This window comes from Macaca nemestrina, chromosome 1 (assembly GCF_043159975.1).
Source record: "Macaca nemestrina isolate mMacNem1 chromosome 1, mMacNem.hap1, whole genome shotgun sequence".
NCBI lineage: Eukaryota > Metazoa > Chordata > Mammalia > Primates > Cercopithecidae > Macaca > Macaca nemestrina.
Window position 1 is genome coordinate 138,898,112 of NC_092125.1, and position 1,110,898 is coordinate 140,009,009.

Below are 1,110,898 nucleotides of genomic sequence, written 5' to 3' on the forward strand. Positions count from 1 at the left end.
AGGAACCATCAAGCAGAGGGACCAGTTTGGACACATGAAATAGTCTAGGTAAAAGGTAATGATCACCTGAGTCAGGGCAGCACAGATCACATAGGAAGAAAAGGACTTTGTGAATTCACATAAAATGGGAATAGGTGAAATAATTAATTCATGGGAAGAAAACGTTTACATTGATTCTGATATTGCCTGACTGAGTGTCTAAGAGGATGATACTATTTACCCAAGATCAGAGACACGAAAATGGTACATGCTTATCAGGAAAGGTAATGAGATGCAAACAAATTCCTTACTAGTTTCTCATCACCAAGATAAACTGCAATAGCCTTAGCATCTCACACAAACCCAGTGATGATACAAGCTCTGCCTACCTCTCTAACTCCTATCTTGGCACTCCTCCCCTCCTACAGATATATTCTACCCCTACCCCAGGAGATAGATGCCTGCTATTCACTTCTGTAGTCTTCTCTTGAATATCCTATTCAAGAGAATATTCACTTCTGTAGTCTTCTCTTGAATATCCTATTCCTTCTACCTGAATCCCTTCCTACCCTAACATCCTCACGTTCAACTCAGTTTATCCTTTAAAACGAAGCGTTCATGGTCTCCTACTCCGAACAGTCATCTCTGAACAGTCCCCCCTAACCCCTTCACCCCATTGCCAAGTTAATTATTATCTTCTTTGTACTACTACTGTTTCATATATAATTCTATTAATATGTAGTAGGGTGTCTTGGGAGGCAGATCTTAAATTTTTTTAGAGAACTGCCAATCATTTCTCTGGGAAGGTAAATACTTCAAGTAACTGAGAACAAATCATCTTTGCTTAGAAAACAGTCACTTGAAAAGCCCCTTTTACTGATTAGAAATGGAAGGAGAATAGGTACCCAACTGTACCAAGGAAAGGACATCCTGACAAGGCTGTTTCTTCAAATAGCCCTAGTTAGCCCAAGCTGGCATTGGGGAAGTTTGCACAAGAGAGCCTCCTGGGAGGAAAGAGATTGAGATCTCAACCTCTTCCTTTTTGAGGTTCACCATTGCTAGACTTTCTGATAGACTCAGATAGTCCTGTCTTAGTAGCTCAGGGTCCCAAAGAGGAACTCTTCAGAAGGAATGGAAAATCTAGGCCTGATGGCCACAGGGAGAGCTGGTTCTTGAACAGTACATGGCTAAGCCTTGAAGGCCATCCCAATTCAGTTACCTAGGAACTACCCATGTTTTTTGAGAACGATGTCCAAGCATAGGGAAAGCTTGGGAGTCGAAGCTTTCAGCTGCTCTGCAACTTATGCAGCCAGGATATCAAGGTGTGGGGCCAAAAGTGACTTTACTTTAAAAGTTAATCCACCATGTAACTTCTGACTAATCCCGAGTCCAGGAATGCCTTCAAAATGTCTAGTTGACATACCACTCTTTATGTAAGAACAACTATTCATTATAAGTTTCCCCCAAAACAAATACTGATACTGTTGCAAAAATCACAGACCACGACACCCATGGCCATTTACATATTCCTTCCAGAGCACATATACTTTCCCCAAGATATTAAGCCCTGGATCTGGAAAGTTGCAATGCAGAGATCTACCTGTACTATCGACCTGTGGCCGCCAGACCACACTTCTCTTTGTAAACTCCCCCAAATAAATCACCTTATGCTGATAAACTGGATTTGTCTGCCTCCTTCTTCAGTTTGTTGGCTCCTTTGACATGTGGGGGTCACTTTGCCTATACCGCCCTTTCCCAGAACAGCAGGGGAGCAAAAAGACTTGGGACTGAGGAGAGCCAACTTGCAATGCCAACACCGGCTAATGGCTAAAGGTTTTTGGTAGCCTCAAACCTCCTCGACAGACTACTTGGAAGCTTCAGTTCACTCTTTTGTCTGGAAACAAGTCTAACTTCTTTGGGCTGGATAGCTCCAACAGTTTTTAGTAAATTAAGTGAGAGAGGCAACCTCAAAATTTCCTAATAAAGATCTCCTAATAAGGACCCAAACTGGACAACTAATTGGAAAAATAAATACCATGTGATTTTTACCCCAAACTGTTGAATTAGGTCATAACAATTAAAAATACATATGCCACACAATTGTACTTTTTGTTTCTTTGGGGTAGGTATATCCCTGGGCCCTGATACAGTGTGGGTACATAGCAAGTGTTCGGAAAATATGTGTTGGCCTGAAGAAATTGATGTTGAGGTGCTAAGAGGAATGCCCCGTGGATGCCTCAAAGGTAACCAGAAAATTAAATTCTAGTGCTGAGGAGAAAGATCACTGCTAAATATTTATTCAACGGAAAATATTAATTAACAGCTTACCACGTGCCAGGAACTAGGGCCAGTGATAAGGAAAACAGAATAGTCCTTGCCTGGAACAACCTAAAAGGGAAACAGACATTAATCAAATAAATAAATTCCAAATATGATGAGTTTCAAATAAAGATTTAAAATATATATATGTAGATATAGAGGTCTTCCATATACAAAATAGATGGAGTCTTAGAAATGAATAAAAATTTTAAAAAGAATAATGGGCAGGTGAGAAGTGGGATATAATCCTCCAAAACGTCTACATTGGAGGAATGCAGGAAGGAAAAGAAGCTAGAAGAAGAGTGAGAACAATAAAAGAGATAACATGGCATCTGGGCGCAGTGGCTCAGGCCTGTAATCCCAGCACTTTGGGAGGCCGAGGCAGGTGGATCACTTGAGGCCAGGAGTTCAAGACCAGCTTGGTCAACATAGCAAAACCCTGTCTCCGGTAAAACTACAAAAATTATCTGGGCGTGGTGACCTGCACCTGTAATCCCAGCTACTTGGGAGGCAAGGCAGGAGAAGCTTGATGAACCAAGATTGCGCCACCGCGCTCCAGCCTGGGTGACAGAGCAAGACTCCATCTCAAATAATAATAATAATAATAATAATAATAATAATAATAATACTGGAACCCAGAGGCATGTGGATCACAGACTCAGGATAAAAGGAGTTTTCAGGAGGGTATGGGAATGTTAATTGAGACTGCCAGTATTAGAGATGAATTCCTTAGTGAAGCCTCTTCTGTGCTCCCTTTTCCTCCCAGCTGTGTCCGCATCGCATCCTGCTGAGGCTTCTGCCAGAGCTCCCATAGTGTTCATTTAAACTGCAGTAACCATCATAAGGGAAAGAGGCAAATCTTATTTTTCTTTAATCCTACATAATCTGAAAAAAAAAAATTGAACACACACCTTGTACTCCAAATAAAATAAAAAGGATAAATTCAAAATTGCTCAAAGAATGAATCTTTTAAAAGGAAAAAAAGATACCATAAAAATACTAGAAGAGAAGATAGAAGAATTTTTTATGATATATTTATCTTATAATCTTGGCATGGGGAAGACCTTTCTAGGTATTAAAATCCAGAAGCCATAGAAAAAATAAATAAATAAATTTCACGACTTAAATACATTTTTTTCATGGTTACAAACAACCTATAAACAGGGTAGAAAGAAAACTGTAAGGGAAAACTGCACTTATTTTTATAGATAAGTGGTTAACTTTTCTAAAAGTACCTTAAAATTAGTAGGAAAAAGGCCAAAAGCTAAATTTTAAAAATGAGCAGAGAATATGATACAGCTTACACAATAAAAAAATTAAAATGGCTCTTAAGCATATGAAAAGATTATTCTCATCATAGAGATATAAAATAAAACTACACTAAAAATCAATTTTTATCTGCCAGATTGGCAAAGACCCCAAAGTTTGGTACCACTGTAATTTTTGATTACTAGTTCTGAGAGGCAGGTAAATAAATATGAACTCCAGAAGAACAACTGGGCAATAGCTTTAAAATAGTTACAAATGCATGTACCTTCTGGCCTAGAATTCCACTTCAGGGAATTGACTCTGCAGATGTATTCTCACATAAGTGAAATGTCATAGTATAATGCATCTTTGTAAGAGCAAAGAATTGGGAACTTTTCTAAATGTCCATCAGTGGAGGTCTGGATAAACAAATATAATGGAATATTATACACTCATTAAAAGAATGAAGCAATTTTATATGAACTGATATGATTTTCAAATATAATATTAAGCAGAAAAAAGCCAGTTGCAGAAGAATATGCAAAGTTTATCACCATTTGTAAAAGGAGCTAGTGGGGGAAAGTAATATATACTTATTTGCTTATAGATGCATCAAATATCTTTGGAAAAATACTCATGACATGGATAATGTTACTTGACTGCAAGAAGGATAACTAAGTGAGTAGCAGTAAGGGGTGGGAAGACTTCACTGAATAAATTTGTACCTTTTAAGTGTTTAACCATGTTAATATATTACCTGTTACATCAAAAAACTTTTTTTAATGAGGTGACATTCACATAACTAAATGAGCTATTTTAAAGTGAACAGTTTGGCAGTATTCAGTACATTTACAATGTGGGGCAACTCCCACTCCTACCTAGTTTTAAAACACTTTCATCATGAACAAGAAAACCCTGTACCCATTAAGCAGTCACTCCCCTTCTTACTCTCCCCGTAGTCCCTGGCAGCCATCAGTCAGCTTTCATCTCTATGGATTTACCTATTCTGGATATTTCACATAAGTAGAATTATACAATATATGTCCTTTTGTGTCTGACTTCTTTCATTTAGCGTAAAGTTTTCGAGGTTAATCTATGTTATAGCGTTTATTAGTACTATACTTCATTCCTTTGTATGGATGAATAATTTCATTGTATGGAAACATCACATTTTATATCTGTTCATCAGTTGATGCACATTTACGTTGTTTCTGCCTTTTGGTTATTTGAATAATTCTACAATGAACATGAAGGTACATGTATTGGGGGGTATATAACTAGGAGCAGAATTGCTAGGTCATATGGTAATTCTGTGTTTAACTTTTTAGTTTAAACTTTAAAAATTTTATGTTTAACTTTTTGAGGAACTGCCAAACTCTTCCACAGCAGCTCAACCATTTTACCTTCTACCAGCAATGAATAAAGGTTCTAATATCTCCACATCCTTGCCAACACTTGTTATTTTTCATTTATTACTATTATTATAGGCATCCTAATTGGTGTAAAGTGAAGTGGTGTCTCATTGTGGTTTTCATTTTCACTTCCCTAATGACTAATTATTTTGAGCATTTTTTTCATGTGCTTATTGACCATTTGTATATCTTTGGAGAAATGTCTATTCAATTCTTTTGCCCTTTTATAGAGTTGATTTTTTGTTGTTGAGTTGTAAAAATTCTGTATATATTCTAGATACTAAACCCTTATCAGATATATAATTTGCAAGTATTTTCTCCCATTCCGTAGTTTGTCTTTTTGCTGTCTTAATAGTGTCCTTTAATATTAAAAAGTTTTACGTTTTGATAGAGTCCAGTTTATCTATTTGTTTCTTATGCTTTTGGTGTCATACCTGGAAATCTATTGCCAAATTCAGGATCATGAAGATGTATCCCCTAGGTTTTCTTCTTAGAGTTTTGTAGTTTTACCTCTTTCATTTAAGTCTTTGATCCCTTTTGTATCAATTTTTGCATATGGTGTGAGGTAAGTGCCCAATGTCACTCTTTGGCATGTGGATATCCAGCTGTCCCAACAACGTTTGTTGAACCAATTACATTTGAAAATGAAATTTAAATATGAAACAAAAAACCCAGTCTTCTCAGGCTTTTCCACTTTAAGAATTATGTCAAAGTTCTGGGGTCTCATACGTCGCTAGGGCAGTATGGAGACCGTTCCATTTATTAATCATCTGTCTCCACTAGCTGTGACCAAAGTGTCATTGCCCCAGCCTTCATGGTTCCTTCTACGTCATGAAAGGGGTATGAAGTTTTGGGGTGAGGCTGAGATCTTCAGACTTATGCATTCAGCTGACCTGTGCACCATTCAGCTAAAGAACCCCTCTCTCCTCCAGCCTCTGTCAGGCTCTTTTTAGTTTTCGTGAACCTCAGTTTCAGTTTAAGCTTTGATAATCAAAAGTCAGGAAGCCATCTACCAACCCCAATGAAGGCGAAAAGAAGCACAGGCCTTTCTCTGAATGGGAAAAGACAAGGGGAGAATTTTAGAGAGAAAATATAAAACCGATATTTCAAGAAATTATCCAGCTACTTGCGGATTGAGAGCCAACCTAAAAGGAATTCAAAGGTAAATAAAACAGTCCTACTCTCTTGAAATGAATAATCTACATACCAAAATAATAATAACCAAACGGGTCACTGTAATAAAAATTGTGCTGGATATATAATCAAAGTACTAAGGAAATCTGTAAGAGAGTGAAACTTCCGAGCTAGGGAGTTGCAAGGAGGCAAGTTTCTGGTGACACGCATTTACTTTTATATTTATATTAATTTTGGTTCTCTTGTCCACTGTGTGCCACACTTGCATGCTCAGTTCCATTCATTTGTAAAATTTTGCAGTTATAAAGCAAATTGTAGCCACTATACAGTGTTGTCCTATTCAGCAACTCAGTGCTCAGCCATCCATCTGTATATGGAGTCCATCTGTATATCCAATCAACCAGACACAGCTCCTAGAGCTTGATAAAGCTTAGTTTGACTGGTTATTAATTGCAGTAGCACCGTTCCCATTTTAGGACCAAAGTATTGCCTTGAACCCAGCTGTGACTGGATACTTTGCTGAGCCTTATCAAGTGTCCTTCTCAGAAATAGAACTTTGCATAATACCATGCCCAGGCTGAGATGCTGCTCCCCACTGTCCTCGTGTCTTAACTGGCCACTATCTGATTCTGGATTCTGTACCACTATGTGCTACCCACCAGAGTGGAAAATTGCCAAAATCTGATGTGTCAGAAACACCACAATGATGCCAGAAAGTTCTAAAATAAAAAGCTATGAAAAACCAATGGAGTCTTTATTATTTCTGTTTGTATAATTTTTAAAAGTTGTAGTAAGTAAAGTTTCACCAATATAACTATATGGTAATGATACATTTCAGGATCAGAAAAATGTAAATTGGGTTATAATACAATGTGGGTCTAAATTAATTCATACTATATTGTCTCAATTGCCTATGTTATAAAATGTATCAATGATCTATCAGTGATCAATCTTATTAGGGAGAAAAGACTGAAAAAAAAAACAGTTAAAAAAAAAGATGACTTTTTATTTTAATTTTTAACTTTTTGGGTATATAGTAGGTGTATATATTTATGGGTTACGTGAGATGTTTTGATATAAGCATGTAATTCATAATAATCACTTCAGGGTAAATGTGGTATTCATCATCGCAAGCATTTATCCTTTGTGTTACGAACAATCCAGTTGTACCCTTTTAGTTATTTTCAAATGCACAATTAAATTATTTTTGACTATAATCACCCTGTTGTGCTAGCAAATACTAGATCTTGTTCATTCTTTCTATTTTTTTATACTCATTAACCTTTTCCACTTCCTCCCCTCCTACCACCCCCCAGATGATATACGATTCAGTGTAAAAAGGACCATAGGCAAAAATGCCTTAGAAGTTATAAAAAGGAACAGATTGATAAGGGTAGAATTAGTATAAGGAAAAGAAATAGCATTGGAGTGTATAACAACATGAATGTGGCAGCCTACTTTATCAGGGTCTTGTTGCAGTTTAACATAGGAGAAAACCTTGTGTTCTCTGCCTGATTCCAGGCTTAAGTTCCTCCATCCTTGTCTTTCATTGCAATCAAAACTCCTTTTATAATACACAAATATGATCATGTCAGTCTCTCATCTAAAATTCTTCAGCTACTCTCCATCACATTAAGAATAAAATCCAAACTTCTTAGCATGAGAGTATGCTTTTCTTGGTGTGGTCCTAGCCTAGCTCTTCTGCTTATCCAGCCATATGGATAATTTATCATCTCCATATGTCAGGCTCTGCCCATTCTTTGCATTCTGATTTTTTTGTTTGTTTGTTTTTTGAGATGGAGTCTTGCTCTGTCACCCAGGCTGGAGTGCAGTGGCGCAATCTTGGCTTACTGCAACCTCTGCCTCCCAAGTTCAAGCAATTCTCCTGCCTCAGCCTCCCTGGTAGCTGGGATTACAGGCACCTGCCACGATGCCCAGCTAATTTTTTTTTTTTTTGTATTTTTTTTAGTAGAGATGGGGTTTCACCATGTTGGCCAAGCTGGTCTCAAACTCCTGACCTCAAGTGATCCCCCCACCTTGGCCTCCCAAAGTGCTGGAATGACAGGCATGAGCCACCGCAGCAGCCTTGCATTCTGATTCTAATAACCTAATCTCTGACTCTGATCATGGTGTATATTGTCTTTCAAGACTTGGCTCAGTGAATGCTTTCTGTTATGTTTTCTCTAACTTTCTCTACCCTCAAGTCAAAATAAAATCTTCTTTGCTCATCTATAATAGAAATGACAGCTCTGTATTGTACTGGTTTATTTACTTAACTTCTGCATCTCTTAGAGAGTGAGTTCCTTCAGGAAAAGGTCTGTAAGTTTTTTCTGCAAAGGGCCAAGTAATAAATATTTCAGGCTTCATGGGCCAGAGAACCTCAGCCACCACTATTTGGTTCTGCCATTGTATCATGAAAACAACCAAAGATGACAGTGTAAATGAATTGGCATTGCTGTTTTCCAATAACACTTTATTTATGGACTCTGAAATTCAAATTCCCAATAGTTTTCATATGTCATGAAATATTATTTTTTTGTTTGTTGTTTTATTGACCATTTAAAAATGTAAAAGCCATTCTTAGCTTACAGGCCACACAAAAACAGAAGGTAGGCCAGATTTGGTCCACAGGCTATAGTTAGCTGACCATCATCACTTTAGGAGCAGGAATGAAATGATTGTAAATTGACTACCAAAAACAAACTCAGGATCCAGAGTTCCTCAGTTTTCAGTCTAGCCTGGTGTTCCTGATGAGCTGGATAATATTCACATACACAAATCACAACCAGTTATAAGATATAATGGTTGAGAAAGCCCCATTTATAATAGAAACAAAAATATAAAATGTTTATAAAAATATAAAATAAACTTACAAAAAATGTTCAAAATCTATATGAAGAAAATTATAAAACATTCCTGAAACACAGAAAAGTAGACTTGAGCAAATAGAAAGACACCCCGTGTACTTGGTAATCCCAGTACTTTGGGAGGCCGAGGCGGGCGGATCACCTGAGGTCAGGAGTTCGAGACCAGCCTGACCAACATGGAGTAACCCCGTCTCTACTAAAAATACAAAATTAGCCGGGAGTGGTGGTGTGATTCCAGCTACTCGGGAGGCTGAGGCAGGAGAAACCCTTGAACCTGAGAGGCGGAGGTTTCAGTGAGCTGAGATCAGGCCATTGCACTCCAACCTGGGCAACGAGAACAAAACTCCATCTCAAAAACAAAAACAAAAACAAAAGGATGTTAAAATATCATCAGTATGTCAGTTCTCCCTAAGCTAATTTATAAGCTTAATGCAATTTTAGGGGAAAAAAATCCTATGACGGTTTTGTTTTGTTTTGTTTTTTTGTTTTATGAAGGCAGACAAGTTCATCCTAAAGTTTATAGGTGAAAATAAACATCAAAGAGCAACCGAAAAGGAAGGGTATAGCCCCACTGGATAGTGAAACATACTATAACCTTTTGCCTGGAATCACCATCTTCCAGTCATTCACCAAGATGATGAACACAAAGGGAAAGAGGAGAGGCACCCAATACATGTTCTTCAGGCTTTTTAGAAAACACAGCATTGCTCCTTTGGCTACACACATGCAAATGCAAATCTATCAGAAAAGTGATAGCATAAACATCAATGAAATGGGCACTTGTTCAAAAAGGAATGTGGCACAAATGTTACCATGCCATAACCGGAAATCTACGATGTTCTCAGGAAGTTGTTGACATTGTTGTAAACCAACAAGTTAAGGGCAAGATTCTTATCAAGAGAATCAGTGTGCGTACTGAGCACATTATGTACTCTAAGAGCTGAGATAGCTTGCTGAAACGCAAGAAGGAAAATGATCAGAAAAAGAAGGAAGCCAAAGAGAAAGGTATCTGGATTCAACTGAAGCACCAGTCTGTTCCACCCGGAGAAACTTTGTGAGAAAAACTGGAAAAGAACCTGAGCTGCTGGAACCTATTCCCTATGAATTCATGGCACAGTAAGTGTAAAACAACAACCACCACCACAACAAAAACCCACCGGACTGTAAAAAACAAAACAAAACAAAATACTATAAAGACTTTATCATTAAAACAGTGTGGAACTAGTACATGAATAGACAGATCAACAGAATGGAAAATCTAGAAATGAAGTCAAGTGCATATAAAAATTTACTATATAATAAAGGTAATATCCCTTCTCACTCAGGCAAATATAATTGCTTATTTGTTTTTTTTTTTTAAAGAAATGGTGTTGAGATCGCTGCATAACCATTAGAAAAAAAGTTAAATTCCTTCCTCAGACCATACACAGGAATAAACTCCACCTGGATCAGAGATATAAATGTGGAAAATAAAATTACACAAGTACAACAAGAAAGCATGGGTAAATACCTCTGTAACCTAGATATCAGAAAAGCTTTTCTATTACTAAAAATTCAAATGCACTAAAAGAAAAAATGGATAAACATAATTATTAAAGATGTCTAAACTTTGGCGTGCCAAAAAGCATAAGCAAAGTCAAAAGGCAAATGACAAACTAGAAGAAAACATTTGCAGCCTACACTGCAAATTTAAAAATCAGCATCTCTAACTTATAAAGAACTTATAAAACTTAAGGAAAAAGATCAAAACTCCTACAGAAAAATAGGCAAGTGACAAGAACAGAAAATTTACAAAAAGAGATACAAAAGCTGGTCTTTAAACACGTTGGAAGATGTTCAACTTCGCTCCTAATAAAGAAATGCAAAATAAACTATACTAAAGTCAGTTTCCTACCCACAACATTAGCAAAAAAATTCAAAAGCTTAATAATGGCTGGGCGCAGTGGCTCACACCTATAATCCAAGCACTTTGGGAGGCCAAGGCAGGCGGATCACCTGAGGTGGGGCGTTCAAAACCAGCCTGACCAACATGGAGAAACCCCATCTCTACTAAAAATACAAAATTAGCCAGGCATGCATGCCTGTAATCCCGGCTCTGGAGGATGAGGCAGGAGAATTGCTTCAACCCAGGAGGCAGAGGTTGTAATGAGCCAAGACTGGGTCATTGCACTCCAGCCTGGGCGACAAGAGCAAAACTCTGTCTCAAAAAAAAAAAAAAAAAAAAAAAAAAAAAAAGCTTGATAATGTTACTATGTGGCAAGGTATGGAGAAAACAAATACCCTCATGCATTGCTGGTAGGAATGAAAAGCAATTGAGGGGAATTTGGCAACACAGATTCAAATATAAAACTATACAGGCAATTACCCTAGAGTGCTACCTTTTGGAATTTACATATACTAGGAAGTAGATACACACCCAAAACTACAAAAATGCAATATGCACAAGACTATTTCAAAATAGCATAACATTGAGCACAAACCAACTCTTCAAGTATAGTACACTGATTAATCTTTGGTATATACACACAATGAGTTCTATGCAGCTACACAAAATATAATAGGGAAGGTTTCTTTTCTTTTCTTTTTGTTTGTTTTTTTCTTTCTTTCTGTCTTTTTTTTTTTTTTTTTTTTTTTTTTGAGACAGGTCTCGCTCTGTCACCCAGGCTGCAGTGCAGTGGTGAAATATCGGCTCATTGCAACCTCCACCTCATAATAGGGAAGATTTCTAGGAACTGAAATGAAATAATTTCCAGGAGGTACAATTAAGTTTTTTTAAAAAAGGAAAAGAGCTTATGAAGGATGCTAACTTTAACATATGAAAGAAGGGAAAATAAAGATATATACATATATTTATTTAACTTTGTGAAAAGAAACACTAGATGAAAAATCAGGTAACGGTGAAATTTGTGACCTACAAGGGGTTGAGGAAATAGAGTGGAAGGGACATAAAAGAGTAACATTTCTCTGAGACTATCATTTTACATAAGCTTGACTCTTGGAAGCATGTTTACATTCTACATATTCAGAAATTAAATTCAATGGATAAGAATAAGAAGAAAAAAATGAAAAACTGAAAGCAAACCACAACAAATGAAACTGATTTTATTTCAAATTAATACCATAGCCACACTGGAGAGAAAAAAGAAAAGAAGAGAGCCAAAGATGGAAGAGAGGAAATAAGGAAGGAATCCATGTAGCTTATGGACATAATATTTGACTGTACATCCTCAGTTTTGTGCAAGGTTGTGGATAAGGAAGAATTACACATGAATCCTGAACTCATTATAGTAGACTTGTTTATCCAAGTATTATGGGCAAAGTAATTCTTAAACTGTTTTAGAATTTTATTTTGGATTGATCAAATGAGCAAATGTATTGATGTTGTTGGGATCTAGAGTTATCACTGAAGAAGAAGGGACAAAAAAAATATGGAGTAGGAGAAGACCTAAAAGAACCCTGAGGGGGGTCGATTGCACCTGGAAACCTCAGATGTGATTGTATAATTTGTAAAATATGTATGTGGTATGTGTATGTGTGTATATGTGATAAGTATGCATGTATATGTACTTACAGGTATACATTTGTATACATGTGTATATACATTTACTTATTTCTCTGTTCTGTCCATTGAAAAGACCAAGAAACAAAGAAAGTCTGGTAGCAATGATCATACCTCATACCTAGATCTTGGTCTTTTAACACCACTTACCACTAAAAGGAACCAGGGTTCCTCAAAGAAATGGCTAATTCCAGGGATGCAGCAGGGTAGGTATAAGACGAATATTCAGTTACATCAGAAAATAAAAAAGTTGATTAAAAAATCATGAGGGCATGTCACAGGAACACAGGAGTCACCTCGAAAGGGCTCCCTCCTGACCAAACCTGAGATAATTTGTACACCAAAATAAGTCCAGCAACAAATTATAAGCCATTGAAGAAAGAGAAATTAATGAGTTCATATCTACAATAAACAGACAAATAAGTAATAGTGAAGAAAAGAGGTCCCTTGATTACAGGTGAATGCAAGGTCCAACTGGTAAGGAAGGAGTGCAAGTTGGAAAATTATTATTTTGTGACAATCATAGTGGAAATTGAATCAGGCACGACTCATCAATGGGTGATAAAGCTAGGAGGAAATTTTGATGAGGAACAGGTTATTTTCATAATCTTAAATGATCTGCTGACAGACAACTGCTTATTAGTTACAATAAAGAAAACATGGTCATTTTACAATGAATAAATTGGACGAAATCTTGACTGGTCAGTGCAAATTAACATCACCAATGTAGGAAAGATGGATATCTCATGACTCTCGACATCTATGCAAGATTCCAGCCTAGAATGCATAATATGAATCTCATCACGAGGAAACATCACAACAACCTAAGATGAGGATCATTTTGTTTAGAAAGGGAGGAAGTACTATATTCTTAAAAAAAATCAATGTCATAAAAGGCAAAGAAAGGATATGGAAATGTTCCAGATTAAAGGAGGCTAAAGAAGTGACAATTAAAAGTAATAGCAGACCCTAAACGGGGTTTTATTTTTCCCTCAACGAGCATGAAGGGAGTAGAGGACATTGTTGAGGACATTATTGGGTCAATAACCAACAAAATTGGAATACTATTGGTAGGTTAGAGTTTTATACCAATGTTACATTTGCTGAAATTGCTAACTATACTGTGATTATATTAGAGAACATTCATATTCTAAGGATATATACACTCAACTTCTTAGGATTAAAGAGGCTTCAAATGGCCCTGAGGAAAAACACACACATATATAAAAAGAGCACACACATAAATGATAAAGCAAAGGTTAAATATTTATAATTGGCAAATCTGAATAAAGGGCACATGAGTGTTTGTACCATTGTAAGCTTTGTAACTTTTGATAAATTAGAAATTATTTCAAAACAAAAATATTTCTTTAAAAAATAGAAAATTTAAAGACGTATTAAAGAATACCCATAACAGCCTTATTCATAACATCCTAAAACTGGAAACACAGTCAGTATCCATCAACAAAAGCATGGGTAAACAGGTTGTGGTATATCCAGACAATGAAACCTTACTCAGCAAGTAAGTGAGTTGCTGAAAAGTACAGCAACATGAATGAATCTTACAAAAACTGGGTGAAAGAAGACAGATAACCAGACACACACTACTTGATTCAATGAATACAAAGTGCAAGAATAGGCAAAATCAATGTATGATAAAAGAAAGTGGTTGCATGTGGGAGTGGGGTAAAATCCCCTAGAAGGTGGCAGGAAGGAAATTCCTTGGGTGACAAAAATGTTCTATATTTTCTTTGGGGTGGTGGTTTTATGGGTGTTTACAAATGTCAAAACTCATCAAACTGAATACTTAAGACCTGTGCCTTTTATAGCATGTAAATCATAACCCCAATGAAATGAATGAATGAATGAATGAGCAAACAAGCTAATCATTTTTAAAAAGGAAAGATCTTAAAGATAAATTCAGATGGATAGAGTTGCATCTACTTAAATATCGTTGGAATTTGTTCCAGTGTTAAGATCATTTACTTGTAAACTTACGTCCTGAGAAGGACCGGAAGTATCTAAAAATATGAAAGAAAAAATATCTTAAGAAGACCTAAGGTATCTGAAAAATGGAAGGAAAATAATTTATCTCAAATGTCTCTCAAGCAACCTTTAGAATAGTTAAGAATGCCCTGTGGGATTTGCAGTTAATTTCAAAACACAACTAACCAGTATGTAACTCAGAAAGATGCCTATGTTGTTATACTTGAAAGATTTCTAGATTTTGCTGATTGGAGATTTTGCTTCATATATATAAGAAGTGGCACATTCCTGTAGGATTGGGGCATGTTTGGGCACCGTTCCGTATTGGGAATGTTGTCCTGGTCTGCCCACACTGGGCACCAGGGCTACGACTATACATGCTAGCAGGTTCAACCAGGCTTGGGTATCTCTCTTAAACAGTATATGAAATAATTCATTTTACTCAAGCAATAAAATGATTAGTTCATGTCCTTAATCCGTTTTCTGCTGCTTATAACAGTATACCTGAAACTGGGTAATTTATAAGAAACATAATTTATTTCTTACATTCTGGAGGCTGGGAATTCTAAAGTCAAAGGAAGACATCTAGTGAGAGCTTTCTCGCTGGTGGGGACTCCGAAGAGTCCCGAGGTAGCACAGGGTATCACATAGCAAGAGGACTGAGCGTACTCACGTGCTAGCTCAGGTCTCTCTTCCTCTTCTTATAAAGCCACCAGTTCCCTTCCCCTGATAACCCATTAACACATTAATCCCTGAATCCATGAACAGATTAATCATTCAAGAGAGCAGTGCCCTCATGATCGATCCAATCACCTTTAAAGGCTCTACTTCTCAATACTACCACACTAGGAATTAAGTTTCAACCTGAGTTTTGGAAGGGACATTCAAATCATAGCAGCTCAGAAACATGAAACTGCACAGTGGTAATAATGTAAGTTTAAATATCTGTGCCGTATTTCAAGGATTCTCAGCTATCATCACACTATAGTTTGACAGTGAGCTGCAGCTCCTCTTTCTCTAGGTGCTGGTGAATCCTTCAGCGGGGAGGCACGAGGGTGGTGTCATCCCCCAATCCTGTGGCAGCTCCACCTCTTATGTCAGGCTGATACTGTTGTTCTCCTGTTCTCTTTTGCCTCAGAGTGCCACACTGGTCTAGAGAGGAGGGTGCTTCCTGTCACCACAGCTAATATACAAATTCCAGAGGTTCTCATTCTCTTCAGTTCCTCAAAGTTCAATTTCAAAGACACATATTTTACTGATGACTTTTCTTTTTTTTTTTTATTTTTTTTTTTGAGACAGAGTCTCACTCTTGCTTAGGTTGGAGTGCAGTGGCGTGATCTCGGCTCACTACAACCTCTGCTTCCTGGATTCAAGCAATTCTCCTGCCTCAGCCTCCCGAGTAGCTGAGGTTGCAGGCACCTGCCACCACACTGGACTCATTTTTGCGTTTTTAGTAGAGACGGGGTTTCTACTATGTTGGCCAGGCTGGTCTTGAACTCCTGACCTCAGGTGATCTGCCCGCCTTGTCCTCTCAAAGTTCTGTGGTTACAGGCATCAGCCACCACGCCCAGCCTCAGTGACTTTTTTATTGTTCTGGATGTTGTGCGTCTATTTACAACTGATGAAATCTTTGCAAAACAAGAACTTCCATAAGAAAATCTTTGAGACAGGGTCTTGCTCTGTAGCCAAAGCTGGAGTGTAGTGGCACCCAGGAAACTCCCACTCCTGGGCTCAAGTGATCCAACCACCTCAGCCTCCAGATGCTATGACCTTCTGTCTGCAAGTTTCTCTACAAATCCTTACTAAATCACTGCTGCAGCCAGAGTGGGAAGGTTTTATTTCACAGCTCTCCATGTCATAACGTGGAAAGTAAGTATTATCTGGGTGGAGTCCTCCCCCAGATATACAAATGCCTTTCCCCTCTAACTCAGCACTGCAGCATCTGCGGTCAAAAGTGATATGTGTTTGTTTTTTGTTTTGTTTTGTTTTTACACATTATCCATGCCACACCCAGCCATAATTGGGTTGCAGATTGATCTGAGCACGCGCTCTTGAACAAAAACACCAGGAAGTAGAAAGAACAATGGGCTTGGAGTCATGAGTCTGAGTTCCACCTCAAGCTTTCTCATAAATGACTGTGTAATTTTAATCTTTGGCTCTCAACTTCCTCATGTGTGAAATAAAAGGGTCAATACTGGTTACCTCTGGGAATGGGGATTGGAATCATTGGCTACTGAGAGATTTCCAATTTAGAGGTTCAAGACTGGGCTGGACAAGGACTTACAATGGAGATAGTAGACAAAGCCCTTACATACTCACACATGCAAACACCACTGAGGGAGAGTCGTTTTTCAGATTACACAGTTCTCTACCGTTAACCAAAAATGTGGGTGCATTACTTTTATACATTTAAAAAATTCTAAAGAGTTATAAAATATAACACTTTTGAACAAGTTGACTGCTAATCTCCTTTCTGGTTTGAAAATGTTATTGTAAGGTGTTGGGCAGGGTGAAGGAATTCACTCCAAGGGGCTGTAGAAGGGAGTTTTAGGGTGATGGTACTGTTCTGCATGATACCATGGTGGTGAGCACATGACTTTGTGCATTTTGTAAAACCTACCGAACTGCGTGCTACTACATATAAGTACAACTACATACTACCAACGAGTGAAATTTACTATATCCAGGATTTTTTTTTTTTTTTTTTTTTTTGAGACACAGTCTCACTCTGTCACTCTGTCGCCAGGCTGGAGTGCAGTGGCGCGATCTCGGCTCACTGCAACCTTGGCCTCCCGGGTTCAAACAATTCTCCTGCCTCAGCCTCCTGAGGAGCTGGAATAACAGGTGCCCGCCACTACGCCCAGCTAATTTTTTTGCATTTTTAGTAGAGACAGGGTTTTACCATATTGGCCAGGCTGGTCTCCAACTCCTGACCTCATGATTTGACCTCCTCGGCCTCCCAAAGGGATGGGATTACATGTGTGAGCCACTGCACCCGGCCTATATCTAAGTTTTAAAAAATATATCAGGCTACCAGGAATCCCAAGATAGAATGCGGACTATGACAAATAAATGTAACTGTATACCACAACCGCATGGGGTGGGGGTGGAGCTGACCTAAGTAATTTTGGAGAACAGTGTTTTTACTGAAAACTGTTAGACTACAGTCGAAAAGAACTGAATAAAATCAGTGTATTCTCCTTACGTTTCAGACAAGAATACAGGTTAGCAATTCTGATTCTGGTTCAGAATCACAGGTTCATGATTCTGATATTATTTTATAGGTATAGTAGGGTTGAACACAGAAGTAAATAAATTGTAGATAATGGAAGTCATGTTTCCCACTGTCAGAAAAAAGAAGTTACAAATCAGCAGAAGAATGGCTAGAATGAACCCTGTGGTGCTAGAATAGGGTCAAAGATAGCAGTAGGAACTCATGTTGATTGATTGATAGATGATGTAGAAATAAAAAGAACTTTCATTTACCATACCTGGAACAATTTTGAAACAAACTTAGTAATGATAGTATTGGATTATAACCCAAAGAATAAAATAAAAATTCACTAGTCTACACTGATAAAAAATTATGATTGAATAAATAAATGGGGCAAAGAAAAAAACTCTTTCTCACAGAAAAATTCCAGCATTCCAAAGAATAAATGTAGATGGAATGAGTGCAATAATAAAAAAAAAATTTGAACATTTCAGTAATAATTATTGTGGTTAAGACTCAGGGATGAATGCTAAAATTACTGGGCGAAATTTTAAAGAGAAACAGAATAGTAGCATAGCCTCAAAGTATCTTCCCCAAAATATATATCAAATGCTGTGGTAATTTTAATGTCCAAAAATTCTTTGATATTCCTCCCTCCAGGCAGTGTAATTATTTACCGAGCCCTTGAATGTTAATTGAAGTTAGTAACTTGTTTCTAATGAATAGAATATGGAAGGAAAAAATAGTAATTTTATAGTAGAGAAACCTGGCATGCACCACCTTAGCCAAGTGATCAAGGTTAAAAACACCAGGAATAAATTGATGAGCACATGTTGATATCATGTGTCCTTGATATGATGCAATGAGACCAGTACTTCATCTCCATGGCATTCCCCACAAAAGTCCATAACTCCAGTCTAATCATCAAGAAACATCAGATACACTCAAATCAAGGGATATTCTACAAAATACCTGACCAGTACTCTTCAAAAGTGTCAAGTTCATGAACAACAAGGAAAGACTGAGAAACCATCACAGATTGGAGGAGGCTGAGGAGTCACAGTGGCTGAGTGCAATGTGGGATCCTACTGGATCCTGGAGCAGAAAAAGAGCATACGTGGAAAAGCTGGGGAAATTGAAATGAAGTCTGTGGCTAGTTAGTAGTGCTGTACCAATGTTGATTTCTTGGGTTTGATAAACGTGCCATACTTAGATACAATGGTAACATTAGGGGAAGCTGGATGAAAGGTATACAAGGATTCTCTGTACTATCTGCAACTTGTTTATATATTAATAGCTAAAATTGTTTCAAAATAGCAAGTTTATAAAAAGGTTATGATAAAATGTCTTCAGTGCCACAATAAAAAAAAAAAGTGTCTAATCAAAAGCTTTATTTTTGCATCCTGAAATAGGTAAGAAACTAGCATAAGTAGACAAATCCTAAAAAAAAAAATTAAATATAAAGAAATATAGATGAATACACACTTTTTTCTTGAAATACAACATCACAGGCCTATCAGCAAAACCTGGGAAAATAGCCTGCAAATCACATGAGACTAGAACTAATTACTTTGCCATTTAGCTTGCTTTTCATATCTTTAAATGAACCTCCAGAGATCATGTGGTTCCAGGCCAGGGAACCATTTCATTCCCATCCAGGCCCATGGGCTCAAAGGAAAACATTAACATTAGTACAAAGTAACTCAATATGATTTCAGGTATTCTTCAGAGGTAGAAATGTTTAATGTTATATTTATGTGACTATAAAATTAAGAAGAATTTATGTAAAATTGTTCTATAAACACACACACACACACGCGCGCGCACACACACACACACTTCCATTCACATTAGGAACAGTTTGTGGAACGAGAGGCAGACGAGAGGAAAGGAGATGAAGAGGAGCTTCCTATATCACTGCGTGGGCACTGACTTGATGGTGACCCCTGCAGGGGGTCCTAGAAAATAAGGTTGGATGAAGTGTTTGCTGGAAGCTCCTGAGAGTAACGGTAGTCTGAGTCCTAGTGAATGATGAATGCTAAAGTTCAGTAAGTGAGGTTTTGTTGTCAGGTCCAAGAGGCAAAAGGGGAAAAATGAATGATAATCCCAGCTTCTGTTTATAGTGGTGTATCTCACTTTGTTCTCACAATAGCCCTATGAGATAGACACTATTCTTATCCCCTTTAATAACTGGGGAAACTGAAGCTAAGAGACATTAAGGAACTTGCCCAAGCTCACACAGCTAGTAATTGAGGAAACAGGATTGGAATCTAGGGTTCTATTGGAATCTATTGCTTGAGTTCTTAACCACAGTACAGAGTCTAAAGTTGAGCAGACACAACAACCAAGAAGGAAAGGATAGACAGAAATAATGTGAGAGAGTTTAGCATTTGCTTCAAAAACCCGAGATCCATTTTCAATGCTGCTAGGACTGGTTTCCAGGTTTAAAGATTGGAGGAAACAAAGAAAGAGCCATGGAGACAAAAACATGAAAGTGTTTCTCTCTGTCTGTCTCTCTGTCTCTCTGTCTGTGTGTGTGTCTCTCTCTCTCTTTCTGTCTCTCTGTGTGTCTCTTTGTCTCTCTCTCACACACACACGCGCACACACACACACACACTGTAGTCTCATAGAGGAAATGGAAATGGAATCACTACAGGTAACCACTTACACCTGCAGAATTAATTTTAATGGCAAAAACAGCAATTACTTTTGCACCAACTATTTTTATTTGCTCTTTCAGATCCATTTGCCATCTCTTTGGCCCTCTGCACTGTGTCCCAAGATCCTGACCTTTATCAATAGCATTAACCAAGTCTGCAGTTGGGTTCGGCCAATGGGAAGCACTGGTAAGAGACTGGAAAATTGGAGGACAGAAACAAGCTGATGGACTTATTCCCCTGATTGTCTCCTCGACTGGTGATAATTTATGCATTCCTATGCCAAAGGCCACGGTTCCTGCTGGGAAGTCCTCTTCCACTACTACAGCTCTCACTGGTCTCAGTAATCTCTCCCTCTCCTGGCTTTTCCAGTTTAGAAATGGTAATGGCCTCCTGCTGTTGCTAGCCCCGTGGAATTCCACCATCTCTTCTAGTTTTGCTATATCTTGTCACATGTCTGTGAACAGCACTTTCATTAATTGCCTCCTTTCATGGTTCTCTTTCCTGCCAGGCTCTTGACTGATAAAGCAATTAAAAAGGGAGTAGGATGGCTCTAGGAAACAGAACATATGGATAACCCTCTTGCTAGGGGGAATATTGAGACAAACATTAACCAGACTATGGAATGGAATGCCGAAGAAAAGCAAGGTTCAGGGGGATACCCAAGGCATTTAGTGGCTAAGGTAATAGTAAGCACAAAGATTGCATGGCCTGGGATGTCTCATCGCACTGGAGAGCATACATAGAGAAAATGACAAATGTGAGGCACTGAATGCCAGACACAGGGCATTGATGGGAAATCAGAAAGTGTCTATTGCATTTTTAAAAGAGTCTCTTAGGTCCTATAGATACAAGACAGACATGCTTGAAAATTAAACACAGAGCCTGATTGGAAACACTGCAGAGTTGAAGGGTCCTTTTGATCTTCAGTCTAACACTCTCCGAATGGAACTATTTTGGCTGGAATGCAGTGTCGATAAAACGCACAACAGTTTAGGTCTCTTGTAGTAAGTTACAACATCGATAGGAAAGGAGTAGGAACCTAAGACACGTGGTGGAGACATTTGAGCAAAAGAGGTGGGGCTGAGAACTTTGAATCCTCATGTCCCCTGAACATTCCTTGTCAGCACAAGCATTTTCTTCTCTGCTCTCTGAGGGAACCAGACTCCCCCTTAATAAAAATCTGCCAATGGCTACATTTTCCCATTTAACTTGTCCATTGGGCTGGTGGCAAAAGCCAAACTGGCCTTGGAATATGAATGTGGATTTTTTCAAGCTTAAGTAGGTGATGATGTCATTTGCAGTCTGGCACCTGGTGTGCAGATACTGACATGGAAAATGCTTTTTCTCCATTTCTATTAGCAAAGGTAATCAGAAACAGTTTACTTTTACAAGGCACACCATCATTGTTTTATTTCAAGGCTATGTCAACTATCTATTCTGTCATAATAGAATCCAGAGGATGATAATATTACTGTCTCACAGATTATCATACCGGTCCATTACGTTGGTGACATTACGCTAATGGTGCCTGGTGAGCAGTAAGAAACAAGCACTCTAAGTTGCCTTTGTCAATTACATGTATGCTAAAGAATAGATGAAAAATTCTGACAGAGTTTAAAGGTCTGAAACACCAGTGAAGTTTCTGTGGGTCCAGTGGTAGAGGCATATTAAAATAACTGCTCCAAAAGTTAAAAACAAGTTGTTATACCTGGCATCTTCCACCACAAAGAAAACTCTTTGCATTTCAGAGGCCACCTACACCATATTTGAGCATCCTTCTCTGACCCGGTAAGCAAGTGACACACAAGTCATTCAGTTTTGAGTGGTGTCCAGAGCAAGAAAAGGCTCTGCATCAGGTTCAGGCTGCAGGGCTAATTTCCCTGCCACATTGGCCTTATAACTTTATAGGATCAATTGTATTGGAAAGATCTCTGTCAGATATAAATGCTATAATAGGTCTCCTGGTTGATTAAAATAATGCCAACCTGGATATACCCTTCTTTCTGAAACTTAAACTATTTTTACTGAGTATATATATTCAACTGAATTTGACTTTGTGTGTGTGTGTCTTCAATTGCAATCTTCTTTCTTTCTTCTCTGCTCTTTCTTTTTTTGAGATGGAGTCTCACTCTGTTGCCCGGGCTGGAGTGCAGTGGCGTGATCTCAGCTCACTGCAACCTCCACCTCTCAGCAGGTTCAAGTGATTCTCAGGTTCAAGTGAGTCTTCTGCCTCAGCCTCCCAGGTAGCTGAGATTACAGGCATGCACCACCACACCTAGCTAATTTTTGTATTTTTAGTAGAGACAGGGTTTCACCATGTTGACCAGGCTGGTCTTGAACTTCTGACTTCAGGTGATTCACTTGCCTCAGCCTCCCAAAGTGCTGGGATTACAGGGGTGAGCTACCATGCCCAGCCCACAGTCTTCTTTCAATCTCTTTTGGATCTTCCTCCTTCTCCCTCTCTCTGTCTTTCCCCCTTTCTCCTCCTCTTTCTCTTCCACTTTACTCTTTCTCTTTCTGAATAAGTATGTACTGAATATATATTATGTGTCAGAGATTGTGCTAAGCATGCTATTCTTTGAGTTCTTTAGTCGAGGACTTACAACCATCTACAATAAGACTTTTCTTTCTTTCTTTTGTTTTTTGTTTTTGTTTTTGTTTTTGTTTTGTTTTGTTTTGTTTTGTTTTGTTTTGTTTTAGATGGAGTCTTGCTTTGTCACCAGGCTGGAGTACAGTGGTGTGATCTTGAGTCACTGCAATCTCTGCCTCCCGGGTTCAAATGATTCTCCTGCCTCAGCCTCCCAAGTAGCTGGGATTACAGATGCGCACCACCACAACCAGCTAAGTTTTATATTTTGAGTAGAGATGGGGTTTTACCATGTTAACCAGGATAGTCTCCATCTCTTGACCTCATGATCTGCCCACCTCAGCCTCCCAAAGTGTTGGGATTACAGGCATGAGCCACCATGCCCAGCCTACAATAAGACTTTTCTAGACAGACTCTTTTCTTTAAAAAAAAAGGTCACAAATCTCTCTATAAAGACCCATATTTTCTCTGTTTTCAGATTTTAGGAGAAGGCACAGTTGTTTTCATCACTTTGATTTAAAAAATGGTCCTCTTCTGAGAGAACTACCCTCTTCCATTGAACTCTCATCACTGGGAAAGATGTATTTATGGAACAGGAACAGAGGGAAAGTACAATCACATGCCCTTCAGTGACCAATGGGATGGCAGATGTCAACATCAGATTCCCCTTATCACAAGCACTCATTTTAAGGTAAGATGGATAGAATGCTTCAAAAAGTAAAGCAAAATGTCTAACAGGATAGACTAGGGCTGTGCTGCAGTAATAAACAACTTCAAAATCTCACCGATCTAACACAACACACATAATTTCTTGCTCTTGTCATATGTTTTTTGTTGACCTACTGTGGGCACCATTCTGCATGATCCTCACACAAGGACTCAGGCTGATGGAGCTTCATCTACAGCTTTTCAGGTCACTGTGGCAGAAGGGAAATCCATGGCAGATAGTGCCTTGGCTTTTAAAGGCTTCCATGGGAACGAAAACATGTCATTTCCACATGCATCCTATTGGTTAAAGCCATGTTGAGTTTAAGAGGGAGAACAAGAATTCTATTATATGCTTCAGAGGAGAAACAGAAATGTTGTTAAATAGCACTAATTACCACTGAGGCAGGAGAATAGGGTCTGAAGGCAAAGAACCTAAGGCCAAGTCACACTGACTTCCTAGAACTAAATCTAAAGAAAAAACCCCAACTTCCCATGCTCAAGTAACAAAAGGACCAAAGGCCACTTTGCAACCCCTCCTTCCCCCACCGTTTTCTGTGTGGCAGATGAAAAATTGAAAGTACTTCTGATTGGTCCCCTCCCACAACCAATCAGGCTGGTTGTGAGCCAAGTCTTCATTTGCATAGCACTATAACTTTGTAACTTCACTTCAACCTCTGATTGGTCTCTTTCTGCAACCAATCAGATGTTTGCACAGGACGTAAATTTGTAACTTTTTTTGAGGAAAGGGTCCAAAGATTCAAGGAGGTAAAAATATTAGAGTGAATGTATTAGTGTGATCAGAGAAACTGGCACTTGACAATGTTTCCTAGGGGGACCCAGAGGACACCTCTTTCATGAAAGCAATGAGGAGTGCAGTGCTAAGGAACACTTATTATTTGAGAAGCTTTATGATAACTGTCTTACATAGGCTGGGGTTGACAGGAGAAGATATTGCTGTGGAATTGAGATTCCTAGTATCAAAGGGATGACAGGACCTGGAATGGAAGAGGCCAAACGACAGCCCTGTTAGAGTGATGTGGACTTAGCTGTTATGACAGCTACTACAAGGCTAGGGTAGGATTCAGTATGCCTTGACCCTGAAGAATCTGCAGCAATGCTTGACAAGTCAGAGCATTCTGACGAGGGCGACAGAGAGTCAACCAAAGTGTTACTTACTTTTACTAAGTTGGTGCAAAAGTGATTGCATTAAAAATAATGGCCAAAAACAGCAATCACTTTTGCACCAACCTACTATAATAGAAGGAATACATCAAGAGCTGGTGAACAGAAACGTTTACCAGTTTTCACTTCAGAAAAGCAGAGTTCCTCACCCAGTTTCCAGATAAGTTATTTCACAGACCTGGAGCCCACTCATTGAACAAGAGATGGGTCCCCTTAGGAAGGATTTTGCAATACTACTGCAAGGATATATGATAAACATTCCCCGAAAGGATCTAAGACTATTTATCAGCATCACTGTGAACCTGCAAAAAGAAAATCCTCAGACTTTTCAAGAACTGTTGTATATGAGGAACATGGCTCTGTGCTGATTCTGAATCAAAGGACCTGAAATATCTTTATTATCCTCCAGTTAGAATGGGGGCATAGAGAAGCCAAGTGATAAATGCAGCTTTAGCTAAAGTATTTCTCATAATGGGTTTAGTGGATCTGTTAGATCTAACCCTTGGCTATTTCTCTGGTTTCTGAATATGCTGTTGGGGTATGGATAGTTACTAACTGGCAGAACCTTCATATTTTTCTCCAACCTACAGAGTAAGAGCCATCATGGTAAGACACTTGCAACTGTCTTTCTCCTGAGCCAAGTTAATATGTCTGAGTTTTCATACATATGGGAGGACTTGCAGAGATTAGCAACACCATTCAACACTTTAAAAGTGCAGGAGTGGACTGGGTACCATGGCTCATGCCTGTAATCCCAGCACTTTGCGATGCCGGGCCGAGTGGATCACCTGAGGCCAGGAGTTCAAGACCAGCCTGTCCAACATGGTGAAACCCTGTCTCTACTAAAAGTACAAAAATTAGCTGGACGTGGCAGGGTACGCCTATAATCCCAGATACTCAAGAGGCCAAGGCAGGAGAATTGCTTGAACCCAGGGGTGGAGGTTGCAGTGAGCCCAGCTCATGCCACTGTACTCCAGCCTGAGTGACAGAGCGAGAGTCTGTCTCACAAAATAAATAAATAAATAAATAAATAAATAAATAAATAAATAAATAAATATAAAAAAGTGCAGGAGCATTGATATACATTATATTCTCAACCAATTACCCATGTGACCCCTACAGGAACTCTATGGACCATGGTAATGAGGGTGAATTTAACCAAGTGGTGACTTAAATCAGGTCTGCCACATCAGATATGGTGTCTTCTAGAAGAGAACAAGACTGCTTTTGGCACTTGGTATGCGGCTATTGATCTGGTGAGTTTGTTCTTTCTTAATTTCCATCAGTAAGGACCAAAGGAGTTCATTTATACATAGAAAGAATGGCAGTACATATTCGCCATTTTACCCCAGGTTTTCATTAACACTCTTGTTCTCTGTCACAATATAGTCTGCAGAGATCTTGGCTATCTTGACATTCTACAGACTATAACTGTGATCTATCATATTAATAATATCATGCTAATTGGACCTGATGCACAGGAAGTAGCAAATATTCTAGAGGCTTTAGAAAGACATATGCATGAAATCTAAAATGGCTGGTCTAGGAGGAAGATGATATCAGTGATGGCCTCCAGACTAGCTGCAGCCATAAGGACTATAGCAGTGAAGGGAGTGGAATTTATTAGAACACTTTTTATGCATTGCTGAGACCAGCTCGGTCACAGAGACCATAACCCAGCGGTGCTACAAGAATTAAAGACACTCACAGAAATATAGTGTGTGGAGTGGCAAATCAGGGGACTCACAGCCTTCAGAGCTGAGAGACCCGAACAGAGATTTACCCACATATTTACTGACAGCAAGCCAGTGATAAACATTGTTTCTATAGATTACAGAGTAACTAAAAGTATTCTTTATGGGAAACAAAGGGATGGGCTGAAACAAAGGGATGCGTCTGGCTAGTTATCTGCAGCAGGAACATATCCTTAAGGCACCGATCACTCATGCTATTGTTTGTGGTTCAGGAACACCTTTAAGTGGTTTTCTGCCCGGGGGGGCCAGGTGTTCCTCACTCCGGTACACCCACAACCTTCAGCGTGGGCATCATGGCCATCATGAACATGTCACAGAGCTGCAGAGATTTTGTTTATGGCTAGTTTGGGTGCCAGTTTATGGCCAGATGTGGGGGCCAGTTCCCAACAATGCATGACTTTATATCCTCTCCAGCCTCTTAGGCATCACTGCAGTAACCAGTTTTGGACAGGCTTCAAATAGTTTTGCACAGAAATAATCTGATAGTATTTTACCTCAGCCTACCACATTCTATAACTGTTGCTTCCTGCCCTGGAGATTCTTTAATAATGAAGTGTGTGATACCGGTAGGAAGTCACTTGCCACCACGAGCCAAATGGAAATGCAAGGTAGTTACACTAATGGTGCAAAGCCTGCCCAATATGATTGGAAGCCAGTGGAGAAATGCTTTTCTCTCTCTTCACTCAGATGGGCAATTTTAAGATGTATCTCATAAGCTAGATCCTCAGAAGGTCTTGGCAAGATTGAGCAACAGTTGTCCATAAAGGCTGCCAAATCAATAATGCATCATGAAATTGTTTTTTGTTTTCCCTTCCATATTTTACTCCTCCAGACTTTCACTCCTCCTTCTTAGAATACTTCTTAAATAAACTACCTGAATGCAAGACTGGCTTTTGGAAGACTCAGGCTAAGATGATTCTTCATTGTCATTGTCTGTGTCACTCCACTTGTTCGGGGGAATTCTATCTTCTATGGCCATGTGATCTGAATGGGAACTGCTATATTCTTAGACACCTTTATCTCCTTGGCCACAGTAGTTGGTCAAGGGATGAATATGGGACACAAGATGGGGCAAGTAGGGGGCTTCTCCAGATTTTCTCTATTTGGAGCTACTGGGAAAAATAGCCTTCCTTTCTAGTTACAGAATTGTAAGCGTGTAGGTTTTTAGCCACTTGTAGCATATTGTCCACAACTTGAAGAAATTAGTCTGAGAGAATAGAGCTGACATCAGAAAAAATTGGAGGGAAGGTACAAAGTGATAATCCAGAATGGCCTGCATCAATCATTCATTATCTAGCTACATATACCCTTTACGGTCATACAGCAATATATCTGTGTGTAGGTGGCAATAAGTTTCTCTTCTTGTAGACGTTAGTTTAACTGAATTTCTTTCACTTGTAATTCAAAGATGTTCATAGGTAAGAATTCCTTCATGGGAATTATGTTTTATTTGTAAATAAATTTCGTGCCTGTCCCTTGCTTCCATGAAATAGTTTTACTTGTACTTGGTAACTATAAGTAAATTTTACTTGAAAAGTATAGCCATGTCTGAAAAACATAAATAAGAAACATACAGAGTTGAAAAGCAGTGTGGGCTTTGATATCAAACAGACCTACCCCTTCTAAATTATGTGACCCTTGAGCAACTGACTTAACCTACCTGAGCCTTCACTCCCTCATTTTTATCGTAAGTGCTCAGGGCAGGACAATAGAAAGCATCTTGGGTATTTCAAGCAGGAAGAGATTTAGTACAAAGAATCAGATTCTTTAAAAATTATTTGCCCAGGAGGAATAAAAGTCTGGGAGGCCATCATTCACCATCACATTATAATGCTGCTGCTGTTATTCAAATATCAGAAAACTTCAGAGACCCTTGTCAAACTCAGAGCGGAAGATTGCATAACATTGACAATGTTTACTTAACATCTTTCACCCATGCAGAATAAAAGTTGCTATTTTCCTCACACAACTATGTTTTATGAATGCCTGATCCTATATTTGAATTTTTTTCTTCTGTTAAGTACCACAATGGGTTTGGTTTTACTAAGGTAAACCCAAAATTGAGTTTGTGAAACAGTTCAAGAAATGGAATTGTTCTTCATAATAGAAGAGTTTGGAGTTCTTCAGACCATCAAGAAGGGAAGGGGTAAGGATGAGGAGGAAAATGGGAGAAATATGGAGAGAGGAGAGAGCAAGGTTGTCAGTAGCCTGGTGCCATGTGGGATGCAGCAGGGAGCTCCAAGAGCTTATAGAAATAGAAATGGTTACCTGTTAGTGTCTTTTAAAAAAATGCCACATGGTACATCTAGTTCTAGATCCTTGAGGAATCGCCATACTGTTTTCCATAATGGTTGAACTAGTTTACAATCCCACCAACAGTGTAAAAGTGTTCCTATTTCTCCACATCCTCTCTAGCACCTGTTGTTTCCTGACTTTTTAATGATTGCCATTCTAACTGGTGTGAGATGGTATCTCATTGTGGTTTTGATTTGCATTTCTCTGATGGCCAGCGATGATGAGCATTTTTTCATGTGTCTATTGGCTGTATGAATGTCTTCTTTTGAGAAATGTCTGTTCATATCCTTTGCCCACTTTTTGATGGGGTTGTTTGTTTTTTTCTTGTAAATTTGTTTGAGTTCTTTGTAGGTTCTGGATATTAGCCCTTTGTCTGATGAATAGATTGCAAAAATTTTCTCCCATTCTGTAGGTTGCCTGTTCACTCTTATGGTAGTTTCTTTTGCTGTGCAGAAGCTCTTTAGTTTAATGAGATCCCATTTGTCAATTTTGGCTTTTGTTGCCGTTGCTTTTGGTGTTTTAGACATGAAGTCTTTGCCCATGCCTATGTCCTGAATGGTACTACCTAGGTTTTCTTCTAGGGTTTTTATGGTATTAGGTCTAAACCCATTACTAGGTATATACCCAAAGGATTATAAATCATGCTGCTATAAAGACACATGCACACGTATGTTTATTGCGGCACTATTCACAATAGCAAAGACTTGGAATCAACCCAAATGTCCATCAGTGACAGACTGGATTAAGAAAATGTGGCACATATACACCATGGAATACTATGCAGCCATAAAAAAGGATGAGTTTGTGCCCTTTGTAGGGACATGGATGCAGCTGGAAACCATCATTCTTAGCAAACTATCACAAGAACAGAAAACCAAACACCGCATGTTCTCACTCATAGGTGGGAACTGAACAATGAGATCACTTGGACTCGGGAAGGGGAACATCACACACCGGGGCCTATCATGGGGAGGGGGGAGGGGGGAGGGATTGCATTGGGAGTTATACCTGATGTAAATGACGAGTTGATGGGTGCTGACGAGTTGATGGGTGCAGCACACCAACATGGCACAAGTATACATATGTAACAAACCTGCATGTTATGCACATGTACCCTAGAACTTAAAGTATAATAATAATAATAAATAAATTTTTTTAAAAAAAGAATAAAGTGTTGGGAAAATAAAAAACAAATAAACAACAAACAACAACAACAAAAAAATTGCCACAGGTAAGGCACCATCACAGCTTCTAGTTTCCACCAAACCAACAGTAAGTAATGATGGTATGGACTATTTCAAACTACTCAAGTCCTGTTGTTAAATACAGGCTCAGAAAAGTGAAGTGGCCCACTCGAGGTGTCAGAGTGGCAAATGGCAGAGTCAGAACACACACCCAGGCACTTGGCAATAACACTAGGGAAGGTGTCCGACTTTCCATAAATTGTGAAATAAAGGTTCAAGCATATTTAGCAGGAAAAGCTTCACATAGAAAAGATGTTCCAAAATACAGAACCAAAGCTAAATAATTTCTGTGAGCACATCTACTGAAAAGAAAATGTTAACAAATCAAGGAGCAGTTAAACTTCTTATAGCAGCTCAAAATAATCATCATAGTCTCTCATAGATACAATTCTAAAAATTAAATAGAATAAAAGAAATGCTACTCATTGAAAATCTTAATAGAACCAGTAAATTTTTATTTTATTTTATCATTATTTTCTTTTGAGATGGAGTCTTACTCTGTCACCCAGGCTGGAGTGCAGTAGCTCAATCTAAGCTCACTGCAACCTCCGCCTCTTCAGTTCAAGCAATCTTCCTGCCTCAGCCTTCTGACCAGGGAGCTTTTTAGTCATCAAATACTCAATTGACTGCTTAGAAAGTTCAAATTGTTATATTTATAATTCTCATATTGACTGCAAAGGATTCAGAAAGTATAAAAAGTTATTACACTAATCCTATAGCATTTTGACTGCCTTTTGCCAAATTTATTGTATATATTGACTTGTGATATTGTTATGTATATACCTGTATTTTTTTTTTTTTTTTTTTTTGAGACGAAGTCTCGCTCTGTCGCCCAGGCCGGAGTGTGGTGGCGCGATCTCAGCTCACTGCAAGGTCCGCCTCCCGGGTTTACACCCTTCTCCTGCCTCAGCTTCCCGAGTAGCTGGGACTACAGGTGCCCGCCACCTCGCCCGGCTAGTTTTTTGTATTTTTTTAGTAGAGATGGGGTTTCACTGTGTTAGTCAGGATGGTCTCGATCTCCTGACCTCGTGATCCACCCATCTCGGCCTCCCAAAGTGCTGGGATTACAGGCTTGAGCCACCACGCCCGGCCTATGTACTTGTATTTTCCCTTCCACTGGATTAAAGTTCAGCTTTGCATTTCTGCAAACTGCCTTGTAAATAATAAGAAGTAAATATATGCCAAATTAAATTGATAGTCTAGCGGTACTAATAATGTGTAATGGAAGAGATTAAAACCCAAGTTATCTTAGTAATTTGACACTTGCTTTGAAAAGTGTAGGAATGTGTATTATTTCTATTATGAAATTAAAATATAATTTAGGAAGCCCTGAATTGATATCACACCTTTCTTCCAAGGAGTCTGTTGCTCATCATGGCCTTGGAGGGCCATGATAGTTTAAGAAATAGATGGTCATTGCCAAGCCCACCACCCTTCTACCCACCCATGGCCCAGAGAGAGGAGTTCTCAGTTCTTCATCTTGCTTTGAAGGGAAATGTGGCTTTTGCAGCTCTGTGGAATTTCTTTTTTTCTTTAAAACTTACATATAAAACATATTTAGAGAGAGAGAAGAAAGAAAGAAAGAAAAAAAGAAAGAAAGAAAGAAAGAAAGAAAGAAAGAAAGAAAGAAAGAAGGAAGGAAGGAAGGAAGGAAGGAAGGAAGGAAGGAAGGAAGGAAGGAAGGAAGGAAGGAAAGAAAGAAAGAAAGAAAGAAAGAAAGAAAGAAAGAAAGAAAGAAAGAAAGAAAAAGAAAGAAAGAAAGAAAAGAGGGAGAGAAAGAAAGAAAGAAAGAGAGAAATAGATTCTAAAAGTAATCTGTTCACTTCCAAAAATTTGGAAACTATAGTATGTATCAGGTATGAAGAAGGAAGTGAATATAACCTCTATAAACTAACTTTCTAGTCTTTTTTTCTTGAGCATTTTTTTCATGGTTAAGATTACACACTGCACATTCTACTTGGTAACCTGCTATATATAGACATATATCTATATGCATTTCCCCACCATTTATAAGAATTGAAGGCAGTCCTTAGTGACACAGATAAACATCTAAAGTTGGGTTAGGGTGACAGTTCCCAAACTATGGGTAATGATTAAGCTCAGATTCATAAGTTAGACATAGGAGCTTTTAAACGTAAAGTTCTTTGGAAGATTAGCTACACATATTTTCCGTGGACAGGAAAATGGAACTCATCTGTGTTTGAGGCCATGGCTGACACATGCAGAGTACTTCTGTACCACCAGGTGCATGACAGCCAGAGAAATGGCAACAGGTGGCAGGGAGTGGGTGTCAGTGGCTCCTGGTCAGGTGGTAAGTGCTTTGTGCAACAGCATGGGTACAGTCCTCTGGCCTCTTTCTTCTTAACTGCTCCACAGCAATTATGTTCTCTTGACACGTTTGCTCTTCCTCTTTTTTTTCTCACCTTGCTCTCTCTCTCTCTTTGCTTTGTATTCTGGAGTCGCCTCACATGCTGTGAAATCAAAGGTCTCCTTCCAGGCCACAAGTGTGTTTTATTTGCTGAGGACACTTTCTAGACTTCCTGGAATGCCAGTTCCAAGAGAATCTCATTTGTTCCCCAACACTCACCTCTCGGGATGGCCACTTGCCCCTTCCGTCGGCTAAGTGAATGCGCCATTCTTCACTCTGGAACAAGTCTGCCTGAGATGTTTCAGAGAGAGCAAGATTTAATCTGCCCAGATCTGGTTCCTGCTACAGGAAAAACTCAGTTCTCAGGGATTCATCTGTGCAGCTGCCACTCTACTTCCTGTTCCTGGCTGCTATCAAAGTCATTCACAACAGACATTGTTTTTTTAAAAAAACTGGTTTAGCCTTTGAGCAATGTATCTGCTCCTCATGTGTGTGCTTTAGGGCTGGGTAGGCCAGTAATTCCTCTTCTCTCCATCTCTTAGGGACTTTGGAGAAAGGCCCGGCCTTTTTGCTCTAACTATACTTAGCATTGCCCCCGCTGCAGGCTCTGAGCCGCCATTCACACCTAAGAGTAGTTGTCCGCATTGAGTGGAAACTCCCTCTGAGTTAAGAAAGCTTCTTCTCTCCCTCTGCGACGGCTTTTAGAATGTTCCTGGTACATCTGACACGGCTGGGTCTAGGAAGCACATTAAGTCCCACATCCACCCGAGTAGTTAGGGTCTCAAGACATTATCCTTTGTTGCAGAAACATCCACAGTAGTGCAGAGATTAGCATCCACTACAAGCGAAAGGCTGGTTTCAGAAACTGTCTCTCTGAGTGATGAAGTTAAGGTGGTAGTGTTGCTTAGGATAAAAAATGGTTATATTAACTACCCTTTATTGAGCCTCTAGGATGAGTCTAATTATTTCATTTTAATCATTACAGTAACTATGTGAAAATAGGTATTATTGATCCTAGTCAGAACTGAATAGAAGCTAAGATAGACTGAGTGACTTCTCCAAAGGTACACAGCTAGTAAACGGCAAAACTGGAATTTAAACTCAGGTCTGCTTGACTTCAGATCCTAGCTCAGAGGCACCATGCTAACAGCCTCCCACAGAGAAAACACCGAGATAAACTCCACTGGAGTAACAGCATGGGTCACATCGTTATGAAACAGGCCATTTGGAATTTGCTCTAAGCAGTCAATGATTTACAGAGTCCAACTACATGCAAAGTACACTGTCAGGTCAGTGAAGGACAAGGCAAATTATGATGAGATCCTTGCCCGGACATTAAAGAGATGACATCAGACTGAATGCCGAGTGAAAATGCAAGTGTTAAAGAGCAACATCAGTAAGCAAGAGATACCAAGGTAACTCATACAGAGAACTTACTATGTATCAGACTCTGTTTGAAGCACTTTTTTTAAACTCTATTTTTCGATGTAGTAAAAAATACTAGATAACTTATCATCATTTAAGTGTACATTTCAGCAGAATTAAATGCATTCACATCGTTTTGTAATCATGACCACTATTCATCTCCTGAACTTTTTTGATCACCCCACACTGAAACTCTGTACCCATTAAACCATGACTCCCAATGTCCCCTTTCCCTGAACCTCTCCTGACCACTATTCTGCTTTCTGTTGCTATGTATTTGACTATTCCAGACTCATCACGTAAGTAGAATCACACAATATTTGTCCTTTTGTGTCTGGCTTATTTCACATAGCATAGTGTCTTCAAGTTTCATACACGTTGTAGCACGAATCCAAATTTCATTCTTTTTTAGGAAGGAATTTCCTTTTAAAGAAGGAATTCATCAATGGATAAGGAGATAAATAAAATGTCAAAAATTATATAAACATATGTAAACAAAATGTCATATATGCATTCAACTTTTTAATCATTTATCCATTGATGGACCTTTGTGTTGTTCTAAACATCTTTATAAGAATTAACTTAGGCCAGGCACAGTGCCTCACACCTCTGATGCCAGCACTTTGGGAGGCCAAGGGGGGCAGATCACGAGGTCAAGAGATCAAGACCATCCTGGCCAACACGGTGAAACTCCGTCTCTCCTAAAAATACAAAAATTAGCTGGGCGTGGGTGGCACGTGCCTGTAGTCCCAGCTACTCAGGAGGCTGAGGCAGGAGAATCGCTCGAACCCAGGAGGCGGAAGTCGAAGTGAGCCGAGATCGCACCACTGCACTCCAGCCTGGGCAACAGAGCGAGACTCTGTCTCAAAAAAAAAGAAAAAAAAAAAGGAATTAACTTAACCTATGAGATGACTGTCATCATTTTCAGATGAAGGAACTGAGGCTGAGCTATACCAAAGAACTGGTCTAGTAAGTGGTGAGTTTGAATCCAGAGGCCTCCATAAAGAGCCTGAAGTCTTAACCATTATGCTCTGCTCTCCATATATATACATATATATATATATATATATATATATATGTATATATATATATATGGAGAGAGAGAGAGAGATGGAGTCTCACTCTGTCGCTAAGGCTGGAGTGCAATGGCGCAATCTCAGCTCACTGGAATCTCCGACTCCCAGGTTCCAGCGATTCTCCTGCCTCAGCCTCCCAAGTAGTTGGGATTACAGGCACCTACCACCACGCCTGGTTAATTTTTGTATTTTTACTAGAGACAGGGTTTCTTCATGTTGGCCAGGCTGGTCTTGAACTCCTGACCTCATGATCCAACTGCCTCGGCCTCCAAAAATGCTGGGATTACAGGCGTGAGCCACCATGCCTGGCCCATCCCTATATTTTTTAAGTGACAGGTATAGATTACTAAACCTGTATGTTGTAAGGATGAGGAAATCCCAGCAGGTCGAATTGAGATAGGAGCTCTTCATGGAGGCTGTGGCCCTGCATCTTAAGAGACATCAAAGATTTAAACAGACAATGGACTGCAAGAGCCATGGCGTGAAGGGTGGGGCAGGACTTGTCTGAGAGGAAGGTTATGTAAGGGCCTGCAGGACCAGCCATTTCCCAAAGAGAGACCACATGCCAAGCAAAACACCTACTTAAAAAGTAAAGCAAGCAGCTGCCCAACCACCTCCCTACAGACTGCTTGGCAGGAAACAACCTTGTCAAGACTGCTTCCTCAAAATTAGCCACCAGGTACAGTGGATTAAAAGGGTTTTGAAAACTCAATACATATTTTCCCTGAGACCTGTCTATATATTGAACTTTATAATCAAATGACATTTTAAGTGCACTAGAAGGACTGGGAAACATGTCATTTATTTTTAAGTAGCACAGCCTACAGACAGTCCCTGTTTCCTTACTTTATATTTCACTGAATTATGCATCAACATCATATAATCACAATCCATCTTTTCACTCTTTTATCTCCTCAGTAATTCTTTCTGCTGAGGTCGGAGTGGGTGAAGACAACAAGAGCAGTTAAGAATTTGCCTAGAACCACTAGTATTCAAATGGTAGCACTTTGAGGCTTTAGGACTGTCAACTGCTTAAAAGCAAAACCTCTGCCTCCTTTATCTCTGTCTCCCTCTGAGCCTAGCAGAAAGTAGCTGCCCAGTGCTTTGAAAAATATGGTCTCCTGAATGGCATGTGCAAACCAAAAAATATCTGAGACAGGTCTCAATCAATTTTTTTTTTTTTTTTTGAGATGAAGTCTGACTCTGTTGCCCAAGCTGGAGTGCAATGGCACGATCTCGGCTCACTGAAACCTCTGCCTCCCATGTTCAAGCAATTCTCCCTGCCTCAGCCTCCTGAGTAGCTGGGATTATAGGTGCACACCACCATGCCTGGCTAATTTTTGTATTTTTAGTAGAGACAGGGTTTCGCCATGTTGGCCAGGCTGGTCTCAAACTCCTGACCTCAGGTGATCTGCCCGCCTTGGCCTCGCAAACTGCTTGGATTACAGGCGTGAGCCACTGCACCCAGCCAGGTCTCAATCAGTTTAGAAGTTTATTTTGCCAAGGTTAAGGACACACACCTGGTAGACAGGTCTGTGTCTTTCTCCAAAGATGATTTTGAGGGCTTCAATATTTAAAGGAGAAAGAGCAGATATTGCAGAAAGAGGAATACATTTTTAAAAGGTGTGGGTAGATAAGAGACAAACGGTTACATTCTTGTGAGTCTTTGATCAGGTCTTCGCATGTGAGGGAGTAGAGGAATAGTCACTTATGCATTCATTGAGCTCAGTGAATCTGCATTTTTACATAAGATAAAATAAGCATAGGGCAAGAGGGAGCAATCAGACATGCATTTGTCCCAGGTGAGCAGAGGGATGATCTTGAGTTCTGTCCTTTGACCTTACCTGTGAAGATAAACTATCAATCTACATCATCAGGGTGAAATTTGACAGAACTGTTTTAGAGTAAAGATCTTGGGGTCCACAAGGAATTTCCTGGTAGGGGCAAACTGTGAGGGAGGTATGTAGCTTTTATCGTTGAATGAGAAGCAGATTTGTGTGAAGCAGTTCCCATCTTGACTTTTCCCTTTGGCTTAGTGATTTTGGGGTCCCCAGATTTATTTTCCATTCACACATGAAATCAAAAGACAAGGACTTCTTGGAATGAAGAAGCAGCAAGTCCCTAGTTTGGACTTGGCCACCTGATCGTGTGGTAACAAGCAAAGGCCCTTAATTCCACTATCCAGAACTTTCTTCTTCAATACAAATATTGTCTAGTTTAAACTCATTTCCTAAAGAATATTATATAAATAAGAAAGCGAAAAAGTCATGAGGAGGCCAGGCACGGTGGCTCACACGTGTAATCCTAGCACTTTGGGGTGGTGAGGCAGGTGGATCACTTGAGGCCAGGAGCTAGAGACCAGCCTGGCCAACATGGTGAAACCTCATATCTACTAAAATTACAAAATTAGCTGGGCTTGGTGGCACATGCCTATCATCCCAGCTACCTGGGAGGCTGAGGCACAAGAATCATTTGAACCTGGAAGACAGAGGTTTCTATAAGTCAATATTGTGCCACTGCACTCCAGGCTGGGTGACAGAGCAAGACTGTCTCAAAAAACAACCAAAAAAGTCATGAGGATAGCACATGGTATTAATACATACATGTTTGTATTAAAACCATTTATTGTGTTATCATAAAAAGGAAGTAAAGCTAACCCTTCAAAAAATGGTCACATCTTTAGGATTACACCTTTTTCAATGTGGGTGAAAATATTCTTACGAGGAAGTAGGGAAGTTAATATGGAAAAGGCTATCTATAACATTTAATAATGACAATACATGACAGATTTTTAAATTAGTTTTTGTTTTTTAAATTATGAGTTAAGTAAATCAATTCACATTTAATAACTCAATTTTTAATAGCCCTATAAAGAACATTGGAGTTGACTTCATTTCAAGGTAGTCGTGATGGTAAGTGACACTGGAGAACTTGGAGACTTCTACCAGAAGAGATGCATTTCAGGGACTTCGGCCAGACTGAGAGGTGTCCGGTGAGTGACGATTTGCCCAGAGATGCAAGCGCTTGCCCTTTATACTTGCAGTGCCTTTCCTTCCCAGTACCTGACATAGTGTTGGCTGGTCAACCCACAGAACAAAGTTCATGCCTTTATTTTAGCTAAACCTCTCTTTACATTCGGTACACTAAAACAGACACATGCACAAACATAAAAACTACAAAATAAAGGAAGCAAAAACTGATAGAATCGAAAGGAGAAATAGAAAAATCTATTGGAGTGGAGACATGAACACCATTCTCTCAACAAATTGACAGAACAAATAGAAAGTCATCAAGGATATAGAATTCAACACCATCCACCAGCCAGAACTAATAGACATTTTAACACTCCATTTAACAGAAGAATACATATTTTTTTTCCAAGTATCCATGGCACATTTACTGAGATAGTCTATATTCTGACCCATAAAACAAACCTAAACAAATTAAAAACAATTGAAAACACATAAAGTATGTTCTCCAAAAACAATGGAGTAAAGCTAGAAATGAAAAACATAAAATTAAGAAGAAAATCTCCAACACTTAGAAATTAAACAACATACGTCTGTGTAATTCATGAGTCAAAGAAGAAATCACATGCACAAACATAAAAACTACAAAATATAGAAAACAAAAACTGACAGAACTGAATGGAGAAACAGACAAATGTATTACAGTGGAAACATTAACACCATAAATAAATAAACACGTTCATTGAACTGAATAAAAATGAGAGTACAACATATCAAAATTTGTAGTACAGAGGTAAGTAAGTACTCAGAAGAAAAAGTTTGTTTTTCCTAATACATGTATCAAATGCATATATTAGAAAAAGGGAAAAGTCTCAAATCAATAATCTAAACTTCTACCTCGAGAACCTAGAAAGAAAATAGAAAAATAAATCCGAAGCAAACAGAAGAAAAGAAATAATATAGGGCAGAAATCAATAAAATTGAAAACAGAAAAGCAATAGAGAAAAATCAATGAAACAAAAATACTGTTTCTTTAAGAAGATCAATAAAATAGGCAATTCTCTAGCAAGACTGATGAGAAAAGGCACAAATTACAACCCATATTAAGAATGAAACAGGAGATCCATTACATATTCTACAGACATCAAAGGTAGTGAGAGGTGAAGCCAGCTGGACTTCCCGGGTGGAGTGGGGACTTGGAGAATTTTTCTGTCTAGTTGGTGGATTGTAAACACACCAATCAGCGCTGTGTGTCTAGCTAAAGGATTGTAAATGCACCAATCAGCACTCTATAAAATGGGTCAATCAGCACTCTGTAAAATGGACCAATCAGTGCTCTGTAAAATGGACCAATCCACAGGACGTGGGTGGAGACAAAGGAATAAAAACTGGCCACCCCAGCCAGCAGCGGCAACCCGCTTGGGTCCCCTTCCATGCTGTGGAAGCTTTGTTCTTTCACTCTTCACAATAAATCTTGCTGCTGCTCGCTCTTTGGGTCCATGCCACCTTTAAGAGCTGTAACACTCACTGCAAAGGTCCACAGTTTCATTCCTGAAGTCAGCGAGATCAAGAACACAGAAGGAACCAACTCTGGACACATCTTGGTGACCCAAATGGTACTATTGCCAAGTGGTGAGTAGCATCAGACCTCTTTCGCTTGCTATTCTGTCCTGTTTTTCCCTAGAATTTGGGGGCTAAACACCGGCACTTGTCAGCCAGTTAAAAGTGACTAGTGCGGCCACTGGACTAAAGATACGGGTGACAGGCTTTCTGGGAAAGGGCTTTCTTGACTCTTGGGAGTGTTGGTTTGCCTGGAACCAGCTTCTGCTTTTCCTGTACTTCTAGGCTGAACTGAGGGTCGACAGAGGAAAGCCATTCAACTCCGGGGTCCCGACAAAAAGTTGGTTGACCCTGTAGCCATGAGCGGAACTCTCAAAGTCAGGTCACCCCAGTGAGACTTGCCCATCTATCCTATCTATCCTGACCCTTGCCTCCTGGGTCCTAATGCCTGTCAGACAAACTTCCTCTCGCCTCTCTTCTCCAAGGCTAGTCCCACTTCTGAAAACCACTCCCTGTCTCTGGTGCTTTTCTAGTTTCTCCTATAAGAATGATTTCTAGTATAAATTTCAGGAACCTGCTCCCTTCGTTAGGCACCCAGGCTCACCAGTCAGAAAGACATAATATTTGCCCAAAACCCTGTCTGGGGGGTTTCTATCTGGAATTTTAGGATCCCTCCTTAGACTAGCAGGCCTAACAAAAGCTATTCCTGAAGGTAGGATATGGGGAGGCCCAGAAATTATATCCTTCCTATTCATGTGAGGAGAAGTGAGGACAAAAGGCGTCACTCTTCCAACCCTGGAGATTCCTTCCCTCCCTCAGGGTGTGGCCCTCCACTTCATTTTTGGGGCATAACATCTTTATAGGACAGGAGTAAGGTCTCAGTACTAACAGGAGAACACTTAGGACTCTAACAGGTTTTCGAGAATGTGTTGGTAAGGGTCACTAAATCCGACCTTCCTCAGTCCTCTTTGGGGTCTAAGAGGAAAAGTAATGTTTCTGCTGCTGCGTCGGTGAGCGCAACTATTCCGATCGGCAGGGTCCAGGGACGGTTGTGGGTTCTTGGGCAAGAGGGGGATCTGCTGCTGCGTCGCTGAGCACAACTATCCCCTCAGCAGGGTCTAAGGACCATTCGGGTTCTTGGGCAGGAGGAGTTTCTGCTGCTGCGTGGGTGACCGCAACTATTCCGATCAGCAGGGTCCAGGGACCATTGCAGTTTCTTGGGTGGGGTGAGGGAAAACAAACAAACCAAAACTGTGCGTGGTTTTTTCTTTCAAATGGGAAACACTCAAGCATCAACAGGCTCACCCTTGAAATGCATCCTAAGCCATTGGGACAAATTTGATCCCCAAACCCTGAAAAAGAAGCAACTTTTTTTTTTTCTGCACTACAGCCTGCCCCGATATTCTCTCTATTCTAGGGGAAAATGGCCACCTGAGGGAAGTATAAATTACAATACTGTCCTGAAGCTTGACCTTTTCTGTAAGAGGGAAGGCAAATGGAGTGAAACACCTTATGTCCAAGCTTTCTTTTCAATGAAGGAGAATCCATAACTATGCAAAGCTTTCGATTTACATCCCATAGGAGGACCTCTCAGCTTACCCCCATATCCTAGCCACCCGATAGCTCCCCTTGCTACTATTGATAAGCCTCCTCTAATCTCCCCTACCCAGAAAGAAACAAGCAAAGAAATCTCTAAAGGACCACAAAAACCCCCAGGCTATCAGTTATGTCCCCTTCAAGCTGTAGGGGGAGGGGAATTTGGCCCAACCTGGTTACATGTCCCCTTCTCCCTCTCTGTTTTAAAGGCAGATCAAGGCAGACCTGGGGAGGTTTTCGGATGATCCTGATAGGTATACAGATGTCCTACAGAGTCTAGGGCAAACCTTCGATCTCACTTGGAGAGATGTCATACTATTGTTAGATCAAACCCTGGCCTTTAATGAAAAGAATGTGGATTTAGCTGTAGCCAGAGAGTTTGGAGATACCTGGTGTCTTAGTCAAGTAAATGATAGAATGACAGTCGAAGAAAGGGGCGAATTCCCTACCGGTCAGCAAGCTGTCCCCAGTATGGATCCCCACTGGGACCTCGACTCTGATCATGGGGACTAGAGTCACAAACATCTATTGACCATGTTCTAGAAGGACTAAGGAGAATTAGGAAAAAGCCCATGAATTATTCAATGATGTCCACCATAAGTCAGGGAAAGGAAGAAAATTCTTCTGCCTTCCTTGAGCGGCTACAGGAGGCCTTAAGAAAATATACTCCCCTGTTACCTGACTCACTCGAGGGTCAGTTGATCCTAAAAGATAAGTTTATTACCCAATCAGCCACAGATATCAGGAGAAACCTCCAAAAGTGAGCCCTGGGCCCTGAACAAAATCTGGAGGCATTATTAAACCTGGCAACCTCGGTGTTCTATAACAGGGACCAAGAGGAACAGGCCGAAAAGGAAAAACGAGATCAGAGAAAGGCTGCAGCCTTAGTCATGGCCCTCAGACAAACAAACCTTGGTGGTTCAAAGAGGACAGAAAATGGAGCAGGCCAATCACCTGGTAGGGCTTGTTATCACTGTGGTTTGCAAGGACACTTTAAAAAAGATTGTCCAACAAGAAACAAGCTGCCCACTTGCCCATGTCCACTATGCCGAGGTAATCACTGTAAGGCACACTGCCCCAGAGGGCAAAGGTTCTCTGGGCCAGAAGCCCTCAACCAGATGATCCAGCAATAGGACTGAGGGTGCCCAGGGCAAGTGCCAGCTCATGTCATCACCCTCACTGAGCTCTGGGTACATTTAACCATTGAGGGTCAGGAAATTGACTTCCTCCTGGACACTGGCACGGCCTTCTCAGTGTTAATCCCCTGTTCCGGATGACTGTCCTCAAGGTCTGTTACCATCAGAGGAATTCTGGGACAGCCTCCTCAGTTGTAATTGGGAGACTTTGCTCTTTTCACATGCATGCCTTTCTTGTTATGCCTGAAAGTCCCACACCCTTATTAGGAAGGGATATATTAACCAAAGCTGGAGCTGTTATCTACATGAATATGGGGGAACAAGTTACCCATTTGTTGTCCCTTGCTTAAGGAGGGAATCAACCCTGAAGTCTGGGCATTGGAAGGACAATTCAGAAGGGCAAAAAATGTCCACCCGGTCCAAATCAGGCTAAAAGACCCCACCACTTTTCATTACCAAAGGCAATATCCCTTAAAGCCTGAAGCTCATAAAGGATTGCAGGATATTGTTAGACATTTAAAAGCTCAAGGCTTAGTAAGAAAATGCAGTAGTCCCTGCAACACCCCAATTCTAGGAGTACAAAAACTGAACGGTCAGTGGAGACTAGTGCAAGATCTTAGACTCATCAATGAGGCAGTACTTCCTCTGTACTCAGCTCTACCCAACCCCTATACCCTGCTCTCTTAAGTACCAGAGGAAGCAGAATGGTTCACTGTTCTGGACCTTAAGGATGCCTTCTTCTGTATTCCCCTGCACTCTGACTCCCAGTTTCTCTTTGCCTTTGAGGATCCCACAGACCACACATCCCAACTTACATGGATGGTCTTGCCCCAAGGGTTTAGGGATAACCCTCATCTGTTTGGTCAGGCACTGGCCCAAGATGTAGACTACTTCTCAAGTCCAGGCACTCTAGTCCTTCAGTATGTGTATGATTTACTTTTGGCTACCAGTTTGGGCGCCTCATGCCAGCAGGCTACTCTAGATGTCTTGAACTTTCTAGCTAATCAAGGGTACAAGGCATCTAAATTGAAGGCCCAACTCTGCCTACAACAAGTCAAATATCTAGGCCTAATCTTAGCCAGAGGAACCAGGGCCCTCGGCAAGGAAGGAATACAGCCTATACTGGTTTATCCTCACCCTAAGACATTAAAACAGTTGCAGGGATCCCTTGGAATCATCGGCTTTTGCCGAGTATGAATCCCTGGATACAGCGAGATAGCCAGGCCCCGCTATACTCTAATCAAGGAGACCCAGAGGGCAAGTACTCATCTAGTAGAATGGGAACCAGAGGCAGAAACAGCCTTCAAAACCTTAAAGCAGGCCCTAGTACAAGCTCTAGCCTTAAGCCTTCCCACAGGACAAAACTTCTCTTTATACATCACAGAGAGAGCAGGAATAGCTCTTGGAGTCCTTACTCAGACTTGTGGGATACCCCCACAACCAGTGGCATACCTAAGTAAGGAAATTGATATAATAGCAAAAGGCTGGCCTCACTGTTTATGAGTAGTTGTGGTGGTGGCTGTATTAGTATCAGAGGCTGTCAAAATAATACAAGGAAAAGATTTCACTGTCTGGACTACTCATGATGTAAATGGCATACTAAGTGCCAAAGGAAGTTTATGGCTATCAGACAACTGCCTGCTCAGATACCAGGCACTACTTCTTGATGGACCAGTGCTTCAAATATGCACGTGTGTGGCCCTCAACCCTGCCACTTTTCTCCCAGAGGATGGAGAACTAGTCGAGCATGACTGCCAACAAATTTTAGTCCAGACTTATGCCACCTGAGAGGCTCTCTTAGAAGTCCCCTTAGCTAATCCTGACCTTAACCTATATACTGATGGAAGTTCATTTGTGGAGAATGAGATATGAAAGGCAGGTTATGCCATAGTTAGTGATGTAACAGTACTTGAAAGTAAGCCTCTTCCCCGAGGGACCAGCACCCAGTTAGCAGAACTAGTGGCACTTACCCAAGCCTTAGAACTGGGAAAGGGAAAAAGAATAAATGTGCATACAGAGAGCAGATATGCTTATCTACTCCTACATGCCCATGTTGCAATATGGAAAGAAAGGCAATTCCTAACCTCTGGGGGAACTCCCATTAAATATCACAAAGACACCATGGAGTTACTGTGTGCAGTGCAAAAACCCAAGGAGGTGGTAGTCTTACACTGCTGAAGCCATCAAAAGGGGAAGGAGAGGGGAGAACAACAGCATAAGTGGCTGGCAGAGGCAGAGAAAGACAAATAGAAAGAAAGAGAGAGAAAGAGGAAGAGACAATGATGGAGCCAGAGGGAAAGTCAGAGAGAGAGAAAGAGAGAGACAGAGAAGGAAAGACAGAAAAAGAGAGAGATAGAAGTAGTAAAGAAAAAACAGTGTACCCTATTCCTTTAAAAGCCAGGGTAAATTTCTGTCTACCCAGCCAAAGCATAGTCTTCTTATGTGGAACTTCAACCTATATCTGCCTCCCCACCAACTGGACAGGCACCTGCACCTTAGTCTTCCTAAGTCCCAACATTAATATTGCCCCAGGAAATCAGACCCTATCAGTGCCCCTCAAAGCTCTAGTGCATCAGTGCAGGGCCATACAACTAATACCCCTACTTATAGGTTAGGAATGGCCACTGCTACAGGAACCAGAATAGCAGGTTTGTCCACTTCAGTATCCTACTACCACACACTCTCAAAGGATTTCTCAGACAGTTTGCAAGAAATAACGAAATCTATCCTCACCCTACAATCCCAAATAGACTCTTTGGCAGCAGAGACTCTCCAAAACTGCCAAGGCCTAGGCCTCCTCATTGCTGAAAAATGAGGACTCTGTACCTTCTTAGGGGAAGAATGTTGCTTTTACACTAACCAGGCAGAGATAGTACGAGATGCCCCCCGGCATTTACAGGAAAAGGCTTCTGAAATCAGACAACGCCTTTGAAACTCTTATACCAGCCTCTGAAGTTGGGTGACGTGGCTTCTCCCCTTTCTAGGTCCCGTGACAGACATCTTGCTATTACTCGCCTTTGGGCCCTGTATTTTTAACCTCCTTGTCAAACTTGTTTCCTCTAGGATCGAGACCATCAAACTACAGATGGTCTTACAAATGGAACCCCAAATGAGCTCAACTAACAACTTATACTGAGGACCCCTGTACTGACCTGCTGTCCTTTTGACTGGCCTAAAAAGTTCCCCTCTGGAGGACACTACAACTGCAGAGCCCTTTCTTTGCCCCTATCCAGCAGGAAGTAGCTAGAGCAGTCATCGCTCAATTCCCAACAGCAGTTGGGGTGTCCTGTTTAGAGGGGGGATTGAGAGGTGAAGCCAGCTGAACTTCCTGGGTTGAGTGAGGACTTGGACAACTTTTCTGTCTAGCTAGAGGACTGTAAATGCACCAATCAGCACTCTGAGTCTAGCTAAAGGATTGTAAATGTACCAATCAGCACTCTGTAAAAACACATCAATCAGTGCTCTGTGTCTAGCTAAAAGATTGTAAATGCACCAGTCGGCACTCTGTAAAATGGACCAATCAGCACTCTGTAAAATGGACCAATCAGCAGGACGTGGGTAGGGACAAATAAGGGAATAAAAGGTGGCCACCTTAGCCAGCAGCAGCAACCTGCTCAGGTCCCCTTCCATGCTGGGAAGCTTTGTTCTTTTGCTCTTCACAATAAATCTTGCTGCTGCTCACTCTTCGTGTCCATGCCACCTTTAAGAGCTATAACACTCACCATGAAGGTCTGCAGCTTTATTCTTGAAGTCAGCGAGACCAAGAACCCACCAGAAGGAACCAACTCTGGATGCAGTAGTATTCCCTGATTATTTAAAAGTCTATACGCATATTAACAAGTCTACATATGTAAATTTGACAAATTAGATGAAATGGACCAATTCCTCAGAAAATACAAACTACCACAAATTACTTATATGAAATCGATAATTCAGATTTGTAACTATGAAGGAAATTGAATTTGTAATCTTAAAACTCCTAAAAATGAAATCTCCACATCCAGATGGTTTCACTGGAGAACTTTACCAAACATTTAAAAAAAGAATTAACACCAATTCTATACAATCTGTTCCAGAAAATAGAAGAGGCATGAATATTTCCCAATTCATTTTAGGAGGTTAGTATTGTCTTACTACCAAAACCAGGTGAAGACGGTGCAAAAAGAAAACTAAAGATCAATATCCCTCATGATATAAACACAAAAATCCTTAACAAAGTATTAGCAAATTGAATTCAGCATATAATTATATTCTCTGACCAAGAGAGATTTACACCAGGGTTGCAAGGCTGATGCAGTTTTTGAAAATCAATCAGTGTAATTCATCCCATTAACAGGCTAAAAATGAAGAGCCACATGCATATCAATCGATGCATAAAAAACATTTGACAAAATCAGCAGCCATTCATCATAAAAACTCAGAAAAATAAGACTAGAAGATAATTTCCCTAGCATGATAAAGAGCATCTACAAAAAAAAAACCCTACAGCTAACGTTATACTTGGTAAAACATGAGGCTTTTCTCCTAAGATCAGAAATAAGGCAAATATGCCCACCTTCACCAATCTTACTCAAAATAGTGGCAAAAGTTAATATGAAATAAGGCAAGGAAAGAAAATTTAAAAGCATTCAAATAAGGAAGACATAAATAAAACTATTTCTGTTTTTAAATTACATGATTGTCTACATAGAAAGTGAAAAGTAATCAACAAAAATACTCCAAGAAATAAACGAGTTCAGCAAGTTTGCAGGATACAAAATAAATACACAAAAATCAACTGTATTTTTATATACTAGCAATAAACACAGGGACACAGAAATGAAAAATACTTGTACTATTTATAAATTGCTCAATAAAAATGAACTACTTAAGGTATAAATTTAACAAAACATAAACAAGATCCTTTATGTTCCCAAAACTAAACAATGTTAATAAAAAATATCAAAGAAGATCTAAAGAAATGGCAAAACAGATCTGTTTCAGCCCCTCTGTGCCAGAGGGCTCTTGCACAGTTCCTGGACTTCACCAGGCCTGAGTGCATGCCCTTGGCTTTGTTTATAAACATTTGGAGGTATTTTTGAGGCAATTTGATGTAGTTCCATGGTTTTCAACTCACAAGTCCCTGAAGTCCCTGTTAAAAATGCACATTCTTCCAAGATTGCTGAATAGGAACAGCTCCAGTCTTCAGGTCCCAGGGTGATCAACATAGAAGACAGGTGATTTCTGCATTGCCAACTGAGGTACCAGGTTCATCTCACTGCGACTGGTTGGACAGTGGGCAAGCCAAAGCAGAGCAGCGCATCGCCTCACCCGGGATGTGCAAGGGGTCAGGGGATTTCCTTTTCCTATCCAAGGGAAGCCGTGATGACAGATGGTACCTGGAAAATTGGACACTTCCGCCCAAATACTGAGCTTTTCCAAGGGTCTTAGCAAACGGCACACCAGGAGATTATATTCTGTGCCTGGCTTCGTGGGTCGCATGCCCACCGAGCCTTGCTCACTGCTACTGCAGCAGTCTGAGATCAACCTGCGAGGCAGCAGCCTGGCAGGGGGAGGGGCGTCCATCATTGCTGAGACTTGAGTAGGTAAACAAAGCAGCCCAGGAAGCTCAAACTGGGTGGAATCCACTGCAGCTCAACCAGGCCTGCTGCCTCTGGGGCAGGGCATAGCTGAATAAAAGGCAGTAGAAACTTCTGCAGACTTAAACATCCCTGTCTGACAGCTCTGAAGAGAGCAGTGGTTCTCCCACCGCAGTGTTTGAGCTTGGAGAATGGACAGACAGCCTCCTCAAGTGGGTCCCTGACCCCATGTAGCCTAACTGGGAGCCAACTCCCAGTAGGGGCCGACTGACACCTCATACAGGTGGGTGCCCCTCTGGGATGAAGCTTCCAGAGGAAAGATCTGGCAGCAATATTTGCTGTTCTGCAATATTTGCTGTTCTGCAGCCTCTCCTGGTGATACCCAGGAAAACAGGGTCTGCGGTGGACCTCCAGCAAACTCCAACAGACCTGCAGCTGAGGGACCTGACTGTTAGAAGAAAAACTAACAAGCAGAAAGGAATAGCATCAACATCAACCAAAAGGACATCCACATCAAAACCCGATCTGTAGGTCACCAACATCAAACACCAAAAGTAGATAAAACCACAAAGATGGGGAGAAACCAGAGCAGGAAAGCTGAAAATTCTAAAAACCAGAGCGCCTCTTCTCCTCCAAAGGATTGCAGCTCCTCTCCAGCAACAGAACAAAGCTGCATGGAGAAAGACTTTGGTGAGCTGACAGAAGAAGGCTTCAGAAGGTCAGTAATAACAAACTCCTCCGAGCTAAAGGAGGATGTTCAAACCCATTGAAAGGAAGCTAAAAATCTTGAAAAAAGATTAGATGAATGGCTAACTAGAATTAGCAATGTAGAGAAGACCTTAAATGACCTGATGGAGCTGAAAACTATGGCACAAGAACTGCACGACAGATGCACAAGTTTCAATAGCCAATTCGATCAAGTGGAAGAAAGGGTATCAATGATTGAAGATCAAATCAATGAAATAAAGCAAGAAGAGAAGTTTAGAGAAAAACGAGTAAAAAGAAATGAACAAAACCTCCAAGAAATATGGGACTATGTGAAAAGACCAAATCCACGTTTGACTGGTGTACCTGAAAGTGACGGGGAGAATGGAACCAAGCTGGAAAACACTCTTCAGGATATTATCCAGGAGAACTTCCCCAACCTAGCAAGGCAAGCCAATATTCAAATTCAGGAAGTACAGAGAACACCACAAAGATACTCCTCAAGAAGAGCAACCCCAAAACACGTAATTGTCAGATTCAACAAGGTTGAAATGAAGGAAAAAATGTTAAGGGCAGCCAGAGAGAAAGGTCAGGTTACCCACAAAGGGAAGCCCATCAGACTAACAGTGGATCTCTCTGCAGAAACTCTACAAGCCAGAAGAAGTGGGGGCCAATATTCAACATTCTTAAAGAGAAGAATTTTAAACCCAGAATTTCATATCCAGCCAAACTAAGTTTCATAAGTGAAGGAGAAAAAAAATCCTTTACAGACAAGCAAATGCTGCGAGATTTTATGACCACCAGGCCTGCCTTACAAGAGCTCCTGAAAGAAGCACTAAACATGGAAAGGAACAACCAGTACCAGCTATTGAAAAAACATGCCAACTTGTAAAGACCATCGATGCTAGGAAGAAACTGCACCAACTAACAGGCAAAATAACCAGCTAACATCATAATGACAGGATCAAATTCACACATAACAATATTAACCTTAAATGTAAATGGGCTACATGCCCCAATTAAAACACACAGACTGGTAAATTGGATGAAGAGTCAAGACCTATCAGTGTGTTGTATTCAGGAAAACCATCTCACGTGCAGAGATACACATAGGCTCAAAATAAAGGGATGGAGGAAGATCTACCAAGCAAGTGGAAAGCCCAAAAAAAGCAGGGGTTACAATCCTATTCTCTGATAAAACAGACCTTAAACCAACAAAGTTCAAAAGAGACAAAGAAGGCCATTACATAACGGTAAAGGGATCAATTCAGCAAGAAGAGCTAACTATCCTAAATATACATGCACCCAATACAGGAGCACCGAGATTCATAAAGCAAGTCCTTAGAGACCTAAAAAGAGACTTAGACTCCCACACAATAATTATGGGAGACTTTAACACCCCACTGTAAACATTAGACAGATCAATGAGACAGAAGGTTAACAAGGATATCCAGGACTTGAACTCAGCTCTGCACCAAGCAGACCTAATAGACATCTACAGAACTCTCTGCCCCAAATCAACAGAATATACATTCTGTTGTACAGAATATACATACTCAGGATTAAGAAAGTCACTCAAAACCGCACAACTCCATGGAAACTGAACAACCTGCTCCTGAATGACTACTGGGCAAATAACAGAATGAAGGCAAAAATAAAGATGTTCTTTGAAACCAATGAGAACAAAGACACAACGTACCAGAATCTCCGGGACACATTTAAAGCAACGTGTAGAGGGAAATTTATAGCACTAAATGCCCCAAGAGAAAGCAGGAAAGATCTAAAATTGACACCTAACATCACAATTAAAACAACTAGAGAAGCAAGAGCAAACAAATTCAAAAGCTAGGAGAAGGCAAGAAATAACCAAGATCAGAGCAGAACTGAAGAAGACAGAGACACAAAAAAACCCTTAAAAAAATCAATGAATCTGGGAGCTGGTTTTTTGAAAAGCTCAACAAAATTGATAGACCACTAGCAAGACTAATAAAGAAGAAAAGAGGGAAGAATCAAATAGACACAATAAAAAATGATAAAGGGGATATCATCACCGATCCCACGTAAATACAAATTACCATCAGATAATACTACAAACATCTCTATGCAAATAAACTAGAAAATCTAGAAGAAATGGATAAATTCCTGGACACATACACCCTCCCAAGACTAAACCAGGAAAAAGGTGAATCCTTGAATAGATCAATAACAGGCTCTGAAATTGAGGCAATAATTAATAGCCTACCAACCAAAAAATGTTCAGGACCAGATGGATTCATAGCCAAATTCTACCAGACGTACAAAGAGGAGCTGATGCCATTCCTTCTAAAACTATTGCAATCAATAGAAAAAGAGGGAATCCTCTCTGACTCATTTTATGAGGCCAACATCATCCTGATACCAAAGTCTGGCAGAGACACAACAAAAAAAGAGAACTTTGGACCAATATCCTAGATGAACATTGATGCGAAAATCCTCAGTAAAATAGTGGCAAACCAAATCCAGCAACACATCAAAAAGCTTATCCAGCACTATTAAGTTGGCTTTATCCGTGAGATGCAAGGCTGGTTCAACATACCACAAATAAGTAAACATAATCCATCACATAAACAGAACCAATGACAAAAACCATATGATTATCTCAATAGGTGCAGAAAAGGCCTTCAACAAAATTCAACAGCCCTTCATGCTAAAAACTCTCAATTAATTCGGTATTGATGGAACGTATCTCAAAATAATAAGAGCTACTTATGTCAAACCCACAGCCAATATCATACTGAATGGGCAAAAACTGGAAGCATTCCCTTTGAAAACTGGCACAAGACAGGGATGCCCTCTCTCACCAATCCTATTCAACATAGTGTTGGAAGTTCTGGCCAGGGCAATCAGGCAGGAAAAAGAAATAAAGGGCATTCAATTAGGAAAAGAAGAAGTCAAAATGTCCCTGTTTGCAGATGACATGATTGTATATTTAGAAAACCCCGTCGTCTCAGCCCAAAATCTCCTTAAGCTGATAAGCAACTTCAGCAAAGTCTCAGGATAGAAAATCAATGTGCAAAAATCACAAGCATTCTTACACACCAATAACAAACAGAGAGCTGAATCATGAGTGAACTCCCATTCACAGTGGCTACAAAGAAAATAAAATACCTAGGAATCCAACTTACGAGGGATGTGAAGGACCTCTTCAAGGAGGACTACAAACCACTGCTCAACGAAATAAAAGAGGACATAAACAAGTGGAAGAACATTCCATGCTCATGGATAGGAAGAATCAATATAGTGAAAATGGCCACACGGCCCAAGGTAATTTATAGATTCAATGCCATCCCCATCAAGCAATCGATGACTTTCTTCACAAAGTTGGAAATAACTACTTTAAAGTTCATATGGAACCAGAAAAGAACCTGCATTGCCAAGACAATCCTAAGCAAAAAGAACAAAGCTGGAGGCATCACGCTACCTGATTTCAAACTATACTACAAGTCTACAGTAACCAAAACAGCATGGTACTGGTACAAAAACAGAGATATAGACCAATGGAACAGAACAGAGGACTCAGAAATAACACCACACATCTACAACCATCTGATCTTTGACAAACATGACAAAAACAAGAAATGGGGAAAGCATTCCCTATTTAATAAATGGTGCTGGGAAAACTGGCTAGCCATACGTAGAAAGCTGAAACTCGATCCCTTCCTTACACTTTATACAAAAATTAATTCAAGATGGGTTAAAGACTTAAATGTTAGACCTAAAACCATAAAAACCCTAGAAGAAAACCTAGGCAATACCATTCAGGACATAGGCATAGACAAGGACTTCATGACTAAAACACCAAAAGCAATGGCAATAAAAGTCAAAATAGACAAATGGGATCTAATTAAACTAAAGAGCTTCTGCATAGCAAAAGAAATGACCATCAGAGTTAACAGGCAACCTACAGAATGGGAGAAAATTTTTGCAATCTACCCATCCGACAAAAGGCTAATATCTGGAATCTACAAAGAACTTAAACAAATTTACAAGAAGCAAATAAACAAGCCCATCAAAAAGTGGGCAAAGGATATGAACAGACACTTCTCAAAAGAAGACATTTATGCAGCCAACAAATACATGAAAAAATGCTCATCATCACTGGTCATCAAAGAAATGCAAATCAAAACCACAATGAGATACCATCTCACACCAGTTAGAATGGTGATCATTAAAAAGTCAGGAAACAACAGGTGCTGGAGAGGATATGGAGAAATAGGAACGCTTTTACACTGTTGGTGGGACTGTAAACTAGTTCAACCATTGTGGAAGACAGTGTGGTGATTCCTCAAGGATCTGGAACTAGAAATACCATTTGACCCAGCCATCCCATTACTGGGTATATACCCAAAGGATTATAAATCATGCTACTCTAAAGACACGTGCACACATATGTTTACTGCAGCACTATTCACAATAGCAAAGCCTTGGAACCAGCCCAAATGTCTATCAATGATAGACTGGATAAAGAAAATGTGGCACATACATACCATGGAATACTATGCAGCCATAAAAAAGGATGAATTCAAGTTCTTTGCAGGGACATGGATGCAGTTGGAAACCATCATTCTGAGCAAACTATCACAAGGACAGAAAACCAAACACCACATGTTCTCATTAATATGTGGGAATTGAACAATGAGAACACTTGGACACAGGGCAGGGAACATTACACCCCGGGGCCTGTCATGGGGTGAGGGGCTGGGGGAGGGATAGCATTAGGAGTAATACCTAATGTAAATGACAAGTTAATGGGTGCAGCAAAACAACATGGTACATGTATACCTATGTAACAAACTTGCGCGTTGTTCACATGTACCCTGGAACTTAAAGTATTTTAAAAAGAAGAGCAATGGCAAAACATAGTGTGTTCATGGATTGGTAGACAACTTAATAAAGATATTGATTTTCCCTAAATTAATATACAAGTGTAATGTAATTCCTATCGTGGTAAGATGTTTTTGTTGATAGATGTTTTGTTGATAGAGGCAAGGTTATCCTAAAATGTGTATAGAAAGGTAAAGAAAGTTGCATAGCTAAAATTATTTTGAAAAAGAAAAATAAAGTGAAAGGGCTGGGCGCAGTGGCTCATGCCTATAAACCCAACACTTTGGGAGGCCAAGGTGGGTGGATCACAAGGTCAGGCGTTCAAGACCAGCCTGGCCAACATAGTGAAACCCCGTCTCTACTAAAAATACAAAAAATTAGTCACACATGGTGGTGGGTGCCTGTAATCCCAGCTACTCGGGAGGCTGAGGCAGCTTGAACCAGGAAGGCGAAGGTTGCAGTGAGCCGAGATCGGGCCACTGCACTCCAGCCTAGGCAACAGTGAGAGACTCTGTCTCAAAACCTAACTAAATAAATAAATAAATAAAGTGAAAAGATTCAGTTTACCTGATTTCAAGACTTAGTATAGAGCTAGAGTAATCAAAACTGTATTATATTGGTAGAGAGACAGACACATAGATTAAGGAAACAGGATAGAGAACTCAGAAATACCCCCACAAAATAAGCCCAACTGGTTTTTGACAGATGTACAAAAGCAATTCAATGGAGGAAAGATAGCCTTTCAATAAATGGGGCTGGAGCAACTGGATAGACATACATAGGCAGGAAAAACAAAACCACACCTTGTCCTACATACCACATTGTATACAAAAATTAACTCAAAATGGATCATTAACTTACCATGTATAAAATTATACAACTTATAGAAAAAAAGCAAGAGGAAAATTTTGGAGTTTAGAGCCGGGCAAAGAGTTCTCAGACTTGACACTAAAAAGACAATCATAAAAGAGAAAACTGATACATTGGACTTTATCAAAATTATAAACTTTTGATCTGCAAAAATATCACATTAAGAGGAAAGACAAGCTACATAGTGAGAGAAAGTATATGCAAATCAGATATCTGAAAAAGCACTAATATATAGAATATGTAAAAAAAAAACTCAACAGTGAAAAAAAAACCAATTCAATTAGAAGATGGGAAAAATACATGAAAAGACATTTCACCAAAGAAGATACACAGATGGAAATAAACACATGAAAATATTTTCAACATTATTAGCCATTAGGAAAATGTAAATTTAGACAACAATGAGGTACTACTACATACCTATCAAAATGGCTAACATAAAAAATAGTGACAAGACCAAGTGCTAGCAAGGATGCAGAGAAACTTAATTACTCATACATTGCTGGTGGTGATGTAAAATGGTACAGTCACTTCGGAAAACAGTTTGGCAATGTTTTAAAATATGAATCATGCAATTATCATACAACCCACCAGTTGCACTACTGGGCATTTATCCAAGAAAAATAAAAACTTACATTCACATAAAAGCCTATTCAAAAATATTAGTAGCAGCTATATTTGCAGTAACCTCAAACTAAAAGCAATCCAGATATCTTTCAAAGGGTGAATGTTGAACAAATTGTGGTACATCAATACCATGAAACACTACTCAGCCATGAAAAAGATTGAACTATTTATACACTCAACAACCTGGATGAATCTCTAGAGAATTATGCTGAGTGAAAAAATATAATCCTAAAAGGTTACATTCTTTATAATTCCATTTGTATAAATTATTGAAATAGCAAAATTATAAAAATGGAGATTGGTGTTTGCTAGAGACTGGAAAGAAGAGGGTGTGGTGATAATAGAATATGAAGGATCCTTATGATGATGGAACTATCCTGTATTTTGACTCTAGTGATGGATACAGGAAACTACATGTCGGATAAAATTGAACAGAACAAAACTTGTATACATGCACACACACAAATGAATACAAGTCAAATTGGGGACCTCAATAATATTGGTGCACTGTATCACTGTAAATATCCAGGTTGATACTGTATTACAATTTTGAAAGATGTCAACATTGGGGGAACTGCATAAAGGATACATGGGATCTCTTTGTATTATTTCTTACAACTCTGTCGATCTAAAATTATCTCAAAGTAAACAATTTAATCAAGAAAGTAATAACTTATGATGGGGATGTCAACCAAAGCACTATGCTGCATGCTTACTGAAACTGCTTATTGTTCAAACACGTGCCTTTAGGAAGGGAAACAGACTTAGGCAGTCCACCTACTATTATCATAATTTGTTGTATTTTTTAATTAAATTTTTATTTTAGGATAAATAACAATCTTATGGGACCACTGTTGCATATGTGGTTCATCACTGACCAAAACGTCATCATACAGCTGAGATGGTCTGGCTGTGTTCCCACCCAAGTCTCACTTGCATTGTAGTTCCCATAATCCCCATATTTGTTGCGAGGGACCCAGTGGGAGGTAACTGAATCATGGGGGTGGTTACCTGCTGTTCTCCTGATAGTGAGTTCTCGTGAGATCTAATGGTTTTATAAGGGGCTTTTCCTCCTCTTCGCTCTGCACTTCTTCTTGCTGCCACCATGTGAGAAGGACGTGTTTGCTTCCCCTTCCGCCATGATTGTAAGTTTCCTGAGGCCTCCCCAGCCCTGCAGAACTGTGAGTTTATTAAACCTTTTTCATTTAGAAACTACCCAGTTTTGGCTGGGTGCGGTGGCTCACACCTGTAATCCCAGCACTTTGGGAGGCCAAGGCGGGTGGATTACCTGAGGTCAGGAGTTTGAGACCAGCCTGGCCAACATGGTGAAACCCTGTCTCTACTAAAAATACAAAAAATAGTCAGGCGTGGTGGCACACTCCTGCAATCCCAGCAAGTCGGGAGGCTGAGGCAGGAGAATTGCTTGAGCTCGGGAGATGGAGGTTGCAGTGAGCCAAGATCACGCCACTGCACTCCAGCCTGGCCAACAGAGCAAGACTCTGTCTCAAAAAAACAAAAACAAAAGCAACAAAAAAACTACCCAGTTTTGGGTATGTCCTTATAGCAGAGTGAGAACGAACTCATACAGAAGTGAATGACTGTACTAAAAGTAGTACAGCACAAAACCCGCATACTTTCTAATGAAAAGTATATTTATAAATTGGGCTTTTTCATAATATATTATTTTCACCTTAAATATATGTATCATGGTGCTCAATAACAATTTCTCCTACTTTTGCATTTCAGAATATAAGTGTTTCTAAGCTTTTAAACTATTGGAGATCATGAGAAGAACCTTATAAAATCCTACTTAACATTTACCAAAACTGTTCTAGGTGGATCCATAGGAAGGCAAGAGCATCAGGGTTCAGGCCTGACTCTGCTCTTCTTGGGCTGGTGATGTCCTAGAATGTGGATTTGCCTGTAATTCGAAAATGTTGCACTCTTAACGCCACAACACTCAGAGCACTGGAGAGGTGAATACTGATTGCCCTTGGCTCTGAGGGCATGGGTTCATGCTCTCCGAAAGAACTAAGAAAACTGCGTGGTAACCTGTGTCAGCAAGGCCTCAGGTCAACAGTGGATAAACATCTGCTGTGGGATCATGCAGGTCTCACTCCGTGTTGAGGGTATAGTGGGACAACTGTGTGAAGCCTCAGGTGGAAATCAGCCTGATCCACCCTTTACAACCTTGAAAGCGCCTGGATTCTCAGACTTTTCAACAAGAGAGATAATCCTTGGAGGAAAATACTGAGCTTCCTGCTTATTCAGCGGATGAGTGCTTAGGCAATTTCTTGGAAAAAATAAAATGATGTGAGCATATTTTCACTTTGAGTTTATGAGGCTAGTTATACTCAGGAAATGTTCAAGATACAGTTCTATCTATCTATACCTATCTGTCTATTTACATCTATCTATCTATCTATCTATCTATCTATCCCTCCATCCATCCATCCATCCATCCCTCTATCCATCCATCCCTCTATCTATCTGTCTGTCTATCTATCTATCTATCTATCTATCTATCTATCTATCTATCTATCTATCTATCTGTCTGTCTGTCTGTCTATCTATCTATCTATCTTCCTACCTACTGTATCTATCTATTTTCCTACCTACTGTTTGCCTATTTACTAAGAAAAATTTAACAATGAACTCTAAGTACTGGCATTACAGGCAATTTTCACATGGTTATAAGAACAGATGCTCAATAAATACCTGTTGAATGAATAAGTGAATGACATTTCTTCTGTGTGCTTTATGTTTGATTCTAAACTCCATGAAAACAGAGACTATGTCTATTTTTGTTTGATACTGCATTCCTAGAGGCTACTTATAACAGGATCTCAAAAATATGTATTGTTTGAATGAAGAATATTTTTTAAATTTTTTAACAGTAAATGTATTAGTTTTAAAATCAGAAAAAATACTATTATACAGCCATCCCTTGGTATCTGTGGCGGCTTGGTTCCAGGGCCCCCTGCAGAAACCAAAAATCTAAGAATGTTCTTTATATAAAATGATGTTGTATTTGCATATGACCTACACACATCCTCCCATATACTTTAAATGATTTCCGGATTATTTGTAGGACCTAATACAATGCCTACATATCACTTTACTCTCATGGTTTCAACCCAATGCTCAGCATGCTGCAGATTCAAGTTTAGCCTTTTGGAACTTTCTGGACATTTTTTTCAGAATATTTTTAATCCTCGGTTGGTTGAAGCTATGGATGTGGAAATCACCACTATAAAGGCTGTACTGCACTATAGTATATCAGATACTACACCATACAAAAAATAATTGTAAGAATAACTAAAAATGTTTATCTATAAATTGAGGATTGGTATTTCCAAAAGATAAATACATCACCCTGACCATCTCCTTAGTATTGAACTATTCCATCAAGAAACCAAGAGGACTGTCAGGGAGCAGAGTATTCTACCAGAACACATAAGCCATTCATAATTGGAGCTCCTCCAGCAATCTTCCCATCCCTATTATCACTTTTCTCTATCTTTTATTTTTGTCTGGAGAAAATAATATTTAAATTTTAAAAATATAAAATAAAACATTTATTCTAGAGTGCACACGAAGAAAAATCCCAATCCTCTGAGCATTCTCTTCTTTACCTATTCACATAAAAACAAGACGTCTCAAGCCTCTGACCTTTATCTTCAAAGCCCAGTGTGAGTTGAAAAAGAGACATTATACTTTTTTGCACTCTAGATTCAAATGTTTGAACTGTCTGCTTCATTTTAGTTGTTTAAAAGGAAGCTTCAGGTGTTTATAATACAAAAGATTTGAGGAGAAAAAACCCAAGTCCTCCATGTTTAGACGTAAGGAGATCCTATCACACTTTAGATCCTTTACCACGTTAGAGTTTCTCAAATGTGAAGTCTTCCTCTCTCCCCGTCATTCAAGACAACACACCTTCTTGTTCAGATAAATCTAGAAATGCGTTATTTAACATTATTTCTCTTCTTGAGCCTTATGAAGTGACTTCAAACAGATTACTGTCAAAAGAATGCTGCCTCAGGATTAAGCAACAGTACCTGCCTGACTTAATCAAATAGAGCTACCCACTGATAACCTCTGCCTCAGATTTAGAATCCCTTTCACCTGTCCCCTAGATTATTTGATTATTTGTTAAATCATTCTGAAAAGTTGCCTAATAGTTCATTGGGAATAGTGGTAGGTGTGGAAGATGGGAGGGCTGGCAGGGAAGGTGAGTTGCTAAAGTGTTCCTATACAAAGTCCAGATCCTCTTTGAATCACAGACTAGGAAGAATGTGATCAACAGCCTAAAACTCTCAATGAGGAGGGGAGAACGGACTTCTCAGGACAAAGGGCAGGAGGAGCAGAGGTGAACTGATTGATCTTGTCTGGTAATTATGTTCCTTCCAACTCCCAAGTTATACAACAAAGGGGGAAACCGTGCTGATTATCAAGGGAAGAATATATACAGCTGTGCTAGGTTCAGGAGTTTCCTATGACAACATAAGCTTTGATAAATGTATGTGTGGGGGGGTGTGTCTATCTATTTGTCTATTATTGATCTTCCTATCTACCGTCTGCCTACTTATCAAAATGTAGCAATGAACTCTAAGTTTTACATATATATATAATATATACATATATATCACATAGTTCCCGAGACAGGCTTGAGGAGCACTTGTCTATTTCCTCAATGGCAACAGGACTAATATAAAAGCTCCTAGTTGCTGCCAGTCAGTTCTTAGGGTCTCTCCTGAAAGGCAGGATTTGGCTCACACAATAGATGTCATTTGAATAGGGTGACCATGTCAAGGTGCTTAAAGTACACAGAATATGAAATAAGAACTCACGTTTAACTTTTGGCTGCCTTTCTAGGTATTCAAATGGGAAATGAAATTAGATATTAATGTCTGGACTCCTGGTCTCTGCAGGTGGGCATGGGAGAGTGAAGCTTGCCTGAAGCAATAGATTTGGAGGCTAAGGAGGTCCAAAGCCTAAGTCTTGGTTGAGGCAGCCTTGAGAAGCAACGTGTAGTTAGTACCAGCTGCAATGCTCTAGGTTGCAAGTGTCAGCCCGGTGCAAAGTGATAGAGGAGTGGTTAAGTCTGTGGGTTTTGAGCCAGCTCTAGATTCAATCCTAGCTTTATCATTTAAACTAGCTGTGTGACCTGGCAAAATATTTAAGCTCTTTGTATCTTAGTTTTCTTATGTGCAAAGTGAGGAAAATAGTGAACTTGATAGGTTTGTTATAAGCTGTAGATACATGGATTTATTTAAGGTCCTAGAAGAGTGCCCAAAACTTAGCTCAGTGTATGTAAACAAGTAATAGAATTCTCTACCCAGGCCGGGCGCGGTGGCCCAAGCCTGTAATCCCAGCACTTTGGGAGGCCGAGACGGGCGGATCACGAGGTCAGGAGATCGAGACTATCCTGGCTAACACGGTGAAACCCCGTAAAATACAAAAAACTAGCCGGGCGAGGTGGTGGGCGCCTGTAGTCCCAGCTACTCGGGAGGCTGAGGCAGGAGAATGGCGGGAACCCGGGAGGCGGAGCTTGCAGTGAGCTGAGATCCGGCCACTACACTCCAGCCTGGGTGACAGAGCAAGACTCCGTCTCAAAAAAAAAAAAAAAAAAAAAAGAATTCTCTACCCAAACTGACCCGAACATTTAGAAAATGTATTACATATTTCTCTTAACAGGAAGCCCAGAGGCAGAGTGGGCACCACGGTTGATTGACTGAGCAGGATGACATTGTCGCCACCTCTCCATTCTGCCATCCTAATGGGGGCTTCGTTTTCAAGCTGATAGCAAGATGGCTACAGAAGCTCCTAACATCACATCATGAGATAGGATGTGTTTCCTTCTGTGGCTTTCTTTTAAAAGAAAAAGGTAAGTCTGGGCACAGTGTCTCATGCCTGTAATCCCAGCACTTTGGGAGGCTGAGGCAAGAGGATCACTTGAGCCCAGTAGTTCGAGACCAACCTGGGCAACAGAGGGAGACCTCATCTCTACAAAAAGATTAAAAAATTAGCCAGGCATGGTAATGCATACCTGTGGCCCCAGCTACTTGGGAGGCTGATGCTGGAGGGTCACTTGAGCCTGGGAGGTAGAGGCTGCAGTGAGTCATGATGGCACCACTGTACTCCAGCCTGGGTTTCCTCCTTAGACTTTTAAATCTTTATTGGCCAGAATTAGTCTTTTGGCAAAGGGAGTGAGTTTCCCTTAGACCGATCAATTTCACCTCTGAAGCTGGGGGTGGGATCAGCTTCCTCTCACTGCTTGGAAATAAGCGAATGTCTGAATGATGTTGCAGTTCCATCAACAACCATCCTGAAAGGGGTGGGAAAATGGTAGAGAATGAATACTGAGTAGCCAACCAATAATGACCACTACAACTATTGTAGACAAAGACTAAGAACTGAGAGAGGATGACACAAGACAGTACAAGAGGCAGAGCCTGGAAAGACCCATTGAGGTAATTTCCTGTTTAAAGAGCCTGTCCATGGCCATCATGCTTGCAATTCCAGCACTTTGGAAAGCCAAGATGGGAGAATCCCTTGAGTCCACAAGTTTGAGGCTGCACTGAGCTATGATTGCACCACTGCATTCCAGCCTGGGCAACAGAGGGGGAGACCGTGTCTCAAAAACAAAAATCATAATGAGCCTGGCCAAGCCCACTGATGGGGAGAGAGTTGTGGAGGACAGCAAATACCACCCTAGTCCCTCATTAATCTTTCTTTTGTGGTTGGAAAGGAATACGATTATGCTAAATTCACTTGGTGGAAAACTTTAACCCACTAGGAGCATTATGAATAAGATGGAATGATGTCAAGAGCTGTGAAGTGTCTGAGATTTTACCCTACTTGCAATCTAACGAGTTAGCTTGTCATAGCTTCACAGATACTGGCAGAAGACTCGAGACTCCTGGGTCAGAGTCAAAGGCCTTATTACTCACAGTAATAACAGTAGCCAAAGTATGAGGATTTGTGCTGGTTTGCCAAGCCCCAATTCCCACAGGGTAATGCAAAAAGAGCCAGGTGTTATATGATGGATTACATCACAGAGGAGAAACCCTAAGCTCCAAGAATCCAGATATTTTTACAATGGGGGCCGGGCTCAGTGGCTCATGCCTATAATGCCAGCATTTTGGGAGGTCAAGGCAGGTGGATCCCTTGAGGCCAGGAGTTCTAGACCAGTCTGGGCAACATGGCAAAACCCTGTCTCTGCTAAAATACCAAAATTAGCCAGGTGTAGTGGCAGGTGTCTGTAATCCCAGCTGCTCAGAAGGTTGAGGTATGAGAATCGCTTGAACCCAGGAGTCAGAGGTTACAGTGAGCCAAGATCGTGCCACCGCACTCCAGCCTGGGCAACAGAGCAAGACCCTGTCTCAAAAACAAACAGACAAACAAAAAAAAACCCAAATATTTTACAATGAAATATAAGCCTGTCTACTCTTTTTCCCAGAAGCAAACATTATCTTTATTACACTGAACTGATTATTAAACTTGTCTATCTATACTCCCTGGGTTCTGTCAAAATTTCCCATGAATATGCCACTCCATTGGCCACTCTGATTAATCTGAACAATAGAGGCTAAGAGCAAATCTGTTCCATTTGTCTCATATAGCATTTAATTAAGCTATTATCAAGAGGACTCAAATCAGCAGAATGAGGCCAACCTACAAGATTGACCTTCACCATGCTGCCCAGGGTGCCAGACCGAGGCAGCTGGACAAATCCAATGAATCATCAGGGTCTGCTTTAGAGAGTCACGTGGCTTTCTCCGTAAGTTTTTGTACTAGTCTTTCCACTTGGCCTGAGACATTAATCTAGGAACATCAATATGTATCAGTGACTGCATAGGCTCTGTCTTGGACCTCAAAATGGAAATCTAGGGCAATTATATTCATAACAACCCTGGCTACTTGAGGTCAACCCAAATGCCTTCCAGGAAGGAGGCAGTAGTGTTGATCACTTAAACTAAAGTCAGGCACTAATTTATACCATGTTTTTAAACTGACTCCTGACATATGGATAATTATATACTGGGAACACATACATAACAAGGGATACAGTTATCCCTCTGGGAATCTCTCCCACATAGCCAAAAGTAGCCCTTTTTTGGGAGAGATATCTGTAGTTCAGAGGGCTATGTGATCTACTGGTGGTGCTTCTTTAAACATTTGAAGATTTCTTATGACCATTGCTAAGTCGTAAGTCAATGTGTTTTCAGAAGGCAGAGAGGTTAATGCCTGAGTTCTATTCAAAAAAGTGCAGTCCCAAGGGTATACATCATGTCCATGAAAAAAAAAGTGTTGTTTATAATTGTTGGGGGGTCTCTAGTGGAACCTACATCATCTAGGTGAGAGGCTGACATGCCTCCAACATGACTTTTTGGCCAGTTGGTAAACTTTAAAATTTCCAGTTTAGTTTAAATGAATGAGTTTAGTCTTTGTTTTTAGAAAGACTGCCTGAGGGCAACCGGTCCAACCTGTCCTGTTTTTCCGTACCACCACCTGGGTGGCCTTTTTCCACCAGAGAAAATGACGGAGTGACAATTACGAGAAGGGGCTAGGAAAACATCTGGAGGTGTTAGCAGATGTTTTTGTGGGAGGTACGGGAGCTGGGGCCATCCGCTGTTGTTTCTGATAGACTTCTCAGTAAGTTTAGAGGAAGTGGCAGTCAAATCATGATCGGAACCATCTGGCAGAGGATTGCAGACCCAGCAGGCAGTTCCATTCAAGGACCTTCCGACAGTTTGGAAAAGCCTCGTCAGAGTTTTCCTTCATGAGGAAGGCTCCAGAGGTGGTTCTGGAAAACAAACATCATCCGAATCCCCCTCTCTTTTGTGTCTCTCAGGGTCTGAGGCACTCCTGTCTCAGGTGCTGTTGATCGTTTTGCCCTGCTTCCAAACTGGTGCATCCAATTCTAGTAGGTGCAATTCACCGTTTCTCAATTGTCCCCTAATCACACCCAGACCTTTGTTCAGAAGGTTGGACATTTTTATAGAAGTTATAGAGGCCCATTATAGCCCCCACATTGGCCTGTGTGAGCCACTCACTGTAGGGGGATTTGGTGAGCATGTGCTCATCCAAGTGGCAATTATCATTGTAATCCAAGTCAATCCAAATAGAGAATACAGACAGCTGAACCAGAACTAAGCTGAACTCTCCCGGCCACCAGACTGGCGTGGGGTTGCTGTTCGGGAAAAGAATGATGCATCATGGCCAGGAATGGTCAGGGAAAAATCTCACATTTTCAAAATACGTCTACACAGCCGTCCACTCCTTTTGTCCTGGTTATTATCCAAAAAGCCACCAAGAGGAGATGATCTCTCTCTGGGGACAGCTGCCTTCATTAACCAAACTGCCTAACTAAAGTGGACCAAGAGAAGGTGAGGGAAGTAGAGTCAGATATCTTTCTGATTCCTCAATTTTTGAAGAGGCCATTCCACTGCTAAACAATACCGAATACCTGTGGATGGTAAGGGGTTTGGAAGGTCCATTGAATATCTATACCGTCAGTAGCAGAGGCCAGGGTAGAGAGGGAGGGAGGGACCAGAGGGCAAAAGGGGAAAGAGACTCTCCAGCAGTGAGGCTTTTCATTTACTTTCAGTTTAGATAACATGGTGGCTGCTCATGGCTCAACCAAATGAAGTCACAATGCTTTTGGCCAGGCCAGTGCCTTCTATTGGGCAGCAAGGTCCTCATGTCTAACACCTTCTATTTCAGCCTGGGGACCTTTTGACTTAGAGTCACAGCCACACTGTTATCTGCCTAGTGTCACCACCAAGTTTATGTCACTTTGCACTCTTGGGCTTGACTCACACAGGGAGCCTGCAACTCTTCAATTCCAACTCATAACTGGCAAAAAAAAATAGAGAACCATTTCATGACTACCTGATCATAACATTTGGTCAACATGTTCACTACTGATTACCAGAGACTCCCCACAAAAAGGTTTTATTGACCTATGAGGCCCTCATCATTCCTCTTTCACTTATCAGTCTACATCCTATAGTAGTCACTAACACTGTCAAGAACTGTGAACATTTTGCTGTACTTATAATCTAAGTTATCCTGCCACAGTTTCACAGATGCTGGCAGAAGACACAAGACTCCTAGGTCATAGACAAACAACGTTATTGCTCACAGCAATAGCAGTAGTTAGATACTGGCATTTGTACCAGTGCCCTAAGCCCTAATTGGCACAGATCAATGCAAGCAGAGCCAGATGATACCTGCACATGTAGTGGATTGTGTTGTAAGAGAGAAACCCTGAGCTTAGGAAACCATAAACCTTTTATAATGGACAGCAGGTAAACACGCACCTTTGTTCCAGGGGAAGACACTCTCTATCTTCCAAAGTAGTTTGCTATACAAATATCCTTAAAAAGATAGTTCATAACAAAAGTGTCAGTCATCGTGCTTGTAAGATGTGCAGAAATATAAGAGACCCAAGGAGATTAGTCTTTTAATAATGAATTTTAGCAACTACTTCTCTGAGTCACACCATTCCTCATAAGTCTCTTGTGAATCACAGTCTACTTTCCATTCTTGTTCTTCATAGATGGAAGATGCAATATTGGTAGAGGAAACAAAGCCAGCAATAGGGGTAATTGATAGGGGACTTTAACAGAGAGAGGCAGCAGGTATTAGAAGATTTATTAGTTAAAAGGTTTTTTTGGTTGCAAATGGCAGAGATCTACTGTGGTTAAAGTAAATAACAATAAAATTTATCACAGAACTATAGAATAGCACAGAGAAATAAAGAAAAAGTTGGGCAATTTGGTCTTTAGGAGAACAGGAACCAGAGCAGATCCAGAAATCTAGATTGAGGAACTAATAAACAGTCTCTGGGTAACCCTGTTAAGATGATCCTAATGTCATTTACTCTTGTGTCACACTGCTCAAGATTCAAATTCTCACAGGACAGCATCTGATTGGCCACACTTGGGCCACATGCCCAGTGACAGATGAGAAAGAATCAAAGAGAATGCCTCTGAAAGACCAGGCTAGGTCACATGCTCTGTGTGTAGGGGTTAGGGGTTGGAGCAAGATACTGGAGTTTTTTCCTATTTCAGAACCATAAGGTAAAATAAGGAAGGAGCATATAATAGCCATTAATAATAATAATGGCTATTATTTTTTAGTTACAGCCATTAATGGCTCTAAAGAATGCCATTAATGGCTATTACTAAAAAGTCAAGCCAGGCACGGTGGCTCACGCCTGTAATCCCAGCACTTTGGGAGACTGAGGCGGGTGGATCACCTGAGGTCGGGAGTTCAAGACCATCCTGACCAACATGGAGAAACCCTGTCTCTACTAAAAATACACAATTAGCTGGGTGTGGTGGTGCCTGCCTGTAATCCCAGCTACTCGGGAGGCTGAGGCAGGAGAATCACTTGAACCCGGAGGCAGAGGTTGCAGTGAGCCGAGATTGTACCATTGCACTGTAGCCTGGGCAACGGGAGCACAACCCTATCTCAAAAACAAACAAACAAAAAAAAGTCAAGAAGTAACAGATGCTGGCAAGGTTGCAGAGAAAAAGGAATGCTCACATACACTGCTGGTAGGAATATAAATTACTATAACCATTGTTGAAAGCAGTTTGGTGATTTCTCAAAGAACTTAAAACAGAACTACCATTTGACCTAGAAATCCCATTATTAAATATATACCCAAATATGTTAGGCCATTCTTGCATTGCTAGAAAGAAATAGCTGAGACTGGGTAATTTATAAAGAAAAGAGCTTAATTGGCTTACTGTTCTGAAGGTTTTACAGGAAGCATGATGCTGGCATCTGCCCAGCCTCTGGTGAGGCCTTGGGAACTTTCAGTCATGGTGGAAGGTGAAGTGGGAGCAGGCACTTCACATAGCAGAAGCAGGAGCAAGAGAGAAACAGCGGGGGGGGGAAGGTACCACACACTTTTAAATGACCACATTTTGTGAGAACTCAACTATCACAGAGATAGCACCCAGCCATGAGGGACCTGCCGCTGTGATCCGAACATCTCTCACCAGGCCCTGCCTCCAGCACTGGGGATTACAATTCAACATGAGATTTGGGTGGGGACAAATATACAAACTATACCATCAAAGAAATGTAGATCTTTCTGCCATAAAGACACATGTACATGTATGTTCATCACAGCACTATCTATAGTAGCAAAGACATGAAATTAACCTAAATGCTCATCAACAGTAGACTAGATTTTAAAAACCTGTGGTCCATATACATACTCCATGGAGTACTATGCAGGCATAAAAAGAATGAGATGATATCCTTTAAAGAAACATGGATGGAGCTAGAGGCTATTATCCTAAGCAAACTAATGCAGGAACAGAAAACTAAATATCACATTTTCTTATAAGAGGAAGCTAAACATTGACTACATATGAACTGAAAGCAGTGAACAATAGACTCCAGGGCCTACTTGAAGGTGGAACATGGGAGGAGGGTGAGGATCAAAAACCTCCTATCGGGTATTCTGCTTATTACTTGGATGATGAAATAATCTGTACACTAAACCCCACAACACGCAACTTACCTATACAACAAACCTGCACATGTGCCTCCTGAACCTAAAATAAAAGTTAAAAAGAAAAGAATGCCATTAACAGTAGAAGGGGGTGAGAGTGGTATTGGGCAGAGAAAAACAACAGATGTCCTCTGTGGTCACCACTCCTACACTATCCTTCCTCCCAGTCTGGGATTTCGTATCTTGATTTGAGCACATCTGTAGGAGAAAGGAAACTAAAGGCATTGTTAGTGAACATTTATGGGAACAACAGCCCAGACCAGAGTGAGTAGTGTCCTCTGGCCACCAGAGGACAGGGAATGCAGGGAGACAGAAAATGGCTGGCCAGAGTCCTTGGACATTAATCACTGGGTGCTCAAGGCCACCTGGGGCCACTGGAAGGTACAACTGAAGCCTGAGGCTGAGAAGTCTCATTAAATACCACCAGCCTCTCACCAGAGACCATGGAGAAAATCTGCAAGGTGACCAGGTTTGCCATTTGGGGCCTGTGGCCCATGCGTCAGGAATAGGCAAGAAGCTAACTGTCCTTCCTCTCACCCAGGGCCACTCAGGGGAAACAAGCACGGTCTAGAATATCAAGCTCACAGCACAGGTTGGGAGACGGGATTAAGAGTGAGGTGTGTCAACAAAATTCTGAAACCAGATACCAGCCAAGGACTCCTAAAGGCAAGCTGCCTGTAGTAGAGTCTGAAGATCTATTCTGAGGCACCAAAGCCAGAGAAGGGAGTCCTTTGTAGAGGAAGGAAAAGAAAAAAGTTGATTTTGAATACATGATAACTCCAAACATATAATGATTTTTTTTTTTCTTACTTTGTCACCAGGCTAGAGTGCAGTGGTGTGATCTTGGCTCACTGCAACCTCCATCTCCCGGGTTCAAGTGATTCTCCTGCCTTAGCCTCCCAAGTAGCTGGGATTACAGGCGCCTGCCACCACCCCAGGCTGATTTTTTTGTATTTTTAGTAGAGACGGGGTTTCACCATATTGGCCAGGCTGGCCTCGAACTCCTGACCTCATGATCCACCCGCCTCAGCCTCCCAAAGTGCTGGGATTAGAAGCGTGAGCCACCATACCTGGCCATGATCTTTTTTTCCTGTGCAAGAATAAGAGCATCAGGTATGCAGGCAAGTGATATGACTATATATTTTATATTGAATTATATGACACTATATATAATAAATTATATTATGTTAAATATAATACGGTATGTTATATGAAACTCCTGTTGGCCCACCTTGGATCTCCATGCAACTGCCATGGAAGTTATGTAGAAAGTAAGGCACAAAAGGAGAACATCTTTGCTGTTCCACGGTGTTCACGGAGCCTGTCAACATAGGTTCTCAGTCACAGTGCTCCCTACATGGGGCGTGGCTCACAGAATAAAATCTGAGAACTGTGAACAGGAAAATCTGAGATCTGGAAATCATCTGCAGACCATGGTTCAAGATATTAAGCTGTCATAAGAAAACACGTAGGGCTGGTCTGTAGGCCCTTATTCATAACTGTATGTAGCCAGCGTTTGTACCTCATCCTTGTGTAAGAGTGAGATCTACCTTCTTGACAACCTGGCATTTAATCCAGGCTGGTTTAAAAAAAAAAAAACAAACTTAGTAACCAAATCAAATGTCCATTTTCTGGGAAATGGGTAAACAAACTATGGTCCATCCGTACAATGAAATACCACTTAGCGATTAAAAAAAACAAACTACGGATTCACACAACAGCATGGATGAATTATGTTCAGTGAAATAGGCCAGACAGAAAGAACTACACACTTTATGATTACATTTATATGAAATTCTAGAAAAAGCAGAATTACAGTGACAAAAGGTAGATTGGTGTTTGCCAGGGATGGAGAAAGTGTTAACTGCTAAGTGGCACAGGGCAACTTTTGAGCGTAATGAATATTTTCTATGTTTTGATTATTTGGTGACTTTTTATTGTGGTAAAATATATATGTAGCATAAAATTTGCCATTTTAACCATGAAGTGTACAGTTCAGTTACATTAATGACATTTATAATGTTGTGCAACCGCTATTTCCATAACTCTTTCATCACCCCAAACAGCAGCTCTGTGCCCATTAAGTAATAACTCCCCATTCCCTCTTCCCCTACATGATTTTTATTGGATGTAAATTAAACCTTAATAAAGCTGATTCTACAAAGTGTACTGTCTCTCTCCAGTCCCTGTGATAAATGTCCTCCTCCTAGGTGAGGTCATTTTTTTTTTTTTTTTTTTTTTTGAGACGGAGTCTTGCTCTTTCACCCAGGCTGGAGTGCAGTGGCCGGATCTCAGCTCACTGCAAGCTCCTCCCCTCGGGTTCACGCCATTCTCCTGCCTCAGCCTCCCGAGTAGCTGGGACTACAGGCACCCGCCACTTTGCCCGGCTAGTTTTTTTTTTGTATTTTTTAGTAGAGACGGGGTTTCACAGTGTTAGCCATGATGGTCTCGATCTCCTGACCTCGTGATCCGCCCGTCTCGGCCTCCCAAAGTGCTGGGATTACAGGCTTGAGCCACCACGCCCGGCCAGGTGAGGTCATTTTTATAGCCTTTTATGCAGCAACACCCTCTGGACTTTCCTCTATTCTCTGGACCTGAGTGCCCACGTCGCTGGCAGTCCCGCCCTTCCCAGAGCGTCCACAGATTCTACACACTCACGGTGTCCCCAGCTTGTTTGAGGACTTATTCTTTGGCCCTTGCTCTGACAGCAAGCATCCTTTCCTGCTCTCCAGCTAATCATCTCTCAGTCTTTTCACCCAGCCCCACGTACCAACGTCTGTCTTTGGCAACATATACCCAACACACATACACACACACACACACACACACACACACACACACCACACCCCATATCTCTTCAGTTAGTCTTTTTACCCAGGTAGACTTTTTACCCAGCCCCACCTACCAACGTCTGTCTTTGGCAACATATACACAACACACACACACACACACATACCATAATGACAGCTTCTCCCTTCAACAGTGTGACATGGCCTGTTTCGTGTCTTTTCCACTTCCAGGCCCCTAATCCTCTTACCTTTAGCATTTTTCCCTCCCTCACAAGTCAGCTAAGTCCAACCTGGATTTCTTACTTGTATTCTTAAACAGTACAGACTGACTTCAAGGCCAGGTAAAGAGAAAGACATTGAGTTTTCTTTTAAAAGACAGGAATCCTCCTTATGTCAACCTTTCTATGACACTCTACTAATCATGCACTTCCAAGGACATGGAGCTGGCATCTTCCCAGTGTCCTGTCCGACTGATGTCCAGCAGTGGCCTCAGAGCTGACTTGTTGGTCCTGTTGTCCTTTCGGGTGAGAAAGTAAAATGCACCTCTTCCTTTTGGCTCCCCTTCTCCTCCTTCTCCAAAAGATACGTAACCAATCCTTTCTCTCTCATTTCTCCCCACACTAAGGGCAAGGGTGGTCCTAAGTTAAAAACGGCATCCCGGCCTGGCGTGGTGGCTCACACCTGTAATCCCAGCACTTTGGGAGGCCAAGGTGGGCGGATCACCTGAGGTCAGGTATTTGAGACCAGCCTGGTCAACATGGCAAAACCTCATCTCTACTAAAAATACAAAAATTAGCCAGGCGAGGTGGCGTGCACTTGTAATCCCAGCTATCGGGAGTCTGAGGCAGGAGAATCGCTTGAACCTGGGAGATAGAGGCTGCAGTGAGCCAAGATAGAGCCATTGTGCTCCAGCCTGGGCAACAGAACGAGACCCCAACTCAAAACAAAACAAAACAAAACAAAAAAATGGCATCCCATCTTTTCACAGGAGGTGCTAGAAAGCTGCTGCAGGGTAGCTCAGACAGTGGTCATGTGGGTTGGGTCCATTTCTCATTTTGTGAGGCCTGAGGGGACACAGTCTGAAAGCATGAGGTTAGGGAAAGATATTAACACACTCAGTAATAGAAACACGAAGCTGGAGGTCTGCAGCTTATGTGGGTCAGGATACTTCAAAGGGGGCTGGACCAAGGCTGCCCACTCTGGCCTCCTCCATAGTGTTTGAAGTATTGAACCCTCTCCCCACACAGCTCCGGGGAACTTGCAAAGGCAACTGTTAACTCCATCAGCGTGTGCAGGAAGAGCTCCTCTTCCCCTTCAATATCCCAAGGAAGAGGTACTGCTGCAGTTAGGGAAGTAATCTTGGAATAAGACTGACCCTTGTGGACAAGTAGCAGAGTTTCCTTGAGAGTTGGGTTAGAGGAAGGTTGGAAGAAAGATCTAAGGACAGAGAGTCATGTTAGTGACCATGGCACACCCATGAAGAACTTCTTATGAAGTAATTTAACTTCCTGAGTGCCTTCTGGAAAAATCACATTTAACCCTCAGTTTTAGTCCTCTTCCCCCACCATCCTATGTTATAATTCCCTTCAATTCAATGGCAATTCACCCTCTCCCTACTCCCTCAAAATGAGTGATGGTATTACGGAAAATGAAGGGAGCATATAATAAACAAAGTGTGGTTTCCTCCAGACTCAGCTCAACTGCCTGGTTGAAGGACCCTCTGCAGGGAGGGGATTACACCTAGGAACTGCAGGTAGGTAGCAGCCATGAGGTAACCAGAGCTCCACAGCAGAGGGGATAGAGGGAAGACGCACATGAAATTGAAGAGCAGCTCCCAGTAGGCATCTCTGGAACACAAGATGAATCTTTCCAAATGCTTAGAGAGAAATGTCAACTTTTATGGAGGGGAAGCTGATATTTGGGCCATGAGTGGATCAGATCTCGAATTTCACTCCTCTCCAAAGAGAAGGGAGCAAGGAGTTGCCATGTATTTTTCAAACTCTAGGTCACATTTGAGTGACCTTGAGTCTTGAGGTCTGTTCACTCAAGACTCCATTCTTGAGTCTTGAGTGAACAGACCTCACTCAAGTAAGCCTATACAAAAGCCACATTAAAACAAAACTAGAAAGCAACAAGCTGAGGGAGATGTTCCCATGATGAACAAAGGGTGGTGCCCTAATGTGGAGAGGAGAGTATCTACAATTCAGTTAGAAAAGCCAACATAACAAAAAAGTAAAAATGATAGTATATGCCCAAGGATAAACCAAAGAGAGTTTATTTACAAAAAAACTATTTATCTAATTGTGATTTTGTGAAACTACGTAAGATAGTGCAGTTACCTGACAGCTCCAGCTAGCAGCCCCAGTTATCACTTCTTGATCTGAAAAGATAAGAGGAGGGAAAGGTTACGGGAGCTCAGAGGGAGAGCAGGTCTGGTCAGAAGATCATTGAGCTTTGTTCTAAAGATACAGCCTGTCAGAGGCAACCTCACAGGGAGGCACCTAATGAAATAAATACTTTGAACTGAATCCCTTCCTACCTCCAATCTCCTGCCAGGCTTTCCACTGGCTAAGCCCAGCTGGGAGCCCAAGGGCACAGGTGCCATGCTGATGAATCCCAGACAGGTCCCACTTGTAGGGCAAGAGCAAGATGGAAAATGGAGAGAGTGAATGTGAAGTGGCAAACAGGATATTCAGCACAGGAGGAAAGAATTTGAGTATGCAATTCACAGAGGAAAAGATACCCTTGGGCTTACTGGTCACTTGAGACTAGCTCAATCTCACCAGTCAGGAAAGCTCAGATTCTGAAGTCAGACTGCCTGAGTCTGTCTGTTCTACTCTTAGTTATCATGTAATCTTATCAAGTCTTGTTTTCATCCGTTGTAAAATGGGAGTAATGATAGTATCTACATCATAGGGTTATTGCAATGATCAAGTGGAGAAAGGCATGTAAAGCCCTGGGGCAGTGCTTGGCATGGAGCAAGCAATCAATACATGATATCTATTTTTTTTTTTATTTCAAATTGGTAAATGATAAAGATCTGTAGTACTTGTTATGGGCAAGGTTATAGGGCATGAGGCAGTCTCAGAAACTTTTAATGGGAGTGTAACAGGTATGTAGTCTTTCGGTGGGGGGGAATAATTTGACTGTACTTGGTTATAATTCAAAATAGGAGTAAACAATTCCATGTCTAATAATTTATCTTACACAATTACCTTCAGGAATACACAAAAAATACATGCACAAAGATGTTTAATGCTAGATTACAATTTGGAAATAACCTACATTGACATAATGAGACTCTGTATACCAATTTGTGTTGGCTATCTGTTGCTGTGTACAAATTATCCCTGAAACTTGATGGCTTAAAAACGGCAAAAATTTATTATCTCACAGTTTATGTGGGTCAGGAATCCCTGCACGGCTTCGCTAGGTACCTCTGGCTCAAGGTCTCTCATGAGGTTGCGGTTCTACTGTTGATCAGGGCTTTGATCTCCTCTGAAAACTTGATGGGGGAGTGGAAGGGGAAGATACAGACACACATATGTGTATTTTATTCCTGCATTGTTCTCCCCATATGGTTTGGGTGGGCATGGGCATCCTCTCTTCCTATTGGAGTGGTAAGGTCTATGTTAAGTGTTTGGACTTTGGAACAGAAGGGACCAGAAGAGGCCCTCTGTCTTGCCTTGATCCTAGCCCATTCAGGCTAGTCTAACTTAGGTAAGGAGCTCTTCTTTTTTTTGAAAGGAAATGTAGTATTTGAAGCTGATGCTTGAGCCAATTGCATGATTTGCCTTGCCTTGCCTTGCTTCGTTCTCTGTGAATATATTTCCCCCTGGTACCTTAGGAGAAGGGGTTGGCAGCCAAAATAGAGTTAAGACAATCAAGTATTCCAGCAGTTCCCAGCTAAATCTGTATCTCTACCTGTCACACCCTGCAAACACATGAAACTACATTCCTCATGAAGACGTTATCATGGCCCTTTTGAGTCTTCTCTCCTTGAGGTCAAACACTCCCCATTTCTTATCATTTTCCCTCAAATAAGGTAGGTTTGCTATCCCTAATAATTTTGCTCACTCTCTAAAGTATGTGTATGATGAGTGAATTCATTCATTCAATAATGAATGAATATTCTAATTTGTGAATGTCCTTCTTCAAACATTACCAGGGCCTGGTGGCACTTTAAGAGCAGTGTACCAGTTAGCATGCTTGAAACGACACAAAAAAGAAAAACTAACCTCAAGCTGATTTAAACAATATAGGAATCATTCATTCACAAAACATGGAGCCCAGAAGCTGTAGAGATCCAGCAGAATTCGGAGAGTTTGACACTGTGGTAAAGGTTCTGGATCTCTATTTCTATGATACTGTTGGCTCAGTTTTGACCTAATTTTCAAGCTGGGGTTTTTCCTCTTAGCAAAGTACCTGCAGCTATACTATTCTTACCAGGCTCACTTATGCCCACCCAGAGACCAGAAAGCTTCCCATTCCCACAACCACCAAGCCAAAGGAGCTTTAGCTGGACTGGACTGACATAGGCCACCTTCCCAGTCCTGAACCAACCACCCCCTGTGCTGTTCAACTTGGGCTTGGGGAGGTGCATATCCTGGAGCCAGGACTGCTGCTAAGAGGATAGGACTTCCAGGCCTTCACATTCCCCCTGTCCCACTCTTTCCCAGCACCCAGAAGTGGGAAAACCTCACCCAAACCTCCTAGCTGGGAATATCAATTCTGTTAGGGGGAGCAGAAAGGGGACTTGATTCTTCCGCCATTTATTCAGCCAGTGTTCAGTGAGGACTGAGTGCATGCCAGACACTCTCCGGTGCCCTGGAAAGACAGCAGAGAACAAAATGGACAAAGGCCCTGCTCTCATGGAGGAGAGACAGAAAGAAAACAGAAATGAATCAGGTAGGGTAAGAACTACCGGGAACCATGAGGGTGCTATTCTGTGAGGGTTGACGAGGAGACTTCTCAGGAAAGGTGACATTTGAGAAATGCTTTGGAGAAAATAGAGAGGGAACCATGCAGGTGAGAGGATGAAGAATGAGGGCTGGGGGACTAGGTAAGCACAAAGAGCCTGAGATGGGAGTGTCCTTGCAGTATCTAAGGAACAACAAGGTGTGGGGTGAAGGGAGGGTGAGAAAGGGGTGAGGGCTGGGCGTTTGGGGCCGGGCAGGCCATGGCAAGAATGGTGAGAATGAGAGCAAGGGAGGAAATCAACCTGGTCTTCCGTGGGCAGGGGCCTGGCTTTTCAGCTGTGGTTACACTTGGCGGCTATGCCACTGCCACCCCCACCCCACTGCTTCCTTGCCACAGAGCTTACATCCCATGCAAGGCTGAAAATACCACTTAGTTGCCCTGCAGTTGGGCATGAGGAAGTGACTTGCAATCCATGTCACATAGCTTCTCTTCAGGCAGTTTGCAAAGAGGACAGACGGTGGCCAAGAGCAGTCAGGAGGCCCTTGCCAGATTCTAGGACAGATGCCGGTTGTGTCTGATTAGTGATAATAGCCATAGGACAAGAGATGAGGGTGGGCTGAGACAGAGAGGACAGAGATGAAGCAGAAATGAGAGAGGGATGAGGAAGGGCAGAGCCTGGAGCAAAAGCCATGGCGTGGTTACAAAAATGAGTTTCCTGATGTGGTGGCCCTGCCTGTCATAGCGAGAGGGAGAGAGCTCCTGTTTTGGGGGAACACCAGAAGGCAAGAATGGAAAGGAACCAGACCCAATCACAGCTCTGGTCGTGGCATACACTATTTGTTCTGCCGAGGGTACCCTTTGCCTGGTAAACACCTGTTTTTCCCTGTACTCCTCTTCTGTACTGGACTGCAGGTAGACTCCTTAGGGACCAGCTTAATGCTTTTTGTATCCCTGGCTCTTAACATAAATATGTATATAAATATTAGTTTATATTAATATAAATAGGTGACTATCAAATGAGTGCTGAATGAAATACTGATAATGAAAAAAAGGAACAGGTAAAAAATGGTAACGAAAAGGGGTGAAATTGTGAAATATTTAAATTAGGATATTGAGACATTCGTAAGTATTGGTGGAAGAGATGAGGCTGTACTTGGAAACTCTTAGAAGATTCTGTATGTGGAAGGAGGATATTTAAATCTTTGAGCTAATACCAAATATGAGGAGGAATTGTAACTATTAACCAAGAAGAGCCCATGAAGAAGGGTTCAGAGAAAACTAAGTGAGATTATATATTAAGTTCAAAGTCTGAGCCCACAGATAACCTGAAGGTCAAGAAATCATGAGAGTAAGTCTGTCAAATGTTCTGAAAACATAGCACATTCTGTGATGTGATCATACAATGCAATCGTGAAAATCTTAAACACTCAAGATCTGTTTTTCCAGAGGAATCAACATAAGGGCTGCATGCTTAGCCTGCATGACGTATAACATGGTAGTTTCATGGTACTTTTCTGGGAAATGATCTTTCAGCTAGGCCAACGGCAATGTTTCATGGTTCCAATTCTTCTTTCTCTGCCTTAGGACAACTTGGGGAAATTAACATTACACCATATAATGCTACTTTAATTTTTACCTTTTCTCAACTATCTCATAGTGTGTTCCATCTCAACCTAGGAGAATCTGGGGCCTCTCCTTTGCCCCGTCCCCAGCCATCTGGCAATGTCTGGAGACATTTTTGTTTGTGATGACTGGAGGGGTGCTACCGGCATTGACTGGATAGACACCAGGGGTGCTGCTGAACACCCTGCAATGCACAGGACAACCGCCCACAACACAGAACTCTCAAGGCCAAAATGTCAATAGTGCCAATGTTGAGAAAGCCTGCAGTTTCTCCTAAATGCACAGCACAGATATTGTGGCAACTGCCTGGCTGGCCAGCTTTAAGATTTTGTGGTTTTAACAAATGTAAAAAAATGGAAAAGATTTTCTTTTTTTTCTTTTCTTTTCTTTTTTTTTTTTTTTTTTTCTGAGATGGAGTCTCGCTCTGTTACAAGACTGGAGTGCAGTGGTATGATCTTGGCTCACTGCAACCTCTGCCTCCTGGGTTCAAGCAATTCTCCTGCCTCAGCCTCCCAAGTAGCTAGGACTACAGGTGCATGCCACCACGCCTGGCTGATTTTTGTATTTTTAGTAGAGATGAGGTTTCACCATGTTGGCCAGGGTGGTCTTGATCTCTTGACCTTGTGATCCGCCCACCTTGGCCTTCCAAAGTGCTAGGATTACAAGTGTGAGCCAATGCGCCCAGCCAAAAAATGGGAAGGATTTTCTCTGTTTCCATTTTAGAGGTTAAAATGAGATGTTATCAATATCTCTTACATTGTACTTCAAATTGTATCACACCTAAAGTCCACTTCCAATGAGAGGTTTTTCAGGTGCTTTCTTCAGGACTCACACCACTGTTTACCAAGTGCTTAGATGACATTGCTAAAGGGCTATGAGAATAGTGAAAGTTAAAAGCAGGTGGCAATAGACACTAAAATCCTGCCCAAAGTCACAGTCGTGGGTAGCATGAAGCAGGGGTGTGTTGGGGCTCAGAAATCAATACCTCAAAATGAAGGCCTCGGAAGCACCGTAGGAGCAAAACCTTTTCCTGCCCTTCCGCCCTGTCAGTGCTAGCCCCTGCGCGAGCCATAGAAACTAGGATCCCTCTGCCCCCAAGGCAGGCCATAGAAACCAGAACCTTTTCTCCCCAAAGCTAGTCATAAAACTGAAAAATACTACTTTAATTTTCCCTCCACTTTTCTGTATAAAAACAGGCTATGAATAAACTATCTGACCCACCTTGTTTGACTATGGGTCATGTGACCCCCCATTCCAGACAGGGTCCTGCCCCATACCCGGAAGGAAGGAATGCTGCTCAAGAGGCCAAGAAGAATCCAGACAGACAGGCTTTGCTGGGCATCCCCGTTCAGTCTATTAGCATTGGATCACAATCTTTTCGTCTCCATGGCTGTCCATACTGTGCTGTGCCTAAGCACAAAAGCGGACAGTTTCCCTGCATCTCTGAGTCTTCATTCCGAAGGCGCCCGTGTAGACATGTTACATAGATGTGTACGCCTTTTCTCCAGTTAACCTGCTTTTTGCCAGTTGACTTTTTCGGAGAACCTTCAGGGAAACGAGGGGAAAGCTCTCCCTCTGCTCCTGCAGTGGCTGGCCATCAGTCCCAGCTTCACCTGCCCGCTCTGCCACTGACCAAGTCACTGGCCCTTGGCAGTTCCCTCTCCGTGCTTCAGTTTTCTCTTCGGGAAATGAGGATTGTGGTAGAGGGCTTACCTCTTTGTGGTGCGAATGCACACGTGACAAAATTAGAGCAGCACCTAGTGTGTAGAGAGCTTGGTTACCAAGAGCGTGGGCATTTTCATGTACGAACCAAGGTGCTGCTGCTGTGAGGAAATAGCATAAACATAATTTATGTTTTCTTTGGCTGGCCAGCTTTAACTTTTTGTGGGTTTTTGTTTCGTTTTGTTTTGTTTTTGAGACAGAGTCTTGCCCTGTTGCCCAGGCTGGAGTGCAGTGGCACCGCAGTCTCGGCTCACAGCAACCTCTGCCTCCCAGGTTCAAGCGATTCTCCTGCCTCAGCCTCCTAAGTAACAGGTGCGTGCCAACGCACCTGGCTAATATTTTGTATCTTTAGTAGAGACGGGGTTTCACCATGTTGGCCAGGCTGGTCTCGAACCCCTGACCTCGTGATCCACCCGCCTCAGCCTCCCACCTTGATTTCCATTTTTGATGCTACAATGAGACTTTATTGTTATTTCTCATATTACACTTTATATTTGTAAACTAATAAAGCAAATTACATATATTTGCTTTGTAATTTGCTTTATTAACTTACAAGCAAAATTACTGAAAGTTATTTTTATTAATAGCCGTGATTTTTCAAGGAATCACTAATAGCTATGACAGCAGGAAGAGCAATTCCTGGGACCAGAGGCATTATTACGTATTTGTTGTTTCTCCCAGTTCTGTAACATACCACAAGAGGGCACCAAAAGATTCCTTTTGAACACAAGCGCCAGGCTGAAAGTTTTGTTCTGTAAGCGGTACCAAAATAGTCACAAGATGGTGCTAATAGATTCCTTTTGAAAACCTAAGTGGGCAGTCTCGGTTTGGTTATTTAAATTATATAAAAACTAATACTGCAGTTATCACTTTAATTAGAACAATACAATTCATGAGGTCAAGGGCAAACTTTTCGATTCAAACGTAGACCAAATAGTCTGCTCTAGATCTAATCATAGGAAAGGTCTTGAAGTGAAAGTTTCTGTCTCTATTAATCAAAGTTTTAACAAAAAATGTATTTTTAACAATCATACTTAACAGGTGGCGAGTTAGCAGCCCTATTTCACAGGAAGGATGGGGCTCTTGGAATCTGCTCTAAAGAACCTCTACCTTGAGGACTGTCTCAGCGGGGAGCTGCCTTGGGGAGTTCTGGGTTCTTTTCATTACAAGTTTACTCCTCAGCAAATTAGAGACTTGCTGGAAGAAAAGTAACAGGGCATCTCTAGAGTCCTGGATTTTGTTCAAAGAAGAGCACGAAACATGATTTTAGACAACAAAAATAAAAGAGCAGGACTCTGTCGTGACTTTCCCTCTGAGCCTGAACTTACCTTCCCATGGGGCGGGATGGCCCCCAGCAAGTGGAGAAGAATGAGGCTGAGGGACACATTCAAAGCAGAATGTGTACATAACTTTTAAGAATATGATACAACGGCCTCAAGAACAGGAACTTGGGGTCATACAGATGTCCTAACAGGAGGAATCAAATAGTGGCAGCTCCTTCAAATCTGTTGGTTCCTCTACTATTTCACTTTCTCCTTTTTGTATTTATGTAAAGAATGAGAATGAAAGACTTGAGAATGATCATGCAATAATGAAGTAAGGAAAAGCCCTGAAGTCAGGAATGAAGGAATCCCACTTTTGTTATGTCAAAATTGCCAGAAGCCTAGACTAGAAGCATGAGGGGGAGGAGAAAAGAAGCTAAGAGGGAGAAGGAGGTGATCAGGATTGAAAAACCACTCTAATCAGCAAGGTCTTAGCGCCCTCCCACTCGAAACTCATAGATTCTCAAAATAACTCTACCAATTTGGTGCTTTCACCTTCACTTGACAGAAAGGGAAACTGAGAAGGTAAGTCACGCAACTAGTAAGGAATGGAACCAGGAGTCAACCCAGATAGCTAAGAAACGCCAAGTATGTGGAATTTTAATAAAAGCTGACAACGAATCATCCAGAACCTTTCATATTTACTCTGTGTCAGTTGTTGTCGGAGGAACATACAGAAAACAGGTAATTTGCTCTTCATTGCTGTGACTGAGGGGCAATGACAGCAGAGGATACAGATAGGACTGTAGTCTCTTCCCAGGGGAGGGAGTCTGGCTCCTCTCTGGAGGGCCCAGGATGCTGGGTGGTTTCCAGTGGAGGATGGAAGAAGCGACTTCCATGCTCCCGGCTGCGGCCTGCCCAGCAGACACTGCCTGGCTCCCTCCAAGGTGGTAGTTTGCCTCTGTTGCTTATCGATGTGCTATAAAAAGAAAAGTGCTTGTAAACAACTCGAGTGCATGAACAACTTAATTAAAATCATTAAAGTAATAGCTTGTGAAAAAAAGTAGTAAAACTAATTATTATAAAGTAGCTGTGTGGGAGGATGAAAATTGCTGACATTCTTTAGTTCTAAACTGCTCTATCTGGCACAGAAAACACAAGACAGTTTAACCATATCCTCAGAAGGGATCTGAGGTTCCCCTCTCCCAGCTTAGATTTTAATTCTCCTGTTTCTCAGTTTTTAATTTCCTCCTTGGCAACAACCACATGCGAATGACCCTCCACTGGTTCTCATTATGACTTGTCCCTTCTAGTCAAACATCTGACTTTTTTTTTTTTTTTTTTTTTTTTTTAGAGGGAGTCTTGCTCTGTCACCCAGGCTGGAGTGCAGTGGGATGATCTCAACTCACTGCAACCTCCGCCTCCCGGGTTCAAGCAATTCTCCTGTCTCAGCCTCCCAAGTAGCTGGGATTATAGGTGCACCCCACCATGTCCAGCTAATTTTTCTATTTTTAGTAGAGACAAGGTTTCACCATATTGATTAAGCTGGTCTCGAACTCCTGACCTCAGGTGATCCGCCCACCTTGGCCTCCCAAAGTCCTGGAATTGCAGGCATGAGGCACTGCGCTCAGCTGCATCTGACTTTTTTTTTTAACTCAAATAATTACAAAAGTTTGGAATCTGAGAAGCTCAGGGCTGAAGGAACCTGAAAACCTGCTGGTAAAATTACCTGTAGGATGCATGGCTCCCTTTGCAAACGTTCCCAGAGTGTTCCCACTTGATGGTTATCCAGCCTTTGCTGGAGGGAGCCCTTTCAGTGAGGAGGAAGTGACCGCTGTGGTAGCTCCGGCTGCTGTCGAGTGCCTTTTTGTTTTAAGTTACACTCAGTCCTTTTAGTGCCCCAGTATTCCTCGTTCTCTGCTTCAAGGCCATAGAGAATAGGAAAACTGCCCCTTCCAAATATTTGAAGGAAGAGCGACGTCAGCTTATGCCTTCCCAGTGTCTAATTCAAGCGCCAAACCAGCCAGGTGTTCCACGCACAGGAGCGCAGCTCCAGCTGAAAGGCCCCACAGTTTGCCTAGGCCCAGCCATGTTTACCTGAGATGGGCAGATGCAGCCCGGCTGAGAGCAGGATCAGAGTCTGCTGAGAAGAGCCACAGTCGGAGCTAAGGGAAAATCAGTGAACATCAAGCCCAGACCTAGAATAGGGAACAGAAGGACATCAGACTTGCTAGCTCAGAGCGTCAAAAGTAGAGAGAAACAGAAAGAAGCGTCCAGAAAGGCAGTTCAGAACTAAGACCGTGAACGGTCAATTTGTACAGGAGCTCGCCTCTCCGGAGTGAGTCACGCACATCTCATGGCCATGCAGGGTGATAGCCGCAGTCAGACAGACACCTGGTAGTTCTTCAAGCATTCATTGTGTGACAGGCTTTTGCTACTCCCCTTATTAGCCATTCTATCATCTTTCAGATCATCTCATAGAATAACTGGTCATTAGGCCGGGCGCGGTGGCTCACGCCTGTAATCCCAGCACTTTGGGAGGCCGAGGCGGGCGGATCACAAGGTCAGGAGATCGAGACCATCCTGGCTAACACTGTGAAACCCCGTCTCTACTAAAAATGCAAAAAATTAGCCGGGCGAGGCGGCGGGCGCCTGTAGTCCCAGCTACTCGGGAGGCTGAGGCAGGAGAATGGCGTGAACCCGGGAGGCAGAGCTTGCAGTGAGCCGAGATCTCGCCACTGCACTCCAGCCTGGGCGACTAAGCGAGACTCTGTCTCAAAAAAAAAAAAAAGAATAACTGGTCATTAGTAGGTGGAACCCATCTGACACTTTTGGGTGATGGACTGAGAGGTGCTTAAAAATGTATGTCAGAACACACAGCAGACTTTCTTTGCTCAGGAAAAATCACTTTAGTGAACCGTCTTAATTATGTAAACATAATTTGATATAGGATGGGAGTTAGATCAAATTACAACACTGCACAGCCAATAACTTAAAACCAAATACGGGACATCCCTGTGTTTAAAAGTCAACTGGTCACTCTTAACCACTTGTCAGCTCTCTTTGCAGAGTTCCCTGACAACATTTCCACTTCATTTCACCGCCCTGAGCTCCTCTTTCTCACTTCCCTTCTGGCTTTCAGCCTTCAATTCTTTTTTTTTTTTTTTTTTTTTAGGTTCAGAGGTACGAGTGCAGGCTTGTTATACAGGTAAACTCATGTCATGGGGGTTTGGTGTACGGATTATTTTGTCACCCAGGTACTAAGCCTAGTACCCAATAATAATTTTTTTTTTTTTTTGAAACGGAGTCTCGCTCTGTCGCCAGGCTGGAGTGCAGTGACATGATCTTGGCTCACTGCAACTTCTGCCTCCCAGGTTTAAGTGATTCTCCTGCCTCAGCCTCCTGAATAGCTGAGACTACAGGCACGTGCCGCCATGCTCAGCTAATTTTTGTATTTTTAGTAGAGACAGGGTTTCACCATGTTGGCCAGGATGGTCTCAATCTCTTGACCTCGTGATCCGCCCACCTTGGCCTCCCAAAGGTGCTGGGATTACAGGCGTGAGCCACAGCACCCAGCCAGCTTTCAATTCTTGATACTTTTCATGTACAAATTAAGTTAGCTTTGGAGATTTCATCTTTCATATCCAAGTTCTTTTGCTAAACAAAAGGATAGTCCTCTCTATGAACAATTCTATTTCCATCTTTAAAATTAATGTTTTTAGGCCTATTACATAAATTTTCTGTACTACTTGTGTAGAATTTTAGAATCTTAGTGCTAAAAGTAAAATTAGTGCGAGAGATATTAATTGATAACTGAGTCTATTTGTGTTTTTGCCAAAGAGTGAAAAGATGCGTGTCCTCTAAGATCCTTCTCATAACTATCACTTCATGTATGATTTCAGCTCAATATAATTCGACAGTATTTATGGAGTCCCATTTAGTCCTAGACACGATACTAAGTCACTTTGGGAGATTGCAAAGAGCAATAAAATTAGCTTCTGCTGCTAAGAAAAGGATATCATTTACCCAGAGAAAAGACAGGACAAAATGCAGATGAGAGTGGAGATGGAGAGAGATGATTAGATAGTTTTAAACATGTTTCAGTAGCACTCAATACATATTTTTGAATGGAAGAATAAATGAATGAAAAGGCAATGGTGTGAGAATTTCAAAAGGCAATTGGAAATTCCAACCTCAGAAGGATAGTCAAGGAATGACCTGCAGAGATATGATAAATAATGGCCAGGTGTGCTGGCTTTTGCCTGTAATTCTAACACTTTGAAAGTCAAAGGCAGGAGGGTCAGTTGAGGCTAGGAGTTCAGGACCAGCCTGGGCAACATAGTGAAACCCTGTCTCTACAGAAAAATAAATAAACTAGCCAGTCATGGTGGTGTGTGTTTGTAGTTCCAGCTACTTGGGATGCTGAGGATAGAGAATCATTTGAACCCAGGAGGTCAAGTCTGCAGTGAACCTTGATCAGGCCACTGCACTGTAGCCTGGGCAAAAATGATAAATCATGGGCTTGAAGGTTTACATGAGGTTGTTCAGTACAGTGTGAGAAACTGAACCAGCCAAGTCTAGAATCCCTGGAGATACTTACAGGAACAGCCTGAGCAAAGAAAAAGACTACACAGGAACCATCAGGAAAGAGAAAACAATCCATCAATAGAGGTAAACACAGAATCACAAGAAACTAGAATAGAATAAGATGGAGAAAAACTTTCTTCTTTGGTGGCCATCAAACCAGCTGCTTCAGCAGAGGAAGGGGGAGTAGAAATCAGAGACAGGGTAGTTTTATTTATGCAGGGAAGGAAAGAAGTGGGTGGTGTTGGCTCTGCACATTGGAGGAAGAAATGCACAGAGCCAGAGAAGACTTGAGCAGGGCTGGAGGCTGACAGGAAGGAGTGACTGCAGCTGGGAGAGAGGAATGGGCTTACTGATGGAGCACCAACCTGCTGGAGATCAACCGTCAACTGCTGAATCCGTAACAGTTAGGTTCTCTGTTGCCGGAGAGGTTTTAGCCTTGGAAAGGAATGGGGCATTTTGTTCTCAGAAACAGTAGAGGGGGCTAAGAAGAGTGTGTTTTGAGGGGAGAACAGGGAAATTGAGAGTGAAACTGTCCTTCCCACCATCTGTTAGAGTGAGAGAGAGCCAGGTAGGGCTGTTGTCCTTGGAGAGTGTAAAAGTTTTGAAAAGGCAGCAGAAAGTCAAAAGAGATGACCCCAAGGAAGTGAGGAAGGCAGGTGTTCTCACCTAGACTGACTACCATTCATTCACAGCAATAGCTAATATTGGAGTTCTTATTTTTTCTAGGTGCTTGAACACAGAACATCTCACCTAACTCTTAGCACAATCCTTAAGTTAAGTTTATTAAAATTCCAGTTTTGAGATGAAGAGACCAAAGTACAGAGAGGTTGAGGTGGGGGTGGGGTTGGAGATTATACCACTATGGAGCTGGGCTTCAAAGCAGGTTGTCTCACTCCAAAGCCCATGCTCAAATCCGTCTCCTACTCTAGGCTACCTAATCTTCCCCATCACTTCTTATTATATTATGCTCTTATTATACTTACTGTATTATGCTCGCTCAGCCCTGTTCATGATTCCTCAACCCTATTTCCCACTCCTGGCTATGGGCCTTCTCAGGGGCTCTTCTTGTGTCAGAAACATCCTACCTGCCCAGCAAACCATTCACTCCAAAACCTCTTCTAGGATTTCTCCATAGGTACTATTTCTGTGATGACTTATTTGTTTAAATAAATCTGAGATCGAGATTCTCTTGCTCATGCATACAATGCATTGCAATCATACAATGCTTGTGTGACAGATGCCACTAGCTTTCTGGTCATTGGATGCCTATGCTTATGGATACTTTTGCATCTACACTGATGTCAGCACCTCCGGGGGAAAAGGATTGTTTAATCCAACTCTTCCTTATCGGTCTGTATTCTATGACGTTAGTTAATAAATGCCGTTGGCAGACTATGATGCTGTTGCTAACAGATGTCCATTTATTCATCTTCTCTATAAACTCTAGTATAGTGGCCAAATTCAAAAGCCTAAAAACTTCTATAAGAATTTTATTCAAGAGGTCACTTTTCCTAAAATTTGACTGTTTTGTCTGCTGAACTCATATATTTCTAGGTATTTGGTAATTCCACCTTGGTTGCTTTATCTATACTTTATATACTTCAATTGCTCCTGAGTTGCAAAGCTAGCATTTCTCTGCTTCCTCCCTAGTCCATTTTTTTTTAAAGGTACTAGATTTACTTGGCTCTGATTTCCCCAGGTATCTTTATGATTCCTAGGAGCCATCCAAATGCTGCATGAAGGCAGTATTAATCACTGCAGCTTTTTCTTCCCACGCAGGAGTTGTCTTTTCTTGAGTTATCTTAATTTATTGGAAGGGAATTCCTCATTGCTCTTAATTTATCACTCTCTGACACTGTTTCCATTTCTGGTACATTTTACTGGCGTCATGAAGGCAAGACCAAAAAATTAAACTAAATTAAAATAAACCCGAGTTTAATGTTTCAAGTTCCTAGATGTTCCTCCTTACCCACAATCACTTTAAGATATTTAAAGAATCTTGTATCATTGAGGTGTTTTCTAAGGCTGTCCTTCCATCACTGTTTACTTTTTTTTTTTTTTCAGTTCACTGGTAAAGCCTCTTAGTATTGTTTCAAATGCCCCCACCCTTCTCTTCTTTTTAAGTGTGCTGGTTTTATAAACCAGGAATCTTCTGTTTTCCCATGGTGACATTCAATCATCGTCTTCTGTGTGATGCTTCTTCATTTATTAGTCTGAGCAGTTAATTCATTTCCTGGACACAGGATTTATAACACTCTTTAATTTGCCTCATTATCCATTTCGTTCGCTCAATCAACCCTTTGTAATAGTATCATGTTTTTCTAATCCTACTTAGCATCTTCATTCCACTTCATTCTACGTAATCAACTCTCCCTCTTCTTTTGAATGACTTAGCTGCTGTGGTCTTGTTTGCCTTTCTCTCCATGATTTTAGCATCTTGGTTGATTAAAGAAGAACCTCCTCTTAGCTTTCCGCCTATTGATTTTTAGGACTGAAGTAAAAGACAATTTAATTCTGGGCTCACAGCACATCATCTCTTGTGCCCATAATCATGCATGACAAACTCATCGACTTAAAATAAGCAGATTCTTGTTTTCATAAAACAATCATACGTTTTTTCTATCCTTTCCTACTAGTTATAGGGCATTTCATCCCCTTAGGTCATCTCGATAGTCATCAAAATTATTTTTAAACACCTTTTCATGTTTTCCTTTAAAACATTTCATTTTCATGAACACTTTCTTCTTGGTCTTAAAACATCTGCATTTGCTGATTATTTGTGTTTTATGTGTTTCTTCTTATGTTTCTGATGGAAATATTTTGCTAATCTATAGAAGCTTAAACTTCTTCTTTTTTTCTTTTGGATGGGGGTATCTTTTTCTAAACTAATGATGCAGTCATTCTTATCTGGAATTCATCATATTCGTGGCATAATCTCAAAGACCTTCATGAATAAAGAGAGCTGCCTTGGAGTTAGACACTCCGAGGCATGAAGGGGTTAAATTATGAGCACAGCGACGGCGACCTAACAATAAGGCGGTGATGGAACCCGGAGAAGCCAGCATTCTTAAGTCACTTCTCCCTTCCCTCTCGCCCCGCCCCCGCCAGTTCATCTCTTTTGTTGCCGGCTAGCTTCCTCTGATTGTAATTCATTCTGTATTCCTTCCTGCCCCTCTGTCTTGGCTAATTGTTCTTTCCCACACTACGGGGTTTTAATTTCCTCAAGTTATCGCCTTATCACCGGAGTTTACACTTCCTCAGCTCTTTGGGGCCTGTCTGCCGCTCACTACTGACTGGCCCCACCGCTCAGTTTCCACTGTACCTTAGTTTGCCGATCGCTGAAGTGGGACTGTTATTTCTCCCACTTCTCCCAAGGCGGCTGGATCAGAGTCCAGTCATTTTAGGACGGTTTTGCCAGTTAAGAACTATGTCTGAGCTCTGTGGTGATTTTCATGGACTTTCCAATGAGTTCCACTAGCAAAGCTGGAAGCTCCAACGATATGCCATCATTCTCTTCCCCAGATCACTACATTCCCCCAAACAGCCTTTTGGTTCTGTTTACCCTTATTTTTAACTTTGAAAGGAAATCTAGCAATAAAAATTCTATTTTGCTCTGAGTGGTACATTCACTGACAAGCAATTTTCTCCATGCTTTAAAAATTGGAGTGACATTTTGAGCAAACTCACTGTCTCAGAAAATGTCTTCACGACATGGTGCTGACTTAGGAATCCCATCAAATGCACAGACTCATCAATTTTCTTTACATTAGTTTCAGAGGAGAATCTTAATTTTCTAAAACTACAATCCATGCCTTCTAAAAATCTCTTGTCATTATCACATTGTGAGGTGAGGGAATTCGATATTAAATATATACCACTTTGCATTAATTCCAGGGTGTAAAGAGTTAAAGGGAACACACAAACCCAGGGTTACTGTTTTGTTTCATTTTGCTCTTACAGGATGGATCCTTCCTTTTCCTCTTAGTGCCTGGGGCCGGGGAATGAAGTGTCCTCTGCCTGAGGAGGTGGAGTGGAGGCCTTGGTTTTAAGACCAGGGTTCTGATTACACCTGACAGGGCCGAAACTTGATGCCCGCAGAGCTTACGGGTATCTTATCTTCTTCCACCAGCCAGGATCACAGCAGGAATGTAACAGAAGTTGTCACCGATTCAGTTTGTATACGCTTAGTATGTAAACAAAAAAGCAAAAACAAAATTCTTTTTTGTTCTCCTCGAAATTAGCTCCAGGGTGAGTTCTTTCCATCTGTTAAAAAATATTGGTCAACCCCGAGAGTTTTGTTCTCAAGGCTAAATCTTAATGCTCCTGCAGAGAGTCTCATAGTTGAAGAATAATCACATTTAATAAAAAGTCTGCCTCAGAGAAAGATTCACAGGACCTGAGCCATGGCAGTGATTTTGTGGTATTTGGATTCGTGTCTATAAAAATATTTGTACACCAGATGGTGGATTGTTCAACGCATTCATCCCAAACCAAAAGATTTTTTTTTTTAAAACTCACACACACCAAACACTGTGGAGGTTGTGGGGGGTCATTAATTTTTGTCCCAGTCATGCTGCATGAGTAATGGTAAAGGCAACAGCTAAAACAATAAGATTACTGTGTTGAATTCTTAATGCATTGTCAGGTATAAAGATTTCAAGTAGTGCTAAAAATATTTTCTCCCTCTGAACAACACATACCTTACGTACAACTCACTTTGACAGTTTACCAAGTGTACATATTTCCTAAAGCAAAATCATCCTGCTGATGGAGGAGGCTATATGGGGTGACCTACACAAGACTGGATTGGGAAGCATCCAAATCAAACATGAAGCCAACAGCCTAGGGCCCCAGTGATTCATCCAACATGACTTTTTCTCTGCAGGTTGATTTCATTTTTAACAGTCAATTCTCAACTAACTACTCTAATGGGTGGGGAGGTATACATGACAAAATCAAAACAGGATAACAGAAAACTAACTATGCAGTGTCTAATGTTGGTGGGAGGGTTGTCATCTATGCCCCACACCATGGCCACTCCATGGATCTTGGGTGTTCATTTGTTGTTATGTTACAGCAAACGTGGACTATTTCCTGAAGGAAATCTAGTCCCTCCCCGTGGGTACACTGTAGTCTGCCTCCTTGAGGACGTAGGTCTATACAAGTACCTGGCTGGTTAGGAACCTTCACTTTCACAAGTGGATGCCAAGTTCTTAGGTGGAGATCCGCATCTAATCAGAAGTATAGAGTTTCAGCTGTTGGGTACCTGCCAGACAATTTATCCTTGACTTCTCTGCTGCTTAATTCATATGGAAGTTTGATTGGAGAAAACAACATTTAGGGAGAGATGCAGGCCATCTTTTCTTTTCTTTTCTTTTTTCTTTTCTTTTCTTTTCCTTCCTTCCTTCCTTCTTTCTTTTCTTTCTTCTTTCTCCCTTCCCTTCCTTTTCCTTTCCTTTTTCTTTTCTTTCTTTCTTTTTTTTTTTTTTGAGATGGAATCTCGCTCTGTCTCCCAGGCTAGAGTGCAGTGGCAGTGATCACAGCTCACTGCAGCCTTGACCTCTTGGGTTCAAGCAATCCTCCCGCCTCAGCCTCCTGAGTAGTTGAGACTGCAGGCATAAGCCACCACGCCCAGCTAATTTTTACATTTTTTATAGAGAGAGGGTCTCCCTATGTTGCCCAGGCTGGTTTTAAATTCCCAAGTTCAAGCAAGCCTCCCACCTTGGCCTCCCAAAGTGCTAGCATTACAAATGTAAGCCACCACACTTGGTCTTCTTTTAGGTAGTTTAGATATTTTAAACTTTATCTGTGGATCAAGTCAGATAATAAAAGAACTTCATTTCTGAACTGCATTATGTCATTACCTCGGATAACTGAATTTTAAAGGACTTCACTTTGTCGTTAGGCCCTAAGTTGAAGGCTCCTTCAGTGATACCATAAGAAACGGCTATTGGAAACTCATCTGCTTTAAGTGTCATTCATGACATCAGTGTCCCTTTTGAGGCCATATGTAAGAAACATCTTTCAGGTCTTAAGGCTCCTGAGCCCCTGATATGTATGCTATAAAACATCATGAATTCTGTAACTGGTCTGTTTTCTTCATTGCTCAGAGCCAAATTTATGATCCCCCTCCAGAAACTACCTGAGTCTTTATGGTTGGAATTTCCCTGTCTTCAGTGGTTTTATTTCTTGTTTCACTTTACTGCGCTGCTTGCATTTTTCTCTTTGCTCTAATTAATTTCTTTTGTTTCAATCATATTGCATGATTTTTATGTTACCTAAAATGCATGTCAAATGAGGTGGCAATTTGAAATCGTTAAATCATCCTTATGGCATTTCCTGAGCAAATAGCAATAAAAATATACCTTTGGAGTGTCAGGGAGGAAAAATTTCTCACCCATCTCTGGGTTCATGGCTGAGGCATTTGTAACAAAAGACAGATTAACAAAAGAAAAGCATATAAATTTATTTCGTATGTAAGTTTTATATGGCATAGCTTCAGAAATGAAGATCCAAAGAGACAGAGAAACCTGTGGGTTTTATGCTAAGTTTGATGAATAAGTGGAGGATTGTGGAGATGATTAGACAAAAGCTGTATGATCTAATGCTAATAAACTGGGGGGAACTTAGCAAGGCTTGTTTGTTCAGATTCTTCTCTATGTCTCTGTGTCTTCAAAGATGGGGTGTTTCTTCTCCCTGGCTACAGGGTGGGCACCTCTGGAAAGAACGTTTTATGACCAGCTTCTAAGAGAAGGGCAAGGGGAAGGTGAGAGCTACCTTCCTGCCTCTAGGGTTTTCTGAAGTGCCAGCATGCCATATTTTGGGGTAGTGTGTCCTAAGCCTTCCCTACAAGGGGATACTCCCAAAAGTATAAATAATTTGGGGAAAACTTTAGGATGTTTTAATTATCCCAGGTAATTGGGAATTTGATATACAATAACACCTTAATGAACAAACCCTCAGGACAAATCTAGTTTTAATTAATTTGACTGAGTTGCAGAATAAATTGAAGGACATGCTGATCTCAGACAGGAAGGCACCGTCACTGCTGGAAAATGTTCCTTGAAAAGGGCCCGTCTGGGCCAAGGACTGAAACCAAGGCCTGCTTCATCTGAAAAAGTGAAGGAGGGAGGGAATTCATTCCCCCTAACACAATTTAATGCTTCACCCCACCTTTAAAAAATCTTGTTTATAGTATTATAATGCTTAAATTTAAGTAAGCCGTGACATAATCCTTCTATCCATCCTTGATGATGGAGCTTATTTATGAAGATAAAGTCTACCAAATACATTCAACAATGTGCCCAGCACTGGGGATAAATCAATGAGTCAGAATCCCTGTCCTCAACACCTGCTTTGAGCCCTTTTCTTTGTTCATTCATTCAAACAGAACAGTATTTGTTAAGTATCTGAAGGGAGGGCTATAACTGTGGGAGGGCATCTAAGTTACAATGGATGAGGGGCAGCAAAAAAAAAAAAAGCCCACCTGAGGAGGTGGCATTTAGATTGAAGTCATAAGGATGAGGAGTTGGCCAAGAGACAGGGAAGGAAAATACAGTCCTGAGGAAGAAACAATGTGTGTGAAGCCCGGAGGTGGGGAGGAGACCCTGGGGGCGGCTGGAGATCCTTGTGGGAGGGTCATGGGGTGAGAGGGTGCTGGGTGAGGTCATGATACCAAAGGCATTTCCTCTTCTCCCACATGGTCTCATGGCCACACCTTTCACCTCCTCTAAGCCTTTGCTCCACCCACCTTCTCAAAGAGGCCCTGTCCCTCCCATCTCAATTGCAACACCCCTTGCTCCAATTAGTTTCCATTGCATCTATCACCTTCTAACACAGAAATAGTATGTTATTGATTCATTATGTTTCTTGTTCGTCTCCCCCACCTCACTCCTACCTCCCTCTAGGCTTCGTGGAGGCAGAAAGTTTTGTCTGCTTTGTTTACTGACCTATCCCCAACATCTAGAACCGGGCCTGGCATTCCGTAGGTCTTCAATCAATAGCTGTTGAATGGAATTGAATTGAAAGTTGATGAATGTTTTAAGCAAGGATGTGGCCTTATCTTATTTAAATTTTTTGAAGGTAACTCGAGATCCTGAGCGAAGACAAGGTTTTAAATCCAAAAGACACTTTTCTGAATTGCTCTGTATCAACTCTGGAATCTAAAACCAAGGTTTGGCTAGCCAGATGTTAAGCTTCTGCCCAACCTTTCCTTCCAAGTTACCGAGTAGAGAGAGGGAAAGGCACAATATGGTTATTGTGGAGGCTTTAGGCACAGGGGTGAGAGCCCCAGAGAGAATGCCCCCCACCCTATGCAGTCAGGTCAAGCCAGAAGCGCGGACTGTGTGCATGCCTACCAGCAAAGCCCAAAACAACTAGGATCAATTAAATGGCAGGTGCAGAAGTGTGTTTGTGTCTGGATTCTCCTCCTTGTTGGGGCTTGCTACTGCCTTGAGGAAAAAACTGTTGACTCTTCATATCAGGTTTAAACAATTTTTATTTTTAGGCTTCACTCAAACGTAAAGCAATTTGTACTGGATAACTCATTTTAAAGAAGTCTGTTGAGAGAAATTGCCTCAGGATGGGGCGCTCAGATCCCATTAAGAGGAGATTTACTGGTTAGCACAGGCTTAGAAAAGGTTGATTCATTCATTCAACAAATATTTATTGAACATTTTCTATGTGCTTGCTGGAGAGTTAAGCATGCAGTCCTTTTATAGATTCCTTATAAAGCTTACCTTCCAGTTGAAGAAATAACATATGTGCACAGGAAGTTAAACAGAGAGGCAACAATGCAAAATGTACCCCAGGGCAGCAAGTGATTAAATGCGAAACAGGTGGTGGAGACCAGAAGCACTGTATGTAGACTCTCTCCCAAATGCCAGTCTGAATAGTTTTCAGTACCTCCGACAGTCATAAAATTTTTTAAAATGATTTTTTTCCTAAATCTAAGTGAATTACATTTAAAGAACTAACTGTTATTCTGATATTATGCCTTTCATGCTTTTTGATTAGTAAATGTCTTTTCTAAAATAAGATATTGTGATGGTGGTAGTTGTTTTTTAAGTTCTTATTTGGCAGAGTAAAAAATTGACAATCAGATGTTGTATTTTATTATTATTTTTATTTTTTATTTATTTATTTTTTTGAGACAGAGTTTTGCTCTTGTTGCCCAGGCTGGAGTGCAATGGCACAATCTCAGCTCACTGCAACCTCCGTCTCCCGGGATCAAGTGATTCTCCTGCCTCAGCCTCCTGAGTAGCTGGGATTACAGGTGCCCGCCACCACACCCAGCTAATTTTGTATTTTTTGTAGAGACAAGGTTTCTCCATGGCGGTCAGGCTGGTCTCGAACTCCCAACCTCAGGTGATTGGCCCGCCTCGGCCTCCCTGTACTTTATTATTTGTTTTACTCGTCCATTTCAACCCCCCTCAAGCTACAAACTGCTGCTCTTGAGGCAAACAGGATTGCAGCCAGGAGGGACTCGTGGACTGGCAATGGTAAACCGGGTGGGTTTTTCATGCTCAGAATGGAGGCAGATAGACATCCTAGATTAAGTAAGTCACAGCACATTTTTGTGGAGTTGAATTTAATCAGATTTTATGTGTAGCAAAGCCACGGATGTGACAATGGGGACAGTGGGTGGGAGTTGGTGAAGAGCACCCCCTGCAAAGGGCATGCACAGATGATTCCTGAGAAATCAGGTTGAAATTTGGGGAAGATCATGGAAAGCCTTGAATATCCAAGTAAGGACATAGACTTTGGAGATATGGACAGAATTTTATTTTATTTTTTCAGTTTTTTCCTTGAATTCTGAAATATTCCCTGATGGTCAGCATTTTAATGAACAGTTTTAAAGCAGACCAGTGATATGAAAAAATAGTATTTTTTTTTTTTTTTGAAACAGAATCTCGCTCTGTTGCCCAGGCTGGAGTGCAATGGCACAATCTTGGCTCACTGCAACCTCTGCCTCCCAGGCTCAAGCGATACTCCTGCCTCAGCCTCCCGAGTAGCAGGGATTACAGGCACCCACCACCACACCCTGCTAACTTTTGTATTTTTAGTAGAGATGGGGTTTCACCATGTTGATCAGGCTGGTCTCGAACTCCTGACCTCAGATAATCCACCCACCTTGGCCTCCCAAAGTACTGGGATTAGAGGCGTGAGCCACCATGCCCAGTCGAAAGAATAGTATTTTTAAAAGATTAAATTCAATGTAAACTACGGACTCTGGAGATAATGATGTGTCAATGTAGGTTCATTGACTGAAACAAATGTACTGATGTGGGATGCTGATAATCGGAGAGGCTGTGTGTGTGTCTAGGGACAGGAGACACACGGGAACTCTTTGTACTTTCTGCTCAATATTGCTGTGAACCTAAAACTCTCAAAAAATAAAACCTATTGTAAAAAGGATTAATCTGGCAGCTGAGTGCAAAATGGATGGGGGGTGGGGCAGATCGAGAATATAAAGTCGCAAGATACAAAATTAGGTACAAGCATCTGTCCTGGAGCTTGAGATTTATTAGCTACATGACAAATCCACCTTTAGCAGGGAGCGACTCTAAAGGCAGGGCACCCAGCCAGGAAGCAATTGTAATGTCCCAGACCCAAAATAAGCAGGGCCTCAACAAAGTATCCGCAAAGAAAATGGAAAACAGAGAATGAGTTTGGACATGAATAGGAAGGAAAACCCATGGTACTTGGTGATTAATGAGGTCTGAGGAAAGCGAAGGGTAGGCAGAGTGACCCCGGGGTTTGACCAGCTGGGTGATAACTGTGCTGCAGTAGAAATAGGGAAATCAAGACAGAAAACTCTGGGCAGTGGGGGAGAGGGACACGAAACTGGGGAGGAGTTGTCTTTGGGTTAATGGCAGCGCGTCTCTGAGGAGGTGGGAGTCAGTGAGCAGCATTTCCTAAGTGCCAGGCACAGTGCGTATCCCCAGCATCTGTATGGAAGTCTGGGGTGGGAATGACTTTTTAAAAGGGAGAACCTGAATCTAAAGAAAGCAGCATCCTCAATAGGAAGATATTTTCAGTGCTATGACGTTTTCAGTTCTGTTCTCCTATTGGCCCCAAGAAATCTTAGAGGAATAGAAAACTGTATTATTTGCTCCAAGAGTCAGAATAAAGACAGGAAGCGGTGGTTGCTGGTCACCTTTTCCGGGAGTGGCCCAGAGGATGTTTACAGGAAAGATTCCTTTCTGCCCTTTGACTTGTAGGACTGTCAGACTAGAAATAGGGACTCTAGAGTAGAAGTTGAGCAGATTCAGAGAATAGGTGAAACCAGGGTGGAACTCCCCAAGACACAAAGCACCCTTGCACATCCTTCAAAAAGAAAGAGAAAGAAACTGTGGCAGGGGCGAGGAGAATCTTCCTTAACATAGGAAGACACCTCTGTTCCTTTCTCCTCTTTGGCCTCGCGCTTTTCATCTTCCCCTTTCCCAGACTTCCTTCTATCTCACCAAACAAAAATATGAAGTGAGCATAGGGACAGAATAAAACCTGTAAAATAAATGTTTTCCCCAAATCACAGGTTATTTTTAAAAACCGGCCAATCATGTAATTGTTGCTATTACAGTTACATCAGGTGAAATTATAGTATTTACCAAGATCACACCTAATTTTTTTTTTCTAAGACAGAATCTTGCTCCATTGCCCAGGCTGGAATACAGTGGTGCAATTATAGCTTACTGCAGCCTCAAATTCCTGCACTCAAGAGATCCTCCCACCTCAGCCTCACAACTAGCTGGGTCTCCAGAGATGCACCACCACATCTGGCTAATATTTAACTCTTTCCTAGGAATGAGGTCTTGCCGTATTGCCCAGGCTGGTCTCAAACTACTGGGGTCAAGAGATCCTCCCATCTCGGCCTTTCAAAGTGTTGGGATTACAGGCACGCACCACCACTCCTGGCTACATGCCTAATTTAACATGAGCTAGAGTTAGGTTTGGCCATCCCTAGTGTTCAGGGGAGTTGTAGAGTTAGCCTCAAATGCCAGAGTGCAAGTCCTTGTCCATCACTCCCTCATGGGGTAACCATGGTGGAGCTGCCCAATTTCCTCATCTCAGAAGTGAAGATAATAGCACCTACCTCATAGGGTTGTTGTGAGGATTGCATGAGGAAACCATGGAAAGGAATTTGTAGAGTACTTAGGCAGTAAGTACAGGGACAGTTTTGGGTTTCATGGGACTTGAAGACTATACAACTTTGGAAGCCCTCTTTAATAAAAAGAAGATAAATCTTACTTTTACAAGTTTTATATGAATATGTGACTATGTGAGCACATTGCTCAGGTCCTCCCCTCGCCCGCACAGAAGGTCTAGAAAAGGCTTATTAAAGTGAGATGTCCTGAAGCTTAAGCGTCACCAGCTTCAAGTTCAACCCACCTCTGAATAAACACTTCCAATAAATATTAGCCCTTGCTGTTATTTATTTATTTAAAAAATGTTTATGGAGCACTTACTATGTGTCAGGCTGTGAGCTTGCAGCTAGAAGCTGGGAGTGTTGTACATCTGGAAATTCTATGCCCTAGCTAAGGGAAGGTCACTAAATATCAAAGCAAACCAAACTCCTTATCTAAAGAATGTGGTTTGATTTGACAAAACATCTCAAAGCTAATAAATGGCTGCAAAGCACTTCGCAGACCTGTTTAACAGAAACATTGCACCAATGGAATAGATGAGCTATTTGTGGTTATTATTTTATTTTTTCATTTAAAAAACTGTGACAAAATAGATCTAACGTAAAATGTACTATCAACCATTTTTAAGTGTACAGTTCAATGTTATTAAGTACATTCATATTGTTCTGCAACCATCATTACATTCGTCTCCAGAACTCTTTCTTTTTTTTTTTTTTTTTGAGACAGGATCTTGCTCTGTCACCTGGGCTGGGAGTGCAGTGGCATGATCTTAGCTCACTGCAGCCTCAAACTCCAGGGCTCAAGCAATCCTCCCACTTTAGCCTCCCTAATAACAGGGACTACAAGCACGTATCAGCACGCCTGGCTAATTTTTGCTTTTTTTTTTGGTGCAGATGAGGTCTTGCCATGTTGCCCAGACTGGTCTTAAACTCCTGGGCTAAAACAGTCCGCCCACCTCGGTCTCCCAAAGTGCTGGGATTACAGGCCTGAGTCACCGTGCCTGGCCAGAACTCTCTTTATCTGACAAAGCTGAAATTCTGTTCCTGTTAAACAATAACTTCCATTCCTCCCTCCTCCAAGCTCACAGCAAACCACCATTCTGCTTTCTGGCTCTGTGATTTTGACTACTTAGAGTAGACAAATACTCTAAGAATAGTATTTATATCTTAGATCTATAAGTATCCACTCATAGAGTACCTCGTATAAGTGGACTCATACAGAATTTGCCTTTTTGTGATTGGCTTATTTCACTTAGTATAATGTCCCAGAATTCATTTTTGTTGAAGCAAATGTCAGAATTTCCTTCCTTTTTAAGACTGAATCATAGTTCATTGTATGTATATATCACACTTGGCTTATCCATTCATCCACCTGTGAACATTTGGGTTGCTTCCACATTCTAGCTATTGTGAGTAATGCTGTTATGAACATGGGTGTTCAGTAGATGTTATTTTTATGTTGCTTTAGAACACCTATGTCTTTATGATCACTGATTAGAATGTACTTGGATTATCGCTTTCCTCTGCTCACATATAAATTAAATAAAGCAGTCAAATACCCACAAACCAATCATCAAACTTAAGTTTGGAGAAGTCCAATGGGTTCAGGGACCTTTGAACTAAGATTTAGAAGATGTGGCTCCTGGTTATGGTGGCAAGTTATTTCATCTGCTGGGCCTCAGTTTCTTCACCTGTCCTGTGAGTGATTTGGACTAGGGTTTCCTTTCTAGGATGATCAGCTCAACTTGGCTTCCCAAATCAAAGAAAATCCTGTGTCCTTGGAAACCCCTCAATCCCAAGAAAACTAGGATGATTGGTCACCCTACCTTTCAGCAAATACGCAAATCTGACGCCAGATTTCAAAGACATGTACTACATTTAAATGAAATCAGGCTGTTTATCTCTTCCCCACGCCCCAGGAAACATCAAAAGGAAATTCAGCAGCCTAGTCAGACTAGGACAAAATTCCAAATGTGTAATTTTTAACAGCCTTTTTGGGAAAGTGCTGATTTTAGATCCTGTTAAGAAGTCATCCCCCACAAATATTCTGGTTAGGGAGGTTTGTATGTTAACGATTAGACAAGAGCTGTTAACATTTCAGCTGAGCAACTTAAAAAATTTCTTACTTTTAATCACTAGTTTGACTTCTCATGGAACTAACTGTAAAACAGGTAGAATTTTTTTTTCCCCTCAAAGTGCACACTTCTGTGTCACAGAGGGAAACCAACAACAATAAACCAACTAAATAAAACTAAGTTTGGCTCTGTCTAATCTACAATTGAAAGGAAAGGTCAGCCTGGAATATGCTGAAACTCCCCTAGTCTTATACAAGAATGTGCTGTTATGCCTGCCTGAAACCCCAAATAAGCCCCCCTTTTCTGGAAAGATGATCCAGCCAGATTCCAGCAACCTTCAGCAAACAGGCAGGGCTGGTGTGAATGAAGTCAATGAAGATTCAGGCGGCTGGGTGCGGTGGCTCATGCCTGTAATCCCACAGAGTCAGTGTGGGAGGGTTGATTGAGTCCAGGATTTCAAGATCAACCTGGGCAACATAGTGAGACCTTGTCTCTACAAAAAAAATAAAAAATTAACTGGGTGTGGTGATGTGCGCCTGTAGTCCCAGCTACTTGGGAGGCTGAGGTGAGAAGACAGCTTGAGCCCAGGAGGTCAATGCTGCAGAGAGCTGTGATTGTACCACTAGATCCCAGTCTGGGCAACAGAGCAAGAACCTGTCTCAAAAAAAAAAAAAAAAAGACTCAGGAACTGTTAATTTCTAGAAAGAAAAAGTGGCCTGATTTATTTGGACAAAAGCAGCACTTCAGCTTAATTCTTTTGGTTGCATATTTGTAGATTATTTGAGGCTATAAGCCTAGGTCTGTGGGCAGTTACAGTGCATTGCTGATTTGACCGGATCTTGACAGAGGGCCTAAAAACAATCACAGGCCTACGAGTACGACTTTCTCCTTATAAACACAGACATGAAAAGACAATTCCCTATACCAAGTATTATTATTATTATTACTATTTGAGACAGGGCCTTACTCTGTTGTCTAGGTTGAAGTGGAGTGGTGCGATCTCAGTTCACTGAAACCTCCGCCTCCTGGGTTCAAGAGATTCTTGTGCCTCAGCCTCCCAAGTAGCTGGGATTACAGGCACGTGCCACCACACCTGGCTAATTTTTGTATTTTCAGTAGAGACAGAGTTTTGCCATGTTGGCCGGGCTGGTCTTGAACTCCTAACCTCAAGGGATCCACCCACCTTGGCCTCCCAAATCACTGGGATTACAGTTGTAAGCCACCATGCCCAGCCCTGTATCAATTATTATCTTCTATAGGCAATGGTTTAGTGACCCCTTTTTATGGTCTATCATAATACAATCTCTATTTATAGATCAGAGTATATTTTATAAAACCTATTTACACGTATATCACCCAAACCTCATACATTAAGATGATGCATGTAAGCTGAGATATTATTCTCCTTGTTTTATAAATGCAGAAATAGAACCCTAGAGAATTTAAGAGTCTTGTCCCCAGACACACAATGGGTAAGTGGCTCAAACCTAGGTCTTCAGAATCAAAATCAGGAGTCTTCACCAAAATGCAAAGCAAAATGCATTGTGCTTTTTAAATATTACTCCTAGCATTTTTGCAATCTTTCTTATGCTATCATCTAAGATAATGATTAAGAGGCATTTAGAGAGAATGTTAAAGTAAAAAACTATTTGGCAACACACAGGTTTAAAGGACTAGCAAGAGAAAGAGGAGCCAGCAAAGGGGTCTGAGTGGTGGTCAGGGAATGGGTGGAGGACTGGCCAGCTCAGTGCTGCCTCTTAAGCGGAGGGAAAGGAGAGAGAAAACTTCATCTGTAAGTGTCATAAATGAGAAAGACCTGTGGGTTCTGTGTTCGGGGAGCTACTGATGACTTCAGGGAGCACGATCCCCCAGAATCATGGAGTCTTGGGTTCCGTTAACCCCAGTACTTATTCATGGCCTCCCAGATGGTCACTGCTTGCCTAATGCAATGACTCTGAGAGACGGCTTTCTGAAGCAGCCTTGTGCTTTTGAACATCTTTGACTCCCTGGAAGTTCATTCTTAAACCAAGTGGCTGCTGTGTTTTAAGTGATGCTGTTGTAAGTGTTAGGCATCAGAGTAGTAAACAAAGTGTTCAAACTTACTGCCCTCAGACACTTACCTTCCAGTGGGGAGATACATTTTATTTTATTTATTTTATTTTATTATACTTTAAGTTCTAGGGTACATGTGCACAATGTGCAGGTTTGTTACATATGTACACATGTGGCATGTTGGTGTGCTACACCCATTAACTCATCATTTACATTAGGTATTTCTCCTAATGCCCCCCACCCCACGACAGGCCCCAGTGTGTGATGTTCCCCGCCCTGTATCCAAGTGTTCCCATTGTTCAATCCTCACCTATGAGTGAGAACATGCAGTGTTTGGTTTTCTGTCTTTGTGATAGTTTGCTGAGAATGATGGTTTCCAGCTTTGTCCATGTCCCTGTAAAGGACATGAACTCATCTTTTTTATGGCTGCATAGTATTCCATGGTGTATATGTGCCACATTTTCTTAATCCAGTCTGTCTTGATGGACATTTGGGTTGGTTCCAAGTCTTTGCTATTGTGAATAGTGCTGCAATAAACACCCGTGTACATGTGTCTTTATAGTAGCATGATTTATAATCCTTTGGGTATATACCCAGTAATGGGATGGCTGGGTCAAATGATATTTCTAGTTCTAGATCCTTGAGGAATCGCCACACTGTCTTCCACAATGGTTGAACTAATTTACACTCCCACCAACAGTGTAAAAGCATTCCTATTTCTCCACATCCTTTCCAGCATCTGTTGTTTCCTGACTTTTTAATGATCGCCATTCTAATTGGTGTGAGATGAGGGGAGATACACTTTAAACAATAAGAAGGGTAATATCAAATAGGAACAAGTATTTTGAAGAAAAACAAAGCAGGGGTGATTGTAGGGAGACAGAGGGTCTTGTTTCTTAGTCAGGGAAGTTTTCTCTGAGATGATGCCATTATGGAAGATACCCTAATGAGAGGAAGAAGCAAGCCATGTGGATGGATAACTAGGGGGAAGAGCATCTTGGGTAGAGAGTACAAAGACCTTAGGGCAAGGAGAAGCAGGAGGAGGAGAAAAGGAAGTGAGATTTTCCAGAGCAACTAGAAAAGTGAAGTTGTCATTTACTGAGATGGGAAAGTCTATAGGTTTAGGGGCAAAGCTCAGGAGCTCAAGTTTTGACACATGGGTTTCACACACTCATTAGACATCCAGGAGGATGTGTTGAGAAGGTGATTGAGGTCTGTCTGAGGTTCATGGAGGGGGCCCATACTGGAATTTTAATGTTTATGACTTAGCACGTAGCTGGTACATAAAGCCGCAGACCAAATGAGATATGGCTGAAGAAAGAATGAGGTCTGAGGCTGGAGCCCTAGGCACTCTCCCATTCAGAATTCAGGAAGCTGCAGCACCCAGCAAAGGAGATTGAGAAGGGGTAGTCACTGAGGTTGAAGTACCTACAGGGAAGGATGACTCAGAAACTAATGAAGCAAACTTTAAAGAAGAAGGCAGGGCCAGGCAGGACCACGGTGTGGTGGCTCACACCTGTAATCCCAGCACTTTGGGAGGCCGAGGTGGATGGATCCCTCAAGGCCAGGAGTTCGAGAGCAGCCTGGCCAACATGGTGAACCCTGTCTGTACTAAAAATACAAACATTAGCTGAGTGTGGTGGCGCACACGTGTAATCCCAGCTACTTGAGAGGCTGAGGCAGGAGAATCACTTGAACCTGGGAGGCAGAGGTTGCAGTGAGCTGAGATCACATCACTGCACTCCAGCCTGGGCAACAGAGTGAGACTCTGTCTTAAAAAAAAAAAAAAGAAGGAGGGGGGACATCTCTGCTCTTTTGTCTTAAGTTTGTTGTGAACCTAAAACCACTCAAAAAAATAAATAAATAAATAAATACGAAGAAGAAGGAGGAAGGCAGGACCAGATTTGTATGATGCTACTAGGTCAAGTAAAATGAGAACCAAGAGCTGGTCACTGGATTTGGCAATGTGGAGTTCACTGGTTATTCTGATGATGGAGTTGGGGGATGTGGAAGGAGGGGGAGGAAACCCTGACTGGAATATAGTCCAGAGAAAATGAAGGAAGAGGTGGTGAAGACAGCAAATATAACAACTTTTTCAAGGAATTTTGTCACAATGAGAATCAGAAAAACGAAGCGGCAACTGGAAGAGGATATGTGAGAGAAAGGTGTTGTTTGTTTGTTAAGGGTGGGAGATATCACAGTACATTTGCATGTTTATCTGAATATTCCAGTAGAAAGAGAGAAATTGATGCAGAAGAGGGGATGATTGCAAGAGCAAGGTCATTGCATGGGGGAAGAAGAGACACAGGGCCCAGGTGAGGGCTGGTCTTGGAGAAGAGCATAATTACAGAAGGAGCCCTGCATTGTAATAGGAGGGCAGACAGCATATAAGGATACAGATGTGGACATTTAATGGACTTAGTGGTGCATATGTGAAGCTCTCTTATTATGCTTTTATTTTTTTCAGGAAAATGAGAAGCAAGCCCAAGAGTTAAAAGCAAGAGGGCTTGAAAAGAAAGAAGAATCAGTGAAATAATCTCTTGAATGGAAAGAGTGAGTTGACTGAGGAAATCAGCTGGAATTGCCAGGCAGCATGAAGGGTTTGAGATCACTTAAAATTTGATGTTATTGTTGGGTCTTCAAGATTAAACACCAAACTCCAGACACCACTCTGCTCTTACCCCTCAAATGTAGTCTTCTTTAAGACATAATAGCATCATTATTTTATTTGATCTGACAAGCATTTGTGTTGCACCTATCCAAGCCTCTGGTGCAGAGGTGCAGTCAAGGGCACGTTCTCTCCAGGGACAGACTGGTCGGTGGGTAGAGACAAGAAAGAAAGAGAGAGATAGGGAGAGAAGAAAAGGTTGATTGCATTGGGAGTTTTGCCTTCATCCTCCATGAACAGAGGGAAATCAATACTCACTGAAGGCAGCAAGCTCCCTTGAGAAGGAAAGACATTAATAACTGGGAAATGTGACTTAGATTTGACCTTTCACTTATTGAACAGCAGAATTAGACAGACTTACCCATTCAGACCCAAGCCTTAGTGAACCCTCCCAGACCTCTCCAAAGGAGGCTTCTCTGAAACTAACAGCATGGAGGACATAGGTCAGGAAATGAGTGGCTCCTTGTAGGCGCTTGCTGCCAAGAGGAGAGAGGCAAGGAAGGTGTCCCCATCTGGTGCAGGCTCAGTTCTCCTTCCAAAGCCACCAATCAGGTATGTTATTCCGTCTGGTGAGAGTGCAGTAGAAAAGGGCAAGTGGGAGAGTAGAAGGAAACCAGGAATGTGACACTAGTTCATGTCCCCACATGGAAGAAAACAGCAGGCATGAGGAAGAAAAGTTCCCTCTCATGAATTGAAAGTGAGGTCTTGGACCCTGGAAAGCTGCCCTGTCCCATGCCTGGGCCTTTGAGTCCCCCTCCCCTGCCCCCCTTTATCACTGAAGCAAGCACCAAATAGGTGAGAGAGTGAGAAATTTGAGGGTATAAACATAACATTGATTACTATGTTGGCCTTTGAAATCTGAGCTAACCAACGAGGAAAGTGAGAGAGCAAAAAGGAAGTAGGATTAATCAATTGGAGGCTCAACTGGGGTCAAAGAATGGTTGACTCAGAGGTATTAAAGGGATGGTACTGGAAAGATCACAGCCTTTCACATATTTGAAAATTACTATGGTGGTCCTCTTGAGTCCTTTTTCTCGGATTAAACATACTCAGTTGCTTTAGTGGTCCTCATAGGGAAATGTTTCCAGTATATTTGTAAAGAGCATGTTTGCTTTCTATTGCACATGCTCCAGCATGTGCCTTTGAAAGGGTGCACCTGGACACTACTACATGGCTTCATCCAGCTGGGGGTAGGCATGGAGTGCCCATCTTCCCGGGCCATAGACGCCCTCCTTCACCTGGGACAGGAAGCTGAGGATCTCCTTCCTCTTCACTGTTTCCCCGCCCCACGAACTCAGCTTGAGCTCTTTGTCTACTGCAAACCCTGTGTCTGTTTTGCCTGGGTATTGCTGCCAGGTGAGGACTCCACCACCCCATAATTAGGCAGTTGTGGCAGTTTTCTGGGGACCTCATAAACACCGATATTAAATAGCAAGGATTGGAGGAGTGATTTATCTGTGGGTCATTTGAACTCTTACTAAAATTCTTAATGACATTTTTATTCATTTCTTGATCATTTAGTGTTAGTCTCAGAAGTTTTTGGTGGTAAAGGGAATGTATCTTTACTCATATCTATTTATTCCGCAACCACAAATGTTTACTGAGAGCCTTCTAAAATGTCAGTACTGGGCTACAGACATGGCCCCTGTGTTCATGAAGTGTGCAGCATAGGATCCAAAAACATCCCTTTGTTTTGTATTTTTGAATAAGGGAGATCTCCATTTACATAGAGATCTAAACTTATCTATAGGAGTTTCTTCTTCTGCCCTCTGGTTGTAACAGAGGAATTGACTCTCATGTCTTCGAAAGCCAGGCTCTTTATTTCTACTTTGGGACCTATTGCCTCTCATTCACTCTTTCTCTCCTGCATCATCCATCCCTCCTTCTCATCTAGATGATTCTCTTTAACGTGTACCTCTGCTCATATTTCTCACCTTTAAAATCCCCTTTCCTTGTCCCACATTCTCCCCTCTAGCTACTGATCTATTCCTTTGTACTTGTTCACAAAAAAAAAAAAAAAAAAAAAAAAAATCATCTATGCATAATGTGTCTGCAGCTAGAAAAAGCGGGGACATGTTTGGAACAGCTGTGAGTGTTACAGCCGAGGGCTGATAAGCGAAGAAGAGCACTTTCCAGAGTGCAAGGCACTGACATCAAAGCACTCTGCAAATATTTTGACAGGAGGCAGCTGTGTTATAGCAAAGAGGGCCCTGACCTCCCCTCTCAGAGGGCCTCTGCTGAGTCCCTCTCGCTGTTGTGATCCTGATCAAGTTACTTAACTTCTTTGAGCCTCAGTTTCCTCATCTGTCAAATGGAAATAGTTGTGGCTCTCTCATAAGTTTGTTGTGACTATGAAATAGGGATGCTTGAAAGTATGAAACAAATGTTAGGAAGTATTGTACAGCAATAGCCTCCTTTAAAAGAAAATGGTTAACCCCAGTCTGTCTGGGTGCCCCTGCAACAAGAGCCTGAGTCAATGGCTCTCCTGTTGTACACTTGGGAATGTGATCCCAGGGAGCAGGACAGAGGAGGAGGAGGAGGGGAAGGAGGCAGTCCAGTGCAAATTCGGGTCACTAAGTTGCTCAGGGCTGCAGGCAACCTTGACCCACACAACCTCCTGAAGAAACTTATGAAATGTGTCTCAGAACTGTCCACCCTGGGAACAGAAAGGGGCAGCATTTACCGGAAGGTTCCCATTACCATCTATCACGGGTGGTCCACGAGCACTGACTCCCCTCTCTTCAGGGTTACACACACATAAATGCCAAGTGGACACCAGAGAGCCTCAGGGGAGGAAGTGAAAGGTAGAAGGTGCAGAAGGAGATAAGGCCATGTCAGGTTGTACCTTTGAAACGGGCTCAAAATGGGATCCTGCGCAGTGGCTGGACTAAGAAGTGAGACCAGGAGGATTTGAAATGGTGCACAAGATACAACCCCATCCCACAGAAACAAAAACCAAAAAAATGATGACATGACTTGGCTTGGGTATTTTTAGCAGGGATTATGTGCCATCTCTGTAGAAAAAGAGGGTAGGCCTTGCATATTAGTTTTTAACCTGTTTTTCTAGATACTATGTGTTTCTGCAGAATTAAGGAATGGAATCTCAAATGCCTCACCTGTCTTTTTGCATCAAATTGTAATCAGAGCCTGCATGACCTAACTGAAAGAGACCCAGACCAAGATTTTGGGGAAACTGCTCAAAGTCTCTGAAGCACGGGGTGGGGAAGGGGGGTAAATTGAGAACCTCACTACTACCATCTTTCCTGCCTACTTTCTAGTGTTTTGGGGGCTTTTGTGGGGAAGGGGAGAGGAGGTTCATAAAATAACATATGAAAAAAATTTTTATAAATGAGGAAGGATTATTATCATTTGGGTATTATTAAGTATTGATGATTAAAGTCTATTTCTCCCCAGGATTGTACCACAATCAAAGTAATTTGAGTTCAGTTGAGTGAAATCAATAAGCCTAGAGCACATACTTTGTGCCAGGCCCTGTGCAATCCATTAAAGATAAAAAGATGCATAAAGAGGAGGGACAGAGAGTAATGTTAATTCTTGGGTACTAGGCATGACTGCTATTACAGGAAGAAAAAGAAGGAGCATCAGTGCTTTGCTAGGCAGAACTGTACAGAAACAAAATTTTGCTTTTTCTTGCATTAAGTCTTGCTTTATAAGGCCTTTCCCATTATGAAGATTATAAATACCCCCTTATATGTCCATTTAGTACTTTTGAAATTTTGTTTTATATTTAATGTATAGCTTTTAAAATCTAACTTTTAAAATTAATGAGTTGTGAACATATAACTTTATTTTTTCAAATGGATAGCCAACTTTTCAACACCATTTGTTAAATATCTTATCCTTTCTCATCCTTTTGAAATGCTACCTTTATCTTATTTTACCCTTACACGTGGTCTTTGGTCTGTGCCATTGATGTATTGTCTCTTCCAGAAGGAATTTAACATTATTTAATTACGGTAGCTCTATAATTTGTTTGATAACTGGTAGGTAAACGTTACTCCCATTTTTCTTTTCTCATTTTATTGATTATTCTCATGTATTTACTTCTCTGGGCAGTGTTTATAATTGCTTTATATTCCATTGTAAAATCCCATTGGAGTTTTGGTCATGATTTGCCCATATTTTCTAGAGGAAATATTATTCAAAGTCACATATTTAGAATAAGATAAAAAGGAAGTGATCAGATGTTTGAAGAGAATGACAATATGAAACCATTGTGGAGAGTGGAAGAGCTAGTCCATCAGATTCTCTTGTAGATGAGGAGGCAACCAAGTATTTACAGTGGCATCAATCTGCAGTTTAGGTGATTTTCATCAATGTTCAGCTACTCAGGAGCAGGCCTAAAGAATGATTTCGTTGGTCTTACACTGGGATTGGGTTTGGCAAGACAAGCATAGCAGAAGGAGAAAGGGGCACACACAAAAAATGAAGGTACTTTTATTTCTTTGTCTTCCTTTCAGTAAAGACAGAATAAAAATAAGTGTGTTTTTCTTTCACCAAATAATAATATATATGAATAAATAAAGAGAGGTGTAACATTTTTGTTTTGTTGGGTTTTTTTTTGTTTTTTTTTTTGTTTGTTGTCATTTTGTTTTGAGACGGAGTCTCGCTCTGTCACCTTGGCTGGAGTGTAGTGGCTTGATCTCGGCTCACTGCAAGCTCCGCCTCCCGGGTTCACACTATTCTCCTGCCTCAGCCTCCCGAGAAGCTGGGACTACAGGTGCCCACCACCACGCCTGGTTAATTTTTTTGTATTTTTAGTAGAGACGGGGTTTGTTGTTGTTTTAAACATCTTTATATAATGAAAGTGTTAACTAGTGGACAAGAAAGCTAAATTACAACTGAACTTCATATTGTATAAATAATTTATCTTGTGTATATATATATATATATTTTTTTTACCATGTGACACTTGAGATATTTTCTTTTGACAGGAGAGCACTTTTGGTGTAAACCCCTATTTTTTGAGTGTGGATATTTTCCCCTAACATTTTCTTTCTTTGGAACTAAGCATTCTCAAATGTGTTCCCAGGGGAATCTGGAAATGTTGGTGCATATCCATTTGGCAGTTTGGAGGTTTGTTAGAGTGTGGGAAAATTCAGAGGTTATTTTCAGGTTATGACATCTGAATATTTCTTTGTAGGTCCAAAATACAGTTTATTTTTAATACTGTAAAGATACCATAGTCTTGATCCTCATTTTGAGAAGAAAATGCTGCCATCTTTAAAGAAATATAGCTTGAAATAAAATCCTGAGTTGCAAAATGAAGACCTAAAATTCAGGTGAAACGTAACAGTCTATTAATGTTTAAAATTGCCTATTGGTTTATTATGTTTTCCCTTACTTAGGCAAGTAAAGTTAAGAACTATTGAAGTTCACGGCCATGAGGGCACATCCATGGATATCATAAAGCAGCCCTTGTACATTTTCTCTCTCTGCGAATCCAGCCTTCGGCAGGGTGATTAACAGCTTCGACCTGGGGAAAGAATGCAGTCTTTCTTCTGGGGCTTCCCAGACCGAAGACCCTCCCCATCCCCATCACAGCTCTCTAAGCCCGACTGCCTTTGAGGTGGGAAAAGACTCAAAGAAATGTACCAATCCCAATGATACTCAGGGCCCGACTACTGTAGGGAAGCAGAAATGATGCCTTGTAAATTGGTTATAAAATGGCCTTGTCCAAAGGCATGTGACCGCTGTTTGCATAGTTCCCTCAGAAGGTTCTCCATATTTCTTTCAGCCATGGGAAGCCAGTCTCACGCAATTCTAAATGAGTCGTTGTTCCAGTCTAGACTCTCACTGAACCAAAATGTGGTCAGGCAGGGTGATTGCCTTTTTCAACAGTTGCCAGCAACCTCACATTCAACTGCTCTGCTCATGTATCATATGTATGGTTAACCACAACTTATTCTTTGAACTTTGAGGTAAGACAGTGAAAATAAACTTGAACCATCAATGTATTCTTAGCACATACCACCAATTAGAATATTCACATTTCAGATTCTGATTCCTTTTGTCACTTCTACTCCCACTCTCTCCATTCAATCATAAATCCAGTCAATTTTACCTAAAAATATATCTATTATGTTCATCCCCCCCACCATCTATTGGCACTGCCAAGTTCTTGATTCAAGTCTTCCTCACCTCTCATCAGGTCCACTATAAAAGCCTAATAAATAGTCTTGTTAATCCTTCAAAAATATACAGTTGCTTATAATACCTCTCTGCCTAACATTTATCTATGGCTCATCTGCCCAAATGGTCTGAATTCCTTCAAGTTCTGGTCCTTACCTGTGTTTCCTGACCCGTCTTCTGTCATTCTCTCATTGGTGCTTTGCGCTCCTACCACATAGAACTGCCTTCACTTCCAGTGCTGTTCTCTCGGCCCAGAGGTGATATTCAACATATTTAAAGAATAGAAACTGACCAATCAGAACAAACCCCATGACCACTCAGGACTGACACACTAGAGCATCCTGGTGAATATCGGTTGAGGCTGCCATTTCCAGCACTGTGGCTTTAATTCTTTCCCCGGCATGTCTGCAGATCCTTTACATGGTCCACAGAGGACCTTTGAACAGGGGCTGGGGGTGAGGGAGCAGCGTTATTTAGAAAGGTTTAGGGACTTATACATGATTAACATTTTCAGTACCTGTGTAGAGACTGAAGTATTTGCATAGTAGGCACTATTTGCAGAACCTGAAATGACCTCTTCTGTTTTTTGAGATATTCTCAAAATAATCACCGCTTCATCTCTGGTTGCTCTGTAAACACTTTTGCCTGCTTCTGTTTCTCAGAATGTAATCAGCAAGAGACATCTACCTCTCACACAGGCTCACTAGCAGATTGGCTTTTTTAACCAGGCTCCATCTTTTTATTTCCATGCTGACTAGGAATCATTATGTCCTGAACTGCCCTAAAAGTACAAGGAGAAATTCCAGTATCTTTTCTAACAAAAAGAAAATGATACGTGCTTTTCTTCAATCCAAATCATGACGGTTTGAACTAGTCATCATTAATCAGATTTCCTGCATCAGCAATCTTAAGAAATTGTTGTCAAGTTGCTACTCAATGCAAAACACTAACCTGGCATTGAGGGAAATTTAAAGCAGTAATAGGTACAATACCTGCTCTCCACTGCTGTGGAGCTAAGACACGAACAGCTGCAGTAATAACTTTGATTTAAGCAGTACCTTATGTGTTGCTATCAAATAATAAACACTGTAGTAGTGAAGAGGAGAAAATGACCTGTCTCTCTCCCAGTTAGGCGAGGCTTTCTGGAGGAGCTGGGTCTTGAGCTGAGCATCAAAAGATAGGTAAAGGCCAGGTGTGGCGGCTCACGCCTGTTATCCCAGCATTTTGGGAGGCCAAGGCAGGAGGATTTCTTGAGCCCAGGAGTTCAAGACCAGCCTTGGCCACATAGCGCCATCCCATTTATACAAACCAATAAAAAATTAGCCAGATGTGGTAATGCACACCTGTAGTTCCAGACACTCAGGAGGCTGAGGCCAGAGGATAGCTTTAACCCACGAAGTGGAGGCTGCAGTGAGCTGTGCTGGCGCCACTGCACTCCATCCAGCCTAGGAGACAGAGTGAGACTTTGTCCTCCCATCCCCCAAAAAAGGTGGGTAGAGTTTCAACAGTGTTGCAGCAGAGTAACTAACATATGCTACAAGCTTAGAAAACACAAAGCAAGGTAAAGCAGAGCCTTGACATCAAAATGAGGTTAGAAAAGTAACTGGGGTCAGACTGCAAAAAGAATTGTATCAGGAAGAGGCATTTGTGTTTTAGACCACAGGTAGATCCCTTAAGTTTTGTTAGGCAGAAGCTTAACATAATCAAAGCAATATTTAAAAATATTAGGCAGTGGCAGCTGGCAAGCAGAGTGCTGGGAAGTAACACAGCATAATAGAAAATAGCAGAGCCTTAGTGGTCAAGCAGTGGGTTTGAGTCTGGCTTCACCACTTTCTAGCCGGGTGGGCTTGGACCACTTACTTAACCCCCAAATCTCCACTCACTCAACTATAAACATGAAGATAATAATATCTGTAGGGCTGTTATGAGAATAATATTTCACATTTATGAGCACTTACTATGTATTCACTCACACTGCACTAAATACTTTACATCTGTGGTCTCATTTAACCCTTATGTCACTTCTTTAAAAATTGTGGTAAAATATACATAACATAAAATTTACCGTTTTCACCATTTTTAAGTGTATAGTTCAGGGGTTTTAAGTATATTCGCACTGTTGTACAACCATCACCACCATCCATCTCCAGAACTCTTTCATCTTGCAAATCTGGAACTCGGTACCCATTAAACACCAACTCCCCGTTCACCCCACTCCCCAGCCCCTGGCACCACCATTTCACTTTCTGTCTCTATGAAGTTCACTTCTCTGGGCATTTCATATGAGTTGCATTATATAGTATTTGTCCTTTTGTGACTAGCTTATTTCACTTAGCATAATGTCCTCAAGGCTCATCCATGTTACAGCATATGTCAGAATTTCCTTCCCTTTTTTTGGCTGGGTACACGGGAATTTATTAATGTTGTCTGACAAGGTCGGGCTCCCTAGGTTCTTCCCTTTTCAGGGTGTCTGGTGTAGAAACGATGAGGAGGGGAGATTCTCAGTGTGGTGGAGTGCTGCGTGGCAGGGACTTCCCAGCAGCTAAAGGCTTCTCTCTTCCTCTGATGCTCCTGCTGGGGCTGGTGGTCTGAGGGCTCTTACTTCTTGGAAGCCATGTGGATCATGAAGGTTATCACTTTGTTGCTGTAGCCAAATTCATTGTCATACCAGGAAATAAGCCTGACAAAGAGGACGTTAAGGGCAATGCCAGCCCCAGTGTTGAAGGTGGAAGAGTGGCTGTCACTGTTAAAGCTGAAGGAGACAGCCTGGTGCTCAGCGTGGCCCACGATGCCCCTGAGGGCCCCCTCCGATGTCGCTTCACCACTTCCTTGATGTCATCATATTTGGCTGGTTTCTCCAGAGAGCAGGTCAGGTCCATGACTGACACATTGGCGGTGGGGACATGGAAGGCCATGCCAGTGAACTTCCTGTTCTGCTTGGGGATGACCTTGCCCACAGCCTTGGCAGCACCGGTAGACACATGCAGGGATGACATAATGGAGATCCTCATGGCCATCACACCACAGTTTCCCAGAGGGGCCATGACAGTCTTCTGGGTGGCAGTGATGGCATGGACTGTGATCCTGAGTTGCTTCATGATGCCAGAGTTGTCATGGATGACCGTGGCCTGGGGGTTAGGCAGCTGGTGGTGAAGGAGGCATTGCTGATGATCTTGAGGTTTTTATACTTCTTATGGCTCATGTCCATCACAAACATGGGGGCATCAGCAGAGGGGGCAGAGGTGATAACCCTTTTGGCTCCACCCTCTAAGTGAGCCCCAGCCTTCTCCATGATAGTGAAGATGCCAATGGACTCCATAACATAATCAGCACCAGCATCATCCTGTTTGATTTTGGTGGGATCTCACTCCTGGAAGATGGTGATGGGGTTTCTGTTTTCAGCCTTGAAGGTGCTGTGGAATTTGCTGTGGGTGGAATCATACTGGAACCATATGATTCCATAGTAGACCATGTAGTTGAGGTCATTGATGGTGATGATACCTATTTTGCCAGAATTAAAACCAGCTGTGGTGACCAGGCGCCCAGTATGGCCAAATCCATTTACTTGTTTCAGGGACTGGCTGGTGCCTCACTGAAGACTGGGGCATCAGTTGACGGGAGGAGCTAAGAGGCTGAATTTCCTTCCTCTTTAAGGCTGAATAATATTCTACTGAATACTTTACATCACTGTTTTATCATGAGAAAACTGGATTTAAAGAGGTTAACTCATCCAAAATAACAGAATTAGTAAGAGGAAGAGCTAGGATTTGGGCCAAAGCAATCTGATTCCACAGTGCACCCTCATTTCCCTTGCATATCCCGATGCATGTAGGTTAAGGGCCTAGCACTGCACCTGGATCAGGATGGCTGTTGCAGAAAGGCATTCTATTGTTTTTGATTATCCAGCACCTCTTCCACAGCTTATCCTGGTAACACAATTCCTCTTTTCCTTGAGAAACTCTGTCTATGATTGTACCCTCATCCCCCCCATACAAGGGGCAGAAAGCTGAATATGTTGCCCAGGCCAAGAAATCAGAGCCTTCCTTCCCTCCCCATTGCAGTGACAGATTCAGGAATAGTCACATGGGTGCAATCAGAGTCCTCCCTGGTGCTATGAGGAGATTGCAAGTCAGGGGTTGTAGGTGTTCATTTCAAAAACTTAGCCGGGAGATGGCAAGAAAGGTGGAGTCCTGAGCAACATCTGATCTAGACACGTCTGAAGCCAGTTGTCCCCATTAACTTCCCTACAACATGATTCCCGGTTTTTGCTTTTAAGCTAATTGGAATTGTGTGCCTGGAACTTGCAAAAGAAAGAAATCTGACTAATTCACTAGATCAAAAGGCCCTCATGGGAATGGAAAGGAAAAAACTAACAAGAGGTATTGTGAAGCTGTGTGACGTGAAAAAGAGGAAAACATCGAGAGTCTTTCTGAGATTCAGATACCTGGTAACCAAGAATACCGCTATTACTGAGAAGGTGGAAGAAGTTGCTACTTTGGGTAGAGCTAAAAGAGAAAGTTTCTGATACTCCCAGGAGTCCAGACTACTAGTTAGTTTCCAAAGGTAAAATGCCCAATCTCACTTATGTCTGCTAAGCACTTCATCCTCTTCCAGAATCTCAAACTCATTAGTGTGTCCAAGGTCTGATTGGGATAGGGCTTTTGGACTCTGGTCTTTATCCCTAACCCTGCTCAGTAACCTGGTATGAATTCTCCTTCCAAATATAATGTATTTATTTATCTGCTCATTCATTAATTGAACACATGCTTGCTTATGTGTACAGAGGACCTATATGCCAGGTATTAAGCCTATATGCCATGGTAGCTATATGCCAGGTATTATGACAGGTACTAAGAACAGAGTGATGAGAAAATACATATGGTCCCCTATCTTCAAGAAGTTTGTAATCTAGTGGAGAAATCAGACATAGGATGGATTATCACCCACACGAATATAATTAAAACTTGTATTACATTCTATGAAAGTAATAGCGTTTAATAAGAGGTGTACGGGGGGGATCTAATTCAGGTGGAGGAGAGTAGGATGATTAAGGGATAGCTTCTCTGGGAAAATAACATTCAAGCTAAGGTCAGGTCAGATGAGGTCAGCACTAAAATGAAAAAGAAAGGTGGAAACCAGAGGTGTTGTTCTCACCCACCCATAAGAAACAAGTGATTCACCCACCAGGAATGTGAGACGGAGAGGCTTGAAACTGGTTTCTCTAAAGTGGAGCTGCTTAAGGCTCTTAGAGCAGGGACTGGCAAATAAATTAAGTATTGTAGGAACCTCACTGCCTGTTGCCCAGTCACCTCTCTGTGACTCTGCTCATGTATTCATCCATTCACTCATGTGTTCAAGAAATAGTTATGGAATACCCACAAGTGAAGGGCATTGTACTAAATGATGAGGCTTCAGGAGAAGCAAGACAGCCTCCAGCCCAGCTCTCAGCAAGAAGGAAGAAGTACAGGTGGGCCCACCTTCAGATAGCTCCAAGAGATGCTAAGTCTTTCCCTTAGGGAATCTGTTGCACACTGGCATATGTGCATGCTTTATAAGACTTCTATCTCTAGGCCCCAATGCCTAAAAGACTTGTACACTTTTTTCTTTTATAATTCAGAGAGTTAAATCTAGTTCTCCTAGTAGAGGCAAAGGTCCTCTCGACACATAAAGCTAAGAAAGAGATCACATGGGACAACATGGCAGGCTGACACCAAACACAGCGTGGCTGCCCAGTCCCTCCAGATAAACATAATGAAAGGTCATCCAAACACAGGAAGACAGCCGCCCCCTTCCCTTTTCCTTTACCCCCTCCCCTTCCTCCCTCTGGCTCCCTTATCCCCAGAGGGTGGACCCAGCCTTTCCCAAAGTTTATTCTGAGAGCTCCAGGCTCCCACAGTGGAACGTGCTGTGGACATGGGAATACAACAGCCTAGCCAAAAGGGAGAACCAAAAATATAAACTGAGATATTTAATAGATTTCTGTTCCCCACCCCCAACTACCGAAAAAATTGTGGCAGAAATGTCTGGTACTACTGTTTTTACTGTCCTTGATATGTCAGCCCTTCCTAGGAGGTGGTCTTCTAAAGTTTATCACATTTGTCAGCAAACACTTCACAGAGAAAAGTTAAGCTCTTTCTTAGGATTTCTGTGCCACTCACATAATCCACTAAACAAATGCAATAAATGTTAGGGAACAAAGTCCAGAAAGCCTTGCATTTCAAATGCCAGCGACGAGTTTAACAAGAGTACAAGTAACACTACAACTGAAGGAAAAAAATTAGAAGGCTGAATTTCCTCTAAATTCACGATTGGAATTTTGTAAATAATCAGGAATCCCAGAGTCCATAAATAGAAAGTCATTTTATCTTTTACTGACAAAATGATATGCTGATCAAAACAGTGGTGAGAACATAAGCTTTGGATTTTACTTGCCACTTATGAGAAAAAAACATTAATACTGCAGGATTATTTACCTTGATGATTATAAACCAGCATTTGTGATGAAATGTGCAGTACTAATTTCAAAACAGACCCAGTGTTTGGAAGCAAAGCATAATGGTGACCTTTCTCATTAGCTGTTGCTCAAACAAAGATATGTTCCAGCAATATCCGATGCTTCCTTTCTGCCAGGGCCTCCACCCAATGCAATTTAAAACACTTGTGTTCCATCCAAACTAGAGCTGAGAATGTGGTGTTATAGCTGAGCTTCAGTAGCATTGTGTTTATAGTTTATTATTACTTTCTAAGTTTTTTAATGTTTTGTTTCCATAAATTTATTGCCATGAGTTGGGTTTGCAAGATTAAACGTGTGAAACCATATAAATGTACTCGTTATATACATATTTACTCTTCTACTTTTCCATCTTTCTATTTTTGTGTCCTTAAGCATTATAGGTCCTTAAGCGTAAGAACAGAAATGTATCTCATTTCTCTTTGGTAAGTGTTTTAATGAATATATTGCAGGCAAAAACAAAACCAAAAACAACTTTTAAGGATCATGCCTATCTTGTTTTGTGTAAAATGCTATAAACACAAACGTAAGGAAAGAATGTGAGAAACAAAAAGAGAGAAATTGAGAGACCACTTTAATACAGGTAATCCTCATGTCTGTCACGTCCAATGCTCCTGCAATCGTTAAAAGTTGAAAATGGTCAAAGCCGAGGCAATTTCCCATGGAACAATAAGTAATGAAGAATTTAGACGCTGAGCAAAGACCCAGTGCTCTATCTCTATAGAAAGGCCATAAACACTTAGTACAGCTATAAATTATGTAGACCATTTATATTTTCTATAATGAGTATAATATGGTAATAGAAAAAATTAAAGGCACATTATTTAAAATAATTTTGCCTCTTTATACTTGTGCAGTATAAAACTTTCTAAAGTATATGTACATAAGTTAGAAAGAGATACACACTAATCAATCCCATGAAAGTGTATTCAGGATGGTACACTGTCACAATCTATGAGAATGACAAGTATTTAGAGTATCAATATTTGCCGCTGAATATTATTTCATTTAACTCTAAAAATAAGCCAGCAAAATTCTTTTTATCATTACCATTTTGAAAATGGCATCTCAGAGAAAATCAAAATCGATAGCTTTCTCAGAAGGAGCTTTATTGGCTCATGGAACTGCAGTTTAGAGGTAGTGCTGCCCCAGCTGGCTGGATTTAGAGGTTCACTATGTTATTTGGGCTCCAAGTTCAGCACCTCTAATGTTCTCTCAGCTCTGCCCTTTTCTGTGTGGTCATCACATCCTCAGGCCAGCTCCCCTCATTGCTGCAGCCGTTCCAGGCTTCCCGTGCTCATACCACATGCAACTCAGAGGAAGAGGGAGTCCCAACATTCCCAACAAGAACCCCGAAGTTCTTGATGAGACACTCTATGTCACGTGCCCAGCTCTAACCAATCAGTTATTGAGACCAGGGAGATGGGTGACTGACTAGCGTAACCCCCACTGGAACTATCTGCCCTTCTTTAGCAATGTTGCTAAGAATGGAAGATCCCCTTGTCCCCAGAGAAAATCTGGGCACTACTAAGAAAAAAGAAAGGGGAATGGGTAGTAGAACAGCAATAAGTGACTGCCCAGTTCAGGACTTCATAGGAGTCATGAGGATCAGATAACATTACGATAGAAAGCAGTTTGCATAGTGCCCAGCTCACATAAGTGCTCAAGAAGTGTTAGCTGTTGCCCTTGGAGGCATCACTAGAATGCTGCTTTTTAACGCTCATTAGCCATTACATAAAATCTTAAGAATTGAATAATATGTGTGACAAAAAAGTACTGAGACTTTTAAAGAACTCATTGGAACACGTACATACCATGAGTATTGTCATATAAAGCAGTCTTTCTGAGAGAACAAATGAGCTGTCACATGCTGCTGCCAGGCTCAGCGTGTTGCTTCACCTCTGCGATGGGTGTCTGCAGCTGCTGTCTTCTCAACATCCCTATTTTGCTTGGGAAAACTTCCTCTCACCCACCCCTTTGACACTGGAAAGCCTGTCAATTACAAGACTTCCCTCTCCTCCGTGTCCTCTTCCTCCAGGGATGGTCACACAAATCAGACCTGGCCAAAACTTTCGCCACTCTCATTCTCCCCCCACTATGTCTCAATAGATGTCTTCACAGACAAAATGAGATCCATAAAAAGCTGTCTGCAAATATAAACCATTTTCTACTACTTCTCTCTTCTCAGAATAACAAAGTTATGATTCCTGTTTAAGTTCCATTCAAGTATCTGAGACTTGAATCTCAGTCTCTCCCAACTTGTTAGAAATATGCATTATCAGTTTGCCCTGCTCTAGCTTGTGTCTCTAATCTCACTAGGCTGGATGTCTCTCTGTTTGCCTCTCTAGAGCAACTTTGCATCCTTGTCTACCCAGCTCTGTGTTGGGGGAGGCCAAAGTCTATATAAACTGTATCAACAGACTTCTTTGTCCTCTACTTTCTGGTGGGGTTTGTCTATGGGGAAGCCCCAGCAAGGTACTTGAGAGAAAGAAGAGCGTGAAATAAAAGTACAGTAGTTCCCCCTGATCCAGGGGATATGTTCCAAGACCCCTAGTGGATGCCTGAAAGCAAAGATAGCATTAAACCCTGTATATGCTATGTTTTTCCTATATGTACTTGCCTATAACTTTTATCTTATAAATTAGGCACAGTAAGACTTTAACAACAATAACTAATAATAAAGTAGAACAATTATAAAAATATGCCAGCATCACCACTCTTGTGCTTTGGTGCCATTATTAAGTAAAATAAGAGTGACTTGAATACAAGCACTGCCATACCACCTCAACAGTCGATCTGCTAACTGAGAGAGCTACTAAGTGACTAGCGGGCAGGGAGCATATACAGTTTGGATATGTCAGACAATGGGATGATTCACGTCCCAGGCCGGATGGAACGAGATTTCATTGTGCTACTTGGCATAGTGCACAATTTAAAACTTATGAATTGTTTATTTTTGGAATTTTTCATTTAATATTCTTAGACTGTGGTTGACCATGGGTAACTGAAACCTTGGAAAGAAAAACCATGGATAAGGGGAACTACTATATTTATTCCTCTGCCTTCTTCCCAGAAAAGTCTTCTTGGATTGGCTGTTTCTTTTGACCAAAGTCATTGTCCTCTCAAGACAGCCTTCTTCCAGGTTCTGGTAATTGCTCCTTCCCCTCATCTTTTCAAATCTATGGTAATTGTTCCACTGTTTCTTGCCTCAGAGTTCTCTACGATCCTGTTGGTTCTCTATATTGTAACTGCACTGTTGTAAGTAGTTCCTTCCTCAAATATCCCAATGTGGAATTAGAAGATTCCACAATGTGTGGAGTTAGAATTTCACATTAGAATCAGAGTAGGTATTTCATCTGTTTCCTGCTGGCTGATACATTCTCCCTCTCCAATGGATTCATTGCGTCAACATATAAGCACACGCAAGAATCCAAGATTCACAGATCATTAATCTTTTCCCGATATCTAGTTTTTTCTAGTCCATACTCTAAATTACTTCCTAGATCTTGTCATCAATTAGAATTGTTCCATTTCTGAAATCTTAAACTACAATTTAAATTGTACAATGTCTGAGTACAATCTTCTTATCAATGTGTGTTTTTAATTGCATCAAAGTCACTAAGCCCCTTGATGATTCTTCTACTTCACCCCAATTTCTCAGCTTCCTCTAGTTTTTATTTCCTTCTCTAGGTAGCCTAAAAACAAAGCCCCATCCTTTCAATCTTTCTCTTGCTTAACACTCTCAATTTCATTCTTCCTCATTCTTCTATATACCCACTTGGCAAAATCCCAATCCTGGTGAACCCAACTACCCACCTTCTCTAACCTATACCTGATACTGATGAAGGTAGACCAGACATTTGTACAAATGGGTATCACTATTCTTTTAAGAGCTCCAACCTTACCTCCGATCCTTCTAGTTGGCCCTAGTCAACATATTCTCCCTTTCCCCTAGCAATACAGTTTCAAACCTTCTTCTTGAACTGAAAGGAGGGGTCTACATTTGTCATTTTACCTTTCTCACCTCTTTTCTCACCTTAATTCACTTCAGTATCTTTTGGTTTCACTCTGTTCACTGAAGTTGCTTTTGCCACAGTTAGCAATAAATTCTTAATTTCTCAAAATAATTGAATTTTCAGCCTTTGCCTTATGTGGCCTCTCAAGGGCATTTGACACTGTTGTCTGCTTTCTTCTCAAAACTCTTCATTTCTTGCCTTCCAGGATAATATTATTTTCTCAACTGCACTTATCTCTTGAATATTAGTATTTTCCAGGATTCCATCATTTTCCCTCCTCTTATCTTGTCATTTAATGATCTTGACATTTAGCCCTCTGCTCATCTTATCTAGGTGTTCTTATTCACTGCCAGTGGTCACTAGCATGAACAACCTATACTCCTATCATCGCTAAGTCTAGCGGCCCAATTTTGCTCCAAAGTTCTAAAGTAATATATCCAATTGCTGGCCAGGTGTGGTGGCTCACACCTGTAATTCCAGCACTTTGGGAGGCCTAGGTCAAACAATCACTTGAGCCCCTGAGTGCGAGATCAGCCTGCTCAACACAGCAAGACAGTGTCTCTACAAAAAATAAATTTAAAAAAATTAGCCAGGTGCTATGGCACATGCCTGTAGTCTGAGCTACTTCACTTGAGCCTGGGAGATGGAGGCTACAGTGGGCCACAATGGCACTCCAGCCTGGGTAACAGAGCAAGATTCTGTCTCAAAAAATATATACATATATATATTTATATTACATATACACACATCTGTGTGTGTGTGTGCACATGTATGTATATATAATTGCTGATTCTTTTGGCTGTATGTCTGACCAATACCCACAACTCAATATGTTCCAAATTAAACGATTAATATTATCCATTCCACCCTCTGCCCAAATCCTTCTCCTTTATTGAACAGCACCTGTGATATGTGAAATACATATTTGGTCTTCAGCCTATTTCTTGGCATACAACTCCTAAAATCCTTAGAAACTCTACATTGACATCTTTTTACACAGTAATGATTGACCAATGGCTGGCAGTCCCTAGATAGCTTCTGGTTGGGGGCTGGTCACCAGAAAGACCAACCTACTATTAGAGGATTGGGACTTTCAGCCTAACGCTCTAACTGGGAGAGGGGAGAGGGGCTGAAAGCAAAGTTGATCACAAGTGGCCAGTGGTTTAATAAATCATGCCTATGTAATGAAGCCTTCATAAAATCCTTGGAGGACAAAGTTTGGGAACTTCCAGATAGTTGAACACATGGAAGTTCCTGGAGGGTGGCACACCCATGAAGGGCATGGAAGTTGTACACCCTTTCCCTCACACCTCCCGCTATGCATAGCTTCATCTGTATCTGTATTCATCTGCTCTCACATTGCTATAAAGAACTGCTTGAGACTGGGTAATTTATAAAGAAAAGAGGTGGGTCGCTTCCAAGATGGCCAAATAGGAACAGCTCCAGTCTACAGCTCCCAGTGAGATTGACACAGAAGACAGGTGATTTCTGCATTTACAACTGAGGTACCTGGTTCATCTCACTGGGACCGGTTGGACAGTGGGTGCAGCCCATGGAGGGTGAGCCAAAGCAGGGCAGGGTGTTGCCTCACCCGGGAAGCACAAGGAGTTGGAGGATTTCCCTTTCCTAGCCAAGGGAAGCAATGAGTGGACTGTACCTGAAGGAACAGTACGCTTCTGCCCAAATACTGTGCTTTTCCCATGGTCTTTGAAACTGGCAGACCAGGAGATCCCCTCCCATGCCTGGCTCGGTGGGTCCCACGCCCACGGAGCCTTGCTCGCTGCCAGCACAGCAGTCTGAGATCAACCTGGGACACTAGAGCTTGGCAGGGGAAGGCACATCTGCCATTGCTAAGGCTTGAGTAGGTGGTTCTATGCTCACAGTGTAAATAAAGCAGCAGGGAAGCTCAAACTGGGCAGAGCCCACCACAGCTCAGCAAGGCCTACTGCCTCTCTAGATTCCACCTCTGGGGGCAGGGCATATCTGAACAAAAGGCAGCAGACAGCTTTTGCAGACTTAAATGTCCCTGCCTGACAGCTCTGAAGAGAGCAGTGGTTCTCCCAGCATGTCATTCAAGCTCCAATAACAGACAGACTGCCTCCTCAAGTAGGTCCCTGGAGACACCTCCCAGTAGGGACCAACAGACACCTCATACAGACAGCTGCCCCTCTGGGATGAAGCTTCCAGAGGAAGGATCAGGCAGCAATATTTGCTGCTCTGCAGCCTCCGCTGGTGATACCCAGGCAAACAGAGTCTGCAGTGGACCTCCAGCAAACTCCAACAGACCTGCAGCTGAGGGGCCTGTCTGTTAGAAGGAAAACTAAGAAACAGAAAGGAACAGCATCAACATCAGCAAAAAGGACATCCATACCAAAACCGCATCTGTAGGTCACCAACATCAAAGACCAAAGGTAGATAAAACCACAAAGATGGGGAGAAACCAGAGCAGAAAGGCTGAAAATTCCAAAAACCAGAACGCCTCTTCTCCTCCAAAGGAACACAACTCCTTGCCAGCAAGCGAACAAAACTGGATAGAGAATGAGTTTGATGAGTTGACAGAAGTAGGCTTCAGAAGGTCAGTAATAACAAACTTCTCCAAGCTAAAGGACCATGTTCTAACCCATTGCAAGAAAGCCAAAAACCTTGAGAAAAGGTTAGATGAATGGCTAACTAGAATAACTAGTGTAGAGAAGAGCTTAAATGACCTGATGGAGCTGAAAACCACAGTATGAGAACTTCGTGAAGCATACACAATCTTCAATAGCCGATTGATCAAGCAGAAGAAAGGATATCAGTGATTGAAGATCAAATTAATGAAATAGAGTGAGAAGACAAGATTAGAGAAAAAAGAATGAAAAGAAATGTACAAAGCCTCCAAGAAATATGGGACTATGTGAAAAGACCAAATCTACGTTTGATTGATGTACCTGAAAGTGACAGGGAAAATGGAACCAAGCTGGAAAACACTCTTCAGGATATTATCCAGGAGAACTTCCCCAACCTAGCAAGGCAGGCCAACATTCAAATTCAGGAAATACAGAGAACACCACAAAGATACTCCTCAAGAAGAGTGACCCCAAGAAACATAATTGTCAGATTCACCAAGGTTGAAATGAGGGAAAAAAATGTTAAGGGCAGCCAAAGAGAAAGGTCGGGTTACCCACAAAGGGGAGCCCATCAGACTAACAGTGGATCTCTCTGCAGAAACCCTACATGCCAGAAGAGAGTGGGGACCAATATTCAACATTCTTAAAGAAAAGAAGTTTAGGCCGGGCGCGGTGGCTCAAGCCTGTAATCCCAGCACTTTGGGAGGCCGAGACGGGCGGATCACGAGGTCAGGAGATCGAGACCATCCTGGTTAACACGGTGAAACCCCGTCTCTACTAAAAAATACAAAAAACTAGCCGGGCGAGGTGGCGGGCGTCTGTAGTCCCAGCTACTCGGGAGGCTGAGGCAGGAGAATGGCGTGAACCCGGGAGGCGGAGCTTGCAGTGAGCTCAGATCCGGCCACTGCACTCCAGCCTGGGTGACAGAGCGAGACTCCGTCTCAAAAAAAAAAAAAGAAAAGAAGTTTAAACCCAGAATTTCATATCCAGCCAAATTAAGCTTCATAAGTGAAGGAGAAAAAAAATCATTTACAGACAAGCAAATGCTGAGAGATTTTATGACCACCAGGCCTGCCTTACAAGAGCTCCTGAAGGAAGCACTAAACATGGAAAGGAACAACTGGTACCAGCCACTGCAAAAACACGCCAAATTGTAAAGACACTGAAGCTATGAAGAAACTGCGTCAACTAACAGGCAAAATAACCAGCTAGCATCATAATGACAGGATCAAATTCACACATAACAATATTAACCTTAAATGTAAATGGGCTAAATACCCCAATTAAAAGACACAGACTAGCAAGTTGGATAAAGAGTCAAGACCCATCAGTGTGCTGTATTCAGGAGACCCATCTCATGTGCAAAGACACACATAGGCTAAAAATAAAGGGATGGAGCAGCTATTGATTGGAATAGTTTCAGAAGGAATGATACCAGCTTCCCTTTGTAAAGGGTATTCAATTAGGAAAAGAGGAAGCAAATGAAAAGCAAAAAAAAAGCAAGGGTTGCAATCCTGGGTCTCTGATAAAACAGACTTTAAACCAACAAAGATCAAAAGAGATAAAGAAGGCCACTACATAATGGCAAAGGGATCAATTCAACAGGAAGAGCTAACTATCCTAAATATATATGCACCCAATACAGGAGCATCCAGATTCATAAAGCAAGTTCTTAGAGACCTACAAAGAGACTTAGACTCCCACACAATAATGGGAAACTTTAACACCTCACTGTCAATATTAGACAGATCAACAAGACAGAAAATTAACAAGGATATCCAGGACTTGAACTCAGCTCTGGACCAAGTGGACCTAACAGACATCTACAGGACTCTTCATCCCAAATCAGCAGAATATACATTCTTCTCAGCGCCACATCACACTTATTCTAAAACTGACCACATAATTGGAAGTAAAACACTCCTCAGCAAATGTAAAAGAATGGAAATCACAACAAACTGTCTCTCAGACCACAGTGCAATCAAATTAGAATTCAGGATTAAGAAACTCACTCAAAACCACACAACTACATGGAAACTCAACAACCTGCTCCTGAATGACTACTGGGTAAGTGACAAAATGAAGGCAGAAATAAAGATGTTCTTTGAAACCAATGAGAACAAAGACACAATGTACCAGAATCTCTGGGACACATTTAAAGCAGTGTGTAGAGAGAAATTTATAGCACTAAATGCCCACAAGAGAAAGGAGGAAGGATCTAAAATTGACACCTTGACATCACAATTAAAAGAACTAGAAAAATAAGAGCAAACAAATTCAAAAGCTAGCAGAAGACAAGAAATAACAAGGATCAGAGCAGGACTGAAGGAGATAGAGACACAAAACACCCTTCAAAAAATCAATGAATCTAGGAGCTCGTTTTTTGAAATGATCAACACAATAGATAGTCCACTAGCAAGACTAATGAAGAAGAAAAGAAGGAAGAATAAAATAGATACAATAAAAAATAATAAAGGGGACATCACCACTGATCCCACAGAAATACAAACTACCATCAGAGAATACTATAAACACCTGAATAGACCAATAGGTTCTGAAATTGAGGCAATAATTAATAGCCTACCAACCAAAAATGTCCAGGACCAGATGGATTCACAGCCGAATTCTACCAGAGGTGCAAAGAGGAACTGGTAGCATTCCTTCTGAAACTATTCCAATCAATAGAAAAAGAGGGAATCTTCCCTAAATCGTTTTATGAGGCCAGCATCATCCTGATACCAAAGCCTGGCAGAGACACAACAACAACAAAAAAGATAATTTTAGGCCAATATTCCTGATGAACATTGACGTGAAAATCCTCAATAAAATACTGGCAAACCGAATCCAGCAGCACATCAAAAAGTTTATCCACCACAATTAAGTTGGCTTCATCTCTGGGATGCAAGTCTGGTTCAACATATGCAAATCAATAAACATAATCCATTACATAAACGGAACCAACAACAAAAACCACATGATTATCTCAACAGATGCAGAAAAGGCCTTCGACAAAATTCAACAGCCTTTCATGCTGAAAACTCTCAATAAACTAGGTATTGATGGAACGTGTCTCAAAATAATAAGAGCTATTTATTACAGACTCACAGCCAATATCATACTGAATGGGCAAAAACTGGAAACATTCCCTTTGAAAACTGACAGCAGACAAGGACGCCCCCTCTCACCATTCCTATTCAACATAATATTGGAAGTTCTGGCCAGGGCACTCAGGCAGGAGAAAGAAATAAAGGGTATTCAGTTAGGAAAAGAGGAAGTCAAATTGTCTCTGTTTGTAGATGACATGATTGCATACTTAGAAAACCCCATCGTCTCAGCCCAAAATCTCCTTAAGCTGATAAGCAACTTCAGCAGTCTCAGGATACAAAATCAATGTGCAAAAATTATAAGCATTCCTATACACCAAGAAGAGACAAACAGAGAGCCAAATCATGAGTGAACTCCCATTCACAATTACTACAAAGAGAATAAAATACCTAGGAATCCAACTTACAAGGGATGTGAAGGACCTCTTCAAGAAGAACTACAAACCACAGCTCAGTGGAATGAAAGAGGACACAAACAAATGGAAGAACATTCCATACTCATGGATAGGATGAATCAGTATCGTGAAAATGGCCATACTGCCCAAGGTAATTCATAGATTTAATACTATCCCCATCAAGCTGCCAGTGTCTTTCCTCACATAATTGGAAAAACTACTTTAAATTTCATATGGAAACAAAAAAGAGCCTGCTTAGCCAAGACAATCCTAAGCCAAAGAACAAAGCTGGAGGCATCACACTACCTGACTTCAAACTATACTACAAGGCTACAGTAACCAAAACAGCATGGTACTGGTACCAAAGCAGAGATATAGACCAATGGAACAGAACAGAGGCCTCAGAAATAACACCACACATCTACAACCATCTGATCTTTGACAAACCTGACAAAAACAAGAAATGGGGAAAGGATTCCCTATTTAATAAATGGTGCTGGGAAAACTGGCTAGCCATATGTAGAAAGCTGAAATTGGATCCCTTACTTACACCTTATACAAAAATTAACTCAAGATGGATTAAAGACTTAAATGTAAGACCTAAAACCATAAAAACCCTAGAAGAAAACCTAGGCTATATCATTCAGGACATAGGCATGGACAAGGACTTCATGACTAAAACACCAAAAGCAACCGCGACAAAAGCCGAAATAGACAAATAGGATCTAATTAAACTAAAGAGCATCTGCACAGCAAAAGAAACTACCATCAGAGTGAACAGGCAGCCTACAGAATGGGAGAAAATTTTTGCAATGTACCCATCTGACAGAGGGCTAATATCCAGAATCTACAAGAAACAAACAAACAACCCCATCAAAAAGTGGGCAAAGGATATGAAGAGACACTTCTCAAAAAAAGACATTTATGCAGCGAACATACATATGAAAAAATGCTCATCATCTCTGGTAATCAGAAATGCAAATCAAAACCACAATGAGATACCATCTCACGCCAGTTAGAAAGGGGATCATTAAAAAGTCAGGAAACAACAGATGTGGGAGAGGATGTGGAGAAATAGGAACGCTTTTACACTCTTGGTGGGAGTATAAATTAGTTCAACCATTGTGGAAGACAGTGTGGATCAATGATCTAGAACTAGAAGTACCATTTGACCCAGTGATCCCATTACTGGGTATATACCCAAAGGATTATAAATCATGCTACTCTAAAGACACATGTACACGTATGTTTATTGCAGGACTATTCACAATAGCAAAGACTTGGAACCAACCCAAATGTCCATCAATAATAGACTGGATAAAGAAAATGTGGCACATATACACCATGGAACACTATGCAGCCATAAAAAAAGGATGAGTTTATGTCCTTTGCAGGGACATGGATGAAGCTGGAAACCATCATTCTGAGCAAACTATCACAAGGACAGAAAACCAAACACCGCATGTTCTCATGCATAAGTGTGAGTCGAACAATGAGAACACATGGACACAGGCAGCAGAACATCACACACCAGGTCCTGTTGTGGGGTGGGGTGCTAGGGGAGGGATAGCATTATGAGAAATACGTAATGTAAATGATGAGTTGATGGGTGCTGCAAACCAACATGGCACATGTATACCTGTGTAACAAACCTGCAACTTGTGCACATGTACCTTAGAACTTAAAGTATAATAATAATAATAGTAAAAAAGGTTTAATTGACTCACATTTCCAGATGGCTGAGGAGGCCTCAGGAAACTTACAATCAGGGTAGAAGCAAAAGGGGAAGCAAATAACTTCTTCATACGGTGGCAGGAATGACCCAGCTAGAAAGAGCAGGGAAAACTGCCTTATAAAACCATCAGATCTCATGAGAATTTACTCACTATCATGAGAACACAATGTGGGAAACCACCCCCATGATCCAATCATCACCTTCCCTCAACATGTGGGGATTATGATTCCAGATGAGATTTGGGTGGGGCCACAGAGCCAAACCATAACAGTATTCTTTGTAATCTCCTTTATAATAAACCAGTAAATGAAAGTGTTTACCTGAGTTCTAGGAGCCACTCCAGCAAATTAATCAAACTCAAAGAGGGTAGAGGAAACCTCAACTTGAGCCAGTCAATCAGAAGTTCCAGAGGCCTGGACTTGTGACTGTTGTCTGATAGGTGTGGCAGGATGTCCTGGGGACTGAGCCCTTAACCTGTGGGATCTAATGCTATCTCCAGGTTAATAGTGTTGGAATTGAATTGGAGGACACCCAAGGATTGTGATTGTTGTGTGAGAGCAGAGGAAAATTCAGTTTGTTTTTCCACATTTACCACATCATATTCCACTTTCTCAGTCACTGGAACCCAACTTTTGAGATCATCTTTGACTCCTAACGTACCAATTCATTTGATCACCAAAGACCTTGTTTATTCTATTTCCTTCTTAATTTTTCTGAAATCTATTCATCCTCTCTGTTTTTTCTGACCTCACTTTTTAAATTTATTTATTTTTGAGACAGGGTCTCACTCTGTCGCCCAGGCTGGAGTGCAGTGCATGATCTCAATTCACTGCAGCTTCAACCTTCCAGTGTCAGGTGATCCTCCCACTTCAGCCTCTCGAGTAGCTGGGACTACAGGTGTGCATCACCACGCCTGGCTAATTTTTGTATTTTTTGTAGAGATAGGGTTTCACCATGTTGCCAGGCTGGTCTTGAACTCCTGGTCTCAAGTGATCCTCCTGCCTTCGCCTCCCAAAGTGCTGGGATTATAGGCATGAGCCACCATGCTCAGACTAAATTTTTTCTTATTTTCAATCCTTAGTATATGTTATGGGTTGAATATTTGTGCCTTTCCCAAATTTATATGTTGAAGCCCTAAACCCCTAATGTGATTGTTTTTTTAGGCCTTAATTACAGTTAAATGAGGTCATAAGAGTGGGGCTGGTAGGATTGGTGGCCTTATAAAAAGAAGAAGAAATCTTTCTCTGCCATGTGAGGGCACAGCAAGAAGGCAGCCATCTGCAAGCCAGGAAGAGGACCCTCAACAGACCCTGACCAGGCTGGCACCCTAATGTAAGACTTCCAGCCCTCATAACTGTGAAGAACTAAATTTCTATTCTAAACTACTCAGTCCATAATATTTTATTAGGGTAGCCCATGCTGACTAAGACAGTGTATTACTTGCTGTCTCCTAGAACAAGTCATGTTCTTTCAAACTATTTTGTCTCTGTGTCCTCGCCTTTCCACCAACTGCTCACTGGGGCTTGACTGTAGGTTTTTTTTTTTTTTTTTTTTTTTTCCAGAATATTTTTCTGTCGTCAGGCTGGAGTGTAGTGGTGCAATCTTAGCTCACTGCAACCTCCGTCTCCCGGGTTCAAATGATTCTCCTGCCTCAGCCTCTGAAGTAGCTGGGATTACAGGCACACGCCACCACGCCCAGCTAATTTTTGTATTTTTAGCAGAGACTGGGTTTCTCCGTGTTGGCCAGGATGGTCTCCATCTCCTGACCTTGTGATCCACCCCCCTTGGCCTCCCAAAATGCTGGGATTACAGGCAAATGTACTTCTTCTTCTCTGCACCAGTACATTCCCTCTCCTTCTTCATCTGCAAACACTCACTCATCTTTTAGGAATCAACTTATGACTCACTTCCTCCAGAATGCCTTCTTTGACTCTTCCAGGCTGATATTCTTCCTCCATATATCCATAGCTTCCTGAGCTTAACTTTATTACAGCTCTTATCATGCTCTAGTATAATTCCCTATTAACTAATTTGTCTCTCGCACTAGCTTGCGAGACCTTTGAGACTGGGACTGTATTTTTTTTTAACCTGTATCTGCAGGAGTGAACACAGCACTCAACTCATTGTTGATGCTCAACATGTATTTGTGCAATGAATGACTGAAATTCATGACTGCCTCGTTCCATACTCAATCTACAGTTAACAAAACACACTGTCCAACTCTATTCATTGCCTTTTGACACAGCTGGTTGTGAATGTGCGACTCTCACTCATGAAATTATGAACAGCTGGAAGACAATCATTTTTATGTTTTGTTTTTGTATCAGCCATGACACCTCACTCTGTGCCTTGTACATGTTATGTAGACAATAATTTTTTTGTTAAAGAAATAAGTACAGTTGACAAAAAAGCTAATGTACTCTAAACCTTCATTAACAGATGTTCAGTGTAAAAAGAGTGTTTGTACTCCTAATGACTCTTACGTGGATCAGATCACATCTGAAGTATTGTGTTCAATGCTGGGCAACAACCAAAAATTCCTTCCTTCAACAAATGTTTATGGAGTGCCTAATCTATGTCACTACCTTTCTTCTGTGCCCAAGGCTTAGAAATCAAAGAAACTTGGGTTTTGCCACTTAAACTGTGTGTACCAGACAGGATTGGCTAGATTTTGTTACAGAAATGAGCAATCTCGAACTATCAGTGGCTTACCACCTCCTAGTTTTGTTTCTCATTCATGCTTTATGCCCATCATGGGCTGAATGCGACTTTACTCCACACAGTCTTCACTCCAGGACCCAAGCTTCTTCCATCTGGAGCACTGCTGATTTCACAGCAGACAGAAGGCATAGCCAACCATGCATTGGCTCTTAAAACTTCTGTCCAGAAGTAACACACATCATTTCTGCTCACATTTCATTGGCCGAAGTCAGTGCTATGACCATGCCTGGATTCACACAAAGAGGGGCAAATAGGGTGAACAGTAATATAATCAACTATACTATGTGACCTAACCTGTTCAAGTCCCCATTTTATCATTTGTAAAATGATAATAATAATCTCTGCAATGAAGACTGAGGTAAGGATGCAAACTAATGTATATAAAGTGTTTGGCACGTTGTAATCTGTCAGGAAATTGTAGCTATTTCAATTTAAATTCTATTTAAAAGTTTAAAAATTCTGATATTCAGCATAAGAAATTACTGTAAGTAAAGCTCTCTAAGCACTTAACAGTCAAGTAAATTAGTTCTCCCTTCCTTTGAATTTTTTCTCTGAAAGCCCACTTAAACTGTCTGATTTATGTTTCTAGCCCTGGTTTGATGTTTTTTTCCCGTTTCTGCCTTTCAACTTTTTGCCAGAATCAACATAACCTATGAAGAAATTGATTGGGTGAAAATTCTGTGATTTATTATTCATTTTTTTCATGTTCAAGATCTGTTTTTCAAACAACTAAGCAACTGAGTACAAGACCATTTTTCACACTTTATTGCATCACTAGAAACTAGCTCTATTCACCATCCAGAAAAGTTCTGGGTACCAATAAGGATGTTTGGAAATGGGACTGGGACTTTATGCTATAATTTTATAGTATCCACTGATTTTCTAAATTTATGGTTACATTTTAGCAGTATTTATTTTTAAATGCACCTTATTTGTTTGTTAAACTTCATACCATTTTCTACCAAATTATGCAAGAGCAAAGAGCATGATGGTATGACTTAACATACAGAGTTACACAGATCCTGGTAATATTGCTTCCAGATTCATCCACTGAAAACTCAGTGCAATAATAATTTACTGATTTTTCATTACTCTCCCTGGAATGACTAAAAGAAATTCTAGATGCAGAGTTGAACATTCTTTCCGTGAGATAATCGATTCTAGTTTTTTTTAACTATTTGGTAACCATTCGAGTTATCAAATATCAAATGCATAATTATCTAAAAAATAATTATGCAATTGGGGGCATTTTAAAATAAGTCTTTGAAATCTATTGTATACCTCATTTGAAGTGAGGGACAGGAGTGGTGCTTGGGAACGTGGGTAGCACCTTCCAAGACTTCTCTAAACCACTCAGCAGCCCTGTAGCCACGTGTGTATGGCAACCAGGTTTTCCCTCAGCAATGTCATTTCATGCAGAATATCCTTAATGACTGTGCAGTGTTTAGAAGATAGAAAGCAATGGTACCCAGGTGGCCATTCAAACTAATGGCTGGCTACTTGCTACAAAAACAGAGAGCCACCCTGTTTATAAGTTCATTAAAATATACTCAATAACAATAAAAAATCTTACAGAGTTGGCGTTGGCAGTTTAGAATAATGCGTTTATGTATTTTTTTTCCTTAAGGTTAAGAAAAGGTTGCTGACTGTTGGTCTATGTCTTTACTAAACTTTATAACTTGGTATTTATCTATAAAGCTCTAAATACTAGGGCCAAGACTGTCGAGAGAGTAGGAGGGAAAGACATCCTTCCTTACTAACAGAGGGAGAAACACTAATTTGAACTAGACTTGAGTTATTTAGATTCACTCAGATCTAAAGTCCTCATTTTTGCCTGCAGACAAACCACATAGAGAGGGGAATCATCTTAAGCAGCTTAGGCATAGCCCATTCTTAGTCCTTCTTCTGCAGTATGAAGCAGTCCATAGCTCCCTAAGCTGCCAGGCTTACCCTCTCATCATCCAGAAGAAAACCTCAGGGCCGTGGACCTCTAGGCAGAAGAGAAGAAGGTTAGAGGCCCTGACAGATACTATGGGACTCTCAAATCTCATTCCCTCCTTTTCTACTTATCTTCCATTTTTGCTACTTACTGGCAAAAATACACTTCGACCATGTGCTATGGCTCATGTCTGTAATCCCAGCCCTTTCAGAGGCCTAGATAAGAGGATTGCTTGAGGCTAGGAGTTTGAGACCAGTTTGGGCAACATGGCAAAATCCTCTCTCTACAAAAACTACAAACATTAGCTGGGCTTGGTGACATGCACCTTTAGTCCTAGCTGCCTGGGAGGCTGAGGTGGAAGGATCACTTGAGCCCAGGAGGTCAAAGTTGCAGTAAGCCAAATTGCACCACTGCACTCTGGCCTGGGTGACAGAGGGAGACTTCGTCTCAAAAATAAATAAATAAATAAATGAATAATAAAGCACTATCACGTAAACCAGTGGTCCCCAAACTATTGGATTACAGAACCACCATGGAACTTTTTTGAAAAAAGACAAGGTTGTGGGCTGCAGCCCAGACTTACAAGGTCAGATTCTGGGTGATAGGGCCCAGGAATCTATGTTTTTAAAAAAGTTCCTTCGTGATTCTGATTGTCTGCCAACTTCAAGGACTATGGAGAGAATTTCCAGCTGTGGGCTGCCTTGATCTCTGCCCTTGATAAAAGGGCTCAACCTATATAGTTTGAGTCATTTTGGCAATTAGAGAGATCTGGTCAGAACTGTAGCTCTCCCCACCACCCCTCTGCACTGCCCCATCACACCTACAGCATGCTATGGTAGATGCTGAGGAGTGCAAACAAAGAATGTCCCGTGCAGGAGTCTCAGTGATTGCATGTCCATCATAATGACAGTCCTAAACTATCACATCCCCAAGGGAAACAAATATTCCCCAGCAATGCTGTCAAAACTGCACTTTTTACTCAGAATTGAATTTCACCCACCCTGGCTGCACTCTGTCCTACTGTTTACACTTTATAGCATTTGCCCAACTTCGTGTAACTGCTCTCTAATTGATTTTATCCAGAACCCCATTTTCCTTAAGTGCTTGTAAGCAGTACCTACTGGGGGAGAAGTCTGTGTGCACATAATTCAAATTCTAGTCACCAGTGATAACGCTATTATGTGTGATTGCAATTCTCTAAATTCTTTCAGCTTATTTCCTGCCACCAGAGTAACGAATGCTTTGATATGTTCCTGAGTTTCTGTGATGCTCTGCCATGAAGTCCTATAACTCATCTCACTGACGGTGTTGATCTCAGGGTTAACTTTACGTGCTGGGCTGTTCCCAGCAAAAGAAGCCTCTAGCGCACATCCCTGCCTTGTGCTTGCCCAGCAAGTTATGATAGCACAAGGGCCTTAATTCCTTCCCTATCATGCTGTCATGTTTGGCAAACACAGAGACTTAGTGAAATCTTAGAAAATTATGAATCTTTGTTTTAGAAAGGGAGTTTACATGTCTATATACCTGTACCAATGTGAGTATTTTACAAACACATATGTGTGAATACAGGTATATGTCTATAGGAGTGTGTGTGATACTAAGGTGCATGTATACACCAACATACCTTAAGATGCAAATATTCCACTGCTTTTTGTGTCTCAAAGAGCAACATTATGACCATTTCTTTTTTTTTTTTTTTTTGAGACGGAGTCTCACTCTGTCGCCCAGGCGGGAGTGCAGTGGCCGGATCTCAGCTCACTGCAAGCTCCGCCTCCCGGGTTCACGGCATTCTCCTGCCTCAGCCTCCGGAGTAGCTGGGACTACAGGTGCCCATCACCTCGCCCGGCTAGTTTTTTGTATTTTTTAGTAGAGACGGGGTTTCACCGTGTTAGCCAGGATGTCTCGATCTCCTGACCTCGTGATCCACCCGTCTCGGCCTCCCAAAGTGCATTATGACCATTTCTATATCTAATAATCACAGTTGTCACTTGTGGACATATAATTAGCTCTTGAAAGGGTTGAAACGGCTCTGTGTCACTGGAAGTGATTATTCACCATTGGGAAGTGACTCCTAGAAATTCAAGATTGATGGCAGAGGTGGCACAAGAGAATAGAAGGGAGGATGTCAGTCTTTTCTGCTTACACCACCATTATTCCATTTGTGAGGTCATTTGACAACTCCATCCTATCCTCTTAGTTGTGTGGACCATGTAATAGTTTGAGAATTGAGTTGTAATTTGCAGAAAAGAACCAGGGTAAGCTCCGGGCATTCCACCATAAATCCTGACCACAGCCAGCTATTACACATCAGACATCAAATTTCCCTTGTGCACTCACCATTCCTGGCCTTTGCTACAATTTGGCTTTCATCCTTGTATTCATTTATACAGCCATGCATTTCATTTCATTCAATAAATTATTATTTCATTCAATAAATTATTGCGCACTTTCTACATGTGGTACTGTTCTTTACTGTGTTCTGCCAGGATCACCCTTCTCCTCCTTTAGAAATTCTATTCATCTGTCCGTCTCTTCTAGTTAGACCTAATTTTTCCTCCTCCTTCCATCTCTTAGCATTTGTGCATTCTGGTAGATTTTTAAATTTTTAATTTATTTTTCCTGCATTTTGTTTGATAATTAGTTTTTTGGTCTGGCTTTCTTCTCCCACTGAAGAGGAGTTCTTGGAGGACAGGAAGATGGTCTGAAGCACTGTGTCTCCCACCCAACCTGGCACTGCCTTTTGCAGGTAACCTTCCACTGGAAAAGTCTCTTGAATTGAAAAGTGAGTGAACTGTTAAGGAACCTGGAGAGGAATATGGAAAGTTTGGAGGCTTCCAGGGATCTCACTTGTGTCCTCTTGTTAATCTCTCCCATGGGCATATAAGCTAGCCATCATGAGTGTGGCAGACTCATGGAATTCACCATTAAGAAGTAAAGAATTTAATTCCCCTGAATTGTACACTTATAAGTGGTTAAATGTAAATATTATGTTATGTATATTTTATCACAGGAAAAAACAAGTACAGAAATATTTTGCTCTGGAGTTGGGGAAATAAAAAACTAAAAGAACAAATAACTTGCAGGCACTAGCAGGAAGGGAGGCTGTTTCAGGAAGATGCTGTAAAAAAAAAAAAAAGTTGGAACCAGATTAGGGAAACCCTTGGCCAAAAGAGCAATGCTCATCAAAGTCCCAACAGAATGAATAGAAAGACTTTGAGGAAAAAACTCAAGGCATAGTGAAAACCCAAGTCATACCCCTAAAGGCGTTACTCAGGGCACTGGAGCGGAAATGGGGGTAGAGGTGGGGCCCAAGGATAAACAGAGAAATTTGGGCTAGAGAAGAGAGTCTATGAATATACTTATTTAGTGAATCACAGAACAATGAAGCATCAGTATGCATTCAACCAACATGGGCCAAAGGCCTACTCAGGCCACTTTTAGCCATAGAAGAAGAGATGCAGTCACTTCTTCATGGAGCTCCATTCTACTTGAAACGGTAAAAAGATAAATTAGTGATTTTGATATGATCTGAAAAGTATTGTAACAGAAATTGTGTGTTAAATGCGATGGAACATACTGGAAGGAGAAATTAGTTCCACCTTTTGGGAGTCAGGAAGAAACCTCATAGAGGAGATGACATTTAAATCTGCTCTTGGAAGTAGAAACTTGTCAGAGAAGTCAGAGAAGAGAGGCAGGGCATTCCAGGCAGAGGGTCTAGCACAGACAAAGGGGCATGGAATCGCACAGCAAGTAAAGCATTGCTTCATACTATAAGCAGCTGTCCACTAATCTGCACAGAAATACTAATGCTGTTGGAGATTAACCATCTGGAGGACCTTCACAGCTGCTTGTTGGGAACCACTGTGTTAATGGACAAGTATTTTAGTGAATCTAGCCAAAAGGATCAAAGAAGCTAGAAAGTAGGACACTGTCGTCTGACACCTAGATGAATGTTAGCCAGATTAATAACAAGTTGTTAGTCACTACTTTGATTCCTTGCAAGTGTAAATTGATCAATACCAGGTTATTCTCCTATGCATCAGATGTTAGTACTTTTCCTAATGATCACTGAAATCACATTTGTGCATTTCTCTAAACCAAAGGAGGAACAGGAGTTATACCAGGGGAGAAGCCCTAATGCTTGGAGCTGTTAAGCATTTGCTTGTATTTATTGACAGTCGGGTTGAAACCCCATCTTTCCAGGCTGGCATGCATACTTAGTAATTAAAGCGGGATTTTATATGGCTTGAAATATTTTAATGTGAATGTATCCTGAGGGACCTCAGCAGAGAGTCTGGTTTAATAAATTTAATAACTAATTAAGACATCCTCAACTTCAACCTCCATTAGGTTAATTTTTTAATGAGTCTCAGAATGTCTCTCAAGACATTTCTTCCCTAGATGTGGTGAGAAACACACATGCATGCATGTGCACTAGCTATAGATTTTAATCTTTGGCTTGCCAGGTACTAACTGTGTAACCTTGGTAAAATCACTGAGTATCTCTGGGTTATTCTTTCCTTCTCCATAAAAAACATGTTTAAATGAATCTCATTTCATGAATCTCAAACAGTCTGATGGCTTTGTGCAAGTAGTAGAATTAGAATTGGGTATGTTATCAGTATGCAGAAACATTTCTTGAAAGAGTTTTTTAAAGTTAAAATTAAAATTTAATAATATTTTTTTTTTTCTAGAGAAAGGGTCTTGTTCTGTTGCCTAGGTTGGAATGCAGCGCCATTATCATAGCCCACTATAATCTCCATCTCCTAGGCTGAAATTATCTCTATGCCTCAGCCTCCTGGGTGGCTAGGACTACAACTGTGTGCCACCACACTTAGCTTTTTAAAATTTTTATTTTTGTAGAGATAGGGTTTTGCTATGTTGTCCAGGCTGGTCTCAAACTCATGGCCTCAAGCACTTCTCCAACCTTGGCCTCCCAAAGCTCTGGAATTACAGCCATGAGCCACTGCACCCAACCTACTTGAAAGGTTTTATTAACTGGCCAATATACCAACAAAATGTGTAGATAATCCAAAGCTACTGAGATGTGTCTATTTTTCAAAAACTACTTAGCCCCTTTGCTTCTGAGGGCTTGAATTGTTTTCCCTTCAGTAGCTATACCTTGGAGGACCCATCAGAAAGTGATGAAGACTATCTCTCACCAATCTGCCTCCCTCCAATAAAGATCTTAGACTTAGGGAAAAGCAAATCACTAGCCTATTCTTCTTCCTTTCTTTCCTCCCATCATTGTGTCAGACCAATCCCATCATGGAAAATTTACCTTGATGGAGAAGGAGGAGGGAATTGCAGAGAAAGGGAAAGAGGAAAATTAAAATATTAACTTCTTCGTATGCTAAAACAGAACGGTCTTCCTCATTCCCAGGCAGACTTGGGTAGTATAATCCTCTATTTTTTTTTCTCTTCCACACTAATGGTGAGTCTGATCCACCTACAAAATAATTGGTACTTTCAAAAAATAACTTTTGGAATATATTTAAAACACTCTTTACGTATACTTTTCATAATATATTTAAAATGGTAAAAATAATATATTTAAAATGGAGCATGATCTGAGGGAAAATAAGGTCTGAACTGTCTCATTCAGTACAGCCAAATGTTGATCATCCAAATCCATGACAAACCTGCCTTTCAGTTTCTTTGTGACATTACTCCCTCCCTCTGCGTATTTAACTCATCTTTAGGAATGAGAAGTTGGCCTGCTTTCCAATTTCCTAGGAACAAGATCTTCCGAGAATGGCAACACTATTTTATTTAAAGTCCATTTGAATTCCCAGCATTTTAGAGAATCCATATTCAAATGTTAGAATAAAAATACATTCCGAAGTAAGATGAAAAAGTGCACTCTGCTCCAGAGCCAATGTACTATTTGGGAAAGTTCCTGCTGTGTCGAAACTGGTTAGAAGCAGGCCTGTTTTCCTTTGCAGTGTTCATAAAGGCCTCAGTAACAATCTGGGGGTCATAGCTATGGGGAGTTACACCCATAGGCTGGAGAGTGCGAAGACACTTAAGTCATATTTGTTAGGTAAAGTAAGCCGGCCCTTTGCAATGCCCAGGAGCCGGGTGACACATTTTATAAAAAAGAAATTAAGGAACATGCAGGATGAGAACTTTTTCCAATATGCTAGTAATAGGAACTACAGTGAATGGAGAATTGGGACACAGGACGTTTTTTTGTTTTGTTTTGTTTTTGAGACAGGATCTGGCTCTGTCACCCAGGCTGGAGTGCAGTGGCAACATCATAGCTCACTGTAGCCTCAAACTCCTGGGCTCAGGCAATCTTCCCACCTCAGCCTCCTGAGTAGCTGGGACTACAGACACACGCCACCATGCCCAGCTAATTTTTGTATTTTTTAGTAGAGACGGGTTTTGCCATGTTGGCTGGGCTGGTCTCGAACTCCTGGCCTCAAGTAATCTGCCCGCCTCACCCTCTCAAACTGTTGGATTACAGGCATGAGCCACCCATCCCGGCCCCAAAACTTTTTTTTAAAGTTGAAAACCCTCCTGCTAATCTTGTAGCTCTGTTTCTACCCAAATGCCCTGATTTGTGATAGAAGTTGAGAATTCTAGGTCTTTGGAGTAACAAAAAACCCCAAACCCAAAAATTGACCTAATTTTTAAAGCATAATCAGGAAATAGGAAACTTTCTACCACTCCAACATACCTTTTCTTCCTCGTTGCTTTCTAACACATTCTCTCGTATGTTTTTTTTTTTCTTTCTTTCTTTCTTTTTTAACCCTTTTCCTTCCTTTGCTTATGACATTTGCCAACTGGAACTCAGTAACCCTACTGAGTTTAAACCAACTAGTTTAAACCAACTCTGGGTCTAAGAAGACTTCCAAGCAGCACCCATCCTGAACCTAAAGGCATGAAGAATTCTCCTGTGTTTTGCTAGGCTCGATTTATACACAGCTACTGCTCTTTTACTGTGTAAAGCATGCCTGAATTAAGCATACAGGCATCATCCATCCAAGATTCACATTTTTGTTCTGTTACCTAACAAAGAGGAACTCCTGACCATTCTTCAACATATTAGGGCAACAAAGTTTACTCCCACACATCAGCCTATCAAACCATTGTCCTTACATGGTAGTGATGGGAAGGTAGAAATCATGGTAAACATCCCTAAAACCATTTCAATTTTCCCTTCCTTCTTAGTAAGATGTTTGTAAATGTAGCCATGGCAATAAACAGTTGGCTGGAAAGGTTAAATGCATCTTGAGAAATCCTTCCGGCCAGCAGTTTCCAAACATGGTTCATGCACACCAGACATACTTGTGGAGCTTGTTTAAAAGTTGGCTTGTCATCCACTTAACAAGTACTTTCTAAATCGCTAGGCTCAGAGTTCTAGAATGCTATTCAAGTAAGTAGTTCATAGACAGCCAGGTTTCAGAAGCCCTGGTAGGTTAATCCAGGCTTACCCACTTGCTCTAAATGCCACTCTTTGGGTGAGTAGATGACAACTGAGTTTGAGCACTATGGCCTCTTAGAGAGGGTCAGGATTCAAGGTGAAGCTAGAGAAACCAAGACCCTTCAAAACAAACTGGTGATTTCTTTGAACAGATCTCCAGGTGACATTGGCAGACCCTGGTTCATGAGACTACAAAGGGCCTGAGCTTGAAGCCCATGGAGACTGGACAGCTAGCTGAAGCCATGCTCCAGCTGTTGTTGTTTAAATAACCTTTGCTCCTGGAGAGTGGAGCTGGGTGGTGGGAGCAGAGAGTTGGCAAAGGACCATTGGCCTGTTCTGCCAGAGGCTTCCTAATTGCCCAGGCTAGGTTTGTTGCCCTTTTGCTGTGTTTTCTTGGTATCCCAATCCCTGCCCCATCAAATAGCATTTATCACAGTGTATGGAAATAATAACTCTCTATTTACTTGTCTTTTTTCCACATTAGACTCCATTAAGGTCTCTGTGACCACCATATTGCCAACATCCCAGCAATAAGCACTCAGCTGGTATTTGCCGAATGAATAAGTTTTGTAGCTTAGTTAGATTCAACTTGGTTAGAATTTTCTCTGTAGGATTTAAAATACATTTACTTTGAAAGCAACTCATGTGCTTTGCAATTTAAAACAGAGTCCCACCTAAGAACAAGAAACATTCACAGTGATTAGGCCCACTAACCAAATCTAGCTGGCCTGTTTTTGTAAATTAAGCCCTACTGGAACACAGTCATGCTCATTCATTTATGTTATCATTGATAGCTTCTATCACAATACGACAACAAAGTTGGTAGTTGCAATGAAGACCCAGAGACTGTAAGACCTGCACAGCTGAAAATATTACATCTGGTTTTTTACAGAAGGGTTTACCAACTCCTGCCCTAGAATCATGTGGACCTGACTGTGTGACACGTTGGGCATGTTGCTTAGCCTCTCTAAATCTTGGTTTTCTTATTTGGATAGTGGGGATAATAATGGCATCCTGTCTTACAGGGTTCTTTTTTGGAATAAATAGGATAATCTCTATAAACCTGCCCATAGTGTTCAGTAACTATTAACTGTTATTTTTATAGCTTTAAAAATTTTGCCTACATTCCTTCTTGTCTCTCTCTTTTTTTAATGCTACTGCTCATCTGCTCTTCAAATTTTTAATCAAAATAAAGCCAGAGCATTCCCTAGCCTTAATGGAGGCACTGACATTTGAAAGAACTTAGGGTTCAATCAGGTTTTGGTGACTATTCAATTTCTTAGAAAAAAAAGACTAAAAACTTCTCTAGCTCTATAAAAAAAATCCAAGACAAGATCTTTTAGATGTTTAATAAACATGCTGTGATATGAGATGTTTGTTTTGCACAAGTTTCAGTCATAATAGACAGAAGTAGGACTTGACTTCTTACACATTTATCCCCTAATTGTGTATCTATCTTACATATTATTTCAATTGCCTCTGAAACCAAAAAGCCACAGCAGTTCTATTAAATTTCTTTGAAAAATGCAGAGGGTGGAGTAGTGTGGGAGGAAACACTGAAAATATCAAATGGTTTTTTGTATCAAGAAAGTTCTGAGTGATAAATAAGAGACCAAGCCAAGAATTTCCAAGGGATCTTTTACTTAACTTGCAACTTTGATTGCTGGAAAGCTTACTGATCACTTTTGTTAAAATAAATTGCTTAAGCCCTTTAATCAGAAAAACGTCCTGCAGAGTAGCTCATGCAAAGGAGGAGAGCATTCTGACTCATTTAATATTTTATTTACTTATTTCTCATTCTGATCATGGAGCTTAAATGGAATTACAGTTTACCCTTTAGTATTCAGGATTTCCAAAGTCTTGGCATTAATCAAGACTCTGTCTTACAGGAAACGACAGCAGTAGGCAACTCCTACTTTCACTCCTTCAAGCACTCATACATCCATCTGAGGAGCTACCTGCTTGGTCACAGTGTCCAACTGACCATAGCAACAGGTATTTACAGTGTTTGTTAATGTATAAATCTATTCTCCAAAAGTTACACTGCAGTCTGGATTTGTATAATTGGAACATTTACATGTTGAGTTAGAATCTATCTACATTGAAGATACTTTTTTCTGGAATTTTACCTTCAACTCCAAGAAATAAGGTCACTCTGCTCTGGGTCATTTTGTGTCCTCCAAGAAGCAGTCCCCAAAAAGGAATTAGACACGCATGAGATTTACTGGGGAACAAAGCCCATGAAGGATATAGGGGCAAGGGAGCAGGTAGGAAAAGCCTTCAGACTGTGACGCAGGTCTGACCTCCATGGAAGGAGAGAAGGGGAAGGAGAATTGTGAAGAAGGAACCTCAGACTGCAATGCAACTCGCCGCAAGTCTCAGCCAGGCCAGTGGAGAGTTCCAGAGCTGAGATTATTCATCAGAGGAATGTCATGTTAGCCATAAATGACCCAGCTGTAGTACTTCCCATTTCAATCATTGGCTTGGACCAGCCTAGGTAGACTGTGACCTTGAAGTGAATGCTTGGATGTATTCAAAGATGCAGCAGCTGGAGACTGTTGGCTGCCTACCTCCTTGCACCTGGTTCTCTAGAAGGGAGATCTGAGCAATACACTTTCATGGTCACCACAGTCTAGCCTTTACCTCACAGATCCCCTTCTCCACACAAGTTCAAGGAGCAGCTCCACCATGGTTCCCATAGTCCTCTCTTCCTGAAAAGAATCTTAGAAAAAGGAGGTTAGTGGGACAAACTATAATCCCATCTCTGCAGTTAGTCTTTTTTTTAATTATTATACTTTAAGTTCTAGGGTACATGTGCACAATGTGCAGGTTTGTTACATATGTATACATGTGCCATGGTGGTGTGCTGCACCCATCAACTCGTCAGCACCCATCAACTCGTCATTTACATCAGGTATAACTCCCAATGCAATCCCTCCCCCCTCCTCCCTCCCCACAATAGGCCCCGGTGTGTGATGTTCCCCTTCCCGTGTCCAAGTGATCTCATTGTTCAATTCCCACCTATGAGTGAGAACATGCGGTGTTTGGTTTTCTGTTCTTGTGATAGTTTGCTGAGAATGATGGTTTCCAGCTGCATCCATGTCCCTACAAAGGACACAAACTCATCCTTTTTTATGGCTGCATAGTATTCCATGGTATATATGTGCCACATTTTCTTAATCCAATCTGTCACTGATGGACATTTGGGTTGATTCCAAGTCTTTGCTATTGTGAATAGTGCCGCAATAAACATACGTGTCTGCAGTTAGTCTTAGAGCCAAAGTGACACTCACCCTCTCCTTCCTCTACTATCCAGGCTAAGTCTCCCTTACCCTCAACCTTTACTTCAGCAGGTGTTGGTGGCTCTCCTGGTGGTTTAACCTTAACTCTCTTCTCCGAGAGATCTGAGCCTTTGGCATTCATAGCCTTCCTACACCAGGACTGCTGTCTGTGCTCTTTCACAGTTATAGTTGAGTGAGGGATTATCAAGAGATCCCCGAGTAGATAACCCGGGCTCATCCCTGACCCCATTGTCTAAAAGCAGCTCCATTTCTCTTGCTGATCAGGATTTATTACTCCTGCCAAAATGGTGGCACTTCTTGCCTACTTGCCTCTGGACACAAAGGTTCCAAAGTGTCCAGGTAGAAGCTGTACCTTGTACTTTAATGGAATTCTTTGCTCTGTCCCCTTACTTCGAAGGAAGTAAGAGAGTACTTCCTTTGGGGACCAGAACTTCGAATCCTGCAGAGTCCAAAATTACCAGAGTGAGTCATCGGGAGTAATGGTGAGTGACACTACTGCTGCTTCCACCTTTTATATTCTTAATAGAGGAGATTCAGTCTCATAAAGAGGTCCTCTGTCCTGAATGATGACACTCCATCTGTAGGATATTGCCACCCAATTGGCACTTGAGCTGCATGTTCAGTAGGCCATTCCAATGTTCTAACGGGCCGCTGTTACTGGTCATTGCCCATGAGTCTGTTTTGTGGTACACAGTTTCTAAGCTGGCTCCTAATAATCTTCTCTTACTAGTATTGGTGTCCTTATGTAATCCCCTACCCTTGAGTGTGGACTGGACTTAGTGACATACTTCTAACAAATAGAACAAAGCAAAGGTAATGGGACATCACTTCTGAGATTAGTTACAAAATAGCTCTGGTTCCATCTTGCTTGCCCTCTCTTATTCTCTTGCTCACTGTCATAGAAACCAGCTGCCACATAGCAAACTGTCCTATAGAGACCCATGTGGTAAGCAATTGAGGGAGGCCTCTGGCCAACAGACAGCAAGGAACCAAGTCTCTCAGTCTAACATCATGTGCGACACTGAATCCTGTTAACAATCACATGAGAGAGCTTGGTTGCAGATCCTCTCCCTCAGTTGAGCCTGGAGGTGGCTCCAGCTCAACCAGCATCTTGGTTGCAGCCTTGTGAAAGCCCCTGAGTTGGGGGGTCCAGCCAAGCAACACCTGGATTTCTAACCCACAGGAACTGTGAGTTTTGTGTTATTTCAACTCCCTACATTTTAAAGTAATTTGTAATGCAGCAACAGATGACTAATAGATATTCCTATTTGGGGCCATTATCTTTTCTTCGCAAAGTGGGTATTCAAGTACACTGAGTGGCAGCTCTGCCCACTGGGGAAATTTGCTTTCTTTGCTGTCTTTCTAGTTCATCTCTGAGGGTAGCAGTAAGGAAGCTACTGTCCATTTTTTACTTGCTCCCACATGCCAAGCTCATCTGTCCATAACCTAAGCTTAGGCTTTTTCCTTCTGTTTAAGTTGATTATATAGGGATCCCTGCATGGCATGGGTGCCAACTGAGGGAGAGGTGCTGATGTAGCTGTGGCCATGAGGTCCTGGGCCACCTGCTCATGAAGTTTATTTGGCCCTCTGGTGCTGCTTGGGCTGGATACTGGATGTACCAGTTTCATGTTTTAATGGACTATCGCTGGGAATGTCTGACTTTATGATATGGCAGCACCAAAATAATCCAACTCATAATGGGTAGTTTTGGGTACCTGGTATCCCATGGTCACACATTCTATGTCTTCCAGGGCACAGTTACACACATCAAGAGTTATTTCTCAAAAAGTGCATAATGTTTCACTGTAGATGGCATAGCAATGCTCTGCAACTTCAGGGGCCTTCATTGTGAGTCTGTTCCTGGGACTTACCATCAACTCCACTTTCCTAGCATCAACATGTCCACCACTACAGCTCTGCCAGAAGTTATGGGCCAAGCAGTAGGGCTGCTTGTACTGGACCTGTTGCAGAGCATTTTTTTCTGCTCTGGACCCCAGTAAAAGCTGGCAGCCTTCTATGACACTGGAATATGGGTGGTGCAATATTCCTAGGTGTGAAATGTGTGACTTCTAGAGCCCAAAAGGCTCATCAGGCTCATCCTAATGAGTAGAGAAGGTAAGATGCAGTGCTCTATCTCTTGCTTTGGAGGCAATCCCAGGACACCTATGATCACTGGACTCCAAGAACTTTATTGAAGTGTCAGATCCCTGAATCTTGATAGAGTTTATTTACCACATTCCAGAGTGCATGTATCTGACCAAGGTCTCCAGCATGCTGACTGCCTCTTGTTTTTTCGCCTGATCAGCATGAAGTTATCAATGTCATAGTGTTTTGAGGGAAGTCTGGATTGTGCAGCTCTTTTTCAGAATATTTTATGACAAACGATTAGGATAGTTAACATAGCCTGGAGCAAAACTGTAATATTGTTGTCCATCCCATTGATTTTCTCCAAGTTTCATGTATGTTGATCTCAATTTTATAATTGGGGACTATGAAAATGACCTCTATCTGGATTCATGGGCCCAGTGGACCCCCCAGTAAACGGAGCTTCAATCAGGACTCTAATTATAAGCTCATGCACTTACCTATTATTTATTCATTTATTTATTTTATGTCTCCCCAACTAGAATACCAGCTCTTTGAGAACCATGATTTTGTCAGCTTTAGTCCCTACTATACCCCCAGCACCTTTAACAATGCCTGGCACCCAGTAGGTGCTCAATAATTGAATGATTCTATTTCATTATTATTTTATTTTGCATTACTTCAATTATGAGTAAGATTGAATTTCTTATTCTATAAACTGCATTTTCCTTACCATCATTGTTATTACAAATATATTAATAGTAATAATAATAATATATTTTGCTCCTTCTGTTTCTGACCACAAGCAATTACCATCTCAGAGCAGACAAAATGGCTGGTCCTATCTCAGAGCAGACAAAATGGCTGGTCCTATCCTGAAAACCTGACTGTCTCAGGGTGAACTTGGCAGTGGTCTTGATTACTTACAGACTATCAGTATCTCCTAACTGCTTGTGTTCCTTTAGCATCCTGTCGTCAGCTATAATGAGGCACTTACACTACATTATAATCGCGGTTTAAACTTGTCTATTACTTCCCCTTGATTGTATTCTTTAAAGGAAGGAATTTTGTCCTTTCATCATACATAAACAGAACCTAGCATAATGCCTGACAAATAATGGAATGTGAATAAGTTAATTACATGAATGCTCACAAATCAATCAATCAAATGAATCCAGTCAGGGCTAAGCAGCAACTAACAAGTTTAATTTAGGTAAAAATGGAGAAATCCTAGGTCACTCATTACTCTGTAGGATATGTGATGAAATAGCTATTTCTTTAGAAATAAACTTTCCCTCAAAATAGAAAAGAAGAAAAAATACTATGCAGTTTGAGAGATTTAAAAGTTATTGCACCATTAAAAAATATAACCTTCTTACATATGTATATGGATGTACCTTTATATGCATATTATATATGTATATGTATGTGTATATATATATACATGCATACATAAATAGTCATTACTAAAGTTTAGTTAGGCTTAGCAGGAAGACAAATAGAAGTTAATGGCTCAGGGATTTGTCTCTCTCTATATATATCACATATCATATGTGTGTGTGTGTGTGTGTGTGTATATATATATCTCTCTCTCTGTTCTTGAGCCCAGAAGTTCAAGGTTACAGTGAGCTATGATCAGCCTGGATGACAGAGCAAAACCCTGTTTCTAAAAAGAAGAAGAAGATAGTTATTTGATAATTTAAGAAGATCTAGTTTAATAAATATGCCAGTATATTCATTCAAAAAACATTCAACCAATACTTATTGTACTTACTGAACTCTTACTATGTCCCTGGCACTACTCTAGGCACTTGAAAGTATTAATGAGAGAGAAACAGAGAGAGGCAAAAACCCTTACCCATGTGGAAAAATACAATAAACAGTAAAAATTATGCAGTATATTAGACAGTGATAAGTGCTGTGGGAAAAAAAATTGAGCAGAATAAAGTGGGTTCAGGGATGCCAATGTGTGTGTGTGCTGAGGGGATGTGGCAGGAGTAGGGGAGGGTGAAAGTTCCTGGAATGGTAGGTGTAGAAGAAGGTAGAAGCTTGCGGAATAGGATGATCAATTAAGCTTCATTAAGAAGGTAAGATTTGAACAAAAACTTAAAGAAGAGAAGGGACTTAGTAAAGTGGATATTTTGAAAACCATGTATTGAATATTGTCTATGGGTCTTGCCATGTAATACAAATATTTAAATTAAACTAAGAGTTTCAACAGCTATATTCAAAATGATATCTGAATTCAGACAGACACACTTAATTTTAAAAATACATGTATTACACAGAACTATAATGAAATTTACTAGTTCTTTTTTTTGTTTATCAGAAGAAGTTTATGTTTACCGTGTGAAAGTAATGAAGAGAGCTACAGAAAGGGGAAAAAAGTAATAGAATAAATATTAGCACCACCAATATGCCAAAAAATGTAGTTATTTCATCTAGCAGCTTGACCATCCACGGTCTCTTACTATGTAGTGAAGACTGAGGTAGTTCAAAGGAATGCAATAATACAACTATTATTTGGGAAGCATTGGCTATTAGATATGCTCAGTGTTAAGCCTTTTTCCTGGATTATTTCATGTAGTGATCTCAAGTAATACTCATTTTATGAATGAGAAAACTGAGTCTTGGAAAGGTTATGTAATTTACCCATGATCACACAGTTAGCAAGTGACCAGGTCAGGATATGATTCCAGATTTGTTTGGCACTGGAGTCCACTATTTCATTATTTATGTTATGCTACCTCTCCACAATGTTTTATTGCTACATTCATGTATACAATGGAAGATTAAACATAGGTGAGTTAAATTTTCACTCACAACTATTATTTGGAAGGCATTGGCTATTAGATATGCTCAGTGTTAAGCCTTTTTCCTGGATTATTTCATACAGTGATCTCAAATAATACTCATTTGATGAATGAGAAAACTGAGTGAGAGAAAGAAAAATGAAAATAGGATTTGACAATCACATTGCACTTTTACCTGATCCCAGTACTTAACATAGGTCACTCAAGTATATTCATGGCCACAATCCATATGCAAGACTTGTGACACTGTAGCCTTTGGAAACCAAAACTGTAGGCCACATCTTAACTGAGAACACACCAGCAATGACTTTCCAGAATTTGGGATTACTAACACACCTGTTGAGGATCTAAGATGGCTCCAAGAGGCCCCAGTTTTCTACTTTAACAGTCCATAGTGTTTTGAGACTCCTATGTAGAAAGGCAGAAAGAAAATGCTAATGAGGCAATTGTCCTATTTCTAAGCTATGGGAGTAATTTCAACTTAAGATACAGAGTTGCATAAGCCAAAGATGAGCAAAATCCTGAGGAAGGCATGATAGCATAACAGAAAGATCCCTGGATTGAGGGCAGATCTGACTTCTTGTCCTGGCTCTAACTCATGTGACCTTGGGCAAGTAAGTCACTTCGCCTCATTGAGTCTTGGTTTCCTCACATGTAAGATGTCCGAAGTTGTAAAGCTTTAAGAATGCCAATGGGTGTGCTTCCTCTAGGAGATAATGATTGGTTTTCGCAAATAGTTGATTTGTGTATGTGTCTCTGGAACGTGAGGGCAATCAGAAAGTTTGATTCAAGGCACTTAGGATGGAAAACTTCAGTGCTAGAGAGGCTATGAATACTAAGAGGTAAGTTACCATGAATTTAATAAGGATGGATTAACAGGTACTCCACCTGAACAGTTTTCTTTAGAACCAGAGTTATGGCAATGAGTTAGTTCTCCCAGCCTCTCTCTGTGTTCTGCACCCTGAACCCCAAAATAATGCAGGTGAAAAGAAGCAAAGGCCATAGTTTGAAGGGGCTCAGTTCATGAAGGGGGAAGGAGAGAAGGGATGGAAGAGGTAAGGAGTTAGCTCTTCAGTTAGCACAGTGAGCACACTATTCAGGAAAAGTTAGCCCCTGTCTATCATGAAGAGAGACTCAGAACTTCATTCAAAGCTCTGATAACTCCCCAACATGATTTGGAGGTGAGAGAATATTCATTTGTTGAGAGAAGTTTCTGGACTAGCATGGGCCCCAGGAGTTCCTAGTCTTTTTGTAATCAGGAGGAAACCAAGGAATAAGCATGCCATAGAAGGAACAGAATGACAGTGACCAGTGTTCATTCAATACCTGGCTTTTGAGCCTGGCTGACTCACTGCTCTGGACATGACAGTCCATTTGCCTGTCATTTTCTATTTTCCTGCCAGCATTGCTAGAGAAGGGCCAGTTCTTCCTCTTATTGCAGTTGCCTGAACCCTAAGTAGGTTTTGGTTTCCTTTAATCAAATGCAGCTTGACCAGAAAGAACACCACCATGTGCCTTGCCCTGCTGGCTCATACAATAGGCCAGAAACAAAAGCAATGTTTCTTCCTAGTCTCCCTGCATTCACATGCTTGTTCTATGCCAAGTCTATAGCAGCTGCTAGAGCGGAGGGGCACCAGATGCTCATGGATTTTTGGACTTTGGCTCCCATGAACCAAGAAACATTTCCTCACCCTCCTGATTTTGTGCTCCCCCATTCCCTCTGGTGAAATAGCCCCCACAGCCCCTCACCTTGTAGAACCCACTAAGGTGACCAGCACCCCCACCCTTGAAGCAGGGTGATTCAGACATTCAGCAATAGGTCTAAGGAAAAAGTCACTGGAGTCTGGGGAGCAGAAGCAGTAGCAAGGCGGGAGACCCCCCACAACTGATAGATAAAAGCACCTTGGTAGCTTTTCAAAATTGGTAACGTAGAACTGGGTAAGAACACACTATAGAGGGATGATCAGGGCATTCCAGGCAATAACTGCTGGTTTATTTCTTAGAGTTTCTTCAGTTCTGAGTGGCTGCCCCTATTATCCACTTTCCTTCCCAAGGCATGTCCCTGGAAAGGATTTGCTGGAAGAAGGATGGTCTGAGACTGGACTGCCCATACTCACGTGTTAGGCCCCATGTTCTCAAGAGAAAATTGAAATTGGAGGGGTTAAAATATCCTATCCACATGGCTTCTGGAGCAGGGCCAGAGCCAAGGAGGAAGCAAGCCCATCAGGAATGCGAGGTCATGCCTGCCAGGGCAGCTTACAGATTCAGCTCACAGGGAAGCCAGACCCGGTCAGCAATGCCAAGGCAGAAGGGGAGCCAAACTGGGCACTGAGATACCATATGGTGGGCCAGAGGTCAGAAGGCAAGTTAAGATTCTGAAGCCAGAGATGGAGCTTCAACGAAGCGAGTCAGGAAGGACCTAACAGAAGTAGGGCAGGGCTGGGATGTCTGGGGAGTGGCATAGAGTTCGTTAAGATGTAACTGGCAAACTGCCACGGCCCTTCTATGCATAATTAATACACTCCTTTTGTATTCTGAAGCAAAGTCTTGAAGTATCAGTTTCTCACCAGGCTTGTAACATACAGGCCAGGGCATGCTGGGAATAGTAAAGACTTGCACCAAAGTGAAGGGGAGTCACCAGAGTCAGGGGCAAAGCTAGGGCAGAAGTGGCAACCTAAAGGAGGGGGTGGCAATAAGGGACCAAGAGTAAGCAAATGCATAGAAAATATAGCTCCATTTCACAGATGTCAAAGTCAAAGCAACAACTAATACAGGAGAGTAGCATAAGGGAATGGCCTCAGTGGCCTTGGCAAAGACCGGAGATGGGGTGAGATGGAGGATTGTGACATGCAAAGCTAAATCATCCAGGGAAGTCTATCTAGTAGGAGGTGGAGAAGAGCAAGAGATGAGCAGGTGACCCAGCCCCAGGTAATAAGGCAGGCCGAGATGATGCAGAGAAAGCAGATATCAGCTTGATGGCAGAATATAGGATGGAAGTCCCCTGAGTGAACTCAAGAGCCCAAAAGAGGCAAGTGGAAGGCTGCCATAAATGGGCATCCAGGGGCATTAGGGAGAACCACTGCCTGAACACACTGAAGCATCTCTGTCTTAAGTTTTGGCCTGTGAGCCAAAGACCATTTCCAGACCCCAACTGACTAGTAGGGGAGGGCTGTTGATGTTCTTCCCAAATGGAGTCTTCTCAGTCTTGGGACGGAAGGTGCAGGCTTTGGATGGTTGAGCACCAACCATGAATAATGAAGATGAGATGAGAATTAACACAGAATCTAATGCAGAAAGACTCAGTGAGGAACCAAAGAACTCCTGAGCCTCAACGAGAATTGTGCTAAATCATGGAAGAAATCAAGGGCTGCCGTAGTCACATGGCCATTCTACCGCCATCTCACTACAGCTACTGCCAATATGCTACTGCCAAGATTGTGAATAAGTTTGTTCTTTCTGGAGATCAATTTGGCATTACGTACGAAGAGTTATAAAAATATACCCAGCCTTTGACCCAAAACTTATACTTCTAGGGATCTCAACTAGGGAAATAGGATTGATGCAAGCTCAGCTTTATTATAAGGATGCTCACCACTGTGTTATTTCTACCCAAAGAACATTGGGAACTATACAAGTACTCAATGATAGAGAACTTTTAACTGGCTAAAGTAAGGAACTTCTACAAAATGAACTATTATGTGGCCACGTTAAATCATGCTCTTGAATGGCATGGGAAAATGTTTATATTATAAAATGCTAAGTGAAAAATGACAGAACAAACCAAAGTACACAGTGGTATATATGGAATAATTTCAATTTTGTGAAAAATTTACATATATCCACACAGGAGGAAACATTGACTGAAAGGAAAAATATCAAGGTATTAATAGTCACTATCACAGATAGTGATATTATATATTATTTTAGAATTCTAACCAATTTTCTAAAATGAATCTTGTATTATTATAAGCAGAAAACATAAACATATTATGTAAAACCCAAGGGGAAATAGGGAAGGGAATGTAATTTATTACACTGAAGGGCTCTGCTGCCTCATTTGGTATTTCATAATTATGCATGAGTACATGGTCTGCATGATGTCTAACATTGTTAGAGCACTGCATTTTCTGATTGTAGATAAAAACCAGATGCACAAGACCCCAAACCTTTTTTTTTTTTAACTTTTAAGTTCAGGAGTACATGTGCAGGTTTGTTATATAGGTAAATTTGTGTCACAGCGGTTTGTTTTACAGATTATTTCGTCACCCAGGTATTAAGCCTACTACCTATTTATTTTTCCTGATCTTGTCAACCTCCACCCTCCAATAGGCCCCTGTGTCTGTTGTTTTCCTCTATGTGTCCATGTGTTCTCATCATTTAGTTCCCACTTATAACTGAGAACATGCAGGATTTGATTTTCTGTTCCTATGTTACTTTGCTAAGGATAATGGCCTTCAGCTTCATCCATGTTCCCACAAAGGACATGATCTTGTTCTTTTTTATGGCTGCATAGTATTCTTGGTGTATATGTACCACATTTTCTTTATCCAGATTACCATTGATGGCCATTTAGGTTGATTCCATGTCTTTGCTACTGTGATTAGTGCTGCATATGAATATATGTGTGCATGTGTCTTTACGGTAAAACGATTTATATTCCTTTGGGTGTATATCCAGTAATGGAATTGCTGGGTTGAATGGTAGTTCTGTTTTTAGATCTTATAGAATTGTTTTCCAAAATGGCTGAACAATGTGTAAGTGTCTCTTTTTCTCCACAACCTTGCCAGCAACTGTCATTTTTTTGACTTTTTTGTAATAGCCATTCTGGCTGGTGTGAGACGGTATCTCATTGTGGTTTTGATTTGCATTTCTCTAGTGATCAGTGATGTTAAGTTTTTTTCATATACTTATTGGCTGCATATATGTCTTCTTCTGAAATGTCTGTTCATGTTCTTTGCTCACTTTTTAAGTGGGTTGTTGGTTTTTTTGTTGTAAATTTGCTTAAGTTCTGTATAGATGCTGGATATCAGACCTTTGTCAGATGCATAGTTTGCAAACATTTTCCTCCATTCTGTAGGTTATCTGTTTACTCTATTGATAGTTTGTTTTGCTGTATAGAAGCTCTTTAGTTTAATTTCCATTTGTCAAGTTTTGCTTTTGTTGCAATAGCTTTTGTCATCTTCGTCATGAAATATTTTCCCTTTCCTATATCTAGAATGGTATTGCCTACATTGTCTTCCAGGGTTTTCATAGTTTTGGGTTTTACATTTAAGTCTTTAATCCATCCTTAGTTGATTTTTATATATGGTATAAAGAAGGGGTCCAGTTTCAATCTTCTGCATATGGCTAGCCAGTTATCCCAGAATCATTTATTCACTAGGGAGTCCTTTCCTCATTGCTTGTTTTCGTCAGCTTGCTTTGTCAAAGATCAGATGGTTATAGGTGTGTGGCCTTTTTTCTCAGCAATCTGTTTTATTCCATTGGTCTATGTGTCAGTTTTTGTACGCGTTCCATGCTGTTTTGGTTACTGTAACCCTGTAGTATAGTTTGAAGTTGGCTAGTGTGATGCCTCCAGCATTCTTCTTTTTGCTTAGGATTGCCTTGCTTATTAAGGCTTTTTTTATGGTTCCATATGAAGTTTAAAATAGTTTTTTTCTAGTTCTGTGAAGAACATCATTGGTAGTTTGGTAAGAATAGAATTGAATCTATAAATTGCTTTAGGCAATATCGCCTATTAAATTATTTTGATTCTTCTTATCCATGAGCATGGGACGTTTTTCCATTTGTTTGTGTCATCTCTGATTGCTTTGAGCAATGTTGTGTAGTTCTCCTTATAGAGATCTTTCACCGCCCTTGTTAGCTGTATTCTTAGGTATTTTATTATTTTTGTGGCAATTGTGAATGGAATTGCATTCCTGATTTGGTTCTCAGCTTGACTGTTGTTGGCGAATAGGAATGCTAGTAATTTTTGTATGTTGATTTTGTATCCTGAGACTGCTGAAATTGTTTATCAGCTTAAGGAGCTTTCAGGTCAAGACTATGGGGTTTTCTAGGCATAGGATCATGTCAAGATCCCAAATCTTAACCTTACTTCTAAACTACAAAATCTTCTTAATTTTGTTGAGATGTAGCTATACTTGACCTGTACGCATAACACAGTAAAGCCAAATGAGACCCAAACTTGTTATAGTAAACACAAATAAGTGTTTATTACTTCATTATGTTCAATTATGGAGACAAAATTACATTAAATGAGATCAGAGTTATAATAACCTATGTGCCTTGATTTATAAAGCATGTCCGAGCTTCTGCAGCAGGCAAACTGGAAAAGGGGAAGCAACAGAGCTGAGGTAAGAAGGTCTGGCCAAGCAATAGTAAGGGACTTTCCAAGTGTTAATGTCTAAGAGGAGAGTGTACATTCAGAATCTCTGGATTGTTTCCAGGAAGTCCAGTTGGATGGAATTCGGTAGCGGCAGATGGTGGTTTCATGGCCTTGTTTTTCAATGTTTCAAGAACAGAGATGCATTTACCTTAGTTAATGGGGGTGCAGAACTAGGAAGCTGGTATTGCAGGGATACACAGGAGGATGTAAGGAAGTCAGGAAGCACTCAACAGCTGCACAGCTATGCCTCACAGAGACCAGAACATCATTTACAAGATAGAAGCTGCTTTAGAACACAATGCAGTTTGAGTTATCCTGTGGCCCTCAGACACCAGCATCAGCTGCCCTAATGCTCTGCCACTTTTATGATGATGCAGCTGTTCTTGTCTCTGTTTTACTATTCCTGCCACTACCAGCCAACTTCCTTCATTTTTGTCTCATGGCCTCAGCTCACTAATGGCACGTGCTACCACATGATTTCTTTCTCTGTGTGTCTTTCCAATCTCTCTAACTATTACCAACAGCTGGGCACCCATACCCCAACAAAGCATTCTATTTAAACTTTCCAAGACAGAAGGTCCTATTGATGCTATTGATTATTCTTTCCTTCATTAAGTAAAGCTTCCTTGCCAGATTACTCCATAGAACACTGACAGGCTTACGGATGAGCTGCTTTTGGACAAGACACCCAAATTTGGTTGAATCAGCTGAGGTTGGGATATAGGAGCTTGTGACCAGCTGTCTTCAGAGTTGCTCTGGGCATTCCAAAATTGAAAGTGTAAGAAATCCCTCTCCAATGCAGAGAGTCCATCAGATTTGAGGCAGGGCCCCTCCAGGGGTAAGAGTAAGGAAGGGATCTGTTTTTAGAGAAATGAAAGCTGGTTTGGTTGTCAGAATCATAGTCTCAAAAGGGAAACTGAGTCAGAAACCACTCAGATAGACAGGGCAAACACGGCAGAGAATGGGAAAAGCCTACCATATAATACACACTTGAATGTCCACGGCTCGCCCCAGGCATAACAGATTTTAGGCTTGTGATGACATGGCAAGTGGTGGTAGATATTGGTAGATGGACTTACTAAACACAAGCAAGTCTTACTCAGGACTAGATCAGAACTAAGCCATTTTGAATCAACACATGGAATGCCTCTAGTCCTCTACAGAAACGCCATAGAGACTTTTGCATTATGCAGGGAGAACACTTTTCCTCTCTGGAAAGTTTATTCTTCAGTCAACAAACAGTGAGTCAGAAAATGCTTTCTGAACTTTTGACTTGAGAGCTTTCAAATTTAGACTTCCAACACAGATTTCTATTCTATCTTGAAAGGGCATTTTAGTATTTAATTTTTTTTCTTTATCATGTGTATTAGTTTCCTGTGGCTGCTTTAACAAACTACCACAAACTTGCATCACTTAAAACAACAGAAATGGATTCTCTCACAGTTCTGGAGGCAAGGCATCCCTCTGTAGTCCCTAGAGATGAATCCTTCCTTGCCTCTGCCTAGCTTCTGGTGGTTTCCGGCAATCCTTGGTGTTCCTCGGCTTACAGGTACATTGCTCCCATTTCTACCTCTTTCTTTATACAGCTAACTTCCCCTTGTGTCTCTGTTTTCTCTTCTTGTACGGACAACAGTCATTGGATTAAGTCCCACCCTAATCCACTATGACCTCATTAGAACTAATTACATCTGCAAAGACCCTATTTCCAAACGAGATCACATCCTAAAGTTCTGGGTAGACACGCATTTTAGGGGGACATTACTTGATCCACTATAACATGTCCAATCTTTGGTCAAATTAATACTAGAACAAAAATTCTATGCTTTTCCTAGTCTCTGTTGGATGAGTTATATTCATTAATTGTATTTCTAAAATGGATACAGGTCACAGAGATGACTGAAACTGTGAAACCTCAAATCTTTGACCAGCTGCCCATTACTGGCAGAGTTCCAAAGAATCTAGGCCAAAGGAACAGACACCTAATAAAAGAACACTGCTTATGACTACTTGGGAGTTTGGCCCTAAACCCCACTGACTGCCCCCACCCCGCCTTGTTCTAGAGATTTGTGCTGAACCACTTGGCCTGTGTTCTACATACCTGAATGAAAACAAGAAAATATCTTCTTGCAGACTCAGAGTCAAGACTTTATGATTTTCCATGGTGACAAGAGCTCAAAAATGACTCACCCAAATGAAAAACACCCCAATGGAAAGAAAAACTTGATCTGTCTACAGTGGGAAGCAGCAGACACAGAGGATAAAGATGTGGGTTTTTTGAGTCAAATCTGACATGAGTTCAGATCCTTGGTTTTGCCACTTACTAGCTGGGTGACCTCATTCAAACTAATTAGTCTCTTTAAGTCTCAGTTTCCTCATCAGAGCAATGGAGATTGTAATATCTTCCTTATAGGCAATTGTGAAGAGTAAATAAGATAATCTATGTAAGACCTTACCACATGGGAAGTGCTAGCTATAATCATTACTAAGGCCTCGAACAACTGGCCTAAACTGCCCCTATCAGGCCTGTTGTCTCCTGGGCCTTGCCGTGATTACCAGTGGAACTGCCTAAAGCAGAAGGCTTTCCCCTGTGGGATTCCCCCTAAGACCCTCTCTCACTAGCCCATGAGAGAGAAGGTCTCCAAAGAGGGAAGGCAAAGAACACTGTAGTATCAGCTAGAGTTTCTAACTTACAGGTGACAGACTAGCAGCTCTCAAGCCAGATTCCACCTCTCATTTTTTTTTTTTTTTTTTTGGCCTGGACAACTTTAAAAATTTGGAATTTATTGACCACATTAAAAAATTCAGAAATGTTCTATAAAAATCCAAATTTCTGGCTTAAAAAATGGAGAGACCAGGCAATATTGAGCATAAGTTCTCCTATGACTAGAGTACACATTTACTGTATTGTGCAAATTGGCACACTTTTGAGACTGAGAGGAGGGTCTATTAATAATTTTACCTGGGCCAGGCGCGGTGGCTCAAGCCTGTAATCCCAGCACTTTGGGAGGCCGAGACGGGCGGATCACGAGGTCGGGAGATCGAGACCATCCTGGTTAACACGGTGAAACCCCGTCTCTACTAAAAAATACAAAAAACTAGCCGGGCGAGGTGGCGGGCGCCTGTAGTCCCAGCTACTCGGGAGGCTGAGGCAGGAGAATGGCGTGAACCCGGGAGGCAGAGCTTGCAGTGAGCTGAGATCCGGCCACTGCACTCCAGCCTGGGTGACAGAGCGAGACTCCGTCTCAAAAAAAAAAAAAAAAAAAAAAAAAAAAAGTAATTTTACCTGAACGATTAGTGTTAACTGAAATTGTCCAGGGCAAATTAGGAACAGTCACTTTAACCATGACCACAGTGGTATGGAGCTAAGTAGGAATGGATGCTTCCTGCAGGAGGTCTTGTCTCTCTGTTTGTCTAAGGTTTTGAGTTTTCAGCTGCTATTTTAATACTTTGTCATATCATACCTAACACTTGGTTGTCCATCACCAGAATCCAACATCCCTGATCGGAGCTTATATCATCATCTTCCTTCTCTAAAAAAGAAAAGGTATGGCATGAGTTATCAAATCAGTGCATATACTGAACTTCATTCCGGTGCTCTCAGGGGTTCTGATAAGATTTCCAATAGGGCAAGACTACCTATGCAATGTTGGCAACACTCTGTCATCATCCAGTGCCTATTAACTAGTCCTTGCTGCTCTTATAGGGCATATATCATTGGGATAATGTCGCATGTGTCATAGATACATTGCAAGCTTTTCATCTCCTTCTCCTTCTTCTCCTTCTTCTTGAGACGGAATCTCCCTCTGTCACCCAGGTTTGAGTGCAGTGAAATGAGTGCAGTGAAACAATCACAGCTCACTGCAAGCTTGAACTCCCAAGCCCAAGCAATCCTCCTACTTCAGCTTCCCAACTAGGTGGGACCACAGGCATGTGCCACTATGCTCAGCTAATTTTTTTTTACTTTTGTGGAGACAGGGTTGCCCTGTGTTGCCCAGGCTGGTCTCAAAATCCTGGGTTCAAGCACTCCTCCCATCTTAGCTTCCCAAAGTGCTGAGATTACAGGCATAAGCTACTGCGCCCAGCCAGGATTCTTTTTTTTTTTTTTTTTTTTTGAGACGGAGTCTCGCTCTGTTGCCAGGCTGGAGTGCAGTGGTGCGATCTCGGCTCACTGCAACTTCCGCCTCCAGGGTTCAAGTGATTTTCCTGCCTCAGCCTCCTGAGTAGTTGGTGGTGCATACCACCATGCCCAGCTAATTTTTGCATTTTTAGTAGAGATGGGGTTTCACCATGTTGGCAAGGATAATCTCCATCTCCTGACCTCGTGATCTGCCTGCCTCAGCCTCCAAAGTGCTGAGATTACAGGTGTGAGCCACTGTGCCCGGCCCAGCCAAGATTCTTGAAGTGCCTTCTGAATCATAAAAGGATTGGTTTGAGAGGATCATAAATCAATTCTTTGAAAATTCTTAATTTTCAGTCTCCATCCAATGAATGAATTATGTTTCAAAAAGTTTGCTTTTAAGTCTAGCATAAAAAACCTGAAAAGTATATTCCTATAGAAGCAATGTTGCTTCCCTATTCCACACAAAAACATACACAAAGTAAAATAAAAAGTAAACCATAGAATATATGAAGATTAATATTGTTAAATCTGTTTCTGGGTATTGGTTAAATTGGAACTCTGTATTTATGTAAGAGAAAGTATCTCCTAAGCAATTATTCTTAAGAAATTCTGACCCAAGTTCAGTAGAAGGGAAGTAACTTATGAAGGGGTTCTGGGGGATTCTCCTTCTCTGCCTATTTATATGTGCAAAGTGTTTATCATGTAATATTTGTAGGGTAGGTACAATCTGTGTAATAAATATCGAAGCTCTTCATTATCAAGAATATTTTATGAATACAGAAAATGTCATTCCTTGATTAAAATGGATTATTTAAAACTTATTGGGAGGAATAGAACTAACGACCTACAGTTGGTGGTTATGTTGGAGAGAGTCCTGCGTGAGGAGACAGGTGACCCTGCTTTGAGTTCAATCTCTTCTATTAACTTGTTGTGTAATTTTGAGTAAATAGTTCACCTTCCTTGAAATACAGGTTTCTTAGTAGCTGAATAAGGATGATAACAATAATTCATATTTCACAGACTTGTTTTGAAGACTGAGATAATGTGTGTAGCAGAGCTTTGTATACTGTGAAATGCTATAGAACCAAAAAAAATAATGCTTATTGAGCTCATATTATAAACTAAGCAGGGTGATGGAATTAGTATTATTAACTAGCCACCAATACTAATTGCAATGGCAGCAACAGTATCCCTAAAACTGCCATACTAACTCTTCCTCTCCCTTCAACGCTGAGCAGAAATGAATCAATCTCCTCCCACTGAAAATTCTTTACTTACAGAGCACTAGGCTTGTAAACATCCTGCCTTCTCATTTTAATGACAATATTACAGTGGATGTGATGCCTTATCCTGGGCCACACCCCAGAGTAGGAGTGATATTGACTCATTGTGACTTGTGAATATTAGGAAGAAATGCCCCACTTAACAAGGTAGATAATGGCAATTTTCAGCCACAGTTGGACTAACACTTCTACAGGGAAGGGAAGAGGATGGTCTTGGTTCCAACTAGAACCCATCAGTGCTGTTATTATTTAATTCTTATAATTTGAATGGTGTTGCCTTATGTGTTACTTTGCTAGGACTGCCATAACACAGTACTGCAGACTGGGTGGCTTAAACAACAGAAATTCATATTCTTACAGTTCCAGAGGCTAAAAGTCTGACATCAAGGTGTCACCGTGGTTGGTTTCTTCTGAGGACTCTCTCAACTTGTAGTTAGATGGCCATCTCTCCCTGTGTCTTCACATGGTCTTCCCTCTGTGTGTGTTGGCGTCCTAATCACCTCTTCTTTTAAAGACACCGGTCATTGGCGAGGGGCTGCATGCGCTAATGACCTCATTTTAATTGAAGTACCCCATTTGAAGCCCCTATTTCCAATATAGTCACATTCTGAGGTACTGGGTGTTAGGACTTTAACATACGAGTTTGGTAGAATGGAGGTGGCAAACACAGTTCAACCTATAACGCATTGTTAGATAAATCAGTAGTCTACTTTGTTCTCAAGAAATTTTCCGTAAGCTGTGATCTTTGTGTCCTTTATCTTTTCCTCTTCCCCAAAGCCCTGTCTCCACTACCAAAAACTACCTTCAGTTTTCATAGCACTTCAGATACTGATTCATGAATACAACATTGTTATTGGCATCTGGCAGCTCCGTTTCACTGACTTGTTGGTGTTCAAGAAAAGCTGTGTAAATTAAAATGCCAGCTCTCTGTGAAACATCTTCACAGGGTACTTCTGGAATCCACTGTCCCTTGATCCACATCCTATGCTTATATTTTTTGACTCACTAAGCAACTCCAAGGTCTGGATAAGACCACTTGCCTACTGGTCTACTCATTTCCTTGGATTCTGTTTTTTTAGTAGGCTTGTTTTACCTTTTAGTCATTTTTCCTGAATGGAGATCTTTTTCCCCTCTTCTTGGTTCTTAGTCATTACCCAGGAGGAAGTTACTAGAAGTCAGATTGCTAAGCAGTATTGTCTTCATCAACTCACATAAGAGATCTAAAGCACTTCTCACCTTGCAGCCAATTCGCGCTAACTCCTAAGCAAGGCAACTTACTGTCTTCATGCCTTGTTTGCCTTTCTATCTGTTCTCCACCCTGAGTCTACTAAGCTGATGGTTTCAATGACATTATGTAACAGGTATTTCATCAGTTTTTTGGCTAGTAGGATATATGGTTATGTCTGTGACCTCATATATTCTAGTACCATGTAGCTCCCAGACAAAATTTAATTGCATTCATGAGTATCCTAAACTGAATATGTCATCAAGAAGAATAAGGTAAAGGGTGTCAATACATCAGTGACAATCAATATTTTTGAAGCTCTTTGAAGTAAAAGCATCTATAGACATTTCTAGACACCAATATTATAGAATTATTAACTCATAGTACTACTTTCTCTTGTGTTTTCCTTCTTCTAGTTTAAACCACACGTTGTCAGCTATTGAGATAATTTCACAATAAAATCATTTAAATTCGAGTATCTAAATGGTTGGATGATAATAGTTCTTATAATGCTATAAAATGTAATGTTATCTTGAGTGAATTTAAAAACAGGTTTCTAAACCAAATATTTTCCAACTTTTACAAGCAATCACTTCTCAATTCTCTGGCAAGCATGCCACAGGCAGCCACCCCTACATAAATATGTAGTTGGAAAGATAAACACTCATTGAAGTCACTAAGTCACTAGTGGTAACATTGTTTCTCAGAGAGTTCAGCAGTACTTGCTCAGTGGGTAGATAAAGAAAGATTAGTAGTGTTTCCAATGGGCTCTACTCCTTCCTAAAGCCAGCCAGCCTTCTCCCTTAGAGAAAAGCCTTAATGTGTGCACGTGCGTGTGCGTGTGTGTGTGTGTGTGTGTTCCAGATGCCTGCAGACAACTTTCTACTTCGAGAGCAACCCAAGCTCCTCATTGGTTCTGTGTTAAACCATCCATCGTTTAGGGCCATTAATTTTTAGTAACAATAAATTGGACCTCCAAAATTATACAAGTAAATTTGTAGAACAAATTTCATATTTCAACATGTTAGTATAGCTCAAATATTTACTCATTAAACTAAGAATGATTGAGGCAGGTGCTCCCGTTTAATTTCATAGGTTTACAGAGATTTTGAAACATTGAGATTTTAAAACATTAGTGTAGAAGGGGCCCTGGTCTTGGTTCCAGTCTAGTCAGGCCAATGACTAACTGTAATCCCTGGGAAAGCTGGGCTGGGATTTCCTTATAAAATAAAAGAGAATGGGTCGGGCGCGGTGGCTCACACCTGTAATCCCAGCACTTTCGGAGGCCAAGGTGGGTGGATCACAAGCTCAGGAGATCTATACCATCCTGGCTAACATGATGAAACCCCGTCTCTACTAAAAATACAAAAAATTAGCTGGGCGTGGTGGCATGCACCTATAGTCCCAGCTACTCAGGAGGCTGAGGTGGGAGAATCACTTGAACCCAGGAGGCAGAGATTGATTTTATCAGAAAAACAGATCTCATTTTGTTATAGGTATTTTGTGAGGTTCATAGAATACACAGGTTAAGGGGAGCAGTATTTGTTTTCTTATCTAGTCAGCATTTGGTGAATCGATGAAAGAAAAAAACAATCACAGAAAATGTTCACCCCTCTACTTTAAAGAAGGAAGGAAATAATTTAAGATTTTTTTTTTTTTCATTAGAGACGTCTTATTAGAATACTTACAAGGCCATGGGGATTTGTTCCCTTTCCCTTACTCTAAAACTTTGGCTGATTGGGTTGTTCTGATTGTTTGGCGTGATTCCAACATTTATTACTGATGTAAGTACACCCTTGGTAGCATGGGCAGGGTCAGGCTGTGATTGTCTACTAACCTGCCCCTGAATGTCAGGAGGTTTGCCTTAGGACTCCCTGGACTACTTCTCCTGCCTCTACAGCACAGGGTGATCTTTGACAAACACCCCAGCCAACGCTGCAACTATCCTTTATTTACCCGTTGAAAGTAACAGAGGCAAATGACCAGAGGCTTCACTTTTACTTCTATGATAAAATTGTGTTCCTTGGAAGAAGCATTCTTCCTTAAGTTACGAAGGCCTCTAAACTAGCAGAGCCCAGAAATCCAAGAAAGGGAACCACGCTATGAGTAGGACTTTATAATGTAAGATCCTTGAGTTACTTATGGCTCTTTCAGATAAATATTTGCTGAAGTCATGAAACTTGTCATATGTTAGTATATTGGTTACAAGCAGCTAAAGTAAAATCATTCTCAAACAAAGTAATGTGGTTCTCTTATCTGATTAAAACTCTCAAAAAGTTAACAAATTAATCTTTTCAAAAGATAACTCTAATGTTTGGGTATATGTATTGTTATTTTCTTTAAATCTTTCATTTGTTGATGAATTCCAAGTACTTTTCCAAGGGCTGGAAACACAGCAGTGAACAAAGCAGGCAGAGTCCCTTCTTTCATAGAACTTAATATACCCATACTAGTAAGGGGACATTTAAAAAATCTGTAAATAAACTAATAAATCTATATCAAGTCAGTAGAGGGATAAGTGCAGAAGTTAAGCAGAGTAAGGAAGACAGGGAGTATCAAAAAGGTGGGTGCTATTTTTATGGAGGAGTCAAGGAAGATGTCAATAATCTGGACTATTTGAGGAGAGACCAGAAGGGAGCAAAGAAAAGGGAGCAAGGAACAAGTCACACAGATGTATGGGAAAAGCCAATTCCAGGCAGAGGAAACAGCAAAGTCAAAAGTCCTGAGGCAAGAGGGACTTTGGGGTACCTGGGGAAAAGAAAGAAGGACAGAGAGTCAGAAGTAGAAGAAGAGGAGTCATTTCCTAATATCTTTTTCTAAGAGAGGTATAGTCAAACTTAACTTCATGTTAATGTCAATTTTTATAAAGTCCAGCAGAAATTATTTATTGAACTTCTTCTGTGTCTCAGCTTTTCATTTATAAAATGGGCATGATAGGCCAGGCACGGTGGCTCATGCCTGTAATCCGAGCACTTTGGGGGGCTGAGGTGGGCGGCTCACGAGCTCAGGAGATCGAGACCATCCTGGATAACACGGTGAAACCCCGTCTCTACTAAAAATACATTAAATTAACTGGGCGTGGTGGCGGGCACCTGTAGTCCCAGCTACTCAGGAGGCTGAGGCAGGAGAATGGTGTGAACCCGGGAGGCGGAGCTTGCAGTAAGCCAAGATCGCGCCACTGCACTCCAGCCTGGGCGACAGAGCCAGACTTCATCTCAATGATAATAATAACAATAATAATAATGGCACTTCATAGGTTATTGTGAGGACTGAATAATTTATGAAATGTAAAGTATAATTAAAAGTGTATCATTAGCACAGTAACTAGCCATTTATAGTTTACTAGCATGGAGTACACTACAAATGGCTAGTTATTATTACTACCACTGTAATCTTTTTATTCACAGTAGTATCAATAATTGCATTTTTAAGGCTAATATTATTTTTGGCACTGACCATAAATTATTAAGGGAGTTACCTTATACATGTTACTAAGACATCAGATAGGGTTATGGTATGTGATGGCTCAAGCACACAGGTTTATATCATCAAAGTCTTATAAGAAAGTTTAAAATACATTAAAAGTTGGAATTTGAAATGTAGTAACTTAATCTGGACATAACATGAGTATGATATCCTTATCTATATACTCAAATATTTATTTATTTTTGTCAGTCTTAGTTTCCTGTTCTCATGACAGCACAGAATTCTTGGATGTTGGTAATGTCTTTCACATTCATTTCCAGCATGAGGTCTGAATTGATGCCTTGTTTCTCAATTACACCCATCATGGAATCAAGATTAATAACCTGCTTGGTGAGTTTTGTCCACCTTGGAATCTGGAGGCTTTGTACTCACTGTGGCCTGTCAGGCTCTGAGTCGTTCTTTTTACGTGCCCCAGCAGTGAGGTCAAGGACAGCCGCAGTCCAGGGAGTCCAAGGACTGCCTGCCGTGGGGCCACCATTGTAGGTTTCCATTATTTCTTCCCCTCTTCCAGGCATTATTCATCATGGTTGAGAAGAATCTGAGAGTGGATTTAAAATTCCCTGATATATCCCCTGTGCTCAGAACAATGTCTGGCCACATTAGAGGTACTCAGTAAATATTTGTGGAATCAATAAAAATACAATAGACATGATGGACAATGTGGGTCCCTCTTATACAGACTGCTGTTCAAGCGTGGCAGAGGGAAGATCACCTGTCCACTCTGCTCCCCTGTGGGGCTGGGCTCCTACCTCCACCAGCCACATGCAACATGCACGTTTGTGATCAGCCCCTTCACCTCAGGGAACAGGATATCTGGGATAGACTTTGCTTTAGACATGAGGTTTTTGTGACCATCATATTTGGTTCTACTAGATACAACCAATTTAGCACAGTTTGTGATTTAAAAAAAAATCACACTGGAAGAATTTTTACTTCTGGACCTACTGATCATTCCCTCAGCATCCCTCCAGAAAATTCTTAGTGGGGACCCATTCTGGATTAGATACAGACCTAACTAATGTGGTAGTGTGGAACTTTCAATCTAATTAGCATAAACACTGCCAAAAACCATGGCACCAAAACCACAAGTGCCACAAGAATAGTATCCTATGTACAATATGATGTCAAATAGGGTGACTAATTTTCTTTCCTTCCTGTTTTTTTTTTTTTTTTTTTTTGAGACGGAGTTTCACTCTTGTTGCCCAGGCTGGAGTGCAATGGCGTAATCTCAGCTCACCACAGCCCACACCTCCGGGGTTCAAGCGATTCTCTTGCCTCCGCCTCCCAAGAGCTGGGGCTACAGGCAAGCGCCACTACACCTGGCTAATTTTTTGTATTTTTACTAGAGATGGGGTTTCTCCAAGTTGGCCAGGCTGGTCTCAAACTCCTGACCTCAGGTGATCCGCCCACCTTGGCCTCCCAAAGTGCTGGGATTACAGGCATGAGCCACTGCGCCCGGCGGATGACTAATTTTCACTGGAGAGAACAGAACGGCTTCAGAGCAGGGGCAGGATTCTCTATCATGGAAGGAATGAAGAATATTTCAATAAGCAGAGTGGATATGTGTTAATATATACTGTAATTATAAAATAATACCACATCATCTGTCATATACGCTTCATTAATGCAGTATCCAGTTATGCCTTTGATTTCTTGTTTGTGTGTCTGTTAGTCCTTATCCTCCAAAACCATGATCACAAGCCACTTTAATGAAGAAACATTTAAAGGTAAAAAACCTAGTTGGCTTATAAGGATGATTCAGGGCACATGCTGAGTCAGTGTTAGAGGATGTGGTGGAGATATTGCCCTTTATTTTTTAGTTTCTTTGCCAAACACAGCCACTTGTCCCACATAGCAGATGTTTGACATTCACTCTTTCTCAGTTAATAATCATATTTACTTATAAAAATGACCCAGGTGTGGTGGCTCGCACCTCTAATCCCAGCACTTTGGGAGGATGAGGCAGGAGGATCCCTTGAGGCCAGGAGTTTGAGACGCCTGGGCAACACAGCAGACTCTATCTCTATGAAACATAAAAATAAAAGTAGCTGGGTGTGGTGATACGAGCCTGTAGTCCCAGCTACTCAGGAGGCTGAGGTGGGAGTATTCCTTCAGTCCAGGAGTTCCAGGCTTCAGTGAGCTATGACTGTGCCACTGCACTCCAGCCTGAGCACAGAGAAAGGCCCTGTCTCTCTCTAAAAACAAAGCAAAAACAAAAACTACCATCTTCCTTTGAGAATGTTTTCAAATATATTTCTCCTAACGAAGAAGGGTGAAGAATATGACAGATATGTAATCTTTTTGAAAAATATTTAAAGGGAAGATGACATTAAGTGATTTTTCCAAACTCCCTTTCCATAATTTTACCCATTAATCAGCTAATATTCAGGGAGTGCTTATGTGTCAGCACAGTTTGAAAGGTATTCTTAGTAGAGTTGGTAAGTGTTACTAACATATATTATATATAAATTCAGTGTTTTGTTTTCCTCCAAACATGATATGATGTGTGATCCAACATCTAGATAAATGCTTTATTTTGGTTGTGCCTTCCCCCACCGTGTTGAACAGTCCCATGACTCAAGGAGCACCTAATGGTAAGAAGCAGGTGGCGTGGTTAGGGACGTGCAATCAACTAGCATCTACTGAGCACCTGCCATGTGCTGCGGACTGTATAACAGCTGATGTTTTGAGTAATTTATTTAGTTTGCTGAAAGTGACAATCAGTTGAAGACAGAAAAGAGTGGGGGAAGTTTTAAAGTTAAGCACAAAATGTACTTTTGTTTTGAATGGGAGAAGAAGGGTGGAGGAAGACGGCCGACAAAACAAGTTGAAGACCTGAGTCCTGACTGGAAGGAGTTCAAAATGTCCACCTGAGAAATGTCTAATTTAACAAGGACAGAGAACCTGCTCCTGCAGGAGGGTACAAAAGGTGACTTTTCCTCTAAGTCGCTCCGCCTGCCCCGCTGCAAGTCAAAAGGGCGGCCGAATGAGTAAGTGGTACAAGAATGAAAATTCTTTAGGGTAACTTTAGGCGGCCCGGGATGCTGGGACAATTACAGGCCGGGCACAGCTGACCGCTGCCTTCAGCGCGCGAGCTACAGCCGCCCCCACCTGCCGCGGTCGCAGACCCCGCCCCCGGGAGCGCAGACCAGGCCAATGGGCTGGGCTCCAGGGGGCGGGGCGGGCGGGCGGCCGGCGCGGCTGTGGGGGTTGCTGCAGGGGCGGCGGCAGCTGTGGTGGTGGTGGTGGTGGTGGTGTCTGCGGCTGCGGCTGCGGCTGCGGCTTGGCCGGGCGTCCGCGGGCCGTGGGGGATGGGGGCGGCGAGCTCCAGCCCTCGGCGGTGGAGGCGGCCGTAGGTGTGGGGCGGGCGTCCGCGTCCGGGACGCGGGATGGAGCGCCGTGGTGAGTGTGAGGAGGTGGCGCTCACTTCGGCCGCGGCGGTCGTGGCTCCTGGCTGTAGTCCGCGCGGGCGCCGGCGAGTTGCCGTCCAGGGTCCGGCCGGGGCTAGGGGCGCGCCCGGCGAGGCAGGCGCGGATGAGCGGGAGGACGCGGGCGGGCGCTGCTGGTACGCCGCGGACCCCGGGTGCGCGCGTACCGAGTTGGGCAGCCGGCGGGCAGCTGGGGAGAAGCTGGCCGGGTGGACTTTCCTCCCCTTCCAGGACCCCCCGAGCGTGTCTCAGCCCCGCTAGCCACCCGCCTTCATCGCCTCACTGCGGAATTCACGGGCTCCTTTACCCTTCCCCCATTGGTTTCCTTCACGGGGTCTTCAAGTCCGTCTTTCTCACTTGGGATCCTTTTTGGAAGTTTGGTGACGTTTTCTGAAATTTCAGTCTGACATATGTAAAGGCCGAGTAAAACAACAGACATTTCATGTTCCATATTTACTTTTTCTTATTGCACTTCACCTCACCTAGGCCCTGGCTATTAGGGGAGGGAGATCTAAGGTTGTAAAACACCGTTTTGCGCATTCTCACTGTGTGCCCCTTCTGGAGCGTCTTTGTCGTTCCCTCCCACCCTACTCCTCCCGTTCTCGCTCCCCGCTCATTACTGCCCTTCCATCTTTTCCCAGCCATGGCTCTAGGGCAAGTCGTGTGCTCTGCAAAATCGGAAGGGACAAGCTGGGAGATTGCAGCTACCACCTGGAGAGCGGACCCCGGTGCGTTTGTTTCCCTAGGTGTCCCAGGACCGGGTCTGTGATAGAAACTTGGTGTTCCCGGGGAAGGTCTTCCCTTGGTTTAAACAGAGCAGTCAAGGACGTTCCTCCCTTGTCTTTCAGCCCCTCTGATAGGTCCAGAGTTTATTTCACCTTTTCACCACCACCACCCCTCTTTAAAGACCGAGGGTGGCGTTCCACATTGTGTTTTTTGGATCTTTGACATTCTCTATTTTCTAAAGATGGATCTTTTTTGGGCAAGGGGTGGAGGGGTTAGGGGGGAGGGGAATGTTAGGAGGTGTTTTATGAAAGTTCCAAGTAGCTTTTTGTTCTACATTTACCTTTTTCTTTATTATTCTTTGGGAATTAGCTTCACTTCCTCCTCATTCAGTTTGGGAGAGGAGATTCCTTTTTCAAGAAAAATACTTCAAAATTAGATATGAAAGTGAATATTCAGAATGAGGGAATCACGACAAAATTATGGGAGTCTTGGAGATTAGGTCCCTTTCTGTAGTGATTTCTTTACACAGTTTGCCAGACATGCCATTTCAAAATGCCTCCTTGTTACAGGAACTGTGTAAGTGAGCAACCCTGATGCTTAAGCTTCGTGAGCTTTACGGTATATACAGTTCTTGTCTCATGATTCTGAGAAGAGTTTAAGAGTGAACTTGAAGAAAATAGAATAGGCCTGAGTAGAAAATGTTTCAGTCCCCCCAAAAATAGAACTTTGGCTGAGATGTAGAAAAGCGCTGCTCAAGAATGCATAGTGGTTGGTCATTACTGCTCCCCTCACCTCCTTAAAATAGAATATGCACCTCAGTTGTTAGCACCTTCACTTCCTCGCCTTTTAAGGCTCTTGACCTAGGAACATGAGCTTTTATATTTTATAGCCACTGCTCTTGGTCCCGGGGGTTAGCACCACATTGAACAAACTTCATGCCCAGAAGTTACCCTGAAGAATTTTCATTCTTGTGCCACTTACTCATTCAGCATTCACTAAGAAAATTTAGTCTGATCCCATTTTGTGGTAGACAGTCCTGTAGAACCTTTGCATCTTGGGTAGCAACAGACAATACTGATGGGGCCCAAGGTATAATATCATGAGTTTCCCAAGTATGTTGAATGTCCTATGGGAAAGTAGAGGGATGCTTTATATTTAGTGGAGGAAATGAAAGGCTTCTTGAAATTTCCCCCACACCTACACCACCAAGGCATTCCTAAGCAACCGCTGAAATTCTTTTGTCATTTAAGATTAGGTTCATATTCTCTAGAATTTTATGTAAATGTAATCATGCCAAAGATATACAGTGTGTGCGTGTGCCTGGCTTCTTTCATTTAGCTTAATGCTTGTGAGATTCATCTATGATTTTTTGCTATGTCATGGATATTTATGTTAAATAGTATTCCATCATAAGGCTGTACCACAGTTTATCTGTGGATGGAGATGGGGTTGTTTTGGTTTTGACTATCATGAAAAATTGCTATGCATTTATGTGCAAGTTTAGGGGTGAATGTATGTTTTCATTTCTTTTGGATGCATGTAAAATGAGAATTACTGGGTTGTATGTTAAATGTATGTTTACCTGTGTAAGAAAATGCTAGGCTGTTTCACAAAGTGATTGTATACCTTGTGTAGAAGCATGTATTACAGTTACAGTTGCCCTACATCCTCACCAACAGTTAGTATTTCAGTCTAGCTGAAATTAAAATTTCTTGCGACTAGTCAGTGGTATCTCATAGAAGTTGAAATTTGCATTTCCCTGATACTAATGGTATTGAGCAGTATTTCATGTGCTTGTTGCCCAGTTGTGCATCTTCTTTTGTGCAGCGTATGTTCACTTCATTACTCATTATTTTATTGGATTGTTATTTTATTTTTATGGAATTGTAAGACTTCCTGATATATTTGGTTACAAATCCTTCGTCAGATGTTTTCTCCCAGTTTGTGACTTGCATTTTATTTCAACACTGTCTCTCAAAGAGCAGAAGTTTTGAATTTTTTTTGTTCAATTTTTTTTTGTTAGTGTATAGAAATAAAATTGATTATAGTGTGTTAACTTTGTATTCTGTGACCTTGATAATATTCATTAATTAGACGTAGTAGCTAATTTATAGGCTTCTTGAGGTTTTTTTTAGGTACACAAACATATTGTCTCTGAGTATTTTACTTCTTTCTTTTTAAATATGAATGCATTTTATTTCTTTCTCTTGTCTTACTGTACTGGCTAAGACCCACAGTAACAATATTAATCCTGATCTTAAGGAGAAAACCTGTAGGTTTTTTTGTAGATGCCTTGTATCAGATTTTATCAGATTGAAGAAATTATCTTCTATTCCTACTTTGTTGACTGTTTAATCATGAGTGGCCATGGAATTTTGTCAGATGCTTTTTCTGCATCTTTTGAGATGATCACATGGTTTTTTTCTAGTGAATGTTAAACTAAGCTTGCATTCCTTGGACAGACCCTTCTTGGGCATTATGTATTATCCTTTTTATATATTGTTGGATTTGACTTGTTAATACTGTGTTAAGAAATTTGGTGTGTGTATGTGTGTGTGTGTGTGTGTGTGTGTGTGTAATATCTTTGTCTGATTTTGGTATCAGGGTAATGTTGGCCTCATAGAATGAGTTGGGAAGTGTTCTTATCTCCTCTATTTTCCAAGAGTTTGTATAGGATTATTTTATCTGGTTCAGTGAATTTTTTAAGTGAAGCCCATGTAGGTGTAGTTTTCTTTGTGGGAAATTTTCAATAATGAAATCAGTTATTTAATACATGTAGGGCTATTCACATTTTCTATTTCTTGTGTCAGGGTTAGTAATTTGTGTCTTTCAAAGATTTTTCCATTTCATCTCAGTTTTTAAGTTTATTGGCAAAATTGTTTGTAACATTCCCTTGTATTCTTTTATCCTTGCGTCTGTAGGGTCTGTGCTGATGTTCTTTCTTCCGTTCATATTAGTGATTTGTGTTTTCTCTATTTCTTGATCAGTCTAGCTAGATATTTAAGAATTTAATTGATTTTTTTCAAAGAACCAATTTTTGGTTACATTGATTTTTTTCTATTTTCTGTTTTCTAAATCATTGATTTATGTTCTTATCATTATTTACTTCAGCTTACTTTAGGTATAATTTGCTCTTTGTTTTCTGGCTTCTTAAAATGGAAGCTTAGATCATTGACTTTAGACATTTCTCTTTTACAATAAGGCATCTAAAACTGTGTATTTATCTAACCATGACTTTTACTGTGTAATCTCCACATTTTGAAATGGGTTTTCATTTTCATTCAGTTCAAAATATATTAAAATTTCCCTTGTGGAAATTTGACCCATTGGTTATTTTAAAGTTATATTTTATAATTTACACATATTTGGGGATTTCCTGGTTATCTTTCTGTTACTAGTTTCAAATTTAATTTTTTTTTTTTTTATCAGAGGACATACACTGTGTGATTTCAGTCCTCTTAAGTTCATTGGGACTTCTTTTTATCATCCCATATATGGCCTATCTTAGTGAATATTCCGTATACATTTGAAATGAATGTGTATTCTGCTGTTTTTTGGTGGAATCTTCTGTAAATGTCTATCAGGTCAAGTTGATTGACAGTGCTATTCAAGTCTTCTATGTCCTTACTGATCCTTAATGATTTTCTGTTATTCTATTACTGAGAGAAGAATGTTGAAATCTTAACTGTCGTTGGGGATTTGTATATTTTTCCATACATTTCTCTCAGTTTTTTTCTCATATTCTGCATCTCTATTTTTAGGTACAGATACCTTCAGGATTCTTGTCATTGTGATGAGATGACTCATTTATCGTTATGAAATGTTGCTTTTTATCCTTGGTAAAATTCTTTGATACCTATATTATAGAGCTACTTTGGCTTTCTTATGATTAGTGTTTGCATGGTGTGTCTTTTTCTGTTGTTTTACTTTCCATATATCTGTGTCTTTATATTTCAAGTCTGCGTTTTAATAGGCAAAATATAGTTGGGTCTTACTTTTTTACTCTGAGAATCGCTGCGTTTTTACTGGGCTGTTTAGATTATTATATTTAATGTAATTATTGGTATGATTGGATTTTTTTTTTTTTTTTTTTTTGAGACGGAGTCTCGCTCTGTCGCCCAGGCTGGAGTGCAGTGGCGCGATCTCGGCTCACTGCAAGCTCCGCCTCCCGGGTTCACGCCATTCTCCTGCCTCAGCCTCCCGAGTAGCTGGGACTACAGGCGCCCACAACCGCACCCGGCTAATTTTTTGTATTTTTAGTAGAGACGGGGTTTCACCGTGGTCTCGATCTCCTGACCTTGTGATCCGCCCGCCTCGGCCTCCCAAAGTGCTGGGATTACAGGCGTGAGCCACCGCGCCCGGCTGGTATGATTGGATTTAAGTCTGTTACTTTGCTGTTTGTTTTATTTGTTCCATTTTTTGTTTCCTTTTTCTTCTTGTCCTGCCTTTTTTGTTGTTGTTGATTTTTTGAAATTCTGTTTATGCCCACTATTGGCTTAATTAACTTTATCTCTGGAGATTTTATTATACATTTTTAACTTACAGTATACCTTCAAACAATATTACACTACTTTACCTATCATGTAAGAACCTTACTGTATACTTTCATTTCCTCCTCCTTTATGCTATTGTCATACATTTTGCTTCTGTATATGTTATAAATTCCACAACATATTATTACTTTTGTAACAAAATTATAAAATGTGCCTGTTCTGAAGCTTTGTTGGAGTGTGGCTAGAGTACAGTTTTCACTAGAGCTAGGTTAGATGTACTGTGAGGCCTGCCCTGGGATCTCCCCTGGGGTGTTCAGTAGGTCTCTCTACTCTGGCTGATGAAAATTTGGAGTTCTTCCAGCCCTGTGGGAAACCTGGGAATTGTCCATCTATAGCTTTCTGGAAATCCTTTGCCAATCTTTGTGGTGTTTTGCTGTATACATGTGCATCTTAGTCTTCAGCAAGATAATTAAGAAATTCCCTATGCAAATTTCTGGAGCTCTTTTTCTACATCCATAGTCTCTAGTACTCTGTCCTACAGATTCTGGTGACTCCAGTCTCCTGGAACTAAGATCTCTGTCTCTTCAACTTGTTAAGAGTGCCATGGTCAAGAATGTGACTTGAGGCAGAAAGTTGGGGTAATTGTGGGGCTCACCTCATTTGTTTGTGATCCCATCTCTCAGAGATGGCGGCCCCGATCCCAGTGCTGTGTGTAGTTCAGTGTCTGAAAACAATACGTATTTTCTCTATTTTTCTAGTTGTTTACTACAGTGGAAGAGTATGTCTGTTTGTATTTATTCCTCCATTTGAAATATCTTTTTATTATTATTATTATTATTTTGAGACGGAGTTTTGTTCCTGTTGCCCAGGCTGAAGTACAGTGGTATGATCTTGGCTCACTGCAACCTCCACCTCCCGGGTTCAAGACATTCTACTGCCTTAGCCTCTTGAATAGCTGGGATTACAGGTGCACACCACCAGGCCTGGCTAATTTTTTGTATTTTTAGTAGAAATGGGGTTTCACCATATTAGCCAGGCTGGTCTCAAACTCCTAACCTCTGGTGATCAGCCCGCCTCGGCCTCCCAAGTGCTGGGATTACAGGCGTGAGCCACCGTGCCTGGCCGCATTTGATATATCTTTTAAGGATATTTTAATCTAGAGATTTTTCTTTCCATCATTTTTCCTGCAGTTTATCTGTTGAAGAAATCATGTTTATCCTATAAAATGGCCCACAGTCCAGATTTTTCTGGGTATACACTATGGCATAAGTTAACATGTTCCTAGATCTTATAGCTTTTTAAAAAGTGGTAGTTGGATATAGAACAGGGTGTTTCACTTTGGCACCATTGACCTTTTGGGCTGGATAATTATTTGTTGGGGGTGAGGGCAGTCCTATGCATATGGGAAGTTTAGCAGCATCCCTGGCCTCTACCCACTAGATGTCAGTAGAATCCCCCTCCCCAGTTATGACAACCAAAAATGTCTCCAGATACTGTCAAATGTTTTTAGACCCATGTTCTGCTATGAAAAGTAGGCTACCTAAACTACAGAATTGTCTTCAGGAAGATGAAGCAAAATTAACAATGCTGATAATGTCACCACTGTGGATAGAAAGAATACTAATCCATTCAGTCTGGTACCACAGACATTTTGAAGAGAACACATGAGGAAGATGTGGGGAATATAAAAGTTAAGGCTGCACTGAATGGCTGACTTGAACAGCATCATAGAGGATGTGAATTTCTGTTTGAGAAGGAAAAATTACTAGAGGCAATAATAATACAAATGGTAAAAACACAAGTATTAAAAAAAATTATATGTTGCTTCCAGAAATGTTTTTCTGCAACTTGTTGAAAAACTTAAGATATTGGATTGCTATGGTAGATACACTGATGGTTTTACTCTTTTTTTCTGAACACTACAATTTTATCATAAGCTAAGAATTTTGGACTTGCAGAAAGGTATTATTGCATCCATTAATGTGCTTTTCATATTTAAAGTGTATTCGTGTGATAAATTACTTCAAACAAATTCAAGTCATGGGAGATTAATACAATAACCCTTTTAAATTAAAAGTGAACTACCATTTTTGCAAATATTCCCCAATGTCATCATCCTCTGGATGAAGGATGGCAGATAATGTATTTTTTTAAAGGTTTAAGAGGAGGATTGAGATTGAGAGACTTCTCAAAATTTCCCTTAGGCAACCTTACTTATAGTTTATTTAACCATCTAAGTAACATTCCTTGATTCCCGAACAGCCAGCTATTGTGACTGTGTCAGGTCCTATGCACAGTAGTTGGCTGTTTTGGGATGGTTTAGAGGTAGTTCTGGTTTGGGGGGTGTTAAGAATAACCCAGAGCAGATATGAGGGGCAGACTTTACTTCCTTGAGCTTCCTGAGAGTTGGCCAACCCCACTCTCCTTGGCCTTCAGAATTCTTTCTTCATCCCCCATTGATGTCCTTCAATTTTGAGTCATCAGTGGATGAGTGTCCATGGTGCATCATCCTCTGGTGGGGTTTGAAGGAGTGTTTGTTTTTTAGGTGTCTTCAGTACTGCTTGTCATATTAGTACTGTTAGGTTTGAGGCCTAATGGAAAAAAATTTTTAAATTAAGTCTGAAAAATAATTGTGGAAGCAGGTAATCAAGGAGCCTTGGATTCTTATATTTATATTTTTAAGGTAACAACCTCAGAGCCTAATTGGCTTCATTTCCACCAGAACTGTTTGCATGTGAGAAGTGACCCTCTTTCCTTTCTCTATCAGTGGGTAGTCTCTGTCACCTCTGTCTCTTTTATCTTCCTTATCTCTCTCCATCTTATTTTCTTTTTCTGCTTCCCCTTGTCTCTGCATATTTCTTCTTTCCCTCTTGTCTTTCTTTCTCCTTTATAGTTGTCTCTCTTTCCTTCTTACACCTCCCTTTGTCTCTCCCTGATTTTCTCTCCCTCCTTGTGAGCGCCTTTCTCTTTGCCACACCCCCACCTCCATCCATACACCCTTTCTCTCCATCAGGAACTTGTTCATGATTTTGTCAGTGATGCTTCCAGTTCCATTTTAATCAGCAACACAATCCTCTTTATTAATCCAGTTCCAATTAATCCCTTATTAAGGGAAATGGTGTATAAGTGCAAAATAATATGTTTTAAAGTAGACTTAAGAGGGTGTTTGAGGTTGAGGGACTTCCTCAAAAATTTCCTTCCAAAAACCTTACTTATGATTGAATCGTAGTTGCACTGTTCAGCCTCCTCTTGGCCTGGGGACTCCTTTGTCTCCTCTTATTAGTTTGCTTCAGTTCAGGGATCATTGGTTTCCATGGTGAGAGTCTTTGGTGCATTTTTCTTTTTCAGCACGATTAGAAGGAATTTTGGTTTTTGAAGTTTGCTGAGTATTTGTGGCAGGACCTTGGACTATTATTTTGGGGGTTTGAGGGGAAAATCTGTGTAAGTTGAGTCCAAAAAATCCAGTATGGTGCCAAAGTAACCAAGGAGCTGAGTTTTCTTATTTATCTTTTTTAAGTAGCACCCGAGGAGCCAAATTTGTTGTATTTTCTTGGCATTGTTTTTCCTGTAAGGGTTCAGAGATACGTATACGTAAGGGGTCCCTCTTCTCTTTCTTTGTCAATGAGTTTTTCTCTTGCCCCACTACCCTACTTTTGGTTCTGTCATGCTCACTTCCTTTTCTGTTTGTTAAGTGGGTAGTCTTTCCTTTTATTTTTCTTCCTTATTTTCTCTTTTTGCCTTCACTTGTTTCTGCCTTCCTCGGTTTTCCTCCCTTTTCCTGTGTCTGCACCTCATTTTCTTTCCAATTCTCCTCAGCACATTCTCCTGTGTCTTTTTCTGTTTCTCCTCTGTGTGGTCATTTTTCTGTCAGACCCCAGCACTACCCACATTCTCCCTCTCTGTGTTTTTTCCTCTGTTTCTCTATTTCTTTCTTTCTGAATGTTCCAGCACTGAGATAAGTGCCATCGCTTGTTCCAGCGAGTGGTGTGATATGGGGGCCGTGTGCTTTCTAGCCCTGCTTGCTATAATTATTCCATCTTTCTCAGACTTTTTTCTTTTTTTCTCATTATGAAGTGAGTTTGAGAGTGCAGCTAAGAAAGAAAGCTCACGCCTGTAATCCCAGCACTTTGGGAGTCTGAGGCGGGTGGATCACCTGAGGTCAGGAGTTCGAGACCAGCCTGGCCAACATAGCAAAACCCCGCCTCTACTAAAAATACAAAAATTAGCTGGGCGTGGTACTGGGCACCTGTAATCCCAGCTACTCAGGTGGCTGAGGTGAGACAATCAGTTGAGCCCGGGAGGCGGAGGTTGCAGTGAGCCTAAATCACGCCATTGGACTACAGTCTGGGAGATAGAGCGAGACTCTGTCTCCAAAAAAAAAAAAAGATAGGCCTACCCTCCATAGAGGGCAAAGGGGCATAGTAGATGGCTGGTTTTGAGGTAGTTCATTCTTAATTCAGACGTGTGGCGCCCTTCCCCAGGCCCTAACCCCTGGAAGAGGGAGGAAAACAGCGATCCACAGAAGTGCCTCATAAGAAATGTAGCTGCTCATCTGGCCATTAGCCGCATCTAGTCCTCAGGTGACTTTTCTCTGAGTCGCTCTCCCTGCCCCCTGCAAGGGCGGCCGACGCAGCCCGTCACACTGGGACCGCGAGCGACCGGGCGCAGCTGACGGCCGCGTTCCGCGCGCAAGCTAGTTGCAGCCCCGACCTGCCGCGGTCGCCGGCCCCGCCCCCGGGAGCGCGGGCCAATGGACTGGGCTCCAGGGGGAGGGGCGGGCGGGCGGTCGGCGGGCCTGTGGCGGTAGCTGCAGGGGCGGCGACCGCTGTAGTGGTGGTGGTGTGTGTGGCTGCGGCTGCGGCTTGGCCGGGCGTCCGCAGGCCGTGGGGGATGGGGGCGGCGAGCTCCAGCCCTCGGCGGTGGCGGCGGCCGTAGGTGTGGGGCGGGCGTCCGCGTCCGGGACGCGGGATGGAGCGCGGTGGTGAGTGTGAGGAGGTGGCGTTCGCTCCGGCCGCGGCGGTCGTGGCTCCGGGCTGGGGTCGCCCGCGCGAGCGCCCGCGAATTGCCGTCCAGGGTCCGGGAGGCCCGCTGGAGGGCCCCGAGCGGAAGCGGTGGCGGGCTGCTCTGGGACGGGTGCCCTCGGGCCAGGACTGGAGTCCTCGGGGAGGGTCCGGTCAGGGCTAGGGGCGCGTCCGGCGAGGCAGACGCGGACCAGCCGGGGAGGACGCCAGCGGTGGCCGGGGCAGACGGTGACGATCGTAATGAAAGTTAGCACACGGCGCGTACTACGGGTCCGCCTGCTGTTCTGAAGACTGCACATTTTAACTCTTTTAATGTTCAGAACAGTCCATGATTGTTCGACTCGGTTTTCACACGGGAAACCGAGGTTAAAAACCTGCCAATGCACACAGACTAGTGGTTGGCAGCGTCAGGACTAAACTCAGGCGCTTTTGCTCCGGAATCCGTGCTCCTGACCACTATGGGTCTGTGTTCTTGCCTGGATTCCAGCCCCACTCCCACCTGCCCTGACCGCAGCCCTCACTCCAGTTGGGCTCTCATTCCTGAGATATTTTAGGATTTCCGTGGTGCATTTTCTCCTGGTCTCTGTCTTTTGGGTTTCGTTGAGAGTTTCCCTCAGTCTCAGAGGTTTGTCCCGGTTCAATTGTGGACGCGTTTTGGGGTTTGACAGTTTTAATTAAAGAAAGTATTTTTTTTGGACGGGTTAGCTGGAGTTGGGCGTTTCAAGGTGGAGCCCTCGTGACTGACGAGCCTCTTGTCTCTCTCTGTGTTGATCTTTTTAAAAGTATGTTTCTCAGAGGGTATTGGCCCGAAATCTTTTCGGAGGGCAGGATGTTACCTGCTAATGACAGGAGCTGAGCTCTCCTTCCCTTCTCTCCATCTGTCTCTGTGATTGTATCTCTTGTCTATCGTTTATCTTTTGTCCGTCGTTACCAACGTCGGCTGTCCATTTTGGTTGCTCCATTCTTCCCTCTTTATTTAAATTCTTGGATGAGGAACTTGCTCTTTGGCAAAGGGTAGTTTTGGCTGGTCAAAGGAGAGCCCTGCCTGCCAGGAATGCTAGACATTCTGGAGGCGTGGGGTGCTGGGCAGCTTCCTCTTTTTAAAGCGTGCTAGGTTCAAACTGTACAGAAATGAAGTGCATGTGTATTGCATGCTTTCCTTTAAAAATTGTTTACATAGTATTGATAAAACTGTTTCTCACATGTCCCTATTCTGTTTTTGTGGAGAGTGCTTTTTGAAACCATAGTTAAAGATTTAATCATCATTTCAGAATGAGCTCATCTCATCTTTTTAGCATCTTTAAGTAGATTCTTGCCAAATCTGAAATTGTACTGAAATAGCAGATTTCTGAAATATCTGGCAATTTTTTCTCAAGAAGAAATGGTAAAATGGGAAATAGTAAGTATAGATATTTGGGGCAGTTTTACACTTCAGTTAGAGAGCCTAAAATGAAACTACTGCCATAATGTGCATTTGGCAGGGGGTATGTGGGGCAGCAGACATTTGACTGACACAGGCTCCTGAAGTCGTGGGGGATAGGAAGTTTGTGTCTACATTTCTAATGCACACATTACTTAGATTTACAACATACGATGAAAGTGGTTTTGCACGGTGATTTTCTACTTGCTACAGAATTCTTTGAGAAGTGGATAATACATGTTTTTAATATTGTTGGTTTGAAGTTGAAAGAGATGCACCAGAATTAGTGTGTCACAAATATTTTGTACAACAGTCTATTTGCACAGTTCAAATTTCACTTGGAAGCTTTTTAGTAGGTTTCCACAGAGTCAGTTAAGTTTCTCCAATTGTTTCCAGTCCTGTATTTCTTGCTCACAATCCACTAATGTATTGTAGTGAAGCTACATCTTGTTCAAAAACAATTTCCCACAATGAAGCACTGCTAGTAATAATGGCTTTTCTTTTTTTTTTTTTTTTTTTTTTTTGAGACGGAGTCTCGCTCTGTCGCCCAGACTGGAGTGCAGTGGCCGGATCTCAGCTCACTGCAAGCTCCGCCTCCCGGGTTCACGCCATTCTCCTGCCTCAGCCTCCCGAGTAGCTGGGACTACAGGCGCCCGCCACCTCGCCCGGCTAGTTTTTTTTTTGTATTTTTTTAGTAGAGACGGGGTTTCACCGTGTTAGCCAGGATGGTCTCGATCTCCTGACCTCGTGATCCGCCTGTCTCGGCCTCCCAAAGTGCTGGGATTACAGGCTTGAGCCACCGCGCCCGGCCAATAATGGCTTTTCTTTATGGTTCATCTTTATGATGAACCAGGCACTCTGCTAAGTACTTTGCATGCATCATTACCTAATTAAGTTGCCAGTTGCAGTCTGTTAGTAACTACATTTTATGTTACTGCCAACAAGAGAATATTCATTTTAGCACATGAGAAAATAGTGTGTATGATCTTGGAAAGTGTATATTGTCCCAGCTTCTCATTATCATAGTTCATTTATGAAAGCTTGGGTTAAGTTTGTTATTTTAAGCATTTTTTCAATTGTAATGTTTCTTTTTTTACTCTGGAATATGAAAAGTAGTAATATATAACAAAATCAGCACATTAATCATTATAATGCTGGCTAGAGGTAAGGTATCATTCTTTTTTATAAGAGGTGAAGAGTTCTTCCCCTTGCCATGTGTTTGATGATGTTGTTGTTGTTGTTTGTTTTTTGCAGATTTTTAAAGTCTTATTTAAAAATGTTCCAGCAGTTTTGAAACACTTTAAAAGTTTAGGCTACTATTTTATATGTAGTTACTTAAGTAAATTATTTCTACTAAAATAGGTAAATTGTTTTAATGTCTTTAATTTTTGTAGCCATCTTTACCAGTGACAGTGACCAATTCTCTAATTTACTAAGCTTAAAAGCTGTCATAACTAAACAGAATGACTTTATTAGGTAAACTGCAAGAGTGATGTTTTGTTAGGCTAATAGGCATTTTGGTTAGTGATTTGTAAAAGAGCTGCCCAAACAAGGCACTTTGAATTTTTGTTTTGTTTTTGTTGATGGGAAAGAAGACTTAGATATAATAAGAATGCTCAAAAATTGCCCTAGATTCATTTTAGAAATGATGCACACATTTAAGGATTAATGTTAGATAGTTTTGAAACTGGTTTAAATGTAGAAGTTAGATTTTCAGAAATAATTTGAGATTATCAAAATGACAATGAATAAACTTTAAAAATTATAAAGTGTGGGGTCCCCAGTTTAATAATCAGGAGGAGCAATAATAGAAATCCAACTTTGATTTCAGTTTTATGTGATCTTCCCTCAGCTTCATATGCTTTTATTTTTCAAACATACCATTTTAGAGAGTTTTTAAAAATATATATATTTTCACTTTGAAACATTGCAACAACCCAGAGTTATTTTTGTTTCTATAAAAATTAATTGAAACTTTATTAAGTTTATAAGCCTATCTGCAGATAGTTCTAAGTAGTTAATTCCTCATATGCCAAGCATTCTGCTATGAGCAGAGAACACATGGTTAGCAAACGGACGTGGTCTTGATTTCCATGAGATTATAGTCTAGCTAGGAAGAGGTGATCTATTTGAACTGTGGTATAAGCAGTGATGAAAAGTAGAGGATACTATAGAACATCTCACAGGAGATTCTACTCTGGTTTGGTGGTAGTGGTTTTGTGGGGGATGGGGATGGTCCGGGAACATTTCTTTGAAGAGGTAAGCTTTGAGCTGAGATCAGAACGAGTTAACAAAGGAGAAGGAATATTCCCGGCAAATAGAATTACTTATAGACAGGACCCTGAGCTGAACAGTTGGTGTTTTTCAAACTGTAGGATCATGAGCTGTTACGTGTGTGAAACCAAATTGGTGAGTTGCACCCAGCATTTAAAAAAATGAAATGGGATGGAATTTTAAAAACCTCACATACATCACATGAGCCTTACCCAGAAGCTGTGCCACACACAAATATGATACCCTTAACATGTATATTGGCTCATTATGTGAAATTATTTCCTGGTGAGTGTCATCGTAAACAAATACTGTTGAAAGAATGAGAAGGAGGTGTGTGTGGCAGGAGTGTTGAGAGCCAGCAGGTTTGTCTCCATATAACATTGCACAGGTAGGTAGGAGCTAGATCTCATGTTGAGCCTTATAAAGCATGATAGCTTCTCACTTGTCCTTTGGAAGGGTTTTCAGCAGAGAAACGACGTTATGAGATCTGTGTTTGAAATGTTCAGTCCATTTGTGATGAGACAAGAATGGTTGCAGATAGATCGTTGGGAAAGTAGTATAGTAGCTCAGAAAAGAAATGATGGTAATTCGCTAGTGTGGTAGCAGTAGAGAGAAGTGGACTGATTAGAGAACCTTGTAGATCAGAAAGAAAAATAAACTATGGAGTTGGGTGAGATATAGGAAGGAGTAAATGATACAATAAAATATCTTACATATGACTAGAAACGGATATTGCATAAAACTTTCTAGTGGGCCAGGCATAGTGGCTCATGCTTGTAATCCCAGCATTTAGGTAGGCTGATGTAGGAGGATCACTTGAGCCCAGAAGTTTGAGACCAGCCTGGGAAACATAGTGAAACTGTGTCTCTACAAAAGAAAAATTTTTTCTTTTTAGCTAGCTAGATGTGGTGGTGTGTCCCTGGAGTCCCAGCTACATGGGTGGCTGGGGGTGGCAGATGGCTTGAGCCCAGGAGTTTGAGGCTGCAGTGAGCTATAATCATACCACTGCACTCCAACCTAGGTGACAGAGTGAGACCCAGACTCAACCCTTCCCCCCACCGCAAAAAAAAACCCAAAAAACTTTCTACTGTAAATTTTATAGAAGTCCTTAGTCATCTACCATTTTTAAAGTAGCCAAATATTCAAGACAAAATACTTGAAAAAAGTGTCAATAATAAAGTGTGAGTTAATTTAATTTCTCCAATTATTTCCTTTTTGATTTCCAGAGATACAAACAAGATTAGAACTTTTAACTCTGGAAAGGTAAAATGAGAGTGAAGAAGACAATAACTATGATTTTCTTGAGTTCCAGCTATGTGCCAATATTAGGCGTTTTAACATATGAAGTCTTATTTTGTGATCCCTTTTAATCCTCACACAAGCCTATAAATAAAATTGTCCTGGTCACCTATCTAGAAAATATTAGAGCCAGGATTCAAATCTAAATTTTTCTCATACCAAAAGATTACCTTTTTACTACCATCCTGAGATTATCAAAAATATTGCTCTGATAATCACACATTTATTTATTTAACCAGTCAGGATATGTCAGATTAGTGGACACCCTTGTAACTTGTTTTCAACAAAGAAATATCCTTGATGAGACTTGGTAACCCAGGATGTGTCGTGTGTATGTGTCTGTGTATATGTATGTATATGCATTATTAGGAAAAACCAACTGTAATTGAACTTTTATGTTCTTGACACTTCTGTATCATTGTGTCACGTAATCCCTACAATAATCTCCTGAGATAGGTGTTGTCAGGATGTTATTCCCATTTTATAAATGAGCATACTGAAGTAAAGAGATGAATAGATCATATGATAAGTGACAGAGGAGGATTTTAACAACAGGTCTTTTTTCAAACCCCATATCTCATCTTTATTTTTGAAGGTGATGTCATGGAAGGAGAATATGACCTTCTACTAAGTGATGTTTCAGAACAACTTTTACAATTAAATAAAATTCTGTACCCTAGGAATCAACAGGGAGTTATTAAGAGCGTGGATTTTGACTTCAAGGCAGATACGGGTTTAAGTCCTAGTTCATTATCAGTTGAGAGCTTAGACAAAGTTTTAACCTCTAAACCTCAGGTTCCTCATTTGTGAAATGTAAAGAACAGTGGTTTGCATGTCAGAGTTGTCAGAATTACTGGCACTTAATAAATGCAAACTGCTATTATCAATAATACAGTGAATGATGATTGGTTTTTAAAAATTTAAAAATAGGATACCAAGGTGGGCTGTTGTTGAAAATCTAGTGTAATATTTCCCTGGCTGATTTAGTATTTGTGTTTTTTTCTCTCTCCCCGCTTGTTTTTGTTTTGTTTCTTGCCCCCTTAAGGATTTCTGTTTTTCTGACTGTTACATGAAAGGATGATTGCTCACAAACAGAAAAAGACAAAGAAAAAACGTGCTTGGGCATCAGGCCAACTCTCTACTGATGTTACAGCTTCTGAAATGGGGCTCAAGTCCTTAAGTTCCAACTCTATTTTTGATCCGGATTACATCAAGGAGTTGGTGAATGATATCAGGAAGTTCTCCCACATGTTACTATATTTGAAAGAAGCCATATTTTCAGGTTTGTCACTTTTCTATTAGCATTCTTACTGGATAGTTCGTAAAATTTTAAATGCTGGCCTGCAGATAAGTTTGTACACGGTGGTAGGAATAGGGTATTCTGCTTTAGAGATTTTAGGGCTTTTTTCCTCAAATCTTTGATGGTTACAATGTAAACCATTTTATAATTAAATAATAGTATAATACATAATAGAAACTTTAGTGTGAGGGAATAAGAATACAAAAAAGAAAAATATCTTTGATTCCTGTGGTTGGGTCCATTTGACGTAGGAAAACTTGAGATCATTGGGATTTCAACCTTTTTGTTAATGGTAACATAGTGCATTGATTGGTCTTAAATAAGCAGACTAATGTTTATAATTTACGTTGTTGACACTGTTACCTAGTTCAGCTTTCCACATTTTAGATGAAGTTTTGGTATCTAAAATGACTGCGCTTAAGTGATTTTTTTTTTTTTTTTTTTTTTTTTTACAAAAATCAGACTTAATTCTGTTTTGCTGATCTGTAACATCTTGAATTAAGGGCTAATCACAGAATTATCTGTCTAGTTAGAAATGGATAATGGAGCATTAGACTCTGTTCTCCTAAAGTAAAAGATTGTTTATCTCTGACTCGTTCTTAGTACCTGTCTTTCAATGTTTAGCACCTCTTAGGTCTAAATTTGATGACAGTGATAATTAATAGTTACAAAAACAGCTCCTATTCTTTTGTGATAAATGGCAGTTTCATTTCCATATTCATGGTGGTATGTCTAGATATAAAAATGAAGATTCTCAGTGTTACTTATATGAGACCTCCTGGGGCTTTATAGAAATTTGTAAGATTTCAATAAATAGTTCTATGTATGTATGTAAGTTAAATACTTATTTTCTGATGGACATTTTGAAAAACTAAAATTGTATCTTGTGCTTGTACTAAATTTAAGAGTTTATTTCTAATCTGTTATTTTCAGGTTGAAATGCCCAAAATGACTGGAATTGAAGCCTCAAAGTTTTAGTATTTGAGTTTTCCTTAAAACAGCAATCACATAAGTGATTCTTTTGAGACTGTATAAATATTATTAGAAAAGTTGTTCATATTCCCATTCATTTTAATAGCTTCATTTTGAAGTCTGATTGTGGATGATTAAATGGCAGTGAAGTTACCTAAAGTTATTGTGGAAAGATACCCTGAGTACATTAAGTATTATAATGGTAGCAAATTTGCCAAAATGATTAATTTCCCATTTATTTAAAGACGCATAGCTTTGTAATAACAATTTGTTCTCAACTAGTTTGATTTTTTAAATTTACAAACAAAATTTATACTTCTTGATACACAGTTCATTAACTGGGTTAATTTTTAAGTTGAAATTTAAAATGATGTATTAGTTGACAAGTCATTTACTTTGATTTAAGGTATAAAACCGTATTTTATTTAATACACCAATTTAAATGCATTTTTATTCACATAAATAAGATTTCTAGTTAGGATTTCTATTTGTTTTTAGTTATTTTTCTTAAGAGATTTATATCTCTTAAAAAATCTTCATTTTATGTAATTATCCTTGTGTCACAGATTTAAAATGATAGTAATTTAAAACAAGTTGGACTACTTCTTATCTCCAAAAAACATTTTTATAGGAGTTTTAAATTGTGAGCAGACACTTCAGAGAATACTGAAGGATGGGGACTGAAAGTTGATCCTAAGTGAGAAAAGAAAAAAATAAGATACAGAAAGAGACTACCCCTTGAGGTAAAAGGATATGTATGGAAATATATTCACTGAAATTTAATTTTAAGAATTCATAAGGACATTATCAAAAAGTTTGCAATTTATGGTCAACAAATTAATTACAAAATGGATAAACTGTTTTTTTGATAACCAACGCAGTAATATGCAATGGCCAGAGGATGTTCATTATTTACCTTTGGGTTGATTTTAATGCTTAGTCTTCAATCAGAATTAAAAGGATATATGTATGCCACGTCAGGATGAATTTTGAATATAACAAGAATTTGGTTTTTTGGTCTTTGAAATACTGTTATCAAAATCTATAAATAAACAAGTTAATTTGAGTTGATGGAACCTTTTTGTTTTACATTAAACATAAATGTACCTCATTATAAAAGATATTACATTAAACATAAATGTACCTCATTATAAAAGATAAGTAAAATGCTACATAATATTGTGTGTGTTTTTAATTTTGATGATTTTCAGCTTCTTTAGAATATCAGACTATTCCTTATTTACTTAACAAAAGTATTACAAAGATCTTGTGAGATGTAATCTTCAGGAAAGGTAAAATGTTTAAAATGCTCTAACTATTTAAGATGGTATTATTACATGTATCCCTATAGTCATGAGCCCTGCTTTTCATCTCTGGGTGTTGAGAAATATCCCTGGACTTCTTTTCTGTGGTTATCACTGCAATGTTGAACTGTGGCCAGACAGCAAAGAGCCGTTTCATTCACTGTTTTTCTCTTAAAGTGGAAGAGCCTTGTCAGTAATTTCTCAGTAACCCTCCCAATATTTTGTGTATTGCCTCCTTAAGAGGAAGATGCCATATTTTTGGCATTGTTTATTACCTTTTAATTCACATTTGTTAATTGTTAAGCCAAAAAGGCAGCTCTTAAGAATAAAGAATGTAGATATACAATTAAATCATCTTTTGGTTTAATCAGAATACCATTTTCTCTGTAATAACTTTTATCTGTTAATACCTTTATTACTAACTGCAGCAGTAATGTGCAGTCACTTGACTGCACATTACCAGAGATGTGCAGTCAGAGATGTTTAATCATAGGTTGAGGCTAGTCTTAGATAAACAGCTTCATGATTGGTTTATGGCTACATTTTACCTTCTCCAAGTAGTTAGAAATGATATATAACTGTATATGGTGCTTTTCATTTTACAGAGTACTTTGTCATACAGACAAGTTTAATCACCCAGTCCCCTCAAAGGCAGGTACCTTTAGCTCTGTTTCACAGATGAGATGTATGTATAACTTATGTGATTTCATCAATGTCTTATTGCTGATAAATAATGGCCAGGTTATATGATTTGGTTAAATTGGTAGTAAAGGATGGCAGCAAAAGCTCTGAAAAGAGAATCAGAATCTAGGTTCTAGGCTTAGTTCTACTGACTAGCTTTGGAATATGGCTTAATTCATTTAATTTTTTGTTAAGAATGAGGCACTTGTGCCAGATGTTATCAGTTTTACGAATCTGCAATTCAAAATTTGATTAGAGTTGGAGATTATTATGCATTGTTCTGAATGTTGGCAGTTTAGACCTAAGAAGACAGCTCAGTATTTGTTTTCAAATTATATGAAAACAAATTAATGAAAATTTCCTGAGAATATGAAGCTCATATTGTAATCGTCATTGAGGAACTGATTAGAAAAAATGTAAATGTCTGCCAAAGAGCTCTGTACTCCCAACAGGGTTAAGATATGTATATGGTTTATCTCTAATTTTCAAATTTACAAATATAAATAGCTTAATGTGGAAGATTAGAGGACTGAAAATATTCTATTCTTGCTGGGGTAAGTTAAGTGACAGAGTTTGGTAATTCTCTTTCTACTACTTAACCGCCAGGAGGAGGTTACCTTGTAGCCTTATACAACTGGCAGATGTGGAATTTGAAGTTTTGGATCTCTGTCCAGTGTCATTAAGATACATTAGGAATAATTGCGGAGTAAATGTTCTATCTTATATGAAAATGCTGAAGGCACTCAGTTATGCATATGCATGTTGTGTTTAATTATAACACTGTAGATTAATATATGTGCAGTATAAGTACCAATTCAGGTTTATGGTTTCCTCCCCGTGGAATAATGTGTTCTAAATTCTAAATAACAGACTCATATAAGTGCTTTTCAAGTTTATATAATAATTTTAAAGTCTGTCATTGTGACATACCTCCCCATTTTCGTGTGGAATAGCATTCAAGGAAGCTCAAAATCTGAGAATATGGAAAATGTAAAGGCTTTTTAATTGGGCTAGAAAGAATAGTATAAAATATCTAATTGTTCTGCTACTCAGTGCTTGGAAATATTAACTGCCATTTTAAAATATATTTGAGGGAAAATAAATAGTCTAATAATTTCTTACAGCTTTTTTATTATATAGTACTATTTTAAAATGGATTTTTTGGTTTGTGACTATCGTGCCTTGTTTTTGTTTCTTTTTTCTTTTTTTTTGGCTTGGTTTTTAAATAGGCTGGAAAGGAAGATAAAAATGTAAGACCAATTTCAGATGAACTAGTCAAGTTCTCTTATTTATTTATTTATTTTATTTATTTTTTTGAGACAGAGTCTCGCTCTGTCGCCCAGGCTGGAGTGCAGTGGCATGATCTCTGCTCACTGCAAGCTCCGCCTCCTGGGTTCACACTGTTCTCCTGCCTCAGCCTCCCGAGTAGCTGGGACTACAGGCCCGCCACCACGCCCAGCTAAGTTTTTGTATTTTTAGTAGAGACGGGGTTTCACCTTGTTAGCCAGGATGGTCTTAATCTCCTGATCTCGTGATCTGCCCCCCTCGGCCTCCCAAAGTGCTAGGATTTCTCGTGAGCCACCATGCCCGGCCAAGTTCTCTTATTTTTAAAAGATGCTTTCTAATTTAAGAGTGGATCACCTTTATATTATTAAAAAAATAATAACACTGACCTCATAAGTGATAGCTTCTGATGAATTGTTTTTACAGGACTATAGTCAGAAGTAGTATGTTAACTTTCTAAAATAAATTTTATTGAACAGTTAGGTTGAATAAAAAGTTTTTATTGAATTTTTTATTAAATGAGAAGTTTAATACCATTAAATAATATATTCTATTATGAGAGGTTCTGCATAAATTTACAAAGTCTTCATTGAAATCCTGTCTCGTGGGTTAACTCAGTTCTTTTCCCAGGGAGAATATACAGGAGGATGTGTAAATTTTTTTTTCAGACAAATTGCATTGTTACTTTTACCACTGATGCCTCTTATGTAACTTTACAGTGTGCCAGAAATTTTGTGAAATATTAGACACATTAAGCTGCTAGCCTCAGATGTGTACTGCTCTATATTACCCTAGAAATAAATCTTTTTAGAAGTGATTTCTAATGGATATCACTTAGAAGTTAATGTGAATGTTAATAGATCATTGTTTAGTGACTAGAAGGTATGAAATGAATCTTTGAGAAACGAAGTATGAAATACAAATAGCTCATTTACACCTGTGCCAGTTCTCAGTGCATTAGATTCCTCTTCTGCATTTGCCTAGAATGGTTTATATCATTTAACAATGTTTATAGTAGTAACTAGCATATTCACTGGAAGTTAAAGCCTGGTAAATTGCAGATCGCAGAGTACTTGTCATTAAGCTTAGCTTCTTCAACCATGTGCCAATATATCATAGTGATTAGGAGCTCAAATTCTAGACCCAGGATACCTGAGGTGGAATCCTCATTCTGCCATTTGCTAGTCGTTTGTAGCCCTGGGCAAGTTATTTATCTTCTTCCTTTATGCTTGTTTTCGTGTCTATTAAAAGGAGATAATGGGGGTTTTGTGACGATTAAATGAGTTTATGTGTGTAAAACTCTTAGAACAAGCATTTTCAAATGTCAGTTGTTACTATTTTCATAATCCCCGGTAGCTGAATAAAGTAAGTTGCTGTTTCTCGGGCTTCACTTTCATCCTGTAACTTCAAAAGTCATCACAGCAAAAGGAGTTTCCTAGTGATAAGTTCTGAAACATTTTTTCTCCTTATTTTCATTGCTTTCCCTAAAGAGGTTAAGCTGAATTAACAAGATTGATTTTCAAATTATTGTCAGGTTTTTTTTTTAATGAAAGAAAACATCATGTTTTTTTCATTTATTTACTTAAGCATTTCCATGAAGTATTGGCAATACAAACACTGGTATTTTGTTAATGCATGAGAACAAAAAGTGGAGCTGGCTAATCTGTCTTCACTTGATAAGTGGAATGAAGCAGAAAATAAATGACTCAGATGGGTGAAATAGTAAATTAAAATTCAGATTACTGTATTACAGAGTGAGTAGATAAGCAAACATTGGGATACAGAAGTTTTACTATTCTAGACAACTAGTATTAAGACTTTAGTTGAATTTTATTATATTCACGTCTATAATAACTTTGTAGTATAAATTAAATTTCATTACATTTACAATGTGAACACTATGGCATTTGAAAATTATCTTGTATTTAGTTACATGACTCAATTAAGTACTATAACTTGAGAGGTGTAGAAATTTTTAATAAAACATATCCTGAATGACTTTCTTTTTCAGATAATTCACCAATTTAGATTTTACGCAGAAAATGAAATTGAAACTTAAATGTAATGTCTTTTCTTCCTTAGTCAAAATACTGTGGGATCTAGCTATAAATGTATTTGTTATTGAACACGATTGTATGTGAGGCAAACCTGTTTTCAAAGGTAGTTTGAATGGCTTACAGAATTACTAGTAGTAATTGCCATTTATGTATATTAAGACTATAAAGTAGCTTTATTTCTATTTATTTGATATTCACAACAACCTTGTAGGTAAAACAGGTATTATCAATTGTGTTTTTACTGAGGATGATCTGAGATCAGAGAGGCTAAGAGTTTTGTATGTGTTCTTTTCAAGGAAGAAGCTGATCAAGGGTTGGAACCCAGGTTTCTCTATCTAAATCTATTGTTTTTTACTGCATCAAGCAGCCACTTTCTTCAGTTTTGGTAAAAATGGAATTTTCTTTAAACCATTTATGGCACAACTAGTTGAGGGCTTGCTGATTTATGAAGTTCCAACTGAAATATTATTAGGACATGCTCATGACCTCGTAGTTTACCCTTCTGCCCAAATATATAGGAAAGTTTATGAACCTTTGTGATTAGCCTTTTCTTTATTTAGTCATCATGTTCATTTCTGTTTATTTGTGGGCTTCAGAAGGGTATTTAATTTCAGGAATTGGAATTCTTTATAGTGCAACTGAAGGAGCTTCTGAAACTTCTTACTAAAATAATTCTGACGCCATTTTTTAGTATGTTAGTTGGGGACAACTTCAAGATCTGTTTATTAGGGCTACCCTGTAGGAAAAAAAGGAATTGCAAGTTTGTAGATCATTTGTGCTGCCACCAATTATTAGAGTGTTTTGCAGTTGCAGTGATTTTTTTTTCTTTTATTTTTCTTGAAATCCAGGGACAGATTGGATACAGTGATTTTTAAGAAAAACTATAGCAGGGATTCCCAGGACCTTTTTACGCTGTTAAAAAAAAATTACTGAAGATCCCAGAGAGTTTTTATGTGGGTTGTATCTATTAGAAATTAAAACTGAGAAAGTTGAAAAGCATTTAATAATTTTAGAAATATATGGATTTCTACATGTTTAATTTCCTTGATTCTGAGAAGACCACAGTATTACTTTGGTTTATGTAGGCATTTAGGCCATTAGTATTTTGTAGTTTTTGCCCAACACTAATTTTGAGTATTGATGGTTGTTGTTGGCACTCTGAAAATCAAGCTCTTTTGGCCTGAGATTTAATGTTTCCTAAGTGTATTAATACCTGAAAATTTTATTGTAAAACATTAGAACACGGAATAGAAATAACTTTTTCTAAGACTAACATTTATTAGGTTTCAAAAAGAGGGCAGTGTAACTCTCTGTGATGAGAATCTCTCCACCTTGGTTTTGGTTAAGTCAGCAGAAGTACTAGCATACACCAGCTTTAGTTAGTTATATATGTGCCAAATAAGAGATTTGGCTGTACAAAACTGGGGAAAAAATAGCGTATCAGGAAGGTTCCATAGGCTGGGCGCAGTGGCTCATGCCTGTAATCGCAGCACTTTGGGAGGCCAAGGCCGGTGGATCACCTGAGGTCAGGAGTTCGAGACCAGCCCGACCAACATAGTGAAACCTTGTCTCTACTAAATACAAAAAAAATCAGGCGGGTGTGGTGGCAGGCACCAGTAATCCCAGCTACTTGGGAGGCTGAGGCAGAATAATTGCTTGAACCTGGGAGGCGGAGGTTGCATTGAGCCAAGATTGCGTCGTGGCACTCTAGCCCAGGCAACAGAGTGAGACTTCAACTAAAAAAAAAAAATAAAAGACAAAAAAAAAAAAAAAAAAGGAAGGTTTTATGATTTTTTTACACCTATTCAAATTATATTATTTTCCCAGAAGTTTCCTTTATTTCATATCTACTAGATTTCATTTCAGAGCTAACCTATATCATTAACCTATTTCTACTGCTGCATAAAATATTACGTTGGTGCAAAAGTAATTGAGGTTTTGGCTATGTATACATATATATAATTTTTTTTAGTGACCAAATCCGCGATATCTTACTTTTCCACCAACTAAAAATAGTTGCAAACATTTATGAAGGGCCTACTGTGTTCCAGCCACTGTTCTAAGTGCTTTGTGTGTTTTAATTCATTTAACCCAATAACCCTGTGAACTAGCTACCTTACCTTCTTTTTATAGGTGAGGAAACTGAGGCACAGAGGGGCTAAGTAACTCACCCAAGGTTTCTCAGCCATGGAGTTAGAATTCAGTCAGGCAGTCTGGTTTCAGAGACTATGCTTTTCAACCACTATACTGTATTGCCTCAACTAAGTAAACCTACCAAACTAACATTACCAGTTATAAAAAAGAGATAATAGTGATACTTATTAAATTAAGACAGTTATTTAAACTGCATATTCACATTTTCCCTAAGAATTACAAAAATTGTATATCAAGCTTTAAAATTATGTTTATGGGGAAAATTTCAACAACACATAAAATTCCTAAAATATTTTACCTACTTGTATTTCATTTTAAAAATAGATTTTATTTTTTAGAACAGTTTTAGATTACAGAAAAATTGAGATAATAATACAAAGTTCCCATATAGTCCATACACTGTATTAACATCTTACATCTCTTAGAGTTATAGAGCCAGTGTTTGATAACCAGTAATAATGATGCATTATTATTAACTAGTGTCTATATTCAGATTTCCATAGATTTCCTCTAATACTCTTTATTATCTTCCAGGATCCTATCATATTACATTTAATTGTTTCTCCTTAGGTCTTCCTTGGCTGTAAGCTTCTCAAACTTTCCTCATTTTTATTTTAAGGAATACTGATTAGGTGTTCTGTAGGATGGCCCTTGATTAGAATTTGCCTGACATTTTTCTCCTCATTAGACCGGGGTTATGGGATATTGGGAGGAAGATTACAGATGTAAAGTGTTGTTTTCATCACTTTATATCAAGGATATTTACCTTGAACATGATTTGTCTCTGTTGATGTTGACCTTGGTCACCTGTCTTCAGTAGTGTTTGTCAAGTTTCTCCACTGTCAAGTTACTCTTTTTGTCCTCTTTTCCATACTACACTCTTTGGAAGAAGTTAGTCCACATAGGTCATATGTAAGAGAGTTATGTTTCACCTTCTTGAGAGCAAAGTATTTGCACACATTTTTTACAGTTCTTTTACACTAGAGATTTGTTTCTTTTCCCCTGTTTACTAATGTATTCAATCATTTATGTCAGTATGGACTCATGGACATTTGTTATGTACTTTAGGTTATAATCCAATATTACTTTATTTGTTGCTCACATAGTTCCAGCTTTGGCTATTGGAAACTTTCAATTGGTTCCTGTGCACCTTTGACATGCCCTCCTCACTGTAGGGTGTTTTTTGTTGTTTGTTTTAGTTTTTTTTTTTTTTAAGTTCTTCCTTCCTTTCTGGCATTACAAGATGCTTGTTACTTATCTTGAACATTTCTACCCCGGTCCTAGAATCAGCTATTTCTCTAAGGAGACCTGGTTGCTTTCATTGGAGAATAGTATTAGAAACCAAGATCTGGGTGCTAGGTGTGCTTGTTGCTACTGTCATTTCTTTTAGGCCCTCTCAACTAACAAAGATATATATATATATATATTTTTTTACATATAGATATTTATATAGACATACATATTTTATGTGTACATTTTCATGAATATATTTATACATGCATACATATGTGCACATACATTTGTATGTATATATGTACATATGTGTATATATGTTTAAATATATACACATAAATATTTCTATATGTAGTCATACAGAAATGTGTATAAAAGATATAAATATGTATAAAAATATATACTTATATAAATAATATAGATGACTTGATACAGAAATATGTGTATATACATACATGGGTCATAATGAGTATGACCCATCACAGTATTCAGTATTACATTGAATGAAATAATATCCTTTTGTTTTTAATAGTGCCTAGCACATAGTAAGTGCTTAATAGATATTAACTCTTATTAAAAACCAATGCTGTGTAAGTTTACAGAAAGGAAAATTATATAAGAGTACTGTACTTAAAGTAGTTGTCTTGTCAGACTTTTGAGGATTACTTCAGGGGTTAAAGGTAGGGTGATTATACTTTCTGATTTACTTGGGATGAAGATCGTAGAATGTGATTGTTGTGCTAGCATGACTGTGAGTAGCATCCCCCTTTCCACTAGCAAAAGTATTTTGGTTTGAATGATAAATTATATAGTCATCTTATTTGAGGGGTAATAAAACTGCATCTCTCTGACCTAGAATGATGTAAATGAGTGGAGTAGGCTGGGAGAAAATGAATGGGCACTGAGAAGAAACTCATCTATCTAAGTGAGCAGCACTGCTCTGTTCCAGCTACTGTGGCCGAGGAGGAATGTGGCCCTGAGTGTAAAAGATTTTGATTTTTCAGGAGTAGGCAAAATCTAGAATTTGTGTAATGATCCCTCAATTTTTCATCATTGGCAACTAATTCAGTTTTTCTAAAAAGCACAAAAACTCATTAAAGGTCTGTACATTTTATCATAGGTAAATTATATCATAATTTTAAAAATGTGTAGGTTAGATGATGATCTTTATATGCCTGAGTTACTGGATATGTTAAATAAATATATGATAGTAAAAGTATAAGACAAGGAAAACTTAGTTATAAAGTTGTCTCAAGGGAAGTCTGGAGCACATATTAAAACTGAGAAAACTGAAAAATGTAGTACTTAAATTGACCATAACTGTGAGAGCCTTTGAAATCCTTAATGAATTAAAATGACTTAAGGATTTTCTGAAGGCTTTTTAAATTGTATGTAATTGCAACAGTGAAGATAGAAATGAACATATAGTAGGCAAAAATTGTGTAACCAAGGCTTCTACTTGAAATGTGCTTCAGGTGATGTTTTGTAGTTTAGATTTGTGGAACTTTGCTCTGGAAATAAATTATTTCTTTTTCTTTTTAAAGACTGTTTTAAAGAAGTTATTCATATACGTCTAGAGGAACTGCTCCGTGTTTTAAAGTCTATAATGAATAAACATCAGAACCTCAATTCTGTTGATCTTCAAAATGCTGCAGAAATGCTCACTGCAAAAGTGAAAGGTAAGGAAGATATAGTCAAAATGGGTTGCTGTGGGCAAAAAGGAGCCAAGTGATATATTTTAGTTTATAATGAATATATAGCCAATTCCTCTCATTGCATTTGTATGATGTATGTCAATAAGGAGTTAATATATACTTTGATACTGAAATATTCCCACTAAGTCACACCTAAAGCTTTCTTCTTTTTAAAAACTAACTTTATTTAGCAGCAAATACTTTAAAAAGACTAACTGAAACCGAACAATTGATGTTTAAAATTTGAGTTTTTTATGAATGAGTGCATGCTCTTTCGAGGTGATTAGTGTACAAGAAGTCTTTGTTATGTGAGGACAATTGGTGTTGGAGAGTGGTAATCTCTAGTGACTACTTAAAAGAGGGAATCAAATGCAGAAAAAGAAGGCTTAATTGGGACCTTATTTTAAAATGTGAAAATGAAATTAAAATTATAAAAAAGTTTATCATATATATGTATGGGTGTGTGTGTATCTATAGCATATAGATGCTAAAACTTAGCATGAAGAGTTGGACCATTATCCTCTGATGAAATGACTTGCCACTCAAAATTGTGAAAATTATTCTGGGTTGCGGTATATAAAAGAAAGATTGAGAACGAAGTGAGTATTTGAGAAGAAATGAGACAGGAGGCAGGGAAATTAATTAGGAGATTGTTAGGAATAATGGGCTAGATGAGGGTTGAAGCTGAGGGCTTAAGCTGGGTGTGGTAGTGGTCAAATGTGATTTGTTATATAAGAGGGAATGAATGTCAGTTTGACAGAACGACACAGGTTGAATGTTAGTGGTTATGGAGAAGTTCGGTGTTGAAGATGTGGACTTGGGAATTGTTGATGTATAGGTAGTGGAAAAGGATGACATCAAATGAGTATGCAGAGTAAGTAGAGGACTGATGTGAGATCCCAGGGAGAGAGAGAAGATATAGAGGAATTGGAGAAACACCTAACAGGTAGGGAGTTGGACCTACAAGGAGGTGACATGGAATTTTAAAAGTGCAGGGTTTTAAGAAGTTATTATCAGTGTTAAATGCCACCGATAAGGTAAATGGATTCAAAGTAATAAAACTACAAAAAGTGACCTTTAGGTAGCAGTGATGTAGCAGTCAGAGACAGACAAGGTAACAGCAATCCTGTGACCAATTCTGTGATAGAGGTATGCCTAGGCACCATGGGAGCACAGAGTGAGGAACTCACTCTAGGCTGAATGAGGAAAGGAAACTCTCCTTTTGGGGAAAGGGATTGCCTGTCCTGAGTCAAAGGTCAAGTAGGCATTAACTGGACTGGGCTGAGTGGGAATGGGGCTGCGATACAAGAACTCTGGGTGAGAAGAACACGATGAGATTGGGGAACAGGATCATATTCGGAGAGGCTAAAGGGCATGCGTCAACGGATGAAGCAGGAAAAAAAAAAAAAACCTTGTCTACAAAATATAGTTCACATACTTAAGGAAACCACCCCACCCAGCACTTTTTGACATAGATTTATCATGTTTGTGTGGTTTCCTTTTTTCTGTATTTCAAACACTGAAAAAAATGTAGATGATTTTAAATGGGAAATATGAATAGCTTCTTCTGTCCTGACTTTCAAAAATGTGCTTAGTAACCAAATTTGTTTCTAAATAGATTGTTTACAAGTACCATTTAACTTTACTTAGATAGGGAAATTTGCGTCTATAGATAGTAAAATTTCCATGCTTGGAAATAGCAACCTAGTTCAATTGTTGTCAGTAGCTATTGTGTGCGGTCAGGATGTCCTGGGGAAGGAGTGCGCCTGTGTATAGTTGGTGTCCACATTCCAGAAACAAACTTGAAGAGAGTGCTGTCTCAGATACCTTGAAGATCTTTTTGTCTTTGAGGAAAAGTAATTTTCTGAATATTATTTTCCACTATTACTATCTTTAAACTTGGGATTATTGTTAACTCTTTTACTTCTGTGCTGGATGACATTTAAAAGGGGAAGATTATTTTGTTGTTGGGAAACTTCCTCTGTTTCAGTAGGACTCCGTGAGACTAGAACACTTTAAATAATTGTGTTTTCTTTGTGTTAAATTTGTATGGTTTATAATAAAACTTCTTTCCCTGCCCCAACTCTTATTTTGAGGCCATTTAAAAATATCATTGATACTCCAATTGAAAAATATTCAGCGACTTGAATAATTGAGGTCAAATCAACTTAATTATTTCATTTAATGGCAATTTAGTTTTCAAAACCTGGAAAGGCAGAGAGTAGGTAGAAACCATTTTGAATATCTGTTCAGTGCCAGCCAGTCTAAGTGCTTTAAAAACCTATAAATGTACAGTAGTAGCTATTTCAGAAAGGAAAAGTTTTTGGGACAGAAAGCTGTCTGGAATATGGGGATCCTTTATATTAGTTAAGGTTTCAGTCTTTTTGTTTGTTTAAGAGATGGCATCTCACTCTGTTGCCCAGGCTGTAGTGCAGTAGCATGTTCATAGCTCACTGTAACCTTAAACTCCTGAACGCAAGCAATCCTCTCACCTCAGCATCTCAGTTAGCTGGGACTACAGATGTGAGCTGTCACTCTCCTAGCTGATTTTTAAATTTCTAAAATTTTTCACAGGGACAGGGTCTTGCTTTGTTGCCCAGGCTGATCCTGAACTCCTGGCCTCAAGCAATCCTCCCACCTTGGCCTCTAAAATTCTGGGATTACAGGCATGAGCCCCCCACACGGGGTTCATCATTGAGTGTTTTTTTTGAGACAGTGTCTCACTCTGTTACACAGGCTGGAGTGCAGTGTCATGATCTCAGCTCACTGCAGCCTCCGCCTCCTGGGTTCAAGCAATTCTCCTGCCTCCGCCTCCCGAGTAGCAGGGATTACAGATATGTGCCATCACACCCGGCTCATTTTTGTATTTTTAGTAGAGATGAGGTTTTACCATGTTGGCCAGGCAAGTCTCAAACTCTTGACCTCAGGTGATCCGCCTGCCCTGGCCATCGAAAGTGCTGGGATTATAGGCATGAGCCACCTCGCCTGGCCCCATTGTTTAATTTTAACTCTGTGTATGTTTAAAAAACAGCAGTGACTTAGGTATATGATTAACTTTAAGACCTTAAGTATGAAATGCATTTTTTCAAATCTACCAAACAATAGAAAAAAATACAGAATAACTTTAGAATCAGGGATGTGGAATCGTATTTGTATTACCACAGGTTTGAATGCATGAAGTGTGTCTGCTTCCTCTGTATAAGTGAGAAAAAGGAATCTTTACCCATATTTTTTATTTTAAATGTGGAGTTTACCTTCTAATAACTTTTAAAAGAAAAATCTTTAGTTTTTTTCCCATTCATTCTAGTAGTGATTTGCGTTTCCTGTGTGTCCTCCTGTTTCCAAGCAGGAAATTAAGTCTGACAAAATATTTGCAATATGGTAAGAGAGATACAGCCTGTTTTTAAAGGAGATAAAGGTATCTTCAGAACTCAGTAATTTATTATGTACTATTTGTTTTCATTATTTTCAGTTATTTTGGTCAATCTTATTTCTAATATAAATGAAAGTAACCCTTAATTTAGGTTTTTTATGTTCTGCATTTTACCCTATATTTAAAAATTGGTAAACAAAAAAGAAAAATAAGTCTTAATTATGCCTTCAAGATTGTAGAAGCCTTATACTTCTGTTTTGAAAACTTGATTTTATTAATAGGCAGTTCACACGGAATGCAAATGGTATAAAAGGGTATTGAATGATGAAGTTTTTTTGTTGCCTTTGACCGTTAGTCACTCATTCCTTTACCTAGATAAGCGACAGCCTTTATTGGTCTCTTGTGTGTTTTTTCAGAGATATACATATACAAGCACATACACGGATGTGTTCTCTTTTTTAACCTCCTTTTTACACAGATGGTAGCGTTCTGCTCCTTGTTCATTGTCCTGGTTACCTGCACGGAAAGGGTTTCCTCATTCTTTTGTTACTATTTGTTTTTTCAAAGCTGTATGGTAATCCCTTATATTGATGTACTATAATTTATTTAACCAGTTAACTACTGATGGATGTTTGGATCATTTCCAGTTTTTTTCTATTACAAACAATGCTTCAATAGTCATGCAAATTCCTAGATGAATAATTGCTGAATCAGCAAGCATGTGTGTTTATATTTTTTGATATTACCAGATACCCTCAGTATAGGTTCTGCCCTTCTGATAGCAGTGCTGAAGAGGCTGATTTCCTGTACCTTTGCCAACAGACCTGGTTACAAAGCTCTGTTATCCAGTGTGATAGTGAAAAGTGGTATCAGTCTAGGTTTGATTTGCATTTCCCTCATTTTGAGTGCAATTGAATATCTTTTCATTTGTTTCAATACCATGTTTACATCCTTTTATGTTAATTGACCTTTTGTCTGTTTTTCTTTTGCGGGTAGGTCTTCTTTTATTATTGATTTATAGAAACTCTGTGTAAGTAAAATTAGCCTTTAGTCTTTGATTAATGTTGAAAATTTTTTTTACTTGATTTTTCTCTTTTATTTTTGCATTAACATTTTTCAGTGTTTTTTATGGTTTCTGGGTTTTAAGTATCAGGAAAGACTTCTCTGCTCTGAGATTATAATAGAATTCTTGAATGTTTTTTCTTCTGATGTTTCATGGTTTCATTTGTTGAAGTTAAGTCTTCAGAAACATTGTAAAGTATCTAAGCGTCTGGTAAGTTTTAGCAGGTAATTCATCTTTTCGCCACTAATTTGAGGTGTCATCTTTATCATAAATACACTACATTCTCACATATATCTGTTTCTGGACCTTATTCTGTTTCATTGATTTGTTCAGTTGTATGCCCAGACCATTGTGTTTTTATTGTAGTTTTTGTGACATTTTAATATATGGTAGGGATAACTTGTTTAGAATTTTATTTTTTCCATGAAGATTTTTGAATTGGCTGTTTGGTTCCAAAAAATACCTACTTTTTAAAAATTTATAGATTAAATTAAGGAAAATATACATACTTAGTATTTCTATCCAAGAATATAATATGTACTTTATTTCTTCAAGTTGTCTTTTGTGTTCCTTGGAAGCAACTTAAAGTTTTCATTAGGTAGGTCTTGTAGCTTTTTTGTTTTTTTCCCTGTGTATTTTATTCTTCCGCCCCCCCCCCCCCCCCCTTTTCATGCTTTTCTTCCATTGTATCTTTTAATTGATGGTTTTTGAACTGTGGGCTCTGACTCATGACATCAAGTTAGTGGATTGTGACCAGCATTTTTTAAAAATGAAAGAGAATAGAAAAGAAAAATCAGAAGCAACACTTATTATATAAAACTTATGTGTCAGAAATGTTATAGGTGTTATATAACTGATTATTATTATTATATGTGTATAGAATACTCAGTCATGATGCAATATGTATTTTTTCCCAAGGTTGTGGTAAAAAAAACATTTGAAAGTTGCTGCTCTGATAGGTTGTATGAATGAAAGCTATTCATGTGATTTCTTGAAGAGATACTAAATGTGTCTTAGGGCTTTTTATTGTGATTTAATAGGGAACTCAAGGGAGGCAATTATTTAAACCTTAAGCAACATTTTAATGAGCTTTTGAAGAACTATTAATAGAGGGGATGGAGTGGAGACAGAGACACCAGTCAGGTTGCTAAATAGTTCAGACTAGAGGTAAAACATGGGCTTTTAAATTAAATCAGTGGCAAATGGGGATGGAAAGGAGGAAAAAATATTTTAGAGGCATTTTTGAAAGTGAAGCTAATAAGCTAAGGATTGTATGGAAAACAGCAGGTGGAAAGTAGGAGAAGAAATATATCAGCCTATTAGAAATGCAAATTGAGCTCGGAGGTTAAAACTAGACAGGTAGTTTAGGAATTTGTTCCCTCAAAGGTATGGAAGTGGATGAGATTCTGTAGGGATAGTGTATATAAAGAAAGAACTATAGAGGCTAAGTAGAGAAAGCTCTATGAAGTACAGATTGTCTACAGATGGATATTGAACAGAGGAAGAGAGCTTGTGTTTACTGAATCCAAGCACTGTACTCTGGGTGCTTCACACTTGTTTTCTCAGTCATTCCTCTCAATAATATGCTGTTTTGCTTATGAGGAAATTGAAGTTAGGTAATGTATCCAGACTAACACATAAAGTAGTAGAAACCAGATTTAAACTCAGGGCTGAAACTCCAAAGCCTTATATTACTTTTATATCACCTCTCATTTTGCAGATATGGAAACTGAGGCATAGAGAGAAGTTTGTCCAAGTTTTGCATATATATTAAGTGGTAGTGTTGTTGAAACTTGCAAAAAGGTTTAGTAGCTTGAAGACTTATAAGAAAAAAGACCTCTAATTTTGACTGATAGGAGGTTATTGTTGACAGTGTTTTATGTTATTATATGATAATAATAGCTAACATTTTTGAACATCTTCTATGTAACAGGCTCTGTTCTAAGTTCATTTAATCTTCACAACAGTTCTTGAAGTATGTAATTATCCCCATTTTATAAATTAGGAAACTGAGTTACAGAGGGGTGAAGTTATGTAACATTGTAAGAGAGAGAGTTAGGATTTAACTTAGGCAGACTGACTTCAGAGCCCATCCTCTTTACCAGGGGCTGGCAAACAGGCTGGTGGGCCAAATCTGGCCAGCTGCCTGTTTTTGTAAATAAAGCTTTATTGGAACACAGTTAGTCTTATTCATTTATGTATCATCTATGGCCCCTTTCAACAGAATTGAGTAGTTGCAACAGACTGTATGGCCTGAAAAATGTAAAATATTTACTACCTGGTCCTTTATAGAAAAAGTTTTCCAGTCTCTGATAACCATTAAAGTGGGTGTAAAGCCAAATCTTGAATGTAATGTTAACTTGGGAAGAAAGGCAATATAGGCCATGACATGGCCTATTTATAGCAGTTCAGTAGTGAAGAAACGGTAAATGGATTGAATGGTAACTTTAAGGAGAAATATGGTAAAATGAACATTTTTTTCACATAGGAAAGATTTGAGTATGTTAGTAGCATAAGAAAAAACGTCAGTTGAATAGGAGATAATGAAGCTGTGAGGGAGGAGTAAGGTTGGTATAGGGTTTTGGGGAATGTAGGAAAGAGTAGGAATATTTATTATTGGAAAGGAGCCAAAGACTTTTCTTTGAAACACTGAGCAGGAGCAAAAAAGATAATTATGTTAGATATTAGAAATATAGGGTTGTTTTGAAGTCAGACAAAGGCATTAGGAATAGGAATTTTCATTAGGTGGCTATAACTTCACTCAAGTAGGGATGAAGATAAGATGGTTCAAATGTTGAATTGATTCAATAATTATTCTTTTCACTACTCAACGGTTGTTACAATTATTATTTTTTAATCTCCCCGTCATGTTTAGTGTGATAAAAAAAATATAAGAAAGTAAGAATAATTATACAATTTTGGATAGTGTTATAAACTATTTTTTTAGCAGGTTAAAGTTAGGGAATACAAGTAGGATTTACATTGTTGATGGTATTATGTTATAAATTACTATTTAAAGTCTACTTTACAATGTATTTTTATAAACAGCTTTATTGAGGTATGATTGTATAATAAACAATGGTACCACTTGAAAATTCTGACATATGCATCATACTCCTGTGAAATTGTTATCATTCTACCTGTATCTCCTGGTCCCCCCTTTCACAAATTTTGATATGTTGTTTTTTCATTTTTATTCTGCAAAATCCCTTTTTTTAATTTTTTGAGATGGAATCTTGCCCTGTCACCCAGGCTGGTGTGCAGTGGTGTGATTTCGGCCCACTGCAGTCTCCTGCCTCAGCCTCCTGAGTAGCTGGGATTGATTACAGGAGTGCGTCACCACCCCCAGCTAATTTTGTACTTTTAATAGAGATGGGATTTCGCCATATTGGCCAGGCTGGTCTCGAACTCCTGACCTCAGGTGATCCTCCTGCCTTGGCCTCCCAAAGTGCTGGATCAGAATACTTTTTAATTTCCTTTTTTCTTCTTTGACACCTGGGTTATTTAAAAGCGTGTTATTTAGTTTCTAAATATTTGGAGATTTTCCGGAGATCCTTCTGTGGCTTCTAATTTAATTTCATGTTATCACAAAAAATATTTTGCCTCATTTGAATCCTTTTAAACTCATCAAGACTTGTTTTATGGCCTGTAATATAGTCTATCTTGGTATTTCAGTGTGCATTTGAAAAGAACATGTTAGGTAGGGTGTCATATAAATGTCTTGTCAAGGTGGTAGATAGTGTTGTTCTAATCATCCCTATGCTTACTTATTTCCATCTACGTGTTCTGTCAGTTATTGCGAAGGGTTATTGAAATCACCAGTTATAACTGTGAATTTATGTGTTTTTCGTTGTGTTTTTTAAAGTATTTTCAAACTCTGTTTATTAGGTACATAAATATATGGAGTTATGTCCTTTTTTTGTTTTTTGGAGATAGAGCCTTGCTCTGTTGCCCAGGCTGGAGCACAGTGATGTGATTTCAGCTCACTGCAACCTCTGCCTCCTGGGTTCAAGCGATTCTAATGCCTCAGCCTCCCCAGTAGCTGGGATTACAGGCATGCACCACCATTGCCTGGCTAATTTTTTGTATTTTTAGTAGAGATGGGGTTTCGCCATGTTGCCCAGGCTGGTCTTGAACTTTTGAGCTCAGACAGTCTGCCCACTTCTGCCTCCCAAAGTGCTGGGATTACAGGCATGAGCCACTGCGCCTGGCTGTTATGTCCTTTTGATGAATCGACTCTTTCATAATTGTAAGTGACTCTTTTTATCCCTGGTAATGCCCTTTGTATAGAAATCTTTTTTTTTTTTAAATAAGAAACAGTTTTGGTCTGTCAGCTAGGCTGGAGTGCAGTGGTGCAATTATAACTAATGTCAGTCTTGAACTCTTGGCTGCAAGTGATCCTCCTGCCGTGGCCTCCCAAAGCCCTGGGATTATAGGCATGAGCCACTGTACCTAGCCTATTTCTTATGTTTTATCTGAGTGTGTTTTAGTTGTTTCAGGTAGAAGTATAATCTGTTTCTCTATCTTGGTCAGAGTGAAGTCAGAATATTTTTTAAATGCCCATTATTTAAGAACCATATTTGCAATGGTAACTTTTTCTTTTTGTTTGTATCAGTGATATTTCGAAGAATCTGATGAAGGTTATGGATCTTAGCCTCCCGCCTGCCAATTTACAGAGGCTTATTATGCTTATAAAATTTTAGTTGCAATTTCGTGGAATTTATAGGCTTGAAGTTTAATTCACTCCTACCTAGGAATTCTTGCTTTCCAACTCTCGTTGCGTATTAGAATTACATGAGAGAGCTTGCGACAAAATATATTCTTCACCACATACCTATGAAATCTGAATCTTTCATTAGTGGGACCCAGACTTTGTTTTTATTAACAAAACTCCCCAGGGAATTCTAATGTGCAGCCAAGATTAAAAACGACTCTGTTTTAAAGCAGAGGATGACTACTACTTCAAAAGATTTCTCTTCCTTCCTTTTATTGGCAAGAATACTAGGGAGGAGCTATATAGGGAACCAGTTACTCTTTATACCCAGTCAAAGTAGCACCGGTTACTTTAAAAAAATTGCCAATTCCACCTTCAGACTTTGTCTTGGTAAACTGTGTTTGCGCTTTTAACAAGAGTGCATACAGAAGTTAAAATAAGAAATCTTTTTCGGTTGTGTTTCATAATTTGCTTTAACAAAATGCAAAATATTAGGATATCGCTATTGTAAACAAAAGGCAGCTGTATGTCAACATGGACCTCAGAGCCCAAGAGCTTGTTATAAGAAATAAGGCTGTAAGTAAATAGGAATTTTAATTTTCCAAATCACTGGGTTTGTTTTTTTTTTTTTTAAATGTGATATGCTTTGTTACAGGTTTTATGTTGTATCAAGTATATGTATGTGTGTGTATATATATATGACTTTATTGGTAATTCATTCTAAAAAATGTACCTCATATTGCCTTCAGTGAGCTACAATGTGTTTGGCTGATTTTAAAATGCCAGAAAGCAGTAAGGAAGAGAAAATAGCACAGAACACTCTTAATAATTGAGAGGTGTGGTATAACATGGACTCTGTGACTCCAGCACTGATTGATTTCACATGGCGTCAGTTTTTAGCTGTGTCAAATTATGTAATCTATGGAGTAGTTAGTTTGGAATGCTGCTTTTATGCAAGCTGATTCTTTTATATGAATTTCATAATGAAGAATTTGAACATCATGTCCATTTTGTATGTTAGGCTTTTCAATTTCTGAATCTTCTAATGCTCTTGAACTAATGATGAAGTTTTAAAGGATTAAATGATTCTGTATAAATCTAGTTTAAAGCATGTTTTTCCTTATTGTAACCAACTTTTCCTTACAGCTGTGAACTTCACAGAAGTTAATGAAGAAAACAAAAACGATGTCTTCCAGGAAGTGTTTTCTTCTATTGAAACTTTGGCATTTACCTTTGGAAATATGTAAGTAGAGGACTGTCATTTAAAGCAGCTGGGCCTAGGTGTCTTAGTGAGAGTGTGTTGCATTATCCAGTAAGATACATGGGAAATGAAGTATTAAATGGTATTAAATATCACAACTTTGGAAAAACGACCTTCTGTATGGCCTTATTACTATATTTGAAGGTATTTTTTTTTTTTTTTTTTTTTTTTTTTGAGACGGAGTCTCACTCTGTCGCCCAGGCTGGAGTGCAGTGGCGCGATCTCGGCTCACTGCAAGCTCCGCCTCCCGGGTTCACGCCATTCTCCTGCCTCAGCCTCCTGAGGAGCTGGGACTACAGGCGCCCACCACCGCGCCCGGCTAATTTTTTGTATTTTTAGTAGAGACGGGGTTTCACCGTGGTCTCGATCTCCTGACCTTGTGATCCGCCCGCCTCGGCCTCCCCAAAGTGCTGGGATTACAGGCGTGAGCCACCGCGCCCGGCATTTGAAGGTATTTTTATAGCTATTTAGAAGCAACATCCATTTGCAAGTGACTGTGGTTTATGTGAACAGATTCCTAAGGATTTATTTCTAAGGTTCTTATTTTTAAAAAATTATTTTAGATAACATGTTGAATGTAAACCGTGTCACAAAGAAGTGTAATGACTTGTCTTTCTTTTTTTAACCTCCCTGGATAGCCTTACAAACTTCCTTATGGGAGATGTAGGCAATGATTCATTATTGCGACTGCCTGTTTCTCGAGAAACTAAGGTAAGCTAAGTTTGTGTGAAAGCAAAGTCTTTAATGTTTTTAACCTCATATTTCAACTATTGCCTAATCTTAGGCCAGGGGTAGTGGCTCATACCTGTAATCCCAGCACTTTGGGAGGCCGAGGTGGGCGGATCACCTGAGGTCAGCAGTTTGAGACCAGCCTGGCCAACGTAGTGAAGCCCCATCTTTACTAATAATACAAAAAATAGCCAGGCGTGGTAGAGGGCACCTGTAATCCCAGTTACTCGGGAGGCTGAGGCAGGAGAATTGCTTGAACCCAGGAGGCAGAGGTTGCAGTGAGCTGAGATCACACCACTGCAGTCCAGCCTAGGTGACAGAGTGAGACTCTGTCTCCAAAAAAAAAAACAGCAAAATTGCTATGATATAACAGAATATGAGGAATGTATGGATAATATTTCTTTAAAGGTTTATGGTAGTAATATTTTTAATTGACTAAACTTTTCTGCTGAATGCAAGCAAAATACGTAAAAAAAACTGCATCAGGGACCTGTGTTGATCATTTTCTGTTAAGGAAGAGCAAATCCAAAAAGAATTTCAACAGATATTTGGGACCAGGTATAGTGACTCATGCCTATAGTCCCAGCACATTAAGAGGCCAAGGTGGGAGGATCATTTGAAGCTAGGAGTTCAAGACCATCCTGGTTAACATGATTGAGACCCTGTTCCTACAAAAAATTAGCCAGGTGTGGTGGCACACACTTACAGTCTCAGCACTTTAAGAGGTCATGGTGGGAGGATCACTTGAGGCCAGGAGTTCAGGACCGGCCTGGTTAACATGATTGAGGCCCTGTCCCTACAAAAAATTAGCCAGATGTGGTGGCACAAGTCTGTAGTCCCAGCTACTTGAAAGGGAAGCTGTGGGGGGGTTCACTTGAACCCAGGAGTTCAAGGCTGCAGTGAGCTGTGATTGTGTCATTGCTCTTTAGCCAGTGAGACTCTGTCTCTAAAAAAACACAAAGAAACAAAAACAAAAACAAAAATCCCAAATATATGGAAATTTGCCAAGGACTTATATTATTATAAAAACTTCACGTCCTTCCTAAAATTATATAAAATAAAAATGACTATCTAAGGCATTCGTTATATGTATTACAATATTGCCAAAAATTATGACTGATTCTGAAGCCATCCATTGACAAATGAAGGCGAATGATGAAAAGTTTTAAGATGTTTAAATATTTTGCTATTATTCATGATTATTCCTAAAGTTTATCTTTTCAAACTATTGCTACTACCTCAGAAGATAACACAGTTTATCTGTGTGGCAAGACACTGAACAATTTAAATTTTAGGTGTGAATCGTATTTCCTGTTTCTGTACCTTTATTGTGCATACATATGATACTAATTCTTAACAGGAAAAAATACTTTTTTCTTTTTTTTTCTTTTATACTTTTTTTTGAAGGTTTTAATTTGTTTTAGAGATTGGAATAAAAAAGCTATGATGATATATAATCCTAATAATAAAATTACTTTGACCAACAGTTTTGAAAAATATCCTTTAAAAATAATACCTGCAGCCTGGGCGTGGTGGCTCATACCTGTAATCTCAGTACTTTGGGAGGGTGAAGTGGCTGGATCACCTGAGGCCAGGAGTTTGAGACCAGCCTGGCCAACGTGGCGAAACCCAGTCTCTACTAAAAATCCAAATATTAGCCAGGAAGGGTGACATGGCACTTGTAGTCCCAGCTACTTGGGAGGCTGAGGCACAAGAATCTCTTGAACCCGGAAGGCAGAGGTTGCAGTGAGCCAAGATCGTGGGCGCTGCACTCCAGCCTGGGTGACAGAGTGAGACTCTGTCTCAAAAATAAATAAATAAATAAATAATAGTTGCAGGCTCGCTCTCTCTATATATTTGCCTCATTTGAAAAAATATATATATATATATTGCAACTATGTATTACATATATATAATATTATATACATATATATATTTTGAGAATGAGTGAGAACTCTTTCACCTGGGCTGGAGTGCAGTGGTGCGATCTCGGCTCACTGAAACCTCCACCTTCTGGATTCAAGCAATTCTTGTGCCACAGCCTCCCAAGTAGCTAGGACCACAGACATGCGCTACCACACCTGGCTGATTTTTGTATTTTAGTAGAGGTGGATTTCTCCATGTTGGCCAGGCTGGCCTTGAGCTCCTGACTTCAGGTGATCCATCCACCTCAGTCTCCCAAAGTGCTGGGATTACAGGTATGAGCCACCACACCTGGCCTGTTGCAATATATTTAATAGTGGTCACTATGTACCATGCTCTGCACTAGGCCTACATCATCTTAATTCTTAAAACAGTCTTTTGAAAGTAGTGTTCTTATCCCTCTTTTACAGAAGACCAAACAAAGTTAGGTGAATTTAAAATACGTAGCCCAGTGTCATACAGGTAATAATGGAGCTCGACTTCAGACCCAGGTCTCCTTGATCATTTTTGCATTGAATCCCTATATACCCTGTACTACCCAACTTAAATCGATTAAATTTGTTTAAGATCTCAAAGTTTTGGTAAATGATGTTTTCCAGCACAGTGCAATAAAGTAGCACCAGCCACATGTAGTTCTTTAAATTTAATTATAATAGTTAAATAAAATTAAAAATTCACTTCCTAGTCGTGCTAGCCACTTATTAAATGTTCAAGTAGCTACCTGGAGCTATTAGCTACTTTATTGGACAGTACAGATATAAAACATTTCCATCATCATAGAAAGTTTTGTACTAAACTAATAGACTTTCGGAGACATGCTTATCATATAGTAAAATGATAAAAGATGACTGGAAGAGACAGATCTGTGTCTTCTGTTTAGATAGCAATCTGTTTGCATTGTTTCTCTAACTTCTTGACTAATATTTTTATTATCTGCAAAATTTAAAGTTTTGAATGGATTCATTAATGTTAACTAATGCTGTTAGTAACAACAGTGAGGTTGTTCATTCTTGGATCTTGGGAACTGCTGTTGTAAAAAGCTGTGAAATTCTTATGAAGTGTTCTGGCGCTTGAACAGACTTCTCAGGCCCTTTAAGTTTTAAATACTTGAAATTCTTTAGCAGGAATTATGTCAGAGTAACAAATTGTGGCAAAAAATTTCTGAAGCAAAGATTTGTGTTCCTCTCTAATTTTAAATTTATCTTTTTCCATGTTATAAGTCGTTTGAAAATGTTTCTGTGGAATCAGTGGACTCATCCAGTGAAAAAGGTATTTATAACTTTTCACAAACTTCTTGTAGTTACTTTCTATAAATGTCCTGGATTAATCTCCTCTTGCCTAGTAACCTAGTGTATTCATTTTTAATGCAAAATGATATATGAAGTTTTACATATAAAGCTTAAGGGAAATAGCCTGCTAGAGTAGATAGATAATATGAGATATAGACTGATCAAGAATTATGTAAAGCTTTTAACTTGATGAATAATAGAAATATATTTTAAGACAAAAATACATTACAGTTTGAAACCATTTTAAGTTTAAACTCTGGCCTTCTAAATTGTAAATTTGTCACTTGTATTTTTTTTAAAAAAACAGTTTTTATTGACTAACATCTTAGGATCTGAGTGCTTCTTTGTTTAGAGTTATGATGTGATCACATTTAACATATACTTACCTTGATATTTTTGTTTTCAGGAAATTTTTCCCCTTTAGAACTAGACAATGTGCTGTTAAAGAACACTGACTCTATAGAGTTGGCTTTGTCATATGCTAAAACTTGGTCAAAATATACTAAGAACATAGTATCATGGGTTGAAAAAAAGCTTAACTTGGGTGAGTTGCCTTTTAAAGCATCTGATTTAGAGTGTAATAATTAAATTGTTTCTAACTCATTTTTTACAGATTATGAGTAATAGAATTCCAAATTAGTACCTGTTTCATTGTAGTGAATAAAACCATTATCCAGAAAAGACTCTTCTTACACTAGATGTAATTATTGAATATTTACTGTGGACCAACTACTAGACCTAGGGACACAAAGACAAATAGAATACTGTCTCCGCCTTCAAATAAGTCATACTCTAGTTGGTAAAAAGAAATGCAGTCAGATAATATGGTCAGGAGATAATAGCAACAATAGATGGGCCGGGCGCGGTGGCTCAAGCCTGTAATCCCAGCACTTTGGGAGGCCGAGACGGGCGGATCACGAGGTCAGGAGATCGAGACCATCCTGGCGAACACGGTGAAACCCCGTCTCTACTAAAAAAATACAAAAAACTAGCCGGGCGAGGTGGCGGGCGCCTGTAGTCCCAGCTACACAGGAGGCTGAGGCAGGAGAATGGCGTAAACCCGGGAGGCGGAGCTTGCAGTGAGCTGAGATCCGGCCACTGCGCTCCAGCCCCGGCGACAGGCGACAGAGCGAGACTCCGTCTCAAAAAAAAAAAAAAAAAAAAAAAAACAATAGATGTATGAGTAGAAGGCAATGGAAGCAGAGAAGAAACATTTTAACAGCAAATATTTCCCCAGTGTTTTACAGTTGTCAAAATGTTTTCATAGTCATTATCTTATTTACTTCATACAAAAACCCTGAGAAGTAAGCAAGACACGAATTGTTTTTCCTATTTTACAGCTGAGAGAGACAAGACAGGAGATTCCCTAAGGTCATATAGCAGATTTGCTTAAAGTCATATAGCATAACTGGAAGAATATAGAATCTATCCAAAGCCTATGCTCTTTCTACTATATTATTTGCTTATAATAGAGAATGCTAATCAGAATCACCTGAATAGTCTTGTAGATGGTCAGTACACAAGCCTAGGTCCTATCCTTCAAAGAGGTGAAATGAAGGCAAATATATTCTGAAAAAGTTTGCCAGTTGATTCTGATGAGCACTCACAATTATGAAATGCTGCGTTAAGAACTGTACATGGTGGCTTATGCCTGTAATCCCGGATATTCCTGAGGCTGAGGCTGGAATATCACTAGAGCCTGGGAGTTCGAGACCAGCCTGGGCAACATAGTGAAATCATGTCTCTTAAAAAAAAAAAGAAGAAGAAGAAGAAAGTATTGCTGTGTTATATCTTGATACTAGTATTTGTGATAACTTCTTAATTGTGGAATTACAAGTAATTTTAGAATATGGGGGAGGAAAATAAATTGATTTTACCTTCTGATACCTTCTTTGAACTTTTCAGAATTGGAGTCCACTAGAAATATGGTCAAGTTGGCAGAGGCAACTAGAACTAACATTGGAATTCAGGTGAGTGTTCTGTGAACTTCTAGGGTTCTATAATAAGAAACTACTCATGAACTCCCAATAATTTGCAAAATCAGAATATTTCAGTTAATATAGGAAAGCACTTAAATGCTGATCATTTTATTGACAAAATTATTTTAAGTTTAGATGGATGTCCATTATGAAAAAATCTAGGAAATATACTTTTTTTTTCATCTTAATACAGGGTCTCACTCTGTAACCCAGGCTGGCGTGCAGTGGCATGATCTCAGCTCACTGCAACCTCTGTCCCCCTAGGCTCAAGCGATCCTCCCACCTAAGCCTCCTGATTATGTGGAACTATAGGTGCCCACCATACCTGGCTAATTTTTGCATGTTTTTATAGAGATGGGGTTTCACCATGTTGCCTAGGCTGATCTCAAACTCCTGAGCTCAAGTAGTCCGTCCCCTTGGCCTCCCAGAGTGTTGGGATTACGGCGTGAGTCACTATTCCTGGCCAGAAATTTACAATTTTATACAAATACTGATTGTCTTGATAGCTACTACTTTTGCTAACCAGTTTTATAATTAATTAATTTTCTTCTATATTTTTCTCATAGTCATGTTTATGACTAGTTATTTTTCTGGGGGCAAAAGTCTAAACTTAGTTTCCCTTTTTGGAGAGTAGTGATGTGTTTGGAATTCTAGTGCCATTTCTATTGTAAAATTTACTTTTCAATTTTAAATTTTAGGAGTTCATGCCACTGCAGTCTCTGTTTACTAATGCTCTTCTTAATGATATAGAGAGCAGTCATCTTTTACAACAAACAATTGCAGCTCTCCAGGCTAACAAATTTGTACAGGTAAAGATTAATTTATATGTGTAATACACTTTTTCGTTAAACAATGGCATGCCTTTAGAAAATTGCTTTTTTCTTTTTCCATTTTAAATACCCTTCACAGCCTCTACTTGGGAGGAAAAATGAAATGGAAAAACAAAGGAAAGAAATAAAAGAACTTTGGAAACAGGAGCAAAATAAAATGGTTAGTATTAAAATGGAGTTTCATATACCTATTTGTGAACATTTAAAATAATCTGCAGTATATACTGACCTTCCTTGCTCTCATTTTTCTAAAATACTGTCTTAACTATCTTGCTGAATATGCTAAAGACATTTAGCATAAAGACATTTAGCTGAATATGCTAAAGACATTTAGTTCTGTAGGATTTCTTTCATATTCTGTGTTTAATACTCTTTGCGATGTAGCTTGAAGCAGAGAATGCTCTCAAAAAGGCAAAATTATTATGCATGCAACGTCAAGATGAATATGAGAAAGCAAAGTCTTCCATGTTTCGTGCAGAAGAGGAGCATCTGTCTTCAAGTGGTGCATTAGCAAAAAACCTCAACAAGCAACTAGAAAAAAAGCGAAGATTGGAAGAGGAGGCTCTCCAAAAAGTAATGATCTTTTTCTTTTTTATTTGCAAGTTGAATTAGCAGTAATCTGCCAGGAGTTTTGTGTCAAAGTTCTGTGTCTGCCAGGACTGCCTGGAAAGGCGTGTTAAAAGATGGCTAAGCCCATCCCCCAGAGTTTCTCATTCAGTAAGTCAACAGAGGGGGCAAGGCAGGTTACATTTTTTAACAGACTCTCAGGTGGTGCTGATGCTGTTGGTGAGGATCCACATTTTGAGAACCACTATGCTGAGAGCTGAATTTTGGAGTTTTGAAAGAATATCTTACTGAAGGCAGTAGTTTAATAGATATTTTACTTGACAAGAAAGTTCACCTTTTAAGCAAGTGTGTGTGTATATGTGTACAAATTCAAGCACCTGATAGCAGGGATAGGCAGAAGCTTTGTATTATTGATGAAGTGTAATTTTACGAACAAAATTCTATAAGATTATATGGAATATAGTAAATGTAAATATAAAATGCTATTTCAAATAGGAGCAAGTATTTTATAGACAAACAATATACTAATTATAAATTGTACATGGCTGTCCATTAAAATCAAGTGCCTTTGAATCACGGACCAGAACAGATTAAGTTTAGAAGTATTATTTTGAAAACAGAATATTTCAGAATTTTCAGTTATTTCAACTTAGCTTTACTATAGTAAATATTTGTTTAAAATATAAATTCTAGTGGTTTTCTTTCTGTCATATTTGTGAAGGTAGAAGAAGCAAGTGAACTTTACAAAGTTTGTGTGACAAATGTTGAAGAAAGAAGAAATGATCTAGAAAATACCAAAAGAGAAATTTTAACACAACTCCGGACACTTGTTTTCCAGTGTGATCTTACCCTTAAAGCTGTAAGTAATTTCTTCAGTATTTTGAAGGCAAGAAGAAAAGACCGTCAGGCCAGGCATGGTGGCTCACACCTGTAATCCCAGCACTTTGGGAGGCTGAGGTGGGAGGATCATTTGAGCCCAAAAGTTTGAGGTTACAGTGAGCTATGATTATGATTACCCACTGTAGAATGGGTGATCAAGAAAGAGAGAGAGAGAGAAGGAAGGAAAGAAGGGAGGGAGGAAGGTAGGGAGGGAGGGAAAAGAAAGAGAAGTCTCTGTATCTGCAGAAGGGGAAGGTATGCCTTATAAGTTACAATTCTATGGGATTTAGATTCTGAGATTAATAAAATGTGTTGAGTTTTTCATAGTGATGCACAGTTTGAATTTCTTTTGATCTACCTTTCCCCGTGTTCTCTGGATTAATGATTTGTTTGGTTAAAATTGAAGTCTGAGTGTTTAAAATTGCCTCTAAGCCACCAGTTTTCTTGGCTTTGCTGACATAATTGTTTTGACCCTTGAAACTTCTGTCAGTGCTCTGAGTTATATTCTTCAGAATTGGAGTAAATTAAATATTAAAATTGAACCAAATTATTTGTTTGGAGACAAAGCATTCTGCCCTGAAGTATTTTTATTTACTCTTTAAAATGCTTTTTGTAAAATTAATTACATATAAAACCTTTTTTTCCATGTATAGTCCGCAAGTTTTAACAGTTATAAATTTGTGTAAGTACCACCACAATCAGGATTCAGAACAATACTGTCACTTAAAAAAGATTCCTTCATGCTACTTACTTTGTAGTCCAACTCTCTGCCCACTCATAACCCCTGGCAAGTACCGATCTGTTCTCTGCCTTATTAGTTTGGTCTTTTCCAGATTGTCATATAAATGAAGTCATATAGTATATAACCTTTTGACTGGTTTATTTTACTCAGCATAATGCCTTTAAGATTCATCAATGTTATGCATGTATCAATAGTTTGTTTCTTTTTATTGCAGAATTCCATTGTGTGACTGTACTACAGTGTTTATCCATTCACTAGTTGGACATTTGTGGTGTTTCCAGTTTGGGGTGATTATGAGTAGAGCTACAGAATATTTTCTTATACATTCTTGTTGAACATAAGTTTTCTTGTCTCTCAAGTCAATACCAGGAGTGGGATTACTGGTTGGTGTGCTAAATGTATAGTTACCTTTTTAAGAAACTGCCAAACCGTTTTCCAGAGTGGCTATAATATTTTTCATTCTAACTGGCAGTGTCTGAGAGTTCTAGTTGTTCTGTGTCCTTGACATGTATCAGTCATTGTTTTTAAATGTTGGCTGTTCCAATAGGTGTGTTATCTAATTGTGGTTTTAATTTGTGTTTCTAAAAATGATTAACAATATTGAGCATCTTTTCAAAGGCTTATTGACAATCTATATTTTAGCTATTTTAAAAATTGAGTTGTTTATTTTCTTGTTGAGCTTGCATATATTTTCTCTCATTCTGGAGCTTCTCTTTTTATTATTTTAGCAGTGTATTTTGGGGAGCAAAAGGTTTTAATTTTGTTGGAATCCAACTTATCAGTTTTTTCTTTTATGGGTCATGCTTTTGGTTATATCTAAGAGTGCTTCACCTAACCCAAGAACATAAAGGTTTATCCTATGATTTCTACTAAAACTTCTGTAGCTTTACATAAAGATATATGATCTGTTTTGGGTTAATTTTTGTGTAAGATTTAAGGTACAGGTTGTTCATTTTTAGCATATGGATGTTATATTAAAATTATACCCATAGGATTTTACTTTATCAGAGTGACACAGAGAGGTCAGTGCTGTTGAAAGAAAAACTTAGGACTTAAATTTCCCAAGAGAAGGGGACACATCAGTCCACGCAGGGCCACAAGGGAAATACTGGGTTTGGCAAGCATAAGCAGGGATGAAAGGAAGCTGAGTAGAGTTTTTGTTGGGGTTTCCTCAGGAAAGGCAAGGTAAACTGTTCCTCAACAGTTTGGCTAGTGTGGATTTCCGTGGACTTTGGATCATAGGGATGGTTTCTAGTTGTGTAGTACCTGACCCCGGGGTGATTTAGGACAGATAAAATAATTGGCGTTGTGTGTGAGAGTTAGAAAAGGAGGTGGCTGGATTTATAGACTGGAGACTTGTTGCTTTGCACATGAAAGCTGTGATCCTACCTGAGCCCTTGGCTATCTCTAGGAATTAGCTAGCCCAGGGAGAGTCAGTCTCTCACTGGCCAGCATGCTTTTTAAGATGTCAAAACTGCATAAAATAGAGAAAATAAAAAACATGGTAAATGCAGATGTCCACTTGTTTTGATACCATTTGTTGAAAACACTATGCCATTTTCATTAAATTGCCTCTGCATCTTGGTAAAAATCAGCTGGCCATATTTGTAGGTGTCTACTTCTATATTTTCTGTTTTGTTGCACTGAAGTACTTGCTGTCTTTTTTTTTTAATACTTTAAGTTCTGGGGTACATGTGCACAATGCGCAGGTTTGATACATAGGTATACATATGCCATGTTGGTTTGCTGCACCCATCAACTCATCATTTACATTAGGTATTTCTCCTAATGCTATCCCTGCTCCAGCGCCCAATCACCTGACAGGCCCTGGTGTGTGATGTTCCCCGCCCTGTGTCCAAGTGATCTCATTGTTCAATTCCCACCTATAATTGAGAACATGCGGTGTTTAGTTCTTGCTGTCCTTTTTGTAAAGCCCCAGTGTCTTGATTATTTTCGCTTTACAGCAAGTCTTTTTTTTTTTTTTTTTTTTTTTTTTTTTTGAGACGGAGTCTAGCTCTGTCGCCCAGGCTGGAGTGCAGTGGCCAGATCTCAGCTCACTGCAAGCTCCGCCTCCCGGGTTTACGCCATTCTCCTGGCTCAGCCTCCCGAGTAGCTGGGACTACAGGCGCCTGCCACCTCGCCCGGCTAGTTTTTTGTATTTTTTAGTAGAGACAGGGTTTCACCGTGTTAACCAGGATGGTCTCGATCTGCTGACCTCGTGATCCGCCCGTCTCGGCCTCCCAAAGTGCTAGGATTACAGGCTTGAGCCACCGCGCCCGGCCTACAGCAAGTCTTAAAATCAGGTGCATAGTGTGGGTCTTCCAGCTTTATTCTTTTATAGAATTGTTTGAGTATTTTAGGTCCTTTGACCTGCCTTAAAAATGTTAGAATCAGCTTGTCCATATCTCCAAAAACTCTTGCCAACATTTTGGTTGGATTTGGTATTAAGTTTTAGATCAGACTGGGGAGCATTGACTGTATATGTAGCATCTTAGCAATATAAAGTTGCCAACACATGAACATACTATGCCTCTCCAACTACTTAGGTCTTTGATTTAAAAAAAAAAAAAATCAGCATTTTGTAGTTTTCAACATACCTTTAATAAGTTGTGTTAGATTTAATCCTGTGTATGTATGTGTTTATTTGGGGGGGCTATTGTGAATGGTCTGTATGTACACATAAGTGCATATGTATAGATTTCCTTTATTTAAAATTTCCATTGTTAATTGGTTTGGGGGCTTTTTTGTTTGTTTTTGTGTTTTGAGACAAGGTTTTACTCTGTCACTCAGGCTGGAGTACAGTGGCGTGATCATAGCTTACTGCAGCCTCACCCTCCTGGGCTCAAGTAATCCTCAGCCTCCCAGGTAGCTAAGACTACACGTGCATGCCACCATGCCCAGCTAATCTTTGTATTTTTGTAGAGACTGGGTTTTGCCATGTTTGCCCAACCTGGTGTCGAATTCCTGGGCTCAAGGAATCCACCCACCTTGGCCCCCCAGAGTGCTGGGATGACAGGTGTGAGCCACCATGCCTGGCTGTTTTAATTGTTAATATTTAGAAATATACTTGATATTTTGTGTGTTGGTCTTGTATTTTGCAGCCTTGCTAAACTCACTTACTTGTTTTAGGAGCTTTTTGTAGATTCTTCGGGATTTTCTACATAGAAAATTATGTTACCTGCAAATAGGGACAGTTTTATATCTTCCTTTCCAATCTGTATTCCTTTTATTTCTTTTTCTTATTGCCCTAACTAAGGCTTCTAGTACACTGTTAAATAGGGGTAGTGAGAGAAGACATCCTGGCCTAATTGTCCATCTTAGGGGAAAAGCACTGTCTTTCACCATAAAATATGGTGATAGCTGTAGGTTCTTTGAAGATGCCTTTAATCTGGTTAAGAAATTTCTTTTTTCTAGTTTGCTGAGAGTTTTATCATGAATAAAGGTTAGATTTTATCAAATGTTTTTCTGCATTATTTGATACATGTAGTTTTGTCTTTAGCCTGTAAATATGGTGGATTATGTTAATATTTGAGTGTGGACCTAGCTTTGCATCCCTGGAATAAGCCCCTCTTGGTCATGAGGAATTGTTTTCTTTCATATATTGCTGGATTCAATTTGCTACTTTGTTGACTATTTTTTTCTTTTTCTCTCTGTTAGAGAAAGATTGATATGTCTAAAAAAACTGTTTTTGTCTGATTTTGAAAGTGTAAGGGTGATTTTGGCTTCATAAAATGAATTGGGAAGTGCTCCCTCCTATTTTGTTTTCTGGAAAAGATTGTGTCAAATTTGTGTTATTTCTTCTTTAAAAGTTTGATAACATTCCTCTGGTGAAAGTGTCTGGGCTTGGGATTTTCTCTTTTGGAAGTTTTTTTTTTTTTACTACGTATTCAGTGTATTTTGATATAGACCTATTCAAGTTAATTATTTCTTCTTAGGTGATTTTTGGTAGTTTGTGGCTTTCATGGAATTGGTCCGTTTTATCTAGGTTGTTGAATTTATGTGCATAATGTGTCTTGTAGTATTCTCTTACCTTTTAATGTCTCAGTGGGCTGTAGTAATAACCTCTCTTTCATTCCCGATACTGGTAATTTGCATCTTTTTTCTCTTTCTCTCTCTTTGGTCAATCTGGCAAGAGGTTTATAAGTCTTATTATCCTTTAAAAAAAGAAATAGTATTTAGTTTCATCAATTTTTCTTTTTCTCAATTTTACTGATTCTGCATTTTATTCTTTATTTCTACTTTCTTTGGATTTATTTTGCCTTTTAAAAAAAAGTTTCTGAAAGCAGAAGCTTATGTTGTTTATTGAGACCTTCCTGTGCTTTTCTGATACATTTAGTTCTTTAAATTTTCCTCTCCAAGCATTGCTTATGTATATCTCACAAATTTTGAAATTTGTATTTTCATTTATATTCAGTTCAAAATATTTTCTAATTTCCCTTGAGACTTCGTCTTTGATCTGTGGATAATGTAGAAGTCTGTTGTTTAATTTCCAAGTATTTGAGGATTTTCTGGATATCTTCCTGATACTGATTTTTAGTTTAATTCTATTATGGTAGGAGAAATACTTGTTATTATTACATTTCTCTTAAATCAATAAAATAAAAAAGAAAAGTAGGGAAAAATCGAAACTAAAAGCTGTTTCTTTGAAAAGATCAGTGATGAATTTTCCATGTGCACATTTGAAAAGCATGTGTGTTCTGTTGTTGACTGGAGTGCTTTGTAAGTATCAATTGGTTCCTGTTGTTTTAAGATGTAATTTATTTCTTCTATATTCTTGATGATTTACCTTTTGCTACTTTTATCAATTACTGAGAAAGGAGTTTTGAAGTCTCCAACATATGGTGTATTTTTAGTTCTATCAGTTTTTGTTTTATGTATTTTGAAGCTCCATTGCTTACACAGTAACAATTATTATATGATCTTGGTATATTGATCCTTTTATCCTTAGAAATATGTCTTTTTATAGTGATAAATTCCCTTACTTTTTATTCTACTTTATTTAATATTGATATTTTATTCCAGTTTTCTTTTGATTATTTTGAATGTAGCGTATCTTTTATCATTCTTTTAATTTTATCATATTTAAAGTGAGTTTCTCATATAGCATATAGAGAGCATATACTTCTGTCTTGATTTTTTTTTTTAAATCTATTTTGGCACTATCTTATAAGTGGAGTGTTTAAACCATTTATATTTAAGGTAAATATATGTTCAGATTTAATTTTATCATTTTATTTCTTTTTCATTTATGCCTTATGATATTTTCCTTAATCTATTTTCCTTTTGCTGCCTTCTTTTGGATGAATTGATATTTTTCTAGACATATATTTTAATTTGTCTACTGGGTTTTTTATTATGTATCTTCATATACCTTTTTTAAAAAAATTGGTTGCACACATCTGTGTTATTAAGAAGTTATAGTAGCTCAGGTTATATTCCTAACTTCTAAGTGTTTTCTGAAGAAAACATTGTAAAGGAAAAATAGTGTGGATGCTCATAACACCTCCCCGGCACCAGTGTCATAAATTGAATATTGCTTGCAATGGTCTTGGATTCACTGTCAATTGAATATTGGGTTGCCTGGCCCATGGGTCCAATTACCAGAATGATTTTTTTCGCCTTTGTCCTTATAAAATGAGAAAAAAGTTTAACAAATGAACCAAAACTGAGATTTTGTTTGGTAGAACTCTCTCCCTTCACTTCTCTTGTTCTAATGACTACAGTGTCTTTTTCAAGAGAATATGGCTGTTACAAACCATTCCTGGCCAGCTTCCAGTTAGGAAATTCAATTTTTATCTATTTATATAACCTGAAAAAATCTCCCTCTAATTATCATTTAGAAACTTGCATTGCCTTAATAACCACAATGGTTGCACGTAGACTTCCATTATTACTTTTTACTTTTGTCTACAGTTACTCTCAGTGGAGCTAAATGTAAAACTACGTCAGTTGACCAATGAAAAACTGTGTTTGATTGTTTATGTCATATGGAGTCAACCAGTTAAGCAGCATGTATCAAAACATAATAGTTTTTGAGATCATTTAACATTGTAAATTCTCATTAGAATCCCACAATCAGTGCAACTTACTTGAACTGAGTTGCTATGGACTGTTTATCACCCCCTGCAAAATTAGCATGTTGAGATCCTAATCCCCAGTGTGATAATGTGATGATATTTGGAGGGTGGGGCCTTTGGGAGGTGACTAGGTGGAGCCCTCGTGACCCTTTCCCTTCTATCATGTGAGGACACAGAGAGAAAAGAGCAGTCTATGCACCAGGAATTGAGGCCCACACCAGACGCTGAATCTGATAGTGCCTTGGTCTTGATCTCTCAATCTCCACAACTGTGAGAAATAAATCTTTGTTGTTTAAGTCACTCGGTCTATGGTACTTTTGTTGTAGCAGCCTGACGTGACTAAGAATGTACAGATGTAGTAGTACATATATGAACTCTGTCATATATGAAAATGGATATTGTGTCATTAAGATACAAAATAAGCATTCTGGTAAAAAACAAAAATTATCTCTTTCATGGAACAGAAATAGAAGTTCTAAGATTACTAGTTACCTGAAAAAGTAGTAATGAACTGTGAAACACTGTTGAAGAAGCTGAATATTTAATGTGGTTTCCAGAGTTATATGAAAATGCTAGATCCATTTAAAACATGTGCTAGGACAGTTCAGCCTAAAATAGATTATTCTATAAATAGCCAATTTAAAAAAAATGGTTGCACACTTATCTATGTTTATACATACACTTTTTTTAAGTCTACTTAGAATTAGTTCTAAGTAGAATGCAGAAGCATCACCACCATAGAAGTTCCTTTACCTAATCTGGGTTGTATTTGATATATGTAAATTACATCCATATACATTGAAAACCTCACCAGACTCTCACAATTTTTGCTTTTAAAAGTCATACATATTATAAAGAGGTTAAGAAGGAAAAAGTAGTCTATTATTTACTATTTCTATTCATTCTTCTTGCATTCTAGTGGTTCCATCTTTCCTCTGGTAACATTTTGTCTAAAGAACTTCCTTTACCACTTATTTTGTAGCAGGTCTGCTGGTAATGGATTCACTTGGTTGTGTTTCATATGAGAATGTCTTTATTTCATCTTCATTTCTGAAGGACATTTTCACTGGTTATAGAATTCTAAATACAGAAACCAGTTCTTTCACTGCTTTAAAAATATTGTTCCACTGCCTTATGGCATCCATAGTTTCTCATGAGATACCAGTAATCATTTTAATTATCATTTCCCCAATTGTGGCATGTGTTTTTCTTTGGCTGTTTTTGTGGGATTATTATTTTTTTTTGTCTTTGGTTTTTATCTGTTTAAGACGTATCTAGACCTGGTTTTTGCTGTTTTTTCCTTTTTTGGATTGATTGAACTTCTTGAATCTACAAGTTTGACTCTTGCAAAATTTGAGAAGTTTTCAACTATTGTTTCTTCAATCTGGTTTTTGTTTTTTTTTTTTTTTGGTAGTATTCTTTTTCCTCGTTCTCTGACACCCAGTGACTCAAACATTAGAGCTTTTGTTAATCTTCCGCAGTTCTGGAAGTCCTTTATTTTTTCCCCAAAGCTTTTTCCTCTTGGTTGTTTATACTGTTCTGTTGATCTGTCTTCAAGTTCACAGGCTCTTTTCCTTTGTTATCCCCATTCTCCCATACAGTTCGTCCAGTAAATTTTTTGTTCTGGATACTTTATTTTTCAGCAATAAATTTTCCTTTTGTTTCTTTACATCTTACATTTCTTTGCTGAGGCTTCTGTTTTTCCATGTTTCAAGATTGTTTGCTCTACTTTTTTAAAACCTTTGTAATAGTTGTTCTGGAGTTTTCATTTGATCATTCCAAATCTGAGCCATGTCAGTCTTGGTATCTTTTTATTGTCTTTCGTCTTGAGAGTTGTTTAGATTTTCCTGGTTCTTTGTATGACAAGCAATTTTGAATCATATCCTAGATATTTTCACTACTACTTTATTGACTCTGGGTCCTGTTTATAACCTATATTGAACATTAATTTTTTTTCAATTTTAGCAACTATTTGATACAGTTAGGTTCATTTTCCAGCTTCTGTATGACTCCCTTCCCAATCTTCTGGCTGGGAAACTTAAGTCTGCCTATTCTGCTGTTCTCCCTGGCCAAGTGTGGGGAGGATAAAGAGAGAAAAGTAACAGAAATTTCAGACCCCTCTCTAGACACAGTACACCTGGTCATAAAGGAGGATTTCCATCAGAGTTTTGGCATCTCTTCAGCTGCTACTGTCATCATTGCTGCTCCCACAGGATTGTGTCTTAGGGATTTGGACTTGCTTAGGGTCTAAGGCAGAAGAGAAAACAAATATACAAAAGAAACCAGGGAGTTTTCTTCTACTGTTTAGTTACATCTCCCGTCACCCCTCCCCGCTTTTATTCCTTGGACCAGAAAGAACCTCTCTTGGTGCTCCTTTTGTCTACACTCAGTTTGTACTTTGGGACTTGGAGAATTGGGTAGGAGCTGAGCATGGGCTGGAAAACAGGGCAGGAGTAGACCTATTGCTGGACTGGTCATACATCGAATTGTAGTTTTTTTCCATTTACTTTTCAGAGTCTTGATTTGTGCATTCTGTTCAGATTTTTAGGTGAATTCAGTGGGAGACTGGGGGGAGTTAGCTTACTGCATCTGAACCAGAAAACTTCCTTAAAATGTTTTTGAGTTTTTAAAATTGTATCTCATTATTTTCCAAATTTTGATTAATTAATATTTAGTTAAAGAATCATGAAAGGATTTAACAGAATTATAAAATCCAGGATTTGAAATTACCTTAGAAGTCATTTAGGCCAATCTTTTACCTTTTTAAATTCCCTCTACCTCAAACAATAGCTAATGATAGCTAAGATTGACTACGTACCTGCCAGTGTATTAAGCTCTTGGTCTACATTAATTCATTTAATTCTCACAAAAATCCTATCAAGTTTTTATACCCATTTTACTGATGAGAAAACTAAAGTTTAGAAAGCCTTCTCAAGATGCGGTCCTTGGTCATATTGCCATTACTTTGAGAGCCTATGAGGAATGCAGAATCTTGGGTTTCAACACAGATCCTTAGAATCATAATCTACATTTGGACAAGATCCCCAAGGTGATTCATTTGCACATTAACTTTTTCAATGCAGTTAATGAAGGTCACCTAGTATGCAGGTTACCTTTAGGATCAAGAGAGTAAGCAGTTTACCTTTAGCTGGAGAATGCTTTAATATAGCCAGTTGCTAGAATTAAACTGCACCTTATGCAGTTTGAATTTTCTTTGTTTCTTGAAGGAGTTAGGGCACAAATAAGCTACTTATTCTGTTATCTATACTTTTCAAATACTATTTATGCAGAGTCAAGTATCCTTAGGGAAATGCCTGTCTACATTGAAAAGGACTTAAAGACTAATTATCCTATCATCTGGTATGTCAAGAGAGATGAAGAAGAAACGTGGCAGTCTTTGAAATAACATTAAGCTAATTGAAATTTAGCATTTATTCAGATTGTTTCCCTTAAATACCTTCCCCACAAAGAAGCCAGAGTGTCATTTTAAAGAATAAATCAGATCATGTTATAGCTTTGTGTAAAATGCTCCACCAGCTTCCTGTTGCACTTAAATTCAGACACCTTGCCATTGTTTAGATGACTACTTTTTTTAGCTTTATCTTCAACCAGAGCTCTTTCTATATACTTCAACCATATTGACCTTTCATCTGTTTCTTGAGCATGACAAGCTCTTTCCCATTCACATTTGCACTACCTCCTCCTTTTGTTTGGATAGATCTCCATGAAGCTTTTCTTACATCGGCCTGCAATTCAAATGTTACCTCCTCAGAGAGGCCTTCCTTAATTTACCATGTTGGAAATACCCTTCCACAAACACATACCTGGTCATACTGCATAATTTGACATTCTTATATAGTATTCATAGCATTTTTCAGTACCAGAAAGTATTTTATTTACATAATTTGTTACTTCTCTCGCATACCACCCTCAGGAGAATGTAAAGGTCCATGAGAGTCAGTATCTCATCGGTTTGCTGTAATATACCCAAAGCCTGGGTTTTTGTGAACATCAAATTAGTTTATTCATGTAAGACTCTGAGAATGGGTCAGGCATATTGTACATACTTGTCAGCTGCTGCTATTGTTATTGTTGTTAGTAGAAGTGATGATAGTGATAATATATTTAGGCATTTGTGAAACTCAATGGAATAATGTATTTTGAATAGATTCAAGGTAATATCTAATTATAAGAACGGAGTACTGTAGTTCAGCACTTCTGTTTTTATAGGATTGAAAAAGTGAAAACAGTCTAAATAATAGTTCTTTGATTGGAAGTGTTTTCCCCATGTTTTCCTCTGAAGAGTTTAGGCAGTTGTGATCAGACCATCAGGATACAGAGATGAGGATCCTCAGAAACACATCCATCTCCTAAAATTGTGAACCAGTTGGGGCATGGGGTTTTTGAAGTCACTTTTGAACTTTTCAGCTAAAAGCCAGTTTTGCTGGAAATGATTACTCATAGATATTAGATTCAAACTACTTTTCTCCCTAATCTAGACATTATGCAAAATCAGGCATCATAGTATGCTCAGAGTGATATTCAGTGTTGTATGCTTCACTGTATGGCATCTTTATTGATGCAGTCATTGAAATAAATGTATGTTTTATAACATTCTGTGTCTCATGAGTTACTCTGCCTTTTGTCTCTGTGTCCATAGGTAACAGTTAACCTCTTCAACATGCAGCATCTGCAGGCTGCTTCCCTTGCAGACAGTTTACAGTCTCTCTGTGATAGTGCCAAACTCTATGACCCAGGCCAAGAGTACAGTGAATTTGTCAAGGCCACAAATTCAACTGAAGAAGACAAAGTTGATGGGTGAGAATTAATGTACAGACAAAATTATTTCAAAATATAAAACACTTAATTGTTAAAGTTTCTGTCTAGTACAAGGAGGTGTCTTTTCTAACTGACAAAATTAACTTAAAAATTTTCTGAGTTCTTTAAATATTATTTTATGTTATCGAAGTAGATATATTTAAGGAACAGATATAATTCACTAACAGTAAGCCTTTGCATTTTGACACAGACTTCTTTTATTTAAGAATTAAAAATCATTTGGGGACATCATATGATGGCTGTACATGTTTTGAATGTCCACAGAATTTAACCTATGTTTTCCACAGAGGTCATGCTAGAAAAGTTAAACCATGCCATGAATTATTAACTATACTTCTGCTGTTCCTTCCCATGTTTCCACTGTAATAAGCACAAATAATTAAAAAGTATTTGCATCTCCTATAAGAAGCTGAACCATGTAGTATTATTTGTTTTTAATATTTAGTTTAATTCATCTGTGATTGTTAAATTAATAGATTTTTCTAAACACAGAATGAAATAGACTGATTATCAGTTATTCTCTGGAGTGTTGAGTTTTGTTTTTTGTCATTGTTGTTGTTTCAGAAATGTAAATAAGCATTTAAATAGTTCCCAAACTTCTGGATTTGGACCTGCCAACTCTTTAGAGGATGTTGTACGCCTTCCTGACAGTTCTAATAAAATTGAAGAGGACAGATGCTCTAACAGTGCAGATATAACAGGTAGTTTTCCACACTAAAAAGAGTGCTAATTTATAAAAGGTCAGATTGTTCGAATGTGATTGTTAAATTAATTTTTGCTCTGGAATTTAAAAATCAGGCCTTAGATTGTAAATTTGTGAGATCTTATTCACAGTTGTTACCATGGTTCCTTTCTTGAAGTTGATAATTGGTTATTGTTAAAGAAATTTTAATTGTCTCACTTGATAGAATGTCAGTATTTTACCTTATGAAATCCACCTGTAGCCAAGTTTTGACTTTGTTCTTTTTATTAAAGGTCCTTCCTTTATAAGATCGTGGACATTTGGGATGTTTAGTGACTCTGAGAGTACTGGAGGGAGCAGCGAATCTAGATCTCTGGATTCAGAATCTATAAGTCCAGGTACATCAATATTTAAGTCTAGCAATGAAACTCATTGAAAGATCAGTCCTTTTTTGGGTATTTTTTGACTACCTTGCTTTTATAGTGAACTTTCATACATAATAGAGAGGAAAGTGTACAATTTAAAAAATAGTTTTTAAAAACCCCTCATATATTCGCCACCCAGCCTAAGAAATAGATGGTTATCAGTATATTAGAAGCCCCTGTACACACCTCTGTGGTAACATTGCCGTATCTCCCACCAGAATAAACCATTATCCTGAAATGTTTTAAAAATATTCCCTAGCTATTTTAAATGTTTCTAGTACTTCTATCTGGTGAAGTTTTGCTCTCTTCTGAATGTTATACAAATTGAATTACACTATAGTGACTTCATGTATTTTTTTTAAGATCTACGTGAATGTAGGTAGTCATCTTTATTTTCACTGCTGTATATTCTGTGACTATAAATGTCATCTTTTGGATTGTTTGGTACTTAATTGCTATAATAAACAATGTCATTTTGCTATTTCTATGCCTGCAACTACTTATTCTTGTTAATTTTTTACAAATGTGCTTTAAGATACTTTGATACAGATTATCTCATGGTCCCCAGAGAGAAACAGAGTAAGCATTTTGAATTCTCCATTAGTGGCTTCTAAGAGGGCGATTTGCCTAGGTTATACAGCTAGCAGTAGAAGAAGGTAGCAGTTGAACTCCTGAGATTCTTACATCCAACATTCTTCCTTTACACCTCTACCAAAGACTGCTCCAGGCCCATTCTTTCTGGCAACGTTTCTTTCTTCTAGGATCTTAATAGATAGATTATAGGATTTAAGCCATCTCAGATTCCAAGGCCTTTTTCTTCTCTTACATATTGCAGAAGTTTTACTGATTTAGATAAATCTCTTATATTTAAAGTTAGAAAAATATTTTCACGCAGCACTGTGTTTGTAGGATGATTATCACCTGCCACTTTGCTGCCTTCTTTAAAAGTAGCACTGTTCAAGGAACATTCTGGAAATGTGAGCCTAATATTGAACTGAATATTTGTAATTAGCTTTGTAACAACAAACTGGTTCTAGGTAGCTCCAGAAATTATGACCCAATCTAGAGCAAGCCCCATATTATTTAGGATCCCATAAAACTTCATGTGGTAAAGACAAAATTTTAGAAACCACATCACCTGATAAATGGGTGAAAACCTGGGAATGCCTTGCCTGGGAAAAAGGAAAATTGGAGACCTGTCAGCTATCCTCAAATACTGGAAGTGAAAAGGGATTAAAGTTAGAGTACTTGTTTTCTCCGTTTGGGAAAAATATGACCAAGCCTGGGATTTATAGGGAGGCAGTTTTCTGTTCAGTAATGTAAGAAATGCATTTTACATTTAGAATAGTTATAAAATGGAGCAATACAACTTTGTGATTTGTCAGTCATTGGGGGCACATTCAAAGTGAAAACTAGATAGCTACCTTTAAGCATATTGTGGGGAAGAATCCTTTGGTGAAGAGGATGTTCTTTAAAATCATTTGTAAAGGCTTTTCTAACTCTGAATTTGAAACTGTTAAGGCCTTGCATTAAGGTGAATTCTTCCACTTAGATGTAGGCCTGTGGAGAGGGAGTAAATAAACCTCATTACCAGTTGAGCTGCTTCCAGACATGCTTTGATACATATGCAGTGTCCTTTGCTGACATAGCGTGTATACTGTGGTCTCAGCTCCCTGCCAATATCACTGGGCTATTGTTCCTGGTTCCCAGTCTGCCGTCTTGCCAGTAACATAAATGTGATGTTACTGTTGGGTTGTTGTATTCAAAGATTTTTGTATCTTTTAGAAAGCTTTTGGTTTAATCGTATACATTTATAACTTAATTCAGCAAACATTTAACGACAGTTTTACTGTTGTGCCAGCTACTCTGTCATATATTAGGTATTAGACATGAATGGAAAATATCAGCTATACTTGTGAAGTTTACCATATCTAATACTTACCATTGGAAGTTGGCAGTAAAGTGTTATTGGACTACATGAGCCTCAGTTTTAAATTTGTTCAGGAAAGTCAGATTTGGTTAAATATCTTTTCATTTCCAGGAATGAGTATCAGAATTCCCTGTTACCCAGAGAATGAGAATGGAAGCAAATTTTTACATTGAAGCTAATAAAATAGTATGACTTTTGTTAATTCAAAAGTGTTTTCATTTCCTATTTCAAAGATCCTACAATGAATGGTCAGGTAATTGTATCCACAATTTTCTTTTAGGAGACTTTCATCGAAAACTTCCACGAACACCATCCAGTGGAACTATGTCCTCTGCGGATGATCTAGATGAAAGAGAGCCATCTTCCCCTTCAGAAACTGGTATTGTATTTACCTGAATTAAGTCCCACTAAACCAGCTGAATCAGTAGCACTGCATGATATTAGAAAAATAGTATAATTTTAAAGAATCAATACTTTCTTGTGTATTAAACAAAAAAAATTCACCATGACTTAAATATATCCCAACAATTATGTAGAAGTACGAGTTGATAATGTATTAATTAAATGTTACAAACACAAATATTAGAATAGGCAGCAAAACTACTGATGTAAAATGTATTGGCATGGTGCTAAAATAACAGGCTAGATATCATGTGTTTTCATAAACCTAATACTATGACTTAGTGTTAAAAGGGTTGGGGTGCATAAAAAATTCTAAAAAGCTCCTTCAAAAGAAACAATGCAAGAAACCAAGCAAGAAAACTAAGTAAGTGTACTTCTTGAGGATAAGGAAGTTGTGGATTTTGAAGGATAAAGTTAAATCAATTACCTTAACAACTTGAATTAGAGGCGTATAAATTCGTTTTGTACGTTTAATGCCTACAGATACCTGGTTTGGCATCATTTCCTAAATTAATGGAATATGTGACCTCCAGTATAGTATTAATATGTAACTAGCTGATATTAACTATAATTTTATAGTAAATTAAGAAAGCTTTATCTGTAATGCAGATAATGCTCACACTCTAACCTCACACAGCTATTTTTCTTTGTTTATGGGGACTTTTTCTAATGCCTCCTATGACACCCTTCCCAGCTCTATGAAAGAACATGTTAATAATAGTGTAAATACGCTGATTCTGAAAACATTATGCCGTGTTATTATTCATAGCAATGACTTGGTGACGACTTACTCATAGCTAAAATGCTTGATAAAAGTGCCTTTTAAGAGATCTATAAATTGGACCTATAAATTGGATGCTAAGCAGCTATTTTGATATTACAGATTCAAAGCTTTTTATAATATATGAACGATTACAGGGTTTAAAGATTATTCAAAATATGGTATCACATGGTATAATTTTTCTATCATTTTACAATTTTTATAAACTATTTCTCTCGCAAGGACCCAATTCCCTTGGAACATTTAAGAAAACATTGATGTCAAAGGCAGCTCTCACACACAAGTTTCGCAAATTGAGATCCCCCACGAAATGTAGGGATTGTGAAGGCATTGTAGTGTTCCAAGGTGTTGAATGTGAAGAGGTAAGATCTTTGTGGAATTGTGTTGGCCCTTTTATGCTTTTTGTTTTCTACTCTTTTGTTATTAATTTTACTTTTTAGGATCTTTTGCAAATATATGTTTAATTGTTCTGCAGTATGCCTTCTATAATTTTATGTTTTGTTTTGTTGTTAAATCTTTCAAATACCACAAGTAATACCGCTTAAACTCACTTTTGTTGTGTTACCCTCTACCTGCAGTTTACCCAGTTGTGAGTTTTAAGGTTAACCAGTTTCAAACTATCATTTTCTTGTAGTGTCTCCTTGTTTGTCATCGAAAGTGTTTGGAAAATTTAGTCATTATTTGCGGTCATCAGAAACTTCCAGGAAAAATACAATTATTTGGAGCAGAATTCACACAAGTTGCAAAAAAGGAACCAGATGGTATCCCTTTTATACTCAAAATATGTGCCTCAGAGATTGAAAATAGAGCTTTGTGTCTACAGGTACATTATAACTCTTAAAATTTTAAAAAGCATAAATGCCTGTGTAACCTATTCTAATGAAGAGGAGACTTTAAAGGAAAATAATGTTCAGGGGTTTTGTTTTGTTTTGTTTTGTTTCTGAGACAGGGTCTCACTCTGTTGCCCAGGCTGGAGTACAATGGCATAATCACTGCTCACTGCAGTCTTGACCTCCCAGACTCAAGCAACCCTCCCACTTCAGCCTCCTGAGTAACTGGGACCACAGGCACGTGCCACCACGCCTGGCTAATTTTTAAAAAAAATGTCTGTAGAGATGGGGTCTCCTTATGTTGCCCAGGCTGGTGGTCTTGAACTCTAGGCTCAAGTGATATTCCCGCCTCCGCCTCCCAGGCACCTGGCCAATGCACAATCTTTAATAACTAAATTTTTCAGATTTCTACAGAAAATGTTACCTCATTTGGCCTTGAATAGTTTTTTCTAAAATACTAATAAAATTTGAAATAGAATGAAAAGATTGAAAATCAAATATATGTAGATTTAGCTATTTACACTAAAGAATTTTGCAAAATTTTTTTCTTTTCTATTGAAGGGAATTTATCGTGTGTGTGGAAACAAAATAAAGACTGAAAAACTGTGTCAAGCTTTGGAAAATGGAATGCACTTGGTAGACATTTCAGAATTTAGTTCACATGATATCTGTGACGTCTTGAAATTATACCTTCGGCAGGTAAAATTTTTACCCTTGAAACCCACCATTAAATTAAAAACAGCAAAAATCTGATTTGTATTTTGCTGATAACATTTGCTACACATGTTTTTTCATTGGCATAGACGGTATGGGTGTCTTGCTGATTATTAGGGTCAAAGAGTATATTAAATATATGTACAGTTTAAAGAAAAATAAAAACAAACTCATCTCCCATCACCCACCTTAAGAAAATAGAATATTACTGTACCTTATAAAAAACCCCCACGTTCCTCTTCCAAGTTACATCCGCCTAACTCCACCAAAGAGGTCTTTAATAATCATAACTCTCTCTCTTTTCTTAATAGTTTTAATACGTGTTATTTATTCCTAAACAATGTATTGTTAACCTTTGGAAAATTGACTTGAAAGCATAAATCTAACTGTGTAAGGCAATCCCAGTATCCACACAGTTATATGAAGTAAATAAAACAGTGTCTGGATCATAGGCTGGCTTTGCCTTCGTTGATATTTTAAAATAGCCATTGTGATAGGGTAGTGGTCAAGATCATGAATGTGTCCTGGGAACACGTAATTTACTACATTTGGACCATCTGAAAGGACTGTCCTGTAAGCTGGGTACTGCACATTCTAGTGGGAATATGGTCAGGGAGTAGGCTGCTCTCTCTTTTTTTTTTCTCACTGTTAAACCTGTAGTTTGCAGGAGTAGGTCCAAAGACCTACTCGGTGGGACGAAATAAATGGCTTTAGTAGCATCAAGCAGCAGCTCATGGAGGGATTGCAAAAACTTAATCAGCACATTGTCATGAGACAAGTACAAAAAAAGATCTGAGCCAAGCTTAGCTGATACTCTGTCCTCGGGTGAAAATGAAGAGATAATGTCAGAGAAAATAGCGATGATAGTCCTCAACATATCAATCTCTGCAGTTCTGTTGCTCCCAGCTGGATCCTTTAAAAAAATTTTTTTTAAATTGACATGTAATAATTGTACACATTTATAGAGTACACAGTGATGTTTTGGTATATGTGATGCATAGTGATCAGCTCAGGGTAATTAGCCCAGCCGTCATCTCAAACATTTATCATTTCTCCATTTGAGGAACATTCAACACCCTCCTTTTAGTTATTTGAAAGTATGTAATATATTATTGTTAACTACAGTCATCTTACAGTGGTATAAAACACCAGAACTTACTCCTCCTTATCTAGCTATAATTTTGTACTGGATTTTTAAAAATATGGTAACTAGCTGCCATCCTGGGATATCTCTTCCACCTTCTCCTCATTTTTTGAGGTAATGCCTGTCATGTCTTCCCTTTTTTTGTTGTTTTTGTTTTTGTTTTATTCTCCTGTTTTGGTCATGCCCATACTTGAGCAAGGTAGAATAGCAGTAAATATTTAAAACCTTATTTATCCATGAATGTCTTTATATTCTACTCTCTTGAATGGAAATATCATGGTGTTGATAGTGTGGAAGGTTGTAATATTCTAGGCTGAAAATTATTTTTCTTCAGAAATTCAAAGGTGTTTTTTTGTTGTCTTCACCTAAAATCCTTCTCATTTCTAACTCCTTGTGTGTGGCCTATGATTTTGTCTCTGAAAGCTTGTAGAATCTTCTTTTTTTCCCTTTATCCTAAAATTGTATAAGTATGTGTTTCGATGTGGGTATATTTTATCCACTATTCAGGGCACTCCATGAGCACTGCCAATCCTGGTTAGTCCTTTAGTTTTTGGAACTTATCATTTTGCTGCTCATTTCTTCCCCTCTATTTTCTCTTTGCTTTCCATCTGGAACTCTTACTTGGATACTTGACAACCTGGACAGGTTCTCAAGTTCCCTTATCTTTTCTCTATCATTCATTTCTTTTTTTGTTTTCTTACAACACTTTCTAAGAGATTTCCTCAGCTTTATCTTTCTTCCTTGCTGTGAACTATTTCATTCCTGGTATCATGTTTCAATTTTCCAAAACTGTGGTTTTTGTTCTTTTTGCAACTTTCTTCCTTTTTTAATGACTGCAGTATCTGAGGATATTTATAGTTTTTTTTTTTTTTATAGTTTAATCCTTTTTTTTTTTTTAAAGGATTCTTTTCTTGGCTTATTCTCTAGCCTTGCCCAATAGAAATATAATGTGAGCCACATATTACAATATTAAATTTTCTAGTAGCCACATAAACAGGTGAAATTAGTTTAATATTTTACTTAAACTGAAAATACCATTTGAACATTTAATCAGTATTTTTAAATTATTAATGAAATCATTTTACCTTTTTTTGTTACTGAGTCTTTAAAATCTGCTATGTTTTGTTCATTTAAAGTACATTTCAGTTTAGACCAGCCACATTTCCAGTGCTCAGTAGCCGTATGTGCCTTGTGGCCACCATGTTAACAGCACAGTGCTAGACCTTTACTTTTTTTTTTTTTTTTTCCTACTCATTTTGATTTCTGTCTCCGTGGTTGTCTGCTTAAAATGAAAGAGTTGAAAATTGAATCTCTTTCGAAGCTCCTGAACACATGAAGTCTTTGAAGACTTTGAGCTTTATTGTAGGGTGATGTAGGTGGACTGTTTGGGAAACACTTGATGCCTCTATCGCTATAGGTTTCTGTTCATGGGGGAGTCTGATACCCCAGAGAAGAGTCTTTTCTTGCCTAGAGTGTGGTGCCAGTCCTGTAAGAGCCAAGCAGGCTAAGAAGGTCTCAGGATCTCTATGTTTAGAACGGCATGTGTAGCCACTAAATCCCCATTTTCAGATAGTTGCCCATCTGTCCTTTGTGTTTGATATTGCCCATCCAGAGACTCTTTGTTTTATACTGCCTGGAGAAGAAATCTTGAGACTTCTCGGGAAGAGGCTGCTCAGAAGAGTCAAGTGGCAACAGGGATCTACAGATCTTAGCCATCTCAGATAGCCCACGCTCCAGCAGTTTCAGAAGACCTAATGCTGACAGTCCCTGAGTCTCCTTAGGATTCTGTCAGTCATGTTGGTTCACAGTTTGAGATTTCAGCTTTCTCAGAGCTGCTAAGTCAGTACTTGTTCATTTGCTCTTCAACTCTTCAGCTTATGAAGTCATGCTTTCGTCTCCTCTCCTATTCTCGCACTCCTGTGGGCTTACTGTATTTTAGTGGGATTGCAGGGAAAGAAATTGGGTATAATTGTTGAATCTACCATGTTAGCCCAGGAAACTACTGGCGTATCTTTAATCACATTTTACAGGACTCTTAGCTGAAAAATGGAGGCCAAGTAGCGTTGAATGACTATAAATCTCGTAATGAATCGTCCTTTATCTCTTCTAGCCAGGCAAGGAGAGGAAATGAATAGGGTCCAATACTATCAGCTCTCATTCTGTCTCAGGAATACTATGTGATGGAGACTTTCTTGTGAGAAAGCATGTTCCATTCTTAAAACAATGTTAGAGAGTAGCCTTAATGCTACTCATTTACTGTGTAGGAAATCTGCAGCTCCAAGAGGTGTTAAGTGACTTCCTTCAGATCCCAGAGTAGTGTGGGTAGAAATTGATTTCAAGGCTGCCCCTCTCTAGGACCAGCAGAGGAAACCAGAGAAAGGGGCACCTACCTCACCACTGATAAAATAGAACATCAGGTAGTAGTTAGAGGTACCCTGTGTTTCATCACAGAGCAAGTGGAAACATTGAAATTCGGTATGACACCGGGCAGATCAAAATGGCATGCCCTTTGTTAGTTTGAGAAGGTACTTTTTCTTTTGACCTATTTATGACAATTCAAGGTGTGTTAAAAAATTAGATAAATAAAATGTTGACAATGTTTTCTTGCTGTTTCTCTCATATCAAGAAAATTCAGTTTATTTGCCTTTTTAATTAATTTGACTTATTTTATGCATTATCCTGGGTTTTATTTCAATAAAACAGTTGAAGATCATACTAACTTTGGGGGAGTCATGAATGTAATTGGTATAGGATATATATCAGACTTGTAAAATTCCATCATGCAGCTTTAGGTTTAGTTTTACTGATTATCAGTTAAGTCATTTTTAATACAGATACAATTTATGATGATGATTCTAGGTTTACTTTATAGACCACATCTGTAGCAAACATTTACATTACTAAATGTGGATTGACTTTAAATCTTCTTAATGTAAAGGGACATCCTAAATCGTTCTGAAACTGTTAGTAATAGTTGATTATTAACAGAAAAAAAGAGTACTCACCCCAATGTAATTTTATTTCTTTAGCTCCCAGAACCATTTATTTTATTTCGACTGTACAAGGAATTTATAGACCTTGCAAAAGAGATCCAACATGTAAATGAAGAGCAAGAGACAAAAAAGGATAGTCTTGAAGACAAAAAATGGCCAAATATGTGTATAGAAATAAACCGAATTCTTCTAAAAATCAAAGACCTTCTAAGACAATTGCCAGCATCAAATTTTAACAGTCTTCATTTCCTTATAGTACATCTAAAGCGGTAAGAATTTTATATAACTAGAACATTCATTAATGGGCAATTGATTTTGTTTTGTTTTGATTTTAATTGTGATAAAATCCAAATCTACATAACAAAATTTACTTTCTTAGCCATTCTTTTTTTTTGGGGGGGCGGGGGAGACAGAGTCTTGCTCTGTCGCCCAGGCTGGAGTGCAGTGGCAAGATCTTGGCTCACTGCAACCTCCGCCTCCTGGGTTCAAGCGATTCTTCTGCCTCAGCCTCCCGAGTAGCTGGGAATACAGGTGCACGCCACCATGCCCAGCTAATTTTTGTATTTTTAGTACAGGCAGGGTTTCAACATACTGGCCAGGCTAGTCTCAAACTCCTGACCTCATGATCTGCCCACCTCAGTCTCCCAAAGTGCTGGGATTACAGGTGTGAGCCATCACACCTGGCACTTCTTAGCCATTCTTAAGTGTTAAGTGTGTTCATATTGTTGCAGTGTTACTTTTAAAATGAACATTTCATCTCCAATCTGTGCAAGGGAAGGGGAGACATTGAAGATATATGTACTTGCAGCCAACATGGTTCCCTCAGATGCCTCCTGTGTGCCAGGCTCTGGCTGGCTAAACAAGGATGAAAACACAGGGCTTCAGCCATCTGTTGGTCTCATCAGCTGCAGGGACAAATCTGCAGACAAGCAGAGTACGGCATCATTGTTCTAACAGCTATGTACAGCATGCAGAGGAAGATTGTGTGGTCAGGGCATAAATCAGAGGAGATAGCCCTTGAATCAGACTTACAGAACCAAGTAGTATCTTGGTGGGCAAAATTACACAGAAGAGCATTCCAGGCACAAAGTCACAGACATAGAGACACAAGAGCACACTATGCATCTGAGAAATACAAGTGAATTGGTTAGGCTGCAATACAGCAAGCAGTAGCAGAAACTGAGCCAGCTAGAGGCCTGATAAAGTTTTGCGTGCCTGGTAGGTGGACTGACCATCTTGCTTCGGTACGCACTAAAGAATTTTGAGCTAGGGATTTGACAGGCTCAGATTTGCCTTTTAGATATTTTGGCAGCAATATGGAAACTAGGTTGAAGAGGAGGCCTTTATTACAATTCAGATCTCCTTGAATAATCATAGAAATAAAAGGTGGTAAGAGCTTCAAGTGAGGCCAGAGGAGTGGGGATGGTGTTGGAACTGAGATCTTCAGAAGGGAGAATCATCTAGACTTGAAGATTGGAGATGGGTAGTGAGAGAACTGACAATGATGTTTAGGTTCCCAGTATAAGGACTTGGGAGGATATACCATATACTGAGATGGGAGCAGTTTTTAGGGGTATTTTTTCTTTCTGCTGGTAAAACTGTAGTACTTCCTTCTACTTGAAATTTATTTCAATACTGTGAAACTGTGAAACTCTATTTGGCATGTGGTCAATATTTTAATCAAATAAATATAACCTTTTCCTAGACTTTTTCCCCCTAGTATTCTTATGCAGCTCATTTTTCCTCCACCCTCTCTATTCCATAGTAAACTACAGTCAAGGAACTCTAATAGGCAAATCTTATGCAACTTTATGTGTTCTACTTTGCAGGGTAGTAGATCATGCAGAAGAAAACAAGATGAACTCCAAAAACTTGGGGGTGATATTTGGACCAAGTCTCATCAGGCCAAGGCCCACAACTGCTCCTATCACCATCTCCTCCCTTGCCGAGTATTCAAACCAAGCACGCTTGGTGGAGTTCCTCATTACTCACTCACAGAAGATCTTCGATGGGGCCCTACAGCCGCAAGATGTCATGTGTAGCACAGGTGTTTTTTCACCTCAGGTTGATCAAGGCTGTTTTCCAAAGCCTCTGTTATCACCAGAAGAAAGAGACCCTGAACGTTCCATGAAGTCACTATTTTTTCCTTCAAAGGAAGTGAGTTTGACCTTTATGGAATTATATTAGAACTTTGTAATGTTTATGTTAATAAGTTAAAAATCTTTGAACTCTTTATTTTGAGGTTGTATTTTACTTCTTCCATTTTAAAAATTATCTTCCATCAACAGGATATCCATACTTCAGAGAGTGAAAGCAAAATTTTTGAACGAGCTACATCATTTGAGGAGTCAGAACGCAAGCAAAATGCGTTAGAAAAATGGGATGCATGTCTCAGTGGTGAGTAGCCATGTTAAAAAAAAAAAGTTTGCTGACTTAAAACTGCCAGTAGAACCATGATTAAAGTCAAGGTGAGGGGTGATGAGGGAAGCCAGAGAATGAAGTTTTATTAGTTAACAAATCTTGACTAGCCATTGAGAAAGTTGCCTTTTAGTGTACCTTGCATTTAAATGAATGTCATTCTTCATAAAAGTCTTTCTTGTAATAAGGACATCTTGGAGGTCATAATGTTTTTTGTGTTCCTTCCAAATTTTGTTTTCGTTTCTGCATTTTGCCATCAGCTAAAATCAAGGTAGAAATGTGTTGAGCAATGTGATATTCATTAGTATCTTCTGGTTCCATAATTCAGTGCATTGAACTAACTGTTCATATGGAGTCAAACTAGACTCTTAAAAAAATTTAGAGTCCTCCTTTTTTTTTGACATGCTTTTTACCTGTGGCCTACATTTAACCCATTAAACACAGAGATGTGTATGTATTTTTTATTTCCTTGACTACAGTCATTTTATTCACTTATTTTCTCTTTATAATATTAGTTGCTGTCATTGCTAGTTGTTAAGCTGGTGGAAAAGCTTCCATTTGTATTGTCATTTCTACATTGTTATAGCTAAATTCCAAGTTTTTACATTGCAGCCATATATGTTAAATTTAATGTGTAATCAAGTATCAGTGAGCATAGGGTCTAAAAAGGAAAGGAGTGATGGACATGGTGGTTCACACCTGTAATCCCAGCACTTTGGGAGGCCAAGGCGGCGGATCACCTGAGGTCAGGAGTTTGAGACCAGCTTGGCCAACATGGTGAAACCCCATCCCTACTAAAAATACAAAAAATAGCCAGGCATGGTGACGGGCACCTGTAATCCCAGCTACTCAGGAGGCTGAAGCAGGAGAATCACTTGAACCCTAGAGGCAGAGGTTGCAGTGAGCTGAGAATGTGACAAGTGAAATTCTGTCTCAAAAAAAAAAAAAGGAAAGGAACTAACATTTACCAGGTACCTGCCTGTTCTGTGCTAAGCACTGTGCTTATTTGTTTTGATTCTATTTGATCATCATCATAGTTCTGTGCTATAAAGAGCATTATCCTCATTCAGCCCATAACCAACCATCTGAAAGAGACTAAGTAATGCCAAAGATTGTGCTCCTAATACATTTGAACCCAGTTCTGATTGCTAAACCTAACCTTTTTCACTATCCCATGAAGCTCTTAGGAACAGTAATAATAATAAATATCACTTTCCAGTGTTTATTACATACAACATAATTTTAAGCACTTTTCCTAGTAGATCATTTAGATCACACAGCAACATAGATACACATAGGAGTCTTTTTTCACAGATGAAGACACATAGCCACTGGCAGTGGCTAGACAGTGATTGCCTAGCCCAGTGCAGAAGTGGCAGGCAGGGCTGAGCCAGGACCCAGGCAACTGTGCTTCAGAGTCTGTACTCTTCTCCATTATGCTCTAAGTTTTTCCCTCAGAAATTTAAGAATATACATTGGTGCTTACAGTCCAATTGCAAGGAACTAGGTCCTTTAGAATGCTCTATAAATGTGTGGAGGACCCGGGAAAGCAAATCAAAAGAGCTTTGGCCCGGGTGTGGTGGCTCACACCTATAATTCCAACACTTTGGGAGGCCGGAGTGTGCGGATCTTGAAGTCAGGAGTTCAGGACCAGCCTGGCCAACATGGTGAAACCCTGTCTCTATTAAAAATACAAAAATTATCTGGACATGGTGGCAGGCACCTGTAATCTCAGCTATTCAGGAGGGTGAGGCAAGAGAGTTACCTGAACCCAGGAGGCGGAGGTTGCAGTGAACCAAGATAACGCCACTGTACTCCAGCCTGGGTGACAGAGTGAGACTCTGTCTCAAAAAACAAAAGTGAAACAAAACAAAAAAAAGAGCCTTGGAACCCAGGGAAGAGAGGCCAGCAGTCCCAGGTGTAGAAGAAGGTCAGATGATATGACGACCAAAAAGTTACTCTGGTGGGTACCTGTCTGCAAACCACTGCCTAAAAGATGTGGGTGAAGGACTGGGTGGCAGGGACAGGATTGCATGCTGTGCTTGGGGCCAGCTGCAGCTCAAAGTCAGGATGGCGTTGAGGCACGGAGTTGGTGGATGTGTTTCAGCAGTGAACAGAAAAGCAGGAGAATGGAGGACTGGAACATTCCTGGAATTGGAATTTTTTAGGATAGATGCAGGAACTGAGGCTTTTAAGTGAGAAAACATGGACTGTGAGTTCAGACTGTAGAAGAAAGAAAATCTGGGAGCAGATGGGGAAAATGGCATTTTTTAACTTAAAAGCATTCAGCCTTCATTTGACAGAATGGATGTTATGCTTTATTAGTTAATCAGATAAGGAGAGCATCTAAGTAATCTAATATGATATGTTCTCCCTGGGTTGAGTGTAACTGAAAAGCAGATTGAGTGAGTTGGCAAAATCCTTGGGATTCAGGGCACAGTTACATCTGGTTGGTGTGTAAATTAGTGTCACTTTTCTGAGGTTAATTTTCCCATGTCTACCTATTGACATTGTGATAATCTTTTGACCCAGAAAGTACTTGTTCATGCACAGCACTTAAAAGGAAGTTACTCAGCAAGTGTTTTTTGGTATTTTGTAGCTGTTCATATTGATTTAAATGAGTAAAAAATTTGAACTTTTAAATTCAATATGCACCTTTAATACTGTGCAAATGTTTAACTCCTCTGCATAGATAACTGAGAATATTACTTTAGAAAAAATATGTAAGACTTGTATTGTCTTGATACAGTGTTCATCTCTAACTCATTCAGACTTACTTATTAACCATGTGCCGTGAACTTAAATAGATTGCTTTCATTTTCAGACAAAGCACAGTTGCTTCTAGACCAGGAGGTTGAATCAGCATCCCAAAAGACAGAAGATGGTAAAACCCTTAAGCCACTTTCTCTGAAATCTGATAGGTCATCAACAAACTGTGTGGAGAGGCATACTCCAAGGACCAAGATTAGACCTGTAAGTTTGCCTATAGATAGACTACTTCTTGCAAGCCCTCCTAAGGAGAGAAGTGGTAGAAATATGGGAAATGTAAATTTAGACAAGTTTTGCAAGAATCCTGCCTTTGAAGGAGTTAATAGAAAAGACACTGCTACTACTGTTTGTTCCAAATTTAATGGCTTTGACCAGCAAACTCTACAAAAAATTCAGGACAAACAGTATGAACAAAACAGTCTAACTGCCAAGACTACAATGATCGTGCCCAGTGCACTCCAGGAAAAAGGAGTGACAACAAGCCTCCAGATTAGTGGGGACCATTCTGTCAATGCCACTCAGCCCAGTAAGCCATACACAGAGCCAGTCAGGTCAGTGAGAGAGGCGTCTGAGAGACGGTCTTCGGATTCCTACCCTCTCGCTCCTGTCAGAGCACCCAGAACACTGCAGCCTCAACATTGGACAACATTTTATAAACCACATGCTCCCGCCATCAGTATCAGGGGGAATGAGGAGAAGCCAGCTTCACCCTCAGCAGCAGTGCCTCCTGGCACAGCTCACGATCCCCAGGGTCTCATGGTGAAGTCAAGGCCGGACCCAGACAAAGCATCAGCTTGTCCTGGGCAGGCAACTGGTCAACCTAAAGAAGACTCTGAGGAGCTTGGCTTGCCTGATGTGAATCCAACATGTCAGAGACCAAAGCTAAAACGAATGCAACAGTTTGAAGACCTCGAAGATGAAATTCCACAATTTGTGTAGGGTTGTCAAATTTCAGGGGTTTTTTGTTGTTATTGTTGTTGTGTTATTTTGTGGTATTGTGCTTATTTTGTGAAAGAGTGTTTTGACAGGGCCCCTTTTGTATAGGACTGCCAAATCATGGGTTTTGCCTTTTGTTGTTGTATCGTATTATCCTTTGTTGGTAATACTGAATGGTAGAATGTTTTGATAGGGTCACATTTGTGCCTCACTGGAATTATCTTTAAATTCTGTATTTTTGAAGTTGTGAATAAGATAGGTGGATTCATATTTTTTAAAGTTCAGTTGACTTTTCCCACCAAATGGTCCATTTGAATGCATCCCTAATATATGATAATAGTTCTCAACTAATAGGTGCAATTTGGGAAAATCAGGTTTATTTTTTGGAGTGAAACTATTATAAGTGCTTATTTATAAAAGGAATGTTTCTGAATGCAAGTGCCTAAAAAGATTTTGTTGGTATGAATATGTTTTTTCACATAACTTTATACTGCATCTTTTACATTTGTGCTTTTTTAAGATACATATGTAAGCTCTTATTTTTCATTTGGCAATTCACTTAATTTTTAAATGTTTACATAATGGCCAGAAGGCTTGCAAATCTGTATTTAATTGCATTTTAATTAATTGCCAGTTTTTACATGTGATAGTCAATTACATTGTATAAAGAAAATGCACTTAAACATGTTTCTAAATTATATAGTTCAGTTATGTTGTATTTGGCATTAGATGGTTTTAATACATTTGGTAGTTTTTTCACCCCTTGGCTTTATTTTATATAAACTTTTGTTATTCAGCAGTTCTGAACTTTTTGGTATTTTATAAATGGTCCAAAAAATGCATGTGTCAGAAGTTTTTAAATTCAGTGCATTTCCTCTTGATTTGTCTGGGTTAAAACCATTCCTTTTGTATGAAATGTTTTGACTTATGAATCATTTTATGTACTTGTTCTACCTGGATTGTCAACCATTGAAAGTGTATATTCCATCCAAATCAAGCTAAAATTTATTTAAGTTGATTCTGAGAGTACAGGTCAGTAAGCCTCATTATTTGGAATTTGAGAGAAGGTATAGGTGATTGGATCTGTTTCATTTATAAAATGTCCAGTTTTTAGGACTAGTACATTCCTGTTATTTTCTGGGTTTTATCATTTTGTCTAAAATAGGATATAAAAGGGACAAAAAATAAGTAGACTGTTTTTGTATGTGTGAATTATATTTCTACTAAATGTTTTTGTATGACTGTTATACTTGATAATATATATATATATATATATATCAACTTGTTAAATTATTTCAAGTTCTCGTGGCTTCTTTTCAATTGTTGCCTATTACAGTATGAGAGTTTAAGGTTATTAACCATTGGCTTAGAAGTCAACACCTGGGATCATACATCCCTTGACTACAATGTGGAATGAGTTTTATGGAAACTTGTTTTATAGTTCTATGTGATGTGAAGGTCTAGGGAGCAATAACCAGCCCTTTTTTTTCCTGAAGCCTTGTTTTTAGTCCTCATTGTACAAAATATAAAAGAATCATATTGCTGTGAATACCTAAAAAGAAAATTAGAGCCAATGTGTATTGAGCCTTCTCTGTGTGCCAGGAACTTTGCCAAGTTGCTACATGGATTATTTCATTTCAAGTCCAGAGCAACCTGTAATGGGTGGGTAATCATGTTATTTTTTCTGTGTTATAGGTAAGGAAACTAAGGCTTAGTTAAATGACTTGCTTCTGTGTTCCACAGGTGGAGTCAAATCTCAAACATAGGGCGGTCAGATTTTGATGGTTAGTGCTCTTAATGACTATGATTACTAAATGATATCTGGTAGTTTTTAACAACAGAAAATGCAACTTTAAAAATTTTTTATTGTGGTGAAATACACGTAACATGTACCATTTTTAAGTATATTGTTTGAACCATTTTTCAGCATATAGTTCAGTGGCATTAAGTATATTCTCATTGTTTTGCAACCATGAGCACCTATTCATCTCCAGAGCATTATCATCATCCTATACTAAAACTTAGAAAATGTACTTTTAAACTTCTTCAGTTTTCTTTTAATATATGGAGACAACCCAAAGGTTATATCCTGTAATAAACTCACTTCTCTGTTTTCCCTCACAGCTCAAAAATGAGAATTTCACTTTTGGGTCCTTTCTGCCTTTAGGGTTCCCTGGCATTTTGTCCATCTTAGAGCCTTAAGCCTCTAGATGCTTTCTAGTTTCCTGGGGCTCTGAGGCAAGTATCTCTTGAGACGAGGTTGCTATTTCTAGAGTGTCCACAGTGTGCAGTGTGTTGTGCTAGCTAATAATGTGGTGGAAATCATTTATCCAGAAGTTGTTTTATGCCACATGGAAAGATATGTGAGCAAAGGGAAGGGGCAACAGCGGGAGCCCTGTTAGTGCTGCCAGAACACCAGGAAGCCTTGTGGGAGGTGTATTGTCCAAGGTTCTGAGAAGTCATTTCTGAAGGGTTGATCATAACTTCCCTAGCCAAGTTTTACCTACAGAGAACTTAATTAGAATTTATGAGTACAGTATGTTAAATTACTTTTAGTGTACCTTAGGCAGTGTATTTGTTTTGATACAGAGACAAAGACTATATGATCCCTGAGACTTGTTGCCTAGTGAACTCATAAGCAGATAGAATTGTACGTCTGTTATTTGGGTGATTTAAAGATGGTACTATGGCTACACTATTCCTAGCTATCGTTATGTTACTTACAGTATTTATACAACTGGAAACACCTCTTTAAATGCCAACCATTGTATATTGTTAAATAACTTACAGTCTATGGAATTCTGTAGGTTTTTCTTTCCTACAGGTAGGAAATTATGGTGATGTGTTGATATGATTATATATGTAGACTATTCAGTTAACATCTAGGAGTTAGCAAAGTTGCTACATTCACAATCAGTATGTAAGTCATTTGTATTCCTGGATATCAACAACTAACAGAAATGAAAGTTTTTAGAAAGATCTCTTCAATATCATTTAAAAATACAAAATACCTAAGAATAAGTCTCACAAAAGATGTACAAGATCTTCATGGAGAAAATGTTAGACCATGTCAGGAAGCATTTAAGGAGATCTTAAATAAATGTAGCACTCCATAATGTACACAAATTAGAAGCTTCAGTCATGTAGAGATGTTAATTTACATTTGTAGATTCAATGTAATCCCAGCCAAAATATTTTTTTGCATTATTACCTCTATCTAATATGTATTTCCTTAAGACAAGGGCATTCCTACATAACCATAGTACCACCATCAAACTTAGGATATTGACATTGACATCATAATGATATCTAATCCACAGGCCACATTCAATCTGCTGATTCTGATTGCCTCAGTAATGTTACTGTGTTCCAGCATCCCAATCCAGGACCACATAGTGCTTTTAGTTGTCCTATCTCTTGTTTCATTCAGTCCGGAACAGCTTTTCAGACTTGTCTTTGACCTTGACACTTGAGGAGTATTGACCAGTTTGTAGAAAGTTCCTCAGTTTTGGTTTATCATTAGTTAAGACTCATAAGATTTAGGATAGACATTTTTGTCCAGTACTACAGAAATGATGCTGTATACTCAAATGTGTCATGCCAGGATGCACACAATGTCAATTTGTCTTATACCTGATGCTATTAATTTTAGTCACCTGGTTCAGATAGTATATACCAGGCTTCTCCATTGTAAAATTAGAATTAGGAAGTACTTTGTGAGGAGATTCTTAAAGATTGTAAATGTCCTGTTTCTCATCGAATTGTCACAGACTAGTTGAGTCTATTGACAATTCTTGACTGAACCAGTTACTATGTTGACTGTCAAATGGTGAGTCCATGGCTTCTGCCTTGGTTGGCATCCTACTACTGTATTAAGTGTCCTCACACTCAGCCAATCTACTCTGCATACATAAAATAAGCATGCAGTTCAGAAAACAGATTAAACAACTAATAGATTAAACTTCTGAGTTACAAGCTTTATTTGAGTTAATCTTCAGCCTTAATTAACAAAAAACTGTACATGACATGAAAACATGTCTCAGGTTTCTGGATACGGTTCATGCCCATTCGTTACAGGATGTTGTAAGTTGTCCTTTTATAGTGTTGACAGGATTGGAAACGAGATGAACAGTGACCATTACCAGTGAGGCATTGCTCATTGATAAGTGAATACAGCACTGAAATTTAAAAATCAGGCCGGGCGTAGTGGTTCACGCCTGTAATCCTAGCACTTTGGGAGGCCAATGTGGGTGGATCACAAGGTCAGGAGTTCGAGACCAGCCTGACCAACATGGTGAAAGCCCGTCTCTACTAAAAGTACAAAAATTAGCCGGGCGTAGTGGTGTGTGCCTGTAATCCCAGCTACTCAGGAGGCTGAGGCAGAAGAATTGCTTGAACTTGGGAGGCGGAGGTTGCAGTGAGCCGAGATCACGCCACTGCACTCCAGCCTGGGTGACAGGCTGAGTGAGACTCCATCTCAAAAAAAAAAAAAAAAAAAAAATTAAAAATCAGGATGACTATAACACAGCCTGACTATAAGAATGGCAAAATCTTATTTACAGTTGTAGACACAGACCTGACATACAATAGTTGCCATCTGCCAAATTCTCTGTAGATCATTTTATACCAAAAATTTGCTTTTAGAGATCTGCTAGCAAAATCAGAAATTTTCTGTATCAATTATTTTAATCAAAGTTGTAAGAGTTCATCTAGTAATTGCCAAAAAAAATCACTAGAATGTGTTGTGATTCAACACAGGAGACTAGGACGGGGAACCAAGGTCTACGTATTCTCCATCTCCAAGTATAGATACATAAGTCTCATGATTGAGATTCAATGAGAGTTTTAAATGATTTTTTTTGTTTTAAAACTGGATCATAAATGCAGCAGTGTGTATATATACATGTATCATTGAAAGAATGATTATAAAATGAATTCCCATTTGCCCCTAACACCCTTATCAGGATGTTAAGGAACCACCAGAATGCCCTTTCCTGATCACATGCCTGTCTCTTCTCACAGCAGGTGTACCCACTATCTTGAGTTTTATGTTAATCCTTCCTTGGCTTTAAAACAAACAAAGCTACCTGTACAATTGTAACTATAGTTTATTTTTCCTTTTTTAAAACACTAAAGTATTTTACTGGGTATTTATCCTGCAATGTATTATTATTCCCACTGTTGATGGGCATTTAGGTTGCTTTCAGGTTTTCTTCCTGCTATGAACAATGTTACATTGAAAACTTAATCTACTTTTCCCTTCATTCACTTTTTTTGTTTGTTTTTTGTTTTTTGTTCTAGACACATAGTCTTGCTGTGTCACCCAGGCTGGAGTGCAGTAGCGCGATCTCGGCTCACTGCAACCTCTGCCTTCCTGGTCCAAGCGATTCTCTTGCCTCAGCCTCCCGAGTACCTGGGATTACAGGTGCACGCCACCACACCCATTAATTTTTGCATTTTTAGTAGAGACAAGGTTTCACCATGTTGGCCAGGTTGGTCTCGAACTACTCACTTTGAGTGGTCCACCTGCCTCGGCCTCCCAAAGTGTTGGGATTACAGGTGTGAGTCACCGCACCTGGCCCTCCATTCACTTTTTTTAAAAACAACAACAACAACAACAAATATGCGGTGTGGTGATCATCTCATTTAATCTTTACTTAGGCAAGTGTGATGGTTAATACTGTCAGCTTGATTAGATTGAAGGTTACAAAGTATTGTTCCTGGGAGTGTCTGTGAGGGTGTTGCCAAAAGAGATTAACATTTGAGTCAGTGGGCTGGGGAAAGCAGATCCACCCTTAATCTGGTGGGCACAATCTAATCAGCTGCCTGCCAATATAAAGCAGGCAGAAAAATGAACAAGAGACTGGCCCAGCCTCCCAGCCTACATCTTTGTCCCATGCTGGATGCTTCCTGCCCTTGAACATTGGACTTCAGGTTCTTCAGTTTTGGGACTTGGACTGGCTCTCCTTCCTCCTCAGCTTGCGGACATCCTGTTGTGGGACCTTGTGATTGTGTAAGTTAATACTTAAGCTCTCCGTGTGTGTGTGTGTGTGTGTGTGTGTGTGTCCTATTCTGTCCCTCTAGAGAACCCTAATACAGATTTTGGTATTGGGAGTGGTTCTAGAGGAACAGAATATTAAGGATGGAGTTCTTTCATTGGTTTGGGATTTCTGGAGTTGGCTGCTTAATATTTAGACCCCAAAATGCTAAGGACTCTCCTTCTAATAGTATGGAGAACACTGATAGTCCTTGGTGTGAACTGTTTAGAGAGTTATGCAAAATAAATGCATTTGACACTCCTGATTCATTACTCATGAGAGTCAAGGAGTTTAGTGACTCTATGCATAATACCTTTCACCATATGTGGAGAACCAAGAAACATAATGAAGCTGGTTGGTTGCTCCTCTGTTCAGTGGACAAAGTGATGAAAGAAAATTATGAACTCAGAGATTCTGTCTCCCAGCTTTAGAAACAGATACTGAGCCTCAAATCTGCTAAGATTGCCCTGAGTGAGAATCTTATCTCCTGTAGAGAAACAGAAACAGATACTGAGCCTCAAATCTGCTAAGATTGCCCTGAGTGAGAATCTTACCTCGTGAAGAGCAAGAGCTGAAATTGTGGAAAAACAGACACAAGCTCTTATCATGTGAGTGGCTGACTTGTAACAAAATGATGCATGCACCAGGTGTCTACTGTTAAAGTGAGGGCATTTACTGGAAAAGAATAGGACCCTGAAACTTGGAATGGGGTTGTGTGGGAGGACCCTGATGATACTAGGGACACTGAGTTGTGGAATAGATTTGCAAGATCAGAACCTGCATCTTTGAAGAGCCCTGTAATTGCTGTAATTGCTCTTCTCTATGTCGGATCTAATAATGGAGACTTCAGTCACTCAACTACAAAATTTAAATACAGTGGAAATAATTGGATTCTGGGGTGGCGGAGGCCAAGTGATGACACTCAACCATCAAAGGCAGGGTGGGCATAGTTACCACAATGGATAGCAGAGGCAAAGCGGCAATCAGAATAGTCTGAGTCGTCTAGAGCGCTGGCCTTAGCTAATTAATCATGGTGTTCCTAGAAATGAAATGGATAGGAAGGCTACTGCGTTCCTACTTAATTTATACAAGCAGAAAATTTCTAGGTTGAATGGACAAAAGATTAATTTGAATTATAAAAACAGAGAATCACAGCCCCTCAATCAATTTCCAGACTTCAGTCAGCTTACAGACCCAAACCCCTTGAATGAAGGGGAGACCATGTCCCCTTGAGGAAGGACACCACTACATTACTGACAATTGATGCAGTGAATCTTTCTCCCATCCTTCCCCAAAGAGATCTCCGGCCTTTTACCAGGGTAACTGCACTGGGGAAAAGGAAATGATCAGACATTTCGAGGACTACTGGACTGTCAACTCTGAGCTGACACTGATTCCAGGAGACCCAAAATGTCATTATGGTCCGCCAGTTAAAGTAGGGGCTTATGGAGATCAGGTGGAGTTTTAGCTCAGGTCTGACTTACACTGGGTCCAGTGGGTCCCCAGACTCATCCTGTGGTCATTTACCTAGTGCTAGAATGCACAATTGGCATAGATATTCTTAGCAACTGGCAGAACCCCCACGTTGGCTCCCTCAATGGTAGGGTGAGGGATATTATAATGGGAAAGGCCAAATGGAAGCCATTACAGCTGCCTCTACCTAGAAAAATCAAAAACAATATTGCATCCCTGGAGGGATTGCAGAGATTAGTGCCACCATCAAGAACTTGAAAGATGTAGGGGTGGTGATTCCCACCAAATCCCCGTTCAACTTTCTCATTTGGCCTGTGCAGAAGACAGGTGGATCTTGGAGAATGAGAGTGGATTATTGTAAGCTTAACCAAGTGATGACTCCAATTGCAGTTGCTGTACCAGATGTGGTTTGATTGCTTGAGGAAATTAACACATCTCCTGATACCTGGTATGCAGCCATTGACATGACAAATGCCTTTTTCTCCATTCCTGTCCATAAGGCCCATCAGAAGCAATTTGCCTTCAGCTGGCAAGGCTAGCAATATACCTTTACTGTCCTACCTCAGGGGTATATCAACTCTCTGGTTTTGTGTCAGAATCTTATTCAGAGAGAGCTTGATTGCTTTTGCTTCCGCAAGATATCACACTGGCCCATTACATTGATGACATTATGCTGACTGGATCCAGTGAGCAAGAAGTAGCAAACACACTGGATTTATTGGTAGGACATTTGTGTGCCAGAGAATGGGAAATAAATCTGACTAAAATTAAGGGAACTTCTATGTCAGTAAAATTTCTAGGGGTCCAATGGTGTGGGGCCTGTTGAGATACTACTTCTAAGATGAAGGATAAGTTGCTGCATTTGGCCCCTCCTACAACCAAGAAAAAGGCGCAATGCCTAGTGGGCCTATGTGGATTTTAGAGGCAACACATTCCTCATTTGAGTGTATTACTCTGGCCCATTTATCGAGTGACCGGAAATGCTGCCAGTTTTTAGTGGGATCCAGAACAGAAGAAGGCTCTGCAACAGGTCCAGGCTGCTGTGGAAGCTGCTCTCCCACTTGGGCCATATGACCCAGCAGATCCAGTGGTGCTTGAGGTGTCAGTGGCAGATAGGGATGCGTCTTGGAGCCTTTGGCAGGCCCCCATAGGTGAATCACAGCAGAGGCCTCTAGGATTTTGGAGCAAGGCCCTGCCATCTTCTGAAGATAACTACACTCCATTTGAGAGACAACTCTTGGCCTGTTATTGGGCTTTGGTGGAAACTGAATGTTTGACTATGGGTCATCAAGTCACCATGCGACCTGAACTGCCTATCATGAACTGGGAGCTTTCTGACCCCTCAACCCCTAAAGTGGGTCGTGCACAGCAGCATTCCATCATCTAATGGAGGTGGTATATCTGTGATCAGGCTCGAGCAGGTCCTGAAGGCACAAGTAAGTTATATGAGTAAGTGGCTCAAATGCCCATGGTCTCTACTGCTGCCACCCTGCCTGCTCTACCCCAGCCTGCACTGATGGCCTCATGGGGAGTTCCCTATGGTGAGTTGACAGAGGAAGAGAAGACTAGGGTCTGGTTCACAGATGGTTCTGCACAATATGCAGGCACCTCCCAAAAGTGGACAGCTGCAGCACTACAGCCCCTTTCTAGGACATCCCTGAAAGGACAGCAGTGAAGGGAAATCTTCCCAGTGGGCAGAACTTCCAGCAGTACACCTGGTTGTGCACTTTGCATGGAAGGAAAAATGGCCAAATGTGCGATTATATACTGATTAGTAGGCTGTAACCAATGGTTTGGCTGGATGATCAGGGACTTGGAAGAAGTTAATCTCAAAAGAGATTAACATTTGAGTCAGTGGAAGAAGCATGATTGGAAAGAAGTGGAAGAAGCATGATTGGAAAATTGGCGACAAATTTGAGGAAGAGGAGTGTGGATGGACCTCTCTGAGTGGCCAAAAACCGTGAAGATATTTGTATCCCATGTGAGTGCTCACCAACGGGTGACCTCAGCAAAGGTGGATTTTAATAATCAAGTGGATAGAATGACCCATTCTGTGGATACCACTCAGTGTCTTTCCCCGGCCAACCCTCTCATCGCCCAATGGAGCCATGAACAAAGTGGCCATGGTGGCAGGGATGGAGGTTACGCCTGGGCTCAGCAACATGGACTTCCACTCACCAAGGCTGACCTGGCTGTGGCCACTACTGAGTGCCCAATTTGCCAGCAGCAGAGACCAACACTGAGCCCTCGATGATCAGCCCCATTCCTTGGGGTGATCAGCAAGCTACCCGGTGACAGGTTGATTTATTGGATCTCTTCCATCATGGAAAGGGAAGAGGTTTGTCCTCACAGGAATAGACACCTACTCCAGATATGGGTTTGCCTATTCTACATGCAGTACTCTGCCAAGACAACTATCTATGAACTCATGGAATGCCTTACCCACCATCATGGTATTCCACACAGCATTGCCTCTGACCAAGACACTCACTTCACAGCTAAAGAAGTATGGCAGTGGGCTCAGCCCCATGGAATTCACTGGTCTTACCATGTTCCCCATTATCCTGAAGCAGCTGGGTTGATAGAGGGATGGAATGGCCGTTTGAAGTCACAATTACAATGCCAACTAGGTGACAATACTTTGCAGGGCTCGGGCAAAGGTCTCCAGAAGGCCGTGTATGCTCTGAATCAGCATCCAATATATGGTACTGTTTCTCCCATAGCCAGGATTCACGGGTCCAGGAATCAAGGGGCAGAAGTGGAAGTAGCACCTCTCACCATCACCCTTAGTGATCCACTAGCAAAATTCTTGCTTCCTTTTCCCACGACATTACATTCTGCTGGCCTAGAGGCCTTAGTTCCAAAGGAAGGAATGCTGCCACCAGGAGACACAACAACAATTCCATTAAACTGGAAGTTAAGATTGCCACCTGGACACTTTGGGTTCCTCCTACCTTTAAGTCAACAGGCTAAGAAAGGAGTTACAGTGTTGGCTGGGGTGATTACCCAGACTATCAAGATGAAATCAGTCTACTACTCCACAACAGAGGTAAGAGTATGCGTGAAACACAGATCATTAGGGCATCTATTAGTATTACCATGCTCTGTGATTAAGATCAATAGGAAACTACAACAGCCCAATCCAGGCAGGACTACAAATGGCTCAGACCCCTCAGGAATGAAGGTTTGGGTCACTCCACCAGGAAAAAAACCACGACCTGCTGAGGTGCTTGCTGAAGGCAAAGGGAATACAGAACGGGTAGTAGAAAAAGATAGTCATTGGCTATGACCACGTGACCAGCTAAAGAACGGGGGCTGTAATTGTCATGAGTATTTCCTCCTTTTGCTAAAAACATGTTGGTGAATGTATACACTTGCACTAAGAAAGGATCTTTATTTTGGCCAGGCGCGGTGGCTCACGCCTGTGATCCCAGCACTTTGGGAGGCTGAGGCGGGCGGATCACTAGGTCAGGAGATGGAGACCATCCTGGCTAACACGGCAAAACCCTTTCTCTCCTAAAAATACAAAAAAATTAGCCAGGCCTGGTGGCCGGCTCCTGTAGTCCCAGCCACTTGGGAGGCTGAGGCAGGGGAATGGCGTGAACCCGGGAAGCAGTGCTTGCAGTGAGCCGAGATGGCGCCACTGCACTCCAGCTGGGCGACAGAGTGAGATTCTGTCTCAAAAAAACAAAAAAAAAAAGAATAAAAGAAGAAAAACACCTTTTCCTTTATCATGTGACATAAGATTTATTGACTTCATGTCAGCATTTAAGCATTGTTAACTTTATGTAATAGTATTTGGGTTGGGGACTGGTGCATTTCCGGTTGAACGAAGGATAGTTGCATTATGTTAGGTGTAATTATGAACTTGTTATTGTCTTTATTTGAAGATTATGTATGATCTCAGGAGTTGTGTATGGGTTCAAGTTGACAAGCAGCAGACTTGTGATGGTTAATACAGAGTGTCAACTTGATGGGATTGAAGGACACCAAGTATTGATCCTGGGTGTGTCTGTGAGGGTGTTGCCAAAGGAGATTAACATTTGAGTCAGTGGGCTGGGGAAGGCAGACCCACCCTTAGTCTGAGTGGGTACCATCTAATCAGCTGCCAGCGAATATAAAGCTGGCAGAAAAATGTGAAAAGGAGAGACTGGCCTAGCCTGCCAACCTACATCTTTCTCCCGTGCTGGATGCTTCCTGCCCTCGAACATCAGACTCCAAGTTCTTCAGTTTTGGGACTCGGACTGGCTCTCCTTGCTCCTCAGCTTGCAGACATCCTATTGTGGGACCTTGTGATTGTGCAAGTTAATATTTAATGAACTCCCCTAATATCCTATTAGTTCTGTCCCTCTAGAGAACGCTGACTAATACAGCAGGTATTCTTAACTGCCTTTTTCAGACAAGCAAATAGACTTCAAAGAGGTTAAATAACTTACTACAGGTTATATACCTAACAAGAAAGGGTGATAAGACTTCAACTCAGGTGTCTTTATTCTAAATTCTGTATCATTTCTAAATTCCTTCATCTTCATTTTTAGGCCAGAGCTGCTATAAATCATATACTTTCAGATTGTATTTTTTCATTCTAGTTGCAAGGAAATTGAAGTTTAGGGTTATCACATCCCAACTCCAATGTCATTTTTAGTGTGTATGTATAAAAGTTTATTCATTTAATTAAAACCTTTGTGTCTAAAATTGCTGAAGTTGTTCTGGGTTGCAGTGAGTTTTGTAGGTTCAGTTTTGTTAATGAGAGAACAACACAGCAGATGACAGAATTAACAAGTCCACCCCTCCACCCTCTGTCCCAGAAGAACAGTTTAGAAAACAGTGCTGTGATGGAGAGCTGTTGAAGACATAAGCATATGGAATAGAGCTTGAAGGAGATCACTTAGCTTCTACTCATAATCAGGAAAAGAGTCAGCAATCCAGGTGAGAAATAGGCCCTCCATTAAGCCACCCTCTGTGGGGATGATGACCTAAATTCCAGTTTATTTTTAGAAACACAATTGACAGGGATTAGTAACTCACTGTGAATGTGGAGTTGGGAAGGATAGAGAAAGGGATGCTTCCTGTGGAAACCTGAGGACAAATAGCTTAAGTGAAAACAAGGATTCCTGGCTTCCTTGCTCCTTTGGACAGAAGGAGGTTAAGGTTGGCAGTTTTCATCTTAGTGTTCTAGAAGGAAGCCATTTATGATTAGGACTGTTTTTAAATACACTGTCTTCTGATGTGGTGAATTCCCTCAAAACTGGGAAGCGTTAAGTCAAAATCTAAGTAACCACCTACCATGATTATTATTAGGTAGGAAACTGAGATAGATGGTCTGTACAGTCCGTTCAAGTTCTGAGCCTGAGTCTATGCCTTTGAATTTGAAATGAAAGAGATGTTTCTAGGTGCTGAAAATCTAAAATCACTGCATTAAGCAATTGCAGTATTTTTGTTATGTCACTGTTATGAATGTCAGCAAGGAAGCATTTAAACCCCATTACCTAGGAGACCTCTCTAGAGTGCTGGGGGAAAAATAATTCTATCTAAAGTAAAAATATCCTTCAGAAATTAAGGTGAAATATAGATGTTTTCAGACAGAAAGGAGAATTAGTTATCAGCAGCCTTACACTAATTGAAATGCTGATGGGAGGTCATTAGATAGAAGGAAAATAATCCCAGATGGAAATACAGAAATGAAGAAAAGGATGAAGCAAAATTAACCAGGCATTGTGGTGCATGCCTGTAATCCCAGCTACTTGGGAGGCTGAGGCAGGAGAATCGCTTGAACCTGGGAGGCGGAGGTTGCGGTGAACTAAGATCATGCCAGTGCACTTCAGCCTGGGCAAAAAACAGAAAGAAAGAAAAGGATGAAGAGCTCTAGAAAAGGTAAATATAATGAACATCAACTGTTACAAAACAATACTAATACTGGGAAGTGTAAAATTTATGCAAAACTAAAATACATGACAGCCATAATGGAAAAGGCAAAAAGCTGGAGTTAAAGTGTTATGAAGTTCTAGCACTGTCAAGAAAGTGGTAAAAGCAATAATTTGTATTAAAAATACCAAGATGTGTTTTGTAACATCAAAAAGAAGTTAAAAGAGGGGAAAATAGAATACTGGGGTAATTCAAAGAAAGGCAAGATTGAAGAAAAAAGGTAAATGAAACAGTGGGTTACATAGAAAGTAAATAGTAGGATGGTAGATATAAACCTGCTTAAATTAGTAATCACATTAAATGAAAATTGACCAAACATTCTGAGTATTAACCTACTGTTGTTGCACTAGGAAAAAAACAAAATCTATCTACATCCTGTCTTGAAGAGACACGCCTTAAATAAAGGTGCACAGGAAGTGCAAGGACGGAAAAGAATACAACTTGCAACCAGTGGAAAAACTGGTATAGCCATACTAATGTCAGATAACACAGATTTTAAGTCAAGGAGGATTACTGGAGATAAAGAGAGATATTCCATAATGATAAGTCAATCAACAAAGAAGATTTCAAAATTCAAAATAAGATCATTTCAAAATATATAAGGCAAAAATAGACAGCTAAAAGGAAAAATGGACAAATCCACAATCATAAGGGTTACTTTAACACACTTCTGAACAGAAAAAAATAAAAATTAAACAAAAAAACAAAAAATAAAAATCAAGACCACAGTTAACAAACTTAACTAACACACAGAGAACACTGTCAACCGTGACAAAATTCGTATTTCATTTAAGCTCATATTTAAATTTTACCAAAATTGACAATAAGCAGGCCATATAGAAGGCCTCAAAACATTTCAGAGGGTGGAAATTATTCAAAATGTGCTCTCTGACCTTAGGGAAATTATACTAGAAATCAATAACAAAAGATAACTAGAAAATCCTCAACTGCCTGGAGATTAAACAGAACACACTTCTAAATGATCTGTGGATCAAAGAAGAAATAAGAAACACTAGAAAATATTTCAAACTGACCAGTAGCGAAGATGTGCCATATTAAAAATTGGCTACAGCTAAAGCAATGCCTGGAGAGAGATTCTTAGCCTTCACTACATGTCTTGGAAGGTTGAAGGGTTAAAATCAATTAAACTTTATCTTAAGAAGCAACAAGAGAGGCTGGGCACGGTGGCTCATGCCTGTAATCCCAACACTTTGGGAGGCCGAGATGGGTGGATCACCTGAGGCATAAAGATTGGAAAAGAAGAAATAAGAGACCAGCCTGGCCAACATGGTGAAACCCAGAAACCAGTAAAACCAAACAAAATTAAAGAAAAATAATAAAGCTAAGGACTGATTCTTTGAAAAGATTAAGAAAATTGATAAACCCCCAGTAAAACTAATCAATAAAAGAAGAGGAAAAATAACATCAGGAATGAAAAAAGTATTACTAGAGACTACAAACATTGAAAGATATGATGATATAATGAACAACTTAACACAATTTGAAAATTTGAATAAGAACAAAATTAAGGACAAAATAAACTGACAAAAAATCTGGAGAGTCCCCATTTACTAGTGGAAATCGAATCTGTTATTTAAGACATTTCCACAAGCAAAATGTAAAGCCTCACCAGTGAATCCTTTCAAACGTTTAAGGAAGACATTACCCCAATCTTATGCAAGTTCTTCTAGAAACTAAAAAGAAGAGAATACTTCCAAACTCTGTAAGTTCATCCTCACCTTGATGCCAAAACCTGACAAAGACATCACAATATACAGAAAAGCAACTCTCAGTATATTAAAAGAATTAATTGTATGTATATTACTACCAAGTGAGGTTACTTCTTTGTGTGTGCAAAAGTAGTTTAACATTTGAAAAATCAATCAACATAATTTACACATTAATTTTCTTAAAGGGATAAAAACATAGCTCTCTCAATAAATAAATGCAAATTTTAAAAAAGATTTTATAAAATTCAACAATATGATTTTTAAAAATACTCTTAGCAAACTGTAAGCTATGACTTCCCTAAACTGATAGAGATACACTCTTCTGCAGACTATTTAGTGATAAAATATTTAAAGGTTTGGCCCCGAGATTGGGAATCACACAAGAATATCTACAGTTACAACCTCTATTCAACATTGTACTAGAGATTCTAGCCATAAAATAAGGCGAGAAAAAGAAATGAAAGGCATAAAGATTGGAAAAGAAGATATAAAATAGTCATTGTTTGCAAATGATGTAATTATTACAGGGAAAATTAAAAAGCATTTATAACCTGTTAGAATTCGAATTGGAGATGAATTTAGAAAAAAAAAACTGCTTAAAATTCAGTATTCACAAGTCACTTATATATTAACACCAAACAGGAAATGGAATTTATGAAATGATATTATTTAAAATAACATCAAAACATCAAATATTTAGGAAATCTAAGGACAGATGTATACAGATGTACATCTGAAATACACAAAATATTTTTGGCAAAAATTAAATAACCAAACAGAAGAATATATCATTTTTGTGAATTGAAAGGTTCAGTATTATAAAGATGGCAGTTCTCTCCCAAGTTGATATATACATTCAACCAAGTCTTATTTATTCTTGTTAAGTACTTTACAAATGTGCTTTGAGGCACTTTGATGTAGTCTGTCTCATGATCCTCAAAAAGGCAGAGTAGGTGTTTTGAACTCTCTTTTAGTGGGTTCAAAGACTTGCCATACAGCTAGTAAGAGAAGGTAGCACCCGAACTATATCTCTTTGTTGTAAATTACTTTTTACTTTGACATTCTTTATTTTTCACTTTATTATTATTATTATTATTTTGAGACAGAGTCTCACTCTGTCGCTCAGGCTGGAGTGCAGTGGTGTGATCTCAGCTCAATGCAACCTCCGCCTCCCGGATTCAAGCGATTCTCATGCCTCAGCCTCCCAAGTAGGGTTACAGGCATGCACCACCATGTTCAGCTAATTTTTGTATTTTCAGTAGAGACAGGGTTTCACCATGTTGGCCAGGCTGGTCTGAAACTCCTGACCTCAGGTGATCCACCCGCCTTGGCCTCCCAAAGTGTTGGGATTACAGGCGTGAACCACCGCGCCCAGCCTCTTTTTCACTTTATGCCACAGACTATTCCAGTCCTATTCTACCTGGCTACATCCCTTCCTCATAGGATCCTTCCTCAAAGGATCCCAGAGATCCCTTGGGGAACACACTGTTGGATTTAACTCACCTCAAAATCCAAGTCTTTAAAAAAAAAAACTATGCATGCTGCATATTATGGAAATTTATTCATTTAAATAAATGCCTTGAATTTAAAGTTAGAAAAAATTTTCCACCCAGCACTGGAGTTTGCAGACTGATTGTCAGACTTTGTTGCCTCCTTCAAAACTAGCACCATTCAAGGGACACTCTGGAGATGTGAGACTAAATATTTAACTGAATATTGTAATTAGTTTTGTAACAACAAAGTGGTTCTAGCTGGCTCCAGAAATTAATGCCTAATCTGGAGAAAGCCCTACATTATTTTGGGATCTTGTAAGACTTCATGTGATAAAGACAAAAATTTTCTAGCATGAGGGAGTTGAGTCGGTTGTGTAAGTTACACATTGTTTTGGTTACTCATTGAATAGGTCTTTTCTTTCCTCACCGCTTTCCTCTCTTTTAAGTTATGTATGATGCTGAAGAGGGATTTTTTTTTGTTTTTTTTAAAGCTCATAAGCTTATTTGGGCTAAGCTTTTATCAGATAAGGCTCCTCATAAAATAATGTGTCCAGCACTGTTCAGAGCTTCCCCAGTGTTACCAGCCTCCCTTGGAATTACACTGAAGTTGTCATTGGTCAGATTACATTTGAAGTATAATCTGTAATAATTAAATGTGTAATTTAAGAAGAATGTAGACATATACCAGTTGGCATTGATGATGGAGCACTGAGAACTTATTCAAGAAATGTTGAGGAACTATAATTAACAAAATTTTAGTGACCTATTGTGAATGTAGAATTGGGAAGGTGAGGCTGGAGTTGGACAAGGTAGGGAAGGGCCAGAACCTGTAAACCAAGTCACATGATGAATAGGTGAAGACTGGAGGTTCCTCTCCTGGAAAAGAGGAAACTAGGGACATGACGGCTGTCTTCAAATACTGCAAGCAAATAGGAATTAAAATTACACTATTTATTTGCTCCTTTGGGAAAAAGATATGATCAAAAGCTAAGATTAATGGAGAGGCACATTTCTGCTTTATATAAAGAACTCATTTTACAATTAGAATAGTTCAAAATGGAACACATGACCTTGTGATCTATCAGTCATTAGGGACACACTCAAAGCAAAAACTACATGACCACTATCTTAGTCTGTTCTTGCTGCTATAACAAAATACCACGGCCTGGATAACTTATAGACAACAGAAATTTATGTATGACAGTTCTGGAGGCTGAGAAATCCAAGATCAAGGCACCAGCAGATTGGGCGTTTGGGAAGGGTTTGTTCTCTGCTTCCAAGATGGTGCCTTGCTGTTGTGTCCTCACGTGGCAGAAGGGTGAATGCTATGTCCTCACATGTTCAAAGGCAGAAGGACAAAAGGGGCCGATTGCTGTGTGAAGCCTCTTCTATAAGGGCATTAATCTCATTCGTGGGGATGATGATGATGCCCTCATGACCTAATCACCTTCTAAAGGCTCCACCTCTTAATACTATCACTTTGGTGATTAACTTTCAACATATGAATTTTGGAGAGACACATTCAGACCATAGAAACCACCTTTAAGCATATTGTGGAAAAAAAAATCTTTTTGGGGAAAGGAAGTAAAAAAAAAACCTCATTCCCAGCTGGGCTGCATTCAAACATGCTTTGATACACAAGTGTTCCTTTGGTGAAATAGCTTACATCCTGTGACCTCAACTCCCTGCCAGGATCACTGGGCTGTTGTTCTTGGCTTCCAGTCTTCTGTCTTATTAGAAACATAAATGTGATATTACTATTGGGTTGTTATATTCAAAGATTTTTGTGTCTTACATAAAGTTATGGGTTGCACTGAATACATTTATTTATAACTTAATTCAACAAACATTTAATGACAACTTACTATGTCCCATCACTATACCAGATACTAGACACGAAATGGCAATTAAAAAACACTCCCTGTCCTTGTAGAGCATAGAACATAACACTATCAGAAGCTGGCAGTGAGTGAGTGCTCTCAGAGAGTTCTATTATCAGATTTATTTGGAAAAGTCAGATTTGGTTAAATACCATTTTTTCCCAAGAATGAATAGCAGAATTTCCCTGTATAAAAAGCCCAAGATTAGAAGCCAATTTTAAATTAAAGCTAAAATAGTATGACTTATATTATTCTGAAAATGTTGTCATTCCCCATTTCCAAAATAATACAATGAATAATCAGAAAAGCTGTATCCATGATTTTCTTTTAGGAGACTTTAATACAAAACTACTGTGAACTTCACCTAAAATATGTCTTCTGCTGCTTGTCTAGATCTGAATGTCCAGTACAGCTATCAGAAGCCACAGGTGACTATTTACATTAAACGAGTTAACATTATATACAATTTAAAGTTTAGTTCCTCTGTTGCACTAGCGATATTCCAAGTGCTCCATAGCCACATGTGGCTGGTGGCTTCCATATTTGACAGTGCAGCTATAGAACATTTCCATCACGGCAGGAAGTTCTGTTGGCAGTACTGATTGAAAGAGGGCTCATCACATCCAGAAGCTGGTCCTATAGCTGGGGAGCAACAACAAAAAGTATTTGATAAAGTTTAATGCCCTTTCATGATTTAAAAACAACAACAACAAAATGAACAAACAAACAAACAAAAACTCTTAGCAGTTTGTGAACAGAAGGGGATGTCCTTAAACCAGAAGATGACTTTCTCACTGAACCACTTGAGTCAGAGCATCTCATGATATCTTAGGAAGATAGTGTAAATTAGAAAACGGCCACTTTGCTGTGTATATACCAAAGGCATCATAATGACTTAAAAATATCCCAACAGTTGTGTACAAATATGGGTTGACAATGTGTTAATCAAATGTTACGAATACAAGTATAAGAATAACCGGCAAGGCGGTGGCTCATGCCTGTAATCCCAGCACTTTGGGAGGCTGAGGTGGGTGGATCACCTGAGGTCGGGAGTTCGAGACCAGCCTGACCAACATGGTGAAACCCCATTTCTACTAAAATACAGAAAATTAGCCGGACATAGTGGTGTGTGCCTGTAGTCCCAGCTACTTGGGAGACTGAGGCAGGAGAATCACTTGAACCTGGGAGGTGGAGTTTGCAGTGAGCCGACATCACGCCACTGCACTCCAGCCTGGTGACAGAGCAAGACTCCGTCTCTAAAAAAAACCAGCAAAATAAATTTATCTGATGTATGTTGGCATAGTCCTAAAAGAACAGACTATACATTCTGCCATGAAGCAAAGTCAAGTAAAGGATATGTTGTATAAAGTTAAAATTCTTTTGAACTTCTGGCTCAACAGTTAAGTATATTGGTCTGAGTGCTCACAAGGGGCTGAACTAGACTTCTGAAATTCAGGAGCCTTATTTGACAGTGGCCTGCCTTCAGCTTATCATGTGCACATATGTGTATGTGTGGTTTTTGCTTTATTAACTGTAGCCATTTTATTCACTGTTTTTTTCTGTATGGTAATTTTTCTAGTTGTAGGAATTCTTAGGTGCTGGTGAAAAAGGCTACAGTGCCACTGCAGTTCTACATACTAGTAGAGCTAAATTCCAATTTACATTTTAAAACAGAGCCTTGTATGTTATCTTTGATCTACAATCTAGTATCAGTAATCACAAGGTCTAAAAATAATGGCAACTAAAAATCAGTCACTTCCTACTTGCTCTATGCTGGACATTGTGCAATGTGTTTCATTCCATTTTTCTTATTTCCTTTGTATAATAACTCTGTTATCTAAAATAGTATTAGCCCCATTCAACACATAGTCCAACAAGCTGAGCTAAGTTGCCCAAATAATATGCCAAAATCATGCCCAATTGTTCAATCAGGTTTGAACCCCGTCTGATTTCTATATCTGTACTTCTTTCGCTGTCCCATGATCTAGGGCTCCTGATTAGGAATCATAATAATAAATGCCATTTTCTAGTGTTTATTACATACAAGATAATTCTAAGCATTTTTCTCAGTAGGTCATTTAAACCACACAGGTACACATAGGATTCTTTTTTCACAGATGAAGACACATGGGGCAGTGGGATTGCCTAGCCCAGTGCGGAAGTGGCAGGCAGGGCTGAGCCAGGACCTAGGCAACTAGGCTTCAGAGTCTGTGCTCTTCTCCATTACGCTCTAAGTTTTTCCCTCAGAAATTTAAGAATATACGTTGGTGTTTATAGTCCAACTGCAAGGAACTGGGTCACTTAGAATGCTCTACAAATATATGGAGGACTTGGGAAAGCAAATCAAAATAGCCTTGGAACCCAGGGAAGAGAGGCCAGCAGTCCCAGGCATGGAAGAAGGTTAGGTGAGACAATGACCAAAAATGATTCTGGTGGGCCCTGGTGCTCAGGGCCAGCTGCAGCTCAAAGTCAGGACGGTGGCAAGGCACGGAATTGTTGGATGTTTTTCAGCAGTGAACAGGAAGGCAGGAGAGTGGAGGGCTGGAACATTCCTGGAACTGGAATTTTTTAGGGTAGACACAGCAAAAAATCATAGAGTTTGAGGAACTAAGGGTTCTGGGTGACAAAACGTGGACCATGGGTTCAGACTAGAGAAGAAAGAAAATCTGGGAGCAGGCCGGGTGCAGGTGGCTCACGCCTGGAATCCCAATACTTTGGGAGGCCAAGGCAGGTGGATCATCTGAGGTCGGGAGTTTGAGACCAGCCTGACCAACATGGGGAAACCCTGTCTCTACTAAAAATACAAAATTAGCCAGGCATGGTGGCACATGCCTGTAATGCCAGCTACTGAGGAGGCTGAGGCAGGAGAATCATTTGAACCTGGGAGGTGGAGGTTGTGGTGAGCTGAGATTGAGCCATTGAACTCCAGCCTAGGCAACAAGAGTGAAACTCTGTCTCAAAAAAAAAAAAAAGAAAAGAAAAGAAAAGAAAATCTGGGAGCAGATGGGAAAAAATGGCACTTTTAAACTTACTCAGCCTTCATTTGACAGAATGGATATTATGCTTTATTAGTTGATCAGTTAAGGAGAGCATCTAAGTCGTCTAATATGATATGCTCTCACTGGGTTGAGTATAACTGAAAAGCAGATTGAGTGAGTTGGCAAAATCCTTGGGATTCAGGGCACAGTTACATCTGGTTGGTGTGTAAATTGGTGTCACTTTTCTGAGGTTAATTTTCCAATGTCTGCCTACTGAAATCCTGATAGTCCTTTGACTCAGCTACTTCACCTCTTTGAATTGATCTTATGGAAATGCTCAAGTTTTCATGAACATATCTTCAAAGAAGCAAGTTTTAAAAGACTAACCATGTTTGAAGTGGTTATGCTAATCTAAATGCACGCAACCATATATGTATACAAAGTGTACTCTTTTTTCCTCATGTCACATGGGCAATGTGCTGATGTTGTAACAAGGTTTGAGGGAGGCACATTTTACACATGAGCCTGACACCCCAATCATCATGCTTATGAACTACAAGAGGTCTTCAAAGAGTACCTTAATATAACTTTAGAGATCTGTACCTCTGTCAAAAAGTCAACAGGTTTTTTTTTCTGCTAAGCAGAAGGAAGTATTCACTAATGCGTACGTATCTTTTAGACTGAGAATAATTTGTTTAAAAAAGTATATAACCCGGCTGGGCGCGGTGGCTCACGCCTGTAATCCCAGCACTTTGGGAGGCTGAGGTGGGTGGATCACGAGGTCAGGAGATCAAGACCATCCTGGCTAACATGGTGAAACCCCGTCTCTACTAAAAATGCAAAAAAAATTAGCCGGGCGTGGTGGCGGGCGCCTGTAGTCCCAGCTACTCGGGAGGCTGAGGCAGAATAGCGTGAATCTGGGAGGCGGAGCTTGCAGTGAGACGAGATTGCACCACTGCACTCCAGTCTGGCCGACAAAGTGAGACTCCGTCTCAAAAAATAAAAATAAAAAAATTATGTAACGTATCATTTGAAAGTGATTTCATCCGTCCAACCAGTCAGGCTTTCTTATTAAGCGTCACACAAATTTGGTTATGGTACGTAAAGTGACAACCCTTTCTTTCTTTCTTTTGTTTTTTCAGATGACATTATATACTTATTCAAAGACAAAGAGCTCAAAACATCATTCCTCCCCCAAATGAAAAATGTCTGGGAAATTTCCTAATCCATCTTCTCTGAAACCCAATTGGGAAGCTAGCCACCTTGAGTTCTATACTTGAAAGGCAAAGACTAGATCTGTAAGTCTGCCTGTATGTAGACAACTTCTTACAAGACCTCCTAATGAGAGTAATGGCAGAAATAGGGGAAATGAAAATTAAGACAAGTTTTGCAAGTGTTATTCCAAAGAATCCAGAATATTTCCATTTTGCCCATGGTAAAACTATCCAAGGAAGATTAAGTAATTTGGATTGGTCAGGATGTGAACCTAGGCTGGCCTGGCTTCTAAGTCTGTGATTTTTCTGTTATCCCATGACATGGTGTACACTACAAGAAATGCTGATCTTAATAACATAGCTACCTGTATTGAGAATTCATTAGGTCAGGTACTCTTCTAAGCACTTTGTTTCTATTCTCACTCAGCAAATTTTAGTGAGCTCTTTATTGATTTACAAGATTATGCATCTATGAACTCAGTTACACTGGCTGTTAATTAAATTCCCCTCAAGTTTGGTTTGTAAAAAATTAATTGATGTTCATTCTTTTTTCAGAAGACACCAGGTTTTTAGCCTTGGATCAAGATATCTAAAAAAATAAAATAAAAATTCAGTAAAAATCTAGATCTTGCTCAGCTCCAAATTCTTGAACTGCTTTCAGAGTACTGAGAACATTATAGCCCAAACATGCAATGGCATTTTATAAGCCTCATGAGCTCTGAGGACTAAGTTCTGATTTTTTTTTTTTTTTTAAATCTTGTCCAGATCCCTATCTAAGGGGTCTAGGGAGTCATGCCCTACAAACCATAAATTCTCATCAGATGGATTTTATTTAACCCTATATATTGTGACTTACTTTCCAACCTGACTGTGGCATAACATTATGAGACAAGGAAGAAAATAAAAATATTTTACTCCAAAACATGTTTATTTGCCATATCTTGAAATGGCCCTGCAAAGCTGTCTTTCATGGGGGAAAATTTGCATCTGTAAAGAATCTCTATAAACATAGCTAGATCTTTTACTTCCAGGCCCTCCCAATCCTAAAGAGATTAACTGAAAGTCTAGCACTTCTTAAAGATCTGAGTAGGAAACATTTCATCTGTTATCTCTAAGGGCAGCCACTGTAAGACTTCAAAAGACCCTTGGTCTTCACAATCTTTTATCTTAACCTGAACATTTTCCTTCTATTAACCCCAGTCTTCAGACAAACTCAACCAATTGTCAATCAGAAAATGTTTAAATTCACCCGTAGCCTGGAAGCCCCCTGATTTGAGTTGTCCCAACTTTCTAGATGAAAGCAATGTATTTCTTTTTTTTTTTTTTTTTTTTTTTTTTTTTTGAGACGGAGTCTCGTTCTGTAGCCCAGGCTGGAGTGCAGTGGCCGGATCTCAGCTCACTGCAAGCTCCGCCTCCCGGGTTCACGCCATTCTCCGGCCTCAGCCTCCCTAGTAGCTGGGACTACAGGCGCTGCCACCTCGCCCAGAACAGCGGCTATTTTTTGTATTTCTTAGTAGAGACGGGGTTTCACCGTGTTAGCCAGAATGGTCTCGATCTCCTGACCTCGTGATCCGCCCATCTCGGCCTCCCAAAGTGCTGGGATTACAGGCTTGAGCCACCGCGCCCGGCCACCAATGTATTTCTTAAATGTATTTGATTGATGTCTCATACTTCCCTAAAATGAATAAAACCAAGCTGCGTCCCCAACTACCTTGGGCACATGTTCTACAGACCTCCTAAGGACTGTGTCGTAGGCCGTGGTCACTCATATTTGGCTCAGAATAAATCTTTTCAAATATTTTGCAGAGTTTGACTCTTTTTGTTGACAGCTCCTTCTTAGCCATATGCACATCACTACATATTGTGTTTTGGAATTTACAAATGCTAAATGCTAATTTATAATTTTAAAGGTTCTATTGATTTTTTGCTGCCATAAAATGATCTATTTGAATCTATCTTCGATAAAGTACAGTTGTCAAGCTGCTTGATGGAATCAGCAAGAAACAGCTTCACTTCCTACAGTGGAACCAAGTGCTTAAGCAGAGAAACAGTGTTTCTGACTATCATGGTTAAAAAAAATCTCTCCAATATAAATTATAGGGTGGTAAAAAGAGCTGAAAGATTTTGTTTTGTTTTGTTTTTTAACAGTTTTTATTTTCCGAATGACAACAGCTTCATTTTCCAATATTTTCTGTAGTACACAAAACCTACCATCTGTATTTATATATTTTTACACCAGAATTTTCATTTTTACCACTTTTTACTAGTGATCATCAACTGGATTGCACAAAGAAGATATATTTAAGGCTCTTTCTGAATCGTGTGGTTTAGTTAAAAATCTCACAATATGTTGATAGTTTGTCTTTCAGGACTTGGGCTTTGACATACGTAAATTAAAAATTTCCAGTCAAATTCAGTGCTGACAATTTGAGTGTTTTATGTAACAGTGAAAGAAATTCAGAACTGAATTGAAGATTAAAAAATTAAAGTGTGCATACAACAAAACAAAAACATTGGAAGAGAGATGAACTATTGTTTTAAAACTATTGAACCATATTCCAAATAATATGACTTCTTAGGACCTCACAATTTAAGACCAGCTTAACTGTATTTATTTTTTTATAAAAAGAGCACCATATAAAACTGTCAACAACTGAAAATATGGACATAAAAATAAATACAGTAGTTTTAAGATTTTTCACAGTTATATAAAACATTTAAAAATTATCAAATATTTATAACATATCAATTACATATAACACACATATGTAATATAACACACATATACATATGTAAGTAACTTCATTTGTGGACAGTGCACAAATTGTTAAATAGTACAGAAACCAGATTTACTTCAGCTTGTTTCTGAATAGTTCAGTAAGTCATGTTATTTGGAGTATGATAGGGGTCAGCAAACTATAGCCCATAGGCCAAATCAGGCCTGCCACCTGTTTTTGTAAAGTTGTAAATAAAACTAAAAACTCAAAAAGAATCACCAATAGGATGATTTTTACCTAGGATGATTTTTGACTAAGAACACAGCCATGCCCATTTATCTACACATTGCCTATGATTGATTGCTTTCCTGCTACAACATTAGAGTTGAGGAGCTGGGACATCTTTACTCTCTGTCTCTTTAAAGAAAAAAGTTTGCTGATCCTTGGATTTGATGAATGAGTCATACTGTGAGATAAATATTTCACTAGCTATTTCAGTAAGTGTCTATTTTACATACAGGAATTCCCACTGCTGGGTTTTCACTAATACGTCTAAAATAGAATATAAGATGGACCAAAATAGCCTAACTGTCCACATTAGTATATGCATATGCATTTTATATTCATTTGTACTAAATTTGCTTTGTATGACCATGTCATAGCTATTATTCTATACATATAGATAAGGTTTGCAACCTACTTCAGGGACTCATGGCTCCTCTGAAATCGTGGCCTCTTAGACTTTATTCGAGTCTGTGAGCCATATGCTTGGTTCTAAACACTCTGAACCATATTTCCCTTGGCTGTGAGATGAAATACATGTTATGGGAAGTTGCATAAGAGTTCTAAATGGCATTAAGAACTAGAGGGATATGAATAGCCGCTCTCTTTGCCCTGAAGTCTTGTTTTTAGGTCTCACAATGTGAAATATAAAAAGAATCCTATTAGCTTATAGAACCTTAAAGAGAAAATCATGGTGACTAAGATTTACTGAGCTTCTGTGGTGCTGTGCACTCTACCTACATTCTCTCATTTTGTCTGCACAACAAACTTAAGAAACAGGTTGATGCATTATCCTTGCTTTACAAAAGAGAAAACTAAGGCTTAATTAAGACCCTTGTCCAAGGTCACACAACCGGTAATTGACAGAGCCAGAACTTACACATAGAATTGTCCAATTACTGGCCGGGCGCGGTGGTTCAAGCCTGTAATCCCAGCACTTTGGGAGGCCGAGACGGGCGGATCACGAGGTCAGGAGATCGAGACCATCCTGGCTAACACGGTGAAACCCCGTCTCTACTAAAAAATAGAAAAAAAAAACCTAGCCGGGCGAGGTGGCGGGCGCCTGTAGTCCCAGCTACTCGGGAGGCTGAGACAGGAGAATGGCGTAAGCCCAGGAGGCGGAGCTTGCAGTGAGCTGAGATCCGGCCACTGCACTCCATCCTGGGCTACAGAGCGAGACTCTGACTCAAAAAAAAAAAAAAAAAAAAAAACAATTGTCCAATTACAAAGTCAGGGCTCTTAATCACTATCTTACTATTAAATAATAGGTGCTAGTATTTATGTACTTTAAAATACCTTCAAATGAGGTGATGGATATGTTAATTTGTTTTCTTTAATTATTTCACATTGTATTCATAAATTACAGCATCACTTTGCACTCATAAACATATACAATTATACATTATAATTTATAGATATGGTTGATTTACAATTTAAAAAAAAAAACCTTCACATGTCTTTTAACATAAGACCATCGAGCTAGAGAATATTATGGAATTACCTGGTAGACTGATGTCTCTGCTTCCCCTTACTGGCAGAGCTCAGTGGGAGCCTCACTCCTTGCTGCCATTCCTTCCTTCTTGCAGAGTCACCCTTTCCTATTCCCCAGTATCCCCAACCTGCATACCCAGATGAGTCACAAATCCTGCCTTTGAGGTTTCTCTGGCATCTCGTCCTCTGTACAAACCTCAGCCTGTAGACACTTCCAGTTTCTGAAGCCCAATAAACAAGGATAGATGCTACTGTCCTACTGTGGAAATCACTCATCGGGAAGGTGACTTACTGCAAACAGGCAGAGAGAGATGGGACTGATGGAAAAGGGCAATCACAGAGAGCTCTAGGGTCTGCCGACTGCCAGAAGTCTTCCTGATGGGGTGCTTAGGACTCTGTGAGAGACAGTGTCTGAGGGCTTGGAGATCTCTTCCAGGTAATCTGGCTTTATGACTTGAAGACCCAATTAAAAAGACCTAAGAGCACTGGAAAATGTTTCAAACCGGGCACATTTGGGCAATGAATATTTATGGATACAGGGATGCAGATGGTATGTTTGCTGTGGTGAATTTTCAGTGTAGAAATCCCAAAAGCAAATGAAATAAGATCCTCTTTTTTAGTTTATTTACTTGAGAAATTGGCACTTCGGCTTTCTCAGGCCCAGCTGGCCTCATGCCACTTACATTTGTAACCTCTGCAGTGTTTTTCAGAAATGCATGGAAGGTCCCGTAACATAAAATCTAAAATGTAATTTTATCTGAGGGTGGAATGCATCACAGCCTAAAAGGTTTGCAGCATCCTTAATGGGCAAACAACACTGGCAGCATCCTGATAGAAAGAAAAGTGACAAGAATGCCCGCTGCTCCTACAATTCACTATTTAACACTGTATTCGAAATATCAGCCAGTACAATTAAACACGTGAAAGAATGTAGAGGCAAAAAACTTGGAAAGGAGTAAACATAAAAACCCAAAGAGAATCACTGACAAACTACAAACAATTCGAGAACTCAGGAAAATGCTAGTATACACCTAGGTCCCAAGTTGACTAGTAGCACCCAGCGGCCATCTTGAAACTGTCTCCCTGGCCCTCCTCCTCACCAGAGACAGATAACTGTCTTCAGTTATATTCTCTTCAAGACCATGTCCTCAGATTATCCAACAGAATCTTCCTGAACCAATATAAAGAATATAGTAAGCTGCTTAAGCATTCTTCCTAAGCAGCCTATTAAAAAAAAAAAAAAAAAAAAACTCAATGGAATTTTTGGCATGTTTATCATCTGAAAGCCACCAGCTGTACTCAGTTTGTCCCCTCTTCTGTGACAGTGCTGGTCCTACCTGAGACTCTTCAACTTGTGTGAATTAGGTCTTCCAAGCATTATCAAAGGAAAAGCAACTTTCCCGGGAAGGGTGGTTGCAGTAATCATTGTGCATATGTCTCTTGCAATAATACTTAAAATCAGATGGTGCTGACCCACTTAGAAACAAGGATTAAAGAAATCTGCTTAGAATTGAATTGAGTCCACCCCAGCAACTTGCGAAGAGAAATGCATTCCACAGAATGCCCTTCAGAGAACCTCTCATTAGCCAGACTGCAGACCTTTGATTTCTTTTCATTTAATATATGACTGCCTGGAATTCATTTAAACGTGGATGTGATACATGTTCATATGTATGCTCATAGCATATTACTTTAGTCTTTTATTTTTCCTGGACAACATATGCAGTCTTATGTAGGACTTAGTCATCTGTAGCTCTAACCTAAATTTTAAAAGTTGTGTATTTTTAATAAAAAGTATATATATTCTAGATAATTTCTTTGTAAATTTGTATATGGTTTCAAATACATCAGAATTTTTAAAAAGTAAAGCATTGACTTTTAAACTGGAAACTTTTGCTGAGCCTTTAATTTAGTATTACAAAAAAAATGAATAGCAGAATCTGTTACTTCTCCTACCAATCAGATACAATAGAATCTGCCCAGAAATGTCTACTTGCTTGCCCTAACCTCTGTCAAGTTTGTGTTTATTCTTCTGTCTATACATTTGTTTCTATGTCATTTTTGATGTTATCTATCACTAATGTGCTTTCTTTAAAATGTGTTCTTACTACGTGTCCTATTGCAGATGGATTTACATCAGTATATCTCCCATAGACTGAAAATTCTCAGAAGGGGAAGGCTCTTTGTAGGATTTAACACAGCGCTTTTAATCTTGGTTCTGCATTCAGGTCATCTGGAGAGATTTTTATAAATTCAGTTGCCTGGATGCTGCTCCTGAAGGTTCCAGTTCAGTTCAGTGGGTGTGTGGTAAGGCCCATACTTTAGTATTCTCAAAAAGCTTCACAGGTAGTTCTGACATAGGGCTAAAAGTTGAGAGGCATTCTTTTAATACCATGCTCCATTCTATCCATAAGTAGCCAGCATAATTGTCTGGCACATAGACAACCCTCAAAAATTGTTTACGTAATTGGTAAACTGGTTTGAGATGAAGCTTTATGAGATGTCTTCCTTCACTGGAGCAGCCTTGGCAGAGTCATTGCATCAGATAAGTCCAAAGAGACTGAGTAAATAAAATGCTGGCAAAGCCACAGCTACACTTGTTTGAGTTATGTCATTTGAGCCCACCAAATTATTGACTTAACGCGGACAGGCCCAACCTATTTTGTAAGTTAAGAATATATATGTATATATTTTGTAAGGAGATTCTGGTTACTAACAATGTAAGATTGCAGAAAGAATATGCCTTTGTTGTCATAAAACATCCTTTATATTTATGAAGTCTTTTCCCTTGAGTTAAAAATGGATAAATAGCTGTGCAGTCAAATGAGAGCGTCACATAAAAGATTTCAGAGTTGTTACGTGATCCAATAAGTGAAAATTCCCCCACATTTGCATGTTTGGTTTTGGTGTGTTGTGCTTGGTGATGTAATAGAAGCCAGTGTTATATTTTCTTCGTGTAAACCAATTCCACTTTCCCTCTAGCAGTGATTGGTTTGTAGTGATCCTAAAGCTGTGAGAATTAACTGGACTTGGACAAGAGAGCCTGAAGGCAAACTCTGGTACTTACTCCAGTGGAAAACTGGCCTGTCTTTCTGATCGCCTCTGGAGTGCTTCTCAAATGCTAGGTGCATGCATCAGAGCCACCTGAAAACCTTGTTAAACATTCAGATTCCTGGGCCTCACTCCCAGAGGTTCCCATTGAGTAGTTCAGCCATTGGAGCCTGGGAATCTGTATGTTTAATGGCCACTCCAGGTTGATGCAGGAGATGTGACACCAGCAGAAAGATTGCTCTGGGGTGCATTTTGTTTTTTCTTACTTCCAGTAGCTGAAGGAAACTGATGCAAGGGCTTAAAAACCTAGGCGGGAGTTTGCTTGCACTAGGCATGTCTTAGACTATTTAAAAGAGGTTTTTTTAAACAAATGTACTTGAAACCTAAAGAACCTTATATGCCCCTTGGAGACATTTATTGCTGGCTGAGATTCAGTCTTGGAGCCAATGTTTTCAAATCCAATTAATTAAACTGTTTTACCAAAGCTGTTGGGAATGTTTTCACAAATCTTACCCTTTAATCTGAATGAAAATAGGATACAGACTTCACTAAAACAGCTTCACATATAATTTGCAATCTAATCAAGAGAGATTAATATTAAGTAACCTGACAACATCCTCTACAGTGGGGAGCAGCTGGTAAGCAATGTTGTGAAAGTGCTCAACTGAAGGCAATCCAGGCTGTGGGCCTCTGTGGGACAAGAGGAGGGAGGCGGAAGGCAGATGGCCACTTCCAGCGTCCGAGCACCTGTGAGTTTCCCTGCTCCAAGGAAAAGAACCAGTGAGGAGGACCCGAGGCTAGCGGCTTCCCCTTCTGTCTGCCTTTAACTTTTCTAGTCTTTCCCCTCTTCACTCCTTCCTCTCCATTTTTTCCTTTCGTTACTTTTTCTCAGAAGTGTGAGTAAAGTCTGAGCCCCAGGTCCCCGTGAAGGTGGTTCCTTTTACAAAGATGGCTGGCTGGTGATGCATTTCACCTGCAGGCTCCAGTCCAAAAGGCCCATCTTCAGGGTTGAAAGCACCAAGCAGTCTGCAAAACCAACCTGATCTTATCCTTTCTTTGGATGCTTGCAGTGGTAATTAAAGTCTACTGTGATAATTTCTGAAACAAGGAGAAAATAGGAAATCAGTGCTCCTGGAACTGAATTGGAACCCCAGACTAGCTGCCAATATGTGGATGAATCACCAAAAGGTCTGGGAGCCATTTGCCTTCTATCAGCACAGAGGGAGGTTAGAATGGAAATTAGTGAAAAACAAATGACTCAGTTTTCCTTTTTAACAAATGCTGAATTACAGCTGCCTGTTTTCCCTGTTTTAAATAAAAGGGATAAAACCACAACTGCCCAATGGCAGTCTAGAATGAAGGGCTAACAACTGCTTCCTGCGTTGGTATCCGTGGAAAATGGGATGCTTCCCTACTTATACATGCACTTGGCAACTTTTTGCAGAAGCTGATGACATTACGTACCAGGAAGGGGAGATAAAAGTCAAAGGAAGATTCAACCATGTATTTCCTGCTTTGTTAAAGACTCGTGTAATGGGACAGAATGAGAAAGCCTGTGTTTCCGCCCCAACTTTTCTATTGGCATGCTACGTGACTTTGGCAGGTCATCCAGCTTTTTGAGGGTGTTTCCTAATCTGTGAAATGAGAATAATACCTGCATCACAGGGCAGTTGTGAAGGACAAGCCAGCTAGTGTACCTGAGTTAATGCCTTCACATTTTAAGCCTATAAAAATGTAAAGTTATCTTTGCTTCTGTGAAGGTATTTGGAGGGGTGACAACAGTTACTTAATCACAGAAATGAGGCAAGTGAGAGGAGAGGAAACTTTTCTTGCATTTAGAGAAGAGATAATAAGTGTTTGAGTGGACATACCAGTTATCACAGATTTTTTTTTTTTTTTTTTTTTTTTTGAGATGGAGTCTTGCTCTGTCGCCCAAGCTGGAATGCAGTGGTGCAATCTCGGTTCACTGCAACCTCCGCCTCCCGGGTTCAAGTGATTCTCCTGCCTCAGCCTCCCGACTAGCTGGGATGACAGGTGCCTGCCCCCACACCTGGCTAATTTTTGTATTTTTAAGTAGAGATGGGGTTTCACCATGTTAGCCAGGATGGTCTCGATCTCCTGACCTCGTGATCCGCCTGCCTTGGCCTCCCAAAGTGCTGGGATTACAGGCTTGAGCCACCGTGCCCAGCATCACAGATATATTTTTATATGTAAGAAGATGGACCTCTGTTTTAAAAGTTCAATCATGTCTCACTTGAAGACAATCATGTCCTCAAGTGAGTCAGTGATTTCAAGACATTAAGTAGTAAATGCATCAAAAGTCAGCATTTCTTATCTAAGTAATAATGCCATCGTTTAACACTTCCTTTAGACTGAGCACCATGATAAGTGCTTCCTTTCATATCATCTCACTTAATCTCAGCCATCTGAGGTAGGAGTTCTCAACAACCACTATTAACAACTCTATGCAACAGATATTATTATTTTCACTTTACATATAATAAAACTGATAAAAATGGAAATTTTAAAAGCTTTCCCCATTTGGTATACCTCATAAGCAGTAGAATAGGGTTTAAAGCATAGGTGTAGTGCCCAGTGGTGTGGTTCACATCTGTAATCCAAGCACTTTGGGAGGCCAATGCAGGAGGATCGCTTAAGTTCAGAGACCAGCCTGGGCAACATAGTGAGACTTAGGCACAATGGCATGTGCCTGTAGTCTTGGCTGAGAGGAGAGGATCTCATGAGCCCAGGAGGTCAGGGGTACTGTGAGCCATGATTGTAACACTGCACGCCAGCCTGGGTGACAGAGTAAGATCTTATCTCAAAAATAAATAAATAAATACCAGGTGTGTCTGACTCTAAAGCGTATGTTCTTAACCACTGTATTAGTTTGTTCTCATGCTGCTAATAAAGACATACCCAAGATTGGGTAATTTATAAAGGAAAAAGGTTTGATGGACTCACGGTTCCATGTGGCTGGGGAGGCCTCACAATCATGGTGGAAGGCAAAGGAGAAGAAAAGACACGTCTTACATGGTGGCAGGCAAGAGAAATACCAAGCAAAAGGGGGAAAAGCCCCTTATAAAACCATCAGATCTCATTAAAACTCACTATCATGAGAACAGCATGAGGGTGACTGCCCTATGATTAAATTACCTCCCACTGGGTCCCTCCCACATCACCTGGGGATTGTGGGAACTACAGTTCAAGATGAGATTTGGGTGGGAACACAAACCATATTGACCACCAAAAAAGAGAATGGAAGCCATACTATCTATAATTGGAACAGAAGTCTAGTCTCTGTGACAAGTTGACCTACCCTATTACTGACTAGCTACATGTCTTTGGGTAAGTAAATTCTGAGCCTTAATCTCTCCTGAGTTGGGGGGACATAATGTTTTCTGGCCCACCTTATAGGTAATTGTGAGAATCAAGTGAGATGGTACATATGAAAGTATTTTTGGATACCATAGAAAGGAAGGGCTTGATTAAGGGTTTCTTCAACCAGAAAGGGATTGGGGGAAATTTTGGTAAGTAGTATAGAAAAAGAAAAATAACCATTAATGCCCTATCTGTAATAGTCTTTTCATTATATAGTCAATCATCTAAAGAAGTGTCTTCTAAAATATGGCCTATTAGTGCTGCACAAGAAGATTTTAAAAGGTACATGAAAAATGTATTTTAATAGCTCTGTGCTCTTTCTAGAAGTATTATAAACCTGTGATTTCCCAGATTATTGTTTAGGGTTCAGCTAAGTATAAAAAGTGAGTCAATGCCAGGCACAGTGGCTCACGCCTGTAATCCCAGCACTTTGGGAGACCAAGGTGGGCAGATCACCCGAGGTCAGGAGTTTGAGACCAGCCTGACCAACATGGAGAAACCCCGTCTCTACTAAAAATGCAAAATTAGCTGGGCATGGTGGTGCATGCCTGTAATCCCAGCTATTTGGGAGGCTGAGGCAGGATCATCGTTTGAACCCAGGAGGCAGAGGTTGCAGTGAGCCGAGATTGTGCCATTGCACTCCAGCCTGGGCAATAAGAGCGAAATTCCGTCTCAAAAAAAAAAAAAAAAAAAAAAGTGAGTTAAACCAGGTGCAGTGGCTACATCTATAATCCCAGCACTTTGGAAGACCAAGGTGGAAGGATTGCCTGAGTCCAGGAGTTCAAGACCAGCCTGGGCAACATGGTAAGACTCTATTTTTTTAAGTGAGTCAATTGAAAATCAATTAAATATAATAAAGTACTGGTGTTCCATGGATATGGGAAACAGTAAAAGTGGAAGACAAATGATTCTAGGAAGCACTGACAAAAACCTGCTGTGTTTGAAAACAAAGGCTTATCTCAGAGGTGTTTGTCAAGGCTATCTCCGACTGATCTCTACTGATCTCATTTTGTCTTCAACAACAGTAATAATGATCATAAATAAAGAGGCCTGTTGACATTCTCCCCAAAGCTCACCTTGTGCCCCCACCCTCCAGTCTGGTTGAATGCACCAACCCCATAAAGAAGGCAATGGGAGCCAAAGAGTTGTTTTATTTTTATTTATTTATTTATTTATTTGAGACAGAGTCTCACTCTGTCGGCCAGGCTGGAGTGCAGTGGTATGATCTTGGCTCACTGCAATCTCCATCTCCCGGGCTCAAGCAACTCTGCTGCCGCAGCCTCCCAAGTGGCTGGGATTACAGGCATATGCCACCATGCCTGGCTAATTTTTGTATTTTTAGTAGAGATGGGGATTCACCACTTTGGCCAGGCTGGTCTCAAACTCATGACCTCAGGTGATCCGCCTCAGCCTCCTAAAGCGCTGGGATTACAGGCGTGAGCCACCGCGCCTGGCACTGGAAGGTTGTTTTATTCCTACCCTAAGAAATACAGTTTTTTATCCCATATGACTTACAGGATACAAACCATGGCTGCACCTTCTATACGGGGCATGAGTATCTACTCTGAAAAGTGAGAATTTCGGAAAAGTCTTGATCCAGCATCTCTCAGAGGGAAAGCCTAAATGCTCTGGAAAAGATTTGTAACAGCCTTGCTGGGATTAGCTCCTCAGCTCAGGCCCAAGGGTCTGCCGTTCCCTAGCTGCAACTTGGCTGCCGAAGGTTGAAAGCCAGTGATAACCATTTTACAGAAAGGTTTGTTTTGCCTTTGATGACAGGGCTTTCACTTAAGACAGCCTCTCCAGGCATCATTGAGAAACCAGTGTTGACCTGATGTGACTTCTAGAAAAGCAACGTAGTCTTCTATGTTATGGGACTTCCATGGCCATGTCTAAACTTTCCCTGAATCTAATCTAGCAGCTTAAGCGGCAGCCGAGAGAAAGATGAAGACGTATCACTGATTAAGAGAAAAGGCCCTTCGTGTATTTACTTGAGGTGCTCCTGATTTAATGCAGACATTTTCTGTCATCATTTTAATAGCAGCATCCAGACTTTTAAACCTCTGTAAGGTCACATAGCTAAGAGGCAAATATGAGATCGCAACCCAGTTTTGTCTGGTTCCAAAGACCACGGTATTCCACAATACCACAATACTCACACTCGCATCTTTATCAATGAAGTGGTATCGAGGATCAGCACTTTAAAAATAATCTACTTTCATAACAGAATAAAGAGGGTCAACGTTTTTGCTTCACCTTCAGGGACAGAAGCCACTTGGAGACCGTTCATGGGGGCTCCTGGGATGATTGCTGGGGGTCCACTCGGGCCCTGTTACTTCCATGGCTATCCTTGTGATTGCTAAAATGACCCTGCGGCATCCCACTGGGGTGGAGCTGGAAACGAGTCCATGGCAGGGATGAAGGCTGACACATGAGGCAGAGCTAAGGATATGGACCTCTTCTCCATTCTCCTTCCCAGCTCCAACATGTGTGAAGAGAGGAGGAGACAGAGGGCTGGGGATGGTGTGAGCCGGGGAGGCGGGAGGCGATGTACAGCTGTTTGAAGAGAGAGGTCTCTCACTCAAGAGAGGTTTCTCTCCCTTTGACACATTTAGTTGAAGGAATCTGACAACAAACCACAGCTTTTTTTGTCAGGCTGAGTAGGCAAGAGCCATGTGAAATATTTTCCCACGCTGCTTCCACCTCCTCACAAAATGCTGCCTAAGTAGTTTCCATTTTCCTTTTGTTTTCCCCGCGCTCCAGGTCAAATGGTAACTGAAAAACCAACGTCATTTTAGGTCATTGTTTGGTTTTGCCGTTTAGTGGACAAATTGGAAAAGTGCTTCTCCTGATCATTTGTTGGTTGCAAGATTGTACCAGGAGGCAAGCTCTGTACCTGTTGTTGAAAGTTATTCAGGCACATGCAAGTTCCAGGTCTGTGGAGATTTCACTTCTCAACCTCCTGATCACAAATTCTTGTAGTCAGGGGCCAAGGCTTCCTTCAAAGGAAGGCAGTGTAAGGAAGCACACACTTCCATGCAGACACTCAAGTTACTATCATTCAACTTATTCATAGTAAATGCATCACTACAAAGGCGTGTGCTGAGTTAATCTGGGTCCCTAATTCCAAAAAATTATTATTGGCACTAGAACGTCTCTTTCCCTCTGTTTTTTAAGTTTGTCACTGGGTTGGGTTGCTTGCTTCTGACCATAGCCTTTTGAAATGTCCAACTCTCAATACACAACCACAGCCGAGCTCGGGATGCCTTGAGATTCAGAGTGACAGATCTGGCCCTGAGAATGAAGCTTCTCAGGTGTTATCACACTCTGTACTCGGCCGGCAATTCACTGCGGCTCATGTGATAACAGCCTAGACTCATGGTCTGCTATGCAACACTCCTTGGCATTCCCCTAAAACTCTGTTATCTGGCAAGTACTTTGCACTTAATGCCCAGAAAATGTAAAATCTCTGGACTCCTGTGGGTTTTCTGGGTGTCAAATCAGTAAAACTCTAAACAGCTTTGGAAGTGAGTGTATAAGATGTGCCTGGAATAACAACCTGCCTCTCACTTTTGATAACAACTGGATTTAGCTTTATTCTGCGAAAGCAGAGCCCATCGTGCTGGGGCATACTCCACCCCACCCCTGTGCCTCCCTGGACTCCATGAAGACTTCCCAAAGGTGCCTGGCCAGGTGGTTTATATGAATACATTCCCCGATCTTTAGTTTCCATATGTGCAGTCACCCCAAATTGATCTGCCTTTGACAGAGCTGGGGGTGCCAGAAGAAGCCCCAAAGCAGCTGAAGATTGAGAAGAAAGCTGGTTCCACTGCAGGACCCAAACTCGACCTTGCTTTTCCTGGGGCCAGGAGACCTCTGAATGGATTCAGCTGTCCTGGGCCAGAAGAAACGGTACCTGGGAAAACAATTTCCAGAAAGCATTGTTCTTGGTTCTAATTATTGGGTTAAACCGTCAAGCTGAACTGAATAACATTACTCTTTACCTGTCATCTGCCAATGAATTCAATGAATATAATGGTGAGTGTATGTGTCTGAGTGAGAAGGAAGGGGGAGTTGTCTATGAATAATTTGTCCCCCTAAGATCTCTACACACTGTCTATAAGTTATTCTTCCATTGTAGATGACGGACTAAACTGCATTTTGCTTTAAAAATGATAAAAGGAGAGCAAAGGTAAGATGAGGTAATGAATCTGCACATAAGATTTCTCATTATCTCACTTAATCCCCTTATTGACCTCCTATGCACATTTAAGTTAGAAGTCACGAGGATGAGCACCATCAACTCTCAGCCTCCACTCCCTCATTGAATCGTACTTACTTCCTGGCCTCCTTTCCTGCAGTGTCTGTGGAATGTAAGGTGCCCCTTCCCCTGCCCAGGGCTAAGTCCACCTCCTCCACTTCCTTGGAGACCCCATCAATCATCCCCCAGTAACTTTAGCATCTCTCTTTCAACCAGCTGTCTCCCACACATTAACGTGGTTCAATCTTTCCTGTCTTCAGGGAGAAGACCTCCTGGACCCAGTGTTCTTGTTCCCTCCAGCTGCTGTGGCCATCACTCTTCCCTTCACAGTCTGGCCATTGGAAAGAGTAGCTCCCATCTCCAGGGTCTTGTTCTTCAACCTTCTACTGTCTGGTTTCTGCCTCCCATTAAAACTGTTCTCTCAGAGGTCAGTTGTCAAATCCAATGGGCAGCTTTCAGTTTTTATCCTTCTAGGCCTTTCCTGAGCCATTTAGTACTGTAGACTGATCCTTCCTCCCGAAACATCCTCTTTCTGTGGCTCCCAGGGCACCCTCTTTCCAGACTTTTCTCCATCATCTCAAGCTCATCCTGCTCAGCCTCCCTCACTGGATTCTCTTCCTTCACCTGCTTAAAAATAAATAAATAAATAAATAAATAAATAAATAAATAAAAGACTGTGATTGAAGTATACATACAGAGAAGTGCACACATCGTAAGTTCACAGGTTGATCATTTTCACAAACAGAACACTCCACGTAACTAGCACTCAGATCAAAAGATGATGTGTTTCCAGCAGGTTTAGCAATGCCCTTGTGCCTGTTCCAGCCACCAGGCCCCCCGAAGAGTAACTACCATCTTGACTTCAAGCATTAGAGCTGAGTTTTACCTGTGCTTGAACTTTGTAAATGTAGGCTATGAATGCTCTGTCAGGCTTCTTTTGCTCAGCATTGTGTATGGGAGAATTATACTTTTGTAGATGTAGTTTATTCATGCTCACTGCAGTGAGAGATTTGGCTGAGAGAATATACCATAATTCATTTATCCATTCTTCTGTGACAGATATTTCCAAGTTTTGCTATTAGAAGGGATGTTGTGATGAACACTTGTGAACCTGCCTTTTAAACAGTCAGTTCCCTAGATTTCCATCTTAGACCTTTCTGCCTACATAGTCCCCTGGAATATTTGGAATATTTGGAGGAACTCTGGAATATTTGGAGGAGCTGATGGACAAAGATTGTTTAGACGTAAAAGCAGTAAGTCTCTTCTCATTCCCAAGAAAAACTCATGAAAATGTTTAAGTGAGTATTGTTTTTGTAAATAGTACTATTTTCATAAGCTAAACTTCAATATCTACATGTTAATGCAATAGTAACAACAACCTGAAGTCCAAAATTATTACAGGCAAAGTGAAATTAGTACCAGCTGGAGTGCAAGATTTTTATAGGGAAATTCAATTAGTAAAACAAAATTGATTTATCAGCTGATGAGCCCAGTGATTCCACAATATCGCTAAGTCCTTTAGTTCTATTAGTTTGGTCATTAATTTCTGCTCCACAATAATTAGTGATGAGGGGACCTCTTTTATTGTGTAAATTTTCCTAGCAATGAAAGGTAGAAAATTGGGCATGCCATTCTTGCTACAATGACCAGCCAAATCAAAGCAATATGCAGTAGAGCCACACAGCTTACTAATAAGACCATGTCAAGTAAGAGAACAGTCAAGATTGATTAATAAGTAAAATTGAGCTGTAGGCATTTTAGGTAAAAGAGGTAAAAGTAAAGTTCTGGAATTACATTTGCATCAAGTTTGTAAAGTTTTTTTAAGTGTTTTGTTATTCAATAATTCAGAAATTATTTTCATTTTGGTATAATTATCAGAAAAAAGTATGAATTTAAATTTACTGATGTAGTTAGTAAGCTACAGTAATAGATATTAATTTTATTCTGTCTTGAGGAGGCAGGGGGATATGCCTTACCCCAAATCTTATGATTTTAAGTTTTTTCTCCTCTAAAGATTTTTAAAATATGCGACTTTTGGAGACTTTTTTTCTGGAAAAATTCCTCTTCTCTGTGCCAAATGGTTTTGAAATAGCCATCACTTCTCTCTGATGGTAAACTATGTAATATTGCTTCTATTTTTGAAAACAAAGGAAAAATATTTTTACAGTTTCACTTTGAGGCACTTTAGAAAGAATTCTGGTAATGCTGAGTGAACAATAAATAAATTTTAAACAAAAGGCCGATTCAAAATTGGAAACAAATATTTCACTTGATTAATTGGCCATAAAAGGATTTGGAGAATCAGTTGATACCATTTTAATGTTTTTATAACCTATGAAAGCACTTCCGTTCCAGCTAGTAATGTGCAATGGTTGATGTATTTTGAACTTACCACACATCTTCCTACTTGGCTTGACACTGCTTAGCAAGTTTTTAAAACTTGTGAGCCTTGTTTTGGCCGGGCGCGGTGGCTCACGCCTGTAAGCCCAGCACTTTGGAAGGCCGAGGCAGGCGGATCACAAGGTCAGGAGATCGAGACCATCCTGGCTAACACGATGACACCCCATCTCTACTAAAAATACAAAAAATAACCCAGGCGTGGTGGCAGGCACCTGTAGTCCCAGCTACTCGGGAGGCTGAGGCAGGAGAATGGCGTGAACCCAGGAGGCAGAGGTTGCAGTGAGCCAAGATCATGCCACTGCACTCCAGCCTGGGCGACAGAGCAAGACTCCGTCTCAAAAAAAAAAAAGAAAAAGAAAACTTGTGAGCCTTTTTAAAATAGATGCAGGAATTGCTAATATTGGGTATTTTGTATTTCTTTTACTTTCTTAGAAGATACTCACGACAGTAATCTCTTCTCCTTTAAATTTTGCAGCAAATCCATTAGATTATGTTAGTATTTATAATACTTATATTATTATTGCAATCATGGACCTACCCAGGAATTTTATTCAGATACTATGGAAGCCAAATTTGAACTAATTTAGGCAAAAGGAGGTTTTATTGAAAGGACTGGAGTGTCTTACTGCTAACCTGCCTGAAGAGGAGGGGAGCAGCTGTGTCCCAAGGACAGCTGGAACCAGGGACTCAGCTACAACTGGAACCCATGCTCTCTACCTCGGCCTCTCTGTGCATTCCCTTCGTTCTCTGTTACTGCAGATCAGATTTCTCCTAGTGGTGGGGAACACAGCCTCAGGTCCTCTGCTATCCTATGTGGCACTTTTATGCAAAATAGAAAAGGTGTTTCTCTGGGTGGATGCAGCCTTGTGGTTGTATAGTTTGGTGAGCAGAAGATGCCTTTGTGAAAGGAAAAAGGTATCTCCTTTGCTAGGATGCAGTCCTGTACCTGGATCCCAGGCTTGTTTAGCAAAACAAGTGAGATCCAGTCCCCAGTCTTTGCTTAGGCCCCTACGTACACAAACTGAACCTAGCCACCCAGCATGGCCTCTAATTTCTCATCACTTCTGTACTTCTGTAATGATTAACCCATGCTTCTCACAGATCCACGCCCCAAATTTCTGTGAATAGGCCCTGATTGGCCCAGTGAAGATCATGTGACTACACATGACCAATCCCTTTGGTATTAACAAGCCTACTGCAGACTCTTCCCTTGGCACTGGAGTCACTCCTAGAAAAGAGCAAATCTTGTGAGCCAGGCAGCCAACCTGCTGGCAGCTTCCACTCAGCCTTGGAGTTTTTTCTATGTGTAACTTTCATAAACTGAGGCTGATTTATTTATTGCACTATCATCTCATGAAATATTATTGCATAAGCTGAGGAAACATATTATTCATGATGATTGGAGTTTCAAGTTTTAATTGCACAATGATTTAGTTTTGAGGTTGGTAGGAATAAATTCAAATTTAAAAATCAGATATTTTTCATCTTACATTATGAAGTCCCAAAACTGCCTTTATACTTGTGACATAGATTCATAATGTCTTCTCATTCCACCTAAAATCACTGTTTCAAATAAATATGTGTCTAATGATATATTTTGGGACATTCTATTTTCTTCAGCTTGTTGCAAGTGAATTAATGGAGATCTTTTGGTACTGGTTTCACTATCAAATTTATTTCCACTCCAAAGTTACAGTAATTTCAAAGTAATTTTGTCTATATAATTTTTCCATAGCTTTTTTTCCAAACAGAAACTTTAAAAAGTTATAAATTACTTCTCTCCACTACTGAATTTGTGTTTGCAGAATAACTGATATAAGTAGCAGAATGCCTCTTCCTAGTTCAACCCTCAGGAATAGAAGTGAGAAGATCTTTAAAACTTCACCATTTCCCTTGACTTCTTTGTACTTCTGAATGTAAATGTGAATTGATATGGTCTATCACTTAACATCACAACTCTCAATCCATGTGCAGGGTCCTAGCTCAAAACTACTGCCAAGACCACATCAATTTCATATCTACCCTGATCAATTTGTGTTAATGGTGATAACTATGAGAATGAAATGTGCAGTTATCAGTGTCATTCTTGACTCACTAGGTATATTCTCAGAAATATATGAGAAACTGAACACAGCTTTTAGTTTGACATAATTTTTAAACAACTGGAGTTACCTTGAGAGAAAAATCCTACCAAATATCTATAATATTGAAAGAGTAAAAAAGAGTTAAATGTCCTTAACCTCATTAAACATTAGGGACATGCAAATCAAAACCACAGTGAAATACTGTCTCACACCCATTAGGATGGCGATGATAAGAAGAAAAGCAGAGCACAGCAAGTGTTGGCCAGGATGTGGAGAAGTTGGAACCAGTGTGCACTGCTGATTGGAATGTACAATGGTGCAGCTGTTAAGGGAAATAGTACGGTAGTTCTCCAAAAAATAAAGTTAATACTATTTGATTCAGCAATTTCGCTCCTAGGTTTATACCCCAAAGAATTGAAAGCAGATTCTCAGATATCTATACCCCTAGGTTCACAGCAGCATTACTCACAATAGCTGAAAGGTGGAAACAACCCAGAAGACCCTGGATGGAGGAATGGATAAACAACACGTGGTCTATACTGACAATGGGATATTAATTGGCCTTAAAAAGGAAAGAAATTGTGGCCGGGCATGGTGGCTCACACCAGTAATTCCAGCACTTTGGGAGGCCAAGGCAGGCAGATCACCTGAGGTCGGGAGTTTGAGACCAGCCTGGCCAACATGGAGAAACCTCATATCCACTAAAAATACAAAAAAAATTATCTGGGCTTGGTGGCACGTGCCTGCAATCCCAGCTACTTGGGAGGCTGAGGCAGGAGAATCCCTTGAACCCAGGAAGCGGAGGTTGTGGTGAGCTGAGATTGCGCCATCGCACTCCAGCCTGGGCAATAAGAGTGAAACTGCATCTCAAAAAAAAAAAAAAAAAAAGAAAGAAAGAAAGAAAGAAAAGAAATTCTGGAACTCTGACACATCTGCTATGGTCTAAATTATGTGTTCCTCTAAAATTCATAAATTGAAATCCTAACTCCAAAGGTGATGCTATTAGGAGGTGAGGCTTTGGGGAGGTGATTAGGTCATGAGGGTACAACCCTTGTGAATGGGATTAGTGCCCTTATAAAAAGAAGCCCAAGAGGGACCCCTTTTCCCTTCAACTGGATGAAGTCACCCCAAGAAGGTACCATCTACATGTCAGGAAACAAGCGCTCACCAGACACCAAATCTCTTGGCACCTTGATGTTGGACTTCCCAGCCTCCAAAGCCATGAGGAATAAGTTTCTGTTGTTTATAAACCACCCAGTTTATGGTATTTTGTTATAGCAGCTCAAACAGATTAAGATGGCTTGCTACAACATAGATGAACTTTAAAGATTATGCTTTTCTATGATTCAACTTAGATGAGGTACTTAGAGTAGTCAAATTCATTGAGACAGAAAATAGAATGGTTGGCGGGGGCTAGGGGGAGGGAACACTGGGGAGTTAGTGTTTAATGGGTACAGAGTTTCAGTTTTGCAAAATGAAAAAGTTCTGAAGATGGATGGTGCTAATGGCTGCATAACAATATGAACGTATTAACACTACTCAATTGTAAAATAAGGTTCAAATGATACATTTTATTTCATGTATGTGTCAATCTCAATAAACAGATTTGTTCAGGCAAGAACATTGATTAGATGGGAATAATACCATTAGAGCATCATCAATTGAATATTAACAAAGTGCTCATAGTTTAACTTTCTCCTTTCTAGCTCAATGAAGAATGGACCATTTTAAAACTATGACAGAACGTTATTTATATAGCTGATGTGTTTGGGAATTGGAAGGAGGCATATTCCTTCACCAGCTGTAGCTCCCCTTCAGCAATCTCATATACTCTCCAAGTTTCTCTTTCCTGGGTCACCTGTTTAATCACTCCCAGGACTTAATCTTCCACCTATGTATTGACCACTCACAAATCTAAGTCTCCATCTCACAAGCTTATTCTTGACTCCAGACCCAAGTATTCAACTGCCTGCTGAATATGTGTGGTCAGATGTCATAGGAACTTCAGCTTCAGTATATCAAATGCAAACCCCTGTTCTCCCCGACTGCCTCCTACTCCCCACTGGCTTTTCTCTGGCATTCCCTTCTCAGTTATGAGCACCTGGTGGTCAAGGTGCTCAAGCCCCAAACTCCATCTAACTAACTTCTGCCTCTTCCTCACCACCTTCTTCCAGTAACTCATCCAGCACTGCTGTGTCTCCTTCCTTCCTATCCCTCCAGTCCCTCCCCTTCTCTCCATCATGGCTGTCACTGCATGGTTCAGGCTCTCTGCCTCCCCCGAAACCACTCCCACATTGCTGCGAGGTGAACTGACTACCCTTGGCAGCCACTGGATTAAAATCTTTCGTCACCTTCTGCATGATAAAACCCACACCCTTTAGCATGTAACAAGGTCTTAATGATTCTGCCAGACTTTGCTTGGGGGTGGCCTGCACTTGTGGGCCACTCCAGTCACTTCACAGGCGCTCAGTAAATCTCAGTTGAATCAGTCATCATCATCATCATCATCATCATCAATTTTTCAGTCCTGTTCCTGTCTCCTTTTCCGCATCCTCCATTCATAGCCTTCGCTCCAGCCATGCTTCACTTGTGGTTTTCCTGGGCAAGATAAGCTATTCCTCCCTGTCTTTGCAGAGTTTAAATGACTCACTTGTTCAAGGACCCACCGTTGTCATGTGGACCCTGAGCAAAGTACTTAATCTCACTAAGCTTCACGTTCCTCATCTGTAAAACAGCAAACATGGGCCTCACAAAATTGTAGTGAGGCTAAAATGAAATAGCATATGCAAAAGCAGTTTATAAATCATAAACTTACTCTAAAATATTATTTTGTAATTCTGCAAGCTTGTCTTAAATGCCATCACCTCCAAGGAGCCTTTTTGCCTTCGTACGCAGAAACCATCTCTCTCCTCTTGGAAGCCCCACCATGCACAGCCTGTGGGCCCTCATCACACTCCTTGAGTTATTTGAGTTCAAGTCCCGTGTTTACAACCAGACCACAAACTCCATGAAGTCAGCATCCATTCCTGTCTGTGGTTCTCTCTCCACCCCTATCCAGGTCTCAAGGGTCTAGAGTCTTTCAAAGAGAACACATTCTGAGATTTGAGGAGGCAGAGACAAAAAGGTCCATAGCAAGGTGCCAGGGAGGCTTCTATTTGGGGTGTCCCTTCGGATCACAGATCCCTCACCTGGTGATGAGTCAACCCAGCACCACCCCACTGCAGGGTTGGAATGACAGTAACGGGCCCACCTGCTGCCTCTCCTCGTGCTGGCACCCCAGTCAGACATTGGAAGTCGATCACGGCTCTGTCCTGCTGAGCCTGGAGTGTTCCAGTGCCTTTCCTGTCAGAGCTCCAGGCAACCACTACTAGTTGATCAATTTTAGCACAAGAGATAAACATCATTACCCTCCAGTAAGCTCAGAGACAACCCAACTAGCTGTCCTGAAGTCATTACAGAGCAAGATAAAAGACTAAAAGAGGGAGAAATCATTTCAGATCTGCCACGTGAGTTGATTGGACTTAAAGGGCCAGTCAAACCCCGGCTGCCGGCTCATGGCAGGTTCTTGCTGAGGACAAATGCCCAGCCTATATTTATGGAAAGAGATTTTGTTCCAAACTTAAGGTCAAAGATATCTAAAGACATCCCCCTCAGGAACCCCTCTCATGGAGGAGAGTGCCTGAGGGTCTTGGTTTCCCACTGCATCCCCCACCTCAATTTCCCTGGTGCCCAGCCACTTGTGTCTTCAGGATTCTCTTTCTCTCACTAAAAATGAGCCAACGCAGTGTCCGGGCTCCTCTCCCCAACAAAGGGCTTATGCGTAATTAAAAAGGATTATGCTTTGAAGGGGAAAAGTAGCCTTTAATCACCAGAAGGGCACAGTGGCCGGAGCGGGAGGCGCTCTTAGCGGCGTTTATGTCCTTTGCTGTCTGCGGGACCTCAACTCTGACCAATCTGGTCTTCGTGTGGTCATTAGCATGGGCTTCGTGAGACAGATACAGCTTTTGCTCTGGAAGAACTGGACCCTGCGGAAAAGGCAAAAGGTAACAGTTACTGTCTGTGGTTTAAAAACGAGGTGTGGAGCAAATAAACAGGTTGGAAGTGTGGAGTGGGGTGGTGGGGCAGGGCGGGGGGTTGTGAGCAGTCAGTGGGCTTGTCGCCGATTAGCACTGAAGCCGTGTTTAGCTGGATGGCCGCTCTGTGGGCCCCTCTGACGGTGCCCTTCCCGGGAAGATGTGTTCTCTGTCCTCAGCCACATGAGAATCTTTTGCCCACTCTGCCTGTCAATCTATTGCCTGCCCACCCCTCCCCCACCCCCGGTTTTACACCTGCCCGTCCACTCTACCTCCCTCTAGGGCATCCACACTGAGCAGTGGGAAGAACCTTAAGCCCTGAAGAGCAGGCCAAAGGCAAACAAGAACTCCCTCAAATAGCTTCCCAGCTTAGTGAGGGCTTATTTCATTGATTCTCTAAGGCACATTGTTTTTTCACATGTTAACATTTTGAAATTGGGATGCAGCTCACGATCAAGTCACAGTTTAACTGGACACATTTTTTTTCTTTCTTAGTGGTGCAGAAAAATAACAGTGCATCTTACAATTGACTGTGTCCTAGATTCTGTGAGACGCAATACACTATTAACCATCACGCACATTTCCTGAACTCTTTCAATGAGCAGACACCAGGCTGGGCTAGACTGGAGCCCTAAAAGCATAACACAGATTCCACCCTGCACTGGCTTCTGTGCTGGCTGGGAAAACCCAAAGTATGTTTTGAGACCAAGAGCAACGTAAAGTAGCACAGGTGGAATATTCCATAAGAAGTGCAGGCAAAAGGTGCCGGAGATCAGAGAAGACCAAGACTGTACATGTAAATGACAACTGGCTTTGTGCATTTTTTTCTGGGAAGGGATAAGGCGTGACTATAGAACTATAAAGAAAGAATGCACTTTGCTACAGCCTTGCAGAGTCGTGCAAATGCCAATGACTAAAGGAGCTGAAAGAGGAAGGAGGTTGATAAGGGGTGGGGGCTGCATAGGGGTGAGATTAGGACCATGGGAGCTGCAAGCCACTGGAGAGCTCAGGAGGAAAGGGAGGGAGACCTGCTTTAGATGAGAAGAGAACAGTATTTGTTCCAAATCTCGGTTCAGAATAAGTTCATGTAGGTGATGGGGCCAACTGGAACAGGTGAAGGCCTACGAATGAGTGTTTCAGTGAGGGCCTCCTTAGAGTTGAATATGAAAAGGTGTTAGCTAAGTATAGAGCTGGTACCTGAGAGAGTAAAAGAAAACTCTAAGGTATCGTGGAGGTAGCAATTGCAGGACACAGCTCCCACCCCTAGGGCTGAGAGAACCAAGGGAAGACAGAGGAATTATTAAGACTTGGAAACATCGATGAGAGGTCTGTGGAGCTGACATTAGGACTTGGGAGCAAGGCGTGCATCGAGGCTGCTGCTGGGTCTCTGAGCCTGACCTCGGGTCTGGACACCTGAGGAGAAAGCCCTGGAAGATTGGTGCATGTAGAGCCAAGGGACAATAGCTTAACAAGCAGCATAAAAGAAAGCAGCACGGGACACACTTCAACCATGCACGTGGATGGCTCCAAAGCCTGTGGGTGGCCAGCCCAGGATGCAGGGAGGCTGCAGGGGGAAGAGGCAAGTTAGACCTGGCTTGTCTGGGAAGGGCCATTGTCCTCAGGCCACTTTCCTCTGTCAAGACTGTTGCTGAAGTTATCTGTTGTCCCCAGGGGCCAAGTGTTAAGAGTAATCAGAAACTCAGTCCTTTCTCCTAGGAGCTTCCCTTCTTGCATGAAAATCCTGACAAAACTGGAAAAAACTCATGATTAAATTTATTCATGTATTCATTCTTTCATTCTATCAACAAATAATCTCCAGGCACTGTGCTAGGTTCATGGGTATACAATGGCAACAAGGCCTCCCAGCCCCTGCCTATGTGAGGCGTCTGTGGATTGTGGAGGAAAATCCAATATGCCATTGTTCTCTCTTTCCTATAAGAAATTAAAGCTCTCAGTTCATGTTATTCTCACTGTGCTCTCTGTGACCCTCAAAGGGGGTCACATGATAACTGAGGACTGTAGCTGCTGGCCTAAAATGAGCCCATTCCTGTGGCGTTCATGTCGCTGTGACAGAGAATAATCCTGTTTTCAGAATGGTCTGGTGCCCTCCCTCTCAATCTGGCCTTTCCCTGGTGTGGGCAGCTCCTGCTCAGGGACTCTGCCTTCTCCACAGTGTGCTCCCAAGGAGATGGAGCCACTCAGGCTGAGGGCCTTGGCCGGGCCACCTCCCAGGGCTGGGCCTGGTCTGGGCTGGCGTTCACTGGATGCCGTCCCGATGGCCTGGAAATTGAGATTTCTGTCTGGCATGCCTCCCAGTGGCTCCCCATCTGCTACCACATTCCAGGAGCTTCCAGGATGTCTGGGTAAGACAGAGGCACCCCCCACGGTTTCAGTAGCTCTGAGAGGGATCTGTGGCTCCTTCCTAAGCTTTCGGTTTTTCTGGAAACTTCTGCCTCTAGAAGATGGTCCCTCTAAGAAAAGTACAACCACCCAGCCCATAATTCAGCTCCCAGGTTTTCCCTCAAACCTCCATGCCTCCTGTAGGCAGAGCAAGAGTAAAAACAGATACCAAATTTCCTCATTCGTCAGCTCCCAATCCCTAAGGGCATAAGATGAAAATCTTCAGATCTCTGCTTTCCTCCCTCCTTTTTTTTCTTCCTCTGTTAAAGTTTGTCAAGTGTTACTAAGTGTCTGGCACTGTACTAAGTGCATCACCTCCCTGAACCCTCCCAACAGCTCCACGAGAGAGGCCTCTCTGTGATCCCCACGGTACTGATGAGGTCACTGAGGCTCCAGAGAAGGATTAGTAATTGGTGGTGTTGGACCTGGGATTCACACCCATGCTGTGTGACCCAGGACAGGCAGGCAAGGCCATTACACCACACCAACCCCCATGGATCAAGATCTGTCCAATAGTCTGGTCACTGATCTCACTAAGACACAGTGACCACATAATTTATCATCCAATCAGGGCAGTTTTGAAAGTGAAAGGGAGTACTATTAATAATTGCACTGGGACAATAAATGTAAACTAACACTGGACCTGGCAAACTGGGATGCGTGTTTGCCCTATACCAATGTGAGCTAGACAGAGCCACCGCCTTCATGGAGTTCAGAGCCAGGCAGGAGCGGCTCCCGTGTATAATTACTATACAGCACAATATGGGAGCCGTGGAGCAGAAGGAAACACAGGTGGGAGTGAGGAGTAGGTCTGGGAGCTCAGAGGAGGCATGATGAGGAGAGGATGAGAGAAGACTTCCCAAGGAGTTCATCCTGATAACGTGCATTCCCAGCGACGAGAGCTCTCTCCACTGCACGAGACAAACACACATCCGCCTGTGTCGGCTGTGGACCGGGAGCTGCGTCAGGGAGGGTTTATGAAGATCACTAGGTGGGTCTCTTGGTGTCATCCCTTCATCCCAGCTTCCGGGTGAGGACAGACATCTGGGGGAGGCCTGAGGACTCATGAATGTGGGGCGCTAGTCATTTTTTGGACACCACACCCCTGAGCACCTGGGGACAGCTGTGGCCTTTGTCCGGGGCCCAACATCAGGCCCAGAATGTGGCAAGTATGGAGAGGCTGGGCACCAACTCCAGTGTACCCAGGCTCTTGGTCATGTTTGTCCAGGCTAAGAATCCTGTCCTGGTTCTTGGTGCAGAAAGAAAAATCAGGGGGCTCATGTTAGGCCTCGGCTGCCTTCTGTTAAATTGAAAACAGAGCAGGAAGGAGGAAAATGTAACAGGCTCAGTTTTAAAACAACAAGCACAACTGTGCCCTTGCCAGAAACCCTCCTCCCGATGTCGACTGAATGGTAAAGAGAGGAGGGAGGTGAGAGGGAGAGAGAGAGAGAGAAAGGAAAGAGAAAGAGAGAGAGAAGGAAAGAAGAAAAAGAAGAAAGAAGAAAGAGAGAGAGAGAGAAAGAGAGAAAGAGAGAAAGAAAAGAAAGAAAGAAAGAAAGAAAGAAAGAAAGAAAGAAAGAAAGAAAGAAAGAAAGAAAGAAAGGAAGGAAGGAAGGAAGGAAGGAAGGAAGGAAGGAAGGAAGGAAGGAAGGAAGGAAGGAAGGAAGGAAGGAAGGAAGGAAGGAAGGAAGGAAGGAAGGAGGGAAGGAAAGAAAGAAAAAGAAAAGAAATAAAAGAAAAAGAAAGACAGAAGGAAATACCAGTTTGGAAAAAAAGAATTTTCCACCAGCTCTTCTGAGCCTTGGCTGGGCTTAATTAAAGTTACAGACATGTGTAAAGGGCAGGGTGGGGGGAGTCTGAGCTGCTGAGAAAACATGTTTTTAATTATACTGTGGAATTTCTCCCTGGGGTATGCCTGTGCGCAGTTGAGCGTCAAGGACAAGGATGCCGCTCTGGGGCGGGGGTGCTGAGCATGATTTTGGAAGCGGGCGGAAGAGGCTGTTGCGAAGACCAGACCTGTCAGGCTAGGAAAAGAATGGTTGGTGGTCTTTGACCAGGGAGTGACATGTGAAATGCAGCACCTGCCCCCAGCCCCTGCCAAAAAAATCCAAACACACTCTCACAGAGTTAGAACAACAGTGACCTCTCAACAAATATTTTTTAAAGATTACCAACCAACCATTACCTAGATCAGTGGTTCTCAGCCTTGGCTGCACATTGGAACTACCTAAGAAGTGTTAAAAAGAAGAACCCTGATGTCCCATGCCCCAAGATTCTGATGTAGTTGATCTGGGGCATGACCTGAGATCCCGGCATGTTTTCAGCGCGCAGCCACATGAGAAGTGATGACTTAATCAACAGGGGTGATTATTTGAGGGAGGGGGACTATAGGCAGAAAACAACAGCCTAATTCAAGGATGAGAAGAAGGCACAGGTGAGGTAGGATCAGTCCCAGGGCCAGACAAAGAAGGAAGGAAGAAAGGAGGTGCTGATCCTGCCCCTACTCCTGAGAGGAGGCCTTGAAGTCACGGTGCCTTGTGGAGACCACATTCTTCAAAAATACAAGAATGAGTGAGTGAGGGAGTGGGTGGATGCCAGGAGTGTGCGTGACAAGCCTTGCAAAGGAGGATGACAATGCACTAGCTTGGTTTGGAAATTTTACCCATGGGACAGGCAGGCCAAGCTGGCTGGTCCCCTCCGTGGTGCATAGCCCTCCCTCTTTACATATGGAGCAGAGGACGGTGTGTGGCTGGTTTCTTAGGAAGCTCCGTGGTTCCAAGCCAGCAATTGGGCAGTTCTGAATCCAAAAAGGAGGGAGACGAACTAAGTGGAGGGCAGGCCTACAAGGTTGCAGATAATCTTAATTCTGTCTCCTTCCTCTTCTGCCGTTGCAACATCCCTGTGATCTTGTGACAACCCTGTGAGGCAATAACAAATGGCTCACGTTTATTGAGTGTTACCTCATGCCATATTGTGCTTTCGTGTTTAACACAGGTGTCCCATTTCATCCTCACGACTGCTCTGGGAGATAGGTCCTGGTATCACATCCGTTTCACAGATGAGACCGTGTGGCACGGAGAGTTGAGTGGGTTGCCCAAGGTCACATAGCTAAGATGGAACAGGTTGGATAGTAATCCCAGTTACTTGACCTCAGAGTAACCTTCTCTTAACCCTGAGTGTACACTGTAGGAAACATGAGTAGTCCCATTTCAGAGAGGAGAAAACTGAGACTCAGAGGTTAAGCAAGCCCCAAAGTGGTTGTTAACCCAGATCTTCCCACTAACTCCCAAATCAGCATCAGTGTTTAACAAACCAGACCACTCCCAGATAGATGTTGCCACATGGAGGACAGCCAGTCTACTTGATAGAAAGCCAATATTGCAAGCAGTTGTCTAAAGGAGTCAAATGTGTTGGATTTGAACTGGATGTCTCATTTCTTTGGTGAAGACACTGGGAACAACTTCCAGGTTTCATCATTTGCTCCTATCACTCAATGTTGCTATCTTGCTGAACTTGTTTCCCAGCCCTACCCACTGACGGAATGATCCAGAATGGAAGGCAAGACACCAAGGTATATGCCCCTGGGGGAGGCTGTTTCTTAAATCTACAGACTGTTGGTGATCAGAGCCCTGTGTCACCAAAGGCTTTGGTGGAGAAGCTTCCTAAACCAGTCTTGACAAAGGCTCACTCATTCCATGGATATTTATTGGGCACCTATTATGAGTCCTGCCCCATGTGGGGTCCTGTGACAATGACAGATGAGGTTCCTGCCCTCAGGAAGCTTACTGCCCTCGAGGGCTTCACTTACTTGGAGGAGTGATGACCTTCAAGTGCAGTGTGTGTTAAGAAAGGGAAGTCCAGGGCCAGGCACAGAGGCTCACGCCTGTAATCCCAGCACTTTGGGAGGCCGAGGCGGGTGGATCTCAAGGTCAGGAGATCGAGACTATCCTGGCTAACAAGGTGAAACCCCATCTTTACTAAAAATACCAAAAACAAAAAAAATCAGCCAGGCATGGTGGCAGGCACCTGTAGTCCCAGCTACTCAGGAGGCTGAGGCTGGAGAATGGCATGAACCCGGGAGGCAGAACTTGCAGTGAGCCAAGATCGCACCACTGTACTCCAGCCTAGGTGACAGAGTGAGACTCCGTCTCAAAAAAAAAAGAGTGCCTTACGAAAAGTCTATACTTTTCTTCCCATATTGTGTGCGTGTGTGCGCGCTTCCTCCAACACATCCTCCCTATACATATTTTGAGCAAAACATCTTGTAAAAAGTTACAGCTACATCATCACCACCTGCCCGCAAATAGTTTTGCTTTTTCTTTCTTCAATGCATGATCATTTTACCCCATCAATTTATTTTTTAGTTTCTTATAATCTGGTTGCCAGCAGGCTGTTTTTTAAAAAGCAGAACATGGTTTGTTCTTACTAGCAGGAAAGGAGCATGTATTGAGCCTCTGCTATGGTGTCTTTTATTTTGCTGAGAGCCTATTTACATTTCTTTGAGAGGAAAACAACGAAGGGTTACATGAAAGACCATGTGAATAGCCCCTAGCTGATCTATTAAACTTGCTATTCCCGGCCAGCTGCTTCAGATCTCCTTCAGATCTTACGTGTTTCCTTCCTAAGGTCCCTGGAGTAAGGGTTGCATAGAACTATTCTACTCTCCAATTCACCTGTCCCTCTCCCTCTTCCTCTCCTAATTACACATCTCCAACCCCCACCCCCATGCGCAATGCCACAGGGTGTGGACTGCCACAGCCACTGGATCTGCTTTTGGAGTCAAGAGTCCTTAAGCTCCAAATGGAACCAAAGTTTAAATACCAACTTTCAACTATACGTTGACATCAGCAGCCTCTTCCAATGTAAAAACCCATGGCCGTGTGCCCTGCTTTGTTTCTTTAAGCAATAGAAACTGTTGAAGGAAACATGTTGGTAGGCCTGATTTTTGTTGGCTTTGCTATGGATCACAGTCATTTATTCACTCATTCATTCATTCATTCATTCATTAAATGACCACATTTGCAAGGGCAAGGTGATGGGGAGGGTGGGAAAGGACATTGGCCCCAGAAACAGGAGGCTGGATTTTGGTTCTGATGCTGCCACTGCTGATGTGACACTGCACAGGTCGCCTGCCTCCTCTGAGCCTCTTCCTTTATCTGCAGAGTGAGTGGTGACAGAGAAATCTTTACTACCTGTTAAATCAGCATTACCTGGGAGCATATTAGAAATGCAAGCTCTGGTGGGGCCATACTGAACCCAAATCTGCATTCATGTGCATAGTGACAGCTAAAATGCACTGAAGCAGAGGATCTTGATGATCCTTTATGAAAGTCTCATGCTAATGCAGCTTTCTAAAATAGAGGCAGAGTAGAACCCAGATGGACACAAAATCTGATTGATATAATAAAACAAGGCAGAGGTTGTATGGTGGGGAGGGGGTAAAAGAAGGAAACTGTTTAGGTAAATATACCACAACCAAAGTCCTACTTCTCACATGGGCTCTGAGGATGGGTGTGTCTGCTCTGGTTATGTTTTCTATAATCTCTTAGCACCGCTGAACTTTCTCTCTTTTTGTTTTGCTTTTCCAGATTCGCTTTGTGGTGGAACTCGTGTGGCCTTTATCTTTATTTCTGGTCTTGATCTGGTTAAGGAACGCCAACCCGCTCTATAGCCAACATGAATGTAAGCATAGCAGGGTAGCTTGGGCAAGCCCTGGAGAGATATTGGTCTGGGCCTTTTGTCTAGGAAGGTCTTGGGGTGGGGGGGGTGGGGATCTGATCCGCTTATCATCATTTCATGTCTATGATGCATATGACCGATGTATCAATGTTACACAAATTATAATTTTAAAGAAAATGTTTAGAGACAGGGTCTCATTCTGTTGCCTAGGCTGGAGTACAGTGTTGGGACCATGGCACACTGAAACTTCTATCTCTTGGGCTCAAGTGATCCTCCTGCCTCGGCTTCCAAAGTGCTGGGATTATAGGCATGAGCCACTGCTCCCAGCTAATCTTTTGTTTTTTGTAGAGACAGAGTCACTACATTGCCCGGGCTGGTCTTGAACCCCTGGCCTCAAGTGATCCTCCCACCTCAGCGTCCTAAAGCGCTGGGATTACAGGCATGAGCCACCTTGTCCAGCCCAAATTTTCATGTTTTAATCCTAAACATTCTAAGCAAATACTTGTGTGTAGTTACTAAGAGACTGTGCACTTATTTCTGTTTGTTTTGGTTTTTATTTTTTATACCTAAACTCTCTCGTTTTAAAGAGAAGAGATTTATAGATGAGTTCTGTAAAATATTTCAGAAATCAGCATAGAGGATATGTTATACATGATGCCAGAGAAAAATGAGGAAAAGGGATGCTATACAATTGTACTAAAGAAAAATTTTATTTCTTGGACCCCTGAGGTGTCTGCAGACCTGAAAGGAACCTAGTGAGAGCCTCTGTTACACTCTGCCCCTGTGGGAAATGCTTCACCTGGTTTCTGGCCGTCTATGCGGCTAATGTGGAAGCCTAAAGCATTATGCAAAGCTGCCCAGTCCTCTATTCTTGATCTTCACCCTCCCGTTCATGAGTTTCAGGCCCCAGTTCTGAATCAGCCTCCTATCCATCAGACTCTTCCTTCTTTACCTCTCCCCAAGGAGCCCATATCCTGCAGCCCTACTGCATGCTTGGGGGTAGGTGCTCAGTTCACCGTGGCTGAAGGAATAGATGAACCTATGCTCAAGCAGCAGCAGCAGCTGCGTGGAGGCTTCTTGAACTAACACTCCTATGCCCCTCTCAGCACAAAATGATGTGTCCCCCCTTGCTTCCCCTTCACATTTCCACCCATGCCTATTACAACAACTGTCTGTCTCCCCACTACACCGGGAGCTTGAGAGAACAGGCCATGTCTCTAGCACCCAGCACAGGGCCTGGCACACATGAGATGCTCCTGCTTCTTAAATGCTGAGAATGAAGGAGGACATCAGAGGGGCCCGGGCTCCTTCCCAAAAAAGCCAACTCCTAGGTCTGCATCCTGCTTGGGCTCCATGACTAATCCCGTCTTGTCCTCATTTTCTGTTTTAAAGGCCATTTTCCTAACAAGGCAATGCCCTCAGCAGGAATGCTGCCGTGGCTCCAGGGGATCTTCTGCAATGTGAACAATCCCTGCTTTCAAAGCCCCACCCCAGGAGAATCTCCTGGAATTGTGTCAAACTACAACAACTCCATGTAAGTCTTGAGATCTCTACCATGCGGGGGAGGAAGCTGCACACTCCTTCACGTGCTGAAATGCACACGTGCGTGCACAGAGCATGGAGCACTGGAAGAGTGTTCTTGTGGCTTGCCGAGCCCCTAACTTCTTAGGAGCAGAGCAGGTTTCCTCTCTGGAACATTCTGTTAACTGTCAGGGCACTTGGGGAGAAATCTCCAAGCTAAGGCCACATGCACACAATTTCTTGGTCCTTATATCCCCAAAATGTGACCTGGAGTCCGATGGCAGCCCACTGCAGAGATATGTCCACTGCCTTCTGGTCACTGACCTGCTTGAGTGGAGTGAATCATTGTAGGAGAAAACCTCAGTTCCCTCATGCTGATCAACCTGGACAGATCTCTCTTTAAAAGCTTTCTTGGACATCTAAGGGCTAGGAAAAATGTCAGGGAGCATTGAGAAGATAAATGAAGTCAGGTTTACAAAGTGAAGTTTACTTCCTGGGAGAAAAAGACAATTTCCAAATCTTCTGTCGTAACTGCCGTCGGCCCCCTGGAGTGGTGAGATCTTGGAATATGGCTCAGGTGCAGTGGCTCTTCACTGTGGGCCTGCAGCCCATTCTGAAAAACTGGTGAAAACCAATGACCCCTCTCCCAAGAAAAATGGCCACATACCAAACATTACACTGTACATCTGATTTCAGGGAATTGTGGATGCCAGGTTAATAGCCTCTGGTCTAGGGTCAAAACTCAAGTCGAATCCCACAGGAAGAAGGTCTGTCTTCGGAATTCCCTTTCAGAGCATTGGCAGAACATCATGGGAACATATCCTAGAGACAGAGGCCTAGGGTGGGGACAGGGCCATTCCTCACCCGCTGTGCTGACCTTAAGCAGCATCTTGGACAGCCCACACCTGAAAGCCACCAGCACGGGCCTGTTGGGGAGCAGGCTTTACCCTACCTGTATAAACACCAGGCTAGGTGAAAACTGAGATACCTGGTTACTTTAGTTTTTTCCTTGGAGGAGCTCAGTGTGATTCTTCCAGGAGAAGCCCACTTTTAGACTAAAAAGGAAAAAGAGTTTGATAGATCAACCTAATGATTGGAGGTAGCCTTCCCCACTGTGAACAAACTATGGCTGCATGTGCCCTACAATGGCAGAGTTGAGTAGTTGTGACAGAGACTGTATGATCTGTAAGTCTGTAATTTTTATGTTTGCTGACCCCCAGATTACAGGATGATAGAAGAGGAAACATCTGTCTTCCTAGCAAAGTCAAGGAAATGGCATTTAGTAGGGCTCATATTCCTGCAAGCACTGCCTTGCAGTTTTAGTTTACAATTGCACTTTCAGCTTAAGAAACACCTGCCTATCCAGAGAGATCGTATGGGGTCACATGTGGGATCAGGGAGGCCTGGAGACAGCTCAGTGGAGGCTGCATGGAGCTTTGGTGGGAATGGCCCTAGCAGTGTCTGTAGAAGTTATTGGCGAAAACTGAGGGATGGGAGTTGGAGAAGGGGGCTCCAGACACTAGTTGTATTTGGCATTTGAACCCAGAAAGTTGGGTTTCATGTTTCACACACATATTATGGTTGAAATATTGGCTTATTCAAGGCTCTTTTGCTTGCAAGGTATGGAAACCCATTCAAGCAATCTTAAACCCCTGAAGGAAATGTATGATTTGGATACTAGACCTTCTCACAGAGCCAAGGGCAGCAAGGCAGGGCTCAGGAGGGGCAGGCCAAGACCTGGGGAGCTGTCAGGAGCTGCTTCCTCAACTCTCTTCCATCTGGGCCTGCATGGCCTGGCCTCTGTATCTACTCCATTCACCTCTCTCCATGGACCAGTCTCCCCAGCTCCTCAATGCACTGGGCTGCCACCGTTCATGCAGTTCACAGCACCTCGGCTTGGGCAATCAGAAGCCCATCTCTGAACACCATCCGAATCCCTGGGAACAAATCGGGTTGATCCAGCTTTATTCTCTCATCAGCCTTGGCAGAGGCGTGCATGTATGTGTGTGCCTGTGTGTGTGTGCAGGGAGGTCCTTGTGGATGAAGCATGGCTGTCAGAGCCTACCCGTGTGAATGGGTGGAAGGACAGGTCTCAGAAATCTGGGTAAAAACTGGAAAAAATATCTACCAATGTCACCCTGTTTAAGGCTTCTCTGGGCAAGAGACACACAGAGCATGGGACTGAGAGGTGACCAGGCCCTGCCAAAACTGGGAGACTGAACAGATAGTGAGATATCGCTGTCAGTTAGCCTATATGTGCAAGGAAGTAAAATTACCTCTTTCTCCTACCTTGGCAGTATTATAAGGATACTCAATGTAGTAGCTAGTTCAGGCACATAAATCTTTAAAAATAGCATGAGATATTATCACTATTAGAAGAATAACAGCTATTTCCTTATTAATGAGGCTTTGTCCTTACAGCTTGGCAAGGGTATATCGAGATTTTCAAGAACTCCTCATGAATGCACCAGAGAGCCAGCACCTCGGCCATATTTGGACAGAGCTCCGCATCTTGTCCCAATTCATGGACACCCTCCGGACTCACCCGGAGAGAATTGCAGGTAAGCGGGACTCCAGTGCTCTCAAGCATCACTTGCCTCACCCATGGAGAGACTGAAGATATGGGAGAGAACAGGGAGATTTGGTGAAAAAGATACTAGCGGAGGCAGGAAGGGATGGGGTCTGGAGGCGGCTTGAGCATCACCTTGATGAAGATGCCTCTTCCTCCACAGAAGCCTGGAAGGTAGGAAGTTGGGAAGGAAGGCAGGAAAGGTCTCATCCAGTTAAGTCTAGAGATAGAAAGAATGCTAAGACAGATGGTGCTATGGGAAGTATGAGGTCAAGGACTAGAAGCAGGGGGAGAGGAGTTTGCAGAGTTTGGTAAAGATATGGTGCAACTCTCACAGAGTTCTAGAGAGAGAGCTAACCAGGAACATGAAGAAGCAAGGCCAACTATCAGTAAGGAGCCAGGGAGGTTGGAGATCATGTGTCATCATGATATAAATACGCATAATTGTACTATTTCTCCCAGTAATATTTACCATCCAGGCACTGAGGCAGTGCAAGTAGAGAGTGGGTGATGCAGGGCTGGGGGTGTGTAGGGAGGCACCATGGAAGGTCAACAGGCAGGGGGCAGAAGGCAGGCACTGGACTACATGCATCAGGTCCAGGCTGCACGAGGAAGGATGAGAAGGCAGAGGTACTGAAATGGACTGGGAGAAATGAAGAGGCAAGGGAATAGAAGTTTCAATAGGTGTGATGACCCTGTTTAAGTGATTGAGAAAATGAACAAGATAAAAGAGTTGATGGCTGTGGTCAGAAAGTGAAATATGTGAATTCAGGATTTCGAAGGCAAGGTAGGTGGGTGATGACTGGCCCCCAGATGTGGCCAGGGTGAAGTGGAGCGGAGGTGCAGGTGCATGGTGAGGGCAAGGAGGAAATGGGAGGTGAGGGTGTTGGCCCCACATGGGCACCATGGTTGTGCAGGAAGATGGCAGGAGCTGGGCACCAGGGTGGGAGCCACCAGGAGTCAGGAAGAGCGAAGAGGAAGGATGAATGGGCTCCCTCTCCTGTGTCTCCCCTCCCCAGGGAAAGAACAAGAAACAGCCCGAGAGTAACAACTCCAGTGTGCCTTTACAAAGTGTGAGTGGGTGTTGTGTGCTGTTACATGTGTAGTAGGCTCCTCTGCAGATGGCTAGAGGGACTGGAAATGGCCACTGGAGCCCACTTGTGAGAGTGGAGAAAATGAGAGGTCGTGAGGAAGTAAAGCCCCCCGGAAATCCAGAGGTTACTGCAGCCTTGTGGGTGGAGCGTGCCCTCTGAGAAAAGGCTGCTAGTCGGAGGGAGATTGCTGAGGGAACGGGGCTCAGAGGCTGCGAAGGCGGCCGTTAGGGGCTTCTGGGAGATGTATGCTCCTGGGATGAGGGAGTTGACTCTAAGGATGACCTTAGAGGTTGACAGGGATGAGAAAGGGGTCACCAAGTGGTCTACCAGGGGAGTGGGAGAGGCTGTATTGATAGAACAGCTTCTGCTGCAGGTTCCAAACAAGAAATGTGGGAGAATGGTTGAACTCAGCCCCGGAGGCACCTTCCTCAGTGTGCGTGCAGCTCCTTCAACACTTAGCCAACTTTCGGTGCTTCCTGTGAGCCAGGCACTGGGCTGGTCTCTGGGGATGGAGAGATGAGTCAGGCGAATGCCAGCCCTCAGAGGGCTCACAGGGCAGAAGGTGAGAGATGAGTGAGCAGAAAATGACCACAGCGCGTGCGCGGTTGGGTGGAGGGAAGTAAGTAGGAGATTCAGGAGCACAGGAGAGTCAACGGGGGAAACTTCTCCGAGGAGAATCTGATCCTCCTCCCATCCAGCCACCTTCTGAAGCCTTCTCTCCCTATCCGAGTGAGAAAGGACAGGCGTATGACCAGATTGGTGCATCAAAATGCTCAATTACGTTCTCATTGTTTCAAACTAGTAAAGCATAGACTTTATGTAGTCACTTCTACAAACTGCATTATAAACACTCCATTCTTTGCTGCCCTGGATAGAAAAGTTTGTTTTAGTGAGCCCAAGTTTGAAGAACGTTATATGGTATGAGTACAATTACCATTTTAATAGTAAGAAACCCCCCTTCCCCTAGGCACCAACCAGAAGGTGTTTTGTTTTTTTTTTTCCTAATTTAAACAAACAGATGCAAACGTGGGCTGTCCAGCTCCTGGCGGGACGACATACCTCATGCATCCAGTGGGTTCGATGATGAGGCAGACATTTCACTTAAGTGTCTGATCATCAGATTGAGTCCTGCTGGGAGGAAGTGTGAAGGAAGTAATTTCAAACCACAGTTTCTCTGTGACTTTTACAATGTGGATATGAGAACCCAAATCACTATTTCTTAACCCCAGAGCAGGACTGGTTTTGAGTCGGTATGCAGGCGGTTCCTTCTGCCGGCTTCAGGCTTTGAGAAGTCCATAACGGAGCAAATCTGGGGACAAGGGCTCAGGAAAGGCTGGCCACGGCCCCGTGGGAATGGAGGCTCTGCAAGATCCCTGGCCTTAGAGGCTGTGAGAGGGGACAGGGGTCCATCCCCAAGTAAGGGACACGGTCTCTGAGGAAATCCCAGGCCAGGGCCTGAAGGGCACTGTCAGGAACAAAGACTGTTCCAGTCTGTCGAGATTCACCGGGGCGCTGCTCACTGTGAGCATGGACCCATCAGGCCAGTGCTGTGGAAGAGCCCACCTTGGAAAGCAAGCGGGTGGGGGTGGCGGGGCTGTGCTGGGCGTGCTGCTGCACAGCCACCTGGGAAGGCATGCCACTGGTTGACCCAGGCAGAGGTTTTCTTTCATGGCAAACCTGTAGTACTGTATTCTCAGCAGGGGGGATTAATGGTAAAAGACCAGGCATGGAGCCCCCTTCCCTGTGGTCTCTCAATCATCTTTAAAACACCTTCTTCCCTGGAGCCTCCTACATTCTCCTGGCTTCCCTCCCACCCCCACCCTCAGCTCCTGGGGCCTCAGCAGTCCCCACCCCCCAGCCTCTAATCTTCCCAGGGAAGGGAACAAGAAGAACCACATTTTAAACGAAATTTATTTTTCTTTCCTCAGGCTCCCAGTTCACATTTCTCCCTCAGGAGCGTAGGGAAGCTTCTGTCTGGTATCGACCTCCTCTTCACCCGGGCCCCCACCCTCCTCAGGTGTACCGGGAGCCAGCACGCTCCCCCTTCCCCCCAGGGCCACAGCAGCCCTGTCACCTGGGTGGTCTGGCATGCCAAGCCTGGGCAACATCGCTCCCAGCTTTTCTTGTTTTGCCCCTTCTCCCCAGCAAGATATTTGTATGTAAGGTCAGGTGAGTGAGTTAAAGAATAACGAAGAGATAAACAGTCAAATGGAGTCCTGACTCTCAGGTCAAGACAACAGTTATTTACTGAATGCCTCATGTCATTCAACAGACATTTATTGAGACTCTGATTTGATGTCAGTCTTTAATGCTGGTGTCAGAGAGAGGTGACTTCAAGGGCTTGCATCTGTGCACTCAGCATTGCTAGGTACAATGAGGAGTATAATAAAAGCAGGAGCCATAGCCCCCAACTCTCAAGAGATCTCCCATGTGTGTGTGTCTGCATGTGCATGCATGTGTGTGCATGCATGTGTGTGCATGCATGTGTGTGTGCATGCATGTGCGTGCATGCATGTGTGTGCATGTGTGTGTGTGCATGTGTGTGCATGCGTGTGTGTGTGCATGCATGTGTGTGTGTGCATGTTGTGCGTTCATGTGTGTGCATGTGTGTGTTGGGGATGGTGTTGGTGGAGTGAGAGTGTACAAGGCTGTATATGAAGGGGTAATTGGGAAAAGAAGAGTGGAGCTGGCACCCAGCGACAGGAGGAAAAGCAGGAGGCTGGGTTTGGAAGACAGCCGGATTTATGTTTTTGAAAAGGAGGGAAGACTAGAATAAAAGGGAGCAGCTCCCCTCAGAGCCCTCTTCTTCCCTTGGGGCCTTGTGTCCAGCTTTCCCCAAAGTCCTCAAATCTTTCCTATGCAAAGGGGAGTGACAGTAGGCACAACTCTCAGGGCGCCCATTACTGTGAGAGAGGCCACTGTGCCACTGTGTGGTCAAACTTCAGGACTGGCTTCCCCTGCCCTAGCTGCATGGACAGGCCTGTGGGGTTGGCCCAAGACCCTTCCAGAGGAAAGTAGCTGCAACATGAATCTGGATATGGTGCTGTTCAGGAAAAGGCACAACCTGGGGATGAGAAGGGTGGCTGTCCAGCACACAGGGGCAGGCCTCTGGCCACTTGGGGAGGGGAGAATTTGAAGAGGGAGAGGATGGGACACTGTGGAATTGGGACCAGGAAAGAATGGGGACACATGATGGTTAAAGTTAGTTAGAGAAGAAGTGGGAGATAAACAGTCACCCATGCCCCTGAAGAACTCGGGGTAAAGAGATTGGCATTTTCACGCACTCCAGTGCTTTCCCTTCATGTTGAAGTCCCTTCATAGACACCCAGGTCCATAAGGCTCTTCTCTGGTCAGAGCCTCATGAGCTACAGCACCAGCGGGGTTGAGGCAGGATATTTAGCAGCACCCCTGGCCTCTACCCACCAGCACCTCCCCAATTGTGACACCCAGAAATGTCTTTAGATCTTCCCAAATATTCCTAGGAGGATGAAATTCCCCTGTTCCAGCTCCCCAGACCCACCTCAATGAGAAGCACTGTCCTAGACCAACCCCACAAAGCATCTGACACCCCCACCCAGCTCTGGCTAACTTTTTCCACCTTCTTACTAAATTGGCCCTGGAAGCCAGCTGAGGAGGAGGGTGCTTGTGTGAATCTCCCAGGAAGGGTAAGAATATTAATTTGATCATAACAAGCATTTATTGAGTGCTCTCTGTTTTGAGGCCTGGGAGCTAAGCACTTCACATTCCTTACCCCGAGTCAACAATCTTATGAGGGAGATGTGGAAAGTGCAGACACAGGGACAGGCTCAGTCACTTGCCCCAAGGTCACCTTAACTGTTAGGTGTTCTTTATGCCTCCTTATAAAGAAACCCTGCTTCCCACAGGTGTTGAGAGGAGCTGGAGGGAGCCCAGGCATGTGCCTGGCTCTCCTCTTTCTACATGGAGCTTTTCCTGCCCTCAATGGCCCCAGCTTATTTCTCTTAGTCCATGACAGTGCCCTGGGCATCTCAGCCCAAGCTGAGATGATAGAAACACCCAGAAGGGTCCTCTACCCTGTGACAGCTGCAGTGTGGGAAAAGCACGTGTCTCCTCCAATCCTAGACCAGGGCTTCTCAACCTCAGCATTACTGACACTTGGGGCCAGACAACCCTTTGTGTGGGGGAGGGAGGAGTGTCCTGGGCCTTGCAGGATGTTTAGCAGCACCCCTGGCCTCTACCCACTAGCACCTCCCCAGTTGTGACACCCAGAAATGTCTTTAGATCTTGCCAAATAGTCCCAGGAGGATGAAATTCCCCTGTTCCAGCTCCCCAGACCCACCTCAATGAGAAGCACTGTCCTAGACCAACCCCACAAAGCATCTGACACCCCCACCCAGCCCTGGCTAACTTTTCCCACCTTCTTACTAAATTGGGCCCAGCTGCTTCAGCAGTCAGTGTTGTGACTGTGTTGGGGGCAGCCCACTGGCAAGAGCCTCACCTCTAGGGGCTCCCAGAGACCCCAAGAACAGAGTCTTCCTCTGAGAGTCGAGTTAGAAGTGTTCCCAATCAACTCTAGCTGTTTTCCCTTTTTTGACCCATTTCCCCTTCAATACCCTGTCCTTTCTCTTATTCATGTGTAGGAAGAGGAATACGGATAAGGGATATCTTGAAAGACGAAGAAACACTGACATTATTTCTCATTAAAAACATTGGCCTGTCTGACTCAGTGGTCCACCTTCTGATCAACTCTCAAGTCCGGCCGGAGCAGGTAGGTGGATGTCACTGGCTGGTGGTCCCTGGAGGGGAGGGGGGAAGCACCCAGCCTGAGAAAGGCAAGAAACATGTTGACTTTATTCTTTTTTCTTCCTTGTGTTCACATTCAGAATCCATCACTTAATGCCTTGTATTTAGGAAAAAACCGGGGGATCACTTGAGATCGTGATCATTTTCATCATAGGACTCAAAGCTGCACACATCCTAGCAACTTTAAAACATCTCAGGTTTTTATAACTGGAAGGAAACGTAGAGATCATGGGGTACAACCTCCTCTTTATAGATGAGGAAACAGAAGTCTATTCATTTATTACTCAACTATTTAGGGACAGTTATAGGTATTAGAGCACAGTGTGAACCAGACAGGCAAAACCCCAGGCCGAGGAACTTCCATTCCAGTGGGGCCACAGGCAGCGCTCAGGTAAGCAGAGACTCTGCTGTGTGACTCCTGGCTGTGATGGCTGCTGCAAGGAAAATCCAATAGGGTCGGGGGTTAGAGAGGGACACAAGGGCAGGTTTAAGGGGGATGCTCAGGAAGGCCTTCCTGATGAGGTGGTATTTGAGCAGAGTTGTCTGTTAGCCACATAGTGAGAGGAGCGTTCCGGGCTGGGAAGCTGCCAGCACAGTGCTGGCAAGTGCTGCGGTGGCGTCCCGGGGCTACAGAACCTGAGACGCTGCAGAAGAGCCCACCTCTGCTTTCCTGGACCACTTCCTTCTCAGCACCAGGAAACTCCTTCTTCTATCCCCTGGCACATTTCTGACCTGTGTATACAACCCCAATTTATTTTACCCCTTTAAATAATCTCCTCTATTTATGTAGAGCATTCTTACCACTAAATCATGACTTGCACATCCCTTAGCTCCTTTACTCCTCACAACAATCCTGAGATGGGTCAACAGAGAAGGAGGCTTGGGCGTCTGGTGCTGGGGTGATTTGTGCACAGTTACAGGGCTAGAAATTGTCAGAGCCAGATGGAATCCAGGTCCTGTCAATCCTAATCCAGTGTTTCTTACTCCAGTCCAGGGGCTCGCAAAGCCCAGAGACCAGCAGCATCAGCAATGCCTGGGAGCTTGTTAAGAATGCAAATTCTCAGGCCCCACTCCAGGCGAATTGGGTCCAAAGCCCTGGGATAAGGCCCAGCAATCTGTGCTTCACAAGCCCTCCAGGTGATTCTGCAGGCTCAGGTGTGAGAGCTGCAGCTGTCCTCTGGGCCTTCAGGGCTCCCCGCCCAGCTTCTTCAGTGTGATGAACACAGCAAGAATGCAAGATCTGCAGCAGCTGATATACCAGACACCCTCCCGACTCCCTCCTGGCTGGGTCTGGTCTTCCTCCAGACTCCAGGAGAGAACGAGACATAAACACAACTTCAGAGCCTGTGTCAACCCTGAGATCAAGGTCTGCACAGGGTGCTGTCTGAGTCCAGAGGAGTGAGGGACCCCACCCCACGTGGTCAGCACCGGCTCCTGGAAGCAGGTTCTCACACTGGTTCCCTGCACAGTGAAGGAGCCCATACCTGCTTTTCTGGCTTCTCAGACCCTGAGGTTTTCACCGAAACTAGACAAGGGGAACCCAGGGTCAGCCTGGAGGCAGGGTGAGCTTGGCGCCTGCAGTGCCCAGGCCCTGGGGTGGTGCGGCTCCTGCCAGGCCCTGTTTAGCTTCCTCTCCCACCCCCACAGAGGGGGTGCTGTCAGCACCGATTGCTCATTTTCCCCTTTGCTTTCTCTTCAGCTCGCAAAACTCAAGTCCTGACAATGCCTGTGATGACTTCCAGTTGGTAATAAAAGGGAGATGAAGATAAGGACAGGAATTTCGGGGAAATTTCTTTCCAGTTCCTTACTAACGTGACATTTGGATCTCTAGCGCTGTGCTTCTGGCATCAGTGTCGAGGCCTTTCACGTGGGAGAACAGAGGCTGGGGTCACCAGGTTGTGCCTTTATTTCGTATTGCTGGCTCTGATGAGCTGATGCTCTGCTGATTAGCAAACCCTGAGCCATCTGCACTTCGCAGAGGCACGTTCCAGCCGACCGGGCCCTCTCTGCCCACTTCCCAGGATGCTTTGCCTCGTGGGCTCACCTGTCTTCTAGCTCCTGATCTGTATCTCCACCTCCATCCCGCTCCGGGGCTCCTGATCAGCACTGTTCCCAGAACTGTCCATCACCATGGCAACGTTCTCTCTGGGCACTGTCCAACATGGGAGCTCACCTCTGTGTTGTTGCCCATGCTCATTGAATGTGGATTTGTGTCCTTTACCATCAGGACTGGATACCCCTCCTGGTCCTTTCTGCCTGGGGTCTGAGCACAGCTCAGAAGGAACCTCACCATCCCCACTCTCCATCTAGGGAATTAGAAGATGACAGGGGCTCAGTTCTCTGGCTCACCCCAACCCAGTAAACTGGACATGCTTCAAGGCCCAACTCAGATGTTGCCTCCTCAGTGAAATAATTTATAAACCTACCCTTCTTTGTCCTGCCTTCTCCCTCTTCCCTACTCACTGGTGAGCTAACAGGTGATGGTTAAGCTCTGGGTTCAAATCTCACAAGGCCACACACTTAGCTATGTGACTTCAGGCAAGTTAATTAACCACTCTGTGCCTCTCATTTCCTTATTTGTAAAATGGAAATAGCAAAAGTGCCTACTGCCTATGGCGGTTGAAGTTAAAAGAAATAATATATGTGAACACTTGGAAGGGTGCCTGATACATAGTAAACACTCAGTAAATACTAGCTGCTTTTAGTAGCTATTCTTCACATGCTCTCTTCAGTGCTCTGGTTTCACTGTTTTATGGGTCCCTGAGATTGAAAGGGTCCACACTGACTCCTGGTGAGCTGTGACCTGTGCCTCGTATGGGAACCAGGCTGCCATGTGTAGTCTGGGCAGTGTAGGAGTTAGCAGAGCTCAGGCCTGTTCTGCCCTCCAGCCCAGAGAGCCGTGTCGTTAGAAGTCATGGGAGACTGTGGTGCCCCGGGAATCTCATGAATTTGCCCATGGTACTCAGGGTCTTCCACTGCTATGGGAGTCCAGGACTCCAGGAGCCAGTTAAGGTGCTGGGTGGCCACGGGTCGCTGGCCAAGGTCCGGGCCTCTCCCCTGCCACCTGATCCTTGAGAGGCCATCATGAGGGTTGTACTTCAAGAACCACTATCCTTGAGCTCCCCAGGAGCTGCAGAATGTGCGCTATGCAGGGTTTAGGGGCTCCAGACAAAATAGGTGCAGAGTGTCTAGTTAAATTCGAATTTCAGATAAACAACAAGTAATTTTTTTGAATAATTATGTTCTATTTGGACCCAATTTGGGACATATTTGTACTAAAGATTATTCATTTATCTGAAATTCAGATTCGACTGGGCATCTGGTACTTTTGTTTGCTAAATCCAAGAGCAAATTTGTTCTAGCTACTCCTCAACCCCACCTTCAGGGAGGAAGCCTTGATGGTACTGTCACATCATGCTGTAAGAAGGGAATCCCTTGAATTGTAAATGGCACCCTGATAAGGGGAGGTATTGGGATCGTATTGGTTTCCTGTTGCTACTGTAACAAATGACCACAAACTTAGTGACTTCAAACAACACAGATGCATTATCTTATGGTTCTGGAGGTCACAAGACTGAAAGTTAGGGAGTCAGCAGGACTGCATTCCTTACTAGGGAGTTCTAGAGAAAAATCAATTTTCCTGCCTCCTTCAGCCTCCAGAGACACTCTGCAATCTTTGGCTAGTGGTCTCTTCCATCCCAAGGCCAGTGGGGGCTCATCAAGTCTTTCTCACATCACATGACTCTGTTTCTTCTGCCTCCGTCTTCCACATTTAAGGGACCCTTGTCATTACACAGGGGCCACCTAGAAAAGCCAAAATATTCTCCTTATTTTAAAATCAGTTAATTAGTGGCTTTAATCTCATCTGCGATCTTAATTCCCATTGCCATGTAACATAAGGTATTCCCATGTTCTGTGGGTTAGGACGTGGCTGTCTTTCCTACCACAGGGCAGTTTCTAGCATTGCCTCTTCTCCCTGCAGTTTGCTCATGGAGTACCGGACCTGGCGCTGAAGGACATCGCCTGCAGCGAGGCCCTCCTGGAGCGCTTCATCATCTTTAGCCAGCGACGTGGGGCACAGACTGTGCGCTATGCCCTGTGCTCCCTTTCCCAGGGCACCCTACAGTGGATAGAAGACACTCTGTATGCCAACGTGGACTTCTTCAAGCTCTTCCGTGTGGTAAGGGAGGGGTCTGGCTGCTCACCAATTGCAAGGTGATTCTTGGGGCAGCAGAGCCTGACGAATTGACCTTGGGGAGGGCGTGAGCCTGGTGTTCCGGACAATCCTTGCAAAAGCTCCAGGCTCCCAGGACTCAAAAAATCACAACTGATAGTATTTCTAAAACAGTGGTCCAGGGACCCAGAAGTCACTATGAGGTTCACCATTAGGTATGTGGCTGTGGCATGTTTCTGTCCACTCTAAATGTGGGGAGAGTCCCCTTCACCTCCTCTGGCAGAGTGGTAAAGGAAGGAGGAGGCCTGGTTTGACTCCCTGACCTGCTATTTCCTAGCCAGGTGATCGTGGTAAGATATTGAACCTTTTCTGGTCCCAGTACTTATCTATAAAACAAATATAATACTTTACAGAGTAGTAGGAATTATATAAGAAAAAGTATATGCAAAACATTTCATAAATTTTAATAAATGAAGGCACCATGCTTCTTCCTCTGGAACTGGTCTCAACCTCAATGGTTGGTGTTTCTAGAGAGAAAAAATGACAGAGAAAATTTGATAGTCTCAAAAATTTGGAAAGCCCTGATCTAGCTCAACCCTTTGTTCTAGAACTGCATCCCAGACAGACTGCCTGGGACCTGAAAATACCTCCTCCTTTGCTAGAAGGATAAGATGAGAAGGAATGAGATAAAGGAGGTGTAGAGCAGAGGTTTTCATACTGCAAAGTGCATAAAAACCATCAGAGAAGTTGGTAAAAGATGCAAGTTCTAAATCCCCACCCCCAATCACTCTGATTCAGAAGAACCAGGCTGGGCCCAGAATCTATCCTGTTACCTTTGGCGATCCTGATGAAGATCATTGTAGGCCACACTTTCAGAAACACTCAAAATTAGAATCCTTCAGAGAAGGTGGCATGTATAATATTTCTAGCATGAAATTATGTTTTTGTGGGGGTTTTTTTTTGCCTACCTTTTAATGTCTAGAACTGTGTTTTAAGGAATGTCAGTCACTAAGAACTTGATTGAGGAACTGTGTTTTGTCTGTTTTATGACTGTTCTCTCAAGTCCCAGGAAACCCACTCTCAGTTTGTCTTAAAAAGCAAGCTGAGGCCGGGCGCGGTGGCTCAAGCCTGTAATCCCAGCACTTTGGGAGGCCGAGACGGGCGGATCACGAGGTCAGGAGATCGAGACCATCCTGGCGAACACGGTGAAACCCCGTCTCTACTAAAAAATACAAAAAACTAGCCGGGCGAGGCGGCGGGCGCCTGTAGTCCCAGCTACTCGGGAGGCTGAGGCAGGAGAATGGCGTAAACCCGGGGGGCGGAGCTTGCAGTGAGCTGAGATCCGGCCACTGCACTCTAGCCCGGGCGACAGAGCCAGACTCCGTCTCAAAAAAAAAAAAAAAAAAAAGCAAGCTGAAGGTTTTTAAAAATGAAGCAACATAAAATAAGACCCCTCAGTTTCTGGCAGAGTCCACTCTTAATCCCTTTCAATGTGTGACTTTCCATGGAAAGTTACTCTACAATTTTCCCAGCTCGTCAGGGTGGGGCCCCAGAGTGAGTATGAAGGGTCAGAACCTACGGATGCCACCATCAGTGAGAGCCCAGGACCCCAGAAAAGGTTTCTTGGCTCACCACACTATAGGAAGAATAAAAAGCCATGTAGTCCAAATGTCTCTACTGAAAGTTTCAAAAAGAACCTGATTTTAGACACGCTCCTTGACTTGTTTTCAGAATCAGACAGAAGAGTGAGGCAACAAAGGTCCCTTATTCCAGGCAGCTGAATACCAGCACAGCCAGGAGTCCAGTGCTGGTGTTTGCAGAGCCGCCAGAGGCTCCCTCTCCGGTGTCCAGGGCCCTCATGCTCTGCAGAACGGGCAGAATGAGCAATGTCTGTGCACCTGGGCTTTGCAGGCAGGGCCCGGGCACCCAGGTTCATGCAATCCTCTTGTCACCGTGAAGGGAACAGGGTCATTCTTCTCTTCTTGAAGTACCTTGGCCATCAGTATAGGTAAATTTACCTCCCTGGACATGACCACTAACTCTGGGATGTCAATGCCAGAGATAGCAGGGTAAATGGGCACCTGGGTAAAACTTTCCATCGGAGACTAGAACCAAAACTCAGGACACTGGCTTCTAAATGTTTCTTTATCAGACAAGAAAGACCAGAAAGTCTTTCCTTACGCCTTCACACACTGCCTTGGCAAATGCCAGCATTGAGAAACCCTGGGCTACCTTGACCTGTCGCCCTTGCAGACCGCAGATGGGTCCTGGGGGCTTGCTTTCTCCGTTTCTGTGTGCAGGCACTCAAACCTGCGCCGGGCACCTGTGAGGGGCCGGGCATTGTGCTGAGGCCAAGGCCCCAGATGTGAACCTTCCACCCTCACTGAACTCACAGCCAGACCAGAGACAAGCAAACAGGACATTTCACAGCAGTGCAGCCCAGAAAGGGCCAACACCAGCAGCATTTGCCCCATCCCCCCACACACCCCACCACCAGCAGCAGTTTTTAAAAGCTTCCCCAGTGATTCAATGTGTCCTACAAATGCCTGGCCCCCACCCCCAGAGATTCTGAGTCAGCTGGCCTAGGGTGCAGCCTTGGCTTCACTGTGTTAAAAACCTTCCCAGGTAAGTCCAATGTCCAGGCAAGACTGAGAATCACTGACCTAGAACTTAAGAGTTTGATTTACAACCTCGATCTCTATAGACCACGCATAATAATAGTACCCCACACACCTCTGAGGGTCCAAAGAACTTTCATTTGATCACCCATGAGACCACTGTGGTGTGGAGATGCTTTCTCTCTCCTGTTCTGTTAACAAAGCTGGTGAGCAACAGAGCCTGTAGTGGACCGGGAGACTGCCCAGAGGAGAAAGCCCTGTGGGGAGCCGGCCTCAGTTGACCTCGGAGCACCACCTCTACCTGCTCTCCTCTCACTCCTGCTTCAGTCTCCTCGGTGGGGAAAGATCCAACCGACGCAGGACATATGTAGTCTTCTGGTGCCTTTAAAATGTGCTCTTCCGTTTGACAAATGGATTACACTAAAAACAAAAATTTACCAAAAAAAAAGAAACCTGAAAGAAATATCAGGCATTAAAATGGGACTTTGCCTTTATTGCTCCTGGACCCATTCTATTTGGGTTTTCAGAAACACAAGCCTGAGGCAGGCCCAGAAAGGCTCAGGGCAGACCCTCCGACCCTCTGGGAGGAGCATCAGGCAGGCAGGGGCTGCTCCGGGGCCGGGGAAGGGGCTCCGCCGGGACGCGGCTGTTATTGCAGCTGTTTGGCGCACAGCCATGCTTAGCTGCAGTGCAGGAATGCTGGGCCTTCTGTTCTGGGCTGTTTCTCATATGCACGTAGGCCAGTGTATAAATAAGGTTTTATTAAATGCCAAATGAGTTCTCATTAACAAAGCAAGAGGGAAAATCTCACTAAACCACTGTAACGGCACCAGCCCACTTTGAGTAAGGAGCTGGGGCTGTGGGTGCAACCTCCGAGACGTGGGAACTTGTGGAGCCCGAAGAATCGGAGGGGGGACGCTGGGGTTAGCACCGACTGAGACCAGCTGTGTTTTCTCTGGGTTCCTTGGAGATCAGAAGTGAGTGTTGTCATCTTCAAACAATCCAAAGGTAGTACCCATGGCCTTACTACATCCCTCCCACACCATCCCACCCATCCCCACTCGTACACTCACGCACTCATTTGCACACTATCGCACACGTTCACTTGCAAGTGCGCACACGCAGATTAACCTAGGTGGTCTGGGAGAGCAACGAGAGCCAAATGACTGAATTTTCTCCAAGGAAATTTATTAATAGCCACTCTTGGTTTCACCTGAAGGAGTTTGTCTTCACCTGCGGCCTTTGCAGGCTTAACGCCCCCAGCTTGAAACCCAGAAGCTCAGACCTGGGCCCAAGGTATTATTAGTGCCAACACTACCTGAAATGTTTCGCACCTCATAAAAAATGGTGTGTCAGTTTCGGGTGAGAGGTTGGGACGCTTCCCATCTGATTTGGCCCAAGGCATGCATGCCCCTCCTCCTCCTCCCCCACTCCTCCTCCCCCTTCCCTCCTCTCCCCTCCTCCTCCCCCCTCCCTCCTCCCCCCTCTTTCTCCCCCCCCCCCTCTTCCCCCTACCATCCTTCCTGTTTTCTCTCCAACTCTGGTGCACAGCTTTGAAATCTTGCTGAGAAGCAAATCTCTCCCTTCTGCTTTGAATGTTTATTTGTGGAAGTTCGGCAGGGGAACCGAGGCGGGTGCCAAGACCTGCCACGCTGCTGGGAAGTCTGAGTCTCCCTCCCTTCCCCCTCCTAAATGCCTGTTGATAGAGAAAAGTCAGCCTCCTCGGCATTTGGGTTCACGGTTTTCCTTTGAAAATGCTTCCAGTGTGGCATGATTCAGCTTTCTTTTCTGTCCCCCAAGCACTGCTCTGTTGCCATTTTTACTATCTGATTGCATTTTATCCATGTCTTTTTGACTACGGAGTGGCTGGACATTGAGTTCCAGGAAGAAAAGGGCCCAATATTGGGGTTCCGACTACATGCGCCTATCAATGTCCTGTTTAGTTCTCGGCTCTGCTCCCTGAATTCCTGAGTCACTGGGGAGAGGCATGGGTGGACCGCCCCCTGCCCAGTGAGAGCTGCCAGTTGCTGCTCTCCTGGGTCATTCGTTGCAGTTTGTTAAATTTTCAACTATGCATTTCAATTTTCGGATGGATATTGCTGCGTCAAGTATCTGGGAAACCCCCACATCTACAGGATTTCACAGTGAGGTCCCACTAATGCATTAGTATTTTTTCTGCCTGCATCTACAAAAATCTGTACCTATTACAATCAAAATATCCTCTGGGTGAACGGATTTCAACAAAGAAGAAATAAAAATGAAATAAAAGAGAGGCCCCTTCGTGCACATCGAACCTATTGGCTCGATTGTCACTTGCTTGCCTTGATGTCTTTTCAGCTCTAGGCAGGCAGTAGGCCAGGGCTTATTTTCATGACAGATCAGATGTTGCTTTTATGGATTTACAAAGAAAGAAATACTGAGAGGTCAAAACTGAAGTCACTTAAGACAACAGCAGGCCCCTGGGAAGACTGCCATTGAGGATAATGAGTCCTGGGGTCCTGGCCTTTGTTCAGTAAATACGCACTGGGCGCCTCCAATGTGTGCCCCAATGTGTGAGGCGTCAGGTTCTCTCCAGGGTCAGTTGGTTTTAAGAAGGGTTTTGGCTTCTGATATGTTTTATCTCTACAGAACAGTAGCTCTTAACCTTTCTTATGGATTAGGATTACCTTCGAGAATCTGACTACAGCTCTAGACCTGTTCCCTAAAGAAAACCCAGTTCACGTGGACACACAGGATGGGGCTCATGGAGCAGCTGAAGCCAGACCCCAGGTTAATAGCCTTTACATAAAATGTTTTTCTACCTACCTCTAATATACATCCTTTACGAAGAGGTCTCAATATACACAAATTCTTCCTTAACTTTGTTTATGAAGTAATCAGCATCCTCCCTGCCCCCTTCAGCATCCTCCCTGCCCCTGAGCACAGGATCCAATGGCGTGAGGACCACAGGCCTGGGCAGCTGCTGGGGCATACAGGCATCTCTTAGTGTCTGAGAGACTGGGCCCTGGCTCTATGTTGGCTCCTAACTTGCTGCCATTTAAAGGAAATCTTAGCCTCACATGTGTAAAATCGAGAAAATAAGACTTGTCCTACATAGCTCATGGAATAATAATGAAATTCACATTAGAGAAGAGATGGAAAAACACTTTGAACAAAAAGCATTTTGCTCTTATGAAAGCAAGAACACAGCCTCTTTTGAGAGGCCCTTTGTTCCCCATTTCTCCTTCTTCAGACCCCCCAGACCAGGAGAAGGTCTGTCTCATGGAGTGACCTTTTGGCTGCCCCTAGATTCCAAGCTCAGTTTTGCTTTCATTAACCACAGATACTGGGACGGACAGAAAAAGACCTAGTTTCTGTTGAGCCACAGAGAGTCCCATAACTTGTCTGTTCACATACCCGAGAGCCCACCCTCTAGTTGAGACTCTCAGTTCCTTCTCATTCTGGGAGACTGTGTGTCTCTGTGACCTCCTGGTAGAGACAGTTTGGCATGTCCCCCAACCCCCCAGTGATTGAGTCTGAATTCTCCACTGATGACGCATTTCCTAGTGCTCGGGGTGTCCCCTCCTGGTTGCCCCCTCTCCACTGAAGCCGGCTTCCTCCCTTTTCATTTGATGCTTAACAACTGTCAGGTTGCAAGAAACATGCTTCAAATCCACATTCTCCCAGTTGCCTAGCAACAACTTCCCTCCCGGATAAATGTGGGTTTCCTGTAGCTCAGCCCAGGACTGAACACAGCAGCACACACTTCTGTCCACTGCTTCAACTGCTTTTCACCTCTGGTCTGCATGCCTTCAAGACTGCAGCTCATCCCTCCCTTCAGAACCTTCCATGGCACCAGAGGCCATGTCTGCCCCAGAAAGACACGTTTCACCTGAGGCTACTTATTTACCCTTGTGTTAGGTATATCCTCAACTTAGAAATTAATACTGTTTCCAGATTGTCTTCTTTGAATCACAGAAAGTAAAACAACAAAACATTCAATGCCTAAGACATTTCATATGCTGGTAGAGTGACGTCTGTTTGATGAACACATTTGATCCAAAGCATCAGAAATACTATGCAAACAAGACTTTTTAGGAGATGATAAACGTGTCTGTTCTACCTTAAGAAAAAATATTACACAGTCCCAAAGGAGAGACATGGTTTTGATCCCAGACAACCCAAGCGGAGGCCTCTTAGGGCCAGAATCTTCTTGGCTGCTGCCTAGGACCTTGTATCAATTTCTTAAGCACAGGATCAAGGCCTAAGGGCCCCTTAGACTGACCTCAGTTAATAGAGGCAGATCCCTTCACAGCCTTATCTTCCTTAAGAGGTCTAGTCTGACCTTGAACTTGGGTTGGCAGTGCTTGGTCAGTTGTGATGTGTGACATGGAAGAGTTATTTTTTACTTGGAAAATTAAGAGAACTTGTTTGGCATAGGAAGTGTGTGTGTGTGTGTGTGTGTGTGTGTGTGTGTGTGTGTGTGATGTTTGTCATTTTGATCTGTGACCTTTTTTTCCAGAAATAGTTTCACAGTTCCATTCCAACTAAACTTACAGTCTCTTCCTGTTCTTTGACAGAAACAATTCATGTGAATTTGAATAGATAATCGGGGAGGGGGAACCCAAAGAAGAGGAGAGCCCTGGGAAAGTTATTTTATGATTTATGGCAACCTCAGTCAGGTAACTGTGAACAGGTACATATGGAGGGCTCCCTCGGGACCAGGCAATATTCAGAGATGTAAGGTGTGAGGACTGGACCCTCATCATTTACCATTCCCACTAAAAAGAGCTGGGAAGGAAATTGTAGCTGTAGCACTAGGCACATAGCTGGAGCTTAGTAACTATTCGGTGAATGAATGTTATTAAATTATTAACAAGATGGAAAAAAGAGTATTAGCCACACAAAAATGCACTCAAGCTATTGTTTCTCTGTTCCCTTTCCCCCAAATTCCTGGTCTTGCTCTTATCTGGCTGTCTCTCTAAGCACTCTCTTGCTGACTCTCCTCGCATTCCTTTCTCCACCTGGAATTCCTGGGCCCTCCCCTTTTACTCACAGACACTGTCTTCACTCTCACAGCCATCAGTTTGTCTCTTTACAAACCTCAACTCAAGTGTCACTTTCCCATCCCCAGGTGAAACTGACTGCTCCCTCCCTGTAAGTCACCATGATGCCTGCTAGATACATCCCTCATGGAACCTGAAACCTCAATAGACACGGTCTCTTTCCTACTCTGTTATAGTTTATTTACTCATTAATTACCACAACACATATTATTGAGCACCTACTGTGTACCATGCCTGAAGATAAAAGACACACAAAATAAAACCTATTCCTATGCTTGATAGTCTAGTGGAGAGACAGATACATTAAAAAATAACAGCAAATCAAAATAAAAGTGATAAATAAATGCACTGAGAAAGACAGGAATAGCTAGGAGGGGCACCTAACCCATGGGGAAGGAAAGCTGGAAGAGCATGGTGATGGGGGAAGAAGGCTTTCTGGAGAAGGTGAGGTAGTTTGAAATGAGTTGACTCTGGCCAGTAGGGGTAGAGTGAGAATGGGGTGAGATGGGGTGGGCTGGTCATTTTGATCCATTAGTCCCCAGAGTGATAGGACTAGTGGCTAAGGACCGCAGGCTTTACAGAAGCCTACAAAACTATTTGAGATTTGAAGTTTTTTTTTTTTTTTTAATTGGCTCCAAAAGAAAATGAAGGCACTTTAGAATTATAATGAATGAATATTAAGTGAATGTTTAAGGAAGGTAATGTTATTCAACTTCATTGTTAAATTCAGTGATAAAAGGCCCTTGAGTTTCATTCAGTACTGTTTTATTATACCATTGATGAGAGAAAACAAAACTGATTCCTGGCCAGGGCCACTGTCAGCGTGGGGTTTGCATATCTTTCCCCTGTCTGCTTGGGTTAGCTCCAGGTACTCCTGTTCCCCCCACATCCCCAAGATGTGCCCATTAGCGGCAATGGTGTTTCTGCATGATCTCAACGTGAGTGAGTGTGGGTGTGGGAGTGAGTGCCCCTGCCATGGGAGGGCATCCTGTCCAGGTTAGATTCCTACCTTGTGCCCTGAGCTGCTGGGATGGAATCCAGCCACCCATGACTCTGAACTGAAATAACTGGGTAAATAATTATCTTACTTTTTAATTAATCTTTAAAAATGTATGTATAGTTCACATTTATTTAAATATTTAATATTAGAAGTATTTTAGTCTTTATTTTGAAGTTTGGTGATTTATTGTAACCAGAAACAAGCTATAGAAACTTAATTTTGGGCCAAGTGCAGTGGCTCACGGCTGTAATCCCAGCATTTTGGGAGGCCGAGGCAGGCGCATCACTTGAGGTCAGGAGTTCAAGATCAGCCTGGCCAACGTGGTAAAACCCTGTCTGTACTAAAAAATACAAAAATTAGCCAGGTGTGGTGGGCACCTGTAGTCCTAGCTACTTGGGTGGCTGAAGCAGGAGAATCATTTGAACCCGGGAGGCGGAGCGGTGAGCAGAGATCGCGCCGCTGCACTCCAGCCTAGGCAACAGAGTGAGACTCCATCTCAAAAAAAAAAAAAAAAAAAAAAAAGGAAAGGAAGAAAAGAAAGAAACTTAATTCTGGTTTATATCGATTAACCTATGGTAAAATTGGTTTCATTATAGCCATTTCACTTAGTTGCAGTTTCCAATGATCTATGGATGAATTAAGTGAGGATTTACTATGTTCACAAAATGTTAAATTTCAAAGCCAGTTTACGGTTTACAGACATTTTAAAGTATTTTTAAGTATTAAAACTCACTTTACAAACATTTTTAAGTATTCACAATGATTGCTTAAAACTTATACCAGATAAATCATTAAGTAAGTTATTCAAAGTCAAATAATTTCAAAAGTAAAAATTAAGAGCTTTTAGAAAAATACACCTACATAGACATAGACCTATAGAAAGAGAGAGATATGAGTAGCTATGGACACAGATGCTTTCCAAAGTGTTCATGTGATATGGGGTGGAGTTTCAAGATCACAGTGTGCCTGGGGCCTGTGGAAGTAAAGGAGAGGGGATGGAGAGAAGATTGTCCACATGGCCATGGGCAATCTCCTGCCCACACTCAAGTGAGAAAAACAGACAACAAATTCAGAAAGAAGAGGAAATAATCAAAACTGATGGGTGCTTGTGACTGATTACTTATGCCCAGCCTCCCTGGAAACATGAATGTGGCTGTTCCTTAGTTTGTGCCTCTGGGCTCCTAGCCCCTCTTAGATGCCTTCCTATTATCTAGGACCTGGTTGCTTTTTCTCTGCACAACCTCTTTGGATTCCAGTCTTTGATACCAGCTTCCTCCTAAAGTAGCCTTTCAGATGTCCCTTGGTTACCCTCTGCAATCTAAGGGCTCATCCTACCCCACATTCATTCCCAGCAGCAATTTCTGGATTTCCAGGCTGGAGGTTTAGACAATGAGATGGGAAGAACCAATGATGACTCCCAGACAGAAAGTGGTGCCAGCAACAGAAAGGGCACACAGGTGCAGAAGTTGGTTTGGGGGAAGACGATATGGTCAGTTCAGGACATGTTGGATCTAGGTAGATGCCCAGCAGACAGTTGGATATGTAAGTCTGAAGCTCTTGGGAGAGGTCTGGGTTGGAGGTACAGATTAGAAGTCATCAACAAAAAGAAAGGAGATTAGATGATAAAGGAAATGAGACTATCCGGAGAGTGTGCAGAGTGAGAGGAGGAAGGGAGGCCCTTGGGAACCTCAGCACTTTAGGGGAAGGTAGAGGCACAGTTGCTGGTGGGAAAGGCAGAGAAGTAACAAAGCAAACCAGGCAAAAGCAGTGTCACAGACAACCAGGGAGGAAAAGGACATGATCAGAAATGTTGAGAAAAGCAGAGAGGTCTGAAAAGACAAGAACCAAAAATGTCCATTAGACTTAAAAACCAGGAGAAAACTGGGGGGTTCTTAGTAGCATCTTAGTAGAATGGTGAGGGTAGAAGCCAGGGAAGTGTTGGTGAGGAAGTGAAGTCACTGAATGTGGACTATGCTTAAAAGAATGCGGGAATGAAGGGTGGAGGAGAGAGGATAGACTGTAGTTAGGGAGACATAAGGGGTCAGAGGTAGATTCTTTCTCTCCTGTGGGAGAATCTTGGGCATATACACAGCATGACAACAGTGATGGGAGGGCTGGTGAAGCCTCAGGGAGACTCTTGAAGGCAAACCGCATGAAGCGAGAACTTTGTTTTATTCATTGCCGTGCCCCCAGCACCTGGCACAATAGTAGACACTCAATACGTATTTCTCAAATGTGGGATTTTATCATTCAGAAACTGCACCTGGCTGTGAGTAACAAAAGTCAGAGAAGCAATGGCTTTCATTTTTCTCCCCTTGCACAGTCTGGTGCTGGGTCCTCCAAGAGAGGTTTGGAACACCACAGGTTTCCTCAAGACCCCAGGCTGCTCTGTGTTTCCCTCCTTCATCCCCAGCATATGCTCGTCATCTGGTGACTTCAAAACACCTGAGCTGCCTCCTCCAGTCCATCCATGTTGCAGGCAGGGGCCAGGCAAAGGGCAGAGGGGCCTACTTCAAAAGACTGTCTCCAGAAACCCCAGCCTGGGACTTCTCCTGGTGTCTTTTTGGTTACCATTGTGCCATAGGCTCATCCTGTATACATGGGAGACCGGGCCAGGCATGATCACCTTTAGCCAAATTGCATAGATAAGCATCAATCTTTGTCACTGTGACACAGCCTAGTCACTCAGTGCCAGGCAAGGTTAATGGAATGGGTTCGTGTGTGCATTATTCTTGTGGTCTTTCTTATGCTTCATGTTATTCATTTATTAGGACTCTTAGGCAACAGGGTGTTAAAAATGCAGAGGAGATGCATGCTATGATCTGAATGTTTACATCCTCCCCAAAATTCATATGTTGAAATCCTCATCCCCAAGATGATGGCATTATGAGGTGGGGCCTTTGGGAGGTGATTAGGTCATGACTGGTATTAGTGCCCTTGTAAAACCCCAGAAAGCCAGCTTGCTTCTTCCACCATATGAAGACCCAGAGGGACTAGAGGCAAGGGGACTGGCAAGAAGGCCAGTCCTTTTTCTATGCCTATTTTGATGAAATATTCTAGAAGGGAAGTGAACAAAGGCAGTCCTAGAGGGGAAGAACAAAAAAGATAGGATACTTCCTTAGTATTTGCTCATTCAACAATTTATTTTTGCATACACACTAAAATCTTTTTTTATTATTAAAACTTTGTATTATAGGAAAAAAGTATCAAAGTAGAGTGGATAATATAATGAGCTCCCATGGACCTATCACCCAGCTTCAACTATTATCAATATTTGGGTGTTCTTGTTTTAACTGTTCTCCATTTTTTTTTCCTAAAGTTTTTTTGAAGCAAATCACAGACAATATATCAATTCACCATGTATACTTCCCTATGTATCTCTAACACATAAGAACTTATTTGTTTTAATAAAATCACAATGCTATGATCATACCCAACAAAATTTACCATAATGTCTTAATAATACCTAATACCCAGTCCATGTCCACTTTCCCTCAATTGTTACAGCTGGTTTGCTCAGATTGGAATCAAAATCCACATGTGGCCATTTTACTGATATGTCTCTCAGGTCTCTTTTCATCTCTAATAACCTCAGGGGAGACAGGAGGGAGGATGGCCAGGACTTAGTGATAACTTGCTTATTGACACACAGTTTTGCCGGCTTGCTTCCTCCCTTCCCACCCACTCTTCTCAGCCCCACCCTTGTATGGAAAAAACAGAAATTAAAGTGCTTTGCCCAGCACCCACTGAAGCTATTTCCAAGGAGTTTGAAGAGTACTCCCGGCAAGACCAATGCCTCGGTCCAGTGCTCCGGTCAAGGAAGGGAGACGCTTCTCAGTGGTGTAGTGTCAATAGCAGCTTAGCTGTTCTTTCCTCTGGAAAATTCTACCCATCTGCTTTGTAGCTCTCATACCTAACAAAGCCTTTCATTTCACAATTAGAAAATAAGCCTGAAATATGAATGCTTCCTGAGTGTACCTACATTTATTCTAGAGTTTCAAGGTCAAAAAGAATACAAGGACTTCTGCATCTACAGCAGAGAGGAGAGGGGCAAAGACACACAGCTAGATATGAGAACCTGGCTGGTCAAAGCCTAACTCCACCTGTTTGTCAGCTTTGCTGCAAGTTAGATCAGCTCAGTGATCATTTAGGAGAACCATGCTGGCAAATAAAAAGCTGAGGCTTTTGGTCCCCAGAAACTTGGAGGAGAATTACAAGTCTAGCTCGTTAAAAGGCGCATGCCCAGTGCTCACTTCACGCCTACTCAGGAAGCATGCTTGAGTTTGAAAGCCACTGACTTTACACTTCGAACTCAGTCCTACACGACTCCTCTAGGATCAGTGATTCCATCAGTTTTGAAACATGAAGAATGAAGTCAAACAGGACGTGATCTTGGTTTCCAGAAAACCAGATGTTCACATCAGGCTCTGGGGCTTGGAGGTAGCACACTTGGGGGTTTCCATATCCCCTGCCGAGGTGGCAAATGCAGGAGCAGTGCTGAGTCCGTATGGGCTGGGGTTTCCTGAACACTGCTGGCAGTTGGAGAATCTGCAAGGGAACTTCTCTGATGCCTGCCAGCAGCTGCTTTAAAATAAAGGTGATGTAGCTGGTCAAATCCTCCATGAGAGAGCAGTGTTGAATGAAGGAAGAGACACAACCTGTCTGAAAATGGCACAAAGGAAGACAGATGTAAACAGTGACGAGAAGACTGCAGTGTCTACAAAGCTCCGAGGTGAACAGATGGGCACCCCAGGCCCTCAGCACTTCCTTCACACTCTGTCAGCTGCTCTCTGTTTTCCTTCCTCTAGGAATCTTGTTTGGTGTCGCTAAAACAGCAACCAGAATCACTTTGAAATAGTGATAGTATTTAATATAACTATGAAACTATCTGTGATTGACAAGCACAGCAGGGAGACTTGGAATGAGAGCCTTTAATTTGTCAATTAAATAAAAGAGTTTTGTTTCTAAAAGTAATCTTGCAGAAAAGGTCCTGCGATCAGAAAGGAGGAGAAGGGGAGTTTTCAAGCATATAGGAGATCAGATAGTGCTTATGTGTGTATATACCTACAAACATATATATATTTTAAAAATTGTTTTACTGTCAATTACAGCTTCCCACACTCCTAGACAGCCGTTCTCAAGGTATCAATCTGAGATCTTGGGGAGGAATATTATCTGATATGTCACCAAGAATTCAAGAGGTGAGTAGCCTGATGGTAGTAATTATAATTTCATTATGTCTTTCTACCATTTACCCCTCTTATGCCAAATAATTTAATTGTATTTCAAACCTGTTCAAGGAAAAGCACATTTGATCTTTCCATCTAGCGATTTCAAAGCACCTGTTCACATCCCAAATTATCTGTGCTCTTAGGTAAGAGGCAGAAAGAAAGGAACCACCCTTCTGATTTCACATCAAAAAAGAAATGCCACTGGCAATAAGCAACTTGCCTGGTGTGGCACAAATCACCAGAGGACTTACAGTTGAATCTACGTCGTTTCAGTACTGAAGTGGTTCATTATTCTGTTATAGTCTTTAAATTCAAATAACATATACTGCCAATAATAATAGCATACACCTTTATAGCTTACAGGCACTCTTCTTCTAAGCGTTTTACCTATGTTGGCTTATTTCATCATAAAGAAAACAATTGACTTTTGTGTCATTTTGTAAAAAGATGTGCACATTTTAATTAACATCAGGTTACACAAGTACCCTCCCATACAGAAATGGATTCTTCCATGCAACAAATGAGAGGTGCTGGGGATATGATGACGAACAAGCAGATTTGGTTATGGCCCTATGGGAAAGAAAGATGGGAAAAAAGCAATTCTCTTCAAGGGTGATGAGTGTTACGAAAGGGAGGGAAAAGTTGAAACAGGTTTTTTTCCAAACTTTTCTCCCTTCATTATTCGCAGCTGACTTGGGCTCCACCAACCTGGAAAATTGCATGGTTGCAATCTGTCTTTATAAAACTCACCTCAACCTGGGCCGAGTATGCACACTGATGTGTGGGAAAGTTAGAGAAGAGCCCGTTGTACTAATGCTCACCTGCTACAGTGAGAGTCTCTGTTAAACAGTCTTTTCTTCACAGCATTAAAAAAATTCATATCAGTACAATAAGGTTGAAATTGATAGAGAATGTAAAAAAATCCCCAAGGTATATCAACACTCTTAGTTCTGAGTAGGGGTTCCAGAAGGCTTCTTGACTGTCTAGATAGCAAGTCTAATCATTTGTGAACTGGGTTAAAGCAGAAGGCCCAGTTTATATTAATTGGTATTACACCATTTGACCTGAGAACAGCCCCTTCGTCTCTGAGTGCTTTGACTAAATGAGCAACATAATAATAGTAATAACCCCTTACAAGATTGTCATAAGACTTACTGTTGTTGAAGCAATTTGAGATTTTGCCTTTATTGAAGCATAGATGGTGATTATAGGCATGACTCACTATGTGGATTCTCCCCGGGCTCATCAGTTTCAGAGGGCAAGTGTTGGCATGTGGACAAAGAAAGGGATGACAGGTAAACATGGCTTATTGCAATGGGGAACTATTTTCAGTCTCAACTGATTGAATCCTAATGGTTTTATAAATTCCCCAGTACCACTGAAAGCAAAGCAACTAATAAGGTATGTTTTAGGAATAAAAGCAGCATTAATTTAATTTTGTATTTTCCCCTAAAGCAAAGCCAAATGGCATTATGGAAGCCAAGCTACTGGCAACTCCACCAGCCTTCTCCTGAGTTCTTGACAATACAGATCTACCCTCAAAGGATGAGGTCAGCAAGCCCCACGGGTGCCCACACGGAGAAGAGAAGGCCATCAGCCTCCTCTTAGCTGGCACAGAATTGAAAAAGTGTTTTTCTAGGAATGAAGACTTCATCTGTTCTATATTTGCAGAATTTTAAAACATGCACACATGCACACACACAGAGGCACACACACACACGCAAGAAAACCACAAACCACACATTTCAAGGAAATGGAAGAATTCGTTGGTAAAATTAAGCTAATAAGATTATTTTCCAAATATAAGAAACTAAATTTTAGACTATTTAGCCAAAGAAATTTGCTCTGATCTTGCCTTTCTACAACAGAACCATTCCCCAGTCATTTTATTTCCCCCCTTTTCTCCCCAGTATCCCCATCTTGGTGGGACAACAGAACCCAAGAACTGGCTTAACAGTAAAATATTTTCTGCATTTGCCCAAGGACACATTCCCAAGGAATTCAAATAAAGGACACTGGAAGAGGAGAGGCTGTACTACAGTGCTCTAGGGGTCACTCTATGATTGTTGTTGTTGTTGCTGTTGTTGTTTTGAGACAGAGTCTTGCTTTGTCGCCCAGGCTGGAGTGCAGTAGCTCGATGTCTGCTCACTACAAGCTCCACCCTCTGGGTTCACGCCATTCTCCTGCCTCAGCCTCCTGAGTAGCTGGGACTACAGAAGTCTGCCACCACGCCCGGCTAATTTCTTTGTGTTTTTAGTAGAGACGGGGTTTCACCACGTTCGCCAGGATGGTCTCGATCTCCTGACCTCGTGATCCACCCGCCTCGGCCTCCCAAAGTGCTGGGATTACAGGCATGAACCACCGCGCCCGGCCACTCTGTGATTTTCTTTTCTTTTTTTTTTTTTTTTTTGAGACGGAGTCTCGCTGTGTCACCCAGGCTGGAGTGCAGTGGCACGATCTCGGCTCACTGCAAGCTCCGCCTCCCAGGTTTACGCCATTCTCCTGCCTCAGCCTCTGAGTAGCTGGGACTACAGGCGCCCGCCACCACGCCCGGCTAGTTTTTTGTATTTTTAGTAGAGACAGGGTTTCACCATGTTAGCCAGGATGGTCTCGATCTCGTGACCTCGTGATCCACCCGCCTCGGCCTCCCAAAGTGCTGGGATTACAGGCATGAACCACCGCGCCCGGCCACTCTGTGATTTTCTTTAAGGCTCATCCTAGTATTCTCCTAGTCCCTAAGTAGATGGCTGTAGGTTTTGTTTTTTGTTTTTCGCAGCTGGATTAAGGATTGCTGAGAATATGGATGTTTTCTTTTAAATGTGGAAGTCAAACCCAAACTTTGGAGCGTTGGCCTCACAGTAGATTATGACTCTGGCTGCCTTAAAATAACCCGAAGCCTTTGCCTTGCCCCAGTTTATCCGTCGGCCGAGTATGCAGGACTTGCTGTGGGTGACCAGGCCCCTCATGCAGAATGGTGGTCCAGAGACCTTTACAAAGCTGATGGGCATCCTGTCTGACCTCCTGTGTGGCTACCCCGAGGGAGGCGGCTCTCGGGTGCTCTCCTTCAACTGGTATGAAGACAATAACTATAAGGCCTTTCTAGGGATTGACTCCACAAGGAAGGATCCTATCTATTCTTACGACAGAAGAACAAGTAAGTTTTCTGAGTTCTGCTTATAAATTGGACCCTGTTGTTGGTAAAGTTGATGGTGTAACACTTCCAGGTGAAACCAAACCTGGGGTTGCATCTATCTTGTCTTGTTGAGTGGCCTTAGGCAAAGAGACTTCTCCCAGAAAGTCCACTTCCCCTTGCAGAAAGGGGGCGTTGCTTATAAGCAATTCTGGACATGAACCACAGAAAGAACTGAGGCCCACTTGGAAAGGGAACAGAGGGGCCATTTCCCACTGATGTAATTGAACTAGGGCTAAGTTCAAGAGGAAGAGAATGATCCGCAAGGAAGCAACCCAGAGTTGCAGGCAAAGCTCAGGTCAGAAGGGCCCTGGCAAGTAAACACGGCTGTGGGATGCTTTTACAAACGCATTGCAGTGAAAATCTACATGTGTAGTACTAAATTACATTCCGAATGGCAAATTCCTGGCAAATCATCTTCCCCACCTTTCACTTTTTTTTTTGTCTTCTATGGGGTAAAGGAGGGTGGGGTGGGGAAGAAATGTAACTGGGTGCCCCTGTAGTTAAAAATTGAAAAGAGGCAGCAAGGGACATGCCAAAAGTAGTAGGATTCTAAGATAGCTACACACAACAAAGCAGCTAAGCAGCTAATTGAAGGGAAATGACGGAGGCTCAAGCTGAGATTCCAAGTAGGGGGCTTTGTTTGGCTTCTCAGTCCCTTTCATCTGAGAAAGACCTCAGTTTCTAGCAGTAATCAGAGGCAGGCTTCTCAGCCTCCTTCTTCTAAAGCAGAATAAACCACAGGGCAAGCCCCGTCCTTTGTTTCTCTGATGAGGCCATTACTGAGAGGCACTGTGGCATTTTGCTACTAATGATGAGCTTGTTTATGGTGGGGTACAGCCTATTAATTTAGGTTATTCGTCAAATCCTCCAGCATGGGGTTGAATGAGACATGTGATGTGGATACACTAATGACTATGTTGAGTTACAAGCAATGGGGAGTTTCTGTAAAATCTGTCCCTTCTCTCCTGGCAGCATCCTTTTGTAATGCATTGATCCAGAGCCTGGAGTCAAATCCTTTAACCAAAATCGCTTGGAGGGCGGCAAAGCCTTTGCTGATGGGAAAAATCCTGTACACTCCTGATTCACCTGCAGCACGAAGGATACTGAAGAATGTAAGATCCCAGCTGGGCTTGCCCTGTGTACCCTGGACCTCCCAGAAGTGTGTGTGTGTGTGTGTGTGTGTGTGTGTGTGTGTGTGTGTGTGTGTGTGTGATGTGCCTTCCTGGTAGCACGTCTCATGTTTGTTTTTTGCTAAGTGGACTCTTGCATTTCCTCCCCCATCCACAGTCATCGCTGGAATGCTTTGCTTCAGTGCCCCTGCCTGGGCCCTCCCCTCTGTACTGCAGCCTACAATGAGGGTTTCTTTCCCACTGCTTGAATTATATCCCTAATGGAAGGGTTCACAGTTCTCTGAATCCTGGCTACTCAGAACAGATAAAGACAGGGAGGAAGGGAGGAAGAGTATTTTCTCTCAGGGGGTCCAAATCTAGCTTTAACGAGGGAGGTTCCGAGAAAATAATACCATCAATATTACAGGGACTTCTGAGATACTAAGAAATTAGATTCTGTCAGCCCAGGAGGTTGGGAGATGGTGAATTGTTCTGGGAAATGGCAATAGACTGAGAAAATAAAAACACTTCCTTAAAAAGCCTTTCCCTAACACTAAGTGACAGGGGCAGAAAAGACACAACCAAAAGTTCTCTCTCACTTTTCTCTCTGTTCGTGTCTCTGTCTCCATCTCTGTCTGGTTTTAGGCCAACTCAACTTTTGAAGAACTGGAGCGCGTTAGGAAGTTGGTCAAAGCGTGGGAAGAAGTAGGGCCCCAGATCTGGTACTTCTTTGACAATAGCACACAGATGAACATGATCAGAGTAAGAGGGGGTTGGAGGATGGGGAGGGGAGGGGAGGAGGAAAGGGTGGGGGCAGGAAAGTTCCACTTGTTTCCTTTTCCCAGCAAAGAGTTAATCGCTATTGGAGTTAGATCAAAATACAACAAGCAGGCCCCAAAGGCCCTCATTCCAAGCAGTCACCAAGTGGGGTCACTGACTTTGGATGAGAAATATGTTTCTTGAATTCTGGGAGAAGTCTAAAAGCTGCCACAAGACCAGTGGTTTCCTGGAGTTTCCTGCTTTTATGAATTCACTCAAGGGCCTCAAATTCAAAGAGGCATCTCCCCAAGAGGCCAGCTCTGTAACTCCAAAGATCGTTGAGTGTGTTTGTCTGGTCTCATTTTCAACTTTGCAAAACCAAGACAAGAGTTCTATATAGCAGGGACACTCAAAAGAAAACAAAAATATCCATAAGCAAAAGAAAGCTTTTTATATACCATTTTCAGTGCCCCCCATCTCCTTTGCCCCTACACATCTTCCCTCTATTCTAGAGACCCATGGACTGGGGGAATGCGATAAAGCTAGGTATGCCTCATAGTGGAACAAGCTCACTCGCTCTTTAGGGAGCCTTAGACTCTCTACCTTCAATCACTAAAAATTAGAAATGGCTGAAGAACAAGACCAAAGATCCTGTGGAATTTCTAAGCAGTGACTGTATTTCTTCTTCCCAAGGATATCCTGGGGAATCCAACAGTAAAAGACTTTTTGAATAGGCAGCTTGGTGAAGAAGGTATTACTGCTCAAGCCATCCTAAACTTCCTCTACAAGGGCCCTCAGGAGAGCCAGGCTGACGACATGGCCAACTTGAACTGGAGAGACATATTTAACATCACTGATCGCACCCTCCGCCTGGTCAATAAATACCTGGAGGTAAGGGGCTGCAAGCCCCACAGTGGGCCCCTTGAAGATAGCCCCGTGCAGAGCTCCCTTAGCAAGTCAAGTGATCTTGAACTTAAGCTTTCATTTTCCCCACTGAAGAAACAAGAATCCCTGCATCCCCTGTGCAGTTCTCATTCTCTAATAGCTTATCCATACTTAAAACTTATCTATGCTGAAAACTGTTTCTTCTTCACATCTCCTACCTTCTCATGCTGGGCTCCTCCTCCTGTAGCCCCCTTTGAGCATCTGCGTCTGTCCTCAACCCTCTCCTGTCTGCCATTGCTTGAGTGGCCATCTATGGCCAGTGTCCCCTTAACCCCACGGTCCCACTGTTTGCGGGACGCTCCTGCCCCCAAGTTCTACAGGCACATCAGCCTAAACACGTCCCCTCCAAAAACTGTATGTTCTCTTTGCCCATAAAACATATCCTCCTCCTGTATTTCCTATCCTAATTAACATCATCAGTGTTTGCCCAAATTCTCAAGCGAGGGATTTCAGGGTCATCCCTCATTTTCCTTCTTTACCCTCCACACAGTAGCTGTCACTTACTGAGTGTAACTTTATGCCAAGCACTGTGCCAAGTGCTTTTACACACATTTGCTTCATTTAATTCTCACAGCTCCACGAGGCTTGCACCATTATCATTGCCAGTTTGCAGATGAGAAGCCAGTGCTTAAAGAGGTTAAATAAGGTCCCATGCATGACCATTAGGAGAAGCAAACAGGATCCAGCTCTGGGGACGCCTGAGTTCAGAGCCTGCCCTTCTGATTTCTCTTACCAAGTTTTGTCTCCTCTCCCTCCTAAATGTCTCTCAGCTCTGCCTCTTGCATTCCAGGCTCTCTGAGGACTAGAGGCTTTGTCATCTCTGCACCAGCCCATTCCAAGGGCTTCCTCCCTGGACTCCAGGGTCTAGCCTCTGTTGGCCCAGGCGTTTCCCTACACTGGCACCAGAGTTATGTTCCGCAATCCTGCTTACATTGCTCTCCGATTTAAAATCTTAATGATTTGACCCCCAAATAACATAGGTCCCTTCCAAATCTGTCCTTCCCCACCTTCCAAGCCCTTGCTCACTGCACACCCTCAAGTCTGCTACCTGGCCCTTTCACACCCACAGGCATTCCCATTCCATGATCTCTTGGGATTCTACCCTTTGCAAATGCTGTTTTCATTGCTCATTTATTAGAGCGCTTTTGGTCACAAGCTTTTTGCTTAAACAAAAATAAAGCATTTATTGGTGAACATAAATAATGAAGTTCAGGGGGATCCAAGAGTTGGAAGCCACCATGAGCCCCTGTGTCCTTCCACCTCACAGTTTACTCATCTCTGCTCAGCGTCAGCCCTAGCCAGGCCCTCTCCTCTGCTGGTGCCCTACCTGCTTACAGCCCTTAGCAGTCATCTATACACCAAAAATCCCCTTCCATAGCAGAAGCATGCTCCTAGAGAGTTTCCCTGTCAGTCTGGCTCCTGTACCCACCCCTGTGTACTCTGACTGGGAGGCCTGGGTCAGCTACCCACCACGGGGTCATTACTATGAGCAGGATTACTGTGAAGTGGAGGAAGATATTTCCCCAAAAGAGGAAACGCAAGGTAGAAAAGTGTATGTCTACCAACGCCTGAAATGACTGTCCGTTTCCTCATCTGCTGAGCTTCTACTCATTCATTCTTTGAGACTCAACACTCAGCTCTCAAATGTCACTTCTGCTTTGACGGAGGTTTAGTCATTCACTCCTCCGTGCTTCCTGGCCCTCTCTTCACACCTCTCTCGGACCCCTCTCCCAGCTAGATTAGAGTTGGCTGTTGACATATCCATCTCTGGCTGGGCAGCTATTTAGAATCTGGGAGTTATTTAGAATCAGGGAGCACATCTCAGTCATTTTCAAATTCTTGCCCTCATACTTCCAGTAAATGACTCCATCTAAGGGCAGATCACTCTTGCCCATGGGCCAGGTCTGGGTCTGTGTCATCTAGAACTGTTGGAAGGTAGGGGCTTCTGTGAGCAATAGGAGAGGGAATAAACTCGAGGGCCCTCGGGAGCATGCCCTCTTGTCTCAGACTTGTGAGTCCTGAGGATAACAAACTAGTGAGGAAAAGCCTTGCTCTATCTGTCACCTGGTGTTCTTGAGGACTTGCTGTTGCCCTGGTGCCACCACAATTTTCCAGAGTGTATGACCCTCTCTTTCCAAACTCTGGAAGTGGCAGCACAGGCTCCCCAGTGGCCTTTCAGAAGGTGCCAGTCATGGCAGCAGCACCAAACTGCAAGCAACTACTAAGTGATCACCAACTTGTCTGAAGACAAGAATGACCTTGAATGCTTTTTATAAAACAGGATTTTTTTTTTAATTTTTAAATTTTCTTTCTTTATTTTACCTTAAGTTCTGGGATACAAGTGCAGAATGTGTAGGTTTGTTAAATAGGTATATGTGTGCCATAGTGGTTTGCTGCACCTGTCAACCCATCATCTAGGTTTTAAGACCCACATGCATTAGCTATTTGTCCTAATGCTCTCCCTCCCCTAGCCCCCCACCCCACCCCAACAGGCCCTGGTGTGTGATATTCCCCTCCCTGTGTCCATGTGTTCTCATTGTTCAGTTCCCACTTACAAACAAGAACATGCGGTGTTTGGTTTTCTGCTCCTGTGTTAGTTTGCTGAGAATGATGGCTTCCACCTTCATCCATGTCGCTGCAAAGGACACAATCTCATTCCTTTTTATGGCTGCATAGTATTCTATGGTGTATATGTACCACATTTTCCTTATGCAGCCTATCATTGATGGGCATTTGGGTTGGTTCCATGTCTTTGCTATTGTAAACATACATGTGCATGTATTTTTATAGTAGAATGATTTATATTCCTTTGGTTATATATCCAGTTATGGGATTGCCGGGTCAAATGGTATTTCTGGTTCTAGATCCTTGAGGAATCACCACACTATCTTCCACAATAGTTGAACTAATTTACATTCCCACCAACAGTGTAAAAGCATTCTTATTTCTCCACAGCTTCACCAGCATCTATTGTTTCTTGACTTTTTAATAATCACTATTCTGACTGGCATGAGATGATATCTCAATGTGGTTTTGATTTGCATTTCTCTAATGATCAGTGATGATGAGCTTTTTTCATATGTTTGTTGGCCACATAAATGTCTTCTTTTGAGAAGTCTCTGTTCATATCCTTCACCCACTTTTTGATAGGGTTGTTTGTTTTTTTCTTGTAAATTTGTTTAAATTCCTTATAGATTCTGAATATTAGACCTTTGTCAGATGGGTAGATTACAAAAATTTTCTCTCTCATTCTGCAGGTTGCCTCTTCACGTTAATGATAGTTTCTTTTGCTGTGCAGAAGCTCTTTAGTTTAATTAGATCCCACTTGTCAATTTTGGCTTTTGTTGCAATTGCTTTTGGTGTTTTAGTCATGAAGTCTTTGCCCATGCCTATGTCCTGAGTGGTATTGCCTAGGTTTTCTTCTAGTTTCATGATTTTGGATTTTACATTTAAATCTTTAATCCATCTTGAGTTAATTTTTGTATAAGGTGTAAGGAAGGGATCCAGTTTCAGTTTTCTGCATATGGCTAGCCAGTTTTCCCGACACCATTTATTAAATAGTGAATCCTTTCCCCATTGCTTGTATGTGTCATGTTTGTCAAAGATCAGGTGGTTGTAGATGTGTGGAGTTATTTCTGAGGCCTCTGTTCTGTTCCACTGGTCTATTGGTCTGTTTACAAAACAGACTCTTAAGCATCAACCCAAATCGACTGGCTTGGAATTTCCAGGGAAGAGGCCTGGTTATCTGCATGTTTACAGACCTATTAGATTTGTGGGACCTTGGAGTTCCCTTGTACAGTTACTCAATTAACATCTCCCTCCTCTCATGGTGCCTCTACCTGCTAAGCCCTTATTCCCAGGCCCACCACCATCCACCCACTGCTATTATAACATAAGCAGGACCTGTGCCGGGAGTGTGGATGGAGGAGAGAGACTCTATTGCTTTATTTGTGCAGCATGGAGTTCAGTGGTTCTCACAATGTTTTTGTGAAGTACTATGAAGAATACACCTTGTCTACTTGACATTTGTATCATGACGTAAATGGCTTGTTTTCCAGAAGGATTATTTTTTCCATGCAGCTTGTACCTAATGCAGCCCCAGGCACCCAATAGATACTTAAAATACATTAGTTGCTTAAATGGTTAAGAATTCAGTCTCTGGACCCACACTGCCCGGGTTCAAATTCCTATTATCTGTGCCCAGTTTCCAAATCTATAAAATAGGGATATTAACAGTACTTACCTAATAGGCTTGTTAATGAGAATTAAATGAGCTAATTCATGCAAAGCACTGACATATAGTAAGCACTTAATAAATATTAGCTTTTTAACAAAATACAAGCCAAAAAACATTGCTCAGGAGAGAAAATGATGTTAGTGCCTCCTGTAAATAGGCCTCCAAGCTGGTGCTCCTCTAGGAATCACAGAGCTGCAAATCACATCCTCCCTGGCCACCAGGGCTTCACGAGGGCCTCTGAGCAGAGGGGTATGATGGGGGCAGAAGCCCAGCAGCTGTGATAAGGCTGTTTCTGGTCTTCCTACCATTGGGTGGGGGAGGAGGAAAACAAGGGAGCAATGAACAGAAAGGAAAAGACAGCAGGGAGGAAATGTGTGAGGAAGAAACACGTCACTGTGACTTGTCCTGGAATTTTCTGCTTCTGTTCTTGTGTTTTGGGAAGTCTGGAGGAGACTTGGAAATCATTCACCTCCCCACCCTGAGGATGGCTTAGTAGCAGACAGGCCATGAAAACTCTCTGCTGATGGCTCTGAAGGTCTCTCCAGGGCAGGAAAGCAAGGATGTTGCTTCACTGGGCTGCCTGGGGGCTCTGAGTAGAGAGTATAGGCCCCTCCCAGGAGGGCGGCCCAAGCACCATGCTGGCATTTCTGTGGACCATGGTCTGATGTCTCAGACCCTCTCCACAATGACGACTGCAATCTCATTCACCCTATACATACATTCTGTCTTTCCTCTGATCCCCTCCCCTTAGCAGGAGGAAATAAATGGAAGTCAGACGGCCCGGTTAGAAGGGAGGCGATGGAGTAGGAAAATAGATGATGGTGGTTTGGGGAGCCTCACGTCACGCATGGGGAGACATTCATTCCCATGGGCCTTCCAATCACCCTCTTCTCCAAATCTGAGGACACAGGACAAATGGGTCCTCATACGGGCAAATATCTTAAACTGGTATGTGTATTCATTTATAGTTCTAATGTATTCAGATATATTTTGCTTCTGGAGAAAAGCACAATTAGAAAAATTAATACATTATTCTTCTTATTACCCTTCAGTTAAAACAAACATACACATCCCTCCCCTTTGTATTTTTTGTTTAGCAAAAGATTAGGCCTGGCACAGATGAAATACTATTCAGAGTTCACAGTGTATTTTCATTTCATAATATATTTGATTTTCAGGTCTTGAATTTCACATCAGGAAGCTGAATTCAGCCAGATTTTAATACAAAAATACCTCTGATCAAGGCATAAAATTATACTTTAATCAGTAACCACTGTATTTCTCTAAGCTGTGAAAAAACGTGTTCATTAACTGCTTTTTCCTCTGCTGTCAGCACAGTCAATACACGTGCATAACTCCTTATTATCTATGTGGTGATTATCTTGCTGATGAATTCTCAAAGGCCAGAGTTTTGGACTATTTTTTCTCTGCACCTTGCATGTTCCTGGCCACATGCCACCACCACCCAAACAGAATGGACTCAGGGAATGTATTTTTCAGGATAACCTAAGAAAAAATAGGATTAAGAAGATAAAACTGCTGATCATGTAATGTGCTTTAGAGTCAGATGTATAAATATTTGCGAATTATCTGTCCTATGCTTTCTTCTATTAATTTATTGATTCTAGATGTGCATTGGAAGGCTAGGGAGAAATCAGGGGATTGTGAGAAAGAGCACAGAAGTCTACATCACACAAACAATCATATTTCAAGGGCCATGAACTAGATCCTAAGTAACTCATAGGCAATGACCTCATTTCATGCCTCTAAGAAACATTTAACTGGCCTGAAGAAGGAAAACGTGGGCAAGGGGTAGGCTGGGGTCATAGGTGGAGGTCCAAATAGTAATCAATGGAGCTCATAGGGTGGACTGATATTGAACCTGCTATGAGCCAGCCACCTGCTGGCCACTTTTACATTTCATCTCATGCCATACTCCCAATTACCTGCCTAGTAAGCATGGTTGTCATTTTATAGAATTAAAAACAGAGACTCAAAGAGGTTGACAGTCTAACATAATACAACAGCTGAATGGGGGATCTGGAATTCTAACCCAGAGCTGCCTGACTCTGATGAGAAAGCGCTTTCTGCTATCATATGCAGCCCATGTTAATAGGGGCTCAGTAAGTATTGTCTGGATAAATTATATAGTGAATCCAATGAAGGCAGACATTATTTTGTAATATGCAGCATAATAGGCACTATTATGATTAGATTTTTCTGCTTGAAAGTAGCTAGATTAGAGTAGGAAACCAAAAAGATGTGAATTCATTCAGTCATTCATGCATTTGCATGGATTGAACTACCCACACTTGAATAAATGCTGTTAATCCTTGATTCCTTGGAAGCTCACATGGGAGAGATAAGTGTGTCGTTAAATAATGCCATAATAGCGGTATCTCAGAGGACTGGCAGAACATAATTCAATCTGATAGAGTAGAAACAGATTGTACAAATCCAATTCAAAACATTATAAATCCTCTAAGCACTGTCAATTCTTCCTCCAAATTATCTCTGAAATTCCTCCTCCTTCCCCATTTATGGCCTCTGTTTACAGAAGCCTGTACTGTCTCTTTTAGCTGGTTGCCAGGCCTTCAGTCTCTTGCTGTTCAGCTCCCAACTGCTTCCAGCAAGATCTTTCTAAAACCCCAGGCTTGCTATGACTTAGCACCCGCAGCTCCACAGTTACTCCTCATTGCTGTTAAAGTAAAGGCTTTGGCCGGGCGCAGTGGCTCAAGCCTGTAATCCCAGCACTTTGGGAGGCCGAGACGGGCGGATCACGAGGATCACGAGGTCAGGAGATCGAGACTATCCTGGCTAACACGGTGAAACCCCGTCTCTACTAAAAAATACAAAAAACTAGCCGGGTGATGTGGCGGGCGCCTGTAGTCCCAGCTACTCGGGAGGCTGAGGCAGGAGAATGGCGTAAACCCGGGAGGCGGAGTTTGCAGTGAGCTGAGATCCGGCCACTGCACTCCAGCCTGGGCGGCAGAGCGAGACTCCGTCTCCAAAAAATAAATAAATAAATAAATAAATAAAGTAAAGGCCTTCCCCATCTAGCCCTTCATGCTTCTTCCATGTTCTATGGGACTGCCCCAGGCTTCCCACCTGGTACCACTGAACCTTTCCATCCTTCCCCCATTTGACTGACTGGTCAACACCCACACCCATGCTTCGGGACTCCGGTCCTATGTTTCGGGCCTTCTTCTATGCACCATTCCTTTCCCTGTAGCCCTTGATCATGATTTGTTTATACGCTTCTGCACCTTCATGGCCCTGAACCCCTCAAGGGCCGAAACTGCCTTACTTTTCTTTTTGACTTCCCAACTTACCTTAGTGGAGCTGTAGTCACATAGAGTAGACACTCATAACTGATGCTCTGGGCTGTAAAGGTTAAATTTTCCAGCTAAGCAAGGAAGAAAGACAGTTTCAGGCAGGAGGAAGAGCATAAGCAAAGCGCAGAGGTGTGAAGCTCAAGAGAAGTGGACAGGCTGGGCAGAGGTGTGGCTGCAGCATCAGGGGAGAAGCAGTAGTGCCTGGAGTCAGCCGGTATGGCTTGCAAAAGCTTCATCCTATGGGTGAAAGGACACCATCTCTTGTACCAGTGGGCTCTGTGATTGGAGGCAACATTGCTGTTTCACTGCCTGAAAACTGAGGATGATAACCCGAACTGCAGTTCAAGTGACATTCACTGGTGCGGCTAAAATGGGTGTTTGTGGCCAGAATGTGGTCTGATTGGTCAGTGCCCAGCTCTGTTGATTATCAAATGTTTTGAATATAGTAGCGCCCATGTGCCTAAGTTGTTGGGATGATTCAACAAGAAACTTTGAGAGCTCAAGTGCCCTGCAGTTGTCAGCCAGGTGATTCTCTTCCTTTGGACCCAGTTAGACACAGGCGTTGCCTAGTGGCTTTGCCCCAGTGTGAATCTTTGTGCTCCAACTCGATCTTTTTATTTGTTTCATTATTGTATTTAATTTGTTTGTTTTAGAGACAGACATTTTTTAACAGCTGTGCATTTCCTGTCCCTTTGTTTTCCAGTCGTCATGTGTTTCCTTACTCTCTGTGGGTGAATGTTTCAGATGTCTGTTTGCGGTGCCCAGCGTGCAAGATAAAATTTATTGCAGTCCCTTCAGCGTCTAACTCGCCATTCCAACCAACACAGCCCAAGGCTATTTTATCCAGTGGCTTTTTCCATGTCCTGGGAAATAAATCTTGAATGTTACTGTTTAAATTTGCCAGGAAACTCATTCTGGGATGTTTGCCCACATCCACTGGCATTTCTCAAAAGGAACCCCAGGTGTCTACCTTGACACCAGCAGGGCCACTCGAGCCCTCCATGGGCATTCATCGTCCACTTTGTTCTCAGCCTGAGTTTAGGAGTTACAGATGTGAGAGGTGGGATTATACAGCCAACATCTCTAAGGGGGACGTGGCTCCCTTACCCTCGAAGACCTCACTCCTAGCACGTCCTGGGTGTATTAGTCAAAACATGTCCTCTTATGCCACGCCAGCGCAGGGTTGCTCCCCACTTTGATCATCAAGCTTAAACAAAAAGAAAGATTTTCTTTCTTTCTGGGCCTCCACTGGACATCGTTTCCCACCTGACAGATAATTTAATGTGTCTATGACCAAATGTGTTTGAATTAGAGACAGAGAGGTCACAGTGAAAGAAGGAAGCCTGCTGCTACTGCAGCTTGTCCTCCCAAGGAGGTGTTTGATTTAGCTGTGTAAACAAATGACTGCATTCTCCAGAGGTCCTGAGCACAGCTGCCTGCGCTGGAGAGCGCTCAAACCTCTTCCACCAGGGTGAACTCTGCTTCCTGGTGAGTGCCAGCAAAACAACCAACAAAGAGCTGTAGGACTTGAGTGGACTTCAAATGGTAGTGGTCCTGCCACTTGGGCTCAGCCACAGCAGTTAGGAAACTAAGGGGCGGGAGGAAAGCCCTTTTCTTGCTTTATTGCCATTGGCTGTCATAGGGCATTATCAAAGAGGTTCTCTTTGAGATTCTGAGCTCTGGCTATAACATTTGTCCAGAAACTGCCTCTGAGGCCTCAAGACACTGTGTTTTTATTCAACAAAGATGCTCTTTGATTTCTTTTCCCACTAGTGGTGCTAGGTTTGAGCACCTTACACTGGCCAGTTCTTGTCTACCTACATTCTTCCCTAACATTCATGATTGCATAGTTACTCTTAGTGTAGAAGCAGACAGCTTTTACACATAGACTCCACGGCCTTAGCCGCCTAGAACCTACTATGTTCTAACTTACGAGCTAATCAGATCAAATATATCAAAATCAAAAACCTCTGCTGAGAGTTTATTCATTCGTCTCTGTCTCCCAAACATACTTATGTACACATGTGCACTCATATACATGTCCATTAGCCAAGATTTTGACTTCAGGGATCAAAGCAACTACCGATAGGGAATGAGGTCACTTGCTGCAAGGCAGGTGGCTTCCCCATGAGAATACCAGGCTACCTCATGACTCATACTTCAGAGGGTGACCCAGGAACATCTGATTCATGTCCAAAGCAGCTTCTACAATTGCTCTACCTTGACCTTGGGAAGACGTGGGGAGGATGACATTCAGGATTAGCTTTATAAGGCCTTCCTGTGGGCAGAGTTGTCTGACTTTCACCTAATGACCGACAAGCAGCTAGCGAGCATCAGTGGGTGAGGACCCACCCCCTCTCACCTCCCCTACTGCCCAGCTGGGACATGGGCTTTGGCATCTGTCCATAGCATTGTTCTAACCAGATGAGGTGTTATGGATCAGCTCAGGATGGGATATGTTCCCAGACACATTATTTAAAGAAAATAGCTCCCTTCCTCCCCTGATAAACAGCTGTCATGGCTAAAAGGTAACCTGGCTGGGGCTTAAAAGTCTGTTGACTTTCAAGATACTTTGCAAAAACAGTCATAAAAATGGTATTTATCAGGTCCTCACTATTGGTGAGACGGTTTGGTATACTACAGTGGTTAAAAACACAGAATCTCTCCAGAGGTTTACTTTGCTTAGTCGTGCCTCCTAAGTGAACTTGGACCTCATAAGGTGGTTGTGAGAATGAAATGGGTGAATATGAGTAAAGTCCTTGGGCCAGTTTTGGCCAGGTAGTAAGCCTTCAGTAAGCATCTGCTTTTATTCCTACAGGGAGGCACGTGTAAGCCTTCACAAACACCATCTCATGTGATCCTTAGAACAAACCTATGAGATGGGGCATAGCTCAATTTTGTAGGTAGGGAAACAGAAGTCACACAATTAGGAAATGGCAACAGGTCTGTTAGACTCTTAAACAGTATGCTACACCAATTTGCAAGACAAGGAAGACAAAGCACCTTTGAAAATGGGTCAGATGTTTTAGGGTAAATGAACATTTGAGAATCTTTTAAGTTTTTTTCCCTCTAGAGATTATCAAGGTATCAATCTAGGGGGATGCATCAGGAAACATGACTATGAATCAGCTGCCTGATAAACCAGCCAGGATGGAGCCCACGTCATCACAGGAGTCAGCAATGCCACTGAAAACATCAGCTGCTTATTCCTGTATAGATTTCCCCCTTAAGACATGAAAGGGGAGTTCAAAGAGAATGGGGCAGATAGCTCTGAGAGTCATCTTACTAAAATGTATTTATTTTTACTAGCTTTTTTGTTTTAAGAGTTATACTGTCATTAGCACTGTAGCAAAAATTCACGTTGTATTAATTTCTCCTGGTTTATCATGTGATTCTAAGGTAGGATGCAGAGTTATATTCAAAACACACAAACCAACTCAACTCAGTAAACATATATCGAGGTCCTGTCATGACAAAATGCCATTCCAAAGACCATGGTGAACAAGCCATGGCCCCAGCCTCAAGGAATTTACTGTCTCTGGAACTGTGCTGGCCAATACAGTAACCAGCAGCCATGCAGGGCTATTTCAATTTAAATTAATTAAAAGTAAAAACACAATGCCTCAGATGCATTAACCACATTTTAAGTGTTCAGTAGATATTTGTGGCTCCGGCCCGCCATATTGGACAGGGCAGATATAGAACAATTCCATCACTGCAGAAAGTTCTACTGAACGGTGCTGCTCTGGGCAGAAGATCTTCTTGTTCAGGGATGTTACACCCCAGCTTGTGGCTAGAGTGTGGCTTTTCCTCAGAGTAACAATAGGGAACAGTGGCACTCTGCAGGCTCAGCACTGAAGACATGGATGCAGGCTCTGCTTCTGACCTAGATTGACCTTGGGCAAGGCCTTTTGCTCCTCTGATCCCAATTCTTCACCAGCCAAGTAAGAACATCAGACCACAAGCCCTATAGGGCTCTGTCCAAATGCCCCATGACTGAGTGAACGGGTAGAACATTCTATGTGTGTGTCACAACATGAAGAGCAAAGACTTTCATCTCCCCAAATAATTTTGTTTTTCATTTTAGGAATTAAATTGCAGATTCACTCTAATTGCCAATACTAAACTTCTCTATATGCAGTTCTAAACTTGACAAACCAATAAAATGAGATTATTTTACTACTTATCTTTGTAGAACATTGAGGTCTCCCTAAAGCTAATTTAAATGCATATTTTTAAAATGTATTCTAGCAGTTCAGTTCAGAAGCCCCTGGCCCAAGCATCACACTGTCAATCCTTTGTCGTCGAGCAGTGTGATCGGGTGGGTTAGGTACTGACAAACACTGTATGCCAGGCCCATAGTCGGGGACTGTGCTAACGGTCTACATATTAGATCCCACCTACCCTCGCCCTCAACAGACCCAAGCTATTAATCAAATAGCAAATCTTACATTATTTCTGTCCAGAAGAAACAAACACTTCTTGAGAACTTTTGGGGTGTGACCTGTTTAAGTCCTACATCTCATTTAAGGACTGGTCAGTGTTAGGCTGGGCAATGCCTGTTGGTGAGAGAATCACTGCCTAAAGAAAATTAGCCATTTCCCTTAGCTCTATGGTGGGTGACTACACATACTGGTATTTCTTAAACACCAATTCCATTTCCTTTTAACATAATTATTAATATCTCATTAGCATGGTGTCACTTAAGCCTGGGCCCAAAGAAATACCAGTTCCATTTCCTTTTAAGGTAATTATTAATATCTCATCAGCATGGTGTCACTTAAGCCTGGGCCCCTTAGAATTTTTCATGTACCTGTGTTCCTCTGCCCATATCAGCTGGAACACTAATAGTTTTCTTTGTTTTCTTCCTTTTTATCTAGAAGACTAAGAACATTACATGGGACCCATCCCCAGGGCATGGAGGCTGAGGTGGGACAGTTTAGTTCAGGAGGCCCAAGAAGTGTGGGTGCGCAGCCCCTTGTTCAAACACAGCCTCTGAATTGCCGGAGGCTTCCGGTGCACGCTCTGAGGCGCAGGTGGGACTCGGGAGTCAGGGGTTTTGGTGAATGAGTTGGATTTGCCTGCTTCTTCCCAATGCAGGGGAGCTTGGTTCTGTGGTCAGGTCCTTATGTCCTATCCGCCTTTTTCATTTCTTTCTTTCTTGGGTAATAGCTGTGGAATCAAATGAACTGGGGTTTGATACCTACTCTACCACCCTGGGGGACTCACTCAGCCTCCTTGAACCTAAGTTCCTGGGCTGCCAAGTGAGGATAAGTAGTAATTGCTGATCCGCCTACTTGACAAGACAGTAGTGAGGGTGCCGAGTGCCAGGCTGTGGATCCAGCCTTTCCCACGGTTCCTGGTGTGGCAGTAAGAACTCTGGGCCTGCAGGTGAAATTGGGGAGGGAGTCCCAGCTCTGCCACTGTCTCTCTGTGTGACCTCAGGGAGGTCTTCTCAAATAAATAAGATATTTTATAAAGCTCAATTTCCTCTTCAGTAAAATGAGGATTCCAGGTAACTGACAGATAGTTTGTGGCGATGAATCTGTTGCTTAAAGCCTGCAGTACGTCAATAGCCCAGTCTTCCTGCTTGCTTTCCCCCTTCTCCACTACCGGTGATCACAGTCCGATCCCATAGGTGATATCCCTGCTTAAAACCCTGCATTAGCTCCTATGGCTCTTTAAGGCTTGCCCAGAACTCCCCTGGTCTTAGCACTGAAAGCAGGTGTCTGGGGAAGCCCTGCGTTCACACTACTGAGTCCCGCAGGGCAAACCGTCTGGTCCCACCCTCCTTTCTAGTGCTGCTGTCACACTCACCTCCCTTGACCCTACACTCCCTTCTGTGCCTTGCAATTACCTGGGGAGCTTTTTACAAGATATGGATGCCCTGGCCCTGCCACTAGAGATTCTGATTTAATTGTTTGGGGTAGGGCCTGGCATAGGTATCTTTTAAAGCTCCCCAGTGGTTCTAAAGCACAGCCACAGATGGGAACCACTGCTCTATTCCTGTAGGTCCCCAGATACCTCATGTGCTGTTCCCTGAGCCTCAGCTGACCTTTCCCCCACTTTCCTCTCTTCAGCTAATTCCTGCTTATCCTCCTACTCAGGAGGCTCTTCCTCCAGGCAGCCTTCCCTGATACCTCCAGGAAGACTTAGCTGCGTCCCTCCGCTGGGCTTCCCCAGTACACTGGGCTTGCTTTCATTAGAACCTGATCCTTCACATTATGGTTGTTGGTTTACTCCAATCCTCTCCATCATTAGCTCTCAACTTTCTTTTAGGAAGAGATGTTTATCTTTCCTTCTTGTATTTCTAGAGTTGACCAGGCTCTGGCACGTTGCAGACTCTCAGTATGCATTCAGGGAACAACTTAATCCAGACAACACCATCTGACCTCTTGTGAGTTACACGCTAAGAAAGAAATGTCAACACCAATAGCCCTCGCAATGATAGGAACAAGAGGTTAAAGAAAAGGAAATAGATGCAAGTAACAATATAAGTGCTTTAACAAATCTATACAAGAGGACAACCTTCATATTCAAATTTTTAAACATTCTTAGTTCTGCTCTTTTGTGGGTAACGGTTTTTTTTTTTCCTCTTGCAGGAGAAGAAAAGAGGCATATTATAGAAATTCCTCCTCCCCCGGCATTACTTGTCACACAATTGTAATTGGAAGTGATTTCCCTGACTAAGTCATTTTGGCTGTCTGTTATTTTCTCTCTTCCTCCTTGCTCTTCCCTCAGCTGGCTATCCTGTGTGTTTGGAGAGAGCCAGAAAGGTTCAATGCTAGGAATGTTTCTCTCTCTCTTTAAAGCTCTTTAATAGTCAGTCTTTCTGATCTTCAAAGCAGGCTGTAGCCAGTGTGACCCCACTCCCTCGCCTCCCCATGCTGGGGAGTAAAAGCCTGGAGTATTTTTGTCATTTTGAGGACTTGCATATTTGGACAGCCTTGGACATCTGGAAAGTGTGGTCCTCACTAGCTCTGCAGGCATAAGAGCACGTCAGCATTTCCAAGCTCTCTTGCACCCCTACATCTGGACACATTGAAAACTTAACACCAGACTCTGGAGTTAAGCAAACATTAAGTTTATAGGCCTCCTTGCATTTGACCATTTCCTGGGGCAGCAGCTCTTATCCTCTGCCTTTCTGTGTGTGCAGTTGAGTCTTTGCAGTTGGTCCTCCTCAAACTCTCTCAACTTTGTGACTCTCTGCAGTGCTTGGTCCTGGATAAGTTTGAAAGCTACAATGATGAAACTCAGCTCACCCAACGTGCCCTGTCTCTACTGGAGGAAAACAGGTTCTGGGCCGGAGTGGTGTTCCCTGACATGTATCCCTGGACCAGCTCTCTACCACCCCACGTGAAGTATAAGATCCGAATGGACATAGACGTGGTGGAGAAAACCAATAAGATTAAAGACAGGTGATGTTTCAGGAAGGGCTCGCTGTGTTTCTCCAAAGTCAGTGGGAAATTACATTTGGTAGAGAGAAAGGGATTGAGACTGGACTTGGCCTATAAATCAATAAAATTAAGTTAAATTTTAAAAAAAGATATTTTATAAAGCTCCACAAAGAGTCCTTGAATGAAAGCAATTACAGAGTTACGTTGTGGCTAATATTCAAAACTGAGATTTAAACTGAGGACTAGGAAGTAGAATTAGATCCTTTGGAAACATTTAAGATAAAGGTTTTTTTTTGTTTTTTGTTTTTTTTTTGAGACGGAGTCTCGCTCTGTCGCCCAGGCTGGAGTGCAGTGGCCGGATCTCGGCTCACTGCAAGCTCTGCCTCCCGGGTTTACGCCATTCTCCTGCCTCAGCCTCCCGAGTAGCTGGGACTACAGGCACCCGCCACCTCGCCCGGCTAGTTTTTTTTTTTGTATTTTTTAGTAGAGACGGGGTTTCACCGTGTTAGCCAGGATGGTCTCGATCTCCTGACCTCGTGATCCGCCCGTCTCGGCCTCCCAAAGTGCTGGGATTACAGGCTTGAGCCACCGCACCCGGCCAGATAAAGGTTTTAAGAGAATGCGTTCCAAGTCACCCTGTGGTCAGGAGGTGTGAGTGAGCTGTCCGAGCCCATTCCCATCCTTTGTCCCTCTGTGTCTTCTCAGGTACTGGGATTCTGGTCCCAGAGCTGATCCTGTGGAAGATTTCCGGTACATCTGGGGTGGGTTTGCCTATCTGCAGGACATGGTTGAACAGGGGATCACAAGGAGCCAGGTGCAGGCGGAGGCTCCAGTTGGAATCTACCTCCAGCAGATGCCCTACCCCTGCTTCGTGGACGATTCGTGAGTCCGAAGTTTGCGACCCTCCTCCATGACATGCTAATGGGGGTGCTGGGGTGGGCTGGGGTGGGCTGGGGTGCTCTCAAGCATTCAGTGGCTTTGGAGAGAGCCCCAGGGAGCAGAGCCAAACTGGAGAGCATGGAGCTCTGACTGAGGAACCTGCTTCTCCCAAGCTCCAGGCAGGCACAGATGAGTCAGTGCAGTGGTGGGAAAGGGAAAAGAGATGGTGTTGTAGCTGGAAAAGGGAAGGGGAAAATTAAAGCAAGGGAAGTGAGGCTCGGGGAGGGGACAAATTCCCCACTGTATAGTATGTTTGGCATGTGGAAGGGTTCTGGTCAGAATGTTTGCCCAATGATTGCCACATCAGCATTCATTTTGGACTCTGCATGGCCAGTAGGTCTGGTTCCTGGGAGCCCTGGAATAATGCAGCCCCTTCCCTAACTAACATTTCCATGATGTATGCTCAATGACGAGGCAGAGGAATGTGTTGGATGAGCTCAAGCCCTGCCTCCCTGGACACCCCCATCCCAGGCCTGTATATCTGTTGACCAGCAGCAAGCCAAGCAAGCAGCCTACTGTTTCGCTGAACATGGATTTGGGGGGTGGTAGAGAAAGGGCCGGGGTGCAGGGTTGGGAGGGCTCATTTGTCATTACAGATGGGGTCAGACACACTACCAAAACAGCCGTAGAGACCTACAATTGAGTTCACCTAAAACTCAGTGTGGACACAGGAAACCGTCTTTTAATAACTGTCCAATGGGTTTTCTAGCCTCAGCTCTACAGAAAACTTGAGATAACAGTGGCCAATCTGCAGTTAGTTTGGGTTTGGACAATAGGCAGAGCTAGGAAATGGATCCAGGGGCAAAAGCCCAGGTCCACTGTAGGATCAGAATGGGAGTGGCTCGTGGGGAAGTGAGGTGGATGTGGGGAGGCAATAGGGAGCTAGGTCATTTGGTGTGGGAGAGTCCTCTGGTGGCCAGTCCCAGAAATGCAGGCTTTACGAATGTGTGCTTCCCTTCCTGAAACCCTCCCATGCTGGAATTGGGCCCTTCCAGTGACAACACACAACAGTTTTCAATAGATAATAATCCCAAGGGCTTTACTAGCACATGAAACACAGGGAAAACATGTGTAAAGTTCACAACAAAGTCATTCCAGTATATCAAATCTACCCTGTTTGCCGAGTGGATATACCAGGGTCTAGTCCACCTGTGCATGGCTGGTGGTGGAGCCAGTGTCTGTTGGATAACTGATTTATTGATGGATCATTTTCCTTCTGAAAGTGCCAAACTGATTAGTTATTTTGTGTATCTTTTTGTGTAACTAGAGTTTGACCTACCAGGGCAGACTGTGCTGGGGTGGCTGACCCCTTGGGGAGCCAAGTTATTGATCTTACCACCACCACTTGCCCTTGTCAGTGCTCCACACTATTGGGTTTCGGTGTCAGCATGTAGCTATCTACTCAGATCCCATCCACATCATCAACTCTGCAGTCTTGTCCTTGCAAGGCCTTAAACAGGGGAGATCTTTCACATAGAGGATATAATTTTATTGACACATTTTACTTGCAGAGCATTCACCTGGGCTAACCAGAAAGCCAGCACTCTGCTATAAACAAAAAATAATGCTTCAGGGCTAACGTGGAATGTATTAAAAGATTCCAGCCCATTGAATGTCCAGGGGAGGTTTTCCTGTTTTCATTTCCCTCCATCTGGGCTTTGTTCTCAACACATTAATTCAACAAACATTTGTTCTGCATCTACCAGGTACAGAACACTCTACTATTCTGCTTCTCTCCTCTTGCTTTAGTTTCATGATCATCCTGAACCGCTGTTTCCCTATCTTCATGGTGCTGGCATGGATCTATTCTGTCTCTATGAATGTGAAGAGCATCGTCTTGGAGAAGGAATTGAGACTGAAGGAGACCTTGAAAAATCAGGGTGTCTCCAATGCAGTGATTTGGTGTACCTGGTTCCTGGACAGCTTCTCCATCATGTCAATGAGCATCTTCCTCCTGACGATATTCATCATGGTAAGCCAAATGGAGAAGGCCCAGAAAATCTTGAATACTTTGGTTCCTCTCCCCTTTCATCCTGTTCATGTGCCTGTATTAGACATCTGGCCACCAAAGAGAGCGTGACATCTAGCTTCCCAGTCCTTCCTTTTAGCCAAGGTGGGAGACACTCAGAGAGACGAAATCTCCCAAAGGAGCCACTGTATCACAGCATCCTCCCATCTCCCACTTCCTGCCCAGGGGTCCATGGTCCACACAGACTTTCCAGTCCCATTCCACGACCATCTGGAGAAGCTGCTATTAGCAGAGCCCTGCACAGGGTAATAGTGTAATTAAAGTAGTCTTCTCTTTCCAAACACAGAAGAAATCAGTTCAGGGAGTGTTTTCCTAGGCTTACAATTGTAACTACTGGCTAGAGTTGAAATGGGGAAAGGCTTTTGCCTTTCCAGTAGCAGTAGGGGAGGAGATTTGGATTATTTACTAATCACCATCATGGTCACCTCCTACATGGCTTCACCAAAAAACATTCTGCTGCCTGAAAAATCTCCAAGACCTCTCTCTCTTTAAAGGATGGAATTTGGAGTCCATCCTTTCTCAGTGATAAGGAGTTTTTATAGCCACAGGCAGCTTCCATTGGTCTGTCCTCTGCAAACTCGCAACTCCTCTGAGAGCTAGACTTGGAAATGAAACATTATTTTGCAATATGTTGCTATCCTTCGTTTTTAGCTCCTCCACCGTAGATGATTGTTTGTACTTGTTAAATGATAAGGATATAAATTTAGGTCATTTTTTATATTTTATTGGATGGAATTTGGTATAATTTTTAGACTTCAGGCTTTGCAGGCTCTGGAGATGGATGGATTGAGCTTGTTCTGCTTCTTCCCCATCATGATAGGAAGTGCTGCACCACACTAGGCAGTGTGTGTAGTGACCACAGACTGGCTGAGTGTCTCCCATCCCATGCCGGCCCATATCAGGTACCTACCTGATCCACAAATATTCCATCAGATCCTGTTCAAACAAAACATCTCCAGTGAAGCCAAATCTTGCCCTTTCTCCTTACAGTAAAATGTACTAAATCTGAAGGTTTTGTCTTTTTAGTGTGGATCTGTGATCCAGTGATCTGTGGCCTTGGTTATGCCCTGTGCTAGAGTCCTAGCACAACAAATGCTAAGGTAGAGGTCATTCTGCTCAAACAACCTGACCCCACCTGGATGTGGCTTTACATTTGCAAAGGGTACCAAAGTTCTAAGAGATGAGGGGAGGAGCTGAGCCCCTTGTCCTCATCTAGGGTTCCCTTGTTCTTTCCCATCCCTCAGTCTGCTCCCTTTCCCAGTACCAACATGTTTGTGTCCTCAGAATTAAAGGAGTAAAAATGTGTAAACATCTGACTAGCAACAGCCATGAGACTTTGCCTGCCTTGTTGATAAGCAGCATTGAGATCTGCCCTCGTAAGAATGGGCCATTAGGTCTTCAAAGCTTTCATGATGTGAGGTAAAAAACGTTCACCAGGAGTTTCATGCACAAAAGGGTTTCTCTTTGTGGGAACTAGAACATTGTTCCAGTGATGACGGAAACAGAGCTTTCCACACCAAAACAGGGTTTTCCTTTGAATGACTCTCCCACCTTTCCCTTGTCTCTTCCTCCCCACCTCAGCAACACAGGAAAGAAGCTGGAAGCAGGGACAATGGGAAGGTCCCTTTGTTATTCAAGCTATTAGAAACAAAAAGAAAAGTGGCCATCAGAGGAAGCCACAGCTGGTGAAACTGTAGGGTCACAGAGTGAGTTACACCTCTGGCTTAAGTCAGTGAAAAGTCCTAGAAGTTTGTGGTCCTAGAAGTCCTAGAAGTTTATGGGACTTTGTTTTGAGCAAGGATAAGAAATTGATTTCAAGGCCGGGCACAGTGGCTCATGCCTGTAATCTCAGCACTTTGGGAGGCCAAGGCGGGTGGATCACCTGAGGTCGGGAGTTCGAGACCAGCCTGACCAACATGGAGAAACACCGTCTCTACTAAAAATACAAAATTAGCTGGGCCTGGTGGCACGTGCCTATAATCCCAGCTACTAGGGAGGCTGAGGCAGGAGAATTGCTTGAACCTGGGAGGTGAAGGTTGCCGTGAGCCGAGATCGTGGCATTGCACTCCAGCCTGGGCAACAGGAGTGAAACTCCGCCTCAAAAAAAAAAAGAAAGAAAGAAATTGATTTCAGGCCGGGCGCAGTGGCTCACGCCTGTAATCCCAACACTTTGGGAGATGGAGGCGGGCAGATCACTTCAGGTCAGGAGTTCCAGACCAGTCTGGCCAACATGGTGAAACCACGCCTCTCCTAAAAATACAAAAATTAGCCAGGTGTGGTGGCACATGCCTGTAGTCCCAGCTGCTCAGCAGGCTGAGGCAGGAGAATCTCTTGAACCCAGGAGGTGGAGGTCGCAGTGAACCAATATTGTATCACTGTACTCTAGCCTGGGCAACAGAGCAAAGCTCTGTCTAAAAAAAAAACATAAAAAAGAAATTGATTTCATTCTTCTGAGAACTGCAACAACTACCTTAAAGTGATTCCATCCAAAAGCCACATGTTCGCCATGGACTTATTTTTATGGAGCTGCATGTGAGTGACGCACAAAATCAGGAGCTCTGAGTCCTAATCTAGACTTTTATTTAGATTTCCTCTGATTTGGGTTCTGGTTAAGCATGGGTCTCTTCTGTGCCCCGCCCCCCCCTTGCCATTTGTTTTGTCTGTTTTCAGTCTGTTCTGTCAGTACCCACAGGCAGGAGAGCAGAAAGGAGAAATGGCAGCCGCAGCAGACAAAAGGCACGTTCTTTCCACTCAGCTCTCGCATGCCCGTCACAGATACTGCCATCGGTCTCTCCTTTCTATGAGAGGAACCCAAAACTCCAGCGAACTATTGCCAGTTGATCAGAACTCATTTAGGACGTGGACCTATTTGTTCCTTTATGTTCCTGGGAAGAGCACAGGATGAGTTCTATGTACTCACTTGTGTGTTCAGAGAGTAAACTGCCTCATAGGATGCCTCCAGCAAAGGATAACCAAGAAGGTCTAATACATTTGACAATCTCAGTTTATCCTATAGTGCAATTGGATAGCAGTTCCCCTAGTGAAAGTTGCTAGTTTGGTCCTATTTTCTACATAGCCAAAGTGGTTGATTAATTGGTTAATGTGAAAGTTACTGAATACTGCCAGCAGATGCTAGGAAATGTATTTGTGTGATATTCATGGATGGGAAGGATCAATCCACTTCCAAGTGATTTGGATTAATTACTGATGTTTTCACCTGTGTGGGTAGCAAATCTCAGAAAATCAAGTACAGATGATGGTATTGGGCAGGCCAGGCCCCAGGCAAAACGTCGAAGCTCCTCTGGAGTCCCCTCCCATCTCCCTCTTTTGTTTCCCATATACCTGGTTTATCCAGGGCCCTGGAGATGCTCCAAGACGCCCTACCCAGGTCTTCCTCCCTTGTCCCAGCCATATTTCTCCACATTACCACTCTTCTCACCGAGGATTTGTTTACTTAACACTTAATAAATACTATTAAAAGAGAAACTGAGGCACATTAAAATGTTAAAGAGTTGATTCCAGCAAACAGTGATTCACAGGAGGCTCCAGATCACAAGTGGTTCAGGGCACCTCTGAGGGGTAGGGAAGCAAGACAGGAAAAACAAAGCAAGTATTTGATTGGTTCACATGGAAAGTGCCTGATTAGAAGTAGTGGGCAGTTTGTGACTAGTTAACTTTCTCTGAGTTGGGTTTTGGTTTGCTGATGTAGGAACACAGAATGCTGGGGCCGTTTCAGCCTAATGGTCTCCCAATTAATTTTTTTTAACATTACTGATGACTGATAGGAGTCTAATGTGTTACTCTTCCCAGGGAAAATGGCATTCCTAGGATTAAAGGAACTCAGCGCATGGAGTGTGCATTGTAGAAATTTAGACAGTAACAACAGGCTCGTGGGAGAGAGCCCTTTAGGGCAGAGTGAGAAGGCATCCGGACAAGGGCAGGCATTACTGACGCGTGGCCTCTTGGTTTCAGCATGGAAGAATCCTACATTACAGCGACCCATTCATCCTCTTCCTGTTCTTGTTGGCTTTCTCCACTGCCACCATCATGCTATGCTTTCTGCTCAGCACCTTCTTCTCCAAGGCCAGTGTGGCAGCAGCCTGTAGTGGCGTCATCTATTTCACCCTCTACCTGCCACACATCCTGTGCTTCGCCTGGCAGGACCGCATGACCGCTGAGCTGAAGAAGGCTGTGGTGAGGCCCTTGGGCTGGCCCCTGTCCTATGACACGTTTCCTTGGAAGGGTCTGTAGCAGTCCTGAAGACCCAGCCTGCCCTTTAAGGGCATCCACTTTGCCTTTGACCTAAGGTTAAAAGGTTCATGTGAGGCTAAAAGGTACAGGGGCAAAAGTGGGAGCAGTCCTCACCCTGAGCGATGCAACAGTGAGCTCACCACACCTGCTTGATTCATCTGTCCCTGAAAGTCATTAAAAAACCAGTTCAACTCATGGGTCCCTTGGTTTACTCACAAGAGAGAGCTAGCAGCGCATTTCACTGGTTTTCCTTTCCCACTCTTTGAGAAGAATCAGAAGGGAAGGAGCTCGCCACTTTACTCTCTGTCTAAAGAGATGTTTCCATTAATTAAAAGTTTTTGTTTTGCTTCAGAACAAACTTGGAGTATTTCCACAAGTATCTTTAACATGCTCTACGAGTGCTTGCAGAAAGAAGTGCAGAAATGAGACTGTCCACAGAGTCAGGCTTGCCGGCCAGGAGAGGACTCCAGAAACTGACTTCTGATGGCCTGAGAAACTTCCTAGTTCACAATTCCCAGACCCAGACAAAGAGCACTGTCTTTTCTCTAATTGTTTTCAAATGGGCCATTTCCACCCTCTAATCAGCCTCTGGCCCTGGAGGGTGCAGTTCCCCTCGTCCTCCGGAGTCTCCCTGTCTCTGTGCTGTAGAGTCAAGAAGGGATGACCACCTGCCCTCGCTGGGAAAAGACAGAAAGTCTGACTTGTTCTCACGACTCACACTTATTAGGCTCCAGAGGTGTCAGGGCATCTGCCTTTCATTTCTTAGGTTAAATAAGAAATTAATCGCTACCATTTATAGCACCCAATTTTCTAAAATGATCACAATGGATTAGTGGCAAGAAATCTTTATGACTCATCTGTGGGCAGAGCTGGGCTATTTTGGTAATCCTTGAGTAGGCAGATGGAACTTTGAGGCCACCTTCTTGGGTACATAGATCACTAGGAAGCTATAGGTCTCGCAACTGTGGGTTAGGGCTGGGCTGAGAATTGTTTCATGTTTTTTGTGACTGTATAGCTAGAGACTCTCTTGTTTGCAGACAGACACTCTGAACTCCCCCTAGCTGTCTAGAGAAAGACTGCCTTCACCCCTCCTGAGGTGACCTTACACTGGGAGGCAATGGGGACCCTCTTTTGGCCCTCCCCTCTACCTTGAGGGCATCTGGGTGCTGTTGCATTGGATAAAAGGCACTGCTCATTTTCTGTGCCCTCTCTGCCTCACTGCAGAGCCTGCTGTCTCCGGTGGCATTTGGATTTGGCACTGAGTACCTGGTTCGCTTTGAAGAGCAAGGCCTGGGGCTGCAGTGGAGCAACATCGGGAACAGTCCCACGGAAGGGGACGAATTCAGCTTCCTGATGTCCATGCAGATGATGCTCCTTGATGCTGCTGTCTACGGCTTACTCGCTTGGTACCTTGACCAGGTGTTTCCAGGTAAGCATCCCCCTCTATAGGGTAAAGGTAATTGAGTTCTTCAGATCCCCAGCTCTCTCCATTCATCTAGTTTAAATTTCATTGCTTCCAAGCTCTTTGTCAGAACCAGCATTTGAAGTTTAAATCTAGAAGTAAAAAATCCACCAGCAAATCCTACTGGCTTTACTTGAGAAACAAATCCAGAATCTGATCTCCTGTCACCACCCAACCTTCCCAATCCCAGCCTCTTCCTTCCACTACCACCTCACATCAGTCCATTTTCCACACTGTATTCAGGGAGATCCTTTCAGAATCAAGGTCATATGGTGTCAGCCCTCTCTGTCAAATGCCTCCACTGGCTTTTTCTCTTGTTCAGAGTAAAACCTGGTGTCTCAACCCTGGCCTCCAAGATGCTTCATTATCTAGCCTCCAACTTTCTTCCTCATCTCATGATTTTCCCTTCTCCTCCATGTTCCTCTGCTCCAGCCACGTCGGCCTCCTTACTGACTGTTTAATACACCAAGTGCATTTCCTCTTCAGGGCCTTTCCACCTGCTGTTCTCATGCCAGAAGCACGTTTCTCTCCCCCGAGCCCCCAACCCGTCCCTCGGATCTGCAGGCTTGCTTCCTTACTTTGTTAAGGTCTTTGTTCAAATGTCACATTATCACAGGGATCTTTCCAGACTGAAGAGATCTACATATCTATGGCTCTATAAACAACATTCCTTCAGGGTTCCCATCCCCTTACCCTACTTTATTTTGAGGAACATTCTTCACCATCTGTTACGATGATGTATCTTATTATGCATGTATTTACTGACTCTCTGCCCTTAGTAGAAATGAGCCCAGAGGGCAGGCACGTGGTCTATTTTGTTAACTGTGACAGTCCCAGTGCCCAGAATAGTGCCTGACTTTTGGTGGCACTGAATAAATATCTAATTAATCTGTAGCATGGAAAATCATCTTTTGTAAATTGGCTGTTTGCACAGTCGTGTATTTACTTGGTAGAAAATCAAATTTTCCTTCAAATTAGCATTTTCTGCTCACTAGAGCTGCCTCACCTTCATCTGAGTGGTCTCCAAGTCAGCCGACAGCCTTCTTGTGCTATAGCAGCCATGCCTGGCTCTTGATGCTGTAGCCAAGAGCAGGCAAGGGACGGTGAGGCTGGTCCAGTCCATGAGGAGGGACAAACCCACAGCTCTCAGATCATCTCAGGGTAGCCTTTGTTGGCAGAAATAGGTAGGCAGCCACCCTCAATAGGAGGAAGGCCTCTAGACTGGGTCAGGAGGCCTGGGTTTGCATCCTAGTGGCATGGGTGCATTCGTTTACTAGAGCTGCCATAACAAAATACCACTAACTGGACGGCTTAGACAACAGCCATTTATATCTCACAGCTCTGAAGGCTAGAAGTCCAAAATCAAGGTGTTAGCAGGGCCATGCTCCCTCCGAAACCTATAGGTGCTTGGCCACTCCTTGACTTGTAGATGCACCCTTCTGATCCTTCATTTGCACATGGCATTCTCCCTGTCTTACATGGCCATCTTATAAGGACATCAGCTGGACTGGATTAGGGGCCTATCTTGCTCCCATGTGACCTCATCTCAACTAATCACGTCTGCAATGACCCTGTTCCTAAACAAGGCCACATTATGAGGTACCTGGGGTTAGCACTCTGGTGTCTTTTTTCTTGACACCACTTCTGACACCAAATGTGTGTTTTGGTTTTTGTTGTTGTTGTTGTTGTTGTTTTGGCACCAACCAATTCTCCTATATTAATGGGTTGTCCAAGAATTCAATTGAATTCTGACACTATCCAGAATTCACACAGACCCCACGGGTTCAGTCCCATAAGACTGCCCCTCTTCAGATGCCAGCTGGAAATGTGGTGCCCAGGCTACCCACACTTTTGCCAAAGTCCTGTACTTACAATCACAGCTTTAAAATGAAGGATATAGCTCAGGAACTGCCACATGGAAGAGAAGCATGGTATGGGATTGGGGGCAGAGCTTCTATGCTTTCTCTAGACACACCACCCTCCCAGCACCTCAAAGTGTTCAGCAACCCAGAAGCCCTCCAAATCTTGTTGTTCAAGAGTTTTCATAACCCTGTCTCCAGCTCCCTACTCCCCTACTGGAGGTTGGGGGTTGGGACTGAAAGTTCCATTCTTCACATGTCTGGAGGTCGAGGGTTGGGACTGAAAGTTCCATTCTTCACATGGGTGGTCTTTCTGGCGACCAGTCCCAAGAAACTGCAGCTATCTTGGGGCTCTACCCTGAGTCACATCATTAGCATAAACTCAGATGTGGTGGAGGAAGGGGCTCATTATGAATAAAAAAAGACACTCCTTTCTGCCAGGAAATTCCAAGGGTTTTAGGACATCTGTGCCCTGCACAGGAGCTGGGAACAAAGACCAAGTATATTTTGTATTATGTCACAGACCCCAACATATCTTTTTGGAGGGAGACCAAATTCAACCCATGACGGTGACTTTGAACAAGACACTTGAACTTAGTCTGTTTTTTCTATCCTACTAGACTGTTGGAAAGAAATATAATAGATGAAAATTAGTTGATTAAAATTGAAATTTGTGCATAATTCAAAAGTTTTATTTTAGCCAAGCTAAAGCTTTCATTTATTCACCAGCTATTTACTGAGCAGCACATGTGTGTGAGGCTCAGCAGGGCCAAGTTCCGGGAATAGAGCAGTGGAGATAAAGATCCAGACCTGCCCCGAGGAATAGACAGTTCAATGGCAGCAAAGGCCATGAAACATATGGCAACTCAAAAAAAGCTGAGACCATGATTCTACAAAATCAACATTTTGTAGGGAGCAGAACTTTCAAAGAGAACTGGACTAGAAATTTGGGGGTCTTTTTCTTGGAACCCTGGTGGATCCAGCAGAATGAGGGGTGGGGGTGTAGAGTTAAAAACAGTGACATTAGAACTAGATTACCTGTGTTGGAATTCCTACATTTCTGTTTAACTCTCTGTGACCAGGGGCAACTATCTGTGACCAGGGGTAGATGGCTCAAGCTCCGTGTGCCTCAGTTTCCTTTCTCACAAGAATAATATTACTACCTACCTCCTGGGATTGTTTTGAGGTTTAAATTATTTAACACATGGAAAGCACTCACAGCAATGCCTGCCACAGAAAGAATATCCAGTACATGTTAGTGATGATCACCATTATTATTATCTGACTCCTGGAAAAGGACTTGATTTAATAATCTCATGAAACATTTTTTTGGAAAACTAATGTCAACCAAGATTATTGGTCTTGCTGTTGTTTATAACACCCCAAAAACATGACCGTGTGGATAAAAATATGTTGGAAGGAGAAGTCTTTCTAGGAGCCTGAGAATAGCCGTGTAATGATAACTACAAATATCTGTAGTTACAATTTGAGGTAGATAAACTCTGGATCTTATAGAACTGCGGTAAGGTAGGATAGGGAGACTCCTTCGACCTTCTCTGTTTATTTGTTTTTATTTTTAGGAGACTATGGAACCCCGCTTCCTTGGTACTTTCTTCTGCAAGAGTCGTATTGGCTTGGCGGTGAAGGTGAGTCCTTTAAAACACAAATCTGAATGTTTGAAATCAGCTCCTTGGGCTCTGTGCAGGATGCACATGGGTCACAGAGGTGGCCCTCTATGTAAACGGTGTGATTCCTGATGAGTCAGCTGCCTTCTGGGACTCTGCCCCTTGATAGGCATTGCAGCGTCTGGGAGCCCACCTTTCACGAGTCGCTGGGCCCTGTGTGATCATGAATGGCTGATCATGGATAAAGCCCTGTGTCCTGGACACTTTGTCCAGTAGACTAAATTGCCCTATTTAAAAAAGGCCAAGCCACTTCAGGGTTCAAAGAACTTTTGCAGCTTTTCAGTATAAAGCAGAAATCCAGGGAATCATGAAGGAACCTTTGCATTCGTGTCCCACTGCCTTCCTCGTGCCTTTTCATTCTTCTCTGCCTTTTCCAAATATAAGTAAGTTTATTCTCCCAAGATGCAGACGCCTCCTGGGGCTGAGGCAGAGCTGTTGATCTTCACCGTAATGCCTCAGATTCTCCTGGTGTTGATCTTTCTTAGGGGTGGGGAAGAAGGCTGAAAGGGCATTTGCCCACAACACATCTTAGGTAAAAGGCACCTTTACTACTGAACCAAACAGGAGGCCTAACTAGAGAAAGTTCTAGAAGCAGGGAAAAACAGACTCTTTTGTGAGGTTTGAGAAAGCAAAGAAATTCCAGAGTGTGAGCGGGGGGCTCCCCTAGAGCTGGGAGGCTCTGCAAGCGAAGGAAGTACTCTCCCATCTGTTTGTTGCTCACCTACCTGTTCTTTACTTTGTATTATTGGGCCTGGGCCAGGACTTATCCTGTAAGCACTGAGATTGATGTTTGTTTTCTCTAGGGGATTAGTCTAGGGCCTTTAAAAGGCTTGGCCAGGTTTTTTTGTTTTTTGTTTTTTTTCTTTTGTTTTTTTGCTTTTGTTTTCACAGGGTCAAACCAACAGCACTTTAACAGCTCAGGATTTTTTCATTGTATTGGCTTATTCATCTTGTCTACCTGTAAACTTGTTAATTGTTTACTATAATAAAATTATCATATAATAAATGAAAAATTTCAACACAGGGGTGTATTCCTAGAATGTTTTTAATGTCAATGAATATCAGGGCTTGTGGGCATTTTTTTTTTTTCTCTACAATCCCAACAGATACTCGGCCTCTTAAGAAAAAAAGAAGTCATAAGAAAAATATGCTCCTTCAAAAGTGAATCACAAATATGTTTGCCAACGGGAGGCAAATATTTTTCACCTGTCTCATAGGCTGGACTGAAATGGATTTCGAAAACTCTCCAAAACCAGAAAAGAGCTGAGGGTCTCTACCCAACCTCCCTCCTTTCACAGATTAAAAAATAAAAAATGGAGACCAGGAGACAGCCAGTATCCTCCCCCATTGGTCACTTGGGACAAAATCTGGAACTTGCACATATATTGCCTGGCAGGAAACTCATTCCAGTGATTAAACTCTTTAAGAGGATGTTTCCTCTTGCTATTTCATTACCTATTTGTGCAGTTTGATAGCTAGTAAAGTGATCAAGGGAACCGTGGGGCATAGATTCAAAAGTCCTTCAGGCAAGAGAGCCAGACTCTGCCTCAAAAAAAAAAAAAAAAAAAAAAAAAAAAAAAGTCCTTCAGGAAGCAGAAGTAGAAGAACAGTACTAGAGGCGGCAGGTCCCTGACCACCAGGCCCACTACCTGCCGCTCCAGCACACTTCCTGCACGTTTTCAGAGGGCAGGGGACAGAGGGGCCCTGGGTGGCTGTTGCATTGAGAAATCTCGCCCTGCTCTTGTGTGTGCACTTGAGGCCGAGAGCCCTTGGATGCTTGGTGACAGTGGTTTCCTCCTGTCCCTGCCTTCCTGTCTGGCAGACCGACTGGTCCTTCTGCTTCTCTTCCCCTTCCAGGATGTCCTGATGTCTTTTTAAACCAAATGCCAAGTTTGCCAAAAAGTGTCTGTGTGTGTGTGTGTCTGTGTGTGTGTGTGCAATGTGTGTGTTTATACCACACTTCACAATTTGTCCAGGCTTGTATTAATACCATCACCAGGCTCAACCCTGGTGTTAATTCCAAGATACTTAAATGCCCATCTAGGTGAATTTCTCAGGTAAACCATTTCTCAAGCTGTAGTTTAAGCTGGCTGGCTGTCATAGCACTTTGAATAGACTTTGTTTATGTTTTTGTTTTTTGAGACAGAGTCTCACTCTGTTGCCCAGGCTGGAGTGCAGTGGCGCTATCTTGGCTCACTGCAACCTCCGCCTCCCGGGTTCAAGTGATTCTCCTGCCTCAGCCTCCTGAGTAGCTGGGATCACAGGTGAGCACCACCACACCCGGCTAATTTTTTTATTTTTAGTAGATACGGGATTTCACCATGTTGGTCAGACTGGTCTCAAACTCCTGACCTTGTGATCTGCCGGCCTTGGCCTCCCAAAGTGCTGGGATTACAGGGGTGAGCCACCACATCTGGCTCCTGAATAGACTTTTACTCAAGGTTCGCCATGACTTTCACATGTTTTGGATTGGAGTAAAATGGACCAGTGATGGGCTAAAGAAAATTAACTCATTTCAAATTCAAAACTGGTTTTCTTAATTTTTTAAAAATCACAATTTCTGAAACTGTGGGCTCCTCCTGGCACCTTGAGAGGAGGAGGTGAAACTCTCCAAGTCTGAAACTCCTGTTACAAATCTTCCTCTGGGACTGGCAAAGATTGTGCGATCATGCTTGAGTACCTCACAGCCCTAAAGCAGGTCAGAGGCTGGCTAGGAAACTCATTTGCTCCCCGTACCTCTCCCCTCCTTTCCTGCCTTTGCTGGTTCTCAGCTCCCGGAGGTAGAGTAACAGTGGCTTCTGATTGGTGCAGGGTGTTCAACCAGAGAAGAAAGAGCCCTGGAAAAGACCGAGCCCCTAACAGAGGAAACGGAGGATCCGGAACACCCAGAAGGAATACACGGTAAAACCCCAATAAAGAATGCACAGCAGAGGCGAGGAAAAGGCTCTAAGCACTGCAGAGGGCCAGAGCAAAACATCTCATGGCAAGGGTGGAAAGAAGCCCAGGAAACTGACTCTCTCTGTTAACAAGTGTTAAACCAGATCGCTTCTCAGAGGTCCATCTGCATGTGTGTGGAATGAATGGTTCAGCCCAGACATTAGCGCATATTTCCTGGAGAAAGCAAATACCAACTATGTAGTGTGCCTGTGCCCTTGTTAGGCAAATCCCAAGTGGGTTGCACAAATGTGCTGACTTCCGAGGATTTAGCAAGAACAATAACTTTGGTCACTGGGACTTAAAGCGGATATGAGCTATAAGGAAAGACAAAAATAAATGCTTCTGTGTCCAGGGGGAAAGAGACTCCAGGGGAGCTGACTACACTTCACTTACGGCTTACAAATCTAGAAGGCCATTCATTGAAACCATCAGAAGCCTTTCCTGACAGTGGAAGTTACCTAATAATCCCTAAACTGATGACCCAGGTTTACAAGTTGTGTTTTTCCTGGCTTTTGCTGCCCTCATCTTCTCTCTTAAACTAGTTCTGTATTTTTCCCAAGGCTTTTCATTCCCTAAGCATATGCATTTCTCTGTGGCCAAAATGCTCTGGGTTTAGACAGGCAGCACAGCCCCCGGGCTCTGCCTGACAGGGCAGGAGAGGGTCTGGCTTTTATCCCTCCAGCCCACCACTGCCCACTGTAGTACACCATGCCTCTGGGCAGATCCTCCTCCCACAGTGGAAAGTCGAGGCTGAAATCAGGAGGCTGGGGACTGATTCCACCTCAGTTGCAGGCAAGGCCAGGTGGCACAGACAGAAGAAACAGTGGAATTTCTCCCCCTAGGGAAACAGATGCTTAGAGCTACAGTATTAAGATGACAAATTAAGCTGTGCCATATAGGGTGAAATGAAGCAGTGAGAGACGGGAGGTCAGGGAGAAGTGAGAGCACTAGGTGAGGGTCTGCAGTGGAGGGCGCATGGGAGGAGGAAGGAGGGGAGTGGGATTTGAGGGATGGTGATGGGGAAGCGTGGACTGCCCTACCCACCTAATTGGAAAACTCTGGGAGTTCTGAGGAGCAAGAAGCCTTAGTCAAAGTCAACTCAAAGATTCAAGCCAAGGTGACTAGGAGAATGGCGGTCCAGAAAAGGTCATGGGAGAGTCTGAAAGCAGATGTTGTTTTGGGAAGATGAAGAGCCTAAGCCACTTCCAGAAATTCATGAGGAAATGCCCCATGGACTGTTGGCAATGAGGGCCTAGGACCAAGGTTGAGCTTGGGGCCAACTCTCCCTATAGACAGTGAGTGCACTCTGATGAGCGTGGGCTCTGGGTTCAAATGCCGACTCTGCCACTCATGCCTATGTGTCCTTAATAGGAGAGTTGATGTCTCTGTGTCTGCGGTTTCCTCGGCTATGGAAATGTGCCTAATAAATGTTTACACCTTAGGACTGTTATGAAAGTACATGAGGTAATTTGTGTAAAGCAGTTGAAGCAGTGCCTAGCATATAGGAGGTGCTATATAAATGTTTGACGCTATTATTACTGTTATTATTCTGCAGTCTACAGGGGCAGGTGATGTTACAGGCAGAAGACAAGGTCTGGAGAAAAAGCCCTGGGGCCGTGTAATTAGGCATTATGTTTACATCATGTTCATTATTTTCCTCCAAGACTCCTTCTTTGAACGTGAGCATCCAGGGTGGGTTCCTGGGGTATGTGTGAAGAATCTGGTGAAGATTTTTGAGCCCTATGGCCGGCCAGCTGTGGACCGTCTGAACATCACCTTCTACGAGAACCAGATCACCGCATTCCTCGGCCACAATGGAGCAGGGAAAACCACCACCTTGTGAGTCTTCCAGCAGAGAAGCTGGCTGCCGTGCTAGCCTGTCATTTCCTGGCTTAGTCCTTCCCTGTCAGCGGCTGTCTCCTCTTTCCCACAAAGTTTAGTGACAAATATTTGTGGCCCCAAGAATGTGTAAAAGCTTGCTGCAGTATTCAAAGCTCACTCATATGTATTCTCTTGAGGGGGAGGTAGAATAAGTTTATTGCCCCTTTTGTGTGCCGGGGAAGTGGACATTCATTCAGAGAGTTGAAGTGACTTTCCTGAGGCCACCGAGTTGTCATGGCTCAGTGGGGGCAAAAGCCAGGCACCGCGGTTGCCTCTTGTTTCTCACGCCTTGAGTCTTTCCCCCATCCCAACAGTCCATGGTGGTGATCAAGTCATGGCCACTGTCACCACGTGCACGGAAGCTATAGAATCCTGCTATTTCCCTATTTCCTTTCTCTTTTCTTTGCTTTCTTTTTTTTTTTTTTTTTTTTTTTTTGAGACAGTGTCTCACTCCATTATCCATGCTGGAGTGCAGTGGTGAGTGCAGTGGTGCGATCTTGGCTCACTGCAACCTCCACCTCCCAGGATCAAGCGATTCTCCCACCTCAGCCTCCCAAGTTGGTGGGACTACAGGTGCATACCACCACACCCAGCTAATTTTTGTATCTTTTTTTTTTTTTTTTTTTTTTTTTTAGTAGAGACAGGGTTTCACCATGTTGGCCAGGCTGGTCTCAAACTCCTGACCTCAGGTGATCTGCCCACTTCAGCTTCCCAAAGTGCTGGGATTACAGGCATGAGCCACCACACCAGGCAGAGTCCTGCTATTTTCAAGGAAAATTCCTTTTCCTGCCAATCATTAGGCAGGCTTCAACATCAGCTGATGAGGGTTAGTGGTAGTTCTGGAGAAAGTAAAAAAAAAAAAAAAAAAAAAAAAAATCAGTCTCTAGAGGGGCCTGTGGAGTAACCGCCTGGCAACAGAAGGTCAGGGCACGGAAGGCGAAGGGCTCTGCGTGGACCTGTCAGCTCCGCAGGCGTCCCACTGTCCTCCAAGGGACCCGAGCGCCATCTGCTGAGAGGAGAACAGGGCCAGCCATGGTTTCCCAAGGAGCAGCAGACATGGACCTCGCAGGGGGCAGTGAACCCACGTGACACAGTCTTCACGTCCTTTGGAGAACCCCAGGAAGGAACAGCAGTGTGTACACCCTGTGATGGAATGTTCTCTAGGGCGGTTCAGTGTGAATGGAATGTGCGGCCGGTGCCATTCTATTTGGTTCTGTTTCCCTCTAGTGGTTGATCCGCGGAGATTTCAGCTTCTCCATCAGGACAAGTTCAGATAGCCTGAGATGGTATCAGAACTCAGGGACAGAGCTGGGTGTGGTAGTCCTGCATCCATCTGATGTCTCTCCGTGCTAACTGATACGGTCAGAGAGCTGGAAGCAAAGTCCAGCACCCCAGGGCTCCGCAAAGGCAAACACATTACTTCATCAGCTGCTGACATGCAACTTCCCCTGGGGGTTAAAACAGTGTTTAATACTAACAGTAATCATATTTTTGAGTTTTACTTTATGCTGGCTCTGTTCTAATGTTGCAAGTGTATTAACTCATTTAAGCCTTACAACAACCTAGGGACATGGGAGTCATAGTTCCCATTTAAAAAAAAAAAAAAAAAATGCCCACCGTTGCTCTTGGGCTTTTTATGTTTTGGATCCAAAGCTAATACTGATGGTGGTAATTCCCATGCCTGGCTTCCATCAGTTAATCAACAAATGCCTAGGACTGCTTAGTTATCGCCTTCATCAAGACCTTACCCAGCTTTATGATGATGACACCTGGCTTTTCAATAGCCATGACTGCTCACCCAAGAGGCAAAGCCTTGAGTCATGCACCAAACACCTTTTATTGATCCTCTCCAACACCAGGCTCCTTGATGGCTAAGCTGGGGATACCTGTGACTGCACATGAACATTCTGAGGCTGGGAATCCCAGAGGCCCTCAGCGTTGGCCTGGGAGCCCCAGGAAATAAGTAGCAGAGAAGGATGGCCGAGATGGCCCTCTGCATTAGGGCCTGGATGCACACGCTGGTGCTAAGGGGGCCCCACAGCTAATAGCAGTTTGGGTTTGATTGACAGCTCAGGCAGGAATCCAGTGAGAGTTCTCACTGAACACGGTGTGGGGCGGCCCTCCTAAGGCATGTTGCTAAAGGCCATCTCTTCTGCCACTGACTCCTGTGTTCCGCAGGTCCATCCTGACGGGTCTGTTGCCACCAACCTCTGGGACTGTGCTCGTTGGGGGAAGGGACATTGAAACCAGCCTGGATGCAATCCGGCAGAGCCTTGGCATGTGTCCACAGCACAACATCCTGTTCCACCAGTAAGCAACGCAGGAACTGAGACCTCCCCATCCCGTCTCCTCACCTCTGCCCCCAGCACACTTTTCTAGAGCCCAGCTCAGGGGTGCTGGGCCTGGGCACAGGCAGAGATACAGACTCTTATTTGGTTTCCCCTGTGTTTAAGGTCCTTTGTCCTACTTGTAGTGAGAATTGTCCCTCAGAATATGGGACTCTGGCTCTGCTGCTCAGAGCTGAGGGCTCCCCCCTCAGAAGGGTGAGGCTGCCTTCACTCTGACAGAGCAGCTGATTGATCGATCCCCTAGCCCCTTCTGCAGCCCTGAAGTACTTCCTTTCAGGGACCAAAGACAGGAGGATCACTGTTCCTTTTTCCTGTGTAAGCCACGGCATGAAAGGCAAACTTTTCAGGGGGCTTTTCAGTTACTTTTTTCCCCCAATAAGGTATCTTTTATTTCTTATCTAAGAAGCTATGCGTAGTCATTGTGAAAGAAAAAAAAGGAAGGGAGGAAGGAAGGGAGGGAGGGAGGAAGAAAAGGAAGGAAGTAAGAAAGGAAGGAAGGAGGAAGAAGGAAGGAAGGAAGGAGTGAAGGAAAAAAGAAAGGGAGAGAGGGAGGGGATGAAGGGAGGGGAGGGAAGGGAAGAAAAGGGAAGGGGAAGGAGGAAGGAAAGGGAAGGAGGGAGGAAGGAAATATAGGTAAACAAAAAATCGAAAATAAAAGTCACCTGTAATTTCACTACTCAGAGATAACCACTGTTAACATATTGGTATATAATTTTTTAGAACTTTCTCCTATACATGTATAGATAGATAAACACATATACTTTAAAATCATAAAGAATAGTAAAACTATGCATACAATTTTATAACCTGACATTTTTTTCAAAAAAGGATTGCTTTTTTAAACATAAGATATCATGAACATCTTTCATGTCATTACATATTCTTCTATAAAATAATATTTAATATTTACAGACTATTCCATTGTATGAATGAACCATGTAAGCCATCCTCTTATTAGCTATTTAAGCAGGGTCTGCTATTTTTGTTTTGTATCATAAACACCACTGCAGTGAGCATCTTGATTGCTAAATCAAGAATACTTGTCCTCAATTATTTCTGTAAGATCGGCTGCTAGAAGTGGAAGTGCTGAGCCATTGCTTTTCTTGTTGTCCCGTCCTCCTAGCCTCACGGTGGCTGAGCACATACTGTTCTATGCCCAGCTGAAAGGAAAGTCCTGGGAGGAGGCCCAGCTGGAGATGGAGGCCATGTTGGAGGACACAGGTCTCCACCACAAGCGGAATGAAGAGGCTCAGGATCTATCAGGTGCTGGGAGTTGGATGGAGACAGGGCCACAGATGGCAAATCCATGACTTCCCAGTGCACCCAGGAGGCAGGGGAGGCTTGGAGCAGGAGAGCTTCTAAGGGTGGGAACACCTCTGTGAAGTTACCCCAAAAAATCTAAAAGCAGCCCCCAGAGCATTATCCCTGCAGAGCAGTGTCTCACAGCAGCCTGGGTTTTATTTGTCCTGAAGTTGATGTGTTTGAACAGTCTTCAAAGGGTCTGATCCAAGGAGGCGATGGTTGCCCTTTCTGCATTTACAAAGCCTCAACAGTATTAGGGCTTTGAACGCTATGAACATCTAAGAGGCAGCATCAAACCGCTGCTGGATTAGGGTGCCCCCACAATGCCACTGGCCCTGGGCCTTTCTCGTCCCCACCCTCCACAGTCCCTTAACTCTCCCATCCTTCTTGTGCCTCCAGGTGGCATGCAGAGAAAGCTGTCAGTCGCCATTGCCTTTGTGGGAGATGCCAAGGTGGTGATTCTGGACGAACCCACCTCTGGGGTGGACCCTTACTCAAGACGCTCGATCTGGGACCTGCTCCTGAAGTATCGCTCAGGTAACAGCCACTGCTCAGTCTCCTGGGCTCTCACTGTGGCTCTACCTGTGGTCCCCACTCTCTCACCTGGCATAGCTGAGTACAGGAACCACCATGGCTACACTTAGAAGGGGGTTTGTCAGTGACTTGGTGAATCTAAGTTCCAACTAAAGCCCCCTGAGGTTTTTAAAAACATAAACAGGGAATCATTGATGAGGCAACCTACTTCCGAAAATATTTCAGAAAATTCTCTCGACCTGCAGCCCTTCTGTCTGGAATGATGGATGCTACTCTAGGTGAAAGTCCTCTCTGACCATGGGGACCCAGGTCACCTGCAAACATACCTAGAAGCTCCATAGCTGTCAGATGACCACTTAGGACCAGTGTGAAGGTGACCTGGTGGGCATTCGGTGCTCCAGAGGATGGCCGCAGATGGAAGCGGCTCCTCTGTCATGGCACCTCTCAGACAAGGGGCTCAGATTGGAAGACACAGCAGGCAGAGCTGAGTGCCCATAGAGGTTAATAGCATGGTTCAACCCCATGATCGAGCCAGAGCTTTCCCCTCACTCTACTCACACAGCATTGCCCTGTGCCTTTCTCTGAGGGTTTGTCATCCTGGAATCTTCATTGCTGTTTTCTTCTTCAAATTTTTTTTTTTTTTTTTTTTTTTTTTTTTGTGAGACAGAGTCTCGCTCTGTCGCCCAGGCTGGAGTGCAGTGGTATGATCTCCACTCACTGCAAGCTCCGCCTCCCAGGTTCACATCATTCTCCTGCCTCAGCCTCCCGAGTAGCTGGGACTACAGGCGCCTGCCACCACGCCCGGCTAATGGTTTTTGTATTTTTGGTAGAGATGGGGTTTCACCGTGTTAGCCAGGATGGTCTTGATCTCCTGACCTCAGATGATCTGCCCACCTCGGCTTCCCAAAGTGCTGGGATTACAGGCGTGAGCCACCGCATCTGGCCTGCTGTTTCCTTTTAATGACATCTCCAGTTAGGGAGAGTATGCACGTCTGTGTTCTTTATGAAGATTATAAATCCAAAGCTTAATGATCCAGAAAATGTACGTATGAAACTCACTAGATGCTGACCATAATACATAAGCCCCTAATATGGAGATTTATTTGAATCAGGTCCTATGCTGGATGCAGAGACACTGTGTGTGGCAATGCCTTACAGTGTGTAGGATGCTATGAAATGTTAGTTATTATTGTCCTAATATCCTGGAATTTGCTGCTGAATTAGTTCCCTTGGATTTTTTTTAGTTAACTCCTGATTTTTGCAACTATGTAGCCAGGAAATTGCTGTACACCCTTTACCAACCACACCTAACCCAGGGCAGGGCTGGTGATTGCCCTGGCCCCTACCTTGCAGGCAGAACCATCATCATGTCAACTCACCATATGGACGAGGCCGACCTCCTTGGGGATCGCATTGCCATCATTGCCCAGGGAAGGCTCTACTGCTCAGGCACCCCGCTTTTCCTGAAGAACTGCTTTGGCACGGGCTTGTACTTAACCTTGGTGCGCAAGATGAAAAACATCCAGAGCCAAAGGAAAGGCAGTGAGGTAGGTGTCTGCCCAGGGAAGGACCCTGGCCTGGGTGAGAAGGAGCACACAGCACGGGGCTACCACTCCAGACAGGGCTACTCACACAGGCTCTCGTCATCAGAATTGGTGTCTTTGTTCTGGGACCATTTGCAGAAGATTTCGATGAACATATTCTGAAGCCTCCTCCTACAGAGATGCTTTAGCCAAAATGAAACAACTAGCTTTAAATGGTCTGCAATTATTACATGCCAGATTACACACCAGGATCCCAAGCTTCAGATGTGGTTTAGTGCAACGTAGAAGTGAGTGTCTTATTTTGTAAGATTAGGCTGTTTTAAGAGCAATTGGTTAAACTTCGTTCTTTTTTCATTTCAACATTCATATTCCCTAATTAAACCTGAATTTCAGTGGTAAGTGAAGGCTAAGAGGAGGCCTCCTTGGGTGCTATAACATAAAAATGATGAAGCCAAAATATACCAACCAACCGAGACCACTTCAGCATATCAGGAAACCCAGTTTTATGTCTGTGCTGCCAAGTGGACAAACTGTGTCATCCTAGGCAAATTATTTAATTCCTCCTTATTTTTTTTCCAGTCCAGAGGTCTTTTTTTTTTTTTTTTTTAACACCTAGTATGCCATGAATTCACAGGGAATAGGTTCCAGCAGCTCAGGCTCCTTCCCATTGGTTCTCACAAAGTGTGCTTCTCTGGGTGGAGCAGGCTGGCGCTTCAGTGGAACCCAGGTACCTTTCTCTTTGGCTTCTTTCTTTTTCTGATCATTTTCCTTCACGCGTTTCAGGAAGCCATCTCGGCTCTTAGAGTGCTTAATGTGCTCAATACGCACATTAATTCTCTTGGCAAGAATCTTGCCCTTAACATGTTTGTTTACAACAATGCCAACAGCATGCTGGGTAACATTGTAGACTCTTCCAGTTTTGCCATGGTAACACTTGTGGGGCATTCCTTTTTGAACAGTACCCATTCCCTTGATGTCTACACCTTTCTTATAAATTCACATATACGTGGCCAAAGGAACAACTCCATGTTTTCTAAAAGGCCTAGAGAACACATATCGGCTGCCTCTCCTCTTTCCCTTTGTGTTCATCATTTTGGCGAATTACTGGAAGATGGTGGTTCTGGCTGAAAGGCCCTCCTTATTATTATTATTTTTTTTTCTTCTTCACATGTTAAATGAAGCTGATGACTTCTGCTTCTGCTTCTTAGGGATGTGAAGATAAATGAGATAAAGTATTATAAATGTGCTCTGGGCTTCTTAAGAACAGGCATCGCTCACATTCAAATGGTCACGAATATGACATGGCAACATTATTTATGCCTCTGGTTTAAGTGTCTGGCTGCTGCTGGGGTTTCCTGTTTCCATCCACAGCGAGGGAAGCGCAGAATGTCTCCCACAGGCAGAACCTACAGCTGCCACATAATTGAAGACAAGCCAAAGGGACCCTTGGAGGTTCTGCTGCTCTCTGTGCGTGACTCACACACTCTAGGATAAAATCAAGCGACTACACCCTCAGAATACTCAGATGAATTAACAGATTAAACAGTGAAGAAAAAAATGTGTTGACTACGCTTGGCAGTGAGAAATAAATAAAGCAGGCAGTGACAGCAGCCAGCATCAGGGAGAGGCTGTCACTGATGGGATGTGTATCTTGTCAGTCATCGCGTCCATCTGTCTGTTGCAGGGGACCTGCAGCTGCGCGTCTAAGAGTTTCTCCACCACTTGTCCAGCCCACGTCGATGACCTAACTCCAGAACAAGTCCTGGATGGTAAGGACTGGACGGGCCATACTTGGGTTCCTGTCTGGCAGCCATCTCCCACTATTGCTGGGTGTGTCCTGTTGTGATGCATTTTAATGGGAGCAAAGAGAACACTGTGTACTTCTCAAGGTCACGCAGTTGTTCTTTCGCTTTGAGCTTCTTTCTCCTCGTCCACCTTCCTTCATTCCCAAAGGGATTTTAAAAGTCATGCACCTAAGGGCCCTCTCCCTTTAATTAGGAATACACTCTGCTCTTACCCTTAGTAAGCCTTCATTCCTGGGGTCTCCCTGCCCTGGCTCCAGGCCACATTCCTTAGTCTGGGGAGAGCTTCTTTTACATGTGTGACATGGCGCCCTCTAGTGGAAGCATGGTGATGCACGGCTCTTCCAGTGAACTTGTGGAGTCAGATTGCATGTGTGGATGGCAAGTCTGGAAATAGCATACACTCCTATTACACTCCTGATTCTCCCCTCAGCTTCCCAACTTCCCAGTGAGTCTCCCTTTAATTAGGATGCACTGAAGCTCTCAGGGGTGCCCCCATCTCCAGGGAGCTGCAGTAGAGAGGCTATCCCCTCTCTATGTGAGAGAACATGTGAGAAGCAGATTCCCACACAGGAGCAAAACTAAGCTTATGTACTGATACAAGTTAATGAATGGGGAAAGTATCTGCTTATCAAAGAAAAAGCAAATTTTTCTATTTAGCACAAACTTTTTCTAAATGTTAAGAATTTACTGACTGAAGTCTGGTGAAGCAAGAGAACCGGACAATATTTGTGTCGTCCGATCATTACAACTGGAGGGAACATGCCGGGAGAGCCGTCGTCACGGTTCATGCACCTGCCTTCTCTTTACACTGAGAGACCCTGTGAGGAACAGGAAACATCTTTTTAGGATGACACTTCCGGGTCTTCCTCCTAACCACAGGCCTGCCTTCCTGTGGTTATCTATCGCCCCACTCTCTGAATCTTGGTCAAGAAGTTTATATTTGTTTTAAATTAATACTAGTATGTTAAGTTACTGTGATTTGCCAAAACTGGCTTGGAAACAAGGCCTAAGTGGCTGAATGATTCTTTTTTTTTTTTTCAATTACTTTATTTCTAAATGAAGATTTTCTTTGTATAGAATCGGGATGCCGTGAATGGTGGGAAATGCAGTCCATAGTTAGGCCTCAAATAAGACAGGGAAAATCATTTAATCCTCAGTTAGCTCCTTGAAAGTCTTTTCACTCAAACACACCCACACACCACACACACACTCACGGACCTCCCTCCCAGATGCCCAAAGCCCTGCTGACCTACAGAGCTACTTCTGGAAAGGCTGACACATGCCTAAGACACAATTCCTGGGAATCCAGCAGCTTTGGGTTCAATTTCCTTCCTAAGAGAACAATGAACATGACCCCTGGAGAGCGATTAGGGCAGAGCTGCTTCCGTAAACGTAAAGGACTCTCCAGCCTCCGTATGAAGTCACCCCAGAGCTAAAGACAATCAAGTCCAACTTGCAGATTTGACATAAAGCAAGACTTCCAATCCAGCTAGGCAGAAGGATTTTGGTTGAAAGCCATGAAATCCCTTCATATGGATCATTTTTTAAACAACAATAAAAGAAAAGAACCTACTGGGTGTCCTCAAGTCTGAGAGCTGCTTTCTGAGAGTTGTGTTTTGAGTCCTGGAATCCCTCTCCCTTTGACCTGCCTCTCAAGACAATGTGTGAGATAACTCTCTCTTCAAGTGTATGCAAGTGAGGTTTTTACAGTTAGATTTTTAATTTTAAGGTAATACACACTTGTACACAAAATTCAATTCTGAATGCATACAGGTGTCAGATAAACAGTTGATACCTGACACTTGTTCACAGTCCATGATATGCACCCCATATCCTACCCCCTCCCCCAGCTTCTCCCCATGGCTTCTCAACCCCCCTCTGCATTTCCTGTGAGCTGAGGATTCAGTTTTGTTTGTGGAGGCAGGTGCAATCCCAAGAGAAACTGTGCAGTCTTCTGAGAAGTTAGAGCAGGCACGGGTGTGTGATTTAGGGAAGGCACTTCTCACTCAGCTTGGTCACCGGTTCCAGGTTTGTGTCTTGGGCAAGTCCCCCATAGCTGAGGACAAACCAGAAAAATGAAAACGACTTTGACTTAGCCCTCAAGTTTTCAGTGAATGAGAATGAAAGACAACCATAACTAAGAGATTTCTTACCGAGATGATGTAAATGACAACAATAGCAGCCAGCACTCACCTAGGTGCCTGGTGTTTCTCTAACTGCTTTGTGCAGTTTAACTCATCCGGTCCTCAAAAACAACAATGAAGTGGATACCATTATTTTCCCCTTTTCACAGATGAGGAAACTCGAGTGTGACCCACCCAATGTAACATAGCTTGAGGGGACAGAACGTTTGGTTGAACAGAGGAGGAACTGGCACAGGAAAGTTGCATGACTGCACCCCCCGCCTCGCCCCCAGGTTGCACAGCTGGCTAGTGGGGAGGACTCTGCTTCCATTTCCCTCTGCCTCTCAATGGTGATCTCAGGGCCAACTAAGCTAAAAACAGACTTGATGGAGCATCAGTCCTCTGAAAGAGTCACTGCCAAGATACAAAATGCCTCTTCCTCAAAGGGGAGGTGGAGAGGAGTAGGAAACCTGGGTAACCTCACCATCTTCCAGGTTCTGGAAAACAGAGCTGGCATCAGTCTTTTTTCTTGTCCTAGGGGATGTAAATGAGCTGATGGATGTAGTTCTCCACCATGTTCCAGAGGCAAAGCTGGTGGAGTGCATTGGTCAAGAACTTATCTTCCTTCTTCCAAATAAGAATTTCAAGCATAGAGCATATGCTAGCCTTTTCAGAGAGCTGGAGGAAACGCTGGCTGACCTTGGTCTCAGCAGTTTTGGAATTTCTGACACTCCCCTGGAAGAGGTAAAGTAGAGATTCCAGCTGGTTTCTGTCAAGTGCCAGAAGTGGTGGTTCCTTGAAAAAGTCTAACATTAGAGCAAAGTTGTGTAAAAGCAAAAAGCCATCATTCCTCACCCAAGCATAGCAACTATCTTTATTTTTGGCATACTTCCCGCTTCTCTGTATGCATACATATTTTATGTAGTTGTGGTTACTGTGTGCTTACGTTTTTGCATTTATAGAAGACGATGTTCTTAGATAAAGAGTCATAATGGGTTTTCTTCCCATTATGAAGCAATACCAAACAAAACGGAGCTTGGGTTAGATTTTTCTGAGAGTAGGAATGACTAAATAAAATTCTCTCTTTTTTTCTTCTTGACAGATTTTTCTGAAGGTCACGGAGGATTCTGATTCAGGACCTCTGTTTACGGGTATGGTGCTGGAGACTGTGGCTTGTCCCCTTCCTCTCCCCCCTCCCAAGTTCTATCTTGAAAGTCTAAGGGGCTGGGTGCGGTGGCTCATGCCTGTAATCCCAGCAATTTGAGAGGCTGATGCAGATGGATCACCTGAGTTCGAGACCAGCCTGGCCACATGGTGAAACCCCGTTTCTACTAAAAATACAAAAGTTAGCTGGGCATGGTGGCGCGCACCTGTAATCCCAGCTACTCAGTAGGCTGAGACAGGAGAATCGCTTGAACCTGGGAGGCAGAGGTTGCAGTGAGCAGAGATTGTGCCACTACATTGCAGCCTGAGTGACAAGAGCAAAATCCATCTCAAAAAAAAAAAAAAAAAAAAAGTCTAAGGAAAAAGTTATGAAACAACAAAGAAGACAAATATTCCTCCATAGTATCTGACTCCCCAGTAGTAGGCACTTTGCATCCTAGATGGCTTTGAGTGACAAAGGAATAACAGACTGAGTTAGGTCTGGGTGGGGACACTTTGGATGAATGAGGATTCTTATGGAGGTCAGCTTGGTAGCTCCGTCCCTCAGCTTCTCATGCTGGGTCCCCAGTCCCTTGTTCCTGCCACATCATCGTCCTCATCTCCTCCTGTCATCTCCAGCAGGCCTCTGATCCATCCCTGTCTGCATGAGTGACAGCTGGCAGAGTCCTTAGCGTTTATTAAACACAACTCAGATGCCAGTCTCCTGGCCCCTTTGAGATCAACATAAAATCATTTTGAACCCTTATTTAGTGGTCTATGGGCTTTGAAAACATGGGGACCAAAATTCCTGTGGATTCTAGAAGTCTCCCTTCTACATGTGTCAGCCTGGGCACCAACTAGCTCCTTCCATAAACTTTTAACAAACCCACAGCCACACAAAGCATCTATGAGTGTAGCAGAGTTTATGGTAGAGGGTGGAGGGTGGGGAGATAGACATGTGACAGGGTTACCTGCCACACAAACAGAAACTACTCCTGATAGAACACGAGGCATCCATCCACACTGTAAAATCCTCCCCTGGTGCAGGCAAAGCTTTGCAGCGATTTTCGTTTGCTGCCCCTGGGTTCCTAACACCTCCTAAACCGCGAGTTACCTCCTTCTTCTCAGTGTGGCATATTTCAATGTTTTCCTGTTGGAGTGTTTCCTCTTTATGGGGATTCTGGAATCAGCTCTTAAGATAACTTGGTTTTCATCTTTCTTCATAAGTGATCCCAAATATCTATCTACTATGCCTAGAACTACCAATGGACACATATACCAGCCCAGATAGGCTTCAGCCCATCCCAGTACGTCACGTGGTGGCCAAAAGATGTAGTCATCCTGGCAGAGTGGGGGTGGAGCAGGAAGCAGTTCTCTCCAGTAGGCAGGAGCAGTTCACCACATAGCCCAAGTTTCTTTCAAGCTCTGCTGACACAGAAGTTGAATAATCTCAGCTCACCCAAAGTCAAAGACTTATATTAACCAAGACCAGAATGAAAATATGCTAATTTATATCAGAAGCTTTGCTGGATTCAAGAGTTAGGGCCTTGTACCTGTGCCGAATATTCCATCTTGATAAATAGGCCCTCTCAGAATAAATTACACATCAGAGGACTGTTTAGTCAGCATAAGCGTAGAACAGGATATTCCAAAGATACAGTCAAGGGGAGTGGGTAAGAGTGTAGCTTCTGGAGTGAGGCCGACCAAACATCAAACCTGAACTTCATAATTTGCAAACTTACTGGCTTTGGGTAAGTACTTAGCCTCTTTGTACCGGTTTCCCCATCTGCAAAATGGAGATAATAATAGCATCTACTTGTAGCATCGTTGAGAGGATTAAATGAGTTGATGCTTGCCAAGTTATAAAACAGTATACGATCGCTGATTAAAAATTAGCAACTCTAGACTCAAGGTTTACAAACCATCTTTTACCTCAAAGCACTTAACATCCACTGTCTTATCTGATTATCACTGTAATCTCATGAAGCGGGTAGGGCAGGGGTCTGCTGCCTCTGGGGGAACTGAGCTCACAGGTTGGAGGGTTTGCCTAAAGTCACCCAGGCCGCTGGGTCTCACTCTCTGGTCTTGGCTCTCAAATCTGGGATGCTCAATGCCACACTCTCAGCCACTCTTCAGAGGGCTAAGTACATTTATTTTGAATTAACTCAGTCTTAGAGGATGTCACTTTCTGACCTTGTCTCCAGAGTTTAAAGGAACCTGTAGCTGTGCATTGGGGTCACACATTGCGTGGCATGGACAGGGTCTGTGGCTGACTGCCACGGTTACTACTTGAGACCGTCATTACAGCAGTTACTACTGTTACTGCCTGAGAACATCATACAAGACTGAACGAAGGAATGAACATAGAAATGATAACAAAAAACCAAAGTAACTCTTTTAAGGAAAGGCTAGCATCGGGAAGAAGAGAAGAAGAAAAGGTCTTCCTGCTTCTAGTGAGTAAAGGCAACCCCCTAAGCTTCTGCAGCCCGTCGTTATTTACTGGGTAACAAGAGCAAGGCGCAGGAGGTAACGATTGGTCAGCTGCTTAATTGATCACAGGTTCATATTGTTACTGACAGGTTTCAATTATGCCTAATCATCAGAAACATTTGTGCAGCCTCCAACAAGGGTCAATGCCTCCTCTGAAGCGGTGGCTCACAGTCAGTAACTAGAAAGCAGCAGATAACCAGGGACAAACTGGCGATTCTGAATAGGCCTGGAACCCTTAGCTCTGGCCATGTCAGTGGGCTCCAGTCAGGATGGAGCCTTCAGGGAGAGATCAAAGCTCAGAGGTTTGAGATGATATCAGCCAGCAAAAAGGAGGGGCAGCAGGGATCCTCCCAGAGGGAGGGCCAGCCAGAGCAGACATCAAATCTGAGCCCAGATCAGGAGAAGGAGCCGGCAGAACTGGGGCTCTGGCACTGAGAACCGGCAGAACTTCGCCCCTCTGATTGCAGGTACCAGGGCTGGGGCTGCCACCCGGCCTTCGCATTCCCAGGCCTGGCACATCATAGGTAAATGTAGTTGAAAGGATGACTGAGCTCACCCAGTTCCCTTTACAACTGTCCTTGTCCTGGGGGGCTTGAGGAGGGTTAAGAAAGCAGCTAGGGACCAACGAACAGTCCTCTAGGCTCTCTGTGTCCAGCAATAGTTGTTTGGCAAATGAGCATTAATCAGTGACTATAAACTATAGCTTCAACATAACCGACAATTTGCAGTGGTTTCTAGAGCATGCTCCCATGTGTTATCTCATTTAATTTTCAAAACAATCCTGTGAAATGTTCCTTTTTTTTTTTTTTTTGAGATATTGTTTCGCTCTGTCACCCAGGCTGGAGTACAGTGGCCCGATCATAGCTCACTGCAGCCTTGACCTCCTGGGCCAAGGGGTCCTCCCACCTCCACCTCCCAAGTAGCTGGGACTACAGGCCCACACCACCGTGCCTGGCTAATTCCTATTTTAATTGTTTGTGGAGACGGGGTCTCCCTATGTTGTACAGGCTGATCTGAAACTCCTGGGCTCAAGCAATCCTCCCAGCTTGGCCTCCCAAAGTGCTGGGATTACAGGCATGAGCCACCATGCCTAACCTCACTTTCATTTTACAGATGAGGAGTCTGAGAAAACTAAGATTTAGGCAGATTGAGTCACTTCCCCAAATTTATGTATCTTGTAAGAATTCATATTCAAACCTCAGTCCCCGAACTCTTAGTTCATTAATTTTTCTACCACTTCTCAGTATTCTCTAAGAATTCAGAAAGAACCACATTGACTCTGATTTTTCATTTGTTTAAGTGCGCAGGTAATAGTTGAATGTATTTTGTTGTTTAAAACTTCATATAATACACAAAAGGCTAAAGTCTCACTTCTCACTTCCTCCCCCCTTTCTATCCAATTCTCCTCCCCAGCTTCTGCTGACAGTCGGCGGGCATTCTTTTAGAGTTTTACAGTTATGTGTGTGTGTGTACATAAGATGTCAGTTTTTGTTTGTGTACGATACATGAATTTTAAACATAAATGTGAATGTATTACACATATTGACCTGCACCTTAGTTTTTTTGTGTGTTTGTTTTGTTTTGTGCTGTGCTGTTTGAGAGGGAGTCTTGCTCTGTTACCCAGGCTGGAGTGCAGTGGTGCAGTCTCGGCTTGTGTAACCTCTGCCTCCTGGGTTCAAGTGATTCTCCTGCCTCAGCCTCCTGAGTAGCTGGGATTACAGGTGCCTGCCACCATGCCTGGCTAATTTTTGTATTTTTGTAGAGAGGGGGTTTCACTATGTAGGTCAAGCTGGTCTCAAACTCCTGACCTCAAATGATGCACCCGCCTCAGGTCCCGAAGTGCTGGGATTACAGGTATGAGCCACCGTGCCCAGCCAGTTTTTTTTTAATTAACTAAGTTACATATTTTAAACCTCTCCATGTCAATGCTTTTAGAGCTATTTCATTCTCTTTAATGTTCATAGAGAATTTTAAGGCAATTTCAGGTGAATCTATATAATTTCTCTGTATAAGTAATTTACACTGGAAAGTAGACTTTTATAAAGATGATTAAGCTACCAGCCTGGTATTTCATTGCTGACTTAAATGAAGAGAAAAACCAATGCTGTAAGGAAAAAAAAAAATGGCATTAGAGATCCAGACCTCACAGGCATCTTCCAAATTATTAATTCAATCTCCCAAAACAGGCGGCGCTCAGCAGAAAAGAGAAAACGTCAACCCCCAACACCCCTGCTTGGGTCCCAGAGAGAAGGCCGGACAGACACCCCAGGACTCCAATGTCTGCTCCCCTGGGGCTCCAGCTGCTCACCCAGAGGGCCAGCCTCCCCCAGAGCCAGAGTGCCCAGGCCCACAGCTCAACACAGGGGCACAGCTGGTCCTCCAGCACGTGCAGGCGCTGCTGGTCAAGCGATTCCAACACACCATCCGCAGTCACAAGGACTTCCTGGCACAGGTACTGTTGTCGGTCGGTGTTTAGCTGAGCTCAGTGGCTCCCCTCCCAGCCTTCCCCTCCTCTCCTGAGTGTTCCTGCACACATGGGTTCTAATTCAGCAAGGAGCACCCTCTTTAGATTCTGCCGGCTTTGTTTCCCGCTTTCCAAACCCTTATTTTGATTCTTGGTAACATGAATCTTCTTTGTAAGTTGGACCTTCCTTAGCAAAGAAAATAGAGTAATAGTGAAAATGTTAATATTGTTTTTATTTTTACAGTGAGGGGTAAAGTCATGTTTTCATTCATTGTTGCAGTGACCCTACATATCAAAGTCATTGTCTTCTTTTTTCTTTTAATGTTTTTTTAATTTAGAAAAAGAAGCTCTGGTTCAAAGAACAGCGAGTCATATGACTCACTCTTTGAACTGCCCTTTGACGTCTGGCTGAACACTGGGCTCATTCAGATTCTTCAGTGGCCACCAGAACATTCTATTTTCTTCTGCACATCTTAGCTTTGCGCACCCTGCCTATTATGTTCTCCCAGAAGCCCAACCCTCTCCACCAGGGGCTGATTAGGAGGCTGCAAGATAAATGTTTAAAAGAATGAAGATGTGTGTGCACAAGCGCCTGACGTCTCCATGCCACAGTCATGTTTATTCCACGTCTATTCTCCCACAGATCGTGCTCCCAGCCACTTTTGTGTTTTTGGCTCTGATGCTTTCTATCATTATCCCTCCTTTTGGCGAATACCCTGCCTTGACCCTTCACCCCTGGATGTACGGGCAGCAGTACACCTTCTTCAGGTGCGCAGACTCGGAGTCACCATTCTCCTCCGTGGGTTTGGGGCGCCTGGGTCACACACTGCTTGAAAGGGCCCTGACCTTCCCACTTCACTGGGACCTTCACCAATGAGGGAGGGGTCTTGGGGCTCCCTGCAGAAAGGAACTTAATGTATCTGCCACTGCTTGGAAAGGTGATCCCAGTGGACAGGCAGGCACGACTGCTTGGGAAGGACAAGCGGGGAAAGGAATGCAAAGCTTGGGTGAGTGGGTTGAAGCGCCATCTTTTTGAGGCATAGGTGACGTGCCATCAGACCACTGCGAGTGTTTGGGCAGCGTACGGCACTCCCAGGAGAGCTAGCGCCATCCCAAGGCAGCATTCAGTGCCTCCAATACATACCTGGCACACAACAACTATCCAGTAAAGGCTCTGAGTTGCATGTTGTTGGCACGTGTCTGCTCTGTCCCAGTCACATGTCTCACTCTATCTAGCATGGATGAGCCGGGCAGTGAGCAGCTCACGGTACTTGCAGACATCCTCCTGAATAAGCCAGGCTTTGGCAACCGCTGCCTGAAGGAAGGGTGGCTTCCGTAAGTCCCTACGCGCCCCTGTCCTAACAAGACTAGCTCCCCTGGGAGGACCCGACGGTGGGGTTCAGGATGGCAGGCACTGGGGAGACCCCACTCAATCCTGCTCCTCTGGTCACTTCCATATCTCTGACCAGCAACCCCCCCACCTCTCCTTCCATACTTGTGTGCGGGGCATTCACTGCCTCCTAGGAAGCCCCCGCATCACTGGACAGCTCTATATTTCTCAGCGTAGAAGTTCTATGTTGAGTTGACAGATGATTCCCCATAACTTATTTGAAAGGCTTCTGAGAGGGGAGGGAGGGAAATGGGGTTATGCTATTGTGTAATTGGGCCTTGAATGGCATGAGTGACATAGTGGCCAGTACCCCGTGATTGTTATGAGTCTGGAGAAGGGAGTTAGCGAGGGCCGTTGACATCCACCAGGAATCCTAAAAGTTCAATATAGTTTTAACTTTTCTCACTCAGTCTTTTTCAAAACTGTCAATAAGGACGAAAATAGACTATTTTCAAATTCCTCTTTTGGTTACTGTGTCTCTCAACAGCTAGAGCTGTTAGGAGAAAAAAGGGAGATGAATGGTCCACAAGCTAGAGATGTTTATTCCCCAGCCCCACACCTAGTCAGTCAACAAAACCCTAGTTTTGATATTGCTTGAGCAGAAACCAGCCTCCAAGAGAATAAGAAAGGACCTGGGTCTAAAGAGTAGGAGGAAAGGGTTAGGCACTATTTCTTATGCCTAGGGATTCGTCATCAACTTTGGGGCTGATTGTGGAATATTTTCTTGTCTTCCATGAGGGAGTATCCTTGTGGCAATTCAACACCCTGGAAGACTCCTTCTGTGTCCCCAAACATCACCCAGCTGTTCCAGAAGCAGAAATGGACAGAGGCCAACCCTTCGCCGTCCTGCAGGTGCAGCACCAGGGAGAAGCTCACCATGCTGCCAGAGTGCCCCGAGGGCGCCGGGGGCCTCCCGCCCCCCCAGGTACCTGACCCTCAAACAACAGGGCCCCAGGTCTGCCTGCCACATGGGGACTAGGAGGAGTCCCTGGTATCTCCTGAGTCTCTCGCAAACTAACATTTCAAACTGGCAGTTGAGTAGGGGACTAAACCAAACTCCCTGCGCCCTCTGGGAGGGGTTCCCCGCAGGGCACTGTGGCTGCCAACTGGAGGAAGCCACTCACCAAAAGCTTCATTTTCCACCAGATACTTCCTATTCCATTTAGGAGAAAAATGTGTTTAAGCACTACAAAAATTATACAAGTCATATCTGCTCATTATATAAAAATTAGAAAACACAGATAAGTCGGAAGGAAAAAAATCATCACTTGGATATAATCACCAATAATGTTTGGTTTGCAGCCACCCAAACAAATTGTATTCAAAATATTGTCTTGAAATCTGATTTACTGCATAACTTACTATGAACATGCATCCATGTCAATAAATAGAATCTGCATCATTTTTAATATCTGTATATTATCCCGTTGTTTGAATTTCCTTTTTTTTTTGGAAACAGAGTCTCACTCTGTCACCCAGGTTGGAGTGCAGTGGTGCAATCTCGGCTCACTGCAACCTCTGCCTCCCAGGTTCAATTCTCATGCCTCAGCCCCCCGAGTAGCTGGGATTACAAGCATGCACCATCATGCCTGGCTAATTTTTTTGGTAGTTTTAGTAGAGACAGGGTTTTACCATGTTGGCCAGGCTGGTCTTGAACTCCTGGCTTCAAGTGATCTGCCCGCCTCTGCCTCCCAGAGTGCTAGGATTACAAGCGTGAGCCACCGCACCTGGCCTAAACTGATCTCCCATTATTGGCCACTTAGGTTTTTTAGTTTTCACCATTATAAGCAATGCTATGACGTACATTCAAATGCAAATGTATTTACACACTTATTAACAGTCTTAATTAAGAAGCTCTCCATATGCTGTGTCTCTAACATCTGCAGGTATGTACACAAATACATGTGCAACCAGCGTCCGTCTTTTGCAGGGACATTAGTGATCTTGGCTCTGAGCAGCACCCTGTCGTGGGAGTTCTAAAGTCCAGAACAGATTACAGTGAGCATCTCCTGGGGGATTTAGAGACACTGAAGAAGGCTGTGTCCCTGGTTGATAATGGGCTTCCCAGTTGACTTGCCAGGGCTGGGCCTTAGACAGCCCTGTCCAGTGATTTGTCAATGAATAAACAGTTCCCAAAGAGGCTGTGAGTGTGGTGGGACAGCACAGGTATGGGACACAGAGAGCCCTGGGTGGGCTACTTGACCTCTCTGAACCTTAATTTTATCACCTGTGAATTGGGAATAACTGCTTATTTCATAATATTATTATGAGGATTTAATGAAATCATATGGGCAAGGAATTATTTAGAATTAGATTCAACTTAAGTGATGACAACCCTAAACTAACAGTGGATAAAACAAGACACAACTTGTTCCTCACTCATCTAAAAGTCTACATGGGTGGTGCATGATGTTCTATTCTGTTTCTCCTCCACACTAAACGGCCTCAGCCCCATCAGCCAATGTGGCAGGAGCTGTCTTCTAGGCAGCGGAATGGAAGAAGGATGAAGCAAAACAGAGGGCAGAGTGTGCACATGTGCTATGTTTAGGGAAGGTTTTCTGAAGCTCCCACATAGCACTTCCACTTACAGACCCAAGAAAAAAGCCTGTGGCTAAGGCAGCAGGGAGGAGCAAATAATGGGAGCAACTAGATTTTGCCACCGCACCTATCACAATCTGGCTTATAAATGGTGTTATACCAAGAACACCCAATCCCTGCTCTTTTTATATTCTAAAGCATGTATCTTTATATTTCTTAAGCAATATATTCTCTCTTTGAATCACAGCTCATTTGCTGCATCATAGGGATTCCAAACGAAGGACCCGAGGAGCTTGTCTCAGTCCTCTGTGCCCCAAGAGGAAGCTTTGCTTGTTTGCTTTGTTGTCAGTGCTCAGGGCCCCTGTGGCTGCCTCCACTCAAAACCCTCCAGCCTCAGGACATCAAGGCTGTCATATTGTACCCTGAGCTCTTGGCCAGGGCGAGGGAGGGGAGGCCAAGCCTACCTACACGGTGTTTCATTTCCTAAACGAATCCTTACTTCCACGCTGTCCGTGCAGCTTAGAAACTTATTTTCAGTAGTGTTGGTCCTTGGTCCCTGGACAAAATGTTACAGCCAAAGTTCTGGAAAAAGGCAAGCCAAAGTTCCTGCTGCAATTTTCTTTCACTTCTGCATTCCCTCACTATTATACATGCCTTCCTTGGAACAAAACTGAATGCCACGAATATGCACAGGAGCAGCACGCGCGCTCTCTCTCTCTCTTTCTCTCTCTGTCACTCTTTCTCTCTTTCCTTCTCTGTCTCTCTCTCTCTCTCTTACTCTTTCTCTCTCAATCTCTCTCTCACTCTATCTCTCATTCTCTCTCAATCTTTCTCTCTCTCTCTTTCTCACACACACACTCACAAACCCACACTCTTATTCACATCTGTCACCCTAGCCACTCAAACACAGTCCTTATTCAGCCTGGAATAAGTCCAGAGGGTGTGGGCCTGATTCAGAGGCAATCAGTTGTTCTCATCTGGGAAGTGGGGCAATATGGTCTCCAGGGACCCTCCCTGCTCTAACATTCTTTGAATGTGGTGGGTCCTGAGGTGAAGCACTCTGTCCCTGACTTCTAGAATATGTGGAAATAGGGTTACACAAATATTTTATTAGGCAGAATTTTTATAAAACAATTTATCGTAAGCTATCCCAGCCAGTAGCAATTGTTCCAACCTGGATTCCACCAGGGGAGCTTGGCAGGTCTTCTAAGTGCCATTTTCAGCTTGAGAAGCAGGTGACTGAGTGAAAAGAGCAGGGAGGAGACAGAGGCAGACTTAGCTCCTAGGCCCTGGGCCACCCACCTGCAAGTTTGCAGCCCAGTCAGTGTAAGTCGGCTAACTGTTCTGAACCTCTGTTTCTCTGTCTGTAAATTAAGTTAAAAATTCTTCTCTCAAAGGGTGTCAGGATGAAGTGAGATCATGTATACAGGGCATTTAACATAGTGCCCGACACACAGGGAGCGTTCGGTATGCCAACTCTCCTCCTGGCAGGAGAGAAAGAAACAAGGTGAAAAGAGTGAATTAAAGAAGAGGCAAGTCAAATGGGAAAACAGGGGAGGAGACAGAAAGTGTATAAAAAGGAAAGAATGGTGCGTAATAATGGCCGTGTAATGCCACCAAAATCCCCTCAACTACTTCTGGGCAGCACCCTTGACAGAGTGAATGCTTTTACCCAGGGTCATGACTGACCTGTGAAGTTGGCTAATAAGAGAAACTAAGTGCAATGTGTTCCCAGATTTGCAGTAATATTGCCACCTGGCGGACAAACCCATGCACCTTTGAATTTTCCAAAATCTTTCGATGTACTAGCTTCCAGTCCTAGATGTATTTTGAAAGTGATTTGTAATTTGTAAGGCACTATTCAAATTCTTTCATTAATGTCACAAATCGACTGTGTCAACTGTATGCCACGCACTATTCTGGGTGCTGGGGACACAACAGCTCACAAATCAGGCAAAGTCCCTGCTCTCACCAAAATGATATCGTGCGGGGGATGACAGATACCATACATAAACAGATCCACCAGGAGGAAATTCTCAGATGGAGATGAGAGCTATAAAGATAACACAACAGTCTGTGACAATATAGAGTGACTGGAAACAGGAACATTTCTCCGAGGAATAGAATTTGGACTGAGTAAGCCATGAGAGGGTCAGGTAGAGTTCCCAGGCAGAGTGAACAGCCAAGCACAAAGCTGTGCCGGGAGAGAGAGGTGCTCACTGAGAGACAGGGAGGGGAGTGCGGCAGGTGAGCTCAGAGAGGGGCAGGGCCACACACGTCGGCCACATGGGACTTGGTAGTGAGTCGAGATTTGATCCTAGGGTTTATGGGAGTGGATAAGTAAGCAAGGTGACTGAGGTGCTCGGGTTTATATTTTTATAGCTCAAGCTGGCTGCTGGGTGGAAAACGGAAGTTGGCAGACAAAGGACAGAATCAGGCAGACCAGTGTGGAAGTTTCTCTAGTGGTCTAGGTGGTGGCTTGGGTAGGGTGGCAGTATTGGAGCTGGAGAAACGCAGATAGATTGGAGATTTATTTTGGAGTGATGCCATCCTGTCTTGGATTGGAGAAAAAAAGAGGCATCAAAGATGAGTTACACATCGTTGAAGTGAGAACTAGGGAGATGCCAGTACTTATTTAGTATTTTCACAGCAGCTGAATCCATAAACAATTTTTGGAGGAGAACAAGCAGTTTCACAAACTGCTTGTAAGTCCTCAGGTTCCAAGGTAATTAATGTGGGTGTCTCATTACCTCAGAGAACACAGCGCAGCACGGAAATTCTACAAGACCTGACGGACAGGAACATCTCCGACTTCTTGGTAAAAACGTATCCTGCTCTTATAAGAAGCAGGTAAGAAGAAATCCTTTTATGCTTTTTATCCTGGCTCCCTGTAGAAGATATTGACTAGGGACAGAAGAAAATTTTCTCTCACAATTTATCTATGATCAGGGCAGTGGATTTTTTTCTTTTTTATCTAATTCAAGCACCTCATTCAACATAAAAAAGCAATTGAGGCACATACAAGTAAAATGTAACTTAAGATTAATTCTTTTTGTTTGTTTGTTTGTTTTTACATTTAGGGCAAGCAGTCTTAAATTTTAACCCACGTATTATTAAAAGTTGTATCAGAAGACCATAGAAGTTATTCAAAAATGTAGCCACATATTTTAACTAGTTAAAAGAGAGAGTAAAAATTTGGAGGGAAGTGGAGGAGTATAGGGGAAAAGGTAGAGGAAAAAAAGAAAAAAAGTTAGAGGCAAAAAAGAGAAAGGAAAAAGATAGGGTGGAAAATAGGCAGCAGGATAGTATCTGAATCCAGCACAGGCCAGGGCGAGCCAGGTCAGCTGCAGCTGTCATATTCTAACTGTGAATTATCTGTTATCACTGCCCTTTGAGACGCCAATGAACTTGTCAACAAGTATCTAGCTCTCTCGGCTCTCCAGCTGTTCTTATCCGCCCCACCCAGAATGGAACAGCTTTGAGAGCCCGTATCAGAACAAGCAGCTTGACAGGGGCACGCCATGCCAGGAGAGAGGATCCTAAGGAAGTGTGGTCCAGTCCGCACAGACTCTGGAACTTTTAAGATAAAACCTCCTGTCTAACTTTAGTAGAACTTTCTGTGGCTTCACCTGCCAGAGCCCTGAACAAGGGATAAATTGACTTAATTAACTAGAACACACTGCAGATGGTGAAAGCACTTAGCAAAATAAAGAACGCCATCCAAGCCCCAAAATAAAAGCAGAGTAAAGAGAATGCAACAAACAGTAACCATCCCAAACTTAGTTCTCAGCAGCAAATCTGCAGTATGAAATTTTGGGTTTTGTGCATGTGTACTGAAAGGTTGATGACAATGACAGTTCATGGGATTGAGCTCTGGGGTCCAGAGTTGGCATCTGTTCATTTCCCATTTTGTCATTTTACCCTTGATTGACTGAATGTCAGTGCCTTAACTTTGGGCTGTGGAGTGAGTCAGAACTCCCCCCAGGTGTGCAGGTGGTTGTTAGAGTCTCATTTGTGCAGAGTGGAAGACAGGAGGCTGCAGCCTTCATTCCACACTGACATGGTCGTTGCCATGTGTTCTGGATCCAGATCGGGCATACTGACCTGACGTATGACCTGACAACAGGACCACTCAGAAAGTCCAGCATGCGTGATATAATTTGGAGAGCCAGTGGTGGAAATCATAGGTCCTTTCTCTGCATGTGTATTCAGGCAATGTCCCAGGGCTGGACGGCTTCCACATTGCTTGGGTATCAGAAAATGCAAAAATGCCCCTGAAGACTGAGACTTCAGTCTTCAAAATGAATGTTTGGGAAGGAAAAGTTAACAGCACTGCTGTACTTGTGGTATTCATTGCATTATTTTGTTTTGGCTTTCAGCTTAAAGAGCAAATTCTGGGTCAATGAACAGAGGTAAGAAACTATTTTTATCAGAATTAAAATCTCAGCTTGATTCATTGTTGAAATAATCGCATACTTTTAAAAGGCACACCTCACAGCCATGTTGAAGGGCTGTTCAGTATGTGCTCAGGAAGTCACAAGACACATCCTGAAGAATATGTGTCTAGGGACATCCCAGACTCAGAAGACACTAAGTGGTGTCTCTTCTTGGAGGATATAAGTGGGGGTGGCATTCCCTGATGAGGCGTTTCAGAGCATTCTCACCCCAAAAAAGCTTCTAAAACCTCTGAGTATATAACAGTTTATAATACTCCAACAAGAGAGCCTTGTAGCCTAAACCCAGGACACTCCTTGGCCCATTCCTTTTAAGCTTCAGGGAGTGTGGGCCAGCCCCAGACCCACCCCATTCCTGAGGCATCCTGGAGGTTGAAATGATTCCAGAGGTTTGGAGCCTCATCAAGGGGGACTCTAGGAGCCTGCTGCCTCCCAGCCTCCCTCAGGAACTGCACCTCCAGAACAGGTGTGGGGCTGGCGTGGATGTGCTTTCCTGGGCAGATTCTAGACCATACACATGAAATCTGGCTTTCAGGATTGCTCTCCAGAGGGACCTGTGGGGCCTCAGCTGAGACAGAAAGTAGGAGTGAGGCAGTGATTCAAGGCCCTGAGAAAGAGCTCCTCCTCTGCTTTGTGTGACCAGCTAATTCATTCTGTTCTGTTGAGTTTAGCTTTTGCTCTGCCTTTGAAGGGTTTCAGGCCAGGGAGTGATGCACTCAGATTGGTGTTTCTGCACAGTCACTTCAGACTTGCAGGCCAGTACGGGAGATGGAGCCCAGGGCCAGTGAAGAAGCAGAGTACAAGTCCAGGCAGGAGAGGCTAAGGGCTTCCCTGAACAGGGGTGCGGCACAGAAGCCCCAAGAGACAGGGATGACAGGATGAAGATGGGTCCTGTGCTGCTAGAAGTAGCTTCAAAGCACAGGGGTGGCACAGAAAAGTAGTCCTTGGCTGGGGTGGGAGGAGATGACATGTGAAAGAGGACCTGGAGTTGTCTGAATGCTCCCAAAGAGAAAGGTGCCAAGGCGAGCTAGCAGCCCTGCAAAGGCAGAGACACACAGGCAGTACGGGCCACGAGGAACTCTGGAGTGACTCGATACGTCCAGAATAGACCACTCCAGGGAAGGGCTGAGGAAGGATGAAGTTGGAAAGGGGCACAGACAAGATGCAGAATGGCCTCAGAGGCCAGGATGAGGGTCTGGACTCCTTCCTAGAGGCAGCAGCAGTGGGAAAAGAGTTAAAAGTTGGTTTGTAAAATGGAGCCATGTTGCTTGCTGGTTCAGGCAATTCCCCTGAAAGTCCACATTTCCCTACAAAACCCGAGAAAGCTACTACTAGTAGGCATGAAGTTCGTGGCGCTGGTCTGAGGATTTCTCATTCCCTCGCCAGGTATGGAGGAATTTCCATCGGAGGAAAGCTCCCAGTCATCCCCGTCACGGGGGAAGCGCTCATTGGGTTTTTAAGCGACCTTGGCCGGATCATGAATGTGAGCGGGGTATGTAAACAGACTGGAGATTTGAGTAGGATTTTTGACTTGCTTAATTACCATGAACTACAAACTCTCATGAGCGATAACAGGAAAAAAAACAAAAACCCTCTTGTTTGTTTGTTTACATGGTTTTTAGGGCCCTATCACTAGAGAGGCCTCTAAAGAAATACCTGATTTCCTTCAACATTTAGAAACTGAAGACAACATTAAGGTACTTGACCTGTGTGTAATCTGCTCTGGAGCTGAAAATTCACCTGAGCTGGTTATTTTATTTGTACTTTCCCACCTTCATTGAATTCCCTCCCTCCTCCTGCTGAAATCTAGCAAGGAATGTCTTCCAGCTACCAAACCCTTCCAGCTTCTCAAATTTCCTTTCCTTCACTGATTCTTCTTTAACTAGCTGTTAGTGCAACGTCTCAGATGTCCTCTCCACCCTCTAGGTGTGGTTTAATAACAAAGGCTGGCATGCCCTGGTCAGCTTTCTCAACGTGGCCCACAACGCCATCTTACGGGCCAGCCTGCCCAAGGACAGGAGCCCCGAGGAGTACGGAATCACCGTCATTAGCCAACCCCTGAACCTGACCAAGGAGCAGCTCTCAGAGATTACAGTGTAAGCCACCACGGCCCCAGCCTCACCACTTTCTTGTTACCTTCTCCACTCTTTCAACATCCCAAGAGAATTCTCACCACTGTGAAGTGCTGGTTTGGATGGTAATGCTGTTTAGTCAGGCACATATGAACATATGACTTTCAAATAAGTGCCTCACGCCTCACGTACCAGACCTCTTGGTCATTCTTTCTCCCCCACATTTATGTGGAAAGTAAGTTTACATTTGGTTCCATTCCCTTTTGGCTCTTGATAGCAAGTTTCTGCTGGAGCTTATACAATTATTATCTTTGTTATGTGCAAAGCAGCTGCCAGGAACTGGCAAAGTTCAGTAAACCTTTCAGCTCCTTCAGAGTAATTATCTTAGATTCCAGGAATTTCCTCAGAAGAGCATACTTTGGAGATGTCGACAGAGCTTTGCTACCCTCACGCTGAGGCTCTTCTTGCACAGTTTCAGCCAGTGGAGACAGTGGTCTTGTGCGTTTTGTACTATGTTCACTCTATTTGAGGCCTACATGGAGGAGGGGTTGATAGGAGTGCCTTTGTTAGTGCAAACTTCTGCAAGGTTGTGGGGTTCTGATTTTACTATCCTAGCACATGCTGAGTGCCAGTGAACATGCGAGGGTCATCCACTAAAACTTGGGCCTTGGCTCCTTGGTGTCTTCCTCTGAACACCCTAGGGCCCTAGACTGTCCTCTGTTAATTCTCACTCAGCCACACTTTCGTGTGTCTCCTTCCAGTCATTTGTTCTAAGCTTACTACGTGTATGGATGATACGATCTATAGTTTTATCAGGGCAGTGGCTACCACATAGGATACCTTTGTGGAAATTAGTAAAAGTGCTCTTTTCTGTAGGTGGACACTGTCCCATGCCAGGGGTTATGGCTTGTACATAAAGTTCAGGCTGACTTTAGCCCCAACTTATCCTTTAGCCAGATGCCTTATATTTGGTTGAGGAAAGGATAAATAGAACCAAGCCCCTGTACAACTTACCTGCCCTCTTTTCACTTAAATTTACATTATGAACATTTCCTTGTGTTATGACGTACTTCTTGAAAATGTGATTTAACAAGATGATGATTAACAAAAGATAAATCTCACAGACCATATGTCTGTCAGCATGGAAAATTCAAGAGACTCTATAGACAGATTATTAGAGCTAATAAGAGCATTGCAGTACATAAGATTAATATATACATATATTTCTATACACCATAAAAATAATTAGAGAATATAATAAAAAGAAATGTTGTCTAGAAATATTCACATGAAACAGAAAGGCAACCCACAAATACCCATTTAACCTTGGTCCATATGGATTAAGACAGTTTAGAGAAGTGACAGCTTCAGGGTAGAGAAGGGGAACCTGAAGGCCACCCCTGGGTAGGCATAAGGCCTTCCCAAAGCCTGACTTTGTATCTTCTCCTCCTTCTGCTCCTTCCTCTTCATCGCCTTCTCCCTGTGTCTCTGGACTTGCTGCAGGCTGACCACTTCAGTGGATGCTGTGGTTGCCATCTGCGTGATTTTCTCCATGTCCTTCGTCCCAGCCAGCTTTGTCCTTTATTTGATCCAGGAGCGGGTGAACAAATCCAAGCACCTCCAGTTTATCAGTGGAGTGAGCCCCACCACCTACTGGGTGACCAACTTCCTCTGGGACATTGTAAGTGTCAGTTTATAGCGCCTCCCTCCCCTCCGTGGGCCCGAGGAGCTTGTGTGTGCTCTGAAGGACCAGACCGAGTGGGGAGGGGTTCTCACCGTGCCAGGGCTGCTGAAAGGCACTGGGCCAAAGGCCTTGTGTATCTGTTGTCCCTTGACATCTTCTTAGAAAGGCACAGAACTAGGAGCCCAAAGCTAGGAAAGGCTGTGGGGTGCAGCTTAACAACTGGTGGATGGGGGCTCTCTGTGTCCTGCACCAAGGGGCCTCTGACCTGTCAAATAATCGCCGCACTGCAGGCATGAGCCTGGCCTTCCTGGAATCAGTCTGGCTCTGAGAAGGTAATACAAAGGGGTCTTTCACCCCAAATCCCCTTCTCAAATCCTGCCCCACCTTCAAAAGGGTAAGGGTAAAACTTCCCCTGTGGTAGGGTCACCAGATAAATACAGGACACCCAGTAAAATTTATTTTCAGACGATGAATAATTTGTAGTATAAGCATACCCATACCCTACTTCAAATATTGCACAGGACATATTTACACTAAAAACAAAACAAAACGAAACAAAAAAAAATGGTTGTTTATCTGAAACTCAAATTTCACTAGGCATCCTAGATTTTAATTTGCCAAATCTGGCAACCCCAGCCAGTGGCCAAAGTAATCAGACCTTCACTATATCATATTAACCACCACTACAGTGAAAAATGAAGAAAAAATATTTATCAAATCAATAGCACACTATCGCCTTCCATACAACCAAGGTTGGTGGGGGTAGGGAGGGGTCAGGATAGGGTACCTTATTACAGGCTGCAGGGTCAAAGGAATTGGTAGTAAAGACCTAGTTATAATGTAGCAGGGATGATTATGACATCAACCCCAGTCTATTCTAGATGTCTTGAGTAGTGAAATCTTAACATTTTAAGACCAACATGAGCCTCCACTTCATGTGATGATAAGATATACCTACTGATGGAGACCAACACCAATGACCTTCTCTTCCATGGCTTTTAAAAATGATGGTGAATATTAGAATTCCTGAAGATGGCCAGGCGCAGTGGCTCAAGCCTGTAATCCCAGCACTTTGGGAGGCCGAGGCGGGTGGATCACAAGGTCAGGAGATCGAGACCACAGTGAAACCCCGTCTCTACTAAAAATACAAAAAATTAGCCGGGCGCGGTGGCGGGCGCCTGTAGTCCTAGCTACTCAGGAGGCTGAGGCAGGAGAATGGCGTGAACCCAGGAGGCGGAGCTTGCAGTGAGCCGAGATCGCGCCACTGCACTCCAGCCTGGGCAACAGCGTGAGACTCTGTCTCAAAAAAAAAAAAAAAAAAAAAAAGAATTCCTGAAGATATGATTTCTGTCTTACTCAGCTTAGTAAGCAGCTATCACTTAACAATACAAAACCAGAAATTATCAGTAGCAACTAAATTATTTCCTCTCTCTTCTGTCTACACGAGGAAACACTCATAAATCCATGGGGAGGAGGTCAGAGCCTGAAAGCCTCTCTTTGGATAAGAGCATCAGTTGCAGGTGCCACATTGGCCCTGTGATTCTAATATAAAAGGAGCTAGGCCAACCAGCACTGAAAAGGTACTTAGAAAAGTGCTGGGGCTTTTAATTTTACTTTTTTTTTAAAGATGAGAAATAGAATTTACACTTGGGGCTGGCCCATGTGTGTGTGTGTGTGCGTGGACGTGCGGTTACAGGGATCTCTGAGCCTTCGGAGAGAGATGTAGCTAGGATAGAGTGGACATCTGAGGTGGGAGGTGATACTAGCTGGCAGGGCAATGAAGGGGTAGAAGATGGCAGGCACCATGTTAGCAGATTTTCGGATGCTCCAGAATTTTAAAGCTGGCCTGGAATCTGACCTCTGTGATCTATCATTTTGGAACTTAGTACTGCCTTTAGCCAGTGGCAAAAAAAGTTGAATGAAGAAAAAAAATTATTGCTTATGTCATTCACTTAGCACATATATGATGTTTTAAATTCTTGTATGTGTCATCTATTTTTCTTTACTTTAAAATTTTGAAACAGTTACAGACTTATGGAAAAGTCGCAAGTACAGTTCAAACCTTTTTTTCCTGAGTCATTTGAAAGTAACTTCTCAAGAAGATGCCCCTTCTCATTTGTTTCTCTCTTCCTGTCTCTCTCTCACCCCTCAGCACCTCCGATATGCACTTCCTAGAAATGAGGACACACCCCATACAACCGCAACACAAACTGTCAACATGAGGAAACCAGCTCTGATGTGTCACCACCACCTAATCCTCACACCCCACTCCTTTTTCGCCCATTGCCCCAGTGATGTCTTTCAGAGAAAAGGATCTAGCTCAGAATCATGCGTAGCATTTGATTGTGCTGTTTCTTTAGTCTTGTTCAGCCTGGAAGAGTTCCACAGTCTTTCATTAACACTCATGGTCTTGACACTGTTGAGGATTGCGGGCTGGTTATTTTGCAGAATGTCCCTTGGTCTGAGCTTGTCTGAGGTTTCCTCTTGCCCGGGTTGAGGGTGTGCTTCTTGGCAGCAGTATCACCGAGCAGATGCTATGTTCTCACTGCATCCTATCAGGTAGCTTCTGATTTCCATCTGTTCTGTTACTGATGATGTGCAATTTGCTCACTTAAAAAGGTGTCTGCTGAGCTTCTTTACTGTAAAACTACTCTTTTCCCCTCTATAATAAATACAAATTTCTGGTAGAGGCACTTCAAAGATATATAAATATCCTATTAATTATACAACTTTCCATTTATTCATCCATTTATTTATCTCTGTATGCAGTCATGGTTCCTGTGTTAATCAATGGACTATGATCCGAGACTATCATTATTTATTTTGATATTCACATTATCCTCAGTGTGGTCAGTGGGGGCCCCTTGAAGCTGGCTTCTGTATCGTCTTGACTCAGGTCCTCATTCCCCTAGAGCTCCTCCGTGCTCAATGGCACAGCAAGATATTCCAGGCTCAACCTTCCATTATCCCCAGTCCTACCCTCTCCCCAAGAAGCCCTGGTTCCTGCCAGTGGGAAGTGGCCCTCAGAAACCAAGATCTGTGTGCTAGATATGTTCATTGCCTCTGGAGCACTATTGGTCCCAGGCTTTCTCAGTGATAGAACTAGGGAAGATATGGATGTACACACACAGGTATGCACACACCTCTATCTGTAGTTCTCTATCTACCTACACATTGAACGCTATGAGCTCACCAAAACCAACTCTACAGGGCTCGTTCTAGTTTTTTATCTTTCCACATCTGTAACTCCCTTCAATAGTGAGACGCTGGTTTCTCTTACTCCCAACTCATTTATCTACCGGAGCTATACACCTGAACATCAACAGTGCTCAACTCTGCCACCATCCCTTCCCCATGTGGATGCCGTCCTCTCCCTGCTCCAGCTGCCTCTGCTGCGTGTAGGTCCTCCTCGTTCTGCTCTGGCTCTGATACCCTGCACCAGATCAGCCTCCTATAAGGGTATCTTTCTCATCCCATTGAGGCCCCCACACCCCACACCAGGTTGCCTTCTGAGGAAGCCCTTCTCTGGTTCTTGTCCTGCTCCTGACAACTGTGGCTCCTCCCCTAACCCCACTGTTGCTGTCCCCTTTCTGTGCCCAGTGTAATGGCTGTAGGACTAAATTGTTTTAAAAGGGTATCATTATTTATTTGAGTTTTGTGAAGCCAGGAACTAGGCTTTAAGTTTTTCTGAATTCTGAAGACATGCTTAGAAGAATCAACAAAACTTTATGACCAGTTAGAGAGTGAGAGACCAGGCAGAATTTTGTAACTGATCCTTTCAAAAGATACAAACTGAAGGTTCCCTTGGCAGGGAGGTAGGGCGCGGGCTGCGGTAGGAGGACTAGTGACAGCTTAACATATGTTTGCCAACCAAGAACTGTTTAACAAGCAAGTCGAATCAGAATCCCAGACCCTACGAACTGGAGAAGCCTGGCCCCACCCCTCATTTTGCAGAGCTGGAAGCAGGTCTGAGAGGTTAAGTGATTTTCTCTCCTCTTCTCTTTCTGAGATGAATTATTCCGTGAGTGCTGGGCTGGTGGTGGGCATCTTCATCGGGTTTCAGAAGAAAGCCTACACTTCTCCAGAAAACCTTCCTGCCCTTGTGGCACTGCTCCTGTTGTATGGGTAAGCCGTTTGGGCCATTAGCTAATGCCTCTGAAGAGAAACCCGGTGGTGGGGGTGGGGGATCATCTCCTGACAGAAAACCTGGGCTGTCCTGTGGTGGTAGCACCCGCAAGTTTAGCTTCCAGCCCCAGGTAGGGTCTGAGGCTGATAACCAGGGATCTGTCTAGCTTCTGTTTCTGACTCCACCGACAGAGGTATCTCTGAGGCCTGGTCCGGTCAGCAACAATGAGAGAAGTCCCACATGGTCTGAATCTTCTACTCAAACTGAGGCCTTGACCAAAACCTGGGGGTCAGCCATTCCCCAGCTCCTCACCCAGCTCTGACTCTCACTCATCTGTGGCCAATCTGTCCACCTCAGCGTCCCCATGTGAACTGGCCAAGAGTTACCGCACACAGTAGAAGACTCTGACCAAAAAGCTCCTCCTGGGTCAGGGACAGAGGATGACACAGGGGTTACATCAGCAGAGTTACAGGGCCCAGCATGCAACTTTCTTTCCCACATGTGTAACTTTGAATGAGTAATACATCCATCTGGGCCTCAGTTTCCTCATCTGTAAAATGAAAATAGTGATCCTGGTCCTTCCTCTGTGGGCCAGTAGAGCCTTGCCAGAGCACTGGTCTCCACATATCTCTCTTGGAAATAGAGAATTTGGGAACCAACCTGACTGTAAGCTGTGAAGATGAGCTCGCTGGGACCCTTGGCTGGGCTTTGCTGACCCAGGCTAGAGTGGGAGGTGTTGCAGGGTGGAGAACCCACCTGTGAGTTGTACAGGGCTTTGTAGTTTACAGAGTACATACACAGCTAGCAGCCCATTTGCTCCTCACAAAACCCCATGAAGTGGTCAGGGCAGGCATCATTATCTCCATTTAAAGTTGAGGCACAGAGACCAACAAATAGAGTATCTCTCTGGTCCCCTGGGACTCTGGCCAGTTCACACATATCACCTCAGGTGTAAGGGTAGTGCATTATATTTAGATGTATTGCAGATGGAATGGAAAGTAGAACTCCATTGCTCTGAGTTGTCTCATTTCACACAGATGGGCGGTCATTCCCATGATGTACCCAGCATCCTTCCTGTTTGATGTCCCCAGCACAGCCTATGTGGCTTTATCTTGTGCTAATCTGTTCATCGGCATCAACAGCAGTGCTATTACCTTCATCTTGGAATTATTTGAGAATAACCGGGTGAGCATCACTTTCTTGGCTTTTGTGTTTGATCAGTAGGATAGCAGAATATGTGTTGGTCAAGCAGAGCCAGGGGCAAGTGTCATACATGTAGCAGCTGAATGCAGATGAGTGCCACTTTCTTCCTCCCCACCCTTGACCCCCCTGCCTGCCTGCCTGCCTGCCTTCCTTCCTTCCTTCCTTCCTTCCTTCCTTCCTTCCTTCCTTCCTTCCTTCCCTCCCTCCTTCCTTCCTTCCTTCCTTCCTTCCCTCCTTCCTTCCTCCCTCCCTCCCATCCTTCCTTCCTCTTTCCTTCTTCTCCTCCCTCCTCCCTCCTTCCCCACTCCTTCCTTCACTCTTCAGTTCTTCCTTCCTTCCTTCTTCCCTCCTTCCCTTCCTCTTTCCTTCTGCCCTCTCTCCTATTTTCCTTTCTTCCTCCCTCCATCCCTCCCTCCCTCCTTCCTTCCTTCTGCCTTCTTTCCTCCTATAAACTCCTTTTTCGTTTCTGTGCTCTGAGTGAAATTGTTTTCTGTGTTTATTCTGCAAGCAAAACTTTATTCTTGCAATAAACTTTAAGCTTTGCTTACTCTTTCAGAAAGGTTTCCTTAGGGACTTTGGGTGTTGGGTTTTACACACACACACAATACATTTGGGTGATTTCAAAATCTAAAAAGAATAAAGAGGCATACAATAAAAAAGTCTCCTTCCTACCCCTGTTTCCCACTCACCCAGTTCCCTTCTCCAGAGGCAAACTCTTATTTGAGCTTCCTGTGTGCTCTGGAGACACATCAGCAAATCCCCATACGTCCTTTCTCCCACTTTCTTATGGAAATTGTAACACTCTGACATATACTATTCCTTGGGCAAGTTATCTTGAGGAAGAGATTGGGGATTCTCCATGCTGAATGCCTCACTTTTATGAGCTGCCAAGCCCAGTTGTCCCTTCCATCTGACCTCCCCCTGTCCAGAGACAGATGGCCAAACGGAATCATAAAAAGAGGCAGGAAAAAAGAAGGCAGTCGCTGCAGGGCTGTCTTTACACTCCACACTCCCAGTCCCCACCACTGTGTCTGAGTCCTGGCTGTGGCTGTCCTTGGAACATTTGCCTCCCCACGTGTCTGTGTCCCCAGGCCCCTCAACCTTTCTTCTCCTCATTAGCTCTTCCCAGTTCAGAGGGTGGGACCAGCCAGCACATCTGCACTGCTGCCCTGCGGCGCCCACCTCCACCCGCCTCTGGGCCCCGCTGGGGAACACAGGACAAATCTGTGCAGAGTCTCCACCGTAAACCGCCCAGACCTGTGGCCCCTGAGACTGACTCTTTCCAGATCTTGTTAGGGTTTCTGTGGCCGCTAGGCAAGTAATGAAGCCTCATCTGTCCTATGAAATTCAGCATGTCGGAGTCAGACTCCGGAAAGCCGGGGGATAAGAACACAACCCCAGCAGATGGCCAGAGCCCCCAGGTGATTGAAAACGCTGCTTTGCGGAGCTGTGTTTGTCACAGCCCACTAAGTCTTAAGAGAGTGTTCCTTCAGAATAATTAAATAGCAGCTTAAAGCAACTTAGAACATTTTCCCCTCTGCGGCTGCACCCATTTAGCCAACATTTGCTAAGCACCCGCCTCCAAAAAGCTGGTATTTTCATGTAAATTATCAGATACACAGCTGCTGCGGAAACCCCCAGTATCCCACAGGAGGCTCCCCAGCTCCCAGCAGCTGCTGCCCCTGCACAGTCAGGAGGTCTTTACCAGCTGAACACCATGTGCTGGGTGTGCTGATATAAACAAGCATGGACCACTCGTCCTGCCCTCCAGAGGCCCCCGTTCCAGTCCGGAAAGGACCTGCCCACCAAGTTTGCAACTGATATAAGCCACAGTGTATGATCCTCCATAATACAGTGTGTGACAGAGCATCAGAGGAGCGAGGCGGATAACACGCTGCAGGCCAGAGGCAGTGGGAAGAGCCAGGCTGCAGGGGCTGGGGGAGCCGTGGTGGAGGAAGTCCAATTTCAGCCTGTAGATTTCTTTATTTTATTTTATTTTATTTTTTGAGACGGAGTCTCGCTCTGTCGCCCAGGCTGGAGTGCAGTGGCCAGATCTCATCTCACTGCAAGCTCCGCCTCCCGGGTTCACGCCATTCTCCTGCCTCAGCCTCCTAAGTAGCTGGGACTACAGGCGCCCGCCACCTCACCCGGCTAGTTTTTTTGTATTTTTTTTTAGTAGAGACGGTGTTTCACCGTGTTAACCAGGATGGTCTCGATCTCCTGACCTCGTGATCCACCCGTCTCGGCCTCGCAAAGTGCTGGGATTACAGGCTTGAGCCACCGCGCCCGGCCAGCCTGTAGATTTCTGTTAGCCCATTTAATAAATAATGAAGTGCCTACTCAGAGCTAATCATTCTGCAGGTATTTAGGAAGAACACAAAAATAATTAGGACTCAATGCCCACCCTCCAGGGGCCCCCTGACTAGCAGAGAAAGTAGGCAGATTTTTAAAAAATTAATCATGGGAATGTGATAAGTGCTGGGAGAGAGGAATGGATACTTTCTCATGGGAATCTGGGAAGGCTTATAGGAGAAGGCACTCTCTGAGCCAGCTATCTAAAGAAGAACAGGAATCTTTCAGAAAGCAGAAGAAAAAAGAGCATTCTTTCCTGCTTGGAGCAATAGGTAACAGCCTGCACATGCCCTGGCCTAGAGGCCAAAGAGCAGTGATTCCAGAAAGAGTGGGCAGACAGGGGGTAGGCGGGGAAGGATGAGGTAATGTGGGCACAGGTGTGGAAGCTGGAGAGAGAGAGGAGGTTGTGGGACAGGGATGAGCCAGATGGAATGGACAGCAGTGGCCCAGCCAGGAGCTATGCTGTCCTTGTACCCCTCAGTGTCCCTTCTATTTTCTCAGGGGAGGCTCTGCCCAACATGCCAAGTCTGACCACTTGAAAACAAGTCCCTGGCTTAACACAGACCCCAGAGAGAGTCTCCAGCCCTCCTCTCCCTAGACAATGGTAATTGCCCCATGAGGGGCTGAAAAGCTGAACTGGAGATTGCTCAGGGCCTGCTGTCCCCCTGCAGCTGTTGTTAACAAACGCCTTGGAGGGCTCCTGTTGTTTCAAAGTGAGTCTGCAGGGAGAGCTCCCTAAGTGGACAGCAGGAGAGCTGCAGCTTCTCTGCACATTCCTGCTGTCACCCCCCGAGTCACCTAGGGGAGGGGTAAGGACAGTAATGCAGGTTCCTCACAGTTAGCTTCGGTGCCCACATGGTACTGAGCATAGTAAATGTTTAGAAGATGCTGCCTGGCTAGATGAAGGGGCAGCTCCTGCCCACTAGACACTTGCAGGGAGCCTCAGTCCTTGATTGGCCATTTAATTGATTAGTTCCTTGGCCTGGCCTGAGGCACTGCTTATATGTACTTCATGACGTCCACAGCAAACCCATTATGCTCTGCTGGACAAATCCCTCCAGTGGCCAGTCTGGCTGCAAGGACTGTCCGTCTGCAGGCCTTCCCCTGTGCTGTCCTGTGAGAGTATCTGGGCCCCACCCTGCTGAAGAGAGGGGTGGGTGGGCTTTGCCCCATTTCCAACAGTCCTAATTCTCTGTTTCAGACGCTGCTCAGGTTCAACGCCGTGCTGAGGAAGCTGCTCATTATCTTCCCCCACTTCTGCCTGGGCCGGGGCCTCATTGACCTTGCACTGAGCCAGGCTGTGACAGATGTCTATGCCCGGTTTGGTGGGTGGTAGCCAAGGCCTGTGGAGCATGGGCCCTGGGTCCAAAGCTGGGTGGGCTACCCGGGGGGGCTTCTGCATCAGACTGCGGCAGGGGCTGGTGCTGGGAGGGGACCTTGTTGGGCTGGAAGAGTCCTGCCAGCTAGAGGGGATTAGGGTGCCTCTGTTTCCATGGCTAGGGAGCCACAGGAGGGATGGAGGGCAGCCCAGATGAGGCAGGTGTTTGGCTCTTGCTCAGTTCCCACACAAGGCCTGGTCTAGTGGGCTGTGTGCAGTGGCCAGGTCTGTGGGGTGAGCCGGGGCGGCTGAAGTGGACTCAATTCTTGTTGATGCCCAGGTGAGGAGCACTCTGCAAATCCGTTCCACTGGGACCTGATTGGGAAGAACCTGTTTGCCATGGTGGTGGAAGGGGTGGTGTACTTCCTCCTGACTCTCCTGGTCCAGCGCCACTTCTTCCTCTCCCAGTGGTACGTCCATGCCACACCCTGGGGTCAGTGGGCAGCTCAGGCCACCCGGGACTGGACCTTACACCCACACAGTTATCTCTTTCCTCAGGAGCCCCACTCCACGATGTTTTTTTTTACATTCTCAAAGCCTGGCTTTTCTCCAATAATACAAGTAGGGAATCGGGTTAAAATGGCACATTCAAATACGTGAAGAGCATCCTCTTTAAAATATTTAAAATGCAGTGCTATTAATTTCAATTGCTGATATTTAATCCTTCTCATTTAATTACCAAATGTGTATTTTGATTAGATGATAGCATTGCAAATAACAATGGTTACGGGATATCCAAAGTACTAGGAAATAGACTAATGTATTTATGAGAGAACGGACATAGCAGGCCCCTTTGCTAATTAGAGATTTGGGAGCATGGGAGTAACATGGGAGCCATGTGGAGGGGTGCAGGCAGTGATCATGCCCTCCCACCCCTGGAGGAAGGTGGGTAGCCGCCAACCCTGACTCTTGACCAGGGCTTCTCAAATGCCAGGTTAGCTGGCAATTGCCATTCTTCCGCAGGCTCTTCCTGAAGCTGGGTGGGCCCCTGCCTCACTCCCCTCTGCAATCCCGGCCTACCTTTATTGTCCTTACCCAGGGGCCTGAATTGCCAAGCAGCAGCCCTTCCTAGCAAGCTTTCCCCGATAGTGTTTTGTTTCTTAACTTTTCCTCCTCTCGGGCTGAGTGTGGTCACCTGTAAATAGATTCCAAGGACTTGGTTTTATGTTTTGATCCACAGGGAATTGATTTATTGGAAATGAATCTGCCTCCCTACTCACAGGACTGTGAGAGGTGAATGAGATCACAGGTGTCAACACATTCTGATGAAACAGGATACACAAGCAGTTCTAGTTATGGGAGACAGTGTCAGGAATTGTTGTCCTTGGCACCCTCAGCCCTTGCAGACCCTCTCTGCAGCCTTGGCCACACCTTTTAGAGGCCTTTGTGTGGGAGAGAGCGGGTCAGGAGGTTGACTACCCAAATTGACTCATTAGCTTCAAACTCTGATGTCAACACATTTGAATGAGTCCTGCCTGCTTTAGGACCTAAAGAGGACCAGAGAAGTACACCATAGTCCCTGGCTTCCAGAAGGTCAGGGAGAGTTTCAAAGAAGAGGCTGTGTCTTTAAGGATGGGGAAGATTCCATTTGGTGGGGCAGGAGGAGGGACTGGAAACACATGCAGAGGCTGGGAGACGGGAATGACCAATAGGACTGGGAACAAGGGGGAGATGCCAATTGCAGACAGACGAGTTAGTGCAAGAGGTAAGTGAGAAGGGTAGGTGGGGCTGGATTGCAGGGCTGTAACTACAGTTGCAGAGGGAGGGCTTCAACCTCCAGCTGATGGAGAACCACAGGTTTTGAGGCATGAGGTAGCCTGATGACAACTCTGTTTTGGAGAGGTGGAGTTGGCAGGGCAGACTGGAGGAAGTGGAAGGCTCAGAGGTTAGTAACTACCCCTTACTGAGTGCTTGCTGTAGAGGAAGGGTTTTAGTCCTGACGGTGCTCCCAGACCCTGAGTCTTTACTCTGTGCCAGGCACTGTGCTGAGTTTATCTTCAGCACAATCCTGTGAGACAGGTATTGTCACCCCCCTCCTCATCACATGGTTGAAGGAGGCAAGGTTCAGAGATCCAATGCCCAAGATCACACATGAGGGGGCCAGGACTGGAACCCACGGCTGACTCTGGACATGAGCACTTGACCTCTCTACCTAATGCCTAATGTCTCTCCTGCTGGGAGCCCCTTTTAGAATTTAAGTCTTAAAGGATGGAAGCCCAGAAAGAAGCAAAAGCAAGGAAATGAAAGAGAGGTCCAATGGAAAGGACAGTGCCAAGGATACTGTACAGCCAGCCCAATCCTGACCCCTTTTCCTCATCTAGGATTGCTGAGCCCACTAAGGGGCCCATTGTTGATGAAGATGATGATGTGGCTGAAGAAAGACAAAGAATTATTACTGGTGGAAATAAAACTGACATCTTAAGGCTACATGAACTAACCAAGGTAAGGGAATGGGTATGAGTTTGGAGGTGCTGGTTAGATCCACAGTTGGCATGATGTTGCTGTTTTCCTTCTATAGATCAATTGATATGCTTATGCAAGCAATTTGGTTTCCTAATTTTATGTGGGGTCATCATCTCTGTGTTATAGCTTGTCTTCCAAGAACATCTAATTCCAATGTGTGTTCCCTGCTATTCATCTCAGGCACTGACACAGGGCCTCAGTGAGAATCACTCCAGCTGAGCATTGTTCGCTTTTCTGTGTTCCGTTTCTACATAGCGTGGGTCAGCTTTGAGATGTCTCAGTACTCACCGCACCTCTGTGCCTGCCCATGTCAATATGTAACCTCTTAGTGCTGCCAGTTTTCTCCTAAACCATCTTTGCTCTTTGTTCCCTCTTCCCCTCCTTGCTCTAACCCTGTCTCAGTTCTAAGTCTGGTTTCTTCATATCTTGCAGATTTATCCAGGCACCTCCAGCCCGGCAGTGGATAGGCTGTGTGTCGGAGTTCGCCCTGGAGAGGTGGGTACTCTGCAGACCACGGGTGAAAGGCTTCTGAACATCAGCTCTTGTGCCTGCCTCTCCTCCCCGTAAGGCAGAGATATTCAGTAGGAACATAATGCCATAATGCAAGTCACATATATAATTTTAAATCTTCCACTAGCCACATGAGAAAAGTAAAAAGAAAATAGGTAAAATTAATTTTACCAGTATTTTTTATTTTACTCAATATATCCAAAATATTATCATTTCGACATGTAATAGAAAACCTTATTAATGAGATATTTGACAAGTTTTTGTTGTTTTTAAGTCTTTGAATCTTCACACTCAGGGCCCATGTCAATTGGGACTTAGATGTGTTTCAAGTGCTCAGTAGCCACACGTGGCTCGTGGCCTCTGATGCAGCCCAGGTCTAAAATGCCTCCCCCAGCTCACACACTTACCCTAGGGTCTGACATTTTAGACCTTCTTGGTCTCTAGGGCCAGGCTAGCTCTGTGTTTTTTCCTAGTGCTTTGGCCTCCTGGGAGTGAATGGTGCTGGTAAAACAACCACATTCAAGATGCTTACTGGGGACACCACAGTGACCTCAGGGGATGCCACTGTAGCAGGTAAAAGGTAAGTGTCCTGCTCCTCCTGTCTCAGGGAGTCTCTCACAGGTCCTGGGCATTGTCCCTCTCCCAGAATAGGAAGGGTGATCATCAGAACCTATACTAGGGTGGCTCTGAGGCCCTGAAAGATGTGTACAGAGAAGGAGGTCTCCCAGAGAGCGTGGCCCAAAAAGCGCAACAAATAGACCCACTGAAAAATTGAACTGAATTGTGATGGTTAAGAGATTCCTCTGTTGGGATGGATTCTTGGAAAGACCAAGGAAGCACTAAGTGTGTGGTTCTTAATCGCTTAGAGGTCATGGAACCTTTTAAGCATCCAATGAACATTTGTAGGCTATTCCTATAAAAACACACCATTGCTTCCCATTACCTCCCTCCACACATTTTTGAAAAAGTTTCAGGGAATTTACTCAGCCCTGGGTCACATTTATGATCCTGCAGGAGCTCTTGGATCCCAGGTTAAGAACCCCGGTGATGAAGCATCCTTCCTCTGGGTTGAGTTTCTAGATAGGGGCTCATTCATGCGCCCTTGCGGTAGCTTAACCTGCATTGGCTATTTGTAGGCTGATACTTGGCTTTGCCAGACCAAGGAGCACACAGGGAAAACTGGCATGTGTCCTTGGATTCTGGAGGGTGACTGCTGCTCTCTGTAATAAAATGTGTTTAAAGAGACTGGTCCTCTATGGGCAGGACAGAGAGGATGAGCTCTCTCTTGTTTGCCTCTTTCCTGGTTGCAGGAAAAGCTTGAACAGTAAAACTTCAGCACACACGGTAGAGGTGCCCAGAGGAAGCCTCTGCCCTGGTTTATAAGTGGAGTTAGGTGCTGCTGACATTTGTCCAGCATCTGCTTGACTGGGGCCTCTTTCTCTTCCCTGAAAGCCATCCTCAGCATGGCCCAATGCCCAGTGGGCAGGAGGAGTCCTGAGCATGTGTCACTGGCTCAGATAGGATGAATCTGGTTCTTTGGCCTCTACAGCCAGCCCTACTGGGTTTATAGAAAAGGGACAGGCAGGGGTGAAGCCAGGTCATGGCTGAGTCTATCTCAACAGATCCAGCTTCACCTGCAAGTGACCATGCAGGTGACTTCCTGATGGTGACAAAAGGAGTCATGGCAGGGTGGAGGAGGGGAAAGATATCATAGAATTTTCCATGAGCACATTTATGAGACATAAAGTTACAACTGTGTCCAAGTAAGGCACAATCTGACTTCCAGAAGGTAAAACTGAGCTGGACGCTAGAAAGAAACGATAGGTTTAAGACACAGAATTGGGATTATCTGGTAGGGTAGTGCCTGCTAATTTGGAGACGTACCCTACTTGTTTCCCTAAGTAGTTTTAATTGGCCCAGCCCATGCCTTTGGAGGCTTTTGTCATTGTGGGGAACTGCAGTAGTCTCTCTCTGTACCATCCTGTATCATCCATCGTTTATTCATAGACCCTAAGCTTTAAGAAGAAAAGGATGAGATTAGACTAAATGTCTATGTATAGGTTATTTTCCATCATGGCAATATATTTTTTAGTGAGGGTGAATATTTTAGCCAAAGGGAGTTGGTGGAACCCAACTCACTCTACCCCTTCTCCCTGCAGGCCCCTGGCTGAGGGTAGTTATCTGACTGGCTCCTCTTTCATTGCTATCTTTGCCAATAAATACAGATAGAGAAGTTTACTTCCAACGGGACAGATCCATCTTTTCTAATTACTTCCCAAATGTCTGAAAAGTATTGAAAAATCATGAATCATTTTCTTAAACCTGATCTTCCTTCTGTTTTTAAACTCACATGTGAGGTGATCTGATCCAAAATGAAAGCTGACTTATGGCATAATAACCGGGATTCAATTAATCCTAGACATGGAAACACGGAAGAATCTGACAGGATTCAGTTTCTAACCGAAGGGCCCCTGTTTTGATTCCCAAATATTGCATGCATTTCTGAAACCAAATAGAAGAGAAGCAGCAGCTTCCTTTTCCCATTGGCAGAAGCTTCTCCAGCCATAGCTCTATGATCATCCCTCCACCTCCTTGAAGGATACTCACTAATTGCTTTTTTTCTTGCAGTATTTTAACCAATATTTCTGAAGTCCATCAAAATATGGGCTACTGTCCTCAGTTTGATGCAATTGATGAGCTGCTCACAGGACGAGAACATCTTTACCTTTATGCCCGGCTTCGAGGTGTACCAGCAGAGGAAATCGAAAAGGTAAAAAATGGTTTGTTGTGGCCACATAGGAGTCTGGTTAATTACAAGCCTGTTTCATGAGAGTGCATTCTCTTGGAGATAAGAAACTGAAGCATGCTATTCATTCATTCATTTCAACAAATGTTTACTATGTGTCTACTGTGTGCCAAGTACTATTCTAGAAACCAGGGGTATAGCAGTGAACAAGACAGACAAAAAAAATCCCCACTCTCATATCTAACAAAATGATGTATGCATTTATCCTTTGACTCAGCAATCACAATTCTAAGAGTTTATCCTGAAGTTACATCTCCCACAGTACAAAATGAATATATACAAGGTGATCCGTTGCATTTGTAATTGCAAAATGCTGGAAGTTACCTAAATGTTTAGTCATTGTAGATTGGCTGAATAATTTATGGTACGGGCACACAATAAAGTCTTATGCAACTATAAAAAAGAAAAAGAAAAATCTCAGTGAACTGATATGGAGATATTTCCAGTAAATACTGTTAAATGAAAAAAAGCAAAGTGGAAAACAGAACATATAGAATGCTACTTTTTATGTAAGAAAGAAGGAAAAACAAGAAAGTAGACGTATGTCTGCTTACCTTTGCAAATAGAACATAGAAAGGATAAACCAGAAAACAATGAATTTGGTGATCAACAAGAAGAAAATGGGAAGAAAGAAAAATGGGAAAGAATAGTACTTCTGGGGATATATTTTTGTATAGTTTTAACTTTTGGAAGCATGTCAATGTTCCACATATTTTTTAAAAAATTAGTAAGGATGCGAAGGAGGCAAAAATGAAAACAAAAAGAAAACCTAACACTGACAGCAAACTAAATAAAGTAACCCAATTTTATTTCAAATAAATATCATAATCCTGCAAAAGGGAGATAGAGCTAATACAAACAACTGATGAACACAGTGTTTGACTCTATATCCTCATTCTTGGGCAGGGTGGAGTCGGGGAGAAGAACTACAAATAATTTCTGAGTTCTTTTTAGTTTGTATTTTATAGTGGTATAGGCAAAGTGATTCTGAAAATGTTAGATGTGTTACAGGATTAAGTAAATTAATAAATGTTTTGATGTTATTGGAACCCAGAATTCTCACTGTGGAAGAAGGGACTTACAAATATGGAAAAGGGAAAAGCAAGAAAGAACTGTGAGGTCATGGATTGGAACTGGAAATAGCACTGGGAATTCCGGAATATTTATATGCTTGTGTTTGTGGGTGCCTGCAGGTGTGTTCATGTTTCATGCACACAGGTGTGTATATATACACGTATATTTGCCTGTGTATATCTGTCTTCTGAAAGGGTCAAGAAGCAAAAACACCCAGCAGCCATGAGCACACTGAGTGCTCAGACTTTTGTCTTAATAACATTCCCCACTAAAAGTAAACCTGATTCCTTCAATAAATGACACATTCCAGGGCTGGAATGGCATAGGTATAAAATGAACCTGGAATATCTTATGCCAGAAAGTAAGGAAGTGCTTTAACAAAATAAATAACAGGTTGGGCATGGTAGCTCACACCTGCAATCACAGCACTTTGGGAGGCCAAGGTGGGAAGATCGCTTGAGCCCAGGAGTTCCAGATTAGCCTGTGCAATATAGGGAGACCCTGTCTCTGCAAAAAACTAACAAACAAATTAGCTGGGCCTGTTGGTGTACACCTATAGTCCCAGCTACTCAGGTGGCTGAGGTGGGAGGAATGCTTGAGTCCAGGAGGTTGAGGTTGCAGTGAGCTGTGATCAAGCTGCTGCTCTCCAGCCTGGCAAACAGAGCAAGACTCTGTCTCTTAAAAAAATAATGATAATGTAATTTTAAAGAAATAAACGTATCTCTGTACAGATTGCTTATTGGTTACAAGGGAGAAACATAGTAATTTTACAATGGAGAAATTAGATAGCACTTTAACTGGGTGATCAAAATTAACCTCTACAATGGAGAAATTAGACAGCACCTTAACTGGGTGATGAAAAATTAACTTCTACAATGGAGAAATTAGACAGCACCTTAACTGGGTGATCAAAATTAACCATAAGGGGCGGATGGACATCTCATGCCCAGAGATGTGATATCCTGTGAAGGACACAGTTTCACTTATGTAGAATCCAGATTGGAGACATGTAACCTGAATCTTATCATAAGGAAACATCTGACAAGCTCCAAAGAAGGAATATTCCTTTTCTTTAAAAATAAAAAAGGAGACTGTATTCTTCAAAAATATGAGAGTCCTAAAAGACAAGGAAAGAGCTATGGAAATATCTCTGATTACAGGAGGCTAACTAGACACAATGACTGAATAACAGACAATAGACTACATCTTGTGCAGAAGAGAAAAAAAAAAATGATAGAAGGATGTTATTGGACCAACTGACAAAACTGAACTCTGAACAGTAGATTAGGTAAATGTATCATAACATTAAGTTTACTGACATTGATAATGTACTGTGGTTATGTAAAGGAAGATCCCTATTCTTAGGAAATATGCCCTGAAGTATTTAGGAATGAAGGGCTGTGATGAGTAACTTTCCCTCAAATGGGTCACAAAAGATTGTGTGTGTGTGAGAGAGAAGGGTTTATTAGTTAATAATTCTATGAACTATTTTTATTCTTACATGTTCGTGTGAGTTTGAAACTATTTCCAAATAAAAAGTTAAAAATGGAGCTTACATTCTAGTGGGAGGGATAGACAATCTATAGATAAATAGGTAAAATATCCAGTGCATTAGAGAGTGAAAAGTCCTCAGAGAACAGTAATGCAGGGAGTGTTGGGGCAGGGTTTGCACTTTGAGGTAGGGTGGCCCCGAGAGAGCCTGCAGAGGAGAGGACCTGAGTGAGGAACTAGAGGTGAGAGAGGGAGCCACGTGCACACCTAGGGAGGAACGTTCCAGGCACAGGGGACTAATACAGAAGGCAGAAGCATGGTGAGCTTGTCTCCAGTGGCTTCCCTAGATCCCTTCCTGCGCATGTGCACACACACCTGGTGTCTCTGTCATCGTTCCCTCGCAGTCACGATCTGCCAGTATTCTGTTTATTTTGACTGTCACCTCCCCACAGTCTGAGGACAGCGGCAATGGCTGTGTTCACATTGTTCTCCAGTGCCTGGTTCAGTACCCGGTGTATGGTCAGTGCTCCATAGGTATGTGTCGGATGCACAAGGCTTTGGGTGTGACCCTCTTGAGGGGTGGGATCAACAGGTCTGGGACTCACCATCTTCTCAAACAGACCCTTCCTCCTCCACTCCTAGCCGTGGTCCAGGACACTGGGCGAGACCCACTGTCTTGCTGTTTGTAAGGCTGAAGGCCATTTCTCAGGGGGCTACACCCAACAGGTGCTGAGCTGACCGGGCCACCCTGGGATCCAAGACACAGAGTGAAGGAGACCCTGTCTGGTGCCTGAAGCACATGCCAGAGGACAGGAGCCAGCAGGAGCCTGTTTCAGCCTAGCTAGGGCTTTCATTCTGGAGGCATGAGATCTGGGAGCCCAAGGCTTTGAACTGGGGGAGGTTTGGGGTGTTTGCTTGTATTCTCCAAATGGCATTTCTTTCTCTTCCCTAGGTTGCAAACTGGAGTATTAAGAGCCTGGGTCTGACTGTCTACGCCGACTGCCTGGCTGGCACATACAGTGGGGGCAACAAGCGGAAACTCTCCACAGCCATCGCGCTCATTGGCTGCCCGCCCCTGGTGCTGCTGGTAACTGCGGGCTTGGGCCGCCCCAAGGGCTTAAACCAAGTGCTGCGTCTCTCGGGTTGGGGAAATAGGTTCTGGGTCGGCAGATTTAGAAACTGCAGCAATTGGGCTTTAGTCTGGACTGTTTCCTGTGTTGCTCATTTTGAGCACTTAGCCCAGTGTTTGGTTCACACAGCTCTGGAGAAAAACAAGTCATGGCACAGCCTTGACTTGGGACTGTGCACATCCTGCGTTCCCGGGATGTCTCCTGTGGGCCATGGGCTCACAGCCGGGAAGTTTAGCCGGTTCGGTGGCGTGTCGGTGTCTGGTCCTCAAACAGAGACACTGAGCTGGGTCAAAGGCTCTTGAGCCGGGCCAGGCCTGAGGCCATGCCCACGCAGTCCAAGGATCATGAGGGCACAGGGCACAGGACATAGCAGGAACCAGGAAAGTGACCTGAGTGATCTCCCTGCCTCCCGACAAATGTATTTGCAGGATTTTCTTTTTTTGAGGAGAATTCTGTCATTGCCTTAATCCACTTTAATCCCCTCGTGGGCTGAAATGGGCCCAGGGTGGACACCATGCTTCTTTATTCTTTGATCCACCTCCTGCCTTCTGTACCCTACACGAGGGTACCCCTGTCTTGCTCAAGTGAGGGGAGTGACTGTGTGTGCCGTCTGTCAGCTCATCCTCCTCAGGGGAGCCAGGCCAGGGGGAAGCAGTAATCAGAAGGGCCAGCTCCCAGCCTGTGCTCCCTAACTTTCTCTCCACCCCCCAGGACGAGCCCACCACAGGGATGGACCCCCAGGCACGCCGCATGCTGTGGAATGTCATCGTGAGCATCATCAGAGAAGGGAGGGCTGTGGTCCTCACATCCCACAGGCAAGAGATTCCCAGGGCTGGGGAAGGTGGGTGGGAGTCCTCTCCTGCTCACCTCCTCTCTCCTGCTCCACAGCATGGAAGAATGTGAGGCGCTGTGTACCCGGCTGGCCATCATGGTAAAGGGCGCCTTTCGATGTATGGGCACCATTCAGCATCTCAAGTCCAAGTAAGCAAATGGTGGGGCGTGCGCCTTGTTGCCTCTGTGGATCCAACCGGATCCTGTGTTCTCCATTGACACTTGGAAGAGTCCTGCTGCCCTGTCATCCCCTGGGGCAGAGGCAGGTGGTGGCTGGGCCTCATTCTCCAGCAGCAGATGGAGAAGTCCATTATGCTGATAAGAAACTCCTCTATATTGGCCTAATTTCCTGTGGTCGAAGACTCACCCAATTCTCTGGATGGGGTGTCTGATCAGGACACATGCAGAGCCTGGCTGGGACGAGGGAGGGCTACTACCACTGCCTCAGTATTCCACCACTTATCCCAACAGATCCAGGACCTGTGGCTTATTTACTAAGAGTCCACTCCAATGTAGGAATGGTTAGGAGACCAACTGGCTTGAGGACCTGTTTTTGTTTTTGTTTTTAGAATATCGTATGCTTTTGAGTTTGAAAAAAGACCATATGTTATACGACAAACCAACAACGCCAGTAATCTTGAGTAGGATTATCCTTACTCCGTACCCACACATTGTAAACTATTGTAGATAATTCCTTATTATTAAGAGTTTGCATGCCAAAGCTAACAGTTTAAGATTATCAGCATATTGCCATGCTCATTCACATTCTGATAAGCTTTATAACCTAGAAAAGAGCAGAGTTACAATTATTTAACAAACACTTATTAAGAGCTCAGCATATAAGTCACTAAGCTGGTTGGTGGAGGAACAGCACATAACCCACCTTATCTATGCTGAGGTGCGTAATCCTGATGCACCCACGGGAGGGTGTTGCACAGAAAATGTCATCCTTTCATATGTGTCAGAGCAGATAAATGACTGAGAGAAAGGTCTAATAGATTAGCTGCTTGTGGCAAGTGGACATTTGACCCATGATTTATTGAGCAACTACAGCTTGGACACTGCATAGATATCTATAGAAATAGCAGCATGTCAGGTCACCAGACCTGTGTCAGCAACTTCCTGTGTCCAGCTGCTGGAGAAAGGGAAGTTCTCCTATTCCTTTCCCTCTAACTCCTCAATATCTGCATGATAGAGGAGGTGAGAGAGGAGTGTTGCCTGTGTGGAGGGATGGCGAGTTTTCTGGAGCTGAAAGGTGAACAGCATCTTACTGCAGAGGAGAACAGCCCTAGACCGTGGAGGGAGCTTTGGAGTCAGTTATGACTGACACAGGATACCAAGGCATAGGGTACTGACACCCGCTAGCTGTGCACACACTCTCTGGTGGACCATCCCTCATCCAAGTGAGGGTAACCAGCCATCCTGCTGAGGGAGGAAGAAAGTACCAATGGCCCGGGCCCTAGCAGCTCCATTTGCTTCGGGAAGCTTCCTCAGGGAAGTGCTGCCTTCCCGAGCCTTTGCTCCCACCTGGCCCATCAGCCCTTACCACCACTCAGTATGCACTGGTTCATGTGTCTTTATGGGCGGTCTTGGGATTCCCATACTGGGCTAAAACTACCTTTGATGGCTGGGTGCAGTGGCTCACACCTGTAATCCCATCACTTTGGGAAGCTGAGGCCGGCGGATCACTTGAGGTCAGGAGTTCGAGACCAACCTGGCCAACATGCTGAAACCCTGTCTACTAAAAAGACAAAAATTAGCTGGGCATGGTGGTGTGCACCTGTAATCCCACCTACTCGAGAAACCGAGGCACAAGAATTGCTTGAACCCAGGAGTTGGAGGTTGCAGTGAATCGAGATCACACCACTGCACTCCAGCCTGGGCGACAGGGCAAGACTCTGTCTCAAAAAATAAAATAGGCTGGGTGCGGTGGCTCATGCCTGTAATCCCAGCACTTTGGGAAGCCAAGGCAGGCGGATCACTTGAGGTTAGGAGTTTAAGACCAGCCTGGCCAACATGGTGAAACTCTGTCTGTACTAAAAATACAAAACAAACAAACAAACAAACAAACAAAAACTGAGTGTCGTGGCGGGCGCCTGTAATCCCAGCTACTCAGGAAGCTGAGGCAGGAGAATCGCTTGAACCCAGGAGGCGGAGGTTGTAGTGAGCCAAGATCACGCCACTGTACTCCAACCTGGGCAACAGTGAGACTCTGTCTCAAATAAATAAATAAATTAATTAATTAAAAAAATAAAATAAAACTACCTTTGACTTCAGCAAGTACGATTGTCCCACATTACCATGCAGACATTTGACCTCTAAAAACTGGTATCAAATGATTTCTCCAGGGACTACCATGGTTTTTCTCTCCTAGTTTTCCTATGTACCCAGGTTTATGGTATGGGCCTTTAATCTCCAGTATTTCTTTTTTTGTTGTTCTTGTTTGCGGTTTGTTTCTCGTTTTTCAGGTTTTTTTGAGACAGCGTCTCACTCTGTCACCCAGGCTGGAGTGCAGTGTCATGATTGTGGCTCACTGTAGCCTTGACCTCCTGTGCTCAGGTGATCCTCACACCTCAGCCTCCCAAGTAGCTGGGACCACAGGCATGTGCCACCACGGCCTGCTAATTTTTGTAGAGACATGGTCTTGTTGCCCAGGCTTATCTTACACTCCTGAGCTCAAGTGATCCTCCCGCCTCTACCTCCCAAATTGCTGGGATTACAGGTGTGAGCCACCAAGCCGGGCTTAATCCCCAAAATTTGTGATGAGTCTACTCCTTATTTTGTGATTACCTTAGGCCCAACCACTAACAGAGGCCTGTCCTGCACTGTGTGCATCCCCTAGATTTGGAGATGGCTATATCGTCACAATGAAGATCAAATCCCCGAAGGACGACCTGCTTCCTGACCTGAACCCTGTGGAGCAGTTCTTCCAGGGGAACTTCCCAGGCAGCGTGCAGAGGGAGAGGCACTACAACATGCTCCAGTTCCAGGTCTCCTCCTCCTCCCTGGCGAGGATCTTCCAGCTCCTCCTCTCCCACAAGGACAGCCTGCTCATCGAGGAGTACTCAGTCACACAGACCACCCTGGACCAGGCAAGTTGGCCCCGGAGTACCAAGAGCTGAGCAAAGACTGGCCCAGAACATCCAATGTGGGTTGGAATTGCCATAAGAGGGAGGCATAATATTCCCGATTTTTAACAAACTCTTGCCTTCTGTTTATTGGGGTAAAAGGTGGTATATCAGAAATTGTTTTCTAACAATATTTTTTAGTCATCAGGAAACTTCATTGATTTTTTTTTTTTTTTTCACATTATCCTTCCCTGTGATCCTATGGTGTGTTATTTCATTCTTGCTGGTTTGTGGTGGTGGTTTTTCTTTTAACTCAGCTTTATTGATATGTAATTAACATACGATGAAACACAGGCTCTTGGGAGGCCAAGGCAGGAGGATCACTTGAGCCCAGGAGTTTAAGACGGGCCCATGCAACAAAGTGAGACCTCGTCTCTACAAAAAAAATCAGAAAATTAGCCAGGCATGGTGTTGCATGCCTGTGGTCCCAGCTACATGGGAGGTTGAGGCAGAAATATTGCTGGAGCCCAGGAGGTCAAGGCTGACATGAACTGTGTTCATACCACTGCACTCTAGTCTGAGTGACAGAGCAAGCCCCTGTCTCAAAAAAGCAAAACAAAACAGAAACACCAATTTTAAATGTACAGTTTAGTGAGTTTTGATAAATGTGCATTCCGTGTGTGGTTTTTTAAGACGTAATCACATTTTTTATTGCGGTAAAATATAACATAAAATTGAACATGTCAACCATGTTTAAGTGCACAGTGCAGTGGTATTAAGTACATTTACATTGTTGTGCAACCATTACCACCATCCCTGATAGAACTCTTTCATCTTGCTTCAGTGAAAATCTCTGCCCGTTAAACACTAACTCGCCACTTCCTGCCCCCTCGCCCTTGGCAACTACTGTGCTACTTTCTGTCTCTAAGGCTCTGACTACTATAGATACCTCATATAAGTGGAATCATCCAGTATTTGTCCTTTTGTGTCTGGCTTATTATGTGAGGACTTAGCATAATATCCTCAAGGTTCATCCGTGTTATATCATATGCCAGAATTTCCTTCCTTTTCCAGGCTGAATAATATTCCTTTGTATGTATATGTGCTACATTTTGTTCATCCATCTGTTCATTCATTGATGGACATTTGGGTTGTTTCTGGGTTTTGTGTTTTTATATATGTTTGTTTTAAAATAAACATCTTTAAAGAAAGTTAAGTAAAGCAAGGAAAATGGAAACAGGGAAGTCTCCATTTAACCCCTGAGGAGCTGGCTCACCCACACCTTCTCATCAGCATTAAGCAGGGGAAGGCACGAGCAGGAGTCTGGGCCACATGCACACTCAACGAGGAGCCAAACAGGGATCAATGACTTTTTTTTCTTTTTTTTTTTTTTCTTTTTTTAGTTAGAGGATTAGGATGCTGCTAGCTGAGAATCTGCCTTGCCTTGATTACCCCAATGTCTGGTGCCCAAGTCCCTTGAGTCCTCCAGCAGGAACTCCTGTGGCATCACTCGGGAGTCTAGTCTAAGAAGATAGCTCTGACCAGGGCACTGGTGGCCAGGCTTCCGTGGGTGGGCCAGCCTCCCCCGGGAAGGACACAAGCCATACCAGCTGGGCTGTATGTGAACTGTGGAAAATAGAGAGCAAACTGGGTAGATGGGTGTAGGGTGCTGTTTTCCTGGAAATATCTACCTAATCTTGCTCTTCTCTTACCTCCAGGTATTTGTAAATTTTGCTAAACAGCAGAATGAAATTCATGACCTCCCTTTGCACCCTCGAGCTGCTGGAGCCAGCCGACAAGCCCAGGTACCCCTGCTGCTTACGCAGTCCACAGCTTGAGGCAGCTCCTCGGCTCAGAGCCCAGCTGGTTCATTGGGCTTGAGTTGCTTCAAGGCCTCAGATATGCCTCCTACAGAGAGTCCCGCCCATACCATGGTCCCTACCAAGTCCACACCACATCCTCATCACATCCTTCCTAAGTCCCTGCCACTGTCCCCCTGTTCTGTGCTGAAGAACTTTTCATTCAGTAGCTGTAGGGGTTCCTGTTGTAATCAGGAAACCATTTGGATAGTATGGGAGAGCATTTTTGAAAAGAACTTTCCCATGTTTTTGCTTACAGCAGAAAAGCTTGGATTTGGGGAATAAGGAGCAGAGAAGGTAATAGAGAATATTAGAATGTTTTGGCTGCTTGACATCTATGTCTGGACATGTGTTTGAGTTTCAAAGGAAGAGGCTTAATTGGCATATCATTTCAGTGGCAGACACATTTGGTTAGATCAAGGAATAGCACCTGTTGTAGGAAAGAGCCTCTTAGCTCTTTACAAAAAATCAAGAAGATGGAGAAAGAAGCAATAAGAGGTATGTCTCCTGGCTTGTGACAACTCTTGGAATAGGTGCTTGCAGGTTCCTGCCCTGACACAGTGCCCATGTAAAGAGCACACCACCAAAGAAGGAGAGAGCTAGAGTAAGTACTAGAGGAGGTACCAGCATCCCAATGCCTTGGCTTAAGCCTGGGACTCTAGAGGGATGAATTAGCCACTCTCTTCTGACTTACCTGGAGAGTAAATCAAATCAAATCAATAAGCAAGGATATGCAAAAGCCTTATTTCCCCATAAAGTTTTTATTCTGCCCAGTTTCTTGATTGCAAGAAAAACCAAATACAGCTAATTATTGAAACACTGCTGTCCAAAGCAGTGCTTGTGATGAATTTTTTCGCTTCCTCTTGACCAGCAGAGACCTAATGGCTACTTGGCAAAATTGACTTTGTCTTCCCACCCCTTATCCTCCAGAGGGCCCAGAAATGCCTAAGTAAAGGCTCCTTTAGATAGGGAAAGGTTGCTTTTACTGAGATCTTCCAGCCACTGATTCCCATTTATAGATCTGGTGATTGATGTTGACATCAGTTGAAAATTATTTTTGAAAACCACTTGCAGTCATGAATCCTTTTTATAACTCTATAACTCAGAATATAAAATTGGGTAGCAAAATTGTTTCCCAGAATTACCCAGTGGTCTCCCCATCCCTTCCTGCATGTTCCCTCTTAAAGGACTAATCCCACATCACCTCTGGGCCAGGCAGAACATCAGGGGTGCTAATGTTCTATGATCTACAACAGTTAATTCCAAACTTTTACCCCTTATTGGGTGAGATCATTTTTCTATTGTGTTTTTTACATTTTTGTTCACAAAGATTAGAAAACCTGCAACACACTTATTCGCATATTTTTATGATAATTTTCATCCAAAACCTAATTCTGACTTTACAACATACTATCTTTACAAAGGTTTGCGAAAATTCTTTCATATAGCATTGTATATGTCTGTCATGAAATAAATAGTAATTATATTATTGTTTACATTATACCACCTCAAAATAATTTCCTTTAAAGTACCCTTCAAACAAGAAAAAGGTAATTTCTCTCAAGAAGTTCTAGAGAGAATTTACTACTTGCTCCTAAGCAAATGCGAGAACTTCAGGAAGTTAATCCGGCTGTTGGCTTGACAACTCCAAATTGTGAGCAATGACCACACGGATATTTATCTAGAAATCAGCATGTTAGATTATCAAGAACATTTTTACTCTACAAAGGACTCCGTCTTGGAAAACATGTTTTGGGATAAGGTCTTACGCAATCTTACACTCTGTTGTTAAAACTGGTGAGGGTCAAGGTTTTAATAAATTAAATAGGTGACAGATGATCAGACAACTTAGAAACATCCTAAATAGGTTAAATTGTGTGACCATCGCATGTGCATTCCCAAATTAGGAACAACTCAGATCAATTTCTAATCCTTATTGTTACACTGTTCCAGTTCCCCCATATAATTTGTATCTTTCTATTAGTTTCAGAAGTTTCTGAAGTACCCTCAGCCTTGATGGGGATCCTCGCACCACCTCAAATCCTGTTCTCAGCCCTAAGTACTGTATTAGTCATCCTCTTAAGGGGATAGGTGATTTTAAATCAGATAACGGGATAAACCACATTTCATCTAGACTGATCAGGCCTTTGTCCAATCCCCTCCTCACCCACACTACCCCAACCCCACAGCAGGCATTGGTTCAGGAATTCAACCCATACTTTGTAGCTGGAGACAGTGTGTCTCCAGTTAAAAAGGTCACCTTGGTGTCCACTTCTCAAGGAACATGGACACCTTTGTTAATCAAAGCTCAAGCTTTGATCTGGAGCCTAATATCCTGCCTTCCAGCTCTCATCTCTCCCCTCCCCCAGTCACATTTTCCTGCTTCCCAGAGCCACCCCTACAGGAAGTGGTCAAGGGAATTCTATACCTCAGGGCTGACCTAAATCAGGATTTCTTGGCTTTTAAGATAATGGTAACTTTCTTAAGCTAAAAAAAGCCCCCAAAGACCCCATAAGAGCCCTTGGAAACAGCACCATGGATGTAGCTTCCCTCCAGGATGTAAGCATGTATGCACACATCTCATATGTGTGAGTCTTTGTAATAAATGCCTGGATCTTAGAACCAGGGTGACCTGATTCATAGATTTCATAGAGAAAGAGAGAAAGATGGCCCATAACCCAGGTGATCTGACGGAATCACAGTGCCCTCAGCTGAGTGCCCTTCAGAGACTGATTGACAACTGTTTAGCTTTTGAAATCTAAAAGTAGTCACACCATCTCAGAAAACCAAGATGACGCGAGTCCATGTGATCTCATTCCACAGGACTGATCTTTCACACTGCTCGTTCCTGCAGCCAGAGAGGAACTCTGGGCAGCTGGAGGTGCAGGAGCCTGTGCCCATATGGTCATCCAAATGGACTGGCCAGCATAAATGACCCCACTGCAGCAGAAAACAAACACACGAGGAGCGTGCAGCGAATTCAGAAAGAGGCTCTTTCAGAAGGAAACTGAAACTGACTTGCTCACCCGGAACACTTGATGGTGAAACCAAACAAATACAAAATCCTTCTTCTCCAGACCACAGAGTTAGAAACCCCGGGCCATCCCACTAGCAGCTTTGGCCTCCATATTGCTCTCATTTCAAGCGGATCTGCTTTTCTCTGTGTTTGTCTGTGTGTCTGCATGTGTGTGATTTTCATGGAAAAATAAAATGCAAATGCACTCATCACAAATTGTCCTAATCCACAGTCTCCCTGGTGTGCACCACCTAGTATAGTTTTAGACATTTTTTAGGTGGGTGCATAGCTCTTTGTCAGTCCCATGCACTTCTGTGAGTGTTATTGCCTCAGGACTGCTCATTCTGGCAAGATTCTGCAACACTAGGTTGGAAGTGAATGGACTAGTCTTAATGTTCCATGTCAAGTCTTTGTAGAGTTTGAAGAAAACACCCAACTAGTAATGCCTATAAACATTATCCATTGTCAGCTGAGTATTACCGACTTTAAGTTTCATGCCTGTTTGCCCAACTTATTTGAGTGTTTACCTCACAGATGTAATTAGGACAGGAGACAAAGAGGCATGGACAGGCGAGAGTTGATCCTTGGTTGGACCTGAGATCCGACAGGACTTTGTAACCATTTGAAGCGTTCAGGACCTCATTCACGTGCTGCTGTGCCATTTCCGCAATGCTACCATGTGCATCTTCTGCAGTGGTGTTAGAAGGGAATGAAGGCCGGGCGTGGTGGCTCACACCTGTAATCCCGGCACACAGGGAGGCTGAGGCGGGCAGATCACGAGGTCAGAAGATCGAGACCATCCTGACTAACACAGTGAGACCCCTTGTCTCTAAAAATACAAAAATTAGCCGAGCGTGGTGGCACATGCCTGTAGTCCCAGCTACTCAGGAGGCTGAGGCAGGAGAATCGCTTGAACCAGGAGGCGGAGGTTGCAGTGAGCCGAGATCGCGCCACTGCACTCTAGCTTGGTGACAGAGCCAGACTCCTTCTGGAAAAAAACAAAAGAAAGGAATGAGGATGGACATCTAGTTCACATAAATGCTCACCAAGATTCAGAAAATAATTATTTTTAACCAAACGTTTCCAAAGACTTGTGGATGAGGAGAACAAGTGGGTTTCCTTGCCAGGGCAGTCTCCCTCCATGACCTAGAGATGGGCTTCTTCGTAAATATGCTTTCATTATACTGAGGATAGACTCCAGAGTCGGGGTGAAGGAAGAGGGAAAGGGGAGAGATGCTGAGGCCCAGGAACTGTGGCTGAGAAGAGGATGAGGAAGAAAGTGAGCACAAGGTGCTAAAATTTTTATTTCAGCAAGAAGGGTCCTGTGCTCGTTTAGAGGCAGACAGAGAGCAAGGGCTACACAACTTTAAGTCCTGCACACCTCCTGACTTGCCACTTTGCACCTACTAGATGCTAGGCAAATAACTGCCCATAGAGACTATACAACTAATTTGGTAGCCCCACAGCTTCATCTGGTTTTGACTTTTTCTTTTAACTTACCAATGACCAAAACTGTAAGGCCATTTTAGCTAGGGCTAAGATAGAGGTTGGGAAAGCCCAGCACACTGCTTGCGTCACACTGCTTGCATCACACTGCTGCACCCTGGCTGGTCTCAGAATTTAAATTAGCAACTACAATATCACAGGAAAGAAGACTACACTCTTTGGGGCTGCTTAGGAAAAGAAAAGAAAAGAAAAAAGACTACGTAGGGTAGGGGAGGTGGTTTAGCAGCCATTCTGTTTGGCTGTGAGAGTTTCGGAAAGGCATCATGAAGTGGATATAGTTGGATGCAGGTAAAATCTGCACACCCCCTTAAGGAAAAATCTCAGTGTACCTTTTATCTCCACTACACCTGAGGTCTGTGTCTTTTCATCCTGTTTTTTCCAGCTCCTGGCACACAGAATATGTTCAACTAATACCCACCAAACTGAAAACCTAGCAAACTATGAAAACCCAGCAAGGAAAATAGACAGAAAATAAGTGGGTCCAAGAAAATGATGCCTCCAAAAAGCAGCAAAGGGCAAGTGGAGCAGGAGGATGCCGTGCTTTAAAAATACCCACAGGCTGGACACAGTGGCTCACGTCTAATCCTAGCACTTTGGGAGGCTGAGGCAGGTGAATTGCCTGAGCTCAGGAGTTTGAGACCAGCTGGTCAACATGGTGAAACCCTGTCTCTACTAAAATACAAAAAAAAAAAAAAAAAAAAAAAAAAAATTAACCACGTGTGGTGGTGGGTGCCTATAATCCCAGCTACTCAGGAGGCTGAAGCAGGAAAATTGCTTGAACCCAGGAGGCAGAGGTTGTAATGAGCTGAGATCGTGCCACTGCACTCCAGCCTGGCAACAGAGTGAGACTCCGTTCAGAAACAAAAACAAAAACAAAAACAACAACGATAACAACAAAAAGCCACAAAGCAAGGAGGAGGCAGCAAAGCCACAGCTTGCTTGGGTTTGAAAAGGGTTAAAGCTGGAAGCTAGGCCCAGATCTCCTGAGAATGTGTGACTCTACTGAAAGATGCCCCAGTCTGTTAATAAGGGAAATTTATGAGGAAAAGGAGGAGGAAATGGAAGAGTCAGTTCAGAAAACATGGCCAGTCAAGAGATGCTCCAGGCGTATGATGTGCTGCCAGAATTTCTAAGTTTCCAGTTCTTCTTTGGGAAGCTCAAGATTTTGGAATAGCTGGGATAAAAAGAGAAATCTCTTTCAACCTGAGTGAAAAGCCCACTCTAGCTCTCCTGAAGAGATGGGAAGAGAAAAATGGGGCAGAGAACCCATCAGCAAAGCTCTGGGCTTGGAGCACAGGGTCTCTGTGGCAGCCTGGGCACCTTCACTGTGGCCAGTGAGGAGGAAGTTCTGCACCAGCAGGCCTGCGGGGATTATGGGGCAAGGGAGGAGCTTTTCCTCTAGAAATAAAGCAGCCTCACCCTTGTGGGGTAGCTGTTTCAGGCACCAGAAGGACTCAGCCCGTGGGCCCCAGAGACCTGGGGCTTGGTTTCCTCAATGCAGCATTTCAATGCCTGAGCAGGTGCCCTGAGCTTAACAGTTCATGACTCCTGATGATAACAGGGGAGGATTGCTCCACATTTTGTCAAGGTGATTGTCAAGTTGGGGAAAGCATAAGTACTGGAATTTTCAGATTCATAAAGCCATAGGCTTGTAGAGTTGGAAAATACCTCAATATTCACAAATTAAGCCTTTGTGGGATTGTTTTGTTTCCACTGTTTTAATAGAAAAGGAAAAGCACATTCCAGAAAAATTCAATGGCTTGGTAGGCCATCCAGCCTTCCCTGCAGCCCCACTCCACTGCCGTCCTCCTTAAGTGGCTTCATTCTCCCAGGGCTAAGCATCCACAGGTCCCAGGGGACATGCCCACTGGACCCAGAACTCTGCAATTCCCTGTCCAAATGAGCTAAAGCCCACTTCTAGGGCCTGTGTGAGCTGAGTCAAGGCTGGTCCCGGATTGTGCTGGCTAGTGTCCACCCATGGCACAAGAGGCCACTTGGGAAAACAGGGGAAGGAAGAAAAGGGGAATGAGCCATGGGAGAGTGGGCTGTGTACCACCACAGGCCAGTGTGGAACTCCAAGGAGGCCAAGAAGATGACATTTGAACCCAGGGCATTCTGAAGGTGGTTATTTAGCAGTTTGTTAGCTTCATTTGTAACTTTAAGCACGAGACACAAATGGCATGAGGACCCCCAAGGCACTCTACTCAGGGCCCTTCCTGCAGCTTACCATGACACACACTCAGCTTCCTGAGCAGCTGCCTGATGTCCAGGCTCAGATGTGCACATCTCATGAGACATGCTTTGCCCAGACCCAAGCCTTCTTCTTGGTTTTATACTTTAGTACATTTCATAAGAGACCACAGATTATTGTAGCCAGATCCCACAGTTTTGAGTCATGGTGAGTTTCAGGGGGCACATTTCATTCATAAGACACTGCATAGCACCTGGTCAGACAGCATTCCAGGCACACAGCCTAGCCCTGGTGCAATTCTTGTTTTCCACCAGAGCTAGGCAGCCTCTTTGGTCTTGAACAATACTGATTGCCATGTTCATCCTCTTACAGCTGCCAAAGAAGCAAAGGAGTAAGGGGGAAAGGAGGGGAGAGAGGAAACAGTGCAGAAGAAGGTGAAAAAGCATCCACTACTCCATATTCTGGGGACAAAGCAGAGAACAAGACCCAGGCTCTGCTTTCACGGTGTTAACATTCTAATGCAGCATCAGCACATTTTTTTTTTTTCTGTAAAGGGCTGGATGGTGACTATTTCAGACTTTGCAAGTCATACAGCCTCTGGTTGCAACTACTCAGCTTGGCTGTGGTTCACGGAAGCAGCTACAGACAACATGTAAGGAATGGGCAAGGCTGGGTTTGGCTCATAAGCCATACTGTGCCCACCCCTGTTCTAGGAAGTAAACAGATTAATGTAAAGGGACATCAGAGACAGCTTCAGGTGCCTTTTAGGGAGCCCCCCCCCCAATTACCACTTGTTACATTTTCTGTTTTATAGTAGGAACTGCAAGTAACTCTAGTTTAGCTGGGACAGCAGATGTTGAAAGATAAGTTGAAGGTCAGAGAATGGGGACAATTTTAAGCTCAGAAATTATAATTTTAGATCTTCATTGAACTAAATCAACAGCTGACAGCAGCCAGCCTGCAGGAAGGTGTAACGAGCCTGGATTTTTACCTGCTTCTCCCATCAGCCGCACTTCATGTAACAAGATGTCTTATAGGTACAGCATCAAGTCCCACCTAAACCAACAGGAGCCTGAGGGCTCAGCTCCAAACATTCATGGTCGTTCCCTCAGCTAAATGTCTACGGAGCTCTATAGAAACAAAACAGCAAGGTCAGTAGGTTGATCACTTTTAAAATGCGGGCTCTTGGGCAAAAATGTCAGGGAAGAGCCAGGAAGTCCCAATTTATTTGTAGTCCCCGCTTTGGAGAGGATTCCCTATTTTGGAGTGTTCAATGGTATTTATCGCTATAAAGGTGTAGATGATGAACTTTGAAAACTACAGGATGGTAAGCAATTATAAGGTAATGTTATACTTTTTGTTATTTTAAGTGTCCTCACTTTCTGAGATCCTGAACTGATTAATTTTCCTGTTTCAGTTGTAGGCATGACTCGTCTCCTGTCCTGAGAGGCTTAAAAAAAACCTCAGACTCCTTCTCTACCACATTCTTCACCCCCTGTATTCTACCACTTGCCAAAATACAGCTTCCAACACCACAAGGTCATTCCCAAATACCCCTTTTGCCTTACTTTTACCACTGTCCTTTCTCTGATAGAGGCCTTTATTACTACTTCCTGTCTGGGTGATGTTCCAGCTCCAAGCCTGGCCTGGCCTCTCCCACATCCACTGATACCAGTCTGCTTCTTAAAATTCATCTCCTGAGGTCTGTTTGGTAACCACGATTGAATACTTACTATTAGCCAGGCACTGTGCTAACTGCCACATACAATAAGAGTCCCTAACACCACTCTGGTTGGGAAGCTGTCTCAGAAATAGATGAGGTCAATGCAGTAGGGAAAGGGAGGGAGAGGGGATGGGAGAAGGAGAAGGAAAGAGGAGGAGACAGAGATTGAGAAAATACAAAATAATGCATTATAGGAGCCCAAAAGAAGCACACTCAACTAGCAGGAAGTGGGAGGGAGTAGGGAAGACCTCCCAAAAGGATCGTTCACTGAAGTTCTCAATGGTTCCCATAAACTGCAGAGTTAAGTGCAAAATCCTCACTTTGACATTAAAGGCCTTTTATGATTTGGCCCCAACTTACCCTTCCAGCTTGACCCCTTACCAGTCCACATATGAGTTATAGTCTAGCCAAACAAAACCCCTAAATTCAACCCTCATTTTCCTGTCCCTGTCTTTAACTATTCTCTCTCCTCTCTCTAGAATATCACTTTTCAAATTTGTATTCAGTGTTAACAACTAGTTATTTACATGAAAGTATTTAAAAAATTAAGTTAGTTCTATCTCACAACATACACAAAGATAAGCTCCAAGTGGATTAAAGTATTCTTTTTAAAAAATAAGAAGTCATTTTATGTAATAATTTTTAAATTGTGGAACAATCACAAATTTACAAGAAAGTTGCAAGTATAATATAATTTTTCAATTGTTTGACAAAAAACTGCCAACCTGAAGCCTCATAGTTTGTATAGTTTGTATATTTCCTACAAACAAGTACATTCTCCTACATGATCACAATACAGCCACCAACAGCAGTAAATTAACATCCCTACCATCTAATCCTCAGACCCCATTCAAGTCTCAACAATCATCCCAATAATGTCCTCCTTTATAGCAAAAGGATCCAGTTCAGAATCACACATTGCATTGAGTTGGCATGTCTTTTTGATCTCCTTTAGTTTGGAACAGCTTCTCAGTCTTTTAACGATGACAGGTCAGTTATTTTGTAGTGTTCCTCAATGTGGGCCTGTCTGATGTTTCCTCATAATGAGATTTATGTTGTGTATCTTTGGCAGGAATATCTCAGAAGCAATACTGTGTTCTTTCCATTGCATCCTATTAGATGGTGTGCAATTTCAACTTGACCCATTACTAATGATGTTCACTTTAATCACTTGATTATGGAGGTGTCTGCAGGCTTCTCGTCCACAAGATGATTCTCTTTCCCTTTGTAATTTACAAGTATTTTATTTACATGTATCTATTTATGAATTCATGGCTTCCTATTATATTCAGTGGGTTTAATTCTTTACTATTTAGCTTAATGTCCAATTTGTCCCTTATTTAGCTAGTAGAAATCCATCAGACGGCTCTTGTGTCCTTTTGATGTGTTTCACATCATTCTTTGAGCACTTACCTGCTTTCTGGCACAACAAGATATTCCAGGTTTATCTCACCCATTTCCCCAAGGGCCCTGGTTCTTTTTAGGGAACATACTATTCAGAAACCAACATCTAGGCTCTCTTAGTGGACAATTAGAGAATATGTATGTATGTATGTACATATGCATAGATATAGATATACATGCAGTCATATCTATATTTATTTCTCTATATATTAATGTATACATCAACAATCATGAGGTTATGATGATACCTCCGATTCCAATACAACATCACAGCATTTACTTTCATTTTTTCCTTCCACATTTGCAGCTCCCTTCCCTGAAAAATTGGGTCCCAATATCTTTAATATATTTATACACACATTACTTATATGATCGATCCCTCTGGATATAACACATCTCCCATCTCCACCACTGTGATCCTGCCTACCTTCCCCAACAAGAATCTCACCTGACACTACCAGGGTTCTGACACCCACACTTTCCTCCCCCTGCTCAGGCTCTGACTCCCCACCCTGGGCCACTCCAGCACACAGATACCCTCCTCACCCTGCCTGGGGTCTGGTTTCCACCTTCCTACATGGATGCCCTCCTTGCCTCGCCTGGGCTCTTACACCTGCTCATAGCCCCTGAGGCTCCCCTGAGCCCTACCTGGGTACCTACCCAGCTCCCTAACACCTAAAAGCCTTAAGAATGATTTACTCAGAAAGAAAGGAAACAGAAGAGGGAAAGGAAGAGTACCCAAGACCACTTTTGAAAACCAAAGTGGAAAATCATTAGAAGAAAATATAAGATACTGTTTTCATCATGTTGAGATAAGAAAAGTTTTCTTAATAATGTTGGTTGCTAACACCTAATGAGTGCCAGGGACTCATGGCACTCGTGAGTCAACTATGTGCCAGGGACTGTTTTAAGCACTTTATATATTTAATTACATAATCCTTATAGCTACCTAATAGGCAGGAACTATGATTATCTCCATTTAACAGATGAATGAATGGAACCCCAAAGAGGTAAACTTGACCGAAACTGCACAGTAAGCCATGGGGCTGGGATTTAAACCCACATGGTCTGGCTCCAGAGCTTATATTCTTACTCACTACTCCATACAGCCTCTCCAAAGACACATAACAAAACATGCGCGTGTGCGCACACACATACACACACACACACACACACCCTGTAGGGGAAAAGTTCATTAATTTGAGTACATTAAAATGAAAAACCTCCACAGAACAAACCACACTCTAAAAAATAAAGACAGACTGCAGACAGGAAGAAATTATTTTCAGTGTACATAATGAACAAATAATTAGTATTCTGATAGATGTAAAAAAGACAAATAACCCAAAAGACAAATTAGCAAAGAATACAAATAGACGCTTCACAGAAGGGGAAACTCAAATAGTCACTAAGCATGTGAAAAGATGCACAGCCTCACTAGTAATCAAGGAAATAAAAATCCAAATAACAATGGGATACTATTTCACACCTATTAGGTTGGCAAAAATCAGAAAGATGAATGCTACCAAATCTGTCATCATCATGGAGAATTGGGAACTCTCACTACTAGTGGGCATGTGTGAAGAGGGTCCCCATGACCACCCTTATGTTCAGAGATGCATATAGTAGAGGGACTCACAAGACATGTTCAGAGATATGCTAGAGGGACTTAGAAGATTCAGCATATAAGTGTACTCATGGCTAAGATGTATTACAGCAATGGAGTAAGAATACACAGCCAGATCATAAGGGAAGAAAACATGGAAAAGATCTGGTGGGATCCATGCACAGGCTCCTGTATGCTTTCCCCTCCCATGAGGGATCACATAGAGTACATTCATTTCCCAGTGGTGAAAACGCGGCAACGGGTGTGTGATGCTTCTGCCCAGGGAAGCCCATTAGAGACTTGGCACCCAAGGTTTTTATTGTGTCACATAAGCACACTTTAACTAGCATGTTTCAAAATTCCAGACTCCCAGAAGGAAAGGAAGGGCTCAGCATGAACCACATTGTTTCCACAGTCTAGGCACAGTAAGCCATGCTTATCCATTAAAGAACAATAAGAACACTCCAGAAACCCAAGTTCCCAGATGCCAGCTAAGGGTTAGCCTTGCAAGCAGGCCCTTCTGAAAACAGCAGCTTTGGGTCTGCTATGATAACTATTTACTGCAGAGTGTCCATGGATAGGACCAGTTTGGACAGGATTTGACAACATCTAGTAAAGTTAAAGATGTACATGTCCACCAACCTAAACCTTTCTCCTAGGTCTACTCTGTCTTAGAGAAACTGGACATGTGCACAGAAGGATATGCTCAGGTGTGTTTCTTGCAGCCTTGTTTATAAAAGCAAAATATTAAAAACAATCTGAATGCTAATCAAGAGAAAATTAGTAAATAAAGTATGACCTGTTCATGCAATGGATGCTATGTAGTAACGAAAATGAACTACAGATAGGTAAGTCTCAAAATATAATGTTACTAAAAATATATAATGGCAGCAAGATCTTCCATGGTCACTCTGAGGAAAATTTTGATTTCCTCTACTGCCATCCTCCTGTTACATTCCCTTCTCTGCTTTTTCTTACATTGTTAGTAGTTGTCATTTTGTCACATACCACATGTTTTTACTTATTTATCTTGCTTATTGTCTCTCTGCCCCTCTGGAATACAGAGGAGAAATTTTCATTTATTTTTTTATGGCTGTATCTCCAATGTCTAAAACAGTATTTGGCCATAGCAATTACTCAATAAAGTACTTCCTACCTGGGAAACACCATTCTGGACTTTGGCCTTGGGAAATAACTTATAACTAAGTCCTCAAAAGCAATTGCAACAAAAACAAAAATTGGCAAGTGAGGTCTAATTAAATTAAAGAACATCTATACAGCAAAAGAAACTGTCAACAGAGTAAACAGACAACCTACAGAATGGGAGAAAAAATTCACAAACTATGCATCTGACAAAAGTCTAATACACAGAACTTATAAGGAACTTAATTCAGCAAGCAAAAACAATTCCATTAAAAAGTGAGCAAAAGACATGAACAGATTTCTCAAGACATACAAGCAGCCAACAAACACGTGAAGAATGTTCAATATCCCTAATCATCAGAGAAATGCAAATCAAAATCACAAGTAGATGCCATCTTGCACCAGTCAGAAAGGCTATCATTACAAAGTCAAAAAACAATAAATGCTGTCGAGACAGGAAAAAAGGGAATGCTTGTACACCATTGGTGGGAGTGTAAGTTAGTTCAGCAACTGTGGATTTCTCAAAGAACTTGGAACTACCATTTGACCCAGCAATCCCAATAAATCATCCAGAATGATTTATTTCTCAAAAGAAAATGAGTCATTGTACCAAAAAGACACATGCACACATATGTTCACTGCAGCACTATTTATAATAGCAAAGACATGGAATCAACCTAGATGCCCATCAACAGTAGACTGGATAAAGAAAATGTGAGATACACACACACACACACACACACACACACCATGGAATACTACGAAGCCGTAAAAAAGAACAAAATCATGTCCTCTGCAGCAACATGAATGCAGCTGAAGACCAATATCCTAAGAAAATTAAAAAGGAACAGAAAACCAAATACCACATGTTCTCACTTAAAAGTGGGAGCTAAACATTGGGTACTCACGGACATAAAGATGGCAATAATAATAATAGACACTGAGGACTACTACAGGGGGCAGGGAGGGAAGGGAGAAAGGGTTGAAAAACTAACTATTGGATACTATGCTCACCACGTGGGTGATGTGATCAATCATACCCTAAGCCTCAGCATCACACAATACACCCATGTAATAAACCTGCATATAAACTTTTTAAATATAAAATAGAGGTTGAAATTATTTTAAAAATAAGCTATTTTCTGAATTAGTAAGTGAAGTATGGTGCAATTTTTATAAAATTTAAAACATGTAAAATACTAAATATTATAGATACATGTGTATATAGTAAACAAAAAAATATTGTGACATGCATGAGGATTATAAACACCAAATTCAGGAAGTGATGGTCTATTCCTAGGTGGGGAAAGAAGGGGATGAGATCAGAGAGAGTTACAAAGGAGGCTCAACTGTATCTGTAATATTTAAATTTCTTAAAAATACATGACACAAACATAGCAATACCTTAAGAATTGACAAAAAAAGTAGTGGGCACACAGGTATTTTTAAGATTATTCTCTATATTTTTATATGCCTGAAATGGTTCCTTTAAAAATATTATATCCCTGCTGGGCATTGTGGCTCATGCCTGTAATCCCAGCACTTTGAGAGAATCACCTGAGCCCAGAAGTTTGAGACCAGCCTGGGCAACATGGCAAGATACCATCTCTACAAATATTTTACAATATATTAAATAAATATAAATACAAATTAAAATATTCTACCCAGAGCAAATATCTTACACCACCAGCCACCACCCCTGCCAACATCACCATCAAGCAGAAGCTGCCTTCGTTTCCGTGAATATTCACAACCATATGTGCACAACTCTTCTAAATGACAACTTACTTCACTTCTCCCATCTCCCTAATGGACTGCAAAATCTCTGATACTGAATTTTACTCATCTTTGCATCCCTCACATGATCTTTCATGGTATCTTGCTACAAAATGTATTTTCATTAAATGCTGAATTGGGTAGAATAAAAATGTTAATTTGGGAAAAAGCAGACAGAACAGGCTACATAATTCGTGGGGCCCAGTGCAAAATGAAAATGTGGTCACCTTGTTAAAAAAATTAGACTTTCAAGAAGGCAGTAACAGAGCATTAAATCAAATGCAGAGCCCTATGAGTGTAGAATCCTGTGCAACTAAACAGGCCACACACCCACGAAGCTGGCTGACAACAGGCTTTGAATTCACAATTCACAGAGTATCTGAATGATTTAAAAGGATGGAATGTAGGGAGGCTGCTAGCTATGCATCCAAATTCATTATTTTCTTCTTCCACAGTAACAGAGTAATAACTCTGTGGGTGGTGTCGCCCAGGTAAGAGCTACATTTCTCAAGCTCATAGTAAGGTGTGGCCTTGTCACTAAGTTTTCTCCGGCAGAACAAAGTAGAAAGGATGTGTGCAAAGTCCAAGAAGGAGTGCCCCTCCACGCTCTCTTCCCCAACTCTGCCATCTGAAATGTGGATTTATGGTAACCCAGTTTCAACCACGAAAACAGCCTCAAGGACTCAGGATGGCAGAGCCACAAGATGGAAGGACTCTGGGTCCCTGAGCGTTTGTGTGGAGCAGGACTGCAGCACACTCCCCTCAGACCACTAGGTGGCCCAAGTTAGTGAGGGTCTCTGGCTACAGCAGCTGAGCTTGGGTAACTTAAGCGATAGGATGAAAATATTATTTTTTATTCATCCAACAGCCAGATATATGACCTTCCAGACTAAGTCAATGCTGTAACAGGCCTGCAGGCCCCTGTCGCTGGTGGCAGCAATGGGCCCTGGGCCAGCTCTGAGGAAGGAGCTTAGCTTAGACAGGGAAGTGAACTCAGCTCAGGTGGGACACACAGCTCTCTCCAGAGAAACTCAAGCAGCTGCAGAGGATGTTAAATTTCCTTGACAGAGCAAGCTTGGAAGTCCCACACGGAAAATATCTTACGGTACAGGACATGAAAGATGTCCCCAGAGTGCCCAGAATCCTTCCTGCCAGCCTGGGATGGGCTCCTCACCGACCATTCAGATCTCTGTCTCTGGGAGACTCAGTAAGCAGGATCACTGGAGCCGAAAAGCAGCTGGGCTGTGGCAGATGAATCAGGAGAAGAGACTATTTACACAGCAGGATTGAGACAACACAGAGTCATCTAGTTCCCACCAAGGCTCCAAACAGCTCCCAAGCCATGTTAAGCCCCAAATCCAACCAGCTACTCACTGGATAACATCCAGGGATCAAGGATCAGAAGTTATATAACAAGCACATATCCCACAATGCACGCACGCGCATACGTGCACACACACACACGCACACATACACACACATACATCTTTCTTTGGCAACAGGCCTTGGCTTTCATAACCACATTCTACTTGGATTTGCTTGGGAATTTTAACAGCTACAGTTAATGAATGTCTATGCCTCATATTCCTATTTCCATGAAAACTGAGCCAGCTAACTGAAGAGGCTTAGGCAGAGGGAAACTAGGATATCTGACCTTGGACCTTGCAAAACCAAAGAGGGATAGAAAGGAATCTGGAATTTGCCAAAGGATGCAGCTGAGAAAGTATTTTCAATATTTAGCATTTTCAACATATTTAACATGTTTTCCAAGAAACAGCCGGGCTACTCATTAAAGCCAGTAAAAAAGCCAAGGTTTAGGGAACTTGCCTGAGGTCAGCGGGAAACTCAATGCCAGAGCCAGGACCAGGCTCAAGTCTTAACGGCCCCAGTCCTGCTCCAGCTCGTATACATACCTCTCTCCCTTTTAATTAAAAAGAACAGCAGAGAAGCAGACATGTATCAAGCAAAGGCCAAATGGCATGTACTGCATATACATGTCAGACTCTCTCTCAAAAACACAGTGTGGTTGCAGGGCCTAAAACACTAGTGAGAAACAAATCTTGGAACTGTAACAGCAAGGTAGGATGGAGAAGGGGGTTGAAACAATGCTGAAGCCATATGCGGAGAGCCGGAGAGTGGCCATTCCCACCTGGAGACAGGCACCTGTGGGGTTGTGCATACACAGCGAAGCAGAGAGCAGCAGGGCCAGGATGGAGGTGGGGAGCCAGGACAACTCGCCTTCATGATACTCCCTATTGGCATGGTTCCATGGAAATCTGATGAATAGACATTCTTTCATTCAACCTTTTGATTAAGTGGAAAAATATGGCAAATACGGGCCAAGCTGGAAATAATAAAACAAAAGGATGTAAGAAAGCTAAAGAAACATGCACAGTGAGCCATTTGGAATACACACACTGCTGCTGACACACCCTGGGATTCTGGAAAAAGACTCAGTTAATGCAGGGAGGCGGACACAAGCTTCTTGTCAGGCTAAGGTTGAAAGGTCTGCCAAAGTAACAGGAGCTGGCTGTTTAGGGAAATTGCATCTTCTGTCAGAGGCCTCTGCAAAAAGAAAGAACTTCAGGGGTGTTAATAAAGTTTCAAACGTGCGAACTCATGGGTGCACCATTTCATGATCTGAGTTCATTTTGGGAGAGCAAGAGATGAAAAGGGGGCTACATATGGTTGACCGAGCAGAGGGAGGGGTGCTGGCCTGTTGTTAAGCCACAAAAGCCTTGGTTAATAGCAGAGAGAGGAGGCTGGGAAGAATCTTATCAAGGACTTCCTGCCTACCATGCCCACGTGCCACCCTTCCACAGGTACCTATTGCCATGAACACTCACCAGCATCCACAACTTCCCTCTGGTTGACAGCCCAAAACAAGGCCTTCATTATAAAGCCTCATGGCAGAGCCTGCCAAGCCTCCCAAGAGCTGATGGGAGCATACCAGCTATACCTTTCCCAAACTCTTCCCCATGCTTGGCCCAGTTTTTGTCTGACCCCTGACCCTCACTGATGGTGTTGTTTGTGGCCTCTACTCTAATTCCTACCTTTAAGACTTGGTATGGTTGTTACTTGATCTTAGGAGCACTGACCCTTAGTACACCGACAAATGCCCACTCAGACCTCTCTCCTTTCTCCTTGAAAGTCCTGGGGTGAGGTACATGTTTTAGTTTCAGGTCTTGGGTTCCCCCACTCCCAGTGGTAGCCCACCCATCTGCCACTCTCACCAGTCCAACCCCAGCCTCAGGTGGGTGGCTCTGCAGAGTTAGAACAGGGCCACACTGTGGTGGTACCTCTATTTGTAATTTGTTCCGTATGTTATACCTAACTTAATCTTTAGTTAAATGTACACAGTTAATCTCATATCTTGGGTTTATTTCTTCTTTATTAATCTTATTGTCCTTTAGAGACCAGAATTTAAAAACCATCAATATTCAGGTTTTGTTAAGAAGACGTGCTCAACCCAAATAGACTCAAAGCTCTGGTATCTCTAACTGAAGACCTTTGTTAGCTCTCAACTGTTTCTGAGCCCCTACTATGGGTCAAGAAGCATAGTAAGCACGGAGAAACCAAGGACAAGACACAGTTCCCAGTCTTGCAGGGCTCAATGTCCAATAGGGAGAAAGGCAGATACCCAGTGTTATGATTCAGGGTGAGTTTCACTAAGAGGGAGGAAGTAGAGGCATGCCTGATCCAAAGGAGATGATCACTAAACTCATTGATAAGAAGACTAAAAGAATAACAAGGGGGAAGAGTAAGGGTGGGGGGAAATGGTAGAGAGAGTACACTAAGAATGGGGGTAGCATGGGAGTGATAGAGAGACCCTGGCAAGTTCTCCAAGATGTATCAGTATGGCTAGAAGTGGGGAGATGTGGGTTTGGTAGGTGCTTCCAGGGAAGATAGAAACAGGTTAAGCTATGTGCTGGTGCACCTTGTACACCATGTTAAGCCATTTGGACTTTATCCTGTGGTGTACCTTGGCTCTTACACTTTCATGAACATAAAATCACAAGGAGAGCTTGTTTTAACTGTAGGCTCCTGAACCCTACGTGCAGAAATTCAGATTCAATGGCCAGAGAGTGGACCCAGGAGCCTGCATGTTAATAATCCTTCCCTTCCCAGGGTGAGTTTGATGCAGGGGATGGTTGGGTGACACTTTTCAAACACAGCTGTAGGAGACATGGAGTTATAGAGGGGTGGCATGATCAGGACTGTTTCAGAAAAATCACTCTGGCAGAAACACCCTATACATGCTCACTCAGCAGAGCCCCCTAATCCTTTGATAATCCTCCTGTAACCTTCTGTTGCCCAGGGGCTGCAAAGCTCAGAGTGGGCTCTGAGAGTGACAGTTTCCTGAGAAGAGAGGCCACTGGGAAGGCCATGTCTGAGTGGTCCTGGACTGTTTAGTTTTGGCTGTTTTGTAGCCCAAAACCCAAGGCAAAGAGGGGTGCTGGTTGTGAAAGCATGAAAGCGCTGGGGCCCCAGGTCCACTGACAGGCTATGGATTCTGGAGGACACAGCTAGGGGCTAGAGCCTGGAATGGATCCCTGTCTGGTCTAGCCAAGGCTGCAGAAGCTCCTGACAGGACAGAACCTGTGCTCATTTGGTTAACAAAGGCCCCAGGGGAATTTGGGTTCCGGCCATGTCAGCTATTTATCCCTGAAATGTCAATGAAAGCATCTCCTAGAGCTGAATTCACCCTGATTAATGTAGTCTAGTTTCCTGCAGCCAATACTGATAAATACATTGATAAATATTTTTACATGGGTTTTTGTAGCGACTGCCTTCTTATAACCTGGGGATACTGGGAATGGTCAGAAACCCAGGCTGGCTGACAGCACAGAAGGCTAGGTGATGTTATCCCTTCTTGTTACTCAAAACCTGCCCACACCAAATTCCAGGCCCTATCAGCATCCACCATCTTTCTCATCTTCCCATGCTTCCTCCATAGCAAGAGTCTCATCTCTCCCAAAGTTAGACAATGCTACAGAAAGTATCATTTTGCTTCATAATTTTAGAGCATGATGTCAGAGATCAAGAGGGCAAGAAACAAGTCTTGGGCTTCTTTTTTCTGGCTCTTGGTAGCAAGCAGCTACTCCAATGAGCAGGTCTGAAATGAGCAAGAGATCTCTGTATGGGTGGGGTGAACTGGGACTCACTTTCAGTCCCCCAGCCAATGTGCTAAAAACTCAGTTCCAAGGCCACCCAGTCACCAGTTATTATACTGGGACCACTTGTTGATTAAACACTTCCCAGATCACTTTGTGGCCTACGCTTAACATAATTGCCCTTTCACCAGCTGAATCCTGACTGGAACTTGCTGGTATTGTGCCCCCATTGACTATCTGGTGGAACAGCACTAAATATCTGTAGAAGAAAACAGAAAAAATCATCATATTCAGGTGCTTTAAACAGCCATAAGGAGATGGCTCAATTTTAGGTAGAGACAGGGACCTAAATTAAACATTTTGGCTTTTCCATGTCAAACTGCCTGTCAATTTATAGGCCATAGACATTTAAACGTCATATTTGTGCGTGTGTGGTCTAATGATATTTGTGTGTAGTTGATACCTAAAATATTTAAGAAACATCAACCTTATGTCACTAATTGAAGGATAAGTTTCACCCAGCTATCAAACGTATTTATAATTAATAAGGAGCTTCTAGAGAGTTGATCGTTTGGAATCTACTTTCAACACCATGATCAGGCCAGGTGCAGTGGCTCATACATGTAATCCTATCACTTTGGGAGGCCAAGCCAGATGGATCATTTGAGGTCAGGAGTTGGAGACCAGCCTGGCCAACATGGCAAAAACCCATCTCTACTAAAAATACAAAAATTAGCCGGGTGTGGTGGCACGTGCTTGTAATCCCACTACTCAGGAGGCTGAAGCAGGAGAGTCACTTGAATCTGGGAGGTGGAGGTTGCAGTGAGCCGAGGTGGAGATTGAGCCACTGCACTCCAGCCTGGTGATAGAGCTGAGACTTTGTCTCAAAACAAAAACAAACCAAGATCAAAGCTTGAGATGGCTATCAAGGATACTATTCTACTCTAAAGAACTAAAGCAATAAAACCATTACAACTTGTTAACATGAGGAATTGAGTGGCTGGGTTTAGTAAGACCCAACCAAAGCACCTGAGCATCTTGGTGCAGAGACCAAGAGGCAGGTGGGTCAGGACAATTCAGTGATGATCATCCTAAATGAGTGTTGCTCATGACACCCATGACACCTAGAGACAGGGATTTAAAAGTGGCCCAACTACGGGGTGCAGTCACCATCCATTCGGATCTGGAATAAAGATACCTGAAGTCCCAAGATAACTTTAAGATCTAGGAATTAGTTTAAATAAGAATAAGCCTTCAAGTAGTCTCCAAAATGATATATTTATACATTTTATAGCTATTTTGTCAAAAGTGGGACATGTAAGTCAGACATGTCTACATACAGGAAACTCATTCATGTCAATTAATTCTAGACATTATTACCTCAGCATTAACTATGAGGATTAAACTGAGGCTCAGAGAGATTCAAGATCATGTAACTGGTAAGTGGTAGAGTTGGAATTCACCCAGAATGGTCTGTCCTCACCCCCATCTTGTTTCTACTACACTTTCTTTCCAGCACACCATATCTATGACACCTGGGTTTACTGTCTTGTTCAAGAGACATGGCTGTTTCTCAGTCTTACAGTCAAGAATTTCCATCTGGGGTAAACAAAGATTACAACAAAAAACTCAAATTATTGGTCATGTCTGGCCTGCCAGTGTAGGAGTGCCCCCAATACCATCAAGGCCAAAATCAAAGATCAGGGGGCCCCCACTGCCATGCCTTCACCCTTCCCAAGTATTCTCAGCTTGGGGACCCAACTCAGAAACACAGAATAAATTTGCAGACACCAAATGGCAAAGTGAGTGATATGGTTTGGATCTGCATTCCCGTGCAAATCCCATGTTGAATCGTAATCCCCAGTGTTGGAAGTGAGGTCTGGTGGGAGATGATTGGTTCATGGGGGCAGTTTCTCCTGAATGCTTTAGCACCATCCCTCTTGGTATTTTCCTCATGGTAGTGATTTCGTTTTTGCAAGATACGTTTTTTTTGTTTGGTTGTTTTTGTTTTGTTTTTGTTTTTTGAGATGGAGTCTCGCTCTGTCACCCAGGCTGGAGTGCAGTGGCATGATATCAGCTCACTGCAACCTCCATCTCCCGGGTTCAAGCGATTCTCCTGCCTTAGCCTCCCAAGTAGCTGGGACTACAGGCATGCGCCACCATCCCTGGCTAATTTTTATATTTTTAATAGAGATGGGGTTTCACCATGTTGGCCAGGCTGGTGTCAAACTCCTGACCTCAAGTGATCCACCCACTTCAGCATCCCAAAGTGCTAGGATTACAGGCATAAGCCACCGCGCCTAGCCAAGATCTGGTCATGTAAAGGTGTGTGGCACCTCCCCTCCCCCCGGCTTTCTCCTGCTCTGGCCATGTGACGTGTGTGCTCCCCCTCTGCCTTTTCCCGTGATTGGAAGCTTCCTAAGGCCTCCCCAGAAGCTGATGCCACCATGCTTCCTGCTCAGGCTGCAAAACTGTGAGTCAATTAAACCTCTTTTCTTTATAAATTACCCAGTCCGAAGTATTTCTTTATAGCAATTCAAGAATGGACTGCTACAGTGAGTTTCAGGAGATCAATATTTTCACACACACAAAGGCACACAGACAGCTGGGTTGCTCTTCATCTTAGGCACACCCAGTATTTTCTATGTATTTGGTTGGTTCCTTTCAGATATTATATTTCAGGTGGGTCAGTTGAGTCCTTCCTATTCTCAATTTGTCATCTCAATTTATAAATTATGACTGCCCCAAGCTGTAACAATTAGGTTGCAAAGCTGTGGCTGTGTAACCTACTCATGGCAAAACAGAGAAGGCTTAAAAGACATAACAGCAATGGGAGGAACACTAATATTTGTCAGGTTTCTATTATGAACCAGAAGCTTTCAAAATAATCCCATGAAGTAGTTATTCTTACCCTCACTTTTTAGCTGAGGCCACTCAAGCTTTGGGAGGTTGAGTGATCTGCCAAACTCATCCAGGTAATGAGAGGTAGAGCTGGGATTTGAATCCAGGTTTGTCTCTTTCTCTCTCTCTCTCTTTTTAAGAGACAGTGTCTCACTATGTTGCCCAGGCTGGAGTGCAGTGGTATGAGCATAGCTCACTGCAGCCTTGAACTCCTCATCTCAAGCAATCCTCCTGTCTCAGACTCCTGAGTAGCTAAGACTGCAAGTGTGCACCACCATGCCCAGCTAGATTTGTCTCTCTTAACATCAATATATTATCTCATTTAATTTAATTTAATTTACTATTCTTAATATTATGATGACAGTATTATTACCCCTCCTTTACAGGCAAAGAAACCGAGGCTGCTTATGAAAAGGGTTTGCCCTCTGGGACACTCAACTTAAGCACTTTTCACAGTCTTACAAAACCATTATTAAAACACAAATCAAGACTCCTAACAGAATACAACACAGTATAAACTCTTGAGAACAAACCTCTCACAATAAGCACTCAATCGTTTCACAGTTCCAGGGAACTATGTATAGCCCTCATGTTTTAATGGTACAACCTTTACCTATGTAGTGATGTAATGAGCCACCCCAAACGAACCAAGACCTCCAAATCAAGATCTGAAATAAAACTCAGGTCTGAAGAGAGGATTCTCGGAAGATAGCAGAGTAGGAAGCACCAGGAATCTATCTCCCCACCTACACAACAATTACAGTGGCAGGATCTGTCTGATGTGACTATTTTGGAACTCGAGTCTATTAAAAGGCTTCCAATTTCCAGGGGAAGGCTTGCATGGTAAAATGTGGTTAATTTTAGTCAACTTCAGCTCATAGCAGCTATCCATCACCCATTCCCAGGGCAGGCAGCTGTGCATGTGTTCCTGGAGCAGCTTGCTGGCAACTAGTGGGAGGCAGGATAGACAATAAGGACTCTGTGCTCCAAAAATTGGGGATCTGTGTTCTGATTATTGATTGTTGCTTCTGATCTTGAAGATGCAGGCACAGGCAGGCAGCCATTATTGCTCCCTTTACCCTATTATCGCAAGTCCTTCCTCCTCAAGTGGAAGCAACTTCTAGGGGATTTAAAGTGCTGTGTCCTTTTTCTCCCTGCTCTACCCCTTCATTTTTCTCTTTTTCCCCTTTTGGGAGCCAAACATGTAAAGTCTGGTGTGTTCAAGAGCAACCACACACGCAGGGGGTTTAGAAAATGATTGTGGGCCGGGCGCGGTGGCTCACGCCTGTAATCCCAGCACTTTGGGAGGCCGAGGCAGGTGGATCATGAAGTCAGGAGATCGAGACCATCCTGGCTAACACAGTGAAACCTCGTCTCTACTAAAAATACAAAAAACTAGCCGGGCATGGTGGCGGGTGCCTGTAGTCCCAGCTACTCAGGAGGCTGAGGCAGGAGAATGGCGGGAATCCGGGAGGAAGAGCTTGCAGTGGGCAGAGATCGCGCCACTGCACTCCAGCCTGGGTGACAGAGCGAGACTCCATCTCAAAAAATAAAAAAACAAAAAACAAAACAAACAAACAAACAAACAAAAAGAAATAAAGAAAATGATTGTGCATTCCCAGGGCAAGGCGCGGGCTTAAGAAAGACCTGAAAAGACCTTCTTAGGTTTGCACTTCAGGCTGATCCTTGGCATAGAGACAGCCCACAACAATCAAAAACCAAAAATGAAAGTCAGTAAACCTTGGGGAAGAGTTAGAATCTGATTTCCAGCGTTACTGCGATATTAGATTCAAATGTTCAGTTTCAATAACAACAACAGAAAAATCACAAGGCATACAAAGAAACAGGAAAGTATGACTTCTTCAAAGGAAAAAATAAACCAACAAAAGCTATCCCTGAGAAAGACCAAATCATAGACTTGTTAGACAAAGACCTTAAAACAACCATCTTAAACATGCTCAAAGAACTAAAAGAAGACATGGAGTCCGGGCGCAGTGGTTCACACCTGTAATCCCAGCACTTTGGGAGGCCAAGGCGGGCGGATCATCTGAGGTCAGGAATTCAAGACCAGCCTGACCAACATGGTGAAACCTCATCTCTACTAAAAATATAAAAATGGGCGTGGTGTGCACCTGTAATCCCAGCTATTTAGGAGACTGAGGCAGGAGAATCGCTTGAACCCGGGAGACAGAAGTTACAGTGAGCCAAGATCATGCCACTGCACTGCAGCCTGGGAGACAGAGTAAGACAGTTTAAAAAAAAAAAAAAAAAGGTTAATATGTAAGTGTCGTGTGTGTTTTACCACAATTTTTAAAATGCATTATTTTTAAAAACTCAGATCTGGAAGCAACTGATGTGTGCCTTATCACTGGCTTCTTTGGTTTCTGTTTAAGACTTTCTTGAATGCAAATAACAGAAACCAGTCTGAGTTAGCATCAATAAAACAAGGGTTTTATTGGAAGAATGAAATCCAAGAAACAGGACAAGACAGCTTGTAAGACCTCAGTAAAGAAATTTGAAGACCTTTCTTCTACAGCTTTGAAAGCTTACACGACTCCATTCCCAGTTCCTGGACTCAGTCCAAAATCTCAGAATGAGAATCCGATGGGTCCAATTAAACCAATCAGTTATAGTGGGAGTAGGGTGCCAGGACCTATCTGAGAAGTACGGTTCTCAGCAAGGAGAAAATAATCAGTCACCCCTAAATATCCATTCACAAAAATATATGGTAATTCCAAATTCTAAGTATAAGATTATAGTATGAGCAGCACAGCATAGCGGGTAAAACGCCATGTAAGAAGTCAGAAGATCTGATTCTCGTGAATCCTCTGCACTGACCTTGGGCAATTCCTTCATCTGTAAAAGTAGGAGTTGAAGTAAATGATCAAATGTCTTCTAAAGTCACCCTCAGTTCTAAGGCCTTCTAGATGCTATTGTACTATTCACTTCAACATGACTTTAGCACAGCTATCTGAAGAATGTACATGTTTTGATGAGCTCAAGGATCTGTTTGAAGCTTTTTTCTCAGAAATAAATGAGTGCAGTGTCTCAAAAAGGTAAACATCCAGCTCTATGAAAGGAGGAAGAAAAACTAAATGTCTTCAGGGCTAGCCTCACTGATCCCATTTCTAATGGGATTTCTTCTATGCCTATTACTGTGTAGACTGAATGTTTGTGTTCCCTCCCCCAACTCCCAAATTCACATGTTGAAATTCCATCCCCAGTATGATACTATTAAGAGGTAGGACCTTTGGTGGGTGATTAGGTTATTAGGGCTAATCTGGGACTAGTGCCCTTATAAAAAAGACCCTGGAGAGTTCCCTCACTCCTTTTACCATGTAAGGACTCAGTGGTAGGATGGCTGTTCATGAACCAGAAAGCGAGCCCTCACCAGACATCAAATCTGTTAGCACCTTGATCTTGAACTTCCCAGCCTCTAGAACTGTGAGTAATAAATGTATGTTGTATATAAGTCACTCAGTCTATGGAATTCTGTTATAGTAGCCCAAACACCTATCTAAAGTTCTGTTTGTCCTCAGCTCACCTAGCACATGAAATGACCACAACATCATATGGCTATTCTGGATTCGTGGTCAGTTCTTTATTTTTATCCTGCCTCAAGATAACTCTGAACCTGATTCAGAGGTACTGCTGGTATTTTCTTGACGGCAATCAACCAAAATAGAGCCCACTCATTATTAGAATAGGAATAATGAATCAAAGCAATTTGTTTCAACCATACACTTAATTTCTTCTCATATCCTTTGTATATTTCATATTAATGATTCTATTCTGCACCAAGCACAGTACAATCATGCATTACTTAACGATGGGGATATATTCTGCAAAACGCATTGTTAGGCGATTTTGTTGTCATGAGAACATCATAGAGTGCACTTACCCAAACCTAAATGGAATAGCCTACTACACTCCTAGGTTGTTTGGTATAGCCTATTACTCCTAGGCTACAAACCTGTTTAGCACGTTACTGTACTGAATACTGTGTAGAAAATTGTAACACAGTGGTAAAGACTTACATATCTAAACAGCAAAAATACATTTTAAAATGATATGTTTGTATAGGGCACTTACCATGAATGGAGCTTGCAGGACTGGAAGTTGCTCTGGGTGAGTTAGTGAGTGAGTGGTGAGTGAATGTGAAGGCCTAGGACATTACTGAATAATACTATAGACTTTATAAGCACTGTACACTTAGGTGACACTAAATTTCTTCAGAAACTATTTTTCTTTCTTTAATAACAAATTAACTTTTTAACTTTATAAACTTTAACCTTTTTTTAAACTTTTTGGCTCTCTTGTAATAACACTTAGCTTCAAACACAAACAAATTGTACAGCAATAACAAAATTATTCTCTTTCTTTATATCCTTATTCTACAAGCTTTTTACTACTTTTTGAATTCTTTATTTTTTCTCTCTTTAAATTTTTTGGTTAAAAACTAAGACACAAACACACATATTAACCTAGGCAAACACAGGGTCAGGGTCATCAATGTCACCTTCTTCCACCTCCACATCTTGTCCTACTGGAAAGTCTCCAGGGGCAATCACACTCATGGAGCTGTCATTTCTTATCACAGCAATGCCTTCTCCTGGAATTCCTCCTGAAGGACCTGCCTAAGGCTGTTGATGGAAACGTAGTTATGTGGTACACAACTATACTTGAGGTTTTGCCTGAAACTAAATTAGCTCTCACCTGAAACACATTTACAATTGCTACACATTTGCCATTCCTGCCCACCTATCCCACAGCCCCTTTACTCTGCTCCACTTTTTCCCCATAGCACTTATCACCTTCCAATATGTCAAAGAACTCATGTCTATTTTTTATTGGGAGCTTTCTCCCACCAGACTGTAGGCTCCACAAGGACAGATATCTTATTGTGGTATAATAAAAAATACATATTTGGTATTTCTCCCTGCATCCTGGCACAGAGTTGCTAAAATCCTTGGAATTTTCTGAGTGATGGAAGTGTCTTTTTGTTATTCCTAGTAAACCTCTTTTGAACAAACCTGACTTTTTGTTAATGAGGTGACTCATGGTGGACCCCCAAATAGCTTGAGGATGGGGGCTGGTTGCCAAAGAAGCCAACCATGTTATTAGAGGGCTGGAACTTTCAGCCCTTCTCCCAACCTCTGAGACAGAAGAAGAGCTGGAAATTGAGTTCAATCACCAATAGCCAGTGATTTAATTAATAATGCTTATGTAATGAAACGCCATATAAAAACCCTAAACAATGGGGCTTAGGGAGCTTCCAGATTTAACACTTTCATATGATGAGAATGCACCCCAGTTTCACCAGGACAGAGGCCCCTGCACTCCAGACCCTTCCAGACCTCAGTCTATGTACCTCTTCATCTGGTTGTTCATTTATATTATATCCTTTATAGTAAACTAGGATCCTATGTTCCTGAGTCCTGTAAGTTGTTCTAACCAATTATTGAACCTGGTGCTGGGGAGGTTGTGGGAACTCTAGATTTGTAGACTTCCAGGCAGAAGTGTGGGTAGCCTGTAGGCACCATTTGCAGCTGGCATCTAAAGTGGGGGGTGGGGATGCATTCTTGTAGGACTGAGCCTTAACCTGTGTGGTCTGCACTAACTCCAGGTAGTGTCAAAATCGAGTAGAATTCCAGGACACCTGGTTGGTGTCAGAGAATCAAATTAGTTGTTGCTGGAAAAACAACAGATCCTCCTAGAAAAGTGCCTAGTACACAGTAGGCACTCAACTAATATTTGCTGGATGAATGGATGGATGTCACCTCCCCTACAGACTGCCATTAAAGTTCTCATTCTGATCATCATCTTCTGGACACCCTACTTCTTTCCTAATGGTTTCCTGGCAACTCAACAAATAAGTATTTTTGATGCCCATGCAGGCATCAAATATGTATTTTTGATGCCAGGCACTGAGGTACCATCAGTAAGGAAGGTAGCCAGGAGGCATGGAGGATGCCACCTGATGCCATGGAGCTTAGTGCAGCTCAGAACTCCAGGGTTCCTTACCTACCCCACCAGTGCCGGACAGGGCCTTGCAGACAGGAGAGTCCTGGCCCTCTTTGAAACTCAGTCTTCATGGTTCACAGGCATCCTTCAGCCTCTCCCTGCATGCAGCAATAATGTAACCCCAAACACATACCTCTGAACTTCTGAAGCCTGAACTAAATTGCAAGGGAAAGACCGGCCCTGACAACACAAGGTACAAGAGTTATTTTCAGCAGGAAGCAGAGCTGGCCAAGAGTGCAGTCATCTGTGTTTTCAGCAAATGAGCCCTCCCTCCCCTACCTGCTGCCAGAGTATCCACAGCTAAAAGCCAGCTCAGTCCATCTGTGGCTTTGAGCTTTTCCATCTAACACCATAGGGAATTTTAAAGAAATTCCACTTATCACACAACATCCACAAGAACAAATTCCAAATGGATGAAAGACATTAATGTAAATGTGAAGCTCCCATATTACTAGAAGATAATATTATTGTAATCTGGAATAGAAGAGGCCATTCTAAACAGAATACAAAACACAAAGGTTATAAAGGGAAATTTAGGCCTATTTGACTAAAATTTTGAAAATGTTTAAGAACAAAAGTTGCCACTAACAATGTCAAAGACAAATGGATACAAGTGTCTTCAATATAGATAAATAGAAGGTTAATCATCATAATACATAAAAGGCTTCTACAGATTAAAGTCTTTGAAGATGAAGGACAGGAGAGAAGAGAATTTTATTTGAAAGAGTGGACAGAGGCAAAGAAAGGGGAAAAGAACAATGAGAGCCTCTTCCCTTGCACTCGATCCCCAGGCTGATTTTGAGGCCACCTACAAGAGGCATTAGCAGCAGAAGCTGGTGGGGACTACTCAGTCGAGAACTCATGAGATGCAGGATCTGAGCAGAGCAGACTGGGGACCCAGATGACAAAGGGCACTGACACACATTGAGCAGATGGTCCTCTCCCAACTCTGCCTGGATGCCATCATCCCATCTATGCCAACCAAGGACTGGAGACTCAGGAGGCACCTGGAGACAGCAGCTATGACACGGACTTTGGTGTCTGGCTCCCATGAACTTCTCCAAGGTTCTGTGAGCAGCAGACACAAAAGGGTGGGAGCAAACGTGGGAGAAGAGAAACAGAGAGGTTGTCATATGGACTACAAGCACATGGGCTTATGGACACATGTAAGGCACCCTTTGGGGGACTTCTGGAAAGAACTGGGGGACATTTTAAGGGTCCTGAGGGCTTGTTTTTGCTTGGGTGAAGGATACTGCAACAGGAAATGTCTGGACATACATATGTATGCATTTCTTTTAAAGTTTGGAAGGATAATGGTTGGGAGGGATAGGATTATAAGGGGAGGCAGGAAATTCCCTTTCTATTGTATGCAATTCTGGAATGTTTCTTTTTTATAAGGAATACATATGTATATAAAACTTTAGTAAAAACAACTTACAATAAGATAGTCCCACTTAGAAAAAAATACACAGGATACAGCATTGGCTTTCAAGGATTGAGCCCTTCTCCTCAGTGTTGCTTGTGACAATATGAGTCCACAATGACATCATCTAGTGCATGCCAATACCTGTGACAGGGAATAAAGCGCAGAGCCGCAGGAGGCAAAGGAGCTTCCCTGGGCCCAGTTTCCAGAACAGAATCATGACCAAGGTCAAAAGCTGGCTGGGTGGCCAGCGTGGAGTGCCAGGGTTACCGATTACCTCTGGCATAGAGCCCCTGAACTTGTTCTGCCTCCAGAGCTCTTAGAGAAACACCTTCTTTTGTGGGCCAACACCATGGGATAAAAAGGGTTTCTCTCTCATAAATGCTTAGGTTACAGGAGAGAGATGGAACTGAAGTCTCACACCCTACTGCTCCCATGAAAATGTCCCATGTCTCCACTGAGACCTATGTGACCTGGCCCTGCTTTCCTCTCCAGCCTCATGTCCCACCCTCTGTGATTCTTTGCAGAGGACAATAATACAACTGGGAACAGAAGAATGAGCCAAGGGGCTGATGTGGTGGGAGGGGATCCAGATTAGAGAGGTGACAGTTTGGGGAATAGCATGTGCCTGGTGTCAAGTGTCCTCCCTGAACACCTGTGGGTTAGACACCATCAGCTCTGCTCCTGGACCACCCAGGATCATCTGAGGAAACATTACCACTTTGTGGAATGTTGACCCATTATGTGTCTATAGCACCTACCAGACTGTGCGCATTTTTGCCAGCATGGGCAGTAGCATTTGTCACAGTCACCTCTGGTTCTGGGCAAAAGGTTCAATAAACATTTGCTGAATGAGAAAGCTGCTGGTCTGGCCTATCCTTTCAGGCACTCTCATGTCAGGCACAGAGCATTCTGGGCTGGGCTCTCACTTGCTCACCTGTAAGCTCCACATAGTTCTAGGGGACAGATGGTGGCAAAACTCCAACAAATAGCTGCACTTGCCCAAATATCTCTTCCTGGAAGAGAAACCTCAACACACAAAGAGAGTAAAATGCCAACGGAGGTCACTGAGGCCACAGAGCCCTCACCCAGAGTTCTCAATGTGTTGATTCACCAGGAGCAAACAGGAGCCCTAAGGCCTGGCAGAGGAGAGGATGATGCACCAGAAATGGGAGTTCTAGCTCTGACTCCATCCCAAACCACTGTGACTGGGCAAATCTCGCTACCTCTCAGGTCCCCAGAGCCTGTAAAGGTCTGGGTTTGGTGCTGGCTATGATCCTGGGAGTAGGAAGGTAAGAGAGAAGCTGGCCAATCTGAAAAGCACAAAGGCTGGGCTACACCCAACCTTGACCTCAGCTCTGGAGACAGCCCAACCTAAATCCTCCCAACTAAAACAAACTCGCCTCGCATCGTACATTCATATTGTGAGTCACAGGGCAAAAATCCCCCGAAGCCCCTTGTGGTTGGTGCTTTTTACAAACAAGCAAATCTATGTTGGACAGCTAGCTACTTTTCTTTGACAGGAAAGAGACATGCCTCCCCACCTCATTTCCCACAGTACAGATCTTGTCTGGACCTTATTTTTGCCAAGACCAGGCAATAACCAGCCCTGTGGTGCTGTGCTGTGTCACCAGCCTCAGCCTCCCTCCCCAGCACTTGAACTTGGAGGCAAACCCATGCCCTTTTCCTAAGATGCTGGAGTTGAGAGGCTGCCAACTATGTTATAAGGAAGATGGGAGCAATCTATTCCCACTGAGCTAACTGAGGTAGTGGGAAAGGTGAGAGTTTGTTGATATTTTTCCTCTATTCTATTAAATGCATAGGCTTTGGCATCAGTCAGACCTGGGTTCAAGTCCCAGCTCTGCCACTTTCTAATTATTTGACTTTGGGCCAGTCACCAACCTCTCTGCATCTCAGTTTTGAATCTACAGAGTGGAGATATGACTAACAGCTGCCTTGAAGGGTTGCTATGAGGACTAAATGAAGCAATGCCTGTCATACATGCAGCATGGCACCTGCCTAGTGCACAGTAAGAGCTTAGCAAACTGTCTACAGCCGGGAAATTCTGGGCCCAGAACAATAGGGCTTATGTTTTTTATTTTTAATTTCCCCATGAACCATTGTAATTGAGCTTATATCAAGATCAAATCCTAATCCCACACACAGAATTCATGTCTTTTCGTGTCACCCCACCTACTACCCCATAGTTCCAGCTACTTTGGATTAAACAACTGAGAGCTCAGAAGTGTACAAATGAAAATCCACAAGCAAAGACTGGCCTGTCTCAGACCGCAGTGGCAAACACAAAGCCCAAGCGTCCCCACAGCTCAGATCTGCTGTTTCTTTCTGCCCTGGCAGTAAGCTCTGAAATCCGGCAGCTGAAATTCAAGTTACTCACTTTGAGCCTGCAATACCTCTGCCTCAGTGTTTTTGCTTATTCACAGTGAGAAGGGTTACTTTTTAATCTTGTTAAAAAAAAAAAAAAAAAAAAGGAAAGAAAGAAAACTCTCTGCAGCCAGCAGTGGGAGGAGTGAGTACCAGGAATCTGGGAGCACCTTCAGGATGCGTGATAATAGATGTCACCTGTTGGAGGGGAGTCCCGGGTCCCCCCGCCAGTTTGGGGCCAATAAACCCTACTGTTCTGTTTGGGTTGGCTTCGGTTTCTGGCATTTTACAAAACTAAAGGATTCAGATGAGGCGGGCAATAGGGCGAGTAAAGACTACCACCCCAAATGTAAGCTAGGGTCCTTAGCCAAAGTTTTCCTGACCGGGTTAACAAATAAGCCAGTGATTAAGCACATTCTATTCTGTAGCCCAGAGAGGTTCCTCCCCATTACCCAGGCACATAAATACTAGATTACTAACCTCAGCCCCAGTCCAACATCACTTTGTTTGGGTCTGCTGCATGTGATGGGTGGCAAGCCCACCTCCAACTCCAAAGCCACTGCTGAGACACCATCAGGACCCAGAGCAAAGGGAGGTGGGGCCCTGTTCTGTGGGACAGGCCCACAGGGCTTGGTGTATGCTTGGCACTGTGCATACCACTTTACCTGCATTTCTTCAGTTAATCCTTACAACAACCCCATGCCGCAGAAACTGTTATTCATGTCCCCTTTACCTATGGGAAACGGGTAGCTCAGAGAGGTTAAGTGGCATTGCCCAAGAAATTGTCAGAAGCAGATCTTAAACTCCACAACCTGATATCAGATAACACCGCCTTTACCATTTTAGTACAAGTTAGGAAGACTGTGGCATTTCCAAAAATTGGGAGATTAGTGAGCAGTGGAGTTATTTGGGAAGGCTCAATGGGAGAGGGAGAAGGATTTGGAGGGACCCAGGGAAAGGGGAAGGGGAAGAGGCAAGAAACCCATGTGCAGTTAAGGAGTCTGGCATGTTCAGGAAACAGCAAAAGACCAAGCACAGACTTGGTTAGAGCAAAATGTGCTGACATCCCTGCTGTAATGTATCTATTTTCTAAACTAAAGCCTATCTGAACATGTATGAATGAGTGCTGTTAAAGACACCTGTGAATTGTAGCAGCTCTCATCAATGCCTCATGACCAGCACTCAAGCTGCCATCCTCAGGGAGGCATGGTGTCCTCCCTGTGGCTATCTCAGCCAACCTCTGCTGACATTCTATTTCCTTCCAGACCAGGGGCATTGCAAACGTGGGTGGCTCATGATGGCTTCCTCTAGACAAGTTCTTTAGACTCAAAATCCTTTTTAAAAAGAAGTTGCTCTTTATTTGTGCTTTGGGAATTCCATTGCTCAGATGGCAAGTTTAACTTCTTCTCTCTCTGGCACTGACAAAAAAAGGTTGTTTTTGTTTCTAATAGGCTTCTAGAAATCAAATATTTAATATTTCTCTTAAAATTGAGGTTATCTGGGTGACTAGTTCAAGAGACATTCCAGGTTGTCCTGACACAACCAGAGAGGCTGGCCACTGTCCAGCTGAGACACCAGCTCCTTGTTGGGGAAAGTTAAGCACACTGGAGTCAGCCCCCAACTCCCAGGCAGCATGGGTCTCTCCCTCCTCCCAGGTGCTCAGACCTCCTGAAATCTCTGCCTTTGACCTCGTATCATAACTTTCTGTGACCAAGCCACAATTTCATTCCTGGAGGTGAGGGTCATGCTTCATCTACTCTTCCAACAAGTATACATTAATGCCTTCTAAGTGCCAAGCAAATTGTTAGGCCTGGAAAACACTGCCAGCAAGGCTGTTCTGGTACTGGAAATGCCAGGATGCCAAGAGTATGTGAACATTGATGAGTATGCGTTCTGGAGCTAGACTCTCCTGCTCTAACACTGGCTAGCTAAGCGATCCTAGGCAAGTCGCTTAACTTCTGTGTATCTTCGTTTCCACTCTGTCTAATGGTGATAATAACAGGGCCACCTTATCGTGATGAGAGGATTAAATGAATCCAAATAGGTAAAGTACATCTATGGTTAGTACTCAGTAAGTTCTATGTACAAGGGTAAGTACAAGATGTTTTAGGAGACCACAAGAGGGGTGCATAACTCAGACTTGGGAGGGCTTCCCAAAGGATTCGCACTCTAAACAGGGACTTTAGAAATCAGTTAACCATCTGAAGGGGATGCAAGGACAGGAAGAAGAATGTTCCAGGTTGAAAGAACAGCACTTGCAAAACCATGAAGGCAAGAGTCCATGCTTTCTTTGATAAGTTTGCTTCGTTAAAAAAAACAAACAGCAATTCAGTCACTAATAACAGTTATTACAAAGTTTTTAATGTGCCTTCTATCCTTGAACTATTAGTATACAAACTGCAAAGAATGCAGATTCAGGTCACAGAGAACAAGTCTGAACTAAATCCATCTTTTAAGGTTCTACCAGCAAGATCAAAATGGCTCACAGTTCTCTTTTTATTTTCAATAGGAAACAAACATTTATGAACCTCCAAATGTTAGGTTAATTTAATGGCTTCTTAGAAGATGTTTGGTCTGAGGACTCTGGAAGAGAAAACACAGTGTAGTCTTTGTTTTTTACTCCTTACCACAGCACATTGCTTGTGGGAGGCACCCAATAAATTCTTTTTCCTTTTATACTCAAATGCACTGCATTTTAGTTTGCACACCAGTTTTCTAACACATGCTTTTGAAATGGTGTATGTTTAAATGAATCTTGCCAATGCCCAGCACTTCTCTTCCCACTCACCTCACAAAAGGCAAGCCTGGGCCTGCCTCCAGCCTCTTAGAGTAGCAGCTTATCTCCAAGATGACATCCCCACAGAGCTGAGTTTTATGATCAGCTATCAAATCACAGCATAAACTGAGAGCAAAGGTTGGAAAGACAATAAAAATAGAAACGAGGCCAAGCATGGTGGCTCACACCTGCAATGCCAGTACTTGGGGAGACTGTGGTGGGAGTACCTCTTGAGTCCAGGAGTTCAAGGCTGTGGTGAGCTAGTATCACACCATGTCACTCCAGCCTGGGTGACAGAGCAAGACCCTGTCTCCAAAAACAAACAAACAAGCAAGTCAGGTTTTACATGACAAGTCAGTTCAGAGAAGCAGTGGGACCTACGATTAAATTTCGATTTTAAGAAAACTAAAGGGGGAGAAATTTTCCAAGCAAGCAATAATCCTTTTCAGAAGACTAGCAAAGCCTGTTCTTTATTAATGAATGAGGAACTGTGGTTCCTGAGATAATAGGAGGAAAGGGATTTTATAATTCATCAAAGTCAGGGATTTTCAAACACCTTTTGAAAGTTTTGTTCAAACTAAATATTACCAAGATATGTAAATAAAACACACCATGACAAAACTATTCTGGTTGAAGGCGGGGACTAGGCCCCAATATTGTTGTCTCCTAACCCCAGAACATATCTAAAACTACTAATTTTAGTCTAATAACCTCTTTTCCCTTTTATAGATGGAAAACCTGAAGCTGAGAAAAAATAGATGACTTCTCCAAGGTCACACAACTAATTGCTAATAGAGCCAGGATAAGTTCCTAGGTCTACTTACCCCAAATTCAATGACATGCAGATGATATGAGAAATATACTTACTGATGTGGAAGGGGTAGATGATAGAAAGTGGATGGGACATGAGAGGAAGAGGGTCACCCTGTTGAATACACAGAGAAACAGGGCAGGACAAAGTCATGCAGTGGCTATTACAGGTTGAGTATCCCTTCTTCTAAATGCTTGGGATCATTAATGTTCCAGATTTCAGACTTTTTAAGATTTTGGAATGTGTGCATTACGCTTACCAGTTGAGCATCCCTAATCCAAAAATGCAGAATTCTAAGTGCTCCAATGAGCATTTCCTTTGAGAGTCATGCCAGCACTCAAAAAATTTCAGATTTTAAAGCATTTGGGATTTCAGGTTTTCAGATTAGGGATACTCAATCTGTGGCTGTCTGGGGGGCTCTAAGATGCCTACTTAGAAGACAGCATATCCCATCTTCCTCTGGATTACTAGGATGCAATGATTTGTTTGCATATTCAAGTCAACAGGTATTAACTGAGTTTCTACTATCAGCTGCTAGGCAGTGTGCTGGACAGAGTTAGCAAACGCCAACCCACTACCACCACTATCGCAGCATTCACCACCCAGTACAGAAGACAGATGGGAAGCCCTTAACTAGAGCAAACATGATATGAGACAGCAGTCTGGACCTTCAGGGTAGCTATGCAACCAAATGGAGGAGGGAGAGAGATTGAGTCACTGGGAGAATCAAACAGTCCAGAAGAAAAGACATCTATGTAGGGTTTCCAAGGATGAGCTTGTCACCAAGAAGACAGGGGAAGTGGGGCATCTTGTTCGTAGAAAACAGAAACAGGTTTCAAACAGAGACAAAGGATATTCATTTGCAGTTTAAAGAGATCACCAAGGTGGCACTCTAGAAATCCACAGCATGAGGAGTCTTCTGCAATGGTTGAAAATGGTGGTTTTCAGAAGGAAAATCAGCATGGGGAGCAGGAGGGATAAAGCCTTCCCTCACTCCCATGGCTCCCAGAAACTGCCAGAAGGTGGTATCACCAACCAAAACAAAACAAAACAAAAAACCAGTTTGGGAGGGAAAATAAGGAACCCTTCTTAGCTGTTAAGAGTTCAAGGTGCTAGTGGGAGCTCCAGGTGGAGATGTCCGGCAGCACAGGGCTGGGTCTGTGTCATAGCTTTAACTTCCCAAGGAAAAGCCTCAGCCTGATTCCCCTGTTGTGTACAGAGCTTGTTTTAGGCTTCTATTCTGAGGGCTTTGCTAAGTAGAATGTACTGAAATTGTGTGTTTGTTGTTTTCTTTTTCTCGGGTCTATCTAAGTAGAATCCAAACCCTATCAGCTTTTCCCACAAGTTAGCTGGGGATTGCAGCAACACCCGAGAAACTGGCTTCCTTTATTGCATCTAAGCTAGGAAGCAAATTTATTTTAAGCAACAATAAAAATACACAACACTGAAAAAAATATAGAGCATCTGTCCAATTTAGTTCCATGCCATTCTTTTACAGAATAAAATTAGCACAATTTTGCAAGCAAAAAAAGTAAGATATGAAGAAGGTAAATGTACAGCTGCCTAAGCCAGGGTATCCTGTGATTATTCACAATTGAATTCAATCAACACATCTTTGCCAAGTAATCCATGGCACTGAAACATAACACTCAAAACCAGATGTTAAAAATATAAGTCTAAGAAATAGCACATCAACTCCAGGAGCAGATTACTAATTGATTAGGTAAGCAAAATACAAAAATAATGACAATTTACAGAAATATGTGACAAATGTCAACAGAAGCTAAACATCACAAAAGTACAGAGGTGGGATATATAATGTTTAACCAGGATAATAAAGAAACATTTCACGAAGGAGTGCTGCCATCTAAATTTAGCGTAAAAGGGAGAGCTAGGTTTCTATAAGCAAATAAAGGAGAGGCCAGCAAAGAGGAAGACAGAGAATGGACTCAAGACATGGTCATGGAAACCACTGAGATTTTCACAACACAAAGAAGAGAAGCCTTTGCATGGAGCACAGAGTTTACACATGGGGATGACTTGAGACCAGACTGGAGGGGTCTGAGGGCCTTCCCCCTGTTGGACTTTATCTGAGGTCATGGGGGCAATCCCAGAAGGGATTCTGAGCAGGAAAAGACATGGAGCATAGGAAGGGTGGGAGTCAAGACAAACTGCTAGACAGGACTGCCAACTAATCATAAGCCAGGGCAGAAAAGAATCAGGTCATGAGAGGGGCAGAGCAGAACAGAGGCAAGGGTGGCTTCATGAGGAAGAGAGCATTTTAGACAGGCCTTGAAGTTTGGGCTGCTTTGGATGTTGAGATCGGAGAGCAAAGTCATAGAGCCTGGAAAATGTGGCACAGAAGGGGCAAAGGCACAAGGTCCAATTGCCTTAAATGTAGGGCATGAGTCAGGAGTCAGAGGAGGTGAGGAAGAAAGGCGGGCTGGGGCCATGAGTGCGGGGCTACCAAGAATTCGGACTTTACCCAACAGGTAGTGAGACTCCTTAAAAGTGACTTGCTAGATCAGAAGCTGTTTTTAGAAACATTTGATGATAGCTCTACTACTAAACATTTGCAGTATTCACAGCATTTAAATTTGGTAGTAAGCATGGTCAAGACAGGTCAGAAAAAGCTTCTTGGGCCGGGCAGAAGGGATGGCAAGATTCAAGCACAAGGCAGTGCTTACCTAAATTGGAATGTGGGCATTAGAAAGAGCAGGAAGGAAGTATGGAAGGGACATTGTGAGGGCCTGACCTGAAAGACTGAATGTGTTGTAGTGGTGCCATGTTTCCTTGTTTTCTTCATGTTTCCTGTGTCCTCATGTTGATATTTGCCCATCTGGTGTAACAGAGGAGGGGAAGTTGCAAGCTATGGCTTCAAGATTTTGAACAAACACCTTCATAGACCTTCTGCTTCTGTGAACTGTGAATGTTCAGCACAGCATAACATTTATATTGATGGCACTGAACCTTTCCAAGTTTAGGGATCCATACCTTTGTCTTTTTAAGAAATTTTCCCTATATACATACTTAAAGGGTACTCATAGGACAGTAAGAACTTCTAAAAACATTCTTAAATTATTAAACATATCATCTTTCCAGAAAGAGTATGGCCAGCATCAACCTGATACCAAAACCGGACAAAGACACAACAAAAAAAGAAAACTATAGGCCAATATCCCTAATGAACATTGATCAAAATTCTTCAAAAACATACTAGCAAATTGTACATCAAACAGATATTATACCCCATAGTCAAGTGGGATTTATCGCCGGGATGCAAGAATAGTACAATACATGCAAATCAATAAATGTAATCACATCATATCAACAGAATGAAGGACAAAAAACTGTATGACTGTCTCAACAGATGCAAAAAGAAGAGAGCACTTGATAAAATCCAACATCCCTTCATGATAAAAACTCTCAACAAACTAGGCATAGAAGGAATATACTTCAACATTAATGATATGGTTTGGCCTTGTGTCCCCACTCAAATCTCATCTCAAATTGTAATCTTCATGTATCAAAGGAGGTACCCGGTAGGAGGTGATTGGATCATGGGGGCAATTTCCCCCATGCTGTTCTCAGGATAATGAATGAGTTATCATGAGATCTGATGGTTTAAAAGTATTTGGTATTTCCCCCCTTGCTCTCTCTCTCTCTCTCCTGCCACCATGTAAGATGTGCCTTGCTTCCCCTTCACCTTCCCCCATGATTGTAAGTTTCCTGAGGCCTCCCCAGCCATGCAGAACTGTGAGCCAATTAAACTTCTTTTCTTTAGAAATTACCCAGTCTCAGCTATTCTTTGTAGCAGTGTGAAAACAAACTAATACAGAAAATTGGTACTGATAGTTGGGTACAGAAATAAAGAGAACTGAAAATGTGGAAATGACTTTGGAACTAGGTAATGGGTAGAGGTTGGAGCAGTTTGGAGGGCTCAGAAGAAGACAGGAAGATGTGGGAAAGTTTGGGACTTCCTAGGGACTTGTTGAATGGTTTTGACCAAAATGCTGATGGTGATATGGACAATGAAGTCCAGGCTGAGGTGGTCTCAGATGAAGATGAGGAAACTTATTGGGAATGGGAGTAAAGGTCACCTTGCTATGCTTTAGCAAAGAGATTGGTGGCATTTTGCCCCTGCCCTAGAGATCTATAGAACTTTGAACTTGAGAGAGATGATTTAGGGTATCTGGCAGAAGAAATTTATAAGGAGCAAAGCATTCAAGAGGTGACCTGGCTGATTCTGAAAGTGTTCAGTCATATGTGTTTATGAAGATATTATCTGAAACTGGAACTTTTACTTAAAAGGGACACAAAGCATAAAAGTTTGGTAAATTTGCAACCTAACCATGAGGTAGAAAAGAAAAACCCATTTTCTAGGAAGGAATTCAAGGTAGCTGAAGAAATTTGCATAAGTAATGAGGAGCTGAATGTTAATAGCTAAGACAACGGGGAAAATGTCTCCAGAGAATGTCAGAGATCTTCATGGCAGCCCTTCCCACCATAGGCCTGGAGACCTAGGAGGGAAAAATGGTTTTGTGGTCTGGGCCCAGGGCCCACCTGCTCTGTGAAGACTTGGGACTTAGTGCCCTGAGTCCTAACCACTTCAGGTCCAGCCATGGCTAAAAGGGGCCAAGGTACAACTCAGGCCGTGGCTTCTGAGGGTACAATCTCCAAGTCTTGATGGCTTTCACATGGTGTTGTTCCTGCAGGTGCACAGAAGACAAGAGTTGAGGCATGCCAGCCTCCACCTAGATTTCAAAGAATGTATGGAAATGCCTGGATGTCCAGGCAGAAGTCTGCTGCTGGGGCAGAGCCCTCATGAAGAACATCTAATAGGGCAATGCACAGGAGAAATGTGTGGTTGGAGTCCCCACACAGAGTCCCCACTGGGGTACTGCCTAGTGGAACTGTGAGGAGAGGGCCACCATCCTCCAGACCCCAGAATGGTAGACCTGACAGCTCACCCATGTACCTGGAAAAACCTCAGGCACACAATACCAGCCCCTGAAAGTATCCATGGGAGCTGTACCCTGCAGAACCACAAGGGTGGGGTTGCCCAAGGCCTTAGGAACCCACCTATTGCATCAATGTGCCCTGGGTGTAAGACATGGAGTGAAAGGAGATTATAGCTTTAAGATTTAATGAGCACCCTGTCCAGTTTTGGACTTGCATGGGATGTGGCCCCTTTGTTTTGGCCAATTTCTCTCATTTAGAACAGGAACATTTACCCAATGCCTGTACCCCCATTGTATCTTGGAAGGAAAAACTTGTTTTTTATTTTACAGGCTCATAGGCAGAAGGGAATTGCCTTGTCTCAGATGAGACTTTGGACTTGGACTTTTGGGTTAATGCTGGAATCAGTTAAGACTTTGGGAGACTGTTGGGAAGGCATGATTATGTTTTGAAATGTGAGAAGGACATGATATTTGGGAGAGGTCTGGAGCAGAATGATATGGTTTGGCTTTGTGCCCCCACTCAAATCTCATCTCAAATTGTAATCCCCATGTATCACGGGAGGGACTTGGTGAGAAGTGATTGGATCATGGGTGTAGTTTCCCCCATGCAGTTCTCATGATAGTGAGTGAGTTATCACTATCTTTTGGTTTAAAAGTGTTTGGCAATTCACCCCTTGCTCTCTCCCTCCTCTGCCACCATGTAAGACATGCCTTGCTTTCCCTTCACCTTTCACCATGATTGTAAGTCTCCTGAGACATCCCTGGCCATGCAGAACTTTGAGTCAATTAAACCTCTTTTCTTTATAAATTACCCAGTCTCAGGTATTCTTTATAGCAGTGTGAAAATGGACTAATACAATAATAAATGAGAAATTCACAGCTAATATAACAGTAAATGAGGAAAAGTTGAGAGACCGTCCTCTAAGAACTGAAACATGACAAGGATGCCCACTTTCACTGTTCCTATTTAAAATAGTATTAGAAGTGCTAGCCAGGGCAACTGGGCAAGAGAAAGAAATAAGTGGCATCCAAATCGGAAAAGAAGAAGTCAAACTGCCCCTCTTTACAAATAACATAATCTTATGTCTAAAAAGCCCTAAGGACTCCACCAAAAAACTCTTGGATCTGATAAACAAATTCAGTAAAGTTATAGAAAAGATACAAAATCAACAGACAAAAATCAGTATTGTTCCTATACACCAATAATGAAATAGCTGAAAAAGAAAGCAAGAAAACAATCCCATTTACAGTAGCTATGAAAAAAAATAGCTAGGCATACATTTAACCAAAGAAGTGAAAAAACTCTACAAAACACCGATGAAATAAATTGACAATGACATAGACAAATGGAAAGATATCCCATGATCATGGATCAGAAGAGTTAATACGGTTAAAATAACCATACTACCCAAGGCAATCTACAGATTTAATGCAATCTCTATCAAAATACCAAAGTAATTTTTCACAGAAATAGAAAAAAACAATTCCAAAATTTGTATGGAACCAAAAAAAGAGCCTGAATAGCCAAAGCAATCCTGAGCAAAAATAACAAAGTTGAAGGCATCACACTACCTGAGTTCAAAATATATTACAATGCTATAGTAAACAAAAAGCACGGTATTGGTATAAAAATAGACACATAGACCAGTGGAACAGAATGGAGAACCAGATGTAAATCCACATATTTATAGCCAACGGATTTTTCACAAAGCACCAAGACTACACATTAAGGAATGGACACCCTCTTCAATAAATTGTGCTGGGAAAATGGAGCATTTATATGCAGAAGAATTAAACTAGACCTCTACCTCTCACCATATGCAAAAATCAACTCAAAGTGAATTAAAGACCTAAATGTAAGACCCAAAATTATGAAACTACCGTAAGAAAACATAAGGGAAACCCTACAGAACATGGGTCTAGGCAAAGATTTTATGGCTAAGTCCTCAAAAGGCATGCAACAAAACTAAAAACAGATAAATGGGGCTATAGTAAGGTAAAAAGCTTCTTACAGCAAAGGAAACAATCAACAGAGTAAAGACACCGAAAATGGGAGAAAATATTTGCACACTACTGGTACTAATATTTGATAAGGAACTGATATCAAAAATAAACAATGAACACAAATGACTCAACAGCAAAATAACAACAACAACAAAAACCCCTAATAATACCATTAAAAAGCAGGCAAAGTACATGAACAGAAATCTTTGAAAAGAAGAATACAAATGGCTAGGAAGTATATGAAAATGCACAATTCCACTAATCATCAAGGAAATGCAAATCAAAACCATACTGAGATATTATCTCACCCCAGTTAGGATGGCTATTATTTTAAAAACAAAAAATAACAGATGCTGGCAAGAATGTGGGGAAAAGGAACTACTGTACAGTGTTAGTGGGAATGTAAATTAGTACAGCCATTATGGAAAACAGTATGGAGATTTCTCAAAAAACCAGAAACAGAACTACCATACAATACAATTCAGCAATCCCACTACTGGGCATTTATCCAAAGGAAAGGAAATCAGTATATCAAAGAGTTACCTGCACCCCCATGTTTATTGCAGAAGTTAAAAAAGAATGAAATCTTGTCATTGGCAGTAACAACATGGATGGGACTAAAGGTCATTATGATAAGTGAAATAAGCCAGACACAGAAAAACAAATATTGCATGTTCTCACTCATGTGGGAGCTAAAAGAGTTGATCTCATGGAAGTAGAGAGTAGAATAATAGTTACCAGAGTATTGAATAATAGTTATCAGAGGCCAGGCGCAGTGGCTCACATCTGTAATCCCAACACTTTGGGAGGCTAAGGTGGGCAAATCACAAGGTCAGGAGTTCAAGACCAGTCTGGCCAATATGGTGAAACCCCGTCTCTACTAAACACACACACACACACACACACACACACACACAAATTAGCTGGCGTGGTGGCAGGTGCCTGTCGTCCCGGTTACTCAGGAGGTTGAGGCAGAGGAATTGCCTGAACCTGGGAGGCGGAGATTGCAGTGAACCGAGATGGTGCCACTGCACTCCAGCCTGGGCAACAGAGTGAGACTCCATCTCAAAAAAAAAAAAAAAAAAAGAAAAGAAAGTTACCAGAGGCAGAGAATGGTGTGGGGTGGGGGGGTGGAATGAAGAGAGGTTGGTTAATGGGTACAAACACTCAGTTAGATAGAAGGAGTAAGTTCCAATATCTCATAGCAGTGTAGGGTGACTATAGTTAACAACATGTGTCGGATATTTCAAAATAGCTGAAATGGAAGACTTGAAATGCTCCCAACACATAGAAATGATAAATTTCTATGGATGATGGATACCCTAAATACCCTAACTTGATCATTACACATTTTATACATATAACAAAATACTACATGTACCCCATAAAAATGGACAAATATTATATTATATATTAAGAATTTTTTTAGAAAAACATGTGGAGTGTAAAAAGCTGTTTTAAGGTGAGCCTCTAAGTAAACTCCCCCAGGTCAAGGAATAAAACATTAGTAGCACCCTAGTAGCAAACCATGGCACCTCCTAATTTACAACCTCACTATCACTCTAAGAAGTGACTACTGTTCACCGGGTGCGGTGGCTCACGCCTGTAATCCCAGCATTTTGGGAGGCCAAAGCGGGCAGATCACAAGGTCAGGAGATCGAGACCATCCTGGCTAACACGGTGAAACCCTATCTCTACTAAAAATACACAAACAAAAAAAATTAGCCGGGTGTGGTGGCAGGCGCCTGTGGTCCCAGCTACTGGGGAGGCTGAGGCAGGAAAATGGTGTGAACCCATGAGGTGGAGCTTGCAGTGATAGGAGATCATGCCACTGCACTCCAGCCTGGGTGAAAAAGCCAGACTCCGTCTCAAAAAAAAAAAAAAAAAAAAAGAAGTGACTACTGTCCTGAATTTTGTGATTAATATTTTCTTCCATTAATTTCCACTTTTAACATATGTGTGCACGTCCTTCAATGCCTTAGCATAGTTTTATCTATATAAATGAAATTATACTGTGAGACTAAATCAAACGAAATAAAACAAATTATACTATAATGCTACTGGATAGAGGACACATCAATGAAGAGAACAGAAAGACTAGAAACAGATTTAAGCATGTATATTAATTATACATGCCTACTCATGTCCTTTTTCAAAACAGATGCCAAATGGGATAAATATTTAGTGTAAAAATTAAACCAATGAAAAATTAGAAAACTTTAATAGACATTTCTTTTTTTATATTTATTTATTTATTTATTTTTGAGACGGAGTTTCGCTCTGTCTCTCTTCAGTGAGCCGTGATCACACCATTGAATTCTAACCTGGGCAACAGAGTGAGACCTTGTCTCAAAAAGAAAAGAAAATTAAAAATAGAACTACAATGCAATCCAGCACTCCTGCTACTGGGTGTGTATCCAAAAGAAATGGAATCTGTATATCAAAGAGATATCTGCACTACCATGTTTATTGCAGCACTATATACAATAGCCAAGTTATGAGATGAACCCAAGTGTCCAACAATAGAGGCATGGATTAAGAAAATGTGGCATATGGCCGGGCGCGGTGGCTCAAGCCTGTAATCCCAGCACTTTGGGAGGCCGAGACGGGCGGATCACGAGGTCAGGAGATCGAGACCATCCTGGCTAACACGGTGAAACCCCGTCTCTACTAAAAAATACAAAAAAACTAGCCGGGCGAGGCGGCGGGCGCCTGTAATCCCAGCTACTCGGGAGGCTGAGGCAGGAGAATGGCATAAACCCGGGAGGCGGAGCTTGCAGTGAGCTGAGATCCGGCCACTGCACTCCAGCCTGGGCGACAGAGCAAGACTCCGTTTCAAAAAAAAAAGAAGAAGAAGAAGAATATGTGGTATATATACACAACGAAGAACTTTCAGTTGTAAAATAGAATGAAATCCTGCCATTTGGGACAGCATGGATGAGCCTAGAGGGCATCATGTTAAGTGAAACAAGCCAGACACAGAAAGACAAATACCTCATGACCTCACTCAGGTGAAATCTGAAAAATGAAAGAGTTGCTATCATAGAAGCAGAGAGCAGAACAGTGGTTACCATAGCCTAGGGAAGGGAGGTGAAGGGGGAGAAGCCAAAGAGGTTGGTCAACAGAAACAAAGTGACAATTAGATGGAAGAAATGAGTTCTGGTGTTCTATTACACAGTAGAGTGCCTATGGTGAATGGTAAGGTATTGTATATTACAAAATAGCCAGAAGACAGGCTTTTGAATGTTCTCACCACAAAGAAATGATAAATGCCTGAGGTGATGGATACGTTAAATGCCCTGATTTGATTGCAATACCACATATACATTTATGGAAACATCAAATTTTGCCCCTTAAATATGTACAATTACAATGTGTTAATTAAACATAATACATTTTTAAAAGCAATTTTTAAAATACTAGAGGAAAACAGGGGGAAATATTTGTGTTATATTATTGTATATTTCTAACTTACATAAAATGTCCAACGTATGCAATCTATAGAAACAGAAAGGTTTGTTTTTGCTTAAGACTAGGGAGTTGGGGAAAAATGTGAATGACAACTAATGGGTAAGGGGTTTCTTTTGAAGGGGTCTCCCTCTGTCACCCAGGCTAGAGTGCAGTGGTGCCATCTCAGCTCTGCAGCCTCGACCTCCTGGGTTCAAATGATCCTCCTGCCTCAGCCTCCCAAATAGCTGTATTTACAGGTGCACGCCACCACACCTGGCTAATTTTTGTATTTTTAATAGAGTAGGAGTTTTGCCATGTTGGCCAGGCTGATCTTAAACTCTTGAGCTCAGGTGGTTCACCCACCTCGGCCTCCCAAAGTGCTGGAATTACAGGCATGAGCCATCGCACCCAGCCAAAGTGTCTAAATTTAAAAAAAACACAAAACTGTTTAAAAAGTAAACTTCCGGTCCCCAGGCCCCAAAACCAAGATAATCCACCTAGCCATACACAGTTGCCAGTCTTTAATTCTTACTATACAAAAACCGTATTTGAGAATGCAATATCTGAATATAGGCAAATATGAATATCTCAAGTTAATATCTTCTAATACAGACAATTTTCTCATTGTGTTTCTTTTTTTTTTTTTTTTTCTTTTTTTTTTTTTTTTTGAGACGGAGTCTCGCTCTGTTGCCCAGGCTGGAGTGCAGTGGCGCGATCTCGGCTCACTGCAAGCTCCGCCTCCCGGGTTCACGCCATTCTCCTGCCTCAGCCTCCCGAGTAGCTGGGACTACAGGCGCCCACAACCGCGCCCGGCTAATTTTTTGTATTTTTAGTAGAGACGGGGTTTCACCGTGGTCTCAATCTCCTGACCTTGTGATCCGCCCGCCTCGGCCTCCCAAAGTGCTGGGATTACAGGCGTGAGCCACCGCGCCCGGCCCTCTTTTTTTTTTTTTTTGAGACAGGGTCTTTCTCCACTACCCAGGCTAGAGTGCAGTGATGCAATCACAGCTCACTGCAGCCTCGACCTTCTGGGCTGAAGCGATCCTCCCACCTCAGCCTATAACGTGCATATAGCTGGGACTATAGGCATGCACCACCATGCCTGGCTAATTTTTTAATTCTTTGTAGAGACAGGGTCTTGCTATGTTGCCCAGGTTGGTTTCAAACTCCTGGGCTCAAGGGATCTGCCCACCTTGACGTCCCAAAGTGCTGGGATTACAGGTGTGAGCCACTCTATCTGGCCTGTATTTCTATTATAACACTGTCATATCTGAATTAAAACTGTTATCATAATAAACCTTTTACAACTTTGCTTTCTCAGTTGCCAGTTATTCAGGGAAGTTCTTCTTTTTGACAGGTGAGCCAGCCATTGGGAAATAGTACCATCCAAACCAGTTCCTTCACTTCACAAATTTTGTAATGTCATCATCATTGCCTATGCGCTGGTAATAATGTTTTTTATTTATTTATTTTTATTATTTTTCCATAGGTTATTAGGGTACAGGTGGTGTTTGGTTACATCAGTAAGCTTTATTTTATTTTATTTTATTTTATTTTATTTTATTTTATTTTATTTTAGACACGGAGTTTTGCTCTCGTCACTCAGGCTGGAGTGCAATGGCGTGATCTCAGCTCACTGCAACTTCTGCCTCCCAGGTTCAAGTGATTCTCCTGCCTCAGCCTCCCAAGTAGCTGGGATTACAGGGATGTGCTATCATGCCTGGATAATTTTTGTATTTTTAGTAGAGTTGGGGTTTCATCACGTTGGCTAGGTTGGTCTCAAACTCCTGACCTCAGGTGATTCATCCACCTTGGCCTCCCAAAGTGCTGAGATTACAGGTGTGAGCCACCACATCCAGCAGGTTACATGAGTAAGTTCTTTAGTGGTGATTTGTGAGATTTTGGTGCACCCATCATCTGAGTAGTATACACTGCACCCTATTTGTAGTCTTTTTTCCCTTGCCCCCCTCCCACTCTTACTCCCAAGTCCCCAAAGTCGATTGTATCATTCTTATGCCTTTGCATCTCATAGCTTAGCTCCTACATATCAGTGAGAACATATGATGTTTGGTTTTCCATTCCTGAGTTACTTCATTTAGAATGATAATCTCCAATCTTATCCAGGTCACTGGGAATGCCATTAATTCATTCCTTTTTATGGCTGAGTAGTATTCCATCATATATATATATATATAGAGAGAGAGAGAGAGAGAGAGAGAGCGCACAGTTTATATATATCACAGTTTCTTTATCCACTCATTATTGATTGATGGGCATTTGAGTTGGTTCCACGATTTTGCAATTGTAAACTGTGCTGCTATAAACGTGTGTGCATCTTTTTTGTATAATGACTTCTTTTCCTTTGGGTATATACCCAGTAGTGGGATTGCTGGATCAAATGCTAGTTCTACTTTTAGTTCTTTAGGGAATCTCCACACTGTTTTCCATAGTGGCTGTACAAGTTTACATTCCCACCAACAGTGTATAAGTGTCCCCTGATTACTGCATCCATGCCAACATCTGCTGTTTTTTTATTTTTTGATTATGGCTATTCTTGCAGGAGTAAGGTAGTACCGCATTGTAGTTTTGATTTGCATTTCCCAGATCACTGGTGATGTTGAGCATCTTTTCATATGTTTGTTGGCCATTTGCATATCTTCTTTTGAGAATTTTCTATTCGGGTCATTAGCCCACTTTTTGATGGGTTTTTTTTTCTTGACAATTTGTTTGAGTTTGTTGTAGATTTTGGATATTAGTCCTTTGTCAGATGCATAGATTGCAAAGATTTTTCTCCCACTCTGTGGGTTGTCTGTTTATTCTACTGTTTCTTTTGCCATGCAAAAGCTCTTCAGTTTAATTAAGTCCCAGCTATTTATCTTTGTTTTTATTGCATTTGCTTTTGGGTTCTTGGTCATGAAATCGTTGCCTAAGCCAAGGTCTACAAGGGTTTTTCCAAGGTTATCTTCTATTTTTTTTACCGTTTCATGTCTTAGATTTAAGTCCTTAATCCATCTTGAGTTGATTTTTGTATAAGGTGAGGGATAAGGATCCTGTTTCATTCTCCTACATGTGACTAGCCAATTATCCCAGTACCGTTTGTTGAAAAGAGAGTCCTTTCCCCACCTTATGTTTTTGTTTGCTTTGTCAAAGATTAGTTGGCTGTAATTATTTGGGTGTATTTCCAGATTCTCTATTCTGTTCCATTGGTCTATGTGCCTATTTTTTATACCAGTACCATTCTGTTTTGGTGACTATGGCCTTATGGTATAGTTTGAAATCAGGTAGTATGATCCCTCCAGATTTGTTGTTCTTGCTTAGTCTTGCTTTGGTTATGCAGGCTCTTTTTTGGTTCCATATGAATTTTAGAATTGTTTTTTCTAATTATGTCAAGAATGATGGTAGTATTTTGATGGGGATTGCATTGAATTTGTAGATTGCTTTTGGGAGTATGATCATTTTTACAATATTGAGTCTACTCATTTACAAGCATGGGATGTGTTTCCATTTGTTTGTGTCATCTACAATTTTTTTCAGCAATGTTTTGTAGTTTTCCTTGTAGAAGTCTTTTATCTCCTTGGTTAGGTATATTCGTCAGTATTTTATTTTATTTTTTGCAGTTATTGTAAAAAGGTTTGAGTTCTTGATTTGATTCTCTGCTTGGTCACTGTCGGTGTATAGAAGAGCTACTGATTTGTGTACATTAATCTTGTATCCAGAAACTTTGCTGAATTCTTTTATCAGTTCTAGGAGCTTTCTGGAGGAGTCTTTATGGTTTTTGAGGTAAATGATCATATCGTCAGGAAACAGTGATATTTTGACCTTCTCTTTACCAATCTGGATGCCCTTTATTTCTTGCTCTTGTCTGATTGCTCTGGCTAGGACTTCCATTACTATGTTGAAGAGGAGTGGTGAGAGTGGGCATCCTTATCTTGTTCCAGTTCTCAGAGGGAATGCTTTTTCATTTTTCCCCATTCAGTATTATGTTAGCTGTTGGTTTCTCATGAGGTATGTCCCTGGTATGCCAATTTTGCTGAGAGTTTTAATCATAAAGGGATGCTGGATTTTGTCAGATGCTTTTTCTGTATCTATTGAGATGATCATGTGATTTTTTGTTTTGAATTCTGTTTATGTGGTGTTTCACATTTATTGACTTGTGTATGTTAAACCATCCCTGCATCCCTGGTATGAAACCCACTTGATCATGGTGGATTATCTTTTTGATATGTTGTTGGATTCAGTTAGCTAGTATTTTGTTAAAGATTTTAGCATCTATGTTCATTTTAGCATCTATGTTCATTTTAGCATCTATGTTCATATTGGTCTGTAGCTTTCTTTTTTGGTATGTACTTTCCTGGTTTTGGTGTTAGGGTAATGCTGGCTTCATAGAATGAATTAAGGAAGGTTCCCTCTTTTTCTATCTTGTGGAGTACTGTCAATAGGATTGGTACCAATTCTTCTTTGAATGTCTGGTAGAATTCTGCTGTGAATCCATCTAGCTTTGGACTTTTTTTTTTTTTTAATTACCATTTCAATCTCGCTGCTTGTTATTGGTCTGTTCAGGGTATCTAAATCTTCCTGACTTAAGCTAGGAGGGCTGTATTTTTCCAGGAATTTATCAATCTCTTCTAGGTTTTCTAGTTTATGCACTTAAAGGTGCTCGTAGTAGCATTGAATGATCTTTTGTATTTCTGTGGTATTAGGTGAAATATCTCCTGTTTCATTTCTTACTGTGGTTATTTGTATTTTCTCTCCTTTTTTCTTGGTTAATCTTGCTAATGGTCTATCGATTTTATTTTTCTTTTCAAAGAACCAGCTTTTTGTTTCATTTATCTTTTGCATTTTTTTGTTGTGGTTTCAATTTCATTTAGTTCTTCTCTGATCTTGGTTATTTCCTTTCTTCTGCTGGGTTTGGGTTTGGTTTGTTCTTGTTTCTCTAGTTCCTTGAAGTGTGACCTTAGAATGTCAGTTTGTGCTTTTTCAGTCTTTTTGATGTACGCATTTAGGGCTATGAACTTTGCTCTTAGAACTGCCTTTGCTGTATCCCAGAGGTTATGATTGGTTGTGTCACCATCATCATTCAGTTCAAAGAACATTTTAATTTCTATCTTGATTTTGCTTTTGACCCAGTGATCATTCAGGAGCAGGTTATTAATTTCCATGCATTTGCATGGTTTTGATGGTTCCTTTTGGAGTTGATTTCCAGTTTTATTCCACTGCGGTCTGACAGAGTGCTTGATATCATTTCAATTTTCTTAAATTTATTGAGGCTCGTTTTGTGACCTATCATATAGTCTATCCTGGAGAATGTTCCATGCACTGTTGAATAGATTGTGTATTCTGCGGTTGTTGGATGGAATGTTCTACATATATCCTTTAAGTCCATTTGTTCCAAGGTATAGTTTAAATCCATTGTTTCTTTGTTGACTTTCTGAATTGATGACCTGTCTAGTGCTGTCAGTGGAGCATTGAAGTCCTCCACTATTATTGTGTTGCTGTCTATCTCATTTCTTAGATCTATTAGTAATTGTTTCATAAATTTGGGAACTCCAGTGTTAGGTGCATATATGTTTAGGACTGTGATATTTTCCTGTTGGTCAAGGCCTTTTACCATTATATAATGTCCCTCTTTATCTTTTTTAACTGCTGTTGCTTTAAAGTTTGCTTTGTCTGATGTAAGAATAGCTACTCCTGCTTGCTTTTGGTGTCCATTTGCATGAAATGCCTTTTTCCACCCCTTACCTTTAAGTTTATGTGAGTCCTTACATGTTAGGTGAGTCTCTTGAAGGCAGCAGATAGTACGTTGAATTCTTATCCATTCTGCAGTTCTGTGTCTTTTAAGTGCAGCATTTAGGCTGTTTACATTGAATGTTAGTACTGAGATGTGAGGTACCATTCCATCCATTGTGCTATCTGTTGCCCGCATACCTTGGTTTTCTGTTTTTGTTGTTGCTTTTCAAATTGTATTTTTCTTTTAGGTTCTGTGACATTTATGATTTAAAGAAGTTCATTTTGATGTGTTTCCAGGATTTCTTTCAAGATTTGGAGTTCCTTTTAGCAGTTCTCATAGTGGTGGCTTGGCAGTGGTGAATTCTCTCAGTATTTGTTTGTCTGAAAAAGACCATGTCTTTCCTTATAGATGATGCTTAGTTTCACTGGATACAAAATTCTTAGCTGATAATTGTTTTGTTTGAAAAGGCTGAAGATAGGGCCCCAATCTCTTCTAGATTGTAGGGTTTCTGCTGAGAAATCTGCTGTTAATCTGATAGGTTTTCCTTTATAGGTTACTCGGTGCTTTCGTCTCACAGTTCTTAAGATTCTTTCCTTCATCTTAACTTTAGCTATCCTGATGACAATGTGCCTAGGTGATGATCTTTTTGTGATGAATTTCCCAGGTGTTCTTCGTGCTTCTTCTATTTGGATGTCTAGGTCTCTAGCAAGGACAGGCAAGTTTTCCTTGATTATTCCCCCAAATATGTTTTCCAAACTTTTAGATTTCTCTTCTTCCTCGGGAATGCTGATTATCCTTAGGTTTGGTCATTTAACATAATCCCAGACTTCTTGGAGACTTTGTTCATATTTTCTTATTCTTTTTTCTTGTAGTTCCTCAGGCTGTACGAGAAGCATAGCAGCTTATGCTCAGCTTCTGGGGAGGCCTCAGGAAACTTACAATCATGATGAAAGGCAAAGGGAAAGCAGGCACGTCCTCACACAGCCAGAGCAGGAGGAAGAGAGGGTAAGTAGGAGGTGCTGCACACTTTTAAACAACCAGGTCTCATAAGAACTCTATCACAAGAATAGCATCAAAGGGATGGTGCTAAACCATTCACGAAGGATCCACTCCCATAATCCAATCACCTCCCACTAGGCCCATTCTAACACTGGAGATTACAATTCAACATGAGATTTGGGTAGGGACACAAATCCAAACCATATCACTATTTCCACAGGAGTTAAAGTATCTAGTTGACTAGCAACACTACATGGAGGTAATATTAAATAATTCCCAGCTGTATTTTGAGCCTTAGGCTGTATTTCTCTATTTACAGTTGAGGGCCTAATAAGAATTGTACTAGTTAACTCATCACTAGACATCGTTCTTTGCAGCACATATTATGTTGTAGCACATTTCTACTATGTTCTATCAACAGGAGAAGTTTTCATGATGACAGGAGGGTTTGTTGTCTGATTCTCACAATTTTTAGGTTACACACTCAACTTAATCTGAGACAAAATTCATTTTACAATTATATTTGTGGGCATAAACCTGACTTTCTGCAACATTTCCTTGGTTTATCAGGCATACCATAACAATACTCTAATTATCCTGATGCACATACAACATGAAAAATCATCTTATCAATAGGCTCCTCTATTTCACTAACAAAATATTAATAATTCTCATAATTTGAGAAGACTTTACTTCAAAATGAGAAGCCTCAGTAGTGGTGCTTTCATTACAGACTTTGAATGACCTTATGGCTGCCCACCCCCATATCATGCATTTGAAGAGCCTGCTTATGTAAAGCTTAAGAAAGGAAGGAATCAAAATCACATAAACAATTTCAAACCAGTCCCATAACCAATAGGACTTTCTCAACAAGTGAGATGTTAGTAAAAATATTAAATAACTTAGTTGAAGTTAGCTTCCAATTTCAAGCCAGTCCCATAACCACTAGGCCTTTCTCAACAAGTGAGATATTAGTAAAAATATTAAATAACTTAGTTGAAGCTAACTTATAGGTTAAAATGCTTTATATCCTTATGGCATACCCATTCCAGTTAGGCTTCAAGATGCAGCATTACCTATTACAGAAGAAGTTTTGCATTTCCATGATCATGCTTTAATAATTATATTTTTAGTTATCCCTTCAGTTCTTTACATTATTTTATTAACAATTAAACTATCCCACACAAGTACTATGGATGTTTAAGAAGTAGACACGATATGAACTATTCTTTCTTTTTTTTTCTTTTCTTTTTTTTTTGTTTTTTGAGACAGAGTTTCACTCTTGGTTGCCCAGGCTGGAGTGCAATCTCAGCTCACTGCAACCTCCACCTCCAGGTTCAAGTGATTCTCCTGTCTCAGCTTACCAAGTAGCTGGGATTTCAGGCACCTGCTAATTTTTGTATTTTTAGTAGAGATGGGGTTTTGCCATGTTGACCAGGCTGGTCTTGAACTCCTGACCTCAGGTGATCTACCCACCTCAGCCTCCCAAAGTGCTGGGATTACAAGCATGAGCCACTGTGCTCAGCTGACATGGCCTATTTTACCCACTATTATTTTAATCCTAATTGCTTTATCATCTTTACAAATTGTATTACTATACATAATGGATGTAATTAGTAACTCCTTCCTAACTATAAAAACTATAGGCCATCAATGATACTGAAGTTATGAATACACACATTACAAAGACCGAATTTTGATTCCTACATAATCCCTCTAACAAATCTAAACCAGGACAAGTACCACTACTCAATGTTGATAATTGAGTAGTCCTGCCTATAGAAATATCAACTCATATACCAATCTTCTCTAAAAATATCCTACACTCATGAGCTGTTCCATCATTAGGACTAAAAACAAATACAATTTCAGGATGTTTAAATCAAGCAACCCTAACACCCACAAAACCAGACCTGTATTATGGACAATGCTCAGAAATTTGTGGATCAAATCACAGCTTTATACCTATTGTACTTGAATTAGTTCCACTAAAACACTTTGAAAACTGATCATCTGTTATAATGCCACTGTGTGAGGCTAAATAACCTTAATCTTTTAAGTTCAAGACTGAAAGTATTAATGTCTTCAAAATGAAACGCTATGACTAGACACATCAACATGGTTTATCAGTTATTTTCTTTTCTTTTTTAGACGGGGTCTTTCTCTGTTGCCCAGGCTGGAGAGCAGTGGCACAATCAGGACTCACTGCAGCCTCAATGTCCTGGGCTCAAGAGATCCTCCCATTTCAGTCAGCTGAGTGGCTGGGACTATAGGCGTGTGCCACCATGCCTAGCTAGTTTTTAAATATTTTGTAGAGATGGGCATCTCACTATGTTGCCCAGGCTGATCTCAAACTCCTAAGCTGAAGTGGTCCTCCTGCCTCAGTCTCCCAAAGTGCTAGGTTTACAGGCATGAGCTACTGTGCCCTGCCGATTTATCACTATTGTTTCAATATTTCTAGTACTATATATTCTATCTCGATTACAAATTTTGAACTATATTAATTCTTTAAATCCATCACCAAAGAACATCAAAGCATCAAAACACCAGATACCTTGAGAAAAAAAGTGAACAAAAATTTATTCACTTCTTTCATTACCCCTACAATAATAGGACTATCTATTGTTATCCTAATCATTTCATTTCTAAACATCATGTTTCCTGCCCCCAATCACCTAATCAATAATCTATTAGTCTCTGTTCAACAATGATTCGTGCAACTCATACTAAAACAAATAACCATACATAATATTAAAGAGCACATTTGATCTCTAATATTAATTTCACTTATTTATCAGTTAAACAAATTTACTAGGATTATTACCCCACTCACTCCCACCAGCCACCCAATTATCAGAAAATCTAGGTATAACTATCCCACTATAAGTAGGAGCAGTAATTACCTGCTTTCACCACAAAACAGAGCATTATTAATGGCTCACTTCCTACCACAAGGAACACCTGTTCCACTTATCCCCATGCTAGTAATTATTGAAACTACAATATTAGCCTTTTTATTCAACCCACGGCCCTAGCAGTACAATTAACAGTCAACATTACAGTGGTCATCTACCATATGCTTAATCGGTGGAGCCACCTTAATCCTAATATCCATTTGCCCAGCAACAGCCTTAATTACATTTCTCATTACTTATCACTCCTGAATTTATGGTTGCCCTAATTCAGGCTAACATCTTCACACTTCTAGTTAGGCTTTACCTAGATGATAATGCTTAGTCACCCACCAGACCCACATCTACCGTACAATTGCCCCTAGCTCTTGATCACTTCCCAGTTCTGCTCATAGCATTTGGTAATATGATTTCACTTTAATTCAATTATTTTACTATCCTTAGTTGTACTAACTGATACATTAAACGTATATCAATGATAACAAAATGCAGTCAAAGAAAACACATTTCAAGGCCACCACACATTAATTGTTCAAAAAGGCCTATAATACAAAATGATTCTCTTTATTGTATCAATGTAATTATTGGTGTCACCATTTTTATCCTTTGTTTCTTATGTCAATCGCAATTCCTTTTCTTTTTTTTAAGACAGAGTCTCACTCTGTCTTCCAGGTTGGAGTGCAGTGGCGTGATCTCAGCTTACTGCAGCCTTGACCTCCGGGGCTCAAGTGATCCTCCCACATGAGTCCCCCGTGGACCACTGTGGCCAGCTAATTTTTGTATTTTTTGTAGGGACGAGGTCTCCCTATATTGCTCAGCTAATTGCAATTTCATTTCACATCTAATCACCCTTTCAGATGTGATGCTGCTGCCTGAGAGTGACATTTTGTAAATGTAGTCTGACTATTTGTATACATCTCTATTTATTGATGAGGATCCTATTTTAGTATTAATCAGCACAAGTGACTTCCAATCAATTAGCTTTGGCATCAACCTGAAAAAGAATAATCAGTCTTACATTAACCTTATTAACTAATACATTACTAGCATTACTGCTTATCATCATTGCATTCTGATTACCACAATTAAATATCCATACAGAAAAATCAAGGGTATACAAATGCAGATTTGATCCAACAGCATCTTCCCAGCTATGATTTGCCATAAAATTTTTCTTAGTAGCTATAGTGTTCTGATTATTCAATCTAGAAATCACCTTCCAATTACCATTACCATGAGTATCTCAAATAAACAACTCGAAACTCATACTCGTTATGGCACTAATTTTAATCCTTATCCTATCCTTAGGCCTAGTTTATGAATGGATCCAAAAAGGACTAGAATTAATTAAATATGGTTTTTAGTTTAAATTAAAACAAACAATTTCAACCCATTAAATTATATTTCATAATTACCAACATACCTTCATTTATATTAACATTATTCTAGCTTATATTGCATACTTAATACAGCTCTCAGTATACCAATCACACGTATTTTCATTATTATGTTTAGAAGGCATAATGTTATGATTATTTATTGTAAAATTATAATTTTTTATTTTTTGTTTCATTATAAATTTTGTTTGTTTTTTGTTTTGTTTTGTTTTGTTTTGTTTCAGACAGAGCCTCACTATGTTGCCCAGGCTGGACTCAAACCTATCCTCTCAGCTCAGCCCCCTGTGTGGCTGGAATTTACAGATACATGCCACTGCATCTGGCCATAATTTTAAATATTTACCTTATCCCACTCCATCCAAGTCCAACTTAACTACTTTCCCTAATAAGTATAACAAATAAACACCATCTCCCTAAAAAAATCAGATACATGAAAAAGCTGTATTTCTCAGTATTAATTTTTTTTTTTTTTGAGACAGGGTCTCACTCTGTCACCCAGGCTAGAGTGCAGAGATGTGATCACAGCTCACAGCAGCCTTCGCCACCCGAGCAATCCTTCCACCTCAACCACCTGAACAGCTGAGACCACAGGTGTGCACCACCACGGCTGGCTACTTTTTTGCATTTTTTGTAGATACAGGGTTTTGCCATGTTGCTGAGGTTGGTCTCTAACTCCTCAAGCGATTCTCCAGCTTCAGGCATCCCAAGGTGCTGGGTTTACAGGCTTGAGCCGCCATGCCTGGCCAATATTAATTTTTCTACAAATATTCTTAATCATGACATTTACTGCTACAGAACTAATTCTAATCGATATTATCTTTGCAGCAGCTCTAATCCCAACTGTAATCACTGTCACTTGATGAGGAAGCTGAAGAGAACAATTCAGTGCAAGACTTTATTTCCTGTCCTACACACTGATTGGCTGTTCAACCCTACTCATAGCATTAATCTATATCCAAAATTCCTCAGACTCACTAAATTCTTAAAGAACCACTATTGAATTCAAACATGACCAAACCCTGATCTAATGTCTCCCATGATTAGCATACATAATAGCATTCCTAGCAAAAATACCCCTTTACCTCCTCCACCTCTGACTACCAAAAGCGCATGTAGAAGCCCCAATTGCAGCCAATTACTAAAACTAGGAGGCTGTAGTATAAAATGAAATTTTACAATTTTAAATCCACTAACAGAATACATAACCAATTCATTTCTTATATTATCCCTAGGAGGAACTATTGTAACAGCTCTATTTGTTTACACCAAACAAGACTTAAAATCACTCATTGCCGATTCATCCATAAGTCTTGTAGCACTAGTAAAACTAGTCTTTTTTTTTTTTTTTTTTTTTTTTGAGACGGAGTCTGGCTCTGTCACCCAGGCTGGAGTGCAGTGGCGCGATCTCGGCTCACTGCAAGCTCCGCCTCCCGGGTTTACGCCATTCTCCTGCCTCAGCCTCCCGAGTAGCTGGGACTACAGGCGCCCGCCACCTCGCCCGGCTAAAACTAGTCATTTTTATTCTAATGCCATGAAGTGTTACAGGAGCCACAGCCCTAATAATTGTCCATGGCCTCATGTCATCAATGTTGCTATGCCTCAAAAACTCAATCTATGAAGGAATCCACAGTTGAACTATACTATTAGCTCTCAAACTACATGTAATACTTCCTTTAATACAACATGAGTACTGGCTAGCTAACTTATCTAGCCCTACCACCACTATGAACCTAATTGGAAAATTACTTGTGGTTATAGCATTATTTTTGTGATCTAGTTTTACCACTATCCTAATAGGACTTAATATACTAATTACAGCCCTATATTCACTCTACATATTAAACATAATACGATGAGGAAAATATACACACCACATTAATAACATTAAGCCAGCCGGGCACGGTGGCTCATGCCTGTAATCCCAGCACTTTGGGAGGCCAAGGCAAGTGGATCACCTGAGGTCAGAAGTTCCAGACCAGCCTGGCCAACACTGTATCTACTAAAAATACAAAAATCAGCCAGGTGTGGTGGCAAACGCCTGTAACCCCAGCTATTCAGGAGGCTGAGGCAGGAGAATCGCTTGAGCCCAGGAGGCGGAGGTTGCAGTGAGTCGAGATTGCACCATTGCACTCCAGCCTGGGCGTCACAGAGAGACTCCTCAAAAAAACAAACAAAACAAAACAAAAAACATTAAACCATCATTCACATGAGAAAAATATTCTAATACTTATGTATTTCTTCTCCTATCACTCCTATCACAACCCCCAAATTATTCTAGTACCCATATATTGTAAATATCGTTAAACAAAACATTATATTGTGACTAAAATAACAGAAGCCTAAAACTCCTTATTTACTCAGAAAGTATGCAAAAATTACTAACTCATGCCTCCATGTAGAATAATATTGTTTTTCAATTTTTAAAGCATAGAAGTAGTGCATTGGTGTTAGGAGCTAAAAAAAATGAGTGTAACTCCAAATAAAAGCAATAAATTTATTCTCTTCTATCATAATTTCACTTACCATCTTAATTACTAACATTTCCTAAGATACCTCTTATCCTCACTTCAAGAAAACTATTTCATATGCTTTTGCTACGAGCCTAATTCCAATCCTAATATTTATCTATTCAGGCCAAGAAATAACTATTTCAAACTGACATTGGATGACTATTCAAATCTTAAAACTGACAGTCAGACAGAGGTCCACACTTCTAGAGGCGAAGTTACCACACACCTACAATGCTTGCAGAAGCCAAAGCACCTTCCTCATGGTTGCCTGGGCCAGCTGGGCATCTCTAGCAGGTACCCCCGATAAGAAGTGCACCCAGGCCAGCACTAGCAGCAGCCCCACCATCTGTAGTTGGCTCACCTGCTGCTGTACCCCACCGCCAGGTCTGATGATCCAAATGACAACTGCTGCAGCTGGCATGGCTGTCAGGCACACACTGGGTCAGGTCATCACTGGGAGCTTCAGAAGAGTAAGTAATGCTGAGCCGTCAAAGCCTAATGTCTCTAAGTAGGGCCCTCAGAAACCCAGCTGGCACAGCAGCAGCAACAGCAGCAGCAGTTTGGCCCTTGCTTCTATGAGATAAACAGTTTTTGGAGTGTGCCCAGAATCAGAGTGACATAAAGCTCTGTGAGGAGGGTTTCAGTAAGGTGTTGAAACAGTGCAGACTTGCAGATGAATTAGCCTAGTCAAAAAATTCAGATTGAAGAAATGAAAAATCGGCTCACCTGACCAAGTTAATTTAGCATGAAAAATATAGTTGACAATAAAGTATAAAGTGTAAAACCGTCAGTTAAACTTCTCTTTCATTAATAGCTTCCTTGCTTCAGAATTGCAATGGAAAAGAGTGTTCTTACTGTATACAAGTTCACTGAGATGGTATAGAATCTCGGGCTGGGCAAATGTTTGTGTGGCCTCCTTAAACCTGCCATTGTGGTGTTATTGTTTGTGAGTTAGTTGAAATAACGTGATTGTCTTTTAAAAAAATTTTTGTAGAGAGGAGGTCTCACTATGTTGCCCAGGCTAGTCTCCAACTCCTGGGCTCAAGTGATCCTCCTGCCTCAGCCTTCCAAAGTGCTCACTTACAGGTATGAGTCACTGCACCTGGTTGTGATTTTCTTAAAAAAAAAAAAAAAAGACACTCATCCCCAAGTTACATTACTTCTGAATGATATCTGTACTAGTAGCACCCTTCATCACATGGTCAATCATAGTTTTTTGTTTTTGTTTTTGTTTTTGTTTTTGAGATGGAGTCTCACTCCGTCGCCCAGGCTGGAGTACAGTGGTGTGATCCCGGCTCATTGCAAGCTCCGCCTCCCGGGTTCACGCCATTCTCCTGCCTCAGCCTCCCGAGTAGCTGGGACTACAGGCACCCGCCACCTTGCCTGGCTAGTTTTTCGTATTTTTTAGTAGACGGGGTTTCACAGTGTTAGCCAGGATGGTCTCGATCTCCTGACCTTGTGATCTGCCTGTCTTGGCCTCCCAAAGTGCTGGGATTACAGGCATAAGCCACCGCACCCGGCCAATCATAGAATTTTCAGTGTGGGCCAGGCACGGTGGCTCACGAACTGTAATCCCAGCATTTTGGGAGGCCAAGGCGGGCGGATCACCTGAGGTCAGGAGTTCAAAACCAGCCTGGTCAACATGGTGAAACCTCATCTCTACTAAAGATACAAAAATCAGCCAGGCATGGTGGTGCATGCCTATAGTCCCAGCTACTTGGGAGGCTGAGGCAAGAGAATCTCTCAAACTCAGGAGGTGGAGGTTGCAGTGAGCCAAGATTGAGCCACTGCACTCCAGCCCAAGCAACAGAGTGAGATTCCATCTCAAAAAAAAAAGAATTTTCAATGTGATACATACATTTAGACCCAAATATTAATTGATTCTTTAAATATCTACTTGTATTTTTCATCACTATACAAATTTTAGTTACTGCCAAAAACCTCTTCCATCAGCAGATGAGAAGGAGTAGGAATTACATCATTTTTACTTAGCAGATGATGATGATGATGTCACAGGCAAACAGATGCAGATACAGCAGCCATCCAGGCAATCTTACATAACAGTATTGGATATTTGGGATTCATATTATCAATGGAATGATTTCTATTGTACTTGAACATATGAGAATTTTAACAAATTTTATTGCTCAACCCCAACCCTGATATTCCCACTGGGACATTCTCCCATGGCTCCCTATTGAGAAAACAAACTATTTTGCTTTGTCTCAGTAAATCTTCCCACTTTGTGATTCCATCATGGTAACCTGATTCCCTCCTTCCCACTAACTAGGGCAAAACAAAGGCACCTGGGCTCTGCCCTGATTCATATTCACAGCCTGCATTCAGTGTGGGTCATGTTCTCACTAACCAGAGTCTTCTCACTGGTCTCTTAGCATTGAGTCATTCTTCACTGCAATTTTACATACTACTTGCTGATTTATTATATTTGTACTCCTTCTTCATAATAACCACCACAGTGTAATTTTACATTTATTGTAATTATATGATTAAAATCTTCCTCTACCACTAGACTGTAAATTACATAAGAACAGGAACAATGTGTTTGCTCACTATGAATTTGCAGTGCCTAGCTCAGTACCTTAAGTATTAGACACTGGAGAAATATCTATTGAGTAAATGAATAGCAATTTAAAACATAGGGGTGTGGAGTTTTTTTGCCAATGGATTACTTTGAGTCAAGACTCTACCTTACTCAAGCTTAAGAGGTTTCCCAGCGCCTCTCAGACCAAACCCAAAAAAGTCTTCTTGATAATGGTCCTCTGTTGCCACACACACGTTCCCTTCACCTTTAAGGGGTGCCACTGCTCCAGAAAGGTGCCGCTCTATCCAGTCTTCAGAACAAACTGTGGCAATTTCCACTCCTTTGCACTTGTTCATGTTCTATTCCAAATCATGGTTCTGTTCCTCCAAATCCTTAAGATGGTAACAGGTCATGACAGCTGTATTATTTTCAAGGGATTTAGGTTTCAGAAAAATCCTAGGAAGTCCTTTTAAAAAAAGAACCTTCAGGCCGGGCGAGGTGGCTCACGCTTGTAATCCCAGCACTTTGGGAGGCCGAGGTGGGCGGATCACGAGGTCAGGAGACTGAGACCATCCTGGCTAACACGGTGAAACCCCGTCTCTACTAAAAAAATACAAAAAACTAGCCGGGCACGGTGGCAGGCGCCTGTAGCCCCAGCTACTCGGAAGGCTGAGGTAGGAGAATGGCGTGAACCCGGGAGGCAGAGCTTGCAGTAAGCCTAGGTCGCGCCACTGCACTCCAGCCTGGGAGACCTAGCGAGACTCCGCCTCAAAAAAAAAAAAAAAAAAGAACCTTCAGCTGGGCGCGGTGGCTCATGCCTATAATCCTAGCACTTTGGGAGACTGAGGTGGGCAGATCACTTGAGGTCAGGAGTTCAAAACCAGCTTGGCCAACATGGTGAAACCCCATCTCTACTAAAAATATAAAAAAATTAGCCAGGAGTGGTGGTGCACGCCTATAGTCCCAGCTACTTGGGAGGCTGGAGAATTGCTTGAACCTGGGACAGGTAGGTTGCGGTGAGCCGAGATTGCACCGCTGCATTCCAGCCTGAGCAACACAGTGAGACTCTGTCTCAAAAAAAAAAAAAAAAACAAAAAAAACAAAAAAAAAAAACCTTCACCTCTAGAGGGGCCAGGATCCATTTAGTGGCTTCTGAATATGGCAACATAAATGTAGCAGTTACACTAATTCCAGGAATTAAAACTTGAGATTTTAAATCCATTTTACCTTATTAAGAATAAAATGCACCAAGTGGTCTCTTAATAAAGTGAAATTAATTTTTAATTCATTTTATTTGTCTTGATAAAGCAAAAAAACTATGAATAAAAATGTGATCACTTCCTACAGCAATTAATTCATCTGTGAGACTTTTTTTTTTTTTTTTTTTTTTTGCTGTATGCTTTGTTATAAACACTTAAAGCTTGTGAGCTCTTGTTGGGCTTCCAGCAGTACATTATAATTTCAAAAGGGTTCTGTGATCAAATACATCAGGGAAACTGATGTAGGGTATTATGGGACACACAAGGACACTGGTTTGTTTTGTTTTTATTTTTTTGAGACAGGGTCTCGCTCTGTCCCCCAGGATGGAGTGCAGTGGTATAATCACAGCTCACTGCAACCTCTGTCTCACAGGCTCAAGTGATCCTCCCACCTCAGCCTCCCGAATAACTGGGACGACAGACACGTGCCACAACGTTTGGCTAATGTTTAAATTTTTTGTAGAGATGGGGTCTCCCTTATTGCCCAAGCTGGTCTTGAACTCCTGGACTCAAGCGATCCTCACACCTCAGCCTCCCCAAAATGCTGAGGTTACAGGTGTGAGCCATGGCGCCTGGCCTGGAAGACTGATTTTTTAAAGGAAAACAAACAGTTGAATATCAGATCTGTAAATGTCAAGAATGAAAAAGAAAAAAAAAAAAGCAGTCAATGTTAGTGACACTGCATTTATACAGCACTTGTAGAAGCACTTTAAAGCACCTGAAAACAAAAATGTATTCCCAAAGATAGAAATGTTATCAATATTATTTCTCTTTTCTAGACAGGAGAAAAATAACTTCCTAAAAGTGACTATATAATCAATTTCTGATTTACATTCCCTGGTTTTTCCCCCAAAATAAGTTTAGAAGATTAAATTTCCCTCCCTGAGAACTGTGGTGTTATGGCAAGGGTATCATTAAGTACAATATGTAGTAAATTAAAGCTGTACAGGCATTAAAAACATATAAATCATGTATAAGCACATTCAAGAATTTAAATTATCTATAGTATGGAAGAGTAAAGAATTTGAAGTTGAAGGATCTAGGTTTTGATCATGGCCACAATACTAATTACTGAGATTTTCAATAAATTACTTAACTGAGTTGTTGCAAAGAGCAAATGAGTTTACATATGCAAATCTTAGAAACATAACACGATGTCTGCTGTGAATTCATGTTGTAAATTTACCAATGTTGTGAGAACTGGATTGTAATGGGGAAACAGTAGAGGCATTAATAATAGGAGCTGTCACTTACTAGACATTTACTAAGGGCTTTTCATGCCTCTTCATTAACTCCTCACACCTGCCCAATGTGGTAAGTATTCTATTTGGTGGAACCATGGGGACTTTCCATTTCTGTCAGTTAAAAATGGTCAGTTATCGCTGGGCACGGTGACTCATGCCTGTAATCCCAGCACTTTGGGAGGCCAAGGTGGGTGGATCACGAGGTCAGGAGATGAAGACCATCCTGGCTAACATGGTGAAAACCCATCTCTACTAAAAATACAAAAAAAAAATTAGCCAGGTGTGGTGGCAGGCGCCTGTAGTCCCAGCTACTCTGGAGGCTGAGGCAGGAGAATGGCGTGAACCCAGGAGGTGGAGCTTGCAGTGAGCCAAGATTGCACCACTGTACTCCAGCTTAGGCGACAGAGCAAGACTCCGTCTCAAAAAAGCAAAACAAACAAACAAAAAGGTCAATTATGAGCAGTTTCATATGCAAACTATCCTCTTGCTGGTTTAGAGAAACTGAAAGACAGAGAGACTTGGGTAAGATAAAAGAGCTGGTGCCTGGTAAAACTGAGGTTGGTAAGCCAACACCAGTTGATGTTAGCACCAACACTCTTGGCCAATATGTTATATAAATTCCCAGCATAGAGGCAAGTCTAATAGTTTAGCAGATGTAAACTCTAAGTTTTAATCAACTATTGATTGCATGCTATCAGATAATATACAAACAATCAAGAAATGATACCACAGCAAATTCAGCATATGAATCAAATGTACACATTAATGAAAGCAGCGCAAGCAAAGATGGCTGAATAGGAACAGCTCCAGTCTGCAGCTCACAGCGTGATCAACACAGAAGATGGGTGATTTCTGCATTTCCAACTGAGGTACCTGGTTCATCTCATTGGGACTGGTTGCCAAGGAGGGCAAGCCGAAGCAGGGCGGGGCATCACCTCACCCCGGAAGTGCAAGGGGTCAGTGGATTTCCCTTTCCTAGCCAAGGGAAGCTATGATAGACTGTACCGGGAAAATTGGGACACTCCCACCTTAATATTGTGCTTTTCCCATGGTCTTAGCAAACAGCATACCAGGAGATTATATCCTGTGCCTGGCTCAGCAGGTCCCACGCCCACCCACAGAGGCTTGCTCACTGCTAGCTCAGCAGTCCAAGATCTAACTGAGAGGAGGCAGCCTGGCTGCCAGTGGGGGGTTGTCTGCCATTGCTGAGGCATGAGTAGGTAAACAAAGCGGCCTGGAAGTTCCAACTGGGTGGAGCCCACCACAGCTCAATGAGGCCTGCCCTGCCTGCCTCTGTAGACTCCACCTCTGGGGGCAGGGCATAGCTGAACAAAAGGCAGCAGAAACTTCTGCAGACTTAAATGTTCCTGTCTGATAGCTCTGAAGAGAACAGTGGTTCTCCCGGCACAGTGTTTGAGCTCTGAAAATGGATAGACTGTCTCCTCAAGTGGGTCCCTGACCCCCATGTAGCCTAACTGGGAGATACCTCCCAGGAGGGACTGACTGACACCTCACAGCCGGGTGCCCCTCTGAGACGAAGCTTCCAGAGGAAGGATCAAGCAGCAATATTTGCTGTTCTGCAGCCTCCGCTGGTGATACCCAGGCAAACAGCGTCTGGAGTGGACCTCCAGCAAACTCCAACAGACCTGCAGCTGAGGGACCTGAGTCTTAGAAGGAAAACAAACAAACAGAAAGGAATAGCATCAACATCAACATAAAGGACATCCATACCAAAACCACATCTGTAGGTCACCAGCACCAAAGACCAAAGTTAGATAAAACTACAAAGATGGGGAGAAACCAGAGCAGAAAAGCTGAAAATTCTAAAAACCAGAGCACCACTTTGCCTCCAAAGGATCGCAGCTCCTCTCCAGTAACGGAACAAAGCTGGATGAAGAATGACTTTGATGAGTTGACAGAAGTAGGCTTCAGAAGGTCAGTAATAAACTTCTCTGAGCTAAAGGAGGATGTCTGAATCCCATCGCAAGGAAGCTAAAAACCTTGAAAAAAGATTAGATGAATGGCTAACTAGAATAAACAGTGTAGAGAAGACTTTCCTAAATGACCTGATGGAGCTGAAAACCATGGCACGAGAATGACGTGACACATGCACAAGCTTCAATAGTCGATTCAATCAACTGGAAGAAAGGGTATCAGTGATTGAAGATCAAATGAATGAAATGAAGGGAGAAGAGAAGTTAAGAGAAAAAAGAGTAAAAAGAAATGAACAAAGCCTCTATGAAATATCGGACTATGTGAAAAGACCAAATCTACATTTGATTGGTGTACCTGAAAGTGATGGGGAGAATGGAACCAAGCTGGAAAACACTCTTCAGGATATTATCCAGGAGAACTTCCCCAACCGAGCAAGGCAGGCCAACATTCAAATTCAGGAAATACACAGAACACTGCAAAGATACTCCTCGAGAAGATCAACCCCAAGACACCTAATTGTCAGATTCACCAAGGTTGAAATGAAGGAAGAAATGTTTAGGGCAGCCAGAGAGAAAGTTTGCGTTACCCACAATGGGAAGCCCATCAGACTAACGATGGGCCTCTTGGCAGAAAATCTACAAGCCAGAAGAGAGTGAGGGCCAATATTCAACATTCTCAAAAAAAGAATTTTCAACCCAGAATGTCATATCCAGTCAAACTAAGCTTCATAAGTGAAGGAGAAATAAAATCCTTTACAGACAAGCAAATGCTGAGAGATTCTGTCACCACCAGGCCTGCCTTACAAGAGCTCCTGAAGGAAGCACTAAACAGGGAAAGGAACAACCAGTACAAGCCACTGCAAAAACATGCCAAATTGTAAAGACCATCGATGCTAGGAAGAAACTGCATCAAGTAACAGGCAAAATACCCAGCTAACATCATAATGACAGGATCAAATTCACACATAACAATACTAACCTTAAATGTAAATGGGCTAAATATCCCAATTAAAAGACATATACTGGCAAATTGGATAAAGAGCCAAGACCCATCAGTGTGCTGTATTCAGGAGACCCATCTCACGTGCAAAGACACATATAGGCTCAAAATAAAGGGGTGGAGGAAGATCTACCAAGCAAATGGAAAGCAAAAAAAAAAAAAAAAAAAAAAAAAAAAAAAAAAAAAAAAGCAGGGGTTACAATCCTGGTCTCTGATAAAACAGACTTTAAACCAACAAATATCAAAAGAGACAAGGCCATTACATAATGGCAAAGGGATCAATTCAACAAGAAGAGCTAACTATCCTAAATATATATGCACCCAATACAGGAGCACCCAGATTCATAAAGCAAATACTCAGAGACCTACAAAGATACTTAGACTCCCACACAATAATAGGAGACTTTCTCTCGGCTTTCGGCTCAGAGGAGGCCAAGGTGCAACTTTCTTCGGTCGTTCTGAATCCGGGTTCATCCGACACCAGCCACCTCCACCATGCCGCTGAAGTTCGACCCCAGCGAGATCAAAGTCATAAACCTGAGGGGCACCGGAGGTGAAGTCGGTGCCACTTCTGTGCTGGTCCCACGATCGGCCCCCTGGGTCTGTCTCCGAAAAATGTTGGTGATGACATTGCCAAGGCAACGAGTGACTGGAAGGGCCTGAGGATTATAGTGAAACTGACCATTCAGAACAGATAGGCCAAGATTGAGGTGGTGCCTTCTGCCTCTGCCCTGATCATCAAAGCCCTCAAGGAATCCCCAAGAGACAGAAAGAAACAGAAAAACATTAAACACAATGGGAATATCACTTTTGATGAGATTGTCAACATTGCTCGACAGATGCAGCACCAATCCTTAGCCAGAGAACTCTCTGGAACCATTAAAGAGATCCTGGGGACTGCCCAGTCTGTGGGCTGTAATGTTGATGGCCGCCACCCTCATGACATCATAGAATGACATCAACAGTTGTGCTGTGGAATGCCCAGCCAGTTAAGCACAAAGGAAAATATTTCAATAAAGGATCATTTGACAACTGGTGGAAAAAAAAAACAATGGGAGACTTTAACACCCCACTGTCAACATTAGACAGATCAATGAGACAGAAAGTTCACAAGGGTATCCAGGAATTGAACTCAGCTCTGCACCAAGCGGACCTAATAGACATCTACAGAACTCTCCACCCCAAATCAACAGAATATACATTTTTCTCAGCACCACATCGCACTTATTCCAAAACTGACCACATAGTTGGAAGTAGAGCACTCCTCAGCAAATGTAAAAGAACAGAAATCACAACAAACTCTCTCTCAGACCACAGTGCAATCAAATTAGAACTCAGGATTCAGAAACTCACTCAAAATCCCACAACTACATGGAAACTGAACAATCTGCTCCTGAATGACTACTGGGTAAATAATGAAATGAAGGCAGAAATAAAGATGTTCTTTGAAACCAATGAGAACAAAGACACAATGTACCAGAATCTCTGGGACACATTTAAAGCAGTGTGTAGAGGGAAATTTATAGCACTAAATGCCTACTAGAGAAAGCAGGAAAGATCTAAAATCGACACCCTAACATCACAATTAAAGAACTAGAGAAGCAAGAGCAAATTCAAAAGCTAGCAGAAGGCAAGAAATAACTAAGGTCAGAGCAGAATTGAAGGAGATAGAGACACAAAAAACCCTTCAAAAAAAATCAATGAATCCAGGAGCTGTTTTTTTGAAAAGATCAACAAAATAGGTACACCACTAGCAAGACTAACAAAGAAGAAAAGAGAGAAGAATCAAATAGACGCAATAAAAAATGATAAAGGGGATATCACCACCGATCCCACAGAAATACAAACTATCATCAGAGAATACTATAAACACCTCTACGCAAATACACTAGAAAATCTAGAAGAAATGGATAAATTCCTGGACACATACGCCCTCCCAAGACTAAACCAGGAAGAAACTGAATCCCTGAATAGACCAATAACAGGCTCTGAAATTGAGGCAATAATTAATAGCCTACTGACCAAAAAAAGTCCAAGACCAGACAGATTCACAGCCGAATTCTACCAGAGGTACAAAGAGGAGCTGATACCATTCCTTCTGAAACCATTCCAATCAACAGAAAAAGAGGAAATACTCCCTAACTTATTTTACGAGGCCAGCATCATCCTGATACCAAAACCTGGTAGAGACACAACAAAAAAAGAGAATTTTAGACCAATATCCCTGATGAACATAGATGCAAAAATCCTCAGTAAAATACTGGCAAACCGAATCCAGCAGCACATCAAAAAGCTTATCCACCACAATCAAGTGGGCTTCATCCCTGGGATGCAAGGCTGGTTCAACATATGCAAATCAAAAAATGTAATCCATCACATAAACAGAACCAAAGACAAAAACCACATGATTATCTCAATAGATGCAGAAAAGGCCTTCAACAAAATTCAACAGCCCTTCATGCTAAAAACTCTCAATAAACTCGGTATTCCTGGAACGTATCTCAAAATAATAAGAGCTATTTGTCATATTGAATAGGCAAAAACTGGAAGCATTCCCTTTGAAAACTGGCTTAAGACAGGGATGCCCTCTCTCACCACTCCTATTCCACACAGTGTTGGAAGTTCTGGCCATGGCAATCAGGCAAGAGAAAGAAATAAAGGGTATTCGGTTAGAAAAAGAGGAAGCCAAATTGTCCCTGTTTGCAGATGACACGATTGTATATTTAGAAAACCCCACTGTCTCAGCCCAAAATCTCCTTAAGCTGATAAGCAACTTCAGCAAAGTCTCAGGATACAAATTCAATGTGCAAAAATCACAAGCATTCCTATACACCAATAACAGACAATCAAACAGCCAAATCATGAGAGAACTCCCATTCACAATTGCTACAAAGAGAATAAAATACTTGGGAATCCAACTTACAAGGGATGTGAAGGACCTCTTCAAGGAGAACTACAAACCACTGCTCAACGAAATAAAAGAGGACACAAACAAATGGAAGAACATTCCATGCTCATGGACGGGAAGAATCAATAGTGTGAAAATGGCCATACTCCTCAAGGTAATTTACAGATTTAATGCCATCCCCATCAAGCTACCAATGACTTTCTTCACAGAATTGGAAAAAACTACTTTAAAGTTCATATGGAACCAAAAAAGAGCCTGCATTGCCAAGACAATCCTAAGCAAAAAGAACAAAGCTGGAGGCATCACGCTACCTGACTTCAAACTATACTACAAGGCTATAGTAGCCAAAACAGCATGGTACTGGTACCAAAACAGAGATATAGACCAACAGAACAGAACAGAGGCCTCAGAAATAACACCACACATCTACAACCATCTGATCTTTGACAAACCTGACAAAAACAAGAAATGAGGAAAGATTCCCTATTTAATAAATGCTGCTGGGAAAACTGGCTAGCCATATGTAGAAAGCTGAAACTGGATCCCTTCCTTATACCTTATACAAAAATTAATTTGAGATGGATTAAAGACTTAAATGTTAGACCCAAAACCATAAAAACCCCAGAAGAAAACCTAGGCAATATCATTCAAGACATAGGCATGGGCAAGGACTTCATGACTAAAATACTAAAAGCAATGGCAACAAAAGCCACAATAGACAAATAGAATCTAATTAAACTAAAGAGCTTCTGCACAGCAAAAGAAACTGCCATCAGAGTGAGCAGGCAACCTACAGAATGGGAGAAATTTTTTGCAATCTACCCATCTGACCTAGGGCTAATATCCAGAATCTACAAACAACTTAAATTTACAAGAAAAAATCAAACAACCCCATCAAAAAGTGGGCAAAGGATATGAACAGACACTTTTCAAAAGAAGACATTTATGCAGCCAACAGACACATGAAAAAATGCTCATCATCACTGGTCATCAGAGAAATGCAAATCAAAACCACAATGAGATACCATCTCACACCAATTAGAACGGCGATCATTAAAAAGTCAGGGAACAACAGATGCTGGAAAGGATGTGGAGAAATAGGAACACTTTTACACTGTTGGTGGTAGTGTAATCTAGTTCAACCACTGTGGAAGACAGTGGCGATTCCTCAAGGATCTAGAACTAGAAATACCATTAGAACCAGCCATCCCACTACTGGGTATATACCCAAAGGATTATAAATCATGCTACTATAAAGATACATGCACACGTATGTTTATTGTGGCACTATTCACAATAGCAAAGACTTGGAACCAACCCAAACGTCCATCAATGATAGACTGGATTAAGAAAATGTGGCACATATACACCATAGAATACTATGCAGCCATAAAAAAGGATGAATTCATGTCCTTTGTAGGGACATGGATGAAGCTGGAAACCATCATTCTGAGCAAACTATCGCAAGAACAAAAAACCAAACACCACATGTTGTCACTCATAGGTGGGAATTGAACCATGAGAACACTTGGACACAGGGTGGGGAACATCACACACTGGGGCCTGTTGTGAGTGGGGGGAGTGGGGAGGGATAGCATTAGGAGAAATACCTAACGTAAATGATGAATTAATGGGTGCAGCACACCAACATGGCACATGTATACATATGTAACAAACCTGCACTTTGTGCACATGCACCCTAAAACTTAAAATGTAATAAAAAAAAAAGTATAGACAAATCTTATTCAATCTTGAGTTCAGACGCTAGTTATATCGGGTGTCATTATAATATTCTGCTTTTGTTTATGTTTGAATTATTTATAATAATAAATGTTAATTGTATGTTACAGTGCATCAAAATGTGTTTGAGTAGTGGTGGTGATTGTGGGTAGCTCTTTCACTATAAAAAAAAATTGATACCCCCCAAAAAAAAAAAAAGCAGCGCAAGCTCGTTCAATGAACTCTTACCATCATTCATTCAGCCAACAAATATTTACTCAACATGAGGCTCAATTTCTAACTTTGTAGAAGGATCTTTTTTTCCATCCCTTTCCTAATTCTTACCATTTTACCAACTGGCTCAGCTCTCTTTTTAACAGTTATATTGTCCCCGCTTACAATGAGAATCTCATTTTGCCTTTAATAATCTGATTCACTTCAACGAAAGTGAAAGATTGTTGAGGAAAGCTCAATAAATGTTCAATTTGATGTTCATACCGAGTCCACCACCACACGTGAAACCTAATAGGGGTAAATAATCTCGACCACCTCTGAAGGGGTGGGTGATAAAAGCTTTCTGCGATCTCACCGGCTCAAGGGTCCTCTTTAATCTGAACTCATCTGGAGAACAACTGCCCTATGATGTTCTTATAAAATTACTTGTTTTCTGTGCTTAGAACTTGTCTCTGGGTAGAGTGTACGCGTCTCAAGGGCAAAGACTCGGTCTTGTTCGTTGACTTCACACATTACCAGCAAATAGCGTGAATCAATAGACCTTTAATTAATGGATGAAGAAATGTATTAGCAGTTTGGGAGAAGGTCCTTGAAGGCAGCGAAGCGAAAAGAAGAAGGGGGCGCTTGCGCACAAACAGCTGCTTCTGAGAACGAAAACTACGTAGTATTTCCGAGCCTCGGTGGCTGCTCAGGCTGCCCTTTAAAGAGACTTGTAGGAAGCCGGCTGCGGGGCGGCAGTGGGCGGAGCCACGACCCGAACGCCCGGAGACCGCACCAGGTGGAGGCAGTGTCTGCCGCACTCTGTCCTCTGACCACCAGGGGGAGCCCTGCGGCGCACTGCGCTCCGGGCCGCGCCGCCACGCTCTCTCGACCCGCGCGCCCGCCGCGCACCGCCCGTCGCCACGCCCGCCGCAGGCTGAGGGCCAGTCACTCGCGGGCCGGCGTCCCGCAGCCGATTCGCGCCCCGCCCCTGCCCCGCCGCGGGACGAGTAACGGTTACGAAGCACTTTCTCGGCCGCGATTTCTGCTTAGTCATTGTCTACCAGGAAACAGCTCCCTCAATTTGGAGTCAGCTCTCCCGCTGCGGCCGCAGTAGCCGGGGCCGTAGCCGCAGTCACCGGTGCCTTCCTCTCCCGCCGCCGCCCAGCCGCCGTCCGGCCTCCCTGGGGCCCAAGCGGAGGCCAGGCTCCAGCCGCGCGGCGCCGGCAGCCTCGCGCTCTCTCTCGGGCCTCTCTCGGGCCTCGGGCACCGCGTCCTGTGGGGCGGCCGCCTGCCTGCCCGCCCGCAGCCCCTTCGCCGCTCGGCCCCTGGGCGGCCGCTGCCATGGGTACCGACAGCCGCGCGGCCAAGGCGCTCCTGGCGCGGGCCCGCACCCTGCACCTGCAGACGGGGAACCTGCTGAACTGGGGCCGCCTGCGGAAGAAGTGCCCGTCCACGCACAGCGAGGAGGTGAGCGCGGCGACCGTCGCCGCGGGGCTCCCGGGGCAGGCCTTGGGCCTGGCCGGGCGGTTCCGGGAAGGAAGAAGCACCCGCGGGCGAGGGAGGGTGGCAGGGCCTTGCTCTCACCTGGGCTCCGCCCGCGGGAAGATGCTAGGGCCAGTGTCGGCGCGACCTCGGGTCCAAACCCGCTACTGAGGGGCAACGCGTCTAAAAAACTTAGCGGGTGCAGCTGCGCACTGAGTGACGCCTCTCTCGGTGCTGTAAGGCTGGTGGCAAAACTCTCAAACATCCTGGGTCCCTCTTCCTGGCACGGAGGTCACAGAGGGCCAGGACGTCGCTCCGTCCCTCTTCACATCTCTCGCTTCCTTCCCCCACCCTGTCCAGGTAAAGGAATATTTTCGGAGATTGTCCTTTGGTGCATTCGGATGTAGTAGTATTCATAGTACACCTAACTTTTAGAATGTTGACATTAGACTCTCTATTGCCGTGAAGCAAATGAGTAAGCACTCAGTTTTGGCTTTGGAATACCCTAAATACCCTGACTTTAGTCATTACACATTTTATGCATATATCTGTGCATCTATGTATGCTTTATCATTACACATTCTATGCATGTAACAAAATATCACATATGCCCCATAAATATGTACAAATATCTATCAATTAAAAAAATAAAAGTTTTGTAAAAACTGGAAAATAAAAAGACTAGTTACTAGTTAGAGGTGACAGAAATTAATCTGGAATTACAAACTTGTTACCTATTTGTTGGCCATTTCTGAGCGGATAGGAATCCACTGCACATTGTGCATATTGGCGGTATGGGACAATTCTAGTATTTAAAAAATAACAAAACCTTTAGATTTAGGAGCTATATGACTTTGGGAAAGTTAAAGTTGGGTAATAAAACCTTCCTCATCAGGTTGTTGTGAGAATTAAGAGGTAAAATATAAAAACGCACACCGTACAGGCATCTGTCTCCCTATCATCTGGTTTCATCAGAAAGATAAATCTTAATTAAAAGAAAAACCTTCCTAAACTATGTCGTATTATGATATCAGCTGTGTTCCTAGGCGGTTTCTGCTCTCTTCTATGAGATGTTGGTAACAAACCATGCAGCAGCACACGGCATCCCTCTGAGTTAAGTGCTGGACCTGTGCCCAGGCCTGCTGTTGGGGTCAGTGCCCATCAGGAGATGAGAACTCTTGCTTGTAACTTAAGTAGGAATCTGAGTCTGTACCATATTCTGTGTTTATGTTGCAGCTCAGTGTGTATGTTTTGTTTTATTTCAACCACCTACTTTGGTTGTTTCTCCCAAAGATAAATATTTCTGTATTCGGTACATAGAGTCTTAATTTCTTCCAGTACTGTTGGTGGTACATAAATACAGAATTTTGCACATATATTGATATTATTGGGTGAAATTTTACCTATCTCACAATAGCATACTCTAAAGTAGTGACTCAAAAGAGTTTCTGACTGCAAACACAGTAAGAGGTACATTTTACCTTGCAATCCAGGTAATAGTTGTATAATCAGTATATCTGAAACAGGTTTCACAAAAAGATATTAGCCCTTATTTTATACTCTGTATTCTGATTTTTTCTGTCTTATTTTAATTTTTAAAATGTTGATTTCTTGATGCTCGGAGTCACACACCACAGTTTGTAAAACATTGTTCAAAGGACTAATTCTGGTTTCTAGTGTTTCATTTAGGGCACTTCATAAGAGTAGGATAAAACTAAAGAAACTAGAAAACATTTGAGGAAAACTTGAAGGAATGGCATCATACTGTAGGGAAACTATGACTGCTTGGTAAGAGCAAAAGGGGAGGCACATTTTGTTTCTATGTAAAAAGAACTTTGTAACATCCAAAGCTCCAAATTGGGATATACTACTTGGAACAGTTCAGCCTCACTGAAGAGATTAAAGAAACTAAACAAATCACTTATTTTTGAGAAAATGTACATGTTGGGTCGAGAGTTCATTTAAATTTCTTACAAGGTCTTTTCTAGTTCTAATTTTTAAAAAACTGTTATGACCTCTGTTCAGATTTTTTGTTTCACTGGAATTTTATGAAATCAAATAGCTTTTAAGTGGACCATTATAGGACTGTTTTGCCCACTTCTTTGTTGTAAGGCTGTTTGACTGGTTGAATCATGGTATTGAAAAAATTCTTATACAACTCCAGATCTAATGGTAGGCTAAGTTGTGGTGATGCTTATCCTCAGTGATATTGCGTGTGTATTATAAGAATGAAGAGAGCAGAGAACAAACATAAACATTAATGTTAATGACAAACATTAACCCAAGTACAAGGTTAATGTTTAGTCAATATAGCGAACATGTAATTTACAAGATTAAAAATCATTAGGCCTGTGATAAAGTCAATGAATTTCCTACGCAATTATAATGTTAGACTGTTTTATGATGTGTCCTGACATTTTGCAGAATCCAAGATTAAAGAAATTGTTTCAAGAAGAGGGTGAATACTATGAAAATATACGTACTTTCCTGAGTTGAGGAATTCATTGGGAAAGCCTCAAGTGTGCAAATGAGCCGTCCTTCCGGAGGGAAATTTCTTAGAATTCTCCCATGTTTTGAGCCAAAGCACTTCCGATAGAATTTTTAACCTCTAGTTGGTTCTGCTCTTTCAATGTTTACTAATTTTTAAGAGACTGTTATGACTTGTAATTCTATCTGGAATGATTATCAACTCATTTTCATCCACTGACTTAAATTTGATTATAAATATGCTTTACATAAAGATCTAGACCTTGTGATTTGAATTCAAGTGAATTGTTGTGAATAGCACATAAATTATTATTATGGATTGTGAATCTTAACATAGGTAGTTCTCTGCCCTTAAATTGATAAACCAATTATGTCTTGTAATCGTGTGTACTAAGATATACGTAGTACAGTGGTTGTATCAATTTTTATCATAAGCAATCATAGTTCAGATAGTTCAGAAGTTTAGTGTCTGCTGTTTCTGTTAGGAAAGTGCTTTTGCAATTCAGGGGCTTGCCTCTAGTTACTCATTTGTGTTTTCATTGATCGCCCACAGAAGAATGCAAAACATTATGTCCTTGGTTATCTAATAAGGCAGTGATTTCAGACTGCCAGGTTTGGCCCATTAGTGGTCATAAATCAGTTCAGTGAGTCATGGACCAATATATTTTTTCTAACTAATATGTTAGAACCATTAGAGTGCCTGGCATGTTGTGAAAATAAATATCGTTTTGTGAATGTTTTGTTCCATTATATGTATATAGGTCTTTGCTCACTATGTGAATGTATGTCTTACTTTGGACTACTATCAAATAAGTCTGAAATACACTTCAATAAAGTATGTTTGAATTAATTTACAACATACTAGAATATTTGTATAAAATTTTTTTTGTTTAAGAAAACATGGAAGACAGGTTAGAGGTGCACCTAAATGTTAGGAAATGACTTCTGGACTGTCATACAAGTTGAGTTCTGCAAGATATGTCTATCCTGGTGGTTCTCAGACTTTAGAGTACATAGATAAAGTACTCTTCTTGGGATGCTTGCTAAAATGAAAGTCCAAACTGCTCCTGGAGAGTGATTCAGTGGGTCTAGGATTAGGCTCAGGAGTCTGAACTTTTAATAAACAGCACAGGTGAATCTGAGGTAGGATTTTCCAGCTACACTTATTCTCTAATAATTTAATTTGTTTGTCTTTGAGAAATGTGGCATAGTTGTGATATGAATTCCAGTCAGACAGCCTGGGCTTGACTCCAAGTTCCTCTGTTTATAAACCTTATTTTTGTTTCTTTATGAATGCCTTTTTTTTTGGAGGAAACAGAATTGCTCTGTTGCCCAGGCTGGAATGAAATGGCATCATCTCAGCTCACTGTAACCTCCACCTCCTGGGTTCAAGAAAAATTGTCCTTCCTCAGCCACCTGAGTAGCTATTGCAGGCATGCACTACTATGCCCACATGATTTTTGTAATTTTAGTAGAGACAGGGTTTCACCATGTTGGCCAGGCTGGTCTTGAACTCCTCACCTCAAGTGATTTGCCTGCCTAAGCCTCCCAGAGTGCTGGGATTACAGGCATGAGCCGCTGTACCTGGCCTGTGAATGCTTTTATGTCTCAACAGTTTGCTTAAATTTTCACTGGTACAAAAAACACTTTAAAGTAATTAGACAACTGCTTTAGTTCAAGAACCTTTGAGAAACAAGAGTAGGGTGAAAACAGGCCTGAATTTATCTATGTTAAAGGAAATAAAAACCCTGTAGTATTAAAATTGGGGTTCATATGGTATTTCCTGTTGCTATCTTTTTTTCCTGCTTATCAAATTAATATATTCTTATTGTACAAGTACAGAAAAGTACAGAGTTTGATTAACAGTTTCAAACTGCATTCGTTTTGCAGCTTCGTGATTGTATCCAAAAAACCTTGAATGAGTGGAGTTCCCAAATCAACCCAGATTTGGTGAGGGTAAGTGAAATGTGAATGCAAAAATCATGCAGGTCAAAAAGGAAGTAAAGTAAACAGGAAGTTAATTTCTTCAGTTTTGTGAGGGAAGTCAAATAGGCAATTAGCCATAAAACTCTCTGTGGTCGATTTGCTGAGACGGCACTCTGATCCAGTAGGCTTATGCATAAAACAGAAAATCTAGACTGTAGGCAACTGTTTAACCAGATAAGATACTAGGATTCTCATGCTTAATTCTCACCACGGTTTCCTCACTGTGGTTTCCTCACTATGAGTGTTTTATTTCAGTTTATATTTGGTCTAGTAGAGGAATGATTATCAGTTGTGATTGATTGATTGCTTTGGTAGACTCAATGTCACTAGAAGTAATTTTTCAAATGTCAGTTTCCGATGAAACAGTAAGGAACTGTGTTCCATTAAATGTCAGTATATGGCTACTGTCATAAATGTTAGTGTTCAAAACCCTAAACCACTCTTTGAAATCTAACTCAGTTAAAGGCTCACAGCACATTACTTAGGCTACTTTAAAAGTATGGAAAAGGACATGTGTGGAAATACTGGTTCCTCTGGGCATACCGCAACCATGTAACTCTATAGCTACTATATAGACATTGAGTAATGGTTTTTTAAATCAATCTGTGTAGCCGGGCGCGGTGGCTCAAGCCTGTAATCCCAGCACTTTGGGAGGCCGAGACGGGCGGATCACGAGGTCAGGAGATCGAGACCATCCTGGCGAACACGGTGAAACCCCGTCTCTACTAAAAAATACAGAAAACTAGCCGGGCGCGGTGGCGGGCGCCTGTAGTCCCAACTACTCGGGAGGCTGAGGCAGGAGAATGGCGTGAACCCGGGAGGCGGAGCTTGCAGTGAGCTGAGATCTGGCCACTGCACTCCAGCCTGGGCGACAGAGCGAGACTCCGTCTCAAAAAAAAAAAAAAATAAAATAAATCAATCTGTGTTTCTCTGAAATGACTATTTATTCTATTTATGCTTGACTTGTAAACACTTACTGAACCCCTGATATGTGCTGTGAAAGTGCTCAAGAATCATGGGAAAGCCTTAGCTGTTTACTTTGTATGATATTGTAAATGTAAGTTAATACGTTTCTGATGTATATGTACTAATATTTTCTCATTATCCTTGTGCATTATTCATTAAAATATGTTCAAATGGCCTTTGCTTTTTTCTGTTTTACTCAGGAAAAAAGTTTTGGTTTACAATGCTTGTGATTACAGGCCGGGCACAGTGGCTCACGCCTATAATCCCAGCACGTTGGGAGGCTGAAGCAGGTAGATCACCTGAAGTCAGGAGTTTGAGACCAGCCTGGCCAACATGGCGAAATCCCATCTCTACTAAAAAAACAAAAAAACAAACAAAAAAAAGCCAGGCGTGGTGGTACGTGCCTGTAATCCCAGCTTGGGAGGCCGAGGCAGGAGAATCACTTCTTTTTAGAGTAAAATTATCTGCTGTGCTAGTGTTTCTGACTCCTCACATATGCCCCTACTGCTTGTTTTTAATTTTTTTGATCATGCTTCTTTGTAAATACCTCGTCAAAATGAGACAGATTTTCTCAGAAAACAGATACACACACACACACACCATTTTACCTTTATGTCAGAGCTTTACAACCCTTGTAAAGCCCACCTAGCCACCCAGACCTCAGGTAAATAGCTCTGTTGTCTTATAGGTTCTCTGCTTCTTTTAGGCATTATGGATAATAGAAAATTTTATAATTAATCAGAAGCATTAAATTTTGTATTTATTTTAAATATTGTGTTTATTATAGGAATTTCCAGATGTCTTGGAATGCACTGTATCTCATGCAGTAGAAAAGATAAATCCTGATGAAAGAGAAGAAATGAAAGTTTCTGGTAAAGTACAGTCTTTTCAATTTATTTTGTTACATAGTGGAAGCGATAGATTTTGTTAGGCATTAAAATAAGCCTTTCTTTGCTCAGACACTAAATGTGAGAAATTCAAAAATTATTTTTTAACATAATTTTACTTAAACTCCAAGATGGAGTTCTAAGAGGTCAATGCTGGCTATTATATAAGAGTCAGAATAGAACTTCAACTTGCTGTTCTTCATGATGGTGTCATCATGTCATGTAATTTATGTGTCAAACTTCAGAGCAGTAGAAAGATTAAGATGAAGGAGATGGAAAGGATAAAGGGAAGGCTTAGAAGCAGTGTCCACCCAAAGCAAGCATAAGCACCCCCTTCTGGTAAGATACTGGTAAGCAATGTCTGAGGTCACCTGCAAATATAAAAAGAAACCTGGGCAAGTTACATGGAGAGAAAGAAAATACTATAACACCCACTCAGGAAATGTAGTGAGTGACAAATTCCAGAAACTGTACTATACTCAAGGAATACAAAAATGAAAAGATATGCCATCTCTGCCCTTACCTTACAGTTAGCATAGCATAATCATTAAAAGCTTGAGCTTTGAAGTTTCTGGGTATGCAGATTACAGGCTAGTATAATGTTGGGCCAACAAAGACTTTAACCTCCCTGAGCCTCAGTTTTCTCATCTATAAAATGGGGATGTATCTGTTTCTCTGGCTTCTTTGTAAACTGGATGAAATAACAAAAGAAGCACTTAGCACAGTGCTTGCCTCAAAGTAAGTTCTAGGTAGCTATTGTTTGCTACCATGTTGTTGTTATTGTGGTTGTTGCTATTTTATTATTATTGAGATGGTTAATAATAATAAATTGCATGTAAGATGAGATAGGGTATTGTCTTTTTAATCTAACTATAGTAACTACCATTTATTGAGTCTTGCTTTGTGCCAGACACTGTACTTGGTACTTTATGGTTATATTTTCTCATTTAATTCTCAAAACAATCCTGCAAGGTAAGTCTGTTACTGCATTGCATTAGTGATATTAAATAACTTGAAGGTTGTCATACAACCAGTAAGTGGTTGAACCAGGAATCCACTCGGGTATGCCTAACTCCAAAACCCATTTTTTCCTGTTAATTTTACATTGCTGTTTGTGTTGGAAAGGACGTAAACCAACATTCTTTCTGAGGTTGACTGTAATTCATGATTTAGTTCCATCTTGGGTCTCTTAGAAGTTGTCTTCAGTTCCTACAGGGCTTGAGATTTCTTAATAGGTATCAAAATTCTCCCCATCTAAAGAGCTTTCCTCTTTCTACCTATCCAAAAAAGCCTCATCCTTCAGAGAAAGGAGACCATTTCAGACAGCACAAATTCATGGACAGAGGAATAGTAGTGGGGAAGGTTTTCATAGAGTTATAGGGGCTAAAGTTAGACCAAAATAGTAAATACTGACTCTCATCTAGTAGAGAAGCTGGGATGGCTGTTCAATAAGGAGTAATCTCAGGGAAGCAGTGTTTTTAGAGACATCACCTAGCAGTAGGAAGGAAGGGACTCATATAAGAAACATACAAGAAAATGTGTTGCATGTATCGGATGTCAGGCACTTTATATAAGGGTATTTCATTAGCCCTATTTTTCTCTGTTTCCTCTTTTGATTTTTTTCTTTTCTTGCTCTTTTGCTACTCTACCTGTTTGTCTATTGAGTAAATTTATTTTTTTGAACAGTGAGTTTACATAAATACGTACATATAAAGTTGAATTTAAATGAAACCAAAACCTCAATCTTACAAATATAGAAAATGACTCAACTTTCCTAGTAACCAAAGAAATGACAATTAATGTGGTCCTGGGTAGGTATGTATTGTACCTACTAAGTTTTTTTAAAAAATTTAATAATAGCATCCTATGTTGATAGAAGAGCAATTCTTAATTGGTGGTGGTGTGGTAAACTGGCACACATCTTTTAAAGTATAACAAGACTGACACAAAACGTCATGTGCTTTGACTCATAATCACATTTCTAACAATTCATCCCTGGGAAATGATATAGTATAATGCTGAACAACAAGTTACTAAGATGTTTGTTTTGGCATTATATATGTGAAAATAGAAAACTGGAACTACTACTGGAACATTTACTAACCTAAATGTTCAATAAGTAGAACTCATTTAATAAATGCCACTCTTCAAAACTACAAAATAATATTCAACCATTAAAAAATGAGCATGTAAAATTGGCTGGGTTCAGTGGCTCACGCCTGTAATCCCAGCACTTTGGGAGGCGAGTCAGGTGGATCATTTGAGGCCAGGAGTTCGAGACCAGCCTAGGCAACATGGCAAAACCCCATCTCTACTAAAAATACAAAAATTAGCCAGGCATGGTGGCGCAGGCCTATAAGCCCAGCTACTTGGGTGGCTGAGGCATGAGAATTGCTTGAACCAGGAGGAGGTTGCAGTGAAACAAGATGGCACCACAGTGCGACAGAGAAAGACTCTGTCTCAAAAAAAAAAGTATGTAAAATTATACACTAAAAACACAGAATAATATTCAAGGCCACCCCTAAGTGGAAAAAAAGCCACAGAATACACAGAAGTCTAAACAATAATTTGGGTGATGAGACTGGCCATTCTTTTTGGTCTTTCTACTTTTATAGGTCTTCCTCATTTCTACAGTAAGCACATGACTATTAGGATAAAAAAATTTTTTCCTGATGTGGTGCTGTAATCCCAGCACATTGGGAAGATTGCTTGAGGCCAGGAGTTCAAGAGTCCCTGGGCAACATATCGAGACCCTGTCTCTACAAAAAAAATGAAAAAAATTAGCCAGGTGTAGGGGTACATGCCTGTAGTCCTAGCTACTTGGGAGGCTAAGGTGAGAGGAACACTTGAGCTCAGAATGTTGATGCTGCAGTGAACTGTGATCGCACTACTGCACTCCAACCTGGATGAGAGTGAGACCCTGTCTCAAGAAAAAATTGTGGTGATTCACACCTGTAATCACAGCACTTTGGGTGACTGAAGTGGGAGGATCCCTTGAGGTCAAGAGTTCAAGGCCAGCCTGGGCAATATAATGAGACCCTGTCTCTACAAAAAATTTTTTAAATTAAAGAAATTTTAAGATAACTAAATACTACATAGAAATATATTTAAAATATTTGTTACATAAAGTTAAACCAAATAGAAGAGGAAATAATGTTATGCCCTACTTCATAGGACCAAAAACTGGAAGATAATGTCTGAAAATGAAAATGATTGTATTGGGAAGGTAGAATTGTGGACTTTTTTTTTTTTTCCAGTTTTCTTCTCATTACATTTTTTATTTAGTCTTTGTATATAGATTTTGGTTTATTGGAGAAAGTATATAATGTGCTCTATTAATGTTTTAAGTCATAAAAATATAAATTTCAATTAATTTAAGCTCCAATAGTTATCTAACCTGCTTCTAATAAATGGGAAATAAATATTTACTTTTTGTTTTGATAAACAGATATTTTTCGGCAACTAGCACATGATTTTAAAAGTACAGTGGAACTATACATTTATGTCTTAAAACTATAAAGTTATGTGACTGGGAAAGGAAAAATAATTCATTCAGGATTATCTGTCATCTTAGTATTATAGTAGTGTTAATGCTAGCATATAGTGAAATGTGTATCCAAATGTAGTAATCAGTTTTGTTTTCTTTGTTACCCAGCAAAACTGTTCATTGTAGGATCAAACTCTTCATCATCAACTAGAAGTGCAGTTGACATGGGTAAGCAAAAACTAAATTTTTTATCTTAATAGTGGACTTTAAATTAGTGTATGTGTATTAGTTATAACTTGTGTTTAGGTCCGGGTAAAAAGAAAATGAGTTGATTCCAATTTTACCTTTTAAAGTTCTAGCCTAGTTTCTTATGGCTTCTGTAAAATCATACTGACTTACGTAGGTCATACTTTGATATGCAAGAGGAACGTAAAAGGTGTAATGTAGTTAAATGTTCACTGTCTGTTTGGAGATAGAAGTTCTTAATCATATTCTTAGCCCTTTTAGTATTAGAGGTGAAATATCAAAACCAACAATGGCAAAAAAAAAAAAAAAAAATTCAAGTATTTTATATCTATTTTTAGCACTTAGGTTATTGTGATAATAAAAAATTCTTCCAGTATTTACATATATTGAAAACTCAAATAATTGGCTCTTTAATGTAACTTTAGAATGAATAATCATTTAAAATAAGCTCTTCAATTATTTTTATAGAAATTAAGAAGTTATCTACCTCTATAAATGTGGATTAAGACCAAACATTCAGTTTTTCAGTGTCTCAAGCTTATTCTATGCTGTGACTACCAGTTACAGAATATTAGGTCATAATTCTTGTGATCATCCATATGCGATAGTAGTGAGCAAGTAGAACTGGAGAAGAAAATTTTATGAAGGTAAGGGAGCTACTAAAAACTTCTGGGACCTAGGAAACAAGAAGAAATTTTTTCCCCCAGAAAGAGGAGCATGTAGTAGCTGCAAGCTGCCTAGGAAGAAGGCAGGTCAGAGAAACCCACTTGTCTGCCACACAGAGCAAGTAGGTAAATGAGCACTTACACATTTTTGAAAGATGGAAATGTTCTAAATGAAAAGTAAACTATGAAATAATCTGTTATTTTGAAAACTAGTGAAGAATATGGACAGAATTCAGTGAGATACTTTGAAAACATTAGAAATATTTGTTTTTATGATGTAACAAGCGTTTATTCTCCTTGTGTTTTCCTTCCTATCAAGCCTGTTCAGTCCTTGGAGTTGCACAGCTGGATTCTGTGATCATTGCTTCGCCTCCTATTGAAGATGGAGTTAATCTTTCCTTGGAGCATTTACAGCCTTACTGGGAGGAATTAGAAAACTTAGTTCAGAGCAAAAAGATTGTTGCCATAGGTACCTCTGATCTAGACAAAACACAGTTGGAACAGCTGTATCAGTGGGCACAGGTAAGGGATGGCAGGATCATGAGTACTCCGGGAAGAACTTGCCCTTTTCAGTCTTTGCTGCACACTGTTGAGCGTGAGGCACATAGTGGCCATCCCTGCAGGGTGACTTTTCCACATGTGGGAGTTTTGTTTTGTTTCTGCAGGAGTTTTGAGGCAGGTTTTATCATTTGGAGTTTTTGTTTCTTTTTATTTAAATGTATCTCTGATTGAACTGAATGTTAATCCCAGTTAAAATGAGTGACAAAAATACTAGAAAATGTGTGTTAAAACATTTATAGCCAAATGAATTAAGGCCATTTCCTTCAGTTCTACTTATGTGCTGAAAACAATAATACCTAAAGAAAAACCTTACAGCCGGGTGCAGTGGCTCACATCTGTAATCCCAGCACTTTGGGAGGCCGAAGCAAGCAGATCATGAGGTCAGGAGTTCGAGACCAACCTGACCAATATGGTGAAACCCTATCTCTACTAAAAATAAAAAAATTAGCTGGGCGTGGTGGCACATACCTGTAATCCCAGCTACTCAGGAGGCTGAGGCAGGAGAATCACTTGAACCCCAGAGGCGGAGGTTGCAGTGAGCTGAGATCGCACCACTGTACTCCAGCCTGGGTGACAGAGCAAGACTCTGTCTCAAAAAAAAAAAAAAAAAAAACCACCTTCTTTTTCTTTAGGTACTATTAGACCATGACTCTAATTTCCTAAGTAAGGGAACATTATATATAACAAATATTTTGCTGTTATTCAAAGATGTGTAAGACTGTCAGTTCATACAACTTGATATGGAGTGAGTGTCATAAATTAATTATTCCCCCTCTCTGGTCTAATAACCTACATTATTAGGAAAGTCACTTGCTGGCATTTTACCTTTACTCTCAGTATTTTTCTTTATTCCCTTTCCTCCTTCTTCAGCCTTCTCCTTTTCAGAGCTTTCAGAGTTTCTTATGGACAGGAAGACCTAGAGAAAGTATTTCCCCTTCTCCTTGATGGTAGCCAGAATGAGGTCAAGAAACTACCGGAGAGACTTAGATGATTCAGAATGTAAATTAACCAGTGCAGCTGCTGGAAGCTGTCAGTTCTTTTCTTTCAAAATGTGTGTGATTCGTAGCCATATTTTACACTTTAAATATATTTACTTGTATTTGATCCTCTACCTTTAAGACCTATTCCCTCTGTAGCTGAAACCATCACACTTAACAAACTAACAAAAAGCATGTTTGTTTTCTAGGCAGATGTATTAGATTGTTAAATGGTTCTAGCAGGAGACTTTTTAATAGTGTAGTACCAGGCCAGGCATCGTGGCTCACACCTGTAAGCCCAGCACTTTGGGAGGCCGAGGTGGGTAGATCACCTGAGGTCAGGAGTTCAAGACCAGCCTGACCAACATGGTGAAACCCGGTCTCTACTAAAAACACAAAAAATTAGCTGGGCGTGGTGGCGGGCGGCTGTAATCCCAGCTACTCAGGAGGCTGAGGCAGGAGAATTGCTTGAACCCAGGAGGTGGAGGTTGCAGTGAGCCAAAATCATGCCACTGCACTCCAGCCTGGGCAACAGAGCAAGACTCCATCTCAAAAAAAAAAAAAAAGTGTAGTACTATGTTGGATTTTTCCTCCCCCTAGTGGTACACTGCAAAATACATTTTGCAACATACTACATAGGGAAAAGGTAATAGGGAATTCCTGTTCCCTATTACTACTAACCTAGGTTAGAAAAGCGTATATTAATAATGATATTAATGTAAAAGTATTTTGTAAGCTTTAAGCACTGTGGATTGTGATTTTTCATATGTTCTAAAATTATGTTATTGCTTATTGCTTTCTATTTTTGGTATTTAATTTAGTAGTGATATCATGATTTTATTTTCACTTCTAGGTAAAACCAAATAGTAACCAAGTTAATCTTGCCTCCTGCTGTGTGATGCCACCAGATTTGACTGCATTTGCTAAACAATTTGACATACAGCTGTTGACTCACAATGATCCAAAAGGTAAAACTGATATTTTCACTATAGAGATTGATCATAAGCTTTGTCTTACAAAAAGGCACTTGTTGATACATAATTTTAAGTGTGGACAGTGATAAAAATACAGTGTTATCTGAACTATTCTTAATGGTTAGTTCAAAACATACATGTCTTTATTTTCAGAAAACTTTATCTCTGTACCAATGGGGGAAAAAAAGTGAAGGGATCATTTCCTGAACATCTGGTCTTTTGAGGTTCACAAATATTAAACTACACAGAAAAGATCTTTTGAGACATTCTAAATAGTAATATATATAATACTATCTAGCATAGCAAAGACTGGACCAAAAGGCCACTTGATTTTTTCTTTGGTTTTGAGATGGAGTCTTGTTCTGTTGCCCAGGCTGGAGTGTAGTGGCATGATCTCAACTGACTGCAGTCTCCACCTCCCGGACTCAAGCTATCCTCCTGCCTCAGCCTTCCGAGTAGCTGGGACTACAGGCACATACCACCACACTTAGCTAATTTTTGTTTTTTTTGTAGAGACAGGGTTTCACCATGTCACCCAGGCTGGGCTTGAATTTCTGGACTCAAGCAATTCCTCCACCTCAGCCTCCCAAGGTGCTGGGATTTTAGGCATAAGCCACTGTGCCTGGCCAAAAGGCTATTTTATTCAAGGAGATAAATATCTGGAAAAAGTGGCACATGTAATATAATTCAAAACTTAATAAGCAACTTAGGATACGTAAGTAGGTATTTTATTAAGACATGTTTATATTTGATTAATGACAATGGCTTGTCTGTCTTTTATAGAATAATTTTTTGCAACATTTTATAAGATAACTAGAAAGACTTGGAAGATAATATTGAACATAACTTGCAAAGATAAATGTTTCAGAGAGCCTGTATATTACTAAGTATTTTTGGCATAAATGAGAAATGTTTGTTTATAAGTGAGAAATGTCTTGTGAAAGTTTTAATTCTTGATGACATTTTTATAGAAGTTCTGATTTAATAAATATTAGAGGAAATTATATTTCATAGATAATTCCCATCAAAAAAATATTCAGCTTTTACTTCCATACCTAAAAAGATGACACAATATCGGTGGGTTGATTCAGTTTGCTCATTTTAAGAATGCTATGGATAATCTATTAAAACTTTATACTATTTATTAGCAGTCTGCTTCATTCTCATTTCTTCACTGTTTCATCAGAGGAGGGGGAGATGGAGGAGAAAGAGTTTTAATAGTTATTGTTCCTTGAATGCCAAGCATCATGCCAAATGCCTCAGAGAGGTTATCTATAATCCTCACAACAACTGAAACTATACATTTTTTTAGTCAGGAAATAGAGCCTCAGAGTGAAAGGAACTAGCCAAGGTCACCCAGCTGGCTTTGGGCAAAGTTTGAACTTGGCCTAAGTCTTGGATTATTTTGGAGCCTTTTCCACTATACAATCTCTCTGATTTGAAACGTTAGTATTATAATATTACAGTCTGAAAACTTTATCCATTTTCATTTAAATCATACCAGAATAAAATAGTGACTTTTTCCTTCCCAGTAGAGCTTTCACAATCAAGTAAACTGATTTTTTAAGCCATTTTAGTGAAAAATCTAACAAATGTTATGCTGATTTATTCTGAACTGTAAGTCATTTAAATTTTAACTTTCCATATGTTGGCAGATGTCATGTGTCTGTTTACTTTTTGGAGGCTCTTCTAACAGTAATTGTTACCAACAGCTGATGATCCAGCCTGTACCCTCTTCTAGCTTCACTTGAAAAAAACTCAATCCTTTTTCTAGTAGGAAAGGAAATACGAAGAGATTAAGGTGTCTAGTGTTTTATTTTCACATCTCTAAATGTTGACATTTAGAATGTGTGCTAATACGGCAAAATATGTTGCATATGTATATGAGGAGAGAGATTTAATCCTTTTTATATTTTTTGTATTACTGACATAATTTGATACTTGGTTGTCTTTTTTAATTCTAAGACTTTTGGTGAAAATGTATAGGCTTATCCTGCATTTATCATTAATGAACCGTCAGACACTTTAATCTGTAATGAAGTGACTCTTGATTTAATTTGTCATGTTTACTGACTAAAGAGTTCAACCATAGTTAAATTTTAAAAGTATGTAGTTAATGAATAGCATAGTCTCTGATTTTGTGTCATATTTTTAATTTTTTTAAGGAACCAAACTGTAAAACATTTAACTCTGCTTGTCATCTAAAATAGAATTTTGTTTATAAATTCCCTGAAGGTCTACCCCTGTTCTAAAAATTACCCTTACTCCCCATAATGGGTTTATTTTCCATTACCCTTTGTACTAGAAGTGTAATAACAATTTAACTAGAGAGTAAAATTGTAAAGTAGATGATCTTGAATTTAGAACTTTCCCTTTTTGTTTGTTCCCCGCCCCCCATTTCGATTAAATCCAATCTGTATTATATCTCTTTCCCTCAGGGTCCTCTTTGTTAGAAAATCTGATAAACAAATCCATATTAATGTTAATTTTCCAAGGAGACATTTGCATTCTATTTATGAAAACTATCATTTACTAGTGATGTGACCTTGGCCAAGTTACCGAACCTCTCTGCCTCAGTTTCCCCCCATAAAGGAGATAATAGTATCTATCTCATAGGGTTAGCATGTGGATTAACTAAGTTAATACATGTAAAGTACTCAGAAAAGTACCTGGCACATGAAAATAGCTAACATTGATTGAGCGTTTACTATTAATGCTATTCAGGTATCACAGCAGTTCATTTGGGAGTAGGTGGGTCCTTTAGCACTCCAAAATCAAACTGTGAAGATGCTCACTTAATCCCTATCTGTAGGTTGCTTCTGACCCCAGTGGAATCTTTCCATATTGATTGATGCATATAATAGACATCTGAGCACCATTTGCCAGCCATTGTTCTGGATACTAGAGATAAAGGACCAAGTCAGACAAAAATAAACCCTCATGGAATTTATATTCTAATGGGAGGAGACAGACAGTAAAATAAATGTTACATATGGTAAGTGGTAGTATATGCTATGGAGATAATTTGGCTGAAGCAGAAAGAGTATCCAAGTTAATTGCTGTTTTATATGGTACAGTCAGAGAGGCCTCTCTACTAAGGTAATATTAATCAGAGACCTGCAGCAAGGGAGTGAGCCATGTGAATATCTGGAAAAAGTATGTTCAAGGAAAAGGGAGAAGCTAATTCAGAGGCCCCAAGGTGTGAATGTGCTTGAGGTTTTCAGGATACAGCAAGGAGGCGAGGCCAGTGTGGCCAGAGAAGAGGCAGTGAGGAGAGGAGTGGTGGGATATATATGGCATCAGAGCAGTCATAGAGAGCTTGGATATAAACTTGGAATTTGCTGGGCATGGTGGCTCACACCTGTAGTCCCAGCACTTTGGAAGGCCAAGGCAGGGGATCTCTTGAGTCCAGGAGTTTGAGACCAGCCTAGGCAACATAGTAAGACCTCATATCTACAAAAATAATAAAAATTAAATTAGCTGGCCTTGGTGATGCACACCTCTAGTCCTAGCTACTCAGGAGAATGAGGTGGAAGGATGCATTGAGCCCAGGAGTTTGAGGCTGCAGTGAGCTGTGATCATGCCACTGCACTCCAGCCTGGGCAACAGAGTAAGACATTGCCTCAAAAAAAAAAAAAAAAAAAAAAAAAAGAGAAAAAGAATTGGCACTGCGGCATTCTCAAGTTATCAACTGCTGGTAGAAGTATAAAGCATAGCCTTTCTGTAAAGCAGCTGGCAATATGGCGTGTATCTAGCTTTAAGAATGTACTTGTACTTTGGCCCTTCATTTCACAGCCAGGCATGCATTTTAAAATGTTCGTCATCTGCATTATTGTGGTGGTTTGTTTCTTCCATATTTGGAGATAAATTTATGTGTAGACTTTTTTTGTAAGATATAGTTGATAACAAAAACTTATTTAAATGGTCTTGCAATGATTTGTATTCAAATGCTTAAAGAAAGCATTGCTGGTACAAATATTTCTATTTTTAGAAAGGGTTTTTATGGATCAATGCCCCAGGTGTCATCAGAGCCATTGATGTTTTCATTGTTTAAAACGTCACCTGTAAAATGGGCATTATTTATGTGTATATGGCTTTTTTTGGCATTCCTGATAAATGTATTATATAAAGTCTATACATTGGATAACACTAATATATTTAAACTTACAGAGTTATTTGTAATGGAAACCACCATTTTAATGTACTGTAATTAATATGGTTATAATACATATAGTCCTTCTGTCCTCCCATCCACACAACTTTGTGTGTGTAATAAACCGATTTTTGTTTGAAAATATTTTTTGTGGCCGGGCACAGTGGCTCACACCTGCACTTTGGGAGGCCAACTTGGGTAGATCACCTGAGGTCAGGAGTTCGAGACCAGCCTGACCAACATGGTGAAACCCCATCTCTACTAAAATACAAAAATTGGTTGGGTGTGATGGCACCTACCTGTAATCCCAGCTACTCGGGAGGCTGAGGCAGGAGAATCTCTTGAACCGGGAGGCGGAGGTTACAGTGAGCCGAGATCGTGCCACTGCACTCCAGCCTGGGTGACACAGCGAGACTCCATCTCAAAAAAAAAAAAAAAAAAAACTCTTGTATCTCAATATTTTTAAACCATGGGCCTAAATAAAACTAATTTTGCTCAACTTTTCTCAACCTAGGGAAAAAGAACTATGGTTCCATATTCAAAATAAATATAATAGACCCTTTTCCTAAGTAAGATTTTGTGGTTTACTGATCACACCATTGCACTCCAGCCTGGGCAACAGAGTGAGATGCCATCTTAAAAAAAAAAAAAAAATATATATATATATATATAATTTATATATATGTATAATTTATATATATTTATAATATATATATTATTTATATATTATATATATTTATATATAAAATATATATATATATTTTTAAAGAATGTTTATCCTGGCATTATTTTTATTAGCAAAACAAATGTTTTGACCAATAATAGGGAAATATATTATTATGATAGCTATATAATATAGTAGTGGGGAAATTATTAAAAATGATCTTTTCACAGACTATTACATGGGAAAATATTCACAATATAAGTGGAAAAAGATAATTTAAAAGGCTGTAACTACACTATGATTTCTAGTTTTATAAGATACAGGTATACCCACACAGATACAGATATAAGATATAGAGATATATAGAGATTCAAGATATGGATAGAGATATATATATGAAGATGTATACACATATACACCAAAAAAGTTGTAAGAAAGTGCATGACAATGGTGTATCATCTCCAATTGATAGGATTATCAGTTACTTTTTTTTTCTTTAGACTTTCCTGTATTTTCCCTGACTATACATTAGAATCACCTGGAGATCTTTAAAAAACTGTGATGTCTAGGCTGCACTCACCAAAAGTTATGAATTAAATAGGCTAGGGTAGAGTTGTAGTTACTTTTTTAAATAACTGCCTGGGAGTTTCTAATACTCTGGTTCAGATTCATAGCACACACATGAAGGATAAGCATATTATATATTAAATTTTGAGGGTTTCTTTTGTTATGTTAAATGCTTACCTACATAGTAAAGTGCTTTTTTGTTTTCCAATTTAACACGCTGGAGTTTTGTTTGTTGTTTCTTTTAGAACTGCTTTCTGAAGCAAGTTTCCAAGAAGCTCTTCAGGAAAGCATTCCTGACATTCAAGCGCACGAGTGGGTGCCACTGTGGCTACTGCGATACTCGGTCATTGTGAAAAGTAGAGGAATTATCAAATCAAAAGGCTACATTTTACAAGCTAAAAGAAGGGGTTCTTAACTGACTTAGGAGCATAACTTACCTGTAATTTCCTTCAATATGAGAGAAAATGGAGTTGTGTAAAAATCTAGTTACTGCCTGTAAATGGTGTCATTGAGGCAGATATTCTTTCGTCATATTTGACAGTATGTTGTCTGTCAAGTTTTAAATACTTATCTTGCCTCCATATCAATCCATTCTTATGAACCACTTTATTGCTTTCCTTAAACTATTGTTTTCTAATTGAAATTGTCTATAAAGAAAATACTTGCAATATATTTTTCCTTTATTTTTTATGACTAATATAAATCAAGAAAATTTGTTGTTAGATATATTTTGGCCTAGGTATCAGGGTAATGTATATACATATTTTTTATTTCCAAAAAAAATTCATTAATTGCTTCTTAACTCTTATTATAACTAACCAATTTAATTACAATTGTTAAAACTGAAATACTGGAAGAAGATATTTTTCCTGTTATTGATGAGATATAACAGAATAACTGGAGTAGCTGGGATTTACTAGTAGTGTAAATAAAATTCACTCTTCAATACATGAATGGAAACTTAAATTTTTTTATGTGTCCTTGCTTATAGTTTAGCTGTAATGATGTAACCATGTATTCTTGTACCGTATTATCTCTTTTTATTACTTATAAAGACAAACCAAAGTAAATGTGAAAAGGAGACTAGAAGCTTTGAAATTATTGTTTGGGGGGTTTATAAAAGCAACTACTGTCACCTCCAGATTCTTTTAAATTATTGATCCATCCTTAGTATATATTGCTACTCATTCAAGAATCCTCAGTATTGAGTACTTACCATATGTTAGGATACTGTGGGCTCTGGAGAGAGGAGGGGGCATAGAGCCAGGAATTAAGGATCACTTGAGTAAAATGTGTGATATTTATTCAATAACTGACTAGGAAGGACTAAAAGCCAGAAAGGGGATGAAAAAAAAAATCCTTAATTCAGGGCCAACATTATCTACTTAAACAACTTTGAGATATAGTCTTAACTATTTTAAAGCAGAATAATATAATTGAAAGTTTATTGCTAAAAGAGACTATATAGGTCATTTCGTATAATTCTTCCTTAGTTTCAGAACCACAAAATTTTAAATAAATAAGCTATGAATGTTGATGTACACTATAAATCTCCTTAATTCTATAAATTTGTGTCTGTAACCTGAATAGTTTGAAAACTTCTTTTAAAATCTCTTGTATCTCAGCCGGGCACAGTGGCTCACACCTGCAATCCCAGCATTTTGGGAGGCCGAGGTGGGCGGATCACGAGGTCAGGAGTTTGAGACCAGCCTGACCAACATGGTGAAACCCTATCTCTACTAAAATACAAAAATTGGTTGGATGTGATGGCACTTGCCTGTAGTCCCAGCTACTCGGGAGGCTGAGGCAGGAGAATCTCTTGAACCCCAGAGGCAGAGGTTACAGTGAGCCGAGATCACGCCACTGTGCTCCAGCCTGGGCGACAGAGCAAGACTCCATCTCAAAAAAAAAAAAAAAAAAAAATCTCTTGTATCTCAATATTTTTAAACCATGGGCCTAAATAAAACTAATTTTGCTCAAGTTTTCTCAACCTAGGGAAAAAGAACTATGGTTCCATATTCAAAATAAATATAATAGACCCTTTTCCTAAGTAAGATTTTGTGGTTTACTGATTGGCTAATTTGATCATTAAAATTATGTGAAATCTATCCGGGCACAGCTCCTGCCTGTAATCCCAGCACTCTAGGAGGCCGAGGTGGGTGGATCACCTGAGGTCAGGAGTTCGAGACCAGCCTGGCTAACATGGTGAAACCCTGTCTCTACTAAAAATGCAAAAATTAGCCAGGTGTGGTGGCAGGCGCCTGTAATCCCAGCTACTTTGGAGGCAAGGCACGAAAATCACTTGAACCCGGGAGGTAGAGGTTGCGGTGAGCTGAGATCATGCCATTGCACTCCAGCCTAGGCAACAGAGCGAGACTATGTCTCAAAAAAAAAGAAAAAATTATGTGAAATCATGTGATTTGCCTGGTAAAACTTGTTTAGATATTGAGCTACTTAAGCCTTCTAGCCTTTATATTAATCGTAATGTTATTAATTATATATATAGTTCATCTTTACATTTGGAAATGCCCATTTTTTTCATATAAGTCCTGAAACAAGTGTTCATTTTATTTTAAATCTATACAGTGAACTGGCCAAGATATTTTAAGAGGGAACTTTAATATTCCATTTATTATTTTTATAACCCTGGACTTACAAAAATTGATTGTTTGAAGGGTTATTTTGAAAGTGGGGGAAAAAAACTTAGTTGCTAATGTATCTAAACTTCAGCTTTTTGGTGATCTCCTACACGCACCTTCAACTCTTCACAAAGAAGCAAGATTATAGATTCATTTTCTGAAGGGGATCATGTATGGAATTTTTTAATAAGTTTTTAATTTTACCTCTGTACTCATGATTTTCTATTATTGAATAATCTTTTAAAACACTGATTTTTAAAGCTTTATATATAAGCTTTCTAAGCTGATGTTCACATCTTTTTTTCATGAACTATCAGAATATAGTGAACACTTTTCAAATGTTTAAGGACTTAATGTTTAAAAAGCCATAAAATAGAGTGGTAATACTACCAGATAATTACTTAAAACTGAAAGCTAAGTTATCAATAGTTTATATAACAGATGTTTTCTGAGGAGATGTGAATCCAGTGTGACCAAGGTAAAAAAAGTTTATATAATTTTTTTTTTTCCAGTAAATATGAAAAAAAAAAGCTGTAGCTTGTTTATTACATTTCCAGAATACACTGGAGCCTTACTGTAACACAATGTACTGTAATTTGGAATTTGTTCTGTTATGAGTCTATCTTGAATTCCCATCCATGAAACTGTAGTCACCAAAAGCAGCAAGTATTTTCACATGATATAAAAGACCATATTGTGCTAGTATGTTAATAGACATTTAGGGATGGCCATTGCTAGAACTTGAATCACAAATAATAGCTAATAATTATTCATTTTTCAAAAAAGATCATTTGGATAGCAGCTATGTATAAAATGGAAAATAAAAAATTATTCTGTTTTGCATGAATAGTTCAGACTTTCCCATACCAGAGCCAAGTAGTAACTAAAATTAGGATCTTAATTTTCAATGATAAAAGGTCTAAGGCTTATTTAATTATGCTCCTTTAACATTGTCTTTCTAGATTTTTCAGCCAGTATTTTCAATATTTGGGAATGTAAACAATTGATATATTTATTGTATGTTGGCTAGAAGTTCATCCTTCTGCAAAATATGCATTCGGAGAAATGTGAAGCTTGTTTTAATGAGGATTTAAACCATTTGTGTCATTTATGTTTTCATATTCAAATACACCAACTTAAAATTCTGAACCTATTTTTTTCATCATTAACTTCCTATGTTACCAGAACGTATACCTTTTTCCTGTAAAGTTGGCAATGGGATATGGCAGTTTTATTTTTGAAAAATATGTAACATGACTTTAATATTTTTATAGTTTTCAGAATTAGAAACATAGGAAGGGAAAATGTTTTAATTAGATAAGTCAACTTTTTATGTGTCAGTAGTGGTGTACTATAATAGCAAATTATAAAGCATTATTACATATTTATAATAATTTTTAATATTACCTACATTATGAATTTAACCAAAATAAAGTGTGAGTTGTATATTTTTAATTGGGTTTTTTCAATAACTGGAAGCATCCTGAAGCATTATATTGATTTTTGAACTATCTGAACTCAAACTAAGTATGATTTGAAAATAAATTAATAATTTAAAAACATCCAAATCATAAAGCTATTTATGCATTCATTCATTCCACAAAGATTTATTGAATGCCTGCTATGTGTTAGGCACTGTGCTACAGATGGACACAGATGAAAAATAACTCCTATCTTCAAGGAACATATGGTATATGTGGGGGGAAAGGGAGGAATCTGTATATGAATAAGAGCAATAAAAGGCTGCCTCTGTTGGCTGGGCGCAGTGACTCACACCTATAATTCCAGCACTTTAGGAAGCTGAGGCGGGCAGATCACTTGAGGCCAGAAGTTCGAGACTGGCCTGGCCAACATGGTGAACCCTGTCGCTACTAAAAATACAAAAATTATTCGGGCATGGTGGTACATGCTTGTAATCCCAGCTACTTGGGAGACTGAGGGACAAGAATCACTTGAACCTAGGAGGTGGAGGTTGCAGTGAGCCAAGATCGCACCACTGCATTCCAGCCTGGGTGACAGAGCCAGACTCTGTCCCAAAAAAAAAAAAAAAAAAAAAAGGCCAGGCACGGTGGCTCACACCTGTAATCCCAGCACTTTGGGAGGCCGAGGCAGGTGGATCAAGAGGTCGGGGGATCGAGACCATCCTGACCAACATGGTGAAACCCCCCTCTCTACTAAAAATACAAAAATTAGCTGGGCGTAGTGGCATGTGCCTGTAGTCCCAGCTACTCAGGAGGCTGAGGCAGGAGAATCACTTGAACCAGGGAGTGAGAGGTTGCAGTGAGCCAAGATCACACCACTGCATTACAGCCTAGCGACAGAGCAAGACTCCGTCTCAAAAAACAAACAAACAAACAAAAAAAACCTGTATCTGTTGATAGAAGTAATGAAAAGGATTGGGGCATGTGGAAGGAAGTGGGACTGAGTAGCAGGTTAAGGATAAGAAAGACTTTCCTGAAGAAATTAGCTTTAGAGTAGGGTCAGATGACAAGGTGTGGTGGGCATTCTGGGCAGAAACCCTTGTTTGCCTGGTTTGTAAATATGCCCTTATTGAATGATGGAGCAGTTAATATGTAAACTTTACAAGTTCAAGGAAAATACCTTCAAAAGCTTATTCTTATAGAAAGGAATGGCTTCTGTTGAGACAAAAGTAGGTTAAGTTTGGAAAAGTCACATGTTACAAAAAGATGAAAACTTGCTATCTCCTCTGACTATATCAGGATATGGTCATATGCAGTTCCGCTACCAGAGAAGTCAACAAAAGCTTTAACATGTTTCCTCAGCAATGACTAAATGTGTAAAATGTCATGTAAGATTTTGATGTGTCTGCTGGTCCATTATTTTAAGGTTCATGTTTTACAATGAATATTACTTACTTTCATTCTTTTCCCTCTTTGCTCACTGTTGATTCTTGCATTCTATTCCTTTTAAGTTCACTTTTTTTTTTTTTTTTTTTTTTTTTTTTTTTTGAGACAGGGATCTCACTCTATTTCTTAGGCTGGTGTACTGTGGCATGATCATGGCTCACTGCAGCCTCAACCTCCCAGGCTTAAGCCATCCTCCCATCTCAGCCTCCCAAGTAGCTGGGACTACAGACATGCACCACCACACCTGGCTAATTTTTATTTTTGTAGAGACAGGATCTCGCTATGTTGCCCAGGCTGGTCTTGAACTCTTGGACTCAAGTGATCCTCTCACCTCAGCCTCCCAAAGTGCTGGGATTACAGGCATGAGACACAGCACCTAGCCTCCTTAGTAATTCTTTACCAAAGGTCTTTAGGGACAGTAAACTTTCTAGATCCTGTTTGTCTGAAATGTCTGTATTTGCATTCAATCTTTGTTTTTTTGTTTTTGTTTTATAGAGATCAGTTTTCATTATGTTACCCAGGTTGGAGTACAGTGGTTATTCACAGGTGTGATCATCGCATACTACAGCACAGAACTCCAGAACTAAACAATCCTCCTGCTCCAGCCTCCCAAGTTGCTGGGACTACAGGCACATGCCACCACACCCAGCTTAGTTTGCACTCACTCTTAAATGATCATTTGACATTACAGAATTCTAAAAGTCCCCAAACACAATATTGAAAACCAGATACAACCCAAATGTCTATCAACAGCTGAGTGGATAAATCCATTGTTGTATAGTCATACAATGAAATACCACTCAGCAATAAAAAAGAATGAACTACTGGTATACACAGTAACATGGATGAATTACAAAAACACTATGCTGAGTGAAAGAAGCTAGACATGAGTATATACTGTATTATTTCTTTTTTCAAGATGAGGTCTCACTCTCACCCAGGCTGGAGTGCAGTGGCATGATCATGGCTCACTGCAGCCTCAACCTCTTGGGCTCCAGTGATCCTCCCACCTCAGCCTCCCAAGTACCTGGGACTACTGGTGCATGCCACCATACCTGGCTAATTTATATATATTTTGTAGAGATAGGGTTTTGTTATGTTGCCCAGGCTGGTCTCAAACTCCTGGGCACAAATGATCCTGCCTCCTCAACCTCCCAAAGTGCTGGGATTACAGGTATGAGCCTCTGTACCTGGCCTGTATTATTTATTTTACTTGAAATTTTAGGAGAGATGAAGTTAATCTATAACTACTAGTTATCTATTGTTGCATCTGGATGACTTTGTTATCTATTGTTGCATCTGGATGACTTTGAGGCATCCAGATGCAGCAATAGATAAGTCAGGACTGCAGTCTCACCTAAAGGCTGGATTGAGGGTCGGTTTCTAAGCTCACTTGTGTAGTTGTTGGCAGGACTGAGTGCCTCACACATTGTCAGACTGAGTTCCTTAATTCTTCACTGGGTGTAGGCCAGAGGCCTCCTTTACTCAGTTCCTTGCCACAGTGTTCTCTCCAAAGGACAGTTTACAACATAGAGCTAGCTTCCTACAGAGTGAATGATTGAGAGACAGCAAGATAGAAGCCAGCCTTTTGTTAACCTAATCCTGAAAGTGACATCCATCATTTTTGTCATATTGGTTTCATTAGAAGTCACTAAGTCCAGCCCACATTCAAAGGTTTGAAGACCAGAAAATGGGATCACTGGACCATCTTACAGGTCAAACTTAATTTTAATAGTAATGTTTTTTTGTTTGTTTGTTTGTTTGAGACGGAGTCTCGCTCTGTCGCCCAGGCTGGAGTGCAGTGGCCGGATGTCAGCTCACTGCAAGCTCCGCCTCCCGGGTTTACGCCATTCTCCTGCCTCAGCCTCCCGAGTAGCTGGGACTACAGGCACCCGCCACCTCACCCGGCTAGTTTTTTTGTATTTTTTAGTAGAGACGGGGTTTCACTATGTTAGCCAGGATGGTCTCGATCTCCTGACCTTGTGATCCGCCTGTCTCGGCCTCCCAAAGTGCTGGGATTACAGGCTTGAGCCACCGCGCCCGGCCTAATAGTAATGTTTTACATGTAACAATGCAGAATGACCATGAATAATATGTATTTTTAGAAGGCTCATGCACTAAAACTGTCATCTTTTGGTTAATGCCTAAAATTCCAGGGAGCTTTGACCTTTCAGTTTAAGGATTTAATTAATAAAATATAGATTATTTAAGGTAAATTTCCTTTTGGGCCTGAGTAATAGTATTGGTTACCATTAAAAAATATGGGAGTTGGGGCATTGACCCCCCTGCACAGTTGAAAATCCACAGATAACTTTTGACTCCCCCAAAACTTTACTAATAGCCTACTATTGACCAGAAGCCTTGCAGATAACTAGTTGATTAATACATGTTTTATATGTTGTATATATTATATATTGCATTCTTACAATAAACTAGAGAAAAGAAAATTTTAAGAGAATCATAAGGAAAATATATTTACTATTCAGTGGAAGTGGATCATCATAAAGGTCTTCATCCTTGTCTTCATGTTAAGTAAGCTGAGGAGGAAGAGGAGGGGTTAGTCTTTCTGTCCAGTGGTGGTGGAGGCAGAAGAAAATCACTGCATAAGTGGAACCTCCCAGTTCAAACCCGTGTTGTTCAAGGGTCAACTGTATTGTATATACTATATTAACCTAAAATTAGATATACTATATTTGCCCTAAATCCACTTCAGATAAAGAAGATAGGCAAAGAATAGGGCAAACCTGGTAAGCCCATGTAAAAACACTTTTTTTTGCCTATGGTAGATTTGTTGATAGACCAGCTCAATCTTCTTATATTATGAATATGTACTGACAATTTTCATATCTTATGTTTGTTTCTTGACCTTAGATTATATATGAGTTTGTTTTTTCCTTTTTCTTTTTCTTTACTTGAAAGGGCCATACTTGCAAGTGAATATTAGACATTGAATGATTTTCTAATATTCTCTCCAATTTTCTACACCTACTTCTGTCATCTTAATTTCTATTTCCATGCATTTGCTCACATTAAAGTTGTGGAGATTAAATGAGTGAATACATGTAAAGCATGTAACTAGTATCCAGCAGATATTAAGTGGCCAATACTATTATGATTGATGCTGCTGTTCTTTGATGCTTTGATCTCCGCAGCCTACATCCAATTGGTTCACTTTCCTTCTACACAATTTGTCTCCTCTTCAAATCTAGCCTTTCTCTTCTGTTCATCTTCTTACATAATCTCACTGCTACTTGGCCCTACTAAAATTTATTTTTGCTCTTCACCACGTTTGCCACAAAAGTTGATCTAAACCATTTCCATTCTTCTGAGATGTATCACCTACTTCTTTTGGATAGATAATAACAGAGGCTATTATCTATCCAAAATCTTCTCTTCTTCACTCCACTTGAACATACTTGCATTCACATTCTCCTCTCTGTTTCAAATATCAACTCTTCCCTCCTGCCTCAAAGGAAGGTGCATTCTTTTCTGGCTACAGCCACATCTCTGTTTATTATCCAGTCCTTCAGTTAGCATTAGGCTGGGCTGCAAATAGAAAAATCTGTAAGTAACAGTGGCTTTTAGCAAGGTGTTTTCCTCAGGTGAAAAATCTAGAAGACTCTTCAGGGCTCCTAGGGCAGCTCCACGAGTTGATTTTTCCATCTCACTGCTATGCCATCTCTAAAGCATGCCTTCATCCTTATGGCACAAACTTGCTGCCTGAAAACCAGTGAACCCAACTTTCCAGGAAGTAAAATGCACTTTAAAAGGCCACGAGGGCCTGGCGAGGTGGTTTACGCCTGTAATCCCAGCACTGTAATCCCAGCACTTTGAGAGGCCGAGGCGGGCGAATCACCTGAGGTCAGGGGTTCAAGACCAGCCTGCCCAACATAGTGAAACCCCATCTCTACTAAAACTACCAAAAAAAATTAGCCGGGAATGGTGGCGGGCGCCTGTAATCTCAGCTACTCCGGAGGCTGAAGCAGGAGAATCGCTTGAACCCGGGAGGCGGAGGTTGCAGTGACCCAAGATTGCGCCATTGCACTCCAGCCTGGGCAACAGAGCAAGACTGCATCTCTTAAAAAAAAAAAAAAAAAAAAAAAAAAAAAAAAAAAAAAAAAAAAAAAGCCAGGGACGGCCTCCTCTCTTTTAGATGCCGTCCCTAAAGACATGCACACAATTTATACCTAATTGGCTAAAACGTAGTCACGTAGCCACATTTGGCTGCAAGGGAGACTATAAAATAAGCAATTTAAGCTGGGAAGCAGTGTGTCCACCGAAGTCTGTGTTCTGTGACTTTAAATAAAAAATTGATTTTATGTTATAAAGAAGTAGAGACTAGGTTTGGTGAGGCACTCATCCATCGTTTCTCACCTCCAACAATAATTTGCGTTTACTTATTTTTTCAATCCCCCATCCCCTCAAACATAGTTCTCTACCTTTTATCCCAAAAGATAACCAAAAAAACCTCTTGATTCTGGTCATTCTCTTCCTTTCACTGCAACAACAATAACAACAAAATCTTATTCCTCTCCTTTACAATTTCTTTAACTTTTTTTCTTTTCTGCTATTCCCAATCCCTAAACACCATCTCACGTTTAGATTATATAGCTTTCTACTTTGTCTCCGAGTTCCTGTGGGCACTTTATATCCCTTTTACCTCAACCAAGTCCTTAAATTTTATTTTACTTATATTTAGCGTCACAAATAATACACGAGTAAATATTGCCTTTTTTAAAAAAAGTACAAATACCTCAAACGTCTCCCTTGGATACACCAAGGGCTACATTAAGCTCTTTAGAACACAGAAATGAAAGAACGCCTCCCGGGTTCAAATGATTCTACTGAACAAATGAACGGATAGCCTGTCGGTGCGTTTTTACAATTCATGTGAACCCGTACGCTAAGGCCCTCTGTCACTGCGGGCTTCGCTGCCCCCATGAAAGTCTTTGCCAGCAAAAATCTGGCTTGCCTTCTACAGCTCTAAAGTGCACACTTAAACCCAAGCCCGTTGTCTCAGACCGCCCTAGCCTGAACTGGCTGGGCGAAGGCAGGGATGAGATTCTCGCGAGCTCTCGGATCTTCGCGGAAAACGCGCTCGAGACAGTTCTCTGACGCATTTCCGGAGCGCCAGGGAAGAGGGAAGTAGTGGTTGTCGCGGGGGAGCCGGAAAGATGGTGGTTACCAGATCCGCACGGGCTAAGGCCAGCATCCAAGCCGCGTCGGCTGAAAGTTCCGGGCAGAAGGTAGGAAATCCAGTCTTTCCTACTTCTCCCCGCTTCGCAGAGCGGCGCTCAGGCAGGCGGGGCGGCGCAAGGGTCCGCTTAAGGGTGCGGACTGCCAACAGAGGACCCCAGCTTGCCGCGCGCTTGGGTTTCCCAGGCCCCGTGCTAAGACTGTCACGAAAACTAGCCCTCACCACTGTCTTTTAAGGCAGTTTTTAGTATGGAAGAGAGGTTAGATAACTTTCTTTGGGTCGTTCAACTCCTTAATGCAGAAGCATAGTTCAAGCTTTTTAAACCATACTGTTAACACGGTACCAAGGAGGGTTAATTTCGGCCACCATGCACAAGCCCCATTTAGGGGAACTGGAAAAAAAGCTTCGTTTTCACGTGGGGAGGCTGGCAGCTGTCCAGCGTTACCTCCTTAAGGCGTGAGGAGGGCTGTGGTGTCGTCACTTGGTGACTCTTAGTGGCGTCAGTCGGCTGTCTCATTCTGACTCTGCGATGCAGGGAACGGAGCGGCGGCGATTTTTTCCTTACGTAAAGGTAAGGGCGGCTGATTCCATCATTGTGTTCCTAAACACATCGTTGTTCAGAGTTAATATTCCTTTTCTCCCCCTCCTATAGGTGGGTCAGAATGTTCGTCTACCCATTATATTTGACTTTAAACAGAAAAATTTTAATTGTTCTGCTTCTGAAGTTATATCTAGGAAGGATGAGGCAAGTGAAGTAAATGCAGGGTTGGATCCAGTGTTTAAATTTTGATTTTTTTTTTTTTTTGATTCGGAGTCTTGCTCTGTCGCCCAGGCTAGAGTGCAGTGCCCAGGCTAGAGCCGCGACCTCGTCTCACTGCAACTTCTGCCTCCCGGGTTCCAACAATTCTGCTCCAGGCTCCCGAGTAGCTGGGATTACAGGTGCGCACCAACACGCCCGACTAATTTTTTTACTTTTAGTAGAGACGGGGTGTCACCATATTGGCCAAGCTGTCTGGAACTCCTGACTTCGTGATCCACCCGCCTCGGCCTCCCAAAGTGCTGGGATTACAGGCGTGAGCCACCGCGCCCTGCCAAATTTTGATTTTTTAAAAATCATGAGTTGGGCGGGTTTTGTTTTTTGTTTTAAAGGTAATCTTGTTTACCGGGTTTTAGCTTTTGGGGTCAGTACTTCATTTGCTTTGCCTTTGTTCCAGCCGTACCTAATTTACAGTGTGTTTTCTCTGGTTTGCAGAGTTCTGCTGCTAATGGGATTCAAGCGCATCCAGAAAGTAGTACTGGATCTGATGCCCGAACTACTGCTGAATCACAGACCACTGGGAAACAAAGTTCAATCCCTAGAACTCCTAAAGCTAGAAAGAGGAAGAGCAGAACTACAAGCTCACTACCAAAGGGTACTGAACCATCTACGGATGGAGAGACCTCTGAGGCAGAGTCAAATTATTCTTCTGTGTCTGAGCACCATGATACCATTTTAAGGGTAACTAGGAGAAGGCAGATCTTAATTGCATGCTCCCCAGTGTCCAGTGTTAGGAAAAAGCCGAAAGTAACTCCAACAAAGGAGTCTTACACTGAAGAAATAGTCTCTGAAGCAGAATCTCATGTTTCAGGTATTTCTAGAATTGTGCTTCCCACAGAAAAAACGAGAGGAACCAGAAGAAGTAAGGCTAAATCTCTGACAGATCCAAGCCAAGAATCTCATACAGAAGCTATATCTGTTGCTGAGACATCAAGCTCAGACATTTCATTCTCTGAAATTGCAACTAGAAAAACCAGGAGTATGCAGAGGAAGGCACAAACTGAAAAGAAAGATAGTAAGATTGTACCAGGAAATGAGAAACAGATCGTGGGCACACCTGTGAATTCAGAGGATTCAGATACCAGACCAACTTCCCATTTACAAGCAAGATCTCTTTCTGAGATAAATAAGCCAAATTTCTATAATAATGACTTCGATGATGATTTCTCCCACAGAAGTTCAGAAAATATATTAACAGTGCAACAGGCCAATGTTGAATCTCTTAAAGAAACAAAACAGAATTGTAAGGATTTGAATGAAGATGCCAATGGAATAACAGATGAGGGGAAAGAAATTAATGAGAAAAGTTCTCAGCTGAAGAATCTTTCTGAACTTCAGGACACTAGCCTTCAACAGTTACTTTCTCAGCGACATTCAACCCCCCAAAATAAAAATGCTGTATCAGTGCACTCTAATCTGAACTCTGAGGCTGTAATGAAATCATTAACTCAAACATTTGCAACTGTGGAAGTAGGCAGATGGAATGACAAGAAAAAAAGTCCCATAAAAGCAAGTGACCTGACAGAGTTTGGTGATTGTGGTGGTAGTGATGATGAAGAAGAGTCCACAGTTATAAGTGTCAGTGAAGACCTGAACAGTGAAGGGAATGTCGATTTTGAATGTGATACCAGACTATACACGTCTGCGCCCAACACATCTCAGGGTAAAGATAATTCTGTCTTATTAGTTCTCAGCAGTGATGAAAGCCAACAGTCTGAAAACAGTGAGAATGAAGAGGATACTTTATGTTTTGTTGAAAATAGTGGCCAAAGGGAGTCATTAAGTGGAGACACAGAAAGTCTGTCATGTGACAATGCATTGTTTGTAATTGACACAACTCCTGGAATGAGTGCTGATAAAAATTTTTACTTGGAAGAGGAAGACAAAGCAAGTGAGGTTGCCACTGAGGAAGAAAAAGAAGAGGAAGAGGGTGAAAAAAGTGAAGATTCATCAGACCATGACGAAAATGAAGATGAGTGTAGTGATGAAGAAGACTTACTAAATAGCACAAAGGCTAAACTGTAAGTTTTTCCTTTATAAGTTTTTGATACATGTATTTCAAGTGGTTACCATAAAAATATGAAATGTTAGCCTGGGGAATGAGAAAATCACTGCCTTGGGTTCTTCATGGAATAGCTCTTCTATCCAGCATTTCCCTTGTCTTTTTGGATACCTATTTTAGTCATATTTTTCCCAGCAGTCATAACTAAAAGTGCTCGTTTTGGTGACATTAGAAATCAATCTGTTGGATGCAGTGACTCATGCCTGTAATCCTAGCACTTTGTGAGGCTGAGGCAGGAGGATCACTTGAGCCCAAGTAGGTGTTTGAGATCAGCGTGGGCAATATAGGGAGACCCCATCTCTACACACAAAATTTTTTTAATTAGCCATGTGTGGTGCCCTGTGCGCCTGTGTCCCAGCTACTTGGGAAGCTGAGGTGGGAGGATTGCTTGAGTCCTGGAGATTGAGGCTGCAGTGAGCCATGGTTGTCCCACTGCACTCCAGCCTGGGCAATAGAGGGAGATGTTGTCTCAAAAAAAAAAAAAAAAGGACATCATATGTTAATATTTTTGTATGTGATAAGAGCAGTAAGTGACTCATGCCTGTAATCTCGGCACCTTGGGAGGCCAAGGCAGGTGGATCGCTTGAGCCCTGGAGTTCAAGACTGGCTTGGGCAACATGGGAAAAACCCATGTCTACCCAAAAAAATAAAAATAAAAAAGCTGGGCATGGTGGAAAGCACCTGTGGTCCCAGCTACTGGGGAGGCTGATGTGGGAGGATCACTTACTTGAGCTCAGGAGGCAGAGGTTGCAGTGAGCTGAGATCGCACCACAGCACTCCAGCATGGGTGACAGTGAGACCCTGTCTCCAAAAAAAAAAAAAAGAATATGTACTCTCTTCTGCCTGCATTCTTTCACTCAGAATATTGTTTCTGTAATTCATCCATGTTACTGTATATACCAGCAGTTCATTCTTTTTTATTGCTGAGTGGTATTCCATTGTATGACTATACAACAGTGAATTTATCCATTCAAGTAATGATAGACATTCAGGTTGTATCCTGAATGTCTATCAGTATTGTATTTTTCAATATTGTGAGTATTTGAGAACTTAGAGTTCCATAATGTCAAATGATCATTTAAGATTGAGTGCAAACTTACTTTGGGAGGCTGAGGTGGGTGTATCACCTGAGGTCAGGAGTTCGAGACTATCCTGGCTGCTGGGCGTGGTGGTGGGCACCTGTAATCCCAGCTGTTTAGGAGGCTGAGGCAGGAGAATTGCTTGAACCCAGGAGGTGGAGGTTGCAGTGAGCCAAGGTCATGCCATTGCACTCCAGCCCGGGCAACAGAGCAAAACTTGGTCTCAAAAAAAAAAAAAAAAAAGATTGAGTGCAAACTAAGCTGGATATGGTGTCATGTGCCTGTAGTTCCAGCCAGGGGACTACATACATACATTCAGGGTTGAGAATTACTGCACAAGAATGATTTCACTTTCCAGTAGAGGTTGATTATGCTTTCACCTACTCAGTGTGTATGGATAATTAGGGAGGAAAGTTACTGTCAGTCCAAGTGTACTTGCTTAAAAAGGACCCTTCCATAATATAAAGTAGAAATTATTACATAAATATAGCAGGAGCCCGGGTCAACTCTAGAAGATCCCAATTCAGTAGGTCTAGGGTATGACATTTGTATTTTTAAAACACTCCTGTGGGATGGATGCTCATTGCTGTTCGAGACTCACTTTAGAGATACTAGCAAATGCCCTTAGTCACCCAGGAAAAAACATTTAAGTTTTGATAACTTGGAAGTTCAAGAACCTGCCTTTCTCATTAGTTTTAGAAATGAAGATGTGTACATTTATTAACTCACTACCTATATATGAAGTTGAATCATCAGGTATATTCTCTTCTTTTCTGTAATTTATAAAATCTCTTTATGAAATCTATTGGTATTTTATATGACCTTAATCTTCTTTTTTTGTTGTTGAGACAGTCTTGCTTTGTCACCCAGGCTGGAATGCAGTGATGCAATCTCGGCTTACTGCAACCCCAGTCTCCTGGGTTCAAGAGATTCTCCTGCCTCACCCTCCCTAGTAGCTGGGATTATAGGTGTGCACCACTACACCTGGCTAATTTTTTGTATTTTTAGTAGAGATGGGGTTTCACCATTTTGGCCAGGCTGGTCTTGAAATCTTGACCTCAAGTGATCCTACCGCCTCAGCTTCTCAAAGTGCTGGGATTACAGGCATGAGCCACTGCGCCTGGCCTGCCTTAATCTTCTCTAAGAAAATCTGGAGAATAAATTTGGGTATGTTCCCCCAAAACCTTTTTGGTTTAATTCATTGTGCATCCAGAGTTTCTTCTAAATGACTTTACTAGATTGAAAATATCTATTTACAGGAGTTTAAGACCAGTTTGGGCAACATATTGAGACTCTGTCTCTACAAAAAAAAAGAAAAGAAAAAATGAGCCAGGTGTGGGGTGCGTACCTGTAGTCCCAGCCACCCAGGGAAGTTGACGCGGGAGGATCACTTGAGTCCCAAGAGTTCAAGGCTGCAGTGGTCACCACTGCACTCCATCCTGGGCAACAGTGAGACCCTGTCTCAAAAAATAAAATAAAATGATGAAAAATTTATTTATTTAGAGTTTTTTCAGGAATTCCTTGTAAAAATAATATGCTTTTTTTCCTTCATCGTGGACAATACAAGGCAAGAGAAGAATAAGTGATTTTTTAAAATGCGATCTTACTTGTTTCCATTTTTATTTAATTACTTGATCTTTAAGTCATGATTTCTTTTTCAGTCTAAAGTTGACAAGCAGCAGCATAGACCCTGGTCTGAGTATCAAGCAGTTGGGTGGTTTGTATATTAATTTCAATGCAGATAAACTACAGTCTAACAAGAGAACCCTAACACAGATCAAGGAGAAAAAGAAAAATGAGGTAAGTTAATTGTGCTGTTAGGTTTTCACAGAACTAACCAATCACTTTTAGAAATTAGTCTTTGGTAAAAGATTTAATTTTCCTACAGTGAAACCACATTGGTGTAATGTGTTAGTTTTTTCCTTCTCTAAAAGAGTCATTTCTTTTTACAATAAAATCCTATCTGTGAATGATAATGCTTTAAAATAAATCAATACGGGGTCAGTGTTACTCATCTTACACCCACCAATTATGATCCCAGGGGTTTTGTTTTCTTCCCTTTTCTTGCTATACTTTTAGTTCTTAAGTTCTTAACTAATGTAGACTCTGTTGAGAATCTGAAAGCTGTGAATGCCTACCTCTTCCACCAGGAAAAAAATACACATGTGCATATAAACATTTTACATATAATTTCAGAAGGAATTGCTGTTAGGGTAACCTTACCCAAACCCTTAGCTTTAGCCAACACCTTACACTGCTTTCTCCTAAATCTGTGTTTTCTAGCTTTGATGCCTCTCACTTGCACTTTCAGACCTTTAAATCCAAGTGTCTGTTTGTTCATTTAGATGTCCTCAGGCACTTGACCTCACTAATTCCCCTTTCCCTGCCTGAACCAGGAATCCTCTTTTTGTATTCTCTCTTCTGGCTAATGAAACCAAAATCTCTTTTCCTTTTGTAGTCAGTCGCCAAGCCTCTAGGGGAAGACTTTTTCTTCGCCTCCTCCTTTTTAAGCCACTGTCACCAGTTAGTACAGGCCTTTGTTTCTCATCTAGACTACCCCAGTGGCTTCCTTTTTGATCTTGTTTTCATCATCTTCTTCAAGCCATCCTCTGTACTTCTAGATTTCTCTGTCTAAAAACACAAATTCGGCTGGGCAAGGTAACTCACATCTATAATCCCAGCACTTTAGGAGGCTAAGGCAGGAGAATTGCTTAAGCCCAGGAGTTTGAGACCAACCTGGGCATTATAGCGAGACCACATGTCTCCTCCCTGCCCCAAAAAACACACCACACACAGATGTGACATAGTATTATCTTAAATCCTTCAAGGTACCTTTCTACCCCACCCAACTGTCATCTGCTCTATTCTTGCCACTGAAGACTACTGTAGTTGCCTGAACTTACCCTGCTTTTTCCCAAGCAAGTGCAAAAATAATTGATCGTTGCCCTTGGAGAACATTTTACCTCCAGTCCTTCCTCACAGCCCCTCTGTGTTTCCATAACTTCTAGCATAGATCTGATTCATTATTGATCATGTGATATGTTAACTTACCATCTTTTCTTTATATTCCTAAAACAGGGTTTTTCAGTCTCAGCACTACTGATGTTTTGGGCTGCATAATTTTGTTGTGAAATGTTCTGTGCATTGTCAGATGTTTAATGGCATCCGTATCTTTTGCCCACTAGATGTCAGTAGTAGTCTTCCTTGTCATCACCACCAAAAATGTCTCCAGACATTGCCAAATGCTCCCAATTGAGAATCACTGTCCTTGAGCCTAGTACAGCACTTGAAACGCAGCAAACTCTTAATCATTTGTTAAGTAAATATCATGCCCCCTTTTATGAGGGATAGGAAAGCCTAGACGACTACCTATACCACACAGAAACTTCTAGGCCTGAACCTGAATTGGGTGGCTGACAGTTAATTTCTGAGTTGATCATTTCAAATGTCAGTCCCAAATTAATGCTTGTAGTATATTCCTGTAAACTATTTTGAGGGCTACAGAGCAGTCTTATTTGGTTCTTGTACTGAGAAAAATACTAATTAAGCTGAGGTCCTTTAATCACACAGAGCTTTAGGAGAATATAATCATACTAGTCAAGTAACAGAAGTACAGAAATCATTTAGGAAAAGATAAACAGATTTGACTGCACAAATTTATTTATTTATTTTGGAGAAATGGGGTTTTCCTATGTTACCCAGGCTAGTCTTGAACTCTTGGCTTCAAGTGATTGTCCTACCTTGGCCTCCTAAAGAGTTGGGATTATAGACATGAGCCACCATGCCTGGCCTTTTTTTTCTTTCTTCTTTTTTCTTTTTTTTGGGGCCTGGGTGCAGGGAGACAAGGTCTCACTCTGTCACCCAGGCTGGAGTGAGTGGCACAGTCATAACTTGCTGCAGCCTCAGGCTCCTGGACTCAAGTGATCCTTCTGCCTTAGCGTCCTGAGTAGCTGGGACTACAGGTGTGTGCCACCATGCCCAACTAATTTTTTTACAGTCAAGGTCTTGCTGTGGTGACTAAGATGGTCTAAAAATCCTGGCCTCAAGTGATCCTCCTCCCTTAGCCTCCTCAGAGCACTGGGATTATAGGTGTGGGCCACTTTGCCAGGCTGACTAAAAATTTTAAAACTTATATATAAGTTTAAACTGTTGAAAAACTTATATAACATTCTGACATTATTTTAAAACCAATTTTATGTTTTTATAGCTTCTGCAGAAAGCTGTCATTACACCTGATTTTGAAAAAAACCACTGTGTTCCATCATATAGTGAATCAAAGTATCAACTTCAGAAAAAACGCAGAGTAAGTACAGTGACTTAATTAAAATGCTTGGATATGTTTAACTATATATTTTCAACTTATACAACATAACTGCACAATTAAACTGTGTCTGTTGGTCTATATATCAGTCCAAAGAAAATAATTACAGATTTCTAAGGGCTGTAAAATGTAGCACCATAAACACATTATGTATAGATTTTCACATCTTTGCAGCCACAATGGTGCATATATAAGTAGAGTTTTGTTTTTTTTTTTTAACATATATAGATAGATTGCTTCTATCTGCCATTTCAACTAGTTATCCAGAGAGCTTGGAGGAAAGTTGAGGATGGTATTCTAATAATGTTACTAATATGGAGCACTCTGGCACATGGTAGGCACTAACTAAATATTTGTTGTATGAATGAAACAAAATTAAGTAACTTGCTAGGAGTTTTCAAAAGAATAGTAGTTTTTTGTTTTATTGTAGAAACAACACAAATTTCTGGATCCTTGTATGAGTGGCTTTCTGAGACTCCTGGGTGACTGAATAAAAATGTTTACATATAAGCTCTAGAAATGAAGGTGTTTTTGTACATTCTCTTACTGCATATAATCTGTTTTAGACAATAAAAATTGAAGTTGTGTGTTATTCTCCCAGCAAGTCAGCAGTTACTCTTTGAGACAGAAAATAGATTTTATGGAGCCCTCATTTATGAAACTGATAATCCTGTGCCTAATTTAGCAGAGAAGTCACTTTTTGTGATTTAATTCCTTTTATTTCTATGATTCTGGACATAAGTGCTTTCAGTAAAGCAAATATTTGTTTTTAATTCACAAAATTTTCTGTATGTGTTACTTCAGGGGAAATGAATTATAATGTATACTCTTAGTTGTTAGAATGTTTATTTTTGAAATCATAATTTCAGGAAGAACGACAAAAAACAGCAGGGGATGGCTGGTTTGGTATGAAAGCTCCAGAAATGACAAATGAACTGAAAAATGATCTCAAAGCACTGAAGATGAGAGCCAGCATGGACCCAAAAAGATTTTACAAGAAAAATGATAGAGATGGCTTCCCCAAGTACTTCCAGGTATGAAGCAAAGAGAATAGTGATGATCTGTGATTTTTAGTTTGGAAAGCACTACAGTGATCTTTAAAATTTACTCCTGAAATAGAGGATATTTCCATTGTGCATGCCTAATGTATGGACCATATCTGCATAGGCCATATAATAATGGCCATAACTCAATTCAGCCACTAACTTTTAATTTGATCACATTAGGGAGATCATGTTACAAATGGTTACCAGGTCAGCTAAAACTTGCTGAACCTATAAAGTTCCCTATGTGAATATATGAATAGTACTAGCCTAACAGCAAGAGTCCATACAGGATGGAGGGGTAAAGAGGGTATCGTGTACTAATCGAAGGTGGTTTTTAAAATGTTTTCATCTGTTCAGATGTTACACCTCTGCTCAGAAACATTCAGTGATGAATTATGACATAGGATTGAGTCTGTATCCCTTCATTTAGCCATTAATAATCCATACCCAAACGAGTTCACCTGCCTTTTGTCATATAGCCCAACAAATTCCAACACACTTAGCTACTCAGTCTTGTCAGAACGTGTACATACCAGTCCCTGCATTATTTGACTTTGCATATCCATGGTTCTCGTTTACTTGGTGAAATTTTACCCATATAAATTCAAGCTAAATTGTCAATCTTTGTTAAATCTTCCTTACCTCTCTTAGGTACAGTTGGTCACTTTGTCTTCAGAGCATCTGTAGTGTTTTGTTTAGCACATGTTATGCTTTAATATTTTAGTTACTTTTTTGTGGAGCTTCCTTAAGACTGTGGGCTCCTCACTGCAGGAACCAGATGTTGTCTTCGTTTCCCTAACATGTAAGACAGTGCCTGGTGCATAGTAATCACTGTAAATTTTATTTAGTTGAGTGTATGAACAGATACAGAATGATCACTAAGTAGGCTAAGCTGGCAGCCTTTGTGATGACCTAGGAAACAAAATAGGTATGTAGTAGAATTAATGTGTCTAATTCATTGATTTGGGAAATTAGAACAAAAAGTGTATATTATCTGTTCCACTTTTCTCCTTTAGTTACACTATGTATCATGAATTTAGTGTTTAGCAAAGAAATTTTGGATCTACTATAAACTACTGAAGAAACATAATTAGTAGCACCAGTGTGTTGTGTTTTTTTTTTTTTTGGCTTTAAATAAGTGGCAAAATTTACATTACTATTAGTGTAATGTAAGCTTGTTCTTTCCATTCCTTTCTCTAAATATAATTAGAGCTACACTGAAGTGTGAAAGCATCTTGGCACTCAGGTAGCACATGACTTATTTCAATCAATTGTTCACAGATTGGAACCATTGTTGACAATCCAGCTGATTTCTACCATTCACGAATTCCCAAGAAGCAAAGGAAAAGAACTATTGTGGAAGAACTGCTGGCTGATTCTGAGTTCAGAAGGTAAAGGAATTTGTATTTATTTTATAATATGTATACTTTGCTTTAAAATATGTATAAACTTATAAAATTTCAGATAATTTAACTCATTTAAAATAATCCATAACGTATTAACATATGTATTTTTATGAAAAATAATTTAGTGCAAATCTCTCTAATGTGTGGTTTAACTAAAGACAGAGGCTCATACCTGCTTCTGCAGATACCACACATCACATAGCCCCTGGAAAACACGACACTCATGAGAGAATGAGGGTGAAAAAAGCAATTAATGCCTTTGTATTCTTGAGAAAATAGTTTTTACCTAATGAATTCCTTGAAAGGGTCTATTCCACAGACCACACTTTGAAAACCATTGGTCAGTTCTAAGAAATATATCATACTGTGGATTTTCAGGTTAAGTGTGTTTTGCTCTAGTCCTGATTTTTTTTTTTTTTTTTGCTCTAGTCCTGATTTTTGTGTTTTTATCCATCAAAAATGTTTAAAGCATTTGATACAGCCTGGTAGATGGATATAGTGCATATATAGATGATATATGGGTATAGATGATATATGGATATATGGATAGATAGATGGATATAGTGCATATAGTAGGAAAGTCTTCCAACTACAGTTGCCATTTTTTCTCCCTAGATTGCAAGCAAGCGCTATGAAGTCAGAGACTACACTTGTCTTGTCCACCAATCCATTCCCAACTTTTACCCCAAGATTATATTAACTTCTAATGTCTGATATATCAAACATAAAGTTCTGATTTTTCTTTTCAGATACAACCGAAGGAAGTACTTAGAGATCATGGCTGAAAAAGCAGCAAATGCAGCAGGAAAAAAGTTCCGAAAGAAGAAGAAATTTCGCAATTAAGATTTACCAAGCAAACTGCCACATTTTACATCGCCCCTTTATTTACTTATTAAAGGCGTTTTGAAAACTAACACCATCATCTAAATTAATTTACCGTAGACTGGCCCTGTTTGTACAGGAATTTCTTTTTTTTTTTTTTTTTTTTTTTTTTTTTTGAGACGGAGTCTCGCTCTGTAGCCCAGGCTGGAGTGCAGTGGCCGGATCTCAGCTCACTGCAAGCTCCGCCTCCTGGGTTCACGCCATTCTCCGGCCTCAGCCTCCCGAGTAGCTGGGACTACAGGCGCTGCCACCTCGCCCGGCTATTTTTTTTTGTATTTCTTAGTAGAGACGGGGTTTCACCGTGTTAGCTAGGATGGTCTCGATCTCCTGACCTCGTGATCCGCCCATCTCGGCCTCCCAAAGTGCTGGGATTACAGGCTTGAGCCACCGCGCCCAGCCTGGCTGCATAAATATCTTCTTTTGAGAAGTGTCTTTTCATATCCTTCACCCACTTTTTGATGGGGTTGTTTTTTTCTTGTAAATTTGTTTAAGTTCTTTGTAGATTTCTGGAAATTAGCCCTTTGTCAGATGGATAGATTGCAAATTTTTTCTCCCATTCTGTAGGTTGCCTGTTCACTCTGATAATAGTGTCTTTTGCTGTGCAGAAACACTTTAGTTTAATTAGATCCCATTTGTCAATTTTGGCTTTTGTTGCCATTGCTTTTGGTGTTTTAGTCATGAAGTCTGCCCACACCTATGTCCGAAATCTCATATTTACTGCTTGGAGTCACAACCTAGTAATAGCAGAACTGACAGTAATATTCATAGTTGGAGTTAGGGAAGCATCTATGTCTGTTCTCTTTTATAAAAAACTACTTTTGTTTCTGGAGTATTATGTTTTGCCTTCTACTGGATAAAATAAGGACCTAGTATGAGAGAATTGTCTCCTTTAGTGCTTCTGGCCTTCTACAAATATCTGGATATTTAAATAATGGATGAAGTTATGTTTTGCTTTTTAATAAGCAAGTCTTTTGAGAAACAGGTTTTACTGACTTTGGCCTGTGTCACTAAACTCAGTTCACCTACTGGAACTTTTTTTTTTTTTTTTTTTTGAGACAGTCTCACTCCATCACCCAGTGCCATCTCAGCTCACTGCAACCTCCACCTCCCAAGTTCAAGTGATTATCGTGCCTCAGCCTCCCAAGTAGCTGCGACTACTGGGTATGCCATTATGCCCAGCTAACTTTTATATTTTTAGTACAGATGGGGTTTTGCCATCCTTACCTCAAGTGATCCATCTGCCTTGGCCTCCCAAAGTGCTGGGATTACAGGTGTGAGCCACCGTGCCCGGCCAACTGGAACTATTTGAACGCTTTATACCAGAAAAATGTAAAGAATATAAAGTGCTGCCACAGTCAGGTGTGCTGGTGAAAGAGACCTTCAAAATACCCCTGAGAAGATATTGAAAGATTTCTAAAAGAATGGTGTATTTATACATCATCTGGTTTCAAAATCCTTTTTTTTTTTTTTTTTTTTTGAGATGGAGTCTCGCTCTGTCGCCCAGGTTGGAGTGCAGTGGCATGATCTCGGCTCACTGCAACCTCCGCCTTCCGGGTTCAAGCAATTCTCCTGCCTCAGCCTCCTGAGTAACTGGGATTACAGGCACCCACCACCACACCATGCTAATTTTTGTACTTTTAGTAGAGACGGGGTTTCACCATGTTGGCCAGGCTGGTCTTGAACTTCTGACATCAGGTGATCCACCTGCCTCAGCCTCCCAAAGTGCTGGGATTACAGGTGGGAGCCACCATGCCCAGCCCAAAATGTTCTTAAGACAAAGTAGATGCTGTAAGACTACAGTTGATAAAGGTGGGCTCTGGGCTAGGTTCTTAGCATCTAACACAATGAGTTCTGTGTTCAGTGTTCTGCTGTATGATAAACCAACTGCTCTAGAGAAACACCAATATTCCTCTTACTGAAACCTGGGAAAATGTCTATTTTGGGTCCCATAAGTAGGATGTCACAAAAGGAGTGGGGAGTGGGGAGGCTATATAAAAAAGTTCAACAAAACCTTAGTAACTGGTATACACATTAATAGGATCCCATTCTTAGAAACAGCAAGTTAAAGAAAATATAATGGGAAAAAAAAAGTTAACATGTACCAGGTATTCAGTCTCTCAGGTAAAGTGCAATTATTCTCATTGTCACATAGTTTTCGAAGTGAAGAAATGCTTCCAAGAAGTAGGGTCAATACCATGACCTATAATTAAATGTCATAAGCAGATCAGTGTTCTAGAGACATCTCAAATGAACTATGAAATGTAAAATTAGGTAAGTTTGTGCATAGAGGATTTCTAGGACGATACACCTTCAAATCAAGATGGCCCTGTAGTTCCTCAAGCTCAATTTTATCAATTCCAGTTACCCTCATTTCCAGATCACTTTAGTGAATCACTATCATGGCCTTAGCTCATTGTTTGAGAATTCAGTGGTCAAGATTCTTAACTCAGACTACCCCAATCTGTTACCCTGTTAGCCTTTACTTCAGTTCTCTCCAACTTAGCCTTGGCTGCAATTTGGAATTACCTATGGTGACTTCAAAATGGCTGATGCCTGGGTCTCACCCCCCAAACATTGTGAAATCATGATTTCAAGCCTTTCAGCCACTCATTCTCTGAATCCTCTATCCCCATGAAGATACATTTTTCTCCCTAACCAATCTAGACCCAATTCATCTGTTTCTGTTACTCTCACCTCACCAATCCCAGTCAGGGAAACACTATTCTTACCAGTCTAGATTATTGAGATTCAGGAAAGTATAATGAAGCTATTGACTGTCAGCTGGGTTTTCACTGCTACTCCACAATCCATTTATTTCAAATATTTTCCACCAAATTCATTCATCCTGCAAGTCAGCTAACACAAATAATTGAGTCCTGTGCATTATATAAGCACTTGGGTACAGCAGGGAAGCTAATGCAGCCTCTACACCCAAAGAGCATGCAGGAGATACCAGACACTTCCATTCTCCCAGAACCCAACTTCCACGCCTAGCCTCAGCAAACTACTTACTCCACTAAACCAGCCACGGCCATCTGATGAAGCCTGCCTTACCTCCTCACGGCCCCACCAGTCTAGAGACACTTCCTACATACCTCCTTACTGCTATATTCAATTTTTTTCTCAGTCTTCATCCCTTCTAACCAGACAATGTCTTTTGACATTACTGATCTTCCCCTTCTTGAAGCTTGAGCTGCTCTACTTTGGTAGCAAGATCAGCTTTTCTGCTTCTCCTACCTAGTCTTTATTTTCTTACTCTACTCTGTCCATCACTTAAATTGTTGGTTTCCCTAATGCCTGCCTTCGTCTTCTTTCTCTATACTGTTTGACTTGAGTATCTTGTCCTCCCTCTCCTTCAACTTATGCTCTCACCTCTTCAGATGACCCCAGAGTCTCCATCCTTACATCTCTATCCCCCACCCTCTGTTGCAGACTCACATTTCCAATTAACTGTACAAATAAATTAACCATATAAAGTACTAGAAAGTTATCTCAAATTGAACATATCCGGAACCAGACACATCATCTTTCTGAGATGATTAAATAAAAACACTATGCCTTGCAAATAACAAGTACTCAAAGGGAAGCTACTGTTTCCATTTTCTCCCGCAACCTCCCCATTGAATAGTTTTAATGAGGCCATACTGCATTTTACTCTCTATGGCTCACCTCTGCCTAATGACACACACAGAAACCCTACATTCAAGACCTGACATTCAAGCCCCTCCACAAAATGACACCACCACAGGTTTATATTCACTGCTTCCCTACTCATGCCCTAAACTTCACTTGTGCTACTTACTTGCCTATTTCTCTCTCAGCTCTTTTCACAGCCCTTTCTCTGGTTTGTAGGAAACTACATGTCCCAGATTCCCTTGCCAACTGGCTTCACAGTAAGACACTGACAAAAGACAGAGGGGCAGGAAGAGGAGAGAAACCAGCGTATTTCTCTCTGCCTTGGTTTGGGTTGCGGCCCCACCATGCTCCCAGCCCCCACCAGCCAGATGACTCAGGCTTCCAAGTTCTGGTAACACCATCTCCCACTGTCCCTCTGGCACTAGAAGTAGTAGAGGTTTCCTACTGTTGCAGTATCTGAGTTGCCAACACTTTCAGCATTTCTGTCACCTGTGGAACAATTCCCTATATTAAATTATCTACAGCAATGTGTTTTTCTGTCCAAACCTGACTGATAACATTTCAGCCAAACCAAACTACTTGATACTGAGCATTCAGTCAACATATACTGAGTTCCATGCACACAAAGTACCATGACAGGTTCAGCTTTTACGTCTTTGTTCATGTGGTTAATTCCACCTAAAATATCTTTCCTGCCTCCATTTCACCTAACAAACTAGTACTGACCTGAAGCCTATTCAGCAACCAATATTTTGAGCATCACCTCTGTGCAAGGCACCACACTAGGTGCTAGGGGTGCACAGGAAAGGAGGTCATCCTAGTCATCACAGAGCTGACAGTCTACATGCTTCAGAACGCCTTTTTCAGATTCTCTCCACTGATGTATATACTCCTATTTGCCTGTGCTTATTTTTACTCCACTTATTTCTATTTAACAAATGTCTATATAGCACTTATCGTCAGGGACTATTCTAAGGACTTACACATATAACTTATTTTTATGTTACCCTTATGTACCTAAGTTCGTATGTACATATGTAACATTATGTTTGTATATAATAACTTAGGCATTTGGTAAACCTATGACGTAGGTGCTATTATCCCATTTTATAAGTGAGAAACTGAGGCACAGAGGTTAACCTATGGTCACAGAACTAGTAAGTGTAAATCTCTGTCACACTTTTATTCTTGTCTTGCACTACAGCTATCTGCACACCTATTTCAGCATCACTGGCAGAAATTGCTGGACTTTTACTTTCTTCTGTAGTTACGGGACACTTGATTTTTGGCTGAGAATGTGGCCACCTGGGGGAAAAAAGCTGTAATTCCCACCTTCCTATGGGATGTGAGTAGAAAGAAGTGGTATGTGCAACTTTTAGGAAGTATCCTTCAAAGATGGATGAGGTTGGAGTAGGGCCCTTCTCTGTCCTTTCATCTCCTTCCCACAAGCTAGTATGTTGACCTGATGGCTCCTGTTATGTTGACCAGAAGCAGCCATCTTGGAGCAGGAAGTGGAAGCTGCATTTTGAGGATGGAAGAATAAGAAAGAACCTGGATCTCTCATGATTAAGTAGCTGCTATTCCCTGGTAGCTGTCATTTTTACATGAGAGAGAAAAAGCCTTTATCTTGTAAAGTCCACCGTTATTGTGGGTGTCCTGTCACACTCATAGCTGAAACTGATCCTAATTAATGAAATCACCAATCCATGCTCTCTGTCCCTCACTAGGCTCAACTTTTATGAAAATTCACTCTATCTCACTCATGTTTGTATTTCCTTCGTGCATAGTTCCTTGCACAAACTACTACTCAAAAGTTACATGCTGAGGGTGAGTGGGTTATAAAATATAAACGGATGGATGCAGAAGGTCCCAGATAAGGAGGAAATTGGTATGAAACCACTCCTGACCTCTGGTCTTTTAGAATCTGTATTGGTCATAGGCGACAAAAAGGTGGGAGTGTCTCATCCTTTAAGGCAGCTTCTGCTTTGTCAATACCTTCCCTGGGTCCTAGGTATGAGGTAGGGCTGTAAAAGAGAGCACAGAGAAACTAGGTCTTCCAACATGAACACCTTCAGTTGTCCCCTGTCTACCTTCATGCTTTTATCTCTGCCCCCTTCCCACTTGCCTCAGAAGGACAGGCATTTTTCTACCATTCCTAGGCTGATCCTTTCACCTGACTCCCAGAACATCTTTGCATCTTAACTTTCTCATCTATAAAATGGGGATAATTCACACTTCTTAGAATTAGGGGATAATTAAATGGTAAAGGTTAAATAAATTTTCTGGCATAAAGCAGGTGTTCAAAAAATGTTAAGTGATTCTCTTTTCCTCTTAACCCCCTTCTCCTCCAGAGGAAATGTGCTCCTTTGGTTCTTGGGGAAACACCTTTTTCCTGCATCTCTTCCTATCTCTCCAGACACCCTTTCCTGGTCTCTTTGAAGGACTCATTATTTGCCTATACCTCAAATGTCTGTGCTGGGTTTCTGTCCTCTATACTCAGTCTTCTTTTTTTTTTTTTGAGAGGGAGAGAGAGTTTTGCTCTTGTTGCCTAGGCTGGACTGCAATGGCACAATCTCAGCTCACCGCAACCTCCACCTTCCGGGTTCAAACAATTCTCTTGCCTCAGCCTCCCAAGTAGCTGGGATTACAGGCATGTGCCACCATGCCCAGCTAATTTTGTATTTTTAGTAGAGACAGGGTTTCTCCATGTAGGTCAGGCTGGTCTTGAACTTCTGACCTCACATGATCTACCCACCTCAGCCTCCCAAAGTGCTGAGATTACAGGCGTGAGCCACCACGCCTGGCCCATCTTTTCTTTTCTTTTCTTTTTTTTTTTTTTGAGACGGAGTCTCGCTCTGTCGCCCAGGCTGGAGTGCAGTGGCGCGATCTCGGCTCACTGCAAGCTCCGCCTCCCGGGTTCACGCCATTCTCCTGCCTCAGCCTCCCGAGTAGCTGTGGCCCATCTTTTCTTACTGTACACTCTCCCTATACGATCTCATCTATGTCCAGAGCTTCAAGTGCCATCTGTACGATAATGAATTTTAAATCCCAAGCATAGATCTGTCTCCTGAGCTCCAGACCTTCTCTTCTTTTCCTTTCCTCTCCCTATACATTTCCCTTCCTATAATTCTCCTCTTTCTGATATTCTTTCATTCTATAAATACTTATTGAGAGCCTGCTATGTGTTTGGCATTGTATATCCAGCTGCCAGGATGCTCCACAGACCTCAAACTCAACATCTGCAAATCTGAACTCATTTCCATCCCCTATTCCCAAACCCACTTCTTGCTACTTTGTTTGTGGTCCCAGTGACTACTTCAGCACCCACCCATCTGCCTAATTAGAAATGGGAGTCATTCTGACTGCTCCCTCTCTCCTTGACATCCCTTAATTCATCAAGGCCCATCAATTTGGCCTCCCCTGAAACATCTCCAGTTTGTATACTTAACCTTCTCTCCAAACCACCTCCCTGGTTCTAGTCCTCATCATTTTCTTAACTAGATTATCTCCGATTACCTCAGACTGGTCTTCCAACTTACAGTTGTGTGTTATTCCAGCCCGTGATCCACACTGCAGTCAGAGAGATGGTACAAAACACACATCTAATCCTACTGCTTCTCAACTAAAAACTATTCAGTGGTTTCCCATTGCCTTTAGGGTAAAGTCCACACTCTTCAACACAGTGTACAAGACGTCCAAGATATGATCCCTGCTGGAATCACTCTGAAAAGACGTATTTATATGTTTCTCCAATAGTATCAGAAGGAGTTCCTAGAGATGCTTAACAGATGGGCTCCTAATGGGCTTATTAATCACTGAGATTGGACATATAGTAGAGCATAAGGGGTCAATAAATGTTTTTTAAAAACCAAGTTTGAGAAATATTTAATGGATAAGCAGTATTACAGCTACCTGTCTGAAAGTGATCCAGGAACAGGTAGGTATTCTTTTTTCCTTCCTCTTTAGCATTGTTTATTTTATTTTATTTTATTTTATTTTATTTTATTTTATTTTTTTGAGACAGAGTTTTGCTCTTGTTGCCCAGGCTGAAGTGCAACTTCCACCTCCTGGGTTCAAACGATTCTCCAACCTCAGCCTCCTGAGTAGCTGGCATTACAGGTATGCACTACCACACCTGGCTAATTTTGTATTTTTAGTAGAGACGGGGTTTCTCCATATTGGTCAGGCTGGTCTCGAACTCCCGACCTCAGGTGATCCACCCACCTCGGCCTCCCAAAGTGCTGGGATTACAGGCATGAGCCACCGTGCCTGGCCTACCTTTAACTTTTTAAAAATTAACTTTTTATTATCAAGGTAAGATGGGCTTATTAAGAAAAAACCTGAAATATTACATACAGGTATACAGTAAAAAGGAAGGCTCTTCCCTTCATACCACTGCTTCCCCCAACCCAGCACTACCCTAAAGTAACCACTGCTAATTGTTTGAATATCTTTCTAGAAATCATCTATGCATGCACAATGATAGGAGTAAACATACATAATTTCTACTGTTACTATGGGCATTATTTAACACAAATGGAATCTCATTTAAAATATTCATCTGCATATCTTATTTTTTCACATAATCTTGGATATTCTTGGATATAGCAGTATATATAGATCTCATTTTTTAAATGTCTTCATTGTATTTAATTCTATACATGTACACACTTTCTTTAAACAGACTATTACTGACGAACATCTAGGTTATTTCCAGTTTGGGAGCCATTACAAACAATGCTGTACTTGCTATTCATTTTATGATGGAGAGATAATTAAATGTCAATCTTTCTAACTATGCAAAAATTATAAAATATTAAAATCAGTATACACCACAACCAAGTAGCATCATTTCAAGAATGTAAAATGAGTTAAATATTAGAAAATCTGTTAATATATCATGGAATATTAGATCAAAGAAAAATCTCCATAGATTATAGACAAATAGGGATAGGTATTTTCTTAATGTGATAAAACGTGTGTGTGCTCATGCCACACCAACCCCAAAAGCCAGCGTCATGCTTAGTGGAGAAGCATTTCTATTTCTATAATGACCAGGAACAAGTCAAAGAAGTCCACTATCACCATTATCATGAAAAATTATTTAACATTTTCTGGATATACTGTACTAGCTGATGCTATTACAAGAAAAATAATATTAAGCATAAAAATTAGAAAGGAAAAAGTAAACTTATAATTTGAGTATATTTCCAGGTAACACAACTTAGTCTAACTGAAAAACTATTTTTCCTTTCTTAAATTGAGATATAACTCACTTATAAAATTCACCCATTTGAAAGTGCATAATACAATGGATTTTTGTATACTCATAATTGTGCAACTATCACCACTACTTCCAGAACATTTTCATCATCCCAAAAAGAAACCCCATATCCATTAGCAGTCAGTCACATCACATTCTCCCCACTCCCAATGCCTGGCAACCACTAATTTACTTTCTGTCTCTATGGATTTGCCTATTTTAGACATTTCATATAAATGGAATCATACGATATGTGGTCTTTTGTGACTGGCTTCTTTCACTTAGCATGCTTTCAAGGCTCATTAATATTGTAACATGAATCACTACTTCCTTTTTTTTGCTGAATAATATTTCATCAAATAGGTATACCAGATCTTGTGTATCCAATCATCATTTGATGGACATCTGGATTGTTTTTACTTTCCGGTTATTAAAAACAATGCTAGCCGGGCACGGTGGTTCACACCTGTAATCCCAGCACTTTGGAAGGCTGAGGCAGGCGGATCACTCGAGCCCAGGAGTTCGAGACCAGCCTGGGGCAACATGGCGAAACCCCATCTCTACAAAAAATACAAAAATTAGCAGAGCGTGGTGGTGCACACCTGTAGTCCCAGCTACTTGGGAGGCTGAGATGGGAGGCTCCCTTCAGCTCAAGAGGTCGAGGCTGCAGTGAGCCGTGATCATGCCGCTGCACTCCACTGCACTCCAGCCTGGACAACACAGCGAGACCCTGTCTCAATCACCACAACAAAAATAATGCTGCTATAGATATTCCTGTACACATTTTTGTGTGGACATATGTTTTTAGTTCTCTTGGGTATATACCCAGAAGTGGAATTGCTGGGTCCTAACTCTAGTATTTAATTTTTTGAGGAATTGCCAAACTGTTTTCCAAAGAGGCCACACATTTTACATCCCCACTGGCAATGTATGAGGGTTCCAATCCTTGCCAATGCTTGTATTGTCTGTCTTTTTTATTACAGCCATCCTACTGGGTGTGAAGTGGTATCTCATTGTGATTTAGAACTGAAAAACTATTTTAAATAGTAAGATAATTTAATGAGATACAAAATTATTATTTAAAATATCAAAAGCCTTCTTATATATAAATAATGAGTTACAAAACATAGTGGAGGAAAGGATTCCAACAAAAAAAGATAAACTATCTGGGAATAAACTTTAAAAAAAGTCAAGATTTATATTTCACACACTCCAGAAGAGCACAGAAGGACTGAAAATGAAAAGGCATAGTTGTTCTTTATTTCCTCCTGCTGCTCTTACACAGGATGATTCAACATCCTAATTAGTTCAATTCTCATTTCTTTCTCTCTCTCTCTCTCTCTCTCTCTCTCTCTCTCTCTCTCTCTCTCTCTCTCTCGACAGAGTCTGGCTCTGTCACCCAGGCCGGAGTGTCATCACACGATCTCACCTCACTGCAACCTCCACCTCCCAGGTTCAAGTGATTCTCACGCCTCAGCCTCCCAAGCAGCTGGGATTACAGGCATGTGCCAACATGCCCAGCTAATTTTTATATTTTTTGTAGAGACGGGGTTTCGCCATGTTGGCCAGACTCATCTCAAATTCCTGGCCTCAAGTAATCCACCTGCCTTGGCCTCCCAAAATGCTGGGATTACAGACATGAGCCACAGCACCTGGACCAGTTCTATTTCAATCTATAAATATAACATGACTCCAACAAAAAAACCTCCTAAAATTAGAGCCAGACTAGCTGTAGCTAAAGCTCGTGTGAAAAGATGATAAGGAATTGTGGTTTTACCCATAGACCCAGCCTTTCTGGGTTCTCATCCAGGCTTGTTGCTTATTAACTGCATATCCTTGCACAAGTTACTTAATCTCGCTGTCTAAGATGCCTCTCCTATGAAAGGGGATAATAGTATCTGCCTGGTAGGGCTGTCAGGAGGATTAAATGAAGATACATAGAGCACTGAGAATAGTACCTGGCATATAACAAGTGCCAAATAAGTGCTAACTATTATTATTCGCTGAGGAAAAATAGTAATTCAAGAACAGGTAGAAAAATCTTTAAAAAAAAAACAAAAGAGTAATGAGAGAGGACTGACCCTACCAAATGGTAAAACAGCACAGTTCTGGTGAATCAAAATTAAGACAGAAAAGTCAGTGGAATAGAGCAGATAATCCAGAAAACCATATGCAGAAGAGAATCCAGAAACCCATATGCATGTGGGAATTTAGAAAATTATAAATGTGGGGCAGACGTCGTGGCTCACACCTGTAATCTCAGCACTTTAGGAGGCCAAGGCAGGTGGATCGCCTGAGCTCAGGAGTTCAAGACCAGCCTGGCCAACATGGCAAAACCCCGTCATCTCCACTAAAAATACAAAAATTAGCCAGGTGTGGGGGCCTGCGCCTGTAATCCCAGCTACTCGGGAGGCTGAGGCAAGAGAATCGCTTGAATCTGGGAGATGGAGGTTGCACTGAGCTGAGATTGCACCACTGCACTCCAGCCTGGGCAACAGAGCAAGACTCTGCTTAAAAAAAAAAAAATATATATATATATATATGTATGTGTATATATATGTGTGTGTGTGTATATATATATGTGGCATTTCAAATGACATCGTGTAGATAAGGAGTGTTCATTAAAAGTGATTTTGGGACAAAACTCCCACTTCACTCCTTACACAAAAACACATTCCAGATGAAGCAAAGATAAATAAAACCATAAAAATAAAGCCATTAAAGAAATAATAATCTGGCCGGGCGCGGTGGCTCACGCCTGTAATCCCAGCACTTTGGGAGGCCGAGACGGGCGGATCACGAGGTTGGAAGATCGAGACCATCCTAGCTAACACGGTGAAACCCCGTCTCTACTAAAAAAATACAAAAAAAAATAGCCAGGTGAGGTGGCGGGCCCCTGTAGTCCCCCAGCTACTCGGGAGGCTGAGGCAGGAGAATGGCGTAAACCCGGGAGGCGGAGCTTGCAGTGAGCTGAGATCCCGCCACTGCACTCCAGCCTGGGAGACAGAGCCAGACTCCGTCTCAAAAAAAAAAAAAAAAAAAAAAAAGAAATAATCTAAGTGTAGTATGGCCCCAAACCTAGAAGCCATAAAAGACTGATAAATCCCAATACATGAATTTCTGTAAGACAGAAAAACAAAACAAAATACCATAAACAAATCAAATGACAAAAAGACTGAAAAAGAATAATTGTAACATATATCACAAAGGGCTGTTTTCCATGATACCACAGAAAAATGAACACAACTCAAGAACAGATAAATCACAAGAAAAAAATTACAAATTATTCTCCGTATGGAAAGATATTCATCTTGATTCATAATAAAAGACATAGGCCAGGCATAGTAGCTCCCGTCTGTCATCCCAGCACTTAAGGAGGTCAAGATGGGAGGATCACTTGAGTCCAGGAGTTCAACACCAGCCTAGACAACATAGAGTGACCCTCATCTCTACAAAAAATTTTTAAAATTAGCCTGGTGTGTCAGCATGTACCTGTAGTTCCAACTACCTGGAAGGCTGAGGTGGAAGCACTGCTTGAACCCAGGAGGTTGAGGGTGCAATGAGCTGTGATAGTGCCACTGCACTCCAATCTGGGCAACAGAATAAGACCCTGTCTCAAATAATAATAATAATATAAATACAAATTTTTAAAAATCAATATAAGAGACATGAATTAAAATCACAGCTAGAAACCACCTTTTGAGAACATGTGGGCTGTGGGGAAACAGGCACTCTCACACATTGCTAGGGAGAGAAAAATGGATACAATCTCTAAGGGGCAATTTGCCAATATATATAAAAAAAAATGTACAGATTAAGAACGCACAAAACTTTGAACCAGCAATTCAACTTTCTAGGAATCTATCCTACAGATAGATGTACCTGTACTTGTATACAATAATATAAGAACAAGGATGTTCACTGATGCATTGTTTGTAATAGGAAAATACTGGAAATCTAAATGTCCAGCTATTAGGGGCTGTTAAATCATTACCATACATATGTACAATGGAACAAGGCAGCTCTACATGTATTCATAAGTAAAACAAGCAAGTATAGCATACTACAATTTGTGTTTTTAAAAGGATACATATCACATATATCAATAACACAGTTATTTATGACATATTTATGACAAAGTATGTTAAAAATGCTGATATGGGCATAAAATAAATCTGAAAATATTTCCAAGAAACCATTACCACTAATGGCTTGCGGAGAGAATTGCGAGGCTGGCCTATAGGAATAACAAGGATGCTTACTTTTCCCTGTACCTTTTTTGACAATTTTGGATTTTGTATCTTTTGTGTGAATTACCTTTCATTGTTTTTTTACGAGTTTAAGATTCCATTCATTCCTGGATTTATTTGCTAACCTTGTGCAAAGCTAACAGTTGTCAGAAAAAGATACAGTAACTCCTGTCTTGAGGAGCTGATGGGTAGTGGGCCTAGGACCTCTTTGCACTGGAATAATGGGGGAGGGGAGCAGGTGACCTTATCAGAAATGCAGATTCCTGGGCCCCGCCCCAGACGGACCGAATTAAGAGTCCCAGAGTGACGGCAGAAATCCCCATTTTTGACGGGCTCCGGCTGGGATTCGGGTGCCTGCTCATCTGGAAGCCTCCATGCTGGAAAGGTAGCACAGCGCACGCAGAGCGTAGGCGCGTTTTCTCGTCCCTCCCTCGCAGCCACAATCCCGCTCGAGGCGTGCGGGTGTTACCCGAGACCCGGGCCTCCCCTGCACTTTCCTTTAGGCCGAAACCGCCAGCCCTCGCTTCGCTGTCGCTTTTCCTTCGCCGCCGCCGCCGTCGCTCTTCTCAGGACCTAGATCGACTGCCGAATCGGCTGAGCCGGGCCCTGAGCCACCGAGGCCCGGGGAGCTGAGGGGCTCGGGACCCTTCGAGCCGCTTAAGAGCAAAGGACCCCAAGAGCCGAATGCACTGAACTGCGAGAGCAGGGAATGAGAGACAAGTTAAACCGTTTAGCAAAAAAAAAAAAGAAAAGAAAAGAAGTAGGAGACATGACAGGGGCAGAAAGTAGATTGTGAGGGGGAGGGATAAAAAGCGTTACGACTCCGCCGGGACTCGAACCCGGAACCTTTGAATGCCTTCAGCCTCTAGAAGTCCAATGCGCTATCCATTGCGCCACGGAGCCACCTGTTGGAGTCTCGGCGCATCTGCCATGTTAAGCCAGAGGCGACGGCACCGCGCTCTTCCGACCGCCCCTCCAGTCGTCAGTGTCACCGAGACCCAGCCGCCGCACTCAGGGCACTGCCATTCACCTCAAACGCGGGCCGCAGGCTCCCGGCCTTCCCGCAGTGGTCGCCCCTCAACAAGGTCGGCGACCCAGTTGAGCGAAGGGCGGCCGCAGTCCGCCGGTCCCAGGTGGTCGGTGTGAGGGCAGCCGCAACCCGGTCTCCTTCACGGTCCGGGCCCAGCCGTACAAATCACAGTCGCGCTTTTCCCTCCCCGGCTCCCTTCCTGCCCCAAGCGCCCCGCCTACCAGGTCTCTCCGGCGGCCGCTCCAGCCCGACCGGGACCCCAGAGTTGCAGGCCCAGGCCGGCCGTTGCACCGTTAAGCAGGGCCGGTGACGCCGGGCACTTACGTCGCGCCTGTGAGCGGCCGAGGCCGAGCTGCCGCCCCTCGGGCTGCGAGACGTAGGCGGCGACCCCTCTCGGGCCGAGGTTCTTCCCTCGCGGCCCGGGCCGGCCGGCGGCCAGCCTGGACCTGAGGCGGCGAGCGCCAGCCGCGGCGACGTCTGTGTGCGTGCTTGTGCATGTTTATTTGCGCGGGGTTCGGAAAAATGGGGTTTGGGTTGCATTTCGCTCCCCACAGACCCAGAGCCGAATTTCTGAGGTATCCGGGCTCTGGTGGACTGAGGGGGGCGACGCGCCCCGCGCCGCAGCATCCTCCGACAGCTCGTCTTCCAGCCAGCACCTGCCTCCAAGGACGCCGCGCAGCCGCCCGGAGCCCGCGCGCCCGGGGCCCGCGACTGCGTGGGCGGAAGCTGGGAGGGTGCCAGCACGCGTGGGAGCGCTGGGAGCATGCGTGTGCGGGTGCATGTGGCCGGAGGGCGCGCGCTCGAGCGCGGCCGCCGGGTTTTCTTGGTGGCTGTGAGCGGCTGGGACGGCAGAGGGCCTGGCGCCGCTGCCCGGAAGGGTGCGGTTGCCACGAATCTGAGAGGCAGATGGGTGGGGCCCTGCAGGTCTCCAGTGCCCGCAGTGATCCCCATCCGCAAGACCCCGAAGTCCTTTGAAATGGACTGTCAAAGCCGCGTGGTTGCTCTGCTACTGCCGCGGCGAGACCGAACGCCCGGCTCCCACTCTTATTAGCTCGCCGCAGCCCCAGCCCCAACTAAGGAAGATACGCAGGGCGTCCGCTGGGCGCGCTCTCCCGGCTTGGCCACAGCCCGCTTCTGCACCAAACCCGCCAGCCGCGGCCCACTCTGTGCTCCACCCGTACCCGCCCCTGCCCAGCATCGCCAGGCCTCAGTGCGGAATAGTCTCTGGCAGAGTTCAAAGAGGGAAAGGGAACATCCGGGAAAAGTCTAGTGTGGTAGGGATTTTACGGTCTTATTTAACTTAACCCCAAGACAAAGCTATGAGACGGGTACATACCACTCTCCCCTTTACAATATAAAGAAGGGAAACTGCAGCTAAGAGAGGTTGAAAAACTTGTGTAGGGACACCCAGCTAGTGAGCGTGGAGAACTGTGATGAATCTGATATTTTGTTATGTTTGCAAACTAACGTGTTAGCTTTCACGGTTTCGTGGATGCTGACAGAACACACCAGACTTCTGAGTCAGAGATAAAAGACTATTACAGCAAAAGCAATAGCCAGAGTGTCGTCATGTTTGAGTTGGCTCTCTGGACCCCAATTCTCACAGGAACGAAGCACACGGGCCCAGATGCATGCTTACACGAAGATGGGTTGCATTACAGAAGAGGAATGCTGAGCTTGGGGAACCCACCATGTTATAGTGAGCAGTAAGCAAGCCTGCTCTTTGTTCCATAGGGAGACATTACCTCATCCCTCAAGATTGCTCGCTGCAAACACAACGCCAAGAAATGGCCCAAGTAAAGTGTGATCAGGGTCTTGCATTCTTGGCACATCTAGCGAGAACGTGCAAGGATGCCGATTGTGAATCGCTTCTTCAAACAGTAAGTGGCAGAGCCCTGATTGGTGCCAGGCCTATTCTACTGTAATGTAAACAAAGTTTCTTGACAACATGGTAGATGTGTGTATACACACACACACACACACACACATATATATATAATTGTTATGCCCCTTTAATGAAATAAATGTCTTCACATTGCACGCAGGGAGAATTCTCACATGGATAAAATTAGCCCTTAAAATGGAATATGGTTTTAAATTTATTTAAACAAATCTTTTTTGAATTCTGAAATATGCCAGGCACTGGTGGCATCTCAGGGTCTCCACTGGTCCTAGGAGTTGCTCACAGCCCAAATGGGAGAAGAGATGCTCTGTATGCCTGTGGGAAAACCATATGGAGGAATTCTGCCTGGGGTATTGGAGCCAAATCTCAAATGATGAGGAGCCATTGATGCGATTAAATGACAATTGAGACACATACATAAAAATTCTGGAAAGGGAGAATTGGGAAAGAAACAATGTGCTAAGGAAAGATGTGTATGTGTTTAATTCCACTTAATGAATCAAACGAATAATTTTAGATATTTTATTCCACTAGATGAGACCCCAAAAAATCCTATATCATGGAAAATATTAGAGATACAGTGTTAGCAGAGAGTGTGGGAAAGCCAGGCTTTCCCTGTGCAGCCTCCTGTGAGCTATCAAGGTTGTACATTTTATGCCCTGCAATTAGAAGACTGGGGCCAGGTGCAGTGGCTCACGCCTGTAATTCCAGCACTTCGGGAGGCTGAGGCGGGAGGATCACTTGAGGCCAGGAGCTTGAGGTTACAGTGAGCTATCTTTGCACCACTGCACTGCAGCCTGGGTGACAGAGTGAGACCCCATCTCCAAAAAAAAAAAAAAAAGAAAAGAAAGTCACAGCCGAACAAGGTCAGGTGTGTGGTGGTTCTCTGAACAATTAAGCAGTTTATAGGTAGCAATGCTAGCATGTAAGAAAAATGAAAAGAGTATTTAGTTGCCATCTGGGGAGAAAGATTCAGTGGGTTTTGTCTTCCCCTTTTCTAATCTGGCTGAATTTTCTCAGGCTGTATGTATAGTAAACAGCCATTATACAATCTGAGCCAGGAATTCCCACAAGTGAGAAAGCAACCTCTTCCTGCCAACAGAGGGAGTCAAAGCATGGTTTATAGCCACCTTCAATTGGGCTGATTTCTGCACATCTGTAGTTTGAGTTCGCTGGACAGCAAAGCCCTAAATTAAATACGACTTCATTTTTTTTTTTTTTTTTTTTTTTTTGAGACGGAGTCTCGGTCTGTCGCCCAGGCTGGAGTGCAGTGGCCGGATCTCAGCTCACTGCAAGCTCCGCCTCCCGGGTTCACGCCATTCTCCTGCCTCAGCCTCCCGAGTAGCTGGGACTACAGGCGCCCGCCGCCTCGCCCGGCTAGTTTTTTTTTTGTATTTTTTAGTAGAGACGGGGTTTCACTGGGTTAGCCAGGATGGTCTCGATCTCCTGACCTCGTGATCCGCCGGTCTCGGCCTCCCAAAGTGCTGGGATTACAGGCTTGAGCCACCGCGCCCGGCCGACTTCATTTTTTTTTATTTTTTATTTTTTATTTTTTATTTTTATTTTTATTTCATTTTTATTTTTATTTTGAGAGAGTCTCACTCTGTCACCCAGGCTGGAGTGCAATGGTGTGATCTCGGCTCACTGCAACCTCCACTTCCCGAGTTCAAGTGATTCTCCTGCCTCAGCCTCGTTAGTAGCCGGGATTACAGGCATGTGCCACCACATCCGGCTAATTTTTGTATTTTTAGTATAGATGGGGTTTCCCCATGTTGTCCAAGTGGGTCTTGAACTCCTGACCTTGTGACCTGCCTGCCTCGGCCTCCCAAAGTGAGGTGTGAGCCACTGTGCCTGGCCAGCAGGATTATTTTTAAGTTACTGCGGTGGTTAGTGATTTCGGCCTTCCCAGAAGCTCTGGAAATTGACTATACTTCTACTGTATATATTTTCACTAGCTTTGCTTTACTCCATAGGGATAAGGTTGCTGCAGTACCAGTTTTGTTCAATTCAATGAGTAGGGACAATACAGTTAGGCCTACTGTGGGAATAAAGTGAAAGTTTAAGACATAATTCCTACCTTCAAGGACACTGCAAATTTCCTAGGAGAAATACGATTTATGAATATGAAGCAATAAGCAAATGAAGCAAGGTAGCATGTGAAAAAGTGGCATAATGTGATTGGGCATTCTTACCAGTAAAAATTTTTTGAGTTTGGACCCCCAAGGAACAAGGATGCTCTATTGTACTAATTATAAAACATATCTAAAAATGAATTTTTAAAGGGTGAGATTTTAAAAAAAGAACAACAAAAACTATGGTAGTAGGGGTTAAGAGTACAGCCTGTGGAGTCAGGACCCTGTCATTCAAATCTTGGTTCTGCGTTTATTTGCAGGACATGATCCTTAACTTCTCTGCCTGAAAAATTATAAAATTGTTATGAGAATTGCAGTAGTTAATCCTCTCAAGGATTTATCTCAGTCCTGGCACATGTTAAGTTGCTATTATTTTAGTAAGCAGCTCTTAATAAAGAAATCCCACATCCTGCAGAAACAAAGGACAGTACAGATACAGCATCAGCTAAATTTGTTGCAACCGGAGGGACATTCTACAGCTCCCTACCCAACTCCTACTCAGCTGTACGTTTCATTTCTGTTACCAAACAGAACACTTAGCTTCTCAGACAGAAGACATCTCCTTCAGCTTCAATTCCTCACAGTTCTCTGTTCAAGAACCTTAGGCACATTTTTATTTTCATTTGCCTTACCCACCACATGGTTTTCCAAAACAAGGGTACCATCCACCCTTAAGGACTTGTGAAGACTCATTTCTTGTTAGATAAAATCTACTCACAACATTGAAATGAAGGCCTTTTTCATCCTAAAATCTACTCACAACTTTGAAATGAAGGCCTTTTTCATCCTAAAATATCTTAGTGCTGAGTGTGATTATTGAGCCAGGCCAATAGCCAAACCACATCAGATGGCCAGGCAGGAATAGGGGAAGGAAAAGAAAATTTTCCAGGATGAAGAAAAACAGAACATCAAGACAAAAATGAGGGTTGAATGGGTCCTTATGGAAGTACAGTTTGGGGTGATGGAAGATGTGTCAAAAGACGAGGTTGGGAAGGTAGGATCCAGGCCAGATACGGCAAAAGGGGTAGGGGCAGACTTGATTCAGGATAAGGAATGTGGCAATGGGAAAGGCATTTGGCATGAGAAAGGCTGTGTTTAGAGTGATTACTATAGGAGGGAATGTGCAGGCAGAATGGAATGGGGCCAGAGGGTCAGGGAGACTACTGCATCCTATTTAATTTGTATGATTTCTTCATCTCTTCAACAAGCTGTCTGAGGGTCTAGTTGTAGTGACCTTGGGGCATACAAAGATGAAAAACACATGTGCTTGGCTTATAAGCCTTATAGAAAGGATGATAGGCCAGGCGTGGTAGCTCATGGCTGTAATCCTAGCACTTGGGGAGGCTGAGGTAGGTGGATTACCTGAGCTCAGGAGTTCAAGACCAACCTGGCCAACATGGTGAAACCCGGTCTTTACTAAAAATACAAAAATTACCCAGGTGTGGTGGCACGTGCCTGTAATCACAGCTACTCAAGAGGCTGAGACAGGAGAACCGCCTGAACCTGGGAGGCAGAGGTTGCAGTGAGCCAAGATCACAGCATTTGCATTCCAGCCTGGGCAACAGAGCGAGACTCCATCTCCAGAAAAAGGAAAAAAAAAAAGAAAAGAAAAGAAAAAGAAAAGATGACAGTTACACAAACAGCTGTGATGTAAAGTAAAAAGGTCTTTAAGTGAGGTGCAGGTGTGATACGGGACTTCAGGGAAGAGAGAGATTACATTCTGAGAGGGAATTAAACAGGGAGGCTGCATTTGAAATGGGCTAGCTAATCTAGGACTGACTTGCATACAAGGAATGCTGTGGCTAGGGCACAGGGGTAGAAACCAGACTCAGGGGTTATGAGGAAGAAGATAGGACTAGGCTGGGAAAATAATGGAGGCTCAGCAGTTCAGTGCAGTGTTTAAAAAGGTGCCGCAAACTTGGTCTTGGTTGCAGCAGGTGCCGGTAAAGAAGGTCATTGAGATTCGGAGTACTGGTGACAAAGGCATGGTTCTGTGCCATCAGCCTGTTCACAAGAGGACAAGAATCATAGCTAAGGATAAAGGGAACATGATCTGGCCCCGACAGGGGAAGGCTTGGGAGGCTGACTGAAAGACTTAGACTGGTAGGGTGGTATTCAGAGAAGAGGTCTAGTCATGAAGGAAAACTGAGGCAGATGCAGGTATATGGTGTCTAAGGCAGGCCACCAGTTCCAGATCTCATGGCTGGTTGCCTAGGGCTGCTGACCAGGCTTCCAAGCCTAGTAGGGCTCAGGAAGGATGTAGGAGTATCTTGTAAGTGGCAGTTACCTGTCTGCTGTTGAGATGGCCAAACAAAGGCTGAGCCTTACTTGGGTCTTCAAGGCTGGTCAAGCTTGTCCCTGCACAAACAAAAGACCACATTCATTCATTTAAGCATTAAGACTAGCCAGGCTCTCCACAAGTCTCTTGGGACACTTTGGTGAAGAAGACAAATGCTGTCATTGCTGCCATGGACCTTGTAATCTTGAGCAAAGTCAGACAGCAGAGCATGGATGAGTATAGGAAATGAGATGAGTATAGGAAATGGGCTTGACTTAAGAGATACAGCTGAGAAAGTCAGTGGGGCAGAGATCTGGAAGCACTTTAGATGCAAGGCTAAGGAGCCTGGGGTTGAGCAGCCCCATATCACCTCCTCTGAGAATTTTCCCAGACATTCTTCTACAGCCTAGTCTCCTGGTGGTGGGGAGGGCCTCCTGGGTTCCCAAAGTACTTTCAAAGCTCTATAATTTTCTGTGTGATTTTCTATCTCTTCTCCCAGACAATAAGCATCTTGGGGGAGTGGGAGGAAGGTGGGGGGAACACGTCTTCTTTTTCTTTATCTTTGTAACCTCAGTCCCTAGCATTGTGGCTAGCTCACAACAAGCAGCTTTGGATATTGACTGAACAAATAAATGAGTCCTGTAGGCAATAAGGAAGCTACTTGACTATATGCTTAACTTATCTTCTGCATTAGACCAGAAGATCTTGAAAGCTAAACATCCATGCTTTCTAGCTGTTTTGTAATTCTCCCCAAGGCTTAGCAGAATGCCCTGTACACAGTGGACACTCCATAAATGTTGCCTGAATGCCTTTGTGGAAGTAGAAGTTGACCTTCGGTGTCCTAATTCCTGCTTTCAGTGACCCAGTTTGGGGAGTAGGTCTTAAATTTCTTCCCCTCAGAATGACATCTCTGCCTTTTAAGTTCTCAACAAATTAGCAGGATGACTTCTTTTGGTAAGCGTATTTGGGAGGAAAGGCATTCTGAGCTCCACTCCTGGGCCTCACAACAAATAACCATCTATTAGAGCTTAGTGAATCTTAATTGTTTAGCTGTTGAAAATAATAATGAAGTAATAACACATCACACCAGGCACTTTTCTGGGTTCTTCATGTATATCAGACCTCACTTAATTTTCATAACAACCCTCTAAGATAGCAGGATCATTGCCCCATTCCCAGATGGGAAGGCAAACCACAAGGAAAGCAGCAGGATTGAATCTAGGCGCCTGTCCCCAAGTTCACATATGCCCTGGACTGCAGCACTTTCTCCTAGAAAAGAAATCAGGAGAGAATCAGCAAGCAACTGGGAGCAGACTTGTTAGACTAGTGGTCTTCAAACTCTACCACGCTCTAGAATCTTGATGCTCAGGATGCACCCTGAAGCCAGTTAAATCAGAATTTCTGGGGATGGGACCCCGGCATCAGCATTTTTTTTTAAACTCCCTAGGTGATTCTCATATGTAGCCAAATTTGAAAATAATGCCCTCTGCCCTTCTTGCAAAAATGCTGACCATGAACCAGGAGCATCAGCATGATCTGGGAGCAGATTAGAAGTGCAGGTTCTCGGGCCCCACCCTAGACCTGCTGAATCGAATCTGTATTTTACTAAGATCCCCTATGTGACTAATTTGCACTAACGTTTAAGATGCACTGGTTTAGGGCTTAGGTATTCGAGCTCTCATTATTCCACTTGGGCGTCAGTTATTAGCATAAATTTAAATCCTTAATAAGCAAATCTCAGAACTCCATCAAAAAGCTCAGAATCAATCTGATATATTGGCCCAAAAAAATTACTTCAGAGGAAACTATAACCTTTTCCTTCTCATTGTGTGAGGGAAGTGAAGAAGAAAAGTTATATCGCTAATGGTGTCTAACAGAATATAGGTTCAGTCCATTCTAGAAGAGGCAGATGAGTAACTCCTGGCTGCCTTCCTTCTTCTGAGTCAGAAGGTTCAGGCCTACGACCTCAGTTAGGCAATGACCATACTTGAGTACCAAGCTGATTGATAAAGAAAATCCTCCAACCAGAGGTAGCTAAGCTTTCACAACTTCTGCTATTTCCCCAAGGTATGTTCCTGTTATGGACCCATAGATGACACCAGCAATCCTTGTCCCAATTGAGATCTTGTTATTTGTCATTCAGCTTTCTGAATCTAACTAGATACATTGCCCACTTTTTAGTTTAGTTTAATTTCATTTTTTTCTTTTTTTCTTTTCTTTTTCTTTTTCTTTTCTTTTCTTTTTTTTTTTTTTTTTTTTTGAGACTGAGTTTCACTCTTTTTGCCCAGGCTGGAGTGCAGTGGCACAGTCTCAGCTCACTGCAACCTCCACGATTCAAGCTATTCTCCCACCTCAGCCTCCTGAGCAGCTGGGATTATAGGCACACGCCACCATGCCCAGGTAATTTTATGTTTTTAGTAGAGACAGGGTTTCACCATGTTGGCCTGGCTGGTCTCAAACTCCTGAGCTCAGGCGATCCACCTGCCTTGGCCTCCCAAAGTGCTGGGATTACAGGTGTGAGCCACCACGCCTGGCACTTTTTAGTTTTTATTTGCCATTGCTTTTGTTTATTTATAACTAAATAACTGAAATTTGGAACTAGACTCAGAATGTGTCCTAGTTCATCTGAAGGACATGGAGGTCCACTGAGATGCTCCTTGTTTCACTATTTCACTTTTTAGTCTTTGCCCACTTTTCCTTGAAATGATCCATTCTGTACATTTTATTATATCTCAAGACATCAGGTAGATAGTCACAACCGGTAGCAAATACACTGGCTGAAATTGCCCTCCTTGCTTAGAATGTCTGCCCTTGAATGCAAATTATTTACTTCTGGATCCCTGACGGTCTAATTGTATAATTGCAAATTCATTTGTAGAATGGTAAGGTCAGCATCCCTTTTTTTCTCAGATCTTCAGTAGTAGACTATAAATGACCAGAAAGGAGAGGGCTACTTAGTGTCAAGTTTTTCAACACTAGTAATGGAGAGGTGCTATGGTTTGGATAGAGTTAGTTTGTCCCCACCAAAACGCATGTTGATATTTGATCCCCAGTGTGGCAGTGTTGGAGGTCAGACCTAGTCGGGGGTATTTGGGTAATGAGGCTGGATCCTTTATGAATGGCTTGGTGCTATTCTCATAGTAGTACATGAGTTCTCACTGTTGCTAGACTGGATTACTTCTCATGGATATGGATTGGTTCCCATGGAGTGGGCTGTAATAAAGATAGGATGCTCCTCAGGTTTTTCTCCCTCTTCACACATGTCCACTTCCCTTTTGATCTCCTTTGCCATGTTGTGATGCAGCACAAAAGCCCTTGCGGGAAGCAGGGCCATGCCCTTGAACTGCTCAGCCTGCAGAACTGTGAGCTAAGCAAACCTCTTTTCTTTATAAATTACCCAGCCTCCAGTATTCTTTTATATCAATACAAAACAGACTAAGGCCAGGAGCATAAAGAGAGAAAGAGAGGGGCCATCCCTTCCCCCGTTTCTCTGGATGATCTTACTTGCTAGCCAAGGGTTTGTCATTTCTAAGCCTGTGGCAAACAATAATGATACATGGAAAGACCCTGTAGATACTGTCCTAACAGAGTCCATGCTGGAGCCTTGAACATGACTCATGTGGGTATTAAATGGATGGATGGATCAATTAATTCTTCGGGTACATTTATGACTGGGGCTGACACTGAGCTCATAGGTACTAACATGGAGTAAGGGCCAGAGCCCATTCCCATTGAGCAGGCTACCCACCACTCTGCTGGGCTGGTACCCACACTGTACCACTCATTACAGATGGGACCTAGAATGTGAGAATGTGGCTCCATGTTGCAAGCCAGAAAACAAAGAAATGTTTGAAACCCAACCCGATATGGCTTACTTTTAGAAGGAGAGAAGTGGAGCCTGATTGGCTAGGAATCTTGAAGGGGTGGGACCCAGCAGTCTTTGAGCTGCAACAAGACGAATCTTGGAGCAGGAATAAGAATTTAAAGTAAGTCGAACTGAGAATGGATTAATATGGCTCTCTAGTAAATCTGGAGGCAAAATTTGGAAGCAACAGAGAAGTAAAAAGGAAGGAGAGACCAGGAACAGGAGCTGAGTGGGTAGAAGCTCATTGAAGTTTGGGGAAATGAAGAGGGAGCAAGAAGAAAGAAGGTGCATCAATTATATTCAGCTAAGTGAATGAAACGCAGAAAACACAAAACAGAGCAACTGAGGCTTAAATGAACTGGAGCTTTATTCTATATTAGGTAACTGTATTAGTCCATTCTCACATTGCTATAAAGACATACCTCAGACTGGGTAATTTATTTATTTATTTGTTTTTATTTTTTATTTTTTCGAGACGGAGTCTTGCTTTGTCACCCGGGCTGGAGTGCAATGGCGCAATCTCAGCTAAGTGTAACCTCTGCCTCCTGGGTTCAAGTGATTCTCCTGCCTCAGCCTCCCAAGTAGCTGGGATTAGTGATGCTGTCACGCATGTCCATGTGAAGAGACCACCAAACAGGCTTTGTGTGAGCAATAAAGCTTTTTAATCAGCTGGGTGTAGGTGGACTGAGTCCAAAAAGAGAGTCAGCAAAGGGAGATGGGGTGGGGCTATTTTATAGGATTTGGGTGGGTAGTGGAAAATTACAGTCAAAGGGGGTTTTTCTCTTGCAGGCAGGGGCGGGGGTCACAAGGTGCTCAGTGGGGGAGCTTCTGAGCCAGGAGAAGGAATTTCACAAAGTTAATCACTCAGTTAAGGTGGAGCAGGAACAAATGACAATGGTGGAATGTCATCAGTTAAGGCAGGAACTGGCCATTTTCACTTATGTTGTGATTCTTCAGTTACTTCAGGCCATCTGGATGTATACATGCAGGCTTGGGCTCAGAGGCCTGACATTTCTGTCTTCTTATGTTAATAAGAAAGATAAAATGAAATAGTGGTCAAGTGTTGGGTCAGTGAAAATTTTGGGGGGTGGTATGGAGAGATAATGGGTGATGTTTCTGCTTCAAGAGGGATTAGGGGTGGCGTGGGAAGAGATTAAGGTTGTTAGAAGGAGCATTTGTCATATAGAATGATTGGTGATGACCTGGATGCAGTTTTGTATGAATTGAAAAACTAAACGGAAAACATAGGGTCCGAATAAGAGAAGGAGAAAAACAGGTATTAAAGGACTAAGAATTGAGAGGACCCAGGACATTTAATTAGAGAGTGCCCAAGGGAGTTCAGCATAATTACTTTTTTGGTTGGCAAGTTTTTAGGCTCTATCCAAGTTTTGGGGATGCAGTTCAAGTTGGGCTGGTGTCTGGAATGAGACTGGGGCCTAATAAAAAGGAGAGTCCATACAGGAGCTTAAATGGGCTGTACCCTGCAGCATCTTGAGGACAGGCTCTAATTCTGAGAAGGGCAAGAGGTAAAAGTACTGTCCAGTCCTTCTTAAGTGGGAGGCTGAGCTTGGTGAGGTGTGTCTTTAAAAGACCATTAGTCCATTTTACCTTTCCTGAAGATTGAGGACGGGAGGGGTATGAAGGTTCCACTGAATACCAAGAGCCTGAGAAACTGCTTGGGTGATTTGACTGATAAGGGCCAGTCCGTTATTGGACTGTATAGAGGTGGGAAGGCCAAACCGAGGAATTATGTCTGACAGAAGGGAAGAAATGACTGTGGTGGCCTTCTCAGACCCTGTGGGAAAGGCCTCTACCCATCCAGTGAAAGTGTCTACCGAGACCAAGAGGTATTTTGGTTTCCTGACTTGAGGCATGTGAGTAAAGTCAATTTGCCAGTCCTGGGCAGGGGCAAATCCCCGAGCTTGATGTGTAGGGAAGGGAGGGGGCCTGAACAATCCCTGAGGAATAGAATAGGAGATGGAACACTGGGAACTGATTTCCTTGAGGATAGGTTTCCACAATAGAAAGGAAATGAGAGGTTCTAAGAGTCGGGCTAGCAGCTTGTAACCTACATGGAAGAGGTTGTGAAATAACAACACAATAGAATGGGCCTGTGAGGCTGGAAGGAGATATTTTCCTTGGTCCAGGAATCATTTGCCTTGTGTGGGAAGAGATTGACAGGTGGAAGTTTCAGTGGGAGAGTAGGTGGGAGTGACCAAAGAGGAGGAGAAAAACTGGCCGTGAGGGACAGAAGTTGGAATGCTAAGCTGCTTCTATAGCTACCTTATCAGCATAAGCATTGCCCTGAGCAATGGGATCTGATGCCTTTTGATGGCCCTTGCAGTGAATGACTTCAGCTTCCTTTGGATGTGGCCTTGAGAAGAGTTTTTATTAAAGAGGCATTAATGATGGAGGACCCTTGAATAGTGAGGAAACCTCTTTCAGCCCATATAACAGCATGGTGGTATAGGATATGGAAGGCATATTTAGAGTCAGTATAAATATTGACATGTAGTCCCTTTGCAAGAGTGAGGGCCTGAGTTAAGGCGGTGAATTCAGCTTTCTGAGAGGTAGTGGGAGGGGGGCAGAGTGGTAGCCTCAATGATAGATGTGGAAGATACTATAGCATAGCTTGCCTTTGCTGGTGAGTGGCGATTAGGCCTGGTGGAACTGCCATCAATAAACCAAGTGTGATCAGGGTGAGGAACAGGAAAGAAGGAAATATGGGGAAATGGGGTGAATGTAAGGTGGATCAGAGAGGTAGTCATGGAGGTCAGGTGTGGTATCAGGAATAATGTGGAAGGCCCGATTGAAGTCTGTGCCAGGAACAATGGTAATTGTGGGAGACACAACAGAGTGAGTTTAGCCAAAGGAGCTGGAGGGCAGAAAGTATATGTGTCAGATGTGAGGAAGAAAATAGATTTTGGAAGTTATGAGAACTATAGAGAGTGAGTTGAGCATAGTTTGTGATTTTGAGGGCCTCTAAAAGTATTAAAGCAGCGGCAGCCGCCACACGCAGACGTGACAGCTAGGCTGAAAGAGTAAGGTCAAGTTGTTTGGACAGAAGGCTATAGGGCACAGTCCTGGCTCTTGGGTAAGAATTCTAACCACACAGCCCTGCACTTTAGCTGTGTGTAATGAAAAAGGTTGGGATGAGTTAGGGAGAGCTAGTGTGGGGGCAGCTTTTAGGGCTGTTTTTAAGGAGTGGAAAGAGGAGTAGGGAAAGGACTTAGGATCCATGGGGTCAGCTAGGTTTATCTAGAATAGAATAATGGGTTGTGGAGGGAGGTATTGAGGGATAGGAGAGTATATGGGTTTGGCACCATGGGGTGGATAGGCAAGACAATTTGGTTGATAAAGCACAGATCCTGAACTAACTTGTAAGACTTGTCCGGTTTTTGGACAGGTAAAATGGGGGAATTGTAAGGAGAGTTTATAGGCTTTAAAAGGCCATGCTGTAACAGGCGAGTGATAACAGGCTTTAATCCTTTTAAAGCATGCTGTGGGATGGGATATTGGCATTGAGTGGGGTAAGGGTGATGTTGCGGGAAGTCAGAGAACCTGAACGGAGGGATGAGCTGAAGCCATGGCAGAAGAACATAAATTGTGAAGATTTTATGGGCATTTGTTAGTTCCCCAAATTAATACTTTTATAATTTCTTATGCCTGTCTTTACTGCGATCTCTGAACATAAATTGTGAAGATTTCATGGACATTTATCACTTCCCCAATCAATACTCTTATAACTTCCTATACCTGTCTTTACTTTAATCTCTTAATCCCGTCATCTTCATAAGCTGAGGATACATGTTGCCTCAGGACCCTGTGATGATTGTGTTATCTACACAAATTGTTTGTAAAGCATGTGTGTTTGAACAATATGGAATCTGGGCACCTTGAAAAGAACAGGATAACAGTGATTTTCAGGGAACAAGGGAGAGAACCATAAAGTCTGACTGCCTGCAGAGCTGGGCAGAACAGAGTCATGTTTCTCTTCCTGCAAAAGTGAATAGGAGAAATATCACTGAATTCTTTTTCTCAGCAAGGAACATCCCTGGGAAAAGAATGCATTCCCGGGGGAGGCCTCTAAAATGGCCACTCTGGGAGTGTCTGTGTTATGCAGTTGTAAATAAGGGATGAAATATGCCCTGGTCTCCTGCAGCGCCCCCAGGCTTGCTAGGATTAGGAAATTCCAGCCTGGTGAATTCTAGTCAGACTGGTTCTCTGCTCTTGAACCCTGTTTCTTGTTAAGATGTTTATCAATGACAATGTGTGCACAGCAGGACATGGAACCTCATTAGTAATTCTAATTTCACCCTGGCCTTGTGGTCTTGCTGTGCCCCCATTTGCCTTGTGATATTTTATTGCCTTTGAAGCATGTGATCTCTATGACTCACACCCTATTCATACACTCCCTCCCCTTTGAACATTGCTAATAAAACCTTGCTGGTTCTGTGGCTCAGGTGGGCATCACGGAAGCTGTCGACATGTGATGTCACCCCCAGAGACCCAGCTGTAAAATTTCTTTCTTTTGTACTCTTTCTCTTTGTTTCTCAGACCAGCCGACACTTAGGGAAAATAGAAAATAACCTATGTTGAAATATTGGGGGCTGGTTCCCCCGATAGGGTGATCAGGTTTTAATGGGATGGTAAGGGGTGCATCATCTGTTGCCAAGGAAGGAGTAGAGGTGTCCTATACTTGTGGATTAAGGTGGGGAGATACAAGGAGAGGATGTGAAGGAGGCTTTGAACTGGGGGAAAAGGTGTCAACAAGGTATGGCTGTAGCCCAGTAATAGTCAGGAAAGCAAATAATTTAGTTAAAATGTCTCGACCTAATAAGGGAGCTGGACAGATGGAGATAACTAAAAAGGAGTGCATAAAAGAATGTTGTCCTAGTTGGCACCAGAGTTGGGGAGTTTTAAGAGGTTTAGAAGCCTGGCCGTCAGTACCCACAACAATTATGGAGGCAAGGGAAACAAGCCCTTGAAAAGAAGGTAATGTGGAATGGGTAGCCTCCATATTGATTAAGAAGGGGACGGACTTACCCTCCACTGTAAGAGTTACCCAAAGTATCTGTGATGGTCCTGTAGGCTTCTGAGGTGATTGGGCAGTGTCAGTCTTCAGCCGCTAAGCCGATAAGATCTGGGAAGGAGTCAGAGAGCCTTGGGCCAGAGTTCCAGGGGCTCTGGGAGTAGCTGCCGGGTTGGACAGTCCAATTTCCAGTGGGGTCCTGCACAGATAGGACATGGCTTAGGAGGAATCCTGGGCTGCAGGCATTCCTTAGTCCAGTGGCCAGATTTCCAGCACTTGAAGCGAGATCCTGGAGGAATGCCTGGCTGCTGCGGTTCAGGTGTTTGGAAGTTCTTGTGTGCTGGAGATGTGGCTGGGGTTTGCCTCACAGTGGAGGCAAGGAATTTCAACTTAGAAATACTTTGCTACTTGGCCGCCTCTACTCTATTATTGTACACCTTGAAGGCGAGGTTAATTAAGTCCTGTTGTGGGATTTGAGGGCCAGAATCTAATTTTTGGAGCTTTTTCTAATGTCAGGAGTGGGTTGGATAATAAGATACATGTTGAGAATAAGACAGCCTTCTGGTCCTTCTGGGTCTATGGTGGTAAAGCATCTAAGGATTGTTGCCAGATGGGCTGTGAACTGGGTTGAGTTTTTATATTCAATGAAAAAGAGCCTAAATGCTAACTGATTTGGGAGAGTTTGGATAAAGAAAAAGGAGCATTACCCTTGGCTATGCCTTCAGCTCCAGGTACCTCTTTAAGAGGAAATTGTTGGGCAGGTTGGGGAGGGCTAGTCGTGGAAAGAAACAGTAAGCCAGACAGGGTGCGAGGAGGGGATGATAAAAGGATTATAAGGTAGGGGAGCAAAGGCTGAGGAAGAATTGGGACCTGACTCGGCCTGGCGAGGAGCAGCCTGGGGAGGAGGGGAGAGGTCACTTATGTTGTGATTCTTCAGTTACTTCAGGCTATCTGGATGTATACATGCAGGCTTGGGCTCAGAAGCCTGACAGACGCGTGCCACCACGCCCAGCTAATTTTTGTATTTTTAGTAGAGATGGGGTTTCACCGTGTTGGCCAGGCTGGTCTTGAACTCCTGACCTTGTGATCCACTCACCTCAGCCCCTCAAAGTTCTGGGTTTACAGGCATGAGCCACCACACCCGGCCAGACTGGGTAATTTATAAAGAAAAGAGGTTTAATTGGCTCATGATTCCACAGGCTGTGCAGGAAGCATGATGCTAGCATCTGCTTGGCTTCTGGGGAGGCCTCAGAAAACTTACAAATATGGTGAAAGGCAAAGAGGGAGCAAGCACTTCACATGGCCAGAGTAGGAGGAAGAGAGAGTGAGTGGGGAGGTGCTATACATTTTTAAACAACCAGATCTTGTGAGAACTCTATCATTATACAGTACCAAGGAGGGATGGTGATAAACCATTCATGAGAATTCCATCCCCATGATCCAGTCACATCCCACTAGGCCCCACCTCCAATGCTGAGGATTATAGTTGAACATGAGATTTGGGTGACACAGATCAAAACCATTTCAGTAACAAAGTCTGGAACTAAGCCATTGTAGGGGCAGAAATGTGTGGTACCCTTTCTCACCCATCATGAGGCTCACAGCCAACAGTTTTATAACAAAAGACAAGTTAACAAGGGAAAAGCATAGCAAATTTATTTAATCAATGTTTTAGGCCAGGTGTGGTGGCTCATGCCTGTAATCCCAGCACTTTGGGAGGCCAAGGTAATACAGGAGTTATTAAGAAATAATTTTTAGGCAGCTAGAAAGGGTGAGAGTTCTCGGTGGAATTTTCCTTTGATAAAAAGCAGCCCCAAAACCATTTCTTCTCTAACAGAAAGCAGCCTGAGAAGTAAGGCGTAGATATGCAAACTAGGAACTTTTATATGTAAATGCAGACAGCTGTACCTGGAAGCCAGGTACATTCAGTATGGCGTCTCCCACCCTCTTTTCCTTGTCACCAGGTCTCCCACCCTCTTTTCCTTGTCACCAGGTTTTTGGGTGTCACGGCAGCCTCCAGGTAAAACCACGTGTACAAGTATCATGGCCACCACCAGGTGGTGGCTGTATTTGCATAATAAAAGACTAGGGTAGGAGGGCCAGTCTTTTCCCGGGCTATGTGAATGGCATACCTGGTCAACCCAATCCCCTGAGCCCTATGTAAATCAGTCACCACCTCCTCAAGCCTGTACAAAACCAACTGCATTCCACTGCAGACCAGAGACCCTCTTTTGGGCGACCTGCTTTCTCAGCATGAGAAAGCTTTTTCTCTCTCTTTTCTTCTTTTTCTATTAAACTTTCCACTCGTAAACCCACTCCTCATGTGTGTCCATGTCCTGAGTTCTTTCTCAAGTGAGACCAAAAGCCAGGGCATAAACCCCAGACAATAGAGCCATTTCAAAGGTGGGTGGGTCACTTGAGCCCAGGAGTTCAAAACCAACCTGGGCAACATGGTGAAACCCCATCTCTACTAAAAATACAAAAATTAGCCAGGTGTGGTGGTGTGTGCCTGTAGTCCTAGCTACTTGGGAGGCTGAGACACTAGGATTGCTTGAACCCAGGAGGCAGAGGTTTTAGTGAGCCGAGATCGTGCCACTGCACTCCAGCCTGGGTGACAGAACAAGATCCTGTCTCAAAAAGAAAAGTTTTATGTGATGCAGGAGACTTCAAAAATGCACACACAAAGACCCAGGGGAAACTGTCTACTTGTATGCATGGATTTGATGAAGATGAACAGCTGTGTAGACATGTGGTTGCACAAAAATGATATGGTCTAAAGGTAATAAACTTGAGCGGGAGGAACTGAGCAAGGCCTGTCTGCTCAGATTCTTCTTGTTCTTACTGTGTAGCATTCCTTCCTCCCAGGCGGAGGGGAGAACCCCTCTGGAACAAGGATAACCTGCAGTCAGACAAGGTAGGTCAGGGAATTTATTTATGGCTAGCTTCTGCACAGAAAGGCAGGGGAAGGTCAGAGTAATATTTCTAGGTTTTATGGCTTAATTTGGAAGAGAGGGATTCTAGTTTCTATGACTTGCCTTGAGGAAGAGGAATTACGATATTTTTTAAAGAGACAGAGTCTTGCTCTGTTGCCCACGCTGGAGAGCAGTGGTGGCAGTCGCAGCCCACTGCAACCTTAAACTCCTGGGCTCAAGTGAGTGATCCTCCTGCCTCAGCTTCCCAAGTCATTAGTACTACAGGCTCACGCTGCCATGCCCAGCTAATTTTTTTTTAATGTTTGTAAAGACAGGGTCTTGCTCTGTAGTCTAGGCTGGTGTGCAGTGGTGCAGTCATAGCTCACTGCAGCCTCAATCTCCTGAGCTCAAACAATCCTCCTGCCCTCTGCCTCCCAAAGCACTGGGATTACAGGTGTGAACCACTATGCCCCGCCAGGAATTGTGATTTCTATGACTGGGAAGAATGAGGGGCAAGAGACATGAGGGCGGGAGAAGGTCAGAGAGAACTTGCTTCTGGGGCTGCTTCTGAGGCCGTCCAGTCTCCTTTAGTTTGAGGTACTCAGCATGCCAAAGTGTCTTACTTTGAGGTATTGTTTTCTGAGACCCAACACTGGCCATCACTTCTCTCTCTCCCTGACATACTTTCTCCTTTCCTCCCTTCTCCTTTCTCTCCTCCTTTCCCTCCTCCCTTCTCTTCCTCTCTCTTTCCCTCCCTCTCTCCTTCCTTTTAGATGTGTTTACAAGAAGGCTGGATATAGAATCAGGAGACCTAGAAACCTGGCCTGGTCTTGTCCTTAACTTAGGGTAAGTAACTCAGCCTCTCTGGACTCAGTGTCCTCACTTGTAAAATTAGGGGCTGAACAAGGGAGGATGCCTAGGGTCCTGCCCAGCTCCAAAATGCTTTGGTCCTCCAAGATCCATAAGACTTCAGGAAGTAGGTGAGACAGCCCTCTTGGAGGGAGCTGGGTCACAGTCTGCTAGATTCCCCTGCTGTGTAAAGTCCCATTCTGGCAAATGTCACTTAGATTTCCCGCACTGGCTCCAGATAGACCTGCTTTGGATAAATGACACTCCTGTTTTGCTAAATCTGACCAACTCAAATCATGCCATATGTGCCTCATTACAAACTTGTCCCTGTGACAGCCAGATGGATGCAGTACTTTTTGGTCTCCCAGCTAAAGGTGGAAATGGCCTTCATGATGGCATAGCTGGCCTGTAGAGGTGCTTTTGTTTCACTTGTTAGACACCATGTTCTGTTTCAATTCTGTTTCTCTAGTTAAGGTGTTTTCATTTCTTTATTTGTTCAATAAACACCTCTCAGGTACCTGTATGGCTCTGGCACTCTGAGGGGCTCCATAATACCAAAACAAATAGGTCACAGTCCCTTCCTTTCTGGAGCCGGCACTGACCATGGCCTTCCTGGTATTCCAGAATCTCTTCCTACCTAACTCTCCAGGTTTATTTCCCTCCACTGAGGACTCCTCCCTGTCATATTGTCCCTTTCCCTGGGGAGGTTTTGCACATGCACATGCTTAGCCTGAACAGGAACCCCTGCCCTCCCCAGGTACACATATGCATGCACACATACACACATGCTCGCACACATGCTCGCACACATGCACGCACATGCACATCCCCCTACCTCTCTCCCCAGCCATGGGTTTCTCCATTCTTCAAGTTTCGACTTCAGTGTACTTTCCTTAGGAGATCTTCCCTGAGTGTTCTGCCCCCAACTCCTGTTATATATTCCCTTAGCACCCTGACTTTCCTTATCAAAACATTCTCCGTCTGGTAACTCCTTTTTAAGTCTTCTCCCTCACTGGACTGTAAACTACCTGGCAGCATGTGGATCACTTCCTGGCACACGGCAGGCCCTCAATGAATGAAGTATGAATGAATACGTGGATGAACAAAGCTGTGAAAGGGAGAGACGAATAGACAGAGATGGATATGTCCTGTCAAGATCACAGAAGGAATGGGAGCAAAGACTGGTAGACCCATAGAAAGGGACCCCAGCCGCTATGATAGGGAAGGGATGGGTGGCAAGGTCTCAGAAGAAATTGGTACCTGATCTTGAAGAAGAAGGAATGAGTAAAGTGAAGAGGAGAGGAAAGTGCAGCTCAGGCAGAAGAGACAGCATGAATAAAGACAGGAGGTGGTGGGCCTGGTGTTTTCAGGGTCTGGAGAGAAGTTCATGAGGCAGGTGTGGAACATCAGAGGCTGGCAGGAGAAGCTGTGAGCTCCCAGACACTGCCCTCCTCCTTGCATCAGAACTTACAGAATCCTTGACTCTGGAGTCCTTACCATGGCAGGGCACTCTAAAGAACAGAATTCTTCTTCCCTCTCCCCTCTTTCCCTTGCTTCCTGTCTTCCCTTCTCTCATTCTTCATCAAATTCAACTCGCATTTACTGAACTCCTTCTGTGCATCAAGAGTTAGAGAATTTTCTTCTCACTCTCTGCTTTGAAAGGTGAATCCAGCTCCAAACCAAAAATGGTTCCACTGGGCTGGAACTGTGGCCAGGGAAGCAGATGAGAGCTGGCATGTGGGCAAATTAGGGCAGAAACAGACTCTTGGTGGATCCTAAAGTAGGTACAGATTTAGAGGGACCAGGTTAGTGAAGTTACCCAGAACAGAGACGGGTCAAAGACAGAGCAGAGAAAGCCTCTCTGCTGCTGTAGGCCCTTTAAATGATGCCCTCTCCTCTGCTCGCACGGCCTGGGGGCTGGTCGTCAAGTGCCTCACCAGTGGGTGCTGACTCCAAAGGTTTGACCCTGGGAAAGGAGGATGGAAGGCCGAGCTCAAAGTAGAGAAAAGGGGCATCTGGAATCCCCATGGCAAGGGGCAGGCAGAGAGTGTAGAAAGGCAGGGACCATGACCTGTTTCCTTTCCACAAAAGAAATTGTACTGTCTCCTGCTGGAGTGACCTCTGCTTTCCTCTCTGAAGAGACCTTAACTTTTGACTGTTTAGGTTGCTTTTCTTGATCAGGGAGGAGCTCAAGCCTGCAAAAACCTCCCTGTAGGTAGGAGGGAGAATAATATGCCAAGGGTGGCTGCTGCTATACAGCTCCTAAAAGGAAAGTAGGGTGGGTAGGATGGGATCTCAAGGCCAGGCTGCCCATGGTGAGTGCACTTCAGGTGGACAGCTGTGCTGGGGGAAGCTGCCAGCCAAGTGGACACTCAGAGCTGGCAGCCCTGGAAATGAGACTACCCTGAGGCTGAGTGGGGGACACAGGCATTAGCACTCCAGTATTGTATCATGTATTACTGTGTCAGGTTTTGTGTGTACTGCTTCCTGAACTTGACCTTGGATGTGGAGGTAATGTCACATACTTATACATCACCCAGAGAATCCATTCTAGAGCTGACTAAACCCACTGAGGGGGTCTCTGTATGCACTCATGAGTTTTGATAGGTTACCAGAGAGTCACAGATGGGTATGGCTTGGAACAAAACCCAGGCAGGTGGCTCGCAGCCAAGCCCAACAAAGCTGCCTCTTTCAGAGATTCTTTCTTGGGATGGCTTGGTTATCCAATGGAGAGGGATGGTCCCCCCAGGCTACCTGGGCACACAGAACAAAGTGCCCAGAGGGAAACTTCGTTAAATCCAAATTAAGTGCATTTTTGATGAGACAGAAGAAATGAATAAGAAAGGCCCTGTGGGCAGCTTTGGGCTTGCAGAGGGCATGAAAAATATGTCATCTGAGGAATGGGGAGAGGAGACAAAGAGGTTAGTGTGACAGGAAGCCTGGGGGGAATAAAGCCAGGAAACAGAGTAGGAGGAAGAGAGGGCCACTAAGAAAGGAGGAGGGTCTTTGCCAAGAGGAGGTGGGAGAACAAAGGGAGAGAGGTGGTGGGGGTAAGGTCAGGGATGCAAGGAGAGTTGCTGGACCCTGGTCAGTGTTTTCCCCAGCACTGAGAGTTGTCACTGGAGGCCTGTAGCCTGCGTGTTTGAGGAGCCCAGCCCAGCCCTCTTGGAGGGAGAAGAAAGAATGGGCCCCTTTAGCTGAAGGAGTCATCCTCCACCTACCCACCAGCCATGGATGGATGAGCACCTGCTCCTGGCCCCTGACCGGTGTGTTCAGTGCCAACAGTGCTTTAGAGAGGGTAGCAGCACTAGGGGTTCTGAGGGAAAATGTGGACAGAAGCTCTTTGTGTCCATACTGTTTTGTTCTTTAGGAGTCCTAAACGGTGCTTGCAGGAAGAGTTTGCAATGGTAATGAAGGAGGCACTTTAGGCAAGATGTAGAGAGGATGTGGTAAAGTCGGCCAGGCCACGTTGGCCAGACCTAGGGTAGTGGCTGAGGGTTCATTTGTTCACTCAACAAACATTAGTTGAATGTCTACTAGGAATACCGCAAACAAGACAGACTCCCTGATCTTCCGGATTCTAGTTTATATTCTAGGTTACCTTCTAGTGAGGGGTGACAGACAAGTAAACAATGAGATACTTTTTGGTTGGGTGTGTTGGCTCATACCTGTAATCCCAGCACTTTGGGAGGCCGAGGAAGGTGGATCACGAGATCAGGAGATTAAGACCATCCTGGCCAACATGGTGAAACCCTGTCTCTACTAAAATACAAAAATTAGCTGGGCGTGGTGGCGTGTGCCTGTAATCCCAGCTACTTAGGAGGCTGAGGCAGGAGAATCGCTTGAACCAAGAAGTCAGAGGTTGCAGTGAGCCGAAATCATGTCACTGCACTCCAGCCTGGCCGCAGAGTGAGACTCTGTCTCAAAAAACAATAACAACAACAAAAAAACAATGAGATACTTTTCTATGTATGTTAAACAAGCTTCTTGTTTGTCTTCGCTTCCCAACCAGGTTGAGGCTGCTGGGGCTGTCTTCTCTGACAGCATCAGTAGAGCAGAAATACAGTCAGTATTTTGCCTGTCAATGTCGTTTTGACTTACACAACACTTTTATGCATTTTTCCACTCATCATTTCCAAAATAGTCAATAATCCCTTCAGGGGTGGGAGGGAAAAGGAAGATTGCAGAGGGCAGGTAGCTCCAGAAGAAGAGACCACTGCCTCCTAACTGTATTCTTTCCACCAGCTTCCCCTCATTCACCTTCCTACACTCCTGACTCAGCTGGCACAGTCATAAAGACCCTTAGCACCTCACCCAGCAAGTAACCTGGGGAAGGTGCCTCCTGGTAGGTTAAGTGATTGACTCCCAGGAGCCCAAGTCCTTCCCCTCTTTCAGCTCTGTCGTTTCCAGGCTGCACCCCTTCAGAGTGGCGTGATGGCTACTACATCCAGATACCACAGATACCACAGCACTCAGCAGGAGGAGAGACACTCCTCCCTGTGCATCTACAGCAGGGAGGGGACCCTTCTCAGGGCCCCAGCAGATTGCCTTCACGACTTATGGGCTGGACTTGAGTGATGCCTCTTCCTAACTCACTGTCAAGGGAACTGGATTTCCATGGTTGCCTCTAAGAAGCACAGGGCCAGGGGTGGAGCAGATTTCCTGATCTAAAAAGGGAGCTCTGTTAGTCAATGAATCAAGAGTGAGTAGTGATGAGTTGATGGGTACGCAACCACAGGTGTCTGTTACAGATAACTTTGTCTCACTTTCAGAAAAAAAAAAAAAAAAAAAAAAAAAAAATCAAACTCTGTAGCAAGACATAATAGGCCCTTCATGTTCAGGTCCCTGCCTGCTCCTTCACCCTCATCTTTTCAACAATACTCAAGTGCCTTTCTCCAGCCATATCCAAAGTATTGCTGGCTGGGCATGGTGGCTCATGCCTGTAATCCCAGCACTTTAGGAGGCCAAGGCGGGCAGATTACTTTGCGCTCAGAATTCAAGACCATCCTGGGCAACATGGCGAAACCCCATCTCTACTAAAAATACAAAAATTAGCCAGGTGTGGTGGCAGACGCCTGTAATCCCAGCTACTTTGGAGGCTGACGCAGGAGCATCGCCTGAACCGGGGAGACAGAGGTTGCAGTGAGCCGAGACCGCACCATTGCACTCCAGCCTGGACAACAAGAGCAAAACTCTGTCTCAAAAACAAACAACAAAAAAATTTGCCATGCGAGATGGTGCGTGCCTGTAATCTCAGCTACTTGGAAGGCTGAGGCAGGAGAATCGCTTGAACCCAGGAGGTGGAGGTTGCAGTGAGCCGAGATCACACCACTGCACTCCATCCTGGGTGATAGAGTGAGACTGTCGCAAAAAAACAAAAAAACACCACAAAGATGGATTGCAATGTTCATTTGAACCTTCTCAGTTCTTTAATGCCTCAGTGCCTTTGCCCACACTGTTTCTGGCTCTTCCTGCCTTGTTCTTTGAGACAGCCCTTGCTATACTAACACTCTCCTCAAGCATATCCCAGCTTCCCTAACCTTGCTTGGCCCCCGCTCCTTTGTGCTCCTTTGCAAGTGGCTCAGTTATTGCAGATTGGTACAGTGGTTAAATACAAGGTGCAGAAAGCACACAGCCAAGCTCTCATGCTTACAGGCTGGGTGACCTCAGGCAAGATATTTAACTCTCTGAGCAATCTAATTGATTGCTCCTAATTGATTCTTCTTCTGTGAAATGGGCATAATAATGGTAAAAATGGGTCTAATAATAGTACCTACTTCATTAAATTTTTGTGAGGATTATAAGGTATGCTAAATGCTTAGCACAACACATGGAGTACTGTGCTAAGTATATGTGTAGTGCTCAGTAAATGCAATTCTTTTTATTTGGTGGTGGTTATTATTAGCATCCTCACAGAGGGGCAACTGTAAACACACATACAAATAGAGCAACCTCATGCCAAAATGTGATTCCAAGACATCTGCTCACTTTTCAAATGGCCCTAACATTTCACCACCCACTAACTGCATGTTGAAAGGCCCCTGTAGTCTTTGGGGCTACGGTATTTAGTGTGGGCAAACAGCATGGTGTGTACCGTAGACATTTTTGAAGGTTTCTTTATCACCACCTCTGAACTCTGTCTGCATCCAAGGGCTATCTCTAAAGAGAAATCGAAGACATCCACCCACAATTTCACAGAGCTCTCTACAGGCCCTTCCCTTATTGGTCATCTCCTTGGTGAGGTCAGAGGAGGCTCTGCTCCTGGCCTCTGCAGGAGATTCCTGCCCTCTAATCTCTGAACTTCAGTGGAATCTGGGTTAGAAGGATCCCTGAGGGAATCTCAAGGGAGGACGGCCGATTTACCCTCCCCATACTCCTCAGTGTTGAAGAAAAACCTTCCAGAGGCAAATGGTGATTTGAAGTAAGGCTCTTATGTACTTGTGACATAATAAGAAATATACATTTGGTCTCTGCCCCAGTTCCTAGCACAGATCTCCTTAAACGCTTGGAATTTCCAGAGAGGTAGGGGTGACAGGAGTATTTTTTTATATATATAATATAACTAGGTCTTGGACCCTAGTTCCTGATATAAGAGCTTCTAATACCCTTGGAATTTCTGGAGAGAGAAGATGTCAATTTGTAATGCTAATGAGGTGACTCTAGGTTGGGTGGGGGTGGGGGTGGGGGAGCTAGACAGCTTCAGGATGAGGTCGGCTTACCAGAGGAACCAAGCTTACTATTAGAGGGTTGCAACTTTCAGCCCCATCCTCTGTCCTCTGGGAAGAGGGGAGTTGGAGACTGAGTCCAATCACCAATGGCCCCTGATTTAATCAATCATACCTATGTAATGGAACCTCCACAAAAACCCTAAACAATGTGATTCAGAGGGCTTCCAGGTTGGTGAACACAGCCACATATCAGGAAGGCAAATGCCCAGAGAGAGCGTGGAAGCATCTCACCTCCTCCCACATATCTTGACCTATGCATCTCTTTCATTGGCTGCTCCTAGAGTTGTATTCTCCATAATAAACTAATCAGAGTAAGCAAAGTGTTTCACTGAGTTATGAGAAGCACTATAGCAAATTTTTGAACCTGAGGAGGGGATTTTGGGAACCCCCAATTTATAGCTGGTCAGTCAGGAATACAGGAGACCTGAGACTTGTGATTGGCATCTGAAATGGGGGTCAGTTTTATGGGGCTGATCCCTTAACCTGTGGGATTTGTGCTAATTCCAGGTAGTTAGTATCAGAATTGAGTTAAATGGTAAGATCCTAGTTGGTATCTGCAGAGAATTGAAGAAGTACTTAGTTTGGAAAACCTACACATTTTGGTGTCAGAAGTATTAAGAGCATCGAAAACTAGTTTTTCTTTTGGTATTCTTACCAATTTCTGCAGAAATTGAGGTACCGATGGACTCTGGATACTTGAGTAGCATCTTCAACTGTGCTGGTGTGAGTGTGTTCTGTCTGGGTTTAGAGTTTACTGTTAAATAAATCTGGCTTCTAAGCAAATTAAATGCCGGAACAGAAAACCAAACACCACATGTTTTCACTTATAAATGGAGCTAAACATTGAGTATACATGGACACAAAGGAGGGAACAACAGACCCTGAGACCTACTTGAGGGTGGAGGGTAGGAGGAGGGTGAGGATCAGAAAACTGTCTATCAGGTATGATGCCCATTACCTGGGTGATGAAATAATCTGTCCACCAAACCGCCGCGACGCACAATTTACCCATGTAACAAACCTGCATTTGTACCCCTGAACCTAAAATAAAAGTTGGAAAGAAAAATAAATAAATAAATAACAGGAAATAGATAAATAAATCTGGCAAAGTTATAGTGTTTGTGGTAGGTGAAAAGATACTCGCATCTAGCAGCATCTGCCTGAATTTTCTCTGTAAGTTGCAAAGGTCCAATATTTAATACAGGTCACATTTTAGGATTAGAATTTTAATCCACTTTCAAGTAGTAAGTTTATTCCTCAAAAAATAAAAAATAAAAATAAAAGATCCAGAAAAGAGCTAAGAATAGGAAGCAACTTACCTTTGTATCTTTCTCTAAGGCACATGCATTTTAATAGTTAAAAGCAAAAGCAAGTGGGCTTGGTAACCAGTGGGAAGAGTGGCCAGGGAAGGTGCTCCTGAAGTATGAATTGGTTAGCAAAGTCAGTTTAAAATGGGCAACCCAGCTGGGTGTGGTGGCTTACACCTGTAATCCCAGCACTTCAGGAGGCCGAGGCAGGCGGATCATGAGAGATTGAGACCATCCTGGCCAACATGGTGAAACCCCGTCTCTACTAAAAATACAAAAATTATCTGGGTGTGGCAGCACGCGCCTGTAATCCCAGCTACTTGGGAGCCTGAGGCAGGAGAATGGCTTGAACTGGGGAGACAGAGATTGCAGTGAGCTGAGATCACGCCACTGCACTCTAGCCTAGCGACAGAGCGAGACTCTGTCTCAGGAAAAAAAAAAAAAAAGGACAACCCACAGATAATACGATTATAACAACATGTGGATCAGTGCCTTTCTATCTCAACACAATTATAACATTTAATTGATACTTTTCTACTTATAAAAATATCATGTATACATTGCTGATACCTAATATCTAACAATTCTTCAGTTAACTATGTTCTTAACTATGTACCTGTTTTAGGTGCTTACACTCATTTGCTCATTTAATCATTACTGACCCATGGGGCTGTATTCCAGTGCCTCCTTAGCCTGCTCTTTAAAACCGTTCATCACCCACCCACTTACTCTCCTCCACTTACCAGTCTCTGAGAAACTATGTTTACTTCATTACCTGTCTGTGTCTCTCCACTAGAATGTAAGCTCCCTGATGGTGAGAATTTGTTTTATACCCAGCACTTAGAATAATGCCTGACATATAATGAAACAAATGCCTGGTCCTCAGTAAATACTTGACTAATGATGGAAAGTACTGTTACCTCCCATTTTACAGGTGAGAAAACAGGCTCTGAGTGGTTAAGTAGTTTGCTTAGATCACAGCTAGGAAGTGGCAGAATGGGATACAAACCCAGACACTTCCGCTCTGGAGATGCCGACAACCATGACAGTAGGACAGCCCAGGTGCACAGCATTGAATCAGAGCAGGCCTGAGGTGGGGGCTTGTGTGGTAGGCATAGACCAAGATATTTAGCTTGTAGGAAGCAGAGGAAGGCCCTGAGAAGGAGGCAGTAGGCGTTGAAGATTAACGTCAGCTTTGCGGCACTTGTGCTTTAGTCTGATCCTGGCTAACGGTGCTGATATCAGTCTCTCATGAATGTAATCACACAGAAACCAACAGATATTTCTGAACTCTTTGTGTGTGTAAAGCACTGACGTAGGTGTTAAGAAAACTGTCACAAAGTACAAAAAGAGACACTTGGCACTCAAGGAGCTTATAATCTAATTGTGGAAAGCACTAGCATACGAAAAATAAAATAGCAAAGTCAGCAGTATTAAGAGTACTGTAAAGTGGCAGGTGGTTGACAACCAAACCAGGGGCCCTGAGAACCAGTCTTCACCACTAAGGAGGGAGCAGTCACCAAAGCCTCGGTAGGCTGGGGAGCTTTGTGTGGTGTGGGGCGGTAGGGAGCAAAGCTTCCTTGGGACTGGCAGAGCCAAGAGGGCTTAGGAGGTCTAGGGGAAGGTGAACTGGGAGGGTAGGAAAGCACAGAGGAGCAGAGCCCCTTGGCAAAAAGTGCTGTGGGGCAAAATACTGCAAAGGTGATAGGCAGGGACGTGGCAGGTAAACAGGGCTAGTCAGCTGCAGCCGGTCAAAGCCAGGATGGAGAATGTCCTATGTAGTTTGTGCACGGATATCACCTTAAGCTGGGAAGCAACTCAGAGACTTACAGGGAAGGAGAATAGAAGAGGAGTAAGATTGGGAATGCTGCCAGAGATGACATGGAGAAGCACAGGGAAGGTCAGAGAACCAAATGGCTAAGGGCACAGGCTTTAGAGCCAGCCTGACTTCCACCTCTACCTCTGCCACTTCTGAACTGTATGAAAGGCCGTGACACTCAACTTTCAGACTCATTTCCTCATCTGTAAATGAGAGAAAAAGAAAAAAGTTGTCTCCTGGAATGTCTGTGAGGTTAATACAGTGAGATAATATGATAACATATGTAAAATACTTAGCATAGTACTCAATAAATGGTAGCTTTCAAAAACCATGAAAGTGACCCACTGGGAATGCTGGGCTCTCAGCCCTGAGAACCAGAGAGCAATGCCAGACCATGTGCCTGCTGCCCCCGCACTGGGGGTGACCCCTTTCAACCCCTGCTTTGATGCCCAGCGGCCCATTCCTTCCCTCATACTCACAAGTGCCTGCTCACATATAAGGCTAAATCAAACTCCTGCAGAAACACGACAGGAAGCTGAAAAGATAACATAAAGCAGAAGCAGGGATTCCTGTTACCAGAACAGTGTTGGTTGAACAGGATGTGGGGGGACCAGGGAAACAGATGGCCGAGAGGCAGATATTGCGGAACCATCCAGGAAGTTATTGCCTTCCCAAGCTCAGGACAGAGAAGCTAGTTCTATTATTATAACTTTTTTTTTTTGCGGGGAGGAGGGGTGTGGTTTAATGTACTGATTACTTGCCTGCCCCTGAAGGCAGTTTCAGGACTTCAGCAAAATACAAGTTAGCACCTGTTTTTGTAAGTATAGCTAAGATAGTTTTAGTTTGGAGGGTTTTGTTTTGTTCTATCTTCATTTTTTGTTACATTCCTGAATATCTTGTTCCTAGCTATGGTGGTTGTTTTGACATTGTCAATCAAGAATTCAGTGGGCAATAGCTTAAATGCCTTCAATATTACCATCTATTGCTTGTTATAAACAGAGTTGCAATTTCTTTCTTTCTTTCTTTTTTTTTTTTTTTGAGACAGAGTCTAGCTCTGTTGCCCAGGCTAGAATGCAGTGGTATAACCTTGGCTCACTGCAACCTCTGCCTCCTGGGTTCGAGTGATTCTCCTGTCTCAGCCTCCGGAGTAACTGGGATTACAGGCGCCCGCCACCACACCCAGCTAATTTTTGTATTTTTAGTAGAGACGGGGTTTCACTGTGTTGGCCAGGATAGTCTCGAACTCCTGACCTCATGATTCGCTCGCCGCAGCCTCCCAAAGTGCTGGGATTACAAGTGTGAGCCACCATGCCCTGCCCAGAGTTTTAATTTCTAAAGGATTTTGTGAATTATTCACCGTTGAAAGCAAAGCTAGAAATTGCAGCATAATTTCAAAATATTGCTTGGAGGATATGATCATGAGAAAACATAAAACTCTATTCTCCTGTCAATTCCTGAGCAAAAATTATCCTACAGTGATAGAATAAACTAGTCATAGGGGGCTTCCTGTGCAGCTAGTTTATATCATGTGCCTACTGTGGAGGGCTGCTTCCCTGCTTCACGAAGCCCCACCTCTCACAACCTGCAGCACCAGCTTTACCAAGTGAGGTTCACTTTATGTTCAGCATTTACTGATCACCTGCTACGTGTAAGACATTCCTCTGAACATGCTCCTAATTCCATTCGTTGAGTCATCAATCCCCAGGAATCCCAAGATCCCCAAAATATGGAGACCCCACAGAGAAAGGCTCAAGTTCACTACTGCAGACACCTCTGTTCTGAAGAGTAAATGTGAGTAAGAAAAGAAACAACTAATTATGTTTATGCTGAGAAATGTTTCTCTTCTTTCTCTCCTTCTTGATCTGCTTATTTCTCATAGTTTCCCGTCTCTGAGCTTCTCCCCGGGGCCTATAAAATGCATCTCACTGGCATCCTGGGAGAGCACTGAATAAATATAAAGCGATAATGAGGAGGAGGCAGTTCTGGGCCACCTGGGAGGTGATAAGTGCAGCCAAGAGGCCCAGTGGGACCTGAATGCCTGCTCAGACAGCCCAGGGATCTCAGGTGTGATATAATTGTTGCTCAGCTTGTTTCCTTTACCTAATAAACTGTAGCTCTGTGGGGCAAGTTGTATATTGTGCTCTCCATATAGCCCTAATGCAGCGCCTGGTGCTCCATAAATAGTTATTAAAAGTAGGAAAGAAGGCAGGCGGGCAAGGAGGAAGAAATGTGTGGGGGTGCACTTAAGCTTCTGAGGTTGTACATAAAATGTGGACAGAAACCTAAAGTCTAGGTAAGAGCAGAGTTTGCACTCCGTCTTTTAAGACAGAATCCCTGGGTTAGTTCAGGTGAAAGCCCGGTGGATAAAACCTGTTTGACGCCTGGTTTGTGGGAGTCAAGGGATGTATGCGCCTCTTCTGCTGGCTGCCACACAGGAGCTGTGTTCAATCTCACAGGTGCATATCAGCCTGGGAGCAGCTGTGTGGCTGTTAACCCAGTGGATGCCGATGTAACAGCTGGTACACACACCAGTGGTGACCCCCAGATGGGCCCACAGGGCAGAAACACTAAAGGCCAGGCCTCCTTCTCCTTGGGCACTGCCCAGAGTTCCTTCACAACAGCGACAAAGGCAGATCCCAAGCCCATTGGAGGTTTTGCGGGTAGTGGACGTGAGTCCTGAAGAGCAGCTTTGGCACTCCAGGGACCACCAGGCCCTGCCCGCCCAGAAGTCATAGCAGCCAGTGCAGACTTTAGCTTAGGAATACACTGCATGACCATCTCTGTGGGACCCCTTCACCCTCACCATCCTGTGAGATGTGGAAATTGAGGTTCAATAAGGCTGAATAACTTGCCTAAGGTCACACAACCAGTGGAGTGTCAGAGTTCGTACTCAGGGCATCTGGTCCTTTGTCAATCACATCAGCAGAGACATAGCAGCTGCAATGTTGAGAATACACTTGATCTTAGCCAAAAGGCCAAGGAGTGACGCAATGTTGAGAATAGCCAGCAGAGGACAGCCTCCACCAAGAGGCCATTTACTGCCTTTGCAGCGATCAAAGCTAACATACCAGTATTGGGGCATATGTCACCATGGGCTCCCTGATCCCTGACAAGATACACTGAAAAGGATCCAACATCAATTCTGTGATTTTCCTGTCATAAAAAGCTTACCTAAACCTAATTCTGAAATACCAGATAAAATCAGGGGCAGTCTATTAAGCAACTGGCTAGTACCCTTCAAAATTGCTGAGGTCCAAAAAGTTAAAGAAAGGCAGAACTGTTCCAGGTTAAAGGAGGGCCATACAGCTAAATGCAATTAAATGTAATAAATGATCTTTCATTGGATCCTGGGCTGAGAAAAAAGCAATACAAAATATAAAGGACATTATTAGGACAACTGATATAATCTGAATTTGAACTGTGGTTTAGATAGTAGTATTGTATCAATGTTAAGTTTCCTAAAGTTGTAATCATAATATGTTTACATAACAGAATGTCTTTGATCTCAGAAATATTAAGGGGTAAAGGGGTACAATGTCTCCAACTAGCTTTAAAATAGTCAAGAAAGAACACAGAGATAGTGATAAGGTCACAAAAGAAATGGAGCAAAATGTAAGCAATAGGTGAATCTGGGCAAAGGGCACATGGAAGTCCCTTATACTATACTTACAATTTTTCTGTAACTTTTAAATTGTATCCATATTAAAAGTGAATGAGAGAGAGAGAGAAACTGTCCTAGTTTTCCAGAGCTTTGGCCGTGTGGTGGCCACACCCAATTTGAGTCAGTGAAAGCTTTCTCAGTGAGAGGGTGGGGACAGTGAGGAGAGGCCTCATTTTAGTAAAGTGTGTCTTCAGACCACTGTGGAGTGCTGACCTTTGCCCTGGACTGGCCAGAGTGACTGCACACAAAGCTTACCTGATAATAGATTTATCTGACCTAGGAGACAGCTTTTGCTTAAACATTTTGAGGGAGTGAATATAATTCACACCTATAGGCAGAGGAGGAACACTGGACCAAACTGAAGGCAGAATGGAGCTCTGGGGGCTGGGGACACAGGGAGCATTCCAGGCCCTGTGAAATACAGAGAAGGAGAAAGGAGGGTCATCATGGGAAGGGATGCAGGGTGGAACCACCACCTACAGCTTTGCTGGGGCAATCCTTCCAAAAGGTAAGACTGCTGAAATCTGAATGAGCAGGGGAAATATTAACAGTAAAAAGACTGCTAGGAGGGGTAGCCATGAAAAAGGACATAGAGTAGAAAAAGCCGATGGGAATGATATAGACAATGATGTGTGTTAGAACTTGGAGGACTATCGGAATTCTGATTCTTTTAGGCCTGGGATGGGGGGTAGAGAATTTACATTTCTAACAAACTATGTGGTGCTGCTGGTCTGGACCACACTGTGAGTTGCAGTGGTGTCACAGGTGGTTGTGTCCAGCCCACCCTGGAGGAGTAATGCCTGTGAGGAACATGTGAGAGTCACATTCAAAGAGGTCCAGGGTTGACCCTGCGGTACCTCTAGCTGGGCAGTAGGGATTAGGGACAGACAGCCTCATGGATGAAATGCCACTTAAACTGGGTTTCAGAGGAGCTGGGGTAGAGGAGGGCCTTCTAAGGAAGCAAAGACACAGAAAACAGTCCAGTCCAGTTTGTCATTTGGGTTCCCCAGGGAAATGGTGGGCAGAAAGGTAGTTGAAGGGCCTGAGTGCCAGGTCAAGAGTTTGGATCACATTTGGCAGGTGGTGCAGACCCTATGGTGGAGACATGACAGAGAGAGGGCTTTCAAATATTGACCTGGTAGAGGTATGAAGGGCAGATAGGAGAGGGGGAGACTTGAGGTGGGAAAACTATACAGGAGGTCCCAGAAGTGGGCTTCCTGGGAGGGAAGGGCCTGGGGAAAGGGGATGGCAAGGGTGCATGGAAAATAAGGAGTCTAAGCATTCTAGCTAAGTGGGAAGTAGAGTTACACGAAGAATCCATTTGTTCTATTAGACTTTTGGCCTTGAGTTACCACCAAAATTGATAGGAAGCATTCAAGTCTTCAAAGATGTTTTTTAAGAAATCAATCCATTAAATGTATTTACAGGACATTTATTACTGAAAATTAAGTGTGAGCTTTCAGGTGAACATATTCAAAAGTCTCCTGAGCAGCAAGTGGGCAGATGGAGACAGTGATGTGCTGGGAAACGTTTACCAACAGGCTGGGACTCAGGAGAGCCCTGATTTGTAGCGAATGTCAATTTCCAACCTATAAAATTCTCTCATAATGGCCGATTTCAAGCTAACAACAGGATGTCAACTAGCTTGTAAAATTCCAAAACTGTAACAGTTGGCTCTTGGGAGCCAGTACGAGCTGTTTCTAGCACACTCCAGAATGTAGAACAAATGACAGGAAATGGTTGGAGCCACTGCATAAGTAGTGAGTACGTTTCTTTTCAGCATTGGTTTCTGAACCCAGAGAGCCAGGATTACCTGTGGAAGAAGCTCACAGGCCAGGTGACTGGTTTCCAAGCATTGGAGCATCGGTTAAAAACAGTTCTTTCCAAAGAATGGAAAATGGTTCTATCCAAAGAATGGAAATAGGTTGGATTTGTTCTAAAGCCCCAAAGCCAGGAGGATTATTTTACATAATAGAGAAGCATAAAGGAAAGGGAAGAGTCTTAAAACTAAGAGGAAAGAGACCTGGTGTTTGAACGTATCTCTATCTCTGATACTTAGCAGCTGCGTGCTTAAGTGCTTTGAGCCTCACCCTCTGTCTTTGAAAGCAAGGACAATACTAATAGTGTACACAGCTCCATGCAAAGCCCAGAAGGCATTCCATATCAGTCAGACTTCACAACCCTCCCTTTCTTCCCTGCTACAGCGTTCACCCTTCTCCACTTAGTTTTATGCTGCCCCAGACCCTGTATCTGTCCTATAGAACCCATCCTCTCATGCTGAGGGATGTCCCACACCTTCAGGGTCGATCTGGAAGCCACATTGGCCAGTCTGCTGCAGAGAAGAAGGAAAAGCGAGAGAAGTTGATCGTGTCCCCATCAGCTTTCGTGACTGTGCTTTGGTCCTTCACAAGTTGTACTTCTTGCCCTTGGATTCTAGTCTTGCTTTTTTCTGAAAACTTTTTCTTTTGGCTTAAAATTGGGATTCTATTTCCTGCAACCCAAAGAGCTGAGACACCCTAATTATCTTCCTTCAAAAATTCTGTTAGAGACAAAAGACACTGGCCCAGGAATCAGATTTGAGTTCTGACCTTGGACAAATGACTTCACCTCTCTGGGTCTTCGTTTCTTATCTGTAAGATGAACCGATGAACCAAATGAATGTAAATGAATTTTAGCACCAGTGTACCTCTCTGTTCTACATATCTTTAGCCTAATGGGAGTATATTAGAGTTAAATGCCCACTCAATTCCACTAGTCAGAAATGAGATGATTTGAATGACCAGAGAGCTTTGGACAGTATTCGCACAGTGCTGATTAACTCCCTAGCCAGTCCTATCTGGGCAGAGGTGATACCTTAGTTCGCCTGGTGTCTGTAGAGGGTCCTGGAACTTGTGTAGAATTTCGAAAGGCTGCTGACCGTGGGCCTTGGCATGCATGGAGCAGGATGATGCTGCAGGGACGTGAGGTTTTCATGAACATTTTTGAAGCCATGAAAGTGTCCTAGGGTTCCTGACCTGGCATCAGAGTGTGCTAATGTGGGCCAGTTTCCTGTCTGAGACTTTGAGAGATGGATGGGAAAAGGTGAACATTTCATCAGTCATAACCACCTTTAGTATTCATCCTGGGACATGCTTTCCCTGTGCTCAGGGAAAACTTGAGGGCTAATTGTCAAAAGTGTGGTTTTTTTTGTTTGTTTGTTTGTTTGTTTTAAATGGTAACAATAAAAGAGTAATTGCTGTGGAAGATGCATATATTTATAAACTGTAAAGAAGAAAGTGAAATAATCTGTTAACCAAAGACCTGGAGATAACTTCTAACAGCAATTTCTTTTTTTGTTTTTTGAGATGGAGTCTTGCTCTGTCACCCAGGCTGGAGTGAAGTGGCATGATCTTGGCTCACTGCAACCTCCGCCTTCCAGGTTCAAGCAATTCTCCTGCCTCAGCCTCCTGAGTAGCTGGAATTACAGGCACATGCCACCATGCCTGGCTAATTTTTGTATATTTATTAGTAGAGCCATGTTGGCCAGGCTGGTCTCGAACTCCTGACCTCAGGTGATCTGCCCGCCTTGGCCTCCCAAAGTTCTGGGATTACAGGTATGAGCCACCACGTCAGGCCAGCAGTTTCATTTACATCCCTCTAATTGTAAGCCATCGGGTTTTACAGAGTCTTGCAAACTGCTTATCTTAGAAATGTTTGGGAGAATTCCTCATTAAAGATCTTTATTAGGTCTTCAATTTTTTTTTTTTTTTTTTTTTTTTTTTTGAGACAAAGTCTTGTTTTGTCACCCAGGTTGGAGTGCAAAGGCGCTATCTCGGCTCACCGCAACCTCCACCTCCCGAGTTCAAGTGATTCTCCTGCCTCAGCCTCCCGAATAGTTGAGATTACAGGCACCCACCACCACGCCCTGCTAATTTTTGTATTTTTAGTAGAGACAGGGTTTCACCTTCTTGGTCAGAGTGGTCTCAAACTCCTAATCCCAGGTGATCTGCCCGCCTCAGCCTCCCAAAGTGCTGGGATTACAGGCGTGAGCCACTGTGCCCAGCAGGTCTTTAATGATTTAAGATCAAATAGTACCAAAGACTTTATCATGAAAAACAGAAATTACCTTCCCCACTACTCCCCCCTCCAACACCCCCCAGCCTTGATCCCCCAAAGAAAATTTTAAGCATCTTTGTTTTGAGTTTTTTTGGTGGTTACCTCCAACAGAAGCTGCTATTTATTAGTTTAGCAACTTTAGTGTTTTCTATTGACTTTCTACAGTGATAGAGGAGTCAGCTACTTCTATCCCACTCCTGCCTCCTCCCCTATCCTTCTAAATATAGTGAAATCATTATTTTCAGATCTTTCTCCATCTCCTCCTCAACTTCAAAGAACACAGCTAAACCCCCATTTCCTGTTCCATCAAATGTAGATAATATCTCTTTACTCTTCACTTTGTCAAAGGAGCACTTGGCACCATACCTTTCCCTTCCACTTCTCTCTTCTACTTCCCAACCTCTGTCAGCCTGTTATATACTTTTACACTTTGTTTTGAAATCATTGTTGAGTTGGTTATGTTTGTCTAATGTTGATTCTACAAGTTGAAGACCAGAAAATAATATTTATCTTATTTTGCCTATAGAAATATAGTTCACAGCAGATAAAGTAGTGAACTAGGATTACATTTCTTTATGGAACCAATGTCCCTACCCAATAGATAATATTTGTGGAACAAATTATCTTATTTTCTTTTGTTTTTAATCCCACCAATTTTCTTTATCTTATCCTCATATCATGTTTTCCATGCTTTTAATCAAGCTATTTTTTTAACTGATTCTACTTCTGTTTGTTCCAGCTCCCCTCCAAAAATGAAACAAAACTAGAAAACTCTGTAGCTCTCTATCTTCTCTCATTTCCTCTGGGTCTGTAACATGGTTGCCATACTCCAATTTCTCTTCATTTCTCTCAATGTTCAGAGTCACATTTTTCAAGCCCTCAACAGCTTCCTTTCTTAATCTATACATTCATTTTTTTGGAATGTATTCTCAGGTAACTTTCTAGAAAATGCTATACAGGAGGTACAATTCTGCTTTCATATCTGAAAATGCCTTTATTCAACTTTTCACTTAACTAATAAATTGGCTGGGTATAAAATTCTAGGTCAAATACTATATTACTCAAAATAGAATCTGTGGTTTTTTTCTAGAATCTGTTAGCATCTACTTTTTATTCTTGGTGCTCTGAAAGTTTTCAGTGGTGTGTCTATGTGTGGGTCTTTTTGATTCATTTGTTCTGGGCATTCATTGGGCCTGTTGGGGCTCTGAAAACAGTAGTCAAAAATATGGTGCTTTAACATATTAAACTAATGAAGCAGACTTAAGGTCTCTCTCTGATTTTCTCCACCTCCCTTTCTCTCTGATCCTCTTTCTGAATGTACAGAGAGGGACTCTCTGCAATTTTTTTTTTTTTTAAAGAGTTTTACTCTGTCACCCAGGATGGAGTGCAGTGGTGTGATCTCAGCTCACTGCAACTTCTGCCTCCCTGAACCTCCCACCTCAGACCCCCAATTTCACTGTCAAGTAGCTGGGACTACAGATCTGTACTACCACACCTGGCTAATTTTTGTTATTTTTTGTAGAGACAGGGTTTTGCCATGTTGCCAAGGCTGACCTGGAACTCCTGGGCTCAAGCAGTCCTCCTGCCTCTGGCTTCCAAAGTGTTGAGATTACAGCCATGAACCACCGGAATTTTCTTATCTGACCCAGGAAACTTCTTTCCAAAAGAAGTGCGGTTGTCTTAAGACTCCTTCCCTAGGAATCTCACCAACTAACCAGGAAAGATTAACCACTGGAGAGAAGAAACAGGGGATCATCACCACATCCACACAGACTATTAATCTGTTCTTCTGAGAGTAGCACAGAGAGATTACCTGGGGAACTTAATCTGCATAATAAGACAACTTTTGTTCACAGTGAAGTTCCACCCCTAGCCTTCCCACCACCTCCTGCAGAGCTCAAAGGAAGTTTTTCCCAGGCCATTGTTCTTTGTGCTCATTCATTTCCCCTGAAAATCATTTACTCCCATACCCATCATTCTCCATCTCCCCTTCCTCTATGACAAAGGATATATAACCCTCATTGGGTTATTGGGTAGTCATTCTCATGGGATTTTCCTGTGCTTTGGCATGTTAAATAATTTTTCCCCCTCAGCGATCCTTGTTTTGATGTTAAAGAAATTTTGTATGTCTTTTTCTCCTATTAATCTGTCTTTTTTTTCAGTTCATTTTCAGTGAACCTTCAATGGATGGAGAGGAGGCTTTCCTCCACCCCTACAGGCCATATCAATCAAAGACACGTGCTCTTCTAAATTTTAGAAAATTCTACTATTTTTTTTTTCTTTTGAGATAGGGTCTCACTTTGTCATCCAGGCTGCAGTGCAGTGGCATGATCTCCGCTCACTGCAGCCTCAATCTCCTGGGCTCAAGCAATCCTCCCACCTAGGCCCCTCGAGTAGCTGGGACTACAGGTGCACACCACCATGCCAGCTAATTTTTGTAGAGATGGGGGTTTGCCATGTTGCCAAGGCTGGTCTTGAACTCCTGAGCTCAGATCTGCCCACCTTTGCCTCCCAAAGTGCTGGAATTACAGTTATAAGCCACCATGCCTGGCCTTCTACTGTTCTTTTATAACTTCTATTGAGGTTCAGAAAATGATAACCCAAAATATGATGCTTTGACATGATGAGTGCTTTGAGTTAAAGAAAATTGAAAGACCTAAGAAATAAGCCACAGAATCAAGGTCTCTTTCTGACATTTCCCCAGCCTCATCTTTCTGATCCTTTTTTTGGAAGCAATGAGAAGGGCTCTCTCTAGAAGTTTCTTTATCTTACTGAAAAAAACTTATGAAGGAAACACAATTGTCTTAAAACCCCCTCCTAGGAATCTCATCAAATAACCAGGAAAGATTAACCACTAAAAGTTGTCGCCACACCTGAACAGAGTTTTCATCTGTTCTTCTGAGAACAGTTCCAAGAGATTACCTAAGAAACTTTATCTACATAATAAGACAACCTTTGTTCTTGCATAGTTTCACCTCTCACCTTCCATGTTAGTCCCATCCAGCTTTCAAAGGTAATCATTTATAAAATAGTGTCTGCCTCCCAGGTTCAAATATCACTCTCCTATGAAGAGAATATTTAAGCCTCAACCATCTGGCCTCTCTTTGAGTCTCATGCTTTTGTATGGCTCCTGTGTTTATGCACATCAAATGAATTTGTATGCCTTTTTCTCATATTAATCTGTCCATGGTTAGATCATTCCAGCAAACTTTCAGAGTCGGTAGAAGGCAAAGTTTTTCCTCTTCAACACTATGCTTCTTTCCTTTTAACATTTTTCTCTTTTTGAAATTCCTGTCATTTAGATCTCAAATCTTTATATCACCCCTTTAGACCTTTTGTCTTTTTTTAAATCGTATTTTATATTTCTTTTCAAATCTATACTTGGGAGATTTCTTTGACTTCATTATTTAACCTTATTATTGTTATTTTGGAAACCATATTTTTAATTTCAAAAAGCTCTTTCTTGTTCCCTGATTGTTTCTTTTTCATAACACCCTCTTCTTGTTTTGCCACTGTGACATATTTTTCTTAGTTTTCTCTAAGGTTTTTAAAAGTTTTTGTTCATTTATTTAATCCTTTTTTCCCCCCATGAATTATCTCTATTTCCTCTAAAATTATGTTTGTCTGTTGATTTATTTTTCCTTTTTCCTATTGCAGACTTTCCTCTCATGTCTGTTTACTCTTGGATTTTCATTTCTGTTTAAGACTGAGGCAATAAGGAGGCTGATAGAAAATCTTAAGAACATAGAGAGAGCTTGTCCACTGTCAAGGAATGTTGACAATAAGTCATTCTTTTTGTTGAGGGTCCCTAAAGGCAGGAATGCAGAAGGCTTCACTCTGGACTTCCAAATTCCATATTGGCTGTCCTAGTTCTCCACAGGCTGACTATACAGTCTCTTCAGAGACACACTCTCCAGTGTTTTACTGAGAAGAGATTGACACCTGTCTAATCTATACAAGCAAGGGTGTCAACTATTGCACATATAGTACTTCAATGGGTTTCAGCCCCATTTTCCATTACTGCTATCTAGGATCCTTTACATTTCCAGACTGAAGCACCTCTCACCTTCTGTGGAGAGACCTTGAGCTCTTAGCTGCAGCTCACTCCACCCTGCTGTATTAGTCAATATTCATACAACTATTTCTGTTTCCAAGAAATCTGTTGAAATCTCTATAAAGCAGATTCCTGTGTTCTTCTTTATTGTAGGCTTATGACATTTTAATTCCTGAGCTAGAAGATTCCTGAGCTTAAATTGCCATATGGTACTCTATAACATGGTTGTATGTTAAATTGTAGCAAATGTATAAACAATGTTATGATGAAGATCCTGGTAGCTAAATCATTACACATCTCCATGATTTTTTATTTAGAATAAATTGTGAGAAAAATTGCTGCATTAAAATGGAAACAGTTGTGTTTTAAAATAAATTAAACATGCATTTACCTTAGGGTCCAGAAATTCCACTCATAAGTATTTGCCCAAAAGAAGTGAAACATAATTCCACACAAAGACTTGTACACAAGTGTTCATAACAAGTTTATTGTATCCATGATGGCTAAAGACCGGAAACAACTCAAATGTTCATCAACTGATTAATGGATAAGCAAATTGTTACACAGTTGTTCCTCCTTATCCACGGTTTCACTTTCTGCAGTTTTAGTTACTTGCAGTGAACTTGGGTCCAAAAATATTAAGTGGAAAATTCCAGAAATAAACAATTTCCAAGTTTTAAATTGCATCCTGTTCTGAGTAGTGCGATAAAATCTCATGCTGGCCAACTCTGTCCTGCCCAGGATGTGAATCATTTCTTTGTCCAGCACATGCACACTATATACACTGCCTGTTAGTCGCTTAATAGCCATCTTGGTTATCAGATTGGCCCTCACAGTATCACAGTACTTGTGTTCAAGGAATCCCTGTTTTACTTAATACTGCCCCCAAAGTGCAAGAGTAGTGATACTGGCATATTATTACAAATGTTCTATTTTACTGTTAGTTATTGTTGTTAATCTCTTACTGTGCCTAGTTTGTAAATTAAACTTTATCATAGGTATGCATGATACCTATCTCAGAAGAAGAAAAATTTGAACAAAAATTTCATTTTTACAAGGGTCCAAAATGGCTGTAGGTTAGGCATATGGGTAATAGAAGCTAGGCCTACGAATTAAAGCTGAATTCTCACCTGTGAGGCTGGAGTTTGCCAAAATTAAAAACAAATTATTTTTTAATGTATTTGAAATAGAGATGGGATCTCACTATGTTGTATAGGCTGGTCTCAAACTCCTGGTCATAAGCCATCCTCCCACCTCAGCCTCCCAAAGTGCTGGGATTACAGGCATAAGCTGCCATACCCAGCCTTCAGATATTTAACTGACATGTACTTATGGCCACTTTGCCTATCAGATGAAGCACAGAGGCAGGATAGGATCAATCATCCCTCTCCAGAACCTAAGATGCCTACATATGTGTTAAACTTTTACCCTATATAAATCAATAACATATTTTAAGAATGTCAGCTTAGCTTCACTGCTTCCTGTTTTCATTTTCTGTGTTACAAAACATATAAATACTGTGCCTCCTGTACCCATTTGGGGATGCCTTCTTGGTGTGCCCTGAGTTTGTGTTTCCAAGCTATAGTTCTTACACTTGGCTCAGAATAAAATTAACTTTGATTTCTTTAAGTCCATAGTTCCAGTTATTTTAACCTTTTGGGTCCACAGATGACATAGTTGGCAGGATTCTAGCAGAATCCATGGACACCCAGGACTCATTCTCTGGGACTCAGCACTTAGTACCAGAATGAACTTATTGTGTTTGAACTGACTCTGGAGGAGCCACTGGGTATACAGGGTGAGTTGCCTGGAATCTGGACCTCTCTCTTTTTTTGGTAGAGGTCTATTTCACTTTATTCTAAATATTTCCAGAATCAGTAAAAGGAATAGTAAATCCTGGGTTTGCTAAATTCTTCCTATGCTTGTTATTATTATTCTAAATTGCTAGGAAGGAAGAAAGGAAAAAGGTCAACTAAGCATTGCTGCAGGTTGGAGTGGCAGTTTCTTTGATCAGCTGAGTGTTTTCAAAGCTCTTTTGTCTGGTCCAACCCTTACATTCTATATGTGAACCACTGAGACAGAATTGCTCTGAAAGTATGGGACACTTCCTTCCTCCAGCCTGAATCTCAGGTGTTCTTAGGTGACTAAAAATCTTGTGGAGGTACTGCGGGAGATCCCTCCTGACATGTAATTTGGTCCCAAAGGGCTTCACCATCAACAGAAAAATACTTCAATTGCAATAGATCCTCCAGGGGATGCTCATAAAAGTTGGTCACCTCGCATTTGAAGTACCTCACTGCTTCAACAGGTTAGCATCTCCCGAGATGGAGAAGATTAACTCCAGGGTAAGAGCCTGAGAAGTGAAGTTCATAAGCAGCACACTTTTGACCCTGAACACAATTAGTTGGTTGCAGACAAAGGAGAAGGGGGGAGTCTCTTTATGTGCACAATTGGAAAGAGCTGGCTCAGAAACAAAAAGAATGGAATAGTTTTTTCCAGGGGTATTTAGAAGCTTCTAAAAGAGGGAATGATAAAATTGCTTCCATTCAGAAGGTGGGACACAAGATTTTGGAAACTGTTTCTCTACTGCAAAAATTATCTGAAGTTTCCACTGTCTCTCACCTCCTCCTCTGACCATTCCTTCTTCTGATCCTCCAGAACCCTTTTATTCTTTGCTTTCAAAACTGCTGGCCTAGAGTTTACTCCCTCTTCCATAACCCACAGAGGTTTTGACAGCATGCATTAAAGAAAAGCCTGACCCAAGGGGAAAACCTTCAGTGGCCCATACTCGCTGGACCAAGGCAGAACTTAGAGCTCTTACTAAGGAATTTCCAGATCCTACCCAGCATCCTACTGGTTTTACTTAGGAGTTTAGTCTAGTCATAAGAAAATATGAATCTTGGCCATTTAGCTCTGTGTCAGTTGGTTCACATGTTAGTAGTATCTGAAAGAAAAGCAAGGGAATGGGTGTCAAAGGCTGACTGGAAAGATCCACTAAACAATTTTCTTTTTTTTTTCTTTTAAAGTTGAGATCTGACTCTGCTGCCCAGGCAGGTGTGCAGTGCAGTGCTGTGGTGTGATTATGGCTCATTGTAGCCTTTAACTCCTGGGTTCAAATGATCTTCCCACCTTAGCCTCTTGAGTACCTGGGACTACAGGCATGCATCACCACACCTGGCTAATATTTTTAAATTTTAAACATTTTTTTTTTTTTTGAGATGGAGTCTCGCTCTGTTGCCAGGCTGTAGTGCGGTGGCACAATCCCGGCTCACTGCAACCTCCGCCTCCCAGGTTCAAGTGATTCTCCTGCCTCAGCCTCCTGAGGAGCTGGGATTACAGGCACGTGCTGCCACACCCAGCTAATTTTTGTATTTTTAGTAGAGACAGGGTTACACCATGTTGACCAGGCTGGTCTCAATCTCCTGACCTCATGATCTGCCCATCTCGGCCTCCCAAAGTGCTGGGATTACAGATGTGAGCCACTGCACCTGGCTAATTTTAAACATTTTTTGTAGAGATAAGGTCTTACTATGTTGCCTAGGCTGGTCTCTAACTCTTGGCCTCAAATGATTCTCCTGCATTGGCCTCCCAAGTCGCTGGGATTGTAGGCGTGAGCCACCACACCCAGCCTGAGAAATTATCTTCATAAACAAACAGCTGGAGACCAAGCAAAAGCTTGAGAACTGACAAACCATTTAGCCTAAACAATTCGCCTGATATTTCCTAAGACCTCTGACTGGTCTAAAGTCCAGCAATGTAAACAAAAACCAAACAAGATCTATGAAAAGATTTGAAAGGGTTTTAGACAATATTTGGAAATGAATGAAGAAAGTCTAAGGAATCATCAGAATGATTCTATTTTAATTTTAACCTTCTTTAAGAGATTGGATGAGCAACTGGCCAAGGTGGTCAAAATGCACCAAATAAACTGGGATTCTGTGCACAGTTTGGAGCTGGTGAAACTTGCTGATAAATTGGCCAGTTATACAGAATAAGAAAGACAACAAAACGGCTAAAATAATGAATTTACAGATTCAACAACTTACTGCTCAGTTTACCTGATCTAAACAGAGGCCTTGCTTTCAAAAGAAGCCTCAGAAACATCTAAAGATGTTTGTTGTTATTGCAAGAAAACAGGACATCTAAAGAAAAATTGCAGAGGCCGGGTGTGGTGGCTCCTGCCTGTAATCCCAGCACTTTGGGAGGCTGAGGCGGGTGGATCACGAGGTCAGGAGATGGAGATCCTCCTGGCTAACATGGTGAAACCCCATCTCTACTAAAAATACAAAAAAAAAAAAAATTAGCCGGGCGTGGTGCCAGGTGCCTGTAGTCCCAGCTACTCGGGAGGCTGAGGCAGGAGAATGGCGTGAATTCGGGAAGCAGAGCTTGCAGTGAGCCGAGGTCGCGCCACTGCACTCCAGCCTGGGTGACAGAGCAAGACTCCATCTCAGAAAAAAAAAAAAAAAAAGAAAAGAAAAGAAAAATTGCAGAATACTGAAATGGGCACAGAAACAAAAGGAAGAAAAGGAAAATAGGAATAGGGTCTCCAAGGGAATCAAGAGGGCTTTCCCTTTTCTTTTGCAATACTTTGCAGGAAGTGAAACTATGTATAAATGGAGAATAAATGAAAGCATTAGTTGACATGGGAGCTACCCTTTCTGTTCTCAACCCTACCTTTTTAAAGAATGTTCTTCCTCAGAGTAATCAAACAGTTCAAATGGTAGGGATATCTACTCAACTAGTGACTATATGCAAATCAGAATCTCTGCCTTTCCAGTAGGGAAATTTAGATGGACATCCTTCTTTTCTTTGGAGCCTTCTACACCAATACATCTTATGGGAGGAGATTTTCTAGAACTTTATAATGCTCATATTTCTTTTTCAAAAAGAAGAAAAATGTTTTTAAAAAATAACTGAAAGAGGATTGATTCAAAATGATAAATCAGAAAATTCAGAGCAGATAGTCATCCAAATTCAATCATCAAGTATTAAGACAAAAAAAGAACTTGATGCTTTCCTTCTTTATTATTTATTTATTTATTTAGAGATGGAGTCTCACTCTGTCACCCAGGCTGGAGTGCAGTGGCATAATCTCAGCTCACTGCAACCTCTGCCTCCAGGGTTTAACCAATTCTTCTCCCTCAGCCTCCAAACTAGCTGGGATTACTGATGAACACCACCACACCCAGCTAATTTTTTGTATTTTTAGTAGAGACAGGGTTTCACCATGTTGGCCAGGCTTGTTTAGAACTCCTGATCTCAAGGGATCCGCCCACCTTGGCTTCCCAAAGTGCTAGGATTACAGATGTGAGCCACCATGCCCAGCCATCTTGATGCTTTATTAAGCCAAATCCCTAATTATTTATGGTCTGAATCATCTACCAATGTCATTAAAATCTTAACAGCTACCCCAATGTGGACATGAATGGATCCAAATAAACTATTTCCACTTCCAAATATTAAACAATATCAGGAGTAACAATAGAAATAAAATCAATAATCAAACATTTTATTGATAAAGGATGGATTATCCCTTCCACCAGTCCTTGTAATACTCCCATCCTCCCAGCATGAAAACCTAATGGGAAGGAATGGAGCTTTGTACAAGATTAGAGAACCATTAACAAGATTGTGATTCCCCATCATTCAGTAGCCCCAAATCCCTACACACTCCTTTATTTAATATACCAGTAGGCAGTGAATTTCACTAACTGATTTATGCAGTGCTTTTTGTTTTTTAGCATACTGGTAGATCCCGACAGTCAATATTTGTTTGCCTTTATCTGGAATGGCTGTCAATATACCTGGACTGCTATACCTCAAGGTTACACTGGAAGCCCAACTATATTTCAAAATATTAAGGGCTGAGATGACTGAGCTAAATTTTGATGAAAATTCCTCTCTACTTCAGTATGTGGATGATTTCTTGTTATGCTTTTCCATTCTACATGATTGTAAAAATCACACCCCGTAGTTGCTGGAACAATTAGCTAAAACAAGACATAAGTTATCTAAAGAAAAATTCCAATACTTCTTAACAGAAATAAAACATTTGGGACATTTAATTTCTTTCTTTTTTTTTTTTTTTAGTTTCTGTCTGTAAGTTTATTGCCTATATCTGAAAAATCATCATAGAAAATTGTTTGGTTTAGCTCTCAGCAGCCCGCTCCTGAGCTCTGAGGAAGCTTGCCTTCTTTTGAGCTACCCGATCCTTCTTCTGAGCAAGAGACATTTTGGGACGGTTCCACCTCTTCTTTTTAACTTCTTTCTTGGGCTTCTTTTCATAGACTGGATTCTCTCGTATAGCAGCATGAGCTTTCTTATACATCTCCTCCATGTCTGGAGTTACACTGTTCTTTATGTATTGAAAGAACTGTTTCTTGTAAGCATCTTCATCTTCTTCCATTAAGTAGCGCATGTAATCTGCAACATTCTGGCCCATGATGTGCTTCCAGTGTACTTCTGCATTAAATTCCTTGCTTTCAGAATCATAACCAGGGAATCGTTTGGTACTGTGAGGGATAGACAAGCCTCCATCCACAGCTCCCTTCAGGGCACCAAAAACTTTATTGCCAGTGGTAGTTCTGGCAAGGGCTGCATCCTAATTGCAGGTAAAGGCACCTGGCTGACTATCAATGCTTTCCACATTGTATTCATCGCCAGTTACCTCCACTTGGCTTTCATAGATCTTGTCCATGCCAAACCTATTGAGAAGCCTGCGGGCCAGCAGCAGGCCAGTACAATATGCTGCAGCATAATTTGTCAGGCCAACTTTCACACCATATTTTGGCAGTTCGTGTGCATATGCTGGGCAGACTGTCATATCTCCTTCTATACGGGCATAAGCAATCTGACAAATGATATCTCTGTTTGTTACACAAACTATCATCCTGTATTTGGGTGTGTCGTATTTATTTTATCCTGTATCACCAAGCGTTTCCGAGCATAGTAATCAGTTTTACCCTCTCGTCGTCTTCTAAATTTCACTTGATATCTCTTAAAGTAGGCCTTATTCTTAACAACTTTAACAAACCCCATCCTGCGGAACAGAGACCCGCCTCCGCCACTCGACAGAGACCTGCAGGCCCAGCGGCGCTAGGGGCGGGAAAAGGGGGACATTTAATTTCTAAGGAGGAAATACATATAAATTCAGATCAAGTAACTGGAATTCTTGCATACCCAACTCCAAAGACCGAAAGACAGCTTAGGAGTGTTTTAGGCTTAGCTGGCTGCTGATACAGTTAGATACCCAATTTTTCTCCCATGGAACAGTCTTTATATACATTGATGAAAGATCAACCTGACCCCATACATTGGATATCCTAGGAACAAATAACTATTCAATAAATAAAGGAAAATCTTACAAGGGCTCCTGCTTTGAGCCATCCAAATTATCAGCTACCATTTTTCTTTTTTGTTTATGGAAGCCATGACGTCATCCTGGGTGTTCCAGCCCCAAAACACAGGGGAAAATATAGAACTACTGGCTCTGATAGTCAGCAATAGACTCTATAGCTCATGGGCTGCCCCCTTGTTGGAGGGCCATTTCAGGCATTATCATGTTTCTCAAGGCTACTCAGGAAACTGTAATGGAGGCTCCCTTGACTATATATGTACTTCATTCTGCAGAAGCTTTTTTGAGTTCACATCATGCACAATATTTTTCTGTCAACTGATTGGCTTTATTACAATGTACTTTTATTCTCTGCTCCACACATTACTCTCTCTTGCTGTAATAGTCTTAATCTCACAAGTTACTTCTTGAAGCACCTGAGGAGATTACCTCATGACTGTATAAAACAGCATACACTCTATATGCTATATAGTTCTATTACTAATAGAACAGTTTTTGATGCCCAGTCAGAATTTACAGGAGATACCACAACAAAATGCTGATGTTACCTGGTCCACAGATGCATCATATCTAAAGGATAAATTTGAAAAATACCAAACAGGCTATGTCATTGTGTCTCAGGTAGACATCATAGAGAGCAATTTCTTGCCTAAAGTCAAGTCAGCACAGTTGGCTGGATTAATAGTACTCACCAGAGGTTGTCTAACTGGCCAACAGTCAAATAACTAATATTTATACTGACAGCCATTACACTTTTGGTGCAGCTCATGTCTTTGGAATGTTATGGAAACAGCGAGGTTATTTAACCTCCTTTGGACATCCTATTAAACATGGCTCTCGAGTTTCTGATCTTCTGGAAGCCATCCAGTTACCAAAAAAAAAAAAAAAAAAATTGGCTATTGTTAAGAGTCCTGGACATTCCAAACACGACTCCCTGGAGTAAAGCAAATAATTTTGCTGATGCTGAGCAAAAAAAAAAAAAAAAAAAAAAAAAAATAGCTTAATGCTAATATCAAATGAAACTGTAGAGATGGCCATGTTTAAAGTGAAGGGGCTCAAGAAAAGACTCCAAAGCGGAAAAAGAAAATATGACTAACTAAGGGAGAATGCTCTTCCCTCAACTTGCAAAATATAATATAGACCCAGTGACAGAAAAGCAAATCCCTATTTTGCCTTTGGGATATCAATTTCCTATATTACAACATGTCCATGAACTCATTCACTGGGGACCTGAGAAAATATTTGCCTGGGGAAAACACTATTACTGGAAACCCTCACCCACAGTAGTTCATAAGGTTTATGCTAAATGTCCAATTTGTCCTATATGTAATCCAGAAAAGCCTCTTCTAGATCTCAAGGGCATTTAACTTTGCCCACTGGCCCTTTCAATATTTGACAAATGGATTTTATCCACTTACCTCCAGCTCAGGGTTATAAATATGTATTGGTTATGATTTATATGTTCTCTCATTATGTTGAAGAATTTCCTTGAGAAAAAGCCACAGTGTAAGCAGTAGGAAAATGTTTGTTGGAATGGATAATTTCCTTTTGAGGAATTCTTTCCAAATTACATAGAAATAGGGAACTCATTTTACTGAATAGATAATTCACTCAATTTGTATAATCTGGCCTATTCTCCAATATTTTTATTGTACACCCCATGCCCAGTCTTCTGATTGGTGGAATGAACATATTGAAAATAAAACCCAGCTAGAAAATTATCGAAAGCTGGCCGGGCGCGGTGGCTCAAGCCTGTAATCCCAGCACTTTGGGAGGCCGAGGCGGGTGGATCACGAGGTCAGGAGATCGAGACTATCCTGGCTAACATGGTGAAACCCCGTCTCTACTAAAAATACAGAAAACTAGCCGGGCGTGGTGGCGGGCACCTGTAGTCTCAGCTACTTGGGAGGCTGAGGCAGGAGAATGGCATGAACCCAGGAGGCGGAGCTTGCAGTGAGCCGAGATCACGCCACTGCACTCCAGCCTGGGAGACACAGCGAGACTCCGTCTCAAAAAAAAAAAAAAAAAAAAGAAAATTATCGAAAGCTTTTCCTATTTCTTGGCTCAAGGCTCTTCTACTGGTTTTGCTTAATCTAAGAGCAGCTCCTTCTGGAATAACACATCAATTATTCCATGAGATAATTACAGGTTGACCTATGAAAGTGAATCGCAGTTTGTATGAACCAACTTTACTGAAGGGAGATATACTCCATTATTTAAAAAGCTTAACTAAACTTCTTTTCCAAAAAAACTAAATTGTAAAAAGAGCCTTAAATGCGATAGAGGCAGGACCTGGGACATTAAGACAAGTTGAGAATGTATTTAATGAAGAAAGACATTTACAAGAAAAGTTGATACTTACCAACCTAAGTAGAATAAAAAGCATACTCTTTCAGAAGGAAAGTGAGGGTTGAGAAGCTGCATGGAAAGATAATGATGCTATTGCTAAATGGGTGAATCAAACTGCCCAGCTAACAAGGGACTATGCCAAAGCCCAACAGTCAGAAAACGCATGGGTTCAGACTCAACAAGGTTATTGACCATGCTAATCCAAATGGAAGCAGAAGTGGCCTCTAAAACATGGCCAGTCATTTTGGATGCAGAAGCACAAGGTATACATTTATGGAAAACATATGGGCCCTCTTCTTCCTGGAAAATTGCTACCAGGGTACACAGCCTGTACTCTTAGGGCTTCAGCAACCCACATAGGCAGTAACCAGAAATATAATGCAGTACAGCTAGCAGAAATAAGGATCATTTTTAATAATACCCATGTTCTCCCAAAGGGCAGTTGATGGAACCATACTAAATAATAATATTTGGAATCCAATTTCAGTTTTAGATTGCAAACAAATTCAGGAAGAGTGGTTCTGTCCCCAAAACATCTGGACTCCTGAGATCATGGAAACATGGTTCCTAATTTTTACCCCTATTCAAAATAATATATAGGAAATGGATATTTTTGTTTGGAAGTGAAGACAAATAAGACTGTAAGTGTTTTAGATCTTACTTGAAAGCAGACAGTATTTGATTTAAATTATACTGCCATTTAGTGCACTACTGGATTCATAGGAAAGCTACCTTTAGGACAGAATAACCCATAGAATAATGAGGACACTGATAATCAAATATTTTTGGCAATTGGAACTCAACCCTCTTCAAGTTGTACTCCTAGCAGAAAATGAATGGTAAGTTAAGTAATTAGATATTATAAATCATCAGTTAATTACAGTTCTGGATAAATGCACTCAAATATATCATAAAGTACATATATAAGCAAATGGAGAAGGATGATTATTCTATTAAGCACAAACTATCAAAATGTATGTTCAGGGTTTTTTCTACAATATGTTATTTCTTTTCTTCATTGTCTTTAGCTAAATGAACCTCTCAGTTATTTACTGTATTGTTTATTATTTTAATATTTCTGTTACAAATGTTATAAATGCTGCAGAAATTGCAAATATCATAGAAAGAATAGAATTCCAGCTAAAATTATGTTAGTTCATCAATTTGAACTAATAGCCATAGAATGTAAGTAAAGGCAGTCTTCTATGGCCCATTTTGTCCCACACACTTCCTCCTCTACTTCTGACCAAATGGGGAAGGGCTTCCCATTAACTTTTGTTTAGCCCTAAAGTCCCAAGGCTTACAAAAGACATCAAGCTGGATATTCTTCCACCTGACTCCTCAAGGTCCCTCACCAGTATGATTGACCATGCAATGGATCATTGCCCCTAAAGAATCTCTCCTAAGGAAATAATCGTAATTGCAATCCTGATCTTATTTCTCCCTATGCTAATGAGGAGACATTAGCATAAAACAAGGGGCTTTGGCATTCCAGAAGGAAAAATAGGAGCCTCTGCATCTTCACTGGGAAACCAGATGATGGCACTTCATGTAGGGGTGAACAATAGCCTAAGGACATTTCGAAATTCTGATTTGCTCCCGCATGCCCTACCATTATAAACAAATGAGACCTGTTCTTTTCAAATTTCTTATTATTTGGTCATCCTACCCCACCCCAAGTTACAGCCACAGTGATTAGTTTGGTGTTTATTCTTCCAGATTATCTAATAAATATACTAATATGTATCTGTGCATACAATTTTTGTGGATGTGGAATGTTACTACATACATATTCTTGCAACTCGATTATAATATTTTTAAGGTTTTTGGCTCCTACAAAGGGCCATTGCTTTCCCCCAGAGGGAGGGTTTAGCAAAGAACCCTGCATATAATAGGTCTTTACATGTTAGATTCAGTGTCTTTCTTTGCTGATGAGCATTTCCTCTTACACCAAAAGACAATATTTTAATAGGTTGGGTGTAGTGGCTTGTGCCTATAATCCCAACACTTTGGGAGGCCCAGGACGGAGGATCGCTTGAGGCCACAAGTTAGAGACCAGCCTGGCCAACAATTTTACATATTTTTTAAATTAGCTGGGTGCTAATTTTTAGTAGTCCCAGCTACTTGGGAGGCTGAGACAGGAGAATTGCTTGAACCTAGGAGTTAGAGGTTATAGTGAGCTAGGATCGCACCACTCCACTCTAGCCTGAGTGACAGTGAAATCATTTCTCAAAAAAGAGAGAAAGATAGTGGAAGAAAAAATAAAGGGAGGGAGGGAGGCAGAGAATATTTTAACAACATTTGCTGGTATTATTTTTACTAAAATCACACATTCTCTAACTTTTAGCCTAAGTTCTTGCAGCCTAAATTCTTTCTACTACTGAAAGGAAAGAAGGACTCAGTGGGACTCTGGGTGGTAGTTGGGACTGAGCAGTGACTTGGTGTGTATTAAGGATGCCCAAACAGTGCCCCAAAAAATGAAGTTATAGGAATATTTGAACAGGGAGTGGCAATGGTCTATTTCTGCCAGCCAGAAGAGGCTCCGGTCCCCACAGTCAACTCAGATTAACAGCAGATTTCTCAGCAGAAACCTTACAAGCCAGTGGGATTGTGGTCTAATCTTTAGCCTCCTTAAACAAAGTAATTGTCAGCCAAGAATTTTATATCCAGCAAAACTAAGCTTCATACCTGAAGGAAAGATAAAGTCTTTTTTCAGACAAACAAATGCTGAGAGAATTTGCCACTACCAAACCACTACTATAAGAAATGCTAACAGGAGTTCTAAGTCTTGGAACAAAACCTCACAATACACTGAAATAGAAGTTCCTTAAAGCATAAATCTCACAGGGCCTATAAAACAATAACACAATGAAAAATAACAGGGTATTTAGGCACTAACTAACTTGATGAATAGAACAGTACCTCACATCTCAGTACTAATGTTGAATGGAAAAGTTCTAAAAGCTCCACTTAAAAGATGCAGAATGGCAGAATGGATAAAAATTCACCAACCAAGGATCTACTGACTTCAAGAGACTCACCTAATACGTAAGGACTCACATAAACTTAAAGAGGTGGAAAAAGACATTCCACGCAAATGGAAACCAAGAGCAAGCAAGCAGGAGTAGCTACTCTTATATCAGACAAAACAGACTTTAAAGCAACAACCGTAAAAAAAGACAAAGAAGGACATTATGTAATGATAAAAGGATTAGTCCAACAGGAAGACATTACATTCCTAAATATATAAGCACCTAACACTGGAGCTCCCAAATTTATAAAACAATTACTACTAGACCTAAGAAATGAGATAGATGGCAACACAATAATAGTGAGGGACTTCAATACTCCACTGACAGCACTAGACAGGTCATTAAGACAGAACATCAACAAAGAAACAATGGATTTAAACTATACCCTAGAACAAATGGACTTAACAGATATTTACAGAACATTCTACTGAACAACTGAAGAATATGTATTCTTCTCATCAGCACGTGGAACATTCTCCAAGATAGACCATATGATAGGCCACAAAACAAGTCTCAATAAATTTAAGAAAATTGAAATCATATCAAGTATCTTCTCAGACCACAGTGGAATAAAACTGGAAATAAACTCCAAAAGGAACTCTCAAAACAATGCAGATACATGGAAATTAATCAATCTGCCCTTGAATGATCTTTGAGTTAACAGTGAAATCAAGATGGAAATTTAAAAATTCTTTGAGCTGAATGATGTTAGTGACGCAACTTATCAAAACCTTTGGGATACAGTAAAAGTGGTGCTAAGAGGAAAGTTCATAGCATTAAATCTCTACATCAAAAAGTTTGAAAGGGCACAAATAGACAATCTAATGTCACACCTTAAGGAACTAGAGAAACAAGAACAAACCAAACCCAAAACCAGCAGAATAAAAGAAATTAACAAAGATCAGAGCAGAACTAAATGATTATTCCTCTTTTTACCCACCATCTGTCTCAGATGCCCCTTTTCCTCCATTCCTTCAAGCTTAATGCCAAGCCCACTATATCCAGTCATTGGGGACACAGGGCCTCTGTCAGCTGAGAAATGAAACCCTGCTTCCTCCCCTGACAAGATGCGGACGGCTTAAATGTTAAATTATGAGCATTTCTTTAAGAAATAAACTGCAGGAAAAATGTCTTAAAGGGTTACATGGAAGATGTGTGAAGTATAGATCTCTAAACTTAGAAACAATCAGTGATTCTTAGGTGCAAAAGAATCATGTGGAAAGTGACTGAAAAATGCAGCTTCCCAGACCCCATTCTAAGACAGTTGGCTGCAGGGGACAGTGTGAAAAATCACAGCTGGAGGAACACTGGCCCAGATGATCAACTAAAATGCTCAGTCTTCACACTTAAAAACAGTTTGGGGCAATGCTACATTCAGCTATGGAAGGGTTACTACTCCTTCCTCAGCCTGATGTCAGGTTCAAATTAAGCTTCAGATCGTCCATTTCCCCCTGCTATTTGTCTCAGTGAGTTCTCTCTCAGCCTTGGAAACCTGGAAAGAAAACACCTTTTCCTTTTAACTTAAACATTTTGGTATCTGTGCTTTTGGAGGTTCTGAATTGATCTTGGGCCTTTCTTTGCCCTTCCAGTGGTGCCTCTGGCTACAAATTCAACATTTCTGTGTAAAAAGTCACTCCAAAGCTTAGTGACTTAAAACAATGACTTTCATTTATTTTGATTATAAATCTGTAATTTAGGCAAGACTGAGCAGGAAATGGCTTTGTCTCTGCTCTCCATGGTCTCAGCTGCGGCTACTTAAATGGGAGCTGGAGGACCCACTTTCGAGATAGTTTACTCACATTACTGGCCAGTTAGAGCTAGCTGTTGGCTAAGAACCCAGCTAAGTGTGTGAGCTGGGTGCTTTGGTTCCTCTCAGCATGGGCCTCTCCACTCCACAGGGGCCTTGGGCTCCCTCCTAGTATTGAGGCTGGGTTACAGGTGTGAGCATTCCCAGGGAGCAAGGCAGAAACGCATGGCACTTTTATGCCTTACTAGCTTTGGAAGTCACATCGTATGATTTCCACTATACTATTGTTTCAGGAATTCATAAAGTCCCACTCAGATTCGGGGGAGGAAAAGTAACCTCCACCATTTGATAGAAAAAGTGTCATGGTTACCTTTTAAAAATAGCATGCAGATGGGAGATGTTATTGCAGCCATCTTTGGAAAGTACAACCTGTCACCAGACCCTGACCTGTTTTGTATTGTCTGTGGGTTTTTCTTAAAAGCATTAATGATGCATATTCACTAGTTATTTATTGTTGGTTCTATTCCATCTCATTTTATCCTCTTCACAATCCTGTGATGTAGCTAGATCTTTTTGTATACATCCAAATATGGTTCACAGACATGTTTGGTATAGCTAGCACATTATTTTAAAAATTGTGAATTCTTACATAAGTATCTGAATTTCTGGCTTCTCTTCACAATCATAAGATTGAATAAATCTAGGCCAAGCTTTCCTCCTAACAGCAGTGAGCTGCAGCTGAGTAGTGATGGCTCCCTAGGTAAAAGCCTATTTTCTCTGTTTGCCACAGTCCCCACCACTCCCTGGTACTACTTAACTCGTTACATTTTATGTCTCACAAACATTTGACTTTGAGGTTTTCCACCTTAGAAAAAATAGGCCCAGATTCTACTATGGAAAATTATAATAGCCTACCCTTCATTTGGCGTTTCCAAAGTACTTGCTATAGAAAGCTGCATTTTGGGGTTTCTTTTTTAATCCTCTCTCTCTTTTGGGGAGACCATCAGGTTGCTGTTTCTTGTTTGAAGGGCACCTTCAGCTCTCTACTGACTGCAATGAATGATATGCCCCAACTCCCAGAATGGCCCAGCTGCCCAGTTCTAGCCCTTCCCTTCTAAGCTGGCCCTTTTGGGAATCCCCAAGATGGATCAGAACTATCCTTAATCCCTTGAATTTGCTATGTTCACGCCTGACCAACACTAGATCCTTATAACTTGGAATTCTCAACAGGAGTAAGGGAAGCTCATACAGGGAGCACCAATGTCAAAGTTTTCTAACACCACAATCTTGCCTAGAGCCAAGTGTGCACACAAAGACCTCCTCTCTGGAAGATAAGTGCCCAGTGTTCATCCACTGTTGAGAACCAATTCTCAATATTCCTAATGTCACAATGCTCGCTTTGTCCTGTCAAAGGCTCTTGATTTTGTTTCCAAAATGTCAACAGGTAACTCTAAGTTTTGATTAAACAAGCAAGAGCATTGCCTAAGGAGAGCATTGGCTGCGCGGTCTTCATCAAGCCCATTAGAGAAGCTCCAGCCTGCACAGAAAGGATAGTCTGTGCCTGACCTGACTAGGCAACTCTGTCTGTCTAATCAGGACACTTTCTTCCCCTTTGGCTCTTGGGTTTTTCTTTGGCTCTTTCATGCTGGGAGAACTGCTCACCCTCAGCACTGCTGGTGCTTAGGAGTAGGAAAGGTCTGTGGTTTTACTCCTTTTAACCTTCTGAGTAGGCTCTGCCACCAAAGTAGGACATTCTGGGGCAGGCAGTTCCCCCACTCTATCCTGCTCCATCACATTCCCTGTCCTCCCCTCATCAATAACCATAATCCTAAATTTTATGTTTATTCCTTTACTGTTCATCAGATATTTTACTATCTATTCTGGATACCTATTGCATAACAAAATGCCCCCAAATTTAGTGGTGTCAGTCTTTTTTTTTTTTTTTTTCCTTTCTTTACAGATCCATTATTTGGGCAGGATTCTGTAGGGAAAACTCATCACCAATTCATATAGCATCAGCCTTGCTGCTCAACTGAGGGCTGTTGGATCCACTTCTAAGATGACTCACTGCTGGCTGGCTGTTAGTGCTGGGTTGAGGCCCTGGGGCCTTGGTTTGTCTCCACATTGGCATCTCCATGTGGCCTGGACTTCCTCACAAAATGGTGGATGAGTTCTAAGGGTAAACATCCCAAGATAGAAAACCAGGCAAGAGAGCAAAACTTGCCTTTTGTGACCTAGCCTCAGAAATCACATAGTGTCTATTAATTGAAGCAGTCCCAAAGTCCCACCTGGGTTCAAGGGGAGGAGATACTGACTACACTGTCCTTGATAGGAGGGTGGTAAGGTTCTGGAAGAGAGATGGGACCAGAAATGTTGTTGTAGCCATTTTGGGGAAGTGCAATCCACCACAACACATATGTATGTACTCCTAGGCAATATGCTATTTAATTTTGCATGGTTTACACTTTATAGAAACATCCATACTGAATGTTTTTCTACAACTTTGTTCCCTCAACATTTATGAGTCACTTATATTTCTGGAGTTCATTTTTAGAATTGTGTAATATTTCATTGCAATTATTTGCTACAATTTAGTTGTCTGTTATTTTGTTGAATGTTTGTGCTTTTTCTATATGTTTCCAACCCTTTTTTTCTATATATTTATGCCTTTTACTATTTTGTACAGCTGCTCTGAACATTCTCATAGAACTTTGCACATGAGCCTAGGGCAAGAATTATCAACCAGGGTGATTTTTAGCAATGTCAGAGGCATTTAGCAAATGTCCTGCACATTTTTTATTTTCATGACTGCGGTGGGAAACATTGATACTGACATCTAGCAGGTAGAGACTATGGATGCTGCTAAATATCCTACAGGAAAGCCCCCTATAACCATTAGCTGGTCCAACATGTCAATAGTGCTGAGATTGAAAAATCCTAGTTTAGGGTATATATGGAGGAGTAGAATTCTCTCTCGATGATAGGTATTCACAGTTTCAACTGTACAATACTAAATTGTTTACCCAAGTGGTTGAGCAAGTCTATACTTCTACCAAAGGGAGGCTCCACATCCTCTGATAATGTCAGTCTTCTTAGATTTTGCCAATTCATGTTTTTTTCCTTCTGAAATGCACGTTTGTATGCTTTGTCCGTTTTTATAGAGTACATTTTTATAGGATTGATTTGTAGGCATTATTTATATATTCTGGATACTCATTCTTTGTTGGTTGTATGTGTTGAAAATATCTCCTCCCAGTCTGTGGCTTATTTTCTCACTTCTTCCTGGTTCTTTTGATGAACAGATGTTCTTAAGCCTCATGTAGTTAAATCCATCAATCTTATACTATCCTTCAAGGCTTGTGATTTAGGGTTATTATTTAAGAAAGAATGTCCTGCCCTGAGGTTATCATTGCTTCCCAAGCCTGGCAGCATTTTGGGGTTTTATCTTTTCCAGCTGGCAAGACCTGGAGTTCCTCTTGCTGACCCCAGAGGTGCCTGGCCTTCCTTATCCTCCACTGTGTTTGCTCAGTCCTTATGAACACTCAGATTGTATTTCCTAATGTACTCCGTTTTCTCTGTTGGGCTCTTTCTACAACCTCTCTAGCCCTCCCTACCCGGGACTGGACTCTACTGTCTCGGGGCTGGCCTCAAAATGAACTGACTTATCTGGAACCATAGTGCCCCACTTAGTATCAGCACTGCTGAAGATGTCCCTTAGAGATTAGCCATGCCAGGACTGAGCCCCAGTTTTCTACAGTACTTGGATGGTTTCATTTGCACTCATGTGGAGCATTCTCCTCTAGGGCTAAAATAAAAAATGGGGCAAAGCTGAAGATGCCAGGTGGTCCCCAGGAACATTGCTGCTCACAGGAGGGACACCCCAAGATGAGCCTGTCTGCTTTAACCACATACCTTCTAGCCAGGCCTACCTACCCAGGGCCCCTCAGAGCTGACCATGATTAAAGGACAGCCTTGGTGTGGTCTGCTCCATCCAGGGAAATCATTCAGAGTTGATTTTGCTTCCTTTTCCCTCCATTCCTGTTCTGTCCACATCCAGACTTCTGAAATGTTCTCTCTTCTGGATCCTTCTCCCATCCTTTAGACTTCACATTCATCTGGGTTTCCCTGGCTTTCACACTCTGTAAGGGCTTTGGGCAAAACCCACCTTTTGGTTCCAGCGGCTCCTGTTTGCCCCAAGAAAGACACCTTATCCTAGTTGAAGTCATGATGACCCAAACCCAAGGACCAAGATAAAGTTGAAGAGATACAATTCCAGGTTCCTAACCTGAACAGTTGTCGAGCTTGGGAGAAGATAAATCTTAAAGTGGGGAACAGGGAGAAGGTGAAAGTAAGAATCTAAAAAGCTGAACAGCAGGAAGAGATAGGAAAGTAGACAGAGGAGGATTTGAGAACCCAAAATGTATGCCTATGATGCAGAGCCAGCATGGGAGGCATTATAATGGCTGAGAACATGGGCTTTGTAGATAGGCGAGGATCTCCCAACCTTTCTAGTTGTGTGACCTCAGGCAGGTTATCCTCCCAGAACCCTATTTTCATCATCTGTAAAGTGGGGCTTGTGTAATAACTTGCTCAATTGTATGAAGATTAAATGATGATAAATATGTAAAGCATTTGCATAGTATTTAACAGAGTAAGTGTTCAAAATGATGGGCATTATCAATATTAATTGATGTTAATATTAATGCACTAATGAACAGAGGACCAGCTGCCCGGTTCCTTTGTGGCTGTTCTGGCACACACTGAGGGTCAGCAAATTATGGCCTGTGTATCAAATCCAGCTTATTGGCCATGTGGCCCATGAGCTAAAAGTGATTTTTATATTTGTAAATGATTGAAAAAAAATCAAAAGAAGAGTATTATTTCATGTGTGAAAATGACATGAAATTCAAATTTCAGTGTCCATAGAGTTTTACTGGAACATAGCCATGGTTGTTTCTTTTGTATTGTCTTATTTTCTGCCTCTCCAAGAAAGTTTGCTGACTCCTGGCATAGGCCTAGTGGACTAGGGGCAGGTGCTTTAGTCAGCTGGACCTTGGAGTGTTATGCCCAGACTGTTTGTTCCCCAAAGAAGACCACCAGAGTCCAGAGTCAAAGCCAAGCGGCAAGGATCTTTACTACAAGTTCGAACTTGGTCCCTCCTTTACACAGTATACAAGAGGGCCCCGAACAATGCGAGCGTTTGCTTTTTATAGCCCGAAAGTTGTAGGGGAACAAAGAAATTCCTGCGCTTTCAGTAACCTTGTACGGCTGTCTCCTTATCGGAGACTTTCCAGGTGGTGTTTGTACTGAGCTCAGGGAGTTTGAGAGATATATGGTGGTGGGATGGGAGGATGGGATGTGTTTGTGCTAGGCTCAGGGAGTTTTGAGCCCGGGGCTGAGGAATGTGCCCAGCTCCTTTCATTCCCCCCTTCTTTTCAGGTATCTTCAGAGCCAATCTTGGGTCTCATAAGTCTGATTCTGTTTCAGCGTTTACAGGTTGGTATTGGGCTCTGAGGACCATGAGTTGTACGGTGTCAAATCTCTCCCTAATAAATTGTAAAATTCTGTTAACAACACAAGGTCCTACGGTAAGCAGAAATAGTAGACTTAGCAGGGGTCCAAGGAAGGGGGCTAACAGAGAAAACATAGAGGAATTCCACCATTGGTCTGCAGCTGAAGCAAACTGCCGTGTTTTTACTTCAGTGCTTAACTTGCGTAACTGTTGGACCCGGTCCTCTACAAGTCCTGATTCATTTATGTAGAAACAACAGTCTTCTTTTAGAAATATACATGTACCACCTTTTTCTGCAGTGAGTAGGTCTAGGGCCCTCCGGTTTTGCAAGGTTACCTGAGCTAGGGACGTGAGCTGCCGCTGAAGGGAGGCAAGGGATTCAGCCGACTCCTCCATAGCAACGGCAAATTGTTGGTATAACCTGTTACTTTCTATGAGGGTGTGACCTAGGGCTCCCCCTGCCAGTCCGGCCGCAATGAAGGATGCGGTGAGGGAGATTCCTGCAATGAGGGGGAGAAATATGGCTCGTGCAGGTCTTGGTCTAGGGTCTGGGTAAATAACAGCACTAGTCCAGTTACCGGTATACCCTAAGAACTTGCCAGCAGTTAGTAGAGTCAACCGGGGAACTAATGTGACAGGGAGACATAGTAGGTTATTAACAGAAGGACTAGGTAGGTTCTTAGATAAGGTTCCATTACACCAGAAGAATATGCCTGATGGAGCTCTTAAGGTAATATTAGGGGGCGTTGCAGTGATGCTGCAGAGGCTGGAATTGGTTCCTGAGAAACAGTAGGGAAACTTCTCCTGACTGGGGTTTAGGTATAGGGGCACGTTCAGGATAGGAGCATACGAGTGGTTTCGGAGGTTGTTAGCTTGGGCAAAGGTAGAGGGTCCCCATGGCAGAGGGACAGCTGTTAGCGGTGGACGCCCTAGAGTGGCGCACAGGAAGCAGCCAGACAGGCTATGAAGTCCTGTAAGGTTAGCAAGTTCTAGTCCTTCTTGTAATAACTTTAACCAGGAGAAAGGACGTAAGTCTTGTGTTAGTCTGTTTTCCTGTCGTTGGATATTCCCGTGGACCAGGGGCAGTACTTGCACTAGGCCTCGCCACAGATAGAGGTGACTGCTAGGCCATGTGGAGGAGGGGGAGTAGTATACAGCCCCATGTTGAGGTGTGGTCCAGCGGGAGTTCCAGGGGTCTCTAACTATCCATGTATATGGAAAGTCTTTATCCCGTCTACGATAGAAGGGCCATTTAGGGTCTAACTGTTTTCTCTCTCCCCAATAACGGGGCCTGTGGATGTTACAATAGTTATAAGGACAGCCAGCATTTTGGTGCCACCAATAGTGTTTACAATTGTATTTAGTCTGATCAAACTCAAAGCATATTATTGGTGTCATAGGTTTGGCTATTTGAAAACCGGTAAAATTTAGTAGAATTGGGCTGTTGCACCCTGAGGAAGGGCAATCAGCACTGGCCAATAATTTTCCGGGCTTATGAGGTTGCCCAGGGTGGGTTCGGTTTTCATAAAGCCAGAATCTCCAGACAAAGGGATTATGAGCTGGTTTTGTGATTTCTCCAGCGGCCACTAGGGCGACTAACATTAGGGTTAGACTATCTAACTGCATGTTTGCAGTGAGCTATGTTGTCGGCGCAGGGTGAGTTTTAAGGGGTTGTTCTTAGCTCTGTCCACAGTCCACGTGTCCGGTGCTTCAGCCGCCGCCGTGATTGGTCCCAGAAGATCAGAGGTTGGGTCCACTGGCTTGACGTGGGTGTAGTGGATCCACGATGCGATGCCTTCTATCTTTAGGGCGGTGGGTGTGGTTAGGAGTACCTGGAGTGGTCCTTTCCACCTGGGTTCTAGGGTCTCTTGTCGGTGTCGCTTGACCAGGACCCAGTCTCCCGGCTGGTACGGATGGGGTGTCGGCGGGGGACCGGTCTCATATAGTTCTTTCAGCTTGGGCCAGATTTCTTGATGAATTTTCTGCAAGGCTTGTAGGGAAAACAAGAGTTCAGAGACATTTTCTGTTTCGGACTTGAGCAGATCATCTTTTAGGCCGGGAACTAAGGGTGGGGGTCTGCCATACATAATTTCATAAGGAGTAAGGCCTAGTCTGTAAGGGGTGTTACGGGCCCGGAACAGAGCGTAGGGGAGAAGGACCACCCAATTAGCGCCAGTCTCCATAGTCAATTTAGTTAAGGTCTCTTTTAAGGTCCGATTCATTCTCTCTACCTGTCCTGAACTCTGGGGCCTGTAAGCGCAATGTAGTTTCCAATTTGCCCTAAGGATGGAAGCCAAATCCTGACTTACCTTAGCGACGAAGGCCGGCCCATTATCTGACCCTATCTGGACGGGGAAGCCATACCTGGGGAGGATATCTTCCAGGATTTTCTTTGCTACAACCTGAGCAGTCTCTTTCTTGGTGGGGAATGCTTCAGTCCACCCTGAAAAAGTGTCTACAAAGACAAGTAAGTACCGATACCCGTATTTTCCTGGCTTTATCTCAGTAAAATCTACTTCCCAGTAGATACCGGGCCTGGTTCCCCTGAGCCTTGTTCCCGTTGCAGCCTGGGATTGGGGGTAGGCGTTGTTAAGCTGGCAGACTTTGCAACTTGTCACGATGTTGCTGGCCATCTCGGCTGTATGTCTGAATTTGAGCTTAGAGCGTCTGATCAGGTCTATCATCCGCCGAGCACCCAGGTGGGTGGTTCGGTGGATGTGTTCTAACACTTGTTGTCCTAATTTTTCTGGTAGGATGGTTTGGTCATTAGTATCAGTCCACCACCCATTCTGGATCTGTTTCAGGGGAAGCTTGTCAATCCACTGGAGATCTTGTTCTGAATAATCAGGGAAATATGGCAAGTCCCGGGGGCCCGGGTCAGGGAGCTGGAGTGCAAGGAGTTGGCTGGGAGCCTTCGCCACCTTTCTTGCAGTTTGGTCCGCTAGAAAGTTGCCTTGAGCAGTTGGAGTAGTTAGTTTCTGATGCCCTGGGCAATGCACAATGGCTAACTTTTCTGGCCTCCATAAGGCTGTTAGCAGAGCTAGGATTTCTTGCTTGTTTTTTATTTCTTTTCCTTCAGCCGTCAGTAACCCCCGCTCCCTGTAAATGGCCCCATGTATATGTGCTGTTGCAAAAGCATATCGGCTGTCTGTATATACCGTCAGCTTTTTCCCCGCCCCTAAGGTAAGAGCTTGGGTGAGCGCTATTAATTCGGCCTTCTGGGCCGATGTCCCCGGGGGCAGGGGTTCCGCCCAGATTACCTTAGTCTCTGAAGTCACTGCCGCTCCAGCGTACCTCTGGCCCTGATGCATGAAGCTGCTCCCATCAGTGAACCAGACGAGGTCGGCGTCAGGAAGTGGGCGATCCTGCAGGTCTTCTCAAACTCCGTGCACCTGAGCTAGTATCTCGGTGCAGTCATGGAGTGGGGCGTCCAGGTCCGGGTTGGGCAGTAGCGAGGCAGTCTCTTACCCAGTGGCCAGCCTCCTTGCAGTAGGCACATTGGTCTTTTTTTTCAGATTATCATGCCTGGGGGGGGGGCCGCCTAGGTTGGGTGTACTCTGGCTGTAGATGTTCTTTCTGTACTATTGCTGCCAGGACCTTGGTCATTTTTTTAGTGGCCTTAAATTGCCTTTTTTCTGGAGTATCTCTGTTATTATAAACCTGCTGGGCTATCTGAAGGAGGTCCTGAATCCGCTTTCCTTCCAAGTCTTCTAATTTCTGGAGTTTTCTTTTAATATCTGGGGCTGCCTGATTTACGAATGACATTACAATAGCTGCCTGACTTCCTGGAGCCTCTGGATCTATGGGGGTGTACTGTCTAAAAGCTTCCATTAATCTTTCTAAGTAGGTGGCTGGGCTCTCTGTCTTTTCTTGCAGAATAGAATATACTTTAGCCAAATTAGTGGGCTTGCGAGCAGCTGCCCGGAGACCTGCCATTAGAGTCTGGCGATAAAGGTGTAGCCGTCCCCTACCTTCTGCCGTGTTGTAGTCCTACGCCGGCCTGGTCAGAGGAAAGGTCGCGTTTATGAGGTCGGGGTTGGCAGTCGGTTGACCGTCGTCCCCCGGGACCAGCTTTCTAGCTTCTACCTGTATTCTCTCTCGCTCTTCCGTGGTAAACAAGATTCGGAGGAGCTGCTGACAATCGTCTCAAATGGGCTGGTGGGTGAACATGACACTATCCAGTAAAGCCAGTAAATCTTTGGGGTTGTCTGAAAACCGAGCACTCTGAGCCTTTTAGTTATACAGATCACTGGTGGAGAATGGCCAGTACTGGAGCTTGGGGATTTCTGTGTCATCTGGGGGTTTTATTTCCCGAAGGGGTAAAGCCACTGTGGAGTCAGGCGGCTGGGGGGGGGGGCCTAGTCCGCGAAGTGCGCCCTCGCGTCCGCCCCCCCAGCCTTTTAAAGTTACTTTCCCTTTCAGCGAGCCCGCCTCCCCTCCGCCTGCTCCGTCCCTCTATCTCTCTCTCTAATTTTTCCGTTTCTGTCTAAATCTTTGATTGACATACTTACAGGGTCTTTTCTTTAAGTTTCTATCTCATTCGCGCGCGCTTTCTCTTTCTGTCTCTCTGTCATCCCGTGTCCTTTCTCCTTTATACTCAGTCTCTTTCTCTGACTCTCCACGTCTGCCGTTTTCTCCCCTTTCTCTTTCCGATTTCCCTTCTCACTTTCTCCCTTTCCCATCTCTATGGTCTCTCTCTTACTTATTTTCTCTTCTTTCTAGTCTCACTTTCTGTGTCTCTTTTTGTAAAGGAATGTGGGTTAGAATTAGGTTGTGGGTTGGAATCCTTGTAAAGGAAATCCGCGCTGGAAGCCGGGAGCCCGGGGACCGGGGCCGCGAGCGCGCGCCGGAAGCCGGGAGCCCGGGGACCGGGGCCGCGAGCGCGCGCCGGAAGCCGGGAGCCCGGGGACCGGGGCCGCGAGCGCGCGCCGGAAGCCGGGAGCCCGGGGACCGGGGCCGCGAGCGCGCGCCGGAAGCCGGGAGCCCGGGGACCGGGGCCGCGAGCGCGCGCCGGAAGCCGGGAGCCCGGGGACCGGGGCCGCGAGCGCGCGCCGGAAGCCGGGAGCCCGGGGACCGGGGCCGCGAGCGCGCGCCGGAAGCCGGGAGCCCGGGGACCGGGGCCGCGAGCGCGCGCCGGAAGCCGGGAGCCCGGGGACCGGGGCAATTCAGACAGCAGGCGCGCACCCGGGGACCGGGGCAATTCAGACGGCAGGCGCGCACCCGGGGACCGGGGCAATTCAGACGGCAGGCGCGCACCCGGGGACCGGGGCAATTCAGACGGCAGGCGCGCACCCGGGGACCGGGGCAATTCAGACGGCAGGCGCGCACCCGGGGACCGGGGCAATTCAGACGGCAGGCGCGCACCCGGGGACCGGGGCAATTCAGACGGCAGGCGCGCACCCGGGGACCGGGGCAATTCAGACGGCAGGCGCGCACCCGGGGACCGGGGCAATTCAGACGGCAGGCGCGCACCCGGGGACCGGGGCAATTCAGACGGCAGGCGCGCACCCGGGGACCGGGGCAATTCAGACGGCAGGCGCGCACCCGGGGACCGGGGCAATTCAGACGGCAGGCGCGCACCCGGGGACCGGGGCAATTCAGACTGTTGCCCGGATCGCGAACCCGCTCCGGCAACTCAGATCGCAATTTAAATCAGAAGAGAGCCAGGGGACGTCTCCCACCGGTCTCCACTGGCTGTCCTATAGCGCGTCCGCCAGGACTGTGCCAGCCTCAGTTTCAGACCTCGCGAGTCAGAGATTCAGATTCAGAACAGACACACAGACACAGACAGACAAACGGAGACGAGCCAGCTCACCTATCAGTAGATCGATCCTAGCAGATCCGTTGACCAGGGGTCTGGTGGGCTTGGGGAATCCCGGACGGGCCCCCAGATGTTATGCCCAGACTGTTTGTTCCCCAAAGAAGACCACCAGAGTCCAGAGTCAAAGCCAAGCGGCAAGGATCTTTACTACAAGTTCGAACTTGGTCCCTCCTTTACACAGTATACAAGAGGGCCCCGAACAATGCGAGCGTTTGCTTTTTATAGCCCGAAAGTTGTAGGGGAACAAAGAAATTCCTGCGCTTTCAGTAACCTTGTACGGCTGTCTCCTTATCGGAGACTTTCCAGGTGGTGTTTGTACTGAGCTCAGGGAGTTTGAGAGATATATGGTGGTGGGATGGGAGGATGGGATGTGTTTGTGCTAGGCTCAGGGAGTTTTGAGCCCGGGGCTGAGGAATGTGCCCAGCTCCTTTCAGGAGAACTGGGCAATCTCCTCCACTCCATAGCTCTATACATGCTGGCTACCCTCTTCCTACTGGCCCTCCCCTGGGGTTCCAGAGTCCCTTTTGGTCAAGCCAACTCCACTTGACCCAGGGCATTGAGGTCTAGATTTCTGAACAATGAGCCAAATCATTGCAGAATCATAGGGGGAATCAAGACAAGGCTGTTTTGAGATTAAAATGAAATAAAATGTGTGAAAGTACGTGTAAATGCAAGGGATGTTATTTAGCAAATAATGGTTAAATGGTATCAGTGAGGTTTGGATGCATTTTATTCTTCTTCGTAAATTTAGTAATGTATTTTATGGTCACTTTTAACAAAATGTATTATTAACCAGAATACCCTAATTTCTGTCTAGATCAAAAAAGATTTTAAACCAAATGAAACCATCCACAATGCATGTCAAACCCACCCCCAAAATGGAGTTTTGAGCTTCTAGCCCTTTCTGCAAAGAAAATCCTGGCTCCTCCATCTTGTTTTTTTTTTTTTTTCCTTTCCTCTTTGCTTCCTGTTTACCATCTCCATTTTCTTTTCCAGTCTCTGTGCTTGTGCTTTGGGCCACTTGATTGCTTTGGGTGGCCAGAGTAGAGAGCAGATGAATGTCATTGTGTTTGAAGAAGCCAAGGAAATGTAAGAGAAGAGTTTTAAGAGAATCATCAGCCCAGTGTAGACATATCAAGTGATGGTAAGAGTTGGAGTGGAAAAAACATTATGAGTCAATTCCTCAGTCCCTATTTTGGGATAACCAGGACTTGGTAGGAAAAGCAAAAGGAAGAGGTAGATGGCATAAGAATCAAAGATCGTTTGTACAAAGGAGAGATGAGCAAAATATTGGGCGAGCTAGGACAATGCTGATCGCCTCTGAGTCCCCACAGGATGTGGGAAAATGAGCAGCCTTCCATGAAAAAGGTGGCAAAGGAAGGCCACAGAGGAGTCCTCTAAGGGAACAGAAGAGAACGGGCTGAGGTTTGGGTGTTGTCTACCTTAAGCAGGCCCTGAGGGTGGGAGGGAATTCCAGGAGCAGTGGGGGATGAGGTCAGTGGGAAGGAGGTTGGAAACAATGTGGGGTTGAGAATGAAAAGACGTGTCCTGAGGGGTTTACCTTTTGGGTGGAGGCCAAGGGCAACAGGAACCGGAGTCACCTAGGATTAGCTGGTCCCAAATTGTAAATGAAGCACTGGGGTCAGGTTGTTCCCATCCTGGGATTGGGGGAGGAGGAAGGAGGTGGGCATGAGAGGCCCTGCTGGGCTGGAGGTGGGTATTGCAGCTGCCACATGCCATTCCCTTGCTGTAAAATCTTTTAGCAGAATGTCTGCTATCCAGGAGTACGTGCATTGGTAAGTTTGTTCTCATTTCCTGAACAACTTACGCACTAAGCAATTACTTAAAAGCGCTGAAGGAAGAGGCTCAGGTTTCTAATGACATTCTGTCAACATGACTAATGCTACCCTGGAACACCCTTCCCCTAGGTATCTGCATGGCTCACTTTCTTCTTCAAACAAGTTTCCCTCAAAGAGGGGCCTTCTCTGATCCCAGTACCCAAATAGCCCTACTCATCACTCACTATCCTCTTGCCATGCTTTATTTTTTCTTCATTTTACTTATGTCCACCGACTTATCCTATATTTGTTTATTAGTTGGTACCTGTCATTCTCACTAGAATGTAAGCCGCATGAGGTTAGGAGTTTGCTTTTGTTCTCTACCCTATTCTCCACTGCTGAAAATGGTGCCTGGCATAGAGCACTGCTCAATAAACAGCTGTGAGCAAAGGAATTAATGAATGACTTGGCCAGGGCCAAGTCACTGGACCTCAGGAATGGCATCTTTCAATTAGAAGTTGTTGCTACTCTAATGATTTTGTTAACCATTAGGTGGCCTCTCTTCACCATGCTTCCTGTACAAAAGTGAATTGCCTAAAACTCAGCACCTGCATTTCTCCCTCAAAGTTTTAGACAATAAACTCTGACTGTTAGAAACTCAGCTGTTTGCCTTCACCACTCCTCCTCCCATCTTGCCTCCTCCCATCCTCCTTAACTGCTTTTTCTGATGTTGGCCAAGATATCAGAACCTGAGATCAGTATCAGAAAATTGAGCTCCTACCGTGACCCCATACCAAAGCCTGAGGCTTTCCATAACAAAGACAGACACCCTCCTTTCTCCAAGAGCCTATATGTTGTGAGGGAATTGATAATTAAACATGGTGATTGTATAATGGTTTAATGAGAACCACAACAGGGGAGGTGCTACCTTCAGAAAGGCTTCCCTCAAGAAACGATACCTGAGTATTAAACTGCACGATGAGTAGGATTCAGCTGAGCAAAGAAGGGTTGGAGAAAAGTGGACAGCAGGGAAAATCCCTGATCCTAGAGAAGTGGGTCGTGTTGGAGGAGCCAGAACTGGCAGGTGGCTGGGAACCCAGTAGGAGGTGTGAGTAGTGGCTAAAACCAGGATAAACTGTAGGAGGTGTGAGTAGTGGCTAAAACTTAGGATAAACTGGCTCTATCGCTTGTCGTATAAGCGATAGAGCCAGTTTATCCTAAGGCAAAAATAACTCAATTTCACTGCTGCTGCTGGTTTGGTTGGCAAAAAAAAAAAAAAAGACTCCATGATTTTAGTAATCAGATTGCTGATAATAATATTGGTATTATTATTCTGACACTATTCACTATATATATTATAGGATAGAGCAAATAAGTAATTAGGCTAATGCTGATAGAAACCAAGATTCTTCACTATAAAAGAGATGCAAATATAAAATTTTAATAATTAGTAAAAATTCTATAATTTTAAATTTGAATAAAATATATTAGTGTTAACTAATGATACATTTTCTTATCTTAAATCTGTTTTCTATCTCTGATTAAGAAACAAGACTAGTCAAATGCAGTCCATGCCCCTAGTACCAGTTTGTAGTCTCTAAATTATGTTTCCCACCAAATGGAACCAGGGTTTCTTTCAGAAATGGATGGTCCAGAGGAGGAATTGCACATGAGACTGAAACATGATATACCAGATAGTGAGGGAAGTGTCAGAGATCCCTGGGGTTGTGTCAACAGGACTCAGAAGTCAACTTGTCAAGGCTCTCACTGGCCACAAATGGGACAATGTGAATATGAATAAGAATAACTAAAAAGGACTGAAATCCACATGAAGTCTGTTGGAAATTCACAAGTTTATAATGATGTTCAAAAAAGATAAATAAACACCATTGTTCACGTTTGGATGATACAGGGTAACAAACTCATTACTCTGAAAATAGGAAAGTAAAGAAAAGGAATCTACATTTGCCATATAAATTGAACCTCAGGGTAACCAAATGGTAGAGGAGGGAATGTTTCTTTCTATAGGATTATTCCAGCCAATAATTTAGAAATATTGGGCCCGGTGTGGTAGCTCATGCCTGTAATCCTAGCACTCTGAGAGGCCAAGGCAGGAGGATTGTTTGAGCCCAGGAGTTTGCCACCAGCCTGGGCAATATAGCGAGACCCCCATCTCTATAAAAAATAAATAAATAAATTAGCCAGGCACAGTGGTGCATGCCTGTGGAGGAGGAGGAGGAAGGAGGAAGAGGAGAAGGAAAGAAGAGGGAAAGAAGAAGAGGAAGAGGTGGAGGAGGAGGAGGAGGAGGTGGAGGACAAGGAGGAGAAAGAGGAGGAGGAGGAAGAGGAGGAGGAAAAAGAAGAGGAGGAAGAAGAAAGCAGAAGAAATATTTGCAAGCTCTTAAAGAAATAATTATTCTAGGTAAAAATAATTGTATTAGTTTCCTATGGCTGCCATAACAATGTACCACAAACTGGGTGGCTTAAAACAACAGAAATTTATTGTCCCGCAGCTCTGGAGGCTGAAATCAGAAATCAAAATACTGACAGGGCTGTGCTCCTCTGAAGCCTCTAGGAAAGAATTCTTCCTTTTGTTTGCCAGCAAGCAATCCTCAGCATTCCTCTGCCTGTAGAAGCATCACTCCCTCCTCTGCCTCCATGGTCACATGGCTATCTTCTCCCTGTGTCTATCTGTGTTCAAATTGTCCTCTTATAAGGACTGAATTAAGGCCCACCCTAATCCAGTATGACCTCATTTTAACCTGATTCCATCTGTAAGAACTCTATTTCCAAATGAGGTCACGATCACAGGCACAGCATTGGTGGGTAGTTAAAAGTTCAACATATCTTTTTGGGGAACACAGTTCAACCCGTAATAATCATCACGGGCAGCCTAGATCGCAAATAGGAAGACATAAGACTTTATATATCTTCTGACAGAGTATACCACCCATTGGCAAAGAATTGGACATAAATCAGAGTAAGTCTAGATCTACCTACCAATTTACAGGAAGTAGAGAGTACAGAAAGGCATGTTAAAAAATACCACAGGCAGTAGAATCAGCAAGATCCAGAATGTGGGAAACTCTACAGAACTAATGACCTGATTTCTTCAAGAAATAAATTGCAAGGAAATTCCAGGAGAGAGCTCTGTAAATTATAATAAAATGGACATAATAGACATAACAACCAAATACAATATATAGATTTTGTTTGAAAATTTGCTTACTAGATATTTAATAAAATAATGGCTTATTGACAATTTAAAAAACAATTATATTGTGGTAATGTTTAGAAAGGGAAGAATCTTTAACTTATAGTAATACATTTCCTCAGATAAAATGGCATGTTTGGAGGTAGGAAGACAGTAGGGGGTGGGTTGGGTATGAAACAAGGTTAGCCAAGTTAATTAATGACACTTGGTAGTGGGGACATGGGGGTTCATTATATTATTTTCTCTGCTTCATATGCAGACATTTTCTAGCCTATAAAATTAAAAAGAGTTAACATGCAGTATGTTTAGTTAATGCTTCTCAGCTTGGGAAGTATCAGAACCTGCCTGATACTGCTGGAGATACCTCCCTCCCTCAGCCTCACTGAAATCTTTTGTTCTAGATACTTTCCTAGGAAATTGAGTTTCTCGTTTCAAGCTTATTCACTGCAGCTTGATTGCTGATGGAGATCTTTTGTTTGTTGGAAGCTCCTGGCTAGCTGACAAGAATATTTTTCATTAGGCAAGAAAGGAATTTTTCAAAACTGCTTTTATTATAAAAATCCTATGTACATACAGAGTCAAAAAGAAAATTCAAAAAGTGCAGAAAAATTAAGTGGTTCTATTTCCTAGAGTGTTCACTGCTTCAAGTTTCTTGTGAATTGCTCCAGACATTTTTTCTAAGCATATACAAAAATAAGCATGATTTGGACCTTACTGTAAGCCTAAGTATGTTTGCAACTTTACTTTTTTCCACCCAGCAATGTATCTTAGAGACATTTTCATAGCAGCAAATATACATCCTCCTCTGTTTTATTCCATTATGTGGAAAATTGTATTTATTTCAAATTGGTCCCTGAATGGCAGGCACTTTTTTTTCCAGTGATTTCCTCTTAGAGATAATGCTGCCATGTACCTTCTTGAAAACATATAGAAAATGAATTTTTAAAAAAATATGCATCTCTTAAGAAAGCCCTTCCTTTATCCTTCCAGTTCAGGACAGGAAGCGCCCTATGATAAGAAGCAAGCACACAACAAACCTCCTGGACCTGTCCACATCACCCTGTGATTCACCAGACACGCAAGCACTGGGCAGGTAGAGGCTGGAGTGGTCAGGAGCATGCCTGGCTCCTGCTGCCTCTCTGTGGAGAGCACCTCTGTGCCTCTCCAAGAGCACCCGTGGCCAAAAGCACACAGCTGCCCCCAGGCTGAGGGTGCTTGATACACCCCTGAATCCCCTCTTGTATGATGCCCAAGCCCAGGAGAGATAAAAGCATCAGCACCATGAGATTCACCTGCCTCCGGTCGTTAGCTAAGTTCACAGGCACTGGCGTTGAAAGATTCTAGGACTGAGGGATGTTAAACTCAATTAAATTTACCTGGACGCAGCAATTGCTCAGCTGGTGATGTGTCCAAGTTAAGAAGCTAAAATGCTAATGTGTAGCACCAGTGCCTCTGATGGCTTAGCGGCTTCTCTGAAAGTGGGTAACCAGAGTAAGCTTTTATTTTAGCTTACTTTTTAGTTTACTCTATTTTGTTTAAAAATGTGGTTTGTGTTTAATCCTCTGGAAGTCCTCTGTGTCAGCAAGGCTTTTCTTTCCTGCTGTGTGAGACTTTATACAAGACATCTCTTGCCAGATTTTGGAATTCCCTGGCAAGGAAGAGAGGCAATTTGAGTAACCTGGCCACAGACAAATACATTTCACTTCAACAAAGCTTTTCAGATGTCATTGAAGATGTGTGAGAAACCAGATAGAAAGCTATAGAAAGTGCTCTTTGAAAAAGTATTCCCTCATTGACTGCTTAATGAAGCTCTTGCCATCCAATCTTCTGAATGGGATAGATAACTTTGGGCCGTTGCTTTGCCAAGGAGAGGTTTGTTAGACCATAGGGACAGGGCTTGGGTGATGGTCAACTGTCTCAGAACAGGCTATGTGGGGCCTCCTTTACAGGTTGGACAATAAGTATCAGGGCTAGGGTCAAAACGTACATAATTTGGTTTGCTTGTCTTTCTTTCTTTTCTTTTCTTTTTTTTTTTGAAACGGAGTCTCGCTCTGTTGACCAGGCTGGAGTGCAGTGGTGCAATCTCGGCTCACTGCAACCTCCGCCTCCTGGGTTCAAGTGATTCACCTGCCTCAGACTCCTGAGTGGCTGGGACTCAGGTGCATGCCACCACACTACTTTTTGTATTTTTTAGCCCAGCTAATTTTGGTATTTTTAGTAGAGGCAGGGTTTCACCATGTTGGCCAGGATGATCTCAATCTCCTGACCTCCTCATCCACCCACCTCGGCCTCCTAAAGTGGTGGAATTACAGGCATGAACCACTGTGCCCGGCCGCTTGTCCTTTTTTAAATAATGCTCATGTGCCTGTTTGAAAAGTCTATGCAGGCTTACGTAGTCTCTCCCTGAAGAGTGTATTTTGGAGTTACTCCTGATTGCTGTTAGCTTCCTTTGTGAAACGTGGCCGATTGATAGTTATTGGAAGAAAAGCATATGGTTACTTTAAAGGGACCAACAAAGTTTTTGATCATCTGACAACTTTGATGTTTCAGTAACAGCATTTGGCTTACAAATAAGGCTACTCAGAAATCACCGTTTTAGCGGGACTTGAGGAGGGGATTCAAGTGGGCAATAGAGAAGGAGTTGAGTGGAAGTCCTATGAGGCCAACACAAGAGATGTAGGATGAGCTGGCTAGAAGGAGAAGGCTGTTCTGTTTTTCATATATATATATATAATATTTATATATAAATATTATATATATATTATATATAAAAAAATATATATTTATATATAATATATATATATATAAAATAAGCATTAATATCAAGAAAACAAAAGAAAAAAGAGCTAATGGAGGTGCGGTGGCTGGGGTGGGGGAATGGACTAACCTAAGAGGTACTGGTCAGGCTGGGACAGAGCTTTGGACACAGTTCACTGCTGATTCCCAGCACCATGTGGAAATCCAGTCCTAGACTTTATAGGCACTGGGCACTGGCTGATTGTGCAACTGGAGCCTGGTCCACGACTTTCATGAGCAGGGGCCAGTCACCAGGTTTCATGGGGTTATGGAAATAAATCCTGACCAGAAATCAAGTGGATTAGGTCCCAGGAGACAGACAGTGATTCTTAGGAAATCATCCAGGGAAGCTTTCTGTCTGCCCCCATCCCCTTCCCACCTGCACAGGGGTGTCCCATTTCCTGTCCAGTCTCCCTAAACAGCATTTATGTTCTGAACTAGTTCAGCTCGATAGAGAAGCTTTTGTTAAGCATTCATTAGCTTGTAAGATATTTTTTTCATCTATGAAATTCCCTCAAGTCTTTTGATATTGTCAAGTGCCACAATGATTAGTTTGAACAACTGTGACTTTCAGCTGCCTGAAGACTTGTTATGCCATCCCTGTGGATTGTAGATTCAAACTCAGGCATCTTTTAGTCAACAGGAGGAAACATGAGAAAGGGATGTAGGGTCCTCTCTCCCTGCCTTTGGGGTCTGTAAGCTACAACCTGTTTTTCCTACTAACCTATCAATCTTCTAGTCAATCTTGATTCTAGTTCCTGTAAACAGATCAATTTCCTAGAGAGATAGAATACCAGGGTGCCTGGTTTAGGAGTCAGAAAATCTGGGTTCAGTATTGTCCCTACCACCAATGACTATCCATGGCCCTTCAGCAAATCTTTCAGTATTTCCCCTTAAGTAAAAAAGAAGAAGTTGATGGCCGTGTGTGGTGGCTCACACCTGTAGTCCCAGCACTTTGGGAGGCTGAGGTGGGCGGATCAAGAGGTCAAGAGATCAAGACCATCCTGGTCAACATGGTGAAACCCCATCTCTACTGAAAATACAAAAACTAGCTGGGCATGGTGGCGCATGCCTGTAGTCCCAGCTACTCAGGAGGCTGAGGGTAGGAGAATTGCTTGAACCTGGCAGGCGAAGGTGGCAGTGAGCCGAGATAGCGCTGCTGCACTCCAGCATGAGCGACAGAGTGAGACTCCATCTCAAAAAAAAAAAAAAAAAGTTGGATCAAGATGCACAAAGATTTCAATAGCCCAAAAGGAAGAGCTGAAACTAACAAGATTATATTTAAAACAGTTAGTTGCGGAGATAGATGCTGGGAAAGAGCTAACATTGCTATTCCTGTAGAAAGGCTCTGTTGCCCAGAGCTGAATGTGAACCAAGAGTGAGCTATGGCTGCTGGTATAGCTCACCATCACTGGCAGCATTGCTAGAAGCTAGGAGGTTAGAGGCCTGCTTTACTGTGCCCTGGTCTGGCCATGGCATGTCCTGCCCCCAGTCTCACATTTGCCTCCAATCCTCTCTCCAACTTGTAGTCAGTGATTTTTCTTAAAATCCAAATTTGATTGTGTCACTCCCCTGCTTAAAAGCCTTCAGTGGCTCTCCATTGCCCTCAGCATAGAATCTCATACAATGTCCCTTGTGATTTGGCCCCTGCTGACATCTCCAGACTATCTCTTGTACTCCACTGATCCATGACCCTCACCTCTGATGAGGCTAGAACAAATCATATTTCACTTGTTCCCTTTGAAATGCCTAGCCTTCCATTGCCATTATGAGAGGCGTAATAACTCACCTTCATGCCAAGGGCTGCCAGGAGGAAGTGGGATATTATTTGCTCTGGCTGCAGCAGAGGGCGCAAATAGTATCTCTGGTGGGAGGGAGATGGATATGGTGCAATCTTAGAAGCAGCTTTGGAAAATGCTATGATGTGCTATATTTGGGTACATTTGGTAGAGGAAGGGTGTGCTGTGGAGAAGGGATGGCTTCCTGGTGACCCAAGGAGCGACCTGGCCCTAAAAGACCTCAGCACCATCTCAGGAATGTGGTTGGAAGGATTATTGTGTTGAGTGAGGTGTTCATATAGATAAAATATTAAAGATCCTGCAGAATATGGATTCTAAGATCTGCAGGTCCCTGACAGCTCTAAAACACCACACAATTTAGAAAACGAAACAGACATTCTAACTTACGACTTATTTTCCTTAGCAGCTTCTGGGTATTTACCTATTCCAAATCTGCCCTTGATGCCTGGTTCACTTCATTGTTCCACTGGGAAAGGAAAAAGGGACATAGAAACGTTATATAACTTGTTGTAGTTTTTGCAGGTAGCAATAAGAGGCAGAATCTTAATAGGAAACAGAACTCTCAGTTCCTAGGCACTAAAGCAGATGCTTTTCCAGGTCCCTGATGACTTCACGTGCCAAGTTGCCCTATGTCGTGTCTCTTACCATTTTGCCTGAATTCTATGTATAAAGTTCAAGAACACAACTCTGACAGGGTGACTGTGGGTATGGGTTCTGGAATTAGATTGCCTGTGTGACCTCAGAAAAAGTCACTTAATTTTGCTGTTTCTCCTATTTCAGCTTATCTTAGTTTCCTCATCTTTCCATTTCTCCATCTATAAAATGGATATGATAATGGAATTAACCTTGTAGGGTTGTTATAGGGATAAAATGAGAACACAGTACATGGGTATAGTAAATGCTTAATAAACATTAGCTGGTATTATTAGTACTGGACAAGGACTGGATTGGAAATAAAGATAATTGATTTATCATTCCCTTGTGAAAAGTATAGTACAGTGGTCTTCAGACTATTTTCTGTGTAGCCTCAGAAGTTCCTCAGAGCTTCCACTGAGAGCCTGGACTGGGTTTAATGGGTGAGAGATGACACCACTGACATAGATGAAATAAACGGAGTGGGAGTATGCACCAAAATGGTGCTCCTGTGCTGCTGTCTGTGGTCCTGAAATATAATTTGTTAGTAGGACCTAGTTAATTCTCTAGAAAACTGGTAGGTACTCTATTGCCCCATGCCTTTCCTCCCTTCTCAATAACTCCTTGCCTATGACCAGTTCTCCCACCAACTACTATTTGGATAAATTGTTGATAACCTATTGAAGCATTAGTTTCCTTATATTTTAATATAGGTATTTTCTACACACTCCCTCTGTATGTTCATGGGGATGCTCCCAGGTTATGTGCCATCCTATATATATAAACTCCTCCCTCAATGCCTGCCTGAGGGACATAGTCAGAAAGGGGCAACATACTGGCAACAAAATACGTTTGCCTCTGAGCTCCCTCCTAGTAGAGTCACTGGAACCCCAAGCCCACTGAAGGCATAGCCCAGTTTCTACCTGCAGAGTCCCAGGGGGCCCACACAGATTTTTAGCAATCATTCAAGTTTTTCTGAGGCCAGGATCGGGATCAGAGCAGAGGCATTCTCTGCACTGTCTCCTGGTGGCCTACGTGAGCTGTCATTGCCTCTGCCATTACTGATGCTATACCTCCTTTCTGGTAGTCCTTATGGTGGGGACAGGGCAGGGCACTCCCCCAGCAGGGTCACAGCTCTTCCGTTAGATGCCTCGAAGTATTCTCTTGCTGTTTCAACTTTAAATCTTCTCAACCAAGGACTTGGGATTGATTTCCAGTGGCGTCTGGGCCAAGTGACAGTTGAGCCACCTTCTGTCCCTGACTATCTTGCTGAAAAGCCTTTCCCCTTTCTGTCTCATAAGCCCAGACAGTGCAATCCATCACTGTCCCAGGATAAAGTCCAGCCTCCACTGGGCCTTCCCCAGGGAAGACAGAGGGGATGCGCTGCTTTTGTCCTCTTTCTTGACGTCAGGGTTTTTATCTCACATCCTGCAGCTCAGCTTCATTCCCAACACCCTCATCAAATAACTCTCCTGGTGGCCCACAAGTGGGTCTCCTAAGGGCATCCTGTCAACTGGGCTCCCTCTGGGATCCCCAATCCAAGATATGAAAGTTCTGCACCAGAGGAGTTCTCCACATTGATAGAGTGTTATTATGAGGAAAGAGTTGGAAAAAATTTTCCTTTCCATAGATTCACAGAGCAGAAAAACACTCTTGGTGTTGATTTGGCCCATCTTTCTGGCTCCAAGCGGGGTTAAACTCAAACAATGAATCTTTTTTTTTTTTTTTTTTTTTTTTTCTCCTAGTGGCCACACAAATTCTCTGGTGGTGCAATTTGAGTCCTTTGCCTGTTGTTCTGTCCTCAAGGGGAATCAGAGAGAAGATCATAGTCTCTTTAAGTATTTCCATCACATTGCATTTCTCTCTGGCTGAGTTCTTCTCCACCCCCCTCCTTCACACACACACACACACACACACACACACACATTCCTACCCACACATTTAGTCCTAAACTATAATCACCTGTGTCCGACTTGGCTCTTGGAAGTGAAGAGGGAGCCCTGTGTTTGCAATAGCACGAGCATATTTTCCCCAAGAGCTGCTTATGCAGCAATACAGAAATTCCCACTGCTCTGCCTTTTAATTAGTTCAGGGAGTTGCAGCCTAACGGTGTGGGTGTGCTTGCCAGCTGTGCTTTTCGGGAAGTTGTATGTCTGCTGCTCCTTCTCTCTCCTCCCCAGGGTTGGGAAATTATAGACCCTGCTCTCTTTACCCTGTAGAACCCCAGATGCTCTAGGGCCTTTTCCGGCCAGTGCTCAAAGGCCCTTGGGAACAAAGGCGGCAACACTCAGATCTCAGGTCTTGAAACCTGCTGTCCTTGAGCAGGGTGGCAGAGATGACCTTTGAACTAAAGGGATTATTTTCATCTGTGACTATTCAGTCCCCTCAGGTTACCTACCGTGGAATCAGTGCTTGCTGGGGACCAGAAGAGGGATTTTATGGCTTGAGGGGTACCTGCATCTCTCCCAGGCAGCGCCTTGTTTGTTCTACAGGCTGCCAGATACCTTATCTCCATGAAATGAGAGGCCTCCAGCATCCCCTCCTGCCCCACTTCCTGCAGTATCTCTACTTCCCCACATGGGCCCTGGGCTGGCTGCATGGCTGAAATTAAATCTCTCATCGCTGCTGTCTTTTTAATTAAACTTTTTTCTCCTTCATATTTTGTTTGTGCATTCTCCCTCTGGGTGGTCACATCACACTCCCGGCTCCAGTTTTAAGTTCTCCTGGTTACCAAGATTCAGCACATCCCCCTCCTTCAAAGGGTGAGTGATAGTGTTTTTCCTGGCATCCTCCCACAGACACTTTTCCAGCTCAGCTGCGCGGCTAGTGCCTGTCTGATTTTCCCAAATGGGTGGTGTAGGTTTCTACCACACAATTTGAACTCAAACCCATCAGGGCACAATTTTCTTTCTTCACTTATCTCAACCTTGGGCATGGATTCTACTGTTCGTTGCTTCCTATTTATATACCTGCTTTTTGTTGGGCTGTTGTACACACACACACACACACACACACACACACACACACACACTCACTCACTTAGTCTTTTGAGCAGAGCTTCTGCCAGCCTTCCTCCTTGGCACTTGGCTTCTCTGGCACAACATCTCTCTGCAAATGGGGTGATTCGTTGCTGCTCTGGCCATTGACTCTAATCCGACAGACCTGCACATAGCCACTTGCTTGCCACGTAGTCCCAGCACATCACATTGATTTTCACCAAGTGTACCTCGGCAAAGCCTGAAGACAGGTACCAGCCTTGTTATGTTCATATTTTTCAAGGCCTAGACTAAGGCAGAGCACAAACCAAGAGGCTCAGAACTCTTTGATAAATGATGTTTTCCACGACTAAAAATATATGCTTTTGTAACCCCTATCTAGTTTCAGAGGATCTGCCTAATTGAAATGTTGTCTTGGATGCTATATTTATTTTTCAAAATAGCAAAGTAAATTAAACTGTTATTTTCATTTAACCCATTTCCTGTTTGCCCCGAGAATACTCTTGCTTCTAATCATAATGTAACATCACATATATTTCTGTTACATTAGGATTAGAGACAAGTTCTGCTTAGAAATAACTCCAAGAATAGTTTTTATATTTTATTTTCATACCGAAAATCAGATTTCCTTCAGCCTCAAAGAGCATGTTTATGTAAAATTGCTGACAGTGAGTTGCACTTTTCTTTTCTTTTTTTTTTTTTTTTTTTTTTTTTGAGACGGAGTCTTGCTCTGTCGCCCAGGCTGGGGTGCAGTGGCCGGATCTCAGCTCACTGCAAGCTCCACCTCCCGGGTTTACGCCATTCTCCTGCCTCAGCCTCCTGAGTAGCTGGGACTACAGGCGCCCGCCACCTCGCCTGGCTAGTTTTTTGTATTTTTTAGTAGAGACGGGGTTTCACCGTGTTAGCCAGGATGGTCTCGATCTCCTGACCTCGTGATCCACCCGTCTCGGCCTCCCAAAGTGCTGGGATTACAGGCTTGAGCCACCGCGCCCGGCCTGCACTTTTATTTTCTAAATAGGAAATGGGTTAATTTTCAAAAGGCGTAATACATTTGTATGATTTGAAACACAAAAAGTATAAACTTTTTTTTTGGGGGGTCAGGGTCTTACTCTCACACAGGCTGGAGTGCAGTGGTGTGATCATGACTCACTGCAGCCTCAACTTCCCAGGCTCAAGTGATCCTCACACTTCAGTCTCCCAAGTAACTGAGACTACAGGCACATGACACCATACCTGGCTAATCTTTGTATTTTTTGTAGAGATGGAATTTCAACATGTTGGCCAGACTGGTCTGGAACTCCTGTGCTCAAGTGATTGCCTACCTCGGCCTCCCAAAGTGCTGGGATTACAAGCATGAGCCATTCTACCCAGCCAAAAAGTATAAATACTCTTAGACAGCAAAAATGCTTTCTCCCAGTCTTGTTCCCTTCTGCCCAGTTCCCACCCTGCCTAGGTAACTGCTGTTCTTGGCTTCTTGTGTTTAACATGGATCTTGATAGTCTCGTACCAGATTCAAAAATCAGTCAACTACCTCAAAAACAATGACATACTGGCTACTTAAATAGAAAAGGAGGCTTCTTTTTTTTTTTTTTTTTTTTTCGCTCTGTCACACATTTGTCGCTTAGGATTGAATTAACTGCCCTGTTCCCCACCCTGAGAGCTATATAAATTCTATCCTAAACTTTTTCTGTTTCTGACAGTCTACAACGTAGCCTTTGTTGCACTATGAATTTTTATCTCAGCCATCTTTGTCTAAGTTTCTTTGTTTCAATGTCTTGAAGCTTAAAGCAGATTCCATTACTTGGAAGCTTAGTGAATTGGCCCCAGTTAATCAGATAAGCACTAAATAAATTCCCTGGAAACCTCCAACAGATAGACTTTAAAAGATCCAGCACAATCGGTTTATCCTGACAAGATTACAGCTGTGATACAGTGAAGACGGAGGAGACTCTGGTTATCTGAATAACTTGAAGTGGACTCTAAGGAAGAGGAAGGCATCAGGAGTGTGGACAGGCAGCCATGTTCAGGCTCAGGCTGGATGTGTGCTGTGGCCAGTACTGACTCTGGATAGCGACCAGGCAAACCAGGCAACAAGAGCCCAGCATTCCTGCAGTCAGAAAGAAAATTCACCTGGGAAGAGGGACCTTTAGAGAGCTCTGGCTGCCCACTTCCTGGGCGCTCTTGCCTCTCAGGCTGGAGGAAGGACCCCGGTAGCTCAGTCATGGTCAGCACCGTCTCCAAGACTGCCCCAAACACATGCACACTTAGTGTCACCTAATGCATTTGTCCCAAGTCATCACTTCTCTACAAAGAGCTTTTAATGCACTGGCTCAGGTGGCTCTGGATGAGTCAGGAGGGGTCACCAATGTGGTTTCCTCTGAGGAAACTCTCCACAGGTTCGTTCTGTAAACTAACTATCCCACACATCTCTGTGACCTGCCACCACATTTAAAGATGTTGGTCAAACTCATGGAAGCAGAGTAGCATGGTGGTTGCCAGCGATTGGCAAAAGGGGAAAGGGGAGATGATGGTCAAAGGGTGCAAAGTTTCCATTACACAAGACAAATTCTGGAGATCTACTATACAGCATAGTGCCTGTAGCTTTGAATATTATATTGTATACTTTAAATTTGTAGGCTGAGAGCAGTGGCTCATGCCTGTAATCCCAGCACTTAGGGAGGCCAAGGTGGGTGGATCACAAGGTCAGGAGTTTGAGACCAGCCCAGCCAATATGGTGAAACCCTGTTTCTACTAAAAATACAAAAATTAGCTGGGCATGGTAGCGGGTGCCTATAGTCCCAGCTACTCAGGAGGCTGAGGCAGGAGAACCCTTGAACCTGGGAGGCAGAGGTTGCAGTGAGCCAAGATCACGCAACTGCACTGCAGCCTGTGCGACAGCAAGACTCTGTCAAAAAAAAAAAAAAAAAAAAAATTTGCTAAAAAGGTAGACCTTATGTTAAGTGTTCTTACCATACACACAAAAATAATGATAATAAAGGGAGTGGGAGGAAACTTTGAGAGGTGATGGATGGCCTTGGTGGATGGTGTCAATGGTTTCACAGGTGATATCTACAGATTCATCAGGTTGTATACATTAACTATGTCCAGCTTTCTACCTGTCAATCATATCTCAGTAGAGTGGTTTAAAGAAAAGAGATGCTGACTGGTGATCCTAGAGATGGCCCCAGGTCCCACAAGATCCAGAATAACCAAGACCAGGGAAGTGTGCTGTAGTCTCAGTCGGTAGTATTAATATTAGCATTTGATTGTGAGGCTATGAAAACTGACCATTCTTATACAGTGAGTGTGGTTTCTATGGTAACACCACATTAAATATTTATTAAGAAAATGTTACTCCCAAGCCATACCTAGTAGTAGTGGTTATTGTACACAGCACTGGAGACATACAAAGGGAAAGCAAGTACTTTCTTTGGGTAAACCCCTTGGTCTTTAATTAGGAGTTGGGAGGAAAATACAGGGTCCTGGCTATGAGCTGTGCCCACCTTAGCTGCCTCCCCTAGGAGTAGCCCCCAGGATGTCCACTGAAGCTCATCCTGACCTTGGGAATATCTTCTGATCTCTGAGCAGTGGAGCTCAATCCTTGGGGCTGCCTGGCATAAGAGCGAGTTCCCACTTGAACAGGAGATGCAAACACACATATGTGCTACAGTGGGGCAGACACCTTCCCCCAGGACTGTGGATGTGGCCCAGGGTAGACTGGGCAAGAGGATACCTCTGGACCCAGACTCCCACTTAGGAGGCAGAAGTGCTCAATCAAGGGCATAGACAGAGACCAAAGGAGAGCTGGAGACTAAAATTGAAGAGAGGAAGCATTCTGACCAGGTCCCCCACACTGAAGAACCCAGGTAAGTGTGGAAGCCCAGGTGAAAGGCAAGGACTCTGGGCACCCTGGGCACTGAGGAGAGGAGCAGGAGGGGCAGGCTTGGTATCATGGGGAGCCAGGTCTCCTGGTAGCGATGTGGGGATGGGCCAGAGCAGAGGCATGCAGGTGTAAGACTGTGGCAGCAATTCAGGAAGAGAGTGGTGATAGCCGCAGCAGAGATGGGACCATGAGAGGCAGGAGATGGAGGCCACAGATATCACAAGGGTAGACTCTGTAGGGCTTGGTGCCTAGGCTGAAGTGGGAGAGGGGAGGGAGGTCTCAGATCATGCCCATGTTCCTGGCTTGGCTGATGTGATGAATGGCGGTGTCAGTCAGAGATTGGGACATGGAGGAAGGGTTCAGTCTGTGGAGAAAGAGGATCAAGGAGGCCTAAGAATGGCTTAATGGGAGGGGCTTATGGGACATCCATATTCCCAAAACATCCTCATAGGAAGGAATGAGAAGAGATGGGCCCCCTGGAAGTGTGAGATGATGGAGAAGCACAGACACACAGACCCAGGCAGCAGGGTGGGGTGTTTTGGTGGAGGAGGGCAGGGGCTGTGATGAGTCAAATCTACTGTGGCAAGTAGGAGACAGGGGCCTGTCTGGAAATGACAGCAGCCTTCAGTTCTGCCTTAAGACTTCCATTGGTGGGCAAAGAAATAAATGTGGGCTTTCAACAGCACTTTCCGGATCTACATGTGATCAGGTGGATGGGTGTGTGAGGTCCAAGGTACTCCATCCTTGACGAGCAGTCATGGAGGGTGACAGAGCTGGATCCCATCAGTGGTGTGCTGGAGTCAGCTCCTGCCAGCTCAGCTCACAGACTGATTGTGCACATCTCTTCCCATCTCTGCATTCAGTGACATCATATTCATAGCTTGAAATCAGCCATGATGGGAGCATTTACACCATGGAGGTTGGCAAATGCTGCAAGTCAGGACTTTATTTTCCAGAAAGCCAATGTTAAATATTCACTGGCACACCACTGGGGTGGAAGGGGGAGCAAAGTTGCATGTGGGCAAGTGAAAATGGATGAGTCTGGAGACAGAGGTGGGCAGGAGCCAGAAAAATGAGCTAAGAAGACTGGAGAACAATTGAGAAGCAGTATGATTACAGTGCATTGCTTGAGAGTGAGGAATTTAAAGCCTGGAGGCTTGAGTTCACATTCTGGCTCTGTCACTAATTGTATGACCTTGGCCAGGTTACTTAACCTCTCTTGGCCTCAGTTTTTTCCTTTATGAAATGGGAGAAATAATGCCTACTTCATGAGGTTACTATGAGATTTCAACACATTTTGCATGTAAGCACTTAGAACAGAACCTAGCATGCAGTAAGCATTCAACAATAAGTGTTAGCAGGCTGGGTGCAGTGCTGACGCCTGTAATCCCAACACTTTGGGAGGCCGAGGCAGGAGGATCATGTGAGGCAAGCAGTTCAAGACCAGCCTGGGCACATGTGAGACCCCAACTCTACACAACATTTAAAAATTAGCCGTGTGTGGTGATGTGCACCTGTAATCCTAGCTAATCTGGAGGCTGAGGTGGGAGGATTGCCTAAGCCTGGGAGTTTGAGGTTACAGTGAGCTGTTTTCATGCTACCACACTTGTAGCAGAGCAAGACCCTGTCTCAAAAAACAAAACAGAAAAACAGTGTTGGCTATGTAGATCATGACATGATTGTATTTGTCTTTTGGAATGAACCCCACAGTATAGAGAATACATTGAAAGAGGCAAGAGAGAAGGCAGGAAGAGCAGGCAAGGAGCAATCATTAGACAAGACATGGGGGAGCCTAAGCTAAGGCAGAGAGAAGAGAGGAGATTTGAAGGAGCTTGAGGTGGAATGGAGGGGACTGGGAGATTTATTGACTATGATTCAAGAAGGAGAGAGGGAGAGTGGGTAACGTGACTAGAAGAGGCTTTGGGAAAGAGGCTGGGATCAGGCTGGAGTTTGAAGGGCTATCTTTGCAGAGAAGAGGGAGGAGGAAGCAATATGGGAGGAGAACAAGTGTTTTTCAGAGAGTATTGGGGTTGGGGATGGAGTACCTGGTAGGGCGTGACAATGATTGGTGGGTTCAGGGGTGAAGGGTGTCATTTCAGCAGAGGAGCATGAGTCCATAGCACAGTCAGGTCCCTCTGTGGCCTGGCCTGCCTTTGCCTGGCTCTGGGTCTTAGCCAGGTGTGGCCATCAGCACACATCCTCCTGCTGCCCTTGCTAACTTGTCTGCATCCACTGCTGCTGCCACTGGGTGTACACGAGCTCTCAGCAGGATGGTTCCAAGTTCTGACCCAATTCTGTGGTCAGCATGATGGGGAGCCTTGCTTGACAGTTTTGTCTGCCATGTATGTGGATGGTGCACAGAGCAGAGCTGGGGACAGTGACCTTTCAGGGGTCTGTTGGTGTGAGTTGATGTGTGTGGAGGCTTTCACTTCTTAGCAAAGGAGGTGGAAAGATCTCTTGCTTGTTAACTGTGCATCATGAAAGTGAGAGAAGGACAATGGACGAGTGAGATGTGTCTGTCTTCAGCCTGGTCCCTGGTGCTGCTGTTTTAGGCCCCTATGGAGAGAGAGCTTGGAGGAAAAAGTTTAAAGAGCTATTTTCTTTTTTTTTTTTTTTTTTTTTTGAGACAGAGTCTCGCTCTGTCGCCCAGGCTGGAGTGCAGTGGCCGGGTCTCAGCTCACTGCAAGCTCCGCCTCCCAGGTTCACGCCATTCTCCTGCCTCAGCCTCCGGAGTAGCTGGGACTACAGGCGCCCGTCACCTCGCCCGGCTAGTTTTTTGTATTTTTAGTAGAGACGGGGTTTCACCATGTTAGCCAGGATGGTCTCGATCTCCTGACCTTGTGATCCGCCCTTCTCGGCCTCCCAAAGTGCTGGGATTACAGGCTTGAGCCACCGCGCCCGGCCAAAGAGCTATTTTCATGAGGGACTTTGTGATACTTAGAGCACATATTCTACTTCTGTGGGACCCTGGTGACAAGATGTGGCACAGAGCCAGGGAGAAAACCATGATCCCAACTCTTGCAGGAAGTCAGCACTGTGGGCCTGCATGCTGGTGCTCTTATAAACCCTGACAGCCCAGACAGCAGTATGGTACCCTCAAGTGGCTTCTTGGGTGAAGGTATCAATGAGAGAAAACTGGAAGGGGACAGGAATAGCAGGGAGGATGCTATTGATGTAATCATTGGACTGGCTCATGGGCATGTAGGCAAGTGGGATAAGAACATCATCTTTGTGTTACTGAATTTCTTTGGAATTAAACAGGATCCACAGGAAGGTGGCCTGGGGATGTTCAGATTACCCATGAAAGTGAAACATTAGAAGACCACATTCGTGCTGGCTTGGCTGACTTGAGCTGGGGGGTTTGCCGTGGCTGCCCCAGCTGGGTTGGCTGAGGGCATACAGTAACTGCAGGGCTGGGTGCTCTCAAGGTAGTTCATCTGTCTCCAAGCCTGTCTGGGTCACCACTTACACTTGCTCTTATGGTGAAAACAGAGAAAATACCTCAGCCAAAGACCAGCCTGTGATTTCAGCAGGTCCAGGGTGGCCCCTGCCTGAGCTGGAGTGTCCTTTGGTGATAGGATGGCACTTACTAAGGTGTTAGGAATTAATCTCAGTGGGGAAGGGCTGGGTGAATTGCGGAAGCAGGGTTGGAACTTCAGCATCAGGAGGCCAGACCTCCTCTCTGAGCAGGTCTACACTGGTTGTGTTCACTGGTTCCAACTTTGTAAAGACAAAGCTGGCTCAGGACACTGGGGTCAACAGAAATAGGTGGAAACTGCTGTGGAGATTTACTGAAGCTCCACACCCCCTGTCATCTCAGCCTTGCGTCTCTGCTGGGGGCAGACTCCTGCCACCAGCTCTGTCCCAGCAGGATTCTACTCCACATGCCTAAAATCATCTCCTTGACTCTAAATTCCTTCTTTCCATATTTGTGTTAATGCTCCCAGCATAGAACCACAGTAGTTATCATTTCTGAGTGTCCTACATGCTGTCCCATCTCACTCCTTCCAACAAGAGTGGCTTATTTTTCCTTTTAGGTCCCACTGTCTACAACGGGTGGACCATCAGTCACATGCCTTGCTCCTCTCTGGCTTCAAAGGTGCCATGAAATGGAAATCTGGTCAATCAGAGACCTCAATTCCTTGGGCCACAGTGATAGGTCCAGGGATGAACTCCTGACCAAGGCCTGGCCAATCAGAGTCTTTCTTAGGACCTTTCTACCAGAGGTCATGGGAAAGCTCACCTGTGTTTGCTGGGAGATGAGTCTGGGGCTGCCTAAAACACTTGCCTGCGCACAGAAAGAGCCTAGTTGTGAGTGGAGCTGTGCCTGCAGCAAGAAGTTTCCTTACACTTCCTAGTGACATGGCTAATACATTCTTTCTTTTTTTTTTCTTCTTTTTTTTTTTTTTTTTAGCTAATTTATATAGGGTTTTACCATTTGCAACTAAATCTAATGCAGCCACAACAGCATCCAAATTTGATTTCTCAAACTTATCTTTATTTTATTAGTCTCCATAATGCCTCTCATATCTGTCCCTTCCTTTTCATCCTCACTGGAGTGAGTAAAGCACCTGCTACCATGCTTCATCATACTTTATACCTGGAAGACACCCTCCTGCTCCCCATTTCTCATTGAGTCTCACCCAAAGTCAGACCTTTATCACCTTATAAGCTGGATTATTGCTGAGACCCCATTGAAAATCATGAAAGATCAAAGTCTAATACCTTAATTCCTAGTGCAAGACTTCCTTTGATTCTAATCTTTCTTTTCAACCCTCCTTTTCCCCATTTGTCTCTTAGATGACCTCTCTGAATGGTTAGCCTGAAAACTCCAGAAATGCCTTTTTTTTATTTCTGTGGGCCACATTTATTCATTTATTCACCATGGCCTTTTGTATGCCAGGCACTTGCTGGGTCTCTGCCTGGAACACCTGCTTTTTTATCTGAATCCTGTTCCTGCTTTCACACCTAGTTTATGTTACCCTTCCTCCAGCAAGCTTTCCCTGACCTACTGACCCACTCACTGGATAGGTCCAGTTTATCCCTGGACCTTTCACTGTGACCCAAGGAATGGAGATCTCTGATTGACCAAATTTCCATTTCTTGCCACCTTTGAGACCAGAGAGGAGCAAGGCATGTGACTGATGGTCCACGTGGACCATGGTAGACAGTGGGACCTAAAAGGAAAAATGAGCCACTGATCTGTTCCAGCCCTGGACCTCGGCAGCACCTCCTGTGTGGCTTTCTGGTGTGCTCACAGCAGCTCATCAGGCTATCATTTTCTCTTTCTTATGTGTACTTATCTTCTCCTTCCAAATAACGCAAGGGCAGGTGTGTTCCTTCTCTCCCCTGAATCATTTAGTGTGGTGCTTGACACCTAGTGGGCTTTCTAGCAATGTTTGTCATTTGGTTATTTAAATGTTTGATTGATGCAGTTGGCATGAAAATGAAGAAAAAGCAGGAAACTTAAAAAACAAAAATTGCTTGTGAGGCCCCAGTGGCACTCTCTGCTCTACACACTCCTTCCCCTAGCACCCATAGAGGCCACTTGGTAACACACCCAGGTGCCACCTCTGGCGCTGTCTGGCAGACAGGCTTCCAGCCAAGAACTGCTCCTGCCTCTCCTGAATGCCCAGCTCATTGTGGAGCTGCAGTTACCCTTGGCCAGTGTTGCTTAGGAAATTAGCCAGACACTGGAGGGTTAAAAAACTTCTCTCTTTTTCGTGAAGGGTAGAGAAAGAGAGATCTTTCCTGTCTATACTGTGCTTGGCTTTCGGCGCCTTCCTGTTATCATAATGGTTCTTTGTTGGTGGCAAAAGCCTTTTCAGACCAGTGAGGCAATATTTCACCCTTGGTCACACTTTAAACCTTGTTGTCAGGGGCCAGCTAACTGTGCTGTAGGCTGTGGGTTGCATCAGCCTGTGTGTATGCTTGTGAGGTTAGTTTGGGGATAATGACTGGCTAGGGTTATACCTAATTTTGCATAATAGTGATGGGAGAGGGGTAACAGGGTGATAAGAGTTATACACCGAATGCTCTTGGCTAGGGAATGCAGGCCCAGAACGTTCCACCATTCCCTGGCATCTGGTCAACCACCCCCATGATGGCCTGAGAAAGGTTCACAGTGCAGACAGCCAGACTTTTCTCCTATTCGGTTCTCAAACAGCCTCTCCTCCATTGCCACCCTCTGTCCGTCCTCCCAAATGCAAGAGAAAAATAAAGATAGGTGGCAACGATGCCCAGTGGGGTGAACAGAGAGCAGAGAACCACACTGGACCTGATAAAGTGACTTGGTGAACGCTGATAGGCAGACATTGCTCCTAGCTTTGGTCAGTATTTCTCAGTTCCCAAGAACGTTTCTCAGCTATTCTCCTCATCCAGTGTCTATGAGTCTGCTATGCTTTAAAAATGATATACACTAGGAAGTGCAAAGCAGAGTAAGGTTAAAATCACCTTTGGGAATCTAGTGAAAGTGTCATAGATTTAGACCATCTTAGAACCGGCTCCCAATTAGGGGTGTTTTCCAGACCAACTCTTTGTCTGCACTGGGACTCTCCTCTTAGGCCTAAGCTGGTTGTCTGGACTCCATCTACAAGATAGCGGCCAGTTCTTCTTCATACTGGGTCTGCCCTGCAGCTTCCAGCTGACACTTGTTCTTTTCCAGCAAGCACTGGCAGGGCTCCCTGGAAACTCTTCTTTGTCCCCCCCGGCCCTGTATCCTCATGGATCAGGCCAAGGCATTGACCTAGAGCAGTGCAGACCAGAGGCCACAGCTTTATACTCCTCTTTCTCTGGTCTCTGACAGGAGCAAATGCTGGAGAGACTGCCCACATCTCCCTTATGAGCCAAGACACTCATCCTTCTAACTTCAGAAGTGCTGCCTGCTGATGGGTCCCTCCCTGGGAGTTGCCCTCAGCCAATGGGAGCTGCCTCCCAAAGGTTACATGCCTCAGGCACAAGTGGACGATGCAGCGGTACCAAGGGCTCCTCCTTTCCCTCCATTCAAGATATCTCCGAAGGGCCAACTTGGCTTCAGAGCTCCCTGTGTGATCAGCTGAGGCCTCTAGTACAATTGTGCACTACTCAACCCTGTGTCTGAGCCTCCTTCTCTCACTCCCTCATGGGTATTGTTCCCAAGATCAGCCACCAGGCCCCATGATTGTGTGCCCCTTTTGGAAGACCACTCCTCACTATAACAGAGGACAGGAGTGAAGAACGTCTTCCTCTTTGCATCTCAACATGGATTCCAGAGGCTAAACACACTAACCTGCCCATCAGACCTAGAACAGACCCCAACCAGCAGAGACTTTCCTATGTGGGAGCTGAGCTGGAACCGCAGCTAGTCAGGGGACATGCCTGCAGGTCCTCCCCAGCCCTCCCTGACTCCAAAGAGGCCAGTCCAGCTCAGCCTCTCTGCCTCTCCCATTCCAGGCAACTCTAGAAGCCTAGAGTGTAGATTTTGTAAGGCCAGGCACCCCCACATTTGGGGATAACCATTACATAGCACTTGGCACAGCAGCCATAGGAATGCCAGGGACTAGTCATCAAAGCCATGAGACTCTGAGTGCTGTTGGTGCCAAAAATCACTCTAACCCTTCCCAGAGGCTGCCCCTGGGCATTCCCTGGAGTGTTCCTTATGGAGCATGGACAATGAACACAGCCACACTTCTTTCCAAATGGAATATTGCCTCTTAGGAACTAACCAAGGCCCCTTCAGTTTCTGTTAAGGTTTTTGTTCAAAAGTAATTTTTAAAAATGTGTTTTATAACCATTTTAATTGAAATTAGAAAATTAGCATATATAATGACTTGCTTCATCAGCTTTTCCCCAACCTTTAAGAGATTACAGAGAATAGGAGAAATGAAATGCAAACTTTACAAGAACTTGTATAACATAAAGTGGTGCTGGGCTCTTCAGTTAGTCACCAGGGTGGTTCCTGGCATGAAGCACCAGCCATTCGTGTCCCATGCCAAGGAGGGCTCTGGACGACTTTGGGGTGGTGGGGTGTTGATTATTAGACCAGGGAGTGGTATTACAGAGATAGAATGGCTTGGGAAGGAGTTAAGAGTGAGCACTCCAATAACAGCCTTTGGGTGACCCTGGGCCAGCCATTGTTTTCTAAAAGAAGGGGAAACCAAGCCACCAAGAGCACTAACATACAAGGGGGAAAGAAAACAATTCTAGACCACGGCATGCAATTAAAGAGCAATTAAAGAGCAGCTTAGTTTGGTTCTTTTAGGTTATAGATCACTCTCAAATCCTGCTAATCAGTTCTGTGCATTTTGTCTGTGCTATTGGCAGTTATCCACAATCCACTGAAATAGTCAGAGGCTCTAGACAGGAGAGCCACAAAGCCTATGAAACTGGGGACATATTCTCCCTACTCTTACTTGTCAAGGTCAGGTGAACTTCAGTAACAAGCTGGCTCCTGCTGTGGGAATTCCCACTCTGTTTGGCTTGAGCCCTGGAGTCAGTGTGACTCCAGATAACCTTGAGATGGGACACAACAAAAACTTTAAATGACACAAAAGTCCCTGTCATCAGATATTATCTGAGATAATTTTAAGTGATTAAATGTTTCCTCCCTTTTGCATGCACGCACACACATGCGCACACACACACACACACACCACACATACTTCTTCACTCTATATCTTTTTATATATAGTCATGTGTAGCTTAATGATGGAGATACATTTGGAAAAATGCATTATTAGGTGATTTTATCGTTGTGCAAACATCATAAAGTGCACTTATACAAACCTAAATGGTATAACCAGCTGCATACCTCCGCTATAGGGTATAGCCTATTGTTCCCAGGCTGCAAACCTTTACAGCATGTTACCGTACTGAATACTGTAGGCAACTGTAATAGAATGTTAAGTATTTATGTATCTAAGCATGTCTGAACATAGAAAAGATATAGTAAAACTACAATATAAAGATTTAAAATGGTACACTTGTATAGGGCACTTACCATGAATGGAACTTGCAGGACTGTAAGTTGCTCTGGGTGAGTCAGTGAGTGAGTGGTGAGTGAATGTGAAGGCCTAGGACGTTACGGTACGCTACTGAGGACTTTATAAAGACTGTATACTCAGGCTACACTAAATTCATTTTAAAACTTTATTTTTCTTTCTTCAATAATACATTAACTTTTTAACTTTATAAATGTTTTGATTTTTTTTAACTTTTTGAATCTTTCATAATAACACTTAGCTTAACATACAAACACGTATAGCTGTGCAAAAATATTTTCTTTATATTCATATTTGGTAAGCTTTTATCTATTTTTAAATTTTTTTACTTTTAAAGTTTTTTTTGTTGTTGTTAAAAACTAAGACAAAAGCACACACGATTAGCCTCAGCCTAGGCAGGGTCAGGATCATCAGTATCACTGTGTTTCACCTCCACATCTTGTCCCACTGGAAGGTCTTCAAGGGCAACATACGTGGAGCTGTCCTCTCCTAGGATAACAGTGCCTTCTTCTAGAATACCTCCTGAAGCACCTGCCTGAGGCTGTTTTACAGTTAACTTTTTTTTTTAGTAGGGGTACACTCTAAAATAACATAAAATTATAGTATAATAAACACATAAACAAGTATAATAGTCATTTATTATCATTATCAATTATGATGTACTCTACATAATTGTATGTGCTAGGCTTCTCTATGACTGGCAGTGCAATAGGTTTGTTTACACCAGCATCACCGCAAACATGTGAGGAATGCACTGCACTGCGATGTTACCGCAGCCATGACATCACTAGACAACAGGAATTTTTCAGCTCCATTACAATCTTATGGGACCACTGTCATAGATGTGAGTCATCACTGACTGTATTTATGCATTTCTGATTCTTCATCTGCTCAATGGAGATAAAAAAGAAAGTCTGGCTCAGTTTCACCTCCGAGATATGTTGTATAGATCAAATCCTATTATGCAAGCTCTCCAGAAAGATGAAGTGCTGTAGAAATGGAAGGCATTTCCACCAAAAACCATAATTTCATCACTTGTTATCTGATTACTCTCTACCTTGCCCTTTGTGTTCAGGGAACAATGGAGGCCTGCGATTTAGAGTTAAACTCTCAGCGATCTCCGTGTTGACAACACCAAAGCTAGAAAGAGGAATCCGTAGGATGTGGGCATGGTTTTCCCGGAAGACTGACTGAGCAGTTCTGCAAATGTGTTTGCAAGTACAGGGCAGAATTTCATCCAGCCTTGGAACCTTGAGCCAAGACTCAGCATCAGCAAAGCCAAAAGTTTCATTTCTTCAACTGTGGGAGTGCTAGACCCACCCTTTAGATGGCCATTCAGTTTTAAGTTCAATAAGCATTTTGATTGAGAAATACTTTGCTGAGGGGTGAAAAGTCCTTGGCTTTGAAAGACAAATGATGAGCAGTTCAGTGGCCCATGTCACAGTCTGGGCACCTGCCAAAGGTGACTCCCTGGGAGGAGCATCTTAGTCACAGAGCCAGTGCCTGCTGTAGGTGTGCAGGGCTCCAGAAGGGTGCGTGTGTGTGTGTTTGTGTGTGTGTTTCTGTGTGTATATGTATGTGTGTGTTGGGGGAAGGGAGCAAGGTTGCAGGAGCATTTCTTATCTGCTCTTCTGTGCAAGATTTCCTGTGATTTAAGTCACATTAAAGTGCCCATAAGCCCATAATGCAAAAGAACCCCAAAACCAGCCCAGCAGCTAACCACGGCAGCAAGTAGGTGCTCTGGTCTTTAGATAGTCAGAAGTGACACTTCTGGGCTCTCAGGCAGTCACTGGGTTGAGCTCCCCATTAAAGTTCCTAATGGAAATGTTTCTCCCTGCCAAATCTGGAATAGTCTTCTGGAATAGTCTTGGTCCTGTGTGTGTGGTGTGTGTGTGTGTGTGTGTGTGTGTGTGTGTACCCACGTGTGCATGAGCGCGTGCAGTACAGGGTCTGCATGCCTAAAGCAGATGAAATTCTGCAGAATGGCTACCTCACTAGACAAAGTCAAGAAGACAGACCGAGGAGAGAGAGGTTGATGTGTCTCCACTACCAAGAGATAGGCTTCTCTGAACCAGTGAGCCATTCCATTCAACAACATGAAACTGGCCACATTCCCTTGAGATGTCAATGTTGAAAGTGTAGCTGCATCTTTGTTCTTCACTGTTATGAAGTTGGGTGCAACACAGCCCGAGTGGCATACAAAAACACCACTTGGAAACACATGATCTGGATTTGAATCGCAGCTCTATCATTCACCTGCTATAGACTTTGAGCAAGACCTCTCTGAGGTTATTTCTTCACAGTAGGTAGAGATAAGACCTACTTCAAAGATTCTTAAAGGTGAACCTACCTGAGTCAATGAATGCAAAAATGTTCACATTTAAACTGTAATTTTAAAGCACAATACAAGTAAATAGCATTAATATCATTAAAGAGATTAACTTAGCACTGTGCATCACATGATTCATCACGGGCCATCTGTGAGATAGCAAATAGACAGGTGAAGGCCACAGCAATAAAAAATATTGCCATAGCTATAACCAGTGCACTGTTCCCTTCCTAAACAACAAACAAATCTTGCCAGAGTCAAAAGGCAACAGTTTCGACTGCTTTTTCTGTTTTCTCAAAAGGCAGCCTTTCTTCAAGCTTAGTCCCTTCTCTATGAGAAATGGTGAAGGAGGCACTCTTTGTTAGAGCTATGGAGAGTGGCCCAGTGTGGATCAAGCCAATGTCCTGCCTTCCCTGGGCTCACAGATAACACTTAGAAATGTCAGAGCTCAGATCACCTCCAACACTTTTTCCTTCATCAAAGAAAGTGTGTCCGAATGCAAATGAGAGCAATGATATCGTATGCATACCCAGGAATCCACTTTTCGCTCACTCTTATTTTGAATTCACTCCTATTTCAAACTTTTGGTACTTCCTATTATTGATAACAAATGACTTATGACTCACTTCACAACCGATTGATATGTGATGGCACAACTGAAAGTCAAGATTGAGGACAAATGTCTGCAACCGTGGGTGGGGGCAGGAATTTGTTTTATGCATCTTAGTATTTCCAATGCCCGGGTAGATGCTCACTGCTGACTTGAATTGGCCCTAGCCTGGGAAGGAGAAACCTCACAGCTCCCTACCCATGAGCTCTGGGGCCATTCCTAATGCAGAGGGGCTAGTTGGGTAGTCATAGCCCTTTTAGGAGCATCACAGTCATGACAGGAGACCAGAAATGGCCTCTACAGGAGATTTCAATGTAGGACAAACCAGCTCCCTTCACACTCTGTGGTAGTGACAGTATTAAGTGGAGGAGTAAGTGCCCAGCTTCTTTCATGCCTGCCTTTGAAGAGGGTGGCCTCTTGCCAGCAAGAAGTGTCTGAGGTTTGGGCTTGGTGAGAGCTGGATGAAATGAGTGTGCAGGTGGTACTGCCCAGGGAATAAATGTGAAAAGCCAAAGCAAACCTGCAAGCGCACAGCAAAGAGGTGCATTCTGAGCTGTGTTCCTAATGACATTCAAAATCACATGCTTCTATCTGGGTCATGTGGGTGGATCTGTAACCCAGGGCATCCACAGATACCAGGGCCAAAGCTGGCATGGCTGTTCCCCGCCAGGCTGGGAAGGCCTTGCCAGAGCAGCAGCCCCAGCCACACGCCCTTGTGTTGGGACAGTCTGGAGGCTGCCAGTCTGTGGGGCTGGCTGAGAGCACCAGCATGTGGGGAATCTTCTAGATAATTTGTCACAAATGTGCTAATGGCTCTGGGGGCCAAGAGGAAAGGGGTGATGCAGCATGTTTGGAGACTGGAATGTGTAAATGAGTTGCTCTGTGAATTATTTGATATTTTCTTCCTGCAGTTTAGAAGAAAACTAGGTCTGATGGGCTTGGCTAAGGTTTATGAGGCAAAGCAGGGCTTCTGAGGTGAAGCTGCATGGCTGTTTGAGCCTGAGGTGTGGCAGTATTGCTGCCATAGTCTGTAAACCTCTCTGGTGATTCCAGGCCAGCTTGGTACCAGGTGTAAAGTTACCCAGGTCAGAAAATGCAGAGGCTTCATTCCTTTCTTGAAAAAAGGGAATTGTAGGTAGCAAGTGGGAAAAGAGAGAAACCAGAGGAACCAAATATTTGAGGGCATAAGGGAAAGGCCGTCAGAGCAGAAGTCCAGAGGTTTGTGTTGACAGTCTTGCTGTCACCCGCTGCGTGGGAGGAGTCAGCTGCAGCTTAGGGGTGGGTTAAGCCAAGCCGAGGTATCAGCCCCGGCTCTGCCAGTTCCTCCCCATTGAACTGAAGTTGTTAGCCCCTTAGTCTTCAGTTTCCTCGCTGTGTAAGGGGAAAATGATGACTTCCTCCCTGAGTTCTGGTCAGGATGAAGGGAGGTGAGTGTGCAGGGCTTGCCACTGTGCCTGGTGTTTGGTGTTGTTTCTTGGTCACCATGGTCATTGTTACCCAGTGTGACTCTTCTGATTACCATGGCTGCATCACACACAGCACAAATTTAGTGGCAGAAAGACCCCAACAATTTTTTATCATGCTCATAGATTCCGCGGGTCAGAAATTCAGAAATGGCACAGCAAAGACGACTTGTCACTGCTCCACGATATCTGGGGCATCTTCTGGGAGGGGTAAAGATCCAGGGTATCTTGACTGTTGGAACCTGGAATCACCTCAAAGCTCATTCACTCACATGTCTTGAGCCTGATCTGGGAGGGACTTGACGGTTAGGACTGCCAGCCAGAGGGCCTACACGTGGCCTCTCTGTGTGACTTCCCCACAGCATGGTGATCTCAGGGTATTTAGACTTCTAACACAGTGCCTGGTTTCTCCCAGAGCAACTGTCCCAAGAGAACCAGGCAGAAGCAGAATCACCTTTTCTGACCCAGCCTCAGAAAGTTGTGGCATTCTGTTGGTTATAAGTGAGTCTCTAAGGTCAGCTGTCTGTATTCAAAGAGAAGGCAGCTCTGGATGGGAAGACTGTTCAAGAATTTTAAAACCGTCATAGTGACTACAGAAAATTATAATGCCTTATGCTCACGGAATGTTTACAGTTTCAAAAGCCCATTCACTTGATCCTCACAGTGTCTTTGAGTGGTGAGCAGGACAGGTAGCAAAATCCCATTTTGCAGATGTGGAAACAGCCTCAGAAAGGCCACGACTTCATTCCCCTGAGCTACAAGATGAAGCGTTTATACAAGATGCCCTCACTGGTGCCTGAAATGCGGTGGTTTTCCGTTCCTTGCTGAAGGAGGCAGTCCTGAGCAGTTGGTTTGAGTGAAGGAAGCAGTCTGATCAGAACTCTATTTGCTCTTTGAACAACTTTTGTGACTTCCTGGGCCAAACAGAATTGCTTCCACTTAGTTCACACCTGGATTCTTGAAGGCAGCTAATTTTAGACTCTTTGGTCTGGTGCCAAATATCAAAGGAGAGTTGAAAGAATAATCTTTGCTCAATTGTAGTACAAATTCCTTCAACTGAGACCAATTCTGGTGCCTCATATTAAGATAAGGAAACCCCCATTTATCATATATCTTTAAGCTGAAACATTTCAACCAAAGCAGGAAAAGAAAAAAAAAATCAAGATAATCTTTAAGCAAATTACTCACTGAGCAAATACCAAGAACGCAGATTTTTAAGAGTATAAAATTACTAAATTTGTGCAGGTGCAATTTGCTTTATGTAATACTTGTGTTCCTGATTTGGTGAGTGGAAATTAAACATTTATACTTTAAGTCTATTTTAAATTGACTTGAGAGTAATATGAGAATGGGGAATTTCCTAGTAAAGGCTCCTGTGCAAATTTACTTCCTAGTTTCGGTTTTGTTAATTTGGGTTTCTAGAGATTGGATTTTCTTTTTCTTCTTTCTTTCTTTCTTTCTTTTTTTTTTTTTTTTTTTTTTGACGGAGTCTTGCTCTGTCACCCAGGCTGGAGTACAGTGGCGCGATCTCAGCTCACTGCAAGCTCCACCTCCCGGGTTCATGCCATTTTCCTGCCTCAGCCTCCCCAGTAGCTGGGACTCCAGGCTCCCGTCAACATGCCCCGCTAATTTTTTGTACTTTTAGAAACCCCGTCTCTACTAAAGCCAGGATAGTCTTGATCTCCTGACTTCATGATCCACCCAGCTTGGCCTCCCAAAGTGCTGGGATTACAGGCATGAGTCACCTCGCCCGGCCCATGATTTATATTTTGAAAAGTGCTGTGAGGGAAGGGTAATAGGAGGGAGAACGATGAAGAAACATTAACCAAAACTTAAACCCAAGTGTTCTTCATTAGTGGCTCTGGAAGCCATTGTGAGAGATTAATATGCAACTACCACACACACACATGCGCACGCACACCCCCCCCCCACATACAATTATTTCTTTTGTTGAAGGATACAGTAACATTTCTTTGAGACCTATACAATGCCCTGCAGTTATTGCAGATCATCTTGTAATTCTAAACTTAATTATATTTTAGTTTTTAAAACTAAACTGGCACATTATGGTGGTGAGGCTACTTGAGGACCCAGTCAAATGTTGATTCAGCACCTTTGTTGTCTTCAGCATTGTGTTGGGTATTGTGAGAGTTAAAAGCATAGGACACAGTCCCTATTCCCATGTACCCCAATCTAGCTGGAGGGCTGAGACATACACATAGTCCACAGTGAACAAGCCAGGTTTGTATACAACATTATGTAAAGCAAGAATAGAGTTCCAGGCCATGTGACACTATGGAAAAATATATAGGTCAGTATTTGAAGTACTATTAATTGTGCAGACAATAAAAATATATAGGTCAGTATTTGAGGTGCTTTTAATTGTGCAGATAGTAAGGACAAAAGAAGATTGGTGCAGTGAGAAATATTGAGAAGGATGGTGACCAAAGGGGCTACTTCCCTTTAATGAAGAGTCAGAAGTTAAAAATCACAAGATCATTGAATATGGCCAACCGAAGTCCAGTCTGGAATGGCATTAATAATCAAAGTATCTGATCCAAGGGATGGAGTCAGGCACAGTGCTAAGGGCTTTGAGATGGAAATACATCTTGGGGATGGGTAAATGACAGAGTTGGAGATCAAGTTAGGTGAAGGAAAGGATATGACAATTAAGATGCAACTCTTTGTGAGTGGAGAGTAAAGAGGGAGGTGGGTGCTGGTCAGTGGGGTATGGGGGAGCTGGCCACTGAAATGGAATTCAGAAGACAGTGCAAAAGCCCAGGCAAGCAAGCTAGCCCCAAAAGTGGGCATTCAGCTGGCTCTGCCCTCCAAGATGAGCAATGGCTATCTGTCTATGCTCAATCCGAGCACCTAACTCAGTACCTAATATTGAGTGGGTATTCAATAAAGAAGTGTTGAATAAATAAATGAAAGAATTAGGAAATGAGGGAGAAAAGGAGTCACCTAGGGCTCTGTTTACTCTAGGGATGTTGTTTCCAGGGCTCAGGGAAGCAGACATTTCTACTTACTAAAGGTGAGGCCCTTCCAATGAACCACCAGGGTTGGTTCTCAGTCAGGACCAGAGACACTTGCTGGGTCATTACTGCTGGCAGATGGGTAAGGTTGGAGCAGGCAGGACTCTCCAGAATTATAGTAAACAAAAGCCTAGAGGTTTTCATCAGCGTGGCATGTACAGGAAACACAAGCAGTTGAGTATGGCTGGAGCATAGCGCACTGGGGGAAATGGCAGGAGATGGAACCTGAGTGTCATGCTAAAGGGTTCAGATTTTATCCTCAAAGCAATAGAGAGGTGCTGAAAGATTTTAAACAGCAAAGTAACAAGGTCCAATTTACATTCAGGAAAGACAGTTCTGGTAGCAGCTCAAATTAGATGGAATGGGAGATGAGAGGCAGGGAAACTCACTAGGAGGCTATTTTGATAGGGCAGGTGAGCACTAATGAGACCCTAAACTGACAAAGTGGTGCTGGGACACAGGGGAGAGGACAAAATCAAGAGACAGGTTCAAGGTTCGTTTAATCTCACTGGGTGAAGATGATGCAAATAGGATGTGATGCTGTTACTCAAGATTGGAAGTATAAGAGAAGGATCCCTGTGGAAAGTAGTGGGTAGCCCCTATACTGTCTGCAACAATGCTGGGCACAGACACCACAGCTTGTGCTATTGGACACTGAACACTACTTCTAGAACCTGGATATAGCAGCATCAATCCTCACCTGAATGGAGCCTGCCAGTGCATGCCTTTTGAGCCTGGTTTCCCATTCAAAGGTGGCTTTCAGGTGCATCTGGTTGCCAGAGCCAAGATTGAATGTGTGTGCACCCTAGCTGCAAGGGAAGCAGGAACCAGTATCCAGACTACCTCTCCTTCCCACCTAAACTCTTAAGGTGGAGACTTCAAAGAAGAAACCTGTTTAGTGGGGCTGGTCAGGCATAAAGAATGATAAGTGTCCATTAAAAATACGAAGAATGAAGAAAACAAAGAAAACCAAGACCAGAGCCCTGAGGAAAGCCAATATTTAAGGGACAGAGGAGAAAGAGTCAGTGAAGGAAACGGAGAAGGAAGAAACAAGATAAAAGGAGATTGAGAAGAGTAGGAGTGTTGCAGAAGCCTTGAGAAGAGAGGGTTTTGAGCAGGACTGAGCAGTCATTGGATTTGACAGTTAGGAGGTAGCCAGTCACCTATGGGAGAGCACTTTCAGGGGCAAGTGGGGGTAAAATCCAGACTTCAGGGATCTCAGGAGTGTGGGAGTTGTGTTAGTGAAGACAGAGTGTGGATCACCTTTAAAAATTTGACTGCACGGTGGCTCAAGCCTGTAATCCCAGCACTTTGGGAGGCCGAGACGGGCGGATCACGAGGTTAGGAGATCGAGACCATCCTGGCTAACACAGTGAAACCCCGTCTCTACTAAAAAAAATACAAAAAATCTAGCCGGGCGAGGTGGCGGGCGCCTGTAGTCCCAGCTACTCAGGAGGCTGAGGCAGGAGAATGGTGTAAACCCAGGAGGCGGAGCTTGCAGTGAGCTGAGATCTGGCCACTGCACTCCAGCCTGGGCGACAGAGCGAGACTCCATCTCAAAAAAAAAAAAAAAAATTGACTGCAAAGGGAAAAACAAAGAGAAAGTCGAAACTAAGGAGTGGCATAGAATGGTAGGGTGTGGAGTTGGGTTTTTGAGCCTGGGGCGCCTTGACTATATTTATAGGTGTACGTGCTGGGCAAACCTTGTGTTCTGTGAGGGTGCCCACAGGCTGTGGGGAGAACAAATTTAGTAATGGCCTCTCCCTTTCTGCTGCTCTGAGAAAGTTGCTCTGTTCCACAAAAGGTATTAGTGTTCTTTTTAAGACTAAACTACCCATGAGGCTCTCTTTCTTTAAGGATTAAGAACATAGAAAGTCTCAACTTTACATCTAGTGTTTGCAAATGTTTACTTCAAGAGGCATTCTGAAAGGCTGGAGGGAGGAGTGGGGGTTGGCAGGGAGGCTTGAATTGAGCACAGCCTTGTAACATTTTAGCCCAGTGCATCTCTTTCCAGCTCCTAGACAGGACTGGCACCCAGCCCGTATTCCTTTGGACCTGGGCTGGTGGCTGCTGCTGCCACTCCCTTTTGTGCCTGTCCCAGAAGACTTGGCAAGTTAGATGCTCTTGACATCTTCCTACCCACATGCTTGCAAATCCCTGAGCTGATCCACAGCCAGCTGCCTTTTACCTAGTAGAGCACAAGGAAAGCATTAGGCTTCTGCTCAATTTTTCATCCAAGTTGCAACCTTCTATCATCCCAAGACCACTGTCTCACCTTTAGTTTCACACAAATACTACGTTTAAGTGAATAAAAGCTTCTATCTTCTGAAGAATTCTAAGCACTTTCACTTATCACACTCCCTCAGAAACATGCCCAGAGTAAAATATTTTTGGTTTTGTTTGTAATTTTTAAATATAGAGATGGGGTCTTACTATGTTGTCCAGGCTGGCCTTGAACTCCTGGTCTCAAGTGATCCTCCCACCTCGGCCTCCCAAAGTGCTGGAATTACAGGTGTAAGCCATCAAGCCCAGCCATAAAATTTGTTAAAAGCCTTACTTTCCAGATGGGGAACTAATGAACAAGTAGATAGGGTTGTCTGCCTGCTGCCCCTGCCTCTCCGCCCCACACCTGGTTGTGAACTCCTGGAAGAGACAAGATAAGAATCCAGGACACTTTCTTCTGCATATCAAGTAGCAAGAGACAAGAGGCTATGGAATGTTTGATTGTGCTGGTGATAGAGGGGATTGATTGAGGAGAAGAAAGATGGTGGAGGGTAGGAGAAAGATAAAAGCATCTTGATTTCCCATCTTTAATTTGCATAAAACATTTCAGCTCAAGAAGCTAACATTTGGTAATTTCTGAATAATCACAAGGGCCTATGACAAAGCAATTCTGGAAACAACTGAGCCATGGGCCTCTCTGCTCTTCTCACAAATGCTGTTGATAAAGGCTGTGTTCATTTGCTGAACGGTGAACTCATCGTCTTCAAAGCACCTAACTCCTTGGAGGTGGGCAGAGGCTGAATCCAACTGCCAACTCCCATCTGCACAGCCAAGCTGGCAGCATCACTCCTTTCCCTCCACTCCCAGTCACATGACCAAACCAGCAGGTTCTTGGAGCATCTGCTTCTGCCCCACATGGAGGGCTCCACCTGGGAGACTTTCTGTCACTGACTCTTTGAAAGAGTCTGTTTGTCTGTGGGAGAGTTGCTGTCACCCATAAGACTTCTGACCCCAGCCATCCAACAAGAGTGTACCTGCTGGGTAGGGCAGACATGTGCTTGCCTGATTTCTAGCTATGGTTCCCTGGAGATAATTAAGTAAAAAAGAAATGCGTTTGGGTTTTGGCCCAGCTCAAAGTAAAATTAGAGAAGGCCTGGAAGGGGAAAGAGAAACTGCAGTTTGGGCAAATCTCTTTCATTTGTAGTTTCTTTCTTCTCTCAGACACCATGGCAGCTTTCTTCCTAAGGGGATTTCCTTGTGGGGAAGACATGAAACCCACTGCATTTGGCTGAGCATCCTGTTTAATGAAAGCAATAAAGCATGTCAGTGAGGGAGGTCTAGAGAACTGAGCCAAGGAAGGCGGGACAGGGGTTTCTGCTGGCCTCAGGCTTGGTCCCCTTTATGATCAACAGTACAGTGGGAAAGACAAAGGTTTCATGGGATGTGCCTGAGAGAGCCCAGAGGGAAGCTCAGGGATGCTTCTAGCTTTCAAACCCAGCTTACCTCTGCCTTGAGCAGGGCTCTAGCTCCTGTGTGTGCAGAAGGGCCAGCCTCTTCATCATACAATACAGATTGGTGGCCTGAGATCCAAGGAAGGTCCTAGATTCTCTCTTGTACTCATTTGTTGCTAATGTAAAGTGCTCCTATTGGAGAAGCACTTTACATTAGCAACATGGTCTTCCCAATATGACTACCTCTAAAGTAGGCTCATTTTATGGGTATTTACCCCTGTTGTAATGTATCCTCAGGAGGAAGACAGGGACTGATCAGGACAGCTTGCCAACTACATACTTTACCTGGGCCTAACCCTGCAATCAAGCACTGTCAGGAATAAATGATTTTGCCACTAAATTCTAATGTGACTAAGACTGTCATCATGCTCTGAGCTTTAGCTTTCCAATCTGTAAAGTGAGGATAATAATGCTTACCTAACGGGGCCATTGCCAGGGTGAAGGGAGATTACAGATATGAATGCCCTGGGTAACTGTAATGTACAGTGTGCGTGGTGGGGGCGATTCTTGCACACAGCCTGCTGACTCCCAGGCCTCAGGCTAATCAGGCCTGGCTAGGTTACATCCATAGGTCTTCCCTGCACTTTCTGTCCCCTCCCACTACACATCCCCATGCCCTTCCCCAGCATCCTTTTATGTGACATCGTGATATCATACTGTTGGCACCATTAAGCCTTAACCTTTCTTTTTAAGAAACAAACAACAGTAATGTGGACTGAGAGATGACAGGCACACAGACCAATCTATGATCTTTATACAAAGAGACATATTAAATAAATACCTATTTACATTATAGACAAATAATGTAGTCAGTGTACTTAGGAGTAGTTGGGTAAGAATGGGCTTGTCTGTACTTCCTGGCTGATTGAGTGCTCTCCGCAAAGTCCCTACAACATTTTCCAAACAGAGTTAACCTGGGAAAACACCATGTGCTTAGATCCAAATTAGACAAGTGTCTCAAGGAAAAACCATATCAGTACTTTCTCCCTTAAGGTTCATGTTTTAACAGTGTACAGGGAATATTTGGTAAGTTTAAATGAATTTATTTTTTATGAACTGCCCAATGCAGAGGCTGTATGCTCCTGAGCAGTGGAAACTAAGCTAGAATATATGAGATTTATGGAGCAGTTGGGGTTGTTTATAGGACCCTTAAGCTCTGCCTGTATTACTAGCCCCCTGATCTGGAAGGGTCACCTCCAGATTTGTCTTTTTCCTGGACTCAATTTTTCTCTCTTGCATGATGATAAAACTTTGAGAAAGTGCAATTAATTAATTTATAGTCTATTTCTCATTCCCTATTAGATGAAATGTTTTAAGAAAAAATACACAGCATAATTTTTTTAAATGCACCTGGCACCTGTATTAAAAACAGGTCTTCTATTACCCAACCCAGTAATCTCTCAACTGTATTCACTTTAGCACCATATCAACATTTTTTTCTGATACCAAAAACTGATCAAATAATTTGTATTAACCTATATAAAGAATTTGATTGCTTATGATTCAATACATATGATTTAATAAAATAGATTGCATTTTTTAAAATAAAGAATGATTTGAAAAAAGGCTTATGGAGTTAAGCAGAATATTCATTTTCTTTTCAATTCTACTCAGTATGAAAGAGGTGGCATTTCAACACATGTCCTTTCTTCGGTTCCCTTCTTTGTGTGATGGCATTTTGGCAAGAGGATTTCTTTTCTGTGTGGTACCATTTCTGAAATAATTATATGTGGGTTTGTTGTTTGTTGTTTTTGAAATAGTAGATTTACAAAAAATGATCCCTGTTTCAATTTGTAAAATAATCTACTTCAGCAGAAACCTAGGAAGGTCTTGTCAGTGGTTTTAAACACAAGAGATTTTTAGTACCAGCAATTTTATTCCCAGACTAATTCAGCGTGGGAAAGAGTTCACCAAAAATAGACAACAAGGACGAAATCTGTGTAGATAGAAAACGGCTTCTAATGGGTGTAAATCCCATTTTAAGCAGACCCAGGTGTGCAAGCCAATTAGAGAAAATGGAACCTGGCAAATGGAGAGAACGTTTCCAGGGTCCCCTGGGAGTGGCGGGTTTTAATCACAGCCTGTGTGAGGAACACTTAACTGAGATTTGGGAGATTATTAGAAACTATTAGCACCTTGTCAACTTAGGAGTCAGTAAGCCTCTTGCTTTAAACTTTGAACTGTAGTTTTCCACTTTCTTTCTAAGACTATAAAGACACAGTTTTAGTGGTTATATGGAGCAACTCTGCTTGCTGAATTCTCCCTCCAGAGAGCTCTTTGGATTATAGCAGGAGGCATAATCCAGCAAGCATAATGTCCCTCACCTTATTTCTCCTGCTCCTAAGTCTTCTGATTAGCAAATTGCTCTGCAAAAGAGACGTCTTCACTCTGATACCCTGCACCACCCACCTCCCCTTCTCCAGTGCCCTGGATAAATTCAAAGGGACATTTTAGGAGTGAGGAGCGCTGGTTTGAGATGCCAGACCCAGACAACTCTCCATTCTCCTGTCTACACGGAAGCACCGTGTGGTGGAGGCAGGTACATGGGCTCTGATTTAAATTAAGACTCCATCACTCACCATCTGGGTTAGATGGACAAATGATTTAACCTCTTTGGAGCTACTTTTAAATCTGTCAATATGCATTCCTTACCACATCATTGTGAGGATCAAATTCAAAAAATAAGGACAGGTGTGATGACTCACGCCTGTAATTCCAGCACTGTGGGAGGCCAAGGCGGGTGGAACACCTGAGGTCAGGAGTATGAGACCAGCCTGGCCAACATGATGAAACCCGGTCTCTACTAATAATACAAAAAAATTAGCTGGGCATGGTGGTGCACGCTGTAATCCCAGCTACTCGAGAGGCTGAGGCAGGAGAATCACTTGAACCCGGGAGGTGGAGGTTGCAGTGAGCCAAGATAGCGCCATTGCACTCCAGCCTGGGCGACAAGAGCGAAACTTCGTCTCCAATAATAATAATAAAATAATAGCTTCCAGTTATTGAGCACTTGCTATGTGCTAAGCATTATTATAAGTGCTTTATTAATATTAGCTCATTTAATCCTTACAACAACCTTATGAAGTAGTCACTTTCATCATCTTTGTTTTACTGAAAAGACAACCCAGGCACAGAGAGTAACTTCCCCATGGTCAGAGTTAGCAAGTGTCACAGTGAGGCATCACAAACAGTCTGACCTGAGTCCATGATCTTCATATTGAACTGTAATGGGTTTGTGGAGGTATCGGGCATTAATAATAATATAGGCCATTATTATTCAGCATGTTTTCCCCAAGTTGCAAGCTAGTATAAAAGTCTGGGCCCTGCTGCCGTTGCTGTCATTGGAATGTTGGGGCCCAACCACCAACCCCTACCATCAACTGATGGTAGTTACAACTTCCTTCCAGTGCCACATTCTCAATTACACTTCTGGTTCCATTGAGCGTATTTCCTGAAGCCACCTAACAGATTTAGGCACTGGTCACTTGATGTCAGCCAAGTAAGGACTCTAGTTCAGAGACAGGCAGGCAAAAAGCCAAGCTCTCACCCTGGCCATCTGCAGCTGTTATCAATAAAGCCGGTTGCAGAGGATGTGGAAGTCAGCAGATGCGCTTGCATCTAAGGGCTGAACACAAGGCTGTCAGCTGGAAACACAGCCAGTGCTTTTGGGTAATTCCTAACTTCCTATTAGAAATAAACAAAAAGCCCACCCTACTGAATTTCCCACTTGGCTTCTCTGCTTGGCAGCCAGTCCCTATTGCCTGTCACCTAAGATAGCAAAGATATTAGGCCGGGCTGCTGGACTAGAACAAAAAGGATGGGAAAGGCCGCCTCTTCCCTGACCTCTGCTCCACTGAGCGACTGATCCTGTGGGAATCTAGATGCATCAGGGTTTTGGGGGCTGGAAGGGGCAGGGGCCAGCATGTAGGGTGAGGGGAGGACTGAGCAGAAGACAAAAGAAGGAAAGAATGTTGAGTGAGCAGAGCGCACAAGCTCAAGGACCCCTTCCTGTTAGTGGTCTCCCTGCATCTTGCTGGAAGTTCAGACCCACCCAGGGCCCACTGAGCAAGTCTGTCTTTGGGTGAGGACAAACCCTGACAGGCTGATGGGGCAGGGGTTACAGGGAGATTCTGGCTGAGGATCTAGAGAGTGATCTCTGTGCAATTAAAAGTGGATGGCCTAGCTTGTGGCTGAGGCTGGGAGCCTCTCCCTCCACAGCATGCCCCTTTGACGTTGTGCTGTTAACGCCTCTGTCTGTGGGAAAGAACATCTCGGCTGACATGCTGAGTTTCCTAGGCCTGGATGCCACACACACCTAGCCATTGTTGTCGGCATTTGGTGTCACCATGAGCAGATTCCTAGGTGACAAGATACCTGCTTGAATTGACTTTTCTCCCCAGATGAAAATGCCTTCTTGTGATTTTGTGCCACCACGTATCAAATTTTGGCTGGTATTTCGGAGGCTCTTTTCTTTTTCTTTCTTTCTTTCTTTCTTTTTTTTTTTTTTTTTGAGATGGAATTTCACTGTGTCACTCAGGCTGGAGTGTAGTGGCATGATCTTGGCTCATTGCACCCTCTGCCTCCCAGGTTCAAGCAGTTCTCCTTCCTCAGCCTCCCGAGTAGCTGCGATTACAGGCACAGGCCATGATGCCTGGCTAATTTTTTATATTTTTTGTAGAAATGGGGTTTCACCATGTTGGCCAGGCTAGTCTCGAACTCCTGACCTCAGGTCAGGCTTGGCTCCCAAAGTGCCGGGATTACAGGCATGAGCCACTGTGCCTGGCCAGCTCTTTTCTTCTTCCATGTACCGTACTTGCTTTTTAGGCATATTCCATCCTCTTAGGGCAGGGCCAAGTACATAATTTTTAGGTCCCAGTTAACAATGAACATGCAGGGAGGGCCTCATTCTAAAGTTATTAAGAATTGCAAGATGGCAATCGCAGAACATTAAACCTGCTGTGGGATCCTTCCAGCTCAGGGGCCTGCATGCGTTCTTTTTTTTTTTTTTTTTTTTTTTTTTTTTTTGAGACGGAGTCTCGCTGTGTCGCCCAGGCTGGAGTGCAGTGGCCGGATCTCAGCTCACTGCAAGCTCTGCCTCCCGGGTTTTTACGCCATTCTCCTGCCTCAGCCTCCCGAGTAGCCGGGACTACAGGCGCCCGCCACCTCGCCCGGCTAGTTTTTTGTATTTTTTAGTAGAGACGGGGTTTCACCTTGTTAGCCAGGATGGTCTCGAACTCCTGACCTCGTGATCCGCCCGTCTCGGCCTCCCAAAGTGCTGGGATTACAGGCTTGAGCCACCGCGCCCAGCCGCCTGCATGCGTTCTAAGAGGCTACATTTCTATAGGCAAGGTTAACTGGGTCAAAGATGACACTATACATTTTTGGTCATTTTTTAAATTTTAGAATATTTTAATACTGTATTAAAAGATTAAAACATAAAGATTTTAATCAGTCATTACTTGTTCTTTTTTAAATATAGAGGTCCTTATATTTGGGAGACATGGACATCTAGGCACCCCTTCTAGTAACATTTAACTGATTCTAACCACTACTCAACATAACCGTAATTTTCTCCCATCCTGGAGCAGCACTGCATTTCCCATCTCACAGGCTCCTCTGTGGCTCTGAAATGTCTCCTCTTAACTGGACCAGGGGTCATCTAAGGATGTGGTAGCTGTCATGTAACCATGCCACCTAGAGAGGACCATTTCCCCGGGGAAGGGAAGTTTATTTCCCAGTTGTACAGCTTGAAACCCAGCAGAACCTGGGAGATTAACACCTACAGCACAGAAGAAGAAAAACGTTCGGTATTGTCCAGCAAGTTGAGGTGCGAATTCCAGGAGATTAGAGGCAGTGCCAGGTGCCTTTCCACCAGTTGTGTGGGTGGGGTCAGGAAAACATATCCTCAGAGGACTGAGGTCAAGGCTCTGCCCCTCTGCTCTTCCCATGGTTCCTCTTCTCTGGCCCTGGCTCTCAGGTTGTCCTTTGTTCACCTGAAGGGTCCTAACTAAAGTTGCCACATTCAGCTAATAATAAATACAAAGTTCAAATTTAACTGGATAGACTGTATCTGGCACCCCCCGTCCTAACCCTGGCACCCCCCATGCCACCCTGTCTTGGCTGACTCAGGACTGGCTTCTTCATGACTGTAACTGCTCCCAGACTAGTGCTCTCCCCACCAGCATCTCCCACCAGGCTTCCTCAGACTTAGCTGCTGATCTGCCCTGCCCTGCCCTGCCCAGTCCTCTGATGGGGACTTCACAGACAAGCTGTTAACCACCATGGAAGATGCCAGTGCCAGGTGGAGACTCATCTCTGACCTGTGGTCGGCTCTGCCGGGACCTCTGTGCATTCCTTCCTAGTGCAGCTCATCCTTGACACTGAGACCTGTGGCAGGGTAGGGTGGAGCACAGGCTTAGCTCCATCACCGGCCTACAGGGTAGGCTCAGAGTACATTGAAATGGTGACTGTGGCTTAGGAATGCTTGTTAGACAAGTTATTCTCCTCAATTTCATTTCATTTTAAATTTCCCTTTTTGGAAATGAGCATGAAAATATTGAGTGTCAGGAATGTGCACATTGCTTGATGATATGTCACTTAATCCTCGTAACAATACTATGAGGTCAGTAATATTGTCCCTACTTTGAAGATGAAAAAACTAAGGTGCCACCATCTTACTATTGGTAGATTTCAAAGCTTGAATTAAACTCTGGTCTTCTAAATTCAAGCCCAGGGGCTGGGTGCTGTGGCTCATGCTTGTAACCCCAGCACTTTGAGAGGCCAAGGCAGGAGGATCGCTTCACATCAGGAGTTCAAGATCAGCCAAGGCAGCAAAGCAAGACCCCGTCTCTAAAAAGTAAAAATAAAAAAATAAGCCTGGCATGGTTGTGTTTGCTTGTCTTAGCTACTTGTGAGGTTGAGATGGAAGGATCACCTGAGCCCAGGATTTCAAGGTTACAGTGAGCTATGATTGCATCACTGCACTCTAGCCTAGGTGACAGAGCAAGAGCCCATCTTGAAAAAAATTACCCCAAGTCCATGCTCTATTATTGCATAGCTTCATCATTGGCCACCCAAGCAGAAACTTTTGAATAATTAATTGTTCATACCTCACTCTTTCTCCCATCTGATCCTATGTCCTTATGATTTTGCCACTGAAATGCCTCTTGATACCACTGTATTGGCTTCCTAGGGTTGTTGTAACAAATGACCACAAACTGGGTGGCTTAAAACAACATAAATTTATTCTTACAGTTCAGGAGGCCAAAAGTCCAAAATCAAGATGTCAGCAGGGTTGGTTCCTTCTGGAGACTCCAAGGGGAGAACCGTCTTGTGCCTCTCTCCTTGCTTCCAGTGATTGCAAGCATCCTCGACATTCCTTGGCTTGTAGCTGCACCACTCCAGGCTCTGCCTGTGTTGTCACATGGCTTCTTCCCTGTATGTCTCTCTGTGTCTAGGTACATCTCTCTCTCTTCTTTCTTATATAGGCATCAATTACTAGGTTTAGGGCCCTCCCAAATCCGCTATGTCCTCATCTTAACTAATTACACCTGCAAAGACCCTATTTCCAAATAGGATCACATTCTGAGGTTCTGGGTGAACGGGAATTCTTGGGGGACACCGTTCAACCCAGTACAACTGCAATCTCTCTACTCCAGACTTTCACCATCACCACTGTTCCACTTTGAGGCTTTCCCCTCTCCCATTCATCCATTGCTCAAAAATTTGCTTTCTGAAAAGCAAATCTGACCACAGCACTCCACAACTTAAAAATGGTCACATATCTAAATGGCTTCTAGCAGTGGTTCTCACACTTGAGTGTGCAAAAGGATCACCTGGAGAACTTCTTAAAACTCAGGTTAGAGATCTCCATCCGGGAGCTTCCGATTCAACAGGCCTTGGGAGAAGCTGGAATCTGCATTTCAACATGCGTAAGACGATTCTGATGCAGATGGACCAGAGACCATGCTTTCAGAAAGGTCTATAGCAGAAAATACAAAAGCCTAACAGAACCCAGCACACAGAAAGCACTAGATGAAAGTTAACTATGATGATTTTTTATTTTCATAGCTTTGCTCATTTTGCCTACTTTTCCTGGGAATGTTTTTCCTCCTTTTATCACTTGGAATAATTTCTTTTATCCTTCAAAATCCAGTGAAGAGGCCATCATCTCTGTAAAATCTTCCTGGACCCCCTTAGTGCCCCCTTAGTTACTGTTTTCTTGTCCATTCCCCCATAATTATTGCTGGTATTCTTTGTTCCATTACCATATTATGCAAAGGAATCACACATATTTCTGTCTACATACATGAACAAACAGTTTGAGGGCACCTACCATTCTGTAGGGCTTAGTAGAGTGTCTGGCATATTTTATAATTCAGCTCCTTATTGGCCAGGCACCGTGGCTTACGCCTGTAATCCCAGCACTTTGGGAGGCTGAGGCAGACAGATCACCTGAGGTCAGGAATTTGAGATGAGCCTCTAACATGATGAAACCCCATTTCTACTAAAAATACAAAAAATTAGCTGGGCATGGTGGCATGCGCTTGTAATCCCATCTACTTGGGAGGCTGAGGCAGGAGAATTGCTTGAACCCGGGAGGTGGAGGTTGCAGTGAGCTGAGATCACGCCATTGCACTCCAGCTTGGGCAACAAGAGCAAAACTCCATCTCAAAAACAAACAAAAAAATAAACTTCTTATCACATCTCTTCATACAATTGAATGTTCAATTTACTGTTTTAAAATGGAATTGCATGATTTTTTTCTTAATTTAATTCAATAATTATACTAGCTCTTCTTTCTTCCTACCACACTCCCTGTTTTCTCTCTCCCAGATGCTCCATGTTTCACACTGTGGTCAGTGTGCAGTGACTAGTCTGGCTGGATTGTTTTGCATTCCAAACACCTTATTTAGGAACTAGGGCTTACCACCCACTCATAGATACAACCCTCAATTCTAGTGGCAGGAATGTTCTTTCTCTGCTCTGCCTACAGAGTCCATAGGAAAGCCACCAAATGCTATGCTTCAGAGAGTTGTGTCTGAGTCTCCTAAGGAAGTCTGGCTCCTACCAGTGGAAGCTAGAAGCTTATATGGTGGTGCAGGCCATGGAAGCTAGCTTCCTAGGCCTAAAATATCATCTTTTCTCTCTGAGAGTATTATCTCAAGACCACTTTATGCAATAAATGGATAAATGAGCTTTTCATGGGCCTATAAAGATTTCTGAGACTTGTAAAACTGTATGTATTTTTCAAAATAAGGAAAGGAAACTCCAGAATCAAAATTGATAAATTGAATTAAATGTCTACAAAATATAAAATGATTCCAACTAGCCAACTGCACCTGAGCTCAACTCTGATGTGGTTATGTATGTTCTCTTTCATGTGGAGCACATTTTAACAATGTTTTATATGGGATGTGGTCTCCAAAAGCAAAAGTGCCTGATGTTTGGGAAGTTCTCAAAATGATCCCATGTTGTCTGCCATGACAGAGCTCATGGCTTTGAGTGGAGTCCGTGTGAGGAGTGGGAGAGGAAGAGAGGAGGGTCGTTATCCGGACAGTCAGATCCAGAGAATCACATGGAAAATTATCCCACAATCCAGGCATTTTGGAATGTGGTTCCACACGTGAAAGACATTTGTGTAGATGATTGCTGCTCAGCTTTTAGCACGGAGGTCCAGGCCAATTTTGACCAGGCCAGAGGGGGCACCAGAGGCCCAGATCCATCAAACCCAAAGGGCCTAAAACACATTGTTTGCATTTCCTCAACAAATATCTACTGAGCCCTGTTATGTGTCTAGAACTCTGCTAGTGATGGGGAACACCACAGTGAGCAAGATAGGCACCATCCCTGCCTCAAGGAACTTACAGAGCAGTTAAAAAAACAAACTCCAAGAAGCTCACCACCAGTCAAGAAGGATTGCAAATGGATGTGGAGGTTATCATGGGTGTCTAGTAGAGAGGTTAATCTAGTCTGGGAGTGAGGGAGGACCACTCAGAGGAACTAACATTTAGTATAATAACTGAAGGGTGAGTAGGAGTCAGCCACAGGAAAGCATTTTGCACAGAAAGCCCCATGCTGCCTTAACATGGTGTCAGATGCCAGGAATGGGCATCCTCTGTGTGCCCGCTATTCCGAAGCCCCTTCTGATTGGCCCAGTAACATCTCCGAATCCCTGCCTTGGCTTCCTGATTTGCCCTGAGTGCTGGAACTACAGCTAGCCTTGCCGACGTTGCTGGGGCCCTCCCGGCCTGGACATAAGAGCCTCTGCACTAAATGGCTTGCCCTGGGTGGCCCATGCAAAGCTGTACTGCTGCTGCCACCTGTTCCCAAGCACCGCCGCTGCCCTGGAACACCACACTCCCTCCCACCCCTTCTGACCTCCTCAGAGATCAGCCCAGGTCAGAGCACACCCTTGTGTGTCACCCTCCTTTGGCCTTGGTGACCGCAGGAGCCAGCCATCTACCCTATTGCAGTCCCATTTCCTTCCGGCTCAGGCCTCCGGTTCAACCACACCATGTGACAGATCCTACAAGAATGCTGGAGTCATACAGTAACGTTTCCCAAACTAGGGAATCCAATGCATCCTGAAAATATATCCATGCACTCCAGTTTGAGGAATACTGCACTGAAAGATAATGCAGTCTCTTCTAGTTGACATGATTATAAACCAAACACAAATGTGTGCCTTGAAACTTCATGTCAGTACTCTTGCATACTTCACAGATGTTGTTAATATAGACTGGGTGAGGCACATAAGACACCTGGAACTCCGTCTGAAGAGGCCATGTAATTACAAATGGGTATTATTATTTGTCTTCATCCTGTCTTGCCAGCTAAGAGAGACAGCCAGCCCACATTTGCTCAGCAGCCTGGAACTTTCTCCTCCAAAGAAAACCCAGTTCTCCCTATAGAGATCAAATAAGGCCAGATATTCAGGAGAAAAGTAACTGGTTTCTACTCCTCAGAGATTGGATTTTGGTTTTAGGTTCTGCTTTTCAAATTAACTTGTCTGCTATGCCTATCTGGCCTAATGCTTAAAAGAAAAAAGAATGAATAACCTTTATACTAGTACCCAACAGGCCAAGGGCTCTGAGAAAATGAGAGGATCTGGAGAAGGGTAGACACATGCATGCACGCACACACACAACCCACATGCATACACATGTGTGCACACATATGTTCTAAGAGTGCCCATACGGGTGCATGCGTGTGCACATACTCTCACACACACGTCATCCAGCTGTTCTGAAGTCTCTGGTTGGAGAGCAGGGTACTGGCCTGTGTTTGCATTGTGCCTTTCATCTGGGGTACACAAAGTTCCTGGCAAGGAAGGCAGGCTTTGTCACTCCTCACCACCCTACTGGGAGGCAGCTGCCCCAATCAAGTGCTGGGGGATATCCCGCTAGAGCCTTGTGTGTCTCCTCTAAGCTCTCCTTTACCCCCAGCCCAAACCTCCTCCTGAACACCAGCTTCCTGTTCCTGGGCATTTTGTCCTTAATCCACCTCCACTGTCCTGCCCACTGTCTGTGAGGTGGGTGGGCAGGGGTAGGGAATGTACAAAAAAATCCAAAATACTAAGTAAGCTGGGGCATCTTTATCTTTCCTGTGGCTCTTCTGGTTTGGTGTGTCTGTACTTCCAGGGAACTTGTCCCCAGGTGGGCCTGAGTAGGAGACAAATCTTCAGCTGCTGGTGGGGAGGGTTAGAATATTTGGAGTTTTCAGTGCACTTATTCCTCAGGGACTTTAAAAAAAAAAAAAAAAAAGCAGTCTAGCAAGGATCTATAGTCCAGAATTCTGCTCTGGTAGAAGACCTAGTAAAATACTGCATTGGTCTCAGTTTTGTATTTTGCTTTTTTTGCTGGGGGGACTCAGATATTAACTCCATTGATAGAGTTTGGATGCAGTGCAAATGCTTATCCTTCTGCAGTTATTGTTTGTGTTTAGCTGGTCTTTGTCTAAAAATGATCATTGCTGCAGGTGTGGGAGGAAGGGGCGCCATTTTGCAGTGCTCAGTACATATGGAAGGTTTCTGAAATTGCTGCCCTGAGAAGTCAGGCAGGTTGGGAGGAAGTGAGATTCTCTACTTTCCTGAGGCTGTTTTCTGGAGTTTGGGGTTTTGGAGAAGGTATCATGGCTGAAGGATAGTGGGATCTCCCCTAGAGGGCCTCAAGGCAACTGCTGAAGTCTTTTTTCTCAGTCATTTCAAATCAGATCTTCCTTTTCTTTCTTTTTTCTTTTTTTGAGACAGGGTCTCACTATGTCGCCCAAGCTGAAGTTCAGTGGTGCAATCTCAGCTCACTGCAACCTCCGCCTCTCAGGTTCAAGTGATGCTTGTATCTCAGCCTGCTGGGAGTAGCTGGGATTACAGACACCAACCACCATGCCTGGCTAATTTGTGTATTTTTTGTAGATACAGGGTTTTGCCATGTTGGCCAAGCTGGTGTCAAATTCCTGGCCTCACATGATGCGCCAACCTTGGCCTCCCAAAGTGCTGGGATTACAGACGTGAGCCACCGCGCCCGGCCAGATCTTCCTTTTCAAACCTCTTTCATTCTCTGTCTCCCTCCACCTCTTGGTGCTGATTTGTTTGTCCTGAGGCTTTGTTGGCTTTACAAAGCATCACCTGGCACTGAACACATTGTCTAGGAACAGGTTTCACCCCCAGGGCCCTGTCCTAAACACTAGCCCTGCTAATTTTGGCTCCACACTGTGAAGCCACCGGTTCTGTGAACCTCTTTCTATTCCTTAAATATGCGAATTCTCTCTCTTTTTCTTTCTCACTTTCCCTGGAGAGTAGAGTCTCTCCTGGATGTGCAGACACTAGAAAGAAGTCACCTGTCCTCGCGGTTTGCTCTTGTTTCCCAGCTTTGCCTGCCAGGCCCACCTCTGAGCCTCACCCACAGGGCCTCTGCCTCTACCAGCTCCAGGGTCAGAGCCCTTGCTGCCTTCTTTCTCTTTGCCCAGAGGCGGTGGGGGCGGGCAAGGAGAAGGCCCTTTGAAATCTGGGAGGATAATATTCCCACTCCCTACTCCCCAGGTGCTTGGGGCATTATGCCTGAAAAGGACTGTTTGGGAGATTTTGAACCTCATTTTGGAATCTCTCAGCCATGCACTGTGCCAAAGGGAGAGAAGATTGCTTGGATTCAGGTGGCACTTGAATTATTTTATTTTATTTTACTTTAACATCTACTATTTATTTATATAAGACACAGGCTTCCCACTGATGTTTTTATCCCATCTAGAGCATGTTTTTATAGCTGAGCCCCTGGCCTTGTACCTTCTTCCTTTCCAGCCTCTCAGATAAAATGGGTTAATGGGAGGGCGGAGCAGGCCCAGCGGCTTTCCCCTGGCATAGAATCGTTGTTGTGCCTCTCCTAGATTAAAAAAAAGAAAAAACAAACTAGCTTTAGATGAACAGAAAAGTTGCAAAGATAGTACAGGAAATTCCCATAAACTCCTCACTCAGTTTCCCTGTTGTTAACCTGTTATATTTCCATGGAAGTTCAACCCTCTGCCACCATGAATAACAGAGATTTGCAATTGCTTTGATTTTGTTTTTAATATTAAGTTTAGACCCCTCCAAAAACGCAGGCCACACTCTCAGACTCTTACGTATCTTTTCCATAATGAGCAGCCCCAATAACAACCCTGCAAAGGAAACCATCCTGTCACCTGAAGACAGGAGTCTGCTTGTGCACAGTTTTCTTATCTCCGTTTTTCCTTTTTGTTTTTTTTTTTGTTTTTTGTTTTTTGTTTTTGTTTTTTTGTTTTGTTTTTGTTTTTGTTTGTTTGTTTTGAGGTGGAGTCTCACTCTGTTGTGCAGGCTGGAATGCAGTGGCGTGATCTCGGCTCACTGCAACCTCCACCTCCCTGATTCAAGCAATTCCCCTACCTCAGCCTCCTGAGTAGCTAGGATTACAGGCGCACACCACCACACCTGGTTAATTGTTTTGTGTTTTTAGCAGAGACAGGGTTTCACCATGTTGGCTAGGGTGGTCTCGAACTCCTGACCTTAGGCAATTCACCCGCCTCGACCTCCCAAAGTGCTGGCATTACAGGCGTGAGCCACTGCGCCCAGCCTCTTTATCTCCAGTTCTTACTTCCATGTAGCCCTTGGCCTAAATGCGAAATCAACTAACTTTTGCTGCCTAACAAACTGCCCCCAAATTTAGTTGTTCAACGCAACAACAATTTATTTAATTCATGTTTACAAACTCAGCAATGTTGACTGGGCTCAGCTGGGCCTCCTTCTGGGCTGGGCTGGGTTCCCTCATGTGTCTGTGGTCAGCTAGCAGGTTGGCTGGGGACGGGTTGATCTGGGAGTACTCAGCTGGGATGACTCTTCTCTGCTCCATGAGGTCTCTCATCTGTCAACAGCCTAGCCTGGCCTTATTCACATGGCACAGCACAGATCTAAGAGTATAAGTAGATACTGTGCGATTTCTTGAGTTTTAGCTAAGAACCTCTACAACCTTGTAACCTCTGCATTCTATTCATCAAAAGACCAGCCCACATTCAAGGAGTAGAGAAACTGATTCCACCTGTTGATAGAACTGCAAAGTGTTGTGGCCTCAGTGTATATCTACTGAGCCCATCTACAGCTTCCCCGCTCGCGTACCTGCGTCTCCCTGCCTGAGTGCACGCTCTGCCTCTGAGAGCATGTCCATCTCCTGCATAAAGCAGACTAGAAGATCAGAGTGGATGCCCTCCAGTCAGCCCTCAACCAATGAGGAGGGGAGCTAATGGACAAATCCCCCAGGTTCCTTTCCCTTGGCCAGATAATTTCAAGGTGTGTTCTACACAAATTCTCCAAGGCGCTATGGGAGATGGAACCCAAGTTTCCCATGGCGGTCACCTGCTCGTGAGGTACCCTTTCTCGGCATTCCCCTTTGTTGTCTCATGTCCCCTCTACCTTACCACACTCTGGGGATCAGCTCCCTCAAGTGATCTTGCCCTACTTGAAACCAAATCCTTTCAGGGCCTGGTTTTGGGGAAATCTATGCTAAGACAGAGAGCTAAGAGTTAGATCACCCCTGATCTCATAGGCCAAACTAATGAGTTTGAATTTATCTTGTAGGTGATTGAGCTTCAGTGGGTTTTGAGCAGGAGGAATTGGTGTTTTACAAACCATATTAGTGGCAAAGTAGAAACTAATAATACCCAGTTCCACTGACTTCAGGCCAGTGCTGTGACATCAACTGTATGCTATTGTTATTTCAGGCTTTGGATGTGAGAATATGCAGATCTTCTTTTAAAGTTCATTTATTTTTGAATAAGTAATACATACACATGGTGCAAAATTAGAAAAGTGCAAATGGTCTTTTGTTAGAATTCATTTTTCAACACCAAAGGAGCATTTAAATAGCCATTGTGTTCACCCTTTATTTGGATTTCACTAGTTTTTTCCCCGTGTCATTTTCTGTTCCAGAATCCCATCCAGGATACCACACTGCATAGAGTCATCCTTGGCCTCCTCTGGCCTGTTTCTGACTTTCCTTGTTCTGATGACCTTGGCAGTTCTGAAGAATACTTACTGGTCAGGTGTTTTGTAGATTGTCCATTGGTTTGCATTTGCCTGCTGTTTCTCCCATGGCTAGACTAAGGTTATGAACTCTGGGGACGAAGACCATGGAGGTACAGTACCTTTCTCATCACAGTGTACCAAGGTCACATGCTGCCCACGTGACTTATTCCTGATGTCCATTCACCTGGATCACCTAGCTGAAGAGTGTTTGCCAGGGTTCTCTACAGCCAAGTTCTTTCCCCATTTTCCATCCTGTACTCTCTGAAGCAAGCCACACTCAAGGGATGTGGGGGAAGGAGGTAAGCTCCACCTCCTGGTTGAGGGAGTATGACACATACTACTTGGAATCTTCTGTAGGGGAGATCCCAGACATGTTTTTTAAGTAACTCAGACATTCCCTCCAGCACTTACTAAAAGGTCAGTGGTACTGGATGTGTGGATTTTGCCAGGCTGGTGCCACAGACCTCAAGTAGAGCATCTCATGGGGCCATACCCTGGGGGTTTTCAGTTCCTTGGTATGAGGGAAACCGGTTTGGATATGCAGAGTACAGGACGTATGTGTATAAACATGTAACCACTGTGTAAAATCACAGAGTCATTCAAAAATGTTTAGCAAGGGTACACAAATGCACAGCGCTCTGCTGGGTGCTAAACGTGTGGAGTGGCAAATAAGACTCAATCTAGGTCCCAGGAGTGGCGGGCTGGAATGCCATGCAGTTCACCAGATATCTCTGCACACCCACTGGCAGCCCAATTTTGAAGCAGCAGTTACAAGTGTGATGAGCAATAAGATGGAAAGAAAGTCCCAGGTGCTGTCGGAGAGTTCAGGTAAGGGGAGTTAGTGAAGGCCTCTCTGTGGACATGAAGAATGGGCAGGAGTGAGCCAGGTGTTGGCAGGGGAGGGGCAGGGAGGGCTTCCAAGGAGAAATCTCACCAGGCGAGAACAATACGTGTTAAAAACAAACTAGTGTCAAGAGGGACATCTGGAGGAACTGAGAGATGCTTATATGGAAAGAAAACTGCTTCCTGAAAAAAAAATCACATGATTATTTAGTCATATGGAATAGTTCTACTTTCTTAAAATAAGCCTGTTCTATAAAATTTAAGACATAAAACGCACTAGTGTTTGATAATAGATTTATGCTTTAATATTCTGCTAAATTTATGTATAAACATGCATAAAGTTCAAGTGTTTCAGAAATTAAGTGCTAAAACTGAAAATGTGTACTACAGAGAAGCGTAGAAATGACTGGAAGGGTATTTTAGTGCAAGCTGATGTGGCCCCAGTTCTCCATCTCAGGACAGAGGCTCTCATTTCCCCAGATGCTGGAGTGGTGCCTGCTGAGGGCTCACAGCCCTCAGCGTTGCCTTCTTCTGAGGGGAGGTGCCCACCCACAGTATACCCCTCCTGATGACTGGCCAATGCAGAGGTCTGGCTCCCTGGCCTCAATCTCAGACAACTCTGAGAAGCCATCCCAGCATCAGGGCTCCCAGCCGGGTGAGCTAAGGCCTCTGTGACAACTGCATCACAGTTCAACTTCCCCTCTGCCCAGTGCTGCTCCTCTCACGGCCTGTCAGATCCGTTGGTCCCCAACATCATGGTTCGGCTTACGATTTTTAGACTTCTTGACAGTGCAAAAACTATCTACATTCAGTAGAACCCGTAATTCCAGTATCCATACAACTTTGCTGTTTCTCACTTTCAGTACAGTATTTAATAAACTATATGAGATACTCAACACTTTATTATAAGATAGACTTTGTACTAGATGATTTTGCCCAACTCTAGGCTAATGTGAGTGTTCTGAGCACAGTTAAGGGAGGCAAGACTAAGCTATGATATTCAGTAGGTTAGGTGCATTTTCAACTTTAGATATTTTCAACTCACGATAGGTTTATAGGGACATAACCCCGTAAGTCTAGATGATCTGTATTGTTTTCAAAAGCATTCCCCAATAAACTGCCTACATGAAAATCTCTGCCTCAGAATGCATTTCCTGGGGAATTTGACCCCAGAAAATACAGTGTATGGCAGATATACACTGTATTAGTCCTAGTGATACAGAAAGGAAGAGCATGGTTCCTTTAAATGATAGGGAAGCGGGGAAGGGAAGTGCTGGGTAGAGGAGGGCGTGGTCCCTGGCTACGACTCCACCCCCACGGACCTAAGGGAGGACAGGCATTTTTTTTTTCCTGACCAAATGTTGTGTTTCCCAAGATCACCCTGGCCTGCCACGCCCCCATCCTATGCCTGTAAAAACCCTGAGACCCTAGTAGGCAGACACACACACAGCTGGACGCTGAGAGGAGCAGATCGGCGGAGGAAGACACAAGCGGCTCGACCTCAAGAGGACGTCGAGGAAGTACGCTGGCAAAAGAGGACATGACAGATACCGGCACGCCCGCAGGTCATTGACCAGCACTGGAAGAAGGCAGAGTTTGTCTGGGGCAGTTGGAGGAGAGCCCGGGCAGCTGAGTAGCCTGACTCCATCCCTTTTTGGCTTCCCCCGTCTGCTGAGAGCTATCTCCACTCAATAAAACCTTGCACTCATTCGCCAAGCCCACGTGTGACCCAATTCTTCTGGTAAACCAAGGCAAGAACCGGGGATACAGAAAGTTCTCTGTCCTTGCAACAGGGTAGAGGGTCTAATTGAACTGGTTAACACAAGCCGCCTATAGACAGCAAAACTAAAAGAGCACCCTGTAACCCACGCCCACTGGGGATTAGGAGCTGTAAACATCAACCCCTCAACATTGCCATGGGGTCGGAGCCCCACGACCTGCCCTTCTGTGTGCTCCCCTAGAGGTTTGAGCAGCGGGGTACTAAGGAAGCGAGCCACTCTCCCTGTCACACGTCCTGCGAGGGGGACAAAGGAATTTCCCATTTCACTACGGCTGCTGTAAAAAAATTATCACAAACTTGATGGCTTAAAACAATAGAAATTTATTCTTTCCCAATTCTGGAGGCCAAAAGCCTCACATCAAAGTGTCAGTGGGGATACACTCCCTCTGGTGGGTGGAGGGGAGAATCCTTCCTTGCTTCTCCCAGCTTCTGGCGGCTCCAGGCGTTCCTTGGTCTGTGGCAGCATAACTTCAATCCTGCCTTGGTCTTTGCATGGCTTTCTCCCTGGTGTCTGTTTCTTGCCCCATCTCTTCTCTTATAAGGACTTGCCATTGGATTTAGGACCCACTCGAATCTAGGATGTTCTCATGTTGAAATTCTTTTTTTTTTTTTTTTTGAGACGGAGTCTCGCTCTGTCGCCCAGGCTGGAGTGCAGTGGCCGGATCTCAGCTCACTGCAAGCTCCGCCTCCCGGGTTTACGCCATTCTCCTGCCTCAGCCTCCTGAGTAGCTGGGACTACAGGCGCCCACCACCTCGCCAGGCTAGTTTTTTGTATTTTTTAGTAGAGACGGGGGTTTCGCCGGGTTAGCCAGGATAGTCTTGATCTCCTGACCTCGTGATCCGCCCGTCTCGGCCTCCCAAAGTGCTGGGATTACAGGCTTGAGCCACCGCACCCGGCCGTGTTGAAATTCTTAACTTCATTACATCTGCAAAGACCTTTTTTCCAAATAAGATTATAATTACAGATTCCAAAGTGGATGTGTCTTTTGGGGGGGGCCACTAGTCAACCTGCTACCTACACCAATATATTAAAGTGATTATATCCCAGGGTGGGAATGGGATTTACAGGTAACTTTAATTTTCTTCTTTGTACTATTTTGTTTATTCCAAATTTTGTACAGAAGGCATGTATAACTTCTATAATGGTAGTTTTTTGGAGTTGATGGTTTGGCCTAAAGTGCACAGTCTGGATTAAAAGGTAACTGCCTAGTGAGTGGAGGGCAAGAGGTAACGGCCACAGATAGGCTGAAGGATTCTCCCATTAAAAAATGACTGGATCCCAAATTCTTGAATAAAGTCCAATTTTTAGTACATTGCCGGGCTTACAAAAAGTATGGTGAATCCTTAAGTTCTCTCCCAGGTTTTTCTGACCCAGATTCAAGAGTTGAAACTAAACCTGGGTAAAGCAGTAAATAACCAAGAGTGAAACTTGACCTGAGAGTAAGTGCCTATTTAGGAGCTAGTCCAGAAGAAAAAGGCTTGGGCTAGAGGTAAGGTAAGGCTGCCACATTAAGTCCAGGGACCTCTTAAGGGGCTTGTGTGGTTCCAGATTAATGCATCCTCTGGATCTAGACAGAAGCAAATGCAAACTCCCTATGCAGGAAAGTATCCCCACTTTAGGGCCATAGTTCCACAGATTAAGACTATGACAATGTAAGCTTACAATGAAAGAAAGCCAAACGCACAAGGAAACAAAGCCACCATGTACAAGAGTCAGTGGAAGGAACAGACAACAGATTAAAAATTATTAGATAAATAAAAGTTCTGCAAGGATTTCTACAAGTCAAAAAGAAAAAGGCAACCCAAGAGAAAAGATGAAAGGAGTCACGAAACAGGCATTTCACAAAAGAAAAAACACCAATGTTTGATAAACATGTAGAAAGATGCTCAGCCTTATTAGTAAAGGAAGTACAGGCTGTTGATGAATACAAAATCAATATACAAAAATTAATTGTAGTCACCATGTGTGAGCAGAAATTTAGTGGTTTTTTTTTTAAAGATACTACTGCAAAGCAACAAAAGTAGTGTATTTCATAGAATCTAAGACGCCATCAGTGATACGATGAACCATGACTTTATACACTCTAAGAAAGGAAAAAGACTGCCAATTATAATTTCTAGATGCCATCAACTATAAGACACAACCAGATTGTGGGCAAAAGTATGAGAGCTATGTGGAGAAAAGTATAGCTTTATTCAAAGGTACTAAAGAAGTCCTAAAAGTCAAGAAGTAATCTGAGTTCATAGACAGGAAAACTCCCTATCGCAACAGCATCAGCTTTCCCTAAAATAATTAATTAAAGCAATTAAGTCAATGCAATTCTCCTCACAATCCCAATAGAATTTTTTTGAGACATATGACAAGATAATTCCAAATTTAGGTGGACTGTAAAGTATTAAAAAGAGCTAATAGGCCAGGCACAGTGGCTCACGCCTGTAATCCTGACACTTTGGAAGGCCAAGGTGGGAGGATTGCTTGAACCCAGGAGTTTGAGACCAGCGTTGGCAACATAATGAGACCCTGTCTCTCTCAAAAACAAACAAACAAAAAACTTTATTTAAATTGGCTGGGCATGGTGGCATGCACTTGTGGTCTCAGCTACTCGGGAGGCTGAGGTGGGAGAACCTGGGAGGCTGAGGTGGGACAACCACTGGAGCCTAGGAGGTTGAGGCTGCATTGAGCTGTGTTCACCACTGCACTCCAGCCTGGACAACAGAGTGAGACCCTGTCTCAAAAAACAAACAAACAAAAACTAATAACCTCTGAAGAAGAAGAATAAGGAAGAGGGAATTTCAGATATTATTGACTTATTATGAAGTGGTGATCAAGACAAAATGTACTGATGCCAGAGTGGAAAAACTGGTCATTGGAACAGAATAGAGAGCCCAGAAATAGACCTGCCAAATATGGAATCTTGATATAAGACAGAAGTGAAGCTGCAGATTCCTGGAAAAAGAACAGACTAGTAAATAAGTAACAATAATTGATGGTTAATAAGGCAAAAAATTGGATCGCTACTTCACCCTTACCCAAATATCAACCCTTAGTGGATTAATGATTTCAGTGTGAAAGACAAAACTTTAAAACTTTTAGAGAGAATACTGAAGAATATCTTTATGGCTTCAGAATATAAAAAATTCATTAAATAAGACACAGATAGCATTAATCATAAAAGATTAATAAATTATACTACATTAAAATTAATATACCACAAAGAAATAGGAAAGACAAACCCCAAACTGGGAGATACACAATAGGATCAATATAGGATTTGTTTCCAGAATATGTAAAAGATTTCTACAAATCAGAAAGAAATAGCCAGACAACCCAAGAGAAAAGATGAACAAGAGACATAAGCAGGCATTTCACAAAAGAAGAAACACAAATGTGTGATAAATATGTGGAAAGATGCTTGGCCTAATCATTAGCAAAGGAAGTACAGGCAGGCTGGGCCATTTTAAGGCCCTCACAGGCCCTACGTAATGCTTATTTCTGGAGGCCTAATCTTGTAATATTTCACATACCATCATGCATACACATCCCACATGAAATTTGTTCATTCAGTATATATTTTTGAGTGCCTGCTGGTGCCAGGAAATGTTATATGTGCTTGGGATGTATTGCTGAACGAAGGAGACAGGGTCTCTGTGAACTTACATGTGAGTGGGACATAGACAATGAAGACAAGGAGGTGAACTATGTAGTGGTGCGGTGGGAAGTGACGAGTGCTGCGGGCTACAAAAGACAAAGCAGAGTAGAGTAAGGAGAAGTGGGTGGCAGGGACAGAGGCTCTTGGCGGGTGGGACTTACCCCACGGGTGCTCACAGCATTTCCCTTATGCATCAGTTCCCTTGGACCCTTCCTTCAGGCGGTTTCTTCTTGGGGTATCAGCTAAGAACAGTTTAGAGGGCTAATGCCTCTCAGAGGTCTTTATGGGTAGGTGGGTGGAAGTGGAGAGAAATCCTTGAGGACACCTCCACCAGCCCCATCCTATTCAGATACCAATGGCAGGTCAGGGGTAGGAAGGACATTGCATCAGCTTCCCACCATCTTCTCCAGCACCTCCCTCTCCTGTGGCCCATCCCAGAGAAGAGGCCCGCCTCTCCAAGACTCACTAGGTGGGACCTTTCCCAGACAAAAGTCCTTGGACACCAGGCTGGGTGGCAGGAGGGGAGCCAAGCAGCTCTGACTGGACAGCCGATCATCCCTGTAGACACAGGCTCACCGTGCCGCAGGAAGCAGGCATTTTCTGCAATGTGGTCCTTTGATGCACCCCTTTGCACTAGAAAGAATCTATGGCAGCCTTCTGAATTCTGCAGGCACCACTTACATGTACAGATTTGGTGGTGTCTATTCCTTGGGAGTTATAACAGTCCAACAAACAAGGGCTCCTGTGTGTGAAGGCCCAAAGATAGGGTGGCCCCAGCAGCAGAAACAGCCCAGGAAGGCACTGCAGGCCAGTAACGGACACAGCCTTTTGGAAGTCACTCACAATGGGACCAGTGTGATGGCGGCCCTTTCTTTACCAATGTCCCCACCTGAGAGGCTGGACATGGACCCCCAGCCACCAGCCCTGGCATCCTAACTCTGGGGGCCTCGACTCCACTCTGTGGGGCTCCCCTCTGTGGCTCCCCTTGTTTTCACTTCGGCTAAGCTGCCTAAGCACAGGCTGCAGCCCAGTGGGATTAGTGCTCAGCCCTCCTTAATCACTTTATTGCCCCCCCAACCTGCTCATCAGAAGCTCCTCCTGCCCTGGACAGAGGATCAGTTCATTTCTTCCAGATCTGCAGGGACAAAGGCACTGCTATGAGGTCCCCAGAGGGAGATGGCCAAGTGGCTTCTTTTTCATAATGGAATTTGACATCTCCTTGTAATTAGCGACCACACAGGATGGGAAAATAAGAGCAGGGTAGTCCTTCTAGCGTGAAAACCCATCCGCCTTTACCAAGAGAACTGCCAAGAGGCCCTGCATTCCAGTCCCAGCTGTTTAAAACTCCTGGCCTCCTTCAGTGGTTATCACAGCCTCTTTTTCCTTTGCCTGCCTCCTGGATCAAATTCAAGGTCCTGTCCCTGAGACAAGGTTCATGTCTCGGGATCATTCAGTCCCCAAGAACAACCTCCCAAGGCTTGTTGTTCCTGAGGCTCCTGTGGTAGAGAAAGACATTTAATAAAGGCGTTAACGGGGTGGAAATCAAACAAACTAAAACCAAGTGGAAAGTCAGAATCCATCTTTAAAGAGATGTGCTCTTCCCAGGATACTCTCCCAGGGAGCTGGTGGAAAAGACTGGGCCTGAGGACCCTGCGGCGAGGAGTCAATGGAGGATGCTGAAGGTTGAGAGGAGCACAGCGCGCAGCTCCAGTCATCAGCAAAAGCGGCTTCCATCCTGTTGGGGAGGGAGCAGCCAGACCATTCCAGCACATCGCTCCTTTGAATGCTGGGTGCCCACGCCCAGATGGCCTTTCCCTAAAGGAATGCAGGCCTGTCACCATGCAGGGTATCTGTTTGCCTCCATGCCAACAGGGCAGCTCTGCCAGAGGACACTGGAGTGTCTTTTTCTATTTCAAACTCCCTGCAAACCACTTTCCTCACTAAGATGTGTACCCCTGCTAGGAGCATCAGGTTTCCAGAAGTACCTTATTCCTGGGGCCAAGTCAGTGTTTCAAGGAAAATTGTTTTTTTCCAGCTACACCTCTGGGACAGCCCCTGGAGCTGGTGTCTATTGGTTCCTTTCTTTCTTCCAGGCATTTTGAGGACTTGCCTGAGAGCTTAGAGATCTGCTCAAGCCTCTAATCTCGGCTGCTTCTTTGTTCTTCAGGCAGTGACCTTTACTGACATCATTTCAACCCCCATCTATTTGAATCTCCCATTCTTTTTTCCTCTTTCTGGGTTAGAGTGAAGGATTTTACTCTCAGGGGCCTAATCCTGTTGCTCTTGTGTGTGACTAATTCCCTCCCTTCCCCCTCGGCTCCCGCAAAGAGGAAGGGGCCTGTTCGCCCCACTAGAGGGTCTGCGGCCCTTGTCGGCAATCAAAGCACAAACATATTCCTCCGGGTGATTTCCTGCCCTGAGAGCCCAGCCCGGAACACAAGCCTCCTCTGTTCCCTCACAGCCCACCAGTCCCTGGGACTGGGACTTAGGCAAGAGGATTTATGATATAGAAAGTAATAAGTCACCCTTCCAACCTGGCAACGTCTGGTGTGAAAGCAAGTTGTACTGTTGTTCAGACAATGGCTCCCAGGAGGAGAAATAGCATCCCTCAGAGCCCCACAGTCCTCTAGTGGCTGCCTGCAGCTTAGAGTGTGCAGAGGTGACCCAGCGCAGGACGGAGGCCTTAGTATCCCCCGGGCACCCCATGGACTGCGGCGGGTCAGCTGTGGCTGCCTGATTTCTGAAGTTAAAAAGCACATAATTATGGTATTGTTTGACTGCCAAGAATTCTGGGTTAATCTCAGTTTTATTTTGACTGCTACCTAAAATAGTAGCCTGTCCCCAAGGACGCAGTAAAGGCCAAGAAGCCAAAAACAGAAAGGCAGTCCTGAGCTCTAGGAGGCCCTCACTCGGGCGCTCTGAAGAGGCTTATGAGTGCATGGGATCCGGTACCAGGAGCCAGGTCACCCCGAGGCCCTCCCTTCCATAGGCCTGTCCTTAGCCACCGGCCATGGCTGCCCCTCCCCCATGGGACCTGGCCGAGGCTGTGGAGAGCTGCAGGATGGCCAGTCCCCACACACCCATTGTCCCCGGATGCACTCAGGACAGTCCCTGAGACAGTGTGGAGGTCTGCTTCTGTGATTTGGGGAGACAATAAAAATAATAGTTGTCATTACTGAGTGTTTGTGATGCACCAGTCACTGACCTAAGTGCTCCTGCATATGGTAACTCCTTTAGTCCTCACAGCCAGTAGGCACTCTGGCCATCTTCTAACCCAGCCAGAGCCACATGGCTAGTAGGTGGTGGAAACAGAATTTGGACCTGAGGAATCCTTGCTCCAGAGGCCACCTCCCCTACTTTGTCGCATGGCATCTCAGGAGGTGAGCAGCGGCAGAACTTAAAGGCTCAGAAAGAACAGCTCCCATTGGAATCGGTGAGAGGCATCAGTTCCTAAGTGGAGGCCATGAGAACAGGCCTGGTGAGGGGTCGTTCTCCTTCTTGGAGCACAGATAGAAGTGTGCCTCAAGCATTCTCCATCATACTTAGTTCAGCAAACATTTACCAAGGTTTCTAGTCTGTTTTAGAGGTCTCCTGGCCACTGGGCCCTGGATCTCCAAGAAAAGTTCTGTTGTATTTCCAGGAGAATAACAATACAAAGTCAAGTGTGCTCTTAGAGAGGAATGCTTCCTGCATGCAGTCAGGGAGGGCTTCCCAGGGGAGGGGACATTCGAGTTAGATCCTAACAGATGCCAGGATTCTTCTGGGTTGATAAAGTGGAGGTGAACTCTCTGGGCAGAGGGGACAACCTGGGCAAACCACTGCTGTATTCCACCAGGCTCAAGATGTTGTTCTTGAGGATTTTGTTCCCAACGATTCAGAGCCATTGGGCCCTGGGCTCCAGTCTGCAGGGCATGGCAGGAACTGAGTAACTGTCCCCTCCCAGCTACTACTAATCCCCGCCACGCTGACTTCAGACGAACCTTTCCTACCCTTCCTTCCTGCCCCACCTAGATGCCACCCTTCCAGTCTGAGGCATCCCTGAACTTCTAAAGTGCCCAGAGCTGCCAATCTAGTCACTGCCAGTGGCCGCTATTCCAGCGGTGCTCCCAGGGTCAGCCTCGCCTCGGCCAGAAGCACCTGCAGAGCTGGCTCAGGCTTGCCCTGCTGCCCAACACCCTGATGCACTCCCAACCCTGCTCCACTCCAGCCACCCTCGCAGGCTAACAGCAGGGCAGGTGGACACCGTGAGAGCACAGGGAAAAGCACAGGGCCTGGGGGTTCCGGCAGCTTCTTCATTCTTCTCCCCTCCCCACAAGTGAGAAAAAAGATACGAGGAAGGCCAAAGGTCCAGGCCCTCAGGCCCAGGGGGTGTAGGGGCAGGTGGGTCTGTGTTCTTCTGGCTCCTCGGAGCATCCTCCTCCTTTCTACTTTTTGTTTGTAGTTGTTCATTTATTTTAACAAAGTGATTCTGAGTTTTTATTTGGAAAAAACAAACACACAAGGAACAAAGGCAGTAGGAGTTTTAAGTCTTGGCCTGTGGAGGAGGCAGTCGCAGCACTGAGCATTGACCCGACTTTGGATCTCCATCAGGCTCTGTGGTCCAGGAAGGCGAGTGGCTGTATAAGGCACCACCGTCCAGCGAGACCAGGGTCTGGAGGCAGAAGCCCCTCTACTGAGTGCTCCTGCAGGCCCCTGTATCAGCAAGTGAAGAAGGAGACTCCGAAGTTAGGTCCTGTTGTGCCCAAGAGCACACAGCCAGGAAAGAGTGGCACTCAGAGTCCAGGCTCTTTCTGCAGTATCTTACAATTCCAACTTGCCCTCTTTGTGTCTTAACGCTTTTTTCTTAAAGCCTCCAGAGGAAGCCTTCATTCAGACATGTGACATGCCGGGGAAGCTGCAGGTCCACAGAGCTGAGGCCCCAGGCAGCCCAAAGCATCCTAAAACCCTGTGGAACTTCGGGGGAGAAACAGGTGGAAGGAGAAGCCTTCCCAAGGAAGTGCTTCACAAATCCCAGTCTCTTGCTTGACTGAGGATTTTTATAAGAAAGACCCATAGGTTTACTCTACAACATACCAGTGCCCAGGAACATTACATGAGCCCAGAATTCAAGGCAATAGTGAACTATGATTGTACCTGTGAATACAGCCACTGCACTCCAACTTGGGCAACATAATGAGATTCTGTCTCTAAAATAAAAAATTGTAAAATTCAATTTTGAGCAAATCATAAGTGAGCATTCAAATCTTCATGCATCAAGGGAACCAATTCCTCTTCCCAGAGCGATCAGAGATTCTCTCTTCATCAGAATTGCCATAAACATGAACATAATGAAACACTTGCTGATTGTCTATGTACAGGTTCAAAGGACTTCTCCACTGCAGTTCAGCATTTATCATCAGTGCTTAGCTCATTAAACTAATTACATGCCTGCATTTCCACATTGAAAGTTTAAATATAGAGGCCGGGTGCGGTGGCTGATGCCTGTAATCCCAGCACTTTGGGAGGCCGAGGCGGGCGGATCGCGAGGTCAGGAGATCGAGACCATCCTGGCTAACACGGTGAAACCCCATGTCTACTAAAAATACAAAAAAATTAGCCAGGCATGGTGGCGGGAGCCTGTAGTCCCAGCTACTCAGGAGGCTGAGGCAGGAGAATGGCGTGAACCTGGGAGGCGGAGGTTGCAGTGAGCCGGGATCTCGCCACTGCACTCCAGCCCAGGCAACAGAGCCAGACTTCGTCTCAAAAAAAAAAAAAAAAAAAGAAAGTTTAAATATAGAGACTAACTTACTGCTTTTTAATGTCTTTGTCAGAGCAAAAGCTGATGCAATATAGGGCCTTCATACAACATGGAGCATCAACCATTTGCTAATAGCAGGGTCCCAGCTGGACCTTCCAGAGTAGTGGACTCTGTGAGAACCTGGAGATAAGAGTGGGGTTTATTTGGAGGCTTCCCTTTTCCTCGGAAACGATTTTACAGGGGAAAAAGATAAACTGATGAACCTGCAACTCCCTTGGTGGTCTGGGGAGGCAAGTGGCCATGTGAGGCACCATCATCCAGGAAGCTATTGACATCTCTTTGAATATTCTTCAGCTGGGCATGGTGGCTCATGCTTATAATCCTAACACTTTGGGAGGCCAAGGCGGGCAGATTGCTTGAGTTCAGGAGTTCAAGACCAGCTTGGGCAACATAGGGAGACCTTGTCTCTACAAAAAAAAAGAAAAAAAAAAAAATTAGCTGAGTGTGGTGGTGCATGCCTGTAGTCCCAGCTACATGGGAGACTGAGATGGGAGGATTGCTTGAGCCTGGGAGGTTGAGGCTGCAGTGAGCCAAGATCATACTACCGCACTCCAGCGTGGGCAACAGAGCCAAACCCCGTCTCGGAATAAAAAAAAAAAAAAGAAGAAGAAGAAGAATGTACTTCAGATCGTTGTGAAAATTAGAGAACATTTACTTTATGGCCAAGCATCCTGGAGGGACTTTACATCAGTTCACTTAATCTTCATGACAGCCCTTTGATGTATCTATCATCTCCATGTTATAGTTGAGGAAATCGAGGCCCACCCAGAGGTGTGAAGTAGTGCGCATTAGGCCACAGCTAGGATATGGAAGAGCCAGTAGTTAAACCTGACCCCAGAATTCGTGCCCTTCTCCCATCATACTGCTGTGTCCTGGCCCAGCATCGCTCCTCACGCTGCAGCCTCCCTCTGCACCGCATGCTGGCGCTTTCTCACCCTGCTGCATTAGTACGCGTTCTACTTTCATCTTTGGTGTCTAGTGGCTTCAGTCTTTCTAGGGAGTGTCTGATCATATGTATCAAAGTTTAGAAAACTACTTCTGTCTTCTTTCATTTTCTACGTGCCCAACTCCTATTTATTTTACCAGACTCTGGTCGAATAACATGTCCTTTGACATGAAACTTCTCCTCATCCTCTGATTGGAATTCAGCATCTGCTACAAGTATACAGGAGTATGTTGAAATTTATTATTTTACTTTAAGAGCTGTGAAGGTGGAAGTTTCCAGTGAAAGTCTTTAGACACTTGGAAATATTAAATGTGACAAACAGAACCTAGTGACAACCAAGTGAAGTGAACTTTAGGCTTCCCTGTCTTTTTAGAATAATCCGCAAATGAACAGACAAAAAGTTCAACCCTCTGTCACCGTGAATAACAGAGATTTACAATTGCTTTGATTTTGTTTTTAATATTAAGCTTAGACCCCTCCAAAAACGCAGGCCACACTCTCAGACTCTTACGTATCTTTTCCATAATGAGCAGCCCCAATAACAACCCTGCAAGGGAAACCATCCTGTCACCTGAAGACAGGAGTCTGCTTGTGCACAGTTTTCTTATCTCCAATTGTTTTTTTTGTTTTGTTTTTGTTTTTGTTTGTTTGTTTTGAGGTGGAGTCTCACTCTGTTGTGCAGGCTGGAGTGCAGTGGCACGATCTTGGCTCACTGCAACCTCCACCTCCCTGATTCAAGCAATTCCCCTACCTCAGCCTCCTGAGTAGCTAGGATTACAGGCGCACACCACCACACCTGGCTAATTGTTTTGCGTTTTTAGTAGAGACGGGGTTTCACCATGTTGGCTAGGGTGGTCTCGAACTCCTGACCTTAGGCAATTCGCCCGCCTCGACCTCCCAAAGTGCTGGCATTACAGGCGTGAGCCACTGCGCCCAGCCTCTTTATCTCCAGTTCTTACTTCCATGTAGCCCTTGGCCTAAATGCGAAATCAACTAACTTTTGCTGCCTAACAAACTGCCCCCAAATTTAGTTGTTCAACGCAACAACAATTTATTTAATTCATGTTTACAAACTCAGCAATGTTGACTGGGCTCAGCTGGGCCTCCTTCTGGGCTGGGCTGGGTTCCCTCATGTGTCTGTGGTCAGCTAGCAGGTTGGCTGGGGATGGGTTGATCTGGCGGTACTCAGCTGGGATGACTCTTCTCTGCTCCATGAGGTCTCTCATCTGTCAACAGCCTAGCCTGGCCTTATTCACATGGCACAGCACAGATCTAAGAGTATAAGTAGATACTGTGCGATTTCTTGAGTTTTAGCTAAGAACCTCTACAACCTTGTAACCTCTGCATTCTATTCATCAAAAGACCAGCCCACATTCAAGGAGTAGAGAAACTGATTCCACCTGTTGATAGAACTGCAAAGTGTTGTGGCCTCAGTGTATATCTACTGAGCCCATCTACAGCTTCCCTGCTCGCTTACCTGCATCTCCCTGCCTGAGTGCACGCTCTGCCTCTGAGAGCATGTCCATCTCCTGCATAAAGCAGACTAGAAGATCAGAGTGGATGCCCTCCAGTCAGCCCTCAACCAATGAGGAGGGGAGCTAATGGGCAAATCCCCCAGGTTCCTTTCCCTTATTCAGATAATTTCAAGGTGTGTTCTACACAAATTCTCCAAGGCGCTATGGGAGATGGAACCCAAGTTTCCCATGGCGGTCACCTGCTCGTGAAGTACCCTTTCTCGGCATTCCCCTTTGTTGTCTCATGTCCCCTCTACCTTACCACACTCTGGGGATCAGCTCCCTCAAGTGATCTTGCCCTACTTGAAACCAAATCCTTTTAGGCCTGGTTTTGGGGAAATCTATGCTAAGACAGAGAGCTAAGAGTTAGATCACCCCTGATCTCATAGGCCAAACTAATGAGTTTGAATTTATCTTGTAGGTGATTGAGCTTCAGTGGGGTTTGAGCAGGAGAAATTAGTGTTTTACAAACCATATTAGTGGCAAAGTAGAAACTAATAATACCCAGTTCCACTGACTTCAGGCCAGTGCTGTGACATCAACTGCATGCTATTGCTATTTCAGGCTTTGGATGTGAGAATATGCAGATCTTCTTTTAAAGTTCATTTATTTTTGAATAAGTAATACATACACATGGTGTAAAATTAGAAAAGTGCAAAAGGTCTTTTGTTAGAATCATTTTCCAACACCAAAGGAGCATTTAAATAGCCATTGTGTTTTTAGAGTGTGTTAAGACATAGGCAGCTAGCTCTTGGCTCCTTCTGAGGCCGCTCCTGGTGGCATCTTGCACTCTCACTCCTGCAAACCTGTTCTGGGCCCTCCCAACACCCTGCAGCCCGCAAACCTCTGCTCTAAGGGCAGGAGAGAGACGCTGACATTTGTGGTCCAAAGAAATCTTGGCGGGGTTGGTGGTTGCCATCCTTGCTCCCTGTCACCACAAATAATTGCAAGCTGGCTGAGGGCTACTCAAACACATTAAGGTTTGTGGCTTGTTCTGACAGAAATTGAAAAAGGGCAACGTCAAGGCCAAGCCTGCAGCTTTTATCTCGGTTAGCTGGAGAGAGGAAGAGATAATGATTCACAACACTCCAGGTCTTCACATTTCTCCTGAAGAGCCACCATCTGTCTATAACATGAGGGAAGAAGTGCTGTCAGGTTAATTGCCTTGCGTCAGCCAAACCGTCTGCATTTATTTAAATCAAGTCAAGTCCATAAATAGTTTCGAGTGTCTGCTGTGGGCCAGCTCTGAGCTCAGCTCTCTGGGCTACTCAGGTAAGTGTGAGCCACCAGCTCTGGCACCCTAAGAGATAGGCTGGTGGTTTGGCAGTTCTGAACCAGGCATGTTCAGTAAGAATCCCAGTCCCATCATCAATCAGCTGAGAGATCTTGGGCAACTTAGTTGACCTCTCCAGAACCTGCATATACTCACCTTTAAAATGGTCCTGCCTACTGCAAAGGAGTAGGTGAAAATCGCAAAGGCAATGCTTTGCTTCTGTCATCTTTCCTAGGAACTTACAACCTTTCCAGGGAAAAAAGACAATTTCACCTTGTGAAAAGTTAAGAAAACATTTCTAAAAGATAATCAACAGTTCAAAACCAAAAAACAACAACAACAACAACAACAAGAAAAGAAAGGAGGTAAACACAAGGGGTGATGAACTGCCAGACATCAGTGTTTGCTCTAGAAGTTGCGCTGGGAAGAATAGCAGGGGGGAAGAACAAGGAGGTGTTCCTGGTTTGTAATTTTATTCCATTTTTGCCTAATACAAAATTGCAGTGCCTAGCACATGGTAGGCATGCAATAAATATTGTTGAATGAGTGTTCAAGTAAATAATAAATGAATGAATATTCTGTACAGGTTTTGTCACTGAACCTTAGGAAAGATACCCAGAGGAGAGTATGCAGAGATGATAAACAGATGGAATGGGAGACTTTTATTTTCAAAAAATGCTTTTCCTGAGAAATCTTTCTGGTCTGTAAAGGCAGGAGTTGAAAATGGATGTGACAGAAGCTTACAAAATTATGAAAGTCATGGATGAGACTATTATCATCTTTTTTTGATTTTTGATTAATTTATAAATCTTAAACAAATATTGTGTTGCTAGAAGTAGGTACAGGATAACCTTTGAATTATATGAAGTTTTAGGACATCTGAAAAAAAAAAAAAAAGAAAGGAGGTCTTAGTTGTGATTAGTATGTAGAAAGAATTTTTATCCCTTCACACTGGAGGCTGAAAATACAAGTAAAGCCAAAAGGGATTTGATGAATTCATGAAGGCTGATCTCAGGGTAAGTTGCTTCAGATTCCTCAGGGATTTTGAAGCTTATGTTTTGAAGGACTCCCATGTTAGAGACAGACTGCTGGGCTGTAGTGACCCTGGACCTAGCCTAGGAGCACATTTCTGTGGTTTTGTGTCCCTTCAGGGAATATTTAATAAGCTCCCACTATGTGCCAGACAGTGTTCTAGGGGCCAAGAACACAGCAGTCAATAAGATGGTGTCCTAGACCTCCAGGACTGCCAACCTAGAGACAGAAGGAGATATGGGAAGGAATACATTTCAGTGTATTAAGTTCCATAATAAAAGTAGGATGGGGCCGGGCACAGTGGCTGACACCTGTAATCCCAGCACTTTGGGAGGCCGAGGTGGGCGGATCATGAGGTCAGGAGATCGAGACCATCCTGGCTAACATAGTGAAACCCCATCTCTACTAAAAACAGAAAACATTAGCCTGGAGGAGTGGCGGGCACCTGTAGTCCCAGCTACTCGGGAGGCTGAGCCAGAAGACTGGCATGAACCCGGGAGGCGGAGCTTGCAGTGAGCCGAGGTCGTGCCACTGCACTCCAGCCTGGGTGACAGAGCAAGACTCCATCTCAAAAAAAAAGAAAAAAAGAAAAAAAATGTTGAATCTATAAAAATTGTCTTTCTAATTTTTAAATGCCTCTCCCCCACCTGCATTTTAGAATTCTCATGTATGCAGAAAAATGTTTGTGGATGGGTGGATGGATGAATGAATGAATAAGTAAGTAAAAGAATGAATTTTTGCTTCCAGAAATGGGCATATTTTTCAAACAGAAATTTATTAATATTTGAAGGCTCACTACAGTCAAATTCACTAAGTAACCACTTTTAAGATTGCTTTGTGTGAAAGTCCTGAAGCCTACATGATTTAATAGGGGAAAAAATGGCATTTCAGTTTTTGGAACCATTGCTGTGGGTTTTTAAATCTGTATTTCCAGAAATCTTGAAGGGGGAAGCTCTATGCAATTGCAGCTACAGGCCAAAGGTCATTTTTACTAAATATTGATTTTAGCAGCAAGGAACTCTTACTTCAGTAAGACTTCTCACACTTGCCCTACCCTGAAATGAGCACATTTCACTCTGCATGTTGCTCAGGAAGGCTGCCTCTCTGAAGAGCCTCAACATAATTCCTAGAGCCTGGCATGCTTGATTACATCACCAGGAATTTGGTGATTGGAAGGCAGAGGTCCGGGAAAGAATCTGGGACCAGGAATCTGGACCTCATTAAATAATTGGTCCTTATGAGAAGCTTAGTCTTGGGTCCATATTCATGGACCAAAGAACAAAGAGTTCTGTGGCTTCCTCAAGCTGCCTTTCTCCCCATCTATCTTTCGCTACCTCCTGCCACTTATTCTCCCTCCAATAACAAACTGCACTAAGATAAGACCCTAGAGTATACCGTCCAATACAGAAGCCCCTACCTGGGTCTGGTTATTTAAGTTTAAGTTAATTAAAATTAAATAAAATTGAACATGCAATTTCTCAGTCATACTAGCCACATATCAAATGCACAAAAGCCACATATGTCTATTGGCAACCATAGTGGACAGTGCAGAGAACATTCTCATCACTACAGAAAGTTCTGCTGAACTGTATTGCCCTAGAGAAAAACGAAGACAAAAGCTGAGGATGAAGGTGGTAATTTTGAAGGAAATGCTGATAACATCTAGACCAGCCATATAGAGAGAAGGAACATTCTAGCAGGAAGTTGCCACAGGATGCAAAACCAGGCAACAAGTGAAGGATGTGAAGGGAGAGAGTACAGCTTTGGGACCAGAACCCAGGTTAAATCCTGATTCTAACCAAGTTGTGGCCATGAACATGTTATGTGAACTCTCAGAGCCTCAATCTTTTCATAAGGGAAATGGTGGTAATAGTTCCTATGCCATGGAGCTGATGTGAAAATTAATGAGACAGTTAGTGTAAGGTGCTTAGCATGCTGCCTGGCTTATGAAAAAAGGTCAAAAATAGTAAGACAGGGAGGGATAAGGAAAAAGAAAGGAGAGAACCTAGTGAGAAGACAGCTGACCTGGAAAGAAGAAATGTCCAGAGGATGTTTACATGGACCTAGACAGTGAGCACTTTTATGATGGCTGGAGAGTACAAATCGGAAGGACAGAGCAGCTGGACCTCCGGAAACCTGAGGAGCACGAGGGGAAGATCCTCTGGATTAGGGGAGCTGTGCCAGGTGGGGCACAATCCCATATGATCCAGTGTTCCTGCCCATGTGTGGCAGCAGGAATTGTGCCACTCATGGGAGCTTAGCTGTACTCAGGTTTATGCCAGTGATTGCATTCTTGAGACCAAGGGAAGTATGGAACAGATGTGGCTTTCCTGGGACAGGGTGGGTGAACCAGGGTTGGGAACAGAGGGGCCAGACCATGATCGAGTTGATACAGGGAATTGAAGGGAAGAGTATGACATTTATTTAGTACCTGCTACATGTTCAGCACTTCACATATCCAGTTGCACTTCACCCCACAACAGTAGCCATCCCCAGTTTGTAGGAGAAGAAACTGGGGCTCAGCAGAGTGAAGGAACTTGCCCAAGATCACACAGTCAGTAAACGAAATTCAGGACCTCAGCCCTGGTCCTCAGGATTGCAAAGCCTATGCAAATCAACTGTGGAAGCCCCTAAGCTTTGAGGAAGGAATAGCAGTAGAGATGTGCAGAGAGGGTTTGAAAAGAGTCGGCATTGCATTTTTTTCATCATCTAGTAGAGTTCTATGCAATGTCCATGTTGTGCGGGTCACAAACGTGAATAAGACAGGATTCTTGTCTGTAGGTGCTTCCTTAGCAGTGAGGCAGACAGGCTACGAACCAGATGAGGACAACTAAAGGCAAAATGTTCAAACTCATCCCTCTAAGAAATACTGTACTTATTGAGTCTCTACTATGTGCTAGGTACTGTGCTAGGCTCTGGGGATACTCTGGTGTGCTGTGTTTACAGAAATGGTTGCACTTTCCCCTTTTCCTATATCCACACCCCTTTGCACTATGTGACTTTGCAGCTCCTTCTATTAAAGTTGAGTCTATTTTCCGCCGATTGAATCCAGGCTAGTCTTGTGACTTGTCTTGGGCAATAGAATGTTGTAGAAGTCACATTGTACCTCTTCCAAATCTTGGCCTTAAGAGGCCCCATACCTATCCATTCTCATTCTTGAAACTCTCTAGCTGCCATGTGGACTCACCCCGGCTAGCTGGCTGAATAATGACAGACACATGGCCCTTTCATTTTCATTGTGCCAGCCCATGGTCAGTCACCTGACAGACATGAGTGAGGCCATTTGGACCCATACCATACGAGTATATCTTAAGGGAAAGGAAGCAATAATTAAGCCAGCCTCCCACGATGGCCCCAGAGATCACCATTCTGGTATTCATACCATGTGTAGTTTCCTCCCACACTGCATCAAGGGTGGTCTATGTAACAATGGCACATGGCAGAAGGGATGATGTGTTGCTTCTGATATTAGTTCACAAAAGCCTGCAGCTTCTATTTTGGGTGCCTTCCCTCTCTCTTTCTTATCATTCATTCTGGGAGAAGCCAGCTTCCACATCCTGAGAACACCCAGTCAGCCCATGGAGGGGTCATATGGTAAGGAACTGAGGTCTCCACCCATAGCCTGAGAGGCACTGAGGTCCACACTGAGTGAGTGTGTCAGGAGATCCTATAGCTCCAGATGACCAAAGCCCAGGCTGACAGCCTGAATGTAACCTCTTGAGAAACCTTGAACCAGAACCATCGAGCTAAGCTGCTCCCAGACTCCTGATCCAAAGAAAATGTGAGATAACACATTTTTGTTTTAAGCTACTAGGTTTGGGGGTAATTTGTTATGCAAGAAAAGATAACTGGCAAAAAGAGTTAGCTAGATAAAGCAGGGGGAGGGGATAGAGTGTTCCAGACAGAGGGAATGGCGTGATCGAAGGTCCTTGGGTAGGAGGTAACACAGAACCAGAAGAAACTGAAAGAAGACCAATGCAGCAGGAGTTCAGAGAGCAAATGAGGCCGAAAGGTTGGTGGGGTAGAGACCTGCCGGGTGTGGCCTGGGGGTCTTCCTAAGAAGTTTGCATTAGGAACAACAAGAAACCAAATTATTGAGGGACCAGCATTAGGGGCTCCAAGGAAACCCAGATATCCTGGCTAAGATAAAGTCTCTCCCTACCAATCCTCCAAATTAGTAACTTTGGGTTTTTAGTTTTCCCTACTCAAAGGTGCCCTTCAAGGTCTCCAAGGGAAGGGGCAAAGGGAGACGTAGCAAACATCCAGCATGGTATGGGTAAGGCTTCTCCAGCTCCAGCCATGCCAGGCAGCCAGGCCCAGCAGAGCTGTGCTTCCCTGGCTGGTCAGGACTGGTCCCTCCAGCAGGGGCAAAGCCAGAAACAAGGGGCACAGGTCCAGGGAGGGAGCCCACCTCTTGATCAGCCTTTCTTGGTTCCCAGTTTCCCAGCTTCCCACCCCCTATCCACCAGAAGTGAGTTTATACTGTTTTACAAAGACTAGTACATTTGAACTCATATTTCATTCTCTCATGGGTTTCATCCAACTGGCCTAATCTTTTTTCTCTAGTGAAGAAGAATCTAATGATACAAAATGTTCCCCAAAACAGCTTTGCAAAAAAGCAAAATAAACACAACATCAAACAGGCCCATTCATTTTGTGAATTGATTATAGAAAGATAATTTCTATTTTTTCTTTTAAAAATGTATATTTAAGATAGAGGTATGAAAAAATTACATGATGTTCCATCAAGGAGATACATTCCACCATGATTACGTTACAGGAGCAAAACCATAGTCCTAATATAGGAGGGTTGAGTTGATCAGATAAAGACTTGTTTTCCCAATCTACAATCCCATAGATGGTAAATAGAATTTTTTAAAACCACAACAGTTTTCCATTAAACCGCCTTCCTTTTTCTCCTCCCATCTCTGGTCTAGGAGATATTCCCATCCCTCCTTTGTGCTGCTCCAAGGACAATCAAGGGGGACTGCCTGCTGAGCATTCACCACTGTGAATCCTAATCTAATGCCAGTAAGACATCCTTATACAGGGTCACCCACATTAAGAGAGAAGGCTCTGTGTTCTGGAGCCCCTGGCTAACACCTGTACAGATCAAGGGCCGCTTCACTGAAGGATAAGGGACCAGTTTGAAGACAGAGCGTGTTGTCAGAACATCAGTGCTTGCTCAAAACCACTTCCCAGTTGGGTGGATTCACTGGCCTCTCTTTCCCTTGAGTGTGCTTTGAACAGAGTGTGCTCTGCAGGCTGGCTTGGAGGGACAGGAAAAAGAAGAGATGCAGCTGTAAATCAGTGTCATCTCTCCAACTCGGGGTCAGAGGAGGAGAATGTGCCCACCTCCAGGAAGGCCTGGTGTTATCAGATGTGCCTGAGCAGTCATGAGCACGCTTCTCTGCTGCCCTGCAGCCTGTGGACTCCCCCTTGTTCCTCTCTTCTGCGGCATGGAAACAGATGCCCTTGGGAGGGGAAAAGCTCTGACTTCATCAGGGCTCCCAGGCTCTCCTTTCTCCAAACAGAACAAAGCCTGTTTAGCTTATCGCAGCACTTCTTGTGATTTTTTTTTAAATTGGCCTCTTCAAATGTGCAATCAACTCTCCTGATATGAAAGTTGTGAGTCCTGTTTTTGCAAGCCCGAAGGTTAGAAGCTGATCCTCATGAGCATCAACAGAAATCATCTGAATGCTCTAAGTACTGCCAGTGCTTGCTAAAAATAAAACAGCCTGCCAGCCTCCTCCTGCCCGTGTCCTCGGCATAGCCCTGGTGGGGCAAAGGAGCCCCAAGGACCCCATTGTTCTTTGGAAAGAAAGAAGCAACTCCAGCCAATTCAGGTGTTTGGGAGATTATTGAGATGGTCTTTTTTTGTAGATATGATGCGGTGGTGAATAGGGTAAATTATATAGGGGACTCTATGGTAGTGACATTTGAAAAGATTGAAGGGTGAACTGAAACGGGTTTCTGTGAGCCCAAAGTTTTATTCAGCCAGCACAATTCTAGAATTTGCTACTAATATTTTTATTTTCTCCCAAAGATCTTCTCCTTTTCTGAGAGTAATGGGACACTGGAGAGATAACTTACGGACAAAAATATGGAGATGGAAAAGATTATGACAACTTGCAAAGGGTCCACACTGTTGGTTGGATTAGCTATGTGAGATGATGATGGTTAAAGAGAGAAGAACAGGCAAAACCAAATGAGGCCCCTTGGAAACAAAGTTAAAATGGTTTTTTAATTCATCCTACCTCCTGTGGGTTTAGCTTAACATTAGTCCCATCTGCCAGAGGCCGGAGGCAAGGTGCTTAGGGGTTTAATTGTTCTGTGAGACCCTGAAGCAAGGTGAGAAGTGGCCTGGTGTCAGAGTAGAGCAGTTGGCCCATTACTGAAGGTCGTGGTTCAGAAGTTCTCAATTTATTATTTTCTCTATTCAGGTTCTACATAAGTGAGCAGTAAAAAGATATGGTTATCTCCTTCCTTTATTGTAGCAGTCTGTGAAGTTCCATTTCCTTCTTGAAACCTCTGACGCAATGGCTAGAGGAACCCTCCCACACCCCTCCCCTTCTGTCTATGCTGGCAACTTTTTTTTTTTTTTTTTTTTTGAGACGGAGTCTCGCTCTGTCGCCCAGACTGGACTGCAGTGGCCGGATCTCAGCTCACTGCAAGCTCCGCCTCCCGGGTTCATGCCATTCTCCTGCCTCAGCCTCCTGAGTAGCTGGGACTACAGGCGCCCGCCACCTCGCCCGGCTAGTTTTTTGTATTTTTTAGTAGAGACGGGGTTTCAGCTTGTTAGCCAGGATGGTCTCGATCTCCTGACCTCGTGATCCTCCTGTCTCGGCCTCCCAAAGTGCTGGGATTACAGGCTTGAGCAACACACAACTTTTGAGCCGCCCCCTTGGCTTATTGCCTTGAAAAACACACCAGATCCATTGCTTTTACACACTGCTGTTTACCTCATTGTTTATGTTGTATATGTGGGTCATCTGTTGTTTAGGTTAGATTGAAGTCTGGCTGTGTTGGTGTAGTTAGCTTTTAATTATTTCCAGAAGAAAGATAGTATACCATATCCATATAAGCATTTAATATTATGGTGTTTTCTTTTTGATCTAATGTTCAGCTTCAGCCTAGGAGACACCCTGAATGATCCAGGCTTGGGGACTGTCAGAGCTATTATTATTATTATTTATTTATTTATTGAGACTGAGTCTCACTCTATCACCCAGGCTGGAGTGCAGTGGCACGATCTCGGCTCACTGCAACCTCTGCCTCCTGAGTTCAAGCGATTCTCCTGCCTCAGCCTCCCGAGTAGCTGGGATTACAGGCACATGCCACCATGCCTGGCTAATTTTTGTATTTTTAGAGATGAGATTTCACCATGTTGGCCAGGCTGGTCTTGAACTCCTGACCTCAAGTGATCGGCCACCTTGGCCTCCTGAAGTGCTGGGATTATGGGCATAAGCCACCATGCCGGGCCTATTATTATTATTTTAAAGCATAATTATTTAATGTGGATTTTGCATATCTACTGCATTTGATCCCTTTCCGAATAGTTTTCACTGTTTTCTTTAATTACTGTACTTCAAAATACAGAAATTTTAGAAAACAGAGAAACACTATTTGGTATATGTACTCTTCATATTTTTTTTAAACGCATATAGATTTATTTTCTGTTTTCAGCAATAATATTACACAGTTTGTTTTAAACTGTATAGTATTTTTTTTTTTTTTTGAGATGGAGTCACTGTTGTCACCCAGGCTGTAGTGCAATGGCACGATCTCAGCTCACTGCAAACTCCGCCTCCCGGGTTCAAGCAATTTTCCTTCCTCAGCCTCCTAAGTAGCTGGGATTACAGGCACCCGCCACCACGCCCGGTTAATTTTTGTATTTTTAGTAGAGACAGGGTTTCGCCATGTTGGCCAGGCTGGTCTCAAACTCCTGACCTCGTGATCCACCCGCCTCAGCATCCCAAAGTACTGGGATTATAGGCGTGAGCCACTGTGCCCGGCCTAAACTGTGTACTATTAAACTGTATATTGTTTACTTTAGTAATAGATCATGAATGTATTCCCACGCTACTATAGAAATTGTAATGGCTGTGTAATATTTAATTATATAGATTTATATAAGCTATTCTCCATTATTCTACTTTTATTTATCAAACATTTATATAAGAACTTACTACTAAGCTCCAAATAGATATTAACTCATTTAACTCTCATAATAACTTTATGAGGTAAGTACTATTTATATCCCCATTTTGCAGATGAGGAAACTGAGTCACAGGTTAAATAACTTGTGCCAGGGCACACCTCTTTGTAAGTGATAGAGCCAGATTCAAACCCAGATGATCTGGCTCCAAAGTCTATGCTGTAATCACAGCCCTCTCCTTGCTTCCCTCTCTACCTCTATTGAAAAGTAAAGACCTTTCTTTCCTGGGAGAATAGCTTAATCTTCATAAGACTTCCCTGGCAAATAAGGGAACTGCTGTCCTGTGAGTCACTGTTATTTACAATTAAATTGTGAGCTGCTGAGACGACAGGCAAAGAATCATCTGGGCAGGATGGGCGGTGTGAGCTCTGCAGCCCAGAGAAGGTGACTCCAGGAGGAACTGTAGACTTGGATCCAACCAGGCTGAGGTCCAAGTTACTCACCCACTGGCAGAACCCAAGTGGCTCTGCCTGCCCCGAAGCTACTGTAATTTCCTCACACCCAACGGAAGGTCTTTCCTTTGCATTCTACTACAGGAGCTGCTGCATCTGACCCAAGCCTGCCTGGAGAAAGGAGGAAGAGGCAAGGTAGGAAGTGGCCTGGACTCCTGCTGCTCTGCCCCAGAGTACAGGGCAGAAACTGCAGCTGGAGCTGTGGCGTGGTCTTGATCCAGCCTACAAAGTGACTTCTGGGGCAGTGCCTGGAGTGTGTGAGGATCCTCTTAGTAACCTGCAGAAGCTCCAGGGTAGTTGTTTCTGGGTGACTCTGGGATCCTTATTCATCACAGCCCTGAGACTGGGCTTTGGCTTCAGCCACCTCCTTTCCTATACTCTCCCTTCCAATAATGACAATATGATATCATAGCTGACCGTAATTGTTCTGTCTGACATTTAATTCATTCTGACTCATTAAATTCTCACAACAGCGCTATGAGGTAGAATGATGGTTACCATAATTATCCTCATTTCAGTGATGAAGAAAGGCAGCCACAGGGAGGCTGAATAACCTGCCGTAAAGGGGGGAGGGTTTCAGGTGCTGGGAGCAAGGTCATGCAGAGTTGTGACCTTGACTTGTATCTCAAACAGACCCTGCGAAGGGAGAGTGGCTGGAGGCGAAATTGCAGGTGAGCCACCTTGCTCCTCTTAACCCTACTGGGAGGAGAAGTTCTAAACAAACAATTGGCATTTGACAGGGGAGTGTTAGGGCTGGAGGTGGTCGGAAGTTGTATTTTATTGAAGCACTTTGGCAGTTGTTTGCAGGGCTGGTAGTAGGTTTATATGACATAACATTCCTTCTCTCTCTCTGGGAAGTCCGTCAGTTTTCCTTTATTTCCGCATTTACATGGGAGCCTGGAACACATACACCCCACATTCAAAGTCAATGTTACAGGGTAAATTGGTCCAGGGAGGCATGATTATCACTGCAGTCCTAAGACTTGCCACTCTAAATGCACGAGATGGAGATGATTACATACCACCCAGCCTGTGAAGTTCTTTTCCATGCAGAAACCCCACAAGTTGGGTTCCCACCTGGGTCAGGACTCCACCCCCTTCTCCTAAACATGGAAACGACCCCGGGTGGAGCTAGAACCAGCTCAAGTCAGATCTCCCATTCTAGGAAGATCATTGGCCTAACTTGATAACAATGTATAGAAAAGATGCTTTATACAGAAATGGGTAAGGCTTGGCAAAAACTGGCTTTCCTGCAGCTAAATGCATGCTGGTATGTACCTATTGAGTTTTGGAGCAACTAACTCTTAGGAATGTGTGTGTACTTTTGTCTTAGGAAAAAGAAAAGATACATGGTTTTACCTGCCATAGTCCTTGAAAGTAAGTAAACCATGAAAAATAAAAGTGCAATGTCTGATAGGCTTTTAAAAAGAAGAAGAATTGCTGCTGTCCTAGTTGGAGCCACAGTAATGTTATTACCTCGAATAATGAGGCAGTCCCCTGACTTGGCCTTCTACCGTCTATTCTCCCCACCATGAACAGATGGATCACTTAAAAGTGCAATAGATCGGCCAGATGTGGTGGCTCACGCCTGTAATCCCAGCACTTTGGGAGGTCGAGGTGGGCGGATCACGAGGTCAGGAGATCGAGACCATCCTGGCTAACACGGTGAAACACCATCTCTACTAAAAATACAAAAAAATTAGCCGGGTGTAGTGGCAGTCACCTGTAGTCCCAGCTACTTGGGAGGTTGAGCCAGGAGAATGGCGTGAACCTGGGAGGCGGCGCTTGCAGTGAGCCGAGATTGTGGCACTGCACTCCAGCCTGGGTGACAGAGCAAGACTCTGTCTCAAAAAAAAAAAAAAAAGTGCAATAGATCATGTCACACTCTTGCCTAAAAACTTGTGGGGACTTCCTTTCACACCCTGATGAGGTCCACACTCCTCACAGGGCATTCATAATGCACCCCTGACTTTGGAGATGCAGTGCAGTGTAGTATAATAGCTAAGTGCTCCATGGCTATGGCACTAGCTGGAATCATAGCTCTGTCCCTCACTAGCTGTGTGACTTTGGCCCAGTAGCTCTACTTCTCTGTGTCTGTGTTTTTATTTGTAAAATGAGAATAGCAGTACCTACCTCATAGATGCATGTAATGAGCACCCGACAGCCATCTCAGCTGTTTTTATTATTACTTTTGACCTCATCGTCTCTACTTTCCCCACCCCCAGCTCATTACACTCCAGTCACACCAGACATCTTTCTGTTCCTCAAATTTGCCAAACTTAAGTCTACACGTGGACTTTTGCCCTAGAGTGAGTGAAACTGTCTGCCCACACCCACTCCCACTCAGGCCTGTGAGCTGCTGCTTTCTTCTCATTTTCAGGTTCGACATGAAGGCACCTCCACAGACAGGCTTTCCCTGACCACCTATTCCAAATCAGCCCTGAGGCTCTCACTAGCCCTGTGCCACCCTATGGCAATTTCTGTGATGATGGAAATGTCCTGTATACCACTAACCATGAGCCACATTGGCTATTCAGCACCTGAAATGTGGCTAGTGTAAATAACTCAATGTTTAATTTCACTTAATTTTAATTCATTTAGACTTAAATGTAAATAACCACATGTGGCTTCTGTATTAGACAGTCCAGCTGTAGCTATTACCTGACTTGTGGCACTTGTCACTCCCTGGACTTGTCTTGCTGATTCATTTGTTGTTTGCAGTCTGCCTCCCCCAACCAGACAGTAAGGCCAAAAGAAGTGGCAGAGGGCCTTATGCACCTTGCTCACCACTGTGTCTCCCTGTGCCTAGGAAAATGTCTGGGTCTTTGTGGGGCTCAAAAGATTTGTTGGATAAATAAATGAATGGGCATATAAAAGCACTCTGTAAACTAAAATACATAACATAAATGTAGTACATTATCATTATATGTATATATAATTTGAAAGCCTGCAGGGGTATCTTTTTTGTTTTTTTTTAAGAGACAGGGTTTTGCTCTGTCACAGGCTGGAGTGCGGTGGCACAACTATAGCTCGCTGCAGCCTCCAACTCCAGGGCTCAAGCAATCCGCTGGCCTTAGCCTCCTGAGTAGGTAGGACTACAGGAGTGTACCACGACACCTGCTAATTTTTTAAATAGAGACAGAGTCTTGCTTTGTTTCCCAGACTGGTCTTGAACTGCTTCAAGCATCTTTCTGCTTCAGCCTCCCAAAGTACTGGGATTATAGGTGTGAGCCACTGTGCCTGGCTGTGTTTCACTTTTAAAAAATCCCTAATACACATACAGAGCTGATCGTTAAATGTCAATAATTTTTAAAAGTTGTTTTCCTGTTTGGAGTGTATTTTTTATGTCTTCAAGTGAGACCCCCTCACCACACGGGTAGTACATATGATATGCAGTCCCTCTGGAAACCTAAGGAGGGCCTGGCCTGATCACAATTCCAATTTCAGGCAACTTCTGAGCAGCTGTCTTTGAGTTAAGTAAAGCAGGACACACCTGTGAGCTCTTCTGCCTAGCACAGGCCGCGGTGGCCAGCCCTGGACCACAGAGGGCAGGCTCCCTTCGCTGGTCCCTGGGCTGTTCATCTGCTGGCCAGAGACCACTGCTCTGGGCTTGACCAGGATCAGGTCTGAAGCCTCTGACATGTGTGGGCAGCTGCCATTCTATCATGAAAACATGAGTTTTCCTAAGGGGATTGCAGTATTCTGGAAATTAAAAACAAGGTGGGAGCAAGTCATCTCCTTCCTGTGGGAGTAGCTGAAGCTCAGTTGTTCTGAAATACAATGCCTGGCACTCCTGGGAGGGCTGGGGCCTGGCCCGTTCCATGCCACTGGGCGGTGTGCGGTTTCCAAAGAGGGCTGGGGCTATTATCTGACCTCATGTCTTAATCAAGTGCTTTGGCTTCATGTCTGCCTCTGAGAGAGCTCTGTGACTGCAGCAGCAGAGTCAAATCGAAGACAGGGGACATCCCCCCAACCCCCATCCTCACCCCTACCTGGGCCTGAGCCCAGGAACTCCATGAACACAGACTCACTGCTGCTTCCATTGCTCAGAGCCAGCTGCAGGGTCTGGGAACCAGGCTCAGCTGGCTGTGCCAGGCCGGCCTGGGCCTCCCCTGACCTGGACCTGAGCTGATAAGTTGGGGGCGCAGTCAGGAGACAGTTGGGCTGAGGTTGTTTTTAAGACTCCTCTGTGGCCCATGTGCTTGGATTTCTTGTCAACACTCTCCCTTCTGACGTGCCTAACTTGCATCTCCCTGCCATGCCTAGGCACACATTTTCTTCCCATAACATCAGACCCGATTCTCAGAATGAGAACAGGGCGTATTCATGGGGGCGCAGCTTTAGGAAGGGGCCTGCTGCAGTGGTGTGCTGTGCCTAGGGGCATGAAGTGTGCAGGGGTAGGTGTGCTGGCCCTGAGACTTTCCACTGTGAGAATTTCATTCCCACAGCGCCAGTGGGTGGATCGATATATTCAGGAAGGTGAGGTTTAGTTTGTGGAGAAAGCACCAGGAACAGCGTGTCCACCCCCAACCCCACCTCAAGCCGCAGGCTCCTGGACGGCCTGGGTTCTTCCATGACACTCACCCAGCCCCTCTCTATTTGGGGCCCATGCCTGGAGCACAGCCCAGTCCCACCCTGCCCCTGAGGGTGGCTCACATGTTCTTAAGGCAGGTACCAGGAGGATGACTGGCCACTCAGGGATGCAGGAAGTGGCTCTTCCGCATGGCCTGCCTGGTGAGTCACCTGGAGAATGCTGGGCCCAGGTCAGTCCTCCTGGTCCCACAAGGCCCGTAGACAACAAAAATGGAGACAGAATCATCCTTAGAGAGAGGCCCAGGGGCAGGGCTGGGAAGCCAGCAGAGTGGGGACAAAGTGGGCCACCACATAAAACAGGCCCCTGTGGGCCTGCCCGGCCCCCCATCACACATGGTGGTCTGTGCAGTGTTTCTTTTGTCCCAGTGGCTTCATTTTGTTTCCACTTTTTATAAATGCTTGCTAATTGAGCTTCACTTTTTTCAAAATAATAATATGTCATTGTGAAGAGATGTCCCCTGCCAGGCATCTTTAGGGCTTTTCTCACAGCCCAGCAGACCAATGCACGTGAGGGCATCAATGTCCTCCCCCAGCCTGGTGAACCCTGACTTCCACTCCAATGGAAGAGATGTGGGGTGGCTGGTCGCTGCCTCTCTTGAAGGCACGTTTTGGGTTGGAAGGAGGCCTTGGGCCCCCTAAGGCAAGCTCAATAAGGGAACCAGTGACAGCCTAGAACTCAGCCACACAGCTCCTTTCAAGGCAAGTGGGGACCTCACGATGACCGCTGTGGTTATTCAGTGCCTGTGTGTGGCAGGCCCTGTGCTCCATGCTCCTTTGACATCATTGGGTCTAATTCTCAAGGGCCAGTCCAAGAGGTAAATATTCTTGTTACCCCATTTTAGAGTGGGGAAACAGGAGCAGAGAGGTGAAGGAATTTGCCCAAGCTCACACAGCTTTGAGCAGCAGAGCCACTGCTCAAAACCCAGGTTTGGCTGCTCCCGAAGGCTGTGCTTTTAACACCACACCATCTGCCTCCCACCTGGTGAGGTCCGCTGAGGGCGCCCACATCCCTGCTTGGTGCTAGGTCCTGAGGGGACGGCAGATGCCCATGGGCGGACCCTGCCCTCTGCAGTAGCTTAGAGCAATCTGCTTCCTTCCCCAAAAGGCCTGAGTCAAAACACTCTCCACTGATGAAATGTTTCTTCCTGTGGAATTCCGCTGAAAGACGGCTCCCGACTGTGTCCATTTGTTCTCCACAGGAGAATCCTGTAGGGGAAAGATTATCAAAATATTTGCCAGCCTTGCAGGGAGTATTCAGAGTCGTTGCCAGAGTGCTACTGGATGTGTGAGGTGCTGCTGTTCCTCCTGGCTTCTGTTTGTATCCATCTGCCAAGGAAGGGAGAGGGGCAGAATCTCTGTTTAACCTATAGGTGGAAGCTATAGTTAGTATTCTATGAGCCCATCGGGGATGCTCAAGTACAGTGCAGATGTCTGCCAGTGGCATGTCCAAATAAATAGGCATTTAAGGATTTCCTAGGCCAGGCGTGGTGGCTCATACCTGTATTCCTAGCATTTTGAAAGGCTGAGGCAGGCAGATCTCTTGAGCTTAGGAGTTTAAGACTATCTCTATAAAAAATACAAAAATTAGCCAGGTGTAGTCGTGTGCCCCTGTGGTCCCAGCTATTCAGGAGGCTGAGGTGGGAGGATGACTTGAGTTCAGCAGGAGGAGGCTGCAGTGAGCCAAGATTACACCACTGCACTCCAACCTGAGCAACAGAGCTAGACCCTGTCTCAAAAGAAAGAAAAAAAAAAAAAGATTTTCTAGTTTAAAGCATTAGGGAGGATCTAAACTTTGAACTGGGTGAAGTGCAGTTGGCATACTCCTGGAGTCTTGGGTGTGCTGAGCCCCCAGGGTGGAGGAAAGAGCCCTGGGTTTTGGTCAGAAGATCTGACAACTTAACTGGCTCTGCCCTCGACTGGCCAGGCAAGGCCCTTGCCTCCCTGGACTCATTGCCTTATCTGTAAAGTGGGGTGGGGTAGCCAGGGGAGATGATCTCTGAGAGGCAGGGCAGCATCTGGGAGCCAGGCTGTCCAAGTCCCTTCATAAGAGCTGGGAAATGGCGGGCAACCTCTCTGGGTCTGTTTCCTCATGTGTACTATGTGTGTGTGTGTGTGTGCACGTGTGTGTGTGAAATGGGTCTATATGTAATGTCTCTGGAACAGTGCTTGGCTATTACATAACAAGCAGTCAATAAACTTGACTATTATTATTTATGGCCCCTCCCCACTCCCTCATGAACTAAACGGTGGGTCTTGGCAATCATTCTCTGAGAGAAAACGCTTTGGTGGAGCAGGGGGTTGAAAAGCTGGCTGGAGGGAAAGAAGATTCTTCCTTGCTGGAGTTTAAAAGCAAGACATGGGGCTGGGAGGAAGAGAGAATCACTGAGGCCAGTATATGATCAGTTCATGAGTTCTTCTGCCCATCCACCGCCCCCGCCCCCCCCACCGCAACAAGGTACAGCTTTAATGCAATGATTTCACCCCTATAGAAATCCTTGAGGATGGGGTGAGGAAGGCAAGGAGTGTAAATGTCCCCAGGGCCCAGGCTCCCTGATAGCATCTTGGAAGCATGAATAGGAAGAAGACTGTAGGGAGACTGGCTTCAAGTTCCGAAGCAGAACTCGTCAAACTTTTTCTGTTCCTTTTCACTATTTTGGGTTTCTCTCCCGCCAAGGGAAAAACTTTGCAGGTGACACAGTGTGAGTTAAGAAAACCCCATGTGTCAGAGCCAGACAGAGGGGAGAATTCAAATTCGATCTCTACAGTTTAATGGCCGACCAGGGTTATTTTTTCCCTCTGAGGTTCAGTTGCTTCATCTGTAAAACGGAGATAATGACACTTGTTTTACAGGGTTGTTGGAGAATTAAATGTGAACATACATGTACAGCAGAAAGCAGGGGTTCAGAAAAGCTAGGTCCCCTCCGCTGCCTCCCGTCCCTGTCTGTGCCTAAGAGGGTACTCCACATGCCTGTCCACCTTCTGTACCAAGCCAAAAAAGCAGGAGGCACGATTCCCTTGTGTTGTGTGCTGTTCGCTTTCAGAACAAGGCTATAATCTTCCTAGAAGTTCCTGGGCAGGTCAGAACCTGTGAGCTGTCGTCAGTAGTGGATGCTGTTAAGGTGAATCTATAAATAGGAATGAAACAAAAGGAGAAAACTCAACAGCCCCCTTTTACCTGACATTAGGCCACAGACAGATTGGTCACAGACTTAGCTTAGCAGCCAAGGTTGATGCTAAAGGCTGAGCACAGTGGTAGTCACAGGGCAGACTAAGGACACCTCTCTTTATCAGGTATCCTCCACCCCACTCAGGAATGGGTTGTTGGAGTTTAGGTGGCCAGGGCCACAGTCATGATTATACTGCCTTCTTTCCTCTGGCCATGGAGGCCTTATGGTTGGGGTAGTCTTGGAGGGAGTGGGATGGTCCTGAAGGGATTAAAGGAGGAGTAGGGCACAGTCACGGGCCTGGGAAGCATCTCAATGGGCTGAAATTCTAAGCCCTCACACAGTAAGGTCCCTGGGGCTCCCAAAGCCCTTGTCATCTTCTGCCAGATCCTGGGTTCCTCTTATGTTCTCCTAAACTTTCTCATGGCTGCTACCAGTGTCTTATCTCTCAAGGTTGTGACAATCCAAAATGGTGCCATTTTGCAGATTAGAAATAGGCATCCCCTTTCCCCAGCAAATGCAGTCCTGCACCAGGACACACACCTTGTGATACAGGTGCATAGACTAGATTTCAGCCCCGAGTTGCCCCTTTGGCTGAGCTGCCTTGTCTGCTTCTCATGCTCTGCTTCAGTGGTCAGGACTGGCCATACTGCTTCTGCTGCTGCCTCCTCTGAACTTGCTGCCCCCGCCTCCACCGTAGCCCTTCCCATGAGCAGAGCTGGCTTTCAGTAAGACACAGAAGGTAGCCTGGATGTGTCAGATTTTCTAGCCCTCTCTTTGTTTTGTTTTTGTTTTTGTTTTTGTTTTGAGACAGAGTTTTGCTCTTGTTGCCTAGGCTGGAGTGCAAAGGCATGATCTTGGCTCACTGCAACCTCTGCCTCCCGGGTTCAAGCGATTCTTCTGCCTCAGCCTCCTGAGTAGCGGGGATTAACAGGCATGTGCCACCACACCCGGCTTATTTTGTATTTTTAGTAGCGACAGGTTTTCTCCATGTTGGACAAGCTGGTGTTGAACTCCTGACCTCAGATGATCCGCCGCCTCGGCCTCCCAAACTGCTGTGATTACAGGCATGAGCCACCATGCCCGGCCTAGCCCTCTCTTTGAAGGGGCTTGTGATCCATTCCAGGGCTGGGTCAGAGGACACTTGAAGGATGCCACAGAGTCCAACTGTATAGTATTCTGTCTAGCATCATTCAGCACTGCAGGCCCAGGTGAAGGTCTCCCCATCTGCTATAGTAGTGAGAATCCCCCACCTATCCAAGGCTGAGGGCAGTGCCCCCAAGATTGGTCAAGAGAGTGCATCCCCAAGTCCTGGGGCCTCCAGTATCAGTCTCGGCCTCTTCACCTTTCCTCCCAGTAGGGCATGTAGGCTGTCTTATAAACAGCACCCTGGGTGCCTGCTCTGGCATCTCAGGATGCCTGAGGCGGGCAGGTAAGTGGGCTACACCCTCCCTCCCGGCTGAAATGCCATTTTATGATTCCACATGGCATTTTATGATTCCATCTCTGCCCCTTTTAAACTCACATCCACATCCCTGCCAGAATATCTGGACCACCTGTTTAGACGTGAATGGTCTGAAGCCAAGTTTCTGGTAGCTTTGCCAATAGCCAGGAGAGGCCACTCCCTTTGAGGGGCAGAGCTCGAGGTGCGCTGTACCTGGGTGGTCCTGCCGCTTCACTATGAGAGACTGAGGGAGGAGGGGAGGGCTGGCTTCACACATTTGTGGGTGCACAGAGACGCCAGCTGCCAGTCACTGAGGTAACAATCAGGGCTGGGGGAGGCTGTAACACCTTAAAACAGTCCTCAAACTTTCTCTCCACAGCTAAAAGCTGGATTTACCATGTAATCTGGTAAGTGGAAAGTGACACAGGAATATGCTTGAGAAGTGCCAACCTAGAGCCAAAAAAGAAGTTGCTGGGGACACAATGCCTGGGCAAGGGACGGCTGGTTAGATAAAGAATGAAAGAAACTATAGGAGCAATGGCATGGAGGCACCAAATAAAGGGTGAGTTCAGGGGAAGCATCCTGAGGAATTTGGATTTCCACTTATGGGTGGCAAGAAGCTCTTGAAGGGCTTTAAGCGGTGGAGAGATGGATCAAGCTTGCCTTTCAGAAACATCACTCTGGGGCCTGAGTGGAAGACAGACTGGAGAAGGGCAGGATGGGAGGGAGGGAAACCAGCTGGGAAGCAATGGAGAGTCCAGGCGAGAGAGGAGGGGACCCTGGGCCAGAGTGGTGGTGGGGGAAGGAGAGGAGGGCATGACTTTGAGGATTCCTTAGGGATAAAGTCCCCAGGCCTTGGTGAGAGATTGGCTGTGTGTTATTTGTGTGTGGGTGGAAATGGAGAGAGACTGGGACCCAGGGTGGTTCCCAGGGTTCCAGCTTGGGCAATAGCTGGATGGAGACGCCATCCTAATATTTGGGAATTCAAGAGAAGAGGGAGCTGGCTGTGGAGTGTGCAAATTTTAAACTGTCTGTCCCATAATCAGCGTTTAGCAAACCATTTGGATGTGAAAACTAAGCTAAAGACACAGAGCTGGGCACAGTGGCTCATGCCTGTAATTCCAACTACTTGGGAGGTTAAGGCTGCTTGAGCAGGGGAGGTCAAGGCTGCAATGAGCTTTGATTTCGCCACTGCGCTCCAGCCTGGGTGACAAAGCAAGATCCTGTCTCAAGAGAAAAAAGGGAGAGAGAGAGAAACAGTAGCAGATTGCATTATACTGTGGAAGTGTGTGTGATGACCAGGCAGAGTAGACCAAGTGCAGGACCTGGATACGCCCATTTTCAAGGTGGCTGGGGAAAGAGGACACACAGAAAGACAGGCTGGAAACTGTCAGAGAGGTAGCAAAAGAGTCGGGAGAAAACAGTGTCTCAGAGGTCACAAGAGCTGAAAGATTCACGAAAGAGGAAGCAGTCAACAATGTCAAATATAGCAAAAAAGCCAAGTAACACAAGTTCTAAATCCTGTCCACAGGATCCTGCACTGAGGAAGTCATTATCAACCTCAGGGAGAACAATTTCAGACGAGGGGCTGAGGCAGGGGTGACTGCAGAGAATTACAGAGCCTTTGGTGAAAGGAAGACAGGAGATTGGATAAAGATGGTAGATAGGGGCATAAAATCAAGCAAGCTATTCAGGGCAAGGGAAACTTGAGCAGCTTCATTGGCTGAGCTGGAACAGCCAGTTGAGAGGGAGGCGTTAAAGATAGAGAGAAAGAGGGTGATTAATAGAGTGGGATAGGAATGGGATGGATGACAGCAAGAACATACTGGGTGGGTTTCTACTGAACCACAGGATCACAGTGAAGAGACAGATGGAGAGGATGACAGTCATGTCAGGTCCATTGTAGGGGGAAAAGGAGTGGGAGTTGGAGCCTGATGGCCTCATGGGCTCTAATTCTAGATGAAGTTGAGCTTACCCTAGATTTGTGGTGGGGTGGACCTACAGGGTTGTGGGGTTTCTCTGAAGATCTCAGAGAAGATGGAATGAATTAATCTGAGCATTCCTCAGGAAGTACAACAGAAGGATATGGGTCCAGACTGACAACAAACTAGCTCATGTGATTAACCATGGGTGGGCAGGGAAGGAAGAAGGAAGCCCAGGAGGTGCCTGATAGACCAGAATGATGTCGATGCATGAAAGGATTATGCTCAAGGGCCAGGGGTCAGGGAGGAGGAATGTGGGAGGGTGAGGGGAATGTGGGCAGAAAGAGGCTACTGGCGTGAAGATGTCAGGGGAGGAGCAGTCCCAGGGAATAACGAGACCCAGGTGGGGCAGAGTGTAGGCTGAGGTGGAGCACAGGTGAAGGTGATTGGAGTTGGGAGGTCATTTTACTTTGAGGCTGGAGCATTGGAGGTGCTGTCACAGAACAGGAGTGGGTGGCTTTGAGGACCCCAGCCATTTCCAGGGTGAATTAGGAACAGTGTTTGGTGGATTACAACAGGAGGAGTGTGGTTCGGGGTTTCCTAAATGTGTTTGATCATAAGGACACATGGGCTCTTGTTAAACATTGGCCTCAAGGTTTCACTTGGGTCTCTCCAATTCAGACCTCTGGGACAGGAGCTGGGGGATGTGCATGATTCTGATGATCAGGTGATTCTAATGATCAGGAAAGTTGGAGAAGGTTGATATTAGGCATAGGCCTCCAAGTATGGAGAAGGGGACTATAGAGAAGAATGGATGAGAGGTTTGGAAAAGAAAGGGGTAGGGAGAAGAAAGAGGAAGGGACCAGGAGAGCTATGGAGAGTGGAGTGGAGAAGAGAATTCTTGCCCAGGGGACTCACATTTTGGATGCTGAGCAAGAATAATGTGATGTGAAGAACTCTGGGGTCATGACTGGGCTCAGTCACAGTAGCTGGGGGTCCCATGGTGGCTGGCAGGGCATCAGTCCCTGGAAAGTCCTCTTTTTGTCCCTTGGTGATTCATGCAGGGCATCTCAGGATCCCAGAGCAGGGACCAGATTGACATGGAAGTGGAGTTGCCAGCCACCAGTGTGATGTGATTTCCACGTGCCAGGGGAGCTCCCCACCTTGCGCTCTGTGAGCATCCCTCACCAGAAATTCCCCCAGGAGCCAGGTGAGGCTGAAGCAACCCAGGTGTGGAGGGAATGACACAGGCTTTAGAATCCTGGTCAGATCTGTATTCTCATCCTCTGATACTTTCTAGACATGCAACCTTGGGCAACGTAGCTTCTCTATGAGCCTCAATTTCCTCATCTATAAAATAGGGATAATAATACCTGCCTCGAAGAGCTGTCATGAGGATTAAGTGGGCAAAGCACATAGAGTGCCAAGAGTAGGTGCTCAGGGCCTTGAGCAAGAGGCAGAGCCTTGGTGGTGGAGACCACTATAAGCTCCACTCCACACTGAGAGCCCAGAGAAGATGGGAGATGGACAGTGGGAGAGAAGCACAGGAGGTGAGCGTCCCTGGAGCTACTCTTGAGTTTCTGCCCCCTACTAGTCACCAAAATCACAGTAGTCCGTGTTTACAGAGGCATCTTACCTGTCCCTATTTTTACTGTGTTACCAAGGTGGTAACAGTATAATATTATTTTTGTATAAAGTGTTGATCTGTTGTCCCCAGCACCTTGCACTTTGGGGGACACTATATGTTCATTATCAATATATTCTGAAATAAGAAACAGAAACCAGAAATTTAATCATCCAGTACCCAGTCCACAAGAAAGGCCAATGACTCACTTCAGAATATGCGAGGATTGTTCACTCATTTCCTTCCATGTGGTGTGTTTGTCACTGCCTGGTCATGCTGTGAGGAAAAGCTGCTCTCACCTTCATGTTCATGAACCTGAGACAGACGAGGTCACATGGAGATCACTCAAGGGGTTCGCTCTTCCTGGAAATGCTGACAACTGAGAAGTTTGCCTCCCACAGCTGTATGAAAGGTTTTGTGAGGAGGAGGTTAGGTCAGCACCAGGAGTTAGCCCCTCAAAGTGCTATTCCCTAAGCCTAGCACAGGAAAAAGAAATTTCCTCTGTACTGGGTGGGGGGATGACTGCTGGCTTGCTCCCTTGAAGGAGGGTTGTTGAGCTGGAGCAGTGCCTCTCACACAGGTCACCAGGAGGCTTGTTAAAATGTGGGTTCTGAGTCAGTGCCTTGGGGTGGGGCTGAGATTCAGCATTTATGACAAACCCTGGGCATTGGAGAGGCAGCTGCTCCACAGCCCCAGGACAGGGCTAGGACTCCAGGGTCACACCTGTGAACCTTCAGTGTGGGTTCCTGCCGTGGAGAAAATTCAAATGTATGTAGAGGCTTGACTGATTCCTGACCTGCTTGAGACCCCCACACACCCTGACCCTATGTCTGAAACTCTGTTCAAAAGTCCAAATCTCAAATATCTATGGAATGCCTAGCAAGTGCCAGGCACTGGGCTAAGTTTACCTAACCCAGCTTGCTTGCTTCTCTTAAGACTCACTGTGCCATTCCACACCACGCTCAAGCAATCAACACCAAACTCTCCCACTCACTCTGAGGAACAAGGGTTCACACTGGGAGGTGAAGCGGGCAGTGGAGACAGGGAGGCCAGTTTAGGGAGCTCCACATCCCAGCTCTGTGAACTTGGCTGGTTACTCTTCCTTTTTGTGCTTCCATTTTCTCATCTATAAAAAGGGCTTAATAACCCCCACCTCTCTGGGTTGCTGAAAGGATTAACTCAGATGATGCACGCAAAGTTCTTAGCCCTGGGCTGGTAAGCATAGCTGTTATGATTCATATTTAAGGTTGTGTTTCCTCCATCAGAACCTTTGGTGCTCTGTCCCTCTTTGCAGACACCTAGGCCAATTCTTGTGTGACTCCTTATGCTTGACTGTGTTACTATCTGGAAATTATTCTTACCATTTGGAAACCTCAGTCAACAGCACCATTAAAAGCAGTTCCAAATGGTTACCACACAAGAGGAGTGCCCCACAGCAGCTGCGTGTGCACTGGGGAGGGGAGTTCCTGTGAGGAAAGAACCAGAGAGGAAAGGGCCAACCCGACAGCCTCTTGCAGTCCTCCAGCTTGCTGTGCCAACTGCTCTTGCACTGGACACTGAGCTGTGCGGCAAGGACTTCATTCCTAATAATGCAGTGTCAGTTATAAATCATTTATTTAAAAATCAAACTGGCCAACCCTAGATTGTCTTTACCATAGCACCACTTTCACTCACTTGCATTCCAAAGAGATTTTAGAAACATTATTTAACTTTTCATCATGGCATTTTTCAACCATACGCAAAAGTAGAGAGAATAGTGTAACGGACTCCAGCTTTAAGAGTTGTCCACATTTTAGCAGCAAAAGGTCTCTTGAGGGAAAGAGAACGGTGTGGGTTCATACACCTCCACCACCCACATAAGAGTGAATTGTACATATTCTTGTCTTATTGGAAAAAAGCCTGAGAACTCTGGGTCTTTCCTATCCATTTCCATTTGACTCACTGTGCCATTCCACACCTTTTTTTTTTTTTTTTTCCTGGAGAATGGGGTAATGACCCTTACTTTGCAGGGATCGACTGAGCCTGAAAAATGGGCTGCTGGTCAGAGCCTCATACATGGACATCCTTTCCTGGGCTCTGCCTGCCCCCTCTGCTCCTGGGAGGAAAATGAGGAAGTAACAGGCACAAGCAGGAGGCTGCTGAGCTGGGAGCAAGGACCAAGGCTCCACTCTGGCCCCTCCCACCACCCACTGGCAGCCACCTGCCTGCCCAGGCCACCTGTCTCTTGCGGGGTGGATTGTGTCCTGTTTGTAGAATAACTCCTGTAAAAATAAGCACCCTAGATAGCCTAGAGAAAGGGACAGTAATCTGACGCCGGGCTGCGTGTACCCCACAGGGAAGGGGTGTGTCTGTCATACTTGCCCCTGCTTTGATTTAGCTCTGAAGTGCAGGGGAGACCATTTTCCTCACTCAGCAACAGCAGCCTGTGAAGTAATGGGAGGCTGTCCCCGCTGTGGGACCATTACCACTATCATTTCTATAATGCTTTCCTTCTGAGAGGCTGAAGTCACCACTTCCCAACCCTGATAGCCCCACACTGGCTCAGGAAGTGGGTGTTGTGGAAAGAGGATGGGATGTGGAATTAGAACGTCTCACTTTCAGTCCTGGCTCTGCTATGTAATTTGCTTAGTGGCCTTTGGCAATCCCTGAGGCTCCATATTCTCCTCCTGAGTATAATGATATTTTACCCCAGAATGACTCTAAAACTCATATACATATTATTAATCTTATTGGCTTAATTGGACTGGGTTTAGGCAAAACTGTGAAACAGTAGTGTTAATTTAGCATTTTCTACTTTTTCAGTCAGATTCCCCCTTTTTCCCAAGTTCCCCCTTTCCACTTACCCTTGAAGCACCCAATAATGTCAGGCAGCCTGTCAAGAAAATGGCCTAGAAAACTAATATCCATTAAAGGGCTAGTAGTTTAATCTTAATAGTTAAAATAGTCTACATTTATCAAGTGCTCACTAAGTGCCTGGCACTAAACATATTTTCTGTAGTTTTCACAACAGCATCATGAGGTACGTAACTATTATTCTCATCTTTCATATGAGAAAACTGATCTAGAAGTCAGACACTTGCTAGGAACTGCACAGCTAATTTGCAAAATCTGGGATTTAAATGCAGATGTGTCCGATTCTAAAAACAGTGTTATTTGTTTATTTAATCTTTTGGAGGCACTGAACCCTAGTGATTAAGAGCACAAAGTCTGAACCAGATGGCCTGGGTTCAGAGCTCAGTTCCTTCACATATTGCTATATGACCTGGGCAAGGACCATGTCCTCATCTGTAAAAGGGGAAAAGAACAGTGCCACCTCATAAGATTATTGTCAAAATCAAATGAGTTAATGTATGTGGGGCTCTTAGAATAGTACCAGGCACATAGTAAGCACTATGTAAATTATAAAACAAAATAAAAGCAATTAGTGATAATCAGAAAAAAGCTCAGTTTAGAATAACATGAAAGAAAAGGAGCATCCCTTTGTGCTCACCAGTCAACTTCACTTCTCAGTTTGATGGGAGGAAGTTCTTCAAGATGTTTGTACATAACCCCACACAAATGCACACAATTACAGAAGTCTGTTATTGTCACATGAAAAGGGCAACTTGTATTTTTCACCTAACATTTTATCACAGCTGTCTTGCTGTCAGTACCTATGGAATTACTTCATTCTTATCAGCTGCAGAGTGCATGCCAGGTATAGATGTGCTGTAATTAAATCATTCCTCTACAGATTATCTGTAAATGATGCTGCCATGAGCATTTTAGGTTGTTTATCTTAATATGTACAGGAGAGTGAAGCCCTGGAAGGCTGACTTTGCTCTCAGAGATTGAGTTGGTACATCTAAGGAAGTCAGGTTTTTCTCTCAGTCTGGCCCCTTTTGTATAGAGGAGCTGTTGAAGCATAAATGCTTTCTGTTCCCTGCATTTCCCTCAACTATCTGCATTCCTCCTGTGCTAGAACGAGGCGCACAGCTCATCATCACCACCCACCCCCAACCCTGGGGTAGCCCAAAGCATCTAAATGAAGCCCTTTCCGGTCATAACTCAAGAAGGCAGTCAGGTGGCCATTGCCACCAGGTTTTACACACATTTGTTTCCTTTCTCTTCATTTCCATAATCAAGCTCCCTGCCTCCCTACAACTCCTCCCTCTCCTTTATTTCTACAGGCATCTCTAAAATCAACAGTCTGTCCCCAGCACTTTTTTTTTTTTTTTTTTTTTTTTGAGATGTAGTTTTGCTCTTCTTGCCTAGGCTGGAATGCAATGGTGCGATCTTGGCTCACTGCAACCTCCGTCTCCCAGGTTCAAGTGATTCTCCTACCTCAGCCTCCTGAGTAGCTGGGACTACAGACACATGCCACCACACCCGGCTAATTTTTGTATGTTTTTTTTTAGTATATGTGCTGCCAAAGCCAGCACTAATTTTTGTATTTTTAGTAGAGGCAGATTTCACCATGTTGGCCAGGCTAGTCTCGAACCCCTGACCTCACGTGATCCACTGGCCTCGACCTCCCCGACCTCCCAAAGTGCTGGGATTATAGGCGTCAGTCACTGTGCCCAGCCCCCAACACTTTTAATCTCTGCCTTCTCTGTGTTCCCACAGCACTGGGAGCTCTGCTGCAGCCCATCCTTCACTCACTCCAGATCCATGCCACGTTCCCTGGTGGGATGAAAGTCCTGGTAATGTGGTTACCTTCATACCTCCCAGGGCTAGTGATGGTTTCCATATGGTAGATGCTCAATGAATTTTTAAAACTTTGTTTATATTTTTAAAATATGTTTTTGAATTTGTTTTTAAATAACATTTTACATGATAAAAATAATATATGCTGGCCAGGCATGGTAGCTCACACTTGTAATCCCAGCACTTTGGGAGGCCAAGGTGGGCAGATCACCTGAGGTCAGGAGTGTGAGAGCAGCCTGGCCAACATGGTGAAACCCTGTCTCTACTAAAAATACAAAACAAAAAACAAAACAAACAAAACCAAGCCAGGTGTGGTGGCACACGCCTGTAATCCCAGCTACTCAGGAGGCTGAGGCAGGAGAATTGCTTGAACCCAGAAGATGGATGCTGCAGGGAGCTGTGATGGCTCCACTGCACTCCAGCCTTGCCAAAAGAGTGAGAGTCTGTCTCAAAATAAAATAAATAAATAAATAAATAAATAATAAATAAATAAATAAACAAACATACATACATATGGCTGGGCGCGGAGGCTCATGTCTGTAATCTCAGCACTTTGGGAGGCTGAGGCAAGCGGATCACGAGGTCAGGAGACCAAGACCATCCTGGCTAACACGGTGAAACCCCGCCTTTACTAAAAATACAAAAAATTAGCCAGGCGTGGTGGCGGGTGCCTGTAGTCCCAGTTACTTGGGAAGCTGAGGCAGGAGAATGGCGTGAACCCAGGAGATGGAGCTTGCAGTGAGCCGAGATCACACCACTGCACTCCAGCCTGGGCGACAGAGCGAGACTCCATCTCAAAAAATAAAAATAAAAAAAACCCATACACACACGCACGCGCGCGCACACACACACACACTTACTGTAAGGAAAAACTGCAAAGGAAAGCTGTGTAAATAAGGAAATTAAATCATCTGGAATTCCTATCCAGAGATGTTCTGATGTATTTCTTTGAATTGTTGAATTAAGAAGCTAATTAGTGAAAAAAAAAGGCTAGTAATTAGACTGAGGATGTAAATGGGAAACAGGGTCCAGAGTTTGGTGATAAGAGTAAGTCTTGAAATGGGTGGTTCAAATATAGACAATCAGGTTGAGGTGTACTTTGTATAGAAAATGAGCCTGTGTTGTCAAGAAGTTCATCTTTTTTTCACTCTGTCACTATTTATTCAATAGTATTTACTGAGGATTAGTAAGCCATAGTCCTCAGACAATGATTTCTCTGGCCAACGTGATAGTAAGTATGCAGCTATCACACAGGCCTTTTGGAAGCTGAGTTGACTTCCCCGCCTAGTAGACTGGACACCAAGTTCATGGCTAGCTCTTCAGGGGTAGGCACCTAGGGGGTAAGGCTTCTGAAATTATTGCAGAATTTTGCCTCTCTGGTTCATATCAGTGTGGCCAGCTCTTTGTATCAGTAGTTATGATATATTAACTTCAGGGAATTCTCAATCTTTCTTTCTGCAATTGTTTAAGTTCAGCTTTTCTGATTGGTCTTCCTTGGTGATAGTTTAAGCACTTGTTATTCCTTACCTGTTACTGTTAGGGCTTGGCAAAGCAAGAACTTTAGGGATTGTTCCTTGTTAAAGTGCAGTTCATCTAATGCCTACCCCAGCTGCCTGTTAACTAGTGCTGTTATGGGATGGGACTCAACCAATTACTTTGTGGCAGGAAGGGATCAACTCCAGGTGGAGTGCTCCCTGACAAAGCCTCTTGTGCTTCTCAGAAGTCATTATTGTGTTATCCGTTCATGTGTCTCTTTGGCAAAGGAACCCAGGGTTTCGATATTTAAAAATTTAAGTGTGGCTGGGCATGATAGCTCACGCCTGTAATCTCAGCACTTTGGGAGGCTGGGGTGGGTGGATCATTTGAGGTCAGGAGTTCAAGACCAGCCTGGCCAACATGGCGAAACCCCATCTCTACAAAAATACAAAAATTAGCCTGGCATTGTGGCAATTGCCTGTAGTCCCAGCTACTTGGGAGGCTAAGGCAGGAGAATCCTTTGAACCCAGGAGGTGGAGTTTGCAGTTAGCTGAGATCATGCCACTGCACTCCAGCCTGGGTGACGGAGCGAGACTCCATCTCAAAAAAATAAATAAATAAAAATAAAATAAAAGTTTAAGTGAAGCCTGGTTGTGGACTTGAAGAAATTTGAATTCTAAAATTGTTTATAGCATGACTAACATCCAGGGGATTATATTTATTTAGCCTATGGGGAGCTTTATGATGTAATTTAAAGGTGAAAAGCCAAAGGAGTTCATTCATTCAATAAGTACTGAGTGCCAGGCCCCAAACTAAGAACAAAACAAACAAATATAGATCTTAGAGTCTATAGAGCAACAGGTATTCAACAGCAATAACAGAAATGAATAATTACCAGCTGTGACAAATTCCAGGTAGGAGAGGGTGCTGTAAGGCACATATAACTGGGAAACCTGACCTATGCTGGGTGTCAGGGAAGGTTTCCTAGGGAATAGAACACCTGGTTATTTAGTTTGTGGTACCTGAGTCTTCTCACCAGTAAAATAGGGATACTACCCTCTTTGACTCACAGAGACACTATAGCAAGAGTGGTCATGGACAAGAATGAGCTCTGAAAAATGCTCAGTGTGCCTAAAACTGAGTTTGTCCCTCCAGCCAAAGGCAGCTGTTCTCTAGCTTTGACATCTGTCACCAAGCCAGGCAGTTACTCAGGCAATCTGACTGAAGACCTTTGATCATTCTCCTCTACTCTGTCCAGCAGCAGGGGTCAGACAGACTTGGGTTAGCTTTGGTTCTGCCATTTAAATCTCATTTGAACTTGAGTAAGTTTCTTAATTGGTAAAGTCACTTTTCTTATTTGTGAAATGGGGCAAGTATCGGTTCATGGCTTAAAGCTTGTAAAGCACTTAGCATAGTAGTTGGCATGTAGTTACTTCCAAACCAAGTATAGCAAATGTTGCTGTAATTGTTATCATTGCTAATTATTAACTTTTTTTTTTGTAATGGGGGCTCACTGTATTGCCCAGGCTGGAGTGCAGTGGCTATGCACAGGCTCAATCAGCACACTCAGCCTCAAGTTCCTGGCTCAAGTGATCGTCTGCCTCAGCCTCCCAAGTAGCTGGTACTACAGGCGTGCACCACAGTGCCTCGAGCTAATTAATTACTCTTGTCAATTATTTCTTTGTAATAACTTTTACCTCTATTCCCACCAGCTTAGAGAAAGCCCTTGTCATTTGGCAAGAAGTGATTCCATAGCCTTCTGATCAGTGCCCCCAACTTGGCTCTCAATTCTCTAATTAATTCTACTTGCTTCCAAAAATAACAGCATTTTGCGTATGTCACAGCTTTTAATATTATCACTGAAAAAACATTTGAAGCTTATAGCACAAAGAGCTAAACTTCCTAATATGGAAAGAAGTCCTAGATAATTGATAAGAAAAAGACCTACAAATGTGTAGAAAAACAGACATACAAATTCCAAAAAAGAAAAAAAAAAGTCTACTAAACATGAAAAGATAAGCAGCCTCATTTATTATAAAAGAAATGTAAATTAAAGTTACACTAAAATTCATATTTTACTTATCAAGTTGACAAAAATTGAAGGTGTTACTAATAATACCTTCTGGCCAAGCTGTGGAGAAATAGGCATTTTCTTACATTGCTGGGGAGTAGAAATTGGTACAATCCTTATAGAAGGCAATTTGGCATTATTTGTCAAAATTACAAAGGCATATACCCTCAGACTCAGCAATTTTACCTCGAGAAATTTATTTTACAGAATACTTGCACATTGTATTTATTGCCGTATGGTTTGTAACAAGAAAGAACTGGAAACAAGCTAAATGTCTGGTAAATTATGGTTCATCTCTTCAAATAAATGCTACGCAAAAAAGAATGAAGAGAGTCCCTCTGTACTAATACAGGAAAATCTCCAAGATGTATTAAGTGGTTTTTAAAAAGCAAGGTGTAGAACAATGGGTACAGTATGTTACTTTTTGTGTAGGGAGGGGGTAATAATACACGCATGTGTGCACACACACACACACATAGAAACTCTGGTAGGCACATACAATATTAATAGCAATACTTATCTCTAGTGGGAGGGGGTCTGGGTAGATGGGAGACAGAGGTAAGAGGGGAATTTTTCACTGGATACCTTATATAGTTTTAGCTTGTGAACCGTACTGCAATGGTTCTGTAAACACTACCTAGTCAAAAAATTATATTTAAATTACTCCCACTATTAAACCATTAACATATTGAGCATCTACTGTGTGCCAGGCCTAGGGGATACAAATGTGAATGTGGTTGTGGTTTGATGGAAAGATCCACTGAGCTTAAAATACCTGATTTAGGTCGGGCATAGTGGCTCACGCCTGTAATCCCAGCACTTTGGGAGGCCAAGGTGGGTGGATCACCTGAGGTCAGGAGTTGGAGACCAGCCTGACCAACATGGTGAACCCCTGTCTCTACTAAAAATACAAAAATTAGCCGGGCGTGGTGGCATGCGCCTGTAATCCCAGTTACTTGGGAGGCTGAAGCAGGAGAATCGCTTGAACCCGGGAGGCGGAGGTTGCAGTGACCCGAAATCACGCCATTGCTCAACAGCTTGGGCAACAAGACCGAAACTCCGTCTCAAAAAAAAAAAAAAAAAAAAAAATTCTATCTGGAATTGATTGGGGATGGGGGGATTCAGTTAATCCAGCATCATTTACTGGAAAGACAGAGCCAATCTGACCCCCAATACAGCACAGCAGCACCTGACATAAATCAAGTGACCACATATTGTAAATCTGTTTTCGGACTTTATTCCATTGGTCAGTTTGTCCATCCTTCTACTATTTCTTTGACTTATAATGGGTGTTGATATAAGATAGTGTTAAGTCTTTTCCAGTGGGCTCCGATTTTTCACCCTACCAAACCATCTAGTGCTGAAGTGCCACCGCCAACTCGCGCTTTGCTTTCAATACGTCCATGCGAGTGCGATTGATTTGCCTGTTTCCGTGGCTGGTTCATTTGTGGTTACCTGGGTCTTTGTCTCATTAGAGCCCTTCACACTGAAAGCCAGCCAGGTGTCTGCAGACGAGCAAAGCAGATCTGTTGGGTAATTAAATAACGCGGGGCAGGGGGAGGAGTGGATTCGACGAGGTTGTCTCTGGAGAGAGCTTCAGAAAGGAAGTGATCGAGCTATACTTGAGGACTGGCTCCTTGGGGAGATACGAAGAGAGCCAAACTCTAAAATCCGGGCAGAGGGAGGGCCTGGCAAGGTCACCGAATGTAAATGTCTCGGGGGGTTCCGCAAGGCAGCGCGAATCGGCTCGCCGGGGTGGGGCCGCGGAGCTGCAAATCACCAGTTGAGGGCCAGAGCGCGCGCCGCCAGCTCAGAGCTGTGCCTGCTGCTGGCCGGGCAGGGGACGGGACCGCGGCTGGAGCCGGGGCTGCGGGGCGCACCGGCTAGACGCGCGCGGGCTTCTCAGCGGGCACGCCCCGCGGACTATGAGCGTCCCCTGCTCCGGGAGCAGCCGCGGCGCGGGCGGTGCGAGGCCAGCGGAGCGGCGCCTTTGAGCCCCAGCGGGAGGTCCAGAGATCCCGAGAGCCCGAGTGCCCAGCGCCGCGCCGGGAGGTGAGTCTCCGCCGCGCGCCCAGCGTCCTCGGGGTGCTGTTCCTCCCGGGGCGCCTGGGCCTCCCCCGCCCCTGTGAGGACACGCTAGGAAGTTTGTTGGAGAAAGTTAGGCTCTGGGGAGCCGGCGCTTGTTGGTCCCCACCCACCCCCGCCAGCGGATTTGGCGTTGGGGGCGGGGGTGACTGAAGTGGGGCCGGGGCTTGCGCTCTCCCGGCTCTCCGAGCGCGCTGCGACTCCCGGGACGTGGCCCACGGCGGGGAGCGCTCAGCCATTGGCAGCCAGACGTCTTGCTCGGCGGCACTCGAGCGGCATCTTCCCGGGCGCTGGCCTCGTCCGACCCCCTGCCCGTCGGGGCTGCTCTGCCGGACACCCCGTCCCGTCCCTCCCGGCCCCTCTCCGCAGAAGCCGGCCGGGTCGGGGAGATGCGAGGGCCCAGAGCGCTCCGCTGGAAGCCCAAGGCTCCGAGGAGGCGAGTTTCTCTGTTAATCTCTTGGGAAGTTTGCAAAGAAAGCGAAGGAGCCTGCCCTGTAACTGTTGACAACATCTCCCTCCCTCTCTCCCTTTGTTGAGAAAGAATGAATAGTTGGTTGTGTCGCTCCCTCTGCGTCGCGGTGGGGAGGGGGAGGGAAGGCAAAGGAAGGGAGGGACGGTGGGAAGGAGGTTCCGATAGATCGTACGGCCCATCTCTCCTTACCCACTTGGGCCGCTGAGGGCGCCGCCGCTTTAAAACGGTGTAATCAGGTGTAGACACTCGTCCGGGAGGAGGTTGAGCGGACTCCGAAGCATCTGGCAAGGCGGCGTGTTGCGTGGGGCGGGTCATGGTTGGGGTTTCGGGGGTGGAGAACTCGTGTTGGCGTTAACTCGCTTGAAGCAAGGTGCAAAGGAGAAAAACCATTTTCCTAACCTCATGTCTGTTTTCGCTTAAAGCTGTTAGCTGAGATGGAAAGTAGAGCCGTGCATTCAGATTCTTTTAAACCTTGACTTTATCTCCCAAGGCTACACAGACCTCCCCAAGGAAAGTACATTGGCCGAGGGAAGGTCAGTTTGGAAGCTGATAGCCTCCCTTGTGTTGCCTGGGACTGAGTTGAGATCCTGGGGGCTGCGGGAGGCCTCAGTGCTGGGGGTGGGGCCGAGCTCAACACAGGCCCAAGTGGGAAGGGGCTACCCAGATAACAACGGGGAAGCCCACAGGCAAAGCGCTTGTCTGCGAGCGTGCCAGCGGGTATTGAGGGTAACGTAAATACCTGGCCAAGCCAGGAGCTCCCACACCACCCCAACTCCAACTTTCTCTAAACTGCTGTTGAGAAGGCTGACGTTTCCAGGATGACTAACCAAGGTCTAAATCTCCTGTTCACAAAGAAAGAACTGCTTGTCAAATGGATGCTAATCTTCAGAACCTTATCGGGTAAATCCTGTACTGTTGCTCGAAATACGATCCATGGAGGAATTATTCATACTTGAATCATTTGGCTAGACTTCATAAGTTTACTTCAAAAATAAAGGGATACTCTTAATTCCTAAACCCAAGCAAAACTTCATTTTAAGTGGATGAGCATTTTAAGTGAATATGTGTGGTTGTTCCATCTCCTCTCTCCATCTGACTCTCCAGAAAAGATATAAAACTACAGATCCAAGTTGTAAATTCTCTGTCATGGGGCAGCCGAGACGGTTACATTTCCAGAGTTTAAAATATAATGAAAAGTTCTTAAAGCCCACATCAGATAACCATTATGAGTTAAACTTGAAAATATCCCGTTTCAGAAATAAAAGAGTAAAATCCAAACAAGTGGGCTGCTTATCTCTGCCTCAGCTTGCAAGATCATCAGTTTCTCTGAGACGTCATTGTAAAGCAAGTGAGTTGGGCCTCAGTTCACAAGCATTTCAAAACCCAGCGACTGACCAGGCCCAGGAAGGCAGCACATATGGTAGAGTTTGTCAGGCTTGCTCTTGTTCCTGATGGTCACATGAGTCTCAGATTTTCATATCAAGATGCAGAGTCTTTGACTTTTGTATATTTCAAACTGTGGCATTAGACTGAGTCAGGACGTTGTGTCTGTTTTCCTGCATAGTAGAGAGAAGTTAGATGGCCAGAGTCTCACTTAGGCTTTATTCTAAAGACTGCATGTAGGCTCACTTGGTTTGCCTGTACGTGTGTCTGTGTCCATGTCCTACTTGGCTTCGTGTCTTTGTATCTATTGTTCTAGGTTAAAACGTTTCCCTCCCCATCCTTCCCAGTTGCAGTCTTTGTTTGTGAACTCTGAGTTACTTCCTTTGTGAACTCTCAGTATAACAGAGATACAGTGACTCTTATCTGACAAGATAGATAAGAGCAGCTCCTGCCCTGCTTAGAGGGGATCTGCTATTTACTAAGTACTTGCAGTATTTCTAGAACTTTGTATACACAATCACTTTTAATTTTTACAACAATCTTATGAAATAGCTGTTAAGTCATTTTTTAAAATGAGAAACTGTCAGAGAGGTTGAGTAACTTGTCCCAGGCCATACAGCTAGTAAGTCAGTGGCAGAGTAGAGGTTTGAACGTGTAGATACCTGCCTCCAAAGCCTAGGTTCTGAGTCATACCATTTTATTTTTAAAAAATCAAGTGGTACATAAGAAGTATATAATGACTAGGGACATTGAGACAGAAACATTTCCAAGTGGAGAAAACATGGGAACCAGAGACTGGAGACTTGGGTTTAGTCTCCATCCACCACTTGTTCCTACAGCAAGACCTTTGCATTTGCCAGATCCCCTGCCTGGAACCCCCCTTCAGACCTTTTTTTGACTGGTTCCTTCTCTTCCCTTTTTTCAGGTCTCATGTCATTGTTACCTTTTCAGAGAGGCCTTCCCAGTCCACCCTAATGTAAAGTAGCCCTCCATCCCCACAGTCATCTTTTGTCAGTTCATCCTGTTTTATGTTCTTTAGCCTGCTTACAACTTGGATGTTACCTCATTTTCTTGTTTATATAGGTTGGATTCCTCCATAAGAGCAAGACCTTGTCTAATTTATTATGCCCTTAGCCTTGGTACACCTTGAGCCCACAGAGAATATATATCAAATGAACATTTATTTCCCTTATCTAGAAAAATGAACTGGGAATTACCAGTACTTATGGTCATTACTTTTTGTCTAATAATATTCTTCCTCCAGAATATTATTAGCTTCATGAGAACAGACCACTTCTGTCTTGTTTAATGCTGTCCCCAACACCTACCACAGTGCCAGCCATAAAGGAGACCCTCTGTGAATGTATGTGTTGAAGAATGAATGTTTGTATTGATTGAATGATACCCCTTCATCATCATTGAATTCTGTTTTGCAGGTAAACAATTATGACTGAATTGCTGTGTACCAAAGAGACTCACTAATCCAGTGGTTCTCAATCCTGGCTTCACATTGGTCAATACTGGAGACTGATGCTAATGTCCCACCCACAGAGATTCTCATTTCATTGTTCTGGGCTGAGACTTGGGCATCAGGATTTTAAAAGCTTCCCAGAGGATTCTTATGTGCAGCCAGGTTGAGAACCAGTGGTTTATGTTTTTATAATAGAACTCATTCCTTGCTTTGGTCCTTATAGGCTTGAAGAAGCCAGGGTGAGAGAGAGCAGGGATATAATTCATGGGTATTCTATGATTCCTGACAGTTTAAGAGGTACTTTCACAGCTGTTATCACATCTGATAATAACAAGTTAAGGGATCTGCTCTCTGGTTTAAATATTCCCTTTATGTTGATGATTCCTAAAAATCTCCATCTGCCCCCACTTCTAATTGTGCATACCAGTATCTAACCTCCTCTTAGACTAAATTGCTTATACCTCACATGCAGCAGCTCCAGTGCTGCGCTTGGTTCCTGCAGGGGTCCCCTTCTGAAACTACTCGGCATGTTACAGCATCGCACCACCTCCTGTGGCTGTAGGCTTCCTCCTTCCAGCCAGATGCCTCAAGCTCTGATGTCTCATCACTCTCTCCTTCCTCTCCCTTTACCCAAATGCTGTCCCAGGTCAGACTTCTTCATTGTTCCTCCGTGGGTTTCACCATCAGCCTCAGTAACCTCTCTGCATCCTTTTTCTCTCCCCTCCAGAACAACCAGAGTCACCAACTTGGATACTGACTGGGTTCTGTCCTTCCCTGCCAGATCTTCCCTAGCACTTACAGTCAAGTCCAGACACCTTGGCAAGGCCTTCAAGACTCCATGGTCTGGTCCTAACCTAAGTCGTTTCTCGGAAATGCTTCTCAGCTTCACTCGAGCCACAGCACACAACTTGGAGTGTCCTGAGCCTGTGGGGACACTTCCATGCCTTTATGCATCTGCCATTATAGCATCCCCCGGGGAGGCTTTTCCCTACACGTTAACTTTTCAAAATGCTTTGTCTCTATTGTTGCCCTCTCTGAGCCTTCTCAAGTCCTTTTGTCAAAATTAATTGTTCCTTTCAGCATAAGGGTCTCTACGAATTATTCTCTCTTAGAGTTCATAGTCAGGTATTGGGTCTTAGGTATCTTTGTTTCTCCAGGTGTCTTGTATGAAATAGGCACTTAAATGTTAGTTGAATTGAAGGTAAGAAGGGGAAGTATTAACATCCTCTGTTATTGGAGAATAAATTGAGGTGTTGGTAACTTGAAGGACATTTTAGAACACTTTAGGGCAATCTGGAAGTCTAAATAGATGTTGGAGAAGCAGAGAGGAAACAGGCTGCCAAAGGCACTGGTGCTAGGGCGACTTTTGCCCATCATGCTATCTCGGAAATAGATTTGATCAGCAGCGTGGCCCTATGCACATGAAGAAGTTCTGTAGAGTGCTGCAGGCCTCCCCACGAGGTTCTTGGAAATGACCCAGTCCTGTCTGTGAAGAAGGAAGGTGCTGATAGCTTGAACAGGCGAGAATTCACAACAGTGGGGTGTGTGTGTGTAGGGTGGAAGAATCCTAGTCGGTTTACGTCACTTGTGTTCAGGCAGGGTGGCTAGGGAGTTTGGTTTCCTTTCTAATATGGACGGTTAGCATTGAGCAAGTGCTGACAGTGTGCCAGGTACTGGCCAGAGCTGGGAAGGGCTGCACAGGACTCTGTCCTATTGTTCTGCACCTACTGTGAGCAGGCCTTCTGTGTGGTACTAGTTAGATGCGGAGCAGGCAAGCCCCAGAATTATTGGATTTGACAATGAACCGAGGACAGGGTTAGGATTGTACACCTTTAATAAAGATGCTCCTTCCATCTCACTCCCAGCACTTCTGTGCTTCTGCCTATCTCATGTGGAAGCAGTGGGACGTGTGTGTTTTGTTGTATACACACATACAAACACATGTGTTTTCTTTACACACTCTAATGTCATTGTCACTGCTCCACTTCGGTCAACTTGTGGAGGGTTGCGTTCTTCTTGGTTGTCTTCAAGCCACGTCCCAAGTCCACAGTTCCTTTGTAGAACTGACTGTGCAGTAGTGCTATTAAGTGAGAATTTTCACTCGAAGCTCTTGCATGAATAATGCAGTGGAAAGGGTGGTCTGCAAGGAAAGAGGGCTGCAGGACTGGAGAACAGACTAAGGGGCAGCTCTCCTCACCAGCCCAGGGGAAGGGCTGTGTGTTGGGCTTGGCCACCCTGCAGTGCTGTCCAGTCTGATATCATGACTATTGTAAGACAGATCCTGGAGCCTCTGTCTCCAGGAGCCAGCCCTCATTTTTCTTTCTTTCGCCTCCTATTTCTTTTCCTCTGTATATTGGCCTTAAAAATGTGTTATATAATTTGTCTTAGGCCAAAACCGTAGTTTGCTTTGGAGCTGGAGGCACTGACTCTGCTTAAGGTAAATGCTTCTATTCATGGTCCTAGCTAGGAGCGAGTGTCGGGGCTACTTGCTGCAGACAGCCTCATGTGCCATTCTCCTTTCTCTTTCCATGCCTCCTTTGCCCCCCACCCCCACCATTTTTTTCTTTTCTTCTTCCCTTTTCCTGTTTATTCTTTCCTGACTGTACAGGCACCCATGGGCATTACCTAACCCTGCTGGGGGCAGGCAGATCCTGACCCCTCTGGGGGGCCATGTACATGCAGCGCCCACCTCAGTGGCTTTCCTTTGCAGCTAAGCCTGCTGGTGTATGGCAGAATTGCCCACCTCCTGACCCCTGACCCTAGCCCGTGTTCACTAAGTAGAGTGCATTGATTGATTTATAAACACTGGGTCTTTGCCAGAAAAATTCGGTCCCGTCATCCTGGGTAGCACAACTGAGGACTGGTCCGGCACTGAAGACAATTCTAGCGGCTAAAGAATTTCAGTAATCCCTGCCTGTTCTTATCATTTACACTGCTGTGAAAATATGTGAGCTAATTAACAGTTTATAATATTTTCTTTCATACATTAATTACTGCAACTGTGAGTCCTCCCTTAATCACCTTTGTTTTGCTAGTTGTGCTTTTCCATCAGTGCCTGAAATAATAAAATGGCTTATATGCCACTAACAACTCTGAAAGTGTTTGCCCTCTTGGTTTTGCTGCCAACCCAGGAACATTTCATGAGGAAGATAAGTAAACTTCCCATTCTTATTAGACTCCACTAGTGATGCATTAAATGTTGATCTGTTAATGGTCTGTGAATATTTCATTTTATGTGGCATATTTCCATTTCCTTTTGTAAGTAGGAAGTCAGTTCTTGTGACTCACGAAGATTTATATCTTCACTCTTTTCTTTCCCCCTTAGAGTTGAGAATTATGGCTGCAGGAAAATTTGCAAGCCTTCCCAGGAACATGCCGGTGAATCACCAGTTCCCCCTGGCCTCGTCCATGGACCTTCTGAGCAGCAAGTCCCCTCTCGCTGAGCATCGCCCAGATGCCTATCAAGATGTGTCTATACACGGCACCCTTCCACGGAAGAAAAAAGGTCCTCCTCCCATAAGGTCCTGTGATGACTTCAGTCACATGGGCACCCTCCCCCACTCCAAATCCCCATGGCAGAACTCACCTGTGACCCAGGACAGCATCCAGGAGAGCCCATGGCAGGACCGGCACTGCGAAACCTTCACCTTCAGGTAACTTCTGTGATTTCACTAGTGAAGATGATTTGTCTTAAAGTGCTTTTTAAAAGGTTTTTATGGCTGGGTGTGGTGGCTCACACCTATAATCCCAGCACTTTGGGAGGCTTAGATGGGAGGATCACAAGGTTAGGAGTTCAAGACCAGAGCAACATGGTAAAACTCTGTCTCTACTAAAAATTTAAAAAGTAGCCAGGCGTGGTGGCGTGTGCCTGTAATCCCAGCTACTCAGGAGGCTGAGGCAGAAGAATCACTTGAACCCAGGAGGCAGAGGTTGCAGTGAGCCGAGATCACTCCACTGCACTCCAGCCTGGGCAACGGAGCGAGACTCCGAAGTTTTTATTAGGAAAAATGTCAAACATACACAAAGTTGAGCGAATAATTTAATTAACTCCCATGAACCTGTCACCCGGCTCCAACAGTTACCAGCTCAGGGCCAGTCCTGTTTTGTCTGTACTCTCACCTACTTCCCTCATCTGGTATTATTTTGAAGCAAATCTCAGATTTAATATTATTTTATCTGTAAATATTTTGGTATGTTCCTTTCAAAGATAAGGACTCTTATGTTAAAAACTATATAACCACAATGTAAAAAACTGTAACACCTAAATAAAAATTAGCCACTTCTTAACATTATGTAATATTTGAGGGTATTTAAAAATCCAACTTCCTCTATTAAGTCCCTTAAAAGAAAGCCCAAGTACTTTCTTTTTATCATAGCATCAGATTTTGAACCATGTGCATCCACTTCTGTAGAGATGCCAGGATGTCTATAAATTAGGCCCCATATCTCCTTATATTTAGTTGTCAGCAAGCTGAAATAAAATTTTATATGGATGCACCATCAGGTCAGCTTCAGAATACTTTAGGACAAGAATTGATTTTTCCCTCTCTGTGACAGAGATCTGGGTAAATGAGTCTTACGGTTGTAAATGCTTTTTCTCTGGATTTGTAATGGGCCTGGCTGTGACTGGTTTCTGCCTGTTAGAGCTAGTTTGGAAACTGCACTCCTTTTCGTGTTGGGGAAGATCAGCAGCCTGTGATGCTATCTCGTAAAGAATGGGACGATTTCTTTTGTTATCTCTCTTTTTGTCCAAGCTTGTCGCAAAGCCGCTTGGATCCTAGCTCATTCATTTGTTCAGTATCTGTATATGGAGCACCTATATTAGAGTGTGTTGATTTTATAAGCCCCAGGGCTTACCAGGAAAATTCTTCTTAGTCCTTCTGATTATCTTAAATGAAGGGCTGGTCCAGCATTGAAGACATTCTAGCAGCGAAATTATTGCACAGTCGGTTCTTGCCCTTTTATAGGGTGGTGGAAATATGTGAACTAACAGGGTAGCAGTGGAGCATCTGAAGCAGTGTCTTCCCAGAGTTTACATTCTAGTGAGCGAATTAGGTAGTATGTGCAAATAAATAAGACAATTGCAGATTATCCCAAATGCTGTAGAGGAAATGGAGTGATACGCTGGAGATTTATTGGAGGTGGTATGTTTTTGGTAGGATAAACAGGTTTCTGAGATGATATTTAAGCTCAGATTTGCATAATGAGGGAAAGCAACCATGGGCCTTCCAGGCTGTTGCAGGCATAGGAAAGTCAAGTGCAGAGAACTGGAGGTGAGAGCACGTTTGGCATGTTTCAAAACCCCAAAAGGAACCGGAATGGCCTGTGGCTGGACTGCAGCACCTTGAGAGGAGAACAGTGTAGGTGTTGGTACAAAGCTAGGTGAACAAGAGTTCAGAATTATTCTCAGTTCCATAATTACGGTAGTACAAGAAGAAAATAAGTGGAGGCCCAGATAATCTCCATAGAAACCACTAGAGAGCCCTGAACTGCTTCTGACACCAGATTGGGACATTCCTTGGGGTATCCTGGGGGTTAGAAGGTCCTGGACCCCGCTCCACAAAATCTAGGTGGGTGACCTCCCAGCTCAGAGAGCTGGCAGGCAGCCACGGCTGGAATGGGTGAACATGGAGGTGCATACCTGTGCACAGGATTGTTAATATCGCCTCATTGGCACGTAAGGCACGTAAGGGGCAAGAATGCAGGAGGTGAGCAGCAAAGACAGGTAACTTGGCCTGTTAAAGATGAGCACAGATGCCAGGCTGCATGATGTGGAGTCAGAACCAACTGTTAGCTGGCTTACAGTGGACCGCTTTTCATTTATTAACTTAAACTGCCCTGAGCTAGGTGTCTACCGTGTACTAGACACAGACAGTTTATAGACTTACTCCTTGAAGTTCTGAGGCCCTGGCTAGGTGCCAGCTCTTACAAAGGGAAACTCCACACTAGGGGGGTGGGTGGGGAGGCGGTAGTAATGGAGTCACCCTTCCTATCTTGGGGAAGTTCTTGGTAAACACCCAAGGTCCAAGCTGTCAAGCTGCCAAGAGTGTAAAGCTTTTTGATTTGAAAACTGACTTGGACTGAGGTCGTATTTCTGTAAAAGATCTTATCGGAGGATGGGCGCAGGTCCTGAGTTTGTAGTCCAGGCTGTGGAAGACTTAACAAGCACTCCTGGTTTAGGGTTTGTTTATGATTGAGAGCTATATTAATCCAAATTCTCATCTTTTTTTCTTAGCTGAAAATATCTTATTGTTAAAGATGAATACAGGAAGTAACAAATGCATATCCCTCAAAAATTGTGCTGAGAAGATGCATGGTTCTCTGTCAAAGGGTCATAAAGTCCTACCCCGCTCTGTACGACTATTAATGTATTTGTTTTTCTAACACATTAAAGAAAAATCTCCTGAGGTGTTCTTAATTTTGAGAAGTTCAAAATACCTTATATTCTTTTTTTTGTGAAGTATTCTTAATGAGATTATAAGCTGCCTCAATTCCTTTTTGAAACCAGCCATGATATAAACAAAGTTTTTGCGTATGAAAAGCTAGGACCAAGCAGCCTGAATGAAAATCCAAGGCTCTAGAGAGGGAGGTTTTGCCAAAGGTGCCACAGCAGAAATACAGTGAGAGAAACCAAACTTCTCATTCAGCTCTTCCAGTTGAAAGGAGCTGCAAAACACCAACCGTTCACTCCAGCTCAGTCACCTCTTTCTCTCTTTTCGTAGTGAATTCAGGGGTTAATTTGAGTTGACAGTGACTTGCCCAGATGTCAGCTCTGAAAACATTGCATCTCGTCATGTTGGGTATTGGCCTGATGTGTATTGGCATGAAGATAGTGGGCCACCTTGGATGTCTCCTGCCTCCCCTATCTCACTCAGAGGGAGGCCCTCCAGATAAGCACCTCTTTGTCTTGTGAAGTACTCTGTTGCAAGTTTGCTCTTTTCCAAAAAATTATGTTTAGCTTGTTAATCATTTAAAAGTCAGCTTTATAGGCCGAGCGTGGTGGCTCACGCCTGTAATCCCAGCACTTTGGGCAGCTGAGGTGGGCAGATCATGAGGTCAGGAGTTCGAGACCAGCCTGGCCGACATGATGAAACCCCATCTCTACTAAAAATACAAAAAAATTAGCCAGGCATGTTGGCGTGCGCCTGTAATCCCAGCTACTTAGGAGGCTGAGGCAAGAGAATCGCTTGAACCCGGGAGGTGGAGGTTGCAGTGAGCCGAGATCATGCCTCTGCACTCTGCCTTGGGTAACAGAGCGAGACTCTGTTTCAAAAAAAAAAAGTCACCTTTATTATAATTGAATATTCATTGAACATACATCCTATCGGAGGCCCAAGACAAAGCAGAGGAAGTCCCTTCTTTGACCTTAAAACTTGCGTGATTAAGCTGTCATGTCTACATGTGTCATTTCCTCCATTATTCTTCCATTATTAATTATCCTAATAATTAATAAACATAATTATCCTAATATTATCAATTGTTATCACCTACATTTTATAGTTTTCAGATAGCTTAAGGGATATGTTCATAAACTACCTTGTTTGAACATTGTAACCCTGTGTGAGAGACATAGCAGATTTCATTATGAATATTGTTATCACCATCATCAGTATCATCATTTAGAGTTGAGGAAATGGGTCCAGGGATGTTGAGGCAACTAAGATCATACCTTAATGGATCACTGAGCTAGGATTAGAACCCAGAAAGTATTATAGGGCCTTCCCCAGACAGTGTGTTCCATAGCCTCCCAAGAATGTTGGCACCAGCTGTGGGCATCCTCTGAGCTATCTTCTTGCACAGGGATCAGTACCCTGCTTGTATTCAGCGCCTTGGACACCTACTTTGGGGAGAATGGAGCCTTGCCTGCCGAGAGCCAGGCAGAAGGCAGGCCTGGAAGGGGGAGTTGGTCTTCTCTTTTGGTGACTGTTATCTCTTGGCTTTGTTGTTGTCTTGGCTGCCCTTGGATGTACTTGTGGTTTTGAAAGGTGGCCAAAGCCAGAAGCCAGGGAGCTCTTAAACCTGCTGCTTGATGTCACAGAAGGAGCCTTTGTTCTGCAAGCAGACCCAGGTTTCTCTGAGAGGTCTGCAGATAGGATTTCCTCTTGACATTCACATCGTTCAGCTGATATCCCCTTGATTCATTTATCTTCAAGGATGAATTAGTATTATTATTTATTTTTATATTTTTCCATAAGTTATTGGGATACAGGTGGTATTTGGTTACATGAGTAAGTTCTTCAGTGGTGATTTGTGAGATTTTGGTTCATCCATCATCCAAGCAGTATACACTGCACCCTATTTGTAGTCTTTTATCCCTTGCTGCCTCCCACTCTTCCCCCCAAGTCCCCAAAGTCTATTGTATCATTCTTATGCCTTTGCATCTCATAGCTTAGCTCCCACATATCTGTGAGAACATACAATGTTTGGTTTTCCATTCCTGAGTCACTTCACTTAGAATAATAGTCTCCAATCTCATTCAGGTCACTGTAAATGCTGTCAATTCATTCTCAAGGATGAATTTGTATTCAAATCTGGAACCTTCCTTGGACTGAGAGGAGACTGGTTCCTGTTGTCGGGATGTCTGTGTTGCTAGGATAGCTGAGGGATCAGTGCTTGGAGACCATTCAGGTCTTTTTCTTGCTTGTGGGTACGTGGAGGCACACATTCCTCGGAACAGCTGTAAGTGCCTAATTCCTTCTGCCTCTTGTGCTGTGGGAGCATGTGGTGGGACAATGTGGTGTTTCATTAGTTTGCATGAGTGGAACTGACTGACTCGTCACAAGTGTTTTAACTGACAGTGGCCAGAAAGTCTGCAGAATTATCCCTAGTTAAAATGAGCGGTACATTTTCCCAGGCAGTAACTAACCTACCCTGTCACAGTGTCAGATCTTCAATGTTGAAACAAAGATGTAAGGTCCAGGATCTATGCAGCTTTTTCATCTAAAACACTGATTTAAAGCCCTAACTCTGGACTGTCAATGCCCTCATCTGAAAAATGGTTTTAGTTATTCTTCTTCAGTACCACTGATTTCTGTAACTACTGCCTTCTCCTTAACAAAGCAAGATGTTCCCTCAGACACTCAAATACACCAGCCTTTAGCTCAGGGTTAATCAGAAGGATGTATGATGTGAAGGTCCACATGCAAACATCTGCAATTTATTTATACCCAGCATGTCTGCTGTCTGCAAATTGGAAGCTTTATTGTGTACTTTTTGGAGAAAAAAATTGGATTTGGAGTTTAAAAAAAATACTGGGCCGGGCATGATGGCTCCTGCCTGTATTCCCAGCACTTTGGGAGGCCGAGGCAGATGAATCACCTGAGGTCAGGAGTTTGAGACCAGCCTGGCCAACATGGTGAAACCCTGTCTCTACTAACAATACAAAAATTAGTTGGCCATAATGGCACATGCCTGTAATCCCAGCTACTGGGGAGGCTGAGGCAGGAGAATCACTTGAACTCGGGAGGCGGAGATTGCAGTGAGTCGAGATCACATCACTGCTCTCCAACCTGGATGACGAGAGTGGAACTCCATCTAAAAAAAAAAAAAAAAAAACTTTTACTAGATTAATAGATTCTATTTAGTAGACGGTATACTTACTGAGTGAGCATAGTGACAATGGCTTTTTAACAGCCCAAGTTCAAGAATGTTTCTGGAAAATAAGAGTCCATGGGTTGAATTGATGTTTTTATAAGTTTAAAGTTGGGTTTTACTAACATTTTGAAATACCCCTTGGTGTTTGAATGCAGCTGTTGTGAATAGTTTAGTGAATTCCAAGGAATGGTGAATGTCCTGGCCCCTGGTGGCCCCTGGTGTGCTGAGGTCAGGAGCAGCTGGGTCAGAGGTGAGCTCAGCCCCTGCATCTTGCGCTGCTCCTGGGTTGAAGAAGTCCAGAGTGTGGAAAGTGCCTGCAGATCTACCAGCTGTCTGGTGGTTGTCCTAAATCCTCTACTGACAAGGATGATTTGAATCTAAATGCCAGGATCTACGCATTCTCAGCTGTTCTGGGGGAAAAAATTTTTTTTAACAGATTGCAAACCACAACCAAGAAAATGATCAGAGAATTACACAATGCAGTCCTTGTTGAGTGGAGCTGCGTAACATCTCCTCTGGACTGCCCCTTCCTCACTCCCACCCCACGACAGACCTGTTTTAAATCATGTTTTTTTCAGGTCACCAGCATGCTATTTGGGAAAGGTCAGGTATTTTAGTCTTCTGGGTTTTTCACGTCCCTCAATATATGTTAAAACACCTTGTAAACAGAAAGTGCTATGCAGTTACAAATTATTACTCATATTCTTATCACATGTGGATTTGCGAGCCAGCCTAGCCTGGCTAGAATACACAAGCTGGAGAAGTCTTAGTTGTAAGCTAAAGGAGTAGTTGCTATGGTTGATTGGAAGGAGACTGTCCTCAGGGGGACTGGACTAGGTGGCCAGACCTGCCTGAGCCACATGGCTGATACGACCTCAAGTCATGCTTCGGAATGGTGTCACTATCCAGTCTGTCCCCAAGAGGCTAGCCATGGGATTGGATGTAGAATTTCAAGCTCTCTTCTTAGAGGCCCCAAAGACAAGCATATAGGGCCTTGCTTGAAGGATTGTGCTGTTATTTATGAGTTAGAGAGGTCTGAGAAACCTTCCTTAGTTGCCCCAGCTTTTATGCAGTGTGATCTGTCTGTAGTTCCAGTTTGCCTGTGAATATAATCGCTAAATATAAAATAACTCCTTTTGTGAAGAGGAGAAAAAACACAGGACAGATAATCCAGAGGTTTCAGTTCAGATCCTTGTTTTTGCCACTTATTAGATGTGTGAACTCTATAGCAGGTTCTAAACCATAAAATGGGAGTGTAAATAACCCGTCCGAGGAGTGCTGTGTAGGTTTACTGCTCACTAAATATGAAGGCTCCACAGAACGTCAGAGCTCTGACTTTCACACTTGAGCCTGGTACACCGTACTGGGAGTCTGCTTGAACAGGTCCCATGCCTGCTTCTAGCTCCCACCTGGTCACCAGCAGTTTCTTCTCCTGCTCAGCTCTGCTGGGACGCCTGGCTCAAAGCCACTGAGGCCTTTTCCGGGACATCGATGTAGCCATGGCTATCAAAGAAAGCCACTAGTGACCTTGACTCTGATTCCAGCAGCCTGACATGGTAGCTTTGTGACCTTGGATAAATTATTTTATCTTTCTGAGTCTCCATGTCCTCAAAGGGTGACTCTAAGGATCAGATACAATCTCATGTGAGGGTGCCTAACACAGCTCCTGGCATGGAGGACGCTCAGACTGATTGGTTTCCTTCCTTCCTTCCTTCCTCCTGGAAGGCTAGAGCTGGGAGGTGCCTAAGCCTTTGGTGTAACCTGAGATCACGTTCAATGACAGCAGCATGTGTGGGAGAAAGTTTCTCACATGTTGATGGAGTCTGGCTGGAATCCCTCTATCTGAGCCTGCCCTACAGCAATGAGTCTTGGCCAACACTCAGTTTATAGGTATAACAACCACGCAGTGCTCTAAAATATCAGCATACCATTGTACTGATACAATACACAAAACAGAGCCTGTCTTCAGTGAATGGGGCCCCCAGCCCTTGCCTGATTGTTCTTGTACTTAATATCAGTGTCTTTGCTGTTTATTCTTCCATGCATATTTATTAGCTTGTTTTATGCCAGGCATTGTGCTAGGTGCCAGATACCTAGTGAAGCACAAAATAGATGTAGCCCCTGTCCTTAGGGAGTTCTCAGTTTAGGGGCCATTCAGGCAAATGCATCATTAAGTGCCTAACTACAAAATGAGGAGGAACAAGGAAGATACAACATCAGAGGACCCCAAGTTACTTAGACTGGTGGAGAGAAGGCCTCTCTGGCATGGGAATTTGAAGATTTAATATAAAAAGAGAATGTATTTCAGTAATAATTTTTACGTAACCATGTTGAAATGATAATGTTTTTGAAATAGTTAAATAAAAGATTAAAATTAACTTCACCTATTTTTTAAATTGACTACCAGAAAATTTAAAATTACCCATGTGGCTCACGTTGTGTTTTTATTGGATAGCACTGGTCTAGATTTAGGTAAGGAGTTCAGATTTTCTCTGTAGGGCGAAAGAAAATCTAACTTTAAAGGATTTTAAGCAAGGGAATGGCATGATCAGTTTTTAGAAGATTGCTTTGTCTCCTTGTAGAGAATGATTGATGGAGAAGAGCATGAGGAGGGAAGGCAGGACGTGGTTGTAAAAGTACAGGGAGCAGGTGAGGGTCTGCACTAGGGTGCTGGTAGAGGAGAGAAGTCTGTGGATTTGAGATATAGTTTGCAGGTACAGTCTGCCGTATCTGCTGAGGTTTGGATCTGGTGGCGTAAGGGAGAGGTATAGTCAAGCATGGCTCAGGCAGCTGAGTATATGGGATAGGGTATTCGCTGAGATAAAGAAGCTTGGAAGAGGACCAAGGCTTTATTTGTTTGGTTGATGGCATTTTCTTAGGGAAGGGGGTTATGGTAGATTGCTGAGAATCAGGACTTCTGTTTGGGGCTTGCTAAGTTTGAGATGCATGCATGTCTGAGTGGAGGTGTTAAACAGACAGGCGGTTGGAATTATGAACCTGGAGCTCTGCAAAAAGGTCTGATCTAAAAGGTATAAAGTTAGGAGTCTGCACAGAAGTGAAATTAAAGCCATAGAAATGGATGCCATCGTCAAAGGAGAGATCTAGAGCTCTGTGTATAGAGTAAAGGGAAGGAACCCTAAGAACGACCTCAAAGGAATCCCAACACAGTTCATTCCAGGGAGTCAGAAGAGGAGGCTGAGTGCAGAGAAATGAGATAGGATATGGATAGGTAGGATCTGGATAGGGTTGGTGTTCAAAAGATTTTTTTTTTTAGATGATAAACAAAATTCAATAGGAGACTATCTTGCCATTTAAACTAAAACAAAGCACATTTTATCCACTACTTGATTTTTTAAATAAAGCAGTCATGTTTCCAGGGCCACCCTCCCTGGGGTCTGTGTCAGCAGCATGGTGATTGTATTCCTATGGTTCCTTCCCAGCAGTCCTGGACATTCCCCAAGGACCCTGTAGACAGGAGGTACATGGACACTTCAGTGTCTGCCTTTGCCTGAAGGGTGATGGCTGCTTTTCCAAGGTTGAGGTGGGTGGCCACGTTGAGGATGGGTGTCTGCCCTGGAAGACAGGTTAAGGGGGTATGTTCTTTATCTGATAGGCAGAAACCCTTCCTCTTAGAGGCTTGATGACATTATCTCAAAACCATAGCATTTTTATTCTTTCTCTGGATTAGTTAGAAAAAGACTTTACAAACACACTCTTTCAGAAGCCAGTAGGGAATGGGTGGGGGTGGGGTAGATGGGACTAGTGGGATTGGAGGAAGGGCAGATAGATAGCAGCCAAACAAAGCATCTGCTTTTATCAAAAGTGCTGTGTTTGGGCTTAGACAGACTGAAGCCTCATGATTTACTGATGCCAGATCCTCTCTGCCTGCCAAGAGACATACTGGCCTTGATACGGTTTTTCTTGTTCTTACCCTATTCAATTTGACCGACTGCTGCCAAGTTAAAATTTCAACAGTGGCTTTTAGCTTCATGCTGTCACTAGAATTCTGCTGAGCCCAGGTTAACCCATGACTGGGTCAAGTTTTTATCAACCAGTACCACTTTGTATTAGTCTTGGATTCCTATATAGACTCACCATAGTGTAATATGCAGGATATTTAAATGATGCTGTTTTAACATGATTAGGGAAACTGCCTGAAAAAGGAGTTGAGTTGCCATTCTTTTCATGAACACATTCATCATTGCTATGTTTTCAGATAAGATAGACACTGACTCATAGAAAAGTAGGAACTGGGCCAGGCGTGGTGGCTCATGCCTGTAATCCCAGCACTTTGGGAGGCCAAGACAGGCGGATCACGAGGTCAGGAGATCGAGACCACCCTGGCTAACACGGTGAAACCCCGTCTCTACTAAAAAATACAAAAAACTAGCCGGGCGAGGTGGCGGGCGCCTGTAGTCCCAGCTACTTGGGAGGCTGAGGCAGGAGAATGGCGTAAACCCGGGAGGCGGAGCTTGCAGTGAGCTGAGATCCGGCCACTGCACTCCAGCCCGGGCAACAGAGCGAGACTCCGTCTCAAAAAAAAAAAAAAAAAAATACAGAATTAGCTGGGCGTGGTGGTGCATGCCTGTAATCCCAGCTACTTGAGAGGCTGAGGCAGGAGAATCGCCTGAACCAGGAGGCAGAGGTTGCAGTGAGCCAAGATCCTGCCATTGCACTCCAGCCTGGGGCAACAAGAATGAAACTCTGTCTCAAAAAAAAAAAAAAAAAAAAAAAAAAAGAAGAAGAAGAAGAAAAGGAAAGTAGGAACTGGCTGTTGAAATGAAAGAACCAGGCATTTTAGAAGTAATCAGGCCTTAGAATCTCTGACAGCCAGGGAGGGAAATGTGTTCTTGTTTATAGTCTACCCCGGACTGTAAGAAAAAGGATTCCAAAAGTCGAGGGGCATGATAAACACGATCCTATGGCCTCAGATTTCAAAAGAGAAACACAGTTCAGGACAATTAAAAACAGCACTGTGACCCCAGTTCCAAAGGAGGAAGAGGTATGTGGCCATCCAGGTAGCTCTTCTGTTTAAGGATGTGCATGAAAGACTGACTCCAGTCTGAACCTGCTCCTTTAAAAGATTCCCCCAGTGTGATATGAGGAGCCAGGGCCACTCTGATGTATTCATTCACAAGTATGTTGAACACTGGTGTGCCAGCTTTGTGCTAGGTGCTGGAGATTCAAAGACAGAAAGGCCAGGTCTTTGTGCATTTAAGGAGCCCTGGGAGAAAGGAATGCCCATTTGAACCACCTCTCCTTAGCAGCACCTTTTCTGCATCTTCTTTGCAACTGACCTAATTTCTCATCCACAGTATAGCCCTTTGTATCGCTCCACTGGTTTCATAAGCAATCCTGCCTTTCCTGACCTCTGACCTTAACATCTTTCCAGGTATCATGTTACTTTTTCTCCTTGACTTGCTGACTGCAGGTGGCACTTTCTAGATAACCCTTTCTTTTGGACCTGCCTTCTCTGTACTGCCACTTCCTCTGTGCTTTCCTGACCTTGGACCCTGAGCCAGACCCAGGAAAGGTCGGGTCATGCAACCAAGGTCCATATCAGAGGGTGGCTCTGGGCTGTAAAGAAACAGAGTGCAGAGTGAAAAAAGGATTGTGAAAAATGCAAAGGGTAACAAAAGGGCTTTCAGAAGTTATGTTTGGAACAATAAGACCAAAGAGAGGGGATTGTGAGAGAAACCAAACTACTGAGCTTCTGTTCGGCTTGCATTTTTTTCCATCAAGAAATGACTTCTCTGATTGGAAAGGGTAGGACAAATGTGAAGCAAGAATTGCTGGCCTGGAGTAGATGAGGCCATGACAAGAGGCTCTAATGCCACCAGATAAGGTGAAGCCCCAAAGGCCAAGAAGACTGAGGGAGTGTGAGACTGAGATCATCAAATCATGTGATGTTGGAGGAATAATGGAGTAGCAAAGAACTATAGGAAGGATGCAGGTGGATACATAGTTTAATTTTTAAAAAATTATTTAGAGAGAGAAAATTAAGCTACAAAATGATAAGCTTGACAATGATCTTAGGAAATATTCTGTTATAAAGTAGATTATCAAGACAATGATTTTTGAATACTTTGTAAAGGAAGCAGTCACCATTAGTAGCTATCAGGGCTTTGCTAAAAGCCAGTCATTCCAGATTAACTTTAGTTCCTGGGATTACTTGGTTGGAAGCGTAGAAGAATGTTAAGAAGGCATGCATGCAAATCAGTCACTGGTGCTTTCTGTGGGGTGAGGGAGATTCAGGCTAAATGATAATACAGGAAGCATGCTGGAGGCTGTGTCCCCGGTTTTCATCACTTAAAAACATCATCTAGACAATAATGTTGGCATACAGATCACATACATGAATGATAAATCTAGGGGAATTGTTAATATTTCAGAACAACAGAAATGAGATTTTTTTTGAAAAAAGAGATCTTGGTATTTCAAAACAACAAACCAAATCTAGTTGAATACAACTTGAGAGGGAGAAAGAAAGACTAGCACGAGAGTCCAAAACCATTCATTACAAGTGAAAGTATGGGGTTTGGCTAAACAGCCACACACGAAAAATATTTCAAGATCTGGAGAACTGCAGCCTCAGAATGAGTCAGCAGCATGCTGTGACTCTCAAAGAAGCTCCTGTGATTTTCAGGAGCATTAACTAAAGTTAATATTCTGACCATCGGAGCTGGTCACACATGGCTGCCCAGATCATACCTGGTGAATTGTTTTTAACTCTAGACATCAGAAATAGAAGGTGAATCCACCCTTGACTGCAGAGCAGTGAGCTTCTGTTTAGACCTCTCCTGCTTTGAAGCACTTCTATTGCTTTAATCATGAAGTATCCCTAACATTCTTCTGTATTCGTGAAAAGGAATTTCTCGCATCATGTGTTAACCCTGGGTGCAGAATATAAAATGAGTGTCAGCCTTAATCCTGCTAACTGCTAGTAAAGCATACTTTAACAAATAAGATGAATGCGCATGTTGTAAGATGTGGAGGAGCGAATCTTTTCTCTTTTATTTTGCAAGGGGATGAAACAAAAATATTTAAGCGCACATCTAGAAGTGGTATAGTTCTCTGTTTAAAGCTACGTTGGGGCTGGGCAAAGGGGCTCATGCCTGTAATCCCAACACTTTGGGAGGCCAAGGCGGGTGGATCACCTGAGGTCAGGAGTTCGAGACTAGCCTGACCAACATGGTGAAACCCCGTCTCTATTAAATACAAAAAAATTTAGCCAGGTGTGGCGATGCATGCCTGTAATCCCAGCTACTTGGGAGGCTGAGACAGAAGAATCTCTGGAACCTGGGAAGCAGAGGTTGCAGGGAGCCAAGATTGCACCATTGCAATCCAGCCTGGTGCAACAGAGAGAAGCTTAGTCTCAAAAAACAACCAAAAAAAAAAAAAAAAACTACATTGGGCCTGGTGTGGTGACTCACCCCTGTAATCCCAGCATTTTGGGAGGCCAAGGCAGGCAGATCACTTGAGGTCAGGAGTTCGAGACCAGCCTGGTCAACATGGTGAAACCCCGTCTCTACTAAAAATACACAAATTTGTAGGCTGGGTGCGGTGGCTCATGCCTGTAATCCCAGCACTTTGGGAGGCTGAGGTGGGTGGATCACCTGAGGTTGGGAGTTCAAGACTAACCTGACCAACATGGAGAAACCCCGTCTCTACTAAAAATACAAAATTCACCGGGCGTGGTGGCAGATACCTGTAATCCCAGCTACTCCGGAGGCTGAGGCAGGAGAATCACTTGAACCCAGGAGGCAGAGGTTGTGGTGAGCTGAGATCGTGCCATTGTACTCCAGCTTGGGCAACGAGCGAAACTCTGTGTCAAAAAAAAAGAAATCAGCCAGGCATGGTGGCAGGTGCCTGTAATCCCAGCTACTTGGGAGGCTGAGGCAGGAGAATTGCTTGAACCCAGGAGGTGGAGGTTGTGGTGAGCCGAGATTGCGCCATTGCACTCCAACCTGGACAACAAGAGCGAAACTGTCTCAAAAAAATAAAAAAAGAAAAAGAAATTAGCCAGGCATGGTGGTGGGCGCCTATAATCCCAGCTACTTAGGAGGCTGAGGCAGGAGAATTGCTTGAACCTGAGTAGTGGAGATTGCAGTCAGCCGAGATCACGCCATTGCACTCTGGGTTGGGCGACACTGCGAGACTCGATATCCAACAAACAAGCAAATAAATAAGCAAGCTAGCTACATTGCTTTTAAATTTAGCAAAGGCTATATGCACAATATTCCCCTGCTTGCAGTGAGAAAGCAACTCTTTATTGGGACCTTAATATGATTCCCAACATCAGTAAATAACCTGTTAATCTGAGTACACACTAGCTGATATTTTTCCAAAAATGTCATTTCTGCACTCACCAGGCCAGTCCCATTTTAAGCCTCTTTGTTTTCTCTTTTTCCCAGTAAACAGATAGAAATGGCCCTATGGTAAACTCTGTTCTCTTGGTTATCTCCCTGATTAAGTTTCTCCCTGGTATTTTAAACATGTTCAGAGAGATTCATTTTCAACAAGAGCAGCCAGCCTCTCACAGTATCACTTTGAAAACATCTGGTCTCAGTGGGGCTGGGGAGTCGGGCACTGCTCTGGCAGCAGTGATGTTCTGTTGCTGAGGGAGTTCTGTCTGAGGCCATCACAGTTCAGTTGCCCGCCTGTGGCTAAATTATCTCCTTAATGAGGGGGCCTGTCAATCCAAGAACAACATTTCTTTCTTGTTCCCTCTCTCCTTCCAATGTTTTCTTCCCTTAGTGAACTCACAGAGTGTGATGGGAGGAAGGTCTAGGTCTTCTGCATATTAGAAAACACACACACACACACACACGTTCATTTATTCAAACCAACATACAGGGAGCAACTGCACGAGAAGTACAAAGGTGAATACAGTATAGTCCCTGTTCTCAGTGAGCTCATAGTCCAGTGAGTGAGGTAGACAGGAATACACATGGTATATCGAATTGTAATTGTTTGTCATCACAAAGTTTTATAATTCATAGGAAAGGAGCACTGAGGAGATGTCACTGATTATATGAGCTGTGTATCTGGGTGGGGGTGGGAACACATGGTCAGAGAAGCCAGGAATGAATGGCAAGAAGATGGGGGCTCCAGGCCTGTTGATACAGGTAATTCCAAGTAGTTAAATTTGCTGGAGTGTAAGGAGCAAGGTGAGGAGATTAGGCTGGTGGGTTGGGCAAGACCTCAGAACCGTGATTGTCATCTTAAAAAATATAAAATGAGAATACAAGACTGTCCCATGTATTAACCTTATCTAATAGAACATTATTATCTAATAGAACATTATTATATATTATATATAACTATATAATTCTATTATAGTAGAAGGAATATTGTCCAGTAGATGCAAAATCTTCATAGACTTAAAGCCTGTTGCTGGCCGGACATGGTGGCTCATGCCTATAATCTCAGTGTTTTGGGAGACTGAGCAGGGAGGATTGCTTGAGCCCAGGGGTTTGAGAACAGACTGGACAACATAGGAAGACCCCATCTCTACAAAAAAATAAAAAATGAAAAATTAGTCGGGCATGGTGGTGTGCGACTGTAGTTTCAGCTACTCAGGAGGCTGAGTCAGGAGGATTGATTGAGCCCGGGAGGTCGAGGCTGCAGTGAACCAATGTTGCACCACTGCCGTCCAGCCTGGGCAATAGCAAAGCTGTGTCTCAACAACAACAAAAAACCTGTTGCTATCTCTCTTCCCCCTATCCCTTCATTCCCTCTTCTCCCCAGCTAAGATTTTGAGATGTTGCTGAAGCTTCATGCTGGAGAGCAAGGGATGAAGCCTCTGGATTCCAAGGCCATATACACATGCACATGAGCAGAAGCCCCCAGGTTGCCTGTGGAGGGCACACTGTCTCCCAGTTGTTTAGTTCACCTTTCCTGATTGTGTGACATACCCTGGTGCATGGGTTGGTGAAATGATAGACTAGTGGATTCCAAGGCTGAGGTGTTTGTTCCTCATGGGCGGCACTGCCTCTGGTAAACAGAGAGGTTCAGCCTACTGGCTACACTCATCTTAAATCTTGTTGTGTTACACTGTAATTAAGTGTTCTAGGAATGAGTTCATTCAGGATGAATAAACACCAGCAAAGCAAGAACTCCATCCCAGACATGTAAGCCTTCTTGTCCCTGCCCTCAGTAAGTTTTAAATCTAAGGTTTTTGCATAGTGCTTTTATATCCAAGAAACTTGCTCAACTTTCTTTTTTGTTTTTGAGACAGGGTCTTACTCTGTCGCCCAGGCTAGAGTGCAGTGGTACCATCTCGGCTCACTGCAACCTCCACCTCCCGGGTTCAAACAATTCTCCCACCTCAGCCTCCAGAGTAGCTGAGACTATAGGAGTGTGCCACCATGCCCAGCTAATTTTTGTATTTTTTTTTTTTTTTTTGTAGAGATAGGGTCTCACCATGTTGCCCAGACTGGTCTTGAACTCTGCTCAACTCTCTTATAAGCTCTGCATAGATTCTTTGTGTGTTCTATGAAGACAGTCATCATTTGTGACTCATTACTGTTTTGAATCATTACAACCAGTTTTGTTCTTTCTTTTCCAGTCCTGATACCTTTTATTTCTTTTACTTTATTTAACTGTACTGGCTAAGACCTCCAGGACAATGTTGAAAAGAAGCAGTAACGGACTGGGCGCAGTGGCTCACACCTGTAATCCCAGCACTTTGGGAGGCCGAGATGGGCGGATCACGAGGTCAGGAGATCAAGACCATCTTGGCCAACGTGGTGAAACCCTGTCTCTACTAAAAATACAAAAATTAGCTGGGTGTGGTGGTGGGTGCCTGTAATCCCAGCTACTCGGGAGGCTGAGCCAGGAGAATGGCTTGAACCCGGGAGGCGGAGGATACAGTGAGCCAAGATTGCACCACTGCACTCCAGCCTGGTGATAGAGGAAGACTCTGTGTCAAAAAAAAAAAAAAAAAAAAAAAAAAAAAGGCAGTAACAGTGGACATCCTGTCTTGTTTCTGATTGATTGATTTTAGTGATGCTTCTAATACTTAGCCATCTAGAATGACACTTGCTGAGGTTTTTGGCAGATACCCTTTTCAGGTTGAAGAAATTCTCTTGTATATCCAGTTCATTAAGCTTTTTTAATCCCAGAGATTATGAAAAGATGAGGATTTTTTTTTCTTTTTCTTTTCTTTTTTTTTTTTTGTGGACCATACATCAGACTTAAAGGATTTTTTTAATGCTTTTTTTCGTCAATTCAATTTTCAAAATTATTTTTCTCTTTTAATCTGTGAATGCGGTGAATTGTATTAACAGGTTTTCTCATGTTAAACTGACTGTATATGCCTGGAATAAACTTTATTTGATTATGATATATTTTTTATACATTCTTGGATTTGGTTTGTCAATACTTTTTTAGGATTTGTTCATACCTACTCGTGTGATATTAGCCTATGCATTTCTTTTACTGACTTTGTCTGTTTTGGGTATCAAAGTTATAATGCCCTCTTTTTCAAGTCTCTGGAAGAGTTCATATAATTTTCAAGTAACAAATAATTCCAAAGTTTGGAAGAATTTGCTATATAATAAAACTATATAGGCCTGGTATTTTCTTTGTGGGAAGATATTGAACTACTTTTTCAGGTTTTTTTAAATGGTTATGGGACTATTTTGATTTTCTGTTTCTTTTTTTTTTGAGATGGAGTTTCGCTCTTGTTGCTCAGGCTGGAATTCAGTGGCGCGATCTCAGCTCACTGCAACCTCTGCCTCCCTAGTTCAAGCAATTCTCCTACCTCACCCTCCCAAGTAACTGGGATTACAGGTGCCTGCCACTACACCCGGCTAATTTTTTCTTGTATTTTCAGTAGAGACAGAGTTTCACCACGTTGGCCAGGCTGGTCTCAGGTGATCCACCCGTCTTGGCCTCCCAAAGTGATGGGATTATAGTTGTGAACCACCCAGCCTGGCAAATTTTCTGCTTCTAAGTCTGTTTTGGTATCATCTCTTCCAGGAACTAATAGAGTGAGAACTTTATTACCCTCTTCTGCCAGGGGATTAATCTGTTCATGAGAGATCTGCCCCCATGACCCAGACACCTTCTATTAGGCCCCACCCACAACATTGGGGATCAAATTTCAACATGAGATTTGGAGGGGACAAACATCCAAACTCTGGCGCCATCCTAATGGGTGTGAGGTGATAGTTTGCCTTTTTTAACTCCACAAATTAGACATCTGTCTTGCTTTATACTATCAGTGCTGATTTTGAGTTACCTGCCTGTTTACCAGTTTCTTCATGCATTGTCCATTTTTAGATCTTAGGCTTTCCTTTTGGCATCCTTTTCCTTCTTCCTGAAGGGCATTCTCTGTTTTCATTGGTCTAGGATTCTGTGTATTCACCCTTGTTGTTAATAGTTTTGCTGGGTACAAAACTTTAAGTGCCTCAGTTTCTCTTTTGGCCAATGAAAATCTGCTATCAGTCTAATTGTTGTTGTGCTTTCTTTGCTCTGTGACTGCTTTTGAGATCTTTTCATTGTCTTTGGCGGTCTTTAGTTTTATTGCAATGTGTCTAGGTGAAGATTTACCATTTCTCATCATTATTTAAAATTTGACTATTGCTTTTTCTTTTCAATTTTCTCCTTCTGGAGCTCTGGTTAAATGTACTTGGGGCTTTTCATCCTCCGTCATTGTCCCTTTCATACTTTCCATTGCCTTTTCTCGCTGTGCTATGTTCTGTGTGATTACTTTATGTCTTTAATTCATAAGTACTTTCTTCAGTCATATCTAATTTATTATTTAACCTAGCCATTGGGTTTTATATTTTTATTGATTATAGTTTTTTATTTCTAGAAATTATAGTACGTTCTTTTTATATTTTCCTGTTTATTGAGACCACTTATGATTTTATCTTTTTTTAAAAAATGTACCATGCATCGTTATTTTATAGCCTGTATCTAATATTCCAATATCTGAAGTCTTTTTTTTTTTTTTTTTTTTGAGACAGTGTCTCACTCTGTCACCCAGGCTAAAGTACAGTGCACAATCATAGCTCACTGCAGTCTCAACCTCCTGGGTTTAAACGATCATCCTGCTGCAGCCTCCTGAATAGCTAGGACTACAGGCATGTACCACCACACCCAGCTAATTTTTTAATCTTTTGCAGAGACAGGGTCTCCCTGTGTTGAGCCTCCTGCCTCGGCCTCTCAAAGTGGTAGGATTACAGGTGTGAGCCTCTGCACCCAGTCTCTAATATCTAAAGTCTTTGTGGGTCTCAGTCTAGTAATTATTTCTGCTGACTTTCATTCTTTGGGGCTTCTTTCCCAGTGTGTATGGTTGTTTCTGAAAGGGAATTTACATTTAACCAAATTTGTGGATAACCTGAGTAGCATTCTGTTGAGCAAGTTTTCATCCAAAAAAGATTTGCATTGTTTCGTTACTAGTGGGCACTGCCAACCCAGACACTTTGATTCCTCTATTTTGGATTTATCTGAAAGCAGGTAATATGAATTTGAATTCCCAGCCAACATAAAGACTTGACCCATGGTTATGGATTCTTAGGAGAAAAATTATTGCCATTATTTTTTCCCATTAGCATTTGTGTAGAGACAACAGGTTTCTTTTTTGGTTCCCTTTGCTAGAGCATGTTTTGTTTTTAGCCCATTTCTCTCTCCTTTGGGGTGGGGGTAGCCCATTTTGATGGTTCTGCTGTTATGCAGGGCTTCAGGGCCCAGAGTGCATGCTCCCTGCTTTCCCCCTTGCCCTTCTTTTGTCGTTTATGTTTTGTATGGATTTGTTCTGTTTCTGTATCTGTTTTGTATATGCATGTGTATTTCTTGGGAATTTCCCTTTCTTGGACTTCGGCGACATGTTTGAAAATATATTTGTAATTTAACTATCATTTAGTTTTCAGAAGGTCTGGTTTACCATATTGAGCAAATGAAAGTCTCATAGTAAAAATTTCAAATTTTCTGAGGCCTTAATTGGATTGTATAGATACAATAAAAGGTTGACTATTTGTGGTTTATTTTGTATTTGTCCATTCCTACCCTTATTTATTAATTGAATACTATGTAACAAGTACTGTTCTAAGGACTCCCTATACATTGGTAAGACTGAAGTATCCCCTACCCTCATGGAGCTTACAGTCCAGTGGAAAAGACAAACAAGCAATGACTACCTGCTGGGCAGGGTGATGGAGAAATGCAAAGGTTATATACAATTGGGCATTCTTAACTAGTGTCTGCACAGCTCCCTTGTTTTGTTGGTCTCTGCTTTTCCTTCATGGATTAAATATTTTTGTTGGTCCGAAGGGATCCCTTAAATGTTTGTCATGTTTCGTTGTACTTTTTGGGAAAGATTTATGTGTCCATAATTTGAAGGATGTGAAAGACTCTCCTAAAAGAGCTGATTTACCAGTTGAGAGGGAAGGAGAGCTTATTTGCTATTTAGTAGTTGCTTGGCAGCAGTCATATGTGCACTGTGCACTGATAGCCACAGAAATAAGTAGTAATGAAGAGAAGTCTTATTTATTCAGATCCCAGTGGTCTTAAAAGTTAGTATAGTGTAGTGCGTGGAGGCAAAGGTATTTGCCAATTCGTTGTTAACAAATGGATTGAGTGCCTGCCATGTGCCAGGTACAATCAACTTAGTACCCTTGGAAAGAATTCTGTGAGTGTCCTTACCTCTCTCTTCCGTTTCACTCACCAAAGCCAGTCATTTATCAAGATCTGTCTATTCTTGGAAAAATTTCTTACATCTGTACACCATCTCCCCACCTCCCACACTCTAGTTCAAGTCTCGTCATCATCTCTCATCCAGATGATGCCAACATCCTCTTCTTTGGGCTTTCTGAGTCTATCTTGCCCTCCAGCTAATCTCATTTCCATGCTGTTGCAGGGGGACTTTTCAAAAACAGAAATCTCTGGTTATTTTCCAGCTTAAGATCCTTCAATAAATCCCATTGCTATCATGATAAAGTCTAAGCATGTTTGTGTGGCATCCAAGCCCCTTGTGACCTGGCCCTGCCTCCTCTCCAGCCTCAGCTCCCAGCCCCTTACTGTTCCTGCTGCTGTCCCGAACCCTGCGCTTAGGTTTACTGTTCTCTTACTCAAGAATCCAGCAAATGCTCACTGAGCAACTGCCATGTGCAAAGCACTGGGGGTACCAAGGTGAGTAAACTGGACAAAGCCCCACCCTTGGAGGGTTGTATTCCAGGGGAAAGATAGACCCTGAGCAAACAGACATTTACTATAATATCAGGTATGATGGAAAAAATAAAGCCAGATTATCAGATAGAGGGGAGTGGTGGGGCAAATCTAAATAGGCTAGATAAGGAAGGTCTCTCGGAGGAGGTGGTGTGTGAACAGAGACCTGAATGGTGGGAGGGAGCGAGCCCCTGAGTATCTGGGGATGAATATTCTGGGCAAGAGAGTAGTCAGTACCAAGGCACTGAAGCAGAGGCAGGCTTGGCATGTCTGAGCAACAGGAAGAAAAAGTCAGTGTGTGGCTGAGATGGAAGAGTAGAATAGACAATGAGCACGTTCATTTTCTTTTACTGTGTGACAAAAACTTGGCAACTTCATACCCATTCATTACCTCGCGGTTTCTGTAGTCCAGAAGTCTGGCGTAGCTCAGCTGAGGTCTCAGTTCAGGGTGTCCCACTCAGGATGTCAGCTCTAGGGAAGAATCTGCTCCCACACTCATTCAGGTTACTGACAATTCAGTTCCTTGCGGTTGTAGGACTGAAGTCTCTGTTTCCTGGCTGTTGGTGGTGAGGGCAGCTCCCCTCTCCTGGAGACCACTTGCAGTTCTGTGCCATAGGCCTTCTCCCAGGCCCTCTCATAACACTGCACCAGCAGCAGGATCCCTCACCTCAGATCCCCTCACACTTCGTGTCAGGCCCACCTAGTCGATCACCATCTCATAACGTCAACTGACTTCAACCCTTAATTCCATCTACAAAATCCCTGTGCAGCAGCACTAATCTAAACACCAGACTGATTTTTGACTGAGTAGCTAGGGGATAGGAATTTTGGGGGCTGTCTTAGGAATTCTGCCTGCCACCAACTAGTTGGACTGGTGGCTGGGGTCACGCCAACCAAGCTGGTAGGGCATGGTGAGGACTTGAGGGTTTTGTTCTGATGAGGTGGGAACAGCCTGAGTAAGGACCATCATGGCACTGGATGGAGAGCAAATTGTGGAGCTGGCAAGACACAGAAGGTATTGCAGGTGTCCAGCAGGAGATGATGGTGACCTGCGCTCAGGTGGCACGAACTCCTGAACAGCTTGCAGTCCCCCAAATGTACCGTGTTGCCTTGTGTCCCTATATCTTTGCACATGCTTCTGTTGCCTGGAGCATTTCTTATCACCACCTACCCCATGTGGGGCTTCTTCACCGAAACAAGTCCCCACCCCACTGAGTGCTCCAAACCTAGCTCAGATGCTGCCGGGAGGCCCCTCCACGGTGTTTCCCAGCCACTGGCACCCTCTCGCCAACCTGAGCTGTGTTGTGTCTGTTAAGCGGTCTTCCGCCCTGGCCTGTAACCTCTCTGGAGTCAGGGGCTTTGTCTTTGGTTCCTGTGTTTCCATTTTCTAGCCTTGTGCATGGCATATTGTAGATGTTTGATGATGTTTGTGGGCTGAATACAAGAACTATGGGAGATGACTGGGTGTGAAGTAGACATGTTACGACTGTTGGAAAGCTCACCCTGTAGAAGGAAAGAGCATATATAAAAAAATATACAATACAGTGAACGGGAATACAGATACCATGCCATGTGCACAGAGGAGGTGTGCCACCTCTGCAGATGGCTAGTGTGCGTGGAGCTTAAACGGAGCCCTTATCCTACTCAGTCTGCAGTAGTTGGTGCTAGCTTTTCACATTCCTCCATTGCATGAAATATTGATAGTATTGCAAACAGTTCCATTTTGTTATATCTAAAAACATTTGGCAATACTCTTAGCCATTAATTTATTCTGTAATTAAAGAAGTAAACAGTCATTCATTTAAAACATTCTGTAACTTAAGACTGACACGTAGCCTTCCTTCCCTATCCGTATTTCAACTACTCAGAAAAGAAGGTCTGTACTAGTGAAATTTTGCTTAAGAGTAGGACCTCTTAATTCAAAATAGCGAATGCTTGTAGAACAAGTGTCCTTTTAAGAGGGATGGAGGAAATTGTCAATCTGGTTACTAATGAGAAACAAACTAAAATAGTAAGAATATCATTTCTGTGACTCAACTAAACATTTCCAAAGTTTGAACTTTAAAAAGTGGGATGCTGGAAAGAATGATTTAACCAGAGTAGACACAGTGATGTTATTTAAAACTTCATAAGCTTAAAAGCAAAATAATGAGGGAGTCCAGTTTCACCCTGCTGGCTTCCCTGTTGGCCATTCACAGTGGGGCAGCGTGCCTGCTGCCAGGAGGGGCCAAGGTGCCTGCCAGACCCTCTGTTGCAAGTAGAGATGCACCCACCATGGAATCACAGGGTGAGGACTCATAATTGGCATAAGCCAAAAAAAAAAATTATATTAAAAAAAAACCTTTTCATTTATATTGCCAAGTTTCTCTGTTTGTTTTCTAGTGATCTGTCTTGCAGAATAGAAATCTGTGGTGCAAGAACTGTTTGCATACAGTCTTGTGTAGATAATTGGATATTCTATTTCCAATTAGATTCTCAGACTATAGGGCCAACTGTGATGTTTTCTAGCTCCCTGGAAAGGGCGTCTGGGTGTGGAGAATGTCTTCTCTCTGGTTAGCTGCGATTGGGTGGCTGGCTGGGAAAGAAGGAGACACAGCATTTCTGCTTTTAAATATAATTTTAATTTGGTTCAGATTTTTTAAAGCTTTTGGATTTGTAAGGCATTAACTTGGTTTTATGATACTGTCCTTATATTCCTTCCCTTGCTTCTCTAAAAAGGGTAAGGAGAATAAGCAGATCCAGGATCCCTTGGAGCCCTGAAACTAGAATCTGAGAACACTTGCACTCCTGTTTGCTTTCAGAACAAAATGAACAAGGCACCCTTAGCAGAGGCCTTGCTGGGTTCACCTGGGGGCAGCACTAAGAGGGAACTTCAGTCTTATTCTTTTCTCTGCTCTCAAGGTGTTTTAGATGAAGAAAAGCAGAATAATTTCATGGGAAGTGCCAAATACCCCCTCAGAAGTTCTCTGGGTAGTTTGCCTGACTTTTTTTTGGCCTTGCTGCCAGAGAGCACTGCTGGTTTGTCCGTGCATGGCCGCATGGGCTAACATGTTGACATGGGGGACCCAGTGCAGATGCTTCCACAGACCTGTTGAGATCAGTGCTGACGCGGGCTTGGGAGCCATCCTAAATGTGATGCCACTTCTCTTGGCTTCCCTTTTATAAAAGGGGGAGGTGGAGGAGGTAGGGATAAGGCCAGAGTAGGAGAGTTACCTGGCAACTTCTCTGTGCCTTTTTGTAGCCTCAGTGTTGAATGGTCAACTGCACATCTAATTGACTTCTTTAACCATTTCTCCTGAGAGCCTCTAACTTGCTGGCACTGTACCAGGACATACAGTGTAATGTGGTCCACATCTTGTTCAAACCTCAGACTCCTCTTCCTAGCCGAGTCCTCTCTGTTTTGTGCTCTGTAAGTTGAGGATAGTACCACTTTCTTCACAGGATTATAAAAATTAAATCTTCTAATGTATGTAAATCACTAGCCCAAAGTAAGTGCTCAATAAATGTTTTGTTTTTAAAAGACAGATACAGTCTCTGCTCTCACATGTGAGCTTTTTCCAACAGTCTGGACAGAGGGCCATCCAGCTTCCCATCCGCCAGATGACCATGGACCTTCACACCCATCTTGGAAGGCAGTTCATCCCATTTTCAGATGGTGTAGTTGTTGGAAAGTACTTCCTTAAGTGAGGTGAAAATCTTCCTCCCCGTAGGTCCCTCTGGCTGCACCTAAACTAAGTATTTGCTCCTTCTTCCATAAAGAAGTCCTCAGCTGTTACTGACAAGCAGTCTGTGTCTGCCTTCTCCCCAAGCCCACTCTCACCCGGGCTAAATGTTCCTCTTCCTTTTGGTTCTTCCCATGTTATGTGGCTTCCGTATCTTCTCTCTCTACCTGGTTGCTGGTTTTCTGGACCTGTCCTGGGGAGTCAGTGTTCTATTTATTCCTGTTTTATTTACTTTCAGCGTAGAAGTGAATATTCCAGATGTGCTCTGACAAATGGCTCCTACGTCTTTTCATTCTGGTTTTTAATCTGTCAACATAGCCTAACATCCCACTGGCATCTTTGATAATAGTATCCTGCTATTTCACAATTAAACTTGGTCAATCAGATTTCACATCTTTCCCATCTTCTACTTGCACAGGTGGAATTTTTAAATTAGAAGTTCAAATTGTATTCCTGTTCTATTTCATCGGGTTAGATTTTGCCCATCGCCTAATTTTTTTCGGGGAGGGGAAGACTTTATTAATGTGATTTAATACATAGATCACACTTATAACACTTAATATATGCCCACATATTACTTACTAATGCCAGGTGCTGTTTTAAGTATTTTGATAAATTTCACCTTTGCTCTGTCTGCACAACTATCCTATGATACAAGTACTATTATTCCCATTTTGTAGATGACAAAACTGAGGCGTAGAGAGGCTGTGGTCACATGGTGAACTGTGTTGAGATTCACACAGTAGTAAGTGATAGAGGCAGTATTTGAACCCAGGTAGTCTGGCTTTATAGCCTGTGTTCATTATCACTCAGCTAGAGTGACTGTTACATGAACTAGCCCTTCTGGTTTTCTTTTTTGAGACAGAGTCTTGCTCTGTTGCCCAGGTTGGTGTACAGTGGCATAATTTCGGCTCACTGCAACCTCTGCCTCCTGGGCTCAAGTCATTCTCCTGCTTCAGGCTCCCGAATAGCTGGGATTTCAGGTGCTTGCCACCATGCCCAGCTAATTTTTGTATTTTTAGTAGAGACAAAGTTTCACCATGTTGCCCAGGCTGGCCTCAAACTTGTGACCTGTAGTGATCTGCCTGCCTCGGCCTCCAAAGTGTTGGGATTACACGCGTGAGCCACCGCACCCTCCCAGGCTTCTTCTTCTTCTTTTTTTTTTTCCCCCTTGATTCATGAATTTCATCACTGTGCCATCCAAGCTCTCATTTAAGGTATCATAGCAGTATGGATGGAATGGGGGCTTGGATGGAACACTTCTGTCCACTTATACGGATCTTTCTAGATAATCAGTGGTTTGTTGGGCTTTTTTTGGTGGCGGGTAGAGTGGGTAGGGTGCTGGCTGCTGAGTTCAAACAAATCTACCTTATGGAATACTAGATAACTTGGGGTCTTATAAATTATTTGGTCATAGCAGTGTCACGACTTCCTCAACTTCCTTGTTGAACTCCAGATATGATTTAATTATAGCATTTGTTAGACCTGCTGTTCTCTTTATCATATCACAAAAGGCAATATAGTCAGATTTGTGATTATAATGCTTTTTTTTAGGTGCTCAACAAGTCATTCTGGTTAAATTTTGCCTAGGACCTGCTGTTTTTACCAGATTTATTTGTAAAACCCTTTTCCTTTTGTCTTTTTTTTTTCCAGCTACATAATTTTTATTTTTATTTATTTATTTCCTTTCACCTTTTGAAAGCTGAAACATTCTTTTTTCCCTTTCTCTAGAGAGGCATGTGAAAACTCACCATACTTCCTAAGCTAGTTCTCTAGCTTAGTCAGTGAGAGCAGTCAGTCTCACTGGGGAAGTTAGGTCCAAGCAGGGGGAATGACAGCTAATGACATAGGGCAGCATGCAGGAGTGGTGCAGACCAGGGAGGCTGCAGCCAGGAGCCAGGCTGAGGGAAGACACCTCAGGGAGGGCTTCCTGGAGGAGGTTGGACCAAGACCCACTGGCTGGGAGAGGCAGTCTTGGCTGGAGTGATGGCAGGCCTCAGAGAGAAGAGGAAAATGAGGCTCCTGAGGTAACTTGGGGTTTCCAAATATCTGGTCCTCAGTTTTGCTATCAGGACATTGAAGTACCATAATGAATTAGGAAGGTTTAATCACAAGTAGGAGGAAATCTAAGCAAGCACTGACTGGTGATAGTTAATGTTAGAGATTGTAGGAGAGAGAACTGGGAAGACAAACCTCAAACCTCTTTAGCCAGTTAACGGACAATTGTCTATTTTATTCTTTCTTTTTCTTAATTATCCTAATCTCATTCATTTAAGACCTTAGTTTTTAAAGAGTCTCCTTTTCGGTCTCTATTTCAGTCAAACCTCATTAAAGACCATCCCTTTTCATTTTTAATGTGCAATTTCCATTTACCAAGAGTAGCTTTTGGAGAGAGATCAAGATCAAACCATTTACCTCTATACATAGCACCTCTCTCCTCCATCCCATTATGCCTGTCACTAAAGCAGAGCTAAAACCCTCACCTCATAAGCCTTGCTTTTATTGCAGACATTTCAAGGGAATGGCTTTGGATGGTTTTAATAAAATTTTCCCTAATTTGAGTCATTCATCCAATACTGTGTCGTGTTTGAAAGACCCATGTTACTTTTCTCATGTAGAGATAGTCCACTGGCACCCAAATATTTCAGAATTTTAAGTGAAAAATTTTGAAAAGATGGGCCCAGGTGCATTGGCTCACACCCGTAATCCCAGCACTTTGGGAGGCCAAGGTGGGCGGATCAGTTGAGGTCAGGAGTTCGAGACCAGCCTGGCCAACCTAGTGAAATCCCCGTCTCTACTACAAATACAAAAATTAACCAGGTGTGGTGGTGCATGCCTGTGATCCCAGCTACTCAGGAGGTTAAGTCAGGAGAATCACTCGAACCCGGGAGGCAGAGATTGCAGTGAGTCAAGATCATGCCATTGCACTCCAGCCTGGGTGACAAGAACGAGACTCAAAAAAAAAAAAATGTATTTTAAGAAAACTATACACAGGAACTTTATCATACTGCTGGTCTCCAGTGCAATTGTTTGGGGCTGCCTTATAAGTGAGAGCACTTCAAATCTCCTTTGGTACTTTAGTTACTAAGTTATAACCAAGAGCAGCAAAGTGAGGGTCTCTTTGGAATCAGATGTCCTTCTATTTAGAAGAAGTGTTTTCTCTAGAGTATCACTGTCCAGTAGAACTTTTTGCAATGTTGGAAATACTCTGTAATTGGGTCATGCTAGCTGCTAGCCACTGGTGTAACTGAGGAGCTGATTTGTAAATTTTATTTGGCTTTAATTTAAATAAAGCTTGTTTAAACATCTTAAATTTTATAATTCTGTTAACCTGTATGTTTTTATGTTCTGGCCTCAGGAACCCCCCAGACCGTCTTACCTTTTGGTGAAAAGGGTTTGGGTTCCCAGCAAGGAACCCAAGCAAAAATTAAGAAGCGTCTCTAAGACAGCAAATTTGATTAGGCTTCTTAAACAGTCCTGTGATTCTGTGGGAGGGGCACCCAAGTTCAGAACAAAAATTCACCACGCAAGAATCTTTCTTATAAAATTACTTTCCTTTTTACCTTCTTTACCAAAAATACTTCTTTGTATCTTTAACTTTCTTTTCATCTCTTATTTACCTTGTTTTAGACATAGCCCAATGAGGTTTGAGTTAGACAAAGATATTTTACCTTTAATAAGAACATTAAAAAAAAAGTTTTCCTGTAACTCTTAAATCAGAAATTACCCAGATACTTAATATCAAATAACCCCAGATCCTAAATTATGACAGATTTGTTTGTAAGCATTTATTCCATTACATTTACCTGATGAATGTATGAATGTAATAGTTTACCTAGACTATTAACAAAAACTGTGATAGCTAATAAAGTTATTTTCCTAGTAACTATTTTTATAGCTGTGAATTTCAGGTATTTACTTAAGTAATAAAACTTATGCTTAATTTTAAGGGTATTTATACCAATAACTCAGGATTTAGTTATTTTCATTAAGCCAACAATATTTCATAGGTATACACAAGCAAAGATTATTCTGTCTTGGGCTGGGTTTTATAGTTGATAATCCTCATGGCAAATTTTATAGTATTCTGCAGGGATAAACATTGCTAGTATTTTACCAATAATTTTTTTTTTTTTTTTTTTGAGATGGAGTTTTGTTCTTGTTGCCCAGGCTGTAGTGCAATGGCGCCATCTCAGCTCGCCGCAACCTCTGCCTCCCAGGTTCAAGTGATTCTCCTGCCTCACCCTCCCTAGTAGCTGGGATTACAGGCATGCGCCACCATGCTAGGCTAATTTTGTATTTTTAGTAGAGACGGGGTTTCTCCATGTTGGTCAGGCTGGTCTCAAACTCCCAACCTCAGGTGATCCACATGCCCTGGCCTCCCAAAGTGCTGGGATTACAGGCATGAGCCACCGTGCCCAGCCTACCAATAATTTTAAAGCCACCTAATTTATTAAAGCTTTTACTTAAGTCATGGGTATCTGGGTAATTTCCAATTTAAGAATCACAGGAAAACATTTTCTTTTTAATGTACTTATTAAAGGTGAAATATCTTTGTCTAATTCAAACCTTGTAGGGTTATGTCTAAAAGCATTTGACTAGTCTTTTAAGTATCTGGTTAAGGGCTTTTATGTATTTTTTAAGCCAATTAATTAGAGTGCTTTATGTATTTTTAGTAGTGAAACATTGTTTACACAATGTATAAATACATAGAGGTATTTAGGCATGCTGATAGAAATACATTTTATAGATTCATAAAGACTTTTTCCTTTTTTCTAGCTTAGATTCAAAATTCTTGATAACATGTTGCATCACTCTAGGCAGTTTTCAGCTAAATAGTCCTAAATCTGCATATTAAAGGAAACAACTCAGGTGAAGATCCGATAGCAAAATTTACATGATGAGCTATAGGGAGAAAAAGTTTGGTGTGCTAGAGGGCAATTAAAATGAATTTAGCTGCCAATTAAACATATATATTATAAAATTATATATTTATATTTAATGTGTATATCATATAATACGCATATCATAAAATGCATGTATAATTTACAATGGCCTTTTAAATATACATAGATACATGTATACACACATATACAAACAGAGATCCTGTAGCTTTACTTTAGTGCTTTAGCCTTGAAATAAGTATAAATTCGCTGGCTTGCAAAAAACAAAACAAAACAAAACAAAAAAAACCAGTTAGATCCAAACAGTGGTTTAAAGTAACAGCAGATTTAAAGTAGGCAGAAAGGAAAATAGAAAAAGAGAATTTAGGGACGCTATAGTTTGCAGGTCGACCTTAGGGTTCCTTTTCCTTAATGTAAATGTGTACAAAGACCATATTACTTCTATTTTACATAAACTCTGGCAAGTTGAGGTGCCATAAAACCTATGGAGTACTCAAAAGGGGATCATTCTCCTTATTTTTAGAGTATTTCTTTCCCACGTGTTTTGTTTTGTTTTGTTTTTTCTTGAAAGGAGGAACTGAGTTCTGGCCTAGGGATTTGTGTGGTGGATGGATACGTGTCCTGGACGAGCCGTTTGTAAAATGAATTTGTACTGAGGATTTCCCTGCAGGGTTGCTGCACGTTGTGGAGGATCCACCCCCCAGACACTCCCACGAGGCCCCCAGTCACCCATGGGCGCCTTTTGGCTGGGAGGAGCAAATGCCCTTTCTCTTCAAAGCTGAAAAAACTGTCTCTCATTTACCTATGAAAACAACAGTTCAGTTTCTTATACAAATGCGCACAGCCAAGCCAAATTGAGATTAATTCTGAGAGAAAAAGCAATAGAGGAGACCCTTTAGAATGCACCTTTGAACTAGAATTAGGATCTTACACGATTTCCTAGGAGAAAAATCAGCTCAAGAATAAATTAAGGACCATCAACCAAAACGGGAGGTCCGGAGCTCAGGTGGACTTACCAGTTCCACCAGAGGAGAAGCTCAAACTGGGTGAGGCTTCAGTGGGCCCGGGCTGGTACCTTAGCTCCAGTTTCCGGCAATTCCTTCAGGGTCCTGAGTCTTCTCTGAGGCCCCACGTGTTTGGGCATCAAATTATTGTCAATGGAAAGAGTCAAACTGTAAAATATTTGAAGAGATTTATCCTGAGCCAAATATGAGTGACCATGGCCTGTGACACAGCCCTCAGGAGATCTTGAAAGAATGTGCCCCTGGTGGTTGGGGTACAGCTTGATTTTATACATTTTAGGGAGGCATGAGCCATCCATCAATCAAATACATTTAATAAATACATTGGTTTGGTCCAGAAAGGCGGGACAACTCAAAGCAGGGGCTTCCAGGCTGTAGGTGAATTTAAACATTTTCTGGTTGACAATTGGTTGAGTTTGTCTAAAGACCGGGGATTGATAGAAAGGAAATGTTCAGGTTAAGATAAAAGATTGTGGAGACCAAGGTTCCTTTGAAGTCTTATAGTGGCTGTCCTTAGAGACAACAGATGACAAATGTTTCCTATTCCAATCTTTAAAAGGTGCTAGACTTTTAGTTAATCTCTTTAGGATTGGGAGGGCCTGGAAGAAAAAGATCTAGCTATGTTAATGGAGATTCTTTACAGATAAAAATTTTCCGCGATAAAGGACAACTTTGCAGCGCCATTTCAAGATATGGCAAAGAAACATATTTCAGAGTAAAATATTTTGACTTTCTTCTTTGTCACATGTTTTGCCAGAGTCAGATTGGAAAGTAAGACACGATATGTAGGGTTAAATAAAACCCATCTGATGAGAATTTATGGTTTGTAGGGCATGACTCTCCAGACCCCTTAGATAGGAATTCGGGCAAGATAAAAAAAATCAGAGCTTAGTCCTCAGTATGTATCCAAGATATACAACATGATGCTATGGAATACATGTACTCTTTAAAAGGTGACTATAGTTGAAGCAAATTAATATATTCATCATCTCACATAGTTATCCACTCTTTTGTTTTTGTGGCAAGATCAATTGAAATCTACTCAGCATGAAACCCATGTACAGTACAATTGTATTACCTGTAGTCCTCATGTTGTCCATTAGAGCTCTAGGCTTGTTCATCCTACATATCTGCTGCTTTTTATCCTTTGACCTACATCTCCCCATTTCCTCTCCCTTCTGGCCCCATCACCATAACCGCTGTTTTATTCTCTCTCTGTATATTTGACTTTTTAAAAATTTTTCTTTTTTTTCTTTCTCTTTTTTTTTTTGAGACAGAGTCTTGCTCTGTCGCCCAGGCTGGAGTGCGGTGGCGTGATCTTGGCTCACTGCAACCTCCGCCTCCTGGGTTCAAGCAATTCTCCTGTCTCAGCCTCCCAAGTAGCTGGGACTATAGGCGCCCACCACCACGCCCGGCTAATTTTTTTTTTTTTTTTTTGTATTTTTAGTATAGACAGGGTTTCACCATGTTGGTCATGCTTGTCTCCAACTCCTGACCTCAAGTGATCCACCCGCCTTGGCCCCCCAAAAGGCTGGGATTACAAGCATGAGCCACCACACCTGGCCTCTTTTTTTTTTTGAGACAGAGTTTCACTCTTGTTAGCCGGGCTGGAGTGCAATGGTGTGATCTTGGCTCACCGCAACCTCTGCCTCCTGGGTTCAAAGGATTCTCCTGCCTCAGCCTCCCTAGTAGCTGGGATTACAGGCATGTGTCACCACACCCGGCTAATTTTGTATTTTTTTTTTTTTTTTTTTTTTTTTGAGACGGAGTCTCGCTCTGTCGCCCAGGCTGGAGTGCAGTGGCGCGATCTCGGCTCACTGCAAGCTCCGCCTCCCGGGTTCACGCCATTCTCCTGCCTCAGCCTCCCGAGTAGCTGGGACTACAGGCGCCCACAACCGCGCCCGGCTAATTTTTTGTATTTTTAGTAGAGACGGGGTTTCACCGTGGTCTCGATCTCCTGACCTTGTGATCCGCCCGCCTCGGCCTCCCAAAGTGCTGGGATTACAGGCGTGAGCCACCGCGCCCGGCTAATTTTGTATTTTTAGTAGAGATGGAATTTCTCCATGCTGGTCAGGCTGGTCTCGAACTCCCCACTCGAACTGCCTTGACCAGCCCGCCTTGGCCTCCCAAAGTGCTGGGATTACAGGCATGAGCCACTACACCTGGCCTATATGGGGGAATAAAAACACTGGGCACACAGAACAGTAGGATGAATTGCTGAGGTTTTCACCAGGAGTGGGTGGGTAACAGCCAGCAATGAGAAGAGGAGGCTCCGTTCCCTCCATCACCCAGGCACTGGGCAACCTGGGGCAGCCCCTCCACCCGCCTAAGCCTCTCTTTTCTTATTGTCAATGTGGGCACGACACAGTTACTGGTGGGGATATTTTGGGGATTAACCCAGACACCACCAGTGACCGAAAGTGCCATACGTTCCCATACCCAGTCCTGCCTGCCTCCCACCTCTGCCACCCCCTGAGCTCTTTGCTTCAGACTTTCACTTTCTATGCTCAAGTAAATCTAGAATTACCACATATAAATACTCTAACATTCTGGGGCCTGAATTTCACAGGGAGGCCTGTGGGAGCTTCTAGACTGAGGTCACAATGGTGTCATCCACCCCACCACACACACCTTGTCGTGAATACTGTCTGGGAGATGGGGCCCAGCTTAGTAACTTAATGAATAGGGTGAAATAATGTTGGACATATTATACTCAATGTAAGAATGCATCGTTCCCAACCATTCTTATATTTATATTTTCTCTTTTCAGGGATCCACATCTTCTGGACCCAACTCTGGAATATGTGAAGGTAGGAAATCAGTATTAAACATGTAGCCGTGACCCTGGGTAGTAGATTTTCCATTTGGATCACAAAGTTGCTAAATAATGCTGCAGCCTGGTTTGTGTAAAAAGCTGGTTAGACTCGCCAAAACAACGGGAGGAAATTTGACTCCCTTAGGCCTTTGGTAAATTTTGTAGGGGTCTCATGTCATCCTATTACAGGCACCCTTATCTGGCCTTAGAGCCAGATATGTTTTAAAATTCAGTTTTTTTTTTTCCCCAGAAAGGTAATATGGTACGTATAGTAATACCCCCAGAGAGGTTTGGGGTCAGCACTCCATAATCACACTCATTATTTTCACAGTGACATGTAAGAATATTCACACTAAGAGGGATAAATAGATGACAAGTTATTTTATGTAGTTCAGGTTACATTTTGTCACCAAATGAGTTTGCTGCCAAGTGAGGTTTTTTTTTATGTTTGTGTTCAGAGTTTTTTGGATTTTGGAATGTAGATGAGGAATTGTGGACCCATATTTACCTTCAGTGGAGGACCGAAGGCTCCCTGAGATTTTGTGAGCCATCTTTTCCATTCCAAGAGCCACCCTCTTGTTCAGGGCTAATCTGGGGTCAAGTAGTAATATTAGGTACTTAGTTACTTTCCAGCAGGACTGGCAGTCGAGGCTTCTAAATATTCAACCCTTCTAAATAATGTATTTCTTCTGAGCAGGAAGAAAAGATGCTTTTCACTTCTTCCCTCTGCCTCCTCATTTTCCGGTGTTGCTGTTTGCTTTATTTTCTTTTATTTTTGAAACTGTATTCTGGCACCTCCTACAGAAGAAAGAAGTCTGATTCTCACATTTGGTTTCTTGGATTTATGACAACATAGTTATTTTTTGGGAGAAATCGTGGCAAGAATTAGAGTTTAGAATCAGGAGCCTCATTCCACCTTCACTATCCCAAGGGCAGCATCCTAGTTTCAGAGTGTGTAGGCCTATCTCTTGTGTGTGTACCCATGCCTTCCCCAGAGTCTTGCCATTTCCTCCCTCTTTAAAAGACCAGAGGATAGACGGAAGAGGAGGAAGCTCCAGTAGAACCACTTGGCCACTTGGGGCGGTGGAAGTTTGTTGGAATAGAGGTGGATATTCTTTTTTCCCATCTCTTATCCCTGAATGACAACTGAGCTGTGTTTTCATGGGAGAAAATGTGTAATCCTAAACCTGCAGGGCCACCGCACCAGAATCTGGCCAGAGCTTTATAAATAGTGTATCTGTGTCCCTCCCAGATGCATCACATGTTTTGTGCAGGTTATGCATTGCAAAGTATTAGAGGATGCTGTTTGCATAGACTGTGATTTTTTTTTTTTTTTTTTTTTTTTTTTTGAGACGGAGTCTCGCTCTGTCACCCAGGCTGGAGTGCAGTGGCCGGATCTCAGCTCACTGCAAGCTCCGCCTCCCGGGTTCACGCCATTCTCCTGCCTCAGCCTCCGGAGTAGCTGGGACTACAGGCGCCCGCCACCTCGCCCGGCTAGTTTTTTTGTATTTTTTAGTAGAGACGGGGTTTCACCAGGTTAGCCAGGATGGTCTCGATCTCCTGACCTTGTGATCCGCCCGTCTCGGCCTCCCAAAGTGCTGGGATTACAGGCGTGAGCCACCGCGCCCGGCAGAAAAATGCACTTTAGAATTCTGCAGTGTGTAACAACAGCCCTTTAAAAATCACTCCATGCCATGTTTCAGAAATTGGCTGTCTCCTACCATGGGCCAGTCTGGCTGTGCTCAGCAAGTATTCTGCCTTCTTCTTACTCCAATACCTCAGTCTTTTCTTTTACAAAAGTCCAAACCCCTTTTAAGATAATTTGGTGGTGCATTCTCAAGCTAAATATAGAGGATTTTGGAATGGCCTGTTTAGGTATTATCCAAGCTATTGCATCTCATTTGTGAGTATCAATCATTGTGAGTTGAGTGGTATTGACAAAGAAGAGATTTTGGAGTTGTCAGTGGCTTCTGTTTATCTGGGCTCTCTTTGCCTTCTCCTGGCAGTGACATGTGATGGAACTGCTCTTTGAGGTTCAGAGGTTCCTTTTCAAGAACATGTTGAGGTATTCCGAAGGGTACCCTTTCCTCCTAACTTGATCTGAATCTAGTCAGAGCCTTATAAATGATGTGTCTGTATCCTTCCTAAATGTATCACTTTTTTTTCTTTTTCACTTCACCTTGGCTTAGAGGGATGGTTTGGGAATGTGTTGGGCCAATGTGGGGTATTTTCATTTGCCTCTATGGACACTAAGGCTCTGAAAGCACGTCCATAGCGGTCTCTGAGGTAAAGGTCCAAGAGGACCAAGGGACCCATCTTCTTGGCTTGGGTCTGATGTAGGACTTCTCACACTTAGTTGCCCTGTGGAGCCAGGCTGACTAGTGCCAGGAAGGCCTCATAAGTTGATGCCAGCTGGTGCCTCATGGCTGGAGATAAATCAAGGGAGGTGAGAGAGTTGCAGATAAACTGAGGTGCAGTTTGACCCCCTTAACTTCTTTTCTACAATCCCCTTGTGCACTTACTGCCTCTTGAGCTTAGAGAAAAATAGTTCTATGTGAATTATGTTGTCTCATAAAGACCCCTTCCAGTGGGTTCAGATTCATTGGTCAAAAAAACAAGCATCACGAAGCCAAATTGTAGGATCCATTTTGACCCCAGAATGGGGAGAGTCTTATCGTATCCTGAGTCTCATCTGGGCAGGGGAAGCACCCAGTTGTGGCCAACAGATAGCAGTCCAAATACTGGCAGGAGCTCCAGCCCCAGGTCTCCCTCCCTCCCTGTGTCTTTAAATGCTGCTCCCTTGCTGGGCCCTGTGGCTCACACCTGTAATCCCAGCACTTTGGGAGGCCAAGGCGGGCGGATCACCCGAGGTCAGGAATTCGAGACCAGCCTGGCCAATATGGTGAAACCCCGTCTCTACCAAAAAGACAAAAATTAGCCGGGTGTGGTGGCAGGCATCTGTAATCCTAGCTACGCGGGAGGCTGAGGCAGGAGAACCCAGGAGGCGGAGATTGCAGTGAGCTGAGATTGCACCATTGCATTCCAGCCTGGGCGACAAGAGTGAGACTCCATCTCAAAAAAAAGAAAAAAAAATGCTGCTCCCCTCCCCATCAGAGATTTTCCAGCCATCTTCCCTTGGTTTTTTCAGTGCCCAGATAGAAGAGAGAGGTCTGGGATAGAAGAGAGAGGTCTGGGACTGCCTCCTACCTCCTCGGGTCTGGGAGAGACAAGGTATTGAGGCTGACCCTCGTAGCTGGTGGAGCGAGGGGACTGCAGTGTCATGGCAGGAGAGAGCTGGGTGGAGAAAGAATCCAGCGTTCAGCTCTGGCAGTTTGTAGGTGTGTCCTTCTAGCACCGCGCACCGTTTGTGTTGCAGTACATTCATGCCGGGTGAAAGGGGACCAGTTTCTCGGTTGCTTAGCTACCGGTCGTTCATCCCAAGTGGAATGGAGGAAAATATGCATGGCTGGGAAGCCCCAGGGCTGTTTGGCAGCTCTTTTACCTTGTCCAGCAGGCTGGCCTCCTGCTGGGACTTCTGACAGCACCAAGACCCCAAAGGCTCAATTTGATATTTGGATGTGAGAGGAAAATAAATTGCAGATCCAAAGTAGCCCAGGGATTTGGGGATCTCATTCCTCACTGTTTCTGTCTCTTTAATTCTGGCATTTAAAGGAGAGAATTTTTCTTTTCTTTTCTTTTCTTTCCCCGTTTTTCCTAGCCTTCTCCCCTCACAATTTTTTCCCCTCATAGTAGCTCAGAACATGATCATCTTGAGAGTTTGGTTTTAACTTTTGTCTAATCATGAGGTCCTTTTCTGTGGTCAAACGTAATTGATTTCTATTTCACAAGATTGAAAGGAAAGATTTCTTCCAGATTGGAAAGCCGAACCCTCCAGAGTGGCTCCACCTTCCTCCTGCTGTTGACCACGTAGTTAGTGACTTCGGTTCCTGGCATACAGCTCTGGAATTTTCCTCTGCGTACCTAGCATATCTTACCCTAGATAAAACCAAACATTTTTTTTTTTTTAATAGGAGGAAATATCTTTTAGAGCCAATAACCCTAGGCAAAATTATGAAGTAGAAGGTTATCTCTATGCTGCTGAATCTACTCACTGCCCCATTGCATTTGGCTAGATTTTTACCTCATTAAAACACAATTACACTGTGTCCAGTTTCTTAGATCACTATCAAGTAGCTGCTTAGAAAATTTGATAAAATAGTAGTGCTAAAATGTTAATAAATGATAACAGCTCCATGCGATCCCCTTTCCAGGTAGTTTTCCAACAGAGACTCACATCCCCTGAGACCCCCCACCCCAGCGAGGGAGCTGGGTCCACACTCTGGTTCCTTTGTTTTGTTTTGTTTTGTTTTGAGACGGAGTCTTGCTTTGTCGCCCAGACTGGAGTATAGTGGCACAATCTTGGGTCACTGCAACCTCCGCCTCTCTGGTTCAAGCGCTTCTCCTGCCTCAGCCTCCCAAATAGCTGGGACTACAGGCGCCCGCCACCACACCTGGCTAATTTTTTGTATTTTTAGTAGAGATGGGGTTTCACGGTGTTAACCAGGATGGTCTCGATCTCCTGACCTTGTGATCCACACCCCCCTCAGCCTCCCAAAATACTAGGATTACAGGCGTGAGCCACCACACCCAGCCCACACTCTTGTTCTAATTAGTAATGTGACCCTGGATTTGCCACCTGCTCTCTGTGGGTTCCATTGTCCCCACAATAGAAACCTTGGGGTGGGCTAATGTTCCTTCTAGCTTAAGTTTTTAGGATTCTCCATGCCTAGAATAGGCTGTAGAGGAAAATCTTGTAGCCAGTGGTAAGGAGTTCTTAATTGTGCGATATCCCTGTTGATCCTAAGATTGCCATATTGGTTGGAACAGGATACCATTTCATGTTGTATCTTGGATATGAAGACCAAGGCCATGACAGATCATAACTGCCACCACGGTGTTCCCAGAAGAGTGGAAGTTACCCCAGCACTGCTGCATTGCTCTGTGATCCATTATGTTTCACTTCTGTAACCCTCTTTGAGCCTATGAAGCCTAGGCTCACTTCCACTCTTTATCATTCTCTTCCTTTTATTTTCCCCTGGAACTGCATCTTTAAGCTTCAGAAGTTGCCCCCACAACCTGCACTAAATATAAATGTATATTATCTCCTCTGAGTGTGGTGGCTCACGCCTGTAATCCCAGCACTTTGGGAAGCCGAGGTGGGTGGAAAACCTGAGGTCAGGAGTTCGAGACCAGCCTGACCAGCATGGTGAAACCCCAACTCTGCTAAAAATACAAAAATTAGCTGGGCGTGATGGCAGGTGCCTGTAATCCCAGCTACTCAGGAGGCTGAGGCAGGAGAATTGCTTGAACCTGGGAGGTGGAGGTTGTAGTGAGCCAAGATTGGGCCATTGCACTCCAGCCTGGGCAACAGAGCAAGACTCCGTCTCAAAAAAAAAAAAAATTTACGTTTTCTCCTTCCTCTTTGTACCTATATTCCTTTTAGGCTCAAGACTAGTGCTGTTTTGTTTATTTTGTTTTTTGAGACGGAGCTTACTCTGTTCCAGGCTGGAGTGCAGTGGCTTGATCATAGCTCACCGAAGCCTTGAACTACTCGGCTCAAGCAATCCTCCCACCTCAGCCCCCTCAAGTAACTGGGACCACAGATGACCACCGCCATGCCTGACTATTTTTTTCTTATTTTTTATAGAAACAAGGTCTCACTATGTTGCCCTGGCTTGTCTGGAACTGTTGGCCTCAAGTGATACTCCTATCTCAGCCTCCCAAAGTGCTGGGATTACAGATACAAGCCACCATGCTGGGCCAAGACTAATTCTTTTTGGCCTCTTCACACACCAGCCCTACAGTTATTTTAGTAAAGAGTTCTTTTTCTGGGGGTGATTTAAGCTGTAGTTTTTTAAGGGAGGAAGTGATTGGCTAGGGCAGGGCTGGGTGATTTTTCTTTTAGAAGAAGTGTTTATTATACATTTTCCATTTTTAAATAAATTGTCGTCAAAAAAGATACATTAGAAAATATGGTGAAGTGGAAAAAAATATTGGAATGCCTGTTTTTTTCAAATTAGCCGTGAGTAGGCAAGTGGTTTTTTGTAGCCAGGCTGTAAACAGCACGCTTGCCCGGCTGTGGACAAAGGCCTGCTCTCCAGGCGACTGCAGTGAGGAAGTGTCAGGACGGAATGCAGCCTTTTGTTCCTGGCTAGATTCCTAGTGAAGGCATGTCCTCTTTCTTTTGTAGTCAGCCTTGGTGGGTTCTTGTTAGACCCACTGTGAGCTGTAATAGAATGACCTACAGTCTCTGAGCTTGTTGCGCAGGCTAGGAGGAGAAAGGACAAGGCTGCAGCTGTTATCCTCAGTGGGGACAGCGCCCTGCAGCTTCTCCCTTCACAGTACAGATGACCCCAGAGAAACTCAGGAAGCTGTCCTTTGTGGGGTGAATGCTCTGAAAATTCTCCTTCCCAAAGGGTCTTCTAGGTCTATAGATGTTACAGGCCATCCAAGGCTTAGATCTCAGCAAGGCCGTTTCCTGCAGCCAGCTGGGGATACATTAGGTCACCCAGCATATTTAAAAAGGAGTAATTATGCAAATTCCAGCGCCAAGAATAAGTGCCCTGGCTGCCGGAGACCTCAGTGGAGAAGGGGTGACGTGACTTCAGCTCCCTTTTTGTGCTCAAGATGGCTGCAGCCGTGGTCACAGTTAAATAGCTGTCTTTGAGGGAAGCCTTTTCTTCCAGCAGGAAAGCAGGCCAGTCTGCTCTGAATTAGCCAGCTCGCAAAGTATGAAAGGGACTTACAAAAACAATGGCACGCTGTACATTCCGTGAGATTTTAACAAGTTATATGAACCAAATAATGGACCGATTGGCTGGCTCTGCAGGTTTTTGCCTGAGTGTGCACATTGGCAGAGCCAGCGCTGGCCCCTGTGGGACCAGAGATCAAACGCCGCCAGCAGTGAATGTAAAACAGCCCTGGCCTGCTCTAGGGCCCACATGCAGAGGGACGAAAGGGAGCTCCCATCCAACTTCTTCCACTCCACCCCAAAAACATTCTCTGCAAATATTCTTGGGAGGTTTGGTGTTACTACAGTTACGAAAATGCTGAGGTAGGATGTTCCCACATCCTAGGTATGGACGACAGTCTCTCTCATTCAGTGGAATCTTATCCTTCAGGTCTGTGAAAATGTGGCCATTTATAAAAAGTAAAACCTTATGAAAACACATGTCCGTATAAAAGTCTATATCCATGTTTATAGTGACATTATTCATAATTGACAAAAACAACTGGAGACAACCCCAAAGTCCTTCAACAGGAAAAAAGTAGTACACCCATACAATGGCGTATTATTTAACCATAAAGAGGAATGGACTTTTATTTACTTATTTTTTTTTAAGAAACAGGGTCTCACTCTTGCCCAGGCTGGATTTCAGTGGTGCAATCATAGCTCACTGTAGCCTCAAACTCCTGGTCTTGAGTGATCCTCCCACCTCAGCCTCCTGAGTAGCTAGGACTCCAGGCACTCGCTACCACACCTAGCTAACTTGTTTATTTTTTGTAGACATGGGGTCTCCTTGTGTGCCTGGGCTGATCTTGAACTCTGGCCTTCCTCCTGCCTTGGCCTCCCAAAGTGCTGGGATTACGTGTGTGAGCCGCTGTGTCCAGCCTAGGAATGGGCTATTGATATACACAGAAACACTGTGTTAGTCTCTTCACGCTGCTGGTAACAACATACCCAGACTGGGCAATTTACAAAAGAAAGAGGTTTATTTAACTTACAGTTCTGTATGGCTGAGGAGGCCTCACAATCATGGTGGAAGGTGAAAGGCATGTCTCACATGGCAGCAGACAAGAGAAAAGAGCTTGTGCAAGGAAACTCCTTTTTTTTTTTTTTTTTTTTTGAGACAGAGCCTCACTATGTTGCCCTGGCTGGAGTGCAGTGGCATGATCTTGGCTCATTGCAACCTCCACTTCCTGGGTTCAAGCAATTTTCCTCCCTCAGCTTCCCAAGTAGCTGGGATTACAGGCATGGGCCACCATGCCCAGCTAATTTTTGTGTGTTTTTAGTGGAGGTGGGGTTTTGCCGTATTGGCCAGCCTGGTCTCGCACTCCTGACCTCAAATGATCCGCCCACCTCGACATCCCAAAGTGCTAGGATTATAGGCATGAGCCATCGTGCCCAGCCGAAACTCCCCATTTTAAACATCAGATCTCATGAGACTTATTTACTATCATGAGAACAGCATGGGAAAGACCTGCCCCCGTGATTCAATTACCTCCCACTGGGTCCCTCCCACAACACATGGGAATTTGAGATGAGATTTGGGTGGGGACACAGCCAAACCGTATCATGCATGAATCCTGAATACATTACATTGAGTGAAAGTAGACAGTCTCAAAGGCTACATACTCTATAGTTACATTTGTATGATATTCTGGAAAAGGCAAAACTTATAGTGACAGAAAACAAATAAATGGTTGAAAAGAGGTTGGGGAAGAGATGAAGTGCACCAGGGAGCTTTTGGGGGCGATAGAAATAGAAGTATGGTGATTGTAGTGATAGTTACCCGACTGGGTTGTTTGTCAGTGCTCATGGAATTGCACTAAAAAGGGTGACTTTTGCTGAATGCAAATTATACCTAATAAGCCTGAGCTTAAAAAGCAAGCTAGGCTGGGTGTGGTGGCTTATGCCTGTAATCCCAGCACTTTGGGAGGCTGAGGCAGGCGGATCACAAGGTCAGAAGTTTGAGACCAGCTTGGCCAACATGGTGAAGCCCCTGACTACTAAAAAAATACAAAAATTAGCCGGGCATGGTGGCGAGTGCCTGTAATCCCAGCTACTCAGGAGGCTGAGGCAGGAGAATTGCTTGAACCTGAGAGGTAGAGGTTGCAGTGAGCAAAGATTGCACCACTGCACTCCTCCCTGGGCGACAGAGCAAGACTCTGTATCAAAACAAACAAAAAAAGGCAAGTTAAAGCCTTATATTTCAGTCCTTAAGTGCTGCCACCTCAGCAGGAGAAATTTTCCATTTTGAGATGGGCCACACCAGGGAGGCCCGACCCTTGATGAAATGGAGAAAGTGCCAAGCTTGAAGATTTTTGACTGCAGTGGCTCTTTCAACAGATATTTTTTTAGTATATACCATGTGTTTGTAATTGTTCAGTCAGGTCAGACCAGGTGGCAGGAAAGTGTTACCAGGAGTCTAACCTGAGATAGTCACAGTGGGAATGGAAAGTTAGGTCACATGCTGAAGGCCTTTTAGAGATAGAATTAAGACCCAGTTATTAGGGAAGCTGAGAGATTCTAACAGGATGTAAATGGTGCAGGTGAGAGAGAAGCTAGGGGCAGTTCCCGGGACCACACCAGTACCTAGCATTGTGCCAGAAGCCAGTAAATAGGGAGGAAAGGGGATGTCCATTTGGAAACCTTGTTACCACAGTGTTGTTAATCTTTGAGCATTTGTGGATATCTTTAGACCAAGGAGTCAGCAAACTATAGCCTAAGACCAAATCTAGCCCACCACCTATTTTGGTATGACCACTAAGCTAAAAGTGGATTTTATATTTTAATATGGCTTTTTTTTTTTTTTTTTTTTTTTTTTGAGTTGGAGTTTCGCTCTTATTGCCCAGGCTGGAGTGCAACCGTGCAATCTCGGCTCACTGCAACCTCTGCCTCCTGGGTTCAAGCAATTCTCCTGCCTCAGCCTCCCAAGTAGCTGGGATTACAGGCACCCACCACCATGCCTAGCTAATTTTTTATATTTTTATTAGAGACAGGGTTTCATCATGTTGGTCAGGCTGGTCTTGAACTCCTGACCTCAGGTGATCCATCGCCTCAGCCTCCCGAAGTGCTAAAATGGCTTTTTAAAAATCAAAAGAAGAGTGGCAAAATTGTATAAAGTTCCAGTTTTGATGTGCATCAATAGTTTTATTGGAACACAGCAATGCCCATTCATTTATGTATTGTCTGTGGCTACTTTTCCTATAATGGTGGGATTGAGTACAGATTCTCCTCCACTTACAATGGGGCTACATTGCAATAAACCCATCATCAATTGAAAATTTCCTAAGTTGAAAATGCATTTAATACACCTAATCTAACGAATGTTATAGCTTAGCCCACTGAATATTATAGTTTACCCCAGCATCACCCAAGAGTATCATGGTACATGTTGCTAGCCTGGAAAAGATCACATTTCAAAATTTGAAGCACACTGAGTACGTATCACTTTAACACCATCGTAAAGTTGAAAATCAGTGGAAGCATTGTTAAGTCAGGGCCTCTGTAGTTGTGACACTACGGCCCCAAAAGCCTAACAGAACCTTTTACAGAAAGTTTTCTGACCCTTGCTATAGAGTCTTTGCACCTTTACTGTTTCTGTTTTGCCTTCCCAATAATGCCTAACAGGCTTTCAACAAAAGTGAGTCCTTGGGCAAGTTTTGTGATCTTGCATAATCACAAGGATAGTGCTTTTGTCACACTGTGCAGGATTTGGACCCCTCTCTGCATCTTGTGAGGTGTACCTGTCAGCTCTGAGCAGCATCTCTCTGCTGCCCTGGTCAGTTCTGGCATCTTTAGCCCAGATGGATGAACAGGTGTGTGGGGCAGCATTGGTACTTGAACCCTGACTGCTCCTGACTGAGGGTTGCCTGGATAACTCCTCAGCCCAGACACTGCTTTGTCCATGCAGCCTGAGATGAATTTTCTTGTGCCCCAAGTCAGAGAGAAGTGACTTCTCACTGGGCCTCCTGAACTTGATGGTTTGAGATAAGGTCAAACCCTGGAGCTGCCCTCTGGAGGTGCTAAAAGGAACATGGTCTGGCCAGTGAGAGGAATAAGACCAGATTTACATTCTGTGTGGATTTGTATTCTGTGCTGCAGGCGTCAGCCTTGTAGCTGAGGCACCATCCTCCTTAGTTCAAGGAAGGATTCTTCTGAGATCCCAAACTGTAGGGATGGCTGAGAGACTCAAAAACTAACAGGCAGGCAAGAATTGAAACTGTGGCTTCTGACGGGACTCAGCTCCATATTGGACTTAGAATCTGGTGTGGCCTGCCGACCTCTAACCTCATCTCCTGCCACCCCAATAGTCACTGTCCTCTGCCACCCTGGCTTTCCCTAGTGTCCCTGGGGCTTTGCCTTCCCATTGGCCTGGAAGGTTCTGAGGCAGAATAGCTGAGTGGTTTGGAGTGAGTGCTAGGACAAGGACACTGCTGTGGGTTGAATTATGTCCCCCAAAAGCGGTATGTTGAAGTCCTAACCCCCAGTACCTGTGAATGGTGACCTTATTGGGAAATAGGGTCATTGCAGATATAATCAAATTAAGATGAGGTCATATTGGACAAGGATAGGCTCTAATCCAGTGACTGGTATCCTTGTAAGAAGAAGGAGATTTGGACCAGACACAGGCGTAGAGGGAGAAGGCCATGTGAGGACAGAGACTGGGGGATGAGTCTGCAAGCCCAGGAGTGTCGGCAACCACCAGAGGTGAGGGAGAGGCAAGGCAGGCTCCTCCCTGCAGCCTTCAGAGCCATCGTGGACCTCCGGATACTTTATATAGGATTTCTAGCCTCCAGAGCTGCGAGACAATAAAAACATTTCTATTTTAAAGTTGCCAAGTTTGTGGTAATTGGTCATGGCAGTCCTGGGAAACGAATATAAATCCAGAGCCCTGTTTTAGCCATTTATTGGTTGTATGACCTTGGACAAGTTACTGAAGTTCTCTGGAGCTCAGTTTCCTTAGCAGTAAATGGGAATTTCGGGGGATTAAACAGTGAATACATGTGAAGTTCTTAGTTCTTAGCACAGTGCCCCACATGTAGTTAGCACTCAGCAAATACCAGCTTAGTGACTGTGGCTCCACTCCCTATGTGGCTGGTTCATTTGACTCACATTTCACTGCCTCAGAACAGCCTTCCCTGACATCCCTACTAAAAACAGCCCCCAAGTCACTATCTCATTACTCTGTATATTATCCTCGTTTGTCCCAAATTTTATTTATTTATTTGAAACAAGGTCTGGCTTGGTCACCTAGGCTGGAGTGCAGTGGCACAATCTCAGCTCACTGTAATCTCTGCCTCCCAGGCTCAAACCATCCTCCCACTTCAGCCTCATGAGTAGGTGGGCCTACAGGCATGCACCACCACACCCAGCTGATTTTTTTTTTCTTTTTTAGAGACCTGGTTTCACGTTGGCCAGGCTGGTCTCAAACTTGTGAGCTCAAGTGATTCGCCTGCCTTGGCCTCCCAAAGTGCTGAGCTTACAGGTTTGAGCCACTGTGCCCGGCCTTATTTGTTTACCTTTAAAAATAAGACTTCTCACTATCATGTGAGTCCTGAGGACCAAGACTCTTCTTTTGTTTAGTGACTGAGCACACATACCAGATGCACAAGGGCATTTATTTTAATTTTTAATTTTTGTGAGTACAGAGTAGGTGTATATGAGATATTTTGATACAGGCATACAATGTGTAATAATCACATCAGGGTAAATGGGGCATCCATCACCGTTTACTGAGTTACAGACAATCCACTTATACTCTTCAGTTATTTTAAAATGTACACACACTGGACACTTAAATTTAGGGAAGGGGGAATGAGGTTGTTCTAAAAACTTTTATGTTTCCCAAAGCAGATAATGCTGATGTCTCTAAAATTTTTCCAGAAATCCTTAGTGTTTTTATTTCAAAACAGCAAGGAGGTTCCCACACCTAACCTCAGTCTACCTTCTCTTGCCCACCTGGTACACGATCAAAACTGTGGGGTTGCTGTTGTCACCTTAAAAACTCACGTATTTGGGAAGAGATATACACTGTTTTTAAAAGTGTAGTTCTGGCAACTTCTATGGCCTAGACCGGTCTACTCTTTGGGAGATCTTGTTAACTATAGGCAATCTAACTTCAACACCAAAATGAGAGGCCTGGATGTCTAGCTTTAGAATCATTTGCTGTTAAGCTCTGCCCTCTAGTGGTCACCAGTGTCACAACAGTTCAACATTTGGCTACAATTCGGTTTCTAAATATCCTGAGAGCTTTTAATATTAAATGTAATAGCGTGTCAGGACATTGTATTCAACTTCAGAAAGAAGAGCTGTGTTTACAATATATGAAAAAGCAGATTTAAATTGTCAAGGAATTTTATTATTAGAATTGTCAGTGTTCTCGAACAAAGAGCTGTAAAAGGCTATGATACTGTATGTAGATTTTGAGATAGGAGGTTTGCATTTGGCCTGAAGTTCCCTCTGGTAACCAAGAAGTTTCCTGGGAACAACTGGTATTTAAATCGTGATCTGATATCTGAAAAAATGTCTAGGCTTGGCAGGAAGGGTGCTGGTATTGGGTAAGGCAGAAGACCGCATGCCTGGGAGACAGCATGTGCTCAGGCTGACTGCAGCAGGAGAGAACAGTGGGAGGAGCCTTGGGAGAAGCAGTAGGTGCTCCATGTTTCTTGAATCAGAAAAGAGATTCTGAGAAGATCACGTTGTTCAGAGAACAATGAGTTTGGGAGGAGTTGTATTTATTTATTGCCAATGTATCTAACTACATATAACTTTGCAAGTTGCTTTTTTCGTTGGACATCATTCCATATTAAACGTATGGGCCTCCCTCCTTTCGAGTGGGTACCCAGTATTCCATTGTATGAAATACAGTTATAGTTCACTAGTTCCCTACTGACATTTGGGTTTTGCTAATATTCTGTTAGAAACAGTTTTGTGGTTAGTACATAGTCATTTGGTAAATATTTGTTGAGTCTCTTGCCTGTGCTGGTCACTGTTCCAGGGGCTGAGGATACAGCAGTGAACAAAACAATATCCCTGCCCCCATGGAGCTTTTACTCTGGGGGTGGAGGACTGGGAAGACAATAAGAAAGACAATCAAGTCAATCCTGTTAGCTGACAATGAGTGCTTAGCAGAAAAGATGCATCAGGGAAAGGAGCTATGAAAGTTGGGGTAAGGGGACATTAAATTTTAGATAGGGTGACCAGGGAAGGCCTCACCAAGAAGGTGACTTTTGAGTGGAAATACAAGTCAACTGTGATGTCTAAGGGGAAGAAGAAGGGCAAGGCTTTGAAGCCAGGGCCTGCCTCTTCCATGGAGGAACCAGGAGGCCAGAGGCTCGAGCTGGTGAAAGCAGCTGGTGTTAGAGCGGCAGAAGGTGATGTGCGAGGGATTGTGGGTCAGAGTAAGGACTTTAATTTTTTCTGGAATGAGATGGGAGGCATCTCAGGTTCACTTTGGCTTCTGTGTTGCTGCTAGACTGCAGGGGACAGGGGCTGAAGCAGGGAGACCAGTGGGGGGCCACTGTGATTGTCCAGATGAGAGATGATGGTAGTTTGGACCTGCGAGAGCAGGGGAGGTGGTAAAGAAGGGGGCTCTAGGAGCCATCAGCCCTTCCTGATGGATTGGACGTGAGGTGGGGGAAGAGAGGAGCCATACCTGATACTGGTAGGATGGTGCTGTTGTCAGTGGAGGTGGCTTGGCGTGTGTTTGTGCAAGAATTTTCAGAAGATAAAAATCTAGGAGTAGAATGATTCAGTGTCACATAATGGGTCAAAATAAAGCTTCTTGGCAACTGAAAGATTCTTTTTTATTTGTTGTTTCTTACCTTTTTCTCAGTTTCTAATTTTTTTCTAATAGTGTTTTTATGATAGTTACTTATAAAAATAAAAACACCCCTGTAATTGTATACCTTAGTCTACTCCATAGATAAGACACTGAAAACTTGTGGCTCAATCAAAATTATGTAAAGCAAGTAAATATTAGAGCAGAAGTTCTTGAAGTCTTTTGTCTCAAGACCTCTTAAAAATTATTGAGGACCCTAAAAAGTTTTTGTTGTGTGACTTCTAGCTATTGATACTCATCATGTTTGAAATTAAAATGGAATATTTTTAAATGTTTATTTATTTTTACTTAATGAGCATTTCATGTAATGTTTATTCATTTAAAAATAAGAGTAAACCCATTATATACCAGTGAATGTACATTTGTGGTAAGAATGACATTGTTTTACATATTTGCAGATCTCTTTAGTGTCTGATAGAACACAACTTGATTCTTATATTTGCTTCATTGTTCACTCTGTTGTTTTATGTTATTTTGGTTGAAGTCTCAAATAATGTGGCCCTGCACAAGTATGCAGTTCAGAAAGGGAGGAGTATTTTAATAGCCTCTTCAAATCATTACAGATGTTGGTCTTTGATACTAGAGTAGAACTCAACAAGTTGTAATTCCTTAGAGGTTAACTGCAGTGTGGACTCTGAAATCCTGTCAATGAACTTGTTTTATTTCCTTAAAATTCAATTTGAATGGATCTCTCTTGCAATTTGAATGGATCTTTTACCCATGCATAAGTTTATATCATCATGCATTGGCCATTTGAAAAATATTGGTTTATAAGTTATGCAGATCTGATAAATGTTACATATTTCACTATGTAATATCAAAACTCACATTCATTAATATGACCACCGATCTCATCAGAAAAATCATTAAAGTATTGGAAAGCTGTCAAACTCATGTGGTGAATACAAGTTTTCCAAAATTCTAGTTTCACTTGAAACCTGGAATTTTATCATTGGCAACAAACACTGTCTGTTGTTTTCCTTGAAGTAACAGGCTCACTTTGTTCGTTTTTCAGAAAATGGCTGCCAAATAAATACCCGAGTCTGAATAACCAAGTTTGTCAGACATTCTTTGAAGTAAAAACTGTGTTCCACGAAAAAGCAGCTAGTTGAGCCCACGATTCAATTGCACAGTTGCTTTTCCTTCAGACAAACTCTGTGCTTGGAAACGCGGCAGAATTGTTTTCTGTGCATGTCCTGTTCCATTGTACAGAATACTAAACAGACATGTACTCGAGGGCCCAGATTTAATAAAGTGAGTAATTCTCACTGCTTCATCAAAGACTTCTAGGTGGAACTGGCTCTTTTTCTTCAATTCTTTGAGCCAGTGGGAGTCAAGAGTGCAATGGCCTCTGGTAGAGTTTGGTGCCTCTGCCTTGCTTTGTGCTGAGGCACCAGGAATTCACCCGTCACAGCTTCTGCACCACCAGCAGTGAAACAGGCAAAAAATGTCTCTGTATCATGATGAAAATAAGTTTTGACCTCTCAGACCTCCAGAAACCTCCCCCCAGCCTGCAGACCAGCCTGTAAACCACACTTTGAGCACCACTGTACCAGAGGGTCTTTTGCTACTTAAGAGACTAAAAGCTGCAAAAACACTTAAAGCACAAATAATCCCCTCTTGTTTATCTAAATCCATATTTATTTCTCTAGCAAAGTTTACTTTTAAGCTCAGCTTGCCCAACAGTTGCATTTACATTTAAAGAGACTGGTTATTAATATAAAAAAGACATTAAATTTTCATTTAAAAATAAGGAAAAAATTGAGAGTCAATCCTCAAAGTAAGGGTTCTCAATTGTGGGCCTGTTCCTTGCAGTGGAGTGGATTATGATGCCTCTAGAAATGCTAACTTTATGTAACATAACCAAGTCATGATATAATGTAAAGATCTGGTTGCTTATCATATACTGTAAAGTGCTAGGCCAGAAGCAATTGTAACTCTCCTCTCATTGCTTTACACTAAAACTCTGAAAACCCCAAGCTTGGTGGGGCCAAGGCTGGGGTTATGGCAAGGTGCTCTGCTTGAATGTGCAAGTGCAGTCGAGGGAGAAATTTGTTGGAGGGATCCATTTACTTGCAGCAGGCTGGAAGTGCGCATTCTCCTGATCCTTAAGCTTTTATTAATTGCTGCAGCCTTGGCTCCTTCTATGCTCCCAGTGTGGATTTGCTGGCTGAGCTCCATCCGTCCTTTATGTGAATGAAGATAAGGATGTGTCAGACTCTGGGAATGAGAGCATGCTGTTTGGCCCTTCAAGGCAATTTCCTTTCGAGTCCCAGCCCTCTCCAGATGGCATCTAATTGTTTCTTGAATGACCTCAGTGTCCAGGCTGCAGGAACCTGGTCTGAGAAGCCATTTCACATATTTATTAGCCTGTGGATGAGAACTTACTATATAAAGCCCCCATTCACACTCTCAAAAGAGCTTTTTGTACAGAAGAAATAAGGAAGCTGATGGACTGTTTCCTGTGACCACCAGTCTCCAGCTGGATTCTTATTTTTACCAGGCCCAGGTGGGTGTATTTTGAAGGGGTCTGTGTGGTTCAGTTGAGTCCATCCCGATTCAGTCACCTCCACTCTGTCTCCTCATGGTCGCTACACGAAGCCTTGACAGAACGGAGTCAAGTCCCCTTACCTCATGGTTTCAGGATTACTTGAACAGAGTACAGGTGGTATGAGTTGGGGATTACTGCATTCTGGAAGCCTCTCCCAGTTTGGGAGCTAGTTCAGAGTTTGAGAGAGTAAAATGACTCTTAGGGCCAAAGTGGGAAGCAGCCCTAATTCAGCCAGAAGCTGGCAAGGCTGGCTTACCCAGTGAGGAGCATAACTCCTCTGTGGCCTGTCGTCCCTCACACCTCTGCAGTTCTGAACTATTTTTGGGGAGAGAGGGAAGGGCCCCTACCTTTTTGCAAATATCATGAATAAGAGCCATGTCTCCAGAAGTATGCATGCACACTTATTGCACATCTTAGTTCCAGGTGTTTGTGGACCCTAGGCTGAGAATCCCTGAGCTATCTCCAGATGTTCAGTGGGCCCCTATCATGTTCAGGCTTTCTAATGATGACAATAAGACATGGGTCGTGAGGCCAACAGACAAGGGCACCAGTCATTTTAATGAGTGCTTCAGTAGCTGAACCCTGGAGGACAGGGTTGGAGCTAGGGCTTCTTACTGGGACAAGTAGAAGAATAGCAAGGGGAGAAGGAAACCCCAATGGGCCCACACAGACTAAGAGCAGGGGCTCCCAAACTTCCAGGCCATGTCCACCTAAGGACTGTCTAAGGAGTACATTTGGGAAGATTCTAATGTGATTTGGAGATGATATAAACATCCTGTCCTTTGACCTGGAAAGAAGTCATGAAGGTTGCCCTCCCAGGTGACTGTACCAGGTAAAGCTCACCTGGCGTCAGAAAGGGGGTGTCTCAGCCAGTACCTCTGAATTGGGTCTGTGGCCTTCCACATAGCAGAATAGCCTTTTGGAAACATTCTCCAGGAGCTGATGGTGCTGATGCCACATAAGCAGGGCTGAGAGTGCAGTTGGTTCATGCTTTCCCCTGGCTGGGAGGTGCTGGGTGTGGGAGCAGAACTCACCCCTACACCAGTGGCATAGGACATTCCAACAGTAGGAATCCCTCTCCCTCTTCCTAGAGGCAAATTCATGTCATTGTTATCCTTAAAAACTCAAGACAACTCAGTTATTTCCATGGAAGTCCCTGGAACAGACTGCAAAACACCATTAATTTCCATTCATTGCTGACACATGAGTGCACAACCCTATTATTAATGGGTGTATAATATGCATGTTTTCATGTAACATCAGTTCATGTTGGCTCCTTGTAGCGTTTCTCAGATACAGAGATCACATTTTATACACATAATCTCCAGCATAGCCCGACACAGTATGTTACATCTTCATCTCAAGTTTTAATCTTACACTGATAAGGTGAGCCTGTAAGCGCACATTGATGGTGTAAGCTAGGAAATTTACCTCTGGGAAGGGCCTGGGTGGAGTGGCCTGGGTTGATGACTACTTCTGGGAAGGAAAACATTTTTAGGACCTCAGTCTCTTGCATCTGCTTCTCTCAGCACTTTGGCCACATTCTCTTCCATCAGCTTCTTTATGCAGTGGGGCCTGACTGTGGGCTGCTCTAGGCTTATATTCTTAAAACTTGTGGTCCAAGGGGAAAAGGGGGTGTCTTCCTTAGCCCTTGTTCGAAAAGTCTCAGGGAAGGACTCTGTTTGGTCTCATGTCATTCACCTGCTCACTCTTGGACCGTTCAGTGTTCAGTATTCTGATTGGCTCACACATCCATTTAAAGAATGAATACACATTCTACTCAGTAAAGCTTTTAAATATAATAGCCACCACCTGCTGTCTATACCATTTACCCCCCTACATTTTTAGGATCAGAAGTATATTCTGCTATATTTCCGTTATCTCTATTCAGGATACATATATAAAATGTTGACACATGAATGCTAAATTTTGCAAAAAAAAAAAAAAATCTTTCCAAGTCCTATTCCCATCTTTCCCCAGTTTATCTCCCTCCTCGTTTATGTACTGGATACCTATTGCCTCCAAGTTTGCCAGATTCACTGCTGTTACAGATAAGTTATGGGCAGGGGGTGGGGGTGTCCAGAGGGGATGTGGATCCCCAGCGATCTATAGCTTGTCCTTGGACAGATTCCCACCTCTTATCACAAGTGACCCAACCGGGAGGCCTGGTGTTCCTGGAGAGTTACCCAGATGGGTTTCTACTGCTCTCTCTAGTAATTCTCCCTTCCTCCACCCAGCCCTTCCACCCATTTGGGTATACACTGCAAGGTATACCCAGATCCTTGAGCCACTGGCAAAAGAATTCATTGTCCCCACCTTGGCACCAGGAAGGGCAAATGTTGACCTTCTGGGTGTCACTCCTGCAGACAGCATTGTGCTTGGCAGTTGACCACGTTAGGAAGTGAAGAAACTGGCCGGCAGTCAATGAGATCCTTCCATGCACAGAACCCTCTGAGTTGGCCTCTTCCTGTAGAGGAAGGCGTACTGTTTGTGTTTCCATGTGACAAAGGCGGTCCCTTAGCCCTTCTTGTTGCCTCCTGGTTCTTCTCAGATTCTGATGTCAGCATCCATCCGTCCCAGCCCTGCCGTTTCCTTTCAGCTGTGCGTGGACTAGGCTCTCTGATGGACTATTGCAGATGAGATCTGCTGTCTGTGTTGCCAAAAGTATCTGTCCCTCAGTTGGAGGGAGGTCTGCCTTTCAGATTTGCATAAGATAAAGCACTTCTGGTGACCAGGTGTTCTCCATGCTTCCCTCATCACAGCAGATAGAGCCAGCCATTATGATTCATTGTTGTTTTAATCATTAAGAGCTGTTTGATCCCACATGTGAAATGGAGATAATAATACTTAATACTCCTCTCCTAGTATGAGTATGAAATAGGACACTATGGTAAAAGTTCTCTGTAGAAATGCTGGCTCCTGGCCGGGCGTGGTGGCTCACACCAGTAATCCCAGCACTTTGGGAGGCCTAGGAGGGTGGATCACAAGGTCAGGAGTTCGAGATCAGCCTGGCCAATATAATGAAACCCCATTTCTACTAAAAATACAAAAATTAGCCAGGCATGGTGGCGGGTGCCTGTAGTCCCTTCTACTCGGGAAGCTGAGGCAGGAGAATCGCCTGAACCTGGGAGGCGGAGCTTGCAGTGAGCCGAGATCATGCCACTGCACTCCAGCCTGGGCAACAGAGTGAGACTCTGTCTCAAAAAAAAAAAAAAGAAATGCGGGCTCCTGGGGACCTTGCACGCAGGGTGAGTGGGGTGAAACGGTGTCTGTGACTGCTGCATTCTTCTTCAAGGCGTCTCTGAAGTCCGTGGTGAGGAGGGGTTTTCTGTCCTAAGTATTATATGCAAAGAAGGTCCTTCCACCCACTGAGTGAAGGAGTTCCCATGCTGGTTAAAGCTGCTCCAGTGACCATTAGGAACTGCAATACTACTTGCCTCAAGGCTATCTCTCCCCTCCTCTTACCAGCCACATCCCTGCTACAGCCCGGGTATGTGCAAGGTGGCCAGCCAGGATGCTTTATCAGTCGTTACTCACTTCCGTGACCACCAGGGTATTCTCACCTCCTTTCTCACATGCCACTGAAAGTCTTTCTGGATCAGAAGGAATTTTTTGGTCACATGACTCTTTGAGATTGGGTAAAAGTAATAACCCCTCTCTTCAGTGAACACAACAGTTTGTATACAGTTTCTAGTGGCCCATGGAAGCCCCAGTCCATCCCTAGGTTCAGAACTTCTCATCTGGACTGATTCTCACAGCTACTTTGGCAGGATGCAGAATTATCCAGTACATCACTCAGATGGTAATGCCCATGGTCAGCTTATGACCATGAAAAAGGGATATTTTCCCATTGAAATATTTTGTTTACATGGCTAGAATTTGCTTGACAACAGAAAAGCAATTTATAAGACCATTTTCTCTCCAGGCTGGAATGGGTGTGGTTACTCCTGACTCCATCTCTCACCTGGTACAGACCCCGCCCTCCACCCCTGGGTTCCTGTCTTCCTAGGCAGGTGATCCCTTGCAGGCTGGTTCATCCACTCAGCCACTTGGCAGCCTTTCTGGGTGGAGATAGGGATGGGTGGCTTTGGAAGAATGCACTGTAACTCTGGCAGATTCCTGCCATTAGGGACTTGAGAGAAGGAGATCTAGGCAGAAGGCAGTATCTGGGAGGACACAGAGAAAAAGTCTAGAGAGGACAGAGGGGTCACAGCGTCTGAGGAGCTATAGCAGACATGGTTGTAGTTCTAGAATTAGTTACTATCAGACAACCCAGTAATACAGGCCAGGGAAGTATGAAGGAGTCGGCATATGAGAGGTGGTTCTCTGGGGATGCTAAACACACATGGGAGATCTGTTCCCAGGGCTGAATTGCAGGGCCAGGGCAGGGGGAGGTGGGGCTGGAGGAGTGAGGATTCTGAAGGGCATCCAATCAGGACTGAGGTTGAAGTCCAATTCTGCAACCAGCTTGGTCCCAAGGCAGTGGGAAAGAAGGGGTGTCACCCAGGCCCCATAGGCAGAGGGGGCCCACAGGATCCCCAGTCAGATTAGCTCAGACAAGGATGGTACATGGAGAGCTGGTAGTTGTGGATGAACCCAGGAGTTCCCTGGATTAGGGTCATGTGGGCAGATGCTGTGGATACACCTGCTGCCTATTAGCTCCTAACATGATAGAGACTCTGGAGTAGAAAATCCTGAGACATCTGAGCAAGTGTGATTAAAACCATATGTGGTATTTTAATAAGCAGTTTTAAAATTTAATGAGTAACATATATTTTAAGGCTAAAAGCTCTTAAAAGTCTCCTTATTATACCAGCTCCTAAGTGTACCAGCTGGGAGCCAGCCAGTGGTCAGTGGCTCATGGCATGGGTGGGTGTCCACCCTCTTCTTGTGGTTCCTGTAGCCCAGTGTGTGGGTGGGTATGTGCCCTGTGAGTACAGTGGGGAACATGGGGTTTGTCGTCCCTTCCTTCGAAGGGGGAAGGAAGCTCACGTTTGTTTGGTGCCTACTGTGTGTTGGGTGCCAGGCCCCCCGTGTGATATCTCACTTGATGCTCACAATAACTTGGTAAGTTTGGGGAGGAAACTGAGGCTCAGAGAAGTTAATCCCCCAAGGTCACCCAGCTAGCTAGTGGTAAAGACTGGAACCCATCCTGGCTCTCTTTCTAGCCTCCTACCTCCGGGGTGCATTACAGAGCCATTTTGAAGACAAGCAGATGTTTGTCTCACAGCTCAGTTTTGGAAGATGCCATTTTGCAGAGATGCTTGTGAGACAGAGAACTGGCACAGTGGAGATGGGAGAGAGGCAGCTGTTCCTGGCTGGTAAGGCCTCCAGAGGGCCCCGCAGATGCCCCTCTCCCATTTTTATGGCACTCTGCATGGGAGGGACCTCTGAAGGGCTTTGTGGTCATTGCCTATTGCTTACATAGCTCATGCCTACCAAAAGTGGAAGGAAAGGGAAAGAAAAAAGTGTACAACAAAGAAAACCCAGGAGCTGAGATGGCAGGAGAAGTAAGTGATTGCTCCAGGTGTAATTGCTTGCATAGTAAGTGTAGAAGAAAAGGAATCTTGGTGATGAATCATCTTGGATGGATAAGACTCCAAGGGGTATATGGATGGGCTTCAGTGGATACAAGAATCCCTTGAAGCAGAGGTGTCCAAGAGGGAGAAGGGGTTCTTAGTTTCTGTCTCTGGTTGGACCAGTAAAGCCCCTTCTTCATCCCTCTTTTCCACTTATCACTAGAGACAGAAACTAAAAATCATGGCTTCAGCCAGGAGCAGTGGCTCACGCCTATAATCCCAGCACTTTGGGAGGCTGAGGTGGGTGGATCACGAGGTCAGGAGATTGAGACCATCCTGGCCAACATGGTGAAACCCTGTCTCTACTAAAATACAATTAAAAAAAAAAAATTGACGTGGTGGCATGCGCCTGTAGTCCCAGCTGAGGGAGGCTGAGGCAGGAGAATTGCTTGAACCTGGGAGGTGGAGGTTGCAGTGAGCCGAGATTGCACCACTGCACTCCAGCCGGGTGACAGAGCAAGATTCTGTTTCAAAAAAAATTAAAAACAACAACAACAAAAAACACCCATGGTTTCAGGCTGCTAAATGCCTAAAACAGAACAAAATGAACAACAACATAGTAAGGCGGGTTGGACAAGTTCTAATTGTAAAGCATTGCAAGTATGTGTCTTTTGCTCTAGAAGGAGGGCCCATGACTTTCATAGAATCTCAAAGAAGGCCAAGATCATCAGATAATGAGTCTGCCATTTGAGAGCTTGGGATTATGTCCTGTATGTGTTCTTTTTTTCTTTTGCTTTTATTTATTTTTGCCTTAATGCTAAAAACAGAAAATTGAGCTTGCATAAGATTTCTGGGGTGACACCAGGAACTAGGTGGTAGTGGTAGAGAGGTGAATGGGGCAGAGTTGTGTGTGATAGTTAAGAAAGCAAAACAGGGCACAGTGCCTAATTTTGCTTCACATTACTCAGTTATACAATTTTAATAGCTAGTTAGAGAAACAGAGATTGGTAAGGGAAGACAGAAGGCCCAGCAGAGAGAAATCTGTGTAGACTGTACTTAGTCTCTTTGTTTGTGTGCTAGGCAGATCAATACTGCTTCCGGATAGAGACCATTTGACAGCCATACTCTTTCATCCCCTTGAGGAATCTGGGGAAACTGTTAGACCAGGATATGTACAGCAAACACTCCTGAATGCACCCTCTGTGTTCACCAGGGCAGGTGAACATCTTGTCCACAGCAATACACAAAGGGGGCCAGAGGGCGCAGGCATTGTTGCCTGCCCTCCTCCCGCTGAGTGTCATTTGCATTCCCTTTTGGAACAAGAAATCAATCAGATTTGCATATAGGGAAATGTGTAGAACTGTCTGTGGCAGCTTCCGTAGCGACTGAGCCTGGCTGGAAGAGGAGCTGACCTCTTGCGCAAAGTCCTCTCCTCCTGTCCTCCCCGGTTTCTCAGCTCTTCTCCCTCAGGCCCTCTGACTCTGTGGGAAGGTGTGTGAGCCCCTGGCTTATTTGTTCAGAATCAGGCAGAGACATGGTGGGTGCTGGGGAAGTCTTGAGAAGCAGGGCTGTGGATCAACTTGCCTCCTTATCTGCCTAGGGCTTCCCAAGCATCTGCCACACTGCTCTCCACGGAGCCGAGTCTGCCGAGGGTATCCTCACCGTGACACCAGGCTGGTGCTGAGTGGGGCAAGGTCCATTCTAATCATTGCCTGCTTCCCAGGGCACCAGGAAAGATGGAGCTGGTTCCATCAGCCTCAGGCCCTAGCTCATTAAAGCTGTCTTTTTTCACCGGGGGAGCCAGATCACTGGGGTTTAGGGGAAGCAAAAAGCCAGAAAGCATTGATCTTTAGGGGAGAGGGAGTAGGATAAAGGGTCATAGTAGTTGCCACAAGATGTTTTGAGCTGTTCTGATCGTGATGACTGGTGGTCACCCCGAATGATGTCACTTTGGGCAGGAACGAGCCAGGCCTTGAAGCCTGGGGTGAGTTACTGTCCTCTAGCCATGGGCAGAGTCACTGTCCATGGGGCTGCTTGACAGAGCCCAAGAGTGCCTCCGTGTAAGGCTTGATGCCCTGATTCTGGGCTGCTTTGGGGAGGGTTTGGGGCTATGGGCAGTATTGTGTTCCAGATGTGCTGAAACAGTGAAAAGCAGGTACTTGGCAGGCATATCTTTCTCGTGCTGTCTCCCTCCATGCCCTGTTGGAGAGAGGGCCTACCTCACTGGGAGCCTGATCTTCTAGCGGGGGCCGTGGCGCTTTGGGAAAAGGACTCTGCACTCACTCTCTTGGCCCTTGTCAGCTGAGGGGCTGCTGCCAACAGGAAGCATGTGTCTGCTGATGTGGCTGGCAGGCAGCTCCTGTTTCCATGGTTACTAAATAGGGCAGGTTAGTATTAGGGCTGCCCAAGGAAAAACTGGCATTGAGGGCAGTGCTTCTGCAGGGGTCTTCCTCTGGCCTGCGTTAACCCTCTTTGTAAATTGGGGGGTGGGCAACATTTGACCTGAGGTAATGGAGGTTTCCTTCAAGGACCCACCTGGCTTCCCAGCCATGGCTTTAATCACAGGTGTTCCCTTGGTGCAAAGGAGCGAGCCTTCCAGGCAGCCAGAGAGGGGCGGTGGAGTTCACCCTGTGGGACCTTTTCCAGAGCTCAGAGCTGCCTGACTGGGTCCCTCCCTTCCTCAGTCCCTGGGAATTCCTTAGAAATGCCCTCCCCTATCCCTAAAGGGTCATGGTGTGTAGAAAGCCCTGCATCCAAATTTGATGAGTCCCAAATCCCATGTACCAGATCATCAGAAAGTGGCCCAGTGCCCCAGGTCACAGCCCCTTAACGGGGCTGTGTGAGTAACAGGTTTAATTATAAAACATTTAAAAAATCTATTTGTGTTTCTGTGTGATCAGATACCAAGTTCTGCAGTCTGAGGTTGGAGTCCCTAGCCCTTTGTTCTCTGCTGAGTGGTACACGGGTCTGGTCCTGTATTTCCTTGTAACTGGAATAGAGTAATCATTGTGGGGAGAATGGGAGGAATTGATCGGCGTAAATAGGCAACGTTTTAAAGTTTAACAAGTCAGTGAAGGGCACTTTGAGAATGCCTGCAATTATCATCTTTAGTTACAAAAACAACACATTATTTTAGTCTCTCTCCTTGACCGTTTCAGGAGAAAATTGATGAAAACCTTTGAGTGCTGCTTCAGAAATTGTTTTTGGTGTGAAATAAAAATAAAAGATGCTTAGGAAACAGTTACCTAATAAGATTAGTCATGATTTAATCCTGGTGGAACAAATTCTTTGAGTATTTTGGAGATATTTCTTAGAATAAACAGAGAAATCCTCAGGTAACAAGAGCTGTGATTCCACAGTGACCTGAGTGTCTTTGGTTTTGTTTTTACCCTGGCTCTGGAGCACTTTATTCGTAATTCTATGTGATTTACATGTCTGAGTTATTTGCATATTACTTTCAGGAATGCATTTCATTCACGATTTCTGGGGGAAGGGTGTCTGGGCTTCAGAATCTCTTGGCTGACTAATCTCACGAATTTCTGTGCAGGATTTCAGGCACTGCTCCCCTCCCTTTTCCCAGGCCTGGGATGGTGCCTGTCTAGCCTCTTGGGGAGGTTTTTAGCTTGGAGGAATTGTTATTTGCTCTCCAAGGAGAATACCAGGTGAAAATGGCCCCTTTTGTGGTGGCTAATGGCCTGATTGATGAGTCATGCCCACAGAACTGCTGGGGCCTGGGCCTGGCTGCTCACACGGACTTACCCTTTGAACCCCATCTAATGGAAACGAGGGCAAGCCAGAAAACGCTTCCTCGCAGATGCAGTACTGGACCTTGGAGGACAGTAGGGTCCCACTGACCAGACAGTCTTCAAGGGCTCTTCCAGCTCAGAAAACCCGTCTGAGTTCTGCCACCTTGGTGCTGCCTTCTAGGTTCTCTGGTGGACTTTCTGTGGCCCAGGAGTCCTCAGGACTGTACACCAGACCTCCAGAGTCAGAGAGGAGAAGGAGTGAGGGAGGAAAGCAGAAAGGAAGTCATCGCCTGTGGCAATAGAGCCTCACTTAGCTTCTCCATCCCCATGTTGACACGTTGATTAGAACGGGCCCTTGTCCTTGCATGGGTGCGAGACTGTGGATCTCCACACCTGCTCACTGGGCCCAGAACAATTCCCTATTTTTGTAGGCAGACTTGACCTAGTCCAAAGGACCTAGCCCAAGGTCTTCTGAGGATTTGACGCTAATCCCGTTGGATATTTCTCATACCTCCCTCATGCCTCATCTGGTATTGTTCCTTTCTGGACTGAATAGGTCCTGTTTCTTCCTCATTACAAGTTTCTGCCTGTGTGAAGTTTTAGAAAGCTTCAGGACACATTCCATATTTGAGACTGAAGCCACAAAAAGTTAATATATGGAGCAGTAGGATAAGAGAGGAAGAGCTACAGGCAGAAGCCTGGATTTGATTAAAAAAAAAAAAAAAAAAAAGACTCGTTGAGTATCCGCTATAACTGGAATGAAAGAGGAAAAGCAGTTAGTTTTCCCTGAAGGTGTTATGCGGCTCTTGGTAGGGGTAGAGGCCTCAGATTGCAGGGAATCCAGGAGGGCCTTGCTTGGCTGCGTTGGATGCGAGGTTTGTGTGCAGGATCTAGGTTACGCAAAGTGGGTAATCAGAGTGGCGATGAGTAATTAAAGTGAAGGATTTAAAGGAGAGTGTAGGACAAACAGTTGAGTCAGAAGTGGGTACATGGGCCCCATCCTCCCAACAGGCTGCACAGCCAGGTGGGAGGGCATAGGGCGCTTAGGGTGTTTGCTGACAGACTTGCTAATTAAACACCAAAAGGCAATATTGCTTTGCCAGTAGTGATGACTATGCCAACGTTATCAGCTGCAAACTGGCTGCCAGGAGCATCTTAATTAAAAATAAACAGCTCTGGAGGTGGGCTTGGGAGAGTGAGGACAGGGATCCTGCCTGGGTTACTTAGGACATCTAAGATTGCTCCTAGGGAAAGTCACTTTTAGGCCACCTCCTTTCCTCAAAGGAGCCTCTGTTCATAACAAGGTAGTGTGAATGTACAACTTGCCCTGCTTCCTTAAACCTCTGGTTGCTGGAGTGACAAGCAAACAGAACCACTAGGAGCAGGTGGCATGGTACAGTTCAGTCCCAGAAGGAAATGCTGGGTTGGGGGAGAGGGGCTGCTAATGATTTCTGCCTGGTCTCTAAATTGAGGGGACAGCTAAAGCCCAAGGCCTCTTCTAAGAGGGGTTAGAATTTCATCAGAAAGCAAGTCTGGTCACATGAGAATTTCTGGCACTGTGTGCATGGCAGGCTGGACACCAGCCTGCGAGAATTGAGCGAGTGGATCGTATTGGCTTCAGCAGAGGGGAAAAGTCCCAGACTAGCCTGGGAGAAGGAGCCGACTCACTCCCCCGGCTGCCGACTTCCCTGACTTCTGGGCAGAAGCAGCACAGCTGCTGTGGTGGGCTAGGGCTTTAACATCCGAAGCCCCCTTTCTTTTAACCGCGAAGACAGTGTGTGGTCCCCGGGACTGAAGACCGAAAGATGCCTAAGGAATGCAGTGCTTTCCACGCCTTCTCAGCAGCTCTGTGCTGCTTCTATCACCGCAAGTCTTTCATTGGAGTCAAGGTAGGTTTGGTTTGGAAATAAAGTACATCTGTCAGTCTTTTGGGGGACCCTGAAAGCATTAGTTTCCTAAAGGGCAATAGATAAAAGTTTGCAGCTTGCTGATTATAAAAACAGAGGTGCTTTCTTTGACTGATGGGTCTTCAAGAGCCCCTAGTGGTGTACCTTCCCTGGAAGCAGAGCCCAGTGGCACAGATCGGCGCTTCTTGTCTGTTTTGGGCTGAAGCTGTTTTTCAGGACACTTTCAGTTCTCCATAGGCTGAAACTTTATACTAAAGTAACTCAGTAAGACAGAGCAATTTTTCTTCTTTCTCTCTTTGCTTCTCTTCCTTCATTTCTAATGAACGCAAGGTGGCGGAGCCCTTTTCTCTGTTTATCCTGCTGGTCCATTACATATCAATAATATACATAATGTACAGAAGCCACACAATATTTCCTTTCAAATTGCAGCCAGGTTTCAAAACATCTCAGGGTTCAGAACTGTTGTCTTTACTGCTCACATTTTAACATTTGTTATAAGACACCAGTGCCAAGAGCTTTGTGTAATATGTCAATACACTATCTTTATTCAGAGAACCTCCTTTGGCTAATTCAAGATGAGGCCTGTGTTCTATGTTGCCTGCCTGTGACGCACTAGGAATTAAGATTAATATAGGCTTTCGTGGATCTTGGGGTTTGTCTGCCTTGGAAAAAGCCTGTCGGCCCCAGCCTGACTGCGGACCTCGTTTATTCCTGGGAAATTGGACTCTGAAAGCTCTTAAGGAATGCTTCCCACCCTGAAGCAGAGCTCCCTCTCCTGTGGGACTGGCTTATTCATTACCTTTGAAAAGGCTGCAACAGGGTTATGATGTTCTGCTTCTTTCTTCTCAATACGCTTTTTAAAAAATCAGGAAAACTACCTGTTAGTGGGAGAAAACCTTTCTGTATAAAAATATACAGAGTGGGAAAAGGGTGAGCTTCCACTGATTTTGCTCCCTGGTAGGAGTGTTCATTTTTGTCCCTTTGTCAATAAATTTGACAGAGGATGAGTAATTAATCATTGGTTAGAAGCATTCCCTTCCCGACTTGAGCCCCTTTCTCTCCTGGAGCCCAGTGGAGTGATGCGAGGTCCATGTGGTTTCTGGCCTAAATATGGATCGTTCAAGTGTGGGGCAGATGAAGTCATGCCATTAACAGTATTTTAAAGCTTCCAAGATAGACTGGGAGGTCCCAAAGGGTATGGTGCACTTCAGGGATTGGCAGTGGGTTTCACGCTAATAGAAGTCCTTCCACAAGCCAACTTCTGCTAATTCAGTAAAGTGCAACTCAGCATTGAGTGTATGAGGGAGTCAGCCTAAAATATCTGGGTCTGAGGGATGAGTTTCTGTTTGGGTACCTGTTTTTCTGCACTTACGGCCCCCAGGCTGCATAATCTATAGAAAAGGCCACTTAATATATGGGGTAGTCAGATGCAGCTGTCCTTCAGCTTGTCCACTCTCTGCCTCTCCACCGTGGGCACTGTTAGTGGTTGACTATTGGTAGAAACACCCTTCTTTCCACCTGGACTTCCTACTCTATTCCCAGTTTGTCGAAGTCTTCATAGCACAGAGAGAAGGCCTGACCTGCTCACTCACTGGAAACTGCAGCCCTTGGTCCCAACTTAGGGTTCCCCAACTGTACCCTCAAGATGAGTCTCCCTGTTTTGTTTTGCTTAGCTAGTTACTTGGGAAAGAAATCTGCTTGTACCTCATCCCCCATCCTGCCAGTGGTGCCCCAATTGATAATGCCGAGTCGCTTTATTGACTCCCACTTTAATTAGGGGTTTCAGATCTTGCTGCTCATAATTAGTTTCCGTTGCAATTAGAGTTTCAAAATTAAATTGGGATTGATTGCCTGATAGCAAAGAGGAAATAAAGCTCCAGTTCTTGACCATGTATACTGCTTCTCTTGGCATGAATTTCTCATACCAAAAATAACACTGCGGTAGCCATGGTAACTTTCCATTTGGTCTAATCCATATCATCTCTGGAGAAAGTATGATGGTATTAATAGTGTTTGCTGTATGGGAAGAAAACTAAAAATATAGAGGCTCCCTCCTTACATAGGAGAATGGTTATACAGGTGTTTTCAGAGAGTAAGATCTTATTTGCAGAGGTCTTACAGAATTTAGGATGTATTTAGAGGCCTCATACGGACTTGTGTATAAAGACCTTGGGAAGGAATTAAATGGGAAGCCCAAAATGGAGAGAAGGATCAGGGATGTGCTGGCTCTCACAGAGTTGGGGCCAAATACAAGATGTTCCAGCCATGTTGAAGGTCATGATTTTAATATCCCGAAGGGGTTCACAGTAGACAGCCATTACATAAAAGACTACTGGATTTTTTTTCTGGGGGAAAAAAGATAAAAGTATGTTTTGTTTAAGCCCAATGGAAAGAAGCTTGTAATGGAGATATTCCAGATCATAACATTAACAGACACATTCAAGTTCTAAAGTCCATGGATATTGAATGTAGCCCTTCCATGCATAAGCCCTCTGTTAGGTGGGGAGGGATTGGTGGGAGGTGTGGGGCAATAAATGAGAATTGAGGTATGGTTCCTGCCTTCAAAGACTTACCACAAGAATATGATTAGGTCATAATATCCCTTCATTACGTTTGTAAAAGACTTTCAAATGTATGAGTTCTTTCACATCTTGTCTCATTGGAGTCTGAAAACAAACTCTATATGCTATGAAGACTTCGACAACTTTCTCTCACTGGAGTCTGAAAATCAGCTCTGTGAGGTGAGCAGGGCAATAATTTCCCCTTTCCACAGAGGAGACACCGAGGTTCAGAGAAACAGCCTGCCCAGAATCATTTCGTCGGGAACCAGGAATAGAAATCAGATTTTCTGGGCCGAAGCCTAGTGCTCTTTTTTTTTTTTGAGACCGAGTTGCCCAGGCTGGAGTGCAATGGCGTGATCTCGGCTCACTGCAACCTGCGACAGGAGAAGGCAGAGGTTACATTACAGGCACCCACCACCACGCCTGGCTAATTTTTGGTGTTTTTAGTAGAGACAGGGTTTCACCATGTTGGCCATGCTCGTCTCGAACTCCTGACCTCAGATGGCCTGCCCGCCTCGGCCTCCCAAAGTGCTAGGATTACAGGCGTGAGGCACTGTGCTTGGCCACTAGTTTTCTTTCTACGGTACTATATTAAGACAATTGATGCCTAAAACAAGATGATATTGAGTATGTTAATACTTTATTTTGCAGTTCAGTTGGGAGAGAACAGTGTGAGCCATAGTTTTTAGGAAAGCTTCAGGGAGGATGTGGGACTGTTGTTTTTTTGTTTTTTTTTTTTGAGACAGAGTCTTGCTCTGTTGCCCAGGCTGAAGCGCATGGCACAATCTTGGTTCACTGCAAGCTCCACCTCCCGGGTTCACGCCATTCTCCTGCCTCAGCCTCCCAAGTAGCTGGGACTACAGGCAGCTGCCACCACGCCTGGCTAATTTTTTTGTATTTTTAGTAGAGACGGGATTTCATCATGTTAGCCAGGATGGTCTCGATCTCCTGACCTTGTGATCCGCCCGCCTCGGCCTCCCAAAGTGCTAGGATTACAGGCGTGAGCCACCGCGCCCGGCCAGGACTGTTTTTTGTTGTTGTTGTTGTTTGTTTGTTTTTAAGAACAGGTAACACCTTTTAAAATGTTCTCCTTTTTTAAATAACTGGGGATTTGGACGCACAAAGAAAAGAATGGCATAGGGAAGGCATTTCAGCCTGGGGGAGCAGCAGACCAAGTGGCTCAGAGATAGAAGAGCCACTGGCATTTGCAGGAGTGCAGTAGGCCAGACCTGGTCAGAGCAGAAGGTTCACTGGGAAGGTTAGTGTGTGACATGGTCAGAGAAGTCACAGAGGATCTAGGAATAATCCTAGCAGCCAGGCCTCCCATACCAGGGGTTAATAAGTATTTGAGGTACATTTCCCCATTGGCTTTCATCCCATTGCATCCCCAGTTCAGCTCAGCAGTCGCCAGTTGTGGTACCTCGGATATGTCGGTGCTGGGGACCCAGTGGGAGTCATTGGTCCAGTGGGGAGCTCTGCTGTAATATCATGCCTGGCAGGCATTCTGCCGACATTTACCTCTGGTTGAAGGAAACGATCGGTTATCACTGATTTGGTGTTGCTCTCCTTAGAGGGTGCTGTGGCTCCCTGGAGGCACATGCCTGGCATAGATGGGGCTGGAGTGGGGAGGATCAGGGACAGCCTCCTGCAGGGAGGGACAGCCTCTGCTGAGTCTGGTGAATTAGTCAAAGTTATCCAGAAAAAGAGGAGAATTGGCCTTCTTCGTAGAGAGAGGAGCACACACAAAGTGTAGAGACGTGGAGTACCCAGGTGTGGGCGAACAGGGAGGCACCAGCCTGGAAGGGGAGCGCAGGGAGCAGCCGCTGGCAGTCCTGCCCCCAGGTCCCTGGTGAGCTAAAGGAAGAACTTGGTAAAAAACACAATGGGCCACATTTCTGGGGCTGGCAATGAAAACAAACCCCCACCTCTTCTGGCCCCTTGTGTCTCTGATTGTTAGTAACTTATTTAGGTATTTTTGTGGGCAGAGAACAAAAGAGCTGAAACTCGTCACTTCATCAATGTTTGCGCCTGAGGAAGATCGAGGTGCCTGTGTCAGAGGAACCTAATAGACGGGAATTACCTTGCAAGGGCAGAAAGACCACCTTTCTGAAGGAGTGCAGATAGAGAGGTTGGGGTGTGGTGCCTGTGGATAGATGAATCAGTAAGTCTCCGCTAACCAGGCCTTAAGTCCAGTGGCCATGGTCTTGTCAGTGAGCAGCCACAGTTAGAAGGTAGGGATGTTAGGCGTGTGCTTTCCTAGACTTATATTCGACTATGTTTGTAGCTAGGAAGTGCTATGTAGTATTGTTTCTTTTTTGTTTTCCTTTAAAGTCATTTCCCCTGCCCTGAAAATAATTTCTGGAGCCTCTTGGAATCCGTAGTACAGCCTGAGGAGTCACGTCTGCCCATCCTAGAGCGCTGGGCCCCTGGAGCTTGGTTTCGTGTGAACTGTCTTTCTGTGGTGGCGCGTGTGTGTGTTGGAGCAGAGGCCCTGCGCATCTTCCCTGTGGCTGGTCCTTTGTCTGTCTGTTACTGTGACAGCTTGGGGAATGGTGACACATCCCAGCATTGACGATGGCCCTAAGTGCCTTTGTCAGTAAGGCAGATGCACCATCAGCACGAGCTGCGCAAGGTGGAAGAAGCCTTGCAGGAAACATCTTTCCAAGTAACTCAGCCCCTCCTCGTGGCGGCTGCTAGTTGCTCACTTATCTCTCCAGCCCTCCCAAAAGAAAGGACAGTGTAGCTTTTTGAAAGAGGCTTAAATGCATTCCATTGGCATCTGGTTGGGTGGGATCTGGTTTCAATATCAGGGGAAAGACATGCTTGACAGAGGCTATGTCCCAGCACCCGCCCGGTTCCCTAGCAGACCCTGGAGCTGGGATCCTGGCCAAAACCTTGTTTTTGTTGGAGAGACCTAAGTGGGAAGCAGAGACGGGATTGGGATCTTGGGAAAATTCTGTTAGTGAGTTCAGCACCTCCAGGACTGCAGAGGGATGGGCCGTGCTAAACACTGAGGAGGACGCTGGAGGCTCGGTGTGCTTCGACCACAAAGGTCTCTCCGCACAGCCCGTGCGAGAGGTCAGCAGTACACACGGGACCCAGTCCTGTTGCCGGGTTTAAAGATGTTGTCAGCGATAGCTTGGGGGCCTTTTAGCTGATGGATATCTTGGGTGTCCCCAGGAACAGCAGAGGAGACTCAGCCTGTCCTGGTGGGGAAGGAAAGGAGAGCCTCAGGAGGTTGGACACCATCTCTAGCCTCAGCTGTATTTCCAGTGTGTGTCCACAGGCCAGGAGCTACTGTTGGAATCTGGCTCTGGCCATGAGAATATTATGGCCAATTTTTCTTTCTAGCTCATGAAAGTGCTATGTTTCATGTCTTGTAGTTCTTGTGGAGAAGAACTCTCCCCAGTGTCTACTCTAGATATATGTGTGCTTTTACAAAAATAGTTACGTACAAAGAACTGATAAGTAAAATCTGGATTCTCAGTAAGATGGGATTTGAGGAACTATCCATGCAGCCTCTGACTCAGAAGCCATTGATGGGCCGGGCGCGGTGGCTCAAGCCTGTAATCCCAGCACTTTGGGAGGCCGAGACGGGCGGATCACAAGGTCAGGAGATCGAGACCATCCTGGCTAATAACACGGTGAAACCCCATCTCTACTAAAAAAATACAAAAAATTAGCCAGGCGAGGTGGCGGGCACCTGGGAGGCGGAGCTTGTAGTGAGCTGAGATCCGGCCACTGCACTCCAGCCTGGGCGACAGAGCGAGACTCTGTCTCAAAAAAAAAAAAAAAAAAAGAAGAAGAAGCCATTGATTCATCACCCTTCCCCAGCCTACCCCTAGCATGTGCATTGAAGGCCTACTAGGAGGGGTAAGACGAGGTGAATGTTCCGCCTGAAGGAGCTCTGCTGTGTCTGGTGGGCAGATGGAGATACAAGCAGCTTACACTGTGCTTTATGGTGGGTGCAAAGGCAGGAAGGATGCACAGCCTATGGTGAGATCCAGGGAGAGGTCTTTAACACAGCCCTGGATCAGGGGACTTCCTGGAGGAGATAACACTGTAGGAGCCATAGGTACAAAAGGCATAGGAGAGGGAAAGAGCTTCCTCTACGGGAGCTTCAGGCTAAAGCTGAGGAGTGGAACGAGATGAGCCCGTAGAGGCGGTTGGGGAACAGAGCATGCTGGGCCTTTTATTTTTATTTTTTTTTTTTTTAAGGGCAGTGGGGACCCAGCAAGTGGCTTGGATGCAGAGTGAGTGAGAGCTTGAGTGTTGGACTCTATGTGTGGGATGAGTTTGGGGAGCAGCAGCAGCATCCATCCCCCTAACTCATGCCTGTGTCCTCCCTGGGCCCCTGAAGCCTCCCATCCATCCTGCTTGTCCTAGCTCAGTTCACCCTAATTTTCTTTCCTCCACCTTCACTTCAGACCTTGTCCTTCTAACACTCACAACGAGATTGTGTTTCCACTTAGAAACATGCTGTGGTCTTCCCCATGTTAAAAACCCTCCTCATTTCCATGCTGTCCTTTCTAGTCCCCATCTTCCTCTACCCCAAAGCTGGTTAACACAGTCTTTTTAAAAATACTGAGCAGGGGCTGCATGTGCAGGTTTGTACATGGATATATTGCATAGTGGTGGGATTTGAGCTTCCAGTGAACCCACCACCCAAATAATGAACATTGTACCAATGGGTAATTTGTCAACCCCTCACTCCCCATCCCTCCTCCCCTCTTTTGGAGTCCCCAGTGTCTATTAGGTCCCTCTGTATATCATACATGCATAAACTCTCACTTATATAACACAGTCTTTACTCCCTCCCTTTCCATCGGCCACTCAGCCCCCTTTATGCCACCAGTGACCTGCACATTGCCAAGTGCAGCAGATGCTGTCCAATTCTGGTATGATTGGAACTCTCTGCAGCACTTGACAATGTTGACCATTTCTTCCTGAAATCTTCTCTCTCAACCTCCAGGACACTGCATTCTATTTGTTCTCCTGCATCCTTCCTGTCCAGTCCTACTGTCTTCTTGGGTTTCTCTTTCTAGTCAGCCTCTGAAAAGCCTCCCCCAGCCCTCTTCTCATGCTGTATCACATCTCTTTGGTGAAAGGTGGGATAGAATACCCCTCTATATTAAGGACTCCCAAGCCGTTGTTCTCCAGCTAGGCTCTCCAGTCAACCTATGTCCATAGCACCTGGACCCCATGGCCTGGTAAGTGACTCCATCCAGATGGCCCAGCAGACCTTAGTTCTACATCTTCTTCCACAAACCCACTATGCCCTCGTGCATTTTTATTGGATGTTGGTGGCTCAGTCATCTTTCTGGAATGCCCATGCCCCTTCTTCCTATTCATTTTCCACATGTAATCAATGAGTAAGTCTTCATGATATTACCTTCTAAACGCCACTCTCACCTGTCTCTTCCTTTCTGTCCCTACCACCACCCTATTTTCTTGTGAGATGTAAACATTCTTGCTCACTATTTAGCTCACAGGAATGCTGTATGGACTCATGAGATCTGAGTTATATTGGGTTGAGTATCTTGTGTCTTTAAGTCCAGTTTCTGGTTCTCCATTTCTTTGCATGACATGTAGGATGTTTGTTGTTTGCATTTTTGAAAATGCTTGTTAAATGAGATATGTGGGTATCTAGTGCTTTGAGCTCCTCTAGAAGGAATATACCTTTAAAGTGGCCTGTGAGTTGTATATTAAAAGTGGTGCAGTTGATATCTGGCCAAAACCCATCTTGTGATGAATCATTTTGTTTTACTGCAAGCCTACTGCGTACTTAGCACTGACATATGATGCGCTTTGTCCCAGAGCAGAGTTCTAAGATGGTTGTTAGTCATGGTACTATTTTGGAGAGAGAGAATTTCAAAGTCATTTGTTCTACACCCCACGCTGGAAGGCTGTCTGAATCTTTGGCTTTTCCTCCGTGTGTTTGGCATATCTTGTTTTTCCTTCCAATTACATCTTTGGGTGTCTTTCAACTACAGTGCAATCTGTTGATTGAGTACTCTCCCTTTCCTAATTCATCTCATTCATTTGAGGTGAATTAAGAAATGAGAGTATTTTAATTAAGTTGATTTTGATTTGCTGACATTCTTATTGAAGAGCAAATAGGACATCTGGTTTGATGAATAGCTGTGCTCCAGATCATTCATAATTTGCATTAAGATGTTGAATTAACAAGATCGAATTACCAGTGGTGAGGATTTCTGGCTTGGATCTTCTAACATTTTGAACTCTGATCAGCTGGATTTCAAACTCTTTTATTAGGGTCTGCCTTAGCCAGGGCAGTCTCTGTTTTTTTCATTCTTTGTAGATGGTAACAAAGCACTACTATTACTGAGTGTAATCTTGCTGCTGAACTCAGCGATTAATATTTCACTTGCATTGTTTCATTTAACCCAAGGGCCAGCCCCGTGAAAGCGAGAAAAGTATTATTCAAAGTCGCTCGAGGACATGGTTAAAGGGAGCAAAGTGGTTTAGACGGGGTTTTTGTAGGTTGAACTGGTGTTTAGCTTTTATCAAAGCCCTTCATTTCTCTGGTCCCATAATGATTAAGTACACCCAGTGACCTTCGGCCTTCCTCTTAATTGTGGCACATCCGACTTCTCGCTAGGAGGAATGAGAATGCAGGCCTGCCTCGTGGGGGTGATTTGGATGTCTGGTCCTCTGTGGGCTGCTCCAGGAAGTCATCATCTAAATTTGATCTAGACGGAAGGTACCCACCAGGGCTTTCAGCAGGGCAAGATGTTAACAAAGGGCCTATTGGAAATCTCATCGTGTTTCGGTTTATCTGTTAACAGAAAGATGAAACCCCCTTGGAGCTGAGCTTTGAGTGAGGCTGTAGGTAAATGATGCTTATCAAGGGGGTAAGAAACACGATGGGCAAACTCACTGGGGTCAAGAAGGGGTGGAGGGAGATATTACAGTGCAGTGAGTACATTGAGCAGTTTCACCGGTGTGTGGGTGAGCTTAGTGAAGAAAAGAAGCCACATTTGTTGGCATTGTATGTGCTACATTCTGTCAAGCTTAGAATTCCACCCGAAGTTTTCAGACCAAAATCAGTGAGAAATAATTTTCAGTCCCTTGGTGTTCTATCAAAATAAAAGTGAGCTTCAAAAGCAACAGCTTCATGATCTGGCAGGATGGGAACGTGTACAGGAGACCTTGCCCAGAGAATGACTGGGGAGCAAAGGTAACAGGGGTTTAACATCAAAGGAGCCATGGGCACCTATCACAATGATTCTAATATAATTAGTTTGGCATGTAGGATTAAGTTACTGCTGCCTGCTTACAGAGTGCTCTGCTCTAAGACTTCGATCTGCACGAATTAAAATTAAATTAGTCTTTTTAGTTTGCACACAAAATTTAATGGGAATTTCTCAGAACTTTGATAAGCAAGGGGTTCTACAGATATCCTCTTCATATTTACTATTCATGGTTTCTGAGCCTCTTTTGATAAGAGATTGATTAGGTTTGATAATAAAAGGAAATCTCTTAGATTTGGGGTCTCTAGGGGTTTTGATGATATTTTCTTGTCTGCACTAGGGTCTGATTGCCCTTGTATCCTCACTCATCTGTGAAAAGGAAAATCATATACAGTAGGAAAATGAAGCATCTTTATTTAACAGCAAATTGCAAATTAGTTTTTAATGGCACTAAAGCGAGCATCTGGTCTACAGCGTGATATATTATAGAGATCTAACTATAAAATGGTAAAATGGCATCAAAACCCATCTGCAGAATCTTTGCTCAAAGGGAGATTCTTTCTAGGATTTGGAAGAGAGAAATTTATTTCATCAAGGTGCTTAAACATTAACATCAAACCAATTGAAGTGTTTCAGAATGCTAAAACTTATTGAAATTTTTATGGAATCTCAGCTGCCAATTTCTTTGTCAGAAGGGGCCAGAAACCCTTACTGACCCCAGATAAGATAGATGTTTATTGCTGTGCATTCTCTTCAAATGCTTTGTCTGCTCAAAAAGGCTGTGACTGCTGCAGGGCATGGAGTTCTCCTTCCATCACAGCTGTGGCTGCCTCAGATCTAGCCAGGGAGGCAGAGTAGTACGGCGGGCACGTAGTAAGTCCTTGGGTTTCATTTAAGGCACAGTGTTCCAGTGACTGTCAAACTCTTGATTAAAAATGGAGGCCCTGACTATTTCTGCAGGACTTTAGCCAACAGGGTGAAGTATGAGTGGATTAGGAAGCTCTCTGCAAAGGCTGCTTCACTGAGCTTTAATGAGGGAATTTGAAGGAGCTGACTCATAGCAAGGGGTCCAGTGAGGCCAGAGGTCCTCATCTGCCAGGAACCCAACACCTAAAAGGCAGAGAAGTCACAGGGACACACTCAGGGACCGTCCCTGCTGGCCCATAGAGTGGCTTTGCATGAATTAGAGTAAGACACCCTTTCCTCAGGACACTTTATTACCCTCTGTTGGACAGCTGTTGTAATCAATATACAGATCCATGACAGCTGTGTACAAGTGGCACCTCCTTAGCTATGGTTCTGGCCATGTCCTGGACTGCTGGCCAGGCCACCATGTGCCCACTGGGCTGGGTCAGGCAAAGATGCCCAATTGCCCATGTTTACTTTTTTTTTGTTTACCCAATAGGGATATAAAATATGAATTTTTTTCTCTTTGAACTTTTTTATTTGTAAAGTTAATTATTTAAGTAAAGGCTTTGGCTTTAATCACAGTTATTAGCATAAGAAACTATTTTTCTAGCCTAGCATCCCAGTGGGAAAAGTAGGATTGGTGAATTCAAACCTTTCTTCATTTATCTTTGGATTATAATAAAATAAAGTATTTTTAGGTAAGGCACAAAACCAGCAAGTGTCAGTGAAAGGTGAAACAGAACCAATCTACTAATTATTTCATTACAAGGCTTTAGGATTGCCACAAGTGCCATTCCTGTTCCTTCTGTTCTACTTTACATGAAAACACCCAAGGGCTTGTACTAGAAGTAACTGGTTTTCAAACTTGTAGAGAACTGGATTTTTATTTTTTAGCTTCAGGCAGGGTTTAGAGTGGTGAAAGTAATTGGGGTTTATTCATTCTTTGGGTTCATGATCAATTTATGCAGGTTTTCAATTGTAAAAATACCAATTGGGTCTTTAAAAGGCCTTTATATACTTCGGAATTTGGTTGTAAACTTGGCTTGAAATTCAACACAAGGCAGGGATTCAAAAGGGCTGAGTTTCTGAATTCTCCAAAGAACTTCATTTTGGGGTGGATTTACTTGTAAGACGATGCCAGATGTAGCAGCCTTCTTCAGAGGAAGGGTTCAGACTGCTTTATTTAGTGGTTTTTGAAAGTGTTCTTTTTGGGGATACAGTTTCTTTACATGTTTACAACGTTATTGGGGGTAGTGATGATGCAGGCCTCAAGTCATCACAGGGATTCCCAGAGTTCAGTGGAATTGAGATGTGGGTCTGTCTTTTTGGACACCCACCTTGGTCCATGTGGTGCAGTTCACAGCCCAACCCCTGTGGGGTTTCCCACCCTGAGCTCATTGGAAGACACCGGCGTTCCTTAGAAATTAGACCAATGGCCAGGTCTGGTGGTACAGGCCTGTAGTCTTGGCTACCTGGGAGGCTGAGGCGGGAGGATCACTTGAGCCCAGGAGATCAAGGCTGCAGTGAGCTATGAATGTGCCACTGCACTCCAACCTAAGAGACAGAGCAAGACCCTGTCTCAAAAAAAATGAAAAAGAAATTAGACCAGTGTTAATATTGAAGATCCAGAACTCCAGTCAGACTTATAATTTTGTTTGTAATCAAAATTTCTGGATAGGATTTCTAGAAAATCCCAACCTGTGGAGTTGTTTTGTACAATTCGATAAGAGGCCTGGACTGTTGTGGACTTCTCCCTCAAGCTAATAAACTGTTCCAAAGCTGAAGAAAGGAGGCTTTTGTTTGAGAACCCTGATAGCATTCTGGGTGTTGGAGCCTGACATTCCCAACTAGGATAGAATAGCCCAGCAGCTTCTTAGCTTTCTCCTTCTCCAGCCTCCTCTTCCTTCTCCTCCCCACCTCCTCTTTTTATGCACACATTCCCTTCTTCTTTTTCTTTATTCAACCAAGTTAATTGCCAGGCTTGATCATGGAATTAATGAATGACTAGAAAATCATCTCAGTTTTTAAAATTCAACAAAAAATTTCTCAACAACTAAGTGTCCAAGAAGACAGAATCCACATACAAGGACCTCTTAGCCTTGTGCAAACACAAAACTGTCTTGCACTCGCATGCTGGGCTGTGTCACCTGTGTACTTGTGGATATGTGAGCCACCTGGAGCGAATACATAAACTTGTTAATAGTGAGATATATGCACAGAAAGTGCTTGCCACCAAGTGACAGTATGCCTGCTTACTCACCCTGCATCTATAGAACCATTGAGTGCTACTCAAAACTCCAGGAACTATTGACTTTGAACTGAGATAAATGAAATAAACAAACCTGTGCCTAAGTAGAGATCAATTTTCCAGCTTCTAGCTTTTTTATCACATTAGAACTAAATTATCAAGGGCCCGGTATCTCTAAAATTTCTGATGGATTTTGTAATTTTTTTTCTTTACTTCTTTAGTGAAAGTTCCATTTTGTTGCTAAAAGCCATCTTTGAAAGAGGGTTCAGGCCGGGCACGGTGGCTCACACCTGTAATCCCAGCACTTTGGGAGGCAGAGGCGGGTGGATCACGAGGTCAGGAGATCGAGACCATCCTGGCTAACACGGTGAAACCCCGTCTCTAATAAAAATACAAAAAATTAGCCAGGCGTGGTGGCGGGCGCCTGTAGTCCCAGCTACTCGGGAGGCTGAGGCAGGAGAATGGCGTGAACCCAGGAGGCAGAGCTTGCAGTGAGCCGAGATCGCGCTACTGCACTCCAGCCTGGGTGACAGAGCGAGACTCCATCTCAAAAAAAAAAAAAGAAAGAGGGTTCAAATTCCACAGTGTGTCAAGCGAGCATCCATGTGCCAGGTATAGTGCCAGATGCTTTACATGCATCAGGTTCTTTAGTCCTGTGAGTTGGGAATTGTTACCCCCATTCCTTGTGCATACAGAAACAAGCTCAGAAGTATAGAAATGTGCCCATGGTCACTTGTCTTGACCAGCCTCCAAGCTCTCTCCTCTTCTCCACACCCAGTGTGACAAGGAACCTGCTAGACAGAGGGCAAGCAAGTGAGCATGGTTCCAGCCAGTCACTGTCTACTGGGCACTCGCTGTGTGCCAGGCACTGGGCCAGGCTCTGGGAGCCAAAGGCAAATAAGGCATGGCCTCTGCTTGGCCTTCAAGGTCCCCACCTGCCTTGTCTGACTTTCCCCTGGCTGCTCCCCAGTTCCCATCCTGGACTCCTGCCAGGCTGTGCACCTCTATAGATGTGTCACTGTCTGCCGGACCACAAGACAGAGGCATGGAGGCAGGACGTGAGGGATGTTATGTTCAGGGAGCCGTGGAAGGTCCCTGCAATTGGGCCCTGCATCAGAACATGTTAGCAAGTTAGCTTGTGACCAGGTGGAAAAGGGCATTACCTGCCTTATGAAGGAGGCTTTGGGCTTTATCTGGAGGTCACTGTTAGCCCTTGGGAGCATAACCATTATTTCCTCAGGGCTTGGCAGCCAACAGCCCCAAATAATGTCCTGAAAACTTTAATGCCTCAACTCTGGTGACTCCTGGAGCGCACTTCATAATGGCAGGACCCTTACCCATCTCCCCGCCAGTCATGCCTCTGACAGTTATTTCTGCGGGCCCATAGGGATACTTCCTATTTGCATCCACAGCCCTCTCATGGTCTGGGCCTCCTAGCAAATTCAGAACCAAATCCCAGTGTGTCTGTAGGTTCAGTATATGTCAGGGGCATGGGTCAGCTCCCTAGGGCAACACGGAATGGTGTTTAAAGCTCAGGATTCTGGAGGAACAATGCAGGACTGGGGTCTGTGCCCCCAGGGACTAGGCCTGAACCCTGGCATGAATGAAAACTAAATACTAGAAGCTCATTGATTCTGTGTATATGTGTGTGTGGTGGGAGGGGAGTTGAAAGAGACTGTGGCTGTCGTGTCGGCCTTAGCTGGAGCACCCTCGGACTAAAATCTCTGAACCTAGAGGCAATATGACAAGGTTGGTGGTATTGTAGGTGGCAGGTTGTGAGACTAGAGATGGGAGGTAGAGAAACTGTTAGGAGGCTACTGCAGAAGTTCTAGGAGAAAAGAACAGTAATCTAAACAGTGGGGATTCGAATGGGGATAGGTAAAAGAATCAGGAATTTTTTAACCAATGGAAGCCGATTCTGAGGGTTCTAGTTTGGGTAATGAGGGCAGAAGAGATGCCAGTGACTGGGCAAAAGGGCAACGATCAGGCTTTGCAGAGGGGATGAGTTGTTTATCCATACTGACATCTGAGCTCTAATGCGGATTCCAGTAAATATCCCTACCAGGCACTGACCCTAAGGGCTGGAGATGGAGATCTGGGCATTGTCAGTACATTTCAAAAGGCTCTGACCTGTGCCTTCAGCGCTGACCCCATCCAGCCCATGCTCTCACTGCAGCCAGATTGACCTCTTTGAAAGCATCTTTTTGTATACCTGTTGCCTTCCTGGGCAAAGATTTTCAGTGACTCTGACTTTCTGGAGTATGACGGTCTAAACCCTCAGCCACCAATGTTGGGCTGCCCTCAGCCAGTCCTTGCGTTTCTGGATCAGGACTGCTTTGGTCACAGGTGACAGGGATTCCACTCATACTAGCCTAGCTCACAAGAGGAGTTTGCCGGCTGATGTAATCAGCTTGGGGCTTAGGGAGGTGCATGCTAGGGGTCACTTTCCATCTCTTGCTCCTCTTCTCTTTGCTTGCTGGTTTGATTCTCTCAGCACTTTGTTCTACCTGGCAGGAAACACGGGAGTGAAGCAACTTCCATGCTTCAAATCTCATGATGTTTTCACTGGAGTGGGATAGAGTACCTTCTTCGCTCAGTACCATCTAGAAAAATCCCAGGAAGAACTCTGATTGGACCAATTTGGTACAGGAGAACTTCCTGGGCCAACTAGCCATGGTCAGGAAGGTGGGGTCAGAACCACATGCTTGGAGTGAAGATGGGGCTCCCCTGGGGGGTGGCAGGGTTGCTGGATGATTATAAAATACATAACATACCATTGTTATGCCTTCGCATGCTTTAGCTGTCTCCTCCTAGCCAGAACCTTCCAGCCAAGGCCAGCTCTTTTTGTCTTCAAAAGACACAAGGAAATGTCTCTTAGCTCAAATGTCCCAAATACCCTTCCTATCCCTGTCCTTAAGTTTTATCCTCACGGTCCAACCCTGGTTCTCCAGACTTCTGTCCTCCTCCCATCTCCATGAATCTGTTTCCAGGACACTCCTGGCCACAGTGACTTTTCTCATTTTTCCACAGGGAAAACCAAAGGACAAAGAGGTGGGGTAACTTGCCCCAGCTGCCGAGCTGGGAGGGACAGGGAGCAGATGGCAGGACAAACAGTATGCTTCTAGAGCTTGGGGTGTGTTAAACTGTTTGTGTGTCATCTTCCAAGGAGACTGTGCCTTCCTCGAGTGCAGGGACGAGGGCATCCATCCCCCACCGGCAGCCAGATGCTGGCAACTGTTTGGTCATGACAATGGATGGCCATGGCCTCCTCAGCCTCTTTCCACCCTCGTTCCTAGGCCTGGGGAAGAGTCTTTCCTGCCGATTTGCACAATTTAAAATCCTGTGGGAACTAGGAAGCCTTTCTTACAGGCAGGGATAGAGTAAAATAATTATTTATTATAATGCAAATGCCATCTTTTTGAAATTCTGCTGTCTCCTACATGCGAATGAGTGTCCCCAGCCTCCTCTGGGCGTTTCTGACAGATCGCCCAAGTGCACTCCTCCCCATCCCCTGTCTTCAGAAGTCGAATCTCCTGCGCCTCCAGGGCCCGTTGTTGTGCCTGATTTGAAATGCAGGCTCTGATGCTCACGCAGGAGACCCCGAGCTCCATTCCTCCCATGCCGGAATGGCTTTTCTTCCTTGGAGAGCTGCTGAAATGTGGGTTTCTGCATTAATCAAGGTTCCCAGCACATTCGCGGACCTGGCTCTGCGCCTCCAGAATGTGTTTTCCAATCATCTCCTGGGCCCTGGCTATTCCAGCCTGTCAAGACTGGACTTGCCGGGGCCATGTGGGGCTGCAGAGATGTGCTTTCCAGATTCAGAGTGATATTTATGATTTCTTGGAGCCAACCCCAGCAAGCTAGGACCAGCCCTCTCCGTGTAACCGAGTAGAGGTGCTGGGCCAGGTGGGCAGTGAGTGAGGATTGAAGAAACCTGTGGCAGGCAGCCTCCAGGCACTCCGCAGGCTCCAGGCTGCTTTCCTTAACTGCTTCCCTCCCAAACACCTGCCTCCTTCAACCTCCTGCGTCAGACCTTGAACAGGAAGCCTGCTTATTTTACAGAAACAGATTAGTAGCATCCTGATGAGAGTCTATTATGACAATTGACAGTGCTATGTGCCAGGGATGTTCTTAGTGCTTTCCCGATGTTGACCCATTTAATCCTTATTAACACCTCATGACATATTATCATGCCCATTTTGTAGATGAGGAGCCTGAGGCTCTACAGAGTTAATGTCACTTGCCCGAGGCCACACAGCAGGTGCGTGGCACAGTGGCCTGTGGATTGAGGTGGCTCTTAAACACCTTGCTGTAACACTTTTTGATATGAGGGCTATTAAAATGCTGGGGATAGGAAAGATGTAGCTAGACTCAGATTTTCATGAAAAGCATCAATTATAGTAACTTATTAATTTTCTAACTATCCTGCAATTTTGTTGGACAAGAGGGGGCGTCATCCACTCCCTACATTTGCCCCGTTTGTCACTTTACCTACATCTCATCTCAGACCCCAGTGCTAATGACTAGGACAAACATAAACATTTCAAAGTGGGGCCATGTGAGTGGGTGACCATGTACAGTAGTTACTAACTCTCCCTCCCTTCTTTTCTTTCTTTCCTCCTGAAGGTATACTTATTATTTATGTACATAGTACCTTATCTTACTCTCCCTGTCCCTCTAAAAGGACTACTCAAATTTCTTGAAGCACAAGATATGGGCCCTGCCTGCACATTTGTCTCATTGTGGTCTCATCACGGTTGTGGGTGGATTTGGTCCCTGGAGTGAAGCTGGCAAGACCTGTGGGCACAATGTTCTTGATCCAAAGCCCAGCAGCATCCCTCCCTCCGGAGGCTGAGCCCACAGCTGCTGTGTGGGGTGAGCTCAGGATGGCTGGAGCCTCTGCTGAGGCAGCGAAAACCAACCTTGTCTCTCTGACTCCTCCTCTGCTGCCACCTCCTTCCCTTCAAGACAAAACGCTGGAAAAACAAGGAATCAGATGCCTTCTAGGAATGAGGTTCAAACTCAGGGGCAAATATTAGAGAATTTAATCTTGGAGGGAGAGTTGTATTACTAGATAATGTAATCATTATTAACGTTTATTGCATTTATGTGAGCGAATGATTATTCACAAGTTATCTTGCTCTGCCTGGCAGTTGAAGAAAATGTACAGTCCTGCATTCACATTCAATGTCAGCTTTCTTTCTTTCTTTTTTTTTTTTTTTTTTTTTTTGAGACGGAGTCTCGCTCTGTCGCCCAGGCTGGAGTGCAGTGGCCGGATCTCAGCTCACTTCAAGCTCCGCCTCCCAGGTTTATGCCATTCTCCTGCCTCAGCCTCTCGAGTAGCTGGGACTACAGGCGCCCGCCACCTCGCCCGGCTAGTTTTTTGTATTTCTTAGTAGAGAGGGGGTTTCACCGTGTTAGCCAGGATGGTCTTGATCTCCTGACCTCGTGATCCGCCCGTCTTGGCCTCCCAAAGTGCTGGGATTACAGGCTTGAGCCACCACGCCCGGCCTCAGTGTCAGCTTTCTAAGAGAGCACAGCCGTGTTACTCATTCTGGGTGCCACAATGCCTACTGTCCCTTGCTGACAGAGGGATTGAGGATGACTTGAGTCCAGCCCGTCCTTAAAGCACACTGAGTTCAGAAGATGTCTACAAATGTGAGAGAGCTGGAAAGGAGCTAGGAGAAAAGGCTATAGGAACTGGGGTGGATTTGAACGATGTGCTTGTGTCTATTTTTCCAAGATTGGAAGCACTTGGAATACCTAGGACCTGACACCTTATCCTGTCTCTTCTCATAAATCATTCTGGGCTATGCAAACAATAACAATGCATGTGAATATTATGTGAGTGAATACAGTACTAATCTCTTCTGCCCTTCCCTTAGAAAAGTAGTCTGAGGAAGGGCAGGAGGATTCTTAGGGCATTCATAGAATAAATTAGATCAATTAGAGGAGACCGATAGCCACACAGAGGGGATGAAACCTTTGCTGAAGGCAGAGGCTCTGTTGTGTTACCTTAAATTGCTAGAATTTGCTTCATAGCCAAGTCCCAAAAACTAGCCTATGCCATGAACAAAATGGTTACATTCCAGGGAGAAATCCAAATTCTTCCCACATGGCAGTAGAGAAGTGGAAGGATACACTGCCACCAGTAATTCAGGTTGTATGTGGGAAGCCTACAGAATTCTGCCAAATGTTACAGACATGCATGACCAGTCCTATGAAGCAGGAATCTCATTTCTGGTCCCCAAGAAGCACAGATATCAATCACAATGTTCTCAGAAATACAGATGGATACATTTTGCCACAATTTGTTATATCGTCACCTCTCACTAACCTGTGGGGTTTACAGTCCATCAAAATACTTATCTATAGTGGCAAAATCCCAGTTGGGAGATCCAGATCTCATAAAATACAGGCAGCTGGGAAAAATAATTGCATTAATATATGTGACAAAGGCAGTAGTGAAAGTTCTAGAAGGTTTCCACTCCCAAAATAACCACTATTTAATCATGAGGTGGGCATATGGGGTGATCCTTTTGAATTGCTTTCTTCAGTTGTCTGGCAGACTTGTCTACATCATCTGCTAAGGCAGAGGCGCCCAGCAGCACACATGGCTCCCTGCAGTATATTCGAGCCAGCCCTCACTGGCTGGAAATGGAAAGCCTTTTGCAATTGCTTGTTCACTCTGGGTTTCCCTCTCTCCCTCCCTCTCTCCCTCTCATTTTCTTCCCTCTCTCTTTCCCTCCTTCCCTTTTAAAATACAAGTCTAGGCAGTTGTGTAACCTTCAAACTTTTCATAAATTATGCAAGAGCTTAAGGGCATACTTTTTGAAGTCTGGTCTTTCATTCCAAATTATTTGAGAGCATCAATCTTAAAATCTTCATTTCTGTCTCTCTAGGTACTTTCCTAGTACCCTACCTCCTATAGTACCCTGTAGGATTCCCTCTCTGGAGTCTACAGGGGGAAAGAACAATAATTTAGAATTTTTCTGTTCTTCTGTTAGTAATATGGACAGAAGTAGCAAGGTAGTTGATTTTATATTTTTTTAACTAGTTTAAAAGCATTATCTCAAAACCTGGAATAAAAGATTGATGCATATAAAGTGCTTAAAAAAAAATGATAATAAGCCTTGCAGTTATGAGCAGAGCTGAGAAGGGAGCCGGGGAGAGGGAGAGGTGGCTGAGTGTTAGGACATCAGGGAGGAAGGAAAATGCAAAGATAAATATGGAAATAGCTTCTTGGATATAAGCAAATAAATTTTCAATAAAGAACCGTGCAAGACCTGCTGTATGTTTTCAGATCTCCACATTTTCAGAGCTCAGACCAAAAAGTGGGCCCAGGGTGCAGCACAAGGGATTTAGGCTAAGCCTGCAGACTGCCTGTCAGGGTGACTCAATGGGGGTCAGGTCACAATATGGGTTAGGATTTAGTTCAGCTGCCAGTGACGGGAACACCCACCAATCACAGGTGTCCATAAAGTAGATCACCTAGAAGACCTGGAGGCTGGCGGCCCAGGGCTGGTGTGTTGGCCCCACAGTCATCAGGGACCCAGCCTCAATCAGACCTTCCACCCAGCCATTCCTAGGTGTGGCTCCCCACTCATGGTCCAGAATGGTGTTGAGGCTCCAGCCATCGCGTCTCAGCTCCTTGGTCAGAACTGAGTCCTGTGGCCACATCTCCCTGGAAGAGACAGAGATTGAGGAATGTGGTCTTTTGGCTGAATGGCAGCATGCCCAGCGAAAACAGGGCTTCAAATAACTTGAGAGAGAAAGAGAGAATCTCCATAACTAAGCAAAGTCAGCATCTTTCTCATCCTGGGGTATTTGTTTACTAAATACCCAGTGCCTGATGTTTTCAGGCATTGCTCAAGGGTGATGGGGAAAAAGTAAATGGATTTCTGTTTTCATGAAACTTACAGTCTAGTGGGAGGCAAGACAGACAATAAAAGAACAGTAAAGCGTGGCCGGGTTGACAGCCTGCGTTCCACACTCAAGCTGTCTTCAGATGAAGCCGCACAATATTAATAATGGAGCGGACGGTGTCAGACATCACCATCTAAAGCCTGTAGGCACCCTGGACAGCCAGCGTCAGCATCTCTTTGATGCAAATTGCATCTTCAGACACTCCCCAGTGAGTGTCTGCCCAGTGAGAAGAGGAGGAGGGAGAAGTAAACACATAGTAAGCCAGGGCCCCGTTTAAAAATCAGCCCCCGAGTGACTCTTCAGCTAACTCGCCTCATGGGCCAGTGTGCAAAGAAACACTAGAGGATAAGAATCTAGCCCTAAAATTCCAGGGTTTTTTTTTTGGTTGGGGGGGGGTGGAAAAGAATTTGGAGCTATTTCTTTGCTGAGGTGCAAAGTAGTATAATAGGCCAGGCACGGTGGCTCACACCTGTAATCCCAGCACTTTGAGAGGCCGAGGTGGGTGGATCGCTTGAGCCCAGGAGTTTGAGACCAGCCTGAGCAACATGGCAAAACCCTATCTCTAAAAAAAAAATTACAAAAATTAGCCAGGCATGGTGGCACGTGCTTGTAGTCCTAGCTACCAGAGAGGCTGAGGTGGGAGGATCGCTGGAGCCCAGGAGGCCAAGGCTGCAGTGAGCTGAGATTGCGCCACTGTGTTCTAGCCTGGACAACAGAGTAAGACCCCGTCTCAAAAAAGTAAAACAAATAAGCATTTTTAAAAAGTGGTGTGATAAGTAATAATCGTGTGGCTCCCTTGGGGGTTTGAAAGGCAAGCTGGGAAACTTGGGAAAACCACAGGGACACAGCCTTTTTCTGCTCATGGGACCTTTAGCAAGCGGTTCCTGGTCAGCAAGCCTGGTCTTGCTGGGAACTGGGCAGGTTTCCAGGTTCAGTTCACATGTTGTAAGTGGGCATGGCTCTAAATTAAACCTGGAGCCACTGCTGCCCCCCTAGCACTCCCCGCCGTGGCCACTGTGCAATGCCGCAGACTAGTGATTCTCAGACATCTCAGGTGAAGGACCAGGGTTGTCTTTTTAAATTTGTTTCCGTTTCCTATCTGTCATAAAAATGAAATATTAGAAACGTGAAACAAAGACATAGACTTCTGTTATTAGATTCAAGAGACATAAAATTGCTCTGTCCATATGCCCTAAAAGTTTCTAAAGACGGACTCAATTCCTGAACTTGAGTTTACCAACAGCAAAGAAGTCAGGGCCATCGCTACCAGCCCAAGGATTCTGCTTTGGGCCTCACTGCCCAGAGGCCCAGTATCTAAGGCCAGAAGGGAACAGCTGCCCTCCCCACGCTATGTCAGGACAGTCCTGAAGGAGAATGAGGAAGCTCTCCGCTGGGAAGAGAGCAGCCCGGGCTGCTGTGTCTTGCCACCTGTTCACCTCTCTGGCCCTTCCTGCCCAGCTGCTTGAGTAGACTGGTCAAAGGAACCTCTTGGTGGACTCTCCTACCATAGTCCCCATGTGCAGGTGAAAATTTTATTACATGGTTGCGGCCAGAGAAACGAAAGGTCACAGCTCTTTGTAATCATTATCTAGGCTCCCCTACCTGAACGCAGGCTTTAGCATAACTGGTTGGATTAGTGAAGCAGGCGGTCACCTCCAGCTGGCATGGCCTGGTGTGGCCTGGGCAGGGTGAGCTCATGGTTGACTCTGTGTTGCAGTTCTCCAAGGAGAGGCACATCATGGACAGGACCCCCGAGAAGCTGAAGAAGGAGCTGGAGGAGGAGCTGCTGCTGAGCAGCGAGGACCTGCGCAGCCATGCCTGGTACCACGGCCGCATCCCCCGACAGGTACCTGGTCTTATCCCTTCCAGCACACACAGGGCTGCTCTCAGGCAACATACAGACTGATGATCTGCAGGGCCCCACTTCGAGGCCACATGGGAGGAAGCTCCTGTGTAACCAAAAACAGATACTCTAAAAATGGCTTCATTTAGACCCTTCTCTAAGAAGACCTTGGGAAGAGCTGAGGTCAAGAACCCAAAGCACACATCCACATGTTCAGGAAGTAGAGGGACAGCCAGCACTCCTGGGGTCTGCAAGCACAGAGCTGTGGGAGGCAGCAGCCACAGGGTCAGCAACCGGAAGAACTAGGAGGGCGGGGTATGGCCCAGGTAATTGAACTCTTGGCCAGCTGCCAGCAGCCTCAGACCATTTTGCAGCCCCTCCTTCTCAAGGCAGTGGCTTAGCTTCGGGAGGAGAGAGGGCGGTGGCCCAGACCAACAAGGCTGCCTCTGGCCCGGTGAGCTGGCAGTTATTCACACTCTCCATGGCTTCCCTGCTGGATCCCGTGACCAGAGGTGGGGAAGAAGGGGAATTAAACCCGTGACCACAGACTCGTGGCCCAGAATATACTGTGCGATCGTCATTTGGGTGATTGCCATGAATAATGTTTTTTCATTTAATACTGTAAAAATTGAAAAATAGAGTAAGTCTGCAGAATTGAGGCATAGAATTTCCCTTGGGTTTTTATTGTAAACCTGACCTGGCCAATCATTAACCAAGGACAACATGACAGGAAATGTGTGGACAGGGGCTGGGGGGAAGGGCATCATGTCTTAAGTTTTTTTTTGTTTTTTGTTTTTTTTGAGACAGAGTCTTACTCTATCGCCCAGGCTGGAGTGCAATAACACGATCTCAGCTCACTGTAACCTCTGCCTCCTGGGTTCAAGCGATTCTCCTGCCTCAGCCTCTCCAGTAGCTGGGATTACAGGTGCCCACCACCACGCCCTGCTAATTTTTATATTTTTAGTAGAGACGGGGTTTCACCATGTTGGCCAGGCTGGTCTCGAACTCCTGACCTCAAGTGATCCACCCACCTCGGCCTCTCCAAGTGCTGGGATTACAGGCGTAAACCACTGCGCCCAGGCATTTTTTTTTTTTTTTTTTTTAATGTAGCAGATTTCTTGGCACAATCAAATAAATAATTATTATTCTGACTTTTTTTTAAGTTTAAAATTGATTGTAGAAAATATACATAGCAAAAAGAAGGAAATTAAACTCTTATCCATAATTCTCCTCATAATTCTCCTGGGGATAACCATGATGAATACTTTTGTGTACAGACATCACCCCAGGCTTTTTGAAATCAAGTATGAGATCGTACTGCATATACTTTTTTGGTAGCCCATTCTACTCACTCACTGTGTCCTGGGAATTTTCACCCACTGTAGAATATTCTTCTGCACCAGACTATGTTGTATGTCTGTCCACGGTATGCATGCACCACAATTTATTGGACACGTAGAGTGTTTCTAATACTTTGACCAACATCCTTTATGATTGCTATGTTCATACCTACAATTATTTTCACAGGCTCAATTCTAAGAAATGAAATTTCTATGTGAAAACATTTTTAAGGCAAAGATGCAATTTTAAAGTAACCATGGTAGCCTACTCTTTTGAGCTAGCAGAAGTATACTGTTGATCAAATATTGGAATGTCCCAGAAAAATTGTCAGAATTATAAAACTGATGACTGTCACCACTGTCCGTCTCCTTATCATGGTCATCAAATTTGTTTATTACTAGCCATGAGTATTAATTTTCAGTGATAAATCATTCCAAACTGGATAACTGAACACTATAACCATAACCATAATAACAAGTTATTGCTAACATTTTAGCCCCTTAAATCTTTATAGCCATTCCGTAGGTAATATTATCATTTGTGTTTTTCAGATGATGTAAGTGAGCCACAAAGAGATTATGTAATTTGTCCAGAGTCATACAGCTGAGCCAGGATGCAAACCCAGGTGGTCAGGCTACAGGAACAGCCAGGCTGTACCACATTATAAATTCTTCAGTTGCTATAAGCAGCAGCATCATGCTAGTTAACTATTTTTGAGCATCCACCGTGTTCCAGCGCTTGCATATGTTATGTATACAAATACATAACCCTCATAGTAACTGTAAGATGGACCCCAGCCTGACTTTGTTCCAGGCCTCCTAGCCAGTAATTGGTGCGTCCAGAATCCATACCCTAGTCCTGCATGCAGAGTCCTCCTCCCCATTGGCCAGGCCTGGAGAGGGGCATCTTAGGAGAGGGCCCCGAGGACGACTTCTGGACACCAACAAATACCTTCTTTCTCCTCACTCCACTTGTTGGGGAGGGAAAATCAGGCCTGCCAGGCACACGTTTTCTCATTTCTTATTTCCTGTTGCATTACGTCATTCAGGTCCATATAAACATCATGTTCTTGTGACACCTCCCCAACCACCCTGTTTTACTGGACAGCCCTCATCCCCTCCCCAGCACTCCCTGCCTCCTTTCCTGGTTCACTTTTTCCCTGAGCTTACAACTGGCATGCATAGCTGTTGGTTATTTATCCTCACTCAAACAGAAGCTCCCACCAAAACCAGGAGCTCCATGAGCTGGGCTCTTCGGTGCCGCTGTCACCACCGCATCCCCTGAGCCTGCAGTGGTTCTTGGCACGAGTAGGTGGTCAATGAACAGTTCTTGAATGAATGATTGGATCTCCTATGAATTTGGTATTTGAAAAACTAAAGAACTGGCCCAAGAAGAGACATAGTAGCATTGTCTTCTGTTGGCCCAGAGAAGTGGGTAGCCATAAGCTTTTAGAAGGAATGTGAATTTGCCTTTCCTACCCCTCACTCACCTTTTTGTCCCAAAGGTGTCGGAAAACCTTGTGCAGCGAGATGGCGACTTCCTAGTTCGTGACTCTCTGTCCAGCCCTGGGAACTTTGTCCTGACCTGTCAGTGGAAGAACCTCGCTCAGCACTTCAAAATCAACCGGACGGTTCTGCGGCTCAGCGAGGCCTACAGCCGCGTGCAGTACCAGTTCGAGATGGAGAGCTTCGACTCCATCCCTGGCCTGGTGCGCTGCTACGTGGGCAACCGCCGGCCCATCTCCCAGCAGAGTGGCGCCATCATCTTCCAGCCCATCAACAGGACGGTGCCCCTGCGGTGCCTGGAGGAGCGTTATGGCATGTCCCCAGGCCAGGCCCGGGAGGGCAGCCTCACCGAGGGAAGGCCAGACGTGACCAAGAGGCTGAGCCTCACCATGGGTGGCGTCCAGGCCCGAGAGCAGAATTTGCCCAGGGGAAACCTCCTCAGGTAGGTCAGGGTCTCCTCCTCAGGACTATGAGGGGCGCCGGGGGTGCCCAAGGTTAGTTAGGCAGATGAAGAATTCATCATGGAACAGAGAAATAAAAGATGTTAATAGGAATGCTGACTGTTCGCAGAATAGCAGTCATGAGGCAGTGCACGATCAGCTCCTAGCCGAGCAGGGCCAGCAATGAATGGTACAGGAGCTGAGGAAGGATTGTGGGGGCACTTACAGGGGAGACCTTGTGAAGGGGGTAGGCTTAGGCTGGTCTGATGGCTGGGGGAAATTTGGATAGATGCTGTAAAAGGCAGGGGGTGTTCCAGGTGGGAGGCACAGCATGGGCATAAGTGTGGGGACAGAAAATGCCACGAAGAGCTTGCAATGAGTGTGCTGATGGGGCTGGAACAAAGGGTCTGTGCAAGGGACCCGTAGCAGTCGGCTTAGGGAGGTAGCCCCAGCCTTATCATGGGGGCCTTAATGCCAGGTGCAGGGCTTTGAGGGAGCTGCACAGATTCAGCATAGTGAACACGGTGTCCTAAGAATAGAAATGGACAGCGATGTACTGGGGGCGAGGAGTGAGACAGGAACAGGAAACCCAGTTACTGAGTCATGGAGGGCCCTGGCTGCAGGAGTGGAGCGAAGGGAGAGTTGAGAGATGCAGGAGCCTGGCCTCCCAGGACTCTTCTGCACGTGGTAGAGTCAGAGGAGGGCACATTGGAGACCACAGGAGTGACCAGGAGGAAGGGCACTGTGGAGGATAAAACACACTTTTTCTTTTTTTTTTTTTTTTTTTTTTTGAGATGGAGTCTCGCTCTGTCGCCCAGGCTGGAGTGCAGTGGCCGGATCTCAGCTCACTGCAAGCTCCGCCTTCCGGGTTCACACCATTCTCCTGCCTCAGCCTCCGGAGTAGCTGGGACTACAGGCGCCTGCCACCTCGCCCGGCTAGTTTTTTGTATTTTTAGTAGAGACGGGGTTTCACCGTGTTAGCCAGGATGGTCTCGATCTGACCTCGTGATCCGCCCGTCTCGGCCTCCCAAAGTGCTGGGATTACAGGCTTGAGCCACCACACCCGGCCAAAACACACTTTTTCATCTGAGCTGGAAGATGTGGTTTTGTTGAGTGCCAGAGTCCAGCAGCAGTTTTGGGGTCCAGGCGATGAGTTAGGGCTGAAAACTTAAATTAGGGCTTGGTCCACATGGAAAGGGTGGTTCACTTGATGAGAACAGATGAGATGTCTAAGATAGGAGATGCAGAGAGCATGGGGCTGTATTCTGAATCGCAGGGAATGGGGGAAGAGAAGGATTCGGGGCACTTGGTGGAAAATCAGGGCTTCAAATCAGGCCTCCCTGATCCTAGGCACCCAGCTGTCAAATGTCAGCGATGGTGGGCTGCATTTGTATAGGGCCGATCTTTCATGGAGCTCAGAGTCTTTGTGCATATTATCTAAAAGCACTGGGAAAGGAAACGAGAGAAAAGACAGGCATAAGAACACAGATCCAGTCCAGCCCCTCAGTCACACAGCAGCCTGAGCCGTCTCCCAGCTTCTAATCTTATGCACGTAAACCAACATGTTTTATTCTACTCACTGGTTTTCTTTTTGGTCCATGAGGAAATGTCACAAACTGTCATTTCTATACTGCAAAACTTCGGGAGGAAAATACAGGACTCTGTGTGGAATGCAGATGACAGCTGTGTGCTGCCTGGAGGCTCTGGCACATGCTAGTCAGCATCTGGCTGGGGACCTGGTAGCCAGGCACAAATGCTGGTTCCACACTGGGCAACTGTTCAACCATAGGCAAGCGACTTGACCTTCCTGGGCCTCACCTTCTTTATCTGGAAAGATGGAGCTTGTGAGGTGTACATGATTTAATATATGCAAAGTGCTCAGAACAGTGCAGGCACATAGGAGATGCTAGGGAAATGCTCGTGATAATTATTATCTGGAGGGGAGCAGAATGTCAGACTCAGACCCAGCACAGTGGCTCACAACTGTAATCCCAGCACTTTGGGAGAATAAGGTGGGCAGATTGCCTGAGTTCCGGAGTTTGAGACCAGCTTGGGCCACATAGCATAACCCCGTCTCTACAAAAAATATAAAAATTAATATAAGGAGTTCAAACAACTCTATAGGAAAAAATCTAATAATCTGATTTTAAAAATGGGCAAAAGATTTGCTCTTTTGAGAAATGGATATTTCTCAAAAGAAGACATACAAATGGGCTGGGCACGGTGGCTCACGCCTGTAATCCCAGCACTTCGGGAGGCTGAGGCAGGTGGATTACCTGAGGTCAGGAGTTCAAGACCAACCTGGCCAACATGGAGAAACTCCATCTCTACTAAAAATGCAAAAATTAGCCAGGTGTGGTGGTGCATGCCTGTAGTCCCAGCTATTAGGGAGGAGAATTGCTTGAACTCAGGAGGCAGTGAGCCGAGATCATGCCGCTGCAGTGGCAAACAGGCATATGAAAAGGTGCTCAACATGGTCATCAGAGAAATGTAAATCAAAACTATAACGGATATCACCTTACCCCAGTTAAAAAGGCCTATATCCAAAAGACGGGTAATAACAAATGCTGGTGAGGATTGTGGAGAAAAGGGAACCATCTTACACTGTTGGTGGGAATGTAAATTAGTACAGCCACCATGGAGAACAGTTTGGAGGTTCCTCAGAAAACTAAAAATTGAGCTACTATATGATCCAGCAATCCCACTGCTGGGTATATACCCAGAAGAGTGGAAATCAAAGGGATATATCAAAGAGATAACCTACACTATGTTTGTTGCAGCACTGTTTACAATAGCTCAGATTGGGAAGCAGCCTAAGTGTCCATCAACAGCTGAACAGATAAAGGAAATGTGCGTATACACAGTGGAGTACTATTCAGCCATAAAAAAATGAGATCCTGTCATTTGCAACCATATGGATGGAATTGGAGATCATTATGTTAAGTGAAATAAACCAGGCACAGAAAGACAAACATCACATGTTCTCTCTTATCTGTGGGATCAAAAAGTCAAAACAATTGAATTCTTGGACACAGAGAGTAGAAGTATGGTGGGCCGGATGCGGTGGCTCACACCTGTAATCCCAGCAGTTTGGGAGGCCGAGGCGGGTGGATCATGAGGTCAGGAGTTCGAGACCAGCCTGGCCAACATGGTAAAACCCCGTCTGTACTAAAAATACAAAAATTAGCTGGGCATGGTGGCGCGTGCCTGTAATCCCAGCTACTCAGGAGGCTGAGGCAGGAGAACTGCTTGAACCAGAACCTGGGAGGCAGAGGTTGCGGTGAGCAAAGATCATGCCATTGCACTCCAGCCTGGGCAACAAGAGTGAAACTCTGTCTCAAAAAAAAAAAAAAAGGATGGTTAGCAGAGCCTGGGAAGGGTAGTAGTGGGTAGGGAGTCAGGGGTGGGAGGGAGGTGGGGATGGTTAATGGGTACAAAAAAATTTGGAAAGAATCAGACCTATTTGATAACACAATAGGGTGACTATAGTCAAAACAACTTAATTATATATTTTAAAATAAAGAGTGTAATTGGATTGTTTGTAACTCAAAGGATAAATGCTTGAGGGTGTGGATACCCCATTCGCCATGATGTGCTTATTTCACATTGAATGCCTGTATCAAAAGATCTCATGTACTCCAGAAATATATATACCTATGTATCCACAAAATTGTTTTAAATATAAAAATTAGATGGGCGTGGTGGTATGTGCCTGTGGTCCCAGCTATTGGAAAGGCTGAGGTGGGAGGATTGCTTGAGCCTGGGAGGTTGAAGTTGCGGTGAGCCATGACCATGTCACTACACTGCAGCCTGGGCAACAGAGCGAGACCCTGTCTCAAAACAAACAAACAAAAAATCAGGGCAATTGCAAGGAGGGAGGCAAGATCTGATATTTAGAAATCCTCCTTTTCATAGTAATAGGATTGGACTTGAGATCCCCTACAGTGTTACAAGGGGTACGTTTTCTTCTCTTTCCTTTGGGAGGGATTGGCTGCTGAATGGTGGAAACAGGGAATTAATGTCATGCACAGAGTGGGAGTGTATTCGGCAAGATAACAGAACCACTGCTGTGGGGAAGGCCTTCTAGTTGGCCCTGAATGAGCCTAGTTTAAAAACTTTCTAAGATAAGAAATTTAAAAAAGACTAAGAAAGTCTCTAAGTCAACAAGTCAGGCCTAATAGAGCCACTTTTCTGTGTGCCCTTTGGAATGCAGATCCTCCTAGAACTTGTCACCACTTTGTACAGGCAGCACGCCCAGAAATGTTTAAGTGGGAGGAGGGGAAAAGATGGCCTATGGCCTGCTGCCCTGCCCCAAGGTCCTTCAGTGGCTGGCTCCCTTATGCAGCTCTGGCCAGGTGCCACCTGCCCTGACGTGGGTCCTGCTAGTTGGCTGGCTGGTGGCCTGCCCTGGGCAAAGGTGTGTGTTCACAGGCAGGTTGCATTCCAAGCCCTGCCGTTCTGGCCCCTGGAGTCCAGCCGCAGTGGTCACTACTTCAATATCACTTCTCAGGAGTCATTTCCTTTTGTAATCTGCCCTCGGTCTTGCCTTATCTTCGAAAGGTTGCTGGAATTTCCCTGTTGCTCGGAGTTTGGGGGTGTTTTGATTTGTTTTTTCTTTGGTGCTTGTAAAGGTAGGAAAGAACTTCATGATTTCTGTAACATAAGAATGTTTTGTGCTTATGGGAAGGCCAATTAGAGTTCATGACAACTTGGCTGGTGCAGTGCCTCCGTCTCTAGCTAGGGAGATTCTGGTGCTTGGTGCTGGAAAAATTCCCAATTTGAGTTGGAAAGGGACAGAAGGAATAACAGCGAGTGTGTTGAAAGTTACCTTCCACCTTTTCCTTGTGTGGTTACGCAGCGTGCCTCCCAACTGCTGCTTGGTGACCATGGCGGTGCCTTTCCCAGCTCAGCAGGAGGAGGCTGTGTGGGGGGTCCCCCCAGAGCAGCCAGGAGGTTGGGGATGGCAGCCTCCCCAGGCAGTCCTGCAGGTTATTTGGGGGATGCTGAGATTTGCACCAAAATGGAAGTTTCCCCACAGCTTCCTTCCTAACTGTAACACTGTGGAGCATGTGGAAAATGCATGTTAGTTAGGCAAGCCATTCCCTCCGGGCCTGTAAGTAATTTTGGGCTCTGTTAAAAGTCCACATTCCAGTTCATCAGATTTTCCCGGGGAGTATCGTAAAACTTTTACCCTACTCTGTTCAACAGGATGGAACGGCCCAGGGGAGGCATCCTAGGACTTAGCTGCATTGGTCATGGGGACAGGGGGATGGAGCACACGCAGTCATATATTAATCACCCCATCAGTAATTTGTTTCTCCAGCAGACATTCCTATACTTTTAGGGTATGCTGTAGCACTCTCGTTCCGAGCAGTTTTCTGTTTTTTTTTTTTTGTTTAAGTTCCCATGGCATTGCCTAAAGGTTTTAGTTTACACTTTAATACATGTTTCCATCCTATTTGTCTTTTGCTTCAGAAACAAAGAAAAGAGTGGTAGCCAGCCAGCCTGCCTGGATCACATGCAGGACAGAAGAGCCTTGTCCCTCAAAGCCCACCAGTCAGAGAGCTACCTGCCGATTGGTATGTTTCGGGGAATTTTCAGGGAGAACGTCATTGTGACCCTGGTTTCCTTCAAGCTGTTACCCTGCCCCATCTAGTCATCTCATTTGAAACCGACACTTGCCTCAGCTTGCAGCCTGAAGGGGAATGGGTTTGCAGAATTATATCCAGCTGGGAAGTGCTGAGCTAGACACTGTATGCCAGCTTTTAGGCCTAGTAGCAAGCCTTCAGAGTAGGCATGATTATTGCCATTTGACAGCTGAGGAAACTGAGGCACAGACAGGTTAAGTAACTTGTCCAGAATCACCCAGCATTTGAACCCAGGTTTTCTGATTCAAACCCATTTGAAAACTGGTAGACTTCATGACAAATGAGCCTACTCCCTTTTCCCGGGTGGGTGGGTGGATCCTGGGGCTTTTGGCAGAACAGCTGTCCAGGCCAACTCCCCTTCCTCTCCATTCTGCTTTCAAGGTCGGAAGAGGGATAAGGTATGGGGTGTGGGGAGACCTACCAAGCAGTTACATTTGTAGGACGGGGGGTTGTTTTTCATCATTTTCATAACTGACTTTCCCTGGGACCACAAAGGGATTTTCCTAATACCCCTGCATAAACTACTTCCATGTGGGTTACCCCAATGCCTTTTCTACCTTCCCTGTCTCCAGCTCTCCCTTGGAAGCTGGCTGGGATCCATCCTTTGACAGTGGCGTTTTAGGTGGCTAACAACTTCTGTTTCTTAGGGCAAGATTACATTATTCGTGCCCTCCTCACTCATATACTTTATCATTCTGACTGTCCAAGCCTTCTATGACCATACAACAACGTTTGTAGCCCAGGTGTCAGCAGTCCCCGGGATTCCGAATTGTACCCAGGAGTGTGGGATGGGGCAAGCCCAGCCCAGCCCTCACAACGCTGTAGACTCCGTGAGATTGGGCGTGGGACAGTCACACTGACTTTTCTTTTGGAAATGAAAATGAAAATTGAAACCCACGGGCATGAACGGAGGGCCGGGCCGCTGCCGCTCTGGTTCTGTTTGTTTTATATTCTCCACACAGATGAGCTTTCTCTGACCTTTTCTTATCCCCCACAGGCTGCAAGCTGCCACCTCAGTCCTCAGGTGTGGACACAAGCCCCTGCCCAAACTCACCCGTGTTCAGGACGGGAAGCGAGCCCACCCTAAGCCCAGCAGTTGTTCGGAGGGTCTCCTCGGACGCCAGGGCTGGGGAAGCGCTGAGGGGATCAGACAGTCAACTGTGCCCTAAGCCGCCTCCTAAGCCCTGCAAGGTGCCGTTCCTCAAGGCTCCCTCGTCTCCCTCTGCCTGGCTCAACTCAGAGGCCAGCTACTGTGAACTGAACCCAGCGTTTGCCACAGGCTGCGGCAGGGGAGCAAAGCTACCTTTATGTGCCCAGGGAAGCCCCACAGAACTGCTCACAGCCAAGCAGAATGGGGCACTAGGTCCCCGGAACTCTGGCATCAACTACTTGATCCTTGATGATGATGACAGGGAAAGACCTTGGGAACCTGCGGCAGCTCAGACGGAGAAGGGGCAGTGGGACAAGGGCGAGTTTGTGGCGCCCCTCCTGGAGACTGTCTCCTCCTTCAGGCCCAATGACTTTGAGTCCAAGTTCCTTCCCCCTGAGAATAAGCCCCTGGAAACAGCAATGGTGAAACGTGCAAAGGAACTGTTCACCAACAACGACCCCAAGGTCATCGCTCAGCACATACTGAGCATGGACTGCAGGGTAAGAGCTGGGGGTCCTGGTGCTGTTCTGGCTTTTCAAGGTTTGGTAAGAGCTGGTAGTCCCGGTGCTCCTCTGGCTTTTGTAGGTTTGGAAGGAGAGTATCCGTCTGGCCTCACTCTGCCTCACCCATTAAGTGCTTTGCCCATAGGAAAGTCCGAAGATAACACCAGCATGGGAATTTATTTAAGGGGTGGGAACCACAAGCTGGGACAACCTTTGTCCAAGCAGGAAGCTTATAAAATTCATCTCAGACAGAGGGATGGCAGGCTGCTGCCGTGGGTGGGGGCCGCCCTCTTCTCCCACCCATCCCTGCTGGCGTCAGCAGCTGCAACAGAATTCTTCTCACACCTGGTGCTTATTTAAAAACTACCCCCTTGCCGGGCGCGGTGGCTCACGCCTGTAATCCCAGCACTTTGGGAGGCCGAGGCGGGAGGATCACGAGGTCAGGAGATCGGGACCATCCTGGCTAACACGGTGAAACCCCGTCTCTACTAAAAATACAAAAAATTAGCCGGGCAAGGTGGCGGGCGCCTGTAGTCCCAGCTACTTGGAGGCTGAGGCAGGAGAATGGCAGGAACCCGGGAGGCGGAGCTTGCAGTGAGCCAAGATGGTTTCACTGCACTCCAGCCTGGGCGACAAAGCGAGACTCCGTCTCAAAAAAAAAACTACCCCCTTGCCTCAGCTCCATCAGAACTGGTAAAGCCAAAGCTATAGGAGAGTAGACTGTAGATGAAAATGTAGTTTCTGGAGTAGCAGACCTTGGTTATTTTTATTACATTATACTTATGCATTACATAATTATTACTAAAATGATCTTTAGTATAAACATCTTTAAAGCTACGTTTTAAAAATAATCCTTCCTCAATTTAGAAAAATTCTAAAATGACCGGGCATGGGGGCTGATGCCTGTAATCCCAGCACTTGGGGAGGCCAAGGTGGTGGATCACCTGAGGTCAGGAGTTCAAGACCAGCTTGACCAACATGGAGAAACCCCATGTCTACTAAAAATACAAAATTAGCTGGGCGTGGTGGTGCATGCCTGTAATCCCAGTAACTCTGAAGCTGAGGCAGGAGAATTGCTTGAACCCGGGAGACAGAGGTTGTGGTGAGCCGAGGTCGTACTATTGCACTCCAGCCTGGGCAACAAGAGCAAAACCCTGTCTCAAAAAGAAAAGAATTCTAAAATACAGATTAAAAGATAAAATTAAAATCACACCAAATCCAGTTTCCTGGAGATCACCATTGTCAGCATTTGGTTTATGCAAAAACATTGTTTTTTCTCTGTAAATGTATAGGTGTAAATAATTGCATGCATAATATCTATTTGCCGCAGAAATGGCACAGGTCTCTACACACTATTCCAAACCCTGAACCTTTCATTGATCAAGGTGACTGTCTTTCCACGTGATTAAATATTTACACCGTCACCTTTTTTTTTTTTTTTTTTTTTTGAGACAGAGTCTTGCTCTGTCGCCCAGGCTGTGGTGCAGTGGCCGGATCTCAGCTCACTGCAAGCTCCGCCTCCCGGGTTTACGCCATTCTCCTGCCTCAGTCTCCCGAGTAGCTGGGACTACAGGCGCCCGCCACCTCGCCCGGCTAGTTTTTTGTATTTTTTAGTAGAGACGGGGTTTCACCGTGTTAGCCAGGGTGGTCTCGATCTCCTGACCTCGTGATCCGCCTGTCTCGGCCTCCCAAAGTGCTGGGATTACAGGCTTGAGCCACCGCGCCTGGCCTTTTTTTTTTTTTTTTTTTTGAGACAGGGTCTCACTCTGTCACCCAGGCTGGAATGCAGAGGTGCGTTCGCAGCTCATGTCAGCCTTTGCTTCCCGGGCTCAAGTGATCCTCCTGAGTAGCCGGGACCACAGGTGCATGCCACCACACCTGGTTAACTCTTTGTATTTTTTGTAGAGATAGGGTTTTGCCATGTTGCTCAGGCTGGTCTTGAACTCCTGAGCTCAAGTGATCTGCCTGCCTCGGCCTCTCAAAGTGCTGGGATTACAGATGTGAGCCACCGCGCCCAGCCCATCACCATTTTTTTGCAGGAAACATTTATTTTACATGTGAGTGACTTTTGTCCATAGGTGGTCCCAAAGCAACCACATCCTGAAGAGAGATTAAGTCACTTTTTCGGATCTGTGGGGATTCGTTTTAGGCCCTTCAGTGGCTAGCAAAATCCACAGAAGCTTGCATTCCTTATATAAAATGGAATAGTATTTGCATATAACCTATGCAATCCTCCTGTATACTTTAAACCATCTCTAGATTACTTATAACACCTAATACAATATACATGCTTTGTAAATAGCCATTATTCTGCGTTGTTTAGCAAATAATGACAAGGAAAAAAGTCTACATGTTTCATACCAATGCAGCTTTTTTTTTTTTCCTGAATATTTTTGATCCTCCTTTGGTTGAATCTACTGTTGCAGAAGCCACGTATAAGGAGGGCTGACTGTATTCTAGACACCAGGTGCTGTTTCAGGCAACGGTGGGCTCGGTCCACCTTTTCATATAAAGAGGCTGGTTCCTGGGCATTTGAAGCCCTTTTTTATTTGTAGCTCAGTGAAGTCAATTAGCCTCAGATGTCAGGGCTTATTTAGGAACGGGGTTTTCCTTCCTATGTGTTGAATCATGGCAAGAAGTCCAGTCTCAGCGCACTCCTGCAGGAGTGCCAAAGTTGATGGAGGGCTCCCCCAAATAGGCTTGAGGAACTTTAGGCAGCTGCTGGCCATCCTGGAGTAAACAAGGCCCTTGCTGACAACAGAACTTGAGGGATGACTCAGAAACCAGAGTAACTCATTGCCCAGGCCTAGGAGGTGGGGCTGAGGGTGCACTTCTGCTGGGCAGGCCCTGAGAAGAGAGCCAGGGCTGCACTGGAAGAACAAGCGCCTTCTGCACTTTTGGCCGGATGACCTCGGGCAGTGCTCCCAGGTAGTCACGCAATTTGCGGAGTTAGCAGAGTTATCTAGACCTCACTTCAAAGCGAGCTTAACCTGTTTGGGAGGTAAGAGTAGTGAGGATTTCTGTTCTTGTCAGGCACACTGGGCCCTGGATCTGAGAGCAGAACCATGTCAGCGGGCCAGGAGGGAGACTCTGGCCTGGTATGAACCTGCGTGGGTTCTCCATGGAGGAAGCTCCTTGTAGAAACAGGCCTGGGTTTACAGAACAGCCCAATTCCCAGGGGAATGAATGCTTCCTGTGACTCTGGGCAGGGCTTAATGATCCTCTAGGTGGAGAAGAGATGCCTGCCTGCCTGCCCACCTGCCCTTGGCAGGAGGTCTGGGACCTGCCCACTACCTTTGGTAGCCATGAAACTAGACCCCGAGGATGGTCTCAACTGAAGAATGCAGTCTCCCTGGCTTGCTGTGGCACGTTTTGTCCTCCTAGTGGGGCCTCACTCCCATGTCTGCCTGCAGGCACCCCTGGACAAGGGGGCTGGATGGGCTCCCCAGGCAGCGAGCAGGAGCCAGCCTGGATTCTGTCCAACCAGCCCCAGGGCAGGGCCATGTTGAAACTTCCTTCTTCCCTGTCTCTCAAGAGCAGACCACGATTTCCATATTATCTTCTGGAACCACTGACTTCCAAGCAGACACAATCAGCATCTCTAAGAGGGAAATACACAATCTGTTGTTTCCCACCCCAGATGCAGTGGCAGCCCAGACGGGGCCACCCGGAAGCTGAGAGCAGGCTCTGGCTAGCATCTGGGTCCCGCGTGCTGGTTCCCAGCCATGAGGGCAGACGCCCAGATAGGCCATCAGGACAGTGGGTGGTCCTAAGAGCCCTCCAGGCTCCCTGCCCTGCTGTGTCCATGCCCCCAACCCCCAAGGGCCTGGTTAGGAGCCACTGAGCCTCTCCCACCATGCACAAGGTCTTTGCCTGTAGCTAGAAGTGAGGTCCAGTAGTGAAGTGCTTGGCCCAACTGAGCCTGAATCCTGCCTTTGCCACATCAGCTGAACAGCCTCCCCTTCTCTGCCTGTCTGTAAGGAATACAGCTACCCAGGTGGTTGGCGAGGACTAAATGAGATACTAATATAGTAAAAGCCCTGGGCACCTTGCCTAGCCCACAGTGAGCACGATGTGTTTATCCGGGTTATATATTCAGCCTTGACTGAGCGCCTCCTGTGTGCCAGGGCAGCTTGTGGTCTCTGTTCTTGGAGCACCTGCTATTTGGTGGGGGTGGGCTGGGGAGGGACAGTGATGCAGGACCTTGAACCATGACCCAGGTGGGAAACGCCCTGCTGGGGAAGGCACAGGAGCTGTGGGGCCTCTGGGCAGGGCCTTGAACGGGGAGTGGGGTGTGGAGATGGGGCGGGGATGTCCAAGATGAGTTTGGAAGGCTGTGTCATTGGCCAGATGAACACCAAAAGCATCTTGCAGATGGCAGGCAACGCACACGCGCAGAGACTCAGTTGTCAAAAGCCATGGAGAGCGGGGTAGGTTTGCAGCAGATTTGTTCTGTGTGGGTAGAAGAAGATGGAGTTGGGGTGGGTTGTGGGAGGGCTTCACAGGTCTTTCCTTCAATGTTTCTAAGTCTCTGCTTCTGCTTCCTGCCTTCAAGGCACTTTACAGTTGATTTGGGTGCAGATCTGATCCTCTATGCCCAGGGCAACAGAACCAGCAAGTGGAGCCAGGCAATCTCATGGCGTTTTAGAAAGGCCCTTGTGGCTGGGAGGAGGGCTGGGCCGGGCCCCCATCGGGGTCTCCTGGGTCCGTGCAGCAGCCTCCAAGGCAGTGGAAGAAGTAGCAATGGGTGGAGTCCGGAGGTGGAGCAGAGTAGACCAGCTAAGATTTGGAGGGCAGAGGGAGGCCTCGTCGGGGGTGCTTCTGCTACCCTGCCCTGTGGAGTCGGCTCACAGTAAATGCTCTAGATGTGGTTGTCCTTCCTTTGTGTCTGTGAGTTGCACAACCTTGGGCATTTGTCAGGGAACCTAATCCAGGCCCTGCGGTATGAGCTTGGGATCCCCTCGGCCCTCAGGCAAGCAGGTGTGGCTACAGGGAAGTGACCTAGGCATGGCATATATATGCTGAAGAAACGCAGGCTGGAGAGCAGGGGCCGCCGCCTGTCTGCCAGGTTTTCTAGAGCAAAACTGAATCAATCACAGGCCTTTCAATCTCGCCACCCAGAGCGTGGGAGACACCCCTCAGAAGTACAGCGTTTGGGACGTCTACCAGAGGGCAGCTGTCTAAATAAGCGAGGAAGTGTGCATGGCATGCGTCTGGGCTGCCTTGCCAAGGTCAAGGTGTAAATCGGTTTCCCAAGATCTGGCCAGAATTCTTCCCCTTTCCACATGGCTGATGATTCACAACTTGTATTTTCAGGTAGCTTTTGGGAGTTCTAAAGTTATCTGAATCCTTTGCAGAGTCCTTGAGAAAGGTGAATTTAGCAGTTATGTTAGAAAAGGGGAAACTGAGGCCCAGAGAGCACAGGTAGGAGCACAGTAGGAATTCCGCATCCTGTCCTGGCATCTGCCACTGGAGAGCTCATCCACAGGGTCATCCCCTCGGGGTTGACAGTAGTTCAGCCTCAGAAGTTATAGGGCAGGGTTAGTAATACCACCTAAATGTCCAGATGTGTTTCGATAGCTTGGGGTAATTAAGGTTGAGGACAGGTGTACCAGATCAAGGAGAGGAGCCGTCCTATGCCTGCCGTGTGTTCAGGTGGCTAGACTTGTTGTTGCAGCTGTTAGTTCCACTCTTAGTACATCATTGTGCTGTGAGGTATCATTACCCGCCATTTAATTTTTCTTTTGTTTTTAGACAGTGTCTTGCTCTGTCACCCAGGCTGAAGTGCAGTGGCATGATCATAGCTCACTGTAACCTCAAACTCCTGTGCTAAGTGATCCTCCTGTCTTAGTGTCCCAAGTAGCTAGGACTGCAGGCGCACACCACCATGCCTGGCTAAATCTTAATTTTTTGTAAAGATGGGGTCTCGCTATGTTGCTCAGCTGGTCTCAAACTCCTGTCCTCAAGCAATCCCCCCACCTCGGCCTCCCGAAGCACTGGGATTACAGGCATAAGCCACCGTGCCTGGCCTGTTGGCCCCATTTTAGAGACACACTGGCTCAGTTGTAACTCTTCTTCGTGACATTGTAATAACTAATACCTGATTCTAATAAACTGAGATTACATACTAGAATGGCGATGGGTTGAGAGCTGTCTGGGACAAAGATTTTAAGAAAAGCCTCTCAGGAGAAAGAAGTGTGTTTGAGATCTCAGGTTTCCAATCACGGTACACATTTTTAATAGTTTCCAGACGTATAGAGCATTTACTGAGCCCAGGAGAAGCGTAATTAAGGGTAATAGCAGCCAGCTGTGGCTGTTAAGTGAGAACATGAATGGCAAAGCCCACAGCAGAGAGGCTCTTGGATGAGATTCCGCTTTTCCACTGCAGGGGATCGGTCGGCTCCGAACACACGCAGCCCTGCTGTTGGCAGCAAAACGTCACAGCAGGATCCGGCCTGTGTCAGACAAAAGCTTAGAGAACTAAACTGTTCTCTGGCTGGGCAGAAACACTAACAAATCTGTGGATCTGCAGAGTGGTGTCGGCATCTCCCACCAGTCTTTCTTTTCCTCCTAAGTTTTATACTCTACTATGTGTATTAAAACACCCTAAAACATCATATAAGAACAGCAGTCTCAGTGGTTGCTTATAAAGAAATGCAACACATAAAGTGTGTCCACGCCATCCTAGTACAGTGTGTTTCCTCTCATATGCGGAATTCGTGATCAGGCAAGCCCACTTCCTGATCCAGTGTATTTCACCTTTGGCTCTTGACAGGTTGCTAGGATACTTGAAGTCTCTGAAGAGATGAGGAGGAACATGGGGGTGAGCTCAGGCCTGGAACTCATTACCTTGCCTCACGGACACCAGCTGCGCCTGGACATCACTGAAAGGTGAGCAGTGCTGTCCTCTGCACTTCCGACCCTCCCAGCTCCTTGCAGGCATCAGAGCAGCAGGTTTTAGAACAGGGACAGGCTCAGCACCAGCCTAGCCCTGGGGTAACAGCGCTTCAGGGCGCATGGCCTACAGCGACTCTTCCCAGAAGCCTGAGCCTGAGAATCCTGGGGTTGCACAGAGACAGCACAACTCAGGAACAAAGAATGTGTTCCTGTCCCTGCTCCTAGAGGCGTGGATGGAGAGAACAGATGGCCCGAAGCCAGTGACTCAATTGGCCTGTGTGAGCAGGAGTCACAGATCCTGCAGCCTGGGGCAGAGCTGGGGCCCCAGCACGGTGGAGTCTCCTGCCCAGCAAGCTGCGCCTTTGTGTCTTTGGGAGTTAAGATTGCTTGAGGAATTAGGAGGAGTTTGTGGGAAAGGCTGGGAAGAGCAGAGTCTAGACAGTGTTTTCTTTGAGGGGTGGACAAATAGGGTCAGAGGTCGGGGATGACGGCACTGGCCCGGGGCCTCCGAGGCATCCCTCCCCTCTTCTCATGAAAAGCCAGGGCCCTGGGTGTCCATTGAAATGGAGTGTTTAGGAATTAGAAAGACACCAACAATGAGGTATGTTTTTAAGAAAAGCACTAGACTAGATGTCCGTATTACCACAAAAGCTGGCCTTTTTGACACATTTTTTTAAAGTTGATTTGGGCAGGACTGTCTTGTTAAGTTTTCTGTCTGTCCAGCCCATGTCCTAGTTGCCATGACTGACTGCCCATGGCTTTCCATGAAGTTCCAGATCACAGCGCTGTCCAGACAGCTTTCTGTGGTAACAGACACGTCCTACACTGACCATTACAGTAGCCACCAGCCCCACACATCACTCTCGGACACCTGCAATGTGACTGATGATTGAAGGATGACTTTTTTTAGTTAGAATTTACTGTTCTCAGGGTAAAGAGCCACCTCTGGGGGGGTGGATGTCGCTGTGTTGGAGTTTCCTCGGCTGTACAGCAGATAAGATGACTCCCATGCTGCTGCTGTTTTGGTCTCGCAGCCGTGGTACATCCCATGGAAACTACCGAGAAGGCTGAATTGCAGCCGTGTGGGAGGACGGAGGTGAAGAAGTGGGGCCGTGCGGACTTTGTTCGGGAATGCCCATTGCTTAGGCCTTTGGGGAATTCTAGATCCCACTTCTGAATTTCCCTGCTCTTCCTGAGACTTTTCTAGGTTCCAGCCTCTCTCCGGGTGTCCCCTTTTTCCCTCCTGCCCCAGGGGCCTGGCCTCCCAGCTCCGCTAGCTTCCGTTCTATCAGCAGAGGGGAGCTGTGCCACCACACTTGGCCGTTTCTTCCATGAGACATTTCAGCCTGAAACCCCCCAGCTTCCAGGCCTCATGAATCTGAGCCCTGTTTTCTTAGTATCAGTCAGGGTGCTGGGACAGGCTGAGGGCGACAGGTTTGTTTGGGGCTTCTCTCTTGGCTGTTTTCTGACTTTCTACTTTATTTCTCTTTTCTCCTGACTGCCTCTTGCCTGGGGTCTTGCTTCTTAGCTTGTTTCTTGTGACCTGTGGGATCTTCTTTTAAGAGCCTGGGGAGTAGTTTTATTAATTACAATGTGTTTATTAAATAAAGGCCAAGGTTATAGGTCCTGATGTGTCACATGACATCACCTTCTTGCATTTGAGAATCAAATACAAAACCACCCTTTATTTTTAATTTACCACCTCACCCATTCCAGGCATACTGCTCTGGAAGTGTCCTTCATGTGACATCTGAATGCCTCCTCTTGCCAACCACAGGAGCTTTTGCTGCAGATTTGCCAGCCCGAGTTGTTTTTCCCACAGTCGGTGTATCCAGGAGGTTTCAGGCAAATGTTGGTTGAGTGAATGGATATAACCATTCAGTTAACCATTGATGTAACACTAGAGGGCCATTAAAACATAGGAGGAGAAAACACTGAATAAAGAATCAATGGAATGCAGCATGGGAAGTGAGTTTATAGTTAAAAGCAACATCTAAAATGTTCTGTCAATGTTAATATTTTGCAAATGGATAACAACACTCTTCCAAAAATGTATCAGATAACAGCTGGGCATGGTGACTCATGCCTATAATTCCAGCACTTTGGGAGGCCAAGGGAGGTAGATCACTTGAGCCCAGGAATTCGAGACCGGCCAGGCAACATGGCAAAACCCTGTTTCTACAGAAAACACAAAAATTAGCTGGGCATGGTGGCATATGCCTGTGGTCCCAGCTACTTGAGAGGCTGAGGCAGGAGGATCCCTTGAGCTAGGGAGGTCAAGGCTGCAGTGAGCCGTGATCACACCACTGCACTCCAGCCTGGGCAACAGAGCAAAACCCTGTCTCGGAAAAAAACAAATAATAAAAATATATTTTAGGTCTATGTTTGGATCCATTAATTGAGAAAGACAAATCAGGAAAAGGAGATAAATGGAGAAAAGAGGAAAGAGATGGAGACAAAGAGGCAAAATGGACCAAGATACAGAGGGAGAGGCATGCACGGAGACAGCGCTAGTAACAACTGCTATTTATTAGGCGCCTGCCAGTGCCAGGCACTTTAGTTATTATTCTTTTTGTTTTGAGATAGTCTCTCTAGTTACCCAGGCGGGAGTGCCGTGGCCCGATCTCTGCTCACTACAACCTCCGCCTCCTGGGTTCAAGCCATTCTCATTCCTCAGCCACTCGAGTAGCTGCAACTACAGGCATGTGCCACCACGCCTGGCTAATTTTTGTATTTTTAGTAGAGATGGGGTTTCACCCATGTTGCCAAGGCTGGTCTCGGACTCCTGGGCTCAAGCATTCTGCCTGCCTCGGCCTCCCAAAGTGCTGGGATTACAGGCCTGAGACCTGGCTCACTTTAATTATTTTCACTCCCATACACAGTCTCTCTTTCTCACAACCCTTGCTCCCATTTTACAGATGAAGAACCTGAGGGGTGGAGCAGTTAGGTACCAGCCTAAGCTTACACTGCAGGTGAGCCCCATACATGCATATGTGTGCAAACACACTTGGAGGCAGAGCTCATTACCTATTCAACAAACATTAGAGAACTCAGTGATGCTAAGCACTCAGTGAATCCCTGCTGCCCTTTGCTCAAGGACAGCAAGAGACAAACCAACACACCTGGACACACAGAGAGCACAGCGTGGAGTAACATCCCAAGCTCTGAACATTCAGGACAGAGTGGCCCTACAGTTCAAATGCATGCTGTATTTTAGTAACTCTAGCTATACATTGGGGCTTTGCCTCCAGCACTTGTACCACAGCCTGGAAGAAACTGAGGCAATTCTGGTCTAAAGCAGTTAACTCCTGGGTCCTGATTTACAGTGGGAAGGAAAGGGGATCACAGTCTATGCTTTTGCAGCGGACTGACCCCATTCATATTAGTCCTGTTGTCATGTGGAGGAAAGATCACCCTGCTTCCTGTTTTGGGTCTCTGAGGTTGACCTGTGTAGTTTAGGATGAGAAAAGGGAGGATTGTTGGGGAAAATGAGATTTTGATTTTATTAGGGTCTGGCCTTACAGGCACATTCCAGCCCATCAATCTTTACCCTCTTCCCCGTTCACTTCCTGGCCTCTGGAGTGGGGCTGGATAACACCATTCTTACCTCCTCTTTCCTGCCTTTGTTCTGATAGCCATGTTATTATCCTGGATCAAGAATGTCCTCTCATTTTCCTGTCCATTCCATCCCCAAGTCCAGGGGGCCCAGTGGAGGTGGCCCTGGGCTTCCCTGAGGAGAGATTCTCAGAGCGTGTTGGGGGACCTGCTGTCTCCACGGACCTCTCATGGTACAGGGTACTAGCAGCCACATGCAACTGTTGAACAGCTTTGCCTCAGGAGCTCCCTCTTTGTGCCCCCAGGTCCAGGGTTGAACATGGCCCTGTCCGGGGACATCTTGCTTTCTGACTGAAAGTGTACCCTCTGTGGCCTAGTTTGGCCCTCCACAGTCAGCCTGCTAAGGGGCGTTCTCTGTTGAGATTGGCCATCTAAACTGTGCTGCCAGCACATTTTAGAGCAATGGCAGCAAATGGCACAAAAACAGCCCTGCTCTTGGCTGATTTGGTTTGGTTTTCTCCTAGTCTCATTGGCCCTGAACCTGACCACTGATCTCCTCGCTTTCAGACACAGCACGATGGCCATCGGCATTGCAGTGTACATTCTGGGCTGCACGGGCACTTTGGAGGACCGAGCAGCCACTCTGAGTAAGATCATCCAGGTGGCTGTGGAACTGAAGGATTCCATGGGGGACCTCTATTCCTTCTCAGCTCTCATGAAAGCCCTGGAAATGCCACAGGTAAATTTCCGATTACTTTATGTGTACTTAATGTTCTGTAAAGAGATCTGCATGCCATGTTTGGCAAATCAGACTATATTAGTCAATCTCAAAAGTAAATTGAATCTTAGTGAAAGCTGCTTCATTTAGGGGACAGTGTCCTAAGTGTTTGGGGTCTTTTTTTTTTTTTCTTTTTTGAGACAGAATCTCACTCTGCCACCTAGGCTAGAGTGCAGTGGCTCTATCTCAGCTCACTGCAACCTCCGCCTCCCAGGCTTAAGTGATTCTCATGCCTCAGCCTCAAGTAGCTGGGACTATAGGTATGCACCACCACACCCAGCTAATTTTTGTATTTTTAGTAGGGACAGGGTTTCACCATGTTGGCCTCGAACACCTGACTTCAAATGATCTGCCCGCCTCAGCCTCCCAAAGTGCTGGAATTACAGGCATGAGCCACTGTGCCTGGACTGGGGTCTTTTTTTTTTTTTTTTTGAAATGGAGTCTCTCACTCTATTGTCCAGGCTGCAGTGCAATGGCGTGATCTTGGCTCATTGCAACCTCTGTCTCCCGGGTTCAAGTGATTCTCCTGCCTCAGCCTCCTGAGTAGCTGGGATAACAGGCGTGGGCTACCATACGACGCTAATTTTTGTATGTTTAGTAGAGAGAGGGTTTTGCTATGTTGGCCAGGCTGGTCTCAAACTCCTGACCTCAGGTGATCCACCCACCTCAGCCTCCCAAAGTGCTGGGATTACAGGCGTGAGCCACCGCACCCAGTCTCTGGGGTCTGTTTTTAAAGTGGTAGATAATTGCTGACGGTCCATGCTCTCTCTTTGATGTACAGTGGCAAGTGTTATCCTCATGCACAGCAGTGATTCATGGAGAACCAGTTAGGATGAGACATCTGGCTAAAGTGTGTCGCATAAGAAAGAGACTGCCTCCATCTGGGTCGCCGGGTGTGTGGGCAGTTTAGTCTAATCCTGGGGAAATGAGACACTGGCAGAGCTTCTATCAGAGAATCCTTACAATAGTTCAGTTCAGGTCACCTAAAACAGACTGTCCTATTAAAAAGTTCAGATTCCTGGTCCATCTGCCATAGAACTCCCTAATTACCGTTTCTGAAATGGGGCATTTGAATTTATCTGCTGTGCCCGGGGTTTTTTAGGATGAGTGTCAAACATGAATATCTGTATCTGAAGTCAAGCAGGCCTCATAGAGGAAAGTCATGCTGCCATCTTTATCGCTTAGGATCGGCACTCCCACTTCTGTTCTCCCAAGCCCTGGGTGCTTGGAGGACTTGAGTATGAGTTTACAATCCAGCCAGCAAAACCTTCTAGTAACACCAAAACCGCTGGTCACTCGGCTTGGCTGTTTCATAGCCACAGGCTATATCCGAAATCCTGCCAGGTGCTCATTGAAATTCCATCATTGCTACTGGGAAACAGCCACAATCACATGTCCCGCAAGTCAGATCATGGCAGGAATAGAATTTACTTGCATTAAAGCAAGGTCACCTTAAAAATAAAAGGTTGAACAACTTAGTGCCTTCTTCGGGAATTTTTGGGGGGTCAATTCTAATTATATTTCAGAAGCTTTCAAAATTCTTCAGGTAGCCTGGAATTTTGTAGGATTGGTATTTGAAATGAGCAGTCCATAAGTTCTGCCAGATTTTCATGATATACCTATTTCTACTATAACAGGGGTTATCATTTTTTCATTCAGGTATTTTAATGTGCATTATGTTTATTTCCTGTCATCTAAAACTGCCTAGAATTTTGACAGCAGAGCCAACAGGCCAGGCTGTGGGTAAAGCCTTCCAGCCCAGAGCTTCCCCTGAGACTGGTAAAGGGGATATTTTGTGGGATCACATGGTTGTCATCCATGACATCAAACTCAGCGGTTAGGGACTTGTCCCCAACCACATTACCATGCTTTGTAGGTGGCTCCCTGCCTTTTAACAGTGTCAGCCTTTTCTCTTCTGGAGCACATCAGCAGTGACAGGACATAGTCCTCCGGAGCATTCGATGGCCTAGGAGGAAGTGGCATACCCAGGGAAAGCCCAAAAAAAGAGTCACATTACTTTGCATGTTACCATCCAACCCAGCCCTTACACTATAGCCACATGTGCCACCTTCTCTTCTCAGCTTCTAGTGTCAAGAGAGTACGTCCAGGAGACGGGCCTAGCCCAGACCCAGAGGCTTCTTTCAGAAAGGCAATGCCTCAGGGAGTGGGTAGGGAGCAGGGGTCTACAGAAGGAAGGGCAGCATGGTGGGCAGCAGGAGGAAGGCCAGCCACAGCCTTTTCTTCACAGCACATCTGCTGGTGCTGAGCCTACTCACCTTCCTTTTGGATACAGGAGCTCTTCAAGGCCAAGTAAATGAGTCTCAGCTCTACCACATACCGGCTGGGAAGCCTTGGGCAGTTACCTAATCGCTTCTGTTTTCTGATCTGTAAAACGAAGCCAAAATACCTGTCTTAAAGGGCATTGTGAAGATTAAATGAAATTCTTCAAATATCTGACACAAAGTTGGCTCTTATTCCCTAAATACTAATGCCCTGGCCTTGTTTCATGTAGAAAACTTAACACAGCCTTGCTGGTTTTAGGGTATGACTTGGGGACCATTTATCTCAGGACAGTCAGAGTCAGTGGTAATATGCTGCTGCTGACTAAATTGTTCCAGAGGAAAATTAGGCCCTGAGTTACCTGCAGAAGAAAAGAAATGAGTAGCAGGCGTGGTGTCTCATGCCTGTTGTCCCAGCTACTCAGGAGGCTGAGGTGGGAGGATCACTGGGCCTGGGAGGTTGAGGCTACAGTGAGCTGTGATCGCATCACTGCACCCCAGCCTGGGCAACAGAGTGAGACCCTGTCTCAAAGAAAAAAAAGTCATAAAACTCTTTAAGAGACTAGTTAAACTATAGCTATCCATACAGTGGACTATTATGCAGAAATTTAACAAAATAAGGCTGTTCTATATGTACTTATACTGAATGCTTTTGAGGCAAGGAATAGGTATGGTTTATGTAGTATAATATGCATGTATTTATTTTTAAAAGGGGTGTGCATATAGACAGGAATTTTGGGGAGGTCAATTCCAGTTTTATTTCAAGAGCTTTCAGAATTCTTCAGGTACAATGGAATTTTCTAGGATCCATATTTAAAATAAGCAACTTATCAATTCTGCCATATTTTCCTGATAATGCTGATTTCTATTATAGCAAGAGTTACAATTTTTCATTCAGGTGCTTTATTTTGCATCGTGTTTATTTCCTCTCATCCAATACTGCCTTGAATTTTGACAGTCGACTGGCCAGCAGGCCAGGTGTATGTGAAGCACACACGCACAGACAGTTGGAGAGTTTTCATCTCTGGGATGGGCTAACAGCAATGCAGATGGGGAGGATGGGGGATTACTTTTCCTCTCTACCCTGCTTTCAGCCACTTTGACATTTTTACCATGTGTATCTTATCACCTGTTCCAAAATTTAAGCAAAAAGGTAATTTTATTTTATTTATTTTTTTGAGACGGGGTCTCACTCTGTCACCTAGGGTGGAGTGCAGTGGCACGATCTTGGCTCATTGCAACCTTCGCCTCCCGGGTTCAAGCGATTCTCCCGCCTCAACCTCCCGAGTAGCTGGGACTACAGGTACACGCCACCATGCCCAGCTAATTTTTGTGTTTTGAGTAGAGACAGGGTTTCACCATGTTGGCCAGACTGGCCTTGAACTCCTGACCTCAAGCGATCCACTCGCCTCAGCCTCCCAAAGTGCTGGGATTACAGGCATGAGCCACCATGCCCAGCCACAAAAAGGTAATTTTAAAAAGAACGTTTCCCAGAACACTACCTTTCTTCCAGATCACAAGGTTAGAAAAGACATGGACTGCTCTGCGGCACCAGTACACCCAAACTGCCATTCTCTATGAGAAACAGCTGAAGCCCTTCAGCAAAATCCTGCATGAAGGCAGAGGTGAGCACGTGGGCAGAGCAAGCATGGGGCTACCCTGCTGGGGAGTGGAGTACAAGTACACAGGGCATGTTATGAGGCCCTGAGTTATCTGCAGCACTGTGGATGGCTCATCAGGGCTTTTATCAGATGACAGCATTGCTTGTAGAAGGCTGCAGTTGCTATAACAAGACAAGGGCTGAGTCACCTCATTCTGTGCTTAACTTTGGAAAACATCTGATATGGAAAACTCTACTCCTTATTCTTCAGAGTCCACATGTGTTCCCCCAAATAATGTATCAGTCCCACTGCTGATGCCCCTTGTGACCTTAATGGAGCGCCAGGCTGTCACTTTTGAAGGAACCGACATGTGGGAAAAAAATGACCAGAGCTGTGAAATCATGCTGAACCATTTGGCAACAGCACGATTGATGGCCGAGGCCACGGACAGCTACCGGATGAATGCTGAGAGGATCCTGGCAGGTGAGAGGTGGTTTTTGTAAGCTTTTCTCTAACACTGTATAGTAACTGAAATGAAGGAATGGAAGAGCATGGCTGACTTCACTTAGAAAAAGACTAAAGAGGAAGGATTAAAGAATGGACTTCCCTTTCCTATATGGCTGGTTATTACTTCCTCTTAATTCCAGAATGACTCAAGTGCCCTTTTCTCCTTTCTTCTTGAAGTGTTCCTTTTGTTCAATGGCATAGAATAAACAGAGAGAAGGGGTCAAGAAAGAATTGGGGCCGGGCGCGGTGGTTCACGCCTGTAATCCCAGTACTCTGGGAGGCTGAGGCAGGTGGATCACTTGAAGTCAGGAGTTCACGACCAGCTTGGCCCAAATGATGAAACCCTGTCTCTACTAGAAATACAAAAATTAGCTGGGCGTGGTGGTGCATGCCTGTAATCCTAGCTACCCAGGAGGCTGAGGCAGGAGAATCACTTGAACCCAGGAGGTGGAGGTTGCAGTGAGCCGAGATTGCACCACTGCACTCCAGCCTGGGTGCTGGGCAACAGAGCAAGAATTGGCCAACTTGCCTACCACTTATTAATAGTACCTCTAATAGGTGAGATTAGAAAAGGTGATGTGCCAAGATGAGGAGGTGGAGTTTTATTCAGACCTCATTTATCTGCATTCCTGTGAAGTGAGCTCCCCTGCTCTTATCATCAGACACATCCTGGAAAGTGTGGGGCGCTTCTACAATGTGTAAACGTATCTTTCTTATAAGTGCTATGGTGACAGAAAGCAGCCTCCTCAGTCAGCCCGGCCGGCATTTATCACAGATGCGGCATGTGCGCGGCACCACGCTAACTGGATGTCCTGAGGAATGTAAGCAGGTATCTCAGCATGCAGCGATAAGTGCAGTGTGTACTGTGGGAGCACTTAGGGGAAGGGACTGATTTGGTCAGAGATGCTAGGAAAGAGGAAGCACCTGGTGACAGCTTCCCAGAAAACACTGCATTGATTGTTAAAGGACAAAAGTAGATAGCAGCAAGCAGGCTGGGAATTCCACTCAAGACGGCACAACCCAAGCAAAGCCACTGAGAGAGCTTGGTGAAAACTGGGATCCACAAGTACCTGGGTTTAGATTTGTACAAGGTATGACCTAAGGAATGGCCAACTAGGCTACCGAGGGAGGTGCAGCTGGGAAGGGCCTTCCACATAGACCATGGCTGAAGAACAGCCCGTGAAGGGTTTAACCATGGGAGGGTGCAACATGGTCAGATTTCTGTTTTAAAGTAAATTACTCTGGTGTCTGTGTGGAGGAAGGCTGGAGGGCTGAAGGTGTGATGGCAGAAAGACCATTCAGCAAGGAGGGCTTTGCCAAGGCAGTCATCGGGGATGACTATTTTCCATTACTATATAATTTTCAAAAATTCTTCAAGGACCCATAGTTTGAGTCACAAGGTTAAGAACTATGTGGGGGCAGGAGACTCCATTCATTTAATTCTAAAAGGGAGCTAGCTGCCTCAGAACCAGAATGTGGGACTCAGTCGTTTGCACCGTCTGCTGTGGTTATAAGTACCATGTACCTGTTTCATTTTCTTCCTCAAAAAGTTCTCCAGGATTGGCTGTATGTTACTCAAACAATAAAAACAAGTCAACAAATATCAGAGTGCCTACTTAGACAAAGCCAATGAATACACTACCATGGATGTTGCATAAGCCAGTACATCAGGCTGTGTTTTTAGAAAAGTGTGCCATAAGCTGTTCTACAGCTCTAAATCACTTTAAAGGTCGCTGATGGAATTTTTCAGTTGATCCTAATGTAGATTTACATAGCAAGTTCCCATTGCTGTAAGTGACAGTGAACCCAGGAAAGGCAGACATCTGCTCATCAGCATAGACCAGACCAGGTGAATGGGGAGGGGCTCAAAGCATGTTAACTGAATGAGTAGAAGTCACCATCTGGGGGCCGGGCACGGTGGCTCACGCCTGTATTCCCAGCACTTTGGGAGGCCAAGGTGGCCAGATAACCTGAGGTCGGGAGTTCAAGACCAGCCTGACCAACATGGAGAAACCCTGTCTCTACTAAAAATACAAAATTAGCCGGGCATGGTGGAGCATGCCTGTAATCCCAGCTATTTGGGAGGCTGAGAGGCAGGAGAATCATTTGAACCCGGGAGGCAGAGGTTGCAGTGAGCTGAGATCATGCCATTGCACTTCAGCCTGAGCAACAAAACTCTGTCTCAAAAAAAAAAAAAAAAAAAAGTTAACATATACTTACCATATGACCCAATAATTCCTTTCCTAGAGAAATGAAAACACATGTCCACACAAGATTTGTACACAAATGTTCACAATCAGTTACTCATAGCAGCCAGAAAACTGAAACAATCCAAATGTCATCAATTGGTGAATGGATAAACAAAATATGGCATGTCCATAAAACTGAATACTGATCAGTAAAAATGAATTATTAACATGCAACATATGGAATAATCTCCAAAACATCATGCTAAGTGAAAGAAGTCACACATTAAAAAGTCCATAGTGGATGATTCCATTTATCCCAAATTCCTAGAAAAGGCAAAACAGTAGCAACAGAAAGCAGATCAGTGGTTGACTGAGGTCTGCAGTAGGAACAGGAATTGACAGCAAAGAGGTACTAAGGTGATGTAAGTGTTCTAAGACTGGTAGTGATGGTTTATATAGACTTACCGTCATAAATCAAACTGCACAGCCAAAAATAGGTGAATCATATGACATGTAAACTGTACATCCGTAAAGTTGGTAAAAACAAGTAACAAACTCCTAGGTACCATGAACCCTCCTTCCCACAGCACTACTTCCCACGGTGGTCTGTACAAACCAGTTTCACGCTATTGTTTTTAATGAGTTGACCTGTTATTTCTTCTCTGAAGGTGCTCACGTTCTGCAGGGTGGGACTCTGCTCTCCCTTATACAGAATAGATCCTATATTTTTCTTTGGGGACATTTTTTAAAGTTCTGAGAGAGAGAAGTAGTTCATTTTGATTCTACTTTAAGCAAGCTTTCAGTCTACTTAGAACTGAAGTAACTTTCTGTTTGTTTTGTTTTGATTAGGTTTTCAACCAGATGAAGAAATGAATGAAATCTGCAAGACTGAATTTCAAATGCGATTGCTATGGGGCAGCAAAGGCGCACAAGTCAATCAGGCAGAGAGATACGAGAAATTCAACCAGATTTTAACGGCCCTCTCACGCAAATTGGAACCTCCTCCTGTAAAGCAGGCAGAGCTTTGATAACTCTCCAGAGAACCTTTAGAATGTCTTTTCAAGTTTCCCCAGCTTCATCTTTGGGAAAGCTTACTATTTGATAAAGTAATAATGTGCAAATCTGACAATATACAAGCTTTTAGTATCCACAGGATATTAAACGTGTAAATTGCACAGAGCACACTTATTTATGAATTGTCTAAAATTACTACTGATTTTTATTTTTTATTGTTTTATTTTTATTTTTTTATTTTTTTTGAGACGGAGTCTCGCTCTGTCGCCCAGGCTGGAGTGCAGTGGCGCAATCTCGGCTCACTGCAAGCTCCGCCTCCCGGGTTCACGCCATTCTCCTGCCTCAGCCTCCTGAGTAGCTGGGACTACAGGCGCCCGCCCCTGCGCCCGGGTAATTTTTTCTATTTTTAGTAGAGACGGGGTTTCACCATGGTCTCGATCTCCTGACCTTGTGATCCGCCCACCTCGGCCTCCCAAAGTGCTGGGATTACAGGCGTGAGCCACCACGCCCGGCCAATTTTTAAATGAATAATTTATTATTAAGATAACTACTGCTAATGTTGATCAGCAAATTTAAGAGAAGACCTAGCTATGTTGGCTGGTTGCTTTCTATTATCATGGTATTTGACCATTTTAGTTTTAATTCCATGTCAGATAAGTGTAAATAGAAGAGTTTAAAAGCCTGAACCATTTCAGAAGGTATCAGTTATATGATATTCTTTAAACAAATACGAAAAATGTAAATACTCATGAATGAAAATATATCTTTTTGTGAAACAGTTGTATCCAGTCTCTTTCATATTAAACAATTCATCTTGGTACAGTAATTCTACCTCTTAGCCACCTCAGGCATGCTCTTCCCTAGGCACCATATCCTGATGGTAAACCAAAATGAATGAAAGTGGTACGAAAAATTTAATATTCCTGGATTAGGAGACAGAGTGATAGTGATACAAGGTAGAAACAGCTGCACAGGACCTGGGTTCAGACTCAAGCTGTGGTACTTGCTAGCAGGTGTAGTTAGGCCAAGTTTACCTCATTGAATTCCATGTGCAGCATAGCAGCCTGTACAAACTGGGCACCCAGATGTTATAAACAGAACATCTCTTCACATATTTCAGAGTAATCAACTGTTACCTTTTCCTCTAGCTGATAAGTACAACAATGTGTTTCCTAGGTTGGCTTTCTAGGTTTCTCATTAAGCAAGGGGGATACTTTCTACTTTCTTTCTAGTTTATCAATATCCCTCTCAACTTTCCCTATTGTACAGAATTTGGAATGTAAGACTTTAACATATCCTGTCACTCTGCCACCAACTGTCAAACATTTAATAATCTGTTTTTCCTTCTCTTTTACATAGTATTAGGACCATACCAACTTTTATATTCGCCTTAAACTGGCTGTGAAAATTTCTCCACGATGTTAAATAGCCTTTAAAAACTATGATTTATTGGTGACAGAAGTTACACTGTAACTTAACTATCGCCCTGTGATGGTTTTTAAAAATGTGCCACATTTTTTTAAAAGGTGCCATAATATGTTATTTTTTGTTGAAACATACCAAAGCACATTTCTACTTCCGGCAATATGGTGGTTCAGATGCTTTTAGCCCTCTCACCCATAACTAAATCCTGAATACATTTTAATAAACATACCTTTTAGTGTATGATCAACCTTGATAGAAATCCCCAAGGAACAAACTTCTCCCCCCGCCGCACCTGAAAAAGGTACAGCAAATTTGAATCAACTCCTTATGAGAACTTAGGAGCCGGGACAGACCTAGAGGCAAAGAGTAACGTCAGCTCAATGAATGAGAGTGTCTGTCTTGGGGGAACTTAAAATGCCTCCATTAAGCAGGACTCCTTAAAGGGTCCCTGTTAATGGAATAGAAAACATTCATCTGCCAGCAAAGGGAGGTTGCCAGGAAACATGACTGTCTTCACATACAGCTCCAGGAAGAAAATAATTATAATGACTATAATCTTCAGTGAGGATCTGCAACCACACGCCTGTCCTCATACAGGTCTGGAGTAAAAATTACAAAATCCAAAACCAAGAAATTTATTTACAGCGGTCACCGGTTGGTGGTGCCTACCAGATATGAAAGCTCATAATTCAGCTACAGTAATTAAGGTATCATCAGAAATTTAACATGACAGAGTGATACTGTTGATCAGCAAGGGAAAGGATGACTTTAATTCTTGAACAATTGGTTAAGCAAATGAAAGGGGGAAAATGGTCTCTTACCTCTTGTCATACACAAAAATAAAATTTGGATGAGTTAAGAACCTACATGTGAAAGGCAAAATCGTAATACTTTTATAATAAAATATATTTTACTTTGAATCAAGTATTTCTTAAGTTAGAAAAAGCATTAATTATAAAATAACAATCTGCATTAAAAAGAACTTTCATTCAAAAGACAACATAGAGAACCTGAAAAATCAGAAATATTGGCAACACATAAAATGGACAACAGATTAGTATGGTAGGCAGCCTCCAAGATGGCCCCCAGTGTTCTCTGCCTCCTGGTGCTCACACTCTGTGTTGTCCCTTCCCACATTATACCAGGCTTTGTGCAACCAAGCACACAGGGCAGAAGTAATGGTATGTTGCATCTGAGATAGGTTATGAGAAGACTGTAGCTTCTGTCTTGAGTCTTGGATCACTCACTCTGGGGAAAGCAAGATGCCACCTTGTGAGTATCCCTATGGAGAGGTCCTCATGGCAAGGAACTGTAGCCTCTGGCCAACAGCCAGCAAGGATAATCTTGGAAGTGGACTCTCCAGCCCCAGTCAAAGCCTTGAGGTGACTACAACCTCAGCCAGCAGTTGGACTGCGACCTCATGAGAAACCCTGAGCCAAAATCAGCCAGCTATGTTACACAGTAAGAGATAACTAACACAATTAGTATCCTTAATACATAAAGAGCTTCCATGAATAAATATAAAAAGACAATTGACCCCCCCCCCCCCGCCGAAAACAAAAAGGATAAAAACAGGGTTTTTACAAGAAGGGGAAACATAGTAAACATGAAGATGCACAACATCAATAATCAGGGCAACAATTGAAACCTACAATGAAATGCTCTTTTATATCCTTTAACTGACAAAAATTGAAGTCTGACTCCTAAGTGCTGGCCAGGATATGGAACACAAATAACCCTTATACAATGCTTGTAGGAGTGTAAAAATATTACAATAACTTTGGGAGGCAAATGTGGCATTATATTTTAAAACTGAAAATTAAGGAAGTCCTAGCCAGAGCAGTCAGGCAAGAGAAAGAAATAAAAGGCACCCAAGTAGGAAAAAGGGAAGTCCTATTTTCTCTGTGTTGATGATGATTCTGTACCTAGAAAACCCTAACGATTCCACCAAAAAACTCCCAGACCTCATAAATGACTTAAGCAAAGTCTCAAGATGCAAAATCAATGTACAACAATCAGCAGCATTTCTATATACCAGTAACATTCAAGCTGAGAACCAAATCAAGAATATAATCTCATTTACAATAGTCACCAAAAAAAAACCCAAAAAAACAAAAAACCAAAACTAGGACTGCTGAAATACTGCTGAAAGAAATCATAGGTGACACAAACAAATGGAAAATCAATCAGTGTTCATGCATTGGAAGAATGAATATCATTAAAATGTCAATATTGCCCAAAGCAATATATAGATTCAACACTATTCCTATCAAATTACAAATGTCACTTTTGACAAAATTAGAAAAAATCATTCTAAAATTCATACGGAACAAAGCAAAAAGAATAAAGTGGAAGGTATCACATTACCTGACTTCAAACTATACCACAAGGCTACAGTAACCAAACCAGCATGGTACTGGTACAAAAATAGACACAATAGACCAATGGAACAGAGTAAGGACCCCTGAAATAAAGCTGCTGCACACCTACAACCAATTGATCTTCAACAAAGTTGACAAAATAAATAATAGGGAAAGTATACCCTATTCAATAAATAGTGCTGGGAAAACTAACCATATGCAGAAGAATGAAGCTGGACACCTACTTCTGACAATACACAAAAATTAAGATGAATTAAAGACTTAACTGAAAGACCTCAAGCTATAAAAAGCCTAGAAGAAAACCTAGAAAATACTCTTCTAAATATTGGCCTAGGCAAAGAATTTATCACTACATCCTCTAAAGCAAATGCAACAAGAACAAAAGTTGACAACTGAGACCCAACTAAACCAAAGAGCTTCTGCATAGCAAAAGAAACTATCAACAGATTAAACAGACAACCTACAGAATGGGAGCAAATATTTGCACACTACACATCTGACCAAGGACTAATATCCAGAATCTGTAAGGAACTTAAATCAGCAAGAAAATAACTACATTAAAAAGTGGGCAATGGACATGAACAGACACTTCTCAGAAGACACACGAGCAGCCAACAAACATGAAAAACTTCTATCATTAGTCAGCAGAGAGATGCAAATGAAAACCACAATATCAGCTCACACCAGTCAGAATGGCTACTGAAAAGTGAAAAAAAAAAAAAAAAAGATGTTGGCAAGGTTGTGAAAAAAAGAGAATGCTTATACACTGTTGGTGGAAATGCAAATTAGTTCAGCCCCTGTGGAAAGCAGTTTGGAGATTTCTCAAAGAACTGAAACTAGAATTATACCATTTGACCCAGCAATTGCACTACTGGGTATATACCCAAAGGAAAAGAAATCATTCTACCAAAAAGACATCTGCACTCGTGTATTTATCACAGCACTATTCACAACAGCAAAGACATACAATCAACCCAGGTGCCCATTAGTGGTTGACTGGATAAAGAAAATGTGGTGGGCAGGCACGGTGGTTCATGCCTGTAATCCCAGCACTTTGGGAGGCCGAGGCAGGTGGCCTGAGGTCAGGAGTTTGAAACCAGCCTGGCCAACATGGTGAAACCCTGTCTCTACTAAAAATACAAAAATCAGCTGGGTGTGATGGCGGGCACCTGTAATCCCAGCTACTCAGGAGGCGGAGGCAGGAGAATCACGTGAACCTGGGAGGCAGAGGTTGCAGTGAGCCGAGATTATGCCATTGCACTCCAGCTGGGTGAAAACAGCAAAACTCCATCTCAAAAAAAAAAAAAAAAAAAAGAAAGAAAAAAAAATGTGATACATACACACCATGGACTACTACACAACCATGGAAAAGAATGAAATATTATTTGCAATAACATGGATGCAGCTGGAGGCCATTATCCTAAGCGAATTAATGCAGAAACAGAAAACCAAATACTACTGCATGTCCTCACTTTTAAGTGGGAGCAAAACATTAGATAAACATGTACATAAAGATGGAAGCAATAGACACTGGGGATCCAAAAAGCGGGGAGCGAGAGAGGGGAGAAAGGCTTGAAAAAATACCTATTGGTTACTATGTTCACTATTTGAGCAAAAGGATCATTAGAAGTCCAAAGCTGAGCAGCACACAATAAATCCACGTAATAAGCCTGAACATGTGCCCCTTGAATCTAAAATTGTAATGAAAACTATAACGATGACCTGGCAATTCTACTCCTCGGTACAGATTTTAGAGACACTCTTAAATCAGCAAACATGTACATAGATAGACATAAGCAGTATATTTTTACCAGCAAAACTAATAGCCCAAATGTCCATCAACAAGAGGATGGATAAATTGTGTATACTTTTATAATGGAATACTATACACAATAAAATTATGCATAAACAAGGATAAATCTTAGAAATGATGTTGAGTGAAAAAGCCAAGTCTCAAGATACAATTGAATATTTTAAATATTTGATAAATGGGATATTAAAATCATAAATATATAAATCAGTGTACAAATCAATTCATTTTCTTTAAACTACATAAAACTTTATCAAGTGATAGAAGTAGCACCAACCATTTATCAATCACTAATAATTTTCAAGTTGTTTAAAACAAATGGGTTGGTATAATCTGTTTGATATGGCTGTCACCAGGTAAACGACGCCCCTGTGATTTGACACAAGGAACTGCAAACTCTTCCAGTGACTTCCCCCATTCAACTGATCGTTATCATTAGTTTACTATCCACTGTCTGGCACCTGAAGAGAGGGGACAGGCAACAGATCACCATCTCACTTCCTACCCTCATCTCACCTCCTACATCAGCACAGCACCATCTGGGTGCTGGCTATATGCCAAGAGCCAGTGGCAGGAGCTCTCAGCCATAGAAAAGAATGGAGAAAAGGGTGAGAGGGAGTAAGATGGTTGGGGATTGCTGATCTTGCTTTGCCAGAATTGGAAGCTTGTAGTTTTTATCTGTCTCACTCCACACTCAGACAGTGCTTCCACTGCACCCACCTGGTAATATTCTATTTGTTAAACTGGGTGATACATTTATCTTATAATGGTTCATAACATACATATACATATAAACTCCTCAGGGTGGAGATTCTGGGTTTACCAAATCAGGTCATCAAATGCTCCCATTCTCCCTAACAGTGCTGTTACAGCTCACAAAAAACAAGTGAGAAATCTTGTCAAACTGAAATTGTGTTGAAAGCAAGACACGAATTGTGTCTTAGAATTCCCCCATTTGTATCAAAAGAAAGAAATGAGGCTATTTTGAAATGGCTTATTCTTAGGAACCTCAGTCAGTTGCCCAATACACTGTCCCCTAAAAGCTAACATTATCTAATACTTTCAAGGGTGGTTGTCCAACTTCTCTCAGAATTTACTCTTCAAAATGTATGTTTGCCAATTCCCCAATCTTTTGGTGCCTCTTATGTTTTCTGTAGTTTCCCTAATTCCTGACAGTGACTATCCTCAAGAATACATTGATCCTAGGTATAGGAACTCATAGAAGTAAGTTCATTGTTTCTTAAGCATTTTTTTTTTTAAACCTAAGCTAATACAAGTTGAGAATCCCAAATTCTAAACTCCAAAATCTGAAACTTTCTGAGCACTGACATGATGCTCAAAGGAAATGCTGACTGGAAAATTCTGGATTTGGGGATTAAGGATGCTCAACTGGTAAGTATTTAATGCAAATATTAAAAAAGAAAAAAGAAAAAAAAAAAAAACAACAACACTTCTCGTCCCAAGTATTTCAGATAATACTTACAATCTGTTCGTTCTTCAAAATAAAATCCCTTTCAATGAGCCTGGAGAACCTTTTCATTTGTTGTTATTGTTATAAGGACGTTATCTGCCCCTCACAAATAGGATGTGATTTCCCTGATCTTAGTTTCGATAATAAAAGCCTTTTTCATTGTTTTGCGCTCCCCACCCCAAATGTCTGTCCATCTGAAGTTTTAACAATTGACACTATTTTCCTACTATTTTGTTTTGTGTGTTCCTACTTCCAAACTTGGGACTGATCTCTATAAATTTTCATCTCAACAATCACAGCCTCTCATTGTTCAGCATCTACCCTGAATTTTATTCCCTTTTCTGAGTTTCTAAAAGTTTGCAGTCATAGTTTCATATTTCCATTTTTTAAAAGGTGAATCTTCTGAAATTAGACTTTCTGAAGTTACAGATAATATGTCACTAATTATGGCAAATGTTCTTCCCATGCTTTGAAATGCCAGGAAGACTTGGGTGTTGTAACTGATCAGGAATCAAGCCAGAGCACAGGAAATGCTGTCCAGCGTGTAGTGGCTAGACTGGGCTATGAGGCACAAGGAAAGTTCTTATGGACGCAGTGGATAGATGGTGTAAAAGGAAAGTCTATGCAACACAGCTACTGGAGAAGAAAGATAAATCCAAATTATTGCAAGCAATTTAAATTCACTCTAAAGAGACAGTGAACTTTTTTTTCCCCCTTTAGGAAAGCTTAGAGAAACCAAAATTAGAATAAAATTTCCAAAACTGCTTTGCAAGAAAAAAAAACAGTTGTCCCACTTACGGAATTTGTCATCTACTCTGTATTACCTGAGACTTGGCACATTCAAGAACAAAATCATCACATCTCTGGTTCACAGAGCAATGAAAGATCACACACTAAACACCTTAACAGGCCATGAAAAGATTGTTTTATTCCATGAAAATATTCTCAACAGAGAACACTATCTTTAAATGAAGGATTTACCATTAAGAAATCAACATGTGCACAAAGAGAGTAAAAATTACCAAAAAATTAAAGATTTTTTGGGACAATTCACATGTTCAAAATTTAAGAATGATTTAAACTGTGCAAGTACAAATGTCTTTCCTATTATAATAACCCATATACAGGTTGCACTATTCCACGTCAAGGAACTTGCCTCCTACGGAAGCAAATCCTGCTTTTAGAAAAACAAACAGTAGCTTGAAAAGAACAGTTAGTCCTTACAAGATAGTCTTAAACTTTGCCCTCTGTGGCTGTTAGCCAAAAAACCATAAGCACTTCAGGCTTTGTACAGAAGACAAACACAGCCAGATCACATTTCCTCCTCATTGCTAACCTTTAAAATAAAAATAGCACTAGATTTTAAAACTACTTCACGTAGTCTGTCAGTACTGAATAATGTCACATTATATAAATAACCCTGTAACGAGATTCAATATCTAAACTTTATAGTTTACTAGCTGCAAAGGTAATACACTATATGTCAGCTGTGTAAGAGTGGTGACTTGATCTTATGAAGGCAGTAACTTTCACACAATTGTCATTTAGCTTTAGTATAACTGGTAGTATGATTCAAATAACACTGGGAAAAAGTTATTAAAGCAGTCACACAGCTTCTAAAATATTGCTTAAAATTCAATAATACACAAACCATTTCACGTTCTTTCTCCCCTCAAAACATTAAAGAATCAAATTAATGAAGATTCAGTGGTACAAATAACCCCCCACCTGCCCCATCTCCCTATTACAACACCACTAAGAAATTAGTTAAGATACAAGTCATTAACAGAATCACAAATGCGAGGCAGGACACCATGAGCAACAGGAGCACTAACAACAATCCTATTTACAAGTATAAACATACAGAAATTCCATTTTACAAGTAAAAGTGCACATAGATCATTACAAAGTTTCACTAAATTTTATCAGGTTCAAACAAAAGCATCACGTGGAAACAGACTATCATTGTAATTATCAAACATGATCGTCATAACCCCAAATAAAAAGACAATTGGGGGAGGTCCATAAAACTTCTCATAAAAACACTGAGGAAAGTAAAATGGACTTGGACATGTCTTTAGTTTGATGCATAAATTTGAAGATGCACCATTGTATGTGGTAGAGCTCTAATAGCCACCTACCGAGGCTACATCGGTAGCTGCAGCAGTGCTGCAGAGTTAAAGGAGGTCGCACTGAGCTGACACATAAAGCCCTTTGTGGGATACTGTAGTGGTAGTGTTGGCAATCAACAGATTTAGGCACTCTAGTTTAAGGCAGCATTTGAATGGAAGCAGCTGACTTTTGACAACAGTCCTTTGTCTTGAGGTGGTGAGTATCTTCTGTGTTTATTATGCCAGGATTTCAGTGCTGACTATAGATTCTTCCCAGACTGAGGTGCTGAAGATGTATCACGTTTCAAAGAGTTCTTTCAACTGGGCTGTAGGCTACAGCAGAGATGTTTTCTTTTTCTTATCATAAATACTTCAGGTTCACAGGCTACTTCTTCATAATGCCAAAACTGGAATGTTTGCAGTGGGGAAGTTATAGCAGTGTGCACAAATACTAGGATGGAAACATTAGTGCTAGAGATGTTTGACAAAGTGATTTGCACTACAAATGTAAAACAAAACAAAGGCTTTGACAAGAACAAGGGAATCTAAAGACATGCCTGAAAAATCTAGCTCAGTCACTCTAGACATGCAACAGGATGTTAAGCAAGCACGGAGGTGGCACAGGCAGACACTGACAGATGGCAAGGATCTGACAGATAGTGGGTCTAAAAGCCAATTAAAACAGAGCTGGGAGGGAGACAATCCTGTTGGGACGCTAATATAAGACACATTTTTTGACAGCTCTGCATTCTTTATTGATTAGACAGCAATAAAATAAATAGAAAAATGGTACACTATTGTTGGCTTTTTCTTTTGTGGGAATAACTGTGAACTAAGAACTTAAGGGTTGGTATGATTTTTAAAAACAATGTATGGAAATGCTAATGAAGTTAGTAAAAAATAATCATGTCTACATGCACTCATGCAACTTGCTTCTCTCACTCTCTTTGAGCCTGACAACTCTAATACCCTCCCCCCAAAAGCAGCTGCATGTAACCTCCTTCAACATCTTGCCCATTTCCTCAGAAACCCTCTTCAGGAACCTGCAGTCCAGGAGGAAAAAGAAAAGAACAATTACTGAAGACCTTTGGTAAAACCAAAAGGGGTGTTCAGTTTAAAGTGCCTGTCCCAAATGTCTCTAATCATTTTACAGTCAGCTACTGAAAATACCAGGAGAATTTAAAACATAGGCAAAATTAAAAACCAATCTTACTGCTTCTTCACTTTACTTCCCCACACCGACTTAGGGTGTGATCACATAACCAGCACTGCACAGTCCTTGACTGCACAGTGTTTCCAACAATGCTTGCTGAAATTAACTGGAAAAATTTATCTATCCTAATAACTAACGATTCAGCTAAAATAACAAAATGCCCTAAAGGGTGGTATACGTATCTTCCTTTAACCCAGATAGTCAAAAAGTTTCTCCTTTAAAATAAAATCTGTCAAAACTTCCCCTCCATTCAACATTTCCTCTATCTTCAAATGTGTATTTTTCTATATAACTATGTATTTTTCTGTGTAACCGCTAAATGCTAAATAATCACTAAAGTGGTATTTCCCAAAAGATATTTTCAAGATCAAACATACAAAGTATAAGATTAGTTTGGAAAGAAGCCTGTAAATTATTGAAAATTACCAGTTAACCTCAAAATATTTTAAGGTCTCAAACAAAATCTCTTTTATTCACCTAAGAGCTAGACCAGGAGATTTATTTTGCAACTCTCTTTAAATCTATTTAAATAGATTATGTGCTACGTGTTTATTTTCTTCCTTTAGGAAACCAAAGTTAAGAAAAGGGAAGAAAATGAAAATGATTTTATTATTTTACCAAATTTCCAACTACTATTTTTCTTCTTGAAAACTGTAGCTACAAACTCAAACTCCTAGAAGAAACCACTCTTTGGGGAGTCGGCTTTCCATGGCATTTCAGAGCAGTTTCACTTATTCAAATTCACTATAGTCACTGTGTTTTCTGAAGTAAAGGGGGCAGAGAGCATTACTATCCATGAATTCCTGCCCAATAAATCAAATTCTATTTGTAAGGCAGAAAAACACAAATCCTTCACACAGACTTAAGCAGGACATAAAGCAAAAGGCATCAATTAAGCTTCACACCAACATTACTCAAACAGTAAAGTGCCACAAAATGTTTCTTGTGGTAATATTCACAAGATCAAGCCTACACTCAGCTCACATAGTGAACAATTAATCTTGGATGCCCTTTAAGTTTTCTTATTTTTTTCAACCTATTGAATGTGTTTTCATTTTATGTTACTCTTTCTATGTCACACACGGCACAAAGGTGCCTGGTTACTTTAGATATAAGTTACTGCACCTTTACTGTTTTTCTCTAGAGTTACATCTATGTATGACGTGGGAACGTAGCCTTCTTCACCGTTCTGTCTCCGAGCTCTTGTCCATCCGTCACCTTTGTCCTCCTCTATAATGTAGAGAACTTCACCTTCTTTCATTGCTAGAGTACCTTCATTATGTCCTAGATGAGAGTTTTCACAAGCGTAATTTAAGAAATGTGATATATTTTTTTAAAGTTACAAATACAACACACAAAATACAATGAAACCCTATTAGATTTCAATGTATCTGGAACTACTGATTCTCATTAGCAACATCTCTATTATGCTTTGTGGTTTACCCAGCACTTTCATATTCATTCTCCCATTTGAGCTGCATAATAAGCCTGCAGGGCTGGATAACATCACCCCCATGTAACAGATGAAGGTAACTGAGCCACAGTGACATTACATGAGTTGACAGAGTATTCTAATTCCTATGTCACTATTCCAACTCTTTACCCAAATTTTAGTGTCTTACTATCTAAAAAAATTCATTAGGTATGGATTAGGAAAATAGTAACTAGAGAGCAAAAGAGTGGGAAGAAAGAAGGAAAAAATACCATTTGAAGGGAGAGCAGAGAAAAATACAGGTTTGACTCTAGAGGTGGTAGAAACAGAATGGCCATACACAACTCTTTTACTCTCTATCCCCAACCACCCCCAACCTGCTTAGCAGTAACAATTTTCACAAGTGAATCTTCATTTAACATGTGCTAAATTACTTCCCGACTCTCTAGATTACATTATAGCAAGTATTGTGTTTTGTTTTGTTTTGTTTTAGAGATAGGGTCTTACTGCCCAGGCTGGATTCGAACTCCTGGGCTCAAGCAATCCTCCCACCACAGCCTCCCAAGTGTCTGGGACTACAGGCACACATCACTGCACTTGGTTGCAAGGTCTTAAATTTAATATATTTTCTAATAAGAAGTTACTAGAGACTTTGCTCAATTTTAAACCAACACGAAGTGGGGAGAAGGACCTTAAATCAAGCACCATTTTACAACAGTTTTTTTATGAAAGTGTTACTCAGCTCTCCTGCTAGTTGAGGGAGAGTATCTTTCAGAGTCCAGGAGAAAGAGGAACTAAAAATCTGCAGGAGAGGGCCTCAGTGCCTTACTTCCCTTCCAGAGTTTGTTCTTCAACTTTCATGGGGTAAGAGATAGCACAGTCAGTAGCTACTACATTCTCTCCCACTTTCATCTAAACAGGTGGCCTACAGACTTAGTATATGATGATGGCATTCAGCTAACTATGCCTCGTGCCTGTCTCTTAATGTTAGTAAGCTACAAGGAGGAAGAACATGAAGTGGCATCCACCAGCATCCCGCTTCCTGGGTTGGGCTACATGTTCAAGATGTCTCAACTTTGTTTAGGACATGTACACATTAGTAAGAACTCTGGTGAAAATTCTGCATTGACCAAAATTGATAATTAATTAATAATCTGTATTAGGATGCTAGTAACATGGGTAATTTCCTTTTAATTCCATGTATGGAAGAAAAATATCTACATTTATAATACAGTTAAAACAAAAGTATGCATACTAAAGAAATGGGATAATTTTCTGACAACGTGTATTACTTAAATAAGGACACTACAGTGAGTGACTCGATGTAAATACTTTTAAAGAACCAATTTTATCAAATACAATATTATTAAGAAAATCATACCATCAAAAGGGTAGATAGCTTTGCAGTGTCCAATAGCAGGTAAGGGATCATCATCCTCAAATTCATCATCAAACTCACTGTGGTGACCATGCTGTTGGGGTGGCCCACGGACTTCCTGGTTTGCATCATCAGTGTAACTTCCCTCAGGACTGTAAAACAAAAAATTATCTCTGATCAAGTATCATAAACATGAGAATTATATAGATTATTTATAAATTGATATCCTCAGGATCAATTCCAAAAATTAAATATTAATGACACGGTTTCCACTTAAGCCCTATTTTTTTCAAACGTCGAGTATACAAATTACTTCTAATACAAAATGCTGCTTTGCTGAATTTCCTGAAATAAAAAAATTACAAGATTACAATATTCTAGGCACAAAGTATTATTCAGTAAATACATCTCACTGTCACCAGGTCTAGAGATAAAACAGAAAAATGTTCTAGACACTTGTCTTCCATCATCCCAAGTTTATCATCCTAAAATTCCTTAGGGGACCCATGCAGACCTATGTTTAGTTCACAAGCTTCAGGTTGAACTGTTTCTATTCTGGATCTGGAATGGCCATCAGAGCAAGCATCTGCATGACCAGTTCACAGGAAGTCCTGTAACCTAATCAGATGTAAGAAATGCACAGAGACTTTTGCTTGGGACTCTTGGAAGAGAACTCACTCTGTCCCTTTTCTACTGGACTTGAACCTGCAGGAATACTCACTTAGAGCTTTGGAGCCTTAAAATTAAGCCAACACAGTAGAAAGCACAGCTGTGAGGTGGACAGAAATCGAGTCCCGGGGATAACATCTGCGCTCCTAGATCAAGCTCTCCCTAAAGTCAGCCAATGAAGTCCATTTTTGGTTTAAGCCAGAAGGGGTAAAGTATTCACTCTGTCACTGAAAATTAGAAGATTCTCAACTAAAATAAAACATAAAGTAAATTTCCAACTAATCATGGTAACAGGGAAGTTGGTAACTTAAAAAATCCAAAAAAGCAGGTAATACAAATATAATTTATTTTTCTTAAAATTTTTTAAATCAGAGAAAAATGTTAATAATTTTGCTGAAGAATCAAATGACTGAATTAGATTTAATAATGGAAAATTTTACAGAATTAGATTTTAACAGTACTTTCAGTAAGCCTGAAGCCAGAGAAATAACACATGCCAAAGAAATTAGATCCTTTTAATCTGAGTTTTACCTAATAACAAAAACCAGTAATTTGTGGGTATCTCTTGACAGATTAAAGATACGTACTCTTTCAAGAAGTCATACTATTATTACCACTATTTACTACTAGGTGCTTTAGGTACATTATTTACTTTTATACTAACAAACCTAAAGGGTGGATGTTTTAACCTCCATTTTATACTTCAGGAAATTGAGATTCAGGGAGCATTAAAAATGAACTTGCTTAGATTACACTATAATTAAGTAGAAAACTAAGAGTTGTTACTAGGCCGCTCACATTCTTCTCTAAGATGAATCCTAATTTGCGGACTTTTATTCTGGAAAAAAAGATACAATACATCAAGAAAGAAATGTCCCAGTGGTACAGAAACTTAGCAAAGTGTCTTTTGGAAGCTCTGGTCCAAACTAACAATACGTGTTTTTTTTCTTCACAAAACTCTGAGCTATTTGATAGCAAAATTTTTCTTTGGCATAAGCGACCCTAACTCCACTTGAACCTTAAGAAACCTTCCAATGCCTGAGGAGCCTACGCCCTCAGACTGTAGCTCCAAGAATTTTCTATGTTCCTAGCTCTGTGTTTGGATGCGTGACAAACTAGGATTGAATAGCAAGATGAACTTTCCTACTTCATCTGTAATTGTCACTAAAGAAAATTACGTAGGTTCAAAAGACTGAGGTTATTAAAAGCTGAACTTGTTAAATTTGGAAGAAAAAAACGAATTGTATAAAGTTTAGGACAAAAGGTTGAGAAAACTTTGGGGAGAAGAAATACAAATAAAATACAAAAAATGACCTTTCTCGTCCCTGTGTTACAAGATGATTTATGTCACTGCTATGTCTTCTGTCTCCTCTCCCACCTGTTTTGCCTTCAACTTCAGAGAGCCAAGCCTTAGAAAAAAAATAAGCAAACAACTGAGCTCAATAAATACGTTTAAAAGCTCATAAGTTATACTTCTACATTTAAAATGTGTTTGTTTTTATAATTATGTAATTCTTAGAGATGTGAAACCTTTATTCCAAATTGGTCAAATGATCAACTTTATAGCTGATTCAAAAAAACAGTATAAATATTTAATTTTATATAAAGGTCTAAATAAAAAACTTCAAGGAGATTAAATAACACACATCACAATAACACTTTTAGATCATAAACCCTAACATTAAATATAAACATTTGAAGATAATTCTAAGAAAAACCAATCTATCATAATGAAGTTTATAAAAATAATTTATCTTGACAACTGCTGAATAACAACTCTACCTCATTCTTATGGATTTCCATTCGTAGGCGGTCAATGTTATTCATGGTCTCTGCTAATTTAGGCTGCAAACTCCCTGGATCCCCCATTTGTGGATTCTTCTCATATACATCTTTCATTTTGTTGAGTGCATCTCTAAAAAAGAGAAGGGAACCACAGAATTAAATATTAACTTCATATGCTTCCAGATAAAAGAGTTTTATTTGACTCTGGGGACTCATACGCAGCTTAATCTTAAGTAGAGTCATATCTTTTAAAGTTTGTCTAACACGACCTGATTAAAGACAATTTGCATAAAGGTGATAACATATATAGAGTCAGTAATTTATCAAGACAATCGGAATACCAAAAGAGAACAGAGTTCATTTCTTATTTCCTGCTTTCTAAACAAGGAATTTTATTTAGATGTATATATACAAACACACACACACACACAAAATCAAGGGCTAGAATAACATTCTTCAGCTCGTCATGTCCCAAATCAAATTCATTATATTCCAACTCAGCCACACTATTCCACAGTGTTCCTTAGCTCATACATCATCATTGTCCTCCCACTCACCTCTGCTAGAAATAGAAATGGCAGCTTTAACTTGCCCCCACCCAAAGTCAGTCATTTGCCAACTCCTCTCAACCTACCTCCTATTCTCTAATCATATCACAATCGGTTATGCCTCAATTAGCTGTTCTTGACTCTAACATCTGACACTATTGACTAACACTCCTCAATACTCTTTTCCTTCATGACTTCCTAGAGGGTACATTTTCTTTTTCCTCTTTCTCATAATCTCCCTCACTGGCTTCTTTCTCCTCCTTTGTTCAACCTTTAAATGTGTATTACATAAAATGACAAAGGTTTCTTCGCGTCTCTTCCTACAGTCTTGTTTGAGGATGATCTCTTAATTGTTTTAATATCATCTATGTTCAGATGATTTTCAAATGCGTATCTCCAGACCTCTTTCTCTCCTGAACTCTAGATTCATATTTCTAAACTCAACTGGACACTTCCAATATGGACTTTTCACATTTGAAAAATCAACATAAACAAAATCTTTATCTTTGCCCTAAACTTTTTTCTTATTGTTGCAATTAAATCTATAGCTGCAAGCCTTCTTTTTTTTTTTTTTTCTAAGCTTCCTCCATGTATTCTCTTCTCCAGCATCCAATCAGGAGAAAAGTACAACCTACTTTGGCTTTGAAATGATTCTTTTATCTATTCCTCCTTTCTATTCCCATGGCCATACCTTAATTTAGGCCCTCAGCATCTCTCACCCATATTGTTAAAGTCTTCTACCTCCAATCTCTTTCCTATACTATTTACCCTTCATACAGCTTTCAATTATCTTTTAGCACACAGAGCTAATAATGTTACCCCTTCTCTCAATAACTGGGGACTGTAATACCTACAGAACTCCACAGAAAAGCATTCAGAATTTTTCACAAGTCCTATACTTCTTCATCCTCAACTTCTATTATTATGCTCCACATAATTTTGAACCAAGTCTCTCTGGATTAGCACTAATTCCAGGCCATGGCAAGAACATTAACATTTCTGTGCCTTTATTCTTGTTTTGGACATGGAGATATCTGAGAAAAATTTGAGTCACCAGAGGTAACATTCAGGTTCCAAGCTGAGGTCAAACCAGTAATACTCTGGCCTTTCTGCTTGTATTCTCATATTCTGGACATGTATCCTTTTTGCAGTCTACTCATTTAGTGCAATGTTTCTCACATTTTTGTGCTTTTTGTTGATCTTGGTGTTTAAAATAGCCCCTAAGCATGGCAATGAAATGCTGTCTAGTGTTCTTAAGCAAAAGAAGGACGTAATATTATTACTTACAGAGAAAATACATGTCTTAGATAAGCTTTGTTCAAGCATGAGTTACAGTGCTATCAGAAAAAAATTCAAAGTTAATAAATCAACATCATATATGAAATAAGGTGTTTTTGCACAGGAACACAAATAAAAAAAGGTTGTGTGTCAATCAGCTGATGGAAACATTGTGACCAGTGGCTACCTAGAACCTAACCCTGTATCTCCCCAAGAGCAATGTTTCAATATTCCATAATTCAGGGTTCACAGTGACTTTACAGAACACAGCTACTGTGAATGAGAATCAAAGGTATTGCAATATTTCATATGATTAAGCGCCACTTCATATCTGATACACTAATTCTTAACATCAAAACTTCAATCTCTCATGCTACAATTTAAGCTCCAATTTTATCCTCAGTGAAGATCTAGCAAGTCACCAATTCACTGTAATAACACTTTAATTATCATATATAATTCTATGTCCATTAAAAAAAATTAAACTAGAGGAAACTTCTTGTAAAAATGAAATAAAAAAGTAAACCTATGTGTGAACAAATATGAAGCTGTTAGTAATCAAGCACTGTCTGCCAAATGTTTTGCTACATACAAAACAGCCTCAGGTTGCTAATGAAATCAATTCACATATAAAAGCAAAATGAAAATGTATCAAAGAACAACAGGTGGTTAGTGCTGGTGAAACTACTCTTGACAATAAAACATTGAGAAATTTTTTGCAAATTAATGAAGGCATAAATATACACTATTAGCATCCAATAAAAATCTGCAACCAAGGAAATTCTCTAACCTATGACAGGGTAACCATAAAAATTTCCAGGGTAGGAGTATAATTTTCTCTCAAAAGATATTTCAATTGGTACATATGATTTTTAAGGCTTCTGTATATCATACTTAAGGGTGTCACTCAAAGTAGATCCTAAAATAAGCAATAATGATAGAGAAAACTTAAAGGAATAATACTTTTGGTCTGATTCCTTCTGTAGTTCTCTGTTAAGTTCATCAATGCGCTGCTGTAGTTTTTTACGTCTCTGTTCTGGTGGCAGATGACTGAAATCTTCTAGTGCTGGGCCCTGAAAAGAGAATCTAAATCATTATAACGGACATTTTCAGGAAACGTTATTTTTAAAATATACCTGCTATAAAATAAGAATACATACCAATCTTAAGTTTAATTTCAAATTTGCCTCAAGCAACCCCTTAAAAAAAATCTACACAGATGTGTGTGTTTATGCGTATATGTTAATGAAACAATGTACTGAAGAAAGAGCTCAAATTTCATTCATTTTATAAAACCATGTAACAGAATAGGTAAAATCATACCCAGATACAGATAACCAGTAGGTAGTATCACATTACTTTCCAATCTTGGCAGATTATAATGAATACATGTAAACCTTCTTACAGCAACAACAAAAAAATGGAAACACATAACATTTCTTGTCTATACAGGGTATTGTTTTATATATAACATATCACAACATTTCCAAATAAAACCCATTGCCATGACATTCAGAATGTTACAAATGTTCAAACTGAAAATATGAATATAATTAAGAAACTTACCTCACAAAGACAATCTAATGAAATATACTTTGATACTACATACAGTCTTTGAACGATTGATTAAACCATTCAAAACATACCTGGTCATTAAAAACCAAAGACAGAACTATCCACTGAGCAGAAACTATATTCCAACAAAGAGTGTATTTTCAATTAACCTTTTGTAAACCAAATAACATACTTCAGTTGTTACTGAAAGAAGGATAAAATCCTTCTTTAGGAAAGATCCTTGATGTCTGAAAAATTTTTTAAATTTTGATATTCAAGAAACTATGCAATTTAAGAAAAAGTACTAGTATCTAAATGTAAACATCTGATCCAACTGACATCTTTTCCCTTAAATGTTATTTTAATCAGTTACTTATGTTATTACAGATTACAACAGAACCAATATTAGCAACTATTGAATCTATTTAATATAAACCTATATTACTTAAATCTTTATATATACTCCAGAAATTGATGATGCCTATCACTATTCATTTTCTTTTCAAAATGGTTATTTTAAGAATATTAATATGAGGCCAGGCGCAGTGGCTCACGCCTGTAATCCCAACACTTAGGGAGGCTGAGGCGGGTGGATCACCTGAGGTCAGGAGTTTGAGGCCAGCCTGGAGCCTGGCCAACATGATGAAACCCCGTATCTACCAAAAACACAATAAATTAGCCAGGCATGGTGGTGGGCGCCTGTAATCCCAACTACTCGGGAGGCCGAGGCAGGAGAATCACTTGAACCCGGGAGGCAGAGGCTGCAGTGAGCCGAGATCGCGCCACTGCATTCCAGCCTGGGAGACAAGAGCGAGACTCCATCTTTAAAAAGAAAAAAAAAAAGAAAAGAAAAAAGCATATAAATATTCAATTTGTTAAAGTGATGCTAAAAGGAGCTCTCAAAACAAATACATTCTTGCTCTTTGGGCCACTTATGCCTGTAACATATGCTAAATAGCTTTATTTCACCATGTGTAAGAATGAGTCACTTACTTTCAGAAAAGAGAAAACTCACTCCTAGGATGAGCTATAATTAAATGTAAAATTTAATTAATAACAGAATCCCTAGTCTCTTTCCCCAGTGGCCTGTACATTATGGATATTCAACAAGCTTGCTAGAAAAACGCAGGGGATCCTAAGTATTTTTTATTTTTTTTCATTTACCAATCACTAGAAACAAGGATCTCAATCAACCCAATCTGACCTAAATAAATCAATAGTGAAATTTCCTTTGTTGATTTCCTTTAGATTTACTGGTTAATTTGTAACATAAATTTGTCGTATTTTATCTAATTTGGAGTTGAAGGTTTTTTGTAGAGACAGGGTCTCATTCTGCTGCCCACAATGGAATGCAGTTGAGTGATCATAGCTCTCATGGCTCACTATAGCCTCGAACTCCTGGGCTCAATCAATCCGCCCACCTTAGCCTCCCAAATAGCTGGGATTACAGACAAGGAGTACAAGTTTTGAAAACTAGCATATATATGCCAAAAATAAACTTCCTAATTTATATTTTAAAAAATATTTCTTAAAATCTTGAAAAAGTATTGAATAAGATGAAGAAATGCATGTCAACATACTGTGGGTTTTTTGTTGTTAAAATTATGATAAACTCACAATAATCTACAAGTAAATCTGCCAGAATTCCACATATCCCTTATCAAACCCTGTTCTCAAATTTATGAACAGTAAATACTGAGGCACTTACATTTTGAATATCCCATTTGATATTAGAACCCTATTCTTATATAGAATATGAGAATTAAACTTAACTTTATTTCCTATGGATGTTCAGAAGACCTCTGGGACATTTAACAACCTCTCTTACTACAAAGGAATTTATAAAAGGCTGATTCCAACAGTGTAAAAAAAGAGTAATCTATTTTTCAGTAGCTTCCTACACAATAATTTTGGGGTTAGTTCCTAATGTAGATCCATTAATTTGTTTGAAATAAACATACCAAGGAACATCCCAAACCCATACACACCTTCTCTGCCACCGCCCCCACTGCCTGCCAAACACACACAGGATATTTAGATCATATGTGCTTCTATTCTCCTTCAATAGTACAGAAGAACCAACGACTAACTCCATAATGATACTAGCAGGAAATTTTTCTTTCTTTCTGGAAAAATCTAATGATTCTGGTGATATAACTACAAATCAAATGTATATGATTTTTTTAAAGGCTGTTAAGAAAAATAATATTTGCTAAATTTTCCTTCTGCATAACAAACTGTGGCTCTACCACGTAATCTTTAAAAAATGTTTAACCACAATTTTACCCTCTTCTGTAACATGACAAGGACTCCATTCAATGACATTTAAGAACTTAATGGGTTGATGACAATTAACCACATTATTTTCTAATCTTATGACATCAAGAGTACTGGCATATGCTGGACTATGAAACTATAAAAAGAAAAAACACACAAGGTGAAAACGTGGGATGTAATTTACCACTTGCTTTGAATTAAACAAAACAATGTTCTGAGATTACTTAATGTTGGCACAGTATATAGATCAGCACATAAGGCTTACCATCTTCACCGACCACTGAATAGTTCAATGGAAAACAGAAAGAAATGGTAAATTATTCACAGGAAACCATAATACAGAAGATGCAATAGCCTATTCTTTTTTACAATACTAAAATAAATCACATACATTTCACAATTCAAACAATTATGCCAGAAAAACCATTTTAAGCACATTTTGGAAAAGTAAATTACTTGCAAAAAAAGAAAAAAAAAAGCATACACTGATAATGGGCAGATATTTTCTATGTTTAACTAAAACTTAAAAATAAACATTCTATCTGTAATCATGCATTTTATTTTAAAGTGAATTTTATGTAAGTGGATTTCACTTCTATAGCAGTTTATTCTCAAATTACTAACATTTGAAAAGGTGAATATGAGCTCTAAGATTAGACATTTAAAAAGAAATCTTACGTGAAATATTAAAAAAATAGAATGTTCTTTCCAGTGCATTAAAGAAAACACTATTATCTACATTTTTATAGTTCCAAGTACTGTTTGAATTTAAATATACCATGGTTAGGTGAGGGAACATTTTTACTTTCATTTTAAGATCTTTTTAAATGTAGAGATACATTAAAAACACATTATTTTCAAAATAGTGAGTTATCCAGATTCAAGTTTCCCATACACATTTCCTAATACATACAAATATATAGGTTGAATTTTGCTTTAAAAATACAGCTTCTATTTTTCAGGTTTTATTTTAAAATCCATATGCTTGAATAACACTAAAAACATAACTTCAATTTATAGAAAACTGATTAAAATGTATTCTTTCTGAAAATATGAAATGACACAGATTCTGAAGAGACCAACCATAGTGCTCTTATACAATAACAATACTTTATATATGTATATATATATGTGTGTGTATATAGATATAGATATGAATATGAATATGGATATATCTCCCACATTTTGTGGGTCAGTAGGATTCTCCAACTGGCACAGCATCTATCTAGCATCCCAACTACACACACACACACACATACACACACACGGTGACCCAGAATATGCAACAGAGTTTTATAAAGTTAATCTTCACATTCATCTCAATTGGTGAGCAGCCTCTAAAATTTTTACTTTTCCCTGTTTTCTAAATCATGATGTTTTAAGAGAAGGTGTTGGGGAGATGTCAGGTAAAAAATTCACATTAAAAATATGAATGAATTTTAATAAATAATCTGACAAAAATATCTACCCCTTATCTCTGATGAGTTGGTCACTGCTATGCATTATCTTTCCAAATTAAGTTTAACATTCTTTAGACTGTCAGTATTTTTGAGAAACAAAAACCACAATTTACTTTGCTATGAAAAAACTCCTGGTAAGGAAATAAAAAGGTTTAAAGAAAGATATTCATGGTCTTTCAAAAATGTTATTAAACGAAATTATATACAGGACAAGCAACAAAACATTTAAAGTATTTGAATTTGACTTATCTGTTGATAAGTTTCACCAGCGAAATTTCTAAGTGATTCAAATTATCTTTCCAATTTCTATATTAATCTTTTAGAGAAAGCATTAAGATAATTATAGCTGAAATATCAAAATTTTTAGCTGTTTGTTAATCTAGTCTTACTATCAATTGGAAATCTGATAATTAGATTTGGGGATATACAAAACTCAAGTTCTTTGTAAAAATAGTAGACATATATTCTGTGTAAGGTTTTAAACTAATACAGGTTCCACACAAAAATATCTTAGTCTCATATACAATTATATACTCATAAACTAGAAAATTTCATATACTCAACTACATTTAATAAACACAAGAGAGCTAAAAAGGAAATCATTTAGGCAATTACAATTATTAGGTGTATTTCATTTTACATAGGACAAAATTTCATGAGAACTACTCTGGAGAGATAAAAGCTTAGAAAAAAGTCTCGGAAAGTCTATAAAGTCATAAATAATTCAGAGAGAAAACCTGGACTCATTGCTAATAACTTAAAAAATAGTATCCAATAAAACTCAAATAAAGTAGCAATAGAGTAAAATTTATTAGTTTGTTTTTAAGTAGTTAAGTTCAAGTATATCCTCAAATATCCATTAACAGTTAGAACTTAATGTCACAGAATGAAATTATAGACCTTCCTCCCTCAGAAAAGATCTGCTGATACCACTGTCAAACTCAAAAACACTGGTGTAAGATAACATTTTTCATATCCTTAATTTATATTGGGTTCTGTACACACCAGTTTTTCTTTAAAAAAGGAAAAGGAAAAGAAAGAAAAAAATCATAATTTTTTAAAGAAGTTATTTAGGAAAAGCAATGTGCAGCAAATATTGCACAAAACAAGAGTTTCTGAACTGAACGGTACAACTCATCGGTTTTAAGAAACCTCTAGACTTGTTCTGTAATCTTTAATAGACTGAAAACCCCATGTAAAAACATATAAATAGGCTTACTTAAAGCTTACCTCCTTTTTTTTAAATTTTTCTATATTGAGAAAATTCTTAAGTGGGAAAAAAAAACTCTATAGGTTAATTTTTGAGATACATATCTAGTAAATACCAAACAGTAATCAAAAGAAAAAAATTTCTCAACCTCAAAGTTGTAATCCACTTTCCTCCCTGCTCTGTCCTCTAAACCCCCAGTTGGTTTGTCATATTTTCTATCTTGCATGCTGCTTTCTTCTTCGGAATGGTAGCTAATAATAAATCTGGGAGAGGATTTCAGCCTTCTAAAACTAGGCCCCTACAAAAATAACTTATGAATATCTATAATTTGTGAGAAGCAAATAATAAGCAAACGCTTTTAAGTTTTACAGTTGTAAAATTCTACCTACAAACTTATTAAAAATAATAATAATAAGATGACACATATTTAAGCTTCTCTGTCCAGGGCTCATAGCTCTAATTGCCTGAGGTTTTTTTTTCTTTTTTTCTTAGAATTACACTTATGTTGCATCTCTATGACTATATGTGAAAAATATGACTATGACTATATAGTGTAAAATATGACTATTTTAACTGGGCCTGGTAGACTCATTATGTAGGATATACAAATGATTACAAAAACGTGACTACTACATGGTAATTTCTCATGATTTACGTAACAACATAATATTTAGTGTAGTCTAAATTGCCAGAAGAGTGGTGGTTCATGCCTGCAATCCCACAACTTTGGGAGGCTGTAGTGGGAAGATTGCTTGAGCCCAGGAGTTTGAGATCAGCCTGGGCAACAACACATTTCTATAAAAAAAAATTAAAATTAAAAATAAGTAGTAAATAAACTGCCATAGGGAAGCAACATAGAAATGAGTTCTAGCCTCATAACTGAGGCAATAGAAATCCCAAATATGATTTCTCAAAGTCTTTCAAACAAGTCTTCAGAGCTTTTGGAAGTGATTATAGGCATGCCTGTAGTTATAATACAGACTCATCCACAGGGACTTTTCAAAATGTCATCAATTACCTACCATCCACACATAGAATTAGGTAAAATAGATGCAAAGAAGTTCATGTCATTGGAGGAAAAAAGAATCCCAAAAAAAGACATAACACACTTGGACATTTCTGCTGCATTAGTTACATTAGTTAAGTTTGTCATAATGTTTTAAGGCAACATAGATATAATCTTGTCCCTAAACTAATATGTCTTGTTCTACAGGAGGCCAAAATGCAATCTGAAGACAGAAAGAAAGAAAAATAGAAGGGAAGGAGGAGAAAGGAGAGAGAAGAGAGGAGAAAAGAAGGGAGGGAAGGGTCTAAGAAGGAAGAATGAAACAACCTAACTTTAGATTATTGTTGTTAGGCTTCTTATGGCACTGACAGACTGATTTCTCATCTATGGGTTAACAAACCTATGTTTTTCAAATCTTCCAACAAATGCTCAAACAAATCTTATAAATGAGTCTAAATTACAGGCTATTAATATTAAAAGCACACCCTTAAAATCAAACATAAACAAGAAAAATTACCTCACTAACACAGTAAAGTAACACTAATGTATTTATTAGTAGTATAACAGTTGTTGCTAAACAACAGTTTAGTAAACATTACTCAGTGATATCTAGTATTTTTGTAGGCTTTACAATTTACAATCTACCTTCTAATATATTATCTCAATTTGATCTACAACAATCTTGATATTTAAAATGCCTATCTTTAATTTTTTTAACTATTGGAAACTGTGTTTTATACATCTGAAAATAAGCAGGGCAATTAAAATTGAGTTTGACATTTTATCGTCGACAAAATAATACTTTATAAAATTGGCAGGTGAAGTCAGCATTGGTGACAAATTATTACAAGAGTAACTCCAGTGACAAATTACTGAAAGTCTTAAAAATGTAAATACATTACAAGACAATGGTGAACATATGATTTCACATAAACAAAAAAATAGCTAAAATATGATTGTACCCAGCACCCTCTTTATAATACCATTCTTTTATGGTTGAGCATTTCAAATGTTATAAAGAGGAGTTGTTTTTAACTTGAGGGCAGCTATTCTTAATTCTGTGGTGTTTTTAAACTGTGTATTTATAGGAGAGAGCCTTATAATGAGGGTGGAGAGTATTAAAAGCCACACTACACACACAATAGGCCATCATGCATTTTAACCCATTATTAAACTTACCCCTCTTTTGAGGCTTCTGAAAGAAGGAATTCTGGGCTTCCCTGTTTTTATTTCATTCATACAATAATGCACGGGCTCAATGGAGAATGTGAGAAACTGGGACCCATTAGGAGTACTGGATGTGAATAAACTAGTAGGGGTTAAGGGTGGGGACTGTGGCTAATATGGAAATAAAGAAAGGAATCAATAAGCCAAATGTGCATAGTTTTTTCCTAAATGAAAATTCTATTTTTGGCAACATACTTTTCACAAAATAAATCTCAAATAAAGTTTTCTGTAAAAATATTATGAGAAAGTAAACATAGTTTTGCCCAAAACTATCATTTAAAAAAATCAAATTTACTTTTTAAAATGTACCATTTCACTTGATTACTTTTTACATCGGACAAATTAAAAATACAGAGTACACACATTATATTGTCAAAGAAAGCAATATGGCCTAGATTTTAAAATTCTCTTCTAATTTCTAGAATATTAGCACTACCATGGTACTTGTCAAGAAATAAAGCTGGCAGCTACACCTAAAGTTATCTAAACAGATAATGTCACACATAAAATATTAAAACTATAACTGATTATTATCAAAAATAGGCAAACAACTTTTCATTACATTAATGGCTTTCCTCTCAGGCTGTTTCTATTTCATCCTTATTTCACCTTTTTAATTCCAGTATTCCTTCTATATCTAAGCTCTTCTAGCTACCTTGATCTGACTAAAACAGGTTTTACCTCTCAACTTCTTGACTGGACAATATTATTAAAAGCATAAATAAAGCATGAGTTAATTATAATTGTGCTTTTAAAGATATAGATATATTATAATGAGTTAAATTTTAATTTTATCTACACTCATATGCCATGATCAAAAAATGAATTAAAATAATCAAGTAGACTTTAATAAATATAGTGCATCAGATTAAAAGTATTTCTCTATTCTCCTCACTAATAAGACACTAGTACAACCATTTAATTGATAAGAAAGACAAAGCACCCATCTATTTCATTTGCTCACATGCTGACCTAGATCTATCTAAAATAAAGAGCACATCAGAAGGCGGGTTCTAACAAGAAGTCAAGAGTGAGATTCTCTTACCAAACTAGAAATTGTTTTAAACTTCAATTAACCAAGAAGACTGAACTCTTCCCATTAAAAACTCATATGGATGATAAAAATAATTTTAGTAGTATGATCTGTCAAACCTAATTTGACATGTGTTATGGCTGTGGTCAATCATTCATTCCATTTGAGAATTGCAATTTTAGTGGTATTTTAGTTAGATCATGTTTCCTTAAAAATTCGGATGGAAACTACATACAAATGAAACTTCAAAAGCATATAATTTAACTAGATATTAACAACTTTGTTAATACTCTTACCCATTATTAAGTGGTAATCAAATGTTAAATCCATAAATAACTGTTACTATTAAGGTATTTCTAATATAAGTGAAAGGTTAACTGAATCATTCAAATTGAAAATATTTATTCTCCATTAATGGTAAATCATTTTCCATTCAATACCCACACTGTTTTAGTTGGTACACTTAAACTGATTAGCATATAAGAATTTTATGACTTTTACCTTTGGTTTCTTTCCAAAGAGCCACAATTTGCCCTTGGCCTTTCCTACTGTGGTTTTGGCATCCATCTTCCCACTCTCCTGTTTGGATGCACTGATAGTCCCATCAGAAATGGTTCTATATATATGTTGACTGTAATCTTCAAATGGAAAGTCTCCTGGAGGTTCAAAACCAGATTTGAAGGAGTCTACCACCATTTGAGAGTCCTATACAAAAGAAACTAAGTTTTAAAACTGTTTCACTTGCTCATAATTCCACGTTAGCTTTCATACCTTTATTCAGTAGAAGAAAACAACAAATATAAGTTTAAATAAATAATTCCACAGTAATCATTAAAGTAAATAATTTATTCCCATGAATGTGTAACAAACCCAAAATATTTTAATCCCAATATACTTGCAAATTACCACTTAATTAATTTATAATATTCATAAAATGTTTTTACTTGGTAGCTTTAATGACCTGAAATTCATCTGAAGACTACTTAGCTGAAAAAGACCTAACTGACAAAAAGAATACAGAAAGAGGTTATTATCAAGTAGAAATGTTGAGAAGTTTCAAAGCAAAAAGGCTTTTTGCTTTAAAAGACAGATGCCAACAAAGAAGCTAATCTTTGAAGTGAGGAAAGAACATCTAACTGTAAAAGAGAGTAAAAGATGAGTGGGAAAAGCTTTCTAACTAATTCAACATGGGAAAAGACAAATACATTAAATACATACTGTGGAATGTTAACAGAGCAACACGGGAAAGATCTCATAAACACTACTGAGTACAAAAAACGCTTGAAAGTAAAGTCTAATACCATGTACTTAAAATTTTTAAACTCACATAAGTATTGTTTTTAGATATACATACCTCTACCTGAATGCTTTACTGACATCTTAAACTCATTATTTTCAGAGTATCTCTACAAACTCCTTCCCATCCCTAACAACAACCTCTCCTCTTCTGTTGCCTATTTCTGTTAACTGTACATTTTGCCCTTTAGTCAAAAGTCATCCTTAAAAGTCATAGCTTACTTTTGTCAGTAATGCTACCCTCAGCAATCATTTGCTTAGGGTAATTAGAGAGAAAAGGGCTCTAATGATATTGTATAAACCTGTATCCAGCCATGCTCAAATAATATATGCACTTTGGAATTTCCAGTTAAAGAAGCCAAAAACCCTCTTTTCTAAATTTAAGAATTCTATTAGCTGTTACAGAAAGGATCCTCACTAATATAATATCTACTTCATAGGTTCATTAAGACTAAAATATGTGGCACATATCTGATACCCTCCAAACACCAGTTCTCTTCTCTTGTCACTGCTTTTCCTCAGTTTCTGCCAACCATGCTTTTTGATCACTCAATCAACATTTACTGAGATAAAAGATCACTAGTCCTTAATCAAGATACAATGTGATTACCTATATTTCCCCAAGGGGAGGCGGCCTATGCTGTTTCATCTGCACATAATGCCTCCTTCCTCCTCCTCATGGGTCATCACTCCATATGCTACCCACGTTTCTTGATCCAGCTCAAGTGCTAAAGGCAACTCTGACCACATCCTTCTCTAAATTTTCACTAAACAAATAGTATAACACAATTTGTAACACACAGTTCCTAGGTTAGACTCTTTGATAAGAACTGAAAACTTAGTGGGAGAAGCGAGTTAGAAATCTTTTTTTTTTTAAAAGAAAGAATTAGAACTTTTGCATTTAGAATGAACTTAGAACTCAAAGGAATCTATTGCAAGACATTATGCTACAGAATATAATTTAGAATCACACATCAGATTACTTTATCCCTTTCTCAACTCACTTCACTAACTTAAACTGCACACCTAAACCAAACAGATGCATTCAAAGATAATTATGTAGCACTTACTCTTCTTTCATCAACAGATTTTGCTGCAAGAATCATTCCTTCCAAACATTTTGAAATGATAGGAATAACTTTGCGTTCTGAGTCAGCAAATCCTCTGTAACACTCACTGAGTTTAATAGTCCTTCGTTCATCCATTTCTTGTAGTTGCTAATAATCAAGAATTTTTTAAAAAAGAGAAAACTGAATTTTTCAATCATTCTAAAGGAGATCAATTAGTGATCCCCCACCAAAAAATAAAGATTTCTACCCTCATAGTTACGTTGTTGTTGTTAATACCTTTTAACAAGTGTTACTGACTCATAATACTTAAAACCTGAGGTGTGCTAAACAGCAAAATAAATTAAAAAAAAAAAAATAGTAAGGCTCTTAATATTGTTTTCCTAGAACCAGATGACACTGGGATTCCAGCCTTCTAAAAGGATCCCTTACTGGCTATCAGCTCCCTGCCCCATACTACTGCCACCTTTTACTCTTCAATTAGAGTATTCTTGTTTATGCTTCCAGGAAACATTTCATTTGATGACAAAATTCTGGTGCTTTTTAAAAAAACTTTTTTATTTTTTAATTTTTTTTTTGGCAATTGGCCCATAACATATACAAGTCTGAGACTTTTTTTTTTTTTTTTTTTTTTGAGGCAGAGTCTTGCTCTGTCACCAGACTGGATGGAGTGCGGTGGCGTGATCTTGGCTCACTGCAACCTCCACCTCCTGGGTTCAAGCAATTCTGCCTCAGCCTCTCGAGTAGCTGGGACTATAGGCATGTGCCACCATGCCCAGCTAATTTTTGTATTTTTTAGTAGAGACGGGGTTTCACCATGTTGGCCAGGATGGTCTCCATCTCTTGACCTCGTGATCCGCCCGCTGGGATTATAGGCGTGAGCCACTGCCCCCCGGCCAAGTCTGAGACTTCTAACCTCAAGTTTATTCAGGATACTTCGGTAAGACCTGGCTGGACCAACAGTCCATACTCATTGTTTATCAACAGGTACCCAGACCTACTGCAGTGTACGGCTCAGAGCTGGGAATACATGAGGAAAAACAGGAAGTCACAAGCTCAAAGTGGCACATAAAGAATCCTCACAACTGAAAATTCACTGGCACATGCCACTAGGAAATATGTTGGAACACATGAAGTCCAACAACTTAAAGACTTTTTTTTTTTTACATATCCTATTTGCCAGCACTGACCTTTCTGTTCGTTGAAAGCAGTTACACTGCTTGTGTCCCCAAACTCTCACAGCCTAGGACTTTGAGACCTGTATTTTCACAGAAGAATTGCTCCATAGAAAGGTCCAAATGTAAGTATCAGGCCCAAAACACAAAAGGTAGTTTATCTCCGAGTTATAGTTTCCCCAGAATATGGAGACTTAACTATTAAGCCTAGAAAAGCACCACAGTGAAGACTGGCAGGCTTGGTCCTCTGGATTCAGTGACCAGAATTCTGGTTCCCACTCCAGTTCACCAACTCTCACTGTGCTTCCTTTGTATTTCCAACTCGCCTTATAAAGAGGAAAAAGTATACCTGGGCTGACATTCTTCCCATGTAAGCTCTGCTCTTTTGAGATATTACCTCATCAACACTGTTTTACTAAATCCCTTTTCTGTAATTTCTCTTCTTTCTAGAAAAGGCAATTAAATAATTTAATCCTCATGAAAATTCTGAGGTCTTTTTTACCTGAGGCTGTTTTGCAACTGTTATCATCAAGTGATGACAGACAGGATTTATAAGCAAGCTCAAAGTCTGAATTACATTTATCATCTAACAGAGTCAGCATGACAAGCAGGCAAAACCCACGCTAGCAAATACATTTTGTAAGATTTATTTCTGCCATCTGGACTGATGCCAATGACTCTAGTTTGGTATAAAAAAGCTACATCTCAATTCTAGGTGAACAGATTACAATACACAAATGCAATTAATTCTTCTTTGTCATGTCAAAACACTTAATGATACAGTATTTAAATGTTTCTTACAAATGTCATTGTTTAAGTAAACTGTTTATAACACTAATAGTAGATATGTAGGAAAATGTGTGACTTAAAAGTTAGAAAAAACTTGTTTTCAAATCTATAATCATAAAGGAATCTCTCACCCCTAACCTTGATGACTAGTGAATCCAGAAAGATTCTGATGTCTAAGATTTACAAGTTTTATATTTAAACACCAGCTCTTCCAACTCTAAAACTAGATTAACTTCATATCTAAGATTTACCTTGTAAATCTGAGGAATCACTACATAAAAATGTTTGTGTTGTTCTCCATTAAAGTTTTGTAATTGTGCAGCATATTCATTTTTATTTTCATCAGCCATATGTGTGCGCAGATTCAACTGCTGTTTGGCCTAAGGGCAAATTGGTCGAAATTATTACCAAGAACAACAACAAAATCACAACAATTCACTTTTCTGAAAATTATACTAAAACTAGATTTTATCAATGGAGAAGCCAACACCTGACATCAAAAGAATAATGAAGTGGCATGACTCTTTTGAACTATTAATACCATTTAAAATATAAGGAGACACTTGCAGATCTTATTGTCAGAGAGGTCTCCTTATTACAATATTCTTCCCTCCCTCATTACAATAGTATTCTTTGATAGCAATAAGCCACTCTAATATAGACTCTCCTTACCAAATCCAGATAAAAAAATAAACAGATGAAAATCTCATAGTTTGAAACAGTGTGCTTTTAATCAGAAGAGAAAAACAGGTAGCTTTAGGAATATTTTCATATTGTTAAAAAAGTTAACAGTAAAACATTTCTTTATGATCCACCTATATCCAACTAAAATATGGAACTTAAATCACAGTGAAACTAAATAATATGATTTTTGAATAATGCAACATTCAACAGTGTTTCCACCTATGTGTAGAACCACAGATACTTTAAGGAATGTTTATTTAAGGAATATAGTTCTGTTCCTCTTGATCTCTTGCACAAAGTCAAATTACAACAGTTATTCTCTCTAACTAATTAGTTATTACCCCATCAACACATCTTAGCTTTCTAACCTATCTTGGAATAGGACAAAAACTCAATTCCAGTAGCAACTACATCTTTCCTCTAAATTTGAATGCAGCTAAGATATTGTAATAAACTAACACATATTGCTTTCTCAGACCAATACGTACAATTTAAAGTTGGCAAATATTTGTATATTTTAGACTTAGATACAGTGTATCTCTTGAGTAAATTCTAATACTGTACTGATGCAAATGTCGTGACTACTTTCCTTACGCAAATAATAATATTTTGACATTAAAGTCGGAGTATTTCTTACCTTTTCAACATCTGCCTTGGTTGCATTAGTATCATTATCCAATCTTTCATAACTCTGTTGTGCCTTTTCTGCCTCTCTACATTCTCTTTCAAACTTCTTTTTACTCTGTTAAAAAAGATTAAAATATCACACTGAGAAAATAAAATTAGGCTAACTTCATTTAAGAAATAACTTTAGATAGCATTAGGAGAAAAAACTAACACAGAGGATGGGTTGATGGGTGCAGCAAACCACCATGGAACATGTATACCTATGTAACAAACCTGCATGTTCTGCACATGTATCCCAGAACTTAAAGTATAATAATTTTAAAAAGAGAGAAAAAAGAAATAACTTTAAAATGTGCCAATGTGTATTGTGTGGAAATGAACTGCACGCTAAGTAAAATTTGTCCTTTCTAAATTAGAAAATAACTTTCACTATTACAACCAATCCACTTTCCTTAAATATCAGACATTACAGACTATGAAGAAAAAAAACATAGGCATGACTGAGTTAATATTTACTATGCATCTCATTCAAAAAATGTGTGTTTTATACTTTTTATGATAAAAAATATAAGTCCTCATCTGCAGGAGGACTTTTTTGGTTTGGTGTTTTTGGTTCAGTTGGTTTGTTTTGGCATTTGTTTTTATATTTTTTTGGTGAGACCCAATGTAGCTTGGGATATGGAGTGTCCCTCCCAAAAGTGGTTTTATATTGTTTTTTTCCAGGTGTCTCACGAAGACCATCAGCCCAGACCCCAAATCTTTTTAAATTTTATTTCATTCAAATTATTATGACTTTGTAAAAGCTATTCACAACTGAGCCATATAAAATGTATGTCATATTATATTTCCTTTCCTACATAATTCTTTGGAATTCTGGAGTTAATACATGTCTTCATTTTTTCAATTTGCTTAGTTTCCAATGCACTTATCTCTAATTCAACACCGGTTTTTTCCAGTTCTTTAAATCTGTCCGCAGTTAATTCTAACACATTAGGAATTCTATTGATTTTATTTTCTTGATAAATCTCTCCCAAAGGCTTCTAAACTTGCTGAAATTTGAACTCATTAACTAGGCCTAATGCATACTTGTTACCTTAGCATTTCCCTCCCCCATCAACCTGTGGATTCATTTCACCTCTATCTTTGTTTGGATCTCCTATTTCCTAGTTTTATGCTTTTTCCTTTCTTGATTCACTTTCTCATTTTGCTATAACACATTCAGTAGCAGCCTCCTAAAAGGTCTGCAGGAGATAACTGAATCTCCATGGCTAAAAATGCCTTTACCATCATTTTTAATCAACAAAATTTGGCTGGATTTAGAACTCTAAGTTGGAAATCATTTTCCTTAAAAAACTTAAGAAGTATTGCTCCACTATTCTTCTGGCTTCCTGTGTGACTATCCTGTCTATTCCATTCTGATTCCTGATCCATTGTATAAACCATGTTTATTTGTTTGGGGTTTTTTCTCCCTAGAGGGTGGTAGAATCTTCTCTCTCTCCAAAGTGTTCTGAAATTTCAAGAGATGTGGACCCACTGTGCCAAGCACCTGGACTATCCTTTCCATCTGGAAATTCATGTCTTTCAGTTCTGGGAAAACTTTCTTGAGTTATTTTTGTCCTCTTCTATGTTTTCTCTTTTCTAGTATGTTTATTATTTTGGAAATGAACCTACTGGATGAGTCTTCTAATTTTCCATATTTTCAATGTCTGTCATTTTGCTCTACTGGGGTATTTATTGAACTTTATCTTTCATTTTTTTCTAGTGGGCTTTTTTTTCCTACTATCATAAAGTTATTTTTTGTTCTTTATATGTTTCTTTTAAAATAATACCTTATTCTTATTTCATGGATGTAAAATTTTCTCTATTCCCTTTGAGAATATTAGCTAACAGCTGCAGGTCTTTTCCTTGTTTGTTTTTGCATTTTAATTTTCATTTCCTTTCACAGTCACATTGACTTCTTTCCTGCATATTAGTTCTGGTCTCTGATGTGCACATTAGATGTCTTCTTTAAATATCCGGGGATCCTTGGATATCTGCTCTTATTTAAAAAGCTGTTGAAAGCTCCACAGATGGGGCTTTATGGATCATGATATTTTCCTCCAGGGTGACATGGCCAGGTAGTTTGTTTCCTTGGAAAAATCTGGCATCAATTTTTATAAACGTTTTCTCCCTAACTGATTAGATTACCCTGAAAGACTTCCAATTTCTTGCCTGGAAAATTCATACCTTGCAACCTGTGCTCTGAGAATTCCTCAGAAGAAGCAAGCAGGGGATCTCAATATTTTGTATTTATCTAACCTCCTTTATCAAACGAGTTATAACCTCGAAATCCAAGCCCTTAGCAAGTACCAGGTCCAGGAAACCATTATACCTCAAACACCCTGTCCCCATTTTTCCAAATGTCACTGTATCAGCTCAGACACTTATTGCTCTGGATTTGTTTACCCATGGTTCCCTAGTAGCTAGCAATTTCCCTTTCTTTCAAGTAACTAAGAGTTTAAAATACAATTTTAAAATACAATAGCTATTATATGGAGCCATTTGTAGTCAAAAGATTTCTTAGTTCAGTTTGTAATATAGTTATAACCAGATAGGCCTATAACTTACATCAAATAAATGCGCTCCAGAATTTTTTACAAATTTATTTAAATGTAGGCTTTATTCTATACAGGTATTTTGATTAGTATAAGACACCAAATGAGATACTTGTAATTTACTCGAAGCCCCTGAAATATACAAATACTCATACATAAAGTCACTTTGCTATGAAAATTAAGTTACCACATTTCATTCTCTGAAACTGAGTTCAGAACAGTATTTTCCAATCAAGCAACTACAGGCTACTAATTTTGGTGCAAACTGAGGCTACTTATGTACAAAAGTATTTTTATATTTGGTATCTTATTTGTGGAAAAACACATACCTAATAATTCCTTGCAAAAGCAAAAGAACTAGTAGTACAATAATATTAAAAATGTTCCTTCCCTGAAAGATAATATAACGTTACACGATATAGAAATATACTCCAGAAAAGATTTTTTTTCCCTTCATCCTTGGTGTTGCAGATAAAGAACAGCCACTTCTACTCCCCTACTCTTGCTTAGCAGAGCCTGCCCTCCAATACAGAGGCAGAAAACAGTTAATACTTGCTGTCCTAGACTCCCCACAGCCAGGGCAGAGGTAAGTAATCTAATTCTGTCAAAGGCACCCAGAGGAAATTTGCTGGGGACTTTCTGGGAAAGTTTTCCTTCCCTGATAAAAAGGGATAGTTGGAAGTGATTTCCCACCTCTGGATGAAACTGAATGAGGATATGGTGTTTAGCTGTTTAAGCCTACTTTTGACCTTAAGGAGACATGGCTGAGGAAGACAGCACCTGGTCAAGATGGCAACATAGACAGATGAAAAGGAGATGGAGCCTGGTGACATCCTTGGGCTACTGACTAACTATGGAACTGCTCCATTTCTGAGCTGTGCTCTTATAAAATTGCATGCTCTGTTACTTGGAGCCTCCTAACTGATGGACCTGGCATCTCTGATGCTTCTGTCTTCTTAATCTCTGACCATTCCTTTAAGACCTCCTTTACAGGCTCTTCTGTCCTGACCTTAAATGCCAGTACTGCCTACTTTATTTATCCCAAGGTTAATAACTGTCTTTTAATTTTTTTCCTCAATTTTTAATACTCTGTCACTAATTCAACCTGTCCACCAGTTCTTTACATTGCCTCACAATTATTTCAAATGTGTTAGGAATTCTACAGTTTCATTTTCTTGACTAAACAGGAAGACATGGAACTAGGAAATATGATCCTACATTTGTTTCTACATATTAAACAGAAATTATATTGGTTAGTTTGCCTCACTAGACTGCAGGTGCTACAAAAACAAGAACCATGTCATACTTACTTTTGTACCTCCAGAGTACATGTCAAGGATACTTTTTAATAAACACAAGTAGAGCTGAACTCACCTTTTTTTATAGTGTTGTTAATGCCTTAAAGAAATCTCTCCTACATTTTTGATGCTTCTTTCTTACGACCTCTAAAACTTTCGCTTAACAACTGTCAATTGTTCTAAAGGCAAGTTGGCACCTATTAAGAATAATCTGTGCCAACACCAATTTTTAAAGGAACCAATGACTCATGAATGTAGGAGTATGTTATTTTGTGCAAATGAAAACACACACACACTCATTAGGTGGTAGATACTAAGGATGATAGTAAAGGCAATTTAAAACTTAGTCAACATAAATACTTTGTAAAGTCTTGCTGAAACCAATTAGAAAATCGAAATGAAAATGAAAACAGATTATTAATATACCTAAGAACTCTCGATCAGCACTGGTGATTAGAATATTACATCAATGATAGTTACATAGTAGAAATGTAATCAAAGTTTTGAATATGCATTTTTAAAAGGGAAAGAAAACAGGCTGAAAGCAATGGAAGTATATGCATGAGATTTTTAATCTCAAACTACTTTTTCTAACAAGCACAGGCTAAACTGATTAACATGGAAAAACTCTCTTCGGCATAATTTTCAAGGAATACGCAGTGCCAACCAGAGAAACATGCTAGTAAAGAGTAAACTGTTCAATAACTTGAAGGTTCAGAAAGAATATCTTATACTACAGAATATCATTTAATAGAGCTTTTTTTTTTTTAACTCTAATCCCATGACACAGATTACAGAGCATTTTATGTAAAGGCAACTGCAGTGTTCCATGTGAACTTCTTGTTTTTCAAATTATTCATGTACTAGAGCATTTAAGAAAAACTACATGAGGAAGTGCCTTAGGGAAATTTTTAAGTAAATAATTATTATGCCTTTATAATTTTGCCCTACAAAGTACTTTATTTCCTACATTGGGATGGTCTCTATTAGCAGGCCAATATCAGGAGCATTTATAAAATTATACAATGACTGAACTGGAAGAAACATTTCATATTATCTCGTTCACTCTCTTCATTTTTCACATGCTAAAAAATGAAGTCAAGAGAAATCAAGTGCTAAGTTAAAGGTAGAAAAAGAACCTTGATTATTCTCAGTCCTCAGTCATATGGTCTTCTAAGACGTATCACCCTTGCCCTCTTACTTCTATCCTCTATTAATACTTTATAGTAACTACTTTAAAGTAAAAAAAAAAAAGAAAGAAAGAAATCTCCTTAAATGTTCACAATGATTGAAGATTATAGAGTTCTTAAGTATAGAGTTATAAAGGTCAAGAAAAATGACAAAATGATCTCACATCCTCTATTTACACTATATTGACTATTATGCAATAATACCAATGTCAAATTATTAATAATACACTGAGAAACATTAAAGTCAAATAGATATGAAGCATAAAAGAATTTAAGGCTAATCTAGTCTACAAGATTTTATGTTAACCATGAAAACATCATAACTCACATTATCCATCTGTTTCCAGCACATGTCAAGATATTGTTGAGCTTTTCGTCCTTCTTGCAGATGCTGAAGATTATAACCATGGCCAAAAAAACAAAATAAAACAAAACAAATAAAAATAATTACATTTAAAGACTAAAGTCTAAAGTCCCCAAAAGGCTTTTCACTTCATTTTTTTTTAAGGTACTAATTATAACTTTATCAAGACTTAGGAAGAAAGCAAAACTTCCTAAAAATGCATTTTATAGGATATTGTCTTAATACTTTAAATATAACCTTGAAAACAAGCACAATTTTCAGAAAAATAATGATTGTCTTGAATTGTGGATGACAAACATTTTTTATAAAAGGTCAGATAAATACTGTAGGCTTTTAAAGCTACACTGTCTCTGTGACACTCAACTCTGCTAATGTAATGCAAAAGCAGCCACAGGCAATATAAAAGTCAATGAATGTGGGTCTGTTCCAATAAAATGTTATGTATGGACACTAAAATTTCATATAATTGTCAATGTCATGAAATATTATTCTTTTTTCAACCATCTAAAAATATAAAAATCATTCTTAGCCTATGGCAACTAGCAAACAAAACCAAGCACTAGGTTGGGTTTGGCCCATAGGCTGTAGTTTGCCAAACTTAAATCCAAAAGAATCATAAATTAGCAAGAGTATTTTGTGATAATTTTTAGCTAGAAGAAATGTAGTGAAATAGAAAACCAGTTTATGCTGAACACACATTTTTAAAAAAAAGTATTTCTGTGCAACTATTTCATATACTACTGCAATTGGATGAAAATTGTAAGAATTACCATTTTTCTTTCAGTTTTCAGATCATGAGCATATCTCATTAATTCACCATATACTCTGTGCGCCATTTCTTCTGCTACAACTTCTCGCTGTCCTGCATAGTCATTTAACTCATTAAGGATATTAAAAAAGGCTACACACGAGGTAAACCTGGCAAAAACATTTCAAAATGGTGAGACTTAATTTTATTTTCATTACAAATGTTCGTGAGGTATGGACTGAATCTAACATTTCACAAATTTTAGCATATTCAACCTAAATCTCAGCTACTAGTTCTAAATTAACTTCATATGGAAAAAATCCTGCATTACGCTCAAGTTGCACACGTCTGTATATCTTCAAGTAGTCTTTCATTTATTAGTAAAGGGATATTGGGGGTCAAAAAATAATAAGAATACTACCTGCAGGCTCTTTTGGCATACTGGAATCTCTTAAGTTGCCAACTGACTGGCCTGAGCTTGGGAATGAACTTGGTTGGATTCCTAGGCTTGGCAGCTGAACCTGTTGCAGAGATGATGTGCTTGCCAAATGCATCTCGATGGCTGATCTACAGAACAATTTTGCTATCAGCTCTGGACACAGCTGCCTGTATGCCTGCCCATATCCTGAATGGAAGTGAAGTGCCATTATATTGACACCAAAGGGGATAGAGGGGTCAAAAATAAGGGTAAAAACGTGTGTGAGGGAAGAAGAGAAACAAAGAGAATCACTGTATTAATGTATATATCTACTTTGAACATACTGCGGAACACTCTCTTACAGCTGAAGATTAACAGCTCAGATAGGACTCCATTAACACTAAACCTGAGAATCCTAACAACTGACAATTATATACAGAGTTGTTTGTTCGTAAGTCTAGTCTCTTCTTGTTTCTGCATCTAACCAATCATCCACATATTCCTCTTTAAGACCACCAAAAAACTCATAAGTGATTTCTAACCTTTTTATTTATTTCTAACGCAAAAACTCTCAGTGCTTTCCAACATCCCTGTATACCAATTAGTCAAATTGTTTTACTACCTATAAAAGTAAAAGCAAGAATCAAGAAGCCAACAACTATGTAACAAAGTGTGGAAAATATTCTTTTCTTCTGCAGACTAAATCATTCAAGTGGAGTCCTAGTCTACATTTTAATTGAAAATCTGTATTTGACTATTCTAGAAAACCATTGATCAAGCCCACCGCAGTATTTATCCTCATAAAACATTAACAGTAGTTCTCTCTTTCATAAACATTAATTTTTAAATTAAACTTTATAAAATCTTTATAAAAAGCTAAGAATATATTTATCTTACTAAATAATAAAAATATAAGTATTTTTAAATTTTTTAATATGCATTAATGAACAGGTATGTAATTTACCGTGGCTCTTCATCTTTGGATGAACGTTTGGGGCAGTACTTCTTAACCAGATTTCTATAGGAAGAAGATTTTTTAAAATGTATTAAAAATTTCAACTGTTGTTACAATTGAAATAGTCTAAGTTTTCAATTTCATTCAATCATGAATTTTATGATATAAAACAATTAAGACAGCAATATGGTCTCTACTCCATTAACATCATAATATGTAATCATTACTTACATTTTGTTCTTAAAATACTGATATCTGGAGAAAGAAAGGTTATTTCTATATTTTCATATGAATGTAATCACAACAATTTGGTTGATGTTACTATCAAATAAGAAAAGAGTTAAGAGGAAGAATAGAAGAAACAAAGTACAGTTGGCCCTCTGTATTCCAGGGTTCCACAACCACAGATTCAACCATGGGTCAAAAATATTCAAATAAGTAAATAACAATACAGCTATAAAAAGTAATACAAATTTAAAAACCAATAGAGCCTAACAAATATTTACATAGCATTTACACTGTATTAGGCAGTCTAAGTAATCTAGAGATGATTTAAAGTATGAGGAGAATGTGGGTAGGTTATAGGCAAATGTTACGCCGTTTTATACAAGGGACTGAGCATCTTTGGATTTTGGTACTCATGGGTCTGGGAACCAATCCCCCTGAGGAACAATTACACTCAGTATGTGAAACTGAGTCAGGGCAAAAAGAAACATTTCAAAGAAGTATCATCACTTCTTTTGTTTCACAAACTGGGGGCTTAATACTAACTAAGGTAAAATGTAATCAGATGCTGACTCAAAGGATAAAACAACAATTAGTCACCATCTCCATAACTCTACTTTTATATGAAAATCATGATGTAACTCCTTACCCTTCTCTTTTCTAGGCAAATGAATTACATTCTGACTTGTAACTATTTTTGCCTTCATCCATGTCTGTTCTTAACATTCTTACAGTAGAATGCTACCTTATTTCATCCTTTCAAAATCAGAAAGAGACTAGCATATGGACTTTGGAGCCAGATTGGACTGACTACCTTTGTTTGAATCCTGGTTTGTTTGTTTGTTTGTTTATCGAGATGGAGTCTCACTGTGTTACCCAGGCTGAAGTGCAGTGGTGCAATCTCAGCTCACCGCAACCTCCGCCTCCTGGGTTCAGGCGATTCTCCAGCCTTAGCCTCCTGAATAGCTGGGATTATAGGTGCATGCCACCACACCTGGCTGATTTTTTTATTTTTAGTAGAGACAGGGTTTCACCATGTTGGCCAGGCTGGTCTCGACTCCTGACCTCAGGTGATCCACCTGCCTCAGCCTCGCAAAGTGCTGGGATGAGCCACCAGCCCAACCTGAATCCTGGCTGTTTTATGTAGTACCTGTGTGACCTTGGACAATGTGCCTAACTTCTCTGTCCCCTCATTTCCTATAAATGGTACAAACAGTACCTACTCCATACAGTCAGGAGAATTAAATGATATAAAGTGCTTTATACCCTGAGTCTCAAAGTATGGTCAACCTGGGTCCAGCAAGGGTCCATAGACTCTTTGGTAACAATCTACAATGAGATAAGTACAGAAGTTGGGATTAACTGTATTTCTTTTGAATCTAATAATTAAAAATTAGGGCCTATATTCTGTATGTCTCTTTTATGTCACGTTTCTAGTATTTAATTTTTATTGTATTTTACTGTATATTACAATACAAAATACAATACAAAAATCTATATATTTATAATATAAAATTTACAATACAAAAATTTATATAATATTTTACTGTATTTTACAAAAGTACACAATGGATTGGAAATTAAAAGAAACTGGTCCATCATCACAAACAATTTGAGATGCACTGCTTTAAACTATAAGCAGTTTTAAAGTAAGGGGCCCTACTATCTTTCAATACTATAAAAGAATCACTGTCTTAATTATTCTCAGATTAGTATCAATTACTTCCACTTGAATCAATTTATTCATTCTACAAATTGTCTATTATGTGGTAAGCACCATGCAAACTACTAGGAGCATCATAAATAAAAGAGGACCCATGAGCAAGAGACTTATACTCTATTGAAAGGAGACAAGTATACACCAATAATTGTAATATAGAGCATGGTAAGTGCTATGATAAAGATATACGAAGAAAAGGAAGACCTAACACCCAGAGAGGGGTGGATAAAGAACAGGCAAGACACTAAGAAAAGAGTTCAGATCAACATGTATTGAGTTCCTACCACCAAGAAACCCATAGTTGTCACTGATTGTAAAGTTAGAGACAACATGAAAGCATTAGCACTTCAACCACTCTAGGGTGCAACCATAGCTCACTGTAGCCTCAAACTCCTGGGCTTAAGTGATCCTCCTGCCTCAACCTACCAAGTAGCTGGGACTACAGGCACACACCATCATGCCTGACTAATAATATCTATATATACTTTTTAAAGATACAGGGTTTCACTACATTACCCAAGCTGGTCTCGAACTCCTGGCCTCAAGTGATCCACCTGCCTTGGCCTCCCAAAGTACTGGGATTACAGGTGTGAGTCATCCTTCTTGGCCTTCAAAGCTTTGCAGATATTTAACATGTCACTACATTAATACATGTACATAATTTACAACCTGTGCAGTCATATGCTCAAACATTTTTTACAGGTGAGCAATAAAAAGTTCAGAGATCTCTGGTCTAGAGAAATCAAATATATGGACACTCTTATATAACATAATATGGTAAGAAGAATAGAGGGCTCTGTAAAGAGGGTTCCCCAGGGGTAGAAAGCTAAAATTTCTGATTTGCTGACTGAGCCTAAAGAGATAAACAGGAATTGGGCAACTGGAAACCCCTGGGGGGAGGATTCTGCTCATTAGTGAAGATCTAATGAGCAAAGACAAAGAAGTGGGGGAAAACAGAGCATTTAAGAACTGTAAGTGGGTTCAATGTTGCTGGAACATCAAATATGAGCTAGAGAATTACAAATAGTTAAGGTTGAAAAGTAAGTGGGGAACGAAGCAGAGACCCTTCTAAAGTCATATGAAGGAACTCTGAATAAATACTCTTGACCAGTGGTTATTAATCCTGGTTACCCAAACACTATCAAAACTCACTGTTGTGAATGAGTTAATTTACTAATTCACCCAAATATCAGCAAAGCTACTATCTGCTATAAATTAATTACTTCAGATACTAGACTGACAGAAAGAAAGGGACGAGTCACAGTTAGCAAACTAGTAATTGGGCATGACCTACAGTCCTTTCTACAAAAGAACTCAAAAAGGAAGAAGGGGAAAACATGATGAACAGAATAATTCACTAGAATAGGCAAATTCAGAGACAGAAAATAGATAATGGTTGCTAGTACATGGAGGAGAAGGAAATGACTGCTAACGGGTACAGGGTTTTCTTTTGGGGATGATGAAAATATTCTAAAATTCAATCGTGGTTATGGTTGCAAAACTCTGTAAATACACTAAAAAACCATTCAAGTGTATGCTTTTAGCAAGTGAATCTTACAGCATATGAATTGTACCTCAGTAAAGCTTCTATAGGAGAAGGAGTGGCAGTTGCATAGGCAGTCCATCTGCCACAGGTACCTCTATTCAACAAGTCTAAAATGAAATTTATCTGCTTCTTAATCTTCTTTTACATACCTCTTTTCTTACATTAGTGGCACTACCAACCATCTAGAATCTAGACATTTAAGCCAAAAATTTGACAATCATCCTACACTTTCTCCCACCTTAACACGTTCAATCCCTACAGATTCTATTTCCTAATTAACTTTTTAAAAACAATAATTTTTATAATAAAAAGGAAAAAATACACAAAGAGAAGCCCTGTCTTGTGACTACTTTATAAAATTGTTTTGTATACAGATGTGGGAGGACAGACTGCTGGACGCTACTGCAATATCTTGAAACCATGAGGGGAAAGACCAAGAGACGTACGATAATGCCCTGACATCATTGCTGAGCTCTAGAATGCCACTTCCAAATTTGTTACATAAAATGACTCTATTACGTGAAGCTGAAAGCTTCTTAACTGACACTATAGAAGAGTTAAATAAAAATGCCTAGTAGAGATATATAGTAAAAACTAGAACTCTAAAGAAACTGCTGGGATCATCATGCAGATATGAGGGTAAACGTGTAAAGACAATAACAGAAACAACAAGGAGTTACCATTTGTCGTCCATGTATTATTTGCCAATCTTAATGCTAAACTCTTTATATATAATCTTAATGCTTACAACTGCAAGCAGATATTATTAGCCTGACTTTACAGGACTCAGACATATTAAGTGACTTGCCCACAGTCAAATAGCCAGTAAGTGACAAAGCCAAAACCTGCCTCAAACCTGATGCCAACACCTGAGATGGTTAAAATAATGAATGCGAATGAGGCTACTGAAGAAGTATGAAATGAAAGGTAGCTAGAGACCATCTATGAACACAAATTTAACAGGGAAGGAAGAAGAGCTGCTTCAGAAGAACAATAAGGACGAACAGCTAGGAAGATTCGAGGTAAACAAACTATGTCCTACCACCTATTTTTAAAACAAAATTTTATTGGAATGCACTACACTAATTCATGCTTGTATTGTCTATGGCTGCTTTTGCATTACAACAACAAAGCTGAGACAACCAAGTTGGGTAGACGTATGGGTAACAGAAAACCCAAGAGTCTGTCATTGAAAAGAAGGGATTTCTTTTTTAAAGACGTTCTCAGACACGCCAGGTGAGGTGTCTCACGCCTGCAATCTCAGTGCTTTGTGAGGCCAAACTGGGAGGATCCCTTGGGGCCAGGAGTTCGAGGATGCAATGAGCTATGATCATTGCCACTGCACTCCAGCCTGGGAAAGAGAGTGAGACCCTGTTCCTTAAAAAAAAGAAAAAAAGAAGACAAGACACTTTGGGAGGCCAAGGCAGACAGATCATTTGAGGTCAGGAGTTTGACACTAGCCTGACCAACATGCTGAAAACCTGTGTCTACCAAAAATAAAAAAAATTAGCCAGGCATGGTGGCTCACTCCTGTAGTCTCAGCTACTCAGGAGGTTGAGGTACGAGAATTGCTTGAATCTGGAAGGCGAAGGTTGCAGTGAGCTGAGATCGTGCCACTGCACTCCAACCTGGGTGACAGAGTGAGGCTCTGTCTCAAAAGAAAAAAAAAAAGAGAAAGAGGAAGAAGAAGAGGAAAAGAAGAGGAGGAGAAAGAAGAGGGTGAAGAAGAAGAAGTTGTTCTAAGAAACAGTCAACTCATCAAAGATAATAAAACAGGTACCTAAAGTATCCACGGAATTTAGCAATTACCAGGTGATTTAACAATGTGGTTATGACAGGCACAGTCTCCAACCTATAAATGGGGTTGTATTCTAGAAATTACTTTTAAGTTCAGTGGTTTGCAAGCACAAACTCATGAACTGCATTAAATAAGTCAAATTGGCCGGGCGCGGTGGCTCAAGCCTGTAATCCCAGCACTTTGGGAGACCGAGACGGGCGGATCACGAGGTCAGGAGATCGAGACCATCCTGGCTAACACGGTGAAACCCCGTCTCTACTAAAAAATACAAAAAACTAGCCGGGCGAGGTGGCGGGCGCCTGTAGTCCCAGCTACTCGGGAGGCTGAGGCAGGAGAATGGCGTAAACCCGGGAGGCGGAGCTTGCAGTGAGCCGAGATCGCGCCACTGCACTCCAGCCTGGGTGACAGAGCCAGATTCTGTCTCAAAAAAAAAAAAAAAAAAAAAAAGTCAAATTTAAGCAAAAAGCATTTCATAGAGTGAGTAGTTTCAAAGATTGACTACATTTTTATATACCAACATTTTAAACATTGTTTAGGGTCCCAGTATGTAGTGGACACATTTTAACTACCTCTATGACTACCCTTCTTCTGCAACAGCTTGTGGAGACATATTTCTGCTCATCAAAAAGCCATGTTATTTCACACACTTCCCAACTCCCTAACAGTTTGGTAGAACCACGTGGTCAATTCTGCATTGGGCTATGACCTCTCTGTAAGTACAGGCTGAAGCATTTAGAGCTTGTGTACAACCCTCTGGGCTCCCTTATTCTCTGCTGAAGCAATCGTGGAGGTTGAATGATGGGATGAAGATGAAAAGAGTATGGATCCTTGAGTTACCACATGAGCTGTCTGAACTTGTAACAGACTTCACATGATTAAGAGTGTTAATAAGTAAGTGTTTAGTTAGTTTAGTCTCTGGGATTTGGAATTTAATATTCTAGTATAGCCTAACATATCCTAAAATACAGCTCCTCCACTGTCATGCCTATGAACCTGTGGTCGTGGTGACCACATATTAAGGTCTGGGAGTATTCATTTGATCCAGGTCCATTAATCTAAGCCAATGAAAGTCAATCCTAAAATTTCTGTTGTAATTCTTAGGAAGGCATGCTCTCTTTCTGCTGAAGTTGTTAAACTGATAGGACATAATCTTAAGGCCATGGGAAAAGAGCCTACTGGGAAATTAAACCAACACAGAGAAAAGCAAAGCCAAGAAGAAAGATCCAAAACACTTCTCTAAGTGCCTGGATCCCTAAATTTTTCACTCAAACAAGCCAGTAAATTCCTTTCTTTGTTTAAACCAATCTGAGTTAGGCTTCTGATACTTGAAAGAATTATGAGTACTACCGACGGCAACCACAGAAGTCATTAATAGCTTAAACATCACATAAATAACACTAATTGGAACTCTAGCTTCTGGGAGGAAGAGCACATGTAACACAAGAGGTAAGGGGAAGAGGAAGAAAATAACTCTGTATTTTGAACATGCAAGGTAGTCCTAAGCAATTTTAAAAATAAATTCATCTTGAATCCCTGTATGTAAAACTCACACATCTATAGGTGACTCATCCCAAACCCCAATATCCTGAGCCCTCAGATGCCATACACAGGTCACTAAAGACTCCATTCAAGTCAACCCTGCAACCTGAAAAACTACAGCACTGTCCAAGACGTTCTTCTCATTTGTCACCAAATCCAAATTTATAGGAAAACATATGCTCTGAAAGAAGACACACCAAATTATTATAAGACAGGGTCTCACTCTGTCACCCAGGCTGGAGTACAGTGGTGCAATCTGGGCTCACTAAAACCTCCACCTCCTGGGTCAAGCAATCCTCCCACCTCAGCCTGCCAGGTAGCTCGGACAACAGACACATGTCATCACGCCTGGCTAATTTTTTTGTATTTTTAGTAGAGATGGGGTTTCACCATGTTGGATCCACCTCCCAAAGTGCTGGGATTATGGGCGTTAGCCACTGCCCCAGCTAACACACCAAATTATTAATAGTACTCACTTCTCAGGAGAGGAACTGGGAAGGGACTTGAATTTAAATGTTATAATGATCATATAATGCTTTCATAAAATAAAACTAGGCCAGGCATGGTGGCTCACCTGAGGTCAGGAGTTCAATACCAGCCGGGCCAACATGGCAAAACTCCATCTCTACTAAAAATACAAAAATTAGCCACATGTGGTGGTGCACACCTATAATCCCAGCTACTAGGGAGGCTGAGGCAGGAGAATTGCTTGAACCTGGGCAGCGGAGGTTGCAGTGAGCCAAGATCGTGCCACTTCACTCCAGCCTGGGAGAAAGAGCGAAACTCCGTCTCATAAATAAATAAATAAAACTAATAATAAAAATATACAATAAGAATGTATTCTTCCGAAGCAGCTGATCTCATTTGGGCCTTCTGAAAAAACAGTCTAAAGTCAACAAAAAGTCATACAAAGGGATGAATGGTTCAGTAAGTCCCGCAAATCCCTGCTTTGCAGTTTTAACACAATATGCTTATTAGCTCAAATAAATTTTAATATGTAAGTGCAAAGTATTCAGGTCATTCCTAAACTAAAAATATTTCAGACAATTCATCTAGTTTAAGAAATCTGCCCTTAACGTTACTTCCCCTAGGCTCTTTTTCTGTTCGCCCCTCTTCTAAATCCAAATTCTCCACCAAACTGATAGCAGTTTACGTATGAGACATGTTTTTAGTATGTTGTCATAAATCAGGAGTTAACTGAAACACAAAGTTTTATATACACACAGTACATATTACAGAAATTATAATAGATTCCACAGATAAGCTGGTACATTGTTTGGGGGGAAGGGGAGGGAGGGACGGAGAGAGGGAGCAGAGAGAGAGAGAGAGAGAGACAGTGAATGTGCGTGTGGATCCATGTTTTTCTATGTACTTTGGCTTCATGCACTTTGGATACAAAAGAAATCAGTGTTGTTCCTTCAGTTGTCAGAGAAGGCTTCTAAATTTAGTGGGCATCTCCAAAGATTATAGCAGTCTATACATATTAGTTATATTTGTGATATTAAATATATCACCCTTTTAAATGTGTATTTAAGTTGTTGATTCTAATCTTTTTATCCATTCCAGTTTTGTCATGTCTATATTTACTTTTGAGTTTCAGTAAAAATTACAAAATATTCCAAATACTTTCTCAAAACATTAATTCACTTCTATTAAAACATTTTGCTGCTAAGTGCCAGAATGTAAACTATCTCAAAAATCTTAAAAGACTGAGAATCACCTCTATACATTTTCAAACTTTCAACATTTGAGAGGCTGAGTTCTAATTACTGTTTAAGAGGTGATCAATATTCTATTTATTTACAAAATGGAATATAAATCATACCATTTCTTCCAGCAAAGGGTAGTATTAGAGATCTGAGACTCACTGACTAGTATCCCTTTTCTTAACCTACTTAAGAGCTGCCAGATTAACACATATGGCCCAAATTGTGGGCTCAGTTAAGTGACCCAACGATAGTAAATGAAATAGCTGGGCCAACGAGATCCCTTTCTGAAAGTTCTAAGACTTTGGACCTGACACAGCTTTGAGGCCAGTATGGGAGCTGAATCTCTAAGACATAAAACTGGCACTGTTGGTGACTGTATTTCCTGCCACATGGAGAAAGTCAGTCTGTGCTAAAAGAATAATGCCACCAACCCCAGAGGACACGGAGGGGGAGAGGCAGGGGGAGGAGGGGGAGGGAAGGGGGAGGGGAGGGGAGGAAGGGGAGGGGGAAGAGGAGGAAGAGGAAGAGGAAGAAGAAGAAACAACAAAGGGCTTTGGCTGTGTTTCAGATACTGTCTTTATTTTTTACTGTGACCTAGCTGTAGACCAAGCCTTCTAGCAGTATGACTATTTCACTTCTTGAACTCAATAAAAAATTAAAATCAATAAATCAATAAATTTATATTGTAAATAAATTTCTCATTATACTTAAATTAGCTCAAGCTGGAGTTTCCATCACTTTCAGCCAAGAATCTTCTCTCTTATAACTTAAACATAAAAGGCATCCATTGCAAAAGAATGAAGCGGGGCCAGGCACAGCGGCTCATGCCTGTAATCCCAGCACTTTGGGAGGCCAAGGTAGGTGGATCACAAGGTCAGGAGTTCGAGACCAGCCTGGTCAATATGGTGAAACCCCATCTCTACTAAAAATACAAAAATTAACCAGGCGTGGTGGCAGGTGCCTGTAGTGTCAGCTACTCCGGAGGCTGAGGCAGGAGAATCATTTTTAAAAAGTAAAGTAGAGGTTCCTCTTCAAAGACTTTCCTCCCCATCTAATTAGGAATAAATAGTAACTTCTCTTAGAAGGAAAATTTATTTAAAGACATGTGCTAACATTCTTAAATACCTGCTAGCTGTAATAAGGAAATCAGTGTACTTTATGTTCTTAGCTCCCACAATTTAGCCCAAATATTTGCCCTAGCATGCTCAGACTGGTCCAAGCAAGCATTAGGTCATAGCCTGTTCCTCTTCCTTATTTAAAAGTGTTTTTACCTTTCTCAACAGGAAACAAGTTACTTCCTCCTTCCTTTGTTCCCCTCTACCTTTACCTCTTTTTAAAAAAAAGTTGTAAGTTGCTAACCAATCAGGGTGAGGTCCCATTCCAGCTAATGGAAACTGGACACAGCAGTAGGGTGGATGCGTCAGGTTATAAATGACCCTGTCTCTTTGTTCGGTGTACTCTCGTGGCACGAGTGTACCCTTTCTGCAGGAAGTAAAAATGGTCTTACTAAATAAAAAAATTTTATGTTCAAGTGCTATTTCTTTACAGCTCCGAGGAACAAACGTTTCAAACAGTTTGAACCCAGGAGGCGGAGGTTGCAGTGAGCCAAGATCGCACCACTGCACTCCAGGCTGGGAGACAGAGTGCGACTCTGTCTCAAAAAAAAAAAAAAAAAAAAAAAAAATGAAGCTGGACCCTTATAACACATACAAATATTAACTCAAGATGCATCAAAGACCTAAAACTATGAAACTGAGAAGAAAACATAGGAGAAAATCTTTGTGATATTCGATTTTGCAATGATTTCTTGGATATGACACCAAAAGCAGGCAAAAAAAAAAAAAATAGATAAACTGACTACATCAAAATTTAAAACTTCAATGCATAGAAGGGCACAATCAAGAGAATGAAAAGGCTACTTAGAGAATGGGAGAAAGAATTTGCAAATCATATATCTGGCAAGAGGTTAAAATCCAGAATATACAAAGAACTCCTAAAACTCTAAAACAAAAAAACCAAGTAACTCAATTTTTAAAAATTGACTTGAAAAGACATTTCTCCAAAGATAGACAAATGGACAACAAGCATATGAAAAGATCACTAGTCATCAGGGAAAAGTAAGTCAGAAGCACAGGGAGATAACAAACTCACACCAATTAGGCTGGCTACTTGCAAAATAAGGATGTGGAGTAACTGGAAGCTTTGGGTATTGTTGATGAGAATGTAAAATCTTTCAGCCAGACAAAATAGAGTGACATAGAAACCAAATTCTGATAAAGAGGTATGAGAAAAGTAAAATGAGATAGAGACATACCCGAGACCGGGAGGAAAAAGAGGTTTAATTGGAATTACAGTTCCACAAAGCTGGGGAGGCTTCCGACTCACGGCGGGAGGCAAAAGGCACTTCTGACAGACTAGCTGTATTTGGATTGCTCTGTATCTAAGCCTACCCGAAATATTTGGGACTGCTCTTAGTAGACACAATGATGTACATAACACCAACTTGACCACATCACAATGATGTACATGACACCAAACTCCAGTATTAATAGAAAGCTGCTATGTAGTCAAAGGTTTGGCATATGGTCAGAGATCCTAATTTCTAAACTAAACTGAAACACAGATTATGCCATTACTTATTCATTCAACTTATATTTAATCACCCAGTTCCAGAGGTACCAGGTAGGCTTAGTATGGGGTATAGAAATGCACATAATATAATCTCTGATCAAAAGAAATTCAGAGATTTCTGCTTTGGCCAAAATAATGGCTTCCTGTCTTACAGCCTAATTCTCTTCCACTATACCATACTGCCACATTTGAACCAAAAATTTATGTATGCTCTGGGGTGGAGGCTGGGGAATATAATTTCATACAGCACTATCTCTATGATAGAACTGAATACAATTACTTTTACTAGGAAAAAACTAAAATGATACATACTTATCACATATATAGGGCTTCTTTTTTTACTTAGAAATCTTAATCTCTGTTATACAAATAAAATAGTGTAAGTTTATTAAAAGAATGATTGATTTCAGTTGCATATATCTTTGCAAACAAAATACACTCCACCAATTGATCTGAAGTGACCATTTTCCATCAATCAAAATGGACATGATTCAATTGTATGTAACTATGTCTCCAAATGTCATTAGATGCTTGATTTTCTATTTATTCCCATCCTCAAACCAAAACCAAAAATCAGTATCAAACACCAGAATAAAGTTAAACCAACACCATCAAAACACAAGAACAGAAGAGTAAAGGGAGAAAAGAAGAAAACAATCTGGAATTGCCAAAGATTAAGAAATTTTAATCTTGTAATATATTTAAAATGCAATTGTTTAACATCATGAATATAGTTGATATGATTTGGCTGTGTCCTTACCCAAATCTCACCTTGAATTACAGTTCCCATAATCCCCATGTGTCATGGGAGGGACCACGTGGAGATAACTGAATCACGGGAGCAGTTTCCCCCATCCTGTTCTCATAACAGTGAGTTAGTTCTCACGAGATCTAATGGTTTTATAATGGGATTCCCCCTTCACTGGGCACTTATTCTTCTCCCTCCACTATGATTATAAGTTTACCGAGGCCTCCCCAGCCATGCTGAACTGTGAGTCAATTAAATCTTTTTCCCTTATAAATTACCCAGTCTCAGGTATGTCTTTATTAGCAGTGTGAGAATGGACTAATAGTTATTATTTAGGAGAAAAAAAAAAGTGCTGCCTCACTATGAAAGAAATTACCCTCTGCACTAGCAAAAATATGGGGAGTTAACCAAAAGAATTTTTCCCATTAAAGAGGAGGAAACAAACAAGGCAAACCTCTTCCCTTTGGATAAAAGACATACTATAAACAGCAGCTGATAATCCAATCATTTATCAAGTAGTCACCCAAAGCAGCAAATCTCAATGTAGATCATTTCAAATTAAACATGCCTTCTCTCAACTCTTCGTTACTCCTCATACCTCACTACTCCAATAATTCTACCCTTGCTGAGAATCACTGCTATTGAGAATTATCCTTAGAATGGAAATGTGCCAAATTCCTTAAGTGTGCTTCATTCCTTCAAATCACCTATCTAAAGCATCAGTACATAATAAAACCTACTTTCTCAACACAAAATTCTACTTTTCATATCATGAAGTTGTGGGTTCTAGCCACCCTTGCTTCAATGAATCAGAGCTCAATCCTTTTCTTCCAAGTAAGTGAAAATTGTAATGGTTATTATCAGCCTCAGAACAGAGAGAAGGCAAACGAGTCTGCCATTTGATTAGATGAGTCCTGTTACACTAGCGAAACCCTGGCCATCTCAAAAGCTTTGAGGTCTAAGTAGTCTTGGGCAGTTAAATATTCCAGATTACTGAAGTTTTGTCTTATAAGTTATCAATTTTTATTTTATAATTTGTGATAGAAATCTCTTTTGAAGCATATCCTCTTCTTAATAACAAGTGTTTTAAATTACAAAAGTAACACACAATCATTGAAAAGACTACAATTCAAAAGTGTATGAAATAAAAAGTTCCTTCCCTTATCATTCCCTACTCTCATTCCACAAGGGTATCATTGTAACATAATATGGGTGTATTCTTCTAGACCTCTTCAGAATACATACAAATTTTATACAATACTGTATGTACAAACACAAGTAAGCAATAAAATGATGTTACTGTACATTCAGTTCTTACTGTACATTCATCATTCAACCTGATGAATAAGGCTTTTAAGTTTTAAAATGTTGGTAAACCTGATTTTTTTAAACTTAATCTACCACAGCCTTTTTCATCCTTCTTCTACTGACAGGCACTTTTACAACCAGAAACTTTTTTTTTTTCCCCTGCAACGAAGAGTTTTGTGCAAACACCTTTGCACACTTGTGTTTTTCTGCAGGGAAGTTTAGAAATGAAAATGCTAGATTAAAGGACAGATTGGACTTTTTAAACATTTTGAGATACACTATTATATTCTCTGCCTTCTTTAAAATAATCTGATTCTTTTCTTGAGGGCCCAGGATCATTCTTACCAGTATTTACTTTTTCACTCTGTATAATACAGTGATTCTCTTGGGGCATTAGAAGTAGGTTCACTTTTCACTATGGTTTGGATATGGTTTGTTTGACCCCAACCAAAACTCATGTTGAAATCTGATCCCCAAAGTGGTGGTGTTAGGAGACGGTGCCTAATGGGAGGTGTTTGGATCATGAGGGATCCGCCCTCATGGATAGTGGTTTGGTGTCATTTTTGGCAGTGAGCTGTGTTCTCATTCTAATAAGACTGGATCACTTTTTGAGAGTGGGTTTTTTAAAAGCCAGTACTCTTTCAGGTATTCCTTCTCTCTTCATACATCCACACTTCCCCTTTGACCCAACAAAACCCTGCGCCAGGAGCTGGGGGCATGCCTTTCAACTCACCAACCTGTACAACCATTAGTTAAATAAACCTCTTTTCTTTATAAATTACTCAGACTCAGGCATTCTGTTATGGCAACACAAAATGAACTAGGGCACTCCTGCATTAAATTTCATCTATTTTTGTAATTTTTAAACCTTTTCCTTTATTGTTTGTTCCTTCACACTGCCATCACTGTATTACCTAGAGCATTTTTTCTCATTCATTTCTATTGGAAAAACTGAGAATTTTCCAATAGAAATATGAGAATTTAATGTGCTAAAATTGAGATCAAATTAAAATTTAAATAAAATTTTTATTTGTCACACAAGAATACATGTGGTAGCTGCTATTTTAATCTCTCAGAGGCCATTTCAAGCTCTTCTAGATTCTAGAGAAGTAAGGTTCCCAGATCATTAACTTTTGGACAGATGAAACATCATCACTGTGATTATTAATATACTAATAGGCTCCCTGTTTATATTCTCATGTGGAAAATACCTTGTTTAAAAAACAGGAAGACGATGGAATAGGAAATTAGCATAATGTCATTATTCAGTAAATATCATAAGTGTTTATCATTATAAAAATATTATAAGCAAGCTATTTGTGACTCTAGTCTATTCCATCCCTGCATCCAGTCAGTTGGTTACATGCACTATTTTTTTTTTTTTATTATTATACTTTAAGTTCTAGGGTACATGTGCATAACGTGCAGGTTTGTTACATATGTATACTTGTGCCATGTTGGTGTGCTGCACCCACCAACTCGTCAGCACCCATCAACTCATCATTTACATCAGGTATAACTCCCAATGCAATCCCTCCCCCCTCACCCCTCCCCGTGATAGGCCCCGATGTGTGATGTTCCCCTTCCCAAGTCCAAGTGATCTCATTGTTCAGTTCCCACCTATGAGTGAGAACACGCAGTGTTTGGTTTTCTGTTCTTGCGATAGTTTGCTGAGAATGATGGTTTCCAGCTGCATCCATGTCCCTACAAAGGACACAAACTCATCCTTTTTTATGGCTGCATAGTATTCCATGGTGTATATGTGCCACATTTTCTTAATCCAGTCAGTCACTGATGGACATTTGGGTTGATTCCAAGTCTTTGCTATTGTGAATAGTGCTGCAATAAACATACGTGTGCATGTGTCTTTATAGCAGCATGATTTATAATCCTTTGGGTATATACCCAGTAATGGGATGGCTGGGCCATATGGTACTTCTAGTTCTAGATCCTTGAGGAATCACCATACTGTTCTCCATAATGGTTGAACTAGTTTACAATCCCACCAACAGTGTAAAAGTGTTCCTATTTCTCCACATCCTCTCTAGCACTTGTTGTTTCCTGACTTTTTAATGATTGCCATTCTAACTGGTGTGAGATGGTATCTCATTGTGGTTTTGATTTGCATTTCTCTGATGGCCAGTGATGATAAGCATTTTTTCATGTGTCTGTTGGCTGTATGAATGTCGTCTTTTGAGAAATGTCTGTTCATATCCTTTGCCCACTTTTTGATGGGGTTGTTTGTTTTTTCCTTGTAAATTTGTTTGAGTTCTTTGTAGGTTCTGGATATTAGCCCTTTGTCTGATGAGTAGATTGCAAAAATTTTCTCCCATTCTGTAGGTTGCCTGTTCACTCTGACGGTAGTTTCCTTTGCTGTGCAGAAGCTCTTTAGTTTAATTAGATCCCATTTGTCAATTTTGGCTTTTGCTGCCGTTGCTTTTGGTGTTTTAGACATGAAGTCCTTGCCCATGCCTATGTCCTGAATGGTATTACCTAGGTTTTCTTCTAGGGTTTTTATGGTATTAGGTCTAACATTTAAGTCTCTAATCCATCTTGAATTAATTTTCGTATAAGGAGTAAGGAAAGGATCCAGTTTCAGCTTTCTACTTATGACTTGCCAATTTTCCCAGCACCATTTATTAAATAGGGAATCCTTTCCCCATTTCTTGTTTTTCTCAGGTTTATCAAAGATCAGATGGCTATAGATGTGTGGTATTATTTCTGAGGACTCTGTTCTGTTCCATTGGTCTATATGTCTGTTTTGGTACCAGTACCATGCTGTTTTGGTTACTGTAGCCTTGTAGTATAGTTTGAAGTCAGGTAGCGTGATGCCTCCAGCTTTGTTCTTTTGACTTAGGACTGTCTTGGAGATGCGGGCTCTTTTTTGGTTCCATATGAACTTTAAAGCAGTTTTTTCCAGTTCTGTGAAGAAACTCATTGGTAGCTTGATGGGGATGGCATTGAATCTATAAATTACTTTGGGCAGTATGGCCATTTTCACGATATTGATTCTTCCTATCCATGAGCATGGTATGTTCTTCCATTTGTTTATGTCCTCTTTCATTTCACTGAGCAGTGGTTTGTAGTTCTCCTTGAAGAGGTCCTTTACATCCCTTGTCAGTTGGATTCCTAGGTATTTTATTCTCTTTGAAGCAATTGTGAATGGAAGTTCATTCATGATTTGGCTCTCTGTTTGTCTGTTACTGATGTATAAGAATGCTTGTGATTTTTGCACATTGATTTTGTATCCTGAGACTTTGCTGAAGTTGCTTATCAGCTTAAGGAGATTTTGGGCTGAGACCATGGGGTTTTCTAAATATATAATCATGTCATCTGCAAACAGGGACAATTTGACTTCTTCTTTTCCTAACTGAATACCCTTGATTTCTTTCTCTTGCCTGACTGCCCTAGCCAGAACTTCCAACACTATGTTGAAAAGGAGTGGTGAGAGAGGGCATATCCCTGTCTTGTGCCAGTTTTCAAAGGAAATTTTTCCAGTTTTTGCCCATTCAGTATGATATTGGCTGTGGGTTTGTCATAAATAGCTCTTATTATTTTGAGATACGTTCCATCAATACCGAATTTATTGAGAGTTTTTAGCATGAAGGGCTGTTGAATTTTGTCAAAGGCCTTTTCTGCATGTATTGAGATAATCAGGTGGTTTTTGTCTTTGGTTCTGTTTATATGCTGGATTATGTTTATTGATTTGCGTATGTTGAACCAGCCTTGCATCCCAGGGATGCAGCCAACGTGATCATGGTGGATAAGCTTTTTGATGTGCTGTTAGATCCAGTTTGCCAGTATTTTATTGAGGATTTCCGCATCGATGTTCATCAGGGATATTGATCTAAAATTCTCTTTTTTTGTTGTGTCTCTGCCAGGCTTTGGTATCAGGATGATGTTGACCTCATAAAATGAGTTAGGGAGGATTCCCTCTATTGATTGGAATAGTTTCAGAAGGAATGGTACCAGCTCCTGCTTGTACCTCTGGTAGAATTCAGCTGTGAACCCATCTGGTCCTGGACGTTTTTTGGTTGGTAGGCTATTAATTATTGCCTCAATTTCAGAGCCTGCTATTGGTCTATTCAGGGATTCAGCTTCTTCCTGGTTTAGTCTCGGGAGAGTGTAAGTGTCCAGGAAATTATCCATTTCTTCTAGATTTTCTAGTTTATTCGCGTAGAGGTGTTTATAGTATTCTCTGATGGTAGTTCGTATTTCTGTGGGGTGGGTGGTGATATTTCATCATTTTTTATTGCGTCTATTTGATTCTTCTCTCTTTTCTTCTTTATTAGTCTTGCTAGTGGTCTATCAATTTTGTTGATCTTTTCAAAAAACCATCTCCTGGATTCATTGATTTTTTGGAGAGTTTTTTGTGTCTCTATCTCCTTCATTTCTGCTCTGATCTTAGTTATTTCTTGCCTTCTGCTAGCTTTTGAATGTGTTTGCTCTTGCTTCTCTATTTCTTTTAATTATGATGTTAGAGTGTCAATTTTAGATCTTTCCAGCTTTCTCTTGTGGGCATTTAGTGCTATAAATTTCCCTCTATACACTGCTTTAAATGTGTCCCAGAGATTCTGGTATGTTGTATCTTTGTTCTCATTGGTTTCAAAGAACATCTTTATTTCTGCCTTCATTTTGTTGTGTACCCAGTAGTCATTCAGGAGCAGGTTGTTCAGTTTCCATGTAGTTGAGCAGTTTTGATTGAGTTTCTTAGTCCTGAGTTCTAGTTTGATTGCACTGTGGTCTGAAAGACAGTTTGTTATAATTTCTATTCTTGTACATTTGCTGAGGAGTCCTTTACTTCCAATTATGTGGTCAATTTTGGAATAAGTGCGATGTGGTGCTGAGAAGAATGTATATTCTGTTGATTTGGGGTGGAGAGTTCTATAGATGTCTATTAGGTCTGCTTGCTGCAGAGATGAGTTCAATTCCTGGATATCCTTCTTAACTTTCTGTCTTGTAGATCTGTCTAATGTTGACAGTGGGGTGTTGAAGTCTCCCATTATTATTGTATGGGAGTCTAAGTCTCTTTGTAAGTCTCTAAGGACTTGCTTTATGAATCTGGGTGCTCCTGTATTGGGTGCATATATATTTAGGATAGTTAGCTCTTCCTGTTGAATTGATCCATTTACCATTTTGTAATGGCCTTCTTTGTCTCTTTTGATCTTTGATGGTTTAAAGTCTGTTTTATCAGAGATTAGTATTACAACCCCTGGTTTTTTTAATTCTCCATTTGCTTGGTAGATCTTCCTCCATCCCTTTATTTTGAGCCTATGTGTGTCTCTGCATGTGAGATGGGTCTCCTGAATACAGCAGACTGATGGAGCTTGACTTTTTATCCAGTTTGCCAGTCTGTGTCTTTTAATTGGAGCATTTAGTCCATTTACATTTAAGGTTAATATTGTTATGTGTGAACTTGATTCTGCCGTTATGATATTAACTGGTTATTTTGCTCGTTAGTTGATGCAGTTTCTTCCTAGCTTCGATGGTCTTTACATTTTGGCATGTTTTTGCAATGGCTGGTACCGGTTGTTCCTTTCCGTGTTTAGCGCTTCCTTCAGGGCCTCTTGTAAGGCAGGCCTGGTGGTGACAAAATCTCTAAGCATTTGCTTATCTGTAAAGGATTTTATTTCTCCTTCACTTATGAAACTTAGTTTGGCTGGATATGAAATTCTGGGTTTAAAATTCTTTTCTTTAAGAATGTTGAATATTGGCCCCCACTCTCTTCTGGCTTGGAGAGTTTCTGCCGAAAGATCTGCTGTTAGTCTGATGGGCTTCCCTTTGTGGGTAACCCGACCTTTCTCTCTGGCTGCCCTTAAGATTTTTTCCTTCATTTCAACTTTGGTGAATCTGACAATTATGTGTCTTGGAGTTGCTCTTCTCGAGGAGTATCTTTGCGGCGTTCTCTGTATTTCCTGAATTTGAATGTTGGCCTGCCTTACTAGGTTGGGGAAGTTCTCCTGGAAGATATCCTGAAGAGTGTTTTCCAACTTGGTTCCATTTTCTCCCTCACTTTCAGGCACCCCAATCAGACGTAGATCTGGTCTTTTTACATAATCCCATGCTTCTTGCAGGCTTTGTTCATTACTTTTTCTTCTTTTTTCTTTGGATTTCTCTTCTCGCTTCATTTCATTCATCTGATCCTCAATCGCTGATACTCTTTCTTCCAGTTGATCGAGTCGGTTACTGAAGCTTGTGCATTTGTCATGTATTTCTCGTGTCATGGTTTTCACTCTGCCCGTTCGTTTATGGCCTTCTCTGCATTACTTATTCTGGTTTTCAATTCTTCCACTCTTTTTTCAAGATTTTTAGTTTCTTTGTGCTGGGTTCGTAATTCCTCCTTTAGCTCTGAGAAGTTTAATCAACTGAAGCCTTCTACTCTCATCTCATCAAAGTCATTCTCCGTCCAGCTTTGATCCGTTGCTGGTGATGAGCTGCGTTCCTTTGGAGGGGGAGATGTGCTCTTATTTTTTGAATTTCCAGCTTTTCTGCCCTGCTTTTTCCCCATCTTTGTGGTTTTATCTGCCTCTGGTCTTTGATGATGGTGATGTACTGATGGGGTTTTGGTGTAGGTGTCCTTCCTGTTTGATAGTTTTCCTTCTAACAGTCAGGACCCTCAGCTGTAGGTCTGTTGGAGATTGCTTGAGGTCCACTCCAGACCCTGTTTGCCTGGGTATCAGCAGCAGAGGCTGCAGAAGATAGAATATTTCTGAACAGCGAGTGTACCTGTCTGATTCTTGCTTTGGAAGCTTCCTCTCAGGGGTGTACTCCACCGTGTGAGGTGTGGGGTGTCGGTCTGCCCCTAGTGGAGGATGTCTCCCAGTTAGGCTACTCAGGGGTCAGGGACCCACTTGAGCAGGCAGTCTGTCCATTCTCAGATCTCAACCTCTCTGTTGGGAGATCCACTGCTCTCTTCAAAGCTGTCAGAGTCGCTTGCATCTGCAGGGGTTTCTGCTGCTTTTTTGTTGTTGTTGTTGTTGTTGTTGTTGTTGTTGTTGAGCTGTGCCCTGTCCCCAGAGGTGGAGTCTACAGAGACTGGCAGGCCTCCTTAACTGCTGTGAGCTCCACCCAGTTCGATCTTCCCAGGGCTTTGTTTACCTACTTAAGCCTCAGCAATGGCGGGCGCCCCTCCCCTAGCCTCGCTGCTGCCTTGCGGTTAGATCGCAGACTGCTGTGCTAGCAATGAGGAAGGCTCCGTGGGCGTGGGACCCTCCCGACCAGGTGTGGGATATAATCTCCTGGTGTGCCTGTTTGCTTAAAGCGCAGTATTCGGGTGGGAGTTACCCGATTTTCCAGGTGTTGTGTGTCTCAGTTCCCCTGGCTAGGAAAAGGGATTCCCTTCCCCCTTGTGCTTCCCAGGTGAGGCGATGCCTCGCCCTGCTTCAGCTCACGCTGATCGGGCTGCAACAGCTGACCAGCACCGATTGTCCGGCACTCCCCAGTGAGATGAACCCAGTACCTCAGTTGAAATGCAGAAATCACCTGTCTTCTGTGTCGCTGGCACTGGGAGCTGGAGACTGGAGCTGTTCCTATTCAGCTATCTTGCTCCGCCCGACTACATGCACTATTATAGTGGATATATGAGGCACTCAAGTATCTCCCCCTTCCTTCTGGGACCACTAGTTTAAATTAATTTTGAGTAACTATCCTCCCCCCATCATTAGCTGTAAGTCGATATTAGTGAATTGTTCAAGATAAGCACATAACCTAACCAAAGTCAGTATGACTAAAGGAGACCCTCTGCTAGTATTTCTGGAGAAAAGAAGCTTGGTGCAGGCTTGCATTTCCCCTTACTTTCATCCCCCTTTCCCTTCTTCCATTCCCCTACTCCCTCTTTCCCTCCCTTCCTTTCTCCCCAAAGGTACAATAGAGAAGACCATCATTCTTCTCCAGAATATGGGGGTATGAAGATGTAAAACTTAGAGCTAAAGGAATAGAGAGGATGGTATGAATGGAACCTGAGAATGAAGAGAACAAGAGGGAGTACAGTCAAGAAATGGGGCCTGAAGACTATTTGACCCCTGAATCAAAATACGCCTGGACTTTGTAGTCATGTCTGCCTGTTTAGGTTGCATTTTTTTGGTCACTTCAGGTCACTTTTTTATCCTAAACCCTACAGCTAAAACCTTATACTGGTGTCTAGTCTTCAGACTTCAAGCACCATTTTTACTGAATAAGTTCCAGCAACTACTTGTCACAAAGTCCATCAGTTTTAAGACTAAAATTTTCCCTTTAAAACTTTTATCTTCCAAAACATATTCTAGAATCATGTTCATTCATAATATGTAACTGAATACTGACAGAAACAAACTCAGCTCAGCACACACTCAATTTCCAAGTCTTACAAACTCTGAAGAGAAGAGAAACTGAAGAAATATTCAATACTTTGAAAAGATGACTAAAGCAAAAAGTTAGAGAGGAATAAAAGTATAAAACACAGAATAACACCCAGATATTTCTTTTTCCTGGCATTATGCTCCCCAGTTTTCAGATTTTTAAGTGTCTTTCTGGAATGACAGCTATTTGTGATCCAGCTAGTCAATATTCCTTGTGGTACTGTACTGGTCAATGACTTAATTAACCATTAAAACAAACCAGTTACCTAATTCAATCTAATTCTGATGAAAAACACAGAATTTAACCTCTGGAATATCACACTCCTCTAATATCCAACTGTTTAAACATGTAATTTCATTTCTAAAAACTGAAAAAAAATTAACTTACCTCAATTGTTTCGCATAGTTCTGTTCAATTTCTATCCTCTCTTTAACAAATTTGGCATATCTTTCCAAGAAGTCAATTCCCCATTGTGTATGCTTGTCTAAGCTGTCAAACTGATCCTAGAAAAGGAAGATAAAAATGCATTTTAAAAAGTCTAAAATTTTATCCACATATATTTTAAACAGCTTCTGATATTTGTACGGAGAAGCAATGAGGTATAAAAGGAAAAACCCAGGCTCATCTACTAGTTCCCTCACTTCGCCCGTTAAGACCTAGAAACAGGTCCCTAAGCATAAATCTTGCTACTTTATGCCTGAATGTCTTTGCAAACATGGCTCTCCCAGTTGCAACACCCTCTCCTATTCACTTTTTTGCAGTCAACTCTTCCCCAAATCCCCCCTACCCTGGCCTTTGAGATTCAGTTCAGGCATTATGTCCGCCAGAAAATGGTTCTAAACTCTCAGACTTTCTCCATGTCCCCAAGGCTCCCTAAAATTACTATCTTATTCGTTTGCTATACTATATTGAGGGCCAGAATCATGCATTATTCAATTCTGAACTCCCACAGCCTAAGCACCATGCTTGGTACCATAGCAGGTACTCAACGAATAATTATTTAGCTGGACAAAATCAAATATACCTGAGTTCAAATTCTGGGATCTGCCATTTCCGAGATGTTTGAAACTGCGCAAGCTAACAAGGCTCCTTGAATGTTTTCCCATCTTAAAATGGAAATCCCATCACCCACTTAACAGGATTGTGGTGATGTTATTAAACATGTTCTGCAATGCAGGAAATATGATAATGACATATAATAGAGTATCACTGTCCTACAAGGCTCTTTCAGTCCTCACAGATGCCACCTCCTGCCAGAGAAACCACCATTTCCCTTGCTTTAACAAGCTCCAAACTGACTAATAACTTGGTGCTGTCTTCCTCTCATATATCAAGTCTGCAGTGCTGAAAAAATATTCAAGTATCATCCCTTTCCATATTTACAGCTTGTTTTAAAATCACTTGTGGTTTAGTCACATTATTTACAAATTATCTCCTTTTGACTTTTATCTCTTTCTCTACCTTAAACCATCAAAAAGAAATTCTAAAAGCAAGTTGCCACTCTAATACTATTCTTCCAAGCTTTCTGATTATCATCTGGTTTTCAAAATATATTTGAATACAGCAAGAAAATGCATTGCTCAGTAAACTCAATCTGCATAATATTAACTACTGTAAATTAGAATTCTCATCAAACTGAAACTGAAATATACTCAATGAAAAACAATTCCAAAAAAAAAAAAAAAACACTTCAAAGCTGAAACAATCTTCCTTTATTTTTCTAAATTGCTTCAAAGGCTTCTCTTCCCACAATCTTCTTCACCAAATTTTATATTACGCTTCTTTATCCTCTAGATTAAGTCTCCAAATTTTAAATTCCAAACCCCATCAGTAAAAAACCTGAACAAAAACTATATGTAGTTATTTATATATTAAATGATATACTATTGAATTATGTAGTTATGAAATCCACAATAGAAATTTTAAAAAGAGATGAAAATGAAACGAACATTATTTTTAAACAGCTTTTTTTTTTTTTTTTAAAACATACTTGACAAACAAATGCCTTTGAGCAATGACTTTTAAAATATTATGGCCAGGCGCGGTGGCTCAAGCCTGTAATCCCAGCACTTTGGGAGGCCGAGGTGGGCGGATCACTTGAGGTCCGGCGTTCGAGGCCAGCCTGGTCAACATGGTGAAACCCTGTCTCCATTAAAAACACAAAAATTGGCCAGGCGTGGTGGCGCACACTTGTGGTCCCAGTTACTCAGGAGGCTGAGGCAGGAGAATGGCGTGAACCCGGGAGGCGGAGCTTGCAGTGAGCTGAGAGCGCACCACTGCACTCCAGCCTGGGTGACAGAGCAAGACTCTGTCTCAAAAAAAAAGTTCAAACCCCACTGAAACTAATTGTGATTACTAACTTTATGTGTCATCTAGGCTGTGCAACTGTGTCCAGATATTTACTTGGTTAAACATTATTCTGGATGTTTCTGTGAAGGTGTTTTTTAGATGAAATTAACATTTAGGCCAGGTACAGTGGCTCATGCCTATAATCCCAGCACTTGAGAAGGCCTGGATGGGAGACTCACTCAAGGCCAGGAGTTCAAGATCAGCCTGGGCAACACAGCAAGACCCTGTCTCTACAAAACATAAAAAAGGCTAGGTGGCTCACATATGTAATCCCAGAACTTTGGAAGGCTGAAGCAAGAGAATCTCTTGAGCTCAGGAGTTCAAGACCAGCCTTAGCAACATGTTAAGACCCAATCTCTAACAATTAGCCAGGCATGTTAGTACATGCTTGTAATTCCAGCTACCTGGGAGACTGAAGTAGAAGAATTGTTTGAGCCCAGAAAGTCATGACTGCACTTCAGCCAGGGTAAGAGAGCAAGACCCTGTCGCAAAAATAAATATTAATAATAAATAAATAAATAAAATTAGCCAGGTGAAAGGCGGAGGTGGGAGGATCCCTTGAGTCCAGGAATTCAAGTTACAGTGAGCTGTAACTGTGTCACTACACTCCAGCCTGGGTGACAGTGAGATCCTGTCCACAGGAAAGGAAGGAAAAAGAAAGAAGAGGGGAGTGGGGAGGGGGAGAAGGCAAGAGGGAAGGAAAAAATTAATATTTAAATAGGTGAATTTTAAATAAAGCAGATTATGCTCCAAAATGGGTGAGTGAGCCTCATCTAATCAGTTGAAGTCTTTCACTGAACAGACTGACCTTCCCCCAGCAAGAAAGAATTCTGCCAGAATACTGACTTTGGTCTGAAACTACAACTGTTCCCTGGGCCTACCCTGCAGATCCCAAGCTTCCACAATCACATGAGTCAATTTCTTAAAAGAAATTTCTCTCTATATGTGTATATATCCTGTTGATTATCTGTCTCTGGAGAATCCTGACTAAAACACTGACTTTACAACAAGTAAAAAATTTATGTTTCTAAGAATTTTAAGTGTACAGACAAAATAATATTTGTAGGTGACACAGATCATTTTCAGCAACAAAATTATATAATGAATACATTTCCAAATATTCATCATCAAAATGCTTTCTATATAGCTCAAATTTCTTTGGAAAAGCAGCTATTCAGTCACCATTAAAACTTCTCTTTTATCTTGAAGGCACAGATTAAATTTTCTCAAAAATACCTGGTAGCATACTAGTTAAAGAAAAATGTCAACAAATTTGAAACAGCCAGGAGATAGCAAACCTGTATTAAACAAAGATTTTTCAATTGTCTCTCCCTGTTTCATCTGGAAACACTGTAGTCTTAAAGGTATTATTTTTATAAAACTAATCATAACAAAAATATAACTTAATATTTTGTGAACTTCCTGCTTTAGTTTTCTTTGCTTACCTACAAATGAAGTGAATAAATTCCAACCTTATTCCAATTTCCTTTTTAAACCTCCAGCCAACACACTACTTTATCAGTGGTTAATACATTTACTGTTAAGAATAAATCTTTTTCAATACATCTTTCCATCAGTGGGTCACAAAAAGGTAGTTTTAAACATAACTGCTTTATTGAAACATTATTCATTATTGAAACAATCTAGACATTATAAGGTGAGAAATGTTGGAAACATCTGTACTTTAATGAAACTGTACAACAAACTTTCTGTGTGAAATCTTTTCTAAAAACTACTTCCATTTTTCCATATGGCCTAAGAGTATTTGCTGAGATAATTTATTTTGCTGCCATATTTTACACATATAATATCACTATTCTCACCACAAAAGGAAGAGCTAGTGCTAATGATTTGATACCATTTGGCTGTGTCCCCACCCAAATCTCATCTCAAATTATAATAATCCCCACATGTCATGGGATGGACCTTATGGGAAGTAATTGAATCATGGGGGCAGGTTTTTCCCTTGCTGTTCTCATGACAGTGAATAAGTCTCACCAGATCTGATGGTTTTATAAAGGGGAGTTCCCTTGCAAATGCTCTCTTGCCTGCTGCCAAGTAAGATGTGACTTTGCTCCTCATTCGCCTTCCACCATGACTGTGTGGCCTCCCCACCCATGTGGAACTGTGAGTCAATTAAACCTCTTTCTTTTATAAATTACCCAGTCTCGGATGTCTTTATTAGCAGCGTGCGAACAGACTAATACAGCTACGTAGTAAGAAATGCAGACATTTTGTCTCCACCGCTGATTCCTGAAACAGAGCTTCTAAAACGCTTGGAACTCCATGAGTCGTGGAGTAAGAGGAGCATCTTTTGTTATTCATAATAACCCCCTTTCAATCATACCTAAATTTATGCTAATGCGGTGACTTTGAAGGACAACGGCTGGTTGCTAGAGGAACCAACCAAGTGATTTGAGGGTTGAAACTTTAAGCTCTCCCTACCCTCAAGTCTCCTGGGAAAGGAGAAGGGATGGAGATTGAATTCAATCAACAATAACTAACGATTTAATCAATCACACCTATGTAATGGAGCCTCCACAAAAATCCTAAACCATGGGTTTGGAAACCTTCTGGGTAGGTGAACACATCCACTTGCAGTGCATCTCAACTCCACAGGAACAAAACGTCATGCATCTTGGGTCTTTCCAAAGCTTACCCTAGGTACCTCTTCATCTAGCTGTTCATCTGTGTCCTTTATAATATCCTTTGTAATAAACCAGTAATAGTAAATAAAGTGTTTCCCTGAGTTCTGTAAGCCATTACAGCAAATTATCAAACCGGAGGAGGGGGTCACAGGAACCCCTGATTTGTAGCCAAGTCAGTCAAGTACCCAGAAGTCCAGGACCTGCAATTGATGCTTGAAGTCCAGGCAGTACTATGGAACTGAACCCTTCAACTGTAAGGTCTGTACCAACTCCAGACATATAGTGACAAAACTGAACTATAAGACATCTAGTTAGTGTCCAGAGAGTTGAAGAACTGGTTGTTCAAGTGGAAAAAACTCACGTTTGGTGTCAGAAGGAACAATTTTTCCTTTTAGCAAGAATATTTCTAATAGTGTACTGTCTTTCACCACTAAGTTCAAAATTTCAAGACACTTTCCAGTAACACATATTCATATCATAGCAGCATTATGGAAGCAACCCACTTGTCCATCAACAGATAAGTGAATAAAGAAAATGTGGTATATAAATACAATTAATATTATTCAGCCTTAAAACGGAAGGAAATTCTGGCACATGCTACAAAACATGGATAAATATTGAGGACATCATGCTAAGTAAAATAAGACAAAAAAGGACAAATACTGTATGATTCCACCTACATGAGGTACTTAGAATAGTCAAAATCAGAGAGAAGGAAGTAGAATGGTAGTTGACAGGGAATGGGGTAGGAAAGAATGGGGAGTTATTTAATGAGTGTAGAGTTGCAAGATGAAGATAATTCTGGAAATTTATGGTGGTGATGGTTGTAAAACAGTATCAATGCACTTAATGCCACTAAACTGTACATTTAAAAATGGTTAAGATGGTAAATTTTACATTGCATATTTTACACAGTAAAAAAAATCTTCACCCCTCCACCAAAAATAAATTTCCTGTGGTTCACCCATGCATTCACCATCATAGCTCATTGCAGCGTCAAAATCCTGGGCTTAAGTCATCTTCCAGCCTCAGCCTCCCAAGTAACTAGGACTACAGACATGCCCATGGCTCACTGCAGACTTGACCTCCTGAGCTTAAGTGATCCTTCCAGCTCAGCTTCTCAAGTAGCTGGGACTATAGGCGCGTATCACCATGGCCAGCTAATTTTTGTATTTTTAGTAGAGACAGGGTTTTGCCATGTTGCCCAGGCTAATCTCAAACCCCTGAGTTCAAGTGATCCTCCTGCCTTGGCCTCCCAAAGTGCCATTTCAAATAACCTTCTCAATAATTTCTTAAGAGGGGGAAGGTTACCTCTAGTCCATATGATTATATAGACATTATATCTTTCTTTCTTAATAAACATTATGTTTTTTTCTCAAACACATTAAGAAGCATCAGCCTGGTCATTCTTATCGTTTGCCTATATTCACATTAAAATATTATATTTAATCCATGGTTTCTTTTTTATATTTTATTTTTTAGGTTTTTAAGAGATGGGGTCTGGCTCTTTCACCCAGGAATGTAGTGGCACCATCATAGCTCACCGCAGCATCGAACTCCTGGGCTTAAGCTAATTTTTAAAAATATTTTGTAAAGAAGGGGTCTTGCTTTGTTGCTCAGTCTGGTCTCAAACTCCCGGCCTCAAGCAATTCTCCCACCTGGGCCTCCCAAGGCACTGGGACTATAGGCGTGAGCCACCACACCCAGTCCAATCCACGGTTTCTTTACAGGAAACTTTTAAAATCCAAGACAAGACACCAGGATCAACTCACATTTTGAATACTAGTAAAGTATCCCATTTCTTATTTTTTAGATAACATATAAACAGAAGTTCTAAGTTCTTTTCTCCTTATGTCAGTGGATCATCTTGTGTGCTCTTCTTTGAAGACCCAGGTTTTAAATAATGCATTATCCTTTATCTAATTTTTATCAAGTCCTTCCTACCCTACCAAAATGATTTTACTGGCTTTTTTCTTCTTGTTGTTATCTCTTCCACCAGTGGTTCCCATAAAGAATTCATTTTCTGTTTATCACTTTTCAAGCTCTTTCAGGATTCTCAAAAATTACTTCATCTAAAAAATAGATATCTAAGACCTGTGTCAGACTGTTTTTAAAAACTAAATGTCATTCTTATTTTCTCCAATACTCAAAATCATACATGCTGTGATTCCACTGGATAAAACCTTGGACTATATCTATGTATTAGCTCTCTCCAAAAGGTATTTTTCGAGTTGGTCACCATAACAAATGTGTAAAAGCTCAGCTAATCAGAATATTGAGAAAGTTTGGTCAAATTTCATTTTTCAGTTAATGATGGTTAAGTTACAAATTATAAAATTTATTTAGATACCACTTTTTAAAGTTTTAAATTTATTTTGTAACTGACAAAAACTGGATATATGGATACAATGTTTAATTGTTAATGTTGATTTAAAATTCAAAATAGAACTGTACAAGTAGAAAACATAACAGAAGCCTATAATTGTGTTAAGTATATTTCATTAAGGTTGTACTATACTTTTAAAATAAATAAAAGCCAACTTCAAAAAACAGCAATCAGCTTTTTTTTTTTTTTTTTTTTTGAGACGGAGTCTCGCTCTGTCACCGAGGCTGGACTGCAGTGGCCAGATCTCAGCTCACTTCAAGCTCCGCCTCCCGGGTTCATGCCATTCTCCTGCCTCGGCCTCCCGAGTAGCTGGGACTACAGGCACCTGCCACCTCACCCGACTAGTTTTTTGTATTTTTTTAGTAGAGACGGGGTTTCACCGTGTTAGCCAGGATGGTCTCGATCTCCTGACCTCATGATCCGCCCATCTCGGCCTCCCAAAGTGCTGGGATTACAGGCTTGAGCCACCGCGCCCGGCCCAATCAGCTTTAAAAGGTACCATAAAGGTAAAATACAATACAAGTTTAGCTACAAGTGAAACAAATTATCTTCTTTGTAACAACCATGACCTGGCCGTAGCTCATGCCTATCATTCCGACACTTTAGGAGGCCCAGGTGGGAGAATAACAAACAATTTTTTTACACTAGGTTGTGGTGGCACATACCTGTAGTCCCAGCTACTGGGAAGGCTGAGGATGGGAGGACAGCTTGAGCCTGGAAGTTCAAAGTTACAGAGAGCTGTGATCGTGCCACAACACTCCTGGGTAACAGAGCAAGACCCTGTCTCTTTGGGGTGGGGAAAAAAAAAGTCATCCAGCCTTTCTTTAGTAGTCACACTATTAGTGATCAAACAACTCCAGAAACATGAGAGAAGAAGGCTGGAAAGCAAGGAATGGTTTTAATCACCACAATATAAAGTAGAAAGTTTTTAAATTAAAATATAAGAATCAGCCAGGCATGGTGGCTCACGCCTGTAATCCTAACACTTGGGAGACCAAGGTGGGAGGATTGCTTGAGTCCAGGAGTTGAAGATCAGCCTGGGTAACACAGCAAGACCATCTCTACAAAAAATAATTTTAAAAAAAATTAGCCTGGCATCATGGCCCATGCCTGTAATCCCAGCTACTCTGGAAGCTGAGGTGGGAGGATTGCTTGAGCCTGGGAGGTTGAGGCTACAGTGAGCCATGATCACACATTGCACTCCAGCCTGGGTGACAGTACAAGACCCAATCTCTTAAAAATAAATAAGTAAATGATAAAATGTAAGAATCAAAGTCATGAAGTCTTAGATTATCAAAAGTAACATCTTCCAACCTCTGTAGTTTCAAAGCCTGAGATCATACATCTTCCCACTCCGCATGAGCAAATACTTTGGGACTATGGAAAAGGTCAAGGGAAAAGATCATGAAAAACTAAAGAAGTGAAGGTGAGCAGTATTCTGAAATCATCTGTAAGTTAGAAATAAAGAAGAATATTAAGTCATCAAAGAGGCAACACCTCCGAGCTATTCTCTCTACCTTTAGTATTGCTCTTATTCCTATGGATTTATTTCAGATAGAATCTGGAATAAATTACTAGTTAGTAATTTCAGCTAGTTGGACTTACACAGAGTCCAACTTCCTCATTTCCTTGTCTTCATTATCCTCTCACTTCCTTTTCCAACACATTCATTCTTACCATAGCCTGTGTGAAATTAATCTCTGTATCAGTAGTGAGTTCTAATCTAAATCTTATCATCTTATATTTAAACTCAAGAAAGCTCATTTTCTGTTTCCTTTGGGCATTCTTTAATTTTGTAAGATACTTAAAGTTATTTTACTGTATTTACTTGGAAACACAGGAAAATACCCTAAATTAAAGCTGGCATCAGCACAAGCATAAATGTCCACATTATGTAGCATAACTCAAATTATACAAGGTTCTACTGCATAGTAATGTGAGGCAATAAATATTATGTTTACTCAATCTTCTTGCTTTTATCTGTATGTCTTAAATGTAATTTAAAAGAACTATTTTATATATCACAAAATGTTATTTTTTAGAAGTCACTACTTAATATTCAATCCTTGTTTTCCTAATTACTTTGATACAGCCTTGCATCCAAATGAAGTCCAAATAAAGTACTTTTTGGTAAAAAACCAAGGGTCACCATCATCTTAAAAATACTTTCCTCACTAAAAAGCAGAATAATGACTTTGCTGTCCTAGTTTGGACTTGCTCTATGGCTCTGACTTTCTGCCAAAGTTCCTCCAGCACTTCTGAATACCAAACTACCACCAAAAATGTTTTTAAAGATCTAACACAACTGACTTTTCTCCCTCTTTAACTCTTACGGACTGCAGAAACTTTTTGTTTCTGTCTCATAGAGCTAAAACACCAATTTCCATTCAGGATCAACCATGTCTATCCTCAAAGAAAATTGAGAAATATTGCAGAATTTTTAAAAAAAAAATCAATTTAATTATTTTTGGTTTCTCATGGTGTTGTTTTTTTAAAGACAGGTGAAAACTTGCATATTTGGGAAATTCCCCCAAATCTTTTCATTTAAATTTTTTCTTAAAACTTAAATTAAGCTTTTAGTGACTTCAAAATCTACCCAAATGATCTTTCCAATACCCTACTGCAATTTTTCTTTTTTACTTTTCTGTGACTTTCACTTCCACTCCACCTTAGTAAGTCATTCCCATGGTCATCTCCATTGTCATTAGCAATAACTGCCTTATAAAGTAGAAAGAATGTCAATCTTGTCTCTCCCACTCCACTTCCCTGCAATAAATTTCAAGAATGTCTTTCTCAGGCAGCTAGCCCTGTCAAGTCACTCCCTGAAACACCCCAAGTCCAACAATTTTTTGGCCCCACAGAGACCACAATCCATTGATCCCAACACATCATTATTATTATCCTTCACCCCCTCCTGTCGCCATTTCCATCTTTATACAGCTTGGATTCCCTAAGTCATTATAATCACTCCTTCCAAATATACTCACTGTCCTTGCCCCTCTCTAGCTTTGCCAAATTTCAACCCTGATTTATGGTTAGAGTTTTACTAACTCTTCCTCACGCTGCTGAAGAAAATTGGAAAAAAGGAAAGAAAGAACAACGCTGGCTAGTTATACTTTGAAATTCATGTCTATTACCTACAGGACTTTAATACTACTTAGCTCAAATCCATTCACTACTTCATTATCCTAGCCAACTATCTCATACCTTATTCTTTTACTTTAAATTTATACCATCTCCTATCCATCTCACTCTTAGCCAATAACCTTGCCTCCTACTTTGCTACAAGAGAAATAGAAGGTAACTCCTTGCTCACCAACTCTATTTTTTACCACAATACCTACATGTTTTTATTAGGCCTTCCTGATTATTACTTTGGATAAACTGTCCACGCCCCTAATACTTCAGCTTACCTGCAGAACTAGTGCAGTTGCAAGTTCAGTTGTTAAAACGGTTAAAACCCTGGGCCTACATATGTTTGATGTATTCCAGGAAGAGCAAAAAGCTGAATAAGCAAGCCACAGCTGAGTGAGCAAGAGGGGAGAGTAGCAGATACTGAAGTGGAGTGTGTGAGCGCCAGAATGCCAGTTTATATGCCCTATCTTCCACCATAAGGACCTTGGCTTTAACCCTGAGTTGGAAATACATTGGAGCGTATAACCTCCAATAAACTTGGCATGACCCAATACAAGTTTTTAAATAGATCACTGGAGTTTCCATGTTGATTAAAAACTAGTTCAAGGTCCACAGACCCACCATCCTTGAACACATCTGATCTTGTCTGATCCTGGAAGCTACTCAGGGTCAGGCCTGGTTAGTATTTGGGTATACCGGGTGCTGTAGGCTTTTTCTTTTAAAAAAAAAAACAAAACAAACAAAGACAAACAAAACAAAACACACACACACACCCCCCAAACTCAGAGCAAGGGAGACCTTTTAAGGAGGCTACTGCAATAATCCAGACCAGACATGAGCTGGTTTGGTCCAGAGTAAAAGCAGCAGGGTGGTGAAAAGTGGTAAGATTTTGGATATATTCTGAAGGTAGTGTGAACAAATTTTTCTAATGTTTTGAGCATGGGTTTTAGAAGAAAAACAAACATCAATTTTGAGCCCCAGGAACTAGAAGGATGAAACTGCTTTTAACTAAAAGAAGAGATCAAGTTTGGGCAATGGGAAGAAAAAAGTTTTGGCTTTAGACAGTTAATTTTGAGATGTCCTTAAGATATCCAGGTTGATATGTTGAGTAGACAGCTAAATACATATGTCTGGAATTAACAGAAGTGGTCCTGCTGAAGATAAATGATAAAGAAATTACCCTGGACATGATCTCAATTAAGCCTCGCTGCACACCAACATTCAGAGGTCAAGCAATTGATGAAGAACCAGCAAAGGACACTGAGGAGTAACCAGTGAGGTACAAGTAAAACTAGAAAAGTGTGGCGTAATGTATAAGAAGACAAATGAAGATCACTACAGTGATGAAAATCTTAGTCCTGAATTCAAGGCATTTATGGCTAGGTAGGTTGACCTGTTAACAAGATCTTCCAAGGTCTTCTAAGGAGCCTCATTCCCTCATATGATTTTCTCTTTTTCTGAATTTCTACCAGGCCTGGAGTCAAAAATCTCTGTCACGTGGTTGGTTAGTGAAAACGTATTTGTTCTGCTTTCCTCTATCGAATGCAGTGACAAATTAATTATGATGAAAAAGGAGATGCCAAACATGTAGTACTGCTTAACTTTGTAACATTTCAGACTGTAAGAGTTGAAATTTACTTGACAAACTATACACTCAGTTTGAACACTTTAACTGACTTACCCTGATTATCCAAATCAAGCTTTCTTGGATGAAAAGAAAGTGATAGGGGAGTAAAGAAGGGGCAAAATCAAATCCCAGGTACCCACTGTTACAGACATGAAACAAAACAAACAAAATTAAAAGCCAACATTTGGGGGGAGAAAAAAAGAAGTCGAATGAATGATGTATTATTTCAAGGAGGAGAAAGTGATCCACTTTGTCAGGTGCTACTAAAAGTAGTAAAAAGACTGAAAACTGACCACGTTAGCAACATGCAGATCACTGACTGTCTTAACAAGAGCAGTTCTGTTGAAATAATGAGGGCAAAAGCCTGATTGAAATGGTTTCCAAAAGATTAGATAGAAGTTGAAGACAGTTAAGTGTGGACATCACTTTTAAGGAATTTTGCTTGAAAGGAGAGAAGAGATACAAAAAATAGCTAAAGAGAAGAATGGGATCAAGTGAGGGTGGTTTTTAAGATAAAAAAAAATTATTATTTTATTGCTAATGGAAATGATCTGAAAGAAAAGAAAACACTTAAGTGTAGAAGCAGTGTTCACTGCTGGAGCAATGAGCACTGAGCCTTTGCTAAGAGCATGAGAAGTTTAATTACAGTAACGGGAGAGAAGGCAAAGTAAGTGGGCATAGGTCTAGACAGCTTGGTAGATATGGTAGTAGGAGCATGTGGAAATTCTCCCACGATTGCTTCAGTTTATTTTCAGTAAAATAGAAGGCAAGGTCAACAGCTGAAATTTACTTATTCAGAAAGTCTTTGAATTAAGAATTATTATTATCAGTTAACTGCTCTGAGATTCACTTTCCTCAACTGTCAAATGAGAATACACGTGCTGCCTACTTTACAGGGTTGTTGTGAGGGTCAAATGAGAATGTATGTGAAAGACCTGTAAACAGTAAAGCCCTAAAAAAAAAAGTATTCTGTTACAGAGCCACATTTTACCATTTTCTTCATCTTCTTGAAAATTATGGAATTATAGAAGAGTGACATTTTTACATCTGAAATTCTAATAACTAGCTGGGCATATCTCAACATGCAAATGATTCTGATTTTTTAAATTCCAAAATAACTGTATTACACCAAAATAGTGGTATATCCATGCATTAAAGGTATATGAGACCAAATATCAATGCGGTAATAACTAGATATGAACAGTAAGCTAACATTTTCTATGTTCACTTAGAGATTTCAATACACTAAAAACTCTTAAGTACAGAATCCATTTCTAATTCTTTGCATCTGACACCTAACCTGGTGTCATTTACTAGTGCTTGATCTCTGAGCTTCCTGTTCCATATCTGTAAAACTGGAGTAGTTACACAACTCCAAAGTGGAAAGATTAAATGAAATATAAATAATGCGGCCAAGCACGGTGGCTCATGCCTGGAATCTCAGCACTTTGGGAGGGTGAGGCAGGCCGATCACAGGTCAGGAGTTCGAGACCAGCCTGGCCAACATGGTGAAACCCCGTCTCTACTTAAAATACAAAAACAATCAGCTGGGCATGGTGGCAGGCGCCTGTAATCCCAGCTACTGAGGAGGCTAAGGCAGGAAAATCGCTTGAACCCAGGAGGCAGAGGTTGCAGTGAGCTGAGACCACGCCACTGCACTCCGGCCTGGGCAATGGGGCAAGACTCCATCTCCAAAAAAAAAAAAAAAAGGAATATAAATAATGCATTTAACATAGTACTTGGCACTGGTAGCTATTACTATTCATTTAATGCAACAAATAAATGAGTGCTGAGCTTGGCACTAGGGATGTGAGTAAAAATATACTTAGTGGAAAGGAGATTTATTAATCAAATAATCACTTTTCTTTAATTTCACTGGCTAGTACCTCCAGAATGTTATATATAGTAATGACTGTTAATAACCTTTAGTGGTCAGCTTTGTATGACTGAACTTCATACAATACATAGGTTTTATGTCTTCTAGCAAACTCAATATATAAATGTATTTATTAAAAAATTAAATTACAGGATAATTGTTCTCTATAGGGGTCTTTAAAATAGTATGTGTTCTTAGGACAATTAAAATTACTTGATTAATCCAAAATAAATTTACAAACTATCAGAGCACATCTGTTGTGTGAAGTAAGCTCTATATCTGTGTAGTATATGAGCCATCTTCCCATCTTCACATGTGGCCATCTTATTTCACAATTTTTTGTAATTTGGAGATCCTACAACCTTTCTTAACTTTTTTTTTTTTTTTTTTAAAGATAGGGTCTCATTCTGTTGCCCAGGCTGCAGTGCAATGGCACAATCACAGCTCACTGCAGCCTTGACCTCCTGGGCTCAAGCAATCTTCCTGCCTCAGCCTCCCAAGCAGCTGGGACTACAGGTGTGAGCCACTATGCCCAGCTAATTTATTTTATTTGTAGAGACAGTGTCTTGCTACATTGGCAAGGCTGGTCTCGAACACCTGGCCTCCCAAAGTGCTGGATTACAGGTGTGAGCCATTCCTCCCAGGAGTTGTCTTTGTTGTCTTTCATTTCTGTTTGACATTAGCCTCTCTATTGTTCAGCACTGCTCTGCCTCCCAAGATCTCAAACTTGAGCCCAGGGTCATTTAGTAGTTAGGGTTAACACCACAACTAGAGTTTAGGATTAACTATTTTAAATCTAGTTTTCTTTACGTTATTCTGTTTAGCCTTTTCTCAGATTCTCAAGTCATTTGCTTGCATCATTATCCTTGCTACCTACCAACCTGGACCACTTCCTGCCAGGAGTTCCTCTACCCTCACACCAATCAGCAACACAGTTTGGTCCCCCTGTGCTGACATTTTATCCTGACATGAGAGAACATAATTAGCAAACAGGGGATTCAAGAACAGAACTAGTCTTCGTGTACAGGCAGTCATATTTTTAACATGAAAATTCTCTAGAACAGTGCTAAACATCCCTTTGCACCACCTCTCTTTGATTTCTTGGCTTCTCACTGGGCTCATTTTCCATTTTACTCTAGTCTGCTTTCCCCTTTTCCCTTTCTGAGACTCAATCTACTTGGTGACTGCAATGCTTAAGTATGAAATTTAATCACAGGCCTTTATGGCGAGAAGAGACTTCAAAGATCAGTCTCTACTTACAGATGAGGAAACTGAAGCCTCAAGATTAAACTATTTGCCCAGTCAGGCACAGTGGCTCACGCCTGTAATCCCAGCAGTTTGGGAGGCCAAGGCAGGCGGATCACGAGGTCAGGAGTTTCAGACCAGCCTGCCCAACATAGTGAAACCCGATCTCTACTAAAAATACAAAAATTAGCCGGGCATGGTGGCTCATGCCTGTAGTCCCAGCTACTCAGGAGGCTGAGGCAGGAGAATCGCTTGAACCCAGGAGGCAGAGGTTGTGGTGAGCCAAGATCACGTCACTGCACACCAGCCTGGGCAACAGGGAGAGACTCCATCTCAATAAACTGTTTGCCCAAAGTAACAGAGCTAAGAAACAGCTAAATCAATGATCCACATGTCTTGACTTAATTAGTTTTGTTCCCTTGTGTTGATGCTTTAAATCAGTTCACTTAGTTAAGTAAATTCTCTAAGACTATTTATTATTTGAAAAGTAAATAGGCTTTCTGGCTCTAATATAATCTGAAGGATACTTAGTTCTTGGTATATTCATGGGAATAACTCCAAAGAGTGACCTCATACTATTCTTAGCATATAATTATGGTTAAATATTGAGATAATTTAGTTTTATCTACATATGGTTTATTATATTTTGGAAGAAGCAAAACTGATCTAGACAGAAGTCTCATGGCTCATTTTTATCACAATATTGAAAAGTCTTAAGATTTAGAATAAATTATTAATGTATTCAATTTTATATAATAGCTACAGATGCATACAAATTTAATCAGAAGTCTCCATGATCCAAAACAGCCATATTCTGAACATACACATGCATAATTTAGGCTGTTGTTTATTCTTTCATGGCTTACTGTGACTGTAATACTGGTGGGAGGCATTGAGTAAAAGGGAAATGATTAAGTAAATGAATTCTCCTGCACATCAACATAAACTAGGCACTATTAGTGGCATGTTGCATTTACATGGTAATTTTGTCCTTTTCATATTGACTGTATATAATTGTTTATTCAACATCAAAAACTTGCCTGTGACCTGGTAGGGTGGCTGCTACTAGCTTTCCTTTCCCTTTTGTTTTTTTTTTATTTTTGGAGACAAGGTCTCACCCTGTGGCCCAGGCTGGAGTGCGTGGCACCATCACAGCTCACCACAGCACCATCAACTTTCTGGGCAGAAGTGGTCCTCCCACCTGAGTAGTTGGGACTACAGGAATGTGATACCATGCCCGGCTACTTTTTGTATTTTTTTTTTTTTTTTTTTTTTTAGACAGAGTCTTACTCTGTCGTCCAGGCTGGACTGCAGTGGGGCGATCTCAGCTCACTACAAGCTCCGCCTCCCGGGTTCAAGCCATTCTCCTGCCTCAGTCTCCCAAGTAGCTGGGACTACAGGCGTGCACCATCACGCCCGGCTAATTTTTTGTATTTTTAGTAGAGACAGGGTTTCACCGTGTTGGTGAAATGGTCTCGATCTCCCGACCTCGTGATTCACCCGCCTCGGCCTCCCAAAGTGCTGGGATTACAGGCACGAGCCATTGAGTTTTTGTATTTTTTTGTAGAGACAAGGATTTCACCACGTTGCCCAGGCTAGTCTTGAACTCCTGGGCTCAAGTGATCTGCCTACCTCAGCCTCCCAAAGTGGTAGGATTACAGGTGTGAGACACTGTGTCTGGCCTGCTACTAGCTTTCAATTCAATAAACCATTACCATGCACAGTATTTTAAATGAATACATAATTTCAGACTTTTAAAAATAACTTCATTTTAAGAATGATTCTTTTTCTTACTCCTAAAAGAACACTAGAGTGAACCTTATACTGCACATGAAGTACTTACAAGCATATCTACAAAAAAATTAAAGAAAAACTATTAAAATTCTTAACTTGAGCTTTAACATTTATATAAAATGGCTCTAAATGGAAAAGGAATTTCTTTTTGCTAATGTGAAATAAATCATGTTTACAGTAATAATTAACAGATATACCAGGAGAAAAGTATATACATGGAGGCAGTTTAGCAGCTAAGAAGAAATGAAAATAAGGCAAACAAAAAAATTTTCAACGTTGTGCTTGTGTTTATTTGGTTTGCTTGTTTGTTTATTTATTTATTTATTTATTTATTTATTTTATTTATTTGAGACAGGGTCTCACTCTGTTGCCCAGGCTGGTGTGCAGTGGTGTGATCACAGCTCATTGTAGCCTCCACCTCCTGGGCTCAGTGATCCTCCTCCCACCTCAGCCCCCCAAATAGCTGGGACTACACGCACATGCTACTACACCTGGCTTATTTTTGCATTTTTAGTGGAGATGGGGTTTCGCCCTGTTGCCAGACTGGTCTCAAACTCCTGGGCTCAAATGATCCTCTGATCCTCTGGCCTCAGCCTCCCAAAGTGCTGGGATTACAGGTGTGAGCCACTGTGCCCACCCTTTGGCAGATTTTTATTCAAATGCAATAGACTGAAATTTTACATAAATACGGACCAATACTTTCCTTTTTTTCCCAATTTTTAAAAAAATTATTTCTCTACTTTCAAAAAGGATTGATAAGAATGATGAACAATTACGTAGAAATGGACAGTTTATTCAGAGGTGGCAAGGAACTATAACAAGGTGTCAAAAAGGTATTATAATTAGGACAGCAGTCTGTTACTCTCTTGCATTCCAAGCTCAGAAGTAAAATTTATTTTGAACCCCAATTTCTCTTGAATTTTACTGTATGTTCATTTCAGTACAGGAGTAAATTGATAAGAGGCTTGCAAGTGTGACTTGATAAACTAGCTAAAATTTCTGACTATTATTATTTTATCCCACAATTAATGGACCAGTCTCCTTAATTTCCCCTCTTAAGCATCCTTAAACATGTCAGACATCAATATTGTTTTCCTTTCTTATGGTGTTAATACTAAAGTAGTTAGAACTCTTCATTTAGTGGCTATATATTTGATTATTGACAGGCTGGTAAAGATGGGTATGCAGTGTGCTTTCACTAAAATACTGAAGGAATAGTATGCAACAAATGCCTGCCTCACACTTTCAGCCTTAGGAAAAAAAAAAAAAAAAAGGAGCACACATGGACCTCTGGGGCCTATCTAATTGCTTATACAGAAATTAAGAAGTTTGTTCTACACATGGAAACACTGAGATTATGTGTTGTAAAGGGACATCTACATCAAAAGTGGGGAAGTTTCAATTGCTGATTGGTTATGTGCTTCTTCCACTGGAGCATTTGTCAGGAAAATTTCTATGGTAACACAAGTACGATTAATCACATCATATGTTGGAGGAAGGGATTGGGATTATGATTTTTTTTTCCCACAGAATTCTACCCTAACCATTATTTGCTCTTAAACAAATTGGAAGATGTGAGATACAATGTGGCAACTTTATTATACAGAAACTTATGGAAGAGATTTTAATCAGTTGATTCCTTAAGAATTAAGAGACAGTTGGGCGTGGTGGCTCATGCCTGTAATCCCAGCACTTTGGGAGGCTGAGGCGGGTGGATCATGAGGTCAGGAGATTGAGATCATCCTGGCTAACACGGTGAAACCCCGTCTCTACTAAAAATACAAAAAATTAGCTGGGCATAGTGGTGGGTGCCTGTAGTCCCAGCTACTCGGAAGGCTGAGGCAGGAGAATGGTGTGAACCTGGGAGGCAGGGCTTGCAGTGAGCCAAGATTGCGCCACTGCACTCCAGCCTGGGTGACAGAGCGAGACTCCCTCTCGAAATAAAAAAAACAAAAAAAACAAAAAAAAAAGAATTAAGAGACTCTAAGAGACCCAACTTACAGGACCCCTAGAGTCAGCAAGAAAGTAGAAAGACACTTGAAGGGAAGCATACTCCAATGCGTAATGTCTAGAGAAAATTTCCATGCATTTCTCATTTAATCTTCACCCACAACCCTATGAAGTTGGCGGTTTTACAGATAGCGGAATGGGTTCTCAAAAGATTAGGTGATTTGTGAAAGTTAAAATTTTCAGAGTCTTTCCACTCACTATGGCAAGAAAAAGACAAGAGCATTGTTGATATGTCCAAGGTATTCAGACTTAAGACTGGTATGTGGATGGAACAAGTGGCCACTAGTGGTTTACTCATTTCTCTGCACTAAACTGTTCTGAGGTTTAGTAAAATCGTAAAATGAAGAACTGCACGCTTTGTGGGGAAAGGGATTGTTGCAGGAAGTCAGGGACCCTGAACGGAGGAACTGGCTGGAGCCGTGACAGAGGAACATAAATTGTGAAGATTTCATGGACATTTATCAACCCCCTAATACTACTCTTATCTTCTTACGCCTGTCTTTACTTCAATCTCTGAACATAAACGGTGAAGATTTCCTGGACATTTATCAGTTCCCAAATAATACTCTTAACAATTTCTTATGCCTGTCTCACTTTAATCTCTTAATCCTGTTATCTTCGTAAGCTGAGGATGTGTGCCACCTCAGGACCACTACTGTACAAACTGATTGTAAAACATGTGTTTGAACAATATGAAATCAGTGCACCTTGAAAAACAACAGAACAACAGCAATTTTCAGGGAACAAGGGAAGACAACCATAAGGTCTGACTGCCTGCGGGGGCAGGCAGAGCAGAGCCATATTTTCTTTCTTGCAGAGAGCCTATAAACGGACATGCAAGTAGGAGAGATATCACTAAATTCTTTTCCTAGCAAGGAATATAATATTAAGACCACAGGAAAAGAATTGCATTCCTGGGGGGAGGTCTATAAACGGCCGTTCTGGGAGTGCCTGTCTTATGCAGTTGAGATAAGGACTGAAATACGCCCTGGTCTCCTGCAGTACCCTCAGGCTCACTAGGGTGGGGAAAAATTGGAGGTCAGACTGGTTCTCTGCTCTTAAACCCCGTTTTCTGTTAAGATGTTTATCAAAACAATTCGTGCACAGCTGAACATAGACCCTCATCAGTAATTCTAATTTTGCCCTTTGCCTTGGGATCTTTGCTTTTGTCCTTGCCCTGTTTCCTCAGAAGCATGTGATCTTTGTTCTCTTTTTGCCCTTTGAAGCATGTGATCTTTGTGACCTCCTCCCTGTTCGTACACCCCCTCCCCTTTTGAAGTCCTTAATGAAAACCTGCTGGTTTTGTGGCTCAGGTGGGCATCATGGACCTACCAACATGTGATGTCATCCCCAGCAGCCCAGCTATAAAATTCCTCTCTTTGTACTCTTTCTTTTTATTTTTCAGACTGGCCGACACTTAAGGAAAACAGAAAGAACCTATGTTGAAATACTGGGGGTGGGTTCCCCCGATAAGGGATAAGATTTAGAGGAGTTACAAATTTTGATGTATGAATTTTGCTTTAAGTTTAAATGGCCGCCTTTTAGAAAGCAAACCTCAGGATGTATCAAATCATTAAGTATCTTCCTTGTCAATGTGACTGTGTGAATTAAAGAAGACCTGAGTCCAAATTAAACTTACCGTTTGTCTCTTTATTTCTACATCTATCCATCTATCTATACAGAAAACCATGAGTTTACACCAATATCTCCAATTCCAATCTAACACCAACACCTTTTCAATATTTGTAATTTCCTTCTCCAACAGTGAAAAAACTTGGCTCCTTTTATCCTTAATATATATACTCACTTAAACAATCCCCAGCAGGTAATCAGTCTCTCACTGCCACCATGGCTACACACAGGTACCCTCCTTACTGTACTCAAGGCTTCACACCTTATTAGACTGCCACTGCTGCCCCCTACTCTGACACTCTCAATCAGGCTGATGCCACTCTGCTGCTGTCTGCATGGATTGCCCCCCGCTCCACCTGGGTTCCACTACCCTGAGGCTGGCTGCCCTCCTGCATGGGATACCCTCATCATTCCACTTAGGCTCCAATATACTGCAAGGGGTTATAGCTGCCACTCTTTCCACTCTCCTAAATGGTCATCCTCTTCATCCCATTCTTGCTCTGATACTGCACACTGAGTCTGCCATCCTCTCACACGGAGGCTGTCCTCTCTCCGCTTAGGCTCTGACTTACCATTCCAGGCCACCTCCTACACTCATCAAGACCCAGGTTCTGATACCCTGCTCTAGACCATCACAGCTTCCGACACCAAGGACACCAACCTTGCTGAACCTCACCTGAATTGCTCAGAGGGTAAAAGACAGAAGGGAAAGTTCCTGCCATTCACTTTAAATTCTGATTTACACTCTTGAACTATCAGTTCCTCATTTATCCCTAACTGGAAAGATTCTTAATTCACACAGTTTTCACAGTGTGAATTATTCACAGTTTGCTTATTCTACAACCAAAGTGAATGTGTGTGTGTTCCAGACATTTTAAAAAATAAGGTTTATTTCTTTTTTTTTTTTTTTCTGAGACGGAGTCTCACTCTGTCGCCCAGGCTGTAGTGCAGTGGCCAGATCTCAGCTCACTACAAGCTCCGCCTCCCGGGTTTATGCCATTCTCCTGCCTCAGCCTCCCGAGTAGCTGGGACTACAGGCGCCCGCCACCTCGCCTGGCTAGTTTTTTGTATTTTTTAGTAGAGATGGGGTTTCACCGTGTTAGCCAGGATGGTCTCGATCTCCTGACCTCGTGATCCGCCCATCTCGGCCTCCCAAAGTGCTGGGATTACAGGCTTGAGCCACTGCGCCCAGCCTAAAAAATAAAGTTTATTTCTGACAAAGAATTAGTCTGTGTCTATCGATGGTACTCACAATTATAGAAAGTAAAAGGATTGTTAAAGAAACAGAAAAGGCAGAATTAAAAACAATTATTGTATCTTATTACATCTTTTAGCTTTCTGGAATAAAAATGTTTTAACCACAAAATGCACTAATGCAGGGTATGGTTATAGTAGGATGTCTGAAATAGAAATATGGATTTTTCAAATTAGACCCAAGTATTTATTCTGCCCATCTGCCTTTACTGTTCAGGAAGGTTGTGATTTTCAGTTTTAGAGTGAATGATCTCTTCCTTTTAATTCATTTATATTTATCTTTAGAGCATTCTTCCTTTATTTTCTGAGAAGCAGTAATAGCTTTGTACTATAATTCACTTTTGTCCTGAAGAGTATTTAAAAGTCTAATGAGAAATAGAAGAGCTTTACAGCATCAAGTGCACCTAAAAGTTTGCAGGGTGAACATATACAAGCTACTACTTTATAGATTAACATATTTTTCTACCATGTATTTAACACAAAAACCTTAGTTGGTGGTAACATAAATCTAAATAGGTTTATATTTACCTCATGATTTTTATTTCAACAGATAATTCAGCAGTTGTTGCTTATAAACTCTGTACAGTAAGACAGCACACTGCCATATTATACACGTGTCTCACCTCATTTCATTCGTTTTTCATTTATTCACACAGGATACACTCATTTTGTAAAATAATAAGCCATCTACTACTCTGTATCTCTCTTGCCATCATTCTACTCCAAGCTACAATCACCATTTGTTTAATACCATTTGTTTAAGAGGCAACAGCCTCTTAACTGGTCTCTCAATGTCCTTTCTAATTATCCTCTAATCTATTTTTCACATTGTAGTTAGAGTGATCTTTTCAAAATGCAAGTGATCATGTCAGGCAATATGGTACAAATATTAAGGGCACTGATTCAGTATCTAGGCCGCCTGTGTTCAAATACAGACTCTGCCATTTATTAAATGTGTCACCTTGGGCAAGCCATTTAACTTCTCTGCCTTGTCTCATCATTGGTAAAATGGAGAGACGTCAATTTATGTATCTTAAATGACTGGAAGGATTAAACGAACTAATACAGTAAGTGTCCTGTGAATGGTGGTCACCTTATCAACTTCAGTAACACATCTTTCTCTGTATCTGTTTTGCTCTGGCTACAATAGATTTTTTATTTGTTTGTTTCGTTTTGTTTTTCATTTGAGAAAGACACCCTCCTGTTTGAGAGTATTTGCACATGCTACATCTTCTTTCTGAACTCCCCCCTCTGCCCACTCACACACACCTAATCATCTCCTAACCATTTTTCAGATCTCTGTTACAATCTCTTCCACAGGACACCCTCGCTGAACTTAATGGTGGGTTATGTTTTTATGCCGATATCCTCTTATGGAATTTTATTCCTTTCCTTTGTAGTACTTACCCCTCTATGCAACTATTTGATTAATAGCTCTCTTTCCACCATACCAAAAACAGAGGGATATTTTTGTTCACATAATATCCCTATCCTTAGGTTAACACTCAATTATTTGTTGAATTAAATAGATAATAACAACTGCCACCAGTGCCAGGCACTGTGTTGAGTGCTTTTATATATTATCTCATTTAATCTCTCCTTGAGAGTAGGCATAATTACTCCTATTATTATACAAACATGGAAAGTAAGGTTCAGAGTTTACCAGTTAGTAAATGACACTGGACTAGATGGAAGATACAAAGAATTAAAAGTAGACCCTACACTTAAGAGTTTACAGTCTACGAAGAGCTGAATAAATACTTTAATTGAACACAGAATCAGTTACATATCATTTGTACATTACTGTCACAATGTTGGTGTTCGGTCCAATATTTCACACGATGTTTTAATGCACTAACATACCAATGAAATTAAACAAGAGAAAGAAATTGGAGGTATAAACATTGCAAAAGGAAAATATAAACATACTGCTACTTGCAGACCTTGTACCTGCAAAATCTCAAAAACTCAAGAAAACTGACCAATAAACTATTACAAAAAACAAAATTGAGTTGGGTAGCAAAACACAGAATATGTAGAAATCAGCCATTTTCACATATAAAACTACCAGTAAGAATTTCTGATTTCACAACTATATTTCACAACTCCGTAAAGTTAGTAACAAGCAACCTTACTTTGTTTCCTTTAATTCAAATACACAAAGCTGTTAATGCTTATTTTGTTATTATTTTACAATTATTCTCATGCATGATTTCTTATACATAGCAGGTTTATTCTTTACAAGTTAGGTTAAACTGATTTTTATGTTTACAGCTTATTTATCTAACATTTATACTTATGCAAAATATTTCACAAAATGTGATGATTGGCTCAGAGTACCTCTTTATTACATGCATGTGATGTGTACTGAGTGGTGAAGATAGGGAGTTTGTTTTTCGTTTTGGGGTTTTTTTTCAGACAGGGTCTCACTCAGTCACCTAGGCTGGAGTGCAGTGGCACAACCAGAGCTCACTGCAGCCTCAACCTCCCAGGCTCAAGTGATCCTCCCACCTCAGCCTCCCAAGTAGCTGGGACCATAGGCATGCACCATCCTGCCTAATTTTTTTGTATTTTTGTAGAGGAGGGTGTCTCTCTACATTGTTTCTGGGCTCAAGTGATCCTCCCACCTTGGCTTCCCAAAGTGCTGAAATTACAGGCATGAGCCACTGCACCTGGTCTAAATGTATTTTAAATAATAAAAATTTTTAATTATACATTTTCAGAATATGTAAAGCTTGAAGCTTTAGTTTCTAAAAGTTATGAGTATATTCTACTTCTTTCATTTCTAACTGCACCTGTATATATTTTACATGTCTCATAGTTTTTTAGTTGTATGTGTATCATCATTCTAGATATCAAGAAAATCTCAAAAAGGAAGAAGTCACTTCCCATTCTGTTCACTTGAAAAAAAATACAAAATGACCTTGGCTCTGGTTATCCACTGGAAATGAACAAGCTTTAGAATTCAGTTATCATGACACAGTGCTACTGTTCTCACTGTTATTTCTCCAGCTTCCTTGATATATATATCTCCTACTAAGGAATTGGAGGTTCATAACAAGACATCAAAGAAAAGCAGCTAGGTGTGAGAATGAGCACTACTGTGAAAAGAGGCAGAAGCAGTTAGGATGTAGTTATTTAGTAAGGTAACTTAAAAATAAAAAAGCAAGAATGGCCTATAGGCTCTGGCCATCATCTCTCTAACTTCATCTCACATCACTCTTTTCCCGAACCTCTGAGCCTCAGCATTATGGCCTCTCTCTAACTCTAAGAAATAAATGATTGACAAAATAACCTGAGTAGGATTTTTAAAATATATACTCTCCAGACCTAGTAAATCAGAATCTCTGTAGAAGGGGACCTGTTTTGTTTCAAAAGAACCAGGATGTGTGAAGAAAATTCCACAGAGACGCCTTCTCAGGCTAGGCACGTCTATTCTAAGTTTCCACAGCCCTCATCACACTTGTAATAATTTGCTCAATACTTATTTTCCCTGCTTATCTTATCTCAATACATATCTTCAGAGTAAGGGCCATGTCTGTGCTCCTCGTTCCTCTTCCAGAATCACCCTCTTTCATCAACACTTCTCTGGGCCCCAACAGACTACTATCAATGGGTTCCCTTGCCCTAACTTCTCCTTTGGTTCAGTCAATTGAAGGCATCCTGAAAAAGCAGGATGAAAGTGAAGTCAAAGTTTTTGGTTTTGTTTTTGTTTTCTTGAGATGGAGTCTCGCTTTCTCACCCAGGCTGGAGTGCAGTGGCGTGATCTCAGCTCACTGCAACCTCCACCTCCCAGTTCAAGCAATTCTCCTGTCATCACCTCCCGAGTAGCTGGAATTATAGGCATGCGCCACCACGCCCGGCTAATTTTTGTATTTTTAGTAGAGATGGGGTTTCACGATGTTGGCCAGGTTGGTCTTGAACTCCTGACCTCAGGTGATCCACTAGCCTCAGTCTTCCAAAATACTACGACTAGAAGTCAAATTTTTTATTCCTCCACCACTCTGCTGTAAATTTCCTATATTCCCCTACTAAAGGCCATAGACCCTGTACATAGCCCTTTCTGCCTACAGCTACTGCTTAGGGGGCTAGTAACCAATGCCTCTCTTTGCCCTTAAGGCCTAACTACTAGCAGCTCCCAACTGTTACTAGCTCTAGGGTAACACACTATCCACTGCTGGCTCCACAGACCAGGCCCACATCTTTATAAAAAGTTTATTTGCAGCTCCTCAGTTAAGCCTTTTGAGTGCTATTTCCTACCAGGACGATAGACTAATACAAATGTCTGTTCAAATACATGTTAAGCTCAAGTCAAGACATCCTATCCAGTGTAGCAATTTCTAGGCAGTTGGGGATGTATACCCAGAACTAGGCACAGTGCTTTCTATAAAGTATTTTATGAATGCTTGTTGAAGATGTAAATGACCCCCACTAGAGGGTTAAGAAATCTCTAGATAAATTAGATCCATTAGAGGCACACAAAAAAAGTTTTGGAGTCACACAAATCTAGATCAGAGTTTAGCTTTACATGACAAAAGTTAACCTTAAGTTTCATCTTCTGTAAAATGGGAATACCACTATTTACCTTGCAGAGCTGGCATGAAAGTAAAATAAAAAATAAAAGAACATCTAGCAAAGTTCCTGGCACACAGATAATGTTCCAAATTACAAGATCCTTTCTTGCCCAAATTCAAACATCTTTCAAAAAGATTTTTGGCCAGAATTACATAAAATGGTTCAAAATCACTTGTTAATTACTTCACACTTCCCTCTAAAGCAACATAAAGATAACAGAGCAAGATACAATAATTATAGAAGAGATGAAAAAATGAAAAAAAGAAATAGACAAATGTAAGATGATACTAAGAACAAAATTTGTAAACAAAATGCAGACAAAAAAATCCTATACATCTGCTAACAGTGAACCAGAACCTGACTTTAAGTTTTCTAGCAGCAAGTGCAAAATGAGAAACATAAACAGGCATAGAAAATGCAGTTTCTATACCACAAAAAAGCTAAAGAGTAATTTATTCCATGAGTCTCACAGAGAATAGCACAATAATGCAATCAGCAATATTCTTAACATCTTTATGGTAAACTAACGAACTGTTAGGATTTTTTTTTTAATAATCTCTGCACATACACTGATGGCTGCCTTCTCAACAAAACCAATTCAATAAAAGCAGTATAATATTCATGGTAAAGAATAAGGGCTCTGGATACAGAAATATCTGAATTTATACCACTCTTCCACTTACTATGAAGTAGTTTTAGACAAGATACTTAATCTCTCTGAACCCAAAAATGTGATATACACTGCTTAAGTATTCAATAATCATTAGATTATTATTAGTATTAGTAAAATCAACTTAATAGGAGTACAAAGGGAATATGACTCAGTATACGAACAAGGAGATTCTAATTTCCTGACTTAAGTACAGATTTTAGAGTACATGAAGCAACGGTTTTCAAACCTTGGTACTGTCAGAATCATTTGGAATATTTTCAAAAAACACAAATTTCTGGGCCTCATGCCAGAGATTCTGATTCAAGAGATTACAGTAGGATTTGGGAGTATGGTTGTTACTGCCTTTAAATTCTCTAGATGATTCTAATGACTGTCCAGATTTCTGTACTGCTAATTAACAGCATCATTTCTCAGCCAGATGAGAATCACAATCATCAATGAAGTCTTACAAAACTATAAACTGCTGCCCACCCAACACTCCCATAAATTAATGTTATTATTAGACTCTCCAAGCCACATGCCAACGGCCAACTGAAATAAAAAGTTGCTGATGTTTAAAAGGTATAAAATACATAAAATAAATGACTAACTTATCGACTACCAGAAGTTGAACAAAGAAATGAACCAACATTTCACCCAAGCAAGAAACACTGAGGATAAATAAAAAAGAATTAGGTTTTTGGTTTTGCTTTTGTTTTTTGAGGCAGGGTCTCTGTCACCCAGGCTGGAGTGCAGTGGCACAATCACGGCTCACTGCAGGCTCCACCTCCCCGACTCAAGAAATCCTCTCACCTCAGGCTCCTGAGTAGCTAGAACTACAGGTGCACACCACCACACCCAGCTACTTTTTGTAATTTTTGTGGAAACAGGATCTTGCCACGTTGCCTACGCTGGTCTTGAACTCCTAGGCTCAAGCCATCTGCCCGCCTTGGCCTCCCAAAGTGTTGGAATTACAGGCATGCACCACAGTGCCTGGATGAGAATTAGGTTCTTCATACAGATAATAAAGTCAAAACACTAAGAATAAAAACAAAAATGTAGCTTTGATTAACATAAACTAACGTTCCACAGGTTGAGCACCCCTAATCTGAAATGTTCCAGAATCTGAAACATTCCAAAATCCAAAAGTTTTTGAGTGACAGCATGATGCTCAAAGGAAATGCTCATTGGAGCATTTCCTATTTCAGATTAGGAACGCTCAACCAGTAAGTAAAACGAAAGTATTCCAAAAATCCAAAAATAATCCAAAATATGAAAATCTTCTGGCCCCAAGCATTTTGGATAAGGAACACTCAACCTGTAGCTACAATATAAATGAGTAAGTAAGTACCACTGCAGTATTTGTAATTTTGCATCACTAAAAAAGAATAATATTGCCATTATTCTTATTAGATATTACCAAAGAACTGCCAAAATGTCTTAGTTATAGGAATTAATCAAATTCTAAAGTCATGTTTAAATCATGCAGAAGGTTTTCATTACTTAAGTATCTCCTAGACCCAACATTTCTTGGACTTTCTTTTTTTTTTTTTTAAGATGCAGTCTCACTCTGCGATTCTCCTGCCTCAGCCTCCCGCATAGCTGGGATTACAGGCGTGCACCACAACGCCCAGCCAATTTTTATATTATTAGTAGAGATGGGGTTTCACCATGTTGGCCAGGCTAATCTCGAACTCCTGACCTCAGGTGAGCCGCCCACCTCAGCCTCCCAAAGTGCTGGGATTATAGGTGTGAGCCACTGCGCCTGGCCCATTTCCTAGACTTTCATACTTGATACTACTGACATCTTACAACGTAAGAAAGCTTTCTACTTATACAACAACAAAGACTCCCATCCATAGTCAGAGACAAGAGAAGCAAGGCAACTGGAGTGCCAGTTAGTGAAAAAGTTTCTTTTAAAAAGTAACAGACAAGGCTGAGTGTGGTGGCTCATGCCGCAATCTCAGCACTTTAGCAGGCCAAGGCAGAACGACTGCTTAAGCCCAGGAGTTTAAGACCAGCTTGGGCAACACAGAGAGACCCTGTATCCACACACAAAAAAAAGAGCTGGGCTTGGTGGCATGCACCTGTAGTCCCAGATACCCTGGAGGCTAAGATAGGAAGCTCACTTGAGCCCAGGAGTTTGAGGTTACTGTACTGTGATGGCACCACTACACTCCAGCCTGGGCAACAGAGCGAGACCTCATCTCGGGAAAAAATAAAGAAAGAAAAGAGAGCACAGCTAACATCCACACTTGGATTTTAAATTTCTTAAATTAATGCCAAAACCAAACACCTCAATATAAAAGAGTGGCTGGCAAGTTCAGGGAGGAATATCAAAGATAAATATGGTACTTTAACACCACAATTACATTTTTTCCTTTTCTTTTTTTCTTTTAAGAGTCAGAGTCTCACTCTGTTGCCCAGACAGCAGTGGTGCAGTGACATGATCATAGCTCACTGTAGCCTTGAACTCCCGGGCTCAAGTGATCCCACATAGCTGGAACGACAAGTGTGCACCACCATGTCAGGCTAATTTTTTTATTTTTATTTTCTTAGAGACAAGATCTTGCTATATTACCCAGGTTGATCTCAAACTCCTGGCCTCAAGCAATCCTTCTGCCTCAGCCTCCTGAGTTGCTGCCTGGCAATTTTTCCTTTTCTTAATACAGTACCGCTGCCATCAATATTAGTTTTTATTTACAGTTTACTAGTACATACTACCGCAGAAATTTAAGGTGAACATTCATACTTAAAAGTTAACTGAGGTAACAAAGGATTATAAATCATGCTACTATAAAGACACATGCACACGTATGTTTACTGCGGCACTATTCACAATAGCAAAGACTTGGAACCAACCCAAATGTCCATCAGTAATAGACCAGATAAAGAAAATGTGGCACATATACACCATGGAATACTACGCAGCCATAAAAAAGGATGAGTTCATGTCCTTTGCAGGGACATGGATGAAAATGGAGACCATCATTCTCAGCATACTATTACAAGAACGGAAAACCAAACACCACATGTTCTCATTCATAAATGGGAGTTGAACAATGAGAACACATGGACACAGGGTGGGGAACATGACACACTGGGGCCTGTTGCGGGGTAGGGGACTGGGGGAGGAATAGTGTTAGGAGAAATATCTAATGTAAATGACGAGTTGATGGGTGCAGCAAACCAACATGGCACATGTATGCCTATGTAACAAACCTGCATGTTGTGCACATGTACCCTAGAACTTAAAGTATAATAATAATAATAATAAAGTTAACTGAGGTAAGCAGATATTTCTTTAGGAAAGATATACAATAAGCACAAGAAAAGATGCTCAACATTATTCATCATCAAGTAAATGTAAATCGAAACCACAATAAGATACTACTTTATATCTAACTATGAGGGCTATAATCAAAAATTCAGATGATATCAACTGTTGGCAAGGATGTATAGAAATCAGCACTCTCACACATTCCTGGTGGGAATGTAAATACAAAATAGTCTGGGAGTTCCTAAAATGGTTAAAAATAGAGTTACCATATGACTCATCAATTCTACTGCTAAGTATATACCCAAGAGAAAGAAAAATATATCCACACAAAAATTTGTCCATCGGGCCAGGCGTGGTGGCTCACACCTGTAATCCTAGCACTTTGGGCAGACTGCTTGAGCCCAGGAGTTTAAGACTAGCCTGGGCAACATGGCAAAACCCCATCTCCACCAAAAATATAAAAATTTGCCAGGTGTGGTGGCATTTCCCTGTAGTACCAGCTACATGGGAGGCTGACATGGGAGGATTGCTTGAACCCAGGAAGTCGAGGCTGCAGTGAGCCAAGATCGCACCACTGCACTCCAGCCTGGATGACCGAGCAAGACCCTATCTCCAAAAAAGACGGAAAAATTTGTCCACTAATGTTCAAAGCACACAGCAACATTATTCATGCCAAAAATAGAAAACGCCTAAATGTCAATCAACAGATGAATGGATGAATAAAATGTGGTATATGCATACAAGAGAATATTATTCAATTAAAAAAAAAAGAACGAAGTAATGCATAAGTTACAATATGCATAAGCCCTGAAAACTTTTAAACTAACTGAAACATGCCAGTCACCAATGACCACATATTCTGTAATTCCATTTACATGAAATGTCCAGAATAGGTAAATCAATTGAGACAGGAAGATTAGTGGTTTGCTAGGGCTGGGGTTGGAGGAGAGGGAGAAGAAGGGAGTGACTCCTAATGGGCACCAGCTTTCCTCCTGAGGTAATGAAAAGTCACAGTAAAAAGATCAGTGGTTGTACGGGAAGAGGGGATAACTAGGGGAAGCACAGAGGAATTGTGGGGACGAGAGAAGAAATTTTTTTATTGTGGTAAAATACACATAATGTAAAATTTACAATCTTTTGTTTAGAGAGAGACAAGGTCTCACTCTGTTGCCCAGGCTGAACTCAAATTCCTGAACTCAAGCAATCCTCTCAACTCACCCTCAAGAGTAGCTGGGACTATTGCGCACACCACCATGCCCAGCTTTTTTAAGAGTTGGCATCTTGTTATGTTGCCCAGGCTAAAGTGCAGTGGCTATTAACAAGCACAATTATGGCACAGTACAGCCTCAAACTCCTGGCCTCAAATGATCCTCCTACCTCAGCCTCCTCAGTAGCTGGGACAACATGTATATGCCACCACACTTGGCTCTACCATTTTTAAGCATACAGTTCAGTGGTACTACGATACATTCATACTGTTGTACAACCATCACCACCAACCATCTCCAGAACTCTTTTCATCTTGCAAAACTGAAACTCTATACCCATTAAATGATAACCCCTTTCCTGCCAACCCCTATTCCCTGGAAACCATCATTCTACTTCCTTCTTTCCAATTTTGACTACTATAGGTACCTCATGTAAATGGAGTTGTACAGTATTTGTCCTTTTCTGACCTGCTTGTTTCACTTAACATGATGTCCTCAAGAGTCATCCATGTTTTACAGAATGTGTCAGAATTTCCTTCCTTTTTAAGGCTGAATAATATTCACTGCATGTGTATACCAAATTTTGTTTGTCCATTTATCTGCTGATGAACAAGTGGGTTGCTTCCATTTTTTAGCTAGTGTCAATAATGTTGCTATACAAATGGGTGGACAAATACCTCTTTAAGACCCTACTTTTGGCGAGGTGCGGTGGCTCATGCCTATAATTCTAGCACATTGGGAGGCCAAGGTGGGTGGATCACTTGAAGTCAGGAGTTCAAGACTAGCCTGGCCAATATGGTGAAACCCCATCTCTACTAAAGATACAAAAATTAGCCAGGCATGGTGGCGTACACCTGTAGTTCCCAGCTACTCAGGAGGCTGAGGCAGGAGAATTGCTTGAATCTGGGAGGCGGAGGTTGCAGTGAGCAAGATCACACCACTGCATTGCAGCCTGGGCAACAGAGCTAGACTCCATCTCAAAGAGATGGAGGACACAAGGAGGACACAAACAAATGGAAGAATATTCCATGCTCATGGATAGGAAGAATCAATATCATGAAAATGGCCATACTGCCCAAAGTAATTTATAGATTCAATGCCATCACCATCAAGCTACCAATGACTTTCTTCACAGAATTGGAAAAAAAACTACTTTAAAGTTCATATGGAACCAAAAAAGAGCCCGCATTGCCAAGACAATCCTAAGCAAAAAGAACAAAGCTGGAGGCATGCTGGTACCCGACCTCAAACTATACTACAAGGCTACAGTAACCAAAACAGCATGGTACTGGTACCAAAACAAGAGACAGACCAATGGAACAGAACAGAGGCCTCAGAAATAACACCACACATCTACAACCATCTGATCTTTGACAAACCTGACAAAATCAAGCAATGGGGAAAGGATTCCCTATTTAATAAATGGTGGTGGGAAAACTGGCTAGCCATATGTAGAAAGTTGAAACTGGATTCCTTCCTTACACCTTATACAAAAATTAATTCAAGATGGATTAAAGACTTAAATGTTAGAAGTAAAACCATAAAAACTCTAGAAGAAAACCTAGGCAATACCATTCAGGACATAGGCGTGGGCAAGGACTTCATGACTAAAACACCAAAAGCAATGGCAACAAAAGTCAAAATAGACAAAGGGGATCTAATTAAACTAAAGAGCTTCTGCATGGCAAAAGAAACTACCATCAGAATGAACAGGCAACCTATAGAATGGGAGAAAATTTTTGCCATCTATGCATCTGACAAAGGGCTAACATCCAGAATCTACAAAGACCTCAAACAAATTTACAAGAAAAAAACAAACCCCATCAAAAAGTGGGCAAAGGATATGAACAGATACTTTTCAAAAGAAGACATCAATACGCCCAACAGACACATGAAAAAATGCTCATCATCACTGGCCATCAGAGAAATGCAAATCAAAACCACAATGAGACACCATCTCCCGTCAGTTAGAATGGTAATCATTAAAAAGTCAGGAAACAACAGATGCTGGAGATGATGTAGAGAAACAGAAACGCTTTTACACTGTTGGTGGGAATGTAAATTAGTTCAACGATTGTGGAAGACAGTGTGGCGATTACTCAAGGATCTAGAACTAGAATTACCATTTGACCCAGCGATCCCATTACTGGGTATATACCCAAAGGATTATAAATCATGCTACTATAAAGACATATGTACACGTATGTTTATTGTGGCACTATTCACAACAGCAAAGACTTGGAACCAACCCAAATGTCCATCAATGATAGACTGGATAAAGAAAATGTGGCACATACACACCATGGAACACTATGCAGCCATAAAAAAGGATGAGTTCATGTCCTTTGCAGGGACATGGATGAAGCTGGAAACCATCATTTTCAGCAAACTATCACAAGGACAGAAAACCAAAAACCACATGTTCTCACTCACAGGTGGGAAATGAACAATAAGATCACTTGGACACAGGGTGGGGAACATCACACACCGGGGCCTGTCAGGGGATTGGGGGTCTCGGGGAGGGATAGCATTAGGAGAAATACATAATATAAATGATGAGTTGAAGGCGCAGCAAACCAGCATGGCACACGTATACCTACGTATCAAACCTGCACGTTGTGCACATGTACCCTAGAACTTAAAGTACATAAAAAATAACTCCCCTGCCCCCCAAAAAAGAGACAACCCTCATGACACTGAAACAGGGCCTCCCAAAGGGTAACATTCTCTCAGGGCAAAATAGAAAAACCTGACCCCACAAAATGAAACCATGATATGCATAATTCTCTCAGCCTTAGTTTGGGAGAAAGAGAAAAGGTTTCCCCTGATGATTTTTAGCCTCAAACTTCTACTTATTTAGCTATGTAGCCTAAATCTTACGACTATTGTGGCCCTGAGAAACCCCCAAGTCAAAATTATTGCTTATATGGATTCTGGGTTGGTATCGTCCCCAAGGTACCTGACAGAAGTAATAGAAATCATTTCTGGAGGAACACATGTTATACTCAAGCCTCAATGGTTCCTGCAGATAAATTTAAAGTAACATGAACTTCTGATTAAAATTCACTAAACACACAAGTAAACAGCTCACATCTTGAATGAGAATCAGCAATAATGTCAAACTAGGTATTTAAGTTATTAGGTAATAATTTAATAATTATGTTTAATATGTTTAAAGGCTGCTATTGAAAGTATGATTAAAAACAAGAAATTGGCCAGGTACGGTGGCTCATGCCTGTAATCCCAGCACTTTAGAAGGCCAAGGCAGGCAGATCACGAGGTCAGGAGATTGAGACCATCCTGGCTAATATGGTGAAACCCCATCTCTACTAAAAATACAAAAAATTAGCCAGGCACTGTGCTGGGTGCCTGTAGTCCCAGCTACTCAGGAGGCTGAAGCAGGAGAATGGCATGAACCCAGGAGGTGGAGCTTGCAGTGAGCTGAGATCGCGCCACTGCACTCCAGCCTGGGTGACAGAGCGAGACTCCGTCTAAAAAAAAAAAAAGAAAAAGAAAAAGAAATTGACTATTTGGAAAAAAGCAAAATAGAATTTGTAGAAAAGAAAACAACATATTATGATTAAAATGTGAAACACAATGAATGTGTCAAACAACCAATTAACATAATTTATTGAAAAAAATCTGTAAAAAGAAAACAACACAGTATAGAAATATACATAGTGAATGTTTTATTGATGTGGAGGATAGAGCAAGAAGATCCAACAAACATGTAACTGGGATTCCAGAGACATATGACAGAAACAGAGAGGCAATTTTCAGAATACAAATATTGTGTTTAGTAAACAGTATACCAGATTTCAGGTTCCTATGTTGAATGAGCATAAATTAGAGAAAATTGTACATATCTTTATAATTACAAGGAGAAGATCAGTATGTATTGTAGCTACTCAATAAATCTTTGTTCTTCTGAAAAACAAAACAAAACAAAACCCTACTTTCAATTCTTTGGGTATATGCTCAGAAGTGAAATTGCTGAATCATACGTTTAATTTTTGGAGGAATCACCACACTGCTTTCCACGGCACAGTAACATTTTACATTCCTACCAAAAGGGCACAAGGGTTTCAATTTCTTCATATCCTTGCCAACACCATTTATTTTCTGTTGTTCTTATGGTAGCTGCCCTTATGTGTATGAGGTAGGCCACAGGGGATTTTTAAGGTAGTGAAACTATTCTACATGATCTTGTAATGTTGGATTCATGGCATTATGCACTTGTCAAAACCTACAGAACTTCACAGCACAAAGAATGAAAGTTAATGTATGCAAGTTTTAAAAATTATTTAGGAAGTCAGAGAATCTCAAGACAGAATGTAAAATGTGATAAGAGAATCTGTTTTACAAACGTATGAAACAAACTCACTGAAGGGGATGAGAAAAGGTGCTGACGTAAGTAACTGGAAACGAAGAGCCTAAAACCAAATGCAAAGAACTGCACATAATCAATGTACTCCAGTTGACAGAGTTGTTTCCCACAGGGATATCAGTTAACAACTCTAATACTGCTATACATATATACTGGAAATAAACGATTAAGCAAATGGATGGCAGGTAGAGAAAATCACTGGATTAGGAATTTACAGATAAGCAAGGAAGGAGGCTAGAAAGATACATGTGGTAATGGATTAGATTTGGAGGTATCAGTGAGAACTCAGATTTAATTTAATACAGATGGTTACATATAGAAATATTTATAAATATGTACACAGACGGTTCCCAACTTACGGTTGAGAACAGTTTCAACTTTACGATTGGTTAACTGGAACACAACCCCATCCTAAGGAGCATCTTATACACAGGTTAGTATACAAACATATATTTTTTGTTAAGCTAAGAGGGCCTATAAAAATGATACAGCAGTAGCAATGAGCACAGCTAGCACCCAGATCTGTTTCTAACACTATTCTACAACAAAATGAACCAGGGCTCTTTGAAGAAATGGCTTATTCTAGGTTTCGGGCAGGAAATGCACAAAATGAGCCTGGATCACATATCTTACAGTCCCAGAAAGTAAGGAAGTGCTTTAAAAGAAAATCCTTATTGATGAAAGTCTGTTAAAAAGACACAAAAGCCAACCGAAAGAGCTCAAATGGTCAAAAGCTACAATAATCTGAGCAAAAAAACTAATGAAATAGTCTCAGATTATAACTCAAAGTACAAAGTAAATATCCATCAGTTCATACTGATATAAATAAATGACTGATGAATAAACAGATGGAGGGGAAAAGACAAATCTTCTGTGCAAAAGAACTTTAAATAAATTATGTAGATACTCTATCATAAAGGATGGGAGCATAACTCCCCTCTCCTTCAGTTTTCGCTATACATAATGACTTCCTTCCCAAGAGTACAGTATAGAAAAAGGAGGAGAAAAAAATACAGTGGAAAAATCTGATAAACACTACTTTAGCCAGGTGACCAAGATCAATGCCAAAAGTGATAAAATCCTGTCGATAACAGATACCCTTGAAATGATGTGATGCAAATGGCATATTGTCTTCCTCCCCAAAACCCGTAACTCCAGTCTAATCATGAAAAAACATCAGACATTTTCCAGTAAAGGGGTATCCTACAATATGCTTGACCAGTACTCCTCAAAATTTTCAAAGTTATCAAAAACAAGGGAAGTCTGAGAAAATGTTACTGCCATGTGTCGAAGGAGACATACAACTAAACGTAATATGGAACAAAAAAGGGGCATTAGGTAAAAACTAAGGAAACCTTAATAAACTGTGGCCTTTAGTTAATAATAATGTATCAATATTGGTTCATTAGTTACAACAAATGTACCATACTAAAGTAGGATATTAATAATAGGAGAAACTGGGGCAGAAGGAATAATAAATACCTGCTCAATTTCTAAGTAAATCTAAAAGTGTTCTAAAAAATAAAGTCTATCAATTCAAAAAAAAGTAACTCCAGGCTGATGGCCTCTTACTCTCTGTAGACAAATTTATAGCTTGGTATTATATTCAGGTGACTAAGAGATCTGGGTTAAATATAGATCTTTGTTTCCAACATCCCGGGAAACCTTCTACTCACAAAATTTATTTCTGGCCTTTTGTTTCATGACTCTTTCCTCAGTCCCTAACGTATCTTCTCATCTGACTAGAGTCGGGTCAACACCACCATGCACTGCCCATCAATTCTGGATACTTGCTCAAAACACCCTTCCATTCTGGCAGGTGATGTCAGCATGGCATGGTGTGTGACAAGTAAGAAGTAGTCCATGGAATCCAGCTAAGACACACGAGCCCTTTACCAACAGGACTCTTAAAATGATGGTGGGCTTTGTGAGATCCATGAAGATGTCATCTCTTCTTAAAATGTCTGATCGGGCCGGGCGCAGGGGCTCACGCCTGTAATCCCAGCACTTTGGGAGGCCGAGACGGGAGGATCACGAGGTCAGGAGATCGAGACCATCTTGGCTAACACGATGAAACCCTGTCTCTACTAAAAAAAAATACAAAAAAATTAGCCAGGCGTAGTGGCGGGCGCCTGTAGACCCAGCTACTCGGGAGGCTGAGGCAGGAGAATGGCGTGAACCCGGGAGGCGGAGCTTGCAGTGAGCCCAGATCATGCCACCGCACTCCAGCCTGGGCAACTGAGCAAGACTCTGTCTCAAAAAAAGAAAAAAAAAAAAAATTCCTGATCAGTTACCTGTATTATTACCCTTAACTCCCATGTAATAATTCAAATATCCACATATTTGTTTTCCCTCTACTAAGCCATCATTAATTCCTTAGAGACAGAGATCATATATTCTATGCTTTGGCATACCTTATACCTATTCCTCTTCTTCCTAATAGAATCCTAATTTTGTTCAGGTCCAATGCACCCAGCTCTGCAGAAGATGTTTTTTGTAGGGTTTCTAGAAAAGCTTTTGCATTCGTGATAAAGAGGCAAACACTGTTGATGTTGTCCCCTGCTTTTTTTTTTTTTTTTTTTTTGGCCTTAAATACAAACATGATGGTTAGAACTGCAACTATCACCTTATAACTTCGAGGGAAAGTCCAAAACAATTGCACATGCTGACTCTGAGAGTGTTGATCTCGTGAACCCATGCCAGTGATGGTCTACCTCCAAATTTCTTGTTACGTAAGACAAGCTATTTGTTTAAGCACCTGACTAAAAAAAAAAAAAATTCAAATTGTGCTCTCAACACCATAAACAGCAATGGTATATGTGACATCAACACTTCAACTTGCTTCTACCCTGGAAAGACTCTGCATACCTCCTGGGCTTTCACAAAAGGATTGGAAAAGTGAAAGCGGATTTGAACACTCCAGGGTAAATCAAGAAGAAAAATTCCTTTAAAAGGATCAAAAACTTCAAACAACCCAAACTCTAAACTTACAGGTAGAGTATATCAGAGCTCAGTATGCCCTAAGTTTAACAAACATCTTTCCAGAGTCCTGGAATCATAAAATATTGAGGAAAGCCTCTAACATGAAAGACAGAAACCAAAACTGACAAAGAAAAAAAATGCAAACTTGGAGGTTACAATATTATGCAAAGATAAGAAAACTAAACGTAACAAACAAAAAATCTATTTTTTTATTTTTAGTTGACAAGTAGAAATTGTATATATTTATGATATAAAACTATCCTCATAGCAATTTTCAAGTATACATTATTAACTGTAGTCAACATGATGTACAATAGATCTCTTTAACTTATTCTTCCTGCATAACTGAAAGTTTAAGTCTTTTGACAAACATCTTCCCAATTCTCCCCACACCCAGCCTCTGGTTACCACCATTTTGCTCTGTTCCTATGAGATCAACTTCTCTACACTCCACACGTAAGTGAGATGATGTGATATTTGTCTTTCCGTGCCTGGCTTATTTCACTTAACATGAAATCCTGCAGGTTCATCCATGTTATCGTAAATGACAGGATTTCCTTTTTTTCTTTTTCTTTTTTCTGTGACACAGCCCCCAGGAGATCCTGAAAACATGTGCCTGGGATTTCCTTCTTTTTCAGGACTGAATAGTATTCCATTGTGAGAATATATATTTTCTTTATCCATTCATTCACTGATGGACATTTACGTTGCTTCCTGTTTCAGTCCCATTTGTGCTGCTAAAAGAAAATATCTGAGACTGGGTAACTTATAAGGAACAGAAATGTATTTGTCTTCATTCTGGAGGTTGGGAAGTACAAAATCCAGGTGCCAGGAAAATTGGTATCTGATGAAGGCTGCTCTCTGCTTCCAAGATAGCACCTTGGTGCTATGTCCTCACACATCAAAAGGGCAAACAGGAATGGAAAGTGTGAACTCTCTCCTTCAAGTCCTTTTATAAGGGCTGTAATCCCATTCATGAAGGCAGAGCCCTTACAGACTAATCACTTCTTAAAGGCCCCACTGCTTAAAACAGAATGAGCATCCCAAATCTGAAAATCCAAAATCGGAAATGTTCCAAAACCTTTTGAGTGCCAACATGATGCTCAAAGGAAATGCTCACTGGAACAGTTCAGGTTTGGATTTTCTGATTTGGGATGCTCAATTGGTAAGTATAATGCCAATATTCCAATATCCCCAAAAAAAAATCACAAAAAAAAAATCTGAAATCCAAAACACTTCTGGTCTTCTCTAACTATTTCAGAGAAAGGGCACTTAATGTGTACTCTTGCATTGGAGATTAAGCTTCAACTTGTATTTTGGAGGGGCCACAAACATTCAAATCACAGCAATTCTGTATCTTGGCTATTGTGAATCACGTTGCGAAGAAAGTGGGTGCAGGTATCTCTTCACCATACTGATTTCCTGTCCTTTGGATAAATACACAGAAGTGGGATGCTAGGCCATATGGCAATTCTATTTTTAATTTTGTGAGGAACTGTCATATTGTTTTCCATAATGGCTGCACTAATTTACATTCCCACAAACAATGTACAAGGGTTCCCTTTTCTTCACCTCCTCACCAACATTTATCTTTCCTTCTTTTAGTAATAGCCCCATAACAGGTGTAAGGTGGTATCCGATTGGGGCTTTAATTTGCATTTCCCTGATGATCAGAGATGTTGAGCATTTTTTCACACACATGTTGGCCAATTACACGTCTTCTTTCAAGAAATGTACGCTCAGGTCCTCAGCCCATTTTTTTTAATCAAGTTGTTTTCTTGCTACTGAGTTGTCTGAGTTCCTTACATATTTTGGGTATTAACCCCTTATCAGATGCATAGTTTACAAATATAGTAGTCCCCCTTTATCCACAGGGATACACTCTGTTCTTTTTTATTTTCTTTCTTTTTTTTTGAGACAGAGTCTCGCTGTGTCATCCAGGCTGAGTGCAGTGGTGTGATCTCAGCTCACTGTAACCTCCACCTCCTGGGTTCAAGTGATTCTTGGAGTAGCTGGGATTACAGGTGCATGCCACCACACCTGGCTAATTTGTGTATTTTTAGTGGAGACGGGGTTTTGCCATGTTGCCTAGGCTGGTCTCAAATCCCTGGCCTCAAGTTATCCACCCACCTTGGCCTCCCAAAGTGCTGGGATTACAGGCATGAGCCACCACACTCAGCCCACAGAGGATACACTGTAAGACCCCCAGTGGATGCCTGAAACCTTGTGTAGTACCAAAGCCTATACGGGTCTATACTGTTTTTCCTATACTTCTATACTTATGATAAACTTCAATTTATAAATTAAGCACAGTAAGAGATTAACAACAATAACTAATAAGAGAACAATTAGAATAATAAATGGTAACAAACATTATGTGAATGTTTATTTCTGAAAATTTCCATTTAATATTTTCACACCACAGTTGACCACAAAAAGCAAAACTGAAGGGGGATTACTGTAATATTCTTCCATTCCCTGGGCTGTCTTTTCACTCTGTTGATTGCTTCCTTTGTTGTGTAGAAGCTTTTTAGTTTGATGTAATCCCTCTTGTCCATTTTGCTTTTGTTGCCTATATTTTTGGAGCCGTAACTAAAAAATCTCTGCCAAGATCAGTATCATAGAACTATATTTTCTTCTAGTATTTTTACAGTTTCAGGTCCTATGTTTAAGTCTTTAATCCATTTTAAGTTGATTTTTGTATATGGTGTGACATGAAGGTCTAGTTTCATTCTTCTGGGCTAGGCACGGTAGCTCATGCCTGTAATCCCAACACTTTGGGAGGCTGAGGCAGGAGGATCACTTGGGCCTAGTAGTTCAAGACCAGCCTGGGCAACGTGATAGACCCCATCTCTATCTAAAAACAAAACACTCATTCTTCTGCATGTGGATATCCAGTTTTCCTCCTCAAAAACCTGTCTTTGACCTATAAAAAGAACCAAGAGAAGATATTGCTCCAAGATACAAGTAGAAAATGCTATTTTAAAATTACATTTAGAAAACAAAACCAAAAAAACACGGCTCTTAGAAATAAAAATAGCAAAAATTAAAAACTTAAATAAGAAATTTCCGTTTCCAGTAATGGAGGGCTAAGTTGTCAACTATCGCTATTTAACTGAACAAAAAATCTGGATGAAATATATTTCAAAAATTTTAAATCATCCAAGAAGACAAGCCAAGAAATGTGAAGTAAGAAGGAGAATCCAGAAAGGTAAAAGAGCACATAAGCTACTCTTGCCCTGAGAATGTCTGCCAATCCTGAAAAATTAGAATCTCTGTTTTGATAATCAGCAAGAGGCACAGGGAAAAAAAATCAAAATCCAACAACCACACAAGAGAACTGCACATCTTAAAACTGGCTTAAGGTAGTCCCAGACCAGTAATCACCCCAAGCAAACGGCAGAAGAAAATACAAATTCTGTACATAAAATAGAACATTGCAACTAACCACGGAAGGATGATTCTCACAGATATCAAGGAAGAAAATGCAAAATGGAAGAAAACAGATGTTAAATGGAAGAGGGTGCAAAAGAGTACTTATCATATGGTACCATGCATATGAAATTTTAAAACCTACAAAAGTAATCAATGGTGATACAATTCAGAATAGTGGTTGGAGGTCAGACGCAGTGGCTCACACCTGTAATCCCCAGCGCTTTGGGAGGCTGAGGCAGATGGATCACTTAAGCCCAGGAGATCCCAGCCTGGGCAATATGGCTAAATGCTATCTCTACAAAAAATACAAATATTAGCCGGGTGTGGTGGCAAGCACCTGTAGTCCTGCTATTCAGGAGGCTGAGGATGGAGGATCACCTGAGTCAGGTAGGTCGAGGCTGCAGTAAGCTGTGATGGCACCACTGCACTCCAGCCTGGGCTATGGAAGTGAGACCCTGTCTCAAAAAAGATAAGAAAGAAAAGGAATTGGCATATATTAAGCACTAAAATTGGCTGAATCAATAGTGGGATTCAATGGCTTGCCATCCCCAGTAAATACTCCCCCAAAAGCAACCATTATAATCTTTTTTTTTTTTTTTTTTTTTTGAGACAGGGTCTTGCTCTATCACCCAAGCTAAAGTGCAGTGGCAGATGACAGCTCCCTGCAGCCTCGACTCCTGGGCTCAGGTGATCCTCCCGCCTCAGCCTCCTGAGTAGCTGGGACTACAGGTGCGCACCACCACGCCCAGCTTATTTCTGCTTTTTTTTTTTTTTGGTAGAGAAAGGGTTTCACCATGTTGCCCAGGCTGGTTTCTCTGGGCTCAAGAGATCCGCGCACCTTGGCCTCCCAAAGCGCTGGAATTACAAGTATGAGCAGCGGCACCTGGCTCCTTATCTATAAATTGGGTATGCAGCAAGGACGCAGCAAAAACAAAACAGATATCCTTTACTCCCTAAAAACAACAAAATTATGGTGTGCCAAAAATAGTAAAATCTCACTCTATACATTGATTCTTTTCAAACTATAACAAGTATACAAATACTAGTATTTCCCATCTTTCATGAGATATTTGTAAAGTCTGCTAATTAGTTCTCTATCAAGAACTTGAGGGAAAAAATGCCCCTAATTGCCAAACATGAATAACTAATTTGGATTCAACATGGACACTTTACATAAACTTTTATCCTTGTTATTATAGATTTTTTTTCTTGGGCTCCAAACAGATTCTAAATGCTGACCCCCACATTACAAAAAGCAGTCAGACATTTTTTTTCCTTGGAGACAGTGTCTCATTATATTGCCCAGGCTGGACTCAAGTTGCTGGGCTCAAGCGATCTTCCTGCCTCAACCTCCCAAATAGTTGAGACTAGAGGGGAGTATCCCCATGCCCAAGTAGGTAACATCTCACAATGCCCGACAGCATCCTCCTATGGTATAAAAGAGGTTTCAAAGAACTAGTCAACAAAAATTCTGTAAAACCAATCATAGAAGTTAATACAACTTATTTTGGGGAAAAAAGGAAAATGCTGAAAGGCACAGATGACAATATTAAAATTATCTGTAACACTAATAGATTATGTTTATTATTTCTAAAGCACAATTTGCAGTTTTAGAGCATTTATCATTGTCATCAATTAGGTGATGTTTCAAATATTCTAAAATATTTTGTTATTAGAATACTCTTAGCATATAAATCAGCTCATGAAACTAGGAATTAAAGCAGAAGTGTGGGAATCAAAACTAACTGCATTTTCCCAGTGAACACCCTCTCACCTCCAGAAAAAGCACTGATACCTAAACTGATATAGAAGTAAAAATATAGTTGTCCACCAGCACTGGTATTCGCCATGGATGTTCAAGTCCCTTATAAAATGGCATGTGGCATAGGGCCAGACACAGTGGCTCATGCCTGTAATCCCAGCACTTTGGGAGGCCGAGGGAGGAAAGCCACTTGAGGCCAGGAGTTCACGACCAGCGGAGCAATGCAGCGAGATCTTGCCTCCACAAAAAAAAATTAGCTGGGTATGATGGCACATGCCTGGAGTCCTAGCTACTTGAGAGGCTGATGCAAGACGATCACTTGAGTCCAGGAGTTTGAGGCTGCGGTGAGCTATGATTGTGCCACTGCACTCCAGCCTGGGTGACACAGCAAGACCCTATCTCTAAAAAAAAATAAATAGGCCAGGCGCGGTGGCTCACGCCTGTAATCCCAGCACTCTGGGAGGCCGAAGCGGGCAGACCACAAGGTCAGAAGATCTAGACCATCCTGGATAACACGGGGAAATCCCATCTCTACTAAAACTACAAAAACAAAATAAGCCAGGCGTGGTGGCGGGCACCTGTAGTCCCAGCTACTCGGGAGGCTGAGGAGGGAGAATGGCATGAACCCATGAGGCGGAGTTTGCAGTGAGCCAAGATCACGCCACTGCACTAGAGCCTAGGCGAGAGAGTGAGACTCCGTCTCAAAAAATAAATAAATCTCTGTCTCAAAAAATAAATAAAAATAAAATGGCACGGTATATGCACATAACCCACATAATCTACACACATCCTCCCATATATTTTAAGTAATCTCTAGATTTAAATAATCTCTAGATTTAAGTAATCTCTAGATTGCTTATAATACCTAATACAATGTAAATGGCATGTGTAAATAGTTGTTATGCTGTATTGTTTTTAGATTTGTATTATTTTTATTGTTGTATGATTGTTTTAATTAGTATTTCCAGTCCATGGTTGGTTGAATCCACAGATGTGGAAATCACTGATATGGAGGGCCTACAGTATAAAGTCACAGATAAAGGGGAAAGAAAAAACAGTATAAACAAGTTGTAGTAATTATATTTAAAAATAAAACTGATTTCAAATCAGTAGCATATTAAAGGAAATAACGTCCTTCAAATATTCTTGCATGGGTGATAAAATAAATACACTTTCATCTTCTAAAACCCAGAGGTATTCCCCTCCTGCCACCAAAGTATTCAGAAGCAAGAAGTAATCCTTTCTACCAACAAACTAAGACTTCCTTCTGTGAATTTTTAAATGGTCTGAAAAGTGGGTTGATTATATGCAAATGCATAACTACACACACACACACACACACGCACACATACAGTCACACACATACATGCACACAAAAGGTTCATGATTCAAGCAGCCAGACCAACCTCTTTGCCTGCCTGGTTCCAGTCTACCCTTTATCACTAATTTCAGACATTCTGCACTCAAATTCAAGTCAAACGTAACACTAGACTCAGGTCAGTCCAGCAAACATTTATTAAAGAGCCTAATAATGTCAGGCTCTAAGCCAGGTAGGATAGAGCAATGAATCAGACAATGAATAAGCAATGAGTAAGACACAGTATCTGCCCTCTAGAAACTTCTCAGGAACCCCCACCTGCAAAACCCTTCTTATTCCAAAACCTAGGTCAAGTGACAGAGTCTTCCTAAAGATTTTCCTGTGATGTCTAGAATGAAAAGTCATTTTTCACATCCCTGAAGTCCATCTATTACTTTCTACTTCTTTTAGGGTTGCTTTGAGGCTCATGCTGATATCTAACTGATTCTTTTAGTATGCCCCACAAAGCCTAGCTTAGTGCTGAAGCCATAATAGGCATGAAATAAACATGTGTTGAATGAACAAGCCTCAGTCCTGTTTACATGTTTTAGATGTATTAGACAGACATGGCCTGAATTGAAATATGGAACAGCTTTTACATTCTATAAAACAAAACCTTTATATAACCTTTCCCACCAGTTTTTAATATTCTATAGATATATTCCCCAAGGCAGATTTTTTTTTTTGCTATTGAAGTGAAAATGTTTAAAGATTGAAGATTATTAAATAAGACAGCACTTGTTGATATGCACAGACGGTATTTGACAATTATAAGCCATTACTATTCTCTTGCCATATTTTCTCTCTACAAACTAGCTGATAGGGGAAAAACTTGGTAGAGCAAGTATTTTTTAAATTTCCAGCCAAAATCATATTTTATAGGTTTATAGGGTGGGGGAAGGAGAAAGAGCAAATATTTTAAGAAAAAGGCAGGGAAAGCAAGTGGAAGTAAATGGAGTATGAGCCGCAATGCAAAGGAGATACTGGTTAGAGGCAGCTCTCCAGCTTCCAACTTATTATAGTCATTACGGAATGGTGACATAAACAGATATCTTGATACCTCTCACTCATCCTCCTTAACTAACAGCAATAACATCTGTAATACAATGTTGAACACAACAATTTCTGCCAACAAAAGGGAATGTAAGATGTAAGTATTTATATCATGACAATTTCCCTAAGATTTGAATGCACAAGAAATAACTATAATATAAGGTGGTAGTCCCATAAGAAAGATAATATCCAGAATGGATAGTCTGGAGGCATGGGGTTGATAGGAATTGGTCAACAGAGGGCATTCTGGGCAGTAGTATCAATGTAGGGGAGTATTTTGGAGTTAGTAAAGTAATATCACCTCAAAGCAACTCCACCTTTTGTCAGGGCAGGGCCAATATCATAAGCCTTCATAAATCTCACCAAACATAACAGTGCTTCCCATATAATAGACACAAAATAATTACTGTATTTTTAAAACAAAACTGAATTCCTACAGCAGTTTCATGGCCTTTCATTTACTTTTGGAGAAGCAATTCAGTTTACATTAATAATGAATTTTCTTTGTCAATCTCCTCTAGACAAGCACCCTCTAAAAAATGTGAAATAAAATTAAAGTCAATATTATAGACAGTCCCAGCTTCTTGGGAGCTTAAGGCAGGACAATTGTGGAGCGCAGAGTTCAAGACTGGCCTGAGAGTATAGCAAGACCCTATCTCTAAAAATATACATATATATTACAGATATGGTCTAACCAGTAGACTATGAGACCCAATTCCTTTTCACAGATAAATCTATTAATGTGGCCTAAGATTTCATCAATTACTTAGGCAGTCACATTACCAAGCTATCAATCAAGTAAATTCACCAGAAATTACCTGTAGGTCTTTTCTTCCCCATCCTTTCACCATTTTACTTGATAAAAATGTTTAACCCAAGTAATAAAACTTAACTTTATAATTTTGGTTTCAGCTTTAGACTTTCTTGAGCTGTTATCTAGATCACCTAACCTATCATCACCTACAAAGGCTTTGAGAACCCTAAAGATACACTTGCTAATTAGTCACTAATACTCTGGGTAATGCAATCAACTATCAATGCAATTGGAAAAAACATGCATGATCACCTACAAGCATTGTTTTGGTCAGTGAAAACAAAGATGAATCCAGTCTTTCTACACTCAAGGACAATCTAGTCACTTACAATGTAAATTTAAGTCCTATATAAAGTGCTATGAAGTCAAGATAATGATGCATTAAAAGGTTAAGATTGAGGGTAATACATAAATTATCCACCTAATCTATCACTCAACCCACATTTTTCAATGTCTTCCAAAAAGATATAAGCTTTGTCAAATGCATTTAGTTAATAATACGATGAAGGCTGGGCACAGTGGCTCATACCTATAAACCCAGCACTTTGGGATGCTGAGGCGGGCAGATCACAAGGTTGGGAGTTCGAGACCAGCGTGGCCAACATGGTGAAACCCCGTTTCTACTAAAAATTCAAAAATTAGTTGGGCATGGTGCTGTGCATCTGAAATCCCAGCTACTCAAGGGGCTGAGGTGGGAGAATGGCTTGAACCTGAGAGGCTGAGGTTGCAGTGACCCGAGATTGTACCACTGCACTCCAGGTTAGGCAACAGAAGACACTCTGTCTCAAAAATAATAATAATATAAATAATATAATGAAAATAACAATGGCTTTTAAATTATACATTCTTAAACTAAGGACCAAAGATTATATCGACCAGGAAATTAAGGCATAAAAAAATTTATATGCACTTATAAATTAAATCAGGTATTTGAATCCATCTTCTAACTACCAGACTTATCCAGCATTTCCCTTGGGTAGCAAAATTTTCAGTAAATCATATGTATGTGAGGTGCTCAGCCATATATTTTTTTTCATATCTATACACACATTCACAACCCATACACAGATTTTTGTCTGTCGAACTTTAACCAGGTCCTCAAAAAACTAAAAACCTATTTCTTAATAAGTAAAACTTATTTACTAAACATAGGTCTTTTTCAATCTCTAATTTCCCTGTTTAAAAAAAAAGCAAATAATTTCAAAATCTATGCTTTGTGAAATTATTAATTCATATTTGGCTCTCTATCTGATCCATCCATTCTTGCTATGTAAGAAAGAAATGAACATAGTAAGCAATGCCTAAGATGCTACCGTGCATCCTGAAGAAGTGAACACAGTATCATCTCTTTCTTTGGTATTACCCAGAATACAATGCAAAACTGTGACTGTAGTATACATTCACCAACTTATTTACTCATTTGGAACACTAGAAATCCTTGTAAGCACAGTTCAAATTTATTACAAGTTAATTCATATCCCCTAACAACTACACAACCAAAGTCTGACACGACCTACTTAGCATATCACTAAAAAAAAGTCCCCCAAAGTCAGTATTAGAGTCGTTCTACTGAATTCCTTTATTTTCTCAAATTTAACATAAGACTTAAGAAGCATTAAAACAGCAAAAAAAAAAAAAAAAAAAAACCTCCAATGATTGTTACAAGAAGCAGACTTAGGTTTAAGTGCATGGCTACATATCATTTTTCTGTAACAACATATTCTCAATAATTAACTCTTTGGGACAGTAATGTGATTCTAAACATGAAATAATAGGATAACTGGTTTCTAAATCCAAAATTTCAAGAGAATTTCCCAACCTCGAATTCCTCAATGGCAAAAGCACAATACAGGTGTTTGTATTACATTACAATCCATTGGAAGTACAATCCTTTTTCAAAACTGAGAACAGTAAAAATAGGAAGCATACTCAAATTTTCCTAAGGTTTTTTCTAGTCCCAACAATAGTCCTCTACACCAAGTTCTGCTTATCTAAGTTTTAGACACCAAGTTGGTATTAGTTGATTCTACATTACTTAGTTTCTAATAAATGTTTCCCTCAAATCCTCAAACTAAAAATCTTAAAATATGGAGATGTGCTAAATGTTAAGAGAAAAATTAAAAATCTTTTTTCAGAATTTCCAAAGGACACAAAACAAATTTTAGTTAGAACAAAAATTCCCATCTCTTCTACAGTTTATCTTTTCAGATTGCTGAGAAACTATTTAAATGCTGAAAGTAAATAACCAAATTACAGGAGACAGCAGAGAAATGGAATAGTTTCCTTATGTAGTACCATAAGTTTAAAAAAAAACTTTAAAATAACATTTTATTATTCACTAAAATAATGTTTTCCCTTAAAACTGTTATTCTTTAGTGTGATACAAGGTGAATTTTTTTTTAAACCTTAAGAGTTAAATCTAAATAACATGCCTCCACTGTTTTCCTATGTTTACTTTTTAAAAGTATTCTACTTACATTTTAATTTCCTTTGAAGCACGAGTCATTTAAACAGGCAAAAATTAAAACATTTTGTAATTATAAAAATGGATGAATGCACTCTGGTAAGCATGAAAAAAAAATTGAAAAATTGAAAATAAAACTATACCGATTTCCTTTCATTGATAATTCACTATAATCAATTACAGAATGCACAAAGTGTAAGGAAAAAAAGGCCAATAATGCCTGAGAAACTAACCAATGTAAAAGGATTAAACTTTACATAATTCTTTTCCACACAATCCTCCCCAATATAAGAACAATTAATGCTATCTAAGAAACAGAATGAAGGGGCTCCTAAGGTATTTTCTCTTGGGTGGTGTGTTTACAGACTGGGTAAGCACTTGTCCAGAATGTTGCACAAGAGATTCCTGGCTAGCTAAGTAAGCGTTCACTAGATGGACTCTAAAGTGTCACAGTTCTAAGATTCCCAATCTATGAGTAGACGAGAAAAATAAGAAAACATTTTGCCTTTCAATTAACCGATCGGCTTTCACTCCCACCCTAGCCGGGCACACACATACTCAAAAGTTATTTCTCCCCTTTATCTGCAGTGATTTCACGAGATCCTCGCGAACAAAAGGCACGGAAAACAGGCACAGGTGGAATAAAAAGGGGAGTGGCTGAGGCCAGGCGGCTCTCGGAACAGCGCCCCCACGCACCCAGTTCCCCCGGCCGCACCTGAGAAATCACAGCCCTCTACACCTCCACCCTTCCGCGCCGGCGCCAGGGGCAAATTCTCCGACCTATTACCCTCCGCCCGTACCTTGGCCAGACATTGGGCATTGTCTGGAGCCTCCTGTGCCAAAGAACGGCAGGGAGGAAAGGAAAGGAGAGAACGAAGGAGAAAGAACAAGTGAGAATAAAGAACGGAAGGGGAAGTAAAGCAACAGGGAAACCGTACGCTCCTTTTGGCAAAATTAGCTTCCTGAATTAAATCACTCGATTTAATTCAGCCCCCAAAACCAAGCCATCAGCCCAAAGGCTGCAGCCGGGGTTGGCCAAACCGGAGTCCCTCGAAGCTGTGCCCGCCCGAAGCACAGAAGCAGAGAGAGGGAAATGGGAGTGTGGGCTGGGCCTGGCTGGCCCGAGGCCGGGCTCCGAACAAAGCCGCCTGGGTCCCCATACCTGGGGCGAGAGCTCTGGGCGGCGCCTCCCCGCTCCCCGCTCCCCGCGCCGCCCCAGCCGGGCGACGCCCTAGCCCCGCGGACCTGGCCCGGGCGAGGGATCGCGGCCGGTCCCCTCCCCGCCCTCGAACAGCGCCCATTGGGGACAATGGGCCCCCTCCCCCGCCTCCAGGAGAAGAGATACAAAGGGAGAGACGAGCCGCCGGGCGCGAAGCCAGGCGTCGGGAAAGTGAAGGCGGAGGAGGAAGGGACAAGAGGGGATCACGGCGGACGCAGTAGTCCGCGGGCTGCTCCCCCGGCCGTCCCGGGCGCCGCCCGAGCCGCACCACGGTGGCAAAGGCGGGGGCACGGACTAGCGGCCCCCTAGACCCCCGACCGAGAAGGGAAGAGGAGTCTGCACACAAAGAGGAGCGAGACCCTCACCCTCCGCCAGCGCCGTACCAAGGACCGCGGTGCGCGCTCTCACCGCCGAAGGTCCGCGGCGCCCGCCCAACCCGCGCTTCTCAGGGGCCGGGGTCCATGCGGGGCGCCCCTTTCCCCCACTCACCCACAGCTCTGTGCCCCAGCTCATGGCGGAACTTGAGGCGACTCTGGCCGTCTGGCGTTGCCGCTGTCCGTCCGTCTGTCGGCTCTGCCGTGAGTCGATCCGACCTCTCACTCCCTGGCCGGCGGGCTAGCAGCTCAGCGGGTCTGCCTCGAAAGGTGCCGCCACCGCCGGGCTCCCCAGTGAGTGAGAAAGACGCGACTGGTGAAGGAGCCGCCGCCGCCGCGTCCCCGCCTCCCCGAGCTGGGCGGGAGGGGGCCGGGGCCGAGGGGAGGCGGAACGCGGCGCGGGGAGGGGGCGGGGCGCAGTGCATCCTGGGATCGGGGAGGACCTGGGCGCCCCTGGCCACCGCCGCCGGGGTCCCCCAGCGGGCACCTGGTCACCCTCGCTGGCCCCTTTCGCTCGTCGAGTCTCCTCCCGCCGGTACCCCGGAGCTTGGACTGCCTCCGCTCCGCCGACACTCGCACCCCGTTTCCAAGATAGAAAGGGAGAGAAGGGAAAAGATCCCACCGCCGCTATTATCTCATTCCTCCTCTGCGCTGAGCCCCTTTACGTGAGGCAATTTCAGTTACCTGCCTTTCCTGCCTCTTGTCTCCTCCACGCGGGAGAAACCTTGACAGGGAAGCGTCATCCAAATCCTAGAGTTTAGATTGAGGAGAGTTGTGTTTTATTTTTTTAAATCTTGATGCTTAAGGTGATCTTTCGAGCCTGATGCTTTGACATGACGATTATTGGGGACCACCAAAATGTGCACAGGTTGAACATCAAATGTGAATGCAACATGTCCCCGATTCTGTCTTTAAATGTTTAATTTTATAAATTCTGTCAGGAAATTATAAAAAGAGGCAGCTCTTCCAGTAATCATTTGGGGATGTTGCCAAGGCACGAGATGGAAGACGTGGACAAATGTGAGCCGAGCTGTCACCTACCGAAGATGAGAACGCAGCTTGCCCCATCTCTGGAATGGGCACCTCGTGGGTGGGGGTTGGATGGGAGCCAGATTTTTCTCTGGTAGTGTAAACAGCCTATTAGGAACTTCAGATCTCTTTCACGTCCCGGTATCGGAACCTTGGAGGCAGGTCCACTACTTCCTTTTTTCTCTATGGAGCTACTTCTTGGCCTATCTCCATGGGAAGGCTGTTAGCTAGCTTGGCTGGTGCTACTAGATATCAAGTACGCTGAGCAACTCCCTAACATATGCTTTAGTATTAATAGCTTGTCTCCTAAAGCAAGCAAGCGCACACACACACTTCAAAGCAGTCAACTAGTAGAGTACTCCTCAGTGCGTCATGACAGCTGGGTGTTTTAGGAAGCTCTCCCAACGGGTTCTTTGTCAGCATTGAAACTCCTCCCCTACCTGGCCTGCACAGGTGTTCCAACCTCTTCCGCTTAATCCGTGTCCTTGCCTAGCTGCGCTCCCTCTTGGAGTTGAGGCCAACAGCCAGACAGCCCAGTTGCTAATCTTCCTAAATTCTCTGCTCTCCTTCCCTGAGGCCACTTTAAGCATACGAATGCCCTCTTCCAAGTGGGTTATAGACAATTTTTAAATGCTTAAGTTTGTACCATGCAGTGAAAAGTCTGTGAAGCATTGAACAACAGTTTCTAATATTTTTCCACATTGCCTCTATTCCAAAAGAATTTCTTCGTTTATTTATATCACCTAACATTGTTAACCGCCTCTCCTATCACTTCCTCTCAATCCCTGGAATCATGAATGTATTTTGCAATTGCAAGTAACACTAATTAGTAAGGGAAAATGGAATGGAAATGGAATTTTTTTTTTTTTTTTGGACGGTTTTTCACTCTGTCGCCCAAGTTGGAGTGCAGTGGCGCGATCTTGGCTCACTGCAACCTCCACCCCCCAGGTTCAAGCAATTCTCCTGCCTCAACCTCCCGAGTAGCTAGGATTACAGGCGCCCGACACCACGCCCAGCTAATTTTTGTGTTTTTAGTGGAGACGGGGTTTCACCATGTTGGGCTGGTCTGGAACTCCTGACCTCAAGTGATCTGCCTGCCTCAGCCTCCCAAAGTGCTGGGATTATAGGCGTTAGCCACTGTGCCCAGCCAGGAAATTGATTTATTAAATGAGTATCTCATTATTTAGCAGCACAGCAATACCAAGATTTATTATATCTAAGTATTGTCATAAAAGCTAAGACCTATAGAGTATAATTTAAACCGAAGTTAAAGAATTTATCTCTTTTTTTTTTTTTTTTTTTCTGAGACACAGTCTTGCTTTGTTGCCCAGCAGTGCAGTAGGGCCATCTGGGCTCACTGCAACCTTCGCCTTTCCGGCTCAAGCAATTCTCCTGCCTTAGCCTCCCAAGTAGCTAGGATTATAGGTGCTCGCCACCACACCTGGATAATTTTTTGGATTTTTTTGTAGAGATGGGGTTTTGCCATTGTTGCCCAGACTGGTCTTGAACCCCTGGGCTCAAGCGATCCAACCCCCTCAGCCTCCCAAAATTCTGGGATTACAGGCCATGAACCACCACACCCAGCCAGGATTTCTCTTTTAAAGTAAAATAATCTACTGTTCACATTAAAATTCCCAACCTTGCTGTTTATGTAATTTCCCAATAGAACATAAAGCTCACCTCCTACATGAAGATTTTTTTCTTCTTTCAAGGTTCTGAAGCAGGATTCCACACTTAAAACAATTCATTTCTCTTCAAAAAGCTCAATTTGGGGGTTTTCAAGGGTTTTCTTATTTGTTTTTGTTTTGAGACAAAGTCTCCTGTCATCCAGGCTGGGCACCATCATAGCTTACTACAACCTCGACCTCCCAGACTCAAGTGATCCTCCCACCTCAGCCTCCTGAGTGGCTAGGACCACAGGCACACAACCACACTTGGCTAATTTTATTTTGTTTTATTTATTTATTTATTTGGGAGAGACAGAGGTCTCACAAGGCTGCCTGGGCTGGTATCAAATTCCTGGACTCAAGTGATCCTCCTACCTCAGCCTCCCAAAGTGCTAGGATTACAGGAGTGAGCCACTGCACCCAGCCCTGCATCAAGTTTAATATTCAAATTTAAATAAAATTTCTGTTACCCTCCATTACTATAAAATTTTTAATGTAATTCGTATTGCCACCTTAAATAGATAATATCTTCTAAAGAATTATTTGTAATTTATAAAATTCTTTCATGACATTAAAAGTCACTGGTTCAACAATGTTTAAGCAAAAATAATTAAAAAGTGAAAACTTTCACAATAAAGAAATAAATGTTTAGTGTTATATTTTGTTACAAGAATAATAAAGATTAATCAGATTTCAAAGTATTTCCTATTAGAACAAATCTTCTCTAAAATAGCATATAGGCATTCAGCCAACAAACATGCAGAGATATTTTACATACACATAGTCACATACACAAATATATATTATCAGTATGGCAGTTTATAAGACTATGATTTTTCACATAATCAAAATCATTTTGGCACTAAATTACTTTTACAGATAATTTATTCTTTATAGACTCATGACAAGGCATTTTGTAAGCAGTTCAAACACAGAATTTTTATCTCTAAAAATGTTAAAACTGGCCAGGTACAGTGGCTCATGCCCATAATCCTAACACTTTGGAAGCCTGAGGTGGGAGGATTGCTTGAGGTCAATAGTTTAAGACCAACCCAGCCAACATAGCAAGACCCCATCTCTTATTTTAAAAGATTAAAGTAAATTAAATTTAAAATGTTAAAACATAACTTTCAGAATCTTGAAAGAAATATCTCTTTATTATAGTAGAAATCTAATATTAATTTATTCCAGATGCTACCTCTATATCATAATTTGAATCATTAAATATAAAAATCTTCAAACCAATTATACTTTTTTGCTACTTGACCTATCTTGGCAATCACCACATAGTTTTGATTTCATATTACATAATTTATAAGGTAATAATACTAAGAAAAAATCAAGAAAATGATATTATTCTATTTTCTCCATATACAATGAAGCTACTCTACAAGTAAACTTGAAAGGGCCTAAATTACAAAGGTGCTTTAGCAATTTAAACAATTATTACAATGTCTCTTTTTATTATGAAAAATAACTTATCGAATGCATTTTCGCTTCAGGCATATCATAGAACTCTGGTCTATAATAGTCCCTTAAAGTGTTATGTTTTCTTTTGCATATATTATGTAGTAATTCAAATGCAAGTTCCTTTTATAATTTCTTTATGTTATAAACATTTAACTAATGCCCTTTCTGGTTTCGAATATTCCCTTCATGAATCCTTTGTTAAGGCAAAATATGAAACAAAGTTTTTCACTGCTGTATTCTTGGATATATAATAATTTACTAGTCCAAGTACATCAACTTTCAACCATAAATCAATCCCATGTCATTTGCAAATCTTAAGACTTTGTCTTAAAATTAAAGCTACAGAGACAATGTCCAGAAATAAAATTATCCTTCAAGTAGCTAGGCCAGAACAATCAAGCTAAAACTACCTTAAGGAAGAAAATCAAAGAGCAGTACCATTTTAATGTTTCAAAAATGGGATCACACTAGCATGCTGAGTCCATGCCAGCCAAATGAAGAATGGCACTGGCTAGTTAATAGTCATCACTACTTTCTGTACTGCCAGTTTTCCAACCCAAGAATTGGAAGAAATCCAAAACTTCAAGGGCATTGCTCAAGGTGGCTCACTGAAGAAAGAGAGAGAGAGGGAAAGAAAGTGAGAGGGAGACAGAGAGGCCATTTTATGTTTTTTGGAATTCTACTCGCCATTATTGAATCTAGTTAAAGCATTTCATGTAATTGCTCCAGTGAAATGTGGAAAAACAAAAGAAAATTCAATATAAATCAAATGGAATAGATGTGTTTAAAGAGGTAACTTATGTCTACTTTTCTACATTGGTTGGATTTTTCCCACTGCATTATGATAGAACTGTGTAACTTTAAAAATGTTTAGGTATTTGTTTATATTAAATTTTCTTCAGGGCAGGAGACCTGGTAGAACAAAAGTTATAGTTTTCTCTAGGTGTTGGTTGTACTTTCCCAAACCCATTCAAAATTTATATTAATTTCTTAAAGTATTCCTATCTTTTTTCTTGTTGTTGAGTTTTGTTTGGAAATTTTTTTGGCATGTGATAAAAAATTTCAAGATATGCACACCAGTTAACAAAGAACGAACATTCTCTGTTTTCTTTTTATGAAAACCAGACAGGTACATCATGTGAACTCATAGAAATAAAATCAGCTTGTACAGATTCAAAAGAATAAATTGCTAAATTTTCAGGAATTTTGCAAACAGGTTGTTAAAAAATGTTAGCTTGATAGCAGTCATGGTAAGAGTATTTATACCATGGGAATTAGCAAATGCTTCAAATCAGGGCTTTTTCCCTGGAGCGCTGATTGTTAAATATAAGCATACCACTGTCTAAATCCTATGTAGATTAGCCGGGAAGGAAATGAAAATGTACTATAGCTACAATTCTGAAATGAAATGATAAATTTTAATTTTATTGAGTCCATTCAGACATTGTCTGGGATACTCAGGGTCTAATACAAGTTCTTTTTCATCTCTTATGTAACAGAATCATATCCATTGCCGTAATCTTTGCCTCTACTATCTTCATAGTAGAATTCTAACATTTGTAATTCTTTGTCATTTGATATTTATTATAATATTGTTGCAGGCCAAAAGAGTGAGGTTTGTGATCAACTCAGTATGCCACTGGAGGCTATATGAGTAAACAGCAGACTGTTCCCATGAAAGCAAGTTGTTGGCAAACTGACAAACTGTGTCTGCCGCCCAGAAGGAATGCTGAGGGCAGTCACGCCCCAGGCACAAGTGTTTCTTGTGATTAGGCACATCTGAAGCCTGTTAGCAATAATGTGAACCTGTGATCAATTAAGTAGCCGACCAATCGTTACCTCCCGCTCCCTGCTCTTTCTACCCAATAAATATGAGGGGCTGTAGAAGCTCAAGGTGGCTGCCTTTGCTCAGTAGAAGCAGAAGGCCTTTTGTTTTAAGTTTTCATTTCTTGTTCATCCTCCTTCATTCAGTCCTGTGGTAACCATGGCAAACTGTAGCATAATATGTTGTGATTGATTTACTTAAAAGATAATAAACCACAATTCTGCATCTTTCATGTCAGAATTTTTCACCATTTAAGTAAATGCTTAATAATTTTTTATTGATAATAGAAATGATTTAAATAATCAATCATGAGCACTTACCTCTAGGCTGGTTCTCCTTATCCTTATCCAAATCCAATCAGCTAAGATTTTAATGTTGATTTTAAAGACTAACATGGCTCAGACTAGATATTTTAAATTCTTTAAAAGTAATACACATAGTCTACTATGTGTAAATTCAAGATTTGGTGTTTTGGTTTCTTTCTTTCTTTCTTTTTTTTTTTTTTTAAGAGATGGGGTCTTCCTCTATTGCCCAGGCTGGAGGGCAGTGACGTGAAGCATAACATCATATTTCACAGCAGCCTTAAACTCCTGGATCTCAATTCCTCCTCAAACTCAAGTGATCCTCCCACCTCAGCCTCCTGAGTAGCAGTGACTACATTGCATTCCACCAAATCTTGCTAATTTCTTGTGTTTTTAGAAAGAGGGTGTCACTATTTGTTCAAGCTGCTCTCAAACTTCTGGCCTCAAGCTTATTTTTTAATTTCGGTGGCCACTTCACTGTAACAATACAGGTTTATCCCATGAGATAAAACAGCAAGTTAAATCCACTTATGTTGAAGTAAGCCAACAGATACCTAATTTAAATTAAACTCAGAGAATTTGGCTTTAACCTAAAGGGCTTGGTTTTAAAATTATAACCTAGGTCGTCTCAAAAAGAGGGCATTTTACAGACTATCAGTTGGAATAACTTCTGATGCATCAAAATTTTGTATAGGACTGCCAGATTAAATATTCAGACTCCCACTTAAATTTGAATTTCAGATATTACAAATATTGCATGGAATATACTTACACTAAAAACTATTATATATCTGAAATTCAAATTTAACTAAGCATGCAATATTTTAATCTGGTAACACCAAGTATTCTTACATTGAACACCCTAGATCAGAGAGTCTTAACCCGATGAATTTAGACCACATATTTGAGGGCCTTGCTGAATACATGAAATTAGATATAAAAGATTTTTAATAAATGCATCCATAGCTTTTAGGGGGGAACAGAAGCATAGCTTTTTATTAGTAGCTTTTAATGAGGCATTTGCTTCAAAATCTCTTGGAGAGCCTTTTAAAAATTAGTGACTTACAAGATTCAGAACAGTAGTAAATGATGCTATCACTTCTGTTTAAAAGAGAATTTTTACTCTCTGTATGCACAGAATACCTCTGGAAGGAAACACAAGGAACTGGAAGTAAGTACATCCCTCTGGACAGGGGAACTAGGAGACTGGGATGATTTTTTTTAAGAGTCCTACTTTTCACTACTTCTCTTTTGTACATTTAATTTTATTACATTGTCCATATTTTATCTATCTAAAGAAAGTTTAAAATTACAAAAACCAACAATGCCCAGGCCTCACTGTAGGCCTATTAAGTCAGAATTTCTAAATTTCCAATGATTAAGCCATAATGTTTGCATGTATTTTTGTTAACTCCACAGTATATTTTAATTATACATGAATATCACACACATTACTCTGTGGAATTTGCCAAATAAAACAGCAAACACAAACAAACACACCACAAACTCACGGGAACACCATTCCCTGCATCTCCCAGGAAAGACCCAGAAAATAAATTACTCACTTCAAGCAAGGCTGGAGAGGTTCTGTTTAAGGAGTCCTGTGCGGTGAGTTCAAACAAATCTCCGCTTAGGTGTGGTGAGACAGGAAGCTGCTCAGTGTTTAAGCTGAAGACTCAGGAAAGGGGACTCTTAATTAATGTTTTTGGCCACCAGATTACACGGAAGGGTAATTGAACATTTGCTTATCCACCTATTAAGTAACCTGCCTTTTCTGTGCTTCTAGTGGGTGGGTCCCGGAGTAACAAGGATCTGCTACCCCTGGAAACTCTTCCTAGTGTTGTGCCATCATAGCAATTTACCCAGCCTGCTTCAAGGAGACACCCTGCCTGTTCACAATTTATCTCATCTTCACTATTACTCAAATGTCATTTAAGGCCAGGTGCAGTGGCTCATGGCTATAATCCCAGCACTTGCAATGCCAAAGGCAGGAGGATAGCATGAGTCCAGGAGGTTGAGACCAGCCTGGGCATCGTAGTGAGACCCTCCTGTCTCTACAAAAAATAAAAATATTAGCCAGCCATGATTGCATGTGCCTATAATCCCAGGTGCTCAGGAGGCTGAGGTGGGAGGACTACTTGAACCCAGAAGGTTGAAGTTGCAGTAAGCTGTGATCATGCCACTACACTCCAGCCTGGGCAACAGAGCGAGACCGTGTCTTTTAAAAAAAAAAAAAAAAAAAAAAAAAAGGTTCATTACATGTTAACGGAATGACTGACTGCAGTACTTCAGAATTCAGTCTGCAAAGAGAAAACATGCCCAGCAGAGTAACCTAGAACACTTCCTAGATCATTGTCCTGGAGTTAACCTGAAGAAGTGGTGTCTCTTGCGTACCCTCGCTTCTCTCCATTTCAGCAGAAATGGCAGGAGAGAATTTCTTCACAAGCAAACATACAATCTGAGAAAAAACAAATTTTTATTCCCTGTTCTTAGTATCCTATTTCTGGTTCCTGTGTCCAGAAGAAAGGAATGCCACAAGTTACATGACTGCAAGCAATAGTAAACAAGTGTATTTCACAGTTTAATCTAAGATCTACCTGGAGTTGAATTTTATGAAAATACAGAGTTTCCGGTGGCTCACGCCTGTAATCCCAGCACTTTGGGAGGCCGAGGTGGGTGGATCACGAGGTCAAGAGATCAAGACCATCCTGGTTAACACAGTGAAACCCCGTCTCTACTAAAAATACAAACAATTAGCCGGGCGTGGTGGCGGGCACCTGTGGTCCCAGCTACTTGGGAGGCTGAGGCAGGAGAATGGTGTGAACCCAGGAAATGGAGCTTGCAGTGAGCCGAGATTGCACCACTGCACTCCAGCCTGGGCGACAGAGTGAAACTCTGTCTCAAAAAAAAAAAAAAAAAGGGGGGGGGGGGAAAGAAGAAAAAAAAGAAAATACAGAGTTTCACAGTTAATACAGTGAAGTTTCTAGAACATATATAAGACTATCTTCACAACTCTGGTATAGGCAGAGGTTTTTAAAACAAAGTACAAAAAGCATGAACTAACCATAAAGTAAAAAATGGACAAAATGAGTAAATTAAAATTTACCAGAAAGTGCTTTTAAGGGAATGAAAAGACAAACCCAGAATGGGAAAATATATTAATAATACATATACCCAACAAAGGGCTCATATCTAGAATATATAAAAAGTCTCTACAAAACAGTAAGATAGACCACATGGTGGAAAATTGGCAAAATACATGAATCAACACTTACATAAGAAAATATATTCAAAAAGTGTTTAATGTTATTATGTATGAGAAAAATGCACATTAAAACCCCACTGAAATATCGCTACATGTCTATCAGAATGGCTGCCATAGAAAAGATCGACAACACCAAGTATTAGCAAAGACATGGAATGATGGAAATTCTCACACACTGCTAGTGGAAGTGTAAATTGATACAACTTTGAAAAACTATTTGGCAATATTGCATACTATGCAATACAAAAATTCTACTCCTAGGTATATACTCAAATGCCATATGTTCTTATGTGCACCAAAGGCACATGCAAGGATGTTCATCACAGAAAATTATTTATAATAGCTAAATACTGGAAACAACCCAGATTTCCAATAGTAGAATGGATAAATAGTGGTATATTCATATAATAAAATTTGTTAACCACAAGGGAAAAGAATGAAATATACCTACAAGCAAAAATAACAAAAATATTGAGTGAAAGAAGCCAGACGTAAATGATATATAATAACACTTAAAAACTTTCTCAAAATAGGAAAACCTAAATTATAATGTTGGAAGTCAGGATAATGGTTACCTGTGGGGAGAAGGGAGAAGGTAATGATTGGGAGAGAACACAAGGGAGTCTTCTGAGATGCTGGTAATGTTCTTTCATTTTATCTAGGTGATGCTTATACAGGTGTTTTCACTTCGTGATGATGCCTTTAACTCACGGTGCTTTCTGCATTTTACTGTACATATGTTATACTCCAAATTTTCAGAAAGCGTATTTTTAAAAAAGACCTGATCTCTTTGGGATACCTATTTACCTTGTAAAATGCCTGGTTTCCAAGAGGAATGTTAGATCATTGACAATGTCTTTCAATTTTCACAGAGCTTTTTATAAATATGTCCACTGAATAACATGTTGTACCTATGTAAATCATTATTAAACTTGGAGTTTAATCATTGCATTAGTTTTGACTGCCATCTAATGGCAAGAATACTGAACTATCTAGAAGTAAAAAGAACCAGTCTCGCTGCAGTAAGCAAAAGAACATTGACTTTGGCTACAATTTGCAGGACTGTTTTACAGTAGAATTTATTGTCTGCACTCAGTGTAAATATTAGGACATCATGCAAATATTACGTATTCAATTAGGATTGTTAAATCTGAAATAAAACAGAATTTTTCATTTCTTTGTGTAAGAAGTTCATGACCTTACTGTAATTTTCATTCTTTCTTTGACCACACATTATAGTCCTTTCAGATTACAGCCCACTTAGTCCTTTCAGATTACAGCAAATATTAGGCAGTAGCACAATATGTAGTCCTTTTACCATGAAAGTCCAAAAGGAGAAATAGACTTAATATATGTAATTCAATTCCTTTCCATATAATCAGTGCTCAGTACAAAGCATTGGATTCATGTGCTGCTTAAAGCATTCTACTTGGACCCTAGTTTTTCAGTGGGATTTTGAAAGTAGGGGCCTGTGTGGCATGCTGCTATACTCTGACCTAGAAGTTACACGCATTGTGATGAAATCTACAACCAAAAGAGAAAGTTGGCTGGGCATGGTGGCCTACACTTGTAATACCAGCACTGTGGGAGGCCAAGACCAACAGATTACTTGAGCTCAGAAGTTTGAGACCAGACTGGGCAACATGGTGAGACCCCATCTCTAAAAAAAATACAAAAATTAGCCGAATATGGTGGTGCTCACCTGTAGTCCCAGCTACTTGGGAGGCGGAGGTGGGAGAATCACTGGAGCCTCAGAGGCAGAGGTTGCAGTGAACCGTGATTGCGCCACTGCACTTTAGCCTGGGGAACAGAGAGAGACCTTGTCTCAAACAAAAACAAAAACAGAAACAAAAAGGGAGAGGGAGAGAAAGTTAAAAAATTATTAGTTGAAAATAAGCATTTCTGAGCCTCAACTGTTAGATATTTTTTAAGCAAAGATGAGGCAGAGTCCTCTAAAAGGACCTTTAAGACAGCTAGCAACTTCTTGGTGTGTTTCAGCAACGTCTATGGAAAGCCAAAAAAAATGAAGAAAAAACAGAAAAGAGGAAGCTTTGCTTATATTTGTTTAAGCATTCTGCCCCCACCAAATCCAGTTTGCTTATGAAGTAACCAAGATGAATATAGTTTCATCCTCCAGCAAAATGCTCCAACTCTTTTATTATCTTTAATCCAAATGGAATCAATTGGTTTTTGTTTGTATTAACAGATTTACTGAGGTACAATGACATATAATGAACGGCACATCTATAAAGGGATATATGTTTATACTCATGAAACCATCACAAAAATCAAGATAATGAACATATCCATCACCCCCAAAAATGCCCTCATGACCCTTGTAATCCAAACCCACCTCTCCCATCCCACTCTGTCCCTAGGCAGCTGCTGATTTGCTTTTGATTACAGATAAGATTATATTTTCTAGAATTTTTCTATAAATAGAATCATACCGTATGTACACCATCATCTGGCTCCTTTTATCTGGTGTGATTACTTTGAATTCATCTATGTTGTTGCTGTATAATTTATTTTTATTCTGAGTGGTATTCTATTGGGTGGATGTATCACAATTTGTTTATCCATTCACTTGCTAAAGGAGTATAGATGACTTTTTGTTTTACAAATAAAACATTTGTAAATATTACAAATAAAGCTGCTATGAACATTTGTGTAAAAAATTTTGTATGGGCCAGGCATGGTGGCTCATGCCTGTAATCCCAGCACTTTGGGAGGCTAAGGTGGGAGGATTGCTTGAGACCAAGAGTTTCAGACCACCCTGGGCAGCGTGGCAAATTTTCATGTTCAAAAAAAAAAAAAAAAAATTAGCCAGGCATAGTAGTGCATGCCTGTGGTCCCAGCTACCCAAGAGATTCAGGTGGGAAGATTACTCGAGCTCAGGATGTCGAGGCTGCAGTGAGCCATAATCACACCACTGCATTCCAGCCTGGGCAACAGAGTGAGACCCTGTCTCAAGGGGGGAAAAAAAAAAAAAAGATTTTGTATGAACACACACTTTCCTTTATTTTTGGAATGAATACCTAGAAGTTTTTGCCAGACTGGATAATGATCTGCCAAAGACATCCATGTCCTAATTCCCTTTTGCTATTTACCTTATATGACAAAAGGTACTTGGCAGATGTGATTAAGTGAAGGATCTTGAGGTGGGAAATTCACTTGATTACCAAGGGGTCCCAATGTCATCACAAGGGCCCTTGTAAGAAGGAGGCAACAGAGTCAGAGTCAGACAGAAAGTGAAATGACAATGGAGCTGAGAGAGGGATTGAAGATGCTACGTTGCTGGCTTTAAAGATGGAGGATGGGAGCAGGAGTCAAAGAAATTCAGCCAGTCTCTAGAAGCTAGAAGGCAAGGAAACGGAATCTCCCCTGGAGTCTCCAGAATGAACCAGCCTTTCCAACTCTTGACTGTAGCCCAATGAGATTGATTTTAGACTTCTCACCTCCAGAGCTGTAAGATAATAAACTTGTGTTGTTTTAAACCACTGAGTTAGTGGTAATTTTTTATAGCAGCAATAGAATAATATAATAGAATGTAATGACTGAGTTATATAATAGTGATGGCAGCTGCAGCCTGTCTGGAGTGGCCTCAGCCATGACACTGGCTGCAGTGGAGAGGCACCGCTGGGGCTGTGTGCTCCACAGAGCCAGAGGGAGCCAGGAACAGGTGGAAGCCCTGCGCCTTTCAGAGCTGGATGGGTAGGAGCCCTGCCCTCCAGGTGCAGCTGCAGCCACCCAGCCGGGGTTGTGAACCCGGGCATTCTAGAGCTCTGGGGACCAAGAAGGCCCCCTACCCCCACAGGCTTGGAAGTCCCTGCTCCTCTCCCTACTCTAGGTGCCTGGTCTGATTTTGGAGCAGAGTTGAAACCCAGCCTGGGCACCGTCATGACCTGGCCAAGTGTGTACGCTTGGGGCAGCACTGGCCCACCAGCCCTTGCCACCTCAGTCCCCTCTGGACTTTGGGTACTAAGGAACACGGGAGGGAGTCTGAGAGGGGCCAGAGAGCAGCTCAGTGTGAGCTTGCAGGTGCCCCTCAGCATGAGCAGCCTGGGTGCTGGTGAGCACCATGGACAGCAAGTTGATGGCAGCAGGAGGCAGCCAGGCTCCTGGGCAGAAAGAGGCGGCTCCTGGTGAAGCCCTGCCTTCAAGCTAGGGATGGCCTGAAGGCTGTGGCCCGGGCTGCCAGTTCTGCAGACTGAAGTGAGAACTTATGGTGCTTTTTCCAGGTTCTCCCATGGCTGCCCGTGGACCAGTCAGCATGTATTTCCTTCATTCTGAAGCCCATAAAAATCCCCAGACTCAGCCAGACTCGGGCAGATGACCTGTCTGCAGATAGGAGCTACCCACTCCAGCTCTAGTCTCCACTGAGGTCTGCAGACTTGTCAGGATGACCTGCCTGTGGATTGGAGCTATGCACCCCAGGTGTCATCTCCACTGAGAGCTGTAGGGACATCTGGACAAGCTGCCTGTGGATAGAAGCTACCCACTCCAGGGCTTCTCTCCACTGAGGGCTGCAGAGACATTGGGATGACCTGCCTGTGGACAGGAGCTATCCTGCCTCTGGATAGAATCCACACTGAGGGCTACACAGACAACGGGACAACCTGCCTGCATATAGGAGCCACCCACGCCAGATCTCCTCTCTGCTGAGGGCTTCAGAGACATCAGGGTGACCTGCCTGTGGATAGGAGCTATCTACTCTGGGTCTCCTCTCCACTGAGGGCTGCACAGATGACAGGACAACCTGCCTGTGGAGAGGAGTTACCAACTCCAGGTCTTCTCTCTGCTGAGGGCTCCAGAGACATCAGGGCAACCTGCCTGTGGTTAGGAGCTATCCACTCTGGGTCTCCTCTCTGCTGAGGGCTACACAGATGTTGAGATAACCTGCCTGTGGATAGGAGTTACCCACTCTGGTCTCCTCTCTGCTGAGATGATGGGATGACCTGCCTGCAGATAGGAGCTACCCACTCCAGGTCTCTTTTCTGATGAGGGCTGCAGAGATGTCAGGGTGACCTGCTTGCAGAAAGGAGCTACCCATTTTGGGTCTCCCAAGAGCTATACTGTCACTCAATAAAGCATCTCTTCACCTTGTTCACCCTCCAGTTGTCCACATACCTCATTCTTCCTGGATGTGGGACAGGATCTTGGGACCCCCATATGGCAAGACTGAAAGAGCTGTAACACTAACAGGGCTTAAACATGCCCCCCTGCTCACCACGTTGCAGGTGATGAGAAGGAGAGAAGAAAGGAGAGCTGCAACCCTTTGGGGAACCCAGATCTTGGAGCTCCCCAATTCAGGGCTGTGACACCTTCTTTGGGGCTCTGTGGTTCCTAGTGTCTCCTAGTTTCTAGGTGCCACTGTGTTCCCCAGTGCCCCTAGAGGAAGCTGCTTGCAGTATGCCTGGTCCAGTTACAGCCTCACAGGGGACCAGCACCTGTGTCAGCACCTGGAGCTGCCTGCCCCACTGCAGCCAGCATGCCTGGCTGTGTGCAGTGGCCAGACCCCGTGCTCGCTCACACATTCCTCACCACTCTGCCCCTGGCTCACCTTTGGTAGGTGTGGGATCCAGACCAATAGTGCAAGCCAAGTGCAGCCTGACAGGCCAAGTGGGCAAAACAAGCCCAGCAGACCTGAGGAAAACTTGGGTAAAGGTGCCACTGGCAGGTTTCCAGCAGGTGAAGCAACACCCCAAAGATCTCATGATAATAGGTTCATGTTTAACTTTTTAGGAAACTTGCAAACTGTTTCCTAAAGAGATTACATCAATTTTAAGTACCACTAGCAGAGTATGAGAGTCCTGGTTGCTTCACATGTTCACCAAAGACTAGTATTGCTAGTCTTTTTAACATTCTAGTGGATATATGATGGTATCTCATTATGTTTTAATTTGCATTTTCATAACAAATAATGATGTTGAGCATCTTGTCATGTACTTATTTGCCATCCACACATATATTTTATGAAGTATCTGTTTAAATATTTTGCCCAATTTTTTATTTTGAGATGGGGTTTCAGTTTCTTGCCCAGGCTGAGGTGCAGTGGCTATTCACAGGTGTGGTCATGGTGCACTACAGCCTCAAACTCCTGGGTGCAAACAATCATACTGCCTCAGCCTCCCAAGTAGCTTGTACAATAGGAATGGGCCACTGTGCCCAGCTTTTTGGCATTTTGAAAATGGGATTATTTGTCTTTTTATTATTGAACTGTGTGAATTCTTTATATATTTTAGATACCAGTTCTTTTATTGGATAAAGTTTTGTGAATGTTTTTTCCCAGTCCATGACAATGCCTTCAGAAGAGCAAAAGATTTAAATTTTGTAAATTTTTTGGAAGTTTCCGAAACTGTTTTCAACAATCCCTACCTTCTGGCATTTGTGACCTTGTGTAATCCTCTCCCCTTGAATGTGAGTTAGACATAGTGTTTTATTTCTAATGAATAACTTGTGGCAAAGGTGATAGAATATCACCTCAGGATTACACTAGAAAAGACTGTGACTTGCTTCTTGCTTGTACCCTCTCCCTGACTCTTCTTTCATCCTTCCTTTGATGAAGCAAGAGGCTCTTTCATGAGCTGCCCTACTGAGAAGCCCACAGGGCAAAGTAGAGTTGCCTCTGGCCAATAGCTAGCAAAGAAGTAAGGGCCTCTCAACAATCCTTGAGAACTAAATCTTGACTACAATATTCAAAAGTGGATCCTTAACTAGCTGAGACTTCAAATCAGAGCACAGCCCCTGTTGAAAGTTGACTGTAGCCTTGTGAGAGACCCTTGAAGCAGAGGTCTCAGCTCTAAGTCATGCTGGGATTCATGACTCACAAAGGTAACAATAAGTACTATTTTAAGTCACTAGGATTAAAGGTAATTTGTTGTCCCACAGTAGATAATTAATACAGTGGCTCTTTTTCTTTTACGCTTTTTGAATCCTGTTTAAGAAATCTTTGCCAAATCCAAGGTCATGAATATTTTCTCCTTGATTCTTCTAGAAATTTTACAGTAGTAACCCTCACAATTAAGTCTTTGAGCCATTTTGAGTTAATTTTTGTAGACAGTATGCATATAGTGTGAGGTGAGTGTACGTAATCTGTGTATAGTGTGAGATTCATGTTGTCACATACAGCAATTCAATTGCTTCAGTGTCATTTGTTTAAAAATTATCCTTTCACTATTGAATTGCATTGATCCTTTGTGAAAAATGAATTATATTTCTAATTCCAAACTCTCTATTCTGTTCTATGGCCTGTCTTTACACTACCATATCACATTGATTACTGTAGCCTTACCTTTAATTCCAGACTATCTACTCTGTTCTATTGTCTGTCTTTACACCAATACCATACCATCTTGATTACTGTAGCTTTATAGGTCTTGAAATCAAATAGTGTAAATAAATAGCTTTATTCTTTTTTAAAGTTGTTTTGGCTGTTTTAGATTCTTTTCATTTTCAAACGCATTGTAGAATCAGCTTGTCAATTTCTATTAAAAAATTGTGCTGGCCTTTTATTGGGATTGCATTGAATCTCCAGGGGGAGAACTAACATCTGACCAATACTGAGTCTTCTGATTCACGAACCTGCTATATCTCTCTGCTATATTTACTTGGGTCATCCCTAGCTTCTCTCAGCAATGTTTTGTCATTTTCAGTGTGCAGATTTTCAACATGTTTCATTAAATTTATTCCTAAATATTTTAAATTTTCTAGGCTGGGTGCAGTGGCTCATGACTCTAATCCTAGCAATTAGGGAGGCCAAGGTGGGTGGATCACTTGAGGCCATGAGTTACGGACAAGCCTGGCCAACATGGTGAAACCCTGTCTTTACTAAAAATATAAAAATTAGCCAGGTGTGGTGGCGCATGCCTACAGGCCCAGCTACTCGGGAGGCTGAGGCATGAAAATCACTTGAACCCAGGAGGTAAAGTTGGCAGAGCCAAGATCATACCAATGCACTCTAGCCTGGGTGACAGAGCAAGACACTGTCTCAAAAAAATTTTTTTTCAATGTTATGTAAATGGTATAGATTTTAGAATTTTAATACCTGACTGTGGTTAATATTTTTATATATTTTGTACATTATATATCATTCAATGATGATTCACTTCTTAGTTATATAGTTATATTATCTTTCTTGAGGGGTTCCTTAAGATTTTCTACCTAGATGATTTTGTCGTTCCAAATAAAATTTTCCTTCTTCTTCTATAATCTATATACTGTTATTTCTTTTTATTTTCTTAATACAATGTTGAATAGAAGAGGTGAGCATGTAGGCCCATCCAGTGGCTCATGCCTATAAATCCCAACATTCTGGGAGACCAAGGCAAGAGGATCACTTGAGCCCAGGAGTTTGAGACAAGCCTAGGCAACATGATGAAACCCTGTCTCTACCAAAAATACAAAAAAATAAAAAAGTTAGCCAGGCCTGGTGGTGCACAGCTGTATTCCCAGCTACTTGGGAGGATGAGGTGGGAGAATTAATTGAGCCCAGGAGGTCAAGGATGCAGTGAGCCATAATAGTGCCACTGCACCCCAGTATGGGTGACAAAGCGAGAACCTGTCAACAATAACAACAACAACAAAAAAGAGGTGAGTATGGACATTTCTTTCTTTCTTTGGAATCTTAGACAGAAAGCATTCAGTTGTTGATGATAAACCATGAGGGTAGATGTAAATTTTTTATATATGAACTTTGTTAGGTAAAAGAAATTCCCTTCTATTCCTACACTGATGAAAGTTTTTATTAGGAATGAATGTAAGACTTTGTCAAATGTTTTTCTTTCATTTATTGAGAAGAATTTGTGTGTGTGTGTGTGTGTGTGTGTGTGTGTGTGTGTGTGTGTGTAGATGAAATTACATTGGTTAATTTTCAAATTTTTTTCACCACTCTTGCATTTGTGGGATAAACTAGTTTAGTCAGAATGTATTAACTATTGTATTCATTACTGGATTTACTTTGTTAACATTTTGTTGAGAAGTTTTATTTCAATGTTCATGAAGAACACTGGCATACAGTTTCATTATCTTCTGTGTTTTTGTTTGGTTTTGGTACCAGGTTAATGCTACTCTCATATAATGAATTAGGGGAAGTTTCTTCTTCTTCAATTTTCTGAAAGACTTTTTGTAGAATTGTTACTATTTTGCTTTTACATTTTGGTAGACTTGAACAGTGAAGCCATGTGGGCCTAGAGTTTTCTTAATGGGAAAATTTTTAATTAAAAATTTGATTTCTTTAATAAAAATAAAACTTTGCATATTATCTATTTCTTCTTGAGTAAGCTTTGGTAGCTTGTCTATTTCATTTAAGTTGTTGAATATATTAGTAAAAAGTTTATAATAGTCCCTTATTATCCTCTTAATGTTTATAGAACCTATAGTTATGGCCCCCTTTCCTTCTCAATATTAGTGATGTGTATCTTCTTTTGTCTCCTATCAGTCAGGCTACAGATTTATCAATTTTATTGATCTTCTCAATATGTTTTTGGCTTTATTGATTTTTCTCTATTCTTTTTGCTTATTTGTTTTCCATTTCATTGATTTCTGCTCTCATATTTATTACTTTCTTTGGCTTCTTTGGATTTGAATTGTTCTTCTTTTTAGTTTCCTAAGGTCACTAATTTGAAACAATTTTAAAAAAAATATATGCACTTAATGCTATGTATTTCCTCCTAAGCACTACTTTAGCATCATCTCACAAATTTTTCTTCTTACTCAATTCAAATAATTTCAACATTCTTTTGCTTGCCTCTTTGATACTTGAGTTATTTAGAAGTGTGTTATTTATATTTAATATCTACCTATTTGGGGATTTTTCAGATATCTTTCTGTTGTTGAGTTCCATTTAATTTTCTTGTGGTCATATTTTGTACATCTGAATTCTGTTCAACTTACTGAGACTTGGCTTTTGATCAGAATATGACTTATCTTGGTAAATGTTTTGTGGATATTAGAAAAGAACATGTATTTTGTTGCTGTTGGGTGAAGCATTTGATAAATTTCAATTAGGTCAAGTTGGTTTATGGTGTTTGAGTCTTCAATATCTTTACAGTTTTTCTGTTTATCTCTTCTATTAAATTCTAATCAGAAAGTTGTTGAAGTATCTTACTATAATTGTGAACTTATGTATTTTTCCTTGCAGTTCCATCAGTTTTATTTTGTGTATGTGAAGCTTAATTATCAGGTGCATAAACATTTAGAATTGCTAAGTTCTCTTGACCAATGGACTCCTTTGTTTTATCTCATTTTCTTATTCTTTCATTTTTTATTTTTTATTTTTGAGATGGGGTCTCACTCTGTCACCCAGGCTAAAGTGTAGCGGCATAATCATGGCTCAAGGTAGCCTCAACTTTTCCCGGGCTCAAGTGATCTTCCACCTTAGCCTCCCGAGTAGCTGGGACTACAGGCACTCACCACCACACCAAGCTAATTTTTTGACTTTTTTTTCACTATGTTGCCCAGGCTGGTCTCAAACTCCTGGGCTCAAGTGGTCCTCTTGCTTCAGCATCTGGAGTAGCTAGGATTACAGGCACACGTCACTGTACCTGGATTTAGAATGATTCTTTTTAACACTGGCAATATTCTTTGCTCAGAAATCTACTTTGTCTGAAATTAATATTGTCATCCTAGTATTCTTTTGACTAGTGTTAGCATGGGATTTTTTTTTGGCATCTTTTAATTTTTAGGTTATTTGTTACTTTGTTTTTCAAATGGGTTTCTTATATGCAGCATATAGTTGGGTCTTGCTTTTTTACCCAACTTGACAATCTCTGCCTTTAAATTGGGGTGTTTAAGATATTTACACTTAACATAATTAAGGATATGGTAGGGTTTAAGTCTACCATCTTACTTTTTGTTTTCTATTTGTCCTATTTGTTTTCTGTTCCCTCTTTTTCTTGTTAACTTCTCTTGGATTCAGTATTTTTTATTTTTCCATTTATCTCCAGTTGGCCTATTAGCTACAACTCTTTGTTTTGTATTTTAATGGTTACTTTAGGGTTTCTAATATACATTTTTTAAACTTTATTTTTAAAATGACTGTTTTCCTTTTTGAGACAGGGTACTGCTCTGTCACCCAGGCTGCAGTGCAGTGGTGCGATCTCGGCTTATGCAACCTTCATTTCCCAGGCTCAAGTGATCCTCCCACCTCAGCCTCTCAAATAGCTAAGACTACAGGTACGTACCACCACACTTGACTAATTTTTAAATTTTTTGCAGAGATGAGGTCTCACTGTTGCAGGATTTTTGGGGTGTTGCTTTTCTGGCTGGAAACCTCTGTGGCTAAGTTTTGCTTGGGGCTGCTGAGCTCATTCCACCCACTTGGCCTGGCAGGCTCCTCTCAGCTCATGCTACTGGCCTGGATCCTATGGCTGCCTAGGGCGAGCCAGGCATGGAGTGGTGAGAGATGTGTGAGTGAGCAAGCATGGGGTCTAGCCACTGTGCACAGTCAGGCACGCCAGCTGCTGCAGTGGGGCAGGAAGCTCCAAGTACTGGCATGGGTGCCAGTTCTCTGCAAGGCTGTGGCTGGACCAGGCACACCACAAGCAGCTTCCAAGGCTGCCACTGGAAAACACGGTGGCACCCAGAAGCTTACAGACTCTAGGAACTGCAGGACCCCAAAGAGGGAGTCACAACTCTGGCTCAGGGAGTTCCCAGGTCTGGGCTTCCCAAAGGGCCATAGCTCTTCTCTCTTTCTCTTCACCCGCAATGTGGCAAACAAGGGGCATGTTTCAGCCCTGTTTGTGCTACAGCTCTTTTAGCCCCACCATTTGACAGGTCCTGAGTTCCTGTCCTGCTACCAGGAAGAATGAAGTATGCAGACAAGTGGAGGGTGAGCAAGATGAGAAGGATTTTTATTGAGGGATAGAACAGCTCAGAAGAGACCCACAGTAGGTAGCTCCTTTACATAGCTAGGGTATCCCAATAAGTGTTTCACTCCTAGCAGAGAGGAGGCCCTGGATTGGGAGGCTCCTCTCTGCAGGTAGGTTGTCTTGTCATCGCTGCGCTTTCAGCAGAGAGGAGGCCCTGGAGTGCGTTGTTCCTCTCTGCAGCTGGTTTCTATTTCTGCAGCTGGTTGTCCCAATGTATCTCTAGCTTTCAGGGGAGAGGAGGCCATGGAGTGGGTAGCTCCTCTCTACAGCTAGTTGTCCCGACTCTGCTGCTCTCAGCAGAGAGGATGCCCTGGAGTGGGTAGCGGGGAGCAGGTGTGTCAGCACTGCTCTGAGTGTGTGCACATCTGGCCACACTGTGACAGCACCTGGGCTCAGCCCTGACTTTGCAGCAAGATCAGAGTGAGCACCAATAGCAGTGAGAAGCCAGCCAGCAGGAGCAGGCATTTCTGAGTCTGCAAGGGCAGTGGGGGGCCTTCCCAGGCCCCGAAGAGTGTAAGGATGCCTGAGTCCAGAGCCATGACTTGGGCAGCTGCAGCTGTACCTGGGGAGCTCCTGCCCCACCAACTCGGAAGGGGAGGGGTTCCCACCTGTTCCTGGCTCCTGCCGGCTCCATGGAAGGTGCAGCCCAGCTGTGCCTCCCTGCTGCAGCTGGCGTGATGGGAGCAGCTGCTCCAGATAGGCTGCCACTGTTATCATCACTATATTGCCCATCTGGTAAAACAGCTCTTTTTGAGATATAATTCACATACCATGCACTTCATTCACTTAAAATATATAATTTAATGGCTTTAGTATGACAGAATTTGGCAACTATCACCATGATCAATTTTAGAACATTCTCATTGTTCCCAAAAAGAGATCCCCTACACCTAAGCAACCTTCCCCTCCATTTCTCCATTCTCCTCAGCCATAGGCAACCATTAGATTTGCTTATTCTGGATATTTGGTATAAATGAAATCATGCAATATGTGGTCATTTGTGACTTTTTTCAATTAGTATGATGTTTTCAGGTTCAACCATGTTGTAAAATATATCAGTACTTTATTCCTTTTTATTCACAGATAATATTCCATTATATGGATATAACACATTTTATTTGTCTATTCATTATCATCAGTTGATGGATAGTTGGATTGTGTTCACTTTTGGGCCATTATCAATAATGATGCTATCAGTATTAGATACATGTTTCTGTGTAGACATATGTTTGTATTTCTCTGTACACACCTGGACATGGAATTACTGGGTCACATGGTAAGTCTATATTAACCATTTTAGGAACTTCCAGACTGTTTGTCAAAGCAGCTGCATCATTTTACATTCCCACGACAGTGCATTAGGATTCTCATTTCTCCATATCTTCACTAATACTTGTTCTTAATTTTCTTTTTGATTATAGCCATCCTAGTGGGTGTGAAGTAGTATCTCATTGTCATTTTAACTTGCATTTCCTTGATGTATAGTATAAATCTTTAATTTATTATAATCTGCCTTCAAGAATTACGGTACTTCATGTATGGTATAATAACCTTACAACAATATATATCTATTTTCCCTCCCCTGGCTTTGTGCTATTTTCATGCATTTTACTCCTTCAGATGTTATAAGCATTACAATGCATTGTTACTAATTTTTTTTGATATGGGGTCTCTCTCCGTTGCCAGGCTGGAGTGCAGTGGTGCAATCACAGCTCACTTGTAGCCTCAACCTCCTGAGGGGCTCGAGCAATACTCCCACATCAGCCTCCCAGGTAGCTGGGACCACAGGCATTTACCACCACGCTCAGCTAATTTTTAAATTATTTTGTAAAGACGGGGTCTTGTTATGGTGCCTAGGCTAGTCATAGACTCCTGAGCTCTAGTGATCTTCCCACCTTAGCCTCCCAAAATGCTGGGATTATAAGGGTGAGTCACCGTGACCAGCTCATTGTTATTAATCTTGCCTTAAATACCTAGCTATCTTTTTTAAAAAGAATTTTATTGAGATATAATTAACAATACCAGGCATGGTGGCACATGCCTGTAGTCCCAGCACTTTGGGAGCCCAAGGTGGGTGGATTGCTTGAGCTCAAGAGATCAAGATCAGCCTGGGCAACATGGTGAAACCCCGTCTCTACAGAAAATATAAAAAATTAGCTAGGCATGGTGATGCACGCCTGTAGTCCCAGCTACTTAGGAGACTGAGGTGCGAGAATCACCTGAGCCCAGGAAGTTGAGGCTGCAAGGCTTTAGTGAGCCATTATCACACCACTGCACTCCAGCCTGAGTGATAAGGTGAGACTTTATCTCAAAAAAAAAAAAAAAAAAGAGAGAATTAACAAGTTATACATTTCACTCATCTAAAGTGCACAATTCAACAATTTTTAGTGTATTCACAGACTTGTGCAACCATCATTTTAGAGCATTTCATCATCCCAAAAAGAAACCCCTTACCCATTAGCAGTCACTCTCCATTTTCCCCCAATCTGCCAAGCCCTAGGCAATCACTAATCTGTGTCTATAGATTTGCCTATTCTGGCCATTTAAGGTAAATGAATCCTTATCATATGTGGTCTTTTGTGACTAGCTGGCCAATTTTTTTTCTTAAGAGATAAAGGTCTTGCTTTGGTGCTCAGGCTGGTCTTGAATGCCTGAGCTCAATTGATCCTCCTGCCTCAGCCTCTGGAGTAGCTGGTACTACTAGAACATGTCACCACACATGGCTTCAATTATCTTGTAAAGAAATTTTTTAAATTAGCAGGAAGAGTATTTTATCTTTGCCCACATTTTTACCACTTCCATTCTGTCTTCATTCCTTTGTGTAGCGCCAGGTTTTCATCTGGTATCACTTACCTTCTGCTTGGCAGGTTTCTTTCTCTCTTTTTCTTTCCTTTTCTTTTCTTTTCTTTTCTTTCTTTCTTTCCTTCTTTCTTTCTCTTTCTTTCCTTTATTTCTTTTCTTCTTTCTTCTTCTTTCTTCCTTCCTTCCTTTCATCTTTCTTTTTCTTTCTTTCTTCATTTCCTCCTTCTTTTCTCTTTCTTTCTTTCTTCTTTCTTTCTTCCCTTCTTTCTTTCTTTCTTTTTCTTCTTTCCTTCCTTTATTTTCCTCCCTTCCTTCCTTCCTTCCTTCTCTCTCTCTCTCTTTCTTTCTTCTTTCTTCCTTCATCTAGTATCACTTTCCTTCTGCTTGGCAGATTTCTTTTGGTCTTTCTTTATTTCTCTCTCTCTCTCTCTCTCTCTCTCTCTCTCTCTGTCTTTCACGTTTTTAAGATGGAGTCTCACTCTGTCACCCAGGCTGGAGTGGAGTGGCACAATCTTGGCTCACTGTGGCCTCTGTGTCCCGGGTTCAAGTGATTCTTGTGCTTAAGCCTCCTGAGTAGCTGGAATTACAGGTGCCTGCCAACACACCCAGCTAATTTTTTGTATTTTTAGTAGAGATGGGGTTTCACCATGTTGGCCAAGCTGGTCTTGAACACCTGGCCTCAAGTGATCCACCCACCTCGGCCTCCCAAAGTGTGGGATTACAAGTGTGAGCCACAGCACCCAGCCCTTTTAGCATTGTAGTGCAATTCTGGCATAAATTCTCTCTTTATATATATACATATGTGTGTGTGTGTGTGTATTTAATTTATAAATAATAGAAATTTATTCTCACAGTCCTGGAGGCTGAGAAGTTCAAGATCAAGGAGCTGGCAGGTTTGGTGTCCGATGAGAGCCCAGATCTCTGCTTCCAAAATAGTGTCTTGAATGCTGCATCCTTACATGGCGAAAAGGATGGAGAGCAAAGTAAAATGGGCAGTTTTTTATATATCCAGCAAAGCCTTTATTTTGCCTTTTTAAAAAAGATATTTTCACTGGGTGTTGAATGTTAGTTTGATTGTTTTCAGTGTTTTGCCAACAATGTTCCACCATCTTTTGGTTTGCATTATTTTCAACAAGAAATATGCTGGATTTTTAAATCTTTGTTCTTCTCTATGTAGTATGTGTTTTTTTCTAGCTGCCTTTAAGATTTTCTCTTTATCACAATTTGATTATAATGTGCCTTGGTGTAGTTTTCTTCATGTTTCTTATGTGCAGGGTTCATTGAGCTTCTTGGTTCTGTGGGTTCATACTTTTCAGCATTTTCATTCATTACTTCATCAATTTTTTTGTTATCCTAGCCCTCCTTTTCAGGGATTTCAGTTATACACCCATTAGGCCACTTGAATTTGTCCCACAGTTCAACTTTTTTTCTTTCTGTGTATCATTTTGGGTAATTCCTGTTGCTACATATTATATTTTCTTCCACCGTCCAATCTGCTATTAATCCCACCCAGTGTACTTTAAAAAAATCTCAGACCCTGTATTTCTCATCTATAGAAGTTTGATTTAAATTTCTTTATATCTTCTGTTTTTCTTTAACATGCTTAAGCTTTCCTCTGCCTTGTTGAACACATACATTTTATAACATAGTTATAGTTATAATAACTTATACTGCCTACTAATTTGATGATATAAACATTGATAATAACAGATGATAATCTATGCCATTCTAGTGTCTATTTCTTTCAAGTAATTTTTCTCCTTGTTATAAGTCATATTTTTCTGTTTCCTTGTATCCCTAATAATTTTTCACTGGATGCTTGACATTGGAGTTTTATGCCATTTGATGCTACATAATTTATATTCCTTTTGATATTCTTGAGCATTGTTCAGTTAAGTTACTTGAAAATAGTTTGTCCTTCTAAGGCTTTCCCTCAAGCTTTGTTCGTGGGACAAGAGTAGCTTTTAGTTTAGAGCAATTTTGCCTCATTACTGAAGCAATACCCTGTGTGTATCCCACCTCATGTCCCATGTATTACCAGTTTTTTTTCACTCTGGCCAGTGGACTCCTGTGTGAGCTCCAGGGACTGTTCTTCCTGCTCATCTCTGGTGATTCTCTCAGCAGCCCTAAATGATTTCTTTCTACATACACTTTGGTGAGTACTCAGTTAAAGACTCAAGAAGGGCTGGGCGCAGTGGCTCATGCTTGTGATCTCAGCATTTTGGGAGACCGAGGTGGGAGGATTGCTTGAGACCAGGAGTCTGAGACCAGCATGGGCAATATAGGGAGAACTCCGTCTCTACCAAGAAAAAAAAAAAAAAAAAAAAAAAAAAAGACTCAAGGACAACTTGGCAAATATCCGAAGCTCTCTTTCTCTATTTAGTTCTCTCTTTTCCATGAAGCTCTCTCCTCACCGGTACTCTGCCAAGTGAAATCTAGCTACCTTGCCCTGTGTGAATTCTCAACTCTGTTTCCTCTATTCAAGGAGACCATCAAGATCTGTTTGAGTCCCCACTTCCTGTGGTATGGCCTGGAAACTCTATTCTGTCAGTAATGGAAGCTACTGAGCTAAATGAGCCCCTCTTCATTTGTTCCCCATCATCCTGCCTGTTGTCCAATGTCTGAAATCCTTATGTGGTAGACAGAATAATGACATCCCCCCAACAACAAAACGTTTATGTCCCAATTCCCAGAACCTGTGAATATATTAAGTGGCAAAAGGGACTTTGCCTGTGTAATTAAATTAAGGATCTTGAGATGGGGAGGTTATCCTGGATTATTCAAGTAGGCTTAATGTATTGATAAGGGGTCCTAATAGGTGAAAAGGAGAAGAAGAGGAATTAGAGTGAGAGAAGGAGATGTGATGATGGAGCAGAGGTCAGAATAATGTGTGGCTGGCTTTGAAGATGGATGAAAGCCATAAATCAGTGAATACATAAGCCAATTTCCCAGCCTCTAGAAGCTAGAAAAAATAAGGAAACAAATACTCCCCTAGGTCTTCCAGGAGGAATGCAGCCCAGCTAGCACCTTGATTTTAGCCCAGTGAGATCCATTTTGGACTCTTCAGAACTGTAATATAATACATTTATGTTGTTTTAAGGTACTAAATTTGTGGTAAATTGTTACAGCTGCAATAGAAAAGTAATATACCTCCTTTCTATATATTTTGTTCAGTTTTTGATTTAAGATGTGAGTGTGCTCCATTGCTCATCAAGGCAACTCAAACATAGACTCTGCAGTTTCTTTTTCCTTTTCTTTTTTGTTTTGAGACGGAGTCTCACTCTGTTACCCAGACCGGAGTGCAGTTGCACGATCTCAGCTCACTGCAACCTCCACCTCCTGGGTTCAAGCAATTCTCCTGCCTCAGCCTCCTGAGTAGCTAGGATTATAGGTGCCCACCACTACGCCTAGTTAATTTTTTGTATTTTTAGTAGAGATGGGGTTTCACCATGTTGGCCAGGCTAGTCTTGAACTCCTGACCTCATGAATCAATCACCTTGGCCTCCCAAAGTGCTGGGATTACAGGTGTGAGCCATTGCACCTGGCCTCTTTTCTTTCTTTCTTTTTTTTTTCCAAGACAAAGTCTTGCTCCGTTGTCCAGGCTGGAGTGTAGTTGTGCAGTCTCAGCTCACTGCAACCTCTGCCTCTGGGATTCAAGTGATTCTCCTGCCTCAGTATCCTGAGTAGCTGGGACTACAGGTGTTTCTAAGGTAACAAAGAAAAGGTAAATGTCACCATGCCTGGCTAATTTTTTGAATTTTTAGTAGAGACAGGATTTCACCATGTTGGTCAGGCTGGTCTCAAACTCCTGACCTCAAGTGATCTGCCTGTATCGCCCTCCCAAAGTGCTGAGATTACAGGCATGAGCCACTGTGCCCAGCACAGACTCTGCAGTTTCTACACACACCCACATGCGTGGTATTTGTACTTATCACAATCGGCTCCATTCTTGTGGGCACATAGACTCCATTTCTCAGCTTCCCTTGCAGTTGGGTTTGGCCATGTGACTTGTGTTCTAGCCAATGAAAGAGGAGCAGAAGTGAACAGTGTCATGGTCTATCTATACAATGAAATACTCTTCAACAATAAAAAGGAGCAAACTACTGACACATGGTATGTCAAGATGAATCTCAAAAACAATGTGCTACAATGAAAGAAACCAGAAACAAGAGGGTGTATGATTCCATTTAAATAAAATGTCCAAATTGGCAAATGCATAGAGATAGAAGATACAGTAGTGTCGCCCAGTGGGATAGAAACGGAGATTAACAGGAAATGGGCACAAGGGATCCTACTGGGAGCATAAAAATATGCTAAAACTGACAGGGTAATGGTTATACTGCTTGGAAAAGCTAGCAAAAATCACTGAATTGTACATCTGAAAAGGAGAAACTTCATGATCAGTTAAAAAAAAAAAAAACCTCAATAAAGTTGTTTTCTTAAAAATAAAGAATAAAGATGAAAATGCGAATCCAGTCTGTTACCTCATCATGGCCTGAAACAAAAGTCCCTGCCAATTCTTTCTTTTTCTCTTTTGTCTTAATCCAAGCCCACAATTCCAGTCAGGTAGAGACAGAATAAATGTAAAAACTCTCCCTCTAAGTCTAGCTAACTTGGAATAAAAACCTGAGGGACTTGATATAAGGAAAGATTCTAAGGTAACAAAGAAAAGGTAAATGCATAAAATCAGAATGGAAACCTGAGCATGAAAATGCCAGAAGATTACTCATCTTTATTACATAACTATTAAAATACACATCTAATGGAAAGGGGGAACTGCAATATATAAAGCAAACATGTAGTCAAAACATTTCTGTTTCTGAAGCTTTTGAAGCAGATCTTTTTGTTATATCTATGGGATAACTTTAAAGACAAAGAAGAAGAAGAATTTTAAAACTTATATTAATTCCTGAGTTGATGGTTGTTTTCGTGGACCCACACTGCCCAAGAAATCCAATCCTTTTATCATTCTGGAGGAAAAAAGGTAACTCCTCCCATGCTATATAGAGTAGGTCAGAGTCAGTTTGTGAAAGTATTCTCTTGGCTTAGAGTTCCCTGGTAGAAGATTTTAAATTATGGAATTGTAGCTTTAGAATTTTCATCAGTTTTTGTTTGTTATTTTAATAGTTTTGGGGGTACAGGTGGATTTTGGTTACAGGGATAAGTTGACTAGAGGTGATTTCTGAGATTTTAGTGCACCCATTACCTGAACAGTGTACGCTGTACTCAAGATGTAGTCTTTTACTTCTCATCCCCCTCTCAATCATCCCCCCTGAGTCCCCGAAGTCCAGCATGTCATTCTTATGCCTTTGCATCCTCATAGCTTACATCCCACTTATAAGTGAGAACATACAATAGTTGATTTTCCATTCCTGAGTTACTTCACTTAGGATAATGGCCTCTGGCTCCATCCAAGTTGCTGCAAAAGACATTATTTTGTTCCTTTTTATGCCTGAATAGTATTCCATCATGTATATATGCCACATTTTCTTTATCCACTTGTTGGTTGATGGGCACCAAGGTTAGTTCCATGTCTTTTCAATTGCGAATTATGCTGCTACAAACATGCATGTGTATGTGTCTTTTTCATAGAATGATTTATTTTCCTTTGGGAAGATACCCAGTAGTAGCATTGCTGGATCAAATGGTAGTTCTACTCTTTGTTCTTTAAGGAATCTTCAAACTGTTTCCCATAGCAGTTGCACTAATTTACGTTCCCACCAGCAGTGTAAAAGTGTTTCTTTTCACCTCATTAATGCCAACATCCATTATTTTTTGACTTTGGGGCCATTCTTGCAGGAGTAAAGTGATATCTCACTGTGGTTTTAATTTGCATTTCTCTGATAGCTAGTGATGTTAAACACGTTTTCATGTTTGTTGGCTGTTTGTGTGTTTTCTTTTGGGAAATGTTCTTTGCCCACTTCTGGCCACTTTCATTCGTGTACTTTGCCAACTTTTTAATAGGAATTATTTATTTTTTAATTACTAATTTGTTTGAGTTCCTTGTAGGTTCCGGACACTGGTCTTTTGTCAGATGTATAGTTTGCAAATTTTTTCTCCCACTCTATGGGGTTACTGTTTACTCTGCTGATTATTTCTTTTGCTGTGCAGGAGCTTTTTAGTTTAATTAGGTCCCATTTATTTACTTTTCGGTTGTTGTTGCATTTGCTTTGGGGGGGTCTTAGTCATGAATTCTTTGCCTAAGAATTATCTTCTAGAATTTTTATGGTTTCAGGTCTTAGATTTAAGTCTTTAATCCATCTTGAGTTGATTTTTGTATAAGGTGAGAGATGGGGATCCAGTTTCATTCTTCTACATGTGGCTTGCCAGTTTTTTCAGCATCATTTATTGAATAGAGTGTTCTTTCCTTAATTTATGTTTTTGTGTGCTTTGTCCAAGATCAGTTGGCTGGAAGTATTTGTCTTCATTTCTGGCTTCTCTATTCTTTTCCATTTGTCTACTTTGTATTTTAATATCAGTACCATGCTGTTTTGATAACTGCAGCCTTGTAGTATAGTTTGAAGTTAATGTATTTGTATGTTTTCATGCTGCTATAAAAAGCTACCTGAGACTGGGTAGTTTATGAAGAAAAGAGGTTTAATTGACTCATAGTTCTGCATGACTGGGGAGGCCTCAGGAAACATACAATCATGGTGGAAGGCAAAGGAGAAGCAGACATCTTCTTCAAAAGGCAGTAGGAGAGAGAGTGCGCACTAAGAAAGCTACACACTTTTAAACCATCAAATCTCATGAGAATGCACTCACTATCATGAGAACAGCAAGGCAGAAGTCCATCCCCATGATTAAATCACCTCCCACCAGGCCCCTCCCCTGACACATGGGGATTACAATTCAAGATGAGATTTGGATGAGGACACAGAGCCAACTTATATGATTTTGCCCCTGGTCCATCCCAAATCTCATGTCCTTCTCACGTTTCAAACACAATCATGCCTTCCCAACAGTCCCCCAATGTCTTGTCTCATTCCAGCACTAACCCAAAAACCCAAATCCAAAGTCTCATCTGAGACAAGACAAGTCCCTTCCCACTATGGCCTGTAAAATCAAAAGCAAGTTAGTTACTTCCAAGATACAATGGGGGTACAGGCATTGGTTAGATGTTCCCATTCCAATGGGAGAAATTGGCCAAAACAAAGGGACTATAAGCTCCAGCAAGTCCCAAACCCAACAGGGCAGCAATTAAATCTTAAGGCTCCAAAATAATTTCCTTTAACTCCATGTCTCACATCCAGGGAACAGAGCTGTAAGAGGTGGTCTCCCAAGGCCTTAGGCAACTATGCCCCTGTGGCTCTGCAGGGTACAGTGGCTGCAACTGCTTTCACGGGCTGGTGTTGAGAACCTGTGGCTTTTCCAGGTACACAGTGCAAGCTGTTGGTGGATCTACCATTCTGGGGTCTGGAGTATGGTGGCTCTCTTCTCACAGCTCCAGTAGGCAGTGCCCCACTGGGGACTACATGTGGGGGCTGTGACCCCACATTTCCCCTCTGTATTGCTGTAGCAGAGGTTCTTCATGAGGGCTCTGTCCCTGTAGCAGACTTCTGTCTGGACATTGAGGCATTTGTATATGTCCTCTGAAATCTAGGCAGAGGCACCCAAACCTCAACTCTTGTCTTCTGTTCACCCGCAGGCTCAACACCACATGGAAGCTGCCAAGGCTTGGGGCTTGCACCCTCTGAAACAATGACCCAAGTTATACCTTGGCCTCTTTTAAGCCATGGCTGGAACTGGAGTGACTGGGACACAGGGTGCCATGTCCAAAGGCTGCACAGAGCAGTCAGTTCCTGGGTCTGGCATGAAACCATTTTTCCCTGCTAGGCCTCCAGGTCTGTGATGGGAAGGGCTGCCTTAAGATCACTGAAATGCCCTGGAGACATTTTCCCCATTGTCTTGGTGATTAACATTCGGCTTCTCTTTACTTGTGCAAATTTCTACAGCACACAGCTGAGTTTCTCCCCAGAAAATGCTTTTATCTTTTCTACTACATGGTCAGGCTGCAAATTTTCAAAACTTTTACACTCTGCTTCCCTTTTAAACATAAGTTTCAATTTCACACAATGTCTTTGTGAATGCATATGACTGTATGCTTTCAGAAAAAGCCAGGTCACCTCCTGAATACTTTGCTGCTTAAATTCCTTTTACCAGATACCCTAAATCATCTCGCTCAATGTCAAAGTTCCACAGGTCTCTAGGACAGGGCAAAATGCTGCTAGTCTCTTTGCTGAAGCAATAGCAAGAGTGATCCTTGCTCCAGTTCCCAATAAGTTTCTCATCTCAGCCTGGAATTCATTGTCCATATCACTATCAGCATTTTGCTCAAATCCATTCAATAAGTCTTTAGGAAGTTCCAAACTTTCCCATATCTTCCTGTCTTCTTCCGAGCCTTCTAGACATTCCAACCTCTGCCTGTTACCCAGTTCCAAAGTTGCTTCCACATTTTCAGATATCTTTCTGGCAGTCCCCCACTCCTGGTAGCAATTTTCTGTATTAGTCCATTTTCAAACTGCTATAAAGAACTACCTAAGACTGGGTAATTTATGAAGAAAAGAGGTTTAATTGACTCACAGTTCTGCATGGTTGGGGAGGCCTCAGGAAACTTATAATCATGGCAGAGGGCAAAAGAGAAGCAAACACCTTCTTCACAAGGCAGCAGGAGAGAGAGAGAGTGTGTGAGTGAAGAAAGCCACACTTTTAAACCATCAGTTCTCATGAGAACTCACTCACTATTACCAGAACAGTAACGGGGAAGTCTGCCCCCATGATTCAGTCACCTCCCAGAAGGCCCCTCCCTTGACACATGGGGATTACAATTCAAGATGAGATTTGGGTGGGGACACAGAGCCAAACCATATCATTTGGATAATGTGATGCTTCCAGATTTGTTCTTTTTGCTTAGTATATTGCTTTGGCTACATGGGCTCATTTTTGGTTCTATATGAATTTTAGGATTGCTTTTTCTTGTCCTGTGAAGGACTTTATTAATAGAAAATTCATGGCCATAACCTATTTTGACATTGCTTCTGCAATCTTTTTCTTTTCCTCTTCTCTTCTCTTTTCTTCTCTCATCTATTATCTTGTCCTACTAGGACTTCAATCACATGCATGTCAGGCCTGTACCTATGTTCTATATGTAGACGAGGCTTCTGATACACTTTATCACATCTCCTTGACACTACTAATTTCAGCACAGCCATGGTGGACAGCTCCATGTAGCTTTACAGTGTGCTACATCAAGCACCATCTCTATGCTCCGATTCTCCAAAGCTGCAAAAGGCCACTCAGCCATGAGCAAGTGCAACCTAGAATGTGGGAGAGTTAACCCTCAACCAAATGGAGAGCAGGCATTAGTGAATGAATGCCCCAGCCTTTCCATCCTCCAGTAGGACAATTCTATTTTAAAATATGTTTTACATGATTCTTTAGAGGATCTCCAGCAACACAGAGGTCTCTTTTCTTCTGTTCCTGCTGCTATAACAAAATACCACAGACTGACCGGGTACAGTGGCTCACTCCTGTAATTGCAGCACTTTGGGAGGCCAAGGCAAAAGGATCACTTGAGGTCAGCAGTTCGAGACCACCCTGGCCAACATGGTGAAACCCCAGCTCCACTAGAAATACAAAAATTAGCCAAGCATGGTGGTGGACAACTGTAACTCCAGCTACTTAGGAGGCTGAGGCAGGAGAATCACTTCAATCTGGGAGGCAAAGGTTGCAATGATCCAAGATTGTGCCACTGCACTCCAGCCTGGGCAACAGAGCAAGACTTCATCTCACAAAAGAAAAAAAACACAGACTGAATAACTGATAAATAATATAAATCGACATCATACAGTTGTGGAGGCTGGGAAGCCCAAGATCGAGGTGCCAGCAGATTTGGTGTCTGATAAGGTCTTCTTTTCTGCTTCCAAGATAACACTTTCTTGCTGCATTCTCACATGGCAGAAGGGGCAAAAAGGGAGCAAACTCACCCGCTCCAGCCTTTTTATAAGGATATTAATACCATCCATGAGGGTGGAGCCTTCATGGCCTAATCATTTCATAAAGGTCCCTCTCAATACTGTTGTATTGGGAATTAAATTTCATCATGAATTTTGGAGGGACATTTAAACTATAGCAAGGTCCCAAGAGACCATCATAGTAACCTAGAAGTAAACCACAGAAGTCAACTTCTAAAGATACCCTTTTTTGACTTTTCTTTCTTCCCCTTTCAGACAGTTTCAGTAAAGTCAGGTCAACTTAATAAAAGGAGGGACTGAGCTGATTTGAACCAAGGAGTCAGTTTTTATAATGACTTGTAGATTTACAACCCTAAGGTGCAAACTTCTGGGGAATCAAAACTGGAAAACCAGAGTATTTATTAGGATCTCTCCTTTTTGTTAGGCCCTGAAGTGCAGTTTTTCTTCACCTAGTCCTATACGACTGCAAGCAGCTCTGTACACTTTCCCAGTCTCTTAGCCAATACTTAATAATTGGTACCAGGAAAGAAAGATGAAAGTAAAAAAAATAAAAATGTATAAATAAGCAAAAATAAAAGAGAAAAAAAGAATTGCCAAACATCTTACCTCTCTCTGTGCATTCTTTCCTTCTAGGATCTTGACTTCTAATGTTTTTGTTGCCTAGGCAGCTCTTCAATACCTTCAATCATGTATTTCTAAAAACATTTTGCAGTGTTTTTATTTGTTCTCAGCAGGAGAGTTAGTCTATAACAAGCCAAATTGCTATTAATAGAAATGCCCATTAACTCTCATCTTCTCAACAATCCTATGAGGGAGATAATACTATCTCTTTTACTGCTGAGTAAATTGAGGCACAAAGAGGCCATGTATCTTCTTAAAGTTGCTAAAGCAGAAAATTTCAAACCTGGGCAGTTGGACTCCAGAAGCCATGTTCTTAACTTCTAATAGTCTGCCTAAATAAGCTGAGTCAGTGGCAGGACCAGGACTGAATTCCTACCCAAATCCAATACTCATTCCATGTGATGTGCTCACTAGTGATTACTTCCCTCTCTTTATTACTTTCCTTTCTTTATTGCATGCTTCTTTTCACTGCACCTTGTGCCAGCCTCGCAGTGTGTTTCATCATGCTATCTTTCTCTAATATTTAGTTTGCTTCTTCTCCATCTCTAAGCTTATTTCCCTCTTTTGTAAAGTGCTTTGGAGTAAGGGTGAGTGATTGTTTACCTTTTCAGTGCTTCAATTTCCTCATCTATAAACAGAAGATAATGACACACTCAGAAAAAGCCAGCTCTAAAATAAAAACACAATCAATGGGGAAGCTATTTTCTGTGTGTTTTTTTTTTTTTTCTTGTTTGTTTGTTTGTTTATTTTTTGTACTTCATGCCAAGGGGAGAGCTATTTTCAATGGTACTTAGAACCTTCTAAAAAAGGCTCTGATAAAGTAATTTATTTGCAAGAGAAAAACAAAAATTGTCTGAAATAATTCCTGAATTGAAAAAGACTGCCAAAATTTCCCCTTCAGTTCCTCTTTCTCTTTTGTCAGAACCTCCTTGTCTGAACCTAGTTCCCCTTTCTCCTCCTCCTCCTTCTTCTGCTGTTTTGGCTCCATTTTGGGAACACTCTGTGTTCAGCGGAGAAGAACCGGCCTAGGTTTATCAACCATAGTCAAAAGTTAAACTTATGGGCATATTTAAAGGATTCCTTAATTCCCTTCAGGACCCTATTGAATTTGCCAGAAAATTAAAATCAAACTTTTGAATTTATGATCCTGATTTTCTGATTCATATCAACTGGCTCAAATGTTAGTGTCAGAAAGTAAAACCAAATATTAGATAGCAAAGTAAATTGGAGAAATCCTTTAGGCGCTAAAGGATTTAGACTTCCCCAAATTTTTGGAAGCAGATTGTGAACTGACCTACCATACTGCCAAAGCTTTGCTACACACTATTCCCTTAGTTCTCCAAAGAATAGTTGGGTGGAACAAAATACAGCAATACCAACAAAATCTTAATGAGCCTGTAATATCATACTATGAGACCGCCGAAAAAGTGTTTAAACAATATTCACACCTAAAAGAAGAAAGTTATGTTAACCACCAAAATGATATTCCCTAATTCAAACTTTATAAAAAAATCAGATGAGAGTTGATAATTATATTAAAGAGACACTACCCCAGTTGTACTACCTGTCAAACTCATGATCTAATTAATGTTGTGGTTCAAATGTCCCATACTCTAACCAGGGAAGAAAAGGAAGGAAAATTAAACAGAGAAGAAAAGCAAAGGAGGTAATGAGTTTACAACTAAAACAATTGTTCAACCAACTCCTAATCTCTAAATGGCCTAATAAGTTCCAAAACTTACTCAATCCGCTTCTTTTCACTTTCTGCAAAAAGCTTGGACATTCCAAAAAGGATTTTAGGTTACATACCACCCATACCTCCTTCTCTCAAAAGGGAGGAAATGTGTCTAGAATTAGAAGATAATATAGCATTATTAGGGTCAGCTGGGCCTGGTGGCTCACACCTGTAATCTCAGCACTTTGGGAGGACCAGGTGGATGGATCCCTTGAGCCCACGAGTTTGAGATCAGCTTGGGCACAGCAAAACCTAGTTTCTAAAAAAAATACAAAAAACTAGCAAGACACGGTGGCACACACTTGTGAACTAAGCTCTTATTTTTTTTTATCTTGCCCAAATATCTAAAGGGTCTGGGGAGTCATGCCCTACAAACCATAAATTCTCATCAGATGGGTTTTATTTAACCCTATATATTGTGAGTTACTTTCCAATTTGACTCTGGAATAACATTACATGATAAAGAAGAAAATCAAAATATTTTATCCCAAAGCATGTCTTTTTGCCACGTTTTGAAATGGCTCTGCAAAACTGTCTTTTGTCGGGGGAAATTTGCATCTGTAAAAAATCTCTATTAACATAGCTAGATCTTTTTCTTCCAGGCCCTCCCAATCTTGAAATGATTAACTGAGAGTCTAGCAACTTTTAAAGGTCTGAACAGGAAACATTTGTCATCTATTGTCTCTGATGGCAGCCACTATGAGACTTCAAAAGAACCTTGGTCTCTACAGTCTTTTATTTTAACCTGAACATTTTCTTTCTATAGATCCCAGATCGTTAGACAAACTCAACCAATTGTCAACCAGAAAATGTTTAAATTTCTGGACTAGAAGGCCCCTCCTCCCAACCCCCTCCCCCAAATTCAAATTGTCCCATCTTTCTGGACCAAATCAATGTATTTCTCAAATGTATTTGATTGATGTCTCATGCCTCACTAATATGTATAAAACCAAGTTGCACCCAACCACCTTGGGCATATGTTCTCAGGACCTCTTAAGGACTGTGTCATGGGCCAAGGTCAATTATATTTGGCTCAGAATAAATCTCTTCAAATATTTTACAGAGTTTTACTCTTTTCATTGACACACCTGTGGTCCCAGTTACTCAGGAGGCTACAGTGAGAGAATCACCTAAGCCCAGGGAGGTCAAAGCTGCAGTGAGCTACGATCACGCCACTGTACTCCAGCCTGGGTGACAGAGTGAGACCCTGTCTCAAAAAAAATAAAAAACTGAAAAAAAAAATTACTAGATTCAAATTTTTTTTCAAAATCAGATTCTGTTAATTCACAAATTGCTATTCATATTGGCATGGGGAAAACTAAATTGTTAAATAATAAAGAATTATAAGCTGTTAAAAATATTGTCTGATCTCTTTGGCTTTTGGGCTACCAGAGATTACTTTGTAATGTGAGAGAGAACTTGACTTTTGTGTGTGCAATGGCTGGTAAGTCACTGGCAAAAACTATAGTTTTGGAAGTGGCTGACAGCAGTTGCAATGAATGGTTATTACTGCAAAGGTATTAGATAAAAAGGCAGGTTTGAACTCTTACCATCAAGAGATAAGGCTCCTGTTGGAGATGAGCAGATCACAGAGTGGGCTGATTGCTGTTGGATTGCCTACTGTAAGGAACACGGCTGTGCTTTGGTCAAGGATTGGCTGAGGTAAGATGCTTACATCCTGCATGACTCAGTGAGTTTGTAGCACAGGTGTGTAACTCCACTTGTTATCACAGCCATATAGCCATAACATGGGAAGGCCATCCCCTTGGCCTTATGCCACTATTGTCTGTAAAAGGTATAATGTGGCCAGGCACGGTGGCTCACACCTGTAATCCCAGCACTTTGAGAGGCTGAGGTGGGCAGATCGCAAGGTCAAGAGATTAAAATTATCCTGGCCAACGTGGTGAAACCCCAGCTCTACTACAAATACAAAAATTAGCTGGGCATGGTGGTACGCACCTGTAGTCCCAGCTACTTGGGAGGCTGAGGCAGGAGAATTGTTTGAACCTCGGAGGTGGAGGTTGCAGTGAGCTGAGGTTGCACCACTGCACTCCACCTTGGTGATGGAGCAACACTCCATCTCAAAAAAATAAGGGGGGGGGGGTATAAATTGCCTTGCTGACACTGTACAAGCACACTTACACCCAGAGAAAGAGAGAGAGGGACTCAGAGCTCTCTGGATGGACAGCGGGGAGCCAGGACACAGCTCAGCCTACTCATGCACAGAGAAAGAGTTAAGCTGCTGACCCTGAAGGGAGAGCTGGTCACACAGCTGTGTGTGGGAGCCGCCAGACTAAGCAGCAGAGAGGAGGCGAACGGTGTGAGAGAGCTAGTGTAAGTAAGCTGCGGAATAAAACTACATTTCACCTGCCTACGGCCCCCTGAATATCCTTTCAACTATCTACTCATCCACCCACTCCCCTCGGACCTCAGTATGGGCTGAAACCTGGCCCTGAGCATGACAATTGGCATAGTTATGGACCTGACACCTACCACCCTTGAGAAATGTCTTTGTAGTGTAGTGCACTGTGGAAGTATCATGCAGCCTGGTCTTAGAATGTTTCCCTCTTTCTTGAACCTTGAACCCAAGATTCAGTGGAAAAATGGGGTCCTTGATTTTGTTTTGTTTTGTTTTTGTTTGTTTTTTTTTTTTTTTGAGACGGAGTCTCGCTCTGTCGCCCAGGCTGGAGTGCAGTGGCCAGATCTCAGCTCACTGCAAGCTCCGCCTCCCGGGTTCCCGCCATTCTCCTGCCTCAGCCTCCCGAGCAGCTGGGACCACAGGCGCCGCCACCTCGCCCGGCTAATTTTTTGTGTTTTTAGTAGAGACGGGGTTTCGCCGTGTTAGCCAGGATGGTCTCGGTCTCCTGACCTTGTGATCCGCCCGTCTCGGCCTCCCAAAGTGCTGGGATTACAGGCTTGAGCCACCGCGCCCGGCCAGGGGTCCTTGATTTTTAAAGATCTAGACGCACTGCCTTCCAGTTGTGCCTGCTTTCACATACTTAAATATTAATACTTAAATATGTGAAAAGTAAACTGCAAGTGCTTTCTTTGCTCTATTCATTAAAAGGCTCCACCCTAAAGTCAGTAATCTAATTAAGAAACAAGGTAAACTGAAAATACCTATGTAACTAGTCTCCAAAATATGACTTTCTGGCATTAGCTGGCTATTTTCAAACTCTTTGTAAAAGAAATTTACATCTATACAAGGAACCTCCATTTGTAAGGGCATCTCCCTTACTGCTTTTAAACCACTAGAAATTTTTACAATGGGGAAGACTTGGTTTAGAGTTTACATGACAAACCTTATCTTGTTGAAGATACTTTTCTTGGCAACCTTGTCTTGACTGAGCCTTTACCTATGTCCTTCTTTGTCTTATGAAATAATGGTGTTTAGATCTAAATACCGTGCCTTTGGGATATAAATTTTCACCTAAGAGTCATGTCTCTGTAAATGCAAATTTAAAGTTAGTTAACAATTGTTTAAGGTTTGATAGTCTAAAGTAGGGGAGAGAAATTATTTGAATTGGCAAATGAAAAACCTAATAAAGTTATAAAATCTGCTTCTGTCTATGTATGTCTGTGTATATTCTGTCTGTATATCTATATGTTTATACATGTCATGAGTACATGAAATTTTACTATCAAAATACATGAAAGGGCTCTAATTGGCTTAAAGTAAAAGCAAGAACCTACATATTTTATCAGAAAAATAGACACAAACTCAAATGCCTTTGAGTTCACACAACTTAGGAAATCTTTAGTAAATAAGACTAGTTTAATATTGTTATTTTAATAAAAACAGATGTGTCTTCTAATCAGCAAAATACCCATGTATTTAACTTTAGAGTTCTTGCTTAGGTAGTGACTAACACTTTAGGTAGCCTAACATTCACAGGATGTAAAAACGATTAACAAAGAAATAACTTGAGTTCATGGCTAGCTTCGTTTAATAAATTGTTCAAGCATAATTGATAATGTTACTGGGGGTCCTTGCTCCCAGAGCTCCCAAGATGGTGGTGGGCTGCTTCCAAAATGGCGGCAGGCCACTGCCAAGATGGTGGCAAACCTCGTGTTCTCTGACCTGGGGTTCTTGGCCTCACGGATTCCAAGGAGTGGAATCTTGGGTCATGTGGTGAGTGTTATAGCTCTATTAGAAACCGTGGGTCACAGAAGAAAACCATGGAACCCAGTGACTAGTGTTCAGCTTGATTAGGATGAACCCAGGAACTTAACCATGCAGGAACAATGGCAAGCCTTTAGCCCAATCGGGAGTGGCAATGGGTGCCTCGCTGGATCAGGAGCACAATAGACTCGGATCTGGAGGGACGGAAGTCAGCGGCGGGTCTGCAATGGTGGCAAACAGCAGTAGTGGATGGCGAGCGAAAGCTTAGCTCCAGCCCTAACAAACACAGACCAGAAGAGTGCAGTTGCAAGATTTAACAGAGTGAAAACAGAGCTCCCATACAAAGTGAGGGGACCCAAAGTGGGTTGCCGTTGCTGGCTCGAATGCTTGGGTTTATATCCCAATCCTTGTCCCTCCCGCTGTGCTCTCAGGCAATCGATGATTTGCTATTTCTTTACCTCCTGTTTTTGCCTAATTAGCATTTTAGTAAGCCCTCTCTACTATCTGATTGGTCAAGTGTGAGCAAAGTTGCAAGCCCTAAGTTTAAAGGTGGAAGTAATCACCTTCCCAGCTAGGCTTAGGGATTCTTAGTCAGCCTAGGAAATCCAGCTAGACCTGTCTCTCAATAAGAATGAATAAATATCTCATCTGAAGGAAAAAAGAAATAAAAATAAAATAAAAAAGAATAAATAAATACAAATGCCATAAAAGTTTATAAATGAACTTTTCATAGCTTTAAAATCTTCTTTCAGAAACTTAAAGTCATGTCATGTTAAATTATTAGATAATCATAAAATGTGTGAGTCATTTATAACAGTATAGAAAGGCTAAATATACTTCAATCTGTTAATAAACAAAAAAAATGATTAGTATCTTTCTAAAAACTATGAAATGGGCTTCACCTGCAAATACTGGTATATAAGTTTAAAATTACTAACTTCCTAGGCTTTCTTTAGATATTAGGGTTGCTAAGAGTTAAAATTGTAGTTAATATATATATAATCAAAAGTACAAGATATAAGAAAAAAAGAAAGTAAGATATGGGCCAGGCATTGTGGCTCACATCTGTAATCTTGGCACTTTGGGAGGCTGAGACAGAATTGCTTGAGCCCATAAGTTTGAGACAACATAGGTAACATAGTGAGACTCCCATCTCTATAATTTGTTTTTAGTAGCCAGGCCTGGTGATGCACATCTGTAGTCCCAGCTAGCTATTCAGGAGGCTGATGCAGGAGGATTCCTTGAGCCCATGAGGTCGAGGCTATAATGAGCCATGATTGTGTCACTGCATTCCAGCCTGGGTGACAAAGTAAAAGAGCTTGTCTAAAAAAAAAAGTAAGAAAGATGTGTTTTTGGTAAAGAAAGCTGAAGAGAGTAATTTTTTCTTTTGCATGAGGGAGAATTTGGTGTAGTCAAAATAGTAAGAAGCAAGCAAAAGTAAATTTTCGTCCTAAGGTAATATACCAATATAATAAGGCAATATAGGACAAAACTGAAGGTTTATGTAAGCCGTAGAAGGTTTGTGGAAGATTAATCTTGGGAAAGGAATTTTATGTGTAATCAAGTTGGCTAAAATTAGAACGGGGTGGGGGGCGCCCAAGATGGCTGAATAGGAACAGCTCCAGCTCCAGCTCTCAGCGTAAGCAACACAGAAGATGGGTGATTTCTGCACATTCAACTGAGGTACCAGATTCATCTCACTGGGGCGTGTCGGACAGTCGGTGTTGGTCAGCGGGTGCAGCCCGACCAGCAAGAACTGAAGCAGGGCAAGGCATCACCTCACCTGGGAAGTGCAAGGGGGAAGGGAATTCCTTTTCCTAGCCAAGGGAAACTGAGACACACAACACCTGGAAAATCGGGTAACTCCCACCCTAATACTGCGCTTTACCAAGGGTCTTAGCAAACGGCACACCAGGAGATTAGATCCCACACCTGGCCCAGAGAGTCCCACGCCCACAGAGCCTCCCTCATTGCTAGCACAGCAGTCTGAGATCTAACTGCAAGGTGGCAGCAAGACTGGGGGAGGGGCGCCCACCATTGCTGAGGCTTAAGTAGGCTTAAGTAGGAAGCTCAAATTGGGTAGAGCCCACCACAGCTCAAGGAGATCTGCCTGCCTCTGTAGACTCCACCTCTGGGGACGGGGCATACCTAAACAAAAAGCAGCAGAAACCTCTGCAGATGTAAATGTCCCCGTCTGACAGCTTTGAAGAGAGCAGTGGTTCTCCCAGCATGGAGATTGAGATCTGAGAATGGACAGACTGCCTGCTCAAGTGGTCCCTGATCCCTGAGTAGCCTAACTGGGAGACATCCCCCACTAGGTGCAGATTGACACCTCACACCTCACACGGCTGGGTACACCTCTGAGACGAAGCTTCCAGAGCAAGAATCAGACAGCAACACTCGCTGTTCAGCAATATTCTATCTTCTGCAGCCTTTGCTGCTGATACCCAGGCAAACAGGGTCTGGAGTGGACTTCAAGCAAACTCCAACAGACCTACAGCTGAGGATCCTGACTGTTAGAAGGAAAACTAACTAACAGAAAGGACACCCACACCAAAACCCCATCAGTACATCATCATCATCAAAGACCAAAGGCAGACAAAACCACAAAGATGGGGAAAAAGCAGTGCAGAAAAGCTGGAAATTCAAAAAATCAGAGTGCATCTCCCCCTCCAAAGGAATACAGCTCATCGCCAGCAATGGAACAAAGCTGGAGAGAGAATGACTTTGACAAGTTGAGAGAAGAAGGCTTCAGTTGATTAAACTTCTCAGAGCTAAAGGAGGAACTATTTACCCAGTGCAAAGAAGCTAAAAACCTTGAAAAAAGAATGGATTAATGGATAACTAGAATAATCGATGCAGAGAATACCACAAAAGAACTGATAGAGATGAAAACCATGACATGAGAACTATGTGACAAATGCACAAGCTTCAGTAACCGACTCAATCAACTGGAAGAAAGAGTATCAGTGATTGAAGATGAAATGAATGAAATGAAGCGAGAAGAGAAGTGTAGAGAAAAAAGAGTAAAAAGAAATGAACAAAGCCTCCAAGAAGTATGGGATTATGTGAAAAGATCAAATCTACGTCTGATTGGTGTGCCTGAAAGTGACGGGGAAAATGGAACCAAATTGGAAAACATTCTGCAGGATATCATCCAGGAGAACTTCCCCAACCTAGTAAGGCAGGCCAACATTCAAATTCAGGAAATACAGAGAACACCACAAAGATACTCCTCGAGAAGAGCAACTCCAAGACACATAATTGTCAGATTCACCAAAGTTGAAATGAAGGAAAAACTGTTAAGGGCAGGCAGAGAGAAAGGTCAGGTTACACATAAAGGGAAGCCCATCAGACTAACAGCAGATCTTTCAGCAGAAACTCTACAAGCCAGAAGAGAGTGGGGGCCAATATTCAACATTCTTAAAGAAAAGAATTTTCAACCCAGAATTTCATATCCAGCCAAACTAAGTTTCATAAGTGAAGGAGAAACAAAATCCTTTACAGACAAGCAAATGCTTAGAGATTTTTCACCAGCAGGCCTTCCCTACAAGAGATCCTGAAGGAAGCACTAAACATGGAAAGGAACAACCGGTACCAGCCATCGCAAAAACATGCCAAAATGTAAAGACCATCGATGCTAGGAAGAAGCTGCATCAACTAACGAGCAAAATAACCAGCTAATATCATAATGACAGGATCAAGTTCACACATAACTATATTAACCTTAAATGTAAATGGACTAAATGGTCCAATTAAAAGACACAGACTGGCAAACTGGATAAAGAGTCAAGACCCATCAGTTTGCTGTATTCAGGAGACCCATCTCACATGCAGAGACACACATAGGCTCAAAATAAAGGGATGGAGGAAGATCTACCAAGCAAATGGAAAACAAAAAAAAAGCAGGGGTTGCAATCCTAGTCTCTGATAAAACAGACTTTAAACCATCAAAGATCAAAAGAGACAAAGAAGGCCATTACATAATGGTAAAGGGATCAATTCAACAGGAAGTGCTAACTATCCTAAATATATATGCACCCAATACAGGAGCACCCAGATTCATAAAGCAAGTCCTTAGAGACTTACAAAGAGACTTAGACTCCCATACAATAATAATGGGAGACTTCAACACCCCACTGTCAACATTAGACACATCAATGAGACAGAAAGTTAACAAGGATATCCAGGAATTGAACTCAACTCTGCACCAAGCGGACCTAATAGACATCTATAGAACTCTCCACCCCAAATCAACAGAATATACATTCTTCTCAGCACCACATCACACTTATTCCAAAATTGACCACATAGTTGGAAGTAAAGCACTCCTCAGCAAATGTAAAAGAACAGAAATCATAACAAACTGTCTGTCAGACCACAGTGCAATCAAACTAGAACTCAGGACTAAGAAACTCAATCAAAACTGCTCAACTACATGGAAACTGAATAACCTGCTCCTGAATGACTACTGGGTACATAACGAAATGGAGGCAGAAATAAAGATGTTCTTTGAAACCAATGAGAAGAAACATACAACATACCAGAATCTCTGGGACACATTTAAAGCAATGCATAGAGGGAAATTTATAGCACTAAATGCCCACAAGAGAAAGCAGGAAAGATCTAAAATTGACACCCTAACATCACAATTGAAAGAACTAGAGAAGCAAGAGCAAACACATTCAAAAGCTAGCAGAAGGGAAGAAATAACTAAGATAAGAGCAGAACTGCAGGAGATAGAGACACAAAAACCCTCCAAAAAATCAATGAATCCAGGAGATGGTTTTTTGAAAAGATCAACAAAATTGATAGACCACTAGCAAGACTAATACAGAAGAAAAGAGAGAAGAATCAAATAGATGCAATAAAAAATGATAAGGGGGATATCACCACTGATCCCACAGAAATACAAACTACCATCAGAGAATACTATAAACACCTCTATGCAAATAAACTAGAAAACTTAGAAGAAATGGATAATTTTCTGGACACTTACACTCTCCCAAGACTAAACCAGGAAGAAGTTGAATCCCTGAATAGACCAATAGCAGGCTCTGAAATTGAGGCAATAATTAATAGCCTACCAACCAAAAAAAGTCCAGGACCAGACGGATTCGCAACCAAATTCTACCAGAGGTACAAGCAGGAGCTGGTACCATTCCTTCTGAAACTATTCCAATCAATAGAAAAAGAGGGAATCCTCCCTAACTCAGTTCATGAGGCCAGCATCATCCTGATACCAAAGCCTGGCAGAGACACAACAAAAAAAGAGAAATTTAGACCAATTTCCCTGATGAACATCGATGCAAAAATCCTAAATAAAATACTGGCAAACCAAATCCAGCAGCACATCAAAAAGCTTATCCACCATGATCAAGTGGGCTTCATCCGTGTGATGCAAGGCTGGTTCAACATGTGCAAATCGATAAACATAATCCAGCATATAAACAGAACCAAAGACAAAAACCACATGATTATCTCAGTAGATGCAGAAAAGGCCTTTGACAAAATTAAACAGCCCCCATGCTACAAACTCTCAATAAATTCGATATTGATGGAACGTATCTCAAAATAATAAGAGCTATTTATGACAAACCCACAGCCAATATCATACTGAATGGGCAAAAACTGGAAGCATTCCCTTTGAAAACTGGCACAAGACAGGGATGCCGTCTCTCACCACTCCTATTCAACATAGTGTTGGAAGTTCTGGCTAGGGCAATCAGGCAAGAGAAAGAAATCAAGGGTATTCAGTTAGGAAAAGAAGAAGTCAAATTGTCCCTGTTTGCAGATGACATGATTGTATACTCAGAAAACCCCATCATCTCAGCCCAAAATCTCCTAAAGCTGATAAGCAATTTCAGCAAAGTCCCAGGATACAAAATCAATGTGCAAAAATCACAAGCATTCTTATACACCAGTAACAGACAAACAGAGAGCCAAATCATGAAAGAACTCTCATTCACAATAGCTTCAAAGAGAATAAAATACGTAGGAATCCAACTTACAAGGGATGTAAAGGACCTCTTCAAGGAGAAAACTACAAACCACTCTCAGTGAAATAAAAGAGGACACAAACAAATGGAAGAACATACCATGCTCATGGATAGGAAGAATCAATATTGTGAAAATGGCCATACTGCCCAAGGTAATTTATAGATTCAATGCCATCCCATTAAGCTACCAATGACTTTCTTCACAGAATTGGAAAAAACTGCTTTAAAGTTCATATGGAACCAAAAAAGACCCCACATTGCCAAGACAATCCTAAACCAAAAGAACAAAGCTGGAGGCATCCCACTACCTGACTTCAAACTATGCTACCAGGCTACAGTAACCAAAACAGCATGGTACTGGTACCAAAACAGAGATACAGACCAATGGAACAGAACAGAGCCCTCAGAAATAATACCACACATCTACAGCCATCTGATCTTTGACAAACCTGAGAGAAACAAGAAATGGGGAAAGGATTCCCTATTTAATAAATGGTGCTGGGAAAATTGGCTAGCCATATGTAGAAAGTTGAAACTGGATCATTTCCTTACTCCTTACATGGAAATTAATTCAAGATGGATTAGAGACTTAAATGTTAGACCTAAAACCATAAAAACCCTAGAAGAAAACCAAGGTAATACCATTCAGGACATAGGCATGGGCAAGGACTTCATGTCTAAAACACCAAAAGCAACAGCAACAGAAGCCAAAATTGGCAAATGGGATCTCATTAAACTAAAGAGCTTCTGCACAGCAAAAGAAACTACCATCAGAGTGAACAGGCAACCTACAGAATGGGAGAAAATTTTTGCAATCTACTCATCTGACAAAGGGCTAATATCCAGAACCTACAAAGAACTCAAACAAATTTACAAGAAAAAAACAAACAACCCCATCAAAAAGCTGGCAAAGGATATGAACAGACACTTCTGAAAAGAAGACATTCATACAGCCAACAGACACATGAAAAAATGCTCATCATCACTCACCATCAGAGAAATGCAAATCAAAACCACAATGAGATACCATCTCACACCAGTTAGAATGGCAATCATTAAAAAATCAGGAAACAACAAGTGCTGGAGAGGATGTGGAGAAATAGGAACACTTTTACACTGTTGGTGGGACTGTAAACTGGTTCATCCATTGTTGAAAAGAATGTGGTGATTCCTCAAGGATCTAGAACTAGAAATACCATTTGACCCAGCCATCCCATTACTGGGTATACACCCAAAGGATTATAAATCATGCTGCTATAAAGAAACATGCACACGTATGTTTATTGCGGCACTATTCACAATGGCAAAGACTTGGGATCAACCCAAATGTCCGTCAGTGACAGACTGGATTAAGAAAATGTGGCACATATACACCATGGAATACTATGCAGCCATAAAAAAGGATGAGTTCGTGTCCTTTGTAGGGACATGGATGCAGCTGGAAACCATCATTCTCAGCAAACTATCGCAAGAACAGAAAACCAAACACCACATCTTCTCACTCATAGGTGGGAATTGAACAGTGAGATCACTTGGACACAGGAAGGGGAACATCACACACCAGGGCCTATTGTGGGGAGAGGGGAGGGGGAAGGGATAGCCTTAGGAGATATACCTGAGGTAAATGATGAGTTAATGGGTGCAGCACACCAACATGGCACAGGTATACATATGTAACGAACCTGCACATTGTGCACATGTACCCTAGAACTTAAAGTATAATAATAATAATAAATAAAAATAAAAAATAAATTAGAAGAGAATTATTTATAAGTTTTTCTAAAGTTTGAATATTAATATCAAAAGCATTCTGATGTATCTGGGCATGGTGGCTCATGCCTGTAATCCCAGCACTTTGGGAAGCTGAGGTGGTAGATCACTTGAGGCCAGGATCTTGAGAAGAGAGGCCTTCTACCAAATGTCCAGTTATTACAGGCACAGTCTTATGGTGAATCCTTGGGTTGGCTTCTTAGCATTGAGAGGCCTTTAAAAGTCTAATCTAAGAATCCTTATGAGACCAGCCTGGCCAATGTGGTGAAACCCTGTCTCTACAAAAAATATCAGAAAATAAAATAAAATTAGTCGGGTGTGGCGGCATGCACCTGTAGTTCCAGCTACTGTGAAGGTAAAATCAAAAGCAAGTTAGTTACTTCCAAGACACAAAGTGGAAACAGGCAACGGGTAAATGCTCCCATTCCAAATAAGAGAAATTGGTCAAAATAAAGGGGCTACAGGCCCCATGCAAGTTCAAAACCCAACAGGGCAGCAATTAAATCTTTTTTTTTTTTTTTTTTTTTTTTTTTTTTTTTTTTTTGAGAGGGAGTCTTGCTCTGTTGCCCAGGCTGCAGTACAGTGGCGCGATCTTGGCTCACTGCAAGCTCTGCCTCCAGGGTTCACAGCATTCTCCTGCGTAAGCCTCCCCAGTAGCTGGGATTACAGGTGCCCACTACCATGCCTGGCTAATTTTTTGCATTTTTAGTAGAGACGGGGTTTCACCATGTTAGCCAGGATGATCTCCATCTCCTGACCTCGTGATCCGCCTGCCTCGGCCTCCCAAAGTGCTGGGATTACAGGCGTGAGCCACCGTGCCCGGCCAGCAATTAAATCTTAAAGCTCCAGAATAATCTTCTATGACTCCATGTCTCACATCCAGGGCACACTGATGCAGGAGGTGTTCTCTCAAGGCCTTGGACAGCTCTGCCCCTGTGGCTCTGCAGGGTACAGCCCCCATGGCTGCTTTCACATGTTAGTGTTGAGTGCCTGAGGCTTTTCCAGGCCCACAGTGCAAGCTGTCAGTGGATCTACCATTCTGGGGTTCTGGAGGACAATGGCCCTTTTCTCACAGCTTCATAGGCAGTGTCCCAGTGGGGACTATGTGGGGGCTCCAACCCCACATTTCCCCTCTGCATTGCCTTAGTCAATGTTCTCCATGCAGGCTCTTGCCCTGGAGCAGATTTCTGCCTGGACATACAGGGTGAAACCTAGGCAGAGACTCTCAAAGCTTAACTCTTGTCTTCTGCATACCCGCATGCCCAACACCACATGGAAGCTGCCAAGGCTCGGGGCTTGCACCCTCTGAAGCAACGATCTGAGCTGTACCGTGGCCCCTTTTAGCCATGATTGGAGTTGGAGCAGCTGGCATACAGGGTGCCATGTCCTGAGGCTGCACAGAGCAGCAGGGCCCTAGGCCCAGCCCACAAAACCATTTTTCCCTCATAGGCCTATGGTCTGTGATGGGAGGGGCTGCCAGGAAGATCTCTGAAATGCCCTGGAGACATTTTCCTGATTGTCTTGGCTATTACTATTCAGCCTCTTTTTACTTATACAAGTTTCTGCAGCCAGCGGCTTGAATTTCTCCCCAGAAAATGGGTTTTTCTTTTCTACTACATGGTCAGGCTGCAAAATTTTAAAACTTTTGTGCTCTGCTTCCCTTTTAAACATAAGTTCAGACCATCTCTTTGTGAACACATATGATTGTATGCTTTAGAAAAAGCTAGGTCACATCTTGAATGCTTTGCTGCTTAGAAATTCCTTCTTCCAGATACCCTAAATCATCTCTCTCAAGTTCAAAGTTCCACAGATCTCTAGGGCAGGGGTAAAATGCTACCAGTCTCTGTGCTAAAGCATAGCAAGAGTCACCTTTATTCCAGTTCCCAACAAGTTCCTCGTCTCCATCTGAGACCATCTCAGCCTGAACTTCATTGTCCATATTACTATCAGCATGTTGGTGAAAGCCATTCAACAAGTTTCTATGAAGTTCCAAACTTTCACACATTTTCCTGTCTTCTTCTGAGCCCTCCAAACTGTTCCAACCTCTGTCCAAAACCAGTTCCAAAGTTGCTTCCACATTTTTGGATATCCTTGTAGCAGTTCACCACTACTTCATTATCAATTTACTGTATTAGTCTGTTCTAACACTGCTATGAAGAAATACCTGAGACTGGGTAATTTATAAAGAAGAGAACTTTAATTGACTCACAGTTTTGCATGGCTGGGGAGGCCTCAGGAAATTTTCAATCATGGTGGAAGGCGAAGGAGAAGCAGAGACTTTCTTCAAAGGGTGGCAGGATGGAGTGAGTGCAAGCAGGGGAAATGCCAGATGCTTATAAAACCATCAGATCTCGTGATACTCACTCACTATCATGAGAACAGCATGTAGGAGACTGCCCCTATGAACTAATTACCTCCATCTGGTCCTGCTCTTGACACATAGGGAGTGTGGGGATTACAATTCAAGATGAGATTTTGGGTAGGGATAAAGTCAAACCATATGGCACAAGATATCAGTCAATACATGTAAGATTTACATTGGCTTGATCTGGAAGGATGGGACAACTCAAAGCAGGGGCTTTCAGGTCATAGGTAGATTTAAGCATATTCTGATTGACAATTGGCAATTGGTAGCAGTCTTCAGAGAAAATAGATTGTAAATGTTTCTTATCAGACTTAAGGTCTGTGTTGATATTAATAAGATATGTCCGACCTCTCCCCTTCTTCCTGTCAGTCATGGCCTGGGCCAGTCTTTCAGGTTAAATTTTAGAGCGTCCTGGCCAAGGAGGCAGTCCATTCAGATAGTTGCAGGGAGGCCTTCAAATTTTGTTTTTGGTTTACAGTCTGAAAGGACTGGGAACCCCAAGACACATAAGCTATCAAGCAGTACACTCTTTGTTCTGAATGTGCCAAGCTCTCAGTATAGTTTGTCTTTTTTTTTTTTTTTTTTTTAAAGCGACAGGGTCTCACTCTGTCACCCAGGCTGGAGTGCAGTGGTGCAATAATAGCTCGCTGCATCCTCAAACTCCTGGGCTCAACAGATCCTCTTGCCTCGGCCCAGTGGCTGGGACTACAGGTGTGTACCACCATGCCTGGCTAATTTCTCTCTTTTTTGTTGTTGTTTAGGGGAGTGGGAGATGTTGCCCAACCTCATCTCAAACTCCTGGCCTCAAGGGATCCTCTTGCCTTGCTTCCCAAAGTGTTGGGATTACAGACGTAAGCCACCACTCTCGGCCAGGGAAGTCTGTCTTCATAAGAAGTCTTACCCATAAGGGACTTTTGTTGCCTCAATTTTTGTTGCCTTCTTAGTTCTGGGAAGTCTAATCCAAAGTGAACCTACCTGTTGTCACCAATTAAAGGATCTGTGACTGGTAGTCCCCTATGAATTTGTGGGTTATTTAAGTGTAGAGGCTAAAGCATTCCATTGTGAATGCTTATCCACCATGTTGACTTCTGATTCCCTGATCTGAGAATACTTCTAAGATTTCTACTTTACTGTTCCAGTAAATTCTGCCCTTAGGTCAAATAACCTTGACTTTAAATCCTGCCCTTAGGCAGATTCACATAGCAGTTTTGCCTTTCCCCGGGTGTTGACTTCCCTTGTCCTACACATTACTCCCCTGTGGTATGTAAACCCTGGGCCTGGGAGGGTAAATGGTGCAGGGATGCACCATCTTGTCTTGCCATCAAACAAGACACAGAGATGGCTTCTGTTTGTTAAGTCCCTATTAAATGTTTCTTCCTGAGAAACTGGATTGTCAGCCTGTTTCTTCAGCCTCTTAGCTTCCTTAAATTTTGGGGGTAGATTTGCATAGACTTGCTCCCTGCAGAACATGAAGAAACAGTGCACACAAACACCGTTCTTTACCATCTGTGACATGAAGTTTTTGCTATTTTGGCCTATTTCTGGGAGTGAATTTGGGGGAATCATGGGAATTGCCTGTTCTATGCCCTCTCCAGAGACATGCTTGCTTATGTGGTAGACACTTATTCCAAACCTGGAAAATTACCTGCTGGTTTATCCATGAAGAGGTTTATTGAATTGAGTTGCTATTGAAATAAATACACAGTTGGAAATTCTAATCATTAGTGGCCAGAAGATGGATCCTTTGGACTAGAAAGACTCCTATATTTGAAAAAGATTTTACTCCATTCTAAGTAACTGCCTTATTTGTGTTTGTGGCAGGATCAAATTGAAAGAAAGATACATATTAGTGCCATGACTAGCCTTAGAAATTCTCCTTAAAAAAAAAAAAAAGCAGAAATTAGATTTAAAACAAAGTTAAAATCCTTTGTACGCTAAAACTGCCTGCTTTGGATTCCCCACAGGATTTAAAAAGAAGACGTTTCAACTTGTAGTCTAGTATTATATTCCTAGACATAGGCCAAGCTAACTTTGGGAAGAACTTAGTTTATAGTTTAATCTTAAAGAAAAGATGGTAATAACCCCTTCCCCAAGCTAACCGACCTTTGTAGAAGTAATGAAAGGCCATAAGGTTAGGATTATGAGTGGGGTCTGAATGCTGATAAGATGTAGGTATAGTTTCTATAATCCCTTACTTCTCAGGAGTCATGTGGCCAGAGGTCACAAGATTTGTGACCTCTCCAATTGCTCCTATAGATAACATCACTACTGTAGAACCTAACATTGGTGTTTTGAGATTTTTTTCAGAGTGTCTTGCAGCCAACTGACCCCACCTGGACCCATGACTCATGACTCAATTGGTCGTGTGGCACCTATCCAAGGCAGAGGTGGCACATGTGGATCATTTTCCATGCCCCTATGATTTCATCCCCAACCAATCAGCAGCACCCATTCCCTATCACCCTGTCCACCAAATTGTCCATAAAAATCCTAACTTCTGAGCCTTTGTAGAGACTGATTTGAGTGATAATTTCAGTTCTTCCACATGGCTGACCTCACATCAATGAAACTCTTTCTCTATTGCAATGGCATGCTCTGAATGAATTGATTCTGTCTGTAGAGCAGGCAGGAAGAACTCATTGGGTGATTACAGGTTTGATATTCATGTAACTCTTGACTTTTGTGGTACCCATTTATTACTGTTCTTGTTCCCTTCCATGGACAGCTTTCAATTTCCTGTCTTACTAATTGTTTGTCCCTTTTAATCTTCCCTCTATGCAATTGCTGAGACTTTATGTGAAGATGGTTGGTTGATAAGCCAAGACCCTAAAGAACATGGTTGGTCAGAAATGTATGTTGTACCCCATTTGCAACTAGTAAATTTTTTTCCTTGAGCTGTCTTTGGGGTAGTTCTGGTTCCTGTGAGAACTGCTTTGCACCTTTTTGGAGATGCCTTACGCATCTTTGGGTAAGTCATAAAAGGCTTATAGGTTTTGGTTGGAATCACTTGGAAGATAACTTTGATTTAAAGAAGTTCAAAACCAAGAATATTGGCTGTTTGTCATGGCTAAACTGATAGTTTTTAAAAGATTGTTTTTAAAAAGCTTTATGTGGTCAGTGCCAGCTTAATTAAAAGTTGATATTCAAACGAAAACTTTTTTTTAAGGCCTTTCTGCTTTTTCTCTTTTGGAACGTGTTTCTCCCATGGGAATTTTTTTCAGTTTACTGAAACTTTTTATAAAAAGTTATATGTTTGGGCTGGGCATGATGGCTTATGCCTATAATTCCAACATTTTGGGAGGCTGAGGCAGATCATTTAAGCCCGGGAGTTCAAGACCAGCTTGGGCAACATATGGAGAACTCATGTCTACAAAAAAAAAAAAAATTACCTGAGTATGGTGGCATGCACCTGTGGTCCCACCTACTTGGGAGGCTAAGATGATAGGGTCACTTGAGCCTGGGAGGTCGAGGCTGCAGTGAGCCATGATGGTGCCAATGCACGCCAGCCTGGGTGACAGAATGAGACCCTGTCTCAAAATATGTATGTGTGCGTGTGTGTGTATACATATACATGCATACATATGTGTGTATATATATATGTTAAAAAATTTATATGTTTCATATGTTTCATCCCTCTGCTTCCTTTCCTGTTGGTATAACTTTTTGCTTAGAAAAACATAAAACTTCGTTGACTTTTTTGAGAAGTTTTAAATCTCCCCAAACTGGCTTCCCTGAGACTTGTTATCCCATTTACTTTTATTATTCCTTCCTTTTTTGCCACCTTTAATACCACATGAAGAGATCTAGAGGGGACCCCTAGCAACTATGACACTCCTTAAAGAAGACAAAAAAGGTGCCTCTGACCACATTTTGGGGTCTTCTGTCTTCTTCATGAAGCACCAAAATTCATGAGCAGGTTCGTCTCAGGTCTAAAGCTCTGCTCTCATTTGCACTGAGTTCTCTGATAGCTTTGGCTTTGAGGGTACCAGAAGTTATTTTGTACTATGAGAGAACACCTGATCCTTGAGTATGCAATGGCTGGCTCTAAATTCAGTGGCTGCAGTCACTGGTAAGGGCTGCAGTTTTGGAGGTGGCTGACAGTGGTTGCAATGAATGGGTATTACACAGGTGCTACTCTCTCTCTTTTTTTTCATGGTTAGATTTTTTTTTTTTTAAGTACATTTTGGAAACTTGGAGGCTGTAGGAACACTCACCACCAAAGGATAAGACTCCAGACTCCTATGGGGGATAGGCTGATGACAGAGTGGGCTGGAATCCTACCAGCCTTGGGGGACTTGTATTGAGTCACCCACCAGCCTTGGGGGACTTTCCTTCCACTGAGATACACTGTAGAAGATTGCACGACCTGTTTCCATGACCTTTCTCTCTTGGACTTTTGCCTCCACTGTGGGAACCTGGAATTCAGTGTGAAAATGGGGTCATAAATTTCTAGGATCTAGGTGCTCTGCCTTCCAGCTGTGTCTGCTTTTCACAAATACCAGTAATTAGGCCCAGGAAACTGTAAGCACTTTGTTGGCACTATTCATTAATAGGCTCCACCCTGAGCTCAATAGTCCAATTGGAAAATGGAGACTAACTTGAAAACTACCTAACTAAAATTGATCTTCTTATAAAATCCTGTGGTGAATTCCTATAATTTTGTGTTACCTAGGCATCTAGTTTTAATCTTTCTCTAACACACCCTGACTTCTTCTTCAGAAAGCTTAAATTCTCTTTGTGCTGTGAGATACAAATGTGCTACACTGTTTTCTCTTAAAAAAAAAAAAAAAAAAAAAAAAAAAACTTTTATAAGGGCTTTGACTATGTGGGACAGATAAACTTTAACTTGTTCCATTTATAATGACACGGTTTTAATTCAACTGTCCTTTAAGTGAGTTTTGCCTGTCTTGTTGCTAAAATTTTTAAATCAATGCTATAAAATCTACTTACGTTTCTCTGTATTTTATGCAAACATGTGCACATGGCTGCCTTTTTATATTATCTACATGGTACCAAATTCACTTATAAATAGATGAGTGTTCATAAATTAAATAATCAGCCAAAATGCTTTTCAAGTTCATGTAAATTTAGTAATATCTGGTAAAGAAAAACTAGTTTTTAAATTGTTGGTAAGGCCAAGTGCAGTGGTTCACGCCTGTAATCCCAGCACTTTGGGAGGCCAAGGCAGCAGGACTGCTTGAGCTCAGGAGTTTGAGACAAGCCTGGACAACATAGGGAGGCCTTGTCTTTACAAAAAGTAAGAAACAAAAATTAGCTGGGTATAGAGGCACATGCCTGTACTCCCAGCTACTTGGGGAGCTGATGTGGGAGGATTGCTTGAGTCTAGGAAGTGAGGTTTCAGTGAGCCATGATTGGGCAACAGAGCAAGACCTCATCTCTACAAAAAAATGTATAAATTAGCCAAGCATAGTGGTATGTACTTGTAGTCCTAGCTATTCAGGAGGTTGTAAGGTGGAAAGACTGCTCGTGCTCAGGAGATCAAGATTACAGTGAGCTATAATCATGCCACTGTACTCCAGCCTGAGTGATAGAGTGAGATTCTGTCTCTAAAAAAATTAAAATAAATAAAATTTGTTTTTCTCTTTTGAAAAAGATTCTTATGTAGTATTAATGTGATAGTAAAAAATTTTTTGTTGCTCATTTTTCAGTAAATTGCAAAAATGTGGGGACAGGGTAAGAGAAGGACAGATAGACTCTGTTTGCCTCCAGCTGTCTTTATTAGGCCTTTTGATAGTTTAGAAAACTGAGTCCCCTCTCTACCATAAAGAAAAGATTTTTGCTTTTTGAATTATTTTAATGATCAGTTTTGCTAAATGAACGACCTATGATCCTATTTCTGTTCCAGTGTTTTAAATCTTTGACATATTTGACAGGCTTCCCAAAATCAAATTTCAAATTCTAAATTAAGTCTTTTTTACTTCAAAATAACTTTTAGACACTCCAGAAGGGTCCCTGGCAGTACAAGAGAGACATATTAGGCTTACTTGGTATGTTAAAATCATGCAGGAAGGATTGTTAAGTAAGAAATAATGTTTAGCCTTTTTTTGAGTCATATTTGTATAAATGTGTTAGTATGTGTTCCAAAATTGAATGAGATTCTTAAAAATCTGATATGTCGTGGTATGTGTTATTTAGTCACAATTATGGATATTGTGTAAAGTTGTTGTAGGCCACAAAAAATGACCAAATTTCCTTGTCAACTGCATCTTTAATCACGGTTATTTTAAGGCTTATTGTTCACAATTAAGCATCTGTGGCTTTATGCTTATGCTCTTGTTTTCTGAAAGTTCTTTAGAAATCTTTTCTGTTTCCCAGGTGGGAGTGCAATGGTGTGATCTTGGCTCACTGCAACCTCTGCCTCCCAGGTTCAAGTGATTCTCGTGCCTCAGCCTCCTGAGTAGCTGGGACTACAGGTGCGCACCACCACACCCAACTAATTTTTTGTATTTTTAGTACAGACGGGGTTTTGCGATGTTGGCCAGGCTGGTCTCAAACTCCTGACCTCAGGTGATCTGCCTGCCTTGGTCTCTCTCTTTATAAGTCTTAAAGTTTTGTGTCTTTAAGGAAATTCATGGAAAAGACTACAACAAATAATCTTGAATACGTGTTTCTGATAACTTTAAGACTGAATCACGTCTGTAGTCCCAGCACTTTGGGAGGCCAAGGCAGGAGGATCACTTGAGGCCTGGAGTTCAAGACCAGCCTGAGCAACATAGCGAGACCTCATCTCTATTTTAAAAATTTGTTTTCTTTTTCTTTTTTTTTTTTAACAGCAAGCTCATCCTTTCAAAATTTTTTTAAAGAAATCAAGATTGAATCATTAGATGGGGTAAAACAATTTCAGAACGCTAGTAGAACAAAAGTGGACTCATAAAATTGCTAATGTATCATCACATGGAACAATAGTTAACTACATGAGACTGAACTGATGAAAAACTGAAATGGTTTTTTTTTTTTTTTGAGATGGAGTCTCACTCTGTCACCCAGGCTGGAGTGCAGTGGCGTGATTTCTGCTCACTGGAAGCTCTGCCTCCGGATTCATGCCATTCTCCTGCCTCAGCCTCCCAAGTAGCTGGGACTACAGGCGCCCGCTACCACACCCAGCTAATTTTTTTTTGTATTTTTAGTAAAAGACGGGGTTTCACCATGTTAGCCAGGATGGTCTTGATCTTCTGACCTCGTGATCTGCCCGCCTCAGCCTCCCAAAGTGCTGGGATTACAGGCGTGAGCCACCACGCCTTGCCCTGAAATTGTTTTTTAACCACAGCTTTTTATTTGAAACATTGCTGATTCTTTTCTCCCCAGAGTACAGAAAACATTTTTCTTTTAAGCTCTTTGTAGCTTACACCAATTAAGTAAAGTATACTTTTGTGAGCAAAATTGAAATATTTACCTTTCTCTTTATTTGATCCCTCCAAAATTTAGAAACTATTTGCGAGCATTCTTATTTTATGACAATATAATTATTTGCATAGATTCAGTGAGAATCTGTTTTCTTTTGTAATAGTACACAATTTGAAATGCAGATTATTTTACCGAGACTTAGACTGGAATGTCGTATTTTTAGAAATGACCAGACGGCTTTGAGGAATTGAAGTTCACTTTAGAAAGCCAGTAGACTTGGAAAAAGACCAGCCTGGTATGTTGTCTATGCAGTTCCCTTACAAAGTCCCTGACCTTGAAGTAAGTAAAGAATCCCACTTTTGGACAGACCCAGGAACGTCAAGGTATTTTGAGAACCTTTAGAAGAAAGATATTCCCCTAAGTTTTTGTACAGGTATTAGAGTGTTTGGCTTGGCTCCTATGATTTTTTTTTTTTTTTTTTTTTGGTGTAGATGGGGTTTCACCATGTTGCCCAGGCTGATCTCTAGCTTCTGAGCTCCAGCAATTCACCCACCTCGGTCTCCCAAAGTGCTGGGATTACAGGCATGAATCATCACACTCAGCTCTGGCTTCTAAGCTTTTAAAAAGACTAATCTGAGATTTTTTATGAAAATGTTCCAACAAACCAACTTAAAAGAGCCTATGTGATAAATCACTATTCTTACTGTACTTTATGCAAATAATCAGGCCAGGTAAAAGACTAAAACGTAATTTTACAAATAAATTGGACTTTCTATGACTTACGTCTGTTACAAGTGGGGAACTAAAGAAAGAAAAACTATGTTTCAGAAGAAAATTGTCATGTACCTGTTATTAAATTCCTAACCTTGTCCATTGTTTTGGGGTTTTTATTATTTTCCTTGCAGGAAATCCTGAATCCTGAATTCTTTCCTGGCTATAAGTCTCCAAACTAATGTTTCTAAATTTTTCTTCCATTTTTCTGACTTGGACTCACTAAAATTGAAACACTCTTTCTCCTGAAGTTCTATGAGCTGAAGTTCATGTATAAACAACCTTGTGACATACAAACTATAAACCATAAAAATCTGTCAGATTGCCACTGCCTGCCTGCTCCAACTAAAGATATTTCAAACCCAAATCTCAACAGACTGCCCTCACAAAAAATACATTTTCCTTTTCATTTTAGATACTAACTTTAAAAGTAGACCTGTGACTTTGCTCTTTTTAGTGTACAAAAAATGAATCTAAGTATTTTAGAACTTTTATATCCACCATAGAATTACAGATCAGCTAGCTGTTTACCAAACCCACTTCCTCTTCTTCATGGATAAAAAGCATCCCTTGAAGTTAGGTGTGGCTGTGTAGAATGAATTCAGGGCAATAGAATGTGAGTGAAAGTGATTTATGCTACTTCCTGTTCTGGCCCATAAAAACTACCCATGAACGATCTGCATGTTGCTCTCTCTCTCTCTTTCCCCTTCTACCAGCTAGATGTTGATTGACTACATTAAGCAAAGACAGTTTCCTCCAACCACTGCCTTCTAATCTCCCATTAACACCCATCTCCCTGATAGCCATTACATTTTTACATGAGTAAGAAATTTCTACTTAAGCCATTGAGATTTGATGGTTTATCTGCTTCAGTAGCTAATAGACCCTTAACTAAAATAACCATCATCCATTTAAAAAATACATAAACAAGCCCTTCTGAAACAAAGTAATTTTAGATTATTCCTTTTCTCCAAGTCATATTCCCATCCCACTTCTCCCATAGTACATTATCCAAATATATTTTATGCTTGAATCTTTAATTGGCTAATGTATTGTACTTCTCTGCAACAAACATAAATTTATAACCTGACATTATGAAACCTATTTGTTTCTTCTGTTCATAAAGCTCTAAATGTTGGAAACATACTTTATATAGATTTATTATTACAATTATTAGTAAAGGGTACAAAACTGGAGCCTCAGGCCAGTTCACATAAGAGAGAATTCAGGCCAAGTGTGGTGGCTCACGCCTATAATCCCAGCACTTTGGGAGGCTGAGGCAGGCGGATCACCTGAGGTCAGGAGTTTGAGACCAGCCTGGCCAACATGGCAAAACCCTGTCTCTACTAAAATCACAAAAATTAGCCAGGCGTGGTGGGCACCTGTAATCCCAGCTACTTGGGAGGCTGAGGCAGGAGAATCGCTTGAACTCAGGAGGCAGAGGTGGCAGTCACCCGAGATCGCACCACTGTACTGCAGCCTAGGCGAAAGAGCAACACTCCATCTCAAAGAAAAACAAAAGAGAGAGAGAGAGAGAGAGAAGGATTCATTATGCCACCAGTCCCCTGAACACCGTGTCAAAGACAGTCATCTTAGACGCAACCCAGAGAAACACTGAGTCCACCCAGGACACCTACCCAAACAGCCAGGACCACACAAGAACAAGGTAAGAAGCTAGTTGGACTTCAGCAACTTGGTTTGGACAGCAGTACCTGCCTGCCCAGCGTGACGTGGGACAAATTCATCCCAGTCCCTAAGCCATTCCAAAAACATGCAGTTTTTTCCAAGGTGGTAATGGGAGCCATGATTTATAGCCACTTGGTCAGAAGTATTGATAACACCCCACTACTTGCAATTTGTGCCTGAAGTGGTAGAAGTCTTGTGGGACTGAGCCCTTAACCTATGGAATCTGACACTATCTCCAGGTAGATAGTATCAGAATTGGATTGCATTAAAGGACATCCAGCTGGTGTCAGCTGCAGACTTGATTGGATGTGGGGAAATACCACCATACATCTGGTCACAAATGTGTTCTCTGTTAAGTGTGTCAGTAGAGAGAAAAAGCAGTTTGGTTTTTCCTCTTACAATGTATACTCTGAGAGTCTCAGGTATCACACAGTCCACCTGTGAGGTAGGCTACATGTCTATTTGGGGTAGTTGAGGGGCTCTGCTCCACATTGTGAAGACAAGTTGCATAAGCATGTTAGTCTATTTGGGCTACTATAACAAAATACCTGAGACTGGGTAATTTAGAAATAATAGGAAGGTATTTCTCACAGGTCTGGAGGCTGGAAAGTCCAAGATCAAGGCACCAGCAGATTTTGTGTCTGTTGAATGCTTGCTCTCTTCTTCATAGATGGTATCTCTTAACGCACTGTCACATGGCAGAAGGGGTGGAACAGCTCGCTGCACCTGTTTTATAAAGTCACTAATCCTATTCATGAGGGCTCCACCCTCATGGCTTAATCACTCCTAAAAGCCTCCACATCTTGTTTTTTTTTTTTTTTTTTTTTTTTTTCTTCAAGGCTAGTCAACTGCAGTAGTGAGAAGGGGGAAAGAGTAGAACAAGGAGTTCCATCTGTAACTGACTGTGAACAATCGAGATAACTGACTACCTTCGGATGAGCCAGCCTCCACTTCTTAAATATTATCTAATTGGCAATTAAGTTTCAACAATAAATTTTGGGGGGCACATTCAGACCATAGGAATAAGCAACAAATAAATCTTTATTGTTTCAAACTACTGAGAATTTAGGGCTGTTACTACAGCAAAATCTAGGTCATCCTCACTTAAGGTAGATATGGTTATCTAAAGTGCGGTGCTGCCATAACAAGAACATAAAACATTTAAGAGAGACAGCACGTAGCAAGAAAATTGTTTTCAGAGTTTCAGAGAGCAATCCATGTGATGCAGTAGTGAAACATTTAATAAAATTGTTATCTACAATAACTTGGAAGATAGGTCATGTACTTAATAAATTTGTATCTTAGTGGGAAGGCTGGAAAACAGAATGTTGTGTGTTATTTGCTATTGGCTGCATTTGGCAAGCTATTACAAGAAAAAGAGCTGAGAAAAAGAATTGACCATTTTGTAAGCAACGAAGGGAATCAAGAGTACACCAATTTGAGGACCTACTTGTAGAGTTGAAAGAGGCAACTACTTCTCAATCTCAAATAGTTAAAGACAAATTTGAGAAATGTTTGGAATGACAAAAGGTAACTAAAATTTAGCCTGGAGGCAATGTATCAATTTAAGACAGTGGTTGTTCTACCAATTTTTTTAAAATTCTGAGTGGATTAATAGGTCCCAGATGAAAGTCCCAACCAACTAAGGCTACTTGAAACATGTTACTTCACAAATTTCTCACTATCAGCATGGGCGTATTAACTTTTACCCAAAGCCCACATTGCAGCAGGACTTGACTTTACCAGACCGAGGCTTAGATCACATAGCAGAACATGTTATCTCGATGCCAGGTCTCTGTGTGCAGCGGGGCTGGTATATGAAGAGCAGCAGCAAGTGATCTAGAATGAATGCTTTGGAAGAAGCTGATTGAACAAATGGTACACACTGATCCTCTGTGGAAGGGACTTTCAGAAAGAAGGTGGGACAGCACCTGTTTAAAAACAGACCCATAGATGGCCCTCCCAATTCATTTTTTGGGTCATTATACCCAAAGATTATCCAGGTTATAGAGACTATAGAATCTAACTGGCAGTGTGGATGACACACCTTACAGAGGATTCAGTGCCACTCTGAAAATAGTAAAGGTGTCTATTGTTTACAGTATGATGATGAAAAATTATCAGTGGCCTACAAGATAATTTTATTAAGGTGAATGATTGAATTTTGTATGTATTATTTTTAGAATCATGGTTATGCATTAGAGACTAGTGTGATGATCTTTCCATTTACTCCAAATTGTTTTTTATCTCTTCTACTCAATCTTGGTAGCTCTCGGTGTAGTTCTAAAGAACTGGAGCCAGAGTATTTCCCTGTAACTAACACAAGACCCTGATTGTCTCACTTCTTATCCTTCTCTAAGCACATTCACATTCCATATTCTGTATTACATGTGAATAGAAAATATCCCAGAATCACAGGACTCTTGATTACTTTGCTAGCTGGTAAGAGTACTGCTAGTTTATAAATCAAAGCCACTACCTTTTATGGTTTCTGAGAAGGACTCAAATAAAATTACAGTAGAATGATAGAGTAACTTATATTGTTTTTGATAGTAGATAAACTGGATTATTTCTCCATTTTTAATCTGTTTGATGGCCGATCTGACCTGATTTTGTTTTACATTGTTTGTATTAGTAGCTTATTTCCTCATACTTAAGAAAATATTAAGTTTTTTTTAACTTTGTTAAAAAAATTATAATTTACAAACAGGGAAGTTTGCTCTTTTGGTGTACAATTCTGAATTTTGATAAACACACAGAGATATATAACTGTAACAACACTCAAGATACAGAACAGTTCTCTCATTCCCCCCAATTCCTTTGTCCTGCCCCCTTCTTTTCCTGGGCTTTTCTGCCTCTTTCCTGTGCTTACCCATTTACCTATTGAAGGACATTTGTGTTATTTCCAGTTTCTCACAATTATGAGTAAAGCCACTATAAATACATAAAATAGACTTCATGACTATCACAATGTCTAAGAAAGAATGTTAAATATACTCTTAAATTGGAAAGGAGATGACAATAAGGTGTTAAGAAGTAAAATAAGCTGCAAGGAAAAGAAAACAAAGTGTAACTGATTAAACTGTTGTAACTCATAAGCCAGCCTAGTAGTGAAAATGTTATAATCCTACTAAATTTCTTTGTTTTCTGCATTTATAAGCAAGACCTTAACTTTTAACTTCAGAATACTGACCCTATTTCTTTGGAGTCTGTTTCCCAGATGGCCATTCCCAGCTTTTCCCTTGAATAAACTCGGTGTTTTCGTTGTTGTTCTGAGACAGGGTCTTCCTCTGTCACCCAGGCTAGAGTGCAGTGGTGCAATCACGATTCATTGCAGACTTGACCTCTCAGGCTCAAGTGATCTTCCCACCTCAGCCTCCCACCTGGGACTACAGGTGCATGCCACCATGCCTGGCTATTTTTTTTTTTTTTTTTTTTTAGAGATGGGGTCTTGCTATGTTGTCCAGGTTGGTGAATAAACTATTTAAAACTGGATTTTAAAATTTTTATTATTTTTTTTTAGGGACAAGGTCTCACTCTGTTGCCCAGATGAGAGTGCAGTGGTATGATCACAGTTCACTATAGCCTCACATTCCTGGGCTCAAGTGATCCTCCCACCCCAACCTCCCAAGCAGGTAGGAGTACAGGCATGTGCTACCATACCTGGCTAACTTTTTAAATTTTTTGTAGAGATGGGGTCTTTCTATGTTGCCTAAAACAGGATTTTTGATTCTTTTGATTATTTCAGGCTGACACAGGACAGCTCCTCCAGTTCCATACTTCATATCCCTTACAAAACAGTAAACACAGCAGGGAGGAAAGGGAAGAAAGTGACTCTCTATCAGGGAAGAAGACCTCTCCCTGAAGCGTCAGCATCTTCCCTCTGTGACTCATCATGCCCAACCCATATGGATCACTGGAAAAGAAGAAGGGGGATGCCATGACTGACTTAGATCTATCAAGAATCATGCCATAGGGTACATTGCTACAACAAAAGCTGGGTTTTGATAACCAAAGAGAATGGAAGAATGGCTATTGGGTAGGCAACTAACATTTGCCAGAATTTCTAAATGTGTTTCCTGAAGATTATTAATGAAAAAAAAAAGTATCAACCCCTTTATCTACCATTTTACACTGATTCTTTCGACTAATATTTATAACATCTCCTATATGTTGGGTACTGTGATAGTAGCAGGAGCCTCAAAGATCATCAAGACATAGTTCCTGTCCTCAAGGTCAAATTAAGAGAAACATTCATCAATAATGCAGAACAGTATAGCAAATGCTGTTAGATAGCATGTGCATGGTATAGTGGGGCAACAGAATAGACTGCAGCATCTTGAAAGGTAATCCTTGAATTGAGTTTTAGAGGAGAAGCAATTAAACAGAGAAAATGTAGGGATGAGTAATGACGTTCTAGATAGAGAAAAGAGCAGGTAAAAAGATACTGATGATTGGAGACTACTACTACGCATTTATGCAATTACAAACATTTTAATGTGGCTAGAGAACTGTGGGGAGCAGGAGGGCAGGTCAGATTGGTGAGGTGGGTGGGAGCTAGACGGAGAAGGGCTGTCTGTGCTGAAGTAAGAAACTGATACTCGATACCAAAATCCATGAGGAGCTATTAAAGTATTTCAATCCAAGGGATTAACAAATTAGATTGTTTTACAGAGTATTCTGGCTGTAGGTGGATGGTTCTGATTGTGTGACTGGGTAGATGGTGAAGGGCAAATAATAGTAGAGAAATGAGAATTGGGAAGTTATTGCATTCAGGTGTATATTTTGAAGTTTAAAATACCTGGCCCAAATGGGTCTCTCTCTCTCTCTTTCTCTCTCTCTTTTCCCTGAATAACTTCTAATATACACGCAACCTGTCACTTTTTTGTGGACTTTTAGGCCTCTATTTTTTTACATTATTTCCATTTTTATTTTTTTTTATTTTTTTATTTTTTTATTTTTATTTTTATTTTTTTTTTTTGAGACGGAGTCTAGCTCTGTTGCCCAGGCTGGAGTGCAGTGGCCGGATCTCAGCTCACTGCAAGTCCCGCCTCCCGGGTTCACGCCATTCTCCTGCCTCAGCCTCCCGAGTAGCTGGGAGTACAGGCGCCCGCCACCTCGCCCGGCTAATTTTTTTTTGTATTTTAGTAGAGACGGGGTTTCACCGTGTTAGCCAGGATGGTCTCGATCTCCTGAACTCGTGATCCGCCCGTCTCGGCCTCCCAAAGTGCTGGGATTACAGGCTTGAGCCACCGCACCCGGCCCATTATTTCCATTTTTAAAAAGAGATGCCCTTGGATTAAGAAAGAGATATATCAAAATGTTATGGGGAACTGTGTGGTGAGATTACAGATGAGTTTTAAAAAAAATCTTTCTGTATTTCCCGAAGTGACCATTCTATACACACTTAAGAACCCCAAATTCCTCAACTGTAACTGCCCAAGATGTTTTTCATTCCAGAGTCAACTTTTTTTTTTTCCCCTAGACATGACATCTTCTTGGGTAATTTTAAGTAACCTCCAAGTTTCTTGTCACTTAAATTTTAAAATTTTACCGTTCAATATTTTTCTTGTGGTCATACTTTCAATTTATCAATATACTTATCACAATCTTATAATCATTTGCTTATCAGTCTTTCTCACTGGATTATGAGGACCTCGCAGAAATAAATCTGGTCTTAATTCATCTTGGTAGACCTAGTACCTAGTGGACAGATAATTAATAAACATTTACTGAATTGAGGTGTATAATTTGCATCTGTGTGTCCCTAGTTTCCAGCACAGTGCCAATGCCTAATAAACATTAATGAAGCTGTATTTCAACTTTCAGAATTCTACCAGTGTTCTACCAAAATCATAGAGTGATTGGTTGGCAAAAACAAACAAACAAATTCCATTTTCACAAACCACAGTATTCTTTTTGTCATACAATATACTATATATAGTGTGTGTAATTCACTTACACACACACCTATGTGTATGTGCACATACACACTTTACTCCTCTGTCAAATAGGCTCAAAGATCTTTCTACTTTTGTACCTTTGAAAGACTGCCTTGTCAGGTAACTTTTCTAATTTTTTAAAATAATTTTTTAAAAGTCTCATTGCTTTAGCTAGTACTTCCACAACAATGCTGAAAAGGTGTAGTGAGAGGGAACATCCTTGCCTTCTTCCTGATCTCAGTGGGAAAGGATCAGGTTTCTTACCACTAGGCATGTTAGCTGTAGGTTTTTTGAAATGTTCTTTACCAAGTTGAGGAAGTTCCCTCCAGCTTTTCTAATTTATTCGTAAAAATATTAAGGCTGAAAGTTACCGAAGATCTTATTTATTGTGTGAAATATTTAAAAGCATTAGAGACAAATTTCTTTGTCTCTATATTTCTTTCATAAACTATATTTATAATGCTATGTTCCAGATATTGTGATGCGTTCAGCATCATCTCTGCCTACCCTTTTACTGTATTGCAGGGCCTAGGCAACACAGAAATTTCCTTAGACTCCCTTGCCAGCAGGGTTCCTGTTTTTATTTTGGTTTGTTTTTAATGTTTGCAGGTATATAGTAGGTGTATATATTTATGGGGTACATGAGATATTTTAATACAGGCATACAATATGTAATAATCACATCAGAGTAAATGGGTATCCATCATCTCAAGCATTTATCTTTTGTGTCACAAACAATACAATTACACTCTTGTTTTTAAACGTACAATTATTGTTGACTGCAGTCACCCTGTTGGGCTATCAAATACTAGATCTTATTCATTCTATCTAACTATATTTTTGTATCCATTAACCATACCCACTTCCCCACTCCCTCTCCCACTACCCTCTCCAGTCTTTGGCAGTCATTATTCTACTCTCAATCTATGTGAGTTCAATTGTTTTAATTTTTAGCTCCCACAAATAAGTGAGAATATGTAAACTCTGTCTTTCTCCAACTGGCTTATTTCACTTAACATAATGACCACCAATTCCAACCATGTTGCTACAAATGACAGGATGTCGTTCTTTTTTGTGGCTGAATACTACTCTATTTTGTATATATACCATATTCTTTATCCATTCATCTGCTGGTGGGCACTTTGGTTGCTTCCAAATCTTGGCTACTGTGAACAGTCCTGCAATAAACATGAGAGTGCCGAAATGTCTTTGATATACTGACTTCCTTTCTTTTGGGTATATACATAGCAATGGGATTGCCGGATCCTATGGAAGTTCCACTTTTAGTTTTTTGAAGAATCTCCAAACTGTTCTTCAAAATGGTTTTACTAATTTACACTCTCACCAACATTGTACAAGGGGTCCCTTTTCTCCACATCCTCTCCAGCATTTGTTATTGCCTGACTTTTGGAAAAAGGCCATTTTAACTGGTGAGATGACATCTTATTATAGTTTTGATTTGCATTTCTTTGATGATCAATGATGTCAAGCACCTTTTCATATGCCTGTTTGCTATTTGTATGTCTTTTGAGAAATGTCTACTCAAATCTTTTGCCCATTTTTAAATTAGATTATTAGATTTTTTCCTATATGGATTTTGTCCATCCCGTTGACATGATGTATCACATTGATTGATCTGCATATGTTGAAATATCTTTGCATCCCTGGGATAAATCCCACTTGCTTATGATGCATGATCTTTTTAGTGTTTTGTTGAACTCAGTTTGCTTGTATTTCATTGAGGATTTTTGCATCAATGTTCATCAGAGATATTCGCCTGTAGTTTCCTTTTTTTGACGTGTCTTTGTCTGGTTTTGGTAACGGTAATATTGGCCTTTAGAATGAATTTGGATGTATTCCCTCTTCTATTTTTCAGAATGGTTTGAGTAGGATTGGTATTAGTTCTTCAAATGTTTGGCAGAATTCGGCAGTGAAGCCATTGGGTCCCATGTTTTTCTTTGCTGGGAAACTTTTAATTACAGCTTTGGTTTCATTACTTGTTATTGGTCTGTCCAGGTTTTGACTTTCTTTATGGTTCAATCTTGGTAGGTTATATATGTCTAGGAGTTTATCCATTTCTTCTAAGTTTTCCAAGTTATTGGCATATAGTTGGTCATAGTGGCCACTATTGTTTAATTTCCATGTGTTTGTATAATCATTTCCAAAATTTCTCGTTATTGATTTCTAGTTTTATTCCATTGTGATCAGAGAAGATGCTTGATATTATTTCAATATTTTTGAATTTCTTGGGACTTGTTTTGTGACCTAACATATGATGTGTCTTAAGAATGATCCATCTTCTGAGGAGAAGAATGTATTTTGCAGGCACTGGATGAAATGTTCTGTAAATATCTATTAGGTCCATAAGGTCTATAGTGCAGGTTAAGTCCGATAATTCTTTGTTGACTTTCTGTCAGCTGATCCATCCAGTCCTGAAAGCGGGGGTGTTGACATGTCCAGGTATCATTTTATTGGGGTCTATCTCTCCTTTAGCTCTAATAATATTTGCTTTATATACCTAGCTGCTCCAGTGTTGGGTGCATATATAATTGTCATATCCTCTTGCTGAATCAACCCTTTTTTCATTATATAATGACCTCTTTGTCTCCTTTTATAGTTTTTGTCTGGAAATCTATTGTGTCTCATGGATGTATAGCTACTCCTGTGCTTTTTGGCTTCCATTTGCATGAAAAATCTTTCCCCATCCCTTTATTTTCACTCTGTGTGTGTGTATTTTCAGCCTATGGTGTCTTTATTTTCAGTCTATGTGCATCCTTATTTTCATTCTATGTCCTTTTTGTAAGTAAAAGATTATTGGGTCTTATTTGCTTGTGTGTGTGTGTTGGGGGAGGGGCAGGCAGGGGTTGGTTCTTGAGACAGGATCTTGCTCTGTTCCCTAGATTGGAGTGCAGTGGTGTGATCACAGCTCACTGCAGCCTTGACTTCCCATGCTCCAGTGATCCTCCCACTTCAGTCTCCCAAGTAGCTGGGACCACAGGCAAGTGCCACCATGCCCAGCTAATTTTAACTTTTGTAGAGAGGAGGTGTCATTATGTTGTCCAGGCTAGTCTAAAACTCCTGCACCCCAGTGATTCTCTAGCCTTGGCCTCCCAAAGTGCTGGGATTCTAGGTGTGAGTCACAGTACCCAGCCTGGTCTTTTTTTTTAATCCATTAAGTTACTCTATGTCTTTTGATTGGAGGGTTTCATCCATTTACATTCAATATTATTATTGATAAGTAAGGCCATAGTCCTACCATTTTGTTATTTGTTTTCTGGTCTTCGTTCTTTTCTTCCTTCTTGTCTTCCTTTCAGTGAAGGTGATTTTCTTTGGTGGTTGTTTCAATTTCATTTTTTGTGTATCTTTTCCATATTTTAAAATTTGAGGTTACCAGGAGGCTTGCAAATAATGTCTGATAACCCATTATTTTAAACTGATGACAAATTAACACTGATTTCATAAACAAAGAGAAAACTAATAACTTTAACTCTGTACCCAAATTTTTAACTTTTTATTGTTTCTATTTATCTTATTGTACTGTCTATGTCTTGAAAAGTTATTATTTTTTATTGGTTCATCTTTTTGTCTTTCTACTTAACATATGGGTAGTTTAAATACCACAGTTTACAGTGTTACTATATTCTGTGTTTGTCTGTGGACTACTATTACCAGTAAGTTTTGTACCTTCAGATGATTTTTTAAATTGTTCATTAATGTCATTTTATTTCAGATTGAGAAATTCCCTTTGGTATTTTTTGTAGGTGTTGATGTTGATGTAATCCCTCAGTTTTTGTCTGGGAATTTTTTTTTTTTTTTTTTGAGACAGAGTCTCACTCTGTCGCCTAGGCTGGAGTACAGTGGCATGATCTTGGTTCACTGCAGCCTTCACCTCCAGGGTTCAAGCAATTCTCCTGCCTCAGCCTCCTGAGTAGCTGGGACTACAGCTAATTTTTGTATTTCTAGTGGAGATGGGGTTTTGCCATCTTGGCCAGACTGGTCTTGAACTCCTGACCTCAGGTAATCTGCCTGCTTCGGCCTCCCAAAATCCTTTGATTACAGGCAGGAGCCACCACGCCGGCCAGGAATGTCTTTTCTTCCCTTTGCATTTGAAGGACATTTTCGCTGGATATACTATTCTAGGCTAAAATATTTTTTTTCCTTCAGCACTTTAAATACATCATGCCACTCTCTCCTGGGCTGTTCAGTTTCCACTAAAAAGTCTGCTGGAGACATACTAGAGCTGAGCTGTGTGTTATTAATATTTGTTTCTTTTCTCCGGCTGCTTTTATGATTCTTACTTTATCTCTGACCATTAGGAGTTTCATTTTTAAATGTCTTAAGGTAGTCAAGAGCCAATAATTCTTAAATTTGTCCTTTTGAGGGCAAATCTAGATCTTGCAGGTGTGCTTCATTCTTTCTTATTGTTTCCTTTTGTCTCCTCTGTGCATAGCTTGTCTTCAAGCTTACTAATTCTTTTGCTTGATAAATTCTGCTGTTAAGGCTGATACATTCTTCAATATATCAATCACATTTTTCAACTCCAGAATTTCTGCTTCTTTTTATTTCAACCTCTTTGTTTAGTTTATCTGATAGAATTCTGAATTCTTTCTCTGCGTTATCTTAAATTTTGTTGCATTTCCTCAAAACAGCTATTTTGAATTGTCTGTCTGAAAGATCACATTATCTTGTCTCTCTGTGATTGGTCACTGGTGCTTTATTTAGTTTGTTTGGTGAGGGCATGTTTTCTTGGAGGGTCTTGATGCTTGTGGAGGTCAGTGTCTGGGCATTGAAGAGTTTATTGTAGTGTTCACAGTTCTGACTTGTTTGTACCCCTATTTCAGGCCCTAGCTTTCAAACTTTCTTCTGGAGAAGGTTTTCCAAGTATTTGAAGGAACTTGGGTGTTATGATCTAAGTCTTTGGTCACCGCAGCCATATTTGCATTAAGGGGCACTCCAAGCCCAGTAACGTGGTGGTTTTAGATAAGTTCCAGAATTATCTGGATTACCAGGCAAAGACTCTTGTTCTCTTCCCTTAGTTTCTCCCAAACCAATGTAGTTTCTCTCTATGCTGAGCTACGTGGAGCCGGGGGAGGGGTGACACAAGCACCCCTGTGACTACCACCACTGGGACTATGCTGGGTCAGACCTGCAGCCAGCACAGCACTGGTCCTTGCCCAAGGCCCACGATAACCACTGCCTAGCTACCACCTATGTTTGTTCAAGGCCCTGGGGCTCTACCATCAGCAGATGGCAAAGTCAGCCTTGTATCCTTCCCTTCGGGGCAGCAAGTTCTCTCCCCATCCCCCACCCCAACTCCTGGGCAGGTTCAGAGATGCCATCTGAGAACCAAGACCTGGATTTTGAAATCTTAGGAATCTACCTGGTGTTCTATGCTACTGCAGCTGAACTGGCATCCAAGCCACAAGACAAAGTTCTTCTCTCTTCCCTCTTTCTACAAGCAGTGGGGTCTTTTTCCATGGCCACCACTGCCCCAGACCCACAGGAAGTACCGCTTGTCTACCTCCAATGTTCATTCAAGACCCAAGGGCTCTGCAGTCAACTTGTGGTGAATGCTGCCAGGCCTGGGACTCTCCCTTCAGGGCAGTGGACTCTCCTCTGGTCCAGGGCAGGTCCAGAAATGCCTTCCACAAGCCAAAGCCTGGAATCGGGGAACCCAAGAGCCTGCTTGGTGCTCTACCCCACTTTGGCCAAGCTGGTACTTAAAGCTGCAAGGCAAAGTCCTCTTTACTCTCCCACCTCCTTTTTTCAAGCAGGGATTCTTCCCTGTAGCCACCACAGCTGAGAATGTGCTGGCTAACATCTAAGGTCAGCATGTCTCTGAGTCTCATTCGAGGCCTATGGTGACTATTGCCTGGGTACCCGCTGCTTCCTTTTCACAGCCCAAGGGCTCCTTCGTCAGCAGGTGATGAATCCTGCCAGAACTCAGCCTTTCCCTTCAAGGCAGAGGGTTCCTTTCTGGTTCATGGTGTGTCTAGAAATGTCATCTAGGAGTTAGGGCTTAAAATGGGGTCTTCAGGAATCTGCCTTATGTCCTATTCTGTGGCTGAGGTGGTATCCAGGTTGCAAGACCAAGTCCTCTTTATTCTTTCCTCTCCTCTCAAGCGGAAGAAAGAAGCCTAGAGCTGCATTGCCTTGGGTTGGGGGAGGGATGGTGCAAGCATTCCCTTTGCTGCCCAGCTGGTGTCTCACTGGGTTGCATACCACCAAGCCTACTGGCTCCAAGTCCAGTACAGCATGCAGACTCACCCAGGAACTGCAGTCCTTGTGGCCTAAGCTGCCTTTCAAGTTTATTTGGAACCCCAGAGCCCTTTAGCTTGCAGTGGCAAGGCTTGCCAGAACACAGGTTCCAACCCCTGTGGTGGGCAATTCCCTTCAGACTGGGGTTCATGTAAATGCTCCCTCTGTGGGCACTGGCTGAATTCTGCCCAGTGTTGCTTTCTGCTGTGACGTGACTCTGCAACTCATTCAATGCAAAGTCCCGTAATCACTGTGCTGTCCCCTCTACAGCACACATATTCTCTCTCCACGCCATGTGGTGCTGACAGGCGATAGAGGAGGGAGGGGTTGACAACTCAGTCTAGGCCGCAAGGGCTGCAATTCTTGGGCAAGTCTTCATGCTGTACTGGGCTTGGAGTCAGTGAACTTCAAGAGCATGCAACCCAGTGAGATGCCAGCTGAGCAGTCAAGGGAATACTTGCACCACCCCTCCCCTAACCCAAGGCAGCACAGCTCCGGGAGACCCCTTCCTTCTGCTTGAGAGGAGATGAAAGAATAAAGAGGACTTTGTTTGGTCAGCCACAGTAGGACGGGACACCAGGAGGAGTCTTGAGGCCACCATTCCAGGCGCTAGCTCCCAGATGACATTTCTAGACACATCATGGGACAGAAGGGAATCTTTCCTACCCTCTTAAGTGCCTTTAAGTAATAAAAAGGTAAAGCCAGGTGTTGTGATCACTGACCTGATTTTTGGTTCTTATGAAGGTGCTTTTTTTGTGTGGATAGTTGTTCAATTTGGTGTTCCTGTGGGGAGGATGATTGGTGAGGAAGATTCAGTCATCTTGCTCTGCCTCACAGGGTTCCTGTTAGGGTTCTGTCAACTGTAGGCATTTGCAAAAGATTGAAAAGCTAAACAACTTGGAAACAATCTTCTGGCTCAGGTAGCGGTGGTAGCAGCAGGCTATGGTACCCAACTGTCGTAAGAGTAGGCTCCTGTAGAACCTAGGTAGCAGCTGGACATTGGATCCTTATAGTGGCAGCATTGGCTGCATGGGCGACAGAGGAGAACAACTCTGTTAAAGTCATCGTGTAGTATGGGTTGTTGTATGAGTCAAATTCTGCAGATGACTACTGGCTCCAGAGGAAGAAGTAGCTTACTATACTTCCTCATTTCTGGGCAACACCACCTCTTTTTGCTCCACCAGCCCTTCTAACAATTTCATCATCTACTTTTGTCCATTAAATCCCTCCTTACTTAAAATATCACAGATGACTTCCATTTTTCTCATCAATTATATGGCATAACATTTTATCTGGCATTCCTAGAATCAGAAAATGTGCTATGCTGGAAGAATTATTTTCCCAGGTAAGTTTAAACCTTTCAAGACTAAAATATCAATTTTCCTGAAATTTTTAATTAAATGTTTCCATATATGGTCCTTTCTTCCTAAAGAGTATTTGAAATACATTTTTTTCTCCTTTTCCATTATTCCCACTGAATATTCACTATCTTTTGTGTTTTAAAAGGCCTCAGGGTGAAGCTCTAGGAACAGATGGTATGGTACTCTAGGTGAAATTAGTACTGACCAGAAGCAGATACTTAAAAGTTCAACTGCAAATACCTTCACTGTTGCAGTTACTAGAGACAGAGTTGGTGACAACACAGTTACTTTTCCCTGGACACTCCGACAGAAAAATATCTAAGCAAATAAATAAGGAATGATGGACATAAAAATAGAAATATATACAACAGGCACAGACTATAAGAGGAAAAGACTACTGACTGTAATCTGGAGATGACAGAAAAAGCTCTACATGGGTACTGAATTGTAAGTTGCATCTTGCAGTATGAATAAAGGTTTGCCAGGAAAAGAGCACTTCAGAGCAGGGAAGAACCTATGCAGACAGGTGTGGTAGCTAGTCTCCAAAGATGGTTTCCAACATTTATCCCCATTCTATATGCTTATATCTTCTCCCCTTGAATCTGGACTGGCCCTGCAATTGTTCTGACCAACAGAACGTGATGGAGGAGCTGTTTTGGGACTTCTGAGCCCAGCACTTAGGAGGACTAGCAGTTTCTACTTCCTTCCCCCTAGGAACACTCTTGAGATGTTCATTCTTAGAATCCCACTAAGCTAAAGAAAGCTCAAGCCACATGGAGGAAAATCAGGGTGCTGCAATTGACCACCCCACCTGAGATCCCACCTGATAGTACCAGCTAACAGTCATACAAGTTAGCCATCTTGGACCTTTTAATTAATCCCTCAAATTAAATCATATATCATATGAAGAACTGCTCAGCTGAGCTCATTCAATTATCAGAATCGTAAGAGATAATGATTGTTGTTTTAAGCTGCTAAATTTTGAGGTTTTTTTTGAGACAGGGTCTTGCTTTGTCACCCAGGATGGAGTGCAGTGGCATGATCTCAGCTTACTGCAGCCTCAAACTCCTGGGGTCAAGTGATTCTCCCACCTCAGCCTCCCAAGTAGCATGAAACTACAGGCACATGCCACAACGCCAACTACTTTTTGTATTTTTTGTAGAGACGGGATTTTGCCATGTTGCCCAGGCTGGTCTTGAACTCCTGGGCTCAAGCAATCCATCTGCCTTGGCCCTCCAAAGCGCTGGGATTATAGGCGTAAGCCACTATGCCTGGCCAAGGTGATTTTTTATGCAGCGAAAAGGCTCTGTCTGGGTGCAGTGGGTCATGCCTATAATCCCAACAATTTGGGAGGCCAAGATGGGAGGATCGCTTGAGCCCAGGGGTTCGAGACCAGCCTGGGCAACATGGTGAAAGCCTATCTCTACTGAAAAAAATAGCCAGGCATGGTGGCGCACACCCGTAGTCCCAGCTACTGGGGCAGAAGAGACTGCAGTGAGCTATGGTCAAGCCACTGCACTTCAGCCTAAGTAACAGAGTGAGACGCTGTCTCAAAAAAAAAAAAAAAAAAAGGTTCTGGCATGACTGAAAGTTACAGATGATCAAAGGAGTTCTCACAATTCTTCATATCTGGGCAATACTGCCTGCCTTACATTTTTTGCTCCTCCAGTTCTTCTTGTAATTTTGTTACCTAATCCCTATATTAAATCACTTTTTGCTTGAAGTATCTTTTTTTTTTTGAGACAGAGTTTTGCTCTTGTTGCCCAAGCTGAAATGCAATGGCACGATCTCAGCTCACTGCAACCTCCGCCTCTTGGGTTCAAGTGATTCTCCTGCCTCAGCCTCCTGAGTAGCTGGGATTACAGGCACCCGCCACCAAGCCCGGCTAATTTTTGTATTTTTAGTAGAAACAGGGTTTCACCATGTTAGCCAGGCTGGTCTCGAACTCCTGACCTCAGATGATCTGCCTGCCTCAGCCTCTCAAAGTGCTGGGATTACAGGCATGAGCCACTGCGCCTGGCCTGCTTGAAATATCTTAAGGTGCTTCTGTTTCGCTAGCTACCCATGTGGAAAACATCTTGTTATCTTTTATTTCTAGAACTAGAGAATGCTATGCCAAAAAAAAAAATAAATTTCTTCTGATAATTTCAACCTTTTCAATATTGAAATGCTGTATTCCTGAGTTTTTCTTAAATGGTTTGTTCACGTACCTTTCTTTTCTTTTTTTAGAGACAGAGTCTCACTCTGTTATCTAGTTTAGAGTGTGGTACAATCATAGCTCACTGCAGCCTGAAGCTCCTGGGCTCAAGTGATCTTCCTGCCTCAGCCTTCCAAAGGACTGGGATTACATATGTAAACCACCATGCCTGGTCTAGACCTTTCTTCTTAAACACAGCATATGAAATGCAATTTTTTCTTCTTTTCCATTATCACCATCAAATATTTACCAAGTTCCTATTATGTATTGTATAGTAGTTCTAGGAACAAATGGTATGGAATATCAGGTGAACGGAGGGCTAACCACAAGCAGATACTTGTAATTTCAAGTGCAAAAACCTTTACTGTGTCAGTTACTAGGATACTGAGAGGATAATTATATGGTCCCTGTCCTCTAGAAGCTCCCACTATAATAGAAATAGATTTGTCAACAAATAAATTATAATATGCTAGGAAGAATTCAAAAATAGAAATATCTATCACACATGTAGATAATCAAAGAAAGAGTGATTACACACAAAAGCATCAGAGAAAACTTCATATAGGAGCTAAAATTTAAGGTGGGAATTTAAGGTGGGTCTTGAGGTATGGTCTGAAGTTTGCCAGGTAAAGATGGGAAAAGGTTACTCCAGAGTTGGGAGGAAGCATGCACAAAAGTAGTTCAAGTGATAGCATTATTTGGCCCAGATTTCATTATGATTAAGAGATTACAGAAAACAAAGTTGAGGTGTGCTGCGAAACATACTTTTTATGTAATACTTAAGAGTTTGGACTTTATACTATGATCACCAAGGAGCAGAGAAGCCTCATTTTCGCTTTTGTATTTCAGAAAAATAATACTGGTGGCAATGTGAAGGACAGACTGGGACAAGGAAGGACTGGCAGCAAGGCAAGTTAGGAGGCTCCTCCAAGCTTCAGAAGAGAATCAATAAAGCTACAAAGTGAGGAATTGTAGTTGCCTAACTTCCAAGGCAGCATGACTAGAATTCTGTGTAAAATAATTCCTAAAATAGTTATTTCTCCAAGGGTTATCCTCATATATTGATAGCTGCTAACTCATCAGTACCAATGAGATCATGATCCTTAATTTCAAATTATGAACATGGTCCTCAATTTCATTTATAGTAGCTACGGCTCATTTCAATCCTAAATAATGAGCCATAGCAACTAATTTATTTATTTTGCCACGTCCATTGCTAAAGTAGCTACTAGATGTTATTTCCTATTTGTACAACAGTAAGTTTGTTACTGGGATACGGAAAACAGGGACCTTGCAATTAAAAAAATGCAATTTGGCCTTGGTTTTACTTTATTTTTACTCACCACTGTACTAAAGGGGATGGGCTTGTTTTTAAGAGAAAGTTTACTCCAAAAGATTCCAAAATTCTACATCATTTGGATAAGGATGAAACTAAAAACCTGACACCAGGTCACTTTTTCTATAAGCTTTCTTTAGTATTTTGACCAAAAGAAAAGACCTATATAAAGTCCACACCACAAATCAACTTTATAAAATAACTTCTCATATTCTGCATAACACTGAGTGAATCATTTAGACAACAGTGGACAGAAAAAGGGAGCTGAAAATAGTACCAGACATTACCTCTTGCTTCCTTAAAATGAGTTCTACAATTACCTTGCAAAAGCACACAATTTTGCTATCCTTGGGGCAGGCTTATAAGATCTTCAAATAAAGGTCATTTATTTTAGTGTCTATTCCAGTATTTCCGAGTATTTTTGGGGAAAAAACTTCTAGTAGAAGAAAAATAGTTTTCATAATTACTTATATTGGGGTTCAAATCCTTCACTTGTTAGATATTATATTATAGTCATCCCTTGTTATCCACCAGGGATTGGTTCCAGGATACCCCAAGGATACCAAAATCCAAAACCCAAGAATGCTAATTATCTCTAGACTATAATATCTAATATGATGTAAATAATATATAAATATTGTTATATTATTTTTTAAATTTATACTATTTCATTGTTGGGTTATTATTGTTTTTTCCCCAAATGTTTTCAATCCATCAACCCATGGTTGGTCAAATCTATGGATGTGGAACCCCAAGACACAGAGGGCCAACTGTACTTAATTTCTTGGAATCTTAGTTTCCTCACTTACCACGTTTATAATAAAGACACACCAAATTTTGTAAGGGCTACTAGTATATGTGTAAGGCAACTGCACATGAAAACCTAACACTATTTGACTTAGAAAATATACTCTATCCTATGTAATATACCAAATTAAGTGTTTCAGAAATAAATACCATTGTTCTTCATAGCTTAACCACACTACTACACCCTACTACATGGATTCTAGAAGTTTATTAGTGACATAAATATGAAGTTAATGGCATCTTTTATAGGCACAACAAAAGAAACAAACGTATTAGAAGGTATTTAAAAAATCAGACCATTTTGAGCCTGGTATGTTTTCCCCAGTAATTGGAGGATCCTTAGATGCGTTAACAAGGACAGTTTCTCCATCCTTTGCTGCACACATACCTTCTAATACTCTCTCTCTCCTTCCACTCCCAATTCCTAATAAAAATATCTGATTCACATTAAAAACTTATTCTGGCAAGTCTCCCTCTTCCACCTCTACTACTTTCTATGTTAGTGACAAGTGCTATTCATATAAAATATACAAAGGCAAGAAACATACAATTAAAAGGAAACAGTATGTACTATTCTTCATACTCAATACATCATACATAAAATATGGAGTTTCATAAGTAAAATACTGCATACTATATGTCTATTCTTTTTAATGGTGTGCCTGTGTTACCAGTCTATGACTAGACTATCAATACTTACCCTCACAGAGGAAATAAACAAATGAAATAACATATGTAAAAAAACTATTACAAAAAGAGTTGATCCTCACTGTTCATATCACATATTGCAGGTCCTCAACTAATGTAATTTCTTTTTTTGTTTGTTTTTTGACACGAAGTCTTGCTCTGTTGTCAGGCTGGAGTGCAGTGGTGCGACCTTGGCTCATTGCAACTTCCACCTTCCCGGTTCAAGCAAATCCCCCGCCTCAGCCTCCTAAGTAGCTGGGACTACAGGTGCACACCACCAAGCCTGGCTAATTTTTTGTATTTTAGCAGAGACGAGGTTTCACCATGTTGGCCAGGATGGTCTCGATCTCCTGACCTCGTGATCCGCCCGCCTCGGCCTCCCAAAGTGCTGGGATTACAGGCGTAAGCCACCACGCCCAGCCTGTAATTTCATTATAATGTTGATGAGAAACAATTATTTACAAACCAGGGACACTGTCCGTGTGAATTTTGCATGTCCTCCACATATCTGCATGAGTTTTCTCTGGGTACTCTGGTTTCTTCTCAATTCCAAAGATGTACATATTAGGTGAACTGGTACAGCTAAATGGTCCCAGTACCAGTGTGTGTGCTGTGAGAGTACAAACTGCGATGAAAAGGCATCCTGTCCAGGGCTGGCTCCCACCTTGCTCCCTGAGTTGCTGGGATAGGCTCTAGCTACTCAAGACACTGAACTAAGCAGACTGAAAAACAAATGAATACAAATTATTGTAAAACAAAAATTTGTAAAGTATATGATCATACAAATGCACAATAAATGATGCAATATGAAAGCACTCAGCCAGCTTTCTTATTTTTTGTTTTTGAACTGCATGGTAGTAGGAGGTGCTCCTTACAATTTTCACTTCCCAAACAGTTATTCCTTGATTTAACCCACTACCACTACAACCACTGTTACTCACTGATTTGCCAAATATTGGGTAAATAATTTTTACTTTTTTTTTGAGACAGGGTCTCATTCTGTCACCCAGGATGGAATGCAGTGGTACCATCACAGCTCACTACAGCACCAACTGTGGGATTGTTTAATGCAGGGTCTATCAATAACCACCCCATAAACATTTGGGGCTGGATAATATATATATTTTTTGAGATAGGATTTTGCTCTGTTGCCCAGACTGGAGTGCAGTAGCATGATCATGGCTCACTGCAGCCTCAACCTCCCAGGCTCAAGGGATCCTCCCACATCAGGCTCCCGAGTAGCTGGGACTACAGGTGCAAGCCACCACCTCTGGCTATTTTTTGTAATTTTGTAGAGATGGGGTTTCACCATATTATCCAGGCTGGTTCCGAACTCCTGAGGTCAAGCCATCTGCCCACCTCGACCTCCCAGTGTTGAGATTACTGGCGTAAGTCACCATGTCTGGCCAATTCTTACTTGTTTTTATCCTTTTTAAATGTATATAAAGTTCACATTAATCTCAGTGTTTAATTTTAGAAGTGTTTTGGGTCTTCATTAGAAATTTGGTAATGTTTTTGTGACCAGAAATATATGCCATAGGGACTTAACTCTTATTTATATCAATTCACCTATGGTAAAATTGGTTTCATTGTATGTTGTTTTTCTTAAACTCGCAGTTTCCAAGAACCTATCAACAACATTGAGGACTTATTGTATTATAAATTATTTTTATATGTATATAAAGACTTTCCCTATTTCAATTGCGAATATACAGATCTGTGCACTCAAAAATAACAAGCCTATTACGACTCAAACAGCTATTTGTATACCCATGTTCACAGAAGCATTATTCCCAAGAGCCAAAAAGCAGAAGCAATCCAGGGTCCATCAATGGATGAATGGATAAACAAAATATGATATATACATACAATGGCATATTCGGCCTTTAAGAGAAAAGAAATTCTAATACATGCTACAATATGAATGAACCTTGAAGACATTATGGTAAATGAAATAAGAATGAATCTATTTAGATATCTAGAGTAGTCAATTCATAGAGACTGAAAGGTGGTTACCAGAGGCTGAGGAGAGAGGAGGTAATGGGGGGTTATTGTTTAATGAACACAGAATTTCAGTTTGGGAAGATGAAGAGTTCTGTAGATGGATGGTGGTGGTGGTTGCAAAATAGTATGAAAATACTTAATGCCACAGAATTGAACACTTAAAACTGGTTAAAGTGGCAAATTTTATGATATGTATATTTAATCACAATAAAAATGCTTATTAAAAGATGTACTAGTTATGAGATAGCATACCTTATCTGTTTCAAACTGGGTGTGGCTAACAATGAGGTAGAAAAGCAGCAAGCAGGTAGAGAGATTTATAAAGCTGCTCTAGGTCCTATCGGGTGAAGGCATCAGCAGATGTGAAGTCAAGAGTCTCCTGTAAGATTTGACTTTCTTGGAAACACATTTTAACCCTGGGCCTCTTCTTTCCAAATCACCTATTTCTTTTAGTCTTTTTGCAGTGATACTGTGTGTTGCTTCTAACACAGGTTCAGTTTCACAGCCTTTCCCTCAAGTGTCTTATCCTAAAAGTAAAACCTTGATGATCTAAGCTGGTGGTTTTCAACAGGGGGCAATTTTGCCTCCTATCCCCGCAACACCCAGAGACATTTGGCAATGTCTGGACACATTTTTGGGTCATCACAACTGGAAGTAGGGTGGGGAGTGGTGCTAATGATATTGACTGGGTATAAGCGAATTCTGCTGCTAGAAATCCTACAATGCACAGGATAGGCTCCCACAACAAAGACTTAACCAACCCCAAATACTAACAATGCTTGGTTTGAGAAACCCTATTCTAAGGTTTTTCTAAGTTGCTTATTTATGGTAGAAACTGATCATAAGTTAAAAGTTTCCTCCTTTTGGATTGCTTGAGCCCAGGAGTTTGAGGCTATGGTGCATTATGATTATGCCTGTGAATAGATACTGGAATCTAGCCACTGCAATCTATATTAAGAAACGTAGGCGAGGCGTGGTGGCTCACGCCTGTAATCTCAGCACTTTGGGAGGCCAAGGCAGGTGGATCACGAGGTCAGGAGATCGAGACCATCCTGGCTAACACAGTGAAACCCCTGTCTCTACTAAAAAAAAAAAATTAGCTGGGCGTGGTGGCGGGCACCTGGAGACCCAGCTACTCGGGAGGCTGAGGCAGGAGAATGGCGTGAACCCAACAGGCGGAGCTTGCAGTGAGCCGAGATCGTGCCACTGCGCTCCAGCCTGGGTGAGAGCGAGACTGTCTCAAAAAAAAAAAAAAAAAAAAAAAAGCAAGCAAGAAAGAAAAAAGAAACATAGAGAGACCCTGTTTCTTATTAAAAAAAAAAAAAAAAAAAAAGTTTCTTCCTCTTATTCCTTACTTTCCCTTCTCATTTATTTTGAGGAAATAGGATAAGAACCAGTGGTAATACCTTGGGTTTGAAAGGAGGCTACTTATGTTATCATTCTCTTCACCCTGGCCGATCCTAACCATAACACTTTATATCCTGGGGCATGGTGAAAAACAGAGGAGGTGGGGTAGGACTTGCGGTCAAACTGCTGCGGACAGAGGAAAAAAAGAAGACAGCAACAAAAAAATACAAGTGAAGAAAGTGGAAGTCAGTGCCTATGCCATCTGAATTGGATAATTCTTCCTGATGGCCATTTGGACATAGGTGAGTTGGAGAAACATAATTTAGAAACCTATATAAGGAAATATCATGCATTTTAATGACGTTATAACCCCAAATTTAAAATTCAATTAAAAAATTGTATCACAGATTTTCCCACAACATACTAATTCAAGATATCACTTATAACTACTTAAAATTTGCATTTTTTCTAAGGAGCAATAACCTAATGAGTATGTAATACTAATGTGTCAGTTAATAAGGGCAATTACTTTTGCTCTTATTTTCCTCTTATACGAAATTAAATAACAACATACCTGCTGCAACATAACTTATTTGGTACAATTTAGGTGTTCTGAGAAATTCAACCCACTAAGATCATTAGGGTAATTCATTATTATGCTACACATTAAAAAGGTGCCTTTACAGTCATTTTGGAAAACTGTTTGACAGTAAATACTAAAACTGAAAATACACACACCATACAACCTAGCAATTCCATTCTTAGGTTTATACTCAATGGCAATGTATACACTCACCAAAAGACATGTATAAGAATGTTCTCCACAGTACTATTCATAATAGCTCAGAACTGAAAAATCCTCAAATGACTATCCATGGAAGAGTGAATAACTTTTGGATGTAATGAAAAATGGATAAATAAATGCAAGACTATACAGCAATAAGAATGAATGAGCTACAAATACATGCAACAATAAGGATGGATCTCACTTTGGCAGGTTGAATAATGGCCTCCAAAGATAGCCAGCGTATGAATCCCTGGAACCTGTGAATGTCACTTATACGGCAAAAGAGATTTTGCAAATGTGATTAAATTAAGGATCTTGAGATAGGGGGATTATCCCTGCTTTATGCAGGTGAGCCCTAAACGTAGAGGCAGGGAAAGATCTGACTACAGAAGATGATATAATGACAAAAGCAAGCTTTGATCATAGAGAAGAAGGGGTCACAAGCCCATAAATACAGGTCATCACTGGAAGCCAAAAAAGGGAAGAAAACATTCTCCCTCACAACCTCAAGAAAGAGCCAACCCTGCTGATACTTTGATTTAGGCCTAATGAAACTGACTTTTGGACTTCTGATCTCCAGGACTATAAAATGATGAACGAAAAAAAGTGTATTACGTATGATTGCATTTACATAAAATAAAAAACAGGCAAAACTAATCCACGATTTTAGAATTCAGGATAGTAACTTTCAGCAAGAAAGAAGATAGCGTTAAGACAGGGCAAGAGGAGGGTTTCTGGGGTATACATAATGCTCTGTATTTTGATCTGAAGACTGGTATATGAGTTTGCTTAATTTGTGAAAATCTTTATTTGTGTACTGTTCTGTGTGTGTGTGGTATATGCAGTTTAAAAACCAATGCCTTTTAAACACTTATTAATCTGATAATCTGCCGAAAAAGATATATAACATATATTCAAGGGGATGGAAAAATACTTACTGAACAATAACTTTATTTCTCGAGAACGCTAAAGATTTAGTTTCTCTCTTCAAGAGATTTAAAAAATTTTAACTGGCAAAACATAACAGTGACTCTCAAATGCTAAAAAAAAAAAAAAAAAAAAAAAAATCTAAAAATAAAATATTGCATAAGTACCTTTGTTATGCCTCGATCTTACGACTGTAAATTACAAAAACACAAGTAAAACCACATTTTTTGAAATAACAGTAAACAAAAACAAAAGGCAGGTACTACATACCAAATGACCAAAATGTCTTCTGGGCCTAAGATTCTTGAAACTAGTAAAAAATGTAATAATAGAAATCTCTCTATAGATCATTAAATATAAAAACCATTTATAAAACACATCACAATTTTATTGCTTGAAGAATACAGCATATGAAATCACAAGAATGTCAAAATGAAAGGTCACTAGGCTTCAAACGTATAATACATTATCAGATGCAGTAAAATATTAATTAACCTGAACTCTGCATCAAAAAAAAAAAGGTGTGGAAAATATCTAAGTTGTTTACTTAAGAAACAGATATACTTAAAATAGAAAGTATAAGGATGTTACAGTACAAATTAGAAAAGCCAACACATATTAACTTATTATTGTTCTAGACTAGACTACCTTTGGTACTTAAACTTTTTAAAAAACAATTTCTTCTATCTCATCCAAATGCACTTCATGGGTATGACATCCATGAAGTAACTTCAACTTAAAACATTCAGCAAAATTAACCTTTTCACTTCATGGGGGAAGTATATTTAATAAATGTATAACAATATTTCCCTTTTACTAAAACTGCAAAATATGATCATTAAGAAACCTAATAGTTATAAAACTTTACTTACCTAGCTCTCCAATTAAAATTGAAATCCTGGGAGCCACAATCTATTTTTGGGCTTGGTGAATACATAAGCTTAAAAGATTTGGCAACTGACATAGGAATTTAATTACTTAATACTATCTTAAGTGACTTTTCCTTTCTGTTTCCAAAATATAGACACTATCCCATTTCTTCAACATCCTGGATTCCTATAATCACTACCATACTTTATTTTTTAGAACCAAATTAAAGCTTCTCTCTTTTAATAAGCAGGTAGAAACTATTTATGTTCCATATAGGGCTGATCAGTTATAACACAACTTACGTTTCATATAGGGCTGATCAGTTAATTCATATAGGGCTGATCAGTTGTAACACAACTTCTTTTTTTTTTTTTTTTTTGAGACTGAGTCTGGCTCTGTCGCCCAGGCTGGAGTGCAGTGGCCGGATCTCAGCTCACTGCAAGCTCCGCCTCCCGGGTTTACGCCATTCTCCTGCCTCAGCCTCCCGAGTAGCTGGGACCACAGGCGCCCGCCACCTCGCCCGGCTAGTTTTGTTTTGTATTTTTTAGTAGAGACGGGGTTTCACCGTGTTAGCCAGGATGGTCTCGATCTCCTGACCTTGTGATCCGCCCGTCTCAGCCTCCCAAAGTGCTGGGATTACAGGCTTGAGCCACCGTGCCCGGCTGTAACACAACTTCTTAAGCAAAACTAATCTTTTTTTTTAAAGCTATCACTCAATTATGATGGAGACAATAATGTCATCTCAAAAGGTAATGTTGGACTCTAGGCCATCTAGTCGGGAAAATGTAAAAGTAATTCTAAAAACAATAAGTAAACTATAACTACAAGTTAAATTAAAAATCCCTCTCTCATAGCAAGCATGCTCATTAACTTTCATTTCTTTTCCCCAGCAAAGGTTTGAATATTCATGAACCTCAGTTAAACCAAGGGAATCAATGCAATTGTTTCAAAAGTCCCACCTATATATTTGAATAATATGAGTATGGATGGACTAGGTAAGTAATACTATCAACAATTACTGAATTAGAGCGAAAGAGTATAAATCATGACAGACTTCCAAACTGGGCAGTCTTTGAAATGTCATAGTGGAGCTCAAAATGAATTATGTTGTAATAAAACTATAGTTTTTACCTCTACACAAAACAAAAACAAAATAAAAAAACATAACCACCAAATTTATACAACTACTATTAAACATACTCCTTCCTAGTTTTTTAATGTCTTGAAGTTTTTCTAAACAAGTATATTGATCTGAGCATATATATTTATTGCCTATATATGTTCTCATTTTAAAAGACAAATTCAGATACTACAGAACTGAACTCTTTCACCAACCCAATCCAATGTCTACTGATTCACACAGCACCCCCCCCTTAATAATTTAAAATTCACAAGTTTTAGTTTAGTTAAAAGGGCAGAGGAAATGCAAATGCAGATTTAGAGCTCTGTAGAAATTTCACTGTATTTTTATAAACTTGAAGTTTTCTGTAACACTGTTTATTGATCAAATGAAGGACTTGCTGCTATCTAAAATTTCATAAACACCATTAAAAATTCAAAATTGATATTATACTGAACCTTAAATTTTCAATAGTTCAAAGAGACAGTTTTTACATGTATAGCACACAATAGATGAAACTTAATAGCAGACATCCCTAGAATACCAATGACAAGTCCACCAAGATGCATACAAAATTACAGATAAGCATTTCTTTCACTGTTTTTGTTGTGCAGGGAAAAACATTTATAGAAGAAATAGAAACTCAGCTGGTGAATTTCAGATATCATCATCATCTTCTTCATCCTGAGAAGATCCCGCCTGATTAGATGCACTGGCTGAGGCAGCAGCAAGCTGGGCTTGTTGGGCAGCTTGCTGCATTTGAAGCCATTCCTGTTGGGCCAATTCTGCTTGTTGCTGTCTAGCCTAAACAACCAAAATATTAAAAAAATGATAACAATTTTTTAAAAACCCATAATATATACACTTTCGTTAAATGTAGATTAGGCCAATTTCAGACAGTTATCATCATACATCTGGATATTGTCCAACTACTATGTAATTGTCACACACCTGGAGAACATAAACTCTATAGGTAAATATAATTAGAGATTGCTTTTTTCTAACTACACAGGTCTAAGAAATTTCTCAAACTTAGGTCTCTTATAAATGGCCCTCTTTTATTTCACGTAATTTATGACCTGTGGTTCAACTGAAGAAGTTGAAAAAGTTGACAAAACCCACAATATTCCCTCTAGCTCTTTCCCTGTACTTTTCCTTTCATTTCACTTGACTCTTCCGTACCCTCAAATTAAATTTTGATATAAACATTTTTCAATCTAAAATTTATACGGTTTAAAAGTTCTCTAGTATAGTACCTCTACCTCATATGAAGGAAGTACTATACATGTATGCAGTAGCTACCCCAATATTTCTTTCTGAGTTTCTATTACAATTCCCTAACCTACGATATGCCTATCTCTGTGTCCCTCATTCCCTCTCTGTAAGCACACACATTTGCATATACACACGTACACATACAAATATACATATCCTTTCCGTATACACACTAGTAAAAAGATACTACTTAAAATCCATTCATCTGATATATCCTCTATTAAAAACAACCACAGGATTTTAGAAACCAAGATGCATACATATGAATTACATAAGAAACAGCTAAGGCTCCTTCACAATTTAATTTTATCTGTTTGTAGAAAAACCACACCAAGAAGGGAAAAAACGAACCTGTTCTTAAAAAGGTCTTACAATTTCCCATTAGACTCTGCCAAAACAATCCTTTTCTCCTTTTTTGTCTGTTCTGGGAATTGTTCTTTAAGTCCAGCTCATACCCTCCCCTTTATGCATAGGTAATTCCTAGTCATCATTTGAAATGCAAATCAGTTAGTTTTTCTTGACCTTTCCAGGCCATATTTTATGCTCTATTTCATATACCATAATTCCCTATGCATTCCCATATCCATCCACTTTGTTCTAGAATTATCTAAGTTTATATCTTTTTTTTCCACCACACTTGAGAACAGAGATTGTTTCCATATTCTTTGTTGCATTCCTAACACAAAGGCCTTCAGTATTTTCTGAATGAACATGCTACAGGAAAACAGTGATGGCCAGCATAACCAGTAACATTTAAGATTTTACCATATACAATCCTCACTCTTCTGAATAATCTGTCATGACTTTATTATCCAAACGTTTCTAGATATAAATTCTAATCAGGTCATTATTTCATTTTTTTTTTAAAAAAATTGTTATCAATCAAATCCAAATTTCCTAGCCTAGAGTTCAAGGTCCTCCAAATTAGTGTTTACCCCAACTTCTCTATAGTCTTTCTTGTAACATGCACTTTGTGCTTCAAAAAAGTCTAGAATACAAAATGTTTCCCAAATTTACACCATACTTCCTCATCTTTGCTACTTTTACTCATGATGACATTCATCCTTTGTGAAATTTCCTGCCACTTACTGAAATTTTACCCTTCCTTCAAGTCAAACTGAAATACTATTTTCTCCTCCTGGTATCAGTCAGTGTATAATCAAGAGAAAGAAGTCACACGAGTTACTGGAATGGAAAAAATTTAATATAAAGAACTGTTAAACAAGTATAAAGTTGTTTTTAGGCAGCTGAAAAGGCAGGAAAAGAACATTAAGATGTCATGAAAGTAGCTACAGGAAGCAGCCACCAACCCTAAAACTGGGGGAATAGAGGAAAATGCTGGAATTTTTAAAATTTGGACGCTTAACGAAATCACTTCATGGAACTGAAACTCAGACCTCGGAAGAATGGGCATAGATAAGCTAGTACTAATATATCCGTGCTTGGACGAGGGCCCCAAGGGTTGCGATCCACACCGCCAGAGTGGGGGGATGGAGTGCGGGTTCAGGCGGGTTGTGTATTAGAGAAAATGCAAACAGGATTCAGTCTCTGCTACAGGAAAACTGATGCAACCAGGATGAAGAAGTGTTGCTGGTTTGTTCAAAGGAACTGAAAGACAAGAGAAAGTAAAAGGAGAAAACCCTTTCTCTTCCTCCATCCATGCAATCTCCCACGAGAACCCCATACTGGCAACAGAGTCTAATGGAGAGTCAGCTAGCAAAGAAACATGTGGCTTACAGAGTACTAGGTCCAGTCACAAAGCAGAGCACAGAAAGGTGGTTCTGAAGCTAAGCTAACTGCTTACTAGTTGGCATACTCCTGCACCCCCAAAAATTGATGTAATGTTTCCATACTTGAGATTTCTTTCTTTCTCTTTCCTTCTCTCTATTTTTGTAGAGATAGGATCTCACTATATTGCTCAGGCTGGTCTCGAACTCCTGGGCTCAAGTGATTCTCCCACCTGGGCCTCCCAAAGTGCTAGGATTACAGGTGTGAGCCACTATGCCCAGCCAGAATATCTTTCTCGTAAGTGGTTGGCCTCATTTTTTTTTTTTTTTTTTTGAGACGGAGTCTCACTCTGTCACCCAGGCTGGAGTGCAATGGCACGATCTTGGCTCACTGCAAGCTCCGCCTCCTGGGTTCACGCCATTCTCCTGCCTCAGCCTCCCAAGTAGCTGGGACTACAGGAGCCCGCCACCACGCTCGGCCAATTTTTTTGTATTTTTAGTAGAGACGGGGTTTCACTGTGTTAGCCAGGATGGTCTCGAGCTCCTGACCTCGTGATCCGCCCGCCTCAGCCTCCCAAAGTCCTGGGATTACAGGCTTGAGCCACCGCGCCCAGCCCAGCTTCATATTATAGTTATCTTCTTCATCCAAGTAGTCAATCTCATAACAGCTGTTAGTGTGTCTGCATTATACCTCCCCTATTAGATACTAAGTTTCTTAAGAAGAATGATATAGTCTTCATTTTTGTATATCTACAGTACCACATATGTCTTGCAGACAGTAGGGACACGTTAATTTAATTCTGACTTGAAATTTGTTGACTGAAGGGCAGGAGTGGGGTGGTGCTGGTGTAGGTGGCAGTAGGGAAGTGGAAGAAGAAAAGATATTACCTTGGGGGAAAGCTACCCACATAACCATAGTATCAGGGACTAATAAAGGAAGAGGTCTACATCAAATGTTATTTTTAAAAAAACAGATGAGTAAGAATTGAAAGGAAAAAAAATTACTGAATTTCGTGATTAAATGTCTCTGTGATAGGAAAGAAGTTAAATTTGAGGAATAAGTGATTGTATGTTTTCAAAAAATGGTAGCACTGATCATTACTTATTTATTTATTTATTTAGAGACAGGGTCTCACTATGTTGTCCAGACTAAAGTTCAGTGGCTATTTACAGGCATAGTTGTTATGCATTGCATCCTTGAACTCCTAGCCTTAAGGGATTATCTTGCTTCGATCTCCTGAGTAACTGGGACTACAGGAAGATGCCACCTTGCTTGGTGAGTAACACAGATCATTATAGCAAAAGATGAAAGGGTTTGGGGGATACAAGGAAATGCAGAAGACCCGTATATGGTTAAAGGCAAAGACAAAAAAAAATAAGTAAGGAAAAGACTATAGATATTAGAAAAAACAAGGCTAAGACAATTTTTACAGTAAACAAAAACTTTATTTTGCTTAGGAAATTAGAAACCAGCCATTCTCCCTAACGATGATTGTCATCCATTTTTGTAAAGAAATAGGAAAAATAGTAGATTCTAACACACTAGCATATTTACTTTTATGGCAGGGATACCCAGAGTTCAAAACCAACTAACAGAGCTTCACTAAAAACATTTTAAGGCTGGGTGCGGTGGCTCATGCCTGCAATCCCAGCACTGTGGGAGGCCAAGGCGGGCAGATCGCCTGAGGTTGGGAGTTTGAGACTAGCCTGGCCAGCAGGGTGCAACCCTGTTTCTACTAAAAACACAAAAATTAGCCGGGCATGGTGGCGCATGCCTGTAATCCCAGCTACTTGGGAAGCTGAGGCAGGAGAATCGCTTGAACCTGGGAGGTGGAGGTTGCAATGAGCCAAGACAGCACCATTGCACTCCAGCCTGGGCAACAGAGCAAGACTCCATCTCAAAAAAAAAAAATTCTAAGAGTTCATAAGAAAATTGCAGGGCAAATCAAATATGTAAATTTAACCAACTTAAGCATACCTATATTTTGTGGTCTAATCAATTACAAATTGGTATAATTTTGTGACATGGAAAAAATTCAAATAATTTCAAGTCTCTACAAAGGTTTTACTGCAAAGGTGCTTGATTTGGTAGTTTATTCAATGGTCTGCAAAGTTGTGTACTAGTTACAATTCAAATTTAATTGACTTTTAGGTACCATGCCCCTGTATCGGCTCTGATACTTTTCTCTGAACATAAAAGCACTTCTATGCCTTTAAAACTAACTGTTGAACTGGACTCACTAGTGCACATCTATAGTCCCAGCTACTAGTGAGGCTGAGGTAGGAGGATCCCTTGAGCTCAGGAGTTCTAGGCTCAAGTGTGCCTGATAGAGCCTGTCAATAGCCACTGTACTCTAGCCTGGGCAACATGGTGAGATCCTGTCTCTTTAAAAAAAAAAAAAACAAAAAGTTGATTGATAAAATTTTACTTGTATTCATTTCCACAAATTGAACGTTTTTCAGTGATATTTACTCTAATATATTTTTTTCTCTCTTGCCCCCTATTCAATCCATCCCAAGTATTTTTCTTCTAAAATTGGGGAGTGAAAGACAGGTAAGCAGGCATATATTTCCTAATTCACTTTTCTTTTGGAGGTTTTCATTATGTTTTAAGATACTCACTCCCACATATTAAAATGACTCATTTATAATTTAAAGTTAACTTTAATCTTGATGTATTAAAGGTTCCCTCCTTCCAAATATTTGCTGCTAGCTTCAAATGAGGCTGTCATTGTGTTAATATTTAAAGTCTAAAAGATGAAACAAAATGAAAGTGACAAAAAAGATATATTTACTTATCCATTCTTTCACATTTAGAGCTTCAGTGCTGTAGGGAAGAAGTACTAGGCAACTGCTATAATTTTACCTCTCCGCTGGTCATCCTCACAAAAGCAAAGAATACTAGAGATCTTCATACATAAGCCAGGGTAAGAAACAAGGGAGATAAAAAAGAGGAATAAAAAACAGATAATTGGGATAGAGAGGTGAAGACAGATATAGCAGGCAGTCAATTATTTCTTTATAATTTGCCCTAACAAGGATAATACATATTCTATTTAAAAGCCCCACAATAAGTTTAAGAAGATAAAATGGAGGCTAGAGCATTAGCATGGTATTGTAGAAACAGTAGAGGCTTTTGGGCCAAAATACTTAAGTTTAAATACAGACTCCAACACTTCCTAACTTTCTGAACTTACTGTTTTATTTAAGTCAATCTTTCCTACTCAATCTTCCCCAGTAGACTAAGCTCTATAATGACAGGAACCCTGTCTCCTTGTTCACTCTTGTAAGCCTAGCACCTAGCACGATGCTTGGTAAATAGTAAGGACTTCAGTAAGTAACTGTAGAACGAATGACAAATAATTTCAAGCAAGTTGTTCCACCTCTGAATCTATTTTTTAATATGTAAATGAATACAATAAAATTTATATTTCATAAAAACTCTGCCAAGTTTTTATGTATTTAAAGTATCCAGGAGAGCATCTTCTGTCACCAAATGTTTAATTTAGCATTCTCTAAGTGGTCTGCAATAGCATAAATCAATAAATGCGATTAATGTTTTTAAAACACCAACACCTCTTCTTTCGTACCTCATATTCATATGGATTATAACATTGCATGTACTCACGCCTGCTTCAAAGGCTTTTCCTCTTTAGTGCCTATGATAGGCTGTGAGGATTAAATGAGATAATGCAAGTAAATTACTTGGCAATGTGATTAACACGTGGTTAGAACTCAATAAATGTAAGTTTTTCTTTTTACCTTAAGTTTAAATGGTACTTGGTGTCTAGTGACTAAACATACTTAAGACTCAAATGCAGTTTGATATAAACCAAACTGATTGTTATGGCTGCAGAGAGATCAGCTACAGGACTAATCTGGAAGAGTTTACCTAAAATGATACTTCCCAGTTCTAATGGTTACTACAACTTCTCTTCTATTCAATCCAAAGCTGCCTTATAATTTCAAATGAAGGCCAGAACTTAGAAGGGAAAAAACAGCCTTGCCACCAATTCCCCTCCCTTTTCTTTTTGAAACAGAGGAATATTAGTATTTGATTCTAATTCTTCAGAGTCTAGATATTAGAATTATAATAAGCAAGGAAGAAAACATTTTCTCCCTTTGCTCTACTAGCTTTAAAATACTTTTTTAAGATTAAAATGCTTCAAAGGTGTACATTAAATACCTAATTTAACTACACAGTTGATATTAATCAGATTTTGCTTGTATGTCATGCATGATAAAATCTGATATAGAATTTTCTCATCAGCTCATCATTTTAAATCTTAAGAACATTTATGTATACTTTTCACGCCTTAAAATGGTCATTCTGTCTGAAAAAAATATTAAAGTGAAATTTCAATAGGTATTTGGAGTTGTTCTCTTTAGAAAACAGATTGCTGCAAATATTTACATTCACATAAACCAGAGTCAAATTGGTCAGCTCTGAACACTAGATTCTATAATCAACTACCTAGAAAAAGGGAATCTTCTGGGTATGTCTGTTAATTTAGGAAGCAATTTCAGTTAGCAATCAGGGTAGGATTCAGAGGAAAATAATGTAAATAAATTACTTACTTTTGCAAATAATTCTTGCTGCTGTCTCAATAACTCTTCTTCAGGAATGCCAAGGTTTTCCAAACGAGAACTGGCCTTTCTTCTTTTTAATGCTACTGTTTTACACTCTTGCAAGACTTCTTTTACTTCACTGATGTAGGAGCCAAATCCCAAACTTTCTAGTGCTAGAGAAATGAAAATATTAAAATGTGAAAGGGTGATAAAATATAGCTTTCCCCAACCTGTGGAACATAAAGTTTTTGTGGACTTTTCTTTAGGGGAGGGGAATGTTTTGCTGTTTTCTAATAATTTTACCTATTTTATAGTTGTACAACAATTTTCTGGGCAGTCAAGACAAATATTTTATCAATCTGCTAAAAATTAGATGGCAAATCAGTTAAAACTTGAAGAACCAAGGCACATGCCTTCACTTTTCATTCTGACTAATTTTTAAAAGACCAAAGCATTTCCTGTAAGCGAGGAGAAAAAAATAGTCCATTATAAGAACATATGGTTTTAGTAAGAAAATACATTTTGTGTCATTTGACTTAGAAAAAGTAGGCTGGTAACACATTCTCTACTAAGTTCTGGTAGGACAGAATAAAAGAAGAGAAGTTTTTCTTTTGTCCAATATACCAACAGGAAGCTATTTTTAGCAGATACTCAAACTGCCAAGTTTAAAAAATACTGGTGGAAATGAAAGTCATGAAATTCAGCACTTAAGAGTCAGCCAACAGGTTTCTCTTGAAAACAAAACAGGAAAAATAAAAACATATTTAAATGATGTGGCAAAAAACTGAGATGAAAGAAGACTATAAGGAGATAAGAAGCATTAATAAAAAATTTTTCTCCCCTTTTCATATTTAGAAAGGAAATTTTATAAGGGAAAAAAAAGTGGGCTGGGCATGGTAGCTCATGCCTGTAATTCCAGCACTTTGGGAGGCCAAGGTGGGAGGATCTCTTTAGTCCAGAAGTTCACGACCACCCTGGCAACATGGCAAGACCTCCTCTCTACAAAAAAAAAAAAAAAAAAAAAAAAATTAGTCAAGTGTGGTGGCTCGTGCCTATGGTTCCAGCTACTTAGGAGGTTGAGGTGAGAGGATTGCTTGAGTTCAGGAGATTGATGATGTCATGAGCCATGACTTTACTGTACTCCAGCCTGGATGACAAAGCAAGACCCTGTCTCAAAAAAAAACAAAAACAAAAACAAAAAAAAAACCACACACTCTAAATACCTTCTGTAATCCAGAAAAGACAAGGCATAAAATTTCCTTTTGGCTCACAGTATTTAAAATTATATCTTATAATTTTGGTACATTGACTAATGCCCCAAAGGCATATTTTGTATTGTGAACCAATGATGAAACATAGGTGGTGAAAAACACAGTAAATCAATTTAGGTCATCAGTTCTTGAAGTCTTTCAGGCATTACGTTGAACCAGACTCCTTTTAGTATATACGCTCTCACTTCTAACTTCAGGAATTTGCTCTTCTGGGACAATGTCAAATATACCTTTACAAATCTACATGCCCATGCAAACTGGTTTTTAAGACATTTTAAATGATTTACAACTTTAATTATTTCAAATGTTAAGCTGTTTTCATCAACCTTCTTTAGAAATAACCTGATGCCAAAAAGCATAGTACTGTCCTATAATTAACTCACCTCCCCTGACCTCCCTAAAAACTTCAGAAAGGCATTATTCTAAGTTCTGTATATCAAATTCGCCAACATGGCCGTGCACAGTGGCTCACGCTTATAATCCCAGCACTTTGGGAGGCCGAGGCGGGCAGATCATTAGGTCAGGAAATTGAGACCATCCTGGCTAACACGGTGAAACCCTGTCTCTACTAAAAATACAAAAAATTAACTGGGCGTGGTGGTGGGTGCCTGTAGTCCCAGCTACTCAGGAGGCTGAGGTGGGAAGAGTTTGTGTTCAGGAGTTTGAGGCCACAGTGAACTATGACTGTGGCACTGCACTCCAACCTGGGTGAGAGAGCAAGACCCTGCCTCTTAATTAAAAATAAAACAATAAACATCACATTGTTATTAGTTTCAGGGTTGTGGGAATCAACAGGTAATTAATACAAGGCATTTAACAGTGTCTAGCACATAAGAATCACTTAACCAACTCAGACTACGTATTTCTCATCTTTATTTTTTATTTTATTTTTTATCTTATTTTAAATGTAAAAGAGTACCCTCATAAGTGTACAGCTAAAAATGAAGGTATAGCTATACAATATCATATTTAAATTCAAGCTCGACAGGTATATTTATAAAATACTACATTTATAAAATTAACAAATCAACACAATGGAGAGACAACCCTTCAAAATACCATAAATTACTACACCAGACATTAAGGAAATCCAAAACAGCCGGCCATGGTGGCTCATGCCTGTAATCCCCGCACTTTGGAAGGCCAAGGTGCAGGGATTATTTGAAGTCGGGAGTTAGAGGCCAGCCTGGCTCACATGGTGACACATTGTCTCTACAAAAAATACAAAAATGAGCCAGACGTGGTGGCACACGCCTGTAATCCCAGCTACTCAGGAGGCTAAGGCATGACGATCGCTTGAACCTGGGAGGCAGAGTTTGTAGTGAGCCGAGATCACACCACTGCACTCCAGCCTGACAGCGTGACTCTGTCTCAAAAAAAAGAAAAAAGAAAATCTAATCCAAGCTATTTTTTTTAACCATGGAGGGCTTGGATTAAAAAAAAATTTTAAATATATAACTACCTTTAAAAACATTTAAGGCTGAGAACACTGCTTTCAAGAAACTGGCAAGTAGGTCCAAGGTTAATATTTAATTTTATTCAAAGAATTGCCATATGTAAAAACTATACTCTCAATAAAATGGTTGAAAAGGAGCAGCCACAAATTTAATTTCAAAATTGCATTGACTTTAATTTTAAACACATTTGGCAAACAGATATCAATAACTAGACATAATACCTTCTAAATAGGGAGATATTTTACATCATTTGCTTTCATGTATTAGTTATCATACACAGAGAGAATATTAAAGGATAAAGGAAATGGCTCCCAAGCAGGGCCACCATTTACGGTTATGTAGGTTATTCAGTACACAACATACTACAAGGCCATTCTTATTGTAAATATCATAAATTCGTATGTTTACTGTGATACTTTTTCTGGCAGACAGTAGGAATGCTTTTTAAGGAAGGAGTGCCTTTTTCTAATTTGTACAAAGGGACCTTATGGATTATTGATGGCTCTATTTCTAAGGATCTTATCTTTCTAAAACAGAAAAATTTTTTTTAAAAACTTGTGGGTAAAACTAACACACATCACTATCTGTCACCCTATGCTGTGCATCTTAAAACTACAACCAGAAAAGTCCATGGTGTATATTAGGGGAAAAAATACGTAGCACATTTTTCAGCTTAAGAGACAGATGTTAACAAGACAGCTATTCAAAAAACAAAAAAAAAAGTGAAAATTTCTTCCAAGCAACAATAATCTTCATATAGGCTTATCTTATTTTACAAACTGATGTACTCCTGAAAGGTTCTGTCATAACATGAATTTATGTGAACTACTTCATACTTCATATGCATAAAACATGTTTTTCATTTTTAAAATTATGTGATATACAGTACCTTTTAAATACTATATAAATCAGCATTCTCTAATTTCTCCATTTTCTTTTGCTTGTGGGAAGGAAGGGACTAATGTATTTCACATAAAATACATTAAGAGGATGTAGGCCAAAGTGACTTCTTGGCTCATTAGCCTGGCAAAGGTTTCTGAAGACCCTTAAGAACCATGTCCTCCATGGTATCACTACTGGAAATCTTGGACAACAATGAGAGACTAATGGCAGGGAAGGAATTGAGTATCATTTATCTTAATATCCTTAGTAGTATCTAGCACAATGCCAAATACTTGATAGTATTCAGTAAGTAATTGTAGGGTGGCAGAAGGAAAACAGAAACAAAAGATACATTAATTTTAAGAAAAGTATTAATAAAATCCTAACTTGAAAAGCATTTGATTATGTGATAAATTTTGCAGTGCAAATTAGATGTGTCCCTTCGGAAAAAAGTATCTGTATGAATGATTATTTACTACTCATGTCCACTTTCCAACACAGACTGTGGTTTAGGCTTTAAAGCAAAGGTTCTCAAAGTGTGGTCCATGGACTTATGCCGGAACAGCTCCTAATGGTTAACATTAGTTAACCATGGAAATTCAACGCATTTAAGTACCTTCATTGCAATTTGACAAAATAATTTTATGTCTATTGAATCTAATAGTAAAAAGTTAAGTGTTGGTCTTTTCCTGATCTTTTCCAGTGATCCATTTTCATGTTATCTTACAAAGGTACCAGTGTGAGACGGACAGGAATTTTTAAAAAACTCCTTCAACATAAGACAGCTTGGAGCAACTCAGTGGCTGAAGATGTAAATTCTCAGATACTCTCAAACTTTTACTACTTCCAGTTACAATTCTCATAAATGGGAGGGGAGATATTTCATGTAAGGTTCTCAACCCCTGACTAATTCTCAAAAATTACAAGTAATACCTGAAATCAAGTATTATTTATACATAAATAAGAAAACCTTAGTTAAAAGATTTACCTAAGGTTAAAGAATTCTCAGTGCAGAACTTAAGCTGACTCTCAATGTCAATTCTTTCTATAAGGTGACAGAACATGTTAGAACTCATTCAAGAATACGTGTTCACAAAAAACTGCAATAAAATAGGAACACCTTTTATAGCTTAGAACTCCCTCTATTCACATATCTATGATCTTCAATACCAAGTCTACTTTCTTAAACTCAAAATAAGCAAAACAGAAAAAAAATTTTTTTTAAACTAAGTTATTTAATAGATTTACTGGTGATCAAATTGGTTCAACTTTAACTTGCATTTTACAGAACTATCTCAGAATGCTTAATTTGTTCAGACAAGATAAAGCGAGGTGGGAAATGAACAAGTGAAATGTCCTAAAGCAAAGTCCAGTTCATTAAACTTACCACTAAAAACTCAAACTTCAACATGTGAGAATCATACCACTTTAAAATGTACATTATTTATTCCACTTGGATATATTCTACATTCCTAATCAATGCTGACAGAAAAGTATAAAAATGTCCTATCTATTATGATTAGTGTACAGGAACACACTTCAAACACCTAAAACATATAAACCTTAAGAATTTCTTTAAAAATTTAACCTCTCAAAACAAAACTTCTTTGGAATAATTAAGCAATATGAGATTATAAATGTATAAAGTCTACAACCCCAATTAGGGAGAATTCTTGGGCGAAAATGTAGATTCTTATCCACCTAACAATAGCATAATACAAAAAAAAGAGGTAAAATTTTAAGACTATAACACGTCAATACATGATTTTCAAAAACAAATCATCTTCATTACACAATGGAAATGCTTTTTCACTATAGCTTTCTGACTCACACATTAAACTGAATTTAGCATATTCCAAAGTTGAATTATTTAGCATACTGCTTGCTACAGCTGCACTTCTATTCCATCATGTCAATCAGAAATCTAAATATATCCTAGAAAAGAATTAACTCTCCCCAAGAAGACAGACTGTAATGTGTTATTAGGTTTTTGGAACGATCCCCACTTCTGTAGTGTAAACAAATATTTAGGCAGACCCTGTTGAAATCTTTTGCAATTTTCATTAGAAAGGCAATGTTGATAAAAAGTTCTTTTTCCTTTTTATGAGTTGTAAAAAGAAATTACAGCTATCTGTGCTGGATAATCTTGTGAAAGACTTATGACAGCAATCACACATACAATGTAAAAATAAATACACAAGAGAAAAAACAGACAACTTGGCTTTCATTTTACTTGCTAGAGTATTCAGCACATCAAGTAGGAAAAAAAAAAAAAAACAACTAGTACTAGTTTTAAGAATCAAATATGCTTTTTCCTAGGGATTTTTCTCCTTATGTACTGAAATGGCAGGATATATTTTAAAACTACTTTCAAGACGTCATAAAGGATTAAAAATCAATCATTTAATCCTTTTGTCAATACTGACAGTAAAATATTGGATATGGTCAACATAAGCAGATGTGTTCTCTACTTCAGTACAACAGGCAAGTCACATTTTAAAAAGTTAAAGTATAAAAATTAAGTGACAGACAACCACCTGCCTACCAAAATGATTAAAATTAACCATTTTTTCCCTGGTTTCACAAGCAATCAATACTTTTAATTAGATTATTACGAAAGGCAAGTTCTCACTTCAAATTGAGAACAACTCTTTCACAAGAGTACATGTAAAAATATCGCAAAAGGTACATTCCCGAAACATTATGACTAGTAAATATGTTTCTCCTCTCTGAAACCATTAGAATACAGTCCCCCAAATCCCTATTACGGGACCACAACCTTTTCAGGATAAAAGAAACTGTTGAAGCTTTCAGAAGTGCTGTTCAATAAAAGCCTAAGTGTATGCATCCAAATAAGAATGACAGCAGGAAAGGACGGGGAAATTTTCCGTTAAAAAAAAAAACTTGCATAAACTTTCAATCAAAGATTTTAAAACTTATCTCCACAGAATAGAACAAAGCAAACGACATAAAGGCAAACAAAAAGAAAAAAACAAAAATTTAAAGTTCACCCTTTTCTTACAGAATGGACCAGGAGTGCTTTCGTAACTCATTCATGAACGTACCATCGAACCATTTTTAGAGCAGAAAACATACCTCCTTTTATTCAACAACGATAAACTTGACAACGTTGAACACATTGTATATTAAGAATTTTTTAACTCATGTGTTCAGAAAATAAATCTTTTCCTCTACATTGGTGAAAGGTCAGGTGGGGAAGGGGCGCTCTGTCTCCATCCATGCTTGAAGTTCCTCTGTCTGAATTTTTAATTTTCCAAGGGAGAACTTCTGCGTTCCTTAATTATTATCTAAGTTCAACTTCAGGCAAGCAATTCCTGTTGCTTCGGCTTACCTGGCTGTAAAGTGAGATCACTCTTTATGTTTTGGGGACGTTGACCTAAATGTTTGCACTCCTTACGTGTATTCGCTAGATGAAAAGTACTGCAAGAATGCTACAAAGGGATTGTTTTTAAAGCACGGGCTACCTACATGCCAGTCTGGCTTTTTCATTAAGTTACTTACCAGTGAAGAGGAATGAAGGCTTTGACATGAAAGCGTCACGCGATTAGCAGACTGCTCCCCTAGACCCTCATTCAAACCAATTTCCACACATGACTTACCTTGTATGACATGTTCTGGTGAGATGGTCTTCTTTTCCGATTTGTTACAAATCTCATTGGCTTCAGAAGATATAAGGTGAATGAATTCAGTGCAGCAGTTCACCACCAGCTCTCGAGCATCGTTGGCCACCCGGACATTAGGAAGAGTCTCTTTGATCATTTTATTGATAGCAGCTCTGGGGATAGTGAGATCATCATCGTTGCCAGACGAGGAAGCCATAGTACCTTCCTGTTTCTCGCGCCCCGGCTTTTAAAAACTCCCCGGCTCTGGTCCACTACTCCACGGAGATCTCTCAAAAAGCCGCCCTCGGAGAGTGATCCCGGGGGGTGCTTCGCGAAGAGGGTGCAGAAAATGAACGGAGGAGGAGCTGGCTTGAGGGCTGGGAACGCTCGCGTGTGTGAGAGATTTAGGATGAGTTTGGGAAGAAAGTGGGGGCCTGAGGATTCTAGAGAGAGCACAGCCCAGGCTGAGGGGAAAGCGCGGTGGTCCGGAAATTTGAGCGGCTGGGGAACCACCTTCGGGTCTCCTCAGAGGGGCGGGCACTGTCGCCTAACTGGTCCCCAACGGCGTCGAAGCAGAGGCAAGATCCAGGGGCACTGGCCTCGCCGCGGTACCGGGCGGGTACCCAGCGGGCTCGGCTCTATAGAGCCCGAGGCCCCGCTGCCGCTGCCGCCGCCGCCAGCAGCCGTTGCCGCCGCCTCGGCCAAACCATCCTTCAGACACCCGCGCCGCCGCCTCACAACATGTCCGCCGCTGCCGCTGCTGGAACGGCGACGGCCGCCTGGGAACTAATATGGACAGAGCCAGGCACAGTGGGAGTCGCAGTGGCTGCCACCGTGGCCGCGTAACCCGAACGCAGATCCTGGAAGCCGAAGCGGCGGCAACGGTGGTCCCTCCAGAGGCCAGGGAAGATTTGCAGGAAGCCGCTCCCGACACCCTTTGCGCCGCCGGAAGCCTCGTTCCTCAGATTTCCCCCTCCCTCCCGGACCGACTTCCGGATGTGGCTGCCGCCCTTCCCCCACCCACGCCGACGGGAGCCGCCCGTTCCCGCTGCCAGCAGCTTCCGCCTGCTGCGGTCCTGGCAAGCACCTTGGGATCCCATTCCTTCACAGGGGCCCTAGCCGGGCAAGCGCGCGCGTCACTGTACCGGAGAGCTCCAAGCACGCTCTTGGTCAGGGGCCCGGACGCTAGATCTGGGAAGGGGTGGTGGCTGGCTAGATGGGCGAGGAAGGATCGTCTCTACCCTCTCTCCAGCAGCTGAGGCCTCCGAACCCATCCCTAGCCGGATTTGGGGACAGAGGAGCGCTGGTATTGATAAAAGAACTCTCTTTGCTATTCTTTTAGGAGCCCAAATGAGGATTGAAAGTGAGAAGAATGGGGCCTGGGCTTGGGAGTGGGAGGTGGGGAAAGCACAGAATCCCGTGTGCCTGTTTCTGCGTCGTCTGGAGAGAAAGCTTTTGAAGATGTCTAATAGACCTTATTCGGGTAAAAACTCTCTAAAGTCCTCCACCTTTTTTTTTTTTTTTACTGCTGGAAAATGAAACAGAGAAGTTACTTGCCTACAGGCGACTAAGTCGCCTAATAGATAAGTAGGAAAGTAGAAGTCAGTTCCAACGTAGTGGAAATGCATGGCGTACAATGAGCCGTATTAGAAGGTTCCCATTTAGACAGTTTTCATGGTGTATTCCATGTTGGCTTCTACAGGGGAAAAAAAATGTTAGAGCATCTTAACTGTTTTTGCTTCTTTCCATAGTGACTAGTAATATCAACAGGTGTCAAGATCTAAACAGAAATTGCATTTTAAAAAGTGTATCAGCCGGGCGCTGTGGTTCATCATACCTGTAAACCCAACACTTGGGGAGGCTGAGGCAGGGAGATCACATGAGCCCAGGAGTTCAGGATCCCCCTGGGCAACATGTGAGACCCGTCCCTACAAATATCTGTGTGTGTGTGTGTGTGTGTGTGTATTCATTCCAATATCCCACTGTTTATAGTATAGCCTCTTCTCCCATATGACAGTATGACACTCTTACGGGTTTTTTTTTTCCACCGGGCTTGGTGGCAGGCACAGTAGTTCTGGCTACTCTGGAGGGTAAGGTGGGAGGATCGATTGAGCCCAGGGGGTCAAGGCTGCAGTGAGCTGCGATTGTGCCATTGCATTTCCAGCCTGGGTGACAGAGAAAGAGTCTTTGTCTCAAAAAACGTTAAAAAAAAAAAAAAAAAAAGACAAACTAAGTTTGTCATACTGTCGTGTGGAATAAGAGGCTATATAAATAGTGGGATGTTGGAATTTCTAAAAACAAGACACCGTTTAAATCCATTTTGTCACTTTGGTTCATCAGATTCATTACTCTTGATGACACCTGGCTTGTTGACAATGTTTTCTTAAAACATTCTGTCTGAGCCCTGTATGCTGCTCTCAAGAAGACATTACAGTTTATTACTCTATTTTTTCATTTAGCATTTTCTCCAGGACCACTTACTGGTTCTTTAATTTCTGAAGTGTGGACACTTGTTTTTCAGTGCTACTAAATTTAGTCAAAACAAAATTTCTTTGATTAAAAACAGTATTTTAATTAAATTTTCTTCAGGCCGGGCATAGTGGCTCATACTTGTAATACCAGCACTTTTGAGAGGCCAAGGTAGGCGGATCACTTAAGCTCAGAAGTTGAACAGCCTGGCCAACATGGTGAAACCCCACCTCTTCTAAAAATACAAAAACTAGCTGGGTGTGGTGGTGGGCACCTGTAATCCCAGTTACTTGGGAGGCTGAGGCAGGAGAATCACTTGAACCCAGGAGGCAAAGGTTGTAGTGAGCCGAGATTGCACCACTACACTCCATCCTGGGCGACGGAGCAAGACTGTCTCAAAAAAAAAATCTTTATGAAGTGGTGGTTTGTTGTTTTTTTTTTTTTTCGTCAGTTTACTGTTGATTTAAAGATTTATTATAGTGCCTAAATTTATCTTGACCTTATCAAGTTTATCAATCTGAAAAAGCTAGCTGGCAAAAAATGTCCTGAGTTGTCACAGTGTCACTGACCCATATCTTGTCTCTCCTGAAAAAACTATAATAACTTTGCTTTTTCATGTAACATTTATGTTCTTTATAGACTTGTGCTAAATAGATGAGTAGAGCACACATTATTTCAGTAATAGTTTATTGCTAGAGGCTTCTGTGGTAGCATAAACAGAATTGAATGTGTAGTAAAGAGTTGTAGGTACCAGTCCCAACTTTTTTTACTTAGACAAGTCACTCTCCAAGCCTCATTTTCTTCAATTCAGATATAGAAATATTATGTAACACACAGGATTCAAAATCAAATGAGACTTGTGTGAAAGTACTTTTTGTAGTATGAAGTGTTATATAATGTTAGTGTCTATTATCTTTATCAGGCTTGGTCAGTCCAACCTAGTAATAAACCATGTAACGGGGCCGGGCACAGTGGCTCACGCCTGTAATCCCAGCACTTTGGGAGGCCGAGGCGGGCGGATCACAAGGTCAGGAGATCGAGACCACGGTGAAACCCCGTCTCTACTAAAAATACAAAAAATTAGCCGGGCGCGGTTGTGGGCGCCTGTAGTCCCAGCTACTCGGGAGGCTGAGGCAGGAGAATGGCGTGAACCCGGGAGGCGGAGCTTGCAGTGAGCCGAGATCGCGCCACTGCACTCCAGCCTGGGCGATAGAGCGAGACTCCGTCTCAAAAAAATAAAAAATAAAAATAAAAATAAACCATGTAACTAGTTTATTACGTATGTGGCTGAGAGAAATTTAATTGGATGTAAATACCAGTGTGATATGTCATAAAATATGCTAATCTGTAGCCCATATTTAAATAGTTATTTATAGTATACTATATGTATCTATATTATAAATAGGCTTTTGAGGACAAAGAGAACATCTCCTTATTAAGCTTTAAGAGTTTCAGAGAGAGTGCATATATATGAAACATTATTTTTTCATGTTGTCTAGGTGCGGTAGTGCACACCTGTGAGCCTAGCTACTTGGGAAGCTGAGGTGGGAGGATTACTTGAGCCCAGGAGGTTGAGGCTGCAGTGAGCCATGATCATGCTACTACACTCCAGCCTAGGTGACAGAGTGAGACCCTGTCTCAAGAAAAGGAAAAAAAAAAAGTTTAGCTTCAGACTACGGTTAGGGGAGTGTCACTGTCAAAAATAGTGGAGTTGAAAGGGAGCTGTTTAGAGAAGACGTGCTTGCTTTTGCATGTGTTTGGGCAGGCATGTATAGACGTGGTGTCCTATAGAAAGAGGAAAGAGAAGACAGCATCTGGGCCGGGCGCGGTGGCTCAAGCCTGTAATCCCAGCACTTTGGGAGGCCGAGACGGGCGGATCACGAGGTCAGGAGATCGAGACCATCCTGGCTAACACAGTGAAACCCCGTCTCTACTAAAAATACAAAAACTTAGCCGGGTGAGGTGGCAGGCACCTATAGTCCCAGCTACTCGGGAGGCTGAGGCAGGAGAATGGCGTGAACCCGGGAGGCGGAGCTTGCAGTGAGCTGAGATCCAGCCACTGCACTCCAGCCTGGGTGACAGAGCGAGACTCCGTCTCAAAAAAAAAAAAAAAAGACAGCATCTGATTTCTACATTCATTCAATAACTGTCTAGTGTCCTGACTATGATGTAGGAGAAATAAAGATGAATATAACTCCCACCTTGTTCTTGAAGACCCTATAATCTGGTGGGAGAAGCAGAATATAAACCAGATTGAAATAAATACTGTGATAAAACACACAGGTTAAGAATGTGCATGGGAAGAAGTGATTAACACACTAGTGAAGTACAAAGGGTTTTATGGAGGACTGAATATTTTAACTGCGGCTTGAAGATTGAGTACAATTTTGGTAGAGAAGGAAAGAGCATATAACTGAAGAAAAAACACAAAAGTATATTGTATGACTTGGGAAAATAAAGTAGTCTAGAGTGGCTCTGTTAATAGGGTTTGTAAAGAGGTGTAGTGGTATATAATGCAGGAAAAGTAGGTTAGGGCAAAAAGAAAACAGATCAGTGCCTGATATGAATTATACGCTGGGCCAAAAGTTTTCATATTTGCTATTTCATTTAATTTCTATATAGCCATGCAAAATAGGTGTTTTGACATGGGGGGAAAACAGTCTCAGAGAGTTTTACTAATTTGTTCAAAGTCTCACAGATAATAAGTAATGGAGCTGAAATTTCAAACCAGGTTGTTATTTAACTCCAAAGCTGAAGCTATTTGTAATTTGGTAACTATCTCTAAATTAAAAAAAAAAAAAAAAAAAAAAAAGGAAAAAAGGTTATATTCATTATAGGACTTTAAAAATATAAAGTACTTTCACACGTATTTGGTCTTTATAACTAGTCATTAATCCCAGTTGATGGATGGGAAAATTGAAGCCCAGTGAGATTATTCAAGGTCATGGAGTGAATAAGTGGCAGATTGGAAATGCAACCCAAGCTTTCGGACTGCAAAGTTTTGAGCCTTTCCAACATCCTTTTAAGAAGTCTGGAGATCATTTTTAAGCAGTGGAAAGAGTTAGTGAACATTTTTGAGAAGGGGATGACGTAAACAATAATGTTTAAAAAGATTAGTTTGAGTTCGCATAGAAGATGGTCTGGAATGCACAGAGACAAGAACGTTAATTATTAAGCTATTGTAAAAACACAGTAATGATGTAGACCTGAACAAAGAAAGTTTGGTGATAAACATAGAAGAAACAAATTAGAGGCATTTGGAAACAGAATTTACAGGATTTAGCTTTTGACTGCATCTACCGTGAGATAGGAGGACCATGCCTAAATAATAATGGAGGTGGGGACAATGATAGCTAAGAAGAGGTAGATTTGGATGGAGAGAAATAGCCATCCAAATGGATGTGTCCTGTGAGAGCTGGACAGGGAGATGTGGGATCATATAGTAGGGCTATGTAACAAGTCCCTCTATAGTAGGGTTTGTTTAAGCTAAACTGTAAGTACACAGAGCCAGTGAGGGTCTGGTTTATTTCTGCATCCCCAGAGCCAGGACAGTTCTTGGCACTCAGTAAATATTTGTTAACTTTGAAACTGGATGAAGATCTTTAAGGATGGTAGAATTTTTTGAAAAATGTTCAAAGACAGAAAGCAAAAAGAAGAAAATATTTGAGGAAAGATTTGATAGAAACCAAGAAGCATTATGTAAAGGAAGTTGTGGGGAGAGAGTTGCAAGAGTGTGAGCTGCCACAGAGAGGCATTGTTGGAAGGGGATCAAAGATAGTGTTACTGAAGTAAAAGTTCAGGAAGAGAGATCGGAAGTCAACTTGCAAAGAACTGAAGAGGAATGAGGGGGAGAACTGGAACCAGGCAGCAGAGAGTACTTTTTCAAAAAGTTTGGTGGTAAAGGAAAAGGGAGCAATGAGAAAACACCTTAAGGAAGAAGCAGGGTCAAGGAGGAATTGCAAAGGCACGTGTAGCTCAAGGGAAAGGAGCCAGAGAAGAGAGGTAAATTGAAAATACAAGCAAAATGAAGCTCAAGGAAATGGAGGAGGATGAGATTGAAAAGACACAGATGGAGTGATCAGGATTAGATATATAGATCTGAGCATGTTTCACAGAAAGGACAAGTTGAAGCCAAATTTTAGGTGAGTGATTATAGAGAGTGCTTGCAGAGGGAGAAGAGCAGAAGACTAAGGAAATCTTTAGAGAATGACCACAGGCAAGGGCAAAGGAGGGGTCAAAGAAACAGCAAGAGAAGTTGTGTAAATTCACTGTCAGAAAAACAGATACACAACCAACCAAGTTTGAGAAAAAGTAACAGGCCAAAGTGTCAAGTGTTGTAGAAGAGAATGAGAACTGGGAATAAATGGTATATATCCAGTGATATTTGTACAAGCAGTTCATGAACAAAAAACTTAGAATTCTTTTTTTGGTGTGTTCAGTTAAAGCTGATACATTCCCATGCAACTAACTCAGATTTTGAGGTGAATAACAAATCTCTTTATCTATAGATGATAAGTTTAAATTGTGATGCCATTTTTCTTTCAAATGGTGTGAATGTTGAATCTAATTCAGTCCTGCTAATTTTCTTTAAAAAGCATTTGAAGCAGATGGAACTAGAAAGCCTACTTCTGTAAATTCCATTTACTCATTCATGCATTGCTTTCATTCAAGAAATGTTTATTAGTGTCTACCATATACTTTGCTAGTTACTGGGGTTATGAGGGGATATGGCAATAAACAAGAAAGACAATGTTATTGCCTGAAAAAGTAATACTGAAAGAAGAAAAAACTTTGCTATATTGTTGCTAATAGAAAAAAATTAATTTAACTTTTAAAAACAATTGAAACAGATTAATTACAGTAAATCTATTTGAATAACTTACGTAGGCATGAAAATACTTATGAAGATTATATATGAATATGGCAATTTTCCTCTAATATTAAAACAAAATACAACATTGTTATGAGAACAATGTGAAAATACATATGTACATGGAGAAAGGCTCAATAGAAATGCAAACGTGTGTGCTAAAATAAAGAAGTTATTGGTGGTTTTACTTTTGATTTTCCCTTAAATTTTTTTAAATTTTAAATTATTCTTTTTAAAAATGTCTTCTACTAATCTTAAAACAGTAAGTAGTGAGAAATATTATTTCTACTGATTTATAAATATATCCATTCTTCACATTCACAGTGGGATTTGTAAAAAGCAATCCTTGGATTTAAAACCTTTTTTTTTTTAGCAAACAAAGCTCTCAAGTTGGTGATCCTCAGGTAAAATCTAACCCACAGATATTGCACCAGTTATTTATTGCCACAAAAATGCTGCCTAAGAAGCCACCCAAAGGGCAGTGGGTTAAATCAATAACTATACCTTTTTTCTTAGGAGTCTCTGCATTAGTTGGACAGCTCCTCTGGAATTATCTTCTAAGTCAGCTGTGGGTTGGGTAGGTGGCTCTGCTGATTTTTTGCTGGACTTCCACATTTGGAACCAGTTGGCTTTCATCAGCTGTAGAAAGGGTGTGGCTGTTTTACATTGGCTGTTTTCCTCACATTCCTCCAGCAGGTAAGCTTAATCATGCTCTCATATTGAAGCAGAAACTGTTTACTTATTTATCTGTTTACTTACTGAGTCTCCTGGGCACTAGGTACTGTAATAAAGAACTGGAGAAATAAAGTCAGATGGGAAGTTGCCCCTACTATCAAGGAGCTTACCATCTAATGGGGGAGATAGGCAAGTAAACCAAAGACTACACAGTACAGTATGGTAAGTGCGATGATTTTGATATGACAGGCCCTAAGGGCACAGTGGAAGACCTTCCAAATCAAAGCAAGTAAGTATGGGTTGACAATGGTAAGTATCATAGTGGAAGTATTCTTGAACAAGGTTTCAGGAAGAAGAAGAAGGGAATTTCATGCAGGGAAACAACCAGAGCTCAGTGAGTCAAAATATCATAGCATTCTTGGTAAGCCCAATTTTTTTTTTTTTTAATTTTGCTATTTTGGTGGAGAGAAAGGAATACATAAAGGAATAACATGAGAGAAAGCTATTTGGGGAGTGTAGTAGTTAAGGTTCTGGTTGCAAACAACAACTCCAGCTAGTTAAGTTGACTTTAGTGGAAGGATACTGGGGTATCTCATGGGATCCTGGGAACTGTTGAATAACCAGGGAAACTCTGGGGAACTCACTGGTAGGAATCCATAAACTGTCTTCCTGGTGAGCTGTAAACAACTCATCCTCTATGCATCTCACATCAAAATTCCAGTTTCTTGGGAAAACAAGTCTGTTTGCCCAATTTGGGTCATATTTCCACCTCCATGTTACGCAGGCATGACTCATCTGCAAGTTATGTGTATAGATATTTTGCTACTGTTCCGCCCCTATGCTATGCTTGGGGGCGAGGTGTCACTGTGAGCTGTGTGGCTGCCTTAAGAGATATCTGTTGTGTCTTATTACTTGGTTGCCTTTCCCCACATGTACAATGACAAAAATGCCTTCAACCTATTCGATCCAGCCATTCCAGTACAACTCCTATACTTGCCATCTTTCTAAGCCCAAAGGCACATCCAGCTGATGGAAGGAGCATCTTGGGTTTAATATTCTTTTAGTTATGATATCTGAAAGTAAAATATCTATTCTTCTAATTCTGGCACAGTCTTATCTAACTATAGTTCCTCATGGTCCTGCACTCCATGGACTAAATTGTAAGTGTAATTACTACCAATGCACTCTATAAATAACTGTTGGGGCCAGGGTGGCAATAGTTGCTACGGGAAAAAAAAAAAGAAAGGAAGGAGAGAAAACCAGTGATAGTTCTTATTTTAAAAAGAAAAAAAGAGTTGGGAGGCTCTCTTGAGGCCAGGAGTTTAAGACCAGCCTAGGCAGCATTTCAAGACCCTGTCTCTAATAAAAAGTAAAAAAAAAAAAAATTTAGTCAGGCGTGGTGGCGTGCACCTGTAGTCCTAGCTACTCAGGAGGCTGAGGTGGGAGGATTGATTGAGCCCAGGAGTTCAAGGCTGCAGTGAGCAATCATCAGGCCATTGCACTCCAGCCTGGGCATCAGAGCAAGACCTTGTCTTTTAGGAAAAAAAGGCGGGGAGGAGGAGTAGGTAATTTATCAGTCTTCAGACATTCCAGCAGTATATGTGGACTACTCATTCTCACTATAGCTTATAAGGCCATAGCTAGTATGTATGACTACCCATCCAGGTTTCCCTGCTTACAGTTAATATTCCAACTGATTGAGGGGCTTTGCCTAATAGAGTGATTTAAGCCTTCATTTTTAGACATCTAAGCCCTTGGTGATCATCAGCATAAAATGTGACAAACAAAAGCAAGACAGCAGATCAGAGAACAACTTTGAGGTGGAATGATTGGGAACCAGTGAATAGTTGTTCAATAAATGGTTTATATTTTACAGATGATGACACTGAAACACAAAAAATTTAGATTAACTCTTAGGTGACAAAGCCAGGATTGAAGCTCATGAGGTCAGGCTCCAGAACAACTCTTCTTCATAGTTATGTTATACTGCCCCTGCATTGTTGGTATCGAAAGTAAGTGTGAGCCCTGGGCCTTCTATACCTGGGATTAAGTCACATATTCCTATTTCTCTTCAACTTTTACTAGCCTGGTGAGCAAGAAAAAGCTACTGAATGTTTCTAAGCTCAGTCTTTTTCATTTATAAAATAGAGATATCCTTTGTGGGCCGGGCGCAGTGGCTCATGCCTGTAATCCCAGCACTTTGGGAGGCTGAGGTGGGCGGATCACGAGGTCAGGAGATAGAGATCATCCTGACTAACACGGTGACACCCTGTCTCTATTAAAACTACAAAACATTAGCCGGGTGTGGTGGGGGGTGCCTGTAGTCCCAGCTACTCGGGAGGCTGAGGCAGGAGAATGGCGTGAACCTGGGAGGCGGAGCTTGCAGTGAGCCGAGATCGCACCACTACACTCCAGCCTGGGCGGCAGAGCCAGACTCCAAAAGAAAAAAAGACAGAAAGAAAGAAAAATAGAGATACCTTTTGTGGTGGCATGATGCTTATCATGTGACAAGCACATTTATAAAAATAGTGGTGGCTTGAAGCCTAGCACATAAAGTTGAGATTTTACAAGAAAAGTAGAGATAATTGATCAAAAGATTTTTGTGACAGAACAGGAAGTTAGAAGAAGGCGAAAGGAGAAATGATCTGTGAGAGACTTGAAGAGATGAAGAGTAGATATTCTCAATACACTGTAGAAGGCATGATTAAGGGGAAGGAAGTGAGAAACATTTTAAAAAAATCATCCTCGAGCTAATTTGGAGAACAGCCACACTTTGCAATATGAGCCAAGAGATAAAATCAAATTTGTCTTTCGGGAGGGGAAAATAAGCCTCTTTTCAAGCTAAATTTCCCTGCCACCTGGTTTGTTTTCTTCACTGTAAATGAGTGCTGGGAAAAGAACGGCTTTAGAGATTCTGCCCAAGCAATTCGCAGACCATTTTCTTGGTAACCACATTGTAGCTCTTTTTTCAGTCAGGATCACACAGGATTTAATGCTGTTTTTTGACAGCAAGTATTATTTTTAACATCTATCAAATGCACCAAAATAAGCCTGAAATGTCTTATTGGAATGTATATAGGGGAAGAAAAGTGGGTTACATATATCTTTGAAATGACCTAATATAAAATTCTGCAGATGCACCTTTATAAGCTTGGTTATGTAACTTGACCTACTTCATTGTTTTGGTTAAAACCCATTTATGCCTAATGTTCCATTATTGGAACGCTAAGCTTGTGGGAGTTATTTATATTCTATGCTCAAGGTCATCGTCTGACTTTTCACAAAAAAAAATTTGCGACCTCCAGCATAAATGGGTTAAGGCCAACATTTACCACAATGAACTAGTACATTGATTAAGTGATCAGTTGTAGTATTTTCAGGAGCATTTAATGGTAAGTGGCATATGGCTAAATTACAGGCAAAGTGATTGAGAAAGTCACTGTTCCCGAATAAATACCAGTTTACCATGATGGCATTCACCATCAAACCTATCATCTTTATTAAAGCTAAAATTAAGGTTACTATTTACATTTAGAACAGAAATATGTATTTTTGTGATTTTCATGTATTTGGGAGAAAGGAACAACTTAAGCACAACTGAAACCTACACAGATGCTTTTCTATGTATTGGCAGCTTAAATTTAAAGGATAACAAAATCGATTTCTATTTTTTTGGTGTAATTATATTGATTATATTGGAAAAACATGAACCAATACATTTGGCTTTAAGATTGATCTACAAACTGGTCACATACAGGTACTCATGTATACAAAATGTGTTTGATCATTGTTTTGTTTTTTTTTTAAGATGGAGTCTCACTCTGTCACCCAGGCTGGAGTGCAGTGGTGCAATCTAGGCTCACTGCAACCTCCACTTCCCGGGTTCAGACAATTCTCCTGCCTCAGTCTCCTGAGTAGCTGGGATTACAGGTGTGCGCCACCATGCCCGGCTAATTTTTGTATTTTTAGTAGAGACGGGTTTCATCATGTTGGTAAGGCTGGTCTCAAACTCCTGACCTCGTGATCTGCCTGCCTTGGCCTCCCAAAGGGCTGGGATTACAGGTGTGAGCCACTGCGCCTGGCCTTGATCATTTTAAATTCACAAATAATACTTAGCCCCTGAGTAATAATAATAAATATATAATTTATGCATATATCACCCATAGTTAATTAGGAACATTTTATTGGCTTAATGAGCAAAATATGATCATAAAATATATGCCATCGTAGCCCAGATGTATGGCAATAAAAAAGCTTAGATTATAATATCTCACAATATAAGCAAAATATCATAAAATATATGCCATCATAGCCCAGATGTATAGCAATAAAAAAGCTTAGATTATAATATCTCACAAGTCTGCATTAGCAATGACATTGTTACAAAATATTTATAACACTTTCTGATTTAATTTTAAAGAGCTAGAGATTCATTCAGTATCTTTTTGGCATTTGAAATGAAACCTCATTTACCCTCCACACAATAGCTGATTAAAAACAGCTCTTCAAGAGGTCCCAGGCAACATACACAGAGGGGAAATGGTTAGATATGTGGGTTTATATTTTCACATTAAAATTCAATGTTATTCACACCCACGTAGATAATAAAAGTGGCATTCAAGCTGGGAATGGTAGCACAAGCCTGTAGTCTCAGCTACTCAGGAGGCTGAAATGGAGGATCACTTGAGCACAGGAGTTTGAGGTTTTAGTGCACTGTGATTGCACCTGTGAATGGCCACTGCACTTCAGCCTGAGTAACATAGCAAGACCCCATCTCTTTTTTTTAAATGTTAAATTTATAATCAGTGAGGAAAATATAAACCATGCAATAAATGAAGGGGTCATTGGCCAAGTGTTGGAGGGAAAAAATACACCATGTTCCAAAATAAATTTCTAGTGATTTATTGTGATTTTCATGAATTTGGATGATTTGAAAGATTTTAATATAAAAATGAAACCATAGCCTTACTAGAAGAAAATATAAAGAAAAACTTGTATAGTATTGGGAGGGGGGATTATATTACATGAAACATTAAGTAAAATATTTATTTTTTAAATGTTAAATAACTAAAAACTGCTTTAGAAGTCACCAGAAAATTAAAGGGCAGGCTGAGCATGGTGGATCACACCTGTAATCCCAGCTTTGGGAGGCTGAAATGGGAGGATCACTTGAGGCACGGAAGTTCGAGACCAGCCTGTGCAATATAGCAAGACCCCCATCTCTCCAAAAAAAAAAAAAAGCCAGGCATAATGGCATGTGCCTATAGTACTAGCTGCTCAGGAGGCTGAGGTGGAATGGTTGCTTGAGCCCAGGCGTTTGAGGCTGCAGTAAACTATGATTGCGCCATTGCACTCTAGCCTGGGTAACAGAGTGAGAACGAGACCCTGTCTTAGAAAAAAGAAAAAAAGAAAAAGGGCAAGTGCTAAATGGAAAGAGGAAAAAAAGGGACTAAGAATTAGGAAGTCTTCCATATCGGTAAGGAAAAGATAAATAGCCAAACAGAAAAATGGGCAAAGGACTTCCACTGGTAAATCAGAAAAGAAGAAATGAAAAGGATCAGCAAAGATAATTTTTTTCATTTCCATCAATAATAAAAAATGCAAATCAAAGCAACATTAAAATACCATTTTGCCTATCTAATTGGTAAGGATTATTATTATTCTTTATTTTTATTTTTATTTTATTTTTTTGAGACGGCGTCTCACTCTGTCGCCCAGGCTGGAGTACAGTGGCGTGATCTCGGCTCACTGCAACCTCTGCCTCCCAGGTTCAAGCGACTCTCCTGCCTCAGCCTCCTGAGTAGCTGGGACTGCAGGCGCCCACCACCATGCCCAGCTAATTTTTATATTTTTAATAGAGACGGGGTTTTACCATGTTGGCCAGCATGGTCTCGATCTCTTGACCTCGTGATCTGCCCACCTTGGCCTCCCGGTAAGGATTATTTTTAAAGATAATACTCAGTATTAGAGAAGGTACTACATCTGTTCTGGAGAGCTCTTTGATAAAATGTCTGACAAGTACATACCTTTTAACTAGCAATTCCACTTCAAAATAAAACTAAGGAAATATATGCTAAGGAAACAATTAATGATGTGTACCACAAGATGTTCATTGCAGTGTCCTTCCTTCCTCCCTCCTTTCTTTTCTTCCTCCCTCTTTCCCTTCTTTGCTCTCTTTTTAATCTTTTTTTGGTATATGTTTGATATTGGTGAAAAATTGAAAAAATGAAAATGACCAACAAAAAGAGGACTGGTTAACTAAAGTATGGTAAATTCCTTCAACCAAACATCAACACTATTCAAGCAATAAAAATGACACTACAGTTGATGTATTTGAAAAGATATTCATAATATATGAATGTTGTTTTGTTTTGTTTTCTTAGACAGTCTTGCTCTGTCGCCAGGCTGGAGTGCAGTGGTGCTATCTCAGCTCACTGCAACCTCCACCTCCCAGGTTCAAGCGATTCTCCTGCCTCAGCCTCCCAAGTAGCTAGACCTACAGGCATGTACCACCACACCCAGCAACAGGATTTCACCATGTTGGCCAGGATGGTCTCGATCTCTTGACCTCGTTATCTGTATTCCCTCCCAAAGTGCTGGGATTACAGGCGTGAGCCACTGCGCCTGGCATATATGAAGTTTTAAAAAATCAGAATACAGAAGAAAATGTATTGGGAGATGAGCTTCTTTCTTTCTCCAATATCACCGCCACATCACCTTCACGTATACACACACTGAAAAGATACTGAAAAGACATAATAATCATGGGAAATGGAGATTACTAGATTGTTAAATGTTCTTTTCACCTGTCTTTATTCTCTAACTTTACTATAATGAACAAATTATTTTTTGATGAGCAAAAAATATTTTAAATTTAAACATATAAAGTAACTTAGTAGTTGCCTTTTCAAAATATGTAAAAATCATTAGTTCACTAGTTGGTTAAATATGTTTTTAATCCCAACATCTTGATAATTGTCGCAAAATTGAGGGAACATTTTTTGAACTCTAAAATGCTATAGAATTGACAGATCATTTTTCAGTTCATAAGTTATTACTTATAATCAGTATTTTTTTATTGTTACTATGGCAATATTTTATACACAAGAATGGCTGAGATTAGGAATTTGTGCCCTGAAAATCAAATCAACATATCAAATATGAAGTAAATAACAATTTCTTGCTTTAAATATAACAGAGATGTGGGAAGAAGTGGTAGGCAAGAGGCTCTGTGTTACCATGGGAACGATTAAGTTTTCCATGGTGCAAACCAATCTCATTCCAGCTTCAGGGTCAGTGACTCACTAGCTCAGAGGGAAATGAATAAATATTTAGGTACATACCTACTATCTGTACAGAGTGACTTTCATTACCCAGAGAACTGCTGTAAAATATTATTTGTTCACAGATTACACAAAACCAATCTAAATTAGTACTTTTATACATTCTATTTGGGGAGTACTTAAGGTGTATGAGCAAACAAATTGTTATCCAGGTCACTCCAGAACTGCTGTATACAGATTAAGAATTGATGTGGATACTAATTAAAATCATTAAAGAAAAATAAAAAAAACACTTTGGCTAGCATTTCAATTATTTTTTAAACAGCATTTCTTAAAAGGATCCCCAAAGTAGTCTTGTAATTTGTTCATTTTAAGGATCTCTGTTACTCTGAGGCCAATCAAGGGGCTAACAGTCTAGTTGGGGAGCCGAGATAGCCATTCATCAGTAAAACATATTGAGAACCTACTATGTACCAAGCAATGTGCTGGGCACTAAGCATTAAAGAATACCTGAAACATGGCACCTGACCTCAAAAAGCTTAAAATTAGGAGACATAGATGACATGTAAGTAAATAACTGCTATAGGCAAATCTCAGCAACTGCCACACCTGCTTGCTCCTTCTAGCAGAACTCTGGCCATACTCTTCACATAGTGACCAATTCACCTGTTTTCCCTATTTACTTTCCTTGCTATAGCTGAGAAAAAAAGCCGCGGCCCAAAAGTTTCTCCCCTGAGAGGAACAGGATCAGATTGTCTCTTAAGGAGTTCCCATGTGCAATACAGAGCTGAAGCTGAAGCTGAAAGGATTCATAGAAAAAGACCCAGTATAGGCCCGGCGCGGTGGCTCATGCCTGTAATCCCAGCACTATGGGAGGCCGAGGCGGGGGGATCACGAGGTCAGGAGATCGAGACCATCCTGGCTAACACAGTGATGTAACAGTGTATTTTAGTCTCTACTAAAAATACAAACGAAATTAGCCAGGTGTGGTGGCGGGCGCCTGTAGTCCCAGCTACTCGGGAGGCTGGGGCAGGAGAATGGCATGAACCTGGGAGGCGGAGCTTGCAGTGAGTCGAGTTCCCGCCACTGCACTCCAGCCTGGGTGAGAGAGCGAGACTCCATCTCAAAAAAAAAAAAAAAAAAAAAAGACCACTATAAATCTTCAGTGTACCAAAGTTATGAGAAAGGAGAAAGCTTGCAATGCATATATAGAGGAAGTGCTGAGGAGTTGGTGGTAGCAGCAGACAAGAGAGGAGAATGAATAGAATCATGGTTACTGTCATGGTGGAGGATCCATGAACTGCAACTGAAGATCAGGGCTAGTGACATGACCCAGTTCTTAGGGCTGTCTCTATTCCTGAATATTTATTTAATATAAGATAATTCTTATATAGCATTAGGGCAAGGAAAAAAAAAAGGATTCAAAGTTTCCAAGAGACTTCTGTTTCATCCATAACAGAATAATGAATTTACCTTCCCTCAATAAATAGCCATAAAATTAAATAAAGAAAATAGAACCAACTGTTTTCAGACATTGGACAATAGAAAGCAGAGAACTCTATGATCCTTGACAGAAGGGGAACAAAGAAGGTGTTAATCACAAAGCAATTTAATTTACATAACAAGGAATATATTAGACATCTATTTAGAAATCATTTGCATGAATGTTCAATATTCACTTTATTTCTAGAGTCATCCATGTGTAATCTGGGTTACATAGAGGCTGTCACATGTAAGCCAATGTTAATGTATAATGAAAGCTCATCAGTGTAATATAAGCATCTACAAGTGACCATACGGGAGAAGCGGTTAACATCAAGCTTGCTGCAATACTAAGGGAGTTACTTTTGTAAAAATTAGGCTATAAAAAAAATTAGGCTATAGTCTCCATGATGTATTATACAACTAATTTAACTCTCTGGAAATCTACCTATAATCCTACAAAATATTTGCAGATAATCAACTGCAAGTTCAGACTTAGAAATAAACAAAAGAACTACCCAGTGTTTGCTTAAATCCACTTAGGTCACTGATATACCTGAAATTCAGTAGCTTGCTGTCAGGAAGATGCCGTGCATTAACACTGAAGGAACTGTTGTGGAGAGGAAGCAGGGAATGATTAGCACTGAAACCACTGAACTTTTATAAGGAAGGAAAATTTTCTTTGTGCAGGTATGAATAATACTAACATGAAATACTGGAACATGTAGGCGGAGGATACATCATTTTGTCTATTACGGATGATGTCAAGTCATACCTAACCTGCTCATTGTATAAAACTAGTTAGTACTCCAAAGTGCCTTACTGTAACTAATAAAAGATGTATTGACCCTCTCTATGCTATTAAGATACAGACTGAGATTCTGTAGCAAAGAGACATCTTATGTCAGAGGTGAGAGGTCAGAGGTCAGTGCTTCAGGCTTCAGCAGGGTTCTGTTCCATGTAATCATTCAGGGTCCTAAGATCCTTCAGTCTTTTCGTTTTGCCATTCCCTAAGGTGTTGTCCTCATTTACATGGTCTTATTTGGGTTTGAGTTCCAATCTGTGGGAAGGAAGAAAGAGAGGCCCTGAAGGGCTGGCAATTTCCCTTTAAAAAGAAACATCACAGCTGGGCATAGTGGCTTATGCCTGTAATCCCAGCACTTCGGGAGGTTGAGGCTGGAGGATCTCTTGAGGCCAGGGGTTTGACACCAGCCTGGGCAACATAGCAAGACACTGTCACTATGAAAAATACAAAAATTAGCCAGGGTGTGATGGCGTGTGCCTATAGTTCCAGCTACTCAGGAGGCTGAGGCAGGATGATTGCTTGAGCCCAGGGGGTGGAGGCTGCAGTGAGCTATGATCATGCCACTGCACTCCAGCCTGGATGACAGAGTGAGACCCTGTCTCAAAAAAAAAAAAAAGGTAAATAAACATCATTTAGTTTAAGAAAGTGGTGTGCACATCTCATAATTCAATGGTAAGAACTTAAGTTTTGTGGTTACACTTAGTGGCAAGGGAAGCTGGGAAATGTCAGCCTGGGCAACTACGTATCCATCTAAAACTCAGCTGTTATGGAACAAAGGGAGAATGGATTTGCGGGACAACTGGCCATCCGCTACACTGATGTTAGGCATACACTGCTCGTGGAGGTAACTAAGTTCAATTTTTTGGAAGGAATTTTGTCAATAGGTATCAAAAGCCAGAATAATGTACCTGACCTTTGATTTAAGAGAAGTTTATCCTAAGAAAATAAAATATGTGGCTGGGTGCAGTGGCTCATGCCTGTAATCCCAGCACTTTGGGAGGCCAAGATGGGTGGATCATGTGAGGTCAGGAGTTCAAGACCACCCTGGCCAACATGGTGAAACTGCATCTCTACAAAAATACAAAAAAAAAAAAAATAGCCAGGTGTGGTGGTGGGCCCCTCTATCCCAGCTACTCAGGAGGCTGAGGCAAGAGAATCGCTTGAACCTGGGAGGCAGAGGTTGCAGTGAGCCGAGATTGTGCCACTGTACTCCAACCTGGGTGACAGAGTGAGACTCCGGCTCAAAAAAAAAAAACACACACACACACAAAAATGTGCATGAAGATTTAGTTACAAGGTTGTTCACTGCAGAATTATGTTAATAGCAGAAAAACTGAAAACTGTCTAAATATTTATCTCATTGCTTCCTGTGGAAGAGAGCCTTAAATGTGTCCATGGATACCAAGTGACAATAGCATTACAGTTACTGCTCCAAGAACCATAATCTCTGAGTGTTTGTTTGTAGGTGACCATTCCATGCTGTCTCTACAGCCATCAGATGTTGAGTACCTGCTATGTGCCTTATCCTGTTCTAGAATTTTGACATATATTATTTCATTTAATCAATCCTGCAAGGTGGATGTGAATATGTAAATAAGCAGAGGCTCAGTGAGCTTAAGGAACTTGTTTAAGGTCAAACAGCAAATAAGTAATATGGTTAGCTTTCAACTCAGTTGTGTCCAGTTCTTCCCACGCTGCTTCATGCAGAGTGGAACACGTTGCTAAGGAGAGAGCAGTGTGCACATCACAGGTGACTCTTGATAAACAACTGCCTCACCAGAGAGATTGGTGGAGACAATGCTTAGCCCTCAGGATTCATCAGGGTGTTTGTTTATCAAGAGTAGAAACCAACTTTGAACTATTTTAGGTAGAAAAGGGGACACATAAGAAAATAGCAGCATCTCACAAAGCTAAGGCAGGAATGCAAGCAGCCAGGCATCAAAAGAGCTGATACTGAAATGGAAATATCAGCAGGAACTCAGAGAGCTTACTTTGTTTCTCACTTCATTTTTTTCTGCAGCATCTGGGTTTCTCAGTTATTTAAGCCATATGGCAGCTGGCAGATGGCAGCAACAGCTTTCATATTTACTTTTTACAGTTCCAACCACATGGAAAGACACATTCTCTCTCTGCTCCTATCCCCACTTCCAGATTCCTTGGGAAGGGACTCTGCTCAGCTTGAGTCAGCAGCCTATTTCCAGTCCAGTCACTGGCCAGAGGGAGGATGGGGGACATTGTACACGGCTCTGCCATAGCTGAGGGGACCAGTTAATGGGTTCTTTGTGAGCCATCAAGATATTCCAAAAAGTGTCTAGAAGATACTTTTCCATGTGACTCTGGACTGACCTAGTTCTCCCCTCCACCACGATTTCTTGATTGTAGTTCTCAAGAATAATTTAAAAATATGCTGGGAATGCACTATCATTAGAGAGGAACTGCCTGAAACAGCCTGGGCCTTGTGCTGGGCCAGTCAGGGATGTGATTTTCTGCAGTTACACAGATATACTTTCTTGATGTATCTCTTGACCTTGAAACTCAGACTAAAAGGGAATTGAGAGAAGTATTATTTTTTTTTGTTTTTGTCTGTGACAATTGTTGCTACAAAAATAAGCAATTATCTTTCTCTACAAGTAACAATGACGCAGTTTGTCCAAAAGAATTTATTTCACCCCCTTAACATCTTGCTCAACTGATTTGATGGTAACAAATTTAAATGCTAATAAATGGACTGATTCAAATAATCTATCACTAAAAAATATAGATGTATATTCTGATATTTGTAGTACTGCTTATTGACAAGTAGCAAGGGTTTGTTTGTTTGTTTGTTGTTTTCCCCAGAAACATCTGGTTTGCTTGTAATGCACATTAGCCATAGATTGCACTGGAAGAAAGGCAGAGAAGGATAGAAAAGACTCAGGCAGGGACAAAGCTGGGATAGCATTTCCAGTATATCAAAATAAGGCCAGTTCTTTTTATTAAATCTCAAAAGTACTCTATTTGGAGAATATACAAAAATAATTCATTTGGAAAATTACACCAACAATTAATAGCTTGTGTGGCCTCAACTAGTATGACATAAAGTAATACAATCTTAAAACCTTGAGCTACTGTAATCTGGAAGGATACTTAATAATGTTACACAGGAAGTTATGTGGCAACTATTTTCTGTCCAATGGGGAGAAGGAGTTTACAGCTTAGATTCTATAGACAGTCCTCGATTTAAGATGGTTTGATTAAGTTTTTGAATTTACAATGTTGCAAAAGCAAAATGCAATCAGTAGAAGCCATGCTTCTAGTAATCATACAATCATTTTGTTTTTCACTTTTAGTGTAAAATTAAATAAATTACATGAGATATTCAAAACTTTATTATAAAATAGGCTTTGTGTTAGATGATTTTGCCCAAATGTAGGCAATGTAAGTGTTCTGAGCTAAGGTAGTCTAGGCTAAGCTGTGATGTTTGGTAGGTTAGTTGTATTAAATACACTTTCGACTTACGGACATTTTCAACTTATTTTGGGTTTATTGGGACTTCTCCCTATCATAAGTTGAGAAGCATCTGTAATTTGTAAATTATTCTTTTATATAAAAAGATTTGGCCGGGCGCGGTGGCTCAAGCCTGTAATCCCAGCACTTTGGGAGGCCGAGACGGGCGGATCACGAGGTCAGGAGATCGAGACCATCCTGGCTAACACGGTGAAACCCCGTCTCTATTAAGAAATACAAAAAAGTAGCCGGGCGAGGTGGCGGGCGCCTGTAGTCCCAGCTACTAGGGAGGCTGAGGCCGGAGAATGGCGTGAACCCGGGAGGCGGAGCTTGCAGTGAGCTGAGATCCGGCCACTGCACTCCAGCCTGGGTGACAGCGAGACTCTGTCTCAAAAAAAAAAAAAAAAAAAAAGATTTAAAAGATCTTTCTCCTCTTCACATTATGGAAAGAACACTTTGGAGAGAGAGAGACAAAGGCCATGCCCCAGTAATGAGCAGAAGGCATTTGCAGAAATAATTAAATTCTAGTTAGAAATGCCATTGATAAGAAATTGGCACATAAGGTAAAATTTAGGTTTCAGTTTAAATGTCCCTTCCTCCAGGAAGCCTTTTATTATCTTCTTGGACTAGCTTTGAAGCTCCTGCTCTGAACTTTCATAGAGTTTCCAGATTGTATGGGACGTATTTATAGTAATTAAATGATTATACATTATTTATTTGAAATTCAAATTTGACTGAGCATCCTATATTTTATCTAACAATCCTACCTATGTTTCATCTTTTCTTTTTAAGCACCTACTAAATTTCATTGTGATTGCTTATTTAAGAGAGTAAGCTCTGTAAGGTCAGGGTCTATGTCTATCTGGCTTACATTTGTATTTCTTTTTTTTTTTTTTTTTTTTGAGATGGAGTCTCCCTTTGTCTCCCAAGCTGGGGTGCAGTGGTACCATCTCGGCTCACTGCAACCTCTGCCTCCCGGGTTCAAGCAATTCTCTTGCCTCAGCCTCCTGAGTAGCTGGGACTACAGGCGTGTGCCACCCCGCCTGGCTAATTTTTATTTTTGTATTTTTAGTGGAGATGGGGTTTCACGGTGTTAGCCAGGATGGTCTCGATCTCCTGACCTCGTGATCCGCCCACCTCAGCCTCCCAAAGTTCTGGGATTACAGGCGTGAGCCACCACGACTGGCCTGTCAGATTTTTAAAAATATATTTATACATCATGTAATTTCAAGTACTCAAACTTTGTTTATGCTCTTCTCTTTCCCTAAATAGAATTTCCTTTCATCTCTGGTAAAAGTCAACTCTCTAACTACTGCATCTCCCAGCTGAACAAGTAACCGTGTTCACTGGACCTGCTTTAAATATATATTCCTTAATGCTGCCCATAGCCAGACTATGCTTCCTTAGTCCATTCACTCTTCCACTACCTCTTGCCTTTTCTTTCCTCAAGCTTTCAAGAACTCCTCCCTCATCCTCATTCTCAGCAGATGATCTTGTTTCCTATTTCACTGTAAAAGGAGAAGCCATGGGCTGGGCGCAGTGGCTCATTCCTAAAATCCCAGCACTTTGGGAGGCTGAGGTGGGCAGATCACCTGAGGCTGGGAGTTTGAGACTAGCCTGACCAACATAGAGAAACCCCGTTGCTACTAAAAATATAAAATTAGCCAGGCATGTTGGCGGGTGCCTGCAATCCCAGCTACTCAGGAGGCTGAGGCAGGAGAACTGAAACCAGGAGGAAGAGGTTGCGGTGAGCCGAGATCACACCATTACACTCCAGCCTGGGCAACAAGAGCGAAACTCTGTCTCAAACAACAACAACAACAAAAAAAAAAGCCATAAGAAGGAAATTGGCACAAAAAGGACAGCCCATCATGTGCTTTTTGGGCCTAATTCTCTTCACCCATTTTCCCTGTTCCCCAACTCTTACTACACCCCTGGCCATTTTGTTGCTAATCTGTTGGGCCAAAGGAAAAAAGTAATGGAGAACTAATGAAAATAATAATATGTTTGTTATATTTGTAATGTATTTCAAATAACTGATATCGTGCTTCCAGAAGATTTTTCTAACAGTGTTTGCAAGCTATAAAATAGTGTTTTCACTTAGAAAAGGCCAGATATAGTGGTTCATGCCTGTAATCCCAGCACTTTGAGAGGCCGAGGTGAGTGAATCACTTAAGGTCAGGAGTTTGAGACCAACCTGGCCAACACGGCCAAATCCTGCTTATACTAAAAATACGAAAATGAGCCAGGCATGCTGGTACATGCCTGTAATCCCAACTACTTGGGAGGCTGAGGCAGGAGAATTGCTGGAACCTTGGAGGCAGAGGTTGCAGTGAGCCAAGATCCTGCCATTGCACTCCAGCCTGGGCAACTCCATCTCAAAAAAAAAAAAAAAAAAGGCAGAATTACCATTCTCATCCAGCTTAATCTGTAATAGCCTCAGAACCCTAAGAGTGCTCTGAGGTCTACCCAAATCCTCTCCTAGGCCTACCAAATAGTCTCCTTTCTAAGATAAGATACTATATTAATGCTCATTTAAGCAGTGGCTTTCACACTTTTGTTGTTTATTTCCCACAATAAGAAATATATTTTACATCAAGACAGTTCAAACACATACAGTCACATTTATGACTGAAACAAAAGTTCACGAGACCATAGTTATCTTTATGATATGCAATGATGAGTCAAAGCTCCTAATTTGGAAGATACTACATTAAAGAATAATTAGAGGAAGCATAGGCTAAGCTAGGTGCGGTGGCTCATGCCTCTAATAGACAAAAATCTTTAAGATTCCACATATAGCTAGATGAACATTAGTTTGGAACCTCCTCAACTATAACTCCCCACCCTCCACATACACACAAAAAGGAGTGTCCACATGCATGATGAAGCTGCTTGACTATGAATAAATGACTCATATGACTATTTGTCTAAGTGGTAAAAAGCAAAGTTAATGTAGGAACAAGTAAGGTAAAATCAAGTAGGGGAAGGGAACAGCTCCTCCCTGCTGTTCTTTTTTGTTCTCTACCAGCATAAACACTGCTATCCAAGTAGCCTCTGCATTACAGAGGGCTGAAAATTAAGTCCTGAATTGGGGAAAGGGACTAGATGGATTCAATGGTTTCTAAGTTACTTTTAAATCTTAAAACTTTATTCTCTCAATATATATTTACTGATTGCTTAATACATACCAGGCACCATGCCAGGAGATAAGGATCCAATAGTGAATAAGAGAAACAGTGCTGATGCTTTTGGAAAGCTCATATTCAAGCTGGGGAGACAAACAACATACAAGTAAGTAAATACAATGAAATTAATGATGTGAAGGAAGTAACAAAGCCCAATGGTAGAGAATAGGGGTAACCTACTACTATTCTTATCTATTATTATTAATTACTACCATTACTATTATGGTAGGGGTTTGACTGTATGCTGTGCCAAATGGGCAGCCATCAAAAGTATTTAAACAAGGAAGTGACATGATATGGTTTTAAAAGAACACTATATTGTGTGGAGAATGTTTGGAGGTGGAAAGAATAAAAGTAGGAAAATTATTTTAGGAGTCTAGGCAAGACATGATAGGGATTGGATTATGGTGGTGACAAACTAAAATCCTGTTTTGTTTGCAATTAATAGACAATGAAAAAGTATTTCTGAATATTGACTTGAAAATCTTGCTTATTTTGCCTCCAAAGCATACATTTTTTTTCCATATTTGCTAAATCATTTAAATCCAAGGGTTCCAAACTTTTTTTTTTTTTTTTTTGTTGCACACAGTATGCTAGTGGTGGTTGCTTTTAATATCCCAGAGCTCCGTAGTCAAGAGAGTGTAGGAGTTGGTTGGGGTGGAAGGACTGGCATAAGTTGAGACTAGTGGAAAGAAGCTGGTGCCAAGTTGTTGTGCAGAATAGGGCATAGGTGCATACTATAGCTCCCTGGGAATTCTGTGAAGCTTGGGACAGTGTTAAATATTCTGTATGGACAAGGCCCACCTTAGTCAAACAGGGGAAAAGAAAGATATATAATCTACAAGTTCACTTTGGAAAGTCATAGGTATCAGGGTAAGAGAGTATTATTTGCATGAGGGTCTCAAAGCTTCTTGGAAGAAATGATATAAGAATTTGGAGTGATGATTATTACCCTAGGATACCATGATTGTATTTCCTAAACCAAATAAGAGGAGACTTTTTCTAGCCATATTGGGTGAAAGTGAATGGGGCTGCCTGGGAGGGCAGGAAATTCATCTTAAAGTTGCAGAAAACTAAGATATGTGGCTAGTGTTAGGACAGCAGCTGTCTGCATGTGATGAATTATTTGTTATGATACAGATTAATGTTTCTCTGGCCTAGTCTCTGAGAAAACTTAAGTCTTTAACAAAGAACTGAAGAAAAGCTTAAAGAAAAAGACTGCCTCTTGGAGGATTAAATTGAGTTAGCCTAAGGGCCAACTTTCAGCTAAGAGAGCTGTTATAATCAGCAGAAGGAATGAGGAAGGAATCCCTCTCCCTACCCCACCCCTATCAACTTTGAGTAGAGCCCCAGCAGGAACAGGGGGAGAACTGGTGCAGAGTCCTGGCTGGAGCCTTGGCAGAAGGCTGAGAATGCTCCCAGGGCTGGGAGGCCACTTGGGACCCATGAAAATGGAAGAAACCTCACATGTTGGTTGTCCTTATAAAGAACGGACAGGGTGGGAACTTGTTATCCATGTACTCAAAATCCCCAAGTGTGGCCTCGGAAAATAAAGGTTACATTGGGTGGGTTGGTGTAACAATTGCTGTATCCCAAAACAAGCTGTAGAATCTTTGGAGATTCACAAGAATTAATTAAACCGATATTAGTCTAGAAATGGTTTATATCCAGATTCTGCTTGGATCCAAGAAAACAGTTTCCCTAAACTTCCAGCCCCCAGTTTGCAAGAGAACAGTCACAGACACACATTCGAAGTGATACTGTGTTCTTTCCTCCTACACAAGTAGTTGAACAAATGTGGACAACTCTAAAAATAAGTTCTCTAATCAAGATTCCAGATCGGGAGCAGGCTAAAAGAGGTCTAAGCAATGTTTTCATTTCTTATTGCTCTTGATGGGTTCTTGGTGAGAGGCTTATTCTTAAAAAGCCCATTTGTAGGCTAGGAGCAAAGAAGCTACAGGAATTTACCTGCTTGCTGACCAGTTACTGATGCATGTCCATGTCCATTCTGGTTCTTAAGCCACACTTGTAAACAGCATATAGGCTTTTGTAAAAAGGCAAGTCAAAAGCTTTCATGAAGATATTGACATGCTATATCATGTATAAACATATTTGTCTCTTTGAAATGTCTCAGGAATGAATCATACATGTTGCTTTCCACTTTTGGAATATACTGAAACTGGTTCAGCATGTCCAGCAGGTTGGTCTGGCTTCCAAAACTTGTTTGGTTATGTGTTTGGCTAATGCAAAAGTAATTGTGGTTTTTACCATTACTTTCAATGCCATTACTTTTGCACCAACCTGATATATTTGTGCATTTCTTTAAGGAAAAATAATTAACCATGCTCTTACCTGTCAGAAGTAGTTCTTAGCTTAGTTGCTATTTTCATCACCTTCATAAATTCACATCTAGTTCACAGCAACATTCTAGAGGAGTGGTATATGTGAGCCAATAGAAACCACCTCATTAGAAAGTGTTAAAAAAAAGTAATTTTAAGAAACACCATTCAAAATTTGAGTAAGAAAATTAATTTTGCAGCACAGATATACCTTGAGTAGAACTTATTGTTCAAATATAAAAAATGACCAATACATGTAAGAAAAATATACTTATTTAATTCTTGCAAAACACATAGATTTTGCTGATAGGAAAAAGAGAAGCATGGATATAAGGGCATAAATTGCATGCTTTCAGAACACACAGGCTCTATTGATGAGAAACAGAGATGTGTGGATATGGATGCGCGAAGGGACTCACTAAGGCTATAATGAAGGGCCGTGAGGAAAGAAAGCGTTGACATTTGTGCTTTCCTGGTCCTTGACCCTGTGTTATCAAGACCAGATATAGCAGATCTTATAAGGAGGGTGGGAAACAAAACCAGTGGATTGAGATAATTCAATTCCAGGCCAAGAATGTAAAAGACGTGAGATTGGTGTTTTTGAAAGCCAGTGCTACCTAAAAGGGTAAAAATTCAAACTGTTTGTTCCATAAAATTACTTTTTAAGAAATGATAATTAGAATTGAAACAAGAAAACTCCCAACTACTGGTATTTTACAAGTACAACTTTTAAAGGAAGAGTCTAGAATAATTCATTACTCTTCTTAAAACCCTGTCCCACCTGTTTCTCATTATCAGCCACTTTATGTCCCAAATCACAGAGAAAAGGGGCTCTTCCTTCTTTTTCCCACCTTCTTCTTTTTTTTTTATTGAGACGGAGTCTTGCTCTAATGCCTAGTCTGGAGTGCAGTGGCGCAGTCTTGGCTCACTACAACCTCCACCTCCCAGGTTCAAGAGATTCTCCTACCTCAGCCTCCTGAGTAGCTGGGCTTACAGGCGTGCACCATCACGCCTGGCTAATTTTTGCATTTTTAGTTGAGATGGAGTTTCACCATATTCGCCAGGCTGGTCTCCAACTCCTGACCTGAAGTAATCCTTCTGCCTCAGCCTCCTAAAGTGCTGGGATTACGGGCGTGAGCCACCGTGCCCTGCCTTTCCCACCTTCTTTTAACCTCCTTCCAGAAGAAAGAAATAGCCAATTTAAACAAACATCTATTATGTGTCACTTTTGTTGTCTATGATGTTCAGAGTACTGGAGAATGAGCTGTAAATAAGACAGACAGCAATTGCGCCCCCCCAGGAGTTGACGTTCTAATGAGGGATGACAGCCAATAAACATATAGAAAAAAATGAATAAGAACTTCAGGTGCTGATCAACATTATGAAGCTATAATAGGGTATTGTGAGAAAAGTGACTCAGGGAGATGGGATACTGCATTAGCTGTGATAGTCAGGAAAGGCCTGAGAAAGTGACATCTCATTCACTTTATCACCTAAATCAGGAGTCCTCAACCCCCAGGCCACAGACCCATACAAGTCTGTTGCCTGTTAGGAACTGGGCTGCACAGCAGGAGGTGAGCAGCATGTGAACGCAAAGTTTCATCTGTATTTACAGCCATTCCCCACCACTTGCATTACTACCTGAGCTCTGCCTCCTGTCAGATCAGCAGTGGCGTTACATTCTCATAGGAGGGCAAACCCTGTTGTGAAATGTGCATTCAAGGGATCTAGGTTGCACGATCCTTATGAGAATCCAATGCCTGATGATCTGTCACTGTCTACCATCACTCCCAGATGGGACTTTCTAGTTGCAACAGGTTTAGGGTTTCCACTGATTCTATATTATGGTGGGTTGTATAATTATTTCATTATATATTACAATGCAATAATAATATACATAAAGTGCACAATAAATGTAATATGTTTGAATCATCCCAAAACCATCCCCCACAACCCTAGTCCATGGAAAAATTGCCTTCCATGAAGCCGTTTCCTCATGCCGAAAAGATTGGGGACTGCTAATCCAAGTGATAAAAAGAAGGAAGCACATGAGATCCAGGGGAGCTCTCCAAGCAGAATGAGCAATAGGTAGGATGGCCTGAAACATGAACAAACTTGGTGTGTTCATGGGACAGAGTATCAGAGTGGTTGGAGCTCAATAAACAAGGGGAAGAGTGGAGAGAGATGAAGTCAGAGACCCAGATGGTGCAAGATTTGGAGAGCCTCATAGACTCTGATGAGAAGTTTGTTGATTATTCTGATGCAATGGGAAATCTTTAGATAATTTTAAGCAGGGAAATTATGTTCTTTGATTTACACTTTAGAAAGATGACTCTGGCTGCTATGTTGATAGAGGAAGGGCAATGAGGAATGAAGAGTGCAGCCACAGAGATCAGTGAGAAGTGATGATGGCACTGACCTAGATTGGAAGAGTAGAGATGGAAAGAAGTGGTTAGGTTCAGGATATATTTTGGAAGTTGGAGCTAATAGAACCTATTGATGAATTGGAAGTAGATACTGATGGATTGAATGTGCTGTGTGAGGAAAAGAGAAGGGACAAATAGGGCTCCTAGGTATTTGTCCTGAGCAACTGAGTATATACTTTACTAGGACCAGAAAGGCTCAGGGGAAGCAGACTTGGGGTGTAATAGAAATCCGATAGCTTGGTTTTGGCCATGTTAAATTTGAGTTGCTTATTAGACATCCAAGTGATATGCTGAGTAGATAGTTGGATATATAAGTTCTGGAGCTCAGGCAAGAGCTTGGGTCTAGAGATATACACTTGAAAGGTATCAGTATATAAAGTTCTTTGAAGCAATGGGTCTAGATGAGATCACCTAGGGACACAATATAGAAGGGATATCCAATCTTTTGACTTCCCTGGGCCATGTTGGAAGAAGAAGAATTGTCTTGGGTCACACGTAAAATACACTAACACTAACAATAGCTGATGAGCTACACACACACACATATACACACACAATATCTCATAATGTTTTAGGAAAGTTTACAAATTTGTTTTGGGCTACATTCAAAGCCATCCTGGGCTGCATAGCATTCCCTGCACTTGGATAGAAAGAGAGGAGCTGAGGACCAGAGTTCTGCATACTCCAACATTTAGCAGTATTCTCTCTTCATGTCAAGGCAAATCTTTTATTATATTCTCTGATCTTATCCAATTCACCCTTTCTGTAGCAGATTAAAAATGACTGTAAATTCTTTGACACACCTACCAAGAGGTGGGGTCTAATTCCCTTTCCCTTGAATATGGGCTGAGTCAGTAAGGCCAGTCAGTGACTTGACCAATGGAATTAATCAGAAGTGACATTCTGGGACTCAAGAGATGAGGTCATAAGAAGACTTATACTAGTAGTTTCTGCCCAGGAAATTTGGAATATCCTCTCTGGAAGCCAGAACCATCATGTAAGAAGGCCAGTCACCCTGAGAATACCCTGGAAAGACCATCTGTAGGTGCTCTTGTTGACATTCTTAGTTGAGCCCAACCTTCCAGTCACTCCTGCCAAGACATCAGACATGTGAATGAAGCAATCTTGGAATTTTCAGACTAACCCATCTACCAGCAAACCTGGCAAGTAACCACATAGGATATCATGTGGGGTAGAGATATTGCCCAGCTGAGCCCTGCTGAAATGTCTGGCACCTCAAATCATGAGATATAATAAAATGGGTAAGTTTGGGATAATTTGTTATATAGCAGTAGAAAACTGAAAACACCTTCCCTCTTTCTCTGGGAGCTTATTTTATAATCAATTCTCATCCCTTCTGGTTTATGCTACCTTCTCAACACACACATTATTTTATTAATAACTTTTCCTTCCTTCCTGGTTCTTTTTTCTCCACCTGCAAGCATGCTCAGTCTTTTCTACCTTGTTAAAAACTTTCTTTAAACTTCAGCTCCCATTCATTCTTAAACCTACTGCAAAATCTTTTTCCTTTAACACACCCCTAAATTGATCTCACTGAGTTTACCAATATCTAATTGACAAAACCATCAGATATTTTTCTGTCCTTATATTTAACTGTATCTGGTTTCAGAAGTTCTCATCATGATACTTTAAGGATGAGGAGAGCTGATGTGGCTGGCCTGAGAAATAAGGTAAGAACCAGAACTAATCTGCACAGTCAGGGACTTCGTTTTTTTTAGGCCTGAGTTTCTTTAGCTGAGACTTGAGAAGCACCTCAAAATCAGAGTTCCTGAAGACAAGGTGGATACAGAGTGAATGAAACAGGTAGGACAGAGCCGGATAGGGGAGAGGAAAATACTAACCATGAGAAATTCCTTGATAGAGAATTTTGGTCCAGCATTTGAGGAACAGCAGGATCAAACTCCTGAAAATAGAGTAATAGACTATCAAAAAGAAGGGTAGGCTTAGATTAGTATGGAGAACAGTCAGGAGAAAGCCCTTAACCACGTTCTTAAATTTTATTTTCCTTATGAATCAATTGGAAAAGTTTTGTTAAAGATACTGATTATCTTGCCTTGCCTAATAAATTCTGGGGTTGGATTGACAATTTTTTATTCAAATAAACACCCCGGGTCATTCTGATACAGGTGATCTTCAGGCCAGACTTTGAGAAACATCATCCTCAAGAAAGAGGAAGGGCTTGGCTAGGGCATTGTGGAATGGGGCCATTTGGTTATTTCTTCTTTACCTAATTAGTTAACTCATTAGTTTGCTCATGATTCCACAGTCTAGGCTGGGCTCAGCTGGGACACTGGGAGGCTGAACTGAGTTTCTCTCTTTCTCCATGTAGTTTCAGGGCTTCTTCCTCTTTATATGGCCTCCATATGTGGCACTTTCCATGTGGTCTCTGCAGCAGAGTAGCCAAACTTTCTACATGTGGCTCGGAGCTTCAAATAGCACAAAAATGGAAGCTGCCAGGCCTCCTTAAAGTTGAGGCCTGGAATTGGCACTGTGTCACTTTTGCTACATGCCACTTGTTGAAGCAAGTCACAAGTCTAGCCCATATTTAAAGGAAAAGCGCCGTGCAGGTGTGGGAACACTGTGGGACGTGGTTCACTAAGGCGCCATAATTTAACGGGGTAGCAGAGAAAATAGCGGAAGAAAAAAATAAGATAAAGCTGGGTTTGTTGGGAGTAGAGATGTATAAGGTTAATATATATAATAAGCACAACCACAAGGCATGCTCAGTTTTTAAAGGTGAACCACAAATTAGGCTCTGAGTTTCCTAGTAGCCAGGAAAACCAGTTAGGATTAAATAAATTAATAAAGAATTAACATTTATTATGGGTAGTTTGCAAATCTTTTTCCCATTTTGTGGGCAATCACTTCACATTATTATTTGTCTCCTTTGCTGTGCAGAAGCTTTTTAGCTTGATGTAATCTCAGTTGACAACTTTGCTTTGGTTCCCTGTATTTTTGAGGCCACAAAAATCTTCCCAGACCAATATCTTGGAGCATTTCCCCAAGGTTTTGTTTTAGTAGTTTCATAGTTTCAGGTTTTACATTTAAGTATTTACTCCATTTTGATTTTATTTTTATATATGGTAAGAGATAGGGGTCTAGTTTATTCTTCTGCATATGGTTATCAAGTTTTCCCAGCACTATTTATTAGAGACTATCCTCTCCCCATTGTATGTTCTTGGTGCCTTTGTGGAAAAAGGTTGGCTGTAAATGTGTGGATTTATATCTTGGCTCTCTATTTTTTTTTTTTTTTTTTTTTTTGAGGTGGAATCTCACTCTGTCTCCCAGGCTAGGATGCAGTGGTGCGATCTCGGCTCACTGTAACCTCTGCCTCCCGGGTTCCAGTGATTCTCCCACCTCAACCTCTTGAGTAGCTAGGATTATAGGTGTGGACAGCCATGCCCAGCTAATTTTTTGTATTTTTAGTAGAGACGGGGTTTCACCGTGTTAGCCAGGCTGATCTCGAACTCCTGACCTCAAGTGATCCACCAGCCTCAGCCTCCCAAATTGCTGGATTACAGGCATGAGCCACTGTGCCCGGCCCTTGGCTCTCTATTCTGTTCCATTGGTCTATGTGTCTGTTTTTATGTTAGTACTATGCTGTTTTGGTTACTATAACTTTGTAGTATACTTTGAGTCAGGTAGTGTGATGCCTCCAGTTTTGTTCTTTTTGCTTAGGATTGCTTTGGCTATTCAGGCTCTTTTGTGGTTCCATATGAATTTTAGGATAGTTTTTTCTATTTCTGTGAAGAATGTTATTGGTATTTTGGTAGAGATTACATTGAATCTGTACATTGCTTTGGGTTGTATTGTCATTTTAACAACATTAACTCTTCCAATCAATGAGCAAGGAATATCCATTTTTTTTTTTTGTCCTCTTTAATTTCTTTCATCAGTGTTTTATAAGTTTTCCTTGTATTGATCTTTCCCTTCTTGGTTAAATTGTTTCCTAGGTATTTTATGTTCTTTGTAGCTGTTATAAATGGAATTGCTTTCTTGATTTCTTTTTCAGATATTTTTTTGCTCCTGGCATTTATAAATGCTACTGATTTTTGTATGTGGATTTTGTATCCTGCAGCTTACACTGATTTCGTTGATCAGTTCTAAGAGTTTTTTTGGTGAAGTCTTTCTAAGTATAAAATCATGTCATCTATGAATAAGGCTAATTTGACTTCTTCTTTTCCAATTTGAATGTACTTTCTTCCTCTTGTCTAACTGCTGTAGCCAGGACTGCCAGGATGATACTGAATGAAAATGGTAAAAGTGGGCATCCTTGTTTTTCCTCCAATTCTCAGAGGAAAGGCATCCAATTTTTGCTTGAGGCTAAGGCAGGAGGATCACTTGAGCCCAAGAGTTTGAGGTTATACGTGAGCTATGATCACACCACTGCACTTCAGCCTGGGCAACAGAGTAAGACCCTGTCTCAACAATCAGTCAACAAGACCCTCACTCAGTCAATCATATGGTTTTTGTTCTTGGTTCTTTTCATGTGATTTATCACTTTTATAGATTTGGATATGTTGAACCATCATTGCATCCCTGGAATAAATCCAAGTTGATCATGATGAATTATCTTCTTAATATGTTGTTGAATTCAGTTTATTATAATACTATAATAGTTTGTTGAGGACTTTTGCATCTGTGTTGGTCAGGGATATTGGCCTGTTGTTTTCTTTTTTTGTTATGTCTTTGTCTAGTTTTGGTATCAGTGTAATGCTGGTCTCGTATAATGAATTTGAAAGTATTTCCTCCTCTTTGGAGCTTGCAGTGAGCTGAGATCGCACCACTGCACTCCAGCCTAAGTGACAGAGCGAGATTCCATCTAAAAGAGAAAAAAAGAAAGTATTTCCTCCTCTTCAGTTTTTTAAAATACTTTGAGTAGAACTGGTATTTGTTCTTCTTTAACTGTTTGGTGGAATTCAGCAGTGAATCCCTCAGCTCTTGGACTTTTCTTCACTGGGAGACTTTATTACTGCTTTAACCTCATTGTTTGTTATTGGTCCGTTAAAGTTTTCTATTTCTTCATGGTACAATCCTGGTAGATTGTATCCAAGAATTTATCCCATTTTGTCTAAATTTTCCAATTTGTTAGCATATACTTGTTCATAATAGTCTCTAATGAGTCTTTGTACTTCCATGGTCTCAGTTCTTATGTCTCCTTTTCATTTGTGAGTTTGAGTCTTTTCTCTTTTTTGTTAGTCTTGCTAAAGGTTTGTCAATTTTATCCTTTTTTTTTGAGACAGAGTCTCGCACTGTTGCCCAGGCTGGAGTGCAATTGCACGAGGCTCACTGCAATTTCTGCCTCCTGGGTTCATGCGATTCTCCTGCCTCAGCCTCCTGAGTAGCTGGGATTACAGGCGCACACCACCACACCCGGCTAATTTTTTTGTATTTTTAGTAGAGACAGGGTTTCACTATGTTGGCCAGACTGGTCTTGAACTCCTGACCTCGTGATCTGCCTGCCTCGGCTTCCTAAAGTGCTGGGATTACAGGCGTGAGCCACCGCTCCCAGCGCTATCTTTAAAAAAAAAAAATTTTTCATTTCATTGATCTTCTGTATTTTTTAGTCTTAATTTCATTTACTTATTCTCCAATCTTTAGTATTTCTTTCCTTCTACTAATTTTGGGCTTGGTTTTTTCTTGCTTTTCTAGTCCTTTGAGGAGCATAGTTAGGTTGTTTATTTGAAGTCTTTCTATTTTTCTGATATATTTGTTTGTTGCTATAAATGTATCTCTTTGTACTGCTTTTGGTGTCTCCCATAGATTTTAATATGTTGAATTTCCATTTTCATTGCTTCAAGAAATTTTTAAATTTCTTTCTTAATTTCTTCATTGACTCATTATTTGTTCAGGAACATGTTGTTTAATTTCCATGTGTTTGCGTATTTCCAAGGTTCCTCTTATTATTGGTTTCTAGTTTTATTCCCTTGTGGTCAGAATAAATACTTGAAGGCTGGGAGCAGTGGCTCATGCCTGTAATCCTAACACTTGGGGAGACCGAGGTGGGTGGATCATTTGAGTTCAAGAGTTTGAGACCAGCTTGGACAACATGGTGAAACCCCATTTCTACTAAAAATACAAAAAAAAAATAGATGGGCGTGGTAGTGCATGCCTGTAGTCCCAGCTACTCAGGAGGCCGAGGCACGGGAATCGCTTGAACCTGGGAGGTGGAGCTGCAGTGAGCCATGATCATGCCACTGCACTCCATCCAGCCTGGGCAACAGAGTGAGACAATGTCTCAAAAAAAAAAAAAAAAAAGAAAGAAAGAAAGAAAAGAAAAAAAAACTTGATGTAATTTATACTACTTTGAATTTGTTGAGACTTGTTTTGTGGGCTAAGATATGTTCTAATCTGGAGAATGTTCCATGTGCTGATGAAAAGAATGTGTATTCTGTAGCAATTGAGTGAAATGTTTTGTAAATGTTAGTTAAGCCTATTTGGTCTAGTATGTAATTTAACTCTGATGTTTCTTTGTTGATTTTCTGTCTGCATGATCTGTCCATTACTGAGAATGGGGTGTTGAAGTCCCCTGTTATTATCATATTGCAGTCTATCTCTCCCTTTAGATCTCTTAACGTTTGCTTTTTAGACTTAGGAGCTCCAGTGGTAGGTGCATAGATATTTATAACTGTTATATCCTCTTGCCGAATTGACCCCTTTGTCATTGTATAGTGACTTTGTCTCTTTTTACAGTCTTTGATTTGTAGTCTGTTTTATCTTTTAAGTATAGCTACTCCTGCTCTTTTTTGGTTTTCATTTACATGTAATATCTGTTTTCCACCCCTTCACTTTCAGTCTATGTGTGTCTTTATAGGTGAAGTTGTGTTTCTTTTAAGCAGAATATAGTTGGGGCTTGTTTCTTTATCCATTCAGCCACTCTATGCCTTTTAATTGGAGAATTGAGTCCATTTACATTCAGTGTTATTATTGATAAAGACTTATTACTGCCAATTTATTACTTGTTTTGTAAACCCTCTCTTCCCTTCTTATGGTTTTCCTTTGTGGGTAAATGATTTTCTCTGGCAACATGTTTTAATGTGTTGCCTTTTATTTCTAATGAATCTGTTATAGGTTTTTGTCTTGTGGCTACCATGAGGCTTCCAAGAAAACATCTTATAGATACAACAAAAGTTATTTTAAAGGGATTATAATTTATCTTAAGTCACAAAAAATACTGATCGACAGAAAAACAAAACCTCAAAATTTAACTCCATCCCCCCTACATTTTAACTTTGTTTTCTCTATTTACATATTTTTATATTGTCTGTCTCTTAACAGGTTGCTGTAGCTACCTTCTGCATATGAATATCCAGTTTTCCCAGCACCACTTATTAAATAGACTGTCTTTTCCTCAGTGTATGTTCTTGGCACCGTCATTGAAAATGAATTCATTGTAGGTGTGTGGGTTTGTTTCTGGGTTCTCTATTCTGTTCAATTGGTTTATGTGTCTGTTTTTATGCCAGTACCATGTCATTTTAGTTACCAGAGCTCTGTAGTATAATTTGAAACCAGGTCATGTGATTCCTCCAGTTTTGTGTTATTAGGATAGCTTTGGCTGTTCTGAATCTTTTGTGTTTCCATACAAATTTTAGAATTTTTTTTTTCTATTTATGTGAAGAATGTCATTGGTATTTTGATAAGGATTGCATTGAATCTGTAGATTGCCTTGGGTAGTATGGACATTTTAACAATATTGATTCTTCCAATCCATGAACATGGAATACCTTTCCCTTTTTTGGTGTCCACTTCAATTTCTTTCATCAGTCTTTTATAGTTTTCATTATAGAGATCTTTCACTTCTTGGGTTAACTCCTACGTATTTGATTTGATTTGTGGCTATTGTAAATGGGATGACTTTTTTTTTTTTTGGCGGGGGGATGGGGGACGGAGTTTCATTCTTGGCCACCAGGCTGGAGTGCAATGGCACAATCTCGGCTCACTGCAACCTCCGCCTCCCAGGTTCAAGCAATTCTCCTGTCTCAGCCTCCTGAGTAGCTGGAATTACAGGTGCCCGCCACCACGCCTGGCTAATTTTTGTATTTTTAGTAGAGACACGGTTTCACCACGTTGGTCAGGCTGGTCTTGAACTCCTGACCTCAGATGATCTGCCCACCTCGGCCTCCCAAAGTGCTGGGATTACAGGTACAAGCCACAACTCCCGGCAAGGGATTACTTTTTTAATCTCTTTTTAAGATTTTTCACTGTTGGCATATAGAAATCCTACTAATTTTTGTATGTTGATTTTGTATCCTGGAACTTTACTGAATTTGTTTATAACTTGTTTATTTGTTTATAATAGTTTTTTGGTGGACTCTTTCAGTTTTTCCAAATATAAGATCATATCATCGGCAAACAAGGACAGTTTGATTTCTTCTATTCCAATTTGGATGCCCTTTATTTCTTTCTCTTGTCTGATTGCTCTAGTTAGGACTTCCAGTACTATGTTGAATAACAGTGGTGAAAGTGGGCATCCTTGTTGTGTTCCAGATCTTAGAGAAAAGGCTTTCAGTTTTTCACCATTCAGTTTGATACTAGCTGTGGCAGCTTCCATGAGAATCACGCAGTTTGAAGAAGCATTTCACTGAAAACATAGGAATTGCTATTCTGGAAAGATAAAACAATTGTCCACAATCCTAAAGAAGAAGTGAACACAGTAATTAAATCCGTGTTATTCTGGGTCTAAAGCTTATATTCTTTTTTTTTTTTTTTTTGAGACGGAGTCTTGCTCTGTCGCCCAGGCTGGAGTGCAGTGGCCGGATCTCAGCTCACTGCAAGCTCCGCCTCCCGGGTTTACGCCATTCTCCTACCTCAGCCTCCTGAGTAGCTGGGACTACAGGTGCCCGCCACCTCGCCCGGCTAGTTTTTTGTATTTTTTAGTAGAGATGGGCTTTCACTGTGTTAGCCAGGATGGTCTCGATCTCCTGACCTTGTGATCCGCCCGTCTCGGCCTCCCAAAGTGCTGGGATTACAGGCTTGAGCCACTGTGCCCGGCCCCTAAAGCTTATATTCTTAATTACTATATTATCCCATCTTAACATTTTAATTGGAAACTACAAATCTAAATATTATAATTAATAAAGTTGAACACACATGATGAAGTGTGAAGAGAAGTAAAAAACAGATGTATGAAATGATTCCATGATTACTAATGTGCTTATGTTTCAAGGATTTTTCACAACCCAACAAAACTTACCCTCTCTGGGGCCTTTCTAAAAACAAACCAACAACAACAGAAAGCTCATTCTCTGTTTTTCCACCTGCTGTTATCTGCTCCACAAAACAAAAATGCATCTTATTCACCTTAGAATCCGCAGGTACTTGGTAGAGGCTCAAAAAATGTTTACTTAGTAAAACCAAAATGTCTTCCAAAAAATAACAATAGTTGTTTTCTTTTTCTTTTCTTTCTTTCTTTCTTTTTTTTTTTTTGGATACAGAAACCCACTCTGTCACCCACGCTGGAGTGCAATGGCACGATCTCGGCTCACTGCAACCTCTGCCTCCTGAGTTTAAGTGATTCTCCTGCCTCAGCCTCCCGAGTTGCTGGAATTACAGGTGCCCACCACCATGCCCAGCTAATTTTTCTAGTTTTAGTAGAGACGGGGTTCTGCCATGTTGACCTTGCTGGTCTCGAACTCTTGGCCTCAAGTGATCTGCCCACCTCAGCCTCCCAAAATGCTGAGATTACAGGCATGAACCACCACGCCTGGCCAAGTAACAATATTTCTGGATATAATACCTCAGAACTCAGCACAGAAAGATATAAAAGGATAAAAAAATTATAGTCATATAATGGAATAAAATGAAATGTAAAGCAATAAAAAGGAATGGACAACTGATACATGTAACAATATGGATGAATCTCAAAAGCAATATCAAAAGATCAAAAGGGTATATATTACATGATTTCATTCTGGAAAAGGCGAAACTATAGGGACAGAAAACAAGTCAGTGGTAGGCATTGCAGGGGGGCAAGTGATTTATTACAAAGAGGCATGAGGAAACTTTAGGGTGACATAAATGTTCTATGTCTTTATATGGTCGTGGGTACATGACTGTATACCTTTGAAAGAGGTATATCTAAAAGGGGTGAGTTTTACTGTGTATAAATTATACCTCAATGAACCTGACTAAAAAAATAAAAGAAGATATAAAGATCCTAATATAACACTGTTTGTTAATTTACTTAAAATACACCTATTAATTTTGAAGTAAATATCAGAGAATTTCATAGAAGCTATAAAAGCAATTGTCCTGCCATTATCACAGTCAAATAATCATTTAACTATAGCATTTCAAAGATACAGTTAATTCTAACTATTTATTTGCTATTGTTTTTGTGAAGAACATTTTGTACCTGAAAAGGAGGCGAGAAATGAGATAATGGACTTTAATTTGGGAGAAATACATAGAGCTAGGAAATGGAAAGGAGTAAAAAAATGAGCTTTCTTCTATGAAAGGTACTTAAGGGCTGGGCGCAGTGGCTCATGCCTGTAACTCCAACACTTTGGGAAGTGGAGATGGGCACGTCAAGTAAGCTCAGGAGTTCAAGACCAACATAGGCAAAATGGCAAACTCCATTTATACAAAAAATACAAAAATTAGCCCGGTGTGGTGGTGTGTGCCTGTAGTCCCATTTACTTGGGAGACTGAGGTGGGAGGACAACTTGAGCCCAGGAAGAGGAGGTTGTAGTGAGCCAAGATTGTGCTACTGCACTCCAGCTTGGATGACAGAATGAGACGCTGTCTCAAAAAAAAGAAAAGAAAAGGTACTTAATATCTTCAAATATTCAAGATTTGAATGAGAAAAATGTGATTTTAGGTCAGGTGTATATAAAAAGTATCTAGCAATTCAAATTCATAGCTGCTTATCTTCATGGACCGTTTCCTTGTTTGGTTATCTCTGTCACGGTTCATATCACACCGAGGGTTGTTACGTGCTGGCTTTCACATCTTCCTGTTCATTCACTCATTCACTAGACTTTTCACTCATTTAATCATTGTTTTCAAACATCTCTGTGTGCCAGACACTGGAGTAGAGATGCAACAGTGAGTAAAACCCATGAGATCCCTGCCCTTTCATTACATTTAATGAGAAGAGAGACAAAAAAAAAAAGTTGATACTTTCAGATTATGTTAAGTGTTATGAAGAAATAAAACAGGATAATGGGGCTCAAAATGACTTTGCATGTGAGAGATAGGTGGATGGAATATTTTAGATAGAATGGTGAAGGGATCTGAGGAGACAATTTGTACTGACAGCTCTGGGAAGTAAACGAAGAGAAGGAGCCAGCCATGGGAAGAGTTCCAGCCATAGGAAACAATAAGAGCAAAAGCCTGAGACAGAAATGCATTTGACATTAAATGAGAGGGCTGTAAAGCAGGCCTGTGTGGCCAGGGTACAGTGAACAAGGGGAGAATGGTAGGAAAGCTGTGCAGGTCTTAGAGACTTTGGAAAAGAGCTTCAGTTTTTTCTAAGAGCGATGGAAAATTATCATAGGGTTTTAAGTAGCACAGAGATGTGGTGGTTTTTTTTTTTTTTTTTTAAAGGCTCTCTGGCTTCTCTAATAGTGGACAAGAGGATAAACCTGGAAAATAATTAGATGGCCACTGCAGTCATCCAAGCAAGACATGATGACTTGGACTAGGGTGGTAGCTGTCACAGTGGTGAGAAGAGGTTTGATTCAGGTTCTTTTTTACATATGAGGCTGAAAAGACTTGCTGATGGATTGGTTTGGGGGTGGTTGGTGAGAAGAAGTACTGGGTGAGTGGGGATGCTTTATTCAAAATGTACGAAACTGGGAAAGGAGAAAATTCTGGAAAGACCAATAATTTTTCTCAGTCTTGTTACGTTTTAGATGGCTTAAGAAATACAGGTGGAGATGTGAGAAGGCAATTAAATATTCAAGGAGATCGGGGCTTGAGTAAAGGAAGAAGTAAACAAGAAGAAACACCAATGAAATAGGAGAAAAATTGAAAGCATATGGTTACAGAAGCCAACTACAGAATGGATTTTAAATAGGAGGAAATGGTCACCAATGCCAAATTTACAGAGTGATCAGATTAGAGAGGACTGAGAATTGACATGATCTTTGGCAAGATCAAAGTCACTGGTGACAGATCTGGTAAACATTATTTCAGCAGATACAATGAACATATGATTGGAGTGGGTTGAACAGAGAAAGAGAAGTTAGAAAGTAGAAAGAGCAAGTATAGGCAACTCTTGATAAGCTTTACTGTGAAGGCATGCCGAGATACAGGGCAGAAGCCTGCAAGGATGGGGAGTCTAGAGAGAGTTTAGTCAAGCAGGATAATAATAAGGCATGATGCAGAAAAGAGGACACGAGTGGCAGGAGTGAAATCCTCAAATAGTCAGGAGGGCATGGGATCCAGAGCCCTGGAAAGGACAACCTCATTGTGAAAGGAGGGAGAACAATGTATTCAGGTTCAGATAGGTTGGTAGATTTGATAGTGGGAAGATATAATTACTGCCTGAGGCTTCTGTTCTTGCAGTGAAGTATAAATTGAGATCACTAGTTGAGAGTGAGGAACGATGAAGTGTTGGAGGTTTGAGGAGAGAGGATATGTGAAATAAATAACTTGGAGAGTCAGAGAAAATGTCATGTTCATATTTGTATCCCAGCATCCTACCACCGCCTGGCACATAGGAGGCACTGAAAAACAGTTTTGAAGAGTGACTGAAAGTAAGAATCCAAAAAGAAAGAACAATGATACACACTTAAAACTTATATCTTAATATAAGAATGATATATTTGTAGAATATATTGGTTTATAAATGGTTTAGCATCTACTTGAATTTACTCAAGAAATTCCAGAATACTAGAGGAAGGAGGCATACCTGCAAAAGGTAATTTAAGACAAGATGATCACTTTACACTTTATTTACAAAACCACCTTTCTCATTAGGCTGATTTTTTCAAGAGTAAGGAGATGCTGTCTTTTCATCTTAATATTCTCAGGACATGCGTTAAACGGTGCCTGGCACAAAATTAAGTGCACAATAATGCTTTTTTGGTTTTTTGTTTGTTTTTGAAACAGGGTCTTGCTCTGTCACCCAGGCAGGGGTACAGTGGTGTGATCACAGTTTACCACAGCCTCAACCTCCTGGGCTTAAGTGATCCACCCCAACCTCTCAAGTAGATGGGACTATAGGCGTGTGCCCCCATACCCAGCTAATTTTATTTTTTGTAGAGATGGGATCTCACTATGTTGCCCAGGCTGGTCTCAAACTCCTGGGCTTAAGCAGTCCTCCTGTATCTCCCAACGTATTAGGATTACAGGCATGAGCCACCACACGGTCCAATAATGCTTTTTTGAATAAATAAATGACTATAATCACATGGAGCTTCTAATCTCCAGAGGATTTACAGGCTGAAACAGAAAAGTCTCCAAAAGAATTTAAATACTTCAGGGATGAAAAGCCGAAATGGATTGATTGTAAAGACAAACAGATGCTTTAGGGACATTTTAAGGGAGTCACAATATACAACCACACATTTCCACAAAACTTTCTTTGTAACATTGTTTCAAGAATAAAAAATAACCTAAATTATTTTGGGTCTTACTGGTGTGGCAATTTTTATATTTGCTTGAGTTTATAGGCTCTTTGACCTTTTCTCTATAGTAGTAATAGATTTTTGTCACTATACATTATAGTGAACTACATTCCCAGATGCCTTAGAACCACCCATCTTTGTCCCTTTCCTCCTCTAGGAGGGCTCTGAGAGATTTCATTTCTGTCCTGCTGATGAAGTCTACGTTCATTCAGGGCCTGCTGTGGAAGACCAGCCCCAAAGGTGTGTTATACTAAGTTGGCAGATTCTATCTTCATCTAATTCCTAAGTTAGACTTTTCTTACTCCTAGAGTTCTGTATAGCATGGCCTTCTTATTTCTTGTAACATTGCTTTTGGGAATAAAATGTTTGAAAAAAGGAATATAAAGAAGAAAAAATGCTGGAGAATATATAAGGGAAAAAGAACAAGTGTTGAAAAACAGAAACAGAGAAAGGGGGGAGAGATAAATCTGACCACTTTAAAGTCAGTCAGTGTACCTACAGACATTCAGTTGATCAATAAAAGAATGGGATAAACTATGCAATTAAGAAAAAATAATGACAGAGGGGCAGAAAAGACTGGTCATTTTGTCCTGTAATGAAGACCACAGAAGTCATTTTTACATCGGGGTGAAATAATTGTGGCCATGCTATCTCTGGTCTCATGTTTATACATCACTACAAATCACAAATGAGAAATAATATAAACATATTTACCGAGAACAGTTGGCTTTTCAGATTTAGAAATAGCTCAAAGGGGAAGGAGACATTACTCAGTCATATGTGACTGGCACCCTCTAGTGGCTATTTAGATTTCCTGCATGTGAATCCTAAATGGATTTTGAGGAAAAGACCTTTAGAACAAAAATCTCAATACTCAAGTTATATGTCCTGACATACGGCTTTTTTTCAGTGTGCTTTGGCAGCAGAGCTAAGTTACAAGCGTAGAAATTGGGGAAGATAGATTATTTGTGTGTAACATAATTTAATTATTAAAAATGAGCTACATCGTTGACAAAATGAAATGGCAGCGAGAGAATAGCAAGAAGTCCATTCAAGGGAAGTTTTTTCTACCAATTTGCCATTGTCTTCATTCAACTCTACAGAATTTCCACATGGGAATTTAATTCTGCAAATGAATCGACATGATGCTATTAATTGATATTTACCTATTAATGAACGTACTTGGAAAAATATTATTCAACTAGAAGTCCTTTTCTTATAGTCTAAGACCATCCTTTTATTTATGCTAAGATAGCTCTTTGCAGAGCTTGATATTATTTTTTATGAATTTGCTACTTAATCCAGTGTTAAAAATCTTCACTTTTATTCTTTACCATTGTTGACCTAAAGGTAGATGCTAAGGCACAAAATATGATTTAAAGAGTTTACTTAAGCGGGGCACAGTGGCCTGTAATCCCAGCTACTCAGGAGGCTGAGGCAGAGGATTGCTTGAACCCAGAAGTTCAAGACCAGCCTGGACAACATAGCAAGACCCCTATCTCAGGACAAAAAAAAAAAAAGTTTACTTGAGCCAAGATGAGGACAGTTGTTCTAAAGACTCAGACCCAATTACCTTGGATATAAGCTCCATCAGCCTCAGTTACAAGCAAGCTTTCAAAGGAAAAAAAGATAATTAAAAATTATCAGGAGTGGGCTGACAGAAAGTTGTTTGACCGGCCAGGTGTGCTGGCTCATGCCTGTAGTCCCAGCACTTTGGGAGGACAAAGTGGAGGACTTTGAGACCAGCCTGGGAAACATAGTGAGACCCTGTCTGTACAAAAAAATAAAAAAATTAGCCAGGTGTGGTGGTGGGTACCTGTATTCCCAGCTACTCAAGAGGCTGAGGTGGGAGAACTGCTTGAACCCAGGAGGTTGAGGCTGCGGTGAGCTCAGATTGTGCCACTGCACTCCAGCCTGGGTGACAGAGACCCTGTCTCAAAAAATAATAATTAAAAAAAAGTCGTTTGACAGGAATTCTCATTGGTTTACAGAGATAACATTAAGTGATTGACTGTACATTGTTGAACGATAGGATAGGAGTTCTGGTGTCCAGCTATAGCATTTCGTGGCTTCTTGGTGTCAGCCTCGGGCCCATGTAGCAGGTGGTATCAAGAGACAATTATTTGGCCAAGTGCAGTGGCTCACACCTGTAATCCCAGCACTTTGGGAGGCCAAGGCAGATGGATCACTTGAGGCCAGGAGTTTGAGACTGGCCTGACCAATATGGCAAAACTCTGCCTCTACTGAAAATATAAAAATTAGCCAGGTGTGGTGCCATGCACCTGTAGTCCCAGCTACTCGAGTGTGTGAGGCACGAGAATCTCTTGAACCCGGGAGGCGGAGGTTGCAGTGAGCTGAGATCACGTCACTGTGCTCCCCAGCCTGCGTGACAGAATGAGACTCTGTCTCAAAAAAGAAAAAAAAAAAAAGACAATTATTTAGCTCAAGGGGAAGTGAAGTGAAGTGAAGTAACTGCTGTTTCATTCTAATGCCTCTTTGGGCCTGATAATTTAAAGGGGCTCACATTCCTAAGATAAAGTCTCTTTTCTTCTTTTTTTACATTGTTTTTAGTGATCAGTAAAGAGTAGTATGTTTGATATAGTGACAACAATCCAAACTGATCATAACATAACTAACCATGTTGTGAGTTGTTTGCTAGCCTAAGGCATTATTCGATAGCCAAAAGCAAGCTGTGGTATTGACAAGATTCTTTCACTGTTGCACTTCTGGTACTATAAAGGATGAACTAGATCAGGGCAAGTAAAAAGTTAGCTGGCTGTTTTGTTAGTCCAAGGGAGACAGGATGCAAACCTAATCTAGAGCATTGGCACATAGGATGGAAAAGATGGGTTAGACCAAAGATACTTCTGAAAGAGAATTTCAGGATTACTTACTGAATATGAAAGGAGTGAGAAGGGGAGGAATTAAGAATAACTCTTGAGATTTCCGGCTTGGGAAAATGGGTGGATGATGACACGATTAACTAAGATCAGGAATATAAGATCATTTGTATTTGTACAAATACAAATTTGGAATTCAAGGTTGAGGTTGGCATTTGAGAAACAGATTTGGGAATCAATAAATGAAGCTGTGAGAATAGATAAGGCCATCAAAGAAGCATGCTGGAGAAAAAGGAAGAGGTCTAAGGAAAGCAGTGCAACATCTAGAGGCAGCAAGAGAACCCAAAATAAGAATTATCAGAGTGAGGGAGGGCCTTAGAAAATGGCATTTGAGAAGATCACAGAGGAGAGAGCATCAAGGCACAGTAGTCTACAGTGTTAAATGGGGCAGAAAAGTCAATAGACTGCAGAAAAAAAGCCAACCATTTTGCAATGAATTCAACAGGTTAAAATAACTACCACTTGTAGAGGAGGCAAAAACTTTTTCCTATCCTCTTAGGTTCAGTACCTGGGGCCCTACAAATTAAACTAGCAAAAGACAGATTAACAAGAGTGAAAACTGTATGACATGAGCATATTGGAGCTTCACAGAAAAATTGTAAAAGCCCCCAAAGGCCAATAGACTCAGAGGCTTACATACCATTTTAACAAAGTATGGAGAAAGGGGTTTTGAACTTGAGGTGAGGGATAGGTTGTGTGAGAAGGAGACTTACGCAGATTTAAGACATCTTGGGTGATGAGAGTTGTCTCCAGAGTCGGTATCCTCTTTCTGGTACCAGAGAGGAGGATAACTTTATAAATAGAAATTGCCTTTACAAAAATAGAAATGTATGCTCTGTTTCTAGAGTTTTTTTCTGCATCTTCGGTTCCTCAATTGCCTTCAGCTCAAAGTAATCATTATGCCAAAGTGACATATTTTGGGGAGGCTTCCTCTGATCTCCCTCACATTTGAAAACACACAAAGTTTCTCTCAGAAAGCAAATAAGTATACTAAACAGGGTAATATAATATAGGCCAAAATGAATCCTAAAAGCTTGTCAAAATTCTTTTATTTTACTAAAGTTTAGATGTAACAAATATTGTTTGCATGGCTCCTTTTATACACACACATACTCTCTGTCTCTCTCTTTTCTAGACCAGAATTTAATCTGTATTAAACAGAGTTTAAACTGCTTTTATTTCAACATGAAATGGCTTATTGAGCTATTTAAAGAAAAATGACTTGAACCAAAAGCCTTCTGTCTTAACTACTCTCAACAGAGTGACTATTGTAAAATGTTGAGCCTATTAACTTCTCAAATGAATCACAATATATGAGGATATCCAAACTCAATAAAGTGAATGGAATTATGGTCAGACTACGAAAATATTATTGAGAAATACATTTAAATAAGAAAACACTTAGCTGATTTGGTTATCAGGTTAAAATGCTTTTACTATTGTAGAACATTTCTGTTTAGTCCACTTAAAGATGAGAAAATTGGCATATTATACAGGAGGCTACTGAAATGCCTGCATTGCAGTAATACTATTGGCATCAAGAGAGATTTATCTCAAGTCTTAAATCTCAGTTGGGTAATTTTGTTTTATAGGTTTTCATGCCCCACCCCAGAAGAATTGTTTTTACTTATTGAAAAGCGATTTTTGAAAAACTGTTAATCTATGGTTTGTCAGTAACTAGTACATAAATATTAATAAATATAAAAATATGCGGTGTTTATTAAAAAAACTAAATTGAACAGAATAATTTTGAAGAATTGGCTAAACCCAGATGAAATAATTAGAAAAGTATTTTAAAACAAATCCTACACAGAACCACTTTTTTTTTTTTTTTTGAGACAGAGTTTCACTCTTGTTGCCCAGGCTGGAGTGCAGTGGCGCAATCTTGGCTCACCACGACCTCCGCCTCCCGGGTTCAAGTGATTCTCCTGCTTCAGCCTCCCAAGTAGCTGGAATTACAGGCATGTGCCACCATGTCCGGCTAATTTTGTATTTTAAGTAGAGTCAGGGTTTCTCCATGTTGGTCCAGGCTGGTCTTGAACTCCTGACCTCAAGTGATCCGCCCACCTCAGCCTCCCAAAGTGCTGGGATTACAGGCATGAGCCATCGCGGCTGGCCTCACAGAACCACATTCTATACAAATGCTTCTTTTGTATTGATGGAACACAACTATATTATATTCTTTGAAGTTGGTTGACTACATATTTTAAATCTTCAGCTACCAGCACAATGTCATGAAAATAGTAAGTCCTCAATTACTGAAACCCCTGTTGACATGAATAATAACTGGGATAAGTAGAATTCTAAAGATGTCCTGCCAAGGCCAGGGCAGCAGCTCATGCCTGTAATCCCAGCACTTTGGGAGGTCGAGGAAGGAGGATCGCTTGAGCCCAGGAGTTCAAGATCAGCCTAGGCAACACAGCAAGACCCTGTCTCTACAAAAAATCAACAAAATTAGCCAGGCATAGTAGCATATGCCTGTATTCCCAGCTATCCCAGAGGCTTGCCTGAGCCCAGGAGTTCAAGGCTACAGTGAGCCAACATCAGGGCACTGCACTCCAGCCTAGGCAACAGAGCAAGATCCTGTCTCAGAAAAAGATAAAAAAATAAAATTTAAAAAAAAAAAAAAAAAAAAAAAAAAAAAAAAAAAAAGATGTCCTGCCAAGATTCCTGTCTCTTGGTTATTCAATGAAACACTATTCTAAGTATTGCCATAAAGGGACATTTCATTTGCAATTAAGGTTACTAATTAGTTCATCTTAAGAAAGGACCTGGCCAGGTGTGGTAGCACATGCTTGTAATCCCAGTACTTTGGGAGGCGAGGCTGAGGAGGGAGAATCACTTGAGCTCAGGAGTTTGAGACCAGCCTGGGCAACATGGCAAAACCCTGTCTCTATAAAAAATAAAAAATTAGCCAGATGTGGTGCACACCTGTAGTCCCAGCTACTCGGGGGCTGAGGTGGGAAAAGGCTGCAGTGAGCCATGATCATGCCACTGCACTCCAGCCTGGGCAACAGAGTGAGACTCTGCCTAAGAAAAAGGGCAGGGGTGGAGCTAATCTAATCATACGAGGTCTTAAAAGTAGAGAATGTTATGTAGATGCTGCAGAATAAAAGGCAAAAGATAAAGTCACTTTGAAGCATCAGGAGGACCTGACACTGTGTTGCTTGCTTGAAGATGGAGGGGAGCACATAACAAGGAATTAGAAACCTCAGTCCTACTACCATAAGGAACTGAATTCTACCAACAATCCAGAGGAGCTTGGAAGTAAAATGAATGTCTCCTGAAGTACATGTGAAATAATTTCTTAGGGTATATATCTAGTATTAGCTATTGAGTAGGTATATACTTATCTGTACTAAGTAAGGTCAAATTATTTTCCAAAGCGAACATACATTTTCCTTAAAAAAAACTGATTTATAGTTGTTCTTTGTTCTTGGTTTGTATTCTTTGGTGGTTATATCTTTTTCTAGTCTATGGCATTTGTTTTCCACTGGTATCTTTTGTTGATCAGAGGTTCTTAATTTAAATGTTTGATCTTTTCCTTCATAGTTTATTCTTTTTGTGTCTTGTTTAAAAATCTTTCCTACCCTGAAATCATAAGAATATTCTCTTGTAAATATCTTCTAAAGGTTTTATAATTGTGCCATTCACATTTAGATTTTTAATCCACATGGACTTGTTTAATTACCTTTTTAAAACTTTTACAAAGGAGCTCAATGTATTCATTTTAAAGTGGACTTAAATATCGTCTCATTTTGCATTTTATAAATGAGGAAACTCAGGCCTGAGTTATTCCCAGCATTTTGGAAGGCTGAGGCAGGTGGATCACGTGAGATGAGGAGTGCGAGACCAGCCTGGCCAACATGGTGAAAACCTGTCTCTACTAAAAACACAAAAATTAGCTGGGCATGATGGCAGGTGCCTGTAATCCCAGCTGCTTGGGAGGCTGAGGCGGGAGAATGGCTTGAGCCCGGAAGGCGGAGGTTGCAGTGAGCTGAGATCGCACCACTGCACTCCAGCCTGGGTGACAGTGAGACTCTGTCTCAAACACACAGACACACACACACACACACACACACAAACACACAGAGACACACACACAAACTGAGATGTTTTGGTATTCTTGAGTTTTAAGAGTTATTTATATATTAAGATTACAAGTCTTCTTCAAATATGTGATTTGTCAGTATTCCAGTCTATGGCTTTTTTTTTTTTTCATTCTATTTAACAGTGTCTTTTGAACATAAGTTCTTAACTTTGATAAAGTTGAAATTACAAACTCTTTTCTTTCATGGATCATAATTTTGGTGTTACATCAAAGGAATCTTTGCCTAACCCAAAATCACAAAGATTTTTCTCCTTTTTTTTCTTCTAGAAGTTTAAAATTTTTATTTAAAACTTGAAAGCTTTAGATTTTACATTTAGATTTTACATTTAGATATAGGATCCATTTTTTAGTTAATGTTTATGATGTGAGGTATGGATAGAGTTTTCTTTCCCACATGGATATTGAATTTTACCAGCACAGTTTATTAAAAGATGTCTTTTTTTCTACTGAATCATCTTTAGAACTTTCTTGAAAATCAATTGACCACATATATGTGGGTCTATTTCTGGATACTCATCTTGAATTCAGATATTGAGTCCTCCAATTCTGTTTTTGTTTTCAAAGCTGTTTTGGCTTTCTAGGTCTTTTAAGTGTCAGCATGAATCTAAAATTCATTCGCTTATGAATTTCTGTAAAAAATCCTGCTGTGATTTTGATTGGGATTTTCATCTGCAAATAACAAGTATTATTACTTCTTTTCAAATCTGGAGGCCTTTTATCCTTTTTTTTTTTTTTTTTTTTTTTTTACCTTGTTGCACTGGCTAACATCTCCATTAAATGTTGAAAAGAAATGGTGAGAGTGGACATCCTTACCTTGTTTCTAATCTTTGCATGAAACCATTCAGTTTTTCACCACTAAGTATGCTGTCAACTGTCGGTTCTTCATAGATGCCTTTTATCATATTAAGAGAATTAGTTTTCTATTTCTAGATTGTTGGTGTGTGTGTGTATGTGTGTCTGTTGAAGATATATACAACAGAATGGGTGGAAGTGGAGCAAGATGGCTGAATAGAAGCCTCCACCAGCCTTTCTGCACAACACTAAATTTAACAATTATCCACATAAAAAGCACCATAAGAACCAAAAATCAGGTCAGCAGTCACAGTACCTGGTTTTAACTTCATATCACTGAAAGAGGCACAAAGAGGGTAAGAAAAACAGTCTTGAATTGCAGATGCCTCTGCTTCCATATCCCCCAGCAGTAGGTTATGTAGTGCAGAGAGAGAATCTGTGCATTTAGGGGAGCAAGAGTGCAGTGATTTTGGGACTTTGCTTTGGAACTCAGTACTGCCCTATCACAGTTGAAAGCAACACCGGGCAGAACTCAGTTGGCACCTATCGAGGGAGCGTCTAGACCAGCCTTAGCCAGAGGGGAATCACCCATCCCAGTGGTTGGAACCTGAGTTTCAGCAAGCCTCACCAACACAAGCTAAAGTGCTCTGGGGTCCTAAATAAACTTGAAAGGCAGTCTAGGCCACAAGGACTGTAATTCCTGGGCAAGTCCTGGTGCTGTGCTGGGCTGGGAGTCAGTGGATGTGGGGGGGCATGCGACCCAGTGAGACACCAACTGGGGCAATCAAGGGAGAGCTTATGCCACCCCTCCCCCAACTCCAATCAGCAAAGCTCAAGCCCCAGGAAAGACTCCTTCCCTTCACTTGAGACAGGAAAGAGTCTTGAACAAATTTACACTCCCATCAGCAGTGTCCATTATTTGTTTTGTAACAGTTAAGTTTTATAGGTGTCTTGAGGTGATGATAAAAAGTAAAGCTAAATCAGTTTGTAAATATATTTGTTATAAATGGATAGAAAAAATGCATCTTGAACATGGAATTGTTAAACCATCTCTGAGTAGTGTATATCAGAACTGGCTCATTAGGTTGGCAGCAAAAGGGCAGAAAGAAGTTTAAAGGGAGAGATGTATGTAGATGTGTTTATATTTACATATTGATGATGGCCATTTATGTGTGTGCATCTCTTTTGGCTCTGCTGTAGTAATACACTCAGTAATTCAATGGAAACATGCTTTTTCACTAATATTCTTTTTTTTTTTTTTTTTTTTTTTTTTTTTTTTTTTTTTTGTGAGACGGAGTCTCACAGTGACGCAATCTTGGAATGCAGTGATGCAATCTTGGCTCACTGCAACCTCCGCCTCCCAGGTTCAAGCGATTCTCGTGCCTAGCCTCCTGAGTAGCTGGGATTACAGGTACCCGCCACCGCGCCTGGCTAGTTTTTGTGTTTTTAATAGAGACAGGGTTTCACCATGTTGCCCAGGCTGGTCTCAAACTCCAGGGCTCAAGCAACCCACCCACTTCAGCCTCCCAAAGTGCTGGGATTACAGGCGTGAGCCACCGTGCCCGGCCTTTCACCAATATTCTAATAATATAGTTCTGATAATGAATTATCTTAGAAACACACTAGTGTACTCTTGCTTTATGTCTCATTTTAAATAGAGCATTAAGAGAATGCTGTAATTTTTATTGTTAACTCTGTCAATACCTTTATCTAGATGCCTGTTGTCATTTTGGGCTTCTGTGAAAGTTTTGTCCCCAAGAAAGGCAGGATTATATATTTTTTAATATAGATTGAGTTGCTGTAGTATATTCTGTTATCAAAATACTTGAGATTTTGAATTGGTAAATATTCATAATGTGTGAAAAAGCATGATACATACTGCATGATCTCAACCACATAAAATTGGATGTTGTATATAGACAACACAGGACCTAAAAGGACACATCCAACTGTAAGATGCTTGTTATTGTGGATTATTTTGTTCTTTGATTCCTGTGTTTTTCAATTCCCTGTAATGCACATTTGAAATTTTTAAAAAAAGTTATTTTTAAAACATGTATGAAGTCCCCATTGCTCATAGAATAAAATTAGCATATTCCATAGGGGAAAAAAAGAATTAAAGTGTCATAATATGAAATTTTCTGTGTGGAAAAGTTTTTAAACTTCAGTTAAATTTATTTAATAGATATAGGGCTAATCATGTTTTCAGTTTCTTCTTAAGGAAGCTTTGGTAGTTTGTCTCTTTGAAGAAATTTGTGCATTTGAAGTTGCCAAATTTATTGGCATAACTGTTCATAACATTCTATATCCTTTTAATAAATGCACAATCTGAAGTGATGTTGCCTGTCTTATTTTTTATATTGGTACTATGTATCTTCTATTTTTATGAGTCTGGCTAAAAATTTATATATTTTATTAATCAACTCCAGGTCTAGTTTCTGGCTTCATTAACTTTCTCTGTTTTTTTTTAACTTTTAATTTTTAAGTTGTGTGGGGTACATAGTAGATGTGTATGTTTATGGTGTATATGAGACTTAATTTTTTTGTTTTAGAGATGGGGTCTCACTACGTTGCCCAAACTGGTGTCAAACTGCTGGGCTCAAATGATCCTCCCACCTCAGCCTCTCAAAGTGCAAGAATTATAGGCATGAGCCAACCTGCCTGGCCAGTATGAGATATTTTGATACAAGCAAACAGTGTATAATGATCACACTGGCATTGGTGTAAATGGGGTATCTATCATCTCAAGCATTTATCCTTTGTGTTACAAACTGTCCAATTATACTCTTAGTTATTTTTAAATGTACAATAAATTATTGTTGACTGTGATCACCCTGTTGTTTAATCCAACAATAGGTTTTGTTCATTCTAATTATATTTTTGTACCCATTAACCATCCACACTTTCCCACTGTACCCCCATACTACCCTTCCCAGCCTCTTGTAACCATCTTTCTACTCTCTATCTCCATGAGTTCAACTGTTTTAATTTTTAGTTCTCACAAATAAGTGAGAACATGTAAAGTTTGTCTTTCTGTGCCTGGCCCCTTTCACTTTAACATAATGACCCCCAGTTCATCTATGTTGTTGCAAATGACAAGATCTCATTCTTTTTCATGGCTGAAGAGTACTCCACTGTGTATAAGTACCACATTTTCTTTACCCATTCAACTGTTCATGGACACTTAGGTAGCTTACAAATCCTGACTATTGTGAATAGTGCTGCAGGGCAATAAACATAAGAGTGCAGATATTCCTTTAATATACTTACTTCCTTTCTTTTGGGTATACAACTAGCAATGGGATTGCTAGATCATATAGAAATTCCATTTTTAGGTTTTTGAGGAACTTCCAAACTATTCTTCATAGTAATTGTACTAATTTGCATGCCCATCAACAGTGCAAGAGTTCCCTTCTCTCCACATCCTTGCTAGCATTCATTACTGCCTGTATTTTGGATAAAACTCAATTTAACTGGGGTGAGATATCTTATAGTTTTAATTTGTATTTCTCTAATAATGATGTTGAATGCTTTTTCATGTACATGCTTCTATTTGCATGCATTCTTTTGAGAAATGTCTATGTAGATCCTTTGCCCACTTTAAAATCAGATTATTAGATTTTTTTCCTGTTGAGTTGTTTGAACACCTTATGTATTCTGGTTACTAATCTCTTGTCAGATGGATAGTTTGAAAATATTTTCTCCCATTCTATGGGTTAGCTCTTCACTTTGTTGATTATTTCCCTTGCTGTGCAGAAGCTTTTCAACTTGATGTGATCCTATTTGTCTATTTTTGCTTTGGTTGCCTGTGCTTGTGGGATATTATTCAAGAAATCTTTGCCCAGTCTCATGTCCTGAGGAGGTTCCCCAATGTTTTCTTTTAGGAGTTTCATAGTTTGAAGTCTTAGATTTAAGTCTTTAATCCATTTTAATTTGATTTTTGTTTACAGTGAGAGACAGGGGTCTAGTTTCATCCTTCTGCATATTAATATTCAGTTTTCCCAGTACCATTTATTGAAGAGACTGTCTTTTCCCCAGGGTATGTTCCTGGGACCTTTGTCAGAAATGAGTTCACTGTAGGTGTGTGAATTTGTTTCCGCGTTCTCTATTCTGTTCCATTGGTCTATGTGTGTCTTTTTATGCAAGTACCATGCCATTTGGTTACCATAGCTCTGTAGTATAATTTTAGTTCAGGTTATGTGATTCTTCCAGTTTTTTTCATTTGCTTAGGATAATTTTGGCTATTCTGGGTCTTTTGTGGTTCCACATACATTGTAGGATTGTTTTTTCTATTTCTGTGAAGAATGTCATTGGTATTTTTATAAGGACTGCACTGAGTCTGTAGATTGCTTTGGGTTGTATGGACATTTTAATATTGATTCTTCCAATCTATTAACATGGAATATCTTTCCATTTTTTGGTGTCCCCTTCAGTTTTTTGAATCAATGTTTTATAGTTTTCATTATAGAGATCTTTCACGTCTTTGGTTAATTCCTAGGTATTTCTGTTTATTTGTGGCTAGTAATAATGTGACTACTTGCTTGATATCTTTTTCAGATTGTTCACTGTTGGAATATAGAACTGCTATTGATTTTTGTGTGTTGACTTTGTATCCTGAAACTTTACTGAATTTATATGTTCTAATCATTTTTTAGGGGAGTATTTAGTTTTTCCAAATATGAAATCATATCATCTGCAAACAAGGACAATTTAACTTCTTCCTTTCTAATGTGAATGCCGTTTCTTTCTTCCTCTTGTCTGATTGCTCTAGGTAGTACTTCCAGTACTTTGTCGAATAACACTGGTGAAAGTGGGCATCCCTGTCGTTTTCCAGATCTTAGAGGAAAGGTTTTCAGATTTTCCCCATTCACTATGATATTAGCTGTGGCTCTGTCATACATGTTTTTATCATGTTGAGGTATATTCCTTCTAACCAGTTTTTTGAGGGGGTTCATTTTGAAAGGATGTTGAATTTTATCAAAATCTTTTTCAGCATCAATTGAAATTATGATGTGGTTTTTGTCCTTCTTTCTGTTGATATGATGTATCACATTGATTTGCATATGGTGAACCATCCTTGCATCTGGGAATAAATCCCCATTGATCACGATGAATAATATTTTTAATGTATTGTTAAATTCAGTTTGCTGGTATTCTGTTGAGGATTTCTGCATGAGTGTTCATCAGTGATAGTGGCATGTAGTTCTGATGTTGTTGTTGCTGTTTGATGTGTCTTAGTCTGGTTTTGATATCAGGGTAATACCGGCCTTGTAAATGAATTTGGAAGTATTCTCTTCTCTGTTTTTTGGTATAGTATGGGTAGGATGGGTATTAGTACTTCTTTAAATGTTTGGTAGAATTACTCAGCAGTGACTGGGCATGGTGGCTTACACCTGTAATCCCAGTACTTTGGAAGGCTGAGGCAGATGGATGACTTGAGGTCAGGAGTGCAAGACCAGCCTGGCCAACATGGCGAAAACCCATCTCTACAAAAAATACAAAAATTAGCTGGGAGTGGTGGTGGACACCTGTAATCCCAGCTACTTAGGAGGCTGAGGTGGGAGAATTGCTTGAACCTGGGAGGTGAGGGTTGCTATGAGCCAAGATTGCACCACTGCACTCCAGCCTGGGCAACAGAGTGAGAGACTCCATCTCTTAAAAAAAAATTCAGCAGTAAAGCCATCAGGTCTCTGGCTTTTCTCTGCTGGGATACTTTTAAATATATCTTCAATCTCATTACTTCTCATTGTTCTGCTCAGGTTTTGTATTTCTTATGGTTCAATCTTTGTACGTTGTATCTGTCTAGGAGCTATTTCTTCTTGGTTTTCTGATTTATTGGCATATAGTTGCTCAGAGTAGCCACAAATGATCCAATACCATGGCCACTAATTTATATGGTATTGGTTGAAATGTCTTTTTTTTTCATCTCTGATTTTATTTATTTTAATCTTCTTTTATTTTTAGCTAGTCTGACTAAAGGTTTATCAATTTTATCTTTTCAAAAGCCACTTTTTGTTTCATTGATCTTTTGTATTGTGTTCTTTATTTCAATTTCATTTAATTCTGCTCTGATCTTTATTTTCTTGTACTAATTTTGGATTTGACTTGCTGTTGTTTTTTTCATTCTTTAAGATGCATCATTAAGCTGTTTATTTGAAGTTTCTCTTTTCTGATGTTGGCGCTTATAGACATAAACTTCCCTTTTAGTACTGTTTTCACTGTATCTGATAGGTTTTGGTTATATTGTATTTCCATTATCATTTGTGTAAAAACGGCTGTCAATTTCCTTATTTTTTTCATTGACCCACTGGACATTCAGAAGCATATTGCTTAGTGTCCATATGTTTGTATAGTCTCCAGAATTCCTCTTATTGATTTGTAGTTTTATTCCATTGTGGTCAGAGAAAATACTTGGTATTATTTCAACTTTTTGAATGTTTTAAGACTTGTTTTGTGACAGAACATGTGGTATATTCTTGAGAATAATCCATGGACTGAGAAGAGTGTGCATTCTGCAGCCATTGAATAAAATGTTCTGTAAATACTTATTAGATCCACTGGGTCTATAGGGCAGATTAAGTTTAATGTTTCTTTGTTGATTTTATGTCTGGATGATCTGTCCAATGCTGAAAGTGGGGTGGTGAAGTGTCTGGCTATTATTATATTGGGTTCTACATCTCCCCTTAGCTCTAATGGCATTTGGTTTATGTATCTGGGTGCTTCAGTGTTGGGTGCATATATATTTATAATTTTTAACGCCTCTTGCTGAATTGACTCCTTTATCATAAGACCTGATTTGCCTCTCTTCTTATGGTTTTTGTCTTGAAATTATATTTTATTTTCTTTCTTTCTTTTTTTTTTTTTTTTTTTGCGGGAGAAGGAGTCTTCCTCTCTTGCCCAGGCTGGAGTGCAGTGGTGCAATCTCAGCTCGCTGCAGCCTCTGCCTCCCAGGTTCAAGCAATTCTCCTACCTCAGCCACCTGAGCAGCTGGGATTACAGGCATGTGCCACCAGGCCCTGCTAATTGTATTTTTAGTAGAGATGGGGTTTCACCATGTTGTCCAGGCTGGTTATAAACCCTGACCTCAAGTGATCTGCCCACTTCGGCCTCCCAAAGTGTTGGGATTACAGATGTGAGCCACTGCACCTGACCTTGAAATTATTTTTACTGATAGAAGTATAGCCACTCCTACTCTTTTTTGGCTTTAATTTGCATGGAATATCTTTTTCCAACCCTTTATTTCAGTCTGTGTGTGTCTTTGTAGGTGAAGTATGTTTCTTGTAGGCAACAGAATGTTGGGTCTTTTTTGACTGGAGAGTTTGATCCATTTACATGCAGTTATTGATAAGTAGGGAATTGTTCCTGCCATTTTGTTATTTGTTTTCTTCTTGTTTTGTGGTCTTCTCTCCTTCTGTTCCTTCTTGTCTGCCTTTTAGTGAAGGTGATTTTCTCTACTGTTGATACAGGAGCTAGAAAGAAATTATTTAGGCAGATAGTGTGCATAAAAGGAGTATCCAGCAAGGCTTCTCTTTTAACAAACAGCAGCTCCCAAATCATTTCTTTTCTAACAAAGAGCAGCCAGAAAAATCGAGCTTCAGACATAGATAAGCAAGCTGGAAGCTTTGCATGGGTGAGTGCCAGCAGCTGTGCCAATAGAAAAGGGCTACCTGGAAGCCAGGTATTTTCAACATGGAGGCTCCATCTTCCCTTTTCCTTGTCACCACATGTACAGTAAGGAACAGGCAACCTGGCATCGGTCAGTTAGAGAACCATCTGCATAATAAAAGATTAGGATGGGGCAGCCAGCTTCTTCACATGCTATGCAAATTGCACACCTGGTCCGACCAATCTTTTGTGCGCTCTGTAAATCAGATACCACCTCCTCAAGCTCATCTATAAAAATTCCTGCACTTCACCATGGAACTGGCAACACATTTTTCTCTGGGACCCTTCTGCACAGAGAGCTCTTCTCTTTCTTTCACCTATTAAGCTTCTGCTCTTAATCTCATTCTGGTGTTTCTGCATCCTAGTTTTCTGTGGTCATGGGACAACTAATGTCAGGTATTATCCCAGATAAATGATGCTGCTTCACTGTGGGGGCCTGCTTGGGATCTGAGGCCGATTCATCAGAAGGGTGAGTATAGGATCAGACCCCCAAATCTTTTCTTTCATTTCAAGGCCTTCTGCTCTCCATTTAGAAATCAAACCAAACACTGGGACCCTGTCAGCCATTTAAAAATGGTTAGCCTGGCTGCCAGTCTTACACGATTCAGGGGACAGGCTTGCTAGAGGGATCTTAGCAAATCACCCAGTGTCCTCAGGGTACTAGGAATATTGACTTTGTTTTGAACTGGTTTCATTTCATGGAGAGCCTAGCCATCACATGGGTCTAAAAGAGGTCCAGAGGCAACTGAGGGTTTCTGGCCAGGGTAACACCCTGGTGTTACTGGAAGGCTTCTGGACTAACTCCCACCTCTGACAGCCCAGTGTGTGATGGCAAAGGATCTCCAAGCTTTTTCTGTTGCAATTTTCCTTTTTTTCCTAGCCATCATTTCTTCTATCCATTCTCTATATGCAATGCTGTGGGAATTTTTACAGTATAGGGCAGTAATCCTGTTAGGGAAGATCAGGAAATGCTGTAGTAATTGGGAATATAGCTCAAGGGATTGCCGTTTTTGAGATTTTCTAGGAACAGAGGGCTCCCCAACTCCCTGAAGTGTGCATCTCTCTCTTTATACTTGGTCTGGAGAAAAACATGGTATTTCAAAGTCAACAGCAAGCACCACCTAGTGGAATAGGAATCCTCTCCATTAGGCACATCATTGGCCCTTTGCCATTATCCCTTTGTGCCCCTCTACTGGACACCAGGCTTTATGCCCCTTCTGTGAATGAGAAAAGTCAATACGAGGAGGAAAATGTCCTCTGAAACCAAATTTTAGTCTCAATACTGTCCCATCAGCAGGAAAACTGTCATTCAGTCCCTACATTCTTTAAAGGCACATACTCTGCCTCCGATTAAAATGGTACTTAAGTAGTAAGGGGATTTTAAGTCCAGAAGTTAACTAGAGCAACTGCCTAAGAATAGATACTTTAGTACAGGCCATAATAGCCAATTATAGAGCTCAAACTAGCACACTCCCTCCATTAAGGGACCTTACGCAAATGCAACTGTTACATAGTCTTTCCTGAGATCCATCTACTGGGGAGCCATGCAGATCATGCAAGTCTAGGAAGTCAAAGGGAAATCACAAGCAGAGGACTAGAGTCATACAGGTAAGTGTGACTACTCCCAATCACTTAGTTTCTCCGGTTCCATGGCTGAGGGTCATGCTTGCAACCATGGGCAGCTTCTTTAACACATGCCAGGGCTCAGGGAATCAAGGAGGGAAAATAGTTTGGGGGATGCCCCCACTGTCTTCCCCTCCACCCTGGGCCATTCCAGGGCAAGAAAAGACTGAAGGGACACCTTTTTCTTGCTTCTCTTTCTAGATGGATAACAAGCCATCTTCAGTCTGCACTCCCCTGGGGTGCATTCTGAAGCACTGGGACTCCTTTGACCCCAAGAGTTTGAAGAAAAAGCAGCTCATTTTCTTTTACATAAGGGCATGGCCATCTTACTATCTTAAACCAGCCTGGCCTACAGAGAGGAGTCGTGATTTTTTTTTTTTAATGGAGTCTTGCTCTGTTGCCCGGCTGGAGTGCAGTTGTGTGATCTCGGCTCACTGCAACCTCTGCTTCCTGGGTTCATGTGATTCTCCTGCCTCAGCCTCCTGAGTAGCTGGGACTATGGGTGTGCACCACAACATCTGGCTAATTTTTGTGTTTTTTTTTTAGTAGAGATGGGGTTTCACCATGTTGGCCAGGATGGTCTCAATCTCCTGATCTTGTGATCTGCCCACCTTGGCCTCCCAAAGTGCTGGGATTACAGGTGTGAGCCACCATGCCCGGCCACCTTGATTTTAATACTATCCAACAATTTAGATCTTTTCTTTAGATGGGAGGGCAAATGGTCTCAGGTTCCCTATCTACAGGCTTTCTTTGCCCTGCAAGAGAACCCAGACCTTTGCAAGCATTGCCCAGTTGACTCAGCTCTTTTAGCAGCCATATCAGGCAGGCCCAAAGGAAATGATTCCCCATACTAGAGAAGCAACTTCCAGGAGAACCATCTGAGGCAGCTATTGAGTGTGCAGACCTTTGTTGTCCCCCTTATTTGGGGTTCTCTCCAAACATAACGTCAGCTCCTCCAGTTCCACCATCTCCAAAACTCCCCACTCCCCCAGCTTGACTCTTTCCCCTACAGGAGATGCCCATAGAGGTGATGACACTAGGATTCAAGTTCCCTTCACATTGCAGGATGTCAGGAAAATAAAGGGAGACTAAGGCCGAATTTCTGATGACCCTGATAGGTATATAGAAGCTTTCCCAAATTTGACTCAGGTGTTTGACCTCTCATGGAGGGATGTTATGCTGCTCCTAAACCAAACCCTAACCACAGCTAAAAATCAGGCAGTTCTGCAGACAGCAGAAAAAATTGGAGATGAGCACTATGTTTCCTATCGTAGGCCAAAAAGGAAAAGAGAAGACAGGGAAGGTGAAGAAATAGGGAAACCATTATTCCCAATAGGAAGAGAGGCAGTACCTCTTGACAACCCTGATTGGAACCCCAGTGATGCCACAGATGAATGGAAAAGGAAACACTTTTAAATGTGCATATTGGAGGGCCTATGAAGAACTAGCCCCAAGCCTCTTAATTACTCTAAACTGTCCATAATAGACCAAAAAGCCAGATGAGAATCCTGCAGCCTTTATGGAAAGGCTGAGAAAGGCACTAATAAAATACACCTTATTTCTGGATTCAGTTAAGGGACAGTTAATCCTAAATGACAAGTTTATTACACAGGCAGCTCCTGATATTAGAATGAAACTGTAAAAGAAGGCTACAGAACCAGATAGCACCTTGGAAAGCCTCCTGAGGGTAGCTACCTTGGTCTTTTATAATAGGGAGCAGGAGGAGGGCCAAGAGAAAGAGAAGAAGCACAAGAAAAGGACAGAGGCTCAAGTAGCTGCTTTGCAGGCTTGCAAAGTTCAGGATCCCTGAGGTGAATCTGCTAGTTACTACTGATGTGGCATATCAGGGCACTTTAAGAATGAGTGCCCAGGTAGCAAGAAAAAGCCACCTTGACCCTGTCCAGCCTGTGGTGGGGACCACTGAAGATCAGACTGCCCCTGGAGACAGAGGTCACCTGGTTCAGAACCAGTCACACAGATGGTCCAACAGGACTAACAGGTCCTGGAGCTCAAACCCTGGCTCCAGTGGCTCAAACTGCCATTACTGCACAGGAGCCCCAGGTGATTCCAGAAATTGAAGGAAGGAAGGTGGATCTCCTTCTGGACACTGGAGCCAATCTCTCTCTTCTCCTCTCTAATCCAGGCCTCCCCTTTTCCCATAGCATGACCATAAGGGGCATCTCAGGAAAGGTTCTAACCCAATATTTTTCTCAACCCCTTAGTTGTAGTTGGGTGGGGGGATCTATTATTTACACATGCCCTCTTAATTATGCCTGAAAGTCCCATTCCTTTATTAGGTAGAGACATTTTAGCTCACATGGGGGCCGGCATCCTTATAGCCCCGGGACAAACTCTTTGTCTCCTCCTGGTGGAAGCTAATATTAATCCAGAAGTGTGGGCAACTCAAGGAATAGGTTGAGCTGTAACTGCTAGGCCAGTCCAGATCCATCTTAAGGATCCCAGTTATTTTCCTAACTAGAGACAATATCTACTAAAGCCAGAAGCTAGGAAAGGGCTAAAAGCCATTATTAATAACCTGAAGATGCAGGGGCTCGTCAAACCCTGTAACAGCCCCTGAAGCACCCCAGTATTAGGAGTGCAGTAACCCAATGGGGAATGGAGACTAGTTCAGGACCTCCACCTCATTAACGAGGTCATAGTCCCAATTAATCCAGTGGTCCCTAATCCCTATACCTTGCTGACTCAAATACCGGAAGGAACTAAATTGTTCACAGTCCTAGATTTAAAGGATGTCTTTTTTTATATACAATTACATCATGAGTCTCAATACCTATTTGGCTTTGAAGATCCCTCTGGCCAAACCACCCAGTTAACATGGGTGGTGCTGCCTCAGGGATTTTGATACAGTCCTCACTTGTTTGGACAGGCATTGTCAAAGGACCTTCCTGAGTTTTCTCATCCTCAAGTCATGGTCTTGCAATATGTGGATGACACACTGCTCTGTGCCCCAACTGAGGAAGCTTTTCAGGAAGGCAATGAAGCTCTTCTTAATTTCTTTTTTTTTTTCTTTTGAGAAGGAGTTTCACTCTCGTCACCCAGGCTGGAGGGTAATGGTGCGATCTCGGCTCACTGCAACCTCCACCTCCTAGGTTCAAGCAATTCCCCTTCTTCAGCCCCCTGCGTAACTGGGATTACAGACACCCACCACCATGCCCAGCTAATTTTTGTATTTTTAGTAGAGATGGGGTTTCACTGTGTTCGCCAGGCTGGTCTCAAACTCCTAACCTCAGGTGATTCACCCCGCTCAGCCTCCCAAAGTGCTGTGATTACAGGCATGAGCCACCATGCCTGGCATGAAGCTCTTCTTAATTTCTTAGCCAACAGAGAATACAAGGCTTCAAAATCTAAAGCCCAGCTTTGCAAAACCTCAGTGAAGTACCTGGGTTTAGTGCTGTCTGAAGGGACCAGAGCATTAGAGGAAGAAAGGATTAAGTCCATTTCCTCCTTCCCCATCCCTAAAACCCTCAAGCAACTAAGAAGATTTTTGGGCATTAAAAGACTTTGCAGACTGTGCATAC

General features: G+C 41.9%; 7 protein-coding genes, 3 long non-coding RNA genes, 2 other non-coding genes and 5 pseudogenes across 31 annotated transcripts; 7 read left to right on the plus strand and 10 right to left on the minus strand.

Moving 5' to 3' along the window:
• Window positions 1–80,487: 80,487 nt before the first annotated feature.
• On the minus strand, window positions 80,488–87,976 carry LOC105485413 (uncharacterized). Of its 2 annotated transcripts, none has more exons than XR_011609154.1 (3): window positions 87,689–87,976; window positions 81,877–81,977; window positions 80,488–80,758 (listed from the first exon to the last, which is right to left on the minus strand). It is a non-coding gene; the product is annotated as an uncharacterized lncRNA (long non-coding RNA). The 2 variants fall into 2 exon arrangements; XR_011609155.1 differs by lacking the exon at window positions 87,689–87,976 and adding an exon at window positions 86,336–87,357.
• Window positions 87,977–112,057: 24,081 nt separating this feature from the next.
• Window positions 112,058–134,884, minus strand: LOC105485497 (glyceraldehyde-3-phosphate dehydrogenase-like; annotated as a pseudogene).
• Window positions 134,885–167,844: 32,960 nt separating this feature from the next.
• LOC105485412 (Rho GTPase activating protein 29) lies at window positions 167,845–246,601 on the plus strand. 4 transcript variants are annotated; one of them, XM_011747759.2, is made up of 23 exons: window positions 167,845–168,013; window positions 184,318–184,554; window positions 195,802–195,936; window positions 206,248–206,344; window positions 207,001–207,073; window positions 210,235–210,283; window positions 210,710–210,847; window positions 212,209–212,273; window positions 212,981–213,091; window positions 213,192–213,272; window positions 213,497–213,685; window positions 214,401–214,538; window positions 226,038–226,195; window positions 226,781–226,917; window positions 227,192–227,296; window positions 229,534–229,632; window positions 230,659–230,798; window positions 231,071–231,259; window positions 231,828–231,965; window positions 236,154–236,386; window positions 237,947–238,274; window positions 238,406–238,514; window positions 241,360–246,601. In XM_011747759.2, exons 2-23 carry the CDS (start codon window positions 184,350–184,352, stop codon window positions 242,241–242,243), a joined length of 3,801 nt encoding a protein of 1,266 aa, XP_011746061.2. In that variant the 5' UTR covers window positions 167,845–168,013; window positions 184,318–184,349; the 3' UTR covers window positions 242,244–246,601. The 4 variants fall into 4 exon arrangements, with proteins under 4 accessions (XP_011746061.2, XP_011746060.2, XP_011746062.2 ...); XM_011747758.2 differs by lacking the exon at window positions 167,845–168,013 and adding an exon at window positions 178,064–178,239; XM_011747760.2 differs by lacking the exon at window positions 167,845–168,013 and adding an exon at window positions 186,176–186,287 and having other exon boundaries at window positions 184,447–184,554.
• Window positions 246,602–264,218: 17,617 nt separating this feature from the next.
• On the minus strand, window positions 264,219–264,322 carry LOC112424926 (small nucleolar RNA U13). Its single transcript, XR_003018900.2, has one exon. It is a non-coding gene; the product is annotated as a small nucleolar RNA U13 (small nucleolar RNA).
• A 24,290-nt stretch (window positions 264,323–288,612) lies between these two features.
• Window positions 288,613–415,000, plus strand: LOC105485411 (ATP binding cassette subfamily A member 4). Its single transcript, XM_011747756.3, has 49 exons — window positions 288,613–288,678; window positions 296,697–296,790; window positions 298,180–298,321; window positions 300,730–300,869; window positions 306,591–306,718; window positions 310,736–310,933; window positions 324,702–324,791; window positions 327,735–327,975; window positions 328,987–329,126; window positions 329,769–329,885; window positions 330,576–330,773; window positions 345,612–345,817; window positions 346,502–346,678; window positions 348,485–348,707; window positions 352,737–352,958; window positions 354,240–354,444; window positions 357,917–357,982; window positions 360,833–360,922; window positions 362,623–362,797; window positions 365,018–365,149; window positions 366,311–366,450; window positions 366,889–367,026; window positions 368,377–368,570; window positions 370,252–370,336; window positions 373,034–373,239; window positions 373,598–373,646; window positions 378,315–378,580; window positions 379,236–379,360; window positions 379,829–379,927; window positions 380,721–380,907; window positions 385,276–385,370; window positions 386,900–386,932; window positions 388,361–388,466; window positions 388,597–388,671; window positions 388,901–389,070; window positions 390,550–390,727; window positions 394,740–394,855; window positions 395,894–396,041; window positions 399,613–399,736; window positions 400,070–400,199; window positions 402,111–402,231; window positions 402,685–402,747; window positions 403,236–403,342; window positions 405,391–405,532; window positions 409,086–409,220; window positions 409,975–410,078; window positions 410,152–410,244; window positions 412,937–413,186; window positions 414,881–415,000. The coding sequence occupies exons 1-49, from the start codon at window positions 288,613–288,615 to the stop codon at window positions 414,998–415,000; spliced, it is 6,849 nt and encodes a 2,282-aa protein (XP_011746058.2).
• Window positions 369,158–369,674, minus strand: LOC105485410 (large ribosomal subunit protein eL21-like; annotated as a pseudogene).
• On the minus strand, window positions 413,846–430,767 carry LOC139357915 (uncharacterized). Its single transcript, XR_011611957.1, has 3 exons — window positions 430,491–430,767; window positions 422,726–422,864; window positions 413,846–419,025 (listed from the first exon to the last, which is right to left on the minus strand). It is a non-coding gene; the product is annotated as an uncharacterized lncRNA (long non-coding RNA).
• A 52,488-nt stretch (window positions 430,768–483,255) lies between these two features.
• Window positions 483,256–483,753, plus strand: LOC112427358 (large ribosomal subunit protein uL11 pseudogene; annotated as a pseudogene).
• Window positions 483,754–488,329: 4,576 nt separating this feature from the next.
• LOC105485409 (glutamate-cysteine ligase modifier subunit) lies at window positions 488,330–508,659 on the plus strand. Its single transcript, XM_011747755.3, has 7 exons — window positions 488,330–489,070; window positions 493,463–493,528; window positions 495,312–495,396; window positions 499,067–499,126; window positions 500,129–500,331; window positions 502,201–502,315; window positions 507,951–508,659. Exons 1-7 carry the CDS (start codon window positions 488,945–488,947, stop codon window positions 508,118–508,120), a joined length of 825 nt encoding a protein of 274 aa, XP_011746057.1. The 5' UTR covers window positions 488,330–488,944; the 3' UTR covers window positions 508,121–508,659.
• A 9,672-nt stretch (window positions 508,660–518,331) lies between these two features.
• Window positions 518,332–530,053, plus strand: LOC105485407 (deoxynucleotidyltransferase terminal interacting protein 2). Of its 2 annotated transcripts, none has more exons than XM_011747753.3 (7): window positions 518,332–518,457; window positions 519,661–521,246; window positions 524,028–524,166; window positions 526,574–526,669; window positions 527,557–527,721; window positions 529,015–529,124; window positions 529,889–530,053. In XM_011747753.3, exons 1-7 carry the CDS (start codon window positions 518,386–518,388, stop codon window positions 529,980–529,982), a joined length of 2,262 nt encoding a protein of 753 aa, XP_011746055.2. In that variant the 5' UTR covers window positions 518,332–518,385; the 3' UTR covers window positions 529,983–530,053. The 2 variants fall into 2 exon arrangements, with proteins under 2 accessions (XP_011746055.2, XP_011746056.2); XM_011747754.3 differs by lacking the exon at window positions 518,332–518,457 and adding an exon at window positions 518,923–518,979.
• A 13,935-nt stretch (window positions 530,054–543,988) lies between these two features.
• On the minus strand, window positions 543,989–544,073 carry TRNAR-UCU (transfer RNA arginine (anticodon UCU)). Its single transcript is given in 2 exon segments — window positions 543,989–544,024; window positions 544,037–544,073. It is a non-coding gene; the product is annotated as a tRNA-Arg (tRNA).
• Window positions 544,074–544,576: 503 nt separating this feature from the next.
• LOC105485405 (BCAR3 adaptor protein, NSP family member) lies at window positions 544,577–834,079 on the plus strand. Of its 7 annotated transcripts, none has more exons than XM_011747744.2 (13): window positions 544,577–544,681; window positions 545,935–546,080; window positions 718,646–718,973; window positions 752,510–752,549; window positions 803,480–803,608; window positions 806,451–806,893; window positions 812,367–812,470; window positions 813,537–814,189; window positions 820,968–821,083; window positions 825,212–825,383; window positions 829,215–829,326; window positions 829,573–829,785; window positions 832,848–834,079. In XM_011747744.2, exons 3-13 carry the CDS (start codon window positions 718,657–718,659, stop codon window positions 833,024–833,026), a joined length of 2,478 nt encoding a protein of 825 aa, XP_011746046.2. In that variant the 5' UTR covers window positions 544,577–544,681; window positions 545,935–546,080; window positions 718,646–718,656; the 3' UTR covers window positions 833,027–834,079. The 7 variants fall into 7 exon arrangements, with proteins under 7 accessions (XP_011746046.2, XP_011746045.2, XP_070933264.1 ...); XM_011747743.2 differs by lacking the exon at window positions 544,577–544,681 and adding an exon at window positions 545,188–545,474; XM_071077163.1 differs by lacking the exons at window positions 544,577–544,681; window positions 545,935–546,080 and adding an exon at window positions 574,796–574,816.
• LOC105485404 (large ribosomal subunit protein uL18 pseudogene) lies at window positions 590,926–591,931 on the minus strand (annotated as a pseudogene).
• LOC139358121 (uncharacterized) lies at window positions 622,598–651,224 on the minus strand. The gene is made up of 3 exons (XR_011612508.1): window positions 651,096–651,224; window positions 623,910–624,107; window positions 622,598–622,665 (listed from the first exon to the last, which is right to left on the minus strand). It is a non-coding gene; the product is annotated as an uncharacterized lncRNA (long non-coding RNA).
• Window positions 638,163–645,735, plus strand: LOC105485494 (uncharacterized; annotated as a pseudogene).
• Window positions 822,966–946,914, minus strand: LOC105485406 (formin binding protein 1 like). Of its 8 annotated transcripts, none has more exons than XR_011612221.1 (19): window positions 946,680–946,914; window positions 895,434–895,549; window positions 873,495–873,548; window positions 872,135–872,282; window positions 871,329–871,391; window positions 865,929–866,033; window positions 864,859–864,987; window positions 862,647–862,793; window positions 860,782–860,985; window positions 859,200–859,358; window positions 854,610–854,624; window positions 851,477–851,586; window positions 848,685–848,817; window positions 848,217–848,311; window positions 846,237–846,385; window positions 844,549–844,707; window positions 834,667–834,729; window positions 827,699–827,807; window positions 822,966–822,989 (listed from the first exon to the last, which is right to left on the minus strand). XR_011612221.1 is itself a non-coding variant. In XM_071077388.1 (18 exons), exons 1-18 carry the CDS (start codon window positions 946,701–946,703, stop codon window positions 827,782–827,784), a joined length of 1,899 nt encoding a protein of 632 aa, XP_070933489.1. In that variant the 5' UTR covers window positions 946,704–946,914; the 3' UTR covers window positions 827,184–827,781. The 8 variants fall into 8 exon arrangements, 6 of the variants coding, with proteins under 6 accessions (XP_070933489.1, XP_070933508.1, XP_024649755.2 ...); XR_011612176.1 differs by lacking the exon at window positions 822,966–822,989 and adding an exon at window positions 827,184–827,388; XM_071077388.1 differs by lacking the exon at window positions 822,966–822,989 and having other exon boundaries at window positions 827,184–827,807.
• A 70,846-nt stretch (window positions 946,915–1,017,760) lies between these two features.
• LOC105485402 (down-regulator of transcription 1) lies at window positions 1,017,761–1,047,867 on the minus strand. Of its 2 annotated transcripts, none has more exons than XM_011747740.2 (3): window positions 1,047,648–1,047,867; window positions 1,040,427–1,040,590; window positions 1,017,761–1,033,650 (listed from the first exon to the last, which is right to left on the minus strand). In XM_011747740.2, the coding sequence occupies exons 1-3, from the start codon at window positions 1,047,865–1,047,867 to the stop codon at window positions 1,033,504–1,033,506; spliced, it is 531 nt and encodes a 176-aa protein (XP_011746042.1). In that variant the 3' UTR covers window positions 1,017,761–1,033,503. The 2 variants fall into 2 exon arrangements, with proteins under 2 accessions (XP_011746042.1, XP_070934354.1); XM_071078253.1 differs by lacking the exon at window positions 1,017,761–1,033,650 and adding an exon at window positions 1,038,468–1,038,757.
• Between the last annotated feature and the right edge of the window lie 63,031 nt (window positions 1,047,868–1,110,898).

Excerpts from the sequence above, each read along its gene's own strand:
- LOC105485412 (XM_011747759.2), top strand. The coding sequence starts at position 184,350 with ATGATTGCTCACAAACAGAAAAAGACAAAGAAAAAACGTGCTTGGGCA. Across the intron at positions 213,273-213,496 it reads AACAGGAGCAAAATAAAATG|CTTGAAGCAGAGAATGCTCT; the intron begins GTTAGTATTAAA and ends TTTGCGATGTAG. Across the intron at positions 214,539-226,037 it reads GTGATCTTACCCTTAAAGCT|GTAACAGTTAACCTCTTCAA; the intron begins GTAAGTAATTTC and ends CTGTGTCCATAG.
- LOC105485411 (XM_011747756.3), top strand. The coding sequence starts at position 288,613 with ATGGGCTTCGTGAGACAGATACAGCTTTTGCTCTGGAAGAACTGGACC. Across the intron at positions 345,818-346,501 it reads ACCAATAAGATTAAAGACAG|GTACTGGGATTCTGGTCCCA; the intron begins GTGATGTTTCAG and ends GTGTCTTCTCAG. Across the intron at positions 399,737-400,069 it reads AGATGTCTATGCCCGGTTTG|GTGAGGAGCACTCTGCAAAT; the intron begins GTGGGTGGTAGC and ends GTTGATGCCCAG.
- LOC105485409 (XM_011747755.3), top strand. The coding sequence starts at position 488,945 with ATGGGTACCGACAGCCGCGCGGCCAAGGCGCTCCTGGCGCGGGCCCGC. Across the intron at positions 489,071-493,462 it reads CGTCCACGCACAGCGAGGAG|CTTCGTGATTGTATCCAAAA; the intron begins GTGAGCGCGGCG and ends TTCGTTTTGCAG. Across the intron at positions 493,529-495,311 it reads TCAACCCAGATTTGGTGAGG|GAATTTCCAGATGTCTTGGA; the intron begins GTAAGTGAAATG and ends TGTTTATTATAG.
- LOC105485407 (XM_011747753.3), top strand. The coding sequence starts at position 518,386 with ATGGTGGTTACCAGATCCGCACGGGCTAAGGCCAGCATCCAAGCCGCG. Across the intron at positions 526,670-527,556 it reads AACTTCAGAAAAAACGCAGA|GAAGAACGACAAAAAACAGC; the intron begins GTAAGTACAGTG and ends TCATAATTTCAG. Across the intron at positions 529,125-529,888 it reads GCTGATTCTGAGTTCAGAAG|ATACAACCGAAGGAAGTACT; the intron begins GTAAAGGAATTT and ends TTTTCTTTTCAG.
- LOC105485405 (XM_071077030.1), top strand. The coding sequence starts at position 713,285 with ATGACTAACCAAGGTCTAAATCTCCTGTTCACAAAGAAAGAACTGCTT. Across the intron at positions 812,471-813,536 it reads AGAGAGCTACCTGCCGATTG|GCTGCAAGCTGCCACCTCAG; the intron begins GTATGTTTCGGG and ends TATCCCCCACAG. Across the intron at positions 829,786-832,847 it reads TGCTGAGAGGATCCTGGCAG|GTTTTCAACCAGATGAAGAA; the intron begins GTGAGAGGTGGT and ends TGTTTTGATTAG.
- LOC105485406 (XM_071077388.1), bottom strand. The coding sequence starts at position 946,703 with ATGAGCTGGGGCACAGAGCTGTGG. Across the intron at positions 864,988-865,928 it reads CCAAGGCAGATGTTGAAAAG|GCCAAACAGCAGTTGAATCT; the intron begins GTAAGAAATACT and ends ATTTGCCCTTAG. Across the intron at positions 834,730-844,548 it reads TCTAGAGAAAAACAGTAAAG|GTGCGGCGGGGGGAGAAGTT; the intron begins GTGCAGTAACTT and ends TACCTTTTTCAG.
- LOC105485402 (XM_011747740.2), bottom strand. The coding sequence starts at position 1,047,867 with ATGGCTTCCTCGTCTGGCAACGATGATGATCTCACTATCCCCAGAGCT. Across the intron at positions 1,040,591-1,047,647 it reads ACCAGAACATGTCATACAAG|CACTAGAAAGTTTGGGATTT; the intron begins GTAAGTCATGTG and ends TCATTTCTCTAG. Across the intron at positions 1,033,651-1,040,426 it reads AGCAAGAATTATTTGCAAAA|GCTAGACAGCAACAAGCAGA; the intron begins GTAAGTAATTTA and ends TTGGTTGTTTAG.